This window comes from Homalodisca vitripennis, chromosome X (assembly GCF_021130785.1).
Source record: "Homalodisca vitripennis isolate AUS2020 chromosome X, UT_GWSS_2.1, whole genome shotgun sequence".
Classification (NCBI taxonomy): Eukaryota; Metazoa; Arthropoda; class Insecta; order Hemiptera; family Cicadellidae; genus Homalodisca; species Homalodisca vitripennis.
Window position 1 is genome coordinate 1,959,862 of NC_060215.1, and position 1,153,433 is coordinate 3,113,294.

General features: G+C 32.5%; 1 protein-coding gene across 1 annotated transcript; it reads left to right on the forward strand.

Annotated features, from left to right (window-relative positions):
- Nucleotides 1-966,119: 966,119 nt before the first annotated feature.
- LOC124368584 (gustatory receptor for bitter taste 66a-like) lies at nt 966,120-966,701 on the forward strand. The gene has a single exon (XM_046825826.1). It carries the CDS (start codon nt 966,120-966,122, stop codon nt 966,699-966,701), a length of 582 nt encoding a protein of 193 aa, XP_046681782.1.
- Nucleotides 966,702-1,153,433: the final 186,732 nt, after the last annotated feature.

Below are 1,153,433 nucleotides of genomic sequence, written 5' to 3' on the forward strand. Positions count from 1 at the left end.
TGAGTTCACCCTACGCTTTTTCTCACTGCTAAATAGTAGGAGGACTTCAGTTTGCACACTAAATTTGACTGGGAAACGTAGTGGCTTATTAAATATATTGTTCTGGTAAATCTGGCTTTGTCCAATTCTTTAAGTTTTGTATGCTCTTCAAAATGATGGGTTGAGTTCTGACTTTTGATTTACCCTGTATAGTGTGCCTAATATTCAAAATTTAAAATGTTAAAAAAAGTTCTTGGCTGACATCGCTTTAACTTGTAAACTTGTACAGTCCGTCTATTGCACATTGCATCCTGCTCTAGTAACATTGGAAGGCACGTCAGGTTTGGGGTACGGATTCTTTACGGTTGACTTTATAAACAGTGATTGTGTTGTACAATCGGAAGTGAATAAAGTGTTTTAGTTTATTAATATATCATAATTTCATACATCTAGGTTTTTTTATTCGTATTCACAAATATTATTATTGCTGAAATGTTTCTTCTACAACCCTTCTTTTGTAAAGATATGCAAATTAGAAATCGAAATTTATACCAACAAAAATTATTCACGACAACAAACGATTAAGTTTTATTCTACCTCTCTTAACGCTTTTGTGAGAGAAAAGTCAAGAATCTGCTGATATTTTTCAGCAGTGAGGATGCTGTCACTGATATCTGTTGGCTACAAACGGACATATACTAACTCAGTGTTGACTGACGATATTTTTCTACCTCCTATTTAAACTAAAAAATTGAAAAATCCATTTTTAATAAGTAATTATCCTATATTGAATTATTTTTGTAAATTCATAATGTTTATTTGATTCGTTTCTTTCCTTTATAAAATTAAAAATTATCAGAATTATCAGAATTAAAAATTATTCAGATCCATCCAGAAAATCCATCATTTATTCAACTTCATATGACGTAATTCAATAGAAATTTTAAAATATAAATGCAAACATTTCTAAATATAATAATTATAAACCAACAAACATAAACTTGAGTCTAGGGTTTGGTCATACAGTGCCATATAGTATTTTTCTTGTGTTTTTTCTACAAAATACAGAAATTATAGATACCAAATTAATTCTAACCATATTGCTCCTTTGACGAGGTGATTTTAACTTTAATCTCTCCTAATTGCGACTTATGGATTTCTATCTTTAGTTATATAAGATATCTTGTAGTATTTTAGCTTTAAGTCATTTGATAATGTATAACATTCACGTATAATATTTTATCGTAAAAAACATTTTTTCTTCTTTATGAAAAAAGGAAACTTAGGTGTAATGAGTAAAATTGTGGGAACAATTTTGATAAATTCCTTCATTTTCTATATATATATAATGTATAGAAAATATGTCTATATATATATATATATATATATATATATATATATATATATAGAGAGAGAGAGAGAGAGAGAGAGAGAGAGAATATATATATATATATATATATATATATATATATATATATATATATATAGAGAGAGAGAGAGAGAGAGAGAGAGAGAGAGGGAGAGAGAGAGAAAATTTAATAATTTATCTATTAGATTTTATTAATACGGATCTCTCTTTCTCTTTCTGCCTTCTGGTTGCAGAATAAATTCAAATCAATGATCGCTATCCTTTCTTGAGAATTTATTTGTAATTGTAATTATGAGTAATTCTGGAATTGTATTTATATCAATCATTTGCATAATTAACCGGCTGTTTTAAGAGCCACGTGTTAAAAGGTGTCTTGAAACAAAGTGAGTTTTATTTAATGTTAGACAGTTTGACACTTTGTGACAAATGCATCTCAACATTTGAATACAAAACATTCACAGTACTCAATAATAAATTTGTATATTGATCTTGTGACTTATTTGTATGACCCTTTTAAAGATCGTAACCTGGTTTAATTTAATTTAATTCCAACTAACAAGAATAAAAAAATGTATAATGATTATGGCCAGTTCCTAAATGATTATTGATAAAACGGAGTAGGTAAAATGTAGAATTCACTGACTAAAGCATGTTAAACCTTTAAAAGAGGTAAATATATCAAATGTATAATATTTTTCCAAATTTTCAATAAATAATTAATTATTAACCAAAAGTATTCTAAAACAAAACATATAAAAATTCATTTAATGATTCTATTTATCAGTGTAATTCATATTGAATAAATTTCAATCGAGTTTTTACAATGTTAATTCGTTAATGTCAATTAGTTGACAAGTAATATTTTCTATATAAAAGTCTTTGTTTCAGTATGTCTGTTCTCTCTAAGGTATCTCTGTACTTTTACCAAGTATTTTTGGGGTTACCACTGAAATGCAGTTCCAGATCAGGAACAAATAGGAAATTCGAATATTCCAAAGAAGCATTCTTGTGGGGATTAACCGTAACTTTACTACAAGCAATGGCCCTGTCTTGTAACCTTTACATGTACCTATTGAATTCTGTCAAATGGAATACAATGGAGGTTTCTGTAATAATTCTCTTAATCTCTGAAACGGTTACGGATGTAGTTATATTCCTCAACACTGCCAAGAAATACAGGAATTTAACCGACGTATGCCACATCCTGGATCGATTTGACCACAACCTACTACTAGCACCAACTAAATATTGGATGACCATACATTTTATTTTCTTTATTGTTATTTTTTAACGGCTATGCCACTGCTATGTGACTTAACTTTCGTATTTCTAGCATTAGGCTACGAAAAAGATCGTATAATTATAACCCGTCAAATAATCACTAATATCCATCCTATTGTTGCAAACTGCAGACAAGTCTGCTTGATGGTCCAATTTCATGAAGTCACTTATTGCATTGCCAAGAGGTTCAGGCTCCTTAACGCCAGAATCAGACAAGAAGTAATCATCCACAGCTATAGACAGTCGATGAGACACCACAACCTTCCACATATCAATCATAGGCAGGACACCAGGTCTGTATTAAAGATCAAGTCCTTCATGAGCGCCTACCAAATGCTACGTGATGCTACATACAAAGCGAATGCCTTCTACTCTGACACTCTGACCAGTGTAATATTCTGCAGATTTGTCTATGTTACTACATGTTTCTTTTTTTTATTCTTGTTTATCATGTGGGGGAGACTATTACTACTCATTGTAACAGTAACTTGGCCACTATGTAGTATATGTTACCTGCTGCTCATCGTCTCCTCGAGTTCTTACGTCACTCAAGCAGCGGACGAGACAGCACCAATAATCTGCAAGCTGATCAACAGAGACTTAGATCCGGTACTGAAAAGACGACTGGAATCGTTCTCTTGCTGCAGCTCAATACTCAAAATGTGGTGTTTTCTGGAAGAGGATTTTCCCAGATCAACAGGCAAATATTAACCACAATAGCGACCGCAGTGACCACCAATCTGGTAATCCTGATCCAATTTCATATACAAAACAATATTCATAATTAACGTGTGATATTACTGTTTGGGTTTTTACTGACACTATGATATAACTTTTACTATCCTGTTGGAGATATCCTATCAGTGATGAGCCAGCACTAAGATAAGACGGATCTACTAGATAACGCTCCGTTCTCACTCATGAAAATTAATTTCGCGTCCATAAGTGCCTGCCAGATATAAAAAGTAAACCTTTGCCGGAGTTTTATTTTCGAAAATAAATATTTTCACTGCAATTCTATATATTCGACTATTAGAGATGTCAAGCTGTGAAGTATGTCTAAAGTCAATAACTTCAAAGCAAGTAAAGCTAAAGTGTCGTGATTGTGAAGTGGAATTTCATGGCAGTTGTCTCCGGATGAGTAAAGCGACCATCGAGTGTATATCGGTCGATGGCTTGGTGTGGAGGTGTCAGGCTTGTGCTCAGACAAGACGTAAGAGCATGAGATTCGACTCTGAAAATGACGGAAGGAAAACTTACACTGGAAGATGTAATGAAAAAGGAAATTTTTGAAAATCAAAAACAACATGAAAAAATTTTAATACATCATATGAAGCTTAAAGTGATAAACTGGATGACAACACGAAAGCTGTCAAAGAGCAAACTGCTTCCCTTGAAAAGTGCCTCAGGTTGATTGACGAGCTGGCTGCGGAAAACAGAAACCTTCGAGAGAAAGTGAGCAGTCTGGAGATGCGTATTGACGGCTTGGAACAATACTCAAGAGTCGATTCTGTGCAGATACATCGAATCCCTTAACAGAAGAACGAAGACGTAGTGGTGGTCGTAAAGGAATTTGGAAAGGTGCTCGACGTGGATGATTGACATCTGTCATCGCGTGGGAAGGAGATCTGGCCCGAACAGTCCGCAATTAGGAATTGTAGTCAAATTCGTTCGACGTCTGGACAAAGAGGAACTGCTGAGGAAGCGCCGTGTCAAGAGCAAATTCTCCACCAGACACATGAACCTCAGCATGGATCAGCCCATTTATAGAAACGAGGCTCTATCACAAGCGAGAAGGCGTCTGCTAGTGGCGGCGCGACAAGTCAAGAAAGAAAAGAGCTTTAAGTATCTCTGGGTTCGAGGTGGAAAATTTTTTTCTCGGGAAGGAAGAATTGTGTTTCAGGTGATTTTACCAGGCGGACTTGGATATGTTTAGATATTATTACAAATTGAATTTAATCTCAATACACATTAAATATATTGTTAAAATATTGTCCATTAGTACTCAGATGTATAAACCTAATACAGCGTAGTAATTTAGAAAAAAACAGATAAGTATAAATATTTATATTTATCCGTGTGTGTAAGTGTATGCATTTGAAAATATTCTTATATAAGTTAATTTCTCTTTAAAAATACAAATATCTCAAATATTCTCTGTTACTGCCATTGGGAACAATCAATTTACTCATTATTATTTTTTTATCTAACGTTATGAAGTATTATAATATAATTCATCAAAACATTAGTACAAGTATAAGGAAAATTTTTGACCTATTCATTGTAGGCTTGATTGCTAAAAGTAACAAACCGGATATAATTATACCATCTGAAATATGGATAAAATTGTAATTAAATAAATTTATACGAAATTCCTGACTTTGTAAATGATAGCGAAACGCAATAATGATTATAGAGCAGGTGGTGTAGTTATTTATGTAAAGAACGGCATAAGTGTAATTACAACTGAGGTGCATTTCACGACAGCTCATGCAGTAGGTATAGTAAAGTTATAACACTGATCAATACAAATATCCTTATTTTAGCGCTATACAGAATGCAATCTTTATCAGTGGACTCTTTTTATTACTGATGTAACATCTTATTTCAGGGATTGTAGTAAAAATAAGAACATGTTAATACAGTTGCAACAGACAGTTATATAAAATGTAATGGCGGTAAATGGTTTTCAATGTATGTTAAATGATCCAACGAGAATAACAGCAGATACAGCAACATGCATCGATCATGTCTTTGCGAGGGTTTCACGTGTAGATATGATGTCTGTGGAAGCAGACGTTGAACATGCAGGCATAACTGATCACTCTTTAGTGCGCGTGTGTGTGGAAGTATGTGAGGCTAGAGACAGTGGCACTAGACTTGCCTCCCCCGCCGCCCGACCAGGCTTATAGAACTGACTAAGATAAGCTCACATTCTGATTTGATTCCATCATCTATAACTGTTCTGCACCAGTTCAAGAGTAACATCGTTGGTGAAGTCTTACTGTTAATTTTGTGGTTGCCTTTTATCATATTCCCTTTGGTATTAAAATATAGTGTGTGTATGTAATTAGTGTTGTTATGTAAATATTAGTTGTATTGTTTAACATAATGAATAACCTTTTAATTTTAGTTCAAATAGTTGTAAGAAACGGTAATAAATTTAGCTCGGTAAGACCGGTCAGAACATGGCTGAACCTGACGAGCCGTCAGGTTTAGCCAACTCCCAAACCACCCGCACAGAGATAGATGAAATGGAAACGGAAAAGGCTATCAGCTCTATTTTAGAACATAATTACATTTCAATACCATTACCAAATGATTCAAAAGAATTAAAAGGTAAACTTACTAATGGCAATTTCAAAGAATCCACACCATTATCCCCAGATTGCAAAAAAATTCACATGGTCAGGATGTATAAAGTTACAAATAAGGGCCCATTTGAAGTAATAATTCAAAGCAAAAACAAAACAAAAATTAATCCCTTTAACATCGCCAAATTATTAAACAACATTATGATGGCATAAGTTATATTAACCGTGCAGGAAAAATCTTTCTGTAATTTGCAATGATTTTTTTTATCAGAAAATAATTTGGTAGACTCCCACCACCTTTCAAATTTCAATGTCTTTGTTCCCTCTATAAGAGTTAATTCTGTTGGAGTAGTTTACGTTGAAAAAGAAATATCGGAGGAAGAAATTATGAAGAAGACAGTTTCTGGTAAAAAATGCCCTATCATTAAGGCCCAAAGAATCAAAAGGAGGGTTAATGGTGAACTGTCAGACACTCATTTTGTAAAAATTACTTTTGAATCAGATACACTACCTGAAACAATTTTTCTTAACTATGTCCGAATGAGGGTGGAGCCATATATGATACCGGTGAAACAATGTTTTCGATGTTTTGCATACGGTCATGTAGCTAACTCTCCATGTAACAAGGATAGGATATGTAGAAATTGTAGCGAGCCTTATCATACAGGAAATTGTGAACACCCAAAGAAATGTACTCATTGCGGTGGCCCTCATAGTAATAATTCTAAACAATGCCCTGAATTCGTTCGACAAAAAAATATTAAAGAGAGAATGAGCTTAATGAAGGAGGATTATCATTCTGCTAAACAAATTTTTCCTATAACATATAAAAATCATTATTCCACAAAAAGAATGTCTTACGCAGAGGATGCTTTGTTTAATACTTCTATAAGTAGTGAGACTGAGTTCCCACATCTGTCTGGTACAGGCTCAGTATATGATAGGCCTAGTTTTAAAACTTTAGCATCTCAAAATAGATATTTACCGTTGCAAGACCAAGAACTGGTAGAAGACAGCTCATCACCTTTACAAAATTCTAGACCCTATATTGCAGGCAGGAATTATATAGCAAATAATTTTAAAACACAATTTGTTAAGCGTCCAAGTAACATAAAAAGTAAAGAAATTACAGAACACATGGGAGAACGCCAATTCAATCCTAAAGTGATCAAAGAAAGACACTCATAGACAAGAAGACACTCATAGACAAAGAAAGACAACAATAACAAATAAGTGAGGAAGAAAAAATAAGACTTAAACGCCTAGTAAATGCAAACATTGAGGAAATCAGGAAAAAAATACAAAATAGTACAGTTTCAAACAAGAAACAAATTGATGAAATTTTAATTGCATATGTGAACAGTGATGAATACTCTCTACTTAATAAACCAATTACAACTAATACAAAGCAAACGTCCTCATCTAGAGGAATTAGTAATAGAAGTACAATTAATTATTCTGGAGATAAAAAGGGCCTAAATAGGTATGACCTTTAAACAATGTCAGAATATAGCCTAGTAGATAATTACAATAACATGGTAGGCTTATCCTTTACAAACATAACAAACAATTAATGTGGGTTATTAGAATATTGTAATAACTGCATGTATAGCATAAGTAACATGAATATTTTTTCAATGGAATTCTAGATCATTAAAGCCAAAATGGTCTGAATTAACCCACAACTTTAGCATAAATGATATACATATTGGTATAATACAAGAAACATGGTTAACAAAGAATGATATATTGCAAAATAAAAATTGCAATATAATTCGATGAGATAGAGAGGACGGGTACGGGTGTATAGCTTTTATTTTAAATAAATATATAACATATAACATTTCTAAATAATTAAGCACTAATACAATACAATTAATAGGTATAGAGATCAACAACCTTGATATCCCTTTGGCGATTTATAATATATACTGCACAAATAACAAAATTAACCAGCAATTTTGGAGCGAGCAACTATTCTGTCAGGACAATGGCAATATTTATATGTGGAGATATGAATGCGCACCATATACTATGGAATTTTTATAAGACCGACAGCAGAGGTAACGATATAGTTAAACATTATACTAATTCCAATTTTATACTAAGGAACAATAAAAGTTTTACTACAGTCCCAAATCTATACCATCAACAATCAGTAATCGACTTAACATTTGTAACCCCAAACATTTTTAATAGAACGGTAAAATGGGAAGTAGGTACAGACCCAATAGGAAGTGATCATTTTCCAATACAAATGACAATGGAAATAACATTAAACAAGGACAATTGTAATGGTTATATTAACACAGACAACAGGAATTTTATAAAGGCAAACTGGTTTCTTTACACTGTGATAGTAAATAATCATATTGATGAAATTAAAAGATTACCAATTAATAAACATATCAATAAATTATGTGAAGTTATAACTAGTGCTGCTGATCAAGCCATTCCAAAGGTTAAATTATGTAAAAATAATAATTTCCAATCCAAATCATGGTGGACAAATGAGTGTTCATTAGCAGTCGCTCAAAGAAGAATTGCATTAAAAATTTTCAAATTACACATGACACCTTTTAATTATCATAAGTATCAAAAAGCCCAATTAAACGCAAGAGAAATAATATATAAAGCAAAAAAACAGGATGGATAGAAGTGTGTAATAAAATAAATAATAAAAAATCAATTCAATATGCCTGGAAAATTGTAAATAGTATTAAAAATTCTAAGGAAAAGGCAAATGATGGAGATATGGATATTATTATAACGTAAATTACTCATTAAATATCTTAAATAAACAGGTAGCTAACAGGTAGTTGACCAAAGACTATTTGGACTTGTATTTGAGTAGGTCTCGGCCAACTTCACAATATCAATTCCTAATTATTATTCAGCCTAAATTATTCCAGTGAAGTTTATACTGTATAGTGCTAAGATCAACCTGAACATATCAGATGAATGCTTGAGCTTCAAAGATCCATCTACATGCAGCTTGGAAATTGGAGTGCTTGCTACATTGTTATGAAACGCAATACTTATAAGAAAGAAGTGAAATAAGTACTTGTTGTATACAAGAAAATGAAACTGATTCCACTGCTGATATCCAGAGACCTGACCACGTTATTGTATTTTCACACTAGTGCGATGGTCTTTAGGGCTCCATCCTCCGTTCCACTTCTGAGAAATGGAAAACATTTGTTTTATCAATTAAAATAATAAAAGTGATATTCCATATAATAAATTATGAAAAAGTCATAGAAATATAATGTATTAGAATAGAAATACTTCTTTATTGAGGTAAAATTAGGACCGTGTGGTCCTTTCTTACATTTAACCCTTAAACTAAATTAATCTTAGTAGTACAAAAATGAGTACTATTAAGAGTAATAGTATATTCTTGGTGAATGGGATGTTGTGGTAGTAAGTTTTAACTTACTAACACAGGATTTCATTCACTCTTCTATTCACTCGGTCACGATTCAAAGAGTAGCCCCGCCGCCCGCCACGATCATCTATGTGTCTTGGTCTTAGCTCCGTCACAAACCATTCCAGACTCTCAATTTTTTTGACAGAATCTGGTAAGGAGTTCTATAATCTACAGGCGGTAACGGTGAAGGATCAGGTATAGGTTGTGATTCTGTGCATTGGAATTCTGAGACTTATTGTACTAGACCGAGTTTTTCTTGCGCCGCTCCCCGCCAAAAACTGAAAGGTTTAAGATGACTATTTTGGTGAATCCGAAGTAATAATAGAGTACAACAATGACAAAATGCAAATCAATCTTGAATCATGAAATTTTAGAATTGATGACTTAATAAAATATGACGTATCATGATCCCTTCGATATAAATCAAACAGAAAGGGAATGCAGTAAATGTGTGCTTTTTGCAGTTTTAGAGCTAAGGACTACAGCCATGTCATTCCTTACAGAGTAGCAGTAGTTAAAGTAGGGAAACACAAGTGATTTGATCAACAGAAGTTTAATGTGAAATGGTGAAAGTCCTTGCATTCGTTTCAGTGTGTGCACAGCAGCGAACACCCTGTTACAGGTGTACACCACTGCATCGGTCCATCCAAGTGTGTTGATTATGATTAGTCCTAGACTTTTCACCCTTTTAATGTATGGAAAAATATTTTCGTCTACATTAAAAATTAATATCAGCAATTAATATATATACACGAATTTTCCAATATATTCAACTATTTTCCAAGCGTGGAAACGCTGAAAATATACCGCAGGTTATTTAATCATTAGAGGTGTTAAAGCAAACTGCACGCTATATCTTGTTAAACAAAAAATAAACGGAATTGGCAAGGATTCTAACAGTAATGGTTTTCCACATGAGTCATTGTCACTACACGACACATATGTTAAGCTTCCAGAGAAATACTTTATTGCATGAAGGGGTGGCCATTGCCAAGTGTTTAACCTATAAAACTTATTGCGCATCCTGGAAATATAAAATGGAAATTTAGCAGTTCAGAGTCAATCATGGAAATATCTTTATGTGACACAGGACTGTGTAAATAAAAATGTTTGACTGTTTCATCTTTCTCATGCCAGAACCTACTCAATGGTCATTTCCATAGATACCAACGGTACGTAAAAGCCCCATGATGTATGTATAGGCCTTAAATGTATCCCAATGCAAAACTTAATCCACGCTACCAAAGACATAAATTGTGATCATTAAAATGAACAAAGGTGTCCTTATCTAGTTTTAGAATTTGGAAAATATAAAAATGTAAAAATGTTAATAATTAAATGTTAGATCGGGAGATCCGGGGTCTTTGTGGGATAAGTCGTCGGAACTTTGGTCTCAGTGTATCTAGTACTGAAATATACAGGGTACCTATTAAGAGGTGTTGAAAACTTCTGTAGCTGATAATAATCATATTTATGAAATGACTACTTCTTATGACGGGCTATGGATGTTTATTTTGCACGAGTTAAAAACTTTAGTTTTGCGTCACGTTACGTCACGCATGTTTATATTTTCCACATGCTTTCGACGGAAACATACCGTCGCATAAACAGATAATATAAACTAACAAAAGGTTACGTTAATAAAAAAATCTGTTAGGAAAAATTAAATAAGAAATATAAACCACAAAAACATACAACATTATATATTATACGGGAAATAACGGAAATATTTCAATTATTTGATTTCAAAATTTTCGATCACTTTACTCCTATTATTATTGACGTAAATGTTATATGAAATATCGCATAGTCTGGAGCTATCCCTGATTTTCAACACTTTCCTTGGTTATGGAATTTTACAGGTTAGGTACTTTAAGGTCTAAATTCAAAAATGTAAAATATACAAAACCATATCGTAATCTGCTGATGTTGACATTAGCACACTAAAAAACGTGTCATTAGTTAAAACCTCGTTAATTGAATATCAACTCAGTAATATTGGTTTACCTGTACGTATCTTTAACTGTGGACAGTGTTAAGATTTCAGTAATGTACAATTATTTTGAACCGGATAATTAGATTTCCTGCTATGACATTTATAAAATATATAAGTATACCTGTCAATCAAGTAAATTTGTTATGTCAAGTAACCTGTATTTAAACATTAGTTATCTGAGATATTTGTATAATTACGAGATCTTAGAACTAAATACCATTGTCTTAAAAATATAAAACTAGATATAAATTAGCAATCCATCGATAATCATAACAGGTTGGTTGAGTTTGTATTTTATGCCAAATTCTATTACTTTAGATCCTGTTATTATAACTTAGTTTGTTTTATAACGCGATAAACACTTATTATTTAAAATTTAATTATAAGATGTTAAAGGGTGGGCAGTATGACTGATTTCCGTAGATTTTAAACTTGACTTTTGACCTTTACAGGGATTATATCGCAGTATACTTTGGTTGAGGGATTACTGTTTATATCAAGAAGAATATTACCTGAACGCTGCTTTCCATTTATGATAACATTTACATTAGTACAGAGAATATTTGTGGTATTAGACTATAATTGCCAGCTTATTCAATACATACCCTTCCTTCCTTTCAGGTACAATACTTGTACTCTGGTGATGGTTTATCTATCTTTTGTTTATTTCACAGCTGGAGCTCATGTTTGAGTGGTATAAATATAGTACGGAAGTTAGTAATAAACTCTGCCTAAAGAAAAAGTATTTCAAATGTATAAATATAAAACAATATTACTGATAGAGTGGCCAACTAGAGTGTATGCGATGTCTCGGTGACCTTCAGCTATACAAAGTACGATGGTGGACTGAGAGCACTTTACTGGTTCATAGACATTCCACTACAACCTGAAAACCGGCGGCTCATAGATTTCCTTATCCTGAATGTTTTATCTGTACTTCCCGAAAACGGGTGTAGTATTTTGTTCAATTTACAGAGCTAATCCTTATATTAAAGGCAATTGACTTATAAGTTTACAATATGTTTTTTCCATGTCAAATTTTCATCTACTGTAACTCCCAAATATTTATAACTACTCACTTTTTCAATTATTTGACAGTTAAAATTAGTTGAAGTATCGGTACATTTAACAGTATGATATTGTAGCTGTTTGGAAGTCAAAAACTCTTAAATCAAAATTTAGAAACTTGGTTTTGCTTACGTTTATCTCCATTTTTATTTATACTACACCAAGATATTAATTTAATCGAGTCTCTATCAATATTTTCCCAAATAGTATTAACATTTTGATTTGAATCAAATAAAGCGATGTCATCAGTGAATGCGTTGATTTGTCCGCGAAAATTTTGAGTAAGGAGATCATTAATAAACACAAGGAACAGATTGGCAGAGAGGACTGCCCCTTGGGGAACACCTATAGCGATCGGAAGAGGTGAGCTCGAACTGTTTCCGACCTTTACAAACTGATAACGGCCACTTAGATAGTTTGCGGAACCAGTCCAAGGCCACACCCCTTACTCCCATAGCTGCCAGCTTTTCAAACAGAATATTATGATTGACTAAGTCGAAAGCTTTCTTGAAATCAATAAAGAGCCATGTTATTTTGTTGTTGTTATTTAAATTAGTGAAAATATTGTCGGTTACTTTGATTAGGGCGTCCTCTGTAGATCTGCCTTTTGTAAAACCAAATTGATGGTTGCTAATTAATGAGTAACTATTTAGGTAATTTACTAATCTGGTTTTCATAGCATTTTCTATTATCTTAGAGAATACAGATAATTGACTTATAGGCCTTAGATTATTTTTAGAAAAATATTTTCTTTTTTTAACAATGGTACTATTTTGCTTAACTTTAATTTATAGGAAATATTCCCGTAGAGAAGCTTAAATTAATAATATGCGATAGGATTGGGGCTATTTATAATGCTATGTTTTTAATTAGATCTACGCTAAAATGGGCATATCCAGAGGATTTTTAATTTTTTTTTAATTATTAATAATATTATACACTTCCATAACCGTAGTAGGGATTAAATAAAAGGAATTTCTAGTATTATAACTGCTTGTTAACTGCGATAGTTGGGTATCACTGCCACTATCTACATCTGATTGTACACTAACAAAGTATTTGTTTGCTATGTCTGCTAAGAACCATCATCCAATTCTAGTTTGTATACTGTCTTATCTGCTTTGTCATCAGTTAGATTATTTACAATTCTCCACTGTTGAGAAATATCTCCTTGACAACTTCTAAGTTTTGTCAGAGTAATATTGGTTCTTGGTCGAGACAATTAAATTCTTTAGATTAAAGCAATATCTTTGTAGATATTGTAAAAAGTGCGTATCATATGGCCTTTTTTCGACATTTTATATAATTTCTTTCTTTTATCTATTTTTTTAGTATATTTTCTGTTATCCAAGGTGTTCTTAATCTAGCTACATCTACTTTCTTAACCTATCGTACATTACTTATGCTGCTATTTACCATTTCATTGAGAGTTTCATGAAACTCACTATAACATACATTGACATTATTCAATGTATACAATTTATCCCAATCAACATGCCTTAGCTTATTTATGACACTGTTATAGTCAATTTTATTTTTATTAGGGGCATGTAATTTATTTAGTGGATTAAGTTTCCACTCCCTTCAATATCAAACCTAGCATTAAATGGGCAGAACTATTTTATATCAAAAGTTGCAATATCAAAAATATTCATATTTTTATATCTAATAAATATATGATCAATACATGATTTAGACACTGGTGTAATCCTTGTCGGAACGTTATTCATTGACACAAATCCATTATTTAGCATTGTACTAATATAGTTTTTGGCAATATGTAGCTGTTATGTACAATAAGTTTAAGTTAATATCTCCTTTTATAATAGTATTATTTTTTTATATCTTTTAGTAACTCTCCTATTTCAATAATATAGTTATTTTCTTTAAATTCATGCAATCTGTATACACAAAATAAATTAAAATATGATTTTTTGTCTTAACTTCTAACTTCTAACTTTTGTCTAACACATCAGCAGTGTACATTTTTACATTAGCAATTTGTGTTACAGTTATACTACTTTTTACAAAACAAACAACTCTATCTATCGTTGCATTGAGTATACATTGTATAACCCTTTATATTGTACAGGTTACATTCGTCACTTCCAATCCATACTTCACTTAAAATTAAGAAATCAATGCTATCTTTAATCAGATAAAATTCAGCTAGTAAGCTATACAAATTTTTTCTCATGCTTCTAATGTTAGCATATAAGAAATTTATATTACGATTGTTTTGCTGGGACGAAAAAAAATACTATTTATTGAATCAAAACTTTGAATGCTAGTATCCATTATTTAAACTATATTACTCTATTTAATTTATTTTTAATAAACATTTAAATTAAAATAAAAATATTTACATAAAACGAAACATAGCAATAACCTCTAACCTAAGAGATGGTGGAGTACCCACTTTAACTTATCAATGTCATTAAGACAGTTTATTTTCCGACAGCTCTCTCCATCTGCTTTTCTTATAAAAAACTTCCCGTAGCGGCACCAAACATACTTATAACCTATTTCTTTGCACTTTTTTCAGACTAGATAATAAAAACTTGTTGTCAGGTGACAAATGCTCATTAACGTACACCTTATTGGCAGGATAGGCTGGGTTGATATTTCTTGCAGTGAGGTTCCTATTGTCCCTGTACTTGGCGATCCAGGTATCTCTCAGCATCTTGGTCTGGAACTGGACCACCAGTGATGGGATGCGGTCTCGCTTAAATGACGGAATTCTATGAGCCGCCGCCACCTGGTTGTCTTCCATCGCCATTCCAATCGCTGCTCCCAGGTCCTTAATAATCTTTGAGACATCCTCTCTTGGTGTTTCGGGTATCCCGCTTACTTAAATATTTGTTCTTCTAGAATATTGCTCAAAGATCCTGATTTTCTCCTTAAGTCCATCTACATCACTCTGTAGTTCGTTACATTTCTTTTTTAACTCGCAGTTCTCCTTCATCATAATACTGATCTCAGATTGAATAGACTTCATTTTTGAATTTTAAGCCACTGCAATAATGCTTTCAATATATCAGATGTATATATTTGTTACTTATGGTACTATTTCATAGATAAGAAAACAATATAAAGGAAAATGTTAGTAAAATTTATACTTATTTGACGTTAAATGTAATATATTTTTGTAATATTTAATATTCCAAATCTGATGCAATATATATATATATATAGTTATATATTTATTATTTTATATAGGTGAATATGATTAAAATATTTAGAAAAATTCATTATGTAAGACTTAGTGTTGAATTTTTTTAACGGTTTAACCTAATTTTATGTTTTTTTTTTTTTATCCATCAAATTGTGCTATGGATTTCCATATTACGTCAATATCCACATATTACGTCTGCTATGGAAGTTTGCAGATGTAATATGTGCAAGTAAATTATTATCATACGTTCTTTTTTATCATTAGGCAATTGTGTTTATGGTATGCACCTGTTGGAATAAAAATTCATTTAAGATCAGATTAAACCTACAATTAAAAAGATTTTCCAAATTGAAATGTGTTTTTAAATCTGTTTGGTCCTATTATGGGAATTTTTATACAGATGGCATTGTATTTCCCAAGTTATCATTGCCAATGACGAATATTTATTGTACCTCTTATAGAATGCCATGTTCATACAAATATAACACGACACCCAAACATCATTCCCTAGTTCACTATCGTACAGTCACGTGCATAGATGAAGTTGTTTCTGGCACGAAGAATTTGACCCTTAGTTCTTATTGCATCGATCCATTTTACATAAACAGGTTGCCCGTGTTGTGTTCGCAGGCAAAACTTACTTTACGTGTTTTGCCTTCAACCATCAACTTAAACTCCCTCACAGCTTTCATACCAAAACAGGCTCTGTCGTTCAATAAATCTATAGACTTTTTTAAAAATATAATTTAAATATTTTGTGTTCAATTTTGCAGATTACCGCGAATTGCCATGAAAATCTAAGTTTAAAGTATATTGTCCATAATGCTGTATTATATAAGCTTTAGTATGGTTATAGTTTTAGAAGATGGATGGCAAGCTCAATGAGTTTTAAAGCTACTTCTCGAACAACTATCCTTTTTTAATTTATTGAAATAACTGTATTTTGATTCTAATTTACTGCTTTGTAAAATGATGAAATATTATATTACTTCACTACTTTTTATTCAGCTTCCTCGCAATGTAAGATGTGTTTCTAAATTGCACTTTTGTAAGGAAACAACACGTTAAGCATTTATGTGAGATATTTATACAGCAAAATGATTAATAAAAAATACATTCTACATTAATTGTAACTACAGGATAATTTATTAGCGGAAATCACAAAGATTAAAGTTAATAGAGTTAGTCCGGAAACCTGTAAAGTATAATAAATAATATACAACTGTTGTATGTGTAAAACATTTATAATACACTTTTTAAAATTACTTAAATATGAGCAGTTATTATAAGTAACTTTGTGCTTGTAGTGGAATAAACGCTATGTTAAATTAATGCATTAAACAATGCTAACGTACCAAAAACACATGCTGCGTAGCATCAACATTAGCGATAATTTAGACGTTAAATATCACTTAGTGCGCAGCGGTATGAAGGTTAGTGTCCAATGTAGTCAACATCCTGACGATAAATGTTGACGCTAACATAAGTCCTGTGGAGAAGACATTAATGTAAGCACATCATTTAACTTAATTTAAAGTTTGCGTTAATATTAAAAGTATGACACGTGCTACTTATTTCGCCACAAAAACTGCTAAACTTTAATGTTTTGTACTGTTACATTAGCTTTTGTCTTCTAGTATTCAACTGTAATTCTTTATTCATGCATGATTATTTTGTAGGCTGACTTTCAATAGACGATTGGCATTACTAAGATATCATAACAACGGTAATATGTTACAATTTAGTTGCCTTTTCTTAACAATACAATGAAGAAATGTGATAAGATGTTTATCACATAGGTTAAACATGTGATTTTATTCTTAGATAACCACCAGAGCAATAATAGAATAATATATTCATAACATATCAGAACTATAATTAATAATATATTTATAGTTTCAGTTTTCGTTAGTTATTAACCTTCATAATTATTATAGTTCATATTGACCGATATGTTGTAGGTACCATCACCAATATACTTTTTTTTTAATAAGGGATAAAGAAATTTTACAAACAGCAAAATTATGTTTTTTATAAAAAAAAATTATATTAACTTTCAAAATAACAAAATAGAAGTGATAAAAAAATATACCTTTATACGCAACTGTTATCTGCTTCTAGATGGTTAGAAGATTTATTTATGTACAGTTTCATTAAGACGGTTGTTACGCTAGGGAAACTAGGTGCTTTTAGTTGCACTAGCTTCTTAACAATGCTCTTTATCTCATTGGTTAGAACAATGCAGTTCAAATAATATTTTGGGGTTGATATCCTGATATATCTATAAACTTTTTGAGTCGTAAAGTTCAATTGGATTTTTGGCTTGTTTATGTTTTTATAATATTTTGTCACTACTAAACAATAGTAAAACATAATTAGTTAAGTTTTGTTTGCTTTTGGTTCCGTTTAGTGAAAACACAGTTTCTATATTCATAGTATATTCAGCCACTATCAATACACAATCGTACTATTTGCCATGCGTATTATATAATACAAAATCCCTAGAGAGCAAACACAAACAAGGTTATGGACTGAGTTAGAATTGGACTTCTGTCTATGTCTCCGTACTGAGGTTTTACATGCATGTGTCGGTCACGAATATTAAAAAACAGGGATTAAAGTATTTTTATAGCTAATACAATTTGATACATAAGCATTTCAGATAAATTATAAAAGGGTTATACCATCCAATTAATAAGAAATAATTAGTAAAAATTCTAGCTCAGCCGTAATTTTCAGTTACTTTTGTTCAATTATTGTTTTATTACGGCGCATTTTAATGTATATGTTCTGTTAGATCTCTGCAAGTAAAACATGAAAACATTTAATACGTACCTCACAATACCATCACTTTCTGTTATCAGTCAGTATTTAATTATGTTTTGGAAAATTAAATTGTTATAAACAACGGAGCATAAAAGTGGAGTGTTGATATTACGAGTTCAACTTTGAAATTGTATTCGTATAATTACACACATATAAACACATTTTATGTAAAGGTTTACTTTACACTTTTAGATTTTATAATGTTTTTACTAAAAAAACATAAATTTAAAATTTGTATTTGAAACCGTTTCTGAATTACGACTATTTAAATGTTAAAAAGTTTATAAAGGACACGAAGAGAGGTATTTTAAATTTATCCAGGAGCTCTCCTAATTTACCTACAGAGTTTGGAGGGTTGTAATGTTTTAACACCTTAAACCCTCTTTTAGTGATATACAGTATACTTATAATAAATGCAAAGTCCAAATTATTTAAAGACTTTTTTTAAATATTGCAACAGTAAATATTTCGAACAGTTGCTAATATTCTTAATTTATAATTTAGGAAATTACATGATATGAAACAACACGTATATTAAAACAAATTGTTGACAAGAAAAATGGGAAAACTAGTACTAGTACCAAATATTAAAACCAAGAGTATCACACAGATTTACTTTTTTGTAATAAACCAATGGGGATTACATTATTGTTTTGAGAAGTTAATATTGCATAAACCAATAATAAAAAAGTCCCATTCCTGTTCCCTTCCTTTTTTACAGAAATTTTGTTTTTGCCGTGACGATTGCCATTTGTTATTATCCTTTGGTCCATCGTGGGTGATTAGAAGTGTTATCCTTTCCGCAATGGAGGGGTATTTAGAGTCGCCTTAAGTTAATTTCCAAGATATTTAGCTGTTATTGATCTATTGTGTAGTAGTGTGAGTTTAAATAAAATGAATGTATTTCATGGAAAACTTTGTATTTCAATATGTTGTTCAAATGCCTATATTATATTATATCTTGAATGGGTTGAGTACATTAATGACTAAGTTCAAACATTGATGCAAATACATTAACTTTTATAATATTAATAAAGCATAATAGGGATAACACGATTATTTCCTGTAATTTAATGTGATATTAATAAGATTATACTTCTGTAGAGCATAATGAAAATACCAAATAAGTTACAACTGTAATATCATAGTTTAGTTTTTTATTTCAAGCATGACATATTTCTTTAACTTAGTATGAAGAATCAACTTAAGAAACTGAAATCTAAACGTAACTCTTTAAAAAAATGCTAAAGTTATCCATATTTATTCATACAGTCACTTTAAGTATTATTTAAAACAAAGCAAACGGGAAAATCTTGAATTTATGTATGTACCGTAAGAAGAAATTATGATAACTAATTACCATACATGTGAACAAGATTTCCTATAAACGTGTTTTGTAAAGGAATAGTAGTACTAGAAACATGCCTGAAATATTGATCTAAGGCTTATATAATCAGGTTCATTAAATTCATTTCAACCATTGCTATCGCTTGTTCAATTTGAATTAATGATATTGCTGAAATTAATTTACTCTACTCAAGGTAATATTGTGCATGACAAATCGAAGAGCAGGACCGACCACGTCTGCAATACTACTGTACAACAGAGTGTGAAGAGTTTCCAAACTCTGCAGTGAGTAATCGAATGTCAAGGAGCAGTAGAAAAGTCACGAATGCGATGGCACTGTAAAAGCCACTGCAATAAGAAGATAGAGGGCTCAAGGCGAGGGCATGGCAGGAAGTCAATTGATAGTGGAAAAAATTGAACGTGCGATCGCGATGCTGGCGTCGTCGCTAGGCATGTTTGGGAATGTCATGGAAGGAGCCGGAACATGTGAACGCGGTGGGGCCCTAGTTTCGATCTTCACATATAAGATAACTAACCTTTCGGACTTCAGTACATCTTGGTAGAATGTTTTTGTAACTGATATCTATTCAAAGATTCCACATTTTCCATCATCTCATATTTAATTAGAACGCATTTTATGCAACTGAAAATAAGTTGTTTCAACCTTACTCATAATACTGTACTTTAGGTCCCAAAAATTGCTCCCCTCAATGGTTAGCTGGATAACCTCATTTATGAACAGTTCGTGGTTTTATGGGACTATTATCTCTTCTTTTATAAAATTTTCTCAAACACCTAAAATTAGAATATTATATTGAGCATTACCTACATTGTAATAAATAAGAATTATTATGACTATCCACAGCTGATTTTTTTGTTTGTATAAAATATTTAAGACAAACCTTTGTACAATATTTTATATCAATACCATCGTATATACAGTAACTATCAGTAAAGTAAGTAAGTATTGTATGAGTAAGTGATATTTAGATTGTACATATGGGTTTAGGTAATATTAGTATATATTTTAAAGTGATTACAATGAAATTCGTGTTGGAAATTGCAATACACATTTAACATGTCGAAAACACTTAAAGAAGACTAGAAAAACGAAAGGTTGAATATGGTTTATTTACAGAACATGTCATTTAGTTGTTGGCAGGAAAGTAACGTTTTTTCCGGAAAGTAGTTGTTTTCCAACAATGATCTCTTACGCGATAAGAAACGCTGTGCCGAGTGTGAGTTGAATATAAAACACTTCCGCGTCGTTGGATTGATTCTGTGCAACAACGTTTGGTGCAAAATGCTAGTTAACTGGTAATCTTTAAACCTCGTATTAAGGTAAAGTAATTCGAAACCCACTTCAATATGTATTTATATGTAAATTAATATTATTTTAAATCAGTTGGTGATACAATCAAGTAAAACTTATACAAGGTTGTATAAGAGTTGTATAAGACAAAATACAGACTTTAAATTTTTATTCCTGAAAATTATAAAGTATAAAATACAACTTGAAACACAACCCATTTTTCATTTAAAAATGTTCACCTAAATCCATGAATATGATTCCAACTTGCACGCCGCTGTCACCACAGCTGTCAAAGTTGCACCTCCTCCTATAGACAGCCTATACAACACACCGTTATTATTCTTTGTACCGCTGAACATTGATAGGAGTGTATCCAGAATTTACCAGTTTTCCAGAAAACAACGCAGTTTGTGGTGGTTATAAAATCGAAAATACCTAATTAAATCACAGGTAGCGATAACAACAGAAGACATGTGTCCCAGGCATTTGTGTCTCTTTAGTAAATATTCATTGGTGAAGCTATCAGAGAGATTAAATAGTTATCTATTAAAACATGTTGGTGATAACAATAGCAGACACTTGTCCCAGTCATTTGTTCCACTTTAATGAATATTCACTGTTAAAGGTATCGTAACTGAAATACCTATCTAAGAATACAGGTGGCGATAACAAACCGTGTCCCAGTCATTTGTTCCTCTTTACTGAATATTCATTGGTGAAGCTATCGGAACAGAAATACTTATCTTATAAAACAGGTGGCGATAACAATAGCAGACACGTGTCTCAGAAATTTTAGTTCCTCTTTAATGAATATTCATTGGTGAAGTTATCGGAATTGAAACAAGTATATACTAATAATTGTGGCGATCACAACAGCATACACATCTCCTAGTCCCTTTGTCCATGCGCGGTGAATAAAAGAGTTACTGGTGATATGTCGATACATTACCTCATCTATTGCTCTATTTCCTCGTGATCGCAAACAGCTTATCATTGACCATTGATGACTTAAATAATGTCTTGATAAAATTGCTGTTTAAATATCTAAAAATGAAATTAGTATACTGTTTATGAAATTATACTAATTGTGGTCTAGACACAAAGTTTTCATCTTTTAAATAAAATATACAAAAAAATTAAATTGTTTAGTATTCTTCAAATTTCATATTAGAATAAATTGATGAATTTCAAATAATAAAAGAAAATACGAATGTATTATATTACAGAAGCGGATAAAGAGAAGACGGTATATTTATGTTTATTGTTTTGTACAGAGCAAGACTGCTTAATAGTAAACGATATTTGTTGGAATATTGAATTTCAGTCATATCCAATAACTTGTGTTTTATTTACCCTTCATTGTATGCAGGAGCTTTAAAGTAGTTTAACTAATAATAGTTTAAAATATATAATAAATAATAGTAATAAAATATCTGAATATATAATGCCAATACAAAAAAAATAACTGTACTGGTCAGATACAACCATAGGTGTAAACTAAGACCACCTGCACTTAGAATATGCAGTTGCAACACTTATTTGTGCTGTTAGTTATCGAGGTGTAGTAGGGCCGTTGTTAGCTACAATCAACAAGGTATTTACAACAGACTTTGTGAATACAAGAAATTACAAGTATTTTTTTTATCAATTCGGCCTAGACCTATCAACCCATCTACAATATTCTAATACCATCTGACTGTCGGAGGATATTTGTATTCTTTAAACCATAGATTACAATAAGACCAATAGATAGGACATCGGGTGCTCGCAGGTGAAGCCACTGCGGAGCGGCTAATACTCAACAATATGGCGGCGCGGGCGTGAGTCACCCTACTGAGGAGCGTCGCCTTGCACCCCCGCTCTTCACTTCGCCCATGTCGAGCTTACTGTAGTCACCTGCTATACACTCCGCTTACTGACGCGTGTGCTTCCGGTGTGTTGCTTAACATCTTGTTGTATACTCTTGTTTAACTTGTTTATGTTGTGGATGGTGATGTCTTCACAAACAAACAATGCCTATGTCATGTGTTGCTTTTGGATGCTTCAATAAAGGAAAACTAGAGGGGATAACTTATCACAGGTAAGCTCAAAACCTTATACGCAGTTGTTATAATTACCATGTTAAAATTTTAAACAATAACCAAACCATATGATTTGCCACAAAGTATGTATCGTTGACGACGTGACCTTAACTTAATAATCATTTGAAAATTCTAAATGAATTATTGCCTCAGAATCATCAGGCTTCCCAAGTAATGTAATTTGTTTTGGCATAGATTACAATAATTGTAATCCATGGTTACCAGAATATAAATATTTTGTTGTAAGTAACTGTTACGTTTTTTGTAACCACTTTTGATTAATTAGCAAAACCATTTTATTTTGGTATACTTGTAACATCATACTGTATTTCAAAATAGCGACAAAGATATACAGCGAAAAATGTTCGTAAACGCATAATGTTATTGCATGATGCGTACTTAGATTACAGCAAGCCCAATAAGTTAATCTTATTATAATCTATGGATGCTTATTGTCATTTTTCGCAATATGTTTCGCTATTGAATTCTATCTTTTAAGCTATGTTTAGTTTTTCACAATTTAATGCCATTTACTGTGTTTTCAGTTTCCCAAAAGGCGCAGAACAACGGCAACGATGGATCAACGCAGTTAGAAGAAAGGATTTGGAGCCGAATCGTCACAGTAGACTCTGCTCTTCATACTTCCGGGAGGCGGATATCGACCGAACATCTGTCTGCAGAGTCCGGATACGAGAAGGAGCGGTACCAGCGATTTTTCCAACTTTCTCTGAGGTAAAAGATCGTAAACCACTTAAAAGAAAAGAAGAGCCAGAAATGTGTTCAACGAGCTCTTTTGTATCACCAACAAAAAAATTTAAAATTGCTCTTGAAAAATGCAAGTCAGGTGTCTCGACTTACAAAAAGAAGGTAAAGGTTCTGCAGCAACATTGAAGACGATTGAAAAAAGAGGGTAGCAAATTTAGAATCCATACTAGAATCCCTTAAGGAAAAATTAAATTTTAAACCAGAAGATTGTTCCTTCTTAGGATCAATTTCTCAGAATTCGGACTGTTTGATAAAGTGAGCGGCGGAAAAAACAGTTAACCCTAAAATGAAAAAGTTTTATGATGAAAGGCTCAACGCATTTGCTATCACACTCAATTTCGTGTCTCCGAAGGCATGCACATACGTACGAAAAACCTTTAACACTGCGTTACACCCCATCCTCGGACGTTACATCGTTGGTACTCAAGTGTCAACGCGGAACCAGGATTTTGTGTCAAGGTTTTACGAGCTTTAAAAGAACATAGCAGCAACGTTTCAAGACAACCAATATGTTTTTTGATGCTAGACTGCATGTCTATAAGGCATAAGCTTGAATGGGATGGGCATAGGTTTCCACGGCACCGTGAACGTAGGAAGCACCAATATTGTCGATGACACTGCCCCAATTGCAACTGAGGCACTTGTTATTTACTTGGTTACCATTACTTCCTTCTTCCTGGAAAGTTCCTTTAGGACACTTTTTGTTGCATCCACAAAGGGAGATCAACTTAGTACCTTGGTGAAGCAAAGTTTGGAACTACTACACGACGCAAACATTAGGGTAGCATCTCTAACTACCGATGGTACTGCTTGCAACATTGCTATGGCTAACAACTTAGGTTGCAAAATAGAGGGAAAAAACTTAAAATCTTGGTTTCCTCACCCAACCACAAACGATCGAGTGTATTTCTTTTTGGATCCGGCTCACATGTTGAAGCTCGTAAGGAATACGTTGGGAGACCACAAAGTAACGTTTGATGGTGAAAACAATAAAATTGACTGGGGTTATATTCAAAAACTGCATGATCTTCAATCACAAGAAGGCCTTCATTTGGGAAAGAAATTGTCAAATACACATATAAATTATGTGAAACAAAAAATGAAGGTAAAACTAGCCGCCCAGTTACTAAGCACCTCTGTTGCAGATTCGTTGCAGTATTTGTTAACAAATACAACCGCTGGATTTGAAGGTTGCTCTGCCACCATTAAGTTTGTGCGAACTTTCGACCTACTATTCGATGTGTTAAACTGTAGGAGCATTAGGGCAAAATATTCGAAACAAGCCCTTTATATCCAGGAAACTACGAAACAAACTCTGAAATTATGCAGAATGCAAAAGACTACATAGCAAAACTACAAGACAAGAAGAGACAACCAATACTGAATTCGCAAAGAAAAACAGGATTTCTCGGATTTACCGTGTGTATTTAAAGTAAAATGGCACTTTACAATGAGTATGTACAGGCCAATGATTGTAAACTTATGTACTTTCCAGTTTACAAGATCAGTCAAGATCACCTAGAAAGACTGTTCGGGTACATTCGTTCTCGTGGAGGCTTCAACAACAACCCATCATGCAGAGAGTTCACTGGTGCCTTTAAAAGAATTCTACTGAATAAAGAAGCTACATGAAACGGAAACAGGAAACACATTTATTCTGAACAAAACATTGATTCTGAGCCTTAACAATCAGAGGAATGAAGTTCAAGAAATCAATTCAAATACACCATGGTGGAGGTCCTTGGATGATGAAGAACAAAAATCTTTGGATCAAGAGGAAGCAGGCGAAGAATAAGAAGTTGTAATGAATGTGTTGAGTAACACGTCGAATATTACATGTGATATTGTAGAATATATTGCTGGATATGTTGTAAGTAAGCTTAAAACTGAAATTGTTTGTTGTGAGTGCGTGGAACTGTTGGTGGGCAACGTTTCGTTTTCTCAAAGTTTGGTTAAATGTAAAAATAGGGGGGGTTTAGTGCAACCGTCAGAGGCTGTATAAAAGCTCTGTTTAATTGCCGAGTCTGTTGTTAAGTTTAATTTGAACAAAGGAGAAATCATTTCAATCAAAAATTTAACTGAAAAGATGACGTCATCAGTAATGAAGAAATGTATAGGAATGGATTTGTTTCCAGGGGACCATTTCCTTGACAATGGCCCCGAACAAAGCCATTTTGTACTTCTTATAAAGGCAATAGCTGAGAAATATTTTAAGTTGAGACTACACCACTTTTCAAAGAAATTCAATGAATCAATACACAAAACCAAACTTAGAAATTATCTCTTGAAAACAGTAACGTTCATGGGGCAATAGTTGGTTCATTTAATTTTAAAGTGTTCAATTTTTTCAATTGTATTGCATTTTTTTGTCTTTAGTTTTGTTTGTCATCATGGTTGGAAATGGTCACCTAAAAACAAATCTATTTCTATATTTTCTTTCTTTTTAGCGCAATTTCAATTGAAAAAGGTCAATAAACTAACATTTATAATATATGACTTAAAAGTTCCTCCTCTTCTCAACTGAGTATTACAGATTAGTTACAATTAACTGAGTTGTAAAGATGAAACTATATTTTATCGTACGTTTAAGTAATTTTCCATACTTTATTATAATTAATCTATAAATCTTACTTATTGCCTTACTAATTGTATAATAAATGTTTACAGACTTAACAAAATATTTTATTAAACCTTTATACACTTTGTTATAATATGTAAACATAAACTTTAGATAGTGTATTTTGGGATATTTTGAGCTGAAGGATTATAAGGTTTAAAGTCATGTTTCCCTCATCTAATAATTTACCCGCATATTCAAACTTTGCTCATATTATAGTATATATGCAAAAAATAAATAGCAAATAAACTCTTAGTTATACTTCTTTAGAGTATTGACTCAGATTGAATTCCTTCACTAATTACATAAATTATGTGGTTTTATTTGAAGTAATTACTGTAAACAAGTACAAATAAAGCGTTTCTCTACTCATTTTTTATAATATGCTATAATGTACGGTACGAAGAAATAGATGGCCCGGCACGGACCGCACGGAGCGTTGAGTTCAAAGCGGTCGCGGCACTCGTAAACTAACGTCTCATAAAAAATAACTTTGTGGCCAAACCATAAGAGCTAATTAAAAAAGAAAATATGTTCCGAAAACTTCAACTATTCAATAAAATTTCCACCGTTTTTAAACTTGCCTGACCAAAAAACGGCAAAAGTAGCAGGCGACTAACTTTTTTTTGTAAAGTTTTAAAATGTAATCATAATTCTTGACTTTATTTAATTATTTAAATTGCAAAACTAAATTTTTAGAACATTTGAATGATACCACAGGCATCCATAGCTTGTTTATTTCACTCATACAAAGTTTCAAAGCATTTTATTTATTCTAAGTAGGGTAGATCACGAGTTGATTGAAACGGGAGAACTGAATTTTTACAATAATCGGAGCGTAGTTTTGAGTTTCTATCCCACGACAACATGGCGGACCTGGCTTCACCTGCCCCAATGTTGACAAGATAGGCATAGCCCATCTATTTGGTCTTATTGTAATCTATGCTTTAAACTCACTCAACAACCTTATTTTGAATATTGTTTTAAATCTAATATTAACAGGTAATATGAGATTTATGTTACCAATGTAATAATACAGTCTGGCCAATAACGCTAAGTACATCAGACGTCCACTTTAACATGGTTTACCAATGTTTTGCTATGATTATAATGAGAACCTGTAAACAAATTAATACAAATCTGTTAATACACAGCTTACCAGAATGTCATAGATAGAAAGAAATATGATCTTCTGTAACAGTCCACACCAGTCTCTGTTACTGATGCTGGCTAGCTCAGGGAAAGGGGGGTAAGTTGTTCCAAGTCCTAGGCGAAGTCCATAACATCGACGAAAAATGTTCAATATTTATTTTGGGGCGCCACCTTGTTTTGGAAGGAGACTCCAGGGACTGTAACAAGGAACCAGTCCTTTCCAGGTTCCGGGACACCAGGGTAAGCAGGTGTATGGACCCAAGAGAATTACCGAAGGTCGATGAACCGTTTACAATAAACGTTAAATTTAATTTTTAGAATAAGAATACCTATATTTATAAATTTAGTAAGTAGGAAAATGTTTGGCGTGACTCCAACTATATTAATGTAACTATATTATAGAATCCTTAGTTTTTTTGGATCTTAGTAGAGTACTGTAAAGTTAAAGTATAGGAAACTGATAGTTAAGCTGTGAAGACGGGAAGACTCAAGACTCAGAACTTTACAGACTCGAGTCTATTGCAATAATTCCCGTAAAGGGCAAAAGAACGTATCCTATATTATTTTTAACAGTAGTTACAGCCAGTATTGCCTCTAATCTGCATTACAGTGAAACAAAACAACTAGATATAACCAAGACTATTACTGATATAACCACACAAACTTAGATAAGAAGATATCTTAAGATAATTAAACCCTTCTTACAATACAGATATATAATTAAACATTTAACATAAACTAAATTAACTACCTAAAGACAGTAAGAGAGTAATAATTGATGCAACTCTTATTTCTGGAGTCCCAGGCGTCGAGTATCCTTCGAGAGGTATATCGAGAGGAATGGTCCCAGTCTCGGAGAGGAATATAGTATACCTGAGAGATCACCAGAACATTTTTAAGTCACTCACCAGAAGACGACAAGTCCACGCCCGGTAACTTCATCGAAGTCGACCGAACCGAGAGGAAGCAACACGTCCGCGGGTGATCCGGATGTGCGGTACGGTAGTGTCGGTCGGTATGGCACGGCAGACGAACAGGCGGGTGCCGGCAACAGCAACTCGGAGAGCGCAGCAACAGTTGGGGCTAAAAGACTTATCCTCAGTCCAGCAGCCACGATCAGACTCCAGGGAATAAAAACCCTGCACAATGTACAAAGATGATAGCCCAGCTATTAAAATTACTTCACATACAACGTAATTCAAAGTTTTAACGACACTGAATAATAAATACAATAACGAAAGCACCATAACGAATAATAATTCAAGACAACAGTAAAAGACATATTTTAAAAGTAACTGTCACAGCATCTATCTTCACGGGATTGCAACATCAATTACAGTTACTAAAAGGTACAAGTATCATAGCGGAAATAGTTTTGTGACTAAAATGGAGTGCTTTTGGACTAAATTGCTTTTAGTATTTACTAAGTTTAGCATTATTACTGCCTGTATTATTAATTATTTTCAAAGAAACAGTTTTATTAAAATAATAATCAATCACACATTGCACTGTGCAATACCAATACTAGATACTAAATATTATATAGGTATATATTATTTTATAGGAAAAAATACTATGTTACTGAGCGAGCAAACATTAAATTTAGTGAGATAGAAAATAAGCTTAGAGTACACAACTATTATTTACAAATATTTTTCATGGTGACCCATAGACTTGTGACATGACGAAATTGTTTTTACAAGACATAAAAATTATAAATTAGTTTAATCAAATTAGCATTAATAATTATTTAATTAATTAAGCTGTAATTCAAAGTTGTTTTACAGTTTACCTTGTTTAACATCTACTGTACTACAACCGGTTAATACATTACATTTAACACAACAGCTTTAAATAGGTTTCCTAATCCTCCTGTTACAATGATCGTATAACTAAAATTACCTAATTAATTTATCTCAACCAAGGATAACTTAATGAAAGTTCTCTATATTTGAAACAAGTAGTGAACTATACATCTACTTCATCTGAGCATTTACCTAAGTTGCGCACTGTATTTGAACATGAAATTAATGTATTATTAAATAAGAGTTGGTATTGTATACTACTAATTTAGATTGCGTGTATAATAAACATAAAACAGATTTAGTTTTATTTATTTATTTGTAATTACTATATAATTAATTAGGGTAGACAAACATTTTTGTAATTATCATGACTGATTAATTGTATTCATTATGATTTCTTTATAACATTTTAATTGGAGTTTATACTAGAAGTACAAATGAATTATCACAACAATGATGAATTATTTTTAACCTACTGAAGTAGGGCAGTTACATGAAGTTATGGGAGGCTTCCAGTAAAATAATACAATTGTATTATTTTACTTTTTGGCATCAAGATAAAATTATTGAATATTTATTAGGCTTTAAATTACTTAGGCCACAATGGGAAAATATTATAAAATCCTTAATTAGCAAGGTAACGTACATAATCATTAATAATTTACATACAGAAATCAACAATCCTATTATATAAATGAATTTTTACACCTTTATGAAATTATTGGGATATATTTTGTGAATTAGTTATCTTTTCCAGACATGAAAATATTTTTCGGCAACGCCACGAGGTGACGCTTCCGCCTACAACGGCCAATCGACCCTTTACTCAAAATATTACAGATACTTTAATTATTGGTTGGGGCTTGAATTTATAAAATCTGTAATGGACATTCTCTCCATGATTATACATATTATTAATAAGGACACACTAATTAATAATAAAGATTATTAACTAGTGATTAATTCTTCTAGTAATTAATCACTAATTAATAGAAGAACATTACTCTAAAATGTTCTTCTGAAAACCAAAGTAATCCACCGTAGTGTAGAGGGTTCATCTAGTGTCCGATGTCGTATCATCAATGTCCAGAAGCCACTAGAATGTTCCTTACTGGTAGGCATGTCTAAACAGGGATGCCGCTATCAATCTATCAATGTCAATATCACTATCAACAGCCTGCCCTTCCGGTAAACAGCTGTTGACCTACTGTTAGCAGTAGCCGATGTCCTTCACTCGCTAAAATGAATTTCTCCTGCGCCCTTATGGTAGGTTAGGCAAAATGCAACACTTCCAGGCTTGAGTATTTCGTCCAAACGTTAAAGGCTAGCTCTTTAATTAGATATTTTAATGAGGTGATCAGGCTCATTTGGGGACAAACACTAATTCAAGTAGAAAGCATGTTACACTTCTCACATTATAAGTCTTTGGTGTATCTTAAGAACTGTAACCAGCTCGTCACAGCTGTAAAAGAAGAGGAAAGAGTTTGTTGAATCCTTTTTGTATCAATGTTGTGATGAGATATTGTTAATCATATAGATAAATTTTATTTGCCTCTCGAGAAAGTTTTTTTTTTTATGCCGATATTACTTTCTGTAACTTGTGTAAAGTATTCAAATTACTACTTGAATTATTAGAATTAGGTTTAATATTTTAGTTAATTTACAAATCTGATAACTATATTTAATTTATACCTTAAATAATATTAAATGTCTCAAAATTAAGCGTTAGCTTACTTCATACTAACAAACGTTTTTAATGGGGCCGGGTTGTGAAATAATCTTATCAATATTAAAAAAATAACTGTGAAATGGCAACCGCTCGTATGAAAAATACTTCAATACTTAGCAATAATGTAGAAATTTATTTTAATATATACTTTAATTATATATTCCGAACACATTCTAAGAAATTTTCCCCTGAGGCTAACGAAAAACATTCAACTTATTTTATAATTTAAATAAATGTCATATTGAGCACACTATCAGAAAATGTGTTTCCAGTGACGATATGAATTTATAATTTATTTGAAGATAAAACTAATGCAAGAAAAATAAGGCGATTAATATATCCTGTAAGTAAACATGTTTTAAACATTATGAGGTTACTGCTAATTTGAGTTAGGGGCACTTTTGACTCTACAGAGGAAACGTTGGAAATGTATATTGAAGAGTTGAAATATTGATTGAGAAAAAGATATAACACTTAAAAAAGAGATAAACGTTATTAACAGCAATGGGATTTTAGTAATGTAATTTTTAACGTACAACCTGTAAAACAATCTGTGTTCATCGATCAAGCCTACGTTTAAAACATTTCAGGACATTTTAATGTTAGTAAAACAACATTTGTGCTCAAAACCGTCAGTTATAACGTTGATTTATAAATTTAGTTTACGAAGTCAACGAGAACATGAATTTGTTTGAGAGTATAATGTGCAATTAAGGGTATTGTTAACTGGGAACTTGGTGAATAGTGAATAGATTATCTGTGCGATAAGTAAGTACGTGGACTTTGTAATGATAGTGAGAAACTGATTCGTCATTTGAATCAGCAGTGAAAATGACAAACTATGTGGAGATATCAAACACAGGGGCATCAATGTAAGCAGGGACAACAACGCCTGGAAATATGAGAATAGTCAACAAACACAAAACCAGATAAATACTAATAACCAACAACACCATTGGTCATCCAATTTAAGGGAAGAGGAGAAGACAATTGTGTCAGGTGTAAAGTTTTTTGTTCAATGTTTGTTCTTGACGTTTGGAGGTTTGAAGAGATAATATGATCTCGGACATTTGCCATCGTTATATGTTATTACATTTATCAAACAAGGTTTCAACGATTCAAACCTATCGTCTTATCAATTAGTACATATAGAAATCAATCAGAAAAGAGGCTAAACATACTAGAAAACTGCTTGGAGTTCAGGTAGAAAAAATGAACCTAGGCGTTTTCACTACACATGATTGAAGTTACGAACACGGGAAATCAAGACAAACACACGACACACCAGCATAGGCGAAAGTTTGACACAATTGTTTACACCAGGAATATCGGAGGAAATTAGAGGGGTAAGCAGAAAATATGTGATAACTGCTTTTCTAACACTAAAAGTAAGTAACACAATTTAAAGTGTTATTATTGTGCAAAGACAGTCACAAAGTAAATCAGAGTAAATGAAAAGTTTAACAAGTGTTACACCAGTGATCATTTAGATAACGTTTTAAAATCACTAAGCAACTGGGGTGTTATAAAAATATTTTCACTATAAAAATAAAGATATTTTTAACCAAATACAAGTACGTTTTTGTTATAGAATAATAATTAATATTTTAAAGGAACCAATCTATTTTTAAAGTTTCTTTAAAATAAGTTTTATTCTACAATTCTGGCTATCAAAAGAAACAATGTTTTTGTTTTTATAGCCCTACACTAGTGATTAGTCTTCAATTTACCGATCAACCTATCAGCTGCGTCTGACGCGGATGTAATGGAGAGCAGGTCGGCTGATAGGAAACGTTTGACGAGTTTGAGTGGATGAGGACTTTTATTTTGTTTTTACTTTCGTTTGTTACCCTGGCCAGATTACTTGAAACTAATGACATAGTAGTATATACAACATAAAGTCTACTTTTGCTACGTAGGAAAAGTTACAAGGTAAATGACATTTATATGTATAAACGTCACTAAAGTCAACATAACAGTCTGGCTAATAGCAGCAGTGACTTATGACTTGTTCACTGTCACAATATTCTATAAGACATTTTGTAATCAGTACTACTGTATTTGCATTCTGTAGCAACGTACAAATCAATAATACATAAAACGTTTCAGATGAATACTTTCTGTTTTTAAATGGATTTATATCAATAACCATAAAAATTATTATAATATATTTAGGATAATTTGGAAGTTTAGACAACCGTGTTTTCGATTATCTTGCCAGTAGTGAAGTTCATATATGGAGTGAAACGTTAATTGCGCATGAACTCAAATATAAACAAATTAAATTCTCCCACTATTCAATTCCAATAAATCTACAAATACTAGAAGTTTGCTACCTAAAATCCTAGGGTATTATACTTACAAACAATATATCTTTACTAACTATATACTTCCAAAGTAATTTGTATAACCTTTTTATATTTACACTCCTTGATACACGGAACCTAAATGTTTATATAACCATACAAAGAGATGGTTAAAATATAATGTATTACATTTTTACTGGGTCCATCTATCAAAATCTGACTCTATTTATCTTTAGAAAACAAACTATATTGTATATATTTACGTATGATATACTAAAGAAAAACATTAGATTCGTCTTGAATTTTTTCCAATATTGCGTAAGGTAAAATTATAAAATAGCGAAAAGATGTTGCATAATTTAAGTATGGGTAACAAACCGATTAAGAAAACGTTTGGTACAAAGCCTGCATACCGTTCTGCCTTCGATAACTACAGATTATTTCTGACTAGTACTCCTACTATTAACAAATAAGGTTTTATTAGTTTTTATAATGGTTTTTTTATTTTTATTTACCTATCAAATATCATAACGAAGGGGGTTAGTACAACCGTTAAATGTCAAAAATTTCATTATTTACTTTTTTCATTATAATTGTTTACTAGTTTGTTCTGATCAATACAGTAAAAAAAATGATGATGATATCTTGATTTTTAGCTGAATTATGACAAAAAAAACGAAATAAATACATGACGCTTTTTTAACAAAATCCAAATCTTGTACACTCCTCTTGTTTTTAGATTTCGTTTTCATACAGTATTCATTGATAGTAGGTAGTGTTTGCTTTACAATCTGTGATTTGTTTTCTTATTTCTATTTTACTGGCCTATGGCTTTGGTTCAATGTATTGTTTGTTTACATTACTTGAGTGAAGATTAGTGTCAACATTTACGTTTTCAGTGTCAAGTAATCGAAAATAGATTGACAGACTCTGTGATTGACCAACTAGGTGTGTACTTTGGTAATGCTATTAGAGCCAATCCGAATGACTTGGTATCAATGAGAAAGGCTGCTTGGGCAGTATGGAACCACAAGGCCAGTTCGGATGAGAAACCACTTCACCATTTTTGTCCGACTGGCCCAGAATCTTGGTGTATGTACCAGCAGGCTATATCTAATGACTCAATAACAACTTTTAAACATAAAAATACAATACCATACCCTATAATGGATTCCATTAAACCAATATTCGTAGATCTGACAAAGCCTGAACTTTTAAGAAGATGTTTAAAAGGAAAGACCCAAAACGCTAACGAGTCATGCAACAATGTGCTTTGGAACATCTGCCCTAAAAAAGGTTTTGTTGGAAGAAGTTTTAAATATTGCAACACATGAAGCATCTTTGATTTATAATGAAGGGCATTTAGGTAGGTTAAAGGTTCTTACTCATTTATCCATGACTCCGGGGACTTTCTGTGAAGAATTGTTGAGAAATTTTGATGAGATCCGTGTGCGCGCATTGCTAAAGAAAGTTGAAAATCAAAGTTTGGAAGCCAGAAGAGCCAGAAGGAGATTGAGACTAGACCAGCAAATGGGATTTTAAGAAGTAAGAAGGTGTAACATATGCAGCAGGGTCTTTTTAATGTAAGATAAAACATCATTTTTAATAGTTTAACTTTAACGGTGGTTTTCCGAAAGTTACTTTTTTGCCTACTATTTACATGATTTCTCAAAAAGTATTCAAGATATCCTTACTAAATTTTCAGGGGACGTTTATAACATCATTAGCTATAGCATGAACTAGGATTACCAGAAATGAATCAATATAACTCAATTTATTAAGGTAAATACATGTTTTTTTTAATAAATTATGTTTATTTTGTAATTTATATTTTTTTATTATTTATTTTAACATTAGACCAATATCCTTAGTTCATGCCATAGCACTAGGTCTAACAAACAGAATGATACCAAATTTATGTGTGAAACTTTAATTTGAGAGTTACAATTATGTTAATAAGCAAGCTACGTACAAAAAACAAAAAAATGTATAACTCAGTAATAGAATAACATATTTTATTAAAAATAATTTTAAAATAAACTAAAGTATAGATCTAACTTACACACAAAATTTCATATGTGTAGGTATATCAGTAGTTGCACAAGAAATAAATTTGTAAATGCATGCGGAAAGGTGTACTACCCCCCGTTTTAACTACAAGGACTTAAGATAGGATATGAAACATATACAAGTTGAGAGTAAGAAACTGACTGGACTATGCCAAAACAATTTTAACGATCCAAATAAAATGTGCAATAATAATGATATATGACAATGACGAATACTAGTTACAGTGAATTAGTTTCAATTTTTAGTTATGAACTGGAACAATTGTTTAGAGTGGAAGGAATAATTCAGGTGTATTTCAATTGAACTAGTGTGTCAGATATGTATCTCAGGAACATTGATTAGTAGTTTAAGAAAAGTTAAAAACATATTTATACCAATTATGCATAGGAAACGTGGACGGCTTCAGTCATTTCTACTATATAAAAAATCAAAACATAATTCTACTTCACTATATCTTTGATTTTACAGTACCGTATGTGTAAATACATTAAATGGTAGTCTCTATATAAAAATGTCAGATTTATCCTCTAACTATCGTGTAAGCAGCCATCTCGGTAACTTTGTTGTTGGACATTTTCTATCGAAATAAGATTTGCGCTTCTTGTGACAAACATGAAGTAGTGACCGAACTCTATTTTTGGTTGCCTCCGTAAAGTCTCTTACCTTAATATTGTTGAAAGAGCCTTTACAGCTGCCTATCACAGTCCTAGCGAGACTGAGAGGTTTTGTATCATAGCCCATAGAGCCTTGAACTTATTTTACTCTCAAATTTGCTTCTCAACTATAAACCCCTTGAGGCCAAGTAAGAATTCTATGTTCACAGTACTCACATTTAAGCTCATTTCTGCAAAGGGTTATACCTTTACCTGAGCATAGGTTTAATGTAACTGTTATGTATAATTATTGTACTTACTATCCAATTAATCTTTATCATAGTATAACCTAGAGAAACCTTTATTGAGCTAAGTGGGTTAGCGAACCTTTATTTGGAACATTAGATTCAGCATTCTAAATAAATAACAATCGTCAATATCTGAGTTAAATAATCATGATAATTTAATTTTTAGATTACACGTGATGCTATCTCGATTTAAACGTTTTGGTGTGCAAATACCAAGTATTCGTATGTCCTTAGATTTTTTTTAACTATATAAAAGGATAATCGAAGAATAAGTTCAGTGTGATTAATAATTGATTTTTCATATTTTTATTAGAGTTCATCGTGTATTGTACATTGCCAGGCTCCGGCGATCACTCAGGGAGAGAGTAGGCGTTGGATCGATTCCCCTGTAAAGTGTGTAGATAGTTTTTTTGTTACGTTGGAATACAGTTTTAGGGCGTAACCCCGTTTATTACGTGATCCATTTAAAACTCTTAACGGGAAAACAAGTACTAACCAAGCAGAGCAAAAGTTTAAAATCGTAAAGCAAGAAAAGATTAGGCCTATAATGTAGACATTTAAGTATTTTACAGATAGTGTTTAGGTAAACATATGTGTAGATCAGTTCAAAATACTAGAACTACTCCAGACCTGTGGCAAACAAAGTTTATCACGGCTAGATAAAATCCACCATAAATAATGGCCTGAAAACATGCTACTTCGTAATTTAAAATAAAAAGGCTTCATTGAGTGACAATATTAATTTATATTGAATAAATTTGTTTAGAAACAAGGTATTTATACTTTACAAGCCGCATTGGTCCCTACGGTAATGAAACATTACCGGATGAAACAAATATACACAAACGTGAAATACTAAGCCCCGTTAATAATCTTCCTATGTGTGTTGTTTTAGATGAAAGAGTTCAAAATTTGACTAATTATATATACATTCTAAATATACAGGTAAACACACAAAACAACGTAGACCGGTGGCCAACAGGTGAAATAAACATTTAACACACATTAAAAAATCTAAATTGTACGGCGATATTATTGTAACAGAAATTAAATTGTAGGCGAGGAAGTTGTCCCTTCACATGGAGATCTCTTGGCAAGATAAATGTGAGTTAAGTCCCGCTCAAATTTCCAAAATCATGGTTTTGATAACATAAGGTTCTCACTGCAAAATTATTTTTAGTAAGGCATTGTTACATAAAATAAGTAATACCTATCAGGTAGGGCGAACCAAGCACAGGTCCATTTGTGAATACACCGCGGTGCCGTGAGCCCAGAGCAGGGGTCGAGATATATAACGAGAAGTCGGTGGGTGAGCGTCATCGGTATTGAGTCGCAGTCGTGATGTGTCACCACGCCACCGCTCACATACCAACATCCGGTACTAATTGAGTTCATTACTGACAATATATACAAAGTTAAAAGTACACTATTACTTGAAATTATAAAAAAAAATAGTTTAGCACTGATTATATTGATGTTAAAGCCAAATATAATAAACCTCTGTTAATTACATGACAGACACTGTGTTGAACTTTCGACTAATATAATTTTCACTTAATGCATTAAAAACTAATTATCTGATATGAATGTTGTGTTACTTATAACATAAATATAAAGTGACACGTCCATGTTATAATAATTTAAATACACAGGTAAATCAATGGTTATCACTGTTTTAAAATCTCACGTTTAAACGTTCGAATGTAAATGCTTAAATATCATGACAGCTTTTCTTCAACAATTTAATCCCTTTATAGTAAATACATTATTGGAAGTTTTGCTTCTATAGAAAAAGTTTGAATGTAAATCTTTGCAATAGTAAAATACTTAGTTAGACCTAATATTCCAAGAAATGCAGTGCATTATTACATCAAAGTGGACAAAATGACGTTCATTTATATTTCCTGTATCCATCAAAACTACTCATGTTGAATGTTTTATGGAACACTCTGAGGACGTCACTGTTTGTTGCTACAGGAATACTGTTCTGTGGTACCTCTACAAAGTCCCGCACAGTTTACGTTTCTATGACGATCGGACCTCCAGTTAAGTATTGTTTATTTACGTATTTTGAGCATCCCGTTTGTACTGTATGACTTATAATAATAAGCAGTCCCTATAGTGGTATTCCATAGCCGACAAAATAGTGGGTTTTTAATGAAAAAGGAACCCTTCGCATAAATATCAATAAATGCGAACAAATGCCAATACACACTACAAAGATGTATGTTATATAAGTCCCAGGAACACCGAAATCATAAACTTTTTAAGTAAGTTTTATCGTCACTACTTATAATAACTACTTGCTATCATTTAAAATGGTTCAGGGCATTCCACTGTAATCGTACGATAGAGAGATCGCCTTGTCATGGACTCAAGGCACGATGCGTAAGCCTGTAAGATAATGTCGGCAAGACTGCTGTTTCCACAGAGCCGTCCTGGTCCTCGTCTTGTCATATTGTGACCGTGAGCAGTCTCATTATTAACTTATGGGTACCTAGAAAACCCCCTTTGTACCCCAATGGCAGTAGCTGTGCGGCTCTGAATCTCATAGAGGTAGGACCATAAGCGATCTAGGGTTAAAAAACCCCTTTTTACCCCTTTGGCGACCGCAGTGCTGCAGTGGACCTTGCCTCGATATGTTGTACAATCGGGCTTTTTTTGTCGTCATCAAAGTCTGGGTTTCTTTGCCAATCTGTTCACCGTTGACAGTGTGTCAACATCGTTTTGGATGTCTTCTTTATTGTAAACCGTTGGTGAACGATTGACCGATGTTTTCCCTTGAAACGTGTATCTTACCTCGATGACAGTAACGTTTATAGTGGAGTGAGAGAGGTGTCGAAAACTGCACTAACCGGACTACCCATGGACATCGGTTGAGCCCCTGGAAGCCTTGATCGAGCTAGCTCTTCGTGTGTTTGGTATGTAGCGAGAACAAGGTCGTTGAGTTGGCATCATTCCACACAACCTTTTATTTTAACCATCTGCTGTTTACCTTTCTAACCATGTCTGTCAATTTATTGTTAACTTGGTATTATCATAAACCTTTCATAGGCAACCGAGCCGTGTTTGCTTATTTTCATTGGTGTTAGTATAATTTTGATTCATGCTCCTTCGTCTCATTCTTATTCTTGGTTTTGCGAAGCAGGATCTGTTTGATTTAATTTTTATTCTAACTGCAATCTCACTCTGTCTGATTCAATCCTAATACTCTCACTAGAATGACTAGCTAGTGGTGTCGAGACAGCTCGTACATTTCAAATAATCCATTACTATGGTTTCTGGGATTAACCGATTTTCAGACTTAATCTAACTTTATGCAAAAAATGTATGTTGAGTCTTATCCTTCAGCAACCTGGTAATAATTGGATTTACTAGAATATGAAAACAACTCGTATGAAAAATCTAAGGATATTTTATATGTTTGCATAACATACAAAAAATAAGAGCACGAAATATTTATTTTGGATGACTTGAAAAGATAGTGAGTTTAAATTTCCTAACACAGTTTTGACAAGCATTTTTATTTTATAAATTATTGCTAAATAATTTATGCTACAAACGCTAAAAAAATATTCCGTAACTTAAATTACCAAAATAATCATAAGAATATATAACACGTTTAACAGCCCGGAGAAATAAACTTTTATATTACAGCAAAGTCTAAGGGAATGATATAAGACTAGAAAAAGTTCATTTCTTATAGTTCTGAGAAGGAAGTTGCTTGATTACAAAAAGAGGAAGGTGACCTAGCCTTTTGCTGTATGGTTTATGAAACAGGCTATAATACATGAGAACATATTATTCTCGACACTTAAATTATTGAACTTAGGGCTCATTATAAACATATTTCTAAAGAATTTTGAATATTTATTTGTCATCAGCAGCTGGTTTTAAAAAGTTTAGACAAACGAAACCGCAACACAAACATGAATAGATAAAATTAACAAAACATTTTATTGTAAAACGTGCTAGATTATAAATATACATTTAATAAAATGAGATTATGAAAAGAAATAAGGTAGAATACCATATCCAAATTTTATATGACAGGGTAATCATATATAAAGATAGTAAATCCATTAATAAACTTTTAATGAACCATTAAGGTGTTCTGGTTGACACCGCTTTGCGATTTTACTGAAACAATTAAAATTTCAAAAGTTTTCGGATTTACTGTGATGAGCATTCATCAGGAAAAAAAAATAATAGGAGCAGTAACACAAGTCCGCAACGCCGGTGATTAAAGGGGGCGTAGTTTACCACGATTTCTTAAAGAAGAACCAATCGTCCATCAGTACGGGTTCCTCATTACACGTACCAGATTTTCAATCATTCGTTCTCATCTTGGATGACATTATTTTTCATTCTTATTACTTCTAAGCTTTTGTTATTATCTCAGTAGTATGGCACTAGTTCAAATACTTTTTTCGTACTCCCTTGAATGTTTATTTTCGCAAATATCTTCTATGAAGTCTGTCTTTCTGTATCCTAACGTATTGTATGTCTGCCTAATGAGTTTGCAAACTCGTGCAGATATTAAATTCTGTTTCTCCACCATAAACAGAACCATAAGGCTTACATCGTGGAATTATGACGTTCTCTTGTCTTTATCTTTCACAAATCTTTGATCAGCCTATAATAGTCTTTTCCTGCCTCATAAATATCATAGTGACGTTAACAGCTGTTTCTCGTATATATAAAGATTTTATAGTTATATGCGTTCTGACACGTAACTTTCATAATTAGTATTTGATACTTCATAGTTTTTTGTTCTATAGTGTACCATTTCCAGTATTATTTCCTCTTTACAACATTTTATTTATATTTTCTAAGGGTGGTTAGCTTAAAATTCGTGTTGACGTTGTGTTCAGGCGAGTGTGTCCATTTAAAGGTAATTAACCCTTTACCTTCTACCATTTAAACATAATTACAGAATTTATTGCAGCAATATCTGCTCCTTTAACACGTGAATACAAATACAGATACGTGTACATTAGTAACGGTAACGAAATGTTATATAAAGTACTCCATTATATATCCCATAAATATTCCATTATTCCACGTACAAATATTTAATGCGTGCTTTAAACTAAGAACTAAGAAGTTAAGTGTTCTAAAAACTGAAAACCCTTGAAACAATTTCTTGCAACCAAGATATCCCCCCGTATTCAATTAGTACCATAACAATAGACTGAAACTTAGTTAACAGCAACCAAAGGGTCAACAGTGGCCTTCAGCCCTTGCTCCCTTGGCAACGGGAACCTCATTAATAAGTTACAAACTTGCCATTAGAGCATACATGTTACACTAGCTAAGGGCTACAGTTATGCCATGTTCATTTATCACATTCACCCTTCGGCTACCTACACATGCGGGTAATTACCGTTGTATAGCTCCAAACGTTATCCAATAGGATTGTGCGAGAGAGGAGTGTAGTACATGGTTTTTATTTATTTATTTATTTCCTTCCAACGGTCAAAAACCAATTTACATTTATTAACTTATAATAGATGATTAAATCATACTTAAACAAAAGGGCCAAACCAAACATGCAACTGGACTCTAAATCAGATCTAGGCATAATTAACGTATAAATAATGTAATAAGAAAGTATAAATTATATTTAAAATTAGTGAAAGTATATAATAAATTAGTGATAATATTAACTTAATACACTACTGTAAGGCGTGATACCATATGGAGAAACAAACAGACAAATAATAACAGTGCAAATAAACTATACAATTATCAACAACAATGAAAGATAAACGTTAAATGAATAACAAGAGTAAAAGAAATATTAACATTAATGACTGATAGTAGTAAATAAAAAACTGAAAAAATAAAACATATTTAACTTAAATGCATATTTAACTTAAATGCATGCACATTACTGTCTAAGACGTGACATATGAATAAATAAAGAGATAAATAATAACAGTGCAAATAAACTATATAAAGTAAACAACAATAGGGAAAATACTGTAAATAAATAACTAGAGTAATATATATATATATATATATATATATATATATATATATATATAATATATATATATAGGTACCAACAGAGAACAAAAAACTAGAAAAACATCAAATGCAAGCAATAAAATGTAAATATATAACCAAGAGGCACAGTCGTATTTATAAATGTGTAACAAAAAACAAGCAGAAACAATAACAGAGCAACACAACAAGAATAATGGGGGAAAAGATATCAGACGATATGTAAGTCATGACAGGCTAGTCTCAACTCTCTCCTGAAGGCATCACAGCTCATATTAAAGAAGTCCAGATGTCTGGGGAGGTTGTTTGCCAGGCGTTGAAGACGTGGAAAAGCACTGTGGAACATGTACTGTGTGGTGTAGTGCCGCCTTGCAAACAGCTGGGGGTGACGAAGATGACGTGATGCCCGGAAGTCCAGCAATTCGAGCAGATCAGGTGCATCAATGACAGAGCAGATCAACTTCTTCAAGAAAAGCAGATCATGAACTATACGTCTTGAATGGAGAGGTTCCAAGTTAAACTGAACTCGAAGGTCATCAATCGGCACATTACGGTACTCAAAGCCCAGCCGCAGCCCAATCAAACGAATGAAGCGGTTGGGGATTTTATTTATTTATTTAACTTCCAACGTTCAAAAGACCAATTTACAATGTGTTACAGTTTTACATAGTTTCTCAAGATGACTAATACTTATAAACACAAAGGGCCAAGCCAAACATAAAACTTAAAAAAAAAACAACCCATTAAAGCCCAAAACTTTTTTTTCTCAAAATACTTTATTTACTATAAAAAATCAATTATTCCTTATCTAATTTACACTAATATGAAAAAAATAATATTTATTTTAAACATTTTGGTACTTTTTTAACATGGGTCGTTGGGAGTAAGGCCTTAGTAAAAACACAATAAAGTGTATATAGTGGAAACTTTATTTACAAACACATTTGAAAGACATGTTAATTAAACAAATGATTAATCTTTGTGGAAATCTGTAAAACAGGTATCATGCAGTGGGACCTCACATCGTTTTCACGATTTTACAGTTTTATTTTTACATACAACACACCTTCTTCTACTTTGACCTGTCACTATAAGATGACCTCCATGGTCACTACAGAGTGGGTTTGAAGCTCACTTCAGTGCTCTTGTAGGGCCAGTTGCCTTAGGAGCGCGTCCAAAGTTTTGAAGTAAAGCCTGGACCACACTTCTTGGGAAACTGAGACTGTCCAAAGTAACTCCTTGAGAGCGAGCTAGAAACCAAGAGTTGCTCATTACAACATCAAAAAGCCAGAGAACGATTGGGATATACCACCGTTTTCCACGAACGCCTATTCTGTAGTTCGATATATTATTGTCCATTAGATCGACACCTCCCATATTCCTGTTGTATTGCGCAATAATATATGGCTGAGGAATGGAAACTTTCTTTCTTTCTGTCACTGAATATCTGAATATCTCACACTGAAGGGGTACCTCTCTTCTGAACTCTAAGTCTCCTTTTTCCCAGTTTCGAACGGGGTTCATCTTTTTATTGGGTGCAGGCTTTTCCCGGCTTACTCCCCCCTTTTCAAATTTAGACCTTTCATGTGTGGCATTCGAAACGGGTTTCCTCTTTCCAGTAGCTTTAGAATGTGTAGCTATTAGTAAATTATTACCTCTGTCTTCAACGCGTGCGTCACTAAGATCACCACGTTGATCACCTAAATCACCTGGTGTATCTTCATCGTTTTCAATTCCTTCTAATCGAATGTCTGCCTCGGCTTGGAGCTGACAACGGCACACTCGGTCTGGGTCATTAGAATCTTCCTCTCCAGATTCTTCATCTGTGACATTGTGAGGGTCATCATTGTCGGGAGGACCTGCGGTGTATTCTGATGCAGTGTCTTCCAAGGCTTCTAAGATCTCAGCTAGCGTAAGCGGACTGTCGATCATGAAATAACCCAAAAGTAAAAAATAAAATAAAACATTTTCTGTAGAAAAAGCAGATAATATAAATTTTAATATTGTTTAATGTATAATGTGTATACATAAAAAAGATTCAATGCTAGGTTTGAGGTTAGGCCTATGCTATGGGCTTGGTCTCAACGGGTCGTTTTCGACCCACTAATAGTTTGTCATGTAATAGTAAAAAGTCAGTAAGTTTCATGAATCTCACTAATAAACATTTTGTTTACTACATATATTGATAGTAATATTCACTTATTAGATATATTTTAAAAGGACATTGTATGTATAAGACTAACCTATGAAGTGGAGCAGACATGACGTATTGTGCAACTCTCAATGTATCAGATTGCGATTAGTAGTAAGGTGGGGGAAGAGTCCCCAAACCTTTTCTCAAGGTCAATTGACTAGTACACTCTCAGATAAAAACATCACAGACGGAATAGTACGCTTTACTGCAAAATGGTTTACACGTATTTAGATGGGTCGAAAACGACCCGTTGGGCTTTAATGGGTTAAGGTATGAGAAGGGACAAGCCAAACATGCAATTGGACTTTAAACTAATTGGTGCTTAAGCCCTAGCTCAAGCACCAAGCCAAACATGCAGGGAACAATACAGCCAACACTATGCAACAATAACAATAAATAAAGCTATATGATTTACAATAAATATAACTATACTAGTAAAGGTAAATAAAATCTACATAATTGTAATAAATATTAACAGTATTAGAGTAACAAAATAGAATCTATAGAATTCGTAATAAATTTGAACAACGATAACAAATAAATAACAATAATAAATAACAATAATTTATAATAAATATTGAGGATCATGATAAGTAAATAGAATTATGAAAAAAAACTAATGAACATGCACTATATGTTATACTAATAACTACAGTTTTGATTGCCGAATACAGATTCAATGCAGTGCCTTCCAGTCCAACAACTTCTTTTTGAAGGCCTCCTCACCTGTACAAAACAGATCAATGTCGTCCGGCATGCTGTTGGCCAGCAGTTGGAGGCGAGGAAAAGTGCTGTGGAACAAGTACTGGGTCGAATACTGACGTCTAGCGAAAAGATGGGTGTGGCGCAGGTGTCGAGAAGTGCGGAAGTCCAGCTTGACAAGTAGATCTGGGGCATCAATGTTCGAGCTAATCAGCTTCCTCAGGAACAGTAGGTCATTGATTATTCGTCTTGTGTGAAGTGGCATCAAGTTTAACTGAAGTTGCAGATCATGAATTGGAGTAGTGCGGTAGTCGAAGCCTAGCAGCACACCAACAAAACGGACGAAACGGGTTTGAACGTTCTCAAGTCCATCAATCTGTCCAATCAAGTAAGGGCTCCAAACAGGTGAAGAATATTCCAGTAAGGGTCTCACCAGATGGATGTAAAGGATCCGTAGAGCATGAATAGAGAACATGTTGCGGCTGTTCTTATGACGAAGTATAGGGCAGAATTAGCTCTCTTACAAATATAGTTAATTGAGGGTTTAAATTAGGAGAAAGCATGACTCCAAGGTCCCCCAAGGGAGGGGTCCAAGGGAGGGATTTTGACTTCTCTACGAAATCCCTACGAAGTCAAAATCCCTAAAGTTGACTGAAACTGACAAACTGGTAAGTTTTGATGTCGAAAGTCTATTTACAAATGTACCAGTTCCAGAAACTCTCGGAATTATTAAATCACGTCTCAAAGAAGACCAAACATTAAAGGATAGAACTAAACTTCCCGTGCCAGTAATTATGGAACTGTTAGAACTATGCACTCAATGCAATTAATTTGAGTTAGAGGGTAAAATTTACCGTCAATATGAGGGGATGGCAATGGGGTCTCCACTGTCTCCTATTTTCGCCAATATCTTTATGGAGGAATTCGAGCGAAAAGCTTTGGCTTCAGCTCAGTTCAAACCGAAGATTTGGTGGAGGTATGTGGATGATACCTTTGTTATTTTTTCTCATGAAGACATTGAATTAAATAATTTTTTGAATCACATTAATAGTATTTCCCCTTCCATTCGCCTCACAATGGAAGTGGAAGTCCAAAACAAGCTTCCCTTTTTGGATGTGTGTGTATTAAGAGATAGGGATGTCCTTAAGACAACTGTTTTTCGAAAGATAACACACACAGGAAAATATTTAAATTATCAATCCAACCATCAAAAATCTGTCAAAGAAGGAGTAGCCTACTCGTTGTTTGATAGAGCAAAGAGCTTGTACTCAGATAAAGATGGACTAAAAGAAGAATTTAAGAAAATTTAATCGGATCTCAGAAGCAATGGATACCCTCATTTAGTAATTAAGTGCAAACGAACCAGAAGAATTATTCCTGAGTCAGAAAAACAGAATTTTGATAAATCTGCGTTTATGTCAATCCCTTATGTGCCAGGATTATCGGAGAAAATTAGAAGAGTAGGTAGAAAGTACAACATTATAACCGCGTTTAAAACACACAACACTCTTAGACAAAGTCTCGTAAAAACAAAACCAAAAAATGGCACACAGGATTCCAAAAACTGTGTTTACAGCATAAAATGTAGCTGCAATAGGGAATACATAGGCGAGACAAAAAGACCACTAAACGTAAGGATAAAAGAACACAAAGAAAACACGAGAAAGGGTTTCACAGAAAAGTCAAAAATTGCACACCATTGTTGGTCCGAAGACCAATATATGAATTGGGATGAAGCCCACATAATACATCGGGAACCACATTTCTTCAAAAGGAAATTAATTGAGGCAACATACATTAAATTGGCAGACCAACCAATCAGTCAACCATCAGTCGAGATTAGGCCGCTTTGGTTGCCAGTTCTAAAAAATGAACTAAAGAGAAAACCAAAAGTATCAAACGGATCGTATATTTGTAATAAACCATTGCGGAGTCACAATATGGTTTTAAGAAGTTCATCTCGCATGAACCAATAATAACGAAAGGGCCCATTCCTGTCCCCCTTCTCTTGTATTTTCCGCCATCATGTTTTAGCCAGCCGTAACGATTACCATTGGCTAGTCCCTCTGGTCAGTCGTAGGTGGTTAGTAGACGAGTGAAGACGTATTGTGACCTGTATTCCGTAGTTTAGTTTTAATGATTGGTGATTTGTATAGTTTTGTATTAAGTGCATGTCTTTAGTGTTAGTGAAGTTGACAAACAACATGTAGGTTGTGATTCCTGACTTAGGCGTGCCACAACGCTTTAGTAAGATTTGTTTATTTTAACCTAGTTTGTAATTATGTATTAGGTTAGTTCTTTACCTGAAGAAGAGATCAGATTGCAGATCTCGAAACGTAGTGTTACTGTTTTCTTGTTTCACTGAACGATGGCAAATGTCCGGAAAAATCCTGTTTCCTTCACAATCCTTCCATCGTCAAAAATAACCTTCAAACAAAGAATAGAAAACAATACTATAGACTAATAATTGTTAACTACTATTAGAGAAAGTTTTGTCGCTGCAGTAACTCAGGGGTCTATTTTCGGTCCGATCTTGTTTTATATTCACCAATGACCGTTTATATATCCAGACCCCCAACACGATGTGACGATGCGATACCGGACGGAATTAGGATCGTCATATAGCCGAATATTCATAATATTTTGGTGGGTAAACGTTACCAAATGATTGTCGAACTGTTAATATGGTTCGACAAATACCTGAAATTAAATATTGAAATATTTAAAGTTTATTCTGTTTCCACAGAAATAATGGTAAGAAAGTCAACTTCTATTATTATGGCCAGGTTGTATTTAAATTTATAAAGTAGAGAACATTTCTGTCCTAGGGGTGATATTAGACTATAAAATTACCGAAAATATCAGGATAGAAAACCTTATATCCTAAACTTCACTGTTGGACACTAAAATGATTTTTATTAAAACTGATTGATACAGTTTTATTTATTTTTCATTCTCAATAAACCTATGGTAAGCTTATCTCGTGCACTGGTACTCAAGTTAACTACAAAAAAAAATGCATTACTGCCTAAACTTATCTCTTCATTTAGATAACATTTTTTACGGCTCCATCATTAATTTTTTTTATTATAGTCTTTTCCCCCTTAATAGAGAAAATCATCATTATAATACCCGTAGTGGAAAAAGGCTTACAGATCAGACACTAATCCCAGCTTGTATGAGAAAGATGGGTGCAGTCTGGGGGTGCGCCTATAACGAAGCACTACAGAGTGGGGGAACTATAAGACCTATAATGGAAATATATTAAAGGTGATGTGAGAGGAAATGAGATTTAGTATTAAAATACCGACTTCCAATAGAGACTACTTTAGTTTGTATTGATAGTTCCAGTATCTCTTGATTTTATTATAATTCACGTATAAACTGGCGAATATGGCGACTGTGATTCTGCCTTAATATGTATCCAGGTTTCAAACGTATTTAGTTAGCCGGATATTTATTCTATAAAAACATTTTTTTTATATTTCAAATCACAACATAACCAAAAGTTAAAACCGCATGTATAGTGAAAAATGTTAAAATAAAAAAAAATGTACCTAACCTAATAAAAAAAAAAATGCTAAAAATTACTTAAAGTAGTGAAAAACTAACTGCCCACATTCTGTCATATATTGGTTAGAAACACAACACATTTTAAGTTTGAATTTTATCCTTTTTAACTGCAACGACCTGTGACCACAAGGGCTATTAGTCTTTGAAACTATAATAGTTGAATAATGATAGTCTTTTGTATAGAATGTTTCGAACTTAGATGCAAAGTCTATACAATACAATTCATTTATTTTATATAAAAATACAACTACCACAAATTTTAAATTTATTTTTAAAGGAAGTAATTTATTAAAATAATCCAAATGACTTAAACTAACCTTTTAACGCTGTTTTCACACTTTTGTACATATTTATTATTTATCGTACATAATCAAACATGTTTAAACCTAGAAACCAAATATTAAATTTCATACTAAATTATCCATTAGCTTTTAATCTATTTACTTATGTTGATGAAAAGAGTTACAACTAACTTTACGACAGATTTCGCATATTAACTCTTGCAGATATAAAAGTTTGCTTACCATTACACTTCGGCATATACGAGTTTCTTGCTCGGTAATCAGTTCCTATTTTGAAATGTATACACATTATGAATCCAAGGTTACAATAGTTACAGATCAATGTATTAATTATTGTGTCAAATTTAAAACATAATTTTAATAACTGCATGTTTAGCATTTGTTATAATAAAATAATTATTGCTCTAAATCATAATTATTAAACATATTTCCTTGATTAAAACTCATAAAACCAATACTTTATGACTCGTAGTCACTTTAATATAACCAACGCAACGGTGTAAAAGAAGATACGTTTTATAATTGTTAGTTACTTAAAAATTTGTTAAAACTCTTTGATTAGTATTAAATACATAAAGGAGATATTTTGAGGATATTGAGGCAAACAGATATCCAGTGAAATATAATAAAATATCAGAAATTCACTGATCTAATAACGTAATTCTAACATAATAGTAAGAAACACTTCCAATTTCTTCTGTAGAAAAAAGGATAATGGGTAATATTCCACGGGTATAATACCATAACTTGCAGTTATCTATTGTTTGTTATCTACTGGGTTAGAAATTATATTGCAAGCATATATCGGTAGTCATATTGCTTTAAACCAATGTACAATATTAATCCAAAATATTTTTGTTATAACAAATATTGAGTATTTAAAGCAAAATATCCACAGAACATAACAAAAACTGCTATCAGCGCTAGGCACCCTTTGTATATCATAAGCATACAGTCTAACCTGAAGTAAAATTCCGCATAACGTTAAAAGTTGTAGTTTTTAAGGAAAGTATGCATAATTCTTAAAGTGTAATAATCTATTAATAATATAATACAGTAATTTACTAAACTACATGACATTAAATACTAAAAGTTGCTTCTCTCCCAATAATATGGAAGAAGAGATGTATAATATATTGTACACTCCGTGCAAGTTAACATACATAATAGTGAAATTACATTAAATAGTGTTGTTGATAAATTTTACGTCTATTGTTATTTATTATACCAGCAATGGATCAAAAACCAGAAACTACGATTTTCTACTCACTACAATATGCTTTTAAAAAGTGGTATGGTAGGAGGGGTCAATTAAATGTGATTGATGACTTCAACTACAGATCATTTTTATCTTACTTCAGCGTCTGAAATCTCTTAAATTTTGAACCAGATGAGGCAATGAGATTAGCTATTCACTTATAGTAAAGGTCTGTTCACTTTAAAGTCTAGAGGTCGAAAGCATAGGTAATTTTGAGCTTATTTGTCGCCGACTATTGTGGATCTCTTATGACGATTATGACTCAAGATTCAAAGAGTCACGTTTATGTCAGCATCAAGTTCCATATTCTACTCTAAGATTAAGGTAAACTGGAGCTAAAGTCAACATACGGTATTAATAACAATCAGTTGCACATGGTCTTCAACGGATAGTTAACACTAACTTATTGGGTAAAACTACTTACATAATAATTCAGTATTATTTTATATAGTACAAATATTCATAGTATTAAAGCCTATTCACACCATTATATACTGATTTTAGAGTTGGTTTTTCAAAGTAATCATGTATTAAATGTTAGTTAGTATTAAACTTCATTTTAATTTCAGAAAACGATTATACAATTGGTAGAAAAGCACAACAACAGTAAAGAGTGTTAAGCTAGAAACACTAACGCTCTGCTTGTTAGTTTTCGAAATTATTTTAGGTAGTCTACCGATATTCGCGTATACTACCTGTCCCGTCCTTTGGAACTGTGACGTCAGCAACATTCAGCAAGATTATGCGTGCAACTACAGTCCGCATAAACATTCCGGATAAACAGATTCCAATAAACCTTTCTTAAAGTGCACAAATACTTTAAATCCAAATACAAAAAAGTTAAAAATACTTTTAAACTTAAAAAAGCAGTATATTGTAAAAATTGCTTTACTACTGATTTATGCAAAAACTGGATCAACTTTTGATATTTTATCTGTGTACATCTTTGTCATATATCCACACACACACACACACACACACACACACACACACACACACACACACACACACACACACACACACACACACACACACACACACACACACACACACACACACACACACACACACACACACACACACACACACACACACACACACACACACACACACACACACACACACACACACACACACACACACACACACACACACACACACACACACACACACACACACACACACACACACACACACACACACACACACACACACACACACACACACACACACACACACACACACACACACACACACACACACACACACACACACACACACACACACACACACACACACACACACACACACACACACACACACACACACACACACACACACACACACACACACACACAACACACACACACACACACACACACACACACACACACAGACACACACACACACACACACACACACAGACACGCGCGCGCGCGCACGCGCGCGCGCACACACACACACACACACACACACACACACACGTGTATGTAATTGAATTCCTCCCATACAGCTGGACCGATCCTGATAAGATTTTTTTTTGTCTTCAGGTGGATTCGAGAATCGTTTTGATCTATAAATTTAAGCCGTTGAAAATAGAATTTTGGAGGTGAAAGATAACTGTTTTAAAGAGCCTGCACTTTTTAATTACAAACTGCTAGTAAGAGAGAGTTGCGTATTTTAAATATCCAACACTATTTAAAGGCGCTATGATTTATATTCGTCTTTAAAATAAACTTCTGGTTAAACTTATTTAAAGCTTGAGTATTATACCAGTACATGTAAGTGTATTATACGTATTTTTATAATTGTGTTGTAGTTCACAAGACACGTCAACATACAACAATTTTAAAATCGTCCATAATTCGATTTATAAACATAAGCTGTAATGATCGTCATGAAGTAGTTTTCATTATTCATTGAACGTTACTTAAACTACTGAGTTTTTGTGAAAATTAGCTTGTCTATTGTTATACATTACATATTATAACTCTCATAAAAGATAATTTCAGTTTTGTTACAATTACTCAAACTTGTATTTACAAATCCTTACGCATAAAATTTTCAACAATAAATTATTACAGTAACATGACTTTTTTAGGGAGAAACCTTAAGCGTAGGAGTGGACAGAAAAATTAAACAACAAAATCCACACTGCTATGTAAATGTAACATTTCTTGGAACATGTGCACTATGATTCAATTAAAACCGGTAGACATCTTCATTATTTAGTAATAACTTTTTACCTTATGTACAATTAAGGATAATACGTGTTATTTACTCAATTGCTTAGGTTAAATTCTACAGTTTTCTAAATGATTAATAAGGCTTCTTGTGTTTTAACCACGAAAAGATAAAAAGACTGCCATAATTAAACTGATAGGAGTATTTTCATAGATATTTCAATATAATCACCCATATTTCACATACATACTTTTACTTAAGCTATCCTTCATCAAGTTAGTATCGTAATTATTAGACAATATCTTATTTAATCTTGATATAAAAACCTCAAAAACCGAAAATTATTGGTGAAATGGAAGTAATAACGATATTTTGACAGATTTATTGGATTAAGACAATGTTTGTATTATTTATAACATATATAGTAAGTATAATTGGTGTAATGTACTAATTATTTAACACGTGTATCATTTTATATCCATTTTTAAATTTACAGCTTACACATCTTTTAAACATGCACTAGATGTTTAGTTCCAACCATAATTCCAACATTGTTCAATATATATATATATATATAGTGCAGTGCCACTCACAGTTTTTATGATAGCAATACAAATGTAACTGAAGTCTCTCTTTACGTATAACTGATACCAGCAACAGTTTCACTATACAGTATTTACTTTATATCTAAGACTTCTTTGTATTGCAGTCTTTAGCAACCACTAACACCATACAATATAAAACAATGTACATTGTTAACAATGCTAATTGTATTTGTTTGATTGAGTCTGGAATTGAATGAGTATTACCAGATTAGTAGCCACAGTAGCAGCCATCGATGTCAACATTTGTCTGTTGACATTAAAAAATCCTCCTGCAGAAAGAGGTATTTCTTTGTCAGCTGGAACAAAAACGAATTCAACTGTTTCCTCAGTCTCGGGTTTATGTTTGGGTTGGTTATCAGCTTGCTGATTATTGGTTTCGTCTCCTGAGCCGCTTGAGTGACGTCAGAGCTTGAGGAAACGATCATCCATAGGTAACATGTCATAGACAGTGTCCAAAATATCGCTAAAATAACTCCTGTTTCGTCTTTAGTTACAAGATGTATGAAGATCAAATATAGACAGGAAGTGACAAGTAGAAAGCCATAGAAGATGGAGGCCAGTAACCGGTCACTGTAGCAGTCATTAGCTTGGCCTACAGCATCACAAAGCAAATGGTAAGCGATCATGAGAGAGTTGATCCTGTCATTGACGTTACGATCCTGATTGTGACGTAGATGTGGTGGATTCCGTTGTCGCATTGACTGTCTATAAATATCATAGTTCACTTCTTGAGTAATATTCTTGTGGATCATTCTAAATTTTCCGGATATGCAGTGAGTGATTGGTTGAAAATGGATCAACGTAGAAGTTTGTTCACATTGTATGATAATGAAACTAACTGTATTCAAGCCATTTATTATTAGAGCTGTGTGATTTTCTGCCAAAGATAAGATGTTGTCTATGCGTACTACTTGAACTAACATTGGAGCGACTACTAAGATAGCAATGAGAGCACTAGTTTTTACACTCAGACCAAATGTAGTTGTCTCCAGTTGAAGTTTTTGATCAAATCTATTTAGACTATTGCAGATGTCTAGGAACTTTGAATACTTCCTGCCATAGCTGTTGAACATTATTACTTTTATCCATATAATAGAGACCGAGACTACAGTCGCAGTGAAGATAGTAGTGTACGATCCTTTTTTAGCTACTAGAAAGGAGTATTTGTTTGTAGTGATCATGTAAATGTTGAAACCGTAAAACGTTACTTGAAATAGAGTGACAATCAAGCCCCAACAGAAAACTGCTGTAGAAAATGTCAGCTTCTTAGTTCCTGACGGTTGTACCGTATACTTCAGAGGGAATCTCATAAATACTTGGCAAAATAAAAGATCTCTCTCCGAAATAACATTCATATTGACACGACAACTAAGTTTTACAGTGTAAATAATTCTATAAGCATACACATGTATTTCAATATTTATAAAGTGTAGTATGTTTTAACAGGATAGTATTACATTATATATAGCTAGTATAATTAGGGGGTACATTTTTTTGATATGTAAAAATTTAACATATTTCATTTTCATAAACTCGGGTTACAACGAGTGTATGTGTGTATCGATACAAAGCTAAACGTAGCAGTTTTAAGCATAACTGTAATCGTAGAGTGTCATGCTCAATATCATACAATAAAACGATTTGTATAATCAATATCTTCTAATGGCTGTCAATATGACTGAGTTGATAAATTTTCCATTAAAATAAAACCTTTTTCACGTGTTGCACACTTCATCACAGCATTTTGTTATCGTATAGTTCACAATAGGTACACGTGTGCAATTTAAAAAATATGTATTGAATCTATAATGTTTTAATTAAAAAACCCGATTAAAAAAAATGATTTCTCTATCATACTCATACCGCTTAAATTGGCACAGTTACAATTTGTGTTTTATAATTCAAACATCCATAGGAGTTGACATATAATTGTGACCTCTTGAACTAATTATTTCTTTATTTTCCGATGTAGCAGAACAATGATAATTGATACTCATGTGTATAATGCTCTAAAGAGAAAAAGATGGGTTCATGAAAGTCAACAAACGATATGCCTTGAAATGACGTTGTAACCTCTACAAGAAATATATTTATGTTTCTTCTAACACTGATCTTCTGTCCTATAAAAATTAACATTGTCACACACGTGACCTACGCACTCAATATAAAGGCTTATCATGAAGGTCTAATATACAATAGGTTGAAATGTGGTTGCGACACACAGATGAACTATACTTTTTATATATTTTATTTCTATAAATTAGTTTCTAATTTCACAGTTAAGGCGATATCCTGTATGTTACTAATACTAGTATAGTGCGTTATACATAAATCACTCACATACGAATTGCCCTACGTCAGTGTTATGTAGGTTACATAATGCATAATGTTTATTAGCTACATAGCTAGGGAGTAAATCTGCTTATATCTACTGACACAAACAACCTAATATTTCGTAATGTATGAACCACGTGGTATTAACTCTTGAAAGTGCATTTCTTAATTGCAAATAAATCAATATATCACGTATCAGGTGCTAGGGGAATCAGTAATAGACCTTTCCGGGGCATATTTATAAATGTTTTCGTGGAAAATTATGACAGAGCTGTGGAAGGTTTTTACAGTTAAATGGTCGGTTTGTTCATTATTAATGTATAATGAAATGTGGGGATTTATAAAGGTTTCAGGTTTTTGAATACTCTTTCTATTGATTTTTTTGTTTTTTCCATTTCTTGCAGGGTATGTAGTTGAAAATGTGAAAAACATTTAAGGGAAAGTTTCATTGACTAGATAAAATAAGATTATGGTATCAGAGAAAGTTTGAAACCCTAACCTGTCACGTTTCAACATTTAATGGCATATATATATATATATTTTTTTACTTAAAATTTTCCTCTCCAATTCCGTAAAGTCTGCAGTGTGGTGTGATACATTTTTGCGAGGAATAACCGGATGAAGTGATAGTCTCAACTGAGTACAATATGAGAAAAGCCTAAAATTACTTCCAGTTTGAAACTATGCTTCTATGACACATAATCTAATAGTCCATAAATAACTTAGACATTGCGGTTTTGCTCTCTCCAGAAGTTCACGTCCTCAAAAGTGCAAGGCATATCTGTCTCTGCATGGCATATTACTTCTGGCTAGTCTCTCTTATGTCTCGTCAAGCTCTATTTATATAGGTACAACCTGTTCCGCCGACTCTTCATTTCTACCTGAGTGAAATCGTTGTTATTTTCATCATTGGTTTGATTATCTGTCTAGATGTTTTTAGTGCGATCGCCTCTCCAGGCGATGGCTTACCGGCTAAAACACCTTCCCTATTGGCCACCGTGCTGGTTTCCTTGCTAGCACTGTATCTAGATTTGCACTTGAGTGTCTTATTCTCTATAGGCTAGGAGCATTCTTTTAGGTATTATTATGATAAAACTATTTAGAAATATAATTTTATCTTGTGGTTTACAGAAAAAATAATACTTATGCTGAAAAACTCTTTCAAAATATGAGGCCAGTTTGAAATTATAAATATATTTCAGTGTATAGCAATCAGTTTTAAATCATAAATAACGTTGCTATAATTTCAATAACACAACCAATAACCCAATAAATGATTACTATTTAAAACTTATGCGATTTATGTCTGAGTTTTAGCGAAACGTATTACTCAAGTCGCTGGAACCATTTCCATTGCCTCTGTCTGTCCGCACGATATCCTAAGAACAAACTGAACTGTAGACATAAAGTTGTGCATGGTGCTTAGGTTTTAATCAGGCAGATTCAATGTTCGAGTATGTTAAATGTCACTCCATGGGAATAAGTTGATCATGATTGATATTATCATATTTACTTTACAGATAACTATGATTAGTGAAACAAGGGATGTGACAACGATAGAATTAGTAAATAAATACATTTTAAAAATAACAGATTATAGTTGTATGTCATTTTTCATATTAAAACTTGCAGCGTTATACTTGAAATTTTCCATAAAATTTCAAATAACATACTAATAAGTGCTATACTTAAATATATTTTAATGACATCCTTTTTCCCAACTAAGCTAGTTATAACCTCTTCATGTAACTAATACTAAACATTAACACAATTATTATGCTGGACCCACATTTATACTAATCCCAATGTCCTAAAGTCGGTACACGGCCTCGACATACCTTCATTCTTGTCGCAGTGCAGGTTATCATTGATACGCTTTACACTATTTCATATAAAATATATTTTATATAAGATGCATTCAAATAATTAACTCCGAATTTTTTTTATTCAAAAAACCGATAAGGCACAAGATAAAAAATTTTTATCAATTCAAAATGCTGCACACAAGCGATTGTGTGGCCCTTAAAAGGCAATTCTTGAAACATTAAAACACTGCACATGAGGTGTTTTTGTCTAGGGTAATTATCTAGCCTTGAATATTGCCTAAACGTAATTTTGTTGTTGCAGAAGAAGTTCACAGCTGCAGGTACGCTGTTGCCACATTCTCTGAAGCCGCGCCAGGAACTGTTTACTGTACAATTCGCACGTGAGTCCTGCATGGTGAAAATATCAGTAGATATAGAAGTAGAAGGGATTTTTAAGACAATTAAACGAAGTATCACGGTACAGCATTTAACTTCCTGTGGTATTAAAGCTTTCATTGGACTGTAGTTTTGTGGCTTTATATATAGCCTTCATCAGATAGACAATTTAGATTCATCTCTATTATTTATTAACATGTCATTTTCTAATATTTAACTATTGATTAAAGTGAGTACAGTATGGTATGTAAAACTGTGTATGCTTAATCTTCAATAAACATTCAAATATTTTTTTAATTGTTATTTTGTATTTTATTTTGTAACTGATGATATCTTTGTGCAGTAAACGTGCTGTTTACTGTATTATTCATTATAAAACTGAGCCTATTATTACTAAGTCTTTTGCAGATAGAATCTAGATAACTAGCCTACAGGCCTGCATATTTTTGTTGCTAAGATCTGTAGCTATCAGGCATTCTTGTCAGTGCCATTTATACAGTAAGGAATTGCATTCCTACTTTTTTTACCCTGTTTTAATACCGTACTGTATAGTTCAGGTCTAAACTCACGCTATCCATCATGTTAATACTTTTCAAGATAAATTTGTGTCTACAAGCTCTTAATGGATAATTTATTTTCCATTTTGAACAAATACTAAATGGTCATTAGTAAGTTTTAAGCTTGTTATTAGCTGGAATAAATATTTATTTATCCATTATATTATACCAATGTGTTGGGAACAAACACACCATACTTCAATTGTACTGTGCAATTACAGTGTAATATACATACTATATTACTATAATACATACTATATATATATATATATTATATATATATATATATATATATATATATATATAAGTAGATAGTAATATGGCGGTTCTAGACCACTTTCGGAGCCAACAGTAAATCAAGGGAAAATACTGTTTAAAGGACAATAAACGAATCTGTAAATCACGAATGAAAAATTAACCGAATCTATAGCTGTTTGCTTCTACTTTCTCAAATCAATCTATCGGAAATGTCTGCTACGACGAAAAATCTTCTACTCTACAAAATTGATAGTAACACAGTCTTTATCTTTAATAGTCTTCTTTCCAGTAACAACCAAGTGTAATTTATCATGTTTATTCAATTCTTTAATCTTTTTTTCATCCAAAACAGTCAAAAATCTGTTCGGTAAGTGTACTTTATAATCTTCCAACTCGGCAATTATTGTAAACCCGAATTTATCTTTCATTTTCTCCAGATTCAAAATTTTGTATTTCTTATTTTCTTCTAATTCCATTAATTTCTTATATTCTTTGATCTTTAAATCACCAACTTCATTTAATTCCTTTAGTAGTTCCATTTAAATAAGACAAATTTCTTAACTAAGGTTTGTAGGAGGTAATTTAAATTCTATAATACTTTTTTTTCAATAATTTTAAGTCTTAATTTACAGATTTTTCTATAATAAATAGAAGAATCTATCACTGTTTCACCAGAAATTGTGCTGATTTCTGTCAAATTCAAGTAAAAATCATTACTTTTTCAAATTCTAAAAATATTGAAAAAATAGTATTATAGAATTTAAATTACCTCCTACAAACCTTAGTTAAGAAATTTTCCCTATATAAATGGAGGGTGAAAAAGTAACATGTCCGTTTTGCAAAAAAGAAATTTTAAGAAAAAACTATGATCGACATTATAGCTCAAAAATCCATTTAAAAAACAAAGAAATTTACGAGAAAGAACTGAATTTTTTAAGACAATGGGCTAAAGAAAATCAAATTGTAGATCATGTAAAGATGTACAATATAGAAAAATTACGAGAATTAAAGAAAAACTTTAAGGAAGATAAAAAAGATCTAAATCTATTTAAAGATGAAAAAATTCAATCAATCGCTGAAAAATTGTCCATAGAAACAAACGATAAAACTAAGTCTGAAATGATCGAAGAAATTGACAAAACTCTTAACGAAAACCCTAAAAATATCATTGATGTAGAAGTGTTATCCTCAATACACGTTCTTTTCAAGCAATACATTTTAACAAACTTAAACGATAATTCCATGTCAATTTACAAATATCTATCAATTATGAGGCCAGAAATTAAAAGTTTAATAGAAAAATTTCAAGAGAATGTTAAAAATATGAAAGGATATCTCTCTTTGGAATGTGAATATGAACGAACTTTAGTAAACGGTGAACCACAAACTTGCCCAATGTATTTTACTATAAAAGCAGACGAAATATTTGATGTAAACGACTTTATTTCTAAACAATTTAATAAATTAACACATCGTGAACAAACAAATCATCCAAATAAGGGTTCTGGATGGACATTTAAAAGCTGCAAACAACTAGTTTTGAGCCTTAATAAACACGAAATGATGAACGCAGGATCATATATCGATTTGCCAAAGAAAATCAAAGATAAGAAAGCTTGTATAAATATCAAAAATAAAGATAATTATTGCTTTATTTATTCTATCCGATGTGCTATTGAAAAACCCGAGACACATGTTGACAGAGCAAAACAATATGAAAAATTTGTAAATGACGAGATATTTTCAGGTTTCGAGTATCCAATGTCCTTAAAAGATATACAATTATTTGAAAAACGAAGTCACAATTCCAAGTACAAATATCCAAAAATGTCTATAAATATCTACAGTTATGATGAGAAATTCAATATTGTTCCATTACAAATTTTCTGAAAAATACGACGCTGAGTTAAACATTGACTTATTGTATGTTAAACAAAAAGACAAATCTCATTATGTTTTGATAACCGATTTAAATAAGCTCGTGAGTTCTCAGTTATCTAAACACGAACATAAAAAATTGCTATGTAGAAGATGTTTAAGCCATTTCTACAAATCTGGAGATTTAACAGATCATTTAGAAATTTGCAAACAACATGAAGTTTGTAAGCCAATTATGCCGTTTCCAGGTCAAACAACAACATTTACTAATTATCAAAAGAAATTTTCTCATCCTTACGTTATTTATATGGATTTTGAAAGCATATTAGAGAAGATTTCCCACATGCAAAAACAATCCGCAAAAATCGACTACAACGAAGATTCAGAAGCATATTCCTTATGGTTTTACTCTATATTTAGTGTCAAATGTGACGAATCGCATGTATAAACCGATATGTTATCGAGCCGAAAATGAAGACGATTTGCCTAATGTTCCTGCAAAATTGTTTGAAGAGCTCAATAAAATATCAAAATACATAGCTAAAAAGTATAATTCTAAGAACAAAAAACCTATGAAATTGACAGAAGAAGAAGAATTAGCGTACCAAAATTCCAGTCTTTGTCATATTTGTGAATGTGAGGGTTTTGATAATTAAACAAGAAAAAAAGTACGAGATCATTGTCATTTAACAGGTAAATTTCGAGGTGCTGCTCATTTATCTTGTAACTTGAATCTCAAATTTCCTCAAAATATTCCAGTTTTCTGTCACAATATGAGTAACTACGATACCCATTTGTACATAAAAGAATTGGCTAAACAATATGGAAATGTTGATTTGATCGCAAACACCGATGAAAAATATATAAATTATTCAGTAAATTCAGGATATGGGTATGAGTTTGAAGATGATAAACCAAGAAAGTTCATCAAGTTTTCTTTCGTAGATACGTTCAGATTTATGGCATCGTCTATTGAAAAGTTAGCTAAAAACCTCAAAAAAGATGATTTCAAGCATACAAATCATTTTATACAGGATGGAAGAATATTCAATGAAATTATAGAACGACAGCCAAATGATGAAGACGAGATTTTTAAAATTCTATCTGGAAAAGGTATATTTCCTTACGAATTTATCGATAGTATTGAAAAACTTGATTACACAGAAGACCTGAAAATTCAAGATTTCTATTCACTTTTGACAGACGAGAGCATATCTGAGAAAGATTATCAACACTATTTGAGCGTTTGGAACAAATTAAAAGAGAAAAATCTAGGAAATTACTCTGATCTCTATAACATCCAAGATGTTTTATTGCTTGCTGATATACTCGAAAATTTCAGAAACATTTGCTTAAAATGTTATAAACTCGATCCGGCACACTATCTAACAGCTCCCAGTCTTGCATGGGACGCTATGTTAAAATTAACGAAGATAGAATTACAGTTAATTAGTGATTATAATATGTATTTGATGATTGAAAAAGGTATTCGCGGAGGCATTTCTCAATGTATTACACGATATGTTAAAGCAAATAACAAATATTTGAAAGATTTTGATAAGACAAAGCCCGAAAACTATCTGTTGTACGTCGATGCAAACAACCTTTATGGGTATGGCCTCATGCAAAATTTACCATATGGCGATATCAAGTGGATGGATCCTAAAACGTATACAACAGCAGAATGGCAAGAAACAATTTTGGAACTCACTGGCGACGAAGATTATGGCTATATTCTTGAAGTCGATCTAGAATATCCAACAAATTTACACGAACATCACAAGGATTTACCTCTTGCTCCAGAACATTTTAAAAACAAACTTTGCACAACTCTACTGGATAAAACTGAATACGTTGTTCATTCGAGAAATTTGAAGTTCTATTTGGAACAAGGTATGATTTTTGAAACATGTGAATAGATTTATTGCATTTGATCAGAAGCCTTTTATGAAAAAGTACATTGATTTTAACACAAACATGAGAACCAAAGCTACAAGTGACTTCGAAAAAGGACTTTTTTAAGCTGATGAACAACTCAGTTTTTGGAAAAAGTATGGAAAATGTGCGAAATAGATGTGATATCAAACTAGGAAATGAAGAATTTTCAATGAAACAGGCCAAGAAAACGAACTTCAAATGTTTCAATATCTTTGACGACAACTGTATAGCGAGTCACATGTACAAACAAAAGGTTAAATTTAACAAACCGATCTACATAGGATTTTCAGTTCCTGACCTATCAAAATTGTTAATGTACGAGTTTTATTACGATAAATTAAAGAAGTTTGATCCAGATTTGAATCTGTGTTACATGGATACAGACAGTTATTTTCTAGAATTGAAACGAGATCCTTTTAAAATTATTAAAGAAAATATAGATGACTTTGATACAAGTGATTATCCAAAAGATCACGAATGTTTCACTACTAAAAATAAGAAGGTAATAGGGAAATTCAAAGATGAGTTAAATAGCGAAGTTTTAGAAGAATTTTGTGGATTGAGATCGAAAATGTACTCGTACAAATATCTAGACAAAAATCCAGTAAGATGCAAAGGGATTAAGAGAAGCGTTGTAAATAAAACAATAAATATCGAAAACTTGAAGAGATGTTTGTTCGAAGATAAAGAAGAATTTAGGGAGATGACAGTAATCAAAAGCTACAAACATGAGTTGTACACCGTCACTATAAACAAGTTAGCACTGAACGCTAAAGATGATAAGAGAATTGTCCTAGAAAATAAGATCGATACAGTACCTTATGGCTATAAAAATGAAGCAAAATCTGATATATTAGATGAGTTAAATAAACTTGGAAACTTTGACATGTAAATGGAAGATGATTTGATTCACTGCCACAAATGCAAGAAAAAAAACGAAAAATATAGATTCTCGAAACGAACGAAAAAAAATCGTTCAAACTCAAAACGGGTTGTATAGAATTGCTACAAAATGTTCCAAATGTAAGACAAATAAGAGTCAATTTATAAAGAATCCAAATGAAAAACAAGTAAAGAAAGAATTAAAGAATAAAGAAGAAATAGAGATTGAAGCTAGAGAAATTCATGCACCAGTACGAAAAAAGTTTAAAAAGAGAAAAATTATAACACTAGGAATTGACGATTTATGGGCAGCAGATTTAGTTATAACATGTCTAATTATTAAGATCAAAATTATGGATTCAAGTATATGTTAAATGTTATTGATACTTTCTCAAAATATGCTTGGTCAAGAGCTATCAAAAGAAAAAACGGTAAGGATGTTTCAAAAGCTTTCGAAGATATAGTAAAAGATGCCATAAGGATCAATCACAAACTCCAAACCTACCAAACTACTTCATACAGATAAGGGTTTAGAGTTTAAAAATAAAGAATTTAATGATGTTTTGAGAAAATACGACATCAAGATTTATCATACTGAAAACGAAGAGAAATCAAGTATTGTAGAGAGATATAACAGAACTCAAAATGAGAGAATGAAAGTAATTTTTGAGATTAATAAAAACTTTAAATGGATCGATATTCTTCAAAAAATAGTCCACAAATTACAATAATACGGTTCACAGCACAATCAAAATGAAGCCCAAAGACGTAGATAAGGATGCAGAAAAGGAGTTTTTAGAGACCGTTTTCAAGTATGTTCCACCTGAAATTCACACGAAAACTAAATTTAAAGTCGATGATCATGTAAGAATTGTTAGTAAAAAACAAACATTTTCGAACAAATATAAGAACAATTGGTCAAGAGAAATCTTTGTGATTTATCAAATTAATAACACAGATCCTGTAACTTATAGTATAAAAGATTTAAATAATGAAGAAATAACCGGAAAGTTTTATGAATATGAATTGAGAAAGTCAAAGCTTTAATTTTTTCTATATAAATGGAGGCTGAAAAGAAATGTACAAAGTGTCAAGAATTTAAAGATTTATCAAAGTTTTATCATGATAAGACTAGAAAAGACGGATTATACTGTTATTGTAAGGATTGTAATAAAAAATATGAAAGAGAATTATACGATAAAATAGAAAAATTAACGTTAGAAGAGAAAAAATGTTGTATTTGTAAAGAAATTAAGGATATTTCCAAATTTTGTGATTGGCATTATAGTAAAGATAAAAAGAAGGCTTTTTGTAGAGATTGTACTAGAAGAATTTTCCGAGAAAGTCAAAATAAACCGACTCATTGCGAATGTGGAAGAACTCTTCAATGGTTACCTAGTCTTAAAAGACATTTACAAACAAAATATCATAATTCGAATGTTTAGTAAAATTTAGAAACATTTTTCAACGTGCAATTTAGATATTCTATAAATCAGTCGAGATTCTGCCATATTTGTAGTAAAATGATTTCCGTTGTATAAAATATTCAAAGATTCTTTCATTTTGGTTATACAGATTGATAGAATTTGGTTCGTCATCAATGAACAAAATCTCTAATTCAGGATAATTTATTTTTAGATGTTTTAATCGGTTTGGTATTTCTCGTTTCTGAGCTCTGATAACGTAATAAGGCCATTCCCACATGTGATTCTTCTTAATTAATACAAAAACATGGTGTTTTTTCTTATCAAAATCTTTACAAACAAGATCTGGTTTCATTAAGTCAATTTTTACACTTTGTTTTTGCAATTATTTCCGTTTTGATTTCATCTTTAATTTGCAAGTGTTTAACTTCATCCTCTAAATATTTAATCTTGTTTTCAAGTTTGTACTCACCAAATTTTCTAATGGAGGGTAAAACCTCTTTTGTAACCCACTTTTGAAAGGTTTTTGCTTCTAATTTATTAGATCTTAGTATTAAAGAATAAAATCTAGATTCATTAATGAAAATAGTGTCAGGATGAAGATTTTGAAAGGGTCTATGGCATAGACTCTTGTAGTTTATATATTTAAAGGCTATTTTCTCGTCATTATCAATATTATTTATGATAGCTTGTCTAGTATTTTCATATTGTAAAATTTCTGCAACATCTTTAGCCTTAAACCAGATCACATTGTTTTCGTCTACAATCGTTAAGATATTCGTGTTATCGAATGTAAGTTGATTATTTCTTAGATCTATGACTGACTCCATTTAGATAGAAAAAAATTTAACAAGCAATTATTATTTTGAGTTTAAAGGTCGAAAATAGTGTCTGGATGTAATTTTTGTAAGAGTCGCGATTCGATACCCTTGTCAGAATCTATGTTTTCAAAGCTTTTTTTTGTATTTTTCTTTAACATGATCTATGATAGCTTGTCTCGTATTTTTAAATTCCAATATTTCTGCAACATCTTTAGCCTTAAACCAAATTTCATTATTTTCGTCAACAATCGTGCAAATGTCTTTATTATTGAATGTAAGTTGATTATTGAGTAGATCCACAACAGACTCCATTTAGATAGAAACATTTTTAACTAGTAATTTTTATTTCAGTAATAAAGTCCAGATTCATTGATAAAAACAGGGTCAGGATGAAGATTGTTAAGGGGTCTATGGGATAGACTCCTGTAATTTATACATTCAAAAGTTGTTTTCTTGAACATTTGAAGGTAAGCTATTCAATAGCTTCCCTTGATTCATGTCCGTTGCTTCAACAATCTTAAATATATTGTTGTTTTACTCTCATTATTTAATAAATTTCCCTCAGAGTCTTGTATAGTTAGAACGATTTTTTGAATTCTTTTAATATTTTTTCTAATTGGAATATAATCAATTTCATTCGGTTTTTTCACTAATTTTTTGATCCATAAGCAACATTTGGAAAGAAAGTGTACAAAATTTCCGATTCTTTGTGAAGATGTTCGGTATGATTTTCAAAACTAGGTTCAACGAGATTACAATGTACTTCAATTACATCGAACGGTCTAAATTTTGGCGTTTTATTTCCTAAATATACCTGATTTGGCTCAATAGTTTCTTGAACAAACCCTAATAAATCTACAATAATTGCTGAAAACATTATTCTTACTGGTGATTTTATTTGAATTTTATTAGAGAGATAATTTTTTTGCATTTCAAACTTGTTTTCGTCAAAGTTTAAAGATTTATCTGATTGTTTGAATGTTTTCAGATAATTTTTAAGGGAATTTTTTATTTGATCGAAAGTGTAATATCCTTTGTTTAAACCATAATATTTTGTTATGTTCTTCTCACTAAATCCTATACAATAAGGAGAACTTTCACTAATATTTATTACAAAATTGTCAGAATAAAAACCGCTTAAACCGATGAAATAATTTGATTCTTCCTCTAAATGAATAGGATGTTCCAAGTTTAAAAATAATTGAGAGCTTTCTGAAGTCAACTTGAACAGCTTCATTTTCGCTATTTAAATGGAGAAATTTTTAAAGCAAAAAGATCAGATAAAACTTCAAACGTTTGAAGAAAGTAAGAAAGATCAACCAATCAGATTGTTAATTGTTGGTTCAAGTGGATGTGGAAAAAACAACTTTATTATTGAATTTTATCTACAATAGGTTGATTCCTTATTCCAATTTATACGTCTTTAGCAAGTCTTTGGAACAAGACGCATATAAAAAATTACAAGAAAGATTTGAAAATATTGAGAAGAACTTAAACAAAGAAATATCACATTTTTATAATGCTTCTGAGGACATAGTTCCGTTAAGCAAATATAAACCCAATTCGTTAATCGTTTTTGATGATTGTATTTTTGGACAATCAGGACGTTATTAAGGAATATTTCGTAATGTCTCGTCACAAAAACATATCTTGTATCTATCTTTCCCAATGCTTTTCAAAGGTTGATAAACAAGTTATTAGAAATAATTTGAATATGTTGTGTGTTTTTAAGCAAGACGATCACTATTCGAGAAAGATTTACAACAATTATGTGGGATCTGATATGAGTTTTAACCACTTTAATGAATTGTGTGATAAAATTTGGAGAGAAGACTACGGTTTTTTAACTATTAATCTAACTTTGAAGCCTAAAAATGGAAAATATTTGAATACATTTTCTAACATAAATGCTGCTCAGTGGTCTGACAAATCTACTCGATAAAATATTTGTTACAATTATTTTTACATTATCTTTACTTTTTATTTACATTATGAAAATAACAGAAAAACGGTAAATCTGTTCACGTTCCACGTTCACGTTCATGTTTCACGTTCGTGTTTACGTTTTCACGCTTCGTGTTCACGTTCACGTTCTCGTTCTCGTTCACGTTTCTCGTTCTCGTTCACGTTCACGTTTCAAAATTTTCCTAAATAAATGGCGAACGTAACTTCAGAAGAAGCAAAAAAACTTGATCAAATACAAAAGAAATTAATCAAAGAATTTAAAGAACAGATTCGAATGGATGAAAAAGAACAAGAATTTATTTCAAAAAATCAATCAACCTGTAACATCTGCAATAAAAAATGTTGAGGGCAAAATTGAAAATGTTTTAAGTAATAATCAAATTTTGATGAATTTGGTTCCAGTTGTACGACAATTTGCCGATATTTCAATTCCAGAATCTGAGTTTGAATTGCCAAAATTACCATCTTCAACACCATTTAGACCTCGAATCATTGAAGACTCTACCATAGTTGAACCAATAAGTCCTGGAACAACGGATATAATAATTGGTGAAATTGGTAAAAAATTTCTTCCTAGAGCAAAGGATGATAAATTTGGTTTGTATTGGGACAGAAAAAAGAAAAGTTTTATGATTGGAAATTTACCCGTTAATTTTGAGCATAATGACATAGTTATTAATGAAAAAATGTACGAAGGTACTCAGGGTTTATGGAGATTATTAACAGGCACTGATGTTCCAAAAGACGGTTTATATTCTGAAGAAGACTTGAAAAAGTATACAGAAATTTTATGGAAATCTGATTCAATTTACAAAAATAATGATCCATCAACTAAGAAACCAAAGTCAAGTAAAGGTAAAAAATATCTCAATTTGATTAAACCAATTTGGGAAAAAAACGAATCGAAGGATCAGGTGTGAGAAAATACAGTGATAATAAGATTGAATACAGATATATCGACGATTTGACAAAACTCGATGGAATTATTAATTATATTTATGCTCAAGAGAAGGCTGGAAATAACAATTTTTTGAATGAAAAGAAAGCAATTAAAGATTTTATTTCGAACAAACTTGACGAAATGATTGAAAAACCTGATGGAATTAAATATTTAAAACGAATTTTGCCGGCAATAAGTTCATCTATGATTGAGGGTAGTGGACTTTTGAATGATTTTATCAACAATTTACCTTTTGAATTACACGTACCAACTTATCAGTATCTGGGGCCTGGCACAAAACTCGAAAAAAGACTAAAAAGAGGAGATCCTGGTGTGAATAAATTAGATCAAGCTGCTATGGAACACGATATTTTTTATGCAAAACATAGAGACACAAATTCCAGACATATAGCAGATAAAGTTTTGCAAGATAAAGCAATGGATAGATTTTTATCAAAAGATGCTAGTTTAGGTGAAAGATTTGTTGCGCTTCCAACAGCTGGAGCAATGTTTTTGAAGAGAAAACTAGGAATGGGAATCGAAGAGAACTTGAAATTTTAACTATATAAATGGAGGTGAATGTAAATTTTCAGCAAAAATCAGAAAGAAAAAATAAAATCCGCTTTTAAGAAGAAAATACCCGTTAGTATTCAATTTAAAATAGATCAACTAAAAAATGGCGAAGATAAGATATTTTTAACAAATAGACAATACAATAAACTCGAAAAACATAAGAAAAACAATAAAGGAACCAGAATAGAATTTTCTTATAATCAGTTGAAAGAACTTAAAAATGGTGGACTTTTGAAAGATTTATTAGATTTTGGAGAAAATATTCCAGTTGTTAAAAATGTTGTTCCTTATGTTCGTAAAGCTGCTCCAATCGTTAAAAAGGATGTGATTCCTATTGTTCGAAACATTTTAAATTGGTTAGATAAAGAGTTGGAAGATGTTACAGGATCTGGATTAGATGAAAAAACTTTGAATTACGTGAAATCAAACATTGAAAAAAAAATTTAAAAACCTTTAACATTCGGGGAATTGGAAGAAATCTGCAAAAATATTAAACATTTTAGAGGAATCTTCATGAGAGATACATTACCTGAAAAAGTTAAGAAATTTGAATGTGGAATTGTGAATTTAGACTCGATTATGGGAAGTGGAAACGCATTGGATTTTTTATTATAAAAAATGATAAGAATGCATGTTATTTTGATTCGTATGGAAGAATTGAGGACAAACCACCTATAGAATTGATTAAATATTTGAAAAAATCAAGCGTCTACTACAATGATTCTCAGATTCAAGACTATAAAGATCCCCCAATTTGTGGCCATTTATGTGTTTTTGTGTTGAATGAACTGAGTGATGGTAAAGATTTTAAAGAAGTTGTTAACAAATTATTACTTAATAAATATGGATTCACAAAATATTTTTGACGTATTTGGAACACAAATTATTCAAAATGTAGTTAATAGTTTGAATTTTGATAGTTTGAGAAATGAGTTTGATAACAAGTTAGAAAATTTATTACAAAACCTTCCAGATTCAGATATGTTTGCTGTCGAGATTGAAGATTTTAAAGCAGAATATGATAACAAACTTGCAAATTTCATGAGTTCAAATGAAGTTGCTGATAAAATAAAAGCATTGGAAAAAGAAGTTGATGATGGTGTAAAAAAATTATTTACCAATTTAATGTCTCATATCGATAAAGCTGATAAAATTACTGAAGCGATCAAAGTTGAAAAGAATTATGTTAGTTTGGCTAATAAAAAAAGAATTGTCGGTGTTCGACCTGGTATTGACAAACATGATGTTGTTGTTAAAGAACAAATTTTAAAACCTCTAAAATTATCAGAAAACATCGATATTGTTGATTTACATGATCCGAATGTTAAAAAATGCCTTAGATTTTAAAGGAAAAAGAATTAGCAGTGTTAGTAAAGGAATTAATCCATTTGATGTTGCTGTAATGATTCAATTAGAAGATCCTATTAAAATGTTTAATGAACTAAAACAAAATTATGAGAATCATAAACAGCATGTTAAAGATTTTACAACAGAAGTCTATGAAAAACTTGATGAAAGAAGTAAAAGATCAGTAGACGATGTTGGTGAAATTAATGAAAAACTTACTAGATTTAAAGAGTCTTTTGATAAGTTTAGTTTAGATGCTACGAAAACTTTTGAGAATATTGGTCATAAATTTGTTGAATACAATGATTCTAATGCTGTCAAATTTCAAAAATTAGAATAAAAAATTAATAAGTTCGAGGAAAATCTTAATATAATTTTTGAAAATATTGATAACAGATTTAATAGATTAGGCGGCTAAGATGACTAATTTTATATAAATGGCGCTCATATACTGTGTGAGATGTAAAGAAAAAACTGCAACAAATGATATAAAATACTATGCAAACATCAATGGAGTTAAGAGAATATCTGGAAAATGTGCTGAATGTAACACTAAAAAGAGCCAATTTATAAAAACTTTAAATTTTTTCCCAATAAATAGAGATGGCGGGACATTACAGTGCTTTCGATCTTTTTATAATGCAACACGAAAGAGATTTGAAAAAAGAACATTGGGATGATATTTCTCAAAAATATGAATTATCCGAAGATATGATGAGATTATACGTAAACAAATTGAATTGGTATAACATTGCTAAATATCAAACTTTATCAACAGAGTTCATTCAAGAAAATATACATTATCAATTAAAAGATCATATGTCTGTTCTTTGTCTCTATCAACACTTGAGTATAAAGTTTTTGGATGAAAATAAAGATACAGTTGATTGGAACAATATTATAGATAGCGGTTACTATCCTGTGCAAATTTTATTGAAATATGTGACCGAGATCGCAAAATTTAAGGAAGAGAATCCTGAATATGACGAAGTAGATCATTAAAAAATGACTCTAATTTATATCTTTTCTTATAAAAACGTACATTAGATCGATGAAAAAATGATATCTTTCTTATACATGATGTTTAAAATTTCTAAATTTTCTCTTATTAAATGGCGGACTACAGAAAATATGCTAGTGATATTGAAAGGGCGGAGTTTAAAAATTTCTATCCAATTAGTAAACAACATTTGAATGAACCGAATAAAAGAACTGAGTTTAATATTGATTTTGGAGATAACTTTTGCTCGTCTAACTTCCAGTTTTATATTTCTGGAACTTTAACAAAACAAGATGGTCAAGCATATCTTGGAACTGATAATGTTAGATTAATCGATAATTTTATACCGTTTTTATTTTCTAAGATTGAAGTAAGAAAACACAATAAATTGATAGAAGAAGTCGAAAACTGTGGCCAATTAAGCACGATTAAAGGAACTATTTCGTATTCAAAAAGTGATGTTATTTCTCAAACTTCTAATGGCTTTGAATCAGATTTTAAATTTGGTGTTTTTGAAGCAGCTGGAAATTTATCTCATTTTGGATTAGGATTTTTTGAAAATGTTACTATTCCGATCTATAAAGGAGGATTTTATCTAAGTTTTATAAGAGCAGAAGACAATGATGTGATTCTGAAGACTGCAACTGGAAATGTTATGCCTGTTGATGGAAAAATAACAATTACAGATTTTTTTATTAGAGTTCCAATGATTGATTATAAAACCACGAGTAAAATTAGGTTGATTAATGAAATTACAAAAAGTCAAAACATTATGTTTAATTTTCTAGATTGGCAATGTATTGAACAAAAAGGTATTTCCGGAACAACTTATTCGTTCGATATTACAAATATTTTATAGAAATATCTTCAATCCAAGTTCGTTATCATAGGTTTTCAAACAGATAGACAGAATAATCAAGAAAAAAATCCTTCAAAGTTTGATAGTTTGAATGTAATAAATATCAGAGTAAAATTGAACGGTTCTTATTATCCAGATGAATTACAAAATTTAAACATTTCCGGAGGTCTTTTCAGAATCATGTATCAGATGTATCAAGATTTTAAGAAAGTTTACTGTAATAATAAGGAAATGTATTACAATCCTAAAGAATTTTTAGCGAATAGACCTATTTATGTCATTGATACAACAAAGAGTTTGACAAATATTTCTGGTTCAAAGAACGATATAATTATCAATATGGATTTTCAAAATGCTGTTACAAACGCGATTTGTTATGTTGTTGTGGTTTTCTGAGAAATTTTTAGCCTATGATGTGATTAAGAATGATATTAGAGAAATTCAGTAGTTAATGATGTTCATATTGTTCTCCTTCATTCCTTCTAAAACTTTAAAAATATACTCTTTCGCTGATGAAAAATCTCGATTTCTTCCGTAATAATCTTTGTAATCATAGACAAAATATCCTAAATAGTTGAATAATAAAATAAAATCATTTCTTTTTATCTCGGTAGTTGACATATAAACATAAACATTTGCGCTGAAAAAATTTATATCTCGGCAGAGTTAGTTCCATAATCTCCATTTAAACAAAAAAATCTTTCTGTTTAAATGGAAGAGTATAATGCCAACTGTTACAAGTGTTCTAATAGAGGAGAAATTATCGATAAAAGATATTTAGTTTGTAGAGGTTGTAATTTAATTTTGTACGAAAGACCTAAAACCTAAGAAATTTCGAAATAAACTAACACATTTGAATAACCTGCTTACAAAATTGCAATATGGAGGTAAAAAACAAACAAAATTTGTTACAGAATTTAGAAAACAGAATAAAAATTTTTACTTATCTCTTAGAACCATTGAAAAAATTATTTTCCTTTTCAAAGAATACATTAGGTTTGTAGGTATCGATACACATGTTTATTATGAGAAGATTTTACCTATAATCTTTCACTATTTGAATATTGAATTTGATTACGATTTTAAGCCTGAAATCTTTGATGATTTTATAGTACATTTGGAGAAATTAAATGAAGAACCTCGTCAAAAGAATGTGGTTTTACTCACATTCTCCCCGACTTCTCGAGTGATTGTTAGCAAATTCCATCATTTCCGTTTATAAGTTTTAATTTATAGTTTATTCGTAGCAGACATTTCAAATAGATTGATTTGAGAAAGTAGAAGCAAACAGCTATAGATTCGGTTAATTTTTCATTCGTGATTTACAGATTCGTTTATTGTCCTTTAAACAGTATTTTCCCTTGATTTACTGTTGGCTCCGAAAGTGGTCTAGAACCGCCATATTACTATCTACTTATATATATATATATATATATATATATATATATATATATATATATATATATATATATATACATATTATATTGTTGCGTTAGGAACATATATGTTCAAGAGAGTTTCTTCCTTTCAAACGATAAATTAAATCTGTAATACTTTACATTTTTTAAGAAACTTCCTGTGCCACAATTGCATTTTCTGATCTCTGTCACCCTTTTTTATAATAATTGCAGTGAATAAATCTATTTCGTTATTTAATAAGTTGGAGAATTAGCAGTAATAATTTTAAGACTACCAGTTAAACACCACTTTTCCTCCACAAAAAGTTGCCACACTTAATCAGAGCTAGGAAATGTTTTTATATTCACCTCACACTCACCGCGGCGTTTCTTATTGCACAAGTTAGGAATGACTGAAAACAAATGCTGGCCGCAAAACGTGACTTTTCTGCCAACAACTGAATAACATATTCTGTAAATAAACAATATTCAACCCTTTAGTCTTCTATTGTAGTGTTCAATGTGTTAAATATGCATTGAGATTTCCAGCTTGTATTCACTTTTTAGTTTATAAAAGATCTCAGAAAAACGATGCCAACGATTCCTCCTATGCTTCAGTGAAAACAAAACAGATTTTTTAACTTAAATTTAACGTTTAAATCGTTCAGTTTTATTAAATAGTTTTTAAGTAAAGACCTTTAAAAAATTCGGCATTATTTTTCATAAACCCTGCCCTAACATTACCTACAGTCTTCTATAGAATCAAAATATCACCTGTTAATTTAGAAAAAGCAATCGTACAAAGTTTTGTCCCTAATTACAAGTTTATGTAAACAAATTTCTTTAGAGATGTTTATGAGAATTCATATTTACTTTTGATATAGGAACCTTGAATTTAATCTTTTAGTAAGAAGAGGATAAAATGTTCTAAATTCAAGAGAGGATAGCGTCACGAAATTTTTCAAAAAATGACTTTGGGAAGCAAACGTAGCATTTTACAACGTTTATAATGAGCCTAAAGTACTGTATTCTAAATAATTCGAATCAAACTCTTTTGGAATTGAGTGAATTCGACGAGCTAAATAATAGTAGAGTTTGAAAAATATTGAATCAAAGATTCAATATTAGCTACACAAGAGATAAAATATTTTTTATCGACGATTTGTGCTGAGATCCAAAGGAATTGTTCTCTTAGTCGTGAGGGCCGAATGGGCTGCACCTCGATCACTGCGTGCACATGTACTGTCTCAATCCATGAAATACGCAAGCTTTCATGAACAACAACAGCACTTCCGGTTAATACGTAGTGAAGTCTGATGCAGATAGCACCCGCGTCCCCATCGCCCATTCATTACTCTTCTACTGCTACTGAAACTGTCTGCCTTGTCCTCTCCAAGAGCATTGTTTTTATTACTGTGACAATGGTATTTGTGTGTGTGTGGTGTATGTATCACATTCACAGTCACGATATGTCTGTTGCTCCTTGACGTTCGGTCACTCACTACAGAGACTGGAGACTGCACTCCGACTCAACAGCCTTGTACGGTAGTGGTCGGTCCTACTCTCTACCTTATTGTGCACAATATTATCTCTACCATAATAAACAAACACTCTTCTATCGCTACTAAAACTGCCTGGAATATCCTCTCCAAGAGCGTTGTTTCTATTACTGTGGCAATGATATCACATTCACAGTAACGACATGTCTAATGCTCCTTGATGTTCGGTCACTCACTACAGATACTGGAGACTGCACTCCGACTCAACAGCCTTGTACAGTAGTGCTGTAAGGGTCGGTTAAAATTATATATACTGTTTAAACGTCAGCTGCTCATGTTTTCTATCTTGGTTCTGTTGTTACTGTTCCGAAAATAAACACGTTCACAGGTATGTTTTTAAATTTAATATTACTATTTAGTTACTATAATATAGTTTTTGCTGTACAAATTGAAATCTGTCCTTAACGATTAGTTTATTAGAAGTATAAAATATCAGATGGAAACGATTTGCCATCGTTCAGTGAAAGAAACAGTCAGTAACACGACTTTTCGAGATCTGCAGACGTAGGTGGTAGGTTGACGAATGCAAACGCACTGTAACCTATATTCTGTAGTTCAGGTATAATAAGTAGTGTTGTGTTTAGTTTCCTATTAAGTGTATGTTTAGAGTTGGTGAAGTTGACATATAACATGGTGGTTGTCATTGCTGATGAAGGCATGTCACAACGCTCTAGTATGATTATTTATTTTACCTAGTTTGTAATTATGTGTTAGGTTAGTTATTTACCTGAAGAAGAGATCAGATTGCAAATCTAGAAACGTAGTGTTTTACAGAAGATGTCCAGAAAATTCCATGTTTCCTTCACAATTCTTCCATCGTCAAAAATAAACTTAAAACAAATTATAAATATCAGATGTAAATTAATCAAAATAAATTCTTTGTATATATTCACACACACACTCACACACACACACACACACACACACACACACACACACACACACACACACACACACACACACACACACACACACACACACACACACACACACACACACACACACACACACACACACACACACACACACACACACACACACACACACACACACACACACACACACACACATATATATATATATATATATATATATATATATATATTATATATATATATATATATAATACAGTTAAATAAATTACAAACTTCTTACTAAAATTAAAAAATATATTGTGTATTCTAAAAATAGTTAATAAATATTATTATAAATACCTTTACTTGCCAGCGATACTGAAACAATTTAATTTATACTTTGTTGATATTATATATGCGAATGTTGTGTAACTTTTTTCAATGTTTTCGACTATATGGGACAAAATTCACTGAACTGTTTTAACCGATGAGATAGAGTATGCATTTAGAAAAATGCATTTAACATTCAAACTTGTTGCAAAAAAATAAACTAAAATTTATTGAATCAAAACTATCTTTGAAATACTAAAAATCTAATTAAAATGTTGCGCAGGACAGGAAAGAAACTGGCTGGTATAGAGAAAAGGTTATATTAATGGTAAAAATCAACGATTAGATTTAATTAGTGGAACTGCTAAACAGTTGGCTTATAATCATTTAATAATTCACCAACTGTTAACTTTCAATAAAAGTTTAACTGAGTTAAGATTTCAAACATTTTGATTTACGTGTTTTCAATGGCTTATTGCTGTTTTATTCTAAAAATTCTGGCCTATTATGTTTTTTATATATATAAATTCATATATACATATATATATGTATATATATATATATATATATATATATAAGTTTCAATAAACATTGAATCGCAAAAAGTACTTTTACACTTACAAAAATATTATCTGATTTTCAAAAACTTTTCTGATTTTTGTCCTGGTTACAAACTGTACTTCCTCCATATGTTCCATATATTTAAAGAATGTTATTCATATTAAAAATTGTTTTATTTCTTTATAAAACTGTTATTATTAATACAAGTATGGTGCTTTTTAAATATATTAATTAACGCGTATATTTTTCTCGAGATAAATTTTTAGATTTATTGCCTGACGCCTTTAATGGTCTTAAAATGCCGGAAACGTTACAATCCGACGGACCAAAACTATATTAACCTGTTTTCGGGGTTTTTTTTTACTTACAACTCCAATTCATATTTTAAGGAAACATGCTGTGTAAGTACAGGACACATAAAATATAACAAATGTAATAAAATATAATTATTTCCTTTGACCGTTAAATTTTAAACTTGTAATTGATTGTATCTCAATCTAGTATTTATTACAAATCCATTTCTGTCGTATTTTGCAAATTCCTATATTCCGATGAGTCGCTTCAATGTATCTAATTTATTTCCCAGCACTTTATTGGCCATTTGGCAAACCGTTTGTTAAAAGAAATGTTTAAATTTAGTTTTTACGATACTTTTATTGATTTTTACTTTATATTCTAAATTACCAATTTAACTATACCATTAAATGTGGAAAATACTTATTTGTGCATTATTATATAATAAATAAACATTTGTATTCAATATTTAAAAATGTATACACAAAAAGTATTTACTTCGTGCAAATAGAAAGTTAGTTACAAACGAGTTACCACAAGTAATGTCATAAATTGTTCTCAGGAAATAAATAAATATAAACAAATTACAAGTTGATACGTTTTTTTAATAATTACAGCACCAATATTCATAGTTTCGTAATTTTTATGCTCAGTAGCACAAAAGCAAAAAGGAAGAAAAGATTTGATTGGATATCAGGATACTAAAAACATACCAGTAATATATAATACCAAATATACTTGCCAGTATACACTAATAATACTATATTTTACAAACAATAGCACTATTATGAGACAAGAGCTTATGTCGGATCGTTGGCAAGTTTATTGCCCAAGGGAACGCGAGTAAAAAACATATCAGTAATATATAATACCAAATATACTTGCCATTTTACTAATGATACTATATTTTACAAACAATAGCACTATTATGAGACAAGAGCTTATGTCGGATCGTTGGCAAGTTTATTTGCCCAAGGGAACGCGAGTGGAAAACATACCAGTAATATATAATACCAAATATACTTGCCATTTTACTAATAATAATACTATATTTTACAAACAATAGCACTATTATGAGACAAGAGCTTATGTCGGATCGTTGGCAAGTTTATTGCCCAAGGAAACGCGGGTAAAAAAATGTCTCAGGATTATAATGCAATACAGATTCAATCCTGTAACAGCACTATTTGTCACATTAACAACATAAAACAATCGAGAAGAATGTTCTCTGAGGTGGATCTTTGAAAGTAATACCTTTATGTCCAGTGTAATTTAATGTTCGCACTTTATATGCTGACCCTATCTTGGTATGCTCGATTGCTTCTCTTTATTTGGCCTGAGTGTCTATGACCCTAATAGATTGTGCCTTGCTGTATACACGCTTTGCTGTCTAGTCCCCGACCTGCTACGTTCAAACTTTCCTTATACTTTGCGGTATAGCGCAATTTATGAAAGACATGCTAAGCTTATGACAGTTGTGTTGGCTCTTAAGATTATAAACATTGATAAAGTGAAAGTAAATAATAATCTTACAAGAATGATCCTGGATACTGAATACAATTTCTATACAATAATTTATTTATTTACTGCTTATGTCGTTCCTAAAGTCTATAATACCACAGGTTTAGTATTTACTGGGCAAGCCTCAAGTTTGTAATTTGATTTACACATAAAATATACAGATACTTAATTAGATAATCGAGCACTGGATTATAAGATAACGTGTTAATTGGACCGCTTAACCTCGGACTTGATTTTGTCAGCTGATTATAAACTATTAAATTAAGAATTTAATTAAAGAGTCTGATTATAAATTAGAATAATATGAACTTTCTGCTACCAAATTTATCAGCAGATATTCAAAATAGTACTGATTCTATTCAGAATAGATAAAATCTTAACCATGAATAAATATATAATAAGTTGTTGAGAAACTATTAAAAATCAAAAGAGGATAGTTTCATAAAACACGAAATATTTCATAAGTATCTCATGGTTTATGAATTGGTGGACGTGTATTTCTGTATTGAAAATGATACTTAAATAAACTTATTAATAAACTAAATTAAATTAATTAAATGAAATTAAATTAATAAACACTCCATAAGAAACTGCTATGCTTTCAAAATTAGGTATTCTTAAACTGGCCTTTCATTTTAAAATGAGTTCATTACAATATACTAATAATTTTAATACCATGTTCATTCACACTATGTATTGGTTTATGGATAGTATCCCCCCCCTTATGGGTAGATATTGTTATTACAGGCCCAGAAGCTTAAGACCCCAACGAGGGTAGTTTATCAAGACGTGTAAAAATCCCCTAAAGCTCGAGTTTACTAAAGTCAAATCGGAATTCCGGGGGGAAATTCCAGTTTTTGAGAATGAATTATTAAGTTTCACTTGAGCCAAAGCAAGAATAATAAACCATCTAGAACAGGACCTATATTGAAAATCTTCCAAACTTTAAACCAAAGAAAACCCTTAGAGGTCAGATTCGTAGTATTGTATTGTACCAGTAAAGACCTTTAATTTGATATACTACTCCACCTATGCTCTAATTTAAGATTTTCTTCTGACTCCTTGCGGGCCATATTCATGAACATGACAAAAATTAGTAGTTACTTGAAAAATTACATTTATAGGTGCAGTAATGGTGTACCAAGTTTTATTGTTTTACCTGTAATCGTTCGGGAATTATCAAGCACGTGTGGGACTTTTTACACCCTGTATAATGCACACATTAACTATAGATCTTACTACGTTAAACATTACTTATTAAGAACTACTTAACATAAAGGCATTACAAACAACCACACAGATTATTTATTTTGATTATTGTTTATTAGTTTTAGAAACATAAAACTAGAGCAAGTCTAAAATGTAACTTTATGACCCAAATAGGTTTATGAAACACGGGGTTCTGAGACTCCAAGATAGGACTTATATTTGTCACTGGTTATCCCTAACCACTGAGATAATAAGATAGTAACACTGCAATACCCAGGTCCCCTTATATAGCCATCATTGTAATAAAACTGTACATAGATTATTTTATAAGCTGGTTTGGGGTTTACTCGTATTAAAATTAACTATATATATTCAGACACGTAATTTAATACTTTTAATAAATATTTTTCAATGGAAATACGTTTTTCAGATTTTTCCTATTTCTTGCATGTTATTTTTAAACTTGTATATTTCTGATAATTACTTAGAAAGATTGGGTTAAAACAATTGTAATGGCTTAAACCTAACGAAATCAGTAATTTTTATGGAATTCTTAACTACTTAGGTAGATAAAATCGATTTTCTAACATAAACAATGTACAATGTATATCCCTCATAATTAGCACAGTAAAAATAGACAGAAGTAACATTACTATTTTGTTCATTGGATGTATGGTTAAAAAGTAGATAAATACCTCATTGCACAACAGCATTGTTATAGCAACATAATAATGCCAGTCGTTCATTCAAATTCACTCCACATAGTAATCAGGTATGCCAAAAGAATTCATCGTTAAAACAACGAAATAATACCTCTCAACATCAAATACTGACAGGTAATATATTAGTAAAATAGGTAGATTTTAAAATTTTTCCAAACATAACTCTCTGAATCTAAAACTACTCCAATCACAAATATATAAAATATATATCGTCTTTATTTATTTGAATAATGAATAAAAATAATACGGAAAATGCTTAAAACTTAATTTAAAACTAGTATCCAATATATTCAAATAAAGTTATTACAGAACAGTCGTTTTAAATTGTGTTGGTCATATAAAAAATTTATCAATTGTTAATGTCCTATATAGTAAGTAGTGTAACTGACTGTACTGTTGCCATATAATGAAGTACAAGCTTATAATCAGAACCATTAATTGTATGAACCATTAGGTTCTGTGAGTTCCTCCGGCTACACAGCTTAATATACGAATACGCAATCCCTTGCCGCATTCCTATTTATCTCCGCATTTGATACCCAATATAAATAAAAGGCTTTATAGTTTCCATTCAAAAAAGTCTGAAAGTGTACAAACATAACTGAATAATGCTTATTTAATGTACATCGATCTATAATAAACATAGCTTAAAACTTTAATAATTATTTTAAAAATGAGGGCTAGTTATCACTTGACCCACAACAATTTGTATGTTCTTCATTAAAGGAACTTTTATAGGGAAAATTATTCGTATATTAATCCACGAATATAAAAATAAAATGTGTAAAGTTTCTTAAGTAACAAAAAACGTTTCCATAACACTATTAAATCTATGGACTGTTGCCAAGTACAAGACATCCTCACGTCACCATCCCCATTACTACAAATTCCCTACAACCATATCTGATATTTTCATATAATTCTGGAATCTTTTATTGGCAAATCAATATTTGCAGTAAATTAAAAATGATATATTTCTCAACTTAGATCTCAAAAAATTTTTCCTACATAAACTGCACAGTGCTGCTACTCACGCTACCAAACTTGTACGTGTCTTAGTTTAAACGTTACGTGTTTAATTGACTATTCTGATACTTTTCGCCTTACATCAGTAGCTGAGTTTGTTTCTCGAGTGGCCCGTAGGTTTTGCTGCTTTTTCAACATTGTATACTGTCAATACTCTGTGGTCTACTGGATGATTTTTAAGAAGTATCTAAAAGTTAAAATCACGAAACAATAAGTGCCATATGCATGCATAGTTTTTCAATGTTTAGAACGCTAGCTGGGCTGCGAGGTAATCAGCTGAACCCATTTTATAGATTATATTCAGTCACAACCTAATCCTCAGCTAGAAATTATATGAAGAATTTGGATAGTAGTAGTATATATAATGAAGTTTACAAGTTATTTCTTTACGTAAAGGGAACAAGTAACTGTAAAACATATGAATTCATCATAAAATAACCTACAATTTACTGCAGCCGAAATTGCCCTCTGTATTTTTACATCTCCTTTAATAAAATATAAATATATATACACTATCGTACCCTAATATACAAAAATTACTCCTATCACTTTACTGATGCAAAGCCTAGTGAATACTTAGCGTTATAGTTTATTACTCGAGGAACCCGTATCCAAATCATTGTTAGGAGCAATCATTGAGACTAGACTTAAATAATGTTAGTAGTTCGCGGGCTAGAAGACTGTCATCAAAATAAAATTCTGATAAGGCTATATTTTAATTGATGTAACTTTATTCCAGATCGTATATACCAGTAATAAATTTTAGTCTTATAACGATCTTCAGTCTATAGTGTTATTTCATTTCTGTGTAATAGTTAATGTGGGGTTGGTAGATTTGGGATACCTAGTTACAGTCTACTGTACTGAAAATGAGTTAAAATAATCAATATCGTTTTCATAACCACCGAAGGCAGAATTAATGTTTATAAAAATAAAGAGTTTAATGAAATAAAGTATGTTATCTTAGAATTAAATTGTTTAACTTAGGACGCATAAAGAAAGTGACGTGAGATGCATCCAAAGCGTAATTTCCTTCCTTAACTGCTTGATTGTCCCAGAACGTTAAAAAAATGTAGATAGGTAAGTTACGCAAAGTGGCTGGTCTTATTTAAAAACGCCATGCATTTTTCGAACGATTTGAATTATTTGTAAGGTACATAGAAGATTATTGAAATTATTAGAATTAGTTGGAGGCTCTTGGATATCTTCGTGAAGAATCTGCTTTTTTGCATACATCAACAGAACTGGCAGCGTGCTATTTTGCATTAGGAGTTAAATTTTAAGTACAATAATTTTATAAAGTGCTAACATAATACAAATATTATAAGAGATTGTTTGTATTGTTTGTAGGTTTTATTTCATGCGTTGTATTAATAATTAACATAATTATAAATTCGAAACACTCGTTTTTTGGAAACAATTTTAAAACTAGAATGTTGAGATACAGTTATTTTTAATTTCTGACGTCTCCATTTAAACTAAATTTTTAAAAAATGTATTGATATTTTTTAAATTGCATTGTAGCACACAATAATTTAAGTCGGATTCATTGTATTATTACAGGACATTGTGGTGTTTACCTGCCCAACAATAACGGTGACATCACAGTAACAGTTATAGCTTAATAACCAATATTACATAATGACAATCGTTATCATTACAGTACTCTGATCTGTGACGCCTCCGTTATTGTGGTCTGGCTATTCAGCCCTTGGTCATGGATGGTTTTAATGCTACCATCAAACCGTTAGTATCGTACCGTAATATAATGGCTAGTCTTTGTTGTGTTGTAGTAAATCGGTAGTTGGTTATGTGCTTATTTCGCATTGTTCGTAAACAAGTATCGAATAGTGATAATTTAGCCACTGAATAAACAAGCTCGTCTGCTAACAAAACACAAATAGACGGTTAAAAAAATTTAGTTTCATTAAGCCTAAACACATTAAATTAGTATAAATTTAAATTAATGTCAAATTTTGGCAACATACTAACGAGCTATAGCATACATATTATTTATTTTCCATTGCTGTGAATGCATAGTTAAGAAAGATTGTACCATACTTTTTATGATAAATATTTTTATGAATACTAAAGTTTGGGATCCGTATTCACCGGAGAGGACATGTGGTAACGGGCTTACTACATGTTTGGCTTTGTTACCTAAACCCGTTATGGGAAATGAAGTCAAGAAGAGCAAATTAGAAAATACTAATTTAGGTTCTTTGTTAAAACATGGCTAAAATTAGATGTGTATTATAATGTCAGGACATGAAAGCTGTAAGATTGTTGTCACAGTACAAATTTTACGCTTGATTCTATTGTACAACACTACCTCGCATTTATTTGTCCAGATATTTTAAAATCAGATATCAAAAGTGATAACTTAATACTGATATTTTGTTATGCCAATTGAAGGGACACTAACAAAACTTTGATAAACAATATAACATTAAATTATCACAAAAAAGCGTCATTCTAATATTACAATATTATATCAAATGAAATTTAATTCTATAAACACTTCCATCTTTTATTTCCGGAACAATTCATTTATTTGCTTTGTCATTATACTCCAAAAATTTAGTTATCTGTTTATAATAGCTTATATAAGAAGTACAACTTCTGGATTAAAATCTTGCTAAGTATTTAAAACACAGCATCTATTGTTGTCCGATTGTTTTAAATTGTGAAAAAAACTATATATCTATAAAACTATAAAAGTTTTATGAACGAATTAAAATACGACTCTGTTAGCTAGAAAAGATCCACTGTATTTTTGATCGTTTTTAAATCTTTTAGGATGAAACAAGAAATCAACTGGAATAGGAATTAGTATGAACCGTGCTGAAGATCAATTTATAATTTACTATGCTTTGAGTACTGCTATTGATTGCACAGTAAGTTGAGCAATTGTACGTTGGAGTCAGCATTAAATAAAGTAGTTGTTGATAGATTTATTTAAACCCGTATGTTACCATATATTTTAGTCTTTTTACAATGGTTGTTTTGCTTTGGAAGTTTTTTAGTATGTTAGAGTCAATGTAGTTATTATTAGCTGATTGTAAATTTATTTTCTAAATTTTCACAGCTTCTAAATAATTAGAGTTTAATTAAACTTTCACGAAGAATTACATAACCAAGGAAAACCGTTAGAAGCATGAATGGTTCCAGGCGATGCAATATTTCGGACATTTACTTTAATAGCGATAAAAGTAAACTGATCAAACAGTTAGGAAACAGATCTTTGTAAAACACTATTAGATAAGAGAGGCTTTTTGTTTTTTTCCTCATCACATATAATGTTGTATGTTTGTGTGGTTTATATTCTCCTTCTAATCGTTTCAGAAAGATTGTCCATTAAAGTCAAATTTTGCCCGTTTAAATGAGATGTTTATGTTTCGTTAAATATATCATTCTTCTTTTAATACATGTGAAAAAATTAACATGGTTAGAGTTTTTCCCCGTTAAATATAAATAATATATATATATATATATATATATATATATATATATATATATATATATATATATATATATATATATATACATTATATAGCCCGAAAATATATAGCCACTTCAACAAGCAACAACAGTAACATCTCACTAGCCCTCCTAGATATTCACTAAACGGAGAAACGCCCTCCCTGATATAAAAATGGCCCGCCCCTAACGGCTACAGAGCGAAAAGCGTGACGACACGTTCCGTCAAGAGAAAGGAAAGTGTTTCCCCCATGTCTTTATATTGTCTTTACATACATCCATAGCACGCCATAAGTCACTTCAAAAACTAAAAAACCTGAGTATATTTTAATCATGTCTTTATATTGAAGGATCTCCTTTAATCCTACAATCCAATGTAACTTTGTAACAATATGAGTATATTAAAATTTGTTCTATTCGGGCTGAAATCAAGATGACTGCCAGAACAGCATCTATTCTGCTTATGTTATGACCAACAGCTAGATTTCTAATTTATATACTGACTCATCAAATTGGTTATTTTTTTAATATTATGTTGTTTATGGTATATTATTGGAAGTACTTATTTCTCATTTTGGTTTATTGCTTAAAGAAAATTTTGTATTTACTGTATTCTCCTGTGTACAAAAGTTACCTGCTACTGTAGTAACACTGAACTGTATTGGCTGTCTCTTATTACAACAAGGCGAAGTGTCAAGTGATGGGAATAAAAACATGTTGTTTGTTTGAACAACTGTTACATGCTTATCACAATGTAGTATCAGAAACAATGTTCATGCTACACTGCTCAAATACATACAGTAAATGCTTTATCTTATTTTGTGAACTTTCTGTCTACTATCAAACTGAAGTTTAATATTCTAAATAATTAGATTAACGTCCTAATTAAAACAAACGTTTTACTCACCTCAGTTATTATATTTGTATTTGGCTGATACTCACTTTTTAAACTCATAAATATGAGACAGAATGTTCTATACCAGAGGTTTTGCTTCTTAGGCTATCTCTAAGTACGCTTAGGCCAGACAAACGTAAAAATGTATGCAAATGTCTTAAGACATTTCCAGTTTTAGCTGACTACATTTATTTATACAGTAAAAATTGTTTTGTTCTCTTACTAGATAATTCATGTAATTTTTTGACATTAGTGCCAAATCAGTTCCTAATAACACAAATTTGCAAAGAACTTTATGTCCTACTCCAAATTGGTTTGAGATAGAGGACAAATATACTAAATTTAAAAAAACTGCTTGTTTACATGCTTTCCAAACGTAGAAGAACCGACGTTTTTATTTATTTTTCTCAAATGTTTTCCTTTGGAGTAATCTTTTTCATATGAGAATCCAATAAACACCTCATTGCACTTGGATCTAAAAGGTCCTATGTGCTTGCTTTGTTAGTTATAGGATATTATCGAGGTAGAGGTAGCTCCTCTGGACCCCTTGTCGAGTTTCCATGAAGAGGGAATTAATATGGAAAGTAATATAACCTTCAAACTCCATAATTTTTGCTTCTAATCCATCATGAGTTTTCTTTAAATTTGAAGCATGGAGCCGAGGAAAAGAAACAGAGATAAACTTCTAAAAAGAGATCTTAGGAAAAGGTTCAACAGAAAAATATTTGTATATGTCACCATATATGTCATATACGTCAACATTTTGTTTCTGGAATTGTTAGAAAGCTTTGGTTTTTACATTTTATTTTTAAAACCCACTTTATTAATATTGTAGAGTTAGGGAATTTTCGGTTTATAAAGGGGCAAGTAATGTAAAATTAAACCTTTAAACATCTTCTCTGGACACTGTATATTAGTTATTTATATGCAACTTGTCATGGTATTTTTTTTTTACCTTACAAATATAATATACGTGGATTTTCCTCCACTCTTAAACGAATTTTAAACACTTTAAGCTATTTTTAATAACTTTATTGCTACTTAATGTAATTTTGAAGTTTATATACTATTTACGATGGTAACTTAAAAAACATTTCCAGGATGTTTTGTTCTGATAGTACTTTTTCACATGAGCGTGCAGGAGTATATTTTGTTATCAAATCCATTATTTTGTCAGATAATATATCCGGCCTTAAAGAAATATTGAAATACCCTTGAAACTGGTTTAAAACCGCATTATAGTTGGTAAGTTACGTACAAGAAATATTAAACTTATTGCCTCTTGAGAAGGAAACAGTTGGCTTCACAATATGTTTCAAAAATTTTGGTGGTTTTGTTCCTCATGTAATTGGAAATTTAAATGATTCTACTTTTTTTATACGTGCTCGGTATTCTGGTTGTGCTTTTAACAATAAAATTCTATTTCAATAAATATAGAACTCATAAGTTCAACACTTTGATTTAGTATTGTATCAGCCTTTAAAATCAGCTTAACCAGATTTACTACATTACTAATCTTCAAAAGCCATTAATATCTTTAAAATAGGACTCAAAATAATTATTTTGTAAACATTATTAAAATACGATTTGTAGTAGATCTACGATAATATATATTTTAAATGACAAAATGAAAGGAGTTTTTCCATATGATCCTCCATATGCGATCCAATCCATTTTGGGTTTCACGAAAGATAAAATATGTGTTCTCGGGTATTGTACTAATACAAAAATTTAAAATTAAATCAAGCTGTATAACAATTAAATTTTTAGACAAATAATGTTCGTTAATATGTTACTGTAAATGGTGATATCCTGACAACACTGCCATTTAATATTCACGTTACTAGTAATAAACTTTAATGCAAAGATAGTTTTAAATGTGTTTATTTTATTGCGTGTACTTGACCACAAGCTTTTTCTGTAGTTAGAGGAACGAACTAGTTAGGATAGGCTGATCCCCACTGTGTTTAAGTTAGTTATTTAACATTTTGTATTTAAAGCTCACAAACCAGCAGCACCGTTTTTATGCTATACTTGTCTTAAAACAAACTGTAATAGTCTCCTGGAATAGAATTCTCAACGAAGAATAACCATCTGCAGAGTACCTGAGTGTCTATAAAACTCAGTTCGTCACCTCATTTTCAGAGATTATCAGGTTTACAACCTGCTCAACAGGGTGTAGAGCACACATAAAGACATATGAAGGTTTTCATTTGTTCTTTTTACGAACCTTCAGGAGAATTGCAAAATTTATGCTGATTCTAAGTGATCCTTATGAAAGTATACTCGCTGAAAGTTTACATTGATTGCCTCAACCGCAATACCTTATAAATAAGTGTCAAGTTTTATTAGAGTTTATAATAAGATTTTATAAGTAATACTATAGCTGCGAGACAAATTTGATGAGGCAATTATACTTTATCATTGTAAGAATTTTCAACTGAAAATGTTTATAGCGCAAAAGCAACAGAGTACCAATAAATTACAGAAAGTCAAAAACATTTAAATATCTCAGAAAGAACAATTAGGCGACAGGGTAGAAAGTGATGTTTCTTATCATTAATGCGGGACAACATCGCGGATACGAAAACATCCCTTGATATTGTGATCATTGCTATTAAATAAGAAGTATTCACGCTCTCATATCTCTCGTAAACTGTTTAAATTTTTAAATTCACACACCATCATGATCTGAGTAGCACTGGTATGAGTTTGGACATTGACTTCTGTCATATAAATAACGTCATTTTTATTGTTATTCCACCTCTCAGGACTATAGTAATGATCAAATAACATTAGTCTCAGTTCAAATTATACGTAATAGTTGCGTGAAAAAACTATTAGGCTAAAGTAATTGGAGACAATTTTAAACTTACAAATGTACAAAATCTCCCATCGTAATTCTATCTTATAATAGAATATAGTATTAAATATTTCTGTTAAATAAAAGAACAAACAAGGTTTAACAAATTATTTTTCTGTTATGAACAGGAATATTTACGGGTTACAACTCGGTTCTTAAAATAGAATATGTTAGAGATACCCTCAGATCACGAAAAGACTATTGACTTTATGTAAATTAAGAAAAATGTTTTATTTTAGCGCTGAATGTAAATGTTACGAGGGTGACTCACTATATGTCACGCATTACTGTAAATATTTTATAAAAATTAAACGTATATTAGTATTTGAGGGAACTCTACGAATTTTAAGGGAAGTCGGTTGACCCTACCTAACCCTATGTTAAATTATCAAAGTTTCCATAGGGTTAACTTGCCACGTTAACTTGCCACGAATATTAAACTGGGATTTGTAGAGTACTCTGAATTTTAGTTGTGTAAACAAATATCCAATAGTGTGATTGTTTACAAATGTTACTTACACATAAAGTAAATGAGATTAATCATCAAGAATCATGAATATTATTAGGAAGGAAATAATTTATATAGTTTGGTTTGCTAAAACATTAGTAGTATTTTATCGTTGCCTTTCTATATTTACAAAACTTTCTAAAATATGGAGAAAATCTAAAATCAGACTACGTATAAATCAGTGCCAAAACTTTTAATAATAGGTAAAGTGTATTTCCTGTTTACGATTTACAATATCCACAGTAAGTATGTACAACACTGAACCACAATTAATATACTGCCAGAATTTTTAAAGATATCTGTAATTTCCTTTATTTTGTTAACTATATGAGCGCTAGTATAGGAGCCTACACATAAAACGCAATCCAAGCAGATTCTATCTCAAAATTGATAGTAATTTAGTGAACTGTTAGGGCTAAATAACTTTCATTATTTACTGACGACCAGCAATCTGTAGTAAAATAGACTTTCTTGACATTTTTAATCTTAGCTTCAATTCTATTTTACATTCTTCGTAGACTGCTGGTATAAAGTCATTAGAAATAAATTCTCTACTAGGGATTTCGTGAAGCGCTGAGGTCGTGACGAAATTGTGGAAATGGTAATGTGCTTCTTTGTGGTTATAAAGATATAAAGCAATTTATCTTGTGTGAAACAGAAATCATATTTTGAATCTGATTTAAGTTACTACTTATATACGTTTATTAAATTTACAGTGTATTTTATGGATTGAAAAAAAATAACTACAGCGTTGTGGTATTAAAAACAAACGAAGGAAAATATTATACTATTACATATCCTCAATTCAGCTCTGCATTTGTTTGTATTGTGGCTATTTAAACTTAAAAAACAATAAAAGGAATCCGGCAAGGGTGGCAAGCATAACATTACAAAGAACATAACATGTTTATAAAGCATGTTAGGAATACATAAGATCCTTCACTTATTTTCCTTAGGATTTATAAATACGATACGTTTAAAACGTTACAAGCTTTCCATAATTTAAAATTGTCAATATTATAATTCGTAGATACTTTAGTTTTGTTTTCCACGATAATTGCATTAGTTTAATCCTGTGAATAAACCAGCTTTCAAGGAATTGTGTTACTCTACCTTTGTGTACCACCTTTCCATAAACGATTTACCTTATTTCATCAGAAGATTGTGACTATCATGTAAGCATAATATTTCAATAAAATAAAAAAAAAAAAAATTCCTATTCCTTTTAAAACGCTAACATGATTAGCACATATTTTACACATTAAAGCACAAATATAATAGAGTATGAAACCAACTGGAGGTGGAGGTTAAAGTTAATGAAGCAATTAATTATAAGTTTATAATTAGCACTTCAGATATTTCGATGCACTGTAACTGGGATCCTTTTCGATATCAGTATATTACTTGTAAAATCTATTGATTAATAAATACACTTTAATTTAATTTAGTTATTATCGAGTCCCATCAATTTTATTTGAAAATGTAAAATAAATAAATTAAAATGTAAACCTTTTATAACGATAAGTGCTGTAGATTGTTTACCATAAAGAGTTCACAAAAAAACCATAATGATGAGTATTATCCACTTGTAAAGCACTGATAGATACCTAATTTCAAGAAAGAAATTACATACGAAATAGAAATACCCTTCTGTGGAAAACATACAAACGTGTTTCGATTTTAAGTTTAGAATACTAATTTAATATTTATATAACACCTGTGTTCAATTAGAAAACATTTAGACCATATGGGTGGAAAATTTTATCAATTTCACCAGTCTACTTTTGCTATATTAAAAAATTATAACTATTAGCAATCAATACACTTTATTTTAAAAATTAAATTAAATTAAAGGTAGACCTTTCTACTCATACAATTTTTTTATTTTAATTTGTTTCGTAAAACTATTATTCATACATTATCATGTATGTACTTGAATGTTACAACTGATGAATCATGATCAGAATTAATCAATTTAAGGCTGGTGAGGGAATATGACTCCGCTCTGCTACCACTTGAAATGGTTGAAATTATTAATGTTTTAATAATTGAAATTGTCGGTCATGACATGTATTAAAACGTATCAACCGGCATTATGCCCAGAGGGTGGATTTAATGTATCTTCCCTCTCCAGCTTTGAAAAGCTAATTCAATAATGTAGGTTTTACATTTCATCATTAGTACCATCTTTAGAGGTTCAAAATCCCGTGGATTATTTAATCTTCTTGACATTTGCCAGATTTAATTGCTATCGATATGTCCAGCAAATACTTCTAACCCTTACTGAGTACTTTTCTGACAATCTCAGGGATTTGGCAATCAATACTTTTTAACTGTAATACTGGAAGTTTCTCGCCAATCGGTCCTTTCAATGTATTCTCGCCTTTTTTACACTTACCTACTACTTGGGAATTGTCACAACTAGTGACTATGTGAATGTTATGCAAAACACTACAGGCTATTGCAGGTCTAGCACGGTCGGAAACACCGTAAGAATCGCTAACCAATGCAGTTAAGGTTAATCCTCAATTGCCAACCAAAGGATTTCTTTTTGGGAGTTCAGGTAAAAATTCTTGGTCGCTGTTACTGCAATCGTCATTATCAGTTGGTGAGCACAGGGATAAATTATCATCACCATCCTGCTGTTGAATTTCGGAAACTTTAACTTAGGACTATTGTTTTGAAATTCTGACACGATATTTTCTTTCTAACGATTTCATGTGTTTTTTAGATTCACTCAAGTCCACCCCTCCAAGTATTCCAATTCCCTCGTACTCGCATCAGGTAAATAATCTTTAGATAGATATTTAGTATCTTATTTGGTTTTTCACAAATACAAGTGATATTTATCAACAGTTATATTTGGTTTTAACCACTATTCCTAACTCCCCCTCTGTAAATAAATAAACAATTAATTTAATCTCTTTTCCATAATAAAAAATATTGTAGCAATCTAACGTAAGTATAATTTGAAAATTTTTTACTACGGCAATATTTTCGGTAACAATGCTTTTTCTCCATGGCACGTAAGCTTCTACTGTTTTTAGACACGAAAATTAAAAGTTTTGGTTTAAATGTAAATGTTGAATATAAAATTTTAATGCAGAACAGAATTGTTTAAATCCTCAATAGTGATTTTTATCGAATTAATAAATATATTATTTATAGAACAGATTTCAAATATATTTATAACTAACCCTACTTTTAATTTTAATTATGCAAAAATGAAATAGTGTACAATACAGTATATTCTGTAGTAGTGTACATCCGGCTTCTTGGTAATTCACTGTGCACACATTTACGCCAACCGGCATTCTCGCTAAAACTACTCCCTCATGCTACCTCTTGTTATGTTACTATTTAAATAATATAAATGGAACATAGTAATAAATAAAAAAAACAATTAGAACATGTGGCCTAAAAATGTCATTTGAGTTTACTCCAGAAAATATAAATTTCTATATAGGTTGTATTTTCCACACAGTAGTACACAACTGCATAATCATAGGCATAAATTGAAAGGGTTATGATTAATTTAACATAGGAAATATTCTTTACCATTTTAAATAATAGTATTGTACTTATTTGAATTATTTAAATATGTAATTTTTTCTTAAGTTAGAAAGCCAAGTGTACTTAGTATATTGAGGCTTGATTTAATTTTTACAGCAAAGAAGCATATATCACCTGTGCATTATTTTGCTTAACAATTTAATGGGACTATATTTTGGGTTACTAAATGATATAAATTTTTCATATATAAAGGCCCAATATATTTAAAGACTAAGTGTAATAGTATTTGTTTATTTTTGATTTAGCTACATTTGTGTTTAAGAACACAGTACAGTTTCATGATCAATTTTAAAGAAACAAACAAATTAGGAAAATAAATAGTAAAGACCTTCAAAATACTAATGAGTTTATAACAGCGTTTACATTAATAATACTTTTATTAGAAGTACATTAAATACAGGAAACATTGAGTTTCAGGTGTTCCACTTATTTTTCACCACAATCTAGATTGTTCTTTTAGGTAACAAAATACAGGTAGGTTGCTTTATGTATTATATAAAAATCTATATTTACACACTGGATTTTAGTTTATATAAAATTAACTACTATTAAACTAAAACTTGAAATGATCAGATTTCAGTAAGTAATGAAAAACTAAAATATGGTATAGATATTAAGTGCTGGTGTTTACCAATAACATATAATGTTGTTTATATTGTCTATATTGGGAAACGACAAGCTCTACTGGCAGAGAGCCCATTTTCTACATAAACGTGTCAATATACATACTAAGGTAATAAACATCTCACAATGGTACCCAAACTGTCAGTCTGCCAGCAATCTTGTCTTTCTTTTGCACTACCTACTTATGTGAGCTTATGAATCTTTGATACAAATATGGTATGGACAATTAGCCACAATATAGAATATTTTTATGTTGATACTTTCCTGAAAAAGGAAGCTTGGATTCTAAGAAACAGTGCACGTGTTACAGATTGTATTCTTTAACACTGGTTACTTGTGACAACACAAAACATTAAAGGAAATACCGCTCAATTGACATAACAGGTTTTTTATGTTTTAAAATGTTTTAAAGTAAAGAATATTCTAAAAAAAGTGTGTCCCATATTTAAAACTCGAAATTTAAAAAAACGAAGACACGTAATATTTTACATTATTTTAATGTTCTTAGCATCCTAACCATTATTTCTATATCTTTCAAGTTGGTGGTCTAAAATTTTATTAAAATCTGTGATTTATTATTTTTTGTAAAGTTCATGACTCGAGCGTTAAATAATACCATAAATGGGAACATTTTTAAAATTTCCTGCTGTTATAAAATTGCATTGTTTACATAAAGAACTTTTGCAAATAATTAACAACAACTAATTAAACACATCATAAACTCTACAGTTTTTACTAAAGTACTTGCATACCTCTAACTGTTATAACACTAAAAATAAATGCATTCATGAGCCACGAGTAAAAATTTACATTATAAAATACATTTACAATAAAACTGTATTCACTACGTTACTAGATATTAACCTCTAACATCCGCTTGAACTTGTCATTCATGGCCATGCAGGGTATCATTAAATATCTCGTGACATGAAGTATAGAAGCGTTATTACTTTGGTGAAGTTTCGTATTACATAACTCACAACAAAAAACAAAATAGCGCTATTTTCTATACATTTTATTCCGTCATTTAAAAAAAAATGTGTATAATTAACGTAAATGCTTAATTTGCAAACACCGTACAATGTTTGTACAACATGACATTTGTTGTTTTAAATTTTTTAGGTTCTAAAATGGAACCATGTGTTTATGGGCAACGTGTACGTAAAAAAAATATGAAATACTTAGAAAAATGATATTTGGGTCGATTTAGTGGAGAATCTGGGGCACCCTTTATTGTGAGAGGTATGAGACAATTCCGTTTTTTGTATTTATTAAAAAAATATTAGTTTGGTTATGTACGTTGTGAATTATTTAGATTTTTAGAGTTGAATCATGTAAGGGAAAAATTCAATTTAACATTTGTTGTCATAATTTTTATTCCACAGACTTCCTTTTTTTCCATGTATCGAAACCAGGATATTAAGAAAAACAGTTTATATTACAACAAGATTGTACATAATACAATTAAATTGTTATAGTCTTCAACGTATATAGATTTTAGTAAGAATTCACTTCCACTTACGAAGAACTTACTCTTTCTTAGACGAATGATTACGTGCTGTTCATTTAGTGCTGTTCTTAAATAAATATCAGTCATAAATAAATATTACTTTCAAAAACTTACAATATTGGGGATTAGGAAAGACTACACAATAAGGAAACCCCTCAACCACTAGTCTCTCGTGATGCCTAGTTTTTAAATTTTTTGGTTCATCCTAAGTCGAATTTATAAAACGTTGAACTCTTGTCCGTTATTTACTTATCCATGTGGACCTCACCGTTTACACAGAAAACGTGGTACCATGTCAAAAAATTTCTGATCTATTACTTCATAAACAGGATTATGATCTATTGGTCACCCTACATCTGCTCAAAATTTTATTAACCAAATTTTATTTTTTTACGGATTTATTACACCTTATAATGGTTTAAATGAAACATTATTATTGAGATGATGAAAATAAAAGTCTTAAGTTATATTTGAAAGCTGAAAAAAGCTTGTTTCATCATTACATTTAAAATCGTTCAGAATATTTAAATATCAATTTTTAAAACATCCCTTCTTTTCTTCTTATTAAAAATCAATCAAGTAAAAACGGAACATATTTTCTAACATAGAGATAAATCATGTAAACACATAATATTTAAATACTTAAATCAACCAATATATATTTCTCGAGTGGAAACAACAATGATATTTCCAACTTTTTAGAGAAAGTAAATGAATTTCCGCGTAACTTTATCAATCACTATTTTTTATATATTTTTTATTAGTGAACTTCGACTACTGAAATAGTTAAATCTTTGATTATATATAATTATAATGTGTACAGTAATGAGGTAATAACCACTTGAATTTTAACGCTTATAAAGTCATGAAAATTTAAATAGAACTGTAGTGTTGATAATGTGAATGATATCAAGGACAATTACATAGTAAGTAACAGGAAATAAATGTAAAAGGAAAAAAATTATGAAATATAAGTAATATTATACAAGTTTTAGTTATTCATAAGTTATTCATAGTTATTCATTTTAGTTATTGGAAGAAGTTTAAAATAAAACTGATTTGTTGACAACTAGAGTGATTATAAATAATTTAAATAAAGCTAAATTTTAAGTCATTAAAAGTATATTGCGTTTATTTTAAACCTGAGAACTAATATTATGGATCAATGTGCAATTGTAACATATTATGTCTCCTTCATTTGAGCTGCCTTTCCGACACTTATTCCAAAATATGGATGGCCACACTATAAGGCCAAATTAGTGTTCTGGCCCAATTAAACAGCAAATACCTATGAATCATTGCCTCCAGTTTCTTCTGACATAGAAAGTGAAGTACTGAGCAAAGACCTACAATATTTGTTAGATATTTATAAGACAATAGTTTCAGGGGCTTGCTCAGAAGACTTGGCCAAACGTGACCTTGGTCCTTTGTCGCATTCCCGATGGCTTATTCCAGCAAAGAGAGCTCTGAGGCTCTACATAAGTACTTCAGATGAATCAGACAGTGTAAAACACATTTTCGGCATCATTATGAAATGATATATGCCTTTTTTGAAATCAAGAAAAGCGAGAGTTTTACTGATGGGCCAAAACATTTCTATCTAGCTATAAAAATATCATTGTATTTATCCGGAGAACTTGTAAAAGATGTCGATATTATAATAGAATGCAATACATTCTATGAACACTCAGAAAATGTTTTGTTGGCAATGATGTGGACAAAGAGAGCATATTCGAGAACTTGTATATCGAAGAATATTAAAAGCGAGGAAGCTATCCCAAAAACTAAGACAGTTAGGAGTTTTCAACCACAAAAGCTATCTATAGTTTAAAGCTTTATATTAAACAGAAATCATCTATTAGGACAATTTATCAAAACATAATTGAGGATGATATAAGATAAATTATAATTTCTGCCACTAAGCCCATTAGAGATACAAGAGTTTCCCTGTCATACCAGGCCTCAGAGAGAACTGTCAATCTTGTAACAGAGGAAAATTTAATGTTTTCTAAATAAATTTTCGATTGGAAAACTTTTTACTCTATAAAAATATGTTTTACTTATTATATGCTTTAGGCGAAATATAAAATTTAAAAAAATATTATTTTAAAACGTTTTAACTCCATTAAAAATGCACGAAAATTCAAAACTTCTACATGTTTCTAAAAAATTAAGTGCGATGAGTGAGCAGTATACGTTAACAGGTTTTGAAATGATTACATATATTTCTCTTTTAAAGCAATAGGCAACTTTTACGACCTAGAGCGTTCAAGAAAATATATTGATTTTTCAACCCACAACCAACAATGTAGATTGTGATTTGCCTAATTTGAAATCCTTAAACAGTTTAATAACTGTTGACATAGGGGCGGAATTGGTTTTTTCCAGGTGCGCACCATGGTCAAATGAATGCGGTCATTTTTTAAAAATGGATTTCCCACAAAATTTTTTTTCAAATTTGTCTTTAAAATGGGTGCTGATAATAGACAATGGCCCATATCTAAAAGTGCAAAGTGGCAAATTACCATGTAAATCATCTGCAAAGTAATATATGGTTGACTGGATACAGAGCCATGGTGCAAGCTATGAAGGTAAAAGCACCATGAAAGCGACAATATGTAAAGCAGTCCAACAAATGAAGCCCCCCTCCCCCGGAGAAAACTTAAGAAATAGATTTAATGTTAAGAGGGCATGTTAATTTTCAACCCAATGTTTCAGTTACCTCCCAAACTTATTTTTCCCTAACATTTTTGAGACTATACTAAGCTATTTATACTATAAGGCTGTAGTTGCTGAAATTTATCACAATATTAAATAATTGTAAACAACTTTTACGTTTGCCCATTTTTCTATGTCTTTACGGTTTTGAAATGACCGCTCATCAGTTTTTCTAAAACGAATGGTTATGCTTCGTGGTGGAACAGTGTGTTAGAACTCTCACTTCCACTTAAATAAGTTTTGCATATTGCGTTTTTGTGTATCATAAGGTATAGAGAGAGGCCATATAAATCCATGAATAATAAGTTATACATTAACTATGAGAAAATAATTTTAAACACTATAATTTTGGTAATGTCTAGCCAATTCAAATTAAACGGGGTACTTAGACAGTACTTACACATTGTGGAAATAAGTTCTTAAGCTATTCTCATTCAATAACAAATTTGAACATGGCGTCCATTCGTTTGTGCAAAACAAGTATCCCAGATATTTCACAATAAAAATTTAAATGTAAAGGGATTTCAAGTAATTCCTTGGTCAACTTTTGAGGTTTTAATGTGGTGATTGGGGTATTTTAACTTAATCTAATAGGTACGCCGTGTGATCGCAACATTGAAGCTCTCACTGACTCAATTTTCTCAGGTTTTCTTCGTTTTGCACTAGATGTTTATCTAAACGTAGTGACCAACATAGCAATTGCTTTCCTTTCCAGGGCCAACGGGGATAAATTAAAGCGACTCCGAAAGTCGCGCTGGGTTGCGTTTACTGAACAGACACTCGGAAAGTTGTCCTCAACGGCAAACGCACGCTCCTCACTGTTCCAACGCATGATGGCGACTGAACTGTGCCTGGACAAACTTAATATCACCGCCTCTCAAACGAGACAGCTAGCGCTCAGCTACGACATCAACCTACTAAATGGCGCGAATTAAAAAAAAAAAAAAAAAACAGTTATGCTGCTCCACCCTGTAGTTACTTATTTAGTGGAAGCCATCGAGTCAGTAGAGTGTACTATATACTACTGCCCGATATAGCTGTCACACAGGAGACTTTTACCAATATAAAAACCAATAATTATTCCTTATTCCAAGGAATATTAAGTTTTTATAGGAAGTTGACGTTTATATGCTGATCACGTCTGCAAATATTGTTATTTTCAGTTAACTTAGTTATGTTGGTTACTTACAGTTATGAAGTAAAAAGATACGGTATCTTAATTTATTAATTAAAGTTTGTCCCTGGGCAGCTAAAATTTAATCTAAAGATCTAATGCCTGCCGAACCAAAACTAATGGAAGGGAGGAGGGGCTGCTTGAAAGAAGAGGATCGCTCACCGGGCATTAGCCACATTAGATGTTACTCGATTCCATTATCTTGTGATAACCACCAAATATTCTACACTGTTCCACTGTCAGCCTATTACTGTTTTTAACTGGTGGTGACGATTCAGTCCAGCTATTAAAGAATTAATATTTAACACAGGGTCTTGTTAAAATGCAAATGTTTGTAATATTTTACATACAATCGGCCGAAACACCTTCTAAGTAGATAAAAAGTATGCATAATTTTGGTGAACACATTTAGTTTTACACTAGTTACTTTGTTTCTAAGATTACAAGAATAGCATCATAACATTAAACCTATTTCATACTATGAGTGTAATGAATTCAACGTGAATGAAATCATTTGTACTCTTATATTTTCATTATCCTCAAACCTCATCAAATATTTTATTAAGTTGAGAGTACGGTCTAAGCACAACGGTTTTCTAAGTATCGTAACAAGTTTTCAAATTATTTGTATAAAGGAAAAGCTTTAATGTTGCACAACTGTATAAGTCACCATATAGAGATACTGAGATTCAAGAGATTATAATAATATTAGTAATAAATATTATCATACATACAAGATAAATGTACTTTTAAATATATATTTACTAATAATTCTTAATAAATTTATTAAAAAACGTCACCCTCATAATTTATATTGTTAAGTTGTTGTAATAAAAAAGTAACTGAATACATTAATTTTAGGTTACGGTTACTAGATTAAAGTAAACAAACATACCAGAGCGTTCTGATACGTGTAAGTCAGGATCACAACAGCCATTTTGCGTGTCTTTTCGATGCACACTAAGTCTAAAACATACACTTAATAGAACTGAACACTAATTATTAAAACGGAACTACAGAAAACACGCCACAATAGGTCCACACTCACCAGCCAACCAAATAGAACTGATGAGATGATAAGGATATGAAAAAGAGTTCATATAGCACATTTCGAAACGTTCAAAATTTAAAAATCTAAATTTCCCAGGTAGTCGCTCATTTAGAAACAGTGTCAAATCTATTTTCCAGCTATAGCAAATAGGCAAGTGTGTTATCAGCTAGTGGGGTGTTTATAACTCATCCAGGAGATATTAGGAGATTTTTATTGATCTATAACCAAAATAAAATAAACATTGACGTATCAAAATAAAATTAAAAATTTAATGTATGTCTCCCTATGATTTTTGCAATATTTTCTTTTTACAAACCTTTTCAATTGCTCAATTGCTTTGAACAAATCTTTTACAAAAACGCACCATTACACATTTCTAGTATTAACCAATAAAGTCAATATCACATTACTACAGCTATTGAATTTTTAAGATGTCGCTTAAGGTTTAAAAATACCCAAAAACTACTGTTTCATAAAAATTAGTGTAATTAGTGCAGCGATCTCATAGGTGTAACATTTGATAAGATTTGTCCAATTTCGCGTACCTAATTTTGTTATTGAACAGGAATAGCCAAGTCACTTGTTGTTATTAACATTTTAATGAGAAAGAATATTACAGTAACTATTTATAATAAACAAATTATTTACCAAAAAATATTTTTCTGAAGACTAATTATAAAGTATGCTGTTTACTTTCCTAAACAAATAAATTATTTTTTTTTTACGATAGGAATTAACTACTTTTGAATCGTACTATCCTTATTCCTGTCATCATTTTCAACCTAAAGTAGCATTATTTAGAGAAAATATTATTCTTCGTTTATTAATTTATTATTAAATTTCTATACTGGAAAAAACTTAAAGTAATAAATCCTTAAGTACAGGTAACCCCATTAATTTACGTAAAAGCATGATCATCAGTTCTTGAGTGTCAGTAGCACAATGTCATTTTTTCATTATTATATACCCACGTGGCTGTAACTACATTTAGTTTTAAAATTGAAGATTATTAGAAAAGTAAAAATAACAGTTTAAATTAAAATTAATTGCTACTCAATACACGACATGAACATTTGATGATTATACGTGGCCAGTTATTGAAATGCATCACAAATAGTATATATTATCAAAATGCGATACACAATTCTAAAATTAAAATTTTAATAGTCATTTTTTAAAGAAATTATATTATAAAAAGGAAAAAATATTTCCATATTCTGTCTTATTATGTTGTTTATACCTGTGTACGTAAAGCAATATTAAAAGCCTTTATTTGACAGTTTCTAAAATTAATTTAACGGAGCTTTACAATAAAAAAAACAGGTGTAAATAATAATCAATATACAAATAAAAAAAAACCTTATAAAAATTTAATTTAAAATCAAAAGTAAAATTTAAACCATAGTTAAAATGACTCCTGGAACCTAGAGTCGTGTTCACCTGCAAAGGTCTGTCGTAGGTACTCAATTGTGCCTCTAATGAGAAAGTAAGAATTTCTCTAAACAAAGGTTACACTGTACGAGTATTTTGTAGTCTACGTGTCCCTCATGTCGTAACGATATACAGTGTTCAATTTGTACAAAGAATTGAACGTATTTGTTGCCGATTTATTTTGAATTCCCTCCAGATGAACATGGCTCTATGGCTCTAGATTCCATGAGTCAAATCTGTGACAGTGTTAGATTTCAGGCGCTGCTCTAAGGAGAAGGAAAACTGAAGAAAAACTTAACAATAAAAAAGTAAATTCTTTTTTATACATTCGCTTTGCTTTGGAGAGCGTTTTTCATTCGACCGATGTTAAACTGAACAGTGTTTACAATATTTCGAACAGGTATAAACCATCAAACCTAGATTATGTTCACTGTACAATTTCTTAAATAAACCTAATGAAGAATATATAGAATAATATAATAATCTGTAATATATGTGATGTATCACGTGTTTGGCAATATTAATTTGTAGTGTTACAACAAGGATTTAAATAATAATATAAATTGAAAGGAAACATTTAATTTGGTTTCCTATAGTGATAAAAATATATTTTACTGCAAAGGAATTAATTAACCCTACATCGGGCTCTAAACGAAGTTTTCCTCCGTGTAATTTTTTATTATTAAAAATAGTACTACTTTTCTGATGTTAGCAGTCATTACCCGCAGTGTACTTCACGAGCATCTTTTGGGAAAGCGAAACAATAGCCTCCGGCTTTTCTTTGTCAAAATCTGTCAGTATGACGTCTACTTCCGTACGAGACCGGACGATTCCTCCGTGAGCGCACGATGTTGTGTTTGTAGTGCTTGGACGAAATCTCCGTGAGCGCCTAAATGTGTGACCTGTGTGGTTTCTTTTTAGGTTTTAAAATATATTTTATTTGAATTTTGTGAAATGGAGAATGAAGACGAGAGACTTGTCAGTACAGTACCGTGTGCTAGGGAACATTTCAGAACTGTTTATAGAGTGAACATTGTCGTTATAATAATCAGAAGGAAAATGTTTTGAAACTTTGTGTAGTATAAAAAAAAAATTGTAAAGAATACATTTTTATTTCAGAGTAATAATTGTCATTACATTGTATAATAACTCAAGAATTGAAGTAATTTTTTTTGTAAGAAGTTAAAAACTAAGTTGATTTCCATATATTATTACAGTAGGTTTAACATTTTTACAATTAATTGTATTATTCTTTAAAATAAATCATGATGTTACTATACGATAACATTTTTTAAGTTTTGAATTTCTTATTTGGAAAATTCATTACATAAGAGAGTAATTTTTATTTAACTTCTAAAAATGAAATATATACATTGTAATTAAATCCGTATGAATATTGAAACAAATAAAAACAGTTTAAACGACTATGATATCTATTATTCGCTAACCTGGAGGAAACCTCCGTGAGCGCCTGATGGTGTTTCTAATTTTTAAGCGCCCGATGGAGGGTTAAGGAAATAATTCAGGTGTAATTTCGTTGTAAAAATATGCATAATTTGCTCTAGCATATTAAAGCTATAATTTTTGTACACTTTGTATATTGTAATAAAAATTTATCAACTCGACATTAACAAATTTTAGAAGCTTTATACAAAGTATATCATATACAACCTTTAGGTAACATTGAAGCATTGACATGCGTTCTAGGTGATTTGTGTTATATATAAGGTAACTTCAGAAGGAAACAACGTTTATAGCAACAAGTCAACGAAAACATAACGTCGTCAACAGGAATTTAATAACGGTGGATTAGTGTTTAACTGTTCGCTATCAAGGTAAACTGCTCTTTCTCCGGCTCCAAACCGGAGTATAAGGCAGTAATGATCTGGAACTGTCGAGGAAGGGGAAACAGGCTTTCTTAAACTGTTTTGTTATCCATACTTAAACTATGGACTTTGTTTTCGATATCTGACTGATTATTTTACATTGCACTACTGTATTTAATAAAAAATTGCATAACTGGAAATTTTTAGCTTTAAGCATACGAAAGAATTGAATTAATACAACATTGGATTCGACTGTGTCATTCACCGTTCTAATAATTAGTAAGAATTTATTGCTTGAAATTAAAATATACTGAGTTTTAGTAGCAAGGGACTGATTTAGTAGTATTGTAATTCATTATTGTAAAACTGTAATTTTTTTTTACTTTTTGATTGCATAGTTAAGTCCTAAATATATATATATATATATATATATATATATATATATATATATTATATATATATATATATATATATATATGAATATCAGTAAAACACAATATTATGCGTTATGCGGCTATAAGAACTTCCAATCGACATTTATGATTTTTATGAGTTATTGCTTCATAGTTTATTACAGCATAAAACTCGTACTATTTCACTACGAAATATCTTAACTGTGTTTCTAGACAGTGTACAAGTAATCTCCAGACTGTGTTTTCGGCTTTAGTGATGTGTCTGTGCGCCGGAATATTACTATGTTTAAACAAATAAGTTTTTGTTATTTGGTAAACTTCCCTATGTCATAAAATTAATCCTGGTGCTATATACATTGTTAGCGTTATTTACGTTAAAAGTTATACAAAATAATGTAGTCTTTATGACAGGTTATGATCATTGCCCAACCCGAATAAAGTTTTTAATGAAGGTTCGGTTTTTCTGAAATAGCTTTCGTCCCTTTAACTTCTATTCATTGATCTCTAGTAATTATTTAAAACCCCTTTATTTATGACGTCATCTATGAATATTAAAAAACATTCCTTTAATTTTTTCGCAGACGTAGCTGTTTAGTTGGAGCTTCAAAGACTTCTTGGTTCTACTTTAAGGGCACAAATGTGTTTAGTCATACTATTTCTATTTCATTATATGACGAATTGATTATTCAATAGGCTCCTTCGGCAACTAGTATTAGAATCATATTTCTTAAGCGTATCTCATCCAAACTATATTTTTGTTTCAAACTTATTTTTTCTAAGTAATTTAAATTTCAAAGTCATGCATGTACTGCATATACATATAACGAACAACATTCAAATCGACATGAATGATTCAGTTAATACATTTGTAAGCTAGCAATGCCATGGAAATAAAATATCGATGGAATTTATCAGGTTACTATTTGTTTGTTTATTTTTGAAATTTATTAGATTATATACTTAGATACCTTTTGGTTGAAATCCATATTGTGATTTAGTAGTTTGTTAAAGACCATTATTTATGTACCTCTGACGAAATTTAAAGACACCTATGAATTAAAATTCTGTATACACTGCATGTGATAATAACTTGTTTTATTTATTCTTTTCATATCAATCAATGTTTTCAGTAAACTTTTTGAACTTTGGACAGAGTTTTTTGTTATATTTAATGAAATTAAAATGCTGAAGGAAACAGGATTTTTTCAGGCATTTACCGTACAATCAGTAACACTACGTTTTAATTATCTGCTTTCTGATGTTTCTTCAGGCAAATTACCTTCTTCAACTAATGCGCAAAAATTCGATATTACTGAAAGGTCAAGTACATTGTAGATCTCTCTATTCACGATCTCCTGTCCCGTTACTGCAAACACTTGTTAGAGTATCAATGCATCCGTAAAAGATCACTGTCTAGTCGAGTAGTCAAGAGGAAACCTTTATTCTTATGTTCAAGACGTAGAAAATAAGTTCTCTGTATAATGTAAAGCAGGGGAAAATGTTAATGTTGATCTCAATCTTCCTTTTCGCCTTTTGATTAGTGCAGCGTCTAAAATCTGACCCAGTCACAGACTTGAAAACTGTAAAGTGAAGTCAGTACAATTGTGCACCTTATGAGACAATTAAAACACCTCTTCAAATAGATAATACCTGATTTTGTACTCTGGGTGTCTCTGATGTCAAAACAAAGCAAAAAAGTTCGTATTGAGATTCATCGTCACCGACTCATTCCATTTATTAGGTGTTAGTATCAGTTTTCATACACTGCACAAAGCGGAAGGTGAAAAAACTAAACTAAACATGTACATTGAACTAACCCTTTCCTTCAAGGAGAAACTTATGCTAATCTCTTTCTTTTCTAAATGATTCATTACACAGATTTCAAATGATACAAGTGACGACGAATCTAATCTGAGGGAACTAACTAAACACACTCTTACACAGTTGAAACTTCTAATCAACAAAATGGGTATTAACAATGGAGATCTCAAACTTTAATGCTTACTGTATGAACAGAGAATATATAAATTTGGAATATATAAATAAAATCTTTATCTGAAGTTTTAAAAGGCAATTGCCCTTTTACTAAAAACATGTAAAAGAGGCGTGTTCAACCATTACACTATAAATAAGTTCAGTTTCATGGCAGTGTATGTACAAAGGTGATTTACCTAAAAATACTGTTATTAATACAGTCTATCCATATATTGTTTGTGTAGGAAGCAATCGTAAACCATAACAATAACAATGTCGAATTTTTTATAGATATGAATTACTTTTAATTAATAACAAAGAAATACACAAAGGAGACACAGTTTTTATATGTGTAAAAAACTTGCTTATGTTGTAGGTAAAATGTAAATATGCATATTAAATGTTGAGAATGTATAGCGACTGCAAAGTTAAAACAAATTATTATTTACATACGTCCTAGTGAACTTTTAGGTATGATCATTGCCAATTATTGTTCAGTCTCTTACTTCTATTTAAATTGTTTTATCATCTAATCGTATTTCATAAAGTAAATATGTATATTATTATTATTATAAGATTATTAAGATATTTAAAAATATTATTATATGCACATATTTAGGTATTAATAGCAATCTTTTTATACACCTGATGTGCCTTTTATGTATGTTATATACATTGAACTTCATTACTCTTTTCAAGTATTTATTCTCAACCCACCCTCTTACTTAATATCAACTTAATTCATCATAATAGTTGACTGTCGTCCAAATTATTATGTACTTTTAAACTGGTACATAAAATAAACAGTGTCACTTATAATATCAGATAAAATCTAGTGATATATGTTTGTTTTTGTGTTTGTTTTACACAAACACGTGAAAGCTGTTGTACACTCTACATAGACCCCCATCAGGGTCCCTAGTGGGTTGCAGTTAGTTTGTTGTGAAAATTGATCGTTGGTACGTCTTACTCTGGGAAAAGTTATAAATAGTTTTCTAACTACACGAAGTGTGAAATCAGTCAACTTAATATTTGGCCACGTAATTCTCCTACAACGGTACATCCAATTTTGGTACATACGGTACTTCAACTCACTATTACCTTAATCTCTCTAAAAATTAATAATCATACCATTTTTATCTTAGTGAGGAGTTTTTGGGTATCTTGGAAGATGTGAACACAACGAGCATCAGAGATAGCATGCGGGAAAATAGAGTGAAAGAATGTGTGTTAGTTAACAATATTTCCATTTCAGGGTGAAAAAGCTATGGTAATTTGAAACTAAGACTTTTATTGGTTTAAATGTAAGCCATTGAAGTATAACGATATGTACTATAATAATAAGTGAAGAACCGAAAGCATGTAATACTCTGCAATTTGCTGAATACCACAGTTATTAAATGAAAGTACACGTTTGTATTACAATATAAATTGCTACATTATTTCGTAGATCACTAGTAGTAAAATTATTGGATGTATTTTACTAGGTTCCTTTTTAACCTTTCTCTGTGTCCCATCGGAATAAAAAATTCAATTAATATTCAGTGCACAGCACATAGATTTGCACCACCTACCTTGAAGTCAATTAACTTTTGGTACAATGGTCCCATAGCATAACCTATACTTATATTAATAATCTCAGAGTCGGATAAAAATGTCTCCTTGTTAATTTGCAACATAACTTTTATAAATTCCAGCAACTCATTTACTTTTAAACCGTTAGTAGGCTTAAATAGTTTTAAGTACTTTTCGACAGGGTTTGGTAACTTGGCATAAGTTACTCTACTTACTTCTTTGCTTAGCACAGTTTCAGTACAAGATTTTTCAATTGTATTACCTTGTTTAGCGAGTGACATTTGTGTTACTAGCTCCTCCTCAGTGGGTGTGCTGTCCAAAATTTTCTCTATTGCTATAGACATATCTATTTTGGAGCTAGCCCCCTCTTTTAAAATTTAGTAACATTTAATTTTTTGCAAATTAAGTAAATTGAAATGTACACTACATTACAATGTTAAACTAAATTTAGCATATGATGAAATATTGAATAACCATAAACAAATTTAATTTGATATACTCTTTTGGACACTTTTTCACTGATATATTAACTCTCAATAAACAAACTAATTGTATTAGCACATATTTTATAAAAAGATGATATTATATAAGAGAATTTCTCTTCAGGTTGAGTGAAAAATATTGATGCTGTCAGCTTAATCGCATATAAAAATTCAACAGTTCCCTGTCTGTCTTTGATAATTACAGGTTGCAATTCAGTTGGAAGTACACGTACAAATACTACTGAAATAGATAAGGATGTTCTTGTTTTGTATCCAATCTGTCACTCTCTTTACACTAAACAAAATAACAATGCTCCAGCTACCATTTTCTTAGCATTTGTCATCTTTATCACGTTTGTTTTATTATACTGTTTCATTTTGCTAAATATAATAATATACACAACAATTATAATAAGATATTTCATATTCTGTGGATATATTGTTAGTTAAACAAGGATTGGTACCTTGCTCTCCCGAGGAGAGCGAAATCTGTCATATATTGTACAGACAATAAAATCTGTAAATGTTAAATTGGTAACTGAAAATTGTTAGTTTAATTATTTTTAAGCTTTGAGGAAATGAACAGTGTCTTTTAAGTTTTATATTTTCTGGCGCTTCTGAGGGAAACAGTTTGTAAAAGCGAGCATCTCACGATCTAAAGGCGCAATTGCTCGTACTGCCCAGAAGCATGTTAACATGAGATTTAACGTTACAAGTCATCACAAGTAATGACGTCACAATTGACTTCAAGACTATTTATATTTGTTTTGCGGTGGGTATTCGTGAATTCGACGTTCAAATCTTTACCTACTTATATATAATTGTTTATTTGGTAGTTTCAAGTATTTTAATAACAAAACTTAAAATATGTAATAATATTTATATGTAAATAGACTGTTAACGATATTGGAAAAATAGTGACAATTTCTAGGTGTTTAAATAAAGTGTTAATATTTGTTTCTATGTGTTTTTGTTTTATTCCAATTGTTGGGCCTTGACATCTTTAAGCATGGGTATTAAGTCTCCAGTAAGGAACTATAGACTAGTTTAAATCTATCATATTTACCGATCTATGATATTTTATTATTTCACCAATAAGTTATGAGATATTTGCAGCGCTTTAAATATCAGATTATGTATAAGATACAAACGAATGTAACATTATTATACATATACTACCATATAAGAGTTTTAGTAGATTATAATATTACGAATGCTTTTATTTATTTTATTAACTGATAATTTTTAACGAGTAAGTAGGACATAATAATTTGGTACACAATACTGTTAATTTTACATTAATAGTATTTAAATATTCAATTTTAATATTTATAATTTGTTGCAGTAATATAACAGTAAGTTAATCATGTATTCATCAACACTATGGATTATAAATAGTATTTTTTTTATTTCACGCAGATTCAAAGTGAAATAAATTATTCTGCTAATTTTTAGAAAACGTCAAAGACATAAAACAAGTTTTCAGAAGTAAGTGTAGATTAACGAGGAAAAGCAGGTTCCCTCCATCACTTGACTTGCCTCTCCAGACTGTCTGTAGTAAGTGATTTCCATTTTCACCCTACTGTAATTTGTAAACGACAAAATTGCTGATAAACTGTCAAGTTGCAGAACTAGATACATTTTTTGCTCCGAAATGAGTTACACAACTTTGCTGAAAGGGCGATTCTGGTTTCCTTATACTTTATGAATTCTAAGAGTTAATTTTCCAGGTTATACTAAGATTATTGTTACTATTTTATCATTCTAATGAATAAAATCCTTCTTGTCTTTTAGGTATTCATTTAAATTATAGATTTTTACTTTAAGTTAATTTTATTTTGTATATGTTAAGCATTTTTATTTTTTTAATATTTAAAGAATAAGTTAATAATTTACTACAATTTTATTAAATTATTGCAAACTTTCTGTATACAATATGAGGTTATTGCAAACTTTCTGTATACAATATGAGGTTGAGTGGTAGAGAGGGCTTAACAGACCTAAGCCCGCCACTGTAATAAAGGCATTTTCCATATTATTTCATTCTAGCAGCAATTTTATTAGGTTAACTACAATGAACCGTTACAGATGATTATTGGGGATTATTTCCCAAAAGGAACATATTTGTTTTATCTAAATTATGAATGTGCGTTTAGATTTCAACAAAATTTTTAATATGAACCACATGTAGTCAAATATCAACAACGTAGTGTTCTAGAAAAAATTTTTATCTTATTCCCAATCCAAAGAATTTTCTAATTTTAGTACTCAATGTAACAACTTTCATTAGATATATGACAATATCAAACGATTTCACATTCAAGCATTAATGGTCTACAGATTAAAAAAAAAGTAAATAATGTCTTATTTTACCAGGCGAAGTTAGGGCTAAGAAGCCCTCTCTAACATTTAACCTGGGGACCAACGGCTTAAAGGTGACTTCCGAACCACCAACAATGGCCGGGCAGACGGCCATTTTGAGATTATGTCGCTAAACACTGGAATATCACGATATGCATTTAATAATATCATATGAAACAACTCTATAACAATATACAAAATGTACAAAGGGACAGGCATAAATAATAAGCAAAATTGTCCTAAAAAGTGTAACAGGTCACCTTTTTTTTGTAGTAATCTTTAACAACTTACAATTTTATTACTGATTAAAAATGTTGGATCTCTCATATGTTTAGTTGTTTAAATCCGATACATAATTAAAAAGCTTAAAATTATTGTTACAATATTATCATAGTTTTATTATTCTAAATAATACTGTGAGAATTAAACATAATGGAACAATAGTAAAATGCACCATTCCCATTGTTCCATTGACCACATAAACTCAATCTTACCGTCAGTTCCACTATGTCCTTTTGAATTTATGATAACTTTAAATGACGCTGTTACGCAAGATAAATTGGGTCACATTCATAAAATTTCATTATATGTATTCAATTATAAACCTTCACAAAAGTTCTCCAACGAGAAATTCTCTCTACACAAGATAGTCACATTAATTCCTCTATGCAGATTAGCTAACTGGAGTAATTTCTAGCCAACACGTGACACTTCCAATGCGAGATCTAATCATGGGCTAACTCCCCTCCTATCAACCCCTTGTAAAACTTTTTTATGGCTTATTGGTACTTTTAAACTCCGTCATAGTTGTGGAGTGATAACATTCCAGACCTTATATGTCATAGAATCCATGCGATTAAAGGATTCATCCCATGGGGTCGGAAATTGTATCAACGTGAGACTGGTTCGGGTTTCAGGAGCTTAACCCCTTAAGAGTTTTTGTCGCGTGTACGCGTCAAGATCCAAGTACAAAAAAGTACCACTGTCACGTGTACGTGCGGTTATAAGTGATTCATGTTTTCTCTTTGTTTGTCGCGCTAGCTCGCCGTAGTTCCTAGAATTTCCGCTAGAGTGAGCGCGATGTTCTATTTTTACATTGGTTCATTCCTTTGACTGTGGCCTTTGACTGAAAGTCTTCCCTTTGTTACTATGCAACGCATTTATTTGAGGCTTTATGCAATTAGGCGTTTTACTTTAGATGTATTATTGCATTATAACCTTTTTATATTTATTTATTACTGGAATCAAATTGAAACTCTCTCTTTGCAAATGTATTAATAGTTTCCAAAAGGGTTACTACAAAATCACTCAGCCGTACTCTGGGCCAAGACGCTGGAATTCTTCAAAAAATCAACATACTTTAGTAAAACTCTATTTATTTTGTTTAAAATAAATTTTTTGTGGTTTTGAGACTTTTAGAGATATTTAAGAGCCTAAGCCCAACAATATTATACATTTAAAAAAATATGCATTTTTGGATCGGTTAGGTTGAAAAGAAGAAACCCTTAAGGGGTTATAATCCCCTAAGATACACAAAATATAAGAATTACACTTTTTGAAATAAAAATAAATGCATTAAAACCATGAAATTGATAAAACTTTTAAACATGAAATACAAATTTATTATTAATCCAACTTTAAAATCTTCAAATAAATGTGATTCAAGCCAAGACTTTCATTTAGATAAAAAGTATTTTCATCATTTTAGTTGTTATAGCTAATGTTCACTATTCATAATTTTTACTTGACAATTAAACTTTTGCACTTATGCTTAGCAGGTATCACAATATATTTCAAAATCTGAGTTGTAAATCGGCTCCATAATGGTGGCTTCATTGCAAGAAACCAAAATTATAAATACTCAAAAATGCGACCGTTTGGTCTGAAAACAACCTAACAGCGTCCCCACCCATTTGACTCTTCTAAATTTATTTGAAGAGTCTGAAATATATGATTAAATAGTACAGGAGTCACCAAACTACGGCACGGGGGGGGGGCAAGTCTGGATTTTATTTGGCCAACGGTCTGTCAAAGAAACTGAAGCTGCATCGGAATTTAGTACTATAATATGAGATTCATACCAGATAGGCTGTCTTAATTTTTATTTAGAGCATGTCTTTTAAATTATACGTTTAAGTAATATGTCTTATACTCTTTACTGTATTTGACAACGATTATTAAAGTATATTTCGTCCATGGCCAACCGCTAAAGACCATCAAATATAAGTCTCATGTAACACAGTTCTTCATATTTTGAAAAGAAGTTGGGAGGTTGGGATGTCTGTAATACGGTCCTCCACTTTACACCTCATATAAAATTATCGTAACAGTACACTCCAGCCCTATCTCGGCTATGTTAAATAAGATTTGATATGGATGTTCATCAGAGGACATATTTATTAACATGTACAACTCATTTCAGTAATTGCTTTTATATTTTAATGAGCTGGTTTTTCTCAAAATTCACGAAATATACTTTTCAAACGATATGATTTAGGTATTTTATTCCTTCTAACAATGCATAAAAATTTTATTTCATGCAAGTTGCAGGTCTCGAGCACAAATCACAAGTAAAACATCCTGTACAGAGACAACGCCTGGACTGAACTCTAAGCGGCTTTTGGATATGTTTGAACCCTTTTATTTCCCTTCCTTACTTATTTATGTTCGTTATTTTTTGTATGTATTATAACATACTCCACCCGACAAAAAGGATAGGTTTCAATCCTCACAACGTTGTGTTGTACCATTTTTAATCTATAACGATCGCAAATGTCCGAAATCCTAAACAATCTTTAAACAAAGAAGGTGTAGTTTTTTATGCTTGGACCACAGTCTGTTTACTGTAAAGGGATTGCCAGCGAGTATGAATGAAATGTTTCCTAAACCAGCATAAACTTTATACAAGAAAAGGTGTAGCAATGCGTCAAAACAAGGAAGATCGCCTTGAGCGTATCTTCTAAACATGTTAAAATTTAACTATCTACAATCTATATTATCAAGTGTGTTAATATTCAATTCCTAAAAGAAAGCTGTAATTAGTGTAATACAAAAAGAGAGTGAAACAAGCCTAGAATAATGACCAATAAACTCTATAATTCCAGCAACTAAAATATTACACTCTGTATTAGTAGTCATTTCACCAGGACCAGTTGTAATCTAACCATCCAAGTTTGGGAATCGAGGCTGGAGTATTATAAGACGTTTCGGTTTCTATGGTAGGTGGGCTGACGATGAATGCAGCAACGACAAACACCAGTAGAGGCCACCAACTCCACACGAGTACTTCTTGGCTGCAGGTATATCTGAAAGAGACTGAAACGATGTAAATAATCGTAAATACAATATTTTTGAAGATAAGTGTATCAATGAGCAAGATAACTTTAGACGTATGCCTTCATAAAACGGGAGCAACAAACATTAGCAACCAACAGTCATCATGTGTGTGTGTGTGTGTGTGTGTGTGTGTGTGTGTGTGTGTGTGTGTGTGTGTGTGTGTGTGTTTTTTATTTAATGTTTAGTACATCACATATCAGTGAATAAACCTATTGTAGTTGAGATGACATTGTTCAATTTAATAATGTTTATTTTTGTTTTGTTAACATTTTTCCGAATACAACCCAATATCCTAGTCATGGCATCTAAACTAAAAAATGCATAACTTCATCAGCTAATGAATATGATGCAGATATATCGTTAGATATGTCTTCGCTTCGTTCTTCTTTTCTTTTCTAACTATTATGCTATATAGTTTTTGTGTTCATTTACATTAATATGGTAATCGACCTACAAATGTTTTTCAATAATAAAGTAGATTATAATTCACATGTTTTGAACTTAGATTTGATGAAATAATCGTCAGAACAAATTAATCCTAGGTGAAAAATTAATCAGAACTGAACCAAGAGTTGCAACCATTCGGTATTAACAGTTTTAATATTCCGAGGATCTAGTGTTCAATTATAAAATGATTACTGTTCAACTTGATATATAACTTCTGTACTGTTTTAGTTTCATGTTTCTGCACTTCAATGAAATACTTTCTGAGTTGACATGCATTACTCTAGCATCAATAGTTCTTACTTTCTTTTGAATTAATTTTAAGTTTGCATACAATATCATTAATATTAGTATATACGAATTTGCACAAAGTACATGTATTTTCAACCTCGGATAGTATATATATATATATATATATATATATATATATATATATATATACACATATATCGATAATATATATACATATTGCGATTCAATGTTTGTTGAAATGAAATAAGGCAATTGCCATTTATACAATTTAATGTGTGTATATATATATATATATATATACACATTCATCTATATCCCTCCAATGAATACTTTTTTATGAATATGAATACAGCTCTAGAATAGTGTATTTGAATACTATTAGACCAAAAGAATGAAGGCTGTAGGTATGAATTCGATTTTTTCCAGAAATATTGTATTTGTTTCAGGTTCATTTTGAGGTATTCAAATACGTGAATACCCGGGCTGTTTTTGAATACTATTCGATTTTCTCATCACTACTCACGGCCGGGCGGATAGTGGTAAGGTTGAATTGTGCAGCTGCTACGTCACTAGATGATACAATGAAAACTGAATTTTCTCGTTTAAAATATTAAAGTTTTAGTTCTGTTTTTAAATGTGTATATTTATATTTTATACATCCTTTGAGAGTATCGTGTTTACGTCCTTTCTTGCAAATTTAAGACTTTTGTCAATAAGATGCTGGACGAAAGATCATTTTTGTTCATTTAATCGCAGGTTGCCGCAATTTTCCTTCAATAATATAGTTTTTTGTTTGTTTTTTTCTGACGTGAGCTCCAATAAAATTATTTTACTTCAGTGTTTATGATCCTTTGTAAATGATAACATTGGAGATATCTTAATTAAACATTTTAAAGCTAATTCTACTTTCCGGGTAATATCATGTAAAAGCACTGTGTGTCATCATATATATATATATATCTTTGGTAGAATAGAATGTCTAAATGAATTTTTATTTTTATTTGAGAAGATATACTCTTTATTATTGTGCATTAGATCAACATTCCTGACAAAGGTGAACCCATCGCTAATCTCTTGATATGACCAAGATCGACTCAAACTATTTTTAACTATATTAAGTGGTACAGAAACCGGCACGTAAGTAGTTTACCAACTCAAAAGATACTAGCATCTGGTAGAGTAATATTTTTATTAATTGTCAGTTTTTTTTCCATAACATCGTAAGAGTACTTTACGCAAAAGTTGTAATCTTAAATGCAATATACTGAAATCTAATCTATTTATGCTATATATTTATTGATTATACTATTATGCATGCCATGAATTCGTCTAAACACGTCTATAAAAATATGGAATCCTCGTTATCATTTTGTATAAAAACGTAAAGGACTATGCCACACTTTTAAATGAATATTATTAATAACTATTAAATTACCATCTCTATTAGGATTTATTGAATGCCATGTTATTGTTGAATTAAACATGTCCCACAACGTCATGTTGGAATAGAAACGGGCAGGCATCTTTGATATATAGCGATTGTATGTATATAGACCGTGAAGTGAACCGATAAGAGAAGAAACTGGAATGTCTGCACCACCCACCCCATAAATTATCCTTTATAGTGTCCAAGTGTCAACTTCTCTCACTGTAAAGTCAAGTTTTTCTCCTATAATAATCGATATCTTGAATACTGATCAGCGTCATACTTTGTTTCAAATTTTTATTTCACCCAAAAACGATGTGTGTTCCATTTTAAAACTATTCAATGTTATAGTTTCCATTTGTCATAATTTTAAAGATTTTTTTTAATTTTTTTTGTTTTTCAAGTTTTTTTCACTCATTTTAGTTTCCTGGTTGTAAAGACCCTAAATAGAAATAGAGTAAATTTTTTTGTAGGTTGTAGCCATATGAAAATAAAAATTGGACCTTTCTTATTTTATTGAAATCACAAAGTTAAATAATGATTTTCTAACAGTTATAGAAAACGGAGCCTCTAATAAATGCCAATTACCCCCATTTGTGTATTGTTAAATTGTTACTATTAGGGTCCTAATGATATATCAAATCTGTATATACCTATTTTTAACCTATTTTTATTTTAAGGCACATCCTTTTTAAATGTGTAGATTAATGAAACTCAAACTGAAGTAGCAAATGCGTGATATTTACATTCACATTCTCAAGTTTTTATGTGGATTAATTTATTGTACTTGGTGTGCATAAAATCAATGTTTATACTTCATTTGTTTAAAAAGTCATTTTTTGGTTACAAAAATGCTCTCATGGTAAGAAGGGTAATACTAACATCTACACTGAGAATCCACAACACGAAATATTGATATTTCCTGGCATTTACTATTGATTATAGGCAGTCAGTTAATGAATTAATAAATAACTCTTTTAATTATTATTCACCTATATATTACTTCGATACGTAAACAAGATGTCTAATTAACTGTTACAAAAGCATTAAATATATTTTCCAATACTGTTATGTTTTTTTTTTGTATCATATACTTATAGTTAGCTTTTCTTAATGTACTGGGGAGGGGAAAGGATGTTTTTAATGAAATATTTTGCTTAGTAAAGTATATTGGATTTCGTCAAAATAATTATGTCTTGTAAATGATTATATCATTTAAATAAACTGGCTTTGTTATTTTTTTCTTTAGAGGCTGAAGAGCACAAGTATAAAAAAATACCATATTAATTTAGAATAATATATTTAGAAGTAAATGGACGTTTACACCTGTTTAATTTGGTACAAAGATATAAAAACTATTCATAATGACTGTTTTATTCTACTGCGTCCTTCCACAAAATTCCTCTTTAAAATTTAAAGAGGTTAACTAACTGTACTCTCTCCTTTATATAAAAAGTTTACTCAAATCCAACGTTATACCTCGCTATTAACTGAGCATTATTATGTATCATGTTATGTATGTAGTCAAATAATGTGTCAGTCAGTTCATTTAGCTTTTGCACTGATACTGATACTGACCTTGCTTAAATACATTTTGCTCTAACACAGTGCATATTAATGTAAAAGTATACTAGAATGATGTTTACATGGGTATACATTTACATAATTTAAAGTTATAATATTTATTACTTAGATTCTATTCTATATTTAGTGTATTACGCTAGGTCGATAAAATTTAACTTTAGTAATAATATTATGTATTATTCAATATTATTATTGCTTGAAACATTAGATTAGCCATAGTTTAAAAACAATAACACAACATACAACATATCACACGTACACTTAAATAATATCAACTTTGCGTTATTAGGATTAATTTAATGCGTTGTCGCCTTTCAATTAAAACCACCAGAAATCCTAATTCAATCCCCTTTGTCTTTAATTCGGATTAATATAGTTTTGCAGGAAAGCAACAGCTCAGTGTTTCGGCAAAGAGGGAAGTAAAATTTATATCTTTACTCTTACCACAAACTTTGTGTGAAAGAGTTTCTCTAATTTGGCTATTAGTGCAAAGTATTCTTATTTAGTTTATTAATTTAAAAGCTTTTGTATACTAGCATAAATAATTTCAAAAATCTCAACTCTTAATATATTTAAACGTAACTAAACTAATAGTTATATTCTAACAACAATCGTAGACAATTATTCAGTAGACTGAGATTGCATTTCTCGAGGTCGTTACAGATGTGAAGATAAAGTAGCTATGCAGTAGATAGTTTTAACGTCGTAATACTTTAGACCGTGCTGTTAATAAGCTGTAGTCGGGTTTTGCGGGGGAAACTCATTTCAATAAAAATAACCTTAAATGCAACCACAACGAGATATTACTATATGACCGAAATATTCTGTAACCTTAACATAAAATACTCCTTTATATTCTCATCGTATCCGCGAATTTCACATTGATAATTTGTACAGAAAATAAAATTTTAAAATAATCTTCACGTTCCTAATAGCGTAAATTTTGTTAAGCTGTATGTAGGCTACACTAGCCATTTCAAAAATCCTCCCCATCAAAATACTAGATTATTTAATTTCTTTATTTACTTTTTAAATGACATACATAATGTCATTAAATAAGTTATGTATATAGATATTCTATTAATGTATATTTACTGTTCATATGTTTGTGGTATATATGTATACATTATTCTGCTCAATGGTATTGAGCGTAAGCAACATGTGGAGATGGTTATTAATTAGGGTAAGTTTGAGGCTATCTCAACTAAGCCGATGTTAATTGTGTATTGTTCTCGATAACAGATAACAGGTAGGCGGCGGGACCCGTACTCTAGCCCGACCACATCGTTTGGTATATATGTATACATTATTCTGCTCAATGGGATTAAGCGTATAGCACATGTGGAGATGGTTATTAATTAGGGTAAGTTTGAGGCTATCTCAACTAAGACGATGTTAATTGTGTATTGTTCTCGTTAACAGATAACAGGTAGGCAGCGGGACCACGTACCCTAGCCCGACCACATCGTGTGGTGCGACATGTATTACCTAGCTTCGAGCATACCTGGTGAACTAATATTGATGCTGCTTGGATCACGTATCCAACATTTAGACAATATTTGTTAAATAATGGTATTACCTAGCTTCGAGCATACCTGGTGAACTAATATTGATGCTGCTTGGATCACGTATCCAAAATTTAGACAAAATTTGCTAAATAATGGTATTACCTAGCTTCGAGCATACCTGGTAAACTACAATTGATGCTGCTTGGATCACGTATCCAACATTTAGACAATATTTGTTAAATAATGGTATTACCTAGCTTCGAGCATACCTGGTGAACTAATATTGATGCTGCTTGGATCACGTATCCAAAATTTAGACAATATTTGTCACATGATGGTATTACCTAGCTTCGAGCATACCTGGTAAACTACTATTGATGCTGCTTCGATCACGTGTCCAACATTTAGACAATATTTGTCACATGATGGTATTACCTAGCTCCGAGCATACCTGGTAAACTAATATTCATGCTGCTTGGATCACGTGTCCAACATTTAGACAATATTAGTTACATAATGGTTGTGACATCTGATCCCTTTCATTCCATTATATTCATGTACCTAGCCCGACCACATCGTGTGGTGCGACATGTGTTACCTAGCTTCGACCATACCTGGTAAACTAATATTGATGCTGCTTGGATCACGTATCCAACATTTAGACAATAATTGTAAAATAATGGTATTACCTAGCTTCGAACATACATGGTAAACTACTATTGATGCTGCTTGGATCACGTATCCAACATTTAGACAATAATTGTTACATGATGGTATTACCTAGCTCCGAGCATACATGGTAAACTAATATTCATGCTGCTTGGATCACGTGTCCAACATTTAAACAATATTAGTTCCATAATGGTTTTCACATCTGATCCCTTTCATTCCATTATATTCATGTACCTAGCTTGACCACATCGTGTGGTGCGACATGTATTAACTAGCTTCGAGCATACCTGGTAAACTAATATTGATGCTGCTTGGATCACGTATCCAACATTTAGAAAATATTTGTTACATAATGGTATTACCTAGCTTCGAGCATACCTTGTAAACTACTATTGATGCTGCTTGGATCACGTATCCAACATTTAGACAATATTTGTTAAATAATGGTATTACCTAGCTTCGAGCGTACCTGGTAAACTACTATTGATGCTGCTTCGATCACGTGTCCAACATTTAGACAATATTTGTTACATAATGGTATTATCTAGCTTCGAGCATAAATGGTAAACTAATATTTATGCTGTTTCGATCACGTGTCCAACATTTAGAAAATATTTGTTACATAATGGTTTTGACATCTGATCCCTTTAATTCCATTATATTCATGTACCTAGCCCGACCACATCGTGTGGTGCGACATGTATTACCTAGCTTCGAGCATACCTGGTAAACTATAGATGCTGCTTGGATCACGTGTCCAACATTTATACAATATTTGTTGCATAATGGTTTTGACATTTCATCCCTTTCATTCCTTTCATAAACCACATGCGAAACTTTTATATACGTTTAAAATTAAATAGCCATGGGATAGCTTTGGTCAGTAAGGTGTTAAAGCGGTTTTTGTGTAAGTTAAGGCAAGGCTTAACGGCATTACAGCCATTTTACCTCATAACTATATAATAGTTGTTATACTGTTAAAGTCAGTTACAGCATTCGTTCATCATATGATTTACTTTGAGGCTGCAACTACAGTACTATTACATTGAAAAAACAGAGTCTTAAAACAGAATGAATTAACAATGAAGGGAAATTTATGATTTAGGACTTTATCTACCATACAACATATAAACATGACATTACTTTCCGCTACATAAATTTTAATCTTCATTTTAAATCTTGGTCTCGAATCGAATATTATGTCATTAACTAATTTCAAAATACTTTTATTTATTATGTTTGGTCCAATATAACAAAATTTTTTTCGAGCGATTTCTTTTCTAAAACATGGGACAACAATTGACAATCTATCTGATGATCTTGTATTGACCCTGTTTTTCTTAATAAGATACGTATCTATGTGTTTATGCATATGAATTGCTGAACATAATACATATAGTTTATTAAAAGTTAGTATGATGTTTTTAAAAAATACATGAGATACTCTATCAAGTGTTTTTAAAACTAAAAACATTTATAATAGCAAATCGTTGTGTCATATGAATTGGTTTTAAAACATTTTCATTACTCCCATAATGGATTATTCCATACCTTAACAGACCCTCAAACCAAGAGAAATACAGCTTTATTAAATAGTTCGAGGCAAGGAATTCTCTCACTTGAAATAGCGCATAATTTACTTTGCTAAATTTTTTCACTAAATAATTACCATAAACGTCCCATTTTAACCACATATCAATAATCAAACCTATGTGTTTAATATTACTAACGATTTCAATTGGTTCACATACACAATTATATTTATATAGGTGCTTGTGACAATAAAAAGTAAAGTCGTGTTGTACTGTAGATCTTCACAAGTTTTCTCTCTTTCTGAATATACCAAACACTTTGTCTTAGATGTATTTATTAGGAGTTCATAATCTATTAGCCAGTGTGACATAGCTTCCAAATCGTTAGAGATCGACAACCTTAAACTATTCTTATTATACGATGAACATACTAAAGCTGTATCATCTGCATATGCAAAAGTCTGCGAATTTAGTTTTAATTTTAATAGCTAATTTATACATATAAAATAAACAAAAGGGGTCCAAGAACACCTCCCTGTGCCACTCCATACTTCAATTCCATAGCTGCACTAGTATGATTATCGATTTTTATTACTTGCTTCCTATGTTTACAAAATTATTCCAACCAGACCAATGCATTACCCTTAGCTCCGTACCCCCTCAGCTGCCTCAACAGTATCTCTACGTCCACAAGGTCAAAAGCTTTACGGAAATCGCTATTATGCAAAAAACCAAACTGATTGTTAGCTATTATAGAATGGTTTAAAAAATACATTAACAATTGTTGTTTTATAATAGACTCAAAAATCGTTGCTAGAGTGCTAATCACGATTGTGTGTGTGTGTGTGTGTGTGTGTGTGTGTGTTTGTGTGTGTGTAGTTGGGTTGTCAGATAAACGTAATAATGGCAGCTGCGAGAGAAGACCGACACATTTAGTAGTATGAAACATGTAATAATAAGTCACGTGGACATTATATGTTCTATCTGTGTTACACATTTAAGCATTAGTGGGTCATTTAATCAATCTTGTTTTTACTGTAAATGAAATCAATCTTGAAATGAATTACATCCTGTGGATCCTATAACCAAAAAGCAATGGTTCAGGATCTCGAAAGCCTACGTTCAGTGTAAAAAAATATATAATGTGATTCCTAGAAAGGCTCAATAATTAAATTATTTCTTTCTGAAATATGTTCTACCACATTATATATTGTCATAGCTTGATTGAATATTGATTGAAAGTTGATTGAGAATTAATGACATCGAGCTCTCTACTCAGACATTTTACGAGAAACATTAAGTGAAAAATATAATTTGAGAACTCTTGAGAGAGGATTGCTATTAGGAACACGTCCAAATCAAAGTTAGTATAATATTTAATTATATATGTGATACAGAACATGTGATGAATTATGCATTGTACAAAATATTAAACATTTATCTTAGAACCTGATGTTATATCTTTTTCCAACATATAGCATAGGCTATGTGTTCTTTTATTAACTAGTCTTTATATATTACAGATATAGTTAAGATCGCCATTTACTATATCTCCTATATCTGCAGTTCATAAATTGTTTTTATATCAATATTATACTGTAGATATTTTACTATATAGTTTTATTCCATTTTACGTGCCAAGACAACATAACAACAATCTTGAATGAACTGAATCTTTAAGCTCTGCGCTTTTACCACGGAAGAAAGGTAAAATATCATACATGTTTGCTGTACCGCCCTACCACTAATCTATTGTTTTCTTCTTTTTCATCCACTTTCTCTCTTAATGAACATTATTAGACAAATGAACGTTATCGCATCTTTACTTTATTTCAGTGTTAAATATTTCCGATTTTAGAAAGTGATTTACATGATAATAATTATCAATAAATTACAGCTACAAATAAATATGGATAACAAATACATATGTACACATAATTATCAACAATATATAATTTAGTTTTATATAAGTTATGTTTTATGTAGTAATAACGTTAATAACCTAACTTAACATGTTCAATCTCCAATGCAATAGGGTACAATTACGTGCTATTTATATTAAGTTACTTTTTCACTTACCAAATTTATTTACTTTTACTTCTCAATGTTTAAAATCATAATTATGATTTAGTAAGAACGATATAAATATGAAATGACAATGACTTGTAAAATTTCGGTTGATTGGTAGGTATTAGACACATCACACCCATTATTGTGTGAAACATTCTGTAACAGAGAATAAATCTATCGTTCCTTGTATGAAAGAAGAATACTGTCGAATACAAGTAGAGCTGGTTAAAATATTGGCCGTTATACATTATTGAGTTTTTAACTAAACTAGCTTAGTGTTTGCGATCAATCTTTACCAAATTGTATTGTCTACCATATCGGGCTATAACGGGTATTATAATGAACTAACTTATTCACCAAGTATATATAGTAATTGAAGCTCATGTTTAAGTTTTAATTGCTCGGAATAGGGCAATATTAAATATAAGTTGAGTGTTGCATTTTGATTCTTTTAATGAGAGACCGGATTCCTTTTTATCATTATTCTGCCAGTTTGCATGGGCAACTGTTCTGTGCAGGGATGTTGTCAAACAGAACAAGTAAGAGAGGTGATAGAGTACAAGGTCGGTAGTACTCGTAACAAGTGCAAGGGTTAAATAAAGGATTTGTAAACTGCGCTATATCTACCTTAACCCATTAGTGCCCAGGAACTTTTTTTTCTCAGATTTAGATTTTTCTTTAATATTGTAACAAATTAGTCCTATAAACACCAAATATATGTGTATTAGGCTCAGTATATACTTAAATGCTATATTATGAGGTGCCAACAAATGTGGGCACTGGGCATACATGGGTAGGGTCAAAGTTATTAAGCAATTGTTAAAAAATACAGAGTTAGTGGTTTAGGTTAGGTAAATAACCACTACAATTGTATCATATATTCTGTTTATTTTATTACAAAATATATAAAAACCATTAAGGATTAAGAAAAATTAAAAAATGTTACAAATGGCAGGACTATTTACATACATGTTGTCAAGTTCAGGAGTGAAAGTTTTCAAAGCATTTTATATGACATCCAACAAGACACTGTTTACACTTTTTCCATGTGTTCTTTCTACAGAGGCCACATCGTATTTGTGTCGGGTTAGTTTCCAGGACATGAAGACTGTTGGAAAGCCGCACACTTTCTTCAACCCGTTCTTTTCCAGTGACATACACACGGGAAGCTCTCTGACGTTGTGGGGTATATTTCTGGAAGTATGTCTGCACAATATGTCTTATAAAGGACAGTAGGTCTTTGGGATCTTCTCTTCCTTTTGGGGTGAGCCTGTATAATTGCCAAGCATTATTCATTGTAGCATTTAAAAGGTACGCTAGAAGTGCCCAATACCATTTCCGATTTCTAATGCCAATTCTATAGGTTGATATATTCTGGTCAAGTTGATCAACCCCACCCATGTAAGTGTTGTAATTTATGATACAGGCAGGCTGTTGAACATCAACTTGACGCTTTGCCACACGACACCATCTCTTGGCCTTACCCATGGGCTGTACGCCACATCTTGTTGAAGCAACAGTTACAACATTGTTGTCATTATACCTTACCAAGGTGATACCTGTTTTTTGTTCAGTAAGTTGATCGTATGAACCTCGTGATTCCTTTTTCAAAACAGTTGCTTCCTTGAGTGGGGCATTTTCAACTCGGTTAGCCTTTATTGTGCCTGTAGCATCGTGCCCCTTTTCTGACAAATAATCTAGTAGTTTTAAAGAGGTAAAAAAGTTATCCATATAAATACTGTATGTCTTGTTTTGAGGCAGCTTACTAAGGATATCTATTACAACTACCCAGTGAATCATAATTTTACCAGTTTGATTCATGTTATATACCATTAAATAATAATAAAACACCACCAGCATATATGCCCAGTGCCAACATATGTTGGCAGATTGATGAAAAAATACCCCTACTCTCTTGTGCCCACTGCCAACAAAAGTGGGCAGTTCACTTTAACTACAAATTATTCTTACAATTATTTGAATTTAAGGGCTAAACTATAAAAACATATTAGTTTAAGTCTATGTAAAAGCAAACATAACATTATGATTTTATAAGATTGTATTTGAAATATTATAGTATTACTTACCAGTTGTTTTGATCCTTTGAGGTTAGAATACACAACAAAACAGAGCTGTCATTTGTAAACAACTGCCAACTACAGTACACCAGGTGCTTTAGTGAGTGCAGAGTGGCCAACCAGACATATTCCAGCACCAAATTTCCCTCGATAAATTTTTAGTGTATTGTGACGTATTTTAAAATGCAGCGCCCACAAAAGTGGGCACTGGGCACTAATGGGTTAAGTCAAACCTGACGCTTTAAAACAAGCGTTAATCATTCCTTTTGAGTATGGAAGTTATATGAAATATGAATAAAAATTTTAATAAAAGTGCTCTATAGAAATTCACTCCTTTCAAAATAATAATTCATAACAATATTCAAAGTCGACTACGCACACTTACGTTTATCGCAGATCACTGTAATACGTTGTTGTGTTAGGTTTAGTATAATCCTTGAGTATAGTTTTTAACTCTAATGTCCTGTAAATTTTAATTTTTATGCTTTGAAATCATTGCACCCGTATTTGTGATAAAACGAGTTGCGTCATTAATTTTAGGAGGAGCCAGATAAACATACCTGTATCCTAAAATTCCTAATAGTTCTTTCCTTTATTTAGTTGTAAATAATCTATATAAATCAGTCATTTACAACACTTAAACTCTACGATTTGTTGGGACGATCACATTTTCGCTTGTTTAAAAGAGAGCATAATTGGTAATACTACAGTTACAATAACGTTCCATTACCCTCAGACTTTGGTTCTCGCTATCTTACGATCGATATATGAGGCCTGACGTCGGCTTAGAATTGCATTTACTGAATTGGCTATTAATGGCAGTGTAAAATTTATATACAATATAAAGAGTTGTATATAACTAAATTCAGCAGTATTATCGTAAAGTATTAAGGCAATTTAACGTGATCCCCATCTACAGTTCCATCGTCAAGGATGTAACCCTTAATTGTTATTTTAGGTACTCGTAAATGTAGAGGAAATTTTCCCAGGTAACCATAAAATATGAAAGATTATTTTCAGTTTAATGCATATGCATTTGTTTCTATCTGTATTCATGATCATTCCCTTTAATGTAAAAAGCTCTGTATGCGAATGAAGGGAAGAAAAGTAAACGATATTGTATATTCACAACATACATTATTAACATCACTAAAGGCAGCTCATTATATGTTTAACAGCATCTGAAATTATCAATATTGTATGCGTTGGATACTTATAAAACATTTTTTAATATCTAGATATATAAATTATTAATAATTTTAAAACAAATTGTAAAAGTCATCTTAATTTATAAAAAATTAGTATACATAAAAATTTGAAAATAGCAAAGGAGTAACGATCTATTTTGTTTAAGGACGTGTTTGACACTTATAAAAACTGCAGGACATAAAAGTCTTAGTATAAATAATTAAAATATACGAAAGATATAATACAGAATGCTTTTCGTAAAGCATTTGCAGTAACAGAGAAAACAGAAATACAGAGTTTGGTCCTACAAACTTAAAGTTTTAAATGACAGGTTGGTTAATTTAGTAGGAAAAGTAATAAGGAATCGCAAACGTCACATATATCTAAATAGGGAATATAATATTACGTACAGCAATCTAATAATTGTGGGTGGATTGTTCAAAAAGGGTTTTGTAATGTTTCTATTCACTGCACCATTAATGTTATTAATTTGTAAAGGAGTAAAATAAGACTCGAATAGAGTTTGCAATATACACCGGCGGAGCGGACACAGAAATACGTGGTGTTACATGGTTGCTGGAAGAACATGGAGCGAAAGTTAAACGCTCTAATTTGTTGGAGAGTGATGATGCTTTTATGTGATTGGTTAGTAGAATCGCGTGACTTGCTCCGCCAATGCAATGTTTATTAAATAACCGCATGATTTGTAATACCAACATAATTGATTAACAAGAATATAAATGTTTATAAGAAAAATAGTAATACATATAGTAATACATTACATTTCCTCCCTCTCAAGTTAATAAAATATTACATGATACAAAATTTTAAGTCCATTTGAAGATTCTCCGATGAATTCACTGCTAAGTACATTTTACACAAACACACAATTTTATAACATTTCTTATAGTCTAATGTTTTAACATAAAAAAAATTGACTTTAATGCAAGTATCTGTTACTTAACGCACATTTTTTTAACATAAAAGCTTTTATTTAAAATGAGTATGTAATTAAACAAAATAATATTAAAGCATATAAGTAACAAAATATTTGAGTAACTAAAATATTGACAGATTAAATACAATAAAGAATAGTTACAAATTCAGCTTTGATACGGGTCGACGATCTCGTACTGGGTATCGTCGTTACGTGTTTTGGTGTTGTCGAACAGCTGATGGTGATGTCATGGACTGACATAGTGGAGAGGAAATAGCCTGACGGGAAGAATGAGGTAATCTAAGACTGCGAAGAGGGAGGTGGAAGGAGGGGTACCAGCTGTTATTACCATGTAATCACTGTCACGGCCAACTTGACATTTTGGGTAACGACAAGTCATGAGGACGAATGTTACTGTTTACCTTACTAATGGCAATTGATTCATTTGGCAAGGCTATCAATTGATCAATATGTCGTTTGAAGATAAAGTCATTTTGTAATTTAACCAGATAGGAAACTTTTCCTCTGTAATCCCGGACTAAAACTGGTTGTCATATATACAATTCTCTGGGTTTACTCCCCCCCATAATTTCCTTTTTCACTTTCCTGGTTTTTCTGAACTGTATTTACAACACTGGGTCTTATTAAATCAAACCTAGTTCTCAAATGACGGTTAAACATTATATTAGCTGGTGCCTCATTTGTAGTTAAATGCACAGCATTCCTATAGGCTAATATAAATCTATTTAACGCTAACCCAACATCCTGTTTTTCACATAAGGCACATCGTAATCTCTTTTTTACAGTCTTAAATGAGTTTTCAGCTTGACCATTACTAGCTGGTCTGTAAGGAGGTGTCAAAGTATGTTTTATACCATTAGCTTTCAAAAATTGCCTAAATTCAAAATAAATGAAGGGTGGACCATTATCCGATACTATATGCTCCGGCAACCCGAAACGAGCAAACATTGTTCTTAACTTATCAGTAGTTTTTGGAGCAGAAGTTGACAATACCATCTCTACCTCTAACTACTTAGTTTGACTATCAAAAATAATGATAAATAACTTAACGGTCCTAAAATATGTACATAAAGTCCCTCCCATGGTCTACTAGGATATTCCCAGACATGTAAATTACTTTTCGGGGAATTAGCTCTTTCCAAAAGACATGGATGGTGAACAGCTATTTACAATTAATTCAATGTCCCGATCAATTCCAGGCCACCAAATGTATGATCGAGCAGTACATTTCATCTTTACTATCCCCAAATGCCCGCAATGTAATTTATATAATAATTGTCTACGTAAAACTCGCGGTACCACTACTCTATGGCCCCACACTATAATGTCTGATTCTACAGATAGTTCACTCTGCCTTTGAAAATAAGCACTTAATTTGTTACTAACATCATAGTTAGGCAATCCTATCTTAACATACGTTAGTACTTTACTCAACTCTTCATCTTTCTTTGTTTCGTCTTGCACTATTTTGAAATCCAAAGGAATCTCATTGTCCTTAAGACTTTGTAAGTAAGTGCCCACAAAATATATTTACTTTTTTAACACATTCTATATTTATTTGCATTGCCTCCTTAATATTTACAGGTAACCTAGATAGGCCATCAGCTGCTTGGTTGAATTGAGATTGTAATATATTGCAATATATACCCGGAAAAAAATAATGCATAACGCTGCATTCTACCTGCTGCATAAGCTGGAAGTCCCTTTTTCGGTCCGAAAATTTACAGTAATGGCTTGTGGTCTGTCAACAATGTAAACTTGTTACCAAAAAGGTACTGATTGAATTTACGTACTGCGTCAACAATACCTAGAGCCTCACGGTCAATTACACTATAGGCTTGTTCGGTTTTTAACAACGATCTAGACACAAAGCAAATAGGTCTTTCTGTACCATTCTTTTTAACTTGACTCAACACACATCCAATGCCATAGGCTGAACTGTCCGTTGTCAGACGTAATGGAAGTTCCGGATCATAATGCGCTAAAATAGGAGCTGAAACTAGTTTCTCCTTTATCATTTGAAAGGCTTTTGCACAAGCTACATTCCATTGGTATGGTACATTCTTTTGTAATAATCTGTTCATTGGTGTAGCCAAAGTTGTCAAATTTGGTACAAACTTACAATAATAATTTACTAGTGCTAGAAATGACTTAAGCTGTGTCACATTCGTAGGTATAGGAGCGTTCAAAATTGCTGATACTTTACTCTCTGAGGTACTCGGACCCTCTTTACTTAGAAAATAACCTAGATATTTTATGGATTTACAAAAAAAATCTACATTTGTCTCTGCGTACTGTTAGACCATTTGTACGTAACCTCTCAAAAACTTCTCTTAATCTTTGGATATGCTACGTTTCAATACTAAATGTACCTGAGATACCCGTAAGAATTTGTTCAACTATTCTTTGGGAATATACCAGGACATGAACTTATCCCGAAGGGTATACGATTGTATCTAAATAACCCCTTGTGTGTACTGATCGTACAGTATTCTGTGGATTGTTTGTCGAGTCGCACCTGTGCATAAGCTTGAGAGATAGATTTTGAAAAAAAGGTCCCTCCCTTTTGTAATGATGCTAACATCACAAGTAATAGTATCCATTTTCGACTATGGATGCCAATATTTGACCATAACATATGCAAAGTCTACAGATAGTTTTTCCATAAAGATTCTATATCGTGCTTGAATGTTGCACACACTCAGCGCCTTGTGTTATACTGAATGAGTGTTTTGGGATCTCCTAAACCACTGAGTAGAACTGTCTTCAGCAGAGCAAAAATGTACTTCAGTGTATTTAATATATGCAACATCGAACTTCTTTTTATTGTGGAAAACAGGATCATACCTTTCAAATAATTGTTTTATGAACGGTCAATTTACCTTATATGTGTACTGCTATACAGAAACGCAACAAAAGCTATTTATTTATAGTTTCTTAAACTTTGTTTTCCAACCCAAGTTCATGTGCACCAAAAGTCAAAACATAGCTTGGTCCTAATTGCATTTTAAACCACCATTTAAATACAAAATTAGCACTTCTGAGACACACATTTCTTAGTTATGCGATTCTCATTGTTATTAAGGTATTAATAAATATAATCGGGTAAACTCTGTTAAAGTTCTTTCTACGCATTTAAATTTTAAGCCCCTCGTGCTATTTATAAATAACAATAGACGTAAGTTATTATATCTAAAAATAAAACTAGCTTATAAACAAATCAGTCACGAAAGCATGGCCAATTTTTGAGTGTATTTTAAACTGAACAACTACGAAAATATATTCGTTTAGTAATAAAATATATTTCACAGTAAAACTTATTGTTGACTTCTTGTTAAGTAATGAAATGTAAATTTTTACAGTATACTGAAGCACGTAAAAATCACACCAATTCTTAAAGCATATTATAATTATCAGCGTTGCGTGTTTTCTATTTTGACAGTATAATCCAAAGAAACTGGCATAAATATTAACCTAACAGTAACTAACATTATTTTAATATTGTTACCTATCGATTTCCTAACTTAAACACATACAGACAATTTAGATATTATCTTTTATGGTAATTGCTATTAATTAATATGAACAAAATATAAGTCTTTGCTGAAAATGTATGAAGGAAGATACACATATAAAGGGAGAAAAATTTCAGAGACTTCTGTAGACGTAAGCGCACGTTTAACACAGTACAAAAAACGTATTTTCATAATATTTTTAAAGTAGATAACATAGGTTATTTAAATTTCTTGACTAAAATTTACTAACATTCTATACTCTTGTTTGAAGATAGTTTAATATGCGTAATAGAATGATTGTTTGTATATAAACAAGTGGAGTCTTTTTAATTCAAAACGTACCAGTGGAAAAAAATATTTACAATATTTTAAAGTGTGTAATGGATTGATCATTAACGAATTACTTATGGTTTTGAAAAAAGTGTTAGAATCAAAGAAAGAAAACTAGTGTCAGACCGGAAGATACTTAGTTTATTGCTATTTCTTATTGAGGAACCATTATTATCTAAGATCTTAGAATACAAAACTGTATTGTCTGGTACAAAACACAACATAAACCTGATACACGTTATCAAAATTTTTCGTGTAGACCATATGCAAAGATTAAAACTTTATGTAATTTTAGACCACCGGGCATGATAAGAATTTATCTCTTGTATGTACAGCACAAAATTAAAAAGTTAAATTTTCTTACGCAAATTCACAAAACATGAACCGGTAAATTGCACAAAGTGAGGAATTTATTCTTTAGACAGAATTGCATTGCTTTTTTATTAAATCCAACTAGTTTTATATTTAAAAATGTACGCGTGGTCTATTACTGTTACATCCGAAACATGTTCTGCATGCCAAGGTACCATAATATGTATCCACTGCATGATATCAGCAATATTGCTATTATACAGAGTGAATACAGTTCAAAATAATGCTTTATATGTAATAAACCTGGTCACATAGCAAAATATTGTTATAGCCAGCTAAAGCAATAAATTATCTTAAAGACAGTTATTACTCCCCGGAAACAAAAATATAAAGCTAAATTTATTCCTAGTAATACGACCGTAAATTGTACTGGCCTAAGATTACAAAACTATACGAATTTAATAACACGCTATTTTAAAATCTATACACACGTAATAAAAAAGTAAACTAAAATTAATAAAGCTAAGTTATAAACTGGATGTGAAGACCTCAATCAGTATGCCATGAATAGAAGCGTTGCGTGGGTTAAAAGAAAAATTCAAACTACATATTTACTATATCACCATAACCTGCAGAAATTTACCTTCTTAGACATGTGTAAGAAGGGAATGCGTAACTCACATAATGTGTATGATGCTAATAAAAATAAAATTAAATACTTTCGGGTTTGTTATATCTAGATGAACATCTAAAATGTAGTTGAAAAGTAATTTTTTTAATGTTATATGCAATTAATTGAGATATAGTCCTAGGTCCAAGATATCATAGTAAAAGACATCTGATTTTAGATTTAGGTGACAGAATATGTTATTTTAATGTTACTGGTGATGAAACTCTGCCCACAGGTATACTGCACCGTTTATTGAGGAAGTAAACAACGCACGTGTAGAATGGGTTATTCTGGAGCACAATCCTAGGTATTAAAAACTGTAATTTATTTTCCAAAGTTTTTATTTATAGATTTAACTACGCGAGCCGCTGGATATGGAAGTCAAATTAACTTTTGAATTTTTACCCTGTGAATATTAGGCAGTATTTTTTAAGTTCTGTTTTATGTAGAGTACAACAAACTGATGATCTTTTACATCGTTTACATCATTTTCATTATATACTTACTGTTATTATAGTTGATAACTAAAATGAAATTTTTTAAAGTTAACATTATTTAAAATTTAACAAAACGGTGTTTAAAATGACTATACGCAGAAGTTTGTGCATGTTTAAAAAAAGTTTATTTCTGTTCCAACTATTAATTTTATTAGTAATATTTTTAGTAATAAGATGTAGCAACATGATTGAATAACGTGAAAGTGATGCTTGAGATTAGTAGTTAGTAATATTTCTTGGACAGGTTGAGTCGATAAGCGAGTAATAATTTGTTATTGTATTTTTAAAACTGAAGTAGTAAGTAGCTGACGTTGTCAGGGGATCTGACGAGTCCTTCAGATTGACATGAAATAATCTTACCTGTTTACCTTTATTCTACACAGTTAATCTGTTTGTACCAATTTTTACATTATCAACTTTGAAAAATGTCATATGGGGAAATGATTGTAAAGTTAAACATAGCTTAAACTATGTATATTACATTATTAGATACAGAACGAGTTGGACGTGTTTCTCACTTGTGGAGTTTCAAAAATATGGAGTTGATTCGCCTCAGAATTGTGTTATTTTTACACGGAATTTAACTGGAGGTATTTGAAATAAAAATATGGTAAAGAAACAAATTATTGATTCTTTACATCATAACAATAAAAACTTGTACCAAAAAAACCGAGTTACAGATGGTATTATATTTTGGAAACCTCAAAATTAAAATCATGTGTTACTCCCTAAGTTCATATATAAGTGTTGCAGTAGCTTTACGAAATATCATTTTTACTAAAATATTTAGCATTATAAATACTAGTGACAGTTGGTTTATCTAGAATTGATAAAGGTGGGTGGGTAGGAAATGAACTAAAAGCATTCCAAATTAAATTTAAACTATGGTAATATCACGAGGTTTTCCCACTGCCTTTTGTATTTGTGGAAAAAGAACATTAGGAATTTAACACTTTCCAGATTGTATAATAAACGTAAACGGTCCTGTAAAATATATTCGGGCATCTTTGTCTCTTAATCAATTTAACATATTTTTAACGAATAAAATAAAATATTAGATTGGTATAAAAATTTAAAGTAAATTATTTACCTACAAATTTCTATTTATGTTGTTAACTACATGCAATGTATAGCTAATAAGTATCTTAATATTAAATATTAGTCAAAATCACCCAATACAGAATGGCAGTCACTGCATGAATTTACGCCATTGTATGTATTCTTGTTAAAAGTTACAAAATTCTACAAAAAATTTTAAAATACTGGAATGTTTATTATATCTTATTCTATTACTTATTCGTATCTCATTTTCAACGTATATCCTGATTTTTTAAACTTGAATAATATGGTATTTTGTTGCATTTTTATTTATATGTACAAAATTTAAACAAATAAAAATCTTTTACCTATAATTCATTACATTTCAATTTTACCTTTAGCATTCATTGCATAAATTTTATAGAACCTACAATAGACCGATAAACGTTGCCATGTTAACAATTAGTTGCCTGTAAACTTTATACTGTAGGAAAAATATATCATAATGCCTCACAAGAAATATTTTTCAACTGTAATAGGAATCTTAACACCGTCTAGATCATACTTAATATTTATTCTGATAAATTAACTTTATATAAAATCTTGTAAACTTCAAATTAAAAACCTAGGCAGTAAGAGATGGATAACTGCAGCATACATTATCGCAAGCCAATTTCATATCTATTGAAACTCATTAATATTGATATTAGTACATTCTGAATGGAGCCGTCTGGTGTATGATAAATTATTCTATGCTATTCAGATAGGTTTCTGAATTGCTACTCTTATCATAACAAATTATATAAAAATAATATAATTTTTACGTACCCAACTAGTATTTAGATGCTTTGTATTGCATAAATGCATTACTTGTCTTTTCAAATCAAAACTCCCACGTCATAATTTTATTTGTAACTGTTATGTTTAACAAGGTACTAATAAGCAATATAAGAAACGTTTTGTAATGCGTGTATGCTTTTAGTGATTCAATTTACCCAGACTATAATGCTGAACTTTATTTTTTTGAGTTTGTATATTAAATAATTATGTATGACAAACCATTTTGAAACTGAGATAATATGTATGTGTGAATTTATCCAAAAACATCTATTGTTTGGAAAAAAAGGTTTTTATTTTAGGTTTATTTTAGAGGTTGAAAAAGTTAGAATTATATACATTTATTCAGTTTTAAAGAGTATTATTTTTACAAAACATAACAGGGGAAATATTATAACAGGGGGAAAGTCTAAAAGTGGCCAAAGAAGTTAATTTCCCTCTACTTATAAAATAACAAATTAACTTGTGGACTTTCTTTAGTTAAAATATTTATCAACCTTATTATTGTGCTTAAGTCATGCGGAGCGAAAGTTCTAGGTCAAGTAGACACGTTTTTTACTTTTTATTTACATGTGTCTTGTAAACACATGTTTAGTAAGAGCTATTTCAAATATTTGATTTTAAACCATACAGCGGTTTCTAAACATTACAACTGTATATTGACAAAGTGTTTATGAAACTTTATTAGGTATTTTATTAGGATACAATTTTATTCTTTTATATATTTTCTTACTCTCGTATAGACACAACTAGTTCAATACCAATTGTGGATAGGAGTGTAAGTTACTGGATAAATCATTCATAGTTTATATTTTGGTTTATGTACATACAGTATATTTAAAATATAATGGAGTTAATCTAATAAACCCACATGTAATTATAATTACTGGAAACCTAGAAAAGGTCTTAGGTAGGCCCAATAAAAAGAAAGTCTTTGTGAATGTAATATTTTTTTTAATGCTTCATTCATGAAAATATCTTTGAGTAGTGATAAATAAATAAATAGATAGATATATAGATGAGATCGCCAACTGATATCCATTTATGTTCAAGGGAGGAGGTAACACGTTGGAGGTTTCGATAGTGGCATTCCTTCAGGCCTTCATTATTGTAGATGAGCTGCTGGGACTTAATATAGTTCTGGACGCATATTTTGTATATTGTATGGGTATAGAAATAATGGATACTGGGGATACTGTGGGTATTGACCTCCCGCAGGTTTGCCAAAAAAAACCCTTGACCCATATCACCATAGCCTTCACGGCCATGGCCTGTACCTGCGCCTGCATGCACTCCTAGCAAATTTGCACCGATCCCGAATCCGAAAAGCGAGTCCGAGGAACGAAGAGAAACTCTATTATTCTTTGGGTTAGCCCCGTGTTTCTTTAGTTCTTCTAAAGTTGGGTTGACGCTGCTGGATGTTATCGGAGGTAATTCTATGGAGCTGAAGTCTTCTTCCTGAAAATTATAAATCTATACTGTATGTGTATGTACTGTATACATATTAATATTTTTTAGGTACCAAAATATTCTAGTCAACATGTAATATTATATGCTCGAGTGCTATTATCACCTTGTTTTATATAAATATAACTATTGATACAATGATAATATTTTTATAATTGCCTTGTATAGATTCATTTAATGAATAAATCAGGTTCTCTAATCATAAACAATTTCATATTTTTTAATTGTGAAATAGTACAGAATTAGAGCCACATGACTATTTCTTGCTTTAACTTAAATTTTGTATTCTGATAAAAAATATAAATTGAAGGAAAAATGTGATATTAAATATGTAAAAAACATATGTTATAATCGTAGACTTTTCTGAACTGTTTTACTGTTAGATATCATAAATATCCAGATACTTTAAAGTAGATACATACATAATTATAAAATATTATAATTACTATTCATTTATTAAAAAAATGGTAAAATATATGGTACCATACATATTTTACATGTTTATTAAACATTATTATGGCACCATAAAATATACTTTAAAATGAAACACGTCAATTTTAATTCTATTTCACTGACAGACTTTGTCTTTAAACTGTTGAACGAAATCAAACGTTGCTTATTGTATAGTTTGGAAGCACCTTTTATATATTTTAAAACTCAGATATATGGATATTCATGTTTGAATGGTATTACCTAAAATGAAAATGAATTTTAAGATGCTAATAATACCGTTACACGTTTAAATGAATACATAATTCTGCGTACGCATTTTTACGGCTAAGTAAATTATACAGGGTGAGTCTAAAAGGACTTTACAACATTGAAATTATATAGATATTTATTGACTTTACTTACAGACTTGATATATGTGTCATTTTGTAGCAAATTACTTCAAGTTTACTGTGATATTCTTATTTCGGTTCGATATGACATCCATTAGTGAAACGGTAAATATACCACCGGTAATCAATTTCTCGCCACACCCGTTCTAGCAAATCTGGTGTAACTTCAGCAACCGCAGCTGTGATTCTTTTTAGATCTGCAAGACTGGTTGGTAGAGGTGGAACATACACTTTATCTTTAATGAAACTCCATAGAAAAAAATCCATAGTAGTCAAATCGGGGGAACGAGGTGGCCATGCAATTGGTCCAGAACGCCCAATCCAGCGACCTGGAAAACGACCATTTAGGAAATCCTTAACATCTGTTAGGTAGTGAGGTGGTGCTCCGTCTTGCTGGTAGTAGAGAGGAGCATCCTGTTGTTCATCTTCATCAATTTGAGGAATCAAAAAATCCTGCAACATATCAAGGTAAATGATACCAGTAACAGTTCTCTCCATGAAGAAAAATGGCCCGCACACTTTTCATTTACTCATAGCACAAAACACATGCACTTTTGGACTGTCCCGAACTCGTTCAAGGGATTCTCTTGGGTTTTCGTTCCCCCAGATTCTGCAGTTATGGGTGTTCACTTTACCACTGATATGAAAGGTACTCTCATCACTGAAGATTATTGAGTTCAGGAACGTCTCATCTTCCCCAATACGATCCAACATTACAGCACAGAATTCTTGACGAGCAGCTTTATCTAAATCAGTGATATGTTGTACCATCGTAAGTCTGTATGGTTTTAAGTGCAAACAGCTCCGTAGCACTCGCCAAACTGTCTTTTGTGGAATTCCAGTCTCCACAGCTGCACGCCGCGTTGATTTTTTAGGACTACGGGCAAAGGTTTCCCTTACCTGTTCGACTGTAGCATCGCTAACCTGTGGGCGACCTGGCGATTTCTCATCACGAACACAACAACCTCTCTCGACAAAATTCTTGTGCCAACTGTAAATAGAAGGCCTGCTTGGAGGGTCTCTTCCGTATTCTGTGCGAAATCTACGCTGAAAACTTGTAGCAGAGTTTGTTAGATGAAAAAATAACACACAGCGAGCACGCTCCGCACCAGTGAAAGTAGCCATTATAGTACAGACGAAGCTGGCGCTCGCAGTGGCGGAACTTGGTACTACAGCACTATGGGAGTCAAACTTGAAGTAATTTGCTACAAAAAGACACATATATCAAGTCTGTAAGTAAAGTCAATAAATATCTATATAATTTCAAATTTGTAAAGTCCTTTTAGACTCACCCTATATTGATTGAGTGGTACGAACAAAAATGTAATAATGTAAGCTTCTATTGCTGTTTGATTTTAAGCATTCAAGGTACTCTAGCTGTAACTGATAATACTAGCTAGGCGGTAGTTTTAAAATTGTCTTAGTCATAGTGTGAATTTGCTCTCTTAATTTTAATAACAGAGATACCTTCTTACATTTACATATATCTATTTTGAACAAAAGGATTCCTATAAAGTATGTAATTTAAAACATATATCTTAAATTAAAGTTTTTAATTATAGATTTGAACAGCCAACAGGATTTTAGACATCTATTTATCTTTGTATTTAAAAATGTTAGTAGAATTATGTTGTAATTTTTGTAAATGCAATGAGGGTAAGTATTGCAAAATGTAAGATATGTTTAAAACAGTCTAAAAGTAATTAAATGGAATCAAAACTGGGCTTAGCTAATAAATAGTAGCTCTTTTAAATGTTCGACTCGTTTTCATTCCAGCCTAGATATTGAACCTACAGGACAACACAACACAAAATTATTGAACACTTTTTATAATCTCTAAATGATATTCATTCCCATAAATCGTACATTAAACTCTAAAACAAAAAACGACCGTACACTAGATAGTATAATCATAAATCTCGTATATTATTTTCTATAAAATATCCCAGTTTATATACATATATATGTGCAGAATCTTATTTAGACAAGATTGGGAACACTTATTTATCATAATATTGTCTCGTTTTCCGTACACAAGAGCATTTTGAAATATTGCAAGCTATTCGATATGTTAAGGGATCTTCATGGCAAAACATTTCATTTCCCAATTATAAATTTATAAAGCACTTTTTCTGTTTCTCAAAGTACCCCAAATTCTTGGACTTTTTCTGTCACATTGATCATATACGTTACAGACGAATCTAAAAAGCCTCAAATGTAAAAATGTTTACTAGTTAATGGTTAAAGGTTTTAAGTTTTAAAAATATTTAAATAAACCTTTCTAATCAAATATTTTTATATTTTTATTTACATAATATATTTGCCACCAAATATGATGTGAAGTGGCACCCCCCTTCACAACACACACACACACACACACACACACACACACACACACACACACACACACACACACACACACACACACACACACACACACACACACACACACACACACATACACACACACACACACTTCACTAACTAAATATGTTATAAACTAAATATTTTTTTACCGTTGTATCACTGCGAACAATCACTACCAACAAGCAGAAACAGATAAGATTCTTAAACATCATTTCCTGTAACAACTTCAAAGGTTATTAGTTATATAGTCAATCCTTTAATGTTTTAGACATATTATTTTTGATTCAAGTATTAATGATAAAACATTATTTCCATACCGCTAACAATTTATAACGTAAACTTGAGTTAAATTTATATTATTAATGTACTCTATAAGATATCACATGAATGTTCTTAGCTTGTTTGAATTTAATTATTCGGTTATTTATTCGCTGCCATAATGGTTTAATCACGTCACCAATGATAAAATATGCCCTAACGCTTTTCCAAATCCCATGGAGTCACATGGTTCATCACCAAACTCGGTGTTGCTTGTGTAAAAATGAAGCTGCATGTAAAATTTAAAATGTATAGGTAAGTTCTTTTACAATATATCGTGGGGGGAGACAGACGGACAGAAATAAATTTACTTTTGTGTTTGAGTAACACGTTCACAACGACGTGTACCATATCCGGTACACGCAATCTTCCACAACTACCGTTGTGTACCCGGTCGGGTACACACACGGCTTTTGTAAAGCGTTTCATGCGCCCAATGGTGTAAACGTTGCTATGTATTTCATTATTGCGTTTTTATTGTTTTACTGACTTGGTGGTTTTGTTAAATTTGATCCTGTGCTTAAAATCATAATTCAGACTATCTTGTAGCCCGCCGGGTACACGTTTCGTAAATTTTTAAGTTAAATTAATAACTTAGGAAACCCTTGGATACATGTAGAAACATTACAAAATTTAAAATGCTTTTTGTCAGAATAGTGAAGTCTGCAAACATTTTAGGTTATAATTCTATATTTAACGTAAAAAGAATTTTTAAGAAAGGTCTTTGCTATTATTATTGAAAATTCTATGACAAACATAAAAGTCTAGAAATAAACCAACAGTTTTAGCTTAACATTAGTTTTTAATATATTCATTGAAATCAAGTAAATAAAATACAGTATCATATTCTTTATTACCAGAATTTTTGTTTAAATTGTGTTGTTCTATTTATTTAAATCAATAAAACATGTTCGCTCTTATTCACCAATCAAAGTACATTAACACTAACATAGAATTTCCTTCCATTTACAATAGATAATTCTAAAAAAATATGTAATTGGGCACACTAAATATTATAAAGTTCATCTTGGGAAGTGTAATACTTGATTATAGAGCCAGAATGCTTTTACCATCGAATAAGTTGTCGAATTTTCAATAAATTGTTATAGGTGCTGATGAAATGTCAAACAATACATACAATGGTTAATTAAATTTACGTTCGACAATAAATATTATATAAAGCATAACACTTAACTTATGTGGTGTATATCTTGTGTGAAAGTCTGAAGCAATACTGAATTTAGTCTGAAATATATCGTCCTCTTTCTAAATAATAAGACATAAATAAATATCGCGTGACAGTTTTTATATAATGAAAACTGACTTTCCATTGTTTTATGCTAATTAGCGTAAACCAATATTTTAAGTTCCTTTTTTCACAATTGATAAAGACAGATACTATAATTAATGACGCTTGATATCTATATAGTGTACTATTGTTATCTGGTTCTAGTGGTGAAATACATAATTGAAATCTTATCAGACCAGTGTGAGAGTAATAAAATTTTGGGTATGATTTTCTTTAAAGATTTACTACAAGAACTAGACCTTACTGGATAACTAAATTTAAATATACTGAATACAAAAGCGTAATGTAAAATTGAATTAAAACATATTTTTGCAGCAGATATACACAGGATGGTTTTTGGGATATAGCCACAAAACTAACAAGCAAAAATAGTCATAGGAACATATGTCTTCTCTCGTTTTGTTGGTTTTTATTCCTTCATATGTTTTTTCAAGTAATATTTTAAAACGTGTTAGAGAGTACAACATTAAAGTTTGCATGTATGTTAAGTGAATTAAAAAGTTCATTTAAAAAATATTTCAAAATATATTATGACTTTCCGTTTTTCTAATTGGCGCTATTTACAATTATTCATAATTGTATATCTCTATAACTGTTAATTTTAAATTACAGGTGAAATAATACTCTGGCGATCAGTGACACTATTTATATCCATAAATTAGTAAGTATATGTAATATAGCTTTGTATAACAATAAGGAGTACGCTGATATGTATTTAGCGTATGCCGCTGAATGGGGAGTGTGCTGAATCCAAGAGAAAGAGGTCAGATAGAACAGTTTCCTGGCTGAAATATCCTTCATCGCAAAAATGTTTCATCGCCGTTACATATTTGCCTTACTAAAGAATTAAAATCTGCTTTTTTCCGTTATAGAAACCTATATATATATATATATATATATATATATATATATATATATATATATATATATATATATATATATATATATAACAGGCCATCCGATAAAAATTACAGATATGAAAGTAAAAATTATTTTTTTTACCATGATCAAGACATCCATTTTATTATAACACGAGACTATTATACAGTTAAATAATTAAACAGTTTCAATGTAAATCACAAACAATAACAGTATTTTCCGAGATAATATAGCTATAAGTATTTAAATAGAATAATAGTATAGTTTAAGTATATATTAAAATATTTATATTGCACTTTTGTGTGTTTTATTCAGTTGTGCGAATACTTTGTAGGTTAAATTTATTTAATTACATAAATTAACATACTTATCTGTAGTGCACATGTGCTCAGGATTTTGCAGTAGGAAATCAAATATTCAAAATAGAGAGCTGTGCTCTCTCTCTCTCTCTCTCTCTCACACACACACACACACACACACACACACACACACACACACACACACACACGTGCGCGCGCGCGCGCGCTCGTAATGATGATTATTTGGTTTTAATGTATGTTACTGTTACAAAAATATTATTTACACGTAATTGGTGTGTAATAAAAACCTAAATAAATGTATGCATATAGTTGGAACTTAATATTTTATACATCGAATTGCATTTTGATCTCTAAAATGTTATTGTAATACATGTTTGTAATGTATGACTTTATGTTTTCCCTATAAAATTTTGGAGCTAAATGCTATGAATAATCTTTAATGTGTTAAATTGTAAACAAGATAAACGGAAAGAAAAACCCAAGGTATCAGTATGAGCTGCGTAACAGGTTTCGCTCAAGTTATAAATCAACGGTTCTCTTCATTCTCTAAAGATCCTGTGGAGAGATAGATAGACAGACAATAGAGAAAAGAAATGTGTGTATCCTGCCGGCAATCAAAAGAGAAATTGTTTCAGCGCACTGAGCGATAGGCTGGTTGTTCTAAGGGACGGACTATCGCAATGTAATTAAGTCTCAAGGGCGTTTTGTGCACACCGGGAGTGCCATGAGGTCAACCAGTTTACAGTTTCAGCAGTTCTACAACAGCCGAAACCAACCGACTGGCAGTGAAAGAGAAGATGTTCAGCATTTCCTTCCTGCACGTCACACTGCCTACAGGGCTCCGGGAAAAAGGCAACTCTGTGAAGATGATTCTGCAGATGACCATTGCGCTCACTCAGATCCCCGACATGAGAGGACAAGAATCTACCACAAACGGGGAAAGTGACTGTAGCACCAGCCTCCTCATCCTCAGACAAAGATGTAGCCTCCACCTTATCTCATGTTTAATGTAGTGATTCCACTTCAAGACAGCTTTAGAGGATGGAGGAGGTGGATTCACACCTCAGAATTCCACAGAACAGTTGAAACCTCATAGTGTTAGACATCGAGCCATCATCAATCAAGCTCAAGATCTCTCCTTCCCACACACCAATTCATGATCAGGAACACAATAAATAGTTACATAGGTGATAGCGCTAAAGCTAGAGAACTTTTAACAAAACTCCATTGTTGCGTGCATCATCAACGAATTCAGTATTTTGTATATTGAAATGAGGCTTATTGGAAAATTTCAAGTCTATAGCTTGGTCCGTTATTTAGAATAGAGTTTGACCCTAAGACACCACCTCCCTTGGTTCGGTTTCCCTACAACGAACGTAACCTTGCCATTCACTTGTAGAATGTTTAGAATAAGAACCATAAAGATGCGTTAAGAATTGTGGCCGTAATCGTGAAATTACATTGATACGAATGTTAAAGTTAACTCACTGCAAAACACGGAATGGAAGTCTATAAAAGCCATCTGGCGAAATTGCTCTATACCTAGCCTCACTAGTAAATTGCAATAAATTTACAGGTGTTCTTAAAAAAACATAAAGTTACTAACGAAAACTTCAATTGAAATATATTACATTGGCCATCATTTATATGGCGTTCCGGTTATTTCCTAAAAATGCTCGTGGCCATGAATAGTGTTATATTCTTTTTTATATAAAAGGTTAAAAATGGGGTGTATATTCTTCAACTCTTTTGACTTTTGAGATCAGTCAAACCAACTGATTATATTTATATTATATATTATATCTTTAAATATAATACAGAAATACATACTGCCAAGGTAAGAGAAAGATCAAAAAAGTTACAAAGAAGTTATAATTTACCATACACAAAATAATCTAATCACATTAAAATAAAAAAGACTATTTTCTGTAGCCTAGACTGTTTGTTACAAGTTTGAAAAAATATTAAATAGTCATTAATAAAAAATAAGTAAACTTTTTTATCATCTTTAGTAACATAAGCCAAAAATTATAGATTCAAAAACAATTTATATAAGCGCTATAAAATTTAAACTGTAAATGATAATTATTATATAATTTTACTGTTACTAATTTTTAACAACATCTGCACCAAAGAAAGTTTGAGATTAAAAACAAATTCGGCCGTTTTTTTATTTTATGAGAATTTACTTTATCATTGAATTCTGTAAATACATTCCCTTATCAACATATTACATCATGTAACATCAGTTTTCGTATGTGATGTGGTACTATAATATTAAATTGCCGCTTTTTCAGGACCAGCCTTTAGAATAAACCTTTAATTAGGTATTAGTGTTGATGGATATCTGCAAGAACAACAAGTATGTAATGCTAACAGACTTTTTTATAATAAAGCAGTAAAAGCGGTGTTGGTAAAAAGTGAAAACTGTAAAAAGGAGAATTGTGTGGAGCCGGAAGGTATCTTTGACTGTCAAAATAATATCTGGCCATCTCCGTAGAAACTTCACTTTACGTAACACATTACGATGTAACGCGCAAACTTTGAAATTATAAACGCAAAAATAAATTATTAATTAGTTTATTTTAGGGAATAGCTTTACGAGCATATTATGTTAGCGGCTTTCACGCATTTATCCTATGGAATGTCTGACTGACACTTAACCGAGTTTTAAAGTATAATAACTAAATATTGTTATTCATTCTTGTTTACAATATTTTTTAAATATCCCTGCCTACCTTTACATATACATTTATAAATTATAAATTACTATAAGGATTGATGGAAATATTTAATTCATTTTAAATCTGCGCACGCGTCGATTAAAATTTACATAAAACATAAAAACTTAGATGCTCTTTAATAATATTCTCCTAATATTATTTCGTTAAAAAATCAAAATCAAAATTCTTTATTGCGAAGTATGACAATTTTTACAATAATTGTATTACACTCGTCAGAAAAATATGGTTTAAGTTGCATATCTAAATATTTCTCACACTTGTCACAATTTCTGTAGCCACTTTTAAATTACTAATCGGAAAAAAACTCCCCAACCGAGTAAAAAGCTTTCTGTATGATATAGTAAAATAATAATTTTTTGAAATTTTTTTTGTTATTTTCCATTGTAATATTTTGCGGTAGCCTGTTATATAATTTTGGCCCCATATTCTGGGGAAGTGAGGCACTAAGCTGAAGTCGGTGGGGAACTTGCCTATGTTGAGCGCTGGGTCTTGTATTGTAATTGTGGACGTCCGAACCAATTTGGATGGAACCGTATTTCAATTTGTAGTGCACAAGCATATCGTAAATGTTGTGAGACGGGAGAGTCAAAATTCTATACGACTGACAAAATGTTTTACATGGCGCACTCCTACGTACGCCGGCTATTATACGGACAACTCTTTTTTGCAAATAAAATACTCGTAGAAACTCCCTACGTGACGCTGAGCCCCACAGTATTATACCATACCGCAGCTTTGACTGAGGGAGGTGTAGATTAGTCGTAAAAAAAATAATTTTGATATTGAGAATATCTGCTTAGTAAACACAATTGTGATGATAATTTTGAGCATAGCATGTCTATGTGCTTTTCCCAAGTAAATTTACTATCAAAAATTAATCCCAAGTACTTACAATCTGATTCTAAAGGCAATTCGAATTCATTCATAACGATCAGTGGACCGATTTCTGAGCTAAAATAATTTGAAAAAGAAATACTTTTGGTTTTTGAGGGATTAACATGTAAATTATTTCGATTTAAGTATTGATATAACTTTGTTAGTTGTAAGAAGCAGTTTATCTCTATATGCTCTAATGATTTAGCTTGGAAGATTAAGGCAATATTGTCCGCGTACATCGTACTATGTAACTCTGAAAAATTTATTGTTAAACTGTTTTTATATATGATAAAGAATATCGGCCCCAAAACGGAGCCTTGGGGAGTACCAAAATTTAATTCCAATTTATTACAATTTAAATTTTTAACCTGAACACTTTGTGTTCTATTTAGTACAAAAGATTTAATCCAGTTGAGGGCTACTCCACGCACTCCTAGGTGACTTAGTCTTTCAAAAAGCACTTCATGATATAGGCAGTCGAATGCCTTTTGAAGATCAAGAAATAATCCCACAGATTTACATTTTTTATCTAAAGCGTCGATCGCATGGGTTGCAAATTCTGCCATCGCACAAGCTGTATTTTTACCTCTAACGAATCCATATTGTTCTTTACATAATACGTTATGGTGGAAAAGAAAATTCAGCAGTCTATTAGCAAAAACATGCTCAAATATCTTGGAAATTGTTGAAACATTTGCAATTAGTCGATAGTTTTCCGGGATACCCGTATCTCCGTCCTTGTATACAGGCTCGTACGATAGATTGTTTCATTTCCTGCGGAAAGCAACCTTCCATCAAGAAGGAGTTTATAACATTCGAAAGGGGTATAGATAAGGTATTTGCACATTGGCGAACTAGTTTATGTGATATACCATCGTATCCGGAAGCATTTGAGTTTTTAAATTTCATTATTTTTTTTTAAATTTCTCTGGGGTCTGTAGGAGTTAGCATGAGAGTACTAGGACAAGTTTTATCATATTAAGACTTTACCATCAGTTCCGGTATCATCGAACTTTTATGTTTACCAACATTAGCAAAAGATTGTTGTTTAAGATTTCCGGGTTCGGCATGTCTGCTGGTAACAAAACAGGTTTTCTGTTTTTGTCTTAATCTATTATTTTCCACGCTTCTTTACCTAAATAATTATCGGTATAGCGTAAACGTTCGTACAAATAAGCCACTTTAGCAACCTTTATAACCTTTCGGTAAATTTTTATATAATTTTGGTAGTATTCTAAAAAATGTTTAGTCTTGTTAGTTTTTATCCTATAATCACGTTCTTTAAGTTTTCTCGAAGAAATTATTATCTCCTTAGTAATCCAGGAATTTTTCCCTTTTCCTTTAACGTTTGGTTTTGTTTTGGTGGAACAGGCTATCGAAAAATAGTGATTAAATATATTAATAAAACTACTAAATTTGTCTCCGGTATTTGAATGATCTTTCACAGTTTCCCAAGACTCATTATTAAGTATATAATTTAGTATTCTCAGATTTTCCGGGCATGTATTAGGTGTAGCGCAAGCGCTCTGGCCTGAACGAGTAATTTTGGCGGGGGAATTCGGAGGTGAAACTGTGATCAACTGAACAGTGATCGGAAAGTCCTGTACCAATTACGTCCACTTGCAACATATTAGCGTTAATATTCGATAAGACATGATCAATTAAAGTTGAAGAGGTGCCTGTTTCTCGTGTTGGTGAGTTTAAAAATTGCTTTAAATTAAACTCTCGCATTAGGTCCTTTATTCTATTTGTTTCAGGATTTTTAACAAGCCAGTTCAAGTTCAAATCTCCTACAACAAGACATAGCTTTCTATTACTTGACAAATAGTTCTACAACAGCTGGTAAAACAATTTGAAAAACATATTTACATATTACATATTTATTAGAATAGTGAGGTGACCTATAAATACCAAACAAAAATATCTTTTCACCATTATTTAAAATTATTTCAGCCCCTGACAATTCTAGTGACATTTCTTTAGAAAATCTATTTACATGAATCATGTTTACATTAATTCTATTTTTACATAAGATAACTGAACCTCCACTAATTTTGTGTTCCGACCTTGAGAATCTTTCTGATAAAGTTAAATAATAACCTAGGTTTATTATAATGAATGGCAAGTTTAAATTCTTTTACAATGCTTTCTCTCGTGGCGTCAACGCGTTATAGTCGCTACTTTTGACTGTATATTCATATTTATAGAAAGATTGCAAAACTTCGTTTCTGTGTAATTTTCACAGAATCCGAGTGATCTTCCGAGTACAAAATAGTTGGTCTTGTCGTCCGAAATGTTTTAATGTAGCCACCTTCACTTATGACAATTTTTTAAATTATTAAATATATTATACTGATGACGAACAGGTATATCCATAAGAATATAAGTAAGTATCGTGACGAAGTTGTAAACGTGTGTTGGGTTTCTTATTATATGACAAATTGAAAATTGTGTACTTAGAGCATGGACTGAGACGTGTGCTAGCTTGATATCTCTGCTGGAATCAATTTCTGACTCCGCTTTAAGTATGATAAGTTCCCACTTTGATTATGATGAAAATATGGAACACCAACCCTTGCTCGTTACGCTCGCTCTCTCTGTTCATAACGGCACAATGACTTGGATATCTTGGAGCACAGAAGCCAATATCGTGCCTCATAATTGTAAAGTAAATCTGACTGGATATATAACTTCAAACATTTTAAACTCATGTCGGGTGATACATTTCTTGGCAAACTTCCAATTTACAGTTATATTCTGATTAACAAAAATAGTGACTAAAGTTTCTGGCACAAATATGTTTTTAAATGTGGAAAATATACATATTACATGACATAACATATAACGCTTAGTTTGAATAACACATGAATTAATCAATTTATAACTATTTAGGAGCTTTATAATAATAATAATTTAAATTTGAAGATCTAATAAAAAAAGGAAATGATAGCAATAAGAGCATGACGAACAATATTAAACCCAAAGCAGAATCAGATACAAAATATTGCTATAAATGCCTTAACTTTACAAGTTAGGAACATACTAATATGTCTGATCTAAAAAATGATGGCTTAAATATAATCTGAACTGTGCCAATTTCTGAAGACGTATCTATTCGTTAGGATAGGATGCCTATTATACTCTAAAATGTGTTATTACTTTACAATAGATTAATTTTAGTAAAAATAATCGGTGGAAAGTAAGTAATTTCATACATACGCTGGTACTTTTAAATTAAGTTGCTCTATATAAGCATGGTGTTAAAATCAATTTTGAATAAATGTGAGGCTGAGAACGCTGTTTTTAATTAAATTATGTCAGTAGGACTGTTATTTTCTCAGCCACAACGAAACCCTGATTTTACGTTTTTTAAACTTTTAAAACGTAATATGTCAGCCACATCGCTCCAAAGGATCACTTACAAAGACAATTAATTAGATTAACAATATTAGGTTCTCTAGACATTTTCCCGACGTTAAGTGTAATATCTCTCATAAAGACCATTGAATTTGCTTGTATAATCAAAGATTTATGTTGTAAACACATTTTCAAACGAACACGGACTTTTCTAAGGCGTTCATAATTACTTTTATTAACGTTTTGAAACATTGATCCAATCAAATGAATATCTATTAATAATTAAACTATGTAATCGACAGGTAATAATTAGTATTTACAAATTCATAAGACTCAAGAATAAATCGTCGTATGAAAGAAGATCCCACATTACAAATCGAAAAAAACATCCTCCGGATGTAAGTGAATACCCTCGTCCGTCCACACAGCTAGTTTTGAACAATTATGACGAAACCAATGACACAGACAGTAACGGCAGAAATAACAAGTACAAAGAGTTCAAGGACACGTAACAATGCTGGTATAAATATATTGGTACACACAAATTACCATTGAAAGATTTGGCAAGCGAGCTGACGGGGGCTACATCACAAGGTCTCGGAGAACAAGGAAAAGATTGGGTGTCATCTGAAAATTTAACGGGGACAAGAAAAAATAGGGAGTGGTAGTGACAGTGTTCGAGTGAGGGATTAAATTACTTTAGACGAAATAGTGTCATGTGTTACTGTCCAGTAAAAATAAAATGCTTAAAGATTTTGCATTTAGTTTTAAGACTGTGATATTCCATAATATCATGGTTTCATTAACAGTGTGTAATATATTTTATTTTATTATCCAAGGTACCTGTACCTAAAGTGATAATTAAATTCATTTGTAGGGATAGTATATTTATAGTTTGCTTTTGTAATACATACGAGTATTTATTATTTTATGTAAAGTTTATAATTTGATAAAGAATGTCTTTTAATACGTAAAATGTATAAACATTTATAAATATTTTTGAATAATTGTTTATCTGCTCTTCATGCGTGAATAAAAACAAAGCGAAAGAAAATGATGTTGGTGTTATAATTAACTATAAGATTTGTGATTAAAAACAAAGAAACATAACGTAGTATGGAATCCAGTGTCAAATTATATTCATGTTTAGTATTGGTATTTTCAGATATTAAATGTGTATATTATTTTGTTCCAAATAAAATATTTGATATTATTTGGAAGCTACTTTTGGAATTTAATCCTGTCACAATAGCCCTAGATTGAAATATACTTTAACTCACATGTAAACCTTACTTGGTGAACCCCCAATCACACTTTGCATGGTAAAATGTGACCACTACCTTACAACTCCTATCAAAAAACTTTAAATTTGGTACAAAAATAAACACAATATTTGGTTAAGTAATTACGACATAAAATATTATAAACACCATATATATATATATATATATATATATATATATATATATATATAATATATATATATATAGAAAATTTCTACATAAATTATGTATTTTGAATAAGATATTACATTTTAGTAGATATATAATCCTTCTTCATATTTCTTTCCTGGATGTATAAGAGGAACCCCACAAGGAAGACGAGCCAAAATAGAAGCACACATAACCAGACTCCAACCCTCCCATCCATCTTGATTCTTCACTAGAACGTTTAGCTTTGATATTTAAATAAACCAAATTTAGTTTTTTAATACAATTTGTATTGTATCAAAGGGAAACAAATACAAATGTACTATCGCTATGGAACTAAATTATGCCATCTGTTCTGTTTTTTAATTTATAAACAAATGCTAAGAAATATATATAAAACTCAAATGTTTAAACTGAACTTTCATTTTATTTCAATAAAATCCCATCAAATTAAAAATCAAACAAAACAAGTTTCAAAACAAATTTTATGTCTTACCTCACATAAATTTCATTTCCGCTATTACTGAAAAGTGGCAAATAACTGTATTTAGGATTGAATAGTATTATACCATTTAGCCCAAGTTTATGGTTAGGAAAAAAAATAAGAAGTGACTTGTAATAATTAAAATAAACTAAAAGGCAGATTAGAAAATGTAACTTAACCAATAGGGCACTGGCAGAGTTTGTACTAGCATTTGACTGATATTTAAGTATTTAGAGTTATAAATTTCTTAAGAGGCTATAAACAAATAAGCATATCCGAAAGATCACATTTAACTAAATGTTCAATAACCTATGGGAGCAGTAATTTTAAAAGGCTATCTTAAATCTAGGTGTTGTTAGTAAGTTGTTGTCAGCTTATTGAGATTCTGTTTAAAGAGATTCGAATTCCGTGTGTGTTCTAACTAATTTAAAGTATTGTACATTTTAAAGTAAAACAAACCATAGCATAAATTTTTTATTACAATAAATTCATATTTTAGTTAATTTGAGATTCATACACTCGCTAAAAGTCCGTTATATGTTTAACTTTAATGCAAGAATGCCTTTGCCGCTGGATCCAAGTTTAAATGAAATTCGGTGCTTAAAACGATTTATTTCAAACAAAAAGTTACGTTTTTCTTTAAAAAATTATGAAAAATGCTTTAAAGGTACATTTTGCCTTACCTCTTCAAAAATATCGTAAAATCACAGAACTCCTCCTATGGAGTTGAAGAGGGTCTGTTACCTGTCTTGAGCACTGCACTTCCCTAAACGGTCCAGGAACTCTTACGTTCGATTCCTGACTCATCACTTCCAGCGCCAGGTGGACGAACCATGAACTTTACTGTCGTCATACGGTCATCTACTTCACTGCAAGAGATAACAACTACCGCGCTGCGCTATTTCTCAAGGTAGTGACGGACGCACTTTGTTACCTTAGTGGATAAAAAATTGTTCGTTGGCCTGCCTCTAGCAACTATAACTTTGTTAAGTTGATCAGGCAAAACTTTCGTCCAGTATTCCAAGAAACGGGCGTTTCAGAATGTTTTTAATCAAATTTGCAAACTATATTTTCGTGTATAACTAATAACAGAATACAGTTATAAATTTATATGTTGGATATTTCATTTATTTAAATCGTGTTTATTACTAATTCCTTTCAATTACAGTACTTGATAAAAAGTCCATAACAAGAAAAACTGAGCAAAACATTTACCATTAACCACCTAGGTTAGATTGAGTCTGGAATTGAATGAGTATTACCAGATAGGTAGCCACAGTAGCAGCCATCGATGTCAACATTTGCCTGTTTACATAAAAACATCCTGCTGCAGAAAACTCGATGTGTTTACGTCTGCGCTGCAATAAAAAAGAATTTAACTGTTTCCTCAGTCCCGGGTTCACGTTTGTGGTGGTTATAATCTTACAGATTACTGGGTTTGTCTCATACGCGGCTTGAGTGACGTCAGAGCTTGAGGAGACGACCATACATAAGGAACATATCATAGACAGTGTCCAGACTATCTGTAAAATGATTGCTATTACGTCCTTCATTAAAAGCTGTATAAAGAGAATATATAGAGATGAGGTAACATATAGAAGACTACGGAAGATGGAAGCCAGTAACAGGTCACTGTAGAAATCATTGGCTTGGCCTACAGCATCACAAAGCAAGTGGTAGGCGATCATGAGAGAGTTGATCCTGTCATTGGTGTTACGATCCTGATTGGGACGTAGATGTAGTGGATTCCGTTGTCGCATCAACTGTCTACAAATTTCATTGTTCACTTCTTGTGTAATCTTCATGTTGATAAATCTGAATCTTTCGGCCAAGCAGCGAGTGACAGGTTGATAATGGATCAACATACCAGTTTGTCCACAGTGTATGATATAGAAACAAATAGTAGTCAAGATATTCATTGCTGTAGCTGTGTGATTGTCTGTCAATGATAAGATAGTGTGTATGCGTACTATTTGAGCTATCATTGGAGCAACTATTGAGATAGCAATGAGAGAGGTAGACTTCACACTCAGACCACATGTAGTTGCCTCCAGTTGCAGATTGTGATCAAACCTATTCAGAGTGTTGCAGACGTCTAGGAACTTTGAGTACTTCCTGCTATAGTTGTTGAATGTTATTACATCTATTAATATATTAGAGACCGAGAGTAAAGCTGCAGTGAAGTAAGTAGTGTTTGTTTCTTTATTATGTAATATGAATGAGTATCTGTTTTTAAGGATAATGTAGATGTTAAAGCTCCAAAGCGTTGTTTTAAATACAGTCACAACTAAGCCCCACGAGAAAACAACTGGCGAAAATGTCAGCTTTTGGTTTCCTGAAGGTTGTATAGTATACTTCAGAGGGAACCTCATTAATATTTGACAAAATAAAAGGCCTCTTTCTGAAAGAAGATTCATATTGACAAGAATACTATAAATCTTCAAGCATACACGTGTATTTCAATATCCGGAAATTGTATAATTGTCAGAATAGTGGTAAACATCGAGTGTAATTTTTAGCTATATCTTGAGTTATGGAATAATAATAGTTTTCATGGCCCCAAGTACATTTTTCCAACACCTTTATAGGATTTTATATACAAACCTAAACATACGGCTGTGTAAATCACTGTATTCGTTAAATTTATGTTCTATAAAACACAATAAAGCGATTTGAATTCTCAACCTTTTCTAATGGCTGTCAATATGTGTGTGTTGATTAATTTTCCATTGACAATGAGTCAAGAATAATGCACTTGTTACACGCGCAGCACACTTTATCATAGCATTTTCCTATTGTATTCGTCACAATCATACGATGTGTGCAGTTTTCAAACAATATGCAATTTATTGAATCTATAATGTTTTAACTAAATTGCAGTAAATGAAGATAATATATTACAAAATCAATAACAAAGTTTATCAGTTTTAATAATACTTGTAAATTTCACTATTGGGTTCTTCTTACATTAGTGTTGTAATAAGTTGTATGACAATATAAAAATTCAATCTCAATTTTAAACAGTAATTTTCATTTGGAGATATTAACAGTTAAGTTAGTGGATTTTTATTTTTTATTTATTTGTTTCACCCGAGTTTTAGTTAATCTCATTTAAAGTAGCAATTGTGTAATAGATTCGTAATGAATATAGGATATTTTTTTATATGAATGAAAACATAATTTTGAAAAGTTTTTCTAAACAAGAAACTTATATTTAAAAGTTTGGGAACTAATTCTACTATGAAAAATCAAATAGACTCAAAGTTTGATATTTTTCTATGGACTTAGCAAAATTATTATCTTTTAAAAAAATGCCACGTGTTAAAGTTATTAAAATACATATGTATGAGAATTAATATATCCATCTTGATGTTATATTTTTACTTCTGTGGGTTTAAAGTTCAAAAAAGGAATATGGAATACTGACATATATATATTTTTTGTAAAATTTAAAACTATTAACTTCATTAGGGGTACTTTATTAAAGAAGTAAGCAACATTTGTAACTAAAGTATAATATTTGTTAGTAAGATAATGTCATCATTTATATTTAAGACCTTAAATATATCCGGGCGTTTTTAAGACAACAGTTTATCGTAAGAAAACACACGATTGCAAATATCTAAATTTTCAAACAAACCATTAAAAATAAAACAAGTCCTTGTTTGACAAACAAAGAGGAGTTAAAAGAACAAATCTAAAAAGTGGCATCGGATCTTTTTAAAAACGGAAACCATCAGTCTGTTATAAATAAGTGCAAAAGAATCATAGAAAAATCAAAGAGACAGATAATGAAAACAAATAACAATTTACGTACATTCCGATCCCTAAAGTGCCGAGATTATCGGGAAAAGTTTGAAGAAGAGATAGAAAATTTAATATTAGAACAGCTTTTAGAACATAAAACACTCTTAGACAAAATATCGGAAAAACTACACCAAACAATGGCAAGCAGGACAAAAAAAACTGTGTGTACAGTATAACATATATACTGAATAATATATATAGTAATATTAATATATCTAGTAATAAACAATACATAGGCGAGACAATACGGTCACAAAATGTGAGAATTAAAAAACATAAAGGAAAAAGAGAAAAAAGGACTCGATGAAAAGTCTAAAATAGCTCAACATTGCTGGTCTTGTTATCATCATCCATGAAATAATATGAAGCGAATTAACATAAAACTCCGCGAGAATAATTTTGTTTTTAACAAAAAGTTTTAGGCTTCATACATAATATTAGCAGACCAACCACTAAATCATCCTTCGGTTGAGATTGGACCACTTTAGGTACTAATATTATAAAAAGGAACTAGATAGAAAAACTAAAAATATTATACCAATTAAAGAAACCTCAACCACACTACATGACACTAAGGTCTAGGACCAAAACATAGGGTTGGAAGTGCCTTGCCTTTACTCTTTCCTCTTCCTGACCATCGCCATCCTGTCCCACTGTACCAGATGTCAAGACGCGTTGCCAAATAAAAAGCCGACATCGAATTTCGTGTTAGTATCCCACTGTCATCCGAGCAGGTGTGTGATGTGTGATTGTTTCTCGTTCTCACGACATGTGCTCGGGACTCGCCGTATTTGCAGTGAAAACGCGTTCACTAGACTCCAAGAAGCTTTTGAAGTTTAGAAGTGTTATTGTGACCATAGATTTAAACATATAAATTTCCATATGCAGCTTCATAATACAATTTTTTTAAATTTATTTTTTGCTCATGTTCCTTTTCTCAAATACCGCTATATTTATTAAAAAGTAATCTAATAAATAAATTCAGATTTAAAATCTTCATAATAGTCAATGGGACGTAGCTCTGGTAGGTGGGATTATTTCAATGTGATATTTAATTTAACATTGTTATTGCCTGCACTAAGCGGAATGAGTAATGGAGCTAAACTCAACATTCGCAATCAATATGAGGTTCTAATGTTTTCTTCCCAACAGAATCAAACTTAGCAGCTTGGATCAGTTACTAGGAAAATGAGGCACTGACGCTATTGTGTGTACTAATTTGCTAGCATTTCGATTTCTTTTAAGGATTTGTCCTCTTCATATACATCCTTTGAGATTAAACCAAAGTTATAACACAATCAACTATCAAAATGAAAAATAAGAATAACATACAGAATTATGGTTTATTATAAAAAAAAATTATTTCAAACTAAAAATTTATGAAAAAGGACCACTAATAAGCGAGAAGGCGGGCTGCTTGCAAAAAAAATCTTCTCAGCGACCATGCAGCATCCTCAATGAACTTTGCTGGACTTGTCTTTTAATAACTGCCGTATTCACTGGACTGCGCTCATGATTGGTAGGTATGGAGGTTTTTCATTGGTAGTGACCACACATAACATTGTATTACAAAAGGTTGTGTGTGCAAAAATAGTTCAATATGTTATGGATTTATCATGTAACAGTGACATGTTTTATAATGCATCCTTCAAATCTTATTTAAGTTAAATTGCTTTGTTTCAGAAAAAGCTTAAACTAAAAACAACTGCATCAGTTTTTTAATTATAATCAAATTGGAGTGGTAATAATATTTGTTGTGACAAATATTATAAATGTAACATTTTGTAATTCACTTGACTTTACAGTTTCTCTGGGTACTGATTTCCAGGGCAGGAAATTTAATTTAAGATAAAACAAACATCTGTAGAAATGTACTTCAGAATATGAGTTGGTTTGTTGCCGTCGTGTAGAACCACTGCTAACTAACGCCTTATATTCCTAATTCATGAATTATACAATAAAGTATAGCTGCATATTTAGACAAGAAAACGTTAAATACAAAAAACATCGATATCGTCTATATAGTTTTGAAATGTGTTGTAACTGTTAGGATGTATTAAACCGCTATCTTGACGATACACAATAGTTTGTATTGTAACGTGGGTTTTATGGTAAATACACAATTTGTTATATCGTAATTTGCGTTGTATTGAAACTTTTTATAAGACTCAAACAAATGACTTTATAGTTCCGTCACTTCAGACTAATGGTTCTAAATGGCGTAGTTAATTGGCCCCTTCAAGGCTTTGTGCCAAATAAACTGGTCGTAACATTTCTGCCACTGTCCACGAACATATTTATTAACTTTGTTTAAGTAGGAGTTTTATCTCGATATTTTTGGACTACCTATAGAACTTTTCTGAAGGAAACAATTAGATGAAATTAAGATATGTTATAAATTGTTTGACTCTAATGTCCGAGACTACCAGGTGATGTGCGCCAATACACATGATGTGTTGTGCTGAGCAATGTGACATTGAAGTCTTTGTTACTGTAATTTCTACAATCAACTTCATTTCTTCACTTTTTATTTTCAAATCTATTCTACCCCTTTTTAACCCTCACAAAACAAGTCCTCTTTGTTTGACATTATAATCAGCTATTCAGTAATAGTATTAGTAAATAATAACAAAGGCTCAATGTATAGCGAGGATATGAAAAAAAAAACTGGTAGTCGAAAAAGTATTATAAATTTACTTCATTCTACAAGGCGTACAGCTCACAACTGCTGTAGTAAGAGGTGTTACCGTAATGCATTTTTTTTATATTCGATAATAATAAAATAGTTTAAACAAAACATTTTGTTTATGCTATGATTATTAAAATTAAGTTTTATATTGGAATGCATATCTATATATTTATATAAAATTGTCTATTGGTAATATTTAATTGAAATTATTTACATATGTGTGTATCGTTTTAAATTTCCAAATTTAATAATATATTAGATGTTTCATCCTACAGATCTCTTATCTAAAAAGTAAAGTATTAATTACTCTTAAGAATAATTACTCTACTCAACAATTTAATTCAAAATGTTACAAATAAAGGCGAACTTGGAATTGTGCCCAAAACTATAAACTTGATGACGTATTCTTTACGTATATCTATAGCTTATGATACATTCAGGCTATTATAATGAAACAAAATAATACATTATAAAGCTGCATAAACCTGTAGAATTCGCAACGCGTATGTCTAAAACTCTTTGATCCAGCATCTCCGTTTGCGCTAGTTACTCCACCAGGAATGTGGAGTATGCGCGAATAGTGATAATGTATCCAGGAAGAGATACTTACGTCTTTTTTTAATAATGTTTAGGATTTCTACATTTTATCTAGTTCATACTCTTATGTTACTATTTAAATGATCTAAACAAAACAAAATATAATATATAAATAAAAACAGTTAGAACATATGGGCAGAAAAAGTCATTTGAGTTTATACTCCTGCAAATTTAAATTTTGATATAGGTTGATTTTTCCACATAACATTTTTGAATTTATTTAATCAGAAAAAATTTTATCTTCAGTTTTATATAATAATTCTTAAATGTTTTAGAGAACCAAGTGTACTTAGTATATCTAGTGCCTGATTTAATGTTTATAACAAAGAAGCATATATATCACCTGTTTATTATTTTGTTTAACAATTTAATGGGACAATACCTTAAATTTATTAAATGATATCATGTTTTTCATTTATGATGGTCCAATATATATATATATAAACTACTGTACCATTATTTGTTCATTCCGATTTAGCTACATTTGTGGTATATGTAAGAACACAATACAGTTTGGTGGGCAATTTAAAGAAACAAACAAATTAGAAACAGGAACTCTAATGGCCTTCATACTACTAGTGAGTTGCTACAAGTGTTTAGATTAATAATAAATTTAGTATAGTAAATTAAATACAGAGAAAATTGAGTTTCGCGTGTTTATAGGTTCTTTAAGGTAACAAAATACAGGGACGGTATCTGATGTATTAGAGGAAAATATCTACTTATGCATTGGGTTTTAGTTTATTTATAATGAATAATTATTAAACTAAAATTTTAAATTATAAAATTTCAGTAAGTAATGAAGAAATAAACTATATAGACATCAAGTGCTGGTGTTTTCCAATAACATATAATACTGTCAATTTTGACATGAGAACGACAAGCTCTAATGGGAAAGAGCCCATGTTCTACATCAAACGTGTCAATAGACATTACTAAGGCAATAAACATCTCACAATGGTGCCCAAGCTGTCAGTCTGCTCGGCAATATTGTCTGTCTCTCCACTACCTACTTACGTGAGCTTATAATTATTGATTTCTGGCCTCGATTACTACATTGTGAGATGATGGGAGGGGAACATTTTGAACACTTACTTTGATCACAGGTACTTATTACCAATAACACAACTACTGTTAGAATGTGAAAGCGGCAGATTGAGTCATACACAGCATCCACAGAAACTTAACGTTTGGGCAGGTATTATAGGAAATCAAATTATGGGCCCATTATTTATCAATGGTAATTTTAAATGGTGACTCGTATCTAGCAATGCTCCAATTAATGAGATAATTCCTGCACTACAAGCTGCTCTTGGTCGACAATTTTAAAGAATTTATTTCCAACAAAATGGCGCGCCACCAAACTTTGCTCTCCTTGTTAGCGAATACTTGGATACAATATTCCTCACAGATGGATTGTAAGACGTGGTGCAGTAGAGTGGCCTGCTCGTTCCCCTATTTATCTCCGCTGGATTTTTTTCTTTGGGGATACCTCAAAGATAAAGTTTATCATACTAAGCCTCGAGATTTGGCGCACCTAAGAAATCTCATAGTCCAAGAAGCTCAAGATATTCCTCGTGACTACCTTCAAAATGCAGTGGGTGGCTTTTACAACCGCCTAGGACATTGCCAGACGATGGTAGGGGAACATTTTGAACACTTACTTTGATCACAGGTACTTAAAAGTTGGTGTTTACTTGTAATACTTAATAATTTACATTGTTCAATTGTTTTAAAATTCAAATAGCTATAACTACTGAATGAATCCACCTTTTGAAGTCCGGTTTGCGGCATTGTACTCTGCTAAAAAAGACCTTTAATTTGATACTAAACTTGACCTAAGCTGCTATTTAAGAATTTTGTCGGACTCCTTGTGGACCGTCCCCCAAAGGGATTATCTGGTCGGTAATTGGGCAGATGTGTGCGTTACTATCACCAGTAAGCACGTGTGAACTTTGGTATTTCTTTCTATTATGGTTCAAAAATTAAAAAAGAGGTTCCAGACTTAATTGACACCCTGTATGTAATCCTCTTAACATCCTACACATTCATATTGATGTCGAATAAATTTTATTATATCTATTTCTTCCAAATTGGCGGTCTAAAATTGAATTAAAAATTTAGTTTAATTGTTATTTCCTCCTTTTATAAGAAACCATACAAACCTTTTTGGGACAGTTTACGACTTTAGTTTCAAATAATACCACGGATGGGAGCATTTTAAAAGTTTTCTGCCATTACAAATTTTGTCTTTTTCATAAAAACGTATTTTCGCACACAAATTTTAAATGTTAATGGGAAATTCCGCCACAACTAAATACACCTATAATAAACTGTCCAGGTATTACAAATAAAGTTCTTACCTACCTCTAACGGTGATAACACTGTCGCTAATAAATTAATAAAGGTTTATTTACTACGTTGGTAAATATTATCCTCTAACATCCGCTAGAATTCGTAACTTCGAAGTTTAGAACCGTTACTGTTTAGACTAGATTTCGTATCACATAACTGGCAACAAAACACAATAGCCCTTTTCTCTATATATTTTAGGTTGCCATTTTGAAAGAATTTGTATAATTAAATGCTTTCGTCACTTAAGTGTTTAGGGTGCGAATACCGTTAAAATAATATAAAACATGACATGTGTTGTATTAAAAATTTTGTAGATGCTAACATAGAATTTTGTGTTTATGGGCACCGTGCACATTGAAAGATATGAAATACTTTTTGCCAAATTGTATTAGGTAGATTTATTGGAGAATCTGTTTGAACTAAACCCCTGAATTTTGATCTCTCTCTCTCTATCTATGTATATATATATATATATATATATATATATATATATATATAATTATAGAAATGTTTATAGAGATACGCACTATATTTTCACTCTCGTAAATAAACATAAAGGATAGCAATATTTATTTGAATAACTTATAGGAACCCGTATTTTGAAAAACAGTGGCTCATCTCTATTTCAAGTGATGACATTTAAATTACAAAATAACACAACAAATCATTTTTTTTAATTAAAAACACGTGACTATTACCTTGAAACGAGAGGGTATTGACTTGCTTGGAATACAGCATTTTTATTATGATAATAAAGAAGGAAGTCAAAGTAGCTTAATCACCGTAATTGCATATCTAAATATACTAACTTCCTTGTAAATCACTGTAAATGTATAGTTAGTATACTAATTTCCTTGTCATATATTTGATATAATATATGCAGTAAATAAAAGGTGTTAATATTTCCGTTTCATACAGCCAACTTGCTACAAAATTAAATAAACCGTGGAAAATAATAAACATATAACATAATATACATTTACATATACCTTAATAAATTATCTTACGTGAGTAACCCTAATTTACTATATCTTTTGACATTTTTTTTGATATTATGTAGCAGCAAAAATTGTACTTGGGATGACAGGTAAACGTTATAATTCTATCTGCAAGAGTAGACTGTCATATTAAGTAGTGTTATATGTGTAATAATAGGTCACGTGAAAATTATATATTATATTTGTATTACACACTTGATCATATTTTTAGAACAGATTAGATCTTATAACCAAAAAGTATTAGGTCAGGATCTTAAATGCCATCGCTCAATCTACAAATATATATTTAGTTTTTTAGAAAGAGTCAAACCTTGAATTATTTTTTTCACGTAAATTTACTTACATGTTATCATAACATGATTAGTACTCAATTATACCCAATTATAGTATTCTTTTCCTATCTTGGAAAACCTTAAATTCAAACATGGCATATATTAAGTCTCAATGTTGAAATATACATGTATTATTTAGAAAAAAAAAACAATTCGTATATTAATAACAATGCTTTGTAAATTTAAATAACATTGGTTGGTTTTACACAAGTCATACCAGTTATTCTGTGAAACCGTTTCACATACTTAAAAATATTTGAAGTATAGATTGGTAAAACTTTGGCCGTTTAATTTTATCGAGTTTTTAGCTATACTAGCTTGGAGTTTGCGAACAGCTTTTCTGTACACCACGAACCATATCACGCTATAACGTATGTTACAATTACCTAACTTATTTATTAAATACATGTAATAATTGTGAATTGGTTTAAGTTTTTATAGGTTAGAAGAGGGAAATATAAAATGAGTATGGAATTGGGAAATATTTCAATAGAGACCATTCCTATGCTTTTTCTGACCGTTCATATGGGCCACTGCCCTGTGTTGGGATCTTGTAAAATAAAACTAGGGAAAGAGACAATACATTACAAGGTCGGTAGTACTGATAACAAGAGCAAGGGTGACACGAAGGATGTTAACATACGCTAACTCTAACTCAAATCTATCAGACGCCTTAAGTCGGGAGATAATTAGCTCTACTAAATATGGAACGTTATATTAAATATAGAAACAAAATTACCAGTATGAAATGTAAAGCATCCGTTATGATAGGAGCTGAAATATAGCTGAAGTCCTTAGAATAACTGCATTTTTGTCTTATACCTAAATATATAATATTTATTCCACCTGTGTGTAATCCGTTCAACACACAAAGTAAACATGTTGCCGAAAGACATATACTTTGCTTTTCTGTACAAGTCACTAATAAGTTTCCAATACATTAATAAACCCTGATTAAAATAGTGTAACGTGAGATATTATAGCATGTGATATAATTCATTAGAAATTATAATAATATATAACATTCTAAGTAGACGCTACTACATAAATGGACTTTTCTGACTTACATATGTATACATTATCTTGATCGTGGCAACAATGCCTATTGGTGTGGTGTACTCCTGCCTTGTTCTACTTTTACAACTATAGATAATTACTAACATCACGCTCAAGAAGTTGATTTTTTAATATTGTAGTGACTCAGTAGTTATATAGTTATCAGTTAACCCCCCTCTATGTTATAAATAGTTCATTATTCTGATTTACATTAATTATATGTATGTCATATCATTAAAAAATATTTGAACAATTCTAAAGTTTAAAACTTGGAAGGTAGGCAGGAACGGAAAATCTGTTAAAAATAGTGAAAACTTAATATTAAAAATATGCATAAAATATATTAGTAATTATGGAACAGCCTTCGTTGTTCTCGGTATAAATTGTTTGTCAAATTCGTTACGTTAATCATAAAATTAAATTTTTGGAAATCAACACATAAACATTTTCCGTACTTATGTACTTTTGAAACGCATTTAACGTGTAAATAGGCCTTGAAATTTGTTTCAACCAATAACACAAATATTTCCTCCCATCTCTTAGTATATATCTATATAACTTCCTTTCTTGAAAGATTTTGTCATTAACGAACACGCGCGTGACGGCATTGCGGGAAACATACTTTGACATGTCGATCGACGCTCTTTAAACCTCTTCTATTTATCACCGTTCTATTTGGAAGACCTTTCTACTCCTTTAACTATCACTATATGTGGCAATCTGTTTGCGCTTCTCTATCTCTTACAATATGTGGTAGTCCGTTGTGCCCCTCTCCCTCTTACTATATGCAGGAGTCCATCTTGATACTCTATCTCACATCATATGTGGCAGTCCGTTGTGCCCCTCTCACTCTTACTATATGCAGCAATCCGTTTTGCTCCTTTATCTCACGTCATATGTGGCAGTCCGTTGTGCCCCTCTCCCTCTTACTATATGCAGAAATCTGTTTTTATCCAATATCTCACATCATATATCGCAATCCCTTGTGTTCACGTGCCTTTCATCATATGTGTCAGTCCGTTGTGCCCCTCTCCCTCTTACTATATGCAGAAATCCGTTATGCTCCTCTATCTCACATCATATGTGGCAATCCGTTGTTCACAGTTGACAAAAATCTTTGTTAACTAAAAAGTAAAAAACAAAAATACAATTCCGTGTGCTATACAAATCACGTGTGGAAAAGGAATACAAGTTCTTTTTTAATGTATTAGCATTATATATTACAATAGGCAAAGTACATTCAAAGCCTATTTAGTCTCTTTTCATTCAGGCAGCGGGTGAACTTAAATTTAAATAGTTTGTATGTTTAAAAATTTTGAGATATTATAAATATATAAACTACTTCACAAATCGAACAAAACCAAATAATAGTAAAAAGCTTAACACATATAAGGACTAATTAGGCAGATTTACAATATTTATATAAATATAAATAAATATATATATATATATATATATATATATATATATATATATATCAGTAATACATGATTAAATACAAAACTTTATCAACTGTAACAAATATATTAAGTTATTTAACAATAATTCCAACAATAATAGGATTTAATATAAAAGATACACAACAGTAACAAATGCAAACAATATAGATCTAACAAACTATTTCTACAATAACAGCCTAACAGTAGAGTTTGATAACAAACTTAAGAAATAAAAAGTTTTAAACTATGAGATAAGCTATATGTAATGTGACACAACAATAAAAATAAAATAATTAAGAATTTAGGTCTTTGACATAATGTCTAGTTTTCGTCTTAAATTTTGTTTTCGATTCATACAATAGACTGTCACCATAGTTAATTATGAATGCATTGAAATGTTTAATTGCTGTATAAGTGAATCGCTTTCTTGTCAACTCCTTAGTATAGGTTGGCGTTGAAATTTGCTTTACTTGCGATGATCTTGTATTAACTACATTCTTTTTAATGTCGAAACCGTCTAAGAATTAATGGATGTAATTTTTAAACAATGATAAACATAAAGTTTAAAAAAAGTCAAAATGATGTCTTCCTTAAATAAATGTGAAATTTTATTACATTTCTTTAAATTATAAATATTTCTCACAGCAAATCCTTGTGAATTTTTTTTTATTTGTATTAAAATAGACTCCTAGGTTCCTCCACAGTTGATTATTCCATACTGCAAAGTGCCTTCAAACCAAGAGGCAATCCGTTGTGCCCCTCTACCTCTTACTATATACAGCAATCCGTTTTGCTCCTCTATCTCACATCACATGTGGCAGTCCGTTGTGTTCAAGAATGTGGCAGTCCGTTCTGCATGTTCACCTCTCATTTTTGAATAAGTGGCAGTGGCAGTATTCATAATACCCAGTCATTCTTCACGACTTTAGATTTTGGAAGTACTAATAAAACCTTGCTTAATGGCTTCAGGGTGTTTAACCAAGTTATGTACACTGTATTTTGAAAAAAGCGTTTGCTAATTAAAATAAAATTCTATGTGTACTTTTACTCTCTACGTGTTGTCTGGTAAACCTCTAAATCATTTTGGAATCATTCCAAGTAGGTGGTTCTAAGTAAATTTATCACATTAATACAAATAATACTAGTATTGTTTACAAAGTAACTTGGAAACTTATAATATACACTTATGTTGTCTTTCATCACTATGCATTATTCCGAACCATCCTTGTTTTATGGTTCTAAGCCAATGAAAAAAGAGAGTATGAATAAACGACATTAAATAGGTAAAATTTCTTGAACTAGATATTTCAAATTATCTTTCTGTAAAAACAGACTAAACTGGTAAAAACACATGTTAGTGAGAATGTACGAGAACGTATCGCGTTGAAACACCGGATACGTACAGTCAAAGTTAGTCGAACAGTATTTCATCCAACTTTTATCAATGATGCGAGCGGTTTAGTCCAGTTTCAGTCAGAGTACCCATAGAAATCGCATTAAACATTCCCTTGTCAAGTATAGCGCTATTCATCATTTCACTCGATTAACTTCGTGCACATGATGCTGTTTCCTCCATTAGTAAACTGCATGATTAAATCTTATTATGCTTTAAACTATGTTCATTAGTATAAATCTATTACGAATGAATCAGTTTTACAAAGAACATGTGAGAATTAAAGTTCAACTTTGTTAACCAGATACAAGAGGCCGATGCCGGGATGTCGAAGGACAAACACGTTTGAAAAAGACAGTAGTAAGCAGAGTGTTACTAGTTTAGAATGAAATAAAAATTTTGATGACATATCATATACAACCAGCTGAATAATACGTGATTAAAAATTATATGTCAGAGTTTGCAAATCAAACAGTACACGTTACACGAGTATATATATATTCAAAATTACATTAAAATATACATGTATATATATATATATATATATATATATATATATATATATATATATTCAAAATTACATTAAAATATACATGTATATATATATATATATACATGTAGTTTATATTTCTGACCACTCTATGTATTAAGTTACGTTATCTTACTTTTAATATTAATAAATAATATATTAATGTTTTTGTTACATCCCTTTATCTCTATCCCCATTTTTACTAAAACTTCTGTAAGTGTGGTTTTATGAATGACTTCTGCAAACTTTCAATACAATTCTATTTTGCTTATTTTGTTATTTATAAAATGCCAATAATTCTGTTAAAAATATATTAGTTTAAAAATATTTTATCCATGAACGTAAACAAAGAATATATTTTATGTAATTTAATTTTTTTAAATACTAAATGAATAAAATATTGATGTAACATTTCATTACAATAATATTAAATTTTAAAAAGTAATTGGAGTGAAGACTACAAATTTACAAGTAAAGAACCAATTTGAAACGTTTTAGAATCTTCAATATCTCAAAGTAAATTAGTAACAGTTCTTGAAAGAATTGTAACAGTTGTGCTAATTATTTTAGCCGCACATCAGAAATCCTTGCTAAAATTCAACACCGTTTTTATTATAATATTTCTAAACACTAAATATTTTAATATACCTATCTTATAAGCATTATATTTCTTATAAACTTAATATTATCGCTACAACCAAAGAATAACGGTAAAGTAAAATCTATAAACATGTTGAACTTAATATTTAGTACTATTAGCTTCTTTAAGAGCGAAAATTTTACTATCAAAATACTAAAATGCTAACTCTATAATATAGGTAATGAAATTATTAGTTCCTCATTAACCTTGCTGTACTTTTAAATCACCTTAATACAATAAATATTCGGTTACGTGTACTGTATCAATGTTCAGAAATCATTCAGTTGTGACATTTCACTCTGTTTTACCAATTTATCGTTCCATCTGGCAGTTTCAGTTTATAATGACTTATAAATGTAAAATATAATCAAACAAAATAAATAAAATATCTTATTATAAAAATACGGGTTCAATTATTTATAAAGGGTAGATATTCAACTAATAATATAACTGATTGTGGTTTGTAGTTTTTTGTACATTTTACTACTTTTAGTTTTGAACGGAGATTGTGCCTTGGCAGTGAAGGTTATATAATAGGGACGTCATTTGGGAAGTGGTGAAATCCTTGGCAGCTATGGATGATACAATAACGAAAATGATACTAAACTTAGTGTCAAGATGTGTAATTGGTCGAAATAAAGTATTTTCCTAAAAATTACACTTGAAGCCGTATTTCTTGTGGTTCTTATTCCAGAGAAATATTTTAAGTTAAATGTAATCCACATGTCTCCACCCCCAAGTCCCTTGGTTTACCCATGGCTTCCAGCTCAGATTCTTGAACAAAGCTATTTGCACAAATAAGTGATAAAGAACACCCTTTAGCTATTCCCTTATCTAGATCTTTTAGTTAAAATCTATACGGTGAATGTTTAATTGTATTAGATATATAATTATTGGAAACGTTTTCTTTATTTCTTGTGGTTTCTTAGAAATGTAAATATTAAGGTTTCGGGCTTTTATAGACAAGAATATATAATGATGTAACGGTACCTAAATGTTTACTGTAAACCTAAAACTTTAGTCCAGTTACAAGGAGATACATTCACTAGACTGAATTAGTCTTATATACTAACTAGAAATAAATAAGAGATAACAAGGGAAAATCAGCGATTGTTATTCCCAGAACGTTCTACTGAGCTTCGATCACACAAAACAAAACCTCATAAATGCTATGTTATACATAGTTGTTGATGTTTGTTAGTTCTTGAAGGAAACAGGATTTTTCCGGACATTTGCCATCGTTCAGTGGAACAAAAAATCAGTAACACAATTAACAGTAACTGTTAATTCTTATCATAACTTGTTTCATGATTTGAGGTAGTTAGCTTATGGTTAAGTTCTCAAAGTAACTAGTGAGTGAATGATTTATCTGCCTTACAAAAATTTAAAATGTTATTTAAATCGCAGTTTTTTTTATAATTCAAACATTAATGGGCCAACACATTTGATAATGCAACATTAGAGTCCTATATATTTGCCATCTCCTTTTTTATAATACCTTTAAAATGAGGGATCTATATTTGCTAGGGATTTATATTTTAAAAAGTTGACTTACACCAAATATTCCATACATGTTCATACTCCGCAATATGTCTTATAAACATCCCTCAAAATAACTCATTAAATCTCTATTCGTAAATTAATGAATTAGTATTCGTTATTAATGATCTATGTAATGGGAGGCTTTACGGTAAGGTTACTGCATTTGCAAACACAGCACTTTGTTATGTTGAGAATTCATGGGGAGAAATTGAAGAAAAGATGAACATGAACCTAAATGCATTAAGGTGGTGGTTTTCAGTTAATAATATGATATTAAGTCCTCAAAAAACCAAATACATAAATTTTTCGTGCCTTACCCATGCTTTAAAAATAAAATTATGTATAAATGTCTTAACTGTACAAGCACTAATATTCTCAATTTAATATAAATTGCAGTCTAGTATTATTGGAGGGTTCACCGAAATATTTGGGGTTATGGCTAGACAAAGATTTAAACTGGAAAACTAATATTTCAAAACTCAAACAAAAACTAAATAACGTTATAAGAATCTTCTATTATTTGAAATATATGTGTGATACTAAACTATTAGGAATGATATACTTCTCCCTGGTGAACAGTAGGATGGAATATGCTATATCGTGCTGGGGAGGAACGTAAATAACTAATTTAAAGCCCATAATTACAGTTCGAAAACACTGTATAAGAAAATCATGAAAAGAAAGAAAACTGAATCATCCTACCCTTTGTTTTTAGGTTTGAATATTCTTCCTTTAAAGATATATGTTTGTTTTTAAAGTTCTAAAAATATTTTTCTTGAGAAGCAAGAATCATAAGTCAACAAATAAATTTAAACTTAAATTAAGAAATGAAGAAGACTTATTAGTACCAAAGCCTTGAAATACTTTCTTCACAAAAAACTTGTATTTTTTCAGCACCAAAACTTTTTAACCTGTTACCGCAGCATATAGAGTAAGTGTTAAATAAATATTTTCCTCAATTGGCTTAAAAAGTGGCTATTATCTATGAAAGATATTGAACAAGTCATTTTTAAAATTAATATTTGAAATGAGATTGTTAAATGTAATCTGTTTCCAATAATTGAAATAATGCCTCGTATAAGATTCATTACGTTTCTCCATATATTTGTTTCATTTTTTACATGTAGCCTTAGTTTATTATTTTATATATAGTTAAGATTTTAGTATTAAATTTAATAGAGTTTTTGCGAACTTTACTCAGATTTTAAAATAAATAAGTTTGGATAAAATATTACTGTATAGTAATGTTTGTAACGCTGCGAGTTTTCTGTTAATTTGACGATATGTATCACTTCAAACCGAATTTTCCTTGGAGGTTTTTCTTAATTTCGAATAGTAATGTATAGTGTAATAGTAGTTGTATGTAGTCGTAGTTGCATATATATGTATTTTTATGTGTAAGTACATTTAATGTTTTTTGGTCAGTCTGTGCAATATTATAAACATTTTATCTGTCATTTTTTATTTGTGAGAAATAGAGTTTCTTTCTTTCTTTCGTAGGAAGGTTAATAACGGGGGCAAGGTGGGATTTGCATTACACAGTGCATATTATTTATTTTTTATTATAGTTTCTATAGTACATTTTCAATATGCCTGTCTAAACTTTATGCAAAAAACATTACCTTCTATCTCTGATTTTAAAAGAACAGAATGAGTAGTTGAAAATAAATTCGGTGGCTTCAGGGAGTATGCATCAGTGTTACGGCTTTTGCGTTAGACATAAGACTATGAACTAACGAAGAACTTCATTCCATCCAAAACATGTATATAATTCAACAATATTTCATCATACATATCATTGTAGTGAAAGTGGGAAGTACTCGTATTAAATAAAAAAAAAATTTTCATTGCGATGTTCTTATGGAAAACAATTTCTTTAATTTGTCCTGTTAGCTGATTAAATAGCAAATTTAGACCAGTATTACGACAAGAGCAAGTTCTCAGCTCTCACACAACTTTGAGTACATCTACATTAACGTTGTGATGCCTGCATCTTCTCTCACTGATTTAATTTACAAACTCCTCTGTCAGACGTACTTTCGCGTAATTACTGGTCACTATGACATTATTCACAGTTTTCATAAATATATCACCAAAATACAACACTTATAATAGATATGTTAATAAAAAATTAATTTACAGTTGATCAGAATATTGACACTTACACACACGTGTGTTTGTTATGTTTTTTTGTTATTATAAATATAATTTTCACTTATAGCTGATAGCTAAGTATTATTGGGTTTACACTATCTTTGGTTGCTGTAGGTAATACCTTTCTCCTTATTTAAATACTAGAGGGGTATTCTGGAACACCCTCTATATACTACTATGACAGATTGCGTTTAACATAATTAGAAGTAATAAACTGTCGATCATGAACTAGTGTACTTACTATCAACGGAAGAATTCAACAAAACCGTACGTTATGATAATGTATGATCGAAATAAATCTTATTTTACAAGACCTGAAAAACTAGAAGTTTTAAAGTTTAAATCAATCAGTCATATAGTTTTTTAATTAACTATTCTGATAGTATCTAATAAAATTGTTAATTATGAGTGTTTTGATATGCTATTAAATAATTGTTACAGAAAACTGTTCAGTTGCGCCAAACTTTTCCCAGGAAGACATCTTACATCAAGGAAGTCCTCCCCTATCTACTAACGACCCCCAATACACGCATCGTGATATATAAATCATTTAAATACACGAAATAAGTTATTTTTGTACCCTTAAATGGTGGTTACAACTCTGGTTTATCTTGGATAACTGACAGAGTTTCCTTATACAGTTTTGTATAGCTGCTTATTATGAATTAACTTTCTACTCTGTTTATTTACGTGTACTACCTGCCGTTTGTTTATACCGTAACCTATAATTACCTGACATATCTCAATTATACATTCATGTAGCCATGTTATTCCAACAATCAATTGTAGTATATTCATGGCCAGTGCAGAAATCACTAATTAACGTTAATACTAAAGTTATAAACTAATAATTTGTATTACATTATTGAAAATAGATGTTTACTACTACAGTAAATTTTAAATTAGGGCCTACTCCTACTTTTTATTAACATTTAAATAACGAATAATTTTAAAATTTTGGAACCGTCCACTTTAAAATATGTTATAGAACACCATATGTTGTCTTGATAGTTTGGGTGTAAAAGTAAATATTAAGTCGTTTTCATATTTGAAATTTTTTTATTTATCTTACCGTTCAGGTACGAGAACCTACTATAGTTATTATTATTAACACGTAATATACGTAGATGTTAGTAATAATAACATCTTTACTCTTTAATAATACACATAAGCATTTACTTTTTGATTGAATCATCTTATTTTTAATCACATTACAGGATAGCCCAAAAGATGTTAAAAATGTTTGAAAGAATTTCTGAAATGCTAAAAAGCATTGGTCGATTATTCTCAATGAGACGAAATTAAAGCAACGTAATTAAGAGTCTCTATTAGGAGAACACAATGCCGCAAATCTGAGTTAAAACTGTTGCAGCTATAACAAATAGCAGCTTTTACAAGTTAGAAACCGAAGCTTGCTTATAAAATAAATATTTAGAGTTAGTTACGACTGTGAAAGCCCAGCCCAGTATTCGACACTGCATGTAATAAAAAAATAAATATAGGTAAAGTTCTCCATGTATCCTTTCCTGCTGAATTTCAGATACCAATGGTGGAAACTAGAAAATGCACACCCCGTATACTACTTCAGCACTGTTAATATTAATTCTTATTCCAGTTAACTACTAGTTTAGTCCTGATGGGATTTTAAAATAAATAAAAATAAATTTATAACATCCTTATTGGTAACAAAGCAACACTGTAATTGAACCCTTGAAAAAATGTGTGTTTCGGTTGGTTATAATTGGAAAATTTACTCAAGTACATAGGGCCTTACCTCACACTAACTTAAGAAATGATTAAATTAAACAAAAAACTAAATGAAATCTAACAGCGTCAAACGATAAAAACATAGGTACGACGAGATATGCAATAACAATAGAAGCTGTGTTTACAAGATATTTAGCAAGATTTTATTCCAGAATGATTATTTCCGATTCCTCTTATCATAAACCAATAATTTCATTTTTATATTGTAGTAAGAATAAAAAACAAGTAATTATTTCCAAAATAATAGGTTGTAGGGACCTGCGACTGCCTTTCAATTCTTTAGTATTATTGTACATGTTGAAACAGCAGTAGGTGCATGCAGTAGGCTGCAAGTCTGTCATTATGCTCGTGGCAAGCAATAATTAATAATTTAAAATACCTGCTTTGCTTACATACAGTATCAAATTCTGAATAAAATTAAATACTTCAACACATACACTACCCTCATCCTTACGGTGACGATGATAACATTACAGAATATTTTAAAGATATTCTAAAATCCATTTCAGAACTGTAACGTTCTGCATTCTTTGAATTCGGTTTGTATCTTTTCTCAGATCATATTGTCAAAAGGTGGGAGTTCGTATTATAACAACGGCAAAACCATTAATAGAAATACATGAATGCGCTGCAATTTCACAGCCTCACGTTGCATTGTTCTGAACTGGTACAACACCCTTAATACACCTACTAGAGCCAGCTGACAAGCGTATGGCACATTCTCAGAAAATGACAAAGACACATATCTTAATTGTAAGTATTGTCGTGTTCTTGTTAGTTACCAATCACACAGCATGTTCTAGCAACATAGTCGAGCATTCCGGCCACAGAGAGCATATAAATTAAAAGTTGAAATTATCAATTAAACAACCTCTCAGTTTCTTAAGCCACTTGAATATTGTTGGTGAAAAAGTTTGACCTTATAAAGAACAGATGCACACATGATCCACATTCATACATTAAATAATTAATCTAATGCTGTGTTTTTAAAAGATTTACTTCTTTAATAACCTACGAGTGCTATGTTTAAAAACACAACACACAACTACGTATGTTTCATCACATTCAGCAACATGATATTAGAGATAAATAAAAAGCCTTATTGATATTTTATGCAAAAGTAAAGCAGTGAAAGCATGTTCATAAATTTCCACAATATATCAATACCAGGGGACATGTAACTTCTTTACTCACCAATACAGAGACTTGCTATGTACGTAACATGAGAGCTGAAGCTGGCAAAGTAAATACTGCGTGTTTATATATTCCGGAACCCAGTCACTCTATCTTACATTTTTATACTTCTCCTGTATTTCAAACGACTTTTAAAATTTACTTACTATTATTAATTTATTATCAATAATTTAAAATTTGTAAGACTAAGGGGAATAGTTTTCTTTTCACATTGACTTCCAAGTATCTACTGCTTACTACACATATTTCATCACACATCACTATGAAATAAACTGATAAAATTTCATGTTGTTATTTACAGCTCACATTCAAGCGTTTTGTCACTAAACTGCATGAACAAGAAGCCACCATGTTTTATAAAAAAACATTATTTAGAGCAAACTATGCTTGGATAAAAAATAATAAACAATAAATATCTCAAGGCCGATATCTATTAGGAACATAAATAACATACTGAATTCCAACGGTTGACAAATAATATATGAATAACCTAACTGAAAAGCCTGTGCAAATAAGCTTTGTACACAATATAATTTCCTCGCTGTTACTAACATAGTTGATAATAAATAAAAAGATAAGTCAGTAAATTACTAAGGTAAAATGTTGTAAAGTTTCTATAATATAATTATATTTTGTATAATTATTATCACAATGAAAAATGGGTCACACCAAATTTCTACATTTTAATGTTTCATACATTTAGAGAAGTGTGGATTTGTAAGGTTCAAAAGCTATTATTTAATTATTTACAACTTCACAACTTCAATGTTATTTGAGTGTAATTTTATCAGAACAGTAAAATATATGAATAATTTCCGACACAAAAATCCATATCTTGTGGTCTGTTACCAATATCTTTACCTCTCAAGTTCTAATATCGGAACCACCCCAACATGATTTTATTTTTGATTCCACAAATGTTGGTTTTTGGAAAAATTAAAATAGACTCAGCAAGAAAAGACTCTGTGTTTATATTGTTTTTATGCCAAATCTGTCTTCTTGCAAGGATGATCAGGTCACTTGATAGGCGCGACAAATTAAGGTGTTCTTAACATAAGACTATATTTCAGAAATAATGTTGTGGTTTGACAAAAAATTATTTTATACTACAAACAAATATACTGTTCCAGTAGCCATGAATAATATGTACCAAATGCTATAAAATCTCATGATTTCAGAAATGGCACTCGATATTGAAAGAAACCTGCAAAAATCCAGATGTTCTTAACTTGTTACAATAAGCATAACACGTCTAATGTTTCAATTGATATAATAATCGTACTAAAGGTTAGTGATGGTGTTATGAGTATATAACTAACTGGATTAGTGTGAGAAACCCACATCAATCCAGCCAATTTCAAGTTGCAGTAGACATAAAATCTCAATTTCACAATATCGAGGACAGGCATGAAATGATCCATTTCTTATGATGTCACTGATTTTTTAAGTGATACATTCAAATTGCTTAATTGATGTAAGGCTCGGTTCAAGAAAGCAATATGTTTTGGGCTAAATTTACAGTCGACTGAACCAACTAAATTTCATTACTCTATAATCCATCCTTGTATACAACTCCAAAAGTGATAATAGAGTTTATTGGATTAGAGTGTTGTATCCACGCTTACATGACCTTACAATATTGTTTATTGGGCAATGTAAACATAAAAGTAGTAGTAAAATTTAGGTTGCATAAGGCATAAAATTTATACTGATGTATTATCTATAATAGCCTCGCGTGATTAGAGTGATAAATCCAGGCTTACATGACGTAAGTAATGTTTGATGGAAGAGATCGACCTCGACCGAGCCAATAAAACCCCATGCAATAGCCAACATATGATAGCCTCGCGTGATTAGAGTGATAAATCCAGGTTTACATGACGTAATAATGTTTGATGGAAGAGATCGACCTCGATCGAGCCATTAAAAACCACATGCAATAGCTCCTAAACCTCTATTGGCCCAATAACGTGGCCATGAGTTGGCAAACTCATCTCATTGACACTTTTCATTTCGTTCCTGTAACAATAAAATCTTGACCTTATTTGAACCATCAAATCTTATTTTAGGGAGTAGGAAGGAACCATGACCTTCTTCAGTCGGAAATAATTAAAAACACATTAAAGTAAGTTTTCCACTCCCTCGCCAATAAATTATCTCGGAAATCTCTACAAATTTTGCACAAGGTACCTGTATGGAACTAAAAATATATACAATGGCAGACAGCAAACGATGTTAAAAGAACATGAATTCTCGTGTTTATTTAAAATTGGCTTGCTGGTAAAAATGACATTTTTGTGAGATTATTGTGCAGAGAGGATCTCGAAATGCGTAATGAGTTTAATCTACTGCCACAACTACCGTAGCCTTCTCCCTCACCTTTTTTCAAACTTTATTTACCTCATGTATAAGAAGGCCCTGACCTCCATTCCATTGGTTTATTAAACCTGACTTTATTGATAATCACAAGGGTATTTGTTAACCCGAAATAGCTTAGATATAGTTCTATTCCCATATGTGTTCCAAACAAGTATGGTACAGATCGCAATTTAGTCTAAAATCTATAAAATGCAAAAAAAAGAGGTAAACACTAGTTTTTAAAATTGCTGACCCATTGTTTCTGTAGAGTAAATGAACAATAGACTCCTAGGAAGGAATTCTAGGAATCATAGGGAACGTTCTTATAAGGAAATCATGTGCATCTGAAAGTAATTATCCTGAGTGTAATACCTATAGTATAAAACTAAATTTTGTCGGGTTTGAACGTCTCATAAAAGTGACGCTGAAGTGAATAATTCCTTTTGTGCACAATATTTAATTCTATAACATGATTTTTGACTGATAATTTAAAATATTAATACAGTTTTATTTATTTATTTAATACATTTTGCTCATTGTATGAAGTGTTTTGACTGTAACTTTCTTTATTAGAAATATTTATTTAACATATTGCTATAAAAGTTTAAATTTTTCTGGTTATAAGCTGAAATTAGACTGTAGTGCAGTGTTTCCGGGACAATGAATCAGACAATTCGTACAATCAGGAACATAATATGCCCCGTCCAATTCAAACACAATTACAAAGCAGACGTATAGTACGTGGCTGTACCTATTACAAAGGCAACTATCGAACAAAGGAAAATGTGTATCATAGTCTCGCTTGAACAAGGTACGGTTGATATGACATGTAAATTTCATCCTACGCATAAAAGAGGTGTTTATTGTCTGGGATAGAACATGATTTACGGGAAACTGTGGAACCGTGTACCTAAAAGTGCAACGAAAACAATGATATACTACAGAACTATATGTTATAAGGCTTTGTAAAAATATTAATATATAAAGTTTTATTTTCAAAAATATAAAAATCTACGTTACAGCGTACCACACAGTTCACGTCGACGACACAAACCACCAACGTTAACTGGGTATATTTAGTTATGTAAATGAATCATTGTACCTAACCATACTTGGACATGTATTTAGAAATGAAATTTATTTCAACTTATATATAATACATATTTTTACATATTCTACGGCGTATATATTTATTTCCCTACATTACTGTGTTTATTTTTACAGCGATTGATAAACACCATCCATTTTAACGATACATACATTGCACATTATCAAAACCTATTTAACTGTGTCTAACACTAAAGGTTAAAAACCGCCGCCTGTTTAGTCATGTTTTAAAATTTTACGTTTGAAATTATGTTTTACCATTCGAGGAGATGATATAAACCTCTGTATTACGATCACCTAGTAAATAAACCCTATCTATATCAAATGAAAACACTAAGTAGCGTATATCCTACGCTTCAAAACCTTCTATAACAGAGTTGCAAAGAAACTGTATAGATATTATTGACTCAGAATCACATCTCGAGATGAAAACTCCTTCACCCGCTTCTCACCTCCTTTCTTGATTACATCTTTGCTCTCCCCGAAAAAACCTTAATTTTAACTGTGTATCACTCGAATTGACAGTTTGCGTGTTTATATAACTAACGTGTGATTAAAACCAAATTGGCTAAATAACTGTTTGACTCTTGATAGTACACAAAATCTCGAGTAAATCTCTCGGATTTGAAAATCAACTAAAGAAGTAAAGAATTAGATAGTAGTAAATTATTTGACGGTAAACCATTAAGGTTATCTATAGACGTGAATTATAAATAGAAGTAGAGGGTTTAAGGTAAATGACCTTCTCTAAAAGTGCAATCAAATTAAAATTGATAAAATAAGCCTCATTTATCCTATTCATATAGGTCATTGTTTCGTTCTGTGGACTTTAGAAAATACATGGCGCGTGTACCTTCAGAATAAAAAACTCTGCCTTCATAAATCTGCTGATAAAAGAAAATTTTCTTGCAACAATTCCATTTTTGAATACTTCTACTGTACTATCCTGTTCGTTGTTACGACTAAGTAAATCTTCTCCTCTTACTGCAAAAAACATTCTAATGAGAACTAATTTTATGAAATACATGTACAATCCTAAATTTCCCATTTATCAAGATCTCATTTACTAGATACGCACGTTTAAATTTCATCCATCAACTTCTTATACTACTAGTGTCATTGAGACACCATTAGGAATGGAGGTGTTCAGGCAGGCCTAACAGTATATAAAAGTTATAGCTGCAGTAAAAATGTTGCATCTCTCTCTCTCTCTCTCTCTATATATATATATATATATATATATATAATATATATATATATATATAAATGAAAAAACCCAGACTAATTGTAAAAGCCTCATTAGGGTGGTCCACAATTATGTACGAAAAATAAAGAGTTTGAAATATTAATCTCCACAGTGTTCCCTTTGTTCCCCTGTGCATACTGAATTACCTGAAAAAATTAAGGTCCAATCGGAGAACGTTTAGAGGTCCCTATTGTATTAAATTTCAAGTTTTAATTTCTATTTGTATAAATTAACCGTTTAAAGGTTAAGCAATTCATCTAACAATTACAACAATCTTGCTTTTAATATGTGTAATTTGTTGCACCAATTAACAAAGTAGTGAACGGCTGTGCCGATAGAGGGATTACTCTGATTCAAAACGTTTCATACTTCTATTTAAAAAATAGGAAACCGTTTTAATACCTTCTTCAGTTAGTACAACTACACAAAATACAATCTCCAACTGCGAAGAAGGTAACGCTGATAATTTTAATAAGCTGTATTTAACTCGATCTTATTATAAACCTGACATACATGCAGATATATTTATTATTTTAATTTATAAAGTTGTTTTTGCACAAAGGCATCGATGTTTTACTAAAAATTCACATTTGTTCATTAAAGAGTTACATCATAAGGACCGCTAATTATTGACCTATTCTCCTAAAACGTTTTTCTCTATTATATAGTACCAAATAGAACAAGGATATGAATTTGAAGAATACGATTTCTAACATTTTGGTGTTTGGACCACCCTAGGGGTCATCTTTATTCATGATGCGAGTAATAGTTTTGTTTATAGCTTATAAACCGTTATTAATAGTTATCCTTACTAGTAACAGAATCTAAAGTTAAAATCTTAATCTTCTTTATTATTTGTATATAAAAATTTGAGACGATATGTTTATTGTTTAGTTTAAAAACTTCACATGCTATTAGATCAAGAGATTTATTTGAATAGGTCTCCTAATTATTTTATATCAATATGGGGAAATTTAAATTTTACCAATTTAGTATTACACAACCAATTAGACCCAATTATAAATATAGTTAAATTATAAAGGTGTTACATAAATTAGTAGTACTCACCGATTTCTTGAACGATGTTCACACGAGTGTATTTCCGGCAATAAAAAAATAGTATAGCAATAAAAATTTATACATGGTGCAAATAAATCAAACCCTTGGTTTTAGTGGCTAAATATTTTAAAATGACCTCATGGAATAGATAAACTATAATCTGGAGGTTTAATTCACCAATATGCACAATCATTTGGAGGAGGGAATATATAAAGATATTTTAAGTTTTAAAAAGTTTTTTTTTATCACAATTTGAATTCTTGATTAAATACAATTAATTTCATTGAAAACTCTAAATAATGTTTTTTATCAAATAGGCAGTAGTTTAGGTAATTTTACATAGTATAATATTTTACTAATCAGTACACAACAACTGCACTATCAGACAGATAGTTTGACGATATTACTTCTGTATAAGAAATAATTTTATTCGTTATTTATGATTATAGTAAATAAGAAATCTTTTTGGCTGATTATTTGTAAGAACCAGTATTTTTTGCGTATCATGAAGGGCATAAACTCAATTAGAGGTATGTATAGTTGATTTAACACATCAACTTGTATAAAACTAAGTAAACTCTTACTGTAGCTTTTACTGATAGCGGAAAATATTTTCTAAACAATATTACAGCCACTTATTGTCTTTTTAAACATTAAAATAAGTTATAAGTCTGCATAGTTTAAATTTAAGTAGTATAATTTATCCAATACAGCAAAGAGTAATAAATAACTTCTCTATATACAAAATAAACAATATTGTATGCTGGAAGCCGTAATGTAGAGTGCAGACGTGTTTAACCGAATGTTACCACATTAGGATTAGACTGTCTTGGACAGAGGTTATTTTGGTGAATAGAGGTAGGTCTGCATGAAATAAAGAAAAGTTGAAAGGCATTTTGAGGTTATTATAGTCCAGGAAGAAACTGTAACTATAACTTCAATCAATTGACAGTATCGCTCAGTTAAGTAATTACTTGAGTTATTTAGTAGGTGAGAATTACTCTCGACGTTAATCTATGTGTTTAAAGTTTACTACGTTTATTTTAAAATAACCAACTTTTAACAAAATATAGAAACTAGTATATCTCTGGATTGGCACTATTTAAATCAATGTGATCTATAGAATCTCTTTATCTTAGACCAAAAAAGAGGTATTAATTTGTATAACGGTTGAGTCACGTTAATAAACTTTACGTCTAGGATTTTAATCATGAAAACTCTGACACTACCTCAAATATTGTAATTGATATCTTAAGGAATTCCTTGACCATTAAACCTCATAGAAACCATCTATTTCTATAGGAATACTGATTCTATTTATTACCTTTCAAATAAAATCAGAAATGAAATAAAAGTTTTATTTTTACTGAAGAAATATTTTTATCCAAATTTTAATTCAACGTAATGACAAAAACAATTTAGTACGATAATTAACAAATACCAGTGATGACATTTTTCAGGTAAACATTACAAACAATTCAAACATCCATAAGTTCAAGTGGTAATAATCAAATCAAATATCCTTTATTTCCATCAGACATGTAACATGCATTGGATTGCGTCATAAATATTAAAAAAATACATGTACAGTTTTTATATCTATAAAATTATTATTAATCAATTATTAATATTAATATATTATAATTACTCAATTATTAAAACTAATTAATTTTACATCATACAGAATATTTATTTCCAATAAATTCACTGAGGGTGTAGAAACATTTTTCTATTAAAAAAGCCTTCATGTGTTCTCTTAAAGACCATTATATCATTTACATTCGTTAGGTCCACAGGAAGAGAGTTATAAAAAATTACGGCATTATAAAAACGGTGGTGTTTGAAAAAAGAGGTTGCATGGGGGGGGGAATATTTAATTTGTTGCTATTCCTGAGATAGTGTCCGGACTGCGGAATTAGTGACTCGAAAATGCCCTGGTTTTGCTTAAAAAAGACCAATGTGTAGTAAATATATATACTTGGAAAAGTAAGCAGATTGAACTTCTTAAAGTGTGATTTGCAGGATTCTGATTGACGGATGCCAGCAATAGCTCTCACCGCTTTCTTCTGCAAAAGAAAGACATGGTTTGTTCTGCAATTTTCAAAACCCCAAATTTCAACAGCGTATGAAGGGTAGAGATAAACTAATGCAAAATATGAAGTCAGAAGCACATCGGTGCCCGTGAAATATGAAAGTCTACGAAGAACAAAAATACCAGCACAGACTTTACGTGCGACATGATTTACATGAAAGGAGAAGCTAAGATTCCTATCGACAATTAGGCCTAAAACCTTGACCATTTGCTCAGAAACAAACCTCTGTATCGCCAACCCAAACACTCAAAGAGTCATTGCGTCTTGATGAAATTGAAAAGTCTAGCAATGTAGTTTTATCAGTATTTACGGCCAAACCATTACTCTGAAACCACTGTGTTTCCATATGTTTCCAAATGGAGACTGCCTTCTGGTCAGCACGAGGTTGGAATTCTGACACTACGGATTGTTGAGGGGAACAAGGCACTCTAGAATGCTGTAGAATAGAACCGTTTAAACACATTCTAATCGAAACATGGTCTAATGACAAAGAATTGTTTTCTGAATGATGTTTGTACAAATTGTTATATATTTGATCGAATATCCAGGATAACAATAGAAATAAATATGGGTGTAAAAATGTATTTCCTATACCGCGTACAATAGTCTACATGATTGGGAACAATAACAACGAAAAACAAATTGAAATGTATCTATTGTGATAATGTTTATAAATTCTTGCATGTATGTTTGCGGTCTCGGTTCCGTTACATTCACTAATGAGCAAGTAGTTGTGCCATAAGGCTATTTTTTAAATTGTGTCCCTATATTGTGAGGGCACATCGTATATACTTGCACTCTTAAGCAATAACCCAATTTTACACTAATTTGTTCTACACTACACTAAACGTAGACTTAGTTCTATCTATCAAGAAAGTCTTAATATAAGATTTTTCAATTTAGTAAAACGGTGTATTATTTACGTAATATGTCATTTCTAAAATTCTGCTGAGAAGTAAAAATGTATATTCTATATTTAAATATAAAGTAGTATTTTCATTTATAGGGTTCACCAACAGTAGAAACTGACTTAGAGGAAAACATCGAGCAAAACTTGTTTTCTCATAACATATTCTTCATGTTTTAAAATAACTCAAAATCATATTCACGTTATATTGCTATAGTAATTTCTATTTCAAAATGATATTGATAAGAACTGATATTTAATTACAAAGTTAAACATTTTACAAGCAATTAAGTTAAACATTTAAGTTAAACAATTAAGTTAAAACATTTTTTTTGCTCCTAACTTGTGCTAGCGTGCCTCTTAATTAAGCGTTCTCACTGATACGTTGACGGGTTTCGTTGAAAAAATTATTGTTGGAATTTTCATAAAAATCAAACAATATTTGATATATATTTTATAGCTATACTGTTTTCTATGTTATTAGGCTTTAAACATTCTTACCCGGCTCCATTTTCCTAATAATAAAGCAAATTACATATTTATTGTTTTTCAATGTTCTCTTCTTTATTACTCCGTATGTCAAAATTTGGTATTTAGCTTAACCAGTTATGGAGATACACAACGTATCCAAAAAATACAAACTGCTGTTATCGGCTAAACCACACATTTATCGTTGAATTCATGACATTTATAAATTATTCCTGGACGAAGACCAAACCAATGTGCTTAGTAAGAAACTGCACTCAGTAAGAAGTCACACCATATCCTAAATGCCATTCTCAAAGTACATGAAGTTACACAAAAACTAGACCACCGGCCGGTTGACATCACAGTTAATATCAGTGACAGCGGCTACGTAACTTGATCATGCAATATTCTACTTGAGCCTGAAATTTTCGGAACGGGTAGGCCTACTGGCCTTGTTTTGTTAGTGTTCGTCATGAATATTGCATATTTTCTATAAGAATAAGAAAAACATTAACTGCCAAAACCTTTCCTAGAGTTTTAAGTTTTCCTTAACGTTTTTGAGAATCCTTTTTCTCAACAAAAATTTGTAATGGCTGCAAAGTTTTATATATCCTAGTGATCTCAGCCAGTTTCAGTCTATAATTATTGTAAATTATCAGTATTATATCAGTCGATATATTATGGGTTCATTACCTAAATAACAGAGTTCAACCATAATTTATGCATCTGGGTCTAAAAACCTACTGTTTTTAAATATGATTTACGATATCTTTGAATGATATTACTCCAATAATTATACATATTTCATTAATTGAATTTATCTACAGCAACTAAAAACCTATGTTTTATATAATTCCAATACTAATTGTATATAAGTAAAAAGCTATAACCTACAAGCTTACACCAAAATTTAGCTCTTACATTTGCGCGACCGGTGCCTTGAGTATCATGAACGTTTATTGCTTTATACTGCCTCCAAACATCGCTTAACAATTAAAAGTTTATATATTTCGTCCGCGATTTAGAACACTATCTCGCCATGTATGATGAAACGGTTAAGTATACAGCACTTTCTAACCTTGAACTACGATATAAGAAATTCTATCTATTGTTCACTGTACAACATTGGAGGAAACTCCTTTATATATATATGAGATTTTTAAATAAACGTTCAAACAATATGAAGTATGAAGCCTTTATATAGTCTATGAATAACACATGTCATTCATTAGTTTAATAATTATAGTTACTTGTATGAGTACATACCACGTATAAAAATTATAAGAAAGACTTTATACATAACTGCTCAATTTAATATGTTGATTATTCGTGTTTTAGTGTCAAATAATAATTAATACATGGAATTATTTTCGCTTATTTAATTATGAGTTACTGTAAGTTAAGTTTAAAAATTATAAATATGTCATTTTAGTTGAGCTAATACACTGTTATACAGATAGCGAATTTCGATACATCCTATCCAATCTTGAGCTTCGATTGTTTATTATTCGATGTAATGTTATCGATGGTACGATGTTGGCCCACACTCCATGAGTTCATCGTAATAATGTTGTAGTTATAGATACAGCATCGATTCACGGCTGTCAGTTGTGAGAAGCTAAAGGTCTCTCTTTACAGGATATAGAAGTGCTTGAGAAGTGGAGGAAGAACCCTACATTATTTAGTATCAACTATTTTTATCCAATATTATATATCGAGTTTGGTCTGTATTGAGGCAGATAAATAAAATTTCTAGTAATTAATTTTGAGATGTAAGGATTACATCACATTTAGAAAGTTTTTAAATATATCTGGTTAAAAACAAATAAATGTTACTCTACATCTAAAAATAGTACTGATCACGAAGGAAACATGGCATTGGGATTCCAAACCCTGGTCTTAATTTGCCTGTAATAATATAAAATTCTGTAATATTCACTTATAAAAGGGTATGGAGTACTTAAACTGTTTTAAAGGTTTTAGCATAACATTATAGTCGAGTATACTATGGTGTTTTTATAAAAAACAGTAATAGCAAATATTTAAAGGATTCTAAAGTACAATGAGGAAAATGATTGCCCCGCAGATGAAAGATCCGTCTCATAGTCGATGCGGGTAGGCAAGTACGTAATACTACTAAATAAACACTATTTAGTAATCAAATACGAATTCGATAATTAGCCTACTTGAACCTTATCAAAGAAACCTCCTTAGTAAGGGGGGGAATCCCTACTTGAGTTGCCTCGCTTGACACCTAGAGGTGTCCACCTCCACCCAAATAGTTATAAGTTTCAATGTCTGTCGTTCAGTTTTAGATCTCATAATACTCATATATAGAATTAACTTTGCTACACATCTATTTTGAAGTAATGGTGTTTCTCGTATGTTTATTCGTCAAGTTTTTTCGGAGTACGTGACACAATTGTAGAGTCACAATATCATCAGTTTAATAAGCCGACTTTATGGATACGAGCACAAAGGAATTAATATAACACCGTGCTTTGCTGCAGTTTGCCTTAGGAGTGACCGTCAGAAACAAAACTCGAGTTTAATATTACTTTTCACAGGCATATAACTAATAATAAAACTTTACATAAAATAACACCAAATTAAAATATTAGAAATATTAATAGGTTGTTTCGAAATCTCTCTTTGCAACAGTAGAGCAAATTGTGTTATTAATAAAGCGCACACAATACCACATAGTTTTACAACTACGCTAATCTTTATTATTATAAACAAATGTACATGATTTTTTTTTTCATTTTGAACACTTTAGCAAAGATAATTAAAACCGTAATGTAACACATGATGTACTATAATTTTACAATATAAATATACAGTAACATATTGATAACAATATTACATAATAGTAACCTGCTCATCAAAATCAATAAGTATCATTGCTATATTGATACTATAAATGATAAATTTGAGTTTTTTAAATGAATAGAATATATGTAGGTGCCAAAATAATATAACAAACTATCATGTACTTACCATTTAGCGAAAACAAGCAAATATCGTATGAACTAGCGATATTATAAGATCTAAACTTTTCTTTTAGATATATAATAAAATAAGTAAATTATTGCTTCCAAAAAAATGAAGCATATCTGTTAAAGGCGCAACATTCAATAAAAAATATTCTTATTAAAAGTAAAAAATATTATTAAGTTTCTTACTGAGGTTAGAGCTTGGTAGTTTATGTTGAAAAATCCACATGCAGAAAGCTCCACTTTATGGTTGGACAACTGGAGTAAAAACTCCTCCAACTGAAACAAGATAGCATTTAATATAATATCTTTATGAAAAATAGTTATTAATATAGTTTTATTAGTGTTAAACTCTTCTTTACAATAATAATTATGAAATGGTGGTAGGGGATTGCTTATTATTGTACAGAAACACTATATTTATTGTTTTGACACATTTACTAGGAACTCTCTTGTCCAATAAATAATAATATATGGAAAAACATTATAAAGGAAAATAATAGATGCAATAGCATTAGTACTCCTATACATAACTACTGAAATAATTTGTCTTACAGAATCAGAAGAAAAACTATTTCTTGATTTAGTTTAAAGGTAACACAAATTTGTTATTATTTTTGGAATAAACTCAAATAAGATGAAAGAAGTCCCCTAGTTACACATAGTTAACTGGGTGAATTCGTTTTTATTACAGAGGTTTTCTTATAATAACACATATTAAACTTGGCTTGCCTTCTAATATTGCTAAACCTATTACGCGACTGCCGGTAGAAAGTTATGAATTTCTATGCCAATCTAAAAAAGTACAGGACTTGTGAAAAGGTGTTTATTTCACATAGGAACAAGATTCTTGATACCCTGTCTAATGAAGCTAAATATTAGTGACTTTACAATATATACACTAATATCTAATATATATATATATATATATATATATATAAATATACATAATATTGTTAAGGATATATATTCACAGTAGTATTGAATAAAGACAGCTCTTGTTTACAGAAACCCATGGTATAAACATTATAAAAAATACATACCTGTTCTTGTATTTCATCGTCTGTTTCCATGTTGATCAGCCTACAGACAGTGCGTTTCATCTCTTCTGCCTGAAAAATTACTGTCACTTAAAATCAAAGCAAACAAATTAACGTTTTGTAATCCGAAGAATGATCTGTAATAAGAAACACGTTATATTACAAATACGAAAAATTTACATCATGTCTGATGCAATTCTAAAATAATATTAGTTTTAAAGAATATGGATATTTTGTATTGAATAATATGATATTCAGCTAACTAACTAACTATCAATGTCTGCAGCACAAACCGACTCAGTAACGTTTGTGCTGAGATAAAACACCAGGAGCAAGAGAGAAATGTTCGCCAAAGACCAAATTCCTGCATTAATGGTGCCTGTTATATTATCTTGAGTATAATTGATAACAACGGCTGAGAGAGAGACTACGGTACTGAAGAAAGCCGTGAGTACAACTGCCAAGAGCTGGTCGCCGTAGAAAGCGTTAGCTTCGCGGACAGTGTCACACAGTAGCCAGTAGTCCCGGATCAGAGCCTTTATCCTGCCAGCGGAAGTGTGTCCTTCTGTAACAAATAACATGATTTGAATGCAAGATTACTATGGAAGAAATCATTAACGGTTAATAATAAATTATATATTTAAAGGAATAATAGTCTAGTTTTTTATTCCTTTACTTTTCAGTGATTACAACTGTATATACAAGTCCTATGTTTTATAAAGACTGGTGACAATCATGGGTAATGAACCTACTTAAATGATTGCTTTTTTAATATTAAGTAATTCAATTTTCTAAGGCACTTTAACTTTTTAAAGTAATTCATACCTTAATATAATGTTTGCTACTATTACTAAAGTGAGGGAGGAAATAAGATTAAAATTATTTTAAAATTTGTAGTATTGTTCTTATTAAATATGTCTGTCACTATTCATACTACCACCACCCGTGCCTAAAATTATGTGAAACAAAGAAAACAATAATCATGCTAGACCGTGCCAATCACAAGTATACAGAAATAGGACGAATATTTTGTGTTTGTTACCAGCACAGCATCTGTTGTTTTTTTGTACCTCAAACACTTCTGTTGAGTGTTAGGTTTATGATTTAGAATTATAAACTAGTTTTTATTAATTATAACGGCAATTAAATCTTCAATATAAACATCCGTATAAGTTTTTGGGAATTTAAAATTTTTATAACAAATACCAGTAAACGAAAAGTGCAAAAGTATGTTTTAAAATAACCATTGTAAAATTTTAAAATAATACACAATTAATTCTCTCAATGATACTGCGACATTTAAAATTAATGTATCTCAGGTTCTATACGTTTTTGAACGTATTATGCTGGTTTTAAAATTAAATAGTATAATTATAAGTTGGTTTATTGCCATAGAGATTTGAATAACACACGTTTAAATTTTTTTGTATTTATTTAGTTTGATATATGGCGCACGTATAAACCACGAGATTTCGTGATTTCTTGTGTACAGGTAATGTAGGAACGCCCAAAATTACTCGGCTGTAGGGTGGCCTGTTGCAGTATTCTCGGGTGAGATTATTTAGAAACTTCCCTAATAATTTAAGAATATTAAAAAAACGTCCTGTTTAAATATATATTACAAGAGTGTTTATTTCAGAGATGCTACAGATTTGAAAGGTGCTCTATTATTGTTTTTATGTATTATTATTACTACTTTATTTAAAGATTTTGACCTATATAAAATAGGTATTACCTATAATGTATATTATTATAACCGGACCTTTGTCAAAAAGGTTATTGGTTAATTTTGTAATATATAAAAATTTCTTTTTAAAATTTAAACAACAAGTGTATTTTTAATTTACTGTTAAATAACTATCGTGATTTTTACTCGTAAATAATTATTCTATCTGTCCTTAAACAGTATAGGTATGAGGATAAGTAATTACAATTTTGAAAAATATGACATACAATGAAAAAAATATCATAGGATCCATTTTTGAAAGCGCATAAGACAAAGAGCGTTATTTTTTAGCTTTCTTAACTTAATTGTATATATTTTATTTTCAAAATTAAATATCACATTTATTTGAACTTAGTGTATCCAACATTGAACGAAAACAATCATTGTTATATATACATTTCTAATTTGTTTACTTTAATTGTTGACTCTTTATTAAGTAGCAACTATTATTTTATGAATTTCAATAATCCCTTTCATTTTATTTTATCAGCTCAATGTGAAGGGTAAAATGAAAGCAGATTCACTATAATTTATTCGTTATACAGTCTTGAATTTTCATTATGTTTAAAACAATCCTGGAATTTACAATATTACACAATAATATTGATCGTATAATGAGAGGTATTGCTATATATAGTATGGACATTATAATTTACTAATATATTATACTATGAATAAAGTTGAGTTATAAAAAATTTGCAATTCCTCACCACAAATACTACCTGAGACTAGGATTTGGTAAGGCATCAAACTTCTTAAATTGTTCCTAACTACGACTTCCTCTATCTTGTAGCTCACATTCATGAACCTTGCAGCTATACTCTGAGTTATGTGATTGTAGTGAACATAGAATACACCGAAAGCCCAGATCGTACAGCTCATACAGATGTACAGAACGTTTCTGAATTGTTGCTCTTGAAAGCTTAAGTTTATCTTTAGGGAATGCACAATCCGAAGCAGATTTAAAATTGACATAAGAGCTGTGACCACAATACAAGTGGCAACCATCTTCATCATGGCGTTTGCGCTTTTTGTGGTTAGTTTCAAGTTTCTGTCGAACAAATCGAGAGCATAATGGATGCGAACAAATCTCATGTGTTTTCGATTGTAGCTGAAGAACAAGACAAGTATCATAGCCATTATAGATATTCCTTTCACCAACACAAATATCATGAACAATTTGTGTTCCTTATGCAAGAAGTTTGAGTCTATTGTGACCATCTCATACCATCTGTATGCCCATAGCATTGATGTCAAAAAATGAAATGAAACAAGACTAACGCTCCACAGTTTTTGACGTTGGGGTAGAGCAAAGCTGTTTCTGTCCATCAGGTCCTACAGTACATTTCAGTGGAAATCCTCCAAATAATTGTCAAAAAATATTTACATGTTCTGGCCAATCTTCCATTTCTCAGTAATTGGTAATTATAATCAAAGGAATTTGTCAAATTTCAGAAAGAAAATATTATACCTAAAGATAAAGTGAGTCACGCTCCCATCGGTCGTAAATTACAAAAACTATACGTTACTTACTGTAACAAAATCAAACTACAATAGTATTGTTTGTTTTTGTATCTCTTCGTGGTGTCGGGGTAAAGTTAAACATGAGTTGATAGCTTAAGTTACAGTATTACCATTATTTAATACCCATGATATATATTACGAAGCATATTAACACTTGTTAGCCAATCTCTCATTTCTAAATACTGGATCCATACCAGAAATTTTGTTAAGTTTAAGAAAAACTTGTTTATGGTAAACAATAATATTTTATTTGTTAACAGTTGACTATCAAAAATATTTGATTATCACTTGACCTGTGACGTTAAATTTTAACCTTCATATATTAACCTCTCATATTTTATTGCCCCGTGGTTTTGGAGTGCTTCATTATAAAGGTCACACGGGGAAATGTTTAATAATGAATGTACTAATTTATTAAATCTTGATAAAAACTACAAACTGATGTTTGCTTTTCATTTAGTTACGTGGTACCAAGAGCCGTTTATATACATTTTAAAATAGAGAACGTCTTTTGTTGTATATTATAATCTACTAAATTTTAACGCAATAAACAATACAAAACGATGTTTCCATTTCAATAGCCACGCGGTATGAAGTGCCTCGTGCTTACTATCAAATTTAAAATAGAGAACTTGTAATATGGTATATTATGATTTGTTTACAGTGTAACCCAACAATCAACACGAAATCAATGTTTTCCTTTCTATAACCACGTGGTTTGAAGTGACTCGTGCCTATTATAAAGTTTAAAATAGAGAACTTATATTTTGGCACATGATGATTTACTACATTGTAACCCAATAAACAATACAAACAATATTTCCATTTCTATAATCACATATTACGAAGTACCTTGAGGTGATTAAAGAGTTTAAAATAGAGAACTTATAGTATTGCACATAATGATTTACTAAAATGTAAAACCTATAAACAATACAATAACATTGTTTAAATTTCTATAACCACGCGTTGCGAAGTGCATCTTGTCTATTAAAAATGTTTAAAACTCAAATTATTATCGCATACTGTACTTTATTAAATTGTAACCCAATATAAATTACAAATATATATATATATATATATATATATATACATATATATGCTTTTATATATATCTATAAAGCATATATAAATTTGCTTTTTTATATCAATTTGCAACGTTTCGGACTCACTACTCAATGGAGAAGGGCGGGGTGGTATCCTGAAATGATAAGTTTTACGGTCTTACAAATATAAATATAACGGTGCACAAGTTTGTTTTAATTTTTAACAAGTCAACCCGTTGACTGTGTTGTGAAGAAGGGCTGTATAACGGGGAAGTACTCCATTCACAGAGAAGTTGGTTGAAGCAACTCGAGAGACCGATTATTGTAGTTACCCGTGAAATTTGGGGCAAGTTCAGTAATATACACAAATGTGCATGTGCCTAAAATTATTATTACTTTTAAGTCACATTTTAAATCCAAATAATAAATTATAAAATCAATAGTAAGGGATAAGAAACCATAGTAATTTCTAAAATAACTAAACATAAGCTCTAAAGACATCGTTTTGTTAGGTTATTGCACAAATAATTGTTTCCAGATAAATTTAAAAATTGGAAATTGTACCTTAATTTCTTTAGCTGTAATTGTGTAGCCATTATTACCAAAAATTTTGGAAAAAAACCCTTAATTAACACTAAAAATTTATGGTTTTTAAGATTACCCAAGGTCAACTTGAGAGACTTTCAAGTGAGGACAACGAACCTTTTAATCTTATCTAATACCACACAATATAACCAAAAAATTCTAAGTTAATCTCTCTATAAATTATTGTACACAAGAAGGTTAGTCTTACTGCATAAAAGGGGTTTAAAATCAGGTTGGATACACAATTAATTACATTTATAATAACCCTTAAAATAAACGAATTAACGTTAAAACAATATATTTTTAACATCAAACAATCATGACTCAGCAACTATTATCTGCTGTGTAGCCATCGTGGTGATAGAAAGACATTAATCATTAAAATTATACAATGCTTACAACCATACAAGCTAAATACAGAAGACACTTATACATTTTTTTCTCGTGTTGACCCAGAAGATGTCATTGACGTCCACATAAACCAGTGACTCAATAATAATGTCACTATAAGTCTGGTATATCCATTCAGAAAAAAATTTTATTCAGAGAAATTCAAATGAATTACTTATTTATTGCTACTAATAATTTTCCATGTCAAATAAAAAAATGCGTGACACAACCATATTATATAAAATACAATTATTTACATTAATTATTATTAGCCTGTGGAATTTCCAGATTTTTTTAATAACTGAATCTTGTTACTAGAAATATTTACAGATAACTACATATTTATAATAAAACAGTGAAACTCAACACAGTAGTATTTTACTACCAGAATCAATTATTAAATTACAACACATAAAACTATTCATGCCTGAATAAACTGCACCAAACTGTACCAAAGGTACATAATATATTTTAAGTTTAAATTTAGAATTAAAGGTAATGGTATTTCATAAATAAGTTTCAAGACTTTAAGTCGGTAATAAAGCATTAAATGTTGAGACCTCTGGTCTCGGTTTTTGTAGGTAAGAAACAAGAAATTTCAGTGGAAGTCTTCTAGCGCCACATGACGCAAACTTCTGCTCTAGTCTCATGATTTACACATTCTAAGACTTTGGACAAGTCAAGAAAAAAAAAACTAAAGACATGTCCTCGGTCCTCGATGGATTTACATCGATAAAAGTTTAAAAATGGTTTTCATCGTCAATAGTGAATTATTTATCCTAAACACGAATAGCTCCAAGTCCAACATATAATATCTTTCTAGAAAGTTTTCCTATCTTTCTTAGAAGCCCTGTTTTAAACATTTTGCAAAATATACGAAGGATTGAAATTGGTTAATAATTATTTGTTTTCATATGGGTCAACTGTTTCAAAGAGTAGAACCACTAACTAGCTATTATACTTCTAACAGGGAATGTTACCTGCTTCAAGCGAGGGATTTATCAGTTTGGTAGGAGATGCTACCGAGTGCCTACAGCACGCAGCCACGTCGTCGTGATGATTCATCACTTTTTAGCTGTTGAGCCTCTGCATATCGCGGCCACCGCCTGTCACCGCGGTTAATGTCCACGGCGTGAAGCCTCGAACTCAGTATCTGTGGTCAACTCTTTTTGAATCTTAATTAGAAAAATATTTCTGATCAATTTTTATTTGATTCATCTCGTGTAAGTTGGAACTTTTAATAAACATATTTTTGGACTCTATTGATATTTTATTTCAATGTTTGACATATTTTACAGTTTTGTAGATTCAATGATAATTTCTAAAAAGGATATAAAATTATCACTTTGCGTGTTAAAATATAATAGATAACCGACCATGCAGCACTAAAAGGATTTTTTCTGCAATAAAACCTGAATCTAACATATATCCTGCTTATCTTGGTATTTTATTTAAGACGTACTTTTTATTTGTACAGTTCTCATGTTTTAAATAATAATGTTAATCGATATTAAAAGCTGTATTACTTAATTAAATGTTCCATGCAACCTTTTTTCCGTGTATTGATTCATGTTAATACCCAAGTTGCTTATAATGAAACACACGCACAACCAAATCCGGTTTGTATTGAGCAGCTTGTTCTTGTACAAGATTTTATACGATTTTAGGCGGCCATGGGTTACACGTCATAGTTATAAGTAATGATATATTTTGAAATATTTTAACAGTGGTTATAGTGTATAGGTAGTTATGATTTATTTTAAAAGATGATCTTTTAAATGACGAAGACATATTACTTGTTTTCCAAAAGCACCTTTTTCTATAGTACTTTTTAACCTATAGTACCTTTCTATAGTAGCAGTGTTAGCAAATTTCGAATATAAGTAAGCAGACTATTTTGATTAAACTCGGTTATAGATTAAACGTGTGTCCTCAATCTTAAAATGCATATTATTATTTAGTTAGTTCAATTGTCAGGCGTTCTTGCTATTTGGTTGTCTCAAAGTACTCAGTCAAAAAACTTTTTCTTTTATTTTTTTTCTAACATTTCTTAGCTTGGAGATAGTTGTAGTAATTTTTAAAAAAGTTCTATAATGACCCGTTAGATAATTACGACTGAACAGTATATCACACTCTTCTTGTATAGAACCGAAATAATAAGTAACATATTGTCCTTCAACTACTTTTTCCTAGGTACATGAAAGAAATAGTTTGGATGTAGTTCACTGATACCGTGTAGTTCGAAGATCCAGTTCTCTCACCATCTCCATACATTAAGTTCGGAACTGCTCACCATCTAAAACAGATCTTGAGCAGGATTAACCATCCTCAATGTAATTTTTGTAGGTATCCCACTCGTAAGATGTGATTATTTTTTCTTTGTTTGAGGGTTAATTTTGACTATGGAAGGTTATTTTTGTTTTCCTGTAGAATAAATTATATACATGGAACAAAACATTTTCCGCCCCTAACTATTTGTGTTTTTTCACGTAACATACCTGTCCTGATACTGGACTGGTCATCCTCTCTCTAAGTACTCCACCATCGTTTGTTAAAGCTCATATTAGCACCCCTAAACTCCGAACGGAGATTGATTCCAGTTGCAAGACTAGTTCAGGCCTCTCTCTCAATGATGTCCTGATGATAAAACCAACACTTCAAAATAAGATCTACGATACTATCATCCAGATAAGAGTTCTAAAAAGTGTTGTTATCATGTGATATACAATACATATTTATCGTTTTGAAAGTGCACCTAAATGATCAACGCCTTCAGCTCATATTTTCATGTTCGGATCTCTCTCTCAATCCCTCTCTGTCTAATAGCTAACAATGGTGACCTGTTGTATGAACATTTCTCCCTATCACATCTATTAGGCCCAAGATGAAGATGCACCGCTTCCCTTGTGCAGCCCGAAGATCCTCACACATCAAATTTGTGTGGTTGACATCACACAGGTGTTAACAGTTTCTAAGAAGCAGTAGGGTTTCATGACTAACCAAAATTCTGAAGCTAGGACGATCCCTAAAACTTCCATATGGCTTCTTAATGATCACTGTGAGACTCCTGTATTATTAAAGCAATCATATGATCCCCACTTCTCTATTAGGCCTACATCTTTTCTCTTAAAGTCACTCGTTCACTTACAACATACTTCTCCTTTTAGATTCGCCTAATAAACGTAAAGTGCTTAGCCTTATATCCCGCTAAGCACTTTTAAGCATTAGCGGATTAAAAGATCGGAGAAATGAGAGGCCATTTTCGACTTATCGGGGAAGTTTTTCGACAGTGATTTGATACTTTTTACTGTAAACGTATTTACATAAAATTTTGTACACATATCTGTCTGTTTTTACCTCTTAGGTGCTCGTCTTGAAAGCGCTTTAAACCTATCACTGTCTATTTCGAGGGAATCCGCAAACACATCGCGTTAATTTTATATACTTTTTTATTATTACCTACTTTTTTATTTTTTTGTATTATTTTTTGCTGCTAACTTTTTAATACATCACTTAGTTACTGAATGTGGACTAATTGGACTCGATTCTGGCGCACAGGTTACGACCAATGCGAGGATCTCATTTCTATGAATAGTTACTATGGATTACATTCTGTATTATTTTCCTATGCAGATGCTTAAGATTAACCTTTTATGGTTTCATAGCTAAATCTCGGACATTCCTGATAATCCGTTATTAATTTAATGAAGATTTCTATCATCATGATACATTTGTAAAAGTATTAATTTAAGTAAGACCCTAATCAAACATTGCATTTTTAAATGGACTCTAATATACAAGATTTATTCTGATCTATTTACCTTAATTTCTCTATGTGCTTTCTTAACAAGTTTTTTTAAACCTCAAATGAAAAATCTATTAATCAATTGTTTGTATTAAAAGTATTTTTAATTTATAACTGTAACATAATAGCAATATGTTATTAATATAAAGTATTACAACGTTTAACGTCATCGCATTACATGTGCCTTAAGAGGATGGCTTCTTTTGTCGGTTTACACACTATTATTCCATAATATATAGTTGTTTTTAACTGTAAACTTAAATTATACTAACTGTGAACTAAATTCAAATTCTTATTCTTTGCCAAGTCAATGTAAGGGATCATCTCAAAAGTGAACTTAATACAGATTGGTTTTCAAACTTCCTTCTTAAAATTTGAAATGGGAGTGAGAGTTTATAGAAATGGTAAAGTGCACATTCCAAACAGTATATGTACAGTTGTCATGGATCTAAAACAGTACATAACTTGCATATAATCAATAGTGCATGAAGAAAAAGAACTATTTTCTATACAAAAATAAATTAGGGTAAGCATTAATTGTGCCAACCTCCTACTGAGATAGTCAAAACTCCAAAAATTCAATCTATGGACTGTATTGTGGAATGTGAAGGACACAGTTATCTACCCTGTAGAGTTTCTCATATATGTAGGTGGAGACAATCTGTTCAAGGATGGCCTCCGATTATTATTCAGCTTTATTTTAATCTCTTCGAAACTTTGCAATGGCACGCGATTACAGGTTAAAGCTTTATACAAAACGTTTTCAAATAAACAGTCGATGCCGGGACTTCCATGGCCAACTTGCTTCCCTCTTGCGAGAAAAACAAATTAAAAGATTTAGCCACTTCCTTAGCACTTCCGCCAGGATTGTCACTGTTTTTCCAGTAAATTGGGCGCACGGGAAACTCCACACGGGTTTTCCTGACAGAAATGAACTCGTTAGCAGTGCTCCAAACATTTTCGCGTTTCACGCTGTATTTTAAAATTTTTATTTGAAATAAGCCTTCTTTGCTCTTTTTATTTCATTGCTTAAGTTGTTCCTAAAGATCTAGTGGTAGTTTCGTAATCCTTCATTAAATGGTTGTTTTTTATAATATTTTACTTAATTTATCACGTTTTCTAACAGCAAGAATTAAATTGTATGAAATCCAAGGTTTTCAGTTTTTTTTGTTTCTTGTAGATATATATTTTGTTCGTAACAAAATTGCCCTAGGAAATGCTGTCAGGAAAGCATTACAGCTAGCATTTACTTCTTGTAAGGACGTGGACATTGTCCCACGTCCGAGCCGCTACCATCCCATCCCACAACTTCATGTCCAAGTACATGTTGTTATAGTCCAAACTACGTAGAGAAGGTAAAAATGGAAGACATATCAAAACAGTGACAGCATAGTGGTCGGTAATTCCTGTTTTTTAAAATGCCTGAAGTAATAAAGTCATAGTTATCATCATATTTTAAGAAGATATGGTCAATAAAATGTCAAAGAATAAGCAGTAACCCGTGTTGGTTTGTTTATACAGTTGATTAGTCCAGCTTTGTGCATTATATTTAGATAACTGTCTTGTTGAGTGTCATTTATTTTACTATCTAACATATCAATGTTTATATCACCAGTAACTATGTAGGAAGTATTATTTGCCAGTTTCGAGTAGTAAAGTTCTAAATCAGATAAGAATAATTGGCAGTCCAGCGCACGGCTGCGGTAGATTAGCTAATATGTCAAATGTCGTACTTCAATGTCAAAGTCAAGTTGTAGGGGAAATGAAGGAAAATTAGAGCGCGGATAGGGAGCGTTTATACTCAAAATCATTTCTTTAAATAACCCCCTTCTCATATTTTTACTATACAATTAATTATATCGGAACAGCCCGCAATACATAGTGTCGCTCCCCCCCCCCCCACCCCCCCCCCCCCCCACCCCCCCCCCCCCCCACCCCCCCCCCCCCCCACCCCCCCCCCCCCCCACCCCCCCCCCCCCCCACCCCCCCCATTACGCTTTTTTCATCTCTTATTTCTACGTATCTACGTATTTCATCTCCTGGAATGGTACAAAATTATATGAAATTTAAAGTCACAATCATGACTAATCAGCCAAAATTAGTAGATGGTATCTTAACATTAGGTGTTAGACATATTTTAATGAGTTTTTATAAATGGGTTATGTCTGTATACTTAAATTGTATAGCGTTATATCTATCTCAGCAAAAATAACAAGTAAATAAAAAGTATGGAAAATTAAAAAAATACGCCAGATGAATATTATAGAAGTTCAAATATATGTTGATTCTAAATACTTTGCTCTAAATGTTTGGTTAATTGCAATGATTCTTTAACATCCGTGAAATATGCCCAGTTAAAATGTGTGGTTTGTGTCGTCAACGTCAGCTCTGTGGTACGCTATAACGTTGATTTTTATATACCGTAAATACCAATGTTTTATTGTCATATTTTTACAAAGCATAACATAGAGAATTGTAAAATATTATTGTTTGTTTTCTTTGCCCTTTAAGGTAGGCCTACATGTTTTCACATTTTCCCGTAAATCATGAAATATCGCAGAGCAATAAACACCTCTTTGTTTTAGGAGTGGAATGAAATTTACATGTTATATCAACCGTACCTTGTTCAAGCGAGCCTATCAAACGCAATTTCCTTTGTTCGATGGTTGCCTTTGTAATAGGTACAGGGTAATATACGTCTGCTTTGTAATTGTGTTTGAATTGCACGGGGCAATATCATGTTCCTGATTGTACGAGTCATCTCTATCATTGTTCCAGGAACACTGCACTACAGCTTATAGCGAGAACAATGTAAAATTGTATATCAATACATTGAATACCTACTTGAAGTAAAGAAAGTTAAGTCAAAACACTTTATACAAGGATCAAAGTCTAGAAATTATTTTTCTTTAATAGTATTACTATTTTAAACGCTCAGTAAAAATTACCTTAAAGAATTTGATATATGATAGCCCAATAAGGTAAAAGTTTTCACACAGGGTCACTTTTGTGAGACATTTTAAACCAAACATTATTATTGTCATGCTACAGACAGAAAATGTCAAGAGAATTACTTTCTGGAATATAGTGTTCATTTTATATAGAGAACAGATGGGTCAACAATTTAAAAACTTTGTTTAACTTTTATTTTTTTGAATTTTATTGATTTTATCAAACATTGCAATCTTTTTACACTAGTAAACTGTATTTAAATAATATTAGATAAGAGATTTCGATCACATATTTCGGGTTTATAGATACCCTTTATAAACCATTGAAATGAGGTCATGGGCCTTCTTATATGCCTGTGATAAATGAGATTTATAAAGTGTGCAGATGTCGAAGAAGAAATGTATGGACGTTGATCTACTGGGGTTATCTATTAGATATGCTTATGATGCATTTGGATATCATTTCTCTGCGTCATCTCACACAAAATGGCATACCAACAATTTAAGTTGAAGTAAAATGTACAAGGATTCATGTACGCCTATCGTCTTCTACTGGCTGGCATAGGAGACATTTTTAGTTCCAAACTTGTTTCTTGTGCTTATTATGGACAGATTTAATACATAATCTATTGGCGAGGGAGGAAACTGAATATGACGCGTTTTAAATCATTTCAGACCGTTTTCCGTAGAGCGAAGGGGAATTTTCCTTCCTGCCGCCTCAAATGAAATATTGTAGTTATAATAAAGCCCAGATTTTAATTTATACAGTAAAGAAATGAAAAATCCATTGAAATAAATTGGATCTCAATATTGGACCAATAGAGTTTTATGAGCTATTGCATAGAGTTGTTATTGGCTCGGTCGATGTCGATCTCTCCCATCAAACATTACTTACGTCATGTAAGCCGGGATTTATCACTCTAATCATGTGAGGCTATCATAGGTAATACATTACTATAAATTTTAAGCCTTTATTCAACGTAAATTTAACTGCCACGTCGATATTGACATTGCCCAATAAACAATTTTAACGCCATGTAAGCGTGGATACAACACAATAATCGGGTAACCCTGTTATCGTTATTAGTGTTGTAAACATTTTTTGACTATAGTGTAAAGAAATGTAGTTGGTTAGGCCGACCATGAATTGGTGTCTTAGGACAAGAAGCTTATAAATTTCACTTAGTCCTGTAAGAACCTTTGCGCTGCTTCCGGAGTGACAGGATATTCAGGACGGGTAAGTTTAGGGAATAGGGGCCGCCTCCTATCGAGATCCATGAGAAAGAATTAGGGCACTACATCTCAAAGTCATGTCCCCCTGGAAGAAGGGGAGGCCAGCTCTGAACCACCCTCTCCAGTAAAAATAGGCAGGGGGTGGCTACCCTTGGTGAGGTTAGCAAGAACTTCTGAGGTTAGGGAATAAACTCCAACAGTCATCTCCCACAGTAGACTAGACCTACCGAATTGCCCATGAACCCCAGAATCTCGACATATGCGGTTAGTGATGTGCCGCTACTGGACATCCATAAGGTTGCCCAGATTGAAGTCACACATCGGTTTTTGCTGTGCTCAGTGGTGGGTTCAACTGGAAGGTATAAACTAGCCAGAAGTGATCCCTGCTGGGTGACCAAGAATTGAGCCCATATAAATTTAATTCCATTTATGACACAATGTGTAGTCCTACCTAAAACATCAGTGAAAGAATTAAAAACTATGTCATGGCTCTCCTCATTATTAATGAAATAGAGATTGAATATTTAATGCAACGTTAAATTGGCTGGAACGATTGGGGGTTTCTAACACTATCCATCTATTAATATAAACATATTATCATCACTAACCTCTAATATGATTATCATCACAATATTGTGACATTAGAGGTTTGAAACATACTGCAACGAGTCAAGAGTATCTGGAATGATGTGGTTTCTTCTATTCAGTACTTACTTTTGTAACCATGATTTTATCTCCATCATCTGGTCCTTTCTCATGGCGATTATAACAATAGAGCTTTGAGATTTACTGTAACAAGTAAAGAATACCTGTACCTGTATTCTTGTACATCACTTAATATCTACTTCTTATTTGTGTAATTAATTGATACTTCCATCGGAATTACATTATTAGTACAACTAAATAAGTAGAAAAATACTATTATGATTATAGTCTAAAAACTAGTATTATTTAATTATATGATTAAAAAACCAACAGTGACAAAATTGAGTAATCAACAAAACAATGAATAAGTAAGAAATACAAGTAAGTTAACAATCATGGCCTTGCGCTAACATCTGGTTTGTTTATCATCGTTATTAGAAAACAAGGGTTTTTTTAATAGTATAACTAATTTTTAATGTCAACCAATGCATCGTTTCATAAAATAAATTCTTATAGTATGAACGTGTTAGGTTATTGTGCCAATTGGGTGACCTTGCCATCCCAATGAGAAAGAATGTTTTGGTTAAATACTAAGTAAAATAGTTGTGTCCAGATAAGTCTATTTAAAATTTTTCCAGTAAAAATCATTTATGGTATATAATCATGGAATCGTCATTGAAATCATGGGTTTAGCTCCAGTGACAGAATCTTTATTGAAAATTATGGATTTTTTTGTCGGAAAATATTTTTCTGCTGTTATGATAAATTTATATTAACATGAAAAGGAAGTTATGCAGCAAACAATGTCGTTACTAAATATTACATAACCGAATTTATTTACCTAGGTAAAAAAATTAAAACTTGCAAGTTCTGTAGTACTACTACCTATTAATTATGGTGATAAAATTTAAATTTCTATAACTAGTTTTAACGCATTAAAATTATTTTACTTTGGTATTGTACAGTTTTTTATATCGATTATTAAATATGAGTAACCTCATGGTAATTTTTGGACTTGATACCATCTCCAACCTATTTATGACAATTTAAAAATGATTATAGTAAGTAACTGTAACATGTTTTTAATGCATGAGTAATATAAAACACGTAAGATAGAGCGACTGGGGTTCGGGAAAATATAAACACGCAGTATTTACTTACCAACTTCATCTCTCATGTTACGTACATATCAAGTATATTTATTGATGGGTGCAGCGTTACATGTATCATGGTCTCATATATTCCATAAAATATCAATAATGCTTTTTATTTTGAGCAAGAAAAATAACAGGTATTTTCTTAAGATTAATAATTATTTTACTGAATTTGATGTAACGTCCAAAATTTTGTAGCATATCTTTAACATGGCATTTTTAGGTTACTCAAGAAAGAAAGCTTTAAAAATACAGCGTATGATGAATTATTTGATGTATGAAGGTGGATCTTGTGTTAATCTGTTACTTAATAAGGTCAACCTGCTTTAAAAATTGTCACCAACAATATTTAATTGGTCGAATGAACTAAGACGCTGTTAACTTGATAACATTAAATTTAAATTATGAGGGCTGCTTGCTCGCCTATGGTGCTGTGCTATGTGGTTGGAAAATATACAGACCATGGGAAAATGAACAGTTGGGAAACGTGTGATGAGAATGTGAAGGAGACGTGCTGCAGAAGAGAGATTGTTATACATTCATAGTCTCCCTAAACTTTCGCAACCAGTCAGACACATACACCATTTAATAATCTTTGGAAAGTTATATGTCATTTTGTGATAATATGACATTATTTGCCAGTCGGCTCTAGGTAGATTGAAGGGTTGTATCAGTTCAGAACATTGCTATATAAGACTGCAAAATTGCAGCTCATTCAGGTTCTTCAATACTGATTTTGCCGGTGTTATACTGCTATTTCCCATCCCGTGACAATATGAATTGAGAAAAAGTTACAAACCAGATTCAAAAAATGCAGACTTCTTCAGGACAATTCTGAAACACGTTTAAGAAGAACATTAAGAAATTATTCTGCAATGCTTGCATCGTTACTGTAGGGGTAAGTGGAGTGAACGTGTTGTAGTATTTTATTTTATTACAATAATTTTGATTCTATAAGTGAGTAATGAATATGAGTTATTTTAAAAACCAAAAGTATCCTAAAGGCATGTCAATGAAAGGTATTTTTACTTGTTAGTTTGCCACGAGAATAATTACGGAATTGCAGCCTACTTCAGTAGTATTACCATGTTGCTGCCAATAGAGTAGGAATGAACGAAAATATTATACCATGGGATGGGCCAAAATATTCCAATGTTCTATGGATTGTACTTTCGAAATTGATAATTACTAAACATTTAAAAATAACTTCCCTTTACGATGAACTCGACTCTTAAACGCGGGCGTCAGCATTCTTTGCTCAAAAATGTAGCTGTAGTCGGAAAATAGGAAGATAGTAGACTGGAAGTCTATAACATGAGGTAATTGGGCTTGAACCCAAGAAGCGAGCTCGAAGAGCGGACTGCAACTCGCCTAAAACACGACGGTATTAGCCATTTATCGAGACAACTCATAATCACGCCAACGTGGTCTCATCAGAAGGACATCGCTACAAATACTATCCAAGTCGATTTGGCAAATAAAACACATTCAAGGTAAGTTGCTTTACAATTTATAATTTTACTTTATATTACATTCAAATTTAGATGTCTCGCATGAAAGGGCTAACTTATAATACGAAAATATAAATTTACTCACGGACAAGGCGAGCGATATATAGCTTCGGTAGCAAGGTTCGGCAGCTACAATGATCCCGATAGAAAAAATGAGTACGATTGCCAATTAGGTTATAAATCCGCCAAGAATTTAGTTCCAAGATCATCGGTTGTAACTTATATTAACCAGTAACAAGTAACTGGATTGTGAAAATATGTACTATATAAAGTTAAAATAATTAACGGTACAAAAATAATGCTAAAAATACTTGTAGATATGTATGAAGTATAAGTTTACTTAAGTTTATAATTTTCTGTATCTAAAACAAAATGTCCTCACAACCGTCCTTTAAAAAAAATAAATGTAAAATGTTTTATAGTACTGTACTTACCTTACAATACAATATTCTTAAACCAAAACTACTATGCATTAAGATGCATATACTTCTATAGTAAATTAAAACGTGTTTATACAAACACTGTTATTTCTAATTGTTATAGTAACATTTTGCTTACTAACAAATAATTGTTAACAATCATGAAAATATTCAAATTTTAGATATCATAGTATGTATGAGGTAGTATACCGGATACCAATTTTAAATATCTGAAGCTCACTATATTTTCAGGAAAAATAAATGGAGAATTTCATTTGAATATAATTTTTCTTAAATTCTTTGTCAAATGCTGGGGATTTTTAGATTTATCTAACTTCGAGCTTTATCAACAAGCTCTTGGTTCTAGCTGGAAAACGCTGCGTTTATTATAGCTTGAACAGTTTAAATTCTGATTTGCGAAATTTTGTCGTCCTAATCCTGATAGAGATTAATAATTAGCTGTGGTTTTAAATATTGAGAGTACACAACCTATGCGTTTTAGCATTTAAGATATTCTTTTAAGAGTTTCTTCCGACAACTGGTGGGCTGTCCACTAGTAAGACTAAAAATAATATTTTTGAATAAAAAAGTGAATGCATATTGTGTATTATTAAAGAGTAAAGATTTATTTGATTATAGTTATGGTTCAAAGAATTCAAAGTCCTTGCATATGACATGACAGCTACGGTAATCACTATTTTCGTATTATAAAATATTGTAAACTCGTTTAGGTAATTTAATAATTACATTCAGGTTTTATAAGTGATCTTCAACAGAATGATATGAATTTATATTAAATATTTGCTTTTTAATATCGTATAAAACTACTAACAAAAGTTTGCTTAAATATTTCAAAACCTGTTATTTTGTAGTACCTATAGGAGAAAGCTTTTAATATGAAGTTTTACAGGCAAACCAGAAATAAAACGTACGTTGTTTCAATAAGATATTTTAAATTTTACGATTAAAAAATTTTGAAATTATAATTACGTTATTTATATTTCAATTAAAATATAAGGAGGCCTTCTTTTTTAACCTTTCCAGTAAACTTATACATTTTCGAGATATAGATATACAGCTAACACGGTCACCATATATGTAGGATCCGGCTTTACAAGGACCAAAATTATGTTCGAAGGACCAATAAAATGTCTAATATTAAACTCACACTTCGAGAGGTGAGCAGATGGAGCCGATACGTTGATTTTCTAAGAATAACTGTTAGTTCAAATGGGGAAAAATAAAAATACGGAATAAGATCAAAGAACATAGTATTAAAAAAAGGCACACAATTAAATCAAGAATACAGTGTGTTAAAATGGTTTTCGTTTCTATTAAAAATTGTCCAAAATAATGTCCGAATTAGTTGAGGCCTTTAAAATCTTGGTTGAGGAGAAAATTGTACTAATTACTAAGGACCATAAGAATGATGAAGCACTGTTACCTTGCACCGTCCATTGTCTGATACCTTGACACAAATGAAGTTGGGTTGATTGCAGTTCGACCTGGGTTGCTTCCAAGGAACGTTGCACTGTTGGAGCTCTTGTTGACGGATGAAGATTCCAAATTCACTAGACACTGTCCTCGGTTCACTCACGAACGCTGATGTTCCACAGGGACAAAGTTACTTTTGGCTCGTTAACAAGATAAAGTCCGGCAAGGGGTTGGAAACAATTATTACACTATGAAGTGGCAAGACTTCTAATTGCCATAGAACGGCTCAAAGGTTCACAAAAAACCAGAAAAGGGGGCACGGCCCAAACTAAGTTAAAGCTGGTGTTGACGTACGACCGAGTGATACGGAGTCTGTAGATGAACTGCCTGAGATGCCTCGGAGGGCTTTTCTTGTCCGCGTCCTGGACGCCTGATTGGTCGACAGAAGTCACCTCATACCACGTGACAGTCGGACCACTATAAATTGGAATGCAGGTGTGTGTGTGTGTGTGTGTGTGTGTGTGTGTGTGTGTGTGTGTGTGTGTGTGTGTGTGTGTGTGTGTGTGTGTGTGTGTGTGTGTGTGTGTGTGTGTGTGTACAAAGATACATGAAAATAGATTGCTTATAATTAAAATGGTATCAAACAATGGTGGACAAAGAGCAAGTCTAAATGAAACACAATTTTGGTTATTAGTAAGAAACTATATTAATGTGTAAATTTGATTAATTATTATAAATAATTAATATGAAAACCTAACATTTCCCGTCTCCTTGAAACATTATAAGGTTTCAAAAGAAAATAAAAATAAAATCTTGACTATATGAATAAGATACATAAGATACATATGGTAATAACACACTTAGTCTAAAATTTATAAAACCAAATAGATAAAACATACTTAACACAAAGTTAAAAACAAAATTCTTAAAAACAAAAATGTTTATTTACATTTATCATTCCATAGGAAGTGGAAAGACCTTGACAACTGGTCTAGTGAGAACACCATTAATTGTTTTTAAGGTGATCACTCTTACTATTCCATCTGCACCAGGATGCGTTTTAATGACACGCCCCATTGGCCAGGTTAAAGATGGTGATGGAGCTTGGATAAGCACTAGGTCGCCCACTTGTATGTTATGCTGCGGTGATGTCCACTTGGAGCGTTGCTGCAGCGAATAAAGATATTCTAGATGCCATCGCTTCCAAATCCTCTGATGGAAGGCTTGTACCAAGTGCCAATGGCGTAGTCTGTTGTTCGGAGTGTTGTGGTGGTCAGCTTTCGGTAGAGCGGCGAGCGGAACTCCAATCAAAAAATGACCTGGAGTCAAGGCTGATAGGTCTGATGGATCAGCGCTGAGCGGAGTTAACGGCCTTGAGTTAAACATGGCTTCAACCTGAACCGTTAACGTCATGAATTCGGGAAGATTTAAGATGGCTTCTCCCATTACTCTCCGGAGATGGTGTTTAGCACTTTTTACGGCACTTTCCCAGAGTCCGCCTTGATGAGGGGCAGCTGGAGGATTAAAACGAAAGTCTATGCCTTTTGAACTCGCAAAATGTGAGATTTTGTCTATAGCCGTTGATGCCTTCACGGTTTCACTTAATATTCTTTTCAAAGATGATTCTGCACCAATGAAGTTAGTTCCGCAATCTGAATAGATTGTTGAGCAAAGACCGCGTCGTGATACAAAACGGGTTAATGCTGCTAAAAAAACCCTCAGTGGTTAAATCTGTCACTAACTCAATGTGCACAGCCTTCGTTACCATGCAAATAAAAATACACAAATAGACTTTTATTTGTCTAAGAGCTTTAAGATGATGCACTCGCGCACAAAAGGGTCCGGCGTAGTCTACTCCTGCAGACTGAAATGGCCTTGAGGGTGTAACCCGAGAGGCAGGTAGGTCACCCGTCAGTGGTGTTCTATTTCTAGGCTTGTGACGAAAGCACGTAGTACATTTGAAAATACGTGAACGTATGGCACTGCGAGCAGAGATGATCCATATCTCTTGCGAGAGAAGAGCTTGAGTCAGCTGTGGCCCGGAATGCAGGTGTATCCGGTGGTAGTAATCGATAATCAAGTTTACCACTGGGTGTAGTTTTGGTAGTAGCACGGGGTGTCGTGACGCCTAGTTTAGATGGCTATTTTTTAGCCGGCCGCCTACGCGAATAACGTCCGCCTGATCGATGAAAGGGTGCAACTTCCGTATTGCGTTGTTACACTGCTCATTCTTTTTTAGCAATAAATATTCTGACGAAAATGCTGTTTGTTGTACAAGCTTACAGATTTTTTGTTTAGCTTTTTTCAATTCAATAACAGACTACAGTTTCGATTTGTCTTTTGAAGATCCATTTGTACAATTGTTGATGAATCTTAAAATGTAGGCCATAATTCGGATCAATTTATTCCAAGAGGAAAATTTGGTGAATATTTCCCAGTGTTCAACAATAGAGCTCTGTAATACGCTCATAGGAGTCTCTTTAGTTTCTCTCTCAATTTCCCTTTTATCTTTAAAGAAGGTGAAATGCGGCCAATTTGGCGGTCCAGTTTTAGCCACTGGGGACCTTCGAACCATAGTGTATGGTTTTTCAATTGTGATGCTAATAGGCCACGTGATCCGACGTCACTCGGATTGTCGCTTGATGTCACATAGTTCCAAAACCGTGACGGAAATGTGTTCTGATTTTCTGCCACTCGATTTGCTACATATGTTTTCAACTGATACGGTGGTGTGTTTATGCAGTATAGAGCTACAGTTGAGTCACTCCATAACATGACATGATTGAAAGTAATGGTGCTGAATTGTTGAATGCAGTAAGTAGCTAATTCTGACAGCAGGTGTGCTGCGCAAAGTTCAAGGCGTGGTATTGTGATATTCTTTAACGGAGATACTCTAGTTTTCGACATAACTTGTCTGATCACTGGGGCTTCATTTATTTGGTTGCATTTGATAAAAAATGACGGCTGCGACGCCTTTTTCAGACGCGTCAAAAAAACCATGAAGTTCTACGCTGCTGGCGGCGTGGAGGGGAAATACCCGATCGATTTTGATGTCACCCAGATGATCCCGTGTGTAGTTCACAAACAATAACCATTTTTCTGCTAGTTCAGGTGGCAATTGTTCGTCCCATTGTAGCCCTCGTGTCCAAAGGAGCTGCATAAAACTTTTCGCTACCATTATCAGTGGTGATAAGAAACCGCACAGGTCATACAATCTGGCTATCAAACTTAACACATGTCTCTTAGTTAAGCTACCTCTCTGATGTTTGAAATTTTAGCGAAAGCAATCTTCAACTGGATCCCAATGGAGTCCTAAAATAGAGAACTGCGTAGATTGTGAGTCCTGCAGAAAGCGAGGCGTCTCACGATGAGTAGCTGGTAGTCTGTCCAGAAGTCGGGGTTCGTTCGAAGCCCATTTTCTCAACTCGAATCCTCCCTTCGCCAGTAGCTGGATGAGTTGGTCTTGCAGTTGGATAGCTGATTCTAGTGAAGCACTTCCTGTCACAATGTCATCTATGTAGGTGTGATGCTTCAATGCGTAGGCTGCATCCGGGAAGGCGTGTCCGTCGTCCTCTGTTAGCCGCGAGAGTGTCTTGATTGCTAAATATGGAGAACTGTTCATCCCATATGTCACTGTTGTTAGCTTAAAAGGAGATATCTCCTGTTCCGGAGTATCTCGCCACAAGATAAACTGAAAGTTTTGATCTTCAGGATGCACTAAGATCTGTCGGTACATTTGTTTTATGTCACATGAAAACACTATAGCGTGAGAGCGGAAGTTTATCAAAATACTGGAAATGTCTGGTTGTAGTTTCCTTCCAGTTAGTAGCACGTCGTTCAAGGACAAACCGGAACCGGATGTGGTCTTGCTGCTTGCGTCAAAAAAGTCCTTAGCTTGGTAGTAGAGCTGTTTTTGTTTTTGTTTTTTTGTTTTTTTTTTTTTTTTTTTTTTTTTTTTTTGCATCAACGGTTACACCATTTCCATTCAATGACAAATTATAGACTCAAGAATACCTGACTACTTTCTTATTAATTATATTATATAAAAGAGAACTTATCAAGATAGTCTAAATAAGTAACAGACACATTGATAAGAATATCAAAAACAACAAAAATCCATAACAATAACGAGTAAATTAAATTGTAACAAAAATCTACTAACAATTGGACATAAATTACGATCAGTTTTAGGATAACTTTCCCACTTTTGATTTTCTGTATGTGGCCCTTTAAAGGCGCCACCAAGCACTTTATTCTGCTCCGAAGTAATCCGATTAGTAAAGTTCCACACAGGACCAAAAAAATTCACTTATTTGAATTTCACTTGATTTTTCCTTTATTACTCCGTGGTGGGGTAAATATTAGTGCGGTTCGTTGGCGTGATGTTTATCCAAAAGTGTCATATGACCTGTTGCTTTGTAGTCTTTCATAAAATTCCTGTACAGTTCAGCGAATTGTGGTTAGGTTTGAAACTTCCTTTCTAATGCTACAAAACGTCTTTCTGCGGCTGCTCGAGATGAGCCTAAACAGCTGGGTTCTGTTTTGAACGGTAGTTGAACAACATACCGTCCGTCTTCATTTCGCGTATGAGTACTATCAAAAAGTTCATCACACTTTGGTTTTTCAATGCTTTTGTGATTGACAATAGGCGGTTCCTCTTGAACCCAGAATTTTTGTAATGCTGTGTGAAGCGAGTTGTCGTGAGTAGACAAAAGTGCATTCGAATAGTTACTAACTGGTTCTGACTGGGTGAAACAAGGAGCTGTTCCCATAAGTATGAAGCCGAACTGAGTGCCGATCAGGTGTGGCAGACCCGGTCCTAAACTATGACTTTCTTGTGTGAAGACAGTTGGTATTATGGTTCCACCCAACAATACATCAATGCCGCAAAGGGTGTCAAAAGTTGGATCCGCTAAAGTGTAATGCTTAACTAGACGCGACAACTCTAGACTTATTTTCGCCCCTGGGAGGTTTACAGATATTTTATCCAAGATGTGGAACTCCTGATCAGGAGCTATGAGCTGACCTGACAATTGTTGACTTGAAGAGATAACATGCCACGTGTGTTAGAGGCATGCTGTGATAAACCAGCAATTTTAATGTTTGAATGATAACGTCTCGCTCCTAGCAATGAGACTGCCTGACACGTTATCAGATTACAAGTACTTCCGGAATCCAGTAATCCACGGAAAACATGGGATTGTCCATTTTCAGCAGTTAGTTTCACTAGGATGGTACGTAAGAGTACCGTTGACTGTTGTTGTGGCGGATGCACAGGTGGCAACGTCTTGATCGTAGAAAGCGTGACTGGAGTGTGACTCGTGACGTCAGCTGGAGGGGATGGTCCCGCTTCTCTCGACTGTGGTATCGATCGATGGTGAGTCGTGTTGTGACGTCGCTCCACAGCTGATTGATGACGTATCGAGTATTGATTGCTTGCTTGACTTCGCTCACTTGCGCTTGACTGGAGATGTACCAATGTGTGATGTCGTTTGTCACACCGTTTACAAGTGTGCGATGATTGACATTGAGGCAAATTATGATCTCTCAAGCACGAGAAGCATTTTCGTTCTCGTCTTACAAGTTGAAACCTTTCAGCTGGTGAAAGCTTTAGAAATGTGGGACAAACATAGATTTTGTGATGAGAGTTTCCACAAGCAAAACAACTGTTACTATTTATATTGTGAGTTGTTACTAAAGCGGTGGGTTTGTGTTTGTCTTCAAACCGCATGACCTTTTGAGATCGCTGATTGAAAGCTTTAACTGGAGCTTTTGTTGTTGACGAGTGAAGGTCTGCATCTTCACTCATGTTACATTCTGTGTTCAGAAACAAGATTATGTCTTTGACTGTAGGCAAAGTGTGTGTTTCCTCTTCGTTCGAGGACCTAAAAGATTCTAGACGTTTGCGTAAATTTCCATTTAATTTACGAAGTAACAATGCTGAAAGCAAAGGGTTGGCTTGTGTGGTTACGCCACACTCAATGGCCTTCAAAGCCTCACTGTGTTCATGGAAAGTGTTCACAAAGGTTCTGAGTCCTCGTACTGACTGACTGCTGACTTTAGGTAAGTCTATCAAATGGTTCAAATGTAGAGTAACCAAGCGTCTTGTTGAGTGATAACGCTGGCGTAAGATATTGTACACAATTAGATAGTTTGCTGTACTGATGTTGAAATTCTTGATTAAAGCGAGGGGTTCGCCAGAAACAATCGAGAGCAAATATTGGAATTTGACTACACTTGTTAAGGCGGTGTTGCGATGCACAGTGCTATCATACAAGTTGATAAATGATACCCACTTGGCGGGGTCGCCAGAGAAGTGGTGAAGCTCTAGGCGCGGCAGATTGATATGTGACAGCGTGGCTAGGGGGGTTTGCCGCTCACTGTGTACCGACGGTGTTGACGGCGCTTCCTCAGGAGACGTAGCGGACTCTATCAAACCAGAAATCTGAACGAAAAGGTCGTTGATTTCGTCTTGATCCGTAGAAAGTCTTTCCACGGACAATTCTTCGGTCGTTGCAACCTCCACGATCCTAGCTAAATTAGCTTCGAAGTCATTCCGTTTTATGGAAACTTCGCTCAGATAGCTGTTTAACGTACGTTGAACAACATGAGTTAAAGGGATTTCGCTCTTAACTATTTTTTTCAACTTCTTTTAGAATTTTGGTAAATATATTCTTAACTAGCAGCGTCAACCTTTCATAGGTACTGACTTTTATTGGAGCCATGATTGGTTAGTGAATATTTAACTTAAAATATGAAATTACTACAGCAAACTAAATAACTAAATTATAATCAATAACAATTATTACAAACTAATTAACCCTGATAATGTAACAATATTTCAAATAAACAATACACAATAAAAATCATCAATCACCAATGATAATTGGTTACACAATATTTCCAGAGACGTTGTAGAACACTGATACAAGATATTTCAATTTCCTCTCATAATAAATTCTTACTTAATTATGACAATCACAAATGAGATACAATAGTTGGCAAAATAATAAATGTTGCAAGTGTAATGCAATGTAGTGTATAGGCAATGGATGTAAGGTATAGTATGTGTCAATGCTTGTTTACAAACAATGCGTAGACAGTTGTATTGTGCATGTAAGAGTAGTGGGAGAGTACAAGATGGCCGCGCGTCGCTTGGGGACGCTAACTTTTGGCGCTAAAAATCTACTAGTCTCTCACACAATGGAAACAAAATGTCTTATTTTCCAACACCAAATAAAGTTTATTTATCCATACTCTGATGAATATCCGGCTCCGCAAGGACCAAAATTATGTAGGATCCGGCTTTACAAGGACCAAAATTATGTTCGAAGGACCAATAAAATGTCTAATATTAAACTCACACTTCGAGAGGTGAGCAGATGGAGCCTATACGTTGATTTTCTAAGAATAACTGTTAGTTCAAATGGGGAAAAATAAAAATACGGAATAAGATCAAAGAACATAGTATTAAAAAAAAGGCACACAATTAAATCAAGAATACAGTGTGTTAAAATGGTTTTCGTTTCTATTAAAAAAATGTCCAAGATAATGTCCGAATTAGTTGAGGCCTTTAAAATCTTGGTTGAGGAGAAAATTGTCTCTAATTACGTAAGGACCATAAGAATGATGAAGCACTGTTACCTTGCACCGTCCATTGTCTGATACCTTGACACAAATGAAGTTGGGTTGATTGCAGTTCGACCTGGGTTGCTTCCAATGAACGTTGCACTGTTGGAGTTCTTGGTGACGGATGAAGATTCCAAATTCACTAGACACTGTCCTCGGTTCACTCACGAACGCTGATGTTCCACAGGGACAAAGTTACTTTTGGCTCGTTAACAAGATAAAGTCCGGCAAGGGGTTGAAAACAATTATTACACTATGAAGTGGCAAGACTTCTAATTCCCATAGAACGGCTCAAAGGTTCACAAAAAACCAGAAAAGGGGGCACGGCCCAAACTAAGTTAAAGCTGGTGTTGACGTACGACCGAGCGATACGGAGTCTATAGAAGAACTGCCTGAGATGCCTCGGAGGGCTTTTCTTGTCCGCGTCCTGGACGCCTGATTGGTCGACAGAAGTCACCTTATACCACGTGACAGTCGGACCACTATAAATTTTAATGAAGGTGTGTGTGTGTGTGTGTGTGTGTGTGTGTGTGTGTGTGTGTGTGTGTGTGTGTGTGTGTGTGTGTGTGTGTGTGTGTGTGTGTGTGTGTGTGTACAAAGATACATGAAAATAGATTGCTTATAATTAAAATGGTATCAAACAATGGTGGACAAAGAGCAAGTCTAAATAAAATACAATTTTGGTTATTAGTAATAAACTATATTAATGTGTAAATTTGATTCATTATTATAAATAAATATGAAAACCTAACAATATATATTATGGACTGTAATAAGAATTAAGTAATAGAACAACGAATAACATTAAAATGTTAACTCTGCTACTTGTATTACTTAAAGAGCCACAATTGGAAAGCTCTTTCTTCATATAAAAAAGTTGGTAATATAATTAGCCGTAAATACATTTTAATTACGGCAATTTCACTTAAAATTATCTTATCAGGTATAAAATAATGTGGTTTTACCAATAATCTCTATGTCCTATTATGCATTTTGAAAGCCTTGAAGAATAACCAATAACACATTAGCAGTGGTATGAATAAAATAATTTGTAATGTGATACGTGCTAAATTGCAAGGAAAGAACTTTTTGTACTTGTATTTGTATCCCGCTCAGTATTTAACAGTTTCCGATGAATGATGTGTTTGTTTCTAGTCACTGATTTACTGATACCAATATTTTGCGACCTTATTTGTCTCTTAGACTACGTGGGTTCTGGATCTATCTGAATAACAAAGTGAAATGTTACAATAAACATGATCTGCATCAATGCCATATAACTCAAGCGGGCGCGCGCGCCCACGCACAAGCACATACACCGTTAACCCTGACGGAGACGCTTTTTAAAATAATCTGAGATTTCAGAATTGATTAAAAAACACAACTACACCCTTGCTACTCGTCACCAATGTTCGTGTTAGGAACGATATAGATCAAATATTTTGTGTGGACATTATATTGTTTATACATTTAATTCATTATATAGGCTACTTATTTGTAACTCATTACAGTATTTTGTTGTAAGTTTACAATTTGTAAGTTTTTACAGTGGAATTCCTTAAAAATCCATACATTACATGAACACTGAATTATTTTCCAAATCTTTAGTTGAAAGAGTTCCTTTTTTCAAAATTTAAACGATTTTTTATACAGATGTGATCATCAAATTTATCTAAAAGAGGATATTTCATTAAACAAAAATTATTTCACGAGAAAATGACTCACATGCTGGAACAGCATCAGCTGTGTAAAATACCTTTCTAGCAGTAACGTAGTACACTGCTGTAATATACATTCCAAATGGAGTATAATTGTTAGTAGCAGGATTACTATAAAACACAGTTCGCCACCTCATTTCCAGACATTATCAAGTTGACAGCCTTCTCAACAGTGTCTTTCAATGGCTCCAACATACGTAAAGACACTACATCTTACATTACCTTCCTGTTAGAATGGAAATTTTTCATTAGTCTTTTCATTGCTTTTGAGGAGAATCACACATTGGCCCTGATATTTCCATGACAATTAAAAGTAATACCTATTGAAACATACGCCAAATGTTTAAATTGACTGCACCAGCCCCAATAACGTTTCTATCATGTATTCTTACGTATTTTAAGATTATAAGAAGATTTTATAAAGAATGCTATAGCTGGGAGGCATATTTCTTGAGGTAAATTTTATTGCAACCTCGTAATAATATTAGTTGATTTTTGGATAGTGTTCAGAAAATGAATGGGAGAGAAACATAGACCAATGAAATAGCATACAGTTTTAAATATAAAGAATATCTGAAATAATGAACTGGTAGTCAGTCCGGTGAGCTGAGACTGATGCCTCCAGAAATTGTGCTGTGCTACAATAAAGTGTATGAAAAACATTCCACTAGATAAAACTTATCCCTAACAAATCAAAGGTCTAGCCAGTCTGACCACCTATGTTAAGAGATGTGAATATTTTATAAATTCACAAATTAATCACGATATGTGCAGCGCAGTTATCAGTTTGGACATTCGCCGCTGCCTAATCAATATAGTAGATTTTTTGTATTTCACCAGTTCAGGCTGTAATATTGCACGTATCCTATTATTCTGAACTCACATAATACGTAACAGTAGCAGTTACATATTTGCGCTGATCTAAAATAATATTTGTTAAATGCTCTACTCTATTTAGATATCTTTTTGTAAATATTAAATAGTACAGAGATTTAAAAAATAGTTCCAGTGAATAAAATAATATCCAAGATCTGGCAGAGTCTTTTTCTGTCATAAACAGAAATACGGTTGGGTTAAGATTTATTCTGCTCATTCAAAATTTTTCATTTACTTTAAAACTTGAAGAAAATTACTGATTTCTCGTGAGAATGTTACGGAACGTCGTAAAAATAGATTATCTAACGATTGTTTTGTAACGGAAATTTGAGATATGGTGGGTTTACAACGTAGCCTAGACAACCATTTGCTGTATAAAATATTCAAATACTAAAATATATGCCTATTCTCTTATAAGACCGTAACTTACACTTACGAATAAACTGTAACAGTTTGGTCAGTAGCAGCAAAACTTCTAAATACCGTAATGTAATATAAAGTATTATTCTATCTTTTATCAACGTAATAAAACATAAATAGTATCGTTCATTAGCCACTTGTGGCATGGCCATGAAGTTCGGTATACCACCATTGCTTGCAGTGATAACACGGTTACATGATTATACAATTGAGATACTGTATGACGGATTTCACATCACAAACTTAAATACAACTCTATCTTGGCAGATAGGAAATATAAATAAACTCAGCATAAAGTTAATTCATAATAAGAAGTAATACAAAAGTATATAAGGAAATTCTCTCAGTTGTCCTCGATAAAAACGAGAGTTATATCCACCATTTAAGGTTACAAAAATAAACCTCTTTCGTTTATTTAAATGATTTATGTATCATAATGGGGGTATTGGGGGGTCGTTAGTAGGTAGGGGAGGCAGGATATCCTTGGCGTAAGATGTCTTCCCGGAAAATGTTTGCAGTGTCTGTACTAGTTTTCTTCTACAAATATTTAAAGCATATCAAAATACAATCACACACATCTACCAATTTCAGTAGATATTATCAGAACAGTTAAATTATAAACAATTATATCTGATGGATTTGAAAATATTTACATTATGGATTTACATTTAAAACGTTATAGTAGGGTAAGTCATTTAAAAGAGGATTTACTTCGATCATACTTCATCATAATTTAGAGATTCATTAAAACCTTTAGAGATATTAAGTACACTAATTGATAAATTATGTTGGTAAACTCATTATATTTGAAAACCTCATAATAGTATATATGAAGTATCCCAGAGTACCTATCCACTATTTATATAAGGAGAAAAGTATGACCTGTAACACCTAAACCCATTAAATAAGCTGTAAGCTATATGATGTTAATTTAAAGTATGGATACACTGTGTTTAGTTTTTGATGGATAAATGTGGAGGGATGGAACTCGGGACACCTTTCTAGGCAATATAAGTGAACTTTAAACTTTGAACATTTCTCAAAAATGAGATTTGGACGGAGGGGGCAGTTTAAAATGTTTAAATCTTCAGTTTAAATATTCAGTAGCACTAGTAATTACAAATAAGTTTAGCAATAAAACGGCTAAATTGACTAACCCGTGTTTTTTATATCACACATTAAAAGTGCTGACATAAGACAGTTTCAAAATGTACCAGCCTGTTGTAGAAACTTTAAACGGTACGCTGTACCAATTCACGCAGGTCTTTTTTGAATTCCCGCTATCATTCTGTCCCTAAGATCGTTAATGCACTGGGAATTCGTTTTATAGGCGTCGTTTTTAATGTGATCCCACACGAAGTAGTCGAGTATATTTTTTATTATTTATGGTCACTCGATACTTCCTCTTCTGCCTCTTCAGCGGTGTAAAACCATTGTTTAAATACTCGTGGACATGCAAGCCATAGTTTGGAGGTACTCCATCCTGCTGGAACCAAACTTCATTACATTTGTTATATTTGAGTTACTATACCGTTATAACGACTTGGATTGTTGATATTAATATTCCAGAGTATTAACATTTAAATTATCAATGAGACATCCAAGACGATATAAAATATTTTTTATTAGTAAGCTCCTAGTGAATATTCAGTACAATTTATTACTAAATTGGTTAACTATTGAATATTATATGGTTTGTCTAAAATAAAAGTCACAGTTCTAAATAAAAATAATGGATTTATTTTAAAGTGGCATATAATTAAGTTCAACGTTTCAGAATTTTCATTACTCTATTTTCCACAAAGAATTGACAAACCGTTTAGTAAATTTAAAAATTCCTTTTGCAATAAATAAAAATATTAATCAAATATATCAAACTAAAAATCAGAGCTCTCTTCTAAAATAACATAATAAGGTTTTAAAATAAAAATCAAATACCACTTGGAAATAACTAAAATAAAAATGTTCACTTCTAAGTTCACTCACAATTCTAAATAAAAATTTAAACTTCTCTTTCCACTAGTTGAACCTTAACTTTCAAGTCTCTGCAATTCAGATTACAACTCTCTCAAACAATTAATGTTCAATTAATTTCCAATTAATAATTTACAATTAAACAGTTCCAATTAAATATTAATAAATTACTAAATTTCCAATTTTCAAATAAAGTTATTACCAAAGTTCAATTTTAATTCACTTTTCTTGAAAGCATGAACCAAATGTAACTTGTATGATGCAATTGTGCTCTCATGTTCCTCGAGAATAAGTTATTCAGATTGCTCTGTAGTTTGTATGAATTTAATTTTTTCCTATAAAAAAGACAACAAAATTAATTTAATATCAGATCTGGTAGAATATTTCAATAAAACGTACAATGAATTTGGTGCTTACCTCAAAATCCCTCGCGGAAAAAAATTTAGAAACACGGCGCACTGTAATTAACTTAATACACGAAAATAACCAAAAGAAGGGGGAAAATTATGAGCGGGCGCTTAAATACTTCCCTTTCTAATCAACTTTGCAGGACATCCGCGGTGTTCTCTCATTGGTCCAGCTGTATCAAACCAGGAGAACAATACTCGCGACAAGACAAGTTCTAATCAATTCAAGGCAGTCAACCTGCCTTCCTAACAATTTTAAACTACCAGTACTAACTTGCCAAAGGATTACATGTTCGTTTTTACCCTGACTTTTCAAAATGTAATCTAAAATTAAATCCCAATATTTCGTTCCCAAAATTTTCATTTAATTTAAGTTTTAATTAAAAAAAATAAACCAATGTAGCTTTAAAAACGCTACAACCGTCCAAGTAAGTCTAGGGATGAATGTTACTGTTGATCCTTTGACATTATTTGGTAGTGATTACCAAAATCTAATTGATGTTGAATTTGCATCTATTGACTAGTTAAATTTCTGGGAGAAAACAAGAACTGTTTTGGCCGCCATTTTGAAATGGGCAAAGTAATGGGAAAGTTCGTTCCGTTTAAAATTACTTATTACTCGAAGTACAACACAGCATAGCTTTGCAATAAAATGTTTTGGTTAATACTATGTTTCTCTTTTAAATTATTTTGAATACGAGAAGGTTTAATACAAGAAATAATCCTACCTAGTGTTATATCGTTTGTAAGGCACGGCTTATGTACAGAATAAAATCATACCGAACCGAACAACAACAGCAGTCCTAATTTCGGGATGGGGATGATGAAAAATTTCCTAATTTTTAATATGTTTTCCGCTATTTTAAACGGATCATTATAAAAACAGAAAACAATTGTTAAAGTGTTTGGCCTAACATAATTATTAAGTACACAAAAAAGTTTATTGAAAAATTTTAAGTCTACCAAATCAAAGTATGTAAATCAGTAGTATTACAAATTTGTATTCGATTTTATTTGTTTAATAGTTTATTTTTATAAATGCATACCATTAATGATTTGTAATTTGTTTTTTTTTGTTTTTTTTTGTGATTTTTAATGATGTGTATGGTGATATTTATTACCGGTATATTTAATTATTTGACATTTTGTAACTGTAATTTTTGTTTTTTAAATATTCCAAAGTGTATTACTGATGTGGTTTTGATACTAGTAAAACCTAATTTAGTAAAACTATTAAACTCTACTCTAAGTTTAAAAAAAAGATTTAATGTTAGATAGTAGTCTGTAATTGATATATCATAGATATTAACGTTTTGTGTTATAATCAAAATTTTTTTCTTACCTTCAAGTCGAATAGCTGCTTGCAACAAGATTACATTGACTCATCCCACCATTGCTGTTTTTCGTTACTTATCAGTTTGCAAGCAAGTTTTCCAGTTGTTTTATTTAAATAAGTATCTGTTATTATTAATTTATTACAGTTGTTCTGAACGTTGCCATATGCATATATATGAATACATAATTGGTATTACAAGTATATTTATAAATATATACACGAAATACACTACTTAGGAAAGATATATATATATATATATATATATATATATATATTTCACTTATTTAAATGAAAAACAGAGATATAAAGCTTCTATATTTCGTGGGATTTGATACCCACAGCTTCAGGAAGCAAAATATAAATTATAAAGAGAACAAGAAACACAACAAATAAAAAGAAAAAAAACAGTAAATTTTATTATTTACTGGTCACTATTGTAATAAAAAGAATAAACTTCTGAGTTTATAAATAATATGTATAAATATAAAACGAAATACAACACTTACATATATGTATGTATATAAATGTATGTACTATACATGTATGTATATATCCTTTCTAAGTCTTGTATTTCGTTTATATATTTATACAAACTCAGCAGTTTACTCTTTATATTATCATAGTGACCAAAAATAATTAAAAGACATCTGACAGAGGAGTTAATAAATTAAGTCGGTCAGAGAAGATGTAGTCATCACTAAGTTTATGATGATGTACTCAAAGTTGTGTGAGGGCTGAGAACTTGCTCTCGATATAATACTGGTGTAAACTTTCAAATTTAATTTACTAACAGGAAAATATTAAAGGGAATATACTGGATAAAGTCGTCGTAATGAAAATACCCTTCAGTAATTTTAATTTCATAAAATATGTAATTTTCACTTGTACTCCCATGACATATAATAGTAGTTGGTTGGCATCATGTTGTGCCTGTAGGACTCATCACATGGACAACCTTCTATATAATCTAACTGGAATAAAACATGCCTTATAGTAAACTTTATATTGATTAGTGGCATTAACAATCCCCCCTCAGTCATTTTATAACAACCTACTCTAATAAAACATGACTAGATTTAACCATTGTATTAGTATGTTTCTGAGTACATTTTACACTAAGGTTATTATCCTCATTGCAAAGTAAATTATTATCACTCACGTGTGGTATATCTATACCTGAACTTATTCCAGCCATTACAAAAGTGTAATCCGATGGATTAGAGCTATCTAAATAGCATACGAGCCTACGGGCTTAGTCCTTCACTGAGGACAACAAACTGAGTAACCTCACTTTGCTTTTTGTCCTAAAAGTACCTTTGCGCTAGCTTAAAGGAGTGATATGATATTCAGGACTGATAAGATTTGGGTTAAGGGCCTCCTCCAGTTGAGATCCCACAAGGAGTTTAGCCGGCTATATCTATATCATGTCAACTTATAAGAAGAAGAAATAATCTTAGTTGGTACTTTTGATTTGTCGGTTCTTCAAATTTTTAAAGACTCCATGAGAAGACACTACTGGAAAGCAAGCCATTATACTTGAGTTTTTTATAGAACTACCTAGAATAGAAACCATCGTTGCACTGATAATACAATGAAATCAAGTTCCCTCGAATATGCCGCTTGAAATTTTGGGTCAAGAAACATGTTTACTCTGCTTTATTGTTTATTGGAATTATAAGGGCCTTCAAATAAATAACTTGCCTGAGGAGTATACATAGACGTTAAAAACTTGAAGGACTGATATGGACTAAATATCAATAAATATAGAAAAGAGCGTACAGTTATCTTTAGTATATTTATATGAGTACGATTATCAGAAGTTAATAGTTTATATATTTACATATTGATGATTTAAACGTATCATTGTAGAAGAAAACCTAATAGTTAATCTAAATATTTCTCGTAAAGATTATCAGAACAGAATAAAATATTAGTATTTCTCTTCACTAATCCATACTAAGATATTAATGGGTTCTGTAAAAAACAGTAGAGATAAATGCATCTACAATACTGTGTACGAATGTAACGGTGTCTGCCTGCGTGTTCGTGTCTTAGTTACTAAATCAAAAGTTTTACATGGACAGTCATAGGTTTAATACAAAGGCCTATTCATATTTAAAAATCCCTAGCAGATACACACTACTAGTCTTTCAATTTGCGAAAGCCTCCATCTTGGTCTCTAAAGGTGCAATACAAAAAATATTAATTAAAATAACCTGTTACATTTAATCAACTGTTTATTTTAAACATTTTTTTATGACGGTAAGACAATTTTACTATTATTTTCAATTTATTGACATTTATAATCTCGTAAACAAAGAGTAGGCTTGAGTACACCCTAAGCAGATGTTTTATAGCGCTACAAGTTTTAGACTTACTGCACGTTACGATGAACTGGATGCTCAACCAATTGTTTTAAAAACCTAACAAAGTTAAGACCTTTAGACCTTTTATGCAATATCAATATAAAAAGGATAATTACCGAAGCTATAAAAACAATATATTAGCATAAGCTTAATGTATTGGTCTCATGAATCCTTAAAATTTTGTACTCCTTATTTAAACCGAGTTTATGAATCATTCGTGATATTTTTACGTAGTAAATGCCTGCTAACCCTACAAAATATATTTATTATCTAAGTACATAAACCTTTTGACTTTTTTCTGTGAGTGACTTATAGTGCTTAAACTATGGAGTTAGAAAATATAATTATGTTATATAGTTATTATATAATTATATTATTATTTTTATTATTCCTTCTCCCCAAAATCTATTCCGAATGTCTTTATTTATACTTTTTTTTAAACTGCTATTTTAAATCATTTGTTGCATGCCTCTACCAGTTTTCTTCCAATGCATTGTGTAGGGGTTAGTTTATACATTTCTCATGATTGTTGTAATGCATTTCGGAATTTTAATAAAATTTAATGCGTATTTCATGAATTTAATAATTTCCTTGGTCTGTGTTTTAAAGTTAAATCATGCATTTACAGATTTTTTGTATCTAGCAAGATTAATCTTTTTTTATTTATCGTTCTTCTTTTCATCTCTAAATCTCATACCATAAGATTTTTACTATACGAAGTTTTTGAGTCAAAGGCTTTTACAAAGCAAAACTATGTATACATTTTTATATTGACTACTGCTTACTTTGTAATCTTTTATAAGTAGTAATAATTTTATATTATTTTACAATTTATTTTAAATTTCTTTGAGGCTGATTTAAACCGTTTCCAAATAGGCATTTCAAAAATGATGGATTTCATGTTGAAATACAAATTTTTGTAATAGTGTAAATAAGTTATTTAAGTTTCGTCTCATATTATAAAACTCTTAATAACGTAAATAACACATGTATATTAGTTGCGTATACCAAGTGTTATTTAGTAATGCAATTTTATATTTTACTCATTAAGAAAGTGAATTTCCAGATACTGTAACTGGTGTATACGTGCTGTAATTAATACCTGTAAGCAATATGTATTTAAATAAATGAATTTATAATCCAGACTATCTATTATAAGAATTAAAATATTTTGTCAACCCAAGACATTCCAGGCCTTGTACAATTTTTGAAACAAACAGTTTCACGTATATATTATTAATTGCTAATAATAAACACATATGTGTATGCAATGTGTTTTATTAAATTTACTTCCAAATTAATAAAAAATTTAATTTTTATTATTAATTTTTATTATTTATTATTATTAATTAATTAATTATTAATAGGTAAATTTTATGTGAGTATAATAGTAGAAAAATGAAATATGAACATAGTTTATATGCATGTATGTATATTTCTTGCCACTTCCGTCTCAAGAGCTAACTCAATACATTTAGTGAAAATTTCGAAAAAGGTTTTCACGTAAAAAGTACTTACTGTGCTGCGGTTTAATTTGGTGATTAAATTTTAATTACATTCTTTTAACCAGGCATTCGTAACCAACATTGTTTTAGAAATTTGCTATCGTTATTTGTTACAAAAAGAATAACACAACGTTTCGTGTATTGGAATTTATCCCATTCGACTGGTAGGGTAGAGGGTACTAATATATACAGAAATAAGAACAAAAAGAAAAAAATGGGAAAGAAAAGAGGGCAAACGCACCCGAAAGCTACTTGGTGCACATATGTGTATGCAATGTGTTTTATTAAATTTACTTCCAAATTAATAAAAAATTTAATTTTTATTATTAATTTTTATTATTTATTATTATTAATTAATTAATTATTAATAGGTAAATTTTATGTGAGTATAATAGTAGAAAAATGAAATATGAACATAGTTTATATGCTTGTATGTATATTTCTTGCCACTTCCGTCTCAAGAGCTAACTCAATACATTTAGTGAAAATTTCGAAAAAGTTTTCACGTAAAAAGTACTTACTGTGCTGCGGTTTAATTTGGTGATTAAATTTTAATTACATTCTTTTAACCAGGCATTCGTAACCAACATTGTTTTAGAAATTTGCTATCGTTATTTGTTACAAAAAGAATAACACAACGTTTCGGGTATTGGAATTTATCCCATTCGACTGGTAGGTAGAGGGTACTAATATATACAGAAATAAGAACAAAAAGAAAAAAATGGGAAAGAAAAGAGGGCAAACGCACCCGAAAGCTGCTTGGTGTCCAGTCCAGGCGTTGTTACTGCACAGGATACAAGTCGCGAGCACAAGTCTCGAGCGTCTGAAGTCAAGAGCACAATCAAACGTCACACCAGCACGCTTGGTTATTAAAATATGTTTACCTTCCTAATTACTTTTTTTAGTATTGGTACCCAAAGCCGCCTAATCTCAACTGAAGGTTGAATTAAAAGTTGGCCTACTATTTCTATGTATAGGAGCTTCAATAAGTTTGCATTAAAGAAATTCTTTTTTCTGTACATTATGTTGACTTGATCCCATTTCATGTGATGATTTTCAGAACAGCAGTGATGAGCAATTTTAGCCTGTTCCAATAATCCTTTTTTGTAATTTCTAAAATATTTACATTTAGTGATCTGTTCGTCTAGATTTACTGTTTTATACTGTAAACTGGATGGATTTACGTAAATCCTTGAAACGTTGTGTCATGCATTTTGTAACATGTAACGAGGGCAAATATCTGAAATAATGGTATCGTTTCATAACAAATACTTCAGGAATTATATATTTGTTTAAGCTGTTCAACATAATTCGTTTTCTTTTTATTATCGCCATGACGTTATATAAAACATCGTCTATTCTTATTTTCCGCAACATAAAAATAATGTATTGGTCATATGGTCGTCAAGCCAGTTTACTTATTTCGCCATACTAGAGAATTTTATATATATAAATTTATAAAACTAAAAACATACAATGTTTAAGTATTTACATGTATTTCATTTTATAAAAAATAAAACAAAAAATACCATAACCTCTTTTTAGGTTTGTGTTTTTTTTTATTATTTCTTTTGCAGAAGTACATACATTGAATACTTTATTTAGAATACACTACTACCTTGAAATTATTTTTAAACTTGTTAGAATTTTATTGCAATTGTTAAGACTCAATACCATTAAGATCATTCATTTATAAAACAACACATACACAATATGTAGTCAAACATTAACATAGCGAAAAAGGGCTATAAATCCATTGGAGCGAAGAATAATTCTAAAAATTTTGTAGAATAAAATTGTTTTGATATGTGATTGGATAATCGGAAATACCCAAATGCTGATATGGTGTTGACATATCGCTGCTGACCCACCAGCTGTTTCCACAAAGACGTGTCCACGGTCCATCACAGCCTGCTTGATTAACATGTTGTCTGCAAGTCAGAGTTATGCTATCAAATGGGCTTATGCTTGTTTATGGTAAGTGTGATGATAACTGTTGAATTTACTAGAACGTGAGATGGATCAATAATTTTACAAACGCGTAAAACTGGCAGAAGTATTTGGCACGTGATGTTGGTTAAAATGCACAAGCCGCCACCCAACTATTTTAGTATGCGCTACTCCATTAATTTATCTAATTTAAAATTATAGTCTATCAAGACACATAGTAAGATGACGTAATTAAATACGTCATGTAAGCTGGAAATGTAAACTACTTAAAGGATGCTACTCGAGTACCATACACTTATAGAAGTGTACACTCTGACATTTAATTTAAAACCATGTATCCCTTAGATTGATATATGTAATATGTCATAGTAAGTAAGAATAGTACACCTTTGAATATTTGTGTATATTTTTATCTATACAAGTTACATTTCGGATTCGAAGAAAATAAAAAAAAGAAAAACTATAAGAGCGTTTATAGGCGTACTCTCTCTTGCTTGTATCAAAAATTTTTTGAGGACACATTTATAATATGTTCCAGCACGTGTACTGTTAGTATAATCTGGTAATAATGTTTTTCAAGTGTTATTTCGATTTTCTGCATCCCGACATTGACCTCTTGTTCTTGGTGAACAGTGTTTAATAGTAATGTTCAGTTGTTGTATGTACAACCCATTTATTCGTAATAGATTTTGTAATGAACATAGTTTAAAGCATAATAAGATTTAATCATGCAGTTTAGTAATAGAGGAAACAGAATAATGAATAGCGCTACACTTAAAAAGCGAATGTTTGATATGATTCCAATGGGTACTCTGACTGAAACTGGACCATACAGCTTTGATAGAAGTTGGATAAAATACTGCTGGACAAACTTTGACCATACCTATCCGGTGAAGGTGAAATTTTGTTTCAAAGCAATACGTCCTCGTACATTCTCACTAACGTGTACATGTATTTTTATCGGTCTAATATTTTTTCAATCTTTAACTTTTGGAAATATCTAAATTCGAGAAATTTGTTTTATTGAATGACGTTTATTCACATTTAAATTCTTTATTGGCTGAGTGTTAACCAAAGAGAGCTGGAAAGTTTTAATTTCTGACTTTTTCCTATCCGTGCGCAGGGTATCTCACGATAAAATTTAGCTGTATAGTTGAAATTTTACATGAACATTCCTGTATAAGAAATAAGAAATATCGCCGTTGGTGCATGAGTTCATGGAAATGTTTAGAGCATTCGCAAACTTTTTAAAATCGGTATTATGAATAACTAACGCCAAAGAAAAATTCCAGTTTGAATACATTTTTTATCACACTGAGTGCAATTATATGGAATTTAACAAGAGACATAGTAAACAGTTGAGCTAGATAAATGAGCTATAAAATTGAAATTTCGTATAGAACCTCAGCGATGCCTTTTAAGTGAGACGTGTGTTTACGCGGAAAACTCCTGCATTGTTCTACTCTTACAGCAAAAGATAATCTCAAATAGTTGGTTTTTCAATATTGCATTGATACAGTAGTGATCTACTTAGTAGTTTACTCTATTCTATGTTATAAGTGATTCAGGATCCTGTTTAAAGTCTTTATATTATTTAATACCATATCACAAGGAAAGTAATTGTGAGACATACGTAATTATTAGTATAATAAAATTCATAGAATCAATCTACAGATAGTTGCTGGAAAGGAAGTCTTGTATTACAATTCGAGACAAACATCCTCCGGATGTAAGTGGATACGCACATCCGCCCAGAAACTGATGATGAACAAACAGGAAATGCTTGTTTAAGCAGCGGAAATGCTTATTTATAAAAACCGTGCGACGATGTAAGGGACACCCATGCTGATATAAAAAATTGGTACTCACCAATTATGATGGAGAGATTTGGCAGAGGCGTGGCCATGAGTTGGCGGGGGCAACAACATCAAACACCTCCACAACGAGGGAGAGGTGGAAGTCGAGGACGGGATCCGAAAAGCGACGTTCAGGAGTGCCAGTGCTTGTGTTCGTGTGCGGGAGAAAATCTTTAGGAGTAATAAGTGTCAAGTGTAAAAAAATTAAGTTAAGATAATCGTGTAATTAATTTTAGGAACGTAGTATGATATATATTAGGGTTCATTAATCATTTACAATTCCAAGTTACCTGTACCTAAAGAAATTAAAAGAAAAGATTATAATGTTTAGAATTCAAATGAATAGTTTAATATTGAAATTCATATTTTCTTATTTCATATATTTTATTTAAATGTCGAAAAATTACTCATGTGTTTTAATCATGTAAATTTATGTAATTATTTAGATATTTTAAATGAAAGTTTTCTCACGTTAATCCATGATCACATTTATTGCAACAAAAGAAATTACTAGTAAATGTTATAGTGAATTAAATTAAACATAACTTGTAATGAATAATTTAATACTAAACATGTGTTCAAAGTATTAAGGTATTAAAATTTGTGCTCAATATGTCGGTTGACGTTATCCATTGTAATAAAAATTTTTATCAATGTTGTGAGATGCTCTTATAATGCTCTAATGAGATGCTATTACAAATAAAATATGTGATGGTTCATTTGAGGGTGTTGTATTGCCAATCGAACCTATTGTTTAAATCCTCTCATAGCAACCCTTGCTCATAATATATTATAATATTTCACTACCTTAATCTATACTAACATTACAAACCTTACATACGTTAAGTACTTTTAAGTCAGAAACATAAAAGTTAGTAGGAATATAAAACTTGTTAAAGCATCATCGTTAAACTTAAAAAATCCATTGTAAGACAAAAATATTTAAAATATACATGACATATAGTAGTAAGAACAACATTTTATTCTTTGCATTTCTCAGCATGGGTTTTTTTTCAATAATTCTTTTTTTACCATAGAATAATTTTTATGGATCTTAAATGTAACATTTTCTATACTTATGTACCAGTGAAACAAACAGTCTTTGTGTCAAATGTTTTAAAATGTTTTTTATCAATTTTATGAATATTACCTCCTAACTATCTAGTAGCATATCCATGTTTCCTTCCTTTGACACGAAAACTTTGCCATCAACGAACACCAACGTGACTACTATAGACGATACTCCTTGCGGGCAACATGTCTGGACATGTGGAACAATGCTCTCTCACTATGTCCTAAGAAGTGTTTGTGTTATTATTACTTGTTTTTGAGTTAGTTTTGTGTTTGTGTTCTGTGACATTTGTAGATACTATCTTCACCTGGCCTCGTTACTGGCTGAGCGTTAGGGAAGCCTATCACTTCAAGAGGAATACAAATTCTATTTCTTTCTGTCTATACTGTTTTCAAGAAAGAGTCTTTGTGGCTTGCGTAAAGCATAAATGCGAGTTACCTCTGTAGGTACTCTCTTAACTATGGAAATTTGTATTTTTTTCAATACTTTTACCTTCATTAGTTTTTTTAGATACACGAAATTTCACAAAAAGTTACTTATATCCTAATACTTTTCATTATATTAAATGTCTTTTTTTAATATATGTGTTGTTTCTGTCAAGTAAATAGGTAAATTTTCAAATACTTACAGATTTTATCCTAGTTTTATTCTTATGAAAGTTGTATAACATTATTCATAGACTCAACTTTGAGTCTCGTAACAATTCATTTGAGGTGTTAAGAGACACTTTAATTGAGCTCAATAAAGATAGCATAAGGGAGAACAAGTTTTGTCTGATTATTTTGAAAATTAGAACAACAAATAACCTTATAAATTTTGCAAACGTTGTACTAACTCTCATAACTCTCAGACTTGCAATTCTGCACGCAGCTTAATTTCTACAGAAGTAACACCGAGTTTGGTGATGAAGAATCCCACTCCATGGGGTTGACTGAGCTTTAGTGACTATATATCATTGTTCTAATTAGTAAAACTCAAACATATTAGAGATACGATTATATAACGAAATACGCATTATGTTATTGTTATAGGAAATGATGTTTAAGTTGTAACGGCAAGTGATGTTCAAGTTGATACAGGAAATAGTGTTTAAGACTCTTATGTATTTCTGGCTGGTAGTAGCAATGGTTCGCAGTAATATTATGCTATTGTTTTTTAAGAGCATTGTGAATAGTTTGTTATTTTTTTATTTGTGTGTGTAACACATTGATTACTGTAAATGGAAAAAAATGACAGTAATATTTTTTTAGGTTATAATAATTGTTCAGTATTTTAATAAAGAACCTTAAAAAGTTTATTCGTAAAAATCCACTACATTGTTGTATGTACTTGCAATGCATGGATTTAACCTGTTTTTACGTTTGGTGCTGTAACTCAGTTATTTGTTATTCAATCTTTTTGAAACAAAAATTGTTGAATTGGTAATAAAATATGATAAAAAAAGGTTATTCAGGTGAATGTGTTGTTAAAGTAGCCGTTTCAAAGCTAATACAATTTGAAAATTTTGAACGGCCGCCATTTTGAAATGCAATGAGATATTTGTTTTATTTTTTCACTGAAAAGGACCAACACTAGGTTAACATAACTGTTAAGTTTGAATTCTGTATCTTAAGTGGTTTTTGAGTAGTAATTTTTTCCCAAAAAAAACAAATACAGACAGACAGACGCTAAACGAAGTGAAATAGGGCACCTGTTACATTGCGTTATTTGTTAGTTTTGGCCTGCTGAACAATGTGGCAAAGTTTGTTCGAATGGTTGCTGGACACCCTGTATATCTACCCCCCAAAGGATATTAGTTTGATTAATTCCGTTCAAAAGTTAGAAGGGGGTGGGACTTTTGGGACACCTCGTGTGTGTGTGTACATAAATAATACCAATCTTTACAGATCCTACTCTAAGTAAGTTTCGTTATTGCTAGGACGATAGTTTATATATTATTTACCATCTACAAAACGAATAATCAAAACGTTAAATATTAAGTAGTAACAATTTATTATATAATTGTTGAACCACTGTTCAGTAAGTAAATAAGATATGTAAATAGCATGTGTGTATTCGATGATAATCACTAAACTAACATATTTTACTAACATACTTTGCATACCAATGCGTATGCAAAGTTAACCACTAAAACCTGTTAGGTAACTTTAAGTCGTACTGTAATAGAATGAATGCATAAGTTCCATTCCTGCAATATTGTTAATGACTAGTCAAATTTCCAAATAAATTTAAAGACAAAAAGTTAGGAAACGAGTCATAAAAGTTCATTAAGGTATTGCTTTGGCAATATAGAATTAGGTACAAAGTTTTCTACTAAATGTCAGCCTTACTAAGAGGGTTGGTTGACAAGCCCAGTTTAATTCCTGCCAGTGTAAATAAAATATGTCATATACACATTAAGAGTTTACCTAAACTGCTGATGTTCAAAAATAATATCAATTATACTGTAAAAATTTAAAGATAATTAAAATACAAATTCAATGTTTTTACCTTCCTCACTACAATTAATACCTGCCGTGAGAACGGTGGCCTCACATCGCCTCGAACTGTAGGACGTAACTCAGATGGCCATAATGTTATTGTTGGCCTCTACTCTCCTAAACACTTAGACGTTTGTCATTTACAACGTCTCTCACTGCTACGTCATATCTCCATCATGCAGCGTAGCTTCATCTATGTCTTCTGCCAATCATTTTACCTGTCTTACTCTGTGTATGAATTGTTTGGTACTCTATAAAAAACACGCTTAAACCGGGTATCTTTCCAATAGATTTTCTGCACCGCTTCTGATTTACACCAGAAGTGCTTAAGCGATCTAAGGTACAAGCGATTCAACCATATTTGCCACGATTCAGGCTTGTAAGGATATGAGGTCAACATTACACTAAATAGTTGATACAAAGACATATAAAATGAGATAATAGAATTATATCATAACACAAATACGCATCTTATTTATTAAAACATTTACGTAAAGCTTATATGCACATTTTATTATACAACGTGTAAAGTAGTACAAAATAAAATGCCACAGATTAGTGTTTTAATAAAAAATTAAAAGGATTATTTTTAACCTGTAAAATAAGTTTTATGTACTGTTTCCACTGTTTATTACGTAAGGAAATATAAATGAAAAATATTCTTCCAGTTATCTGTGTTAAGAGACTCTTAAAATTAGTTACAATAGTGGCTCTTCAAATTAGAACAAATAAAAAAAAACAACTCCAACCCCAAAAATACAGCTTAAAGATTTTCTTGGGTGGTTAATAATAATTATAGAATTCTTGGTCCACAAAATAGAATTACTACTTTCAACAACAGAGTCTACATTCAGTTTGATACACTACTAGAATCAGTGGCTTAGTTTTTTTTTATTTGTAAAATAGTTGCACTTTTCTCTCACTTTAAATAAGAATCCTCCTACCTGTAATCACATGTAACATTCTGTTTTCCTCCCTAACGTCACATCATATAGTTTTAGCAGATCATTGTGTGTCTTTCCTTTCACTATGTGTCAGTCCGTTCTACTCCACTACCTGTCACCGTATGTGGCAGTCTGTTCTACTCATCTATCAGTCACCATAATATGTGGCAGACCGTTGTCCTTATCTACTTCACATAATATGTGACGGTCTGTTGTGCTCCACTACCTCACACCATATGTGGCAGTTCGTTGCGCTCATTTGTAAAGGGAGTTCACAAAAGTGTATCACTATTTTCTTTGTGTGGTAGTGCACATAATTTAAGACAAAATATGTCATGTACACTTTTGAAAAATGTATCGTTATTCGCTATCCGCAATTTTGTAATTTTTATAGAAAAAATAATATTTATAGAACTAATAAAGCTACAGCTATCAAACTTCGCACATAAGTGTTAAAGAAATAAATTTGAAAAAATGTGATTTACTGTAATATTAAAAAATGACACTTATTTAAAATGTTGTAGATCAATTTACCAACAAACAAGTATTGTTATAAAATATGCACAAGATTTCAAAATTTATTACGTTACATAAAAATTTCGACGGTACCTTTTTCGACTAAATCCGCCAGCGTATAAGCGAGCACGAACACTTTATATGTATCCTTGCACTAGCCTGGAGCAACAATAATTTTATAACTTGAAAGGGATCTGATTTTTTGATCAGTCATAAAACATTACAAGATTTTCACAAATTTTTAAATTTTTTAAAACTTCCAAAGTGTACTTTTCTCAAAGTAGTCCGTCAACGTATACGCGAGCACGATGTGCAAGCAAAAAACAAATGTCATGCCATGTCACAGTTTACTGTTATCAGCCTTTTGTTGCTCACCCCGATTTTGAGCAGATTTTATAAGATGGCAAACTACAAAGATTTGAACTAATTTACATCAAATAATGTGACATCTACAAATATTCAAAAGTTAAATGCAATACACAAATTTAGAATTTTATTCAGCAATTACTTACTGGGTAAATCAATTTAACAGTCATAACATGGTAATAAACGCAGCCTTCCGATGGACAAGTTCAATACTCAGACTTCCTCCTGGACACTCCTTGCACACAGAGCAAGTTTTAATAGGGCAGCAAACCCACAAGAACCTCGACCAAATCAGTAAATATCTGACAGCCTCCAACCCCTGTCAGCTCCTCGCTGCGGTCGCAAAGAACCAAAATCACGGTAGCGAACAACTAACAATAGTTTCATTTGCATATTGTCTCTTGACAGCCTAATTTCCGACGGTAATTGCAGTAAAACACAAAAAACACTACGTGCCACAATTACGTTAACTTTTCAAACGGTACACACATATTGTAACAACGTTTAAAATATGGGACTGGTTCAGTTCCTCAGAGGGATACCGATCTGAAAATATAAGTACAACGCATTGTTGGCGTTTTACATGCTATATAATCTTCTAAATAATTGTATTATCAATAACTTGCATTCCTGGTTAATAAACCGTAGACATAAACGCACATTTTTTTGATTCAGTATTTTTGATTCAGGGACGATTCTTCTGTATAATTTTTATAATAAATAATAATGAGTCTTAGCATTTAGGCGATGTTTCCGTATGCGGTAAACAAGAGATCCAATCTCTAAAGTTTTTGTTAATTCTGTGTTTGGAGTTGATACGCAACACTTCGGGAGTTTTGTTTGATTTTCTCTGATCAACGTCCCCAGAACCAAAAAACTAATATAGATAGAATGTATATATGTATACATACACCTTCCCTTGTCTCACTGTGTTAAAATAGTGTAAGAGTTAAGTGTGTAATGTTAGCTTTTGGTTTGAGGATAGAAAATGCCTCATACAACTGAGCCGTGAGTCTTTAAACCCACTCCTGCCATTTTCTTAAACTGACCTGGAGCTTTGTTCATTTTCACAGGCGGTCTTTGCTTAAAAGGTGAAGAAGCAGGAGAAAGCTGCCAAGAGTGACAGCTACAGGTAAAACCTCAAATTATAGGTATAAAATACCTGTAGTTATATTGCAGATAAGTCTTTTAAAGTATATTTTGTTTCAAAAAACAAGTTCCCAATCAAAAAACTAATATTATTTGGGTGAAGCTGCCTAAATTTAGATTTTATGGTAGTAAACCACAATTATAACAATTGTAATAATGGATTTATTATTTATAAGTGCCCTAATGATGTAACTAAAAACGAATATTATTTTTATGATTTATAATACTTTGAGATTTTAAGTCTGGAGCCACTTTCCAAATTATAGTTAATTGAAAGTGAGTAAGTGGAATTTCCAAAACAGAATGCAGTAAAACGTTCAATTTTTACATAGTATTAGGTAAACCAGCTGGTTGGATTTAGTACTGAATAAAACATATAGTATTTATCATACACTTTATTATTTGTATTATATAGTACAATTGTAGTAAATCTTATGTGTATCAATTGCCTTTTTAATAGTAAATACTGATTAAAGTTGGCTGAGTTACCGTACTACTATGTGAAAAAAAACGAATAATCCAGTCAAAGTTTTATAAACTGAAATAAAATGATTGGAAACTACAGACACACATAGAGTTGGACGTGTGAAGCCGTTCACGTCCGGAAAAGATCGTAAAACTCGCAGCCAATCTGACTCTAATTTTTTGTTAACATTAGATAGCCGAAGTGAAATTCCAATAAACTTTTGGTACATAAACACACACCTATGCACGATATAGACATACATATTCTTCTATCACATATTTAAACAAAGCTATATCGAATGTAAAACTGAACACCCGAAACAGGTCCGAAAATAATTATATGGATTGGTATGAAGTGATCATAGTACAACAAGAACCTCTTTTAATTAATAGGATATTAATCCAGGTTTCGTACATTTAGTTTTCGCGTATGTTTTTACACATGTAATTAATAAAAAGCCACGGGTACCTTTAGATCATAAATTGAACTACATATACTACAGAATACTTCACAAAACTGTAAAATACAAAATGAAACTAATTTCATTGAATACTCTACTTTATCACATAAAGTCAGGGCCTCATTGCCTTTTCTTACACGTACCTGTATCATCATGAAAATAAACTAATTAAACTGCGCTATAAGGGAAAGAAAGTATTAACATATTTTATCTCATAAACGTGTAATAATAATTTGATCTAAAACATAAAATAAAAGGAATTGTCTTTGAAAAAGATACAAAAATACCTAATCACTCACGCAATGTACTATTCAATAAATATATGTATTATATATTTTACACAGTGTAGGATAAAAACACATATTATAATTTTTTTTAAGTGTACCTAATGAGGTTCTTCCAAGATATTCCTACCTGACACACATAATTCACGTTACGGTTAGAAGACATGCTGAGCGCTGCTGACGATACGGTCTCGTGCTGATTTTTGTCTTTTATTGAGCCTCTTCTTTTATATGCAGACTCACCCCGTGTTGTATAATTAAACTGCAGATGTTCCTCTACGAATGCGCTATACTTCATTCATTCTCTAATACACAAATGCCGCACAAAGATGCAAGCATACTAATACTTCCTGAAGTAAGTTAAATTTAGTAGGCATTAGATTATTAGGACACTGCAGATATTCATCTGAACTTATTACTTGCTTACATGTTTTCCACTTTATTAACACTATTTATTAGGAAAACTTGACACCTGATATAAAATAGCATATATTTTACCATTTATTTGACACTACTGCCGTAATCGCCTTGGATATAGCTTTCTCACATTTGCTTTATGATGTCGCGAAACACAATATCTAAGCAATTTAATCGTTTTTAAATTATATGTTTACTTCCACAGCAGTATTTACATAGTCTAATATAATGATTTGAACATTGCATTATAACTGTTACTCCGTATTAAGTGTTCTGATATCTGAAATTGACGTCATGTTTTATTGAAATTAACTTATGAATCCTTGAGAAGATGTGGTGCCTACTGAATGAATAGGTTTTGCATTTTATGTTAATATTGTATTGCAGTATAATGTATTGAAAGATTCAAAGCTGTCTATATATTTTCTATAGTTTTATATTTTATACATTTCATAGTACATATAGTTTGTACTGCCAAGTAAAAGGCACCCTATTGTGTTACGTTATATTTAAACGTTTTAATACTCTCTTAAGAGAAAAGTAATGGTTTTAAGATGTATATTATAATCCAATATTGCCTTCATTTAAGTCTTGAGTTGACATTTTTTTATGGTACCTACTAATTTAAATAGAGTGATCAGAAATTGGTCTTCTTGTTTTCGTTGTGTTCACTTTTCAGTTTATATTAAAACTTATAAGAATGTGAGTTTCGCCTCACCCTTCTGTCTGGATGAAAAAATTGTATTAATTTGAAATCTTTTCATGAGACCAGATAATTTTATTATATTACCCATTGCCAAATCAAATTTTGAAAGAATTGAAACCTAAAATCCAATATTCAAGGAGCCGAAAGCCAATTTTCACTTTATAAACACACAATCTAGATTTTCTTTAATTCGATAGAGACTTTTTTCCTAATTGTTTTAATCCTTTTAATACTCCCATGTTATATCCCAAACAATAAAACTTTACGTATCGATTCTAAAGAAACCTGTAATGGAATATACACATATATATAATTAATCCTCTGTATATATATATATATATATATATATATATATATATATAATATATATATATCATTATCTATTTGACGATAATATAAAATATTTAATGAAATTAAACTGCATTTGAATTTATTTAATGTTATCTTTTAAGAACTAGGAAAGTAAGCAAGCACGTACTAAACAAAACAACTGACATCACGTTTAAATTAAAGGATATATACATAGTATGCATTCTTCTGAGTGATGCTGCTGAGTCTTTTGTTTGGTCCGTCTTTTTATGTTTGGACTCGAGCGAGCTCCTGCAGAAGTTGTTCCTCAACTTGATCAACTTTACAACTTTATATAATACATCTCCCACTTGACCATTTCTATAACACTATTCCTGTACTCACCCTGGATAGTTTTCCCTGTATCTAGTGTTCTAGTAACTTCCCTTGATGACATCATTGGTTAAAATCACCTTACCGTGTAATTGGTATTGTAATAATAAAACTAAAACTATTATAATAAACTTTGTTGCTTAAGAATCTTAATAATAGTTAGTACGTTGACAGTAACGTAATAGGTACGTAAGATTCTACAAAAATAAGTTTCTCAATTATAACATACTACACATTGGAGTATTTAAGGAGGCTAAAATGCACTCATTACGCTTATTAGAGCCCAACCAAGGCTATGTGGATCGTAGGAGTTTCTAGATTCCTTCCTTAAAATTTAAACTTAAAAAAAGGGTTTGTAAGACGAGTAAACGATTTTGTGTGCAATTTTATTTAACGTTCTTCTTAAATGAAGAAGAATGGTTTCTACGTTAACTATTATAATCCAATGCAGCTTTTAATTGAATTTAGTGTTTTACATTTGTTCAAATAAATATTCCAAATCGTAAAAGTGTTAAATATTTTGTTTTCTTGGTTTAATCAGTTTTCCTTAATTATATTCATATATAACACGATCATCACTTACAGAATTTATGAGATTAGCCTCATCTATCTTTATGCTCTTTATGGGAAGGGAGTTATTATTACAAGAATGCAATAACTAATCTGGCACGAGATTTTCTTTAGAATTTTTGGATCTATTTTGACTATGTTTTATAGTTTAATAGTTGAACGTGCTTAAAATCATTTACTACTAAAAATATTTCAAAATCGTATGCAATATATTTTCCTTCGTCTCATAAACGTTACATAATTTAAAATTAATTTCAATATGCTTGGTAAAAGTTAGATAAACATATAAAATACAAAACATATAACAAGTTTATTATATTAACTGTATGAGTAATCTATTCTAAATATATATATATATATATATAATTTCATACACGTTTTTACTTTACGATCTCTAAATCGAATCATGAGAATAATATGAAACACAGAGGCTTGATAACAAATACACTGTCACGTTATAATTGAATTAGAGTTCAGCTTCCCTAAAATTACAGGTGGAGTGAAAGGTTATGTTTTACCTAACAAGAGCGTTTAGCTTTGGAACTCTCTCTTTGTTACAGCGTATCAGTGTTTGTCCACAAACGGAACAGTTTGAATGAATTATTCTACAGAGGGACAACAATCCTTTAACTATGCACGTCATATTTATTTAAAACATATGATGTTTGTCAATTAAGCAAAATCCGCCTAAATATCATCATAAATAGTATATGTTATAGTAGTATTGCTGTTTGTTATGTTTATTAAATCAAAGTTAACCAGCTTTAGGCATAGTTCGAAAAATTATCTTGGACTCTAAATACTGATAAACCTTCGTTTGACATGCCTTAAAATCTATTACCGCATTTTAAAGTTCTGCACACACAAAAAAGTGAATTTAGGGATAATTTCTTTACAAGATACAGGCATAAATAGGTATAAATATGTTTAGACTTGTTGAGTTGTACGATTTACAATAACACTAAGAAATCCAGATTTTGATAGGATGATAATCTATAAGGTATTGGCGAGTTTAGTTAGTTATGCAAGATTTATGAAACAATAATAAATTTAATTTTTATTAATTAAAGTGAAGCGATTAGGCTTATCAAGTATAACCTACTTTGAGTTTATTAGAAAAAAAGTATCAAGTTAAAGTAGGGAGCTATAACTAAATAAGTCTGTCTCTTCAACTTATTTCAACAATTTATGATACAAATATGGTACCAACATGTTTTTCGTGACCTACATTCATTGTTACTAACTATAATTCTTGTCTTTTAAATGTCCATCTTTCACGTAGTTTAACAACTCTCTTATTAAATAAATTTTAACCATTACAAAGTATTAATAGTACTGATTACAACAATTGTTTTTCGTTCAGTTCTATGTTACAGATTTGTTGTGATCATAAAACATATATTTGTTGTAATTGCTAATACTAATTTAGGTGTAAAAAGAAGCTAGACTGAAAAATCATAACCTAAAACAAACAAAGAAATAAAACAGTATTTTTACTAGGATATAAGTAAAGGGGTTTTATAACTATATAAAATAACAAGAGATACAGGTTAAATATAGATGGATAAGGTCATTGATTGCTATTTAATTTCTTTACATAGATACAAATTAATTCTTTTTGTTTTAATAGGAAAAACATTATTATTATAGGCTAATATTAAATATGTATTATAAATAACAACTTTATTGCTATTTTTATTAGCATAGAATTTTATTATTTTATTCAAGTAAGAAGTATAAATTAAAAGATCAAGGAATACAAATTGTTGAAATAGTTAGTACAAAATCGGCCTGCTGTATGTGTGTGAACAAAGGAAACGTCTCTTGGTGGTGATTCATTGTTCTGAGGGACTAAACCTGACACTGACGCTGTTGAGTTGTCATTTAAATGTCAGAAACTACAAATGTATTTAGTACATCTGTGTGGTTACTCCTTCAACTCAAACTTATTCTAATTAGTAATATTTTATGTAATTTCAGTTTATAAGTTTACTATATCCACATTTTATCTTAGTTTTCCCCAAAAATCTATGCGTCAAATTAAATATTAAATTGTATATTATGTAAAGAACATAGTACAAGTTCTGTGTCAATATGTCTTTGCGAACATTACTATACACCAATATACCCGCAAAAAAGAATAGTTGTCCTTTAAATGGTCAGTAACGTTCCATGTCTATGTTGAACTCAACATTTAAAAGTGCGTGTACAAGTTTGATTACGTACATGAAATCCATCTAAAAGTTTTGTTTTTAAAGTAAATAATAATTAAGATCATTCGTAAAAATTTATATTCTGCTTTACATCTGAAATATTTGGTGGAATAATAAAGATTTTATACAACGCTGTAGCATTATATAGAATTCCTTTCCAATGAGTTGGAATATTTTATGTAGACTATAGATTCTGTTCTTAGAATATTTACTTAAATTTTATAGTAAAAAACGGCAAAATTTGTATTTTATAGATATTCAATTGAACTATTATATTTATAGCTACAAATATTCATGACAAATATCTACGAAATTACTGTAAAATAGTTAGATAAAAGGTAACATACAAGTAATATTTTATAAGATATATTTCAATTATTGCTTTTTTAATAACCTAAATATGGTATAGATAATATACACCTGAAATGTAATTTTTTTCTAACTGTAAAAGGGAAAACCGTACCTGTACATGAAAGTGGCTTTATTTCTGAAAGAAAATTTCTGGCACGGAGTAATGGGTTCCACCCAACATCCCTTATATCAAAGCCATGAAATTGTAACGGCAGTACGCGACCAAGCGAGTGGGAACGTGTGAACAAACTAGTTAATAAAGAAGCCCACCTACTGCTTTAGGCTATTTTTGCAAAATGCGATTTAAAAAACTAACTATTGTATTAAATCGTTATTTGTATCAAAGCAGTTGACAAGCTGCACTACCTTTATTCTGTAATTATATGAAAGAAATCCTCCTTAATTATAGTTGATGAGATATATATATATATATTTCGAAAACTAATATCTTTTTTACAGAATAGTTCCTGTTTACGATTAAGATATTGTTTAAAAGAAGCTAAATATTTTACCTATTCATCTTTATCTTGATGTACACATCTGGTGTGTTAATTTAATAGTAATTAGGTGCTATAAAATACTTACAACGACTCATAAGAGAAACTTCACGTTTAGTTGGTAAACTACCAATATAGTTGTCGAGGAACCTGGGGAGCTGACTGATTCCTTTATTTTACCATAAATATAGCGGACAAGTCAACCGAGATTGAGAGGCGTGATTGATGCCTCTACTATATCAGACCACAGACTGTACCGTATCACGGCCCACTGCGCATTGACTGTTTAATGAACGTGTCTCTCTGTCTATCTCCAACAGTTCCGAACATGTGCCGTATGACTTGCCTCATCTGGCCGTTATGCCCTAGCAAATTTAAGCAGGATTAAAGGGTAGACTGTTCTTACTGCTTCTACTATGACAACGAGTATACAGGAAAAAACTGTTTTGGATTTTTGTCCTGTGGTTGGAAAACTTACACTATATTAGTAATTCAATGGAGTTTTCTCTTTTCTAGAGCTATATGTCGCTTCAAATTGAGATTTAAATATTATTATACAATATTTTTTAATCGTAGATTAGTCCATGATTGAATTTTTGGAAAAACTTTGTTTTAGGTTATTGTAAGAAATCTGGAGGTTTAGGAGGGATTTATTTCGGTCAATTATTATTTTCATGGGTCGTTGGCAGAGAAGCGAAGAAACAAAAACATCCCTGGAGATACTAACTATCAGTAAAATATGAAAATGTAATCCTATATCATTGTGTTTGAATTGAAAATTGTTTATGAAATGCATAAGTATAATAACAAACATTTCCCAGTAATGTATCAAAGATAAACATATGAATTCAGTTAAAGAATTACTTAGCACTTTATTTTTGGTTTATCATATTTACAATTGTATCCAAATTGAACATAACCGTGTATCAATTATTTAGCTATCTAATTTAATATTGTTATTATATAAATATAGCAGTAATAAAGCTGGATGTGATATTGACAAGTCCACTCAGACGGTACAGTTAGTTGTCACATTTACAGCATGTTGTAATTATCCTACTCAGGGGGCGTGCCTTCAAGTTTTGCCCTCAAGCCTTTTTATAATAATTTGTAAAACATAGTAAATATTTGTAAAATATATACTGGATATCATGGGTTTTTCTTGTTTGAAAATCTTATTGGAAATAAAATATTTTTATTTTTACTTTACTGTACTATATTGAAAATAATAAAGTATAAAAATGTCAGAGATACGTTCTAAATATGACTCATGCAAAATACCAGAATAAATTTATCAAGTAACTTCAGTACATCAAAGACGAATAGAATTTTGCGCAAATAATTACATGCTTGTTATTCCTTAATAAATGAAAACTTTATATAGATTTTACATAACTGGAATTTAGTTGTTTAAAATTACTTAATGTACAACATAGTTTTCAAATTTGTTGTAATTATAGCACAATAAGAAAATATGACTAGTTTACTCTAAAGTAAAAAAGTAATACTTTTATTAATAAATATGATTTTGTACGCAAACATATGATGTAGAATTAGTAGGCTATACTAAATAATGCAATTAAATAGAACGTTTAGACTACTTAAATAGTTTCAAAAAGAAGACCGCAACAGTAACCAACATATGATGCCGCTCGTAGACCGCACCGTGCCCGTCAAAATTCAAACTTCAACACTATCGGTGGCGGTACGGGCATGGTGCGGCCACGACGGTCTGGTGTCGATGCGGACATGTGTGGCATGTCAAATATTGCAGTGTAACTAGTTAATATTTAGTTAAAATAAACAGTAATTAAATACACATACATTTACATTTATTAAATATACATTAAACCATTCTAATTCGATGGCCTGTAAAGTTGGAAAACTCTACATAAATGTGAGATTTCATTTTATAACATGTAGATATTTGCTGCATATCTTATGAATATTAATGAATACGTTTTACATTAAAACACCTATAATTTCAAGCATTAAAATATAATAAATAATTGAACCCAGTTTGTAATTTTTTACGATGTGGTATGTAAATGCATATATTATGTTGTTCAATGCGCTTATGATATACATTGACATGGTACATACTTGCATCAATTACTTCAACCCTGAGGTGTATGTTTGAGTTTTTTTTTATGTAGAACTCGTTATTTTACTAACCAAAACTTTAGCAAGTTCATCACCGCAATATTCATTGACGTTTAATCTTTGTATTTACTTAAAATTATGCATTATGTACTGAAATCTGAAGAAGAGGATTGTGTTCAATCCTTAAAACGTATATATTATAACATAAACGAAGAAAAATTTATTAGTCGTTACGTTTAATTTTCAAATATGCATTATAAAAGATTGTTTGCGAAGATTATGATGTATTTTCATAAAAAGAAAAATATGTTTATTTATACAGTCTTTCTATTAAATGAAAATAAAAATATTCATGGCACAGTATATGAAGGTAGGTGCATATTTCCACGATGTCAAGTTCCTATGTCCTTTTACGTCACTTTTTTAAATATTGAAACTTGCTCATTCTCCTACTCCCCATACATAAATCGTATAAATGCAACCAACCAAGTTATTCCTATATGAGCGAGATTTTTTATTACACATTGGGAGTTACTTCTAGAAAACCACTTGAGCGAGAAAATTCAGAGGACTAAAATGTTTATATTCATAACAGCTTTTAAAAATAATTTATAAATTAGTTCTTTACATATTAGGTTACATAGTTACTTGTAAAGAAGAGTCACAATATAAAAATGTCACAATATAACATTTACACTTCACTCGTGTTTAAGAACGTTTTATAAACTGAAATTTAAACTAGGTAGTGTACACTATATTTGTATTACGTAAAACTGAGGTGCTAACTTAAATAATTGAATAAACCGGAAGAAAGCATATCAAGAAAAGAAGCGATGCTATATAGGAGAAAGGAGAAGGCCTCCATTTCTGCATTCCCTTCGGCGCTCGGATGCAACAAAGAAGACTGTCTGAATGCGGCTTATAGTGGCCGCCGCGCCGTTACAACATTACCGAAAACCTGGAAAAAATGTTCTCTGCCAGGTGGCTTTAATTTCCTTACAAAAACTATCTAAACGTTTCTTACGTTCTTGCGTGTCTGTGTATTCCCATTAAACCTAAGTAAGTATTACTACAGTAGTATTACATGTTCCATGATAAGGATAAGGCGCAATGTCATTTATTTGGTTTTATGTTACTGTACACTGCTTAAAAAAAGATACAAAATACCAAAATAAAAACTATTTATTTAGAAAGATTTTTAACAGCAAGTTGTATTGGTTTAGTGTAACTACTTTTTAAGAAATATTATTGAAATGTATTGGTACAATATGGCTTCGTTTAAATCATTTGAAACACTTCATTACAAATACAAACACAGAATACAATTAAATAAAATTCCGACTAGCAATCCTCTTGGATGACACGGTCGAGTGCCTTGTGTAGCTTTCTACATGGACGAACTCCAAATCTGTGTTTCTTTCTAGAACTGCCCGCATTAGCTTATTTTACATCAGAATGAAGCTTGCCAGTACATCCAGTTCGTCAACTGTTCTTCTTTCTCTAAAAGGTAGTACTTTCATTAACATGCCCGGTGCCCACAATATGTTAAATTTTTCAACACAAGCCATTCTTGGATATGTACAAAGTTTAGACTGCGAATGTATATTACGTTTTCCCAATATAAAACGTAATTATGCACCAGCCTACATCTAAAAACATAAGAAATCTTAAGAAGTTCCTAGTTGTTAAAAGATTAAATTGTTATGTATTAAAAAAGTATGAAAAATTCATAACTAATGGGAAGAAGGCATATTTATTAGTTGTTCATGCATTAATTTAAGTACACTGCATAATAATATCTAAATGCTTCAAGAAATCTATGGTGTGTAACTGATTCATTTTCACGTTACGTTTGTAAGTTCACAATTTGTATTTGAATTGCTAACAGAAACAAAAATTTGTACATGTTTTACATAAAAATATAGAGTGATAGTATAGATTTATTAAATAAAAATATTGATTTATTTAGTTATACTGTACACACCTTTTTTGTCATATAGTTGTAAGTTGCATGGCAAACTGTAGATATCACAGTACAAATATATAGTAGACAGTAATCACGATAAAGCTATATAAATACTTAAGTAACAAGCCATAACAAAGTACGATAATAGACTGCAATAACAGTAACAAACAATAGAAGTAAGAAACCCTATAGAATTTTAAATGTTTACAATAATAAATAATATTAATTATAATATAATAACAGAACAATAATATAAGAAAATATTAACAGCAGCAAGAACAATAACAAAAAGTGTAACTACCAGAGTAAACGACTAACAACATAAGTGCAGTGCATTACATAATTGAGTAAACAGATCATTCATTACCTAGAGACAAACTGCATAACTTTCCCGTTGAAAGAAGAAACTATCTATGAAAAATGTCTCAGCCGTCTTGCCGCCAAGCTTCTGATGCCTTTCAACTTCACAGATATTTGAATAGGATGTAGGGAGAAAGATCTTAATGAAGACTGAATGGGATCTCGGTTCACTAACATCTATCAACACCAGGAGATCAGGGCAATCCAACAGTCCATTAATGAGCATCAACAGAAATGCCATATCAAAAAATATACACGCCAACGATGGAGAGGTTGTAGAGAGTAAAGCTGTTCCAGTTGTGGTATTGGTTTTCCAAGTAGGTGAAACCCGGGTGATCACCAAGCATTCTCAAAAAGCGAGCCTGTACTCTGTTCTACTTATCTATGTGGCCCAGTTGCTATGGAGACCAAATCACACCACCATATTTAAGTAAGGAGCGCTTCATTGATCTGTAAAATACAAACAAGGAATGATGTGATCTGAAGCCTCTTGTTGACCTGCCAATAAAACCCAACAAATAATATGCCTTGTAGGTAATACCATCAATATGGTCAGCTGTACTTAGTAGTCTTAGTTATTAATCATATGAACTAAATATAATATTAATAACATAATATAACCACCTGGTTAGTATGGATATTATTACCTTACTATTGGCCCTAGAGAATTGACTTTTTTACAAAATTCAGTATCTCCAAGCTTCTTTATTATATAGCAGCTGATTAGGAACAGCTCTTGTAATTTTTCAGAGTGCCAAAGTTACAGACTGAGAACGTCCCTGAGACAAGCTTTGTGGTTTTCCGGCAGGTGGACAGTTTGGGAACTCATCACATCTTTGGTTGCATGAGGCTAAGTACGTGGCGTGGTATATGAGCTACACCCTAAACTGTCTTCTCTACTACACTCTCATCTAGTAGACCTCACTCTATAAAACAATTTTTTACGTAAATAAGATTATTTGTGTACTAATTTTTTAAATATTTTTTTCTCTCAATATATATATTGACGATTATGTAAGTAAAACGTCATTTACGAGCATAATATGAATTAAACCATTAAATTAGTTATAAAAGCATAACCATTTTAATAGTTTCGAATTTTAAGAATGTTTTTTCTTGAAGCCCTTTAAAACAAAATTTATAAAAAGCTATTACAAATCTATAATAGTACAAACCACGTAAAACTTTATGGTTTCAAAGTTGAAGTAATTTTGATTTCCCAATATGTTATAATATACTCTTCCCGTGCCAATTTACTTGTTGTGTTTGCTGAAAGCTCTGATGGTATAGAATGCTATAAATAATACCAAGTTTAAAGCTGTATGTTGATACTCTGTGAACGAACATATGGCCTCAATGTAAATCCTATCATCCAAATGTCTATTTCCCGAGACGAAGCGTGCTTCACATTAATACGATCACACAAGCCAGTATTTGACCTGAAAAAAGATTTGAATAAATATATCAAATCATTGAAAATTAAAGGAATATAAAGACAATCTTAAATACTAACACTTAAATCTTTTTACGAATGTCTACATAGAAACGGCATCTATAAAACACATTTCCTTTTCAATATTTGCTATGGTTTCAAAAATAAAATGCAAAAAATTGCTGATTACTTCTTACAGTAGTACCTGCCTTAGTCTTACTTTACCAATATTAATATTTTAATGATCGGGATACCAAAACAAACGCATGTATGGCATCGTAAATATTTTAGAGCGGAAGTATATTATATAAGTCTTACATACAAGTTGTAAGACGCCTAATACATGTACGATTTTGTACATCAGGATTGAAAAAAATACTACTTAAGATACCAATATTATCGTTATAGTAAAAATGTTAAATAAATTTGGCTGTACATATGTTTCTGCTGCATAGTTTGTACTGCTTCAAATAATTTGTTTTATTTGGATAACCAAATAAAAACACGGACATATTATTGATTCCGTGGATAATTTTGATAGAATATTGAGAGGGTATTTACAAACATAAAGTAAAATTTGTAAATATGCACTATAAATTATTATTTTACCACAAAGCCATGATGGGATTTTATTATTTGTAAGTTAATCCATTTACGGGTGGAGACTTAAAATTTCATAAATTTTGTATAAATCATACTGACTACCATAGAGAGTACTAGAGTTTTTTTTATCTCACGTTTGACGAAAAATCATGTTTGTATAATATATCTGATAGAAAACAGTTTTGGAATTAAAATCATCTGTTAAATGTTATTCTTATACACAGATTACCAACAAAGTGTACGTGTTATATTACATACCACGACTAAAATACTGTAAATACTTCAAATTCGACAACACTACAACTTTTTTTATTACCTGAAAAATGTATAACATAACTTTTAAGCAGCCGTACCCCATACGTGACTTACACGCTATATCTGTAAACGTTATCTCATAAACATGTAATGTGCAGTGTAAGGACAGTCGCTTTGCTACAAATGGCTTACTGGTAAAAGTGGCGTTACCCATATTGTTTGTACCCAGTATAAGTAATAACTACATTGCAGTGCTTTTACAGAGTTGGCACATGTCAGACTGAGTGACGTAGTGTTCTAGTGAGAAACATTGCTTAGGGTACGTTGTTCTCTTACTAATCTCTCCAATTCAGTCTGGCCTTCACGTTTTGAGGTGCGTAGTCTCAAAATATATATTTTAGAATTACGACTACTATTTGAGTGACCAATCTCCTTCAATAGAAATTTTCATCACTCTCTGAATTTTTGTGTGGACATATTAAAAAAACGAGACAGCTAAGTGTATAAAAATACGTGTTATGGTTACCAGGATACAATAGGAAAGTAATTATCTGTTTTTAAGTTTCATTATTGGCTTTGGCTTCATTGTATTTACACTAATTTTCAGTACCTTTGCTAGACAGGTTATGCTGCGTATCTTTATCTGTGAAAATGTTTTGATAAAATATAGACTACCGGTCCTGTAATTTTTAAACTTCTACTTTAAAATCATAAACTTGAAACATTAGTGATGGGTTTATTTTTATCTGTAGTAAAGAACTAATGATAAAACTATTAATCAGTAATAGAGAGAACTATCGCATATTAGATAATTATACAAGGTGTTGATTAAAACCGACTTATTCGAACATCGATGACGTGTGTAGACCACAACAACAGTCTTGAAATGAGAAATAAATCTTCAGGAACGATACAGATCGAGTAAGGAGGTAATCTATCACTTGGATAGCCTTTTCAATCTTTCGTCTGTAAAGCCCCCGTACTCTACAAGCTTGTGGCCTTAGATACAGTTCGATGTATCTGTTCTATGTAAAAATACAAATCAAATACATTTGACAAATCTGAATGCTCATTTACAGTTCAATAGTTCATAATTGGTATTCCCATTGACATTCAATAACATTTTATTTTTAATACTGACTAAGGAACTAAAATGAAACCTAAAGAATCCAAAATTATAGAGAGTTTTAAAAAAATCAACGAGGATCACCAGCCTCTCCAGTTGTCAGTGGTCGATTATTGCAAAAGAACGTACCGTGCCATGTGTTATTTAGTTTACATGATCAATTATTTTTTGTTGAATTAAGTCCATATTTTATAGGTACATTATAAAATTTTCATAAAAAATATGTACCAAAAACACAACTATCAAGTTGTAACTATCAGTTTATGATAATAATACATAATAAGAAAACAAATAAAATCAGCTTTGAGGTATCTATTTATATACGAGTATATATATATATATATATATATATATATATATATATATATATATATATATATATATATATATAATGGATAGTGATCGATTTTATTGTTTTTTCACAAAATTTATTGTGTACTGATTATAATTTCCAGAATTAAGTATTTAATTAAGCCTCGGGTTCATATCAAATGTATATACATGGGCGTGCGTATTGACTCAATATTACGTTCCCACTAGTGATGAGACTATAATGGTTATGTTATCCCATCTCTGAATGATCTTGGAGAAACATATGATGTAGACCTGTGGTTCCTCCTACAGTAAATACATTATTTAGTCTGGGTCTCTGTAATGATGTTGTAAACTGATGAGTTCTTGTGCTGTTAACTGTACTCAGTGAGATACGTTATTGCTGAATGATCTTGGAGAAACATATGATGTAGACCTGTGGTTCCTCCTACAGTAAATACATTATTTAGTCTGGGTCTCCGTAGTGATGTTGTAAACTGATGAGTTCTTGTGCTGTTAACTGTACTCTGTGCGATACGTTATTGCTGAATGATCTTGGAGAAACATATGATGTAGACCTGTGGTTCCTCCTACAGTAAATACATTATTTAGTCTGGGTCTCTGTAATGATGTTGTAAACTGATGAGTTCTTGTGCTGTTAACTGTACTCAGTGAGATACGTTATTGCTTCTTTGAGTTGGTCAGTGACAATGCACAGTGCAAATAGATTATCAGCTTTTTTCTAAGTAATCTAGAATATATAGTTTTTTATGGTGAAAATATACTTATCTTATTCCATTTCATATGGTTTTTTGCAATTGAGAATGTGTTTACTAACTAATTTATTATTAAAAATCATGTAAGTTCTCGATATATTACAAACCGTAGAAACTTTCAAATTAACTTTAGCTAACTAGATGACTAATAAATCCTAGGGATATACCAAATAGCTAATTTAGAATTATTTTATAGTTGTTTTCTGGATAAAAACTAAACAGCAAAAATGTAAACTAACAACCATGTTATAACTTAAGAATATTATAACTTGACCGTCGGTTGTTTTAATTATTGTATTTTGCATTATTTATATGGAATTAAATATAAATTTATATTTATATTGGTTATACCATTGGAAATAAATGGAAGTAAAGTATAAATTTAATTAGTTACAAATCGAGAAGGTCAAGTAGTTCACACGTATCGTTTCTCTGCCCCTTCTCTAACGGAGTTTCAAGGTTAGTAAACATTAAATTAACGATGTTTTCGTACAGTCATGGAAATAAAATAACATGAGAAAATTCAAGTTTGTACATGCATCTGTTTATGTGTATTTTATGTTCAAAAATGACTTATCTTTTTATCTCTAAACATTACAGAGATTACTCAAACAGTATCAAAGTATGGAATATATTTTACAGGGCTCACACCCATATGTCTATAAATGTTTATATTTACACTTATAATTGTAAATGGATGAACATCTATAAAGGGTATAATGGATTGAACTAACCTTTATTGTATTAGGTAGATAATAGCTAACAGATACAATGCTAAAAATTAAGGCATAAAAAGTGAGCGGTCGAACAGTTTCAAAGTAGCTCAGATAGTAAATATCAGAGAAGTAACAATTAAATAAATGTGGTGCAGCTCTAGCTTCGGGCCTCAGAACTAAGAAAATCATCACCCGAACCTTAGCACACCTCGTTGTGTTATTATTAAAAAAGGTACCACTAAATGTTATTAAATTCTGTTTGAATATGTAACTAAACTGTATTATTCATAGATTTTTATAAACGATTATCACTGATTTAAAGTACCTCCTGGACTGATTTCCTAAATATTTAAGATTTAAAAGGGAAACTCTTATAACACGTTGGCTACTGTTCTAAAATGACTCAAATTGCCAAGCTTTCTAAATATTGGTTTAAAGCTCACAATTCAGAAATATCTTCCGTTTTTCTCACCTTAATACGGAATAATCAGGTACATGTTAATGTGTTAAATTCATTTGTTTTTCTAGAAGTATTTTACTTTTTGTAAACAACCAATAATTATTTTCCACAATGCTCCAGGCACCAATGCTATCAAACAGTATGCTTAAAGTTTTTTTTTTTTTTAAATGAACTTGAGATTAGCTTAGCTTTTGATGTCTCATCTGTTCAACAACCGCCAACTCTTGATCTAAACTAAAGTCAGTAGTAGACCATAGTAATAGTAGTCAAAACAGTTAGCTAAAGCTTAGTTACCCCCCCCCCCCCCCACCCCCCCCCCCCCCCACCCCCCCCCCCCCCCACCCCCCCCCCCCCCCACCCCCCCCCCCCCCCACCCCCCCCCCCCCCCACCCCAGGAGATGAAATACATCCTCTTTATTACGACCGCCTGCCGCCTTTAGTAAAGAAGGGACCCCTTTATAGTTAAATATTATTTTTACTTAAATATTATTACATAATTTCTACGCTTACCATCATTCTATATCACATGTTACAAAGAAAGTGTAATGGATATTAGTGACTCGGATAACACACCGCGGGATGACAACTTTGTTCACTCGTTTCCCGGCCCCTTTTGATTTCATTTCTGCTCTCTCCTTTGCATCAGCACCTTAATTGACAAATTTTGCTAATAACTCGAATTCAACAGTTTTAAGTGTTTTTATAGAAAGATTAGGGTGCGATAAAACACAAAACGGTGGCTAGATTTAACTGATTGAGTTTTTGAGGGGTAAAAAGAAATCTCCGATGCAAAATCCCTCGGAATTGGCAAGATCAACTAAAGATGAGAAAAAGATATTAGACATCTATTATACATTAACTTGACACTATGACGTCATGATTCTCAATAGACATGAATATATAAATAGAAGTGTACAGGGGTTTAGGACGCTGAACTTAATTCTTTTTTTAAAGTGTAAGCTGAAGTAAAAGTCTTCATAGAATAGAATTAAATTCAGGATTTATCCGAAATCATATAGGTCACTGCTTGCTCCTACTTACTGCCTAGGAAATTTCGCGTATATATATATATTATATATATATATATTAGTATATATATATATAAAGATTACCTGGTATTCGTGATTGGCTAAGCAATAGCGCCAACTAAGACTTCATAGAAAAAAAAAACTTGTAAGAATATCTAGAATAATTATAACAGCCAACAAGAGTAATACATTTTTAAGAAAACTGGATAGATTATTGGGGGATTTTAACATGTGAAATATTAAAACATGAATCTTATCTACAGCAAGGCATGGAAACACCACCTTTATATTACTTATAGGTTGTAATTTATTATTTTAATACTACTTAGAAATCCAAACTTAATTTTTTAAATATGAAAGTATTCATACGGCAAGATATCCCACAAAAAACCGCAGACTCACATTTATTCTTTAGACTTGAGGAGGTGTAGACATATTTATATTATTTTGCATTTTAAGGAGACTCGGCTTTCAAATAGAGCATATTTGTTTTAAAGTATTTCTAACAAGATAATTTTGTAAAATAACTCATAATTTTAAACAATGGTAAATTATTAAAACTTTTGATTCCTCGCTAAATATATTCCAGTTGTATGTGATATTTAATTAGTGAAAGTTTTAGTATAAATAAATTATAGTAAACACATCAGATTTGTGTGGTTCTTAAAGGGAAGGCTTAAATACAATTTCTTTGGCATTAGTATATTTCTGTACTCTGTAACAAGTATCTCCAATCTAAGCGAGGAGGGGGCAGCACTCCCTCATGTCCAGACTAGTAACTGGCTTTAACACTTAGGAAACAAAACCAAATCCAACAGACATCACTCCATAGTGGACTAAACATATCAATCTACCCTTGCACCACAATATCTCGACATTTGCGGTAAATTATGTGCCTCTCCTGCACATCCCTAGCACATTCCCTTTTGATTGTGCCCTGCGAAATGTGTCTGACTTTACGAAATTTTGAAAAACCCCAATATACCATTTTGCTTATCCATATCAAACTTCACTCTCCTGACAGAAATTGTACTGAAAATATGAAAATTCAATATCGAATAATGTAGTTGTATATTTACCGTTCATAAAAGTATCCCAATAAACTATTTATAAATGTAAATCGGATGTCTTTAAGATTTAAAATTCTTCGTCCCTACAGTTGTAATAACTTATTTTTATGTTTCACTTTTGTTGCAGCATTACATACAAATTGTACCAATTGTATAATGTACTAACAGTGGGGTCATATCTATAAGGAGGGTAGTAGAAGTAAACAACTATTTGACCAATTCCCAAACGTGAGGTTTTACGCATGATTAAAGTTTTTTTTTAAATTTATGATTTCCAATTCCTAATAAACCATTTTAAATCCAATAATGTACTAGGCAATTTGTAAGAAGACATTAATATATCACTCCTTCTCTGAAAGAAATAACTGTTCTTGCATAAAGTGTTCTTTAGCATTTCATTAATTTGAAATTTATTGTAACATGCATCTTTTAAAAACGTAACTAATGTAAATAAATAAGTTTATTTTTGGTATGTATTGTATTTTTTTAAACTCTTCCCAAAATAAGGTATTTGTAATAAAATATTGTCAAAGTGTTGAATAACCTTCCTATTATTATCATTCATAGTTTATTATTAAAGTCATTAATTTACTGAGTTTTATTACATTGAGACTTTCCTCGGGATGAAATAAACATCACAACTGTCTTTATAGATGAAATATTAGCCACAAATCCCCCTACTGTACTTCTGACAAATGGTGCACAAAAGCGATGAACCTTGATGGGTGATGCAGTGCCCTTAGGGACAAACCCCACACTCAAGATTTAGATATTACCTTTGAAACATCAGAATATATACAATATTACTTTGTTAATGTTTGAATACACAAAAGTGTATTCATTTAAAAAGTATTTAAAATGAATAAATAGCTCATACTCCCTTGTAAAGAATATTTTATTCTTTACCTTAAACCAAAAAATTATATGTATATATATATATATATATATATATATATAAGTATATATATATATATATATAAGTCGGCATCAGTTTTATTACATAGGCCCCAAGATATTTAATGATCTCATTGTTTGCTGTGGTAATGATATTCTGTTTGAAAAGAAACATAAAGTTAAAATGAAGGTTATAAATTTTATATGTGAGCATGTTTTTTTATAATTGTATTGATTAATTAATTTATTGTTTAAAAAAAGAAAAGTATAAATGTATTGTGAATTATTGTTCCCTGTTTATTTAGGCTAAGGATTCGAATTATAATAGTTTTTACGGCCATAATTATTAGCTAGCTATTAAATGATACAGTTTGAAATTTCTTTATATGTAGTTGTTGATTGAATGTTTAGTTGTTAGGTATATTTACAATATTTCTATTTGTGTTAATTACATTATTTTTTTATTTATTTAATATTTATTGTAATTGTTAAGACTAAATAATTTATTTACTTGTACCATAGTATAAATGTATTGTGAATATCTGTTTTTGTATATGACGTAGTTTAAGGGCCTGAATGGAATAAATTTAATTGTCATATCACGTATTTGGTATCAGATATTTATTAAATGGTAAATTTTGTTATTCTTTTATATGGCTACTGTTAAAATATTTATTTGCTTGTAGTTATATCTTGTCATATTTAAACTATATATTTATTAAATTAACTATTTAAACCTTTTCTATATTGTAGATGTTTGATACTAGATAGTTTATTGTTAGCTTGTAATATTTTAGTATCGCAGAGATTTATTTAACGCTAATTTGTAGAACTTTTTTTTTTTTTTAAACAATTTAGGTTTAGAAGTGCCTAAAGTAATTATAAAGTTAAAAATAGCTGGGACTGCAACACTGCAAATCTGTAAAAGGCATATTGTTAAAACACAAACGAGTTCCCGCACGCGCTCGTTTTAGTGATGCATGGGATGTATATTGTAAAACTTGCATGTTTACTGAATAAAGATTTTTTGTAAACTTTGTAAACTTTGTATATATATATGTATATATTAGGGCAAGTAAAACTTGTAGTTAGTACACTTAGTATGTAGTTAATGAATTTAAAAATAGCATTTTAAACTTTAAAACTTTGAGGAAACTTATGTTGAAATTGAGATTTTCTTATAATAACCTACGAATGTGCGGGTTTTAATAATAAAGTATCAAAGTTAAACTTCATAGATAACATGTTTAAAAACATAAATTATAATAATTAATGTAATGAAGTATCTAATCTAATAGTACTACATAACAATTACTATATTCAAAACAAACTTAGTGTACACTACGAAACTTTTATATCACCCTTCTTTTATTTATAAGATGTTTAAAAGTGTAGAACATATGTCCTTTTTGATTGCATAAACTTAAATTTTAAATTTTATTCTAAAACGTCCCCCCCCTCATCACCCGTGACACGTTTCTCATAGAAGGAAGATCTTGTAGATCTTGATCATAATTTTCTAAATTGATAAACGTCCGACAAGGTTTGTTCTTTTAATTTCCTCTTTAGTTTGGCTTATTAACTAATTTCATGAATGCTTTGTTTGTGGATATAATGCCCAAATGATAATGGGAAATTAAGTGAAATAAGTAAATACAGTGCAAATTTGACTGTTACAACACATTTCAAACATGATATAAAAAGGCTTATAACAATACGTAAATATAATATTTGGTTTTCCTTGTTTGAAGGCGTTTACGTGTTTTAATAATTGTAAACATACTCATCTATAAACAAATTAACAATGGAAAAATTATATAAATTTGTTAGCGTATTTTAAGCAGTAATTCTGCTAAAAGATGATAAATTAGGTCTTTTCTAACGGTTTCATTTATGCAATTAAATGCTTGTTTATTGCTTTGAGTATAAAATCAATTTTAGTCTTTGTAGAAACCATGTAGAACTACCTCAATATAAAAAATATGTTCTTGCTTATCTTACGTATTACATTTCTATTGGTAATGCTTAACCACATAAGTATGGGTTATTTCACTATAAGCTAACTTTAAAAAATAATGTCATTTGAATTCATTGTGATTATAAATTAGTGCATTTTTCAAACCTAAAACTTGCCCGCATTATAAGTTGTCCGCATATTGAATTGGTTTTGTTTCACTAATAACCCTTAACACATTGCACACAATAAAATCAATGTACTTTTATAAAAAATTTGTATTTCCGTCAATTTTAAAATATGCATGAAACAAATAATGAATGTTTTTTTTTATTAATTATCGCAAATAAATATTAAAAAATATTGTATGTTATTTTGAACAACATATAAAACTGCATAAAGTACACGTCATGCCAGAGGGTGCTTTAACATTTAAAGTCTTTAAACGGATTTTTTTGTGACTGTAAAATTGTTGTAATGGAATTTGTATTTTTGAGATAACCCCAAATGTTATGTTATTCTAACCCACAAATTGTATTAATTATATTAGTATTTATAAAAGCTATGCATCTAATCAATGCAGATCATTAATTTAGTTTATTTCATCTAAAAACATTGAAACTTTCATGAACAAATATGCAGATTGCCCTTCTCCTGCACAGCATTATGTACAGTTTTTACAATTTATTAGCATACATGTTCCTATAACATGTATATATACTTTAAGCGAGGTTTATGAACTAAGAGACGTTTTCTGTTTAACAAATATACCAGTATAACCATAATTTATTAATTGATAATATGTCGCAAGTGAATGGACTCGAGTCTGGACTACCCATATATACTATGTATATATATGCTATATACTGAAAACAATGTACTATGGGTGTAAGCAAACAACGTAAAGCTAATACTCGTTAATCCAATCCTTGGTGGCGTATGATCTGAGTACTCAGTTGTGTTTAGGACCAGTGCTATTTTAATTAGAGATCTATTACACCTTACTGGTGTGGTTGGGGTACCAAAATAGCCAGCAGGTCTGGATCTATATTTTATTTTGCAATGACATTTTTCGAGACAGGAGTAAAATCCTTGACAAACATGAAGAAGACCATTACTAGACAGAGAGAGACGAGGGGTAGTGCCATCATTGCATGCTGGACCTTAGATTTTTTTTTCATAATCGATATCATACCGGCATTTTAATTTAAAAGTTAATTGATAAGACACGTCTGGGAATGTCTTTTTATATTTTTAAATCCTTGCATCCGACATAAGCTACGATTCCCTAATACATAATTTGGATACTTCAGGAAAAGTTATATTATATATATATATTATATATATATATATATATATATATATATATATATATATATAATATTATATATGTGTATATTTGTGTGTGTTCTTTTAGTGGACCAGAGACAGACCTGCTATATCATGACAGCCGGCAAGTGACAAAACAATAATGGGCGACTGTCCAGCTGTATGAGTTGTTGTCACTGACAAATGTTTGCCCCTCAATAGTAGTTTAGTGTTATACAATGTAATGTTATATTTGAATGTACTACAGCACTGACATATTTTTGTCCCACAGTTCTCTTTATGTGATGTTCATTCTTCGTTTGTACATTCCTCGCCAAAGTAGTTTCTTGTATTCTACAATGTAATGTTATATCTCAATGTACTATAGCACTGACACATGTTTTTCCATCACTTCTCTTCATGTACTGCTCACTCTTAGTTTGTACCATTCAATGCCAAAGTAGTTTATTGTGTTTATACAATGTAATGTTATATCTCAATGTACTATAGCACTGACACATGTTTTTCCATCACTTCTCTTCATGTACTGCTCACTCTTAGTTTGTACCATTCAATGCCAAAGTGGTTTATTGTGTTATCCAATGTAATGTTATATTTGAATGTACTACAGCACTGACATATATTTGTCCCACAGTTCTCTTTATGTGATGTTCACACTTCGTTTGTTACCATTCCTCGCCAAAGTAGTTTCTTGTATTCTACAATGTAATGTTATAATCTCAATGTTACTATAGCACTGACACATGTTTTTCCACACTTCTCTTCATGTACTGCTCACTCTTAGTTTGTACCATTCAATGCCAAAGTAGTTTATTGTGTTATACAATATAATGTTATATCTCAATGTACTATAGCACTGACACATGTTTTTCCCATCACTTCCTTTCATGTACTGCTCACTCTTAGTTTGTTACCATTCAATGCCAAAGTGGTTTATTGTGTTATCCAATGTAATGTTATATTTTGAATGTACTACAGCACTGAACATATATTTGTCCCACAGTTCTCTTTATGTGATGTTCATTCTTCGTTTGTACCATTCCTCGCCAAGTAGTTTCTTGTATTCTACAATGTAATGTTATATCTCAATGTACTATAGCACTGACACATGTTTTTCCATCACTTCTCTTCAATGTACTGCTCACTCTTCGTTTGTACCATTCAATGCCAAAGTGGTTTATTGTGTTATCCAATGTAATGTTATATATCAATGTACTATAGCACTGAAATATGTCTGTCCATCACTTCTTACTCACACTTCGTTTGTACCACTCCAAGCACAAGTAGTTTCTTTTCTTATAAAATGTAATGCTATATCTGAATAAACTGTTTGCTGTCATTGACAAGTGTTTGTCCTTCACTTTTTTGTACAGCTCACTCTTTGTTTGTACCACTCCTCGCTAAGTTTTCATTGTATTATAAAATTGTATATAATATCTGATTGAACTATTGTCGTTGACAATAGTTCCCCTCACTCGTTTTTCCCTCACTTTTGTGTACAGCACACTCTCAAACCAAACTTCATTAGAAGTTCATTGTGCTTGGAAAGCTTTGCTTCATAAACTAATTTGCCTACCGTCATAATTCCCGAATTGTCCTTTGCCTTATCCTATAACTAAAAAACTACCTAAAACTGGTTTCTTCTTCTGTTTTTCTCTACTTTTATGTTTCATTTAAAAATGTGGTACTAAACGAATTTTTGATTCGGGTTCTTTAAAATATATGAAACCTCCTTTTTTTAGCTCGCAGGGTCTTCATTCCTTCTTACTCCAGAGTCCGAAGCACAAAGTTTATTATTTCCTTATACACCATTAAGAGTCTGTTAAAAGTCTCTTCACGTAGCAGACCTAATGACAGGAGAACTCTGATTGGAATTTGGAATATTTTTTAAAGTCTCGTCTTCTGTAATTTCTTATCTTGTTAACTATGCATATTTGTCTCTAGCTTTCATCTCTACTTTTCAATCACAATCTACTTTTCTAGGCTTACATCATTAAGTTCAATGTTTTAAATCTTATAAACAACTTATCAAGTTATAGCTTATTACTGAGCTTATGAAGTTTATTACTGAATTTATCCCTACTAATAAACAGATAATAAGATTACACTTTTTATCTTCTGTGCAATTTGATTAGACATATTTATAAAAACAATATTTGGATTTTTTAGAGAGCCTGTATTATCAAGGTGTTGCATAGATTATTAGTACCTACAGATTTAATTAAAAATGTTTATACGAGTGTGTTGTCGGAAATATAACAAAAATTTATACATGGGTGAAAATAATTAACGTCTCTTTTTGGTTTTAATAGTTTAATATTTTAAAATTGCCTCAGGGAATATATAAAATATAATCTAAAGCTTAAATTCATCAACCTGCATATTTTTAAATGCTCGTTTGGGGGAGTGCTCTACAAACTCTATAAACATTTTTAAGATCACATTTTAATTTCTTGATCAAATACATTCGAAGTGACAAAAAAAGTTAAATTTAATATATTTTTTTTACAAATAGATTATGTACCGAAATTCTATATGAAAAAATATTGGAATAACATGTGCAAACCAACTAAATAGTCAGAAGCGTACAGTTTGACGGTATAATTTCTGCGTAATTAGTTACTTTATTTGTTATTTATGTTTAAATAACAAATATTTTATGCTTATTATTTGTAATCACAGGTAAATTTTTTTTATGATGAAGTGTATAATTTCACTTAAATATATGTATAGCTGATTTAAAACTTGAGTTTTGTATAATATTGATCAAAATATACAGCATTCACTAACTTTTTATATTAGCTTTAAGTTATTTGCCCCATTATCTTAGAGCAAAACATTTTCTTTAAAATATTACAGCCACTTATTTCTTTGTAACATTGAAATAATTCATTGGTCCACATAAGTTAGATTTAAGTAAACTAATTTATCCATATAGCATCCAGTGATAAATACATTCGATAAATAGAAAATATACAATTGTATGCTAGAGTCCGTGTTTAGAATGTAGAAATGGTAAACGAGTGAACATATGAGGGATTATACTGTTTCAGGCAGAGATTATTTTTCTAAATATTTTTATAATGGATGCAAAACAGCTGATACCTTTCAACTGACAAATTATTTGTTGTTCCCCGCTTGTGTAATCATACTTCTAAACTGATAGTGCTCGCTTATACCTTGAAGGATTTTGTTTACAAAAGTATCTTTGGAGTTTTAAAAAAAGTCATAAAATACTTTTGAAATTGTTTTAACTATTTAGGAACCAAACAAAAATAGCTTTCGACCAATAAAATTAAATCATTAAATCAATGTACCAGTGCATAACTGATATACATAGTTAATGTAAATTTTAAAAAAAACCCCCTAATGTGTTGCCTGAAGCTATTTATAAATTAGTGTGTCTGCTCAAAAAATATAATAAATCATAATTATTTCACTTTTAACAGTACATTTTATCATGAATTGGACGGTTTAGTAAGGCGTTCCACCTTGTCTGGGTTCTAGAACACGTTTGTCTCAATTATAGAGGATATGAAATTATATTCTCACATATAAATAAATTTAAAATGGAAATACTAATGCTTTATAAATGATATGTTCATGACACAACTAGTGTTATTTAGGCGGTAAAACTTGCAAATATAAATCAGTTACATATTATGCCAAACCACCTTAATTATATTATGCTTAAGCTAATGACTATTCTAGACATTTCGGGTATATATAGTATTATTACCTTTTGTACCTACAATAAGATTGATTTTAATATTTATATTTAAGCCAACCACATCTAACCAGACATGTGCTACATCATACCTTCCAATTAAACATACGAGAAATTGCAATTGGAATGGAAATTACAATTAGTCGTACAAATGGCTGCTAATCATTGAATGGTACATCCTGATAATTTAAACAAAGAGGTCAATTAAATAAAACACATCTCCTATGTTATCTAAAGCTTTCCTTTTCAATATTGGCCACGTATTAATACATAAACTAAAAATTTAATAAATTATAATATTATATTTACTTTTAAGTACTACTCAGAAAGGAATTACAAATACAATAATTACAACAATAAACTACAATACGTGTTTAAAAACAAGAAAGAAAAAATGGATAATTGAATTGACTTGTAGAACAAGCAACTGCATTTTATATTACTAACTATATTTTACCAAACTGAGGTCGCATCATGAATTATTTTAATAAATAAGTTAAATTAAAGTTTTAATCTTCACATCGTCTGTGTACCTAAGTATGCTAGACTAGTAGATATTTTGGAAAATGTTTCAAAATAATGACACCTGACATAGTGAAATATATGTGGAGCTCCACCGTCACTCAATCCTGCATTGAGTGCATTAAACTACCTTTGAGTGAATATAATTGAGCAAAGCCTGGAAGTAACGCAACTCAAGTCGCACCATATAATAAATTCCATTCTTAAAGGTTATTAATAAGTATATTACTGGGTTCTCAGCCTGTTTTAGTCTATAATTATTTTAAATTGTTTTACGGTGTTGGTAATTCTAAGCAATGTATGGGTCAACCTCGATTTTTCTCATATTACAATATAATGTTCCAATAGTCAATTAGAAAAGGAAATGACTAGAATTTCTTGCCGGAAAGCAGTTATAGGGAGCAACAACTGCCAGACGGTCATGTGTTTAAAATTGTTTTACATACATTACCTACATTATATTGTAATATGTAATAACAATTTATCAGTAATTTTTAATAAAAAAAATCACGCACGATGCCTGCCCGCTGCGCAGCGCTTCGCGCTGCTTGCTCTTTTATAAAAATAATTAATTCGAGTAGTTCCAAATTTGAAGCCCAGATCACGTCAGTGCCCCTGATCACTAATAGGTAATTCTAAGCAATATTATGACCGTATGGCGGTTGCCTGCTCCCTATAACTGCTTTCCCGGCAAGAAATTCTAGTCATTTCATTTTCTAAGTGACTATTGGAACATTATATTGTAATATGAGAAAAATGGAGGTTGACCCATATATTGCTTAGAATTACCACGGTGTTAAAGTAGTAGATAACATTATGGGTTTCACTGCTTACATAACAGAATTTAACCATAATATTTATTCATCTGGGTCTAAAACCTTATTTCAAAAAAAATTATGATATCTTTGAATGATGATACTCCATTAATTTCACTGTTTTCATGAATTTAATTTATCTACAACAACTGAAAACTTGTGTTTTATTTAATACAAATACATACTTGATATTATTAAAAACTTATAACGTACGAAATTAAGTCATATTTTAGCTTTTAAATTTGCGATACCGGTGCCTTGATTGTTGTGTGTGTTTATTGCGTTATACTGCGCCCAAACATTGCTTAACAATTGAAAGTTTATACTTATATTTCGTCCGCGATGTAGAACACCATCTCACCATAGATGATAAAGCACTAAAGTATACAGCACTTTTTAACCCTGAACTACGATATAAGAAATTCTATCTATTGATGACTGTACAACATTGGAGGAAAGTTCTTTATGTATATGAAATTTTGAACAAAAAATCCAATCGATATCAAACTTAAAACCATTTATATAGTGAATAAAAACAAAACGTAATTGATTGGTTGATAATTATATTCACTTTTACGTGCATATACTACGTAAAATATCAATGATAAAACTATAAATTTCTGCCTAGAGTTTTATGTTATTTACTTGAGTTCCAGTGTTAAATAATACTTAATTCATCGAACTATTTCCACTCAAATCACAAGTAACTGTATAAAGTCTTCAAGTTACAAATTATAAAAATGCCATTTTCTTACACTGTTTACAGAGCCAGATAATTCTGATAAATCCTATCCCATCTAGAGCTTGGATTTATTATTATTCCGGTGTAGTTTTATTGCTGCAATGATGTGATCAGCACTCCACGAGTTCTTCTTCAGGATGATTTAACTATAGATACAGAATTGATTTTATTGCTGAGAGTTTAGAGAAGCTAACGATGACTGACTGTTTTTATTGAATATTGGAGAACACCTGTCTAGGAATGAAAGGGTGGTTGAGAAGTAGAAGAACAACCCCAAATTATTTTGTAATAACTATTTTATTTATAACAATAACTATTTTTTGTTATATATCCAGCTAGGACTGTTTAAAGACAGAAAAAAAGTGTTATATATATTTGTTTTAGAGATGTGATTATTATAACCAATTTTAAAGCAATTTTGGTATATATTTAGATAAAAACAGAAAAACGTTTTGTCTACATCTAAAATTCCTACTGAGCAAGAAGTAGGCGTGGCATTTATATTCCAAACCCCAGTCTCTGTCAGCCTTTATTGAAATTAAATTCCACAATATGCACAAAAAATGTAGTAGGTACTTAAGTTATATATAAGTTAATATTTATGATCTTAGTATAACATGAAAGTCGAGTACTATATGGCATGTTTTTATAAAACAATCATAGCACATATTCAAATGCTTCTAAAATACAATGAAGAAAATGATTGCCCAGCAGATAAAAGATCTGTCTCATAGTCTATGAAGAATAGAGCTTTAGTATGAAGAGTAAAGGTTACAAGTGTTATTGGTATATCGTAAAGGCTAAATATCATAATGGGTTTACCACGATACGTAAATAACTTATTATATACATGTTCATGTTAATGATACAATAGTAAGTTATTTGTATTCGTAATGTCTGGAAGGGACAGTACTGAAAACTTGACACATTTGTTGCAGAGTTACAATATCAACAGTTTAATAACATAACGTTATAGATACGAGCATAAAGCAATCTCACACCGTGCTTTTTTAACAGTCATATTTGTTTATTGTCAGAAATGAAAATCTATTTAAACTTCTCACAGTTATATAACTACTAATAGCAGAGATTTTGAATCAAATTTACAAAAAAAAATTAATATCAGATGTTTTCATAGGCTTACGTCGACGTTATCAGTCCTTTTCGTAAAAAACTGTTTTGTTAAGTATTTAATTATCACTCGGGAACAAAAAACGGAATAAAACTTTAATCTAAAACACAATTGTACAGGGTCCGTAAGATCTGATATGTAAATATAATTAGAAAAAAAAACTTTAATAATTTACTTTTATTGCGAATGCATATAGTATGAGTAAGTAGTTTTTAAACTTTTAAGAATTACGGATAAAGTAGTAGCCGGGAGCACCAAACATGTCACAGTTGAGAGGTATTGGTTGTTTGTTGCTCCTGGCTTGGGTAAACTGATCTTTTAAGTGTTCATGCTTGTTTATGAATGTTTTATTGTGAAAAGTACCGTTAGATTTTTTATAAAAATTTAAAAATATTTGGTATCTTGTAAATATTGTAAAACCTATTTAAAACAGCTGATGCCCTATCAAAGACAAACTCTTAGTTGCTCCCGGCTTGTGCATGCATACTTATAAAGAGAGCGTGCTCGCTTATGCATTGACGGATTTCTTTAGAAAAGATACTGTTGGAATCTATATAAAAACTAATAAATATCAGTATTTTTTGAAATTTTTATAAAGAATTTTTTTACTGGATTTTAAAATATTTAAACACACTCCATTTGGAAATGGGTCAAAAAATTTAGTTAATATTTCATTTCCAAAAAGGTCTAATAAAGGTTAAATAACTCTCAAGTTTAATAACTTTATCTTAACTGGTCGAAAATATATAATTTTATTTATAAAAAAAAAACACTTACAGACAGATAGACGGAAAACCAAAGGTTTTAAGAAATACCTTATATAAAACTTTTTAGCTCATTTTTATGAGCAGAAAAAAATCTCTAAGTATTGGAAGACTTTTACTGAACACTCTTTAGTCAATAAGCCTTCAAAATATCTGCATAGGCTACCTTCCAGATTTGGTAAACAGGGAACACATAATATAGTATAACCATTGCTGGGTAGCCATAGAGAACTGCTATGATTATTATAAAAATGGAAAAGTTAATAAAATCTTTTAATATGACTGTTAAGAAGAATTAGGGAATAGTTCCTATACCTTGGCAAAGTTTTGATTAAAATTCAGATTTTAGTGTTGTTGATACATATAATGGGAATAAATTATTAGAAATATACAAACAAATCTGAAACTATATTAAATTCACACATTTCCCTAACCATATATGAAAAGTGCAACAACAGATATGTAAAAATTAGTGTATACCTTAGGAATGAGTAGATATAAGAAATATTGTATGTAAAAATGTTATTTTACGAAAGGAAAAGACTACTGTATTTGTGGTATTGTTTTCCTACCTGTGTTATTATATCCTCGTCAACATTTTTTTCATTCCTCAACTTATGACTCGTGGAATATACAAAATACAAAATAATCAAAAAGAAAATAACAACGACTTTATTTTTTTTATTTACGTACTAGGCTCTTAAACGATGATGTCTATCTACATACTAGGACGTCAATTGTTAACTGATCATATTCGGAGAACCATATACGTCCTGGTGAAGTTTTTACCATTTTAGTTTAGCTCACCATTGCCAGATAATCTGTGGTAAACTCAGAATTAAATCAACAGCTTAAAACTGAATTTATTGAAGTATAGTATGTGTTTATTAAGTTGAGTTTTTAAATAATGAAAACCAAAATATACATAATTAAAATAGTTTCTCACCCATCAACATTATAAACTGTCAAACAAAGTTTCGCAGAGGGAATAAGTCCACAATCAACGTAATTTGTCCTTAAGACGTGATAATGATTCTCGTCAGGATGGTCCAAGTTATATTATTTGGCATCGTGTTATTTATTATGGCCTTGTTTTATTATTAATTCACCTGTGAGTATGTATGAATACTTGCTTGCTTGCATGCTTGATTTATTAATTGTCGTTTTAGACAAGTGCTGCATACATTCCCGATTAGTGGATTTAAAGTGTTATTTATTGCAGCAATAATTGTAGGCGTTTTATAAATAATTTAATACATTTTAAAATATAACTAATTTAACTCTAAATGAAGAGATTACATTTTCTACGTCTATCAAATAGAGTTTAAGTTTTAGATGATAAAAGTCTAATTTACTTTAAATGTATATATACCTAATGATTATGCAGAGTTGAATATATAGCAGAACATAGGAACACATGATTTATATACAAAATATTTATAATCTCTTTTTAAAAGTTTTTTGTAACATTGAATTAAGTACTTAATTAAAATATATACGTATATCTTTTTAATAAGTAAGCGTTTTATAGTTTAATAAAATCCTAACAATTTTCTTTAAAATATAAAATATATTAAAAAAAATAGTTTTTTCGCCTTGGTGAAGTTTTTATATTTTGGTTCGTAAAATACGTTTTACTTTTAAACATACTGAAGAGACAATAATTAGATCACCTTCAAAATTTATAGACCCTTATAAACTCTGATTATTCGTTAATATGAAAATTAGTAAGAATTTATATTACAGAAAATATTAGTTATGTTGGTATCAGGTAATTATTCATCTTGTTAATGCCTTCTTAAAACAGTTTGTTATATATTTTCCTTCAAATCTTAACAATTTTACCTTTAAAAAAGCCATTAATTGTAACATTTATTAAGCTATCCAGGTTGTAGATACCTTTTCCTAGGGAATTCATTTGTCAATTACAAGACATTTGTGATGGAAATGCTATGAGCGGTGCTACGTACTAGAGTTGCACAAAGCAATTTAATTATAAGATGAGGTATGCACACCCCACAGACCAGACCTGGCACTGACTGTACATTTTACCGTAAGTAATATTTATTGTTTCCTGCACAATAATTAATGCCTTAAGCAAAACCTGTTTCTCGTACTACGTACCTCATATCGTGAGTTAGTGACCGGTGACAATAGTTTCATATAGAAATTTAAAATATGTTTATTTGAGTATCGCTTTTTAACGGAAAATAGGAAAAAATTATAAAATACATACATAGTTATGATTAAACTTAAAGCTTGTTTTGATACTTTAAATTTTAACAAATCTTTAGATAAGGACAGTTTCTCTTCCCCACAAAGTTGCTTTAAAAAAATAGAGTCATAGGACTGACAAACCTCTCGAGATCGGTAGTTTACGATCTATCCTGTATCAGGGTTCATTGAGTTGGACGACTTCTGTACACTTTAGAAGTCTGATTTCTGCTGTGGGGCAATAGGCACACCATTCGTAACTGACAAACTCTGAGAGACCGGTAGTTTACAATCCTATCCTGTATCACGGTTCATTGAGTTGGATGAGTTCTGTTCACTTTACAAGTCTGATTTCTGCTGTGGGGCAATAGGCACACCGTTCTTAAGTGACCAAACTTCTCGAGATCAGTAGTTTACGAACTATCCTATATCAAGGGTTCATTGAGTTGAACGAGTTCTGTACACTTTACAAGGTCTGATTTCTGCTGTGGGACAATAGGCACACCATTCTTAACTGACAAACTCTGAGAGATCGGTAGTTTACAATCTATCCTGTATCACGGTTCATTGAGTTGGATGAGTTCTGTTCACTTTACAAGTCTGATTTCTGCTGTGGGGCAATAGGCACACCGTTCTTAAGTGACAAACTCTGAGAGATCGGTAGTTTACAATCTATCCTGTATCAGCGTTCATTGAGTTGGACGAGTTTCTGTACACTTTACAAGTCTGATTTCTTGGTGTGGGACAATAGGCACACCATTCTTAACTGACAAACTCTGAGAGATCGGTAGTTTACAATCTATCCTGTATCAGGGGTCATTGAGTTGGATGAGTTCTGTACACTTTACAAGTTCTGATTTCTGCTGTGGGGCAATAGGCACACCGTTCTTAAGTGACAAACTTCTCGAGATCGGTAGTTTTACGAACTATCCTATATCAAGGTTCATTGAGTTGAACGAGTTCTGTTCACTTTACAAGTCTGATTTCTGCTGTGGGGGCAATAGGCCACACCGTTCTTAAGTGACAAACTTCTCGAGATCGATAGTTTACGAACTATCCTATATCAAGGTTTCATTGAGTTTGGACGAGTTCTGTACACTTTATAAGTCTGATTTCTGCTGTGGGACAATAGGCACACCATTCTTAACTGACAAACTCTGAGAGATCGGTAGTTTACGAACTATCCTGTATCAGGGTTATTGAGTTGGACGAGTTCTGTACACTTTACAAGTTTTGATTTCTGCTGTGGGGTAATAGACTCACTATGCGATAGTGACCAAAGTAATTTTATTTTTCAGACATAGTTTTTATAAAATAAACTGTTTACAAAAAGTAAGTAACCATCGTTTGCGTCATTATTTTCTTATCTTATTTTTATTTAACAATACAGTCTTTTGAACTAATTGCAAGGCTTAGTAGGCCAGTTTTACAACATAATTATGCTATACAGTAGGCAAATGTTTTCTACTATAAGTTTCTAATTATTGCAGTTGGATATAACATAAACACAGCTGTTACTGTAACTTACTTTAGTATTGCCACGGATATGCTGCGTGGCATTCGTTGTCGATTTTAAGTTTTTAACATTTAGAATTTTAGTTCACAAAATTCGTCTCATGAATTACAACATAAATTATATATCATGTACTAAATATTGCGATCATATGTTCTTAGTAAACTTCATTAGCCAAATGAAATTGATGTTACTTCCACCTCTAGTATTATTAAAATGTTTTAAGTTTATACTTAATTTTTCCTACGTCGTTCCATAAGCCTTAATTGTTATATTTGGATAATTCATTGTATATTTACGTTAAACCTAAAAATAAAACCTATTTGTATAAGTTTTACACCTCGACATTTAACCATTAGTTTTTCTACGATTTTAAATATTTCAGGTTAAATAATGCTTTAATCAATGGTATTATTTTACCTTTTAAATGGACTTTATTAACTATATGTTATTATTCGTGCTTAACCAGACTTAAGTAGAGTGTGTGGTGCTGCCTCAGACTTTTTAATTAGCACATATTTTGCATCGCCATGGTCCGTACATTTTCCTATTCTAGTTTGGCGTATATGGTTGACCTTATCTCAGTAACATCTGAAAGCCGCTTTCTGTGGTTTTAGAGGTCTTAGAGTTTTCAACTAATGCCTTCTTGAAATACTCACTAAGCTTAAGCTTTTTGCGTGTTTCCAGAATTGTAGACTTACTAGGAAAACGTGCTGTCGTAAGAGACACTTGTTTTATTCAGTATCAGATAACCTATTTTAATTTTTACTTATTATACTTATTAATTGATTCGTTTTATTTTCTACAACAATAAAAGAAGGTCCATGGAAGAATTAATCATCTTGTGGAGCATAATGCAAGTAAATATATTCTGTAGTTGTACTTATTATTATTTTAATTTTCGGCCATTTCTCTTACCCACCTTTTTACGGAGCATATGTCAACAGTCAGTGCTATTATTTTCTTGAAGAGTTGAAGTATTAGTATTGTATCATTTCTGACAGCCTTGTAACATGTTGATGATTCTATCTTGTTTATAAATTATTCTCCCTTTCTTAACACAATTTCAATAGATACCAATGCTATATATATTTTAAATACAAGATATATTTTAATCTTTATAGCTTAATTATCTCAAAACAATGTAGTTACTCGTAAGATTTTTCTATTTTAAATAAATACACTTTCTAATGCGACGGTGTATAGATATCACTACCATGACAATACACTGAAACTTTGGTAACATCAATCTAAGTTTAAAATCAAGTACTAATAGTGGCCTTCAGTACAAGATCCTATCACAATGGTAAAGCTCATTACGGTTACAAACTAGCCATTAGAGTATACATGTTATAGTTGCAAAGGACGACAGTTATACAATGCGTCCATAATACATTCGCTCTAAAACTACCTACACACTCGGGATGTTGCTGTAAGTTCGCCAACATGGATTGGGCGGGGTTGTAATATAGTAGATTGGACAAATATGGTGTCCTTTACAAAACAGCAATATTAAGCTAGTGACAGACGCTTGGCTATCCTGCAGTACATTTCATAGGTCAGGTGTCTTCACAAAACAACAACATCAAGCTAGTGGCAGACGCTTGGCTACCATGCAGTACATTTCATAGGTCAGGTGTCTTCACAAAACAACAACATCAAGCTAGTGGCAGACGCTTGGCTACCATGCAGTACATTTCATAGGTCAGGTGTCTTCACAGAACAAACAACATAAAAGCTAGTGGCAGACGCTTGGCTACCATGCAGTACATTTCATAGGTCAGGTGTCTTCACAGAACAACAACATAAAGCTAGTGGCAGAACGCTTGGCTACCATGCAGTACATTTCATAGGTCAGGTGTCTTCACAGAGCAACAATATCAAGCTAGTGGCAGACGCTTGGCTACCATGCAGTACATTTCATAGGTCAGGTGTCTTCACAAAACAACAAACATTAAGCTAGTGGCAGACGCTTGGCTACCATGCAGTACATTTCATAGGTCAGGTGTCTTCACAGAACAACAACATAAAGCTAGTGGCAGACGCTTGGCTACCATGCAGTACATTTCATAGGTCAGGTGTCTTCACAGAACAACAACATTAAGCTAGTGACAGACGCTTGGCTAACCATGCAGTACATTTCATAGGTCAAGGTGTCTTCACAGAACAACAACATCAAGCTAGTGGCAGACGCTTGGCTACCATGCAGTACATTTCATAGGTCAGGTGTCTTCACAGAACAACAACATCAAGCTAGTGGCAGACGCTTGGCTACCATGCAGTACATTTCATAGGTCAGGTGTCTTCACGAGAACAACAACATAAAGCTAGTGGCAGACGCTTGGCTACCATGCAGTACATTTCATAGGTCAGGTGTCTTCACAGAACAACAACATTAAGCTAGTGGCAGACGCTTGGCTTACCATGCAGTACATTTCATAGGTCAGGTGTCTTCACAGAACAAAACAACATTAAGCTAGTGACAGACGCTTGGCTACCATGCAGTACATTTCATATGTCAGGTGTCTTCACAGAACAATGTCATTTGACTAGATACAGACGCTGGGCTATATAGCAGTACATTGGAGTTGTCTGTTGTCTTCACAGAAACAATGTTCATTGGACTAGGTACAGACGCTGGGCTATACTGCAGTACATTGGAGATGTCGGTTGTCTTCACAGAACAATGTCATTGGACTAGGTACAGACGCTGGGCTATACTGCAGGACATTGGAGATGTCGGTTGTCTTCACAGAATAGTGATATTGGGCTGTGACATACGCTTCAAAACTATTATAATGGACAAATGTTATTTTTGAAAACGGAAGTATTTATACATTAGGTACACATATGTTTCCTCTATTCACAGTTTAATTTATGTGAACCAATTCAAATCAGTTCATATTTTTAGTATACATTGAGCTTTAGCGTAAATATTCTATTTCACTTTAAGCTAATTGCATGAACACGCGTGGCAGTTAAACCCACAACATAATAAATTTTTCGCTAGTTATATGTCCAGGAGTGGCACATCACTGACCGCAAATGTACAGATATTGGGGAGAAGAGTGGAGTGGCATGAGTCATTTCGACTACTGAGCAATATTAATCACAAGTTTATATTTGAAATTTGATCTTATTAACTTTATTTTCACCTTAGAATCGTCTAGTAATGTCCTAGTCCTAATACTTAATTAGGACCACACAAATTATATTTCAGTACTAACTTAGTATTAACACACTTGGTTATAACTGACTTAAAACATTAATCTACCAAAATTACGAAACACCTGTAGAGTTTTTTATTATACTATTTCATACTTAATTTAAATAGGAATAATATTGTTGTGATACCTAGATCATGAAATACAACGAAATTACAAAAGAAAAGTTTTAAAACCATAACATATTATTGCTTTTTTTCCTCCCTTGCTAGTCCTATATAAAACCTTTTATATAATGAAATAAAATATTGATGGATTGACTAATAGCGACACTTGTGTAATGCTTTATTGTTTACCAGTAATTCAAAATAAAGCGAACAGGTAACTATGTCTGAGACTAGAATGGCTGTTGCTTGGATTTTACAACAATTTAGTAATGATTACTTTATTATAGAGCAAACATATTATATAAAATGTTTTTAGAATATTACTAATTTTTATTACAAGACATTTCTAGGATATGACGTAAATAGCTGTAACAAATAATAATACATAGATGTTTCAATATAATTTTATACTGAAAGTAAAGCCACTCAGATTTATTTCAGTTAAACAGATAACAAATTTCAATTTTAAACAATGGTGTTTATAACGTGCATGAGCCTTCTTATAAGAATGTATAAAGGAATCTTATGTTGTCATTGTATATTTTTTATAGGTTCAACAACATACGAAGGCATATTAGCTAAATTTATATATTTGCAGCCCTCCAAAGTAAAAGATAAAATACTGGTGGAGTTTTCTATATTACGAATTATATAAAACAGCGCGAAACAAAGCACGCTGAAACTAAATTTTAAGTGGTAGATGTCTATAATTAGACTTATAGGAATGTAAATATTTATTAACAGCTTGATATATAATATCCCAAGAAAACTATTACTAACTTTGTTAAATTGTTATATTATCTGCTTCAATACCTACAAAATTATGTTCGTATTTCAAAAAGGTTCTTAACTGTCAAGGAAATCAACACAATTTACAAATTTAATTAATTTTTGTCAATAGTTTTAATATTCATAATAATGTGTATGTTTTAAAATGGTACTGAAACAAATATAATACCCATTAATAATGTTTTGTTTCAATGAACTAGTCAAATTCGAGCTTGTTTACTTATTGCAATATCTTTATAAAGAATAAAAACATATTTACTTCAACATCCATACCCTTCTGCTGGAAAATACTGAATAATTAAGGACAGCTTGTACCAGTACATAAATATAATTTTTTTATCGGTTTGAGTTGTTAGAAGAGTCTAATAAACAGAATAAACAGAATAAAATTTTTGCGATTTTTTTTTTTCTTTAGCAATACATTTTACTTGTTGTTATTGTTAATCTTTATTCTCTATATTTTTTAATTTATGTCTAAATCCCTTACATCCTACTTATTGATCAAACTTATTTACTTGTAAGCAAAACAGGTGAAAGCAGGAATAACTACCGCCAGACATTATGTCCTCTTAAATTATAATTTCACTAAAATAAAAGCATTGCGAAGCAAAATGCTATAGCATACTTCAAGTGCACTGTAAGAGCCAGAGCCAGAAGAAAAATAACATTTCTCACTCCGGTTTCCGAAGTAATAGTGAAATGTGCATATAATTACTGCTGTAGACTTTAGTGGCAGCGCCAATTAACTCGTTCATTGAGACTGTAGGAATATTGCTTGTTTTATTGTATTTTTGTATTGAATAACTTTTTTTTAAACATCTATCAAAATTAATATTGTAAGTGTATGCAATATGTATGTACACACTAAACTCTTTATTTTATAGGAAAAAAATGAACTTCTTTCTTTAAATTTCCAAATTTTGAAAATAAAAATGTAACATGAAAATTAATATTAGTTTGCATTAGACGTTTGTAAATTTCATTTTCTATTTTATAATCACTCATCCCTTTTTTGAATTGAACCTAAGGAAAATGAGACTTAAAACTCCCAGTCGGCATCCAGTTACCTAATTGGTGCATAAGAACAATATTTAACAGGATGGTAAACCACCGTAACTAGTCTGTATATAAAGAAGAAAAAAGTTGTAATGTTGTTCATAATAGGGTTTTACGTCACAAGATTTATTACAACAAAGAACAAAAGAAATAATAATAAATACTCTACCAAACCATAAACACTTCAAAATGAAACTGTACATCTCTGGAAATAATTACTTTAAAATATTAACAACATGTTCTTTTTTCAACATTGGTACTTTATATTATAAGATAGAATATAAAATATATCACTATATCTGGACATATTCCATACAGTGATATTGGATTTTCACCATTATTTTTATAAGATAATTCCTTCATTGATGACATTTGACTTACTTTTAAATACGGGCACTGTAAATATAATTTGAATGAAAGTTAATAAAAAAAATTCTGAACATTCTAAGCAACATATCTAACCTGTTTTTTATGATCAGTATTAAAATAGCATATGTCTACTTTATTATATAAACTGTGTGTACGGTAACGTTATTGAATACTTGGATCACAATTTTAAAATAATTATAAATTGTTTCCGGTGTATTATTACGACAGTAGAAAAGTACTTAGTAAATTTTTTCCAACGGTTTGCACTTGCTTAAAAATCCAAAAAAAAACTAGTATTTAATTATTTTATTAAATTTGATGAAAAATAACAATTCTGCACTAAGTGTAACTTCTAAAACACTAGTATTGATCGTCCATGTCAAATTTTGATGTGCAAAAAATTTTAATTACATATGTGTTACGACTGAGTGCAATAAAATGTTTCTATTAGGTTTTTGTCATAAATTATTCATAAAGTTAGTGAAAAAAAACATATAAACGGCCCGAGATATTATAAGAGATAGAAATGGAATCCCTGTACATTATAAATTCAATCACACAAACTGTAGACAATATTCTTGTAAGAATGATATCAATTTAAAGAGGAGTTAAACTTTTTACTTTATATAAAATTTTTTGCTTTTTAACGTGTACGTTGTTGTTCCATGGTAATATAAAGAATAATAAAATAATATAATAATATTATAAAAATATAAAGAATAATATGAAAGAATATTAACACATTTTTAAAATCAGACACTATGTACGGGATACTTGTTTTTGGCTTCTTCACAAAAGCACACATGTTTCTTATCTTTTGTTATTATGCAATGGATTAATATATATTGGTATTTTTGTATTAAGAATCATTAATGTTATTGGTGTGTGAAAGAATACATGAAAATTATCATAACAACATAACTATTAGAATATATTCAAAAAATATATCATATCTTATTCCTTCAAACAATTTATTCTTACGTAACCAACCTTTTATTTCTATTATATCCACTCATTACTATTTATTCTCTGTTTTTAGCATTTTTAGGAAGGACTATTATTATCTAATATTATCCCCTATGGTAAGATATATAATCAGATTAGATCCCATCCACAATGTATTTCTACATTTATAGCACGAGGTAAATTATTCATATTTTTTTGTACATAAATGAGTTAGATAATGATATTATTAATAACTGTATATATTTTTGTAATTTTACATTATAAGAATATTTAATTCAGTAAATAGTATGAAATTAAACAATAATGAAATAAGCACATGAAAAAGTGTAGGAACCACACGGTTTATTGAAACATTATTGATATGATTAAAGTATAAGAGCAGTAATATATGCCAAATAACTGTTCTGAAGTTTTAAAAAATTATTCCTGAAAATTACACACAGTAAAGTAATTACACATTCACAAATGGACCTATTGTATTTGTATTTTCAAAAACGTTTCTGGGCTAACAAATTACCTGATACAAATGTTGTATTTACTGAGAAAACTACGCTTTTTGTACGAATTATATAGAATAAATAAAGCGAATTGTAACTACTTATTTTATAGAAGCATTGTTTTTCAGGCCGTTTTGACTTGACTATAATGTTATGAAATAAACCATTCTCCGAAATAAAATTTTTTTACTTTTCCTTATTAATAAAATACATATAGCTTCTCATTTGGAAACAAAAATATTTCCTCACAATTATGTATTCAAAGTGCGTTAGCTATTCGAAGTTAAACGTTATAGGATTAAAATAAATTGGTACATTCCTTTTCCTTTATTTATTTTTTCTCTTTAAATATTTATTAAAATGATACTATAAAATGGCTTGCCAATACGAATTACTGTCGTAAAGCAACGTTTTATTGGCCAGTAAAAGTTAAAACGTCTTGAGGTACGATCTTAAAATATGAAATCACAGTTAAGAAATATTTCTGTATTTATATGCGTCAGCAATTTATATCTTTGCTACAATCTAGAGAATTAATCCTACATACAAATATCTTGTCAAACAATACGGATATATCTACAAAAGAAAATAAAAATGTTAAGTCATTAGGCTAACAACATATTTTAGACAATTTATTTCCTTATAACGCTAAACCACCAGAAGTATAAATAAAAGTGATAAACACTGAAATAAATAGTGTATCCAAAATTAAATTGGAATCAAGCAACCATGGCAACATCTTCTTGACCACTGTTTAAATATAGCAGTATTTTTGTCTTGGTTGATATTAAATACGTAGATTTCAGTTGAAAAACTTGTGAAACTCCACAATTTGTTTCAAATAAATTATCTTTGAAAATTTTATATATATATATATATATATATATGTGTGTGTGTGTGTGTGTGTGTGTGTGTGTGTGTGTGTGTGTGTGTGTGTGTGTGTGTGTGTGTGTGTGTGTGTGTGTGTTTAAAAAGTAGGGAACCTATTATTATTTTTATTATTATTATTACTATACAATACAAAAACATGTTTATTAAAAATTAAAGAAATAAAGTTTCAGTTTTAATTTTCTACAAACCATTAAAATAGTGCAAGCACATGAGTATGTCTTAAACAAATACTATACTTAGATATGCGTGTTAAAAATTACAGGCTTTTTCATGTTTATATGGTACAAGCAGTTTCCACCCAGGTTCGCTTGCTATTTCATTTTGAAAAAACAAGGGCGCCCATGAGCATATTTATTTTAAACGGCTTTCTAATTAATCCAGACTTTAGTGATATTTACAAGAAGATTATGATACTTAGATCCATTTCATATTAGACTTAATATGAGGCTCAGAAGTTGGAAACAGTCACTCTTTTTGTTATTATTGCCTTTCGAATTTTTCTCCAATATTTAATTATAATTATATTTTCTGTAACTTTATATATTCCTTATTTCAAGTCAACTATTTTAGGCCAATGTAGAAAGTTCCTAAAACTAAAGGGAGACAAAAAGTAAAAATTTTTACCTTTTCAGTAAACACAATAATTATGATGATATAAAGTATGGCATTTTACTGCAGTTGATGAAAACCCCAATAACAGTTACACACATAAATATAAAAGCGTGTGTACGCAACAAAAACATTTGTAAAGTGTAATTAACTGTAAAATTTGAATAATAACAAACATTTAAAGCTACCTATTTAATTGTATATTAATATTATACTTATTCCTCTTGAATTTAGCAGCGGATTCAAACAAGTTAACTGCTAAGTAAGCAAAAGTAAGGTTTAAAAACACAGGGGTACTTATTTTCGAAGCAGGAAGAGGCTTATATAATAATAAGTGACCATTCGAATGTCCATGTAAGATTTCAGTGCAATGTTGTTAATAGTGTTTACTTCATTAAGTAATGCACATTACAAACACACAAATATAAATCATTATACTTTTATTTAGTACTATAGATTTGGAAATATATAGGTAGGTACTATAGTATTACTATAGATTTGTAGGTTTCTGACCTTTTGTATACGAAGCCTTACAAACAGTAGGTATCAGTAGTATTGAACTTGATCAAACATTCAACTACTAATTTTAGATTTATGATTGTTAATGAATAAAAACACCCAAACATGTTTTTTTATATTGTATAATGGAACAATCTTAGTTAATATCTCTGTAAAACATAGTAAACACTGATTTTGTCAAATTCTGTGCTCTTATTAAAAACTATATTTTCTCTGACGATGGTTTATATTGATTTCTGTAATGTAAAAAGAATTAAATATAATTTTATGGAGTCAGAATCTTAACAGTGTATATGTATTTTAGATGAAATCACTCAAAAACGACAAAACGTTAGTTTTATAAATTTTTATGTATTTATGGAAGGAGCAACATTTACTGGAAGAATAAACCATCTTTTCCATGTTAAAAAGGCTATAACAAAGTACAATTACTATCTAATATGCATTACTATTCGTATATAACACTTCTTAATGCATAGATATTCAGTTATATTACACTTAAGGGTATTCTTAGTTATTTATGTTAAATTAACAAAAAAATAATAATACTTTGGTTAGACAGTTGATTGAGCGTATCAAACACATTTTCAATCGATTAATCAATTATCATTGTCTCATCAGGTTCAAAATTGATTGGACTACGATGTTTTATAGTCGATATATATACACGGTGAAGCTACCGAGTTTTTTACACATAACGTAGGCGTGAAGACGTGAATCAATGTAAATGTAAATCACTATAAATACAAAGATAACAGGTATACTGGTAACAGGTTTCCAAATAAAACTAGTGTTCATATAATAATTGATTTTTATTCTCTATAAGGTTCTGACAATACTCGTGCTGTCGAAACACATGTGTTAACGATGTAGCCTAATACGATGGAAACTTGACGGATCAAATCACACACTCTCATAAACTGTGGCTGGTGAATATTGCACAAGTTCTGTCTTTACCGTCTTGCTGGTTGCTTCCCTGGTATAAACATTGTGTTTCAGAACACGTATAGAGGACTTCAATATTATTTATATACATTGTTCTCTCGGACAAACTAAAACTTATTATGTATTTTACACCTTTTAAAAATTGTACCATAACTTTAGATATATGTATAAATCATAAGTATTAATTCATAGTACTTGGTAAGTTTCTTATAATATATAAGGCCACATTTTATAAAACAATTATTTTTTTCCCTTCTTCTAACTTGTATAAGCATGATACAGTAGAATTGTTATCTTTTTTACTCGTTTGTACAATTTAAAAAGAATTATTAGTTACGTGACGGAGTGTAGTTAATGCAATACTAACATCGAATATTGATAACATTTATTGTATGGTTCAAATTAATATTTTATAATAATTTCTTAAAAGTAAAAGTTGCTCATACTAAATAAAATTATTTTATTTAGTACATTCATTACATCATAAATAAAAAAATATTTGGTTTCTCACCTGTAAAATGAGTGGTACAACTAACTTTCAGTGAGGAATATATCTGCAGGTAAACATATGTGAAGTGCTAAGTTAGATTAAAAAACTATTAAATTACAGTATCTCTGCCAGTTTGGGAAGTCAGTAAGAGAATCATAAAACAAGCGCTCAAGTTAGTAACCCTCCGTTCAGCTTGATCTCTGCAGTTGACATATGTAATGTACTCAAAGTAAGATTGAAAGAACTATTAGATTACCACTGATAATATGTAAAGGCATTATGAGAATTATGAAACAATAATATTTTCCCCACTCAAGTAAGCTCTGATTGAATACCTATTATGATTGTATATATTGTACCTGTAACGAATGATATATTTTTAGTTGGTACAGAAGCGGTAACCCTCATTGATGGTTTTAGCTACTGGTTATTATTTTTTTCACACATCTAAAAAGATAGTTACCTGGTGCAGCGTCAGATAAGTATTTTGAGGTAAAAGACATAAAACCTATAAATTATACCGTTGCACACATATATATTACACCCATCAGACTAAAAAATTTAAATTATTCATTTATCTGTGTAGATATATTTTGCACAGAAAGTTAGTTGCAAAATGAGTAGGCTGTTACTAGTATAAATCGTTATTATATTTATGCACAAGTATAAGTTATTATATAAACAAATCGTGACAATATAGCTAACACATATAAAATGTGTATGTATTTCGGCGTTGTGGTCGATACCATAAATAAAAAGATTATAAAACCGATACAGTTTTAGCTTCAGTCTCATGTCACTGTCAGTTATTACTTCAGTATTTTATTTTATTGATATTTGAAACCTCAACACTACAATATAGAATCGAGATGCGTTATTTAAGAGCTAAAACTATTACTTATGCTTGACAGAATTAAGTTAATGCTGAAGAATAAATATTTCGTTAATGGTTACGTAGTTAAAGTTGTAGTGGAAGAGAGTCGTAGGTTTAGCTCTATTAATAAAGATTTTTGTTATTTATTTCAACTTCCTTTTATAGTATAACATTACTGATAGTTGAACTCCACTACTAAAAAGATTTACAAACATTTACAATAAAAAACTAAGCATCAATAATTAATAATAACCATTTTGTCGTAATTAATTTTTTAATTTGTCAAAAGTCTGTTAAGACTTATATATATTTGAAATTTTCTAATTTAATTTAAATAATATCCTAAGGACTTAGCTTAAATTATTATATATAAAACGAACACACACACACACAAATTTACATATTATATATATATATACGTAAAAACGAATTTATATACAACACAAACTTTAACAAAATAGTATACAATTTAACTGAAAACTGTTGAAATTTAACATTCAAATCCGAAGAGTCAGGTATTGATGTTGTAATCGGATTACACAAAACTGAAATACGTTTAAAGTATAATCTTGCTTGAATGCACCTTCGTAATACATGGTTTGACAGAGCGTTTATTGTTCTAGTCTTTCAATATTATCACAATAATCACCATCCTCTCCTCTGTAGTCTATAGTCATGCGAATGTGTATAAACTAGTCATGTTTTATTTCAAATTTAATATAAGTAACTCTTTAGGTCAGGAGACCCTGCTAAATAACACGCCATATATTTAGAAGTAGTAACTTTTACTGCTTTTACCATCGAAATTTAAATAAAATAGTACGTGACATAGATATGTGAGGGTGGTGTTTATAAGCCACTTCATTCAACATCAACGTTTGGCTGACTGTATCTCTGCAGCCGTAATTACATTAGGAATAATGTGACAGTCCTACTGAAGTTGAATACCTTTATGCTAATACGGGTACACTAAACTGTGTATAATTCACAGGTACACATTAACGTTCTAACAGCTTGTGTTACTTCTTTAAACATTGTTTTGCTCTTTATCATATATATATATATATATATATATATATATATATATATATATATATATATATATTTAATGTAAGTAAGTTTTACTTTCCATCTAGTATGTTTAAAGCATATATTCTAGAGGGATCAAAATATTTTGTTTCAATATATATATATATATATATATATATTTTAAGCAGGCGAACATAATTTGAAACAAAATATTTGATCCCTCTAGAATATATACTTTAAACATACTAGATGGAAAGTAAAACTTACTTACATAAAATCTTGCACTATAATGCATATTTATAAAATCAGCTAAACGACGTGCGTTTTCCATCAAACAGATAACAAAGCATTAAATATATGATCTTTAATTATTGTACTTCAGCAAGGATAAAAACATGAAAGAAGAAAACCACATAGATCAAATTTTCTGTTACGTCTAATCACAAGAAAGTTGAGTTTAGTGTAATAGTTTTGACAAGTTTAGATATTTCTCGAAAAATAATTTATTTTAGTTTAAAGAATTATAGTAATGAGAATATGTAAACATAACCAAACCTTAGTACCTTTAATGGTGGAAACTGCAAGGTTGGGGTAAAGTATATGTTCATAAGTTTAGTAAGAGGAAGGAAGTACAATCTGATATGATTAAAAATATAATGCAGACGTTAAACATATATCTCATGATACTTTACGCTGCAGTTAACTACTAACAACTGTAGGTAACTAAATAACTCCATCTTCAAATTTATTTTTATAGTAGGGATTATCTAATAAGACCTCTTTTATCTACTTATATTACATTAGTATATCCATTGCTAGTTGTGGGTTGCATATTAACTTCTGTAACTATTTACATATTTCATCATTGTATCAACTTAGTTTTATTTCATAGAAACTAGCAGAAAGTAGAAATAATAAAACTGAAACAAAAGTCAGCAACTGCCGTAGGTCACTCGCCTTTTGCAGGAAAAGAATATAAAGAAATTTCAGTTACCATAAAAGAGTATCATTTTGAAATGCTATTGTAAGGATCATTCAAAGTCGCTCAATATAAAGAGATTTCATTTCACGTTCTGCAACCACCTGGATGTTACGGAATAAACTGAATCAAATAAAACCTTCGACCTTTAATTTAGAATTGTTCTCATGCAATATTCAGTAGAGATAGTGTAGTAATGGAGCGATACAGTAATATTTCACTGACATTTACATTCATAATGAGTCTGTATTATTGGTCACGTATCATCAAATTAAAATACAAAAACTAGTATTTAGTAACAGAAATAAAGTTACTTACGTAATTAAGTGAAATCATGCAGACAGGTATTTGCTTAACGCAAACATATATACACTCAGGTCAAAAAGCTTATATACCCCGAGTTCAAAATTCAATCGTAAGCGAATCAATAAATAGGCCTGCAAATAATCGGAGTTGCATTAAGATTTAGCTTATGAATATTTGCATTTAGGCATGTAAATTACAACTATGTGCAGCAATAAATTTTAAGTTGGTATGAAGGTACCCACAAACAAAACCGGTTTGTTTACGCTTTTCAACCAAACTGACATTTGAAAACTTATAGGTCGAAAGTTTTAAATTAGCTTAAAAACCAAATTTGTTATTCAAGATCTTTACAAATATACTGCTGTGCATTAAAGTTGTTATTAAATTACTCCTGTTTGATATTTTATTCTCTACCAGCTGTCTTTTTATGGAGGTCTTAAATATATCACTTGAGTTTTTAAGTTTTTAAACAAGTAGGGATGTTTAAGAATTAATTGGGCATGTATTGTTAATGTGGTTTATAGCTGGTACCTGGTCGCTTGAACATGCAAACTAGCTGACTGTCCAACGCATTGTTGCCTATTGGAGAGCAAATGTTAAGTAAATACCTGACGCAATAATTGCCAATTCGAATTACTAACTAATATATAAGAATTGAAACATTTACCATGATAATGTATACGTTTCGAGAATTGAAATATACTCTCTTCCTCAGTCTAAAAATTATAAATATGTATCTTCAACCTGCAACGTGCAATGATAAACTGTCACTAAATCGAAAAGGAACATAAAATCGTTTCCATTCACATCCCGGAGAAAAATAAACTTTAGTCGTTGTCAATATACAAAGGCCAATATCACAATCACACATTACACCCGTACAAGCGGAAGAGAGATACTAACAACGAAATCTGATGTCAGGACTTCCTGTGGTATCGCAACGTGATATTTGAAACTATAAGACCCCTTATGCTTTGGCCCAATGGCAAAGGGTATGTAGTTTGTGGGTTTAAGTTAATACAATTTTAAAATTCTGGTATCCTAGTGGCCTAGATCAAGTAGTTCCATGTAGTTTTACTTGAAGATATAATTATTCTTTGATTTAATCATAGAACGGCATAACGTGATTAAGTTTAGTTATAGATTCCTCGTTATGTCATCCCGGACTGCCACGGATTTTATCAACATCGAAGGAATTCTAAAATCCCTTCTTTAAGTACGTTTCCCTACATAAGAGAAGAAATGCTAATAAATTACTCTAACTAAAACAATTCTTATATTTGAATCTGTACCTTTACAAAAAAAGGTTGCTGTTGTAAACATCCTAACGAACGGTTTAACAGTTATGTAACGTGAATTAATAATTTTTATTTGAAGAATTTATTAATGATGTTTTATTATTTTTTATAGAGAGTAGCCAGATAAAAAATTACACCTGCATTCTTGTGTGAAGCATCACCATTCAGAAGCAAATTCTCAAATTTGATTCCAAAATAAATCCTACAAGTATACGATTTTTTAAATTGCTTATTTATTGTAAAAGGTAAATAAAAACCCTAACTTACATAATAATATATTGAAATTTAGGTTAATTATTGAAGTCGAACATTTTTTTCTCCAAATCTTATTGTAATTTATGTTGAGTGTACTATAAATATGATAAGAACATTCAGCTCGTTATAGAGCGTGTGAATTCGAGGCGGCATTTAAGGACCTCAACTGAATAGGTTGTGTTGTAGGAGAGACGTAACTGTAGAGAGATCCTTAAAACCTACACAATATTTTTAAATAATTCCTACGTTGGCACCTCTATTTTTAGTTTTAAAATTACACGTATAGAAAGACACGATGGTTTCTTAAAGAACTTCAAATTAAAATTTGCAATCGTGGAACAATTCTTTTATAAGTTAGATACTTAGATTTAATTCCGGAATTCTTACACGACCATTTTCTTGTGAAAGTTTTCTCAAGAATATTTTACTAGTTTTGAATTAAGTAATGAAATTAAAGTTAACTTCTTAATTCAAAATTAGATTGAATCTAAAACGTTTAGCCTAAAAACAATATATATGTCATTTAATTCAACATACAATATGTTTTTCTCTACTAATGTGCTAAATAAACAAAACTCAAACTTGCTGCAAATTCCTCTTGCACCGCTTTTGCCACTTATTTTTAGTGTTGGTACAGATTCAAAGTGAAAAGTGCAAATAAACTTATTTCCACCAAAATATATTTAATACAACCTAATATCTCGATGTGTTAAATTGATTCTAACTGTTTTATACTAACTTTCAACATCAACTACCCTTAAATAAATAATAAAATTGATAATTTTACTTGAAAATCCTTGCAAAAGCATATTATCTCGCAAACTTGCAATAGGTATTTAGAGATATCCCTGTGCTCTTGATTCCTTCGTATTAAAGTAATACCATTAATTCAAAAAATCCCATGCAGATTGTGTAAGGGAAAAAGACAGCCAGAAAACCACAAATTGCTACCACTGGAAAACTAAATAAGACACCGTGATTAGCATGTTGGAGTTTATTTACTGACCCATTCTCTAAGCAAAACTACTTCATTTACCGATGCCCTTGATTGTCCTCTGACTACCCAATCACAAGGCTGGATAATTGATTCTAAACTGTACAATCCCTATATGAACCTGTTGATCAAAGTCAAGTCTTTGTACTATTCGTACATTCGCGAACCCATTATATTTTTATTTTTTACCTATGTTTTGACAAATTTACACATATTATAAAATATTTTTTCCAATAATTATGTGTTAATTATTTTTTTTTTATTTTGCAATGTAGAAAATGCTACAGCAACACATAAAATTGTAAAATATCCTGCAGATTCCTTTGAGTCCTGTACACTAATAAAGCACCGTGTACAATTATCGATGTATGCTTTTAGTCGCACATTTCCTGTATTAGGAATATGTTTTAAGTTTATGTTGGGATAGACTATGTATCTCATATTTTAGTGATGTATAAAATCAATAACTATGTTTCAAAATCTGCAAACTGTTAAATTTCTTGATTTGTCACCAATAACCAAGCATAAATAAATAACTAGTAACCAATAGTAAAAAGCGATTCTAAGGGCAGAAATAAGATGGTAGCAAATGAAAGAAGAACGTGAACCTTTTTTGTTCATTCTAGATACAACTTAAAAGCGGCACTCTAACTCAGCATTTGATTTAATACACTTATACGTTCAGTTGATTCTTTATATTTAACTTTTTTTTAATTATTGTAATTTATTCTGACAATAATAAATGTCCGAAGAAGTTTCGTTATCTTCTCAAATTTTTACCTCCATTAACAAACTATGAATGGATAGGGATGTTTGAAAAAGTTTATATTGGTTAGTATTGTAAACTGGATCCATCCCATGTCCTCACCATTTAAAAAAACGAGAATATACAAAAATAAATTCCTGGAATTTATATTTTTCAGCCATATTAGATATTTTAAACAACATAAATCTCTTATTTTTCAAATTTGATTCAGTTTTAACACTGATGCCTATACTCAAATAAATACAAAGGAAGGTCTTTCATAAAAAATTTTCCTTCTACATTATAGTCAATAGTCAAGTATTTATTGTCGATACTAAAAGTACATTTGTATAGCAATACGTCAATTATCTAATAATTTTATAAAAAGCGTTTGGACACTAAACAGGGTTTCAAACGAGTTTTAAATGCTTTATCCATAGGCGAATTTTTTAATTTAATTTGGCAAGGTGTTGATGAAATGAACTCCTGCCTGTGAGGGCAAACGTTCATTGAACTACCGTCCTGTGTCTCCTGGTTCGGTAGTTTTCTCCGCCCCTTGTCTCGTACGAATGAACATCTGTCCGTTGGTCAAGGTGCATTTAAGCATACGATAAACTGGCCTGCACGACTCTCTTAATTTTAATATTTTCAATGGTGCGTATCGCTCGTTTTTGAAGCTTGAACGCTCTTAAAAATTGGTTACTTGCACATGCACCCCACAGCACTAGTCCATAGGTGAGATGTGGATAGATCAAGCAATAATAAGCTGTCATCATAATCTGAGTAGGACAGTATGTAGCTAGAGACTTCAAAACACATAAATGCCTGAGGCTAATTTGGAGCAAAACGTAATTGATATGAATATTCCGTTTCAAACCTTGATCAAAGTAAATTCCAAGGAATTTCGAGGAACAGACCGCTTCTAAAACGTCCTCATCCAACAAGATAGCCGGTCCATATCCGCAGTCTGTCGAGCGTAAAGAAAAATTTAGAACTTTGGATTTTTAAGAATTAGTTTTTGGATTAAGGCCGTGAAAACGTTTGACACAACTGTTTACTGCAACAAAGGTTTTTTGTTCTAAAACAACATTTTTTGTTTCATGCTAAGAACTACATTTAGAGTTACTGAAAGTAGAAAGGGTATTTGAGGTCCTACTAAGAAGAAAAGGAGTGCCTGAAAATTCTAACCCAGCATTTTGGTAGTGCTAGGCCTAGTTTTAATATCACATACAGTCCTCTGATGAAATTTCGGAGCATCGATTGTGCTTAGAAGGTAAAACAATATTGGCTAAGTTCAATAAGGCCCAAGCTGAGGGCAAAGGGTATGAGCACAAGAAAAATTAGTCTGAAGCCATAATGAAATGTAATAAAACATATCTTCAAAGCATTGGTCAGTTAAAATTTTGTTCGCATAAATATACTCACGGCAAGATACAAAATGTCAATGAGAGTTCCAACAGTGTTATATGGGCCAGAGTACCCAAAACAATTTAAAAAAAAATTATAAACATTAGAATTTTGTGTTTTTTAACCTGCGGCCATTTACAATTATAGTGACATTACAAAGTGCAAAGGTTTGATATAATCAGTGTGTATTGAACCAAGTTCGCGAAAACTTTCTGTGATGATGATTTTAGATAGTGAGCGTATACGCAAGGCTTAAAATTGTATTTCTGACTTTTGAGGCAATCTGGAAGAAAGGAGAAGTTAAGGAAGAGAAAAACTTGAAGAAAGTATAGAAGAAACTCTTCATATAGTGGCGAAGTGTGTTTAGGTAGGCAAAAAATAAATGATTGTAGTAATATGCTATTTTCCGCCAAATTTAATTTTTAGAAAAACGTACATTTTCTCTGGAACTAATTAATGATAGAGAGTTCAAATCTTTCTTATACAATATGTATGTAAAAGTTGTACAAAACACTGATTGTATAGTCTTATATTGACTTATTTAGCTAAACAAAATATTTGGAATATTTAAGATATTATGAGGATATATTCACAACTTAGATATTTTTTTGGTAGAACTACTTATAAATAACTCAAGTTACGTATGAACAGTCACATACACAACAATAATATATATGGGTGTATATTATGTCTGGAAACACCCAAATATATCCTTTAATAATTGAAAATATAAATTTGAAACCTCTTACAATCGTGATAGAGATTGGGCATCTACTTTTTGGAACAATGTTTTGTTATGTCACACCAACGGGGGACGTCCTGCCGAGGGTATCGTGAATATTCTTAATGGAAGCCTATACCTTGTGATACATAATTTTAAAGGTAATAGCTTACTGAATTGAATGCCACAAACCGCATCTCAAAGGAATTATTCTATCAGATAAATAGAGCATTTTTAGAATTGAAAATTTATTGATGTTCAACAATGTCCCCCCCCCCACCCCCCCCCCCCCCCACCCCCCCCCCCCCCCACCCCCCCCCCCCCCCACCCCCCCCCCCCCCCACCCCCCCCCCCCCCCACCCCCCCCAGAAAAAGTAGTAGCCGGGAGTACCAAACATGTCACAGTTGAGAGGTATTAGTTTGTTTGTTGCTCCTGGCTTTGGGTAAACTGATCTTTTAAGTGTTCATGCTTGTTTATGAATGTTTTATTGTGAAAAGTACCGTTAGAAATTTTTATAAAAATTTAAAAATTATTTGGTATCTTGTAAATATTGTACAACCTATTTAAAAACAGCTGATGCCTATCAAAACAAACTCTTAGTTGCTCCCGGCTTGTTTCATGCATACTTATAAAGAGATCGTGCTCGCTTATGCATTGACGGATTTATATAGAAAAGATACCGTTGGAATCGACATTAAACCTAAAAAATATGAGTATCCTTTGAATGATTTATAAAGAATTTTTTACTGGATTTTAAAATATTTAAACACACTCCATTTGGAAACGGGTCAAAAAGATTTAGTTAATATTTCATTTCAAAAAAAGGTTAATATAACACTTAAGTATAATAACTTTATCTTAACTGGTCAAAAATATATAATGTTACGTATAAAAACACTTACAGACAGATAGACGGAAAACCAAAGGTTTTAGGAAATACTTTCATATGAACTTTTTAGCTCATTTTTATAAGCAGGAAAAAAAAATCTCTACGAATTTGGAAGACTTTTTACTGAACACTCTTTAGTCAATAAGGCTTCAAATTATCTGCATAGGGTACCTTCCCAGATTTGGTAAACAGGGAACACATAATATAGTATAACCATAGCTAGGTAGCCATAGAGAACTGCGATGAGTATTATAAAAATGGGGAAAGTTAATAAAAGTTTTTAATACGACTGTTAAGAAGAATTAGAGAATAGTTCCTATAACCTTGGCAAGGGTTTTGATTTAAATTCAGATTTTAGTGTGGTTGATACATATAATGGGAAAAAATTATTAGAAATATATAAAACAAATCTGAACTATATTAAATTCACACATTTCCCTAACCATATATGTTGAAAATATGAAAAGTGCAACAACAGATATGTAAAAAGTTAGTGTATACCTTAGGAATGAGTAGATTATAAGAAATATTGTATGTAAAAATGTTTATTTTCCGAAAGGAAAATACTACTGTACTTGTGTTATTGTTTTCCTACCTGTGTTTATTTTTTACATTCCGCAACTTATGACTCGTGGAATATAAAAAAAAACCTTATTTAATATACCTTATTTTAACATATTTAAATCACTTGCATACCTTGAAAACGAGATTTTATTTGTCACATATGTGGAGAATGTTATGGGCCTTTGACTTGTTACCTTCTATTGTGAGCTTCGAGAATTCCCATGCTATTGAGGTGCCGCGTGGGCCTTTTACAGAGAGGTGATTATCCGCCTACTCATTCTATTTACTGCTTAGCAAAATACACCGATATTATCCTCAGCCCTCCAAGAGGTAATTCCACAAGAATTGCTAATGATTGGAAAGTATAAAGTTTACATTATTGTATCTTATTTTATTTACCACCACATATTGCTGTAGTATTTTTTACTTGGAAAAGTCTCGAAATTTCAATTATGTTTATTACTACTTCACTCATACAAATAAAACCCTTTAAAACATATACTTCTATAAAAAAGATAGAGGATATCACGTGATGTTACCATTTTAATCTAATCCGATTATTTCAATCTTAAAACGTCTCTTTTATGTTGGGACCTCAATTTTAAACCATTTAGTAATATTTTACGATCCTATAAATAGTTAAAGCCCAGTTTAAAATCTGTTTAGCTTTTTTATTTTACTATATTACAGTCGAGTTGGTGTGCCCTGAATCTAAAAAACAAAAGTGCTGTTGAGCAGGAAGACTAATTATAGAAAATACTCAATGGCCTCTCCCGCCGACACAGTGGTGGTTGCAAAAAAATTATGATGCATCATTTTTTGATGGAGATCCTATTCTTTCATTGCCATAATATAAGAAACCTATTTTCGTTTTTTCATTGAAACTTTTGAACCGTTACAATTCCTAAATATGAAGTACAAGTGATATTGCTTAGCTTCTTTCATTTTACTTTGTAAATAGGTTTCTAATTTCTGTTACATATTTGGATTAACAAAACAAAAGTATATTTAATTGCATTTTCAGTATCCTTTTGTGTAACCTAAATGTGTATTCGTTTGACAAGGCAATAAGAACGGATCTTGTTTAATAGGACATACGTTTGTACATTAATTATTTATTTTAGAATTTATATAGTTGGAGCTTAAGGTTAGTGACAGGAAATTGCAAATAATAGCAGTTACTATCACTAGGAATCTTTTCTTTATACTTTATTACAAAACTCAATAATTAATACACATTAACTAACAAAGCGAAATAAATAAATGTCTATTTTACATGCAATAATATTGTAAACATTAATATTTTAGTATATTGTTGAATTTTTTTATTACCTTGGTCTCTTATATCAAATCATTTTATTTGTTCTACTTTTTCATTTATGTTTTATTATCTGAATATGATAATAAGTTATAAAACGCCCTTTTAGAGTTTTAAAGTAGTTTTATTTTTATTTCCAAACTACGCGTAACTTTTTAATAGTACATGTAATAAGAGTAATACTTTTTAATCTTTCCTTACACTTCCTCGATATGTATAATCAAGTAAATACTTTAATGGCTACACTTATTATGATTTGAATTGTTATTTTAAGTATCCAAACCAAATATGTTTTCAGTAACAGAGATTATAAATAAACAAAGCAATCCCGCCAAACCAAGCCTGTTTCCAAAGTGGGTTTCCATTTTGTTTTATATTGATTGAAAAGATTGTAGGATTGGAGACAGTTAAACCTGTGCTGTGCTGTTGGATCTCTATAACTGGTCGGAAAGTACGTAGAGAATGTTAACTAACTGCTGAGAAGAGTCACTTCCTGAATACCGATTATTGCATTACTCCTATATAAAATTAACTATACTTCTTCCTATACTATAGTATAGATGCAATTTATATTATCTTTAAGCCAATTTACTAAAGTCCATGCGTTTTTGTTTTTATAACGACTTAGATTGTAGATATTAATATTCCAGAGTATTAGTATTTAAATTATCAATGAGACATCCGAGACCATATAAAATATTTTTTGATTAGTAAGCTCCTAGTGAATATTCAGTACAATTTATTACTAAATTGTTAACTATTAAATGTTATCTGGTTCGTCTGAAATAAAAATCACATTTCTAAGAAAAGCAATGGATGTATTTTAAACTGGCAAATTAAGTTCAACGTTTCAGAATTTTCATCACTCTTATTTCCACAAAGAATTGACAAACCGTTTAGTAAATTTAAAAGTTCCTTTGGCATGAAATAAAAAATATTAATCAAATAAATAACTAAAAGTCCGAGCTCTCTTCTATAATAAAAATAATAAAGTTTTTAAAATAAAAATGAAATACCACTTGGAAATAACTAAAATAAAAATGTTCACTTCTAAGTTCACTCGAAAGTCAAAATAAAAAATTTAAACTTCTCTTTCCACTAGTTGAAACTGAAATTTCAAGTCTCTGCCATTCAGATTACAAACTCTCTCAAAACAATGATTAAAGTTCAATTAATTACCACTTAACAATTCACAATAAAACAGTTTCCAATTTAAATATTAATAAATTAGCAAATTTCAATTAAAGTTATTAACAAAGTTCAATTTTAACTCACTTTTCTTGCAAGTTTGAACCAAATGTAACTTGTATGATTCTATTATGCTCTATTGTTCATCGAGTATTAATTATGCAGATTGCTGTGTAGTTTTTATGAATTAAATTTGTCCTATAAGAAAGACAACAAAATTAATTTAATATCAGATTTGGAAATACTATTTCAATAGAACGTACAATAAATTTGGTGCTTGCCTCAAAATCCCTTGCGGAAAAAAATTTTAGAAACACGGCGCAACCAGTAATCAACTTAACTCACGAAAAAGAAGGGCGAAAATTATGATTTGGCGCTTTTATACTCCCTCTCTCCAAGCAAACTTGCAGGACACATCCGCGGTGTTCTCTCATTGGTCCCAACTGTAATCAAATAAGGACAACAATAGTCATAACAAGAAAAGTTCTAATCAATTCAAGGCAGTCAACCTGCCTTCCTAACAATTAAAAACTACCAGTACTAACTTGCCAAAGGATTACATGTTCGATTTTACCCTGACTTTTCACAATCTAATTTAAAATTAAATCCCAATATTTCGTTGCCAAAAATTTTTAAATTTAATTTAAGTTTTAATAAAAAAAAAATATAAACCAATGTAGCTTTAAAAACGCTAAAGTTTGAATAAAATAAATATTAAAAAAAATATTTGTGAATCCTAAAAGGCATGTTTACTGAACACCCGTGATGTGTGTTTACGTTTATAAGGTACACATATCAATTGAATGTGCCGATACAAGCACTAATTGTCACTAATAGAACTGCTTGCAAAATGTATTATGTTATGAAAAAGTTAATCCTGAATATTAGTGTGAATAAAACGTTTTGATATTAAATAAATGCGTATTCACATGTCCTAAAATCGTTATGAATCGTATATAAAACTGAATTTAATTACTGAACTATAAATAAAATAATATACTAATTCTGTATTAGAGAAGTGGTAAACTAAATATTTACATTACATATATATGTAAGTGTGTTAATAAGTATGAAAGCAAATAAAAAACCTTAAAAATCCAATTATATATATATATATATATATATATATATATAATATATATATGTATGTGTGTGTGTGTGTGTGTGTGTGTGTGTGTGTGTGTGTGTGTGTGTGTTCGATTATACTAGTGTAATCGAAAAAACGCACTATTTGAAGTTCTTTGGTAAATTATTTCATAAATAATCACATATAATAAAAATTATTGAATTAGGACAGTGGTCAATAAGTGAGGAGCCTCATTTAAAAATAAAATCTTTTGGGTTCTCTTTTGAACCTTTAAACATTAATCGAAATTTGTAAAAGGCTTTGCTATATTTCTTTATAATAGGCATGATTGACCAGCAATAAGAGCAGCGTGTTTTAAGTTGCTTAGCCTGAAGAACTTTCTGTATTCAGGAAATATGGTTTGCTTACAAAACCTTAATCAGAAAATATATTTTATTGCCCCTCAATTTAGAGTATTGTTATTAACATTCATTATAATAACTTTCACGTAAATTTAAAAGGAATGATCACAACATAACATTTTTCTTACACGAGTAAAACTGTATTAGCAACAGACAAATTATTCCACAGGGTGTTAGCTCTCACATTCTGCGGAATGTAAATTTTCAGCGCTGACATGAATCTGAGCAAAAGTGAAACGTAAATATCCAAGCTTAGATCTCTAATAACAAGTTACCAACAAAAAGTGACAAAATCAGCTAGGTCCACGGGGCACACATGTTGAAATTCCGCGCATATCACTTGGATCCACTTAACTTGGATCCGTTATAGTTTCCTTTAAGTTTTTAAATACTTACCTACCCAAATAGTCCATAAAACGATTATAAGCTAACTGATAATTACTATAATGTCCTCTGCTATAGAGCATTATGCAGTTTTATTCACATTATAAGCCCAGTTTTATGTGTCTTTGTTTTGTGATCAAAATAGTATATATTACAATAATTACATGTACATTATTGTTATGCGATTGTACTCATGAATATAAAAATGTACTAAAAAATTAACCGATAGACGTTTGATAGCTTCCAGCAAACAGAATATTTAATGGCTAATAATACATGTGAATAAGGAATCCTAAGATACAAAAATGAAATCAACTTTAATGAAACATAAATATGGTCATTATTAACCAAAGCAATTGAAATAACCACGCAATGTCGATCCCTCGTGGCTTTGAAACATGTAGGCCTATTGTGTTTTTTGGAGATTCATGAAACAAACACACTTATTAATAACATTTTTTTCACACGCAATCAATGTTTAAGTGATATGTTTTGTATGTTGTTAGTTAAGATATGCCTATAGCTTCGTTTTAGAGACCGAATATGTTGAGGTAATCGAGATGAAGGGTGGAGCGGTCGAAACTTACATAGCTCAACATATCGTATCGGCTGGTTAAGGACATGCGTATTTTTAAAACAGATTAAAATATAATGCAATACGGTATAATCATATATGCGCTTACATTCGTTATGTGCACTGGCAAGTGTTGTAACATGAATATAAACAGTAACGTTACTAGTTAAACTAAACTTACTACCAAGCGTGTTTTTCTTAAATCCACTGAACGTTTCGTGCAAAAAGATCATGACTCTGTGTACCCTATAACTCCAGCAAATTTCATTTGGAAATTCGTAATATTTATGTACAGGACTGTACTGAACCTACAGAATATAAAGCAAAAAATATAACTATTATTCACACGTAAATATAATTTGCACTTTTTAATAAAAGATGATTTTTTATTGTAGGCTGTTACTAACCTAACTGAAAATGAAACAATTTATTGTTTAAGAATTATTTTATGAAAAGACATGAATACAAAAATAAGATAAATGTAACTGTGACGAAGATTTAATTCAGTAGAACTTACAATGTGGGCTGAAATAAAAAATGTTAGATTATATATCTCGTGCTGAGAATCTGATAAATATCTGTTGAAGGTTTTAAGAAATTATGGAGGTACGAAATTTCAGTAAAAATATTCGTTTCCGAAATTAACATTTACTCTCTTACCATTCAAAGGAACCTGAGAGATAATTTCATCAGGCTATTTTCTAGTGTTATTGAAGATGAATATGATTTTCCTCAAAAAAGATTAAGTATTAAAATAGCTTTGTGGAGATTAAGCATTTGGATTTTCCTAGTGAATTATTAAATCAAAGCAGCCTATAAATAAACAACGTTGAATTCACAGAGCAGGAAGCATATATATCTTCTAGAGATTATCTATTATTTTCAGAAGTGTTTTAGTATGGTCTTCAAAAAGAATAGGTCTATGAAGTACATTTTATTCCATTGAAAAATGCGTAAAAAGCCGCGGGTAACCGCTGGTTTAGAGAAATTAGCTAAAAATATATAAAAATATTTTTTGAAAAAAATAGAAAAAGAAATATCATTAAAGGTGAGGCCAATCTCCCTTTAAGCCTTACTTTACCGATCCTCATGCCCTACTGGACAGGATCTTATCAAAAAGGGGGAGATTCGATACAGTAAAGGTTTGATGGTAGTCTAATGAAAAAAGTGCATTCACAAACATGGCTTGAACCTGCGTTTGTCCGGATCAAATTGAAAGTCCTTCGCCTTAGACCGCTTGACGCCTGGCACTCCCCTTTACGAGTTTTATATTAAAATTAAATGTAAACAATTTGTAAATTATTTCAGAATATGTCACATGTGTATTATAAAATTATTTATATGACGATTTTAGCTAAATAATCATATAGATAATACTAAACTATCAAGTGTTTTCTAAAACTCCATTGCCCCACCGTACTAAGATATCGTGTCTTACATGGTAGTGCATTCAATCGTGCACCTGATGCGACGGTGAGAATACCCCTTCACTTAGATCAGACTCTATATTTATATTTTGTATTGTAGGTATATCTGATATTGACAGGGTTAAATTTAAGCTTCTTCGTCGCCGACGTCTTTTATCTCTTTTGACGCACATCACTCAGGTGCCAGGAGTCAAGTCTCCAGCAGAGTTAGATTCCACTAAGAGAAAGGCATCTACGAGTTTTGTACAGGACTTCCTTAAAATTTGTTCTCTTTCTTTTTACTTTCAGCCATATTGAGTACCAGGTAGAAACGAAACTGGTGTTTGGTGATATGGTTGACGAAAATTGGAATACACCCTCTACTTGTTGCTATACAACTGATACAAGGCACCTTTCCTAATCTTAGGAAATCAAGAAATGAATAGAAAGCTTATTGAAAAGAGCAAGGGTTAATCAGTTTTATGTTGTTACCAAGTAATTATATTTGCAATAAAATTGACCAATTAACTTGACAAAGGAAATTCAACCTGAAAAACATCGGTGCGTGGATAGTTCAGCTGGAAAATATGGCGAAGCATTTGATGCCATACATATATGTAATACATAATAGCTTTACTTATAGAGAATAATACTGTGACAATAATGAAACAGTGCACTTTTACAGATGATTGGACAGTGAGTACATTCGCTGATATAATGAAATTAATTCATGTGTCAGTAATGTTTTTAGAATAAATTAGGATTTCCCATGATATAACTTTGGGTTGTATAGGCTCTTTAATGGTTCGTGAACAGGACATAATAAAAATGATGGAATAGTTTGTAAAGTTGCAGATATGTTGACATTCTGAAAAAAGAAAATGTGGATTGCCTGGTTTATTAAATAAGAAACAAAGGGCCAATGCTATACGTTATATAATAATAACATAATATAACATATTTATAATAATTAATAAGATATATAAATACCTACTGATTAGTATCTAAATTTGTAACGTTGCATATTTTTGGCAGAACTGGGATTGTTCATGACATGCAATCAGTCATCGTTGGTCTCCCTAGAGTCTTAATTACAAATCACTGAAGCAAAGGTAGGTATTTGATATTGTACCAAGCCACACAGTTGAAGTTCAGTTTAGACCAGTGTACGCAATAGCTTATACTTCAAAGATTTTAATAAAAAAAAAAACACAATCTTCCACAATGTCCCTCTACCACTTAGACAGAGCAGCTAAACATTAACTATACCAGTGAGAATATAACAGCTGATGTCAAACTAATTTTGGCATTAATGGGACTTGACTGGTAGAGCTGAAAAGTTTATGAAAGTGTTCGAAAACTGGCCAAGGTAGTATGTAAGAAGACACTGTAATACATTTTTTTAAATGTAGAATACGTATAGTTGTGATACGATTATATTTAAAGGAAATGTATTACTAAAACACAGAAAGAAAATATTATTATGAGATTGTTTTCAAGTCACCATTCTGTATGTAGTAGAATTTGATTTAATTTTCTAACAGTATACCTTACATGTTTTTTAAGTAATCACACATTTGTTATAAGTATTCATCGTGTCGAATTAATATCACACAAATAAAACAGTATCTGGATTTAAAATATAAAGTTCGCTTCTTCCAAAATATAAGGTTAAAATCCAGAATGTACTGAATAGTTAATAGTATTTACAAAATACATTTAAGAATAATTGGATGTAAAAAACTTATAAGCTAGATTTTATCTAAGTATTTATTAGTAGTTATTGTTATATGAGTGCCTAGATACAACGAATCATTTTATTACACTAATGTCTCAAATAAATTAACAAAAGTGTATAAAATCTTTTTAAACTTGCTTAAATCAAATATCGGCAGTTTTTGAGTTCTATTATAACCTAATAGTGAATGTAATAGTAGGTTTTGGAAATCATAATTTAAATATTGATGGATATTTACTGATTTTTACTTGGCATAGTTTCATACTTAGCTAATTTAAAACAAGTGAAAATATGTATTGAATTTTGTATACTAACGTGTGTATGTGTTATAAGAACAATATAACTATTATTATCAACTTGCTTTTTATGCTAAAGTTTACTTTATAAGGAAAAGACGTTTTGTGAGTACTTAAAATAAATACAACTGTCACGCACAAATAAATATATATGAAAAACTTTGGGTTTGAAATTACCGTTTTTGGGTCAACAATGTGATTCTGTTTCAGAGATACAGGGAAAGGGCAGTAGGACTAAATAGCAGAAGAGCACATTAGAACGATTTACTGACTGTCTCTTTTTCCTCCAACATGTGTATTTTATTTCCTATGTAACAAATAGTTTACCCAACTAAATTGTTTTTGTTCTAAACTTACAATAAATTATTTTGTATTATGTATGGCTAAAAAGCATAAGGAAAGAGTTTTTAAAGTAAATAGCTTGACGTTACAGGATGGTATTACAAAAGGAAAAGTCGACGCAGGATAACAATATGAATAAGTTATTTAGGAATACGTTAGTTATATAAGATGTTCTACATACATTAGGAAGTACTTTAATATGTAAAAAGAGAGCATAAAAAATGTAGAAACTATTATTTTAGTATACATATTAAACATGTTTTAAATGATAAAACGTTAATCTAGTTAGTTAAATATTTACGGTGCATTTACTTGTAAATGTTATTTATTTTAATCTTTCTTATGGTACTTTATTAGTTACACTTCCTTTGTTTTCTTGTTCCATAAATACTTATAAGAGTGAACAATGTTCCATAAATATTCTAGGTTATAGCAAATTGTGATCACCGTAAAATCCACGTATCTTCCATTCAGATATCTCTGACATTTCGATCCAAAATCAGGTAATTATATTTATCCATGCAATGTATTTATATGTATTAATTCAGTTTTATTCGCTTTCTAAACGCTAATATTCATAATTTATGACATATTTTGAAAAGCCATGGTGAGAAATCAGTATAAAATTAGAGGTGGTATGTTGATTTCACCTAATTTATTATTCATGAAGAAACAAAAATATCTGATTTTATAAAATAATTATGCGACTAAGTATGTAACTGTTTATTTGCTGTGACTTATATTTATTTTAACGTAACGAACAAACATTTAAATGAGATTCACGTTCTTGCAGTTGTTTAGTTCTAGTATTGGTGGTAGACCTGCTGATATTAAAATCTTCTACGATGACTGGTCTACGTGTTTTATTGTTCTGGTTTCCTGATGAAAATGCTCAGATGATCACTTTTAATATATTTAAACAAATACATTTTTATATTGTAAATTTATGTCTAAGTGAAAAGAGGATTGCGCGATATATATATATATATATATATATATATATATATATACATACGTATAGTCATTAAATTTTATATAAATACCAATATCGGAATATAATTTCAATAGGTATTAAATCAAAAATAATATTTGCTCCGCCCCACCGGGACTCAAACTCGAATCTGTCGCCTGAGTGAGTGCTCTACGACTACACCACAGAGGCCTCCTTTGAATTATAAAAACTATTTGTATTTGGCCTATTCCAACCTTGAATTTATAATAAATTAATTATATAATTTTTTTGAAATCTTTCATATAATGATCAAAAATGGTGATAAATCTGTGAATCAGACAAAATAATAAAAGCAAAATTAAAAATGAATATGGAAAAAATGGATGCGTTTTTAAAACTCTTGGGCAATATCACTAAAAGCTGTAGTAGAGAATTAACAAATAATTAAATAGAAAAAATACCAAAATACCTGATTGGGGAAATTGTAAGAAAAATTCCGTGATAAAATAGGTATAAAAAGAGAAATATAAAATGATATTTGGTGATATTTTATGGTCCCTCTCTCTCTCCCTCTCTTTCTCCTTCCCCCTCTCCCTCTCACGCCATCTCACTGTCCTCTCTAGTCTCCAGTTTAAGAATTACTATTATTTGAGCTTTCAGTTACTTGAGTAGTCCGTTGAACAAACAATTAAAACTGTTGTATGGAATGTACGACTATTTATTTTAACGTCAAGAAATATATTGAGTTTCACCTTTTAAGGCAAATAAAGGTGTGTGGGAGAAGAGAAGTAGCCAAGCTAGTCCAGGAAGCGTGGGTGATCAGAGGACGTGCCGTCAAAATACTTTGCTTCTAAGCTGATAAGAGCTCGTACAAAGACTTCAACAAGAGACGAACTACTATGTTGTAACCTTTGTTTTCTCTACAACTAACACTCTTTCTTCCAACTGTGATGACAATTTAATCAACCTTGATTTCTATAATTCATAATAAAAGTATTTAATTCACTGATTATCCAATTTATTCACTTGGTTATTCTTGGACTTCATAACTAAAGATGGGTCAGGTTTTCTACACTAATCAATGTACCTATGTCTCAAATTTTACTATCCTCACAATTTCAAAGTATGGCAGAACTACATCAACCGTTTTGCCACCCCCATTCATACTTTTTTAAGTAATTTTTATTTACAGATGAAATAAAAAAAAATATAACTGTTTATACTATGCGCAGTTAAGTGAATCTAAGTTTAATTAGTGTATATTTTAATCATGTGACAATTTCAATTTGTAACGCTTTAAGATACAGTTATATAATTTATATGCCTATAACCACATAATCAGACTTTGCTCGAAATTACCTCTTTAAATACTTGGATTATTGATATTTTATTCACGACGTCTATTTATATCAAGATGTTATAACCCGCATTGTGTAATCAAATTCATGTGGCGTTTAACGCTCTCATTATGTTGACTGATATTTCTTCCTGATCTTAGCTACAGCTCGTCGTGTTGTTTGCCAATTATGGATGCTAATATCTTTTATTTTTTAATACATAGTTACTCCTTTACCAATACATCCATTTTTAATGCGCTCTGCCTTTATGTCTATCGTGAGGCTTAGCTCTCTTCTCTTCCAAACTCGATAGGGCGAACGTTGATCACTACTGACGAGAGTGGACTGAGAATCCATTAACAGAAGCTGGCTGACATGCTCCATCAACGTCCTGGCACCGTTTATTGGTTTATAACCTCATCTAACCTCCATAAAGGCCCCTGTACATCTGCAATTAATTACTTAGACTCCAGTTGTCAGAGTCCCGTACCTAACTTACCATGCATTTGTGCAGAACAGTAGAAATTACCTTTGAGACACAAGTCTGTAAAAAAAAGTATTAAGAAACGAAAGAGGCAAACATGACTAAAACTATTGAGTCCCAACAGATACAGAATTTTCCAGAAACTGAATGGACAGCACAAAACTTCTAGCCGTATACACGACTGAACTTACATTGCAGGAAAACAAGTGTATATATTTGCTTGTACCATTTAGTTGCTTGTTATTCGATTTTAATGAAACAATCACTATTAGATTTAGCATCAAGTTTCCAACATTTTAATATTCTGGTAAAATTTTCATACAGGGTATCGATTTGGCGCAATTTAAAATCAAAAATGTATGATTGGCTGCCATTTTGAAACGGGTAAAGATAATTTGTTCATATTTTTTTATCAAATGGGCATAAAAAATCCCAAAACAACTGCAAAGTTTCATAACTTTATCTTTACAGGTACAAAATATATAACTTTTTTTTGTAAGAATTACATACAGACAAATAGACGGAAAACTAAAAGTTTTATGACATACCTCCATATGAATTTTTTGCTCATTTTCACGTCTAGAACAAAATACCACAATATTGGAACAATATATATATATATATATATATATATATATATATATATATATATATATATTGTGTTGTATTATTAAGAATTATTAGACAATAGTTTATTATGAGTAATACATTTCAATCGTAATATGAAATACTTCGACGCCAAAAGTTTCCTAACTATAAAAGAAATAAATGAAAACAATTAATTTTTATTCTGTTGAGACTTTGCCCGCTGGTCCCCTATGTAATGAAGACTAATGAAGTTCACAAAAAAATTTAGAACAATATAGGTTGTATTTGTTCATTATTACAAGCCAACAGCTTCAAGCACTGGAATGTGAACGGAGATTGAGTGTTTGCCATTGAATAATTTACAGTGTTTTCAACAGCTGTCAATCACTTTCCAATTCCAACGTTCATCATCAGACGGTCATTCTCCTTTTCTTATATAAAACTGGGGCTGCTAGGGTTACACAAATTCTCAAACTGTATATATTTTTAATGGTAAATTGATGATTTCTTATCCTTATTTTAGTCCTTTCAGCAAAATTAACTTGTGTATGTTTAACAGTAATTGCTCATTTTAACAATCACTGATTATTATTTAAATTGTATATATGTTAATAAAATAATATTTCAGACCGCTGTAAAATGTGTTTAAAAGTAAAGGAAATATAAAATGTTGCTGGGTTGGCGGACTAAATACTAAGCATTCAACTATATGGTGACATGTAAAAATTGTATTCAACTCTAAAATCTGGATAAATTTGACAACAGATACACATTAAATAAATAAATATTTGATAATCTGGCTCATGATATTTTTCGAAACCTCAGTTTCACAGCATGTAAACAGTACCTCACATGTATCCCACATGACCTATATGTTTATCATTAAAAATGGTTTAAGTAGCAAAACAATTTGTGATGGGGCATTCCCAGGCCCAGGGAGTCCTCTTTCTCTTTAATTTCAGAGTCGGCAATATCTTAAACTTTATATATATATATATATATATATATATGGATATATACATAAAGTTGCTTTAAAAGAAGCAAACACTAACAAGGTTCAAATACAAATGTTTATACAGTATTTTAATATTAAATAACTAATAAAATCTTAAGGTATGCTACAGAATCGTTTAAAAGAGACGTCATTGATTTAATATAATTTCTCCTCTATGCATAAGTCATATTACAAAATAACAAGAATATTTACATGAAATATATTAGACATCAACTATATGGAAAATTGATTACAATTCCAATGGTACTTACTCAGGACCACTTTAACTGTACGCTTACACAAACCGAGGTTAGACAAAACTTTGTCTTTTTATTTTTATCTACTGCTTTACATAGATTATACAAATTTTACAAGATACTAACTATTTTCTATATTTTTACCATTGCAACTGTACTTTTTTTAACAAAATCTGCCTACGCAAATGCGAGTAAGACGACTTTAAAGATACGCTTGCACAAGCCAGGATCAACAAACAACGGATACCTCTCAACTGTGACATTTTTTGGCGCTCCGATATTAGATTCCTGTAACATTTTGGATTTTTTAAATGGCTGAAGTAACAGCATGAGGGTCGAGCAATAGTAACACTCAGTGAACAATTCCCACCATGACTGCAATTTGAGGGTTTAAGCGTGCGCACTAAGCCACTGACTATTGCAAATGGATGTGATTCCAACAGTGATCAAGACACAAAGTATATTTTTTGTAGTGATGATAAACAAATAATAGTGCAGTGAGTCACTTTTTCGTTGATAAGGTTTATAAAGGTTGATATTATCCTACGCTGAAATATAAAATACAGAATGATGATATAGCAAATAGAGAGCAATTGAATGCATTGTACTATATCACTTTTACATATATTAATACTTTCGAGACTAAAATGAGGACAGTGAACTAGGTGGCCTACAAAATAGGTAGATATTTTGAGAAATTTAAATTAATCTTTAACTATTATACATGTAACTGTTTATTTTTGTGCTTTTCTCTAGGCAGAGCTACGATTGATACAGAACGATCATCTGGCCCCAGCATATCACATCATAAGTGCTCTCACCAAGAACCCTACTAAGGATTTCTCCCCCAGCTTTAATATTCGTGTTACTAGGAAGTTAAATGGGAGTATCTCCCGAAAGCCAACGCATATCTCATGAGGGTTATACCATTTACGAAATATATATGGCTGTTTTTTTCCTGTTACTAAAAAAAATTACATCCGAAGTTGTGAGCAACACCTTGTTTTGTGTAAAATTTATAAAAGTTTAAAAAACGAGGTTCATCGTCTCGCTCTCCGTCACTTCATAAAACAGTTAAAACCGTAAAGAGGTTCGGTGAACATTAAATATGCAGTAAGAGGAAGGTGTACAAGGCTTAAATTAAACATTTACATTAAATAAACCCTTCCTAACTTAGCTGCATTATGCAAACAGTGCTGCAAACCTAATAAATGAGAATATACTAAAAGGTTTAGAGAGAGATCCAAATAAAAGCAACTTTTAATAAAAACGATAACTTATACACTAATTATTTTAAACACAACAAAATATAAAATATTAACATTCTGCAGGTCGATATCAAATTTCGTTTCTATTTTCACAAAATATAAAACAGTATTTTAATAAAGAAAAATTATCAAAAACCTTCTATATATATAAGGTTTATAACGTATATATAACGATTTAAGCTTTAGAAAAGAAACGCGAACTAGCAGAAGCTAAATTGTAATAATAACAATTACTGTAAAATTGTTTGGTTTTTGTTAACACCAAAATACATGCAGCCTTTATGTCGTAATCACTAATCAAGAAATCATTTGTTATGGTAATTACATTCATTTAGCAAACGTACTACATCATATAACATAAGTTTTTTATAAGATATGTTGTATTATTATATTCATAACCTTTAGAATAAACATAAAGTTTTAGCTGAAATCTATGTGTAACGATAAATTAATATTTGATAATAAAAGCAGTAGACGCAGAGCTGGTAAGCCAACCCAATTCTTCCAGCCGTGGAGTAAATTGAGACATAACACGGAAACTTTTGAATTGCAAACACAAAAATAAGATATTTATTATTATAAATTTAATGAAACTATAGTGACTTTATTTCGCAAAATTAATTATTACATATTTTAGTAAATGTTTTACGATTAACATTTTCTAAGAACTTTGTACGAAATGAAACGATGGGAACGCACTTTCAACATAAACTAAAATATATATTTTTGACCCTCTGTAATCACCATATAACATACGTTTACTGAAAATTTAACATGCTACACCGTGCATGGAACACGAAACTAATTTATCATTTTCCATGTGATTGTATAATTGAGGTTACCGCTGATTGAACTTTCACCCAATAAATACGTGAGAAACATGTGGTCAGTTTAAATTAATTAAAATAAAACTAATTATTTGTAAGCATGTTAATTAAAACTATACGATGTCACGAAATACTGATGAATCTAGGTCTAACTAGGTAGAATGTTAACTAAAAGTTTAACTATTAAATTCTACTAAAATTTACTGTATATTAAACGAATAAAAATTAACGAAATGTGAACTAAAATTAATAATATGCTGTAATTTGAATTACTGCCGACCCGAATTACAATAGAATGTCCTTAAACTACAATTAAAATACTAACTGCTATCAGGACACTCGCCTACTCTTTTGAGATTACACTGCATTGCACTTCTGCTGACAGCCAACTAAAAATGAAATACGATTAGGTAGGAGCGTTACGCGTGGGAAAATATAAGATGTGTTTGATAAAAATAAAATAACAGAAACTACTCACCAAATGATCTGTCCCTAAAATTAGTTAAAGGATAGACTGAATGTGTTGACGAATATTAAAACTTCTATTTTATTTTCTCACATTGTCAGTGTGATCATTCTCATCAGAGTCTAAGTAATAACTTTTTAATTGCACGACATTGACATTTCAAAGTTTTGCCTTCAATAAATTAAAAATAATGGCAATGGAATAGTTTTTAGTTACCATGCCTTCAAATAATTAGTTTTATTTCAATTAATTTAAACTGACCACATGTTTCTCACGTATTTATTGGGTCAAAGTCCAATCAGCGGTAACCTCAATTATACAATCACATGGAAAATGATATATTAGTTTTGTGTTCTATGCACGGTGTAGCATCTTAAATTTTCAGTAAACGTATGTTATATGGTGATTACAGAGGGTAAAAAATATATATTTTAGTTTATGTTGAAAGTGCGTTCCCAAAGTTCGTACAAAGTTCTTAGAAAATGTTAATCGTAAAACATTTACTAAAATATTTAATAAGTAATTTTGCAAAATAAAGTCATTATAGTTTCATTAAATTTATAACTTAATAATAAACAAAACAAAAACAGACTATTTTTAGTTCATTTATTCGTGCTAAAATTGAAACTCTCTTCAAGCAAGAAAATAATATGTCTTTTAATGTATTTCTTTCCTTATTTAAAATGGTTCATTTCCAGAAATAAAAACAAAATAAAATTCATCTCTTACCTAGGGTTGTTAGTAGAGTAAACGGTGCCAGTGTAATACGCGGTGTGCATAATTTAGTTCCTATTATTTATAGTTACAAATAATTACGTAATTTAATTTCATCCTGCCTTTGTTGTAAATAATTATCAAACTCAGTTATTATTGAACGATACAGGATTTTTTCGGACATTTGCCATCGTTCAGTGAAACAAGAAATCAGTAACACTACGTTTCGAGATCTGCAATCTGATCTCTTCTTCAGGTAAAGAACTAACCTTATACATAATTACAAAGTAGATTAAAATAAACAAATCTTACCAAAGCGTTGTGGACAGGAATCACAACCTACTTGTTGTTTGTCATATTCACTAACTCTATAAACATGCACTTAATAAAAAACTATACAAAACACTAATCATTAAAACTGAACTACGGAATACAGGTCACAATACGTCTTCACTCGTCTACTAACCACCTACGACTGACCAGAGGGTCTGGCCAATGGTGATCGTCACGGCTGGCTAAAACAAGATGGCGGAAATAAAAGGGAGGGTGGACAGGAAATGGGCCCTTTCGTTATTATTGGTTCATGCGAGATGAACTTCTTAAAACCATATTGTGACTCCGCATTGGTTTATTGCAAATATCTGATCCGTTTGATACTTTTGGTTTTCTCTTTAGTTCATATTTTTAGAATTGGCAACCAAAGCGGCCTAATCTCGACTGATGGTTTGACTGATTGTTTGGTCTGCCAATTTAATGTATGTTGCCTCAATTAATTTCCTTTTGAAGAAATGTGGTTCCCGATGTATTATGTTGGCTTTATCCCAATTCATATGATGGTCTTCGGACCAACAATGGTGTGCAAATTTTTGACTTTTCTGTGAGACCCTTTCTCGTGTTTTCTTTGTGCTCTTTTATCCTTACGTTCAGTGGTCTTTTTGTCTCGCCTATGTATTCCCTATTGCAACTACATTTTATACTGTAAACACAGTTTTTGGAATCCAGTGTGCCATTTTTTGGTTTAGTTTTTACGAGACTTTGTCTAAGAGTGTTGTGTGTTTTAAAACGCGGTTCTAATGTTGTACTTTCTACCTACTCTTCTAATTTTCTCCGATAATCCCGGCACATAAGGGATTGACATAAATGCAAATTTATAATTTATCACAATTCTGTTTTTCTGACTCAGGAATGATTCTTCTGGTTTCTTTTGCACTTACTTATTATTAATTGAGGGTATCCATTGCTTCTGAGATCCGATTCAATTTTCTTAAATTCTTCTTTTAGTCCATCTTTATCTGAGCACAAGCTCTTTGCTCTATCAAACAACGAGTTAGGCTACTCCTTCTTTGACAGATTTTTGATGGTTGGATTGATAATTTAAATATTTTCCTGTGTGTGTTTTCTTTCGAAAAACAGTTGTCTTAAGGACATCCCTATCTCTTAATAACACACACATCCAAAAAGGGAAGCTTGTTTTGGACTTCCACTTCCATTGTGAGGCGGATGGAAGGAGAAATACTATTAATGTGATTCAAAAAATTATTTAATTCAATGTCTCCATGAGAAAAAATAGCAAAGGTATCATCCACATACCTCCACCAAATCTTCGGTTTGAACTGAGCTGAAACCAAAGCTTTTCGCTCAAATTCCTCAATAAAGATATTGCCTAAAATAGGAGACATTGGAGAACCCATTGCCATCCCCTCATCTTGACGGTAAATTTTACCCTCTAACTCAAAATAATTGCATTGAGTGCATAGTTCTAACAGTTCCATAATTACTGGCACGGGAAGTTTAGTTCTATCCTTTAATGTTTTGGTCTTCTTTAAGACGTGATTTAATAATTCCGAGAGTTTCTGGAACTGGTACATTTGTAAATAGACTTTCCACATCAAAACTTACCAGTTTGTCAGTTTCAGTCAACTTTAGTGATTTTGACTTCTCTACAAAATCCCTGGAATTTTTGATGAAAGAGTCAGTTTTTCATACCAATTCCCTGCAAGGTGAATCACGAGAACTAATGATGGGCCGAAGAGGGATGGTGGGTTTGTGGATTTTGGGAAGGCCATACATATAGGAGATTTTGGAGTGGTGAGGAGTTAATTTAGATCTAAATTTATCTGAAAAAAAATTCTTTACGTTTTCTTAAGGTGTTTGCTACTTTGCGTTCAAATTAATCAGTCGGATCTTTATTTAAAACTGTATATTTGCCAGTATTTAAAGTTTCCGCAGTCTTATATTTATACGCTACTGAGTCAAGTACAACAGTAGCGTTGCCTTTATCGGCTGGTAATATTTTGACCGTGTCGTCTTTCCCAAGGATTGACATGGCCTTTTTCTCCTCTATTGTCAAATTGGGTTTTGTGGGAGGAATTTTTCTGAGTAAAAGACTGGCATCACAACGAAACCCGTCACCCTGTTCCTCAGGTAACTGTGAAACAGCCGACTCGATTCCTAGGCTCTTAACGATGATGTCTATCTACATCCTAGGACTTCAATTGTTAACTGATCATATTCGGAGAACCATATACGTCCTGGTGAAGTTTTTTACTATTTTAGTTTAGCTCACCATTGCGAGGTAATCCGTGGTAAACTCAGCATTAAATCTACAGCTTAAAACTGAATTTATTGAAGCATAGTATGTGTTTATTAAGTTGAGTTTTTAATAAGGAAGACCAAAATATACATAATAAAATAGTTTCTCACCCAAAAACATTGTAAACTGTCCAAACAAACTTCCTTTAGAAGTTTCGCAGAGGCAATAAGACCACAATCAACGTAATTTTTCCTCAAGAGGTGATAATGATTCTCGTCAGGATGGTCAGGTTATATTATTTGGCATCGTGTTATTTATTTCGGCCTTGTTTTATATTAATTCACCTGTGAGTATGTGTGAATACTTGCTTGATTTATTAATTGTCGTTTTAGACAAGTGCTGCATACATTCCCGATTAGTGGACTTAAATGGATATTTATGGCAGCAATAATTGTAGCCGTTTTATAAATAATTTAATACACTTTAAAGTGAAAATAATTTAACTCTAATTTAAGAGACAAAATTTTCAACGTGTATCAAATAGAGTTGAATTTTTAGAAGATAAAAGTCTAATTTACATAAATGTACTAAATACTTAATAATATGCCTAGTAGAATATATAGCAGAACATAGATATGCATGGACGTATATAAAAAATATTGTTTAATCATAGTCTCTTTTTAAAGTTTTCTTGTAACATTGCATTCAGTACTTAATTGAAATATATACATATATCTTTATAGTTCCAAGAGTTTTTAATGTAATAAAAACCTAAAAATTATCTTAAAAATATAAAAGATATGAAAAAATATTTTTTTACATTGGTGAAGTTTTATATTTTGGTTCGTAAAAAAAGTTTTATTTGTAAACATACTGAACAGACAAAAATAGATCACCTTCAAAATTTATAGACCCTTATAAACTCTGATTATTCGTTATTATGAAATTAATAAGAATATATATTACAGAAAATACTAGTTATGTTGTGTATTAGGTAATTATTAATCTTGTTAATGCCTTCTTAAAACAGTTTGTTATATATTTTTTCCTTCAAATCTTAACAATTTTAGCTTAAAAAAGCCATTGATTGTAACATTTATTAAGCTATCCGGGTTGTAGATACGTTTTCCTAGGGAATACATTTGTCAAGTACAATACATTTATAGTGGAAATGCTATAAGTGGTGCTACGTACTAGAGTTGCAAAAAGCAATTTAATTATAAGATGAGGAATTCACACTCCACAAACCAGACCCGGCACTGACTGTACATTTACCGTAAGTAATATTTATTGTTCCTGCACAGTAATTATTACCTTAAGCAAACCCTGTTTCTCGTACTACGTACCTCATATCTTGAGTTACTGACAGCTAACAATAGTTTCATATAGAAATGAAAAATATGTGTTAATCATTAGGAAAGCAATGTTATGATGTAATTTCAATTTAATTTATAAGGTTGTTAAAATAAGCTAATAGAAATACACATTTTTGGTATGTAAAAAATTCCAGTTTTTGATTTGCCAAAACATTTCATCTCGTCACGTTAACAAATTAATGACCAAACACAACAACTTTAAATATTATTATCAGTGCAAATGCGATGTTTTAATTTTGTTTTCATTCCATTGTTGTGGATTCTTATGAAATAAGATTAGTTATATAAGGTCTTGAACGCCAAATGAAAGTAATGGTGCAATCAAAATCAACAGTTTTCAACAAACCACAATATCACCAGTACCAGTGATATTGTGGTAAAGCCTGATATTCAAAAATTACGCGGTTAAATTGATTCAAATGTTAGTGAGGCAAGTAGAAAGTGAAAATTATGAAAATGTATTTGTTCGGCAACGGTTTTCAGCTATCATAAATTCCGTCAAAGCTCTTAAACTCAAATTTACTAACAAGTGATTCATGGAACTTATACGTTTCATCGTTTATCGAGTTAGCCTAGTACTGTACAATACACTTCCCTGACTTACGTATATCGTTTTTTATTGGAAAATAGGAACAAACTTATAAAAAATACATACATGTTTATTATTAAACCTAAAGCTTGTTTGATACTTAAAATTTTAACAAATCTTTAGATAAGGACAGTTTCTCTTTCCCACAAAGTTCTGTACACTTTACAAGTCTGATTTCTGCTGTGGGACAATAGTCACAACGTTCTTAAGTGACAAACTTCTCGAGATCGGTAGTTTACAAACTATCCTGTATCAAGGTACATTGAGTTTGGACGAGTTCTGTACACTTTACAAGTCTGATTTCTGCTGTGGGACAATAGTCACAACGTTCTTAAGTGACAAACTTCTCGAGATCGGTAGTTTACAAACTAATCCTGTATCAAGGTACATTGAGTTGGACGAGTTCTGTACGCTTTACAAGTCTGATTTCTGCTGCGGGACAATAGGCACACCGTTCTTAAGTGACAAACTTCTCAAGATCGGTAGTTTACGAACTATCCTGTATCAGCGTTCATTGAGTTGGACGAGTTCTGTACACTTTACAAGTCTGATTTCTGATGTGGGACAATAGTCACAACGTTCTTAAGTGACAAACTTCTCGAGATCGGTAGTTTACGAACTATCCTGTATCAGGGTTCATTGAGTTGGACGAGTTCTGTACACTTTAAAAGTTTGATTTTTGCTATGGCACAATAGACTCACTATTCGATAGTGACAAAATAATTTTATTTTCATACATAATTTTTATAAATAAACTGTTACAAAAAAGTAAGTAACCGTCGTTTGCGTCATTATTTTCTTATCTTATTTTATTTAACAATACAGCATTCGTTGTCGATTTTAAGTTTTTTAACATTTAGTTAACAAAATTCGTCTCATGAATTACAACATAAGTTATATATCATGTACAAAATATTGCGATCATATGATCTTAATAAACTTCATTAGCCAAATGAAATTGATTTTACTTCCTCCTCTAGTATTATTAAAATGTTTAAGTTTATACTTAATTTTTCCAAAGTCGATCCATAAGCCTTAATTGTTACATTTGGATCATTTATTGCATATTTACGTTAAACCCAAAAATAAAAACCTATTTGTATAAGTTTTTACACCTCGACATTTACCCATTAGTTTTTCTTCGATTTTAAATATTTCAGGTTAAATAATGCTAGAATCAATGGTATATTTTACCTTTTAAAGGGACTTTATTAACTATTTGTCATTATTCGTGCTTAACCAGACTTAAGTAGAGTGTGTGTGGTGCTGCCTCAGACTTTTTAATTAGCACATATTATTTGCATTGCCATGGTCCATACATTTTTTCTATTCTAGTTTGGCGTATATGGTTGACCTTATCTCAGTAACATCTGAAAGCCGCTTTCTGTGGTTTTAGAGGTCTTAGAGTTTTCAACTACTAACTGCCTTCTTCAAATACTCACTAAGCTTAAGCTTTTTGCTTGTTTCTAGAATTGTAGACTTACTAGGAAACGTGCTGTCGTTTAGAGACACTTGTTTTTATTCAGTATCTGATAACCTATTTTCTTTTTATTTATTACACTTATTAATTGATTTGTTTCATTTTCTACAGCAATAAATGAAGTCCATTGGAAGAATTATTCATCTTGTGGAGCATATTGCAAGTAAATATATTTTGTAGTAGTTCTTATTATTATTTTAATTTTCGGTCATTTATTTTACCCACCTTTTTACGGAGCATATGTTAACAGTCAGTGTTATTATTTTCTTGAAGAGGTGAAGTTTTAGTATTGTATCATTTCTGACAGCCTTTTAACATGTTGAGGATTCTATCTTGTTTCTAAATTATTCTCCCCTTTCTTAACACAATTTCAATAGATTACCAATGCTATATATATTTTAATATAAGATATATTTTAATCTTATAGCTTAATTATCTCGAAACAATGTAGTTCTCACAAGATTTTCCATTTTTAATAAATACACTTTCTAATACGATGGTGTATAGATATCAGAACGATAACAATACACTGAAACTTGGGTAACATCAATCAAAGTACTAATAGTGGCCTTCAGTACAAGATGCTATCACAATGGTAAGCTCATTACGGTTACAAACTAGCCATTAGAGTATACATGTTATAGTTGCAAAGGACGACAGTTATACTATGATAGTCCATAATACAATCGCTCTAAAACTACCTACACACTCGGGATGTTGCTGTAAGTTACCTATAATGGTCGCTCAACATGGATTGGTTGGGGTTTGTAATGTAGTAGATTGGAAAAATATGGTGTCTTCACAAAACAACAACATTAAGCTAGTGACAGACACTTGGCTATCCTGCAGTACATTTCATAGGTCAGGTGTCTTCACAGAACAATGTCATTGGACTAGGTACAGACGGTGGGCCATACTGCAGTACATTGGAGATGTCGGTTGTCTTCACAGAACAATGTCATTGGACTAGGTACAGACGCTGGGCTATACTGCAGTACATTGAAGATATCGGTTGTCTTCACATAACAATGACATTGGACTAGGTACAGACGCTGGGCTATACTGCAGTACATTGGAGATGTCGGGTGTCTTCACAAAACAATGTCGTTGGACTAGGCACAGACGCTGGGCTATACTGCAGTACATTGGAGATGTCGGTTGTCTTCACAGAACAATGTCATTGGACTAGGTACAGACGCTGGGCTATACTGCAGTACATGGAGATATCAGTTGTCTTCAAGTAACAATGACATTGGACTAGGTACAGACGCTGGGCTATACTGCAGTACATTGGAGATGTCGGTTGTCTTCACAGAACATTGTCATTGGACTAGGTACAGACGCTAGGCTATACTGCAGTACATTGGAGATGTCAGTTGTCTTCATAGAATAGTGATATCGGGCTAGTGACATACGCTGTGTTATACTGCAGTACATTGGAGATGTCAGTTGTCTTCATAGAATAGTGATATCGGGCTAGTGACATACGCTGTGTTATACTGCAGTACATTGGATAGGTTATTTGTCTTTATAGAACAATGATATTGGATTAGTGATACACGCTGAGATTAAAACTACAGGGATAGAAATGACTTACTGAAAGATAATAAATGCTTTTACAATATTACACGATTTTGTGTTTTTGAGATTCCTGTGTCTTCTATAGCGTTTATCACTGACTTTCTTGCTCTTACCAGTAATATATAGCTAACTTATTATTCAGTTAAAAATGAATAGTACAACGAACTATGGTACATTTATTTTACAAATAGGCTATGGTTTGCCCATTCCTTTGGACGCAATGTCCTGAATAGTAGAGACGTCATAATCATATCCTTTTTAAATGGCATACTAGTCACTGCAGTCTTAAGTAAATGGTGACTATAAGATATATTCCAAACTTCTGATTACGTTTTGAGAACAATGATTTTGAGCGCTGAATTCAGAGACATTTTATAAATACCAACTAAATAATAAATATAATGCTCTCCATTCGATACATTCAAGAGAATAGCTCAAATTATATGAAGAATACTTGAACTATATTAAACGTAAGTGGCTTGTTCTTGAGCAAAATCTGTACATTTCTTTCAAACGTATTTATAATGGAGACAAACGTTATTATTGAATCGGAAGTATTTATACATCAGGTACACATGTGTTTCCTCTATTCACAGTTTAATTTATTTATTTATTATGTGAACCAATTCGAATCAGTTCCTATTTTTAGTATACATTGAGCGTTAGCGTAAATATTCTATTTCACTTTAAGCTAATTGCATGAACACGCGTGGCAGTTAAACACACAACATAATACCTTTTCGTTAGTTATATGTCCAGGAGTGGCACATCACTGACCGCAAATGTATAGATACTGGGTAGAAGAGTGGAGTGGCATTAGTCATTATGACTACTGAACAATATTAATCACAAGTTATTATATTTGAAATTTATCTTATTAACTTTATTGTCATCTTAGAATCGTCTAGTAATTTCCTAGTCCTAATACTTAATTAGGACCACACAAATTATATTTCAGTGCTAACTTAGTATTAACACTTGGTTATAACTGACTTAAAATATTCATCTCCCAAAATTACGAAATAGAGTTTTTTATTATACTATTTCATATTTAATTTAAATAGGAATAATATTGTTGTGATACCTAGATCATGAAATACAACGCGATTACAAAAGAAAAGTTTTTAAAACCATAATATATTATTGCTTTTTTCCTCTCCTGTAGTCATAGAGAGAATTTTAAATATAAAACAAATATTGATGAATTGACTAATAGCGACACTTGTGTAATGTTTTCTTGTTTACAATAATTCAAAATAAAGTGAACAGGTAACTATGTCTGAGACTAGAATGGCTGGAAACTTAACTTATAATTTAAATTCTTGAATAAGACCAATAAACGAATTGATAAATAAAGGGTTTGGTCTAAATGACTAGAAGGAGGAGATCGCATGTTTCACTTTGAAGCGCAAAATGTACGCTGGATGAACGAAAAATTGTAAATATTTTCTAGAAACAAAGAGTAAAAATGCTATCGAACTAATTACTAACAAAATTACAATATCAGCAGTTTTAGAGCCGTGTCAGTAACAGCATCATGTTCCCTAACACCTGCTGTGCGGCCGCTGTGCTAGAGAGCTCAATTAACTATTCAAGGGCAAATTTACCCTACCAACTCATCTAGCTCGTTGCTTGGATTTTGTAACAGTTTAGTGATGATTACTTTATTATAGAGCAAACATATTTATAAAAATGTTTTTAGAATAGTACTAATTTTTTTTTACAAGACATTTGTAGGATATGACGTAAATAGCTGTAACAAATAATAATACATAGATGTTTCAATATAATTTTATAGTGAAGTAAAGCCACTCAGATTTATTTCATTTAGACAAATAACAAACTTCATTTTAAACAATGTTGTTTATAAAGTGAATGAGCCTCCTTATAAGAATGTATAAGGGAATCCTATGTTTTCCTTGTATTTTTTATAGGTTCACAACATGCGAAGGCATATTAGGCAAATTGATATATTTGCAGCCTCCAAAGTAAAAGATAAAATACTGGTGGAGTTTTCTATATTACAAATTATATAAAACAGCGAAACTAAGCACGCTGAACTAAATTTTAAGTGTTAGATGTCTATAATTAGACTTAGAGGAATGTAAATATTTATTAACAGCTTGATCTAATATCCCAAGAAACTATTACTAACTTTGTTAAATTGTTATGTTATCTGCTTCAATACCTACACAATTATGTTCTTATTTCAAAAAAGTACTACGCTGTCAAACAAATCAACACAATTACAAATTTAATTTATTTTTTGTTAATAGTTTTTAATATCCATTATAATTTAAAATTTTTAAATGGTACTGAGCGATTTAATTACCATAAAATAAAATTTTTGTTTCGATGACACTAGTCTAATTCGAGCTGATTTTACCTATTGTAATATCTTTATAAAGAATAAAACATATTTACTTCAACATCCATCCCTTCTGCTGGAAAATACTGAATAATTAAGGACAGCTTGTACCAGTACATAAATATAATTCTTTTATCGGTTTGAGTTGTTAGAAGAGTCTAATAAACAGAATAAAATTTTTTGCGATTTTTTTCTTTAGCAACACATTTTACTGTGGTTATTGTTAATCTTATATATAATAACCATTTGTCGTAATAATTTTTAATTTGTCAAAAGTCTGTTAAGACATATATATTTGAAATTTTCGAATTTAATTTAAATAATATAAGCACTTAACTAAATTATGATGTAAAACGAATACACACACACACACACACACACACACACACACACACACACACACACACACAAACACACACACAGTTGTGCAGTAGCAGCCGAGCAGTACAGACGCTCTTATCAGTTGTTCCCGCTTCTTGATTATCAGTCATGAGTGATTGTAACTTGTGCAGCGATCCGTTACCGGATGATATTGATGATTGTGCATTATGCTCAAATTGTAAATCTAGACTTCATTTTGAGTGTGCAGAAGTTCAGATAACCACATGGAATCGTATGGGTGAGGACAGAAGAAATAACTGGAAATGCAAATCCTATAAAAGTAAGTCTGTTAAAACTAAGGACATTAGTCAAGACTTTATTTAAAAAATGCATGCTGATTTTTTTCAAAAGATGGAGGATACTATAAAACAACAGTTTTCTGAATTTGAGGCAAGGAATAAATCTCAATTAGATGAGTTTAAGACCTCCTTGGAATTTTTTTCAAAAAAGATTGATGACTATGATAAGGAAGTTAAAGTATTTAAAAAAGACATGAATGTTCTATCTGAGTCACAGAGATGTCTTGAATGAAAAAATGTGGAACTAAAAAATGACCTAAATTTATATATGACCCAATTTGAAAATTTGCAACAGTACAATAGAAACAAAGATTTGCAGATTGATGGAGTTCCAGAAGATAATGAAACCTATAGTTGACAAATTGGCTGAAATAATTGGGGTAGAAATTGATTTCAAAAGTGACATTCAGGCTATGCACAGAATACCATCCAGGCGAGATGATAGGCCCAAAACCCATAGTTGTGCAGTTTACTAACCGTCAATTAAGAGATTCTTTCTTAAAAAAGAGTAAAAATGATCTAAGTTAAAAGAAATTAAGTCTACTGATTTTGTGCCAAACGTTCCAAGAACTAATGTGTATGTCAATGAACACTTGACACCTTACTTCAAAGACATACTGTTCCATATTAAAAAGCTGAAAGAACTGGGATATAAATTTGTTTGGGTCTCTGAGGGTAAAATTTTTGTGAAAAAATCCGAAAATGACAGAAAAAATAAGGGTAACTACTATTGGTGATTTTAAGAAATTGGGTCTAGACATTAGGGAGTGAAACTGAGATGCATTCAGGGTGTTAATTATATGTACTTTTTTTGGTTCTTTTATGGTTAATCAAAATTTAAAATCAGATAATTTAAATATATTTTGTATGAACATTAGGAGTGTGAGAAAACATTATAATGAGCTTATTGCTTATTTAAATTGCCAAACTAAAACAATACAAAATTATAGTATTGACCGAAGTGTGGATTAAGATTGGAGAAGAGGACAGGTATTCCATACCAGGTTACAACATGTTGTTCCAGCCGAGGCCAGATAATCAAGCAGGTGGAGTTCTTATCTACGTGGACTCTGATATTCAATGTACCCACAGACTTATCTTGCTGCCGACTGCGGAGCTTGTCAACATCATCTTTCAGATAACTTACAACAATCTTACTTTTAATCTGTCATTGTTTGGAATATATAGGCAATGTAAATTTACTTATAGACAATTTAATTATGATTTCGAAAATATTTTAGCTTTAAAAAATGACCCCACGATTATTGTAGGAGACATGAATGTTTGTACCATAAAAAAACATGGTTCTGGTGAGGAGTATTTAAACAAAGTATTTTCTTATGGTTTTGAAAATTGTATCAATATTCCTACTAGAGTTGTGCATAATTCCGCTTCATGTCTGGACCATGTACTGATTCGCAACTCCCGGGGTTTAAATGTAAAATGTACTGTTTTAGAATTAGATATAACTGATCATTATGGTATAGACATTGAGTTATCTGGAGTGTTAAGTAATAAAAACCGTCCCATTATTTTGCAAAATATTAAATAAAATATTGTTTACTAGGCAACTAAGGTTAGCAGATTGGGGCTTTATTTTAAATGATGCAAACATTGATACTGATCAGGCTGTTTCTAAATTTTATGAAATTTACACCAGATGTTATAATGCTTCTTGTACACATTGAAAAAAACTGAGTAGTAAGAATAGAAAGCGAAATGAATGGGTAAGCAACTATTGAATACAATTAATTAATCGTAAAGCTGAAGCTTTTAAAACCTATTTGAGAAATAAGGATGACACTATTTTAAAAAAGTATTACACACAGTTAGCAAAACAAGTAAAGAGACAAATTAAACATGAAAAGGTGAATTATTATTCTAATTTGATTGATCAATGTGAAGGCGACTCTAAACAGTACTGGAATGTGGTAAGAAAGATGGTAAGGAAAAAAGGAAAGTGCTTAGAAAAGATTGAAGTTCAGGGTAGAGAAATGCATGTAAAAGGTAATGAATATGTAATTGCAAATTATTTCAATAAATACTACAGTAATGTTATATCTGAGTTAAGATTTAATGAATTTGATGAGGATTTGTTTTTTGAAGAGCAATATCAATGTGAAGTATTTTTTGAGCGATTTGAATTGGAGTTTGCTGATGTAATAACCACAATTAATAAAATGAAAAACAAACGTAGTTGTGGTATTGACGGAATCAGTATTATAACGGTTAAGGAGAACTTAGATGTGCTTGCACCAATATTTTATAGTATTTATAAAAGGACATTAAGTCAGGGCAAAATACCAGAACAGTTTAAAATAGCCACTGTAGTACCAGTGTATAAAGCGAGGGATGATAACGTCTTGGCGTCATATAGGCCAGTGTCATTGATAAGTACCGTTGCCAAAATTTTTGAGACCTTAGTCAAAGATAAATTAATGAAATATTTGGATGAGAGGCTAATATTTTCTCCTGATCAGTTTGGTTTCCTGCCGGGTAGAGGTACCGATACAGCGATTGAGAAACATGTCAGCACTATTGTGAATGCTTCAGATAAGTATAATTTATTATACATTATCTGTATACCTTGATATGAGGAAAGCATTTGATGTTTTGGATATTGATATTCTTATTACGAAAATAAAAAAATATGGAATAGGAGGTTCAGCTTTGTCCTGGTTGGAGAGTTTTTTTTTTTGTAGGGATAGAAAACAGACTGTAAAGATAAATGAAGTGTTTAGTGACATGGTTGAACTAAAATACGGGACAGCACAGGGAGGTGTCCTAGGACCAGTTATGTTCTTGATATTTATAAATGACATGTTACGTATTCAATTGAATTCAAGAATATTCGCATATGCCGATGACACTGCCCTTGTATGTTCAGCGTACAGTAAGGAATCGCTAAAAAGAAAAATTAATAGTGATTTGAGTAAAATTTCGACATGGTTAATTGAAAACAGAATGTTAATAAATACAAACAAAATCAAAATGTTTAATATTTTTTGACACTAACCAACCTAGGGAACAGCCGCAAAATGATTTTGAATTGTTTTGTCACAGACATAGTTGTAAATATCAATGTACATGCTCCAGCATAGAGGTCGTAGAAAAAGTGAAATATTTGGGACTTTTCATTGATCACAAACTTAAATGGGACCATCATATTGATTTATTTAGGAAAGAAGCTGAGAAGAATCAACTATGGTCTATACCACATGAGAAGTTGTCTTAAGGGCCAACACTTGATACAGCTTTACAGATCGTGGTTTGAAAGCGTGCTGAGGTATGGGATATTACATTTTGGGGGTACATATCCAGCGGTAAAAAAGCTTGTAATTATGTGTCAAAGGCAAGCTTTACGTATAATTTTTCGAGTTAATAAGAGGGACAGACTAACCTACATTTTTTCGGAGAATGGGCTGCTTACTTTTGAGCAAATACATAAGTTATGTTGTCTGATGTATGTACATGCAAGAATTGAGCAGTTTCCAATGAGACAGTTTAATAGAGTAACGAGATTTGCACAATATATTACACTTGAATTGCCAAACTTGAACAAGGAACGCAGCAGAATGCAACTCTGGTATTTGGGTCCAAAATTTTATAATGAAATAATTAGAAATTTTGGTAATAGCATCGTATATGAAAGGAAACCTAAATTTAAAATGAAAATTATAGCTTTTTTAATAAGTTAACAAACATTTCATTCTGTGGTTTTATTTATGTATCTTTGGTGCTATTTATTTATTTATTTATGTAATATAATTCTTGATTGTGTACTATTGTTGCTACGTAATTTATTTTTAAATATTACTGTCTAATATCTTGTTAAAACCAAATAGTGCTATTTGTTTTTTATTACTGAAATATTTATTAGAGTAATGAATTGAGTTGCTATTGCATTTTATTGTTCATTAATGGCATAGTTTATATTGTTATGTTCTTTCAGAGTTTATATTGTTGTTATGTTCTGTCAGAGTTTATATTGTTGTTATGTTCTGTCAGAGTTTATATTGTTGTTATGTTCTGTCAGAGTTTATATTGTTGTTATGTTATTCAGAGTTTATATTTGTTTTACGGTTTTATAGTTTATTTATAGCTGTTTATATATAATTTATTGTGTATATTTGTTGCTTAATTAATTATGGAATTCTAAGTTTAGTAAAGTTTAGGTGAAAGTATTTCTGCTTCCAAACAGAAAGTAACGCTGGGGAAAAATCGGTACATGGTCTTGACTGTGTGATAGGCATGAGAGCTGTTGTGTGCTCTAGTGGTAATATTCCTGTTTTATATTTATTTGTTAATTATAACATTCTATTTGCATAATGAATTCGTCAGGCATTGTCACTGTTCTGTTTTCTTTATTGTTATTGTTATTTAGATGTAAGATTCTATTTATTGTTATTTGGGTATAATATTCTATTTATTGTTATTGCTGTTTATAAAGTATTTATTTATAAACTATTTCTCTATATATTTTAGTGATAGATGTAATATAGAGTACTGAGAATGTATAAATAGGTATATATTGGTTATAGTATTAGGCATGCAATTTGGAATATTAATATGTAAGTAGGCACATAGAATGAAAATTGGTTTAATTACTGAGTAGTTATAATGCCCACACACGCCATTTCTGGTGTCTGGGTTATCTTTGCATGTAATTATATTGTACATTACCGAATAAAGGATTTCTGACTTCTGACTTCTGAAAGGATTTCTGACACACACACACACACACACACACACACACACACACACACACACACACACACACACACACACACACACACACACACACACACACACACACACACACACACACACACACACACACAGTGTGTATCTGGCAGTCGTTGCGAGTGGACGTGTATTGCTTGAGCTCTGTTATCGTGGTATCGCTTGTTATCATGAGTGACTGTGGTGTTTGTGCTGATCCTGTGCCTGATGTCGATGGTTTTGCGGTTTGTTCGTCTTGTGCTGTCAGTTACCATTTTGAATGTGCGGACATACTGGAAACCACATGGAACAGGATGGGACAGAAAAGACGAGATGCATGGAAGTGTAAAAACTGCTCAAGTAAGTCGGCTATACCGAAAGATGTAATCACTAAGCTACATGATGAGTTCTTAAAAAAATGGAGGATACAATTAAAGATCAGTTTAAAGAATATGATAGCAAGTTTTCTGCTCAAATGTCTGATCTAAAAACATCTGTTGAATTCTGCTCAGCTAAAATTGATGAGTATGAGAGCAAAATGTTAGAATTTACTGCGAAAGTTGCGGCTTTAGAAAAATCGCAAAATGATTTAAAACATGAGAACTCTGCTCTAAAGAAAGAATTATTTGGCTATCAAGTTCAGTTGGAAAGCTTAGAGCAGTAAAACTGTAACAGAAATCTCCAGATTGAAGGTATACCGGAGCAAGGCAATGAAAATATGGTAGAAATAGTGAAAAGTTTATCTGGCTTTGTCAATGAGCATATTGAATATCAGAGCGATATTCAAGCTGCTCACAGAATCCCGGTCAAGAGAAGCAGGGGTCCACGGCCCATTATTGTCCAATTCTATGATAGAAAAAAACGTGATTCTTTTTTAGAGAAAAGTAAGAAAACCAAACTCACTTCTAAAAATTTGTATGATGGTGTTCCCGAAACCAACATTTATGTTAATGAGCACTTGAGCCCATATACTAAAAATCTACTTTTCCATGCTAAAAAGCTTAAACAACGAGGGTACAAGTACGTGTGGACAAGGGAGGGAAAGATATTTGTCAGGAGGGAGGACGATGGGGAGAGGAAGAGGATATCATCACCGCAGAACCTAAAAAGTTTGGGAATCGACATTGACATTTTGGCTGAGGGGGATACACGTAGAGAGTAAAGTGACACAATATAAAGAAAACTATTCTTATTAATGACCAGTGTAATTAAATTGGAAGCCGCACAAATCTTCTGTTTAAACATAAGAAGCATAAGGAAACACTTTGACGAATTGGTCCTGTATTTGTCAAGCCTATCAGTTAAATTTAATGTTATTGCTTTGACTGAAGTTTGGATAAAAAAACACGGAGAGGAAATCAACTACCAAATAGATGGCTACGACATGCTTCTGCAGGACAGACCAGATAGTCAGGCCGGTGGAGTTATCATCTACATCGACTCGACCTTGAACTATACACACCGCCTTATCTTGCTTTCCACTGCTGAGATTATCAACGTCATATTGACTGTCAGCATTAACAACATACCTTCAAATTTGTCATTATATTGTATCTATAGACAATGTAAGTTAACCTATAAATTATTTGTAAATGATTTTGAAAATATCTTAAAAGAAACATATGATCCAACAATGATTATAGGTGATTTAAATGTTTGTATTTTGAAAGGTAAAAATAAGGGTTCTGCTATTGAATATTTAAATTTAATTTCAGCGTTTGGATATCAGAGCTGCATTGATACTCCCACAAGAGTAATGAATAACTGTGAATCCTGTATTGATCATGTTTTGATAAGAAACTCAAAAAACTTGCAGTTTAATTGCAGCGTTGTAAAGCTGGGAATAACAGACCATTACGCATTAAAATGTAATTATTATAGGCTCTGACTTTATTAAAACTAATTCTAGCTTTGTTAAAACTGTAGATTATAGTAAGTTAAGTAGGCAGCTGGCTTCTGCAGACTGGAGTACTGTTAAGAATAGCCTAGGTGTAAATACAGCAGTACAAGAATTTTATAAAATATACAATATTTGTCACGAAGCTTCTTGTTTTCTTAAAAGGGTAAATAGCAAGAATAAAAGGCGGAAAGAGTGGATATCAGACTATTTAGTCAATCTCATAAATTGGAAGAATGTCTTATATAAAGATTTGTGTACAAATGGGAACAATGCCCGTTTAAGAGAGGAATACAATGATTTGTCTACATATAGTACTGGGATGTTATTAAGAAAGTACTAAACAAAAGAAAAAGACATATAGGTAGTATAAGGGTAAATGACTGTCTAGTTAAAGTTGCAGGAAATGAGGCTTTTATTACCAACGCTTTCAATAATTACTACACTAGCATTGTTCCAGATCTTAAAAGGAATGAATTTGGGTGTGATATGTTTTTTCAGGAAGACACTATGAATGATATTCTGTGTAATAAATTCGATTTAGATGTAATGGATATTTACAGTATAATTCGGAAAATGAAAAATAAGAGCAGCTCTGGGTTAGGTGGCTTAAATGGTGTAGTTATAAAAAAACAACATTGATATATTTGTACCTCTCTTACATTGTATCTATGAAAAGTCTCTTGTACAGGGCATATTTCCTGATCAGTTTAAGGTTGCTGTGGTTGTACCTCTGTACAAGGCAGGGGATGATGTGGAGGTCTCGTCGTATCGTCCGATATCTCTTTTAAACACAGTTGCTAAGATATTTGAAACTTTTATTAAGGGAAAACTGTTAAAGTACTTTCAAGATTATAATTTATTTTTCTGGAAATCAGTATGGGTTTTTACCTGGTAAAGGAACAGACTTGGCTTTAGAGGAACATTTAAAGTGTATCACTAGTGCTGTTGGTGCCCATAGATTTACTTTAGCTATTTATTTAGATTTTAAAAAAGCATTTGACCTTTTACATATAGATATTTTGATTCAAAAATTTTAGAAATGTGGCATTGGTGGCTCAGCTTTGGATTGGTTGGTATCTTTTTGCAAACAACGAAAACAGGTTGTAAAAATAAATAATGTACTAAGCGAGTGCTTAGAACTACAATACGGGACAGCTCAAGGAGGGGTGTTAGGCCCATATATTTTTTTGATATACATAAACGACCTACTTGATACAGGCCTACACTCATCTTTCTTTGCGTATGCTGATGATACAGCCTTAGTGTGTTCAGCTGGCAGCAGAGCTGCTCTCAAGGTTAAAATAGATAGGGATTTAGCTAAGGTGTCAGAATGGTTAATTCAAAACAGATTGTTATTAAATGTATCCCAGACTAAGTGTATTTTGTTTTTCGATAGTGATAAGTCCAAGTCGGATCTACATAATATGTTTAAACTTATTTTGTCATAGTCACCAATGCCTGTATGAATGTAAATGTTCCAATATAGAAATAGTTGACAGTGTTAAATACCTAGGCATGTATGTTGACTGTAAGTTAAAGTGGGAAACTCATATACAGTATTTAGCAAAGAAATTGAGAAAAATAAATTATTCCCTATACCACATGAAACAATTTTTAAAAAGTGAATATTTGAAATAGTTATACATGTCATGGTTTGAAAGCACATTGAGATACGGCATTATACATTATGGTGGTACTTACATTACCCTACTTCAACCTTTAATAATGTGTCAACGGCATGCTGTGCGAACAATCTATGGTCTAAAGCGCATGGATAGAGTAAGTTATCTGTTCAATGACAATAATATTCTATCATTTACTCAATTATATAAGTTAGCCGCAATCATGTACATTCATAAACATTTGCAAAAATATCCTGTGATAACACTACATAGAGAAACAAGAGCTACCCAATTCTATCTTTTGCAAGTACCTAATTATTTTACAGAAACTGCTAGACATAAATTTTCCTATCTTGGTCCAACATTATTTAACAAACTGGTTGAAACATATGGTAACAACATACTGTTTGAGGGAAAACCTAAGTTTAAGACGAAGTGTTTACAATATGTTCTAGACACCGTATAGTGTGAACAGAGTTTTTCCCATACCTACCAATGTTTTCTCACATCATTTTTTTCATTTGTATTTTTTAATTAATTATTTATAATGTTTTGCTTATTTATTACTGTTAATTACCATATGCATGTATGTGTGTATGTGTATGTATGTATATGTGTGTATATATATATATATATATATATCGTTATCATTTTGTTATTGTTAGTTACGAGTAATTTTTTTTTATCATCTAGATATTATTTAAACTGTTATTTTATTATGTTATATATATGATTGTTATCTATTCAGATATTTATTCTTGCTATTGATTGTTTAATGTATATATTTCTGCATTGAGGTGCACTGTTATTGTACGATTGATGGTTGCTGTTTCTCATAAAATGATCATAATAATGTGTTAAGGTTTTTAATCTTGGTTAACTGCCTCTTGTGACTGCCAAATTTAAAATTTAAAATTAATGCCAACTTGCCTCCCGCACGCGCCTTCTCGAGTGCATTGGGAGTGTTTATGTGAAAGCTGCATAATGTATTAATTGATTTAAAGTAATGTACTAATTTGTTTACAGTATCTGCATGAAATTGTATAATAATGCATGTATTATTATAATATTTTTTTTAATAAAGATGTTTTGAACTTGAACTTGAACACACACACACACACACACACACACACACACACACACACACACACACACACACACACACACACACACACACACACACACACACACACACACCACACACACACACACACACACACACACACACACACACACACACACGCACACGCACGCACGCACGCACGCACGCGCGCACACGCGCACACACACACACACACACACACACACACACACACACACACACACACACACACACACACACACACACACACACATAAACATACATATATGTGAACCTGATGAGACAATGATAATTGATTAATCGATTACAAATGTGTTTAATACGCTCAATAAACTGTCTAACCAAAGTATTATTTTTTTGTTAATTTAACATAACAACTTAGAATACCCTTATTGTATACAACTGAATATCTATGCATTAAAAAGTGTTATATAAGAATAGTAAGGCATATTAGATAGTAATTGTACATTGTTATAGACTTTTTAACATGGAAAATATGTTTATTCCTCCAGTAAATGTTGCTCCTTTCTTAAATACGTAAAAATTTATAAAATTAACGTTTTGACGTTTTTGAGTGATTTCATCTAAAATACATATACACTGTTAAGATTCTGACTCCATAAAATTATATTTAATTCTTTTTACATTACAGAAATCAATATAAACATCATCTAAGAGAAAATATAGTTTTTAATAAGAGCACCGCATTTGACAAATCAGTGTTTACTATGTTTTACAGAGATACTAACTAAGATTGTTCCATTATACAATATAAAAAACCTGTTTGGGTGTTTTATTTATTAACAATCATAAATCTAAAATTAGTAGCTGAATGTGTGATCAAGATCAATATTGGTGATACCTACAGTTTGTAGGCTTCGTATACAAAAGGAATATAGAATAGAATATAGAATATTTACGCTAACGCTCAATGTATACTGTCTGCATCATTTCACATAATTACGTAAGTAACTTTATTTGTCTTACTAAATGCTAATTTTTTTGTATTGTATTGATACGTGACCAATAATACAGACTTGCTATGAAGTTAATGTCAGTAAAATATCACAGTATCGCTCCTTTACCACATTATCTCTACTGAATATTGCATGAGTACAATATTCTAAATTAAAGTTCGTATCGTTTTATTTGATTCAGTTTATTCCGTAACATCCGGGTGGCTGGTGGCTGCAGAACGTGAAATGAACTCTCTTTATATTGAGCGGCTTTGAATGTTGCCTCACAATACAATTTCAAAATGATTCTCTTTTATGGTAACTGAAATTACTTTACATTCCTTTCCTGAAATAGGCGAATGACCTACGCCAGTTACCGAATTTTATTTCAGTTTTATTATTTCTACTTTCTACTAGTTTCGAAGAAATAAACTAAGTTGATACAATGATGAAATATGTAAATAGTTACAGAAGTTAGTATGCAACCCACAACTATCAATGGATATACTAATGTAATATTAAGTAGATAAAATAGGTCTTATTAGATAATCCCTACTATAAAAGTAAATTTGAAGAAGGAGTTATTTAGTTACCTACAGTAGCTAGTAGTTAACTGCAGCGTAAAGTATCATGAGATATATGTTTAACTTCTGCATTATATTTTTAATCATATCATATTGTACTTCCTTCCTCTTACTAAACTTAGAGCATATGCTTTACCCCAACCTTGCAGTTAACCATGAGTCATTCAAAGGTACTTAAGTTTGGTTATGTTTACATATTATTCTCATTACTGTAATTCTTTAGCTAAAATAAATAATTTTTCGAGAAATATCTAAACTTGTCCAAACTATTACACTAAACTCAACTTGCTTGTGATTGGAAGTAACAGAAAATTTGAATTTAAGTGATTTTCTTCTTTTATGTTTTTATCCTTGCTGAAGCACAATAATTAAAGATCATATATTTAATGCTTTCTTATCCGTTTGATGGAACGCACGTCGTTTAGCTGATTTAATAAATATAAACTAAAATACAGTATAGTGCAAGATTTTATGTAAGTAAGTTTTACTTTCCATCTAGTATGTTTAAAGTATATATTCTAGAGGGATCAAATATTTTGTTTCAAATTATTTTCGCTTGCTTAAAATATATATATATATATATATATATATATATATATGATAAAGAGCAAAACGATGTTAAAGAAGTAACACAAGCTGTTAGAACGTTAATGTGTACCTGTGAATAATACACAATTAGTGTATTAGCATAAAGGTATTCAACTTCTGTACAACTGCTACATTATCCCTAATGTAACACGGCTGCAGAGATACAGTCAGCAAAACGTTGATGTTGAATGAAGCGGCTTATAAACACCACCCTAACATATTTATGTCACGTACTATTTTATTTAAATATCGATGGTAAAAAGCAGTAAAAGTTACTACTTTTAAATATATGGCGTTTAGCAGGGTCTCCTGATCTAAAGAGTTATTTATATTAAATTTAACATAAAACATGACTAGTTATACACATTCGCATGCCTATAGACTACAGAGGAGAGGATGGTGATTATTGTGATAATATTGAAAGACTAGAACAATAAACGCTCTGTCAAACCATGTATTACGAAGGTGCATTCTAGCAAGATATACTTTTAAAACGTATTTCAGTTTTGTGTAATCCGATTACAACATCAATACCTGAAACTTCGGATTTAAATGTAAAATTTCATCAGTTTTCAGGTAAATTTTATACTATTTTGTTAAAGTTGTGTTGTATATAAATTGTTTTACGTATTGCATTTAGATGTAAATATAACTATGTGCAGCAATAAATTAAAGTTGGTATGACGGTACCAACAAAAAAACCGTTTTGTTACGCTTTTCAACCAAACTCAACTTTGAAAACCTGTGGGTCGAAAGTTTTAAATCAGCTTAAGACCAAATTTGTTATTCAAGATATTTACAAATATTCTGTTGTAGATTAATGTTGTTATAAAATAACTCCTGTTTTATGATTTATTCTCTACTAGCTGTATCGTTTCGGAGCTCGTAAATATATTACTTGAGCGTTTAGGTTTTTGACCAAGTAGATATCATGTTTAATATTTAATTGGGCAGGTTTTGTTAATGTGGTATAGCTAGTACCTGGTCGCTTGAACATGCAAACTAGCTGACTGTCCAGCTAGGTTTTTGCCTATTGGAGAGCAATGTTAAGTAGATACCTTACGCAATAATTGCTAATTCGAATTACTAACTAATATATAAGAATTGAAACATTTACCATGATAATATAGACGTTTCGAGAATTGAAAATATACTCTCTTCCTCAGTCTAAAAATTATAAATATGTAAATAAATATGTATCTTCAACCTGCAAACGGGCAATGATCACTTTCACTATATCGAAAAGGAACATAAAATCGTTTCCATCCACATCCCGGAGAAAAATAACCTTGTCAATGCACAAAAGCCAACATCACAATCACACATTACACCCGTACAAGCGGAAGTGAGATACTAACAACGAAATCGATGTCAGGACTTCCTGTGGTATCGCAGCGTGATATCTGAAACAATAAGACCCCTTGTGCTTTGGCCCAATGGCAAAAGGTATGTAGTTTGTGAGTTTAAGTTAATACAATTTTAAATTCTGGTACCCTAGTGGCCTAGATCAAGTAGTTCCATGTAGTTTTACTTGAAGACATAGTTATTCTCTTATTTAATCATATAACGCATACTGTGACTAAGTTTAGTTGTAGTTTCCTCGCTATGTCATCCCGGAATGCCAAGGATTTTATCAACATCGAAGGAATTCTAAAATCTTCTTTAAGTACGTTTCCGTACATAAGAGAACAAATGCTAATAAATTATTCTAACTAAAACAATCTTATATTTGAATCTGTACCTTTATAAAAAATATTTTGCTGTTGTAAACATCCTAACGACGGTTTAACAGTAATGTAACGTGAATTAATAATTTTATTTGAACAATTTAATAATAATGTTTTATTATTTTTGTACAGAGTAGCCAAGAAAATTACAACTGCTTTCTTGTGTGAAGATCACATTCAGAAGCAAATTCTCAAATTTGATTCCAAATAAATCCTACAAGTATACGATATCTGAATTTGCTTATTTATTGTAAAAGGTAAATAAAAACCCAAACTTACATAACAAAATATTGAAATGTAGGTTAATAATTGAAATCGAAAATTTTTTTTCTCCAAATCTTACTGTAATTTATGTTGAGTGTACTATAAATGTGATAAGAACATTTAGCTCGTTATAGAGCGTGTGAATTCGAGGCGGCATCTAAGGACTCAACTGACATGGTTGTTGTGGAAGACGTAACTGTAGATAGATCCTTAAAACCTACAAAATATATTTAAATAATTCCTACGTTAGTTTTTTTAGCACCTTTATTTTTAGTTTTAAAACTATATGTATAAATAAACAGGATGGTTTCTTAATAAACTTCAAATTAAAATGTGTAATCAATGAACAATTCTTTTGTAAGTTAGATACTTAGATTTCATTCCGCAATTCTTACACGACCACTTTCAACTTCTTGATTCAAAATTAAATTCGATCTAAAAGTTTAGCCTAAAAAATATATGTGTAATTTTATTCAATATACAATATGTTTTTCTGTACTATATGCTAAATAAACAAAACTCAAAACTTGCTGCAAATTTCTTTTTTTAAGTGTAATTAAACTTAATTCCACCAAAATATATTTAATACAAACCTAATACCTTGATGTTTTAAATTGATTCTAACTGTTTTATACTAACTTTCAATATCAAATTACTCTTAAATAATAATAAAATTGATAATTTTACTTGAAAATCCTTCCAAAAACATATTATCTTGCAAACTTGCAATAGGTATTTAGAGATATCCCTGTGCTCTTGATTCCCTTCGTATGAAAGTAATACAATAATTCAAAAATCCCATGCAGATTGTGTAAGGGAAAAAGACAGCCAGAAAACCACAAATTGCTACCACTGGACACTAAATAAGACACCGTGATTAGCATGGTGGAGTTTATTTACCGACCCATTCTCTAAGCAAAACTACTTCATTACCGATGCCCTTGATTGTCCTCAGACTACCCAATCACAAAGCTGGATAATTAATTCTAAACTGTACAATCCCTATATGAACCTGTGATCAAAGTCAAGTCTCTTTACTATTCGTACATTCGCGAACCCATTTTATTTTTATTTCTACCTGTGTTTTGACAAATTTACACATATTATAAAATATTTTTTCCAATAATTATTTGTTAATTATTTATTTATTTTTCAATGTAGAAAATGCTACAGTAACACATACAATTGTAGATATCCTGCACATTCCTTTGAGTCCTGTACACTAATAAAGCACCGTTTACAATTATCGATGTATGCTATCAGTCGCACATTTCCGTATTATAATATGTTTTAAGTTTATGTTGGGATAGAGTATATATCTCATATTTTAGTGATGTATAAAATCAATAACACTATGTTTCAAAATCTGCAAACTGTTTAAATTTCTTGATTTGTCACCAATAATCAAGCATGAATAACTAACTAACTAGTAACCGTAGTAAATAGCAATTCTTAGGGCAGAAATAAGATGGTAGCAAATGAGAGAAGAACCTGAACCTTTTTTAGTTCATTCTAGATACAATTTAAAAAACGGCACTCTAAACTCAGCATTGGATTAATACACTTATATGTTCAGTTGATTCTTTATATTTAACTTTTTTTTAATTATTGTAATTTATTCTGACAATAGTAAATGTCCGAAGAAGTTTCGTTATCTTCTAAAAATTTTATCTCCATTAACAAACATTAAACTATGAATGGATAGGGATGTTTTGAACAAGTTTATATTGGTTAGTATTGTAAACTGGATCCATCCCATGTCCTCACCATTTAAAAAAACGAGAATATACAAAAAAAATCCTGGAATTTATCTTTTTCAGCCATATTAGATATTAGTATGATATTTTAACAACATAAACCTCTTATTTTTCAAATTTGATCCAGTTTAACACTAATGCCTATACTCAAATAAATACAAAGGAAGGTCTTCCGTAAAAAAATTTCCTCCATTATAGTCAATAGTCAAGTATTTATTGCCGAGACTAAAAGTACATTTGTATATCAAACGTCAAGTATCTAATAATTTTATAAAAGCGTTGGACACTAAACAGCGTTTCAAACGAATTTTAAATGCTTTATCCATAGGCGAATTTTTAATTTAATTTGGCAAGTTGTTGATGAAATGAACTCCTGTAGCTAGAGACTTCAAACACATAAATGCCTGAGGCTAATTTGGAGCAAACGTAATTGATATGAATATTCCGTTTCAAACCTTGATCAAGGTAAATTCCAAGGAATTTCGAGAAACAGACCTCTTCTAATACGGCCTCATCCAACACGATAGCCGGTCCATATTCGCAGTCTGTCGAGCGCAAAGATAAATTTTAGAACTTTGGATTTTGAAGAATTAGTTTTTAGATTGAGGCTGTGAAAATGTTTGACACAACTGTTTACTGCAACAGAGGTTTTTTGTTCTAAAACTGCATTTTTTTGTTTCATGCTACTACATTTAGAATTTCTAAAAGTAGAAAGGGTATTTGAGATCCTAGTAAGAAGAAAGGAGTGCCTGAAAACTCTAACCCAGCATTAGGTATTGCTAGGCCTAGTTTTAATATCACATACAGTCCTCTGATGAAATTTCGGAACATCGATTGTGCTTAGAAGGTAAACAATATTGGCTTAAGTTCAATAAGGCCCAAGCTGAGAGCAAAGGGTATGAGCACAAGAAAAAATTAGTCTGAAGCCATAATGAATGCAATAAAACATATCTTCAAAGCATTGGTTAGTAAAATTTTGTTGCATAAATATACTCACGGCAAGATAAAAAATGTAAATGAGAGTTCCAACAGTGTTATATGGGCCAGAGTACCCAAAACAATTTAAAAAAATTATAAACATTAGAATTTAGTTTTTTTAACTTTTGCCATTTACAATTATAGTGAAATTACAAAGTGCAAAGGTTTGAAATCAGTGTGTATTGAACCAAGTCAGCGAACAATTTCTGTGATGATTATTTTGGATAGTGAGCGTATACGGAAGGCTTAAAATTGTATTTCTGACTTTTTGAGGCAATCTGGAAGAAAGGATAAGTTAAGGAAGAGAAAACTTGAAGAAAGTATAGAAGAAACTCTTCATATAGTGGTGAAGTGTGTCAGGTAGGCAAAAAAATAAATGATTGTAGTAATATGCTATTTTCCGCAAAATTTAATTTTTAGAAAAACGTACAATTTCTCTTGAACTAATAATGATAAAGAGTTCAAATCTTTATACAATATGTATGTAAAGTTGTACAAAACACTGATTGTATAGTCTTATATTGACTTATTTAGCTAAACAAAATATTTGGAATATTTAAGATATTATGAGGATATATTCACAACTTAGATATTTTTTGGTAGAACTACTTATAAATAACTCAAGTTACGTATGACAGTCACATACACAACAATTATATATATATATAATATATATATATATATATATAATGAATAAGAGATATAACAATAGACTTAGTAGTTTTGAGAAAATGTACCTTATGTTACCATTACAGAGATCGGGAATCCCTTAAATTAATTACCGTAACGGGGAGGGTTTTTAATATTAATACGAGTGTGATGGGTATATTACCTAAAATTTTGTATTCAGCACTTCAGATTTAACAGAATTATCAATAGCATACGTCAATGATTCCTGGATGGTTTTCAGAAACGAATTTAATCCATTAACAGAGAATAATTGTGATATCCAAAATTTATTATGTAAAGCTAAAAACTCAATAAGATATTACGTTGATTGATCGCGGAGGTACTTACTTCGTACTTTCCAATTCCGCAGGAGTTGGCCCAAACTGGGCTTCTGCAGGTCAAACTGCCCCAGGAAAGGGTCAGGGTGGGTAAGGTAAAATGCCCTCACAAAATTCAAAAAATCCTTCTACACTGTAGAAACAATTTAAGACTAAAAAGTTCTGTAGCTCACGCTTGAATTTTTTTATAGATTTTAAATCTTTTACACTAGAAGGCAGAACTTGAAAAATTTTGTTTCCAGAATAATAAGGGTTTTTTTTCAAAAATAGTAAGCCTATGGTATACAGCAAAATTGTTTCTATGCCTAGTATTATACGAGTGAACATCATTTTGGTATTCAAGGTTTTGTGTTTTAATATACACTGCACACTCATAGACATACAAACATGGTACTGTTAGGATATTTAAATCAATAAAAAGAATTCTACAGTGAGTCAGAGGCGGTAAACCCAGCATAGCTCTGACTGCTCTTTTTTGCAAGGTAAAAATCTGTTTGATATTTGTTGTTTTGCCACCCCAGAGGATGATTGAATAGGATATGTGTGACTGAAGCAGGCAGTGGTATACGCTTTTGACTAGGTCTAAGTTATTGAGTCCAGAGAGACACCTAAGAACAAAGGTGCCCTTGGATAATTTTCAGGCTACTTTACCCAACTGCCTGCCCCAGTCCATAACATCGTCCAACACCACTCCTAGCAGCTCAGATGACTCTGAGATATCCACTTCAGTGTCACAAATGAACAAGGATGGAATCTAAAAGTTTTTTGAAACTTTCATTTGTTTGGTTTGGATGCAAATGCATTTTGTTTTTTCGGGGTTCATTTTAAGACTGTTTTTTGAAAAATATTGGGCTAGTACATTTGTTTTGTGAAATAATTCTAATTCAAGAATTTCACAATCCCTACTTTTGGTCACAAGAGTGGTATCATCTGCAAACATGTAAAGGTTTTCTTTTGAAATTTGATTTGTGATGTCATTTATGTAGATAAAAAAAGGAAGGGGACCTAGAATTGACCCCTGTGGAACTCCATTTAGGATCAATTCTGGCTTAGACTGAAAGGTTTTGATTTTGGATTTTGTTTTGTGCATAATTTCAACTACCTGATACCTGTTTGACAGGTATGAGGCAAGCCAATCTCTGGCATAATTTTGAACGCCCAGGGCCGAAAGTTTGCCAATAAGAATTTCAGCATTGACACAATCAAAGGCCTTCGAGAGATCTGCAAAACAAGCCATTACAGTCTCACCAGCCTCCATTGCCCCAATGACACAATTCACAAAGTCAATAAGAGCCAATTTGGTTGATTTTGATTTTCGGAAACCATACTGTCGCTCCACCAGAAGCTTATTTGTCTCAAGGTAGTCAATCAGCTGGTTACAGGTGGTTTTTTTCAATGAATTTTGAGACCACTGGTAGGAGCGATATTGAACGATAATTACACACATCCATAACATCCCCCTTCTTAAAAAGAGGCTTGACCTTGGCAATCTTGCAGGCGTTTGGGAAGGTGCAGCTACTAATCGATGTGTTTACAAGATCCACCAGTGGTCGAGTAATTTCTTCCTGACAGAATTTGAGTGCCTTCATACAGAGGCCATCAACTCCAGAGGAAGTCTTAGGACTGAAGTTGACAAAGAGTTGTTTTATAGTTTTTTCATCAATTGTTTTAAAAAACTGTCAAGTGTGAGGTTGTTTTCTACTTGGGCATGAACATGTACATCATGATTGACTTGTAGATCATCTTTGCAATGTAAATAAATAATGTATTAAAGTGCTCACATATTTGAATTGGATTGTATATTTGTTTATTTTGATTTATGATGCACATGTTTTCAGAATTTGTTTTGCTTTTTCCTCTTATACCATTTACTATATTCCATGACTCTTTTGGTTTCTTATCAGATTCGTCAATCCTTTTGTTGTACCACTTAGCTTTTTTAGTTTTAAGATTGTCCCAGTATCTTTTAAGAGCAGCATTGTATCTTAATTTATTTCCTTCAGACTTAACGTTTCTCCACAGGCTGTAGCAAGTTGTCATCTCATTCTTCAACCTTAAAACATCATTGCATTGCCACTTAATTTGTTGAGTTTCTCTTTCATAGACTTCTTTTACTGGGCATGATATATTATAGTGATACAAAAATGTCTCAATGAATGATTCATATTTTTGGTTTACATCTGTCTCTCTGTCAAAACCAGTCCAACTATCACCTTTGAGTCTAGCCTTTAATTCCATTAAATTGTTTTGATTTAGCTTTCTAATAGTCTTTTTAATTTTCTGATTTTTTTTTATGGTTTTATATAAAATTTTAAAACAGTTCCATGATGATCAGATATAAAAGGTTCAATAACTGTACAGTTGCAGTTTTCTAGGCTGGTGATAAAATTATCAATGCATGTAGCTGAGTGTTCAGTTTCTCTCGTGGCCTCATTAATTGTGGTGACTAAGTCAAAACTTCTAATAATATTATTGAAATCGATTGTGTTATTGTTTGGCTCCAAGAGATTAATATTAAAATCACCTCCAATAATTACCTCAGTTTTCCCACCACCTAGATGTAGGTTTCTCAAGTAACTTGTGAGATTTGCTTTAAAAATGTCTATATCCCCATCCGGGCATCTATACAGTGCACCTATAATAAAAATTTTATCATCAATTGACGCTTTAATTTTTTTGACGCAAAGTTTTTTTCTTTCTGATATTTTTTTCCAATTTTAAGAATTTTTATGACTTTTGCACTGGTTTGATTGTTTCTAAAAACAGCTGTCTTTTACGGTGACACTCCGCTATTTTATTATTTGCTATGATCCTACGATATGTTACTCATACAATACGTAACAAATCTCTTAATAATCTGATGGCGATAGGGTCATCCTCTTACATCGTTTGAACTTTATGAAATAAAAATATATTTTAGAAGATATCTAATATTTTAACTATTTTAAGGACATAATTTAAATTCAGGTTTTAAAGTTTCAACTATATATAGTACACAGGTATATTCATGTAATATCAGTTTATATGTATACTGTACTGTAACATGTTATGTCTGTACATGACTGTTAGTTCTCACAGACGAGGAAATATACAATGAACGCAGAGTCAAAATATTGCATTTTAAACCCCTTGCTGGCGTGATTGTATGTTCTAAAATATATGTTTTCAAAAGTCTAAAATCAAGCTTGAAATGTTATAATTTTATAAATTAATGTCTGAATAATGAAATCCACAGCTGTTTTTCTAGAAGAACTCAATTTCTTATCACACGATGTATGAATACTAGCAATCATGAACACCAATAGCTATTATACCTTTCTGATTATTAAATAATAAATAATAGCCATAATATGGTCATTAATTACGCTTCAAACGGAATAAAAATTTGCCATCCTGAATGAGTAACCTTCAATTCGTTGTACACACGTGTTTAAATCGGTACTCCGTTTTCGCATTCAGTCTTTGAAACTCATTAACTGCAGAGTAATTTAAAAGTCCAGTGAAGCAGATTGTTTTCACCACGTGGCAGTGAAACACGTTTATGAAACACGTAGAGTATATCTGTGTGATTTAGTACGTCCATTCCGAGCTATTAAGGCAATATTGTAAATTAGTTAATTATAGTCAATAATAAGCCTGACTCATTGGTACTCGTAGTGCTCAATCAATAATATGTTTTTATATTATTTAATTACTGAATAAATATTAACCAAAATGTATACTGTCATTAGAAAAAATTCAATGGATTTAGGTATTATCAGGAATTCTTCATCATCTTATAATTCTCTCTCATCGAAGAAAGCATAAATTCAACAAATAAAATCATGGGATTTATAATTAAACTAAGTGTAATTTCAACAACATTTACAAACTTCAAGTACTTTATAAAATTCTTTGCCAGGTCCAGGATGAAAAGTAGTACTGTTTTATGTAATTCAATTTATATAACTTATCAAGATATTTCGTAAATATTAATATATATTAAAACAATATATGTCACGTAGATTAAACGTAGTTACATCGACAACTGGGCAATGACTAAGCACCTTTGTTAGAGACAAGGCAAAAGATTAAGTAATGAATTTGTCAGCAGTAAAGTTTATAGCTTTTATATATTATATTACTTGTTGCAATTTCCTGTTTAAGTTTTATTTTCAAACATATTCAATTGTAGTATTAGATCTTTTTAAAGTAAATTTAAATCGCATTTACAGTATTTGTCGAGATATTTCTAGAAGATTGAGAAATACTTCTTGAAGAATCTTTTGATGGTTAATAAACTTGTATATTTTATCTTTGTAAGATTTTGTAAGAGCACCAGACTATACTTTATTTAACTTTTGACGAATGAATTTTAATTTCAAATAAAAAAGAACTGTCCTAACTTTGTAGGTTTTGGTTTTTTTAAAAGTCTGAACATTGAATTAATCCACGTATTTTCTTATAACTTTAATTTTCTGTACAAATTTCCACCATTTAAAATTATATTTAATTAATTTCAAATTAAGATTTATCGTAATTAATCAAGTAAACAGTAAAGATGTTTTCACGTACGCGATTCCATTGGTAAGTTCCATAGGCAGTTTGGATTCGAGAGCCATGGCCTAAGGAGAACTATTTTCAACCTCACAATTCTGTATAAGCTAGTGCGTGGCCTAATTGAGGATGATGTGGGTCTTTCCGTCTTAATATTTTTATACAGAATTTCGTCATAAGGATCAAACTCCACTTCTATCCTCCCAATTATTTTACAGAAGTTCACGGCTCCTTGCCTTTTTTGGGTGATTAGATATTTTTACAATTAATTACTTTATTCTAATTTGAATGTCTAAAAGCCCTAAATTCCAAATAATATATTAATTGGTTGTACTGTCTAACTTATTATGTTGCGTTTAAATTATTATACTGTATGTAATGTATATATATATGACAGGTATGGCCAAATACAAAATAATTGAATCGGAAAAAGTAAGCGCTCTGTGGTGTAATGGTAGCACATTCACCCGGCAAGTGAGAGATCCGGGTTCGGCTCCCGGCGGAGCAACAACTTTTTGTGATTCAATGTTTATTGAAATTATATATATATATATACTAGCAGACCCGACAGACGTTGTCCTGTACACACGTCTTTAATTCGAAAATTTTAAACTTTGATTAATCTGTAACAATCTGGGCTGTTGATAAAAATGTCTATTAAAAAGTTATTACAATATCTAACTTCATCACATGTACATTTAATCACACTTCGACCAACCGATAGTGTGTGAGTATAACATGAGTGATGTGAAATGTAGAGGATGTTTTAAATGAAAACTTACTTAATCATACTGAAGGTAAAAAAAGTTGCAACAAACTATTTTATAACAGGTATATTTTTTCAATTTACAACTTAATTTATCGTAATGCCATTGAATGTACAATATTTTTTGTTAATCCTTCAGGAGTATAAACAAACAAATTAGATGATTTTCCGATAGAGCTGAAGTATAATAAGTGACCTCCATCACAATCGAATTATTGATATTTCTGAATAGCCTATATAACTACTATCCGAATTAGATTATAGTTATGTAAAGGCTGAAGTATAATAAGCGGCCAACATCACAATCGAATTATTGATATTTCTGAATAGTCTATCTAAACTACCAAATTTCATTATAGTTAATTAAAATTACAGTATAGTATCGGAACTGGCCAACAGAATTTAATTTATCTAAAATAATAAATAAGTATTTTGTATAGGGCTGAAGAATAATAAGTGGCCACCATCACAATCGAATTATAGACATTTCTGAATAGCCTATCTAAACTACTAAAATGACGAACTGAATTAGATTATAGTTATTTAAAGGCTGAATTATAATAAACGGCCAACATCGCAATCAAATTATTGATATTTCTAATTAGCCTATCTAAACTACCGAATTTCATTATCTTTATATTTATATTTCTTGTGTGCGTGTGTATGGAGCTGAACTCCTCCTAAATGGGTGGACCATCTTGGAATGTTTTACATTGTATCCAGCAGAATGCGCTACGATCACAGTTTCAAATGTTTTCTATTTTAATTCCAGGTTTTGCTGCTATCAAATATGTGTGTTGTTTTGTAACATCGTGTAATTACTGTGTGAGTGCTAATTGTAATATTACATTAATAGAGATTGAAGATGTTTAAAGTACATAAAAAACTATAGTCATTCATTGAAGTTATTGAACTAATTTAGAAAATTTATTGAACGAAGTGAGTATATTAGTCGCATAACCTAAGTAGCATACAAATCAAAAGGTTGTGTTTCTATGTGTGAATAACTATTGTTAACAGTTTGTTCACATAAGTTCAAATTAAGTAGCATATAAATCACATGATGGAATAACTATTCGTCCCTCTTCCACGAAGACGTGGCATTTTTCTGTAAAAATAAAATTCTGTATAATAGTACACAATGAATATGAGTAACTTATTGAATATGTAATTTTAATTAAGTAACTTCTAGATAAAAATGTATAACAACATAGACTACAGTATCTAAAATACTGAAGAAGTATTCCCTATAGGTCTAAAGTACAATAAGTGGCCACCATCACAATCGAATTATTGATATTTCTGATTAATCTATCTAAACTATTGAATTAAATTATAATTATTTAAAATTACAGTATAGTATCAGAAATGGCCACCAGAATTTAATTTATCTAACATACTAAATAAGTATTCCCTATAGGTCTGAAGTACAATAAATGGCCACCATCACAATCGAATTATTGATATATCTGAATAGCCTATCAAAAGTACTAAAATGACGATCCAAATTATAGTTATTTAAAGGCTGAAGTATAATAAGCAGCCACCATCTCAATCGAATTATTGATATTTCTGATTAGCCTATTTAATTTAAAACCAATTCCTACATTATTAACAATAGTTATTGACACATGTGATTCTCTATTAATTTAATATTACAATTACACTCACACAATAATTACACGATGATACAAAACAACACACAAATTTGATAGCAGCACAAACTGTCGGGAAAACCTGGAATTAAAATAGAAAAACATTTGAAACTGCGATCGTAGCGCATTCTGCTGGATCCAATTTAAAACATACCAAGATAAAAAACAATTTATTTATAAACCAAAAATTAACTGATCAATCACTGCACACTTAATATTTAGGAATTTCAGTTAAAGTGTATTTTACTAAAACTTCCAATTTTTATATATGGATAACCTCTATTGATATTCCTGATTAGCCTATCTAAACTACCGAATTTCATTATAGTTATTTAAAATTACAGTATAGTATCAGAACTGGCCAACAGAATTTAATTTAAAACCAATTCCTACACTTTTAACAATAGTTATTCACACATGTGATTTGTATGCTACTTAATTTGAACTTATCTCACCAATATTGACTGCAGATTAAAAATGTAAATTACAACAAATTATTTGAAATCCATTAGTTTAAAACTTGATTATCTAAAATGTTAACAATAGTTATTCACACATAGAAACACAACCTTTTGATTTGTATGCTACTTAGGTTATTTGAGGTAATGCGACCAATAATCTCTATTAGTGTACTATTACAATTTTAGCACTCACACAATAATTAAACGATGTTTTATTTTTTATTGTCTTCTTTTTGCCTGTTGGCTGGCCTTTATAAACTTATAACGCGGCCACGTAGTACACTTTTTATAACTTCATTCTATTATATTTTAATGTTATTTGCCGTATTTACTTTTGAAACATGAACCTTACAAACAACACACAAACATTGATAGCAGCACAAACTGTCGGGAAAACCTGGAATTAAAATAGAAAAACATTTGAAACTGCGATCGTAGCGCATTCTTCCAAGATCAACACTGAATAATTTACTAAGAATTTCACTTAAAAGCTAAAACTTCCAATTTTATATCTGGATAATCTCTATCCTCCAAAGTGAGTACAGAATATATTGAAATAAGAAGTGGTGTTATTTTTATATGTTTATGCTAACTCTATGCTTTCAAGACTATAGTTGATTAAACGTATGGCTGTGTTGTAATATTATAATGTTTACATAGAACAATTGGTGAAAATTTAACTTTGCAATCTGCATTAGACTACTGATCAAGCACTTTATAATAACGTAATCTAAATGTAAACAAATGTTTCTGCCTCTTTGGTGAACTTCAGCTGAAAATATTCACAGCTGTTTTTTTTAAGTATCAGTTCACTTTGTATTACGTGTCGTAGCGCGCAGTCTGTCGGATCCAATATAAAACACTCCAACATCAACAATTTATAATTAAAAATTTTAATTAAATTTGACCCGAATAAATAACTATAATGAAATTCAGTAGTTTGGATAGGCTATTCAGAAATATCAATAATTCGATTGTGATGGTGGCTGCTTATTATACTTCAGCCTTTAAATAACTATAATCCAATTCGGATAGTAGTTTGGATAGGCTATTCAGAAATATCAATAATTCGATTGTAATGGAGGCTACTTATTATATTTCAGCCCTATCGGAAAACCATCTAATTTGTTTATGTACACTCCTGAAGCATTAACAAAAAATATTGTACATTCAATATCATTACAATAAATTAACTTGTAAATTTAAAAAATATACTTGTAATAAAATTAGTAATTTAAAATTACAGTATAATGTCGGAACTGGCCAACAGAATTTAATTTAAAACCAATTCCTACACTATTAACAATAAGTAGTTATTCACACATGTGATTTGTATGCTACTTAATTTGAAATTATGTGACCAATTCTGACTGCAGATTAAAAAATGTAAATTACAACAAATTATTTTAAATCCAATTTGTTTAAAACTTGATTATCTAAACTGTTAACAATATTCACACATAGAAACACAACCTTTTGATTTGTATGCTACTTAGGTTATTTGAGGTATGCGACCAATATACTCACTTCAATAAATGTGCAAAATGAGTTCAATAACTTTAATAAATAACTATAGTTTTTTATGCACTTTAAACATCTTCAATCTCTATTAATGTATTATAGCAATTAACACTCACACAATAATTACAGAATGTTACAAAACAACACACCAAATTTGATAGCAGCACAAAATGTCGGGAAAACCTGGAATTAAAATAGAAAAACATTATGGCTGTGTTGTAATATTATAATGTTTACGTAGAACAATTGGTGAAACTTCATCTTTGCAATCTGCATTACACTACTGATCAAGCACTTTACAAATTTAAAATATGAACTTTCTAAATTATAATGTGAACAAATGTTTCTGCCTCTTCGATGAACTTCAGCTGAAAATATTCACAGCTGTTAAGTATCAGTTCACTTTATATTACGTGTCGTTCGTGGCGCAGTCTGGCGGATCCAATGTAAAACACTCCACCATCAACAACAATTTATTATTAAAAATTAATTAAATAAACTATCAAAATTGGACCGAATTATGAATCTAAACCATTCTCGGATCCAACTGAAGACACACAAAAAGTTTCATTAAAATCGGTCCACCCGTTTAGGAGGAGTTTAGGCCCATACACACGCACACAAGAAATATATATATAAAGATATATGCTTTTACAGGCGTTAAAATAGCCTTAACGTGATTTTCATTACGAATATTAAAGCATACTTTCCTAAAGTACTAAAATGCTCGTATACCAGCACGTTTGGTCGATAAACCGTTTTTGGTATTTCCTCCAGCTCTGTTGTCCTGATGAGAAATCTTTGTCCAAATTCATCTAAACAAAGTAATAAACAGTATATACTATTAATATTAACAAAATTAAGGAAAGAAAATAGAAGAAAATTTTCTGAAATTTGGTTAAAATGACAACAGTTACAACATAATAATGGTTCAGGTGAAGTAAATCTAGAGTGCAGTACCGTCGACTATATCGCTTCATATTGAATATTAAAATATGCTAAACGAGCTGGTAAGTTTTTTAAAGACGATGATAAACTCTGGCTTTCACGTTCCTTGGAGATAAGTGCCTATAAATTATTCATTGATTTAGGATTTCAGTGTTTAATTATTTCTTCATAGCCAGGTCCATACCATTAATTTAGCAGTTTATAATCGGACAAATCAAGTTAAAAACTAAACTTGATCACCGTTATTCATTATAATTATTCATAGTAGTTAGTCTATGTTTACAGGTCTACAGAATCAGCGTTACAAATACTATCCGACACAATGGAGATCAATATAATCTCACCGTGCTACTTGTAGATAATTAATAATTATTCATAGTAGTTAGTCTATGTTTACAGGTCTACAGAATCAGCGTTACAAATACTATCCGACACAATGGAGATCAATATAATCTCACCGTGCTACTTGTGGATAATTAATAATTGTTTATAATTAATTAGCCTTTGGTATAACTTTGCTTTTCGTTATTATGAGATTTAATGCCTAGAGTAAAGTAATTATACTGTTATAAATTGGAACCACTAAATAACTACTACACTGTCACAGGTTTTCTACCAAATAAATGATCTATAAAAACAACACTTATTAAAGAAGATTATACCAATCAGACTTTACTTATTTGTTTCGGGAAAAAACTATTCTGAAAAGGCTAAGGATAAAATTATGTTTCTGCCGTTGAGAACTAAAAAGCACTAACTTGTTGCCTGTTAGAATAAGTAGTTATACCATTGGAACAAAACACCTGAATCGTTTCATGGTACCATTATGTGTTACAAGATATTACCCCCATACTGCTCATGTTGAGACTTGTGTTTTATTTAAATAGAATATTTAATATCAAGGTGTTTAAAGCTATATATTTGTGTTTAATCCTCTAGTAAATGATAAATTTACTAAATTAAAAGATTTTAATTTTTGTGATTTTGAGTTTTCCTTCATAATTATCTAATGACCATATTTTTATAAAAATGGAAAATATATGTATACAATATTAAATTATTGTATTACTGGAAACAAGCACTGGGAAAGATGGTGTTATGAGTGTTTTGATGACTGTATATTTTATCGTTTAAACTTCGATAAAAACGTTAAGGGTATTGTGTTTTACACAATATTTTGTAAAGTATTTTAAATAAATATGTTGTACAGTTTATTATTATTTGTTAAGCAATTAAATTTAAACATCGTAAATAAAAATCATAAAATGCTACATAACATTTTAATCTCTCATTGTAAAACATTAAGGATAAATAGCACGTGTAATATATTCAGATACCTCTTTCTGTATAAGGAAAGCATTAAGGTTATAATAATAAATGATAGTAGAATCTATTAACAATAACGCTTGTAGTTACTGTAACTATTAGAAAAGTTACAAGTAATTTGTTTTGCTCAAACGAAAATTACATCGTATTAGTGTATTATACTGAATGGAAAATACTTCAAAAGGTGCAAAATGCATAAATATATTATATTTAAATAGTTGCTGGATTATTTTTACTGTTCCGATATAAAATATTAAAATAATTTATTGCGTTTTATATGTAAGGGATCATGAATGAGTGTTACTTACTTTTTTTACAACCTTCGCTAAACCAAGGAACTCAATATTGAGCCGTTCATAACACATACCCATGTAATACTTTACTTAAGGTCGCAGTGATTAGCAATATTTAACCCCTTCAACTTGGGCCAAGATTTTTATTCTTTTATTACCTGATAAAATGCACTCTCCTAACAATAGATAATATTTACTATTATATACATGCAAACATTTACTTCACAAAAAATGTACCTCAAATATAAAATTATGTTTTTGTTACAATGTTTCTTAGTATTTAATTTGAAACCAATAATAAAAAACCTCACAATTGGCAATATAATACCTATTCCAAAAAAAAACACACAAGACCTGATTCAGTAAATCAAAATAATGATTAATTTACTTATCAATCCCTTATATGCTGGGTCTCATAAAAACAAAACTAAAAAATAACATACAGGATTCCAAAATTTAACATCACTGTTTCTCCGAAGATCATCGTATGAACTGAGATAAACGAACATCGGCAGCCTCATTTCCTTCTAAGGAAATTAATAAAATGTTCATGCACTAAATTGGTCTGCTCAACGAACAATCAAAATTAGGCCAATTTGATTGCAAACTCTGAAAAATTGACTAACAAAGGGACATAAGTTATGAAACGTTTTGGCAATCGGTAGTAAACCAATTCTGAATCGCAGTGTAGATTTTGGAACTCCACCTAGTATTAGCCAATATTAAAAGAGGGCTACTCCTATTTTTTCCTTTTTGCCGCCTTCCTGTTTCTGACGTGACGATTTCCATTCACAACTAGTCTCTAGTCAGTTTTATGTGGTAGGTCGGTGAGAGCAGACTTATTCTCACACGTCTTAGGTTAGTTCATATGTGGAAGAGAGATTAGTTGCAGTGCTCAAAAAGTATTTTAGGAGTATATTTACTACGGTAAATGTCCTTTAAAAACAAAATCAAACATTATATATATATATATATATATATATATATATATATATATATATATATATATAAATACTAAAATATTTAAAGTAATCATATCAAGAAATACAAATTTACTAAACAATTTTAATTATAGATCTAAGTTTAGCATTAAAGTTTGATAAATAAGGAAGATAATTTACTTCTTAAAATTCCACTAATACAAATTATTAACTGTCAATAAGTGGCAGCACTGCTTGGGGGCCAAAACAATTAGTTGTTTTAATTTGAGAGGCTCCAAACAGCGCATAATATCATTTCATCCCCAGTTTCATCCCTGGTATAAATAATATTATTACAAAAATAGTAAACTGATATTTACATACAACTTATGTCTAATCTTACACTACAACAGAGTATAAAGCTAACTGTGAATTAAAGTAATAAATTCCCCTGCTGATTAGTTTTATTTCAGTATAGAAAGAGGCGATGATCAAAATTCCTGTGGTCAGTTTGATTGTACATCTTGAGCAGAGTCACTACAATAAGCAGAACATCGCACTAAAATTTTGCACAATAGGGTAACAGTGTTAAAAGTACGAACATGACATTCATTTTGCAATGGTTTTTTGTCTGTTTGTATATTAATTCATTCAAACTGTTCCGTCAGGGAGAAAACTGAAACGCTGTACCAACAAAGAGAGTGTGCCAAAGCTAAACGCTCTTGTTAAATAAAACGTAATCTTACACTCCCCTTGTAATTGTGAGAAAGCCGAGTTATAATTCAATTATCACGTGACAACTCGGTGTTTTTGTTATTAAACTTGTGTATTTCACATAAAGTAACACTGTTATATTGTGTGTAACCTGAGGAAAAATAATTGTATATACCAGTATTCGGATTTGGTTTATTACTTATAGTGTTAATCTTTACTTTTCTTATTGATTATGAAATTTGGTTCAAGGTATAGAAATTTTTATAGAAGAAGAAAACTATTACCTGAGTTGGTTGAAGATAATTTAAAAGAAAATAAATTCACTACTTTTGAGGTGACTGTGACTTTTTAATAGTTATACATTTATTCAAGTTCCCGTACATGCTGTCAAACTTCGAATATCATTTAATCAGATATTAGGTGTACATTATACAGGTGTTCGTTGGTGGTGGCAAGGGGAAGGTGGGACAAATACGTACCCGCAGTATATTTGAACCTGTCGAGTGAAGAGATATATCGTGCATGTTTTCCCTTGCTGTCTTATGTTTAGCTCTTTTGGAAGTTTACTTTGCCTGAAATACGTACCAAAGTTATCTGTGACAATAGAAGATATGCAAAGAACAATCTCTTTGTATATTTTGTACATGTTTCCAGAGCTAGTTTGAGTGGAAAGCCTGACACTTATATACTTAAAATTCCCTACGTAATAATATTTTTGTTATACTGTTTTAGAAATATAATATTTTTTAAATACATATTACTTTCGCAATTTAATAGTTTCATTTACAGGCCTTTTTTTCCGTCTCGTTGCATGTTTTTGGGATGTAATTTTTTTTAAATTCCATATGTTGATATGAAATTATAATATATTTTTCAACAAGTTTGTAAAGTACAATTACAAACTACTTACTTAAAAATATTAAACTGGCCTCAAACAGTTGCAATCGTTTATCAATTGTATAAAACAGAACATAGAGTTTACATTAATAACAGTATAAAGATGCGTGACGAGCCTGTCCACCATTTTAATTAGCGCAGTATGTACTGTAAATCTTCTAAGCCAATAAATATACTTCATAATAATAAGTATTGATTAGGTTAATTAAAAAAGACAAAATTTCATTCATAATAAATATGGGTGTGACGTAAAAAGTCACAACAAATTCTACACAGACAGCCAAAACTATAATTAAACTTATATTTTTTATATTTTTTGTTAAATAAACAAAATATAAAAATCATAACTAAACAAACATATTTTTATAACATATTTAAAAATAAGTATTAACAAGAACATCATCGCCTATATCATAGTATACACACTTCTAATAGAATTCAAAATAATTAATTAAAACCTAATTTGACTATTTAATACATTAGATTTCTTAGGAATCGGTCCAAAGTTTACTTTTTTCAAATAATTAGAAAAAACCCCATGAGTGTACACTACAATTGATTATATTTTCACGAAAATATGGAAAAAATGCCTTTTCAGCTTTTTACTGGAGTAAGAGATACATTATCAAACCCACTAGGGTGCTTATATTTTAAAATTACTTATGATAATCTTTAGTGCCTTGTCATCGACATGAGCTACAAACAATGTAGCCCTTCGTGATCAACATGAGCTACAAACAATGTAGACATTCGTGATCGTCATGAGCTACAAACAATGAACGTTGCGGGGCATTGAGCACGTCCACAATGTTATTAGCTGATGTTGTTTTTGTTTATCGTGTCACAGGTGGTTCGTATTTTTTTAATAGTCGATATCAGTTTTATTGTTACATCCTGAAATATTATTATTAATTTCAATTATATGGCCGAGTTTCCATAATATTTAGTAAGTAAATTGTTATAATAATCGTGATTTTACTATCATAAACTTCTTAAATTAAGAAAAAATCTTCTAAAGTAGTTTTTAAATGCATTTCATAGGACTTATTGAACATTATTATGTAAAACGTATCTCTTTTTCGTTTTGTTTAGTATAAATTTATTTATTCGAGGGGATCGCTATCCGCGGTTGTCATATTAATCTTGAATTCGTTACACAAAACATACTTATAGGTAACTTCTTTTACTTTTATCTTGGTCAGTCTGAGTAGGTTCTTGTTTTCCGGAGTCAGATAATCGTTCACACGCTTATTGTTTGGTAGCGCTTGGTTTATGTCTTTAGCAGTTAACTTTATATTTTTCTTTTAAGATGATATGCATGTATTCTTAAGCCGGCTCCTGTACCTAAACTAGACGATGAGAGGTGGTATGTTTCTAGACTTGAATATAGGTACTCTAGAAGCAGCCACCACAACTTCTGTCTTCAGTTTCTCACCCAAATTCTCCCATACCAATATCAATTAAAATATGGTCTTAGTTGTTGGTTACGGAAACGCCCTGAATCTCAGTATTTATTTTTGTTTCCTTAAGTATTGCTCAATTTGTCTCATTCTCATCCTTAAGATAGTTAGCTGCTTCTTCCATTATCTTCTTATTAATAGTATTAGTTTGATGATGCTTACTCTTTACCTACTTATGATTTTAAGCTAGATTTTCAATATTTTCATTTGCTTTTTTCTGTTTTATCTGTGAAAGTTTTGTAAAGGTACCTTAAAACTTTAAAACGGTTTGCCATAGTTCTTGAGCTCAGCAAAAAATCATTCTTGAATTAATTTAAAATCTTCACAAACACGTTAAGATTTACTACTGCTTTCATTTGCACCAACTTGAAATCCATATCCCAATTGAGCTGAATTGCCATGACTTGTGAGAACTATGTCTCTAATTTAAAATAACTAGTACGTATTGATGAAAATGTATGAGTCTAGTATTATTAAAGATAGATTTCAAAGTTAAACCATTTTTATTACATTATCATTAAGTAGTTGGTCAGATTATAATGCAAAGTTATTATAATGCAATAATAATATAGTAGTTTGTGAGTTGAAAGTTGGTGTTTAAATGTTGAAAGTCATGTGGTACTTGTATTAGCAAATTCCAGAGACTCTTCAATAGTGCAGACAGGCTTTTTAAGCAGACATTCTCGAAGCGAGTTCTTCGGTTTGTTGCCTGTCAGATTACGGATTTAGTCTGGAAGTTTTTAAATTTTTAGCCTATGTATTATGTTTTTTTTTTTTTTGTTTTTTTTTTCTTTTAAAGAAGGCTGTCCTGTGTTACGGAAGGATAAGCCTTGAGGCATGGCGTGTGGGGTAATGGTGTGAGTCTGCTGATGTAATGTGTGTATGTGTAAGATCTTGTCATAGAAGTAGAGTGCAGGTACTGTAAATATGCCTAGGGTTTGGTAGGCCTGTCGGCAGCTTTGCAGCGGCTCAAGGTTTGCAAGGGTATAAGGCTGTATAGTAAGTGAGACTTTACCAATGCATAGTAGGCTACTTTTGCCGCTTCCAGGGTGCCAACCCATTTAATGAGTTTAAAAACATCGACACCTGTACAGATCTTTTTGCAAATGTTGTTTACGTGGTCTGTCCAGGTGAGCCCGCTGTTTAGAGTTACATCTAAAAACTTTGTCTGCTTAAGCATTGATATATTGGAGAAGCTTGCGGGTTGGACTTTTGTCTTTCTAAAGTGCCCTAATTTTATCAGAATTTATCGCCAAGTCATTTAATTTGCTGCAAGCAATGGCATTTGGTAGAGAAGGAACAGAGTTATTATACAATTCTTCAGCTGAGCCATTGCTTAAAAGGATAGTTGTATCTCCGTGCATTACGCAGCTGGTACTTTTGTTTTTAATTAAAGCTGGGAGATCGTTAGTCAGCAGAATGAACAGAATAGGTCTCAGAACAGATTCCTGTGGGACTCCTCTTGTAATTGGTTTTGGTGTAATCTGAACATGCTAGTGAGAGTAGATGTTGTTTGCTTAATTTCTACAATATTGTGATCTTCCTTTCAGGTAACTGTCAAACCACCTGTTTTATAAGTCTTTTACTCCCAAGGCTGTAAGTCTTTTGGAGATCTGATTGTGTCCCCCAAACAGTTGAAAGCCTTGCTCTAATTTATAAAGAACGCAATTACAAATTGTCCTTCGATACTGTCAATTATAGACTCAACCAAGCATTTGAAGGCAGATAAAGAAGAGTTTCCCTTTTGGAAACCATGTTGACAGTTGGTAATCGGGCCAGGTACCTAACTAGAAAGTTTATTTCTGAAAATTAATCCACTATTGTCTTAAGAACATAGTGAAAATGTATGTTTAAATTTCATTATTGGGACGTAATTATCTAACTATTACAAAGATTTAACTAGTTACGCGACACAATGTATATGGTAACATTACATGTATGTTGTAGTACATAAACAACCTAGAGGGAAATTAGGAGGAATAAAATCTGCAATCTTAAAAACTTTAAATGGTGATATGCTTTTTTAACTAACGATCAATATATGTAGTTTGGAGTTTTAAAACAAACTGGGTCCATTTTAGAGGCGATACGAAATAAAATAATTTTACGAAATTTAAAAAATGGTGGTTACTGCATTTAACCCAGATAGGTTATGCTTCGAGTTATTCCCTGGTTTGATTGCAGAACTAAATGTAAATATTTATGTAAGTTTTAATTTTATTACTTTGTAATATTTATGACCCATAACAGCCTAATCATGCTATGTAGAACATCAGCGCGTATAATATATGCTACAATTGTTGTTGGCATTAATTCACACTTAATTTTTACATACGTAATAATAAACTTAAAAGGGATAAAATCAAGTTATATGATTTTCTTCCCAATATTATTCATAGCTAAGGTATCGGAAACTTCATACTGGGTATGACAAAGTTAACAGATTTTAATAAATAAAAAAAAACTAATGCGGGTATATTTATACTGTCTTTTGTGTATAGACTTTACTACTTAAGCACTGCTCTATTGTTAGTAGTTAGTTGTAGTAGATAGAAAAGTTCATGCATTAATTTACTTTTTGATATACATTTTAAGTAAATAAATTCTTCATTATAACTACAACTAGTATCATTGTAATGATATTGGCCTATCAAGTGAACTGAGGTTGTGTAAATGTGTAATCCAAGACACCAGCGACATATTACTGTGAACTACATGTAACATTGAGTCTGCTGAATGTTGCTATAATTAAACATCTCTGTAGCGGAAATATATCCGCGGAAGACTTTTGAACACATATTTTGTGTATTATGTTAATAATGAAATATGAACAAAAGTTCTTACACTACTGCAAATGTACACTTACGTCATTAACGAGTTTTAATACCGTCTGAAAACAAAACAGGCTCTCCACAGAAACTACTCGTTAATAATGACTTAAAGTATGGCTTAGGACTATTTTATTAAGTGTATAGTAATTTTTTGTATATACAGATGATAAAGAAACAATTTTGTAAAATGATAATAAAACAGCATTTACAAATTGAATTTTATTTATATTTAGCTATGATGGGTGAAGATATTTTGGGAAATAAATTATCGAAGTATGATATAACTCCACCTACAAGTAAATTAAGAAAGAGATTTCTTAGAGTAAATAAGTAACTCACAAATATTCATATCTTCCTAATTATTAATTGTAATCCGTTCTTTACTATTTGATAACTGGACCGCAAAAGAAAAACCTATAAATAAAAAATCACTGATATAAATAGGGCTTATAACTCTCAATTTTAATTCAAGAACATATTTTGCATTGGATTCTCTCTAACACTGGAATTACTGTATAAACTCAAATTAAATACGACTTCACAAAACTCGTATGTAGGCCTACCTTATATAACAATGATCAAACACGATATTGCTGTTAATTCTCTAAGCCACAAGAGTACAAAGCACAAAGTTGAAGGAAAATATACAAAGAATAAGGGTAATTTATTCAGGTGACATTACAGGTACGGCTAATAACGATATTTATAAAATGATTAATTATCTTGCTAAACCTAATGCCACTTGTAACATTATTCTGCAGATACAATTTAAGTTAAAATATAATGCGTTTTATATAAACTCAGCCTTAATTTGCCTTTTTATAACTACTGCCTAGACACGATACTTTCAAATAATAGTATTTTAGTTTTATTCTTTGAAGTGACACAAAAATAAATAGTTTTGGAGCAATAATACTGATACGTAAATAATGTCTAATGTAAAACAATACTATACAACAACATATACTACTAAAGAATAGTCGCATTTACGTCTGAATCTTATCTAAACAAATTCATCATTTTTACGTCATTTGTTTTACCCTAACATGATTACTTATAGGTGTACAGTTATAAACAACAGTTCCTTATATACTGCAAGTGAATAATCACCTTCGTGTTAAAATGCAATCAACAAAACTCATCATGTCTGATGACAATTAAACTAGTGCATAGATAATTTCATTTTTTATAATTTATTTATTTTGAATTTCTATATTGTAAAACATGTCCTATATGTTTGTATATAAATCAAATAATATAGCTACGTACAGATATTATTTCACAAAGAGTTTAGAAAGTGTTTTACTTAAAATATTTGCATATTTTCAAAAAGGATTAAGACATCAGGTTTTACTGCATTTTATTAAGTTTGAACCTAAACAAATCTAACAACGTCTTATATTTATTGTGTTTGTTAATGGAAGAATTTGGTCATTCTTAGGTCTTAGTTACATAATTGTTATTGTTTTGAATTGATTATTTTCAACAATGCACATACTACCTCCAATTATTTTAAATCTTTTTTCTTGAGAAGCCTTACTCAATATGGTTACATTATCTTTCAATATTAAATGAAATTTAAGTAAATCTATTACAATTTAATACGTACAATTTGTTCAAGTTATTTCACCATGGTGTTGTTAATCTCTATCCATCTGATATCACGACGTGCTATAATAAACACAAGAGTAGCGCATGTTCACTACTTGGGATCAATTCAACTCGTGATAAACGTAAATGATGCTCATTTGTAATAGACAGAGGAATTGTTGCACTTGTATGTGTTATTACACCTTCCATCTAACACAGCCTTGGATTACACATTACTAATATTATACTGTAAGTTCTCTTAGTGATGATATCTGTAAAAAGAAATTACAAATGGTAATGTAGTTTTTTAAAATAAATTAGTAATATTCATTCCACTGTGTGTGTGTGTGTGTGTGTTTGTGTTTTAACTTTATATAATATTACGCAATTACTTAGTATTCATATTTATGTGAAGGAAACAAGTGATTAGATCCAAAATAGATTAATTATTGCTCTAAAATATTTTAAAAATACGTTAAAGATTGTAAAGGAAATATACAATAGATTTGTATGTCCAGTAACTTTGTATAAGGTTTTGTAGCTCTATTTTAAATATTTTGAAATATATTTAACCGACCCGGGACTTTTTGGACCCAAACTGTAGCCATCTTTGAACGGCTGTAATTTTTGACTCGGTTATCCGTTTGAGGTCGGGTTTGCGGCTCTGTTATTACTCTACTAATAAAGAGCTTTTTTTATTTGATATGCATATCAAACTATGCTTACATTTAAGATTTTCTTCCGACTCCTAGCGGGCCGCCCCCCTGAGGAAGTAGCGGATCACTGAATATGTGATAAAATAGATTTTTATGTCCAGTAACTTTGTGTAAGGTTTTATAGCTCTATTTTAAATATTTTGAAAAATATTTAACCGACCCGGGACTTTTTGGACACCCTGTATATGATCAAAAACATATTAAATGATGCCTAAGGCTTGCATGCATGTCTCAAGAGAAAAGTCAATTGAGCTTGGCAAATACTATTATTAATTTATTATTATAGCTAGCTAGACCATAACTAAATCGCTATATATATATATATATTTATTTATTTATTTATTTATTTATTGCTAACATACTAATAAAAACATTCGTGAAATACATGATACAAATTTACTGTCAATTCCAGTTTATATTGCTTGCTTGACAAAAAAAATGCTTTTCATATTAAAGGAATTTGTTAACAAATATTATAAATATGCATTAAAAACTGACATATCAAAAGGCTTCACAACAGCATTGAATCGGTAACCAAAACACATTCTTTTATTTTATATTTATTATTCCTTCTATTTATAAATGGATCGAAGTTATACCTTGGGCTATATGCAGTGTTTAAACAATCTTTATTTTTCCAATTAATTTAATTTTAATTGGTAGTCTAAGACGTCTTAAACAATCCCTAGGCCATGAATGAACTATAGGACAACAATTTAGTATTACAAGGTCTCGAGTTGCTATTTGTCCTATAAGATTGAGAAGCAATGATCTAGATTAATAGTACTGATCTCATAACTACTAAACATTCAAATTGTGTTTAATATAAAGTGGCACATGTAACAAATGTAACCGGTTTAAATCTATCAGGGAGTTACAGAAGCCTTTTACATCAGAGCTGTAAACCTTGTGCTGTACCCAATCATCGCATGGTGGAAATACACGGATGTTCTCGTAAGATAAGAGAAATGGTCGCGAATTACGTCACGTGACACTGCTGTTTGGCGTGTTGCCATTTTCTCCTGACAAGTGCGTTGTATGGCACTGATTTAGTTCTTCTTAGTTACTCAGTTTATACAAATAACTTGAAAAATATTTTATTGCCACACTAACTTATCAGAATAAACTATATATTATTTATGAATCTTCTGTAAGATTTATATCTTACAGGAGATCTTATAAAATTTAACAAAAAAATGTAACCGGTTAACGCGTCTTCCATATATGAAACTGTACTTTTAATCTTAATTCATCTTCAGGAAAAATGTTTTATAGATTATTATTTTATTTCAATTATAATGAAATCTGCGCTATAACGACATTCAAGGTCTATTTTTTCAGATCATTACTTTGCTGGATCTTCTTTTGGTAAATCTGTGTCATTTTAAATATCATACATTTTTCGTTTTGGTTTCTTTTGCGGTTTTTCTAAGTTTTAGTTGACACGTATACAGCAGAATTAGCAACGAGCACAGGACACAAGCTCAATTAATTAAGAAAGTACGTTCACTAAAGTCACAAATGTCACAATTAAATACATTACCATTAGTTAACATATGTAGTAGTTCCAGGACTTACCTTATATAGTAATACATTAATCTACTTTTTAGGTAAAATTTCAAGTCAGTGGCAGTACTTTTATACAGAAAATACTGAAGTATAACTGCATTATCGTTTTTGGTGAAACTCAGGAGACCATTAGGGTATGTGTCAGAGGAGTAAAACATGTCTTGTACGTTAATAAAGTAATATGAAAAACCGTAAAGGAGTACTCAATGTCCAGTATACATAGGTTTCATAAAATAAAATAAAATTAAATTAGGATGATATATAAAGGAATTATGAATATTTTTCTTTAATAGTTTGTTTAACGTTCTAATATTAATCGTTTAAAAAACTTTACAGTTGAGATATATTTACTGCTTTTCCATCAGAGGTTCATTTCGCTACCTTTGCTTTAATGAGAAAGAAATGTGAGAGCAAGGGAGGTTGACAATGAGAGAGAGGGGAATGGCAGGCTTTACCTACTTCAATCCTATCGTTTATATTTGTTTCATGCACTTTGAATTTGGTTTCCTTATACTTGAATTTCCTAATCGCATTATAAACATAGTCTCTGCAGAAGCTTCACAGCTCCTTTCTCGTCTTCTGCACCTAGTAAAACAACGTTCCCTCTGCGTTTTTCCAGTTGATCCCTTTTATCTTTAGTCCCTAATAGTTTGTTTATTGGTTATAATCAGGTTTTTCTCGAAGTCCTGACAACATAACCTTTTTTAAATCATAAACTATGTTGATTCCTATAGTTTTTTCGCGTTTTTTTCATGTTACCTTTGTATTTAATATTATATTAATCTCTTATCATCCCATATTTCTTTAAATGAATAACTTCCGTGGGTGATACAGTTTTATTTCTCCTTATTTCCTCCTCTAGACCAGCCTCGTTATTTCTAACAAGCCATCTCATATTTCCAAAAAGCTTTTTCTAGTTAGCTTCATATTTTCTCTTTATCTCTTCTTTTTTTGATTTCATTCGAAAGTCTGTGCAAACCGTTGTTTAGAGATAGTATTCCTAGAATTAAAACAGGAAAAACTGTATAACTTTTAACAATACTCTTAGTTATCAATATTGATATCAGTCGTGATTGTTGATGATTTTATATATTTGTTTTATTTTAAATATGAAAACATATATTCTACTCGGGCTTATCGACTTCAAAGTTTATTATACTCTTTATTTTTATATTGATCTGTTAGTTTTAAGGCATGAGTTGAAGGAACTATTCCGTTACAGTCTAAAGGTAGACTCATATCAACCATTAATGTATACAGTTACATACATTCATTTTATTGCTCGGTGCTGTAGTAAATTTCTCTCCATCCTACTTTAACATTTAGTAATATTTGCACAAGCGCATATTTGTAATGGTGTCTAAATAAAAAAAAAATATTTAAGATTTTTGTAAATAAGTTAGTGTTAGATTTTAATAAAATAATTATGTTTTTTGTACAAAACAATTTAGATTGGTTACATCTGTAAATATACGTTTAAAGGTCTCGCGCTGTCTCGTTTCTAGTAACACGACTACGGGCGGTTTATACAGAACATTTTAACGTAGGCACAAGGGATATGTTGTATTTTTATCTCTGAAACACGAGACTCTATTATACAACAAATATTCCACGCTTCTATTAAACCTGCTGTAATAAAACATCATTTACGGTGTTGTCGAAATGGCTGCTGAATATGGTATAACGACTGAGGATATTAATATAGAGAATCATTGATTTGTTATTTATATTTTTACCAATAATTGAGCATGAATACAAGTCCTATGGAAGGTTATAATTTGTTGCGTTCTGCCCTTCAAGCCATATAAACCTGATCAATTAGGACAAATTGCAAACATCGCATAATGCTTTATAAATTATTGGCTCTTAGCCGTAGTGGTGAACAATTATCCCAACAATGTAAGTATATAATATTTTGTCTGCAATTATTTTTGAAAAAATTTGAAATATTTAAAATAATTCTTTTTTTGCTATTGGAAGAAATTGATTCTTTCAAAGCCCTAACAAAATTAACTTACTGATATAAAGTTCAAAGATTTGGAACCAGCAACTTGGAAGGACATTTATTGTTAACGAGTACTCACGACACAATGTGAATGTACATGCAAAACTCAATGGCATTCGGTTGAGGAGGTTCAGAGTTCACCATACACAAGGCCAGTTGACCTTGACCGAGAGGTTGGACGTATAAGGTAACTAGTAGATGTGTAAAGTGTATTTACATTTGTTACATTATTTCTATAATATATTATTGTTTAACTTTGCTACCGAGGGGAGGCCTACAATCAAAGTATACTTATAACATGTACAAAGTATATTCTTTTAATTGTTAAAATTTTAGTTTTTACTCTAAGGATGTGTTGTAAATTGTGAAGAAACATTTTATCATCTAGCAAATTTAACAGTGAACTGGAATATTTAAATACAACTAAGAGGTATTTATTTAAATATGTTCTGATATTTTTGCATTAGCACTTGATACTTACAAGGTTAGTGTATGGAGGGTCAATCCTTTTAGCATAACTGGTGTGCATATTAATGATATTCGAGGTATTATAATTTATTCATAATTTATAATATCGATAAAAGGCTGTCACTGCAACATATGGCATCCAAACTTCCACTTATTGTACTTAAGATTTTAATAACATATTTATGTAATAGTGTATGGATATAAATAAGTTGGAACCCACAAAATATATAATTCTTATTTTAAGGTTAAGATTTTTCAGCTTTCAGAACCTTGTCACTATTAATTAAATAAGTAAAAAAATCAGTACATTTTATTACAAATTTAATAAAACTTATATCAATGTAAGGCAATAGTCTACATTTTTATTTTTAAATACATCTTCCAAGGTCTATTGGTACATGGACTAATTATATATAGACAAATGTAATACCCAGTAACATAATAATGTATGATATAAGAAATAAATCACGATGGTAGACACCTGTAACAGACCATACGAATAAAATACCTTTTATGTAGTTCGAGCATCATACATCGTCATTTCCAGTGGTTTCCACTACACTGAGAATTTCCAATAACAGAGCAGACAGTTTGCGTTACAGTGAATATCGCCTAACTAATCCAGTGTGTCCTGACCTAGCTTATCGCTTGTTACATTAATTGTGAAGGTATTAAATTATAAATTATTCTTACTGGTTTTAGTTACAGAACAGAATTAGAAGAACATAATTATTTACTGTAATCTGTAAGTGATGGAGGAACAAATATGTACATGAACACATAGGATAAACAGACTTACATGCATTCCTCCTAAATTAAAAAAATACTTGTAAGAAAACCCTTTCCAAATGATCACTCCTTTGGATCTTCTGCTCTGAAAATGATGTGCACGAATGAATAGAAAGTGTACATAAATGCACCATTTTTAAATATATGTTAACATATTTAACCAGAGGGAAAATAAGATATGCTTTTGGTTTTAGTAGAAAAATCTAATATATTTCAATACAATTTATCCAAAAAATTAAAAAAAGCTATAGCATTTTGTAATAAAAAAAAATTGGGCCATTGTCTAAATTATTTCATTATTACCAACTTTGACCTCATTATTAGATATTCTACGAAATATGGAATAAATTTCATCTCGTACACAGTAACATGATTATATAGTTTTGAAGGAAAATTCATTAGTATTAGAGTTGTACTCGTAACTTCTCGATCGTGAATCCTTAGCGTCATAACCCCAACAACTGATAGATGAGGGATAGACATGCATATCGTATGCTGCTGTGCTTTAAAGCTAATAAATAATTAAATACTATTGTATGAAATAACGCAGCTACCATTGAATACAGCCATTTCTTATTATTGTAGCCATGTTACTTCCAGAACAGTAATTACTGAATAACACTCTCTAAAATTTAATATTTCAGTTCGAACATATAGAAGACATGTACAAAGCTTGGAAAGAACCGAGAGTAATGCCATTTTCATTCATACACATAGTGATTGTAAAATAAGATTAGTCTAAATTAAATACAAAAGAAAAGAAGTTAAATTAATATGTAAATATTCGGTTTTCACGTATGTTTTAACTTGCTCTTAGAGTTTAATAGAATAACACCAGTAAATTTAGGTACTATATAAATAGTTTAGTATGTTCACTTGGTGACAAACTATTATATACTATCCGTGGAAAATGTGTAGATTTGATAAATTTTAATTGTTTAATTAACCACACTTATTTCCATCCTTAAACAATTCAAACCATATTTATTTAATCATATTCTCTTGTAAACATTAAAAATTCAAGAGCTATGTAGAATAGTTCTCCGTTATAAAGTAAACTAATGTATAAAAATAGCTTTCCTCTTATATATACACATTCATAATACCTGTTATTACAATCGTATCTTTGGATAAAAGAAATTCCTAAACATTAAAATAATGGTCCTTTTTTGTCCTGTTAAAACATACTAGCTAATGTCAAATTTTAATTGAGTTTATTCAACCCCATAAATTAAATATTCAAGTATGCGTTCACATTGAACCTCCAGCATGAGATTGAATGAGGCTGTACTGTTTTAAAAGACAACTAATCTCCAAGCTAGAGTACCCACTCCGAGTCCATCACACTATAATTAACGTATAGTAGATTAAGTTTACTCCACCGCTATCTTAACATAACGAAGTTCTGTATATTTTCATTTTAGATATGATTGGGCGTTAGATTTAAGGGTTTTGTGATTTTGCTTTTTATACGTAAGATTGTCACTTTTATATCCATATAATGTTTTTGCAAGTCCTTAATATTCACTCACAACCCACAGTTTTAAACAATAAGATTATACTATACACATATACATATATTTTTACACCTATCAACTCAAACTTCACAATTCATCAACATAATCTCATAATTTGATATCCTTCGATTTTGAGCAAAACGCTATTTTTGAAAATGTCTCGTAATTGTAATGGTTTTTAGTGATGTTATATGCAAATAGATAATTAGCGATTTTTTGAAACGCTAGTTTTGCATTGCTAGTTTTTAGTTACTATCCGTTTTATGAGTGGAAAAACTAACGCCAAGTTTGTAATAACTCGTACTAACCATTTTTCAGATAGCTAGGAAGTCAGACACTAACCGAAGTGATATCCGAAAAATCCGGATCCCACAAGTGACTTATACTGATTATTACCAAAATATTAAGACAATATGGTTTTAATTCTCGACTTTATATTAATATTTAGTTCTTAAAATATGTGGAATATATAGAACATATAAATTTCGTCCCCTAACATACTTATTTATTGAGTGTTAAGGAACGAAACAGTAGCACTGGTGAAATATCTCGCTTGAAAATATTACAAGAAATAATCATGTATGTCAAAAAAATAGTTTCACATAGTATGAAACTACAAAGTTAGTTATAAGATCCCGTTGGGTGTTATAGCTTATAGATATGTACACATTTTTCGTCGTTAATTATCCCCCCGTGTAAAAACACAAGAGAACTAATATAAATTCGTCAAAACCAAACTTTACGATGAGAGAATAGGGAAGGAAACATTACTGTACTTTATGGTAATTTTCAATTTTTTTGTGATCAATGAATTAGTGATGCTGCGTTCTATTTGCGATCTATTAGTGATGCTATTTGCACTTCGTATTGGAACTTTCATTATTTAGTTCCGCTAAAATAATTAGTGTTTTATTTTTATCAAGTATATGATCTTACAGTTGGAATGAATGCAGTTGTGTAAAATAAACTATTTATCCCTGCTCCTGCATAACTTGTGATGCAACATAACTACACATATGACAGATTTATTTTTAAGGGGTCTAGGGTCTTTATCACGAAATTTTATAAATTATAGTTTTTCTCATGGCGATTAGAACTTTAAACAATGAGAGTAACACATTATACCTAGATACAGAGTGAAAAAAGATATCTTTTGTGGTTAAGAAAGTTAAACATACAGATAATATAAATGTGTCACTTCTGGAGAAATCCCCTGGTTATTTATCGGTATAACTTGTCATGCTGCGGACAAAATAAACCATTTAAAGACAAGACATACTTAACCATTAACCGTAGTAAACACACCGCACAGTGTAGCTCACAGTGACAATACATGTTCCCTTTGTCATCACGGTTTCTGTAGAAATATCCGAAAAATCCACAAAATCTCTTCACATATTTTTATATAAGTGTATCTGTTTTATAAGTGTTTATTTTTATATTTCCAGTTTTAAAATTAATTAATAATAGTTATTGGTGAAAGTAGGCTGGAAAATATTTTCTTGTCTTACTTAAAAACAATTTATTAACAAACTTTGAAACTAAGTTTGGCATTTAATGAAATGATCTTTCTAAATGTTATATATTTAAATTCATTCGTCAGTTTCTTAACAGAACCACTTGTCTTGTAAACGTGTTTTAATCTAAATCATTTGTTTAAATCATTTTTTTTATAAAAGCGATTAAATTTAATTTAACTTCTAGCCTCTTACAAATCAAAGTAAAAACTTTCTTTTCTTATAAAATTAAAATAAATTTTAAAAGTGCTAAATTAAAATTTTCCCCTCTGTGATAAGCGAAGCTATATAAAAGTTAATTACAACTTCGCTGAATACTTCTTAGTATTAAACTTGTCAATATCTAGTACTGTTGGCAAATATTCAAAGTGAAAAATGTAACTAAACTATATTCCTCCAAAAAAGTATTTACTCAATAATAAATATAAAACGCTATAATTCTGGGTATTACATTTCTATTGAAAATTACCTCTAACTAAAATTACAATAGAAAAGAAACTTGTAATATTGTAATCTTGCTACAGCCTATACTCTCATGAAATAGTTCAGTAATTATTTAATATTCTCCTAATCTTCTAAAATTCCATTGTATAAACATAATGCTTTATTACGCCACAAATCATTCACAGAATTTGTATGAAAAAAGAACGTCTGATTTCACCACTAATATAATCCGCTGAACACCTAAAAAAGACGGCTAGGCTTGCGAGTCGGTGTTTTTTTATACCGACCCCTTCTCTCACCAAAACTATGTCATTACCGACGCCTTTGATTGGCTTCCAATTGTCTAATCACAAGGCTGGAGAAATTAATGGCCAACTGTTCAACCCCTATTGTAACCAGTTATCATAGTTGACGTCAAGATAAACCGCGCTCTTTTTGTACAATTCCTACACTCGCGGATCCTTTCTTGAACAATTAAATTTTAATTTGACCTAAAACCCCAATTTCAAATCAAACCTTTTGTAACGTCCAGCTAGAACAAATTTTTTATAGTTTTGAATCGTTGACAGTCAATTAACACGTGCGTAATTGTTATGTTAAACTTAAAATTTAAAAGCGAGAAAACTTTATATACAGGAATTTATAAGAACCTTAGTTATTTTGTACGTAATTACTTACCATACAAAGCTAACAATGAATAATTTTAACAAAGTGCAATGTCAAGTTAGCACTCAACAAGGAGTTATCAAAGTGTGGAAGCAGTCTCAAATATGTACCCTACTTTAGTTCCCATTGGTTTAATTCAAAATGTATACAACTGGAACTTGTTATTCTCGAAAACTTTGTAAATTATAATTTCCTGTAGGTTCTATACTTTGAATTCTATACTTTTAATGTAACAATTGGAAATATTTGGTTTAAAAAAATTGCATCAAACCCTTATAGGGAAAGATAACATTGACAAACGTAAAATAAACTGGGTAGACTTGTAAATATAAATTTAGATAACATACCAATAACTGACAGGAAATATAATTTTGAATTCATAAGTAATAATTTTATTATTGCAATAAAGGATGCTTAACTAGTGTGCAAGAGAAAAACAAGATAGCAGAAAGAATGAGTGTCAAACTATCTTAGGTTCATTACCAAAGAAAGAAGTAGCCTTTTTATTGTGTATATAATAAAATTAAAGTATACCGAATTTAGAAAAAGAGATAAATGAGTAAGTAAGAAATACAATAGTAAACTGACAAATTATTTAGGAAAAAATACGCATAGAACTAAATATATTACTAGGCAGAAATATAGAGGAACTTACAATTTCTATTATGACATCGTACACAAATTTTCTTATACCTGTGCTAAACATTTTAAAAGTGGAATGTCAGTATTAAAGTGTTCTTAAAAAGCGAAATGGATGTAAAATATAATAACTACCTGAATTTAATATTTGACAAGCAATATAAAATGTCATAAAGAAAATTCTTTTGATATCAACCCATATTATCCTACTGGTATATGGAACACCTCAGTATGGTGTGTTAACTGTCTATTCACCATGGTATTTATACTCAACACGCAGATGTGAGTTAAGAACGGATGTGAAATATATTTTGTTAGGCCTATGTGGAGTTCAGAGATATATATATATATATAGACTTATTAATAAAACTTAATAATAACAATGAAGAGATGCTTTGCAGAAGCGAAATTTCTTTTATTGTAACTATGCATTAAACTGACAGTCGCAATCCACTGAAAGTTTCAAAATCTTGTTTGTTGGGTTATTTAATTTGACTTTTGTTCATGATAGTATACTTTTAGAACTTATTTACTTCTATTTTTCGTGGTGACTAAAAATATTTTTTATTACGCATCTATTAAGCGTAAATGGTATTCAATTGTGCACAATACTAGTAAACTTGCCTCTTGTTGCTACAATCAACAAATTAATTCTAAGTATAAATTAGGTTAATGTAAATGAATTAAATTATAAAACTCCGAACATTCATCAACATTATACATGAGTCACAGCTTCTTGTTTTGCTCATCCACTTCAAACTTTCTTTCGTCTCCATAAAGTTGCTTTTTGTTCATCGCATTAAGACAAAAGCAATGTTTGACCAACAATGTAAATTTGCATCTATTTACATAATTTAATATCATCCCAACTATCAACTAATTGTTTTAAAATTATTCAATGTTAATATGAACAGTCAATAGTAACATTTTAGTAATATTATAGTGCGAACAAATATTTATTGAAAAGTTATTCAAATTGCTCACCGCAGACACTTACTGTAGATGAAATACGCTTTACAAGAATCATGATATATATGAATATTTTGTAATAGTTTTAATTGGTAATTTTACTCTATTTTTTATGTAAAAAAAGTCTGCTTGATTGGTTCCATGAACAAAATATGCAATTATTGTAACTATTAATTATAAATTAAACTCAGAAAGAAAATATCTCTATCTTTTACTAATAAAAGACTTTCCAATATTTATTTTTAATTGTGTTTTACTATCAAAAAGTCATATTAATTAGATAGGTTTAACGATTTCCTTAAAACAGGATCTTAACTCAGTTGCAAACAAGGTAAATGTCACTCGAAATGAAATCAACTTGGGTATTGCACTTACGACTTGAAAACAGCCTCTCTATACTTAGCTAGGTTAATTTTATATTAAAATCTTTCTTATTGCTCTTTTTATGTAAGTTTTTCTACATTACGTTTTTAAGTTTTTAACTTTAATTTCCTACATAAGTTATATCCCTTTCTAATTGTAGGAATTTTTTATTAAATAAACGTACTCAGGGTTTCCATGCTCTGGTTTTGTACTTTTTCGTTTTGAGGTTAAATATTTTTTTTCCATTTGTTAATGAAGATTTTTTTAGTAATTTTAATGCATTCCCTTATTTTAATTTAAGACTTCTTAGTGGTATTAGTTTACTGCAGATTGATGAATTCGTTTTCTCGCATACAGGCTAATTCCCTACAAAGGTGTTTTTTATTTATTTATTTTCGTTACTCTATGTGTAAAATATGGAAATAAATTCGATCAATCAATCAATCGTACCTGTGCGATCGTCTTAATCTGATTAAATGCGATAAAATTAAATAAATATATTTTAATGCATCAGACATTGTATCACAATGTATCGCAAAAGTCATTCCTTATTATCTATTTTGGCAAAATACTAATAGTTCTAAAACATTCACTAACACATTCATACTTCCTATACAAGTTATACAATAACCGAATTATCCTTTAGTCATTCTCTGTTAGGAAATTTAAATAATTTACCCTGATGTATAGCCAGGAGTACATAAAAGATCCGAAATCTGCTTTGGAAACGCCTGGAATTAATTGTGCTGTGGTATTGGTAAAATAATACATCTACAACACCAGGCGTGCCCCATATCAGAAACAGATATGATAAGGTATGTAAAAATGTGTGCTCAACGTGAAATCTTCTTTATCAAATATTACATAATCAGTTTATAACACAGAGAATTACTAAGAGTAGAAGATAATAATGAAAACTGAAAAACACTATTCTCAACTAGTTTTTAGCTTACCATGAATAAAAACGGACCGTTGGCTCAAAGTTAAAATAATAGTAAATATTTAAGGTTGTTCTTATATACTACAGTTGCGGTTGATTTACATATATGTGTTTTTGTGAGTATTTACTTTAATCATGTGACATAAACAGATACAAAACTTCTTGTTTGTATTTTGCTGTATCAATAGTTACCCATTCTAAATTACCAAATATAGAATACGTATTCTTGTGATAAAATATAAACGAACTTATAATTTCAAAAAGTTTCATCAGAATGATTTCTCAAGTTATAAAGATTATACTTACTGTACTATGCCGACGATTGCCATAGATATTTTAAAGTTTACTAAAGCAGTGTATGTAAATAAAATAAACTATCAGTATTAAATTTAAGTTAGTAATGAAATACTATATTTAATTGATTTATTTTACTGTACAAACCAAACATAATTAACATTACTGAAGGTTAGTATATTATTTACTAAATGAAAACTTCACTTACGTAAAAAACTAAAACCTTATCTTTTAATTCAATTTTTTAATCAACTTACACGGAAAGTATGAGAAATGGAGAAGTTTAGACGTTAATTACACTACTAGAACCGGGCAAATAAGAAGCTTTGAATTAGCATGTAACTGTTGTAAGATACAGATAATAACACATGTTTTAAATGCTACTGTGCTGTTTTAAAGTAATAAAACATTTCAGTTCTTAAAAATTAATTTTATAACAAGTATAGTGCTATATATTTTTCATAATAACTGTACATTTCGAGAACCATAACGAGAAAGTAAGATCGTCGAATAAAAAGTTAGTACTGTACTGCAATACAATATCACAAATTTTTATAAAATTTCCAAACAAGTTTAGTTAAACAAAAACTTCAAATTAAACTAATAGTAATTCGATATCCGATTGAAGTTGTTCACACGACTGTTCAATATGTTTTTTACTGAGATGCAGATTCGCACAAAGTAAATTTGATATAAACCTATCCTAAGTCAACGTTCGGTTTGGTTTTCTTAAAATGTTTAGATTAGTTAAATAGTACAAACTTACTTAGTCTAAAACAGTATACTTAGGAAAGAGACTTATTGTTACACGTTAGACCATAATGTTACTAGTGGCCAGATCCAAATAATTGTATCTATATTTGCTTATGAGAAGGGATGTCAGTGTCACATACAAGGTGTTAAAGAAGTTTTGAACGATGGCCTAGCAAATCTTAAGTGTTGTTAGGTAAGTAGCGTTGCGGAATATAATGCGTAATATTTACATAATTTTTGTAAAGGCGGTGCTTGCTTTTTTTTGTAGAATTTCATTCAAACATAAAATAATGTACATTGCATGACGTAAATCGTAAAATGTTTTGATCAAAGATAACTAATGTTCACATGAGTGTGACAGGAAGACATGATTGTTGGCAGATTTTCCGCTTGGACGCCATCATGAAATGTTTATTGCCTTCGTACGTCTGTTGCCACGTTGTCGGACATTGGCTCTCTGCCAGTAGGGCTTGTCGTTCTTATCTCAACCTTGACAGCATTATATGTAAAAATATGATGATATGTAAATATTGTAACCATAAGTTTGAAGTGTCTTTAACTATAAATTAACACATACAGTATATCCAGTAGAGTAGGTTTTACTTTTTAATATTTAGTAGATTACTTGTTATCTTTAAAATAGTTTAGGACATGCTTATGCCAAAATGTGTTCTGGTGAGCTGCTCCAAGTGATCGATGTATCTATCATCCTATTAGACGAGAGTATCTCATTAGTGGACACGTCGCTTGGTTCTGTCTGTCTGTCTGCAGTCGAGGAACGTCTCTTAGAAGCCAGAACATTCAGGTGTATCTTCTGAGCCGTTCTGGAGGATTTTTCCTGGCGCGGTCACTCAACGTCTCGTACTTTTTTTCAATGGGTAGAAAAAGTGCCATCTTGGGTCTCTATCTCCTATTTTCTCGTATTTATTATACATTGTCTTTTTGCTCCGGTCGGAGGTGACCCGGTAAGATTGTTGTTCAGTATCTTCAGAAAGTTGTTTCGCAGCCATGGTATACTTGCGGTGCACAAATAGTAAAAGTGAAGTGCGCGTGAGTCAAATCATATAAAATACTCGTGTTGCTCCTCTTAAGCGTGTTACACTACCAAGACTGGAATTGTGTGCTCCGCACCTCTTAGCCCAGCTGGTAAGCTATTGCGCTGATCAGTTAGGTAAACATTTTACCCTTGACTCTAGGTCTCTGTACTATGACTCTGCTCTAACACTTTCTTGGTTACAAATTACCCTCTGTCACCTCAAGAATGATGAGGTGAATAGTGTATCACAGCACATGAACGCACACCAGTTCAGCTGTACCAGAGCGCCGCGCCACGGGCGCCGACCACCCGTCCCCTCAATACTGGAGCCCGCACCTTCCAGTGCCGTACCTACTCCAGGCGGAACCCTGGTCAGCACTGCGGCTCAGGTGTTTTCTACTTCTCAACTAAGCTGCTCTACGGTCCACTCTCGTTTTAGTCCTGTTTTATTTAGCTCTTAAAGTGTGTTTTATTTGTTTGTTTAATTCCTGAGGTGAGGTCAAGGAGGCCACTGTTTAATATATTAGAATTTATCTAGTATTTTTTTCATTTTAATATTCAGTAGAAGGCTCCCTTAAAATATTTTAGGGCGTTCTTATGACAAAAACAATGCTGGTGAACTTATCCAAGTGACCGTTATAACTTACTATTGTCCGATTTGACGGCCGCTTCTCACACACATCACTTGGTTCAGGCCACATCGTGTCCAGGAGCTGCGTCTCTTAAACGCCCGAACATTCAGTTATATCGTCGGAGCCGTTCGGGAGATGTGGTCCGGATGCGGTCACCCCATGGTATCACACTCGTTTTCCTCTGGGCAAAGTAGTACCGTCATGGGTCTCTATGCACTATGTTCTGGTATTCACTGTATAGTTGTACCGTAGGAGCCGATTTGGAGACATGTTCCGGTTTGCAGTCGCTCATCACTTTGTTCTCGTGGTAGTGGAAGTGTCGCCACGGGTCTCTATGTCCTCTTATTTCGTATTCATTTTATATTGTTTTCGTTGCATCCGTCAGAGGAGACATGGTCCGACCGATTGCAGTAGCTTACACCTCGTGATGGCTCTTCTCTTCATTGTTCCTAGCCCGACGCCAGTGAAGATTCGTAGTGAAAGGTACATGTTCTTTCGTGGATCTCACTGCAGCCCTGAAGGCCATGGCCGAGCTGGAAGTTCTATCTCTTTCGGATGAAATGAGGCAAGAATCAAGATTAACATCGGTGAGTTAGAATCTACCTTAAAACACACTCCTTTACCTCATGTCTCACCCTTCCTTCCCTCTATGGATGTCTCAAAAGTGTAATTTAACTTTTAGCTCCTTCTCTTCGTAACAAGGTTAGTATTTTAATTATTATTTGAATAGGCCTATAATTGATCTCCTTTCCACTAATATAATATAATCTGCTCAGCCTTGCAAGTCTACTTATTTTTATGCTCCAAGATTGTTGTATATTTTAAACTGTTATAGTTATTATTTTGTTCACGGAAGTTTTTTAATTTATTAATAAGTGTCAAAGGAGAACATTCCAAGTTGCCAAAGAAAACAACACGCAGCTGTAAGCAGTGTATGTCAGTCTCGTCACTAACATACTTGGAGCGGAGAAGAAAAAATCTGTAGCGGCCTGTCAGACGGAACGGCAAGCGGGACTACTGCGCATCTGCAAGGCACAGCTGGCGCTACCACATCGCCGCACTAGTTGTCCCACTATTAACCTTCGTCACGCCCGAGGCTGCTGTACTACACTCTGCTGCTACGGTGGATTTTATCTTGCGCCTTCAATAAATTGACGCAAGCGACCAACAACTGAGCTCTACTTAAGTCGCCGCTTAACTTGAAGGCATCTGTATAGACTATATATTTTATGTCTTACATTTTTTCAGTATTGAAGCCTTGTTTATTTGTAGTTGTTCGTTGTTGTTGTTAGGTTTTAAGTACTGTTTTTGTTTTATATGTTTATAACTATATTATTGTTGCTATTTTTTGTTACATTTTAAAATTAATTTTATTTTATTTATTGACTATTTTAATATTTTATTAAAATATATTTATTATTAGATTAGGTTAGATATTTTATTGTTTTCACATTTGTATAGAAGATTTAATTTAATTTAATTGATTTTATTTTATTTTGTATCCTGTGAGAAACAGACCAGTTGAGTTAATTTGGTTTTTCTTTTTTTTTTTATCGGCCCTATAAATTTGACTAAAGTTATTATTGGCAATGGATAGCTTTATATTTGACTGCGCTAATTTTTTAACGATGATGCTAGTACGTTAGTTTCTGAATTTTGCATTCAGCTATATAAACTTGTATCAAATTGTGATTATGACTGCAATGAATTGATTAATGAGCGTCTGGCATTGTTGTGAAGTTTGATGACGTCCTGCGGACAGCTGAATGACGTGTGTGGTAAATATGAGCGCTTGAAAGAAGAACTGGACTATTTGAGTGCACAGAGGGATGTAGAAAGGAATTCTCACCGTTCTGAATTAAATATCTCTCTTAGCAATAATGACCATTTAGTTAATGAAAAGAATACTTTAGAAGTTAAGATTAAGGACAATTAGTAAAAAGTTGTCTAAGGCCGAAAATACAAATTCTCTGTTGAGAAATCTGCAAGCAGAACATGATAACATTGTAAATGACTATGAAACAGTTCAATGTGCTAATCGTAAGCTAATTGTAGAAAATAGCAGACTAAAAAAGTTGGGTCGAAAAAAATGAAAGCATTTGGTAATGTTTTAAAAGATAATCTGCTAGTAAACACTAATAAGATTGTTCAACTTGAATCTTCATTGAAGGTTTTTAAAACAATAAATGGTTATCAGATGAAATTATAACTCATCATATCAGTTACTGAATTCTGAAGTCACTAGAATTCAAAATGATATTTTGTTTGTTTGATCCAACTTTGACGCAACTTCTAAAACTGCATAGTAGAACTTATGTAGATCAGGCTTTAAAGTGACATGTCGTTTTTATAACAAATCCTGGATGTTTTTTGTATTAAACAATTGTGACCAAGGTCTTGAGCAGAATGGTGGGTCACACTGGAGCCTACTGCTCCTTGATAACACAACACGAACAGCAGTACACTACGACTCGGTGCGCGGCCCTGAACGAGCGGCATGCTGCAGCGTTGCTTGTCAACCTTGGATTAGATAGTGCTCCAATAAGTGAGAGGGCAGACTTTTCAGCAGACAGAGTCTTTTGAATGTGGTGTTCACGTTCTTGTTAACGCTCGGCTGTTGCTCGGTCAGGTGTGCGACCGATTCGCATTGACTCACAACACACTGCATCACACTGACACCTCTGAGACACATGGTAGTACTAATGCCACTCTTGTACCAAGTTCTCAAAGTAGTAATAATTCTAGGTCAAATTTGGCAAACGATAAAGTGTGGAAAGTTGTGAAAGGTAAAAAAATGTGCCAGGCGAAACTTAAATCCGAATAAACATAATCAAATACCTTGTAAAAATAGATTTGTAGTTTTTAAGTAACCAACACTTCTGTTACTGAGTCAGTTTTGTTTAAGGTTGTTAAGAGCTCTTCAGGTGTATGGAGTGAAAATTCTGGTCATGTAAAATGCAAGGAAAAAACGTAAAACAGACTCTTTGAAAAAGCAAAGATAAAAGAAACCCCTCTAAAAATAAGAGTAAAATAAATGTTGAAAGTAGTAGTTGTAGAGTAGGCCCTAAATAATGCAATGGTTTTGAGTGGTTTGTGTGCCACTGATGACATGTTACCGGCTGTAGAATGTGCAGGTCCAGACCAACTACTCTGGAGGACAATCACTCTCTCTCAAACCCGTTTGAGCAAAGTAATGCTGATTATTTGCTTATAGGTGATTCAATTCTCCGATATTCGGGGAAGCTTTGTAAGGAAAATGGTTGTACTGTTAGGGTACACCCTGGGGCGAAAATCAAAGATGTAAAAAAATAAGTTGATGGGTTTCTTGCAGCACCAACCTAAAATAATTCATTTTCATGTAGGAACCAATAACTTGCCTTTGAAATATAACGGTGGTGCTGGTATAATGGGGGATGCGGCAAGCGCGAGGCATTGCACTGTATGGCGGACCTCTTATACATAACACGAATCCGTTTTCCAAACAGTGTTGTTTAGTTGACAGCATTTTGCCAAGGTCTGACATAAGTGGAACTGCATTAGCACAATTTAATGAGCAGTTGGAGCTGATGTCTGAAACTTCGGTGTCGTTTTCCTTGAACTGGAATCAGCTGCTGCGAAGGTACCATCTTGCTCGGGATGGCAGACACCTTAACAGAAAGGGGGTGTCTGTGTTTGGAGCAAGCATTTTTTGAATGTCTACGAGCAGCTTACATCCTGTGAAATGGCTTCGATGGGGTTTTTGTCTAGCGCTGAAAGCGCTGTGACGAGTGGTGTGCTTTCCAGTTGATGTTGTCGGAGGTTGCTTGTTGAAACCTGTGGCTGACGTTGTAGACGCCGTAACGAGGGGTGAGCTTGAGGTGGATGATGTTGAGGTTGGGTTGCTGGAGACTGTAGTTGACGGTGTTGAAGCCGTATTGAATGTTGAAACTTTCGGTTGACAGTGACAAATCTGGCTTGCCGAGACTTGTGGATGATGGGAATGTGGTGCAGTCAAAAAACGGATATGTAAACTTGATAAATTTATCACGATAGCACATCTAAATCTGAAACTCTCTTTCCACAGGCTTCGAAGAGATGCGTGCCGTGGTAGAGGATTTAAACCTGGATGTTTTTGGTGTTTCGGAAACTTGGCTGAATGAAAGTAAATCTTCTGATGAGTTTGCGATGAGTGGATATTCATTGTTTAGGAGCGACATAAAGGGAAATGCAGTTGCCTCCAGAGGTGGTGGAGTGGCACTATATGTGAAGAACTGCCTACAACTTTCGCTGAAATCACTTTAATTTGACGATTGTAATTTTCCAGAGCATATTTGTGGAATATTGAAGTGTAAAAAGTAAATCTTTCTGCATTTTGCATTATCTACAGACCGAGATATGCCTTACACTTGTCTAGAGCCCGCTCTCCACTTTGTATTTGTGATATGGCCCAGTACGCAGATAATATTGTTGTAATGGGTGACTTGAATATTAACTTGTTAGATTTATCATCCCCAGAGACCTGCTTTGCAAATAAACTCTTAAGAGCCTTGAGGTGACTCAGTTGTTAAAGTTGCTACAAGGGTTACTAAAACCTGTGCAACTTTGATTGATCACATTATTGTAAATAGCAATGTTAAATACGTACAGTGTGACGTCGTGGATATGTCACAGCCATCTATGACTCAAGAGGTGTTCGAGTATCTGATCACAAGATGACATATGTCGATATAAAAAACAAAAAAAATCAAAAAGGCCTCCTAGATTTGTTAACTTATGTTACTTATCCCGATTTGACATTGACAAGATGATACATTGTACGTCCAGTATTAGGTGGGAGGATGCTATGTCTATGAACAATGTAGATGACCATTCTAGATTTTATTAATTCTGCTATATTCAAGTTTTTAATGAAAATGCACCTCTAGATTACATAAGAGAGTGACCAGAAAGAAAATCTCCATGGAGAAATAAACAAATCATTCAACTAACCATAGAAAAAGATTGTTATAAGAAGAAAATGCTATCTACAGGAAATGAAACTTGTAAAAAAAACATATTGTAAGGTTAAAAATATGCTCAACAATGAAATAAGAGACGATCAAAACAAAATTATTTTAAAACTGAAATGGAGAAATGTAAAAGCTCTAGAGACTTTTGGACTAAAATAAGGAAAAGTGGTGTCCACTGATCCATTCGATCCAGCCATACCCAACTTTGTAAAAGATTTGGAAGAAATCAATATGTAGTTCGTTAGTATGGGCTTAGGTATCATGGCAAATGATGATTGCGTACAGTTCTATGAAAGAAACAAATCAGAGAGTGTCACTTGTGCTTTCTATTTCAGGAGTGTTACAAGGAGAGAAGTGCAGGAGGCTTTGAATAGCATCACATCAGAGGCAGTTGGAGCTGATGGCATATAAAGAAAAAATGATTTAAAATGATAAGTCCGTATTGTATTGACGCCATAACACATTTAGCTAACCAGTCATTGGCCACTTCCACTTTCCGGATGCATGAAAGGAGGCAATTGTACTGCCTCTTCCCAAAGTCAAAGCACCTTCATCTGTGTCCGAGTTGCGTCCAATTTCGGTATTGCCTGATAATGGAGAAGCTGGTTGTTTTCACAAATGGTACAATTTCTGGAGTCGGAGAATATCCTTCCAGCCTTACAGTCTGGGTTCAGGAAGGACCATAGTACTGCAACTGCGCTTTTGCTCGTTTGTGACGAGTTGCTTCACGCAAGGGCGGATAAGAAAGCATCTCTTCTTGCAATGCTGGAATTTTCACATGCATTCGACTCAATAGACCACAGGATGTTGTTGGCTGTCGTATTTTTATGGTTTTCGACCAGAGGTGGTTTCTTGGTTTGATTCCTATTTGGTGAATAGGAGACAAAAGGTTAAAATTGGGATGGATTTCTCCTCATCTTTAAGTAATTTGCTGGTGTTTCCACAGGGAAGTTTGCCTTGGGCCCATTCTACTCACCCTGTTTTCCGCCACTATGGGTTCAGACTTGCAACATAGTCGCTTGTGTATTCATACGCCGATGATGCTCAACTGTGTGTTTCATATGAAGCCGGAAGAGCTGACTCAGCAGTTTCCATTTTGATTTGCTGACTTAAGCATTGTCCATGATTGGTCTGAGAGGCATGGATTAAACTGAACAAGAAAAAGTGTAGTGTGTTTGTCCGATTCCTTCCAATGTGGGTTCGGAGACAGTGGGTGAGGTGTTGCTTGGCAGTGTCCAGACTGAAGAGTGTGAAATCCTCAAAAAATCTTGGGCCTCATGCTTGATAGTGGCCTCACACTATCTGGTCATGTAAGTGCTGTTTGTCGGCGAACACTTGGTCGACTGAGAATGCTATACAAGCATAGGCACATGTTTTCCTAGAGAGACCAGGCTTCGCCTTGTCCGGGCTCTTGTGCTCTCTGTGATCGATTATTGCCTCCCTGTCTATGACAACATTGTGTCCCTAAAGGAGATTTATAAAAATTACAGAGGGTCCAAAAATATGTGTGTAAGGTATGTATGTGGTTTAAGAAGGTTTGAACCATGTTTCGGAGGCTCGACGATCGCTGGATTGTTGACTGTAGCTGATACTTTGTATCCTGAGGTCCTCATGCCTGGTTTTACAGAATCCTGACCACTGGCAGGCCGGGATATCTGAGAGAAAAACTAAAAAGCAGGTCTCAAGTCCGATCTCACAGTACTAGACAGGATCAAGTGTTGGAGATGCCTCGCGTTCGCCGTGAATTAGAAAGAAAACGATTTGCGTAACTTTGCTCCCAAATTATATAATGAACTGTCCCTCCAGCGTAACAGGCCAGGGTGTATCTGAAACGACATACAAAGAAAATATATACAAGTATTTAATGTACAATACAAGGTGATATAGCCAAATATAACTGTATGTCTAATATTATGTTTTATTTATTAATAACTATAAAATAATCTTTTAAATTTTTTAAAGAACTATAATAAGACATGAGTCGTTTTGTAAGCCAACAATTATTGTTGAAAACCGCTCCAAAATAAAGTCCTTATTTATTTATTTATAATAGGAAATAATAATAATAATATAAATTATAAAGGAATAAGAAAAGCTGACTTACATCGGAGCAAATTTGTTTTATATTTCTGGAACATAATGCAACAGACATGAATAGTTCATCTGGAAATTTTATTGTTTCTGTTTTGATAGAAACGATTAAGTATTATTTAACAAAAATATTAATATTTGCATTTGACAGCTAAAACCATAAAAATATGTTTGTTCCTGATAATTAGTGTGTGTTTACTTTATACTATAATACTATGCAACTCTAAATTAACAATAAAACTAGAATAAAATAAACACGCTTACATGTTGTATGTTATATGAATAAACAAACATATGTTGGGTAGAAAAAAACTTATCACCTACCATAATGTCTTACAATTTAAGTCATACTTCCTTAAATTGGTAAACCTAGAAATGTGATAAAATAAGGCACGTACACACATAGGTTTAATCTTTAGCAATTATGTATTATCTCTCTGCATAAACCATCGAATAGATGAAAAAGTATCAAACACATTGCGTATGGGCGTATTACGACCACAAAAATAAAGAAGTATTTATAAAGTACAAATACTTTAAACATATCTTGGATAAGAAGTATCATATTAACGAACCACTTCCCGTGAGTTATTCATAAATTGTACAATAATTAAACTCTACAAATTCAAAGCAGTGCCGAAAAGTTTTAAACTGCCAATTTTCTTTACATCTTATCTTAGAATTATAAAATAGAAAATACATAAAATAGAAAAATAAGTTAAACCCGTTCTTAACGTAATTACTGACATTCCGACAGATGACACATCTGCAGTTAAAGGTTGTTGTATTCCAATTAACACGATGGTAAATCGATTACAAACACAATTACGTGCAGGCAGGTGGGAATGTCGTAAGGTCACGAGGATAAACACTATCTACAAAGTAATTCAGAACAATTTGAGTAATATTAATCTGTAATTAAACACTTTAAATAATTATATTATTTTCTATTGGATTTAAAATATATAGCCCTGGTAATAACATATAAACTAATGATCATTTTTCTACAAAACATTTTGAATTTAATTAGTTTTTTCTAAATAAACTTATTACTTTTCCTGCAACGAGATGAAAAAATTAGGCTAATTTTCTTCCTATGTTGTTAAGTAAATGAAAAGAAATGCTTATATATTTTTGTTTTTCAGTAAATTTACTCTTTTTAAATACAAATAATGTGAGCAATAACTTTAAATAGTCCTAATAGAAATTAGATTAAATTCTTAATGTGATAATTACACATAAATGAGTGGGAGTGGATTTGAAACAAAAATAAACTTAAAATTCGTGTGACAAAACCATATCATCTTACAAACTAAGTGCGTATCTAAGTTAACTGTTAAGTATAAAAACCTATTTAACTATTAAATTAAATGAGGCCGAAATTTATTCTTAGACGCTGGAGGAAAGTTGCTGTTAGGGCAAAAATTTTTGAATTTATTCTTACAGACTTACGATAATAAAGTAGAAAACTTTGACGGGTGCTTCGTCGAGAGACGTCCTCCCTGGACAACGATCGCTCGCTAAGGTGCTGCAATATAGTTACTTTCTTACACATTATCTTTCAACACATTAAAGTCCAAAAAATTAACAAAATCATGATCAAAATTCAATCTTTTATATATAAAAATATGACTGCATCTACTGCGATGTTATTGCATGTAAATAAAATAATACCTAGAAATAGAGTACGTTATTAAAAATTACAAATATATAAATTACTTGGATTTACATAGTCATGTACTTATAAAATAAAACATGACCACATTGTAAGTTCTTCAAACAGCGAAACTGATTCTTCTCCTTCCGTCATAGACTACTCCTAGTATAGAACAATACTGTTTTTAGCATGGTACCATATCATAATCCTTATTGTGTAGAAATAATAGAATTGTTCCTATCAAAAACGTTTGTAAGCTTTAATCAATATCGAATAGAAACAATTACACTTATTTTGACATTTACACACTTATTAAACTAGGTACTTACGTTTTTGTTAAAAAGTGAGTTACCAAATGTGATTTATAAGTACTGATTTTTGTAAATATATTAAGCTAATCTAGTCAAAGTTTTCTATGTTAACAACCAATAATACTTTTTGTATTACAATGCTCTCATTGTAATTGTAATACTGGCCTTTGATTTTTAATTTTTACATTCTCTTAAGTTTGATAAGAAAAATGTCCAATATTTTAAACCAGAACAATTTAATAGGCCACTGAACAGAATAATAGGCCTTTTACTGTTTGTAAATCCCAATATCTTTGAAATCAAAATATTTTTGTTAAAATAAACTCTTCAATGTTTAAAGTTCTTCACTATCTACAGTAACACAGGCCACAAACTATTGCCACAAATACTGTATGAATGTTACTCTAATAACATTGTCTTTACTGTTGTGTTGTTATAATACAAGGAAAGGTCCTTTAACAGATTACTCAATTTTAACAGGGTACAATTTTAGTAAAGTAGCTTTTCTAAATTAACAATGCTGCTTAAATCAACATCACATGGAATATTTTAAGGCTTAATAACATTTTCAAGTTGTTGTTAACACTAAACCAATGTTCTTTTTATTTTCTATAATTAATAAACTCTGTTAAATTGCTGCTTTCTTAAAATTATATTACGTATTTGTATATATATATATATATATATATATATATATATATATATATATATATATAATTGTAGATATTATATATAATGTAAATAATTATATAATGTATATATATATAATTATATCAAAAATAAAATGGTAAAAATGTTTAAAAAATTATATTTTTTTAATCTAATAGTTTTGTAAATAGTAATATAAATACAAATTCATGCATTACTGATTTGTTTCTAAAATAACAAAACATTTACTAAACATAACTTAAGGCTTACAGTTTAGTACAAAACCACCAATATATAGACATATGTTTTACTGTATTCGTTCTTGAAGAGGTTTCGTATCTAGAACTTATTATAAATAATCTTATTTTTCTTAAAACATCAATGAGTACTTTAATTAAAAACAATAACTAAACGCTATGTTTAAGGCTCAAAATTTCAGTAACTATCCAATAATTGACGTCTAAAAAATTTACTAAACTTTACATAATCCGAATTAATATCATATATATGTGTATATACATAACGAAATATAATAATATTTATATTGGAATCATTTCCTCGAAATCCCCTTCTACAAGAAATCTATCTGTCATGTTATAATAATTGTTTAAGATAGATTATAAAGGCATAAGTAGTTCCATTTGTTCCATAAATGACACTTTAGTTACGTTATACATTTTCTAGAAAACAACTATCTGCCTAGTAGGGGATATAATGCTCTGTGAGTTAAACAAACACGGCTGAATATACAACAACGTCTGGAAACCTTGGGTCTCCACATAACGTAACTGATACAACCCTTAACACTGTACGGAACCACTGTAACTGACTCCAGAACTTGTACAATGTATGGTTAGTGGTTATTGAGTTAAAATAAAAATATCACATGGTATATCACCCAATAGGACTCTCGCTTGGATCTAATTACTACGCTTTAATGGTGTAACTCTATGTTCTCTTGTAGTCTCTATGGTAGTGGTAAGGCTACTATATTTACTTAACCACTAATACTGAAAACAAGAGCAAAACTATCGGTTGATATTTTCCCACGACTGTGAGTATTTCCTATGACAAAGCTATAATAGTGTGACAGGCATTGCCTGCCTGGTGAAGTGGTTTGTTCATAAAACTTATAACACTGTATACTCAGGTATACCTTTAAAGGACTACAATGTAGATATACTGGTGTAAATAATAACAGTCTAAATCTAAATACAGTAAGTTAAAGTAATAGACCAATATAATATTATGAATTCAAATAAAAATTAGTAATTATGAAATGCTGTAAAAAGATAATTTTCAAGGTTTATATGTAATCAAACAATTCTAATATTATTATTGTTCGGTTATTTTAAGAAATCAACATGCTGGTTTGATATTGATAAAAAATTATAAGAAGCAATCTAACGTACAACACAATTGATGTGCCAATCTCGAAGAGTTTAGCATGAAAGAACTTTGCCAATTAATGATAAACCAAATATGCTTTCATTAGTTAAAATCTTAGCCCACCTACTATCTCTAAGGTTACCTAGGATATTTTATAATCAGGCCAAAGTCCTTTCTTACGACTGACGATATGTATTAAATGGGGTATGTAAATTAGTTACAGCATAAGGAAGTCCAATGTCTTTATGATTTATGGCTATGATTTAAGAAACTTGCACTGTTCAATACAACTTTTCTGAAGAATATTATAATTTTGCACAATAAATTAATATTTTTTTTTATAAAATTAAAATATTAATAGAATATTTTTTAGTCACCTTTCATAAAACCTACTGTACAAATATCTATATTCTAATATCTTACTTTAGGCCTGATTATATAAATCATCCAAATTCAGTTTTCTTTAAGAATAATAAATTGTTACTAAAAGTAATCAATATATTTTTTTCTTTTTTTATCCCTCCGAACCGGTATTTTAAGTGACTGTGGCAAAAAATCTCTTTGATCTTCTGAAAAAAAAAAACATTATTTCCAATGATTGTGGACACAGTAGAGATACAAGGTACGTGTAATTTTATTATCCTCACAGAAGCTTCTTAAATGAAAAAATTCAGTAAACTACAGCCTGCTCAGTGCTTAGTGTCTCTATTACAGCTACAGTATATAATTCCTCAATACTGGGGTCAAGACCTGAAATTCATTACACAATCAAATCCTCAACGTATTTTAATGCAAGGTAATCTATTTTTTCTAGATAACTTCATTTTTATTATATTTTCGATCACCTTAATATTGGTTTTTATTTTATAACTGCTTGTTACTTAATATTGTTTCAAATAATTTGTGCCTTTTAACACTGCCCTTATATTCATGTTATTTATATTTTACTATTTTCATCTTAGTACTAACTTTGCAATATCGTAATCTTTGCCTATTGAAACTTTTGAGACATTTCTAGATAAGAACGTAGCCTAAAAATAATTTGGAAAATTGTGTCAATCCACTAATATTTTCCCGAAGTGGACTGAAATTAAGGCAAGTGCAGTCAACCAATCATTATCCATTTTGTTCCTTAAACAGTTTTAGACCTGTTCAATGTTTAAACGATTTTTGAGTAATAAATATAATACTGAACTATTTAAATAATAATAATCGTTAACTAAAAATGAAATTTACCAAATTTATAATTTGGGGGGGGGGTATGAACCCCTTGGATCCCCTAACTGGCAACGTCGTTGATTCCAGACAATTTTGGATTGCAACACGCAGGATCCTACTCAGAACTGCCTATCAAGTAACAACAGCGTCACTGTCTCGTCCTTGTACCGCAACATAGAATCTCCCAGATCACTCTAATATGGCAGTGACCTGTAATGTAAAACATGGTTCTATTGGGATCACCAACTGCTTACATTGGCTTAATATTCCGAAAATTGCTAAATTAGGGACAGGTGTCGTGTTTAGTGTTTGGGCTGCCTATTAACTATTGAAATCACGCTTAGGTAAAACGTGTGCTTCATTTTGACCATGTCTCACTGTGCGGTATCGCTATCCTGAAGGCTCACTCAAATGGTCAAGGATAATGTGCAAATCATCGTCACTCTGAATCATCATGCTAATGGAAAATTTTCACTCCTGCCCAAACAGTGTGACTTCTGACAAAACGCACCCTTTTTGGTAGTTGCAAGATTACAATAGTGAAAGACAGCGGTAGTCATCACAACCTCCACTAAGGGAAGGGCCTTCTCTGGGAGGTAACACTACCACGAAGAGTGTTTCAGTGGAAAAGGTTTAGGATATTTAATCAGAGATCAGGTGCAAGATATCTCCTCCCACAATATTTTAGTGTAGTGTATTTTAGCGTAGTCCTAATATTTTAGTATAATACCTACAACATAATAGTCAACAAGCTAAACATATACTTAATGCCCAGCATAACACTCGGAAGAAGCGAGAAACATTTGAATGTAAAGAGACACACCGCAATTCGTAACTGTGAAAATAATCGTTGTAAATTCACTTCTGTTCTGAAACTATCGATTATAGTGTTCTCAGAAAAAAAACATGTGTTTTAATATCCAGAAGTGCTTATTAACTTTGTTAGTGAATGCTTAAGGACTGATGCTAAAAATAGATTTGATTACTTGGCGTAACATACTGTAATTATTGTTTAATCTAAATCGTTCTTTGAAGTGCCATTTTGAATTGAAGAACACGATCTTTTGGCTTAAATCACTATATTCTGCTCTTATACTATCTGGCGTTTTTCTCAGATAGTCCGACCAACAGCGGTTAGTACAGCACCTTATTAAATAATAAATCGTCCTCAATTAGTAAATGCTATGTAAGCACAACATATTCTAAAGAATTTAGTGGAATAAATGTTACAGTCGCTATAGGAATTTATATTTAACGTTCAAGAGAAGAACCTAATCTAAATGTTATCAGAATTATAAATGTGCTTATTATTTTACTGTTACTATAAAGGACTAAGCATGGGAAATTTAGTCATTTTAGATAACTATAAATACAGGGATACCACATCTTACACAAATGCATATATACGCTGGTGTTGTCTGGAAACGATACTACCATGATTCTGTTGAACTTAAATTCTGCTCTTCTTTATTGATAAACACAATAGTAAGCAATAAATCAATGATAATGAAAACATTGTCACTCCCTGTGGCCGGAGCTGTGAGGCCTGGTGTAGATCATCAACACATCACAAACTGTTATTGCTGTAGCAGAAGTTATTTACAAACTAACTCTAGTGGAGAATGCCAAACCCAGGACTAGCAGACTAGAAAGAAAGACGAACTGGTCGCTTGTATCAAATAGTTCAGATCACTGCAATCAAAGCTTTGTCGACATGAAAATTTTTTTACAAAATATTGTTGTCAAAAATTGGAAGATTTAGTCAATCAAACAACTAGTAAACTAAATATATCGGTCAATTTATCTCTCTAAATTTAAAACTCGTTATCTTCAGTGAATTTTGAAATTATTCTTGGGATTCATAAAATTTCAAAAATGTAAGGAACGTCAGATTTTGCTGTATCCGGTATAGGTTTCCTGGTAGGTATAACCATCTCAAATAGAAACCTCCAGAGGGTGTTAAGTAACAAGAATCCGTATAACAGTTACCGTGCAAGAATGTAATGTAATTATAATAATAGAAATAAGGAGCTTATCTGTATGTACGTATCTGACTTCCAACATAGGTTAATCGTTACAATTTTTAGTTTCTGAGCTTTTTATGCAAGTTTAGCTTTATACATTAGGGTGTTTGAAACATAGGGAACAAGTAACAAAACATAATATTACATTAAAATAAAATAATTTTTTACCATATAACAATGAAAAAGTCCAAAATCCTAATATCCTGTTAAATGATCCTTTAATCCTTAATTAAAACCTTTAAACGAAGAATATTAGTTGGTTAGATATTTTTACATTATTATATTATTTTACATTTTTAAAATAGGGCTATCAACCTATATTTACGTTAACTACGTTTGATGTTTGAGCTTTTTAGTAACCAAAAAGTAGTATGTAAAAGTACATTATGATAATACCCCTGAAATTCAAATGTAAGTAAAATGCCTAAATGGGTTGATTTTTATGTCACTCACAGTTTAATAATTTTAATCTGAAAAATGAAACCTATTGGTAATTTCAAGATATATTCAAATTTCTCTTAAACAAAACATTTACAATCTGTGCAGTTTGTATATAGGATCCTCAATGCATTGTATGTTTACATCAGCTGTTTTTGTGATCGCTTGTAGCGGGAGGAGGTATTATCTGCTTGATCGTGGCAGCCATTATGAAGTGGGCGTGGCGTATTCCTCTATGGTTGTCTGCAGTTGATACGTGCTTGGAGTTAACATAACATACGATACTAGTATCTCTTTGTTTTATATTGTTATTTTTAACCTCCTGGGTTGAATTTTGCGATACCGATTTTTTAAATCTAGTGAATCAGCTGTAGATTGAATTCCCTCTCACAAGTCGACGACAAGTATGACGACTTACGCAGTGATACAGAACACGAAAAAATACAAAAAACACTACCCAGTATATTTACAATCCAAACTCCACAACTCCCACAAAGACCTCTAAATCTGAACATGTCATATACCTCAGGAAACTATCAACAGCGACCCTTCGTACCGTTCGTTGTCTGCAACATTATACTGGGAGCAGCACTAGAATACCCACGGGAAATCTGAGCATACAGATGTATTCCTTAAACCCCATTCCCTGTCATTACTAAAATACTATCTAAAAATTCATAATTACCTATGTATAACAATATCTAATACTGAAATACCCCAAACGACCAAAATGTTTACACACTTTGCCTCCAACGACAGCAAGAACATCGGAGCTATTGATGACTTGCAGTTGTAATCTTACACAGTTAACATCACATTAATGAACAATCTCAGTTTTGTGACGCAAGGAAATATTGGAACATAAAAACCACAGATCAACTTCTAATCTCCTAAAGCAATTTGAAAACCCATGACTACATTTCTGTTAGAATTAACTATGAGACAAGAATTCAACCACTTGCACGAAATATCTACGAATTGGACCCTATAAACCTCAACGTACTTTGTCAACAAACTCTTAAGGCCTAGGGACCCTGCTATACAAACATACAGCAATACTATTATCGTTATTAATACGGATCTTTAACTCTACAGCTTCCCGAGTTGGACAGCGACCCTAACAATACTAATTCTCATAGCATTCTCCTGCATAAATATGAACAACATACACGCACTAAGACGTAAAAGCCACTTTTCGGTTTACCATATTAGTTCTTAAAAATCCCTAATCAATTTAATCAACCGTTAAGATTATTTCGCCCATTATTTTACAAGAATTTATGAATTCTTAGATTTGAACATAAACTAAGCGAAACGTAAGAAAACTGACATAATTACCATTTCAAGGTTATCGGTTTGAGGTCGTCATAAGCGAAACTTTCTTTAAGTTTGTTTTTAGCCAGTACTAGAGAGAGATATTGGCAGATATACATTTACTGACTGTAACTAACTGACACACTTCTGTATTTAAACCGTATAATTTATAGAAGTAAAAGCAGAGGTACAGAAAGAGATTTAGTAATTTCCTTTTAACAGAGCACACTCGGCAGGTTTTAATATGAGAGCTTAGGTTTAATTTAGATCTTAGAGTATTTACACCAGAGATGCAGACTTTTGTCCTTGGTTAAACTGCTTTATTCACTTACATTCAAGAGCTTTCAAGTTTATTGCTCTAAGAACAAACCGTGTTATTGTTGTGACTGTTTCTCTCAAACGCTGCTACTTTAAATATTAAAACGTAACTCAAAATGAATAAATATTATTTATAAATAAATAAATTATTTGCTACTTTTGGTTATTATATAATTAATTATTACTGCCTAGTGTAATGTATGTTCATCCATATATACACATATAGTATATAACTTGCGTGTTTTAAAAATCAACTGAAATGTCACAAAACGTGTTCTGGATGGTCATTACTAAATTAAAATGATTTTAAGTTACAGAAAAGTTATTTGCTTACTAGACAACAATATGTCGTGGTAATCATCCAATCATGGTGGAGCAAAGGTTTGTAATTGTCTATTAAAAAAAGTATCGGGAAAGTTGTAATGTCAGAAACAATGGTGTTTAGATTGGAAAATAAGGACTAAATGTTTTAAAATAAATATCTTAGTAATCGATATTCTTTTCAAGCATAATTTCAGTACCGGTATGTAACAAAAATGTTGTATAAATAAATTATTATAATTATTATTACCGAAGCCCAAGATTTATTTAATAATGTACTTTGGTTATACAGGGTAGGGGCGCAGTGGCCCAGTCTTGTTGAAAGTGCTGTGTATCAATATTAATATCCTGCTCTGCTCGTCTGAAACTGTCATTAAAACACATCTGAGAATTAAGATGGTTAAGTCTTTAGTTTGCGCAGCGTCCCAGTATCGCTGAATGTGCTGAGCATCAGTATCAATATCCAGCTCATCTGAAACTGTCATTACAAACATGTCTGAGAGCTGAGATGGATAAGTCTCCAGTTTGGGCAGTGGCCCAGTCTTGCTGAAAGTGCTGAGCATCAGTATCAATATCCAGCTTGTCTGTAACTGTCATTACAAACACGTCTGAGAGCTGAGATGGATAAGTCTCCAGTTTGCGCAGTGGCCCAGTCTTGCTGAAAGTGCTGAGCATCAGTATCAATATCCAGCTTGTCTGTAACTGTCATTACAAACACGGCTGAGAGCTGAGATGGATAAGTCTCCAGTTTGCGCAGTGGCCCAGTCTTGCTGAAAGTGCTGAGCATCAGTATCAATATCCAGCTTGTCTGTAACTGTCATTACAAACACGGCTGAGAGTTGAGATGGATAAGTCTCCAGTTTGAGCAGTGGCCCAGTCTTGCTGAAAGTGCTGAGCATCAGTATCAATATCCAGCTTGTCTGTAACTGTCATTACAAACACGTCTGAGAGCTGAGATGGATAAGTCTCCAGTTTGCGCAGTGGCCCAGTCTTGCTGAAAGTGCTGAGCATCAGTATCAATATCCAGCTTGTCTGTAACTGTCATTACAAACACGGCTGAGAGCTGAGATGGATAAGTCTCCAGTTTGCGCAGTGGCCCAGTCTTGCTGAAAGTTCTGAGCATCAGTATCAATATCCAGCTCGTCTGTAACTGTCATTACAAACACGGCTGAGAGTTGAGATGGATAAGTCTCCAGTTTGCGCAGTGGCCCAGTCTTGCTGAAAGTTCTGAGCATCAGTATTAATATCCAGCTCGTCTGAAACTGCCATTACAAATATGTCTGAGAGCTGAGATGGGTGTGTCTAGTTTGCGCAGTGGCCCAGTCTTGTTGAAAGCGCTGAACATCAGTATTAGTGTCCAGGTTGTCTATTATTGGAATAAAAAAGGTTTTCTGCATTACAATATACCACGCTGAGTTCAGATTAACAGTGTTTTCCCCATTATCTTCAAATAACTACGGTCCAAAAATTCGCACTGTCGTAACTGCACACTATACTGATACTTTTGGGGTTATGTAAAGGCTTGGGTTAAAGCTCTATAGGGTTTTGAGTACTCCAGAAACGCATGCTATATTTGTAAACATGGCCAGAAAGGTATAAATTTGCTTTATCGGACATACTCAACGGGTTACAAAAATTATGCAAGTAATTTTTAAGTTCATTTTTGTAATATTTATTATATGACAGCATAAACTAATAATTGTGGAGTACTCATTACATCACCTTGCAAAACGTAAACTAATATTATGGAAAGGAATAAAACTTTTCCAAATTAAGAAAAGCATTGCCGGTGCTGGATAATATCTACACCTATATAAACTATGGCTAAATATAGCTCAAGAGATAAAATCAATACTAAAAATAGAGAGATATTAAAACATAATGAAAACAACTACGTTAGAAAACATTATGTGAATTTTTTTTTTATTTAAGGCTCAATTTAAAAACAATATCGGTTGAAACATTGCTTGCCGCTTGGTAAAGCTCACTCAAAAGAAGAAAAATTTAATTCCCAATTGTTTAATAACAGTTTTGGTAGATGGGCTAAAATCATTGGAAAACTTACAGCAAATAACACAAGTTCATGCACCCTTTGCAAATGGAAGAAAGTGAAGGAAATAAAGAACAAATGCAACCCTATGTAACGTATTAACTGTGACGGTACTTAAATACTATTTTTGTATTGCACAGAATTTACTTCATATTTTATATTAAAAAGTTACACATGATGTATATAGTGGTTTCATTTTAGTTCAAAACACATGCTAAATAATGTAATACATAAATCATTTGTTATATAATGGTAATTTTATTTAGTAGTGAATACGAAAAATTAGGAACGATTAAATAGCTTTATAAATGAATAATTGTTGTTAGGATGACGTATAACCCTTCTTTTATTTTGCTAATGTTCAAAAAACAATTCGTTTTAGCCTTGATTTCTCAATATTTTTATCAAGTTTATAATATAGATAAGGATGTATTAAAATAGTGTAATGTAAACGTTTTAGTTAGAAAAGAAGTTGTTTCTAGTAATTGGTAAATATCATTTTATATATATTACCTTTTATTTAATCAATCTTGGGATTTTGTGTCCAGGGATTAGGAATAAGAAGATGACTAGTGACGACGATTAGGCCGTCTTGTTCAAGCAGGCAGTAAAGACACTTCAGTGTAGCTGTAAAGCCCTATTAGGGTGAGAACTAAAAATTTGTAGTAATCATGATACGAAATCAATTTATTTTAAATATTGTAAAGTTTAAGATGGGATCTTTCTGTCAATATGTATGTTTAAATTAATAAATTTTCATTTTGTGCCAGTTATAAGTGTATTTCATTGAAATACCTAGCTACATTTGTATAATAATTGAGTTTAAAAATAACCTATATAAAATAATAATGAATTCTCTTGCTCACCTTGTTATCGCAATTACAGATTACGACTGGATATCTGACGCATTGCAAAAACGGAGTGAGTGAATCCCACTTTATTGGGCTGCTTTTCTAAGACGTTGTGAGATCAATCGGCGCAGTGCACAGTTAATGTCCAAAATAAACAAGGTCTTAAAGAGCACCACAACCACGAAATTCTAATTAAATATTTTCAGACTGAACAAATTTGGGTAGAATTGAACTTTGAATGAAAAATATAAAATCTATTTGATTAAAGCACGTAATGCCACTTCTATCCTAAAGAATAAAAGAAATTGTAATTTTGAAATTTAGGTTGTTTTAGGGATGGACGCTATGGGAATTGTAGTGATATTATATAAATGGTGCACATGGTATAACGCAAAAAATAATGCTATAAGTAAGTCGCTAAAATTTTACTCAGTCTATTGCGTACTATAACTTGCAACGTTTTAAAATATATTCTCACCTTCGCAATCTTGGAAGCAGACCTGTAAACAGAATAGTATGAAACTCAGAGAGGGAAGAGTGAAGGATCTTACATATAACTACGCTATTATCTATTAAAGACAACTTGTACAGGGATTAAGTACACCAAAGCAGAACAAAGTTACCTGAAGTCAACCAGTAGACGTGATGCATGAGTTAATCGATACACTAACATATCTGTATAATGCTGCTTATAAACAACAAGCGGTCATATATACAGCCGTCAAAACTAATATAATTAGACAATTAAGGGTATTGGAGATGGTCTAAAAAGTACTATTCATTTTTTATTATTTTATCTCGTTTCTAAAACTTGTTACATTTGATAATTTGGTGATCTTTTAGTTGATCCCTATCTCCTATTTTATGGGACATAGGCAAATATAAGTAAATAATTAATAAAATAGAAGTAAATTTTTGTATTACTTGGGTTGTAGCAAACCGTAATTGTTAAAAAAAACGGCTAAAGAACACAAGCCTGTAAACTTTGACTAATTAAATCATTCTTGGATTAATTTGTACCATTAAAAGTATGGTTAATATATATATATATATATATATATATAATGTAAACATACTATCTCTCTCTCTCTCTCTCTCTCTCTCTATATATATATATATATATATATATATATATATATAGTATGTATACTTTACTTACGTATCAAAGTTTTGATATCGCAATGGTGAAAGATTGTCAAGTTAAATCCGTAAAGATAAACCACTACACACTACTGTTTATTTTTATTTGCAACTAAATAAAAATTAGTTCTATTTACAGTTGTGTTCTAGAGTTAGCTTTGTCAATCGTAATTATGTTCTATTAGAAAGTGAATTTATACACAGATATATTGAGATGTTCAAGAGTATTGAAGAGACCCTGATGTAAAACAGGTGTCATACATCCCAGAAGAGTGGGACTGACCAAAATGGTATATTTTATATATTTAGCAATTAAATGAAGTTTCAACCGTTGGTTGTCATCTTGAAATTTTCGTGTCTTCTTTCATTTCTTTACATATGTATTTTTTATAGATTTAATTTCACTGCTATACATACTCAATGACATATCTCCTGACTTAAGTGGAATATTGTGCTATTCATCAAATTTATGGTATTGTCTGGCTGTGTATTGTTTATGATGGCTCCGTTATCCTCGGGGCGATAATTCGTTATTTATCGCCTTTCATTTACTTTATCTCTATACTTTATTTAATCAAAATATTTTGTCGGAATATTGTAATTGTTTAGTGTTTCTTTTAATTTTAATAAAGAATAAACGTAGAAAACTTTATGTAACTTAAAAACCAGGTAACATGTTTCAATATTACCTGGGTTGTGATTATTTTAATTAGTAGCTAATTATATTTAGAATGTACATGATTGGTTAATAAATAATGTCAATAATACTAATAAGACGAACTTAAAAATATTCATGTTCACCAGAACAGTATTCATTACATTAAGACATATTTCCATTTTATGAACCAGTATTATTTATAGACTAATTATGTGTTCTATAATGGTGTTGAAAATGTAAGGACTTTTTTCTGTAGATTCAGTAAAATATCATTCAAAGTAAAAACTTCAGATTAAAAATTTACGTGTCTCTGCATTCGTATATTCGAAGAGTTTCTTTTTATTTGGGGAATTTCTTAAACTCGTAATGACTTTTGTATTACAGATTGAACTATTTCAGCGTTGCTTAGGGTTTAAGCAATCTAAATTATTTGTCTTGTAATTGCTTCACTGTAAAATAAAAGTATGATTAAAAGTAATTGTTCTAATGAGACAGCCTTTCATTGACGGAAATTACAGAAAAAATCAGTCAAATAAATATATATAAAATTTGTTTATTTGATAGGTTATTGTCTTAGAAACAAATAAAACTGTGAGTTATAATAATAAAAAATTTAATCTCTTGATTTTCTTCATGACTAAAAGGCTTACTAAAAACTCCTGAGTTCTACATCAGTTTGCAACATCTCTTTTTTTAGCTCAGTACTTTGTGCGGCATCTTCATAAGAAAGATGGAATTGCTATATATGCTAAAAGTGATCTCATCCTAAAAAAACATTTATTTTTGAGACTTATTTCGTTGAACTGGACCTGGAAATATGTGCTGTTGACATTATAGAGCAAAACATATAAGTTACCTCACTTCATCACTCATGAAATGGTGACAATGAAAAGTTTTTCTGACTGCTCCGTAGAGGTTTACACTATTTAGTAGTTAAACAATAACATTTTTTGATGTGGTAACTTTAACATAAGCTTCAATAGTGATACAGGAATAAATGTTGTATGATGGATTTACTGCTCCGTTCATCTCTAAGTAACCTCGACTACACCAACTATAGGACACTCGTGTACTGATAGTGTGGATATTACTGGAAGCAACTGGGTACACTAAAGGGAAGTGTGAGATCCTGCGAAAGCTGTAATATTGTCATCCAGATAGGGATTATTGTATTCACAAATATTTCTCTCCTTGGTATAAAGAATATGTTTTTAAATTCTAGATTTATTGATGAAATGGCTTGTCCAATGTCGACTTGAAAACCTTATGAAACAAAACGAGATCCTGAAGCAAAATGTAATTCTTTCTTAGGAAAGCGCAGTTCGTGTTTAACATGAATTTTCCGGGGAAAATTAAGGGATTTGCCTGAAGCATGTCAAGTAATAAATTTATTTAAAAAATTAAGATACCTGGTAAATTTTTACACTCAATAAGGCAAGGATAATTGTTCAAACATTCAATGAAATTTTTAAATGTAGTATATTTAATGTGGAAAACTTAAATATTATAAATTATAACTTATAGCGAAGAAACTTTATTAACTTTTATTAGACATACCATAGAGAAATCCTTCTATAGCATTTATTTAATGTTGTAAAATATCGTTGCATGAAATTCAGCTCTACTACTAAAGGACCGCTTGATTCCTTTTCAGATTACTCTATTTCAACAATTTATTAAGCCTGGATTTTTCTCACTCCGTCATAATGAATAGATATGATGTGGAATCTACTCTGGATTATACGGAAACTCTGAAAGCCATTAAATAAATTGCATGAGTACATCCTGAAAGTTTTAATAAATGATATAGCTGTTCATCTATGCAGTGTAATATATTACTTTCTAAGATACGAGACATTTTAGTAGCAAGATCAGTTCCCATTCTTAAAAGGGCGATACTAAAATGCCGAGGAACTACAGTCTGATAATCCATCCTGCCTGTTCTGTGTAATCTGTTTGAGCAGAGAATAAAATTATATGTGGTAAATTATTAGAAAGAAATAAGCTATTTACCAATGCACAACATAGATTTAGGCGAGGTTGTTTAGTAACCTAAGTGGTATTTTGCCTTTCTTCGGAAATTCTGTTTGCTTTCAAATGGATTCAGTAGTGTTGAAAATGTGCGACATTTCGCAAGCCTTTGAAGTTGCCTTTCATGGTATCTTTCTGGGGAAACTATAATCTGACGACTGTAGGAACCGCCATGCCTCGCTACATCCGTGGGCGGAGGCTTACTTTGCTCACTTAAACTTAGGGATTAATTTTTGGGCACTTTCTATTTTCATGCTGTAGATTACTTTGATCAGTCCCTTATGTATATATATATAATATATATATATATATATATATATATATATATATATATATATATATATATATATATATATATATATATAATTTTTTTTGAAGAACCTTTCCAAATGAAGCCTAACGAAAGATGTGAAAATATTCTTAATAAATCACAATATGTTTATGACATTTGAAAACAGCTAAGGCAGGGGTACATGCTCAAAGTTTGAAATTTTACTTTTAGGCTTTATCTTGAAAGTCATTAAAGGAGATCTCTGTTAGCAATCTTACTTTCTTTGTGGCTTTCAGCAGGCAATATGTAGATATTATTGTATTACTGTCTCGGTAATTATATACCCTTAAGTTAAGGTGAAGCATTGATAATAATTTTGGAAGTATTATGCCACAATATAGGTCATCTTGGCTTTTTAAATTGCTTAAGCATGCCGACTGCCCACTTTTACGAAGAAGAACACCAAGATTATGAAACATTGAACATAAAAAATGTGAAGATAAAGTATTAAATCAATGATTTTGGACCTATTCAAAATTAACCTTCTTAAAAATTTAACCAGTTCATTTTCAACCTAAACTTTCAAACATATTTATTATACTTTTAAGTACACAAATATTTTTATGAAGATCTATTCAGCTGATAATGGTTTTTAAATTGTAAAAAGCTGTTTCAAATTGAACCATTTACACCTGACAACGGCATCCTGGATGCCAAAAGGCCTTAAATTTAAAATCAATAGAGGAAACACACATTCTTTAAAAGAATACAACTTGTTTAATAATTTACAAAAGTCAATGGCAGTTTAGTGATTGAGAACTGGTAGCGAATCCAAGTGAAAGTACATTTTATTATTTGGTTGAATAGTAACTAATCAATATCAATGTCAGTCACATATAATGTAAACAGTGTTGGATTCAGCCCTAGAATTACTAATTTGAGCTTATATTAGATTTAAGATTAAGATGCCGTTCTCATGATCTTGTTAAAGGTAAACCATGCCCAATTAAAATTCAGGTATTAATTAAAAAAAACATAATAAACTCAATAATTATTACATTGTAGAATTTATGTTAATAGATTGACCTGCTATTCGCCTGTGCAGTTTAAGGAACTGGACTCTTGGCTAGAAGTTTCACTTGCACGCGCCGAAAGCACTTTCAATAAACAATCAAAAACAAACTTCATTAATTTCAACTTGCGGCAGCAAGAAAATGAAAATTTACCAGTGGTCATAGTGAACGATTCTCTTATAGAGAAAGTCGATTCTACTACATTCCTAGGAATGCACCTCGATAGAGGGCTGAATTGGAGTGATCATATCGACGGGCTATGTTTCAAAGTTGCCAATGGTATCTTTGCTCTGCGGAACTTAGCAAAATATTGTTCTGAAAAAATTATTAAAATGGCCTATCATGGGCTAGTATACCCACACTTTTCTTATGGAATAAGATTGTGGGGTGGCTGCGCAAAATACAAATTTGAAAGAGCCTTTCGGCTACAAAGGAAGGCAGTCAGAATCATTGCAAATTTAAAATTTAGAGAGTCGTGTAGAGATGCCTTCAGGAGTTTGGGATTACTGACTTTGCTCTGCCTTTATATCCTGGAAGTTGCCCTGTATTGTAGATACAAATGCGAATTGACACATGGTAGTGACGTCCACGGATATAATACGAGGGGAAGGGACAACCTGAGAGTTCAGTCTCACAGAACGATGGCTTATGAACAACTTCCATCGCAGGTTGGTGTTAAATTGATCAACAGACTCCCGTAGTGCATCAGAGAATTGGCAACAAAGAAACATTTCAAAGCTCGGTTACGAGATCTTTTAGTGTCGAATGCGTTCTATTCCGTTGATGAGTTCATGACAGATCGCTGGGAATGACAAAATTACTTTGTTAACTCTGTTGCCGAAATGAATAACATTTTTGTGCTGACGATTGTAAAAGAATGTTTAATCAATGTAACATTGTTAAGATTTATTTTTAAAAGGCAAATTTTATTAGAATAAGTTAGACGCATGCAATACAATTGTAAAAAATTGTCTACTGCAATAAAGAAAATTTGAGTTTGAATTTGAAACTTTCGTAACCTGAGTAGTGACAGTGTTGAACACAAAGATAATACACGATTGGCCACTGGATTATTACCTGTATGAACATTTCGTGGCTCAAAATCTTTGTTTTTGAAGCATAATTATATATGATGCTTCACACATTTCGGCCAGGCACCTCCGTGTGATATCCGTACACTGCAGGGTGTAGGACTCTCTGTATTTATACCTACCAAGCACTAAACACGGTTTGTCTTTGATAGGCACCTCCGTGTGATATACGTACACTGCAGGGTGTAGGACTCTCTGTATTTATACCTACCAAGCACTAAACACGGTTTGTCTTTGATAGGCACCTCCGTGTGATATCCGTACACTGCAGGGTGTAGGACTCTCTGTATTTATACCTACCAAGCACTAAACACGGTTTGTCTTTGATAGGCACCTCCGTGTGATATCCGTACACTGCAGGGTGTAGGACTCTCTCTGTATTTATACCTACCAAGCACTAAACACGGTTTGCCTTTGATAGGCACCTCCGTGTGATATCCGTACACTGCAGGGTGTAGGACTCTCTGTATTTATACCTACCAAGCACTAAACACGGTTTGCCTTTGATAGGCACCTCCGTGTGATATCCGTACACTGCAGGGTGTAGGACTCTCTGTATTTATACCTACCAAGCACTAAACACGGTTTGTCTTTGATAGGCACCTCCGTGTGATATCCGTACACTGCAGGGTGTAGGACTCTCTGTATTTATACCTACCAAGCACTAAACACGGTTTACCTTTGATAGGCACCTCCGTGTGATATCCGTACACTGCAGGGTGTAGGACTCTCTGTATTTATACCTACCAAGCACTAAACACGGTTTACCTTTGATAGTTTGTTAAATTTTCAGTTCATTCATTGGGTAATATTAAAATCAAGGGTAATATTAAAATGAAGCTATACTACAGAAATCCATGTTATCAGAGTCTATAAGAAAATATGATCACTTGTACGCGAAAAGAACTTGACAGAGAATGAGAAAGAATGTATATAAATTTTTTTATTATTGTGTTAGTAAGTCTTGTAATATTCTACTTATCGCAAGTAAAAACATAACTGTTGCTCTATTATTCGATCTAAGACCATTGCAACAACTCCGCTTCCGAGGCTTGCCCTATATCTACTGCGCCAGGTGAGTGCTTAGTTAAAAAGAACGATTACCCACGTAAGAGTCTCGTCTTCGGCTAGAGTATTAAAACATGTTCGAGTTGATTATTTCGACATCTCTGATTTTAGTTTAAGTTTATACGAAAATAATTTTGGGTCTAAATAATGGACTTCTTTGTCTCAATATAAATATTCGTATTTAAATTTAATTGTTACTGCAATTTAATTTGCTCTGAAATGTTAGGGTGTAGAGTGAGTGTGCATGTTAGATCATAAAGTCACGTAATTAAACATTTTAGGCGGATTGACGCGACGTGTTCTTGTGTCATACAGACAAACTCTCTTCGTCTAATGCACTTTATTATAGAGTTTTAGCAAAACGTTTAATAAATATAGATATTTAAATTGTAAAACATCTCAACACTTTGTGTTGGACAATTTTCGTCCTAAATAATTTCTGAGGAAAGATAAATATTGAAAGGCTATTACAACTATGTAAAAAGCTGATGATACTTTCAAAACATTGTAAAAAATAGCTTGTTTATAATAGAAATTTATTTTCCACAAAAACATCTTACGAGTAGATATTATTTTATCATGAAAATATACAATTTCACTATATGTTCGTATAATATATTCATAATGATATAACACTTTATTGTGTAATAATTGTATTTATTAATAAACTAATTTATCATTAAATTAAAGGTAAACATTACAATTAATAATATACAAACGTATAGACATAGTATAATATGACACTAACATAAAAAACTTGTACAAATTATTCTAGTCAGTACATTCAGTACAGGAACTATTATTTCAATAAGGAATGTTAACTGGTATTACTCTTTTCCTAACATCCTATAGTTTACTGTAGTATAGAATAATATACAAATAGTAATAATAATAAAACATGTAGGTATTTTGCTTAATCTACGTAATAGTGTTAAAAACATACAATAACCGTAATGGATAAGACTAGCATTATTTTTATAGTTTTTATTTAAAATAGTAGTGTATAAATTCTACTATTTCAGTAACGATCTTAAAAAGTCTTCGTTTATACTTAACACTTCGTTAGTAGCGAATGTTCTTTATATTCATTCTAATTGCTTGAAATACATCTATAAACATTCTTCGGATAGGAATGGGAATTTATAGAACATTATACAGCAGAACTATGTTGACCAGAAAGAAGATCTGAAAATGTGGTCATATTATTTACCAAAATGTTACAATTTGACTTCAGTGAGTGTAAAATATTTTACTAAATTTATTTACACACTGTGAAGGGCTGACTTAATATAGTTGAAAAGTGCATTTGTGATACAAACAATGATCTGCTTGATAATACAACACCAAATTGTAATTAGTTAACTTTTAACGACAACAAGACAAGGTGCGTAACAATTTTTTATATATCACAAGACGTCGCAAGTCACGGATCGAGGTATATAATGTCTATGTAAAATATGGCTATTTAAAGTACTCCTATTTAAAGTATGGGTATTTAAAGTATGACCATTTAAAGGTTAGCTATTTAAAATATGGCTATTTACGTAAATTATGGGTATTTAAATGATAGCCATTTATATTATGGTATTAAAAGTATTGCTATCTAGTGCAGGCAGACACCTTAAAGTTTGTGTACATGCGGACTAGACTGGACATAATACCGCGATATTAACAGTTTGATCATAATTCCTATGTTATGACAGAAAATATGTTGTGGTTCTTATGTTGCGCGATTGGAATTTAGGTATTTAGCAGATTTAGTTTTTAAACTGTTGTTTAAAGATAGGTTGTTATAATGCAGACACACACACACACACACACACACACATACACACACACACACACACACACACACACACACACACACACACACACACACACACACACACACACACACACACACACACACACACACACACACACACACATATATACATATATATATGTTAGGATCGATTTTAAAAGTTTCTTCTTGGATTTTTCCGTTGTAAGAATACCTAAATAGGTTTAAATTTAATCGATTTGGAATAAGGTTTAATTTAAACTAGGATATAGTATCTAACTTAGATTGGGTTTGAAATTGGATAAGAATTACCAGATTGGTGATCACTGTTGCAGCCAATGAGGTCACCATTTTCCTGTTAATCTGGAAAAATCCTCTTCCAGAAAACGCCACATTTTGAGTAGTGAGCTGCAGAAAGAACGATTCCAGTCGTCTTTTCAGTACCGGATCTAGGCGTCTGTTGATCAGCTTGCAGATTATTGGTGCTGTCTCGTCCGCTGCTTGAGTGACGTCAGAACTCGAGGAGACGAGCAGCAGCAGGTGACAGATGTGACACAGTGTCCAGGTTCCTGTTAAAATCATGCCTAGCAAATTTTTCCGACACAAAACCCAAGAAGAAAATGAAGATGGTTACGGTGACAAATACAAACTTACAGAAGATTAAACTTGTTGGAATATCAGAATAGAAAGTATTGGTTTTGAATGCAGCATCACAAAGCATTTGGTAGGAGGTCATGAAGGACTTGATCCTAGCTATAGAGCTGGTGTCTTCTGTATGATTGATAATTAGTGGCCCATGGTGTTTCATCGACTGTCTATAGCTGTGTATGATTACTTCTTGTCTGATCCTGGCGTTAATGAGTCTGAACCTCTTGGCAATGCAATACATGATTTCTTGAAATTGGACCAACATACAACTTTGTCTACAGTTTGCAATGCTAAACGATACCAGTGTTAAGATTCTATTCAAGATCATTTCTGAATTTTTTTCCGATAATAATAAAAGGAATATGCCACTTAAATCCAATAGAATTGGAGTAATTGTTATAACAAAAACTATAGTAATAAATGTTTTCGTCATCCAACTTTTAGGTGGCACCAGTTGTAGACTGTCGTCAAATCTCTCCAGAGTGTTGTAAACATCAATGAACTTTGGGTGTTCCTTGGCAGAGCTGAGGAACATTACCATTTCCGTAAACATTACAGAGACGATAAGTATGGTTAGAGATACTTGCATGGTACTCAGATTCATACCTGCTGATAAGTACGCGAAAATGCTACTACACAGAACTGCTGTTTGTATAAAAGTCAGTGTCGATCCCCACCAGAACACTGCTCTAGAAAATGTGAGCGTTTTGTCTGTATCTGATTCTGAACTGTATTTTAGTGGAAAACCCAAAAATGCTTGGTAAAAGAATAGAGATCGTTTTGAAAGAACAGACATGCTGAAACAATATATTTTACCCACAATATTTTGATATTTTTATAAAGTCTGAGATTAAATTGAAATTAATGATAAATATGACTGTGAATAGATTATCATGTTGTCGTTTATTGATTAGTATAATCATTTAAGTTTTGTATGTTGTGTTCAAAAATATTTATGTAATAAATTAACTATTAGAATACTATAAAGCAGAAAAATATCTAAAAGGATGAATTAAATAGAATTATTGCTTTCTCGTTCTGCCAGTTTCATAACATGCTTTAGTCAAGGAATTCTCCTGTATCCATCGCACTTCTTTGCACACCCCCTTTTTTGCACTCTTGTCCACATGAGTTATAAACTGGACACACTCTGTTATTCGTTTGTATTGGATTTACATTTAAGAAGCAAAGTTACCACCTTCTTAAGGTTGACATAAATGGGTGTAATTATCATTATGTTCATTGTCTACGCTTTTTTCGCTTCTGTACAAATCCTACCCTGGTGCCTACTTGAAGTATGGATCGGCCATTCTTTCATTAATATTGAAATAATGTTTTTGCAGTAACGTGGCAACCGTCTTTAAAATGTCACACAAATGTGTCAAACCATTAATATAAAGTGTAAATAACTGCGTTCGGCGAATCTATTGTTTAATGCGCTCTATTTGTAGTGTATTGGAAACACATTCACCTCATGTTCACATAATTGTATAACATATTTGGACATGAGTTTTTCAATATACTTTTTCATTAGTTAAAATAAATTATACTAGCTGTTTCCCGCGGCTTCGCACGCGTCTCTTAAGCTTTGCCCGTATATTTCTTTGCCTTCAAATAGTGTTTGGATATTTTAATATACGTAACTACTGTGTTGTAATTGCAGTTTATAATGTGCAGGCGCTTTGATAACTTTTATATCTTGCAGTACAGCCTGGTGGTTAGTTACATCAATGGGCATTGCGTATAAGCCTTCTACATAGAAAAATACAAATTTTCATAGTGATCGGTCCAATAGTTTCTGAGTCTATAAAGGACAAACACCCAAACATTCATTTTTATATATTATGATTGCAGAAACAGTTTAAACAAAATTTGTCGTTTCTCTTAAGCTTACTCTATGCTTTAAAAACTATAAGTGTAAAGAAATTTATATATAAATATATTTTTTGTCGCATTATATATGTTTACAAAGAACAGCTGATTAAAAATTTGAAAAGACTTTCACTTAATAACATATGTTTGCTGCAATGCATTTCTTACGGGTATTTCTGTAACCAGTGGGGCGGAATCCTGAATCGGGAAAGGGATAAAAAGTATCCTATAACCTTCTACAGATCAAGACGAACAAATTAAAAAAAAAATTAGGCGAATCCGTCCAGCCGTTTTTGAGTGATGCTGTTACACACGAACAGTTTCATTTTTATATATATAGATATATCTAGGTCAAGGCCTTTAATTTTGTTACACAGTAACATCAGTCTAAATATTAACTATGCATAAATCTAAAATCAATAACTCTGCATCTTTCTGACAGAAAACGAATTTTTCTCACAACTGCTGTATTCTATCAAGAAAAAAACTTTAATGATACTTTTATATTTAGAGCCTGTCAAATTAAGTACTTAATAGTATCGAATATTTTCCTATTGTAACGTATACCGCCACAGGGGGGTGAAAGTTTTACTCACTTGGGTGGTGTGCTGAGGTCCACCTCAACACGGCGGGTGATGACCGGGGGGGGGGTGTTGTTGTGGAAGGAACACACACTTCAACTGCTGTATAACCGATGTTTAATACAAATGTAGCCGCTAACTGGCTCCAGACGCGACCACACTCCTATCTAACTCGCAGATCAACCCTAACCGACAAATCTGTGACGTACAGAAAGCACGAGCCCGACGTAACGACCCGACCGGGGAAGGCGGCTCACATACAGTTATCAAATGAGTGTGGTAGCCATTACGGTTTCTTAACAGCTAACCGAACACAGATGTCTTTCTGTATCAACACAAGTTGTGCAAAGCTATTTATGTAAAACCGATAACTATTAACCTGCAAACCCTTATCCAATGCAATGTGATGTAATTATATAATATATTAATAATATTAACAAACGATATACCATTGATAAAAAAAATAATACGATGATTAATCAATAAAACATGAATATAAAAAAAAATGTACATAAATGATTGGTTAGATTTATATAATTAGCCTTATTATAACATTTTGATTTAACTACAAATACATTGGTCAGTCCAGTTGCACGTTTTATTTAGCTCTGTAATATTAGCATTTTAATATATTCAAAGTTTTCAAGCTGGAATTGAGCACAATTCCCAGGCAGCCGCGCTACACACGTGGAAGAATGTGCGGACATCAGCACAGCACATCCGCTCCCAGCGTGTGCGCTGCGCCACGAGGTGACTGCGCTGTACTATGGCATTACGCTCATACTAGTTACATTTACAGTACTGACGTAATAGTATTTAGAGAAGTTCACAATGCCCAAAATCTAACTTCTATGACGTTATCCCTCTATACAGCATATATCTTAAACTCTCTATGACAATTATTGTTTTTCATTAATCCTAAACTAATGACATTTAGATACCTGTTGAGTCTATCCTTATAATTATAACATGTGACATTTATGATTGACAATAAAATACATCCCATCTTACATATAATAAATCATGGTTTTTGTTTTATGTAATGCGAATCATATCTCAACAGCATGTTTAATATTAAGCTAGGACTACCTCCATTAAACACAATAAATTATTACATATTTACAATGACGATTCATTTTAGTGATAAATACGGCCCTACTATTATTAAACGGGAAAGAATATATACCTAGCTAAAATGTCCTTTAGTGCATTTGGTAACATCAATGTGTTTTATTTTTGTTTCCGTATTACAGTCACACCTGGGATTGCTCAGGTCACCCTAAGACTTTGTCGGTGTTACCTTCATTTTATTCCCACCACTCTAGAGAAATCCGCAACTCTCTGTCTCCAATTTGTAGTAAAGGCAGGTCTCGGGGCAGCCCGTCACCCTCAGGGTTCTGCCGCTGTGCGGTCATCTCGACAACGGCGTCGCCTCGCCTCCTCCTCACATATCCCACGGTTTTCTTAATAACTCGCCAGCCCAAAACAGAACAGAATATCAAGACCAAGCAAAGCATAAAATCCACAGCAATTTGGTCGTATCGTTCGCCAAAACCTTCCATTTCGGCTCTTGCAAATTGAAATACCATACCAAATCCTAATAAATGGGGATTTCTAATTACTATCACAGTTAACAAAAAAAAAACACAACATGTAATACCGATGAGACGACTGTATATATAGCTTTCTTCTCCCGTGGGACTGTCAAGATCGGCGGCTGAATCACTTTAGGCACTGACACAGTCACATTCCAGTGGGGGACCGACACGGGCCAATTTTCATTTAAACACTCTGAAAAAGCATCAAAAGAACTCGTAGCCTGCAACTGTAAGGCTGCAATTTTTATCGTCTTCAGTTTAGAATACGCCGCTGGTATGGTATGAGTCAAAGTCGGTACAACTGACACTCTCGGACACGGATAAGCCTATGAAACCAAAACTACAGATCCTGCGGTCAGTTTACAATCACACGGTACCTCAACCTCGAGTGTCCACAGTCTCCTCGGTTCCGCTATGTTTAGAGTCCGGTTGGTGTTGAGCCTGCAAATTAAATCTAACGGTCCTGTAACGTGAGTTAGTACATACTTATAGTCATGTATTTTATTAACCAGCGGTCTGTCTCCGGTAATACATTTAAAAATACAGGCCGAACTCAGGTCATCGATGGTGGCCCCTTCAAACATCATATTCAGACACATAGAACCCGACACAGCACCATTTTCATACCTAGGTACAAAGCACAAAGAATTTTCATATGGTTTACAGTCCCTTTGCATAGCACCTCTGATGGGTATTAATTGGTCGCGATCCAAAGCTACAAATTCCGCCTCACTTTGAATTGAGCATACTCGATTTTCCCATGCAAACGGAGCAGACTGTAGTTCAAATAATTTCCAATCGGATCCCAGCTTCCTTATCGGTATCATTAATATTGTATTAAAAGATCATCTCCTGAAATTATACATTAAACAATTTCTAATTTTTAATATTTACTTATCTCCTCTACCGGAACTGACAACTCGTAGCCGTCCTCTGCTAGGGCCCTGGACAACTTAAATAAGAATTTAGATTATCCAAAGTCACCATAAAAGTAGGTAATTTCTTTTCTCTGCACTGACTCAAAAATCTCCAACCTAGACATAATTTGAAGAAATTGCAACTGCCGGATTGCATGATGTGTACTAAGCTGTAAAAGACTAAAACTCTTATTATCGTTGTTCTGGTTTACTGTGGAAACCTGTTTCTGAAAAAGAACTTGAGTTATATTGACTCCCACGTCCACTAATTGTGCAAATGTCACTTCTACTTGTTCACTGTAATTTTTCATATTAAGACTAAAATTATTTAATTCTAAAAAGGCCTCGATAATCCGCTCATCCAGGCCCCATTCAAACTTAGACATAGATATTTCATTAGTGATAAGTGGCTTTAATTGATGATTTGTTACTATTCCACAGCACCAATGCGCAAATTTACCCACAAAATTCACACTTCTCTTTCGCCGTACATCACTCTGCATCATAGTATCAGCAGCCAGACTGGAATTAAGCCAGGACAACCTCCTACCAATCTGCTTATCTACATGTAATATCCAGGAAAGCAATATGCATTTTGCGTGGTTCAGTTGTTTTCCACAAAAACCATTCGTTTCGGGGCGTGGCAGGTACGCCATATCCACTCCTGGCAGCTTACCTTTATACTTCAACGGTACCGCTGCCTCATACACTATTTCCTGCTCCAACTCCTTCCAGTAAACCCCTGTAGTCACGGATATGGGAACCCGTGTACCCCCGTCCGGTCCTGCTGCCACAGCTATAACTTACAACATTAGATAAGTTACCTCTGGTAAGTATTCCATCCTTATGGGTATTTTCACTATAACCCTGGTCACCTCTACTCCACAACACAAATACTATGAGCACAAGAATTCTTTTGAAACACTAGCAAACAAAGGATAGAACTACAAAAGTAAAAAATAGCTAGAAGAGGCAAATTCGACTAATAACTAATACAACACCTATAATGTTTTATCGTTAACCTAGCTCGGGTTCACGCAACACCGAAACTCGTCACACACTGAACGTTCTGTATACCCAAAATAGGCACTCTCCTCTCCACACGGACATTGTACTCACTGACCAAGCGTTTACAGTTCTTTAGCCTCAGCCTCGTGTCGACACGTCGTGCTTCATTGTTCCTGACCATTCCTATACATTATTTTTAGAATATTTAACAACAAAATATAAACATGAGACTTAGTTAAATTTTACACTGATATCAATTTATATGTGCACTAGGCATGTATTAAACTTTCTTTCTTTTATAACGACCATATGTACTTAGTCTCTAGGTTACTACGATCTAACTATGTCCTTGGGTAGTAGCGCTTCATCCTGCTGACATGGACTGTGTCCAAGTATGGTAGCTTATTCTTCTTATTGTTGACATTTATCTGGTAATTAACATCGGACAGCTTGGCATCAACCTGGTACGGGCCATACCAACGATGTAACAATTTCGTTGACCTTCCTTTCTTCCGGATAGGCGTCTAGATCATAACCAGATCTCCCTTTTCGTACTCCACATGTCGATGTGTCTGGTCCAACCTCTGTTTCTGTTTCGTGTGTGCCTGACTGATTATCTTCTGTACGTCTTCACGAAACATTTGGACTCTCTGCAGTATCTTCTCCGCCTCTGGGTCTTCATTAGTGTCTGGACGAAGGGACACATCTATAGGAAGTCGTGCTTCACGCCCATACATTAGGTAAAAGGGAGTATGTCTGGGTGTCTATTGTATGGAAGTATTTTAAATAAAGCAGGTCAGGTTTACATATAAGTCCCAATCAATCTGGTTAGTGCTAACATAGTTTGATAACATTTGAGCCAATGTCCCATTAAAATGTTCTGTCAAACCCGTTACACATTGGGTGATAGGCAGTCGTAAAGACTGGACGTGTTCCAAATCCTTTCAGTAGTTCATTCACCATAGTCGAAGTAATTTTTCTTCCCCTATCTGATAAAATTCTCCTTGGGCAACCAAACTTACATATTATTTTGTTGAAAAGAAATCTTGCTGTAGTCTCTGCAGTAGCCGTTCTCGTCGCTTCCGCCTCTGCCCACTTAGTAGCACAGTCGATTGCTACTATGATATACATATTTCCCTTGGACGACCTCGTAAAGGGTCCTAAGAAATCCACTCCTATGGTATCTAATGGTTGTCCTACTGGAATTGGTTGTAATAATCCCGCAGTTCCTTGTTTAGGAGTCTTGCGACTTTGGCAGTCTGGGCAAGTTTTCACATATTACTTTTTTAACCATTTTAGGCCAATAATATCGACTTTTGATTTTGAAAAACGTCTTACTAACCCCTAGATGTCCTCCCGCTAACGGACTGTCGTGGCACTCGAAGAGTACTTCCTTTTTATGCTTTCTGGAACAACTAACAGCTTCTTATGCCCCAAGTGGGCAACGTTATTCTTATACAGCAACCCGTCTTCAATTTCGAAACCCCTTGCCAGCCGTCGGTCTGCACTTGCTGCTCCTTCCGGGTTTCTAATATCCGTTTACATACAGCATCCTCACTCTGTAGCTTAGTTAGAACCTTCAATTCCAAGGCTAACATAGGAATAGTGTTAGTCTTCTCCTAGTCCTCGGGGTTTTCGTTCTTCTCATGATTTCTTGACAAACATTCGGGCACAACGTGGAGTCTTCCCTGTTTATGTCTAATCTTGTAATCGAATTCCATCAGTTTAAGAGCCCAACGACCCAATGTACCTGATAAGTCCCTGTTCTTGTCTAGCCAACACAGGGCATGGTGGTCTACTACAATAGTGAACTTCTGACCCCAGAAGAATTGCCGAAAATGTTGTGTCACCCAGACAACTGCGATACACTCCTTCTCTATTGTGGTATATTTTTGCTCAGCCTTAGATAACCTCCTGGAACCATAGGCTACGGTTAGTACAGTTTCTCCGTCCTTCTGCATAAGTGCTGCACCAACTCCTTGATCACTTGCGCCCGTATGCAACTCAATAGGTAGCGCAGGGTCGAAATGCCTTAAAATTGGGTGTGACGTCAATCGCTTCTTCAACTCGCTAAAAGCCCATTCTTGCTCTGGTCCCCAATGAAACCGCTCATTCCTTTTGGTGAGATTAACCAAAGGTCCCACTATTTTGTCCGGGACGAAACATCTGTAGTAGTTACACATTCCTAAAAACGATCTTAGAGCTCGCAGGCGTCTTGGAGGTTCAAAACTCCGTAATGATTGAACCTTGTCAGGATTTGGTCTAATGCCCATAGCATTCACCGTATGACCGATAATCTTAACTTCTTTATATCCAAACGAGCATTTGGTTGGATTGAGAGTCATGGACGCTGACCTCAGCCTCCCGAACACCTTCCTCAATCGGTCCAGCATTACATCGTACTCAGGTGCCTTGACTAGTACATCATCCAAATATACTAGGCAGATTCCCCACTTCAAACCGGCTAATACTTGGTCCATATACCTTTGGAATACTGCTGGGCTCGTTTTAAGACCGAAAGGGGTGCATTTCCATTCCCATAGGCCATCTGACGTTATGAAAGCAGTTTTGTGTTTGTCTTCTTTCTTAATGGGGATTTGCCAGTAACCAGAATTCATGTCTAAGGTGCAGAACCATTGGCATCCATTTAAGTATGTAAGTATTTTCCTGATCAAGGGCAAGGTGTACGCTATATCCTTTATTTGAAGATTCAAGCGGCGGTAGTCTACACAAAAACGCCAAGTATCATCTTTATTTCTTACAAGGACAACAGGAGATGCATAGGCACTGTTACTTTCTCGAATAACTTCTTTGTTTAGAATTTCATTCACCTGTTCTCTGATAATTTCTCTCTCACGATGTGACACCCTGTAAGGAGGTTGGTGGATTGGAGTCTCGTCTGTGAGTGGAATATCTAACTCACACACATTCGTCCGCCCTAACTGAAATTTATTCCAGGCCAAACGATCTCGAAACTCCCTAAGCAGCTTAAGCAAGGTTATTCGTTTGTCCTCAGATAACTGGGGATTAATATCAAAACTCGTCTTCGTCTCGCTCTGTCCCATTGACTTCCATCGTCGGTTCTTCTCGTATTTCACAAACTTCATATACTTCAGTTAGTATCTCTCCTTTCTGTAGGCACTTTTTGTCATCCGCTATGTTCATTACAAGCACCTGATCAGGTGGAGTATCATGAGTTAGGCCACATGGTACAAGTACTGACTTCTCTTTGAACACTTCTAACCTCGGCTCTATCACTCCTATACTAGGCAGAGACCCCTCGTACTTAATTCGCAAAAGCTTTTGACTTCGAGGCGACATGGCCGTTCAGCTGAATCTTCACATACCACTTTGGCTTGTTTTTCTTGTCCATCTCCCAACTGGATATGATCCAGCCATGATGGGTCTGGAGGGGGACGCAAACACTTGGCATCTCTCTCTTCACTTCGGAAATCAGCCGAAATCCTTCTCCCGTTGGTTAGTGTGAAATATACCTTCTTTGTTGCAAATTCAATCATTGTACCAACTTCAGGTGGAAATCGTTGCCCATAATGCAGCAATCCCCTACTCCTCTAGCCACAAACACAGGGAACGCCATTACACAATGACTGATTTCCAAAAGAATTTCCACACGGCCCAAAATTTGTACTGGTTCGTCTGTTGCAGTCTTTACATTGACCCCCTGGACAGGCGTAATCTTCTCTCGTAATTGAGGTATCAAATTCACGTCGACACAGCTTACACATGCACCAGTGTCTATTATTATTGACATGATCTTCTGATTTAGTTTTCCATTTATCTCTAACACTCCCACCGTTTTTCGCCGTGCTAGTCTCAGCTTGAGGAGTTGATTTTGGTACAGGATGTCTTGTTGCATAGGCCTCACGAGCATACCTAGGCCTTGAAAATCGATTATATCGTTTCCATGTCTCATGCCATTCTTGGCGCTCATGCTCCTGACAAAGGACAGAGAGTCTTCGATTGTCAAGCCTTTCTCTAATTGGTTGGGAGCCTCTTCTGACGGAATCACTCGCTCCCTGGTTTAGCGATTCCCTTTCTCATTTTCCCTGATTCCCTGAACGGCAAGCCACAGCATAGTGACCTGGACGGTTACACTGATAGCAGATAACTCTTCCGTCGGCTGTCCTTCCTTTCCTCTACCTCTTCTTTGGTTCCATCCATTCAGTGGCTCTCTCCTCAGCGCTGTCCCGGTTGATTTCTCTCACCCTCTAGTCACGTGTCCGGTCTTCTCGTTCGCCCTCGACCGCTGTTGGTTCTCTCGCTTCTCCATTAGCTGGATGCCAAGCTTCGCAAATTGGGATGCAAGGTTCTCTATTCTATTTTCCAGAGTTCTCACCTTAGTCCCTTCTCCAACGATATTGGTAACGGCTGGTCCTAAACTGTTGGCTCGTTGCGGTTCAGTCATTAAATGATCCACTCTCACAATCACAAATCTAGCGGTCTCTATTTTTCTGATTTTGGTCATCAAATTTGCCAACGAGTCTTTTGTCATCACCATAACTTTCTCTAGCAAGGATGGCTTTCAATCCGCGCAATACATATTTTATCTTGCTTCTTTCCAACATATCGTTATCTACTTTATGGCACAGGTTTAGCACATCTTGCACATAGGCTTTGACCGGCTCCATCTCACCTTGCATTCTCATGCGTAGTCGATATTCTACCTGCTCCTCCCAGGTTATTTCCTTTGAAAGTCTCTTTAAGACCGTCCCTGATTTGTGCCCACGTTATGCAGTCTCCCATCGTTCCCTCCATGTTCTCATACCATGTAAGTGCAGCAGCTTCTAGGTAACAAGGCAAGATGACCTTCTTCTTCTTCTCATTTCATCCATTGGCTTTGGAAACTCGATAAAATTGCGTCAGATACTCTTCAACGTTCTCTTCAATACCTCCTCTGAACCTCCATGGAATGATAGTGAGTCCTCTTGCTTCTGCCATGGTGCCGTCGATTTCTTCTTCTGCCTGAGCCTCTGATGCAGCCGAACCTGGTCTAATAGCAGCTTCTAAAAAAATATTTATCCCGACGACTCCTCCTGAAGTGATGTCTCGGGATAAATACTTAAGAAAAAACCTACTTATCCCACACTACTAGCACAACAAAACTCCACTACACCAATAAATTCCTTGCACTATAACCCCAATTTTTTTTTTTCAAATATCTATTCCTTTCCAGAGCATACAACTTGTCAAACCAACCGTTTGCAACTATTAACAACAATATCTCTGAAAATCTTACATACTCATATCTCCCTCTTCGCATAATAAACCATGAATACCATAAATACTACAAAATTCTTAATTAGATATTGTCTCAAAAATTTCACTTATACCCACTAAAACTACTTAAATTACCTAGAAAAACATGGAACTTCAAAACTGTTATTAATCTAATTTTAGGTCTTGTCGGGTTGAAATATTTTCTTTCTTTTTATACACTCTTCCTTACCTCATTACTATAGTCTAACTCTTCTCCATCTGGCAAAGGCGTCCTTACTGATCCGATCTTACTAATTTAACCTAAGGTTGGTCTACAGAATAGGAAAAACAAATATACGTATAGCACCTCTTACCACCCATGTCCTCGGTCTTTACGTGGGTCTAGTGTACCCGGCGCCTCTACCTAATTTGTGACGTATACCGCCACAAGGGGGTGAAAGTTTGACTCACTTGGCTGGTGTGCTGAGGTCCACCTCAACACGGCGGGTGATGACCGGGGGGGTGTTGTGGAAGGAACAAACACTTAAACTGCTGTATAACCGATGTTTAATACAGCAGGGTCAACCTCACCGCACTCCCCCGGACTGGCTTTCAATCGGACTTCCTAGCCCTAGCTGTTGTACACATTGGGACCAATTCGTGGATAAGAATTCTCTAAGCCGTTAACACAATAATCAATTATTCGAACTCACAAAATGTCCATTTTCCACGTGGCTGTGAGAGTAAATACTTATTTATACCATGATAATTTCCACGAGCCTAATTTAAAACAAATATTTTTTTTTTTGTATTCGAAATTCCAAAATATGAGAGCCTAATCTACCCTACAGTTATCAAATGAGTGTGGTAGCCATTACGGTTTCTTAACAGCTAACCGAACACAGATGTCTTTCTGTATCAACACAAGTTGTGCAAAGCTATTTATGTAAAACCGATAACTATTAACCTGCAAACCCTTATCCAATGCAATGTGATGTAATTATATAATATATTAATAATATTAACAAACGATATACCATTGATAAAAAAAATAATACGATGATTAATCAATAAAACATGAATATAAAAAAAAAAATTTACATAAATGATTGGTTAGATTTATATAATTAGCCTTATTATAACATTTTGATTTAACTACAAATACATTGGTCAGTCCAGTTGCACGTTTATTTAGCTCTGTAATATTAGCATTTTAATATATTCAAAGTTTTCAAGCTGGAATTGAGCACAATTCCCAGGCAGCCGCGCTACACACGTGGAAGAATGTGCGGACATCAGCACAGCACATCCGCTCCCAGCGTGTGCGCTGCGCCACGAGGTGACTGCGCTGTACTATGGCATTACGCTCATACTAGTTACATTTACAGTACTGACGTAATAGTATTTAGAGAAGTTCACAATGCCCAAAATCTAACTTCTATGACGTTATCCCTCTATACAGCATATATCTTAAACTCTCTATGACAATTATTGTTTTTCATTAATCCTAAACTAATGACATTTAGATACCTGTTGAGTCTATCCTTATAATTATAACATGTGACATTTATGATTGACAATAAAATACATCCCATCTTACATATAATAAATCATGGTTTTTGTTTTATGTAATGCGAATCATATCTCAACAGCATGTTTAATATTAAGCTAGGACTACCTCCATTAAACACAATAAATTATTACATATTTACAATGACGATTCATTTTAGTGATAAATACGGGCCCTACTATTATTAAACGGGAAAGAATATATACCTAGCTAAAATGTCCTTTAGTGCATTTGGTAACATCAATGTGTTTTATTTTTGTTTCCGTATTACAGTCACACCTGGGATTGCTCAGGTCACCCTAAGACTTTGTCGGTGTTACCTTCATTTTATTCCCACCACTCTAGAGAAATCCGCAACTCTCTGTCTCCAATTTGTAGTAAAGGCAGGTCTCGGGGCAGCCCGTCACCCTCAGGGTTCTGCCGCTGTGCGGTCATCTCGACAACGGCGTCGCCTCGCCTCCTCCTCACATATCCCACGGTTTTCTTAATAACTCGCCAGCCCAAAACAGAACAGAATATCAAGACCAAGCAAAGCATAAAATCCACAGCAATTTGGTCGTATCGTTCGCCAAAACCTTCCATTTCGGCTCTTGCAAATTGAAATACCATACCAAATCCTAATAAATGGGGATTTCTAATTACTATCACAGTTAACAAAAAAAAACACAACATGTAATACCGATGAGACGACTGTATATATAGCTTTCTTCTCCCGTGGGACTGTCAAGATCGGCGGCTGAATCACTTTAGGCACTGACACAGTCACATTCCAGTGGGGGACCGACACGGGCCAATTTTCATTTAAACACTCTGAAAAAACATCAAAAGAACTCGTAGCCTGCAACTGTAAGGCTGCAATTTTTATCGTCTTCAGTTTAGAATACGCCGCTGGTATGGTATGAGTCAAAGTCGGTACAACTGACACTCTCGGACACGGATAAGCCTATGAAACCAAAACTACAGATCCTGCGGTCAGTTTACAATCACACGGTACCTCAACCTCGAGTGTCCACAGTCTCCTCGGTTCCGCTATGTTTAGAGTCCGGTTGGTGTTGAGCCTGCAAATTAAATCTAACGGTCCTGTAACGTGAGTTAGTACATACTTATAGTCATGTATTTTATTAACCAGCGGTCTGTCTCCGGTAATACATTTAAAAAATACAGGCCGAACTCAGGTCATCGATGGTGGCCCCTTCAAACATCATATTCAGACACATAGAACCCGACACAGCACCATTTTCATACCTAGGTACAAAGCACAAAGAATTTTCATATGGTTTACAGTCCCTTTGCATAGCACCTCTGATGGGTATTAATTGGTCGCGATCCAAAGCTACAAATTCCGCCTCACTTTGAATTGAGCATACTCGATTTTCCCATGCAAACGGAGCAGACTGTAGTTCAAATAATTTCCAATCGGATCCCAGCTTCCTTATCGGTATCATTAATATTGTATTAAAAGATCATCTCCTGAAATTATACATTAAACAATTTCTAATTTTTAATATTTACTTATCTCCTCTACCGGAACTGACAACTCGTAGCCGTCCTCTGCTAGGGCCCTGGACAACTTATTAAATAAGAATTTAGATTATCCAAAGTCACCATAAAAGTAGGTAATTTCTTTTCTCTGCACTGACTCAAAATCTCCAACCTAGACATAATTTGAAGAAATTGCAACTGCCGGATTGCATGATGTGTACTAAGCTGTAAAAGACTAAAACTCTTATTATCGTTGTTCTGGTTTACTGTGGAAACCTGTTTCTGAAAAAGAACTTGAGTTATATTGACTCCCACGTCCACTAATTGTGCAAATGTCACTTCTACTTGTTCACTGTAATTTTTCATATTAAGACTAAAATTATTTAATTCTAAAAAGGCCTCGATAATCCGCTCATCCAGGCCCCATTCAAACTTAGACATAGATATTTCATTAGTGATAAGTGGCTTTAATTGATGATTTGTTACTATTCCACAGCACCAATGCGCAAATTTACCCACAAAATTTCACACTTCTCTTTCGCCGTACATCACTCTGCATCATAGTATCAGCAGCCAGACTGGAATTAAGCCAGGACAACCTCCTACCAATCTGCTTATCTACATGTAATATCCAGGAAAGCAATATGCATTTTGCGTGGTTCAGTTGTTTTCCACAAAAACCATTCGTTTCGGGGCGTGGCAGGTACGCCATATCCACTCCTGGCAGCTTACCTTTATACTTCAACGGTACCGCTGCCTCATACACTATTTCCTGCTCCAACTCCTTCCAGTAAACCCCTGTAGTCACGGATATGGGAACCCGTGTACCCCCGTCCGGTCCTGCTGCCACAGCTATAACTAACAACATTAGATAAGTTACCTCTGGTAAGTATTCCATCCTTATGGGTATTTTCACTATAACCCTGGTCACCTCTACTCCACAACACAAATACTATGAGCACAAGAATTCTTTTGAAACACTAGCAAACAAAGGATAGAACTACAAAAGTAAAAAATAGCTAGAAGAGGCAAATTCGACTAATAACTAATACAACACCTATAATGTTTTATCGTTAACCTAGCTCGGGTTCACGCAACACCGAAACTCGTCACACACTGAACGTTCTGTATACCCAAAATAGGCACTCTCCTCTCAACACGGACATTGTACTCACTGACCAAGCGTTTACAGTTCTTTAGCCTCAGCCTCGTGTCGACACGTCGTGCTTCATTGTTCCTGACCATTCCTATACATTATTTTTAGAATATTTAACAACAAAATATAAACATGAGACTTAGTTAAATTTTACACTGATATCAATTTATATGTGCACTAGGCATGTATTAAACTTTCTTTCTTTTATAACGACCATATGTACTTAGTCTCTAGGTTACTACGATCTAACTATGTCCTTGGGTAGTAGCGCTTCATCCTGCTGACATGGACTGTGTCCAAGTATGGTAGCTTATTCTTCTTATTGTTGACATTTATCTGGTAATTAACATCGGACAGCTTGGCATCAACCTGGTACGGGCCATACCAACGATGTAACAATTTCGTTGACCTTCCTTTCTTCCGGATAGGCGTCTAGATCATAACCAGATCTCCCTTTTCGTACTCCACATGTCGATGTGTCTGGTCCAACCTCTGTTTCTGTTTCGTGTGTGCCTGACTGATTATCTTCTGTACGTCTTCACGAAACCTTTGGACTCTCTGCAGTATCTTCTCCGCCTCTGGGTCTTCATTAGTGTCTGGACGAAGGGACACATCTATAGGAAGTCGTGCTTCACGCCCATACATTAGGTAAAAGGGAGTATGTCTGGTTGTCTATTGTATGGAAGTATTTTAAATAAAGCAGGTCAGGTTTACATATAAGTCCCAATCAATCTGGTTAGTGCTAACATAGTTTGATAACATTTGAGCTAATGTCCCATTAAAATGTTCTGTCAACCCGTTACACATTGGGTGATAGGCAGTCGTAAAGACTGGACGTGTTCCAAATCCTTTCAGTAGTTCATTCACCATAGTCGAAGTAATTTTTCTTCCCCTATCTGATAAAATTCTCCTTGGGCAACCAAACTTACATATTATTTTGTTGAAAAGAAATCTTGCTGTAGTCTCTGCAGTAGCCGTTCTCGTCGCTTCCGCCTCTGCCCACTTAGTAGCACAGTCGATTGCTACTATGATATACATATTTCCCTTGGACGACCTCGTAAAGGGTCCTAAGAAATCCACTCCTATGGTATCTAATGGTTGTCCTACTGGAATTGGTTGTAATAATCCCGCAGTTCCTTGTTTAGGAGTCTTGCGACTTTGGCAGTCTGGGCAAGTTTTCACATATTACTTTTTTTAACCATTTTAGGCCAATAATATCGACTTTTGATTTTGAAAAACGTCTTACTAACCCCTAGATGTCCTCCCGCTAACGGACTGTCGTGGCACTCGAAGAGTACTTCCTTTTTATGCTTTCTGGAACAACTAACAGCTTCTTATGCCCCAAGTGGGCAACGTTATTCTTATACAGCAACCCGTCTTCAATTTCGAAAACCCCTTGCCAGCCGTCGGTCTGCACTTGCTGCTCCTTCCGGGTTCTTGACCGCCTCTAATATCCGTTTACATACAGCATCCTCACTCTGTAGCTTAGTTAGAACCTTCAATTCCAAGGCTAACATAGGAATAGTGTTAGTCTTCTCCTAGTCCTCGGGGTTTTCGTTCTTCTCATGATTTCTTGACAAACATTCGGGCACAACGTGGAGTCCTCCCTGTTTATGTCTAATCTTGTAATCGAATTCCATCAGTTTAAGAGCCCAACGACCCAATGTACCTGATAAGTCCCTGTTCTTGTCTAGCCAACACAGGGCATGGTGGTCTACTACAATAGTGAACTTCTGACCCCAGAAGAATTGCCGAAAATGTTGTGTCACCCAGACAACTGCGATACACTCCTTCTCTATTGTGGTATATTTTTGCTCAGCCTTAGATAACCTCCTGGAACCATAGGCTACGGTTAGTACAGTTTCTCCGTCCTTCTGCATAAGTGCTGCACCAACTCCTTGATCACTTGCGCCCGTATGCAACTCAATAGGTAGCGCAGGGTCGAAATGCCTTAAAATTGGGTGTGACGTCAATCGCTTCTTCAACTCGCTAAAAGCCCATTCTTGCTCTGGTCCCCAATGAAACCGCTCATTCCTTTTGGTGAGATTAACCAAAGGTCCCACTATTTTGTCCGGGACGAAACATCTGTAGTAGTTACACATTCCTAAAAACGATCTTAGAGCTCGCAGGCGTCTTGGAGGTTCAAAACTCCGTAATGATTGAACCTTGTCAGGATTTGGTCTAATGCCCATAGCATTCACCGTATGACCGATAATCTTAACTTCTTTATATCCAAACGAGCATTTGGTTGGATTGAGAGTCATGGACGCTGACCTCAGCCTCCCGAACACCTTCCTCAATCGGTCCAGCATTACATCGTACTCAGGTGCCATGACTAGTACATCATCCAAATATACTAGGCAGATTCCCCACTTCAAACCGGCTAATACTTGGTCCATATACCTTTGGAATACTGCTGGGCTCGTTTTAAGACCGAAAGGGGTGCATTTCCATTCCCATAGGCCATCTGCCGTTATGAAAGCAGTTTTGTGTTTGTCTTCTTTCTTAATGGGGATTTGCCAGTAACCAGAATTCATGTCTAAGGTGCAGAACCATTGGCATCCATTTAAGTATGTAAGTATTTTCCTGATCAAGGGCAAGGTGTACGCTATATTCCTTTATTTGAAGATTCAAGCGGCGGTAGTCTACACAAAAACGCCAAGTATCATCTTTCTTTCTTACAAGGACAACAGGAGATGCATAGGCACTGTTACTTTCTCGAATAACTTCTTTGTTTAGCATTTCATTCACCTGTTCTCTGATAATTTCTCTCTCACGATGTGACACCCTGTAAGGAGGTTGGTGGATTGGAGTCTCGTCTGTGAGTGGAATATCTAACTCACACACATTCGTCCGCCCTAACTGAGATTTATTCCAGGCCAAACGATCTCGAAACTCCCTAAGCAGCTTAAGCAAGGTTATTCGTTTGTCCTCAGATAACTGGGGATTAATATCAATGTTGTGCTCTTCAAACTCGTCTTCGTCTCGCTCTGTCCCATTGACTTCAATCGTCGGTTCTTCTCGTATTTCACAAACTTTATATACTTCAGTTAGTATTTCTCTTTTCTGTAGGCAATTTTTGTCATCCGCTATGTTCATTACAAGCACCTGATCAGGTGGAGTATCATGAGTTAGGCCACATGGTACAAGTACCGACTTCTCTTTGAACACTTCTCACCTCGGCTATATCACTCTTATACTAGGCAAAGACCCCTCGTACTTAATTCGCAAAAGCTTTTGACTTCGAGGCGACATGGCAGTTCAGCTGAATCTTCACATACCACTTTGGCTTGTTTTTCTTGTCCATCTCCCAACTGGATATGATCCAGCCATGATGGGTCTGGAGGGGGACACAAACACTTGTCATCTCTCTCTTCACTTCGGAAATCAGCCGAAATCATTCTCCTGTTGGTTAGTGTGACATATACCTTCTTTGTTGCAAAGTCAATCATTTTACCAAACTTCAGGTGGAAATCGTTGCCCATAATGCAGCAATCCCCTACTCCTCTAGCCACAAACACAGGGAACGCCATTACACAATGACTGATTTCCAAAAGAATTTCCACACGGCCCAAAATTTGTACTGGTTCGTCTGTTGCAGTCTTTACATTGACCCCCTGGACAGGCCTAATCTTCTCTCGTAATTGAGGTATCAAATTCTCGTCGACACAGCTTACACATGCACCAGTGTCTATTATTATCGACATGATCTTCTGATTTAGTTTTCCATTTATCTCTAACACTCCCACCGTTTTCGCCGTGCTAGTCTCAGCTTGAGGAGTTGACTTTGGTACAGGATGTCTTGTTGCATAGGCCTCACGAGCATACCTAGGCCTTGAAAATCGATTATATCGTTTCCATGTCTCATGCCATTCTTGGCGCTCATGCTCCTGACAAAGGACAGAGAGTCTTCGATTGTCAAGCCTTCCTCTAATTGGTTGGGAGCCTCTTCTGACGGAATCACTCGCTCCCTGGTTTAGCGATTCCCTTTCTCATTTCCCTGATTCCCTGAACGGCAAGCCACAGCATAGTGACCTGGACGGTTACACTGATAGCAGATAACTCTTCCGTCGCCTGTCCTTCCTCTTCCGGGTTGGCGATAACCACCTCTACCTCTTCTTTGGTTCCATCCATTCAGTGGCTCTCTCCTCAGCGCTGTCCCGGTTGATTTCTCTCACCCTCTAGTCACGTGTCCGGTCTTCTCGTTCGCCCTCGACCGCTGTTGGTTCTCTCGCTTCTCCATTAGCTGGATGCCAAGCTTCGCAAATTCGGATGCAAGGTTCTCTATTCTATTTTCCAGAGTTCTCACCTTAGTCCCTTCTCCAACGATATTGGTAACGGCTGGTCCTAAACTGTTGGCTCGTTGCGGTTCAGTCATTAAATGATCCACTCTCACAATCACAAATCTAGCGGTCTCTATTTTTCTGATTTTGGTCATCAAATTTGCCAACGAGTCGTTTGTCATCACCATAACTTTCTCTAGCAAGGATGGCTTCAATCCGCGCAATACATATTTTATCTTGCTTCTTTCCAACATATCGTTATCTACTTTATGGCACAGGTTTAGCACATCTTGCACATAGGCTTCGACCGGCTCCATCTCACCTTGCATTCTCATGCGTAGTCGATATTCTACCTGCTCCTCCCAGGTTATTCCTTTGAAAGTCTCTTTAAGACCGTCCCTGATTTGTGCCCACGTTATGCAGTCTCCCATCGTTCCCTCCATGTTCTCATACCATGTAAGTGCAGCAGCTTCTAGGTAACAAGGCAAGATGACCTTCTTCTTCTTCTCATTTCATCCATTGGCTTTGGAAACTCGATAAAATTGCGTCAGATACTCTTCAACGTTCTCTTCAATACCTCCTCTGAACCTCCATGGAATGATAGTGAGTCCTCTTGCTTCTGCCATGGTGCCGTCGATTTCTTCTTCTGCCTGAGCCTCTGATGCAGCCGAACCTGGTCTAATAGCAGCTTCTAAAAAAATATTTATCCCGACGACTCCTCCTGAAGTGATGTCTCGGCTTCACTACCGGTCCTTGGTCTTTGAGCGCACTCGTACTCTGGGCTAGCATTCCTCAACGATGGGCGGCTCTTCCTCTACCGTGTCTAAGCTCCGAAACTCCTCTTCAGGACGCGCCTCGTTTCTACTGTGACTCCTCGTCTTGACTGTCAACCTCACAGCAGGAAACATCCACGCACTCTTTACACTTCCAATATCAACGCAGAAATTTTCAACAATTTCACTAAACTCGGTACACTTTTCTCATTACCAGCATTACAATTCTACCACTATTTTCAATAACCTTAAGTTGTTCCACGATATTAAGAAGAAAAAAAAAACCTACTTATCCCACTACTACTAACACAAAACTCCACTACACCAATAAATTCCTTGCACTATAACCCCAAAATTTTTTTTCAAATATAGCCATCCTTTACACGTTTTCTTCTTTTCCTTTCCAGAGCATACAACTTGTCAAACCAACCGTTTTCAACTATTAACAACAATATCTCTGAAAATCTTACATACTCATATCTCCCTCTTCGCATATTAAACCATGAATACCATAAATACTACAAAATTCTTAATTAGATATTGTCTCAAAAATTTCACTTATACCCACTAAAACTACTTAAATTACCTAGAAAAACATGGAACTTCAAAACTGTTATTAATCTAATTTTAGGTCTTGTCGGGTTGAAATATTTTCTTTCTTTTTATACACTCTTCCTTACCTCATTACTATAGTCTAACTCTTCTCCATCTGGCAAAGGCGTCCTTACTGATCCGATCTTACTAATTTAACCTAAGGTTGGTCTACAGAATAGGAAAAACAAATATACGTACAGCACCTCTTACCACCCATGTCCTCGGTCTTTACGTGGGTCTAGTGTACCCGGCGCCTCTACCTAATTTGTGACGTATACCGCCACAAGGGGGTGAAAGTTTGACTCACTTGGCTGGTGTGCTGAGGTCCACCTCAACACGGCGGGTGATGACCGGGGGGGGGGTGTTGTGGAAGGAACAAACACTTAAACTGCTGTATAACCGATGTTTAATACAAATGTAGCCGCTAACTGGCTCCAGACGCGACTACACTCCTATCTAACTCGCAGATCAACCCTAACCGACAAACTTGTGACGTACAAAAAGCGCGAGCCCGACCTAACGACCCGACCGGGGAAGGCGGCTCACATAGGACCCCTGGTGTGGCTATCGCTGTCGTCTACAGTCACACCTCGCACCACACTGCCGCTGCTGTCCACTCGTTCTCCGCACTCCATCCCTCCTTTCGTGGCCCCGACGATAGGAGGGGGGTACCCATCGTCACACTATGTTGAACTTGAGGATAAAATGTTCAAAATAATAGAACGAGGATTGATTTTCTAATACATAAACATGAAATACTTTTCCAATAGGTAATACTACTTTTACTCTGTTTTTAAGAGCCGCTCAAGCCATTCGTTACCAAAGAATTATAATTATGAATTTAATATGTAATGCAAATTCAAATACTTCAAAAAAAGTCCATTGTAGAACTGTCATATTACATTACTATATTTACCTTAAATCTAAAAAAAAACTCTAAATATGTTTTTCAATACAAGGGGACGTCATTTTTCATTTTAGGAGCAAACTCAGAAAAGCCCCTTGTTTTTGAAAATGCAGTAACTTCCATGGTAGTTCCTTCGCTAAGAGAACTATCCATAAGAGTTATCTTACAAAGGTAGTGGGACTCATTGAAATTAAAAATTTTGTAATTCATGCAGCACGATTGGATTTAACGCAAAGTCTCAATAAGCACTATTCTACTACCATCCCTACCATTATAAGTTTCGTTAAATAAAGCTGAATAATAATCGGAGGACATCCTTGAACTGAAGTTTGTGAGGTGGAATGCAAGATTGTCTCTACCTACATATATGAGAAACTCTACAGGATAGATAACTGTGTCCTTCACATTCACAATACAGTCCATAGATTGAATTTTTGAGTTTTGACTATCTCAGTAGGAGGTTGGCACAACTAATGCTTACCCTAATTTATTTTTGTGTAGAAATAGTTCTTTTCTTCATGCACTATTGATTATATGCAAGTCATGTACTGTTTGGATCCATGACAACTCTACATATACTGTTTGGAATGTGCACTTTACCATTTCTATAACTCTCACTCCCATTTCCAATTTTAAGAAGGAAGTTTGAAAACCAACCTGTATCAAGTTCACTTTTGAGATGATGCCTTACATTGACTTCAAAGAATAAGAATTTGAATTTCGTTCACAGTTAGTATAATTTAAGTTTACAGTTAAAAACAACTATATATTATGGAATAATATTGTAAACGACAAAAGAAGCCATCCTCTTAAAGCACATGTAATGTGATGACGTTAAACGTTGTAATACTTTATATTAATAAGATAGTGCTATTATGTATAGTTATAAATTAAAAACTTTTAATACAAACAATGAATTAATAGATTTTTAATTTGAAGTTTAAAAAAACTTCTTAAGAAAGCACATAGAAATTAAGGTAAATAGATCAGAATAAATCTTGTATATTTGAGTCCATTAAAACGCAATGTTTGATTAGGTTTTACTTAAACTAATATTTTTACAAAAGTTTCATGATGATGGCAATCTTCATTAAATTATCATGGATTACCAGGAATTTCCGAGATTAGCTATGAAACCATAAAAGGTTAATCTTAAGCATCTGCATAGGAAAATAATACAGAATGTAAAAAAAGTATTTAAAATTAACGCGATATTTTTGCGGATTCCCTCGAATAGACAGTGATAGGTTTAAAGCGCTTTCAAGACGAGCACCTAAGAGTTAAAACAGACAGATATGTGTACAAAGTTTATGTAAATACGTTTACAGTAAAAAGTATCAAATCACTGTCGAAAACTTCCCCGATAAGTCGAAAATGGATTCTCATTTCTCGGTTCTTTAATCCGCGAATGCTTAAAAGTGCTTAGCGGGATATAAGGCTAATCACTTTACGTTTATTAGGCGAATCAAAGGAGAAGTATGTTGTAAGTGAACGAGTGACTTTTGAGAGAAATAACTGTAGGCCTAATAGAGAAGTGGGGATCATCTGACTGCTTTAATAAGACAGGAGTCTCATAGTGATCATTAAAAAGCCATATGGAAGTTTTGGGGAGCGTCCTAGCTTCAGAATTTGGTTAGTCATGAAACCCTACTGCTTCTTAGAAACTGTTAACACCTGTGATGTCAACCACACAAATTTGATGTGTGAGGATCTCGGCTGCACAGGGGAAGCGTGCATCTTCATCTTGGACCTCATACATGTGATAGGGAGAAATGTTCATACAACAGGTCACCATTGTTAGCTATTAGACAGAGAGGGATTGAGAGAGAGATCCGAACATGAAAATATGAGCTGAAGGAGTTGATCATTTAGGTGCACTTTCAAAACGATAAATATGTATTGTATATCACATGATAACAACACTTTTTAGACTCTTATCTGGATGACAGTATCGTAGATCTTATTTTGAAGTGTTGGTTTTATCATCAGGACATCATTGAGAGAGAGAGGCCTGAAATAGTGTTGCAACTGGAATCAATCTCCCTTCGGAGTTTAGGGGTGCTAATATGAGCCTTACAAACGATGGGGCAGTACTTAGAGAGGGGATGACCAGTCAGTATCAGGACAGGTATGTTACGTGAAAAAACACAAATAGTTAGGGACGGAAAATGTTTTGTTCCGTGTATATAATTTATTCTACAGGAAAACAAAAATAACCTTCCATCGTCAAAAATAACCTTCAAACAAAGAAAAATAATCACATCTTACGAGTGGGATCCCTACAAAAATTACATTGAGGGTGGTTAATCCTGCTCAAGATCTGTTTTCGACGTTGAGCAGTTCCGAACTTAATGTATGGAGATGGTGAGAGAACTGGATCATCGACCTACAAGGTATCAGTGAACTACATCCAAACTATTTCTTTCTAGTACCTAGGAAAAGTTAGTTGAAGGAGAATATGTTACTTATTATTTCGGTTATATACAAGAAGAGTGTGATATACTGTACTGATAATTATCTAACGGGTCTTTATAGAACTTTTCTAAAAAGTACCACAACAATCTCCAAGCTAAGAAAAGTAAAAAAAAAAGAAAAAAAAGGTTTTTGATTGATACTTTGAGACAACCAAATAGCAAGAACGCCTGTATAACAATTGAACTAAATAATAATACGCATTTTAAGATTGAGGGCACACGTTTAATCTACATCCGAGTTCATCAAAATAGTCTGCTTACTTATATTTGAAATTTGCTAACACTGCTCAAAAAGTACTATAGAAAAAGGTGCTTTTGGAAAACAAGTAATATGTCTTCGTCATTTAAAAGATCATCTTGTAAAATAAATCATAACTACCTATACACTATAACCACTGTTAAAATATTTCAAAATATATCATTACTTATAACTATGACGTGTAACCCATGGCCGCCTAAAATCGTATAAAATCTTTTACAAGAATAAGCTGCTCAATACAAACCGGATTTGTTTCTGCGTGTGTTTCATTATAAGCAACTTGTGTATTAACATGAATCAATACACGCAAAAAAGGTTGCATGGGACATTTAATTAGGTAATACAGCTTTTAATATCGATTAACATTATTATTTAAAACATGAGAACTGTACAAATAGAAAGTACGTCTTAAATAAAATACCAAGATAAGCAGGATATATTATGTAGATTGAGGTTTTATTGCATAAAAAATCCTTCTAGTGCTGCATGGTTCGTTATCTATTATATTTTAACACGCAAAGTGATAATTTTATATCCTTTTTAGAAATTATCATTGAATCTAAAAAACTGTACAATATGTCAAACATTGAAATAGTCTAAAATATGTGTATTAAAGATTAATCTACACTTTTATCCGTAGCATTGAAGTGGCTCAGCTAAAAATGACGGATCATCACGACGACGTGGCTGAGTGCTGTAGGCACTCGGTATCATCTCCTACCAAACTGATAAATCCCTCGCTTGAGACAGGAAACATCCCTGTTAGATGTATAATAGCTATAGTGGTTCTATCTTTGAAACAGTGGACCCACAATAAACTGAGAAATCCCTCGCTTGAGACAGGAAACATCCCTGTTAGAAGTATAATAGCTATAATGGTTCTATCTTTGAAACAGTGGACCCACTTTAAACTGATAAATCACTCGCTTGAAGCAGGAAACATCCCTGTTACAAGTATAATAGCTATAGTGGTTCTATCTTTGAAACAGTTGACCCACATTAAACAAACAATTATTAACCAATTTCAATCCTTCATGTATTTAGCAAAATGTTTTAAAAAAGGGCTTCTAAGAAAGATTGGAAAACTTTCTAGACACCTATCATATTTTGGACTTGGAGCTATTCGGATTTAGGATAAATAATTCACTATTGACGATGAAAACCATTTTTAGACTGTTATCGATGTAAATCCATCGAGGAGCGAGGACATGTCTTTAGTTTTTTATTCACTTCTCCAGAGTCTTTGAATGTGTGAATCATGAGACTAGAGCAGAAGTTACCGTCATGTGGCGCTAGAAGAATTCCACTTAAATTTCTTGTTTCTTACCTACAAAAACCGAGACCAGATATCTCAAAATTTAATGCTTTATTACCGACTTAAAGTCTTGAAACTTATTTATGAAATACCATTACCTTTTTTTCTAAATTTAAACTTTAAAATATATTTTGTACCGTTGGTACAGTTTGGTGCAGTTTATTCAGGCATGAATAGTTACATGTGTTGTAATTTAAAAATTGATTCTGGTAGTAAAATACTAGTGTGTTGAGTTTCAATGTTTTATTATAAATATGTAGTTATCTGTAAATATTTCTAGTAACAAGATTCAGTTATTAAAAAATCAAGATTTCCGCAGGCTAAATAATTAATGTAAATAATTGTATTTTAAATATAGTTGTGTCACGCATTTTTTATTTGACATGTAAAATTATTAGTAGCAATAAATAAGTAATTCATTTGAATTTCTCTGAATAACATTTTTTTCAGACTGGATATACCAGACTTATAGGACATTATTATTGAGTCACTGGTTTGTACGTCAATGACATCTTCTGGGTCAGCATCAGAAAAAAATGTATAAGTGTCTTCTGTATTTAGCTTGTATGGTTGTAAGCATTGTATAATTATAATGACTAATGTCTTTCTTCCACTACGGTGGCTACACAGCAGATATTAGTTGCTGAGTCATGATTGCTTGACGTTAAAATATATTGTTTAACGTTAATTCGTTTATTGAAGGGTTATTATAAATGTAATTGATTGTGTATCCAACCTGATTTTACCCCTTTTATGCTGTAAGATTAACTTTCTTGTGTACAATATTTATAGAGAGATTAACTTAGAAGGTTTTGGTTATATTGTGTGGTATTAGATAAGATGAAAAGGTTCGTTGTCGTCACTTGAAAGTCTCTCAAGTTGACCTTGGGTAGTCTTAAAACATTAATTTTAGTGTTAATTAAGAGTTTTTCCAAAATGTTTGGTAATAATGGCTACACAGTTACAGCTAATAAATTAAAGTACAATTCCAATTTTAAATTTATCTGGAAACAATTATTTGTGCAATAACCTAGCAAAACGAAGTCTTTAGAGCTTATGTTTAGTTATTTTAGAAATAACGTTTCTTATCCCTTACTATTGATTTTATAATTTATTATTCGGATTTAAAATCTGACTTAAAAGTAATAATAATTTAGGCACATGTACATTTGTGTATATTACTGAACTTGCCCCAAATTTCACGGGTAACTACAATAATCGGTCTCTCGAGTTGCTTCAACCAACTTCACTGTGAAGGGAGTACTTCCCCGTTATACAGCCCTTCTTCACTACACAGTCAACGGGTTGACTCATTAAAAATTAAATCAAACTTGTGGACCGTTATATTTATATTTGTAAGACCGTAAAACTTATCATTCAGGATACCACCCCGCCCTTCTCCATTGAGTAGTGAGTCGAAACGTTGCAAATTGATATTAAAAGCATATTTATATATGCTTTATAGATGTATAAAAGCATATATATATATATATATATATATTTGTAATTTTTATTGGGTTACAATTTTATAAAGTACAGTATGCGATAATAATTTGAGTTTAAAAAATTTTTAATAGCCAAGATGCACTTCGCAACGCGTGGTTATAGAAATTTATACAATGTTATTGTATTGTTTATTGGTTTACATTTTAGTAAATCATTATATGCAATACTATAAGTTCTCTATTTTAAACTCTATAATCACCTCAAGGTACTTCATAATATGTGGTTATAGAAATGGAAATATTGTTTGTATTGTTATTGGGTTACAATGTAGTAAATCATTGTGTGCCAAATTTCTCTATTTTAAACTTTATAATAGGCACGAGTCACTTCAAACCACGTGGTTATAGAAAGGAAAACATATATTTTGTGTTGTTTGTTGTGTTACAATTTAACAATTCACAGTATACCATATTACAAGTTTTCTATTTTAAACTTGATAGTAAGCACGAGGCACTTCATACCGCGTGGCTATTGAAATGGAAACATTGTTTTATGCGTTACAATTTAGTAGGTTATAATATACAACAAAAGACGTTCTCTATTTTAAAATGTATATAAACGGCTCTTGGTACCACGTAATTAAATCAAAAGCAAACATCAGTTTGTAATTTTTATCAAGATTTAATAAATTATTACATTCATTACAACATTTCCCCGTGTTACCTTTATAATGAAGCACTCAAAACCACGGGGCAATAAAATATGAAAGGTTAATATATGAAGGTTAAAATTTAACGTCACAGGTCAAGTGATAATCAAATATTTTTGATACTCGACTGTTAAAAAATAAAATATGATTGTTTACCATAAACAGGGTTTTCTTAAACTTAACAAAATTTCTGGTATGGATCCAGTATTTAGAAATGAGAGATTGGCTAACAAGTGTTATTATGCTTCGTAATATATATCATGGGTATTAAATAATGGTAATACTGTAACTTAAGCTATCAACTCATGTTTAACTTTACCCCAACACCACGAAGAGATACAAAAACAAACAATACTATTGTAGTTTGATTTTTTTACAGTAAGTAACGTATAGTTTTTGTAATTTACGATCAATGGGAGCGTGACTCACTTTATCTTTAGGTATAATATTTTCTTTCTGAAATTTGACAAATTCCTTTGATTATAATTACCCATTACTGAGAAATGGAAGATTGGCCAGAACATGTAAATATTTTTTGTCAAATATTTGGAGGATTTCCACTGAAATGTACTGTAGGATCAGATGGACAGAAACAGCTTTGCTCTACCCCAACGTCAAAACTGTGGAGCGTTAGTCTTGTTTCATTTAATTTTTTGACATCAATGCTATGGGCATACAGATGGTATGAGATGGTCACAATAGGCTCAAAATTCGTGCATGAGGAACACAAATTGTTCATGATATTTGTGTTGGTGAAAGGAATATCTATAATGGCTATGATACTTGTCTTGTTCTTCAGCTACAATCGAAAACACATGAGATTTGTTCGCATCCATTATGCTCTCGATTTGTTCAACAGAAACTTGAAACTAACCTCAAAAAGCGCAAACGCCACGATGAAGATGGTTGCCACTTGTATTGTGGTCACAGCTCTTATGTCAATTTTAAATCTGCTTCGGATTGTGTATTCCCTAAAGATAAACTTAAGCTTTCAAGAGCAACAATTCAGAAACGTTCTTTACATCTGTATGAGCTGTACGATCTGGGCTTTCGGTGTATTCTATGTTCACTACAGTCACATAACTCAGAGTATAGCTGCAAGGTTCATGAATGTGAGCTACAAGATAGAGGAAGTCGTAGTCAGGAACAATTTAAGAAGTTTGATGCCTTACCAAATCCTAGTCTCAGGTAGTATTTGTGGTGAGGAATTGTACATGTTTTTTAACTCAAATTTATTCATAGTATATATTAGTAAATTATAATTTCCTTACTATATATAGCGATACCTCTCATTATACGATCAATATTATTGTGTAATATTGTAAATTCTACAATTGTTTTTAAAAATAATGAAAATTCAAGACTGTATAACGAATAAATTATAGTGAATCTGCTTTCATTTTACCCTTCACATTGAGCTGATAAAATAAAATGACAGGGACTATTGAAATTCATAAAATAATAGTTGCTACTTAATAAAGAGTCAACAATTAAAGTAAAGAAATTAGAAATGTATATATAACAATGATTGTTTTCGTTCAATGTTGGACGCACTAAGTTCAAATAAATGTGATATTTAATTTTAAAAATAAAATATGTACAATCAAGTTAAGAAACCTAAAAAATAACGCTCTTTGTCTTATACGCTTTCAAAAATGGATCCTATGATATTTTTTTGATTGTATGTCATATTTTTCAAAATTATAATTACTTATCCTCATACCTATACTGTTTAAGGACAGAGAGAATAATATTTACGAGTAAAAATCACTATAGTTATTTAACAGTAAATTAAAAATACACTTTGTAATACACTAAATTTTTATATATTACAAAATTAACTAATATCTTTTTTGACGTGCATGACAAAGGTCCGGTTATAATAATGTACATTATAGGTAGTACATATTTTATATTGGTCAACATTTTTAAAATAAAGTAGTAATAATAGAAAAACAATAATAGAACACCTTCCAAATCTGTAGCATCTCTGAAATAAACACTCTTGTAATATCTATTTAAACAGGACGTTTTTGTAATATTCTTAAATTATTAGGGAAGTTTCTAAATAATCTCACCCGAGAATACTGCAACAGGCCACCCTACAGCCGAGTAATGTTGGGCGTTCCTACATTACCTGTACACAAGAAATCACGAAATCTCGTGGTTTATACGTGCGCCATATATCAAACTAAATAAATACTAAAATATTTAAAACGTGTGTTATTCAAATCTCTATGGCAATAAACCAACTTATAATTATACTATTTAATTTTTAAACCAGTATAATACGTTCAAAAACGTATAGAACCTGAGATAAATAAATTTTTAAATGTCGCAGTATCATTGAGAGAATTTATTGGGTATTAAATGGTTATTTTAAAACATACTTTTGCACTTTAAGTTTACTGGTATTTGTTTTAAAATTTTTAAATTCCCAAAAACTTATACGGTTTTTTATTTTGAAGATTTAATTGCCGTTATAATTAAAAAAAACTAATTGATAATTCTAAATCATAAACCTAACACTCAACAAAAGGGTTTGAGGTACAAAAAAACAACAGATGCTGTGCTGGTAACAAACACAAAATATCCGTCCTATTTCTGTATACTTGTGATTGGCACGGTCTAGCATGATTATTGTTTTCTTTGTTTCACATAATTTTAGGCACGGGTGGTAGTATGAATAGTGACAGACATATTTAATAAGAACGATACTAAAAATTTTAAAATAATTTTAATCTTATTTCCTTCCTCACTTTAATAATAGTAGCAAACATTATATTAAGGTATGAATTACTTTAAAAAGTTAAAGTGCCTTAGAGAATTGAATTACTTAATATTAAGAAAGCAATCATTTAAGTAGGTTCACTACCCATAATTGTTACCAGTCTTTATAAAACATAGGACTTGTATATACAGTTGTAATCACTGAAAAGTAAAGGAATAAAAAACTAGACTATTAATCCTTTAAATATATAATTTATTATTAACCGTTAATGATTTCTTCCATAGTAATCTTGCATTCAAATCATGTTATTTGTTACAGAAGGACACACTTCCACTGGCAGGATAAAGGCTCTGATCCGGGACTACTGGCTACTGTGTGACACTGTCCGCGAAGCTAACGCTTTCTACGGCGACCAGCTCTTGGCAGTTGTACTCACGACTTTCTTCAGTACCGTAGTCTCTCTCTCAGCCGTTGTTATCAATTATAATCATGATAATATAACAGGCACCATTAATGCAGGAATTTGGTCTTTGGCGAACATTTCTCTCTTGCTCCTGGTGTTTTATCTGAGCACAAACGTTACTGAGTCGGTTTGTGCTGCAGACATTCATAGTTAGTTAGTTAGTTAGCTGAATATCATATTATTCAATACAAAATATCCATATTCTTTAAAACTAATATTATTTTAGAATTGCATCAGACATGATGTAAATTTTTCGTATTTGTAATATAACGTGTTTCTTATTACAGATCATTCTTCGGATTACGAAACGTTAATTTGTTTGCTTAGATTTTAAGTGACAGTAATTTTTCAGGCAGAAGAGATGAAACGCACTGTCTGTAGGCTGATCAACATGGAAACAGACGATGAAATACAAGAACAGGTATGTATTTTTTATAATGTTTATACCATGGGTTCTGTAAACAAGAGCTGTCTTTATTCAATACTACTGTGAATATATATCCTTAACAATATATATGTATATATATATATATATATATATATATATATATATTGAATTCTTTAGTAAAAAATTTTAATTTAGTACTAAACTGCCTAGAAAGTAAATAAACAAACACACACACAATTATTTGTGTATATATTGTAAAGTCACTAATATTAGCTTCATTAGACAGGGTATCAAGAATCTTGTTCCTATGTGAAATAACACCTTTTCACAAGTCCTGTACTTTTTTAGATTAGCATAGAAATTCATGACTTCTACCGGTTGTCGCGTAATAGGTTTAGCAATATTAGAAGGCAAGCCAAGTTTAATATGTGTTATTATAAGAAAACCTCTGTAATAAAAACGAATTCACCCAGTTAACTATGTGTAACTAGGGGTCTTCTTTCATGTTATTTGAGTTTATTCCAAAAATAATAAGAAATTTGTGTTACCTTTAAACTAAATCAAGAACTAGTTATTGATGTCTGTAAGGCAAATTAATTAAGTAGTTATGTATAGGAGTACTAATGCTATTGCATCTATTATTTTCCTTTATATTGTTTTTTCCATATATATTATTATTTATTGGACAAGAAATTTCCTTGTAAATGTGTGAAAACAATAAATATAGTGTTTCTGTACAATAATAAGCAATCCCCTACTACCATTTCATAATTATTATTAAGAGTTTAACACTAATAAAACTATATTAATAACTGTTTTTAATAAAGGTATTATATTAAATGCTATCTTGTTTCAGTTGGAGGAGTTTTTACTCCAGTTGTCCAACCATAAAATGGAGCTTTCTGCATGTGGATTTTTCAACATAAACTACCAAGCTCTAACCTCAGTAAGAAACTTAATAATATTTTTTACTTTTAAGGTGGTAGTAAAATAAACAAGCATAGTTTTAGTATGAGTTGTTAGACATCGTAATACATGTGTCTAATGGTATTTATAACGTATGTAGAATCTACAGTAATTGCGGACATTCTTTGTTGCACAAGTTACAGCAAAACCGATGTGTTACTTCAATTTGGGCAACCCTATAGCTATTTAGTTTCGGCTTATCACTAACCGGAAATGTCGACATAATTGGTAGAAAGAGTTTATCGATAGGTCTAGTCTACTGCGAATGTTACATGTTAGAGTGGTTGGAGATCCCTTAGTGTTAAAGGTTTTTACTTACATTGGCATGCGGGAGTAACGACCACTGCCCGCTTTGAATGGAGCAGCTGGAACAAAGCTAGCTTCCTCTTTTTCCAAGGAGACATTAACGAGATATAACCCTCTATCCCTCCTTATGGGAACTCAATAGGAGGCAATGCCTCCATCCTTACCCATCATGAATATAAAGTCACACAGCAAGCAAGCAGAAACGTACCTTTAGGACTAAGTGTAAAATGATGTTTCTCAGCTTCTTGCCCTGAGTGAAATATTTTACACAACCACTTAGACCGAGCTGCAAATGCAATACCTATATGTTGCCGTTGGTGCGTATTAATCATGGCACACTACGCACTCCATCAAATTCAACAACGTCACCAACATGACAGTCTCACATGACATCTTCCCTCGACCACCATCACACATAATATCCACTCTCCTCAACAGGTCTCTTTGACGATTCATTCCAGTCGGATGTTTCGTAGCACAGACAGCTGATCGATAGGCCAGCTGATTGTGAGATAGAGCGGCAATCTGCAGTCACCGGCCACACAGTCACTGTCACTGTCTGTCGTAGTATTTACCCGACATGTGAAACTTTACCACTCAGTAACCCTTAAGGATATTTCTATCAGTAGGTTCATTTTTTGTTTATCTAACGAGTTTATTCTCTTTTACAGATGGCGGGAGCTATAACCACTTATATGGTTTTCCTGATACAACTTGAGTCTTTAAAGTAAATGTCCCTTATATTACGTTGATTCACCTGAGGCAACATTCAACATTAGTAGCTCCTTAATAATGTACTGTCTCAGTCTGGCCATACTGCAGGCAGAATATTTTAGTGGTAAAATGTAATAGATCAATTTATTGTTGGTAATAATGAATGTCAGTATTAATTTTAATATGTAAATAAATATAGCTTTGAATAATTATAATAGTCTAACCGAGTAATATTTCTGATCGTATTTACATATTATATCTTTCGTATTTTGTAAAAAACTATTACAATCTCAGAGCATGGCATGGTCAATAATATTATCCATAATAACTTCACTGCTCAACAATTTGCTTTCATCTAGGTCAAAACATTTGTTACACAGCTCTAAGATTTACATAAGTAAACAGTGTAGAAAACAGTGGTTTATTAATTTGAACAAGGGGCAGCCCCTATGCATTTGATTCAAGTGCAATATTTCAGGTTTGGACGCAATTTCAGATGTCTGGTTGGAATGCAAACTGCAATTTTGTTTCGTGTACATTTTTTATCGCCTTGTGACTAAAATACTAATATTCGTTGATGATTCAAAAATCTCGCAATTTAAAGGATTTATATTTGGAAAGAATTTTTCGTTCTCGTTTTTGTATGATGTAAATATAGATTTTAGGATTAAATAACACCTGGTAATGCAAAATGATGTCGTAGGCTTACCACACTAGTAGAAATATATCGCATTAGCGATCAATGTATCTTGTTATAACGTCATCAGGCTGACTTTGATGTCATTAAAATAGTTAAATGCAATGTTGCTAATAATTCCCCGTGACCTTAATGTTAGCATTATACACAATATATCACACAAACATATACACATGTCATATTTAAGGTAACAAGTCTAACTATGTCATGCACGTATTAAATGTCATGAACATTAATTTGCCTTCGAAAATTCTCTCTTGTAGAATTTGTCTTATTCTATTTAAATATGGCAATGAATTTGAAATGCTACTAATCAAAAAATTATTACATATAGAGTGAATCTGATATCGTTTCCTGGTAGGAGAATTCCTTACAATGGTCAATAGTTATTAATGCCAAATTTGATAATTGGGTCAATTTTACTTCAAGCCCGTCACGAAACAATATATCTTATAGTAATAATTACCAATTTACTAACAGACAATCTTTACATTAATGCTTTTACAAATGAGTACAAAAATGTATATAAGGCATTAAGCGTACATATAACAACATTATTGATATTAATTATAATTTATTTATTACTACTCATGAACTAAGTTTTATTATATATAGTAGGAGCTCCATTTTGTTGAAAATAAAATGGTTTGAAAACAAAATGGGGCTCCTCCACATTATGCTCTTCCTGTGCGACAATGGCTAGATGCACACTACCCGGATCACTGGATTGGTATAACAGGATCAATTGAGACTTAACACCTTTAGACTTATTTTTGCGGTCACTTGGAATCTCCAAAACACAGTCCATTGTCGTCCAAGACTTGAAAAGCAGGATCACTACTGAGTGCAGACGCTTAACCAGAGAAACTTTTAGAAAGGTTAGGCAACAATGTGAAAATAGGTTGTTTTTTGTTGAACAACAATAGCTAGCTACCAATTTGAACATTTTATTTAAAGTTTACACAGGATTTACACCAGTATTCATTGAGTAATTTTGTTGTCATTAGCAGTAGTACAGTAGTTTGTAGACTAATAATTTATTGTTGTGTAATAAATTACATTATTGGCTGCTACCACTAGGCGGAGTGGATGATTTCAATTTGTTATAACCAAAATACAGAATTTTATATGAGGTTCAATTTGAGGTTGACAAAAATTTAGACTTTGTGTACGGGGGAACAGGGAGGTGAGCACCCCAATTTTGAAAATATTGTTGTTTTTGTTCCCCTAATTAGTACTATACGCTCCCGTTTACCGATTTTTGACTTAGGCTATAAGTCTCTTAATACGAGTTAGAAGTTTTCAAATTAACACTCTGTACAAACACACACATACCATGTATACCATACATATATATATATATATATATATATATATATATATATATATATATATATATACATTTTTTACTATCAAGATGGCTAAGATATTATTACTGAATTAATAAAATATTTGCTATTAGAGTGTTTCTTAGTGTAATTAAGGTATACTGGAAAATGATTTATTTTACCGGAATATCGTCTGTCATCATTTTTAAGAATAGATTAATAATATTGTACACCGCTGAAAAGGAAAGTATTTAACGCTTTGATCATTAAAACTGACAAACTCCATTACAAACAAATTATTTCTTTATTTGTTAATTATTGATAAGTACATGATATTATTATTATTATGATCCATATATAATAAACATAGCTATACTACTGTTAAGTATTATTGCCTTAAATAACTTGCTTTTATTGCCTAATATGAAAAGGCTACTTTTATTGAACAATAATTATGTATATATTTTTTGTGCAACTTATACTCTATATTTGCCTTTATTTACTAAACTGTATATACTACATTAATTCTATATCTCTTTCTGCGGCCTAGTGCCTACAATACCATTCCTTACTGGATTAAAAATATTCACGTACAGTGACAGACCAATGAACCATTGTTTCACGAATCAGCTGTTTACTGTACACTCACCAACCAATCACAACGGTTGACTTATCAATTGCCTACCTTGCAAGCGACGGCACGCTTGCTCGTCATACTCTCGGTCCCGCCTGGGGCACTTATGTACTCTCTAGCCACTGCTGACCATACTTACTCTCTCCCCCATGTGTTACTGTCTCACTTAAAATATTAGTTTATTTCTATTTGTTGTACATTTACATTAACATTAAAGTCAGTGCTCTGGATTGGCAATCTCTACCAGAACGTCTCTGCTCCCGGACACCCGCGTCTACCGTGCTCTACAGGACTGGCCACAGTGTTAATAACTATTCGTTTGCGGTCGTATTGTGCGTGAGTGAATCCGTGAAGGACATCTTCCGTCTTCACGCCTGCCTACAAGACAGCAGCCTATTTCCACACTTACTGATCACAACCTGGCCCTCAACAACAGCAGACTACGGTTAGGTACCTCTCATGAAAACAAAGGTAACTGTTTATTTACTACACTTTATTTGAATATGCACTGTTCATAAACTCATTATGTGTAACCTAGTGAACTCTTGTTAAAATCAGTGTGTTCGGCGTCTTCACTGCCTAGTGTGAAGTGGTCCTTCTTAATCGAGCCTCTAAAATATTATCTAACGGTTCTCATAACCAAAATCCATTCTTTTCATGGTCCTTCGAGCCGGATAATAAGAACTTTAGTCCATTGGTGAATATCAGTGCAATCTCAACTCTTATAAGCTCTATACAGTGCATATTTCAAAGCGTGGTTTCAGGTTCTTTCACGATTGCAAAGTGAATATCACGTGCATATCGATTTTCCAGTCCCCTCTTCACTCATATCAGCTGTGACGTGATCATATCAGCTGTTTGTCCTCTGCTTTGTCGACTGCATTGTTTTGTTGACAAACAAGCTTTCAGACTGTCACAGCACAGGTGAACTGATTACTGTGTTTAATGGTTACCGCTTCTCAATACTTGTTGTTTATCAGCCCTACTTGTAATACTCATTATTCTAAGCAGGTTACGCGAACTTAAATATAAACAATCTTGGTTATTGACACTTTACCTTGAGCAAGACTTGCACCCTTATTGCAAAATTAAATGTTTATTTTGTCAACACTATATTCTAGTCTTAGCTTAAAAAGAAAAAAAAGCTACTTACTGCTCACAATTTTTTTTATTATAATTTCTATTTGAACATAGCTCACGCATATGTATGCATGGTTTATGGTTACTGTCACAACACTACCATACTTTACCACTGACAGTTTACATGTAGTACGTGCGCATAATGTTTCCAGAGCCTCTGCTACATTATAGCTGAATTTAGCTCAACAATAACCTTAATTGTTGTTTATTATTTAATAACAAATTGTCTTGTTTACGTTTTTTCCATAATAACAGTGTATTTTATTTTCTCAAAACAAAAACTATATTATAGGCCTATAGGAGCCTACTTTACTTATTGCATTATTATTGAGTTTTTACCTCAAAAAACCAAACAATTGGTATCTGAAGATGAAATCAATGATTTCGAAATGTACATAGTAACAAAAATAAAAGTTTACAAAAAGTGTTAAAAGGTTTATTTATATTGTATCATAAATATTTTTTAAATTGTTTTTCATTGTATTATATTGTTTAGATACTTCTTATTTCTTGGGGAAAATACTTCAGAGGAAAATAATTTAGTTTCTATTTTTATCACTGTCTCAATTCAAGAGGACAATATTTTGTTTACTTTTCACCTTTGAAGTTTTACTCAAATTGGTTAATTTTCTACAAACACTTTCAACATGGCGATGTCTCTTAAAGTGGCTAATGCAAAGCGAGAACACCTCTTTTCTCAGATACAAAGTATCTATGATTTAACTAAGAAGACTTCCGATCCAAATATACTTCAGCAGTTGCTTGTCAGAGCTAAATCTATTCAGAGACTTAGACAGGAATTTTCAGAAATATTAGACTTGTGCCACGAGTTGGAATTAAAAGTAGATGCCGACTATACACCTAACTATTCCGCATTAGCGAGCGTGGACGAGTAAGTTGATTACATTTCTGCTAACGTGCTTATGATTGAGACCAAGAGACAAGCTAAAGCTAATAAAAGCGAAACTATTCCGCCTGCCTCCCCTCAAGTCAACGTCCGGCTACCGAAAATTGGAATTAAAAACTTTTGACGGAGCTGCCTTGGACTTCTGTACGTTCATTAACGTTTATGAACAAGCCGTACACAACAACAATGCGCACTTAAGCGATGTAATGAAATTTCAATATCTCTTGAGCGTGCTTTCAGGCGAACCACTCTCTCTGATAAAGTCGCTAAATATAACTGAGCAAAACTATGCAATCGCTTATCAGCTGCTGAAGGATCGCTACCATAATACTAGGCGTCTACTCACACTACATTTAAATCAAATACTAGACCTTCCTGTCATCTCCAGCACATCTGTAAAGAATATCCGTGCTTTCCTTAATCTTTTTCACAAACATACGCAATCACTTAAAGCGTTAAACAATGACATCACTAGTAACAACCCACTTCTCTCAGCCTTGTTATTACGCAAGATTGATAATCGGATGGTCACACGCCTAGAACAGTTTCGAAAAAAGGAAGAGCTTCATACTTTGCCCTCGGTTGAACAAATAATTGAGTTTCTCAACCTGGAATGCAGCCACATTGAGGACAGTAGTCTACATGACAATATTGTGGACCCCAAGAACGCTTCAAGTTCTTATTTTGGGTCAAAACCCAGATTTAATAAGCCCAAATCGTCTCTTAAAAAACCTGAGCTTGTTGGCGGCTTCCTCTCCACCCTCCTCGGCCTATAAACAAGGCCCATCATGTTTTTATTGCCAACAGAGCGGTCATAAAATGTATGGCTGTCCTAGCTTCGGCCAAAAGACACCTCAAGAACGGGGACGCACAGATTAAGTGAATGTCAGTCTAAATTCACGTGTCGAACATGTCGTAATCGTCATCATACCTTGCTACACTTCACTGATCGGCCAACACGGTCCAGTGTTAGTACATCGGACCGCGTTCGTCCCGTTGTGGAGAACGGCCGTGACGGCGGCCGGCCTGCACAGAGCAGTGCAACACCTACACCTGCTGTCCGCCCCTCGCCTGCGATCACAGCGTTCTCACCTCCTAGCCCGGCCGAACACACCACACTACACGCTCATGGCACACTGCATCGAGACCTCGCCCCTAGTACCACGGTTCTTCTGGGTACTTCTCTTGTCAAGCTCACCGCCTCTAACGGACAAGATTATGTCTTTCGTGCCTTAATCGATTCAGGAAGCATGCTAAATTTTATTAGCGAGAAAGCCTCCCAACTGTTGGGTACACAGCGCAGTCCGGCCACTATTAATGTCGCCGGCCTTTCTCAAACCTCTGCTCACACATGCGGATTTTTAACTCTAGGCGTGGAAACTCTTGCTGGCCACCCAGTTGCCGCCCCGCACTCGTTCCACATATTGCCACAAATCACTGTAGTCCTCCCACGAGTGCAAATATCTCAGGAGGTCATGAATAAGGTTAAAAATATTATACTGGCTGATCCAACCTTCCACCTCCCTGGTGGCATTGACGTGCTTATTGGTGGAGCGTTATTTTCCACATATTCTTACTCACGAGACCTACTCTCTTGGTCTCAATTTACCTCACGCCCTGGGCACCTGTTTTGGTTTCGTGCTGATGGGGACGGCTCCCTGCACACCACTGACGCAGTCTGTCTCTACTATGGCTGTCTCTCTTCTCTCGACTGCTGAGGTGGACCTCCACGCCTCTCTGCAGCGTTTCTGGACACAAGAGGAACTGCCTGCTCCCAGTAAAAGGTCTGCAGAGGAAACTCAATGCGATGAATATTTTTCTACCACGCACTCCAGGGACCGTGAGGGTCGATAAATGGTCCGCCTCCCTTTCACGAACCAGTACTCATCTGGGAAGTTCTAAAGTTCATGCTGCAAGTAGACTCTATTCACTCGAGCGCAAGCTCCATGCTCCTACTAATGTGGAGTATTATAATTTATATTCTGATTTTATACATGAATATATCTCTCTAGGCCATATGCAGGGCTGCCCTACTCCTGACTTAAGCACTCCCCACTACTTTCTGCCACACCACGGTGTTTTTAAGGCACAAAGTAGCACCACCAAACTACGCGTCGTTTTTGACGCCAGTGCCAAAACCAGTTCCGGACTCTCTCTCAACGACACTCTGTTGACCGGACCTAAGCTGCAAAATAATATTTGTGACATTCTTCTACGCTTCCGCCTTCAGAACGTAGTGTTCTCTTGTGACATCAGACAGATGTACCGCCAAATCAAGGTGCATCCTGACGATCAACATTTTCAACTGATATTATGGCGTGATCACCCTACCGACTTGATGTCCACGTTCAAGCTCACGACAATTACCTACGGCCTGAACTGTTCACCCTATTTGGCCATCAAAACGCTACATCAATTGGCAGAAGACGAAGGTCACCGCTACCCCCATGCTGCTGAGATTCTCAAGCACCAGAGCTACGTCGACGACCTGATCTGCGGAGCTGAGACTGAAGAACTCGCCGCTGAACTTCAAGATCAACTCACCAAAACTCCTTCGGCTCGGTGGCTTTGAGCTCCGGAAGTGGGTCTCGAACTCTCCGAGACTTCTGCAAACACCTTCCTGAAGATCATCGGGAAATCCCAATTTTTCTGCAACCCTCTCAGGAGCCTCATTTCTCTATTTTGGGCCTAAAATGGACCCCTCTGACTGACACTTTTACGTTTAATTTAAATTTTTCTTGTGAAAACCCCACTAAGCGTAAAGTGTTAAGTCTCATTTCTCAAGTCTATGACCCCTGTGGTTTTTTGGCGCCTTGTATAATGCTCGCAAAAAATATCATGCAACTCGTATGGATTTCTGGCATAGATTGGGATGATCCGTTCCCTCCAGAAATATACCAAAAATGGCACGCCTTTTTATTTGAAATTAAGCACGTTACTACTATTACAATTCCTCGTGCTATCCCCTACTCTGCTGCTACTCACTGGGACTTGCACGGTTTCTCTGACGCCTCAGAACTAGGCTATGCTGCTGTAGTCTACATCCGCTCTACCTCCAATGACACGGTGCACGTAAGCCAAGTTATGGCTAAAACTCGCGTCGCTCCTCTCAAAAGAGTGACGCTGCCCCGACTGGAGCTATGCGCAGCTCATCTCCTGGCCCAACTTGTGAAATATTGTGTTACTCAATTAGCTCCCACCCGCAAGTTTGGTTCTATTTTTTGCTGGTGCGACTCTACTGTGACCCTCGCGTGGATCAATACACCTTCTTATCGCCTCAAAACCTATGTGGCTAATCGTGTGGCGCAAACTCAAGAGCTTGTGGCTGTGGATTGCTGGCGCTACATACCCAGTGCTTCCAATCCTGCTGACTGCGCCTCCCGTGGGATCCTTCCCTCTCAATTGGTAGATCATCCCCTTTGGTGGCATGGACCCGACTGGTTGCGTCTCCCCTCCTCGGCCTTGCCAGATACTGATTCCAGCCTGGACTCGGTCTCTCTGGAGGAGCTAGGGGAGCTGAAGCATTCCACACCTCTCATTGCCTTGGCCACAGCACCGCCTACTTGGGACCTCCTCATCCAGTACTCTTCCTGGAGGAAATTGTTGCACGTGATGGCCTACGTCTTGCGTTTTATCCACAACTGTCGTTCACCAAACCGCCACTTCGGACCTCTCTCCAAGACAGAACGGGACTCCGCCCAGCCGCGAATTTTCAAGACCGTGCAAGAGGAAGCTTTCACTGAAGATCTGGCTCTACTGCGGGACCGAAAGACGTGTTCTACCAGACTTCAACGCCTCGCCCCATTCCAGGGTCCGGATGGACTTCTCCGCGTCGGCGGCAGACTGCGCCACGCTGACCTCCCGCCGAACATGTCTCACCCGTGCATCCTGCCCAAGAAGCACTCTGTCGTGGACCTCCTCATTGACCATGTCCATGTCAAACATCTCCACGCTGGCGCGCAGCTTACTCTCTCTCTGCTCTCCCAGCAAGTCTGGATCCTCTCTGCACGCAGCGTGGTGAGATCTCGCATTTTTAGATGCCTCACATGTTTTAAGAATCGGCCTCAAAATAACGCCCCTCTCATGGGCGACCTCCCCAAAGCTCGCATTACTCCAGCCCGAGCTTTTCTCTCCACCGGCATGGACTATGGTGGCCCCTTTTTCGCTCAAGGTCCATAATTTACGCTCTGTCCGCATTATTAAGGCCTATATTTGTATTTTTGTTTGTATGGTTACGAAGGCCGTTCACATTGAGGTGGTGACGGACCTGTCCACCGAATCTTTCCTTGGTGCTCTCACTCGCTTCGTTTCTCGTCGTGGCCTACGCACAGACCTTTATAGTGACTGTGGCACAAACTTCGTAGGTGCTAAAAATGCCCTACACAAAATCCTCACGGCTGACCAGCGCAAAGTCCAAGACTTTGCTGCTGACAGTTCAATTCGATTCCACTTCAACCCTCCTGCTGCTCCCCATCAAGGTGGAATTGGGGGAAAGTGCCATCAAGAGTGCAAAACACCATTTAAAACGTGTCATGGGACTCCACATACTAACTTTGTCTCAATTCATGACGCTCACAAGTCAGGTTGAAGCGATGCTCAACTCCCGCCCGCTCACCGCTCTCTCCAGTGATCCCAACGCCCTTCTCCCACTGACGCCTGGACACTTCTTGATTGGCTCTCCTCTGGTTTCCGTGCCTGAAGAGAACTTACTGGACATGCCCACGAACCGCCTTTCTCACTGGCAGCTGGTTCAAGCGCTGCACCAACGTATCTGGAAGCGTTGGCAGCGAGAATATCTCCAGACTCTTCAGCAGCGCCTCAAGTGGAGCACTCCTTCCCGCAACCTCCAACCTGGAGACCTCGTCCTGGTGCATCAGGATACTCCCGCTCTCTCTTGGCTCCTTGCATGGGTCACTGATGTCACTCCAGGACAATATGGTACAGTTCGAGTGGTACATCTCAAGACCTCAAGTGGAAACTCTCACTCGTCCAGCAGTGAAGGTGTTTCTCTTACCTCACTTCTACAATTAATTAACTGTCTCTCTACCACCGCCTATAACCTTTGTAATTTGAGCCTTTGTTGCTCTTTCTCTCATTGAATCCCAAGGTGATTCAAGGCGGCCGGTATGTTAAGTATTATTGCATTAAATAACTTGTTTTTTATTTCCTAATATGAAAAGGCTACTTTTTATTGAACAATAATTATGTATATATTTTTTGTGCAACTTATACTCTATATTTGCCTTTATTTACTAAACTTTATATACTACATTAATTCTATATCTCTTTCTGCGGCCTAGTGCCTACAATACCATTCCTTACTGGATTAAAATATTCACGTACAGTGACAGACCAATGAACCATTGTTTCACGAATCAGCTGTTTACTGTACACTCACCAACCAATCACAACGGTTGACTTATCAATTGCCTACCTTGCAAGCGACGGCACGCTTGCTCGTCATACTCTCGGTCCCGCCTGGGGCACTTATGTACTCTCTAGCCACTGCTGACCATACTTACTCTCTCCCCCATGTGTTACTGTCTCACTTAAAATATTAGTTTATTTTCTATTTGTTGTACATTTACATTAACATTAAAGTCAGTGCTCTGGATTGGCAATCTCTACCAGAACGTCTCTGCTCCCGGACACCCGCGTCTACCGTGCTCTACAGGACTGGCCACAGTGTTAATAACTATTCGTTTGCGGTCGTATTGTGCGTGAGTGAATCCGTGAAGGACATCTTCCGTCTTCACGCCTGCCTACAAGACAGCAGCCTATTTCCACACTTACTGATCACAACCTGGCCCTCAACAACAGCAGACTACGGTTATGTACCTCTCATGAAAACAAAGGTAACTGTTTATTTTCTACACTTTATTTGAATATGCACTGTTCATAAACTCATTATGTGTAACCTAGTGAACTCTTGTTAAAATCAGTGTGTTCGGCGTCTTCACTGCCTAGTGTGAAGTGGTCCTTCTTAATCGAGCCTCTAAAATATTATCTAACGGTTCTCATAACCAAAATTCATTCTTTTCAACTACAGTAAACCATCGTATATATATAAAAGTGCAAAATTATTTTAATAGTCCTTATTGAAATAATTGTTTATGTAAAGAATGTGCTGACTAGAATAAATTTTTTAAGATTTTACATCAGTGTCATATTATACTTTGTCTATACTTTAGTATATTATTAATATTAATGTATGTTTAGTTTAATGTTACTTTTTCGTCAATAAATATTAATATTGCCCAATAAAGTGGTATTTCATTTGACGCTATACTATAATATACCGAAATTATATACATGTAGGATGATATAATGTTTATTCGCAAGGCGCTTTTGTGGAAAATTCCCTTCTGTTATTAACGACCTAATTTTTGCAATGATATGATAGTATCAAAATATTTTCATGGTCTCTCCACATTTATGTTTTCTAGGAAATTATTTACGACAAATATTGAATTAATCTTTACAATTTAACTATCGAGATTTGTAAACATTTCCACTACTATATTTTTAGGCCACGTGCCGAGAGGGGCTCGTCTGCAAGATACAAAGTCACATCGGGTCGTATACCCAAAATGTTTAACTACGTGACTTAATATCGTAACATGCACACTCATTCTAAACCATTGCATTTCAGAGTGATTTCAATTTCAGTAAGATTTCAGTACTGGATTTGGCATGACGCTCTCACCCATGCTATCCAAATTAATCATTAAAAATAGCAAAAGAAATACTTCTATTGAAATAGACGAAATGTTTCTAAAAAGAAAAGATAAACTGGTAGCCAAGGGCCAAGAAATTGTAGACAAGATTCAATTGCTAATAGAATTGGACAAATCGAAATTTGTTTAGTAAAAAGGTTGGTATTGCTTGTTTGACTGAGTATTGTCTCAACCCATCAAACCAACCAGGTCTCTGTGTTCAGGGTTACAGAACAGATGCTATGTGTTGTATATCACAGGTCAATAGGGTTAGTGAGTATGCACTTGTAAAGTAGGACTTTGTTTGTGGCGTCATTCAATGCAAGTTACTGTCTCGACCTTATGTAGAGCTTGATTTTGAGTCTCTGACTGTTTAAATTTCTTCACTACAGTTAATTATCTTGACTGTATATAGGTCCCCAAGAGGTGAGTGTTATATAATATTTAAAGATTTTAAATCGCTTTGAAGATTTTTTTAAGGGAAACTTGAAGATTAGTAATTTGTGGGGGCTTCTTTTCTAGCTCCATTATTATAAGAAACTGCATCGATATTTCACATTTAACTAATGGGTATATTCTTAGAGTGGCCATTAGGGGAGTTACATGGCCGAATTCGGGTAAAGGGTATTGATAATGTTATTATAAACTTTGACCAGAACGAGCAGATAACTGAAATAGATAATAGTATATCTGACCATCATTCCTAGATTGTACTAATTTCACCAGTGCATGTACCTAACAATAATAAACCCGAGATTGCATGCTCAACAAAATGTTTTTTATTGAAAATGTGCTAAATTTTTATTTGCGTCAATCAAGAGTTTGATAGGAATGTAGTTATGTGTGATTATGATTCAAAAATGGTTTATATTTCGAAATTTAAGCTCATACAATTTATATTTAGAATATAAACGATACAAGTTTTTAAAGCGCCTCCACATTATAAACTGCAATTACTAGACAGTTACTCATATTAAAAAAAAAACAAACGTCATTTAAAGGCGCTAATTTGTGATGTATATTTGTCTTCAAAATTAATTTCTGTACTAACCTAAAGAGTGCCTGTTAGACCACTTTATAACAAAGTACACGTACTTATATATATTTACTGGATTTCATTTAGACTACATTTTGTTCCTTTTAATCAAATCATAATTAATCTATACAAATCACAATTAAAACTATAATGAAAGGATAATATACTTCACTTTATATTTTTACCTTAAAATTGTTATTTATATATTTTAAATCTTTTAAACAACAAATAATTAAACCTTTATATTGATTCAAATTGGATAAAATCTTCATTTCCATATTAATTAATTTACTTCTTCTAAATCCTATAATGATGCGTCATAGTCACAAATACTTGTTAACACACTGGTTTATTGCACTTAAAAAGTTTTATTTAAAGGAAACGTACATCATAAAATTACAATTTTCCATTAATTGGTATTCATATTTTTATTTTACATCTATTGATTAGCTCTAGCGATAAATTATCTTATTGACCTAAATAATTTAATTTACTAATGTTGCTTCATTTTACTGTATTGATTACAAATACAAATATAGTATCGTTGTAACAATTCGCATGAATAAAATCCTAACAAATCTCTGTGGTATTCCAAATACTATGATTGAAAATTGTAAAACAATTAATAATGTTGGTTTTATTTTTATTTTAAAGTACTTGCAGTTGTAAAATATATAATGTTAATGAAAAAATTGATATTTTGTTAAATTTGTGCAGTAAAGGAGACAATGAGTTAATCGTAAAAAGATTTTCTATAATTTTCAAAACAATGGAAATGTTATATTATTTTCAAATTTATGGTCTTTCATTAATTTTTTCATGAACAATTCTGGTTGAGATTAGGTTTAAAAATACTGAGCATGATAATGTAATTTAAAAATATTATCCGGAAATAGTATTTGTGGTAATAAAAAAACAAATACAGAATATTTATTCGTGTAACTGTGATTATTTTTAATGTAACTAGTTAAACACGATGAGTAGAGGTTCAGGGATGTATCAAAATAATTATTACTGACTCTAATGAAGCTAATTGTTTATTTCTAAATTAATTTAAAGTTGCTTCATCATAAGCCACATGGTGTTAGTTGCATGAATTATATCGTGGAACAGAGACATAATTACCATTTCTTACCTCAACAGTGCTGATGGAGAATTTCTAGTTCTTGACGCCACAATGAACAGTCTTGTGTAATCCAGGTGCAACTTTAGTTTAAGTTTTTATGCTTTTTTAAAAACTATATGATAAGATTGGTATCTGTATATTTGTACCTCTTGAAGAGATTTTTTTTGTGGAAGATACAAAATGTCGGATGGCGGTTAAAAGACACATTTGTCGACATATATTCACATGTAACTTTTTGTGTAAACAGATGGGTACTGTCAGCTACAGAAGTTTGTGAAACGCTTTTTGTCGCACCCTTTATATTTGCGGTTTAATAAATGTACATTATGTATCCTATTACTAGTTACTGGTACATTCTGTAAATATATAAATAGTTATGCATTACATGTGTTCTTAAAAGGTAACTGTTCCTTAATTTGAATTAGTCATAATTTTGTCCTGGCTTGAGATGGTGCCCTGTAAGTTTGTTAGTTGTCAATTAGGACTATATAATTTTATTGATATAAAATTCGGGTTTGAATTGGTCCACGAACTCAATTTCTGCATAAATGAGCAAAATTCTCTAATGTTTTAATCTAATCTCTTGTGAGTAACGGAGTCCTATTCTGACACTTTGACTTATAATTGTTTACGTGAAATAAACCATATGTATGGGACAATGTGCCTGGTTCGATTCTAGAATGCTCATGCCAACCGATGTAAATAGTATTTGATAGATAAGATTTAGCTGCCGATGTGGACATAAAATCATAACAATGAGTACTCACAATCAGTAAAATTTGTATGGTTATTTTATTTATGTCCTCTATCTAATATAGTTGCACGTTGCATCAATGTTTTGAACTTGACGGTTTTCCGATTATTAAAAACGTAAAAATCTCAGTAACCTAGCAAATGTACTTGGTCAAATTTATTCAATAAATTCCATTGTCTGAAATAACAATAAATCGCTGATTAAAATCGTGGTTATCTTGAAGGCAAATACTATAATTGGCGAGTTTCAATCTGCACTACCTAATACAACAAATTAAATGTTTTATTGGATAATATTTGTGAGTATATATCGATCGGCGATCGGTTGTGATTTCTCCCACTAACGCAATTTAAAACATTATATATATATATATATATATATATATATATATATGTTTGTGTGTGTGTGTGTGTCCGTGATTCAGACACATTTTTAATTAAAGTAAATTGTTTTAGTTTAGTTTTAGCATTTTCAAACATAACATGTAATATTTAAATTAATCAAATTACATTTAAAGATTTGGTCTTGTCATTTTTTGGAACCACAAGAAGCAGCACCTTCGTGTGTAGGTTTGTTTCTTCAATTAAGTTATTGTTTTTCTAATTTTTTTTCCGTCGGGTTCTTATAGTGAACAAGTAGCTTGGATTACAATTTATATTTTATTTCATCTTTATCCACCTTGGTTTGTTTGCGATGGTCCTAAGAAAGCAGTCCACTCTGTCACTGTCACCCTTCGCCAAGTGTCTAGCTGTGTGTTCACTTCACTTCCATGTTATAAGGAATGTAATTTGAATGGGTTAATTATTAAATAATGCATTAATCCGTAAGAACCGAATGTATTTGGGACCCATATGTAATTATTTGACAAATTTGCAGCATTAAATAAATCTGTTTTTTAAATATCCCTAATATGAATACTGTAAACCCTCAAATTAACTTACCCCATACGTAATTGCTATTATTTTAAGTTAATTTTATATTTATTCAAAGTATTTATTGGTATTTACAAGTGAACAAGAGAGTAGAACATATATTCCAGCATATTAAAAATATCAATATATATGCAAGTTCATTTATTATATTCAAGAATCTTTGGTTTTTTTTTATATTTATCATGAAAGTATTATTTCTGATGTATCTAAACAATTAATATGCAGGCACGTTCTAATTTTGGTTATAATATATTCTTTTTTATTTCTTTGTATGCTTTAAGGGTTAAATTTTTTTAATAGTCATAAATAACGTTATTGATATTTATTAATGAGTATTAATTATACTAATCATACGACAGAACTAAATAACTTTGATTTCTCCTATAAAGAAGAAAAAATTTAGCTATCTATACGTTTCACAGCGTAAGTGTGATTTATTGCATTTGTTTTATACTGTTTCTAAAAGCCTTCTAAAGTATAAACAGCACACATAATAAAAATAGAAGACCATGGAAACGTAACGGTTCCTGTAGAAAATGTAACGAAATATAATATTTTATTTTTCATCCTCTGCCCACAATTAATACTAGCATAATGGAAATATAGTTTTTAATAAATATGTCAATAAATAATCATAATACCAAATTATCATTTAAAATAACTCAATACTTTGACCAACGCTCGTACTTATGTTATAACATGAAAAAATTTTACGTTTAGAGGAATAAAGTATATAACAAACACTACTTGTTATGTAAGTTTTACAATAAATTTTGTCAGAATACATTTTAGACAATCTCACTTGTTCCAGTGAAAACGAAAACTGGGATAGTCGACAAAGACAAAGGCAGCACTCGCTATGATCAAAACCAAATGTGCCGCCTGAAAGCTCATTGTTTACAAAAAAATAGGCCTGCATGGCCATAAAATGATTGTTCATTCTTTATTTCCTTTTAAAACACAGAGTTATTCTTTACACGCGGGAGAGTATGGGCTGGGTCGATACATAACGCCTAAAGTATAGACAACAAATTCTATAAACACGTATCATATTATAGTTTTAAGTACGTAGTAAAGACAGTGCAGTATTAAATACTATTGATTGTACTGGGTGACATATATCAGGTGTATTATATTGCCTGAGCCACTATCAGTACTTAGTTTTAACTATAACCCTAAGTTTTCAACCTCGAAGTACTAAGAAATAGATTTTTCAGCGGTAATAGATAACATTATTCAAGATAAAAATAATAATACACTTTTTTCGTGTGTTCTTTTACTTGGTTTTAACAGATTACATACTCCCAGTGATTGTTTCAGCGCTTTTCATACGGTTATGGATCCCTCATTGAAATGCCGAAACATTCAGTATGTAGATGCTATCAGCAGAGTGTTTTAAATACGTTTGCAACTATATTACAATCGAAGATTGTACTAAAACAATTCATGAACATTATTTCTAAAGATTACAGATTGTATTCGAAAGAGTGAAAATGTTAAGTGTAATCACAATAAATTTTGCGTGTTAAATTTTAATTCTTAAATATTAATTACTGAGTGTATGGTGTTTAAAGTTTGTTATTGACAAAGGAATGTTTGAGGTGATATTACGAAATCGAATATTTAACATCGTTTATGTAAAAGTTTTTAAAACAACGATTTTGGAGTTTAATTCATCCTCAAAAACCCAATAAAACCCTCTTCATTAAGTGAACAAATAATCAGTCCGTTGCAAAAGATATAAAAATAAAATAAAAATAAGAAATAGAAAATGAGTCAAAATCTGCTTAGAGTCCAGACAGGAGAAAAGGAACCCAGTGTTGAACAGGAGAAATATTTTTGTGCAGTGGTAAAGGATGCAAGGCATGATCACAAATAACGAGCACGTAAAGTCACGTGAAGAGCACTATCATATGTCACACCACCGCAGGATGAAGTGGACAATCATGGTATGATAGTATTGGTACACATGTTGCCTTTTTCTAAGGATAATGGAACATCCATTACCGCCATTAAATAACAGGACATGGACACACTTGAAAATGACATATATAAAACTGTTTCAATATTTAAATGGGTTGGGAAAAGTAACACTCTGTATGAACTGTTCTATATACAGATTAATAAACTATAAAATTACCAGTTTAAAAAATACAATATTACAAAGAAGATAATAATTAAAATGATTAAAATAAAACAATCTTCGAATGACATGTATTTCAAGACCCTTGTTGAAGAAAAAATAATGCCACAAACCAGAGGTCTATCTATTAACATCTCAGATTAAACTATAATACATGGCAAACTTACAGAAATAATAAATGGAGCATATCTCTAATATCTATCGCAGTTCCTGTACAACGTTTGTGACGATATGTATCCTTTGTGAATATTTATTTTGTTAGTCTCTGTTCATGATGTGTTGTTACAGTATTTAATAGTTTACAATGTTATAGAGAAAGAATAATAAAATTTAAACTTAGAGATAAGAGTACAAGCTCTCTGTTTAAGAGTAATGTAGTGCAAACTCATGTCAGATTACTCGGATAAAAAATGTTCATTGATGACTCAAAATAAATAATTAACTTACAATGCAGCTATTATTGGGAATATAAAGTTATTTTTGTTCTTTTTATCTTCAATATTCTCCAATAGTTATTTATTGATTTATACATACACTATATTTGACGAATTCTAGTGAGAGATTAGCCAATAATAGTGTAACGATGTATCGTTTTAGTTTTATTGTTAACTAGCTAAATATGAGAAATTTAAGAGTCTATTTATGCATGAAGATATTATGGAACCGAGGTTTCTCTTGCTTGTAATTCATCTAGCTTTGTTCACCAGTTAGTTTTACTACAATCAAACGGACAATTCTAATTAAGAATAGGCTCTTAACCGTATAACTAAATTTATTTATTTAGTTACTGTTGGGCGGAATAGGATTTACTCCGTTATTGCACACAAATGGTGAAGGAACAGGATTTAATTTGTATTACTCTAGAATCCTGTACAGCCCAGGGACTCGCGATCCCCTTGGTAATAAACTTGCCAGTGATCTGACATAAGCTCTTGTAGTTGAATAATGTTATTGTTTTCTTACCAGGGCAAAAAACATCTAAACAGTTGAAGTGGAGCAATAATGAACGGGGTATAATAGTATTTGATGTATGTAGTTTCTATTAAACCTTTTCACTAGCGTGGTGGTTAAATTAATGTAGCATGAAAACGTTGCAAATTAAAATTCAAAACAATTACGAAAATGTCTACATTTTACCCCTTTCTTTCAAAGGTTACAGGTAAAATATAATTGTAAATATTTAATCTCGACTCCCTAGGTAAAAGGCGGCGGGTGGCTGTGTTGGTCTGCTGTATAAGCTGGTGTCAAAATTACAGTTCTACGTTCCTAGACACGATTCACGAAATGTTCTGTACTGTTCTCTCTCGTCCCCATTTAACTTTGGAGGGGTTTGGTATTTGTTAATAGATGGTAATGGATCAAATATGATATGATTTTTCTTCTATTTAATATATCATATTGAAGTTATTATAAGACAAGTCGATCTACAGGACAGTCTTCAGCTAGTTTGAGGCCTGTTCTATTTATAGTACGGTTTAGTGTGTAGTTTAAACATCTCATTGCAAGTAGTACCCAAGCCTGTAAACTTTTACTAATTTAATCACTCTTGGATTTAATTTTACAATTTAAAGTATGGTATATATATATAATGTTACAACTCATTACCAATAGTACAAAAGGCTGATGTTTCAAGGAAACGACATAAATGTAACAATTAAACACATATTAAATCTGTAACTAAGACTACTTTCACAGTTATAAACATTATTCATCTATGTCTTGAATTGCAGATCATTTAACTCTTTACACTGTGAATTCTCTATAGATAAATAACTTATAGTACGTGGATTTGAAAATGGACATGAGCACTATGGCTTATGGATGTGTGTAGACTAAAACCATTAATGTTCAAATTGGTTTAGGCAAATAATTATTGAATGAAGGGTGAAGCTACTTTCATTAAATTTTTAGGGTTTGTAAAAGAGTAAAGTTTGATTGTTTACAAATTTTATGAGCGTAATATTACAGTGTTTCATTCTAAGGTATGTTTTAATAATATAACTGGACTTATTTGCATAAATCTTATTTATCTATTAATTAGTTTCTGATACTAGTTATTTAATTTCTGCTATATTTCTATATCAACATCAAACAGCAACTTTCTTTGATGTTTATAATAAAAAGTGTTTATAATAAAAGGGGGTAAAATTCAATTGTTGTTCTTATTGTTGTAAACCTGTTAGCTAAACATATTTTATACTATAATTTGATTTGTATATGAAACATTAGACAAAACTGTTTGAATGTCTTACGTAAGAGGGAATTGTTGTTTAGTTCATGCATGTTTTTCTTTAAAGCCCGACGATGAAACTTAAAAGCTCGTAATGTAGAGTGGGCTGAACAACAAATCGCTTTCTTTAATAAATAAGAGGAGTAAATTCTCTCTCTCTCTCTCTCTCTCTCTCTCTCTATATATATATATATCTTCAGCGCCGTGCAAGTTGCATAAAAATCTATACACATCTAAGTTTAATGTACGTAAAACTTCACTTACGTTTAAAAGTTTTAATATCACACTGATGAAAGATTGTAAAGTTAAATCCGTAAAGAGAAACCACTACACTACTGCTTGTTTTTATTTGGAAATAAGTAAAAATTTGTTCTATTAACAGTTGTGTTCTAGAGTTAGCTTCGTCAATCGTATTTGTGTTCTATTATAAGGTGAATTTATACACGGATACATTATTTAATATTTCAAGAGTGTTAAAGAGACCCTGGTGTAAAAACAGGTGTCATTCATCCCAGGAGAGTGGGACTGACCAAAATGGTATATTTCATTTATTAACAATTAAATTAAGTTTCAACCGTTATTTGCCATCTTGAAATTTTTGTGTCTTTCTTTTCCTTTCTGTATATATATATATATATATATATATATATATACACATATATATATATATATATATATATATATATATATACACATATATATATATATATATACATATATATATATATACATATATATATTGTATTGATTTAATTTCACTGCAATACATACTCAATGAAATATCACCTGAGTTAGGTGGAATATTGTGCAATTCATCAAATTTCTGGTATTGACTGGCTGTGTATCGTTTATGATGGCTCCGTTATCCTCGGGGCGATAATTCATTATTTATTGCCTTCCATTTACTTTATTTCTATAATTTATTGGATCAAAATATTCTGTTGAAATATTTTAATTTCTAAGTACTTATTTTAATTTTAATAACGAATTAACTCATTGGTGATACATAGAAAACTTTAAATTACTTAAAACCAGATCATATGTTTCAATATATAATTAGATTAATTTTAAGAGCACAATAATTTAAATTAGTATCTAATTATGTATAGAATATACATGACTGGTTAATTAATAATGTCCTCAATACTAATAAGACGAATTTAAAAATATTCGTATTCATCATAACGTAAAACATTACATAAAGATAAATTTCCATTTTGTCAACCAGAATTTAGAATAGAAAAATTATGTGTTCAATAATATTGTATAAAATGTCAGGAGTTTTTCTATAAATTCAGTAAAATATCATTCAAAGTAAGAACTTCTGATTAAAAATGTACGTGTGTCAGCATTCGTATATTCGAACACATTCTTTTTAACACGCTTTTATAAGCTTCGGTTGTATCTATGTATGTAACGGAATCTTTGAGCATAATTTTCACCAATTTCCAGATGTCTGATTAATTTGAAACCTTGCATACGTATCAAGGACCGATGACAATGCAATAATTTGGTCATAGTTTTCAATTATCCTTATAAGGACCGCTAGGATTAATAAATTCTTTTATAGATCCTCTGTAGTGGAGTTAAAAATATAGAGCTAGCTAAAAAAACCCAGCGTTCAAGTCTCCATTCGTCTCGTATTCTCGGATGTGCTTGACTCTCTTAATATAGTAATATTATAGTAGTCATCCAAATCGGCCATTTCCAGTGGTTTCCTTAACAGCCAGATCCCTAAGTACACGATCTATGCATGTTCTTTGGTTTGTATAAATTACATAATACTAATTTGAGTTGTTGCTTTACAGAAACATACTTTGTATTTTTAACAGGCAAAGGCTTTAGTTTTTGTTAACTAATTAAATTTCAACAATATTCCAAATTTTTCTTTCATTTTCAATTTTATTTACTATAAAATAAAGTTGAACAATTACAGTTTAGTTATTTTACACATTACCGATGATGTATAGCTAATAAACTAAATAATAAATGTACCAAAATATGGGTATATTCTAGTCTGAACTACAATAAACATTAGTTTTATATGTATTTTATATGTATATATATATATATATATATATATATATATATATATATATATATCAGAATATAGCAATTGTATGATAAAAATCTAAAATGATTTACGATACGAAACATTCAACTTAGTTATGGTTGTAACATTTTATAATAATATATCTCAAATAAGTAATAGCTTTAATACAGCTCAGTAAGAATGATAAACGATATATACTAGCCAACAATACGTTTATTAAATGCTTCACATACCTAACCCTCAAGCCCGTCAAAGGTGTTTCAAACAGCCACTGTTTCTGGCATCCAAATGCCAGCCTTCGATTTTTACGACAATAATTAATCTAAAGAGAACTGCGAAACTCCGAGTCTCCAGGGATCAGAGCCGACATCTTAAGGGCAAGCTCAAGGAGTCATATTGAGGCGATGCATGTTGCTATTTACCCGTTGGTACCTATTAATAGGACAACCTTTAATGGGACACCGATTAAAGAAACGCACCAAGCAGGCTAAAACCTGTCCGACCCGACATCCTTGATCTAGGCTCGCGATTGTTTGCTGCTGGACAAGCCTATGTAGCACTTAGTTGTGTAAGATCTTTAGATGGTATTCGGATTAAAGAACTTGATTGCTCTAAGTTAACAGGAAATATCCCATGCAATAGTGAAGCTTTAAATGAAATGTTTGCGGAATGATTCGTAAGAAATACCACATTTCCACAAGAAACTAATTGATACATCGAACTAAAAAATGAAAAATAAATAATAGTTTATAAAATTAAAACACACGATTTTATAGCTAACCAAACTAAATAATAGAAAATAATTTTTCATTACAAAGAGTTTATATTACGGTAGTAGAAGGCAAAACAATCATGCATAGTCAATCTCCTCAAAATAAAATTATAATAAAATTTAAGTTATTAACAGAATAAATTAATTCAGAGAAAAAGCGTGGGGTGCATTTTACTACATTTCATAAGTCTCAAAGATAAATACCGATAGAATGATTGTAATATTTAATATATCAAGCACTTAATAAGCATTTAATATATCATATTTTAGTTTGGTTAGCTATAAAAGCGTGTTTTTGTTTAGTTTTTTTAAATATTATTTATTATTTGGGAATTTCTTAAACTTGTAATGACTTCAGATTTCAGCGCTGCTTATGGATTATGCAATCAACATTATTTCTCTTATAATTGCTTCAATGTAAAATAAAAGTCTGATTAAAAGTAATTGCTCTAATAAACCGTCTTTCAGTGACTGATATTACAGAAAAAATCAGCCCAATATTAATATAATATTTGCTTTCTTGATCGGTCATTGTCTTAGAAAACACATAAAACTATGAGTTATAGTAAGAAAAAGAATTCTCTTGATTTTCTTTAGCTATGTGATCAATGGCTTACTAAAAACTCTTTAGTTCTACATCAGTCTGCACCATCTCTTTTTTAGCTCAGTACTTTGTGCGGCATATTCATAAGAAATATGGAATTGCTATATATGCTTAAAGTGATCTGATCCTAAAAGACATTTATTTTAGAGACTCATTTCGTTGAACTGGACCTGGAAATATGTGCTGTTGATATTATAGAGCAAAATATATGTTACCTCACTTCATCACTCCTGAAATTGGCGACAGTGAAAATTTTTTATGACTGCTCCATAGAGGTTTACACTATTTAGTATTTAAGCAATAAAATCTTTCTATTTGGTGAATTTAACATAAGCTTCAATAGTGATACAGGAATAAATGGTGCATGATGGATTTACTGCTCCGTTGATCTCTTGGTAACCTCGACTACGCTAACTATAGGACACTCGTGTACTGATAGTGTGGATATTACTGGAAGCAGCTGGGTACACTAGAGGGAAGTGTGGGATCCTGCGAAAGCTGTAATATTGTCATCCAGATAGGGATTAGTGTCTTAACAAATATTTATCTCCTTGGTATAAAGAATATGTTTTTAATTTTAGATTTATTGATGAAATGGCTAGTCCAATGTTGACTGGAAAACCTTCTGAAAAGAAACGGGATCCTGAAGTAAAATGTAATTCTATCTTAGGAAAGCGAAGTTAGTGTTTTAACATGAATTTTCCCGGGAAAATAAAGGGGTTGGCCTAAAGCATGTCAAGTAATAAATTTGTTGAAAAAAATTAAGATACCTGGTACATTTCTACACTCAATAAGCCAAGGATACTTGGTCAAACATTCATTGACATTTTTAAATGTAGTACATATGCTGAGGAAAACGTTTATTATTATAAAATTATAACTTAGAGCTTAGAAACTTGATTAATTTTTATTAGACATAGATTAGAGATATACTTCTATTTCATTTATTTAATGTGGTATAAGACCCTTGCATGAAAGCTTTACTAAAGGACCCCTTGATTCCTTTTCAGATTACTCTAGTTCAACAATGAAGCCTGGGTTTTTCTCACTCCGTCATAATGAATAGATATAATTCGGAATCTTCTCGGGATGATACGGAAACTCTCAAAGCCCTGAAATAAATAGCATGAATATATCCTGAACATTTTAATAAATTATATAGCTATTCGTCTGTGCAGTGTAATACATTACCTTCTAAGATACGAGATTTTTTAGTAGCAAGAACAGTTCCCATTCTTAAAAGGGCGATACTAAAATGCCGGGGAAATACAGTCTGATAATCCATCCTGCCTGTTCTGTGTAAGCTGTTTGAGCAGAGAATAAAATTATATGTGGTAAGTCCTTCTGAAAGAAATAAGCTATTTACCAATGGAATAGTGACCGTGTTGAACACAAAGATAATATACGATTGGCCACTGGATGATTTCCTTCATGAACATTTCGTGGCTCAAAATATTTGTTTTTGAACCATTAATTATATCCGGTGCTCCACACATTTTGGCCAGGCACCTCCGTGTGATATCCGTACACTTCAGGGTGTAGGACTCTCTGTATTTATACTTAGCAAGCAATAAACACGGTTTGACTTTGATATTTTGTTAATTGTTCAGTTCATTCATTGGGTAATAATAAAATCAAGCTATACTACAGAAACCCACGTTATCAGAGTCTATAAGAAAATATGATCACTTGTATGCGAAAAAGAACTTGACAGAAAAAGAGGAAAAATGTATATAATTTTTTTTATTATTGTGATAGTAAGTCTTGTAATATTCTACTTATCGCGAGTAAAAACATAACTGTCGCTCTGTAATTCGATCCAAGACCAGTGCAACAACTCCGCTTCCGAGGATTGCACTACATCTACTGCGCTAGGTGAGCGCTTAGTTTGAATAACCCACATAAGAATCTCGTCTTCGGCAAGAGTACTAAAACATTCGTATTAATTATTTAGACATGTCTGATTTTAGCTTAAGTTTTTATGAACATACTTTTGGTATAAATAATGGACTTCTGTGTCTCAATATCAATATTCGTATTTAAATTATCTCGTACTGAAATTTAATTCGCTCTGAATTGTTATGGTGAACTGTGTAGAGTGAATGTTCATGTTAGATCATAAGGAAACGTAATTATACATTTTAGGCGGATTGACGCGACGAGTTCTTGTGTCATACAGACAAATTCTCTTCGTCTAATGCACTTTATTATAGAATTTTAGCAGAACTTTTAATAAATCGAGATATTTAAACTGTAAACCATCTCAACATTTTGTGTTGGACAATGTTTGTCCTAAATAATGTATAAGGAAAGATAAATCTCCAGAGGCTATTACAACTATGTAAAAAGCTGCTGATGCTTTAAAAACATTGTAAAAATTAGCTTGTTTATAATAGAAAATTATTTTCCACAAAAAGTCTTACGAGTAATATTATTTTACCATGAAAATATTTAATTTCACTACCTGTTTGTGTAGTATATTCATAATGAAAGAACACTTTATTGTGTAATAATTGTATTTATAAGAGACCAATTTATCATTAAATTAAAGATAAACATTACATTTATTAATATACAATCGTATAGACATAGTATAATATGACACAACATAAAAACTTGTACAATTTATTCTAGTCAGTACATTAAGTACAGAAACTATTATTTCAATAATGAATATTAACTGGCATTACTCTTTTGCTAACATCATATAGTTTACTTTAGTACAGAATAATATACAATTAGTAGTAATAATAAAACAAGTAGGTATTTTGCTTAGTTGACGTAATAATGTTAAAAACATACAATAACCGTAATTGATAAGACTAGCTTTATTTTTATAATTTTTATTTGAAATAGTAGACTATTTATAGTACTATTTCAGTGATGATCTTAAAAAGTCTTCGTTTAGACTTAACACTTCGTTAGTAGCAAATGTTCTTTACATTCATTCTAATTGCTTCAAATACATCTATAAACATTTATCGGATAGTAATGAGAATTTATAGAACATTATACAGTAGAACTATGTTGATCAGAATGAAGTACTGGACAGGTGGTCATATTATTTACCAAAATGTTACAATTTGACTTCAGTGAGTGTAAAATATTTTATAAAATTTATTTACATAGTGTGAAAGGCTGACTTAATATAGTTGGACAGTGCATTTTTTGATACAAACAATGATCTACTCGATAATGAAACCGCAAATTTAAATTAGTTAACTTATAACGACCACAAGACAAGGTGCGCAACAATTTGTTATATATCACAAGACGTCGCCAGTCACGTATCGAGGTATAAATGACTATGTAAAATATGGCTATTTAAAGTACTCCTATTAATATTATGGGTATTTAAAGTATTGCTATCTAGTGCACGCAGACAGCTTAAAGTTTGTGTACATACGGACTAGACTAGACATAATACCGTTGATATTAACAATTAATTAGATCATAATCCCTATGTTATGACAGAAAATATGTTGTAGTTGTTATGTTGCGCAATTGGAATTTAGGTATTTTAGCAGATTTAGTTTTTAAACTCATGTTTAATGATTGGTTGTTATAACGCACACACACACATATATATATATATATATGTGTGTGTGTGTGTGTGTGTGTGTGTGTGTGTGTGTGTGTGTGTGTGTGTGTGTGTTGTGTGTGTGTGTGTGTGTGTGTGTGTGTGTGGTGTGTGTGTGTGTGTGTGTGTGTGTGTGTGTGTGTGTGTGTGTGTGTGTGTGTGTGTGTGTGTGTGTGTGTGTGTGTGTGCGCGCGTTATAACAACCAATATATATATAGAGGATCGATTTTCTTCTTGGATTTTTCGGTTGTAAGAATACCTAAATAGGTTTAAATATAATCGAATTTGAATAAGGTTTAATTTAAATTAAGATATAATATCTAACTTTGATTGGGTGTTGCAGCCAATGAAGTCAGCATTTTCCTGTTAATCTGGAAAAATCCTCTTCTATAAAACGCCACATTTTGAGTATTGAGCTGCAGCAAGAACGATTCCAGTCGTCTTTTCAGTACCGGATCTAGGTGTCTGTTAATCAGCTTGCAGATTATTGGTGCTGTCTCGTCCGCTGCTTGAGTGACGTCAGAACTCGAGGAGACGATCAGCAGCAGGTAACAGATGTGACACAGTGTCCAGGTTTCTGTTAAAACCATGCTTACTAAATGTTTCCGACACAAAAACCAAAAAGAAAATGAAGAGGGTTACGGTGACAAAGACAAACTTACAGAAGATTAAACTTGTTAATATATCAGAATAGAAAGTATTGGTTTTGAATGCAGCATCACAAAGCATTTGGTAGGAGGTCATGAAGGACTTGATCCTAGCTACAGATCTAGTGTCTTCTCTATGATTGATAAATAGTGGGCCATGGTGTCTCATCGACTGTCTATAAATGTGGATGATTACTTCTTGTCTGATCTTGGCGTTAATGAGTCTGAATCTCTTGGGCAATACAATACATGGTTTCTTGGAATTGGACCAAAAAACAACTTTGTCTGCAGTGTGAAATACTAAAGGATACCAGTGTAACGATTCTATTCAAGATCATTTCTGGATTTTTTTTCCCAAAGTAATAAAAGTAATATGCCACTGAAATCCAGTAGAATTGGAGTAACTGTTTAAAACAACTACAGAAATAAATGTTATCGTCACCCAACTTTTAGGTGGCACCAGTTGTAGGCTGTCGTCAAATCTCTCCAGAGTGTTGTAAACATCAATGAAATTTGGGTGTTCCTTGGCAGAGCTTAGGAATATTACCACCTCCGTAAACATTACAGAGATTATAAGTATGGTTATGGATACTTGCATGGTACTCATATTTATACCTGCTGATAAGTACGCGTAAATGCTACTACACATAAATCCTATTTGTATGAAAGTCAGTGTCGATCCCCACCAGAACACGGGTCGAGAAAATGTGAGCTTTTTGTCAATATCTGATTCTGAACTGCATTTTAGTGGAAAACCCAAAAATGCTTGGTAAAAGAATAGAGATCGTTTTGAGAGAACAGACATGCTGAAACAATTTATTTTACCCAGAATACTCTGACATTTTTATTCAGTGTGCGTTTAAATTAAAATTAATGATTATTATGACTGTGACAAAATTATCATGATTGTATTTTATCGATGAGTACAATATTTTAAATTTTGTATGTTGTTTTTAAAAATATTTATGCAATAAGTTAACTATTCGGATAATATAAAGCAGAAAAGTATCTAAAATGATGAATTAATTAGAATTATTAGTTTCTCGCTCTGCCAGTTGCATCACATGCTTTAGTCAAGGAAACCTCCTGTATCTATCGCACTTCTTTGCAAACCCCTTTTTGTGCTCTTGTCCACATGAGTTATAAACTGGATACACTCTGTTATTCGTTTGTATTGGATTTAAATTTAAGAAGCAAAGTTACTATCTTCTTTAGGTTGACATAAATGGGTGTAATTGTGATTATCTTCATTGTCTACGTTTTTTTCACTTCTGTACAATTCCTACCCTCGTGCCTACTTGAAGTATGGATCGGCCATTTTTTCATCAATATTTAAATAGTGTTTTTGCAGTAACGTGGCAACCGTCTTAATTAAAAGTGTCACACAAATGTGTCAAACCATTAATATAAAGTTTAAATAACTGAACGCAGTCTATTGTTTTAATCTATTGTTTTAATGCTCTATTCTTAGTGTATTGGAAACACATTTACCTCATGGTTACATATTTTTGTAACATATTTTGACATGGGTTTTTCAATAAAAATTGCCAATATTTACAATAAATTAGATATATCTAGTTCAAGGCCTTTAATTTTGTTACACAGTAACATCAGTCTAAATATTAACTATGCACAAATCTAAAATCAATAACTCTTTCTTCTTTCTTAGAGAAAACGAATTCTTCTCTCAACTGCTGTATTCTAACAAGAAAAGACTTTAGTTGTAGTTTATATTTAGAGCCTGTCAAATTAAGTACTTAACAGTATCTACTATTTGCCAATGTTGAACTTGAGGATAAAATGTTCAAAAAAATAGAACTATGATTCATTTCCTAATACATAAACATGAAATACTTTTCCAAGAGATAACACTACTTTTACTGTTTTTAGTAATAACTCAAGCCATTCATTACTAAAAAATTATAGTTATTAATTTAATATGTAATGCAAATTTAAATACTTAAATAAAAATGCATTGTAGCACTGTAATATGACATTACCATATTTACCTTGAATCTAAAAAACACTCTAAATATGTTGTTAAATACAAGAGGACGTCATTTCTCAGTTTAGGAGCATACTCAGAAAAGCCCCTTGTTTTTGAAAATGCAGCAACCTCCCATGGCAGTTCCTAAGCTAAGATAACTCTCCCTAAAAGAGTTATCTTGCAAAGGTACTGGGCTCATTGTAATTAAAAATTTTGGAAATCATGCAGCACGACTGGATTTAACGCACAATCTCAATAAGCAACATTCTAGCAGCATCCCTAACGACAGAAACATGATATACTTGACTTGCGTTTGGAGCAAAACAAATCTAACAATTTCGGAATTTATGGATTCGCTGCTAATTATATCTTTTTCTACATTCTTCCTTAATTATCTCATCAACCAGATAGAAGTTTTTCAAAACCAATATTATTTTTTGACTGCCTAGGTCGAATGCTTTATTTATATTAACGAGCCGTAGGATAAATACTGATGAGCTCTTTAATTTTCACCAAATAGCTTATTTGGTGGCTGCCACTTCTGAAATATATTATAAAATAAGGGAATATGAAAAGGCTATGAAGGATTTAAAGATTATCAATGTATTATAAATGCACCATTTACTATATATTATAGTGCATTGATTGTCAATAAATTGCATGAGCGACAATACTGTTCCGAGTGCAGACTGTTCCGATATAATTAATTATTGTATGATACAAATATGAGAAGGCATGTTATTTAAGAAATGATTTTGTTTATAACGCTCCCATCCGTGCTCCAATTTTAATGGAACACCAACTTCCCGTATTATCAAGGAGCCGTGTTTCATGGACGGATCAACCAATCCTTAAATCTACTCCTGCCACTTTTGAAGACTGACATGGAGTTTTTTCCTTGTCATGGCGAATCTTGCCATAATAACAAACTGCAGCAATTTAAACTAAAAGTTTTGGTTTGGTGAAATCAAGTGGTGATTCAAGATAAAAACACTGTTTTTCTCGTTTCACAATCTGTGTAGATTGTTGAGTTTAAAACGTTCTGCGTAAAGCTTTAACCTTGTAATCGCGTGCCATTGCAAAGATTCGAAGGAATTAAATAACGCTGAATAATAATTGTAGGACATTCTTGAACTGAAGTTAGTGAGGTGGAATCCTTTATTGTCTCCACTTACACATATGAGAAAACTCTACAGGGTAGTTAACTGCGTCATTCAGATTCACAATAGAGTCCATTGATTGAATTTTTGAGTTTTGAATATCTCAGTAGGAGGTAGGCATAATTAATGATTTCCCTAATTTATTTTTGTGTAGGGATAATTTTTTTCTTCGTGCACTAGTGATTATATGCAAGTTATGCACTGTTTAGATCCATGGCAACTGTACATATACTGTTTGGAATATGCACTTTACCATTTCTCTAACTCTCACTCCCATTTCCAGTTTTAAGAAGGAAGTTTGAAAACCAGTCTGTATTAAGTTCACTTTTAAGATGATCCTCTACATTGACTTTAAAGAATAAGCATTGGAATTAAGTTTACAGTTATATAATACGCGTATATAAATTAACGCGATTTTTTTGCGGATTCCCTCGAATAGACAGTGGTAGGTTTAAAGCACTTTCAAGACGAGCTCCTAAGAGGTAAAACAGACAGATTTGTGTACAATTTTTATGTCAAAGCGTTTTAAGTAAACAGTATCAAATCACTGTCGAAAACTTCCCCATTAAGTCGAAAATGGCCTCTCATTTCTCGGATCTTAGATATAAGGCTGTACGTTTATTAGGAGAATCAAAGGAGAAGTATGTTGTAAGTGAACGAATCACTTTGAGAGAAAAAATATAGGCCTGATAGAGACGTGGGGATCATCCGACTGCTTTCATAAGACAGGAGTCTCACAGTGATTTTTAAGAAGTCCTATGGAAGTTTGGGGAAGAGTCCTTTCTTCAGAATTTTGAAAAGTTAGTCATGAAACCCTACTGCTTCTTAGAAACTGTTAACACCTGTGATGTCAGGTCATTCACACAAATTTGATGTGTGAGGATCTCAGCTACACAAGGTAAGCGTGCATCTTCATCTTGGGCCTCATAGATGTGATAGGGAGAAATGTTCATACAACAGGTCACTGTAGTTAGCTAGTAGACAGAGAGGGATTGAGAGAGATCCGAGCATGAAAATATGAGCTGAAGGCGTTGATCATTTAGGTGCACCTTAAAAACGATAAATATTTATTTTATATCACATGATAGCAAACACATTTTAGAGGCGTGTCTTGTTGATAGTATCGTAGATCTTATTTTGAAGTGTTGGTTTTATCATCAGGACATTATTGAGAGAGATGCCTGAAATAGTCTTGCAACTGGAATCAATCTCCTTACGGAGTTTGGGGTGCTACTATGAGCCTTAAACACGATGGGGCAGTACTTAGTGAGGGGATGTCCTGTCAGTACCAGAAAGGTATGTTACGTGAAATAACACGAATAGTTAGGCACGGAAAATGTTTTTGTTCCATGTATATAATTTATTCTACAGGAAAACAAAAATAATCAAATCTTACGAGTGGGATAACTACAAAAATTACATTTAGGATGGTTATTCCTGCTCAAGATCGGTTTTCGCGACGTTGAGCAGATCCGAATTTAATGTATGGAGATGGTGAGTGATCTGGATTATTGAACTACAAGGTATCAGTGAACTATATCCAAACTATTTTCTTTCGTGTACCTAGGAAAAGTATTTGAAGGAGAATATGTTACTTATTATTTCGGTTCCATACAATAAGAGTGTGATATACCGTTTCCGTCGTAATTATCAAACGGGTCATTATAGAACTTTTCTAAAAATTACCACCACAATCTCCAAGCTAAGAAAAGTATAAAAAAAAGAAAAAGTTTTTGACTGAGTACTTTGAGGACAACCAAATAGCAAGAACGCCTGTATAACAATTGAAAGAAATAATAATAAGCATTTTAAGATTGAGGGCACACGTTTAATCTATATCCGAGTTAATCAAAATAGTCTGCTTACTTGTATTCGAAATTTGCTAACACTGCTCAAAAATCACTATAGATAAAGGTGCTTTTTGAAAACAAGTAATATGTCTTTAGTCATTTAAAGGATCATCTTGGAAAATAAATCATAACTACCTATTCAGTGTAACTACTGCTAAAATATTTGAAAATATATCATTACTTATATAACTATGACGTGTAATCCATGGCCGCCTAAAATCGTATAAAATCTTGTGCAAGAACAAGCTGTTCAATACAAACCGGATTTGTTTGTGCGTGTGTTTCATTCTCAGCAACTTGGGTATTACATGAATCAATACATGAAAAAAAGGTTGAATGGAACATTTAATTAAGTAATACGGCTTTTAATATCGACTAATATTATTATTTAAAACATGAAAACTGTACAAAAAGAAAGTAAGTCTTAAATAAAATACCAAGATAAGCAGGATATATATGTTAGGTTGAGGTTTTATTGCAGAAACAATCCTCTCATTGCAACATGGTCAGTTATCTAGTATATTTTAAAACGCAAAATGATAATTTTATATCCGTTTTAGAAATTATCATTGAATGTAAATAACTGTAAAATATGTAAAACATTGAAATAGTCAAAACAATGTTTTTTTAGATTAATCTACACTTCTATCCGTAGCATTGAAGTGGCTCAGTTAAAAATGACCGATCATCACGACGACGTGGCTGCGTGCTGTAAGTACTCGGTAGCATCTCGTAAAAAAACTGATAAATCCCTCGCTTGAGACAGAAAACATCCCTGTTAGAAGTATAATAGCTATAGTGGTTCTATCTTTGAAACAGTGGACCCACGTTAAACAAACAATTATTAACCAATTTCAATCCCTCATATATTTAGCAAAAAGGTTTAAAAAAGGGCTTATAAGAAAGATTGGAAAACTTTCTAGACAGCTATCACATTTTGGACTTGGAGCTATTCGAGTATAGGATAAAGAATTCACTATTGACGATGAAAACCATTTTTAGACTGTTATCGATGTAAATCCATCGAGGAGCGAGAACATGTCTTTAGTTTTTTTTCGACCTCTCCAAAGTCATTGAATGTTGTAATCATGAGACAAGAGCAGAAGTTAGCGTCATGTGGCGCTAGAAGACTTCCACTCAAATTTCTTGTTTCTTACCTGGAAAACCCAGACCAGAGGTCTCAATATTTAATGCTTTATTACTGACTTTAAGTCTTGAAGCTTATTTATGAAATACCATCACCTTTGTTTCAAAAATTTAACCTTAAATATATTATGTACCAATGGTACAGTTTGGTGCAGTTTATTCAGGCATGAATAGTTACATGTGTTTGTAATTTAAAAATTGATTCTGGATGTAAAATACTACTGTTTTGAGTTTCACTGTTTAATTGTAAACATGTATTTATCTGTAAATATTTCTAGTAACCATATTCAGTTATTAAAATATCTACAATTGCCACAGGCTAAATATATAATGTAAATAATTATATTTTACATATGGTTCCGTCACGCATTTTCTGATTTGACATGTAAAATTATTAGTAGCAATAAATAAGTAATTCATTTGAATTTCTCTGAATAACATTTATTTTGAATGGATTTACCAGACTTATAGGACATTATTATTGAGGCACTGGTTTGTATTTCAATGACATCTTCTGGGTCAGCATCAGAAAAAATGTATAAGTCTCTTCTGTATTTAGTTTGTATAGTTGTAAGCATTGTATAATTGTAATAATTACTGTCTTTCTTCCAGCACGGTGGCTACACAGCAGATTACAGTAGTTTGCTTTGTCATGATTGTTTGATGTTAAAATATATTGTTTTATGTTAATTCGTTTATTTAAGGGTTATTAAAAAGGTAATTAATTGTGTATCCAACCTGATTTTACCCCTTTTATGCAGTAAGACTACCTTTCTTGTACACAATATTTATAGAGAGATTAACTTAGAAGTTTTTGGTTATATTAGATAAGATTAAAAGGTTCATTGTCCTCACTTGACAGTCTCTCAAGTTGACCTTGGGACATTTATTTTAGTGTTAATTAAAAGTGTTTTTTCCAAATTTTATGCTAATAATGGCTACAAAATTACAGGTAAGAAATTAAGGTACAATTATAATTTTAACTTTGTCTGGAAACAGTTATTTGTGCAATAACCTTACAAACGAAGTCTTAAGAGCTTATATGTGTATATATATATATATATATATATATATATATATATGTGTGTGTGTGTGTGTGTGTATTTGTAATTTGTATTGGGTTACAATTGAATAAAGTACAGTATGCGATAATAATTTGTGTTTTCAAACTTTTTAATAGCTAAGATGCACTTTGTAACGCGTGGTTATAGACATTTTAACAATGTTATTGTATTGATTTTTTGTTAAAACTTTAGTAAATCATTATGTGCAATAGTATAAGTTATCTATTTTAAACTTTACAATCACCTCGAGGTACTTCATATTATGTGGTTAAATAAATATAAATACTGTTTGTATTGTTTATTGTGTTACACTTTAAGAAATAATAATGTTCAATAATACAAATTCGCTATTTTAAAACTTTATAGTAGGCACGAGGCACTTCAAACCACGTGGTTACAGAAAATAAAACATTGATTTTGTATTGTTTATTGGGTTACACTTTAAGAAATCATAATGTTCAATTATACAAGTTCGCTATATTAAACTGTGTAGTAGGCACGAGGCACTTCAAATCACGTGGTTATGGAAACGAAAACATTGATTTTGTACTGTTTATTGGGTTACAATTTAACAAATCATAATATTCCATATTAAAAGTTCTCTATTTTAAACTTGATTGTAAGTACGAGGCACTTCATACCGCGTGGCTATTGAAATGGTTACACTGTTTTGTATTGTTTATTGCGTTACAATTTAGTAGATTATAATATACAACAAAAGAAGCTCTCTATTTTAAAATGTATATAAAAGGCTCTTGGTACCACGTTATTAAATCAAAAGGAAACATAAGTTTTTAATTTTGGTGAAGATATAATAAATTATTACATTATGCCCTATGTGACCTTTATAATGAGGCACTCAAAAACCACGAGGCAATAAAATATGACAGGTTATTTATGAAGGTTTTAATTTAACGTCACAGGTCAAGTGATAATCAAATATTCCTGATAGTCGACGGCTAACGAATAAAGTACTATTGTTTAGCAGAGACAGGTTTTTATTAAACTTACAAAAATTTCTTGGGTGGTATGGATCCAGTATTTAGGAATGAGAGATTGGCTAACAAGTGTTAATATGCTTCGTAATATATATCATGGGTTTTATACTGTAACTTAAACTATCAACTCATGTTTAACTGTACCACGAAGAGATACAAAAACAAACAATGCTGTTGTAGTTTGAATTTATTACATTAAATAATGTATTGTTTTTGTAATTTACGATCAATTTGAGCGTGACCCACTTTATCTTTAGGTGTAATATTTTCTTTCTGAAATTTGACAATTTCCCTTGATTATAATTACCCATTACTGATAAATGGAAGATTGGCCACAGCATGTAAATATCTTTTGTCAAATATTTGGAGGTTTTCCACTGAAATGTACTGTAGGATCAGATGGACAGAAACAGCTTTGCTCTACTCCAACGTCCAAACTGTGGAGCGTTAGTCTTGTTTTATTTCATATTTTGACATCAATGCTATGGGCATACAAATGGTATGAGAAGTTCACAATAGACTCAAGATTCTTGGATGAAGAACACAAAATGTTCATGATATTTGTGTTGTTGAGAGGAATAGCTATAACGGCTATGGTAATTGTCTTATTCTTCAGCTACAATGTAAAACAAATGAGATTTGTTCGCATCCATTATGTTCTCGATATGTTCGACAGAAACTTGAAACTAACCACAAAAAGCGCAAACGCCACGATGAAGATGGTTGCCACTTGTATTGTGGTCTCAGCTCTTATGTCAATTTTTACTCTGCTTCGGGTTATGTATTCCCTAAAGGTAAACTTAAGCTTTCAAGAGCAAGAACTCAGAAACGTTCTTTACATCTGTAAGATTTGTGCGATCTGGGCTATAGGTGTGTTCTATGTTCACTACAGTCACATCACTCAGGGTATAGCTGCAAGGTTCATGAATGTGAGCTACAAGATAGCGGAAGTCGTAGTCCGGGAACAATTTCAGATGTTTGATGCCATATCAAATCTTCGGCTCAGGTAGTAGTTGTGGTGAGTTATTATAAATATTTTATAATTCAATTTTAGCTACAGTATATATAAGTAAATAATAATACCCATACCATATATGACAAACCTCTCATTATATGATCAATTTATTGTGTAATACTGTAAATTGATAAAAAATGATAAAAAATTCGAGACTGTATAACGAATAAATTGTAATTAATCTGCTTTCATTTTACCCTTTACATTAAGCTGATAAACTAAAATGACAGGGACTATTGAAATTCATAAAATAATAGTTGCTACTTAATAAAGAGTTAACACTTAAAGTGAACAAAATAGACATGTTATATAACAATAATTGTTTTCATTCAAAATAATAATTGTGGGATGCAATAAATTCAAATAAATGTGATGTTTAATTTTGACAATAAAATATATAAAATCAAGTTAAGAAAGCTAAGAAATAAAACGCTCTTTTTCTTATCCGCTTTCAAAAAAGGATCATATGATATTCAACAATTATTAAAGGAACATTAAAATTCAAAGTAAACGTATAGTTTACATTTGAAAAATAAATTATTATATATTACAAAATTAACCAATATCTTTTTTGACGTGCACAACAAAGGCCCGGTTACAATAATATACATTATAGGTGATACATCTTTTATATAGGTGAAAAATATTAAAATAAAGTACCAATTATTAATACATAAAAACAATAATAGAACACCTTCCAACTCTGTAGCATCTTTGAAAAAAAAAAACGATCTTCTAATCTCTATTTAAACAGGACATTATTGTAATATTTCTAAATTATTAGGGAAGTTTCTAAATAATCTGACCCCAGAATACTACAGCAGGCCACCCTACAGCCGAGTAAATTTTGGGCGTTGCCACAGGTAAACACAAGAAATCACGAATTATCATGGTTTATAGTTTTGCGACACATATTAAACTAAATATATACAGTACTATAAAATTAAAATGTGTGTTATTCAAATTCTTATGACATTAAACCGATTTATAATTATAATATTTAATTTTTAAATCAGTATAATATATTTAGTCAGTGCCGATGGCCGAGCGGTCTAAGTCGTTGGACTTTGGGTCTGAGTTAGAGATAGCGTATGTTCAAATCCTGTCTGTGACCACTGCACTTTTGATCAGTACAATCAACCTCGTACTGTATCGACTTTCCCCTTTATTCTGTTTGATAAGATCCAGGCACAGGCCAGTGGCCCATGAGGACGGACAGAATAAGGCTTAAAAAAGGATCGGCCTCTCCTTTGAAAAAAGACGTATAGCTCCTGAGATACATTAATTTTAGACGTCGCAGTATCATTTAGAGAATTAATTGGGTACTAAATGGTTATTTTAAAACATAATTTTGCACTTCTCATTTACTGGTATTTGTAATTAAAATTTTAAATTCCCAAAAAACTTATACGGTTGTTTATATTGAAGATGTGTTTGCTGTTTCAATTCATAAAAACTAGTTGAATTCTAAATCCTTAACCTTAAAACTCAACAGAAGGGTTGGAGGTACAAGAGAATAACAGATGCTGTGCTGCTATCGAATACAAAACCCGTTCTATTTATGTATACTTGTGATTGTCACAATCTAGCATGATTATTGTTTTCTTAGTTTCATATGATTTTAAGCGCGGGTGGTGAATATTTTAATCTTATTTCCTCCCTCAGTTTAATAATAGTAGCAAACACCATTTTAAGGCATAAATTACTATAAAGAGTAGTAATAGAATTGAATTATTTAAATTTTAAAAAAGCAGTCATTTAAGTAGGTTTACTACCCATGACTGTCACGAGTCTTTATACAAAAATATCGAAAATATAGTTGTCATCACTGAAAAGTAAAGGAATAAAAAACTAGACTATTATTCCTTTAAATATATAGTTTACTATTAAGCGGAATATATTGATTCTTTACCTAGCAATCTTCAGTCTTAGATTAAATTCTTGTTGTTAGTTACAGAAGGACACACTTCCGCTGGCAGGATAAAAGCTCTGATCCGGGACTACTGGCTGCTGTGTGACACTGTCCGTGAAGCTAACGCTTTCTACGGCGACCAGCTCTTGGCAGTTGTGCTCACGTCTTTCTTCAATATCTTACTCTCTCTCACAGCCTTTGTCATATATTTTAGTGAAGATAATATGACTGGCACCATTAGAGGAGGAATTTGGTCTTTGGCGAACTTTTCTCTCTTGCTCCTGTTGTCTTATCTCAGCACAAATGTTACTGATTCGGTATGTACTGTAGATATTCACAGTTATAGTAGTATTAATCTATAAACAAAATATTCATACTCTTAAAAAACTAATATTATTTCAACACAGCAACAGATTTTATGTAAATGTAAACTATTCTTAATTACAGCTCATTCTTCGGATTACAAAACGTTAGTTTGTTTGCTTGGATTTTAAGTGACTTGTGATTTTTCAGGCAGAAGAGATGAAAACGCACTGTCTGTAGGCTGATTAACATGGCAACAGACGATGAAATACAAGAACAGGTTAGTATTTTCTTTATAATGTTTATACCATAGGTTTTGTAAACAAGAGCTGTCTTTATTCAATATTACTATGAATATATATATCCTTATCAATATATATATATAAACAAATCACCGTCTCATCGTCCTATATAAATATACAATATTTATAAGACTTATTTCCCAGTACAGAATATTATGAAGTCATTAGTTTTATCAACTTTATAGATAATTCCACATTCTACAGATAGGATATTTTTTTATCTTTTACCATTTCAATTCTTTAATAAAATTATTTTATTTAGTATTAAACTGCCTATAAATTAAATAACAAACACACCTATTACTGTATATATTTTAAGGTCACTAATATTAGCTTCATTATACGGGGTATCAAGAATCTTCCTATATGAAATAACAAAAATATACGCCTTTTCACAAGTTCTGTACTTTTTTCAGCTTAGCATATAAAATCATGACTTCTCCCGGTAGGGGCGTGAAAGTTTTAGCTATATTACAATTTTGGAAGGCAAGCCAAGTTTAATATATTATTATAAGAAAACCTCTGTAATAAAAACGAATTCATCACTCAATTATGTCTAAATAGGTGTCTTCTTACATATCATTTGAGTTCAATCCAAAAATAATTACAAATTGGTGTTACCTTTAAACTAAATCAAGAACTAGTGATTTTCTTATCAATTTCTGTAATGTAAATTATTTTAAAAAACAGGTATGTATAGGAATACTAATGCTATTGCATCTATTATTGTCCTTTATATTGTTTTTTTTTCCATGGATTATTATTTATTGGACAAGAAAGATTTCTAGGAAATGTGTTAAAACATAAATATAGTGTTTCTGTAAAATAATACCACATATCTGTAAATAAAAAAAAAATTGTTGCAAATGATTTTAGCAATCCCCTACCACCATTTTACAATTATTATTGTAAAGAAGAGTTTAACACTTATAAAACTGTATTAATAACTGTATAATAAATGCGTTATATTAAACGTGATTTTTGTTTCAGTTGGAGGAGTTTTTACTCCAGTTGTCCAACCAGAAAGTGGAGCTTTCTGCATGTGGATTTTTCAACATAAACTATCAAACTCTAACCTCAGTAAGAATTTTGAGACCAAGTTTTCTTTATATTTTTAAGATTTAAGTAAAATAAACACGCATGGTTTTGTATGAGTTGTAAGGCACCGTATTTAATAAATATGTCGAACGGTATTATAATATATGTAGAATCTAATTGTGGACATTCTTTTTTGCACAAATTACAGCAAAACCGATGTGTTACTTCAATTTGGACAACCCTATAGCTGTTTAGTTTTCGGCATATCACTAACCGGAAATGTCGAAATAATTGGTAGAAGAGTTTATCGGTAGGTCTAATCTACTGCGAATGTTACATGTTGGAGTTGTTGAAGATCCCCTAGTGTTAAAGGTTTTTGCTTACATTGGCATGCGGGAGTGACGACCAATGCACGTTTTGAATGGAAGAGCTGGAACAAAGCTAACCTCCCCTTTTTCCAAGGAGACATTACCGAGATATAACACTCTATCCCTCCTGATGGGACCTCGATAGGAGGCAAATGCCTCCATCCTTACCCATAATGAATATAAAGTCACACAGCAAGCAAGCAGAAACGTCCCTTTTAGGACTAAGTGTAAAATGATGTTTCTCAGCTTCTTGTCTTGAGTGAAAAACTTTACACAACCACTTAGACCGAGCTGCAAATGCAACAGCTATATGTTGCCCTGGGGTTTGTATTAATCATGGCACTGAATAAATTTACTGCTATCACCCAGCACCTTGCGTAAAACCTACAAACTATGACACTACGCACTCTTCCATCAAATTCACCAACGTCACCAATATGACAGTCTCACATGACATCCCTCGTAATCTCGACTCTCCTCAACACTTCTCTAAAGGATTCATTCCACTCGGCTGTTTCGTAGCGCAGACAGCTGATCGATAGGCCAGCTGATTGTGACATAGGCGGCAATCTGTAGTCACCGGCACACAGTCACTGTCACTGTCTGTCGTAGCGTTTACCCGACATGTGAAACTTTACCACTCAGTAACCCTTAAGGATTTTTCTATCAGTAGGTTCATTTTTGTTTATCTAACGAGTTTATTCTCTTTTACAGATGGCTGGAGCAATAACTACTTATATGGTTTTCCTGATACAACTTGAGTCTTTAAAGTAAATGTCCCTTATATTACGTTGATTCACCTGAGGCAACATTCAACGGTAGTAGCACCTTAATAATGTACTGTATCAGTGTGGCCATACTGCAGGCAAAATATTTAGGTGGTAAAATGTAATAGATTAATTTATTGTTGTTAATAATGAATATCAGTAATAATTTCAATACGTAAATAATTATAACTTTGAATTAGTTTAATAGTCTAACCGAGTAATATTTCTGATCGTATTTACATATTATATCTTGCGTATTTTCTAAAAACTATTACAATCTCAAATAGAGCGTGGCACGGTCAACATTATCATCCATAATAACTTCACCGCTCAGCAATTTGCATTCATCTAGGTCAAAACATGTATTAAAAAGCTCCAAGATTTACTTAAGTAAACAGTGCAGAAAACAATGGTTTTTTTAATTTGAACAAAGCGCAGCTCTTATTCATTTGATTCAAGTGCAATATTTCATGTTTGGACGAAATTTCAGATTACTGGTTGGAATGCAAACTGTAATTTTGTTTAGTGTACATTTTTATCGCCTTGTAAGGAAAAAAACTAATATTCGTTGACGATTAAAAACTTTCGAAATTTTAAGGATTTATAATTAGACAGAATTTTTCGTAATCTTCATTAACTTTAACCATGAACAAACTGATGATCTGCATCATATCGTGGGTTTTGGTGTGTTACAATTGACTTCCCGCTACCGAAAACTGTTAAATGAATTTTAATATGAATGTTTTGGATCTCGTTTTTTTTATGATGGAAATATAGATTTTAGGATTAAATTACACCTGGTAATGTAAAATAATGTCGTAGGCTTACCACACTAGTAGAAATATATCGAATTAGCGATCAATGTATCTTGTTATAACTTCTTCAGGCTGACTTTGATGTAATTAAAATAGTTAAATGCGATATTGCTAAGAATTCCCTGTTACATTTATATTAGCATTATACACAATATATCACAAAAACATATACACATGTCATATAGTAATAAGTCCAACTTTGTCATGCACGTATTAAACGTCATGTACATTAGTTCGCCTTCTAAAATTCTCTCTTGTAGAATTTGTCTTATTATACTTTAATATTGAAATGAATTTGAAATGCTACTAATCACAAAATTATTACATTTAGAGTGAATCTGATATCGTTTTTCTGGTAGAAGTATTACCAACAATGGTCGATAGTTATTAATGCCAAATCTGATAATTGGGTCTAATTTACTTCAAGCCAGTCACGAAACAATATATCTTATAGTAATACTTACCTATTTACTAATTATAGATAATATGTACATTAATGCTTTTATAAATTAGTAGAAAATTGGTATAAGACATTAAGTGTACATATAACAACATTATTGATATTAGTTATAATTTATTTATTACTACTCATTAATTAAGTTTTATTATATATAATAGGAGCTCCACCTTATTCGAAATAAAATGGTTTGAAAACAAGATGGGGCTCCTTCACATTATGCTCTCCCTGTGCGGCAATGTCTAGATGCACACTACCCGGATCACTGGATCGGTAAAACAGGATCAATTGAGACTTAAAACCCTTAGACTTAATTTAGGGTCACTTGAAATCAGTAGTTTTTTTAAAACACAGCCCAAATGTTGTCCAAGACTTGAAAAGCAGGATCACTACTGAGTGCAGACGCTTCACCAGAAACTTTTTTAGAAAGGTCAGGCAAGAATGTGAAAATAGGTTATTTTTTCCTTGAACAACAATGGCTACCAATTTGAACATTTTATTTGAAGTTGACACAGGAGTTACAATAGTATTCATTAAGTAATTTTGTTGTGATTAGCAGTTGTATAGTAGTTTGTAGACTAATAGTTGTTGTATAAGAAATTACATTATTGGCTGTTGACACTAAGCGGCGTGGCCAATTTAAACTTTTTAAAACCAATATAGAGAATTTTCTATAAACTTCAATTTGAGGTTGAGCAAAATTTTGACTCTGAGTATGGGAGGGAGCATTGGGGTGAGCACCCCAATTTATAAAATATTGTTGTTTTTTGTTCCCCCAATTAGTACCATTCACATAATTTTGATATTTATGCTATAAGTCTCTTAATACGAGTTAGAAGTTTTGAAATGAACACTCTGTCGATGCACGTACACACACGCGCGCGCGCGCGCGCGCGCACACACACACACACACACACACACACACACGTGTGTGTGTGTGTGTGTGTGTGTGTGTGTGTGTGTGTATATATATATATATATATAATTTATTTATTTATATACATTCTTTACCATGAAGATGGCTAAGATATTATTACTGCATTAATAAATATTTGCTATTAGAGTGTTTGTTATTGTAATTAAGGTATTCTGGAAAATCATTTATTTTACCTGATTATAAACTGTCATAAATTTTTAAAAATAGATTGATAATCTTTTATACCGCTGAAAAGGAAAGTATTTAACACTTTGATCATTAAAACTGACAAACTCCACTACAAACAAATTATTTCTTTATTTGTAAATTATTAATAAGTACATGTTATTATTATTATTATGAATCCATATATTATTCTATACTATAGGAAACCATCGTATGTGTAGAAAAGTGCAAAATTATTTTATTAGCCCTTATTAAAGTAATGGTTTATGTAAAGAATGTGCTAACTAGTATAAATTTGTAAGTTTTACATCAGTGTCATATCATACTGTGTCTATACTTTAGTATATTATTAATTTTAATGTGTATGTTTAGTTTAATGTTAATTTTTCGTCAATAAATATTAATATTGCACAATAAAGTGGTATTTCATTATGAGCACGCTATACTATCATATTCAGAAATTATATACATGTAGGATGATATAATATTTACTCTTAAGGCCCTTTGGTGAAAAATCGTCTTCTGTTATTAACGAGCTAATTTTTACAATGTTATGAAAGTATCAAAAAATATTTTCATGGCTCTCCGATTTATGTTTTCTAAGAAAATATTTAGAACAAACGTTGAAATAATGTTTACTATTTAACTATCGAGATTTGTAAACATTTCCTCTAATATTTTTTACGACACGTGCCGAGAGGGGCTCGTCTGCAAGACACAAGGACACGTCGGGTCGTACACCAAAAATGTTTAACTACGTGACTTAATATTGTAACATGCACACTCATTCGACACCATTGCAATTCAGAGCAATTTCAATTTCAGTACGATTTCAGTACTGGATTTGACATGACGCTCTAACCCATGGTATCCAAATTAATCATTAAAAAGCGCAAAAGAAATGCTTCTATTGAAACAGACCAAATGTTTTTAAAAGAAAATATGAACTTGTAGCCAAGGTTTAAGAAATAGTAGACAAGATTCAAAGTCCAACTATTGAACTTGAGGCTGGATACTTTGTCTGGGACCTGTCAGAGACGGGTGCAAACCTTCAGTTGCGAGCCGAGCTATAGATACGAGTGATCTCACATTCAATATGAATGGTGGATTGCCTGGAGCGGATCACTGTCTCAGAGCCACTCTTTCCTAAATATAATGTTCTAGAAATACTGTTATACAGGAGTATCAATGGAACACGTTTTTAATAATTTGTGTTTATTGAGACAATCATTGCGCGAGCAGGATAATTTGTTAATGGTCGGAGGAAGAAATATAGCAGATGTTCGCTACAGTTCTCAAGTTGGAGGTAACAATCATTTTGTGAGGAGATGTCAGCATCTAAATAAAGCTGACGAGAGTTGGGTTTGTTCTCTAAGCTTGTCGGCTGGCTTGTTCATCCTGTTCGAAGCCATCATAAGGAGTGCGGCTTTATTTACTCATAAATCTTTCACAGTCAAATTTCATGTTGCATAAACATTGTACAACAAAAATATCGGTCAATTGCTAATATAATTGGAGAAATCGAATCCCATTTGTTTACTTATAAGGTTGGTATTACTTGTTTGACTGAGTATTGGCTCAACCCATTAAATCAACCAAGTCTGTGTTCAGGGTTACAGAACAGATGCTGTGTATTGTCTATATCGGGTTAATAGGGGTGGTGACTGTGGAGGCACTTGTAAGGGAGGACTTTGTTTGTGGCGTCTCTCAATGCAAGTCACTGTCTCGACTTAATGTAGAGCTTGATTTTGCGTCTGTGACTGTTTAAATTTCTTCACTACAGTTGATTATCTTGGCTGTATATAGGTCCCCAAGTGGTGTGTGTGTGATATAGTTTTTAAAGATTTGAAATCGCTTTGAAGATTCTTGTAAGAGAAACTAGAAGAATAGTAATTTGTGGGGACTTCATTTCTAGCTGCATTCTGATAAGAACTGCATCGATATTTCACATTTAACTAATAGGTACACTCTTAGAGTGGCCATTAGGGAAGTTACATGGCCGAATTCTGGCAAAGGGTATTGATAATGTTATTATAAAATTTTGACCAGAAAGAGCTGACAACTGAAAAAGATCATAGCTGTATATCTGATCATCATTCCTAGATTGTACTCATTTCGCCAGTGCATGTACCTAACAATAAAAAAACCCGAGATTGCATGCTCAACAAAGTGTTTTTTATGGAAAATGTGCTACATTTTATTTGCGTCAATCAAGAGTTCGATTGGAATGTTGTTGTGTATGATTATGATTCAAAAATGGTTTGGATTTAGAAATTTAAGCTCATACAATTTAGATTTAGAATATAAAAGAAACAAGATTTTCAAGCGCCTCCACATTATAAACTGCAATAACTAGAAAGGTTGCATAATATACATTAAATTTTCCGTCCTGGGTAACGCCTAAAATAATGTAATAGGGCTCCCTTTTAACGGTGGCACTGAAATCTGGGCGAAATTTTTCATCCTGTATAGCTCGCTAACTAAGCGTTTCTGGACCTATGTGTATATGAACTTTTTCATTATTTTCACCGTAAGAACAAGTCCTGACAGTTTCTCCGTTTCTTCATGAGACACCCTGTATATACCGGCAAGTGAGAGATCCGGGTTCAAGTCCCGGCGGAGCAAGTACTTTTTGCGATTCAATGTTTATTGAAATTAAATAAGGCTATTGCCATTTATACAAATATATATATATTATATATATTGACTGGATTTCATTTAGAGCAGATTTTGTTCCTTTCAATCAAATCATAATTAATCTATACAAATCACAATTATATATATATATGAATATAAGAAGATATGAACAAGCAAATATAATGGCTCTTCAATCAAAATCACCAGTTGGATTAAATTTGAGACACAGCTAATTTAAATTTATTATTCAAACTTTTTATCTATCTCTGTGTTTAGGAAAGGTTACATGTTTAATTTTCTTCTTTGATACCATATGTTTTGTTTTGTTGTTTCCAATGTTTTTATAACCTTCATTTTTATATTTGTTTATATTTTATTGTATACATGCTTTTGATAATGTTACTGAAAAGTAACGAAATATTAAGCTTTTCAAGTTGAGAAGAAACATGTTTTGTTTTCTTTTATACCTATATATATATATATATATATATATATAATTTATTTCAATAAACATTGAATCGCAAAAAGTACTTGCTCCGCCGGGACTCGAACCCGGATCTCTCACTTGCCGGGTGAATGTGCTACCATTACACCACAGAGCCTTACTTTTTTACGATTCAATTATTTTGTATTTGGCCGTTTCTTTCACATATGTGTTTAAATAACCAAACTAACATATGATCGGAAGACCAAATACCTGTCAAATGACTTCTATTTACATTCATTAAATTTGTATAAATGGCAATAGCCGAATTTAATTTATTTCAATAAACATTGAATCGCAAAACATATATATACTTTTATTGATATAAAATTCGGGTTTGTATTGATCCACGATCTCTATTTCTGCATAAATGTGCAAAATTCTCTAATGTCTTAATCTAATCTCTTGTGAGTAACAGAGTCTAATCCCGACACTCTGACTTATAATCTTTTACGTGAAGTAACTCATATGTATGTATCAAAGTAACAATTTGTCTAGTTTGATTCTATAATGCTCATACCACCCGATGTAAATAGTATTTAATAGATAAGATTTAGCTGCCGATGTGGACATACAATCATAACGATCAATACTCACAATCAGTAAAATTGTTATGGTTATTGTTATTTATGTCACCTATCCTATTGGATATATTATTTGCACGTTGCATCAATGTTTTGAACTTGACGGTTTTCCGAGTATTAAAAACGTCAAATTCTCAGTAACCTAGCAAATGTTATTGTTCAAATTTATTCAATAATGTCCATTGTCTGAAATAACAATGAAATCGCTGCATAAAATCGTGGTTATCTTGAAGGCAAACACTATAATTGGCAAGTTTCAATCTGCAGTACCTAATAAAACTAATTAAATATTATATATATATATATATATATATATATATATATATATATATATATATATATATATATATATATATATATATATATATATATATACATGTATATGTGTGTGTGTGTGTGTCCGTGTTTCAGACACGTTTTAAATTAAACTTAAGTGTTTTAGTTTCAGCAATTTCAAACATAAAAAAGTAATATTTAAATTAATCAAATTACATTGAAAGATTTGGTCTTGTCATTTTTTGAACCACAAGAAGCAGAATCTTCGTGTGTAGATTTGTTTCTTTGATTAAGTGATTGTTTTCTAAATTTATTTTCCGTCGGGTTCTTATTGTAAACAAGTAAATTTGATTAAAATTTATATTTTATGTTATTTTTATCCACCTTGGATTGTTTACGATGGTCCTAAGAAGGCAGTTCACTCTGTCACTGTCACCCTTCGCCTAGTGTCTAGCTGTGTGGTCACTTCACTTCCATGTTATAAAGTATGTAATTTGAATGGGTTAATTATAAAATAATGCATTACTCCGTAAGTAACGAGTGTATTGGGGACCCATAATTTATTATTTGACAAATTTGCAGCAGAAAATAAATCAGTTTTTAAATATCCCTAATATGAATAGTTGACATACTCAATACGTATTTGTTATTATGTAAAGTTAATGTTATTTTTCTTTTAAGTATTTATTGGTATTTATAATAGAGTAGAACATATATTCCACCATATTAAAAATTTCAATATATATTCAAGTTCATTGATTTATATTCACGAATCTTTGGTTTTTTATCTTTATCATGAAAGTATTATTTCTGATGCATCTAAACAGTTAATATACAGGTACGTTTTAATTTTGGTTATATATAATATTTTATTTTTCATTCTCAGTCCAAAATTAATGCCAGCATAGTGGAAAGATAGTTTTTAATAAAGAAATACATCACTATATAAACTTAATACCAAAATATCACTTAAAATAACTCAATACGTGGACCAACGCTCGTACTTATGTTATAAACATGACACAATTTAATGTTTAGAGGATTAAAGTATATAACAAACACTACTTGTTTCGTAAGTTTTACAATCAGTTTCACCAGAATACATTTTAGAGAATCTCACTTGTTCTAGTGAAAAGGAAAACTGTGTTAATCAACAAAGACAAAGGCAGCACTCACTATGATCAAAACCAAATGTGCCGCCTGAAAGCTCTTTGTTTACAAAAAAATAGGCTGTATGGCCATGATTTTCATTCTTCATTTCCTTTTTAAAACAAAGAGTTATTTTTTTCACGAGGGAGAATGGGCTGGGTTGATACATAAGGCCTACAGTATAGAAAACAATATACAATATGTCTTCAGGTCGAGAAACACGTCTCATATTATAGTTTTAAGTACGTAGTAAAGACAGTGCAAAACTTATCATGGAGGCTTTGCTGAGGATTAATATACCCGTCTGTGACCCTTCATCAGCAATCATGGCGTCTTCTGCTAATAAGTCCCCGTCCACCACCGGAACTTTGGCCGCTGCGGAGGTACATCATGGAGCCAAGTCATCCTGTGATGCGACCGGACTTTCTGATGACACCGAACCTTTGGCCGCTGCGGTGCCTGAGCGCGATGCGGGGCTCTCTTCTGCTGCTAGCCCTCCTTCTGCCTCTGAGCCTCGTGATGATCCTCCTGTGCCTGCTGAACTCCATCTGAAGCCTCCTGCTGCTGGGTTGACTGATGTTGCCGATCCACTTTCCTCCGGTGAGCTCTCATCCGTTTTTGGACCTCCAGTTGAAAACGTCCCTCGCGTGTGCCCTGGTACAGACTCCTATGCGGACGCATTAAAAATGAAGAAGGAACATGAACTGACTGTACATAGACCAAATCTTTTTTTAGAAGTCCCAGTAGACGCATCTCGGTTTCAGTACCGTTAAAAACCAAAACAAAAATTGGCCTCGTGCAAAACTAACAAATCCTAAATTTAATTTAAATAAGCTTTCTGTGGTACATCAAAATGCCCAGATCGCAACGAACAAAGTGAGTGAATTGTCACTGCTATGGGAGGAATTGAATCCTGATGTTTTTGTTGTTACAGAGCTAAGTTTCAACATTAATTCAATTTCTCAATTTAAAATTGACAATTATCAATTGGAAAACTTTTTTCATCGCAGTCTTTTCAAAGGGAGGGGGGTGTGGCCATTTTTGTAAAACATTATTTAAAGTTTGAGCATTTTAAGGGAAACTATAGTTCTGAAATTGGACTTTGAAATTAGTGGCATAAGTGTTTCCCTAAAATCGTCTGAAAAGGTAAACATAGTCGGACAGCATTGATCCCCCAGAGGCTGCACCGATACATTTTTTGATAAAATAGAGTCACTTTTGTCCTTTTTTCAACTGAAGTCCAAGCATTTCATTATAATTGGCGATTTCAATATCAATGTCTTAGACCACACCAAACCCATGACCCAGCGGCTTCGAGACTTGTTGAATTCATTCGGTTTGGAGTGGGCTGTGAACTTACCCACTAGAGTGACCGCTACATCGAGCACAGCCATTGACAATTTCATCATAAACATTTCAACTGCTATGGTCTCTGTATTGGACACCGCCATCGCTGACCATTTTGCGCAGGAGGTTACCATCCTTGGAGTGATGCCGGAACCCGAACACCAAACTAAAAAACTCAAACGGTCTCTACATCCCAGAAATGTTGATCGGCTCTGTCAGTCTCTTTCAAAAGAATCCTGGACTTTCTTAAACAATTTAAAATCCCCAAATGAGGCATTCAACGCATTTAGTTATTGCATAACCACACATCTTGACGCCACTTGCCCATTCAAAATGTTAAAGGATAAAATAAAATTTCCAAAAAATCAATGGGTTACCCATGGCATTTTCAAATCAAGAGAAAAATTTAAGTTTTACTACTCTATATTTAGGGAGTCTCAAGATGAGCGGTTTAAAACCTTTTTCAAAAGCTATAAGAGAATTTAACAGGAAAGTCATAAAAGCAGCTAAAGCTTATGACATTGAAAGTAGACTGAAGAGAGCAGATAAACACATCGAAAGTAGCATGGGAAATTATTAACTCAAATTTAAAACCACATTTTTCCAAATTTTCAAAACCAATAAAAATTAAAGTTGGGGATGAATTTTTACAGACCCCTGAAGAAGTTGCCAGAGAGTTTAGTAATTTTTTTTGCAACCGCGGTGCCGAACCTGCCTTTGAGCGGCAGTCGGTCTAGTTTGGAACCTATAAGGGGACCGGTATCGTCCATGGTGCTTTCTCCTGCTAGCGAGGACGAGGTGGCGGGGGTGATACGGGGATTCAACACAAAAAAAATCATGTGACATCAATGTCATGTCAGCATGGCTACTCAAACGTTGCCTAAAGCACATTTTTAAACCACTGACAAGACTGGTTAACATGTCCTTTGAAATAGGAGTGTTTCCAGCCCAGCTAAAAACAGCCAAAGTGATTCCAATTTTCAAGAAGGACGATCCTTGCCTCGCAAGCAACTATCGTCCCATTTCAATTCTGCTAGTTTTAAGTAAAGTATTTGAACAACTTTTTCTTGCAAGACTCGTGGATTTCCTCAATAGGTTTGACATTTTGTCTTCAAGACAATTTCGATTTCAAAAAAACATGTCAAGAATTGATGCTATCACAAACCTTGTGGATGCGATCGTGGAGGGTTTTGAGGGTCGGGAGCACACAATTGGTGTATTTCTCGATCTTTCGAAGGCCCTTGATTGTGTTCACCATGCTACTCTTTTGCGAAAACTGGAATCGTATGGCGTACCTGGTCTGCCACTGAAGTGGTTGAAATCGTATCTCAGTGACAGATATCAGTTTATAGAAATTTCCAATGTTCAGTCACAGAGAGTTCCTTTGAATCAGGGGATCCCCCAGGGATCTATCCTTGGACCTGTACTGTTCTTAGTTTATGTGAACGATCTTGGACTATCAATTCAGAATGGAAAGATAGTCCAATATGCGGATGACACGACTCTCTGCGTCAGAGCAAAATCAAATACCGCTCTGGAAACAGAAACTTTTGTTGAACTGAATTCTTGTATTCAGTATTTCTCGGAATTAAATCTTAAAACAAATAATACAAAAACGAATTATATAAGTTTTTTGTCTCCGTCAATTCTTCTCCAACGAAATTCGACCCGTTGTCATGGTAGAGGACACACCCCTTTAGAGGAAGTGGAATCCACTCGATTTCTAGGAATATATCTCGATAGAGGATTAACTTGGACTGATCATGTTGAGCATGTATGTGCAAGGGTTGCTTCAGGCGTTTTTGCCCTGAGGAATTTGGCACAGATTTGCTCTTTTGACGTTCTAAGGATGGCCTATTTTGGCCTTTTATATCCTCATTTGACCTACGGCATACGCCTTTGTGGTGGATGTGCCAGGATCAGACTCAACAGAGTTTTCAGGCTTCAGAAAAAAGTCATCAGAATCATGTGCAAATTGAATCTTAGAGAGTCGTGCCGCGATGCTTTCAGGGAGCATGGTTTTCTGACTTTACCCTGCCTCTATATTTTGGATGTAGCTCTGTATTGCCGATTCCGATGTGAGTTAGTGCGTGGCAGGGACGTCCACAGGTATGATACTAGAGGTGGGGACAGCTACAGGATGCAACATCATAGAACACTGGCATCCTGTGTTTTTAAAACAACGTTTGGAAATTAAAATCATCCTCAAAAAAAAACCCACTAAAATCCTCTTCATTAAGTGAACAAATAGTCAGTCCGTTAATATAGAAATAAAATGAAAATAAAAAGAAGAAATTAATACAAAATGGGTCAAATATACCCGAAATCTGCTTAGAGTCCATACAGGAGAAAAGGAATCTAGGAATTATTGTGCAGTAGTAAAGGATGCAAGGCATTATCACAAGTCACGATTATGTGAAGAGCACTAACACATGTCACACCAGCGCAGGCAGAAGTGGACAATCATGGTATGATAGTATTTGTACACATGTTGCCTTTGTCTAAGGATAATGGAACATCCATTACCGTCATATAAGTAACAGTACATGGACACGCTTGAAAATGACTAATAATTAATTAACTTCCAATGCAGCTATTATTGCGAAGATCAAGTTATTTTTATTTATACATACACTATATTTGACGAATTCTAGTAAGAGATTAGCCACTAATAGTGTAACGATGTATCGTTTTAGATTTATGGTTAACACGTTTGTTGTTCTCTCCTCGCTACTCTCGTACCAGCCGGGCTGCCAACTCGCCAGTCAATGTAATGATTGGTCTTCACAATGCTTCGCCGCTAGATGTAGATATTTTAGGTAATTCTCTAAGAATATTTATAAAAATTGTTCCATTTTGTATTAATTAGTGTTTATTGGTAACCTCCGTTATTTTAGTCTTGTTTGTAAAAATTAACTATCAAATTCTATAAAATATTTCTACTTCCACAGTTTGTATTTTGTCATCTTCTTCAATAAAATCGGTCATGTTGTTATTTAGTATTTTAACTTTAGTTGTTGTTCGTTGTTTAATATTTATATATTACATTGTTCTGGTTATTATTACTATTTTAAAACTTATACTACGTCGTTATGCATATTTATATACTTATGTGTATATAGTATTCTCTCTTTATTTAATTAATTATATAATTTAATGCTGGATTTTTATTTGGGAAACCTATAATGTAACCATTATTCTTAATAAACGAATTAGAATTTTAATTTGAATTGACTATAAACCAGTTTTTGTCGGCTTATTATCTGAGAGATAACAATATTAGAAGTTAATTTACCGTAATTTATAACCTTACATGCAGCCCAGAATTATCAATCTCTCAATCTATCAATTTCGTGATTGTTAACTATGGTAGACCTATACTATAATGTCAGACACAAGGTCGTAAATTGATAGACTAAATGTAATTGCACTGGCAACAACACAGTTAGATGGGTCAATTGAAGAGATTGTGTGTTTATGGTAATGGATTCATGTGTCATACATAATAATACTTCTATTTTGTACATTTATATGGAGCTTATTTTAATTAACGTTGGAATTATGATATATATATATATATATATATATATATATTTATATATAAAATATTTATTGCATAGGGCAAGTATTTAATTTTTAAACAACAATATGTTTTTCGCGTATCTTTTATTTGTTAAGTGATAGTGATGGTATTGGTGGAGGTTGAATGTAAATAGAAATCAAAACACATTATTTTCTGATTGCAACAAATTCACAAATAATAATAAGGTTAAAATGAATAAATTTGTCTTACACACTTAACCCTAGAACTGGCTTAATAGGCGCGCTGGGTCTCTTGTATGTGTTCCCTCGTTACCAAAAAACGGCGTGTCTTTTGAGCATCGCTGTTAAATATCGCATGAATTCCGATATCCATACAGATTATGATCTATGTATGAGTGCACTCAGAAAGATACGTTAAGTATCTTTATATATATATATATATATATATATATATATAGTGTATAAACATTATTTAAGTGTAGAGTATGTAAAATAATGTATGTATATATTTTTTCTTATGTGCGTGTGTATGTTACATTCGAGAATGGTGTAAATGCACAAATTTAAGGAGTTGCGAAATAAATTTAGAATATAAAAGATACAAATTTACAAAGCGCCTGCACGTTATATACTGCAATTACGTCAAACAGTACTTGAAGGCGATAAGTAATAATGTATATTATAACATAATACACATTACATAGATATGTTTTGGATGTGTGTATTTATCTTTAAAATGCATTTCTGGTAAAATTTTAAGTTAATCCACTTTATAATAAAGTACATGTACTTGTAGAATGTGTCTTGCTTTTTTTTCTTTGGTTCGCAGGACACCTCAGCCCACCAAACATTTTAACTCATCTAAAATTCAACTATTTTTGTAAAATTAACTTTTTTGTCACACCCTTCCTATGACTTTATTTTTGTTACAAGTAATTGAAATTGTGCGTACAAATACTAATCCTAATAATGTCATAAATTTTGTTTAAATTTGACATCGATATTTTAGGGACCATATGAATAAATAAAAGTAGCGAAAAAATTCCACCTCTATCTCTATAGTTGTAAAGTATCAATGCCAAAGTGCTTTTCTGGGGTTATTAACTGTTTCTGTATAAACATTTGTTTAATACTTTCAATTTCTTGATGTTTTACAAAATAAATATTACATTACACTTATTAAACTTGATTAACACTTTACCGATCCACGCAAGCGAGTCCCTATAGTTCTATGCAATAACATTTACACTAGCATTTAACACAATATACTTGGTTTATTAGGTTTCTGGTCGTACTCATATGTCTAAATATGAATAATATTGCATCTTATTCATATTTTTATCATCCAAGCAGGAATATGGAAATTTGGAAACAATTTTGTACTGTTACAAAAACAGTGCTGAAAATCTTGCTATCAAAAAGGACTCTTAACAAGGAAATATTTTCTCAGTAAAGTAAGAAATTGAGAATATTTACTTGCTCTATATTCTCAAAACGATAGTTCACGTCGCCACTGCCTACATTTTATGATAGCAAAATGCAATGTACGAGCTCGTACTTAGCTGAAATTACGCTTGTACTACACTTGGTTTCTAACAGACTCTCAGAACTCTGGAATCAGGTGTGTGATAGAATAACGTAGAGTATTTTCTGTGTACTTTCATATAGTATACGTTTCTTTTATGATTTACCTCAAGCAACAAAATATTTGATTTATTTTAAAGTTCATATGCAATAAACATTTGTAATATGACAATATAGAAATAGCTAAATTCGCGTGTAACTGCTGAACTAGAGTTTCGAGTGTTGATAATATCTTATTCACGGGACACGCAGCTCGCCATTGAATGAGCGTAAAACGTTCTGAACGATTCCATGACTATTAATTTACTACTACGTATTTCCTTCATAATAAATTAAAGATAGTATACAACAGTGTAACGTGTCTATAGTAAGGTTATCTTCTATAAACCAATTACAACTATTTTTGTTTTAGTATAAGAGCGAGTAATTGTGTTCTGAACTAATAACCCTTTATTTTAAGAATGCACAAGTTCCAATGGAATTCAATAATTAAACTCAGTATAAAATAATAGTAATTTTAATAAGATTTAAAATCAATAATACAGCAACGCCAAGCTATCTTTTTTACTTTCAATTTATTTTCAATTATTTCATATTTTGAACCCATCAAAAGTTCACAAAATAATATTTTTTTTTCTTTTTTTTACAATATTCACCTTACAAAGTTCAACCTTAAATATCCATTAAAAAAAGCAGATCAAAGAATAATTACTTCCTTAAATATTTTTACTTACAATTACCTACAATATGTTTACCTAATTACCTACAATAAAAACAAGTAAAATTCAATTAAAGCTCAGAATATGCAAATTAGTACATCATCAATAAAGTTTACAGTTTAAAACACTAAGTTACTTCTCTAAACATTCTACAATTGAAGACCATAATTTATTCTGTTAATTTAATTACACTACATCAAAACAATCAATATTTTAGAATGACTATAATCTTAACACCTAACAGATTCAGCTATATATTAAATAAATCAAATATTTACATTTAATCTTTGGTTAAGTCAAAAACTGATGAACATATATTTACAAACAAACTTTAAAATGTAAACAAACAAGAAATATTAATGAATGTTAAATATCTATACTATGTTCTTAACATCAATTAGAGTACTAAAATATTATTTATTGTTACAAATCTTTGACTTCTAAAACCTTAATTCTCCTAGTTTGTTTCATACATAAAAGCACATAAAGTATAATAACCTGTTTTGAATTTATTATCATTAAATCAAAGTTTAAAAGATCTTTAGAATTAATTATTTAATTATTACAAGTTAAATTTAACAATCAATAAATATTAGTCAGTACATAAACAATTGATTAATTTTGAAATGTATTTAAGCAAATACAATGATCCCTATTTTTACGTAATTCATTTATTTAAAAGTAAAGTAAGTAATATAAAACTAACTATTTCGATGAATTCAGATGTGGAAAGTTTATAGATAACGGCCGGGGTTATTGATAGAAGTGCAGCTAACAATCTTACCTTGGTCCTTTGCTTGCGAGGCCCACTGATAATCGACAGTCCCTTCCGAAGCAGGTTATTCTGAAAACTGCTCCTGGTTCCAGCTCGGTCATCTCCTTCACCTCGCTCACACCCAATGACTTCGTTCCCTGGTATTGCATTTGTCTCGTTCTCAGCCATTGCTCCAATATGTAACATTTATTTAGAACCCTTTAAAAGTATATCTGTAAAGGTTAAATTATCAAATGTCCCTTTTTATTCACTCAGAACAATTCTTTGTATACCCCCAAAACGTTTAAGTTATTTCAAAGTAAAATTCATTTCATCAGTGAACAACTTCATCAATCCAAAGCACAAATTTTTACCATAAGGAGCTTTCTACAAGATCATCTCTTCTCATCTTTAACTGTGCAGTGCAGTGCTGTTAGAATAATGTTCTTTGTTTAAAAATTTTGGTAATTATTGTGGAGCAAATTAATACAAGTTAAATTATTTTTATTTTAATTTTACTCAGTGCTAGTTACTTGTTTAGTTTATTATGGCTAACTAATCCAGGTAAGAATTATATATATATATATATATATATATATATATATATATATATAAGCTGTATCCTTTTTCACTAATTATTTTAATCTTACTTTAGTGCTTATAATGAGGTAATATCATGTTGTTCTTTCTCACTTTCACTGTGTAAACATTTACTCAGGGTTGTTGGAACATTTCATGTTATAGACCACAACCTGGGGTTTTCACAACAAATACAGATTTTTTTCCATCCAAATTTGTTATTACAACAGGAAGGGTAGGATTCACATTCACCAATATATAGAGTGTGGCTGTATGCGTGAAGTAAACACATGTCTCACTGTACTTTCACTCATATGGTAACATGTATGTAGATTTCATAAAACATTAGTAATATCTATAACTAATTCGTTTGTTTATAAAATCTCACATTATTACATACTCATTAATCGTACAAGTTACATGTATTAAACACTTACAGTCCATGTCCTGTCCTAAAATTTACACCATACACTTTCTACACCTATATTCATTTTACAATCATTGTTTTACCAGCTTCATGTTCATCCTGTGAACTCTCTTACATATGTTTGCATCTCTCACATCTTGCAATCCACGAAACTGACATCTGAAATTACTGCAATAATTTTGTAGGGTCCTTCGTAAATGGCATCCAACTTCTTTCTCTGAAAATTAACTTTACAAGACACAATATCACCCTTCTTAAGTCTAACATTGTTACCATATTTACTTAGTTTCTGATTTTTCAAACATTGTTGCTTCAAATTTCTGACTGCATTGATTAATATATTTTTATTCTTTCCCCGTAATTCGTTATTTATTAAGTCCTTCAGATTCCACCTCAAACTTAAACTATTATTTGGTTTATAATTAAACAACAGTTCAAACGGATCGATTTCACACTTTCATTGAATGTACAATTTATTGATAACTGAATTTTTCCCAAATCTTTAGCCCATCCTCTTTTATTTTCAGAATAATAACCAATTAAAACTTGATTTAAACTTCGTAGATAGACACTTCCCGTTTAATTAAAAAAAATTTGCATTCTTCAGTAGTTTAAACAAGTTGCATTTTCATCCACTATACATTCAGGTAATGAGTAATTATTAAGTAATACTATTTTCTAAGACTCTTATCACATTACCTGATGTTATTTCCCGCAGTGGAAGGCACCAAGTGAATTTATTCATATCTTCTACAATAATCATTATATTGATATACCTCTAAAATGTTCCACATTGACTACCACCTCTAATTTAATAAGTTGTCATAATCTTTTTCTTAATTCTACTGCCACAGACCAGTTTAGGATAAACACCCCTACATTTAAATTCAAACAACAGTTCTTCTTTACTAAGTAGGTCCACTTTCAGCGACATCGTTCAATAATTAAAGTTCAGTAGGCCTACCGTTCACAAATGTGACTCTATATTACTGTTTATTCCTGACAGAAAAATTTTTTATTAAAAATAATTTATCAATTAACTTAATGTCTTCCTTTAAAAGTTCACATAAATACCAATCACTGTTCAAAAACTGCTTCACATCAACCGCTCAATTATACCTCTGAGTTGCGCAATTATGTAACGTGTCTATAGTAAGGTTATCTTCTATAAACCAATTACAACTATTTTTGTTTTAGTATAAGAGCGATCAATTGTGTTCTGAACTAATAAACCTTTATTTTAAGAATGCACAAGTTTCCAATGGAATTCAATAATTAAACTGAGTATAAAATAATAGTAATTTTAATAAGATTTAAAATCAATAATACAGCAACGCCAAGCTATCATTTTTACTTTCAATTTATTCTCAATTATTTCATATTTTTAACCCATCAAAAGTTCACAAGGCCAGTCTTAAAATTAACAATCAATCAATCATTCAATAATTGTGTCCTTCAAGTTCTCAGTGCTAATATTTTCAACACTAACTCAAAATAAAAATCTTCACTGAATTTCAAAATAACATAATCTTCTTCAATTATAAAATGAAACAAATAATAAAAATAAGACTTCTTCTCAAAATAAAAATCAAACAAATTAAGATAATATTAATATTTAATATATGAACAAAGACAACGTCCAACCAGTTAAACTCAAATTTGTACCAATTTCAATGTACTTATTTTCTGTACATTTCCAATTTACAAATTATTGAATTATCCAGAATTATCCGCTTGGCTTTGAATGTTAAAATTTAGGAACTTGTTAAAATAAATATATATAGAATCTCAGAACATAAAATAAATTTTCTTTTTCAGTAGGCTATTCCTGATTTAACCAAATTGAACAGGAAAATATCATCAAGCAATTTTCTATTTAAATATTAAATTCTAACTTTCACAGTACCTCACACGTCTGCTGAAGACTTCACCAAACTAACAAAATTAACTATTATAGATCAATCAATTTAAACATTAAATTTTAAATTTATAAAAGAATTTTAATCTCAAATTCAACCTTCCTACCGAAAAATCAATACGGCAAGAGTAGGCTATCACTTTACACGAACTTCTCTCTCTGAGCACACAGCAAAGAAAAACCCCTGAAAACGTGGTTGAATCCACCGGAAGGTTCTAGAAGTCCCTCCCACCATCTAATCAACCTAACATTGGCCAATCAAAAACTGAGCAAACACAATGTCTGAATTGGATGGTACCTATCCAACCCAGACCTGTAACCTATGCTCAATATCTAGATACAAAAGGAAGCTTCTAGCATTGCTTGAAACCCGAATCGACAAGAAAATCAGCACTGCTGGAAGGATCACAATCTTTCAATTCAAATTATTATATAAGTTTACAATTCTCTTAATTAAAAATATATAAAGATTCCTATAAATAATTAAATAATATAGGAAGCATCCTATAAACAGACATATAGTATTATTTATTTTGTTAATATTACTATAAGCATAATAGAAAGAAATTAAAGGTAAGAGTATTACATTATAGAAGTCAAAAAAGGAACGATAATTTGATTTATTGCTTTCTATTGAACAAGGCTGTTCTATGAGCTATTAATATTTCTTGGAAAATTGAATTATTACTTCTTTTCAATAACTTATACTTTATTTAAAGTTCATTTTATACAGGATATATATTTCTAGAAATATCACTTTTGTGCTATGACACACCCTATTGATGTGAAAATTATATTTTAGTCTAGTATTGCAGATATGTTTTTTGTCTATAATAATGAAATAAAATATAAACCTCATTATGTAAAAATATATTTATAAAACACAAAAATAGTTTAAGTAAAATATTTTTTACACAAAACAAAAACGTATTAATCTTCATAGTTTCTAGCCGCATGTTATTCGATTGATTACGCAAGGTCAAGTTACTGGCATACAGGGTAAATGTAAGAAACAACTCGTCTTGTAAAAATAGTTTTTGTATAATTCAACAAACTTAATGTTATTTACAAGCCTCAGAACATATTGGAGTTTTATCATAGGATTTTGTGAATCACTTTGCCTTACATTTTATTAATATTTGATTACAGAGGAGGCTACACGTAGCCTGATAAGCAAGTCTCCCTGATGTAAGAATTTAGTAGTCACATGATAGGACGTTCAATTAAAAACTGTTCAAGTATTAGAGAGAAATTAAATAGCATTTTTAGATAAAAGCAGAAAACATATGGGACGAGAGGCTAGGCTTAATATAGGGTTGGTGAAATCAGAGAGTCAATAGACATTCAAAGGATGCTGCCCGCATCACCCTTGCTTGCAAATTAATTTCCCCACTAGCAGTGTATTTTTCCCCAATGAGTTAGTTTCTAAAACCATGACGCCCTTCTCTTTTAGTCATAAGTATATGTATATTGCAGTTTGTAACTTTGAAATCTGCCTTAAAAATTTAAATATGATTACCCTATATACTTTTCATAGAGTATTATTCTACCTAATAGTATATTACACATTAAAGCAACAAATATTTAGTATACTAGATATACCGTGAGTTATTTAATTAAATAATAAAGGCTACTTTGCAATAAATAATTAATTAATTTAATGTGATGGAGCACCATCCTTTTGTAGATTTTAAGAAACTAGTTTCTACGCATTAATTACCTGGATAGCCACATAATTACCAGGGTATTACTAAATTAATTTACAATTATTATAAGCTTTATAATGCAGGAAGACAATTTTAAAATAAATAACATACACATCGAAGCTGAAATAATACTATTAATTAAACATTGCTCATTAAAAGTCCATTCATTTCAATGTTCAGTATAAAATATAATATTTGATTTTAAACATGACGATGAAGTACTGTTAGAGATATTACGGAAAAGTTTTTAAGTATGAAGATACACAGCTGCTAGTGTAATATTTTGTCCAAAGCCACGTGAGACAAACACTTGTGAACAAAAACAGATTGGTCTGTAAGGTTCCGGAAGCTTGCAACCTCAATCTTCAACAACAACAAAACTAGTGAGAGATACAGAACACGTTGTTTCTACGTTTCCATCTACTAACCACGGGGGAGTACGCCTCTGCACGTGCCGTGTAACGGGGGTTCGCTGAGGTTCAACAAAACAATTCAAGGGAGTAACTAATTTGGTTATTACAAAAGAATGACAAACAGTCGTATAGCAAGGACATTTGTAGATCCCCTGGAAACAAAATAAAGATTTTGTGTGTTTTATCGACGCTTAGCCAAATTGCATCGTAGGACATGCAGCAGTATACAAATTTCATACTATAATTCAAGTTTACTAATAAAATCATGTTCACACGACAAATTCATATTTTTGTGATAAAATTGGGTTTCAAATTAGTGTTTTAAATAATACAAATCTAAACACCAAGTCCGCATAAAATTATGTTGTACTTATTTGGATAGTTAGGCTACATGTGTAAGTACGTCATGTAATAGAATAATTCATGAGTGTATTTAGTTTGCTTAAACACTTATTTATTCTTCTATTTTGTCATTGCCAAATGGTTACCAATAAAGCCAATGTAAAATTATTCGCTAACGCTCAGCAAAATTTCATTGAGTGAATGCACCTTAAGTGAACTCAGTGTTCCTCATATAGATGTAAATGTCATGCATAATTTAAAATCTATAAGTAAGTTCGTTTTAAAGAAGACAGTTAATGTGGAAAAGGAAGACAGACCTACAGACAACCAGAAATGACATTAAAGACCCACGGTTCATAGGCTTCACTAACGTTCAGACAATAAACACGAATATTTCTTAAATTATAAACTGAGTATTTAGAGAGTTTGTAGCTTGCGTTATAGTCTAGATCATTGTTTTTCAACATGAATTTTAAAATGAAAATCTCAAATAAGACATTTTAAACCTTATACTTGTAAATGTAATTTAATTCAAATTAATTATAATGACTTCATTTAAAAAGGCGGGAAAACAAGATTTATAAAGCGTATTTAACACTTAGATTCTAACGAAGAAAGAAATTCAAATATTTGACAAAAAATGTTTACTTCCTTTCTTTATAATTACTGACACTACAGTGTAGTATTATGTTGCTTGCTTTATAACATGTTACTACGATATTTTTAAAGCAAATAAGATACAAAAACTAATTTAAAGGGTTTTAAATTAGAATGGAGTTTAAAAATATACATCGGCAATTAGACGGTAATACAATGTTTTTAGAAAGATTGGTAGACTTGTGGCCAAATCACCCACTAACAAAACTGGTTTTTTTAAAATAATTTATCAACGTTAAAAGGTTAGAGTGCGCTCAGAGTTTTAGCTGTCACAGGAATAGGTTAGGTATGATAAATGTTATCGGGCGAGTACTACATGTTATAAATATAACCTTCTGGCTACTTCGACTTGTTTACAAATACCCGTGTCACTTATTTCATTCTCGTAGACTGTAGGGAATACACTTTTTTAATAATCACTAATAGTAGAAAGAAATTCAACAAGGTCACTAAACTGAGAACAGCAAAAGACAATGTAATCGGTTATACCTACCTTGTGCCTTATATAAGGTTGCGATAACTAGAAGTACAAATAAGTACGTTACCTGCATCCTGTAACTGCAGGCGCTACTTATTGACTGTTTGTGTAACTTACTAGTATGACGGTTTAGACTAAAAATAATACTTGTATTTGTAATATTTTTACTATATAACATTTTAGTATCAGGATGTGAATAATTATATAGGTTATACCTACCTTGTGCCTTATATAAGGTTGCGATAACTAGAAGTACAAATAAGTACGTTACCTGCATCCTGTAACTGCAGGCGCTATTTATTGACTGTTTGTTGTAACTTACTAGTATGACGGTTTTGTCTAAAAATAATACTTGTATTTGTAATATTTTTTACTATATAACATTTTAGTATCAGGATTTGAATAATTAGAGAGGTTATACCTACCTTGTGCCTTATATAAGGTTGCGATAACTAGAAGTACAAATAAGTACGTAACCTGTATCCTGTAACTGCAGGCGCTACTTATTGCATGTTTGTGTAACTTACTAGTATGACGATTTAGTCTAAAAATAATACTTATATTTGTAATATTTTTACTATATAACATTTTAGTATCAGGATTTGAATAATTAGAGAGGTTATACCTACCTTGTGCCTTATATAAGGTTGCGATAACTAGAAGTACAACTAAGTACGTTACCTGCATCCTGTAACTGGAGGCGCTACTAATTGACTGTTAGTGTAACTTACTAGTATGACGGTTTAGTCTAAAAATAATACTTGTATTTGTAATATTTTTACTATATAAAATTTTAGTATCAGGATGTGAATAATTAGAGAGGTTATAAATAAATGTATTTGAGGATATTAATGTTTTCTCTCTTATTAAATTACCATCTAACTGCTGGTGTAGATTTTTAAACTCCATTATATAATAAAACCATTATTTTTTTTCTTTTAGTTAAAATCTCGTATAAACAGGTAATAAAAACAAGCAATATAATAATACACTGTCGCAATTGAAGCTAAGGACATATGACGCACACTAGAACGTGCTATGTTAAAGTGCCACGTCAGTAACAACTATTGTGCTAAGTAACAATCAACATCGCCAACCACGAGGTTAATTAAGATAGGGAAATATACATTCTTTTAATGGCTACACGTCAGTACCAGGCACTATCTTATGTCATAAACAACGCCAACCACATAATTATTCGTATATACACGACTATACCGTGTGGGTTACCACACAAACCACTGGACAGTACACTTTATTGCGAAGTTAGGTAAGAGACATGAACTATACATTCTGATGATTAGTCACACGTCAATAACAGTTACAGTCAAAAGTAATTTATAATATTAGGTTAGTTAGTACATTTAGAAAACAACCTATATTATAGAGTAATAATGTATTTTTAATAGAGCTAAGTTGAGAATCAAAATATTTATTTTCTTTAAAAGTTACATACAAACATAGTGTGGCTGGTGGTTGTATAAGCTATTTTGTTCTATATATTAATATAATATTAGGTAAAAATAATCATTAACATTGATTAAATCTATTTACTGGATTATCATTAAAATATCATTAAAACCACAAAAATATTGAACAAAATATTTACTTGGAAATCAGTGGTACATATCACAGATACTAAAATGCTCTTATGCTATATGGTGTGTGTGTGTGTGTGTGTGTGTGTGTGTGTGTGTGTGTGTGTGTGTGTGTGCGCGCGCGCGTGTGTGTGTGTGTGTGTGTGTGTGTAATATCTATGTGTGTGTGTAGCATGTAATGTGCAATTCATTGTAAAATGTACAGTCCATTACATTGTATTTAAACTACCTGTTAGAGTAGTGCGACACCAACGACCAAACACAGTTTATATTTGTACATAGATCTTGTATATGTACATAAATTAAATTGATTATTTTAAAGAATCAATTTATTACAAAACCTAGTTTACAATAAGTAAACCTACTTTACCTTACTGATATCTATGTAGGTTTTTCGAATAACATGTAATACTGTCAATGTTGACATGAGAACGACAATCCCTACTGGGAGAGAGCCCATGTTCTACATGAACGTGTCAATAGACAGTAAACATCTAATGGTGTGTCCAAACTGTCAGTCTGCCAGCAGTCTCTTGTCTTTCTCTCGTACCTACTTATGTGAGAGTAATGATCCGTGAGAGAACATGTGTGTCGATCGCGTGAAAATGCCATTAACTACAGTATATATATAATTTTTTTCTGATACTTTCCTCGTTGTGACACAGGTTAACAAGCAAAATCGATGTTACGTAAACAATTAAACACGTTACAGACTGCCTTCTGTACCACGCGTTATTTGTGGCAACACCTAAAGCAAAATTTTGACATTGCTTCTTGTTTTTATTTTCTATCACAGTCTAAATAAATGTTATTTATTTTTATTACACAAAAATATGGGCCTAACTTATACTAATGTTTTTTGCTTTATGGAAGGAAAACTAAATGTAACTTAAACTTAAATACACTTGCTCGTTCGCAGAGTTCTCTATTCGTTTACATAAAAAAAATCCAGGATAGTAAGAAAAATAATTTTAAGTGTTAACATAATATTTTAAAATCCACTTTACGTTTTTATTCTTCTACTTATACACCTTTCAGTAACAATACAAACAATTAAACATATATTACCATTACATTTTTACAAATGTTAAAGTTTTACAAAAAATGTATTTAATATTATATAGGAGTTTGATTTTACACTTACTCAAATAGATGACTACTTCATTTACTGCTTTTTGTTATGTAAATAAAAGTTTAAAAATATTTTATGAAAAAACAAAAACAGACAAAATATTTTAGTAGACAAGTGTTATTAATAAGTAATATTACAATATAAAATCACGTCTTAATCTCTCGACCTTTTATCGTGCTCAGTATTGTTTTCCTCGATCTATTCTAAGACTAAATTCTAAAACTTTACAATTGTGTCCGCTTAATTACGTATATAAATCATAATGCTTATCCTGTTATCCACGTCGCGTTGTTTTATATGAACTGGCAATTTCAAAATATTTTTTGATCCTACATCTGTTCTAAATCATTACTTGGTTGTTTTATTTTCTACCGATTTCTTTCATGTATATCATATAAGGATACCAGTGAAACAAAATTGTGTATATAAAAAAACTAATGCTGCCCCTTTAGATCCTTGATTAATTATAGATAACTAAATTGTTCATGTCTCATTTAAACGCTGTGAAAGAAATGCAACGATTTTTACATTATTTAAAACTTTTAATTGAAATTATTCAAAACATTTTGACAAAATTCACTTAAAAAAATAGTAGTTCGTTTTTTTCATTATTATTCCAAAGAAATTAATTCGTAACTAATATAAAATTACTTACTTGTACACACAACAATTAAAACATATTGTAATTTGTAACCATTTCCCTTAAGGCCATAATATTTAAGTACTTTCATTCGACCACAAAATATTAAGTCAAATACCTATATAATAATATTTCCAACGTCTTGGAGAAAATAAAACTATTTCTGCTTAATTGTTTTAAACCATTCATTTCAACGTTAAATGCTCATTACATTTTAAATGATAAAATATTTAACTCTTTTACTATCGCAAAACTACAGTTTGTATATAGGATGCTTCGGGGTTAACTGTTAAAGATTAAAAAATAAAATAGCTCTATTTTGTAATTCATTTACGTGCTATTAATGAAGGAATTATAGATATGGAAAATGAAATAAATGTAAATGATACTCATATGTTGACAACAAGAACCTATAATGGAATATTATACTATTAATAGAGCTTGTAATATGAAAAAGAAATTTGAAATGACACGGAAGTTTTGAAAACCTGAGTCTCATTAAGTCAAATTAAATCATATGTAACATTTCATACATAAAATTAAGTCTCAGGTTTATAATAAACTCAATAACATTTTCCAGACTTCAAATTACACCAAAAATTTGATTGAACTGACAGTTAATATAATAAAATGTTTAGTATTATATTATTAGGAGAGTGTTATATGAGAGTTTTATATGATTTACCGACGGGTTGGCTCAGTAGTATCCCTGTTTGACAGATTATGTAATTGAAATATACAGACGATAAACAGAATTCAGTAATATTATATTATACAATATAATGTTTTCTAAGGAGAGTTTGACATGATTTGCTGCCGGGGTTGGCTCATTATAGTAACCCTGTTTGACCGATAATGTAATTGCAATATACAGAATCCAGTAATATTATATTATACATATAATGTTTTCTAAGGAGAGTTTGACATGATTTGCTGCCGGGTTGGCTCATTATAATAACCCTGTTTGACAGATAATGTAATTGCAATATACAGACGATATACAGAATTCAGTAATATTATATTATACATATAATGTTTTCTAAGGAGAGTTTGATATGATTTGCTGCCGGGTTGGCTCATTATAATAACCCTGTTTGACAGATAATGTAATTGAAATATATAGACGATAGACAGAATTCAGTAATATTATATTATACATATAATGTTTTCTAAGGAGAGTTTGATATGATTTGCTGCCGGGTTGGCTCATTATAGTAACCCTGTTTGACATTTAATGTAATTGCAATATACAGACGATATACAGAATTCAGTAATATTATATTATACATATAATGTTTTCTAAGGAGAGTTTGATATGATTTGCTGCCGGGTTGGCTCATTATAGTAACCCTGTTTGGACAGTTAATGTAATTGAAATATATAGACGATAGACAGAATTCAGTAATATTATATTATACATATATTGTTTTCTAAGGAGAGTTTGACATGATTTGCTGCCGGGTTGGCTTATTATAGTAACCCTGTTTGACAGTTAATGTAATTGCAATATACAGACGATATACAGAATTCAGTAATATTATATTATACATATAATGTTTTCTAAGGAGAGTTTGATATGATTTGCTGCCGGGTTGGCTCATTATAGTAACCCTGTTTGACAGTTAATGTAATTGAAATATATAGACGATAGACAGAATTCAGTAATATTATATTATACATATAATGTTTTCTAAGGAGAGTTTGATATGATTTGCTGCCGGGTTGGCTCATTATAGTAACCCTGTTTGACAGTTAATGTAATTGAAATACGAATAGACAGAATTCAGTAATATTTTATTATACATATAATGTTTTCTAAGGAGAGTTTGACATGATTTGCTGCCGGGTTGGCTTATTATAGTAACCCTGTTTGACAGTTAATGTAATTGCAATATACAAACGATAATCAGAATTCAGTAATATTATATTATACATATAATGTTTTCTAAGGACAGTTTGACATGATTTGCTGTCCGGGTTGACTCATTATAGTAACCCTGTTTGACAGATAATGTAATTGCAATATACAGACGATATAGGATCATCTATAATATTGTATTATATACATATAGTGCATGTTTTACATAGCGTCTTACATGATTTACCAATGGGTGGGCTAGAGTACTAATGGGATTCCTAGTTAGACAGTCAATCACTAGACATACTGTATAATTGTTACCGCTTTTCCACTATGTATAAAAGGATTTTAATATTTAATTACTGTTTTATTTAAAATCCAAACTCGTATAAAAGTGTATCTGATGATGCTACATAAACTTTTGGCATTTGCCAAAAGTAAAACAAAATCTTGAGATAACCCGCTACAGTGTGCTATTGGCAGACCTTGAGTATTTTTGATCGGTGGTCACATTCAAAAACATAAGCCACTAAAGATTGTAGATTCAAAAACATAATCCACTAAAGAATGTAGATGTAGTTCAAAACTATACTGATTGATTGTTACATTTTAAAATACTATAATGAACCTAGGACGCCCAAATAGCTATATAACAAGTGTGTACAATTGAAGTATAAATATTTCATAACTGCAAGTAGTTTTAAAGTATAAATTAAAGTTAAAATACAAGCAACTACTAAGACTTATAAAGGTACCATTTACAATAGTTTATAGATTACATGTAATTATTATAAACACAATACGAGAAAAGTTCCTACAACTGTGCTTCCACTATGCTCAAATTTATGAGTAACCTATTTTACTGGTTGTAAATAGGAATAAATAAATAATAAAAACTTGCATTAACTTTTATATCACTTTATGTTCTAAACACATCTTTTCTGAGAATCGTTTGAGACTCATTAAAGAGAATTTTCCTTGTAGGTTTAGAGCATAAGCTTATAAGAAAACAAATAAATTTTATCGTCGTACCATATTGAAATTCGAGGGATAATAATTATAATTACTTTTGTCAGAAATGTCAATATCTTTGAAGATTGTAACTCACTTGACTCTACAACGTACTGGTTTACAAAGTATAGGATTTTATTTAAGATTCAGCAAGGACTGGTAGAAATACACATCACAGATGATTTTCCTTGTTGGTACCATTTCAACCTCAACTTTAATATACATTGCTGCCAAAGATTCAAATTTTACAGACAGTTTTTTTTAACTGTTAGCAACATTTGGGGAAGAATTTTACTCCTAGATCTAAAGAGAATGTTAAGGTTCCTAAAATATGTAAGACCAAAACTTAATAGGTATCATTAATTTTACGTATTATTTCCAATACTACTAGCTCTTATAGATAAATATATTTTAATATTATGTCTCATTCATTTACTGTAATCTTTATATACATACACTTTTATACATTTACTTTCAACTTTTTTTACATTTTTTTGAACAATTTGACTCTCATAAGTGGTGCTGAGCAGTCTTTTTTAGGAATTGATTGTATTACAATTTCTACTAAATTTATTTACATTGTTTTATTCATAGGATACAACTTTGCATATTCTATCAGCTCCAATTTTTACAAACTTATATGTAAGCATGCATAGGTGTTAGTTTCATATCAAGATTCTTGAAGAGGTTTTTCTTATTGTTCCATCAGGTGCACTATCATGTTAATCTAGGTTATACTGGACGGCTCTGTGAAAACCAGACGGAGCCCTTTTGTTGTCCCTGATGTATGAAGAATTCATTTTCAACGTCCTTCGGCGCCGACTTTTTCGCATCTCTTTAGACGAATATTCCGACATTCAGGTGTAAGTAAAATCTGTGACAATGTCAGATTTCAAATACTCTACTGAGCAGAATGTACATGTTATACGACACGTAGGTACATGTGTCTACAGTAAAATAGCTCCGGTTAAATGTATCTTCCAACGATAAAGCAATCTACAAACATTTGTATCTTGTGTTAGTCTGATAGTTATGTTTTACGTGAAAATGTAGGATGCATGTGAACCATTACTCCTGACAAAACAGAGTGTATAGTTGAACAGAACAGTATTGTTTACTTTTTATCTCCTTGTTATAATTCACTCCAAAAACAGTTCCAGCTTGTATTGTTGTAATGCTTCACATTCATTTTAAAGACTCATGAACTTACTCCCTTGCGCTAACCAGCATTTGGTTGAACCGTAATCCATTATTAATACTGTATCATTAAAACTACATAGAAACCTTTACACGCGGCTCTTGAACTGTAAACAATTTGCACTTTTATTGAGTTCAGTTCCCAATTCTTCTAAACTTATTTCGTACGATGTGTGAGGAGACAGTAAGCCATATAGAGAAATAGCTCACACTTGATTCAATTAAATATAACATTTATACGTATAAGTAAATTTCAAAGGAAGTCGTTTATAAAGGAACAATTTCAAATGAATTACCCTATTACAATAAAGAAGTAAGTGTGTTACTATCTAATAGGGTGTTTTGAAATTAATACTTGATTTTAAACAAAAAAAAGAAATCAGTATCGCTTGACTGAAAAATGTTAGTTTTATGTATGTAAATCCTTTTTATTAAACATAACTTCTTTAATCGTAGGATCTATTTCCAACCAATAAGAAGTCTACTTGACTTTATTATATTATATTTTAAGGTATTGTTTAAATTTTAGAAATATCTAAATGGTATTTTTGTTATTAAAAAAATATTGTTGAAGTGAAAGTTATATTATAGCAACTAAAATGTTACAAAAGTAAAGATTCTTATTTAATATGGTTGGGGGGATTTCATAAGATCTTTAATAAAGAATGGATGTGTTGGAGTCTTACAGAGCAATACAAAAATTATTTACAAATAGCAAAACTCTCGTATTTTTTATTTTTTAAAGTCACTATTTTAAGAAAACAAAATTTTAAAAACTGCGTAATAAAAATAAATAAACGACGAACTGTTTACTAAATACTAGCAGAAAACTACAGATTATATACTTCCATTTAATTAATGTTTCCGAATTCGCTCATTTTACTGTACTGGACTACCAAAATTTGTAATTACTTAAATACAGGAATCAACAAGTTTGTAATGAAATGATCCTTATTCTTGCCATTATTTCACATTGTACTCGTATAGTGACCTAAATTAACAAAAGATGTGTGACGTAATTTATAAAACATATTATTTACATATTTGTTAGGAAAATTCTTAAATTCTAATTGTATAAATAAGTATATTATTATTTACAAATATTATGCAAAAGACTATAGTAACATAATTATAACATTTTAATTGGGTTATAAAATTAATATGAGTTTTCTCATATTGGGTTATTTATTTCAATAGACTATTAAAACAATCCGAACGCTTATATAGCTGTGAATGTGTAGCCGTGTTTGTTCAAAGAACTCCTCTCAACACCCGGAAGTGCAGTTTGAATGTTCTTCTGTTAACAACAGGGAAGTGAGTATTAACTGTTTCGGAGAACTGAGATATGGCATCATTATAACCCATGGATAACGCAACAAATCACTGTATAAAATATTTTAATCCTAACATGTATACATTTTCTCATAAATACAAACTTTTATTATTAATTAGAAGCTTAGAATAACTTTTTGTAACAGTTGGATGTTTCGATCTATTATAGCGCAACAACAGAGATAACTAGGTGTAATTTTATCAGACTGTTTTAGCCTGGACATTTTTAGTAGTAGACTATAGATCATACAATGCCTTGGATGTTACTCGAAGGCAGAGCAAAGCTCTCAATCTACAACTGAGGACGCTGTAACACAATGACAGCTGAAGTCTGATGTCTGTTCCTGTCTGAAAGGACGAGACAACCGTCGAAACAGCTTCACTAGGCAGAGTGTACTACTCACGTCCTTTGCCTAAACATGGTTTTTGTCGACTTCTTTTGTAGTTACAGTGTGAATGTAGTTTGAATATTTTAATGTAGGCAAGAAGTTATATTAGTTGCGATGATTTATGCTGAAAAATAAACTATTATAAGTGAGTGTAAAATGTCTGTTTTTTTATAGAAAGAAAGTTTGCGCTTTAGAGAAACTGTAGAGTAATGAAAGAAAGTGTTTTGTACTACACTGCAAATTGAAGAAAAGGTGGCGATTATTTAATACTATATCTATATCTTTTAATACAAGTTAAAATTGCAATGCACAGTTTTAATGTACTATAAAAAAAATGTCACTGTTAATAAACTTTTAATTTACTAAATCTGGAAATTGCTGTGAGTCGTCATGTTTGGCAAGATAATTCTCACAGTGGACATAGTTTTAAAACAGACTGGACCACTACATTGTGTAGTGAGCGTTTTAATATATTAAAGAATCTAAGAAGGATGAAATTAGTTTAAAAAACTTACTCTGACTTTTTGAAATGTTCTGTCTTCATCAGTGGAAAGTTCTACTCATTGGATTTAGCAAGAATGATTAAATAAAACTTTTCGTTACCTCTTATTTGTTTACAAGTATAACAAATATTGAATTGGTATTTTTGTATTTTAAATGTAAAATTGTTTTATATCCATTTGAAATTGTCTGTACTATTAATAGTGTTTATTAGACAGTTATTCAGACAGAAATTAGTTTTTCTCCAAAACTGGTAAAGGAGCGTGATATTATAATAAACTTCTAATATATATTACAATTTTTACTATAAATTGTACGTTTTCATTTTTTCATTTACTAAAATACTAAGCTAGAGATACACAATTTCTTTGACATCTAATCGTTTATCTATAGTTATTCAAGGATCCAAAGGGGCAGCACCAACTTGACCTAATAGGGGTTTGAAACTAGTTTAGAATTAGCTTCGGTTGTATTTCGATTTTTCATAGAGCAAATCGAAGCGTAAGTTGTTCAAAAACGTTTAATTTTTCTGTACTGTTTTAAAAATTAGTGAAAGATACGGACAATGCCACACATCACTTGATCATCTCAAAGATATGGAGCAAGGTTAAGTCAATAAATTTTAATTTCATAAAGTAATCTATTTAGATTTATAGCATACACAGTGACAACCTCGTCCCATTCCGACTTACATACCAACAAAACAATGTAATAATATTCATAATATGTTTATATGTACTCTAAGATACAAGAAATTATCAGAAAATTTAAAATTTCTGTCAAATAATATTTTAAAACTACGTGCATATAGAGGGTGTATCAAAAAGAATTATCCGATTTAATAAAATCATAATTAAATCATTTGATAGGACGTTCAAATTAAAACTGTTAAACTGTTAGTGAAATTGAATACCGGTTTGTCGATAAAATAGGCAAAAAATGGCATGAGAGGCTGGGCTTTAATGTGGGATTGGTTTATTCAGAGAGTCAATAGATTTTTAAAAGGATACTGCCCGCTCACCCTTGCTTGCAAAATTAATTTCCCCACCAGCAGTTTATTTTCCCCATGAGTTATTTTATAAAGCCAGGATACACTACACTACCACTTTTATCCAAAATCTTTTTGAAATGTGCGTTAAAAGGTTTAACATGGTTACTTCATAGAATATGCGTAAAATATTAAACCAATCTGATTAGTAATTATAAACTATTACCCATATTGTTAATTAAAGCAACAATTATTTAGTAGACACGATATTTCCACAAGTTATTTTTACCATGAATAATAATGCAATATAAGACTACTTTACAATAAAATCATAAATTTGTTTAATTAATATAGTGATTTTGTATTGGTAATGTAAAATTTGGAATCTTATATCATCTACTAAAAATGCCTCTAATCTATTATGAAAAGATTTATAAATTTTTTAATATGTCAACTGCTCAAAAAATCCTTTTTTTACTATTAAAAAAAATTTTTTTAGGTTTGGTGTTATTAGTTAATAAAGTTCTAGTTACTTTTGAGTGAATTCCCGAAACTGTGTAATATTGGGGCCAACCATTTGTCTTCCAATCCAATTGTTAAGTGTGTTGCTGAGTAAACTTCCTTACCAACTGTAATGTAGTGGAGCACCATCATTTTGTAGACCATATGAAACTAATTTTTCATGCAGTAATTTTCATGCCATGTGTTAAAAATAAATTGAAGTTAAAATATATAACATAAACCACGCAAGCTGAATTAATGATATTAACATTAAGTGAGGCTATTACATTGTCAGTATAAATATGTTATATGATTTCAAACATCACGGTGAGTTAGAGTATGAGATATTACGGAACAGTTTTTGTATACAACTATAAACAAACCACGTGAGACAAACACTTGTGAACAAAAACAGATTGGTCTGTAAGTTTCCCGGAAGCTTGCAACCTCAATCTCCAACCAAGCAAAAACTAGTGAGAGATACAGAACACGTTGTTTTTACGTTTCCATCTACTAACCACGGGGGAGTACCCCTCTGCACGGTGTCGTGTAACGGGTTTCAACAAAAACATTTCAAGGTTATTTAGTTATTGCTAGAGAACGACAAACAGTCATATGGCAAAGATCTCCTGCAAAGAAAATAAAAAACTGTGTGTGTGTTTTTATTGACGCTTAGCCAAATTGAATCGTAAGACACTCAGCATTTCATGCTTAAATTTCATGCATACTAATGAAAACTTTCTCGAATATGTTTTGTCACATGATACATTAATACTTTTGTGATGAAGGTGGTTCTACACTCCAAGTCACCATAAAAGTATCCTGTACGTATTTGGATAGTTTTAGGCTATATGTGTTAGTACGTCAAATAATAGAATAATGCATGAGTGTATTTATTTTGATTAAACATTTTATTGCAAAATGGTTACCTATAAGGCCCAAACGTAACATATTCCGTAACGTTGAGCAAAACTCCATATGAGTACATACACCTTAATTGGACCCAGTGTTCTTCATATAGATGTAAAGTTTCTTGCATATATTTCTAATCTATAAGTAAATTCCTTTTTAAGATATCGTGTGAAAAGAAAGACATACATACAAAAAAACCAGAAATGACCATTTTTCAAGACCCACGGTTTCATAGGCTAAACAACGCTTTGGCCAATAAATACTGATATTTCTGTATACGTGTGTAACCAGTGTTATAACTTGGAATATTCTTTTTGACATGAAATTTTCAAAAACCAACGTGATAATTAAGACAATTATACCTTAATCTTGTAAATGGAAGTAAATTTTAGTTAAATTATTAGAAAATACCTTTATTTAATAGGCTAAACCAGAATTTACAAGCTATATTTAACACAAATTCTAACGTGACAATAAACATACTATGGCAATAAACATTTCACAATGGTGTCTTAGATATCAGTCTGCCAGCAATCTTGTCTTTCTCTCGTACCTACTTACTTGAGCTTAAACCCATATCACTCAACTAGCAGAGAGCCCATGTTCTACATGAACGTGTCAATAAACATACTATGGCAATAAACATCTCACAATGCTGTCCTAGATATCAGTCTGCCAGCAATCTTTTCTTTCTCTCGTACCTACTTATGTGAGCTTAACCCATATTACTCTACTAGCAGAGAGCCCATGTTCTACATGAACGTGACAATAAACATACTATGGCAATAAACATTTCACAATGGTGTCCTAGATGTCAGTCTGCCAGCAATCTTGTCTTCCTCTCGTACCTACTTATGTGAGCTTAACCCATATTACTCTACTAGCAGAGAGCCCATGTTTTACATGAACGTGTCAATAAACATACTATGACAATAAACATATCAAAATGCTGTCCTAGATGTCAGTCTGCCTGCAATCTTGTCTTTCTCTCTTACTTACATATGTGAGCTTAACCCATATTACTCTACTAGCAGAGAGCCCATGTTCTACATGAACGTGACAATAAACATACTATGGCAATAAACATTTCAACAATGGTGTCCTAGATGTCAGTCTGCCAGCAATCTTGTCTTCCTCTCGTACCTACTTATGTGAGCTTAACCCATATTACTCTACTAGCAGAGAGCCCATGTTCTACATGAACGTGTCAATTGACATACTGTGGCAATAAACATTTCAAAATAGTGTCGTAGATGTCAGCGTGCCAGCAATCTTGTCTTTTCTCTCTTACCTACTTATGTAAGCTTAACCCATATCACTCAACTAGCAGAGAGCCCATGTTCTACATGAACGTGTCAATAAACATACTATGGCAATAAACATCTCACAATGCTGTCCTAGATATCAGTCTGCCAGCAATCTTTTCTTTCTCTCGTACCTACTTATGTGAGCTTAACTCATATTACTCTACTAGCAGAGAGCCCATGTTCTACATGAACGTAACAATAAACATACTATGGCAATAAACATTTCACAATGGTGTCCTAGATGTCAGTCTGCCGAGCAATATTGTCTTTCTCTCGTAACCTACTTATTTGAGCTTTACCCTTATTACTCTACTCAGCAGAGAGCCCATGTTCTACATGAACGTGTCAATAAACACATTATGGCAATAAACATTTCAAAATACTGTCCTAGATGTCAGTCTGCCTATAATCTTGTCATTCTCTCTCGTACCTACTTATGTGAGCTTAACCCATATAACTCTATTAGCAGAGAGCCCATGTTCTACATGAACGTGTCAATAAACATACAATGGCAATAAACATTTCACAATGGTGTCCTAGATGTCAGTCTGCCTGCAATCTTGTCTTTCTCTCGTACCTACTTATGTGAGCTTAACCCATATTACTCTACTAGCAGAGAGCCCATGTATCTACATGAACGTGTCAATAAACACACTATGGCAATAAACATTTCACAATGGTGACCTAGTTGTCAGTCTGCCAGCAATCTTGTCTTTCTCTCGTACCTACTTATGTGAGCTTAACCCATACTACTATAATTAGCAGAGAGCCCATGTTCTACATGAACGTGTCAATTGACATACTGTGGCAATAAACATTTCACAATGGTGTCGTAGATGTCAGCCTGCCAGCAATCTTGTCTTTCTCTCTCTTACCTACTTATGTGAGCTTAACCCATATTACTATACTAGCAGAGAGCCCATAATCTACATGAACGTGTCAATAAACATACTATGGCAATAAACATTTCACAATGGTGTCCTAGATGTCAGTCTGCCAGCAATCTTGTCATTCTCTCGTACCTACTTATTTGAGCTTAACCCATATTACTCTACTAGCAGAGAGCCCATGTTCTACATGAACGTGTCAATAAACATACTATGGCAATAAACATTTCACAATGGTGTCCTAGATGTCAGTCTGCCAGCAATCTTGTCTTTCTCTCGTACCTACTTATGTGAGCTTAACCCATATTACTCTACTAGCAGAGAGCCCATGTTTCTACATGAACGTGTCAATAAACATACTATGGCAATAAACATTTCACAATGGTGTCCTAGATGTCAGTCTGCCAGCAATCTTGTCATTCTCTCGTACCTACTTATGTGAGCTTAACCCATATTACTCTACTAGCAGAGAGGCCCATGTTCTACATGAACGTGTCAATTGACATACTGTGGCAATAAACATTTCACAATGGTGTCCTAGATGTCAGCCTGCCAGCAATCTTGTCTTTCTCTCTTACCTACTTATGTGAGCTTAACCCATATTACTCTACTATCAGAGAGCCTATGTTCTACATGAACGTGACAATAAACATACTATGGCAATAAACATTTCACAATGGTGTCCTAGATATCAGTCTGCCAGCAATCTTGTCTTTCTCTCGTACCTACTTATTTGAGCTTAACCCATATTACTCTACTAGCAGAGAGCCCATGTTCTACATGAACGTGTCAATAAACACACTATGGCAATAAACATTTCACAATGGTGTCCTAGATGTCAGTCTGCCAGCAATCTTGTCTTTCTCTCGTACCTACTTATGTGAGCTTAACCCATATTACTCTACTAGCAGAGAGCCCATGTTCTACATGAACGTGACAATAAAACATACTATGGCAATAACATTTCACAATGGTGTCCTAGATGTCAGTCTGCCAGCAATCTTATCTTTCTCTCGTACCTACTTATTTGAGCTTAACTAACCCATATTACTCTACTAGCAGAGAGCCCGTGTTCTTCATGAACGTGACAATAAACATACTATGGCAATAACATTTCACAATGGTGTCCTAGATGTCAGTCTGCCAGCAATCTTGTCTTTCTCTCGTACCTACTTATTTGAGCTTAATCCATATTACTCTACTAGCAGAGAGCCCATGTTCTACATGAACGTGTCAATAAACACACTATGGCAATAAACATTTCACAATGGTGTCCTAGATGTCAGTCTGCCAGCAATCTTGTCTTTCTCTCGTACCTACTTATGTGAGCTTAACCCATATTACTCTACTAGCAGAGAGCCCATGTTCTACATGAACGTGACAATAAACATACTATGGCAATAACATTTCACAATGGTGTCCTAGATGTCAGTCTGCCAGCAATCTTGTCTTTCTCTCGTACCTACTTATTTGAGCTTAACTCATATTACTCTACTAGCAGAGAGCCCATGTTCTACATGAACGTGTCAATAAACACACTATGGCAATAAACATTTCACAATGGTGTCCTAGATGTCAGTCTGCCAGCAATCTTGTCTTTCTCTCGTACCTACTTATGTGAGCTTAACCCATATTACTCTACTAGCAGAGAGCCCATGTTCTACATGAACGTGACAATAAACATACTATGGCAATAACATTTCACAATGGTGTCTTAGATGTCAGTCTGCCAGCAATCTTGTCTTTCTCTCGTACCATACTTATTTGAGCTTAACCCATATTACTCTACTAGCAGAGAGCCCATGTTCTATATGAACGTGACAATAAACATACTATGGCAGTAAACATTTCACAATGGTGTCCTAGTTTTCAGTCTGCCAGCAATCTTGTCTTTCTCTTGTACCTACTTATTTGAGCTTAACCCATATTACTCTACTAGCAGAGAGCCCCTGTTCTACATGAACGTGACAATAAACACACTATAGCAATAAACATTTCAAAATGGTGTCCTAGATGTCAGTCTGCGAGCAATCTTGTCTTTCTCTCGTACCTACTTATTTGAGCTTAACCCATATTACTCTACTAGCAGAGAGCCCATGTTCTACATGAACGTGACAATAAACACACTATGGCAATAAACATTTCACTATGGTGTCCTAGATGTCAGTCTGCGAGCAATATTGTCTTTCTCTCGTAACTACTTATGTTAGCTTATAAATCAGTGATAGAAAATTTGTATCGGAAGGTTTAAAAATACCTTTAACTGTATTATATATTATTTTTTTAATACTTTCTTAGTTATAACACAGTTAAAACAACAAGCACGATCTGAAGTAAACAAATACACGTTTTTATAGACTGCATTCTGTACTATGCGTTAATTGTGGCGGCACCTAAATTTAGTTAGGTTTTGCTTCTTGTTAGATTTTTATCATATAGTAAGCAACTACTGTAATTTTTTTTTATTTTACAAAAATATGGGCCTGACTTATACTGATTGTTGATATTGCCTAATGGAATGAAAGTAAGTAGTTTAATTATAAAAAAACCCTTGTTAGTTCACAGAGTTATATATATATATATTCGTTCACATCGCTAACCAGAATATAAAAAAAACAATCACATAAAAATTCTTTAATATGCTCTTTACGTTATATATTCTTCAACTTATATACACTATTCAGTAAGCATACAAACAATTGAATATAGTTTAGCATTACATTTTACAATGTTACATATTTAATGTTTTAATAACAAATAAAATATTTTAAAATAACTTTTTGTAACATTTATATATTGTATATACATACATAAAACAAAATGTATGGCCTATATTCTTAAATATTTTATTTGTAATTAAAACATTGAATATGCTTTATAAAGTATATAAAACAAACAGCAATGAACTAGGTAAAAGTCAAATATAATTGCATTATACATACAATGAGAAACAAATAACAGCACCTCGCTGGTAAATTAAAAGTAGACTTGTAATTACAATCACATGTTTGCACAAGCTAAATGTTAGGACAGTTATTTTGTTAGCATGCCGTTGTGTTCTCTCTGTGCAGTTTCTCTACCTGATGTAAATTTTGAAAATGAGCAACAATATACGAAATGGAAAAATGGAAAAATTTTATAGTTGTAGATTTTCCTCACCAGATAGGATTTGTAACAACTCGCTATGGCCTACGAATACCATTATCGTGATATCATATCAGTCAGGAGATAAATATAATAGTATATTAATCACCATGCTTTGTCTATCCAGTTTTAAAAGTTATTTCTTGAACTTAAATGTACAGCAATAATAGGAAAGATTTTGTTTATTCGTGAAATTTTGCGATTGTGTTGTTATGTACATAATGTAATGAATGTGTTTCTGGCAATGTAAGTGTAAACTATCAGATAGTAATATGAGGTTTCCAAAGACATTTTGGGATCCTACAATAAGACAAATAAAACCTCTGTTCACACAACTACTTTTGTTTACACATATTACGAAATGGATATATGTAAATAATATGTGTTTGTATTATACCGTTACTTAAATCTGCGCTACTGGATTGAAAAATTAAAAATTTGAATATTAATGACATACAAAATAATTTACAATCTTTAAAAACGAATGTATATATTTTAATAAATATACTGTTAAAAGAAAATATAACACGTGTAAAATGAAATGTAACATTTTAAAATTAATATATATTTTTTTTTTAAATTAATGTCAAATCTGTTAGAAATAAATGCAAATTCTGAACTAAATGAATAAATACTTTGTTAAAAATTAATATTAAATTTATGAATTTAAATCAAAATCCAATTAATAATATTTATTCTATTAAATGAATTAACACATTCTCGTATTATCAGTCGTCTTTTTTATTCGATTCTTTAATAATTTCATAACCCAAAGCATTTAAAAATCTATTACACACATTCATTCACCTGCCGTTAAAAAATAATAAGATAATTGATCCATTGTATATTACAATTTCATTAATTAACCGTATAGATACAAGTCTACATACAACTATATATGAAGACATTTTGTTATACCTGTTATCTAACTGAAGTTTACTTTCCACACAATTATTGTGGAACTGCATTTATTTTGTTGTCAAAAGTGATGATCTTGAAATAGGATAAAACATTAAGCAAGACATTAAATTGAAACTTCTTATGCGAATCATCCTCTCAGTAAGAATAAGATGGTAGTTTTTGAGAGAGAATAAAGTACATTTGCCAGAACTCTCGTGAATTTATAACGTAAGCACTTTTACAGTTTACACTGCGCCTGGATTTTAGCTCTTTTGTTGTTCTATATAGTAAGAGGATGTCTTTGGATATAAAAGCCATTTCAAAATCGGAATTATTACGTAGTCCAATAATGTTAAAAGTAATCTTGTAGTATAATCGAAACATTAACCTGGTGATTTTCCAAACACAAAAACAATTTATCTATACATTTTAACTAATTTATTCTTATTTAACCTCATTTTAACAGTATAGCAATACGCTTAGTACGACAGATTCGGATTAATGTAGTTTTTAATTGTTAGAAATAAAATGGAATTACTTAAATGTTATTTATGAGGTATTAAATAACCCTATGTAATTAAACTATTCTTTCTTTCAATACATTCAATGTTTGTCTGTTTTCATAATGTTGTTTCTTATGTTTCATTATTTATTTGCGTATAAATATCTTCAAACTGTATAGGAAAATAACTAATCCTAGCTTTTACACGTTTGTGCAAAAAATATAAGTATCCTTATTTAATTCTAATGTAGTACGCCGTACAATAATGGCGTCTTGTATAGATGTCTGTATATGGAGGTGAACTTGTAGGAACTATGGCGACGTAGGACAAGATGGTGAACTACCAAGTTTTCTCGTTTTAAAACGTTAGAAATAAAATTTAATTACTTCAATGTTATTTATGAGATATTAAATAACCCTATGTAATTAAACTATTCTTGCTTTCAATACATGCCATGTTTGTCTGTTTTCATATGTTGTTTCTTATGTTTCATTATGTTTTGCATATAAACATCTTCAAACTGTATAGGAAAATAGACTATTACTAGCTTTTACACGTTTGTGCAACAATAGAAGCATCCATATGTAATTCTAATGTACGCCATATAATAATGGCGTCTTATATAGACGTCTGTATATGGAGGTGAACTTATAGGAGCTATGGCGACGTAGGACAAGATGGTGAGCTACTAAGTTTTCTCGTTTTAAATTTTAGAAATAAAATTTAATTACTTAAATTTTATTTATTAGATATTAAATAACCTATGTAATTAAACTATTCTTGCTTTCAATACATTAAATATTTGTCTGTTTCCATATTGTTGTTTCTTATGTTTCATTATGTTTTGCACATAAATATCTTCAAACTGTATAGGAAAATAGACTATTACTAGCTTTTACACGTTTGTGCAACAACAGAAGCATCCATATGTAATTCTAATGTAACGCCATATATAAATGGCGTCTTATATAGACGTCTGTATATGGAGGTGAACTTGTAGGAGCTATGGCGACATAGGACAATACGGCGAGCTACCAAGTTTTATCCTTTTTCAAAAATGATTGTAAACATATAATTTCAGAATCACGCAACAACTATAACTCCCCCCCCCCCTTGTGGGACATGTCGTTCATCGCTCTATTAATCTCAGCATGTTGACCTTGACCTGTTGTAAGTGGTTAGCTATGGATTCTAAAACTTTCAATTGGAAACCGGTTTTTTTAACATACAAACTTCTAGTTTTCGTTTCTAGTTATCTTTAATCAAGTCCTTTAATATGGGTGGCTACTCGATTTCGCTTAGAATTCGGAATTTTTTAGTTTCCAAAAACTTGCCATTTTAGGTTTATAAGAGAAGTAACTATGTACAAACAGTACTTCATTACATGATGTAAAAGTGGGCAGAGTTTTAGTTGTTCTATTTTGAGTCGTTACAATACTAACAGCGGGTCTTTAGACATTTTAGTAACCCTGTAATATACAAAACTACAAGTACGTGATATTTATTATCATCTGTCCTAATAAAGGCATTTGGTACTAATAGTACAGTGAATTGTACGTGCAATAGTCCAATTAATTTTCACAAGATTCATTGTAACTATGCCATTTACATTTAACGAAAAAAACTACGTTTATATGTTCGTAGTTAAATACGGACAGAATATTCTAACACTAAAAGATCAATTGCAATTATAAGCAAACTTTGTTTTTATTTTAATAAATTGTGTACTGATAGAAAAAGAGGTAGTAGATAATAGATTAAAATTCGTGGTAATTATACATTGATACGTTTGTACAATTAGTTCACAGCTGTTTCCTCCACAGTAAATTTCCACAGAGATCCAGTAAAACGATTCAGTACAATATCAATCGTCTAACTGCATAATCAGTTTTGAACAGTTTGAAACTAAATGTACATATCTACTTTGGAACAACTAGTGATGTATCTATTTAACAACTACGGGTAGTTTATTTAAATATTTTACTATTAAAAGCATATTGTTGTAAAGTTAAAACACAGTAGTTTGAATTGTATAGTGTACATTTAGTGATAAAATTTTCATTATTGCTTTCATTATTATCAGAAGTGAAAGGAAAAATATGCGTTTGTTGAAAATTTGTATCATATAAAAAATATGAAAACAGTGATAGTGCATATTACTTCTTTCAGATAGCACAATGCGCATACAAATTAGTGACGCTCAGAGAAAAATTGTAATTTCGGATTTCGTAATTACATAACAAATGGAATTTTGTGTGTGATAGATTTCCGGAAAGAATGTCAAATTATCTTTTATATATCTCTTTTGTAAAAATGGCGTACAGATAACACGCAAAGCATTATTATTCTAGAAATTTAAGACACTATTGCAAGATGATGATTATATCATTAATCTCTTCAAACAGTCAATGAATGAAGTGTTTTTAGTTTTATAACCATGTGTAAAAAAAAGATGACATAGTTCCCAAAAGTAGTTACAGTATGTTGTACATTTATATTAACAACTTTAGCTTTCTATTTGATAAATACGTAACTTTAATATCTCTATTACATCAAGATCCTTATGTAATGTAGTATTGTTAAATCAAATAAATGTGTGTGTGTGCGTGCGCGCGCGCGCGTGATTAAAATATGCTTTTTACATGGTATATATGATACCTCATACAAGGAAAAAATATATTTATTTTATGTATTGTTTACTATTTTTATAAGTGCATAATTCATGAAGACGAAAGTAAAACCTTACTATGATATACGCAGAAGTTTGATTGAACTTTATAAATCTGTACATACATTTTCAGTGCATTAGTTTGTCATTTTGATACTTCAGTGCCTTCATGTAATAAGCAATATTTAGTATAATTGTAAAAACTCAGTCAGTACAGATAATTTGTTATCAAATAAAATTTCTAGTTTAAGTTTTAATATTACTCGCGCACAAGAAAACTTGAAGGTTATTTTAAAATATATTTCCTTACTGACGTGTTAAAACCCAAGATTGGCTTTAAGATACAATATTTAATTATTTTTTCATTATTTCAATATATAATATATATATATATATATATATATATATATATATATATATATATATATGTAGTAAGCCAATGCGTGTAAGTAAGTATAAAACTAAGTTACAGTAACTACACGGTCCAGACAATCTCCCAAACAAAACTTCAATACACATGTTGAATGTAATACATTGATCCCTGGTTTTCCCAAGGATATACGTTGTACTGCTCAGGATTTCCTCTGCTTCGTTGACCAGACAAAACGTTGTTCTTTGACAATATTAGATACCTTCACTGGATTTTACTCACTTTTATTGTTTTCTCGTGTTGTAAATAGTTCAGTGTATAAAACATTTTTACCACCAGACAGAAACAAGCCGACATATGATCTGTGTTATATGAAACTTGAAGGCAATTGGCATTAGTTAATTGAAAGTTTAAGTAATAAAAATTAGTGAAATATAATAACTTCAAATTATTACTAGCCAGCTGAGGTTGTTTTTAAAAAATCATAAAGTAAGAACCAATCCAATAATGATATTTTCAATATCAGGAAATATTTAAACAACAACATATATGTGTAAGCACATATATGTTCTAAATCCATACAATTTTATAGAACGAGTAGGAAATCAATTTAGCATTGCAAAGGTAATCCTCTGACAGAAGTTTTTCAAGTTCTTAATTTATTACGTATAAAGTACTTCTATTTCCAAACCAAATATTAGGTTTCTGCCTTCGGTTTGAACTGTTTTCTCTATTTAATACAAGTCTCAAATAATCTATTAAAAAAATTTAGACATCTTATAAATCAGATTTGTTCAGTTTTTTATTGTATTTGAGTGGATCTCTGAGATTTTATTTTAAACAATATAACGCATCATGACAGAACAATATTTTTCAAACGTTTTTGCATAGCAAGGTTTAGGGCTAATAAAGGATTATATTTTTAGTAAATAAGAGTTCTTTCTTGAATGTTTAAAAGAGGTATAATGATGGATACACTTCATCGAAATAAAAATATTGTTCTTGTAATTGTAATTTTGAATGGTTCAGATGATTTCCTAAGTACAGAAGACTCGTTTTTAAGAAAATTAAAAATGTTATTAAGGGATGTATTAAACTCTGTGTCAAAAACTCGTGCTGACCTTCGTAGGAAGACATCACATCATTTAGGTAAATCTTTCGTCCTGTGTCTTAAAAAGAGTATAAGAAGAAATAAATTATATGACTTACATTATACAATATTTTGTAATGCCAAGTAATGATATTTTGGTAGTGTATTAAAATAATTTTTATGCATATTAACACAATAATATAGTTAATTTGACGCATTGATTTACATTTATTTCGTTGTATCAATGTTCTTTAGTGCACTGTGAAAACAAGGTTTAAAATATGTGAATATGTTTCAAATTTTTTTTATGCTGTGAAAAATTTACTGAAAAATTTCTAGTAAATACGAGGAGATGTTGATGGCAAAATTCAAATTAGATGTCGTTTTTAAAAGAGATTTTTAGGTGTGAGTGAAGGGGATTCTGTAACGTACAATTGAGAAGATTAAGGTTTGCCTAGGATGATTTTTTAAAGGTATAAATGAATTACCTATTTTCAATTGTTTGTAACCCTATACTGTCTTGTTATAAAAAAGTTTGATCAGAGAGAAGTAAAGAGTTAAAACTTTTTTCAATAAAAAAAATTAATATGTCAAATAGGGGATGTGTGTCTTATTTTTCTACAATAACAAAATTATTAATTCACATTTTGAGATATATTATTATGTATTAAACTAAGGAATAAGTAATTATTATTTCTGATATTTCATAATTCTACATTCATGTAAATGTAAGTCTTTAACATCCCTTATGATCCCTTAGTTTCTGTGACCATGAGATAACCGCCTAGGTAGAAAAATGTGGTGAGGAAGTCGTCTCGCTGAGCAAGGAGGTAAACTAGGAATTGTAGTTATCTCTAACTAAGGATAAAAACTCCATATCGAGCCAGTGTTCGAAATCACTGGGGTCTAGGGGAAGTAGCGTCAAGATCAGTAAAAGTAAGGAGAGATGTCAAATAAGGACAGGCCACAATCAAGTAGTTACTATAGAAGCTGGCCTTGAAGGACTTGGGTTTTGTGTCAAAATTTATGGCATCACAGGAAAATACCATCGTCAAGTTTAAACCGATTTCAATGTTTTTTGGTAATTTCTGATTATGTTTACTATTCCACCTGCACATAATTTTATAAATACTTAAGTATATGAAATGACAATGACACTTGAAATTTAAATGTAGTTTATTTATGTGGCGTTAATACTATTGCAGAACCTGCCAGTACTATTACCCGTTGTAAAAAACTATACACTTTGTAACTTTTAACCTGATCATGCTTAAAAGAAATAAATAATATTTTATCTTAAAAGCACGGTGTCACTTATCTACTTTTTTTAGAATCCGCAACGGCTACCCTTGCACAAATCCGTCTCTTTGTACATTTATTTCGGCATCCCGTAATTAAAAGCAAGGTAATAAATAACAAAATAAATTATTATTAAATTTGAACTATTTAATAGAAAAACCTCTCAGTCATACAACTTTAATATTTTGGATTGTTAAGACAATTACGTTGTATTTTTCTCAGTTCTAATACTACATAAACCTATTGAAAAAATATAATTGGTATTCATTATTAATTAATTAACCTCAAAAAAATTATTCACTGGACGGAAATACGTTTCTACTTTTGATCAAACAATTGATTACTATTGAAATGGGGCACTAACTATAAGTTTTTACTTCACACGTTATCACATAAGAGATTATATAATTTTCAAATAAATCCAACCTATTTACCTAATAAACAGTGCCAGGCGTCCAATATAAGAAAGAAACATGTACGGGCAGCTTCCCTTTGTCCTACAGGTTAATATTCACCCAGCCTCAGCAATACTGCCGCCACCCACTAACTACAATAACATTATCTTATATTAAATAAGATATTATTATAATATAAGTTTAGCTGGTATCAATCTTTTTACATGAGTGAACATATTAAACTGGCTTTTCTACAGTGTTATTTTATTTGGATTGGAGGTTGGTACACCTGTAAACAAATGGTCAACAGTAAAATATTTAGTGAACTTTATTTATGACACTTTAATTACATAAACACTATTTTAAAGTTTCGTGGCAAAAGGTTTTAGTGTTTAAACATTTCCGGGAAAGCATCCACAGTGCTGCACTCAAGTGAGTTTTCCACCTAAATAATTCTGGTCAGTCGTGTTTCTAAATATAAAAAATTGATAACGCTGTATGAGGAGTCCGGTTCAGCGGCGTCGTCCGAGTTCGCGCATGCGCACTGATCCAGGTGCGCCTCCGGCGGGGACAAGATTCTCCGGCATTTTCCCCTGTTGCTGTGCACGGCGGAACGTCGCTGTGAATTAACACGAACGCATTCCGTTTTTACTCAAGAAATTAAGACTGTTTCATGCATTGCGGTGATAGCGGCGGCAAAGGTTGAATGAGTTTCACTTTCCCAGAATTAGCTAGTCCGCCTAGAATCAAGTTAAACAATTACTCTAATTTATTACCTGTTGTGATATCGCCTGGCACTACACACCGGTCTTGGTGTCACATACTCAGCAATTTCATCCGCAAGATAATACTGCATTTGAAAATGATGACTCGTAGGGTACGGGGAAACCTAATGCGAGGGGGCCAAGAGGGGGCCGTCCATCTGTATGGAATATTGAATACAATATCGGATAAATACGCAACTGATGCCATAGTAGATCTAATCCCCCACCTAATGACTTTATTAAATCGGCTTGATGCAAAAATAAAAATCAAAGAATGACCTTACAGACATTCTTACAGAAATGAGTGATGAAATCTGTCAACTCAAAAGATGTTTAGAAAATGAAAAGATAATACGTAAACAAGATTTAGAAGAGTCTCTAGTAATGGAAGGGATGTTTGACACTGAGCTTGATAAATTGAAAGAAGAAGTTGACAATCTAGAGAAGCAAAAACTTGTTTTGAAGCAAGAAAATTACTCACAAACTAAAACAATTTTGACATTAGGAATCCAAATACAATAAAATCTATATATATATAAAAAATGAATGTTTGTATGTTTGTCCTTTATGGAATCGTGAACTATTGGACCGATCATGAATGAAAATTTGTACGTATATGTATTTTTCCACGGAGAAGGTTTATAAGCTATGCCCATCCCTTTCCCGATTCAGGATTCCGCCCCACTGATTACAGAAATACCCATAAGAAATGCATTGCAGCAAACATATGTTAACGTCTTTTCATATTTTTAATCAGCTGTTCTTTGTAAACATATATTACACTTATAGTTTTTAAAGCATAGAGTAAGCTTAAGAGAAACGACAAATTTTGTTTAAACTGTTTTTGCAATCACTGTTAAACATAGACTTTACTATCCAGATAATACAATTCAAATTTGACGTAAAAATTCACCTTTAACTGCAATATTTATTTAATATAAACCATGCTCATGCTTGATCAGAAGAGTAATGCAGATATCATAATTACTATCTTACGTTGGCTACAAATATAAAGAATGTTATAAAATCAACCTTAGTTGTTTTTTTTTTACAGAAGTATGGTTCTCAAAACTCCGTGTGTACATATTCTCTCGATCGAGACAACAAAGCAAGCTCAATCGTGGCATCGGAGATATAACTAATTTAATCTAAAATTTATTATAGTAAAAAAAAAATTTACTAAGTAATATAAGGACTTCGGGTCTTAAGATTTGCGTGCGAAGCCGTGGGTAACAGCTAGATAGAGGCAGGAATATGGTACATACCTTCATAATACGCCCAAGAGGCTCACGATGGAACGACTATCAATTATCTCAGCAATGTTTAGAATGTGATAGAAAAAAGAATAAGTTAATATAGTGTACTGTTTTCAACGGGAAATTGCGTGCGAAGCCGCGGGCAACTTTTGCAAAAAATTATTGAAATGCGCAGCAAAGCGCGCCGGGCCCGCTAGTTGGAAATAAAGTTTAAACTACAAAATGAAAAAAATGCCAAGAATAATGAAACTTCTGAAAATAAGTCGATCTTTATAACGCCAAGAAGAAAATTCAGACAAAAAATGGATCCTCAAAAAAAATTTACACTTGAAACAGCAAATCAGTTTTCTTCGTTGGACAGAGAGAAATTCCCCAGCGTAAAAGGATCGTCAGGACTGTAAGGTTTCTACTAAAGCATAAGTCCATCGATCTGAAAATGCCCCACCAAAATCTATAACACGTGAGACATGTGATCCAAAACACTTTAAAAAATCGTAGTGTTGACGGACAGCCTGGGGAAGGATATACATCCCTACATTCAAGACCTTGTTGGAGATTATGATGGAGCTAAGTTAAAGGAAATCATCTCTGAGGGTAAACCTTTTGTCAAAGACTTGTGCAAAGATGACTTTGTGATATTGTTAGCCGGAGCAAACAACATTAGTGACCATGACCCCAGTCAGCTTTCAATCATACATGGACTTAAAGATCTTTTGACACTGAAAACAGATAGGAATATAAATAATTAACAGTGTTCCTTATCGTTATGATTTAAACCATCTTAACGATGCAATCTTCTATGCTAACCTGGCAATAGCAAAATTCATCCGAGAATACAAGGGTAAACTCAGAATGACGTATGGCGAGCTGAAATGCATTTTCTACAGAAACCACTTACACACACACCACGGACTCCATCTAAACAAGCGTGGAAAGAAGGTTCTGAGCTGTGCGATTGCTAAAACTGTCCTGTCACGAGTCCAGTCTTTCTGTGCACTCATCTTCAGGACTTTGTCCAGCCTTGCCTGCTGAGGCTTCAAAATCTACCAGCACTACCACCTGCCGCAGAAAGACTGTGGAACTCGACCGCATAGAGCCCTGCCCCGTGGGATCGTCCGTTACCACACTGTCGCTGCCGACGGTCTCCGACTCTTCCGCTACGGTGTCAATAGATTCGCTTGTGGACTTTTCATCCTCTTGGCCTTTCACAAGAATAACATCCACTGGTAGCAGTATTATTGACAATATTGTGACTAAATATGGACTCTAATCAAATATTGCTGATAAAATATCTTGACATGTCTTTTTCAGACTATAGAGCTCAAGTAGTATATTTGATTACTTCACCAGGTGTGCCATTTAAAAAACACGTTCAAATAAAAACGGTATTTTACAGACAATGCTTTGCTACATTTACAAATTTATTGCAGGCGGAGAGATGGGACAAAGTTTATAATGCTACTGGACACAAATGAAAAATTTGCTATTTTCTCAAGAATTTTTAGGTATTATTTTGATATAGCTTTCCCGCTTAAAATAAACAAAAATCGATGTTAGAAAAGAAACAGCCACAGAGGTGGATAACTCCGGATTTAAATCGTGACCATGAGAATATTCGTTTTTTTACTCTCCTTATCACGGACACCTGAAATCGAACAAACAATTACTGAGAGGAAACGTGGGTACAAAATTGAGGTTGACAAAGCAAAGCGATCATTTCATGATAACCAAATCATATATTCAAAAAATCGTTCAAAATCGATATGGAAAACAGTCAGTGATACCTTTCAAATTGAAACCACACAAAAATAAGGAAAATATTGAAACTAAGTATCAATGACAAACAAATAAGGAATTGTAATGATGTTGCTGAGTATTTTAACAGTTTTTTTTTTCAGGACTTGGTCGGCAACCCCTATCACAGCCTAGTGGGGCTTACAAAACTGTGGATGGTATCACCGCACGCTTGAATAGTATGTATCTTTCCGAGGTGTCAGTTTTAGAGGTTGAGACAGCGGTGAGGCGGCTGAGGAGTACACAAAATGCTGCTGAAGTGGATGAGATTCCTTGCACAGTGTTAAAGAAAACTTTTCCTTCTATAAGTGTAGTATTCTCTAACATTTGTAATTTCCAATTTATCTTCAGGTATACTTCCAAACCTCTTAAAATCAATAAAATTATTCCAGTCTACAAATGTCACAGTAAACAACTACCTGAAAATTATAGACCGATTTCAATTCTATCGTCCTTCTCAAACATTCCTTAATAGTCTGCCAAAAACTTTTGGTTTTTCTAGAATCAACAACATTCTCTCTACTCAGCAGCATGGCTTCCGCCAAGGGAAATACACTACATCAGCCATCCTCAATTTTATAAACGAACTATAGCTTTCGTTGGACAATAGACTTCATCCCCTTGGTGTTTTCTGTGATTTAAGCAAAGCGTTTGATTCCGTTGATCATAATATTCTCCTTGGAAAACTAGAAAAATATGGAGCTAGAGGTCACTCTTTTCAATTCATGAAGTCGTAATTTGTCTGATAGGAATCAAACCGTCCAAATCCACGATGGCCTAAATAAAGTTATTTCATCATATATAGCCATTGTGCCTTGTGGTGTTCCTCAAGGCTCTATTCTTGGTCCTGTATTATTTCTCATTTATGTAAATGATCTTCCAAAAATTTAAACGGACCTCAAAGTTACGATGTTTGCTGATGATTATTCTTTTCTTGTTCACAATAAATCCCTACATTTGGCTATATCGGATTCAAACATCCAGTTGCAAAGTTTAAATCAGTGGTTCAATTTAAATAAACTTAGATTAAACATCAGAAAAACTAATATCATCCAGTTTCATCTAGGGAACACAAACTAGTTTTAATATTCAGGGTCTTATCAAACTAGGAAGCGAGGAAGCCAACCTCAGTTAAATTTCTGGGTTTATATATCGATAATAGGCTCACATGGAGCGGCCACGTGGAACATGTCTGCAAAAGGCTTCGAACGATGGGATTTGCTCTCAAGCGTCTCGCCAAGGTCTGTAGCCAAGATTTTATTACGAACAGTATATTTTTTCTCCTTCAATCGATTTTGAGGTGCGGGTTAATGTTCTGGGGTCCATCCAACGTTGCAAATTTCAATCGAGTATTTGTCATCCAGAAATGGTGTTTGCGAATCATCTCAGGGACGTAGGAGATTCGAGACTTGTAAACCTTTTATCGGTGAATTAAAAATACTTACTCTGGCGGGTCTGGTGGGGTACGAGCTATGTTCTTTTGCTAAGAGCAATCCAAAGCTTTTTGTAAGCAATGGGTTCTACCATCAGTATCTGACCAGATAAAGAGAGCTGATATCTGTGTCTGCACATAGTACGAGCGCATTTTGAGAAGGGTCCCATACCACTTGGGTGTAAAAGCTTTCAATGCATTGCCATTTAATATTAAAAATGAGAAAAATCTACGTTTATTAAAAAAAACTAAAGGCAAATTTTTATTGATTAATGGTTTTACTGTGTAAAAGATTTGTTAGGTTTAGATATAGTTTTTAATATTTGACGTGTAATGAAAAATGTATTTTGCATTTACGAATAAAGATCTTGAATCTTTATTTGTTGTTATGAAGGAAGTAGTTGAGGAGAATATTAACAAGTTCCATATTTATATAACTTCACTGAAAACCCATTACATATCGATCTCCTCGTTCTGAATATTTTCCTGATGTTATTACGAAGGAAGTAGGTGATGAGAATTAACAACTTCCTTATTGATAACCTCACTGAAAAACCCATTACATATCGATCTCCTCGTTCTGAATATTTTCCTGGTGTTATTACGAAGGAAGTAGGTGATGAGAATTAACAACTTCCTTATTGCTAACCTCACTGAAAACCCATTACATATCGATCTCCTCGTTCTGAATATTTTCCTGGTGTTATTACGAAGGAAGTAGTTGATGAGAGTCAACAATTTCCTAACAGATAACTTCACTTAACCCTATTAAATGTCGATCTCCTCGTTCTGAATATTTTCCTGGTGTTATTACGAAGGAAGTAGTTGATGAGAATCAACAATTTCCTTACTGATAACTTCACTTAACCCTATTAAATGTCGATCTCCTCGTTCTGAATATTTTCCTGGTGTTATTACGAAGGAAGTAGTTGATGAGAATTAACAAATTTCCTTACTGATAACTTCCCTTAACCCTATTAAATGTTGATCTCCTCGTTCTGAATATTATTTCCTGGTGTTATTACGAAGGAAGTAGTTGATGATAATTAACAATTTTCCTAAATGATAACTTCACTTAACCCTATTAAATGTCGATCTCCTCGTTCTGAATATTTTCCTGGTGTTATTACGAAGGAAGTAGTTGATGAGAATTAACAATTTCCTAACTGATAACTTCACTTAACCCTATTAAATGTCGATCTCCTCGTTCTGAATATTTTTCTGGTGTTAATTACGAAGGAAGTAGTTGATGAGAATTAACAAATTTCCTAACTGATAACTTCACTTAACCCTATTAAATGTCGATCTCTCCTCGTTCTGAATATTTTCCTGGTGTTATTACGAAGGAAGTAGTTGATGAAATTAACAATTTCCTAACTGATAACTTCACTTAACCCTATTAAATGTCGATCTCCTCGTTCTGAATATTTTTCTGGTGTTATTACGAAGGAAGTAGTTGATGAGAATTAACAATTTCCTAACTGATAACTTCACTTAACCCCATTAAATGTCGATCTCCTCGTTCTGAATATTTTTTCTGGTGTTATTACGAAGGAAGTAGTTGATGAGAATTAACAATTTCCTAACTGATAACTTCACTTAACCCTATTAAATGTCGATCTCCTAGTTCTGAATATTTTCCTGGTGTTATTATTACGAAGGAAGTAGTTGATGAGAATTAACAATTTCCTAACTGATAACTTCACTTAACCCTATTAAATGTCGATCTCCTAGTTCTGAATATTTTCCTGGTGTGATTACGAAGGAAGTAGTTGATGAGAAATTAACAATTTCCTAACTGATAACTTCACTTAACCCTATTAAATGTCGATCTCCTCGTTCTGAATATTTTTCTGGTGTTATTACGAAGGAAGTAGTTGATGAGAATTAACAAATTTCCTAACTGATAACTTCACTTAACCCTATTAAATGTCGATCTCCTCGTTCTGAATATTTTCCTGGTGTTATTACGAAGGAAGTAGTTGATGAGAATTAACAATTTCCTAACTGATAACTTCACTTAACCCTATTAAATGTCGATCTCCTCGTTCTGAATATTTTTCTGGTTTATTACGAAGGAAGTAGTTGATGAGAATTAACAATTTCCTAACTGATAACTTCACTTAACTCTATTACATATCGATCTCCTCGTTCTGAATATTTTTCTGGTGTTATTTACGAAGGAAGTAGTTGATGAGAATTAACAATTTCCTAACTGATAACTTCACTTAATCCTATTAAATGTCGATCTCCTCGTTCTGAATACTGAATATTTGTTTTTAAATTTAGTCGTTCAGCTTTGGTAATATTAAGACGAGAATTAACAATTTCCTAACTGATAACTTCACTTAACTCTATTACATATCGATCTCCTCGTTCTGAATATATTTCTGGTGTTATTACGAAGGAAGTAGTTGATGAGAATTAACAAAATTCCTAACTGATAACTTCACTTAACTCTATTACATATCGATCTCCTCGTTCTGAATATTTTTCTGGTGTTATTACGAAGGAAGTAGTTGATGAGAATTAACAATTTCCTAACTGATAACTTCACTTAAACCCTATTAAATGTCGATCTCCTCGTTCTGAATATTTTTCTGGTGTTATTACGAAGGAAGTAGTTGATGAGAATTAACAATTTCCTAACTGATAACTTACACTTAATCCTATTAAATGTCGATCTCCTCGTTCTGAATACTGAATATTTGTTTTTAAATTTAGTCGTTCAGCTTTGGTAATATTAAGACGAGAATAACAATTTCCTAACTGATAACTTCACTTAACTTTATTACATATCGATCTCCTCGTTCTGAATATTTTTTCTGGTGTTATTACGAAGGAAGTAGTTGATGAGAATTAACATTTTCCTAACTGATAACTTCACTTAACTCTATTGACATATCGATCTCCTCGTTCTGAATATATTTTTCTGGTGTTATTACGAAGGAAGTAGTTGATGAGAAATTAACAATTTCCTAACTGATAACTTCACTTAACTCTATTACATATCGATCTCCTCGTTCTGAATATTTTTCTGGTGTTATTACGAAGGAAGTAGTTGATGAGAATTAACAATTTCCTAACTGATAACTTCACTTAACCCTATTAAATGTCGATCTCCTCGTTCTGAATATTTTTCTGGTGTTATTACGAAGGAAGTAGTTGATGAGAATTAACAATTTCCTAACTGATAACTTCACTTAACCCTATTAAATGTCGATCTCCTCGTTCTGAATATTTTTCCTGGTGTTATTACGAAGGAAGTAGTTGATGAGAATTAACAATTTCCTAACTGATAACTTCACTTAACCCTATTAAATGTCGATCTCCTCGTTCTGAATATTTTTTCTGGTGTTATTACGAAGGAAGTAGTTGATGAGAATTAACAATTTCCTAACTGATAACTTCACTTAACCCCATTAAATGTCGATCTCCTCGTTCTGAATATTTTTCTGGTGTTATTACGAGGAAGTAGTTGATGAGAATTAACAATTTCCTAACTGATAACTTCACTTAACCCTATTAAATGTCGATCTCCTAGTTCTGAATATTTTCCTGGTGTTATTACGAAGGAAGTAGTTGATGAGAATTAACAATTTCCTAACTGATAACTTCACCTTAACCCTATTAAATGTCGATCTCCTAGTTTCTGAATATTTTCCTGGTGTGATTACGAAGGAAGTAGTTGATGAGAATTAACAATTTCCTAACTGAATAACTTCACTTAACCCTATTAAATGTCGATCTCCTCGTTCTGAATATTTTTCTGGTGTTATTACGAAGGAAGTAGTTTGATGAGAATTAACAATTTCCTAACTGATAACTTCACTTAACCCTATTAAATGTCGATCTCCTCGTTCTGAATATTTTCCTGGTGTTATTACGAAGGAAGTAGTTGATGAGAATTAACAATTTCCTAACTGATAACTTCACTTAACCCTATTAAATGTCGATCTCCTCGTTTCTGAATATTTTTTCTGGTTTTATTACGAAGGAAGGTAGTTGATGAGAATTAACAATTTCCTAACTGATAACTTCACTTAACTCTATTACATATCGATCTCCTCGTTCTGAATATTTTTCTGGTGTTATTTACGAAGGAAGTAGTTGATGAGAATTAACAATTTCCTAACTGATAACTTCACTTAATCCTATTAAATGTCGATCTCATCGTTCTGAATACTGAATAATTGTTTTTAAATTTAGTCGTTCAGCTTTGGTAATATTAAGACGAGAATTAACAAATTTCCTAACTGATAACTTCACTTAACTCTATTACATATCGATCTCCTCGTTCTGAATATTTTTCTGGTGTTATTACGAAGGAAGTAGTTGATGAGAATTAACAATTTCCTAACTGATAACTTCACTTAACTCTATTACATATCGATCATCCTCGTTCTGAATATATTTCTGGTGTTATTACGAAGGAAGTAGTTGATGAGAATTAAACAATTTCCTAACCTGATAACTTCACTTAACCCTATTAAATGTCGATCTCCTCGTTCTGAATATTTTTCTGGTGTTATTACGAAGGAAGTAGTTGATGAGAATTAACAATTTCCTAACTGATAACTTCACTTAACCCTATTAAATGTCGATCTCCTCCTCGTTCTGAATATTTTCTGGTGTTATTACGAAGGAAGTAGTTGATGAGAATTAACAATTTCCTAACTGATAACTTCACTTAATCCTATTAAATGTCGAATCTCCTCGTTCTGAATATTTTTCTGGTGTTATTACGAAGGAAGTAGTTGATGAGAATTAACAATTTCCTAACTGATAACTTCACTTAACCCTATTAAATGTCGATCTCCTCGTTCTGAATATTTTTCTGGTGTTATTACGAAGGAAGTAGTTGATGAGAATTAACAATTTCCTAACTGATAACTTCACTTAACCCTATTAAATGTCGATCTCCTCGTTCTGAATACTGAATATTTGCTTTTAAATTTAGTCGTTCAGCTTTGGTAATATTAAGACGAGACAATGTATTCAAATTTACAATTTATTATTTTTGAAACGTTTGGGGTACATTTTTTAATTCATTGAGTATAACGTGTCTTAAACTGTGAGAAAAATTCTTTTTAAATATACGGATAACAGAGAGTACTGTAAACATAATTGAACATATGAAACTGACATAATTCATAAATATCTGTATAATTCCTTAAATTGTACATGTACCTTACTTAAGAGGCGTCGTTTTAAAGCAGTAAATAATTTTAGAATAAAGTTCAAAAACCTTATATGGCGTTATGTGTTATTATATAGGTTCAACATAAGATTATTCTAAAAGGTCTTTCAGATTATTTTCATTTTGTCATCAATATCTCAAATTGTGTTACTGTACAAAAATATGCACATAGTTATCCAAGAAATGATGCTTCATTATTCATATAAAATAAGTTTAATAGGAGTGAAGAAACATGTGTAGTAGTGGAAAACAGAATGGCAAGCCGTACATATCAGAGATAAAAATACAACACTTCCCCAGTGTCAACTTTTGAAATATTCTGTAAAAATTGAGCGTTGGTCTTCTTGTAACAAAAACAACATCTTTCCATTCCTACCAGCAACGTTTTTTTCACTAGTAAAAACGCGTATTAATGTAATTACGTATCATCTTTCAAGGGTAATACCTACGAAATACTGGCAGATATTATCATTTTCATTCATTAAAGGGGTTTAATATACTTTTAATATATGTAACTTAAATAATTTGTTATTAGTACTTTTTAAATCTTTCTAATAAAATAAGCAAAAGTATTTTAATCTGTGCTTCTTGATAGGAATAAAAAAGTATAGCAAGATCAGATTTATATAGCAAAGGGAAATTTTGCTCATACAAATCAAATACTTAGCAGCTGTCATAACTTTTTTCTTCAACATCGTAATAAAAAGTTAAATATTTTCCATGCTCACTTTTTCTACGCCATTCTACTAATATATTGTTAAGGGCAACACCAATGCTAAAAATCTACTTTTATATGTACGACGTTTTTAATGCTAAAAAAAAGCTTTCAAAATGCTTGTTGGTTGTACTATTTCCTAATCCGCTCCTCATTGTTTGTTGGCAGATTTCTTACATTTTAAGCTAGATGAATGACAAAAGCATGAATTTGTACACTAAATTTTATTTGCCGTGCAATAATGAAAGCGATGCCTCATATAAGCCTCTAAAAGAACAGAAACTCGTTAAATAGTATTTTTTCGGTAGTTATTTAAGAAGAAAACACAAGTATGGAATAAATTTCTTACTTTCCATATCCTGAGATCCCAATTATATCAGAGCACTCACAATAAAGCAAGCACACAGTACGTGTTAGAAAGCACTAATGCTTAGCTTTTCATTCAAATGGTAAAATTCACAACTTCTTTACATGAGGCTCAAAAAGGATCTCATATTAAATTATTGAAAGGCACGATTCTATTCAATGCAGGCATACGCTCTTCTTGTTTGATACTCTTAAATTGAGTCTCAGATCAAAATTCACTTTTAGGAATTTCTGGTTTTCCCCAGGGAACATGTGGTTAGAAACTTCTCCTTACAAAGTGGCAATGAGCCTATATTCAAAGATTCTGTCTAGACCAATTGTTAGACTAGAAACTTAGATACGTTTACCCCACAACTTCGCTGGGTTTGCAATACATAGAGTCTGCTGTGAATAACTTTGGGTTATTATAGTTATTATTTAGTTATTATTATAACCAGGTTATTTATGATGGTTTCCACTAACTCTAGATAGGGCTTATTTATTGAATAAGAAAGTTTTTGACGTTTTTTGTTTCTGCTTTTACTTAAAGACTTACACGTCGGTATGTATGGGGAGTTACTTAAAATGTTATTAAAAGAATTTTATTTTAATTAGACAGTATTTGTCACAGTACACTTCTGAGTAAGATCCGTAGAAAATAATATCTATTACAACACATATGTGAAACTAATGATTCGTTCGATTTATAAACCAACGTTATAAGTTAAAAGCTATAACTAAAACGATTTGATAATTGAAATCATCCTCGTAATCTTCCACAATCCTCTTCATCGAGTCAAAAAATAGTCAGTTCGTTACCAAAGAAAATTAAATAAATGTAAAAAAAAGAAATAAAAAGAGTCAAACATACCCGAAACCTGCTTGGAGACCTGAGACGAGAAAAATAACCCATCCATTGTTGTACAGTGGTTCAGGATAGAAGGCACGACCAAAAGTCATGACCACGTGAATTCAAGAGCACTATCAACATGGCACACCAGCGTGGGTAAAAGTGGACAATCATGGTATGATATTACTGGTACACACGAGTTGTATTTCAAAAGAATATTAAAACAACAATTACCGTCATATCCAAAAAGTAAATCCGCTTGTAAATGACACATCTGAAACTGTTTTTAATATTTAAATTAGTTGGAAACAAGTAACACTTCGTATGAACAGTTCTATAGGGATTTTCAACAACAAGGAAATTAAGGAGTTATAAAAATTATATACACATTCCATATCTGATTTCTTACTAAGGTAAATTATCTTAGGTTTACAATGAATAAAATGAAACAATCTTCAAATGACTTTTTATTTCAAGAACCATGTGGAAGAAAAAATATGCCACAAACCAGAGGTATATCTATTAACATTTTAGATTAGCTATAATAAAGTGCAAACATCCCCAAATAATAAATGAAGCATAACTCTAATTTCTATCTCAGATCCACACAGCTTTGACGGTATATGTATTCTTTCTATAAATTTATCCTGACAGGCTCTGTTCATGATGTGTTATTATTTGAAGTAATATTAATAATTGAAAATGTTAAAAGAGAAATGATAATTATTTAAACATAGAGAAATGATTACAAGCTCTCTGTTAAAGAGCAATAAGTGCAAGCTCATGACAGATAATTTGGATACACTATTATTCATTCATGACTCTAAATAATTTTAAAATTGCAGCTCATTAATGATAATATAACGATTTTTAACGTCAATATTATTCTAGTATTTTATTTATTGATTTATTTATACACTATAATTTGTAGAATTATGGTAAGAGATTTGCCATTAATAGTGTAGAGATATATTGTTTTAATTTTAAGGGTAAGCAGCTAAATATAAAAAATGTAACAGTCTATATTTCCTGAAGATCTAATAGAACCGAGGTTTTTTCTTTGTTGTAAGTTAGTCTTGCTTTGTTCTACAGATGGTTTCACTAAATCAAAACGGATATTTCTGATCAAGAATAGGCTCTTAACAGTATAAAAAATTAATGTATTCAGCTTAATGTTGGGTGGGATAGGATTTACTCCGTCATTGCACACAAGTGGTGAGAGAACAGAGTTTAATTTGTACCAAACTTGAATCCTATACAACACAGAGACTAGCAATCACCTTTGTAATAAACTTACCAGTGACCTGACATGCGATATTGTCGTTAAATACTGTTATTGCTTTTTTACTAAAGAGACAAACAATTTAAACAGCTAATAAATTAAACTGTTCAATACTTAAAGTGGAACATGAATACTGAATATACGAGTTCATATGTGTAGTTCCTATTTAACCTTTTACTAGCGTGGAGGTTAAATTACTGTAGCATAAAATCTTTGTAAATGAAAATTCAAAACCGTTATGACAATTTGTATAAATTTAAAACCATTTCTTTCGCAATTATAGGTAATTGCACTAATACACTAGTTTGTGTCCCGAGACCTTAATCTGAGAGATTAAACCAAACATTAGAAGTTGATAAATCATGATAAATGCTTTTGAAAAAAATTTTAAAAATCTAAGAATGAAAAAAAGTATTCCCTCAGGATGAATGTGATAAGGAACTATAACCAGCTTTGAGCCCTAGTACAATACCTTGTACAAACACTCGCCTAATACAAATCATTACTATCGTAAAACACTATATGTGTTTTTGTTAAGTGGTAACGAAGAGTTTCAGAGCCATGGAGAGTGACCCTCCTGTGGCTTCGGAAATATTGCATCTTTTATTGATCTCCAGCCTGATAATGCAGGGAATTTTCCTGAGTTTATCAATATAACAAGAATGCACTGAGCCCGGAGCTGATAATGACGATGACCTCTTATTTTTATTCAATGAACCAGGATTTGAGGGGAAATTTAAATCCCCCCCCCCCCCCACCCCCCCCCCCCCCCACCCCCCCCCCCCCCCACCCCCCCCCCCCCCCACCCCCCCCCCCCCCCACCCCCCCCCCCCCCCACCCCATTTTATAAAAGTCAATTTTTATCAATGTTTTTAAAAGTAATTTATTTTTTTAATTATTATTAGACTACATACAACTATTTTCTGTGCTATAAACATTGCTATAATTACGAGGAACAAAATTTTTTTAAATCATCAAAATATATTGAGTGGTTCTAGAGAAACCTGTTCCTAAACAAAGAAAAACAAGAAATTTCATAAAACTTTTAAAGATTGCATATACATTAATCAGAAACATAAACTTACATTTAAATGCATTCCAGGACCATAACTAGGGTTGTCAGGATCCTCCTCTTGTTCATATAAGTTCCTCTAAATGCCTTTTAGCTGCAGTTACTTTCTGGCGACACTTTTTCTCGATCTCTTCCACAGCTTTCTGCTCTTTGTTGATTCGGTTGAAATCAAATGTTTTCATTGTTTCACAAAAATAGCATCCAGGTTTGATCCCTAGTTTTGCTCAATTACTTCGCATTTTATTATGTTCCATTTGTTGAAACTTGCCACAGCATCACCTAGTTCTAATGTTTCCTTCATCACGAAGGTTGATTTTGGAACTTGCGACCAAATTATATTGTTCATTGATTCCCTGGGGTTTTGAGTACCATCGTGCAAAACATTTTGATAAACAATGATGGATCTGTTAAATCTCTAAATACGAGTACTTGTTTCACCTCTTTCATTACAACAGGAGCAATGTGATTATGATTGTTGTGATTATAAGTTTTCATCATTTATTTTAGCTAGTTGGTACTTACACCAGGTATCGGGGAGTTTTAGAGCTGGATGTTCATTTGTTGATATCAAATGAAAATACTCTGCCCAAACCGCAGTTTTCATATCATTAAAGCTTGTTGCATTACGTCTTATTGCTAAACCGTAGTATAACTGCATGTCTTGGATGGCTTCATTACTCAAACGGCCCTTTCCTCCTATTGCTTTTCCATCGGATAGTGTGGTTTTGCCCATTTGCTTTTTTAGGCGACGTAGACGTGATCCCATGCGCTTCTGCACGTGACCTACACATTCTTTTTTACAACTGGACAGTCTGGACCGTAAGGTTCTGCTTTTACTTCCAGTAGAATAAGATGAACTATCACCATCACCTAAGTAGTACTTGTAGCGGATTCCATGCAAAGTCTCGGATTCTCTGAACATTTCCAGTATACCTTGTGCCTCCATCCCCCCACTTACTACCCTGATAATTCGCGATACAATTAGGTTCATGCTCTTGTTGTAATCTTTTCTTACATCTGCAGTACTTTGTAATAATTCGTACATCTATTACCTTTCCTGTCTCTCCGCTTATGGCACTAACAATGCCATTCAGCGAGGTGTGTCCTCGCTTTTGCCAGGAGCCATCAAATATAGCAGTTATGTCCCTAGTTTCACATATAGAAATGGTTTCCTCAGCCGCTTCTCTCATAGACTCAAGACAAACTTGTTTTGTAGCACTTGCTAGGGCTTTATTATAATACCTAAAAGAGGGAAGGTTAGTCAAGTTCATAATGCCACATACTGCGCAGCCTGTTCACCTTTCCCTATACTTCTAAATGCGTAGGCAAGCCTAAAATTAATTTCAGGTTTTGCCTTTGTTTTCTTTACAGCTATTGTAATCAGAAAACTTCATAACCACAAGAAATACATTTGATTTTTATATTTACGCTTAGGCCCAATCGGTTTGAATTATGAAGTGAAAAGCGAGCCTTTACATCTGGTACATTGTCGCTATGTTAGAAAGAAGGACTTCAAACTTACCAATATTTACAATGTCATTGCATTGAGAATCAAAAGAGTTACTTCCTTTGTATTTATCATACTTGTCTAAATGAAACAGACACTTTCTTCTTGGAAGAGGCTGTCTTTTCAGTTTGAGAATGTAGGCTAGTACTTGGTTCTGGTTCTTGACATTCACTAGGCACAATTACTTTTTTACCATCTGGATTTCTTGTAAAGCACTTTGCTTTGTTTTTGAAGGTTTTATGTGCTCTAGGCATTTTCACAAACAATAAACTACACAGTATAACTAAATATTATAACTTAGACTGAATGAAAGCAAGAAAACACATTGTATGTGACAATAATAAACAAACAACAAATAGGGTTATGTCAAATCTCAACTGACTGTAAACAGATGGGTTGACAAACCTTGTATATTCAAAAGCAGCATAAAGCAGGTTGGCCAACGTAAGCCTAATAATAAATATGCGCTTCAATAAGGATTATGTATGACAATGATGCAGAGTACATGAATTTTACGATCCAAAAGCCAAAATGCTGAAGCCATTTACTATAATATTATATTTAGGTGTGATTATTGTTGGCCGATTTGAATACAAATTGCACCAAATTAAACAAGAGAGTCTAAAGATTAAGAGCAAATAATTGTTTTTGTTTTTTTTTAAGATTTTTTTGGTCAACCGACTCCCCAAGGATTTTGATTTTTATAACTCACGTGAAATAAAATGTACCAAGCTATAAAATTCTGTATTTTTTAACTAGAGAATAGCTTTGTTAATATCTCACCAGATTTCTTTAGTAGGTCAAACTGCCATGAAAACTCTCAAAGCTGCAAATCTAAACTATATGTGAAAGTAGGAATGATTCATATGTTTGGTTTGTGATGCATGTTTCAACCCAAAGATCAGTTTTAAGAATGATTTTAAAGAAAACACTACAATTAATACATTTACCAAATATTTAGTTTTATAATGTAAGAAATTTCCGTCTTTATTGGCTGAGCTTTAGTGAAGCCTATCATCCGTGGGTCTTGATAAGTTTAATTTCCTTTGTCTGAATGTGGAAAAGTCTGGTCCTTACTTTCCACAAGATTTCTTGAAAACAAACGTACTTATAGTTTTGAAATTATGCACACGACTTTACATCTATATGAAGAACACTGAGTCCAATTAAGGTGCGTTCAATCAATGGAATTTTGCTGAGTGTTGGCTAATACTTTCACATTAGCCTTACGGGTAATCATTTTTGGCAACGATAAAACAGAAGAATAAATGTTTAAGCAAACTAAATACACTCATGAAAGATTCTATTATATGGCGTACAACCACATGTAGCCTAACTACCAAATACGTGCAACAATTATTTCTATGGTGACTTGTATTATTTAAATACTAATTTATACTAAATTTAATTACAAGAATATGAGTGTATCATGTGAAAAGACATATCGAATAAAGATTTTCATTAGTACACTTGAAATTTGGCAAGAAATGTCTATAATGTTAAATATCCTAAGAAGAAATTAGGCTAAGTGTCAATGAAACACGCACAATTTTTTCTATTGTTTGCCAAGGATCTACAAATGCCTTTGTTAATCTCCCTGGCAATAACTAAATGAGTTACTTGAAATTTTGAATTTTTTTGTTGAACCTCAAAGAAGACCCGTTACGCGTTACACTTGAGGGTTAGAAGATGGGAATATTTCTATGTTTTTCTACAACGTGTTCTGTATCTCTCACTAGTTTTTTGTTTATTTGAAGATTGAGGTTGCAAGCTTCTGGAAACTCAGAGAACAATCTTGTTTTGTTCAAAAGTGTTGTCTCATGTGGTTTGGACACACATTACACTAGCAGCTGTGTATTGTTGTACACAATATCTGCTCTGTGAAATATTCTACTCTCACTCATCGTCACGTTTAAAATCATATATTATGTTTATACTGAACATTAGAATCATTGGAACTTGATTAAACCATGTTTAATAGAATAGTATTGTTTCAGCTCGCATGGTGTATGTTATTTATTTTAATTTTCTGCATTATAAAGTTTATCATAAACGTAAAGTTAATGGAGTAATACCCTGCATGAGGAGTAATTGTATAACAAATTAGTTTCATATGATCTGCAAAAAGGATGGTAAGGAAAGTTTACTCAGCAACATACTTGAGTGGATTGGAAGAACAATTGATTGGCTCCCATATTACACAGTTTCATGTTAAAGTTCAGGAAATTTGCTTAAAAAGTAAATTAGATTCGTACAAGCTAATAACACCAAACCTCAACACATTTTGCGTCCAAATAGTAAAAAAAGGCTTTTGGGGGCAGTTGACATATAAAAAAAATGTTATAGTAATAGATTATACGTATTTTTTAGTAGATGATGTAATATTCCCAATTTTACATCAACAATACAAATCACTAAATGGATTGAATAAACTTTCATTTGATTGTATAGTATTCTCATATTGCATTATTATTCATGGTAAAATAACTTGTGGGAATACCTTGTATACTACCTTGTATTTGTTGGTTTAGTTTTACAATATGGAATTAGATAGTATAGTAATTTATGCATATTTCTATTGAGTAACCATATTTAACCTTTTTAAAGCACATTTCAAGGGATTATGAAATAAAAGTTGAAGAGCGTCACTGATTTAGAAACTAACTCACGGGGAAATAAAACTGCTGGTGGAGATATTAATTTGCAAGCAAGGGTGATGCGGGCAGTATCCTTTAAAGTCTATTGACTCTCTGATTTCACCAACCCCACATTAAGCCTAGCCCCTCATGCTATATGTTGTCCTACTTTTATCGACAAATGCTATTCAATTTCACTAATAGTTGAACAGTTTTTAATTGAACGGACGTATCATGTGTTTAATAAAATTCTTTCACCAGGGGTTACGTGTAATCTCATCTGCCATCTAATATTAAAAGAATCTAAGGCACAGTGATTTACTCCTATATGTACTGAGGCTTATGAATAACATAAATTGTGATGAATTATAAATATAAAAATTTTATATTTTTACAAGAGAAGTTGTTTCTTACATTTCATCTTTATGCATGTAACTTGACCTTAAACCTAGTCAACCGAATAAAATACATTTTGAAACATTGAAAAATAAGAGAAAACCGATATTTTAATACGTTATAGCTATGTGTTACAACATTTTTAAATGAGAATATTTTTGTGTTTTATAAAAATATGTTTATATGAAGAGCTTTACCACACCATTTCATTATTATATACAAATCGGATTATTTCGAAATAGGAACAGGCCTACAATATCCCACGATAGTAAAAAAAATAAAGTCATCCTTTGCGACAGTTCTAATATGAAGAGGTATGAAAAACCTTTCATAATGGTCATCATTGCACACACACACACACACACACACACACTTCACGTATATTTCTGTGTGTAATCATACATATACAGGGTGTAACTGAAATACACCGACAAACTTCAGGAGGTTGTTCCTGAGGTCAAAGCGAACCAAAAAGTTTCCTATAAATGTATGTCCTAAAATGCATCGTTTTCCGTCTGTCCGTCTTTTTGTGTTTAATTACATTAAATTTTTTTCTAAACAATCATTAAAGGTACAAAGTTAAACTTTTCAACATATGCTAAATCTAGTAAAGATTGTAATTTTTTTTTTTTATTGAAAATTTTTTACTGAACAAAATTCAAAATGGCGGCTAGTTAAAATCATTGATGGTGAATTTCTCAAAAAACTACTTCCTGTATAAAAAAATTTACTAGAATATAAAAAAATATAAATTTATTTATAAAACGAACGGTACCTCATTTTTTTGAAATCGCTCAAGAAATAAAAAAGTTATGGCATTTTTTCTTAAACCTAGTAACATATCACATTTACAAGTTTTTTTCTTGTTTCAAAAAAACTACAGTAGCCTACAATTGTTTAGATCATTCAACAAAAATATCTCACATTAAACAAAAGAGTTTTAAGCTGTCATTATTAAGAAATACGGAATAACTTAAACAGAGCAACATTTATTTCAAAATATTAGGGATCACTTTACAACAAATGTTCAATATGCCTTCCATTTGATTGCGATGCATGCATTAACACGTTTCTGGTCATTGATTGCCGAGTTCTTTCCAGTATTCCTGGTGTATTCCTTACAGTGTTACAGGCTGCAGTGATACGCTGTAAAAGGTCATCCCTGGTATTAACTGGTCTTTCATAAACTAGAGTTTTCAAATGGCCCCAAAGGAAAGAAATCGATTTGATTTAGATCTGGCGACCGAGGCAGCCATGATACAGGTCCCCCTCTGCCTATCCATCTTTCCCCAAAAAGTTTGGTCCAGAAATTGCCCGACATCTAGGTCTGAAATGCGCGGGAGCTCCATCATGCATGAACCAACAGTGCTCTCTCACACCCAAGGGAACATCATCTAAAATTTCAGGCAATTCGTGTTGTAAGAAATGTCTGTAGTTTTCACCATTTAGTATGTCAGGTAATACAAAAGGACCTAATAAACAGTCTCCAATGATGCCTGCCCAAACATTTATTTTAAACTGCTGTTGATGTCTCCCTTCATGAATGGCTTGTGGGTTTTCATTCAGCCCATTGATGCATATTGTGGTAGTTGGTTATTCCATTTTCGATTAAAAACAAGCTTCATCTGTATACACAACTAATGATGTAAAACCAGGGTTGTTAGCTTGCTGATAAAACCATTGGCAAAACTGTAAACGTAATGGAAAGTCAGCTGGACCAAGGGCTTGTACACGCTAATAATGGTACGGATATAACATCTGCTCATGTAGAACTCGCCATACTGTCATGTGGTCTACGTTGAGTATTGCTCCTAACTGCCTAGTACTTACGCCTGGATCTTCCTCTACTCGCTGTAAGATGTTTTCTTCCAAATCAGGAGTTTCTACGCTGTCTCTATACACCTTGGTCTGCAGTAGAAGGTAACAAAGTGCCAGTCTCATGAAGTCGGTTGAAAACAGCAGCAAATGTTGAATGAGTAGGTTGTTGTCGATTTGGAAATGATTCGTAATACAGGCGGGATGCTAGGTGGCTATTACCGTTAGCTTTTCCATACATAAATATCATGTCAGCTTGATGGCTAAATGGGTAACCTGCCATCTTCAATAGAATAAGAGCACTATTGACTAATAATGTTTCTACAAGTGAAAGTAAGAGATCATATCTTGTCAAAAATAAATCAAGGAAATGACTTACTTATCTGAATTCATTGTTGTTCTAATCAGCTGTGTCTCAACATGAAAACATATTCAGCTGTTTAAAACCATGAAAGTGGAGTCATGTAGATTGCTTGTTATATTTACGGCTTGCCATTCTGTTTTTCCACTACTACACATGTTCTTCACTCTTATTAAACTTATTTTATATGAATAATGAAGCATCATTTCTTGGATAACTATGTGCATATTTTGTACAGTAACACAATTTGAGATAGTGATGACAAAATGAAAATAATCTGAAAGACCTTTTAGAATAATCTTATGATGAACCTATATAATAACACGTAACGCCATATAAGGTTTTTGAACTTTGTTCTAAAATTATTTACTGCTTTAAGCGACGCCTCTGCGCTTGGGATAAATAAAATTTTCAAGTAAGGTACATGTACAATTTAAGGAATTATACAGATATTTATCAATTATTTCAGTTTCATATGTTCAATTATGTTTACAGTACTCTCTGTTATCCGTATATTTAAAAAGAATTTTTCTCACAGTTTAAGGACACGTTTATACTCAATGAATTTAAAATGTTACCCCAAACGTTTCAAAACTGAGACGAATGGACTTCACCAGGTTCGCCGGCGGGCCTTCTTCTCTCTTCTTTCTGCTGGGGTTGTACAGGCGCGGACCATCACGCGGGGAGGGGAAGTTCTCACCAATTAAGCTACTGATTATACAGCAGTGGCCAGCTGTTCAGGAGGAGGGACACCTCACTTATCGCAGCTCAAGAGTGATTGGAAGCGCCTCTACGGAGTGTCGTGTACTGCAATTTTTATATAATAATTTATTTCCTAGCTACTTATTAATTACTCATTTTTAATACTAATATATGGTATTCTTGTTATTGCTAAATTACATAGTTTATTAGCTGTTAATATTAGTTCTCATTGCTTTTATATATTTATTATATTTTATTTATTCCTGTTATTGCCACTTTTATATAGTTTATTATTGTAGGTATTTATTATTATATATATTGTATTGTTGTTAGTATCTGATTTTTGTTAATTAATTGCTGTATTTGCAGAACACATCTTGCAGTTTCATTGTTTATGTTTCAATAGTTTATATTTTTGTTTATATCTTGTTTGTTTATAAGCTTCATAATGTTATTGTATCGCATTCTCTCGATTTATACACTTATTCTTTTTTTTGTATTTTTATTGCCTTATCGCTTGTATCAGCTATTGTGTAATTTATTTTAAAATGGTTTGTCAGTTAATAAAATAAATAAATAAATAATAAATTGTAAATTTGAATACATTGTCGTCTTAATATTACCAAAACTGAACGACTAAATTTTAGAAGCAAATGTTCAGTATTCAGAACGAGGAGATCGACATTTAATAGGGTTAAGTGAAGTTATCAGTTAGGAAATTGTTAATTCTCATCAACTACTTCCTTCGTAATAACACCAGGAAAATATTCAGAACGAGGAGATCGACATTTAATAGGGTTAAGTGAAGTTATCAGTTAGGAAATTGTTAATTCTCATCAACTACTTCCTTCGTAATAACACCAGGAAAATATTCAGAACGAGGAGATCGACATTTAATAGGGTTAAGTGAAGTTATCAGTTAGGAAATTGTTAATTCTCATCAACTACTTCCTTCGTAATAACACCAGGAAAATATTCAGAACGAGGAGATCGATATGTGATGGGTTTTCAGTGAGGTTAGCAATAAGGAAGTTGTTAATTCTCATCACCTACTTCCTTCGTAATAACATCAGGAAAATATTCAGAACGAGGAGATCGACATTTAATAGGGTTAAGTGAAGTTATCATTTAGGAAATTGTTAATTCTCATCAACTACTTCCTTCGTAATAACACCAGGAAAATATTCAGAACGAGGAGATCGACATTTAATAGGGTTAAGTGAAGTTATCAGTTAGGAAATTGTTAATTCTCATCAACTACTTCCTTCGTAATAACACCAGGAAAATATTCAGAACGAGGAGATCGATATGTAATGGGTTTTCAGTGAGGTTAGCAATAAGGAAGTTGTTAATTCTCATCACCTACTTCCTTCGTAATAACATCAGGAAAATATTCAGAACGAGGAGATCGACATTTAATAGGGTTAAGTGAAGTTATCAGTTAGGAAATTGTTAATTCTCATCAACTACTTCCTTCGTAATAACACCAGGAAAATATTCAGAACGAGGAGATCGACATTTAATAGGGTTAAGTGAAGTTATCAGTTAGGAAATTGTTAATTCTCATCAACTACTTCCTTCGTAATAACACCAGGAAAATATTCAGAACGAGGAGATCGACATTTAATAGGGTTAAGTGAAGTTATCAGTTAGGAAATTGTTAATTCTCATCAACTACTTCCTTCGTAATAACACCAGGAAAATATTCAGAACGAGGAGATCGATATGTAATGGGTTTTCAGTGAGGTTAGCAATAAGGAAGTTGTTAATTCTCATCACCTACTTCCTTCGTAATAACATCAGGAAAATATTCAGAACGAGGAGATCGACATTTAATAGGGTTAAGTGAAGTTATCAGTTAGGAAATTGTTAATTCTCATCAACTACTTCCTTCGTAATAACACCAGGAAAATATTCAGAACGAGGAGATCGACATTTAATAGGGTTAAGTGAAGTTATCAGTTAGGAAATTGTTAATTCTCATCAACTACTTCCTTCGTAATAACACCAGGAAAATATTCAGAACGAGGAGATCGACATTTAATAGGGTTAAGTGAAGTTATCAGTTAGGAAATTGTTAATTCTCATCAACTACTTCCTTCGTAATAACACCAGGAAAATATTCAGAACGAGGAGATCGACATTTAATAGGGTTAAGTGAAGTTATCAGTTAGGAAATTGTTAATTCTCATCAACTACTTCCTTCGTAATAACACCAGGAAAATATTCAGAACGAGGAGATCGATATGTAATGGGTTTTCAGTGAGGTTAGCAATAAGGAAGTTGTTAATTCTCATCAACTACTTCCTTCCTAATAACATCAGGAAAATATTCAGAACGAGGAGATCGACATTTAATAGGGTTAAGTGAAGTTATCAGTTAGGAAATTGTTAATTCTCATCAACTACTTCCTTCGTAATAACACCAGGAAAATATTCAGAACGAGGAGATCGATATGTAATGGGTTTTCAGTGAGGTTAGCAATAAGGAAGTTGTTAATTCTCATCACCTACTTCCTTCGTAATAACATCAGGAAAATATTCAGAACGAGGAGATCGACATTTAATAGGGTTAAGTGAAGTTATCAGTTAGGAAATTGTTAATTCTCATCAACTACTTCCTTCGTAATAACACCAGGAAAATATTCAGAACGAGGAGATCGATATGTAATGGGTTTTCAGTGAGGTTAGCAATAAGGAAGTTGTTAATTCTCATCACCTACTTCCTTCGTAATAACATCAGGAAAATATTCAGAACGAGGAGATCGACATTTAATAGGGTTTTAAGTGAAGTTATCAGTTAGGAAATTGTTAATTCTCATCAACTACTTCCTTCGTAATAACACCAGGAAAATATTCAGAACGAGGAGATCGATATGTAATGGGTTTTCAGTGAGGTTATCAATAAGGAAGTTGTTAATTCTCATCACCTACTTCCTTCGTAATAACATCAGGAAAATATTCAGAACGAGGAGATGGATATGTAATGGGTTTTCAGTGAAGTTACAAATAAGGAAGTTGTTAATATTCTCCTCTACTACTTCCTTCATAACAACAAATAAAGATTCAAGATCTTTATTCGTAAATGCAAAATACATTTTTCATTACACGTCAAATATTAAAAACTATATCTAACCTAACAAATCTTTTACACAGTAAAAACATTAATCTATAAAATGTGCCTTTAGTTTATTTTTTAATAAACGTAGATTTTGCTCATTTTTTAATATTCAATGGCAATGCATTGAAAGCTTTTACACCCAAGTGGTATGGACCCCTCTCAAATGCGCTCGTACTATGTGCAGACACAGATATCAGCTCTCTTTATCTGGTCGGATACTGATGGTAGAACCCATTGCTTACAAAAAGCTTTGGATTGCCCTTAGCAAAAGAACATAGCTCGTACCCTACCAGACCCAACAGAGTAAGTATTTTTAATATTCACCGATAAAAGGTTTACAAGTCTCGAATCTCCTACGTCCTGAGATGACTCGCAAACACCATTTCTAGAGGACAAATACTCGATTGAAATTTGCAACGCTGGATGGACCCCAGAACATTAACCCGCACCTCAAAATCGATTGAAGGAGAAAAATATACTGTTCGTAATAAATCTTGGCTACAGACCTTGGCGAGACGCTTGAGAGCAAATCCCATCGTTCGAAGCCTTTTGCAGACATGTTCCACGTGGCCGCTCCATGTGAGCCTATTATCGATATATAAACCCAGAAATTTAACTGAGGTTTCTTGTTTGGCTTCCTCGCTTCCTAGTTTGATAAGACCCTGAATATTAAACTAGTTTGTGTTCCCTAGATGAAACTGGATGATATTAGTTTTGCTGATGTTTAATCTAAGTTTATTTAAATTGAACCACTGATTTAAACTTTGCAACTGGATGTTTGAATCCGATATAGCCAAATGTAGGGATTTATTGTAAACAAGAAAAGAATAATCATCAGCAAACATCGTAACATTGAGGTCTGTTTAAATTTTTGGAAGATCATTTACATAAATGAGAAATAATACAGGACCAAGAATAGAGCCTTGAGGAACACCACAAGGCACAATGGCTATATATGATGAAATAACTTTATTTAGGCCATCGTGGATTTGGACGGTTTGATTCCTATCAGACAAATACGACTTCATGAATTGAAAAGAGTGACCTCTAGCTCCATATTTTTCTAGTTTTCCAAGGAGAATATTATGATCTACGGAATCAAACGCTTTGCTTAAATCACAGAAAACACCAAGGGGATGAAGTCTATTGTCCAACGAAAGCGATAGTTCGTTTATAAAATTGAGGATGGCTGATGTAGTGTATTTCCCTTGGCGGAAGCCATGCTGCTGAGTAGAGAGAATGTTGTTGATTCTAAAGAAACCAAAAGTTTTTGGCAGACTATCGATTAAAGAATTTTTGAGAAGGACGATAGAATTGAAATCGGTCTATAATTTTCAAGTAGTTGTTTACTGTGACATTTGTAGACTGGAATAATTTTATTGATTTTAAGAGGTTTGGAAATATACCTGAAGATAAATTGGAATTACAAATGTTAGAGAATACTACATTTATAGAAGGAAAAGTTTTCTTTAACACTGTGCAAGGAATCTCATCCACTTCAGCAGCATTTGTACTCCTCAGCCGCCTCACCGCTGTCTCAACCTCTAAAACCGACACCTCGGAAAGATACATACTATTCAAGAGTGCGGTGATACCATCCACAGTTTTGTAAGCCCCACTAGGCTGTGATAGGGGTTGCCGACCAAGTCCTGAAAAAAAAAACTGTTAAAATACTCAGCAACATCATTACAATTCCTTATTTGTTTGTCATTGATACTTAGTTCAATATTTTCCTTATTTTTGTGTGGTTTCAATTTGAAGGTATCACTGACTGTTTTCCATATTTATTTTGAATGATTTTTTGAATATATGATTTGGTTATCATGAAATGATCGCTTTGCCTTGTCAACCTCAATTTTGTACCCACGTTTCCTCTCAGTAACTGTTTGTTCGATTTCAGGTGTCCGTGATAAGGAGAGTAAAAAACGAATATTCTCATGGTCACGATTTAAATCCGGAGTTATCCACCTCTGTGGCTGTTTCTTTTTAACATCGATTTTTGTTATTTTAAGCGGGAAAGCTATATCAAAATAATACCTAAAAATTCTTGAGAAAATAGCAAATTTTTCATTTGTGTCAGTAGCATTATAAACTTTGTCCCATCTCTCCGCCTGCAATAAATTTGTAAATGTAGCAAAAGCATTGTCTGTAAAATACCGCTTTTATTTGAATGTGTTTTTAAATGGCACACCTGGTGAAGTAATCAAATATACTACTTGAGCTCTATAGTCTGAAAAAGACATGTCAAGATATTTTATCAGCAATATTTGATTAGAGTCCATATTAGTCACAATATTGTCAATAATACTGCTACCAGTGGATGTTATTCTTGTGAAAGGCCAAGAGGAGGAAAGTCCACAAGCGAATCTATTGACACCGTAGCGGAAGAATCGGAGACCGTCGGCAGCGGCAGTGTGGTAACGGACGATCCCACGGGGCAGGGCTCTATGCGGTCGAGTTCCACAGTCTCTCTGCGGCAGGTGGTAGTGCTGGTAGATTTTGAAGCCTCAGCAGGCAAGGCTGGACAAAGTCCTGAAGATGAGTGCACAGAAGACTGGACTCGTGACAGGACAGTTTTAGCAATCGCACAGCTCAGAACCTTCTTTCCACGCTTGTTTAGATGGAGTCCGTGGTGTGTGTAGTGGTTTCTGTAGAAAATGCATTTCAGCTCGCCATACGTCATTCTGAGTTTACCCTTGTATTCTCGGATGAATTTTGCTATTGCCAGGTTAGCATAGAAGATTGCATCGTTAAGATGGTTTAAATCATAACGATAAGGAACACTGTTAATTATTATATTCCTATCTGTTTTCAGTGTCAAAAGATCTTTAAGTCCATGTATGATTGAAAGCTGACTGGGGTCATGGTCACTAATGTTGTTTGTTCCGGCTAACAATATCACAAAGTCATCTTTGCACAAGTCTTGGACAAAAGGTTTACCCTCAGAGATGATTTCCTTTAACTTAGCTCCCGGCTTAGAGTACACGAAAACATCATAATCTCCAACAAGATCTTGAATGTAGGGATGTATATCCTTCCCCAGGCTGTCCGTCAACACTACGATTTTTTAAAGTGTTTTGGATCACATGTCTCACGTGTTATAGATTTTGGTGGGGCATTTTCAGATCGATGGACTTATGCTTTAGTAGAAACCTTACAGTCCTGACGATCCTTTTACGCTGGGGAATTTCTCTCTGTCCAACGAAGAAAACTGATTTGCTGTTTCAAGTGTAAATTTTTTTGAGGATCCATTTTTTGTCTGAATTTTCTTCTTGGCGTTATAAAGATCGACTTATTTTAAGAAGTTTCATTATTCTTGGCATTTTTTTTTCATTTTGTAGTTTAAACTTTATTTCCAATTTATTGTATTTGGATCGTAATGTCAAAATTGTTTTAGTTTAGTGAGTAATTTTCTTGCTTCAAAACAAGTTTTTGCTTCTCTAGATTGTCAACTTCTTCTTTCAATTTATCAAGCTCAGTGTCAAACATCCCTTCCATTACTAGAGACTCTTCTATATCTTGTTTTCGTTTTATCTTTTCATTTTCTAAACATCTTTTGAGTTGACAGATTTCATCACTCATTTCTGTAAGAATGTCTGTAAGGTCATTCTTTGATTTTATTTTTGCATCAAGCCGATTTAATAAAGTCATTAGGTGGGGGATTAGATCTACTATGGCATCAGTTGCGTATTTATCCGATATTGTATTCAATATTCCATACAGATGGACGGCCCCCTCTTGGCCCCCTCGCATTAGGTTTCCCCGTACCCTACGAGTCATCATTTTCAAATACAGTATTATCTTGCGGATGAAATTGCTGAGTATGTGACACCAAGACCGGTGTGTAGTGCCAGGCAATATCACAACAGGTAATAAATTAGAGTAATTGTTTAACTTGATTCTAGGCGGACTAGCTAATTCTGTGAAAGTGAAACTCATTCAAACTTTGCCGCCGCTATCACCGCAATGCATGAAACAGTCTTAATTCCTTGAGTAAAAACGGAATGCGTTCGTGTTAATTCACAGCGACGTTCCGCCGTGCACAGCAACAGGGGAAAATGCCGGAGAATCTTGTCCCCGCCGGAGGCGCACCTGGATCAGTGCGCATGCGCGAACTCGGACGACGCCGCTGAACCGGACTCCTCATACAGCGTTTATCAATTTTTATATTTAGAAACACGACTGACCAGAATTATTTAGGTGGAAAACTCACTTGAGTGCAGCACTGTGGATGCTTTCCCGGAAATGTTTAAACACTAAAACCTTTTGCCACGAAACTTCAAAATAGTGTTTATGTAATTAAAGTGTCACAAATTTAGATATTTTTATAGAGCTAAATATTTTACTGTTGACCATTTGTTTACAGGTGTACCAACCTCCAATCCAAATAAAATAACACTGTAGAAAAGCCAGTTTAATATGTTCACTCATGTAAAAAGATTGATACCAGCTAAACTTATATTATAATAATATCTTATTTAATATAAGATAATGTTATTGTAGTTAGTGGGTGGCGGCAGTAGTGCTGAGGCTGGGTGAATATTAACCTGTAGGACAAGGGAAGCTGCCCGTACATGTTCTTTCTTATACTGGACGCCTGGCACTGTTTATTAGGTAAATAGGTTGGATTTATTTGAAATTATATAATCTCTTATGTGATAACGTGTGAAGTAAAACTTTTAGTTAGTGCCCCATTTCAATAGTAATCAATTGTTTGATCAAAAGTAGAAACGTATTTCCGTCCAGTGAATAATTTTTTGAGGTTAATTAATTAATAATGAATACCAATTATATTTTTTCAATAGGTTTATGTAGTATTAGAACTGAGAAAAATACAACGTAATTTTCTTAACAATCCAAAATATTAAAGTTGTATGACTGAGAGGTTTTCTATTAAATAGTTCAAATTTAATAATAATTTATTTTGTTATTTATTACCTTGCTTTTAATTACGGGATACCGAAATAAATGTACAAAGAGACGGATTTGTGCAAGGGTAGCCGTTGCGGATTCTAAAAAAGTAGATAAGTGACACCGTGCTTTTAAGATAAAATATTATTTATTTCTTTTAAGCATGATCAGGTTAAAAGTTACAAAGTGTATAGTTTTTTACAACGGGTAATAGTACTGGCAGGTTCTACAATAGTATTAACGCCACATAAATAAACTACATTTAAATTTCAAGTGTCATTGTCATTTCATATACTTAAGTATTTATAAAATCACTAGATGTTTCCCGCGGCTTCGCACGCTTTTCGTAAGTTTTGCCAGCGTATGAGCATTTCTGGTTGAAGTAAATTATATTTCCAACCCCGATGTAGATTTTACCTTGATGTCACGATCAAGAAAATATGTCAAAAATGTACTGTACATGCATAATGTATTTTATTACAAAGTGGTCTACCACTCAACCTTTAAGTTCAACCAAAAATTTAGTTTAGACAATTATACATCATAACTTAGCGCCTTCAAATAGTGTTTCACTGTTTAATATACGTATCTATCTCGTAATTGCAGGTTATAATGTGCAGGCGCTTTAAAAACTTTTCTTCATTTTATTCGTTTATATTCACGACATAAGCGAATAATTCAGATAATAACTATCCTATCTTCTAAGTTAGACTAAATTACGGATACATGTGAAATTTGATTGAAATTGGTTCAGTCGTTTTGGAGTTTATTGGCAACATACATCGTGACTCAAGATTTTTATATATATAAGATGTGCAGGTGGAATAGTAAACATAATCAGAGATTACCAAAAACATTGAAATCGGTTAAACTTGACGATGGTATTTTCCTATGATGCCATAAATTTTGACACAAAACCCAAGTCTTTCAAGGCCAGCTTCTATAGTAACTACTTGATTGTGGCCTGTCCTTATTTGACATCTCTCCTTACTTTTACTGATCTTGACGCTACTTCCCCTAGACCCCAGTGATTCGAACACTGGCTCGATATGGAGTTTTACCCTTAGTTACAGATAACTACAATTCCTGGTGCACCTCCTTGCTCAGCGAGACGACTTCCTCACCACATTTTTCTACCTAGGCGGTTATCTCATGGTCACAGAACTAAGGGATCATAAGGGATGTTAAAGACTTACATTTACATGAATGTAGAATTATGAAATATCAGAAAAATAATAATTACTTATTCCATAGTTTAATACATAATAATATATCTGAAAATGTGAATTAATAATTTTGTTATTGTAGAAAATAAGACACACATCCCCTATTTGACATATTAAATTTTGTATTGAAAAAGTTTTAACTCCTTACTTCTCTCTGATCAAACTTTTTTATAACAAGACAGTATAGGGTTACAAACAATTGAAAATAAGTAATTCATTTATACCTTTAAAAAATCATCCTAGACAAACCTTAATCTTCTCAATTGTACGTTACAGAATCACCTTCACTCAGACCTAAAAATCTCTTTCAAAAAACGACATCTAATTTGAACTTTGCCATCAACATCTCCTCGTATTTACTAGAAATGTTTCAGTAAATTTTTCACAGCATAAAAACATTTGAAACATATTCACATATTTTAAACCTTGTTTCACAGTGCACTAAAGAACATTGATACAACGAAATAAATGTAAAGCAATGCGTCAAATTAACTATATTATTGTGTTAATATGCATAAAAATTATTAATACACTACCAAAATATCATTACTTGGCATTACAAAATATTGTATAATGTAAGTCATATAATTTATTTCTTCTTATACTCTTTTTAAGACACAGGACGAAAGATTTACCTAAATGATGTGATGTCTTCCTACGAAGGTCAGCACGAGTTTTCACACAGAGTTTAATACATCCCTTAATAACATTTTTAATTTCCTTAAAAACGTGTCCTCTGTACTTAGGAAATCATCTGAACCATTCAAAATTACAATTACAAGAACAATATTTTTATTTCGATGAAGAGTATCCATCATTATACCTCTTTTAAACATTCAAGAAAGAACTCTTATTTACTAAAATATAATCCTTTATTATAGCCCTAAACCTTGCTATGCAAAAACGTTTGAAAAATATTGTTCTGTCATGATGTGTTATATTGTTTAAAATAAAATCTCAGAGATCCACTCAAATACAATAAAAAACTGAACAAATCTGATTTATAAGATGTCTAAAATTTTTTAATAGATTATTTGAGACTTGTATTAACTAGAGAAAACAGTTCAAACCGAAGGCAGAAACCTAATATTTGGTTTGGAAATAGAAGTAATTTATACGTAATAAATTAAGAACTTGAAAAACTTCTGTCAGAGGATTACCTTTGCAATGCTAAATTGATTTCCTACTCGTTCTATAAAATTGTATGGATTTAGTTAGCTTACACGTATATGTTGTTGTTTAAATATTTCCTGATATTGAAAATATCATTATTGGATTGGTTCTTACTTTATGATTTTTTAAAAACAACCTCAGCTGGCTAGTAAAAATTTGAAGTTATTATATTTCACTAATTTTTATTACTTAAACCTTCAATTAAATAATGCCAATTGCCTTCAAGTTCATATAACACAGTTCATGTGTCGGCTTGTTTCTGTCTGGTGGTAAAAATATTTTATACAATGAACTACATATTTACAACACGAGACACAATAAAAGTGAGTAAAGTCCAGTGAAGGTATCTAATATTGTCAAAGAACAACGTTTTGTCTGGTCAACGAAGCAGTGGAAATCCTGAACAGTACAACGTAAATCCTTGGAAAAACCAGGGATCAATGTATTACATTCAACATGTGTATTGTAGTTTTGTTTGGGATTTTGTTTTAGATTGTCTGGACCGTGTAGTTACTGAAACTTAGTTTTATACTTACTTACACGCATTGGCTTACTACATATATATATATATATATTGAAATAATGAAAAAATAATGAAATATTGTATCTTAAAGCAATCTTGGGTTTTAACACGTCAGTAAGGAAATATATTTTAAAATAACCTTCAAGTTTTCTTGTGCGCGAGTAATATTAAAACTTAAACTAGAAATGTTATTTGATAACAAATTATCTGTACTGACTGAATTTTTACAATTATACTAAATATTGCTTATTACATGAAGGCACTGAAGTATCAAAATGACAAACTCATGCACTGAAAATGTATGTACAGATTTATATAGTTCAATCAAACTTCTCCGTATAACATAGTAAGATTTTACTTTCGTCTTCATGAATTATGCACTTATAAAATAGTAAACAATACATAAAATAGATATATTTTTTCCTTGTATGAGGTATCATATACAGGGTGTTTGAAAAGTATGGGTACGGCTTAATATTTTAAAAACCATAAGAGATAACATCTATAAACTTTGCACAGTGTCATATGGCTATGTAAACTATTTTTCATAGTTTACATAGCCATATGACACTGTGCAAAGTTTATAGATGTTATCTCCTATGGTTTTTAAAATATTAAGCCGTACCCATACTTTTCAAACACCCAGTATACCATGTAAAAGCATATTTAATTTAAAGAGATGAATGATATAATCATCATCTTGCAATAGTGTCTTAAATTTCTAGAATAATGATGCTTTGCGTGTTATCTGTACGCCATTTTACAAAAGAGATATATAAAAGATAATTTGACATTCTTTCCGGAAATCTATCACACACAAAATTTCATTTGTTATGTAATTACGAAATCCGAAATTACAATTTTCTCTGAGCGTCACTAATTTGTATGCGCATTGTGCTATCTGAAAGAAGTAATATGCACTATCACTGTTTTCATGTTTTTTATATGATACAAATTTTCAACAAACGCATATTTTTCCTTTCACTTCTGATAATAATGAAAGCAATAATAAAACTTTTAACACTAAATGTACACTATACAATTCAAACTACCGTGTTTTAACTGTACAACAATATGCTTTTGATAGTAAAACATTTAAATAAACTACCTATAGTTGTTAAATAGATACATCTTGTTAAACTGTTCAAACTGATTATGCAGTTAGACGATTGATATTGTACTGACTCGTTTTACTGGATCTCTGTGGGAAATTTACTGTGGAGGAAACAGCTGTGAACTAATTGTACAACGTATCAATGTATAATTACCACGAATTTTAATCTATTATCTACTTCCTCTTTTTTGTATCAGTACACAATTTATTAAAATAAAAACAAAGTTTGCTTATAATTGCAATTAATCTTTTAGTGTTAGAATATTCTGTCCGTATTTCACTACGACATATAAACGTAGTGTTTTCGTTAAATGTAAATGGCATAGTTACAATGAATCTTGCGAAAATTAATTGGACTATTGCACGTACAATTCACTGTACTATTAGTACCAAATGCCTTTATTAGGACAGATGATAATAAATATCACGTACTTGTACTTTTGTATATACAGGGTAACTAAAATGTCTAAAGACCCGCTGTTAGTATTGTAACGACTCAAAATAGAACAACTAAACTCTGCCCACTTTTACATCATGTAATGAAGTACTGTTTGTACATAGTTACTTCTCTTATAAACCTAAAATGGGAAGTTTTGGAAACTAAAAAATTCCCAATTCTAAGCGAAATCGAGTAGCCACCCATATTAAAGGACTTGATTAAAGATAACTAGCAACGAAAACTAGAAGTTTGTATGTTAAAAAACCGGTTTCCAATTGAAAGTTTTAGAATCCATAGCTAACCACTTACAACAGGTCAACGGTCAACATGCTGAGATTAATAGAGCGATGAACGACATGTCCCACAAGGGAGGGGGGAGTTATAGTTGTTGCGTGATTCTGAATTTATCTGTTTACAATCATTTTTGAAAAAAGGATAAAACTTGGTAGCTCGCCATATTGTCCTATGTCGCCATAGCTCCTACAAGTTCATCTCCATATACAGACGTCTATATAAGACGCCATTTTTATATGGCGTACATGAGAATTACATATGGATGCTTCTGTTGTTGCACAAACGTGTAAAAGCTAGTAATAGTCCATTTTCCTATACAGTTTGAAGATATTTATATGCAAAACATAATGAAACATAAGAAACAACATATGAAAACAGACAAATATTTAATGTATTGAAAGCAAGAATAGTTTAATTACATAGGGTTATTTAACATCTAATAAATAAAATTTAAGTACTTAAATTTTATTTCTAACATTTAAAACGAGAAAACTTGGTAGCTCACCATCTTGTCCTACGTCACCATAGCTCCTACAAGTTCACCTCCATATACAGACATCTATACAAGACGCCATTATTGTACGGCGTACTACATTAGAATTAAATAAGGATACTTCTATTTTTTGCACAAACGTGTAAAAGCTAGTATTATTTATTTTCCTATACAGTTTGAAGATATTTATACGCTAATAAATAATGAAACATAAGAAACAACATATGAAAACTGACAAACATTGCATGTATTGAAAGAAAGAATAGTTTAATTACATAGGGTTATTTAATACCTCATAAATAACATTTAAGTATTTCCATTTTATTTCTAACAATTAAAAACTACATTAATCCAAATCTGTCGTACTAAGCGTATTAATATACTGTAAAATGAGGTTAAATAAGAATAAATTAGTTAAAATGTATAGATAAATTGTTTTTGTGATTGGAAAATCTCCAGGTTAATATTTCTCTTACACTACAAGATTATTTTCTAACATTATTGGATTACTTAATAATTCCGACTTTGAAATGACTATACATAGACATCATCCTACTATATAGAACAACCAAAGAGCTAAAAGCCAGGCGCAGTGTACACTGTAAAAGTGCTTACGTTATAAATTCACGAGAGTTCTGGCAAATGTACTTTATTCTCTCTCGAAACACTAACATCGTATTCTTACTGAGAGGAAGATTCGCATAAGAAGTTTCAGTTTAATGTCTTGCTTAATGTTTTATACAATTTCAAGATCATCACTTTTGACAACAAAATAAATGCAGTTCCAAAATAATTGTGTGGAAAGTAACTTCAGTTAGATAACAGGTATAACAAAATGTCTTCATATATAGTAGTATGTAGACTTGTATCTATACAGTTAATTAATTAAATTGTAAAATACAATGGATCAATTATCATATTATTTTTAACGGCAGGTGAATGAATGTGTGTAATAGATTTTTAAATGCTTTGGGTTATGAAATTATAAAAGAATCGAATAAAAAAGACGACTGATAATACGAGAATGTGTTAATTCATTTAATAGAATAAATATTATTAATTGGATTTTGATTTAAATTCATAAATTTAATATTAATTTTTAACAAAGTATTTATTCATTTAGTTCAGAATTTGCATTTATTTCTAACAGATTAGACTTTAATTTAAAAAAAATGTATATTAATTTTAAAATGTTACATTTCATTTTACACGTGTTATATTTTCTTTTTAAAAGTATATTTATTAAAATATATACATTCGTTTTTAAAGATTGTATATTATTTTGTATGTCATTAATATTCAAATTTTTCTATCCTGTAGCGCAGGTTTAAGTAACAGTACAATATAAACATATATTATTTACATATATCCATTTCGTAATATGTGTAAACGGAAGTAGTTGTGTGAACAGAGATTGTATTTGTCTTATTCTAGGATCCCAAAATGTCTTGGAAACCTCATATTATTATCTGATAGTTTACAATTACATTGCCAGAAACACATTCATTACACTATGTACATAACAACACATTGCAAAATTTCACAAATAAACAAATCTTTCCTATTATTGCTGTACATTTAAGTTCAAGAAATAACTTTTAAAACTGGATCGGCAAAGCATCGTGATTAATATCCAATTATGGATATGATATCATGATAATGGAATTCGTAGGCGATAGCGAATGGTTACAAATCCTATCTGGTGAGGAAAATCTACAACTATAAATTTTTCCATTTTCACATTTCGTATATTGTGGCTCATTTTCAAAATTTACATCAGGTAGAGAACAGCACAGAGAGAACACAACGGCACGCTGTTATAACTGTGCTAACATTTAGATTTTGCAAACATGTGATTGTAATTACTACTCTACTTTTAATTTACCAGCGAGGTGCTGTTATTTGTTTCTCATTGTATGTATAATGCAATTATATTTGACTTTTACCTAGTTCATTGCTGTTTGTTTTATATACTTTATAAAGCATATTCAATGTTTTAATTACAAATAAAATATTTAAGAATATAGGCCATACATTTTGTTTTATGTATGTATATACAATATATAAATGTTACAAAAAGTTTTTTTAAATATTTTATTTGTTATTAAAACATTAAATATGTAACATTGTAAAATGTAATGCTAATCTATATTTAATTGTTTGTATACTTACTGAATAGTGTATATAAGTTGAAGAATATATAACGTAAAGAGGATATTAAAGAATTTTTATGTGATTGTTTTTTTATATTCTGGTTAGCGATGTGAACGAATATATATAACTCTGTGAAATAACAAGTGTTTTTTAATAATTAACTATTTACCTTCATTCCATTAGGCAATATCAACAATCAGTATGAGTCAGGCACATATTTTTGTAAAATAAAAAAATTACAGTAGTTGCTTACTATATGATAAAAATCAAACAAGAAGCAAAACCTAACTAAATTTAGGTGCTGCCACAATTAACGCATGGTACAGAATGCAGTCTGTAACACGTGTATTTGTTTACTTCAGACCGTGCTTGTTGTTTAACTGTGTTATAACCAGGAAAGTATTAAAAAAATTATATTATACAGGTAAAGGTATTTTTAACCTTCCGATACAAATTTTCTATCACGGATTTATAAGCTAACATAAGTAGTTACGAGAGAAAGACAAGATTGCTGGCAGACTGACAGTTTGGACAACATTGTGAGATGTTTATTGCCATAGTGTGTTTATTGACACGTTCATGTAGAACATGGGCTTTATGCTAGTAGAGTAATATGGGTTAAGCTCACATAAGTAGGTACGAGAGAAAGACAAGATTGCTGGCAGACTGACATCTACGACACCATTGTGAAATGTTTATTGCCATAGTATGTTTATTGACACGTTCATGTAGAACATGGGCTCTCTGCTAGTAGAGTAATATGGGTTAAGCTCACATACGTAGGTACGAGAGAAAGACAAGATTGCTGGCAGACTGACATCTACGACACCATTGTGAAATGTTTATTGCCATAGTAGGTTTATTGTCACGTTCATGTAGAACATGGGCCCTCTGCTATTAGAGTAATATGGGTTAAGCTCACATAAGTAGGTACGAGAGAAAGACAAGATTGCTGGCAGACTGACATCTACGACACCATTGTGAAATGTTTATTGCCATAGTATGTTTATTGTCACGTTCATGTAGAACATGGGCTCTCTGCTATTAGAGTAATATGGGTTAAGCTCACATAAGTAGGTACGAGAGAAAGACAAGACTGCTGGCAGACTGACATCTAGGACACCATTTTGAGATGTTTATTGCCATAGTATGTTTATTGACACGTTCATGTAGAACATGGGCTCTCTGCTAGTAGAGTAATATGGGTTAAGCTCACATAAGTAGGTACGAGAGAAAGACAAGATTGCAGGCAGACTGACATCTAGGACACCATTGTGAAATGTTTATTGCCATTGTGTGTTTATTGTCACGTTCATGTAGAACATGGGCTCTCTGCTAGTAGAGTAATATGGGTTAAGCTCACATAAGTAGGTACGAGAGAAAGACAAGACTGCTGGCAGACTGACATCTAGGACAACATTTTGAGATGTTTATTGCAATAGTATGTTTATTGACACGTTCATGTAGAACATGGGCTCTCTGCTATTAGAGTAATATGGGTTAAGCTCACATAAGTAGGTACGAGAGAAAGACAAGACTGCTGGCAGACTGACATCTACGACACCATTGTGAAATGTTTATTGCCATAGTATGTTTATTGTCACGTTCATGTAGAACATGGGCTCTCTGCTAGTAGAGTAATATGGGTTAAGCTCACATAAGTAGGTACGAGAGAAAGACAAGATTGCTGGCAGACTGACATCTACGACACTATTGTGAAATGTTTATTGCCATAGTGTGTTTATTGACACGTTCATGTAGAACATGGGCTCTCTGCTATTAGAGTAATATGGGTTAAGCTCACATAAGTAGGTACGAGAGAAAGACAAGATTGCTGGCAGACTGACATCTACGACACCATTGTGAAATGTTTATTGCCATAGTATGTTTATTGTCACGTTCATGTAGAACATGGGCTCTCTGCTATTAGAGTAATATGGGTTAAGCTCACATAAGTAGGTACGAGAGAAAGACAAGACTGCTGGCAGACTGACAGTTTGGACACCATTAGATGTTTACTGTTTATTGACACGTTCATGTAGAACAAGGGCTCTCTGCCAGTAGAGCTTGTCGTTCTCATGTCAACATTGATTGTATTATATGTTATTAGAAAAAACTTACATATATTTCAGTGAGGTAAAGTAGGTTAATTATTGTAAACTAGCTAAAGAAATCATTTTTTTTACTTATACTAAATAATCAATTTAACTTAATAATTATAATAATAATAAATGGTCTACAGGCAGATGTGTTTATTTAAATACAATGCAAAGTACCTTATTTAAATAACATTCTATATATATTTCCGTATCTGTAATATGTACCACTGATGTCTTTGGCAATATTTTGTAAATACAGTTTTTATAATAATACAAAAATTATTTTTCTAAATTAATATATAAATTATAAAAACATATTGGTTCTTAGACCACCAGATACGCTATGTTTGTTTGTAACGTTCGAAAGCAAATACATATTTTAATTCGTTTTCTTTTTAGTTCGTTTTTTAGAATATATATAAGTATATTTATACATATTGCTATTAAGCCATAATACCATAGGAGCATTTCCGTGTCTGTGATATTTAGCTACCACTGATGTCCTAGGAAATATTTTGTTAAATACACTTTTTATAATAATTAAGAAAATGTTTTTTTTTTAAATCAAAATTAATAATTTTTTTACCTAAAATTATATGGTCATATAAAACCAAATTGCTTCTTAGACCACCAGCTACACTATGTTTGTTTGTAACGTTCAAAATCAAATAAATATTTTAATTCTCACCTAACCTTTAATACAAAGAGCACAGTATTACTGTACAGGATTGATATTTATCTAAATTAACTATCTAACCTAATATTATAAATTACTTTTGACTGTAACTGTTATTGACGTGTGACTATCATCAGAATGTATAGTTCATGTCTCTTACCTAACCTCGCAATATGTGCACTATCCAGTGTTTTGTGTAGTAACCCACACGGTATAGTCGTTTATATACGAATAATTATGTGGTTGGAGCTGTTTATGACATAACATAGTGCCTGGTACTGATGTGTAGCTATTAACAGGATGTGTAGTTTCTCTATCATAATTAACCTCGCGGTTGTCTCTGTTGATTGTGGTTTAACATAATGCCTGTTAATGACATGTGACAATTAGCAGAATGTATAGTTTATCTCTCTTAAGTAACCTCGCAATATGGGAACAGTTTCTGTGGTAACACATACAGTATAGTTGTCAGTACACTATTAACTATGTGGTTGGCGATGTTGATTGTGACATACGACAGTGCCTGGTACTGACGTTTTACTTTAACATAGCACTTACTTGTGTACGTCCTACTTCCTCAGCTCAATTGCGGAGACCACAGTGTAACATTATATTGCTTGCTTTATAAACTGCTACTACAAGAGTTTAAATCAAACAACAAATAAGAAAGGTATTAATGTTTCAAATATACATCAGTCAGGTGGTAATTTATATGAGGACATATTTATAAACTAAAGAATCTACTTTAATTAATAAACACCTATAATTAATTAATTCACAATACTATAATTGTATATAGTGAAGATATTGAGCTATAACATAACAATTCAAACATATATTATTTTAGACATAACCATCAACTGGTAAGGTACAACATGAAAAATCAATCAATAGCGCCTGCAGTTAGAGAATGCAGTAAATGTACTTATTTTTATTGCAAGTTATCGTGAGCTTATGTGAGGCTCAATTTATTTTTTTCTTTGGTTACTCTCAGTTTATCAACCATGTTAAATTGCTTGGTGATAGTAATCACCAAAAATATGTATTCCCTACAATCTACGTTAATGAAATAAGTGACACGGTATTTCTAAACAAGTCGAAGTAGCCAGAAGGTTATATTTATAACACATGTAGTACTCGCCCGATAACATTTATCATACCAAACATCTCCAAGTGACAACAAAAACACTACAAGCACTCTACTTACTAAAATTTATAAATTGTTCTAAAAAAACCGTTTTTTTAGTTGGTGATTCGGCCACAAGTCTACCAATCTTCCTAAAATATTGTATTACCATCAGATTGCCTATGTATATTAATAAACTTTATTCTACATTAAAACCCTTCTTTTTTGTTTTTGTAGCTTAAATTTCGTAGTTACCTGTTATAAAGGAAGCAATATAAATGATACACTCAAGTGTCAGCAATTATAAAGAAAGGAACAACAATTTTAGACAATTATTTGAATTTCTTCCTTCATTAGAATTTATGTTAAATATAGCTTGTACATTCTGGTTTAGCCTTTTAAATGAAGGTATTTCTAATTTAACTAAATTTACTTCCATTTACAAGATTAAGGTATAATTGTCTTAATTATCATGATGGTTTTGAAATTTCATGCGAAAAAGAATATTCCAAGTTATAACACAGGTTACACTCTCATACAGAAATATCAGTATTTATTGTCCAAGCGTTGTTTAGCCTATGAACCGTGGGTCTTGAAAAATTTCATTTCTGTTTTTTTTATGAATGTCTTTCTTTTCACACGATATCTTAAAAAGGAATTAACTTATAGATTAGAAATTATGCAAGAACTTTACATCTATATGAAGAACACTGGGTCCAATTAAGGCGTATGTACTCAATGGAGTTTTTGCTCAACGTTACGGAATACTGTTACGTTGGCCTTATACGTAACCATTTTGCAATAAATTGTTAATCAAACTAAATACACTCATGCATTATTCTATTATTTGACGTACTAACACATATAGCCTAACTATCGAAATACGTACAGGATAATTTTATGGTGACTTGGAGTGTAGAACCACCTTCATCACAAAAGTATTAATGTATCATGTGACAAGATATATCAAGAAAGTTTTCATTAGTATGCTTGAAATTTGGCGTGAAATGATGCGTGTCTTACGATTCAATTTGGCTAAGCGTCAATAAAACACACACACAGTTTTTATTTTCTTTGCAGGGGATCTTTGCCATATAACTGTCTGTCGTTCTCTAGCAATAATTAAATAACCTTGAAATGTTTTGTTGAACACGTTACACGACACGTTCAGAGGGGTACTCCCTCGTGGTCAGTAGATGGAAACATAAAAGCAACGTGTTCTGTATCTCTCACTAGTTTTTGTTTTGTTGAATATTGAGGTTGCAAGCTTCCGGAAACTTACAGACCAATCTGTTTTTTGTTCACAAGTGTTTGTCTCACGTGGTTTGGACAAAACATTACACTAGCACTTGTTTATAGTTCTATACAAAAAATGTTCCGTAATATCTCATACTCTAACTCACCGTGATGTTTGAAATCATATAACATATTTATACTGACAATGTAATAGCCTCACTTAATGTAATAGCATTAATTCAGCTTGCGTGGTTTATGTTATATATTTTAACTTCAATTTATTTCTAACACATGGCATGAAAATTACTGCATGAAAAATTAGTTTCATACGGTCTACAAAATGATGGTGCTCCACTACATTACAGTTGGTAAAGAAGTTACTCAGCAACACACTTAACAATTGGATTGGAAGACAAATGGTTGGCCCCCAATATTACACAGTTTCGGGAATTCACTCAAAAGTAACTAGAACCTTATCAACTAATAACACCAAACCTAAACAATTTTTTTTTAATAGTAAAAAAGGATTTTTTGAGCAGTTGACATATTAAAAAATGTATAAATCTTTCATAATAGATTAGAGACATTTTTAGTAGATGATATAAGATTCCAAATTTTACATTAACAATACAAATCACTATATTAATTAAACAAATTTATGATTTTATTGTAAAGTAGTCTTATATTGCATTATTATTCATGGTAAAATAACTTGTGGAATATCGTGTCTACTAAATAATTGTTGCTTTAGTTAACAATATGGGTAATAGTTTATAATACTAATCAGATTGTTTAATATTTTACGCATATTCTATGAAGTAACCATGTTAAACCTTTTAACGCACATTTCAAAAAAAGATTTTGGATAAAAGTGTAGTGTGTCCTGGCTTTATAAAACAACTCATGGGGAAAATAAACTGCTGGTGGGGAAATTAATTTGCAAGTAAGGGTGATGCGGGCAGTATCCTTTGAAAATCTATTGACTCTCTGAATAAACTAACCCCACATTAAGCCCAGCCTCTCATGCCATTTTTGCCTATTTTATCGACAAACGGTATTCAATTTCACTAACAGTTTAACAGTTTTAATTTGAACGTCCTATCAAGTGATTTAGATATGATTTTATTAAATCGGATAATTCTTTTTGATACACCCTCTATATGCACGTAGTTTTAAATATATTTGACAGAAATTTAAATTTTCTGATAATTTCTTGTATCTTAGAGTACATATAAATATATTATGAATATTATTACATTGCTTTGTTGGTATGTAAGTCGGAATGGGACGAGGTTGTCACTGTGTATGCTATATTCTAAATAGATTACTTTATGAAATTAAAATTATTGACTTAACCTTGCTCCATATCTTTGAGATGATCAAGTGATGTGTGGCATTGTCCGTATCTTTCACTAATAATAAATCAGTACAGAAAATTAAACGTTTTGAACAACTTACGCTTCGATTTGCTCTATGAAAAATCGAAATACAACCGAAGCTAATTCTAAACTAGTTTCAAACCCCTATTAGGACAAGTTGGTGCTGCCCCTTTGGATCCTTGATTAACTATAGATAAACGATTAGATGTCAAAGAAATTGTGTATCTCTAGCTTAGTATTTTAGTAAATGAAAAAATGAAGACGTAAAATTTATAGTAAAAATTCTAATATATATATATATATATATATATATATATTAGAAGTTTATTATAATATCACGCTCCTTTACCAGTTTTGGAGAAAAACTAATTTCTTTCTAAATAACTGTCTATAAACACTATTAATAGTACAGACAATTTCAAATGGATATAAAACAATTTTACATTTAAAATACAAAATACCAATTCAATATTTGTTATACTTGTAAACAAATAAGAGGTAACGAAAGTTTTATTTAATCATTCTGCTAAATCCAATGAGTAGAACTTTCCACTGATGAAGACAGAACATTTCAAAAAGTCAGAGTAAGTTTTTAAACTAATTTCATCCTTCTTAGATTCTTTAATATATTAAAACGCTCACTACACAATGTAGTGGTCCAGTCTGTTTAAAACTATGTCCACTGTGAGAATTATCTTGCCAAACATGACGACTCACAGCAATTTCCAGATTTAGTAAATTAAAAGTTTATTAACAGTGACATTTTTTTATAGTACATTAAAAACTGTGCATTGCAATTTTAACTTGTATTAAAAGATATAGATATAGTATTAAATAATCGCCACCTTTTCTTCAATTTGCAGTGTAGTACAAAACACTTTCTTTCATTACTCTACAGTTCTCTAAAGCGCAAACTTTCTTTCTATAAAAAACAGACATTTTACACTCACTTATAATAGTTTATTTTTCAGCATAAATCATCGCAACTAATATAACTTCTTGCCTACATTAAAATATTCAAACTACATTCACACTGTAACTACAAAAGAGTCGACAAAAACCATGTTTAGGCAAAGGAGTGAGTAGACACTCTGCCTAGTGAAGCTGTTTCGACGTTGTCTCGTCCTTTCAGACAGGAACAGACATCAGACTTCAGCTGTCATTGTGTTACAGCGTTCTCGGTTGTAGATTGAGAGCTTTGCTCTGCCTTGGAGTAACATCCAAGGCATTGTATGATCTATAGTCTACTACTAAAAATGTCCAGGCTAAAACAGTCTGATAAAATTACACCTAGTTATCTCTGTTGTTGCGCTATAATAAATCGAAACATCCAACTGTTACAAAAGTTATTCTAAGCTTCTAATTAATAATAAAAGTTTGTATTTATGAGAAAATGTATACATGTTAGGATTAAAATATTTTATACAGTGATTGGTTGCGTTATCCATGGGTTATAATGATGCCATATCTCAGTTCTCCGAAACAGTTAATACTCACTTCTCTGTTGTTAACAGAAGAACATTCAAACTGCACTTCCGGGTGTTGAGAGGAGTTCTTTGAACAAACACGGCTACACATTCACAGCTATATAAGCGTTCGGATTGTTTTAATAGTCTATTGAAATAAATAACCCAATATGAGAAAACTCATATTAATTTTATAACCCAATTAAAATGTTATAATTATGTTACTATAGTCTATTGCATAATATTTGTAAATAATAATATACTTATTTATACAATTAGAATTTAAGAATTTTCCTAACAAATATGTAAATAATATGTTTTATAAATTACGTCACACATCTTTTGTTAATTTTGGTCACTATCCGAGTACAATGTGAAATAATGGCAAGAATAAGGATCATTTCATTACAAACTTGTTGATTCCTGTATTTAAATAATTACAAATTTGGTAGTCCAGTACAGTAAAATGAGCGAATTCGGAAACATTAATTAAATGGAAGTATATAATCTGTAGTTTTCTGCTAGTATTTAGTAAACAGTTCGTCGTTTATTTATTTTTATTACGCAGTTTTTAAATATTTTGTTTTCTTAAAATAGTAACTTTAAAAAATAAAAAATACGAGAGTTTTGCTATTTGTAAATAATTTTTGTATTGCTCTGTAAGACTCCAACACATCCATTCTTTATTAAAGATCTTATGAAATCCCCCCAACCATATTAAATAAGAATCTTTACTTTTGTAACATTTTAGTTGCTATAATATAACTTTCACTTCAACAATATTTTTTTAATAACAAAAATACCATTTAGATATTTCTAAAATTTAAACAATACCTTAAAATATAATATAATAAAATCAAGTAGACTTCTTATTGGTTGGAAATAGATCCTACGATTAAAGAAGTTATGTTTAATAAAAAGGATTTACATACATAAAACTAACCTTTTTCAGTCAAGCGATACTGATTTCTTTTTTTGTTTAAAATCAAGTATTAATTTCAAAACACCCTATTATATAGTAACACACTTACTTCTTTATTGTAATAGGGTAATTCATTTGAAATTGTTCCTTTATAAACGACTTTCTTTGAAATTTACTTATACGTATAAATGTTATATTTAATTGAATCAAGTGTGAGCTATTTCTCTATATGGCTTACTGTCTCCTCACACATCGTACGAAATAAGTTTAGAAGAATTGGGAACTGAACTCAATAAAAGTGCAAATCGTTTACAGTTCAAGAGCCGCGTGTAAAGGTTTCTATGTAGTTTTAATGATACAGTATTAATAATGGATTACGGTTCAACCAAATGCTGGTTAGCGCAAGGGAGTAAGTTCATGAGTCTTTAAAATGAATGTGAAGCATTACAACAATACAAGCTGGAACTGTTTTTGGAGTGAATTATAACAAGGAGATAAAAAGTAAACAATACTGTTCTGTTCAACTATACACTCTGTTTTGTCAGGAGTAATGGTTCACATGCATCCTACATTTTCACGTAAAACCAAACTATCAGACTAACACAAGATACAAATGTTTGTAGATTGCTTTATCGTTGGAAGATACATTTAACCGGAGCCATTTTACTGTAGACACATGTACCTACGTGTCGTATAACATGTACATTCTGCTCAGTAGAGTATTTGAAATCTGACACTGTCACAGATTTTACTTACACCTGAATGTCGGATATTCGTCTAAAGAGATGCGAAAAAGTCGGCGCCGAAGACGTTGAAAATGAATTCTTCATACATCAGGGAGAACAAAAGGGCTCCGTCTGGTTTTCCCAGAGCCGTCCAGTATAACCTAGATTAACATAATAGTGCACCTGATGGAACAATAAGAAAACCTCTTCAAGAATCTTGATATGAACTATCACCTATGCATGCTTACATATAAGTTTGTAAAAATTGGAGCTGATAGAATATGCAAAGTTTTATCCTATGAATAAAAAAATGTAAATAAATTTAGTAGAAATTGTAATACAATCAATTCCTAAAAAAGACTGCTCAGCACACTTATGAGAGTCAAATTGTTCAAAAAAATGTAAAAAAAGTTGAAAGTAAATGTATAAAAGTGTATGTATATAAAGATTACAGTAAATGAATGAGACATAATATTAAAATATATTTATCTATAAGAGCTAGTAGTATTGGAAATAATACGTAAAATTAATGATACCTATTAAGTTTTGGTCTTACATATTTTAGGAACCTTAACATTCTCTTTAGATCTAGGAGTAAAATTCTTCCCCAAATGTTGCTAACAGTTAAAAAAACTGTCTGTAAATTTGAATCTTTGGCAGCAATGTATATTAAAGTTGAGGTTTAAATGGTACCAACAAAGAAAATCATCTGTGATGTGTATTTCTACCAGTCCTTGCTGAATCTTAAATAAAATCCTATACTTTGTAAACCAGTACGTTGTAGAGTCAAGTGAGTTACAATCTTCAAAGATATTGACATTTCTGACAACAGTAATTATAATTATTATCCCTCGAATTTCAATATGGTACGACGATAAATTTATTTGTTTCTTATAAGCTTATGCTCTAAACCTACAAGGAAAATTCTCTTTAATGAGTCTCAAACGATTCTCAGAAAGATGTGTTTAGAACATTAAGTGATATAAAGTTAATGCAAGTTTTTATTATTTATTTATTCCTATTTACAACCAGTAAAATAGGTTACTCATAAATTTGAGCATAGTGGAAGCACAGTTGTAGGAACTTTTTTTCGTATTGTGTTTAAAATAATTACATGTAATCTATAAACTATTGTAAATGGTACCTTTATAAGTCTTAGTAGTTGCTTGTATTTTAACTTTAATTTATACTTTAAACTACTTGCAGTTATGAAATATTTATACTTCAATTGTACACACTTGTTATATAGCTATTTGGGCGTCTAGGTTCATTATAGTATTTAAAATGTAACAATCAATCCATATAGTTTTGAACTACATCTACATTCTTTAGTGGATTATGTTTTTGAATCTACAATCTTTAGTGGCTTATGTTTTTGAATGTGACCACCGATCAAAAATACTCAAGGTCTGCCAATAGCACACTGTAGCGGGTTATCTCAAGATTTTGTTTTACTTTTGGCAAATGCCAAAGTTTATGTAGCATCATCAGATACACTTTTATACGAGTTTGGATTTTAAATAAAACAGTAATTAAATATTAAAATCCTTTTATACATAGTGGAAAAGCGGTAAAAATTATACAGTATGTCTAGTGTCTAGTGATTGACTGTCTAACTAGGATCCCATTAGTACTTAGCCAACCCATTGGTAAATCATGTAAGACGCTATGTAAAACATGCACTATATGTATAATACAATATTATAGATGATCCTATATCGTCTGTATATTGCAATTACATTATCTGTCAAACAGGGTTACTATAATGAGTCAACCCGACAGCAAATCATGTCAAACTCTCCTTAGAAAACATTATATGTATAATATAATATTACTGAATTCTGTCTATCATCTATATATTTCAATTACATTAACTGTCAAACAGGGATATTATAATGAGCCAACCCGGCAGCAAATCATATCAAACTCTCCTTAGAAAAACATTATATGTATAATATAATATTACTGAATTCTGTCTATCGTCTATATATTTCAATTACATTATCTGTCAAACAGGGTTATTATAATGAGCCAACCCGGCAGCAAATCATGTCAAACTCTCCTTAGAAAACATTATATGTATAATATAATATTACTGAATTCTGTATATCGTCTGTATATTGCAATTACATTATCTGTCAAACAGGGTTATTATAATGAGCCAACCCGGCAGCAAATCATGTCAAACTCTCCTTAGAAAATATTATATGTATAATATAATATTACTGGATTCTGTATATCGTCTGTATATTGCAATTACATTATCTGTCAAACAGGGTTACTATAATGAGCCAACCCGGCAGCAAATCATGTCAAACTCTCCTTAGAAAACATTATATGTATAATATAATATTACTGAATTCTGTTTATCGTCTGTATATTTCAATTACATAATCTGTCAAATAGGGATACTACTGAGCCAACCCGTCGGTAAATCATATAAAACTCTCATATAACACTCTCCTAATAATATAATACTAAACATTTTATTATATTAACTGTCAGTTCAATCAAATTTTTGGTGTAATTTGAAGTCTGGAAAGGTTTATTGAGTTTATTATAAACCTGAGACTTAATTTTATGTATGAAATGTGCAATAGTTACATATGATTTAATTTGACTTAATGAGACTCAGGTTTTCAAAACTTCCGTGTCATTTCAAATTTCTTTCATATTACAAGCTCTATTAATAGTATAATATTCCATTATAGGTTCTTGTTGTCAACATATGAGTATCATTTACATTTATTTCATTTTCCATGTCTATAGATTTTATTCTAACCTTCATTAATAGCACGTAAATGAATTACAAAATAGAGCTATTTTATTTTTTAATCTTTAACAGTTAACCCCGAAGCATCCTATATACAAACTGTAGTTTTGCGATAGTAAAAGAGTTAAATATTTTAGCATTTAAAATGTAATGAGCATTTAACGTTGAAATGAATGGTTAAAAAAATTAAGCAGAAATAGTTTTATTTTCTCCAAGACGTTGGAAATATTATTATATAGGTATTTGACTAATATTTTGTGGTCGATGAAAGTACTTAAATATTATGGCCTTAAGGGAATGGTTACAAATTACAATATGTTTTAATTGTTGTGTGTACAAGTAAGTAATTTTATATTAGTTACGAATTAATTTCTTTGGAATAATAATGAAAATACGAACTACTATTTTTTTAAGTGAATTTTGTCAAAATGTTTTGAATAATTTCAATTAAAAGTTTTAAATAATGTAAAAATCGTTGCATTTCTTTCACAGCGTTTAAATGAGACATGAACAATTTAGTTATCTATAATTAATCAAGGATCTAAAGGGGCAGCATTAGTTTTTTTTATATACACAATTTTGTTTCACTGGTATCCTTATATGATATACATGAAAGAAATCGGTAGAAAATAAAACAACCAAGAAATTATTTAGAACAGATGTAGGATCAAAAATATTTTGAAATTGCCAGTTCATATAAAACAACGCGACGTGGATAACAGGATAAGCATTATGATTTATATACGTAATTAAGCGACACAATTGTAAAGTTTTAGAATTCGTCTTAGAATAGATCGAGGAAAACAATACTGAGCACGATAAAAGGTCGAGAGATTAAGACGTGATTTTATATTGTAATATTACTTATTAATAACACTTGTCTACTAAAATATTTGTCTCAGTTTTTGTTTTTTCATAAATATTTTTAAACTTTTATTTACATAACAAAAGCAGTAAATGAAGTAGTCATCTATTTGAGTAAGTGTAAAATCAAACTCCTATATAATATTAAATACATATTTTGTAAAACTTTAACATTTGTAAAATGTAATGCTAATATATGTTTAATTGTTTGTATTGTTACTGAAAGGTGTATAAGTAGAAGAATAAAAACGTAAAGTGGATTTTAAAAGATTATGTTACACTTAAATTATTTTTCTTACTATCCTGGATTTTTATGTAAACGAATAGAGAACTCTGCGAACGAGCAAGTGTATTTAAGTTTAAGTTACATTTAGTTTCCTTCCATAAAGCAAAAAACATTAGTATAAGTTAGGCCCATATTTTTGTGTAATAAAAATAAATAACATTTATTTAGACTGTGATAGAAAATAAAACAAGAAGCAATGTCAAAATTTTGCTTTAGGTGTTGCCACAAATAACACGTGGTACAGAAGGCAGTCTGTAACGTGTTTAATTTTTTACGTAACATCGTTTTTTGCTTGTTAACCTGTGTCACAACGAGGAAAGTATCAGAAAAAAATTATATATACTGTAGTTAATGGCATTTTCACGCGATCGACACACATGTTCTCTCACGGATCATTAGTCTCACATAAGTAGGTACGAGAGAAAGACAAGATTGCTGGCAGACTGACAGCAAGGACACCATTGTGAGATGTTTATTGTCTTAGTGTGTCTATTGACACGTTGATGTAGAACATGGGTTCTCTCCCAGTAGAGCTTGTCGTTCTCATGTCAACATTGACAGTATTACATGTTATTCGAAAAACCTACATAGATATCAGTAATGTAAAGTAGGTTACTTATTGTAAACTAGGTTTTGTAATAAATTGATTCTTTAAATAATCAATTTATTTATGTATATATACAAGATCTATGTACAAATATAAACTGTGTTTGGTCGTTGGTGTCGCACTACTCTACAGGTAGTTTAAATACAATGTAATGGACTGTACATTTTACAATGAATTGCACATTACATGCTACACACACACACACACACACACACACACACACACACACACACACACACACACACACACACACACACACACACACACACACACACACACACACACACACACACACACACACACACACACACACACACACACACACACACACACACACACACACACACACACACACACACACACACACACACACACACACACACACACACACACACACACACACACACACACACACACACACACACACACACACACACACACACACACACACACACACACACACACACACACACACACACACACACACACACACACACACACACACACACACACACACACACACACACACACACACACACATAAATATATAGCATAAGAGCATTTTAGTATCTGTGATATGTACCACTGATTTCCAAGTAAATATTTTGTTCAATATTTTTGTGGTTTTAATGATATTTTAATGATAATCCAGTAAATAGATTTAATCAATGTTAATGATTATTTTTACCTAATATTATATTGATATATAGAACAAAATAGCTTATACAACCACCAGCCACACTATGTTTGTATGTAACTTTAAAGAAAACAAATATTTTGATTCTCAACTTAGCTCTATTAAAAATACATTATTACCCTATAATATAGGTTGTTATCTATATGTACTAACTAACCTAATACTGTAAATTCTATTTGACTGTAACTGTTATTGACGTGTGACTATCATCAGAATGTATAGTTCATCTCTCTTACCTAACTTCGCAATAAGTGTACTGTCCAGTGGTTTGTGTGGTAACCCACACGGTATAGTCGTTTATATACGAATAATTATGTGGTTGGCGCTGTTTATGACATAACATAGTGCCTGGTACTGATGTGTAGCCATTAACAGAATGTATATTTCCCTATCTTAATTAACCTCGTGGTTGTCGATGTTGATTGTTACTTAACACAATAGTTGGTACTGACGTGGCACTTTAACATAGCACGTTCTAGTGTGCGTCATATGTCCTTAGCTCAATTGCGACAGTGTATTATTATATTGCTTGTTTTATTACCTGTTTATACGAGATTATAACTAAAAGAAAAAAAATAATGGTTTTATTATATAATGGAGTTTAAAAATCTACACCAACAGTTAGATGGTAATGTATAAGAGAAAACATTAATATCCTCAAATACATTTATTTATAACCTCTCTAATTATTCACATCCTGATACTAAAATGTTATATAGTAAAAATATTACAAATACAAGTATTATTTTTAGACTAAACCGTCATACTAGTAAGTTACACAAACAGTCAATAAGTAGCGCCTCCAGTTACAGGATGCAGGTAACGTACTTATTTGTACTTCTAGTTATCGCAACCTTATATAAGGCACAAGGTAGGTATAACCTCTCTAATTATTCAAATCGTGATACTAAAATGTTATATAGTAAAAATATTACAAATACAAGTATTATTTTTAGACTAAACCGTCATACTAGTAAGTTACACAAACAGTCAATAAGTAGCGCCTGCAGTTACAGGTTACAGGTAACGTACTTATTTGTACTTCTAGTTATCGCAACCTTATATAAGGCACAAGGTAGGTATAACCTCTATAATTATTCACATCCTGATACTAAAATGTTATATAGTAAAAATATTACAAATACAAGTATTATTTTTAGACTAAACCGTCATACTAGTAAGTTACACAAACAGTCAATAAGTAGCGCCTGCAGTTACAGGATGCAGGTAACGTACTTATTTGTACTTCTAGTTATCGCAACCTTATATAAGGCACAAGGTAGGTATAACCGATTACATTGTCTTTTGCTGTTCTCAGTTTAGTGACCTTGTTGAATTTCTTGCTACTATTAGTGATTATTAAAAAAGTGTATTCCCTACAATCTACGAGAATGAAATAAGTGACACGGTATTTGTAAACAAGTCGAAGTAGTGAGCCGGTTCAATACCTATATCTCCCCGGCTCATGTGTGTTTTATATAGTGTATGTGTGTGTGGTTTATTGGCTGCAGAGCCCACTGACCTTTTGAAGGCGTTTAGCCTTTCCGGTAGAGTGGTAGAGGACTCCGAGCCGTGGTGTACAAGTTAGGAGTAGCTCCAGTTTAATATATTTTGTTTATTTTAAGTGTTTGTTAGTTTTGCTGAGCTATACTCCTTCTGACATGTGCGGCTAAGTTTACGGCCCCTCACTGATGAGAGATGAGTTGATTTTCTGCTGTCATCTCTCCATCATGCGTGGTCGCAGAGAACCTTCGCTTTTGCGCTCTGCTGAAGGACGGCCACCATGATGGACATTGCTACTAGTCAACATCTGTGATACCTGCTCATATTCTTTATTTATTTGTTATTGTTATTGTTGCCATTTATATAGTTTATATTTTGTTTATTTAATTTTAAGTTAGTTTTAGATATTATTTAGTTATTTCTTGGATTTCATTAGGAGCCCGCCCTTAGCCGAAGGATTACCGGGTGGATTGGCATTTCTTGTTTCAAATTATGGCGTTTCTAATTTTTGTATGCAGGTGCACCTGATAAGGATTGTTTGAGGAATATACTACTGCAGGCACTTTTTATTTTTTTTATTTATAGTATCTATACTTATATATTTCTATTGACTGGATAGGTCTATGTTTTGTCTTAGTGAATGAACCTGAGTATACTGACCACGGTGTTCTTATTTTACCTAGTTAGTTTGATCCGGCATCCCGTTCGCCGCCATGGCGCGCGCTTCCCTGATGTTTGCTGTGGGTGTGCGAGCGGCGATGTAACGGTTTCAATGGTAGCAGAGCGTGGGTTCGCTGCTCTCTCAGCTGTCTCTCAGTTCTGGTTTTGTTTGTTGGTGTAGGTTAGTGTTAGGTAGGGGGAGGTTAGAGTACACAACTTTTTTTTATTAGGAGCTCGCCCTAGCACAGGATACCGGGTGGAATTGGTTTAGTGTCTTGCTTCCTGCAGACTTACCCTTTGCAGGGAGCAAGGGACCTCTAAATTGCTTAACCGCTAAATTTATCTAACTGTACTCTACTTCTCCCCTATCAATGTGTTGTTTTGTTATATTTATTGCTTCTGTGTTTGTAGGTTGTGGTTAGTGTATATTTGCAGGGTATCCTTCTATTGGGTAGCAGGTGTTTGAGTTCTTCACTTGGACCTCGTCAGTGTAAGCCTTTTGTGAGTTGAGTCCACTTAGGTTACTAAGTAATTGTTGCGTACGCTTTGTTGTTTATTGTTGTATTTATTTGTCTTAATTGTTTGGTATGGCGTTTTCCCTGGTGCCTGAACATCTACGCAAGCCCGAGTTGGTTTTTGAGGTCCTGGCGAGAGGACAGAAGCCCGAGGGAGATGTGAGGGCATTAAGAGCTCAATTACGGGCTTGTACAGCGATTGGACCGCAGCTGGAATGCAGAGTTCCAAATTAACACAGAATTTGAGTTTTGTAAAACCCGAATAGAGGAATTGGAAGACGATATTAATTTTGAGTCACTTCCCATGTCCGGGGTCAGCAAAGGCTAGATTGGCATCTCAGCTTTTACATTGGGCGTGACAGAATAGTTTTACTTATGTCAGCTCCTAGTTTAGACTCTGATATTAAAAAGTTGGGCTTTTTCGGCCAGTAATAAATTTAAAACAAGCCTTAGATGGTTTGAGTGAGGTGCGCTCGGTGAAAGAGAAGGGGGTACTATTTACCGCTGTCACTCCAACGGAGGTTCCCACTACCATTACTTTTGCCAACCATCCACCGGCTCTTTCTTTCGAGCCTCCCAGAGTTACTATGTCTCCGATGGGTAGTGGCCCTCCTGAAGCGGCTGGTGAGGCATCGTCTATAGTTGTGCCTTCCTTTTCTAGCTTTGGCAAACTGCCTCATCCTTTGGGGAGTGTTTTACAACACTTCCCCAGAGTTGATGGACTTGACACTAATTTACTTATCCATTTCCTTCTGGAAGTTTTTAAGCTAAGAGAATTTCCTGGTATGACAGATGCCATGCTTAGGCAGATTTGTTCCAGTTTTCCTGAAGTCCTAACTGACAAACTGGGCACGACCAATCTCTTGGAATACGAGATTCGTCTTACAGACACCCGTCCTGTACGTTCCCATCCATATAAGCTTGCTCCGCCCAAGATGGAAAATTCTGAGAAATATGATTGATGATTTACTTAAGAGTGGGGTAATCGAGCCGTCTTGCTCAAATTTTTCCAGTCCAGCGTTTCTAGTGCCGAAACCTAATGGGAAGTCCAGATTGGTCCTGGATTATCGAAAGCTCAATGCTCAGATAGAAATTGACTCCGTGCCTCTCCCCGATTTGCATTCTGCTTTCGACTGGTTTGGTAAGGCCAAGTATTTCTCCATTTTTGATCTTAATCAGGCATATCATCAGATTCCTCTAAAACACGAGTCTCGACCTCTCACTGCCTTTTGTGTGCCTTGGAATTTTGTACCAGTTCACCCGAGTGCCAATGGGCTTGGCTGTGGGGGCCCAGACACTCACCAGACTCCTGGATTCTATCTTTCATGATGTCAAATTTAAGTTCGTGTTCAACTATCTGGATGACCTGCTTGTGTACAGTGAGAGTTATGAGGAGCACTTGACTCATCTAGAGGAAGTTCTAACTAGGCTGCGAGAGTCTGGCCTTACCGTCAATCCTGAAAAGGTGAGTTTTGCTCAGCCTGAAATATCGTTTCTGGGTCATCTTGTCTCTTCTCGGAGGTGTTTGTATTGATCCAGAGAGAACCCAGGCAATCAGGGAGTTTCCTCCTCCTAAGGATGCCAAGGGGATTGCCCGTTTTGTGGGAATTGATAAATTTTTATCGTCGTTTCATCCCCAATGTTGCTGAAGTGGCGGCCCCTCTGAACTCTCTTAGGAAAAAAGGGTGCCAAGTTTGAGTGGGGTGAAGCGCAACAGACTGCTTTTGAGCAGCTGAAAGAGGCAGTGATGCAGCCTCCAGTCTTGGCTATGCCTGATTTCAGTCGTAAGTTCGTTCTTGCAAACTGATGCTTCCTCCTTAGCCGTTGCTGCTGTTTTATCGCAAGAAGTAGATGGTATCCGGCAGCCCATAGCTTATGCTTCACGCACGTTAACCCCTTGTGAGAAGAAGAGTTGTTCTGTTTATGAGCTGGAATGTTTGGCTGTCGTGTTTAGGAATTAATAAGTTCAGGCGTTACCTAGAACATAAAGAATTTTTGTTGGAAAACCGACAACCAGGCACTTTCTTGGCTCCTTGCCCACCCCCGTCAGCTCGGGAAGATTGGTCGCTGGGTAGTCCAAATTTCTGCCTTAAGTTCACAGTTGCAGCACGTGCGAGGCACCCAAAATATCATAGCGGACACTCTGTCACGCATGTATCACTTACCCAACGACCACCAGAATTTATCAGAGCCGCCATGTTGTGGCGTGCTCCTAGACTTTCCTCTGGCATTTTCGGACATTGTTCCACACCAAACATAAGGATCCCGAGCTGACTGCTATCATCAATGAGCTTAAAAAACGGAGGTGCCCACCCTCCTTATTTTCTGTACCGAGGTGCTCTATGCTGCCGTGACAAGCAGCGGAGAAAACCTAAGTTAGTGCTGCCAAGCTTTCTTGTACCGATGGTCTTTTCAGTATTTTCATTCTTCTCCTGTGGGCGGACATCTAGGAATTCATAAGACCATCGCGAAGATTTAGGGATCAGTTCATCTGGAAAGGTATGGACCGGGATATTGCAGCTCGAGTACGTTCTTGTGAACTGTGCTCGCTAAGCAAACCCGCTCAAAATACCAAGTTGGGTATTTTGTCATCTGAGGTGGCGGAAAAACCTTTGGAGAAGGTTTTTCATTGACTATGTTGGGCCTCTCTCGCGTAGCAAGTCCGGAAATAAGTTCCTACTTGTTTGTGTGGATGCCTTCTCCAAGTTTGTTTGGTTGTTCCCATTGCGGAGTGTGCTACCGCGCAGCTCACGGTGCAAGCACTTCGTAACCATTTTGTTCAACACTTTGGAATCCCCGCCACCTTAGTTTCCGATAATGGTTCACAGTTTGTCTCCAATATCTTTAAAAGAATGTGCTTTGGGCACGGAATCCGCCATGTGACTACTTCCCCTTTCTATCCTCAGCCTTCTCACGCCGAACGGTTTAATCGCAATCTTCGATCTGCTCTCATTGCCTTTCATGCGGAAAATCAGACCACCTGGGATCAACAACTACCTTGGATCCAATTTGCCTTTAATACGCCCCAGCATGAAAGTCACAAGGCGGTACCTTTCGAGTTATTATTTGGCTTTCCGCCAAACAACCCTTTGGCGAACCTTTGGAAAATTAGCGATCCTTCTGCCACCTCCTGGTTCTCCCGATGTGAAAGCCACTTGGGAGGCAGCCAGGCGGAATCTCATTCGGGCTAGGGAGTTAGTAAGGAGGAAGTACAACCGAGGTCGTATTGCCAATCCCTTCCAGGTGGGGGATCTAGTTTACTGCAAGGCTCACCCAGTCAGTTCGGCTGTGGATAAAAGAGCTGCTAAACTTTGCTACAGGTGGACTGGTCCCCACCGCATCTTGAAGTTTCTGACTCCGGTGACTGGCCGACTGGGAGATCCTCAGTCCGAGAAGATTTTCAGGAAGGCGCACATATCCCATCTGAAGCCTTGCCGGAGTCATCCGTGATTTCTCTTTAGTCTGTGCGGGAGGGTTTTAGGTCCAGAGGCCTGATCACCTCTGCTCCTTCTTCCTGATCAAGGTTCCTGTTTTCTTCTTTGTACCCACGCCTACTCTTGGAGGGATTCTTGCCTCCAACTGGATTTTCTTGGTTTTCCCTTCTGCTGACTTCAGGGTTTCCGGTTTATAATTCTTCAACCATTGGGGGAGAGGCATTTTGTTTGGTTCTTCATTTTGAAGAAATTAACAGAGGGGAGTTCCTCCTTTTGGGGGGGGAGTCTGAGCCGGTTCAATACCTATATCTCCCCGGCTCATGTGTGTTTTATATAGTGTATGTGTGTGTGGTTTATTGGCTGCAGAGCCCACTGACCTTTTGAAGGCGTTTAGCCTTTCCGGTAGAGTGGTAGAGACTCCGAGCCGTGGTGTACAAGTTAGGAGTAGCTCCAGTTTAATATATTTTGTTTATTTAAGTGTTTGTTAGTTTTTGCTGAGCTATACTCCTTCTGACATGTGCGGCTAAGTTTACGGCCCCTCACTGATGAGAGATGAGTTGATTTTCTGCTGTCATCTCTCCATCATGCGTGGTCGCAGAGAACCTTCGCTTTTTGCGCTCTGCTGAAGGACGGGCCACCATGATGGACATTGCTACTAGTCAACATCTGTGATACCCTGCTCATATTCTTTATTTATTTGTTATTGTTATTGTTGCCATTTATATAGTTTATATTTTGTTATTTAATTTTAAGTTAGTTTTAGATATTATTTAGTTATTTCTTGGATTTCATTAGGAGCCCGCCCTTAGCCGAAGGATACCGGGTGGAATTGGCATTTCTTGTTTCAAATTATGGCGTTTCTAATTTTTGTATGCAGGTGCACCTGATAAGGATTGTTTTGAGGAATATTACTACTGCAGGCACTTTTTATTTTTTTATTTATAGTATCTATACTTATATATTTCTATTGACTGGATAGGCCTATGTTTGTCTTAGTGAATGAACCTGAGTATACTGACCACGGTGTTCTTATTTTACCTAGTTAGTTTTGATCCGGCATCCCGTTCGCCGCCATGGGCGCGCGCTTCCCTGATGTTTGCTGTGGGTGTGCGAGCGGCGATGTAACGGTTTCAGTAGCCAGAAGGTTATATTTATAACATGTAGTACTCGCCCGATAACATTTATCATACCTAACATATTCCTGTGACAGCTAAAACACTGAGCGCAATCTACCTTTTAACATTGATAAATTATTTTTTTAAAACCATTTTTGTTAGTGGGTGATTTGGCCACAAGTCTACCAATCTTTCTAAAACATTGTATTACCGTCTAATTGTCGATGTATATTTTTAAAGTCCATTCTAATTTAAAACCCTTTAAATTAGTTTTTGTATCTTATTTGCTTTAAAATATCGTAGTAACATGTTATAAAGCAAGCAACATAATAATACACTGTAGTGTCAGTAATTATAAAGAAAGGTAGTAAACATTTTTGTCAAATATTTGAATTTCTTTCTTCATTAGAATCTAAGTGTTAAATACGCTTTATAAATCTTGTTTTCGCCTTTTAAATAAAGTCATTATAATTAATTTGAATTAAATTACATTTACAAGTATAAGGTTTAAATGTCTTATTTGAGATTTTCGTTTTAAAATTCATGTTGAAAAACAATGATCTAGACTATAACGCAAGCTACAAACTCTCTAAATACTCAGTTTATAATTTAAGAAATATTCGTGTTTATTGTCTGAGCGTTAGTGAAGCCTATGAACCGTGGGTCTTTAATGTCATTTCTGGTTGTATGTAGGTCTGTCTTCCTTTCCACATTAACTGTCTTCTTTAAAACGAACTTACTTATAGATTTTAAATTATGCATGACATTTACATCTATATGAGGAACACTGAGTTCAATTAAGGTTCATTCACTCAATGAAATTTTGCTGAGCGTTAGCGAATAATTTTACATTGGCTTTATTGGTAACCATTTGGCAATGACAAAATAGAAGAATAAATAAGTGTTTAAGCAAACTAAATACACTCATGAATTATTCTATTACATGACGTACTTACACATGTAGCCTAACTATCCAAATAAGTACAACATAATTTTATGCGGACTTGGTGTTTAGATTTGTATTATTTAAACACTAATTTGAAACCCAATTTTATCACAAAAATATGAATTTGTCGTGTGAACATGATTTTATTAGTAAACTTGAATTATAGTATGAAATTTGTATACTGCTGCATGTCCTACGGTGTAATTTGGCTAAGCGTCGATAAAACACACAAAATCTTTATTTTGTTTCCAGGGGATCTACAAATGTCCTTGCTATACGACTGTTTGTCGTTCTTTTGTAATAACCAAATTAGTTACTCCCTTGAATTGTTTTGTTGAACATCAGCGAAGCCCCCGTTACACGGCACGTGCAGAGGCGTACTCCCCCGTGGTTAGTAGATGGAAACGTAAAAACAACGTGTTCTGTATCTCTCACTAGTTTTGTTGTTGTTGAAGATTGAGGTTGCAAGCTTCCGGAAACTTACAGACCAATCTGTTTTTGTTCACAAATGTTTGTCTCACGTGGCTTTGGACAAAATATTACACTAGCAGCTGTGTATCTTCATATTTAAAAACTTTTCCGTAATATCTCCAACAGTACTTCATCGTCATGTTTAAAATCAAATATTATATTTACACTGAACATTAAAATTAATGGACTTTAATGAGCAATGTTTAATTAATAGTATTATTTCAGCTTCGATGGTGTATTGTATTTATTTAAATTGTTTTCCTGCATTATAAAGCTTATAATAATTGTAAATTAATTTATTAATACCCTGGTAATTATGTGGCTATCTAGGTAATTAATGCGTGGAAACTAGTTTCTTAAAATCTACAAAAGGATGGTGCTCCATCACATTAAATTAATTAATTATTTATTGCAAAGTAGCCTTATATTGAATTAAATAACTCACGGAATATCTAGTATACTAAATATTTGTTGCTTTAATTTGTAATATACTATTAGGTAGAATAATACTCTATGAAAAGTATATAGGGTAATCATATTTAAATTTTTAAGGCAGATTTCAAAGTTACAAACTGCAATATACATATACTTATGACTAAAAGAGAAGGGCGTCATGGTTTTAGAAACTAACTCATTGGGGAAAATACACTGCTAGTGGGGAAATTAATTTGCAAGCAAGGGTGATGCGGGCAGCATCCTTTGAATGTCTATTGACTCTCTGATTTCACCAACCCTATATTAAGCCTAGCCTCTCATCCCATATGTTTTCTGCTTTTATCTAAAAATGCTATTTAATTTCTCTAATACTTGAACAGTTTTTAATTGAACGTCCTATCATGTGACTACTAAATTCTTACATCAGGGAGACTTGCTTATCAGGCTACGTGTAGCCTCCTCTGTAATCAAATATTAATAAAATGTAAGGCAAAGTGATTCACAAAATCCTATGATAAAACTCCAATATGTTCTGAGGCTTGTAAATAACATTAAGTTTGTTGAATTATACAAAAACTATTTTTACAAGACGAGTTGTTTCTTACATTTACCCTGTATGCATGTAACTTGACCTTGCGTAATCAATCGAATAACATGCGGCTAGAAACTATGAAGATTAATACGTTTTTGTTTTGTGTAAAAAATATTTTACTTAAACTATTTTTGTGTTTTATAAATATATTTTTAAATAATGAGGTTTATATTTTATTTCATTATTATAGACAAAAACATATCTGCAATACTAGACTAAAATATAATTTTCACATCAATAGGGTGTGTCATAGCACAAAAGTGATATTTCTAGAAATATATATCCTGTATAAAATGAACTTTAAATAAAGTATAAGTTATTGAAAAGAAGTAATAATTAAATTTTCCAAGAAATATTAATAGCTCATAGAACAGCCTTGTTCAATAGAAAGCAATAAATCAAATTATCGTTCCTTTTTTGACTTCTATAATGTAATACTCTTACCTTTAATTTCTTTCTATTATGCTTATAGTAATATTAACAAAATAAATAATATTATATGTCTGTTTATAGGATGCTTCCTATATTATTTAATTATTTATAGGAATCTTTATATTTTTAATTAAGAGAATTGTAAACTTATATAATAATTGAATTGAAAGATTGTGATCCTTCCAGCAGTGCTGATTTTCTTGTCGATTCGGGTTCAAGCAATGCTAGAAGCTTCCTTTTGTATCTAGATATTGAGCATAGGTTACAGGTCTGGGTTGGATAGGCACCATCCAATTCAGACATTGTGTTTGCTCAGTTTTGATTGGCCAATGTTAGGTTGATTAGATGGTGGGAGGGACTTCTAGAACCTTCCGGTGGATTCAACCACGTTTTCAGGGGTTTTTCTTTGCTGTGTGCTCAGAGAGAGAAGTTCGTGTAAAGTGATAGCCTACTCTTGCCGTATTGATTTTTTCGGTAGGAAGGTTGAATTTGAGATTAAAATTCTTTTCTAAATTTAAAATTTAATGTTTAAATTGATTGATCTATAATAGTTAATTTTGTTAGTTTGGTGAAGTCTTCAGCAGACGTGTTGAGGGAGGGTACTGTGAAAGTTATAATTTAATATTTAAATAGAAAATTGCTTTGATGATATTTTCCTGTTCAATTTGGTTAAATCAGGAATAGCCTACTGAAAAAAAAAATTTATTTTATGTTCTGAGATTCTATATATATTTATTTTAACAAGTTCCTAAATTTAACATTCAAAGCCAAGCGGATAATTCTGGATAATTCAATAATTTGTAAATTGGAAATTTACAGAAAATAAGTACATTGAAATTGGTACAAATTTGAGTTTAACTGGTTGGACATGGTCTTTGTTCATATATTAAATATTAATATTTTATTAATTTGTTTGATTTTTATTTTGAGAAGAAGTCTTATTTTATTATTTGTTTTATGTTATAATTGAAGAAGATTATTTTATTTTGAAATTCAGTGAAGATTTTTATTTTGAGTTTGTGTTGAAAACATTAGCACTGAGAACTTGAAGGACACTATTATTCAATGATTGATTGATTGTTAATTTTAAGACTGGCCTTGTGAAGTTTTGATGGGTTAAAAATAAGAAATAATTGAGAATAAATTCAAAATAAAAAAGATTGCTTGGCGTTGCTGTATTATTGATTTTAAATTTTATTAAAATTACTATTATTTTATACTGAGTTTAATTATTGAATTCCATTGTAACTTGTGCATTCTTAAAATAAAGGGTATTAGTTCAGAATACAATTGATCGCTCTTATACTAAAACAAAAATAGTTGTAATTGGTTTATAGAAGATAACCTTACTATAGACACGTTACCTAATTGCGCAACTCTGCTAGGTATAATTGAGCGGTTGATGTGAAGCAGTTTTGAACAGTGATTGGTATTTGTGTGAACTTTTAAAGGAAGACATTAAATTAATTGATAAATTAATTTTAATAAAAAATTTATCTGTCAGGAATAAACAGTAATATAGAGTGACATTTGTGAACGGTAGGCCTACTGAACTGTAATTAGTGAACGATGTCGCTGAAAGTGGACCTACTTAGTAAAGAAGAACTGTTGTTTGAATTTAAATGTAGGGGTGTTTATCCTAAACCGGTCTGTGGCAGTAGAATTAAGAAAAAGATTATGACAACTTATTAAATTAGAGGTGGTAGTCAATGTGGAACATTTTAGAGGGATATCAATATATAATGATTATTGTAGAAGATATGAATAAATTCACTTGGTGCCTTCCACTGCGGGAAATAACATCAGGTAATGTGATAAGAGTCTTAGAAAATAGTATTACTTAATAATTACTCATTACCTGAATGTATAGTGGATGGCAATGCAACTTGTTTAACTACTGTTGAATGCAAATTTTTTTTAATTAAACGGGAAGTGTCTATCTACGAATTTTAAATCAAGTTTTAATTGGTTATTATTCTGAAAATAAAAGAGCATGGGCTAAAGATTTGGGAAAAATTCAGTTATCAATAAATTGTACTTTCAATGAAAGTGTGAAATCGATCCGTTTGAACTGTTGTTTGATTATAAATCAAATAATAGTTTAAGTTTGAGGTGGAATCTGAAGGACTTAATAGATAACGAATTACGGGGAAACAATAAAAATAAATTAATCAATGCAGTCAGAAATTTGAAGCAACAATGTTTGAAAAATCAGAAACTAAGTAAATATGGTAAAAATGTTAGACTTAAGAAGAGTGATATTGTGTCTTGTAAAGTTAATTTTCAGAGAAAGAAGTTGGATGCCATTTACGAAGGACCCTAAAAAATTATTGCAGTAATTTCAGATGTCAGTTTTGTGGTGCAAGATCTGAGAGATGCAAACATATATAAGAGAGTTCCCAGGATGAACATGAAGCTGGTAAAACAATGATTGTAAAATGAATATAGGTGTAGAAAGTGTATGGTGTAAATTTTAGGATAGGACATGGACTGTGAGTGTTTAATACATGTAACTTGTACGATTAATGAGTATGTAATAATGTGAGATTTTATAAACAAACGAATTAGTTATAGATATTACTAATGTTTTATGAAATCTACATACATGTTACCATATGAGTGAAAGTACAGTGAGACATGTGTTTACTTCACGCATACAGCCACACTCTATATATTGGTGAATGTGAATCCTACCCTTCCTGTTGTAATTTACAAATTTGGATGGAAAAATAATCTGTATTTGTTGTGAAAACCCCAGGTTGTGGTCTATAACATGAAATGTTCCAACAACCCTGAGTAAATGTTTACACAGTGAAAGTGAGAAAGAACAACATGATATTAACTCATTATAAGCACAAAATTAAGATTAAAATAATTAGTGAAAAAGGATACAGCTTATATATATATATATATATATATATATATATATATATAATTCTTACCTGGATTAGTTAGCCATAATAACTAAACAAGTAACTAGCACTGAGTAAAATTAAAATAAAAAGAATTTAACTTGTATTAATTTGCACCACAATAATTACCAAAATTTTTAAAGAAAGAAAATTATTCTAACAGCACTGCACTGCACAGTTAAAGATGAGAAGAGATGATCTTGTAGAAAGCTCCTTATGGTAAAAATTTGTGCTGTGGATTGATGAAGTTGTTCACTGATGAAATGAATTTTACTTTGAAATAACTTAAACGTTTTGGGGGTATACAAAGAATTGTTCTGAGTGAATAAAAAGGGACATTTGATAATTTAACCTTTACAGATATACGTTTAAAGGGTTTCTAAATAAATGTTACATATTGGAGCAATGGCTGAGAACGAGACAAATGCAATACCAGGGAACGAAGTCATTGGGTGTGAGCGAGGTGAAGGAGATGACCGAGCTGGAACCAGGAGCAGTTTGCAGAATAACCTGCTTCGGAAGGGACTGTCGATTATCAGTGGGCCTCGCAAACAAAGGACCAAGATAAGATTGTTAGCTGCACTTCTATCAATAACCCCGGCCGTTATCTACAAACTTTCCACATCTGAATTCATCGAAATAGTTAGTTTTATATTACTTACTTTACTTTTAAATAAATGAATTATGTACAAATAGGGATCATTGTATTTGCTTAAATACATTTCAAAATTAATCAATTGTTTTTGTACTGACTAATATTTATTGATTGTTAAAGTAAACTTGTAATAATTAAATAATTAATTCTAAAGATCTTTTAAACTTTGATTTAATGATAATAAATTCAAAACAGGTTATTATACTTTATGTGCTTTTAATGTATGAAACAAACTAGGAGAATTAAGGTTTTAGAATTAAAAGATTTGTAACAATAAATAATATTTTAGTACTCTAATTGATGTTAAGAACATAGTATAGATATTTAACATTCATTAATAATTCTTGTTTGTTTACATTTTAAAGTTTGTTTGTAAAGATATGTTCATCAGTTTTTGACTTAACCAAAGGTTAAATGTAAATATTTGATTTATTTAATATGTAGCTGAATCTGTTAGGTGTTAAGATTATAGTCATTCTAAAATATTGATTGTTTTGATGTAGTGTAATTAAATTAACAGGATAAATTATGGTCTTCAATTGTAGAATGTTTATAGAAGTAACTTAGTGTTTTAAACTGTAAACTTTATTGATGATGTACTAATTTGCATATTCTGAGCTTTAATTGAATTTTACTTGTTTTTATTGTAGGTAATTAAGTAAACATATTGTAGGTAATTGTAAGTAAACATATTTAAGGAAGTAATTATTCTTTGATCTGCTTTTTTTAATGGATATTTAAGGTTGAACTTTGTAAGGTGAATATTGTAAAAAAAGAAAAAAAAATATTATTTTGTGAACTTTTGATGGGTTAAAAATATGAAATAATTGAAAATAAATTGAAAGTAAAAAAGATAGCTTGGCGTTGCTGTATTATTGATTTTAAATCTTATTAAAATTACTATTATTTTATACTGAGTTTAATTATTGAATTCCATTGGAACTTGTGCATTCTTAAAATAAAGGGTTATTAGTTCAGAACACAATTAATCGCTCTTATACTAAAACAAAAATAGTTGTAATTGGTTTATAGAAGATAACCTTACTATAGACACGTTACACTGTTGTATACTATCTTTAATTTATTATGAAGGAAATACGTAGTATTAAATTAATAGTCATGGAATCGTTCAGAACGTTTTACGCTCATTCAATGGCGAGCTGCGTGTCCCATGAATAAGATACAGTATTATCAACACTCGAAACTCTAGTTCAGCAGTTACACGCGAATTCAGCTATTTCTGTGTTGTCATATTACAAATGTTTATTGCATATGAACTTTAAAATAAACCAAATATTTTGTTGCTTGAGGTAAATCATAAAAGAAACATATACTATATGAAAGTACACAGAAAATACTCTACGTTATTCTATCACACACCTGATTCCAGAGTTCTGAGAGTTTGTTAGAAACCAAGTGTAGTACAAGCGTAATATCAGCTAAGTACAAGCTCGTACATTGCATTTTGCTATCATAAAATGTAGGCAGTGGCGACATGAACTATCGTTTTGAGAATATAGAGCAAGTAAATATTCTCAATTTCTTGCTTTACTGAGAAAATATTTCCTCGTTAAGAGTCCTTTTTGATAGCAAGATTTTCAGCACTGTTTTTGTAACAGTACAAAATTGTTTACAAATTTCCATATTCCTGCTTGGATGATAAAAATATGAATAAGATGCAATATTATTCATATTTAGACATATGAGTACCACCAGAAACCTAATAAACCAAGTATATTGTGTTAAATGCTAGTGTAAATGTTATTGCATAGAACTATAGGGACTCGCTTGCGTGGATCGGTAAAAGTGTTAATCAAGTTTAAAAAGTGTAATGTAATATTTATTTTGTAAAACGTCAAGAAATTGAAAGTATTAAAAAAATTTTTATACAGAACAGTTAATAACCCCAGAAAAGCACTTTGGCATTGATACTTTACAACTATAGAGACAGAGGTGGAATTTTTTCGCTACTTTTATTTATCATATGGTCCCTAAAATATCGATGTCAAATTTAAACAAAATTTATGACATTATTAGGATTAGTATTTGTACGCACAATTTCACTTACTTGTAACAAAAATAAAGTCATAGGAAGGGTGTGACAAAAAAAGTTAATTTTACAAAAATAGTTGAATTTTAGATGAGTTAAAATGTTTGGTGGGCTGAGGTGTCCTGCGAACCAAAGAAAAAAAAGCAAGACACATTCTACAAGTACATGCACTTTATTATAAAGTGGATTAACTTAAAATTTTACCAGAAATGCATTTTAAAGATAAATACACACATCCAAAACACATCTATGTAATGTGTATTGTGTTATAATATACATTATTACTTATCGCCTTCAAGTACTGTTTGACGTAATTGCAGTATATAACGTGCAGGCCCTTTGTAAACTTGTATCTTTTATATTCTAAATTTATTTCGCAACTCCTTAAAATTTGTGCATTTAAACCATTCTCGAATGTAACATACACACGCACATAAGAAAAAACATATACATACATTATTTTACATACTCTACACTTAAATAATATTTATACATTATATATATATATATATACGTTAAGTATCTTATATATATATATATATATAATATATATATATATATATATATATATATATATATATATATAACAAATTAGACTTCTTAGTTTAAATTTCCTTTACTATATATATCATAATTCCAAAGTTAATTAAAATAAGCTCCATATAAATGTACAAAATAGAAGTATTATTATGTATGACACATGAATCCATTACCATAAACACACAATCTCTTCATTGACCAATCTAACTGTGTGTTGTTGCCAGTGCAATTACATTTAGTCTATCAATTTACGACCTTGTGTCTGACATTATAGTATAGGTCTACCATAGTTAACAATCACGAAATTGATAGATTGATAATTCTGGGCTGCATGTAAGGTTATAAATTACGGTAAATTAACTTCTAATATTGTTATCTCTCAGATAATAAGCCGACAAAAACTGGTTTATAGTCAATTCAAATTAAAATTCTAATTCGTTTATTAAGAATAATGGTTACATTATAGGTTTCCCAAATAAAAATCTAGCATTAAATTATATAATTAATTAAATAAAGAGAGAATACTATATACACATAAGTATATAAATATGCATAACGACGTAGTATAAGTTTTAAAATAGTAATAATAACCAGAACAATGTAATATATAAATATTAAACAACGAACAACAACTAAAGTTAAAATACTAAATAACAACATGACCGATTTTATTGAAGAAGATGACAAAATACAAACTGTGGAAGTAGAAATATTTTATAGAATTTGATAGTTAATTTTTACAAACAAGACTAAAATAACGGAGGTTACCAATAAACACTAATTAATACAAAATGAAACAATTTTTATAAAATATTCTTAGAGAATTACCTAAAATATCTACATCTAGCGGCGAAGCATTGTGAAGACCAATCATTACATTGACTGGCGAGTTGGCAGCCCGGCTGGTACGAGAGTAGCGAGGAGAGAACAACAAACGGTTTCGTGAATCGTGTCTAGGAACGTAGAACTGTAATTTTGAGAACAAAGCTGAGTCGTCGATTGCGCTATCCACCAGCTTATACAGCAGACCAACACAGCCACCCGCCGCCTTTTACCCTAGGGAGTCGAGATTAAATATTTACAATTATATTTACCTGTAACCTTTGAAAGAAAGGAGTAAAATGTAGACATTTTCGTAATTGTTTTGAATTTTAATTTGCAACGTTTTCATGCTACATTAATTTAACCACCACGCTAGTGAAAGGTTTAATAGAAACTACATACATCAAATACTATTATACCCCGTTCATTATTGCTCCACTTCAACTGTTTAGATGTTTTTGCCCTGGTAAGAAAACAATAACGTTATTCAACTACAAGAGCTTATGTCAGATCACTGGCAAGTTTATTACCAAGGGGATCGCGAGTCCCTGGGCTGTACAGGGTTCTAGAGTAATACAAATTAAATCCTGTTCCTTCACCATTTGTGTGCAATAACGGAATAAATCCTATTCCGCCCAACAGTAACTAAATAAATAAATTTAGTTATACGGTTAAGAGCCTATTCTTGATTAGAATTGTCCGTTTGTAAAATCTTAAAAATTTATTCTAGTCAGCACATTCTTTACATAAACAATTATTTCAATAAGGGACTATTAAAATAATTTTGCACTTTTCTATATATACGATGGTTTACTGTAGTTGAAAAGAATGAATTTTGGTTATGAGAACCGTTAGATAATATTTTAGATGGCTCGATTAAGAAGGACCACTTCACACTAGGCAGTGAAGACGCCGAACACACTGATATTAACAAGAGTTCACTAGGTTACACATAATGAGTTTATGAACAGTGCATATTCAAATAAAGTGTAGAAAATAAACAGTTACCTTTGTTTTCATGAGAGGTACCTAACCGTAGTCTGCTGTAGTTGAGGGCCAGGTTGTGATCAGTAAGTGTGGAAATAGGCTGCTGTCTTGTAGGCAGGCGTGAAGACGGAAGATGTCCTTCACGGATTCACTCACGCACAATACGACCGCAAAACGAAATAGTTATTAAACACTGTGGCCAGTCCCTGTAGAGCACGGTAGACGCGGGTGTCCGGGAGCAGAGACGTTCTGGTAGAGATTGCCAATCCAGAGCACTGACTTTAATGTTAATGTAAATGTACAACAAATAGAAATAAACTAATATTTTAATTGAGAGAGTAACACATGGGGGAGAGAGTAAGTATGGTCAGCAGTGGCTAGAGAGTACATAAGTGCCCCAGGCGGGACCGAGAGTATAACGAGCAAGCGTGCCGTCGCTTGCAAGGTAGGCAATTGATAAGTCAACCGTTGTGATTGGTTGGTGAGTGTACAGTAAACAGCTGATTCGTGAAACAATGGTTCATTGGTCTGTCACTGTACGTGAATATTTTAATCCAGTAAGGAATGGTATTGTAGGCACTAGGCCGCAGAAAGAGATATAGAATTAATCCCACCCCCCCCCCCCCCCACCCCCCCCCCCCCCCACCCCCCCCCCCCCCCACCCCCCCCCCCCCCCACCCCCCCCCCCCCCCACCCCCCCCCCCCCCCAGGTTAATTATGAGGGAGAACCTGTAGATTCTGTTAATGGTTACACGTCAGTACCAGGCACTATGTTATGTCATAAACAGCGCCAACCACACAATTATTCGTATATACACGCCTATACCGTGTGGGTTGACACAGAAACCACTGTACAATACACATATTGCGAGTTTGGGTAAGAGAGATGAACTATACATTCTGATGATAGTCACACGTCAATAACAGTTACAGTAAAAAGTAATTTATAATATTGGGTTAGATAGTTAATTTAGATAAATATCAATACTGTACAATAATAAAGTGCTTTTTTTATATGTTACCCTTAAAATTTTAAATTCGTATTTGCTTTCGAGCGTTACAAACAAACATAGTGTAGCTTTTGGTCTAAGAGGCAATTGGGTTTTAAATGACAATATAATTTTAGGTAAATAATTATTAACTTTGATTTAAAAAACATTTTCTGAATTATTATAAAAACTGTATTTAACCAAATATTTCCTAGGACATCAGTGGTACATATCACAGATACGGAACAGCTCCCTTGGTATTATAGCATAATAGCTATATATATATATATATATATATATATATATATATATATATATATATATATATATTTATATACATATATATTCTAAAAAACGAACTAAAAAGAAAACTTAAAGTAACAATAGATATTTGTAATAAACCAATGCGGAGTCAAAATATGGTTTTAAGAAGTTTTTCTAGCATGAACTAATAATAATAATAAGAAAGGCCCATTCCCGTCCCCCTTCCTTTTTATTTCCGCTATCTTGTTTCTTTCTACCGTGTAGATTGTCATTTTCTATTGGCCTCTGGTCAGTAGTAGGTCGTTTGAAGACGAATGCAGACATATTGCGACCTTTATTCTGTATTTCAGTTTTAATGATTTGTATCCTGTATAGTCTTTTTTTATTAAGTGCAAGTTTTAGAGTTAGTGAAGTTGACACACAACATGGTGGTTGTAATTTTTTACTTAGGCGTACCACAACGCTTTGGTATGATTTGTTTATTTTAACCTAGTTCGTAATTATGTAGTAGGTTAGTTATTTACCTGAAAAAGAGATCAGATTGCAGATCTCGAAACGTAGTGTTATTGTTTTTATTTCCACTGAACAACGGCAAATGTCCTAAAAAATCCTGTTTCCTGCAACTATGATTTTATATGATCAAAATTACGAGTATCCTTTTTTACCCAGTTTATCTAGAATAATATAAACCTTTACATATATTTTAGATTACCTCACGTTTTAAAACATCTTTCTGAGCATCGCTTGAGGTATTTATTTGTATTTTTGAAGCACAATTCTTAAAAGAAACATAAATATATCAGTTATCATATTATATTGAAATTCAAGAGATAATATTTATAATAACTGTTGTCAGAAATTTCAATTTAGACCACTTTTATCAACTGTTAAAAAAATGTTTGGAAGATTTCGAGGAAATTGGTAAGGTTCATACAATATCGTAGACCCCAAACTTCATGAGGTATTTTAAATTTTACATACTATTACCAATAATACTAGCTGTTACCGATAAATATATTTTAATATTCTGTATATTTTATTTACTGTAATCTACATGTTTACTTTCAACGTTTCATAATTGTGTTAGAACGATTTGACTCTCATGCATTTGTTGGGGAGTCTTTTTTAGTAATTTATTTCATTACAAATTCAGCTAAATTCATTTACTTTGTTTCATACATTGGATACAATATTACATATTTTATTACCTCCAATCTTTACAAACGTATATGTAAGCATGCATAGGTGTTTGTTCATATAAAGACGCTTGAATTCGTTTTCTTATTGCCTCATTAGGTGCACAATTATGTTGATCCACATGGTGGGCCATAAGTAACTTGAAAATAACAAAGTCATACCAAATAACAAAGTCATACCTAAAGTAAATGTTGAAAATGTCTTCCATTATTTTCTATACATATGTGTAACACCTTTTACGCACAGAAGCGCATATAGTGTCAGTGATGGTTTTGGTAGGTAAATCTTCAAATACAGATTCAATCTTATTGGGAGCTTATTATTCATGATTCGCTTCATTATTTAGAAAACCTTATCAACCAAAAGCATTTCTAACAAAATTGTAACTTCAAAATAATTAATACTGTGGTTTTGTTGTAACAGCTGACAGGTTACAACTAAATTTTAATTGATACTGAGTGACTGGTAGTGTCAAGTGACTTATGGCCCACCCTGTATATTATACTGGACGGCTGTTGGAAAACTAGACGGAGCTCTTTTGTTGCCTAGATGTGTCTGATGTAGGAAGAATTCGATTTCAAAGTCTTCGTCGTCGACTTTTTTGGAGGTCTTCAGGCGGATAGTCTACATTAAGCTGTCAGGTCTGTGACAGTGTCAGATTTCAAACACTGCAGTGAGCGGAAGGTCGGATGGAGCTAAACTTAATATTCAAACTAAATCCATTTTGAGTTATGCGACGGGTAGGTATGAAATAATGAAATGAAATAATAAGTTTATTTCTCCACAAAATTACGGTTTTACAACAATCTACATTCTAGGAATATACACTGCCACTTCATCCAGTAGTGTGGTAGCGCAAAAATAGAAAAACTGTTTATTTTGCCATACTTTAAATTAATCCAAAGTACAAATAACTATTAAATTTAGAGTAAGAGCAGGAAGTATTCTGCACGAGGAGCGCGAGGACCTTGAACGGAGCGATAACGGAGCGTCTTATATGCTCGGCTACTACATATATATAATTGTATATGTTTTACAGTAAGACACCTCCAGATAAATTATCTAATTATCTTCGTCTTATAAAACAATCTACTAACATTTGCAACACTTGTGTTAGTCTGATAGTAAAGTTTCACGTGAAATTGTAGGATTCCCGTGAACCATTACTCCTGACAAAACAGGGTGTGTAGTTGAACAGAACACTATTGTTTGGTTCTTATCTCCTTGTTATAATTCACTCTAAAACGATTCCAGCTTGTATTGTTGTAACGCTTCACATTCATTTTGAGGATACATGAACTTACTCCCTTGCGCTAACCGGCATTTGGTTGAACCGTAATTCATTATTATTACTTCATGATTAATGATAACGTCTTCTGCAATGAAAGCAATTTGCACTTTTATTGAGTACAATTTCCAATTCTTATAAACTTATTTCGTACGATGTGTAAGAAGACAGTAAGCCATATTGAGTAATATCTTTATTCAATTAAATATAAGGTTTATACGTCAGGAAATTTCATAGGAAGTCGTTCATAAAGAAACAATTTCAAACTAATTGCCCTATGCCAATAAAGAGCTTTTTACCAGATAATAAGTTGTTTTCAAAAATCATCCTTAATTTAAAACCAAATAAGAAACCAGCATCTGTTGACTGAAAAAGTTTTATGAATTTATTTCCGTTTTTAACAACATTTCTTGACTCGAAGGGTCTATTTTGAACGAATAAGAAGTTTGCTTGACTTGATTATATTAATCGTAAAAGGGGTCCCTTAGCTAAAAATAGCTAAAAGTTCATTTTGTTTTAAAAATAAATAAGTGATGCAGTGATATGTCAGCAAGTAATATTTTACAAATGTAAGGTTCTCTTTTATAACGTTTCGGGATATAACAGGGAACTAAATAAAGAATTGGTGTTTTGGGGTATTAAAGATGATTACTAGAAATTATTTACAAATAGCAAAGCTCTAGTATTTTTAATTGATTTAAGTAACTATTTGATGAAAAAATAATTAAAAACTGCTTAAACACGTTAATAAATTAGTGATACTGCGTTCCGCTATTTGCACTTCGTATTGTAACTATCATTATTTTGTTCAGTTAATATAATTAGTGTTTTATTTCTATCAAGTGCATGTTCTTATAGTTGGAGTGCATTCAGATAACACACAAGTTGGTCACTGACTTATGCCTTTAAACGCACCGGTAATTGTAGGTGTGTGTACGGTTAGTTATCAATACGAGAAAGAGGTCAGAATACAGATCTCGAAACGAAGTTTAACCGGTTTCTTGCACCAATCCACAACCTGGAGCAACTAAAATTTATGTCAAATATAATGAAAACAATATCATTTTTTTGTAATACTTAAATGTTTAAAGTTATAGTTTCGGTTTCCCTAATTCAGAAACCTAAGCTTTAAATATCAAAGTAAATTTCCCTAATAGCATGAAATCTCTATAAAATAATTATTAATAAATTATCTGAATCCTGAACTGTCCTAGTAACCTAGTAGTTGGTAAGAACATTCTTCTTAGGAAAAAGTCAGTCAAAATGAGGTTGTCGTTTAACTCAACAATGAACACTACACTCTATCCAGAATGTAAAGCATTGACCCAAGAAGAAACTCTTATGTTCATTGTACCCAAGTAAACAGAGATTGTATACATTTTCAGTGTTGTTATTCAGGAAGTATAATGTAGTAAAATCCATCATAATCAATAACTGATGCCAGGCTCCAGTGTATCTGTCCAGAGAGTGCGTAAACCTTGACACTGCGGTAGATCACAGTCTAGCGGATAATGATTACATAGCCTCAGTGAGAACTTGTGTGTAAATAAATCACATACATAAAAAATTTAAATATACAAATAACACAAATGTACCCATTAACGTGAAGAACGTCCAGAATCGATACAATTTTACAATGCCGAACATAAACAACTGGCTTTTATGTAATAGTGACCGGACGTGACTTTGGTAATAAAACATAATACTATTTTCCCTTTATATGTTATATAATACTTTGAGCTAAAAATTAATTACACGATTTTAAATCCAAATTTCCATATTCGTATTATTACTATTACTTTAACCCTTTATAGGGCAAAACTGTGGGAAGATCAAATTTTTAATTTTTTTTTCAGAAATGGCTTCTAGTGGGACAAAACAATATAAAAATAATACTTTTAACAATTTTGTGTGTGATCTTTTATGATTTATGGGGTGGGAAATAATTATGCCACAGACCATTATACACATATCACCAGTGGGAAATTATTATTCCAAAATTACTTACCAACACACTTAATGAATAAGACGTAATGAATAAAAACCAAGCAATCAAAATTATATGGAGTTTATTGTAAAACAAATGTGGCCAACTAAACCTAACGCTTGTAAAATGGTGCAAAGCACAGTTTTCAAAGTGCTACACCACATGTTTCAAATAACATGTTACTCCGTTTTTCTTTTGCTTTCGTAGAACAAAAAGCACACCTTCTGTATTTGTCAATAATGGTTGGCAAGTGATTCCCAACATTGCTCATGCGTACAGTGTTCTGAACAGGTCCTTGTCGGTTCGGATTACTCCTTTTTCGGCTGTACCCTGCGGCAGGTGGTGGTCCTCTTCTTTTTCTGGATGAATATGAATCAACCAAGCCATTTACCAATGCAGATCTAAACTGTAAGTGTGAAACCCCTTTTACTTTATTCTTTTTGCAATACTGTTCTTAAAGAATGAAAATGTTCACTACAGCAGTTTCAATAAAATAATAGAACAGTTTTATCCACCATTTTCTAGATTTCTTAGAAATGGAATAAGGAGACACATCTTGGTCGAAAAGATCCACTCCGCCCATGTGTCTATTATAATCAGCTACTGCTGTAGGGCATTTAGCACTTTCTCTAACTCCTTTAGAGTTGGTCCTCAGGAGAACTTCGGTCTTACTAGGGTTGTGCATATTCGAAATAACTGAAATAGCTTTGGTACCTCGGTCCTTCCATTTGACCACACTTATATCTGTGGGGTTTTGGCATTGAGCAAAGTCATGCTCATGTTTTTGCAGGTCATTATTGGCTTTCAGTAATTTAAGAGGATATTCCGCCCTATCCCATCTGATGGTACCACACGCAAAATTTTTTTTGCTAATAAAGAGTCAAAAAGATGGGCAAAATTGAAAAAAGTTATCAAAATATAAACACCTGTTTTGTTCAGTGAATGGGTCTGATAAAAAGTTTACAACATTTGCTCCAAGTCCTAATTCTGGGCTGCCATCTTTCCTACCAGTGTATACTTCAAACTTCAGTAAGAAGCCTGAAACAGCACATGCCAGAGCTCATATTTTGAAACCACGTTTTATTGTTTTCTTTGGCATGTACTGTTTCAACGTACTCCTGCCTTTGAAAGCAGCCATGCTCTCATCAATCGCTAAGAATCTAGAGGGGGCAATTAAACTCCTGGAATATGTTTGTTTAATTATTATTTTTCCCAATGAAATTGCTTTTGCATGGCTCACATCTTATCAGAATGCTCTGCCGTTAACAGATAAGTGGGTATTAACTTTTTCGCAGAACTCAGTTATGGCATTATTATAACTCATGGATAACGTAACCAATCACTGTATAAATATGTCCTTTAAAAGTAAAATCATTGTTATAAAAAAAATGCCATTACACGATAGAATAACTTTTGTAACTGTGGCATATTTCCGTCTATTATAGCGCAACAAAAGTGATGACGAGTTTATCTGACCAATTAACCAGCAATTCTATTAGACCGTTTTAACCAGGACATTTTTAGTAGTAGCGTTTAGTCTCCTACAATGCCTTGGATGTTACTCGAAGACAGATCAAAGCTCGCATTCTACAACTGAGTGCGCTGTAACACAATGACAGCTGAAGTCTGTTTGTGTCTGAAGACACGGAACAACGTCGAAACAGCTTCACTAGGCAGAGTGTCTACTCTTTTGCTCAAACGTAGTTTCACCATAGCACAGGGATGAACCCATATACCAGAACAGCCATAAGTAACCGTCTGGTGGCATAGTTTCTTTTTTTAAGGAAACTGACCGTTTTAAATCTGAGGTACTACTCAACCCAGATTACGGAGAAACACCTCTTCAAATGAGGACCACTCCAGCACGAAAAGTTCCTTCCCCAGGTAGGTTAGGCTGCACGTGGTATAACTGCGTCGCCACGTTTTGACATATTGAACAAACTAATATACTTGTTAGTCCAAAGTTTTTATATTTTTTTGTATTACATACTTCAATATGAAGATGGATAATGAATGGCTAAGTATGCAGTTTTACTTAGCTATAACTTTTATTTTTCGTTTGTAAAGTAATATTTTAAAGTATACTATATAAAAGGGTTTGTTAAGTTATAAGATACTTAGTATTAAAAAGTGTGTTTAATTAATAAATGAATAAAACTAGTAAATATCAGATTTATGCTATTTTGATTTTAGAAGCAAACAGCTTTCTTAATAAAATAAATTGTTTTCCTAAACAACTAATATATAATGTATCATATAATTATTTCAAAAGATGTTAGGAACTATTGGTCAGATACTGATTAGGGAAAAAATAGTTTTATTTTTAGAAAAATTTTAATTTTCAGCACTGGATTTAAGCTAAAATAATATTTTAATGGTTCAGTTTATAAATAGAATAAGGTTTTAACTAGTTTAATTAGAGTTTGATCTGACCCACTTACTTTATTTTTGTCTAATAGTTTAATTTTATGTTACATCTCCTGATTTGTGATCCGTTAAAGTTATACTGAATATGGATTATAAATAAAGTTCGATAATGTAAAATTTTAATTTTCAACACTGGATTTAAGCTAAAATAATATTTTAATGGTTCAGTTTATAAATAGAATAAGGTTTTAACTAGTTTAATTAGAGTTTTATCTGACCCACTTACTTTATTTTTGTCTAATAGTTTAATTTTATGTTACATCTCCTGATTTGTGATCCATTAAAGTTATACTGAATATGGATTATAAATAAAGTTCGATAATGTAAAATTTTAATTTTCAACACTGGATTTAAGCTAAAATAATATTTTAATGGTTAAGTTTATAAATAGAATAAGGTTTTAACTAGTTTAATTAGAGTTTTATCTGACCCACTTACTTTATTTTTGTCTAATAGTTTAATTTTATGTTACATCTCCTGATTTGTGATCCGTTAAAGTTATACTGAATATGGATTATAAATAAAGTTCGATAATGTAAATTTTTAATTATCAACACTGGATTTAAGCTAAAATAATATTTTAATGGTTCAGTTTATAAATAGAATAAGGTTTTAACTAGTTTAACTAGAGTTTTATCTGACCCACTTACTTTATTTTTGTCTAATAGTTTAATTTTATGTTACATCTCCTGATTTGTGATCCGTCAAAGTTATACTGAATATGGATTATAAATAAAGTTCGATAATGTAAATTTTTAATTTTCAACACTGGATTTAAGCTAAAATAATATTTTAATGGTTAATTTTATAAATAGAATAAGGTTTTAACTAGTTTAATTAGAGTTTTATCTGACCCACTTACTTTATTTTTGTCTAATAGTTTAATTTTATGTTACATCTCCTGATTTGTGATCCGTTAAAGTTATACTGAATATGGATTATAAATAAAGTTCGATAATGTAAAATTTTAATTTTCAACACTGGATTTAAGCTAAAATAATATTTTAATGGTTCAGTTTATAAATAGAATAAGGTTTTAACTAGTTTAATTAGAGTTTTATCTGACCCACTTACTTTATTTTTGTCTAATAGTTTAATTTTATGTTACATCTCCTGATTTGTGATCCGTTAAAGTTATACTGAATATGGATTATAAATAAAGTTCGATAATGTAAAATTTTAATTTTCAACACTGGATTTAAGCTAAAATAATATTTTAATGGTTAAGTTTATAAATAGAATAAGGTTTTAACTAGTTTAATTAGAGTTTTATCTGACCCACTTACTTTATTTTTGTCTAATAGTTTAATTTTATGTTACATCTCCTGATTTGTGATCCGTTAAAGTTATACTGAATATGGATTATAAATAAAGTTCGATAATGTAAAAATTTTAATTTTCAACACTGGATTTAAGCTAAAATAATATTTTAATGGTTCAGTTTATAAATAGAATAAGGTTTTAACTAGTTTAATTAGAGTTTTATCTGACCCACTTACTTTATTTTTGTCTAATAGTTTAATTTTATGTTACATCTCCTGATTTGTGATCCGTTAAAGTTATACTGAATATGGATTATAAATAAAGTTCGATAATGTAAAATTTTAATTTTCAACACTGGATTTAAGCTAAAATAATATTTTAATGGTTAAGTTTATAAATAGAATAAGGTTTTAACTAGTCTAATTAGAGTTTTATGTGACCCACTTACTTTATTTTTGTCTAATAGTTTAATTTTATGTTACATCTCCTGATTTGTGATCCGTTAAAGTTATACTGAATATGGATTATAAATAAATTTCGATAATGTAAATTTTTAATTTTGAAAGCCAATTCATAGCTAATAATCTTAAAGAATGTATTATTCATATATTCACAAGCTTTTTTAATTTCTTTGTACATTTATTTTAGATTGTTGCTATCACCAGATGACATTAGAATACATCTATTGTAGTAGTTTTCAATTGAAACGTTACAAATGTTACAATAATGTTTATTTTATATTTGTATTAAACGAATGTTTTACGTCTAAGCAACTTATTTCCAACTTTTATCGATATTCTTTGCCAATAAATGTTTTCATCTGAATAAATTATTGATTATATTTCAAATTTATTTTAAGTATCTAATAATATAGTTTGTAATCACGAAATCACTTATATAATTATAAGCTTAATTTTTAGAATGTAAATGCAGTATTTAAATTATGTACTAATTATTGTAAATTTTCATGATTATTCATAATATAATTAAAGTTTATTGATAAAATTTAGATGTCTTTTTTCTGCCGATTTCGTTGTACTTATAGCGTGGATGTAGTTTGAGTATTTGAAAGTAGACAAGAAGTTGTGACAATTGCGAAGTCTTATGCAGGGAAATGTAACTATTATAATTTCATATTAATTCCTCTAGATTTTATTTAAATAAATTTGTGAAGTACGCTGTAAAGTACTTTAGAGTAATGAAGGATAAACTATTTGTTATATTGTTGTAATTCTCGATGCTTTTATTCACTTGCTATGTTATTTATGAGTAAAATATTTTTCTATATTCTTTAAGAAAGATTAAAATTGCAATACACAGTATTAAATTGCCATACACAAAATTTCACTGTTAACAAACTTTTGGTTTACTAAATCTTACAATCGCGTGAGTCGTCATTTTTGGCAAATTAATTCTCACAGTCTACTGACAATGTTTTAAACAGAGCGGAACACTACGATGAGCGCTTTTATATATACAAGAATCTTGAAAGGTTGCAATTAGTTTATAAACTTACTCTGACCTTCTAGAATGATCTCACTTCATCAGTGTAAAGTTATACTCTCAAATATTAGGAAAAACTGTTTCGTAATAGCAGAGTGATAAATTGAATTTTTGCTACCTTTGAATATATATATTTTTACAAGTGTAGTAAGGAGTTTTATTATTTTGTACTGGAAATGTAAAATTTATTGTACCTATTTGAAATTGCCTGTACTATTTATGGTGGTATATATGAGTAGTTATTTGGGCAGACCTTTGTTTGTCACCAAAACTGATCCAGGAGCAACTTTAATGATCTGCTCGTATATGAACCTTAATTTTGTATTTATTTATTTACAAAAATATTAAGCACATAATACAAAATCTCTTAGACATCCTAATGATTTATATCAGAAAGGGACTAAAAAGCAGCATCAAGTTCTCATTAGAGGGCTCTCAGACTAGTTTCGAAAGAAGTTTGATTGTATTTCGTGTTTTAAAAATGAGTATCAGTATGTAAGATGTTCGAAACCTCTAATTCACTGTGCTGAGTAGTTTAATATTGGTGGAAGATAAGGATAAAATCATACCTCGCTTAACCATGTCAAGGATCTAGAGCAGGGTGATGTCAATATTTTAGTTACATATTTAATGTTTGAATAACAAATACAATATTTTTGAATTTTTTTTTAAGGAACACACACACACACACACACACACTCACACACAGAATATGTATATAATTCTCGTGCCACAATGTTACTTAGCTTACTCCTGTGAACGGGAGCTAAATTCAACATTCCTATTACAATATTGTTTGCTGTATCTTATAAGCAATATTCAAGCAATGTCTTATAAGCAATATTTCACCGTATATTTTTGTTGCACTTAATATCCCTCGTAATTAAAAGCATCATCAATATACTCGCACTATTTAATGTTCAGAGTGAAGTACAGTTTAAAGTATACAGGTAATAACTATTTTAAAGAATTCAAAGCGTAATAATTAAAGTTGTTATTTTTAGAAATCACGAAGTAGAAAAAAATATACATTAATTTGCTAACTGTGAAACTCTTGGTATTAACAGTAATCTTGGTTTTATATTCAACTCTATAAAGACTATATATATACACTAAAGGCCCCTTTCTCATGTCTATAGTTTACTTGATATCTGCTATGAACCTAATATTATTCAAGTATTATTTAATGAAAATATATAACCACTTGTGTGTGTGTGTGTTCGTGCGTGCGTGCGTGTTTATTCTTAACCTTTTAACAGTGTTAAGTTGAAATATTATTCTTTAGTACATATATAAGCATAGTTACTGAGTTTCTTTGCAAGGGCTGTTTCAATATATAATAGTAATTATTCGTACAGGGCGTCCAGTAATCAGTAACCAAAACTTTACCAAATTATAATACAGGTGAAACCAAACAAACAATATTATTAAATTTAACATATAGTCCTTTCTTGCTTAGTTTTTTGTATGCCTGGATGTATGTAATTTTAGAAAATAATTTATACCTATAAACTATCTCAACATATTATGTTAAAACATTGCAAGTTTAACGAACTTTTTTTGGTACATCTGAGATAAAGTTTTTAAAGCATTATCATTTACAGAAAAAAATGTCGGTCATTTAAAATTTTCATATCCTAATAACCATGAGGCGAGTGATTTTATACAAAAATAATAGGAATGATGAAAATTTAGCTTTTAAATACTAACATTATGGTAGCCTACTATTTTGAATTTTATAAGATAAGTAGTTAAGAAAAAAAGGATTTTAAAAAAAATTATGGATAAATACTAAATAACTACTGCTTAAAACTGAAACATTATGAATATACTATTATAAGGTACACAAGGCGTAACACATGATATAATTTAACGGTTTAACTGATAAATTATTACGTTACACTGAAGATGGAACATTATTCAGAAGGTGAATATACTGATACACGATTTTGGACAGCAGTAAACACCTTATAAGCCGGTTGGTGTCTGTTAGGGAAACGCTCTGCGTATTATTTCCCTAGACTCGCATTACCATCAGCATTCCATAGGCATAGTGAATATCACTTGAATTACTTTAGAGAGATTTAATACTGAGGTAAATCTTCTTGAACAAAAAGTAATTCGTTTAATCGCATAATGATTTGCGTTGTCTTTCTAATTATTCCTTTCAAACCAAAGAAATTAAACACAGATCGTTAAGTTTTTAATAAGGACGTTATAGTGTAACATTTAATTTACTATAACATTTCTTCCTCACCAACTGGTGTTATTGCAATTGAGGCGGTTTTCTTTCAATTGTAAGGAGCGAAAATAATGCTTATAAGCAATACATAGAAAACCATGTTAAAGTCATTAGCAATATTCTTCGTATTGTTCAAAAGCATATTCCCAATATATAATTGAGATATGGTTTCTTATGTTTTATATAATTTTAAAACGTTTTCATAAAATTATGGTTTTGCAATAACATATACCGTCGCAGCTCTAATACATTTTTTAAAGAAATAATTAAAATACTCCATCTATTTGTTTGCTGAGTATCGGAAAGATATAGATTTTTCCCTCGATTCGAACCTTTTTTAATCTTCCTAACATTTTTTTGCCATATGTATTAGAGACAGAGAGACACCAATTTAAACCAAGGCAATTAAATAATAGCATATTGCGCCAGCAACAGTAAGGTGTTTATTTCATAACTTTATATTGAACACACATATCAAAATAAAGCTTTTGTAAATAATTAAATAGAACAAATTTACAATTTTCAGAAAACTAGAATCCCGTGTTATGCAAGACATGTCTTTGCACTGGTCCAGATAATTTCTTCACCACCGAACACAAATTGTCTAAATTTCAAACAAACACTCTGAAACATTTAAACTAAGCTATTGCGAGTCTATAAGCCAATAAGAGACGGTGTCTTGACTTCAGTTCTCTTTCCGATATACGTCTATGACATAGGGTCTTCACACCGGCACGAAAGGGTTGTGTAGTACACTGATGATGCTAGTGAATCCCGTCTCTATATTTCACTAGAGAAACTATCAATTCTGAAACCACGTACATATTTAAAGGCCAACAAGTGTATCCAGTATTTCAATAGAAATAAATGCTCTTCAAAACAAATGCTTCTATTTACAAATATTATAATTTTGTTTAGTTCCAGTATGCAAGAATGATCGTCTAACGGTAGAAGAGATTTTATTAGAATATTACTTAATGAAGGATTGACCTGGAATGGCCATTTAAAACAGGTTTGCCGCAACCCGTCCTTAGGCTTTTATGTTTTGAGGCGCATTGACGAATACTGTTCTATTCATATTCTGACGAAGGACCGCTTTTTGGCATGATTTACCCACACCTAACTTACTTATTTTTGTAACCTTTTGTAAATCATTTAAAGAGGGCATTTGATCAGTAAAACAAGAAATAGGATTAAACTCACTAGAAAAGCAGTCTTAAAGAAAATAGAAATGATCAAAAATAGAAACTACTGACCTTGTCGTGCTTCGATATCTTAGAATCAACTTTTTTATATTTATAACCATGTTAATTAATAACATACATATGTAGGAGACTGATCAAATTGAAAAAGACACAGTCAGTAGTTTATAAACATTTATACTCAAAGGATGGTGTTCATTTTGACATACCATTTCCAAATTCAGTAAATAAATTTCCAACAGCTTACGATATTCTTCTGTTTTAGGGATAAAATCATTTTATAATACTAACCAGTTTCGGTCATACGTCGGGGAGACTGCCCAATAATAATGAAATCATTTGCAAGAGCTATGAAGATTTGAAAATGAATGGTTTATGTAAAAACTGTATGTAAAGAGATTTCATATGATATGTATATCAAAACTTTACTCAGAGACGTATGGTGACTTCTGCTATGCATTGTAGACCATTCTGGCAATAAAGTCCTTACTATACAATTAAGAATTCATGTCCTATTCATACTGATATACACTGAAAACTACATTAATAAGAAGTAGGTTTAGTTTTGCGATGTACGTTAGTACATCGTAAAATTTCCCGATGAGCATAAAACAGTTAGGTTACTTCTTATCTACGTTATCTCTGCATATAAAGATTAACTCATTTGAACAAACCAGCAATACACTTGTGACATTGTAAAGCTATCATTCAAAATAATAATTTCTTCATTTCGAACATTTTACATTTATATTATTAATTTTAGATTGATTTGATTTATTTATTTGTATACAGATCTAATTTATTTTAATAAATTTACAAAAAACAACAATTTGTTTATGACCGTCATATAAGTTCTCAAAGCGTCCAAGTATGTAGTACGAGTACGACTGTGAGTTCTGTGATTACGTAGTAATCTGGCCTTCTGGTCACATTTAAGGCACCGTCTGTATAAACTCTCGATGATCACGGTGGTATCGTTTTATGACTTTTCGCGGGCATCTAATGTCCCTGTATACAGTTTTAGATAGATTTAGGTAGTCACCATGTACACGTAAGGAGAGACAAAACATGTTTTTATGCTTTTCTAGATTGAGTGAATATCCTGGTTAAAAATAAATAAAATATGTATTCTGTGAAAGATTATACTGTTATAAAAGTACTCGCCATGTTCCACACGCGCTATTCCGTCGATTCGGTCTCATTTCATCGCATTAAACATATAGCTATTTTAAAATTGTGTGCCTATTCGACTAATGGTGACACTTATACACATACATACACTGACCTATGGTACTTTACATCTTATATTATACATTAGCTGGTCATGTATTTTAATATTATAAACATTTAATAATCAATCATAAAATACATAGGACGCCCTAATATAAGAATCTATATACACTATATATTTATATAGTAACTCTAAATGAAATGTACAAACTATTTTGTACCTTTATTTAAACCAGAGGCACTCAAGTTTTTCCGCACAACTGGTCAGTGGCTGCACTTTTTCCCAAGATGCTGTCAAACATAGATGACGTGAACCGATACGAGAAACTGATGCCAAACATATATGAAGGAAACATTGAGGAACTCAAATTAAATTTTGATCAAGAAACTGGCGAGTCAATTGGAGACAAAATACCTGGAAATGAGGACACCCTGGAGAACTACCCCGATGAACAGAGGTCTGACAGAGTTACAGCTCGTAGTGTATTTCTTGGAGATTCTGATTAGGTCCGCATTTTAGTTTATGTGTTATTTCAGAGTCTAGTTTTACCCTAAACACAAGGAGAGCCGCGTATTTTTCATATGTTTTTTATATGTTTTATTTAATTATCAAGCAACTCATTTAACAATTAGTAGACAGTGTATGCCTGCTGGTTGTGGAATGGTCTTTCAGCAAACGTAAAGCCATCAATAAACGTGCTGACACCATTCACAGGCTTAGTGTCTAGATTGGGGCGATGGGTGACCTTGTGTGTGCACTTGGGACATTATAGGAACAATTGAAAGAAAACGAGTGTGTCTGGGAAAGAGAGGATAAAAATATGATATTTTTCTCACCGGTCATTGCTAAGCAATCCTGTAACCGAGAAGGTTTAACACTATCTTGGTTTTACCAGCAATTTGAATCTATATTGGGTACAGCAAAGACCGATTTGTCACTAATATCTGGGCAACCCGATGGATGTCCAGAAGCACATTAGTAACTGCAAATATCGAGATATGAGGGAGTATCATCCCATGCCCGCTAAAACAGATCTAGCATGTTTTAAGTCAAATATTGGGATATTGCCCATTATCCCTCCTCATGCCGGATGCAACATGCTATCTCGAATGAAAGAGGTCTCTCTACGTGCTACCTTGCCTATCCTGAATATCCTGCAAAGGTTCTTTTAGGGCTACGTTTAAAGGGAGGTCTTCTCAGCTTTTCGTCCTAAGTGTACTAAAAAGAGACCGGCAATAGCTCGTCATTTCATTTCTAAAAAGCCTGCTCACGTCAGTTTAAGGTCTATATACAAACTTTTTTCCGTCATCACTAACCAGCGTAAAATGTTTGCCCATTCCTTTGAGCTTCTTTCCCATTGCTATTGTAAATTGTATGGAAATTCTTTTACAAAATTATGTATCATGTATGCTGTTTAGTTGTATAGTCTCAATGGGTTTAAATCAGGATACCATTAATAAAAATGTAGCTGCATGCTGCTAATTTTAGATTAATTAAGTGAAATAAATGGATAAACAACGAATAATGTCATTACATAACGAATCCAAAAAGTACTGAGGATAAAGAGTGCAAAAATCCGTTTTATGAATTCCTAAATCCCGATTTAATTCATAATTTATATTCCAATTTTTTTATTGGTTTTGCATATAATTTTGTACATGTTTGTATATGAAATAGTATTAGCTGTTTGATCTGTTTGTTATGTACCAAAGTTTTACATATATATATATATATATATATATATATATATATATATATATATATATATGCCTACCCTTTCTAGGAACATTTAAAGAAATACATATAAAATTGCGATATTTTTCAATGAGCAAAGTTTTACATCCATAAGAGAAATAATAAAACGATTTACAACATTCAGACACTTGTCATACAGGAAGCTCAGAGTTTTTTAATTGTCAATCACCATAAGAATTTCTAACATTCATTTAATGTATACTAATTAACTGGAATTTACTATAGAATTTTTTGTTGTAATGTTATATTTCTCTCTTATCAAGATAGTGAAAGGTGGAATAGGAAGCGAAATTACGGTAAATTACAAGCGTTAGACAAGTGTGGATTAGAAGGGCATGTCACGGGGACCTACCTGATCCCTAATCGTTATGATGATGTTATTTTAGTCTCATCGACAAATAGCAGATGTGGGAGTCATAATATTATGAATAATTTCGGTAAACTGATCAACGAAAAATGTACATTCTTAAATGTAAATGCTTTCCTAATTGTAAATTTATACAATTAACACGTGGTTCCACTCTGAGCTTTGCATCGATGATTACACTTCAGATGGAGCGACTGGTCCTCCTTATCTGTCTGTCAAGTTTAATCAATTTAAATTAATTTATATAATTTAAAACTTTTGCTAAATCAAAAAAATAACTATTGATTTATAGTTTTCCTTCAAACAGTAGATTATAACGGTATTAATTTACAAAGTACTTTGTCAGGCCAATATCGAAATTGCGATTTTCATAATAATTTAATCTATTTAAAAACAATTCTGATGCTTAGAGGTCGTAATGAAATCGCTCTATAATTGTTTATATCGGTTTTACTAAAAATACTTTTACAAATGAATTACTTTGGTACATTTAATTTTTGTTGTAAAACCCTGAAGTAATTCAAATATATATTAAATGATTTATTAGGGGCAGAAGCAACCCCAGGAGCAGAGCCATCGCGCATCTCAACAACACATCTCTTCACTTGGCTGCCTGTGACCGGGTTCAACCTTAGGCGGCATTATCCACGAGGGCCAGTTAACTGAGGGAATTGCTTTGCTAATCATGAACCTACGTTAGAAAAGAAAATATTATAAGTGTCTTTTGGTTTAGGAAATATATATCCTCGAATCCTCAAAGGATTTTATAAATGTGTCATAGCATACATTAACATCTTCTGCTGCACCACGATGTCCCCAACAGTTTCTGTAGTGGCTCCTTGTACAGATAAGTGACAAATTCACTGACAAGACGAGTGCGAGGGCCCCACGCTCCACACTTCCAGTGCCAAGTAGTGGTCATCCCCGCAGTTACACCCTTGTAGTCAGAGTGTTCTATAAAATTAATGTGGTCAATGTGCTCCGCAACAGTTTCTGTAGTGGCTCCTTGTACAGATAAGTGGTAAAGTCACTGATAAGACGGGTGCGAGGGCCCCACGCTCCACACTTCCAGTGCCAAGTAGTGGTCATCCCCGCAGTTACACCCTTGTAGTCAGAGTGTTCTATAAAATTAATGTGGTCAATGTGCTCCCCAACAGTTGCTGTAGTGGCTCCTTGTACAGATAAGTGGTAAAGTCACTGATAAGACGGGTGCGAGGGCCCCACGCTCCACACTTCCAGTGCCGCGTAGTGGTCATCCCCGCAGTTACACCCTTGTAGTCAGAGTGTTCTATAAAATTAATGTGGTCAATGTGCTCCCCAACAGTTGCTGTAGTGGCTCCTTGTACAGATAAGTGGTAAAGTCACTGATAAGACGGGTGCGTGAGCTCCACGCTCCACACTGGCCAGCGCCGCGTACTGGTCACCCCCGCAGTTACACCCTTGTAGTCAGAGTGTTCTATAAAATTAATGTGGTCAATGTGCTCCGCAACAGTTTCTGTAGTGGCTCCTTGTACAGATAAGTGGTAAAGTCACTGATAAGACGGGTGCGAGGGCCCCACGCTCCACACTTCCAGTGCCAAGTAGTGGTCATCCCCGCAGTTACACCCTTGTAGTCAGAGTGTTCTATAAAATTAATGTGGTCAATGTGCTCCGCAACAGTTTCTGTAGTGGCTCCTTGTACAGATAAGTGGTAAAGTCACTGATAAGACGGGTGCGAGGGCCCCACGCTCCACACTTCCAGTGCCAAGTAGTGGTCATCCCCGCAGTTACACCCTTGTAGTCAGAGTGTTCTATAAAATTAATGTGGTCAATGTGCTCCCCAACAGTTTCTGTAGTGGCTCCTTGTACAGATAAGTGGTAAAGTCACTGATAAGACGGGTGCGAGGGCCCCACGCTCCACACTGGTCAGCGCCGCGTACTGGTCATCCCCGCAGTTACACCCTTGTAATCAGGGTCTTTCATAAAATGTAGTCAATGCAAGTTGTAGGCTGTTGCTTTACTCTTGTGAGATTCTTAATGCATTCTATAAATCTTGCTGTACATAAAATATTTAAAAGTAGGACTTACATTCTTTCTTCATGTTAAAACTATCCACGTTCGTAACACCTGCATGTGTTATGTCGTAAGTGTTATCGTTTATAATATTATTATCGTAAATTATATAGAAACTGGTTGCAGTTCACCGACGTGCCGGTGTTCACCGCCGGTAAGGTCGCCTGTCAGTTTCTAAGTTCAGTTTCAGTCCTGTCGCTTCACCAGAGTAATCTGTAGTACAAGTAATGCGTGGTTTAGTATTCAAGTAAATAACCATTCAGAGATTTCCAATAACATTTTTGTGAGCTATAAATATCACAATGCTTCAGTGAGAATATTAATGTCAAATTTAATATTTAAGATGTCAATACCAATTCATAAAATACCAATGTTTTTTAAAATATCGGCGTACTGAATACTACTTCGGCGTTTTTTTAGTATGAGAAATGAATACTTTTAAAAGATGTAGTGTTAGTTCTTATCATGGCCGCTTGCCAGATAGCTGGGTGTTCCCAAGGAATCTATATTGGTCTTTTGTTCTATCTGTACATTTCTGAATTTTCCAGGTGTGTGCAGTATTGTACTCCTCATTTATTCACGGATGATGTCAGCTGCACTTGCCATATGACCCGGACAGGTTGGGCGAGGCTATCGGTTGAATTAACTCTACGTGATTTACTTAGTGTGACCCTATAGTCAGCGACCAATGTTCTTCAGCTCAACACAGACCGGTGCACAGTTCTTCACGTCACCCCACAGACTATTTTACAGACCCTCGGCGAGACTAATCTACAGATCAGGCTGTGTGGCAGTAGTCTGGCAGTGTGTAACAAAGTAAAAACTGTAGAGTCATACTGAATTCAGGCCTCAATTGTTAGTGCCCACGTAACATGCTATACAGCGTGCCTTGGGTAGACTGAGAGTTTTGTATGGATTTAGAAATAAGCTTCTAGAGTCCGCAAAGCTAAAGATCATGCAGTCTCTTGTATTGTAAGTGTTTTACTACTGCTGCTTTGCATAAGGAAATAGTATCTCAGAGGGGGATGCTTGCAGAATTCAAACAGTGCAAAAACGGCCGTTATTTTCATTTTTGCATGAATCAGCAGGAAAATGTATCCTCCTTTAGAGGGAAAGTCGGGATGGCCCCAATGAAAGACGTATGCTGGGTCCTGATAAACTGCATAACTCACAAATTCCTATGTCTTAGAGAGCATTGGTATCTTGGACACAAACTGTCGTATCGGGAAGAGATCACTCAAAGGAGCAACCGCCAATACCCAAAGCTTAGTTTTCTTCAAGTGCGGCTTGAGGTCGGGAGGAGAAGTTTCACCTAATTTGGCCCGACCTTCAATAATGACCTTCCTGACATTTCAAAGTCCTATGCTGTTAGAATGTTTAAAAAGAAAATGAAAAAGTTATACAACAGCAGCAAATAAGATGCTAATAAAGGATTTGCATAGTACTGACTTTTTAAAATTAGTTTGTATATTTAAGAACTTTTATCTCTTTTATTTAAATAATTTTCATTTCTGCATTTGACTTGCTTCAAAATATTTAATTTACAGCGTTTCAGATTTTTTTGTAATCTTTGTTATAGTTTGTGATTTGTAATATATGTTATTGTTATTTAGTTGATAAGTATGTTATAAGGCATATACCATTTGACGCAAGTTATTCTGAAAAACAGTTTTGTACTGAGAACCGCTTAAGAAATAATGACTCTTTTATTTATTTAGATTAATAATATTGAAAACAAAAGCGAAACTATCAGTTGATATTTTCCCACGTATATGAGCGTCCTTATGATTTTTGGACCTGAACCTATTCCCTGTGACTATATTATAATAATGCGACAGCCGTGTGCATAGCCAGGAGAATTGGTTTGTGGATAAAACTGATAATCTGTGTATACTCAGGTATACCTTTACTAGTCTAAAATGTAGAAATATTGGTGTAAATGAAACCAGTCTCAATATAACTACAATATATTAAAGTATATAGACCACTACAATAACATAATTTCACATACAAATTAGTTAATAGTTAATAGAGGATGTTGTTAAAAGATAAGTTTCAAGTCTTTTTCCAGGTTTTTCAAGACATCAACAGGAAGGTTTTATATTGACAAACAATGATAAGATGCTATCTAACCCATAGCAACATTGATGCGCCAATCTCGAATAGTTTAGTTGTAAAGAGCTTTCCTAAAACCCCGAGAAAATATTTATGTGAAATAAATTCTCATAATTATTGAATGTTATAAAAGAAATTATACTAAGGTGTAGCGTCATAAATTTTAGATCGAGTATGATGTTTGGTATAGTGTGTGATCAGAGCTACCAACATTATGATCAGTTATCATGTTCGGGCTTTTTAGTAACTGAAAAATAGTACGTACAAGCACATAAAAAAAACTAAATGATATACAAATTTAACTAAAATGTCTGAACTGATTTAATTTCACTTAAAGGTAAATGAAATAACCTGAAATAAAACCTGTTGTTGTTTTAAACAAAACATATTGTAAAAAAGGCCACGTGCCATTGCTATTGGAATATGAACTGTTTTCTATTGCTAATTAGAATTTACGGTAATAATTAAATACCTAATGTTCGCCTATAGATATTTTCAGGTATGTAGTTTGACAAACACTAGATAAAGTAAAAATGTATTGTTAAATAGTACTCGAGATGGAAGGTTTGACAGGATAAAAGGAATTCGGACATTTGCCATCGTTATATGTTACAAAAGGTACAACACAACATTTCTAGGATTGGAATGTATCCTCCTCGTCAGGTTGGGGAGGTATTAGTACATACGAAAATAAAGAACAAAAAGGAGAAAAAAAGGGGAAGAAAAGAGTTCAAACATACCCGTTCTGTTATATCTTTTGTAACATATAACGATGGATAATATCCGAAATCCTGTTATCCTGTCAGTAATGGGGAGTTTTATATCCATCCAAATGTAACAACATCCATTGTAACCCTTGGGTCTTCTCCAGTTCTTGTAGGGTTAGTTGACATACTGTGTAGGATTTATTTTTTTGGATTGTTGGAGTAGAGCTCCTCAGTTGCCATTGGATTTGAAGGGAGGATGGCGCATTAAAATTGTAGGAGCACCTTTTTACACCCTTACTTGTGATTTCGGAGGGATCATGCAAAGGAATTTCTTTATGCAGGAAAGGCAGTTCTATAATAACTCTAGCTTGATGCGTGTCATTACATTCAAAAGTAACCAACTTCTGGAGAGAAAGTAAGTCGTAATCACTGCTGATGGTATGGGCACAACCTTTTGATAGTCTCTTAGCTACATGATTTCACTAATGCGTACTTAAGCATTATTCCACCTGTCTCCGAGATCATCGTTGAAGTCAATGCCATATCAAATAGAATGTCACCTGAATTCAGCTTGCAGCTAATATTGTAAACAGCAATATCGGCAGAGAGCCATAATAACTGGCACATTTGCCACTCTTAAGCCCACCATTCTAAAAGAATTAATGGCCTCTACATCACGTTTGAAGTTACTCTAAGTGAATCGTACCACTACCAGCCGATAGCTATCACTTTGTAAGGAGAGTTAAAACTTCCAGGGTTCATCGATGATCCTACAGTTTTTGTTTCATAAACATTATTTCGTGAGGAATGAAAATTACGTTGCGTTCTCAGCATAATATCTCGAAAAACCTTTGGTAAGTTACATGAATGGAATCTCGGTCGGTGATCGAATGTTCCTTGAAGAAAACAAGATTTGACAGTGTACGGCCAGGGCTACCAACTTATGATTACGGTAATTACGTATGATGATCGGACTACTAGCTTGAACTATTATACTTTCAAATGTTTCTCGTCATTAAGAACTTATGAGCAAAGAATATCGGTTAAATAGATATTTTCTAATAAGTAAAAAATGCTGTTCTCCTGCTATAAAACTCCTAATTTAAAATAAATTTCAATGATTCCGGAATCTTAAGAAAGAAATTATGCAACGGTTTAGCGTAGTAATAAATAAATAAATATCTTTATTTTCCTCATGAAATTGTACTTTAAAAAACAAATTTGATACGTATTTAACATTTTTTTAAATTCTTAAAACAATGAAATAGTGAAATTATACTTATTCTAAGATCCAGGCTTACCTCAAAAGAAAAATAATAGGGCCTCTAAGGCGACTAACGCCCAATGTTTCCATAAAAATCTCATGATTTACTGTGTCAAACGGCTTCTTACAACAGACCATTTACAAATTTCCCATCGCTTACTCCCGGATTAATCTTCTCCAAAAAGCTGCATAATTCTCTGTACTTAGTCCTGCCTTACACCCATACTGATTCTTTGAAAATAAATATTTGAGAAAAGCAACTTTTTTCTTTCATACTCTTTTCCAAAACCTTAGAAAAGGTCGAAACTAAGGATATGGGTCTAAAATTAGAGCAAACATTAGACGGACCCACTTTGTAAATAGGTATGACTACTGCGTGTTTCAACTTTTGAGGTAATACCTGTCTCGAAACTTAAACTCACGATGAAAGTAAAATGTTCAAAATTTTTGCATATTTAATAATCTTCTCAACATCTGAACTTAAAACTGGCCCCATAAAAACGAGTACACTTCAAAATATGCCGGAAAACTATTGCAATAGATCATGTTTTCAAAATTTTCACTTATTGTATAGCTTCTCACAACTTCTTGAACAACGCTAATAAAATACCGATTAAACTCTCCAGCTAGTTCCTTACAATTATCATTAATTTGTCCGTTAATATTTAAAGATATTAATAGATTTACTCTGACATGTTATTCTGTTTACAGTGTTCTATATGGCCTTAGCATTACTTAAATTTTTCAAACTCATTTGTTGTATAATATGAGAAGTTTAGGTCTTATCTCTTTCCTTAGCTTGTTTCTATGAATTAAATAATACTTAATAAAATCATCCCCTAAAGGTCCATTTTTATTTTATGAAATAGATATTTCCTTTTCCCAATCCTTCTACATACACTAATAAAATATCCATGGTTTAAGCCTATAATTAAAGCTGTATTTACATTCAGATTCTAACGTACAAGCAGATATGCAAGTGGTATGCAGCTGTTTTTGCAATATACTTATCAGTTTATCAGAACAGACCAGACGCCGGACGACGCTTGGCTGTGCCGGGTGGGGGGGGGACCGAGGCAGTCAGCTGTCAGACCGACCCGTCCGATCACCCTCCCATACCATCGCTTATACCATTAATATCATCTTAAATAGCTACTCCAACAGAACGATGATTATTATTTCCATTTATTATCAAACGATAATAAGGATGCTGTCATAATTAGACTTATAAGAGTTAATCTACGAGTATATTTCAGTAAAAATTGTAATATCCGGGTACAACTCCCAGGTTGTAATTTCGGCCAGAAAAGCATCAGAATTTGATCTCACACTGCGGGTATTTTTCTGTACAATAATATATATATAGTAATATTGCAATTGTCAGAACTCAACATTAAATTAGATCAAATCGATTGGTAACTAAATTAAACAATATAGCAAAATATTTGTTCCTTCTACTTACATTATTTAATCTACTACCCATTGAGGTCAGCTTGGATTCTTATCTTTACTACTGGTGCTTTTTCTTCCTTCCTCAGCAAGATGTTGCCGTTTCCGCAGCCAGATGTACCTGTATCCCCGTTCCTTCCTCAGCTGCTGTGCCTGGGCGAGCAGCCTCCTCCGCGCTGGTGACAGGGAATCATTCAGGTAGATGGGGATGTCCGTGGTCAAACCTAGGTGTCGCGTGGAAAGGTCCATTTTCTTTTCTCGCCTCTTCCTCATCAGCTCCTCCTTCTCAGTCCCCTACACGAATTTTACAATAATCCCTCCAAGTCTGGTTTCTCTCCGAGGTTTTCTTGCCGATACGATGACAGGGATCAATCATACTGTTGGCAATGTTTACGTACAAGGCGTTTCCTACCTGCTTAACAAGCTCTGAAACTTTTTTCTTTTTTCCGTACGGCATTCCCTGAATTTCTAAACAGTTCCTCCTAGATTAATTTTTCTAGTCTTCAAATCTTCCAAGGCTCAAGTAAAACCACATGTTTTTTTAGAGATACATTTTCGTTACAGTATTTTCTTCCACCTTGCTGTATAACATTTCATAAGATCTATTATCTAAGAGCAGAAATCGGCCGTGTTGGTTTTCTGCTCTTCTCGCATCTCTTTCAGGGTGTTCATGACGGTCTCCAAGGTCAAACCTTCTGCCGCGTACTCCAACCTCATGCTCTTTCTCCTCGTCTTGTTGTAGGGATCACACCTCCATCCCGTACCTTGCTCTGTCAGGTAGTCCACATTCGGTGTCCTATATTTACACATTTGCCGTGATACTCTTGAGAACACGAGTATGAGACGGAGTATGATGTGTGGTGTACAATAATGTATGAACAGGGCTACCAATCTCTCGTGACGTTAATTTTGTATGATGTTCGGGCTATGTAGTAAATAAAAAATAGTATGTACAAGCACATAAAAATAATGAAATGAAATTAAAATGTAAGTAAAGTTTCAAAATGGTCTGATTTTAATGTCACTCACGGTTTAGTAATATTAATCTTAAACAAAACCTATTGTCAATTTCAAGAAAATATAGGGCAGATAGCAAGTAGATCTTAAGACAGCATATTTTTAGCGTGAGCTACATTCAAATCTGTCTTAAGCAAAACGTTTATAATACGTGCAGTATCAGTATAGGTCAAGGGTTCCTCAATGTAATGCATGTTTAAATCAGCTGACTTGTGATCACTTGTGTGCGGAGTGGGGTATTATCTGCTGGATGGTGGCAGCCATTCAGAAGTGGGCGTGGCGTAGCCAGTATGGTTGTCCGCTGTTGATACAAGCCTTGTAGTTATCATTACTGTTTACAGGAGATACTAGTATCTTTTTGTTTTATATTGTTCTTTTAAATGTTCTAGGTCGACTTTTAGGATGCAGGTAAGTTTTAATAATGAAGTGAATCAGCCGAAGGTTAAACTTCCCTCTCACAAGTCTGTATGACGACTTCCAAAGTGAAACAGTAAACGGTGAAACAAAGTATATACCAATTATATTTGCTATCTAAATCCAAAACTCCCAACAAGACCTCTAAATATAAATATGCCGTATTCCTCAGGAAGCTATTAACAGCAACCCTACGCATCTTTTGCTAAAACACATTACATTGGGAGCAACACTAGAATGTCTACGAGAAATCTGCAAATACAAATGCATTTTTTTAACCCCAATGCCATCCATTACTAAATACAATCTAACAAATACATAATTTAGGATGTAGAACAAAAATTAATACTGAAATATCGCAAATGAACAAAATTGAACGAAACTGATAAGAATGCAGTAGAACGCTAAGTTTCAGTACATAAAATCACAGTGGTATAACCAAACTATCATTATCTTGGAAGCCCAAGATTTATTTCTTAATATACTTCTATAGACGAGGTAAAACTAATATTGTGTAAAGGAAATCTATATCTACAGAACTAAGGTTAAATACAGCTCAACAGAAAAAATAGCTAATGTTTTAACATTGAGGCTCAGTTTAAAGACCCTTAGGTAAAGCCCACTGAAAAGCAGAAAAATTAAAAAAAAATATAATAACAATTTTGATGGTTGCAGAAGAGAAATCATTAGTAAACACTAGATCACGAACGTTTATGAGCCCTCTAAATGGCAAATAAAGGAACAGATTCCATCCTTCACGTGTAATATGTGATGGTAATAAATCAAAAAGTATTTTTATATTGCCACGAATTTGTTATATATTTTATATTTGAAAAATACACAACATTTATAGATTTAACAAAATCTGTATAATTCAAAAGAAAGTCTAACTACTGTAATACATCATCATTTGTTATAAAATGGTAATTATATATAGTAGTGCTTAAAAACAATCAAGAACGATTAAATAGCTTTAGACACAAAGAATTGAAAGTATAACAAGATTTCGGACATTTGCCATCGCCATTATATGTAACGATAGGAAAGGTCCGAAATCCCGTTAATCTTTCAAACCTTCCATCGTCAATAGCAAACTTTAAACAAAGAATGTTAAATTGTTGAAAGTTTGACGTAACGTCCTTCTTTGTATTGCAAGTTGCCAAAGAAGACATTTTCTTCTAACCTTGATTCCTCCTTATTTTGATCGACGTTAAAATATAAATGATATTTTCTAATTTAGTGTTATGAAAATTCTATTTCTTAGTTACTAAAGAAGTTGTGGTAATTGGTGAGTTGTATTTAAGACATATTACCTTTTTTGCTAATCATTCTTGGGATTTTGTGTCCAGGGATTAGGAATAGGGACGTGGCCACGGATGACGAATGTGCTATAATGTCCAACAAACCAGGAAAGAAAATTCAGCGTAGCTGTGAAGACCTATTTGGATGGAAATAAAAAATTAGTAGGAAACATGATATAGAATCAATTTAGTTTAAATATTGAAAAATGTAGAATGGAACGTTTCTGTCAAGAAGTATGTTTAAATTATTAAATTTTCGTTATAGACACTTATAGTGAAAAGCTCTAGAAAAGCACAATTATCTTGTTGGAAGAAAAAGTGTGATACATCCAAAGAGTTTATAACAGACCGCAATGGTATTTTGAAATTTATATAGCAATTAAAGGAAGATTCAGCCGTTATTTGCCATCTTGATATATCTGTGTCCTTTCTTCCCTTCCTGCACATAAATAGTTTTACTTAATTTTATTTCAGTGCTATGAATGCTCAATAAGCTATCGCCTGTGCTAAGTGGAGTATTGCGCAATTTATCAAATATCTGATATTGGCTGATATTGTGTAGCCTATATGGCTCTGCTATCGTTGCAACGATACTCTTTTGATATTCTCTTCCATTTACTTCATTACTATACAGTAACATTCTCTAATACTAAGGTTTATTATTTATTTATTTTTACCGAATAAAAATTATTTATGCACAAATAAATTCTTAAAAATAGTTGTATGTAGTTTTAAAAGGGTAACGTGGTTCAACATTTAAATGGGCCAATCCCAAGAGCATCAACAATACAATCATAGATAATATATGCGTAATGTACATGATAGGTTAATTATTAATGCCCTTGTTACTAATGAGACTAAATAACAGATATTTGTATTTATCAGAATGACATACATTTAAGAATGACAAGATTTTCATTATGTGAAACAATATTAAATATAGTAAAGTAGCGTGACCTATAACGTTCTCCGAAGTTTCAGAAGTGTTTTCAGTGAAATAAATTGATTAACACATATCAAAAAATGCAAAATGTTAGGACTGAGAATGTTCGAGTTTCTGCATTCATATATTTCAAGATTATCATGGGGAGAACTTTATAAACTCGTGATGACATTTATTTCAGCGTTGGGTATGGGTTACGCAATCACAATAATTGTTTGTTTCTCTTGTGTAGGTTCCCTGTTTTATAAAAGTCTGATTAAGAGTATATGTTCTTATAGGACAGCCTTTCAATTACTGTATTTACGGAAACAAACAAAAACTCTGTTATGACAGTTATAAATTTGATATAAACTAAGGTTTATATTACAGACGGAAATCAGACATTTAGTAGTGCCAGCGACAGGGCCAAGATGGGAGAGGTCTACCGTGGCGCGCGACACAGCAGGCTGACCGTACGCCTGCGACATCTATGAGAGACTCCAGGTAATAGTATTCATACAGTTGGTAACACTGGTTTCAGTAGTGCCAGCGACAGGGACAAGGTGGGAGAGTACGGAGGCGCCCGACACAACGGGCTGACCATACGCCTGCGACACCTATGAGAGACTCCAGGTAATAGTATTGATACAGTTGGTAACACTGGTTCCCCCTAGCAGCGCTATATCAACGCTATTTTAACTAGTATCGCTCCTAAACTTACAAGAGTGCAATATTTGAAATACAAGTTTCGATTTCTGCAGCCGTAGTAATGTTTAAGCAAACCTTTAGATTTTTATGTCATTGCTATATTGCTGTTCTCATATTTTAAGAGTTGAGATTGCAGTTAACAAAAGAATTATTATAACAAACAACAAAGCAAATAATAGTTTAAAAAACCATAAATATCACATAACTATAATCTATTATCTAATGGCAACATATCTCCTATAAGAACATATTCACTAAGAAAATATTAACGATAGCAAATACTTATGGGTGTGAAACATTCTCGCCAAATACTTCCAAGCTATTCGTAGTAACTTGAATATAACCACTCCTGGAATTATGCCTACTACCATGTATGACGTGCAGGTTATTAATTTAGCTCAACAGTTCTAAAATTTTGCATGAGTAATTCATTGGTTTGACTCATTACGTATAACTCTAGCAAGACGATTCGTGTTTATAGCTAGATTCGGTGCCTTGCGACAATCATTGTACTCCTTAGAGAAAGCTAATTGCGTTTGGAGTGTAGAGATTTGCCGAATATTATAGGATGACTCTACTAGTAGTTTAATAGTATAACTCAGTACAGTAACCCCACCGATACCACTTAAACTTTGTACAAGGAGCTATAATATCATATTTTGGACGTTAATTTTAATCTCATAGAAGAACAAAACAATCAACCTTAACTTATAATTACTTTTCAGATTTTTATAAAATGTTTTTATAATTTTTATAGTAAAATAGGCCTCAGGCAGCGATGCATTATCAGCCCATTAATGTTCTTGCTATTCGGTAATGATTTGACTAATATTATAGAAAAGGATAGTAACTTCGTTGGTGTTCGAGTTAGCGTACCTTTTTACGCCGATGATATGGTTATTCTGCCTCCCACAGCTGCAGGATTGCAACATATGATTAAGAGACTTTAAACCTATTGTGACACCTGAAACCTCCAGGTAAATTTAAATATATAAACAGGATGGAAGACCCAGAGTGATAGTCGTGGTTTAAACTTATCAAGATTGAGGTGGTCAATGAGTAAAAATGTTTAGGAAATGTATTGGCTAGCACACTGTCCTGGAACTCCCATATCAGAAAGATAAAGTGGCGAAAACTGCTGTGTATTCAGTATAGAATCATTTAATAATCAAAAACTGGTGCCACTAAATGCTAAGCTTTCGCGTTTTAACTCCGTAGTACGATATATTTTGTGTTATGGAGCACTGGTGTGGGGATACGTCGAAAGCAAAGTGGTAGAATCTGTACTGAGATTTTTTATTAAAAAAATGTTACGTCTCCCACATAATACGCCGCATTACGTGGTCTATCTTGAAACAAAATTTGATAGGTTGGTATGAAATTCATACAAAATTATGTTTGCAAAGTTCTGCGGACGAATGAAAACATATTACCACACATTTTAGCAAAGAAAATAACTGATGAAAAGTTATCTTGGTATAAAGAATGGAAAGCCTTTGGCACGTTGACATATATTTTACTAGTATTACGAATTAGAATCATAAGCGTAGCAGAGGGAGTGAGAAGCAGGTGGTGGGCAGATTGGCAGATTGTGCTTGAAGAGCAATAACATCGCCTTGACATCAGCAATACCTAGCTCTCATCCTTAGTTTGTAATCATGTATTAGGTTAGTTATTTAGCTGAAGAAGAGATCAGATTGCAGACCTCGAAACGTGGTGTTACTGATTTTTTGTTCCACTAAACGATGGCAAATACCCGGAAAAATCCTGTTTCCTTCACAATCCTTCCATCGTCAAAATTAAATCTTTCATGTTGTGTGTAAATGTCCAATTTTGGCTGAAGGTAGAACATTTGGTTTGTTTCAAAGTTATTGAATTGGGATGGCTATATTAGCGTGATAAACAGGGGGAATGGCTGGTCTTGACGGAAGCTAGGAAAAAAGATGGGTTTTGGTACACGAGTTTAATTTTTAACAAACATTTATTTAATTTGAAAATTTAAAATCTTACAGGTGAGAACCTCCTTGCCACTCTTTAGCACATTTAGAACGCTATTCTCATTAATTTTTTATTATTATTTTAAACAAACATTACGTAAAACTTTCTTATGTTTATTACTTGCAAGTTATGTTTGCAAATTATACAAATTTAGAGGTTGTGGCTTTTATGGGTTTATCCAATGTGATAATCGTCATTGCAACTTTTTATACTACTTATTATTTATATTTGAATTATTTTAATTTACATTTACTCTTAAATTTAATACATTTTCGTTTACCATTTTACAATTTTAAGGATTTAGAATATAATGTTTTTTTTAATCTTTAAAATGTACGATACTGGAACTTTTAACGCCGTGATATCCAACTCAGCAGACGGCCCACATTCGCCATTGCTGTAAAGTGTCTGTTTATACATACATAGTTACATTCTTGGCACCTAATTATTCAATTGTTTCTTCTTCACCTTAAATGTTTTATAATTATTGTTCTTGAATAAAATGTGGTTATCTCCATAAGTTAGTTAAAAATTGCTTACATTGTAAACAAGCTTTTTGATGCATTGTTATCCAGATTTTTAATCTCGTTAAACCAAACATGTAACAGTTGTAACTTCAGCACCTAATTAATATTTGATATAGAATCTTGCAATATAAGTTAGGCTTTTGAAATTATCAGATGTGTCGTTCCCACAACTATTATGAAATAATTACAGCAATGTATAATATTATGAGATATTGTAATTAATATAAAATATTATATTTTCTTTCTCTATTTAAACTGTATAATCTCAAAAATGCATTTTATACCACGTGACTAAAGAAATAGAAATATAGCTCTTGTAATTATTAGTGGGTTACATTTGAATTAATTATAATATATAATACAGTAAAAACAATAATTTCTTTATTTTATACTTTAAAATCGCCACGGGGCACTTGTTCCAAGTAACTAAAATAATTACAAACGTCAGTCAGTAATTTGTAACTAGGTTTAATAAAATGTTACACTCATTAATAGCATATCTCTGTGTAACCTTCATATACACTACAAGATACTCAAAGCCACGAGGCACTTGTTCCAAGTAACTAAAATAATTACAAACGTCAGTCAGTAATTTGTAACTAGGTTTAATAAAATGTTACATTCATTAATAGCATATCTCTGTGTAACCTTCACATACACTACAAGATACTCAAAGCCACAAGGCACTTATTCCACGTAACTAAAATAATAACAAACGTCAGTCAGTAATTTGTAACTAGGTTTAATAAACGTTACATTCATTAATAGCATATCTCTTTGTAACCTTCATATACACTACAAGATACTCAAAGCCACGAGGCACTTGTTCCAAGTAACTAAAATAATTACAAACGTCAGTCAGTAATTTGTAACTAGGTTTAATAAAATGTTACATTCATTAATTGCATATCTCTGTGTGACCTTCATATACACTACAAGATACTCAAAGCCACGAGGCACTAGTTCCAAGTAACTAAAATAATTACAAACGTCAGTCAGTAATTTGTAACTAGGTTTAATAAAATGTTACATTCATTAATAGCATATCTCTGTGTAACCTTCACATACACTACAAGATACTCAAAGCCACAAGGCACTTATTCCACGTAACTAAAATAATAACAAACGTCAGTCAGTAATTTGTAACTAGGTTTAATAAAATGTTACATTCATTAATATCATATCTCTTTGTGACCTTCACATACACTACAGGATACTCAAAGCCACGAGGCACTTGTTCCAAGTAACTAAAATAATTACAAACGTCAGTCAGTAATTTGTAACTAGGTTTAATAAAATGTTACATTCATGAATAAATACTTTGAAATTTAAAGACAACATTATCAAAAGCGCAGAAGAACAAAATGATTCCTTAAGAGAATCGGTCTTGAACTTCGTGAATCGAGTATCATCTATTAAGGTAATCAAGTTACTGAAGAAAAGAAGGAGATATTTTTTTATATAGAAAAACATGGAGATTCACAATTAACATTAAAAGAGCTGTAAGATATATTTAGGAAGTATGTTCTAGATGAGAAGACCATCACAGCAAAACTTCAACACAAATGAATAACTGAAATAGTAATTACAGGATAGGTAGGATAAAACGTTATCTTATGTTTTCTTGGCGTGTGTGCTAATATATTATTAAAAACTTGGTGCGAAAATTAAAAACACTCCGGAAGAATAACGATTAAGTATTGTCGCAACTGCAGCAGCAATTGTTAGGGAAGATATTCTAGCGTCGGTAGTCAAAACAAAGTTTTATCCCCCTCCGAGTAAACTTTTATATAAACAAATATCAAAAATGTATTGAATTTCACACTCGAAATCATTGAAAAACAAAAGAGGAAGTATTATCTTTTAAGAAAGCATAAGTCGCACAATAATAGCTTCGTACGAGAACGATCATTTTATCACACTTCTATTAGCGCTTTAGGTATTTTTTCATAGAGAATATTTATCCAAAAGACTATTAGATATTTTAAGTAGCTTGGGATTTGGAGCTGCGTATAATAATACTATCAGTATGAAATTTCAACAGTTTACCATCCTCAACCTCGTATGTTATCATCAGAGTCAGATGCACTAGTACATGTTGGATACAATGCACATATAAAATATGTGGAAACTCTTGGCAGTAATAATACTCTCCATGTTATGTGAATATTTGTCCACTTTCAAAAGAAGGTGTTATTTACAGTAAAATCTGTTCTCGGATAAAAATCTGAAATAAACTTAAATGCAGTGGATATTTTGTGATTATACGTTAAATGTATGACTAAATCACCATTGTCCTGATGGAATGGCCATCTTGAACAGCTAACCAATATTAATGAGAATTTTCATTCCTCTCAGGTTACGTTTCCTTCTCTTATTGATCATCCTGCTAATAATTTAGACACGAATTATACCCCTCTGCATTGCGCCATGAATATTACCAACGAGACAAAAAACGTGTTTCATTACTTTTGATCAATCCCTCTATTATAAAACACTTGAAATGATATCTGCGTAAGATACAAAATTAAAAATATTTTAACCAATGGTTAAACTATGAAGATTACATATGCTCATGTCATCTCATGGAAGGGGATATAATAGACAAAATTGGACTGAAGGAAGTTCTAGGTAAAAATATGTTCTACTAATTCTGTCAAAAAAATTTTGAATGGTCACGCATATTCAAGGAGTTTCAGAGTTCATACACTATTACGACTTGCATTATCAATAATAATTTTTTAAGAGATGAATATGGAGTATTGTGTGTTGGATCAGTTAGCTGAATAAATAGTTAAACATATTCCTTTGATTATGTACAAGGATGTGTAGTTAGTTCAAATTTACTTGCGTGCCAATTTCATGATAAATAGAATGAATTAAGAGATCGCGGCTCTACACAGTTATGGATACAATATTTTGAAATGGTTTCGATAGCAATAGACATTATTCGCGCTGAAAAACTGGGACTTTTCAAAGATTATTTTGAATCAGTGCGAAAAATGGTTTCATACTTTCACAATACTAGTCCCTTTTGTATGCAAAAAAGCAAATTGTTTACAAGTTATAGTGAATTAAGAAGATATTCGGAGAGAATTTTGAGAATTTTAAAATGGATTTGTTACATTAAAATGAACAGAAAAGTTCAATGTATAAACTATTTTGCTGAACAACACGTTGATGCAATGGGTTCAGAGTAAGAAAAGACGACATTAATATAAGTAAACTACTCGTATGCCTTACACTTAATAATCACTTAAAAAAACAAAGGAATTTGTAACCTTAGCATCTGGAGTTATTAGAAACGACCGAATTATTTGTTATAAAGACTATGAAATTGGGTTACAATCGATGGTGAATATACCTGGCATGAACTGTAATGCGATTAAGTTCAAACGTACCAATTAGGTCTTACCACTTTCAGCTGTTAACATATCAATCAAAACTAACGATTGATCAGTCATTATTCTTCCAAAGTATAAATGGAACTAAACAGTTTGAAACTAATCCCGAACGATATCTTTAAATTGTATTAATTCCGTATCTGACATCATTATTTGATCATATTTGCATGAAAAATCACGAAAGCCAAGTTATATGATAATACAATACCTTTATGAAAATTAATGAAAATAACGGAAAATGTATCATCGATCGTGGATTTCAGCTGATCGCGCCGTTTGAAGTAAAGGTGATACGTTTTTGTTGATTTATATAAGTACGTTGAGTATTTACAAACATATTATACATCAAAAACTGTATTTGACGGATTCTCGGACTACAAAAAAAAAAACAATCTTATGACGTTAAAATATTTTCCAAATTGTTTTTTTTTGGACGAGGCCTTTGGAAACCAAAGATTTAGAAAGGCCTCGTCCAAAAATAAACAATATAAAAAGGTATTTTAAAATTAAAATGTAGTAGTATTTAAAAATTTTCCCAAGTGCTCCAAGAATCTTTAACTTATGAAGTTTGTTTCGAGGAAACAATGATTGCGCTAATCATCCAAGATAAGATTTGTCAAATCAACATAATAAAAATATACTTATCAGTATGCTTATTGAAAAGCGAGAGATGATATTTTAATAAAAAAAAGCTGTGCCAAAAATATCCTTAAAAAATATATTTAATTTCTACATACATTCAGTAGGTGTGATACAACTTTATTAAATCACTAGAAAAACTTTCCAATTTCTAGGAACTCAGTTAATTAAACCTACAAAACTTGATAAACCAGTCTAGTTATCTAATCTTCAATCGACCAGTGCAGCATACCATTTGAATCGTGTCCAAGTTTGAAGTGAATTTTCAAGTTGAAAATTATTAGGGCATAATTTTCCTTTTTTTATACGTTTTCTATTTGAAGAGCTTTTAATTTATCTTCAGCTTTTAAATATTAATTTCATATTTGAATAATTATTTTAATTTTTATATTATAAACGAAAATTTTAAACCGAATTCTTTTTATTATGAATTTGCTTTATTTACATTTGATCTTAAATTTAGAGAATAAGGTCGAGATTCATTGATTGATACACTTTTATTTCAATATTTTAAGGGGCTATCTGTAGCCTCTAGATTATTTACATGAAAATACATGATTTTTAATATCTTCATCAATGATGGTTGAATGGTACCACAGTATTCTCATTAACATATTTTTTTTTAAACAAGAGTGAGAATTATTTACAAAATGTATATTATTTATGATTTCGCAAAGTGACATTATACCACTTTGTGTTTGTAATTTGCATTGGGGTACAGTAAAATAAAGCACAGTTTGAGATAACGAAATTTTTATATTCAAACTTTATAACCACCACGAGGCACTTCGTATCACGTGTTTATATAAATGCAAACATTGACTTTGTATTGTTTATTGCGTTACACTTTAGTACATCATAATGTGGAATAATACAAGTTTTCCATTTTAAACTTTATTATCGCCACGAGGCACTTCAAACCAAGATGTTATGGAAATGGAAGCATAGTGTTGTAATGTTTTTTGGGTTACAATTTAGTAAATTAAAATATACAATAATAGTAGTTCTCTAATTTAAATTTTGTACTAATGGCACTTCACAAACTAATGCAAAAACCAATGCAATCTTCAGTTTGTAATTTGTATCCAGCTCTAATAAAACTCTACATTCATTAATAACATTTCCCTATGTGACCTTTATAATGAGGCGCAGAAAACCACGAGTCGGTAAATAATTTAAACTTAATTTACGAAGGTTAAAATGTATCCTTGCAAGTCAAGTGATAATTAAACATTTTTGTTAATCGACAGTTGAAAAATGAATAAATTTTTGTTTAGTAAATATATTTTGTTTTAATACTTTACGTTATTTCCTTTGTGGTAGTGATAAAGTACAGGTAGGCTAAAACGTTTCAATGCACCTAGTGAAATATTTCATGTGTTTTAAATAACTTTCATACCTGTACATTAAGCTTTCAAATGGTGTGATGAACTAGTAGCCACGAAGCAAACGCTGCTGTTGTAGTTTGATTGGATTACATCAATTAAAGAATCGTACCAAAAATAATGTCTCATCCTTGCTTTTATAATTAACACAGGGCATTTCATATCACATGGAAACAAAAATACATACGATGTTTTTGTAATTTACAATCAATGGGAAAGTGACTCAATTTATACTTTGGGGGAATAGTTTCTTTGTAAAACTTTACAAATTACCTACATTTTAATGACCCACGACTTAGAAATAGAAGATTGGCCAGAGCATGTAAATATTTTTTGTCAAATATTTGGAGATTTTCCACTGAAATGTACTGTAGGACCTAATGGAAAGAAACAGTTTTGCTCTTCTTTAACGACACAACTGTGGAGCGTCACACTTGTTTCATTTCAATTCTTTGCATCAATGCTATGGGCATGCAAATGGTATGAGAGGTACACCATGGACTCTTTCTTATGAACACAATGTGTTCAAATGGATTATGTTGACAAGAACAATAGCTAACACAAATATGATACTTGTATTGTTCTTCAGCTACAATCAAAAACAAATGAGATTTGTCCGCATCCATTATGACCTCGACATGATCGACAGAAACCTGAAACTAACCACAAAAAGCGCAAACGCCACGATGAAAATGGTTGCCACTTGTATTGTGTACGGCGCAGCTCTGCCGTCTATTTCTACTCTGCTTTGGATGATTCATTTCTATAATAAAAACTTCAGCTTTGAAGAGCAAAAATCCAGCATTATTCATTACCTCTGCATAGGTTCTATAGCCTGGGCTCAAGGCGTGCTTTTGGTTCAATTCAATCACATCACTCAGGGTATAGCTGCAAGATTCCTGAATGTGACCTACAAAAGTAGAGCAAGTCGTAATCGGGAACGATTCCACAAGTTTGATGCCATACCAAATCCTAGTCTCTGGTAGTAGTTTGGGTAAGGAATACATATGTTTTAGAATTCTATTTTATCTATAGTAACATATCTATTTAAATTATTAATATTACCTTACATTTCATTACCGAACACGACAATAACTTTCATTATATGATCAATATCATTGTGTAGTACTGTAAATTTATAGTTCTTCGAAGTTCCATATAACGTATCTGCTTTCACTTTACCTTCCATATAGAGGTTTCAAGATAAAATAATAGGGGCTATCAAAATTTGTGAAATACTAGTTCCCACTTAAAAAATGATCAACAATTTAAGTAAACAAAATTGTAATGTTTATATAACAATTCTTCTTGTTACATGTGATATCCAATAAGCCCAAACTTAACATTAAAGTGAATTTTAGGTTAAAGTTAGACCACTTTCGGTACCAATATTTAAAAAATAACTAACTAGGCCATAACACTAAGGCCTAGGATCAAAACTGGAAGCGGCTTGTCTTTACCCCTTCCTGACCATCGCCTTCCTGACCAATTGTTAAAGATGACACAACATGGTGCCGATGAAATAACCGACATCGCTATTCTTGTTAGTGTCCCACTGTGCTAGTGTGTTGTGTGTGATTGTGATCCTCGTACTTGTGATTTGTGCTCGGGACTTGCATTCTGTGGAGTTACAAAGACTGTACTGGACTCCAAGCAGATTTTGGGTACGTTTGAACCCTTTCCCTTCTTTACTTTTTTCTGATCATTATTTTTGTATCTATTAATACCTCTCCCACATGAAGAAGAAGATAGATTCCAATCCTCGAAACGTTGTGTTATAACTTTTATAACCTTTAACGATGCGAATATCCGAAATCCTGTTATTCTTTCGAACTATAAACGATTTCTTACTTAGTAACATTTAACCTTGTATTCAATTCTGGTCGTTTGTTACAGAAGGACACACTTCCGCTAGCAGGATAAAGGCTCTGATCCGGGACTACTGGCTGCAGTGTGACACTGTCCGCGAAGTTAACGCTTTCTACGGCGACCAGCTCTTGGCAGTTGTAGTCACGTCTTTCTTCAGTACCTTAATCTCTCTCTCAGGCTTTGTCATATATTTTATTGAAGATAATATGACTGGCACTATCGTTGCAGGGATTTGGTTCTTTAGCCACATTGCCTTCCTGCTTCTGATGGCTTACTTGGGCACAAACGTTACAGTATCGGTACGTACTGCATGCATTCGCAGTAGTTAGAGCATTATTGTATAAAAAATTAAAACACTTATAAGTTATTCTTAATAAGATTTCAGCATAACAACAGAATTGATATGAATTTTATATATTTGTAAATACAAACTTTTCCTTTGTTTACTTGGATTTTGAGTGAGAGTAATTTTTCAGGCAGATGAGATGGTGCGCACTGTCTGCAGGCTGATCAACATGGAAATAGACGATGAACTACGAGATCAGGTTTGTATTAATTTTATAATGTTTCCACTAAAGTTTCTGTACACCAAAGTTGTCATTGCTCAATACCACTATAAATTTTTATATCATTATCAGCAAATAAATACACACACACACTACTATTATTACCTACATTAGACTGGGTAGACAATCATGACTTTTAACGAAATATGTGATAATAAGAAAACCTGTGCAATAATAATAAGTCTTTCCAGTTTAATATTTTTCACTGCGGATCTTCCTACATCTTATCTGTGTTAACTTACTATCAGGAACAGGTTATCTAAGAGTAGATTATGACCTTTTAACAATTAAGAACGCGTCATTAGAGACATAGAACGTTTCCTATCATCCATACGAATAACTAAATTACCAATCTGATGTGTCTTGATGTTTCCTTTGATCTAAACTCTTGACGCGATGTCTTGCAAATTTCCATCTTGATTAGGTGTGTCTACATATTAAAGTAAATATTGGTTCCTAAACACTATTCTGAATAGGACGAAAACTACACGTAGCTTTATCAAAAACATGTAATTAATATTTAAGCCAATACTAATATAAACTGGGTAAACCCATGAACTAAAGCAATATAGTGATGTTCTTATTGACATATGTAAATAAAATTACGTTAAATACTAATACTATTGCAGCTATTATTTGGAAAAGGCAATTTCTTAGGGTACGTGTTAAACAGTGGTAGCTTTCTGTAAAAGAATTAGGAAAATATCTATAATTTGAAAAACTTAGTTTGAAATTAATGTTACAATCCTTAACTATTTCATATCTACTATAGGAACAAAGAGTTTTAGATTTATAAAACTATACTAGCTGCTTTTCTATAATAGATGTTGTATATAAAATGCTATTTTGTTTCAGTTGGAGAAGTTTTTGCTCCAGTTGTCCAACCATAAAGTGGAGCTTTCAGCATGTGGATTTTTCAATATAAACTACCAAACTGTAACCTCGTAAGAAATTGAATAATATTTTCTACTTTTAAGATGGTAGTAAAATAATATCGCATCGTTTAGGCATGAGTTGTTAGTCACAATATATAATAAATATGTCAAAAGTTATTTATAACGTATATAGGCTCTAATAATAGACATTAGTTTTGCAGGGTATACAGCAAAACTAAAGTGTTACTTACATGTAGACAACGAATGTCTAGGTTCGGTATATCACTAATCGCAAATGTCGCCATATTAGGGAGGAAGTGTAAATCTTTAAGTCTAATCTACTGCAGAGGTAGGTTGTCTGAGTGACTGGAGGACCTTTTGTGTTAGGCTTTTGCTTACTGGACATTAGGGAGTGATGACTCCTACCCACTGTTACTGGAGATGCTGGAAAAAAGCTGGCCTCCCCTTCTTCCAAGGTTACATAGCTGAGATATAATCCTCTATCCTCTATTCTTATGGGATCTCGATAGGAGGCAATCATTAATACCTTACTCATCATCAAACAAGCAGAAAGGTCCTTTTAGAACTAAGTCTACCGTGATATTTCTCAGCTTCTTGTCCTAAGGGAAACCACGTGGACCAAGCTGCAATGCAATAACTATACATAGCTGTAGGCTGGTATTAATCATGGCATTGAATAAATATAATCTTACTCACCGCCTTCCTTAAAACCTAGAAACCATGACACTACAATATCTTCAACCAAATTCAACAACGTCACCATCAAGACAGTCTCACATAACATCTTCCCACGACTCTCCCACATAATCTCCACTCTCCTCAACACTTCTCTAAACGATTTATTCCAGTCGGCTGTTTCGTAGCGCAGACAGCTGATCGATAGGCCAGCTGATTATGACACAGAGCGGCAATCTGTATTCACCGGTCACACAGTCACTGTCACTGTATGTCGTAGCATTTACTCGACATGTAAAACTTTACCTCGCGACAATCTGTAGTCACCGGTCACGCGTCACAGTCTCTGTCTATCGGAGCATTTACCCGACATGTCAAACTTTATCTCGCGACAATCTGTAGTCACTGGTCACGCAGTCACTGTCACTGTCTATCGGAGCATTTACCCGACATGTGAAACTTTACCTCGCGACAATCTGTATTCACCGGTCACACAGTCACTGTCACTGCCTGTCGTAGCATTTACCCGACATGTGAAATTTTACCTCGCGACAATCTGTAGTCACCGGTCACACAGTCATTGTCACTGTATGTCGTAGCATTTACTCGACATGTTAAACTTTACCTCGCGACAATCTGTAGTCACCGGTCACGCGTCACAGTCACTGTCTATCGCAGCATTTACCCGACATGTCAAACTTTATCTCGCGACAATCTGTAGTCACTGGTCACTCATTCTCTGTCACTGCCTGTCGTAGCATTTACCCGACATGTGAAACTTTACCTCGCGACAATCTGTAGTAACTGGTCACACAGTCACTGTCACTGTCTATCGGAGCATTTACCCGACATGTGAAACTTTACCTCGCGACAATCTGTAGTCACCGGTCACTCAGTCACTGCAACTGCCTGTCATATCATTTACCCGACATCTGAAAGTTACCACTCAGTAACCCTGAAGAATGTTTCTATCCGTGGGTTTATTTTTGTCTATCCGATAATCGTTAACTCGTTATATCGGCTTGGATTGTAGATATTAATATTCCAGAGTAATAATATTTAAATTATTAATGAGACATCTAAGACGATATAAAATTTTTTTGATTAGTAAGCTCCTAGTGAATATTCAGTACAATTTATTACTAAATTGGTTAACTATTAAATATTATCTGGTTTGTCTAAAATAAAATTCACAGTTCTAAATAACACAATGGGTTTATTTTAAACTGGCAAATTAATAAGTTCAACGTTTTACAATTTTTATCACTTCATTTTCCACAAAGAATTGACAAACCTTTTAGTAAATTTAAAAATTCCTTTGGCAAAAAATAAAAATATTAATCAAATATTTCAAACTAAAAATCAGAGCTCTCTTCTAAAATAAAATAATTAAGTTTTAAAATACAAATGAAATACCACTTGGAAATAACTAAAATAAAAATGTTCACTTCTAAGTTCACTCAAAATTCAAAATAAAAATTTAAACTTCTCTTTCCACTATTTGAACCTTAACTTTCAAGTCTCTGCAATTCAGATTACAACTCTCTCTAACAATTAATAAAGTTCAATTTATTTCCAATTAATAATTCACAATAAAACAGTTCAAGTTAAATAATAATAAATTACTACTTTTCCAAATCTTAATTAAAGTTATTAACAAAGTTCAATTTTAATTCACTTTTCTTGCAAGCATGAACCAAATGTAAATTGTATTACTCTATCATGCTCTATTGTTCCTCGAGAATAATTTATTCAGATTGCTCTGTAGTTTCTATGAATTTAATTTTTCCTATAAAAAAGACAACAGAATTAATTTAATATCAGATCAAGAAGACTATTTCAATAAAACGTACAATAAATGTGGTGCTTACCTCAAAATCACTCGCAGAAAATTATTTAAGAAACACGGCGCACTGTAATTAACTTTACTCACGAAAATAACCAAAAGAAGGGGGAAAATTATGAGCGGGCACTTAAATACTTCCCTTTCCAACCAACTTTTTAGGACATCCGCGGTGTTCTCGAATTGGTCCAGCTGTATCAAACAAGGAGAACAATACTCGCAACAACAAGACAAGTTCAAATCAATTTAAGGCAGTCAACCTGCCTCCCTAACAATTTAAAACTACAAGTACTAACTTGCCAAAGGATTACATGTTCGTTTTTACCCTGACATATCACAATCTAATCTAAAATTAAATCCCAATATTTCGATCCCAAAATTTTTATTTAAGTTAAGTTTTAATTTAAAAAAATAAATCAATGTAGCTTTAAAAACGCTACACTCGTTAAGAACGTTTCTATCAGTAGCTGCACCTTTTAACGAGTTTACTCTCTGTTACAGATGGCGGGAGCAATAACTACTTATATGGTTTTCCTGATACAATTCGAGTCTTTGAAGTAAGTGTCCCTTATAGTAGTGTAAGCCGGAGGATAGCCCCGAGTTCTGATTGGTCGAGAGCAGGTCACGTGATCCAAGATGGCGGCTAAGCCCCGCCCCCACGGGAAAAAATCTCTCAAATGCGGGAAAGATGCGGGAAAAATCCCTCACGCGCGGGAAAAAATCCCTAACCTCAAAAAATGGCGGGAACCAAAAAAAAAGTGGCGGGAACTTTGAAAAATCAAATACTTACATAGAAAAAAAACTTGTTTATTTTGTACTATAAGAGTATACTGCACTACAAGAGTCAGCCGTCAGCTGTACCCGTAGCCACCTGAAACAAAACACAGTAATCAGTAAAGCAGTCGCGTCCGGCTCGAGCCCACCACATCCGCGAAGGTCAACAGCACTCCCGTCTGGGAATGCCGCCTGTCTGGGAATGCGGCCTGTCTGGGAATGCCGCCCACCCAGGGTCACCGCGTCCGGGAAGCGCAGTCGCTAATCAAATTCGCAACCAACGCCTCATCCTGCCCCGGTTCCGCTTGGCAAGATTACCTGTTCGCCCAGGGTCAACGAGGCCATTGCCATATCCTGGATCCTTGTGACCGGAGCTTTATAAGAGACCGAAATTATTCCCTTCCAGTCAGTTGCGGTAGAGGCACGCTAGATTGCAGCACACCACAGCAACACATCCAAGTAATAATAATAATAATAATAATAATAATAATAATATAACTTTATTGCGGTAACAATAATAAAATTGCATACAAACGTCACAGAATATTTAAATAATAAAAAGGTAGGCCTACACTTCATTCACTCACGCACACAGTCACATGTTTCTCTCATTCACTCTCATCTTCATTCTCACCAGACAATCCTGCCACTGCCACACCAGAACCAGAGGATTGATCGTGTTAGTTTTGAATTTCGTCCCAGCGGCTCTCCATAAACTCGTCAACTGAGTAAAACACCCTCGACACCAAAAGGTGTCTTAGTCGAGTTTTACATTTTTTTTGGTCATTCAATTGTTTGATCTCTTCAGGGAGCTTATTGATTAGCTTGACACCAACCTCAGACGGTAAACGTTCGAACGCTGCAGTTCTGTGCTGTTGAACGCGGAAGTTGTCCCTGCCTCTAGTCCCATACTGGTGAACGTCCCTGCCTTGAACCAAGTTACACTTAGAACGGCAGTACAGGACAACCTCCAGGATATAGAGACAGGGCAAAGTCAGCAATCCAAGCTCCCTGAAGGTGTTTTTGCATGAATCTCTGAAGTTCAATTTTGAAATGATTCGGACAGCTTTCTTTTGACTTCTAAATACACGTTCGAATTTGTATTTAGAACAGCTGCCCCACAGTCTCAAACCGTATGTCAGATGTGGATATACCAAGCCAAAGTAGGCCGTTCTTAGTATATCCAAAGAGCAGAATTTTGCAAGGTTCCGTCAGACATAAATGCCTGAGGAAACCTTTGAACAAATGCTGTCAATGTGATCGTCCCAAGTCAGCCCTCGATCTAGGTGCATTCCGAGGAACTTGGTGGAATCAGTTTCTTCTATTAGAACATCATCCGCCATCACGGCAGCGAAGTTTTCAGGTTCTTGCTGCCGAAGAAAGAAATTGACAACGCTTGATTTGGAACTGTTGGTCCTCAGATTTAGTGTTGAAAAATACTGAATACATGAATTCAGTTCTAAAAATGAGTTGATTTCTAATTCATGTTTTGTTTTTGCTCTGATGCAGAGAGTTGTATCGTCAGCATACTGAACCATCTTCGCTGTAAGGATCGATGAGTTCAATCTGTTGACGTACACAAGGAATAGGACAGGTCCAAGGATAGATCCCTGTGGGACACCGTAAGTCATTTGAACCTTTCCTGACAGGGTATTTGCAATCTGCACACACTGGCTTCTATCCCTGAGGTAAGACGAAATCCATTCGTGCGGCAGACCTCGAACACCACATGTCGTCAACTGGTACAACAGTGTTTCGTGATGTACACAGTCGAATGCTTTAGAGAGGTCTAGAAATATGCTTAGCACATGTTCTCTTCTCTCCAGGCCATCGACAACTGTATCGATTAGGTCTGTGACCGCATCGATGGTGGATTTGTTTTTTCTGAAACCGAATTGTTCGGAACAGAGGATTTCAAAACGATCAAGAAAATTTTCAAATCTGACAAGAAAAATCTTTTCAAGAACTTTGCTCATGACTGGGAGGATTGAAATTGGACGATAGTTGCTTGCAAGGCAAAGATCGTCTTTTTTGAAAATGGGTCTGACTTTCGCAGATTTCAAAAGGGAGGGAAAAATGCCTTGTGCGAAAGACAAGTTGATCAAATTTGTAAGTGGAGCCAAAATATGCTTAGAGCAACGTTTGAGCAGCCACACAGACATGCCGTTGATGTCACATGATGTTTTTGGTTTCAATCCTTGTATCACGCGGGCCACCTCTTCCTCACTCACAGGAGACAGTGCCATGGATGAGACCGGTCCCATCGATGACACTTCGCTGCAATTGAGGCCTTTGAATGATGGGTCAAGTGATGCCACAGATGAAAAAAATTAGTTGAACTCACTTGCCACTTTAGAGGGATCTGAAATAATTTCGTCCTGGATTTTGAGCTTTGGAATTTGGGAATTTTTTGAGCAATTTGGCTGTGTTGTTACGTTTTTAATAATGCCCCAAGCAGTTTTGGAAAAGTTTTCGCAATTTTTCAATTTTGTTTCAATTTCACGTGCTTTTGCAGATTTTATTGTTTTCCGATATTTGCTCTTGAAATTTCTAAAAAATGTTTTAAATTGTTCATTTTCGGTGCTAATGTAAATCGAATGGTAAAATTTTAGCCGTTCTCGTAATTCTAGAATTTCCTTCGTCACCCAAGAATTTTGTTTTGCTTGTTTGCGTTCTTTAAAATTTTTGAAAGGACAAGTTATATTTAAGTGATAGACAAAAAGATTATGAAACGCGGTGTAAGCTTCATCTACGCTTTCAAGATTGTCTAAAAATGACCAGGACTCATTTTTTAAAAACGAATTCAAAAGGGCAATGTTTTTCGAGCTAGTGTCTCTTTTGATTATGGATGACGGGTGTTCAATTTCTGGCTGAAAGTTACTGATAGTGGTCTCCTGAGCGAAGTGGTCAGAGATGGCCGCATTGAAAACAATGACCGAGGCGTTTGGAATGTTCGTGATGACGTTGTCGATGGCTTTACTCGATGTGGCGGTCACTCGTGTTGGCGTGTTTACTGACCAGATCAATCCGAAAGAATTTAGGATGTCGCGTAGCCGCTGGGTCAGGGGGTTGGTGTGGTCTAAAACATCAATGTTAAAGTCGCCAGTTATGATAAACTTTGACGACTTCAAACAGATGGAATTTAGAAGATTTTCAAAATTTTCAAAAAAAATATTGCTGCATCCGTTTGGAGAACGATATAAGCCAATAATTGTAATTTTGTCATCAGAGTTCAGGTCGATTTTTATTCCATCCACTTCAAAATCTAAATCACAACTGTGAGTCATCTTGTGTGGAAGGAATTCAATACCAGATTTAACGAAAATTGCCACACCTCCCCCTTTAAAATGAGTTCGATCGTAAGATGTTGCCAATTTATAGTTGTCAATCCTGAACAGAAATAACAAAAACGTCAGGATGCAGTTCGCGTGCCATGAGCGACAGCTCGTCTGCTTTGTTGGTGGCAGTCTGTGCATTTTGATGCACAACCGAGAAAAATTTGGTTGAATTTTGAATTTTGTTGGTTTGATGTTTTTTGTGGAATTTTTGACGCAAATTTTGACGATCTGGTTCTGATGTGTCTATCCTTCTTTTGCACTGGTTAAAAACTGACAGTTTTTTTGTCCAGAATTATCACTGTAGTGAAGGTTGGCTGGGCGTTGGCTCTTCACCGCCTCGGCGAAGGTGTCGTAGGCCATGGTCCGGACTGGTGGTTCAGGAGGAGCTGGCGACGTATGGGCGGCGGGCGATCTCGGCTGGGCCGGCGGCGGCGGTCCGCAGGGGTCAGCGGGCGGTGTCGGGGTGACTGCGTGGTCCAACCTTTGCACAGGTGTCGAACGGATCGGCGAAGTTACTTCTGTGACGCGACGACGGGGCCTAGGCATCATACCGGCGATCCTCTGAAGTATGAGGTCGGCCAACAGTTGTTTGCCACTTGCACGCAGGTGGAGGCCGTGTGGGGTGAAGTGGCTTCGATCCATTTTGCTGATATCCAGCATTTCCGCGCCCTCGTAACGGATACACAGCTCAGCAATATAATTATTGACGAGAGCCGTGGTCTGGTGAACTGGGCTGTCAGAGGGCAGGTCGTGCCTCGTAGGCAGCGACAACACCAGGAGCGCGGAGGACGAACAACAGTCTTCCACAATTTTTTCTAGTCTGCTGAAGATGATGTCCTGGTTCCCAGCAGCCACGTCATTTGTCCCGGCCAGTAGTACATAGCAGTGGTCTGGTGGATGGGTGGGGGCCGGGGCTACACTTAACAAACCCGTGCCAGGCTTGCAGAATCCGCCGATGTTTGTTACTCTTGTACTTCTGCGCATTAGAGAGGCGAGATGGCGTGAGTGACTGTCCCCTATCACAGTCACATTCTTAAACTGCAATTTAATTGTTGGTGCTGTTTCAGGGTTGCCGCTTTTTATTTGTTTTTCTGTCCCGGTCTGAGATTTTGTTGAATTGTGAGTTTTTTTATCGTGTTTTTTGGGCTTTCTTTTCTTTTTCTTACTTGTTTTTTTGGTGACCACTGTAAAGGCGACTCCCTCTTCAGCCGGTGCGGCTATGGACTCCAACTCCTTTTGCAGATAGAGCTGATCACTTGACATCTTTAAGTTTGATGTGTTCATTTTAGTTTTCAGTTCTTTATTTTCTGCTTCAAACAGTCTTAAGGTACTTATTATTTTCTTGGTCTCTTCTTCATATATTTTACATTTGCTACATGGTAACTCAACCCTTAATGACAAGATTTGTTTTTTCAATTCCTCATTGTTATCCCTTTCCAGTTTTAATAAATTTTCCAGAGATTGGGAGGAGTTCTCAGCTGGTATAGTTTTATTCCCAGCAGAAACTGCCGGGGTCGCTGTACCTGATGAACCGGCAACGCGTGTCGATGGCTCGTGGATGCGCGCGGAGTCCTCGTCAGCCTCATTGTCCTCGAACCGTGCTCCGAGCTGTTGATCGACTACTCCTGTAGTTATAGAAGGACACATATTTCCAGCAGAACCATTTGGCAATTCAAACACTTCACTAGTGTACTGTAAAAGTCGTGTGTCTGAGGCTATTGCGTGATCAGTTACGTCTCTTAATTGTTTTTTCAGGTCAGTAATTGTATTTTTAAGAGAAGAATTTTCTAATTCTAATTCGTCTATATTTATTGATCTATTATTTTTAATAAAAATATTTGGAGTAGAGTGGGTCAAAATGTCAGGTGTTTTTATTATGGAGTTTTGTGCGGTATCTTGAATGTCTGGTGGAGAGGCGGTAGTTCGACTGGGTGGTGTAGTGGAGGCGAGGCTCGTCTTGGTCTCAACTACAGCAGCAGCAGATGGTGTTGTGCAGCCAGCCTTGGGTGAGGCAAGGCTCCGCATAGTGACCGGGTGATGACCCGAGTGCTGAGGTTTACACCTGATCACTGCAGTCATGTCAGGGTTGGTTGTAACAGTGGCACCGCAGGTTTTTCCAAGGCATCTCCAGACCTTTTCTCCATTTTTTCTACAATAACTTTCTCTAAATTTATGTCCATTAAAAACAATATGTGGTTTGCCGTTCGTAGTTGACTGTATTTCAATTGTCATTTTCGTAAATAAAAATAATTGCACAAGTATAAATAAATAGGTACAATAAATAAATAAATAGGTATAATAAATAAGTAAATAGGTCACTAATATATAAATATAGTCCACATAAATAAATAATTTCTTAGTGACACGACGAGAATAACAAACACAATAAAAATAAAAATTTAAAAACAACTATTTAAAAACAACGATCTAAAAACAACGATTTAAAAACAAAGTCCAGATTGTGGTCAGGTACGTAACAGTAAAATCAATAGCGCCTGCGAGTGACGGACGCAGTCAGTACAATCAGGGATGTTGCGGGTTGACGGACAGCTATCTGTGGCGCCAGACAAGAACAACCAGTTGCCCAACCTGTGTTGCCCTCTGTCGGTGACTTTGTGAAAACCAAGCGGGAACTCCTGGTAATTCTTGTTGCAGATTGTTGGCAGCAATAGTTCAAAGTGCGCATGCGCGAGAACGTTATAAATGCAATAACCGGCCAGGTAGCTTTGATAAAGATGGAATTCTCACAAGGTTATATTGGTTATCAGTAAAGACAGTTCAGAGTTCACAGATTACATTCAAGCTTACCCGAGATTTTACATCAAATAGTAATAACTGGATATCGCGCACATATGCCACACTTAAAATAGAATGAGGAACACTAGCATTTAACTACTATAATTGATAAAATATTGGAAAGAGAACATTTATGTGTTTGCAATTAGGCCCCAGGCTACTATCGATAATAGTCGATAGTATCGAAATCTAACCGACTAACCCACTAACTAGGTAGTACTAAGCATTCCTAACACTATACTATACTATACTTATACAGTTACTACAGTTACTATACTTATACAGTTATATACAGAGATGGAGCCCGTACATGTAGTGTGTACCGACGAGACCTATGTTACAAGGTTTCGAGTCCGTGGTATTAAAGTGACTTTTAAATTTAATTCTGTCCCTGAAGAGGTTACGGAACTCGACTGGGTAAGACGGGGGTTCGCCGAAATCACGGACCGAATGAAGGCCGATGCCGAAGACACAGACCAACTCGGTTTCACTCTAAGGTCCCTAAATTCAAAATTCAAAGAGCCGGGGTACGTAGCATTCCGACCCGCCAGTGAGCTGGACAGTGATGTGTTGTGGACCATATTCGGAGGGATCGTCCAGAGCAATGCCGAAGCCCTCACCTCCAGCGATACATTCCAAGTAGAATGCACTAGAGTAAATATTCCGGTAGGAACGGGTAGAGTGAGACCTGGCTGGTACAATACGTTTTACGAAGAGTGTAAGTCCCGTAAGGGTATCGTAGTTATTAATAATAGCGACAACCTATGTTTACCGCGTGCGTTGGTTGTGGCTGAAGCCTACGCTAAAAAAGATCCTCAAATTAAAGCAATAAGGCAGGATAAGGGTAAGCGACAAACTTGTAGAGCCCAAAAACTGATGACCAAAGCCGGTGTCCAAATTCCAGAACTGGGAGCGGGGATCCCCGAACTTTCAAAATTCCAAGACCACCTGAAAAATTACAACATTACAGTCTACAGCTATGGAAACAAAGGCCGGATTGTGTACTTTAATGGTAACAACTCTGATGCTCAGTACAAAATCAACCTGCTTTATCACGATGGACACTACAACGTGATTACATCTCTCACTGCGGCTTTTGTATGCACCTACTTCTGCGAGCCTTGCCATACCCCTTATGACCACAAGGGTGCACACAGGTGTTCCAATATCTGCCCTGCGTGTCAGACTGTATCTCCACCATGTAAAGAGGAGCATGGAGGAATAGTTTGTCCAAATTGTAACATCAAATTCAAAAACCAAATTTGCTTCGCAGCCCACAAGGGTGAGCGTTGCAAGTCAGTAAAGAAATGTAAAGACTGCCAAAAACTCGTATATTAGAAAAATCGTAAGTCAAAACACGTGTGCGGTGAAGAGTTTTGCAAAACTCGTAACGATTATATGCTACCAAACCATCAATGTTACATGCGGGTTGACACAAATAAACCCAAAACTAAAGATTTCCTGTTCATTTTCTTCGACCTTGAGACCCGCCAAGATGAAATTTTAACCGAAAATTCAAAAATTCATAAAGTCAAACTCTGTGTATCGCAGCAATTTTGTTGGAAATGCATTGATAAGGGAAATTACCAAAATTGCAACAACCGCACCAGGGTCTTTAGACAAGACCCGACCAATCATTTTATGGAGTACGTAATGGATGAGAGAAGAAAATTCAAAAACGTATGCGTCATTGCTCATAATGGCCAAGGTTTCGATTTCCAGTTTTTGCTAAATTACGTTCTCGAACAAACCAAATTCACTCCAGAGCTAATTATGCGTGGCACTAAAGTCATACTTATGGAGTTGGACAATGTGCGATTTATCGATTCGCTAAACTATTTCCCCATCGCCCTCTCTGCATTACCCAAAGCCTTTGACCTTCCCCCGGAGAAGAAGAAGGGCTACTTCCCTCACCTCTTCAAAACATTGGCAAACCAAAATTATGTAGGCCCCATACCATCCAAGGAGTACTACAGCCCTGAAACCATGTTCGAAAAAACCCACAGAGACTTTGAAAATTGGTATAACGAACAAGTCGCTAACAATGTAGTTTTTCATTTTCAAAAAGAGTTGATCGAGTACTGTATTTCAGATGTAGACATACTGGCGCAAGCGTGCATTAAATTCAGAGACATTTTCTTGAAAGAGTGCAATGTTGACCCCTTCATGGAAGTCGTTACCATTGCAAGCGAATGCAATCTGGCTTTCAGACGCAACTTCCTAAAACCAAACACCATCGGTCTGATCCCTAAGAACGGATACCGCATGGTCGACTACCAATCGTCTATCGCTCTGCAGTGGCTGTCTTGGGAGGAAGAAAAGCGCGGTGTTCAAATTCAGCACGCGGGGCGGGGGAGAGATATCAAAATTGAGGGGCTAAAAGTAGACGGTTTTGACGGAGAACGAATCTATGAATTTCAGGGCTGTTACTTCCACGGGTGTCCTAAATGCTTTCCTTTTAAAAGGGAAGAGCCCCTTACAGATGACCCTTCCGATACTCTGCATTTAAGGTTCGAGAGAACCAAATCTAAAATTTCTCGACTTGAGAATGCAGGGTATGAAGTAGTTGAAATGTGGGAGTGTCAGTTCCAAAAACTGAAGAAAGAACAACAATTGGATTATCTAAATTTTCTCCCCATTCTAAACACACTCCCACTCAACCCCAGAGATGCCTTCTTCGGGGGAAGGACAGGAAATGCAAAATCATATCACAAGTGCGAGGACGGGGAAACTATCCAGTACGTGGACGTATGCTCACTCTACCCGTACGTCTGTAAACGTGGAATGTATCCTCGGGGGCACCCAAAAATCTGTGTAGGTGACAAGGAGTGTAGAGAAAGAGGCTTGAAGGCCGAAGGCCTCCTCAAGTGTAAAGTCCTGCCTCCTCTAAATTTGTACCACCCCGTCCTTCCAGCACGCATGAACAATAAATTAATGTTTGTTTTATGCCGTACATGTGGTCTAGAAATGTCAAACATAGAGTGTAATCACAACATCGAGGAAAGAGCATTGACAGGGACATGGACAATGCAGGAAATACACAAGGCTGTGGAAAAGGGATACGAAATTGTAGAAATGTACGAGCTCTGGGAGTACGAGGTGGCAAGATACGAGACAGGGGGTCTATTCACAGACTTCATAAACAAATTTTTAAAAATCAAACAAGAGGCATCAGGTTACCCCTCCTGGTGCCTAACTGAAGAAGACAAGGCCAAGTACTTTCATAGTTACCACGAACACGAAGGTATTCACCTGGACCCGACCAAAATTGAGAAGAACGGGGGTCTCCGTTCCCTAGCTAAATTAATGTTAAATTCTTTCTGGGGTAAATTCGGCCAAAGAGAGAACCAAACAAAGACATCAATTGTTAGAGAACCATGCGACCTGTACAAATTACTTACAAGTCCGGGGGTCCAAGTAAACACGTTACAAGAAATAAATGAAAATGTACTCTTTGTTAATTGGCAACATATTGACGAAGTCGGGGAATCCTTGAGAACAGTTAACGTTGTACTAGCTGCCTACACCACCTCCCAAGCAAGACTCAAGCTGTACGAACATCTGGAAGCTCTGGAGGACCAGGTCCTCTATTACGACACAGACAGTGTCCTCTACGTACAAAGGGAAGGTATGTACAAGGTCCCCACAGGGGATTACTTGGGCGAGATGACCGATGAACTGGTTGACTACGGCCCCGGCTCTCACATCGTTGAATTTGTTTCAGGCGGCCCCAAGACTTACGCCTATCTTGTCTGGTCAACAAATAAAAACGCACTAGTTGAAGTTTGTAAAATAAAAGGCCTTACTCTAAATTTAAAAACTAGCCAAACATTAAACTTTTCCAAATTAAAAGAAATGGTGCTGAGTGAGACCAATGTAAGCTTGGAGATAGTTGAAAACAGAATAAGACGTACTAAAGAAAAGAACATTGTTACCGTGGAGAAGCACAAATTATTTAAAATTACAGGACCCAAAAGGAAACTCGAAGGACCCTATGACACTTTACCTTTTGGCTTTAAAAAGCATAAAAACTAACACATTGCATACAGCAAGACTTACCTGACTCGTCCCACACACCCTTGAGGATCGGTAGCAAGCCACGAGGTCCCGACTCTTCAAAATGATGAAGCAACCCCTCTCTACTCTCGAATCTTCTGCATACCTGAAGAGCGGCCAGGGCTTGGAGAGTAGGGACCTCGTCCCACGGGAGCCAGGCCGGGATGACACAGGGGTCAGGTAGGGGCTTCCACAACTCAGAAACGGTGAAGTCGTACTCCACTACCTGACGGGTGCGCGAGCGGTTACCTCGACGTGACCTCCCAAAATAAAGTCGCCGCTCGCGCCGTGCATCCCGCTCCAGCTGACGGTGAGCCCGACTCCATGCCCAGGCAGAGATGGATGGCTGCTGTGGCGGCGGGTCTGTCCATGCCAGGAGCTTAGACAATTGTACAATCACTTGCAGAATCGTTAGAAGTGAGGTCAACATTGTAACTAACTGTGTTTCAGAGCACGGGAGCTCAGCGTCCAAGTGGAGGGGAGGTCACATGACCGGTCATGTCGCCGGGGAGGAGTGAGTGTTTCAGTCTAACTCAAATCATGGCACAGATACCCTCGCTTGTGGACCTATGTGCGGTGAAGTATTGTGAATCCTTTGATAGTAAACAACATTTGCTCCAGAACACTGTATCCCTTCCTCGCAAAATTACCGACATTTTGACTAACGTTCACACCTCAAATTGTATAACCGTACGGGACCGAGTCCTACCTCCAGAGTGGTGAAGAGTATTGCAAGGAGTGTTGGAGGAAAACGTTTACTCATGGCGTTTTCCGGGACTTACGGTGCCTTTACACTCGCCCTTCCGTAGATAGACGTATATACCATAGATTACAATAAGACCAATAGATAGGACATCGGGTGCTCGCAGGTGAAGCCACTGCGGAGCGGCTAGTACTCAACAATATGGCGGCGCGGGCGTGAGTCACCCTACTGAGGAGCGTCGCCTTGTACCCCCGCTCTTCACTTCGCCCTTGTCGAGCTTACTGTAGTCACCATACACTCCGCTTACTGACGCGTGTGCTTCCGGCGTGTTGCTAAACATCTTGTTGTTTACTCTTGTTTAACTTGTTTTTGTTGTGGATGATGTTGTCTTCACAAACACACAATGCCTATATCATGTGTTGCTTTTGGATGCTTCACTAAAAAGGAAAAATTAAACTTTCAACCAGAAGATTGTTTCTTCAGGATAATTTTTTCAGAATTCTGACTGTTTGATAAAGCGTCAATAAACGAAGGTCAATAAACTAACATTTATAATATATGACTTAAAACCTCCTCCTCTTCTCAACTGAGTATTACAGATTAGTTACAATTAATTAACTGAGTTGTACAGTTGAAACTATATTTTATTGTACATTTAAGTAATTTTCCATACTTTATTATAATTCATCTATAAATCTTACTTATTGCCTTACTAATTGTATAATAAATGTTTACAGACTTAACAAAATATTTTATTAAACCTTTATACACTTTGTTACAATAATTATGTAAACAAACTTTAGATATTGTATTTTGGGATATTTTGAGCTGAAGGATTATAAGGTTTAAAGTCATGTTTCCCTCATCTAATAATTTACCCGCATATACAAACTTTGCTCATATTATAGTATATATATGCAAAAAATAAATAGCAAATAAACTCTTAGTTATTCTTAGTTTAGAGTATTGACTCAGAAGGAATTCCTTCCTTAATTACATAACTTATGTGATTTTATTTGAAGTAATTACTGTAAAAAAGTACAAATAAAGGGTGTTCTACTCACTTTTTATAATATGCTATAATGTACGATACGAGGAAACAGATGACCCGGCACGGAGCGTTGAGCTCCAAGCGGTCGCGGCACTCGTAAACTAACGGCTCACAAACAATAACTTTCTGGCCAAACAATAAGAGCTAATTAAAAAAGAAAATATGTTCTGAAAACTTCAACTATTCAACAACATTTTCCACCGTTTTTAAACTTGCCTGACTAAAAAACGGCAAAAGTAGCAGCCGACTAACTTTTTTATGTCAAGTTTTAAAATGTAAACATAATTCTCGACTTTATTTAATTATTTAAATTGCAAAACTAATTTTTTTGAACATTTGAATGATACCACAGGCATCCATATCTTATTGACTTCACTCATACAAAGTTTCAAAGTATTTTCTTTATTCTAAGTAGGGTAAATCACGAGTTGATTGAAACGGGAGAACTGAATTTTTACACTAATCGGAGCGTAGTTTTGAGTTTCTATCCCACGACAACATGGCGGACCTGGCTTCACCTGCCCCAATGTTGGCAAGATAGACATAGCCCATCTATTTGGTCTTATTGTAATCTATGGTATATACACCCAAAAGGGAGTATGGGAACAGATCCGATCTAAATTTATCTGTAAATCGTGTAACAACCCGTTTAAAACAACCGTACGCTGTATGTATTGTTGCGACTACCGGTTTGATTGTAGGGTACCTCCAATCGGTGTAATCGATAGAGGTATAGTACCACCCCTCGCCAATTTGAGCGGAGCAAAATACTGTGAGCAATTTGAAATGGGGGAAGCGCTAATTTCACATTTGCGACAATACCAAACATACGAAATAGAATCCAAGCTAGAAGAAATTCATCGTGAAAACTGCCGAACAATAACAGCGGTATACCACTTCAACCAGGGAGCAATGTACTGTATAAAATGCTGGTATAATCTCAGTTCGGGTAAGAACCCTAACGTGAAGGTAGATATGGTACTTCAAAAAGGAAACGTGCGTAAGATCCAAACTGTATTTTCTTGTTCTCTTTGCAACAGCACCTGTATACACATGGTACAACCAATGTGCACGTGCGATACGTGTGACGTAGGGTGGTAGACCGCGTCACTTGGACTACACAATGTAGTCTTGTTAAACCGTCCCTGTGCAAATGGGTATGTATGAATGTGGGAGCTCAGTAAGGGGTTTGGACTTGGGCATGGAGATGAACAAGACTAGGCCCTCGAACGGTTCGGTACGAATGTGGTCCTTCGTTGTGGGCTAAACCCCATAAGTCCCTGAGACCGTGAATGTATGTGTAATGTCTAAGAATAAGGGATGGGGCATTATTGGGTCAAGGAGTATCAACCAGTCACTTCTGGACGGACTTCCAAACCCAATAATGTTAAACCTGGGCGTCAGACACTCGCGTGCCTGACGTAGATGTTTCCAAAACCACACCACTTAGACATTTATAAATACACTTGTATTACCACCTAAGGATCACTTCCCAACATGGACGCTATAGCGAGAGAACTGCACAAACCGGCTAGACGAAATTATCCTAGACGCAAGGTCACGCTGAAAGGACTTAACGATCTCTATCAGGCCGACCTTGTAGAGATGATTCCGCATGCAAGAGCGAACAAAGGATACAAGTATATATTAACGATGCTCAACTGTTTCACAAAATTCGCATTCGCCATACCCATAAAAAACAAATCCGGTGCAGAGGTCGCAGCCGCACTAGGGTCCATACTAGCTAAACATAAGATGAAAAACTTACAAACGGACCAAGGTAAAGAGTGGTACAACATCCACGTCAACAAACTCATACGGAAACACAACATTAACCTGTACTCTACCCAATCACATTTGAAAAGTTCCATTGTAGAACGACTAAACAGAACTCTTAAAGAAAAAATGTATAAAATGTTTACGGCACGCGGTAGCTACGAATGGTTAAGCATCCTACCTATTATAGTTAATGAGTACAACAGTACCGTACACAGGACGACCGGCATGAAACCAAAAGACGTTAGACGGAAACATGTAAAACAGATTCTCGACCGAATAAACAAAAGTAGACCCATCAAGCCGACAAAACCTAAATACAATGTAAACGATCGGGTTAGGATAAGCAGACACAAAGGAGTTTTCAAAAAGGGTTATTTACCCAATTGGTCAAACGAGACGTTTACAATCTTTGCAATAAAACCTACAAAACCTGTAACATATATTTTACAAGATATACGAGGCAACATTTTGCAAGGCGGATTCTATGAGCAGGAACTGATAAGAACCGCAACAGGAAACGTCTATCTCGTCGATAAAGTTCTTAGGCGGAAAGGCATCAAGGCCTTGGTGCGGTGGCGTGGCTTTGACCATACCCACGATAGCTGGGTAAACTCCAAAGACATTATTCGCCCAAACACAGTAAAATATAAAAGGTGACGCGGTGTCTTGGAAACTCCATTACCAAAATGAAGGTCGTAAAGCAAGGTATAATGTTTAAAGTCTGCAATATGGACGAGTTTATAGGTAGCGGATTAGGTCGCAAAAACAAGAACGGTCCGCTCCTACCCGATACTATAAGGAGCCTGATTGTAGGCCCCTCGAACTGTGGCAAAACAAACGTACTATTCAATCTACTTGTAGATCCGAACGGATTACGGTTCGAGAATGTGTACGTATTTTCAAAATCTCTGTATCAGCCAAAGTACCAACTACTATCAAAGGTAATGCCGAAAGAAGTTGGATATTATGACGGTTAACTGCAGCGTTTGCAATCTACAGTGTGAAGACGAAAAGAGCAGTATTAGTTGTAATGGAAAGTGTGGGGCTGTAGTGCACAATACCTGTATTCAAAGCAAGACCCGTTCTAAGCGTGAATGGATGTGTGATATATGCAAAGGTGACAAAGATTCTGTAAGTAGCATAAAAACCTCAGCTACGTCAATAACCAAGATTTTTTAATTTCAACCTTAAATGCTTTCAAAAGTGAAGTATTCAGTGAGCTACATTCGTATAGCAAAGAGTTCAAGGAGTTCAAAGCTTCTCTAGAGTTTTTCTCTGGCAAAATGGATGTTGCCAACGACTTGATGAAGGAAATGAAGGAAGAGTTAAAGAGTGCGAAGGAGGAAACCCGACGCCTACACGAAGAAAACCAGAAGCTGCGCAACACTGTAGAAGACCTAGATGTTCGTATGAGAGACATAGAACAATATTCAAGGATCTCAAACATCGGGATTAGCGGTGTTCCTGAGTCCCGAAACGAAAACCTGGATACTCTGCTGTCGGACGTTGCCAGGGCCATTGGTGTTGAGATGAAGGAGGGGTCTGTAGAGGCGGCGCATCGGGTCCCCAGCTACAACAAGAAGCGAGCGGCTCCCATTGTTGTGAAGTTCAAGTCCCGGCGAGACAAGGAAGCTTGGATCAGCGGCTTCAAGGCGACACGACCCCTGACAGCTGCCAGAATCAACCCCATGATGCCGAAGGAGAAGGTGTTTGTTAACGAGCACCTTTCACCTGCCAACAAGAAACTTCTCTCCAAGACCAAGGAGGCTGGATGAAGGATACAAGTTCGTGTGGACCAAAGATGGCAAGATCTTCGCACGGAAGGACGTCGGCCACAGAGTCATCAAGATCATCAGTGAGGCAAGTCTTAAGAGACATGTAAGTGTAAACCCAAACAGTACACAGTTGTAAATAATGTAACAATAGTCAACATCTAGTAGATTAAGTATATTGTTGTTACGTAATTAGAATAGTATTATATGATACAAGAAAGTAATGTTTTGAATTTCGAAAATTTAAACAGAGATTTTTTTGCCTCACCTAAAGTCACGTTTAGTTGCATCCACATAAATATTAGAAGTCTCCGGCAAAATTTCGATATATTACTAGCCAGTTTAGCAAAACTGGACTACGAAATTGATTTATTTATATTAACAGAAATTTGTATTTTTGAAGAGGAAATTTGTTTAAATAAAATTTCGGGATATTCTACATTTGCGAACTGTAACGAAACATACCGAAGTGGCGGTGTTATAGCTTTTGTGCGGAATACAATTAATGCTAAGAACAAATCTATGACAATGCGATCTGCAGATGTGTTAGTTCTAGAGATAAAGATAAAAAAATTCCATATTTAATATTTTGTGTGTGTACAGACTACAAAGCTACACGGAATATAACTTTATTGAAGAACTGGAACCACTATTAAGGCGACTATCGACTAACGCTATATATCTGGGTGACGCTAATATATGTATAAAAAAAGACAAACCGGAAGTAGAAACATATCTTTCTTTGATGTATAATAATGGATTTTTTCCTTTTATTAATAACTACACTAGAATATCCTCAGATTCTTCCTCATGTATAGACCACATCTTTGTTAGACATAAAAATTTAAATATGTTTATAACAGGAAACTTTAAAACAGAAATTACTGATCATAATTTATTAGCTTTAATAATAAAAGACGATAATTTTGGAAGAATGGCGCAAGATAATTTTTCTACTGTGAAATGCGAAACAATAAATTTTGATAAAATAAAGAATTTTTTAAACACTTACAATTGGAATTCGTTGTTAAATGAGTATGATGTCAATAGAGCATTGATTGAGTTTTATAATGTCATTCAAGAGGCCCTTTTGTTTAGTAAAGAAACGAAAGATATCAAAAGGAAATATCAAAAAGCAAAACTTAAGAGTCCTTGGATAAACGAATTTATATTAGATAAAATACAAAAGCGAAACAAGCTAGCTAAATTAAAGAAATAAAGGCCATACGACTTTAATTTGAATGCATACTTTAATTCGTTTGTAAATAAACTAAATTTAAATATTAGCAAGGCAAAAGACAAATATTACTCCAAATTATTTGACGCATGTAATGGTAATAGTTCTGAGCAGTGGAAGCTGGTCAACAGCCTAACTGATAGGCGAGATAAACGGCCGATAACATGTGTGCAAGACAGTGACGGTAACAATGTAGAGGACCCACAACAATTGACAAACATGTTTAACGACTATTTCATCAGTGCCCCGCTATCACTGTTGGCCGACTCGCCCGACACTGATGGCGTGGGCGCCTCCGGCTGCGTGTACCAAGCAAATAGCTTGTTCTTGTATCCGGTATGTGAAGAAGAGGTTCTGAAAATAATAAATTCCTTAAAAAACAAAAAAATCTGTGGGCTGTGACTCTCTTTCAGTTGAGCTGTTAAAGAAAATTGCCCCAGAAATAGCTCACGTTCTTGTACATTTGATCAATGCTAGCTTCTTATCAGGAGAGTTTCCTACCAAGTTAAAACAAAGTATTGTTGTACCAATTTTCAAGAGCGGAAAGCGGGATGCTCTACAGAGCTATAGGCCTATCGCATTGTTGTCAGTGTTATCCAAGGTGTTTGAGCGAGCTATGAAACTTAGACTCCTCGAATTTTTGAACAAACAAAATTTTTTCAGCCCTAAACAATTTGGATTTACAAAAGGAAAGAATACTGAATTAGCTATTACTGATTTTACAGAAGGAATCTATAACAGCCTTAATAATGGTAACAAATCATCGGGAATATTTATAGATTTTTCCAAAGCTTTCGACCTTGTAGATCATGAAATTTTATTAACAAGATTAGAATTAGCGGGAGTTAGAGGAGTACCCTTAAGGTGGTTTAAAACCTACCTTATTGGACGCTCACAACAAGTCCGCATCCAAAAGCTATTAAGCCCACCTAAAGTTGTAACAAAAGGTGTCCCTCAGGGATCCGTGCTTTCAGCTCCATTATTTCTAGTATTTATAAATAGTTTATTAAATATGCCCATGCACGGGAAAATCAGCGCATTCGCGGATGACGTCTCACTTCGTTATTCAAACAAGCACTGGGCTCCCATCTGGACACAAATTAATGAAGATCTCACAACACTTCGAAATTGGTGCAATAAAAATAAAATGATAATTAATGCATCCAAAACAAAACTTGTAAACTTTGACCTTAGAGGCTATTCCTTTGACCTAGATTTACGATTTCACAATAATAACCTTTGTTACCCAGTAAACCAAAACTGTAATTGTGTCAAAATTGAGCAAGTCAATCAAATAAAGTACCTTGGTATATACATAGATGATAGACTTTCATGGAAAACTCACATTTCTCAACTTCAGTCAAAACTCCGGAAAAATATAAGACAATTTTATTTCTTAAGAAATATATTGAGTTCGGAATTAATGCGCGTCCTCTATTTTGCACTCATAGACTTTAGATTAAATTACGGCATTGAAAACTGGGGAGGGACAGACAAGGCGACTATCAATCCGTTAATCATAACACAAAATCATTTTGTAAGAATTTTATCATTCAAACCCAAACGTACTTCCGCACCCCCCTTATTTAGCCAATTAAAGATTTTACCTTTGACTCATTTATTTATTTACAAAGTTTTAAAAGTATTTTTTAATAGAAGTGGGAATTACGGTGTTGAAAGGACATATAATAAAACTAGAAATTCAAAACAAGGATTCTGCACCCATCCTAAAGTTAATAAAACAATTTTCAAAAAAAGCTTTGTATTCTTGGGACCAAAACTCTACAATCAGTTACCGAATTTCATCAAAATTAACAATAAAAACTGTAAACAGTTTCTTGCTAAAGTTAAGAAATGGCTACTCACAAAAGACGATGTAAGTGGAATGTTTATCAGCATGTCTTGAGAGGTGTTGAAAATTAATTTAGAATGATTTTCTTAATTCAAAAATACTTAACTATATTTTGTGTAACATAAAAGTTTTCTTTCGAATAGATTTATTAAGCAATAATTACATTTTACGTTATAGTATTTGATGTTATCTATTATAAGGAAGTAATATGTGTAAAATCAACTACTACATTTAGTCAAGGGAATGTGTTTCGTTGAGTGTACACTCGGTGAGATAAGGTATGTGTAATGGATTGTGAGTGCTGCAGCACCGTGACCAGTGTGTTATCATGATTAGATAAAAACTCTGACTGACATTGTTCGCTCAATTGTAAAGTTTTGTTTGCGCTAGCTATCACTACTTGATAAGATAGCTAGTATTATTCCATCATAATATTGTAAATACATTAACAGCATTCTTGGAATAAAAATTATTCTTATTCATATTCTTATATTTCGCCTTTGATGATAACTCGCAGGTCATTACGACGGACGAGGCAAAAGAGAACTCAGTTATGGTTTTTGACGATATAGCTTGCGAAAAACAAGATAACATCCATACCTACTTCACTATGGGTAGACACAAGAACATAGACACGTTTTATCTCGGGCAAACGTACACGCACATACCTAAACAGCTTATCAGGGACAATGCCAACTTTATAATACTGTTCAAACAAGACGACATAAACCTGCGTTACGCCTATAGCGATCACGTAAATACCGACATGGACCTGGAAAAATTCAAGTAGTTGTGCAGTATGGCTTGGAAGGACAGACACGGGTTTAGAGTCATAAGCAAGGACGATGACATTGATAATGGAAGGTACCGCGTAGGTCTCGACAGTTTTGTTCAAGATCTATAATGGTTAGGATCTACACTTATAACGACATTAGAGGGTTCTCGAACCAGAGACTCCACAAGGTCAATTCAAATCTGTGTACATGGTACTACCCAGACAAGAAAAAATTTTGCGGTAATTACTGTAGCAGACGACCACCACACGGCTTTCTATTCAATAGAAGGTGTTGGAGACGCAAACGCCAAGGACAGTACAGTGCAACCATTCCTCCTGTAATTCTGTTAATGATTTCGTCCAGCGAACGCTTTTATAACCGCGATATCTGGATAGAATTTTTGAAAAAGAACCAAGAGAAAGGTGTACCATTTGAACTCGTTGTGTATCACGAAGACATGTTAAAGTGTACTGTGCGGGAATCACAGAACCTCTTGTCCCGATTCAGACCATTTCCAGATCAATTCGGAAAGCTTGTACCGCTGAGAAACGCGCACGGTGGTATACACTTTGCCCAAGTCTGTATAAAAATGTTAGAGTACGGTTGTAAAATCCCACACGCCTCACGTTGCATCATTCTCACGGAGCGAACTATACCTATTAGGAAACCTGTTACAATCTACAGACACGTACTGGCATCAAAGTGTTACAGTGACATCAGCTACAACGTAGAGTACGGCCCGGTCCCTGACGGGCTGCCGAGAGGCGAGAGGAACAAATTGTTTGCAGGCGTAAACAATCTGTGTCAGAGCCTCTTTACATCCGAATTTCTCAAGGCGGCTCTACCAACGGTGCCCATGTATTGCGACAGATTCGGAATAAGTCTGCGGGACGGGGTGTATAGCATTACAGACCGTAAGCAGTTTGAGGCGTGGAGGCGGTTCGCAGGAGCCAATCCGAGTGAGTTCTGGCTACTCAACTCTTACCTAATTCACATACACGGTACAGTGAGAAACCCCATCGCACAGTTAAAAGGGTTTATGGATAAGACTGTGGAGAACGACAAGTATACAGTGGTCGAGATCCCCCAGTGGAGGGACGGCTGGAAGAGAACCTTTGTGTTCAGATCACGAGCACGAGTACAGATACCGAGATCGGTATACTTCAAGAAACTGGGTACGGAAGCGTCACTTTGTGAAATCATTCACTTCCTTCGTAAAAACAAAAAAAGGGCAATGTTCTTCAGACAAGTCGAACTACCTTGAAAAGTGTCAACTCAACACAGACACGGTCAGTGTGCAATATGGAGTCAAACAAGAAGGTAAGATTTGACGACAGAGTGAAGGTTCATTTCGTTCCAAGATATGATGAGTGCAGAGGTATTGATTTATCACAGGTTTTTGAGCAAATGAGGGAAGCGTATATAAGTGTTAAACGGACAGATGGTGTCATCATTGATAAAAATGGAGCGGAACGAGAAACAGCTAACGGCCGAGATATCAAAGTTAAGAACGGCTATTAAACGAAAGTACAAGGAGTTCAAACAAGGAAACCTGTCCTCCGAAGTCCGTCTGGAAAAAACAGTACAAACCCCTCCTCTCGGAACTGCGAAAGCAAACCAAGGACCCCGATATTAAAGGGGAACCAAAAGAAGAGCATGACGAGGACGGTATAAAAGACGAACCAACCAAGTTTTCTCCGTCCGTAACGTCTTCTCCGACAGTACCAGCTGTACACAATAAAGTGCTGGAAACCACGGTACCCGATGTAAGCACGGCCCTCTCCACGGCCGAAGGTCAGCTGGAGGCCTCACAGTGGGTCAAAGATTCATTCCAGAACGCGTTGACTGTCAAGTACATGAAGGCACTAATGAAGGACATTCCTAGCAATAGAAAGATTGATTCCATATACGGTCCACGTTACGAAAACAGTACACTAATGGTCGGGAACAAACCGTTAACTTTCGATAATGACGGCAGTATAGTCATAGATGACGTACACTACACGCCTACAAAGGGTCTTTATGAATTGCTCTTCAAACGTGCACCACTCAAGGAAGAGTACGACGAAAACGATTTACACGCTTACAGGGATATAATGAAGCGGACACAGGCGCACAAAAGAGGTTACAATTATAAAAGCAACATAAACCGTAACAACTCCACAAAATATGAGCTCGTAATTTCAAAGTTATTCCCCAAAACACACACTGGTAAGGGTTTCAAGGACCTGTCGCGTCCTGACCCTGTGTACTATGACGACTCGAATGAATTGTGTGAGAGGCTAAGAGTGTTGGTAAGCTCCGCAGAGGCCGGTAATACGTGGCATAAAAACGAGATTATTAACATCGTAGAAGAGCTGAGGGAGCTAAAACTCATAAGCGGTAGTGGTAACGCCAGATAGAGAGCTCTGGTATAAATGTATAGACAAAACCCCGTAATGTACAGTTTCGAAATGAGCGTGGACAAGTTTGGTCGCTCAGGTGGCGAGGCCGTTAAGAGAGGTCCGCCTGGACAAGGATTCAGTCTCACAGTCGATGGCAACTACGATATCAAGGGCAAACGGTTATGTAACGTGGCTGATGCGCAGCAGAGTCTAGACGTTGTAAACTTGCAGACCTTGAAAAATAATGTGGATAGTGCAGTCCTCAAGACTGTGTCTGACGTTTCGCTTGTATCCAAGAAAAATGTAATGGACGCTAAAGGTAACAGGATTAGCAACATAGGTGATGCTATACTGTGGACCGATGCTCTGACTCTTCGCCGTCTTGCTAGTGAGGTGCCCTATAAGGACACGGACAGCAAATATTACAGGTTTGACAACTACAGATTGCGCATGATAGGTGATCCCGCTGGGGATACAGATGCAGTGACGCTAAAATATCTTAAAACGAACACTCTAAAAAGAAGTAGTGATAGTAACGTCTGGGAATGTGGTAACAAAAGACTCGGACAGATGGCTGATCCTCTTTTCGCTGGCGACGGGGTAAACCTGCAGACCTTGGACAAGAAATTAAAAGACACCAAAACAGATATGACCCGGTCTATGCTCAAGACACTAAATGCGAATAAACTCGATGCCAGAAATAATAGACTACCTAACGTAGCTGACCCCACGAACGAAGCGGACGCCGTCAACTTGCGAACGCTAAACAAAAGAACACTAGAGTTCGATACTGAGATAATAGACGCTAAAAAGAGAAGAATAATCAACTTGAGCGATGGTGAGGGACTGGGCGATGCTGTGACTCTGTCACAACTACGTACCCTTACACCTATCAAGAGTGTTACAGATTCTACCGTTACATTCGATAATTTCAGACTCTGCATGGTTGGATGGCCAGTCGAGCCTACAGACGCTACGACTAAACGATATGTAGATAGGGCACTATCACTTCTACCTCAGATGAAAGACGGCTACTGGAGTTTTGGACATATGCGTTTGAGCGAGATTGAAGAGCCTCTATACGGGGGTGAAGCTGTTAATTTGAAATACTTTCAAGAACACGCCATGAACAGAGCTGGACAAAGCTGGAACGCGAGTGCCCTTAAAGTCCCTAATCTGGGAGATCCTACCAAAATGAGTGACGCGGTGTCCATGAATTACCTAGTGAGAGTACTGAGCGAAGTCTATTACGGTATGTACAAGCTACTGGCTCCGACGCTGGACGCTATACACTTAACCGATAAAGACGAGTGGATCATGTTCAACATTGTCAACCTATACTTTAGAGATCCAGTGAGCAGGGTGAGATCGAAACCGTGATGGTTTTATTTATATGTGAGTTGCTGACATTTTTACCGTCAGTTTACTTTAGAACCTGGCGAGATGCGGGTCTTGGTATTTATTCTATGTGTAGCTCCTCTGATTGCTGCTAATAAAACTTTGCTGTACTTGGAGAGATACGGCTATCTCGATACTAATACCTCAGAGCTATCCACAGACATTACACAGGCGATCATTAGGTTTCAAGAGACGTTCGGCTTGAATGTGACCGGATATGTAAATGAGGAGACGACTAACTTAATGAACCAGCCCAGATGCGACAATTCAGACGAGTTAATAGCGTCTTTCACTGCAAACCCAAACTACGGATGGCGGAAAAACGATATTACCTGGTTTATGTACGGTAGTAATTATCAGTATGACCAACTATGTCGGACTGCGTTCTCCCTATTCTCAAGACATTCCAACCTGACCTTCCAGCGGGACCCTATAAATCCCACAATCATTTTAAGTATCACTCCCAGGAAACATCTTTTGTATTATCTACGGAAAAATTGCAGTAGAGAGTTTGATGGTAGGGGTGGCTTAATGGGTCACGCCTTTCTCCCTATATTGGGGATGAACCAGACAGATGTTCATATGGACGGTGAAGAAGATTGGGATTATACAATGGATCTACCTGCACCTGGAAAAAGTTCATTCTTTTTGGTTCTAGTACACGAAATTGGACACGCTCTAGGTTTGCAACATTCATCACTTTCGTCGTCTATAATGTATCCTTTTTATTTTGTACCACATGGTATTTCAAATCTTTACCAATTTGATTTAGACAGAGATGATCAAATGGCAATACAGTATATTTACGGACCGCCGGCCCCCTCCACCTCAACATCCACTACAACATCTACAACACCATCCACAACAACAACATCAACTACCACTAGACCAATAGAGGTCACGCCTACACCTACAGATTTGGACATTTGTAATTTAAGACACAAACTCAACACGTTCTTAGTAGTGAGAAACAGACTATACGCGTTTTACGGTAAATACGTTTGGATACTAAGCCTGAACGAAGCCCATAGAACGCGTGAAGAGTTTACCAATCCTCTGATAATTACAGAGTGGTTGACCTTCTTACCGTCAGACTTTACTAACGTTTCCGCCGTGTACCAGAGACCGAACGGGGACGTAGTCATGATCGTAGACAGAACTCTATACGTTATAGATTACCCGTCACTTAGACTGTCTAATCAAAGACCCATTAGCAGAATCGTACATACCAGAGTTAAGAAAGTCAATGCAGCGTTAAACAGTAATATGGGTAAAACCTACGTCTTCGTCGATGACAAGTTTGTTGTAGAGTTGAACGAATGCACCCTTACAGGCACCATGTTGGGGATGACTTCAAGCGTACTCCCCGGTGTTCCGGGATCCATAAAGGGAGGTTTCAGATATAAAAACGGTCGTATTTATTTTATAACAGACAGTTACGTGCTGGAGTTTGACGAGTTTACCGGTACTGTCACAAAATCCGAGGCGGACATCTTCGACGTACTGCAGATTACTTGTGTGCGTGAATCGGTACTCAAACAGTTGTATAAAGTGATACGGTATATAAATGGCGAACTACAAACGTAATTCAAACAGAGTGAAACGAGCTGTCAAGCGGGGTAGAGGTATAGTGACCAGCGTACTGAACAACGCACTGCCCGCTGTAGGCACCATAATAAACCGTGCTGTTGACGCGTTACCTGTCGAATTACACCTTCCCGGCGGCTATCAGTACTGTGGGCCAGGTACGAGATTAGGGGTGAGATTGGCAAGAGGTGATAGGGGTATTAACAAACTTGATTCTGCCTGTAAGCTCCACGATATAGCGTACTCGAAATACACGGATTTAGAACACCGGCGAGAGGCCGACAAGGTATTGGCCGAAAGAGCTTGGCAAAGGGTGAAATCGGGAGACGCTAGTGTAGAAGAAAGGGCCGCGGCCTTAGCAGTGACGGCAGCAATGAAAGCTAAAACAGCGTTTGGGGGTGGGAGAAAGAAAAAACCAAAGACAAAGCGAGGGAGGGGTAAACCTAAGGGCAGAGGCCTCTACCTGAAACCGTATCCAAAGAGGGGAGGTGGTGGGGTGAGAAAAAAAAGAGGTATTGTAAAAAAAACAACAATCTCGATACCGATAAAACCTCTAACAAACCACGAATTGATCCGTTATGCGAGGCTACTCAATATTCCAAACTTTCGAGGTGTCTACATGAGGGACACACTGCCCAAGACCCCGCGGCAGTACGAGTCGGCCATAGTTAACCTGGACAGTTCCCACGGTGAAGGTACGCACTGGGTCTGTTATATGAAACTCGGAGACAGAGTGTACTACTTTGACAGCTTTGGAAATCTGAGACCGCCGGTAGAACTCGTATCCTACTTTGGATCAGGGGTGAGCGTACAGTATAACTATGAGCGTAAACAGTCTGAGGACTCAGTAGTCTGCGGTCACTTGTGTTTAAAGTTTCTGGCGCGTAATGTTTTCACTTAACGGAGCTGCTCCGCACGTATCTTGCGAGGTCTTTCCACCAATGGATTTGAGCGATGGAGAGTACGAGATTGGTCTAATTGATCTCTCGACGTACTATACGATACCAAACATTGAAAGAGGTGTGAATGACATGTTCCACTACGGAGTCGACAAAGAAATAGTGATAGACGAGAGGTCGTATGAAATTGAAAACATAGAAGAATATATCAAGTCGCACATTGACGGAAGTGTGACGTTCAGTCTTAAGGCAAACAATAGCACGCTAAGGTCCGAAGTATCGTGCAGTGAAGCGATACATTTTGAAAAGCCGAATTCGGCAGCCTCCGTACTGGGTTTCACCGCTAAGGAACTGGAGCCTCATAAGACCCACATGTCCGACCTCCCCGTCAGTATTATGGCGGTAAACACGATACGTGTCGAGTGCAACATTGCACGCGGTTCCTTTCAAAACGGTATGGAAGGACACGTGTTGCACGAGTTTTACCCCGATGTGGCTCCCGGGTATAAAATAGTTGAGAAACCGAGCACTGTCATCTATTTACCGGTGAACGTCCGCAGGGTGAACAATATAGAGGTCTCTCTCAGAGACCAAAACGGCGATTTCATCAACTTTAGAAACGAACCCGTCTCGTTACGCTTGCACATTAGGAAGCGGCAATGGGTCTAGTATTTAGAGAAGTGTCTGCTCAGGCATTGGCCAGTAAACACCGGAAGACGGTAGTGTTAACATCGCGAAACATTCGGTTTCTAGCGTCACTGGGGTTCAAATATGGCGCTACTGGCAATAGAGTCGGCCGCAGAGTATGATGAAGTTGTTACAGGTTGGGAGTTTCACTCTCATAAGCCTTACGCCTCGTCAACTCTGAAGAACAACGACGAAATCAGAATTCCGATAAGTCAACAGGATATAATTACGGCACCGTTCGAAAGCAGTATACACATCACTGGTAAAGTGAGTGCCAAGAAAGCTGACGGGAGTGAGGCCAGTATCTCACTAATAAACAATGCCATCGCATTTTTATTCGACGATGTAAGGTACGAGATAGGCGGAATAGAGGTTGACAGGACGAAAAATGTAGGTATAACGAGTACTATAAAAGGACTACTCTCCATTAGGGATGAAGAGCAAAAGTGTCTCGTAAACGCGTGCTGGCTCGGTCCCAATAAGACCGGTGAGGCCGGTGAATTTACGTATTCGGTGCCTCTGAAACTTTTGATGGGTTTTGCCGAGGATTACAAGAGAATTGTTGCGAATGTTAAGCAAGAGCTTGTTCTCTTGAGGTCAGCTACGGATGTCAACGCCGTTATCTCACCGGACGCGTCAAACCTCGACTTTCAGATTACATCGCTCGAGTGGCGTGTACCACATGTTACAGTGTCAGATAGTTACAAATTAAAATTATTGCGCGTGATTGAGAAAGACACTTTGATTCACCTACTGTTTCGGTCTTGGGAACTTCACGAATATCCTTCACTACCGCAAACGACTCGACAGAGCTGGACAATAAAAACGAGTTCGCAAATTGAAAAGCCTCGGTACGTGGTGCTGGCCTTTCAGACCGGTAGAAAGAACGACCTAAGAAAGGACGCCTCTACTTTTGACCGTTGTGCCCTGACGAATGTTAAACTTTATCTGAATTCACAGTACTACCCTTACGACAATGTCCACGGCGATCTCTGTATATTTTACGACATGTACACACGATTCCAAAGTTCGTACTATCAAAAAACAGGGTCTCCGCTGGTTGACTTTAAAACATTCACGTCTCATGTGCCTCTGTACGTGATTGATTGTTCCAAGCAGAACGATTCGATCAAGTCGGGACCTGTAGATGTTAGGTTGGAATTTGAAGCTAAGGAGAATTTCCCGCCAAACACAGCTGCATACTGTCTCCTACTGCATGACTCCCACATGGCGTACACAGTGCTCACCGGTTCGGTACAACGTATAATGTAGGAGCGGTGGTGGTGGGGGAACTCTTATAAATAGCTGAATTTTGTACGTGTGTCTCATTCTGTGTCATGGAGGAGCTAAACAGTTTTCTAAACGAGCCTGACTCGCTCGATGCGATCCGATACCTAAGATTAAAGACCGAACTACTCTGCATGGTCGAGGGTATGCGAAGACTCTTTGCTCAATTTAGACCTACAGTTAGAGTACCCAGTGACCCTTATAATTACGACCATTTCAAGGAATGCGTGTGGGCACGACCCGAGGCTACGTCAGGTCCTGACACTTGTCAGTGCTACTATATGGATTCATACATTGGGGGTTCGATTACGATTTTGGATCAGTTAGTTGGTATGTACGACCCGTTTCTTTCAAGATTACAGGCTCTACTTGAACCCTTCCGTGATAACGCAACACAGGGGCTGTATTGTTAGGGTGGGGGTAATTGTATAAATTGAGGGTTCCTGATGCTAGACTTCATTAGCTCAATCATGTCTGACCGGGAGTGGCCTAAACAGTGTACCGTAACTATTCGACTGCTTAAAGATAACGAAACTGTTAGCACTAATAAGTTAGATGTAGAAGAGGGTGAGTCTGATTACGGAGATGATTACCATGTAAGCAAACTCCCAGAGTTTGATGCATTTAGGATCACATTTGAGAGATATGAACCTGTTAGCGAAGGATACAACGAGACTGTTCTTGAGGATTTTGCTAATGTAATATTCAAGAAAGAGGGTTGCTCTGTTGGCCAACTACTCATTAATGTGAAAGAGTGGAATCTGTTCCACTCTAAAATATTTTACGTCAAGGATTTTCCTGCCTTTGACGGTTTCGTGTTGGCGTATCTACAACACACTATTGATGATGGTTTGGAGTATTGCATGTATTGTAGCGATTACACATACGAGGTCCGTTACAATTAGAAAATTAAAATCTAACCGTATTTCCTATCCCTCTTATTGGTCAAAATAAGCACGTCGCTGATTGGTCTAAATTGGGTATATAAGGGATTAGTGTGAGGGGCTACGGTCAGACGGGACCTGGACTTCATTGGGTGCTGGAATTCATTAGCTCTCATCCACTCGGTGACATTCAAAATGGGCGTCGAAGCGTTTGTAACTGTTTACTTTTACAAAAACGGGAAATTATTAAAAAAAGGCCACATTAATTGCTACAAGTTTTCTTCCAATGCCGATATATACGATGTGAAGGACTACGACCAAATTAGGGTTAGGTTTTCCTCAGAATACGATTCAGACTTTGACTCTGACGAAGAGGAGGAGGAAGAGGAGGTAGACGCGGAAACGGAACCCTTACTTCGTTAATTTGCTGCTTTCCATTGGTCGAAATAAGCACGTCGCTGATTGGTCTAAATTGGGTGGTATATAAGGGGGTAGTGTGAGGGGCTACGGTCAGACGGGACCATGCAGGCTTCAGTGATGGACGTGGAACCTGCGAAGGTTCCCAGGCGTAAGGAACGCATAAATTCGTTAACGGGTATTTTCCTAAAGTCGGTTTACTTTTTAGGTAGCGATCTATCAAAGTGTGTAATTGTGGGGTTGTTTAAAGACAGAGGCGATTCTCTCGGGGTGCTATTCCATGGTAAGAAGGGGAGTGTTTACTGGTCGCACGATGTACTTAATCAGTTTGCTCCGAATTTCAACTGTATCACTCAGGCTTTGGAGACCTCGCAGAGGTTGAATATCAAGGTGGACAGTGGGGAGGATGTCAGGGTTTCGAACGTCTTTGGTCAAATGCATGCGTATCTCTATGACGGTGAACGTTCTTTAACGCTTAACAAGACCGAGTGGGTTCAGATCGTTAACAACCTCTCGTCGGTCTACATCGCACTACGGGATCTCTTTCCCATCGAGGTGTCAGCTAAGACTGTTGTTCGGTGTCTGCTGGCTGGCGAGAAGGAGGAGGAGGACGTGGAGTATAACGACATCCCTAGTCCCGTACTTTGCAGACTGGTCCAGGAAGTTGAACTTTTTAAACGCTGGCCAAATGGAAGCGATAGTGGAGTTTCATGCATTCAAGGATAATGAGAACCGGTTTATTGTGAAGGAGTTTGTTATGGTCAGTCATCTGTTTCGCTCACACATAGTGTTCAAACCCCCGTACAGCGTAACCGAATTAGATACAAAAGCGGCTAGAACCGCCCGTTGGTTAGTGCGTCACTTTCATCATATTAATTGGAATGATGGAGGGATCCCTTTTGACGAAGATATCGTCCGCGCTCTCTGTAAACCCTTCGCTACTGTATATACTACGGGGTTAGAAAAAGTTAGATTTTTGTCTCGTTTTCACGATAACGTAGTTGATAGGAATATTGTAGATAGTAAGGAGGCTATTGTTTCCGATGCTCACTGTATTTTACCTCAACATAATAGTGACTGTACATATGCTTGTGCTTTAAAAAAGGCTCTAGGGCGGAGTGAGTGAGTGGCAAGCCCCTAAGGCTGGCGTAAAACCTGTAAGTCCTGGGGTTTTCAACTGCTCTTACGGCAGGCCTAAACTCCGTAAGTCCGGGGGCGGTTGTGTGTGTGTGTGTGTTTGGATACCTCTATGGCAGGCCTAACCTCCGTAAGTCCAGGGGTACGAGCCTCGCTCTAGTTGCTAAAAAAGAGATGTAAAAAAAATATACTAAAAAACAAAATGTTTCTTTGCGAGTGTTTTACGGGTTGCATTGAAAGGCTTCTCCGAGTAAAGCGGCTTGTTACACTAGCAAGAATTACAAAAAAAAATACAAAAGTTGTAAAAATAAAAAAAAACATGTTGGGAGGTAGCAAGTTTGTTATGGAGTGGCTACCACCGTAAAGAGCGATGGTTGGGGCTCTTTACACACACGTGGATAGGCCTACTGGGGAAGGAGCCACGTAAAATATCTCCTAACGCGCCGGGACCCTACCCCTTGGGTGGTGTGGAAACTTGGGTCACGTTGCAACAAGGACAAACGCACGTGTGGTGGGGGGTACGCTGCGCTTGCATATAAGCGACTGCTGCGAATGTATCCAGCATTGTGCAATCATGTACAGTTGCAGGCACCTTGTGTTGGCGTTATCCGTGGGAGTTATGACTGTGTCTACGGCCGTGATAGCGATTCTCTGGCGAGCACGCCTGCCTCCCGGAGTCGGCTACACTCCCTGGCTGCTACTGGTGGGCCTTCTTGTCGTTGCAGCACCCCTCGTTGCTGGTGACGACGACGAACCGCCTCCACGGAAAGCCCCTCGATTGGTGTTAATGTTACTATTACTATTATAGAATTAATAATTATATTCCATTTTTCCGATTGGGTACAATTTGGTTTTTTTTTGAAGGGCAACGACGATGACCCCCGGCCCGATCCCCACCCCGAGGTCCAGGACTCCCCATTGTCGCCTGACCCTAATGACAGTGTGGAGGTACGTGTGCGCTTGTGTTGGTTTTGTGTTTGTATGCGTGTTTGTTTGCGTTACGGGCTGAATTGTTTTTTCTTTCCAGGAGTATGACTCGGATGTCACCGTGGAGAACCTGATACCCGGTGTAAGTACAATTGGCTTCCTTGTTTTGTCCGTCTCGTGTTTTTTGCTATTTTCCTACGGTTTGTTTTTTTTGCAGTCTCCTGACCCGTGGGCTTTTGGACCGAGGCCGAGGCAGAGGCCTCTCAATGACACAGCGGTTGAGGACCTTCTGCTGGGACCCTGGGAAGTGTTGGAGGCTGCCATCACGGGTTTATACCTCTACCACCGTCTCCATCACCGCCCCGGGCCGCAGCCCGCAGGCTCCCTCTCCAGATGATGCCGCTTCCTCAGCCGCGGCGACTCCCGAGGATAAGTATCGCCCCGGCCCAGGCCCCCTCGACGTCCCGGTCCTCTGGTGGGTCCAATGTAGCGACCGTCGCCCCGGCCCCCTCGACGTCCCGGTCCTGTGCTGGGCCCAATGTCGACTCGACCCAACCCTCTCCCTCAACGGGTCGAACCGGCGCTTGTAGAAGGGTAAGTGTCCACCGGTAGTAGTGGTAGTAGTAGTAGTAAGTAGTATTAGTAGTATTGGTGATAACTTACTTGCTTTTCAGCCTCCTACAGCTGCATCAGGAGTAGATGTGGCACGGCAGAGGTTACGGGAACTGGTGCTGGACCATTTCCTTCAAGTATTTGTTTCGCCGGCGCACGCTCCCGTGGCGTGCACTGTGGGGGCGTTGGTTGCGATGTCCACCCTGAGGGCCGAGCTCAGGGATATGCTCTGGCTCGTCGACCATCTTCTCGACGAGACGCCCCGTGACCACAGCCTCGTGATAGCGTACGCGCTTTGGAGGGAAGTACGCTCGTCGTTGGAGGGTCTGCTCATCGGCATCGGCGAGAGCATGGAGTCGGCGGCCTCGAGGGATCCCTACGACATCGACCCTGAGGAACCGGAACCGTCGCCCCCGGCTAGGCACGTTCGCTGCTGTGTCTGTATGGACAGATTGCCGACGGTAGGGTTGAGGCCTTGTGGACACACTCTGTGCCCACAATGTGCCCATAGGCTCTTACGTTGTCCAATCTGTCGGGTGATCATCCACGGGAGGATGTCATTGTTTTTTTCTTAAAATTTTTAAAATAAACAAGTTTTTTTCTATGTAAGTATTTGATTTTTCAAAGTTCCCGCCACTTTTTTTTTGGTTCCCGCCATTTTTTTGAGGTTAGGGATTTTTTCTCGCGCGTGAGGGATTTTTCCCGCATTTTCCCCGCATTTGAGGGATTTTTCCCGTGGGGGTGGGGCTTAGCCGCCATCTTGGATCACGTGACCTGCTCTCGACCAATCAGAACGCGGGGCTATCCTCAGGCTTACACTACTCCTTATATTCTGTCAATTCGCCTGAGGCAACGTTCAACAGTAGTAGCACATTCATGTTTACTGTCTGAAGCTGAGCATACTGCAAGCTAAACTTTTTTTGGTGGTAAAATGTAATAGATCAATATCTTTGTTGGTAATGACTAAGTTTAGTGATAATATAACACATAAAGTAATTATTATTTTTAATTAGTTGGTCTAAGTCGAATGGTCTAAATAAGCGATATTTCTGATCGTATGTACATTTTACCTCTTGCGTAGTTTGTTAAAACTATTAAAATCTCCCGTAGAGCATGGCAGGTCCAACGATATCATCCCTAATAACTTCACCACTCAGCAAATTGCAATTCCTAAGTCAAACCATTTGTTACAAATCTCTAAAATTTGCTCAATGGAACAGTGCAGAAAACAAGTGGCAGCCCTTATGACATTGTTTCAAGTACAATATTTCGTGTTTAGAGGCAGTAAACAGTATAATATTGTTTTTTGTGCATTGTTTATCGGCTTCTGATTAATAAAAACCTAGCCGTTGATGAATAAAATCCTTCGCGATTTAAAAGCTTTATAATTAGATAGACTTTTTCCTGATCTACAGCACATTATTCATGAACAAACCTGTGATCTACAGCATATCGTGAGGTTTGGTGGGTTACAACTGACTTCCTGCTACCGACAAATTCTAGAACATGTCAGAGTGCTCAGATGTTTGTGCTATGCCTTGTCAACTGAACTACAGTGCTCGTCGTTCCAGTGGCTCGGATACTGACAGGTCAAATTCAAATCATGTATCGTTTATAGACATAACATTGTATAGAACTTAGTCGTGCAATAAACAAAGACGTACAAATTAATTCTTTATAACGTTACAATTTAAAACATACTATTGTAGTGTATAAGAGAGCTAAGGAGTATAATAAGAAAACCAAGCTAGGGCAGGTCTCATAAATAGTCTTCTATTGAGTAATGGCTTTTATGTCAAAAAAAACTTTAAGATTTTTTTAATGAAGTTGCACTTTCGCAATATCTTATTGTTCAGGAAGGCTGTTGAACAATTTGGATCCAAGGTATTGAATGGATTTTTATAATGTGCAAGTCTGAAACACAGGTATGATAAGAGTACTCTATTCATAGCCACAGCTTGTGGATATTAATTGTAAAATTCGAAAGATCATTAAAAGTAAACAAATAGACGGAAAAAATAAGGTAGAGTCAACAGATCCTCGGAAGTTTTCACGATATCCCAACCCACACATGATTCGAATTGTCCGCTTCTGTAATTTAAACCACTCTCTATAGGTAAGCCTTAGCAACGGTTACCGAGAACATCATTCCGTAGCTTAAAAGAGAGTAAAAGTAGCTAAAGCATACAACTAGCAAAGTTTTATGGTTGTATAAGTTTTGTAGGGTCGATAAGCACCTCATAGAATATAAGCACCAGCTGAGTTTGAAGTACAGAACGTTTGAGTTCTGGAGATCGTTATCAAGATTAACAAAAAGAATTTTGGTGATTATTTAACCCTGAGGGACACGTTTTGTGACGGAAATTTATAATGTGAATTTCAGCAGATGAAGACTGAAGGCGAGAGAAATGAGGTGACGTTATTCTCTCTTTTTTAGTTCATAGATATAGTTCATATAGCGTAACACATCTGTAGGACAGTCACGCTGCAACAGGTAGTTAGCAGGTAGTAACAGGTATTTTTCAGCTTGTCTTTGGATTTTTGAAGTGAAAACTTCTTTAGGCGCGTTGAGCGTTTTGGTAGAGGGTAAAATCCTCGGTTCGCGTCACCGACATGCTAATGATACTAACCTGCATGAAAAAGTCAGTCTCGCTGTGTTTTTTAACCGTAGACTTGGCCGCGGACTACTAACCTGCATGAAAAAGTCAGTCTCGCTGTGTTAAAACTGTCCCGGCGGAGTATGAAAACAGACTGCGAAAAATCAGTGACCTTTACGGCTTCCTCTCGCGATTTAAAAGTGAAGCCAATGTCGTACAATTCTGTAAGATGCGTCAAATTAAAGCTCTTAATATTGGCAATCTATTGGTTACATTTTTAAATATTAAAAAAATTTCGAAATAATTTTGATTATTGTTTACATTTTACATAGTGTTTACAATGACAAGAAAAAAGTAGTAAGCGAGGATTTTTTTTATTTTTTGGTCAGAAAAAATTTGTCAGCGAGAAAGTTGTGTGAAAATAGATGAATATTTTTTTTGTAATTTATAATTTTTTTATTGGAAGTTTAGTTTAGCCTGTAGTAGCGTATGAAGTGATGAGTGAACGTTTCTGCCGGAACTGTAGTTGGCGCATTGGCTCACTGAAACCGTATTAACTCAATAAATTAGTTTATTTTGCAATAAAAATACCTTTACGAAAGAACCAAGTTAATTTAACTAATATATTAGTTTTAAGAATATTGTGCGTTTAATTGTTATTGCAATTATATACTTTATCCGTAGCAATAACTGTATTATTTACAACGGTGTTCAACTCACTGTTGTTCACTCGGTGTTTACTCACTTGTATTCTATGTTTAACTAACTATTGATATTGAGCAATTACAACAAGTATAATGATTGCATTGAAATTTTTTTCATTAAAATAATATTCTTTAATACTTACAGTACTTTTGTATTAAGATATTGTTAAGATAATTGTATATTAATTATTTTTTCAACCACTTTGTATTTATATTTTGTTCATGATTTGTTTAACCCATCATATGTAACTAATAAATAAAACATAAAAAATTTCATATAATTTTTGCATATAGCTTTAATTACTCTCAACTTAATAGTTCCGTTTTCACTTCTATCGGCAGTCCCACGACTGCTACTGTTTTTTTGATATTATCTGTCAGCCATTTAGACGTTTTTTTCTATGTTTGTTACATTGCATTAAGGAAAAAGCTGCGTTAAAAAAGCTCACAAACATTCCTAAAAATATCGTAAATTGTACCCCTACGTAATTGGATGATAAGGTGTTTGTACAATATGCATACTGATTAAATCATAAAACTTTCGTATAATCCCCTTTTAAACAAACTTCTTGGATTTGGGAACGCTGCAGGATGTATTCGAACAGAGCAGAAAGGGACACTAGAAGTAAAAGCTGACCCGACAAAACAAGTATGACCCGATGAACGGATATGACTGAAGACTCGAAGTGCCACTCCAAGTTCAATCGGGAAATGGCATCGCGTTCCGTTATAGAGTAAAGGAAGTCCTCTCTGAGATGAACACAGATACCACCACCTCTCGATCTGCAATATAAGACAAAATTCTCATAACCCTGAATACACAGTCCGTCACTAAGTCTGGAGTGGAATGCTCAGACAATCAAACTATGTCAATATCGAGACCGTGTAGTACTGATTCTATTCTGCCGATTTTAATTGTAACTGACTGCAGATTCTTATGTAATATATTTACCTTTGAGTTGATATTTTTGGAACCAGTTCGTTGTTGCAACTTAAATACCGCATAACCGAGTCATACATCTTCTACCTGACTATTCGTTTATAAAATAGTTTTTATTATATTAAATTAACACTGTATTTAAATGTGACGTTTTTTGATTTTACAATATGAAAAGATGTATTGCTTAGTACAAATATTACTCGAATTGCTTAACACAAGACATTATGTATAGGATATTGCTCTATGTTGTTTACATTTTGACACTCTGCAATAGTAAAATTAATTCAATGTTTTACTATTTAAAGGCCTGAGTGAACTATCAGTCTCTCGATAATTGTCGAACCTAAGTACATAGAAACCACCCATCTCACTGACCTTAATTCGGCAATAAGGCATGCTGCAACATCAATCACACAAGCTTACTGCTTTTGTAGATTTTTCAACATAGTTTCATACTCAATGTAATTAGTTAACGATTTATATCCAAGGAAGTTTACTATGACAGTTTAAAATTTCGTAAATGTTGAAGTGGATTTTAAAACTTTTCTCTTCGGTTTGTTTCTATTCACAAGTAGATTCAAAAATTTCAGTAAGTTGTTACTTACTTTTACTTAAATAACTTTTCAATTTTCTAGTCTTATACATTTTTACGGCGACGTGTTGTGTAAATTTAGCAGACAGTGTAATTAGAGGCTCAGATTATAACTGAAGCTCATTTGCAGATAAATGGCAAAGTTTCTACTTGCAGGGTCTAAGGGCGGGACTACTACTAAACGACCTGTAGTTCCACATCGTAAAAGTGTTGGGACCATTTCTTATATACTTCTTAAGGGTTGGACACTGGGTCCACGGTCCCACCTTTGTCCCACTGTCCGACTCACGGGTTTCTTGTGACAAGTGTTTGTACTCACACTGTAGCACTTGAACAGATGTTTCGAGATATATATTGTACTAGATATATTTATACAGTATTACCTTTAGCAAATGTTACAATATCTTTTGCGTTTGTTTCTTTGTTGCCGCACAAATATAATGCAATCAACATGCAAAGAAAATCATACGATATTACAAAATGCCATAAATTAGTAGGCCATGGAGGCTATAATGCAGGATACAGTCGGGCATTCCTACCGTAATATAATTAATACTGTACAATAACGATACAATAAATAAGATATATACCAGTGAAGAATTATTTAAAATATTATTAGTAAAGTCTAACGTGCAATAAAATATTATCACACAATTAGAACTTTCAGTTCTTTCTGTCTTTACAAGTATCCCTTTGTTTACTCACAAAGTTTCAAAAATAAGTTATTAATGCTACCTTGATTGGAATACAAGTAATACAGCGGTAAAGAGTGAAGCAAAATCTTTATACATTAAATAAATCGGGTTGGTTACACCATTTATAACTCAAGTATGGCTTACCAATAATAATGATCTTTCTATGTTTTAAACGCTAGTCAGTTTGATCATGTTTCTCTCCCAAGAGATGATGCTGGAATTTTGCATACGGAGACTGTGCGTTGAATTCCATCGCGTGGCGTGATAAACGTGATGTTGTATTACAAGAAGCCTCAGTACATTTGAAAATAACTTTATTTAGGTGGAGTTATTTTACAGCAGGATCTGACATGTAAGTCTGCTGAAATTTTAAAAAAGCTGGAGTTTGGGAGGTGGGGCTTTTCCTAACTTACTCCTAAACTAAACAATGACGTCCCCTTGTATTGGAAAACTAACTTTTGTAGGGATTAGAAAAATTTATTAATTTATTATGACAGTGCTACAATGGATTGTTATTTAGTTTCGGTAATGTATTACATATTTAATTCGTAGTTGCTATGATTTGTTTAAGAATGACTTGAGTTGCTCTTAAAATCATATGAAATAGGGATTAGGGATTCATATTTGTGTATTATTTAATTAACCCCGTTATTTAAAAAGTGTTATCCTCAAGTTCAATATTGGCAAATAGTCGATCCACATAAGTACTTCATTTTTTAGGCTCAAAATATAAACGTACATTAAAAGTTTTTACACGAAACAAAGATACTGATTTATTGATTATTGATTGGTGTATAATCAGTATTTAGATTTATTTTCGCCTTAATTTAGATGTACCTAATTTATTCAAATTAATCACAATCTATTTTAACAACACGTTTCCAATACACTTTGCCACCATTGATTTCTTTACTTAGATTGGCAGAACGCAATGTTTTACATTTTATATTAACCATTTGACCCATTTGTGTGACACTTTAAAAGAGATTATTTCAGTTTTAATGCACATAAGAGAGTGGCAGATCCATACTTCAAGTGGGCACGAGTATAGAGTAGAATTTGTACAGAAGCGAACAAAGTGCAGACAATGAAGATATTCATCACTTAACCCATTTATATCAACCTTATAAAGAGGGTTGCTTTGTTTCATAAAAGTAATTCCAACACAAACCATGTGGGCACGACAGTAGAGTAGGATTTGTACAGAAGCGAACAAAGTAAAGACACTGAAGATATTCATCACTTAACCCATTTATATCAAACTTATAAATATGGTGGCTTTGTTTCATAAAAGTAATTCCAACACAAACCATGTGGGCACGACAGTAGAGTAGGATTTGTACAGAAGCGAACAAAGTGAAGACACTGAAGTTATTCATCACTTAACCCATTTATATCAACCTTATAAATATGGTGGCTTGTTTCATAAAAGTAATTCCAACACAAACCATCACGACAGTAGAGTAGAATTTGTACAGAAGCGAACAAAGTGAAGACACTGAAGATATTCATCACTTAACCCATTTATATCAACCTTATAAAGATGGTGGCTTTGTTTCATAAAAGTAATTCCAACACAAACCATGTGGGCACGACAGTACAGTAGGATTTGCGGAGAAGTGCGAAGGAGAATTCCTTGACTAAAGCAGACGATGATATTTACAGAAACAGAACTAAGAATTTTAGTTAAATCAATACTTTTCTGATTTATTATTCTATTCTAATAGTTATATATTTGAATAAATGTCCTAAGACACAACGTAAAAAGCTTCATTCCAAGATTGTACTCATTGATATAAGACATCGTGATGATTTAATCACAACTATATTTGATCATTAATTTAGATTTAAACGCAGACCGATTGAACACTCCTATATATTCCACGTAAAAGCTATCGTTTCAACATGACTGTTCTGTCAAAAGTATCTCTATGTTTTTACCAAGCATTTTTGGGTTTTCCACTGAAATACAGTTCAGAATCAGGTACAGACCGAAAGCTCACGTTTTCTAGAGCAGTGTTTTGGTGGGGATCGACACTGACTTTTATACAAACAGGATTACTGTGTAGTAGCATTTACGCGTACTTATCATCAGATGAAACTCTAAGAGTACTACAAGTTTCTATAACCATACTTATAATCTCTGTAGTGATTACGGAAGTTGTAATACTCCTCAGCTCTGTCAAGAAATATCCAAAGTTCATTGATGTTTACAACACTCTGGAGAGATTTGACAACAATATACAACTGGAGCCACCTAACAATTGGATGACAATAAAATGTATTTCTTTAGTCGTTGCTTTAACAGTTGTTCCGGTACTATTTGACGCAAATGGCACATTTCGTTTATTACTTTTGGCAAAACATTACAAAACAATCATCTATCTAACTGTAAGCTTTCTTTCGTTTGTTATGACAAACTGCAGACATATTTGTGTGTTGATCCAATTCCATGAGATCACGTATTGTATTGCCACGAGGTTCAGACTCATTAACGCCAGGATCAGACAAGAAGTAATCATCCACAGCTATAGACAGTCCATGAGACACCAATACGTGGCACACATCAGTCACAGACCAGACACTAGATCCATTGCTAAGATCAAGTCCTTCATGACCGCCTACCAAATGTTGCGTGATGCTACATACAAAGCGAATAGCTTCTACGGTGACATCCTAACAAGTTTAATCTTCTGTAAGTTTGTCTATATCACCGTAAACTTCTTCATATTTTTCTTGGCTTTTGGGTGGGAACGTTTTATGGGTACAGTTTTAACAGGAACCTGGACCCTATGCAATATCTGTTACTTGGTACTGATCGTTTCCTCGAGTTCTGACGTCACTCAAGCAGCGGACGAGACTGTACCAATAATCTGCAAGCTGATCAACAGACACCTAGATCCGGCACTGAAAAGACGATTGGAATCGTTTTTGCTGCAGCTCAATACTCAAAATGTGGTGTTTTCTGGAAGAGGATTATTCCAGATTACAAGGCAAACGCTAGCTACAATGGCTGGAACAGTGACCACCAATCTGGTAATCCTTATTCAATTCCATACCCAATTTAAAAACGATAATTAAAAAAAAATAAATGGTAATTGATTCAAATTGACAATTAATTAGGTAGTATTAACTCGCACAAATCATCTTAGAATCGCTCATCACTACGTAATTGTCTAAGAGATAACACTATAGGATGAAACTAAATCAGTTGAATGTCTTCGTGTTATACTTTAGATTGGACAAGATAACATAACCATGGGCATTATGATCTAACCTTTCATGTCAGGGTATGTTGTTTAGTCGTGTACACAGTTTGTGTCTGTGTCAATTAGTCTGTATAACTGTTCACTATTTTTGTAACAATGTTATTACTTTATTTTATTTTGATATGTAACTAAACAATTATACTTGTTTAAAAAACTGACATTCAGATTACGATTATTAAATAGGCTCTTTAAATAGCCGAATTTTGAATAGTCCTTGGCAGGCATAATTAAAGACACATGACCTGCGATGTGTTGCGATATACACAAATTTTTAATGCGCCGGGTCTTCCTGCCCTTTTGAGACAACCAAATTAAATTTGGTTCATTATTTTTGACTGGAAAATTTTGTTTTTGTTTGTATATCTAATGTACTGCTCTCGCTCTCTAAAATACTAAAAGATACAGCCCTTTTTAAGGTGTAAATACATTTATAACATTTTTTACACTTTGTGAATTCAAATTTTAACATTTTGATAAATGATATGAGCACATGTCTAGTACTTCTGTTCAACAGGATTCTACTCTAGAATGTTCAGTAAACTCACATCAACCCGGAGAAAGTTATTTAAATATAAAGAACATTCATGACTAACGAAGCGTGACATTTAAACAAAGCTTTTAAAGATCATCACTGAAATAAGTAAAATTCTATACCATCATGTAAGTTATAACATGAAACATAACGCAAATCCTATTTATTATGGTAATTATTTGGTTTTTACTTTATCGAACTCAGTTCAAAATTATTGTAGGTGTGTAAATATAACTATTAAAAATCTCAAGCAGGCGTTTTTCTGGTGTATAGCATTTCTGAATATTCTGCTGGCGCAAGACGCCGAAAACAGCGATTGTATTCATGACCTTGACTTAGCCCTCCTCGCACAGTACGAGCTCTTTTGAGAGCCGTAGGCGTCATATTAGGGGGGGAGTGGGAAGGGTAAAAAATTTATATTTTTAGATTTTCTATTTTTAATGCAGTTTTGTAGAATGAAACTTCTTCTTTAAGTATCTGCTTTTAGAAATTAAATACGATAACTCTACATATACTTTTTTAAATATAACAACATAGTATGTTTTAAGTTTTTTGCTTTATGGTAGCGCCAGAGTAGGCCTCACTTTGTATAGTACTACTTACACAAAACAGTTGGTGTGTTTTGATTTTGTTATGTTGGTAGTACCAGCCAGTACTGTCTACTGCTAACATCTGTTGTTTTTCTGAATTGTTTGTTTCTATTACAACTGTTCTAGTCAACATAAACAAAATTAGTGTTTCTGAGTTTGTTTCGTTGTGAGTTCTATTCCTTGTGAGTTCAAGTCATTGTGTTGTGTTGTGTTTTTAACAATGCCTCGTTTAAATGTATCTTATAAGAAGAAAAGAACTTTCAAAGGGAATAGGTACACAAAATTGCAATCAGTTGAGTTAGTGGAATCACATACACCGAGTGTTGCCTCGGAGCCTAGGCCTAGCTCTATCACTACTCCTGAAGGCCTCAGTACTTCACAAAGACCAAGTTCTTCTTCAAAAAAACTGAACTTCTCTGTTTATGACAGGTTTGAGCCCAAAGGTAATGATAACTGTATTTTTAATGAAGAAAAACTAAGTGAGGTTATAAAAGGTTTTGTGCGATGTAAACATTGCGGTGGCTATGACTGTGTCGAATTGGCTGTGTCACAGGAAGAACGACATGGACTGTCTGTAAATGTTGACATTGCATGTTCAAAATGTTCCACTGGAGTTCGTTTCAGGAACTCAGACCTCTGTGAAAACAATAAATATGACATAAACCTACGATTTATTTATGGTATGAGAACTATTGGCCGGGGTCTTAGCGCAGGCAATATTCTTTGTTCACTTCTTGATCTACCATCTCCACCGCAAAAGTATTCTGTATACGCACAAACACTAAATACAGCTGTAGAAGCATGTGCTCAAGATAGTATGGCCCTAGCACGAGAAGAAGCAGTCACAGAAAATGGTGGTAATTCTGACTTGGCAGTAGCGTTGGATGGGTCGTGACAGAAGCGCGGCCACACATCTAAAAATGGAATTATGTCTGTTACTAGTGTAGACACTACCAAAGTTCTTGACATGCATGTTATGTCTAAGTTTTGCCATACTTGCACTATGGCTGAAAATACTAAGCAAGTTCCTAAGGCTCATGTATGCACAAACAATTTCCAAAGTTCAAGTGGTACAATGGAGGTTAGTGGTGCGGTAAAGCTGTTTTACGACTCTGTTGATCACGGTGTGCGATACTTAAAGTATTTAGGAGACGGTGATAGTAAGGGCTATCAGACAGTTGTTTCTGAACAGCCGTATGGTAAAGATGTAAAGATAGAAAAGCTTGACCACATACAAAAACGAATGGGGACGAGACTTCGGCAGCTAAAAAGGGATTATAAAGGCAAAATGTTGGATGACGGTAAAAAGATTGGAGGTAAAAATAGGCTCACTGATCTAGATATTGACAAATTGCAGACATATTATGGATTAGCCATTAGACGAGCAGTGTCGGATAACACTGGAGTACAAGGCATGAGAAGGAATATATGGGCCATCTATTTCCATAAGCTGTCGACCGACAAAACTCCCCAACATGGCCTATGCCCAAAGGGAGCTGATTCTTGGTGTGCCTATAATAAATCAAAATAACTAAAGCAGTCTTATAGCCATAATCACAGCATTCCTGAAGCTATCTTACTTGCCATGAAAAAAATATTTACTGACTTGTCAAATCCTGACCTTTTAAAAAAGTGCCTTCATGGCCAAACACAAAACCAGAATGAAAATTTTAATAACATAGTTTGGTCAAAAATTCCAAAAAAACACATTTGTTAGGTTAGATACTTTGAAGCTTGGTGCCAATGATGCAGTTTTAACCTTCAATGATGGTTATTCCAGTAAGTTGAGTGTGTTTGATAAATTAGGACTAAAAATGTCTAAAAAGTCGGTCGACGCACTTCGCACCATGGACAGAATAAGATTGAAGAAAGCAGAAAAGGCAACAGAAGAAATGTCAAAAGCAGCTAGACAGGCCAGGAGAGCTAAGAGGAAGCTGCAAGAAGACAAGGAAATGGATGCTGATGATCCAGATTATGGTGCAGGACTCTTCTAAGCAGAACTGTGAGTAGATTTTCTTTAACGCTCGTTAACCGAAATTTGATTTTTTTTTTGTACAAAGGTACATTTTTCTCAGGAACTATAAAAGATACAGAGTTGAAATTTTTTATGCATGTACACTTACATAATATCAAGTAACAGCACTAGAATTATAACATTTAAATTTGTAGTTGCTGAGAAAAAAGATTTTATGTAAAAAAAGTTAGTAAAAAATAGCATATTAAAAAAATTTTTTTTTCAACAATTAAAAAAGATATTAAAACAATTCTAGTAGTGTAGCTTTAAAATACATAGGGGTATACAGATATAAAATTCCAACTCAATATCTCTTATAGTTCCTGAGAAAAGTGTACCTAAAGTTCACAAATTTAACATGGCGGGTATAGGGCCTTCCCACTCCCCTTATCTGCTATTGCAAATCCATGTTTTTGGCTGTTTATGCCATAGAAGAAAATATTGTGAACAAAAATTAAAATATCTAATATTTCGGGTCCTCTACAATGTTTAATTGTTTACAATTATAATCAAGTGCGGGGTGTTTTTTCTTCTAAGAAATTTCCACTATAATTTTACAACTAAATAAACTATATTGTATGGCAATCATGCAAACAGTAATATTTTTCAGCCCTCAAACTGTTACAGCACAAGTTGTTCATGACTAGTAACACAAAAAATTGACTACAGAAGCGAGCTCTGTGCTTGTGAGGACCCCTAGGGTATAGCTAGAGGTATAATCATTCTTCCCGTATAGATCTGAGTGTTCTATCCATTCATTTGGTTTCAAGATAGTAATTCTGTACCAACATGTATGCGGCCCACGCAACATTCAATACGTGAATAGCTTACTAGAAATATCCCCATTAGAATACTTGCATATTTAGTGAATGAAATTTGAACGTTGTTGCTGGCCGGAACTTCATGTTATTGTAGGTGAATTGTGGATTTTATTGAAACGGTTTCTTACCATAACCCAGACTTCTAAATTAAACTGGGACTCAGGTTGTACTATTATTTACAAAAACTTGGTTTCTTCTTCACTCTCTTGGTATCATTCTCGAACAAAATGTATATGAAGACATTAAAAAGAAAATCTCATATTTATATTTTTTAATACCTTAGATTGTTGGACCTATACTTGTAATAAACAGATTGTAAATGATTATGGTGAACTCATAAAACATAAAGTTGTAAATCTTAACTGTTTAATTTAGTGAAAATGATTTATTGAGTATAAATCCTTTCTTTACATCCTTTATCTTCATTAACAGTCTGGTTTACTGTTGACCGATTAAGAATATCGACTTGCATGAATCTCGTATTAGTATCGTTAATATCACTTTTAAATTATCTATAAATGTACCTTAGCTATAACGTGTGCAGAAATTAATCCACTGAAGTATTCGAATGTTTGATCAATCAAATATAATTACAAAAGAAATATAAATATATAGTCATTTTGTGATACATCCTATTCAATATTTTAATATGGAAGATTTTATCTATTTACGCTTTTAAACACTCAGCCATATGCAGGGGTTAATAATTCAATAATTAATACTTTGTCAATACACTTACTTATGATTTAGTACTTTTGAGTTTACTAACAATCAATTTACTATACTAAAGAAAAATTTTAATGTTATAGAATTTATTTGTATTGTAATTGAATTGTGATAAGCAGGAATTTTGTTTCTTACTCTTAATTATGTGGTATTTTGAGTATATAATTCAATTGACTTGAATACTAACTATCACGATTTTTAAGAACAAATTGTGAGTATTGTACCCCACTGAAATAAATGTAGTAGACTAATTGTTCCTAACTGAAGTGACTACTCAACCAAAAATAAATTAATTTAAAATCTGTAAATTTCCAATGAGTCCAAGAACTTTAATTCGTAAGCTTAAGTTATTTTACATGAAAGTGTATGTTGGCTAAAAACGCATCATTGTAATTAAAACGATCCCAAAAACACATAGTTAATAGATTTTAGTGTTAGACAATTTTAAGGATAGACTAGAGTTGAAAAGATTGTGTTGTTCATGTACGTAAGAATAAGGAGAGAAATTCATATACGTAGTTAAGACGATTTAGAGTTTGAAATAAAATCCATACTTAAAGAACAGTATGGAGTTTTTGCTATAATAAGCAAAAATTATTTTTTTTTTGTAATAAGCGATCAATGTATGCATTACGTAGATTTCTTGATTCAAGGTAAGTTCAATTCAGAGTTATGACCAAGATAATCCATCACTGATGTTGATACAGAATTCCAATTACATAACTATCAGCTAGAGAAATTACATAATGGTTCTTTGCAGGAAGAACAAATTAAATTTACTATTTTCATAATAATTATTTTGAAACTAATTAATTTTTACAGAAATTATGTCAAATAAAGTACGCATGTTATAAAAAAGGTTTTACTGAAATAGATGGAAACAAATGTAGAGATAAGAATACGATATGTTCAATGTTATATGTATGTAATTTATTAAAGTTTTATTAAATAAATATATTATGTCATCAATATTCTAAGCTAGTTCTGTATAATTTATTGTCATTTTGTTTAAATGTTAAATTGGAGACAGAATTCGCATAGTCAAACGAACATGATCGTTGTGTGATTCGTCATGTATGCGTGTAATAACGCTTTTGTGGGATATAATTATTGTAACTTGATGTTAGGTTAGTTATCCACCTGAGGAAGAGATCAGCTTGCAGATTTCGAAACGATGTGATTCCTTGTATCACTGTATAGTTTCAAATGTCCGGAAAAATTTATGTATAACAATTGAAACAAATACTCTGTTGTTGTATCCTATATTTTACTGTAGTAAGTATACATTACTACAATACGTGTATGTACTGTAATAATCGTTAATTTTATTTAAGAATGTTTATCACAAACACGTGTTGAAGAAATACTACCAAAAATACACGTTTCGTCTTTATGCTTTCATTTATTATTTACATACTTATAATAGAGGTGCCGTTTGGATTATATATAGTACATTGTTGTATTATGTGTTCATTTTCAAGAAGAGATTACATAAAATAAATTTTTATTATCAGTATTTAAACTGTGTTTGTTAATACGCCGTCTAATTTACATGTAATGAAACTGTCTGATACTGAAATAATTACATACTTTAATCAAAATAACTACATGTTTTATTATCTTTATATTAGGCTATATTTAAAAAAAGTATTGTAATTGTAGGAAAAAAGATATAATTAATTAGTTCCTATTAAAATAATGGTTTCTGTAAGGAGTGTGCTGAAAAGAATAAAGTTTACAAGTTTTTATGTCAATATCACATTATACTGTGTCTATAATTTAGTATAATATCAATTATAGTATTGTTTAATGTATTATGGTATGATTTTAATGTGACTTTGTAATTTAGTGTTAAATTTTGTTGCCAATAAATATAAATATTGCACAATTAAGTATTATTTCATTACGAATATACTATACATACATATAGAGAATTTATATACAGTCATGATACTCTTCTGTTACTAACAAAATAATATTTACAAGGATTCAAACGTATCAACAGCTCGTATTTTGGACAAACATTGTCCAATACTAAATGTGAGGAAAATTTTAAAATTTTAGTATTGAGATTTGTTAAAAGTTCCACTTAAATTTGTTATTAAATTTATTAACAAGCTGATAATGAATTAAGGCTATACATTCAGCAACTAAATAAGGGTGGCCACCCAACGTTGTTCATGGACAAAATGGGATTAAATAATTTTTATAAGTAATTGTTCCCTTTACTGTATTAAGAATGTAGAAAGTCTTCGATTTCTTCAATAAATTTATTACGTTTTTTAACTATAATTCGATAAAATTAAACAAGGCAAGATTATTGATGTATTAAACGTATTTGGCTGTAGTGTATACAATCCTATGCCGTTTTATCAAAGATTCTCTTAAATGAATGAATGAATGTTCAAAAGATATTGATAAAAATAGAATTTGAATATGGTTTAAAAATGGAACAGAGAGATACCTGTCTTAAGTCATCAGTGCTGATGGAGACCTCCCAGTTCTTTAGGAGACTTGTGTAATACCTGGTGCAGCGGGAATTGATATAGTCCAGAACATTGATTATTTTGGTGGAGGCAGCATAGTAAGTTTTGTGGAATATGAAAAATGTGGTGATTAAAGTTTCTGCCCACGACTTTTATTTACCTTATTGATTTATCTAGATAAGCTACGCAATTTAATGTATTTCTTTCATTTTGGATTAGTTTTCATAATACCATCATTCAAGTACAACATAAACGTTTGTAAAACACTAATGTATTCTTACTCAGATCTTAATGCTTTGATTAATGGTGTTTTTTTTATTGTATTTCACAAAATCAGAATACCCAAATATGAAGTATATGCCAATATTATGGACATAGATTAAGTCAATTCATTAAACAATCATAACCAATCTCCCATATTCCCGTTTTCAACCTTAACTGATATGTTGCCCCCACCAACCACAAATAAATCACAAAGCCATGACTAATGCCAAAACGAGAATTACAACGGAAACTTTCTTCCATAATAATTTATCCTCAATATTAAGCTCTAATTTATCCTCAATTATTGGTTTCTTTGGAAATCAAATTTTAGTTACGTCTCCACAGTGCAAAGCTAAATCCATAATTATTAAAACAAATTTTCATCATAAACTGATTACGATGGTTGTGGGTCTTAGAAAGAAAAGGTTATTCCCCGGTAATTTTTGGTAAAAATAACCCAATTTATATTTGTCAACGAGCATAACACTGTAAATAAAATTAATTTTCTATTATTAACTTGTAAAAAAATAATAATGAACTGCCCTTAAAATAGGTCGGCCGTTGAAATAAGTAACGAGTACCTAATAAAATATAAAAGTGTGACCACGTCACCTTGATGAATAATATCAAGAATAATAAAGCTTTCATATTGGTGTGAGTGTTTACATAATATGGTGATTTTATAAAATGTTGTAATTTTGTATACTTCTCAAGAATATTATTACACTGAGAGTTGTGTCACTACTGTAGCATTAGACTGAAAATGTTAGAGATGAGTTATTGACTAAAAATGAGTTAAAAACAAAAATCTACATATCAAGTCGATAGTTTAAGGGAAAAATATACAATGTATTACCCGTAAGGATTTATTATTATTATTATTATTGAATATTCAAATACACTGGCTGGTCAATCAATTCAGAATCTAAATTGACGTTAAACATTGTGTCTTAGTCTAAACCTACTGTTAAAAAACTAGTTGTCACGGGAATAGGAATGCAAATACTGCCGACACACCACAGACCGGGGCTGACTGACATACGCGTACAACGGTTGACCGCTCCTCCTGGCGGCATCGCGGCCAGACGCCGCGGGCCGTGTGGTGCGAGAAACGGCAGAGGTTTCTCCCAGTTGTAAGCAAAATTATCTCCAAGATGGAAGTTAATTTAAACTCAGAGTCGGAGAGGGAATTTAACATTTTTAAAATTCTTTATTGTTTATAAAAATAACATGAAATTCAGCATACTACAAACGATATTGAAGACGCGACTTGGTTAAACATAAGGCAAAAGACAACTTCAGTAAGTGAAGAAGCGAACTTAAACAAGGCTAAACTCACGACTGACTACAGGTCTTCCCATAGCGGGTAACATATTCTAGCGGAGAGTGGCGCTCAGCCAGGTAATCTTCGTCTCACATAATTTTAAATACAAACATAAGTTTTAGGGGCACAAGCCTCCATTATAGAAATAATATTTATTGTAATATTTCAGTGTATATAGGCCCCTAACCTGTACACAAGTAGAGACAAACCGAGTTCACTTGCGTTTGAAAAACTATAGAAATAAATCAAATCTGCATTATCCTCTGACAAACATCTATGGTTTACAGTTAACAGAGAATACTCACTCCGTTTTAAGTATTTAAAAATTTTGCCTCCTTTTCTGACACGGTAGCATTTTTTTCAGTTTCATGGAATACCTGGTGAATGTAAAGTTATATTTTAAAACTTGTTTATTCATGCGCGTAGTGAAAGTTATTTCAATTACATGTAATTCTATCCTCAATTCTTAATATTCCTGTTCTCTACACCAAAAACTGTGTTAGCTTATTTATACATTACTTTCGTAAATTATAAGGTATTTTGGTAATATGCAGCACAGTCCTTAACGTGAAATAAGCGAATTTCGACTTCCTTTTACGATCATACTCGTTTGTCATATTATGTCTGAGTGTAACTTTTGTATATTATTATAACGTCATATGCGAATTTTATTATAATGATATTGACAGATTAATCATGCGATATGATATGATAAAAGGCATTATCAGATTGAGACTCATTAGACTGGTACAGATGATTCAATGTGAACCTATCGCACCTATCGGTCACGTCGCCTGCACACCTCTACTCTCCTGATACTCCAAAGAACCTGAGCTACCTACCGTTCTCTCCGCAGCACGCGCCACAGTACTTGATTTACCAACTTGGCTGACTACGTCTCCTGCCAACTTCTGTTGTCCTAATCCTCTCTACATCAAATTCTTCCTGTGAAAGTAGTATTTATTTTAATTTAGCGATTTAAAACACGCCTCCATCACATATCCACGTTGCACAGTATTTCCAATAGTTTGAGTTTGTTGGTTGTCCGGTAGGTCTTTTGTGCGCTACGGGATCCAGTGAGTGATACAATTATAGAGAATGGATTAACATTGATGGTCTGTAAAATTTTGAGATCCTGAAATTTTTATAAGGAGTTCTGTAACACAAAGCTTTATAATTTACTTTGCATTTGAGGGCAATTTTGACGATAATTTAAGAAGATTCATAACAAACTCATATGAAATACTACAGTTTCATTTGTTATACAGTAACATAAATGACCCTATACTCTCGTACATGTAGAAATACTGTTATTTCATAAATTTACAGTAGATTTCCAGATACTATTATAATTAAATCTATACACTGTAGGCTTTTATCCATTTTAATAACATTTGTAAATAACCTATGTGTATATTTGCTCAACCAGAGTTAGTCTAATTCGCATAAAAGACAAAACGAATATAATTAATTGCTATAAATTATTGCCATTAGTTGGTTTCCAGGTAGTCTTTACCTGTAAAGAAAGCAAAGGAATTTGAGATACCATTTTGGACTATCATTTAAATGGTGTTGTGGGGCAACATTTAAAAATATTCAATACAAAGAGAGTCCACTTCACGTACTGTAGCCATCAGTCCCCAAGATTTCAAAATAATGCATCTGTTAATAATCAAAATGTAGTTGCTTTATAATATTTATCACGAATTTTATTTTACAAATTTTAATTAACATTCCATCTCATTTTCCTAAAATAGACATTCATAGTGAACAGCAATTATGTACATAAGTAATAAGATATGTTAAAACAATAATACATTCCATTCTATAAATTTAAACTTTAAAATTTTGAATAAAATTTTGGAACCATTATGACGAATTACTAAAGTACTGTAGACTCTTGGAGCAATTGGAAATTCTTTAAATATTGTTAAATATTAATAAAAACACTACTTTTCCAAATTGTTTATTATTTCGGGCGAGGCCTTTCAAAACCAAAGGTTTCATCTTCAGGCAACTCCACAAATAAATATTTACATATTGTTTGTTAAAATTAATATTAAATTAACATATGGTGTAAAATGTAAATACAAAAATTTTGGAAATATTTCAGCCAGTATGAAAAAATTATATTTGACTAGAGTTTAATTTTTGAATAAATTCAGAAGAAAGAAGATTGGAATTTTCAATAGGGCCCTCTTCATTGTTCATGAGTTTTTCTTTACTTCTGTTTATGTATAGTGTTTCCCAAGCATTCAAATTTATTGGTTTTGTTATTTCTTTTATTAATTTTAGATTTGTAATTGATGTTCTGTGTCCTGATTCAATGCAGTGCTTGGCTACAGCAGATTTGTCAACTCTTCCATATTTTGTGTGTGATAAATGCTCTTTAAATCGTGTTTTTATTGTTCTTTTTGTTTGTCCAATATAAATTTTGTCACAGTCATTGCATCCAATTTCATAAATTCCCGATTTACTATCATTTGAAATTTTGTCCTTAGGGTTTCCTAAAATTTGGGATAATTTGTTGCTTGTTCTGTGAGTGACAGTTTTATTTGTATGCTTTTTAAAAGTTTTGCATATTTGGTTTGAAAAAGTGCTGTATGTTGTGCAAATAAATTCATGTTTTGTGTCTTCAGGTGGTCTTAATGTTGTCTTATCTTTTCTACTTTTTCTTTTTAAAGCTTGTGACAATATACTAAAACAAGCTTTAAAAAGAAAAAGTAGAAAAGATAAGACAACATTAAGACCACCTGAAGACACAAAACATGAATTTATTTGCACAACATACAGCACTTTTTCAAACCAAATATGCAAAACTTTTAAAAAGCATACAAATAAAACTGTCACTCACAGAACAAGCAACAAATTATCCCAAATTTTAGGAAACCCTAAGGACAAAATTTCAAATGATAGTAAATCGGGAATTTATGAAATTGGATGCAATGACTGTGACAAAATTTATATTGGACAAACAAAAAGAACAATAAAAACACGATTTAAAGAGCATTTATCACACACAAAATATGGAAGAGTTGACAAATCTGCTGTAGCCAAGCACTGCATTGAATCAGGACACAGAACATCAATTACAAATCTAAAATTAATAAAAGAAATAACAAAACCAATGAATTTGAATGCTTGGGAAACACTATACATAAACAGAAGTAAAGAAAAACTCATGAACAATGAAGAGGGCCCTATTGAAAATTCCAATCTTCTTTCTTCTGAATTTATTCAAAAATTAAACTCTAGTCAAATATAATTTTTTCATACTGGCTGAAATATTTCCAAAATTTTTGTATTTACATTTTACACCATATGTTAATTTAATATTAATTTTAACAAACAATATGTAAATATTTATTTGTGGAGTTGCCTGAAGATGAAACCTTTGGTTTTGAAAGGCCTCGCCCGAAATAATAAACAATTTGGAAAAGTAGTGTTTTTATTAATATTTAACAATACTAAAGTACTGTTAATTTTTTACTGTTAACTTGTTTATGATATTTAACATGTATGGTTATCAGGTTTTATTTTTCACCATTCTATATATCTTTTTATAATATTAAGCCGTACCCATACTTTCCAAACACCTTGTATATAAACAGAATCACTCCAGTGGCCGTCACTCCCTTGACAATGGTCGGTTAGCAACTAACGCTCAGCGACAAGGCTCATAAAGTCTACGGCAGGTCTCAATTCTATGTGACTACCTGAACCTCATTCCCTTGGCCTGTTTTATACATATAAATGTGCTCGTTAATTCATTGCCTCACGAATCCAGTTATTACATTTCCAAAAAAGGCACGGAAGATTGATACTGCAAAATTATAGTTATTGTTTTATATAAACATAAATAGAAAATTAATATTTTATTTACTCAATCTCATTTATAGGAATATGTGCTTCTAAATGCATTTATTTCGTTACATTATTTTCGATAGGTAGGTTTATAGGACAGTTTAAAAATGTATTAAATTATCACTGATCCCAGGGGTGCCAGGTATCCTAAGTTAAAGCAACATAGGAAACGCACTAGATTATTTTCAAGTGTGTTAATATTATCTCATTTCAAATATATTGTATCAAATATGTTTCAATTATATATATATATATATATATATATATATATATATATATATATATATATATATATATATATTGTTCATCATTATGAAACATGAAGATTTTGAAGAAGAAATGTTATAATTACATAAAACTATGACAGCCCACCAAATGAAGAGCTTGACATTCCTGTTGAATCTCACGAATTATCCCTTTTCCCTGAAGAGATTTGAATTTTTTCGTGAAATATAGTTTTATTTATTTAAATTATACAGTATTAGCCAAAACAAACAGTAGTCCTACTGAAATTGTTATATTTTATTATGGTAAATAACGTGACACTTTATATTGATTGTACCAATAAATAACATTCAAAGGAAGCAAACTCGGTTAAACAAGGGTATTAACATTTTCAATATGACCCCCGTTTAGTTTGAGGCAATACTGTTACCGTTCTTGTAGGTTTTTCATCATTTTTAAGAATAGGGGTTTTTCCATTCTCTTAATCCACATGCTTATTTTGTCCTTGAGTTGACCGATGGTAGATGGTGGGTCTTCGCGGAAAATGTTTTCTTTTAAAATTCCCAAGATGTAGGCGTCCGGTGTTGTAAATCGGGTGAGTGGGCTGGGTAAGGAAAGTGTGTTCTAAGGGAGATGAGACGGTTGCCAAAGGTTTGTTGGAGGAAAGCAATGTTGTTAACGGCAGTGTGACTGGTTGCGCCATATCTTTCTGGAACCACTGTGAATTTAACAGCAAGGGTCGTGCAAGACAAAATCTCTCTACAACAATGTCAGGACGTTCAAATCCAAGGAAACCTGTTGTCTGCTTGTTTATGAAACAATTGAGGTACACATGACTTTCATCTCTAAACCATACATCACTCAGAAACGCAGGTTCTTCATAGCATATTGATAACATTGAAGCACAGTACTCACTGAATTCTGGCTAGTTTGTTTCTACAGTTCAAATGATGTCCAGTTTGTATCCTGAAGGGAAAACCATCAGCGTTTTTGAACATTTTTCGCATTGACGTGTTGCAAATATTCAGTCAGTTTAAGAGAAGTTCGCATTAGGCTTCTTTTGACTGTAACACTTGCTGCAACACTCTTCCGTGGTTTTCATTTGTGGAGACAGTAGTTTGGCAACCTGAAAAGTCCTTTCGCTGTGTCAAAACACTACCTGTTCTTCAACATTTTTCAACGACCCAAGAATCACCGCATTACCAGGCGGGTTTTTGTGGAAATGATCCTGAAAACGTAATGTAGTGTATGACAAGCTTGGCCCACCCGCACGTCCAATTCCGTAGGAGCGAAAATAATGCTCTACGATAAAAACTTTCTCTACCGTTGTTAGCACCATGTTAGGAAAAACTAACCACAAATAAGAAAGAAGTAAAGAACACGAAGCTGTGGCAACAATCGACAATTGAATCAGCTGATCGAGAAGGCAACTACAGCTGATTCAGATTCAGTATTGTTTATTATGGCTAATACGTATGTGTATATATTAATCATTAATTTGATTTAAGAATGTTTATCACAAAAAGTCTTGAAGAAATACTACTAAAAATACACGTTTTGTATTTTTTTCATTTATATATATATATATATATATATATATATATATATATATATATATATATATACAAATGCCACAGATGCAATATCATTATAGCTATTCTGACATGTTATTAAATTAAACAAAATACGATAAATTTCAGTACCAAGGTAAACATTACTTTAATTTGAATATTAGGATTAGCAAAAATTAATAACTTTAAATAATGCTTTGTACAAATTCAGACACCGAATCGTTCCATGCAAAAAGGGTTTCAGTCATAAGAAACTCACTTTGAGAAAACTAAAAAAAACTATCTCAAAATTTTTATAGAATGTTATTCAAGAAAATACATTTTATTTGTGTTATAGTTCCTTACAATTGCACACTTTTTTGGAATTTTTTAATTTTATTTTTCTGGGTGAAAAAGAAAATTGGTTTTCTTTGCTTGACTTAAGTCCTTTTTGCATGGAAGCAATTTTATTTTTTTAATATATTTAAAAAATGTTTGTTATTGTTTAAAATATGTCAGAGTTGTTTGAGGTAAGGTTACTTTAAAATTATTAATATAACATTATTTCTCTTTCCTCCACTAAGTTTTATTTAACATGATATTATAAAATATGGAATTTACAGGAATACTCGTTAGATGTAGTTTGAAAACTTCATCTTGGTCTTCAACACTACGAATATCTACTGTAGTCCACTCAAATATTTCTGAGTTAAACTCATCATACTGTTGTGGAATGTATAGTTTAAGTTTTGAAATGTCTTCGATTTTGATTTTCTTGATGGGACACTTTTCCTTCGGGATATGCCAACGATGTTGGAAGAGCAGGTATGTCGTTGGAATCATAAGCCAATCTGAACGTGTGTTTGCGTAAACTATCAATAAAATGAGAGGCCATTACTGTTATCATAATGTAAATGCATAAAAGAGCTGATTCCAAACTGGACCTTTTCGTTTTTAGGAATAACCCGACTTCGTGTTTCTTCAGAGATGCATGACTTTTTGTAAATACGGGGCCACGAGTCTTTTATGTTCAGTATTTCTTCTGTTTGAACCTCTTTTACCATAAACTTCCCTGGCTTGCTGCTTGCAATGATAAGAGTTCTGATTTCTTCAACTGAATATAGCCTATCGTGATATTTAAGTTCACGCTTAATCGTGGAAAAATCCCTGTCAGAAGGCAAGAACGAGTGTCCTCTAATGGGAAAAATTGTTGTATTTTTTTAAATCGTCCAGTTAAAGCTATCATTAATCTAGATAGAGCATATTTCTTGTTTTGCCCCGCACAGTTGTCGGCGAACAGTCTTACCTCTGTAACATTGTGCGGGACATCTTCTTGCAAATAATCCATTAGAAAAGAGCATACCTCGTTAGGCCCTTTGTTTGCAATACCTTCATGGTAAACGTATAATTTAGATGTATTCTGCTTGATGTTATGAATGCAAACAATGTTAACAGTTAACTGTCTCAAGTAGAAGGTTTCCTGAACCGGTATTTGTGGCAAGGGAACATTCTGCATGAAGTCCATACAGAGTGACAAATGTGGCTCATCAGATACATTTGCCTCATTTTTCAGTTTAGTATAAAAGTTATTTGCTCTGCGCTTATGAATAATTAATTCTGCAACAGCTGCCCTTTTTACACTGTCAGCTATGTGTGGGTTTTTGACGTGACAACGTCTTAAATTAGGTTGCGGCTCGGAGTCACTCATGAAAAAGTGTAACGCCCGGTAACGTTACGATGCCCGTCCAGTGGGTCCGCCGCACGGGATCCGCACGGGATAAAGCAGATAACTGTGGGTCCGCCGCACGGGATAAAGCAGATAACTATGTTTATTCGTGAAAATGTGGAGAGCTTAGATTCGTCATTTACAACAACTACAACAATAAAGGTAAATAATTGTACACTGATATTTCATTATCGTAAACTATGATTGATTGATTAATTGTTAGATTGACACAAAAGTTGAGAAACTGAGTTTATAGGTTATGTCATACTATTGACAAATGTTGATAGTGTTAAGTAAATTATTAGTTTAAATCACTCTGCAATCAATCGTAATTCAGTCGATTGAGAAGAAACAGCGCGTATTGCTAGTCAAACATTTAAAATAACAAATTATAACCTCTAACCTGTCATAACAGTGCGACCAAACAAACGAACTAAACCGACCAATCACCACGCGCGGAGTTAGAATTTAACTGTGTTTAGCAAGAATTTCAAATTCCAATTTTAGTAAATGTTTTATTCAACTTTACCATTTACAATAACAAATTTTAATTAATTTCAAATTATGTACAATGTTTTAGTAAACAAAATATATTTCTATAGTTAAAATTTGTGCAATTCTTATTTTCATTCAATTCCTTGTTCCTATTGTGCACTTTAATAATATTCATATCAATTAATATTCTACCGAGAAAAAGACGTTGTCACGTAAAATCTTCGCCCGTAAAACCGACTTTACAGGCAACCATATTTTTTTTTTTATCTTTACTTTTAACTCCTCGCAAGTGCAGCAACAGTCAATATGTGATCTTCCAAAACTTAAATTATAGTTACTGTTAAAAAATTGCAAAGAAACTGATAGCTACATTTTAGATATTTTTCCTTAAGTAAAAAGTACATTTTGTAAATGCTAAGTCTAGCATCTAAATACAGTTTATTCTTTCCAGAATAGTGAGATGTTTTAACGGGAAAACTCTCAATATGTTGATGAGGAACTTCCCTAGTTTCTGCAGACAATTTGTTAGCACTTGGCCTTTTACCCCGATTATCTTCCCCAACAGTAATAAATTTCGTAGTAGCCTCTTCACTCTTTTGTCGGTAATAGCGTGGAGTGCCAAAAAAGCCTTGTAACCAACTTGTTGTTTTGTTCCGTCTAGAAGTACAAAGTAACTAAAAGATTTCTCTACCTTTTTTGTTGATTCCTCTTTTCTAGGTCTTCCTTGTTTTACCTTATGTGGTTCAAGGAGACTCTGAATAAAAAGATCCTGTTCGTTTTTAGTTGGAAGATCGTGAAGGTGCTTGAAGATTCTGAGACAAACATCTTCTGATATGCCATTGAAAAATTTGAATTTGGTACACCTGTAACAATAGGCTCAGGTTAAATACAAGTCGATATAAGGACTAAATTAAACTCATGATAATATACCTAAATTTTTGGATTCGGATTGTGATTAGTGGTTAGGCTACTTTACTTGGATCCAAAATTTTAAACAGAACTTGAGCTAAATATTACTTAGTAGGCTATATTTTACTTTTTTATATAATTTTATAGTCTTTTCGTATGCTAATACTAACTTACATTAGCACTCATATCATTTTTTAAAATAAAAACAAGTATTTACCTGCAATCAGGACCAGTGAATAATGCAGCAACTGTGCGGTTCTTGTAGTCTTCATGTTCTTCACCTCTCAACTTAGCCACCTTTTTCACATTTCTTTTCCAATTTGAGGGAGTTGCGGTTCCTTTCCTACCAATATAATGATTCTTTAAACGAAGACTATCATCTTCTATAATTTCAGTACCCATTATGTTACAATGATGATAAATTGCAATATGTGACCATCTAACCTCAACAAACAAAATCACTTATGGATAAACAAAACAGCTGGATAAATTTCTAATTTGGTGTAATTGGTAGGTGTGCCAACCTAAACAGTACTGGACATAAAATATAAGAATGAAAAAATTATGAAAAAAACTCTCATTGGATTCCATGCAAAAAGGGCTTCAGTCACTGACTCAAGTCCTTTTTGCAGGGAACTGTACATTTTCTACTATGTTCTAATGTATTCTGCTCATTTGAATGAAGTCCTTTTTACATGTATAGATGATCACACATCTGAACAAACCATTTTCATCACTAACTAATTTTGGGTAAAATCATGACTGAAGCCCTTTTTGCATGGACCGATACTTGGTATACAAAACTAAACAAAATAATACTTTTTATAACAATACAACATTTAATGGTTTCCTTTATAATAAGTCAACAAACTTTGTCAATTAGGGATTTGAACTTACCAACTATGTTGTTGAACATATAGACCTCCTGCTTTAATAAATTTAAGTCTTAAGGCTTTAAGAAATAAAACAATATAGTTTTGAACTGTGTTACATCTGGGGACATAAAAACTATTGATAGACGCAAGTTGCTTCTAGGAACAAACAACTAGATCTCATTTAAAAGAACGTAACTGTCTATTGAATATTCTTGTAAATAAACGTAAGACCAAATTTGTTCTTTCTGGATATAAGTGTATCAAATAAGAAAATCTTCTAAGAATCGGCGTTGAAAGGTGTATCATTGATCAGAGATACAGGCCGATAATTTTCAATATCTTTAAGTTTACTAGATTTTAAAATTGGTACCACTTTGGCATCTTTCCATATCTTTGGTAATATGCAGCAAGCAAGAGATGATCAATTAGATCATTATTTACCTCGATACGCTCAGAACAGTCTTCCAAAGGTTTTACAAGCTGCTTCTCTATCTCATGCTACTCCGACTATAAATTATTTCCTCCTTTAGCTGATCTAATAACGTTTTTATAGCTTCATTAGTAACTGCTGCCATACTGGTAGATGGAGATAGTTGGCTTGGTGAAGAAATTTGGCAAGAGTCTGAAAAACTGCGACTAGCATGTTTCTTCATATGACATGGGTCACAAACAAACTGGGCTGTCTCTGAGAAAACGTCAATTTCAATCAGAATTCATTTTCCACAAGCTCCACGAAAATATGAGTTGCACTGTTTACACTGTTCCTTATTTTTAAAAGCTCTGCCTGACTTGAATTTTACACTGGCCACACAAACTAATAGTACGTAGGTTTGAAGGTTAAACAATATTGAGGTTAGGTTAAGCCTACTTCTCAAAACCTAACACATAGGCACAGAACCATTATTCAATAGCTGGCGCAAATAATTACTTGTTATCAATATACCACAACAAAAATAGCTAAGTTTCAGGGGAACTTTGCACAGACTGTTTACGCAGTAACGAGATTGTAGTTAGATGTTAGTCATTTCACAGTGACCTATTATTATTTTAATACTAGTACGCTATATATCTGTATGGCACAATCATATTTCTAGGGTACATCAAATAAAATTTCGAACAGTTGAATCCATTTGTCACGTTCACAAAGAGATGTGTATAAAATTAAATTACGGAGACATTTGTAGGTGAAAAGACGGGTGAGACATGAGGTATAAAGGATGAATTTGAGGGTAAATGCCAACTCACCGATGTTGAACTTGGTTCTTGCCTCGCTGCAACCGAAGGGGGGGACTTCCAGCTTGGCCAGGGTCTCTAGAGCTGCAGTGGGATCCACGGAAAACAAGTCTCTATCAAAAAGGATCTTCACTGGCATCCGCTTAGGAACAAGTGTAGAGAGGAACCAACACGAGGGGTAATGTCTCCAGAACGGCTCCTACGGTACAACTGTACAAAGAATACGAGAAAATAGGGCATAGGGATCCAAGAAGGAACTACTTTGCCCGAGAGAAAACACAGTGTGAGATTTTTGAGTGAACGCGGCCGGACCACATTTCAAGAACGGCTCCGACGATACAAGCACGGCCCGGTCAGCCCTTGTTACGTCAACGCCATGATATCCACTCCATCTGCACCTTTGCAGTTAGTAGTCTCTCTCCAACTTCACACTACGTTGATTTATCGATGTGAAATTACTGTTACTACTTCTAATCGTGGTTTACTAAACATGTTAAGTTGTGAAGATAAAAGTTCTGACGAAGAAGCCATTATGAAAGTATGATGAAGCTTGCTATGAGCTAAGCAAACGAGAACCAAGGTACTGGAAACGACCTGCACTGCTGAGGGTACGTTCGGAGAGTGGAAAAAACTGTAGAAAAATTTTGGAGACCTTGTAAAAGGAATATCCTCAACCCACTATTCCATCACCTCCCTTCCGGCCTTCTCAAAATGTTGAAATGCATGCAATAAAATGGACACCAGCCCTCTGCGACAGCCCGGCCCGGCCTATCCGGCCTCGGTCGACTCTTGGCACGCCGTGCTTAAGGGCTCCTGCCAGGACCGTAGGCAGACAGACTGAACCATGTGATGTGCCAACCAATGAGAGACGGCCGTCAAATTGGACTGTAGGTACAACGGTCACTTGGATAAACTCACCAGTCTAGAGTTGGGCATAAGAATGGCCTAAACTATTAAGATAACAAGGAGTCTTCTATTGAATATTGAAATCTAAAACCTACTTTAATAAATAGGCGATATTGTTAACATTAAACACAAAGGTTTACGTAATTAGTATTGATAAAAATTTTTTCATTGTATTTATTTATTTATTTATTTCCAACGGACATACTCCATTTTTACATTCAAGATCCATAATTCAAGATCAATAATTACAACTTAACCTAAACCAAAAAATTACCTCAACAAAAACATGTGAATGACTGAAAGGAAATATTACATAATACTCTAATGCAAGGCATGATATATGCTAGAATAAAAACGTATTTAAATGTTTTAAAAACTATAACAATACCATAATGAAAGAACGCAACAATAAATAAACTATAACAATAGAAATAACATAATAACAGAAATAACTTAATAACAGTAACAACAGAAAAAACATAATAAACTATAAAATAATATAACAGGGATATTCGTAACAGTGTTTCAAAACAGCAGACAGTAAAAATAACAATGGTAAATAGACAAACTATGACATACAATAAACCGAGAAAATGAACAAACAAAGACATTAAGTGGAGGCATTTACGTTGGCAGCACTGCACCTTTCACTTTCCACTTCAATGATCTCACGCCATCATGGAACAGGTCGACAGTTATAGGCAGGTTGTTGCCGGCCCTCTGCAGGCGAGCCACCGTGCTGTTTGCTGCATAGTTTGTGCCATAGTGTTGCCTGATGAAGAGGTCATAGTATATCGTTAGTTTCGCTATAATGTTAAAGCACATTAGGTTATTAGTTTTTGTAGGTTTTAATCATTAACATACTTTAAAAAATTTATATTTCAGTATAACGGTTACCGGAACAAATGATAACCAAGCAGTTTTTATAGGAGAGTTTTATTTATTTTGAAACAAAATTAATACTGAACTGTATCTGTGATAACCTTGAACTCATAATGTTTACGTACTTTAAAATTAAGACTTAGGTACTGCGGCAGGAGGTAGCCTGCGAAGTACTGTACTGTATTAACTCTTTTAATCAAAACAAGTAAATAAATTACATCATAACCACTAATAATTTATTTCACACATAGATTCGTAACGAACCCTAAAAATAATTTTAAAAAAATTTGCAATGTGTTTAGAAGTGTTTACGGCTCACTACTGACCCGTTTGGTTTGAAGAAGGGCCAATTGACAGTTGGCGCTGTGGAAAACTTGATCGAGAAGGTTTCAGAGGTCTATAAGATCGAAGTGTTTTGATCACAAAATATTGTTTGACAAGTTGAATTCTCACGGGATTCGAGGACCTGGCACTTCAAAGTTTCCAGTATTTTGAAATAGCAGACCTCATACATATTTAAAAGTTTTCAATTCCAGCCATGTTACTATATGAAGTCCCATTGGAATCCATTTTCAGCCCAACTCAGTTTTCTTTGTATACGTCAACGACATTGGTTCATCTCGACAGTTCTGAAAGTCTTAATGAACGCGTACGAAACGACTCTCTGTGTCAGTAAAAAATCTGGTCCAAAAAAGAAACGTGTATTTGAGGAGTTAAATTGTTGGGTTCAGTAATTCAACCAGATTAATGTAGAAACCAACATTTCAAAATCGAACTTTATCGATTTATATTCGCTCTTTACATCTTGACTACGGTTCAGACGTCATATTGAATGACACCGTGGTTTAGAAAGTCCATATAGATAAATGCCTAGGAGTACATCTTGCTTAAGTTTTGACTTGTGATGTTCACGCAATTGGTTTAATACTGCGCTCTGAAGTAGTGATAATGAGACCTTAGAGGATACGGCGTACTATAGTTACCTACATAGGTCCCAGGGATGACATTGAGGAGCGCTGCTACAGGAACTTAATGCCTTAAAGCATCTCGGCTGCAAATCGCAATTGCTAATTTGGAACACAGACACTCATGCAATTCAACGTTCAGTAAGATGCAGTTATGGACTTTATCTTGCCTTTAAGTATTACAAACACTTTTCCCTCTCTCAAAATGTGCCCTCAATGGGGTGTGACATTTACAAGTGTGAAACTAAAGGCATCTACCGTATTGGTGGTGTTCATGTCGTCAAACTTTATTTGGTTATTGGCCTCAAGACGTAATTTCCAGAGGATAATTTTGAGCAAAGGTGATTGATGTTAACATTCCATTTTAAACCTTGATCAAGGTAAATTCCGGTGAATTGGACTTCTTCTTGTATTTTATCGACCGAAGCAAAACTAGGGACATACTCGAAGTATACTGAGCTTAGACCATAATTCAAAACATGAGAGGATGTTAAAGTTTTGGACACATTTTCTGATTCTAACAAAAGGAATTGGTTCCATACTTTTTTGAAGTTTTTTCAAAACTACGAGTCGCATCATCAGCATACTGCACGATTCTCGCGTGTTGCAGTGTTGATAAGTCTAGAAACACACTCTAAGTGTGATTTTGACATTCAAATCCTCTATTATCATATCGGCAAGACTCATAAATATGTCATCTATTGTCGGTTGACCATTTCTGAAGCTGAATTGCCCACTAGAGCTGTCTTTGTTTAAAAAATTGAATTGGTAAAATCAAGACAAGCCGACAGCTAGTGATGAGGGTATGGTCTTCTTTTGTAAATATGGTTTATTTGTGACATACTTTGGCCTTTCTCTCACTTGCAAAAAGTGTCAAAATAATTAATAATGAAATATGAAGTAATTATTAATAAAAATAAGCAAAATTTTAAGTGTCATATAACATATAAGTGACAGATGCCCAAAACAGTAGGTTCAAAAACAATTTATATAAGTGCTACAGAAATTTACTATAGTTCCATAGAATAAACTGTAAATATTAATTTGTACATAATTTATTGACGTCATATTGACATATGTATATGAGAAAGTTTGACATTAAAATCAAATGCAGCCGTTTTATTATTCCATGAGAAAATGTTTTATCATTGAATGCTGTAAATAAATTTTCCTATCAATATATTACATAATGTAACATTACTTTTCGTATTTTATTTGATATTATAATAGTCAATTTCCGCTTTCTGAGGACCAGCCTTTATAATTTATGATTATATATTAGTGTTTAGTTTTAGATGGATAGCTGACAGAGCACAAGCACAAGTATGTAATACTAACAGAGTTTATAACATAGGACTGAGACGTGTGCTAGCTTGATATATCCGCTGGAATCAATTTCTGACTCCGCCCCAAGTATAATAAGATTCCACTTTGATTATAATGAAATGATGAAACACCACCAACCCTTGCTCGTTATGTCCGCTCTCTTTCTGTCTGTTGATAATGTTGCAATGACTTGTATATCTTTGAGTATATAAGCCAATATATTGTCTCCTAGTTGAGAGATATATGACTTCAAACATATTCATCTCATATGATGAAATATTTCTTGGCAACCTTACAATTTACACTTATACTATAATTAACAAAGATAATAACTTAAATCGTACAACCTGGCGCAGATATGTAAGATATACATATGACATGATATAACACCCATAACGCTTAGTTTAGAAAACATACGACTTGCCAAATAAATTTATAACCATTTAAGAGCTTTCTAATAATCATTCAAAGTTTAAAAAATCTAATAAAGAAATAAATTGAGAGCATAACGAATAATTAAATGTAAGGCATAATCAGATGAAAAATGGTGCTATAAACTGTAACTTAACAAGTCAAGAACAGATTAACATGCCTGATCTATAACGTGATGGCTTAAACATAATATGAAGAATTGCGCCAATTACTAAAGACTTTTATATTCATTAGGATGCCTATTATACAGTTTCATAACTCTATAATGAGTCACTTTTTAGTAAAAATAATCGGTAGATTGGACAGTAAATTATGGCATATATAATCCATTACTTTTAATTAAGTTGTTCTGTATGAGCATTGTATTAGCATCAAGTTTAAATAAATGGGAGGCTGAGAATTCAAATCAAATCAGATTTTTATTGCCGGAACATACTATAATGCATGGCAAAAGTCAACTTTTTACTTACTAGAATTTTGTCATACACCCCACAATAGATCTCAATCAGACATACAATTTACAAATTTACATACATCCATTCATTCGCCAATGATTCCCACTTCCGGCGACGGATTCAGTCTTTTTAATTGGTGGTCTCCCAATCATATGCTAAAAACTCGTCTACATTATAAAATGACACTAAAAAGCGTTTTAAACAGGTTTTTAACACCTTGGGCGTTGGAGCTTTTTTTATTGAATTTGGTAATTTGTTCACGAAATGAACACCTGCCTGTGAAGGCACGCGTTCATAAACCACCGTTCTGTGTCTACCAGTTCGGTAGTTATCTCTGCATCTAGTCTTATACGCATGTATGTCTCGGCCATTCGTCATGGTACATTCTAAGACATAATAAGACATTCTTTACTTTTTTTTACTTTTTACATTTCGACATACAAAACAGAGTTGTTTCCAAGATGTAGAGACTGGGCAGCGTCAACAGTTGTAAATTTATGAAGGCTTCCTTCCACGACTCTCTAAATTTCAACAGAGCAATAATGCGGATCGCTTGTTTTTGCAGCTTGAACACTCTCATAAATTGATTGTTTGCACAAGCTCCCCACAACACCAACCCGTAAGTGAGATCGGGGGGTAAATCAGGCCATAATACGCCATCATTAGAACCTGAATAGGACAGTATTTGGCTAGAGACCTCAAAACATAAATGCCTAAGGCCAATTTGGAGCAAACGTGATCGATGTGATTATTCCAAGTCAACCCTCGATCTAGGTATATTCCCAGAAATTTCGAGCAGTAGACTTCTTCCAGCATTATGTCAGCCAACATAACAGCTGGATCGTCATGCCTGTCTACTGATCGCAAAGCAAAATTTAGAAAATTAGATTTTGCAGAATTTGTCTTAAGATTGAGGCTGTTGAAATTTTGGACGCAGTTGTTGATCTCAACAAAACACTGCTGTTCCAGAATCAGTTTTGATTTGCTAGTGAAACAGAGAGTCGTGTCATCAGCATACTGCACAAGTTTTCCGTGCAGAAGTGATGAACCTACGTCATTGACATAGATCAGGAAGAGAATTGGACTGAGAATTGAGCCCTGAGGGACACCATAGCTCAGGTGAATTGGTTCAGATAATTTGTTTGAGATCCGGACAATTTGGGTTCTGTGGCTTAAAACTGACCTGAGCCACTGGAGAGGCACGCCTCGGATGCCATGAGTTTCAATTTTGTCAAGCATTGTAACATGGTCAACGCAGTCGAATGCTTTCGATAAGTCTAGGAACACACTCAATATGGGATCCCGACGTTCTAGCCCCTCTACAACCATATCGACTAGTCGTACAACTGCGTCTATTGTCGACTTACCCTTCCTGAAGCCAAACTAGTCTTCAGATAGCTGGTTGTGCTTATTTAAAAATTGAAGCATTCTTACTAAGAAAAGTTTTTCGAATATTTTGCTCAAAACTGGCAAAATTGAGACAGGTCGGTAATTGTGTGGGGAGTGGGGATCATCTTTTTTTTAAATCGGGCTCACTTTCGCGGTTTTTAGGAGTGACGGGAAAACTCCTTGTTCAAAAGAGAAATTTACTAATTGGGTTAATGGTTTGACAATATGCTTTGAACATGTTTTTATTAGCCACATCCACATTAAATTTAAATCATTTGATTTTTTGGCTGGGAGCTGCTGAATTATTTTCTCAAGTTTCTGAACTAATAATAGCCTCTTGGCCGTAGTGGTCCGAGATAGCTGTATTGACCACGGACACTGCGACACTTGGGAGATTAGATATGATATTGTCGATTGTCAACTGTGTAGACTGTGTCACCCGCGTTGGCGTTTTGACCAACAACTCAAGGTCGAATGATCTTAACAAGTCGACAAATCGTTTGGTGGAAGTGTGATTAGTGTCCGTCGCATTGATGTTAATATCGCCCATTTGGATATAACCCTGTTCATGGTTAGTTAAATCCATCAGTAGGGCTTCAAAATTTGTAAAAAGATGTTCCTCATTGCCATTGGGAGACCTGTAGATTCCGATGACGGTAAATTTTTATCTGTTCGAATTGAATTTTATCCCAACTGCTTCAAAGTCTTTTTCTATAGTTTTGACAAGTGAAAAGGGAGAAAAAGAATCATTTTTTTGACAAAAAATGGCGACTCCTCCTCCTTTGGAACGTTGTCTGCAATATGAATTAGCCGATGTGAAATTTGGAATTTGGCATAGGTCGATTTTCTTGTCATTAAAACCGTTCTCAGTTACAACAAGTACATCTGTATTCGTTTCTTCACACATCAAATGAATTTCGTCAAGTTTGTCTGTGGCAGATTGGGGATTTTGGTGAAGCAGTCGGATTTGAACCTCATTGAGAAATTTGGAATTCGTCTGGTTCAATTTGGAATTCAGCTTTGAATAAACTGAGGTCTGTAGGACTGTTATTTGCTCAGTCACAACGTAACCTTGATTGTACGTTTCAAAACTTTTAAAACGTAATGAGGCAGCCGCATCGCTCCAAAGGACCACTTTTAAGTGTCATTGAATTTGCTTGTATAATCACAAGTATACGTTGTTACACATTTTGAAAAAACACGCATGTTTTACGAAGCGTTCACGACTACTTAAGTTTTTTAAAACCTAGCCAATGAAATTAATATATACATATATATATATATATATATATATATATATATATATATATATATATATATTTATTTATTTATTTATATATATATATATATATATATATATATATATATATATATATTAAATTTGTATAAATGGCAATTGTTTAATTTAATTTATTTCAATACACATTGAATCGCAAAAAGTACTTGCTCCGCCGGGACTCGAACCCGGATCTCTTACTTGCGGGTGAATCTGCTACCATTACCAGCACAGAGCCCTCACTTTTTACGATTCAATTATTTTGTATTTGGCCGTTTCTTTCACAATTTTTTTTAAATAACCAAACTGAAATATGATCGGAAGACCAAATACCTGTCAAATGACTTATATTTACATTCATTAAATTTGTATAAATGGCAATAGCCGAATTTAATTTATTTCAATAAACATTGAATCGCAAAAAGTACTTGCTCCGCTGGGACTCGAACCCAGATCCCTCACTTGCCGGGTGAATATGCTACCATTACACCACAGAGTATAATAATACAATAAATGTATATAATATATAATATAAATATATATATATATAGATATATATATATATATATATATATATATATATATATTTACTTATTTACTTAAATTCTGCATTCGACAAGTAATTATTAGTGTATATAGATTCATAAGACTCTAGAATAGATCGTCATATAAAAGAAAATCTCACATTACAAATCGAAACAAACATCCTTGGAGATTGTAAGATTTTACAAACAATGTAAAATCTTGGAGAACAGGGGAAGATCGGCAGTCATCTGGAAGATTAAACGGCGGAAGGAAGAAATTTGGAGTGCGAGAGAGAGTTAGAGTGCGGAATAAAATTTATTTATTAGAGGCGTTTGTTAATTTCAATTGAAAATATTTCTTATAAATATTGTATTTTGTTTCAGGTGTGGAATATTCTAAAATATCAGGGTGTCATTAATCGTCTTGATATGTTTCATTTCATTTTCATAGTTATCTCTACCTAAAGTGAATAATTAAATATCTTGTGTACGTAGAGTTTATATTAATAGTTTATTTTATGTAAATGTTCATTATTTGGAACAATAAATTAATTAATGACGTAATTGTTTTAATAATTTATGTATATATATAAATTTTATATATATATATATATATATATATATATATATATATATATATATATATATATAATGGTAGCACATTCACCCGGCAAGTGAGAGATCCGGGTTCGACTCCCGGCGGAGCAAGTAATTTTTGCGATTCAATGTTTATTTAAATTTAATAAGGCAATTGCCATTTATACAATTTAATGTAAATAAAAGTCGTTTGACAGGTATTTGGTCTTCCGATCATATGTTAGTTTGCTTATTTAAACGCATATGTGACAGATACGGCCAAATACGAAATAATTGAATCGGAAAAAGTAAGCGCTCTGTGGTGTAATGGTAGCACATTCACCCGGCAAGTGAGAGATCCGGGTTCGACTCCCGGCGGAGCAAGTACTTTTTGCGTTTGAATGTTTATTGAAATTAAATAAGGCAATTGCCATTTATAGAATTTAATGTAAATAAAAGTCGTTTGACAGGTATTTGGTCTTCCGATCATATGTTAGTTTGCTTATTTAAACGCATATGTGACAGATACGGCCAAATACGAAATAAATTGAATCAGAAAAAGTAAGCGCTCTGTGGTGTAATGGTAGCACATTCACCCGGCAAGTGAGAGATCCGGGTTCGAGTCCCGGCGGACCAAGTACTTTTTGCGATTTAATGTTTATTGAAATTATAAATATATATATATATGAAATTTATATGATGATCATGCTATGATGCAACTAAGACTGTTTCAGAACACGGTCACACGACAGTAGGCTAAAATAGATTACTTACTTAGAACTTTTATAGAATTCTACATCTCAGAACGATAGAATCTCAATACGTATCGTCACAAGATTTGACAAGGAACTACACCACAATCTATACATTACTCTGAATGGGAACATCTGAATGTCACTTTGTCTGGACTAATCTGCGAATAATTAGAAAAGAACTTTTCAAATGCTCCCATACACCACTAAACAAAATAATCTTGGTCTAATGACAACTACAAAGCACATAACCAAATGCTAATGTTCTGGGATATAATATACCGGAAAAGAATGAAATGATTTATTAACATTACCAGTCCAAATTATACTTAAATAAGGTTCTGAAAATTTAATAATATTCTTCGTTTATTAAATAAGCCACAAAAAGAAAAAGTTGCCTAAAGCTTCATTAATCCCACTTTTTAGAATCTCAATCAGTTTCAGTTTATGTATTGCCAGTTCGCATCGAAAAAAATACGTTTTAAAACTATTATATCATTTTATGAAAAAGTTTGTTATCATTTTCCCCTAATGTAGCAAACAAAATTGTAAGGATGTATCCAGCAGAGTCAAAATATAGCTTTTACCAATTCTAAGCACTATTTGTAAATAGTAAATTAATACTCAAGGACGAATGAAGTCCTGTTTTTTAACTAACAGTGAAGATTAATAAAGCAGGCTCATTTTTATACAGTCTGACCTTACAAAACTTTTTTATTGAAAACAAATAGATAATAGAAACATATATAAATAGTAGATGGTAAACAGATTCAAAAATAAACGTTAAAGGTAGAGAAGTGATCTCTTTCGACACCTAAGTGCATCGGTCCTCCCGGCGCGTGGCTTTACAAAGTGACTTTACACGACACGGTCCCACCGAGAACTGCATATTTTAACCTCTCTTCTCACATACATAGACAAGTGTTTTCTCTCCATATTGGTATTTTGTTATTTAAAATGTTTTTATCTATCGATTTAAATAAACATTTTCTTTTTAATTAGAATATTTGGAAATTTTATCAGATAGTCAATGGATTTCAAAGGGAGGACTTCATTTTTATTTTTATTTAACGCCATTGACGCTGTAATACATTTAACGACTTTTACATAATATTGTGAAGATTTTACGAAAAAAAACAGTGCAATTTTCGTAATAGCAGTTACTCTTGTATTCTAGAACCAACTGCCAGGAGCACAACAAACTATTATTATACACGAGCATTAAAGCATAACAGTTAAAAGTAACAAAATTACAGCTAGGGCATTTATTGTTAGTCCTGCACATACATGTGTCACATATTACGGTGACAATATAAATATATATGTGAGTATACATACAGGATGTGTTTTTATTTTGGAAATATTGATATATTTAGAAGAACAAGTTATATAATGATGTATCGCAGCAGGCATCTACTTCCATGGGAAAATGTTTGCATTAAAATGTAATACCCATTGAATCCTCTTTTCCCCCATCGCAAACAAATTAAATGAATTGGGAGGGAAAATTTTGATTACAATAAAGATTTAATTCGATAAACATCTATAACAGAAAACCCTTTAGCTTGATTTTTATTTCTACCCATTGCGCTAGCCTTGCCTGTATCCTCATTTTATTAGCCAACCTACTTACATTGGATAAAACTCGCGTATTTGCGCGATTAGTTTATTTTGATACGTAATTTAGTAGTATACTTGGTTTAAACACTGAAGCTTCATATTCATTACAAACTGAAAAATATAACTTTAATGGTTAGTTTTTAAAAAAATATTCTCTTGAGTAAAACCTACGCTTTATTGATAGATTATACCAGGTGTTTGTAAATTGTTTCGTTCGCGAGCCAAATGGAAAGATTTCAGGAGACTGGCGGAGGAAGTATTTTCACATGAATATTGATGAAAGTTAATATGTTTAAAGAGATATACTAACTACCAATTATCATATAGTAGAAGGATTACAATTATTTTGGAACGGCCGATCCTCTTTTAAACCTTATCCTGTCCACTCTCATGGGCCACTGGCCTGTGCAAGGATCTTATCAAACAGAATAAGTTGGTTCACAGATATATGTTGATCTAAAACTGAAAACATTCTACTTGTAAATTGCTTTCTTCTCTTGAAATTTGAATCGTTCAAATGTATTACTGTTGAACCCGTTGTCATATGGCAGCAATGACAAGAGAACTCTATAAGTTTTGCCAGTCTTCTAAAGATGCCCGCCATAGTGTTCTTGTCCCGCCTCCCGTCGGCCACATCGTTGGGTAATACCGGTGCTGCATTTCTTATCATGAAAGTTCTAGGCCTCCACACATTGCATGTCCGACATATTTCGGGAAAAAACTCAGTCATATCCCTGTTTTTACTTCCTTAATCCATTTTTAATCACTTTATTATAAAATTCGCATACGTTGAAATCCATTAACACTTGACCACTGATTCAGAGCTTGCGAATTATTATTGGTTGAGTTTTAGTGATGGCTATCACTTAAGAAGCTGGAAAAATTACATTTCTGTCTGTCTCACAGTCTGTTCCCATGACAGCTCGAAAGCAAAAAGCCCTGTAGATTTGAATTTTTACAAGAGGTTTCTTTTTTATACAAGTAATATCGAGTCCGATGATAGTGCATGTCAATGAATATGGCTGACTACAGGTGAACATTTTTGCATTTGTCTGATAAATCAATGAATCGAATTTTGAATCGCAGAATAAATCAATGTTCAAACAAACCAAAAATAGTAAAACATTTTAACACGGTGTACAAATATGTAATCTAACAAATAACTATTAGCAAGATACCTTAAGAAAGATTTCATTTGTATACTTTACGTTTTGTATGAGATTAAGCTGTGTGATTGTGCATAACCATCCATGTTATTAGGCCAAACGTCATTTATGCCAATCACTTGGTTGGCTGGTATTATTTTTTTCTGGCGGTGAACCATAAAATTTGGCTGTCTGTACGATTGTCTGTCACTGCACAGATTATTGCCATCTCAAGAAAGAAAAGAGAGCTTTACATATTGAATGTAACGTTGTAATACGTGATGTGGCGCTATCTTTTTATGTTATAACTGGCTTTTAAAATACGACATATAATTGCAAGTCTTGCCTTATTAGTTATTAATAATGTAAAGAGATCGCAATTATTTATTTTCCAAATGGTTTTATTGCAAGAAGCTTATCTTAATATTAATACGAAGTTTAAACAATACATATCAAGCCTAAATGCATTAAACATCAGTTTCTTTGCCAATGCCCAGGCGTGCAATGATATATTTCTTACAATAATATTTGTGTAGCAGCTAGTAATTGTGTGTAATAACCAAGTATTGATTATAACAATATTAAACTTATTATATTTATGTTTTAGGTAAAAGATTGAGCTTTTTGAAAAGCCTAAATATATCAAAAGCTTTACATTTAAACATTATCCTTTTTGTTGTTATTAAAAATTGAATTATAATCTAATTTTTAAATAAAATATTTTAATGGATTTATAATTAGTACGTATATTTATCGTACACTCGTTAGGACTGAGGTACAGCATTTAGAGCTTTTTACATAGTGATGCACTACTAGCGATAGTGCATAATTATTTTCATTCATGCCAGCCGATATTCCTACCTGACGGACAGTTATAAATCAGAATTTCAAAGAAGATAGTAGTAATTAGGTAAATGTAAATATGAAATAGCTTTGATTATTTTTGTTTGCCTAAATTTAATTTCTTTTGCATTTTGGGTTTGGCTCATTACTTTTTAAATCACGTATTAACCTTACTTTGATTACATTCCCTCCTGATGGAGAATGATGCCTCGTAGGTTATTGCTTTCTGGTGTGAGAAGTTGTAAAATACTGGAGTTGAACACAAGAATAATAACACCTTTATAGCTGGTATACACTAAGTGACACCGAACAGTAATGTATGGCGTGTGCCGCAGCCAACGTTTGAAACTATAATTACAATGATACTGAATTTTAAAAGTAAACTTTGATTATTTGAGCGAAATCTAAAAAAAAAAACAGAACTTTTTTCTGAGTATCACAATTATTACTAGATAGCCCCAATCTCAGCCAATTAAAGAGCATGGCTTCCAAATCAAGACTCCTTTTACGGTGAATGAGATTTCGTTAACAGCTTATTTATTAATCTTGATAAAAACCGACTGATCTCCGATCGCAGAATGAGCACATGTCACGAGACAGTGCAGGTATTCATTGAAAACAGTATGAGGTTCCGAGATAAGTCAAATCAATATCTGATGCTCCCAACCTCTGTTATTTATATCCGATAGATAAACACTCGGTTAATCGCGTTATTAGTTAAAGGAGGAACAAAGGTTTCTCCCGCACATCTCAATTCTGAATATTCTGTCACACCGGAAGCCAAGCAGTTGGCTTTCGTCTGCTTTTTGTCTTTGTAAATAAAATCGCTGCTACCATCCTAGAGTTTCGAAGTGCGTGCGTAATCATTTTTAATTGAAGTATTTCCTTTATCGCTAAATCATCAATAATGAGCCTCGATTTATTTATATCCCGCTACAAACAAAGCCTGAACGGCATTAGAGAAATATTTCTTTCTTCCGAAGGTGTTAGTATAAATTATTTATTAAGCCATATCAATTCAATTCAAATTTAAAAGATCTGAGGAATTAAAAGAAATTTAGACCAGTTTCAGTATTTACAAATTTTATAAGTGATTTTGTCCTTTTTTGTTACATTTCAATGAAACGGAGCTATAATTGTATAAAATTGTAGTGCAGTATTTGGCTAAACTCTGGTTGAAAATAAGGAATGGTTAATCTACTTTATCGTTTATCTAGACAAACTTGATGATTGGCAAACATTTATATTTTTAGATGAATATTGACTATAAGACATCGTTACGTCTTGTCAATTACACAACGGCAGTCATGCGTAAAGATTAGATTTGAAATGTTCCAGCTGTAATTGTAATGGTCGAGTAATCGACCATGGAATTCATGGAAATAAATCATTCATATTTTTATACATTCATTATTAATACTAGCGAGTTGAAGTTAAGTTCATATTATGTAAACTGTGTGTAACTTCTTATGCCTGCGTATCTAATATCGTCTTATCTGTTATGCGTTATATAATATCGTAGATTTAAGAAGAAAGATTTTAAATAATAATACACTCAGTATAACACGTATTTCTAACTATTTATTTTTCCGCACTAAACTTTAATAATACACACAACATGTTATTTAAAAAGAACATTGTTAAACATTTATCATAATATCATTGGTCTACAACTTGTAATTTTTTTGAAATTATAATGAAATCTTGTTTATGAATATAAACAGTTGAGGAAAAACTCGTGTTTCGATTGGTACAGTCCTCTCAATTAGACGACGTTTCAAGGTTTTTTTTTAAATTCAAGTAGTCTCATCTGTTTATCATACTTCAGTTATTTATTAGTCGGTTCCGTTATTAGGGGTTTCTTTATATTATGACACTATATACAACACACCTCCTTATAAATTATTAAAACAAAAATATATTTTTCTCCTAAAAATAAGTACTTTTTACCTTCAAAGAAATAAGTGTAAAATTCATCGTTTAGTATTATTACACCGACTAAAGCTATAAATAAAGCTATAGGTATATTCTCAACTACTAATACTCCCAACTAAATTTTTACTATTGTTTCATTTGTAAAAGCTGTTGTAACTCCATGCCTGAAACACCTGTTATTCACTGAATATGGAAATTTCGAAGTATTAGAAATAATTGAAATATTGGCATTTGAATATCTTGGACCTGAAGTAGATTACAAGGGCCGGTAGTAAACCCCATGATAGTGTAAGCATCTATCATGTAATATGATGGAGCCCTATGATTTTTCAAATATAAGTGATACATCCATTACTTTTCATTTATTGACCCGGGTTCAGTGGATCATACGTTAAATACAGTTTTTACTGGTTCAAAGTTCTTTCACGAGAGTAGAAGCATACACATTTTGCTCTAATCAATAAATTTCTGACGCCACATTTGTGTTTGCCAATCCTAATACCTTGATCAAGAAAGTAACATACGTAAATAAACGCTAAAGGTCTATGAAACTCAGCTCTTGTAATCTACGTCCGGTCTAAAATATCTCCAGTGGCATAAGTTGAATTTCCCTTGTTCCAAAAAAGAATATGCATATATCCAACATACGTAGGACTGAAAAGCCCTACGTCTTTGTTCATTGGACAGTAGGCTGGGGAAAATTGCTCGTTGAGACATGTTTCTGCACACTTAAAATATCATAAATAAAATCGAAGGAACCAATCAGTTTTAGGTACCTCGTGTGCTAATAGCTACAGATTTGTTCATTAAGGTTGGGTTTTTATAAATGAGTTGAAAAATGCGTTAAATGGTTCTTTGGATTCGTCACTTGCAATTTGTAGTAACAATTTGATAGTAATTTCGTCTTTGCAACCTGCATTACACAACGGATCAAGCACTATTTTATATTTTTTTAAGATTAAGTGTAAACAAATATTTCTGATTCTTTGGCGTAACTAATAATTATTTTTCATATAACAAATATTAGGCCCGGAATATGTATTATTTAAAGCAAAAAAATCCGCAGAAAAGAAAATTTCAGCTATTGTTACAAGATGGTACATCACAAACTTACAATTTAACTTGAAGTAAAATTTACCACAAGGTTAGAAACGGTAATGTTTCCATAAATTACGACATATATACTTATTGATGAACAATAAACTATCAATAATATAATAGTTTTGTAAGCTATGATATATTAAATACTACAATGTGCTTCAATCTCGTTAGAATGAATTTTAGTGTAGAAATAATTTTTGGATATTTCTAAGTAACTGTTAGTATGAAGGATGGCGTTTAAAGTAAATCGTTAACTATTTTTTGTCCTTACACCATTCCTTCTCGAACAACACAATTGTACGCAAACACAGGTGATGTAGTGGAGGCACGAATGATAACAACTATATTCATACAGAGTACACTGTAAGGGTATTTTGCAAGAAGAACAGTTGCTAAATTGTACTGTTAATAAATTTATTTGCTGAATTTTTGTTTTTAATTTATGTATACTTAGTTACACAGTAACAAAGCTGCACTTTATGTTAAATTTAAAAACGGATATTTTAATTAATTATTGAGCGTTAAATTAAACCGTCGTTTTAATATTCAACAACGAAGGATACGAGGTATTGTATGTGTATGATATTTTTGTGCATTCTAAAATCGAATATTTTCTACTTATGTTTTATGTACTTTAAATAACATCTTTTTATAATTGTTGGACACTTAATTTCTTAAATGGAACGTAAATTTATTATAGTGCAATTTTACAAAGAGATAAAATGATTCTCAAATAAATCTTTGGCCTTTATTTTTACAATATTATTTTTTACAGTACATAGGACGCTGTATACTATGTAGGTAGACTTCAGTGTTACCAGTATGTAATAAAGAAAGTATCTTTCTTATATAACAAAATAAACAACGAACGGAAGAAATCTTGTTTATACGGCTAGAAATCTTTATTCTGGAACCGGTCTAGCCCGTTAGAGATAACAACAAACATTGCTAAAACGAGTACAGTTTTCTGGTCTCCTGATACTCCTGTCTGATTTACAATCGCAATAGTTGGGTTGGCTGACATAGATGGGGATGGTTTTGGGGATTTATTATTGATTTACTAAGGATACTTATTAATTACTAATGTGAGTAATTAATTTTATTTTTTTCAATATTAAGAAGTTTTATATAATTATAATACTGGAACTAACATAATAGGGGATGGTTTTGGGGACTTATTATTGATTTACTTAGGATACTTATTAATTACTAATGTGAGTAATTAATTTTATTTTTTTCAATATTAAGAAGTTTTATATAATTATAATACTGGAACTAACATAATAGGGGACGGTTTTGGGACTTATGATTGATTGATTTACTAAGGATACTTATTAATTACACTTTAAGTAATATTAATAACACTTTACGTGCCGATGCTCTGAAGGATTCGGTTGTTAAAATAGACACGGACGAGGTGGAAGTTGTGACAACAGCTGCTTATATCGCGTTAAGTAAACGAAAGAGTAAAATTAAACGAAAAAAGGCGTATTGTGTACACAAAGTATTTCGAGCGCGAGACGAGGAGAGAGAGTTCCACACTCTTTTTCGAAGCTTGAAGGACGACCCGCTTTATTTTGTGAGATACTTTCGGATGGTATTTCAAAAGTTCAAGTATTTGCTCGACCTACTTCCAAGGTCGAAGAAAAACACTAATGGAGGAATTGTATTTTTAACGAATGAAACTCCTTGATCCTATTAATATAATGATATTAATTTAATACTAATATAATAATATCAATTTAATATTAACGTAGTAATATTAATTTAATATCAAAGTAATAATATTAATTTTATATTGATATATTTAAAATAAATATATATATTAATATTAATATATTGTTTTATATTATGTATAAAACACCCTGGCGGGGACAAAATAACTGGTAAGGCGACGGCTGGGCGCCAACAGGTTATCTTTGTATCACGCTCTCTGCCACTGCCATGCCCATGCCGTGCCCTTGCCGCTAACCGGTCACCAGCCGCGGATCGTCCTATGTGTAAATCCACCATAAATGTAAAATTAGCAGTAAAAACGCTGAGTGATGTGGTTGCTGACCCACTAGGGTTTTTAATAAGCAAAGCGTTTTATTAGGTCAAAGATAGATTTTTGAGTACTTCAAGTAATGAAATTAATTGGATTTTTGTATAATCTTTTTATTATTAACATTGTAATAGCAACTACAAAATTAATACGAATCACCTTTATTAGCATGTCAGAAGTTTGCTGGACAAATATTTAATGAATATCAGCATAAAAGATATTCGTAAGGCGAATCTTATTTTAAAATAATAAGTTACTCTTGCACAATAGACATTAGACAATAGACAAATTCTTTATGGACATATTCAGTTGAGAATAGTATATTGCGTTATATAGTACATATCATGTTTCTATTTAAATGAACTTATTTAAGAATTCATTTTCTGAATAAAATGGTCTTTCTTTTAGCCAGTTGGTCAGTGCATTTTCAAGACGTTTTGGTGGTTCTTTTCTTAGAGGTTCTGGAAGTTTATTGAAGTAAAGAGCTCCTTTGTATGACGGCTTCTTTTCAGATAGACTCAGGTGTTGGACTTGAAGGGTAAAGTTTAAAGCATTACGAGTGTGATGCTGGTGGAAGTCTCTGTTTCTGGTTTGTCCTGAGTTGACAGCATGCAGGATCACTTCTTGAATGTAGAGGTTCACTATGGTGAGGATCAAAGTTGCATGCAACTCTTGTGACGCGTTTGAGTTAAACATAATACACGTTTGTACTTTATTAGCCAAATTGGAATTAATGACCTAAATTGTGATTCTTATATGATTCTTACTATATTATAATGGTAATTACGACCCAATATAATAGCTTCCGCCAAACTGAGAGCAGAAGTCGACAGTCCAGCGTTAGTGCCGCGCCAGTTTTCCTCACAGTTTTCCATTTGTAATCGGTTATAAAAGGTGCAAAATGATTTCCTATCAAAAAAGGTTTAAAATATAAAATAAAATTATACTTTAATCCAAAACTTTGCCGCAGGGAGTTTTTTTCCTGGCCCTAAAATATAAAAAAATTCCTAGCCTACTCCTTTTTTTTTACCGGTGTTCAAATTAAGTTAGATTATAAGTTTTAATTCACTAAAATAAATTACAATAAAGATGTAATTGTTAAAAATCCACACATTTAGAACCACCAAATTTTACAGTTAAAGACTATAGAAATTAAAAATTTTATGTTCAGAAATAAATGTATCGGCGCAGGCTTATTTAACATATATTTGTTTAAAAACAGTGCGGCTCATTTAAACTGACCGACTCAATGGATCGCCAGTTTTTTGTGATGGAATCGGTGACCGCTAAGGTTCTGCTACCTGAAACTCTATCCATCTCTGCGCGCATGATACTCAGTTACAAGTGAAACATTGAAACGCTGCCTTATCTTGCCTTATCTTGGCTCAAATTCTATTGGTTAGTAAAATATTCATAACTCTGTTCTTGAATGGCTATATTTTTGTTATGGGCGGAGTTGGGCCGGTTGAGTGACGATAGCAAAATGTTGCTGTTAAGGCTCGTAATTAAGACTCTGATTGAGCGTGACCACATGTGCCAAGTATGTTTCGGTTCCTCTTAATCTATCTCGTTAAATTATGTTAACGTGTACGTTGAGTTTTTGAAGCTGTTATTTACAGCACAATAACACCGAAAAAACAATGCTGGCAATGAAATTACATATTAAAAATATTTTATACCTACCAGATTTATGATTTAAAAAAAAAAGGGTGCAATATTTAGAAATTGCTAGTAAATTGGCACATACGCACGCAATTCTCACACCCCTTTACTCACACACGCAGTTAATAGCACACCATACCTTCATTATCACCTGGGTTTTAAGAGTACGCAACAAAAAAAGTTTAATACTGCTGTTCCAGGTTTTGGGTAGGTTACCGGGACCTTTCACTTTCCCTTTCTTCACTTCCGGTGGATTACGTCGTTTGAAAACAGGCTTACTCGTCTTGTGCTATCGAGAATGTGGATGAACAAATCTTTCTGGTGATGACCGACTACAGAGGGACCTTTCATTTGATCCAAAAAATCGTAGCTCTCAGTTAAAACACAAATCTAAATTCCAAACCATGCAATCATATGCATATTTATCTCAAAAAATGTTTGCAAAATTCGCCAAGTTGAAGTTTGCGAAAGGCCGAGTTCTTGTGCAATCGGGTTCCTCTGCACACTTTCACGGACAGTGGCGACGTTCTCGATAGATCTGTTGTTCCTTCGACGTCTGGGTGTTTACCGAGCCGGTGTTCTCGAATTTAGCTACCAAACTTTGAAGAGTTGAAATTGAAGGGCCTCCGCGTCTACCATAATATGGTCGCAACGCACGTAACGTTTTAACTGGTGAACACTCATTTTGATAATAAATTTTAATCATCTGATAAGTGACATGATCCGCGTTTGACCCACGTCACTTCCGGATGAGGGTAAAAGTTTGTAGATAAAACGGAAACTGTCAAGTGTTTCACGACTGACAGCGATATCCGTGCATGGTTTACCTTTGTTATTCCACCGTTTATATTGTTACTTCGGAATTTGTTTTACATTATACGATTATTTTTATTATTTTATTACACTTATGTCGTATTATTTTAAGACACTTATATATGAAATTGCAAATAAAATATGTTATACAAATTAACACAATTAAATCATTACATTTAAAATAATCAGCTATCAACAAAGAAGTTAAATTAAACATGTCCTGATTAAAGTTTTGATTTACCCCTCGTTTTAATAATATTTCAATTGAATTATCATTTATCTTACACTCAATCGGGTCATCACATACGGGGCTGATTTGTTCAGTTTGTTGTGAAAATATAGAATTAGAATTTTCACTTACATGTAAAACGGCGTCGACGTTATTAAGATCGTTGTCATTCCTCAGTTCAAAGTTATCATTTTCATCGACATTTGTTTTACAATCACTACTTTCTGTGTTTGGACCTCTATCGGACACGTTGTGTTCTGACATGACAAGCAGGCTTCCCGACTCTCACTAGGTTTATCAATGTCCACTTCGTTACAATTATTTAAAAGGCCATTTCTTTTTCTTTCTTTTCACTCGCAAGTTTGTGATAAACCAAATCTCATATTTTCTTTTATCACTCATTATTATTAATTTGAAAAAAAAAACTCATAACATAAAACTAAATCTAGGAATATGCATGATTCTTTAAAACTACGATAACACTAAACTCTACTGAACGTCAACCATACAAGTTCTATTTGACAGGCAGTATTGCCAGCAAGACAACGCTTGTTGCAAACCGTTAAATTTAAAGCGTAAATTACACCTGATATAGTAATAAAATACAAATTTCCACTTGTGAACCAATAGGCTAGGTTACGAGTAAGATTGGAAAGCGACCGCACTATGACTATTGTTTCAGATACCGCCATCTCTGCGTCGCGACTCCCGCCAAAAGTTCGAACCGGGTTGGCGACACCCATCAGGCCGTGCCGTTCCTTGGCCGCGTCTAGGCACAGGCATAGTGGGAAATCCGTTCTTGTGCCCCTCGCAGACTATAGTGAAGTTTAATGTAACTGGACAAGAGAGTAAAGCCCGTCAATTGCAACGTGACAATTATGCTTAAACGGACGTTAGCCAAGTCCGTTGACCTAACCCATCGCAGGCTAAGTGAAGTTTAATGTAACTGAGCAAGAGAGTAACGCCCGTCAATTGCAACGTGACAATTATGCTTGAACGGACGTTAGCCAAGTCCGTTGACCTTACCCGTCGCTGGCTACAGTGAAGTTTAATGTAACTGAGCAAGAGAGTAACGCCCGTCAATTTCTACGTTAAAATTATGCTAATACGGACATTAGCTATTTTTGTTGATCATGTCCGCCGCAAACTATAGTGAAGTTAAATGTAAGTGGATAGGAGACTAACGCCCGTCAATAGCAACCTGACAATTATGCTACTACGGACATTAGCCAAGTCCGTTGACCATGACCGTCGCAGACTACAGTGAAGTTTTATGTAACTGGACAAGAGACTAACGCCCGTCAATTTCCACGTAAAAATTATGCTACTACGGACATTAGCTATTTTCGTTGATCATGTCCACTGCAAACTATAGTGAAGTTAAATGTAAGTGGATAGGAGAATAACGCCCGTCAATAGCAACGTGACAATTATGCTACTAGGGACATTAGCCAAGTCCGTTGACCATGACCGTCGCAAACTTTAGTGAAGTTAAATGTAAGTGGATAGGAGACTAACGCCCGTCAATTTCTACGTGAAAATTATGCTACTACGGACATTAGCTATTTTTGTTGATCATGTTCGCTGCAAACTATAGTGAAGTTTAATGTAAGTGGATAGGAGACTAACGCCCGTCAATAGCAACCTGACAATTATGCTACTACGGACATTAGCCAAGTCCGTTGACCATGACCGTCGCAGACTACTGGACAAGAGAGTAACACCCGTAAATTGCAACGTGACAATTATGCTTGAAGGGACGTTAGCCAAGTCCGTTGATCATGCCCGTCGCAGACTACAGTGAAGTTTTATGTAACTGGAAAAGAGACTAACGCCCGTATATTTCCACGTAAAAGTTATGCTACTACTACGGACATTAGCTATTTTCTGTATGTCTTTCATTATATCGTAATGAATTGCTGAATGGCAAACGTTTCTCTTTTCTTCGTCAGAATCACACACACACACACACACACACACAATATATCTGTTTTCATTTAAGGAAAATATCTTTCATTTAACATATTTAGGTAATTCAAAGAAGTCTTTATAACTATTTCCTGTGGTAAGTTCTTTAAATGCTACAAACTGAAGTGATTTTAGTGAGTTCATGTTGCTTGATGACTATTTAGTAGAATAGATTTTTTTAGAAACATTATTTGCTAAATTCATATTCTCTTTTATTCCCTCTAAAACTTCAAAAATATACTCTTTCGCTGATGAAAAATCCCGATTTCTTCCTGAATAATCTTTATAATCATATACAAAATATCCTAAATATTTGAATAATAAAATAAAATCATATCTTATCTCGCTTGTAGAAATGCAAATAAAAACATTTACGCTGAAAAATTTATATCTCGGCAGAGTTAGTTCCATAATTTCCATTTATAATAAAATATCTTTCTATATAAATGAATGAAGTGTATAATGCCAACTGTTACAAGTGTTATAATAGAGGAGAAATTATTGATAAAAGATATTTAGTTTGTAGAGATTGTAATTTAATTTTGTATGAAAGACCTAAACCTAAGAAAAGAAAAAAAAATAACACATTTGAATAATCTGCATAGAAAATTGCAATATGGAGGTAAAAAGCAAACAAAATTTGTTACAGAATTTAGAAAAAAGAATGAAAAATTCGAATTATCTATTGTAAATATTGAAAAAATCAATATGTTATTTGATGAATATATTAGATTTGTTGGTTTAAATACACACATTTATTATGAAACGATATTACCTGAATTTTTTCATTATGTGGGTGTTGAATTTGTATACGATTTTAAGCCATAAATCCTAGATGATTTTATAGTACACTTGGAAAAGATAAATAATGAACCTCGTGAAACAATGAAGATGTTGGCAATTCCCTCGACTTCTGGAGTGATTGTTAGCAAATTCCATCATTTCCGATTTTAAGTTTTTAAAAAGATTTCAAAGATTTATAGTTTATTAGTAGCAGATTTGACAACATTTCCAACAGATTTGGCAACATTTCCAATATATTTTTCATAGATTCTAAGGAGATTTAACGTTAAAACTGCTTAAGAAAGTAGAAGCAAACAGCTATAGATTCGGTTATTTTTCATTCGTGATTCCTCAGATTTATTTATGGTTCACTAGAGTAGATAATATATATATATATATATATATATATATATATATATATATATATATATGCCCGGTCCTGGATTGCTTTTGGAGACGAACGGATGTAGATTAGGTTAATTTTTCATTGAGATTTGCTGTGTTGTTTCTCAGCTTCATTTATGGTACATTGAACCGGACTCTAAAAGTGGTCCAGGACCACCTGCAACAACCTGCAGTATATATATATATATATATATATATATATATATATATATATATATATATATATATATCTACTCCTATTAATAAGATTCGAACGACAATCTCCTTCCTACACGTCACTCTCAGACGATACCGTCTCCGCTACAGACACTCTCAATGCGTATGCCTGTAATCAATTGATAAAGTGCGGCGCTCCGTAGTTACGTGAAAGCAACCAGTTATACTAGTGTCAGCAAGTTTAACCTTGTTAAAAAGATGGTTATATTTGTACCGTAATAGCTTACTTGCACGGATACTAAAACTGTGTCCGGTGCACTTGCACTATTGTGCAATAATGTTTCATACTTTAACACTGTTATTCAAAACGCTGCTGCTCAGTTGAAACATATAAGGTAGAATTTAATGATAAAACTAACAGGTTTAATGAATTAGTAAACAATTAGCCGATAAAAACAAGATAAAGAAAATTTATTTTAACTTTGACCTTATGAATGTAAACTATTAAAACTTATATTGCAGCTCAAATTACCGCCCTATGAAAAGAAATAACAATATTATTTAAGTGTTTGCTATATTATTTAAACACTGCACATATAGCATGTGATATGTATCGTGTGACACAATAGTGAAATTCATATTTGTCCGCGATTTATGTCATGCTGTTCATAGAGTCACCGTTGCAAATGATATATACCGTTTTGTATAACTGAACAGATATTACGTCCAGTCAAAAGGATTTATTCTAATAGGTCTACAGGTTTTGCTGATAAGTTTTTAGGAAAATGTTTGCAGTACAATCGCTAGATATTCATTACTTGAATTGCAAATTATATTTTCTCAACATGAACTTGTGACCACAATTTGTAATGGTTACTGTGATTTATAAAACAGAACATATAAACTTGAAGTATATTCCGCTGCTAATAAATAGGAAGTTTTAACAAATATAAATTTTAACTAGTTATTTAGTGAATTCATAATCCAAGTGTGTTCCTCAATTTTTTTCCCACATGTAAAGTGTTTACCATTGATTATTTTTAGAACTAACGAGTAAAAATTAATCAATACTCTAGGCGCAGATTATTTCCTACCGCCAAAATAAAAATAAGGCTTTCAGCAGACTTTTTAATTTCTGCTGTACTCATTTGCCTAGGCACGTGTTGGCTCTGTAAGTTAATAAATCATAACACTTTAATGTTCATGGTTTCTAAAAAAGACATACAACACTGAATAAAAACTAATTCGTTATTAAGGCATTGTGGAATTTCTCTATGGAAAATAGTTACAGAATAATAATGAGTATATATATATTATGGTTTGGTATTAGTATTAAAGAAATGAAACATACGTTAGTAATAAACCCATTTTAGATAGAGTGATATACACATGCACGGTTAGGATTAGTTTATGTATATAGTTCATATTTCCTAGCACAACACATAGTTGTATTCTTTGTTTGAAGGTTATTTTTGACGATGGAAGGATTGTGAAGGAAACAGGATTTTTCCGGACATTTGCCATCGTTCAGTGAAACAAGAAATCAGTAACACTACGTTTCGAGATCTGCAATCTGATCTCTTCTTCAGGTAAAGAACTAACCTAATACATAATTACAAACTAGGTTAAAATAAACAAATCTTACCAAACGTTTTGGCACGCCTAAATCAGGAATCATAATGTGCTTATAAAGTGCATGTTTATAGAGTTAGTGAAGTTGACAAACAACATGTAGGTTGTGTATCTAGATTGTAATGAGATTATTTATTATAATTATACCACTACAACCTAATTAAAATACTGGAAAATTTATTTGTTTGCTTTTGAATCCAAAATGGGCACCGAGTACACATTTCTTTTTACTATGTGTACATAAAATACTTTTTTTAAACAATAAATATCTGTTAGATTTATTGCATATTTTATTAATATTTAATCTCTAACGTTTGACCAGTATATATTTTGTACTGCTTTGTGAATAGTTTAGACTGATCACCGAAACATAACTGTATTCATCTGTTGATGTGGCGAACCTTTAACAGTCCCAGACTCTAAATCTTCTGTGGATGCCCTTTTTGATTCTTTGATATTATGGGCGCTAAGTTTATCAGACAAGGGATGATGCTATACGGGACTCCTGGCACATAACTTGTCGGCACCGGATCCTGAACTTTGGACTCTTATTGGTTATCTGATTGCTACTTAGTCCTATACTGTAGTAACACAGTGCCTGTACCAGGTTAATTGTAGGAAGTTTTATAAGCGAACGTCACATGAGCCTCTTTTCTTAATCCAGGCATTGGGTATTGATTAGTTTTTGCGTAAGCTTAACCTTATGCCTTACATGACTTCGAAAACTATAGTAGAGGACAGATTGCAGTGCACAAAGCTCTTTGGATGGAGAGAAGATAGCAGAATCGTCTAAGACCTTGCATCTAAGTTAGAGATAGCTCAGGTTAAAATTCTGTCTGTCCTCATACAAATTTATATAAGTAATATCGACTTTGGTAATGCATCCACTCTCCCCTTATTCTGTTCGATATGATCTAAGCAAATGACAGAAACTCATTAGGAAGAATAAAATTTACAGAGGGATCAGGCTCTAATTAACAAAAATTAGTAAAAAGGTAAGTAAATAAGTAACTTTTCCCAAGAATTCAGTTAGTTTACTAAATTAATAATAACTTATTATTCTTCTCAAGCTTTATTACGTTATTAAGAGCCTACATTATACAGTAAGAATACATTCTGCCATTATGCTACTTATGTAGATCAAAATTCAAAGCACTACTCTTAAGAAAAACAATATCGTTTATCCAATTATTACCGAAGCATTTAGACAAAAAAACACAATGTCTCAATCAAAACCACAAAAAACTAGTTTTGATGAAAAATTCAAATAATAACAACATGTAGCGCTGAAGAACTAAGAATATACACATATGTATCGTACTTTCAGCTACTTTCATATAGATAATCTTTATGTGTCAGTATTGAGAACAGAGATAAAAGAAACCGAACGCACAATACAAACGTGGTAGTAGAATTTAACATATGACAGTTGGAAAAATATAACTCATACAATTATTATATCAACACTTACAGCTAATTTGTGTTAGATGACTAGTTACCAATATAATATTATTACATGTAATATTAATTTAGTGTAGTAGTGCAAAATGTTACTGAACTGTAAAAATGTAGTTACAGTTACAAGTGATATTACTAAAAATTTCATTTTACTATGATATGATGATTTTCCTTGTTGCGAATCAGGGGAATAAAGTTACAATTAATTACATTTAATAACAGTACTTGGTAAAATTCTAAACTGACACTCACAAACAAAGGAAAATACTAAAAAATATAGGCTACGATTAATTGTCACGATTTGGTTGAATCTGGAATTGAATGAGTATTACCAGATTAGTGGTCACGGCAGTGGCCATGGATGTTAACATTTTTCTGTTGATTTGAAAAAATCCTCCAGCAGAAACCTCTAGGTGTTATTTAGCCAGCTGCAAAAAAAATGAATTAAACTGTTTCCTGAGTTCTGATTTCATGTTTGGGTTGGTTATTTGCTTGCTGATTACTGGTGTCGTCTCCTGAGCCGCTCGAGTGACGTCAGAGCTTGAGCAGACGATCATACATAGGTAACATGTCATAGACAGTGTCCAGACTATTGATGGAATAATTCTTTCTACGTTATTCATTATGAGATCTGTAAAGGCAATGTATAGTGTGACAGTTATATATATACAAACTTAGTGGAAATAGAGGCCAATAGTAGTTCACTGTAGAAAGTATTTGCTTGGTCTACAGCATCACAAAGCAAGTGGTAGGCGATCATGAGAGAGTTGATCTCGTCATCTATGTTAGCATCTTGATTGAGACGTGGATGTGATGGGTTCCGGTGACGCATTGAATGTCTATAAATGTCACTGTTCACTTCTTGTGTAATCTTCGTGTTGATGATTCTGAATGTTTCGGCCAAGCAGTGCGTCACAGGTTGGAAATGGACCAACATTAGGGTTTGAGCACAGTGTGTAATTAAGAAAGAAACAGCAGTTAAAATACTCCATATTATAATTGAGTGATCTTCTACCAAAGTTAAGACCGTGTGTATGCGTACTGCTTGAACTATCATTGGAGCGACTATTGAGATAGCAATGAGAGCAGAAGACTTCACACTCAGACCACATTTAGTTGCCGCCAGTTGCAGATTGCGATCAAACCTGTTCAGAGTGTTGCAGACGTCTAGGAACTTTGAGTACTTCCTGCCATAGCTGTTGAACATTACTACTTCTATCCATATGTTAGAGGCTGCAAATAAAATTTTAGTGAAGAGAGTAGTGTTTGATCTGTATGCAAGGATTATGAAGATTCCAATGCTCCAAAACGCTATTTGTAACATAGCCACAATCAAGCCCCACTAGAACACTGCTTGAGAATATGTCAGCTTCTTAGCACCTGATGGCTGAACCGCATATTTCAGTGGGAACCTCACAAATGCTTGGCAAATTAAAAGAGTCCTTTCTGAAAGAAGATTCATATTGAAAGAATTATATAAAATATAGTAATACGAAATTCTTTAAAACATCGAATATTTGCAAAAAATGGAAAAAGTTAGAAATATAGCCTATTTAGATTTGTTTTTAAGTTATATGACAAGGAAAATTTTTTCCGAAACTATCCATGGTCTCTGGTATTGTTCTTGTTCATGGAAGGGACCTTAGACACAAACTTAAATATAATTATTCTGTTTTTCACTATATTCACTGAATTTACTATCTTTAAATTGCAACACATAGATTTTCATTTTGTACCTCTTCTGCTCCACTACTCTTTAATCTGTAAACTGGAATAAAAAATAACGATATTGTTAGTCAGAAATTAAAACAGAGTAATTCATATGAGTTGCTATGTTACTGGGTGACACATGGTTTAAATCAATAACTTTAACAGCATAAACGATTAATATTCAAAATGTCAATGTTACTATAAATTCAATATCCATAGTCACATTTTAATTACTAAGAACATTCCTTTACATAAAAAATCATCGAAAATGTTTTAAAACAACAATCCGCCATCACTAATGAGCAATTTAAATTTATTGACTTGCGAAGACTTATGGATAATAATACGACTGTTTTAATCGGTTATACATAAATGCTGGCACATAGACCAATATTAATACATGTGAAACAAGTGCAGCACACTTTATCACATTGTATTGTGTCATTGCACAAAGACACTGTTTGAAAGTGTTCACTATTTCATCAATTCATTGATTAAATTACTAAACTAGATGGAACAATATTTTTGTGACAAGTGTTTTTAGGTTGTATTATTGATTTTTATAGAGTGATTACTTAATATTTATTTACGAGTAGAGGCTAAAATAGGGCAGTGCCATCTATTTTAATTTTATAAAGTCCATAAAAATCATAAGTAATATTTAAAATTTAGATCCTTTAAAATTTTATACTTTGCAAAACCCACTCGATATTAATAAAAACAGAATTTAATTGAGTTTAAACAAGCTGTAAACTAACTACTGTACAGCATAGTAAATATGCAATGATCAGAATAGCTAAAGATAGATGGATCATATTGCCCCTTTCCACTTCCAGCCACCCAATCTGGTTATCAAATGTATCAAATTAAAATGGACGGAATGCTCTGAGATGCAGAGTGGTCTTTCTTGACCAGCCTTGGTCGGTCCACGGCAGAAAAAAAACGCGATGTGCAGCTAGGCTCTTACTGAATCCTTTAAAGTTTTATGTAATCTATAAATCAGTAACTCTACAGTGTATTAATTCGGTCTCTGAGATTGCAATGTATTAATTAAATTAATTTAGAAGCTGTTTTCTTCGAATGAGCGCATTTCCATTTTACACTCCATATTGGAGTAGCAAGGTTCTGGAAATACCATACTGATAGATTTTGGCCGTTGTGAGAATGTATTGGATGTGATAATGTATCACATGGTTTTATTATAATTTTCCTCCCACAGATCCAGGAAAATCAAAAACTGTGTGAGAGGTCCTGGGTGGATGCAACATGTTGAAATCTAAGTAACGGCGTATACTATTTACTTTTGAAACGTTTTATTATTTTAAGTCACGAGGAAACTCTTATAGGAAACCATGGCTTCTTTAATCATTTCCTAGTCGTATTAATTAGTGTATTACGGGTCCCAGACCATTATGATACCTATTTTTATATAGCGATAATTCCAATATTATTCATGAACGCTCTTTATAAACAACAGAATACAAAATACAAAGAATTTTAATAATTATACTTAGAAATTCAAATATAAATAGATATACAGGTTTATATAGAAGCCTATTTTAATGAGGAGAAATATTTTCCTTTAAACAATTAAACAAAATTATAGATTTAGGTTAAGTAATTTTATTTTTCAAGAGCTAAAAAACAAGTAACCCATTTGTGTTCAAAACAACTAAATTGAAAAGGGGTTTCACCATTTTATACGGGTAATTTAAAGAATTCACGACTGAGAAAGCACCAAAGTGTTTATACCACTCTAGGGATACTATCGATTATACGGTGTGCTAATGTTCAGCCAAGTCCCACGGACTGACATGCACCAACTTAGTGTTGCTCAGATAGAAAGTTTGGAAATACTGCAGGGAAAACTGCAAGTTTCCGGGTGATTTCCTTTTCGAGATATCGTATAGACAGTTAGACAGATATACAGAGAGAAAGGCAGACAGAAATGAAATTTTCTACAAACTCTCGAGTGATAGGCTTTGCTAAATCTCAGCAAATATATATTTACGTGTTATATCCTTGTCTATAGCCACTTTTATGTTTTCCTCATTACAAGTTAACCCTTAAATATTATACTATATGATATACACTTGTCATGAAACAGTCACGATATGTTTCATCTTTATGATTTCAGCAAATATGTCTTAGAGATATATGACTGAAAAAGTCAAAATACTAACCCGATCAAACAAACATTGCACAACCCAAATTAAGTACATTATGGAAAAATATTTTCTCAATTATACTTTCACAATCGCCACATAGCATGGTGCTAGGTAAACGCAAACTTTGTTTTACAGTTCGTATTGGATTACAGATTAACAATGTATAGTGCGCTGTAATAACTGCTAAATCTAAACTATCCAATCGCCACATAGCATGGTGCTAGGTAAACGCAAACTTCGTTTTACAGTTCGTATTGGATTACAGATTAACAATGTATAGTGCGCTGTAATAACTGCTAAATCTAAACTATCCAAATCTCACGTAGCGCTTCATGGGATAAGGATATAAAAATAAAAATCTTATTGTTGTTTCTATTCGGTTAAAGTTTATTAAGTACAAAATCCAAAATTTATTTTTAATCTGATGTTTATAATTACTATGAGGCACTCAATAATGCTAAGATGCAACCATTTAAACGATGAATTTCCCATTGCATTGCATTACATACGATACAAAACATAAAAAAAGTGTTTGTATGAACAACATATGTATTCTCTCTCTCTGGTTGTACGTGAAACAACTCCGACCTTGTCATTCTGTATGCAAGAAAAAAATGAATATAAAATATAATTAGATTTTATAGTAACATTTTTGTTTTTAAATGTGTGATGCTATTACATTTTTATCACATATAAAATAATTCCTTTGATCTACGCATTGAAATTTATTCATTTTCTAGCTTAATATCACATATATTTTGGACATTATCCATTGATTTCTTTCAAATTCAATTTTTAATTAACGTATAGAAATCTTTTTCCAAATCACTTCTAGCTAATTGTCATATTAAAATTACATACATGGTTTTTGATCAATCGGGACTGTCAATAGAGATACAGTAATGATCTTTATTGACATCTATAAAATATACTTTGTTATAAATAGTATTTTTAATTTCTTGAACTAACGTAATGTTTAGTTTTATTAACAAAATTGTACAATAATTTACTCGTATAACATTGTGCAGCAAGTGGGAACTTCATAAAATTCGAGTAAATCTGTTCAACTTCAACAATACAATGTTATGATTGTTAGTGTTGTGAAATTGTTTCTTTCCTTTATTCAAATTATTCAATTCGGATTAATCCATTTTATATTATCATGTGGTAAATGTTCCAAATTATAAAGATAATTTCGACGAACATAAAATAAAAAATGTCCTTTTTATGTTGCATAAACATCATTTGAATATGTATATTAATATTTTTTTATAAGGAATATATTACTTATATAATATTTTTTATTATAAAAATATCATGTATATATACAATAATACACCTTTAAACACTTGAAAGATTTTTATTTTGTACAATGTACATTTTGAATTAAATAAATTCATAATCAGGTACTTGTAGGTTGAGGAAAATGAAGTACTAAACTAACTAATAAACTAAATAAACTACTATGGTAGCTAAATGTTTGTATTTAATTTTCTATGTAATCTATTTATATCGTTTAAAAGTCTATCGAATAATAAATTATTTGACGAAAATATTTGTCATTAATAATACATTAGGATTAATTTTGGTACTTTTGTAAATTTCAAAATATTTTAAAGTTGATAATAGGTGTCTTTTTTGCATGTGTGTAAAATTTCGAGCTTATTTTTTATGTTTGTATACGCATGGCCAGATTCATTTAAATGGTCAGTATGTTTTGAATGTTATGATGTCTTTAATCCTTTTATAAGGTCATTAAATCTAATTTAGAAGGATCGGACGGTTTTTACAATATAGTGGTTTTGGCAATCATTGCAATTTAATTTGTATACTCCACTATTGTTAATTTTCGAATTTAGATTTTGGTTTTTTGAATTATTTTTAAACATTAATAAGCACAATTTACTTTATTGGACTGATGTTATCCCTCATTGAATGAGAGAGCAACATACCCAGCACACTGAGAAATTAAACGTTTGGCTTGGCATTGTGAGGGATCAGTTTGTTGCGCCCTTTTATGGTAGAAGCCTTATGCCGAGGTATACCATGATTCACGTATACCATGCTCCCATCTCTGACAATCGCACAGCGCATAACTTAAAGTAGGCATTAAGTACGTCTACACAATATTTTAAGGTTTTATAGTATGTATTTTTATTTATACATAATGTGAATTAAAATTTTATTTGTCTCGGTGAATGAATAAAGCGTTTTATTTATTAATTATTGTTTAGATTGACTTTTGGATTTAGAGAAATAAATTTGTAATTTAATATTTCTGGTATTTATTTATAAATGAGATTATTGAACAAAATTGCCAGGTGATGAGAAGGGATCCCTAACTCATTCCGTGGCCAAGTGTTATATTGCCAGTCGTTACTGTTCAGTATTTACTCTCCTATTATGAACTAGCCTCATATTACAACTTCATAAAATTACAATCTAAAAAAGTTTATATTATTACAAAAAATGTTTTATTGTTTTTGTACCTTGATAACGTGTTTTAGTATTATAGACGGCCCGGTATTAATTACAGAATAATTATAAAATAATATATACAACCTGGAAATGATACTTGCAGTTGGTTAGTTATTATGCCAAATAAGCCAATAATCACTAATTTTTGCTATAATAAACAATGTTGCGGTTTGAAAAATAAAGTAATTTACTAACGGTTTTGAACTGCTCGGTATACTTGTTACGTAAAGAGTTTTGGAAGAATGCAATTCCGGGCTTTTTACTTATCTCAACAAAAAGAAAAATTCTGTGGTGGATAAGGAGAAAGGTATCACTCGCCATGATCAAAACCAAATGTGCCTCTTGAAATATCTCTGTTTACAAAGAATGGGCAGTATAGACTGTCCATTCTCAATTTCCTTTAGGGAACAAAGAGTCTATTTATATTGTCTTGGGTACGATACAACCAGTGATAGCAATAGAAAGTGAAATGAGTACGCATGAACAGATGATGAAAAACTTATTTTTACATTGAATTATAGTATTCCTAAATATCTAAGCAGTATAATTATTATCAATACAAACTACACTGAATTTAATATAAGTTAAGAAGTAGAAAATTGATAAATCTGAAATGTTGATCGATACAGCTACCACCATATGGCATATTATATAGGTTGTAGCGTATAATGGTACATATGTTATGATGCGATATCAATTTTGAAATAAAAGATGCAAATAATGAAAGTATATGGATTTAACGTGCAAAATACCTTAGGTCGATCAAATATGAAAGTGTTTATCTAAGATAAATTATAATGTTATGCAGAGTGTCCCCTAACTCTCTGGACAAAGGTATACCTTAAAGTTTTAAGGTCAAGGCAAAAATTTTTCACAATATTATTATTACGTGATTTTATTTATTTTTTTTATTGTTGTTGTTTTCATCACGCTGAGCAGCTACTGGTTTTTGGTCTGTTTATTTCCAAAGAATGTAAATTCTTTGGTATTATTGTTTTGTAAATGGTGGAAAATAAAGTATTATTATTATTTACATGAACATTAATGTCAGATGGTTATTTTCCAATCTGTCCGTCTGTATGTGTTTCTTGTAAATAAAATAGATAACATGAAAAGTAACAAACTAAATTATTATATAAAATTTGGCTCAAACTTTTTTGATCATAAGGCCAGGTACTGAAAAGAATATCATGAAATTATCTTGGGTATTTTAAAATGGCGGCTATTAAACCTATAGAATTTGAATATCTTAAAAACCAGGATGTTTTTCTCAAGAATTACCATAATAACAGTTTTTAGGCGGGTTTTTATCACAAATATAAGTACGCAAGAAATATTTACATGGAATATTAAATGATTTAGAGCAGATTTACTATGACAAGAAATGACCCACATTGAGAGGTGTTGTTTATTTACATTTTGTATTGTTGGCTATTCACAAAGAACATCAATGTACGCAATGTCTCGGAGACCCATATTCTTATGGTGAAATATGTTATTACTTAACATGAACAAAAACGTGGTTTAACTTTGTCCAGCGAGTTACGTGACATCCTGTATATTAAAAAGATATTGTTGTAATACACTATAAATAACTGATATTTATATGTTTAACGCATTTTAAAAGTGATGTCATTAATAATTGAACTAAAAAAATGAATAATTTCATACACTGTATATTTTGTTACTAAACTATATATTTAACAAACAATATTGACTTTATTGAGTTGATAGCCATATAAGAGAATTGATCAGCAGTCGCTTAACCTTATGCCTTTAAATTGTTGACACCTAAAGTGAAGGATAGATTCCTCTGCACAAAGTTCTTTACATGGAGAGACGATGGCCGAATGATCTAACATATTGGACATTTTATTTCAGTTAGAGGAAGCGTAGGTTCAAACCCTATATGCCCGTGTGCCTCTTTATTTCATTAATTCGTCTTGTACTGTATTGACCATTGCCTTATTCTATTTCATTAGTTTTACCCACATGACAGTGGCCAACTGGGACTGGCAGAGTAAGATTTATATAGGGATCGGGCTCTCCTTCTAAAAGAAAGATAAAAATAAAAAGTTTCTTAAGATACGTTGGATATTTCACTGTATTTAAAGCATCTCTTTTTGACTACAAGGATATTAACTACGTATGTTTGAATCATATAAACTTTTGTCCAAATTTCTAACAACATTTGTTCACATAATTTATATATATATATTTTTTTAATAATAATTCATTATTATACCATTAATAACCATTACAGTACCAAATCCCATTACTATTCAAAATAATTTTGTTTCTGTTTTAAATTTAAAAAAGAAAAAAAAGAAATAGATGTGAACATAATTACAAACTATGGTTAAAAAAAAAACAAATCAAGCGTTGTGACACCTAATTGTGTATTAGGTTACTTATTTACCAGAAGAAGAGGTCGATCAGTTTGCAGATCTCGAAAAGTAGTGTTACTGTTTTTTGTTTCACTGAACGATGGCAAATGTTTGGAAGAATCCTGTTTCTACTGTTCCTTCCCAATCCTTCCATCGTCAAAAATAAACTTCAAATGTATTTTAGGTAGTGACATTAAGTTATGATCAGAAATACAGCTTTGTCAAATCCACTGAAAACTAATATACACATAAGTATTGTAATCGCAGCCAAATCGTCATAAAACTTTGGTTTCAGAGGTGACTATAGTCAGTATATAGACCAACCAAACTTCAAATATTCTGTGGACGTCCTTATTGCCTCTATGATATTAAGGGTACTGTGATTATCAGACAAGGGAGGGTGTATACGTGACTCCTGGTATACATAGGCATTAAGGTTTCCATCAATAAAAAAGAGCCCAAAAACCGATCCTTCACAATACGAAGCCAAAAGTTCAACTTTTCAGTGTGTTGGGTATGTTGCTCTCTTATCCTTGTAACTGTTAGTCGATTAACGAGAACTGGGTCTGTTAACGTTACAGTTTATCATGAAAGCTGCATCATCTGAGAGAGCAATGTTGTTTATTAATAATTATATTGCTACTACTTTTCTGCAACTTTATTTCACAAAATTCTACTAGACGATACAAATCGTACTCACTTAACTCATAAACTAAACGAATTTTGTACGCTTTATAACCAATGTCATGTAAAGCTTAACACACTGATGTTTAGGATATACCTAATATTTGACAAACGTATGTTGTTGAGGTAAGGGGACCTTCTAAAACAGACTGTAAAGCTTCAAGTAATATTGGTTCTTCTATATCCGATTTTGGTCGTCCAGGTTTGGGGTGGTCTTTAGCACTTCCTGTTTCCTGGAAACGAGGGATTGATTTTTTAACTCCTGATTTAGATACGGGGTTTCGATTGGGTGTCAATAAATAAATTCCTTTCTTCACAATAAGATCATATCCGTCTCCGTAGCCTCTTATCATCAAGATTATAATACGACCTTGTTCACTTAAAAACTCCATTTCAACGTAAAGTGTAAAAAAACGTCTTAACTTTGTTAACTCCAACCAGAAACAGAACATGGTACTGGGCGTCCTCAAAACTGATAAGATAGGGGAGGTCTGCCCTGCAGCATTTAATAACTGTAAAAACACGTTTGTAAGGAGAGTGGTTGTCTATTGAAGCTATTTTCCTTCAAAATGAGGATGTTCATCTTTTACCTCAAAATGATATTTATTTAAATTTAATGAGCTGCCAGTTTGCACTGGGTAGAAATAGAAATCTTTTTAAACATTTTTCTAACTCTTCTCCTCGATAAATCGAGATCTTTCATTTAATGGATCTTTACATTAAAAAAATGTTAGCCGCCCTCCCAAAATCCAATTTTAGGGAAAAGGGCAAAGTGGTTACAGTGACTAAAAGGTTTACTTCTATTTCCTGGAAAGGTGTCCCGAGTTCCATGCCTCCACCTTTATCCATAAAAAAACTAAACAGAGTGTATCCATACTTTTAACTCATACTGTATATGGAAATCCTATCCGTAGGCATTGAATAAGAAGATACTATTGGATTCCTGCTGTGGATCAATTCTACATTTAACCATTTTGTTTAAATAATTTTAAATTTCAGAAAAGAGTTGTCCGTCCAGTATTATTCCCGTTGTTTGTGTGTATCATTATCACCGGTTTTTTTTTTATTTGTGATAAATAATCAACTGTATTCATTGTTACCTTATAACTGCTAGTCACTATTACTTTACCTTCACGCAAATATGCGAAACCGGATATCACAGTGTAATGAATTTAGAGGTTTAAAAAAACAATGCAAAAATTAGAATGATTTACCAGTTCAATATTGTTTCTTTAATTCGGTTGTTATATTTTTTTACCACCACAAAAGCTAAAACTTATTACACAAGTGTTTTCCAAGTTATACTTCTTAGCCAGTGTAAAAGCATTCCTATAAAAGGTTGAACTTACAAGATTTTAGTGTAGTCTTAAGTCTTACATACACTAGTGCGTGATGGGGAACGGGATCGGGAATGAGAGCGGGAGCGTACCAGTACCTAGACATTCCGAAGCGATTCTTGCGGGGTAAAATCGTGGTATTTTCACACAGGCGCGGTCACCAGATGGATTTAGTTCACCGAAGTGAGGCGTAGTGACTAGTTGCTGTGTGTAGCCTCTGAGAACAGTCAAGTTTCAGCTACATATAAGATTTTAATAAAATTGTATTTAGGGTAAACAACTCACGACGTTATTGCCTCATGAAGAAAGCCCTGAGTTTGCGTCGTATGACGAAATATGAAGAGCCGAATATTATGTAGGAGCTTGACATATATACAGAAAACTACAATTCAGGGAGTACTACATAGTACCACTCGTTCATGCCCCTGTAGAGAAGATATGATTCAGGATTTTATATCTGTTTTAAATTGACTCATGAATATTGTGAAGACGTTGTCAATGTCATTTGTGGTCTCATTGAAAAAGAAAATACCAACTACTGTCAAACCATTAGTACAGAGGAACTACTATCATGTACTTTAATGTAAGACCTGTAGTTAATAAGGTTCTTTATAAAGTGACATGGATTAAATAGATACAGGGGTCCAACTACAGTCTGCCTTGGGGCCGAAAGATCCTGACTGCATTCCCCTAAATTATTATTTAGTTTAGTAAAAAAACTAAGTTTTAAATATAAACTAACGTTTTTGGTGATACAAGGTTAAACGATAAAACAAACACTTTATTAAGATGCCTGTAGGCGTAAGGTGCAAGCAGGCGGATGTTTAGTTGTAGTTCAAAGGGTACCTTAGATACCCTTTAAACAAAACACAGGTTAACACAAGATAACGTAGGTTAACACAGGTTAATTATTTGTGTTGATTTGTGTTATTGTTGCTAAAATCAGCACAGTATACAATTCACAGCCTCTCTTCAAGCATTTCATCACTGTTTATGATTAGAACCTGAATGTGAATAAATGTTGCGGCATAATACATGTAAGATTCCTATATGTATGATGTATATTTGATGTAGCCATGTTAAACTTGTATGAATCAATTGTGGCACTCACCAAAAGGATTAAATGTCTTCTCAATGTACTCACAGATCTTGTATTTCTTCTTAATATTTCTATATCCCCTGTGATTGAGGTCATACAACACAGAAAGAGTATATACACCTTCCAGAATTGACTATCTGAGGTTTCTTGCGAAACAATTCAGGAACAGAACACTCTGCAAACTCTGGATGCTACGGAAAGTGCGGGAACCCGCTTTAGTCATGTGCCTGCCACATGCCTATTTCCCGCACACTTCCTATGCATGCGTGGATTCATATCCCACGCTGGGACACGCTAGGCACTTCTCTGAATTAAAATAGTTCCCACTCTCATTCCCGCACCGATGTGTGTTGGCCTTTAAGAACCTTCTTTGGCATAAAAATGAGAAATTTACACTGAAAAATATTTTTATAACGTATCAAAAACCTATCTCTATATCTGTGGTTCTTAGCTCAAAATTTATAAACTTATAAAGATGATTAAAAGATTAAAATACAAATTTAAAGAACTTAAACATCTTAACACTCTTATAGACTTTTTTTACCATTAATTTAACTTAATTTAATATGAATTAATATGAATTTAATATATTACATGTTCCTCTTAAAATACAGCTATGACGCCAAAACACCAATATAACATGTACAGTCAATGGTTTAACACACTTAATATGGGCTAATAAACGTTTTATTGTTTATTCATCAATAATTCTAACTAATACATAATCCAATAAAACAATTTATTAATCCATTATACAGATATATACAATATGAAATAGAAAAGAATTTTATGTTTTTAACGTGTGAAAATTGTGAAATGTAATTTTGCAAACAAAGTAGTATCCAAGAATTCAAGCCTATATGAAAGTGTTTTAAAATTTTCAGAGCATGGGTTTGTGATACATCTAGCCTATGAGAAATACTAAATAACATTTCATTATGCAAAAGCAGGCGTACAAGACACTAATTCCTGTATCTGTATCAAAGTGGAGGAATATAATAGAAATACCTTTTGAAGTGACAACTTCTTTTGTTTGGGCCTATGGATTTATGTTTTGCACAGGGAAACAATTTTTGTTTGTCGTCACAGTAAACGTCACGCATTACTCATGTTCGCTCTGTAATCCATAGGGGCAGGACTCTCACGGCCATTTTTATGCTAGTGCGCTACTGCGTTCAGTGGTATCTAAACGTGCTTGTGAGGGGTTACTGGCGCTGCTAGAAGTGACTATTAATTTTGGCGAGCTATAGATACATGTTTCACTCGGGGACATTTAGTCCTTAAAGAATTATTCTTTGTGTTGATTATAGTTATACCCTTTAGTCAATTACGTTAGGCCTTACCTTACTTTCGCAAAATAAATAAAATACACAAAAATATATTTTATATACATTTTCCTGAAGAAAAGTCAAATACATGAACTTTTTATAGAATAAATTAATTGTAACTATGGAAAACGATAAAAATTTAAGTACAACGAGGTATGGAACAACATATGTTGTGTTTACAAGATTTTATTGAAAAATGTTTATGTCTTACTTCAGCTGTCATAAACCCATAATGTTATGTTTAGCATATAATTACAATGAAAATGAAGCAATATTTTGGAAATATAACAAGAAATACAAAAACATACAAAACTAATATAAACAGTTAATAATGAAAATGTATAGATATTTATTACTTTCATATTTAGAATTCAGTTATCATTGTAATATATGAAACGTAAAACATCTTACAACTTAGTGTCTTATAATATTTTCAATTAAAAATATATATCGATTTAATAAGTAGGAAACGTAAAACATCTTACAATTTAGTGTTTTATAATATTTTTAATTAAAAATATATCCATTTAATAAGTAGGAAACGTACTTTATCAAGGTATATAATCACAACCCGTTATAAAAAGTAGTCATTTCTCTAGTAGTCTAGTGACTATATTTTAAAATCTTTTTCATACCTTGCATTAATAATTACATTTCTATAAATACTTATTTACAGAAACGAGGTGCTATCAGTGAGTTGTGTTGTATTTAAACATTCAAGTTAACATACTTGACATAACTTTCAAAGTACTATTAATGAAACAACATCTGATAAACATGGAATAGAACACATGATCACATATATAGATGTATGTAATTTCTGTGAACGTTTGTTCTTTTATATGGATCTTATTCTAAATCTAAAATTAGTTGAATAATTATTTATATTATCAAAATCTAAAGTATTGGTTGATAGTAAAACTTATTTTGCCGTTGTATATTTGTTCACATTCAAAGACTCCCATTAGTAGTATTATGAGTTTAAACACAATATCCGTCATTATAATATTGCAATAATTACTACTGCATTGATGTGGATCAATAAACTTTGTGTAATGATACATTTTGTTTTACACAATTATACTAACAGAAACTGTAATAACTCATATCATTAACATTATTTTAGCCATATTGCTGGTTTCAAATATATAGGAATGTCCAACGTAAAATCTAATAGCTGAGTAGTTATTAATAGATTACAGTTAATATCTATGATGTGGCGATATTTACACTTACCGTGCCAAGGTTTTTTAAAACTAATAAACTGCACTATTTATGTACATAGTGTCTTAACCTTAGTAAGTACATTGATAAGTAAGATTATATAAGATGTATTGTTTCGTAACTGTCTTTTGGTAATTTTGTGCCGTGTGTCAAATACGGTGTTAACAAAAATTGATAATCTGACAGGAATTCGTCTGACTGTATACCAAATAAGGTTCACACTATATCTTATAAGCTCTGATTAGTTCCGTTTGGAGTTCCGGACTGGAGATTTAAAAGAACAAACATTTAAATCAAATAAGACAAATTCCTCAGTAGGTAATTTCTTTGGTTAAATTAATATTGAAAAGGCTACGTGCATGCCATACATTAACCTTTCATATCATATTATGTTACTTGTGTTATCGTTTATGTGATATATTTTGTAAAATGATATTATAAATGTCACTCGGCAATCTTAACAACATCGTATTTGACTATTTTCATGGCATCAAAGTCAGTCTGCAGACGTTCTAACGAGTGACATTGATCGCTAATGCTATCGCTAATATATTTCTACTGGTGCGATAAGCCTACGACAGCATTTTACATTAAAAGGAGAAATTGTATCCTAAAATCAAGATTTCCCTCATACAAAATGAGAACCTAAACATGTAGATTACAATAAATGCGACATTTTAGGTAGCAGAATGTCAATAAGTCATTCCTCAAAACCCACAATATACTGTGGAACACCAATTTATTCATAGCTAAATGTGCTGTAGATTAATAAAAGGCGCCTCCGTTTACTGATACTATGATTCCTCAACGGCTAATATGTTTTTAATCATAAGCCGGTAAACAATGGAAATTAAACAATATTATAGTTAAATTTCAAACATAATCAAAATGCCCCTAAACTCAACGAGTATGGTTCCTATTAAAGAGTGTTACCAATTTAATTTTTTTTTACTGGCTGATGAAGCTTAAATTGCTATGCTATATTAAACATTCTCTTTTTTCAGGCCAATACAACTTTTCAAACTTTTGTTAATTTCAAAGCTAAAGGGTGAAATAAAGTATTCGAAACAAAGACATACGGGCTACTCCTTGCTCAACTATAAAACCTATTGTTTGCTGCACTGTTTCCTTACGAAAACGAGGCTTCTATAAAATATTATGACCATAGGTTATTTTCTAATTATTGAGCAGTGTGGTTGTTAGGGGAATATGAGTTCAGTTAAGGTACTACTGTTGAACGTTGCCTCGGTTGAATCAACAGAATATAACGGACACTTATTTCAAAGACTCGAATTGTATCAGAAAAACCGTATAAGTGCTTATTGCTCCAGCCATCTGAAACAGAGAATAAAATCGTTAGCAAGTGCAACTAATGATAGAAACATTCTTAAGGGTTACTGAGTGGTCAAGTTTCACATGTCGGGTAATTGCTACGACATACAGTGACAGTGACTGTGTGACCGGTGACTACAGATTGCCGCTCTATGTCACAATCAACTGGCCTATCGATCAGCTGTCTGCGCTACGAAATAGCCGACTCGAATGAATTGTCAAGAGAGCTGTTGAGGAGAGTGGAGATATGTGGAGTGTCGAGGGAAGATGTCATGTTAGACTGCCTTGATGGTGACGTTGTTGAATTTAATTGAAGAGAGAGAGTAGAGAGCCACAGTTTCTAGGCTTTAAGCAAGGTGGTGACTGTAGTAGATTTATTTACCGCCATAATTAGTACCAGTTCACGATAATATATAAGGGTGTTCCAAATTTTATACACACTGAAGGATTCTTGGAAACTATAAAATGTACAGGAAATGTTAATTCGATAGAGTTGCATGTTATTACAAGACCAATTTAAATGTGTTTATATTATTTATTGGCTGCACTGCGCTCAAAAGAATTGATTGGACATCATTTTCATACTGTCAAATTTTTAAATGCAATCTGCGCGAATTTTCCTTCTATTCTAAGTATTATAGTAAACATTGTTTTTAGACCAGCAAGAAAGACGTGTAGGGTTTTGTAATTTTCTATTAAACAGTGACCCATTTTTTTCTTAATTAAAATGAATTAGAATTTTTCTGATTTCAAAAATATCATATATTTTATGCTTTCTTCTTGGATTGTATCGAATAAATCATAAAACCCCTTTCTTTGTACGGTTGTTCCAAGGGAAATTTATTTTACTATTCGATGGTTGGTAAATCTGACTGATATTTCAATGCATCTAGTGTTAGCATCAGCTGTTTAGTGAAACATAGATATTATCTGACAAGACCAGTCTAAAAATAACTGTTCCTGACATTTTCGTGGCTTATTACAACAATAGCATGTTAGTTTTATATTGTATCATATATTATAATCCATAAACTTAATTAAACTTAGAAAATATTGTCTTATATCTTAAAAATATACTTACTTAATAGCAGCCAGCATTATTCATTATCCAACTCAATGAAAGAACAAATTGATAAATTCGATCATTTACGGAAATTCACGGTCAATTTCGTTCTTTTATCACAGCAAAAAGTCTTTATATTGCTATTATAGATTAATAATACGGGCTAATAAAAAGTCATAATATAATGAATGTAAATAATAAAGGGGGTTCGTTATAGTTTATCAACAATAAAAATCAAAACAAAATTTATATTGCGCATACGTCAAAATTATATAAAACGTAATCTATAAAAATCGATTGACGACTGCCAGTGCCTCAATGGAAAGAAGCAATATCAAAGCACAATAAAAAAATTAGTAGAAAATACCATACTTACCTAGGACTAATGGAAATACATTAGCATAAAAGAAGACAATCTAGTAAATTTACAAGTTATTAATCTAGTAGTATGCAAAGTAACAAAACAACTATTAAATTGACAAATTTATTTGATAGCACTAGTCTACTCTAACCTACAGGTAGTCTAACAAAGTCCTTTTCCGCAGCTCATGTTCTGTTTCTATTTTGAAGGTATAAATTAATAAACTAGCTTGCTCTGCCTACAACATGCTTCACCGAAACTTTTTATAGGCAAAATAAAAAAATATATTGCCATTTTACAAGACAGACTACTATTTCTTATGGTAATTCTTTTTTAAATTACAAAATAACGGTTTAAACCAGTCTCTATCTCATTTATATAATTTTAACTGTTGACGGTTTTATTGCAGCTAGTTCCTACAAAAGGGTTGTATCCACAAAGCTTTTTTAAACGAATTAGACAACTGTATTTCAACGTCTGTGGAGATATACCGTTTCTAAATAAAGCTGAAAGACTTGCTCAAGCTCCCGAGCAGTCAACAGCTGTGCGCGCTCGCTCCGTGACTCATCGTTGTATGAGTATTACGTAATAGTTCTGTTGACTTAACTTTGTTGTTTTAACTTTATATTAATCATAATACTTCACTGCGTATGAATATGTCTGCTGTCTGTGGCGTCTGCGATACGGAATGCAGTCGTAACGGAATTGAGGTTATGTGCGACGGAGGTTGGAAAGAGATTTTCCATCCAAACTGTGCCAAGAGCGATGTTGAAGGCAAAAAACACGTTCTGGAAACTATAAATGCAGGAGTTGCAGATCTACTGTCACAAAACAAACCTGTAAGTACCTCAGACTCTGATAATTTCAAGGACTTTATAACTGAAAAGCAATGATAAATTGACATATTAAAAGAAGTACAAAGTCTGAGATCGGATATGTCTGGTTATACTACTTCAGTAGAGTTTTTGTCAGCTCAAGTAGACACAACTAACGGTTTAATGGAACAATTGACGAATGAACTGGTTGCATTAAGAAAAGAAAACTCTGAACTTCGAACACACTGTACTGCGCTAACTGGAGAACTTGTGGATACAAAAGAAAGGTTAAGAAATCTTGAACAATATAGTAGGAGAAATAACATAGAAATAAGTGGTATTCCTGTTTCTCAAAATGAAAACGTACCGAAAGTTGTGAAGGACCTGGGCCTAGCGCTGGGCATTGAGGTGGACGACTCTCAAATTACAGCAGCTCATAGAATCCCGACCTTCAAAAAAGATCGTCCGGCGGCCCTGATAGTACAATTCCTGAAGAAGGATGTGAAAGACAATTGGATAGGAAAGTTCAGAGAAGCTGGGATAATGACAGTGGATAAGGTGAATCCTCACTTCAGTAAACAAAGAGTGTACGTAAATGACCATTTATGCCCTGAAAACAAGCTGTTTTTGAGTAAACTAAAAGCGAAATGTCATGATATAGGCTATAAGTATGCTTGGTACCGTGATGGCAATTTTTTTGTTAGAAAGGACCAGGGAGATAAATGTGTAAAAGTACTAAGCATAAGTGACATTGACAGGTTAAAGTAAATGATCCATGAAAAGGAAACTACAGAACGTTTTATATTGTGTAAGTTATTTTCTAGGTTATGTTATTGTTAGAATAGGTTACGTTGGGTTACAATTTGTTATGTTTTGGTCACTTAATGATTTAGGTTATGGTAGGATTTATGGTAATAAAGTATTTTAATTTCATTGTTCTGTTTAAATAACTAAATGACTGAATCAAGCACTTAAGATTTTAACACTTTTTTCAGCAACCAAAGAATCCTAACTTTTTTAATGTGATATATACTAACATACGAAGTATGAGAGCTAATTTTAATAATTTACTGGCTGAATTTACTCAAATTGAAAGGAAAGTACACTTTGTGATAATTAGTGAAATTTGGATAGATAGTGATGAGGTAAACTTTTATAGCATCCCGGGATACCAATGTTTTGCTTGTTGCAATTATAATTTTAGGGCTAGGGGAGATATTGTGTTTTTGTAGCTAGGGGGATATTGTGTTTTGTAGATAATAATATTACTGTAAATGATATTAAGGTCAATATGAAAACTGCAGATATTCTTCTTTTGAGCGTCAAATTGCTTGGAATAAATTTTAAATTATTTTGTGTATATAGACTACACAAATTTTCTGTAATGGATTATGTAAAAGAGCTTGCAGATATTTTATTAGAAATTAAAGGAATTACTATTTATATTGGAGACATTAATCTCAATATTTTGAATATTTCAGAATTTTCCCAATCATATAAAGGTATAATGAGTAACAATGGCTATTGTAGTTAATTAACTCCCCTACAAGAATTGTATCTACTAGCTGCATTGACCATATATATATAACAAATCGGAATATAAGCTATTTTAAAGTGCAGTCCTTTGATATTGACCTTACTGGTCACTGTGTATTAAGTTATAATTGTGAAACTAGGACAGATATTATTACTAAAATACTAAATGAAATGGATGAGAAGTACATACTCGATTCACAATTAGTTAAGATTAAACTAAAAGATAAACAGTGGAAGGAATGTTTTGAATGTTCAGATGTGAATGAATGTTATGAGAAGTTTCATAATTCTTTAACCGTAATAATACAAAGTTGCAAGAGAAAAGTTGAAATAAAATCAAAATATGAAAAGGCCAAAGAAATTAGTCCCTGGATAAATGGATCTATTTTAAGAATGATTGATAAAAGGAAAAAAGCTCTATATAATATATCAAAAAAAGACCATATGATAGTAAATTTATAACTTATTACAGACGCTTTTGCGATAGTATAAAACAAGAAATTGATCTAGCTAAACAAAACTTTTAGGCGACAAAATTAGAAGCTATAATGGTGACTCCGCGCAACAGTGGAGGGTCATAAATAGTATCACTGGTAAAAATAATAAAAAAGGAGTACATAAAATTGAGCTGGATAATGGTGATGTGATAGACGAAACGGATATTGTCGCGCGGGAGATAAACAAATACCATCTCGGTTCAGTCAGACAACCAAGTGCCGCGTCAAGGTCAGAGTCAGGTATGCGCGCGTAATACCACCAGCTGCCCGTCATCTAATTTAGTTGTTACTGTCCCTGTTTCATTCTTTATTTTACCGGTCACCGAAGGTGAACTGCTTGAAACTGTTAAGCAACTAAAAAATAAACGTTCTAGCGGATTTGATTCTTTCACAGTTGCTTTAATCAAGGAAATCTCTACTCTTATAGGTCCTGTTTTAACCTATATTATTAATTTAAGTTTTAATAATGGCATTTTTCCAGAAAAACTGAAACTAGATTCTACTATACCCATTTACAAAAGTAAATTCTGTATAAAATTAGAAAATATAAGGCCTATTAGTTTATTATCAGTATTCTCGAAAATCTTTGAAAAGTTAATGAACAAAAGACTTTTAAGCTATCTAGAAAAAAATAACTTTTTTAATGAGAGTCAATTTGGCTTTAGAAAGAATAGGTCAACTGAGAAAGCTATAACAAGGATGACAAATTGTATTTTTGAGAGTGTTAATGAAAACTGGAAAACTGTGGGCTTGTTCATTGATTTCAAGAAAGCTTTCGATCTAGTTAATCATATCATTTTACTACAGAAACTAGAAAATGTGGGAGTGAGAGGGGTGTCTCTTGACTGGTTCAAGAGTTTTATTTTAAATAGAATCAAACAAGTGCGGATGAAAGATACAACCAGCCCCCCCCTGACTGACCGTTGAATCAGGTGTACCCCAGGGATCCGTTTTAGCAGCAACATTATTTTTAGTTTTTATAAATGAATTATTGGAAACCCCGTTTTATGGTCAGATAACTGCTTTTGCAGACGATGTATCTTTTCTTTATTCTTAAAAAAACTATGCAATATTACACGAAAAGATAAGCAGTGATTTAAATGACTTACAAATTTGGTGCTGTCGGAATGATATTCAGGTAAATGTATCACAGACTAAATATATAGTCTTTGGATTTAAAGACTTCGAATTAGAAAGGCCCTTAAAATACCACAATATGAATAAATTGTAACGTAAATCTATGTAACTGTTAGTGTATAGAAAGAGTAAATAGTAAATAGTTACAAATACCTTGGAGTAGTAATAGATAGCAAATTAACATGGTGGGATCATATTACCGCGTTACATAATAAGTTAACATCATCAATTAGAACTTTTTATCTTCTAAAAATTTATTGCGATACAGATCTTAGGCGTACTTTATATTTTGCCCTAATCCAATCTAGATTACAGTACTCAATTAGTTTCTGGGGAAGTACGTATAAATTTTTGATAAATAAGTTAAAAGTGACACAAAATTATTTCATGCGTATTATATTAAGTAGAAGCAAAAGAGATAGCGTCTCTCCACTATATGTGCAACTGAAAGTCTTGCCTATAGAACATCTATACGTATACAAAGTTTTGAGAATATTATGTACTAGAAGCGGAAATTTAGGTACAAGTGGTTGACGTATAAAACTAGAATTAGTGAAAGTAGAATCTTCAGGTAACTTAAAGGTTAATAAAGAACTCTATAGACAGTCTATTCAATACGTAGACCCAAAATTATTTAATCAAATGCTGATGAAATCAAATCGAGTAATAACTTAAACAATTCTGCTCCTTACTTAAAAATTCTGGCTATTTACAAAACCTGATATTGCTTTTTTAACGAGTGTACTAATTTAAGTTTTATGCAACCACCAATTACATTGTTTACATCATTATTACATAATCTTTGTCATAGTAGTGTGTACGTGTGAATGTATGTTTTGGAGTGTGGATGTTCTATAGTATGCATGTAAGTGTACGTATGTGATTTTCAGATATTTGTATGTAATTTTATGTGATACATTAATTTAATTTTCCATTATTTCAATGTATTTTGTTTATACATTTTTTATAATATTATTTATGATTTTAGTACATAAGATTGTATATTTGTATTTTTTTCATAGCTTGTTTTTTTTTTTTCTTTGCATTGTCTAATTAGTTCCTAGTCACTCTATATTGTATTTATTTTGGTTGTAGTTTTCTGTAGTCTTGTGCAGACGTCGCGGAGAGCAGTCTGTTGACATTTTAGTTTTTTTTAAGTGAGAGCAAGCTATAAACTGTTTATCTGTGTATTGTTCATCTGTTACACTGACCAGCTACTTGTTTTTGGTCAGTGACTTGATAAGTTTTTTCATTCATTTGTAAACATGAATGTAAATGTTGGAAAATAAATATTTATTTCTTTATATATTTATCCTTCACTTACAGCCTTCATTGATACAACTTTAATTCTGTACAGTTATTTACGACCAATTCTCTACACTCTCCATCACTGTTAGGGAAGTCCTCCATAGGTTGTTGTGATATAAACTTATGGAAGCATAATTAATTAATTTTAGTTGTAGATATTAATACTATCCCACAAGATATACTGGTACATAATCAGAGACATTTGAGGTTACATTGCACCATATTTGTGTATTAAAATACAGTAAACCAGTGAGTTGTATATTTATCTATCTATGTCACGTGAAGTTCTAAAATGCTAGCTCAAAATTGTAGGACCGTTGTTTCTGATCCTCAGCTTAGGAGAAACATGTTATTCTTTAGGTGGCCTTTGAGAATTAATTGCAATTTACATACTACCAGTTATACTCCAGGAGGGAATAGAATGTCCAATACTAAATCTTACGTACATTTTAAATACCCTTAGACATATTTCTTATATATGAGGTCTTGCACCTCATACATATGCTTGATTATTTTACTAATATCTTAAAAGTAGAGAAAGAAATATTCCACTTCAAACTGGGGTTACAATTTGGTAGTTTATGTTGAAAAATCCACAAGCAGAAAGCTCCACCTCCTGTTTAGATAACTGGAGAAAAAACTCCTCCAACTGAAAAAAAAATTCATATAGTATATTTATCTTACAACGCCTAGTAGTATAGTTTGAAGAATGTAAAACTCTTCTGTACAGTAGTAAAATGATTGTTAAGGATTGTAAAATAAATTGATACTATTCTAATCTATTTATTGATGTATGCCTAGTTAGTTTGCAGAACACTACTATTGTTTTCGTAACACTTATACTAGGAAATTGCCTTAAACAAATAAAAGATAATACAATATTTTTAATACGTTTTACTTCACGATTTGAAATAATTTGATTTACAAATATGAACATTACTAAGTTTCATTATATTGCTTTCATCTTAACTAATTATTTTTAACATAGCCTTTAAGTTTTCATCCTAAGCAAAATTAGATTTAAGAGTGAATATTTACTTGTAACACATAGATCCACTTAAGTATAATAGGATATTGTAATACATTTTGTGAAAATTGTACACCACAAGTAAATAATATCAAGAAACATCAAATTGATGATTTAGTTTCTCGTTTGAATGATTGGACACTTTATTAATCTAGAATCACCATCCTTTTTGATTAAAAAGGACATAATCAACTATACAGATACATACCAGTTGCTAATAGTAACTGGACTCAAAAAAGATTTATAACTATAACGTTTCGTTACACACAGTCATCTGGGTCACCTCATTATTAATGCTGAGTTTTTCTTATTTTAACATTCTTTTTATAGAAGTCATCTATAACTTCTTATAACTTGGAAAATTTGTAATTTATATAATTTTGAAATTCGGCAATTTCATAATTGTATCATAGGTAAAAAAACTGACGTATTGAGTGATATTAAAATTTTTACGTTTACATTGTTATGTTTTACGCGATCTATTTTTTGTACTCACTCAGTTTTCAGAAGTTAGTACAAGACGCCATTCTCAGTTAGCTTATCTTTAGTATAATAAACTGAATTTATATTTGCAGTGGTAATAGGTAATGACAATACGTATACAATGACTACAACCTGATCTCGTAGTTCATCGTCTGTTTCCATGTTGATCAGCCTACAGACAGTGCGCACCATCTCATCTGCCTGGAAAATTACTCTGACTTAAAAGCCAAGCAGACAAAACTAAAATTAATTACTCTGAAGATTGGGTGGATGTAACAAACATGCTGAACTAAGAGGAATTCAGATATTATTCTCAAATATAATGAAATATAATTTTTAAAGAGTGTGAACAATTTTTTTACAGTATAATGCTGCGAATGTCTACAATACATACCGATTCGGTAACGTTTGTACTCAGGTAAGCCACTAGGAGCAAGAGAGAAATGTGGCTTAAGCACCAAATCCCTGCGTTGATGGTGCCAGTCATATTTTCATGAAGATAATGAATAACAAACGCTGAGATAGAGATCACGGTAGATACGAACGCCGTGAGTACAACTGCCAAGAGCTGGTCGCCGTAGAAAGCGTTAGCTTCGCGGACAGTGTCACACAGCAGCCAGTAGTCCCGGAATCAGAGCCTTTATCCTGCCAGCGGAAGTTTGTCCTTCTGTAACTGACAACATGATTTGAATACAAGGTTGAATGTTACAAGGTAAGGAATAATTTAGTATATTTTTATTACTCCTTACTATTCAGTGATGAGAACTTTATATGAAAGCAAGATGTTGCTATGAAGACTAAGTCGTGGCGATCATTAGTGGCTACGCATTACGTATATATATATATATATATATATATATATATATATATATATATATATATATATACTATATATATATTTCTCCATGAAATAATAGCAACAGTACGAAAGGCAAAAGCACACTGCTTTATCTAGGAAACGTAATGAAATACTTAATAAAAATCCGCGACTTATAAATCCGAAGCATAGAACTATACGTGTATCATCTGCATACAAACGCAGACCTACGGCATCACATTCCAGCGTAGGTCATGACGTTGCCTGCATCCCCTGCTAGTGACTCTGAGTTCTGCTGCGACGCAGACTGAGATACTTTTGTACCCACCGTCTGTGGCGCCTGTCAAGCTGCTGTGCTGTCCCGCCACATTCCTCCGGCTCAACCTTGGATGGTGCCCAAAGCATGAGTTTGAGGAATAAAAACTTGCCAAAGACTGGGAACTCTAGAGTTAAACGAACCACTTGGCTGAGTGATGAAGAGGTTTGGGATGGTGGGACCTGAACTCTGACGAGGTACTAGTGTTGTCTTCAGCTGAGTGCCTTGATATTAGGTTTCTTTACTCTCAGTCTCAGCCCTCCTTTATTACAGGTTTCTAATTTTCAACTATTGCTAGCCTCCATAAGTAACTGTACTTTGCCTCCTAAGCATGGTTCCACGCAAAATCTACAATCACACTTTAACAGTGAGGGGACTCACTGGAGTTTGATTGTTTTGAACAGGGTTGAGGGCTAGTATGTTCACTTAGATTCCCTGCGAGGAGTCAACAGTACTTGTGCTCTTGATTTTTGTAACAGCCTTGACAAAGTCCTCAGTAACAAAAACATTTCGTTTCAAGAATAAAATTGTAAGTAACAAAAAGAGAGTTTTAGTTGTGGTTTTGAGTTGATAAAAAATTCCAAATAATATGTTTCTAAGTACAATCAATCAATAGCTCTTAAGGGAAACTCTATTAAAGTAATACTAAACAAAGCATCCAGTAATACTAACGGAACCCCATGGGACAAAGTTGTTTTGTCTAATGAGCCCGGACTGACACCAAAGTGAAAAATTCATATTTATGGCGACAGTCACTCAAGGGATCTTAAAGAAACTTTACAGCCCATTTTAAGAAATGTAGAGGGTTTCCAACATTGTTATCCAGGCGCCCTTATGGCATTTGTTCTTTCGAAGCTAAGCAGTTGTAGGAAAGCTTTGAAAGGGAAATGACATTGTTATATTTGTTGGAGGCACTAACAATACAAGCCTTGGTCCTTGTTTAAAGGTTAGGGGAATATTGTTTCATATAATTAATAATTTTTCGTGAAAAATAGTTCTTACCGAAGTACCTCAACTGCTGAGGCAGCATCCTGCAAAGACATTTGAAATAGAGTATGCCACCAATATGTACACTTCTCTGTCAGTAACAACTAAAACCCCTCTGGTTCTTTTAAATCACTTCTTGGCCAAGAGGCTCTTTGCAAAGAGTGGCAAGCATCTAAGTAAAGCAGGCAAAAGTATTTTTGGTGTTAAACTGTCTCAGTGGCTGAATGCCTTGTTTCCTGAGCAGCAGTTGAGGGGCCAACCCGGATCAACCCGGATCATTTTTTATATCATACCAAAACAATTGGCAAACTGCCTCCAGGCACAGTACCTTCCCAAGCTCTTCACCTGACACATCATATCCTCTGTCCGACCTGTATTCTTATGCATCAAGTCCCTATAATACCACAATCAAAACCATCTCTTGTTCTGACAAGGAGCAAACTGACCCCATGGCTCTTCCGTCGGCCTCGCCAATGTTCTCGGATACTAGCAACTCTTTTCTATAGAGTCAGTCCAACAAACTCCGCCTATAAAGATTCTGCACCAAAACATTCAATCAATTTCCAACAAAACTGGTCCTTTAGAAGCTCTGCTACACAGTAGGAATGTCGACATTGCTTGTGTAACCGAGCACTGGCTATCTAAAAGACGTGTGTCCCCCTGTTCCCCGACATTAATATTTTTATGTTAAAGTTATATCATATTTTTGTACCATTTTTGTACCTTTTTGTAATACCAATAAATAATTTTGTACCACAATAGTTTATTAATAAAGTACTATGTATAAACCGGGGAACAGGTAGACACTTGCACCCGACATTAATATTTTTATTTTAAAGTTATATCATATTTTTGTACTATTTTTGTACCTTTTTGTAATACCAATAAATTATTTTGTACCTCAATAGTTTTTTAATAAAGTACTATGTATAAACCGGGGAACAGGTAGACACTTGCACCCGACATCAATGTTTTATGTCATGGAAAATCTACTTTCGTGTCTTATCGACCCTAGTAAAATATAATAAGTAACATAGAACTTGCTCTATACTCTTCCCAATAAGAAGGTATGTAATATATCGGTATCCACACAATTCAACACAACTGTGTGAATATTGCAAGGCCAAATCCAGCCAAGGTCCAAGACGGCCGAAGCGACGTGCCGCTGGACAACGGAAGGCCATCTGGAGGGTTTTATGGTCTTATTGTTGTCAACAGTAGAGATATCCTTCATAATTTATGAGGGTTGCAGGTGTTCGTCGGTTGCTCCCGATCTAAAAAGATTGGTCTTTCCATTCACTTCCAGAATTTTTAAAACGTTTCATTTATTAAAAATACAAGAACTCCTTACTGTTTATTGATAAAATACTATGTTAATGTTCTTTATCTATGAACCGGTAAACAGGTAGACACTTTGCACCCACCATAAACATTTTTATGTTAAAGTTACATTATATTTTCTACCATTTTTGTACCGTTTTGTAATACCAATAAATAATGATGTACCACACTCGTTTATTAATAAAATGCAATATGTAACCGGGGAATTAGTAGACACTTGCATTCCAAATTAACATTCTTGTTAATTTAATACCATATTTTTGTTCCTTTTTAGTACCTCTTTGTAACACCCATGAATAATATTGTACAAGACTAGTTTATTAATAAATTACTATATATAAACTGAATAAAAGTTAGACCTTACGTTGATATTTTATGTTACAGTTACATCATATTTTAGTACCATTTTTGTACTATTGTGTACAACGTTATAAAGTTGTTGTACCATCATAGGTATTTACCAATAAGGAAACCAAGGGGCACTCAATCCTTGGTCGATAATAAGAGTGATTAAACGAATTAATTTATTTTATTATTATTGGACCATTAATAAATTAATAATCTGCAGACAGAGAACATATAGACACTTACAGTCGTGGTCCACAAATTAAGTAATAAAACTTGTTTTACGTTGTCATACTACTTTTGTAACACTCAACACGAGCTATTAATATTTTAGGACTACTTCATTATCGAAGTAAAAATCTAAAAAGTTGATGTGCTTGAGACTGTGAATAAATGGAGGCCGCTATCTGACGTCGGAAAATATGATTAAAAAACATTACACAGTTTTTAATTTATGTACAGTTTATTGGTGGTAATGTACATGTCGCTTTTTAAATTCTAATTTGTTTTGTAATACAGCAGTTTTACAAATAGCAAAAATGTAATCTGTAACCACTTTTTGATGTGTTAAATACAACATAATCCCTTAATTAAACTATAAACATGTACAATTTTAATAAATTTACCGTACTAGAGAATGAAAATAAATTATTTAATAAATTACTATCTCTTGCAATACAATCAATAAGAATATATCATGTTTTATTATATCCACTATCTATTCGTATTGAATATTTAAATATTTTATAAATGAATAAAACAATTACATACATAGTACACCAAATTTTTAACACCCTTCTCTGTTCAACATATGTTAATATAAAAAAATAATATTATACATTAACTTTAAAACATTTTAAATATAAAATTAATTAAAACTAAATATACAATACAATTCTGATAACGATAGACAACTTATGTACATTTAGTTGAGCAGTTGTAATGTAATTTAATGAACATAATATTATATTATTGAACTTTAAAAATAATAGGCTACACAAATATTAGTTAAACATATTTTAACTTATTAATAACTACAGAGCACAATAAACATACAGAACCTTTAGTATTACATTACTTAGTATTTTATTACATAATTTTGATTTTAAATGGTGTATAGTACGAGTTGGCATTTAATGTTGTCTTTCGTTACTGTAGGAATTATTTTATTCTGTAAGTCATCATACGTTTCCCATTTTCCATCATTCCTTTGCGCATAGGTTTCATAGTGTCCCACATCTCTTATATTGTCTGAACCAATAAAACCGATACATCCACGTAAGATAAATTCTCTTTCATTGACCTTTAATGAATGCGGCAGGTCTCGTACCTTAAGCACGCACTGTACTAAACTTGAACTACTAACGGTTTCTATTAGTTCTAAAATAAGATAGTCGGAAGGATTCATTCTGATTATCCTCTGACCTTGGCATCGAAATGATACACCTTCTGTAACTTCCAAGCTGAATAAACAATTGGCTTTTCTTGTGTATAGTTCTTGGTCAATTGTTTGTTGCAAAAAACCAATTTCTCGTTGAGAATTTATGTAAACAGTCAAAGGTACTCTTCCAAAACTATATTCCTTTCTTGGACAGTTAGTAGTCGTACATACACTGTGCTCATTAACCGAAGATTCTGAACGCAACATCTGTGTGGCCAACGGTGAAATACATATCTCACATGGTACTCTTTTAATACCCTCTGGTAAAGTAGTAATTCCTTTGCACTCAGCCATTAATATTTCGCCTCTTATCAAGTATGTTTTTCTTGAGATGCCATTCAGTACCATATCCTTCACAAATTTCATAAATATATTTTCAGAATGTTGTACTTTGTTTCTGAACTGCACACTATCTGAAAATGCTATACAAAACAATTGTACTAGACTGTCAAATGCACAGGTGTTTGATAATATAACCTTTTCTTTGCCAATTGTTAAAGGTTTAAGTCCAAATAGATTTCCATTTTTAAGTAGACCAATCGTGACCAAGGCCCGTGCACTAGATATATTAGCAAGTGTAATTTCCGTGTTGGGTTGAAGATATGAGCTGTGTTTTCTTTTTCCACTTTCAACTCAAGTCACTAGTCCTCTCCAGTTTTCTTTTTCTCTCGACTCTCTAATTCTTTCTTGGATTTTTTCTACTTCTCTATCAGAAGTAACATCAAGCATATCTTTGCTGAAATCATCTTTCTCCTTTGCAGCAGCAATTTTCATAGCCCCTTCAATAGACGAGATGTGGTGAAAAACAAAGTCATCAACTGTCATAGGCAATTTCACGTGTTTAAAAATTATGTTTTTCAATATATTGAATTCAGATTCGACCGCAGCTGAACTGGCCGTAATGCCTCCATATTCAAAGATAGGAACCATAATACTTGTCCAAGTAGGTATTAGTGGTGATATCTCTAGGATTTTCTTAACAATATCTGGAAGATATTGCTGATTTCCTCGGTTGCCAACAACTCTATTATCCTCAGCATTTTCAATAATTGAGACTACCATGCGATAAAATATGTTGCTTTCTTTCCCTGAACATTTCATACCCTGTGTTTTCGGAATTCTCGGTTTTGTTACTTCTTCCTGTTCAGTGACATCATCGTCTGTTGTAGTAAATCCTCCAATTTTTTTAATTAAAAATTGTTTACTTTCTTCACATGGTGTATCATTTCCTGCCATATCCGAGCCTTCCGTAGGTGATATGGCAACTGTAATTACATGTTTTAAAATATTTTTTACGTCTTTGATGCTGGTGGATTGTAAAATTTGACATAAGCACCTGACGTAAAATTGCTTTGTTATTTTTAATGCATTTTTTAAACATCTCCAAGTAGTAACTAGCTTAACAACATGTGCTACATCGTTACGAACGAAACAGTTTGGTATGTCAGGCACAGAACATTCTTCTGTAAGACCCAAAAGTTATGCACAGCGTCCACAGTAAGCTTCAAGTGACGGCAATGAAGTAAAAGCTTGGACGCAGGCTGACATGATAGCTGTGGACATATCAACCACTACTTCATTTGGTGCCGTTACATCACACCGGAGGAAGCATGCTAACCAATGGCGCAATGTTTCTGTGTCGTGCCTCTCCGAAAGAAGGTTGCAAACTGTATATATTTTCTGTGACTCTTTGTCTCTAACCACAAAGCTGTATAAAAATATGTTGCCTGACTTTACTCCCGGAGCTCTTTCCAAGCGCTTTACTACTCCTCCAGTGGCATCAATTGATGCAGAAACAGGAAAGTTGTTCTTACAGTGTTGTCTATATACATGAATTTGCGCAGAACTATGGTACCTAACTGAAAATTTGTCATAACTAACGTATTTTATTATGTTAACAAATCTAGAAGTAGCCTATGCATAGCTTTCCCCAGGGCTACAATGGGGTTTTCATCTGCTCGTAAAGAGCTAAGATGTTTGGCTTTTGCACGTCTTAACTGACTTGTAGAGGGCAAATGCGCAGGTTCTGGTTCTCCAAAACACATGAGTTTATCAGCTTGACATCTTTGGTACGCGGTTGATGCTATATTTTTGTCTACAACATCATCCAAAGCTACTTTTAAAGCATGTCCAGCTAAATCTCTTTTTAAATTTTTTGGGTGTACAATATTAAATTTTCCTTCATATTTGCAGACGAATTCAGCATTTTCCCCTTCTTCTGGCAATTTGGACATGAAGGCATGAAGTTTTGATTTACAAAATGTGCAATTACCAACAATCGTAATAGCATGTAAAACATCTGACATTGATACTCGCCCTCTGGAGTACGAAAGTTTACATGGCAGTTTTGTATATTTCCATAAATATGAATTGAAAACGTGTGTCCATGTGTGTCGTATTGTAATTACACATTGAATACATATTGTTATATTGTAACATTTCTAAAAAACGCGACAAGTAACACGTGAAATATTTTGTTTTCCTTCTAGAAATGTACAAATCATCTTCCAGTTTGTTTGAAATCACCTTCCTCCCTGTTTGAAATAAACTGTTGCGAATTAGAACAACTAAGACTACAAATTATAAATCACCTTCCTCCATGTTTTAAATAAACTATTGCGATTTAGAACAACTAAGACTACAAATTATAAATCACTTTCCTCCCTGTTTCAAATAAACTGTTGCGATTTAGAACAACTAAGACTACAAATTATAAATCACCTTCCTCCATGTTTTAAATAAACTGTTGCGATTTAGAACAACTAAGACTACAAATTATAAATCACTTTCCTCCCTATTTCAAATACACTGTTGCGATTTAGAACAACTAAGACTACAAATTATAAATCACCTTCCTCCATGTTTTAAATAAACTGTTGCGATTTAGAACAACTAAGACTACAAATTATAAATCACTTTCCTCCCTGTTTCAAATAAACTGTTGCGATTTAGAACAACTAAGACTACAAATCATAAATCACCTTCCTCCCTGTTTCAAATAAACTGTTGCGATTTAGAACAACTAAGACTACAAATTATAAATCACCTTCCTCCATGTTTTAAATAAACTGTTGCGATTTAGAACAACTAAGACTACAAATTATAAATCACTTTCCTCCCTGTTTCAAATAAACTGTTGCGATTTAGAACAACTAAGACTACAAATTATAAATCACCTTCCTCCTTGTTTGAAATAAACTGTTGCAGTTTTATCGAGCCATCCCTAATATAAGAGTTGGGCTGGTCACCACAACTCTTCAGGGTTCTACCTGTAAACTAAATCAGTATAACAATCAGAGTTGGGTTTGTCACCACAACCATTTGGGGCCTTTCCTAGAGTAAGATAATACAAAACAGAAATTATTTTGGAACCTTTCTCAAAATAAACTAAAATAAATACCACTGAGGCTTATGTTAAACGGGAGTGCACTGAGGGCCTTACAGACTAATACAGGACACACTAAATCCCTCACTGAGCCGTTCTATAGTGGTCCCTACTGAAAATAAATAAAATTACAGACTTTCCGGAACTAAAATTAAAACAGTACTATTTATGTTGGCTATAAGCAAAAATAAATTTTACGCTATATACTTAAGAATAAATTAACTGTCCACTTACCGGTTAGACTGATGTGATGTGCTGACTAGCCGGACTGACCCATGCGACTGACTTGCGCGTACTTTAGCAGAGGGTGAACTAGACGGAGCGGCCGAAGACTAGCGACTGTCGGAGCGCTCTCAGTCCGAGCTACCTTTAAGGGTTGTTCCGATCAGTAGCGTAGCCAGAAATTTCGTTGGGGGGGGGGTCCGAAACCGGGGGATCCGGGGGACGTTTTGTGTGTTATTTGCCAATGAGTTTACTGGTAAAAGGTAAATACTGGAGCTTTAGTAACTACGTCTTATAGAAAGTGGAAAGATGTAATAGGCAAATTCAACTCTCACAGCAACTCTAGTACCACAAATTTTCTTGTATAGCTACAGAAACTTTACGAAGTTCGATTCTGGCCGAGTAGAAGGCACCAAAGTGATGCTGGATTCACTGGATAAGAAAGAAAAAGAACAAAACAGAGCTTCAATCAAGCGTACAACTATATTCTGTGAAGAAAATGAAATACCCCTTCGGGGACATTGGGCCACTGACGGTCGACAACCCTAATTTAAACTGTTCGCCGTGTTACGGTTCAGGTTACTTTGGAACGTCACGTGACCGCGCCCTGTAGAAATACCGTGATTAAAATACACTATCCGAAAGGCCGAGTCCAAAAGTATCGTTTGATACTTTGATTTAAACGAAAGGACAATTATATGTTTAACAACGGTCACTTTAATCAAATACATCAATCAATTTAATGTTTGTAGACAAGGGTAATGATAACTCTCCCTTTTTCTCCTGCTCCATGCTTTATTTTTTAATATGTCTTAAAATTTTGGGGGGTCCGGACCCCCTTGACCTCCCCACTTCGCTACGCCACTGCTCCCAGACACAGCGCACCAAATGGTTACACGCTTACAATGATGTGGCTTCTCTACAACAATGTCAGGACATTCAAATCCAAGGAAACGTGTTGTCTACTTGTTTATAAAACCATTTAGGTGCACATGACATTTATCTGTAAACCATACATCACTCAGAAACTCAGGTTCTTCATAGCATATTACTAACATTGAAGCACAGTACTGAACTCTGGCTAGTTTGTTTCTATAGTTCAAAGGTTGTCCAGTTTGTATCCTGTAGGGGAAAACACCAATGTTTTTGACCATTCTTCGCATTGACGTATTGCTAATATTCTGTTTAAGAGATGCTCGCATTAGGCTTCTTTTCGGTGACTGTAACAGTTGTTGCAACACTCTTCCGTGGTTTTCATTTGTACAGACAGTAGTTGGGCGACCTGAAAAGCCCTTTCGCTACCTGTTCGACATTTTTCAACAACACTAATAATCACAGTATTACTAGGCGGGTTTTTGTGGAAATGTTCCTAAAAACGTAATGCAGTGACAAGCTTGGCCCACCCGCACGTCCAATTCCCGTATGAGCGAAAATAATCTCTACTATAAAAACTTTCTCTACCGTTGTTAGCACCATGTTAGCAAAAACCTCAAATAAGAAAGGAGTAATGAAGACGAAGCCGTGGCAACTATCGACAATTGAATCAGCTGATCGAGAAGGCAACTACAGCTTATTCAGTTTCAGTACTGTTTATTATGGCTAATACTAAATAAATAAAAGTGTAACAAATTTCTTTTCCTCTAAATTTGGAATGAATACTTCAGTGTAGGTCTAAACTTATGAATGGGTTTGATAGGAAAAACCTAGTAATTGAGACAGTAAGGAGTTCTTGTATTTTTAATAAATGAAACGTTTTAAAAATTCTGGAAGTGAATGGAAAGACCAATCTTTTTAGATCGGGAGCAACCGACGAACACCTGCAACCCTCATAAATTATGAAGGATATCTCTACTGTTGACAACAATAAGACCATAAAACCCTCCAGATGGCCTTCCGTTGTCCATCGGCACGTCGCTTCGGCCGTCTTGGACCTTGGCTGGATTTGGCCTTGCAATATTCACACAGTTGTGTTGAATTGTGTGGATACCGATATATTACATACCTTCTTATTGGGAAGAGTATAGAGCAAGTTCTATGTTACTTATTATATTTTACTAGGGTCGATAAGACACGAAAGTAGATTTTCCATGACATAAAACATTGATGTCGGGTGCAAGTGTCTACCTGTTCCCCGGTTTATACATAGTACATTATTAAAAAACTATTGAGGTACAAAATAATTTATTGGTATTACAAAAAGGTACAAAAATAGTACAAAAATATGATATAACTTTAAAATAAAAATATTAATGTCGGGTGCAAGTGTCTACCTGTTCCCCGGTTTATACATAGTACTTTATTAAAAAACTATTGAGGTACAAAATAATTTATTGGTATTACAAAAAGATACAAAAATAGTACAAAAATATGATATAACTTTAAAATAAAAATATTAATGTCGGGTGCAAGTGTCTACCTGTTCCCCGGTTTTATACATAGTACTTTATTAATAAACTATTGTGGTACAAAATTATTTATTGGTATTACAAAAAGGTACAAAAATGGTACAAAAATATGATGTAACTTTAACATAAAAATATTAATGTCGGGGAACAGGTGGACACACCTATCTAAAAGCAACTTTACTGCGCTGAGTGTTCAGGGCTATTGGGTGGCGGGTGGCTTCTGCAGGTCTGACAGGGTCAGGGGCGGAGTATGTGCTCTGTATGTCAGTGATTCTATTTCTTTTACAGTTGTGGAAAAGCAGGTTATCCCTCACATGAACTCAGAACTTAATTTTGAATCCGTCACCATTCACATCGTCGAATTAAACACCACTATCATCACCATTTAAAGATCCCCCAGGGCGATTTTTCATTTTTAAAATGTTTTGAGGAATCGTTTAGAAACCTACATAAACCTGATGTAAGGATATTTGTTTGTGGGGATTTCAATGTTCATTTTTATAGGCAATATGATAGGAAGTTTTCACTATTTTCCGACATTTTAAAAAGTTTTTCAATTAGAGCTCAGATTTCATCAGTGACCCGCCTATCACCAACAGTAGGTTCATGCTTGATAATATTGTAACTAACATGTGGCAGTTGAGGTGGTCCCTTCCTGTTTGTCCGATCACGAAGCACAGCTTGTTACAGCCGTAATTTAGCCAAATACATCTAAGGGGTGTAACTCTGCCCCTTACCGAGTTTTCTCAGACAGAAATATCAATGTTCTTTATATTCAGTTGATTGGGATAACATCTTCTTATACGAGGACATAAATGACCAATACTCGTTATTCCTCAGTCAAATATCATCCTGCTTTAACCAGTCCTTTCCTTTAGTCACATCGGAGCGTAAAAAATGTAAAAGGCCTGGTTGGTTGACAGGAGAAGTTTTCTTGGCTAGAGAAAGTCTCAAGGACCTGTAAATTCTGCAGCGTGACTTTCCTTCTGAACAGGATAGGATAATGTATAAGGTCAATAAGAGAAACTACAAGTTACTAATTTAACCTCTGAAAACATCTCAGATCAAAAGCCGTCTGAATAAGAGTAAGAATGTTGCCAAAACCGTATGTAACATAGAGTCTGAGAACTCTGGAAACAGCTAGAAAAAGACATATTCAGGAGCTACAAGCTAATGGAGCTGCAGTCTCTGACCCACGTCAAATCGCTGAAATGTTTAAAAATTTTTTATGAGTGCCCCACTGGCTAGAACCATAAACGGAACAAATATTTGCACTAACAGCTCTTCTAAAATAAACAACTGTCCATCAAGTTTCTCCATAGCCCCAACAACGCTCCTTGAAATTTACAATACTATTTCATCTTTGAAAACCAGTTCAACACCTGACGTTTTTGGAATGAGTCCTTCAATAATTAAACGGGTTACTTCACCCTTAAGCCGTTCTTTAACTCAATTGTTTAACAACTCAGTTCTTCAGGGGAAGTTTCCGTCGGATACGATGCTCTCTAAGGTCATTCCGGTTTTCAAGAAAGGCAGTAGGTCTTCGCCTCAACAGTATCGTGCCATATCAATTTTACCAACCATCAGCAAAGTCTTCGAACGTCTCATTCATGTTAGACTAACAGACTTTCTAATCAGAAATTCCATTTTGAGTGACACTTTTTTGGATTTGTTCCTTCTAAATCCACCACCGATGCTATTGCCCAATTTTTCAAATATGTATTTACTCATCTTAACAATCAGAATCACGTAGCTGGTGTTTTTTTAGACCTCACGAGAGCGTATGTGAAGTTTTAATCGTGTATACGACAACAGCAGTGCAAGAGTATGCCACTGTTTAGTGTTTTGCTGCAAAGTAACTAAACGTAAAGAGACTAGTACTAGTATAGTACTAATAACGTGAACACTCAAATAATATTAAAAATTAAATTATGCTTCCCCCCATTTACAGCAATCAAATCAAAACGAGAATGAAACACATGATATGAAAGAGATTTTGGAGAAAAATATAAAACGCTATCAACAGAAAAGATTAACTTTAAACAATAGCGCCAGGTTCATCAAGCCCATCGGTCGTTTAAGGAAATTGACGAGATCAAGCTAGTGAAACTTCACAGGATTATTTTTATTGAGCTAAAATACTACTTTGTTAATGCTGCAATCTACATCCTGGCAAATCAAACAATTGCATGCAAACAATAACACATGATATTCTTTACTCGCTTGAACATTTCATACTCTTGCCCATAACATCATCATAAGTTAGCAACTCTCTACAACACCTTAAATCGATAGATTCAAGTGGTTTTGGAGACATCACGTTAAAAATAAAAATGTGGAAAACAGTTAATTGATACTCTTAGTTAGTATAAAAAACAAGTCATTTGGTCAGGGGAGATTCCAAATTAAACTCAAGAGAACACATGTATATTAAGAGTAGGGGACTCAGCTGAATCGAAAAACTACAAGCCAGTTTCACATCCATCGACTTCTATCTCCAAACTCATTGAAAAGATTGTTCTCAAAAGGCTATTAAACCACCTCTCGCGATATCACTTTTTTCTAGATAAACAACATGAATTCACATCAAACAAATCTAAAAATATCGCGATCATAAGTGTTAATGAACAAATCATAAAAGCACTTAAGGATGCTGACTCTACAATTGTAATATTCTTAGATTACACTAAAGTGTTTGATTGTATTCAACATGATTTGCTGCAGAAAAACTGGAAAACTAGGTAATAATGGTTTTGCATGGAAATGGCTCGAGAGTGTCTTAACAGACATATCTTAATCAAATGGAAGTGAAGTATATCAAATCCAGTGCACTCGAGACAACATCTGATCTCCCCCCATTACAATCTGGCGTGCTACAAGTTACCGTACTTGAATCTATTCTTTACATAATCTTCATAAGTGACTTTCCGAACTACCTTGCTGAATACTTTAGTACACTGATGTACGCAGATGATACTGTTGTTTGCTCAGAAACAAAAACACAACCGATATAGAAATACAAAACTTTGTCGCTCTAGGCATGGCCCAGTGGTATTGTCAAGCAACATTCTGGTAATAACTTAAAAGAAAAGCCAACAGCTCATCATCGGGAAAAAAGAAAATGCAAACAATGGGATTACCAGATGTGTTAAACATTTTGGAGGCTGCATGTTTGGGAGTAATAATAAACCGAGAGTCTTGTGTCGTGAAGCCTTCAGACAATTTAAGGTGCTGACTGTGGTATTCCTTTTTGCCCTAGAAACAGTACAACGTGGAAAATGACAGAATCTGCAAAGATGAAATGACTCTTACAACTACAATACAAAAATAGCCAACATCATCCTCCTAATCCACCATCTGTCACTTTATGTAAAACATCCATCTTAACGTAAAGCTAAACTTCTGAACATCGTTCTTGAAGAAATGAAGACCAGTAACTGCAAACAAAATATGAGAAAAACGTTGTAAGGTGGCAAAACAAGACTGACCCTGCTGAACATCTAAGAATTTGAAAGTTGGATAACAATGTTTTAATAATGATTTTACTTTTCTTTTTATATTTTGCACAAACAATGTTGCTTTATATTCTATTATCTATTAAAAATACTATGTAATTTTGCTAATTAAAAGTACATTTTTTATTATTGCTTTGATTTTAATCCTTCCATTGTTAAGTAATTGTCCATTGCTTTACTATGTAATATGGATTAAAGAAGCACGCAGTGTTCTTGATGTTAATGTGAATAAAGGATCATTGACTATTATACATTAGTTTACTGGATGTATAAAACAAACCGTTACGTAAAATGTGGCCACAGTTGGTCTATTTGTGAGTATCCAGTACGTAGATTTCGATGTTTCAACTAATGTTTATGAATTTGGATTGGCGATAGAAATTGTAACATAAAGGAATTTTTGAGGTGTTTAGAGTTTACACATTTACCAAAAAATATTACAAACAACAACTGCAAAGTACGTTTTAAAATAATCACTCAACACAGAATTAGTTTTCAATGACACTGAGACGTTTAAAATAAACATATCTTAGATGATACACGTTTTTCAACGTATTATATTAGTCTAAAATGAAACAATATAATTATAAACAGGTATAGATGTAATATTATAGATTTAATGTAATAGATGTTCAGCTATAAACCTCCATAATACGTGCGTTCGTGTAAACCTGCAACAAGCCCAAATCACTGGGCCCTTGTGGGTGGCCTGCCGTAAAATTGGGAGATTAGAATCTTTAGAGAGATCACTAATAATTAAAAACAAATATCAAAGAAAAAACTTTGTTTAAAAATGATTAGGAGATTTAATCCAGGGACTTTTTTATGTTGTTTGGAAATTATTGGCTTGATTTACCTTTTTTAATGTGTAATTTTGTGTTAGTCGTTTGATGTATAGGATGTTTTCTATTTTTGTGTTAAGGAGATTTTATTTTTTAAATTATTTATATTAGTCTTTAGTTTTACTACTTTTACTATTATAATACATTCATTGTAAATAATGAATATTATTGTGGTAGACTTTTGTCATACCTGTCCGGTAAAAAAAAACAAAAAACATTGTCATTGTCTTTTTTGTATTGTCCTGTAAATTGATAGTAAAAGATGATTGATTGACTATGTGAATATATAAAAATATATATTCCAATTAAAAGAATATAGGACAATCCGTGTAATTCAGGTTTTGTTTATAGATGTCTACTCGTTAATATTATTTTCTTTGCCTTAGAGCAGTGCATGTAGGTAAATAAACGTGTTTTATGTTTTAAATATGGATGTTTAGTTTTAAAAACAACAAATTTATTTACACTTCTTCAATAATGCATAGCAGAAAATGCTTTGATTTGTATTTTTCTCGAATTGATCTCATATAATGTTATTGTTAAAATTTTATTTTATATTTATCTTAGGTTTAGTGTATCTAACATTCAGCGAGAACAATCTGAAATAAACATTCCAATTTTAATTCAATTCATGATTTTTTTAAAGAAGTAAATACTTTAAAAATTTAAATAGCCTATGTGTTTTATCTTGACAGCTCAATCTAAAGAGACAGATGAAAGCAGTTTCAATTTAATGTATTTGATATAATGTTTGGAATTCTAAAAACATGTAAAAGAATCATAGAGTTTACAATACCGCACAATAATAATAATATAATGAATGCTATTGTCACATCTGATATTGAAAATGTAATTGACTAATATATACTGTAAAGATAAATATAATTATAAAATTAAACAATTTTTCACCACAACTACAATCAGAGACTAGGATTTGGTATGGGTTCAAACTTCTGAAATTGTTTCCCACTACGACTTCCTCTATCTTGTAGGTTACATCCAGAAATCTTGCAGCTATACTCTGAGTGATGTGACTGAAGTGAACTAAGAATACACCTTGAGCCCAGATCGTACAACTCATACAGATGTAATACATAACGATGAATTGTTTCTCTTGAAAGCTTAAGTTTACCTTTAGTGAATGAACGATCCGAAGTACAATACAAATTGTCAGAACGGCTGTAATTACAATACCAGTAACAACCATTTCCATCGTGGCGTTTGTGCGTGTTGTGGTTAGTTTCAGATTTCTGTCGAACATGTCGAGGCCATAATGGATGCGGACAAATCTTATTTGTTTTCGATTGTAGCTGAAGAACAAGACAAGTGTCAGAGCCGTTGTAGCTATTCCTCTCACGAACACAAATATCCTGAACAATTTGTGTTTGGAATACAAGATTTCTGAATCCATTTGATATAACTCATACCATTTGTATGCCCATAGCATTGAAGCAAAGAATTGTAATGAAACAAGAGTGACGCTCCACTGTTGTGACGATGGAGAAGAGCATAACAGTTTCTTACCATCAGGTCCTAAAGTATATTTCAGTGGAAAACCGCCAAATATTTGACAAAAAATATTTACTTGTTCTGGCCAATCCTCCATTTGTCAGATCTAACTAATTGGAATCAAGGGAATTACAAAATTTGACACAGAAAATATTTCTCTTAAAGGCAATGTGTGTCAATCGTCAACCATTGATTTTAAATTACTAACTCGGTCTTTGTATTTTGGTTTACTATTGATATGGAATACCCCGCTGTAATTATAAAAGCAAGATTGAGCAATTATGCTATTGCACCATGACTTAATGTAACCCAATGAGTTACAAAACCAATGTTTGCTTCCTTTATTCTTCGAGGCAAATATTAACTTACATCATTTGATACCCTAATGCACATATATGAGATTGATTTTAAAAGGATCAAATGTTTTGAAACACGATAACATGTTTTGACCAATCCTTAATTTTGCAGTACTGGATCACTACTATCAAAGAGTATATGTAACGTTAAAAATATGTTTCTAGTAAGCACAAACAATTTCACCCACGAACCGTCAATTAACAGAAATATTTATTATTATTTGGCCTGAGACGTTTAATTTTAACATTACGTTTACATTTTGTATTGCCTCCTAGTTGTTATAAAGTTCACATAGGGAAAAGTTAATAAGGACTTTAGTGCAATACAATAAAGATAAAGGACACAACTTAAAAAGTGATGTTTGCGTTTGTTTTAGTTTCGTGCTGTGAAGTGCCTCGTGGCGATTATAAAGTTTAAAATAGAATAACCAATATTGTATTTAATATTTATTAAAGTGTAATCCAACAAAAGCAAAGGTTCTGTTTCTAAGGCCGTGAAGTTCCTCGTATCGATTATAAAGTTAGAATAAAGTAATGACTATAGCATGTTATAATTTATTAAAATGTAACCCAAGACAAATATCAAAAACAATGTTTAAATTTATATAAACACGTGGTACCAAGTGCCTCGTGGCGATTATAACGTTAGAATGGAGATATCGTTGCACATTATAATTTATTAAAATGTAACACGAGACAAACGCCCGTAGGGGACTGGCATCCTCATCGGCATCAGCCACTGTCCCAGATGGGATCGTGGGTAATGTACCATCCTCGTCTTGTGCTGCAACTTCTAAGGGAGTGGCAGGGCAAGGGGAGGAAGCCACCTTCCCTTATCAATATTCCAGTGACAAGGGTAGAAAACCTTTCCCCCCTCTTGGTTTGGCCCTGAAATCGAGAGTAGTTACCTATCCCTTTCTTTGCTGATGTTCCCACCCCTACTTTACCAACAACCCCAGACTAAGGTGTTATGCGACCCGTGCTGAGAGTCTTGTGGCACTGGGGGTATATTCAATGTCTTCAACGGAGCCTTCTGGGAACCAGGGTACACCCAGTCGTAATTACCCTTATCTTCCTAATCGGGTTACTGGGAAGATGGACTGCAAACACCCGGTTCTCGTGGGAACTGAATTGAGAATGTAAAAGGAAATAAAAACAAAACTGAAACTCAAGAGGTAAGCGAAACTCAACCGGAAGAGCTACCGATTGAGCAATTAAGAGTGTCTGAGATGACCCCAATGGAGGAAGACCGACGTCTCTTGTCAGAAGGCGAAGTTCGGCCGGAAGATCCAAAAAAGAAGCGGCTCTCGAGAGGCGAACTACAAAAGCGGAGGATTGAAGAGGCTGTCGCTAGAGGTGAGCCGATAATCCCCCGGAAAGAAAGGCTATGTGGAAAGAAAGAATATGTGGGAATATGTGTGTGTTGTGTGTGTATAAGGAATATGTGGGAAGAGAAAAACCGAGCTCTGATTCCTCAAAGATTCCTCAACGAAGCCAATTCCTCAAAAGGGAACTTGGTTGTTGACGGGGCCCCAGAGTAAGGGAAAACTCATTCCGTACCAGCCCAAAAACAACAAACCCCAAGCTATGCAGGTGTGAAGAGGCTGCGATCACAGCTGACACCTGAAGAACAAGCAAAGGGAGGGGAGAAAAGAAGGAAGGGGCATGATGGAGGTGTCACCAAGAAGGCACCCGAAACATATGCCGAAAAGATCTCTGTGGAGAAGCTGGCCATTGTCCGGCTTGAACATCCAGAAGTAAAACTATCGATGGAAGAAGCCAACATCCTGAAGAAAGTACTGGGCAAACGCGCCTTTAAGGGCAAAAACGTTAGGATGTCCAGCTGTCATGTTGAAGGTGGAGCGATAGTGGTCGGCTGTGTAAACACAGAAACTAAGGAGTGGCTGGAGAAGCAGGTTCAGGAGCTGTGTCCTTTTGAAGGAGTTCAGATGAAAATGGGCCCAGCTAAAAGCCTGGCAAAGATGTTTAAAGTGTCAACTTTCATCCCTAAGGACATCGAGGTGGACAGCAAGCAATAGCTGTTCGAAGCCCTCAAAAACCAAAATGACCTTGACACGGTCCAATGGACTGCTGTTGGAGGGATTGCAACAAGTGCATTTTTACCATTTAAAGCAATGTTTTGGCAGAACGCAATTAATTGCATTGGTTGTTGACACATTTGTGTGACCCTTGGAAATACGGTTGCTAGGTTTCTTAAAAATTATTTCAATATTCAGTAATAAAAGAGAATAACCGATTCATACTTCAAGTGGGCACGAGTGAAGGATTTGTACAGAAGCCAACAAAGCGAATAAAATGAAGATATTTATCATTTAACCCATTTATATAAACTGTATAAAGATGGTGGCTTTGCTTTTGCAACAATATTCAAATAAAAACGTATAAGACAGTGTTTCAAATCCATACTGTATTTGGAGCACGAGCGTAAAAGAGAATTTGCTAAGAATTGCGCAGGAAGTACGAGAACTCACTGAACAAGTCCTTTGCTGCTACTGGCTGAACCAGAAAACAAGAAGTTAAAATAATTTTAAATAATTCCACTTTGTAAATTCTTGCCTGTTTTATAGTATTTGAATAATTATATTTTTTTTATAAATATTTTAAAACACAACATAAAACACACTCAAAGATTGCACTTATCAATATAACATATTAGTTTTGTTTTAATTATAACTAGTATTTTTTATCATTAACTTCTATTCAAATGCATATTAAATCATAAGTTCTAAATATTAAACGTAAACGTTACCGTTCAGCATGTCTGTTCTCTCAAAAGTATCTCTATGTTTTTATCAAGCATTTTTGGGTTTTCCTCTGAAATATATTTCAGAATCAGGTACAGGCAGAAAGCTTACATTTTCCCGATCAGTGTTCTGGTGGGGATCGACACTGACTTTTATACAAACAGGATTTCTCTCTGCCAGCATTTACGCACAATGATCAGCAGATGACAATATAAGTACCATAAAAGTGTCTATAACCACTCTTATAATCTCTGTAATGTTTACAGAAGTTGCAATATTCCTCAGCTCTGCCAGGAAATACCCAAAGTCCATTGATATTTACAACACTCTGGAGAGATTTGACAAAAACTAGTGCCACCTAACAGTTGAACAAAAATAAAATTTACTTCTTTAGTTGTTATATTGGCAGTTACTCCAGTACTAGTGGACATAACTGGAGCACTCATTTTATTGATTTTGGAAAAAAATTACAAAAATATCATCCCCCGAGTCCTAAGACTGGTTTCGTTTAGGATTGCAAACTGCAGACAAGGTTGTATGTTGGTCCAATTCCATGAAATCACAAATTGCATTGCCACAAGGTTCAGACTCATTAATGCCAGGATCAGACATGAAGTAATCATCCATAGCTATAGATAGTCGATGAGACACCACAACCTGCCACATGAGCCATAGTCCAGACACTAGATCCGTTGCTAAGATCAAGTCCTTCATGAGCGCCTACCAAATGTTGTATGATGCTGCATACAAAGCGAATAGCTTCTACGCTGACATCTTAACAAGTTTAATCTTCTGTAAGTTTATCTATGTGACCGTCCCCCTCTTCATGTTCCTCTTGCTTTTTATGGGGGAAAATGTATCAGGCACAGTTTCAACAGCATTATGGGCACTGTGTCACATCTGTTACCTGCTGATGATCGTCTCCTCGAGTTCTGACTTCACTCAAGCAGCGGACGAGACAGAACCAATAATCTGCAAGCTGATCAACAGGCACCTGGATCCGGTACTGAAAAGACGACTGGAATCGTTCTTGCTGCAGCTCAATACTCAAAATGTGGCGTTTACTGGAAGAGGATTATTTCAGATTACAAGGGAAATGTTAACTACGATGGCTGCGACAGTGACCACCAATCTGGTAATTCTTATTCAATTTCATACCCAATTCCATAACGATAATATATCATAATTTACATTTAAATTTATTCTATAATTGGATTAGGTTGTCAATTATATATTTTAATCACAAACTAATCCAAAAACAATGTATTAAACTCGGTCATTACTACATACGTATTTAGAGGATAACATTCTATCTTTAAACTGCATTAGAAAACCGAATCTGCTGAATTACATCACGTTTTTTAATCCCAATCACGCAACATAATTCAGATAACAGAACAGGAAATGGAAATAATGATTTAACCGTTCATGTCAAGGTATGCTGTTTTTTTCTTTTGCACATGTACACAAATGTTGTGTTGTCTACGTGAACTCGCTAACTTTATATTATTTTGATTACAATTCTATTGAAAAATTATTGTTTTTTATGAGTAATTACAAAAAATAAACGTTAGGTTCCTTGTATAAGAGCATTAATACAATTTTTGCCCCCACCATAAAGTGAATATTGTCTATCATGTAAGTAAAATCATATTCACAAAGAAATATTATTAAATAGACTTTTAAATAGTCATACTTTAAATAGACATTGACTAACGAGATCCGTTCCTAGAACATATTGTGATATACAAACGATTTTAAAGCGACTCGTCTAAATTAAATTTAGTGCATTATTAAGCAGTAGCCAATTTTGTTTATGTTTATATTAATAATTTACTGCTCTGTCTAATGTATGTAAGGAGAGTCCTGTACGAAATATAACCAAAAAATGGTATATTTAATTATATCCGATGCCATATTTTTGTGACATTGTAATTAATATTTAGACAAACTGTACAAAAAGTAAGATAAGTAAATATGCAGTTTTGACAGATATCGACATACATATACATATTATATACTGTACATCTGGCAATATTGTACTTTACCAAAGAAGGAATATTGAATAGTTTATTCCTCCAAACATGAACCTACTACTCACCCACAATTAGATTCATTCCAAATTAGCAAATCCTCGATGAGTAAATAACAACAATATGTTACAATAATTATTTAATTTATAAAATATGGCTATTTTACATGTAAGTGTGTTGTTTGGCATAAATGCCATCATTAAAATTGAGAAGATCCCAAAAACTGATAATTTATATTTTTATTGTGACACAATTCCAAGGATAAAATAAAATCGAAACCTAAAATTATGTTGGATTAGAATCCACACTTTTACTTCCGCATACTTGAAGGACATCTTAGAGTTCTGGCCAAAGTAAATTTTATAATAAGAGATGAAACGTGCTTATCATCCACGAAAATTACACAACAGTTCTTTGCGGGAAGAAAAAATAAAATGCACTATTTTAAGAACAATGAATGTTGTAGTAATTAATCTGTATTTGAAATATGACGAGTTAAATATTTCTTAAGGTAAAAAAGTTTTTTTGAAATATGTGATGATCAGTACTATATGAGAACAATTTATTGGGAACAATACCTGTCCTGAAGAGTATACATGTAATTCATTCACTTTTATCAAAACAATATATGATAACAGATGTATGCTAAGTGTATTCCTACATGATTTAATAATAAAATTTTATACAAATATTATATTACAAGCTAAATTCAAATAATTAAAATATATGCTTGTTGTGTTATTCCTCATGTTAGCGTGTCAACCCTCATGGTTTCTTTATTTTTACCTGGACTGTAGTTATGTGTTAGATTAGATATTAACCTTCGAATGAAATCAGATTGTAAACCTCGAAACGAAGTGTCACTGATTTCTTGAATCGCTGGAAATAGCAAATGTACGGAATATCCGTTTCCTTCCTAATTCTATCATCTTAAAAAAACTTGAACAAATAAATATTTTTTTAGCTCTATCCTACATATTATAGGAATATATTGTCGTTGAGTTTTTGAAACTATGTTTATGAATATGTGTTGAAAAAATACTTGTGAACTGTCTTTTTTACCGTAATTATTATTAATTAATTTTAATGAAGCATCAGTATAAAATAGATAAACTTTTTTTAATGGAAATATTGATTTATTTGTTAATCCTACAAAGCAGGGTACAACAACTATATTTTTGTTATTAGTATTTAAAACGTGTTAGTAATAACATATACGCAGTCTTTATAGAACCAATGTTTTACAAACTAAATATACCGTATTAGGAAAAATACCTACTAATAAATTACTATTTTGTTATACAGGGTGAGTCTAAAAGGACTTTACAACTTTGAAATTGTATAGATATTTATTTACTTCACTTACAGACATGATATATGTGTCATTTTGTAGCAAATTAATTTATTGGCATATCCTTATTTCGGTTCGGTGTGACTTCCATTAGTGATACGGCAAACATCCCACTGGTAATCAATTTCTCGCCACACCCGTTCTAGCAAATCTGGCGTAACTTCAGCAACCGCAGCTGTGATTCTTCTTCTTAGATCTTTAAGATTGGCTGGTAGAGGTGGAACATACACTTTATCTTTAATGAAACCCCATAGAAAAAAATCCATAGGGGTCAAATCGGGGGAACGAGATGGCCATGCAATTGGTCCTGAACGCCTAATCCAGCCACCTGGAAAACAACTGTTTAGGAAATCCCTAAGATCTGATAGGTAGTGAGATGGTGTTCCGACTTGCTGGTAGTAGAAAGGAGCTGTTGTTCATCTTCATCGATTTGAGAAATCAAAAAATTGTGCAACATATTAAGGTAAATGATACCAGTGACAGTTCTCTCCATGAAGAAAAATGGCCCGTACACTTTAAATTTACTCATCGCACAAAATATTCACTTTTGGACTGTCTGATGAGGGTTTTCGTTCCCCCGATTCTGCAGTTATGGGTGTTCACTTTACCACTGATATTAAAGGTACTCTCATCACTGAAGATTATTGATTTCAGAAATGTCTCATCTTCCCCCATTCGATCCAACATTACAGCACAGAATTCTCCACGAGCAGCTTTATCTAAATCATTAATATTTTGTACCATCGCAAATCTGTATGGTTTTAAGTTCAAACGTCTCCGTAGCACTCGTTAAACTGTCTTTTGTGGAATTCCAGTCTCCACAGCTGCACGCCGCGTTGATTTTTTAGGACTACGGGCAAAGGTTTCCCTGACCTGTTCGACAGTAGCATCACTAACCTGTGGGCGACCTGGCGATTTCTCATGATGAACACAACAACCTGTCTCGACAAAATTCTTGTGCCAACTGTAAATAGAAGGCCTGCTTTGAGGGTCTCTTCCGTATTCTGTGCGAAATTTACGCTGAACACTTGTCGCAGAGTTTGTTTCATGAAACAATAACACACAGCCAGCACGCTCCGCACCAGTAAAAGTAGCCATTTTAGTACAGACGAAGCTGGCGCTCGCAGTGGCGGAACTTGGTACTACAGCACTACGGGAGTCAAACTTGAAGTAATTTGCTACAAAATGACACATATATCAAGTCTGTAAGTGAAGTCAATAAATATCTATACAATATAAAAGTTGTAAATTCCTTTTAGACTCACCCTGTGTATATATATATATATATATATATATATATATATACATATTTTAACTGTGTTTTGTATCATATGCCTGCCGTTTACTATACTAATAATACTGTATTGTTTTATTATTATGTGTTTTAAAAATTACATTTCTCAAGAAAGTACCCAGACATTATTAATTTATTGGCATATCCTTATATTATCGGTAATTTCAGACTGATTTTTCCGTAATATTTTTTGTAACTGACAGAGGAACTGTAACTGTTTTTAATGTAACATTTTGTTTCCCTATACATGTTCGTATTGAAATGATATGATAATATTACTCTTTCATTTCATTTCGAATTTCAAGACAAGAGTGGGGATGAGCCTACATTAAAACACGTGTGTGCGTCGGCTCCTGAATTTTTAATCGCGTTTGGCGGGTTCTAATAGTTTTTTTATGTTTTGAAAACTGTACGTACGTGACAGTGTTGGATTACTTTACCGTCGTATTGGAACCAATAGGTGCTGCCGCAACTGTAGAGAGAGAAAAACCTAATTTAAGCAATTAATGTTCCGGTCTCCGCCTGGTCTTCGGTCAGGATCGAAGGTCAAGCGAGTGCCTCTACAATCTACTGATAAGAAAGGTTTGGAGCGCTTCTTTTCTGATCCGTCCGCCTCACCTTCACCGATGCCTGGAGGTAAGCAGACCCCAACTACGGCCCACCAATTCTTCGAAACGTGCGTGGGGGAATGTTTTTCTCACGCCGGCGCCTTTGACGCCCTTGTGGCTAAACTGAAGGTTGTGGTCGAGGAAGCTGTCCAGACTGCGCTCTTGAAAGCCAATCAAGAGATCAGCCGACTTAGCGAGGAGCTGACAAAACTGAGGACGGACATGGTAAAGATGGAGGTGGCGCAAGCGGAGCGGGTGGATGACTTGGAGCAGTACACCCGGCGGAGCAACGTCCGTGTCTACGGTGTACCCGAGGAACAGGGGGAGAACAGCGACGTCCTGGTTGTGAAGCTCTGCCAGGAGAAGCTGTGGCTGGAGATGACGGAGGCGTCAATCAGCCGCTCCCACAGGGTTGGAAGACCTCAATATCCAGCGGCTGACAGCAAAACCAGGCCTCGGGCAATAATCGTCCGCTTCGTGAGTCAACGGGACCGCCGAGCAGTCTACTCCGCCAAGAAGAGACTTAAGGGGACCGGCGGCGTGGTGGTGCGTGAGGACCTGACGGTGTACCGGCGGGCGGTCGAGGTCCATGTGCTGCGCAGCTGCTGGACCAACGACGGCCGAGTGGACAGCCGTGGACACAAGGGCAAGGCTACAAGGTTGGCGGACGTAAAATAATCTACTTATTTAAAGTAGCTTAAATTAGAAGTATTTAATTTTTTTATGTAAAAACTCTGTATAATTTATTATGATTTTTGTTTTCTTATTATATAGGTAAAGTAAAAGTAAGGCTTAATTTTTTTCCTTTTTTATTATGTATGTATGTGTGTATGTATATATGTTAATTTACGTGTTATTACTTTATATTGTGTTTTACATTGCACTCGGTTTTGAATAGCATAAAGAAAAAAATGTAATAAACCATTAATGATTTTAAATAGAAAACATTATCAACACTTCTACATGGGAAAATAACTTTTGTTTTTATTTTTCATTTGTGTTAGCACAAATTTTCTTTATTTCGTTAGTATATTTTTATTTCGACTAATTAATTATATAAATTTATATTCCTTTAGTTTTATACAGCATTTTATTATTGTATTGCATTGTTATAATTATTTTATTATTGCACTCCTATTTTATTTTATTTTTGTACAAGGAGCCGCACAGCATGTAACTGTGGCTCAGTTAAAAATAGTTAGGAGCATTAGTGAGTGGATGAGTGTGTGTGGGTATGTCAGTGCCGCGGCCGTGGGCCGGGGCGGGCGTGTCGCGCCACCGTGGACTGTAGACCCAGGATAGCGGGTCCGCACAGCTGTCGCCGCGCCGACCGACCGGTCCCCTCCCCACCCGCCTCATCGCTCCACAGCTGATATCTTATCTAGCTCCTTAGCGCCTTACCCTACACACTTGATAGCCGCACATATTAATGCTCAGTCGCTGAGGGGGCGTATTGATGAGATCAGAGAAATATTTCGGCCTCAAAATTATGATCTGATTGGCATTTCGGAAACGTGGCTCAAGCCGAGTATTCGCATAAGTGAGGTGGCCCTTCCCGGATATACTCTGCAGCGGAACGACAGACTGGGAAAGACAGGTGGAGGTGTTGCGGTTTATGTCCGGGAGGGCTTGAGACGTAAACAGCTTGCGTTATCTCCATCTGAGTACTCGGCCAGGCCCGAATTCATTTTCATTGAAATTGGCTTGTCTGGTTCGTATGTACTATTACTGGGAGTGTGTTATCACCCGCCCAGGACTGGTCATCTGGCAGACTTTGAAAATGCTCTCTTGCAACTTATGCATGGATATAGTCGAATATTGATCATGGGCGACTTCAATACTGATATACTGAAAAACAATCACGACTATGACTATAATCAACTGACTTCTATTCTCGTGTCTTGTAATCTGACAATACTGCCACTGGAACCGACACACCACACTGCCGGATCTGACACTCTCCTTGACCTTATGATTGTTTCAGAACCACAGCATATCGTCCTTCATGGGCAATTTCCAGTTCCTGCCATATCAAAGTATGACCTAATCTATTGTGTTTATTTTGTAAATATACCTAAGGCTCAAGTTAGATTCATAAAATACAGAGACTTAAAAAATATGGATGAGGCTGCGTTTATGTCTGATATTTTGATGATTTCATGGCAAAACCTTAAAAACCTTGAATCTTTAGATGATATGGTGGATGATTTTAATAAAACCATCATGGGCGTTTATGACAAACATGCACCTATAGTGACAAAGCGTATTAGTAAAAGGCGTCCAGTGCCCTGGATGACAAACGAAATTCTCAGTCTGATGGCACATCGCGACAGTCTGTACAGGAGAGCGAGGCGCTCCCAAGATCTTATACTTATGGACCAGTACCGTGAACTTAGGAATAGGGTTAAGTAGCTTCTACACAATTTCAGACTGAGATACACGCGATGTCTTTTTGAGAATAGAAAACAGTCGTCAAGCGACTTATGGCGAAAGGTTAAAAGCCTTGGGGTGGGAAAGCAACGTGAATAACATCAGGTCCATATCCCATTGAATGAATTAAATACCTTTTTCACTTATTGTAGTCCAACTATCAACCAAGGTCAAGTGAATGACTACTTAACCTATCTTCGTAACTTACCTGATCACAGGCGAAATTATCCTGAGTTTACTTTTAAGCCAGTGATACAGGGTGACGTGTTGAGGGCTATACGCCGTATCCGCAGAAATGCTGTGGGGTATGACGGTATTCCAATACGCCTCATTAAGAATATCCTCATTGCTGTCCTCCCTATTATTAATTTAATCTTCAACACGTCATTAAAAAGCTGTGTTTTCCCTTTTCAATGGAAGTCTGCCCTTGTCCTCCCCCTCAACAAGATCTCAGCTCCAGTGTCATGCTCGGATTAAAGGCCGATAAGTATTCTACCTGCACTATCTAAAGGCCTTGAGAGAATTGTGCACTGTCAAATTACTGAATAACTGACTAACTATAACATATTAAGTGACTACCAATCTGGTTTTCGCACAAACCACAGTACTGAAACTGCACTGCTAAATGTAACTGATGACATACGACTCGCCATGGACCATAGACAGGACACAATTCTTACTCTCTTTGATTTTTCTAAAGCTTTCGACAGCGTAAACCACAAGTTACTGTTAGCTAAATTAAGGGTAATAGGGTTTTTCTGATCATGTTCTTAATTGGCTGAGATCATATCTGTCAGAAAGAAGGCAGTGTGTCAGGATTGCTGACATGACTTCGGACTGGGGGTGTGTTACTTGTGGGGTGCCTCAGGGTTCTATTCTGGGCCCCCTACTCTTTGTACTGTATGTAAATGACATTCACAGAGTTCTCAAATACTGCAGGTACGTCATGTACGCTGATGACCTAAAAATCTACTTGCACTTTGGCGTTAACTCCATTAATGACTGCATCAACAGGATCAATGACGACATTAAAAATATTGTTTTATGGTGTGGAAACCATGGGCTTACACTAAACCATACAAAAACCAAACCAATACTTATATGCCCCACACGTTTACGGAACTTTCTGGACCCGAACACTATTGAATCCTTAATTATTGACGAAACTACTCTACCATACTACGAAACAGTGAAAAATCTTGGTTTGACATCTCGAATTTGACTTGGACGGAAGCGGTGAGGGATATATGTAAAAGAGTCTTCGCATCTGTCCACTCACTGAAACGCTTACAAATATTTCTACCTGAACGGATCAAACTACTGTTGACAAAACCACTAGTACTTCCACACTTCAATTACTGCAACTCTGTGATGAATGACATGACGGTAGCACTTAGTGAGAAGCTGCAAAGGACTGAAAACTACTGTTTACGTTACGTTTATGATGTGAGACGAGACCAACACATTACACCGTACTATATTCAGGGAAATATTTTGAAATTAAAAGAACAACGATCAATCAAAATACTAAATTTAGTTCATTCAGTTTTACAATCTGGATTTCCAAAATATTTTTCAAACTATTTCCAATTTATATCTCATGATAGTGTAAGAATCACTCGCTCTGGTTCTCGTACCTTAAGAATGCCCCAACACAGGACTGTAGTATTTGATAGATCTTTTCAAGTGATGGGTTGTCGTCTGTGGAACTCCCTCCCCCCAGAAATCACTTCCATTGAGGGAGATCGGCGGTTTGTGGTGGCACTGAGACGTTTGTACCATGAACGGTTGGTCGGGGCGGGTCCATCCTAGGGGTCTGTGGGTGTGGTGCTGGCATTGTGTGTGAAGAGTGTGAGTGAGATAAAACACCATATATATTATTTATTTCTAAAATATTCTTATTATATATTTATAAATTATTGTTATTAGGTATTAATTATAGTTTTTGGTTCTTATTAAAAATGGAAGTTGTAATATTATTTTGTGTAATGATTGTATAGTTATATTCTTATTTATTTATTTAGAAGTGTCATATTTGTAAATTTTTAGTGTTTAGATTAATGTTTAATTTAATGTATTTAGTAAAGTAGATTAGTGTTAATATTAATTTGGTTAATATTTGTTAATAATTATTGTTCAGACAGGTTAACCCTTTTAGTGCTAAGGAGTCTGGCGAATTGCCATACCCAAGAGTGCTAAGCATTTTAGGGCATAAATGCAGAGTTTTAGTAAATTCCTTACTATTTCCTTAATTGAGGTCATATCATGTTACTTTTTTTTGTATTGAAGATAAATAACCAATAAAAAGAAATAAATACAAAAAATACATTTGCACATATTTCGATTGTTATAAAAAAAATTTCTTTATAATGTAGATTTTTTAAATATTTTTTTTTCACTTTGGCATACAGTTTTAGTATGTAAACAATTTTATATTATTTTTCTGAGGCTACCATCGGGAAGGGCAACTAAAACTAAACAAATTCCATATATTTGATTTTATTTTTACATAACAAATAAGAAGTGTGGATTAAAATTTTATGTTGTCCGTGCCAAATTTTTCCCCACATATAGGCCTAATGTTTGAAACGCTCAAGAGAAAAAGTAATACACTTACTATTATTAGCATAAATGCTTTAATAACTTTATTATTATCAATAAAGAAGAAATTCAAGCTCAGTTAACACTTTTTTTACCTAAATAATTGTTTTATTCAGTAATAAAACTATAAAAAAGGTGAAGTAACTCATCATAACCTACACTGTTCTTATTAGACATTGTAACTTAGTAAAATATAATACACACGGAAAACAAAAATGAAAAATGAAGTAATGCAATGATTTGGAATACTAATGAAGTAGTATTTCACAATTATAATACAATTTAATCGATAAAATAAGATAAAACAGAGTAAACAAAGCACATCTTCAGTTTGCTCGCAACGTAAACATCCGAACTGACCTTTTTATTTCACGTCAATTACGTATAAACAGCTGGTCGTCGGCAATTGAATATACAAATATCGTTATTCTATAGCTTTTGGATGAACTGTCATCGTTTGCAGCCAGTAACTTGCATAAACTGAACCAATATATATAAAAAACGCTGCGTCTACGACATTTATAAAAAAATAAGTTATGGCTACAGAATTCAAGATTCTAATATTTTTTTCTCTACCCGTATTTTTTTATTTAAATTTAGAAAATTATTTCATTTTAAATATACAATGCAGCAGCTTTTATTTGTACGATCAGTAAAATTATTGACAACGTACATTTTTAGAATGAAAATTGTGCAAATGTTGATATCTGTTTTAAATTAAGCTCAATGGAAATAATCAGAAATTGAGCTAATTCTTACATACTTTTCTGTAACGAGTTGGGTAATAGTTCCGACAAACAATTGCTAAAGTTGATCTCAAGTTAGTGGAAAATATGAAAGTGGTGCAGTCTCATGGGTTGTTTAATTAAATTTTAGTGTCACAGCAAGGTTTGTGACAGATCGGCAATACGTAATTCAAATATCAAACTAGTAGAAGTTCGTGGCAAATTAGAAGGCGGATACAGTCCCACCAATAATTCTTGCAATATTCCCTCGGCACTGAAGGCGATGTCAAACCAAACCATTGACACCAATCTCGCCCTGACACAATTTGGCACTACCAAAGTGGGGCTTGACACCAAATCTTGACACCTTAGAAATTGACCACCAATGCGAGGCCTTCTGAACTTATTACAATTTTACGGAAACAACGTGGGGCTGGACGGCAACATATTTGACCATGTTCAGGTTGTTTTCCTACAGACGGACAAATATATTTTAATCATTCTAAGATATAATTTGCAAAATTGGATCACTTTACAACTAGGATCGGATAAAACTGCTTTATTTTAACTGTATCTAGGCTATAAGAACAACAAGTTACGAAATTAAAATTTTTATTATTTATGACTTTGGAGAAAATATGTTAAAAAAACACATATTTTTAACTGACAAAAAGGAGGATGTTACCTGTAACCTGACTCTATATTTGTTTTAAGTATGTCTATCGCTATATACGAAACAACTGAGCAGATTTTGATGAAGATTTCTTAAATTATATCTGTGCCCAGTAGTTGTCCAATATTGTCTTCTTTTTTAAACTGGTTAACAAGTATCTGGCCAAGAAACAAATTTGAAAGTTTTACGTATAAAACTGTATAGAGAAGCCGGGCAAAAGAAGAGCAATTTTCTGATATGAGGTTTTCTTGCCAATTCCATGACTTGCCTTAGAACTACTACAAAACAACATTTATTGTGTTTGGGTGAATATATAAAAACCATCTTGAACAGGATTGATTGCAGATATTGGAATTTTAAAAACCAATGTAGATTACATCAGAGATGCTGTGAGAATGGAATAAGATTCCGGCATCTTTTTTTCTTCCAGTGTCCATACTTACTTAAAAGACCATAGGGAATATATAATTTTTCATGGTAACTACTTAAGTGAAGACCCTATTGTAGGCATTTATGAAATTTCGTGCGAGATAAACGGGACAGGATTGAGATTAGAATTTTCCAAATCACTTTAAGTTATATCCGAAGTGCTATGGGAAGTTACTTTGTTCACATTAGGTTTAAAAAACTCTCCTTTAGGAGTCCTTTGAAACATGAACTGGAGCAATGGGACGGAACACGATGTTAAGATATGGTTTTCTACGAATGCCCATAACTTACTTCATAGAGGATAGGGAAAATATTATTGCTCTAGGTAACTATTCGAATGGTAACCATACTGGAATCGTTTAAAAAAGTCTGCACTGGAACAACAGGACACGATTGAGTGCGGAGATCTGAATTTTCCAAATTACTGTACGTTACTACAGAGTTGCCGAGGGACGTTTTCTATTCTAAATCAAGGTTGCAGAATACGGTCCTGTAGGAGTGCGTTGAATTTCTATTGTCAATTTGTAGTTTTCTCATTAAACGTACCTCATAAGGCAGAAAACCTTTCGTTCTTCAGAGTAATGTTTCGTCCCTGTTGTCAATGTGAGGTCCGCTTGGAGCAATGAGAGAGGGTTGTGTACTGTAATTGGAAATGTTCAAATTACACTTTGATACCTCAGAGATGCTGTAGGAGTTTTCTTATCAGGGTTTCAAGTAAATACTGAAACATGAATTGGATCAAGAAGACGGAATGATTTGCCGAGACTTAGTTTTCTAGCTAGTACCATGACAAGAACCCTTTTTTATGTCAAGAAATATAAATTTTGACAATTATTCAGGTGGCAATTGGTGTGTTGTTTTGAGTTCCAGTTTTGGTGTTTTGTGTTGTTTAAATCAAATTTGGATCCAATCTGAAATGATAAAGTATATAGTTATGATCTATTAGATTAAAATTTGTTGTCGTCAAGGTAGCTATGGAATGTTTGATCATCCATATATCCCTGTTCCGTATATTTCCTTGTTTAAGACCGCTCTTATCCCAGTTATGAACAAGTTAGTATGCCGGGTAGAAATAAATTCCATGGCTACAATTAAATGGCATTGTTTTGGATAAGAATTTATGACATCTGATGATGATATATAAATTCTTTCCACTTTAAGGAACTTTTATTTCCTCAAACTCAGTTTATTTACGTTTACGTTACTAAATACATACCTTTTTCTGTAGATCAGTGATGACGATGTGGGAAGAGTTATCGACATGGCTATAGAGGCCGGCTACAGACACATAGACACGGCCTACATGTACAACAATGAGGCAGCCATCGGGAAAGCTCTCAAGAGATGGCTAGACAGTGGAAAGATTAAGCGAGAGGAACTTTTTATCGTTACTAAGGTAAAATACAAGTAACAAATAATTATACATTAAGGAGTTTGGTATTCTTCAGAAAATTGTTACTTATAACGTTTTTCTCAGAATTCTGTTCTGAGGTGAGTTATTTGTAAATAAGCATAGTTACGTAATCTTTCCATAACCATTTTTGAAGTAGTTATTTTACCCTAAGGAGAGTGCGTCAAAATATTTATATGACTTGAATTGCGTCTACTGTGAAAAACACACTTCTTGTAGAAAATTGTAATACTTACATACAAGTACTTTTTTGGAGGGCACACGCATGAATAGCACCGAACAGAAAGGTTCATAGCACTAACATTATTAACATTATTTACCACATAAAATAACAATAATAGTATTATTTAAAACAATGAAATAGTTAACATTATTTTAAATAAGAGCTCACCGTCACGCACAGGCCTCGGCCCATGTGGCGGTATTTTCATTGTTGTTAAGGGTTCGAATATGGGAAAAGGGTTAATCATTATCGCCTCTCATATTTGAAATATCAGTTGTATAACAAGTTACTAACATAGAACACCGTTACTAGTACCGACGTGTTTGTTGGTTTAAGAGAATACTGGTTAGTTAATTGCAGTATTCAGTTAATTGCAGTTTTAGAGAACTTACTGACAATTATTATGCTTTAATTTCTATCATAATTTATCTCTATGTTGTTTACAGCTACCAATGGTTTCAATGAACAAGGACTTAGTGGAAGAATATCTTCTGCGATCTCTAAAATCTCTCCAGTTAGAATACTTAGATCTGTTCCTTCTGCATAAACCTGTGGGTTTCCAGCCTGGAGAAGTTTTATTTCCTTTAGACAAGAATGGATACCTCAAACTAGACATGAACACCGATCACGTGGAAATCTGGAAGGTAAGCTCATAATTTCATAGGTGTATTTCAATCATAGGTGTTCATAATTTTATTTTTTTATTCCCTTTATACAGATAAGTCTTACTACAATGTTGCATATATGCTACTAATGATTTTGGAACAGACTTTATTCAAACAATATGTGTTTAAAAAGGTTTGTAGCAATAAGCAAACTAATCTTTTACTTTCAACTCAAATTATATAAGAGCTATGGTAGTATGGTGGTATTTCAATTGCTATTACTGTTCGACAAAAGGCGTCCTATTTACTGAAATACTCATTCTGACCGCTTAATAGCTCTCTAGAAAACAAAAATGATGCATTATAACAAGCATCTGATGTATGCAATTTCTACTTGTTCTGAAATTGTGCCCCGCACGAGTAATAGTTATAAACATATTGTTATTGTTGTTAACTCATTAATCTGGAAACAGTAATTACTGGATATTGCAGGCGATGGAAGCGCAGGTGGATGCTGGCAGGACCAAGTTTATCGGAGTGTCCGACTTCAATATTCGCCAAATGGATCGTCTGATGAAGATTGCCAGAATCCCTCCTTCCACAAACCAGGTGCAATTTAAGTTTCCCCGTAATGACTAAAATAGCCTTTTTACAAGATGGCTTTTTGTTAATGAATTGTTTATAGATTGTATAACGCGTTTTTAATTGGCATGAAATGGGAAAATGATAATTTTAAAACATAATACTCATATTGTTTTTATAATTGCATATTAATGACTAACAAAAATTAAATGTAATATATTTTGTGGAACAGGTGGAATGTCACTTATACTTCCAGCAGAAAGAACTACGAGAGTGAGGAGAAAAGCACGGAGTCTCTGTCACCGCCTACGCCTGCCTCGGATCTCCTGCTGCGGTCTCCGTCTTCAACGGACCCAAGAACATGACGGAGTGAGTATAACAAAGAAACTTTATGTACATAAAGTGTAAAAGTTATATTGGCAATATCATGCCTGCTATGAGTTTTCTCAATAATGTCCAAGAAATCCATGTAACATAGTTTGGATGAATATTTTATTTGGAAAGCACTGCAAGGTGTTGAAATCAGGAGATCAAAGCTAATCTCCTTCTTTCCCTCTCTTCTACCACTTCCTTCAACAAATCAAGAGAGAAAGGAAATTGAGGATGTGAAAAAAGTATAAATATACTGATGGTTGTGAGATTATTTGAATTTAGACTGAAAGTAAAATAGAGTATTAGTGGCAGAATGGACTATTAATTGAAGCGTGTGATGAAGACGGTACAGGAAAATTGGTAAAATATTAAAGATAAAAGAGTAAAAAATAGAGAGCTAAGAAGCCAGTGCGGTAGACACTTGTTATGATAGAGACCAGGATGTAAAGTAATAAGTGTTTAGCAAGAGCATTGGAGGATACGATATAAGTGAAAATTTCAAAAAGGATTTGACATTAAGCACGATATTAACAATGTAAGAGAAGTAACAGGAAAACCAGTGCACAAGTTCATCTTGCAGTGCATGTTCTGTAAGGAATATGAATACGCTAACTGAAATTAAAGACTCTGCTAAGGAATGGACAAATTTAGGCTCAAGTCTGATGTAGACTTGGCAAGATGACTCAGAGATTCGGCCACGTATATGACTAGAGCACTATAATAAGACGAAGTCATCTTGACCTGTCTGTAGCAAATAACTCAACTTCTACGAAACAGTAAAGAGAATGTAGGCTGCGGAAATTTCAAATAGAACGGTTACAGCCACAATCCTGCTTGGAAGCATGAACAATGTACTAAAGGGCTGTACAGACGAAAACATATACATAGGTTATGAAGTCCAGGAAAATAGATTAATTTAAAAAAATGAAGAGATAAGTGAAGGGAAATATAAACTAAATAACTTATGAATTTTAGTATAAATAGGGTTGGTGGGTCCCGGAGAGATGTGAACAGCTGTATACAATGCAACGTGTTAAAACATATTTGAAGAAGGAAATAGTGAAAGTAATAAGAAGCCTGGAAACATAAGTATACGTTTTTCCGGCTGTGGAGTAAGGAACGAAAGATTTTAAATAACATCCCGCTTTCTATCCGATTATTGCGCTGAGGAACTGGGGATCACGATTGGATTGACGAAATTGAACCGTAAGATAGAAAGTTTAATCCGCAAAATATAAAGTATTTCTAAACATCCAAGTGATTTCTGTAACCATTGATCATAGAGGAAACACATAGTTGGCTCATGGAAAATCCTGGTCTAAGTTTGTTATCAGAATAAATCTTTCACTTAAACTTAAATTGGAGCTACACCAAGTTTGAAAACTGAACTCATGGATATTACATTGCAGAGTAATATAATAGTTTTACCATTCCTTGTTTACATTAATGGTATCAAAGAAAAGAGATGTGTAAAGATAGGTGTAACTCTTAAGGGAAATCCATTGCCATGTGTTTAATAATATCTTGCTTTAACATGGACCTTTAACTAATTTCTTTGTTTCGTATTTTTCTTGTTGTAAATTTGTTCGCCTACAAGCTCAATCATAGTTTTATAGACTTTTTTTATATTTTGAAGATAATGCATTCTTAGATATAATATTTACGCTTATTGAGCTCATAGACTTAAATATCCTACTGAAAAAAATAAGTGCAATGCCTTCGCTTTCATGTTTTATTAATTTTAAAAAGATTCGTATTATTAAAACAGAAAATAGTAAGCGCTTCAAAGAAATTTACTCCTACAATGTCTTCAACACGTAGCCTATTTCAGCACATCCAGTACTTATATGCAAGGTATAAAAAGATCGTAATAGTAACTTACGTACAAAGATAATTATTATATACACGATACGTTATTCATTCCAAATTCAAACACACTTTCTTTACTTGTTTTGTCTCTTATTATTTAGTTACACAATTTTATTTGAAGTTTAATTTAAAATCTTAAAATAAAAGTCTTACAAGACGCATAACAACTATGCTTTTGTTGAGAGCACGAATTATATGTGTGTCCCGTGTCAGGAGGAGGGGTTGTGTGCACCCATAATACACACTTTATATCACTGTGCCACTTATTTGTAGTAAGTAATGATAAAAGAAAATCAATCCTCTAAGTTTAAATCATAGACGATATATTTATAATCTGTTTGAAGGTCTCAACTCAAATCACCAATGACAGAAGATGATGCAGTGCGCATAGCCAAGGTCCACAAAAAAACTCCAGGCCAAATTCTGCTGAGACACGTCTTGCAGCTTGGGGTGGCGGTCATACCTAAAAGTTCTAATCCTGAACGTCTCAAACATAACCTGGATGTTAGTATACTTTTTTTGATCATATTTTGATTTATTATATTATGTTATTCTAAGTTTTATATATGTTCCTAGTAAAGAAATGCACATTATTGAAACATAAAACTGATAGTTATACTATTATTTTTAATTATGTTTCTTCTAAATTGATGATGTCATGTGAATAGTACTACTCGGTATATTGAATTATTATAATTAGAAGTTTTAAATTTTCTACCAGTAGAATTTCCTTTAATTTGTGGTTTATCTTGCAGATATTTGACTTCCAACTGTCCACTACGGAAATGGCGAAGCTGAATGCTTTGGATCAAGGTGAAGAGGGTAGAAAGTTTTTCGTGTCAAACCTTGGAAAAGGATACGATACTCATCCTGAGTGTCCTTATCCTAAGTGTCCTGAGCATCATAATTAGACAATCTTCCGTCTAACTTGCATGTTTTAAAACTATTACAGTGTATAATTTATTATCTTGTGTTCTCCTATGCTAATAAATTAATATGTAACCCCTGGATCTATTGTGAATAGTGAGTTGTAAAAATATCAATTATATACAATATAATATTTAAGACTTTGCATCCTTCAATCCAAAACTTGTTGATAAATCTCTTGCTATTTTAAAGGTCATATACTTTTTATCATTCTCAATGTTTGGTACATTATATCACTATAACATGTTAATAAATATCTTTTTATAAGATTTCATAGAAACATTTGGTTATGTTTTTAAAGTTTATAAAGGAACTAGAAGAACTAAAATAGTGTAACTTTTGTCAGATTGCTGATATATAGAAAAACAGTACTCAAATATATTTATAATTGAATTAAACTTCGTATGAGAATTGTCTACAAGTAACATCATGCGTTACAGAATTTATTTTACTGTCATTTTAAAGTATTTATTATGATGGAATATAAAAATTCTTTAATAATAAATTTAATTTCTTTGATTTTTAGTATTACAAAATTGGAAAATGTTTTTATTAGGAATGCAAGTTTAACATTAAGGTACTAGTGCAATGCTATATTCTTCTATTTTAATAATTATTGGAGTGGCATTAAAATATAATTACCATCCTAGCTACATGCTGTAACAATGTCTGAATGCATGTGTGACGTCAGGCTTTAATTCAATGTGGAATTGAGTAGTAAATTGTTAATGTCTCCCTTACTAATAATTGCACACTTTCTGTTTTAGTATCTCTTTTAATTTAGCACTGTTTTTTATTCTTTGATGTTTTGAATTAATTTATATTAATAATTACATTTCATTTAAATAAGTTTATATATACCAAATTTGTGGAGCATGAGTTCTCGAAGTAGGTGCAAAGTATCATTTATTTATTTCCAACGGACATACATCTCGATTTTATATGCTAGGATTATAATGATAGTGAACTTACAAGCAGAGTAACCTAACAGTAAATACCGTAGGTATAAATGGACGTGTGGGCGGCTGAGTAGACAAGTGACAGAACAGTGTATTAAGATAATGGGAACTATAAGCAATGAGAGACTTATGTTATAATTATTAAAGCAAGACCATTAATTACAGGATTAGTGACAGCAATGCGTAAGTTTCAGTCCAAAAAATAAAGTCACTAGCTTTATTACAAGTATACTATGACAATAATATTAAAAAATAAACTATAGTATGTTATGACCAAATGAAAAAGCGTTATTACGTGTCACCGAACTAAAAAAGCTTTATCTAGGGTACTAGACCACTGGTAATTTCAAGTGAATGATTACTGGAGACTGACTAATCGTGCATACTAGTGAAAGAATACTAGAGACTAATAACTGGTAACTTATTGTGACTGAGTACTACAGACTGATTACAGGTGACTACTACTGACTGAGTACTAGAGGATGGATATTAGTGACTACTAGTGACTGAGTACTAGAGGATGGATATTAGTGACTACTAGTGACTGAGTACTAGAGAGTGACTACTGGTGACTACTACTGACTGAGTACTAGAGGATGGATATTAGTGACTACTAGTGACTGAGTACTAGATAGTGACTACTGGTGACTACTAGTGACTGAGTACTAGAGGATGGATATTAGTGACTACTAGTGACTGAGTACTAGAGAGTGACTACTGGTGACTACTACTGACTGAGTACTAGAGGATGGATATTAGTGACTACTAGTGACTGAGTACTAGAGGATGGATATTAGTGACTACTAGTGACTGAGTACTAGATAGTGACTACTGGTGACTACTACTGACTGAGTACTAGAGGATGGATATTAGTGACTACTACTGACTGAGTACTAGATAGTGACTACTGGTGACTACTACTGACTGAGTACTAGAGGATGGATATTAGTGACTACTACTGACTGAGTACTAGAGGATGGATATTAGTGACTACTAGTGACTGAGTACTAGATAGTGACTACTGGTGACTACTATTGACTGAGTACTAGAGGATGGATATTAGTGACTACTAGTGACTGAGTACTAGATAGTGACTACTGGTGACTACTACTGACTGAGTACTAGAGGATGGATATTAGTGACTACTACTGACTGAGTACTAGAGGATGGATATTAGTGACTACTAGTGACTGAGTACTAGAGGATGGATATTAGTGACTACTAGTGATTGAGTACTAGAGAGTGACTACTGGTGACTACTAATGATCTATTACTAGAAACTGGCTACTGATGGCTAACTAAAACTTTTAAATGATGTACAACTCAACATAGGCTGTCATTAAAGATCTTCTTTCTACCCCCGACGGGCTATCCCCTAAAGGTGACAATCGATCACCATGTACACAGAGAAGTAGTTTACTATTACTAGTTACGGTACTCCAAATTTGGTTGTAATACCTATTGTCGTTTAAATGTAATGGATTCGTTCTAAGACTGGTTGGTTTATCACTCAAATAAAATGAATTGGACATATTAGGCAATAAAAGATATTAGGCTGGAACTTACTTTTTTTAAATAATTTGTACACTACATGTTATTTTTATGAAGATTTCTGTTTTTATTCAGTTCTGAAATTATGTTTATACTTACAGAAAGACTATTTATATTAGACTAGTTAGACAGTATTTATATTTTATACATAACCAATAAACATTACATTCTCAAGCAATATGATTTATAACGAAGCCATAACTTCTTGAAATCGGAGTTCTTAAGTCGGCAGAGGAACCGTGCCCAAGAGCTGACAAGTACGACTCAGACTTGACTTCAGAAGCCAGGGGTTGGGATTCTAGGAAACCTCTCTCAATTAAATCTTGTCGTATTAAAACATTCCGTTATGAACTTTTGAACCCAGGCATGGTGATGAAACGTCTTACTTTGAACGATTATATCTTACTCTGATGGATATTATCTTACGTAGAAATCTGTAAGGCGCACTTGTAGCATAGTAAAGCAAGTTGAATAAAAGCGACTGTGATTGGAAATATAAAGAGAAATATCTGCGTATATAAATGAAATGAAGTTCTTTTATTTTAAGGTAGGATTTATTTGTTTTATTATTTAATTATTTTGATTCTATAGACATTGAATTATTTGAAACAATTCATTTCAATGACCTAAAATTTATTTTTAACTTTAAATTTTGACACTAAAGATGAAACATTGATATTAAAGAAGGCAGGCATACTCGAGGGATTGAGAAGATTTAATAAAAGCCTGTCCCGTCATATCACAACAACGAACAAACAGAGACACTTGAAACTGTTCACAGAGTGTAATGGTGATGTATATCACTACAAGGGATTTAGTAGATTTAGTTCAGGGTGGATGTAATGAATTATTTTCTGTACGATTGGCGGTCTGTCTACAGAACATCTCAAGAATTAATGAGATACAGAGTTGAAGTTTTGCTTGCAAGCTCATCAAAGGCTGTTACGTGACATGCAGTGCAGCGCCTTGTATATAAATATACATTAGGGGGTGAATTAATAAAACCTCACGATAACTAAAGAGTGATGGATGGGTAACAAAAAGAAGTTCTTCCAAAAACTATAATATTGAGGTAAAATTAGGCTGTAAACTAAACAAAGCTTGAAATATTAACTGACGATATTTATACGCCTTGCAAATTGCAAAACATTAGATTCGTTATATGGTAAGTTTAAACAGATTCAAGATTTCAGTATTTCATCAGGTAATCCATTCTATTCATTATGTCATAGTTGCTTTCTTGAGATTACTATCAATATACAGTTTATCCTTATAGACAACAGGAGACCTAACTGAAATGATAAGTTTCACACCGCTGAGTGCACTTAAAGTTGATGTAATGACATGTGACGTCACGTCGGTGTGGGTGTTGTGTCAAAACTCGTACTTCCACCTCGGCTGACACTCGCTGTCAACCACCGTTAATATTATCTGAACATCGGTCAACCTATTATGGCCTGTCTATCTCTATACATAATGTCGACAGGTTGCATGCTAAGTTAAAATTTTGTCTCCAGTGAACCAATCGTCCTTCTGAAGAAGGAAAATTAGAAGGAGTGAATCTTTCTGAAGCAATAGGAACAAGTTAGCCCCATCACTTCTATACATTTAAAATAGATTTGGACTGAAATATTTTTTGGGATATCTGGTTACCACTTTACCGTCGCTAGAGTACATATTGGCAGTACTGAGTTTTACAACTGTATTTATTTTACATGCACTTGATTAACACTGAAAATAAACTAAATTTATCAGCAATAATGAAAAAAAAAAACAAATACATAATTTTGATGTATACGTACAAGAAAGAATATTCTGAGTATACAAAAAACCACCCAAACGATCTTTCCTCCATACGACCCACTTCTTACCACTCGGTATTACAAAAACGTTGTGCCTATCATTCATTCATTGAAGATTTCAAGCTCCATATTATAAAGAAAACTGTAGGAAAGAAAAAAATTAAACATAAGATGTAATAAGGACAAGAAAAAATGAGTATACTGAAAACCAATATCTTTCCTCAAAACGACCCACTTCTTACCATTATTGATATTATAAAAACGTTTTTTCTATCATTCATTGAAGATTTAAAGGTTGATAAAACGATGTCCCTATTTTAAAGAAAACTGTTCTAAAGAATGAAGCGAAATTTTGCAAACCAAGTGTATTAAAAATACGAAAATATAACAAATTTAAACGATATGAAAATATTTTATATAATCAGTTTGTAAAATATTTAATCACCTAATATATAAAGACTCACGATATTAATTTTTGACAAGTCAAAAAATAAAAGGTTGGTTAATTTGGCATAGCGGGAGTTAAAAAAAAACATTAACATAAAAGAACTCAACCCCCGCATAAACTTAAAACATAACGGTTACCATTTACCGTTTAAACACGTTATGGTTTTGAAACTGCACAAATATAAATTTACCGGAAGAAATAATCGTGTGAGAATTCCTTTTTTGTTCACTCTGACCTTGAATTACTTAAAAATATAGAATGGCGTATATAAGACGATCGAGAATTATTGTTCATCGTATTATTCTTGTGCAAAGTGTTGTAAAAGATCTCATATATTGATATATGAATATATAAATGCATTGCTATAATTTTACGGAATCCAAAACAAACAAAACTTACAGGAGAAGTGGTAATGAGACCTGTTTGAACATTAATGAAGTCTCATTACTTTGATAATTTAAAAACTCAAACATATTTGTGTAAAAATGTTGTTCGAAGTAGGCACAGTTTGTTGTAAATAAAATTTTTCAAACTGATATTTGTTAATAAAAAAATTGTTAGTTATTTTTCATAATATCGCATAAATGAACATATTAGTTATCTTTTTTCTTATATGAACTAGTATTTCAGATTATTTTAGTAAGTAGGATGTAATGAACGAACGTTTAATTAATTTAATTGAAATATGTCATTAAATACTCGTGATTAGAGTTATCGTAACCAAAGCACGTCTAAGTATAAATATATATGGCGCTGTGATGTACTATTATGTGCGAAAAATAGCGAAAACATAGTGGTTTAAAATGTTAAGACTTCCACTTTTATAATAAAGAAAATAATATCTTATAGAAATACAATGTTGTTATTTTGTTAAGTTATTGAATTTTCATAGGCTATTCTGATAAAATCACATATAAAATATTCCAAAATCCGTTGATTCATAAGGATCACAAATGAAGAGTTCTAAAAATATTCACTACATCAGTATACATAATTCATTGTTATTTTGTTGTATGGAAACACAAAATATCGTAACTAATTTATCGAAACATATTTATAACGAAGTAGAGGGAGTGTACACCAACAAATTATTCTTAATATTCAGAACTAAAAATAGTAAGCATCTTATTATAACACTCTGATGTAACTTAATTCCTTTGTCTGGGATGACTATTGCAGACAAGTGTTGTAATCTGCTATAGCCTTTGCCACGCATAGTTATATAAATCTAAACAACTTCTTATAACATCGTCAAGTAAACCAAATAATTGTCCACATAAATATTCTTTCCTTTAACTTGATGACATATCTTTGCTCTGTGAAGACTATCACGATGTGTTGACGACAACGAAATCATTAATCACGAACCCTCACAATGTAACCCTAAAACTATCCTTAGGCCGGTAAAATAGTTAATAAAATAAAAATTCATCACGAAGAGAGGTAAACATGCAAATATTGGTTTAATTATATAAATAAGAAAGGCAGTAACATAATTTCTTATATCATTTGTAATTACGTAAACATTAATGTGTACAAGAAGTTCTTTGGTTAGTAACTATTATATAACTTAAAACTAATACTTATGGACAGAGCTCTCGGGATTTAATATCGCATTAACTACACTTATATTGAACGTGGGGTTTAATTCAGCAAAATATACAAATATGTGTTCAATGTTATGTATGTTTTATCGTACTACCCTATACTATAATCGGTATAAATTCATGAAAACTATTATCAATCGTACTTGTGTTTCAAAAAAGCAAAACTATCGTCTATGAAATTTAAATTTAAATAACTCTGTTCTACTCTTCGACTTTAAAATGTCCTGTAACTTTAGTTATAATTTCAAGTAATTAAAAAATGATAACAAATCTTATAATTCCCTTATTTTTACACATTTTACACAACAGCCGTAAATGTAAGATAACTGAGAAATCTATATAGAGGAAAGGTTAACCAGTACGGGCGGTTCATTCCTGCCTCTTATTTTATTTTGTGTTTGAATGAAGGAGGAGGTTATGGGTATGATTGCTTACCAACACAAGTGCTTAGCCTCAATCGGGGTTTTCCGAGAAACTCCTGGGAATCTAAACACAAAATCAATTACTGCCTTTCATTGACATCTTTTATTTCTTCAGCCGACAGAAGATCTCCTGGATTCGCCTGCTTTAATCTTCAACGTTGGTCCATTCAAGATTTACTAGGTGCTTCAATGACTCAGTACTGGTTGTTCCGATTTTATCATTCGTATATTTAGCTTGTCTGGCCAGGTGGTTTTTCTTGTATCATCAACTGATGGACCAAATCCAAAGTACGATTGGTACAACAATAGTTAGTTTAATTTCGGAGTATCCTGCTTTCATCGTGAATATGTTGACTTGTGTCACGCCGACTCAGTAACGTACAGTCCAAAGATATAAGATTTCGAAACGAAAAGAAGAAAGGGGTTTACTGTTGAAAATAGAAGAAAGAAACTGAGAGAAGGTAGTAAATACATCCTAAAATGCATGCCATTGGTTAACATTTGTAATATTAAAATCTAATTTTGTTCAGTTTAGTAAATACCAAACAATATTTAAATCGAGTAGTTGCCTTTCATCTAATTAAGTACAAGACGGTAACTTCTTTATGGAAAACTAAATTGAAAAAACATTGAATTAAATAAAATTTACTAAGGAAAATATAAAATAATTTAAATAGAAAAAGGTTTTTAACCATGGCAAAAATAAAAGTTTTCTTTTCTAGAAGGTATTTTTAATGAATCACAAATTCTGTCGCCGACCGGTCATAGTTAAGCTATTTAAAGTGCATTGTCTCTCTCTCGACATAGTATCTCTATACAATGTGGTATGGTAATATAGTGAACAAAATTTTGTAGTCGTCGTTCACATCAACAATATCTCAATAACTCAGTACATAGATAAACATTTCATCGAGTTACAACACGCAATATTCCATTTTACATTAGATTTTTTTGATCATATAAATAACTCTCGTATATCATAATGGTAATCAAAAAGAAAAGAGATTCTAATAATGATCAAATAAGTTTCTCAATAGCAACACTATTATTTAGTTAAGTAATTCCTAATCATGAATATTATATTAATTTAATATCAAATGTATTCATACATTTTAATCGTATTACTTCTAAAGTCGTGTATCTAGTCTGGGCTACCACCTCCAATACAGGCCACGAGCTTTAGTAATGGGAATAATAGCTTCTCATCTGATTAGAGTAACCTTAAGTCATAATTATTTTCTAATGGTTTGTATCTAATGGTAATGTATTGCAAGCCATATTATCGTAGTTCTAGACTTGCGGAGTTGGTGTTCTAACTGAAATCAATGTCTTTCGCTGGTCGACTAAACTACATTCTTTACCTCACTGTGGTGAGCCATTAGTAAGGAGTCGTCTCGGTAGATAATGAGAGAAAGTTTAGAAATAGTCTAGAACGAAAATAATTTAAAAAATGAGACAGCGTAAAATTGTGTTAAAGCTGGAAACCGGTGATATATAAGCCATGTTATTCCAAATTTGTCGGTGGTTGGTAAAACTTCAGCCTATCACAAAATGTTTAGCCTATTCGACTCGCCTATGCAGGCGACTGTTATTATTGGCGGTTAAGGTTTATCATCTGTCTCAGGAAAGGCCGAAATTATTGAATGAGTCAAATGTTTAAGCAATGTTTCGTCGTGGTATAAACCGGAGGACTTTGATATTACTTAAACCAAACTATACATGTTGATGAGGTTGTTTAATTGGGTTAAAGAAGATGATTGATAATCTTCGTTTACTTCTGTAAACTAAATGAGAAATTCATAGAAATCATTCCAAAATTGTATCAATAGCGTACAGGGAAATAACCTCTCTGACATTATAATCCTATTCTACTCCATTGATTATCTATAAACAACACACACACACACACACACACACACACACACACACACACCACACACACACACACACATATATATATATATATATATATATATATCTTCTGATATATCCAACAGCATTCAGAAACTGGAGCTTCCAGGGAACATTGCAAACCAAAACTAGTTCTTCTTAACTAATTCTAATTTTCTTATTTCTTATATTGAAACGATTGGTATAACTCATTAAATTTTCTGTAACACAATTTTAATGTAAATAAAAATAAATCGTCTTTTCTATATAAAAAATTCTTCTCACTTGTTTACGAATATTTTTTAAAATCCACATCCAACGTTAAGTAACAAACAAGCTTCAGGTTGTGGAGCTAAACTTTCATGATAGAATATTAGGACTCTAGGTGAATTATTTAATTCTTAATGCTCGTTCTTTCGTACGATGAAGAAACTAAATACTTTTGTAAATGTTATACGTAGGAAACATCTCTCTTCTTCGGAAAAATTTAAATTTTTCCCAGCTGTTAGTTTAAGATTAAGGAAATTGGATAGCTTTCATCATTTTTAGAATACTCCCTCTACGTATACGATATGTTCGAAAATTTGACGTCGAAAATTTGCTTCAAAATTAAATTTCACATGAAGTCTAAAATTAACTCCTGCATAAAACTTTTCAACTCACAGTAAATAATTTCACATAATTTTTGTACAATCATTTTATGGACCATTTTATCTTCCAAATTTACTCACGGCTACTTGCGGAGAAATTTAAATTGATTATTCTGTATTCAACGAACACATACAAGTGATTAGCTCATCGTACTTTATTGGAGTATTATTTACACTAAAAAACAGAATTGTCTATACCAAAATAACAATTTTCGTCTGGGGTAAATTTCTATAAGTTTATGTAACCTAAACGTGAAGACTTAGTTTTATTTAACTTCCTTATTATTGATAATTTACGAATGATAATATAATACTTTTTACATTTTAATGTTTAAAAATTGTTGTACAATAACTGTGATATAAAATCTATATTATTTAGAGCCCATTTATAGATTTAAAACGTTTGATTTAGGTTGAAATATAATCACATTTTAATCATAAACGAAGAATAAAGGTGCGATTTTTAACCGTCTGAAGAATGTTTATTGAATGAGCTATACATATTCATGAGATTTGGTGCTTCTTTAATAAAAAATGATTAATCAGTGTGCTTATGTAGTCGCTTCAGTTAAGTAACAACTCTCCAAGCCGTATCGACACCGGAATATTATGGTACACATTTAATGGTTGCTGCGGAAACGGGACTTCTTTCATGAACATGAATAGAGAAGCATTGAATAATACAATGATTAATCAGTGTGCTTATGTAGTCGTGTCAGTTAAGTAACAACTTTCCAAGCCGTATCGACACCGGAATATTATGGAAAACATTTAATGGATGCTGCGGAAACGGGACTTCTTTCATGAACATGAATAGAGAGGCATTGATTAATACAATGATTGCATTACATAACATAACTTCACCATAAAGTAAGATTATTGGTATATGGTGAGTTATATTACAGTTTTAATATAAGATTGATCATGAGTTCCTTCTGGAGGTACTTCTGATCACTTGTAGGTGCGTGGCAACTCAGCTCCCGTTTCTGAGTATTACAATGCAATATATAAATATTTTAAAAAAACTGAACTTCCTACATATTCTTAGGTATGTAAAAATACCTCTGTAATGCTCCGTAATAGCTTTTATATTTCAAAAATAAAATAATAAAACATATATTACATACAAATTTAGAGAAATTTAATATATACAAATATATCATTTCTGTTTATCTATGTTTACATTGAAAACAACTGAAGAAATATATTAAGATCAGGTTTTAACTCTCAGTTACAATTTAGAAAATGGCAATTATATATAGTTTAAAACAAATAAACTTCATATAATAAACGTATAGTTTCAGTTGTTTTTCAGTTCTGCAAATCATAATCACGTCAACTGTCAGGTAGTAGGTAGTACTGCATAGTAGAATATAGTATATTTTCATCTTGTAATGCTCATTTAAACTTAATAACTCTTAAGGATCAAAATCGCGACTATTCAACTGTGTTATGTGGAACCTGTATCTCCCTCAATAGTAAAGATGTATATTTAATAGAGTATGAGCTACAGACCAAGAAATTACTTAATTGTGTTCATGAGTTTGGGACATTGATAAGCACTCATAAACTAGGATTATCTGATTACATTTCACGTACTATCTGGTCATGCCCCGGCAGCAGCAGCAGTCCCTAATCCTGCATTAGCACCACATCCTGTTCCGGCAGCAGAAGAAGCTCCCGTTTGGTATGTAGTGGAAGCAGTTCCACCTCCGGCAGCAGCAGCCACTGCTCCAGTATCACGTTCTGATTAACCAGCAGTTCTACATGTGGTCATTCCTTGTGGGCACTTATGTGATTGGCCCATATCAAAGACTAATTGAGACTAAGTAGTCTATGGCCCAGAAACACTATCCGGATAACAGTTAAACTGCTAAATGAAGAGCAAAATCTATTTTTAGAACCATTCTAAACATATAAGAAACAATTTCACACAATCTAACTTAGAACTGATTTGTTGTATTTTATGTATATATGTATAAATTTTTTTTAAATATACTTTAATTCTACGTTAAAAACTAGATACAGGAGTAGTGTATTTGTAGAAAAAAGTTGTATATAGAGTTTTGAGATGTTTTTTAAGAGAATGGTTACAATAGATTTTCCAAATCCAGAGAATGTAACTACAACGATTTCATGGTTACTGTCATCGGTCCTTTACTATTTCAGAATTTTCGATCCTTCTAAAACCTCACACTTGTCTTTTAAATTTGTTATAATAGCCTTTATAGCCTAGAAATTATTTCTGGTTTATAAGTTCATGGTTTTCTGGAAGGTAACCGTTATTAAATGAGGGAACTGTTACGGAACAATTAGAGTAGGTAGGCTGACAAATAATATTTAGAAGTTACCAAATATATCGATCCATATCAAATTATTTTAGAATTCATCACGATACTATGTGTTTTTGTTTTGGATGAAAAACGAAAGTGTTGCAGTGAGAGATAAACAGATGAAACAGGTTAGCTTATAAAAATTCCGTAACTGATAGTAAATGCTAAAATAGTTAACCACTTTGATATACTAAGACTTGGCATTGTTTTGTAGGAAGGGTAATTTATAGTGTTAATAGCGTTACGTAATAAAAGGTATCCTACTAAAACCAACAACAATTTATTTAGCTGTACAAGCTAAAGAACTGCTGGTTTTATTATATTAAGAGCTTTGCTAATGACTTGAATAACAGAATTCCAATCATGTAATTTATTCAGGTATAAACTAACAGTGTTATATGTAACTGAATAATATTATTTAAACTAAAATGTACACCAATATACTAATAATTAAAATAAATTATGAAATTGATTCTATTAATAATATATAACATAACATATGATTGTACAATAAAATAATTTATTATGAGATAATTTATGTGATATAAGTACAGTTTATGGCCAGGTTTATTAGATGACATATGTAACTTTTATACTCATTATTAGTGAGAAGTGATACAGTAAAACTTATACCTCATTTTCTAGGCGGAAAAAGGTATTACACCATAATACACACTGTTGCACACTGTACTCTTTTCCTTTTTTTCCTTCCTTTTTTACATTTTCCTTTCCCTATATTAAGTCAGAAAATCCGATTGATATAACAAAGGATACGCAAAAAAATAAAAATAATAGTTTAGAAATTTTAAAAAAATACATTCATACAAAATTATTACAAATAAATAAAATAAAAACAAATCAATATAAGAATATATACCAGTTAATATAAGATAACAATGCAAAGTAATGTTATTTTAATATTTATTACATTATTGTGCATACTTAAAAAAACTAATAGTTAAACTAATTGTATTATCTATTTATATAAATGTAGACAGTATTAAGGAATAAGCTAAGGTTATATGTTATAATCAGATGTTAAGTGAATTGAGAATGACAGACTGAGCAACATTATATGTGTATTTTATTTATCATAATCATTTCATATACCAAGATTTTGTCTTATGTTTAAAAGACATTTTTATTAATGATCTCTAATAATGCACTTGAAAAGCTTAGATGACGTATTTTGTAAGTAAAGATCTGAGCAAAAGTTCAAGCGTTTCCACAGGTAGAAAATACCAAGAGGTGAACTAATGGAACAGTTTCTGTGACGCATTACTGAATAAAAGTCAGCTTTCAATAAAGCAGATAGATGATAAGCATAATGAGAATGTCCAGGCATTCAATCTTTATATGAGATATTTCTCTCTTATTTAGAGTTAGGCAGCGCAGTTTACTCTGCATTATAAATATCACTTAGTATTTATAGCAAAAGTATTTGTATGGTTCAATCAATATGCCCCTTTATTAGTTTAATACTTTGTATCTCATTATAAAAAAATTGTCATGAAATTAGTTTAAGGATTTAGAATCAGATATATTCATTTCACAGTTTGCTGTTTATTGCGTTCTTTGTATGCCACATTAAAATAGGCAATTATGTTTGCCGAGTGAACAAATTAGTAAACACATTTATTTCGTACGTTTGTTTTAATAATATTTTTTCTGTTAACAAACGGTTTCTTTTCACAATTACATTCAATCTCTTGAACATACCTCTTAGGAGAGATTTGACGAAGCTGTTTACTAATTTACTGTCATTGGTCTGTTTTTAAATTATAAAAAATCCAAAAAGATAATTGTATAATTGAAAAATGTATATCTATCTTATAAATATAATGAAAATGTAATTTTTTGTGTATTTTAAAATAATTTTAAATTTAAATGAACATGCCATATCGAGTTTATGTTTAAGAGGTTGTCTAAAGTTATATTTTTGCAATTTCTTTTAAAGATTTTTTTTAGGAGAACCCGGTCTCCTCTTAAGCCTTATTCTGCCCGTCCTCATGGGCCACTGACCTGTGCGAGAATCTTATCAAACAGTATAAGGGGGAGAGTCGATGCAGTACCAGGTCGATGGTACTGATAAAAAGTGCATCGGTCACAGATAGGATTCGAACCTGCGCTATCTCTAACTCAGACTCAAGTCCAACGCCTTAGACCGCTCGGCCATCGGAACTCCCAATTGTTCCTAAGGTTCATTTATGAATGGCCTATATGATTGTTTAAACTTCATTTTAGAATATATTCCAAAGATTTCTGATATGATATATTGTAAAGTGGAAAACTTCTTATCTTCTTAAGTAACGTCAAAGCTGTTTGCCATCTAGCTGATTATATTCTGTAATTTCTGAAGCTGCTACGGAATATATATATATTCTTATATATATATATATATATATATATATATAATATATATATATATATTCTTATATATATATATATAATATATATATATACTTTCTTTGATATATATATATATATATATCAAAGAAAGTTCTCTTATTTACTAAAGTAGTAAAGCTAAATTGCCCTACATCTTGCATTTTTTTAAATATTAGAAAATATTGTTCTGTTATGATGCGCTTCATAGTTTTAAGATACAATCTCAGAGATCCACTTAAACACGATCTAAAACTGAAAAATCTTATATTTAAGATTTTTTACATATTAAAATAAATTATCTTGGGCTGTTAATTAGCCAGACAGTCCCAAGCGAAGGCAGAAACATAGGTTTTTAAATAGAACTACTTCATACATCATAAATTAAGAATATAAAATAAATATATTTGCAGAATAAGAAAGTGTACATCAACACTACACCTAAAAATCTACTTTTTGAAGGAACTATCAGTTTTCTGTAATATCGTGGGGACGTCCCGCAAGGAGTCAGAAGGATATCTTAAAAAGAGCATAAGTCAATACGCACATCATTTTATAGGGCTTATCTAGAAGAGTGTAATGCCGCAAACCGCACTCAAAAAGATTGATCCAGTACAAAATGAGGGCTGTTCAAAGGCCTTTATTTAAAAAAGATGTATACTTACCTAATGTTTTCAGAGTAAATGTTCGAATTGTTCACCTTCGGTTATTTGACAGTTGGAAAGGCGCACATAAAAACTATTAACAGAATTTTGCAGGGCAACTTGAGGAATCGTCTGACATTCTTGAAGTATTCTTTGTCTCAGTTCATTTAAATTTTGAGACTTTGTTTTGTAGACGTTGTCCTTAAGGTAATCCCAAACAAAATAATCTAATTTAGACAGATCTGGTGAACGCGCTGGCCATTCTACAGTCCCCCTCCTCCGATCCACCGTTGCCAAAAACAGTGTTTAAATAGGCTCTTACGTCGATGCCGTAGTGTGGGGGTGCTTCGTCCTGTTGAAACCAGATATTCTGGAAATGTTCTCCAAACATGTTTCGAAGTGCTGGTGTAATTTCATTTTCCAGCAAACGTTGGTATGTTATTGCATTTAAATTTCCTTCAGTAAAGAAAGGACCTACCAACTGGGTACCTATCACACCAAGCCAGACATTCACCTTTTAGTGGATACTGCGTATGTGCCTCCCGCATCCAGTGAGGATTTTCGCTACTCCAGTAACAGCAATTGTGCCTCTTTACGCTTCTTTTCGGTATAAATGAACACTCATCTGAAAACACAATATTTTTTACATCAATTTCGTTGCGATCTATTTTGGCTATCATAGTTTCACAAAATTCTATACGTTGATCAAAATCATCTTCGTTGAGTTCATGCACCAAATGAACTTTATAAGGCTTAAAATTAGACCCTTTCAGAATTTTTTTAACAGACGTAACAGAGATGTCATGAGTTTGTGCTGCTGAGCGTAGGGACTCTTGCAGGTTCTCAATAAATGACTGCAATACATCTAAAGAGTTGTCTTCGGTTGTTGCAGTAGCGGGCCTTCCTGACCTATGACGATCGGAAACACTTCCTATTTCCATATAGTGTTGAACAGTTCTACCTACAGTTGTTCTAGAAATTTGCTGCCTCTCGTGAAAGTAGTCATTAAATAAATGGCATGCTTCCTCGTGTGATCGTCTATTGTTTCCCCAACCAACCATCATAAGAAGTGTTATACGATTCACGTTCGTCAAGCGACATAGTGTAGTTGAAGAACTACAAGCAATACGACAAACTCTTTTGTACTAAAGCGCACTGATTGAAAGGTTGGACAGCACTACTAAAACAAGAGAACTAGAATAGCCTACTATGAATAGACTGCCTAATAGGAAACTCCAAACTGCGACTCAAAGATAAGAGCTTTCTAATTGTTACTGTTATCAGGGTTTCCCCGTTATCAATATATTAGGACCAAATTTGGAACCCTTGAGGATAACTAACGTCATAATTCACTTCTGTGCAACTGACAAGCATAATGTAGTATTTAGCTGCAGCATTCGTTTGTTGGCAGTTTTGCTTTACTGGGGTTATGGCTACTAATAAAATGTAACCAAGTAAAAACTTTGAACAGCCGTTTGCGGTTTTGAAATTTCTTTGAATGCGGTTTGCGGCATTAAACTCTGCTAGATAAGCCGTTTAAAAAAATGTGCATTTTTACCTATGCTCTTATTTAAGATTTCCTTCTGACTCCTTGCGGGACATAGTGGATGTATACATTTAATTACAAGCTGCTTAAACTGATTATGCAGTTAAAGGGCAGTTATTGTACTAAATCGTTTTACTGGGTATCTGTGGGAAATGTACTGTGGAGTAAACAGCTGTTTACTGATTGCACAACGTATCAATGTATAATTACCATCCATTTAATCTATTATCTACTACCTGTTGTTTTGTAGCAGTACACAACTTATAAAATAGCAATGTTTGATTACAATTGGATTTTATAATTTTAGTGTTAGTATATATTTTTCGTGTTTCACTATGATACAAAAACATAGTGTTCAAGTTGTAACATTTATTGTAATATTGCACGTAAAATTTAATGTGCTGTTACTAACATATGCCTTTACTAGAAGATATGATCCTAAATATCTCATATTAGTAATTATCTCTATACAGGGTCAATAAAAAGTCTGGAGACCCTCTATTAAGGTTGCAACGTCTGAAACTAGAATAATGTAAGTCTGCACAATTTGTGTCATGTTACGAAGTAATTTTTCTACATAATTACTACTTCGTTTAGAAACCTAAAATAGGAGAATTTGGGGGCAACTTAACTAATTATAAGCCCCACTGAGTGAAGGTCCCGAGACAACTAAGAACGAAAACGAGAAGTCTGTATCTTAACCCAGTACAACATGGACAATTGAAAGTTTTAGAAGTCATAAGTAACTACTTTCAACCTACACATGAGAAACCTTTTAGAGCAGCTAACGTTTCATTTTAAGGTATTCATAAAAGGTTTCAAGCTAGGGAATGTATCGATTTCGTCGTTCATTCTTTTCTCAGAAATTAGATTTCTCAAATCATGAATATCCTATGGCTTTGATCTGTACGTTGATTTTCTTTGAAAAAATCCCACATAAGGTAGTCGAGTATTGGCACGCAACTCACTTAACCCACGTCTACCTATACATCGAGTTCTGTAAAAACAATCTAACTAGTAGCTGAATTGCCATCTTGTTGTAACCAAACTTCTGCACCATCACCTCTGGATGCCAGGACCTCTGGAATTGTCTGTAGTTGAAGCATATTTAAGTATACATCGCCAGTAAGGTTTCCTTCAATAATGAATGGTCCATTACCTGGTCCTCGTAAATTTTGTCGGAATGTTAAGTGCGGTGGTTACGCACCCAGTAAGCATTCACATCACTCCAGAGACGATATTTGAGTCTAATAACCTCCCAGTCAAGCAGGAATTTAGCTTCATCACTAAATATAACATCCTTGAAGCTGTTTCTGTTTATCTATTTTACTCATGATTTCATCATAATATTGTACCCTTCATGTTTGCTCTGCTCATATATAAGATGGATTTTGTATGCTTTGCACAAAATGGATTCTCTTGACACAGTAGTAGTTGACGTATGTGGGTTTTCAACAACCGACATCAACACTTTTAAACAATGGTCTTCTGTTGTGCTGATCTCGAACTTCCTAAATGAGCCTGTTTCTTCAAAACTTTTTGTTATTTTCCTTTAGCAGATTTTGGTATATGTTATTGTATAAAGTATATAATATTTGTATAAAAAAATTGTATTTGAAACCAAATTAATAAAAGTTCAAACCCTTTACTCCTTGCTGTTGAATAGTCCCTTCGAAGAGACGATTTATTACATGTAAACGGATAGGAAAATAATTTATGGTTTGTTATTTTTTAAAACAATGACCGTCAAAATTCTAATTTTCGTCCAAACATCTAAAAGTTTCCACAGAAAGGGTGAACGGATGATCGATTGATAGAGCTCTGACATCTTCTACTGAAAGAGGTGCTAAAGATATACATGTCATAACTGGAGCTTAAATTGTTATTGTCGTGATTTTCAAAGCATTTGACTCAGTCACCCATACAATTGATGGAGAAGATTGAAGAAATGGAATCCTGCAACAAATATAATAGTAGTTGAGTAAACTCCTATTTAACACATAGAGTTACAATTATAGATCAGCGTTCCTCATCGTGAGTACACTAATATCCGGTATTAAATAACATATAACATTATGTTCACAGTAAAGCGTAAAAGAATTTGGAGGCTAGATATATGATGATCATGTAACAGCCGGTCATGCAGTGTGATCATACTGAATACAGTACAAGAATCATTTGAGGGTAACAATAGCCTAAAAGAGGTTCGCAATCAATGCGTCTAAATCTAGTGGTGTTTAGAATTTCAAATATGTCGTTTCTTTTACTGCTTAGGGCCAGTGGGGTGTGTGTGTGTGTGTATCGACCGCTCGACGAGGCTGCGCGTCGTGGTGGTCACACAGCGAAACAACGTGCCTGACTAAACGAACTGAGGATATATTCTTACCATGTATTAAAATTGTATTCCTGGATTAAAAGGCATCTCCAGAATATGAATCTGCGATTATAACCTAGCGGAAACCTAGCGCGTGTGTCCGCTAAACGTCGGTGTGTATCCAGGACAATATCTCCTAATGACCCCCGTCACAAACACAAACATGTCACAGGTCAAAGGTCAACATGCTGACGTTAATATTGTGTTTATCGTCAGGGCCAGACAAGCCTCTCCAAGGGGGGGGGGGTTGGTTAGTTATAGTTGTTGCGTGATTCTGAAATTAAATGTTTAAATTGTCATTTTCACTCATAGACTTTCTGTTTACATTCGTTTTCCAAAAGCGATGAAACTCGATATTTGAATAGCGCGCCACTTCGGTCTCCATAGCTCCTAAATGTTGGCTTCTTTCCTATACAACACTACAATCTATATTAAGTCGAACCATTAGAATTTTATAGGGATGTATCCAGTCTTTTGGGTAACCGTGTATAAGCTAATAATATTCTATTTTCCAAAAATAGTTACAAGGAAGAAAATAATGAAATATTAGAAACAACATTTTAAGTGCCAATAGAAATATTAGTTTTAACTACATAGAGCTATTTTTAATCTCACAAAAACATTTACGCTTTTAATTTTTTATTTCAAAAATTTATAAATAAAAGCTTCTAAATCTGTCGTTGCACTAAGTGTATTACTATACGCTTAACAAGGCACTTAAAATAAGTATAAATTGGTGAAACAGTACAGTTACATTTTTTTGATAGAATACACCAAGTTTATGTATAGTTCACACTAGAAACAGAATAAATTTCTAGACCTATCTACCTAGTTAATAATTTCGATTTTGAAAAAAAAACCTAAATCCATAGCCTTTCTTCTACCTCAAAAACAAGAGAAGATCTAAAACCAAGTCGCAATTTAAACTATAAAAGTGCTGTGATAATTAATTCAAGAGGGTTTTGGCCAGTGTACTTTATTGCCTCTGTATCAAACGTAAACCATCCTATTGTCAATGAGAGTAATGTCACAATGTCTCACGAGAGATTTTATTTCAGTGAACTCGTAACATCTGCTCGGCTTGTTTGGTAACGTTTCCAACCCTGTTGTTATAGCACATTATAACAATAGGATTGGTGCTGAAATAATAAACTCAAGAGGGTTCTGGCCAGTGTACTTTATTGCCTCTGCATCAAACGTAAACCATCCTATTGTCAATGAGAGTAATGTCACAATGTCTCACGAGAGATTTTATTTCAGTGAACTCGTAACATCTGCTCGGCTTGTTTGGTAACGTTTCCAACCCTGTTGTTATAGCACATTATAACAATTGGATTGGTGCTGAAATAAACTCAAGAAGGTTCTGGCAAATGCACTGTATTGCCTCTCAAAAGCACATCATTGTATTCTTACTCATCGTAAGATTCTCTTAAGAGGTTTCATATAAATCTCATTGGACACTGTACGATGTTTGGAACTAACTCCAGTTCTTCTATCACATTATAACAACAGAATATATGTAGCTCACACGTATAAATGAGTTGGAATTTACTTCAGTTATATAAAATGTATTAAAAAATGTCATGTTATCTAGTTTCATCTTATATATATATATATATATATATATATATATATATATACGGATCTTTAAATATTTCAAATATGATTAATACCTTTCTGTCAAAGCGGTGGATATCAAATTATGAAATATACTATTTAAAAAATTAAAGTATACTTCTTATTATTTTGCTTTCAATTTATATATTTATAAATATTTTATTAAATAATACCTTACAATCAGTTTCATTCTGATTATTGAATATACTTGCTAGGTTGTTAACCCTTAATCATAGTACAGATTAAAGGAGTGAATAACAGAGAAAATATTGATAATAAGATAATGTGTTAACCTTTATTTTGGAGAATAAAGCTTAGTAATTAGATATTGTTCAATTTCATAGATTTTACATTTATTGTAACGCACTTTTTGTTCATTTGGTACAGCATTTTTATTTATTTCTAACAAAGTTTACTTTGATTTTTAACAATTTTATATTATTTTTTTTAAACGTCACATTTGTGTTTAAATAATTTTACATACTATTTTGTTAGATTTTATATTAATTTTGAATTAAATTTGGTATAAAATTTTAGCTTTGGCACTCCAGTAGCGTAGACTTGAGTAACAGTAAGATTATTCTTGTACATATATTAACTTATGGTGTGTAAACTGAGATTTTATATTAATTATTTTCGGCTTCAAAAGCGTTTTGGAAATCTCATGTATCTGCTAGTGTACACTTATATTACATGAAACACTTCCATTACGTATTATAAATATAAAAACATAGCTCAATTTTATAAATAAAAGGGATTAAAACATGTTTTATGAATCACTGTACCTCTAAATTCACGTAATACCTTTTAAAACTGGGTCGCCAATTTATAGTGATTAATACACTATTAATTGTATTTTTCAAAGATTCCTTCTAACGATTTTAAATCCTAAAGATAAAAAATAAGTAGATTATAACGAATAGTTAAAAACCTTATCTGTTGAGGAAAATCTACACCTATATAAATGTTTCCATGTTTACATTTCGTTTACTGTTGCTGTTTCAAAACTTACATCAGGAAAAGCTCTGTACAGAGAGAACACAACGGATGCTTTGTTAAAACTGCGCTAACATTCAGCTTGTGTAAACAAGTGTTACAAATACAACTCTACTTTTAATTTACCAGCGAAGTACTGTTATTTATTTCTTATTATATTTATAACGCTATTATATTTGAGTGTTACTGATTTCGTTGTTGTTGGATTTATGTACTTTATAAGGAATATTCAATGTGTTGATTTCAAATAAATATTTTATAAATGTTTTGAGTAAGAAAAAGTTATATATATATATATATATATATATATATATATATATATATATATATGTGTGTGTGTGACACCTCGGTGTTAACGCCCCAAAGCTTCATCAAATAAATTAATTTAAACTAATATTAAACTGAGAATTCTGCAAAAATTTACATAACATTAATTTAGTGACTACTTCTAATCACTATTTAGAATGGAAGTCAAGACCTCCACAAGGTGTAAAAATGCCACCGTACACATTAAGTGCCATCCGGAATAATATAGCGAAATATAGGCGCTGAGCCGACTTCAGAGGAAGGGGACTGGGAATTTCCACAGCCTGCAGGTGCATTAAACTAAAGCTAACGACCTGGTGTTGCCGCAGACACGTGTAAGGAATCCGCTGACATCAGCGAAGAGCTGTGTTCAACGCAGGCCTCGAGCCGTCCAAAGTACCATGTAGTTTTGTTAATTACTGGGTGAATCGTTGGCGGCAGCACCTGATGGACAACCACCAGGGGAGAACTGGCGCTCTGATTGGTCGGGGGCCAAGAGAGAAGGGAAGGGGCATCACTGGAGGCGATCTTAGAGCAGGGAGTCGTAAAATTGGTTCGGGATGCGGTAGATCATAATTCGGCTCCTCTCTCTACAATTCTCTAATTCTATTGTTCTAGAGCCAAATTCTAAATTTTCAATCATGTGTTCATTTTTAATTCAATTAGTTTTAATCTTTTGTTATCTTAATCTAAATCTCTAATCACAAACGTTCGAAATTAAACAAGTAAGATTTTATTCCGACTTCGCTGTTTTATTTCTAAAGTTCGACCTATCCTCGCCGCGAACTCAAGAACGAAGAACCCTTCTTTTGTCTCCCACTGGGCAAACTACAGGTCGGCGGCAGATCACATATATATATATATATATATATATATATATATATATATATATATATATATATATATATAATATATATGTTTGCAGTTTTAAAAACTTTTACATAAATTAAAGTTTTATTATAATTCATAATTCTTTTGATATCTATCTTACAGTACATATCAAAATATTATCAATATTTTCCCACTGCTATGTTAGTATGCAAATCGGAATGGGCGGAGGTTGTGGCTTTGCAAGCTAGGTCCTGAATAGATTACTTTATGGAGTTTAGGTCATTGACTTCACCTTGCTCTATATCTTTGAGATGGTTAAGTAAGGTTTGAGTTTATCCATATATTTCACCAATATTAAACCAAGAAAGTTATGAACTCGGAACAGTGAATTAAGACGTCTAACATGTGAACATGTATGTGTTTGTCATTACACTGCATGAAAACATAAAAAATAACCAATGTCAATTTGAAACTAGTTTGAAATCCTTCTTGTAACAACTTGGTGCTGGCCTTTAGTCTGTTATGAATTATAGATAATCCATCAAGATTTCTAAGAATTTTTTATTTGTGCATAGTATAAAAAATTTGCACATAAAAATTTTTTATACAAAATTCTTGTAAATTTTTAAGAAGAACACACTATATATAATTTATTATTATACCAAAAGAGCCTTTCTCATATTTTTTATAATTAACACCAATTTCAAAGGAAATATCTTGCAAAGGACTATGTTTTTAATAGAAATTCTGGAAATATATTCAAATTAATATTATTAATTATTGTTACCTAACCCTTTGAACCCCAGTAGACGAAATATCGTCACCGAGGAAATATGCGAAGATCCCCGCGGCGACGATGTATCGTGGCCAATGAAGATGCGAGAATCCCTGGGCGACATAATATCGTCGCCATGGTGTATGCGTTTAATATATATTTATTAGAAACCGTAAAATACTTATTTTACAAGTATTAATACATATTTATGAGTATTTTAGTAAAATACAAATTTTTTGTTAGTAATATAGTGTATTTAAAATAACATCTTTGCTCAAAAAAATATATTACTCTTTGTTGCTATAGCTGTATTTGTTTACAAAGCGGTCTAATGTTACGTATATTGTCTTTGTGCGTGTGAATTGAGGTAAATGTTGTAATTGAGGACTGTTTTAGTCACTTTTTCTTTAGTTTTAATCTTATAGTAATAATCAGTTCTGTGAACAATGAGTGACAAAATTGTAAATCACCCGAGTGAATTGGACAGACAACTGGATGTTGACCTATCAGATGACGATTGGTCTGACTTCTCATCAATTTTCAGTGATGACACTGATGTTGATCCTACCTATAGGCCAACTATCTCGGACTCAGATGACGAAGAAATGCCATTTAGTCAGCTATCTACTTCTCGCGGTAACGCCGCCGCTAGACCTACTCCGGACAATGACCAACCGGTCTCAGTGAGATCACGGTTGCAAAATCTTTATCTTTAGAGATATCAATATAATTGTTTTTGTACATACATAAAACTAAATTTAGAAAAATAAAATGTGGGTGTCCATACTAAAAATTTTTCTTATTTTTGAATTAAAATATCTTAAAATCTATTTTTTTACCTAAAAATCTATAAACATATATTTTAATGTTGTTAAAAAATTTTTATACTTCAGACTAAACTTTTTCTGTGTTCACGATTTCATTCTGGACATTTTGGTGTGTAATACAAGACAATAGCATAAAAAATAGCACAAATATTTATTTTTTACGAAAAGTACGCAATACAGCTGTTTCTGATCCGGGGATTATCTGCAGTTCTTAGGTCAAATGGTTTTGGTACGTTTTTCCCACCATCAATATTCTGGTCTGGGGTTCAAAGGGCTAATACGAAGGCGGTTTGATAAGTCAGTGACTTTTTGAATTAAACCAAATTTTTTGTCAAATAAACAGTATATTTTTCAATATACTTTCCTTTTAGCCCGATAAAGTTACTCCAACTTTTTTCAATTTTTGTATTTCCTCCAATTAATAGGTTTCCTCAAGTCTATAAAAATAGGCTTTTGTTTCAGTAATGACTTCTTCATTCAACCCTAATCTCCTACCGCCCAGCCATTTATGTATGTTTATAAACAGACATAGTCTCAGGGAACTAGATCTGGAGAACATTCTGGATGGGGTATTAAATCTTAGCCCAATTTATAGATTTTTGTCAGAGCGACTAAACAAGCGTGCACACGTGCATTGTCTTGATAGGACAGCTTTTTCTTATTCACCAAATGTGGCAATTTTTGCTTCAAACCAACGTCAAATCTTTCCATAGGCACTGCATAATATTCGCCGGTGATCGTTTTACCCTTTCCGGCCAAAGTAATCGATGTGCATAACACCCCGTGCATCCCAAAAAAACCGTGGCCATGACCTTGTTGGCTGACAACTCACCTTGGACTTCTTTGGTCCACGTTCATCCCCGAGCAACTCACTGTGTCGATTGTTCCTTGGTCTCTGGCATGTTGTGATGGATTCATGTTTCGTTCACAGATACAAAACGTAGCCTAAACTAATCCGGATTTAGACTGACCATCGCTAAACACTCTTTAAAGTGGTCACACGGTTAGGCTTATGGTCCAGTGTGAGTAGTCACGGCACCCATCTCACAGAGAGTTTTTTCATGTCCAAATATTCGTGTAAAATGTGATGTAGCCGTTCAGATGAGATGCCTACAGCATGAGCCTACTCACGCACTTACATTCTTCGATCGTCTAATATAATTCCATGTATTTTCGGCGTGATCACTTCTTTTGAGCAATCTGAACGTTCGGCATCACTAGTGCTGGTAACACCACAACGGAACTCTGTAAACCACTTCTTACCCATCGAAATTGAAGACATCGCGTCCCTGTAGTATTTATCAAGTGTTTCCTTAGTCTCAGTGATAGTGTTTTACGTAAAAAGTAGTTCTTAATCAACACATAAGATTCACTTTTTTATTTTCGTTAAAATTCACGACTTTGTCTCCTTTTAACGGCTATAAAACACCAAACAAACGACGCAGCTTGCTCAAAATTAGAAATTTGCCCACTGATGGATTGAAGGTAACTACTGACAGCATTTTTGCATTAAAATTTACTGTGCGTGAAACTCTCAAAATCACTGACTTATAAAACCGCCCTTATTTTATTCTCATATAGAGCCAAATAGCTTACACTACCACCAGAAAGACTTCGATTGTATGTAAAGTTTGAAAGCAAACAATATTTAAATTCTCAACTAAGCTTTAATAAAAAAGTACATTATTCTTTATAATTTAGATTTTCAAATAAGGATACTAACTCAACTATTAAAATCAATTACTTTTGACTGTTGACATGTAACCATCAGCAGAATTTATAGTCCATCTTTCTTACTTAACCTTGTAATATGGGTAAAATACAGTGGCTTCTGTGGTAATAAATACAGTATAGTTGTGTACACGGGAGAATTATGTGATTGGTGCTGTAGATTGTGGCATAAGTTAGTGATTGTTACTGTCGTGTGGCCATCAGCAGAATTTATATCTCTAATGAAAACTTGCGGTATGGGCACAGTTTCTGTGGTAACCCATAGATTATAGTTGAAAGTACACGAAAAATAATGTGGTTGACGCATGTGATATTTTTATGGCATTGTACCTAGTGCTGTCATGTGGTCATCAGCAGGATGTATGTTCATCTCTCTGAGGTAACCTCGCAATATGGACACAGTTTATTTGGTAACCCATACGGCATAGTTGCAAGTACACGAATAATAATGTGGTTGACGCAGTTGATAGTTATATGACATTGTACCTAGTGCTGTCATGTAGTCATCAGCAGGATGTATGTTCATCTCTCTGAGGTAACCTCGCAATATGGACACAGTTTATTTGGTAACCCATACGGCATAGTTGCAAGTACACGAATAATAATGTGGTTGACGCAGTTGATAGTTATATGGCATTGTACCTAGTGCTGTCATGTGGTCATCAGCAGGATGTATGTTCATCTCTCTGAGGTAACCTCGCAATATGGACACAGTTTATTTGGTAACCCATACGGCATAGTTGCAAGTACACGAATAATAATGTGGTTAACGCAGTTGATAGTTATATGACATTGTACCTAGTGCTGTCATGTAGTCATCAGCAGGATGTATGTTCATCTCTCTGAGGTAACCTCGCAATATGGACACAGTTTATTTGGTAACCCATACGGCATAGTTGCAAGTACACGAATAATAATGTGGTTGACGCAGTTGATAGTTATATGACATTGTAATTGGTGATGTCATGTAGTCATCAGCAGGATGTATGTTCATCTCTCTGAGGTAACCTCGCAATATGGACACAGTTTATGTGGTAACCCATACGGCATAGTTGCAAGTACAGGAATAATAATGTGGTTGACGCATGTAATATTGATATGACATTGTACCTGGTGCTGTCATGTAGTCACCAGCAGGATGTATGTTCGTCTCTCTGAGGTAACCTCGCAATATGGACACAGTTTTTGTGGTATACCATACGGCATGTTGCAAGTACAGGAATAATAATGTGGTTGACGCATGTAATATTGATATGACATTGTACCTGGTGCTGTCATGTGGTCATCAGCAGGATGTATGTTCATCTCTCTGAGGTAACCTCGCAATATGGACACAGTTTATGTGGTAACCCATACGGCATAGTTGCAAGTACAGGAATAATAATGTGGTTGACGCATGTAATATTGATATGACATTGTACCTGGTGCTGTCATGTAGTCACCAGCAGGATGTATGTTCGTCTCTCTGAGGTAACCTCGCAATATGGACACAGTTTTTGTGGTATACCATACGGCATGTTGCAAGTACACGAATAATAATGTGATTGACGCAGTTGATAGTGATATTACATAGTACTCGATGCCGTTGTGTGGTCATTAGCAGGATTTATGTTCATCTCTCTGAGGTAACCTCCCAATATGGGCACAGTTTTATCCCATAATTCTTTTAGATTTTGCAAAGTAGCATCTTGGTATTGTTAGAAAGAGGAGAATAAAACTCTTTTTTGTCTTATTTCTGAATATGGCTGCTTCAAGCTGTGGCATTACATTTTAAAACAACTGAAGAGACTACAAAACATGCTAAAAATTTAAAAATATTGTTCATTTATATGTTTTTTACACATTTATTGATCTCCACCACTGTTTTTCTTCTTTCACCGTAGTGATAAAACCATTGAATGTGTTGTGTTGATTTAAGCAGTCAAATTGCGTTTTCCCGAGCTTATTTCTGACCAATTTTAAGAAAAGAACTAAATATTTACGCCATTCATTTCAATTTGAGATAATCGTATAGACTATCATTGTTAATATCTCACCAGATTTCTTTAGTAGTTATAGCGGCCATGAAAACTCTCAAAGCTGAATACGTAAAGAATGTATGTGAAAGTATGAATATGTATGGTTTGTAATGCATGATTTACGCAACGATAAATTTCCTCAATTGTCATAAATAAGCATTTAGAAATTTACAAGATATTAGGTTCAAATGCAATTTTCGTTTTTGTTGTCTGAGCGTTAGCGAATTCTATCATCCGTAGAACTAAAAAACTTCATTTATCTTTGTCTGTCTGATTGTCCACACGATATCTTGAAAACTAAACAATGTATTGATTTGAAATCGGTCACGAACCTTAATTTCTATATAAGGAACACTGGGTTTGAGTATGGTAAATGTTACTCAATGACATTTGGCTGAACGTTAACGAATATTTTAAAATTTGCCTTAAGGCTAACCATTTGGGCGACGAGAAAACAGAAAATAAATAAATTTGTAAACAAACTCAATGCAAGTAAAAAGAGATTTTATCATACGACATGCTAACGCATGTAGCCCAACTATAAAAAAAAACATACAACATAATTTTATGGTGACTTGATGTGTGAACGTATTATTGAAAGACTAGATTTAAACCCAGTTTAATGTAAAAAAGTGTGAATGTACTACGTGACAAGAGATATCAATCAATTTTCAATGAAGTTTTATATTAAGTTACATCTATAAACTTGAAATTTAGCACGACACTTCATGACAAGAATGAGGAGTTCTATAGTGTTACATGTCCTACCATGGAGTTTCACTGTCGTCTATGAAAGTGAAAACATTTTTCTTTTTTTGCTGGGAGATTTAAACAGTTCTTTGACATGATTGTTTGTCGCTCAGTCAATAATAAAATAAGATATAGATTTGAAAATTTGCATAGAAAGCCACCGAAACGAGATATGTTGTTGATTGTTTTATCAAGCTATATTATACAATCGTAGTTCATTCAACAGTATGCCGAAAGTACTTTGCGATATCCAAATATACTCCTGATCCCGGAGTTCTGAATGTGTGTAAGAAACCAAGCGTAATTCAAGCGTAATTTCAGCCATAGTACGAGCTCGTACATTGCATCTTGCTATCATAAAATGAAGGGAGCGGCGAATATGAACTGTCGTAATATTCGGGAAACAAAATATTATCAATTTTTTAATGGCTCGAATAAATTGTATTCCAAATGACGGTAGGGGCTTACATGTGTAACTCTAAAAAGTGTTACTCAAGTGTGATTAATGTAGTGTAATATTGAATTAATTATTTAAAATGTTCTAAAGACAAATGTTAAAAATCATGCACAATGGAAATCCCTGTACGACACGCATTCAACGACTCGTTAATTTTCTAGACAAAAAAGGAATAATTCAAGTCGGAGGCAGGCTTCGAAACTACTCATTTCACCTCGCCGCTAAGCATAAAATCCTCTTACCTAAGCGTCATAATGTAATCAACATACTAATTGATTATTTTCATGTACAATATTTTCACGCTGGATCCCTCCTCCTACAATCCTTCTGGATAGTATCCACACGCAGTATGATACGCACAAGAATGCATTAGCTGTTTTATATAAAAACATAAGGTTCCTGTACCTCTCATGGGGAACCTGCCGTCAGGCCGTATAGTACCTCCACGTTGTTTTGCAACCTCTGGTGATGACTACCAGAGCCATTTCAAGTAAAATAAAAAATAAGCACAGTGTGGCATTTAATCTGCCTATTTATTTTTTTCGTGTAATAAAGGCTTTACACTTGGAGATAGTTACAGACCCTCCATCAGTTCACCCACCCCATTCATTTCTAGTCGCGGCTTGGTCAGCAAATTACATTGTGACTCTGGCAAAAACTTTGTAAGTGCGGCTGGTAAACTTAAACAGACCTTCCAAGGACTGTTTAAAGAACAAAAACTCGAATTATTGCAGAAAAACCAGATAAATTTTACATTTTTACCACCGCATTCCCTACATAAAGGAGGATTATGGAAAAGAGCAGTTATAAGTGCAAAAAAATCAACTACGTCGTATCCACACTTTAGCATAAGAAGAACTTATCACAGTGACACCTCGCATTGAGAAATTTAGAATTCAAGACCCGTCGTGCCTCCCTCCGTTGACCTTAAAGAATTAGAGCACTCACATCCGTCGTGTAACCTCAGCTCACTACACATACCTACAAACTGGGAGGATGGCAGCTATTTCAGGCGTTCGCCCAGCACATATGAAACAGATAGAAACAAGAATACCTCCAGACGCTGCTGACCAAATCCAAGTTGGAAACACTCCATAACAACCTAAAGATTGAAGACCTCGCCGTTATCCATGATTCCACCACACAACCTCTCACGTGGAAACAAGGCCGCATCATTGAATTATTTCCAGGAACTGTCTACGTAGTACGCGTCATCCAGCTAAAAATTGCACCGAGAAGTCTTAGCAGACCTGCTATCAGAATTTTCCGCTTACATCTCAACTAAACCCTAGCTCAGAATACTCCACAGTGTTTTTATTCTTATTTATTTATTATTGTTCCAAGGCGAATTACATTTTCCTTTCTACTATTATTCCAGAAGCCAGTTCTTCAAACTGTTTAGCATGTGCCGTTTATCGGCATTATTTGCTTATTTTTCATCACACATTTTTTTACAAATTAACCCACATCATACCGTACACTTAATCTTCATATCCCCAAATTAATTAATGCCTTCCAATTAATTACAACCCAAGTGTTTTTTAGTCTTCAACTCCAGGGAAACGGTGCACCCTCCGCTATTACAATCAACAAACGGTAGTACTCAAGAAAAAATATTTGTTTTTATTTATTTTTAATATTATTTGATACAGTCCACTACTCTTAAAGACATCTCATAACTAGTATTTTTTAAATATTTTATTTTATTAGTGACTTGTGATTGTATTAAGTTAAATTAAACTGTTCATCGTGACATTTTCCAACAAGTAATATATGTTAGTAATAGTTTAAAAATCATATCAACATTTCTAAGGATTTAAGAACGTAGGTTTTGTGAACACACCACATTTTACTACTTTTCTTAAAAATTACAGTACATTTTGGAAATAGAAATTATTTTAGGATCTGCATAAAAATTAAAAAAAATATAGACCTTTACTTTGGAATAAGTATTATTTACGTTTCTCTCTGGTTTAGTGCGTAATTCCAAAAACCGCTAAGTTGAAATAAAAAGATTTAACCAACAGCATATAAATGTTCCTAGCAGTATTGAAAAATTAAATATGTAGTAATATATACTTCACTTGAGTTACGAACACTGTATATAGGTTTGAATAGAAGTGTGCACAACTAGCAGAATATGACCTCACATTACAATCAACATCCATATCCATGGTTAAAATTGTGTTAGGATAATATAATTATCCACTAATTCCTAAATAATTGCCTCAAAGAAAACACTATTAAAATATAAAATCTGTATACATTTTAACGTATCTTTTATTCTATGATTAAAACTGTAATAAGATAAATATATTTCACTACTAAATTGTTTACATACCTATCACTTCAAAAGATACATCATCAATCAAAATTTGCCGTATAATCTGTTCTGCTCAACGCTTGAAGTGGAACATATGCATTACTTGTGATTATAAGTATGTTTCACCTACATTCTCTGATAACGTAATGATAGTTGTTTTATTTTTAGTAGCAATATATCTTATGTAAAATAGATTGGAAAAAAATTAAAAAAACATAATAAAGCAACCTTACTGAAAAAAATTATGAAATAATAAAAGTTTGTTAAAAACAATATCATAGAGAAAGTTAATTGTTCTTAACACTGAAAGTATAAATTAAGAGAAACACTTGTGTTCACATCTTTGTGATCTTTAGTAGTGAGTAGTCTCTTGTCCTCATTACTAGGCATATTCTGGGCATGCTGTTATGTAATGTCTAGAACTGCTTCATGAAGAGTATTTCCCATTCCAATGATCGGTCTGTTGAAGGTCTTTAAAGCTATCAGGAGCAACTTGATAAGCCCTTATTTCATTATATTTCCACTTAAGACGACATCACATGTTGTATTAAATTGAGCTACAGTATACGATTTATATTTACATTAAAGGTGTTATAAACTGGCTACTTTTACTACCGGAGATTGATTTTGGGCCATAAAAGAATTGAAAGTATTATTTCTGGGTTCTTTTTGACCCTTTTGGGTTTCAGATAAAACTATGATACTATTTTTCATTTAGCTGATACAGATAGTGGCTCAGGCGAAATGATACACCCGATATACGTCACTCAGTACAAGCAATTTAGTAATTATTACTGTACTGGAATTTATACGCACTTAAAAATATAATATGAGACGTGTTTATCGACCTGAACACAATATACTGTTGTGTATACTTTAGGCGTTATGTATTAACCCAGCCTAGTCCTTCTCCATCGTGAAAAGAAATAACGCTTTGTTGAAAGAGGAAATGGAGAATGAAAAATCATTTTATGGCCATACTGTCCATTCTTTGTAAACAAAGAGCTTTCAGGCGGCACATTTGGTTTTGATCATAGCGAGTGTTGCCTTTTTCTTGTCGATTATCTGCCGCAGAGTTTTACTTTTCACTGGAACAAGTAAAATTCACTAAACTGTATTCTGATAAAACTGATTGTGAAACATACTTAACATGTAGTGTTTTTTATATACTTTATTCCTCTAAATATTAAATGTTGTTACTAATAATATAAGTACGAGCGTTGGTCCACGTATTGGGTTATTTTAAGTGATTTTTGTTTAATTTTAATATATTTTAGAACGTATTATCTTTCGCAACAGTACAAATCCGTGTAAGATATCCCGATTATTGTGTTAAACGGATGAATGAAAAAGTTTCATTTTATTTTGATAGACGATGTTAGGATTATTTGGTCTTCTCTTTTACGTGTAATCTGTGCCAATAAATATAAACAGAACATTTTTTATAACTAGGAAAACTTTGTTTTCTAAAAGCATATTAAGTAATATAAAATAACGTAATATAACTAAAAACAAAATTTAACATTATAGTAGCTATTTAGACACATCAGAAATAATACATAAATGGTGAAAAAATCTTAAATATAAATAAATGGAAGAGAATAAACGATGGGACTTTATTATTTGGTAGGAGATATGTTATACTCTCCTGTTCACTTTACATACTAATAACTACTTAAAATAAACTTAAAAAACATAATATAATAAGAGTTAGGTATGAAGTTTGTTAACTGAAGGGATTCTAAACTAGCCGTTTCAGTTCAATGTTTTATTGCATAAAAACAAAACAAATTGCATCGAAATCGTCATAACATTTAAAAGCTAAAATTTTGCATTCATCATTACAGTGGCTCTCATTCAGACTTACAGTTTTTCATTCACCCAAAATCTCATTCATTAAATAATTTTCCCACTCTAATCACATGGCTAGCCAATTAGGTGGTCCCCCAATCTTTTGCCATAAACTCGTCTGTACTATAAAAAGCTTTAGAGATCAGCGCGGTTTTCAGACGAGTTTTAAATGCCTCAGACATTGGGGAATTTTTTATCGAATTTGGTAATTTGCTGACGAATTTGCTCCTGCCTGCGAAGGCAATAGTTCATAAGCCACCGTCCTGTGTCTTACAGTACGGTAGTTATTCCTGCCTCTATTGTCATAAGAGTGTACGTCACTACCTCGTATTTTGATTTGAATAAAGAGATGTTTCCAGAATATAGAGGCATGGAAGCGTCAACAGTTTGAGATTTTTGAATAAAGGTCTGCACGACTCTCTCTGTTAAATTGTTGCAATTATTCTAATTGATTTTTTCTGCAGGGTCAACATTCTTTGAAAATGTATGTTTGCACAACCTCCCCACAAGATCACTCCGTACGAGAGATGTGGTTAGATTATTCCATAATACGCAGTCATCAGTAACTGAATTGGGCAGTATTTGGAGAGCTGCCTCATAACATAAATGCCTGAAGACAGCTTTGAACAGATACTGTCGACGTGAGAATTCCATGTCAGCCCTCTATCTAGGTACATCCCAAGGAATTTAGTCGAGCGGACGTGTTCGACTTCAGTTTCGTCCAACATGACTGTTGGATTCCAATTTGAGTCTGTATTTCGCAAACAAAATTTGATGAAAGTCACTTTGATGGGTTTGTTTTGAGATTGAGCTCGTTTAAGTGCTGGATTGTATTGCTAAGCTCTGTGAATGTCACAATTTCCAGTTCTGGGATTGATTTTGAGCTGAAACTGAGAGTCGTGTCATCTGCGTACTGGACAATTTGCCCTTTATTAAGCGATGGGCCAGCGTCATTGACATACAATAAGAAGAGAAGCGGACAGACTATGGAACCTTGAGGGACACCACAGCTCAGGCACTCCTCCCCTGATTGCACGTTTGAAATTTTTAAGAATTGTTTTCTATCACTCAGATACGATTTGAGCGAATTGAGAGGCACTCCCCGTATCCCGTAATATTCCAATTTGTTAGTCAAGGTGTAATGATCAACGCATACAAAAGCGTTCGATAAGTCTAGAGACACACTAAGTATGTCTCTATGACCTTGAAGTCCATCTACTATCAAGTCAATTAGATGCACGACTGCGTCTAATGTTGACTTCCTATTTCGGAATCCGAACTGATTTATTGATAACAGTTTTTGACTCTCCAAAAAATTCACGATCCTAATTAAGAAGGCCTTTTCAAAACCTTTGCTGAAAGACGGCAAGATCGAAATCGGGCGGTAATTTAGAACGTTCCAGAGTTCAAAAAAAGAGAGATTAATTAGGTGTTCGAGTGGCTTCAACAAATGATTTGAGCACTGTATTAGAAGCCACGTTGACACGTAATTCAAATCATTTGACTTTTTGGATGGAAAATCTCTTATTACTGTGGCAATTTCCTCCTCTGTGACCGGAGACAAAACCATGCAGGCTGGTGGGCTCCGTACTAATGGAGGGAACGGCTGAGTTTGACGCGGACTGGGTCCTTGGTCACCTCCAACCGAAGCAAAATATTTGTTGAATTCATCAGCGACCCTAGTGGAATCACTGACTCGTTCATTTCCAATCTGTATTTCAAATCGCTCGTCGGAATGTGCATTTTTATTGTTAATTATGGCCCAAGTGGTTTTTGAAACATTTTTGGACGTGATAAATGCTTTGGTGGTGTCATATGCTTTAGCAGCTCTGCTCATCTTTCTGTAAATTCGTTTGTAATTTAAAAAAAAAAAAATAAATTCTAGGTTTGCTGAGTACTTGGAAATTTCCGAGAGAAACAATAATTACTCTCGCGAAATTAATATACCTTTGGTAATCCATACGCACTTTCGTGTTCTCGTCCTTTGTTGTGTTATTTTTAAGGGACAGCTCACATTTAGATGCAAGTTAAACGTTTCTTCGAAAGATTCAAATTGCTGTTCTATGGGATCATAAAAATTTAGAAACTTCCAACTATATTCAAACCAGTTGCCATATTCAAAATATTTAAAAATGAATTTATTGTGAGCTAGAAAATTTGAAAAATAATCACTTATGGGTCCCGAATACACACATGGAGCTAAACTTATAGAGTAAGGTAAAATTGAAGTGATAACGACACACATCTACAGACTAGGCGAACGGTGGCAGTGATAATGTGGTCTGCTTACTTAGGATCATCGTAGACAGGCCAGGGTGGATCACAAGTTACATGTATAATCCATAGGTAATACACACATGGAGCTAAACTTATAGATTAAGGTAAAATTAATTGAAGTGATAACGACACACATCTACAGCCTAGGCGAATGGTGGCAGTGATAATGTGGTCTGCTTACTTAGGATCATCGTAGACAGGCCAGGGTGGATCACAAGTTACATATATAATCCATAGGTAATCCAAGCTACTTGCACACGTTTTACTAAAACCAAAAATACATTTAGACAGATTCTTTAATAAATTAATCAAAGTAACTAACGTACACACGAAGGGTGCTACATGTCCTTCCGGAAATGACAATACCATATCTTTAATTGCAAGTTAATGAACCTTTTACTTACATTTAAATTTCCACAATGAAAAATAAAACACTCTTAAAGTTAAAATAAATATAAATCATGCGTATATTTCGTGTTTTGTGTGGTATTAGTGCGAGATCATTAATAACGATCGATATAAACCCACAATTATTATCCAATAAAACAATTGAATGCTTCTATTGGGTACTGTAGACTGTTTAGTGGAGCTTGTAAATATGGAGTGCCCACAAGATAACCTCTTTTACAACATGCGGTCTCATTCTTAGTTCAGAGAATACCCACTATTGATCATCTGCAAAGAATTGCTATTTCTAGGAATTTGACCATTTCTAATATAAACAATGATCTGATTATTGCCAAGTAAATAATTTGATAAAATGACTCGATACAATCCCACTGTGCAGTAGAGCTCGGTATTCAGAAATGAAATGAAAAATGTCTTTTTAACGAGGCGGAGTTAAGGATATTAAGCACTCTCTACCACTTAACCTCATATTGTATACATTAAATTTACAATAGTATGATACAATTTCGGTAAATTATTAACATAATTTTAATATAAAATAACAAAATTGCTTAACCTATGCAAAATAAATTAGGTTTATGTAAAAACCTACATATTAATATAAATTCAAATCTTAAAGTCCAAAAGAAAAATTGTAAATATATAAATATAAATATATATATATATATATATATATTATATATATATATATATATAATATATATATATATATATCACATATCATAAACACATGAACAATTCTAAATGAAGAACAAGAAGACACATTTCTTCTTGTAGGACGTTAACTAATATCAGAGATAAAGTTGAAATTATCGGACAGATAAACAGGATATTTGGTTTTGTTAATTAAATTTAGGATATGTAGTATGTGCAATTTACGTAGTTGATAAAGTTTCATGAATTACAATTTGCTAAGAATATTGTGTTACGCGCTCATGACGTCTGAGATTAAAAATAGTCAAAGTGTGGTAATATAAGATTCTAAATGAGCTTTACCTTAAACATTAAATGGCAGATACAAGGCAAAGGGCTTCAAACCATGGATGCCAACAAAGACTCTTCTGCACGTTATCGTAACTTGGTCAGTCTATTGGATTGTGTTTTTAGTCAGTGTGAAACATTTCAGTTTGTTTTGGTAATTTAGTTCACAACCGTTACATATAAGTTGCGGTGAGGTATCAATATTAATTCGGTTTATCACTTTCGAGTTACCAATTATCTTTACTTGCGTTTAGTTTTCATATAGTTTTAGTCCTTGTATTGCCCAAAAGTTAATGGCTTCAATTTCAGAGTTGAGTAGTTCAAAAACAGTGATTAGTTCTTTTGGTAAGTACAGTAGTGAATGTATATTTGCGAATCGTCGGCATAAAGATGAATACAAACTATCATCATTTATCATAATAAAAACAACCATGCTGCTTTTACTGTATAAACTCCACGGCTCGTAAATCAATTAAGGTCGTGCTAGATCTCAAAAACCTCACACATTTAACTTGTGTTTATTGAACTATTGCTATATAGTCGCACTTTGAAGCCGATTAGCCTTACTGTTTTCCTATGTCTCCTATTGCTCAACAACACGCTTGGAGCCGAAGTGGATATCTTAAAACGTTCATCTTTGTCAAGAAAGTATAAGCGATTGCCTTATCCTAACTGAAGGTTTTGCTTAAATAAATGTCCAATGTTGACTACTATACCTACTTATGACACAGCATAAGAATCTGGCAACGACTCAAAGTCCACAATTGTAGAAGAGGTCATTCCCAGTAGAAATCCTGTACAAATATCATCGGGCATAATTAACAATTTCAGATCTGTTACTGGAATCTGCATCGACCTGGAGTCCCTTTGTGAGCTTAAAATTGGTTTTCAAGCAGTTTACAAGAGTAAACTATTGATAATGGCCTTTAACGTAGTTGACATAAATTTTGTCAGGACTACTGAATCTGTGCAGTTAATGAAGGACACAATGCGAGATATTTTTTATTCTGCTTAAACATTTTTATAACATCCTGTTGATGAACTTTTTCGAATTTTCTGTTTAACACAACAAGGCAATTTCCAAGCTGATTAAAAACAAACAAATCTATCAGAGTTTCTAAAAACAACAGGAGAACCGACATCAACTGTTACAGGCCAATATCAACCATACCAGTTATATCTAAGCTAAAGTTGTTTTCAATACATTTCATGATTATTAATTTAATTATGTTTTTTACTTCAAAATAAAATACCTCTTATGAAAAATAAATAATCAAAAATAAAATTCATGTCTATTATCGTAACTAGAAAGACAGGACGACTTTGATACCTGTTATTTACCCATTATCTTATTTTACGCTTGTATAGTAAATTTTGTAGAATAGTTTTTCTTAAACTTTTCATACACGACGAAAATACTTATTATTTCATTTAGATTGATATTAATTGAGCTTTGTATTTTTTCCAATTGCTATCATGTGAATTCTGAATTATTTATACAAGGTACAACGATAATATATAAAAAATTTTAATTCGGAAATTCAGAATAGGTTACCTATACTATTTATTAAGTATATATTTAGGTAACTTAATTGAAATGCACTTCATTTACATTGATCTATCATTGTTTTGGATATTGTACGAGTTTTTTATATTACCATTGACTTTGGTAAACAATACAGCTATATTGATAACACTGTCATATCAATAACAATGTTATTTGTCTATACAGCTGAGAGATTTTCTGTGAATAAATTCGTGTTGACAGCTAGAAATTTATTTAGCTGTCTATTTCTTTATTGGTCCAAAGTTCAGTATCTGTTGTGACTGAAAGTTTATTAATAAGCCCAGTCATGTTTTCTCTGTTTTCTACCTCTATACACTGCCGTCCAACTGTTTGCAAACTTGTGTTTCCAAGTACATTTCCACCGTTCTGAACAAATTTATGTTGCGTTATGTACGAGAATACGTTTATTAAACTCCTGGAAGCAAAGGACTTAAATGATGTTACACCATTGCCAAATGAAACATTAATATAAAGTGCAGTCAATCCAAAGTGTTGCTAAATGTGTTTAAGTTATAATCGTAGTGATCTTTAGTATCATAGTTCCGCCGTGTTACTGTTCGCACCGAATTGGAGCTGGAGAACTGGAGCATAAATAATTAATTCCAGATATACAGTGGCCTTTTATGGAGGCTATGTACGGTTATAAACCAAAAACACCGTCCCGGAAGTTGATGGACTATGTCAGCCAGCTTTTTTAACAGATCCTCAGTCCATTCTGGTCAGAAAGCAATCAACGTTCACCCTATCGAATCTAGAGGAGAAGAGAGCTAGCTAAACCTCAGGTTAGACAAACTAAGGGCGAAACGCCTTAAAAACCAGAAGTACTGTAAAAAAATAGCTATAGGTTTAAAAAAATAAGTTTAGCATTCAGAATTGGGAGACGGCACGTCGAGCTGTATCCAAGATCAGGAAGAAATCTTGATGCCGCTCGACTCCCGGGCCAAAAAAAATAAACGTCAAAACGCTATACTAGTTTGATAAAAAAAGGATAGTTATAAAATATTGATAAAAATAGAGATATTTAATAAAATATTAATATTACAAGTATTTAATGAGTAAGATGCGAACCAAAGATTCGTTATGTAGTTATATGCTCTTTTATAAACACTACATAACTTTATCTCAAATCATAAAACATTGGGGTCGTTACGTGATTCAAATTTACCAATGAAGTTTAGTTTAGATTCAGGTAATTTTGCGTATAAGCTATTATAATTCCTTATCAAAATACTTACTCTGTAAATAAAAGATAACACGGGAAAAATAAGAATAGTGGTAGCAAAACAGAATATTTAGTTATATCAGATTTTTTACATGTAAGCATATTAAAATTGGAGATAGTGTTCTGTTTATATATATATATATATATATATATATATATATATTATATATATATATATATATATATATATATGTATATATAAAAGAGTTACCCTTTTTCAGATATCAGATGCAACAATAGCGGAGTGAATACATATCTCTGAGAGTTATTGCTTATGTTGTTTGTAAGTGGCATCCTGTAAGATCCAGTTCACGTTATGTTGAAGCGAAGGTGAACAAGTTATGAATGAAGTTATCATATGAACAAGGTGGAAATATGATCACCATTAGTAATCTAACTCACCTTTGGCACTCAAATTATCATTTTTATCTAAAGTAATCTCCGAATTTTTAAGTGCAATATATGATATCACCGGAAATGTAGGCCAGGCAATAAAAACACTTAAGATACTGAATAGTGTAATACCCATGTTTAATAACCCCTGACCGCTAAGAGCACCTACAGCGACATCTACCTGCATCTCCAGAATATTATTTGGACTGTATTTAGTACAGCTTTTGAGAAATGTATTACCTAAAATTACTTGGTCACTGCACCGAGCCTTAAATATTATGTATATTTAAGTTTTATATTAAGTAAAGTAAATATTGTAATAAGTGGTGTGTGTTTATATCAGTGATATGAGCCAGTTACAATATTTACCATATTGTAGTAGATAGCAGTTTTCGCTGTACTATTAACTTGGCGCAATGCAGAGAAAATGTCTGGTTTACACGAGACCGGAATGCTGCGCTTCTCTGGCGAACATGGCCCGTATTGGATATCCATTATTCTTAATGGTGGTGTTTTAGGAGAACGGGCGGTGTGTTGTGGGTCTTATTATAAATAGTATAACGGATTCGCCTCGATGTATCACCAATAACTTTTTTATTTGAGGCATAAAAATTAAACGAATATTATATTCGTAAACAGACCATACGTAAAAATGTAGATTTATGCATTAAAATATAAACAATAATAAATTAAAGATTAAACTCGTGAGTATTTTTGCTATGATGAAAAAGTACATTCACATCATGATTTTAAAATATAGTGTATTATAATAATTTGTATTATATATAATATGAAAACATGGCCATATGGCATGAAAACACGTTATTGGGATTATATTTATCAATAAATCGTAGCGTACATGCTTTCAAGTAAATTAAAAGATGAAAGTAATTTTTCTTTAGAAAAAGCATAGTTATATATTTTTGGAAATTTGGATGATGGTTCATCGGTTTTATGAATGATAAAATATAATTACAATACTATTATTACTAAACACAAAATCGATAACTGTCGTACTACAAGCCAAAAGTTATTTGAATAAATAATAAATATAAATGTACCAGAACAGTTAATTTATAGACATGATTGATGAAAGTTTATTTAAAATAGCCTTATGTTTTCCATGTCTATTTTTTTTAATAAAAATAAATATAGTTATTTGTCGGTAGTTTAAATTAAATATGTTTAGTTTAAGTTTCTAGTATTGTTATATTTTTCGGTCAATATAAATTACTACCTATTATTAAATATATGTAATATAATATATCCGAGACGTCCTACATTTATCTCTTTGAATAGCATAATTCTAAGATAAGCAATGTTCATTGGAAGATATTTACATTTTCCTACCTCTTTTTAAAATTGAATGTTGAAGTGTAAAAGGAATATGTGTGCATTTAAAAACGCACTAGAATACAGCAATACTATAGGAGCTTTTACATTAAAACATATATATATATATATATATATATATATATATATATATATATATTATATATATATATATATATTATATTCTAAACGAATGATGTATCATATGTAATTATATATATATATATATATCCAGGAATATCAGGATAAACTCCTGTGTTACTGCCTTTCCTCCCACTCAATCAACTGTAATGACACTTCATTCCAGCTTGATTTCTATAATTAATTTTAAGCTTTTTCATAATATAAAAAAGTTAGCTTTATTACTGACTATAATGAAGCCGAATTCTATTTATTCCCTCCATTTTTGAAACTGTTAACAGAAGAAGGGTCACGTTTTCTACATTAAGAAATGGACGGCTATCTCTGATTGTATTACCCTAATACTTCCATCGTCTGATATAACTAAATGTACTATTTTCTCACTCTATTATCTCATTTTTAAATCGATGTCTTAATCAGAAAGTCTTATATTTATTTATATTGTCTTTATGAATCATTACATATTGTATAATGTAAATCAAAAATCAAAAGTGCACACACGGTGCCTTTCTCAGCATTTGAGTCAGGAAACCAGAACATTGATACAAGTAGATCTGTCATCGTGGAAGATTTAAATATTAGAAGGTCTATCACCAATACAAGAACAAAGCGACCACGAGAATATGAATCGCATTTAAACGTTGTACATTATTACTTGTTTACTGTGAAATAAATATGTCACCACGAATATACAGTCACGGATTTAGTCGTATTTGATTGTACAAATTTAGATTTTTTTAGTTCCTTCTTGAATCATAAATGAGCTTAAATCATCATATCACCTCCCATTTTATGTTGATTAGTTACAAATACTTTTAAAAATATGTCATAAATTGTGAATATGGACGTTTAGTAACCATCCATTTTTACATAATACATATAAATCCATTGCAATGATAAATATAATCACATGTTATTTTATAAAAAATTAAAATATCTAAATGGAATATTAATGGTGATCACAACTTGCTCCAACTTAGAATATTTATGGAATATTGATCGCTCTTATGAGTATAAATACATTAAGAAAGCAAAGGAAGCTTAACTCAAAAGCTGCAAAAATATGAACGTGGAGTCTTTACAAAGAACTCGATGTGCTATAAGTGTCTCCTCTGTCCTTGTAAAACAGTGTAAAATTGTGGTTACAGACACACTGGTCCATACATTTGCAGTTAATAAACCAGAACTGTTAAGTGAAGTGTACTTAGAGTTTTAGGTTTGGTGTCGTGATAAAGGCTGTAGGCTGCTCTAGCACAATTTCCAATTGGAAACTTTTGTGAAGGTGATTTACTCTCGTGAAACAATGAAAAATGGAGTTCTTATAAAGCAGTTTAGAAAAATATACCTAATTTAAAATATTGAGATCATAAAAGTTTTTAAATGCAAGTTTTAAAATAACAAGTACCATTCTCCGTAAATACTTAATAAACTATAATAATATGTTACTACCTATAAACGTATTTATTCAATAATAATAAATTGATACGTTATCTAAGCTTTTATTTATGAAAAATATAGTTTTTTATTTATGCCCTATTATTACATATTTAAATACTTAATATATTTTTGCGAAAATCTACGGAGACTTTCATTAACCTACAGTTTTTTAAATATTACGTAATTAGCATATTCCTAAATAACTAATTTACATTATATTCTAGCTTCGGTCTTTCCTGTTGTAAAACAATCCCGTATTGTCTACCTAGTAAACTGTTTATTATTAAAGTAACTATTTACTTTAAAACTCTTTCTTTATGCCTTTTAGCCGTAATAAAAAATAAATTACTGTACGTTAGAACTAAAACGATTTAGTTGGGTAAACTACTTGTCACACAGGTTATAAAATACACATGTTGGAGGAAAAAGGGACAATTAGTTCATATTTTTAATGTGCTCTTCTACTGTTTAGTCCTACTGCTCTTTCCTTGTATCTCTAAAACAGTGTCACATTGTTGTCCTAAACATGGTAATTTCAAACCAAAAGTTCTTCAGATATTTATCTGTACTTGTAAAAGTTGTATTTAATTTTAAGTACTCACAAAACGTTATTTTTTATAAACTTACTAGAGTAGGAAATGTAAGTAAATTTTTAATAGTTAGAAAGGTAATTTTATGAATGAAAAAGATACGACACATGTTGTTACTTGTTTTAAAATTGCTAGATATGAAACTATACCAAGTAAAAATCATCGAAATATATTTTAAAATTTAGAATATGATTTCAAAAACCTGATATTACTTCACTGTTATTTGACAGTACAGTTAAAAAGTACTGTTAGTTACAAAAATGCTTGTTATGTTAAACACATAATTTATTTCAGAAACTACATTATTAAAATAATTCATTGTATCTTAGTACTAATGTAATAATATCACTAATAAATACTTAGATAAAGCTAGCCTATTAGGTTTTTGATATCCGGTTGTTCTTAAAAATATTTTGAAAATCTTTTTAACTATTTAGTTGATTGTAAAAATAAAGTATATTTTTCCTGGAAGAAGCAAACAAAATATTAGCAATACAAATATACTTTCTTTGTTTACTATTATTTCTAGGCAATCAAAACTTATAGTAAAAATATGCCAGCTTTCTAACAAAATATTTGATGTATTAGATTAGGAAACAAAATCAAAATATATTACATATAAAACGATTTATAAATCTTGATATAACATAATCTTATTTTAAAATTTCTTTCTGTGTTTTAGTAATAAGTATTTTTTAAGTATGACCGTATCACAACTAAATGTCTTCTCCATTTACAACATTTATTGCAATGTTTTCTTCGCCAGTTTCCTGACGAGATTTCAAACTCTTTTATTAAATTCCCAGCGCTACCAGTGAATGAATTTATTAATTTTCTTAGGCAATATTCCAAATAACATTGGAACTATCAGGTATGTTGCCAATATATCTTTTTGGTTTATTATAAATCTATTTCCAACGCATCTTGGCAAAGTAATATTGTTTTTTAACACCTATAATTTGTGCTTGTAAGTTCTATTTGCCACAGTTAAACTTACATGTAAAGTTTGCAATCTCGAGTATTTATACCACGATCTCAGAGATCACCAACCCACATTTTTCGTCCATTCAGTACAAAGTACTTATTTCCTGTTTGAAACCTTGATCTATTAGTTCAATGTGGTCTGTATTGTGTTATACATCAAAATTGTGCTCTATTACAACAAAGATGTAAAGGACAACTAAGCTACCTTATATTGTATTAAAAGCCGTACAAAGTTACATGTCACACAATATTAGTAATAACAGAAGGCTGTAAATCAGTTTGTCACAATATTGTTGTTACTAATAATCTATTAAGCAATACTAGTTCTCTATTATTTAGTTAACACAATTTTATAGGTAAAGCCATTAAAGTTCAATTATATGCAATAATAATAACTCACTGAAATAAGATGCTTAAAATTAAAATTGGTAACTAAAAATAGATTATATCAACATATTTGGTGTATCATGGCCAAGCGACATCAATAGAACAACTAAAGTTCAGAATCATCACGGGGTTAATGAAGTGTAAGTGTTTCCTTTTTTGTAGCATTATTTGGATAAATTGTGAAATTTCACATAAGTTTAGACTAATGCAGTTTATGCTATATAATTATTGATCGTGATATGGGCTATTAACAAAATCAGTCTTACAGTATTTGCGTCGTGACTCACTTGAGGCTTAGTAACTAACTCGGTATCTTGTCACTCGTATCCGGTCTGGTGATGACTCATTGCTAAATTACATTAAAACTAAATTTACTTAAAACTTAGTACCGGTGTACCTGAAACGATGTATATTTATAATACAGTCGTATTTCCATCTAGTTCTTGGATTTCTGATACCAATCTTATAATAGTATTTACACAATGAATCCATCCATTAAATTCTTAAGCGTTACGCTTTTCAGATGATAACGGATTTGTTAAAGGCACATTGAAATAAAAAAAAAACACAAAATGTAGGCATCATTAACCCCATATAAATATATAAACATGAAATTTTTCGAAGTTAAATAAAGTAAAAAATATGGAGGAGACCACAGTACGGCCGAGTTGGTCGGTTTGTTTGCGGTTAAGGAATATATCTAGTTAGTACTCCCTCCTCGTTATCGTTACGTCTGGCACAAGTCAACCGCTTTGTTTGTATTTATTATTAGTGTAGTGTCATCGATTGGATAGTTCTTGGCGCCATCTATATTATTAAACTTATTTCTCTCATCTGTATAATGACTGATCTTTAAAGCCGGATTTAAATGTTCTACCCGTTTGACCCAATTAAAAATGTTTACAGTTAGTACAATTTAATCTATAAAATATTAACTGAAATAGATATCTGGATTATTAATTCTGGAATTAACTGTATTAGGTTAGTTTTTGTGGTTCTGTATGTTAGTGATAATCTGTGGTTGTAGAACGTCCATTTCAATTATATTTAATGTTTTTTATACTTTATTGATGTAAATACTTTGGTTTCTAGTGGGTTATTGGAGTTAGTGATTTTGTATTGTATGACTCAATTAAGTTATTACGTTTTTTCTTGATTGTACCCAGCTATATGCATATTGTTTTCTCAAGTTAGAGAAGTAGAAGTGGCTCTTATCATGTAACAATTCTCGGCTAAAACAGAAAAACAAATCACCTTAAACTTTTATTAACGTACCTTCTTAAAAAGGGTTCATTACATTTGCTCTTTAAACGATCTTTAAAGTCATTTCTTTACTATTCCTTAAATGTCTGAAGAAAAACCAACTTTAAAAAGCCAGACCCGTTGGATATCAATTAACTAAAGGTTAGTCTTTATTGTAATGTATGCTCAGCTTTCAAGAGCAAAACAACCACCTCACTACTGACCAGTATGGTTTCAGGATGATGAACTCGACAGTTACGCTGTAGTAAAACCGATCGAGATGGCTGTAAAGGAACTAGTTGATCGAATATGGATTCAAAGGGGATTTTATTTAGGACCACCACTATAACGCCAAATCCTTTTTTTATTTACAGATCTCAAATCGTACAGATTAAAACAAGTTTTCAAAATCGGCCAATATACGATATGGATTTGCAAAGCGATCTATATAAGGTACAAGTTAGATTTTAGTACACTCTAACGACATAGTTAAATCTGTTTTTTTACATATTGTATACATATAAAATTTTTGGTATTATTATTTTTTTGAGATTTAAATAAGGTAATATTTTGTAGTGAATTAAATTTTAACAACTAAAATATTTTACTTACAAAAGTTATGCTTTGTTATAAACGAAAACCTAGGTCAATTTAGAGAACCCAATTTCTATGCTATTTGTGTTGATTTTGTAAACTAACCATGAAACTGTGCATAAAAATACGACACGTAATATACCTCTTACGAACGTCAAAATGTCTAGTAAATCTAAGTGAAACAAAATTGAAATGGTTTCCTGAAATAATTGTAAATACACGAGGCACAGTAACAAACTACGGTGAGTAATAGGGCAATAAGCTTTATGACAACACGGCTCCGTCCATTAAATCAAAATACCCTGTAACTATTACGCTACTGTGTCTCGCAATGTTCAATCTGCTAGTATACGTAAGTCACCATCTTTCCACTATGCAACCTGGAAATGCTCATTTTAATTTAGTGGCGATGTACACTGGAATATAATTTAAATGTGGATAAAAATTTAAGCATCGAAAGGAGCATTTTCATCACTAGAAACGTAAAAATCCTAACTAGAATGTGGAATGGTATATGGGTATAAAGCACTCTTCACAAACGAGTATATTAAGGTACTACCAGTCATAAGAACATAATGTCCTTTATGGGAATTAATGAAATCGTGGATAAATTTCAGACCATCCACAAGAAGAGTTTTCTGTGCAAACCGTCTAGTGATAGTTTTGTACTAGAAGTAATGTGATAGGAACGAGGAACAAGGACTTCAGGTCAGATTACTCATATACTGGTCAGAGTAATAAAAGTCCCACCCTACTTCCTATTAACTTTCTTATGAGTAGCAAGTTTATATGACCAACTGAGGGCTTTTTTCATGTATAGACGTTTTTGACGTCCTTCCCCTAATTAGTTTCTTCTAGGAATAAGTCAAAATTTAAAAATAGGATCTCATAGATATCGACATCATTTCTAACGTATTATAAAAACAGAAGGATGGCACAATCTAGAGGTCTCTAATTTTACTCTATCAAATTTGGTAGATAATTCAAGTTTGAATTGTGTGATAAGAAACCACAGTTTAAGTTAAATTTAAAGTTACCTTAAGGCATATAAAACATTAACTCCTAGTTATTTGGAGCACTTGCGACACCAAATAATCAAAAAGTCATTACAAGATTCCACAAACATTAGCAACTATGAATAACATAACATTTATTAGGTTTTGTTTTCTCATACAAAAGCCCATTAGGAAGTCCTGGAAATACCAATGGAAAGTGTCGCCATGTTATCTCTTTTTGGTTACCATGAGACATAGTAACTGTACTGAATGTCTAACTGGACAGGATGTGAGATAAATTCAGTTCAGTTACTGTGACCCTTGGTAACCAATGGGAGACAACTTGTAAGGGATGTTATTCAAAAATGTAGATTTTTCATTTCGATATATATATATATATATATATATATATATATATATATATCTTACCTCAATTAAAGGAACATTATATTATTTTTTTGTATGTAAGACATAGACTACACAGACAATCCCTATGTTGTTTTGATATGTGTTTACATATATTTATATGATGTAAACGTTTTCCTATAGTAAAATATTTAGAATTAAATTTTGAAACGTTATATATTTAGAAGCATATTTAACATTTAACAGAAATAGTAATTTCTTGCATCATCACAGTCAACTGATATATGTGTACTTTATAAACATAAACACAGCTATAAAAAATTTTTGGTTTCGAATGCAATTTAAAAATCAAGCTGACGAAAACAAACTGAGTTTTCTCTCAATTCATATCTGCTGAGTGCTTAGAAACAGGCTACTTATGATTTAAAAATATTTCTTAAAAATATTTACTTAATAAAATATATACGCCCACTTTTAAATACATAGACTTATTGATAATGTAAATTGTATCTATATTATTTTTGTTTTGCGGATATTCAAAACCTGGGCAGTGAAATTAATGTTATATAGGAATAGTGTGACAACAGGTATTCAGGAAGTGACTATTTTCAACAATTAGTTAACAGCTGATTTATTATGTACGTACTTTTAGAGATCCAATAGCGCAGCTCAGTTTAACTGTCTCTAATCCTGTAATCTGTTCAATCAGTATAAAACTAAATGGAACTCGCTTTAAAACAAGATTGGTTTGGCAGGATTTGTTCATTTATTTAACTGTCTTGTTACTGATAATGTATTGGAGTACACATTGTTCCAGGATTACATTGAGTATGGATTAAAAATAAATTTATTTATAACACTAAAATGGGTAGTTTAATTTATTCTTAAACACGGGATAGTATTAAAAAATTATTAGAACAATAAAATTTCCTTTTATTATGAGATTCATTTTAACTACTGTGTAAATATGGTCGGATATGTAGTAGATGTTTGGAAAGCAGAGCAAATACGTCTTCCATTTTTATTTTAGAAAAGAGATAACAGGTATTTTTAAATTATACTAAAATATTTATATGTTATGTTATTATTGCATGTCAGAGAGACATGTTCAATGTGTAACCGTGAGCTCCAAATATTTAAATACTCAAATAAATAATTACTTTTTTACAATAAATTTATTTAGAATATATGTTGAATTAGAATTTTTATTTTAAGAAGGTCCATTTTGATGCCTTGACAAATGAATACACATGTTGGTAACATGTAAAACATTTATACAATGTGAATACATACTTTTACCTTTAACACATTTTCAAATTTCATTCTGGTTATTAAAAAAGAGTTACGAATTCCACGAGGTTATAAGCAAAACCTTAAATGAACAATGTTTTTAATTTCGCATATAACCTCTTCGAAATAATTAGTTCTCGACCACAGAGTTAAATTACGTAATGTATGTAAAAGTGGGATAAATGTACTAGTACGTGTGTTTCGTGAAGGCAATGATATTAAATAAGAATAATAAGAGCTATGCAATTATAGGGCATAGTTAAAATGGCTTAACAGTACCTTATTACGGAGTACCATATACTACTCTGCCACGTAAAATGAGTCCGAGTCCACACCAGAGAGAGTGTCCAAAGTGGTTGAATATATGTAGCAGAAGTCGAGAGTACAATTTACGAACGAATAACACACATTGTCAGTTCACACACAACAGCCGCGGTAGTCACTTGAGGAAGTCATCAGAAGTCATGTTGCTAATATCACTTGCTCAATCACTGTTAAAAAGGGGGTGCACAGTGAGTTTGAGCTGTAATAATGTTTAAACATTATAAATAGAGGTTTAAATATACTGATATTAAGAGCAAGAACCTATAAAAACCGCCTAATGCGGTGGGTTGAGAAATTGCTTATAGCAGATAAATTAATCCGGAGATCTGAACAAAGACTGAGCGGTGGCATCGGTGCGCCTCGTATTTTTAGTTTATATGTATAATTGAGAGAAACAGTGCTTAATTAAAATATACTAAAACTAATAATTAAATACTCTCAAACGTTTAAAAAATATTTCGCACACACACACACACAAATCAACTGGACTTCTAGTTAAACATATTTCGACAGTAATAATTAATTTTATACCTTATATGTACCTAAAATAGAGTTAACCAGTACTTTTTTGAGATCCCACTTTTCAAATACAACTATTAAATCAATCCATATATTTGATGCGTAAAATTTTCGGGGATAACAATCTATGAAGGTTTTAAAGGAATACCTAGTATTGATTTATTAATTTCAACGGTAGCCCATTTAAAAAATAAGTTTTAAATAAAATATTTACATGATTAAAAATTATTAAAAAATTTATTATTGGCACTATTGATATATATATACTGGGTGTTGATTTGAAAACTTTAAAATCGTATTAAAAAACTTAAATCACAAGTATAAAAATTCTGTAAACGAGAGATTCTAATAGTGGGTGAAAAAATTCAAAAAATGTGGGTGCTCACTCCCATGCCACCTTGTACCTAAAGCCAACAATTTTAAATGGCAACTAATACCTTGTGACACCTAAAATTGAAGCACTTAAAAATGCTGTATTTTGGTAAAAAAAATTAAAATCGACCTAGCCGTTTAATATCAGCAGCTAATAATGTATTTTCCTACACAACCATTTACTCACTAAATACTGTTGTAAATCCTTTGTAAATTTAAATATAATGTTCAAATTGGTAGCCATTGTTGTTCAAGCAAAAAAATAACCCATTTTATAATTCTTGCCTAACCTTTCTCTGGTTAAGCGTCTGCACTCAGCAGTGATCCTGTATTTCAAGTCTTGGATGTGTTTTAAAAACTACTGATTTCAAGTAGCACATTGTTCTATCAATAGGTTGAAATAGCTAGTCTCCATTTTGTATTTGTTCTCAAAAAGATATTACCTGTATAAGTAATTAAGCTAAGAAAACTAAATTTGGCACATATGTTGTAATAATAATATTAACGCAATGGCGTCTGTTGATACTATTTATAGCCAATTAACGAAAACCATGTATAGCAAAAAACTTTACCAGGTACCAATTATTTTAGCAATTTCATTACAATTCCCACAGTACTTGTTCAACGAAATCCGTCAGTACATAAGCGATCACGACCACTGTAAACGTACGCTTGTACAAGCTGCTAGCAACAAACATATTGTATTTTAATATTCATCAGCTGTATTACATAAGTTAGAAAAATTTTACAAGATAAAAAATATTTTTAATTTTTAATAGCAATTCCAACGTTACGTATTTAAACAAGTTCGTTAACGCATAAGCGAGCAAGATTACTTTAAAGATACGCGCGCACACGCCGGGAGCAGCAAACATGTCACAGTTGACAGTTATCAGTTGTTTGTTATGTCCAGGCAGGCAGCTCAGTTCATGGCAAATAACAGAAATCTGGACCTAATAATGGATGTAATCTGTCTTCTATTTCTCTTTCAACAGTTCAGATAACTTTGGATGTTTTTACTTCCAGCATATAAATCTTCCTGAAACTAAGAAGAATTTTACATTTCTTAAATAGTACACTAGAGATGTATTTCATATATCTTCTTCTTTTTTAAAAGAGTTCATGTAATATATAACTGGAATTTTGACATTTAAATTTAATTCATTAATAAATTAAATAAATAAATGTCCATCAGGTTTAAAAATAACGAAATCAACTCTCATATGTTAACATAAGTGTGCTTCTACAAACTAATTTAGACCAATATCTATCACACAAATAGCCTTCAAATACTTTGAGAAAATAATTTTAAACCGTTTGTATAGATAATTCAATAAAATATTAAAATTTTTCACGTCGTCAGTTTGGGTTTAGATCTGACCTAAACACAACGTCTCCATTATCTTTAATGTCTAAGCATGTCCTGTCCACCCATGGCTCTGGTAAGCACACTTAAGGCTTGTTCTGTGACCTTAGCAAAGCATTTAATGTAGTACCTAGATCAAGAAATCCTCCTTATTAAAGAACAAAATTATGTTAGAGATGTAGCCTTGAAAAGTGTTTTATAAATATGTATAACACAATACTCGTATAAATAAATCTTTTAACACTTTTTACATAAATAAATAAAAGTTTACAAAAAAAGTGTTAAAAGCTTTATTTATATTGTGTTATGCAAAAAAAGAATATTATAATTTTAAAGCTATATTTCTTCAATGATTTAGGCCATTGTTGCAAGATAGCTTTCAGAATGTTGAAATAGAACCAACTAGATTAAAGTAATCTTTTATATTGATTTTCATGAATAATCTTACCCAAAGTTATTATCAAACTAAATATTCATAGCAACATTTTATATTACACAAATATTCTAACATTTTTACTGTGGTGCCTTAATGAAATGTACTAAATTAAAGGAATACAAAACTAGTTAAAATCTTATTAAGAGTTACTAAATTAAAAACTATATATTAACGTATTTTCGATTCCTTTTTAACCACTCATATTTTTGTTATAATTAGATAGGTACCATATTAATTGACTTTCTTAACAAAAACCTCAAATATTTAAATTTAATGATTAAATGAAAATGATAACTATGGAAATTCTTTTGCAATAGTTTATGTATATATTTGTGAGGATATGGTCTATAATTATTTATTAATAGTGCACAAATAATTTTCACATGAATCAATATTAGGCGCACAAATTTAAACAATTTATAACTCTTCGCAATTATTATAATATATTACTTATTTTTGGTACATACTTATATCTTAAACTTATTTTGTACTGTGGGTCGTATACCAATATACGACAAGTTAAATCAATACTAATATGTTCATTTTCAAAAAACTGCTTATAGTAAGTAAGGTTTTAGTTCAGTAGCACAGTTCAGTAGTGGAGTTAATGAAATATACGAGTCTTTCTCTTCATGAATATAATACACCTCAAAATGACACAATACTGTATAAAGGCTTATACCAATAATTAAAATCCCTAAATTAAAATCATGTTTATTAGTAATTTTGTTAAATTACAATACACGATAAATTTAATGTCCCTAGCAGGAAAAATTGAGCAAAACATTTTCCATCAATTACCTTGGTGGGGTTGGGTCTGGAATTGAATGAGTATTACCAGATAGGTAGCCACAGTTGCAGCCATCGATGTTAACATTTGTCTGTTGACATAAAAAAATCCTCCTGCAGGAAACTCGAGGTATTTCCTTCTGAGCTGGAACAAAAAGGAATTAAACTGTTTCCTCAGTCCCGGGCTTATGATTGGGTTGGTTATCAACTTACAGACTACTGTGTTTGTCTCATACGCAGCTTGAGTGACGTCATAGCTTGAGGCCACGATCATACATAGGTAACATATCATAGGCAGTGCAAAGACTGTTAATATAATAATTCCTAACACATTTTTCTTGATAAGGTGTAGAAATATTAAATATATTGATGTAGTAATATATACAAACTTGGTGGCGATGGAGGCCAGTAACAAGTCACTGTAGAAAGTATTTGCTTGGCCTACAGCATCACAAAGCAAGTGGTAGGCGATCATGAGAGAGTTTATCCTATCATTGGCGTTACGATTCTGATTGAGACGTGGATGTGGTGGATTCCGGTGTTGCATTGACTGTCTATAAATGTCATTGTTAACTTCTTGTGTAATCTTCGTGTTGATGATTTTATAAATCTTTCGGTCAAGCAACGAGTAACAGGTTGGAAATGGATCAACATACAAGTTTGTCCACAGTGCATGATAATAAAACAAACAATACTTAAGATATGCATTATTATAGTTTTGTGATTGTATGCCAAAGACAAGAACTTGGAAATGCGTACTGCTTGAACTATCAAGGGAGTGGCTATTGAGACAGCGATGACAACGGTGGATTTCACACCAATACCGCGTACAGGTGCCGCCGCCGCCAGTTGCAGATTGCGATCAATCCTATTCAGAGTGTTGAAGATATCTAGGAACTTTGAGTACTTCCTGCTATAGCTGTTGTACGATATAACTTCTACCCATATGTTTGAGACCGCGACCACAGTTGCAGTGAAGAGAGTAGTTTTAGATTCTTTATAAGGAAGTGTGAAGGAGTATTGGTTTGTAATAATCGTGTAGATTTTAAAGCTCCAAAATGCTACTTGTAACTGAGTTATAATCAAGCCCCACCAGAACACAGCAGGAAAAAATTCAAGTGTTTTGGTTCCTGATGGTTGTAGTGTATATTTCATAGGGAACCTCATTAATGTTTAGCATACGAATAGGGCCCTTTCTGAAAGAACATTCATTTCGATACAATGATATCAATAAATGTTATACAATGTTCTAGAAGCATACACATGTATTTCAATTTGTAGGAAGAGTAGAAAATTTCTGATTTTAACGGAATAACACCAAGTTTAAGTTTGAGCTATATCTTAACATGTTTAAAAAGGCTAAGCTTTCATAGCATAAAACACTTTTTTCTGCCACGTGTAAGGGAGTTAGACATAAGTAATTGTTTTATAAATTACTGCATTCGTTTATTACTTTTTATTTAAATAAAACTAAGTGATTTGTATATTGCACCTCTTATGATGGCTGTTAATATGACTGATTTAGTCAGTTTTGCAATAACAATGGGTCAATATTAACGAAATTTTTACACGTGCGGCACACTTTATTGATTTTCTATAGTTCTTATTCTATAATTTACAATAGCACAATGTGTGCAAATTAGAAAGGATGTAGTATTTATAGAATCTATAATGATTAAAATAAAATTGTAGTAAAATATCAGTTCCACGTTGTAATGTGATTTTAATTAATTTTTGTAAAACAAAAATATTTACTTTGAGGTTATTAAGTTACCAGATCAATCCTTATTCATTTTTAAAATCTTACTATGTATATTATAAATGTGGACACAAATTAGCATACTTGTTATAGTAAAGCTTTTAAGGCTAATGTTTATATTGTAAATTTATGATCGACATATAATTTGCGTAGTAAAATCGAGTTTTTGGTTAAATTAATTTAATTTCATATCTCCTATTATGCACTTTTTTAGAATGCTATTTACATGGGGATTTTTTCCTGTTACTTAGGAAACAAATGCCAGCGGACTCAATGGTAATTGATGTTTTCCTATTGCTTCTGATGTAATTGAAGATTAGGTTAATAATGGATGTTTTCCCTGTACTAGCAGGAACGTTAGAAAAGAAAGAATTACTGGAAAATATCAAAATAATTTCTGTACATGAGTAATTCATAAGTTTTTTATTCTGTTCCCTATTTATATTTAGCACAATAGGAAGAAAAAGGTATGATACATATTATTGACTATATTACCTCCTTAATCTCGTGAAGGAGATATGAAAGTATGAGAGTGTTTTCCCCGACTTAAAACCCACAATTTTCTCGAGAAATCTTAAAAATTCGTTATAATAGGTTAAGGTAACCCATGAACTTTTCCATGCTTTCCATTCACCTTGCATTTAGATAAAAACTAACTCTGTGTTCCTTCCATAATTTAATAGGTTCTCCAACTAGGGAGAAACCCAGTAAAGTAGTAAACAGCGGAAGAAATTTCTATAAGTGCCAATCACTAAAGATTCTTCCACATCCCGGTCCCATTTATTATCGTTCATCTGTAAGGAAAGTGCTCTACATTTTTCCTGGAAGGTTGGATGGATCATTAAAATGCAAAAGGTCTTAGAGCATTAAGAGGGATTAGAATGGGTTGCAATCTTCCTGCAAAATGAGACACAGGTAGAAAAATCTTTAACTCACGAGGCAGTCTATTTACAAATGCCAAAAACTATCTATCCCGACTTCTCCTATGTTTTAGTATAATCTTCCTATATTTCATTCTAAAAGTATCCTTCATAATTTATAAAAGACCTTGCAAGTTCATTGAATGTTCACAGTTCTAAAATTCGTGCTGTTTTAGATAAGTTATTTTATGTTATCAATAACGTATCCTTCAGTGAAAATTCTCACTCCATTTTCAAGATAAACAGACAGGTGCATTACAGATAAAATATTTCACGAATTGACAGAAAGTTTATGCACCAGGTTGGCTCTGAGAGGCTGATGTATCATCCTGCCTCTTACTTCGTAATCTCGTACAAATCTTCAACGGTGAACACTTCTGGATATAAACTTTGTTAACATACTTGCAGACGTAATTAATGATCTTTGCAGAATAGCAATACTCAAAATAATATAAGGAAATAAGTTACGAGACAGGACAGTAATATACGGAACTAACAGTAATGCATGGAAACACAGTGATAGTCAAGATCTATTTCTTAGACGATAACAGTGAAACCGTGACATACGTTGCATACATTTTGAACAGGTTCCACACATAGCGAGTTCCTGTTGAGAGTTCATATGAGCCGTGAATTGTAGTGGTCCTCACACTGACATAGAGGAAGTCGTTTGTTTCACTTCGTCAATGGTCTCAGGTTATAGCTTATCTTCTAGCTACAGGAGAAGATCAACGTATCAGTGTCTACGTTTTTACCGTTTTATAGAGTACATGTGACACCAGGAGTGGTCTGAAATGAAACCATTAGAAAGCAGATTTATCATGTGTATATCATTAATATGGAGAATCTTCGCTACTATGTCATATCTGTCATGAGCCCATTGATCTTGTTTAAAGAAGTTTGTGATTTATGGCTATTTCGTGTTAAAGTAAAAAGTAATAAAAAGGATTCGGTTGCTCAAAATAACGTACGTATGTCGAAGTATCTTGTTTTTGTTTCATAAATATTGTGGAGTTTTCCAGTAAAATTATGTTGAACCTCAACCATTTCTGAAGGTCTGGAATTTTATTCTCAAGAAGGCAGCTGAATTTTGATTCTACCGAAAGACAAATCTGGTTACCTCTGGAATCTCAACATGAAAATCAGTTATCTTTTTTCTTTGGGATACCATGTACTGTTTTCATACTGTTTTTCAATTATCTCAGTATTATCTTCAACCTTCCCATGATAGGATTCCAAAGATTCTATAAATGTAACATGAAAACAATATTAAAATTGTATCTTTACCTTTTAACCCTTAGACAATGTATTCATACCTTCCCTACGTCCCTTGTTGCATGAAGAGCAGCACCAAATTAGGTTATCACTAACAATTTCTTTTCTGCAACCCTTGTTGCATGTTGTTGTAAACATGATTAGTGACATTAAATGCATGGCATCTATAATTGACTATTTGATATTACATAACCAGAAACAGGAAACTTTTACATACTTAAAATAAGTTAAAGAAACTTAACCTCGTAAAGCTTACAATTAAAATTAACTTTATATTATATCTATAAAAGATTAGCTATAATAAGATCTTCCCAATGTATTATTAGACAAATCAGCCGGCATACACAATAATTTACTACGTAAACCCATTGGAACGTAGGTTACCTTCATACGATTTCAATGTAAAAAGCATTACTAGAAGCACCTGCACAAAGTCCGCTATGAACAGCAGCGCTATACGAACCGCAAGATATAATTGCAGGATACAATGTGCATTTTTCTTTCAAGCTCCTTGTAAATTGTTTTAGTTTTTTGCTGACTGAGACGATTGACGTATTACATGTCTTGACAATTATGGCAATTAAAATAATTTGTACTTTCCAAATAAATCTTAAGAAGGTCATAGTAAATGAAACTGAAAGGGGAATGATCACTTCTACGCCTGATTTTTATTAGTTGGACTTAAAACTATTCCTCCTTAACCGACATTAATTTAAACTTTCCCTACTGACAGAAGATATATATATATATATATATATATATATATATATATATATATATATATATATATATATATATATATATATATATATATATATAAAAGGATAAACTATTAAAAATAAAATAGTTATACTTAATCAGATATATATAATATGAAGGTATTAGTTTTATACAGTATAACTATACTACTTCTAGTACTTTTATACCAAATTTAAGTATTTTTTATGTTTTATATCAATTTATAGCACAAAATGTATAAATTGAAGGTTGTATATTGTTTAAAATAAAAAAATTAAAACAAGATGTCTTAATACAGGAATCTAATACACTAAAACACACTACCTAACTTATATTAATGCAACGGGTGATGTATTCTCAAAGGATTATGTAATGTTTTTATTTTTAACGTATTTTATATAACACTTAGCAGGTAAAAAAAATTGTTGTAAGTATTAACGGATTATTGATTTTGTAAATACACTTAAATTATTTGTATTTACGATGTATTTTTAGATTTGTACTTTTTATGATTAATGAAAGTTAAAAATTTTCTTCACTTGAATGGAATGAAGCCTAAACACATTTTTCGGACGATGAAAAGATAAAGATGAAAATTTTATATTTGCCGGTCAGTAGTATTTCTTGAGGGATTAGGATATTATCGGTGTATTTTGTGGATCAGTATAATGTGATGTTGGATAATCAACTCTCTGTAAAATGCCCATGCCGCACCTCAGTAGCTTTATTCTAACAGCAATGGAGTTGTCCAAGCTCACAGTAGAAGGTGGCAAGTAACAGACCATATCATTTACACCATCTGTGACAAATATTACCACAGTAATGTAAAGAAAGAGATTTGATATGTTAAGTAAGTTATATCAAATAAGGTATTTTGTGCATTTAAAAGTCGTTAGTATCGAAGTACAAAAATTCAGGTAGGAAAGCAATAATTCAAATAAAATATCCTTGCGCATTCGGAAAATTAAATTTTTAAACTAACATTTTCTTATACGTAGTAACTCCTAAGGTTTTAACTATTTTATAAAAAATACCTGTTGCTGCATTTTTTAATCTTTGATACATATATGATTAGTGAAACGTTTTGTTTCTGCCTTGCATATGGTTTCTCACTATCAAAACCTCTAAAACATGAATTTATACCAATAATTTGTCCAAGAATAAAAACATTTATTTAAATCTCCTTTCCGTTCTTATTAAAAAGGTTATTAGCTTTCCAATTTTTATAATCACCGTAGCAGCTCACCATACCTACCCAGCTGTGATTATACTGTGTTCAGATTTTGCAAAATCTCACAGGAGTCCAAATATTGTAAAAGCTCATTGACAACACATTCGTTGGAAGGTGGAAAGTTCAGTGCTGGTCTGTGCGACAGTGAACGTATCATTAAAGTAAGTGTAACTTTACTCACAATTAGTTGCTAAAAAGGCCTTATACCCTTTTGATAACCCTACCGAAATCCTCAAACAAACTTATGTGATATTTATAATAGAAATAGTCTTCAACATTCTTTATCATAGTTTTCATTTCTTAACTGTTGTTCGTTCAAACCACATATTATGTTTTGTTTTTCTTCATCCTTTAACCTTTTGAGTATGTGTTCTTATTTAGGTTTAACTGTAAATATTTAGTTTACCGTGACAAATATTTGAAAATAAAGTGTTTTCAAAATTAAAACATTTCAAATTTCAAGTATATTTAATTAGTTTTAATTCATTTTAAACCATGCCCACTGCGTGGATGTTTTAAAGCCCAGACCCGATCGAATATTTTTAACTGTTAAAACAGATTTTAAGTAATATAAATTTTGTTTGAATTTTATGTAATAATTTGAGCAACTTTGGTGAAAAAAATTACAATATTCGTTTAGTAGCCAAACATGCTTATTCGTGTAATGTGAAGACTTCTGTTTTACTTAAAATATCAGAGAAATAGTTCACCCTCCGATTTTATTCAAGTCAAGGACATTGTTTAACGTTTATAATTTATTTAATCAACATTATAAAATCAGACGCTGTTGTAGTTATGTGCTTCTCTAATCATCTCCCATTATTAGTAATATCATCCTACAAATATCATTTACCCAGTGTTAGTACCTAAAGTAGGATTGCAAGTATTTACTTGGCAATGTGTTATGTTATACTGGAATCCTTACTTTTACTAGATTGATTATTGTAAAATGGAAGATCAGTGCGAGCTAATTAAACTATTTAATGTTTTATTGCATACAGGTATATTGTTAATTAATTTCCTCAGAAGCAGTATTGCAATAGATTATTGTATTTTGAAAACTTTTCCATAACCATAAGCCTTATATCAAAGGAAAGGTTTGTTTTAAACTAAAATTTCAGCGTTTTTAATAAGAATATTTTTTTATTGAATGTTGCGCCTTTAACAGATATGCTTCATTTTTTTGGAAGCAATAATTTACTTATTTTATTATATATCTAAAAGAAAAGTTTAGATCTTATAATATCGCTAGTTCATACGATATTTGCTTGTTTTCGCTAAATGGTAAGTACATGATAGTTTGTTATATTATTTTGGCACCTACATATATTCTAGTCATTTAAAAAACTCAAATTTATCATTTATAGTATCAATATAGCAATGATACTTATTGATGTTGATGAGCAGGTTACTATTATGTAATATTGTTATCAATATGTTACTGTATATTTATATTGTAAAATTATAGTACATCATGTGTTACATTACGGTTTTAATTATCTTTGCTAAAGTGTTCAAAATGAAAAAAAAATCATGTACATTTGTTTATAATAATAAAGATTAGCGTAGTTGTAAAACTATGTGGTATTGTGTGCGCTTTATTAATAACACAATTTGCTCTACTGTTGCAAAGAGAGATTTCGAAACAACCTATTAATATTTCTAATATTTTAATTTGGTGTTAATTTTATGTAAAGTTTTATTATTAGTTATATGCCTGTGAAAAGTAATATTAAACTCGAGTTTCGTTTCTGACGGTCACTCCTAAGGCAAACTGCAGCAAAGCACGGTGTTATATTAATTCCTTTGTGCTCGTATCCATAAAGTCAGCTTATTAAACTGACGATATTGTGACTCTACAATTGTGTCACGTACTCCGACTGAACTTGACGAATAAACATACGAGAACACCATTACTTCAACATAGATGTGTAGCAAAGTTAATTCTATATATGAGTATTATGAGATCTAAAACTGAACGACAGACATTGAAACTTATAACTATTTGGGTGGAGGTGGACACCTCTAGGTGTCAAGCGAGGCAACTCAAGTAGGGATTCCCCCCCCTTACTAAGGAGGTTTCTTTGATAAGGTTCAAGTAGGCTAATTATCGAATTCGTATTTGATTACTAAATAGTGTTTATTTAGTAGTATTACGTACTTGCCTACCCGCATCGACTATGAGACGGATCTTTCATCTGTGGGGCAATCATTTTCCTCATTGTACTTTAGAATCCTTTAAATATGTGCTATTACTGTTTTTTATAAAAACACCATAGTATACTCGACTATAATGTTATGCTAAAACCTTTAAAACAGTTTAAGTACTTCATACCCTTTTATAAGTGAATATTACAGAATTTTATATTATTACAGGCAAATTAAGACCAGGGTTTGGAATCCCAATGCCATGTTTCCTTCGTGATCAGTACTATTTTTAGATGTAGAGTAACATTTATTTGTTTTTAACCAGATATATTTAAAAACTTTCTAAATTTGATGTAATCCTTACATCTCAAAATTAATTACTAGAAATTTTATTTATCTGCCTCAATACAGACCAAACTCGATATATAATATTGGATAAAAATAGTTGATACTAAATAATGTAGGGTTCTTCCTCCACTTCTCAAGCACTTCTATATCCTGTAAAGAGAGACCTTTAGCTTCTCACAACTGACAGCCGTGAATCGATGCTGTATCTATAACTACAACATTATTACGATGAACTCATGGAGTGTGGGCCAACATCGTACCATCGATAACATTACATCGAATAATAAACAATCGAAGCTCAAGATTGGATAGGATGTATCGAAATTCGCTATCTGTATAACAGTGTAATAGCTCATCTAAAATGACATATTTATAATTTTTAAACTTAACTTACAGTAACTCATAATTAAATAAGCGAAAATAATTCCATGTATTAATTATTATTTGACACTAAAACACCAATAATCAACATATTAAATTGAGCAGTTATTTATAAAGTCTTTCTTATAATTTTTATACGTGGTATGTACTCATACAAGTAACTATAATTATTAACTAATGAATGACATGTGTTATTCATAGACTATATAAAGGCTTCATACTTCATATTGTTTGAACGTTTATTTAAAAATCTCATATATATAAAGGAGTTTCCTCCAATGTTGTACAGTGAACAATAGATAGAATTTCTTATATCGTAGTTCAAGGTTAGAAAGTGCTGTATACTTAACCGTTTCATCATACCTTACATGGCGAGATAGTGTTCTACATCGCGGACGAAATATATAAACTTTTAATTGTTAAGCGATGTTTGGAGGCAGTATAAAGCAATAAACGTGCATGATACTCAAGGCACCGGTCGCGCAAATGTAAGAGCTAAATTTTGGTGTAAGCTTGTAGGTTATAGCTTTTAACTTATATACAATTAGTATTGGAATTATATAAAACATAGGTTTTTAGTTGCTGTAGATAAATTCAATTAATGAAATATGTATAATTATTGGAGTAACATCATTCAAAGATATCGTAATTCATATTTAAAAACAGTAGGTTTTTAGACCCAGATGCATAAATTATGGTTGAACTCTGTTATTTAGGTAATGAACCCATAATATATCGACTGATATAATACTGTAAGATAATTTACAATAATTATAGACTGAAACTGGCTGAGATCACTAGGATATATAAAACTTTGCAGCCATTACAAATTTTTGTTGAGAAAAAGGATTCTCAAAAACGTTAAGGAAAACTTAAAACTCTAGGAAAGGTTTTGGCAGTTAATGTTTATCTTATTCTTATAGAAAATATGCAATATTCATGACGGACACTAACAAAACAGAGGCCAGTAGGCCTACCCGTTCCGAAAATTTCAGGCTCAAGTAGAATACTGCATGATCAAGTTACGTAGCCGCTGTCACTGATATTAACTGTGTTGTCAACTGGGCGGTGGTTAGTTTTTGTGTAACTTCATGTACTTTAAGAATGGCATTTAGGACATGGTGTGACTTCTTACTGAGGTGCAGTTTCTTACTAAGCACATTGGTTTGGTCGTCGTCCAGGAATAATTTATAAATGTCATGGCTTCAACGATAAATGTGTGGTTTAGCCGATAACAGCAGTTTGTATTTTTTGGATACGTTGTGTATCTCCATAACTGGTTAAGCTAAATACCAAATTTTGACATACGGAGTAATAAAGAAGAGAAAATTGAAAGCAATAAATATGTAATTTGCTTTATTATTAGGAAAATGGAGCCGGGTAAGAATGTTTAAAGCCAAATAACATAGAAAACAGTATAGCTATAAAATATATATCAAATATTGTTTGATTTTTATGAAAATTCCAACAATAATTTTTTCAACGAAACCCGTCAACGTATCAGTGAGAACGATTAATTAAGAGGCACGCTAGCACAAATTAGGAGCAACAAAAATGTTTAACTTAATTGTTTAACTTAAATGTTAAACTTAATTGCTTGTAAAATGTTTAACTTTGTAATTAAATATCAGTTCTTATCAATATCATTTTGAAATAGAAATTACTATAGCAATATAACGTGAATATGACTTTGAGTTATTTTAAAACATGAAGAATATGTTATGAGAAAACAAGTTTTGCTCGATGTTTTCCTCTAAGTCAGTTTCTACTGTTGGTGAACCCTATAAATGAAAATACTACTTTATTTTTAAATATAGAATATACATTTTTACTTCTCAGCAGAATTTTAGAAATGACATATTACGTAAATAATACACCGTTTTACTAAATTGAAAAATCTTATATTAAGACTTTCTTGATAGACAGAACTAAGTCTACGTTTAATTTTGAAAGAACAAATTAGTGTACAATTGGTTTATTGCATAAGAGTGCGAGTATATAACGATCTGCCCTGACAATATAGGGACACAATTGAAAAATAGCCTTATGGCACAATTACTTGCTCATTAGTGAATGGAGCGGAACCGAGACCGCAAACATACATTCAAGAATTCTATAAACATTAACACAATAGCTACATTTCAAACTGTTTATCGTTGTTATTGTTCTCAATCGTGTAGACTATTGTACGTGGTATACGAAATACATTTTTACACCCATATTTATTTCTATTGTTATCCTGGATACTCGATCAAATATATAACAATTTGTACAAACATCATTCAGAAAACAATTCTTTGTCATTAGACCATGTTTCGATTAAAATGGGTTTAAATGGTTCTATTATACAGCATTCTAGAGTGCCTTGTTCCCCTCAACAATCCGTAGTGTCAGAATTCCAACCTCGTGCTGACCAGAAGACAGTCTCCATTTGGAAACATATGGAAACACAGTGGTTTCAGAGTAATGGTTTGGCCGTAAATACTGATAAAACTACATTGCTAGACTTTTCAATTTCATCAAGACGCAATGACTCTTTGAGTGTTTGGGTTGGCGATACAGAGGTTTGTTCTGAGAAAATGGTCAAGGTTTTAGGCCTAATTGTCGATAGGAATCTTAGCTTCTCCTTTCATGTAAATCATGTCGCACGTAAAGTCTGTGCTGGTATTTTTGTTCTTCGTAGACTTTCATATTTCACGGGCACCGATGTGCTTCTGACTTCATATTTTGCATTAGTTTATCTCTACCCTTCATACGCTGTTGAAATTTGGGGTTTTGAAAATTGCAGAACAAACCATGTCTTTCTTTTGCAGAAGAAAACGGTGAGAGCTATTGCTGGCATCCGTCAATCAGAATCCTGCAAATCACACTTTAAGAAGTTCAATCTGCTTACTTTTCCAAGTATATATATTTACTACACATTGGTCTTTTTTAAGCAAAACCAGGGCATTTTCGAGTCACTAATTCCGCAGTCCGGACACTATCTCAGGAATAGCAACAAATTAAATATCCCCCCCCCCATGCAACCTCTTTTTTCAAACACCACCGTTTTTATAATGCCGTAATTTTTTATAACTCTCTTCCTGTGGACATAACGAATGTAAATGATATAATGGTCTTTAAGAGAACACTGAAGGCTTTTTTAATAGAAAAATGTTTCTACACCCTCAGTGAATTTATTGGAAATAAATATTCTGTATGATGTAAAATTAATTAGTTTTAATAATTGAGTAATTATAATATATTAATATTAATAATTGATTAATAATAATTTTATAGATATAAAAACTGTACAAGTATTTTTTTAATATTTATGACGCAATCCAATGCATGTTACATGTCTGATGGAAATAAAGGATATTTGATTTGATTTGATTATTACCACTTGAACTTATGGATGTTGAATTGTTTGTAATGTTTACCTGAAAAATGTCATCACTGGTATTTGTTACTTATCGTACTACATTGTTTTTGTCATTACGTTGAATTAAAATTTGGATAAAAATATTTCTTCAGTAAAAATAAAACTTTTATTTCATTTCTGATTTTATTTGAAAGGTAATAAATAGAATCAGTATTCCTATAGAAATAAGAAATAGATGGTTTCTATGAGGTTTAATGGTCAAGGAATTCCTTAAGATATCAATTACAATATTTTAGGTAGTGTCAGAGTTTTCATGATTAAATCCTAGACGTAAAGTTTATTAACGTGACTCAACCGTTATACAAATTAATACCTCTTTTTTGGTCTAAGATAAAGAGATTCTATAGATCACATTAATTTAAATAGTGCCAATCCAGAGATATACTAGTTTCTATATTTTGTTAAAAGTTGGTTATTTTAAAATAAACGTAGTAAACTTTAAACACATAGATTAACGTCGAGAGTAATTCTCACCTACTAAATAACTCGAGCAATTACTTAACTGAGTGATTGATCGATTGATTACGGTACATTGATTGAAGTTCTAGTCGCAGTTTCTTCCTGGACTATAATAACCTCAAAATGCCTTTCAACTTTTCTTTATTTCATGCAGACCTACCTCTATTCAACAAAATAATCTCTGTCCAAGACAGTCTAATCCTCATGTGGTAACATTCGGTTAACAATTCTACACTCTACGCACGGCTTCCAACATACAATATTGTTTATTTTGTATATAGAGAAGTTATTTATTACTATTTGCTGTATTGATAGATTATGCTACTTAAATTTAAACTATGCAGACTAATGACTTATTTTAATGCTAAAAAGACAGTAAGTGGCTGTAATATTGTTTAGAAAATAGTTTCCGCTATCAGTAAAAGCTACAGTAAGAGTTTACTTAGTTTTATACAAGTTGATGTGTTAAATCAACTATACATACCTCTAATTGAGTTTATGCCCTTCATGATACGCAAAAAATACTGGTTCTTACAAATAATCAGCCAAAAGATTTTGTATTTACTATAATCATAAATAACTAATAAAAGTATTTCTTATGTAGAAGTAATAATATCGTCTAACTATCTGTCTGATAGTGCAGTTGTTGTGTACTGATTAGTAAAATATTATACTATGTAAATTACCTAAACTACTGCCTATTTGATAAAAAACATTATTTAGAGTTTTCAATGAAATTAATTGTATTTAATCAAGAATTCAAATTGTGATAAAAAAAACTTTTTAAAACTTAAAATATCTTTATATATTCCCTCCTCCAAATGATTGTGCATATTGGTGAATTTAACCTCCAGATTATAGTTTATCTATTCCATGAGGTCATTTTAAAATATTTAGCCACTAAAACCAAGGGTTTGATTTATTTGCACCATGTATAAATTTTTATTGCTATACTATTTTTATTGAAATACACTCGTTTAAACATCGTTCAAGAAATCGGTGAGTACTACTAATTTATGTAACACCTTTATAATTTAACTATATTTATAATTGGGTCTAATTGGTTGTGTAATACTAAATTGGTAAAATTTAAATTTCCCCATATTGATATAAAATAATTAGGAGACCTATTCAAATAAATCTCTTGATCTAATAGCATGTGAAGTTTTTAACTAAACAATAAACATATCGTCTCAAATTTTTATATACAAATAATAAAGAAGATTAAGATTTTAACTTTAGATTCTGTTACTAGTAAGGATAACTATTAATAACGGTTTATAAGCTATAAACAAAACTATTACTCGCATCATGAATAAAGATGACCCCTAGGGTGGTCCAAACACCAAAATGTTAGAAATCGTATTCTTCAAATTCATATCCTTGTTCTATTTGGTACTATATAATAGAGAAAAACGTTTTAGGAGAATAGGTCAATAATTAGCGGTCCTTATGATGTAACTCTTTAATGAACAAATGTGAATTTTTAGTAAAACATCGATGCCTTTGTGCAAAAACAACTTTATAAATTAAAATAATAAATATATCTGCATGTATGTCAGGTTTATAATAAGATCGAGTTAAATACAGCTTATTAAAATTATCAGCGTTACCTTCTTCGCAGTTGGAGTGTAGTTGTACTAACTGAAGAAGGTATTAAAACGGTTTCATATTTTTAAATAGAAGTATGAAATGTTTGAATCAGAGTAATCCCTCTATAGGCACAGCCGTTCACTACTTTGTTAATTGGTGCAACAAATTACACATATTAAAAGCAAGATTGTTGTAATTGTTAGATGAATTGCTTAACAGTAACCTTTAAACGGTTAATTTATACAAATAGAAATTAAAACTTGAAATTTAATACAATAGGGACCTCTAAACGTTCTCCGATTGGACCTTAATTTTTTCAGGTAATTCAGTATGCACAGGGGAACAAAGGGAACACTGTGGAGATTAATATTTCAAACTCTTTATTTTTCGTACATAATAATTGTGGACCACCCTAATGAGGCTTTTACAATTAGTCTGGGTTTTTTTATTTATATATATATATAGTACTTTTTGCGATTCAATGTTTATTGAAATTAAATAAGGCTATTGCTATATATCTATATATATATAGAGAGATGCAACATTTTTACTGCAGCTATAACTTTTATATACTGTTAGGCCTGCCTGAACACCTCCATTCCTAATGGTGTCTCAATGACACTAGTAGTATAAGAAGTTGATGGATGAAATTTAAACGTGCGTATCTAGTAAATGAGATCTTGATAAATGGGAAATTTAGGATTGTACATGTATTTCATAAAATTAGTTCTCATTAGAATGTTTTTTGCAGTAAGAGGAGAAGATTTACTTAGTCGTAGAAACGAACAGGATAGTACAGTAGAAGTATTCAAAAATGGAATTGTTGCAAGAAAATTTTCTTTTATCAGCAGATTTATGAAGGCAGAGTTTTTTATTCTGAAGGTACACGCGCCATGTATTTTCTAAAGTCCACAAAACGAAACAATGACCTATATGAATAGGATAAATGAGGCTTATTTTATCAATTTTAATTTGATTGCACTTTTAGAGAAGGTCATTTACCTTAAACCCTCTACTTCTATTTATAATTCACGTCTATAGATAACCTTAATGGTTTACCGTCAAATAATTTACTACTATCTAATTCTTTACTTCTTTAGTTGATTTTCAAATCCGAGAGATTTACTCGAGATTTTGTGTACTATCAAGAGTCAAACAGTTATTTAGCCAATTTGGTTTTAATCACACGTTAGTTATATAAACACGCAAACTGTCAATTGAGTGATACACAGTTAAAATTAAGGTTTTGTCGGGGAGAGCAAAGATGTAATCAAGAAAGGAGGTGAGAAGCGGGTGAAGGAGTTTTCATCTCGAGATGTGTTTCTGAGTCAATAATATCTATTCAGTTTCTTTGCAACTCTGTTATAGAAGGTTTTGAAGCGTAGGATATACGCTACTTAGTGTTTTCATTTGATATATATAGGGTTTATTTACTAGGTGATCGTAATACAGAGGTTTATATCATCTCCTCGAATGGTAAAACATAATTTCAAACGTAAAATTTTAAAACATGACTAAACAGGCGGCGGTTTTTAACCTTTAGTGTTAGACACAGTTAAATAGGTTTTGATAATGTGCAATGTATGTATCGTTAAAATGGATGGTGTTTATCAATCGCTGTAAAAAATAAACACAGTAATGTAGGGAAATAAATATATACGCCGTAGAATATGTAAAAATATGTATTATATATAAGTTGAAATAAATTTCATTTCTAAATACATTTACAAGTATGGTTAGGTACAATGATTCATTTACATAACTAAATATACCCAGTTAACGTTGGTGGTTTGTGTCGTCGACGTGAACTGTGTGGTACGCTGTAACGTAGATTTTTATATTTTTAAAAATAAAACTTTATATATTAATATTTTTACAAAGCCTTATAACATATAGTTCTGTAGTATATCATTGTTTTCGTTGCACTTTTAGGTACACGGTTCCACAGTTTCCCGTAAATCATGTTCTATCCCAGACAATAAACACCTCTTTTATGCGTAGGATGAAATTTACATGTCATATCAACCGTACCTTGTTCAAGCGAGACTATGATACACATTTTCCTTTGTTCGATAGTTGTCTTTGTAATAGGTACAGCCACGTACTATACGTCTGCTTTGTAATTGTGTTTGAATTGGACGGGGCATATTATGTTCCTGATTGTACGAATTGTCTGATTCATTGTCCCGGAAACACCGCACTACAGTCTAATTTCAGCTTATAACCAGAAAAATTTAAACTTTTATAGCAATATGTTAAATAAATATTTCTAATAAAGAAAGTTACAGTCAAAACACTTCATACAATGAGCAAAATGTATTAAATAAATAAATAAAACTGTATTAATATTTTAAATTATCAGTCAAAAATCATGTTATAGAATTAAATATTGTGCACAAAAGGAATTATTCACTCAGCGTCACTTTTATGAGACGTTCAAACCCGACAAAATTTAGTTTTATACTATAGGTATTACACTCAGGATAATTACTTTCAGATGCACATGATTTCCTTATAAGAACGTTCCCTATGATTCCTAGAATTCCTTCTATTGTTCATTTACTCTACAGAAACAATGGGTCAGCAATTTTAAAAACTAGTGTTTACCTCTTTTTTTGCATTTTATAGATTTTAGACTAAATTGCGATCTGTACCATACTTGTTTGGAACACCTATGGGAATAGAACTATATCTAAGCTATTTCGGGTTAACAAATACCCTTGTGATTATCAATAAAGTCAGGTTAATAAACCAATGGAATGGAGGTCAGGGCCTTCTTATACATGAGGTAAATAAAGTTTGAAAAAGGTGAGGGAGAAGGCTACAGTAGTTGTGGCAGTAGATTAAACTCATTACGCATTTCGAGATCCTCTCTGCACAATAATCTCACAAAAATGTCATTTTTTACCAGCAAGCCAATTTTAAATAAACACGAGAATTCATGTTCTTTTAACATCGTTTGCTGTCTGCCATTGTATATATTTTTAGTTCCATACAGGTACCTTGTGCAAAATTTGTAGAGATTTCCGAGATAATTTATTGGCGAGGGAGTGGAAAACTTACTTTAATGTGTTTTTAATTATTTCCGACTGAAGAAGGTCGATGTTCCTTCCTACTCCCTAAAATAAGATTTGATGGTTCAAATAAGGTCAAGATTTTATTGTTACAGCAACGAAATGAAAAGTGTCAATGAGATGAGTTTGCCAACTCATGGCCACGTTATTGGGCCAATAGAGGTTTAGGAGCTGTTGCATGTGGTTTTTAATGGCTCGATCGAGGTCGATCTCTTCCATCAAACATTATTACGTGATGTAAACCTGGATTTATCACTCTAATCACGCGAGGCTATCATATGTTGGCTATTGCATGGGGTTTTATTGGCTCGGTCGAGCTCGATCTCTTCCATCAAACATTACTTACGTCATGTAAGCCTGGATTTATCACTTTAATCACGCGAGGCTATTATAGATAATACATCAGTATAAATTTTATGCCTTATGCAACCTAAATTTGACTACTACTTTGATGTTTACATTGCCCAATAAACAATTGTAAGGCCATGTAAGCGTGGATACAACACTCTAATCCAGTAACTCTATTATCACTTTTGGAGTTGTATACATGGATGGATTATAGAGTAGTGAAATTTGGTTGGTTCAGTCGACTGTAAATTTAGCCCAAACATATTGCTTTCTTGAACCGAGCCTTACATCAATTAAGCAATTTGAATGTATCACTTAATAAATCAGTGGCATCATAAGAAATGGATCATTTCATGCCTGTCCTCGATATTGTGAAATTGAGATTTTATGTCTACTGCAACTTGAAATTGGCTGGATTTATGTGGGTTTCTCACACTAATCCAGTTAGTTATATACTCATAACACCATCACTAACCTTTAGTACGATTATTATATCAATTGAAACATTAGAGGTGTTATGCTTATTGTAACAAGTTAAGAAAATCTGGATTTTTGCAGGTTTCTTTCAATATCGAGTGCTACTTCTGAAATCATGAGATTTTATAGCATTTGGTATATATTATTCATGGCTACTGGAACAGTATATTTTTTTGTAGTATAAAATAATTTTTTTGTCAAACCACAACATTGTTTCTGAAATATAGTCATATGTTAAGAACACCTTAATTTGTTGCGCCTATCAAGTGACCTGATCATCCTTGCAAGAAGACAGATTTGGCATAAAACAATATAAACACAGAGTCTTTTCTTGCTGAGTCTATTTTAATTTTTCCAAAAACCAACATTTGTGGAATCAAAAATAAAATCATGTTGGGGTGGTTCCGATATTATAACTTAAGAGGTAGAGGAGATATTGGTAACAGATCACAAGATATGGATTTTTGTGTCGGAAATTATTCATATATTTTACTGTTCTGATAAAATTACACTCAAATAACATTGAAGTTGTGAAGTTGTAAAAAATTAAATAATAGCTTTTGAACCTTACAAATCCACACTTCTCTAAATGTATGAAACATTAAAATGTAGAAATTTGGTGTGACCCATTTTCATTGTGATAATAATTATACAAAATATAATTATATTATAGAAACTTTACAACATTTTACCTTAGTAATTTACTGACTTATCTTTTTATTTATTATCAACTATGTTAGTAACAGCGAGGAAATAATATGTGTACAAAGCTTATTTGCACAGGCTTTTCAGTTAGGTTATTCATATATTCTTTGTCAACCGTTGGAATTCAGTATGTTATTTATGTTAGTAACAGCGAGGAAATAATATGTGTACAAAGCTTATTTGCACAGGCTTTTCAGTTAGGTTATTCATATATTCTTTGTCAACCGTTGGAATTCAGTATGTTATTTATGTTAGTAACAGCGAGGAAATAATATGTGTACAAAGCTTATTTGCACAGGCTTTTCAGTTAGGTTATTCATATATTATTTGTCAACCGTTGGAATTCAGTATGTTATTTATGTTCCTAACAGATATCGGCCTTGAGATATTTATTGTTTATTATTTTTTATCCAAGCATAGTTTGCTCTAAATAATGCTTTTTTATAAAACATGGTGGCTTCTTGTTCATGCAGTTTAGTGACAAAACGCTTGAATGTGAGCTGTAAATAACAACATGAAATTTTATGAGTTTGTTTCATAGTGATGTGTGATGACATATGTGTAGTAAGCAGTAGATACTTGGAAGTCAATGTGAAAAGAAAACTATTCCCCTTAGTCTTACAAATTTTAAATTATTGATAATAAATTAATAATAGTAAGTAAATTTTTAAAGTCGTTTGAAATACAGGAGAAGTATAAAAATGTAAGATAGAGTGACTGGGTTCCGGAATATATAAACACGCAGTATTTACTTTGCCAGCTTCAGCTCTCATGTTACGTACATAGCAAGTCTCTGTATTGGTGAGTAAAGTAGTTACATGTCCCCTGGTATTGGTATATTGTGGAAATTTATGAACATGCTTTCACTGCTTTACTTTTGCATAAAATATCAATAAGGCTTTTTATTTATCTCTAATATCATGTTGCTGAATGTGATGAAACATACGTAGTTGTGTGTTGTGTTTTTAAACATAGCACTCGCAGGTTATTAAAGAAGTAAATCTTTTAAAAACACAGCATTAGATTAATTATTTAATTTATGAATGTGGATCATGTGTGCATTTGTTCTTTATAAGGTCAAACTTTTTCACCAACAATATTCAAGTGGCTTAAGAACCTGAGAGGTTGTTTAATTGATAATTTCAACTTTTAATTTATATGCTCTCTGTGGCCGGAATGCTCGACTATGTTGCTAGAACATGCTGTGTGATTGGTAACTAACAAGAACACGACAATACTAACAATTAAGATATGTGTCTTTGTCATTTTCTGAGAATGTGCCATACGCTTGTCAGCTGGCTCTAGTAGGTGTATTAAGGGTGTTGTACCAGTTCAGAACACTGCAACGTGAGGCTGTGAAATTGCAGCGCATTTATTTATTTCTATTAATGGTTTTGCCGTTGTTATAATACGAACTCCCACTTTTTGACAATATGATCTGAGAAAAGATACAAACCGAATTCAAAGAATGCAGAACGTTACAGTTCTGAAATGGATTTTAGAATATCTTTAAAATATTCTGTAATGTTATCATCGTCACCGTAAGGATGAGGGTAGTGTATGTGTTGAAGTATTTAATTTTATTCAGAATTTGATACTGTATGTAAGCAAAGCAGGTATTTTAAATTATTAATTATTGCTTGCCACGAGCATAATGACAGACTTGCAGCCTACTGCATGCACCTACTGCTGTTTCAACATGTACAATAATACTAAAGGATTGAAAGGCAGTCGCAGGTCGCTACAACCTATTATTTTGGAAATAATTACTTGTTTTTTATTCTTACTACAATATAAAAATGAAATTATTGGTTTATGATAAGAGGAATCGGAAATAATCATTCTGGAATAAAATCTTGCTAAATATCTTGTAAACACAGCTTCTATTGTTATTGCATATCTCGTCGTACCTATGTTTTTATCGTTTGACGCTGTTAGATTTCATTTAGTTTTTTGTTTAATTTAATCATTTCTTAAGTTAGTGTGAGATAAGGCCCTATGTACTTGAGTAAATTTTCCAATTATAACCAACCGAAACACACATTTTTTCAAGGGTTCAATTACAGTGTTGCTTTGTTACCAATAAGGATGTTATAAATTTATTTTTATTTATTTTAAAATCCCATCAGGACTAAACTAGTAGTTAACTGGAATAAGAATTAATATTAACAGTGCTGAAGTAGTATACGGGGTGTGCATTTTCTAGTTTCCACCATTGGTATCTGAAATTCAGCAGGAAAGGATACATGGAGATCTTTACCTATATTTATTTTTTTATTACATGCAGTGTCGAATACTGGGCTGGGCTTTCACAGTCGTAACTAACTCTAAATATTTATTTTATCAGCAAGCTTCGGTTTCTAACTTGTAAAAGCTGCTATTTGTTATAGCTGCAACAGTTTGAACTCAGATTTGCGGCATTGTGTTCTCCTAATAGAGACTCTTAATTACGTTGCTTTAATTTCGTCTCATTGAGAATTATTAACCAATGCTTTTTAGCATTTCAGAAATTCTTTCAAACATTTTTAACATCTTTTGGGCTATCCTCTAATGTGATTAAAAATAAGATGATTCAATCAAAAAGTAAATGCTTATGTGTATTATTAAAGAGTAAAGATGTTATTATTACTAAAATCTACGTATATTACGTGTTAATAATAATAACTATAGTAGGTTCTCGTACCTGAACGGTAAGATAAATAAAAAAAATTCAAATATGAAAACGACTTAATATTTACTTTTACACCCAAACCGTCAAGAAAACTTATGGTGTTCTATAACATATTTTAAAGTTGACGGTTCCAAAATTTTTCATAATTTAAATGTGAATAAAAATTAGGGGTAGGCCCTAATTTAAAATTTACTGTAATAGTAAACATCTATTTTCAGTAATGTAATAAAAATTATTAGTTTATAACATTAGTATTAACGTTAATTTGTCATATCTGCATTGGCCATGAATATACTACAATTGATTGTTGGAATAACATGGCTACATGAATGTATAATTGAGATATGTCTGGTTTATATGTAACGGTATAATAACGGCAGGTAGTACACGTAAATAAACACAGTAGAAAGTTAATTCATAATAAGCAGCTATACAAAACTGTATAAGGAAACTCTGTCAGTTATCCAAGATAAACAAGAGTTATAACCACCATTTAAGGTTACAAAAATAGCTTATTTCGTGTATTTAAATGATTTATATATCACGATGAGTGTATTGGGGGTCGTTAGTAGATAGGGGTGGCAGGACATCCTTCGTGTAAGATGTCTTCCCGGGAAATGTTTGGTGCATCTGAACGAGTTTTCTGTAACAAGTATTTAATAGCATATCAAAACACTCATAATTACCAATGTTATTAGATACTATCAGAATAGTTAATTAAAAAACTATATGACTGATGGATTTAAACTTTAAAACTTCTAGTTTTTCAGGTCTTGTAAAATAAAATTTATTTCGATCATACGTTATCATAACGTACGGTTTTGTTGATAGTAAGTACACTAGTTCATATTTGACAGTTTCTTACGTATAATTATGTTAAACGCAATCTGTTATAGTAGTATATAGAGAGTGTTCCAGAATACCCCTCCAGTATTTAAATAAGGAGAAAGGTATTACCTACAGCAACCAAAGATAGTGTAAACCCAATAATACTTAGCTATCAGCCATAAGTGAAAATTATATTTATAATAACAAAAAACAAAACAAACACACGTGTGTGTGTGTCAATATTCTGATCAACTGTAAATTAATTTTTTATTAACATATCTATTATAAGTGTTGTATTTTGGTGATATATTTATGAAAATTGTGAATAATGTCATAGTGACCAGTAATTACGCGAAAGTACGTCTGACAGAGGAGTTTGTAAATTAAATCAGTGAGAGAAGATGCAGGCATCACAAGGTTAATGTAGCTGTACTTAAAGTTGTGTGAGAGCTGAGAACTTGCTCTTGTCGTAATACTGGTCTAACTTTGCTATTTAATCAGCTAACAGGACAAATTAAAGAAATTGTTTTCCATAAGAACATCGCAATGAAAAAAACAATTAATTTTTTATTTAATACGAGTACTTCCCACTTTCACTCCAATGATATGTATGATGAAACATTGTTGAATTATATACATGTTTGGATGGAATGAAGTTCTTCGTTAGTTCATAGTCTTATGTCTAACGCAAAAGCCGTAACACTGATGCATACTCCCTGAAGCCATCGAATTTATTTTCAACTACTCATTATGTTCTTTTAAAACCTATCAGAGATAGAAGGTAATGTTTTTTGCATAAAGTTTAGACAGGCATATTGAAAATGTACTATGGAAACTATAATAAAAACTAAATAATATGCACTGCGTAATGCAAATCCCACCTTGCCCCCTGACTGACCAAAAAACATTACATGTACTTACACATGGATGGTCTGATACCAAAGTGAACCAACTCCATATTTTTAATTTTTCAGTACGAACAATAATAGATTTTCAATGTTTGATGCTAAATAGCACTTTGAAATTGAAAAACATATTGTTGTTTTGTGATAATCTGAAAAGTTACACTAATTGTATCTTCATAATTACTGAAAAAAATTAATATAAAACTCAGCAAGGGATGAAAATATTTTTTCAAAATTTTTTTATACTGACATGGTTCAGTCTGGTTCATGAAACTTACCATTGCACCCTGGGTGCTTCAGTGAACCAATATTTATATGTAAAATAAGTTACTTAAAATATTTTTCTTTCATCTTTAAAATTACTGAATTGTATCTAAAATGTTCTAAGGTGGATTTTACTTCTAAATTAGGGAGGAATAATAAGTTCATTACTGATTTTTCATTCTGATTTTATTATTTAAAAAGTGAGAAGACCAAACAAACACAGTATTACAAAATTAAAAACAGGTCAAATTTAATAAAACTTATAGATTATCAACCAATTCTTCATCGTTGATTTCACTGGTAGTTATTTCCTGTTTCTGGAACAAGTCTTCATAAAATCCATGGTGAATCGGTGGCACAAGTTCTAACATTGATTTTAAGTCAGCCTTTTTTTCAGAAGAAAGAGGTTTGCCGTTAGGATTCTTTGTGACTAAAGGAAGATGGTGAAGAGGAACTTGAGTCTTACTGGGTTCAGACCTCTTGGTTTCAAGGGTTTTTGATTTCTTTTTTTGGAGCCGTTTACTGAGACTGATTGAGTGGTACTCAACATCACTATTGTGTGTGTACTTATAATACATGACATAAGGATGACTTTGTCTTACACATAAACTTCTGATCTTTAACCATTCAACTTTCTCTCCGTCACACTCTTTTCTGTTTGTAAGAGCTGCGCAAACTTGATCAGTAGTTATCAAATCTGTTTCCTTTATAGTAATGACTTCAAATGCTTGCTTCTTTGACCTACATCCCTTTATTATTTCAGCAAGCTGTTGTGGGACATAAATGTATTCGTGTCTTCTCATGCTTTTTTCTATGTGACCAAAATCCGTGTCGTTTGGCAAAAAACTGTGGCCTGGTATGGGAAATTTTTGCTCAATTTCTTTAATGTTGTTTAAAGGGTTTTGCACTAGTCGCATGAGTAGGGATACCATTTTGAAATTCCTATTCTGGCCACCACATGAGTCGCACCACAACACAATCTTTTCTTTTGTAGGATGGTCAGAAATGTATTTCAAAAGGCAGGATCCAATTTCATCTGGTCCCCTTCCTCCTTGACATTCATTCCAAAGGTGCATTGTTCCTTTTGACGAGGCACAGTCATGAACGCCTAAATTATAAACGGACAATTGCCTCTTATAATATGCTATTCCTGTAGGAACCTTTGGCAATGAGAATGTCTTCTGTAAATCAAAAGTTAAAACGGTGCATTCGCCGTTTTTAGCAAATTGCATGTCCCGCTTCATTTCATCTCTTGCTGCATTTACTTTTCTATGGTGAAGCTCAGTATTGGCCAACACTTGATTGAGTTTCAATTTTTTTTCTGCAGAGTCTAGTTCACTCTCAATCGCTTTCTTCTGGACATTATATGAATCGCACACTTTACAGGTGTCCTTATGAGGTGTCTTAAAACCTAAATTGAAGTCTTTGTAAAAGATTTTTTCATACATTGACTGAGACACAGTCTGATCTTTAACATTATCAGCTTCCATTTTTTGGGCATATAACCTATACATTAGACTTAAATTTAATTCAGCCCCTAAATACTTTTTGTTTGGATTATCTTTGCGACTGTAATGGCTAGTGTAGGCAGGAAAAGATGATATATGATTTTTAACAGAGTTAATTCGTTCATCTGATAGTTTGTTATGAGGCGTATGTTTACCTCTTTTGTCTACAACCTCACCACGACTAACTTTCATCAGTGAGCGATGAATCTTCGCGCTATCTATTTTAAGTGTTTTTATAAACATACTTTTACAAATCCTGACATCAATATTTTGACATGGCAAATAATAGTAACGAGAGAATTCTCTCTTTGAATCATCAGAACCCTTTTTTTCAAAAGCATTTCGAACTTTAACAGACCTACCAATAATAGCAGTCTGTGTATCAAATGACCCTGAATTCCAAAAGAGATCAAAAAACTTTTTCCTTTCATCAATATTAACTTTTTCAGCGCATTTCATTCTACATTTACAGTCAAACGGTTCAAATATTTTACTTGCAACAGGATTACCACTAGTACTCTCATAAGCTTTTCCTGAGTTTCGATTTATCTTTCTAATATTTTTTTTCCACTTAGCTGGATCTCCGTAGTTTCTCTTTCTTCTCTTCTTCTCGGGTGGGTTTTCTTCTGTTGCTACGAGTGTTTCCTGTCTCATTTCTGATCCATCTGCCCCAACATCTTTTCCATCCTTCTTCTTCTTCTTCTTCCTTTTTTGCTTAGAACCACATGGGACATCATCTGCAACATTAATGCCAATATAAAGCATGTACAAAGCCAACAATATAAAATAGTCCTATTTTATTAAAGTATGGTGGTAAAAGGATTACTGTAGTAATAATGTACCAATATATACACACACAAAAAACAAAATAAGGTTTGTTTTATTAAAAAATGAATTAATTAATCTATTATTATTGTCTATAAGCTTTATAAAAATCCAGGGGCAAACAAACAATCAGCATTTTTACAATCTCGTCTGCCAGAATGAACTAACATCATTTAAATATCTGAACACTGTATGCCAGAGTGAACTAACTCCAAAATCCCAGTTATGACAACAGATAGTATATCGTGCATTGCAGATATCTGTTAACAACACTATTGAAAGGCTACAACATTAATATGTTACAAAAAACACAACCACAACAGCTGATATTATGGAGGGAATAGTTAGTTCACTTTGGCATAAGATGAAATGCTAATGTACACTAACCTATTGCATATAATTGAAATGACCTTAGATAATTAGTAAATGTGAAATATTACCTTCACTACTATCTTCAGCATGTTGAGGTGGGATGTACTCGTCGCCAGAATCTTCAAATAAGTCGGATAAACTGGAGTTTAACTCACTATTTATTAAAGAAGAGGATGCACCATGAACCAACTCTAATGCGTCAGCCATGTTTTTCAGGAGTTAGTTCAGTCTGCCACACAAACAAAATCAAAATTCCCCGTATGGTAAAACAGAAAAATAAAATTTCCCTCACAAACTCAGCTGTTTAATATGGTTCTCTCTGGCATGTGAATGTATTGTATTTTATAAAGTAAGAAATGACAATACCGGAAAAACATTGAAATTGGAGTTGGTTCAGTTTGGCATCAGACCATCCACATAAAAATACATATATATGCAACTACGACTACATACTACAACTATTACACTATACATCACTACGAGAAATTAAGAAAAAACTCCAAGGCAAATTCGGTTTGGAGTGATACATATCGTCAAATTAACAGAAAACTTGCAGCATTAAAAACTATACAGTAATATTTTATCCAAACTGATTTATTTTAAAATCTGAGTAAAGTTCGTAAAAACTCTATTAAATTTAATACTAAAATCTTAACTATATATAAAATAATAAACTAAGCCTACATGTAAAAAATGAAACAAATATATGGAGAACGTAATGATCTTATACGAGGCATTATTGCAATTATTGGAAACAGATTACATTTAACAATCTCATTTCAAATATTAATTTTAAAAATGACTTCTTCAATATCTTTCATAGATAATAGCCACTTTTTAAGCCAATTGAGGAAAATATTTATTGAACACTGACTCTATATGGTGCGGTAACAGGTTAAAAGGTTTTGGTGCTGAAAAAATACAAGATTTTTGTGAAGAAATTATTTCAAGGTTTTGGTACTAATAAGTCTTCTTCATTTCTTAATTGAAGTTTAAATTTATTTGTTGACTTATGGTTCTTGCTTGTCAAGAAAAATATTTTTAGAACTTTAAAAACAAACATATATCTTTAAAGGAAGAATATTCAAACCTAAAAACAAAGGGTAGGATAATTCAGTTTTCTTTCTTTTCATGATTTTCTTATACAGTGTTTTCGACCTGTAATTATGGGCTTTAAATTAGTTATGTACGTTCCTCCCCAGCACGATATAGCATATTCCATCCTACTGTTCACCAGGGAGAAGTATATCATTCCCAATAGTTTAGTATCACACATATTTTTCAAATAATAGAAGATTATTATAACGTTATTTAGTTTTTGTTTGAGTTTTGAAATAATAGTTTTCCAGTTTAAATCTTTGTCTAGCCATAACCCCAAATATTTCGGTGAACCCTCCAATAATACTAGACTGCAATTTATATTAAATTGAGAATTATTGCTTGTACAGTTAAGACATTTATACATAATTTTATTTTTAAAGCATGGTTAAGGCACGAAAAATTTATGTATTTGGTTTTTTGAGGACTTAATATCATATTATTAACTGAAAACTACCACCTTAATGCATTTAGGTTCATGTTCATCTTTTCTTCAATTTCTCCCCATGAATTCTCAACATAACAAAGTGCTGTGTCGTCTGCAAATGCACTTTGCACTTACCGTAAAGCCTCCCATTACATAGATCATTAATAACGAATACTAATTCATTAATTTACGAATAGAGATTTAATGAGTTATTTTTAGGGATGTTTATAAGACATATTGCGGAGTATGAACATGTATGGAATATTTGGTGTAAGTCAACTTTTTAAAATATAAATCCCTAGCAAATATAGATCCCTCATTTTAAAGTTATTATAAAAAAGGAGATGGCAAATATATAGGACTCTCATGTTGCATTATCAAATGTGTTGGCCCATTAATGTTTGAATTATAAAAAAAACTGCGATTTAAATAAAATTTTAAATTATTGTAAGCAGATAAATCATTCACTCACTAGTTATTTTGAGAATTTAACAAGTTAACTAACTCAAACAATAAAACAAGTTATGATAAGATTTAACAGTTTCTGTTAATTGTGTTACTGATTTTTTGTTCCACTGAACGATGTCAAATGTCCGGAAAAATCCTGTTTCCTTCAAGAACTAACAAACATCAACAACTATGTATAACATAGCATTTATGAGGTTTTGTTTTGTGTGATCGAAACTTAGTAGAACGTCCTGGGAATAACAGTCGCTGATTTTCCCATTTTATCTCTTATTTATTTCTAGTTAGTATATGAGACTAATTCAGTCTAGTGAATGTATCTCCTTGTAACTGGACTAAAGTTTTAGGTTTACAGTAAACATTTAGTTACCGTTACATCTTTATATATTCTTGTCCATAAACGCCTGAAACCTTAATATTCACATTTCTAAGGAACCACAAGAAATAAAGAAAACGTTTCCAATAATTATATATCTAATACAATTAAACACTGAGCGTATAGATTTTAACTAAAAGATCTAGATAAGGGAATAGCTAAAGGGTGTTCTTTATCACTTATTTGTGCAAATAGCTTTGTTCAAGAATCTGAGCTGGAAGCCATGGGTAAACCAAGGGACTTGGGGGTGGAGACATGTGGATTACATTTAACTTAGAATATTTCTCTGGAATAAGAACCACAAGAAATACGGCTTCAAGTGTAATTTTTAGGAAAATACTTTATTTCAACCAATTACACATCTTGACACTAAGTTTAGTATCATTTTCGTTATTGTATCATCCCGAGCTGCCAAGGATTTCACCACTTCCCAAATGACGTCCCTATTATATAAACTTCACTGCCAAGGCACAATCTCCGTTCAAAACTAAAAGTAGTAAAATGTACAAAAAACTACAAACCCCAATCAGTTATATTATTAGTTGAATATCTACCCTTTATAAATAATTGAACCCGTATTTTTATAATAAGACCTTTTATTTATTTTTTTGGTTATATTTTACATTTATAAGTCATTATAAACTGAAACTGCCAGATGGAATGATAAATTGGTAAAACAGAGTGAAATGTCACAACTGAATGATTTCTGAACATTGATACAGTACACGTAATCGAATATTTATTGTATTAAGGTGATTTAAAATTACTGCAAGCTTAGTTAAGAACTAATAATTTAATTACTTATATTATAGAGTTAGCATTTTAGTATTTTGATAGTAAAATTTTCGCTCTTAAAGAAGCTAATAGTACTAAATATTAAGTTCAACATGTTTATAGATTTTACTTTACCGTTATTTTTTGGTTGTAGCGATAATATTAAGTTTATAAGAAATATAATGCTTATAAGATAGGTATATTAAAATATTTAGTGTTTAGAAAGATTATAATAAAAACGGTGTTGAATTTTAGCAAGGATTTCTGATGTGCGGCTAACAAAATAGCACAACTGTTACAATTCTTTCAAGAACTGTTACTAATTTACTTTGAGATATTGAAGATTCTAAAACGTTTCAAATTGGTTCTTTGCTTGTAAATTTGTAGTCTTCACTCCAATTACTTTTTAAAATTTAATATTATTGTAATGAAATGTTACATCAATATTTTATTCATTTAGTATTTAAAAAAATTAAATTACATAAATTATATTCTTTGTTTACGTTCATAGATAAAATATTTTTAAACTAATATATTTTTAACAAAATTATTGGCATTTTCTAAATAACAAAATAAGCATAATAGAATTGTAGTGAAAGTTTGCAGAAGTCATTCATAAAACCACACTTACAGAAGTTTTAGTAAAAATGGGCATTGAGATAAAGGGATGTAACAAAAACATTAATATATTATTTATTAATATTAAAAGTAAGATAACGTAACTGAATACATAGAGTGGTCTGAAATATAAACTTTGAGTATATATATATATATATATATATATATATATATATATATATATATATATATATATATATATATATTTACTCGTGTAACGTATACTGTTTGATTTGCAAACTCTGACATATAATTTGAAATCAGGTATAATTCAGCTGATTGTATATGATATGTCATCAAAATTTTTATTTCATTCTAAACTAGTAACACTCTGCTTACTACTGTCTTTTTCAAACGTGTTTGTCTTTCGACATCCCGCCATCGGCCTCTTATATCTGGTTAACAAAGTTGAACTTTAATTCTCACATGTTCTTTGTAAAACTGATTCATTCGTAATAGATTTATACTAATGAACATAGTTTAAAACATAATAAGATTTAATCATGCAGTTTACTAATGGAGGAAACAGCATCATGTGCACGAAGTTAATCGAGTGAAATGATGAATAGCGCTATACTTGACAAGGGAATGTTTAATGCGATTTCTATGGGTACTCTGACTGAAACTGGACTAAACCGCTCGCATCATTGATAAAAGTTGGATGAAATACTGTTCGACTAACTTTGACTGTACGTATCCGGTGTTTCAACGCGATACGTTCTCGTACATTCTCACTAACATGTGTTTTTACCAGTTTAGTCTGTTTTTACAGAAAGATAATTTGAAATATCTAGTTCAAGAAATTTTACCTATTTAATGTCGTTTATTCATACTCTCTTTTTTCATTGGCTTAGAACCATAAAACAAGGCTGGTTCGGAATAATGCATAGTGATGAAAGACAACATAAGTGTATATTATAAGTTTCCAAGTTACTTTGTAAACAATACTAGTATTATTTGTATTAATGTGATAAATTTACTTAGAACCACCTACTTGGAATGATTCCAAAATGATTTAGAGGTTTACCAGACAACACGTAGAGAGTAAAAGTACACATAGAATTTTATTTAAATTAGCAAACGCTTTTTTCAAAATACAGTGTACATAACTTGGTTAAACACCCTCAAGCCATTAAGCAAGGTTTTATTAGTACTTCCAAAATCTAAAGTCGTGAAGAATGACTGGGTATTATGAATACTGCCACTGCCAGTTATTCAAAAATGAGAGGTGAACATGAAGAACGGACTGCCACATTCTTGAACACAACGGACTGCCACATGTGATGTGAGATAGAGGGGCACAACGGATTGCTGTATATAGTAAGAGGTAGAGGGGCACAACGGACTGCCACATATAATGAGAGGCACATGAACACAACGGATTGCCTCTTGGTTTGAAGGCACTTTGCAGTATGGAATAATCAACTGTGGAGGTACCTAGGAATTTATTTTAATACCAATAAAAAATTCACAAGGATTTGCTGTGAGAAATATTTATAATTTAAAGAAATGTAATAAAATTTCACATTTATTTAAGGAAGACATCATTTTGACTTTTTTCAACTTTATGTTTATCATTGTTTAGATTACATCCATTAATTCTTAGACGGTTTCGACATTAAAAAGAATGTAGTTAATACAAGATCATCGCAAGTAAAGCAAATTTCAACGCCAAACTATACTAGGGAGTTGACAAGAAAGCGATTCACTTATACAGCCATTAAACATTTCAATGCATTGTTTGAAGGTCATTTTTGACGATGGAAGGATTGTGAAGGAAACAGGATTTTTCCGGACATTTGCCATCGTTCATTTTCATCAAAAATTCCAGGGATTTCGTAGAGAAGTCAAAATCCCTAAAGTTGACTGAAACTGACAAACTGGTAAGTTTTGATGTCGAAAGTCTATTTACAAATGTACCAGTTCCAGAAATTCTCGGAATTATTAAACCACGTCTCAGAGAAGACCAAACATTAAAGGATAGAACTAAACTTCCCGTGCCACTAATTATATGGAACTGTTAGAACTATGCACTCAATGCAATTATTTTGAGTTAGAGGGTAAAATTTACCGTCAAGATGAGGGGATGGCAATGGGTTCTCCACTGTCTCCTAATTTCGCCAATATCTTTATGGAGGAATTCGAGCGAAAAGCTTTGGCTTCAGCTCAGTTCAAACCGAAGATTTGGTGGAGGTATGTGGATGATACCTTAGTTATTTTTTCTCATGGAGACATTGAATTAAATAATTTTTTGAATCACATTAATAGTATTTCTCCTTCCATCCGCCTCACAATGGAAGTGGAAGTCCAAAACAAGCTTCCCTTTTTTGGATGTGTGTGTATTAAGAGATAGGGATGTCCTTAAGACAACGGTTTTTCGAAAGATAACACACACAGGAAAATATTTAAATTATCAATCCAACCATCAAAAATCTGTCAAAGAAGGAGTAGCCTACTCGTTGTTTGATAGAGCAAAGAGCTTGTGCTCAGATAAAGATGGACTAAAAGAAGAATTTAAGAAAATTGAATCGGATCTCAGAAGTAATGGATCCCCTCAATTAGTAATTAATAAGTGCAAACGAACCAGAAGAATCATTCCTGAGTCAGAAAAACAGAATTTTGATAAATTTGCGTTTATGTCAATCCCTTATGTGCCGGGATTATCGGAGAAAATTAGAAGAGTAGGTAGAAAGTACAACATTAGAGCCGCGTTTAAAACACACAACACTCTTAGACAAAGTCTCGTAAAAACAAAACCAAAAAATGGCACACAGGATTCTAAAAACTGTGTTTACAGTATAAAATGTAGCTGCAATAGGGAATACATAGGCGAGACAAAAAGACCACTAAACGTAAGGATAAAAGAACACAAAGAAAACACGAGAAAGGGTTTCACAGAAGAGTCAAAAATTGCAAACCATTGTTGGTCCGAAAACCATCATATGAATTGGGATGAAGCCCACATAATACATCGGGAACCACATTTCTTCAAAAGGAAATTAATTGAGGCAACATACATTAAATTGGCAGACCAACCAATCAGTCAACCATCAGTCGAGATTAGGCCGCTTTGGTTGCCAATTCTAAAAAATGAACTAAAGAGAAAACCAAAAGTATCAAAAGGATCGGATATTTGTAATAAACCAATGCGGAGTCACAATATGGTTTTAAGAAGTTCATCTCGCATGAATCAATAATAACGAAAGGGCCCATTCCTGTCCCCCTTCCCTTGTATTTTCGCCATCTTGTTTTAGCCAGCCGTCACGATTACCATTGGCCCTCTGGTCAGTCGTAGGTGGTTAGTAGACGAGTGAAGACGTATTGTGACCTGTATTCCGTAGTTTAATTTTAATGATTAGTGTTTGGTATAGTTTTGTATTAAGTGCATGTCTTTAGAGTTAGTGAAGTTGACAAACAACATGTAGGTTGTGATTCCTGACAGGCGTGCCACAACGCTTTAGTAAGATTTGTTTATTTTAACCTAGTTTGTAATTATGTATTAGGTTAGTTCTTTAGCTGAAGAAGAGATCATATTGCAGATCTCGAAACGTAGTGTTACTGTTTTCTTGTTTCACTGAACGATGGCAAATGTCCGGAAAAATCCTGTTTCCTTAATTTCAATGCATTCATAATTAACTATGGTGACAGTCCATTGTATGAATCGAAACCAAAATTTAAGTCGAAAACTAGACATTATGTCAAAGACCTATATTCTTAATTATTTTATTTTTATTGTTGTGTCACATCACATATAGCTTATCTCATAGTTTAAAACTTTTTATTTCTTAAGTTTGTTATCAAACTCTACTGTTAGGCTGTTATTGTAGAAATTGTTTGTTAGATCTATATTGTTGCATTTTTTACTGTTGTGTATATTTGATATTAAGTCCTATTATTGTTGGAATTATTGTTAAATAACTTAATATATTTGTTACAGTTGATAAAGTTTTGTATTTAATCATGTATTACTGATATATATATATATATATATATATATATATATATATATATATATATATATATATATATATATATAAATATTGTAAATCTGCCTAATTAGTCCTTATAAGTGTTAAGCTTTTTACTATTATTTGGTTTTGTTCGATTTGTGAAATAGTTTATATATTTATAATATCTCAAAATTTTAAAAAACAAAAAACATACAAACTATTTAAATTTAAGTTCACCCGCTGCCTGAATGAAAAGAGACTGAATAGGCTTTGAATGTACTTTGCCAACTGTAATATATAATGCTAATACATTAAAAAAGAACTTGTATTCCTTTTCCACACGTGATTTGTATAGCACACGGAATTGTATTTTTGTTTTTTACTTTTTAGTTAATAAAGATTTTTGTGAACTGTGAACAACGGATTGCCACATATGATGTGAGATAGAGGAGCATAACGGATTTCTGCATATAGTAAGAAGGAGAGGGGCACAACGGACTGACACATATGATGAAAGGCACATGAACACAAGGGATTGCGAAATATGATGTGAGATATTGGATAAAAACGAATTTCTGCATATAGTAAGAGGGAGAGGGGCACAACGGACTGCCACATATGACGTGAGATAAAGGAGAAAAACGGATTGCTGCATATAGTAAGAGTGAGAGGGGCACAACGGACTGCCCCATATGATGTGAGATAGAGTATCAAGATGGACTCCTGCATATAGTAAGAGGGAGAGGGGCACAACGGACTGCCACATATGATGTGAGATAGAGTATCAAGATGGACTCCTGCATATAGTAAGAGGGAGAGGGGCACAACGGACTACCACAAATTGTAAGAGATATAGAAGCGCAACGGATTGCCACATATAGTGATAGTTAAAGGGGTAGAAAGGTCTGCCAATTACGGTGATAAATAGAAGAGGTTTAAAGAGCGTCGATCGACATGTCAAAGTATGTTTCCCGCAATGCCGTCATGCGCGTGTTCGTTAATGACAAAATCTTTCAAGAAAGGAAGTTATATAGAGATATACTCAGAGATGGGAGGAAATATTTGTATTATTGGTTGAAAAAAAAATTAAGGCCTATTTACACGTTAAATGCGTTTCAAAAGTACATAAGTACGGAAAATGTTTATGTGTTGATTTCCAAAAATTTAATTTTATGATTAACGTAACGAATTTGACAAAAAACTTATACCGAGAACAACGAAGGCTGTTCCATAATTACTAATATATTTTATGCATATTTTTAATATTAAGTTTTCACTATTTTTAACAGATTTTCCGTTCCTGCCTACCTTCTAAGTTTTAAACTTTAGAATTGTTCAAATATTTTTTAATGATATGACATACATATAATTAATGTAAATCAGTATCAATATGTTACTGTATATTTATATTGTAAAATTATAGTACATCATGTATTACATTACGGTTTTAATTATCTTTGCTAAAGTGTTCAAAATGAAAAAAAAATCATGTACATTTGTTTATAATAATAAAGATTAGCGTAGTTGTAAAACTATGTGGTATTGTGTGCGCTTTATTAATAACACAATTTGCTCTACTGTTGCAAAGAGAGATTTCGAAACAACCTATTAATATTTCTAATATTTTAATTTGGTGTTATTTTATGTAAAGTTTTATTATTAGTTATATGCCTGTGAAAAGTAATATTAAACTCGAGTTTCGTTTCTGACGGTCACTTCTAAGGCAAACTGCAGCAAAGCACGGTGTTATATTAATTCCTTTGTGCTCGTATCCATAAAGTCAGCTTATTAAACTGACGATATTGAAACTCTACAATTGTGTCACGTACTCCGAATGAACTTGACGAATAAACATACGAGAACACCATTACTTCAACATAGATGTGTAGCAAAGTTAATTCTATATATGAGTATTATGAGATCTAAAACTGAACGATGAATTAGTAGGCTAATTATCGAATTCGTATTTGATTACTAAATAGTGTTTATTTAGTAGTATTACGTACTAGCCTACCCGCATCGACTATGAGACGGATCTTTCATCTGAGGGGCAATCATTTTCCTCATTGTACTTTAGAATCCTTTAAATATGTGCTATTACTGTTTTTTTATAAAAACACCATAGTATACTCGACTATAATGTTATGCTAAAACCTTTAAAACAGTTTAAGTACTTCATACCCTTTTATAAGTGAATATTACAGAATTTTATATTATTACAGGCAAATTAAGACCAGGGTTTGGAATCCCAATGCCATGTTTCCTTCGTGATCAGTACTATTTTTGATGTAGAGTAACATTTATTTGTTTTTAACCAGATATATTTAAAAACTTTCTAAATTTGATGTAATCCTTACATCTCAAAATTAATTACTAGAAATTTTATTTATCTGCCTCAATACAGACCAAACTCGATATATAATATTGGATAAAAATAGTTGATACTAAATAATGTAGGGTTCTTCCTCCACTTCTCAAGCACTTCTATATCCTGTAAAGAGAGACCTTTAGCTTCTCACAACTGACAGCCGTGAATCGATGCTGTATCTATAACTACAACATTATTACGATGAACTCATGGAGTGTGGGCCAACATCGTACCATCGATAACATTACATCGAATAATAAACAATCGAAGCTCAAGATTGGATAGGATGTATCGAAATTCGCTATCTGTATAACAGTGTAATAGCTCAACTAAAATGACATATTTATAATTTTTAAACTTAACTTACAGTAACTCATAATTAAATAAGCGAAAATAATTCCATGTATTAATTATTATTTGACACTAAAACACCAATAATCAACATATTAAATTGAGCAGTTATTTATAAAGTCTTTCTTATAATTTTTATAGGTGGTATGTACTCATACAAGTAACTATAATTATTAACTAATGAATGACATGTGTTATTCATAGACTATATAAAGGCTTCATACTTCATATTGTTTGAACGTTTATTTAAAAATCTCATATATGTAAAGGAGTTTCCTCCAATGTTGTACAGTGAACAATAGATAGAATTTCTTATATCGTAGTTCAGGGTTAGAAAGTGCTGTACACTTAACCGTTTCATCATACATGGCGAGATAGTGTTCTACATCGCGGACGAAATATATAAACTTTTAATTGTTAAGCGATGTTTGGAGGCAGTATAAAGCAACAAACGTGCATGATACTCAAGGCACCGGTCGCGCAAATGTAAGAGCTAAATTTTGGTGTAAGCTTGTAGGTTATAGCTTTTAACTTATATACAATTATTATTGGAATTATATAAAACATAGGTTTTTAGTTGCTGTAGATAAATTCAATTAATGAAATATGTATAATTATTGGAGTAACATCATTCAAAGATATCGTAATTCATATTTAAAAACAGTAGGTTTTTAGACCCAGATGCATAAATTATGGTTGAACTCTGTTATTTAGGTAATGAACCCATAATATATCGACTGATATAATACTGTAAGATAATTTACAATAATTATAGACTGAAACTGGCTGAGATCACTAGTATATATAAAACTTTGCAGCCATTACAAATTTTTGTTGAGAAAAAGGATTCTCAAAAACGTTAAGGAAAACTTAAAACTCTAGGAAAGGTTTTGGCAGTTAATGTTTATCTTATTCTTATAAAAAAAAATGCAATATTCATGACGGACACTAACAAAACAAGGCCAGTAGGCCTACCCGTTCCGAAAATTTCAGGCTCAAGTAGAATATTGCATGATCAAGTTACGTAGCCGCTGTCACTGATATTAACTGTGATGTCAACCGGCCGGTGGTCTAGTTTTTGTGTAACTTCATGTACTTTAAGAATGACATTTAGAATATGGTGTGACTTCTTACTGAGGTGCAGTTTCTTACTGAGCACATTGGTTTGGTCTTCGTCCAGGAATAATTTATAAATGTCATGGCTTCAACGATAAATGTGTGGTTTAGCCGATAACAGCAGTTTGTATTTTTTGGATACGTTGTGTATCTCCATAAATGGTTAAGCTAAATACCAAATTTTGACATACGGAGTAATAAAGAAGAGAAAATTGAAAGCAATAAATATGTAATTTGCTTTATTATTAGGAAAATGGAGCCGGGTAAGAATGTTTAAAGCCAAATAACATAGAAAACAGTATAGCTATAAAATATATATCAAATATTGTTTGATTTTTATGAAAATTCCAACAATAATTTTTTCAACGAAACCCGTCAACGTATCAGTAAGAACGATTAATTAAGAGGCACGCTAGCACAAGTTAGGAGCAACAAAAATGTTTAACTTAATTGTTTAACTTAAATGTTTAACTTAATTGCTTGTAAAATGTTTAACTTTGTAATTAAATATCAGTTCTTATCAATATCATTTTGAAATAGAAATTACTATAGCAATATAACGTGAATATGATTTTGAGTTATTTTAAAACATGAAGAATATGTTATGAGAAAACAAGTTTTGCTCGATGTTTTCCTCTAAATCAGTTTCTACTGTTGGTGAACCCTATAAATGAAAATACTACTTTATATTTAAATATAGAATATACATTTTTACTTCTCAGCAGAATTTTAGAAATGACATATTACGTAAATAATACACCGTTTTACTAAATTGAAAAATCTTATATTAAGACTTTCTTGATAGACAGAACTAAGTCTACGTTTAATTTTGAAAGAACAAATTAGTGTAAAATTGGGTTATTGCATAAGAGTGCAAGTATATACGATGTGCCCTCACAATATTGGGACACAATTTAAAAATAGCCTTATGGCACAACTACTTGCTCATTAGTGAATGTAACGGAACCGAGACCGCAAACATACATGCAAGAATTTATAAACATTGTCACAATAGATACATTTCAATTTGTTTATCGTTGTTATTGTTCCCAATCATGTAGACTATTGTACGCGGTATAGGAAATACATTTGTACACCTAAATTTATTTCTATTGTTATCCTTTATACTCGATCAAATATATAACAATTTGTACAAACATCATTCAGAAAACGATTCTTTGTCATTAGACCATGTTTCGATTAAAATGGGTTTAAACGGTTCTATTCAACAGCATTCTAGAGTGCCTTGTTCCCCTCAACAATCTGTAGTGTCAGAATTCCAACCTCGTGCTGACCAGAAGACAGTCTCCATTTGGAAACATATGGAAACACAGTGGTTTCAGAGTAATGGTTTGGCCGTAAATACTGATAAAACTACATTGCTAGACTTTTCAATTTAATCAAGACGCAATGACTCTTTGAGTGTTTGGGTTGGCGATACAGAGGTTTGTTCTGAGCAAATGGTCAAGGTTTTAGGCCTAATTGTCGATAGGAATCTTAGCTTCTCCTTTCATGTAAATCATGTCGCACGTAAAGTCTGTGCTGGTATTTTTGTTCTTCGTAGACTTTCATATTTCACGGGCACCGATGTGCTTCTGACTTCATATTTTGCATTAGTTTATCTCTACCCTTCATACGCTGTTGAAATTTGGGGTTTTGAAAATTGCAGAACAAACCATGTCTTTCTTTTGCAGAAGAAAGCGGTGAGAGCTATTGCTGGCATCCGTCAATCAGAATCCTGCAAATCACACTTTAAGAAGTTCAATCTGCTTACTTTTCCAAGTATATATGTTTACTACACATTGGTCTTTTTTAAGCAAAACCAGGGCATTTTCGAGTCACTAATTCCGCAGTCCGGACACTATCTCAGGAATAGCAACAAATTAAATATTCCCCCCCCATGCAACCTCTTTTTTCAAACACCACCGTTTTTATAATGCCGTAATTTTTTATAACTCTCTTCCTGTGGACCTAACGAATGTAAATGATATAATGGTCTTTAAGAGAACACTGAAGGCTTTTTTAATAGAAAAATGTTTCTACACCCTCAGTGAATTTATTGGAAATAAATATTCTGTATGATGTACAATTAATTAGTTTTAATAATTGAGTAATTATAATATATTAATATTAATAATTGATTAATAATAATTTTATAGATATAAAAACTGTACATGTATTTTTTTAATATTTATGACGCAATCCAATGCATGTTACATGTCTGATGGAAATAAAGGATATTTGATTTGATTATTACCACTTGAACTTATGGATGTTGAATTGTTTGTAATGTTTACCTGAAAAATGTCATCACTGGTATTTGTTACTTATCGTACTACATTGTTTTTGTCATTACGTTGAATTAAAATTTGGATAAAAATATTTCTTCAGTAAAAATAAAACTTTTATTTCATTTCTGATTTTATTTGAAAGGTAATAAATAGAATCAGTATTCCTATAGAAATAGATGGTTTCTATGAGGTTTAATGGTCAAGGAATTCCTTAAGATATCAATTACAATATTTGAGGTAGTGTCAGAGTTTTCATGATTAAATCCTAGACGTAAAGTTTATTAACGTGACTCAACCGTTATACAAATTAATACCTCTTTTTTGGTCTAAGATAAAGAGATTCTATAGATCACATTGATTTAAATAGTGCCAATCCAGAGATATACTAGTTTCTATATGTTGTTAAAAGTTGGTTATTTTAAAATAAACGTAGTAAACTTTAAACACATAGATTAACGTCGAGAGTAATTCTCACCTACTAAATAACTCGAGCAATTACTTAACTGAGCGATTGATCGATTGATTACGGTCCATTGATTGATGTTCTAGTCGCAGTTTCTTTCTGGACTATAATAACCTCAAAATGCCTTTCAACTTTTCTTTATTTCATGCAGACCTACCTCTATTCAAAAAATAATCTCTGTCCAAGACAGTCTAATCCTCATGTGGTAACATTCGGTTAACAATTCTACACTCTACGCACGGCTTCCAACATACAATTATGTTTATTTTGTACATAAAGAAGTTATTTATTACTCTTTGCTGTATTGATAAATTATACTACTTAAATGTAAACTATGCAGACTAATGACTTATTTTAATGATAAAAAGACAATAAGTGGCTGCAATATTGTTTAGAAAATATTTTCCGCTATCGATAACTTACACTAAAAGCTACAGTAAGAGTTTACTTAGTGTTATACAAGTTGATGAATATTATACTAAACTTATGTGTTAAATCAACTATACATTCCTCTAAGTGAATTTATGCCCTTCATGATACGCAAAAAATACTGGTTCTTACAAATAATCAGCCAAAAGATTTTGTATTTACTATAATCATAAATAACTAATAAAAGTATTTCTTATGCAGAAGTAATAATATCGTCTAACTATCTGTCTGATAGTGCAGTTGTTGTGTACTGATTAGTAAAATATTATACTATGTAAATTACCTAAACTACTGCCTATTTGATAAAAAACATTATTTAGAGTTTTCAATGAAATTAATTGTATTTAATCAAGAATTCAAATTGTGATAAAAAAAAACTTTTTAAAACTTAAAATATCTTTATACATTCCCTCCTCCAAATGATTGTGCATATTGGTGAATTTAACCTCCAGATTATAGTTTATCTATTCCATGAGGTCATTTTGAAATATTTATCCACTAAAACCAAGGGTTTGATTTATTTGCACCATGTATAAATTTTTATTGCTATACTAGTTTTATTGAAATACACTCGTGTGAACATCGTTCAAGAAATCGGTGAGTACTACTAATTTATGTAACACCTTTATAATTTAACTATATTTATAATTGGGTCTAATTGGTTGTGTAATACTAAATTGGTAAAATTTAAATTTCCCCATATTGATATAAAATAATTAGGAGACCTATTCAAATAAATCTCTTGATCTAATAGCATGTGAAGTTTTTAACTAAACAATAAACATATCGTCTCAAATTTTTATATACAAATAATAAAGAAGATTAAGATTTTAACTTTAGATTCTGTTACTAGTAAGGATAACTATTAATAACGGTTTATAAGCTATAAACAAAACTATTACTCGCATCATGAATAAAGATGACCCCTAGGGTGGTCCAAACACCAAAATGTTAGAAATCGTATTCTTCAAATTCATATCCTTGTTCTATTTGGTACTATATAATAGAGAAAAACGTTTTAGGAGAATAGGTCAATAATTAGCGGTCCTTATGATGTAACTCTTTAATGAACAAATGTGAATTTTTAGTAAAACATCGATGCCTTTGTGCAAAAACAACTTTATAAATTAAAATAATAAATATATCTGCATGTATGTCAGGTTTATAATAAGATCGAGTTAAATACAGCTTATTAAAATTATCAGCGTTACCTTCTTCGCAGTTGGAGTGTAGTTGTACTAACTGAAGAAGGTATTAAAACGGTTTCATATTTTTAAATAGAAGTATGAAATGTTTGAATCAGAGTAATCCCTCTATAGGCACAGCCGTTCACTACTTTGTTAATTGGTGCAACAAATTACACATATTAAAAGCAAGATTGTTGTAATTGTTAGATGAATTGCTTAACAGTAACCTTTAAACGGTTAATTTATACAAATAGAAATTAAAACTTGAAATTTAATACAATAGGGACCTCTAAACGTTCTCCGATTGGACCTTAATTTTTTCAGGTAATTCAGTATGCACAGGGGAACAAAGGGAACACTGTGGAGATTAATATTTCAAACTCTTAATTTTTCGTACATAATTGTGGACCACCCTAATGAGGCTTTTACAATTAGTCTGGGTTTTTTCATTTATATATATATATAGTACTTTTTGCGATTCAATGTTTATTGAAATTAAATAAGGCTATTGCTATATATCTATATATATATATATAGAGAGATGCAACATTTTTACTGCAGCTATAACTTTTATATACTGTTAGGCCTGCCTGAACACCTCCATTCCTAATGGTGTCTCAATGACACTAGTAGTATAAGAAGTTGATGGATGAAATTTAAACGTGCGTATCTAGTAAATGAGATCTTGATAAATGGGAAATTTAGGATTGTACATGTATTTCATAAAATTAGTTCTCATTAGAATGTTTTTTGCAGTAAGAGGAGAAGATTTACTTAGTCGTAGAAACGAACAGGATAGTACAGTAGAAGTATTCAAAAATGGAATTGTTGCAAGAAAATTTTCTTTTATCAGCAGATTTATGAAGGCAGAGTTTTTTATTCTGAAGGTACACGCGCCATGTATTTTCTAAAGTCCACAGAACGAAACAATGACCTATATGAATAGGATAAATGAGGCTTATTTTATCAATTTTAATTTGATCGCACTTTTAGAGAAGGTCATTTACCTTAAACCCTCTACTTCTATTTATAATTCACGTCTATAGATAACCTTAATGGTTTACCGTCAAATAATTTACTACTATCTAATTCTTTACTTCTTTAGTTGATTTTCAAATCCGAGAGATTTACTCGAGATTTTGTGTACTATCAAGAGTCAAACAGTTATTTAGCCAATTTGGTTTTAATCACACGTTAGTTATATAAACACGCAAACTGTCAATTCGAGTGATACACAGTTAAAATTAAGGTTTTGTCGGAGAGAGCAAAGATATAATCAAGAAAGAAGGTGAGAAGCGGGTGAAGGAGTTTTCATCTCGAGATGTGTTTCTGAGTCAATAATATCTATACAGTTTCTTTGCAACTCTGTTATAGAAGGTTTTGAAGCGTAGGATATACGCTACTTAGTGTTTTCATTTGATATATATAGGGTTTATTTACTAGGTGATCGTAATACAGAGGTTTATATCATCTCCTCGAATGGTAAAACATAATTTCAAACGTAAAATTTTAAAACATGACTAAACAGGCGGCGGTTTTTAACCTTTAGTGTTAGACACAGTTAAATAGGTTTTGATAATGTGCAATGTATGTATCGTTAAAATGGATGGTGTTTATCAATCGCTGTAAAAAATAAACACAGTAATGTAGGGAAATAAATATATACGCCGTAGAATATGTAAAAATATGTATTATATATAAGTTGAAATAAATTTCATTTCTAAATACATTTACAAGTATGGTTAGGTACAATGATTCATTTACATAACTAAATATACCCAGTTAACGTTGGTGGTTTGTGTCGTCGACGTGAACTGTGTGGTACGCTGTAACGTAGATTTTTATATTTTTGAAAATAAAACTTTATATATTAATATTTTTACAAAGCCTTATAAATATAGTTCTGTAGTATATCATTGTTTTCGTTGCACTTTTAGGTACACGGTTCCACAGTTTCCCGTAAATCATGTTCTATCCCAGACAATAAACACCTCTTTTATGCGTAGGATGAAATTTACATGTCATATCAACCGTACCTTGTTCAAGCGAGACTATGATACACATTTTCCTTTGTTCGATAGTTGTCTTTGTAATAGGTACAGCCACGTACTATACGTCTGCTTTGTAATTGTGTTTGAATTGGACGGGGCATATTATGTTCCTGATTGTACGAATTGTCTGATTCATTGTCCCGGAAACACTGCACTACAGTCTAATTTCAGCTTATAACCAGAAAAATTTAAACTTTTATAGCAATATGTTAAATAAATATTTCTAATAAAGAAAGTTACAGTCAAAACACTTCATACAATGAGCAAAATGTATTAAATAAATAAATAAAACTGTATTAATATTTTAAATTATCAGTCAAAAATCATGTTATAGAATTAAATATTGTGCACAAAAGGAATTATTCACTCAGCGTCACTTTTATGAGACGTTCAAACCCGACAAAATTTAGTTTTATACTATAGGTATTACAATCAGGATAATTACTTTCAGATGCACATGATTTCCTTATAAGAACGTTCCCTATGATTCCTAGAATTCCTTCTATTGTTCATTTACTCTACAGAAACAATGGGTCAGCAATTTTAAAAACTAGTGTTTACCTCTTTTTTGCATTTTATAGATTTTAGACTAAATTGCGATCTGTACCATACTTGTTTGGAACACATATGGGAATAGAACTATATCTAAGCTATTTCGGGTTAACAAATACCCTTGTGATTATCAAGAAAGTTAGGTTAATAAACCAATGGAATGGAGGTCAGGGCCTTCTTATACATGAGGTAAATAAAGTTTGAAAAAGGTGAGGGAGAAGGCTACGGTAGTTGTGGCAGTAGATTAAACTCATTACGCATTTCGAGATCCTCTCTGCACAATAATCTCACAAAAATGTCATTTTTACCAGCAAGCCAATTTTAAATAAACACGAGAATTCATGTTCTTTTAACATCGTTTGCTGTCTGCCATTGTATATATTTTTAGTTCCATACAGGTACCTTGTGCAAAATTTGTAGAGATTTCCGAGATAATTTATTGGCGAGGGAGTGGAAAACTTACTTTAATGTGTTTTTAATTATTTCCGACTGAAGAAGGTCGATGTTCCTTCCTACTCCCTAAAATAAGATTTGATGGTTCAAATAAGGTCAAGATTTTATTGTTACAGCAACGAAATGAAAAGTGTCAATGAGATGAGTTTGCCAACTCATGGCCACGTTATTGGGCCAATAGAGGTTTAGGAGCTATTGCATGTGGTTTTTAATGGCTCGATCGAGGTCGATCTCTTCCATCAAACATTATTACGTCATGTAAACCTGGATTTATCACTCTAATCACGCGAGGCTATCATATGTTGGCTATTGCATGGGGTTTTATTGGCTCGGTCGAGCTCGATCTCTTCCATCAAACATTACTTACGTCATGTAAGCCTGGATTTATCACTTTAATCACGCGAGGCTATTATAGATAATACATCAGTATAAATTTTATGCCTTATGCAACCTAAATTTGACTACTACTTTGATGTTTACATTGCCCAATAAACAATTGTAAGGCTATGTAAGCGTGGATACAACACTCTAATCCAGTAACTCTATTATCACTTTTGGAGTTGTATACATGGATGGATTATAGAGTAGTGAAATTTGGTTGGTTCAGTCGACTGTAAATTTAGCCCAAAACATATTGCTTTCTTGAACCGAGCCTTACATCAATTAAGCAATTTGAATGTATCACTTAATAAATCAGTGGCATCATAAGAAATGGATCATTTCATGCCTGTCCTCGATATTGTGAAATTGAGATTTTATGTCTACTGCAACTTGAAATTGGCTGGATTGATGTGGGTTTCTCACACTAATCCAGTTAGTTATATACTCATAACACCATCACTAACCTTTAGTACGATTATTATATCAATTGAAACATTAGAGGTGTTATGCTTATTGTAACAAGTTAAGAACATCTGGATTTTTGCAGGTTTCTTTCAATATCGAGTGCTACTTCTGAAATCATGAGATTTTATAGCATTTGGTATATATTATTCATGGCTACTGGAACAGTATATTTTTTTGTAGTATAAAATAATTTTTTTGTCAAACCACAACATTGTTTCTGAAATATAGTCATATGTTAAGAACACCTTAATTTGTTGCGCCTATCAAGTGACCTGATCATCCTTGCAAGAAGACAGATTTGGCATAAAACAATATAAACACAGAGTCTTTTCTTGCTGAGTCTATTTTAATTTTTCCAAAAACCAACATTTGTGGAATCAAAAATAAAATCATGTTGGGGTGGTTCCGATATTATAACTTAAGAGGTAGAGATATTGGTAACAGATCACAAGATATGGATTTTTGTGTCGGAAATTATTCATATATTTTACTGTTCTGATAAAATTACACTCAAATAACATTGAAGTTGTGAAGTTGTAAAAAATTAAATAATAGCTTTTGAACCTTACAAATCCACACTTCTCTAAATGTATGAAACATTAAAATGTAGAAATTTGGTGTGACCCATTTTCATTGTGATAATAATTATACAAAATATAATTATATTATAGAAACTTTACAACATTTTACCTTAGTAATTTACTGACTTATCTTTTTATTTATTATCAACTATGTTAGTAACAGCGAGGAAATAATATGTGTACAAAGCGTATTTGCACAGGCTTTTCAGTTAGGTTATTCATATATTATTTGTCAACCGTTGGAATTCAGTATGTTATTTATGTTCCTAACAGATATCGGCCTTGAGATATTTATTGTTTATTATTTTTTATCCAAGCATAGTTTGCTCTAAATAATGCTTTTTTATAAAACATGGTGGCTTCTTGTTCATGCAGTTTAGTGACAAAACGCTTGAATGTGAGCTGTAAATAACAACATGAAATTTTATGAGTTTGTTTCATAGTGATGTGTGATGACATATGTGTAGTAAGCAGTAGATACTTGGAAGTCAATGTGAAAAGAAAACTATTCCCCTTAGTCTTACAAATTTTAAATTATTGATAATAAATTAATAATAGTAAGTAAATTTTTAAAGTCGTTTGAAATACAGGAGAAGTATAAAAATGTAAGATAGAGTGACTGGGTTCCGGAATATATAAACACGCAGTATTTACTTTGCCAGCTTCAGCTCTCATGTTACGTACATAGCAAGTCTCTGTATTGGTGAGTAAAGTAGTTACATGTCCCCTGGTATTGGTATATTGTGGAAATTTATGAACATGCTTTCACTGCTTTACTTTTGCATAAAATATCAATAAGGCTTTTTATTTATCTCTAATATCATGTTGCTGAATGTGATGAAACATACGTAGTTGTGTGTTGTGTTTTTAAACATAGCACTCGCAGGTTATTAAAGAAGTAAATCTTTTAAAAACACAGCATTAGATTAATTATTTAATTTATGAATGTGGATCATGTGTGCATCTGTTCTTTATAAGGTCAAACTTTTTCACCAACAATATTCAAGTGGCTTAAGAACCTGAGAGGTTGTTTAATTGATAATTTCAACTTTTAATTTATATGCTCTCTGTGGCCGGAATGCTCGACTATGTTGCTAGAACATGCTGTGTGATTGGTAACTAACAAGAACACGACAATACTAACAATTAAGATATGTGTCTTTGTCATTTTCTGAGAATGTGCCATACGCTTGTCAGCTGGCTCTAGTAGGTGTATTAAGGGTGTTGTACCAGTTCAGAACACTGCAACGTGAGGCTGTGAAATTGCAGCGCATTTATTTATTTCTATTAATGGTTTTGCCGTTGTTATAATACGAACTCCCACTTTTTGACAATATGATCTGAGAAAAGATACAAACCGAATTCAAAGAATGCAGAACGTTACAGTTCTGAAATGGATTTTAGAATATCTTTAAAATATTCTGTAATGTTATCATCGTCACCGTAAGGATGAGGGTAGTGTATGTGTTGAAGTATTTAATTTTATTCAGAATTTGATACTGTATGTAAGCAAAGCAGGTATTTTAAATTATTAATTATTGCTTGCCACGAGCATAATGACAGACTTGCAGCCTACTGCATGCACCTACTGCTGTTTCAACATGTACAATAATACTAAAGGATTGAAAGGCAGTCGCAGGTCGCTACAACCTATTATTTTGGAAATAATTACTTGTTTTTTATTCTTACTACAATATAAAAATGAAATTATTGGTTTATGATAAGAGGAATCGGAAATAATCATTCTGGAATAAAATCTTGCTAAATATCTTGTAAACACAGCTTCTATTGTTATTGCATATCTCGTCGTACCTATGTTTTTATCGTTTGACGCTGTTAGATTTCATTTAGTTTTTTGTTTAATTTAATCATTTCTTAAGTTAGTGTGAGATAAGGCCCTATGTACTTGAGTAAATTTTCCAATTATAACCAACCGAAACACACATTTTTTCAAGGGTTCAATTACAGTGTTGCTTTGTTACCAATAAGGATGTTATAAATTTATTTTTATTTATTTTAAAATCCCATCAGGACTAAACTAGTAGTTAACTGGAATAAGAATTAATATTAACAGTGCTGAAGTAGTATACGGGGTGTGCATTTTCTAGTTTCCACCATTGGTATCTGAAATTCAGCAGGAAAGGATACATGGAGATCTTTACCTATATTTATTTTTTATTACATGCAGTGTCGAATACTGGGCTGGGCTTTCACAGTCGTAACTAACTCTAAATATTTATTTTATCAGCAAGCTTCGGTTTCTAACTTGTAAAAGCTGCTATTTGTTATAGCTGCAACAGTTTGAACTCAGATTTGCGGCATTGTGTTCTCCTAATAGAGACTCTTAATTACGTTGCTTTAATTTCGTCTCATTGAGAATTATTAACCAATGCTTTTTAGCATTTCAGAAATTCTTTCAAACATTTTTAACATCTTTTGGGCTATCCTCTAATGTGATTAAAAATAAGATGATTCAATCAAAAAGTAAATGCTTATGTGTATTATTAAAGAGTAAAGATGTTATTATTACTAAAATCTACGTATATTACGTGTTAATAATAATAACTATAGTAGGTTCTCGTACCTGAACGGTAAGATAAATAAAAAAAATTCAAATATGAAAACGACTTAATATTTACTTTTACACCCAAACCGTCAAGAAAACTTATGGTGTTCTATAACATATTTTAAAGTTGACGGTTCCAAAATTTTTCATAATTTAAATGTGAATAAAAATTAGGGGTAGGCCCTAATTTAAAATTTACTGTAATAGTAAACATCTATTTTCAGTAATGTAATAAAAATTATTAGTTTATAACATTAGTATTAACGTTAATTTGTCATATCTGCATTGGCCATGAATATACTACAATTGATTGTTGGAATAACATGGCTACATGAATGTATAATTGAGATATGTCTGGTTTATATGTAACGGTATAATAACGGCAGGTAGTACACGTAAATAAACACAGTAGAAAGTTAATTCATAATAAGCAGCTATACAAAACTGTATAAGGAAACTCTGTCAGTTATCCAAGATAAACAAGAGTTATAACCACCATTTAAGGTTACAAAAATAGCTTATTTCGTGTATTTAAATGATTTATATATCACGATGAGTGTATTGGGGGTCGTTAGTAGATAGGGGTGGCAGGACATCCTTCGTGTAAGATGTCTTCCCGGGAAATGTTTGGTGCATCTGAACGAGTTTTCTGTAACAAGTATTTAATAGCATATCAAAACACTCATAATTACCAATGTTATTAGATACTATCAGAATAGTTAATTAAAAAACTATATGACTGATGGATTTAAACTTTAAAACTTCTAGTTTTTCAGGTCTTGTAAAATAAAATTTATTTCGATCATACGTTATCATAACGTACGGTTTTGTTGATAGTAAGTACACTAGTTCATATTTGACAGTTTCTTACGTATAATTATGTTAAACGCAATCTGTTATAGTAGTATATAGAGAGTGTTCCAGAATACCCCTCCAGTATTTAAATAAGGAGAAAGGTATTACCTACAGCAACCAAAGATAGTGTAAACCCAATAATACTTAGCTATCAGCCATAAGTGAAAATTATATTTATAATAACAAAAAACAAAACAAACACACGTGTGTGTGTGTGTCAATATTCTGATCAACTGTAAATTAATTTTTTATTAACATATCTATTATAAGTGTTGTATTTTGGTGATATATTTATGAAAATTGTGAATAATGTCATAGTGACCAGTAATTACGCGAAAGTACGTCTGACAGAGGAGTTTGTAAATTAAATCAGTGAGAGAAGATGCAGGCATCACAAGGTTAATGTAGCTGTACTTAAAGTTGTGTGAGAGCTGAGAACTTGCTCTTGTCGTAATACTGGTCTAACTTTGCTATTTAATCAGCTAACAGGACAAATTAAAGAAATTGTTTTCCATAAGAACATCGCAATGAAAAAAACAATTAATTTTTTATTTAATACGAGTACTTCCCACTTTCACTCCAATGATATTTATGATGAAACATTGTTGAATTATATACATGTTTTGGATGGAATGAAGTTCTTCGTTAGTTCATAGTCTTATGTCTAACGCAAAAGCCGTAACACTGATGCATACTCCCTGAAGCCATCGAATTTATTTTCAACTACTCATTATGTTCTTTTAAAACCTATCAGAGATAGAAGGTAATGTTTTTTGCATAAAGTTTAGACAGGCATATTGAAAATGTACTATGGAAACTATAATAAAAAGTAAATAATATGCACTGCGTAATGCAAATCCCACCTTGCCCCCTGACTGACCAAAAAACATTACATGTACTTACACATAAAAATACATATATATGCAACTACGACTACATACTACAACTATTACACTATACATCACTACGAGAAATTAAGAAAAAACTCCAAGGCAAATTCGGTTTGGAGTGATACATATCGTCAAATTAACAGAAAACTTGCAGCATTAAAAACTATACAGTAATATTTTATCCAAACTGATTTATTTTAAAATCTGAGTAAAGTTCGTAAAAACTCTATTAAATTTAATACTAAAATCTTAACTATATATAAAATAATAAACTAAGCCTACATGTAAAAAATGAAACAAATATATGGAGAACGTAATGATCTTATACGAGGCATTATTGCAATTATTGGAAACAGATTACATTTAACAATCTCATTTCAAATATTAATTTTAAAAATGACTTCTTCAATATCTTTCATAGATAATAGCCACTTTTTAAGCCAATTGAGGAAAATATTTATTGAACACTGACTCTATATGGTGCGGTAACAGGTTAAAAGGTTTTGGTGCTGAAAAAATACAAGTTTTTTGTGAAGAAATTATTTCAAGGTTTTGGTACTAATAAGTCTTCTTCATTTCTTAATTGAAGTTTAAATTTATTTGTTGACTTATGGTTCTTGCTTGTCAAGAAAAATATTTTTAGAACTTTAAAAACAAACATATATCTTTAAAGGAAGAATATTCAAACCTAAAAACAAAGGGTAGGATAATTCAATTTTCTTTCTTTTCATGATTTTCTTATACAGTGTTTTCGACCTGTAATTATGGGCTTTAAATTAGTTATGTACGTTCCTCCCCAGCACGATATAGCATATTCCATCCTACTGTTCACCAGGGAGAAGTATATCATTCCCAATAGTTTAGTATCACACATATTTTTCAAATAATAGAAGATTATTATAACGTTATTTAGTTTTTGTTTGAGTTTTGAAATAATAGTTTTCCAGTTTAAATCTTTGTCTAGCCATAACCCCAAATATTTCGGTGAACCCTCCAATAATACAAGACTGCAATTTATATTAAATTGAGAATTATTGCTTGTACAGTTAAGACATTTATACATAATTTTATTTTTAAAGCATGGGTAAGGCACGAAAAATTTATGTATTTGGTTTTTTGAGGACTTAATATCATATTATTAACTGTAAACTACCACCTTAATGCATTTAGGTTCATGTTCATCTTTTCTTCAATTTCTCCCCATGAATTCTCAACATAACAAAGTGCTGTGTCGTCTGCAAATGCACTTTGCACTTACCGTAAAGCCTCCCATTACATAGATCATTAATAACGAATAATAATTCATTAATTTACGAATAGAGATTTAATGAGTTATTTTTAGGGATGTTTATAAGACATATTGCGGAGTATGAACATGTATGGAATATTTGGTGTAAGTCAACTTTTTAAAATATAAATCCCTAGCAAATATAGATCCCTCATTTTAAAGTTATTATAAAAAAGGAGATGGCAAATATATAGGACTCTCATGTTGCATTATCAAATGTGTTGGCCCATTAATGTTTGAATTATAAAAAAAACTGCGATTTAAATAAAATTTTAAATTATTGTAAGCAGATAAATCATTCACTCACTAGTTATTTTGAGAATTTAATAAGTTAACTAACTCAAACAATAAAACAAGTTATGATAAGATTTAACAGTTTCTGTTAATTGTGTTACTGATTTTTTGTTCCACTGAACGATGTCAAATGTCCGGAAAAATCCTGTTTCCTTCAAGAACTAACAAACATCAACAACTATGTATAACATAGCATTTATGAGGTTTTTGTTTTGTGTGATCGAAACTTAGTAGAACGTCCTGGGAATAACAGTCGCTGATTTTCCCATTTTATCTCTTATTTATTTCTAGTTAGTATATGAGACTAATTCAGTCTAGTGAATGTATCTCCTTGTAACTGGACTAAAGTTTTAGGTTTACAGTAAACATTTAGTTACCGTTACATCTTTATATATTCTTGTCCATAAACGCCTGAAACCTTAATATTCACATTTCTAAGAAACCACAAGAAATAAAGAAAACGTTTCCAATAATTATATATCTAATACAATTAAACACTGAGCGTATAGATTTTAACTAAAAGATCTAGATAAGGGAATAGCTAAAGGGTGTTCTTTATCACTTATTTGTGCAAATAGCTTTGTTCAAGAATCTGAGCTGGAAGCCATGGGTAAACCAAGGGACTTGGGGGTGGAGACATGTGGATTACATTTAACTTAGAATATTTCTCTGGAATAAGAACCACAAGAAATACGGCTTCAAGTGTAATTTTTAGGAAAATACTTTATTTCAACCAATTACACATCTTGACACTAAGTTTAGTATCATTTTCGTTATTGTATCATCCCGAGCTGCCAAGGATTTCACCACTTCCCAAATGACGTCCCTATTATATAACCTTCACTGCCAAGGCACAATCTCCGTTCAAAACTAAAAGTAGTAAAATGTACAAAAAACTACAAACCCCAATCAGTTATATTATTAGTTGAATATCTACCCTTTATAAATAATTGTACCCGTATTTTTATAATAAGACCTTTTATTTATTTTTTTGGTTATATTTTACATTTATAAGTCATTATAAACTGAAACTGCCAGATGGAATGATAAATTGGTAAAACAGAGTGAAATGTCACAACTGAATGATTTCTGAACATTGATACAGTACACGTAATCGAATATTTATTGTATTAAGGTGATTTAAAATTACTGCAAGCTTAGTTAAGAACTAATAATTTAATTACTTATATTATAGAGTTAGCATTTTAGTATTTTGATAGTAAAATTTTCGCTCTTAAAGAAGCTAATAGTACTAAATATTAAGTTCAACATGTTTATAGATTTTACTTTACCGTTATTTTTTGGTTGTAGCGATAATATTAAGTTTATAAGAAATATAATGCTTATAAGATAGGTATATTAAAATATTTAGTGTTTAGAAAGATTATAATAAAAACGGTGTTGAATTTTAGCAAGGATTTCTGATGTGCGGCTAACAAAATAGCACAACTGTTACAATTCTTTCAAGAACTGTTACTAATTTACTTTGAGATATTGAAGATTCTAAAACGTTTCAAATTGGTTCTTTACTTGTAAATTTGTAGTCTTCACTCCAATTACTTTTTAAAATTTAATATTATTGTAATGAAATGTTACATCAATATTTTATTCATTTAGTATTTAAAAAAATTAAATTACATAAATTATATTCTTTGTTTACGTTCATAGATAAAATATTTTTAAACTAATATATTTTTAACAAAATTATTGGCATTTTCTAAATAACAAAATAAGCATAATAGAATTGTAGTGAAAGTTTGCAGAAGTCATTCATAAAACCACACTTACAGAAGTTTTAGTAAAAATGGGCATTGAGATAAAGGGATGTAACAAAAACATTAATATATTATTTATTAATATTAAAAGTAAGATAACGTAACTGAATACCTAGAGTGGTCTGAAATATAAACTCTGAGTATATATATATATATATATATATATATATATATATATATATATATATACGTAAGTAACTGCTCCCTTTCTGACGATTTCTATACGTAAGTGCTACCTTTCTGACGATCCTGGCCCATTCTGACGCTCATCAGAATAGGACATGGCAGTTATTAATTTATAAACGGAACTACATATCCACGATTTTTATTATATGTTTTATGCTGTTTAATGACTTTGAACTATTTCTATGTTTTTACTTTATTCTTCAAAAGTAATAAGACTCTTTTATCCGTGAATCATTACGTCATGTTTTTCAGTTCTTGGACATAACAGAAAATAAAGTATTGTATCGTGTTGCACAATTCATCAATGCATTGCATTAAAATTAGTAGATACAAAATAAATATAAGCTAGGTTTTCTTAGCCTACAAAAAAGACCTGCTGTTTCATTCTTCTTATAGATACACCTCCTCCCCTACAGCTCATAATTAGTAAACACGTGTAAACAAAGTTATTTGAATAAATTTATTATTGATAAACAATCGAAGTTGGGGAATGAAAATGTCACTTCTGACCATCTCCACACTTATCGTGATTAAGTTTGGAATTTTTTATGAAGCCTCTTTTAAATGTAAGAAATATCGAATTCGATAAAAATGCATACCCCTACAAGGTATTTGACTGAGCGCCATTTAAGCTTAACTTTCATCATTATATCTCGAGAGCTGATTGAGCTCCAAACTTGGAATTTTAGATATTTTTATACCATTCAGTGTACTGGCAAAATTGATTTATGCCTGTCTGTTTGTCTTTCGCAAAGATGTTTTGAAAACGAAATAAATGTCTTATAGACTTTAAATGTTGTATGAAGCTTCATTTCTAAATAGAGATCACATTGTTACTCTTACAAAATCTTACAGGGAATTTGGCTGAGCGACAGCAGTCTCATGTAGCCCAGGGCCTTTTAGTACGGGGCTTACAGTCTAAACCAGCACTTGGGACATTGAGGCCGCGTGCAGGTAGTTGCGTCCTTCAGCTGCAGGCGCGTTTTGTATTTCAAATTGATTATACCTCTGAAATAGGTTTTTTCATACACTGTTAAGGTTTGATTTGTATAAATGCACTTTAAAGGAATTCATTGATTAAGTTAGCTTATAACGTTTACCATTGAAAAATATTATATATTACCACATCCCTTTAGTCAACAAACCTCAGATATACCGATTATCTGAAAGTGTAAATTAAATACTATTATTAGAAGTTGTCAGCCAGTAGTTTATAACCTAATAAACAATACATATATAATATATCTTTACAGTAAATGCGATTAAGACTTCAATGTCTGAGTGTTCATAGTTTACATTTAGTTTAAATAATGGATATATTAATGATGCAACGTTAAAACTATTGATTGCATAAACCATAAATATATTTGGACTTTCATTTTTACTTTTTATTTTATAAATTCCAATGAGTAGTTTTATAGTACCCATCGATACCTAGACCTATAGTGTTGCCGCATTTTACCAGTCCTGTTTTGCACGATATTATATAAATATTCTAAATATTCGATTTCTTGTATCTTTGGATACTTATAGCCTATAAACCACTTTAAGCAAACAATTTTAGGCTTAAAAAATACAACTGCAGTAGGAATTGTCAAAAATATTTACAGCGTTTATATCTTTATACTGCGAGATACCTGTATACGGAAATTGTTAATATACATACTTAGGTCCCATTAAGGTGGTGCAATAAGGCTGTTAGTATTATGATACCCCTGATGCTATTTCTAAATGCAGAAATATTTGTTATTTGTCTAAAAGTGGTAGGAATGTGAAGGATAATTTTGGACATTATAACATGGCCCACAGAAAAACTCTTGAAAATAAAGATAAGAACCTTTACAGAAGGCTATACATAAAAAATAACTAGACAGTGAAATTTGTATTTATAAAAATGTCATCTCCTTGTGTCATAAATTAATAACGGTCACTCCTGAAGCTTGTCTCTTATGCGTAGGCTACTATAACAATTTTGCATGTTTATGTTCAGCGGTTTATTTGGGACATTACAGAATTGTTTACATTTTGAACTTTCCATACCTGCACTTCCTAGTGGATTGATTAAAAATATTTTTATAAAACTGTCACTTTGAAAAAATTAATCAATTTTTCAAATTTATTTAATTTTTTGTACACAGTTATCTTAATCAAGTAATAAGTATCCCATGACATTTATTATCTCATGGAGTAAGGGATTCCAATAAATATTTAACTCTGGTTTATATATTCATTTAATCATGCTATACAAATTTACTTCTTTTAAAATAACCATGTATTAACATTTCTCTCCAGTTTAAATTGGAAGTTAGGATACAATCAATTATAAAAGAATAATCAGTTATAAAATAGAAAAAGTTTTATTGAAAGAATAATATAAAATCATTGTGTATAATTACATAATTATATTACAGATACAACTGAATGTAACAATGTACATAAAAATTATATATTTTTTCTTATAAATAAGTTCTACTATTTATAAGATTATAACAATCAAATACATTAATATATTCTTATAAAGAGCCGAAAACTTTTGAAAATATATTTTCCACCAGCAAGCTTTAATGAGTATTTCTCATATCTCATAAGTTGTCTTAAACCTTAAATAAGTCACGTGAAGTAATCGACTGAAAAGTAAATTTGATTTACTATCCCTTTCAATGCCATTAAAAATGTAAATGTATTCAAATACTAAAAATACATGTTGTACATAAAATTGAAGGTAAAACATTTGAATGTAAAACTTTTCATATATCAAGCCAAGTCATGTTGTGTATCTTTTTATTGTAAAAAACATTTTAGAAAAACAAAATTTTAACAAATTGTTTCAAAATTTTATAAAGCGTGTTTTTTTTACGGGAAAGGATTTGTCCTTATGCCTTTAACGTCAAACTCTGTGTACATTTTTGAACAGTTTCTTTAGCAAAGACTGACATATTTAGTCAGCATGATAAAAACGGGTGATAACCTTTGCAGTAAAAGTCACAAGTCCTATAGTCTAGGTATGTACCTACACTCGTGGTCAGATAACTTAAACTGCGCCAGCTTGTGAAATTATGACCAGCAATCCTGCGGCCTACACCTCGTACACCTTGTAGCCAGTGTTGCCCTTCGCCTGGCGGTCAGTTTTACGTGTCCAATAGGCGGGATTTCAACGACTCGCTTGTAGGTCTAGTGGAAGTGCACACCTGTGGCCTACCAATCAACAATAACACAGACCCAGTTTTTAAAACTGTAACCGGATTTAGTACTAGAGGCAGGACATGAGTTGGATGACTATTTGGCTGACATACTTAAATATGTTTCCAGACTTTTGGATCCAATCGATTTATTTTAAACAAAACTACTTTTGGCATTAGGATATGAAACATTTTTTACTCATACTATAAGTTTATTGTAAATAAAAAGTCTATGGTACCTATAGCATAGGAAGTCATTGGTCTGTATCAAAAGGAGGAAAACGTATACATTTGCTATGAAAATAATTTATTTTACATTTATGTTAATGACCTCATCGAAATCTTATAAATTTTCAATGCTAATTGAACTGAAACGCTTCTAGATATAAAATTAGTAAAATATAATAAACTGGAACCTATATTTTTAAAAGTAATACAGTATAAGCCTACTACTATATAAACTGAAATCTACTTTGGAAACAAATAATACATAATATAGAAGATTTTAACTAAAAATAAACCCCAAAACACGCTGTCATACAAATCTAAAAATTAGTACTTTAATCAAAAGTAAATCACAAATATCAGTGTTAAAAACATAGTCTTATTCCAAATTTTGTAACGATTAAATAAAATGAAATTTCGTTAACACCCGTAACATCACCATGCGGTGTTTGGGATAGGATCTTTTTTTACTCAATGAAAACAATTGGACCTACATAAACTTGGTTCATGAATAGAAAAGAATTATACATTTAAGACTCATACTGTGCATTTTGAACAACCACATTGTAGCATACATGTTACAAAAAATTAGGACATTTCAGTATATTATTTCATTTCTACATAAAGGTTAAATCTTTACAAAATTTATATTACAACTACAAGTTATAATATTTGATTCTTAGCATTTTTTAAAATACAATATAAAACTTAATTGTTTCTTGTATCATAATATCATTTAAGATATGCTTAACAAATTTAGTTCATGATAATATATATATGGACTAATCCTAATGAATATGTATCTATAAATTAACTTTGGAATCAAACAATACATAATATAGAAGCAATTACTTTTATACAAATCCCAAATACGCTGTTATAGAAATATAAAAATATGATTTAAATTAAACATAGATTACAAATATAATGGGTAAAGCAGCCTAAAATTGTTCCAAGAGATTAAAAAAGATAATAAATAAAAAGTCTTGTTACCTTAGTAACATGTGTAGTGATTCGGATGGATACTTCCATAATAACCGTTTTAATTTATATAATCCATATGTGAAAATAAAAATAATATGACCAAACATGGTACATAAACAAAAAATTATTACATGTTATGTATGACTCCTGTTGTGTATTTTGTACAACAACAATATATAAAAAATACAATGAAAATTAAATTTCTTTTACGAAATATAAAAAATTCCTACATAGTATTTTTTGAACCAAACAACAAAAGAAAAGCATTACTGTTATAATCATACATTATGTTACTTTGCATACATATAACCAAACATATAAAAAACAGACTGTTTTATTTCTACGTGAATAGGAAATCTTTGCAAAATATGTTTTACAACTACAAGTTATCACCAGTTTTTCATGTAAACAATCTCGTATTATTTACGACTAATTAGATGACAGAAATGCATAAATTATATTAAGTTATACTACATAAATCACAAATTGCAAATGTATAAAAGAATGTGGTATTACAGAAAGTACTGTAACACAGTCTGAAGAACAATATTTGACTCTTGGGATTATTTTTTGTTAAGCTGAGTGATGGGTATGTTAAGCTTATTATAATGCTGGTATAACAACGAAAAATAACAAATTTAATAAGTTGTTGACTACAACCACAAATGTAGAAATCGTCCATGTGATTGATTTGAAACTCTTTACTATATTGCTGCAAAGTAAGTAAAATTTAGATCTCTTGTTTCACAATGTTTCTCATTCACAAAACAACTATAACATTGTAGAAGAGGTAGTTTCATTGTAAGTAAATTATGCCTAAAATATATTGCATTATATATAATAATAATAACTTTATTTTCCACCATTTACAAAAAAATACAAAACAATATACATTCTTTGGAAATACATTGAGCAAAAACCAGTAGCTGGTCAGCGTAACAAAAACAAAACAATTTACAAAAATAAAATAAAAAGAGTCCTTTCGTAATAAAAACAATATTCCTGCCAACAAGCTGCTCTCCATGACGTCTGCATCTGATTAAAACGTCCAGAGGCATATAATGAGAAACAGTACACATTTATACACACATAAGTATAGTATACATAAATATACAATACAATAGACAAAGTTGCCATTCACTAACCTATATTCACAATAAATCTAATATATTAATTAAAGGTTTGGCTAATACCAATTACAAGTAAAAATAACAAAAGTTGTAATAATGGTAAAATAAAATAAATTCATAATTTAGTGTACTATTTGAAAAAATTAAAAATTGAATATTCAGCTCAAAACATTTGTTAAATCACCAATATCAAGATGTGTCAAAAGCCAAGCTTTCAGTATTTATAGACACATATCCCGTATTGACTGCCATAAATTTTACCAGATTATGCTATAGATTAAACAAAAAATGTTTGCCATCTAATGTATAGCCCTTCTAGTTTAGTTTTCTGTCTGTCCATTTTGGGGTTTTTATTTGTAATAGGTTATATCTCAGTGATGGTTTGTGATATCAAACTGAAACTATATACGTTTAATGGTCTAAACCGTCACATCTTAACACTTTAAGTGCCACAGCGTCGCCAAATACTTTCCGTATTTCGATAATATTTTATATAGTACAAGATAATTTTGGTTGCTGTATTCAATAGGTTCCAACCTATCAATAAATATGAGATTTATGTTGTTTCTCTACTATTTATCTGTGAAACTTAGTTGTTTGGGTACTTATCACGAAGCCACTATTTTTGGACGAGTTTTCCTTATCGGGGACAAAACAAATTACAGTAAACAACTGACTTTATTTAACCAATTTTGGAATTCACAAGTTATTACGACAATCAATTAAATAAAAAACTATAAGAACAAACGTTTCATTATTCGAAAACGTCATGTCATTCGTGTATCTATTTGGAGACGATTTGGAGATAGGAATTATGACTCATCGAGTATTATTCGATTCGCTATGGAAGAAGGAACGTATAATGAAGTTTATTTTCATCTCTGATAAGGAAAACTCGTCCAAAAATAGTGGGCTGTGATAATACCGAAGTACCTGTGCGATGATTCTGTCTTCCAGTCACGCGACGTAGCGGACGAGTACCGTGTTGCGTAACGGCCTTTCTTGTTGTTTATGTGCCTATAACCAAGCTTTTGAGTAAATACAAAATAAAATAGTAACTTATACTGTATTTTATTGTATTTCTCTACAAAAATAATGCAGTGTTGTGAGTTGTGTCCAAGCGAAAAACGTGAATTTTCACTGTAAATATTATTAGGGTTATTATTTAGTAAACGTAAACATTTATGTAAATATGTAAGCAAGTATTTGATTAGCAACATTTACTAATCATATTTATTTGTGTTATATTGATGTTTTATTAGATTTATTGGGAAAACTACATCATTACTAAGTAATTTCTATACTCTGACAAATGAAGTACAGTTCATAAAATGTCGGTACCGGGCAGCATTTTGTTAATACATATAATGCCATGTTTTTAAAAATTCTAGAATAAGATATTACACGTGGGTTTTATTTCGAATTATATGGCCTTTATCATGGTATAAAGAAAAAATCTTAAAAATACCGTACACACTCAAATTAGGTCGAAACTGAACTTTTTATACAAAAGTAAAAAACCTTTTTAAAAATACTGAAATTTTTATAAATCAGATTTTATTTGTAACTATATGTACCATATTCTGCATTTAATAAAAAAAATGATGGAAATCTGTTTGGTAGTTATTTTACAACAGCTTTTTTCCCCAAAAGTTTACAAATAAAACAGCGTGGCACTTTATGCATATGCCTTCGGAATACACCCGTGGCACTCAAAGGGTTAAATATTCTTAGTAAAACATTTTACATTTAGTAATATTGACGACGTAACAAAAACTGTGGCATTTTAACAATTTCAAGGCCTCAAAGCAAGTTCTATTTAGACTTCATTTTGGTGTTGCATTGAACGTTACACAACGAAGAATTACAAAAATACTTTAGACTTTTCAAATAAACCATAATTCATTTATATAGAGCGTTAGAAAATAAACAAAGGAAGAGCAAACATAAGTTGTTTAAGTGTGAGTGAGTAATATTTTACCAATACAATTACATTCTTCACATATGCAGTGTATGTTTAAAGCTCTGATCAATGAAATCATCCATATTTTTAGATGGTCTTGTAAATGAGCTGATTTAATTTAAATTTTAGAGCTGAGATAATAGATAAAGAGTAAACTATTTGCCCTTTTGATTTGTTTACCATCCACAACTATTTATTACTTAACACCTTTTCCCAAGAATAGTTAGACCATTAACAAACAGAGCTTCAGTTCAATATCTCAAACCGCCACTGATATATAAATTATTACAAAAAACAATAAACGGAAAGAAATATAGCTAGCTTAGATACGCGATTTTATATGTTACAATGGTCCCTAAATATTGAAATAGTTATAAGTAAATGACTTACTATGGAAATTGAATAACTTTGTCACATTTCTGTCTGTTTCAATTACATATACTGCATGGTATACTACTTTGGCACCATTTACCTTGTTTAATTTCTCTATCATGGCAACGATAAAAATACTTCTTCACCTGATTCACTTGAAATAAGAGCCAGTGGCAATTTTTTTCAACTTTTGAACCTCTTAACAATTAATTGGAAAATAATATTTAGTTGAACATATCTACTTCCAATTTAAAATTATGTTATATCGTAAGCGTTTTCACTGTTTCCCATTATTACAAAGTACAAGTGAGATGTCACATTGTTGGGGCTATACATTCAAATGGAATTTTGCAAATAGATATACAGTATGTATTTCATTGGTACTCACATCAACTGACTTCCGGACCCCAAAATTTTATCCCTTCAAACTAAAAGTCCAATCCATTGGAAAATAATATGGCTATGACATACTTGTTATTCAATAGGTTATTGCGGGCAAAGCTACGAGTAAATGCTAGTTAATATAAATATGTATATACATATTTTTGAAATAGGAATAAATGTATAGGTACATATTTTAGATGTTATTATTAGAATATAAATAGGTTCAATTAAGGCGTAATGTATGCAAACTTACATGAACCCTTTTGTCCTTTTATATCTTGACCAAAACATACATTTCTCTAACTGTTGGAGCCTTATAACAATCTTCACGAAAGAGCCTCTTTCGACACTTTTCTGTAAATAAACCATCATCTTAAAAAATGCTCATAGCTGTTAAATTAGTGATAAATTAGATTAAGCATACATCAGTATTTTATAGTAACTGAATAACCGTGCTTTGCTATGGGGCCAAAACATATACTTATTTTATTATCTAACCGCTACTGCTGTGTATTAAATACTATAATAAATAATCATTCATTAATTTTTGTAAGTAAAAGTCCTAAAATTTCCCTGTACATCACATACTTTGCTACTCTCATATTGCAGAATCACCAGACTGTCATGAGAGCCCCTTTATTATTATAAATATTGATTTTTCTTTTCTCTTTGAGGTAAGGTTTTAAGTTTGTTGTTGAATTAGTATGGCTTAAATATTTCAATAGATTAAATTACTTTAAATGATCTTTTGTATTTCAAAAACCATGGACGTTTTTGAGTGAAAACATAAAATATGTACAATATTTCAATTCTAACTAATGTCATATTTCATTACGCTAAGATCAATCATATCAAAGTTACTAGAATAATAAAATAAATTTCTTTCTAATTTTACACGTGCTTTGTGAAGCACATGAAATGTATAAATGCATGAAATACCATTATTGAATAAAGACTTTTTTAACTTAAAAGTCATACTAATTGTCATAGATCTGTTGTTGATACAGGTTTAACACTTTACGAGTAAACAACATTTAAAATCATACTACTCAAACTTTTCAACTTTTTGTTTTTTATATTAAGCCCTAACTATTACCATTTGCTCATTATTTAGTTCATCATAATTATTTCTTATATTTTTTATTAGCACGTTGTATTTGTATCTATCAAGGATTGTAATGAACATATAGACAGTAAATAAGTATAAATACATGGTTATCAAAACTTCCACCATTAAAATTGTATAATATTTGTGATATAATTATTATATATAATATAATAGTATTCTGCACATTATGTTGGTGTGACCCCACTTTAAGGAGTATCCCCCAATATTTTTTTGTTTTATATTTTTTATGTTTTAGAAACTCTTTCAATTGAAATGTCACAAGCTAAATCCTATATGTAATCCATAGAACAAAAATGCCTTATATTGTTTTGTATATTAAAAAAATAATTGTGTAAATTTATTATTGTTTAGCGGATCTAAATTATAATTTCACGTAGTAATAAACTGTCGTGACTGTAATAAATATTTTCCTTATTTCCGGAGTTAAATATTGTATTCACTTATTTTGCACTGCTATGTTGTAGTTTTAGCCAGTACAACAATAATAATTGCTATTTGTTGTTAGTCGACCCTTTATACTCCTGTATGAGAAATAACCTTAGTAACAATAACATTAAACTCACAACGAATATAAATACCATAAATACCGAGGTATATAGTTTGATACAAAGATAGAGAGAGACATGTATGTAAATCACAAAGAACAGGCTTAAAATTTTAAGGGTGTTCCACATGTGTATATGTAAAAACTAGCTATTATGTTATGGATGCCTATAAATAAACTGGACTTACAAATCCAATAGATGTTTTGGTAATTTTGTTGTATTATATAATCACTAGTACACTCAACAACATATTTTCTGTTTTGTTTATTTTATACTAGTAAAGCAAATTTGTAATAATAAATTAGTAAAGATAGGAAATGAATATTTTTGTCATACAAATTTAGTTAATAAATGAACATTTAAACCATGTTTAGTATTAATATGATTATTTTTAGTTCAGCAATATAGTGTCTCTGCAAACTCTTTGTATGGAAATACTTTGAGTTTTTAATGCTTTTTTAGGGCCTTTTATTTGTAAAACTAAATTAGTTTTAGTAAATATGATTAGTAAAACATAGGAAATGAATAATTCTGTTTAAAAAATGTTTAATAGTTAATAAATATAAATCGGGTGATAATTCTTTACACTTTTTAGTTTCAATAAAATTCACATTGTACTAATAAAAATAAATATTTTAAATTTGTACGCTTTTCAAACCAAATTTAGTATTAATAGCTTTTTGTTTTTACTGAGCATCAGTGTAATATAGTGTCTTAGTAAAATATTTATGGCTGTTAATATTTTGAGTTATTAATATTTGTCTACGGCCTTAGTTTATAGGAGCATATTTATATATTTATAGTTATACACGTAGAACTCTAGACTAAAAATGTATAACTTTACGTTAAACTAAATAGATTTCATAAAAACGTTTTGCTGACTAATTCTTTACGGTAATAACAGAACTAACTGCTAAGGTACTGCAAATCAATGGTTTAAACTTACTCAAATCAGGAGTATGAAGCTGATCCCTGAAGCTTGGACCGTAGTCAGGATCGCTATCTGATAACATTTCATCTTCACTTTCTTCTTGTTCAAGAAGCCGGCGAACAGTAGTTTCATTGACTGGAGACCTCGATGGCTTCTTCTTAATTATTTTGATAATTCTAACCAATTATATAACCGTAAAATCGACAGAAAAACAACTTATAGTAGGTTTAACGCACTCCAACAACAATTAAAACTTAGATCAAACACATTTACATCTTGGATCACTAATAACTGTTATTAAATGCTGTCTCATAACAAAACATAGAAAGTTAACTATATAGTCGGATGTTCCACCACTACCCCACTATCTATTTCCACAACGAATAACGCGTAAATGATGGACCCCAACAACCAACACCACACGACCATACCACTGACTGAAGGAACTAAGCATACAGCAGCCACCTAGCGCGAACCCTGGAGCGGATAATATCGTGTCTGCAGCACAGTCCCCCCCCCTCATCATCACTAGCGACGTGACCACGTACTATCAGTAACCAAGAATACACGGCGACACCGTTGATTAGTATGTCTGCCTGTATTATCACCGAGACTCGCTAGCATATCTCTATCTCTGTAACAATAATTATGGCCTGTTTTCATAAAAAGTGAAGTAATGTTTTTTTAATATTGGGAGAGTAAAAATAGAACTGTTTTCCTATTAAACTCATTAAATTTAAAAAGTAGCCTATATTATAATTTGAAATTTAATAATATTTTTGAACAAATAAAGAAATGCAGGAAATTGTGGAAATACAATGGTGGAATCTAGATTGAACTGCAGATAAGGAGTTATTCCTTCTTTTCAGCTTTCATTAAAAAATAAATAAACATTAGTTTCCTCACGGGGACTAGGGTAGTGAGATATCGCATATACTCATTTATTTGTTTTTCAAAAACCATTAATGGGCGATTGCCTAGCTACGGTATTACATTTTTACAACCTTATGTGCTTTCATACAATCATAAAAAGCTGGTATTAAATTGATTTTATATTGTATAAAAATACTTCCTAACATATATTTCAGGTATTAAATTTTATACATAATTTACAGTATTAGCAGTAGAAAAACATGAAAAACTGCTATTACGAGGGTTATAAAACCTATGTTTCTAAAGAGAGCAAATGACTGGGTAGGTAATTTGGAAGTCCCAATAGGGATTCAGTTTACAGACTGGTAGCTATGTTGATTGTAGTCCTTTTGGAAAATGTTAAGCCTAATGCACTTTTCGACTTTATTTTTGGTCTTATAATTCTGAGATATGTTTCATATTAAAGATATAAATGTATTTTACGTATCCAAAAGCTTTGTAGTTTTTTCGGTAGGTTTGTCAGGGTTTTTTGCGAAATTATGTGCAGATAAAATTAATTTGTACTTCTCAACAGACATAGAAGAAAGCAAATAACACCCTTTCTTAAAAACAAATAAAATAACATGTCGTATAGTTTGTAAATATATAATTACTCATCAATAGATGAATACCATTCTTGAGGTATGAAAAAGAAGTAATATCTATTGTGTATGCCAATAATAAGTGTACGATAAAATATGCTTAGTAAATATTTAATCCCTTATAATATGGTACTGGTGATTAATTTTTTAAATCAGGGACACAATGAGCATATTATTTTTAAGTGGTAGTCCAAACCCCTGTATAAATGTGTATAACTTATTATACTGATTATTCTTGGCCTTGACAGGGGATTAAATACAAAATATATTTACAAAATCTACAGTTTAAGCCAAGTCCATAAATATATTTAATAATGGAGTGATAAGGGAATTTTCGTAACCTGTGGAGCGTAGCCCGCAGGGATGTTCGAAATAGGAATAGGAAATAGTTAATCAGAGACTCTAAGAATGTCCATGTAAAAATTTCAGTTCAATTGGTCCAGTACCTTTCACGTGATTGAACAACGTAAACACAAGTACAAAAATATACGCTATTAGATTTTTATACAATAACATAATATAATGAATTTTTAGGATAAATCATCCTGAATTGAATAGAAATAATTGTTTGGGATACTAACTACATATGTGAACAAGAAATAAAGGAATAATGACTCGCGTTAAATAAATATTTGTACATAACAACATTAATATTAAGTCTGATATGTCACAAATATTAACCATCACGTAAACACATATATATATGACAGCCAGTCTAAACGTATCTTATTTGAAGAAAGACAGCGTCGTCAGGTGTACACTTCCAAGACGCCTCGCAAATCGGAAATTCCATTTGATAAAGAACTTCCGTTGAGTTGCGAACTTAGCAGACTCTCATGAGAAGTAAACAATCCGTACTAATTTTAAATTTATTTCTTGTATTGTACCCACAAATAGGAAATCAAGATTGAGTTAGTTTTTAAAATATAATTAAAGGTATTAGTTTTATATTATACCAGTGGTTATGAAATACAATTTAAATTTAGTAGAGCTGTGCACTTGTCACATGTCGATTACTATTATTCATATTGAAACATAATTACCGTTCTTATTAGTCCATATAAAATGTAACTAAAATTCTTTAAATTCTTATGAGATATGAGGAAAATGTAGAATTCAACAGAGAGGTCACCTGAAGTCAATTTGTTCACTTTTTATAATTTTAATGCAATAGGAAATCCTTATAATAATCATGTGACTGATTTAACTAACGGTGTCTCAGAATATGTTTCTATTTTTACAGTAGATTCTGTATTAGTTTAAGAATGGAAATTAAATGAAACAAAATATAATTTTTATTCCAAACAAATTAATGAAGCAAGGGGAGACTCATCTCTTCAATGGAGAATTGTAAATACCTTAAGTGGGTCTAATTATAAGAAATCCGTTGGTAGAATGGAACTAGATAACGGAGTAATCTTATCTGATCCGTCTTTAGTAGCTGACACAATTAACAATTATTTGATCGAGTACAATCAAGTCAGTATCTAAATTTTGTCAATGAGCTAAACTTAACACTTAAGCTGACGTCCTTTTTTATTTTTCCTACAAATGAAAATGAAGTGTTGCAAGTAATTAAAAATCTGAAATACAAAAAATCTTCAGGTTCTGATAATATAAGTGTAGCATTAATCAAACATATTGCTCACATAATATCGCCTGATCTCGCTCAGCTAGTTAATTTAAGTTTCTCTACTGGTCAATTTTCAGAACAACTAAAGTCCAGTATAGTTGTGCCAATTTACAAGAAAAACGTTTCTATTATATTGGACAATTTCCGTCTAATTAGTTTACTTTCGGTTTTTTTTCTAAAATTATTGAGAAATAAGAGTACTTAATTATTTAAATAATATACAATTATTTTAGTAAAAACCAGTGAAGGGAAGGTCTACTCAAGATGTCCTTGTTAGTGTTGCTGGCATGATTTATTCTGGTTTAAACGAAGGTAAAAAAATTTACTGGTTCTTTTCATAAATTTCAAGAAGGCATTTGATTTGGTAGACCATAGTATCATACTGTTAAAAATGGAGGCGGCTGCAGTGAGGGGGCCTTTAGCTGGTTTCCGCAGCTTACCAGGCGAGAGCAACGAGTGCGTGTTGGCGGTGTTGGTCAAACTGTCAGCGCACTACTGCCCGTCAAAACAGGGGTGCCGCAAGGCAGCGTTATCTCTGTGACGGTCCACATTAAAAGGAAAGAGCCCCCTGACCATGTATGACAGACTGTGAAGGGTCAATATTATTATTGACCAGTGGATTAGTACTACAGTTTATTTATATTAGTAGTTATATATACCAACCAACGATTCTATCAATTGTATCCTAACAGTTAAAATGGTAAAGTACTATTACTTAACAAAATATCTACCGTCACCTAACAATTATTAAAAGGAAATAAGGAACAGTGATTTATTATTATATTTATAATTTAGATAAGATATAAGTCCACAAGTAATTAGCTTTGGCTCGAATATTCTAGTTGATCTCAACTGAGTTGTTAAGCGGAAGTAGGCCCGATACCCCGAGGCAGCTTTTAGCTGCAGCTGGCTTGAGGAATTATAGCATGATTTCTGCTCGACTCCAGCCTAGTGTTCCTGGGCCAAAAGTTGTGGTCGTTTCTAGACTCTGTTTACGCCCAAGTAAATCGTTTTGGTGAAGCAGCCAACCGTACGGAGTCTAGTCCTGCCTATTTTAACAAAAATTATGTAGCGAAAAAGTACGTGCCGTGGGGTGAGTTGATCGCCGGTACTCGCACTAACAGCGTCGCTCCGTGGTTTGCCCTTCCCTCGAAAATGTCTAAAATTCGTAACACTACACTGTTTCGGCTGATGAGTGATGTAAATATATTTTAAAAAATTACAGTTTAGGGAATGTGGAAATAGTAGTGTAATAATTATTAAAGTGAAAGGTTAAATTATAATCAGATTTTTTGGCGGCCAACATTTTCAGATTATCGATTTCCCAAAAAAAAAAAGATGTCCCAGTCTCGTCCCGTTACAAGTGGTGTCAGGTGTGAAGGTGCGGTTCTAAAGTCCGTGATTGAATTGTTTCCACGTGTCTGCGAATCCTACGGAGCTTGAGAAACCCGGTGGAGATGGGACTGCGGATCATCAGCGATTCCACTAAGTAAAAATAATCGATTTACGCGGTAAACGAAGCTAGCAATAATAATCAGCTAGCAGAATTCAGATTAATAGTTTCTTCGATTCAAATTTCCTTTTGTATAGTGTAGAGGAAGGGCACAGATATTAAATCAATTAGTATGAACTTTGAAAATAAATCTGGTAATATATTATCGATTTAAATTAAAGCATATTTGGAAGAACGTATTTAAAATAGGTGGAGGTTATGCGACAAAAATACTTTTTTGTAATTAAATTAAAAAAACTGTTAGTGGCAATTTTGCAAAAAAAATAAGTAAAAAAATAACAACTTTTTTAAATGTACCTAAATTTTTTTTAAGTGAGTGTTGTAAATATCTGTATCAACAATACCCAAAGGTTTCCAAATTTTTATATAAATAAAACAAAATTATTGGACTAAAAAATGTAAAGATGATTATAGAGAAATCAATATACCCCCGGGGTATGTTAATCATAAAAATTATACAATTTTTTTAAAAATTGGGGAACGGGGGGTTTTTCGTAAACAATACATTGATAATTTTCTTTAAGAAAAGTTTAAAAGGGAATTTTAAAAATATTTTGGGCAAAATTTATATAAACTTTGCCCCCAAATTTTTTTGAATTCACGTTTAAAATGTATTAATATCCGAAAATGCCTATCTGTAAAATAGTAAATTTCACATAATTTACTTTATAAACAAGTTTAAGACCAAAAAGGGTTAAAATTTTTAAATTTTTGGGAAAAATCCCATATTTATTTAAACACTTAAAAAACCCAAAACAAAAATGGGTTTAAAATGACAGTGTAAATTCTAGTAGCGTATTTAACTTATATGTTAAATTTATACCCTAATTTGGGGAAAAGATATTAAATTTTAAAAATGATTTGTTAAATAAAAAAAAACAACCCAAATGTAATTGAAACATATCAATGTGAAATTATTTTTTTGGAAGAATTGAAATTGGATCGGGTTTTTTCTTTTTTCCTGAATGGGATATGCATTCATATGAAACCCAAAAATTTTTACAAAAGGGAAAAGAATAAAAATTCCCCGGAAAATTTTAAAGCAAATAAGGAATTTTGCCCCACTACTTATCAGTATTTAAAAACATCCCATTCAGTCCCGTTTGCTATCTCGAAATTAAAGAAATCTTAAACATTATAATTAAAGTCTATTGTGAGTTTTTGCATCGGTAATTTTTAAAATATCAACATTTTATAGGTTTTTACTTTCAGCCTTGTTTCAAAAAAGGGGGGAGTTTGGTAAGATAAACAATTATTGAAAGTGAAAAAAATTTTTTTTTTGCGAAATTTATATTTTTTAGGTTTAATTGATTTAAAAGACTAAAATTTCGCTTGTAAAAAATAAAGTCATGAAACTGACCTTTTAAAAAAAACCCAAAAAAGAATTCGCGGTAGCATACTCCTTTTCCCAAAAATGGCAATTTTCCCCTCCCCTCTCCTTCCCCCTTTTCACTCGGAGCCAATTCCGACAAAACGGTTTTTTAATTACCATCATCCTTTAACGCTAATTGAATATTTTTAAAAATTTTAAAAAATTTAAACAAAATAAAAATATCCTTTTATAAAAACTTAAATTTTTAAAAATTTTTTCCCCGGTCTTTTAGGGGGAAAGGAACTTTGGGGACTTGCTTATTAAAAAACAAGGTTATAATTTTTTTTGATAATACCAGTTTGTTTTCACCGGGTTTTAATATTTTTAAAACCTTTTTTTTACGATTTTTATTTATTCCCCTTTTAGAAATTTTTACCAAAACTTTTAAAACTGAGGTATTTTTTTAATGGTTTTAAATTTTTAGGAAACAGATTTAAATTATTTATGACAAAAATTATTTTATTTAATTTTTTATAACAATTTTGGAATTTATTTTTTTATCCTGCATAGATTTTAAATAATTTTTGTTTTTTAAAAAAAAAAAATAAAGTAAAAAAATAAACAGTGGAAATTTTGACATACTAAAGAGCCAAGACTTCAAATTTTTATTGTGATACCTCAAATAAAGGAAACCCCGAGAAAAAAAATTTCAAATTTTTAGAAAAAAATAACGTAATTTAGCTTGATCCTCCCAAAAAACCAACTGAAAAATCCTGCGGTGAGGAACAACGTGGAAAGTTATAACCTAAAAAAAGGGGAAATTAAAAGGTGCATTTTTTCCGGAACCCACCTTTTTTAAAACAAAAAAAACCCGGGTTTCAAAACAAAAATTGGTAAACATTAAATTTGCCACGGGTTTTTAAAAAAGGGGCGAACGTAAGTTAGTGGTGTAAAAGAATAATGCAGATTAGATTTTACATTATGGAGAAATTACAAAACAAACCTAGTGTTTATTTTAGCTTTGTAACATGGAAAAATTTCCGCCCCAATGGAAAAAGAATTACCAAGAAAACTAACCAAATTTAGGTTCCAATTAAGAAAACTTATTAAATGATTTATCATGACGGTGTTTATTTAGCTAATAAAAAATAAAGTGAAATTTGTTGTTAAAAAAATTTAAAATCCCAAGTTCAGAAAAGTTATTTCAATTTCTCCCAACTTAATTTTAACTTTCGGACAAGAGGGGTTTTTCCAACCAGTGGGGGGAGGGGAAATTTCGAAAAAACCTATTATTTAGGGCCAAAAAGTTTTCCCTGGGCTGGACTTTTTCCCGGAAATTACCTAAAAAAAAACACCTAGAATTTTGATTTAAATATTTTATGCCCCAATTTTGGGAAAAACTAAAAAAATTAATCGATAATTTGAGTTTTTTAATTGATTACATGACGAAAAACGAAAAGGTGATTTGCTTAAGGGGGGTAACAAACATTTGCAAGGTCGCTTTTTTCCCGGTTTAACTAAACAATATTATAAAAAATTTTCCTAAGTTGGGAAACAAAAATTAAACTGTTCTTTTTTGTTTTTATTTATTGAACAAGCCTTTTTTAACCGAATTTTTGGGATTAACGGGAAAATCTTTAAATTTTTCCCCATTTAAATTTATTAAAAATGGTTAAAATTCAACAGTATTTTTAAATTTTATTTGCCTTTTAAAAAAAAATTTACCATTAACATTCAACAGTGACTGAACCAAATAAAAAATTGGCCGTGATCGCAAAATTAGGCATTAAAAAGTACAAAAGGAAAAATAGGGCCTTGGGGAGTCTCGGTTGGGGTACCTTAGGGTGTTGGACGAAAAAAAAGCGTTAGAATTTTGCACAGTTAACAACCTTAAAAAACACTCCATGATTAAAATGTTTTTTGTTTTAAGTGAAACCAAACCTTTTTTTATTGAAAATTATTCCATGTTAACCGGATTTGGCCTATTTTTAAAAACCGTAAAGTTTCCTAATAAGCCACTTGGAGTTTTTAAAATTTTTCTAAAAAGGGATAATATTTTCAAGCATATGTTTGTATTTCCCGGCCCCGGTCCCGGGTAAAACCCTTTAAGGATGTGTTTGGGTTACAAAACAGGGGCTTAATGGGTTTTAAAATTTTAGTGGGATACACCCGAAAATAATAAAAATTATATTTTTGGGTTTCAATGCCGAGAATTCCTTTTATTAAGGATTGGTTTTAAGAAAAATTTTCCCACCATAAAAAGTAAATTCCTCCTTTCAATTATGGTACACTAATTTCCCTTTGGGCCCAAAACTTTTCCCCGGCCACTTTAAAAACTAAAAGGACTCATTTAAGGGTTAAATAAAATCCTGGTCACAACTTTTTAAAAAAAATTTTTTATTTTTGTTTTTCCAAAGGGAATTGTTCAAATGGAACTAAACGTTTAAAGTGTATTAAATTACAAAAATTAACCGAATAAACTAGTAAATTAAAATTTTGTGGTTCAGAAGTAGATCTTGTCATGTTAAAAACCAAAAAAGGGGTTGAGATTTAAAGGTATTTTTGCTGTAAGGAATTCCCTGTCCCATACCGGTAAGACGTGCCTCTTTCCGAGTTTGGCTGCAATGGCTTTTTAAAGTTTTTCCCCCTTGAAGTCCATTTTTCATTACTAAACAGGATAAGGAAATTTTTACAAAATATTGGACTTTTAATATTGTAAAACAAAACATTCTCCCCTTTTTGGATAAAACCCTTCTTTTTCAAACCTTTTTGGACAGACAAGTGTAGCCTTATAACCCTTTACAAGAATGTGGCCGGAACCCACTTTTGTTCTTAAAAATATTCCACAAAAAAGTTTCTGAAAAACAGGGAATAATTTTTGTTGAGAAAAAAATTTTGTGCATTTTGGGGGTTTTTAAATTAACAAGACCAATCCCTTAAATTGTTTGCTGAACCCTTTAAAATAACCCAAAATTCGTTATACTATTTTTGTTTTACGGTAAACAATAAAGCCAAAAAATCAAAACTATCACTAAAAATATAAGTTCCATGTGCGAGGTAGTTAAAAGGAAATTCAATTCGTTGGACCCTTATTAATTATAACAAAGGGGCAATAAGGAAGTCCCCTGTAGGGTCTGAAACAAGCCCCCAAGTTCCGGGGAAAGGGGAAATCCTGTTTTAAATATTAGCTTATTAAAGAAAATTTTAGAAAACCCAATTCCTGAAAATCCGGAAAAAAAACAAATATTTTTTAAGTTGGACACCCATTGCAAAAACATAGAGGTAGAAACAATTGGAAAATTTCTGGGGGATGGATGGAAAGAGAGTTATAAAATTCTCAAATTTTCTTTAAATTACCCAAAACAAATTACGGTTAGAAGCAAAGCGCCCCTGGGGGACGTTTAATCGACAAGTTCGATATACGTGCAGATATAGTTTTACCCTCTTGCCCTTAGCAAAGCCGTTTATATTTGTTTGTTTACCCCTTTTCAATACTTGAAATTTTTATCCTGATCAGACCCCGAAATGTTGGTAAGGTATGAGATATAACCAAGTTTTGGGTGCCAAGGCTTGTAGATAAGGGTACTTTACATCCGGTTAATTAAAGATTATAAATTTCTGAGCGCGAAATAAAATTACGGTTCATGCCAGGTTGGGCAGGGCTGGAGCGGGTCCCTTTCCCCCGTGGTGATTGTTGGTCTTATGTTAAGGGAAAAACCAATTGGGATGAACTGCCCTTATTCAAACCCCTTTTAACTCCAACTCATAAGTAAGGTTTTCCCCCCGTTTTGTTTCTGATTAAATGGACCTATTTAACGCTTTAAAAACAAAAAGGAAATAATATTTAAAAAATTAATTATAAAACCCCCGGGAAAACTACAGGAAGTAACAAGGAAAAAAATATTCAAAGAGACGGAGGCCGTAATTGTTTAAAACAAATTTTAAAAAAAAAGCCTAAAAACGAATTCCTCAAGGCCATTAAATTGTTTATTTATTGTACAGTATATGAGCCCGTGAAAGAATTTAAAAAACTATTAAAACATTATAGTAAGATTTAACATTAAAATGTTTTTAATCGAATAGAAACCAAAAAGGTCGTCCACTAAAACCTTAATCAATCCTTATTAAAATCCGGTCCAGCGAGAAAAAAAGCAACAAACAAAATTCCCTAAAAAAAAGATTTATAGTGCAAAAAAATTAAAACAGGATTGTTTAAAGTTGCAATAAACCAAAGGGGACTTTACCGGGCCTTTCAAAAATATTGGGTCGATAAAAAAAAATTACTTTTTAAACTTTAAAAGCTTTTGGAATATTGGGGATCTAGTCTCCACAAGTCCGGTGAAATGGATAAACGTTATTTGATAGGTCAAATAAATATTAAAAATTTCTTTGTTTGGCCTTTGGCCGGGTTTTTTTCCTGGGAATTTTCGGTTACCAGTTCATATTAGAAGGAAAAAGAAAATTTTTACTTACAGCCACTTTAAATAGTGCCCAGTTCAACCCTTCAAAGTAAGGGAAACGAAATCCCCAATTTTTTAATTCTTTAAATTTTGATTTTCAGTATTGAAAATGGTTATTTTTCCCTTTTTTCTGGGGCCCAAAAAACATCTTTAAATAAATATATGATGAGAAACGTTTCGGGAAAACGAATTTATGGACTCCTTGGGGGACCGGGAAATAAAAACATTACTTGTCCTTTCCCTACCACAAAAACCCTGTTATTGCCGGTTCATTTAATAAAAATTTTTTTGGAATCTTAATTGAAAAAGGTTTTGGAATATGGGTATTAAGATAGAAATGAGGCCAATATAATAATATCAAAGTAACACTACACGAAAATAAAATTAATTCTTAAACTAACATGCTAAGAAAATTTTAAACCAATTCGAGGGTTTTTTAAAATGATTTACCCCTTGCACGCTATAACTAAATTAAAGTGATTCATACAAACATTGCTCAGAGAACTTAAGATCAGAAAACCCGTTTTCCCCGTTTGTTTAATATCTTCCAAAAATTTTAAATTATAATTAAGGGTTTTTCAAAAATTAAAGAGCCCTGAAACCTGTTTAAACAGAATGGGAATCAAATTTTCACCCAATTATTATTGGTGAAAGGATGTAGAACCAAAATTCCCCCCTTAATTTAGATCCCAATTCTAAAACGGAACCACACCCTTTCAAAAATTTTTTTTACCTTAATTTGAAAACCTTTTTCCATAAACTTCTAAAATTTCCCAAAATCAATTATGCTTTCGCAAACATTGAGAACCAAGCTCCCCTTTGAAAATGTAAAGGTTTATGAATTTTAATTAAAACTTATCCCTTTTTTAAAACCCTTCTTAAAAGTGGGGGAAGTGGGAAGTATCCAAAAAATTTAGTTGAAGGACCAAAAAAACCTTAGGTTTTCTTTGCCTTCCAGGGTTTTTTTTCTTTTAACGTGTTTCCCTGCATGAAGATTTATTTAATTAACCATCGCCAAATTTTCCAATTTTTTTTTGAAAAAAATTTCTTTTCAACCAGAAAGTTGGGTACTCCTTGGGACCCAAATCCCTTTTTTAGAAAACCCAAGATTGTCTTAAAAAATACCTCGGTGGCCTAATATAAATTGCTTGATGAAAATGGCAACGTTAGAATAATATTTAAGGGTGGTTGAATTCCCATCAACGATTGACTATTGCAACGTTACGAGCCTCCAGTTTTTTTTTTAGCTCCCACTCGAGATTTGGAAAGTAAACTTTTTCCTGAAATAGTGGGATAAAAATTATGGGAAAAAAAACCGAAACTTTTTGTAATCAGGACGTTTTATTGATAAAATTTAAGGTTTTCCCCACAGGATGATTGGATCACGAAAATTTTGAATATTTCCAGCAACCTTTAGAGTAAAAACTTTTAAAATCAAATTACAGTCATAATGATGCCATTTTTTAGATTTCTTGAAAAAATTAATTGTTGTTTTAAATTTTTTAATACATGGTTCAAACTTCTCCGTCCCCCTGAAGTGCAGGAACCCCGAAGCTAAACCATAATAAAATTGGAACATTTCCCCAAAACAACCCTTTTTTAAAAATAAACCACCAAGAACAATGGTTGAAATCGTATTTATAACCCAAACACTTGGGTGTGTATACCGGTTAATTTTGTGTCAGACTATGATTAAAAATAAATAATTCTCTTTAAAATTTTTTACTCAAAATTAATGTAAATTTAATGTTTTCAGTGATGTGTCTTTCCGGTACTTAAAAGGGTCACCCTGTGCATTTTCAAAAAGGGTTAACAGAAAATCGAATTGTTTTAGGACCATTCATTATTGTAATAAACAAGATTGCCAAATTTGATCCATAGTATAAATTTGTCATTTTAAAAATTTGTTGTATTATTAATGTGTAAATAATCTATGGGTTTTTCTTATGAAAGGCTTATTTAAAGGGAAAATTTTCATTAATTTAAGATCAATATCCTTTGGATGAATATCTGGGCCACAGATTGGGAACAGGACGGCCCCTTCACCTCCCCTCCCCATACCCACCCCCCGCCCCAACTGGACTTTGGAAGCCTGGGAAAATACATTTTTAAATAATTAAACAGAAAGGAAAACAGCAATAAGGCGGAGTTAAATGCCTTCGTGGGACTCCCGGGCCCCTAAACAGCAAAAGACAAATGCTTTTACCTTCCTTGTTTTAAAAAGTTAGAACATTTTTTAATATTATTTTAAATTAGCTTCAGAATAGACTAAACTTTTTTCCAATTAAAAAATATTTTAAAGATATGTTTTTAAATAAATAATAAGTTTAAATTCGTGAAATATTTTTTGGGCGTTAAAAAAACTTAAAGAATAAAAATTTATTTTTAAATGTTTTTTATTTTGGATTAAAATAAAACAGCCTCTAAATTTACTTACAAAGTTAGAAATTTAAAAAAAAATTTACAAAATTTTGGGAAATAGGTTTTTAAGGAAGGAACATTAATTATTTTTAAACACCCCTTAAGGTAACGAAAAATGGGAAGTTGGGCCTCGTTTTTTTAATGGAGTTAAAAAGGTTAAAATTTGTAATTGGTATTTTTTAACTTAAAATGTAATTTTGGGTTTTTATTAATACGGGTTACAAGAACCTTGTAACTTCAAAAAATTGGGTTAAATTTAAAGTTTGTGACTGATCTACGGGGGAGGATGCCCTTTCCTCTCCCTTTAGGGCCAAAGTAGTCGGTTAAATTTTAAAGGAAAATAAATAACCTTTTTTTTTAATTTGGACCTAACAATCCGTGTTTGGGGGAAAAAAAAGAATTAAGAGGAAAATAAATAAATAACAACTCCCCCTTTCTCCATATGCAAAAGGGTTGGGCAAAGAGAGTGGGGGAATAAATGTTGGTTTGGAGTGGAAGTGGTCCGGTGTTAGCGAAAAGAAAGATGTCACTTCAACCCTGTTACTTTAATTAAATTTAGAAATTTACGTTTTGCGGCCCAAAATTTTTAATTTTTACATATTATCAACGTTAAGAATTTTGAATTTATTTTTAAATAATAACACTTTTTTTTAAAAGACTTTCTTAAAAAAACACCCACAGTAGAGTTTCAAGTTTATCGATTTTTAGCAAGATAGTTAGTACAAAATTTTTCAAAAATCCCAATAAAACATCCTAATTTTTTTTCTTTTATTTTTATTTAATTTTACCCAAAATTTGTTACTGAAAAAATTTCCTTTATCTTAAAAAAAAAAAAAAAAAAAAAACAAAAAACAGGAACTGTAAACACTGGGCTTAACGTTTTTTGTACCCTCAAAAGCTGAACAGCATTGTCTAAAGTTGATGGTTGGACCGGCCCATTAAAAAGCCACCTGACCATTTTAACCAAACGTAAAAGGGTTTTTATTATGACAGTAAAGTTTTCTATCAGTATTTATATTTAGTATTAAAAAGATTCTTCATTGTTTCTAACAGAAAAATTAATTACATTACTACCAAAATTTTACCCCACCTAAATTAAATTAAAAGGAATAGGAACAGTGATTTATATATTATTTTATTTAGTAAGATTAATCAATAATTTTTGTCGGATATTCTTTTTGATCTCAAACTGATTTAATTTCAATAAAGGGTAACCGTGTCTGCTTTAATGCTCACTGTTTGTCAATTTCTGAATCTGCTACTCCCCTGTTCTGGCAAAGTTTGTCTTTAATCTAGGATCTGGTTACGAAAGTTTAAACTTTGGAACATGAAAATAGATTATCGCATTTTAAAAAAATTTGTACGAAAAAGTACGTGCAGTGGGTGAGTGAAAAGCCGGTTACTCTGCAAGTAACGCGTGCTGTTTTGCCTTCCTCTAAAATCTTAAATCGTACCTACTGTTTCGCTGATAGTGATTAATTTGATTTTAAATTACGGTTTAAGGAATCGTATGGGATTTAATAATTTTTAATTTGAAGGTTAATTAAAATAGATTTTTCGGAAAATTTTCTGAAAATTTTCTAATTTCCAAGTGTCCCCTTTTTGTTACATCTCTACTTCTTTTTATTTTTAAAAAAAAACGTTGTAATTAGGAGAAAAAATAATTGAAGATAGCCCAATTCTTTTTAACATACTTTTTTTTATTTTGTAAAAAATTTTTGCCTACACAATATTGTTTTGGGGACCAAGTAAGAAGAAATCTTTAATTTTTGAAATTGGTGTTTAAATTTAAAATGTTTTAAAATTGGAAAAAAAACAAAGCATGTTTTTTTATTTTAAATAAAGATTTTATAAAAATCCTGATTTCCAAATGGTTCATGAAAAATGCTGACATTTTAAAAAAGGAGCCTATGTATTGTAAAATACAAAGGAAGCTTTTTTAAATACGTGGAATTCAATTTTGATTACGGAATTATTAAATAAAAATAAAAACAAGGTCTTGGAAAAATAAATTTTAAAAAATAAAAAAAATACTTTTTTAGGAAATTTTTTTTGACTTTTCAACTTTAATTTTACTTGGTTAGATTAATCCTTAATTCTGGGGGTTTGTTTTGTGGAGAAAAGGAACGAATAAAATTTCAAAGAAAGATGGTTTAAAAGGAGTTCCATAATTAAAAACATTTAAAGAGAATAATTACGGGGAAAAAAGAAACAGGATTTTTCCGGACATTTGCCATTGTTCATTTTCATCAAAAATTCCAGGGATTTCGTAGAGAAGTCAAAATCCCTAAAGTTGACTGAAACTGACAAACTGGTAAGTTTTGATGTCGAAAGTCTATTTACAAATGTACCAGTTCCAGAAATTCTCGGAATTATTAAATCACGTCTCAGAGAAGACCAAACATTAAAGGATAGAACTAAACTTCCCGTGCCACTAATTATATGGAACTGTTAGAACTATGCACTCAATGCAATTATTTTGAGTTAGAGGGTAAAATTTACCGTCAAGATGAGGGGATGGCAATGGGTTCTCCACTGTCTCCTAATTTCGCCAATATCTTTATGGAGGAATTCGAGCGAAAAGCTTTGGCTTCAGCTCAGTTTCAAACCGAAGATTTGGTGGAGGTATGTGGATGATACCTTAGTTATTTTTTCTCATGGAGACATTGAATTAAATAATTTTTTGAATCACATTAATAGTATTTCTCCTTCCATCCGCCTCACAATGGAAGTGGAAGTCCAAAACAAGCTTCCCTTTTTTTGGATGTGTGTGTATTAAGAGATAGGGATGTCCTTAAGACAACTGTTTTTCGAAAGATAACACACACAGGAAAATATTTAAATTATCAATCCAACCATCAAAAATCTGTCAAAGAAGGAGTAGCCTACTCGTTGTTTGATAGAGCAAAGAGCTTGTGCTCAGATAAAGATGGACTAAAAGAAGAATTTAAGAAAATTGAATCGGATCTCAGAAGTAATGGATCCCCTCAATTAGTAATTAATAAGTGCAAACGAACCAGAAGAATCATTCCTGAGTCAGAAAAACAGAATTTTGATAAATTTGCGTTTATGTCAATCCCTTATGTGCCGGGATTATCGGAGAAAATTAGAAGAGTAGGTAGAAAGTACAACATTAGAGCCGCGTTTTAAAACACACAACACTCTTAGACAAAGTCTCGTAAAAACAAAACCAAAAAATGGCACACAGGATTCTAAAAAACTGTGTTTACAGTATAAAATGTAGCTGCAATAGGGAATACATAGGCGAGACAAAAAGACCACTAAACGTAAGGATAAAAGAACACAAAGAAAACACGAGAAAGGGTTTCACAGAAGAGTCAAAAATTGCAAACCATTGTTGGTCCGAAAACCATCATATGAATTGGGATGAAGCCCACATAATACATCGGGAACCACATTTCTTCAAAAGGAAATTAATTGAGGGCAACATACATTAAATTGGCCAGACCAACCAATCAGTCAACCATCAGTCGAGATTTAGGCCGCTTTGGTTGCCAATTCTAAAAAATGAACTAAAGAGAAAACCAAAAGTATCAAAAAGGATCGGATATTTGTAATAAACCAATGCGGAGTCACAATATGGTTTTAAGAAGTTCATCTCGCATGAATCAATAATAACGAAAGGGCCCATTCCTGTCCCCCTTCCCTTGTATTTTCGCCATCTTGTTTTAGCCAGCCGTCACGATTACCATTGGCCCTCTGGTCAGTCGTAGGTGGTTAGTAGACGAGTGAAGACGTATTGTGACCTGTATTCCGTAGTTTAGTTTTAATGATTAGTGTTTGGTATAGTTTTTGTATTAAGTGCATGTCTTTAGAGTTAGTGAAGTTGACAAACAACATGTAGGTTGTGATTCCTGACAGGCGTGCCACAACGCTTTAGTAAGATTTGTTTATTTTAACCTAGTTTGTAATTATGTATTAGGTTAGTTCTTTAGCTGAAGAAGAGATCATATTGCAGATCTCGAAACGTAGTGTTACTGTTTTCTTGTTTCACTGAACGATGGCAAATGTCCGGAAAAATCCTGTTTCCTTAATTTCAATGCATTCATAATTAACTATGGTGACAGTCCATTTTATGAATCGAAACCAAAATTTAAGTCGAAAACTAGACATTATGTCAAAGACCTATATTCTTAATTATTTTATTTTTATTGTTGTGTCACATCACATATAGCTTATCTCATAGTTTAAAACTTTTTATTTCTTAAGTTTGTTATCAAACTCTACTGTTAGGCTGTTATTGTAGAAATTGTTTGTTAGATCTATATTGTTGCATTTTTTACTGTTGTGTATATTTGATATTAAGTCCTATTATTGTTGGAATTATTGTTAAATAACTTAATATATTTGTTACAGTTGATAAAGTTTTGTATTTAATCATGTATTACTGATATATATATATATATATATATATATATATATATATATATATATATATATATTTATATAAATATTGTAAATCTGCCTAATTAGTCCTTATAAGTGTTAAGCTTTTTACTATTATTTGGTTTTTGTTCGATTTGTGAAATAGTTTATATATTTATAATATCTCAAAATTTTAAAAAACAAAAAAACATACAAACTATTTAAATTTAAGTTCACCCGCTGCCTGAATGAAAAGAGACTGAATAGGCTTTGAATGTACTTTGCCAACTGTAATATATAATGCTAATACATTAAAAAAGAACTTGTATTCCTTTTCCACACGTGATTTGTATAGCACACGGAATTGTATTTTTGTTTTTTACTTTTTAGTTAATAAAGATTTTTGTGAACTGTGAACAACGGATTGCCACATATGATGTGAGATAGAGGAGCATAACGGATTTCTGCATATAGTAAGAGGGAGAGGGGCACAACGGACTGACACATATGATGAAAGGCACATGAACACAAGGGATTGCGAAATATGATGTGAGATATTGGATAAAAACGAATTTCTGCATATAGTAAGAGGGAGAGGGGCACAACGGACTGCCACATATGACGTGAGATAAAGGAGCAAAACGGATTGCTGCATATAGTAAGAGTGAGAGGGGCACAACGGACTGCCCCATATGATGTGAGATAGAGTATCAAGATGGACTCCTGCATATAGTAAGAGGGAGAGGGGCACAACGGACTACCACAAATTGTAAGAGATATAGAAGCGCAACGGATTGCCACATATAGTGATAGTTAAAGGGGTAGAAAGGTCTGCCAATTACGGTGATAAATAGAAGAGGTTTAAAGAGCGTCGATCGACATGTCAAAGTATGTTTCCCGCAATGCCGTCATGCGCGTGTTCGTTAATGACAAAATCTTTCAAGAAAGGAAGTTATATAGAGATATACTCAGAGATGGGAGGAAATATTTGTATTATTGGTTGAAAAAAAAATTAAGGCCTATTTACACGTTAAATGCGTTTCAAAAGTACATAAGTACGGAAAATGTTTATGTGTTGATTTCCAAAAATTTAATTTTATGATTAACGTAACGAATTTGACAAAAAACTTATACCGAGAACAACGAAGGCTGTTCCATAATTACTAATGTATTTTATGCATATTTTTAATATTAAGTTTTCACTATTTTTAACAGATTTTCCGTTCCTGCCTACCTTCTAAGTTTTAAACTTTAGAATTGTTCAAATATTTTTTAATGATATGACATACATATAATTAATGTAAATCAGAATAATGAACTATTTATAACATAGAGGGGGGTTAACTGATAACTATATAACTACTGAGTCACTACAATATTAAAAAATCAACTTCTTGAGCGTGATGTTAGTAATTATCTTTAGTTGTAAAAGTAGAACAAGGCAGGAGTACACCACACCTATAGGCATTGTTGCCACGATCAAGATAATGTATACATATGTAAGTCAGAAAAGTCCATTTATGTAGTAGCGTCTACTCAGAATGCTATATATTATTATAATTTCTAATGAATTATATCACATGCTATAATCTCTCACGTTACAATATTGTAATCAGGGTTTATGTAAGTCAGAAAAGTCCATTTATGTAGTAGCGTCTGCTCAGAATGTTATATATTATTATAATTTCTAATGAATTATATCACATGCTATAATCTCTCACGTTACACTATTGTAATCAGGGTTTATTAATGTATTGGAAACTTATTAGTGACTTGTACAGAAAAGCAAAGTATATGTCTTTCGGCAACATGTTTACTTTGTGTGTTGAACGGATTAGACACAGGTGGAATAAATATTATATATTTAGGTATAAGACAAAAATGCAGTTATTCTAAGGACTTCAGCTATATTTCAGCTCCTATCATAACGGATGCTTTAAACTTCATACCGGTAATTTTGTTTCTATATTTATGCTATGAGTGTCTCAAATTTCATCTGTTGCTAAACCTGTGGTGCCCGTACATCTTATACATACTATGTGATAAATTAATCTGTATCACCAAAAGAGAAATGATGAAGAACAAAGTCTCTTAAAAATTTCAAAGTGTGATTTAGATTTACTTAATCGTTATGTTTTATTGAGAATCTCACCCATTGTTTGCTGCATTACTCAACATTCCAATGGCAATGGTAAGCTGTTTAAAGGGTTAACTTTTGTACTCATTTTACCCTTCAAGTTACGTCAGCGAGCAAAGTAAAGAGCTATCAGAAGTCTCTGTTAGAGTCAGATTGGCTGCGAGTTTTACGATCTTTTCCGGACGTGAAAGGCATCACACACGTTCAACGTTATATGTGTCTGCAGTTTCCAATCATTTTATTTGAGTTTTTCGGCATTTACTGGAGTAGACGGTCTCTTACATAGTGGTCAAATCACTCAGTATTTTCTAGTAAAGTGGAAATAATACACATAAATGTACTAAAGCTGTACAATAGAATACTATAACATAAAACAAAATATATTTCACGTTGAGTATTGAAACTAACCGGTTGGTTCCCTTATTACTATGTAAACATTGCCTGTTGTACTGCATTCTGTTTTGGGATCTCTGTCTACTCACTTTCAGTTAACTATAATTTGGAAAGAGGCTCAAATCTTGAAATAAAAAAAAATACAATAAAACCGAAAAGTAATAATTGTGTTTTGGTTAAATCATTAAAGCTCGTGAGAATACGAAATCCGTAATTAAATTATTATACTTGTGTTTTATCACCTTAAAATCCAGATATTCGCAGCTCCACACAAATAATACCAGATTTTTTGTAACTTTGGATTTGTTTTTCCACATTCTTCCAACAGTTATTTGAAAGATATACTTTGAAAAACTTGTCTGCAATATAACTACATGTATTACTGAAACTATGTTTACAGGTTTTACCTGTAGCTGTCACTCTTTTCAGTTTGTTACTGCTTCTTTACCTTTCAGGCAACGACCGTCTCGGGGTTCATGTTTTCAGATAGTTTATAGTTAAATGAATTTTTTCCAGTCCTACCTCTTCTATCATAATACTAAAAGTAAAAGAAAGACCATAATAGGTTTGTAGCTGATCTGTTACTCCAGATTGAAGGCGGTTTTTCCGCCAAGTGATTTTCCATCTCATTCTTGTAATAACTTGTTTTCTGCTTCCAATATCCGTAATATAGTCCCCGCAGAATAGCGTTTTATAACCTCGTTAAATGATAGAAAACGTGCTTCATTTATATAAGCTTTAATTTTTTTTAATGCCTCATATAACCTTTGAATCTCTATTTCCTAAGTATTGGGTGGAAAAAATGTATGGAAACGCTTTCACTAATTTTGTATGGCTTCACTTATACAAATTAAATTTTTGTACATCACCACTTGTATTAAGAACCTACTTTTTGAGACCAGTGGGGACATTTTATCTTTCCAGGGGGACGGCCCGTGAGGAGTCGGACGAAAATCTTAAATGTAAGCATAGGCCGAGTTTGATATCAAATTAAAGGTCTAGTAAAGAGAAACTCATTACCGCAAACCGCACTTAAAATGGTTGACCCTATTCAGAGTACGGGCCGTTTGAATTTCAGAAGTAACGTTTGATTAATTATTATTTTTCCGCAATTTCACAGTCTCAAGTAAACTGTTCTGACTGAAAATGACACTTTATGGAACACAATTATCCAAAAGAATTAAATTAAAAATTATCTATGTATTACAAAAAATAACCATACCTTTTAAATGAGGTGCTCAAACTGCTCTCCGAACACTTGTTGGCAATGAGGTAGTCTATTATAAAAACCTACTGCAGTTACATTTTGAAGCATCTCGGGTGTAATTCTTCTTGCTTCCTCTAATAAACGATTTGTCAGTTCCTCAATGTTGGCTGGTTTAGTTTTATACACATTATCTTTTAAGAAGCCCCACAAAAAGAAATCTAGTGGATTCAGATCCGGTGACCTAGCCGGCCACTTAACGGTACCCCTGCGACCAATCCAACGGTTAGGAAACACTTCATCTAACAGATTGCGCACCCGCAAATAGTAATGGGGCGGTGCTCCATCTTGCTGAAACCATACTGCATTAAAATTTGCCCCAAGAAGAGCACGCACTGCTGGCAAAATGTTATTTGTCAACATATTGAAATAAATTTCGCCTGTTAGATTTCCATCTATCACAAACGGTCCTACAATGTTATTGTTTATTATTCCAGCCCACATATTCACTTTCTGAGGCCTTTGTATGTGGCCTTCTATCATCCAGTGTGGATTATGGTCGGCCCAGTAACGGAAATTATGCCTATTAACTTGTCCATTAACAAAGAATGTAGCTTCATCTGAAAACAATATCGAACTTAAAAAATTTTGAATTTCGTCACACTTTCTCATCATTATTTCGCAAAATTCCGTCCTTCGATCAAAATCTTCCTCTGCAAGTTCTTGGGTTAGGGTTACTTTAAAAGGGTGATACTTGTTTTTGTGTAAAACATTCAACACTGAGCTATGGCTCATATCAAGATCTTCTGCAGCCACTCTGGCCGAGGTGCTGGGATTTTCAACAAATGTTTGGAGTACATCCAAAGATTTTTGTTCATTTGTTGCCGATTTAGGCCTGCCACTGCTATCGCGATCTTTGACTGTTCTAGTTTCTTCAAATCTTTTTACTGTCTTAAACACTGTTGACTTACTAATTGGGGGTCTATCAAGAAAAGTGTCATTAAACAAATGCGCTGATTCTTCATAGGGACGAACTAGATTTCCATACCCACGCATCATAAGCAGCGTGATTCTCTCAAACTCACTAAGTGACATTGCTTTTAAAACTAGTAGAATAAAATGTAAACACTTAAGTAAAAAAAATTTATAACTATCGCAGTACCTTCTAGTGAAGACTTAAAACTTTAACTTACGTGGACGAAATTATAACGTAGACTAAAAACCAAGTTGATATTAAAAATACAAAGCTGTGGAGTTTTGATGTGACAGTACTGTTTGTATTGCCTAAACCAGTTTATGTTTGCCTGAGATAAAAGGGCTGGAGGGACTGGACCTTGACCTCATGTTGATAAGGAGTTACGGTGGTATTATTGAATACTCTCAGTTTCTTGAAGACAAGACAGGAAAACCCCTATTTAGTGTTATCCAACAAATGTAGAGGTAAAAAAAAAATTTTTTGTTGGAAATTGTTTTTCAAATTTACATAACCGACATAAAACATACTACTGAAAGTAAATTAGTTACTTCACAAGACAAAATTACTCAATGTCTTTGTCATGATATTCATACGGTCCGTACTCTGGATAGGGTCAACCATTTTAAGTGCGGTTTGCGGTAATGAGTTTCTCTTTACTAGACCTTTAATTTGATATCAAACTCGGCCTATGCTGACATTTAAGATTTTCGTCCGACTCCTCACGGGCCGTCCCCCTGAAAAGATAAAATGTCCCCACTGGTCTCAAAAACTAGGTTCTTAATACAAGTGGTGATATACAAAATTTAATTTGTATAAGTGAAGCCATACAAAATTAGTGAAAGCGTTTCCATACTTTTTTCCACCCTGTATATATATATATATATATATATATATATATATATATATATATATATATATATATATATATATAGGACATTTAAATTATTAAGTTATTGGTTACTACACACAATATAGTGCTCCAATAACGAACAAGAAAAACTGTCATTTCTAAATACAGTTTTAACAAGTAAAATTGAAATTGGATCTAGGCTATATAACAGTATTTTTTGACACAAAGTGGCAATGATGGAAGTCAGACACCAGCACTGTGTATATAAAGCAGAACCACATGTGATGATATTAGCAGATATCGGACGCTATTAAGATACTCAGTTAACAATTACGATGTAGCACAACATTGGGAGTAATGCACAGTTCAAACGTACATGTGAAAGGAGTTATCTTGGCCAAGACAACGTGATACACAACGATAACGTTCAGTCCGAAATGTATGTATTCGAGAGAACAATGTAGCACAACATTGGAGTAATGCACAGTTCAAGCGTACATGTGAAAGGAGTTATCTTGGCCAAGACAACGTGATACACAACGATAACGTTCAGTCCGAAATGTATGTATTCGAGAGAACAATGTAGCACAACATTGGGAGTAATGCACAGTTCAAGCGTACATGTGAAAGGAGTTATCTTGGCCAAGACAACGTGATACACAACGATAACGTTCAGTCCGAAATGTATGTATTCGAGAGAACAATGTAGCACAAAATTGGAGTAATGCACAGTGCAAGCGTACATGTGAAGGGAGTTATCTTGGCCAAGATAACGTGATACACAACGATAAAGTTCAGTCCGAAATGTATGTATTCGAGAGAACAATGTCTCAAGACTGTATGATTTCTTTGTAGTGTATGTCAGTTTGGTTTTCGCGGCGGAATTACCCGCATTGAGGGAGTGGCTTTAAGCTGGTTCAAATCCAATCTTTTGATCACAAGCAGTGCGTAGTGTTGAATTCTTCGAATAGAAGTGGGTTCCCGAAAGTGACTTTCAATGTACCCCAAGCCTTGATACCTGCCTCCCCTCCTCTTCCTATTCTATTTTAATGAACTGTATAATGCTGTTAATGACATAAAAATTGTTTTCTACGCTTATGACATATCAGGAGTTGCCTCACATACAAAAAAAACGATCAATTGGTTTAGTTGGTTTGTCATTGTTAGAGGACTACAATTTAATGAAGGAATAATTTTCAGTGAAAATGAAGTAATTAAAATAGTATAAACGATCAGTTGGTTTAGTTCGTTAGTCATTGTTAGAGGACTACAATCTAATGAAGGAATAATTTTCAGTGAAAATAAAGTAATTAAAATAGTATTTTTAAAACAGTGTTATTGGTTTTTAATAAATGTTTGCTCCCCTCAACTTAATAGAGCGGTACTACAGTACACGTTTTAGATTCAGTGTATACTATTTATTCTCTTAAAGACTACTTTCATTAAATGTAATATAATTGTCAATGAAATTTGTTAGAGTTCTTCAATTAAATATTGTGGAATATTTCACATATTTTAGACATATTGTTGCAAAGGTTTAATTATATGCACACTGCAAGGAGCTACCTCTACTAGCACGTTGGGCATGATGTCCCAAAGTACACGGTATACAACCTTCTTGACGTTTGTCAAAAAAAGTTTATTGTTGTTCGTTATCTGCGTCGTGTTAGAACTGGTACTTATCGTACCTACACAGTGTTCTAGCCACTTACACTTTCTGTCATCGTAATGCACCTTATAGCTCTCTCTGTAGTTTTGGTTGTTATATAGTGCATTGGGAGCACAATTTTTGGAATTTTCAGCTTCCACTGCAAGAGTGCATAAATTATATTGATAAAAATCATAATAATACTAAAAATGTGAATCTTCTCGATGATTATTGCATATTTGATAACTTATTACAAATTTAATGAACAGGTTTAGAATTTATTTAAATTATAATAAGGAGTCACACAATTTATATATTATTCCCAAAATATCACCAGAAATTACCACCAGTTTAAAGCAATGAATAGAAAATGTACTTAATGCAAGGATATGATGTATTTGACAGGTAATTTGAGTCACAGAATATAACGTACCACCAAATAGTTACCAGATATTGATTTACTTTGAGATTGTTGGACGACACATTCACTGTATCTGAGAGAACAAAAATATAGACACCAGACACTAACTCAACAAACCATTCGTTCCGTGGCGGCAATTTGAAGGAAACATTGAACGCAAGCCGTCCGTGAAATCATATAGCTATCTCGTATTAGAGCCCCATAGAATTACCTCCCACAATATCCAGCGGCGTGAATCCAACTTTAGAAGAACTAAAGAAACATGGAGCAAACCCAAAGAATAAGGGAATTTCTCTTCGTTCGCTGTTCGGACTAGGGATCGGTGGAAATCTGCTAGGAGTGCATGCAGGCGCAGGTATAGGCCATGGCCGTGGAGGCTATGGTGATATGGGCCAAGGGTTTGTTGGCAAACCTGCGGGAGGCCAATATCCACAGTATCCATTCTTTCCATACCCATACAATATACAAAATATGCGTCCAGAACTATATTAACTCACAGCAGCTACTCTACACCAATAAACCCCTCAAGGAATGCCACTATCGAAACCTCCAACGTGTTACCTCCCCCCTTGCACATAAATGGATAGCACTTAGAGATCTCACTGAATAGGTATTTCCCTATCTACTTCTTTTTTTAGCACTATTCAAAGATATTTTCTTGAATAAAGCATTAAAAAATAGATAGTACAAAGAATGTTTATTGGGCCTACCTAAGATATTTCCAGGTTTCCAGCAACCATTATCAAATTTTTTTTTTCAGATTAATTCTCTATATTTATTATAATGTACTTTAAAAATTATAAAATATGAATTTTTCTTTCATTAACTTACATTACCACCCGAAACTGGTGTCAAAATTCACTGTGTACATAGCCTTCGTACGAAAATACAAAAACAATAAAATTTGTCTCAAATTCTAAACATGTTTACAATATAAATTCTACTAAATTATTTATATCTTTGATTCTTTCCATTCGTTTATTTATTGTATGTAGCTCATAAGGCAAGTATTTTTTTGCTTGAAAGCTTACTGTTAGACAATATGCGACTTAATCCTACGATGTCACATTTTCTTTCACATTAATTAAATTACCGATATTAACATGCTGCCTAAGGTTTAAAGATCGGATGTCTAGAACAGGCTATTAAAATTTATCTTTATATACTTTGATGAACTGACTTCGCAAAAAACATCCATGGTCCACGCTACATACACGGTAAATACAAACAGTAGTTAGATGTATTTTTGTGGCTACACAGCCAATTGATTACTCTTAATGTTTTGTCAGAAATACGTGTACAATAGGGGACAGGAATTTAAAAAATTAAAAGGCATGATAGGTAAATCTATATTCAAGGTGTGTTTATTACTATATATATAAAATATATTACGGTATATATTCAAAAGGCACTACTATCACCATTTTGTTTCTATATTTAATATAACGTTCCATATTTAGTAGAGCTAATTATCTCCCGACTTAAGGCGTCTGATAGATTTGAGTTAGAGTTAGCGTATGTTAACATCCTTCATGTCACCCTTGCTCTTGTTATCAGTACTACCGACCTTGTAATGTATTGTCTCTTTCCCTAGTTTTATTTTACAAGATCCCAACACAGGGCAGTGGCCCATATGAACGGTCAGAAAAATCATAGGAATGGTCTCTATTGAAATATTTCCCAATTCCATACTCATTTTATATTTCCCTCTTCTAACCTATAAAAACTTAAAATAATTCACAATTATTACATGTATTTAATAAATAAGTTAGGTAATTGTAACATACGTTATAGCGTGATATGGTTCGTGGTGTACAGAAAAGCTGTTCGCAAACTCCAAGCTAGTATAGCTAAAAACTCGATAAAATTAAACGGCCAAAGTTTTACCAATCTATACTTCAAATATTTTTAAATATCTGAAACGGTTTCACACAATAACTGGTATGACTTGTGTAAAACCAACCAATGTTATTTAAATTTGCAAGGCATTGTTATTAATATATAAATTGTTATTTCTAAATAATACATGTATATTTTAACATTGAGACTTGATATATGCCATGTTTGAATTTAAGGTTTTCCAAGATAGCAAAAGAATACTATAATTGGGTATAATTGAGTACTAATCATGTTATGATAACATGTAAGTAAATTTACGTGAAACAAATAATTCAAGGTTTGACTCTTTCTAAAAAACTAAATATATATTCGTAGATTGAGCGAAGGCATTTAAGATCCTGACCTAATACTTTTTGGTTATAAGATCTAATCTGTTCTAAAAATATGATCAAGTGTGTAATACAAATAGAATATATAATTTTCACGTGACCTATTATTACATATATAACATTACTTAATATGACAGTCTACTCTTGCAGATAGAATTATAACGTTTAACTGTCATCCCAAGTACAATTTTTGCTGCTACATATTTTCAAAAAAAATTTCAAAAGATATAGTAAATTAGGGTTACTCACGTAAGATAATTTATTAAGGTATATGTAAATGTTTATTATGTTATATATTTATTATTTTACACGGTTTATTTAATTTTGTAGCAAGTTGGCTGTATGAAACGGAAATATTAACACCTTTTATTTACTGCATATATTATATCAAATATATGACAAGGAAATTAGTATACTAACTATATTTAGATATGCAATTACGGTGATTAAGCTACTTTGACTTCCTTCTTTATTATCATAATAAAAATGCTCTATTCCAACCAAGCCAATACCCTCTCGTGTCAAGGTTATAGTCACGTGTTTTTAATTTAAAAAAATGATTTGTTGTGTTATTTTGTAATTTAAATGTCATCACTTGAAATAGAGATGAGCCACTGTTTTTTCAAAATACGGGTTCCTATAAGTTATTCAAATAAATATTGCTATCCTTTATGTTGATTTATAAGAGTGAATATATAGTGCGTATCTCTATAAACATTTCTATAATTATATTATCTATCTATATATATATATATATAGTCCCGAGTCCCGAGCACATGTCGTGAGAACGAGAAACAATCACACATCACACACCTGCTCGGATGACAGTGGAATACTGACATGAAATTCGATGTCGGCTTTTTATTTGGCAACGCGTCTTGACATCTGATACAATGGGATAGAATGGCGATGGTCAGGACGAAGAAAGAGTAAAGGCAAGGCACTTCCAACCCTATGTTTTGGTCCTAGACCTTAGTGTCATGTAGTGTGGTTGAGGTTTCTTTAATTGGTATAATATTTTTAGTTTTTCTATCTAGTTCCTTTTTATAATATTAGTACCTAAAGTGGTCCAATCTCAACCGAAGGATGATTTAGTGGTTAGTCTGCTAATATTATGTATGAAGCCTAAAACTTTTTGTTAAAAACAAAATTCTTCTCGTGGAGTTTTATGTTAATTCGCTTCATATTATTTCATGGATGATTTTCAGACCAGCAATGTTGAGCTATTTTAGACTTTTCCTCGAGTCCTTTTTTCTCTTTTTCCTTTATGTTTTTTAATTCTCACATTTTGTGACCTTATTGTCTCGCCTATGTATTCTTTATTACTAGAACATACTAGAACATGTTATACTGTACACACAGTTTATTTTTGTCCTGCTTGCCATTGTTTGGGGTAGTTTTTCCGATATTTTGTCTAATAGTGTTTTATGTTCTAAAAGCTGTTCTAATAATAAATTTTCTATCTCTTCTTCAAATCTTTCCCGATAATCTCGGTACTTTAGGGATCGTCATGTACGTAAATTGTTATTTGTTTTCATTCTCTGACTCTTTGATTTTTCTTTGGTTCTTTTGCACTTATTTATCACAGACTGTTGGTTACCGTTTTTAAAAAGATCCGATGCCACTTTTTAGATTTGTTCTTTTAACTCCTCTTTGTTTGTCAAACAAGGACTTACTTATCATATTTTTAATGGTTTGTTTGAAAATTTAGATATTTGCAATCGTGTGTTTTCTTACGAAAAACTTTTGTCTTTAAAACGCCCGTATATATTTAAGTCTTAAATATAAATGATGACTTTATATTAGTAACAAATATTATACTTTAGTTACAAATTTTGCTTACTTCTTTAATAAAGTACCGCTAATGAAGTTAATAGTTTTAAATTTTACAAAAATATATATGTCAGTATTTCATATTCCTTTTTTGAACTTTAAACCCACAGAAGTAAAAATATAACATCAATATGGATATATTAATTCTCATACATATGTATTTTAATAACTTTAACTCGTGGCATTTTTTTAAAAGATAATAATTTTGCTAAGTCCATAGAAACATATCAAACTTTGGGTCTATTTGATTTTTTATACTAGAAATAGTTCCCAAACTTTTAAATATAAGTTTCTTGTTTAGAAAAACTGTTCAAAATTATGTTTTCATTCAACTAAAAAAATATCCTATATTCATTACGAATCTATTACACAATTGCTACTTTAAATGAGATTAACTAAAACTCGAGTGAAACAAATAAATAAAAAATAGAAGTCCACTAACTTAACTGTTAATATCTCCAAATGAAAATTACTGTATAAAATTGAGATTGAATTTTTATATTGTCATACAACTTATTGCAACACTAATGTAAGAAGAACCAATACCAATAGTGAAATTTACAAGTATTATTAAAACTGCTAAAAATTTTTATTGATTTTGTAATATATTATCTTCATTTATAATTTACTTGCAAAATCAACCAAAACCAAATAACAAACGTGTTTGGTGGATAACTGATAGTTTACTGCAATTTAGTTAAAACATCATACATTCAATAAATTGCATATTGTTTGAAAACTGCACACATCGTATGATTGTGACGAATACAATAGGAAAATGATATGATAAAGTGTGCTGCGCGTGTAACAAGTGCATTATTCTTGACTCATTTTCAATGGAAAATTAATAAATACATACCTATTGACAGCCATTAGAAATGGTTGAGAATTCAAATCGCTTTATTGTGTTTTATAGAACATAAATTTAACGAATACAGTGATTTACACAACCGTATGTTTAGGTTTGTATATAAAATCCTATAAAGGTGTTGGAAAAATGTACTTGGGGCCATGAAAACTATTATTACTTACATAACTCAAGATATAGCTGAAAATTACACTCGATGTTTACCACTATTCTGACAATTATACAATTTCCGGATATTTAAATACACGTGTATGCTTGAAGATTTATAGTATTCTTGTCAATATGAATCTTCTTTCAGAAAGAGGCCTTTTATTTTGTCAAATATTAATGAGGTTCCCTCTGAAGTATACTATACAACCGTCAGGAAACCAAAAGCTGACCTTTTCACCAGTTGTTTTCTCGTGGGGCTTAGTTGTGACTATATTTAAAACAACGCTTTGGAGCTTTAACATCTACATTATCCTTAAAAACAGATACTCATTCATATTACATAATAAAGAAACAAACACTACTTACTTCACTGCAGCTTTACTCTCGGTCTCTAATATATTAATAGATGTAATAACATTCAACAACTATAGCAGGAAGTACTCAAAGTTCCTAGACGTCTGCAACACTCTGAATAGGTTTGATCACAATCTGCAACTGGAGGCAACTACATGTGGCCTGAGTGTGAAGTCTACCTCTCTCATTGCCATCTCAATAGTTGCTCCAATGATAGCTCAAATAGTACGCATACATACCATCTTATCTTTGACAGACAATCACACAGCTACAGCAATGAATATCTTAACTACTATTTGTTTCTATATCATACATTGTAGACAAACTGGTATGTTGATCCATTATCAACCTGTCACTCGCTGCTTGGCCGAAAGATTCAGATTCATCAACATGAAGATTACACAAGAAGTGAACAATGAAATTTGTAGACAGTTGATGCGACAACGGAATCCACTACATCCACGTCCCAATCAGGATCGTAACGCCAATGACAGGATCAATTCTCTCATGATCGCTTACCACTTGCTTTGTGATGTCGTAGGCCAAGCAAATGATTTCTACAGTGACCTGTTACTGGCTTCTATCTTCCATAGTCTTCTATATGTTACCTCATCTCTATATATTCTCTTTATAAAGCTTTTAATGAAGGACGTAATAGCAATCATTTTACAGATAGTCTGGACACTGTCTATGATATGTTCCTTATGTATGGTCGTCTCCTCAAGCTCTGACGTCACTCAAGCCGCGTATGAGACAAACCCAGTAATCTGTAAGATTATAACCACCAAAAACGTGAACTCGGGACTGAGGAAACAGTTAAATTCCTTTTTATTGCAGCTCAGACGTAAACACATCGAGTTTTCTGCAGCAGGATGTTTTTATGTAAACAGGCAAATATTGACATCGATGGCTGCAACTGTGGCTACCTATCTGGTAATACTCATTCAATTCCAGACTCAATCTAACCTAGGTGGTTAATGGTAAATCTTTTGCTCAGTTTTTCTTGTTATGGACTTTTTATCAAGTACCGTAATTGAAAGGAATTAGTAATAAACACGATTTAAATAAATGAAATATCCAACATATAAATTTATAACTGTATTCTGTTATTAGTTATACACTAAAATATAGTTTGGAAATTTGATTAACAACATTCTGAAACGCCCGTTTCTTGGAATACTGGACGAAAGTTTTGCCTGATCAACTTAACAAAGTTATAGTTGCTAGAGGTCGGCCAACGAACAATTTTTTATTCACTAAGGTAACAAAAACAAAGTGCGTCCGTCACTACCTTGAACAGGTAGATAGCGCAGCGCGGTAGTTGTTATCTCTTGCAGTGAAGTAGGGGACCGTATGACGACAGTAAAGTTCATGGTTCGTCCACCTGGCGCTGGGAGTGATGAGTCAGGAATCGAACGTAAGAGTTTTTGGACTGTTTAGGGGAGTTCAGTGCTCAAGACAGGTGACAGACACTCTTCAACTCCATAGGAGGAGTTCTGTGATTTTACAATATTTTTGAAGAGGTAAAGCAAAATGTACCTTTAAGGCATTTTTCATAATTTTTTAAAGAAAACATAACTTTTTGTTTGAAATAAATCGTTTTAAGCACCGAATTTCATTTAAACTTGGATCCAGCGGCAAAGGCATTCTTGCATGAAAGTTAAACATATAACGGACTTTTAGCGAGTGTATGAATCTCAAATTAACTAAACTATGAATTCATTGTAATAAAAAATTTATGCTATGGTTTGCTTTACTTTAAAATGTACAATACTTTAAATTAGTTAGAACACACACGGAATTCGAATCTCTTTAAACAGAATCTCAATAAGCTGACAACAACTTACTAACAACACCTAGATTTAAGATAGCCTTTTAAAATTACTGCTCCCATAGGTTATTGAACATTTAGTTAAATGTGATCTTTCGGATATGCTTATTTGTTTATAGCCTCTTAAGAAATTTATAACTCTAAATACTTAAATATCAGTCAAATGCTAGTACAAACTCTGCCAGTGCCCTATTGGTTAAGTTACATTTTCTAATCTGCCTTTTAGTTTATTTTAATTATTACAAGTCAATTCTTATTTTTTTCCTAACCATAACCTTGGGCTAAATTGAATAATACTATTCAATCCTAAATACAGTTATTTGCCACTTTTCAGTAATAGCGGAAATGAAATTTATGTTAGGTAAGACATAAAATTTGTATTGAAACTTGTTTTGTTTGATTTTTAATTTGATGGGATTTTATTGAAATAAAATGAAAGTTCAGTTTAACATTTGAGTTTTATATATATTTCTTAGCATTTGTTTATAAATTAAAAAACAGAACAGATGGCATAATTTAGTTCCATAGCGATAGTACATTTGTATTTGTTTCCCTTTGATACAATACAAATTGTATTAAAAACTAAATTTGGTTTATTTAAATATCAAAGCTAAACGTTCTAGTGAAGAATCAAGATGGATGGGAGGGTTGGAGTCCGGTTATGTGTGCTTCTATTTTGGCTCGTCTTCCTTGTGGGGTTCCTCTTATACATCCAGGAAAGAAATATGAAGAAGGATTATATATCTACTAAAATGTAATATCTTATTCAAAATACATAATTCATGTTGAAATGTTCTATATATATATATATATATATATATATATATATATATATATATATATATATATATATGGTGTTTATAATATTTTATGTCGTAATTACTTAACCAAATATTGTGTTTATTTTTGTACCAAATTTAAAGTTTTTTGATAGGAGTTGTAAGGTAGTGGTCACATTTTACCAAGCAAAGTGTGATTGGGGGTTCACCAAGTAAGGTTTACATGTGAGTTAAAGTATATTTCAATCTAGGGCTATTGTGAGAGGATTAAATTCCAAAAGTAGCTTCCAAATAATATCAAATATTTTATTTGGAACAAAATAATATACACATTTAATATCTGAAAATACCAATACTAAACATGAATATAATTTGACACTGGATTCCATACTACGTTATGTTTCTTTGTTTTTAATCACAAATCTTATAGTTAATTATAACACCAACATCATTTTCTTTCGCTTTGTTTTTATACACGCATGAAGAGCAGATAAACAATTATTCAAAAATATTTATCAATGTTTATACATTTTACGTATTAAATGACATTCTTTATCAAATTATAAACTTTACATAAAATAATAAATACTCGTATGTATTACAAAAGCAAACTATAAATATAATATCCCTACAAATGAATTTAATTATCACTTTAGGTACAGGTACCTTGGATAATAAAATAAAATATATTACACACTGTTAATGAAACCATGATATTATGGAATATTACATTCTTAAAACTAAATGCAAAATCTTTAAGCATTTTATTTTTACTGGACAGTAACACATGACACTATTTCGTCTAAAGTAATTTAATCCCTCACTCGAACACTGTCACTACCACTCCCTATTTTTTCTTGTCCCCGTTAAATTTTCAGATGACACCCAATCTTTTCCTTGTTCTCCGAGACCTTGTGATGTAGCCCCCGTCAGCTCGCTTGCCAAATCTTTCAATGGTAATTTGTGTGTACCAATATATTTATACCAGCATTGTTACGTGTCCTTGAACTCTTTGTACTTGTTATTTCTGCCGTTACTGTCTGTGTCATTGGTTTCGTCATAATTGTTCAAAACTAGCTGTGTGGACGGACGAGGGTTTTCACTTACATCCGGAGGATGTTTTTTTCGATTTGTAATGTGGGATCTTCTTTCATACGACGATTTATTCTTGAGTCTTATGAATTTGTAAATACTAATTATTACCTGTCGATTACATAGTTTAATTATTAATAGATATTCATTTGATTGGATCAATGTTTCAAAACGTTAATACAAGTAATTATGAACGCCTTAGAAAAGTGCGTGTTCGTTTGAAAATGTGTTACAACGTAAATCTTTGATTATACAAGCAAATTCAATGGTCTTTATGAGAGATATTACACTTAACGTCGGGAAAATGTCTAGAGAACCTAATATTGTTAATCTAATTAATTGTCTTTGTAAGTGATCCTTTGGAGCGATGTGGCTGACATATTACGTTTTAAAAGTTTAAAAAACGTAAAATCAGAGTTTCGTTGTGGCTGAGAAAATAACAGTCCTACTGACATAATTTTATTAAAAACAGCGTTCTCAGCCTCACATTTATTCAAAATTGATTTTAACACCATGCTCATATAGAGCAACTTAATTTAAAAGTACTAGCGTATGTATGAAATTACTTACTTTCCACCGATTATTTTTACTAAAATTAATCTATTGTAAAGTAATAACACATTTTAGAGTATAATAGGCATCCCATCCTAACGAATAGATACGTCTTCAGAAATTGGCACAGTTCAGATTATATTTAAGCCATCATTTTTTAGATCAGACATATTAGTATGTTCCTAACTTGTAAAGTTAAGGCATTTATAGCAATATTTTGTATCTGATTCTGCTTTGGGTTTAATATTGTTCGTCATGCTCTTATTGATATCATTTCCTTTTTTTATTAGATCTTCAAATTTAAATTATTATTATTATAAAGCTCCTAAATAGTTATAAATTGATTAAGTCATGTGTTATTCAAACTAAGCGTTATGTGTTATGTCATGTAATATGTATATTTTCCACATTTAAAAACATATTTGTGCCAGAAACTTTAGTCACTATTTTTATTAATCAGAATATAACTGTAAATTGGAAGGTTGCCAAGAAATGTATCACCCGACATGAGTTTAAAATGTTTGAAGTTATATATCCAGTCAGATTTACTTTACAATTATGAGGCACGATATTGGCTTCTGTGCTCCAAGATATCCAAGTCATTGTGCCGTTATGAACAGAGAGAGCGAGCGTAACGAGCAAGGGTTGGTGTTCCATATTTTCATCATAATCACAGTGGGAACTTATCATACTTAAAGCGGAGTCAGAAATTGATTCCAGCAGAGATATCAAGCTAGCACACGTCTCAGTCCATGCTCTAAGTACACAATTTTCAATTTGTCATATAATAAGACACCCAAAACAGGTTTACATTCGTCACGATACTTACTTATATTCTTATGGATATACCTGTTCGTCATCAGTATAATATATTTAATAATTTAAAAAATTGTCATAAGTGGAGGAGGCTACATTAAAACATTTCGGACGACAAGACCAACTATTTTGTACTCGGAAGATTACGAAAGTTTATTCTGTGAAAATTACACAGAAACGAAGTTTTACAACTTTTCTATAAATATGAATATACAGTCAAAATTAGCGACTATAACGCGTTGACGCCACGAGAGAGAGCATTGTAAAAGAATTTAAACTTGCTATACATTATAATAAACCTAGGTTATTATTTAACTTTATCAGAAAGATTCTCAAGGTCGGAACACAAAAGTAGTGGAGGTTCAGTTATCTTATGTAAAAATGGAATTAATGTAAATATGATTCATGTAAATAGATTTTCTAAAGAAATGTCACTAGAATTGTCAGGAGCTGAAATAATTTTAAATAATGGTGAAAAGATATTTTTGTTTGGTATTTATAGGTCACCTCACTATTCTAATAAATATGTAATATGTAAATATGTTTTTCAAATTGTTTTACCAGCTGTTGTAGAACTATTTGTCAAGTAATAGAAAGCTATGCCTTGTTGTAGGAGATTTGAACTTAAACTGGCTTGTTAAAAATCCTGAAACAAATGGACTAAAGGACCTAATGCGAGAGTTTAATTTAAAGCAATTTGTAAACTCACCAACACGAGAAACAGGTACCTCTTCAAATTTAATTGATCATGTCTTATCGAATATTAACGCTGATATGTTGCAAGTGGACGTAATCAGTACAGGACTTTCCGATCACTGCTCAGTTGATCACAGTTTCACCTCCGAATTTCTCCGCCAAAATTACTCGTTCAGGCCAGAGCGCTTGCGCTACACCTAATACATACCCGGAAAATCTGAGAATACTAAATTATATACTAAATAATGAGTCTTGAGAAACTTTGAAAGATCATTCAAATACCGGAGACAATTTAGTAGTTTTATTAATATATTTAATCACTATTTTTCGATAGCCTGTCCCACCAAAACAAAACCAAACGTTAAAGGAAAAGGGAAAAATTCCTGGATTACTAAGGAGATAATAATTTCTTCGAGAAAACTTAAAGAACGTGATTATAGGAAAAAAACTAACAAGACTAAACATTTTTTAGAATACTACCAAAATTATATACAAATTTACCGAAAGGTTATAAAGGTTGCTAAAGTGGCTTATTTGTACGAACCTTTACGCTATACCGATAATTATTTAGGTAAAGAAGCGTGGAAAATAATAGATCAAGACATGCCGAACCCGGAAATCTTAAACAACAATCTTTTGCTAATGTTGGTAAACATAAAAGTTCGATCATACCGGAACTGACGGTACAGTCTCAATATGATAAAACTTGTCCTAGTACGCTCATGCTAACTCCTACAGACCCCAGAGAAATTTAAAAAATAATAATGAAATTTAAAAACTCAAATGCTTCCGGATACGATGGTATATCACGTAAACTAGTTCGCCAATGTGCAAATGCCTTATCTATACCCCTTTCGAATGTTATAAACTCCTCTTTGATGGAAGTTTGCTTTGCGCAGGAAATGAAATAAGCTATCGTACGGGCCTGTATACAAGGACGGAGATACGGGTATCCCGGAAAACTATCGACCAATTGCAAATGTTTCAACATTTTCCAAGATATTTGAGCATGTTTTTGCTAATGGACTGCTGAATTTTCTTTTCCACCATAACTTATTATGTAAAGAACAATATGGATTCGTTAGAGGTAAAAATACAGGTTGTGCGATGGCAGAATTTGCAACCCATGCGATCGACGCTTTAGATAAAAAATGTAAATCTGTGGGGGTATTTCTTGATCTTCAAAAGGCATTCGACTGCCTATATCATGAATTGCTTTTTGAAAGACTAAGTCGCCTAGGAGTGCGTGGAGTAGCCCTCAACTGGATTAAATCTTTTGTACTAAATATAACACAAAGTGTTCAGGTTAAAAATTTAAATTGTAATAAATTGGAATTAAATTTTGGTACTCCCCAAGGCTCCGTTTTGGGGCCGATATTCTTTATCATATATAAAACAGTTTAACATTAAATTTTCCAGAGTTACATAGTACTATGTACGCGGACGATATCGCCTTAATCTTCCAAGCTAAATCATTAGAGCATATAGAGATCAACTGCTTCTTACAACTAACAAAGTTGTATCAATACTTAAATCGAAATAATTTACATGTTAATCCCTCAAAAACCAAAAGTATTTCTTTTTCAAATTATTTTAGCTCAGAAACCGGTCCACTGATCGTTATGAATGAATTCGAATTGCCTTTAGAATCAGATTGTAAGTACTTGGGATTAATTTTTGATAGTAAATTTACTTGGGAAAAGCACATAGACATGCTATGCTCAAAATTATCATCACAATTGTTTTTACTTAGCAGATATTCTCAATATCAAAATCATTTTCTTTTACGACTAATCTACACCTCCCTCAGTCAAAGCTGCGGTATGGTATAATACTGTGGGGCTCAGCGTCACGTAGGGAGTTTCTACGAGTATTTTATTTGCAAAAAAGAGCCGTCCGTATAATAGCCGGCGTACGTAGGAGAGCGTCATGTAAAACATTTTGTCAGTCGTATAGAATTTTGACTCTCCCGATACATTTACGATATGCTTGTGCACTACAAATTGAAATACGGTTTCATCCAAATTGGTTCGGACGTCCACAATTACAATACAAGACCTAGCGCTCAACATAGGCAAGTTCCCCACCGACTTCAGCTTAGTGCCTCACTTCCCCAGAGTATGGGGCCAAAATTATATAACAGGCTACCGCAAAATATTACAATGGAAAATAACCAAAAAAAATTCGAAAAACTAATATTTTACTATCTCATACAGAAAGCTTTTTACTCGGTTGGTGAGTTTTTTTCCGATTAGTAATTTAAAAGTGGCTACAGAAATTGTGAAAAGTTTGAGAAATATTAGATATGCAACTTAAACCATATTTTTCTGACGAGTGTAATACAATTATTGTAAAAATTGTCATACTTCGCAATAAAGAATTTTGATTTTTTAACTAAATAATATTAGGTGAAAATTATCAAAGAGCATCTAGCTTTTTATGTTTTATGTAACTTTTAATCGACGCGTGCGCAGATTTAAAATGAATTAAATATTTGCATCAATCCTTATGGTAATTTATAATTCATAAATGTATATGTAAAGGTAGGCAGGGATATTTAAAAAATATTGTAAACGAGAATGAATAACAATATTTAGTTATTATACTTTAAAACTCGGTTAAGTGTCAGTCAGACATTCCATAGGATAAGTGTGTGAAAGCCGCTAACATAATATGCTCGTAAATCTATTCCCTAAAATAAACTAATTAATAATTTATTTTTGCGTTTATAATTTCAAAGTTTGCGCGTTACATCGTAATGTGTTACGTAAAGAGAAGTTTCTACCGAGATGGCCAGATATTATTTTGACAGTCAAAGATACCTTCCGGCACCACACAATCCTCCTTTTTACAGTTTTCACTTTTTACCAACACTGCTTTTACTGCTTTATTATAAAAACTCTGTTAGTATTACATACTTGTGCTTGTGTTCTTGCAGATATCCATCAACACTAATACCTAATTAAAGGTTTATTCTAAAGTCTGGTCCTGAAAAAGCGGCAATTTAATATTATAGTACCAAATCACCTACGAAAACTGATGTTACATGATGTAATATATTGATAAGGGAATGTACATATTTACAGAATTCAATGATAAAGTAATTTCTCATAGAAAAAAACGGCAGAATTTTTTTTAATCACAAACTTTCTTTGGTGCAGATGTTAAAAATTAGAAACAGTAAAATTATATAAGAATTATCATTTACAGTTTAACTTTTATACCGCTTATATAAATTCTTTTTGAATCTATAATTTTTGGCTTATGTTACTTAAAAGATGATAAAAAGTTTGCTTATTTTTTATTAATGACTATTTAATATTTTGTAAAACTTGTAACAAACAGTCTAGGCTACAGAAAATAGTCTTTTTTATTTTAATGTGATTAGATTATTTTGTGCATGGTAAATTATAACTTCTTTGTAACTTTTTTGATCTTTCTCTTACCTTGGCAGTATGTATTTCTTTATTATATTTAAACATATAATATATAATATAAATATAATCAGTTGGTTTGACTGATCTCAAACGTCAGAAGAGTTGAAGAATATTCACCCCATTTTTAACCTTTTATATAAAAAATGAATATAACACTATTCATGGCCACGAGCATTTTTAGGAAATAACCGGAACGCCAGATAAATGATGGCCAATGTAATATATTTGAATTGAAGTTTTCGTTAGTAACTTCATGTTTTTTTTAATGAACACCTGTAAATTTATTGCAATTTACTAGTGAGGCTAGGTATAGAGCAATTTCGCCAGATGGCTTTTATAGACTTCCATTCCGTTTTTTGCAGGGAGTTAATTTTAACATTCATATCAATGTAATTTCACGATTACGGCCACAATTCTTAACGCATCTTTACGGTTCTTATTCTAAACATTCTACAAGTGAATGGCAAGGTTACGTTCGTTGTAGGGAAACCGAACCAAGGGAGGTGGTGTCTTAGGGTCAAACCCTATTCTAAATAACGGACCAAGCTATAGACTTGAAATTTTCCAAGAAGCCTCATTTCAATATATAAAATACTGAATTCGTTGATGATGCACGCAACAATGGAGTTTTGTTAAAAGTTCTCTAGCTTTAGCGCTATCACCTATGTAACTATTTATTGTGTTCCTGATCATGAATTGGTGTGTGGGAAGGAGAGATCTTGAGCTTGATTGATGTTGGCTCGATGTCTAACACTATGAGGTTTCAACGGTTCTGTGGAATTCTTAGGTGTAAATCCACCTCCTCCATCCACTAAAGCTGTCTTGAAGTGAAATCACTACATTAAACATGAGATAAGGTGGAGGCTACATCTTTGTCTGAGGATGAGGAGGCTGGTGCTACAGTCACTTTCCCCGTTTGTGGTAGATTCTTGTCGTCTCATGTCGGGGATCTGAGTGCGCGCAATGGTCATCTGCAGAATCATCTTCACAGAGTTGCCTTTTTCCCGGAGCCCTGTAGGCAGTGTGACGTGCAGGAAGGAAATGCTGAACATCTTCTCTTTTACTGCCAGTCGGTTGTTTTCGGCTGTTGTAGAACTGCTGAAACTGTAAACTGGTTGACCTCTTGGCACTCCCGGTGTGCACAAAACGCCCTTGAGACTTAATTACATTGCGATAGTCCGTCCCTTAGAACAATCAGCCTATCGCTCAGTGCGCTGACACAATTTCTCTTTTGATTGCTGGCGGGATACACACATTTCTTCTCTCTATTGTCTGTGTCTATCTATCTCTCCACAGGATCTTTAGAGAATGAAGAGAACCGTTGATTTATAACTTGAGCGAAACCTGTTACGCAGCTCATACTCCTACCTTGGGTTTTTCTTTCCGTTTACCTTGTTTACAATTTAACACATTAAAGATTATTCATAGCATTTAGCTCCAAAATTTTATAGGGAAAAAATAAAGTCATACATTACAAACTTGTATTACAATAACATTTTAGAGATCAAAATGCAATTCGATGTATAAAATATAAAGTTCCAACTATATGCATACATTTATTTAGCTTTTTATTATACACCGATGACGTGTAAATCATATTTTTGTAACAGTAACATACATTAAAACCAAATAATCATTATTACGCGCGCGCGAGATTGTGTGTGTGTTCATGTGTGTGTGTGTGTGTGTGTGTGTGTGTGTGTGTGTGTGTGTGTGTGTGTGTGTGTGTGTGTGTGTGTGTGTGTGTGTGTGTGTGTGTGTGTGTGGTGTGTGTGTGTGTACAGCTCTCTATTTTGAATATTTGATTTCCTATTGCAAAATCCTGAGCACTTGTGCACTACAGATAAGTATGTTACTTTATGTAATTAAATAAATTTAACCTACAAAGTATTCGCACAACTGAATAAAACACTCAAAAGTGCAATATAAATATTTTAATATGTACTTAAACTGTACTATTTCTATTTAAATACTTATAGCTATATTATCTCGGAAAATACTGTTATTGTTTGTGATTTACCTTGAAACTGTTTAATTATTTAACTGTACAATAGTCTCGTGTTATAATAAAATGGATGTCTTGATCATGTTTAAAAAAAGAATTGTTACTTTCATATCTATAATTTATATCGGATGGCCTGTTTTATATATATATAGGTTTCTATAACGGAAAAAAGCAGATTTTAATTCTTTAGTAAGGCAAATCTGTAACAGCGATGGACATATTCAGTTCTGCGATCAAGGATATTTCAGCCAGGAAACTGTTCTATCTGACCTCTTGCTCTTGGATTCAGCACACCCCCCATTCGGCGGCATGCGCTAAATGCATATCAGCGTACCTCTTATTGTTATACAAAGCTATATTACATATAGTTACTAATTTATGGATATAAATAGTGTCACTGATCGCCAATCGTTATATAAAAAACAAATGAGTATTATTTCACCTGTAATTTATAATTAACAGTTATAGAGATATACAATTATGAATAATTGTAAATAGCGCCAATTAGAAGAACAGAAAGTCATAATATATTTTGAAACATTTTTTAAATGAACTTTTTAATTCACTTAATAACATAAATACAAACTCTAATGTTCTACTCTCGAACACGTTTTAAAATTTTAAAATATTACTTGAAAAAACATATGAAGGGATATAAACCAACAAAACGAGATAGTACATATGTTCCTATGACCATCTTTGCTTGTTAGTTTTGTGGCTATATCCCAAAAACCATCCTGTGTATATCTGCTGCAAAAATATGTTTTAATTCAATTTTATATTACGCTTTTGTATTCAGTATATTTAAATTTAATTATCCAGTAAGGTCTAGTTCTTGTGGGAAATCTTTAAAGAAAACCATACTCAAAATTTTATTACTTTCACACTGGTCTGATAAGATTTCAATTATGTATTTCACCACTGGAACCAGATAACAATAGTCGACTATACTGATATAAAGCGTGATTAATTTTAGTATCTGTCTTTATCTATTGTGAAAAAAGGAACGTAAAATATTGGTTATGCTAATTAGCATAAAACAATGGAAAGTCAGTTTTCATGATATCAAAACTGTAACGCGATATTTATTTATGTCTTATTATTTAGAAAGAGGAAGATATACTTCAGACTAAATTCAGTATTGCTTCAGACGTTCACACAAGATATACACCACATAAGGTAAGTGTTATGTTTTATATAATATTTTTGGTCGAACGTAAATTTAATTAACCATTGTATGTATTGTTTGACATTTCATCAGCACGTATAACAATTTATTGCAAATTCGACAACTTATTCGATGGTAAAAGCATTCTGGCTCTATAATCAATTATTACACTTCCCAAGATGAACTTTATAATATTTAGTGTGCCCAATTACATATTTTTTTAGAATTATCTATTGTAAATGGAAGGAAATTCTATGTTAGTGTTAATGTACTTTGATTGGTGAATAAGAGCGAACATGTTTTATTGATTTAAATAAATAGAAGAACACAATTTAAACAGAAATGCTTATAATAAAGAATATGCTACTGTATTTTATTTACTTAATTTCAATGAATATATTAAAAACTAATGTTAAGCTAAAACTGTTGGTTTATTACATTAATATGCACTGTGTTAGAGCAAAATGTATTTAAGCAAGGTCAGTATCAGTATCAGTGCAAAAGCTAAAGGAACTGACTGACACATTCTTTGACTGCATACATAACATGATACATAATAATGCTCAGTTAATAGCGAGGTATAACGTTGGATTTGAGTAAACTTTTTAAAGAAAGGAGTGAGTACAGTTAGTTAACCTCTTTAAATTTTAAAGAGGAATTTTGTGGAAGGACGTAATGGAATAAAAACAGTCAGTATGAATAGTTTTTATATATTTGGACCAAATTAAACAGGTCTAAACGTTCATTTACTTCTAAATATATTATTCTAAATTAATATGGTATTTTTTTATACTTGTGCTCTTCAGCCTCAAAAGAAAAAATAACAAAGCCAGTTTATTTAAATGATATAATCATTTACAAGACATAATTATTTTGACGAAATCCAATATACTTTACTAAGCAAAATATTTCATTAAAAACATCCTTTCCCCTCCCCAGTACATTAAGAAAAGCTAACTATAAGTATGTGATACAAAAAAACATAACAGTATTGGAAAATATATTTAATGCTTTTGTAACAGTTAAATAGACTTCTTGTTTACGTATCGAAGTAATATATTAAAATAGTTATTTAAAAGAGTTTATATTAATTCATTAACTGACTGCCTATGATCAATGGGAAATGCCAGGAAATATCAATATTTCGCGTTGTGGATTCTCAGTGTAGATGTTAGTATTACCCTTCTTACCATGAGAGCATTTTTGTAACCAAAAAATGACTTTTTAACAAATGAAGTATAAACATTGATTTTATGCACACCAAGTACAATAAATTAATCCACATAAACACATGAGAATGTGAATGTAAATATCACGCGTTTGCTATTTCAGTTTGAGTTTCATTAATCTACACAGTTAAAAAGGATGTGCCTTAAAATAAAAATAGGTTAAAATAGGTATATACAGATTTGATATATCATTAGGACCCTAATAGTAACAATTTAACAATACACAACTGGGGGTAATTGGCATTCATTACAGGCTCCGTTTTCTATAACTGTTAGAAAATCATTATTAAACTTTGTGATTTCCATAAAATAAGAAAGGTCCAATTTTTATTTTAATATGGCTACAACCTACAAAAAAATTTACTCTATTTCTATTTAGCGTCTTTACAACCAGGAAACTAAAATGAGTGAAAAAAACTTGACAAATAAAAAAATTTAAAAAAATCTTTAAAATTATGAGAAATGGAAACTATAACATTGAATAGTTTTAAAATGGAACACATATCGTTTTTGGGTGAAATAAAAATAACGCAAAATCCAATTATTTAGTATAGAAGGTTTATATTCTTCTAAATTTTATCTACTTTCATTTCTAAGTAACGTACAAAATTAAATGGATTTTTAGAATTTTACAATGCTTACTAATCAGTAAAGTGAGTAGGTAATAAATAAATAAGACGTATCTACTTTCATGTCTAAGTAACGTATACAAGTCCATGGAAAGATTTTTAGAATTTTACAATGCTTACTAATCAGTAAAGTGAGTAGGTAAAAAATAAATAAAACGTATCTACTTTCATGTCTAAGTAACGTATACAAGTCCATGGCAAGATTTTTAGAATTTTACAATGCTTATTAATCAGTAAAGTGAATAGGTAAGAAATAACATTTTAAAACAAAGTATTACGCTGATCAGTATTTAAGATATCGATTATTATAGGAGAAAAACTTGACTACAGCGGGAGAAGTTGACACCTGGACGCTATAAAGGATAATTTATGGGATGGGTGGTACAGACATTCCAGTTTCTTCTCTTATCGGTTCCCTTCACGGTCTATATACATACAATCGCTATATATCAAAGAATCCTGCCTGATATTCATTTAAATGTTTGGCATATTCCTTTACGTGTTTATATAAAATGATACCGAGGATTCCATTTTTGTTATAGACGTGTTTAGAATAATTCATGGCATACATATTTATATTATTATAATCAATAAATATATTATCATAACTAGATTAGATTTCAATAAATTGCATTTAAGATTACAACTTTTTCGTTAAGTACTCTTACAATGTTATAGAAAGAACGAGAAATTAAAAAATATTACCCCACCAGATGCTAGTATCTTTTAAGGGTGTAAACTATACACTTACGTGCCGGTTTCCGTACCACTTAATATAGTTGAAAATAGTTTGAGTCATTCTTAGCCATATCAAGGGATTAGCGATGGGTTCACCTTTGTCTCATGTTGATCTAATGCACATTAATACAGAGTATATCTTCTCAAATAAAAATAAAATTAATTTACACATTCTGTTCTACCAAAGATATATATATATATATATATATATATATATATATATATATATATATATATATATAGATGACACACCAGTGCTTTTACATGGTATTACCCAAACCTGGAAAATTGCGCCAACCTGCGATTAAATGAACAAAAATGATCTTTTGTCCAGCATCTTATTGACAAAAGTCTTAAATTTGCAAGAAAGGCCGTAAACACGATACTCTCGAAGGATGTATAAAATATAAATATATACACATTTCAAAACAGAACTAAAACTGTAATATTTTAAACGAGAAAATTCAGTTTTCATTGTATCGTCTAGTAACGTAGCAGCTGCACATTTCAACCTTTCCACTATCCGCCCGGCCGTGAGTAGTAATGAGAAAATCGAATAGTATTCAAAAACAGCCCGGGTATTCACGTATTTGAATACCTCAAAATGAACCTGAAACAAATACAATATTTCTGGAAAAATCGAATTCATACCTACAGCATTCATTCTTTTGGACTAATAGTATTCAAATACACTATTCAAGAGCTGTAGTCATACTCATAAAAAAAGTATTCATTGGAGGGATATAAATGAATGTATATATATATATATAAAATATTTAAGAAGTCATTAAAAGTTTTAAAACATGAAAAATATATAATTGTACAATATTTAATTTATAGATAAATTTTTAAACAGTTAAGACAAAAATGAATGTTTATTTCATATTTTGTATAAACAAAATATGACTGAGGTTTTTAATTTCAATCTATTTCTACGTTCGTTAGTGACAAAATCTGAGGTAGAAAAGAATATTTCAGTTGGGATTGAAGTAGCAAGTAAACAAATGTATAGTATTTTTTCTGAAGTTCGTAAATCATGGGTATGACATATGTGTATGAGGCACAAGTAGACAAAGGATTTCCCTACCTTTTGGCAGGCCAATCCCAAGTAACAAGGAAACAATGGATTACTAGAAGGAAAAACAACAACTTCAATATGGTTTTTTAGAAACACTCAACGCAGAGTTTTAAGTATATGATTTTCTCATCACTAGTCAGAACCGTGTGTGCGTGGTAGGCCTAATGTCGTGTCGAAACATTCGTAGTAAGTTCTTCCTTATTTACTTTTTTGACGTTGTGTTTGTGTTATTTACATTTTTTAAACTTTGAAAACACCTTGTTGGTAACGCCTAGACTGGACTCCAAGCAGCTTTTGGGTGTGTTGGAAGCCTATTCGTTCCCTTCTTTACTTCTATATGTTCTTTATATTTTATGAATTATCAACTCCTCCACCTGATGAGGACGATAATTTTCAATTATCGAAACGTTGTGTTATACCTTTTGTATCCTACAACCATGGCAATTGTCCGAAATCCTGTTGTCCTTCCATGTAGCTCATATTTTATTAGTTTATTTCAATACTAATATTCAAATATTTAAAATGTAATTTTTTATTATTTATCCAAAGTCTGGAGTATTTGGCACTGGAGTATTTGGCGCTGTATTACGAAACATTACAAAAGTTGCGTGTGTGGCCTGGGAACTGTTGTATTCTCCAACAACACGCTCTTACGGCAACTCGAGGTACTACAAGTTTTCTAAGTGGCTGGTATATGTCACAGGTAGTTCAATGAAACTTGTGAGAGGCAACGCACTATCAGTTAACAAATAGGGACATTTATTTACACTATAGACTTACTGACATGTGCATACAGGACTCAGATTGTGTTTAGATTTAAAACATTTGCACAGTTGCAAAATTGTTATTTCTGTAGATTTTTTACACCGTGTGTTTTAGTTGAATAGTCATTAACGCTTGTGTGTAATATGTCGCTATAAATACGCCAGAAGAGCATTAGCCATTGGGTGGACAGTTGTTACTAAGGTATTTATCATCACTTACATAATTTAACCTATTATCCCTATACCACAGTAACTCATTTCAGTGTCAGATTAGTTTTTATGTAAAAGTTTATAAAGATTTTCCTTTGATATTTCAGTGAATGTAATTTTTATTATTAAGAAACCTTAAAATATTTTCTTAAATATATTACCATAGGTACTGTTGACCGTTTATACTGGAATTAAATTGTATATTTATAGCATACTTCATTATTTATATAGTCTTTTAAACTTAAGTAAGTCGTTATTTTTCCAACCTCATTAAATAATAAGAATACAGTGAGTAATACTATTCTTATTTAAGCACAATTAAATTGTAATAATGTATTGTGCTTCTTTCACGAATTCAATTAAATGACGAATACTTCTTAGTGACAAATCAAAATGTACTGATAAGTATTTGTTGCCGCAGTAATTCATTCAGTGTACTGAGGTCTAGATACTATTTAACGTTACTCATTTTCAATAAATTTATTTCAAGTTATGTCATTATTAGGGTTATATAATTAATTCACTTTTCTATTGGTCCGTTCTTTTATTTTACAATTTAAAAAGTTATAATGATGTTTCAATAACAATCGACGGTTCTTGCTAATTGAATGTGGAAATATTGTTTGTACTTCTATAAAAGTGTACAAAATTTGTACGTGTCCTTATTTTTTGTGAAACTTTTGCAGGTCTTAATTACTGAATATTGTTGGCTATTTTCAACGTTTAATTTCAAGTTTAACTCATACTTCAAACTTATAGATTAGGCAATATGTGTAATATTGCATTTCTTGTAACTAAATAGTTACTTTTTGGTTTTTCCCATGCAATTCCTTTTTTAAGATGTTCTACATTCATAAGTTTAATGTGTGGTATTGACAATATGCAGTTCCGTGTCATTTTAAAACGATGGAGTCTTGTGTACTCAGTAAATAGGTATATTTAAACGTATATTTTTTATGATATGAATGTTTCAATGTTCTTATATGAGTTGTATTAACAAAACATTTTCAATTGTATGTAAAATGATTGGAGCAATTGTAATTTTTTTAGTATAAAATGGAACAATATAAACTGATTAAGATAATACAGGTGATTAGATCAATATTAGTATGGTCATGGATATTTTTTTTTATCGTCAAAGAACCCTTTTTATTTCAACATTCTCACGGTAGAAAAGTTTTGGAATCTTAAGTTCTTTACGTAGCCTGGAAGTTTTATGACTTGAAGGAAACAGGATTTTTCCGGACATTTCCCATCGTTAAGTGAAACAAAAAATCAGTAACACTACGTTTCGTGGATTGTTTCCTTCACAATCATTCCATCGTAAAAAATAAACTTCATACAAAAATTTGTTTTGCTTATCATAATAATAGTCAATTATAAATAATAAAATTTTTAAAAGTACTTTAAAATTTTTTGCTTGAATTCCATACCAATTTTGACTTTTCATAAAACTTTTCAGGTGGAAACGGCCAAGTGTAATATTTGTACATACAGTAAGAATATTTGTGGATTACTTATTATAGCGTTTGTATAAATCTTGATGACATGTTTGTTTCAAAAGTATACTCGTATATCTGTGTTCTAGTTATTCTCTGTGATAAAGTCTTATGTTTGCGTTTTATAACAATAATAGATATACCAAATAAGTCTTACATGTTCTATAGGCATGCTAAGAATACAGTATGTACATTCAAGTTAAGCCTATCAAGCCTAGACTCCTCAAATTTCATCAAATGTTATTTAACGTATCATATTTATGTTGAGACCTGTTTAAATTAAGTATTATTATTGTAGTTGATATTGATATTGTTACCATTGATACTGTTTTATTCTTTATCTAAGGTTACACTTAGAATGTAATATCTATATATATACGTTATCATTAGTCTGTGTTACTTTAAATTTCTGTATTTTATCATGGAAATAGTTGTAAAACTGTGTGCGCCGGAGATAAAAATGTAGAGCAAAATAAAATAGTTACCACTCAAGCCTTATATGAGTAATGCCGGTTTGGGAAGGTTTTATTTAAAAATAAATTTTTATGTCTTTAGGACCTATTTTACCAATGAGCACCTTTTGTGCACAGCTCTCGTACTTGTTTTTAGTCCATTAACAAAACTAGAACATAAAACCGTTTAACATTACGTGTAAGTTGTGACCCCTTCTGGTGGAGTAATGCGAAAGAAGGACGGTGTTGTGTGGAATAAAATGTACATATGTTAGAGGGATGGATGGAAATAAAGGACCACTGACAGGCATAAATGAACTAGAAGCAAAATGCAAAACCTAAATACAATATAAGATAAACGTGCACTGTGCGCTTTCGTGTTATAAGAATACTGCAGAATTTTTAGATACCTATAGAGTATTTATTTTGCTAACAGGTTTACTGTACATGTATCTAAATGTTACATACGAAACTAATGTTTAATGTACAATATATACATATATATATATATATACATATATATATATATATATATATATATATATATATATATATATATATATATATATGTATGTATATGTATAATAATTTTTGAATTATAATAGTTTTGGAATCTTTGATTTTGATCTGAGAAAATGCAAAAAAACCCGGTTATTCCTTTGTGTAGGCAATTGAATTATGCATCCTTCTAAGAAACCCACATCCAAACTATACAGGGTGTACATAAAGTCCTGCACGGGTATAATATTTTCTGAACGATAACAGATAAATAAACAAGATTTGGTACATCAATACTACACCTAAAAATCTACTTTTTGAAGGAATTTATCAGTTTTCTGTAATATCATGGGGACGTCCCGAAAGGAGTCAGAAGGAAATCTTAAATAGGAGCATAGGTCAATATGGACATCATTTTAAAGGGCTTATCTAGCAGAGTTTAATGCCGCAAACCGCACTCAAAAAGATTGATCCCGTACAAAATGGCGGCTGTTCAAAGATTTTACTTGGTTACATTTTATTAGTAGCCATAACACCAGTAAAGCAAAACTGCAACCAAACGAATACTACAGCTAACTACTACATTATGCTTGTCAGTTGTACAGAAGTGAATTATGACATTAATTATCCTCAAGGGTTACAAATTTGGTCCTAATATATTGATAACGGGGAAAACCTGATAACAGTAACAATTAGAAATCTCTTATCTTTTGGTCGCAGTTAGGACTTTCCTATTAGCCAGTCTATTCATAGTAGGCTATTCTAGTTTTCTTGTTTTAGTAGTGCTGTCCATCCATTTTATCAGTGCGCTTTAGTACAAAAGAGTTTGTCGTATTGCTTGTAGTTCTTCAACTACACCATGTCGCTTGACGAACGTGAACGTATAACACTTCTTATGATGGTTGGTTGGAGAAATAACAGACGATCACACGATGAAGCATGCCATTTATTTAATGACTACTTTCACGAGAGGCAGCCAATTTCTAGAACAACTGTAGGGAGAACTGTTCAACACTTTATGGAAACAGGAAGTGTTTCCGATCGTCATAGGTCGCTGAGATTTCTAATTGTTACTGTTATCAGGTTTTCCCCGTTATCAATATATTAGGACCAAATTTGTAACCCTTGAGGATAACTAATGTCATAATTCACTTCTGTACAACTGACAAGCATAATGTAGTAGTTAGCTGCAATATTTGTTTGGTTGCAGTTTTGCTTTACTGGGGTTATGGCTATTAATAAATAAAATGTAACCAAGTAAAATCTTTGAACAGCCGCCATTTTGTACTGGATCAATCTTTTTGAGTGAGGTTTGCGGCATTAAACTCTGCTAGATAAGCTCTTTAAAATGATGTCCATATTGACCTATGCTCCTATTTAAGATTTCCTTCTGACTCCTTGCGGGACGTCCCCATAATATTACAGAAAACTGATAGTTCCTTCAAAAAGTAGATTTTTAGGTGTAGTATTGATGTACCAAATCTTGTTTATTTATCTGTTATCGTTCAGAAAATATTATACCCGTGCAGGACTTTATGTACACCCTGTATAGTATTTATGAAGTACCTAGTCCTTAGTATTCACAAGGCTAAAGTTCAGTAGATTAGACCAGAATCCCGTTAATTGAATTATAGACAGAGTAACTTAAAATACTAATTGTAAATAATTAATAGAGTGTATTTAAAATTACTTAACTAAATATAGGAACTGCCACTTTCCTTTCAACTTGAACAGATTTATACTAGAAGGACGTTTAATAAGAAAAATAATTTTAGTATTTTACTTATTAGCCCAATTGATCCCAATTTAATGGTGACCTATGAAAAGATTTCGAAGGTTTTAAATTAGTTATAAATCCTACTCAAAATATTCAAAGTTAGTTCTAATAGGAAATAGTCATTCCATTGTTTGCGTTGGCTCTTAAATTATTTACTTTAAAATAACACCTTGGCATTTACATACTTATCAATTTCCCTTATTGGAAACTTTTTTAAAGCTATGTTTAGTATAGATCGATGTACATTAAATAAGCATTATTCAGTTATGTTTGTACACTTTCAGACTTTTTTGAATGGAAACTATAAAGCCTTTTATTTATATTGAGTAACACATGCGGAGATAAATAGGAATGCGGCAAGGGATTGCGTATTCGTATATTAAGCTGTATAGCCGGAGGAACTCACAGAACCTCATCCAATTAATGGTTCTAATTATAAGCTTGTACTTCATTATATGGCAACAGTACAATCAGTTATACTACTTACTATATAGGAAATTAACCATTGTTAAATGTTTTATATGACCAACACAATTTAAAACGACTGTTCTGTAATAACTTTATTTGAATATATTGGATACTAGTTTTAAATTAATTTTTAAGCATTTTCCGTATTATTTTTATTCATTATTCAAATAAATAAAGACGATATATATTTTATATATTTGTGATTGGAGTAGTTTTGGATTCAGAGAGTTATGTTTGGAAAAATTTTAAAATCCACCTATTTTACTAATATATTACCTGTCAGTATTTGATGTTGAGAGGTATTATTTCGTTGTTTTAACGATGAATTCTTTTGGCATACATGATTACTATGTGGAGTGAATTTGAATGAACTACTGGCATTATTATGTTGCTATAACAATGCTGTTGTGCAATGAGGTATTTATCTACTTTTTAACCATACATCCAATGAACAAAATAGTAATGTTACTTCTGTCTATTTTTACTGTGCTAACTATGAGGGATATACAATGTACATTGTTTATGTTAGAAAATCGATTTTATCTACCTAAGTAGTTAAGAATTCCATAAAAATTACTGATTTCGTTTGGTTTAAGCCATTACAATTGTTTTACCCAATCTTTCTAAGTAATTATCAGAAATATACAAGTTTAAAAATAACATGCAAGAAATAGGAAAAATCTGAAAAACGTATTTCCATTGAAAAATATTTATTAAAAATATTACATTAAGTGTCTGAATTGCATAGTGATAGCAGTTATACCTATATATATATATATATATATATATATATATATATATATATATATATATATATATAGTTAATTTTAATACGAGTAATCCCCAAACCAGCTTATAAAATAATTTATGTACAGTTTTATTACAATGATGGCTATATAAGGGGACCTGGGTATTGCAGTGTTACTATCTTATTATCTCAGTGGTTAGGGATAACCAGTGACAATATAAGTCTCAACCTTGAGTCTCAGAACCCTGTGTTTCATAAACCTATTTGGGTCATAAAGTTAAATTTTAGACTTGCTCTAGTTTTATATTTCTAAAACTAATAAACAATAATCAAAATAAATAATCTGTGTGGTTGTTTGTAATGCCTTTATGTTAAGTAGGTTTTAGTAAGTAATGTTTAACGTAGTAAGATCTATAGTAATGTGTGCATTATACAGGGTGTAAAAAGTCCCACACGTGCTTAATAATTCCCGAACGATTACAGGTAAAACAATAAAACTTGGAACACCATTACTGCACCTATAAATCTAATTTTTCAATTAACTACTAATTTTTGTCATGTCATGAATATGGCACGCAAGGAGTCAGAAGAAAATCTTAAATGAGAGCATAGGTGGAGTAGTATATCAAATGAAAGTTATTTACTGGTACAATACGATACCAGGAATCTGACCTCTAAGGGGTTTCTTTGTTTTAAAGTTTGGAAGATTTTCAATATAGGTCCTGTTCTAGATGGTTTAATAGTCTTGCTTTGGCTAAAGTGAAACTTAATAATTCATTCTCAGAAACTGGAATTTTCCCCAGGGGTCCGATTTGACTTTAGGAAACTCGAGCTTTAGGGGAGTTTTACACTTCTTGATAAACTACCCTCGTTGAGGTCTTAAGCTTCTGGGCCTGTAATAACAATATCTACCCATAAGAGGGGGGGATACTATCCATAAACCAATACATAGCGTGAATGAACATGTTATTAAAATTATTTGTATATTGTAATGAACTCATTTTAAAATGAAAGGCCAGTTTAAGAATACCTAATTTTGAAAGCAAAGCAGTTTCTTATGGAGTGTTTATTAATTTCATTTCATCTAACTAATTTAATTTAGTTTATTAATAAGATAATTTTACAATGATTTTCAATATATAAATACACGTCCACCAATTCATAAACCATGAGATACTTATGAAATATTTCGTCTTTTATGAAACTATCCTCTTTTGATTTTTAATAGTTTCTCAACAACTTATTATATATTTATTCATGGTTAAGATTTTATCTATTCTAAAAAGAATCAGTACTATTTTGAATATCCGCAGATAAATTTGGTAGCAGAAAGTTCATATTATTCTAATTTATAATCAGACTCTTTAATTAAATTCTTAATTTAATAGTTTATAATCAGCTGATAAAATCAAGTCCGAGGTTAAGCGGTCTATTTACACGTTATCTTATGATCAAGTGCTCGAATATCTAATTAAGTATATGTATATTTTATGTGTAAATCAAATTAAAAACTTGAGGCTTGCCCAGTAAATATTAAACCTGTGGTATTATAGACTTTATGAACGACATAAACAGTAATTAAATAAATTATTGTACAGAAATTGTATTCAGTATTCAGGATCATTCTTGTAAGATTATTATTTACTTTCACTTTATCAATTTTATAATCTTAAGCCAACACAACTGTCATAAGCTTAGCATGTCTTTCATAAATTGCGCTATACCACTAAGTAGAAGGAAAGTTTGAACGTAGCAGGTCGGGGACTGGACAGCAAAGCGTGTATACAGCAAGGCACAATCTATTAGGGTCACGGACACTCAGTCCAAATAAAGAGAAGCAATCGAGCATACCAAGATAGGGTCAGCACATAAAGTGCGAACATTAAATTACACTGGACATAAAGGTATTATTTTCAAAGATCCACCTCAGAGAACATTCTTCTCGATTGTTTTATGTTGTTAATGTGACAAATAGTGATGTTACAGGATTGAATCTGTATTGCATTATAATCCTGAGAATTTTTTTACCCACGTTCCCTTGGGCAATAAACTTGCCAACGATCCGACATAAGCTCTTGTCTCATAATAGTGCTATTGTTTGTAAAATATAGTATTATTAGTAAAATGGCAAGTATATTTGGTATTATATATTACTGGTATGTTTTTTACCCGCGTTCCCTTGGGCAATAAACTTGCTAACGATCCGACATAAGCTCTTGTCTCATAATAGTGCTATTGTTTGTAAAATGGCAAGTATATTTGGTATTATATATTACTGGTTTGTTTTTTACCTGCGTTCCCTTGGGCAATAAACTTGCAAACGATCCGACATAAGCTCTTGTCTCATAATAGTGCTATTGTTTGTAAAATGGCAAGTATATTTAGTATTATATATTACTGGTATGTTTTTACCCGCGTTCCCTTGGGCATTAAACTTGCCAACGATCCGACATAAGCTCTTGTCTCATAATAGTGCTATTGTTTGTAAAATATAGTATTATTAGTGTATACTGGCAAGTATATTTGATATTATATATTACTGGTATGTTTTTAGTATCCTGATGTCCAAATCAAATTTTTTCTTCCTTTTTGCTTTTGTGCTAGTGAGCATAAAAATTACGAAACTATAAATATTGGTGCTGTCATTATTAAAAAAACGTAATCAACTTGTAATTTGTTTATATTTATTTATTTACTAAGAAAAATTTTTGACATTACTTGTGGTAACTCGTTTGTAACTAACTTTCTATTTACACGAAGTAAATACTTTTTGTGTATACATTTTTAAATATTGAATACAAATGTTTATTTATTATATAATAATGCACAAATAAGTATTTTCCACATTTAATGGTAAGTTAAATTGGTAATTTAGAATATAAAGTAAAAATCAATAAAAATATCGTAAAAACTAAATTTAAACATTTAACAAACGGTTTGCCAAATGGCAAATAAAGTGCTGGGAAATAAATTAGATACATTGCAGCGACTCATCGGAATATAGGAATCTGCAAAATGCGACAGAAATGGATTTTTAATAAATACTAGATTAAGATACAATCAATTACAAGTTTAAAATTTAACGGTCAAAGGAAATAAGTATATTTTATTACATTTGTTATATTTTATGTGTCCTGTACTTACACAGCATGTTTCCTTAAAATATGAATTGGAGTTGTAAATAAAAAAATCACAAAAACAGGTTAATATAGTTTTGGACGGTCGGATTGTGTCGTTTAAGACCATTAAAGGCGTCAGGCAATAAATCTAAAAATGTATCTAGAGAAAAATATACGCGTTAATTAATATATTTCAAAACACCATACTTGTATTAATAATAAAAGTTTTATAAACAAATAAAACAATTTTTAATATGAATAACATTCTTTAAATATATGGAACATATGGAGGAAGTACAGTTTGTAACCAGGACAAAAATCAGAAAAGTTTTTGAAACTAAGATAATATTTTTGTAAGTGTAATATATATACATATATATATTGCAACAAGTTTGAATGTTAAATGTATTTTTCTAAATGCATACTCTATCTCATCGGTTAAAACAGTTCAGTGAATTTTGTCCCATATAGTCGAAAACATTGAAAAATGTTATACAAAATTCGCATATATAATATCAAGAAAGTATAAATTAAATTGTTTCAGTATCGCTGGCAAGTAAAGGTATTTATAATAATATTTAATAACTATTTTCAGAATACACAATATATTTTTAATTTTAGTATGAAGTTTGTAATTTATTGAACTGAAATATATATATATATATATATATATATATATATATATATATATATATATATATATATATATATACGTGTGTGTGTGTGTGTGTGTGTGTGTGCGCGCGTGCGCGCGCGCGCGTGTGTGTATGTGCATAAATACAAAGAATTAATTTTGATTAATTTATATCTGATATTTATAATTATTTTTGACGATGGAGGAATTGTGAAGGAAACAGGAATTTTCTGGACATCTGTGAAACAAAATATCAGTAACACTACGTTTCGAGATTTGCAATCTGATCTCTTCTTCAGGTAAATAACTAACCTAACACATAATTACAAAATAAATAATCATAGTAGAGCGTTGTGACATGCCTTCATCAGCAATGACAACCACCATGTTATATGTCAACTTCAACAACTCTAAACATACACTTAATAGAAAACTAAACACAACACTACTTATTATACCTGAACTACAGAATACAGGTTACAGTGCGTCTGCATTCGTCAACCTACCACCTACGTCTGCAGATCTCGAAAAGTCGTGTTACTGATTGTTTCTTTCACTGAACGATGGCAAATCGTTTCCATCTGATATTTTATACTTCTAATAAACTAATCGGTAAGGACAGATTTCAATTTGTACAGCAAAACTATATTATAGTAACTAAATAGTAATATTAAATTAAAAAATACCTGTGAACGTGTTTATTTTCGGAACAGTTATAACAGAACCAAGATAGAAAACATGAGCAGCTGACGTTGAAACATTATATATAATTTTGACCGACCACTACAGCACTACTGTACAAGGCTGTTGAGTCGGAGTGCAGTCTCCAGTCTCTGTAGTGAGTACCCGAACATCAAGGAGCACCAGACAAATCGTGACTGTGCATGTGATAGCATTGCCACAGTAATAAAAACAATGCTCTTGGAGAGGATATTCCAGGCAGTTTTAGTAGCGATAGAAGAGTATTTGTTTGTTATAGTAGAGATAATATTGTGCACAATAAAGTAGAGAGTAGGACCGACCACTACAGCACTAATGTACAAGGCTGTTGAGTCGGAGTGCAGTCTCCAGTCTCTGGAGTGAGTACCCGAACATCAAGGAGCACCAGACAAATCGTGACTGTGCATGTGATATCATTGCCACAGTAATAGAAACAATGCTCTTGGAGAGGATATTCCAGGCAGTTTTAGTAGCGATAGAAGAGTATTTGTTTGTTATAGTAGAGATAATATTGTGCACAATAAAGTAGAGAGTAGGACCGACCACTACAGCACTACTGTACAAGGCTGTTGAGTCGGAGTGCAGTCTCCAGTCTCTGTAGTGAGTAACCTAACATCAAGGAGCACCAGACAAATCGTGACTGTGCATGTGATAGCATTGCCACAGTAATAGAAACAATGCTCTTGGAGAGGATATTCCAGGCAGTTTTAGTAGCGATAGAAGAGTATTTGTTTATTATAGTAGAGATAATATTATGCACAATAAAGCAGAGAGTAGGACCGACCACTGCCGCACTACTGTACAAGGCTGTTGAGTCGGAGTGCAGTCTCCAGTCTTTGTAGTGAGTGCCCGAACATCAAGGAGCAGTAGACATGTCGTTAGTGTGAATGTGATAGCATTGCCACAGTAATAGAAACAATGCTCTTGGAGAGGACAAGGCAGACAGTTTCTGTAGCAGTAGAAGAGTAATGGATGGGCGATGGGGACGCGGGTGTTATCTGCATCAGACTTCACTACCTATTAACCGGGAGTGCTGTTGTTGTTCATGAAAGCTTGCGTATTTCATGGATTGAGACCGTACATGTGCACGCAGTGATCGAGGTGCAGCCCATTTGGCCCTCATGACTAAGAGAACAACTCCTTTGGATCTCAGCACAAATCGTCGATAAAAAATATTTATCTCTTCAGTAGGTATTATTGAATCTTTGATTCAATATTTTTCAAACTCTACTATTATTTAGCTCGTCGAATTTACTTAATTCCAAAAGAAGTTGATTCAAATTATTTAGAATACAGCACTTTAGGAATTATAAACGTTGTACAATGCTACGTTTGCTCCCCACAGTCATTTTTTGAAAAATTTCGTGACGCTATCCTCTCTTGAATTTAGAACATTTTATCCTCTTCTTACTAAAAGGTTAAATTCAAGGTTCCTATATTAAAAGTAAATAAGAATTCTCATAAACATCTCTAAAGAAATTTGCTTACATAAACTTGTAATTAGGGACAAAACTTTGTACGATCGCTTTTTTCTTAAATTAACAGGTGATATTTTGATTCTATAGAAGACTGTAGGTAATGTTAGGGCAGGGTTTGTGAAAAATAATGCCGGATTTTTTGAAGGTCTTTATTTAAAAACTATTTAATAAAACTAAACGATTTAAAAGTTAAATTTAAGTTAAAATATCTGTTTTGTTTTCACTGAAGCATAAAAGGAATCGTTGGCATCCATTTTCTGAGATCCTTTATAAACTAAAAATTGAATAAAAGCTAGAAATCTCAATATATATTTAACACATTTAACATTACAAAAGAAGACTAAAGGGTTGAATATTGTTTATTTACAGAATATGTTATTCAGTTGTTGGCAGTAAAGTCACGTTTTGCGGCCAGCAGTTGATTTCAGTCATTCCTAACTTGTGCAATAAGAAACGCCGCGGTGAGTGTGAGGTGAATATAAAAACATTTCCTAGCTCTGATTAAGTGTGGCAAATTTTTGTGGTGGAAAAGTGGTGTTTAACTGGTAATCTTAAAATTATTACTCTTAATTCTTCAACTTATTAAATAATGAAATAGATTTATTCACTCCAATTATTATAAAAAAGGGTGGCAGAGATCAGAAAATGCAATTGTGGCACAGAAAGTTTCTTAAAAAATGTAAAGTATTAAAGATTGAATTTATTGTATGGAAGGAAGAAACTCTCTTGAACATATATGTTCCTAACGCAACAATATAATATATATAGTATGTATTATAGTAATATGGTATGTATATTACACTGTAATTGCACAGTACAACTGAAGTATGGTGTGTTTGTTCCCAACTCATTGGTATAGTATAATGGATAAATAAATATGTTCCAGCTAATTATCAAGCTTAAAACTTACTAATGACCAATTAGTATTTGTTAAAAATGGAAAATAAATTATCCATTAAGAGCTTGTAGACACAAATTTATCTTGAAAAGTATTAACATGATGGATGGCGTGAGTTTAGATCTAAACAATACAGTATGGTACTAAAACTTAGTAAAAAAAGTAGAAATGCAATTCCTTACTGTATAAATGGCACTGACAAGAATGCCTGGTAGCTACAGATCTTAGCAACAAAAATATGCAGGCCTGTAGGCTAGTTATCTAGATTATAACTGCAAATGACTTAGTAATAATAGGCTCAGTTAGTTACAAAATAAAATACAAAATAACAATTACAATATTTGAATGTTTAATGAAGATTAAGCATACACAGTTTTACGTACCATACTGTACTCACTTTAATCAATAGTTAAATATTATAAATTAAATGATAATAAATAATATAGATGAATCTAAATTGTCTATCTGATGAAGGCTGTATATAAAGCGACAAAACTACAGTCCAATGAAAGCTTTAATACCACCGGAATTTAATTGCTGTACCGTGATACTTCTTTTAATTGTCATAAAAATCCCTTCTACTTCTATATCTACTAATATTTTCACCATGCAGGACTCCCGTACGAATTGTACAGTAAACAGTTCCTGGCGCGGCTTCAGAAAATGTGGGAACAGAGTACCTGCAGCTGTGAACTTCTTCTGCAACAACAAAATTACGTTTAGGCAATTTTCAAGGCTAGATAATTACCCTAGACAAAAACACCTCGTGTGCAGTGTTTTAATGTTTCAAGTAATGCCTTTTAAGGGCCACACAATCGCTTGTGTGCAGCATTTTGAATTGATAAAAATGTTTTTTTTATCTTGTGCCTCATCGGTTTTTTGAATATAAAAAATTCGAAGTTAATTATTTGAATGCATCTTATGTAAAATATATTTTATATCAACTAATGTAAAGCGTATCAATGATAACCTTCATTGCGACAAGAATGAAGGTATGTCGAGGCCGTGTACTGACCTTAAGACTTTCGGATTAGTACTAATGTGGGTCCAGCATAGTCAATGTGTTAATGTTCAGTATTAGTTACATGAATAGGTTATAACTAGCTTAGTTGGGAAAAGGATGTCATTAAAATATATTTAAGTAAAGCACTTATTAGTATCTTATTTGAAATGTTATGGAAAATTTCAAGTATAAAGCTACAAGTTTTAATATGAAAAATGACGTACAATTATAATCTGTTATTTTTAAAATGTATTTATTTACTAATTCTATAGTTGACACATCCCTTGTTTCACTAATCATGGTTATCTATAAAATAAATATCATAATATCAATCATGATCAACTTAATCCCATGGAGTGATATTTAACATACTCGAACATTGAATCTGCCTGATTAAAACCTAAGCATCATGCACAACTTTATGTCTACAGTTCAGTTTGTTCTTAGGATATCGTGCGGACAGACAGACGCAATGGAAATGGTTCCAGCGCCTTTTGAGTAATACGTTTCGCTAAAACTCAGACATAAATCGCATAAGTTTTAAATAGTAATCATTTATTGGGTTATAGGTTGTTTTATTGAAATTATAGCAACGTTTTTTATGATTTAAAACTGATTGCTATACACTGAAATATATTTCTAATTTCAAACTGGCCTCATATTTTGAAAGAGTTTTTCAGCATAAGTATTATTTTTTGTGTAAACCACCAGATAAAATTATCTTTCTAAATAGTTTTATCATAATAATACCTAAAAGAATGCTCCTAGCCCATAGAGAAAAAGACGCTCAAGTGCAAATCTAGATACAGTGCTAGCAAGGAAACCAGCACGGTGGCCAATAGGGAAGGTGTTTAGCCGGTAGGCCATCGCCTGGAGAGGCGATCGCACTAAAAAAATATCTAGACAGATAATCAAACCAATGAAGAACATAACAACGATTTTAACTCAGGTAGAAATGAAGAGTCGGCGGAACAGGTTGTACCTATATAAATAGAGCTTGACGAGGCATAAGAGAGACTAGCCAGAAGTAATATGCCATGCAGAGACAGTGTCTGGACAGTGGCCCATCGCGATATGCCTTGCACTTTTGAGGACGTAAACTTCTGGAGAGACCCAAACCGCAATGTCTAAGTTATCGATGGACTATTAGATTATGTGTCATAGAAGCATAGTTTCAAACTGGAAGTAATTTTAGGCTTTTCTCATATTGTACTCAGTTGAGACTATCACTTCATCCGGTTATTCCTCGCAAAAATGTATCACACCACACTGCAGACTTTACGTAATTGGAGAGGAAAATTTTAAAGTAAAAAAAAAAATATATATATGTCATTAAATGTTGAGACGTGACAGGTTAGGGTTTCCCACTTTCTCTGATACCATAATCTTATTTTATCTAGTCAATGAAACTTTCCCTTAAATGTTTTTCACATTTTCAACTATGCATCCTGCAAGAAATGGAAACATTAAAAAAAAATTAAAATCAATAGAAAGAGTACTCAAAAAACTGAACCTTTATAAATCCCCACAATTCATTATACATGAATGATGAACAAACCGACCATTTAAATGTAAAAACCTTCCACAGCTCTGTCACAATTTTCCACGAAAACATTTATAAATATGCCCCGGAAAGGTCTATTGTTGATTCCCCTAGCACCTGAGACGTGATATATTGATTTATTTGCAATTAAGAAATGTACTTTCAAGAGTTAATACCACGTGGTTCCTACATTACGAAATATTAGGTTGTTTGTGTCAGTAGATATAAGCAGATTTACTCCCTAGCTATCTAGCTAATAATCCAACTGCATTATGTAACCTACATAACACTGACGTAGGGCAATTCGTATGTGAGTGATTTATGTATAACGCACTATACTAGTGTTAGTAACATACAGGATACCGCCTTATCTGTGAAATTAGAAACTAATTTATAGAAATAAAATATATAAAAAGTATAGTTCATCTGTGTGTCGCAACCACATTTAAACCTATTGTATATTAGACCTTCATGATAAGCCTTATATTGAGTGCGTAAGTCACGTGTGTGACAATGTTAATTTTTATAGGACAGAAGATCAAGTGTTAGAAGAACATAAATATATTTCTTGTAGAGGTTACAACGTCATTTCTAGGCATATCGTTTGTTGATTTTCATGAACCCATCTTTTTCTCTTTAGAGCATTATGCACATGAGTATCAATTATCATTGTTCTGCTACATCGGAAAATAAAGAAATAAATAGTTCAAGAGGTCACAATCATATGTCAACTCCTATGGATGTTTGAATTATAAAACACAAATTGTAACTGTTAAAATTTAAACTGTATGAGTATGATAGAGAAATCATATTTTTAATGGGTTTTTTTTAATTAAAACTTTATAGATTCAATATACATTTTTGAAATCGCACACGTGTACCTATTGTGAACTATACAATAACAAAATGATGCGATGAAGTGTGCAACACGTGAAAAAGTTCATGAATATTGGTTTGGTTTTATTTTAATGGAAAATTTATCAACTCAGTCATATTGACAGCCACTAGAAGATATTGAGTATACAAATCGTTTTATTGTATGGTATTAAGCAAGACACTCGATGGTTACAGTGATGTTTAAACTACTATGTTTTGCTTTGTATCGATACACACATACACTCGTTATAACCCGAATTTAGGAAAATGAAATATGTTACATTTTTACATATCTCAAAATATACCCCCTAATTATACTAGCTTTTTATAATGTAATACTATCCCGTTAAAACTTTCTACTCTTTATAAATATTGAAATACATGTGTATACTTATAGAATTATTTACACTGTAAAACTTAGTTTTCGTGTCAATATGAATGTTATTTCGGAAAGAGATCTTTTATTTTGCCAAGTATTTATGAGATTCCCTCTGAAGTATACGATACAACCGTCAGGAGCTAAGAAGCTGACATTTTCTCCAGCAGTTTTCTGTTGGGGCTTGATTGTGACTCTATTTCAAGTAACGTTTTACGGTTTCAACATTTACATGATCACTACAAACAGATACTCCTTTCTAGCAGCTAAAAAAGAATCCAACACTACTATCTTCACTGCGACTGTAATCTCGGTCTCTATCATATGGATAAAAGTAATAATGTTCAACAGCTATGGCAGGAAGTATTCAACGTTCCTAGACATCTGCAATAGTCTAAATAGATTTGATCAAAAACTTCAACTGGAGACAACTACATTTGGTCTGAGTGTAAAAACTAGTGCTCTCATTGCTATCTCAGTAGTCGCTCCAATATTAGTTCAAGTAGTACGCATAGACAACATCGTATCTTTGGCAGAAAATCACACAGCTCTAATAATGAATGGCTTGAATACAGTTAGTTTCATTATCATACAATGTGAACAAACTTGTATGTTGATCCATTTTCAACCTATCACTCACTGCATAGCCGAAAGATTTAGAATGATCCACACGAATATTACACAAGAAGTGAACAATGACATTTATAGACAGTCAATGCGACAACGGAATCCACCACATATACGTCACAATCAGGATCGTAACGTCAATGACAGGATCAACTCTCTCATGATCGCTTACCATTTGCTTTGTGATGCTGTAGGCCAAGCCAATGATTTCTACAGTGACCCGTTACTGGCCTCCATCTTCTATGGCTTTCTACGTGTCACTTCCTGTCTATATTTGATCTTCATACATCTTGTAATTAAAGACGAAACAGGAGTTATCATAGCAATATTTTGGACACTGTCTATGACATGTTACCTATGGATGCTCGTCTCCTCAAGCTCTGATGTCACTCGAGTGGCTCAGGAGACGAAACCAGTAATCAGCAAGCTGATAACCAACCCAAATATAAACCCGGGACTGAGGAAACAGTTGAATTCATTTTTGTTCCAGTTGACAAAGAAACACCTCGAGTTTTCTGCAGGAGGATTTTTGAATGTCAACAGACAAATGTTGACATCGATGGCTGCTACTGTGGCTACTAATCTGGTAATACTCATTCAATTTCAGACTCAATGAAACAAATAAAATTAGCATTGTTAACAATGTACATTGTTTTATAGTGTATGGTGTTATTAGTTGCTAAAGACTGCAATACAAAGAAGTCTTATATATAAAGTAAATACGGTATAGTGAAACTGTTGCTGGTATTAGTTATACGTGAAGAGAGACTTCAGTTACATTTATATTGCTATCATAAAAACTGTGAGTGGCACTGCACATTATATATATATATATATATATATATATATATATATTATATATATATATATATTGAACAATGTTGGAATTATGGTTGGAACTAAACATCTAGTGCATGTTTAGAAGATGTGTAAACTGTAAATTTTAAAATGGATGTAAAGGATATACGTGTTAAATAATTAGTACATTTCACCAATTATATACTTACTATATATTTTATAAATAATACAATCATTGCCTTAATCCCATAAATCTGTCAAAATAACGTTATTACTTCCATTTCATCAATAATTTTTGGTTTTTATGGTTTTTATATCAAGATTAAATAAGATATTGTCTAATAATTACGATACAAATTTGATGAATGTTTACCGTTTGACGATAACACATAGGGCTGGTGACTTCTGAGGTCGTAGTAATAAATACTCGAATTGCAAAGTTTACTTATAAGTATATTTTAATTTGTGAAACTTACAAGCACCACTTTTGGATGTTAAATTAAATATATGCCTTGCCACGTTGCTGCCATTTAGTATACAAGAACTAAAAAAGTATATTTTCTAGGTGGGCCTAAAATATCCAGTGTTCTATGGAATTATGCCTACGATGTTTTACTTTATAAAACAATAAGACTTAACTTCCCTTCGCAATATGTAGACTCACCACCCTAGTGTCTGTCTTGGCACGAGGCATTGAAACTGTAGTCTAAGAACGGTTATTTCTAGAAGAGGAGTAGAAGTTGGGAAAGTGGTAGCCATCTACTCAAACAACACATGAGATACATCAGCTACTTGAGCTACGTGAACTCGCCTAAAACAAATTCGCGACGGTATTAGCCATTTAATGATACAAATTACTTATTATAACAACGTCTTCGCCATTAAGGACGACGCCACAACTTTTATCTATCTCAATCAAGCAAATAAAATATCTTCAAGGGTACGTTACTTTACTATTTACAACTTTACTTTACGTTACATTCATTTTTTGTATGTTTGGCATCAAAGGGCTAATTTAATAATACGAAAAGATAACTTTTACTTACGGACAAATCGCGCGAGGTCTGCTCGGTCACATAGTTGGGCTGCTACAAAGGGTTAGAAGAAAATATTCATACGCGTGCCAATTAGGTAGTTACTCAGCCCATAATTTAGTTAAGGAACACTGGATAAAAATAATATTAAATTATACTGGCTGACTAGGTTGCGAAATTTACATTATATGAAATTTAATTAACCAATTAACGGTACAAATGATAGCTTAACTAAAAGTATGTATGTGAAATATGGGTGATTATATTGAAATATGTATGAAAATACTCCTATCAGTTTAATTATGACAGTCTTTTAATCTTTTCGTGGTTAAACACAAGAAGCCTTATTAATCATTTAGAAAACTGTAGAATGTAACCTAAGCAATTGAGGAAATAACACGTATTATCCTTAATTGTACATAAGTTAAAAAAGTATTACTAAATAATGAAGATGTCCACAGGTTTTAATTGAATCATAGTGCACATGTTCCAAGAAATGTTAAATTTACATAGCAGTGTATATTTTGTTGTATAATTTTTCTGTCCACTCTTACGCTTAAGGTTTCTCCCTAAAAAAGTCATGTTCATATAGTAATTTATTGTTAAAAATGTAAGTACTTTTGTTTTTTTTTTTATAACTACTGTGAGAAGAATTACCCGTGCTGCAAAAACTGAACAGAAAGAACCTATCATTACAAAACCATTTTAAAAGTGGTGTCTTTCTTTTTCAGGCCTTATTATTCTAATTGCAACCACTTTAAATATCCTAGGACCTTTTAGTTTTGGAATTTGACAATGAGCGAAGTTCAAAGTTTGAATTGTGTATTAGGAAAATCAACTCGGCAGTAGGAACAGAACACCGGAAGTTTACGTTATTTCCAGAATGAAGATGGACTCAGGACGCCCAATGCAGCCGATGCTTGTTCCAGCTGAATAAAAGCCATGTTGAATTTATTTGTCGTTGGCTAATATTAGTTTGAATATTAAGTACACAATACAAGGTCAAAGTACAATTAATATCGTAAACATTTATCTTAATATAAAGCAGCCACATCTTATTAATTGTTACCAGGTTTGAGTAGTTAACAAAAACCTTAAATAAGGTTAATTACGAATGAAGAAACACGTGTATGACCATTGCTGGTTGGAGTGAATTGTATTTCCCACGCCAATGGTGAGTTTGCTTAGTTGTCTCGATAAAGAAAATACGTCAAAAAGTTTATATTTATCGCTATGCTAATGTCTACGTCAAATTCTAACACATACAGTTGAAAATGTTATGCGTATAAGCCAAACAAAGAAATAAAGGTACTTTTACAAATATAAAATTATTTGGATTAGGATTTGTAGATACAATTTTGAGTAATGGTAACAAAACTGAAATGATCTTTTGTGACAGTTAAAATATGTAATGTATGACAATAGACAAGTTAATTTTCACACACACAGTAATTTAAGTAACGTTCAATGAATAATGAAAACTACTTCAAGACGATCATTACAGCTTATGTTTATAAATTGAATTATGGACGATTTTAAAATTTTTGTATGTTGACGTGTCCTGTGAACTACACAATTATAAAAAAGACGTATGCTACACTTACATGTACTGGTATAATACTCAAGCTTTAAATAAGTTTAACCAGAAGTTTATTTTAAAGGCGAATATAAATCATAGCGCCTTCAAGTAGTGTTGGATATTTAAAATACGCAACTTTCTCTTACTTTCAGTTTGTAATTAAAAAGTGCAGGCTCTTTAAAATAGTTATCTTTCACCTCCAAAATTCTATTTTCAACAGCTTAAATTTATAAATAAAAACGATTCTCGAATCCACCTGAAGACAAACAAAAATCTTATTAGGATCGGTCCAGCTGTATGGGAGGAATTCAATTACATACACATGCTCATAATAATTATATATATATATATATATATATATATATGTATATGTATATATATATATATATATATATATATATGTGTGTGTGTGTGTGTGTGTGTGTGTGTGTGTGTGTGTGTGTGTGTGTGTGTGTGTGTGTGTGTGTGTGTGTGTGTGTGTGTGTGTGTGTGTGTGTGTGTGTGTGTGTGTGTGTGTGTGTGTGTGTGTGTGTGTGTGTGTGTGTGTGTGTGTGTGGATATGTGACAAATATGTACACAGAATATATATCAAAAGTTGATTACGTTTTTGCATAAATCAGTAGTAAAGCAATTTTTACAATATACTGCTTTCTTAAGTTTACAAGTTTGTTGAAATTACTGCACTGAAAGACACACTAATTAAACCATATATCAGTGTGTATATAGTGTGTTATACCCAGTGTATAAGGAATGTTCGTTTTAGAATCAGTGCTTTATTTTAAATTAATGTGCACTTTAAGTAAGGTTTATTGGAATCTGTTTATCCCGAATGTTTATGCGGACTGTAGTTGCACGCATAATCTTGCTGAAGGTTGCTGACGTCACAGTTCCATAGGACGGGACAGGTAGTATACGCGAATATCGGTAGACTACCTAAAATAATTTAGAAAACTAACAAGTAGAGCGTTAGTGTTTCTAGCTTAACACTCTATACTGAAGTGGTGCTTTACTACCAATCGTATAATCGTTTTCTCAAAATAAATGTGTAATTTGATACTAATTAACATTTTATACATGATTACTTTGAAAAAAACTATTCCAAAAACAGTATATAACGATGTGAATAGGCTTTAATACTATTCATACTTTTACTATTTAAAATAATACTGATTTATTATGTGAGTAATTTTACCCAATAAGTTAGTGTTAACTATCCGTTGAAGATCATGCGCAACTAATTGTTATTAATAACGTATGTTGAATTTAGCTCCAGTTTACCTTAATCTTAGACTAGAATATGGAACTTGATGCTGACATAAACGTGACTCTTTGAATCTTGAGTCATGATCGTCATAAGAGATCCACAATAGTCGGCGACGAATAAGCTCAAAATTACCTATCCTTTCGACCCCTAGACTTTAAAGTAAACAGACCTTTACTATAAGTGAATTGCTACTCTCATTGCCTCATCTGGTTCAAAATGTAATAGATTTCAGACGCTGAAGTAAGATAAAAATGATCTGTAGTTGAAGTCATCAATCACAATTAATTGACCCCTCCCACCATACGACTTTTTAAAGCATATTGTAGTGATTAGAAAATCTAAGATTCTGTTTTTGTTCTCCATTGCTGGTATAATAAATAACAATAGACGTAAACTTTATTAACAACACTATTTAATGTAATGTCACTATTATGTATGTTAACTTGCACGGAGTGTAAAATATATTATACATCTCTTCTTCCACATTATTGGGAGAGAATCAACTTGTAGTATTTTAATGTCATGTAGTTTAGTAAATTACTATATTATTGATAGATTATTACACTTTAAGAGTTATGCATACTTTCCTTAAAAACTACAACTTTTAACGTTATGCGGAATTTTACTTCAGGTTATACTGTATCTTATGATGTACAAAGAGTGTTTAGCGCTGATAGCAGTTTTCGTTATTTTCTGTGGATGTTTTGCTTTAAATACACAATATTTGTTATACCAAACATATTTTGGGTTAATACTGTACATTGGTTTAAAGTAATGTGTTTACAGATATATGCTTGCAATATAATTTCTAACTCAGTAGATAACAAACAATGGATAACTGCAAGTTATGGTACTATAACAGTGGAATATCACGCATTATCATCTTTTTTAACGAAGAAATTTGAATAATTTCTTACTAATATGTAAGAATTATGTTATTAGATCAGTGACTTTCTGATATTTTATTATATTTCACTGAATATCTGTTAGCCGCAATATCCGCAATATATCTCCTTTATGTATTTAACCCTTTCCAAACCAGGCGGCAATATATTGCCGCCATAGATCGTGTCTGAAAAGTACCAGGCGGCAAAATATTGGTGTCGGTGACATATGCGAAATATTATCTCCTTGATAGTCGTCGTTTTCTTAAATAAATACGACGTCAAATGCGTAAAGTTGTATATTTTTTTATTCCCTAGTATATTTGTAGATAATTAATATGTATATCATTTTTATTTTTGAGGTCTATGTATTTTTATTTCATAATTGTCATGTGAAATTATCAGCAGACTCGATCTTATTTTATTTTGTGGTTGTAAATATTAGTAGTTTCAGTTGTTACGTGTTTAGCTATTGTGTGTAGTAGTTACAATGACTGACAATTTGCGAACTCCACAGAAGTGAAATTGTAAATAGCAAATTTGTAAATAGAAAAAGTGTAAATAAATTTAAAAAAGTGTGTAAATATTTCTTAGTAAATAGTGTTTTTTAACTGTTTTGAAACTGTTTATGGATCCTACAATCATCTGTTTACCGGTACATCCATAATTTAAATATTTATTTTAAGTTTCTTGCCATGTAAGAGTCAGTTGCTTTAACATTATTATAAAATGTTGTGAAGTACAATTGTGCGTATTTTTACAAAATGTGTCATAAAATAATTACCTATGAGAGAAATAACAAAACACTTTTTGTGGTTGTTCTTTTCTAAATGTATAATATAATAAAGTAGCTTGTCACGTTAAAATTATTTTTCCTTTTTTAGTTATTTGCAAAAAAAAAAAAAAAAAATGAAATTGTGTATGTAAGCTATTAATACATTGTTGTATATTTAAAATTACTTAAAACTAAATCTATATATTTTTTCTTGACAGTATATATCCATACGAGTAATCTGGTGCAACCTTTAGGTCATTCTCTAATTTTTATGAAAACTTATAGATTTTAATATAAGAGACTGCAAAATTGCAAATTTTAGCCTGGCACTTTTAACTAGTCACAAGGGAATATGATATGTGACAAAACTTTGCAACATCTCATATTAGCTCCTGGCCCTATTTGTATTTGAATAACCCCTGGTGTATTCATTTCAAAATAGTGACTGAGTACCGAGCACGAAACTCGTCAGTCATTATGTTAACTCATAATGCCGAAGCGTAATGGTAAGCAAGCTCGTTTATCTGCAAGAGTTAGTCTGCGAAATCTGTCGTAAAGTTAGTTGTGACTCTTTTCATCAACATAAGTAAATAAATTATAAGCTAATGGATATTTTAGTATGAAATTTCATATTTGGTTTCTAGGTTTAAACATGTTTGATTATGTTCCACAAATAATAAATATGTACACAAATGTTAAACAATCGTTAAAAGGTTAGTTTAAGTCATCTGGATTATTTTAACAAATTACGTCCTTTAAAAATAAATTTAAAATTTGTGGTAGTTGTATTTTTATATAAAATAAATGAACTGTATTGTATAGATTTTGTGTCTAAGTTCGAAACATTCTATACAAAAGACTATAACTATTCAACTATTATAGTTTTAAAGACTAATAGCCCTTGTGGTCACAGGTCGTTGTAGTTAAACAGGATAAAATACAAACCTAAAATTTATTGTATTTCTAACCAATTTATGACAGAATGTGGGCAAACTATGTCAGTTTTTCACTACTTTAAGTACTTTTTAGCATATATCTAATTAGGTTACATAATTTTACAATTTTTTACTATACTTGCGGTTTTACCTTTTGGTTATATTGCGATTTGAAAAATTACAGAAATGTTTTTTATAAAATATATATCCGGCTAACTAAATACGTTTGAAACGGATCCATGTTAACGCGGTTGCCATGTTAGCCAGTTTATACGTAAATTATAATAAAATCAAAAGATACAGGAAATATCAATACAAACTATGGTAGTCTCTATTGGAAGTCGGTATTTTAATACTGATTCTCATTTCCTCTCACATGACCTTTAATATTTTTTCTTTAGAGATCCTATAGTTTCCCCACTCTGTAGTGGTTCGTTATAGGCGCACCCCCAGACTGCACCCATCTTTCTCATACAAGCTGGGATTAGTGTCTGATCTCTAAGCCTTTCTCCACTACGGGTATTATACTAATGTTTTTATCTATTCAGGGAGAAAACACTATAATAAAAAAAGAATGATGGAGCCGTAAAAAACTTTATCTCAATGTTGAGATAAATTTGGTCAGTAATACATTTTTCTCTATTTAACTTTATTACCAGTGCACGAGATAAGCTTACCGTAGGTTTATTGAGAATGAAAATTAAATAAAACTATAGCAATCAGTTTTAATAAAACTCGATTTAGTACGCAACAGTGAAGTTTAGGATATAAGATTTTCTATCCTGATATTTTCAGTAATTTTATGGTCTAATACCACCCTTTGGACAGAAATATTCTCCACTTTATAAATTTAAATAATAACTGGCCATAATAATATAAGTTGAGTTTATTACCATTGTTTCTGAGAAACTTTAATTATTCCATGTTTAATTTTAGGTATTTGTGGAACCATATTAACAGTTCGACAATCATTTGGTAACGTTTACCCAAAAAAGTAATATGAATATTCGTCTACATGATGATCCTAATTCCATCCGGTATTGCATTGTCACATCGTGTTGGGGGTCTGGATATATAAACGGTCATTGATGAATATAAAACAAGATTGGACCAATAAAGACCCCTGAGGTACTGCAGTGACAACTCTTTCTCTAGTTGTTTTTAACAATTTGTCTATTGTCTTGTTTTCTATTACTGATCTGTAAAACTCATCTAACTCTTTATTCCTGTTTGTGGGCTTCAACGGCAGTGATATTTAAAATTAAATGAAGAATTTAGCTCAATTACATAAATTAATGTTGTATAAATATTATGTGGAACTTCGACATTTAGTCGAATGATCCAAACTGTAGTAAGACAACTGGAGTTTACAAGAAGTCATTACAACCATGTAATACACTCCTCTCTCACACAATCCTATTGGCTAACGTTTGGAGCTATACAACGGTAATTACCCGCATGTGTAGGTAGCCGAAGGGTGAATGTGATAAATGAACATTGTATAAATGTAGCCCTTAGCTACTGTAACATGTATGCTCTAATGGCAAGTTTGTAACTTAGTAATGAGGTTCCCGATGTCAAGGGAGCAAGGGCTGAAGGCCACTGTTGACCCTTTGGTTGCTGTTAACTAAGTTTCAGTCTATTGTTATAGTACTAATTGAACACGTGTAACATTTTATTTACAGGATTTTATGAAAAGGGAGATATCTTGTATGCAAGTAATTGTTTCAAGGGTTTTAAGTTTTTAGAACATTTAACTTCTTAGTTCTTAGTTTAAAGCACGCATTAAATATTTGTACGTGAAATAATGGAATATTTATGGAATATATAATGGAGTACTTTATACAACATTTCGTTACCGTTACTAATGTACACGTATTTGTATTCACGTGATCAAGGAGCAGATATGTTGCTGCAATAAATTCTGTAATTATTTTAAATGGTTGAAGGTAAAGGGTTAATTACCTTTAAATGGACACACACGCCTGACCACACCGTCAACACGAATTAAGCTAACGACCCATAGAAAAAATAAATGGAATGTTGAAAAGAGAAAATAATACTGGAAAGGGTACACTACACCACAAAGATCTATGAAGTATTGAATTAAAAATTATGAAAGTTACGTGTCAGAACGCATATAACTATAAAATCTTTCTTATATCCGAGAAACAGCTGTTAAAGTAATTATGATATTTATGAGGCAGGAAATAACTATTCTAGGCTGATTTTTGAAAGATATAAGACAAAAGAACGACACGATTCCGCGATGTAGGCCTTATGGTTCAGTTTATGGTGGAGAAACAAAATTTAATATCTGCAAGAGTTTGCGAACTCATAAGCAGTCACACAAAACATTAAGATGCAGAAAGCAAGACTTCATAGAAGATATTTGCGTAATTAAACATTCAAGGCAGTACAAAAAACGTATTTGAACTAGTGCCATACTACTGAGATAACAAAAAAGCTTAGAAGTAATAAGAATGAAAAATAATGTCATCTTAGATGACAATGAATGACAACGAAACTGAGGTACCTCGTACTGATGGACGATTGGTTGTTCATTAAAAGATTATTAATGGATTTACTATCTTTATACATGTTTACTCTTTGAAATAATCATAAAGCAAAAGGCTAGGTCACCTTCATCTTTTCGTAAATAAGCAACTGCCTTCTCAGAACTATAATAAACTAAGTTTTTCTAGTTTTTAGACCTTGCTGTGATATAAAAAAATATAACTAACAGGTTTATTTCTCCGGGTGGTTAAACGTGTTATATATTCTGGTGATTAATTTGGTAATTTAAGTGACGGAATAATTTTTTTTGCACTTTCCAATAAAATTAGTGTTACCCTAAATCTACGTGAAATATGTTTAGCAATCATTGATAAAATAAAGATTTTTCTTAAAACTTTATTAGGAAATTTAAATTTACTATATTTTCAAGAAATAAAAAATAAATATTTAGTGCTTTTATTATTTGTATGTTATGCAAACATATAAAATATCGCTAGTTTTTTTCCAACGATTTGTTTTCATATTCCACTAAATAAAATGTCTACCAGTTGCTGAAGGGTAAGACTAAACATACGTTTTGTTTTGCATAACGTAAGTCTGAAAATCTGTTAGTACAAGAAACCATAGTAATGGATTATTTTAAATGTACGAGCTTTCTCGACACCATTAGCTAGTCATTCTCGTGAGAGTATTGGGATTGAATCAGACAGAGTGAGATTGCAGTAGAATAAAAATTAAATCAAACAAATCCTGCACCACAAAACCAAGAACAAGACTGAGACGAATGGGATGACATAAAATATAAAGATCCAGTTTAGATGTAGCATGAATCAAAATTATACTAACACCAATGAAAACAAGCAAACACGGCTCGGTTGCTTATTAAAGGTTTATGATATTACTAGTTAACAATAAATTGCCAGACCTGGTTAGAAAGGTAAACAGCAGATGGTTACAATAAAAGGTTTTGTGTAATGATGCCAACTCAACGACCTTGTTCTCGCTACATACCAAACACACGACGAGCTAGCTCGATCAAGTCTTCCAAGGGCTCAACCGATGTCCATGGGTAGTCCGGATAGGGCAGTTTACGACAACTCTCTCACTCCACTACAACAGTTGCTGTCATCGATGTAAGATACATGTTTCAAGGGAAAACATCTTTCAATCGCTCACTAACGGGTTACAATAGAGAAGACCTCCAAAGCGATGTCGACACACTGTCAACGGTGAACAGATTGGCAAAGAAACCTAGACTTTGATGACTAGAATACGAGACCGATTGTACAACATATCGAGGCAAGGTCCACTGCAGCACTGCGGTCGCCAAAGGGGTAAAAAGGGTTTTTTTAACCCAAGATCGCTTACGGTCATACCGCTATGAGATTCAGAGCCGCACAGCTACTGCCATTGGGGTACAAAGGGGGTTTTCTAGGTACCCCTCATTTAATAATGAGACTGCTCCCGGTCACAATATGATAAGATGAGGACCAGGACGGCGCTGTGGGGACAGCGGTCTTGCCGACATTATCTTACAGGCTTACGAATCGTGCCTTGAGTCCATGACAAGGCGATCTCTCTATCGTACGATTATAGTGGAATGCCCTGAACCATTTTAAATGATAGCAAGTAGTTATTATAAGTAGTGACGATAAAAATTATTTAAAAAGTTTATGATTTCGGTGTTCCTGGGACTTATATAACATACATCTTTGTAGTGTGTATTGGCGTTTGTTCGCAATTATTGATATTTATGCGAAGGTTTCCTTTTTCATTAAAAACCCACCATTTTGTCGGCTATGGAATACCACTATAGGGACTGCTTATTATTATAAGTCATACAGTACAAACGGGATGTTCAAAATACGTAAATAAAAAATACTTAACTGGAGGTCCGATCGTCATAGAAACGTAAACTGTGCGGGACTTTGTAGAGGTTGCATCTTGTACCACGGAACAGTATTCCTGTAGCAACAAACAGTGATGTCCTCAGAGTGTTCCATAAAACATTCAACATGAGTAGTTTTGATGGATACAGGAAATATACATGAACGTCATTTTGTCCACTTTGATGTAATAATACACCGTATTTATAGGAATATTAGGTCTAACTAAGTATTTTACTATTGCAAAGATTTACATTCAAACTTTTCTATAAAAGCAAAACTTCCAATAATGTATTTACCACAAAGGGATTAAATTGTTGAAGAAAAGCTGTCGTGATATATCAGCATTTAAATTTGAGTGTTTAAACATGAGATTAAAACAGTGATAACCATTGAGTTACCTGTGTATTTAATTTATAATAACATGGACGTGTCACTTTATATTTATGTTATAAGTAACACATCATTCATATCACATAATTAGTTTTTAATGCATTAAGTGAAAATTAAATTAGTCGACAGTTCAACAGTGTCTGCCATGTAATTAACAGAGGTTTATTATATTTGGCTTTAACATCAATATAATCAGTGCCAAAATATTTTTTTTTATTTCAAGTAATAGTGTACTTTTAACTTTGTATATATTGTCAGTAATGAACTCAATTAGTACCGGATGTTGGTATGTGAGCGGTGGCGTGGTGACACAATATCACTACTGCGACTCAATACCGATGACGCTCACCCACCGACTTCTCGTTATATATCTCGACCCCTGCTCTGGGCTCACGGTGCCGCGGTGTATTCACAAATGGACCTGTGCTTGGTCCGCCCTACCAGATAAGTATTACTCATTTTATGTAACAATGCTTTACTCAAATAATTTTGCAGTGAGAACCTTATGTTATCAAAACCATGATTTTGGAAATTTGAGCGGACTTAAGTCACATTTATCTTACCAAGAGATCTCCATGTGAAGGGACAACTTCCTCGCCTACAATTTAATTTCTGTTACAATAATATCGCCGTACAATTTAGATTTTTTAATGTGTGTTAAATGTTTATTTCACCTGTTGGCCACCGGTCTACGTTGTTTTGTGTGTTTACCTGCATATTTAGAATTTATATATAGTTAGTCAAATTTTGAAGTCTTTAATCCAAAACAACACACATAGGAAGATTATTAACGGGGCTTAGTATTTCACGTTTGAGTATATTTGTTTCATCCGGTAATGTTTCATTACCGTAGGGACCAATCCGGCTTGTAAAGTATAAATACCTTGTTTCTAAACAAATTTATTAAATATAAATTAATATTGTCACTCAATGAAGCCTTTTTATTTTAATTACAGAGTAGCATGTTTTCAGGCCATTATTTATGGTGGATTTTATCTAGCCGTGATAGACTTTGTTTGCCACCGGTCTGGAGTAGTTCTAGTATTTTGAACTGATCTACACGTATGTTTACCTAAACACTATCTGTAAAATACTTAAATGTCTACATTATAGGTCTAATCTTTTCTTGCTTTACGATTTTAAAATTGTGCTCTGCTTGGCTAGTACTTGTTTTCCCGTTAAGAGTTTTAAATGGATCACGTAATAAACGGGGTTACGCTCTAAAACTGTATTCCAACGTAACAAAAAAACTATCTACACACTTTACAGGGAAATCGATCCAACGCCTACTTTCTCCCTGAGTGATCGCCGGAGCCTTGCAATGTACAATACACGATGAACTCTAATAAAAATATGAAAAATCAATTATTTATCACACTGAACTTATTCTTCGATTATCCTTTTATATAGTTAAAAAAGTCTAGGACATACGAATACTTGGTATTTGCACACCAAAACGTTTAAATCGAGATAGCAACACGTGTAATCTATAAATTAAATTATCATGATTATTTAACTCAGATATTGGCGATTGTTATTTATTTATAATGCTGAATCTAATGTTCCAAATAAGGTTCGCTAACCCACCTAGCTCAATAAAGGTTTCTCTAGGTTATACTATGATAAAGATTAATCGGATAGTAAGTACAATAATTATACATGACAGTTACATTAAACCTATGCTCAGCTAAAGGTATAACCCTTTGCAGAGAATGAGCTTAACTGTGAGTACTGTGAACATAGAATTCTTACTTGGCCTCAAGGGGTTTATAGTTGAGAAGCAAATTTGAGAGTAAAATAAGTTCAAGGCTCTATGGGCTATGATACAAAACCTCTCAGTCTCGTTAGGACTGTGATAGGCAGCTATAAAGGCTCTTTCAACAATATTAAGGTAAGAGACTTTACGGAGGCAACCAGAAATAGAGTTCGGTCACTACCTCATGTTTGTCACAAGAAGCGCAAATCTCATTTCGATAGAAAATGTCCAACAACAAAGTTACCGAGATGGCTGCTTACACGATAGTTAGAGGATAAATCTGACACTTTTATATAGAGACTACCATTTAATGTATTTACACATACTGTTACACATACGGTACTGTAAAATCAAAGATATAGTGAAGTAGAATTATGTTTTGATTTTTATATAGTAGAAATGACTGAAGCCGTCCACGTTTCCTATGCATAATTGGTATAAATATGTTTTTAACTTTTCTTAAACTACTAATCAATGTTCCGGAGATACATATCTGACACAAAAGTTCAATTGAAATGCTTGATACAAAATCTTCTTCGATAAAAAAACTTTACAATACTAAGTTACACCTGAATTATTCCTTCCACTCTAAACAATTGTTCAGGTTCATAAATAAAAATTGAAACTAATTCACTGTATCTATTATTCGTCATTGTCATATATCATTATTATTGCACTTAACGTTATGATATTTGATAGGTAAATAAAAATAAAAAAAACAATTGTAAAAACGAATAAAACTTTATTTGTTAATAGTAGGAGTATTAGTCAGTAATAATCTGTACTTATCGAAGGCAGAACGGTATGCAGGCTTTGTACCAAACGTTTTCTTAATCGGTTTGTTACCCATACTTAAATTATGCAAAATCTTTTCGGTATTTTATAATTTTACCTTACGCAATATTGTAAAAAATTCAAGACGAATCTAATGTTTTTCTTTAGTATACCATACGTAAATATACACAATATAGTTTGTTTTCTAAAGATAAATATAGTCAGATTTTGATAGATGGACCCAGTAAAAATGTAATACATTATATTTTAACCATCTCTTTGTATGGTTATATAAACATTTAGGTTCCGTGTATCAAGGAGTGTAAATATAAAAAGGTTATACAAATAACTTTGGAAGCAAAAAATTTTAAATGGCAACAGATAAGTGTGCAAGGCAACGTTATACCACGTTGTTCACTGTACTAATAGTTAGTAAAGACATACTGTTTGTAAATATAATACACTAGGATTTTAGGTAGCAAACTTCTAGTATTTGTAGATTTATTGGAATTAAATAGTGGGAGAATTTAATTTGTTTATATTTGAGTTCATGCGCAATTAACGTTTCACTCCATATGAACTTCACTACTGGCAAGATAATCGAAAACACGGTTGTCTAAACTTCCAAATTATCCTAAATATATTATAATAATGTTTATGGTTATTGATATAAATCCATTTAAAAACAGAAAGTATTCATCTGAAACGTTTTATGTATTATTGATTTGTACGTTTCTACAGAATGCAAATACAGTAGTACTGAGTGACAAAATGTCTTTATAGAGTATTGTGACAGTGAAAAAGTCATAAGTCACTGCTGCTATATGCCAGACTGTTATGTTGACTTTAGTGACGTTTATACATATAAATGTCATTTACCTTGTAACTTTTCCTACGTAGCAAAAGTAGACTTTATTTTGTATATACTACTATGTTATTAGTTTCAAGTAATGTGGCCAGGGTAACAAACGAAAGTAAAAACAAAATAAAAGTCCTCATCCATTCAAACTCGTCAAACGTTTCCTATCAGCCGACCTGCTCTCCATTATATCCGCGTCAGACGTAGCTGATAGGTTGATCGGTAAATTGAAGGCTAATCAGTAGTGTAGGGCTATAAAAACAAAAATATTGTTTCTTTTGATAGCCAGAATTGTAGAATAAACTTATTTTAGAGAAACTTTAAAAATAGATTGGTTCCTTTAAAATATTAATTATTATTCTATAACAAAAACGTACTTGTAGTTAGTTAAAATATCTTTATTTTTATAGGTAAAATATTTTTATAACACCCCAGCTGCTTAGTGATTTTAAGACGTTATCTAAATTATCACTGGTGTAACACTTGTTAAACTTTTAATTTACTCTGATTTACTTTGTGACTGTCTTTGCACAATAATAATAATAACAGTTTAAATTGTGTTACACTTACTTTTAGTGTTAGAAAAGCAGTTATCACATATTTTCTGCTTCCCCCTCTAATTTCCTCCGATATACCTGGTGTAAACAATTGTGTCAAACTTTCGCCTATGCTGGTGTGTCGTGTGTTTGTGTCTTGATTTCCCGTGTTCGTAACTTCAATCATGTGTAGTGAAAACGCCTAGGTTCATTTTTTCTACCTGAACTCCAAGCAGGTTTCTAGTAAGTTTAGCCTCTTTTCTGATTGATTTCTATATGTACTAAATGATAAGACGATAGGTATGAATCGTTGAAACCTTGTTTGACAAATGTTATAACATATAACGATGGCAAATGTCCGAGATCATAATATCTCTTCAAACCTCCAAACGTCAAGAACAAACTTTGAACAAAAAACTTTACACCTGACACAATAAATTGTCTTCTCCTCTTCCATTGGATGACCAATGGTGTTGTTGGTTATTAGTATTTACCTGGTTTTGTGTTTGTTGACTATTCTCATATTTCCAGGCGTTGTTGTCCCTGCTTACATTAATGCCCCTGTGTTTGATATCTCCACATAGTTTGTCATTTTCACTGCTGATTCATATGACGAATCAGTTTCTCACTTACATTACAAAGTCCACGTACTTACTTATCGCACAGATAATCTGACAACTATTCACCAAGTTCCCAGTTAACAATACCCTTAATTGCACATTATACTCTCAAACAAATTCATGTTCTCGTTGACTTCGTAAACTAAATTTATAACTCTATGTTACAACTGACGGTTTTGAGCACAAATGTTGTTTTACTAACCTTAAATTGTCCTAAAATGTTTTAAACGTAGGCTTGATCGATGAACACAGATTGTTTTACAGTTTGTATGTTAAAAATTACATTACTAAAATCCCATTGCTGTTAATAACGTTTATCTCTTTTTTAAGTGTTGTATCTTTTTCTCAATCAATATTTCAACTCTTTAATATACATTTCCACCGTTTCCTCTGTAGAGTCAAAAGTGCCCCTAACTCAAATTAGTCCTAACCTCATAATTTATAAAACATGTTCCCTTACAGGAATATATTAATCGCCTTATTTTTCTTGCATTAGTTTTATCTTAAAATAAATTATAAATTCATAACGTCACTGGAACCACATTTTCTGATAGTGTGCTCAATATGACATTTATTTAAATTATAAAATAAGTTGAACGTTTTTCGTTAGCCTCAGGGGAAAATTTCTTTGAATGTGTTCGGAATGTATAATTAAAGTATATATTAAAATAAATTTCTACATTATTGCTAAGTATTGTAGTATTTTTCATACGAGCAGTTGCCATTTCAAGGTTATTTTTTTAATATTGATAAGATTATTTCACAACCCGGTCCCATTAAAAACGTTTGTTTGTATGAAGTAAGCTAACGCTTAATTTGGAGACATTTAATATTATTTAAGTATAAATTAAATATAGTTATAGAGTTGTAAATTAACTAAAATATTAAACCTAATTCTAATAATGAAAGTAATTTGAATAATTTACACAATTTACAGAAAGTAATATCGGCATAAAAAAAAACTTTCTCGAGAGGCAAATAAAATTTATCTATATGATTAACAATATCTCATCACAACATTGATACAAACAGGATTCAACAAACTCTTTCCTCTTCTTTTACAGCTGTGACGAGCTGGTTACAGTTCTTAAGATACACCAAAGACTTATAATGTGAGAAGATCATATTTCTTTTTATCTATGACATTCTGGTAAGCTGTGTATTAACAGATTTGTATTAATTTGTTTACAGGTTCTCATTATAATCATAGCAAAACATTGGTAAACCATGTTAAAGTGTACGTCTGATGTACTTAGCGTTATTGGCCAGACTGTATTATTACATTGGTAACATAAATCTCATATTACCTGTTAATATTAGATTTAAAATAATATTCAAAATAAGGTTGTTGAGTGAGTATAAAGAATACAAATATCCACCGACAGTCAGATGGTATTAGAATATTGTAGATGGATTGATAGGTCTAGGTGCAGTAGGGTTGATAAATGGTAGTAGGTAAGGTAGGAGCAGTGTTTTTGTCACAATTATATGTAATATATCGAGTAGGATAAATTTTATTACAGTACTAAGATTTTTAAATGGATTTTTATTGTAACATTCTGGCTATTCCGAATTGTTAAAAAAAAATACTTGTAATTTCTTGTATTCACAAAGTCTGTTGTAAATACCCTGTTGATTGTACCTAACAACGGCCCTACTACACCTCGATAACTAACAGCAAAAATAAGTGTTGCAACTGCATATTCTAAGTGCAGGTGCTCTTAGTTTACACCTATGGTTGTATCTGACCAGTACAGTTATTTTTTGGTATTGGCAATATATATTCAGATATGTTATTATTATTATTTATTATATATTTTAAACTATTATTAGTTAAACTACTTTAAAGCTCCTGCATACAATGAAGGGTAAATAAAACACAAGTTATTGTATATGACTGAAATTCAATATTCCAACAAATATCGTTTACTATTAAGCAGTCTTGTTCTTTACAAAACAATAAACATATATATACCGTCTTCTCTTTATCCGCTTCTGTAATATAATACATTCGTCTTTTCTTTTAGTATTTTTCATATTACCTTCTGCTCACTCTCAAGTGAATAAACGACAAATTGTTATTAGTAATGGCAGATTTATTAAATTTGATAGTGCAAATCACTATACTACTTTTTACATGTCCATTCATAAGACATTGTCATCAAACAAATCTATATCCTGTGTTTAGTCACCGTAATGTGATTCTGCCGTCACAGTAGAGTGTCACCCTTGTTAAATGTAGCTCTTTAGTCAATATAATACAGCACTCTAGGTTTTATACGTGGAATTGAAAGAAAAAAATTGATTTACATCGAGCAAAGTATTGGACACATGTATAACATATACTAAAATTCGCTGAGTTATAATCTGTGCATAAGTCTATGAGTGCATTGAGCCATGTTATAGAGTTGTTGATGAGTATACAAACAATATTTTGGGTTGTTATTACTCACCCTTATGATTGAGATCTGAGAGTGTGTTATAAATGAAGCTATATAAGCGTAATCTATGGAAATGTATACTAAACGTATTTTCCGTTATTCTACCTTCCCCATAACTAAATAGATATGATGATGAGATAAATATTACGCGCAATACACGATTAATCTATACAGAAGTATAGCTACAAGATTTAAAGATTGGGATCGAATTTATACAATCTCTGCGTAATTTATAAGACCATATACCTAAAGTATATTCCAGTATTCTTACTGCTAAACCATTATTCATAATTATATATGTTACATTTTTGAATGTTATATTTCTTTCTTACTAGATTATTGTTGAAATTACATAAAACATTGTTATATAAGTAGGGAATATTACCAAAGAAAATTTCAGGATCAGGTAGGGAAAATTGTAGCTTTGTAAGTATACATTTTACGAAACAGAACTGTTTTTTAACAGTACAACGTCACATCTAAATTGTCATATTCCAGACTTGGATGAGATAATTGTGAATAAACCGAAACCGTATTCATATATAGGTATAGAATGACCTGCTTTCACTCCCCATAAAATTTTAACGCGTACGAAATAGAATATTTAAAAGATGGTAAATACCGTTGCTACCGCCGGAAGGTTTCGTAGAAGAGATGAATTTTTTTTAACCAGAGTTTATTTAAACTTAGAAAACACTGTTTATTTACTGATTAATATGGAAAACATTACAACTGTGCAAGGTTTAATGTGGGGAAACCCTTCCGATTGAATTATGATATTGAACGACATAATTTAAATAAATTTTAAAATTATAATACTATACCTGCATAGAATTACATCTTACTGAGTTTAAAGAATCATATAGACTGCCTTCCAGCACATTCAGGTGCTGATTATGCATTGTCAGCAGTATTTCTTTTGTCCTAATAATTTTATTTTAACACTGTTTAGGTTTAATAATTATTATGTATTTTTGTAAATATTTGGAGCACTATACGAGATGGATGATAAATTATTTTATAAATGATGATTTCTTTATAAATTACAAGTATGCTTAAATTAATTATCAATATTACTTGAGGTAAAATTCATATTAGGTACGAGTCGTTATATCAATTCCTATACTGTACAATTTGTGTCATAAGATTGAAGTGATGGCATATAAAATTATTAGTAAGTAAATTTGTATGCTTATAACCTATCGTTGGATATTATTTAAGTAAATTAGTTGAATATTTCGATATTTAGATATAAGACTTACACAAACTAAATCAAATACCTTTCTTCCGAGTTACAAGATGGTTAAAGTCTATTCTTTAGACTTTTGAAATATAACTTTCACATTTTTATTTCTAAATTTTCAATATGAGTCATAAAAAAAAGCTTCATAAATGATCTCTGCTAATTCAGTCCCTTTCTCCACTTTGACTGTTAGCTGGCTCTGGTCTGCAGCGCTTGCGCTCTGAGCTTGTCTTTGCTGTCGGTTGTTCGTGCAACGGCGTTTGACTCAACTATGATATATAAAAACTTAAAGCTATTGCTTTAATTATGCTACAGTTCACAATTAAAACTACATACATTATAGTTAAAATTATCACTCTTACTCCCACTATCAATGAAAGTGTCATGACAGTACTCATTACTGTTAGCTATGATGTAAGCTTGTTTTCCACACTTTTACCCTATGTTCCATATTACAACTATTCCATTAGGTTTTGACCAACTTTGCTTGTTCTTCGACATTAGATATTGCTACTCGAAGATCTCATATACTTGGTTGGGTGTAATCAGATGCTGCATTTTAGTTACCTTGTTTGTTCTCCGTCAAATTAAAACTCATTCATCAAAATTCGTCAAACACTCATCTTTTTTGTCTCATCAGCTACTGAGCTATTAACTTCTAATATGAAATTTGAAGAATACTAAACAATTTCATTTTTTTGTATATTTTCTTTGAAAGATGAAAACTTTGTGTCTAGACCACAATTATTATAATTTCATAAACAGTATACAAATACCATTTTCAGATATTTAAACAGCAATTTTATCAAGACATTATTTAAGTCATCAATGGTCAATGATAAGCTGTTTGCGATCACGAGGAAATAGAACAATAGATGAGGTAATGTATCGACATATCACCAGTAACTCTTTTATTCACCGCGCATGGACAAAGGGACTCGGAGACGTGTATGCTGTTGTGATCGCCACAATTATTAGTATATACTTGTTTCAATTCCGATAACTTCACCAATGAATATTCATGAAAGAGGAACAAATGACTGGGACACGTGTATGATATTGTTATCGCCACCTGTTTTATTAGATATTTATTTCAGTTCCGATAGCTTCACCAATGAATATTCAGTAAAGAGGGACAAATGACTGGGACACGTGTTGTTATCGCCACCTGTATTCTTAGATAGGTATTTCAGTTCCGATAACTTTAGCAGCGCATATTCATTAAAGAGGAACAAATGACTGGGACACGTGTATGATATTGTTATCGCCACCTGTTTTATTAGATATCTATTTCAGTTCCGATAGCTTCACCAATGAATATTCAGTAAAGAGACACAAATGACTGGGACACGTGTCCGCTGTTGTTATCGCCACCTGTATTCTTAGATAGGTATTTCAGTTCCGATAACTTTAGGAGTGAATATTCATTAAAGAGGAACAAATGACTGGGATACGTGTCTGCTGTTGTTATCGCCACCATTATTAGTGTATACTTATTTCAGTTCCGATAACTTTACCAATGCATATTCATTAAAGAGTAACAAATGACTGGGATACGTGTCTGCTATTTTTATCACCACCTGTTTTAATAGGTAACTATTTAATCTCTGATAGCTTCACCAATGAATATTTACTAAAGAGAGACAAATGACTGGGACACATGTCTTCTGTTGTTATCGGATACATACCTATCAATGTTCAGCGGTACAAAGAATAATAACGGTGTGTTGTATAGGCTGTCTGTCTATAGGATGAGATGTACCTTTGGCAGCTGTAGTGACAGCGGCGTGCAAGTTGGAATCAAATTCATGGAGTTAGGTGAAATGTTTCAAATGAAAAATGGGTCGTGTTTCAAGTTGTATTTTATACTTAATAATTTTCAGGAATACAAATTTAAAGTCTGTATTTTGTCTTATATTTTGTAAGAGTTATGACCTTTTAATGGCTTCCGGTTGAATTGCGGCTGGTTCTCTGCAGTCCACTGTAGTTTCATGGCTCCGTAGAGTACAGTTCCCTCCAACAGCCTGCCTGCAACAATACAGGACTAAGTAGGTCCCTGTTCTGTGCTTCACGAATCAAGCCTAAATACTTTAGCCACTCGTGTTTATCTCTTCACGTTATTATCTACATTTAGTGTAGAGTTTATGTAGTTTATGCGTGAGTATTATCTTGAATTTTAAAACTTTGAAAAAGATCTATTAAATATGTGAACTCGATTTTACCCAATCTCTTATATAACCATATTAATCTGTAATGAAAATATAAATAATTTGGGTTTAGCAATCAAGTATTGGTAGCAAAGCCATTAAATAACTATTTCGTCGTGGAATAAGATGATCACTAGACGTATGTGTGCTTTTTGGAATTGGAGGTGCTCAGTACGTCCACCCATCTTTGGAAGTTCGATGAGTTATTAGGGTACGGTTTTATGGGTAGTACCCTTTCTATACAATAACATTTTTCCTCATAACGCTTGTTAAAATAATTGTAAGTGACAATGTATACATCAAGGGAAAGCTTCATTCAAGGCTACGGATAATAATCTGTACTATTGAAGTAATGACATGTTATAAAGTATGAAACCACGATTCACTATTTAATGATAGAGTCCCTTTTTAAGTTGTGCATTAAACATTTCCTGTCCACTTAATAAAACACTGCAACGTTATTAACACATGATATAGAGTACAAATATACCGACACTTTAGACAATCCGGCCTAAGGTCTCACTAGAGTTTCACATCCCAAAAGAGCGTCAAAGGAGCAACAGTCCAGGCGCTGCCTCTGCATGCTTGCCCGATGCTTCTGGACAGTCCTACACATGCCTCGTGGAGCTCTCACACTTACTTATATGTTGTCATTTGGCCTGGTTTCTAGACTTTATTGGAATTTATAATTTTTGGTAGGAGTAAAATTGTTGTCATATTCACCGTTAGTTTGACCATCTGGGCCCCGTGCATGATCATTAGGGTAGCGTTCCACTGCCTCTCAAGCCGATGGTCTACCCCCACTCCAGTCAGACTTACATTAATAAAGAATTAAATGTAACATGGTAAAACATGTAGCTATTTACTAGAACTTTTGCATAAATCGTCATTGAAACATGGTACACGAAACATGATACGGAGTAATCCTACCTTGCATATATTAGTATGTACGAACTACATATTTCAGGCTTATACTTTAGAGAGCGTGTGTTCAGTCCAGTGAAGTGTACCATGATATTTGACCACATGATAAATTCACATTATGTTCATTAAGGTAAGTATCATAGCAATGTTGAAATAATAAAATTTTAGGTGAAGTAGGGAGTTTTGTAAAATGCAAGAATGCCCTGAACTTATCAAAAATGTTTAACATTCCCTTTCCACTCTTTTTTCGTTTTTCATATTCTTGTAAATCTTTGAATAAAGATTCCATATGTTGAAAAGTCATATGACTGTATTCAGTAAAAAAAAATATATTTCTCGGATATTATCACGTTCTCGCTGCCACATGGCCTTCGTTTGATCAATGTAAAAATATTTGCTAACGCACAACTAAGTCTTATAGAGTAACTTGCACAATCATCGACATAAATTGTTACCTTCTCTAATGAACACTCAGATAATTAGCTAGTATGTTTGTAATATATGTAAATAATACTTGAGGTAACTTCATTACTGTTCATCAATTAGAATTATGTAGAGGAACTGTTTATATCTCATCTTTATTTTTAAATATTTCTACTTCCATTTGTATTAAGTTTTTGAATTATTGATAAATTTATGTGCATGTGTTGCTTATTGGATAATTTAACGACTTTCCAATGACAACTTTTAATAATAATTTATTGGCAGTTATAATGTGGTTAATTAGACCATAGATCATCATATTTGTTTAGCTATAATCTGTCACTACCTAAATCCAGTTCTTTAATCTACTGTTATGATGTAAAATTAAATCATCCATCTTTATATGCTTTAAAAGATAGATTTGTGTTAATGGATTATTGATTTTCCATTGATGATGATTACTAATAGATAATTAGTAAATTCTAAGCCACCTAATTAGCTAGCACACTTGTTTACCCATAATCAAATAACGATGAGTGGACACATACATACCGGGGCTATGTCACATTGTTCAGTTACGTTATTTAAAATAGTGGATATACTCATCTCACAGAATACCTGATAATGCTGTGTTTTAAATGCTATCGAAGTGCATATAATAATAACTTGTGTTAAGACATTACATACTAAAGAATTGTAAAACATTTAGGAGGATATGACAGTAAATGTTTTGTTCAAATATTAATAGTAGTCACCTGCAGTTCTAGTGAGGAACATTTGATAACCGTGACTGATGTGTTGCGCTTGACCTGCTTTGCTAAAAAAGTATTTTATAGATTTTAGATCAGCTACTGTAATTTTAAGTAAAATTAGAGAAGCGCTTGTAACTTTGAATGTTGTGTTTTAATCCATTTCACCTTCCTTTTATTGCCGCATCTAGTATCTGACGCTGCCTCAGACTTGACTCTTGAAATCTAGAGTTACATTAGTCTGAAGGGATCCAATGAAAGTCGGCGACAAAGAAGCTACAATAAATCGTTCTGATATCAGAGGTACCTATGAATAGGTGAAGTGGCAGTATCTTTCCTGCACACCCGGCACATACTGTACACTATGATCTTTCTGACACGATATTTAAGCACGGTGGAGAAAGCTAGTTCCTACCGTAGTTATGGTAGGAAGGATTAATTCAATTTGAAAGTTTATATTCGCTCCTGTTCACCATCCATTTGCTTAAAAATCAACGATATTTTAAGTATCATCAGGTATTATTTGAAGGTTATTGTTCATTTAATTTGCTGTATTCACAATCGCCAGAATACAGAATATATCTAACTCTCAATTCTTCAAAGACACATCAAAATATAAAACAGGGCTTATTTCTCTTTCAGAGCACCATTTTAGTTTTATTATCTGATTTAATCTGACCGGTGAGCAAACAAAATCATTAAGTTAATCAAATAGCTACCTAATGGTCAGTTACCCCCAAAAAACATTAACAGTATAAATTGATCCAAAGATTAAGCATCCAAGCTGTTATACTGCGACATTAAACAAGGAAACCTAGAAAACATGTTTGTGTTTGATACAAACCGACAACGAGGTCTGATATTAGAGAATTATCGTTAGCCAATTACTTTAAGGCCCCCTTTTAATTCTAGTTTGATTGGTTAATGGTCATACCAACTGAAATGTAAAAACAATAAGAAAACGGTCCACCTACAAACAATGTTGAAACCCCAATTATTTTCAAAATCTTTTATATCTCAAGTAGTGTTATTTAAGCCATTCGTTACATATTTTTTGCGCCTAGCTGAACAAAACTCTATTAGGTGGTATTATGTACTATTATTTCGCTTTTAACTAACTATATTCCTTGGTAATTGAGGATGTCTATTCTTTACGGATCGTCACGAAATGCTTAAAGCATATGGAAATAAAATAATTGTTTCCTACTATTCATATTTAATTAAAACCTTTAGTAAACTTATGTTCCACTAAGTATGTGCTGTTTGCTTACATTAATTTCATTTAAATATTGAATTTACGTTACCAGAAATAACAGCCATGTTCCACTTCCATAAACATATCGGTACCCTTAGCATGGTGTGGTGTTACAACCTTGTATAAGTTTTACTTGATTGTCTCACCAACTGCTTTAAAATAATATTAATTTACATATAAATACACATTGAAGAGTGTTTAAAATTACTTTACCTTAATACGAGGTTTAAAGATTACCAGTTAACTAGCATTTTGCACCAAACGTTGTTGCACAGAATCAATCCAACGACGCGGAAGTGTTTGATATTCAACTCACACTCGGCGCAGCGTTTCTTATCGCATAAGAGATCATTGTTGGAAAACAACTACTTTCCGGAAAAACGTGACTTTCCTGCCAACAACTAAATGACATATTCTGTAAATAAACCATATTCAACCTTTCGTTTTTCTAGTCTTCTTTAAGTGTTTTCGACATGTTAAATGTGTATTGCAATTTCCAACACGAATTTCAATGTATTCACTTAAAATAATATACTAATATTAGCTATACCCATATGTACAATCTAAATATCACTTACACATACAATACTTACTTTACTGATACTTACTGTATATATGATGGTATTGATATAAAATATTGTACAAAGATTTGTCTTAAATATTTTATGCAAACAAAAAATCAGCTGTGGATAGCCATAATAATTCTTATTTATTGCAATGTAGGTAATGCTCAATATAATATTCTAATTTTAAGTGTTTGAGAAAATTTTATAAATCAAGAGAGGATAGTCCCAATAAAACCACGAAACTGTTCATAAATGAGGTTATCCAGCTAACCATTGAGGGGAGCAATTTATGTGGCCTAAAGTGCAGTATTATGAGTAAGGTTCAAACAACTTATTTTCAGTTGCATAAAATGCGTTCTAATTAAATATGAGATGATAGAAAATGTTGAATCGATATCAGTTACAAAACATTGTACCAAGATGTACTGAAGTCCGAAAGGTCAGTTATCTTATATCTGAGGATCGACACTAGGGCTCCACCGCGTTCACATGTTCCGGCTCCTTCCATGACATTCCCAAACATGCCTAGAGACGACGCCAGCATCGCGATCGCACGTTCAATTTTTTCCACTATCAATTGACTTCCTGCCATGTCCTCGCCTTGAGCCCTCTATCTTCTTATTGCAGTAGCTTTTACAGTGCTATAGCATTCGTGACTTTTATACTGCTCCTTGACATTCGATTACTCACTGCAGAGTTTCCACACTCTTCACACTCTGTTGTACAGTAGTATTGCGGTAGTGGTCGGTCCTGCTCTTCGATTTGTCATGCACAATATTATCTTGAGTAGAGTAAATGAATTTCAGCAATATCTTTAATTCAAATTGAACGAGCGATAGCATTGGTTGAAATGAATTTAACGAACCTGATTATATAAGCCTTACAGCAATATTTCAGGCATGTTTCTAGTACTACTATTCCTTTACAAAACACATTTATAGGAAATCTTGTTCACATGTATGGTAATTAGTTATCATAATTTCTTGTTACGGTACATACATAAAATCAAGATTTTCCAGTTCGCTTTGTTTTAAATAATACTTAAAGTGATTGTATGAATCAATATGGATAACTTTAGCATTTTTTAAAGAGTTACGTTTAGATTTCAGTTTCTTAAGTTGATTCTTCATACTAAGTTAAAGAAATATGTCATGTTGAAATAAAAAACTAAACTATGATATTACAGTTGTAACTTATTTGGTATTTTCATTATTCTCTACCGAAGAATAATCTTATTAATATCAACACATTAAATTACAGGAAATAATCGTGTGATCCTTATTATGCTTTATTAATATTATAAAAGTTAATGTTTTTGCATCAATGCTTGAACTTAATCATTAATGTACTGAACCCATTCAAGAGATAATATAAAATAGGCATTTGAAAAACACATTGAAATACAAAGTTTTTCATGAAATACATTCATTTTATTTAAACTCACACTACTACACAGTAGATCAATAACAGCTAAATATCTTGGAAATTACCTTAAGGTGACTCTAAATACCCCTCCATTACGGAAAGGATAACACTACTAATCACCCACGATGGACCAAAGGATAATAACAAATGGCAATCGTCACGGCAAAAACAAAATTTCTGTAAAAAAGGAAGGGAACAGGAATGGGACTTTTTTATTATTGGTTTATGCAATATAAACTTCTCAAAACCATAATATAATCCCCATTGGTTTATTTAAAAAAAGTAAATCTGTTTGATACTTTTGGTTTTAATATTTGGTACTAGTACTAGTTTTCCCATTTGTCTTATCGACTATTTGTTTTAATATAGTTTCATATCACGTAATTTCCTAAATTATAAAATAAGAAAATTAGCAACTGTGGGAAAAATTTATTGTTGCAATATTTAAAAAAAGTGTTTAAATAATTTGGACTTTGCATTTATTATAAGTATACTGTATATCACTAAAAGAGGGTTTAAGGTGTTAAAACATTACAACCCTCCAAACTCTGTAGGTAAATTAGGAGAGCTCCTGGATAAATTTAAAATACCTCTGTTCGTGTCCTTTATAAGACTTTTTAACATTTAAATAGTCGTAATTCAGAAACGGTTTCAAATACAAATTTTAAATTTATATTTTTTTTAGTAAAAACATTATAAAATCTAAAAGCGTAAAGTAAACCTTTACATAAAATGTGTTTATATGTGTGTAATTATACGAATACAATTTCAAAGTTGAACTCGTAATATCAACACTCCACTTTTATGCTCCGTCGTTTATAACAATTTCATTTTCCAAAACATAATTAAATACTGACTGATAACAGAAAGTGATGGTATTGTGAGGTACGTATTAAATTTTTTCATGTTTTACTTGCAGAGATCTAACAGAACATATACATTAAAATGCGCCGTAATAAAACAATAATTGAACAAAAGTAACTGAAAATTACGGCTGAGCTAGAATTTTTACTAATTATTTCTTATTAATTGGATAGTATAACCCTTTTATAATTTATCTGAAATGCTTATGTATCAAATTGTATTAGCTATAAAAATATTTTAATCCCTCTTTCATAATATTCGTGACCGACACATGCATGTAAAACCTCAGTACGGAGACATAGATAGAAGTCCAATTCTAACTCAGTCCATAACCTTGTTTGTGTTTGCTCTCTAGGGATTTTGTATTATATAATACGCATGGCAAATAGTACGATTGTGTATTGATAGTGGCTGAATGTACTATGAATATAGAAACTGTGTTTTCACTAAACGGAACCAAAACCAAACTAAACTAAACTAATTATGTTTTATTACTGTTTAGTAGTGGCCAAATATTATAAAAACATAAACAAGCCAAAATTCCAATTGAACTTTACGACTAAAAAAGTTTATAGATATATCAGGATATTAACCCCAAAATATTATTTGAACTGCATTGTTCTAACCGATGAGATAAAGAGCATTGTTAAGAAGCTAGTGCAACTAAAAGCACCTAGTTTCCCTAGCATAACAACCGTCTTAATGAAACTGTACATAAACAAATATTCTAACCATCTATAAGCAGATAACAGTTGCGTATACAGGAATAATGTTTATCACTTCTATTTTGTTATTTTGAAAGTTAATATAATGTTTTTATAAAAAATATAATTTTGCTGTTTGTAAAATTCCTTTATCCCTTATTTAAAAAAAGTATATTTTTGATGATAGCTACAACATATCGGTCAATATGAACTATAATAATTATGAAGGTTAAAAACTAACGAAAACTGAAACTATAAATATATTATTAATTATAGTTCTGATATGTTATGAATATATTATTCTATTATTGCTCTGGTGGTTATCTAAGAATAAAATCACATGTTTAACCTATCTGATAAACATCTTATCACATTTCTTCATTGTATAGTTAAGAAAAGGCAACTAAATTGTAACATATTACCGTTGTTATGATACCTTAGTAATGCCAATCGTCTATTGAAAGTCAGCCTACAAAATAATCATGCATGAATAAAGAATTACAGTTGAATACTAGAAGACAAAAGCTAATGTAACAGTACAAAACATTAAAGTTTAGCAGTTTGTGTGGCGAAATAAGTAGCACGTGTCATACTTTTAATATTAACGCAAATTTTAAATTAAGTTAAATGATGTGCTTACATTAATGTCTTCTCCACAGGACTTATGTTAGCGTCAACATTTATCGTCAGGATGTTGACTACATTAGACACTAACCTTCATATCGCTGCGCACTAAGTGATATTTAACGTCTAAATTATCGCTAATGTTGATGCTACGCAGCATGTGTTCTTGGTACGTTAGCATTGTTTATTGCATTAATTTAACATAACGTTTATTCCACTACAAGCACAAAGTTACTTATAATAACTGCTCATATTTAAGTGATTTTAAAAAGTTTATTATACATTTTTTACACATACAATAGTTGTATATTATTTATTATACTTTACATGTTTCCGGACTAACTCTATTAACTTTAATCTTTGTGATTTCCGCTAATAAATTACCCTGTAGTTACAATTAATGTAGAATGTATTTTTTATTAATAATTTTGCTGTATAACTATCTCACATAAATGCCTAACGTGTTGTTTCCTTACAAAAGTGCAATATAGAAACATCTTACATTGCGAAGAAGCTGAATGAAAAGTAGTAAAGTAATATAATCTTTCATCACTTTACAAAGCAGTAAATTATAATCAAATACAGTTATTGCAATAAATTAAAAAAGGATAGTTGTTCGAGAATTAGCTTTAAAACTCATTGAGCTTGGCATCCATCTTCTAAAACTATAACCATACCAAAGCTTATATAATACAGCATTATGGACAATATACTTTAAACTTAGATTTTCATGGCAATTCGCGGTAATCTGCAAAATTGAACACAAAATATTTAAATTATATTTTAAAAAAAGTCCATAGATTTATTGAACGACAGAGCCTATTTTGGTATGAAGGCTGTGAGGGAGTTTAAGTTGATGGTTGAAGGCAAACACGTAAAGTAAGTTTTTCCTACGAACACAACACGGGCAACCTGTTTATGTAAAATGGATTGATGACGACACGAGGTGACCGAGAAACGGTATTTCAGACTTGGCGTAAGACACCTTCTCCGGATTGACTGTAAGGCCAGCCCTACCCAACCTAACCAAGACCTCCTCAAGATGTTTTGACGTGTGAACTGCAGGACCCGTGAGATTTTGTTCCGAGTTAGTGAAAAATACAGGAGGCCTCGGAAGCGTGCCCCTCCCAAACTCGGAGCAAATCATAAAAAAAAAACAATCACATGCCACTAGTGGGAAGAGACAAAAACGAGACAAGATTTTGAGTACAAGAAATATAATTAGTAGGTGGCAAACATTTCCATGCAAAATACAATTATGCAGCACCACGGTGCACCGCGTAACTTAAAAACTAAATAACAACAATAAATATAATTCCAATAATGACAATAACATAATAAATAAATAATATAATAATAACACAATAAATAGAAATTTGGTCTATAAATAACATATATCAGGTACGGCGGTGGTAAATATAAAATTTTTAACAGGTAAATTTTTTATGAACTGAGGGGAGGAAAAAGGTTGTAGAATTTCTAGGCCCACTATTTTTGAAAAGTAATTTTGTTTCAAGTTTGTAGCCGAAATTAAAAAAAATATATTTAAAGCCAATTTTCGAAGGAGGCGGGGGCTTAGTTGCCTCCACGAATCCGAATTAAAGATGAAATCCTCCCCTTCAGGTCATGTAACTAACTAAATAAATACTGGCTAGGTACTGGCCCTCCTCCAGATCTAACATCTGGCAGCGCTCCCTGCACCCCAGTCCTCGCAAGTTCAGTATAAGAAGTAAAAAAAAACATTTTTAATCCAACCTTGTTACAGAAGAAATGAATGGGAGCACTACACTCCGGTTGGATGCCGATCCAATAGCGCTGGCAGGGCGCGGGCATTCAATTTTTCAGTTGTTCGGGCAGACTCGCCGCACCAGTCCCGCTGACGGCACTCACGGGGACCCTATAGAATCCCAACATAACCAGTAGATATTCAGAACAACTTTACTACAACCCGAGAAATAATAAAAACTTAATTATGTTTGCCAAAGTATAATAAAATATTTAAATTTAACAATTAAAAAAATAACAATCTGTAACTAACAGTACCTTTTAAGTATTGAAAAACTGTTTCCTAAAAATAACTCAAGACACCAAGTATTAAAAGATACACTACTTGGTGACAATATTAAATATTACAAACAAAACAAATTTTCAAATATATAAACATTTACTTATAGGCTAGAACAGCCATACTAAATGATTAAGCGTGATAACAATTACTTGTAACTATAATTCGCTGGATTTTAATCATTATATTATAATATTATAATAATTTACATTTTGCTATTAAATATTAATAGTAAGGTAGGCCTAATAATAATTATATAATTTACAAATAATAACAATACATTATTTCCCAAATAACAATAATTAAATTCCAATCAGTTCACGCTACTATAAAGGCAATAATTAAATAATAAAATTGAAATCATGAATGTTGCCACCTAATTTTGCACGCAACACAAAACACGAGGTAACAAAAATTTGCAAAGTCTGTACCGTCTCGCTTACACTAAAAAAATCAAAGTGTGTACACGGAATAAATAATTTCCGTTCGCCGAACGGATCAGTTAGAAAGCACTAGAGCAAAAATATAAAAACTTAACTTGCATAGTAAATAAATTAACAAACTTAGAACGTACGAAAGACAGGATAGAACACTTTGCGACACGAACACGTACACGAGGAACAGCAGTTACAAAATAATATATATAAACTACTTATAACTAATCAACGAAAATATGTGTCTGGGTGGGAGAGAAAAACCGCCAACTAATTAAGTAAAGAGAGTGAAAAAGACAATTACCTGCCGAAAGTCGGTGAATTAGCCAGCCATGGAGAAACGGGAAGAACAGAGAACAGCCAGAACACAGTAAGCTTCTCCGAACGTGTCTGACCGCTCCGAACAGTAACCGGTGCCGGTGAACAGCTGGTCGGTAAACTAGTCAAGGTCAACCAGCTGACCTCAAACCAAACAGTCCAACCAGGCAGAAAATCAATACTCAGACGGAGTGACTCCCCCACCGACTGACAAGAGTGGCCGAGGTGGGAAAAATAATAGACAAAAATAAATTGTCCAAACTGAGCCCCGGCTCAACCTCCCCCACTAAAAAGGGTGCAACCCCAAACAAAACCTCTCCCCCACTGAAAGAAGAACCAACAAGCTCTGGCACAGGAAACGGGAAGTCGAGAACCCTAACAGGAAACGAAGTCCTGAGCAGGAGGCAGACAAAACACGATCCTCCTGAAATTTTGAGAGGCGCCTCTCTTGGAGAAAGAAGAAAATAGAAAGAGAGTAAAACGACACCACAGGGAAAACCAGGGGTGATCAGTCCCCGGACACCCCCGCAGCCGCACCAGTATCCAGAGCATGACCAGAGGTATCACCACGGAAGGCCTTCAGATGAGAAACGTGGGCCTTCCGCCACAACCTCCCCGATACGGGATCAACCAACTCAGCAGTAACTGGGGAGAGAAAACGAAGAATCCGGTGAGGACCTGTCCACCGATAGCAAAGTTTGGCTGCCCGTTTATCCACGGCCGAACTGACCGGATGGGCCTTACAAAAGACAAGATCCCCCACCTGGAAGGTGTTAGCAATACGTCCCTTATTGAATTTTCTCCTCACCCTTTCCCTAGACTGTAGGAGCTTAACCCTGACTGCTTCCCAAGTGTCACTCACATTGGGAGTACCAGGCACTGGTAGAAGACTATCCAGACTCCAGAGATTAGACAAGGGATCAGAAGGAGGACGACTAAACATGACCTGGAAAGGCGTGGAATCATGACTTTCGTGAAGAGCAGAATTGAAGGCTAACTGAAGCCAGCTCAGGTTTTTATCCCAGGTAGTTTGTTTCTCAGCGTGATAAGCGATGAGGGCGGCTCTGAGATTGCGGTTGAACCGCTCAGCATGAGAAGGCTGGGGGTAGTAAGGAGATGTCGTAACATGTTTGATTCCATGCCCAAAACAGAAGCGATGAAACTCCCTCGACACGAATTGTGTGCCGTTGTCTGAGACGAAGGTGGCGGGCACTCCAAAATTCTGTAGAAGGCGGGACTTGAGTGCCTTGACGGTGAGCGACGCCGTGGCACTCCTAAGAGGAATCAACCAGCAAAACTTAGAGAAAGCATCCACAGCGACAAGCAGGGAGGTGTTCCCTGACTTGCTACGGGGAAAGGGTCCCACATAGTCAATGAACACCTTTTCAAGAGGCCGCTCCGCCACCTCGGAGGAAAGAAGTCCTAATTTGGTATTTTGTGCTGGTTTACTGACCGAGCAAAGATGACAAGCTCGTACTCTACCAGCAATGTCTCTGTCCATACTCTTCCAGATAAACTTATCTCTGATTTTAGCGATGGTCTTGTGAATACCTAAATGACCGCCCACGGGAGAAACATGAAAGTAGGAAAAGACCATCGGTATGAGGGCACTCGGCAGAACAATCTTGGGACCACCTCCGCGTCGGGCACGACAGCAGAGGACACCCTTGGACAAGAAGTAAGGAGAGTGGGCTTCTCCCTCCTGGAGCTCACCAATGATGTTTGACAACTCGGGGTCTTGAAGTTGGTGAGAGCCAAAACTCTCAAAGGCAGCAGGGAAATCCAACATCACAGTCCCACACAACGGTGCTTGAGAATCAACAGGATCGCTGGGTAGATGATACATTCTAGAAAGAGCATCGGCGACGACGTTTTGGGTGCCGCGAATGTGCTGCACCCTGAATTTAAAGGCCGCAATTTTGACAACCCAGCGACCAATCTTCCCGAGTTGTCGAGGATGGGCCAATAGCCAGGGCGATTACCAGTTAACTAGCATTTTGCACCAAACGTTGTTGCACAGAATCAATCCAACGACGCGGAAGTGTTTGATATTCAACTCACACTCGGCGCAGCGTTTCTTATCGCATAAGAGATCATTGTTGGAAAACAACTACTTTCCGGAAAAACGTGACTTTCCTGCCAACAACTAAATGACATATTCTGTAAATAAACCATATTCAACCTTTCGTTTTTCTAGTCTTCTTTAAGTGTTTTCGACATGTTAAATGTGTATTGCATTTTCCAACACGAATTTCAATGTATTCACTTAAAATAATATACTAATATTAGCTATACCCATATGTACAATCTAAATATCACTTACACATACAATACTTACTTTACTGATACTTACTGTATATATGATGGTATTGATATAAAATATTGTACAAAGATTTGTCTTAAATATTTTATGCAAACAAAAAATCAGCTGTGGATAGCCATAATAATTCTTATTTATTGCAATGTAGGTAATGCTCAATATAATATTCTAATTTTAAGTGTTTGAGAAAATTTTATAAATCAAGAGAGGATAGTCCCAATAAAACCACGAAACTGTTCATAAATGAGGTTATCCAGCTAACCATTGAGGGGAGCAATTTATGTGGCCTAAAGTGCAGTATTATGAGTAAGGTTCAAACAACTTATTTTCAGTTGCATAAAATGCGTTCTAATTAAATATGAGATGATAGAAAATGTTGAATCGATATCAGTTACAAAACATTGTACCAAGATGTACTGAAGTCCGAAAGGTCAGTTATCTTATATCTGAGGATCGACACTAGGGCTCCACCGCGTTCACATGTTCCGGCTCCTTCCATGACATTCCCAAACATGCCTAGAGACGACGCCAGCATCGCGATCGCACGTTCAATTTTTTCCACTATCAATTGACTTCCTGCCATGTCCTCGCCTTGAGCCCTCTATCTTCTTATTGCAGTAGCTTTTACAGTGCTATAGCATTCGTGACTTTTATACTGCTCCTTGACATTCGATTACTCACTGCAGAGTTTCCACACTCTTCACACTCTGTTGTACAGTAGTATTGCGGTAGTGGTCGGTCCTGCTCTTCGATTTGTCATGCACAATATTATCTTGAGTAGAGTAAATGAATTTCAGCAATATCTTTAATTCAAATTGAACGAGCGATAGCATTGGTTGAAATGAATTTAACGAACCTGATTATATAAGCCTTACAGCAATATTTCAGGCATGTTTCTAGTACTACTATTCCTTTACAAAACACATTTATAGGAAATCTTGTTCACATGTATGGTAATTAGTTATCATAATTTCTTGTTACGGTACATACATAAAATCAAGATTTTCCAGTTCGCTTTGTTTTAAATAATACTTAAAGTGATTGTATGAATCAATATGGATAACTTTAGCATTTTTTAAAGAGTTACGTTTAGATTTCAGTTTCTTAAGTTGATTCTTCATACTAAGTTAAAGAAATATGTCATGTTGAAATAAAAAACTAAACTATGATATTACAGTTGTAACTTATTTGGTATTTTCATTATTCTCTACCGAAGAATAATCTTATTAATATCAACACATTAAATTACAGGAAATAATCGTGTGATCCTTATTATGCTTTATTAATATTATAAAAGTTAATGTTTTTGCATCAATGCTTGAACTTAATCATTAATGTACTGAACCCATTCAAGAGATAATATAAAATAGGCATTTGAAAAACACATTGAAATACAAAGTTTTTCATGAAATACATTCATTTTATTTAAACTCACACTACTACACAGTAGATCAATAACAGCTAAATATCTTGGAAATTACCTTAAGGTGACTCTAAATACCCCTCCATTACGGAAAGGATAACACTACTAATCACCCACGATGGACCAAAGGATAATAACAAATGGCAATCGTCACGGCAAAAACAAAATTTCTGTAAAAAAGGAAGGGAACAGGAATGGGACTTTTTTATTATTGGTTTATGCAATATAAACTTCTCAAAACCATAATATAATCCCCATTGGTTTATTTAAAAAAAGTAAATCTGTTTGATACTTTTGGTTTTAATATTTGGTACTAGTACTAGTTTTCCCATTTGTCTTATCGACTATTTGTTTTAATATAGTTTCATATCACGTAATTTCCTAAATTATAAAATAAGAAAATTAGCAACTGTGGGAAAAATTTATTGTTGCAATATTTAAAAAAAGTGTTTAAATAATTTGGACTTTGCATTTATTATAAGTATACTGTATATCACTAAAAGAGGGTTTAAGGTGTTAAAACATTACAACCCTCCAAACTCTGTAGGTAAATTAGGAGAGCTCCTGGATAAATTTAAAATACCTCTGTTCGTGTCCTTTATAAGACTTTTTAACATTTAAATAGTCGTAATTCAGAAACGGTTTCAAATACAAATTTTAAATTTATATTTTTTTAGTAAAAACATTATAAAATCTAAAAGCGTAAAGTAAACCTTTACATAAAATGTGTTTATATGTGTGTAATTATACGAATACAATTTCAAAGTTGAACTCGTAATATCAACACTCCACTTTTATGCTCCGTCGTTTATAACAATTTCATTTTCCAAAACATAATTAAATACTGACTGATAACAGAAAGTGATGGTATTGTGAGGTACGTATTAAATTTTTTCATGTTTTACTTGCAGAGATCTAACAGAACATATACATTAAAATGCGCCGTAATAAAACAATAATTGAACAAAAGTAACTGAAAATTACGGCTGAGCTAGAATTTTTACTAATTATTTCTTATTAATTGGATAGTATAACCCTTTTATAATTTATCTGAAATGCTTATGTATCAAATTGTATTAGCTATAAAAATATTTTAATCCCTCTTTCATAATATTCGTGACCGACACATGCATGTAAAACCTCAGTACGGAGACATAGATAGAAGTCCAATTCTAACTCAGTCCATAACCTTGTTTGTGTTTGCTCTCTAGGGATTTTGTATTATATAATACGCATGGCAAATAGTACGATTGTGTATTGATAGTGGCTGAATGTACTATGAATATAGAAACTGTGTTTTCACTAAACGGAACCAAAACCAAACTAAACTAAACTAATTATGTTTTATTACTGTTTAGTAGTGGCCAAATATTATAAAAACATAAACAAGCCAAAATTCCAATTGAACTTTACGACTAAAAAAGTTTATAGATATATCAGGATATTAACCCCAAAATATTATTTGAACTGCATTGTTCTAACCGATGAGATAAAGAGCATTGTTAAGAAGCTAGTGCAACTAAAAGCACCTAGTTTCCCTAGCATAACAACCGTCTTAATGAAACTGTACATAAACAAATATTCTAACCATCTATAAGCAGATAACAGTTGCGTATACAGGAATAATGTTTATCACTTCTATTTTGTTATTTTGAAAGTTAATATAATGTTTTTATAAAAAATATAATTTTGCTGTTTGTAAAATTCCTTTATCCCTTATTTAAAAAAAGTATATTTTTGATGATAGCTACAACATATCGGTCAATATGAACTATAATAATTATGAAGGTTAAAAACTAACGAAAACTGAAACTATAAATATATTATTAATTATAGTTCTGATATGTTATGAATATATTATTCTATTATTGCTCTGGTGGTTATCTAAGAATAAAATCACATGTTTAACCTATCTGATAAACATCTTATCACATTTCTTCATTGTATAGTTAAGAAAAGGCAACTAAATTGTAACATATTACCGTTGTTATGATACCTTAGTAATGCCAATCGTCTATTGAAAGTCAGCCTACAAAATAATCATGCATGAATAAAGAATTACAGTTGAATACTAGAAGACAAAAGCTAATGTAACAGTACAAAACATTAAAGTTTAGCAGTTTGTGTGGCGAAATAAGTAGCACGTGTCATACTTTTAATATTAACGCAAATTTTAAATTAAGTTAAATGATGTGCTTACATTAATGTCTTCTCCACAGGACTTATGTTAGCGTCAACATTTATCGTCAGGATGTTGACTACATTAGACACTAACCTTCATATCGCTGCGCACTAAGTGATATTTAACGTCTAAATTATCGCTAATGTTGATGCTACGCAGCATGTGTTCTTGGTACGTTAGCATTGTTTATTGCATTAATTTAACATAACGTTTATTCCACTACAAGCACAAAGTTACTTATAATAACTGCTCATATTTAAGTGATTTTAAAAAGTTTATTATACATTTTTTACACATACAATAGTTGTATATTATTTATTATACTTTACATGTTTCCGGACTAACTCTATTAACTTTAATCTTTGTGATTTCCGCTAATAAATTACCCTGTAGTTACAATTAATGTAGAATGTATTTTTTATTAATAATTTTGCTGTATAACTATCTCACATAAATGCCTAACGTGTTGTTTCCTTACAAAAGTGCAATATAGAAACATCTTACATTGCGAAGAAGCTGAATGAAAAGTAGTAAAGTAATATAATCTTTCATCACTTTACAAAGCAGTAAATTATAATCAAATACAGTTATTGCAATAAATTAAAAAAGGATAGTTGTTCGAGAATTAGCTTTAAAACTCATTGAGCTTGGCATCCATCTTCTAAAACTATAACCATACCAAAGCTTATATAATACAGCATTATGGACAATATACTTTAAACTTAGATTTTCATGGCAATTCGCGGTAATCTGCAAAATTGAACACAAAATATTTAAATTATATTTTAAAAAAAGTCCATAGATTTATTGAACGACAGAGCCTATTTTGGTATGAAGGCTGTGAGGGAGTTTAAGTTGATGGTTGAAGGCAAACACGTAAAGTAAGTTTTTCCTACGAACACAACACGGGCAACCTGTTTATGTAAAATGGATTGATGACGACACGAGGTGACCGAGAAACGGTATTTCAGACTTGGCGTAAGACACCTTCTCCGGATTGACTGTAAGGCCAGCCCTACCCAACCTAACCAAGACCTCCTCAAGATGTTTTGACGTGTGAACTGCAGGACCCGTGAGATTTTGTTCCGAGTTAGTGAAAAATACAGGAGGCCTCGGAAGCGTGCCCCTCCCAAACTCGGAGCAAATCATAAAAAAAAAAACAATCACATGCCACTAGTGGGAAGAGACAAAAACGAGACAAGATTTTGAGTACAAGAAATATAATTAGTAGGTGGCAAACATTTCCATGCAAAATACAATTATGCAGCACCACGGTGCACCGCGTAACTTAAAAACTAAATAACAACAATAAATATAATTCCAATAATGACAATAACATAATAAATAAATAATATAATAATAACACAATAAATAGAAATTTGGTCTATATATAACATATATCAGGTACGGCGGTGGTAAATATAAAATTTTTAACAGGTAAATTTTTTATGAACTGAGGGGAGGAAAAAGGTTGTAGAATTTCTAGGCCCACTATTTTTGAAAAGTAATTTTGTTTCAAGTTTGTAGCCGAAATTAAAAAAAATATATTTAAAGCCAATTTTCGAAGGAGGCGGGGGCTTAGTTGCCTCCACGAATCCGAATTAAAGATGAAATCCTCCCCTTCAGGTCATGTAACTAACTAAATAAATACTGGCTAGGTACTGGCCCTCCTCCAGATCTAACATCTGGCAGCGCTCCCTGCACCCCAGTCCTCGCAAGTTCAGTATAAGAAGTAAAAAAAAACATTTTTAATCCAACCTTGTTACAGAAGAAATGAATGGGAGCACTACACTCCGGTTGGATGCCGATCCAATAGCGCTGGCAGGGCGCGGGCATTCAATTTTTCAGTTGTTCGGGCAGACTCGCCGCACCAGTCCCGCTGACGGCACTCACGGGGACCCTATAGAATCCCAACATAACCAGTAGATATTCAGAACAACTTTACTACAACCCGAGAAATAATAAAAACTTAATTATGTTTGCCAAAGTATAATAAAATATTTAAATTTAACAATTAAAAAAATAACAATCTGTAACTAACAGTACCTTTTAAGTATTGAAAAACTGTTTCCTAAAAATAACTCAAGACACCAAGTATTAAAAGATACACTACTTGGTGACAATATTAAATATTACAAACAAAACAAATTTTCAAATATATAAACATTTACTTATAGGCTAGAACAGCCATACTAAATGATTAAGCGTGATAACAATTACTTGTAACTATAATTCGCTGGATTTTAATCATTATATTATAATATTATAATAATTTACATTTTGCTATTAAATATTAATAGTAAGGTAGGCCTAATAATAATTATATAATTTACAAATAATAACAATACATTATTTCCCAAATAACAATAATTAAATTCCAATCAGTTCACGCTACTATAAAGGCAATAATTAAATAATAAAATTGAAATCATGAATGTTGCCACCTAATTTTGCACGCAACACAAAACACGAGGTAACAAAAATTTGCAAAGTCTGTACCGTCTCGCTTACACTAAAAAAATCAAAGTGTGTACACGGAATAAATAATTTCCGTTCGCCGAACGGATCAGTTAGAAAGCACTAGAGCAAAAATATAAAAACTTAACTTGCATAGTAAATAAATTAACAAATTTAGAACGTACGAAAGACAGGATAGAACACTTTGCGACACGAACACGTACACGAGGAACACCAGTTACAAAATAATATATATAAACTACTTATAACTAATCAACGAAAATATGTGTCTGGGTGGGAGAGAAAAACCGCCAACTAATTAAGTAAAGAGAGTGAAAAAGACAATTACCTGCCGAAAGTCGGTGAATTAGCCAGCCATGGAGAAACGGGAAGAACAGAGAACAGCCAGAACACAGTAAGCTTCTCCGAACGTGTCTGACCGCTCCGAACAGTAACCGGTGCCGGTGAACAGCTGGTCGGTAAACTAGTCAAGGTCAACCAGCTGACCTCAACCAAACAGTCCAACCAGGCAGAAAATCAATACTCAGACGGAGTGACTCCCCCACCGACTGACAAGAGTGGCCGAGGTGGGAAAAATAATAGACAAAAATAAATTGTCCAAACTGAGCCCCGGCTCAACCTCCCCCACTAAAAAGGGTGCAACCCCAAACAAAACCTCTCCCCCACTGAAAGAAGAACCAACAAGCTCTGGCACAGGAAACGGGAAGTCGAGAACCCTAACAGGAAACGAAGTCCTGAGCAGGAGGCAGACAAAACACGATCCTCCTGAAATTTTGAGAGGCGCCTCTCTTGGAGAAAGAAGAAAATAGAAAGAGAGTAAAACGACACCACAGGGAAAACCAGGGGTGATCAGTCCCCGGACACCCCCGCAGCCGCACCAGTATCCAGAGCATGACCAGAGGTATCACCACGGAAGGCCTTCAGATGAGAAACGTGGGCCTTCCGCCACGACCTCCCCGATACGGGATCAACCAACTCAGCAGTAACTGGGGAGAGAAAACGAAGAATCCGGTGAGGACCTGTCCACCGATAGCAAAGTTTGGCTGCCCGTTTATCCACGGTCGAACTGACCGGATGGGCCTTACAAAAGACAAGATCCCCCACCTGGAAGGTGTTAGCAATACGTCCCTTATTGAATTTTCTCCTCACCCTTTCCCTAGACTGTAGGAGCTTAACCCTGACTGCTTCCCAAGTGTCACTCACATTGGGAGTACCAGGCACTGGTAGAAGACTATCCAGACTCCAGAGATTAGACAAGGGATCAGAAGGAGGACGACTAAACATGACCTGGAAAGGCGTGGAATCATGACTTTCGTGAAGAGCAGAATTGAAGGCTAACTGAAGCCAGCTCAGGTTTTTATCCCAGGTAGTTTGTTTCTCAGCGTGATAAGCGATGAGGGCGGCTCTGAGATTGCGGTTGAACCGCTCAGCATGAGAAGGCTGGGGGTAGTAAGGAGATGTCGTAACATGTTTGATTCCATGCCCAAAACAGAAGCGATGAAACTCCCTCGACACGAATTGTGTGCCGTTGTCTGAGACGAAGGTGGCGGGCACTCCAAAATTCTGTAGAAGGCGGGACTTGAGTGCCTTGACGGTGAGCGACGCCGTGGCACTCCTAAGAGGAATCAACCAGCAAAACTTAGAGAAAGCATCCACAGCGACAAGCAGGGAGGTGTTCCCTGACTTGCTACGGGGAAAGGGTCCCACATAGTCAATGAACACCTTTTCAAGAGGCCGCTCCGCCACCTCGGAGGAAAGAAGTCCTAATTTGGTATTTTGTGCTGGTTTACTGACCGAGCAAAGATGACAAGCTCGTACTCTACCAGCAATGTCTCTGTCCATACTCTTCCAGATAAACTTATCTCTGATTTTAGCGATGGTCTTGTGAATACCTAAATGACCGCCCACGGGAGAAACATGAAAGTAGGAAAAGACCATCGGTATGAGGGCACTCGGCAGAACAATCTTGGGACCACCTCCGCGTCGGGCACGACAGCAGAGGACACCCTTGGACAAGAAGTAAGGAGAGTGGGCTTCTCCCTCCTGGAGCTCACCAATGATGTTTGACAACTCGGGGTCTTGAAGTTGGTGAGAGCCAAAACTCTCAAAGGCAGCAGGGAAATCCAACATCACAGTCCCACACAACGGTGCTTGAGAATCAACAGGATCGCTGGGTAGATGATACATTCTAGAAAGAGCATCGGCGACGACGTTTTTGGGTGCCGCGAATGTGCTGCACCCTGAATTTAAAGGCCGCAATTTTGACAACCCAGCGACCAATCTTCCCGAGTTGTCGAGGATGGGCCAATAGCCAGGAAAGAGCCTGATTGTCAGTTTCCAGCAGAAATTCGGAATGCTCTAGGAACCTCCGAAACTTATCCATGCCGAAAACGACCGCCAGACACTCCAGCTCATAAATAGAAGATTTCTTTTCCTGAAGGGTCAAAGTCCTAGATGCAAAAGCTATAGGTTGCCGAGCGCCGTCGAATTCTTGAGAAAGCACAGCTCCTACAGCACAGGATGAGGAGTCAGTCTGCAAGATGAAGGGCCTACTAAAGTCCGGTATTCGCAGCACAGGAGGTTGGATAATTGCCTCCTTAAGCAGTTGAAAAGCACGTTCTTGATCTTCACCCCAAACGAACTTTGCGTCTTTCCTTCTTAAGGCGTTCAGAGGGGCGGCCACCTCGGCAAAGTCAGGAATAAACCTACGGTAGAAATTAACCATGCCGATGAATCTGGCAACACCCTTGGCATCCTTCGGAGGAGGGAAATCCCGAATGCCTTGGGTCCTGGCAGGGTCTATAGATACACCCCTAGACGACACGAGGTGACCGAGAAACGATATTTCAGACTTGGCGTAAGACACCTTCTCCGGATTGACTGTAAGGCCAGCCCTACCCAACCTAACCAAGACCTCCTCAAGATGTTTAACGTGTTCCGTGAAAGACTCACTGTAGACCAGAAGGTCATCAAGATAATTAAAGACATACCTGAACTTCACATCGTGGAAGATGGAGTCGAGCAACCTAGTTAACGTTTGGGCCCCCACAGCTAGCCCCATAGGCACAGATCGGTACTGATACAAATTCCACGGAACACAGAAGGCCGTGAGAGGACGTGATTCCTTCTTCAACGGAATCTGATGATAGGCTTGGTTCAAATCAAATATAGTGAAAAATTTGGCCTTACCGAACCAATCAAAAGCAGAATGGAGATCGGGGAGAGGCACTGAGTCTATTTCAATCTTGGCATTAAGTTTTCTTAGGTCGACCACCATACGATTTTTTCCATTCGGCTTTGGAACCAAGAACGCTGGACTGGCATACGATGAGTTTGAGGGCTCAATAACTCCTTGATCCAAGAGATCCTTGATGATACCACGCATAACCTCCATCTTTGGAGGAGCCAACTTGTATGGGTGGGAGCGTACTGGCTGAGTGTCAGTCAGACGAATTTCATATTCAATAAGATGGGTAGAACCGAGCTTGGGTGTGAGGACCTCCGGAAATCTTGAGCAAAGCTCACGGAGAACCCCAGCTTGCTCCTCATCCAAGTGACCGAACGGGTCCTCAGGGGCAGAACCTTCCTCACACTCCACCTCACCAACCTGCGGTGTCGATTTGAAATTATCGGAAAAGGGGACTGACACTCGCCGATTGAATTTGAAATAAGACTGGCCCGCCTGAAGATCCAGCACCAAACCAGTCTTTTGAATAAAATCCGCCCCCAAAATACAATCCATACTCAGGTCCTGGGCCACAAGGAAGCTCCACACCCATGAAAAAATATTCAACCTTAAACTTGATTGAAGCCTTCTTCGAAATTGGAAGAGGGGAATTAGAAGCAGTCCAGCAAGTTAAAGAAGACTCCTCGGTGTGCTTCACCAAACCTAACCTTGAAATAGCTTCAAAAAGACGGGAAGAGATGAGGCTACAGGCTGACCCGGAATCAACTAGGGCCTTATGCACTGAGTCTCCCACTAAGATATTGATATAAGGGCACACCGAAGATGCTGTCCTAAGCCGTAGGTTTCCCTTTTCTGCTAGGCTCATAGTGTCCAAACTATTAATCAAATTTTTCGCACAGGTACTATTTTTTTGAAATTTTTTCTTAGACCTCGGGTTGTAGTAAAGTTGTTCTGAATATCTACTGGTTATGTTGGGATTCTATAGGGTCCCTGTGAGTGCCGTCAGCGGGACTGGTGCGGCGAGTCTGCCCGAACAACTGAAAAATTGAATGCCCGCGCCCTGCCAGCGCTATTGGATCGGCATCCAACCGGAGTGTAGTGCTCCCATTCATTTCTTCTGTAACAAGGTTGGATTAAAAATGTTTTTTTTTACTTCTTATACTGAACTTGCGAGGACTGGGGTGCAGGGAGCGCTGCCAGATGTTAGATCTGGAGGAGGGCCAGTACCTAGCCAGTATTTATTTAGTTAGTTACATGACCTGAAGGGGAGGATTTCATCTTTAATTCGGATTCGTGGAGGCAACTAAGCCCCCGCCTCCTTCGAATCCGAATTAAAGATGAAATCCTCCCCTTCAGGTCATGTAACTAACTAAATAAATACTGGCTAGGTACTGGCCCTCCTCCAGATCTAACATCTGGCAGCGCTCCCTGCACCCCTGGTAGCAGATCAGTATAAGAAGTAAAAAAACACATTTTTAATCCAACCTTGTTACAGAAGAAATGAATGGGAGCACTACACTCCGGTTGGATGCCGATCCACGGCAGCTAACGCAACAACGCAGCTAAACGCGCGTTGACGTGTGAACTGCAGGACCCGTGAGATTTTGTTCCGAGTTAGTGAAAAATACAGGAGGCCTCGGAAGCGTGCCCCTCCCAAACTCGGAGCAAATCATAAAAAAAAACAATCACATGCCACTAGTGGGAAGAGACAAAAACGAGACAAGATTTTGAGTACAAGAAATATAATTAGTAGGTGGCAAACATTTCCATGCAAAATACAATTATGCAGCACCACGGTGCACCGCGTAACTTAAAAACTAAATAACAACAATAAATATAATTCCAATAATGACAATAACATAATAAATAAATAATATAATAATAACACAATAAATAGAAATTTGGTCTATAAATAACATATATCAGGTACGGCGGTGGTAAATATAAAATTTTTAACAGGTAAATTTTTTATGAACTGAGGGGAGGAAAAAGGTTGTAGAATTTCTAGGCCCACTATTTTTGAAAAGTAATTTTGTTTCAAGTTTGTAGCCGAAATTAAAAAAAATATATTTAAAGCCAATTTTCGAAGGAGGCGGGGGCTTAGTTGCCTCCACGAATCCGAATTAAAGATGAAATCCTCCCCTTCAGGTCATGTAACTAACTAAATAAATACTGGCTAGGTACTGGCCCTCCTCCAGATCTAACATCTGGCAGCGCTCCCTGCACCCCAGTCCTCGCAAGTTCAGTATAAGAAGTAAAAAAAAAACATTTTTAATCCAACCTTGTTACAGAAGAAATGAATGGGAGCACTACACTCCGGTTGGATGCCGATCCACGGCAGCTAACGCAACAACGCAGCTAAACGCGCGTTGACGTGTGAACTGCAGGACCCGTGAGATTTTGTTCCGAGTTAGTGAAAAATACAGGAGGCCTCGGAAGCGTGCCCCTCCCAAACTCGGAGCAAATCATAAAAAAAAACAATCACATGCCACTAGTGGGAAGAGACAAAAACGAGACAAGATTTTGAGTACAAGAAATATAATTAGTAGGTGGCAAACATTTCCATGCAAAATACAATTATGCAGCACCACGGTGCACCGCGTAACTTAAAAACTAAATAACAACAATAAATATAATTCCAATAATGACAATAACATAATAAATAAATAATATAATAATAACACAATAAATAGAAATTTGGTCTATAAATAACATATATCAGGTACGGCGGTGGTAAATATAAAATTTTTAACAGGTAAATTTTTTATGAACTGAGGGGAGGAAAAAGGTTGTAGAATTTCTAGGCCCACTATTTTTGAAAAGTAATTTTGTTTCAAGTTTGTAGCCGAAATTAAAAAAAATATATTTAAAGCCAATTTTCGAAGGAGGCGGGGGCTTAGTTGCCTCCACGAATCCGAATTAAAGATGAAATCCTCCCCTTCAGGTCATGTAACTAACTAAATAAATACTGGCTAGGTACTGGCCCTCCTCCAGATCTAACATCTGGCAGCGCTCCCTGCACCCCAGTCCTCGCAAGTTCAGTATAAGAAGTAAAAAAAAACATTTTTAATCCAACCTTGTTACAGAAGAAATGAATGGGAGCACTACACTCCGGTTGGATGCCGATCCAATAGCGCTGGCAGGGCGCGGGCATTCAATTTTTCAGTTGTTCGGGCAGACTCGCCGCACCAGTCCCGCTGACGGCACTCACGGGGACCCTATAGAATCCCAACATAACCAGTAGATATTCAGAACAACTTTACTACAACCCGAGGTCTAAGAAAAAATTTCAAAAAAATAGTACCTGTGCGAAAAATTTGATTAATAGTTTGGACACTATGAGCCTAGCAGAAAAGGGAAACCTACGGCTTAGGACAGCATCTTCGGTGTGCCCTTATATCAATATCTTAGTGGGAGACTCAGTGCATAAGGCCCTAGTTGATTCCGGGTCAGCCTGTAGCCTCATCTCTTCCCGTCTTTTTGAAGCTATTTCAAGGTTAGGTTTGGTGAAGCACACCGAGGAGTCTTCTTTAACTTGCTGGACTGCTTCTAATTCCCCTCTTCCAATTTCGAAGAAGGCTTCAATCAAGTTTAAGGTTGAATATTTTTCATGGGTGTGGAGCTTCCTTGTGGCCCAGGACCTGAGTATGGATTGTATTTTGGGGGCGGATTTTATTCAAAAGACTGGTTTGGTGCTGGATCTTCAGGCGGGCCAGTCTTATTTCAAATTCAATCGGCGAGTGTCAGTCCCCTTTTCCGATAATTTCAAATCGACACCGCAGGTTGGTGAGGTGGAGTGTGAGGAAGGTTCTGCCCCTGAGGACCCGTTCGGTCACTTGGATGAGGAGCAAGCTGGGGTTCTCCGTGAGCTTTGCTCAAGATTTCCGGAGGTCCTCACACCCAAGCTCGGTTCTACCCATCTTATTGAATATGAAATTCGTCTGACTGACACTCAGCCAGTACGCTCCCACCCATACAAGTTGGCTCCTCCAAAGATGGAGGTTATGCGTGGTATCATCAAGGATCTCTTGGATCAAGGAGTTATTGAGCCCTCAAACTCATCGTATGCCAGTCCAGCGTTCTTGGTTCCAAAGCCGAATGGAAAAAATCGTATGGTGGTCGACCTAAGAAAACTTAATGCCAAGATTGAAATAGACTCAGTGCCTCTCTCCGATCTCCATTCTGCTTTTGATTGGTTCGGTAAGGCCAAATTTTTCACTATATTTGATTTGAACCAAGCCTATCATCAGATTCCGTTGAAGAAGGAATCACGTCCTCTCACGGCCTTCTGTGTTCCGTGGAATTTGTATCAGTACCGATCTGTGCCTATGGGGCTAGCTGTGGGGGCCCAAACGTTAACTAGGTTGCTCGACTCCATCTTCCACGATGTGAAGTTCAGGTATGTCTTTAATTATCTTGATGACCTTCTGGTCTACAGTGAGTCTTTCACGGAATAGGCCTGAGTGGTGTGGCCCATCCACGGGATTCTGTACGGCCGTGACAGCCCTGGAGGGCTGGATGGAACGATGATTGTTCCTCTCCGCCCTCTGCCGGTCAGCAAACTGCACGCTGCGCGAAGCAATGCACAGACGGTCCAGTTCAGAAAAGGTGGAAGGGCGACCAGCAAAAACTAGACGGGACCTCTCTTCAGGATTGAGACCCTCAAGAATGGTGGTGACCACAGTACTTTCGGGGATATCGAGCCTTAACACCCTTTCAGTGTCCCTCACCTCGGCCACAAACTTTGCCAAACTCTCTCCGTTGCCCTGAGGCCTAAAGAATTTTTCCACACGGAGACGTTCCCTCAACGGACCAGGAACAAAGAAATCCAATGCCTCCCTATGAAAATCATCCAGGGTACCACCCCTCTGAAGAACTCGAACCAGACAGTCACCCAAAGGTGGCCTACAAAACGGAGAGATGACATGCAGGAAGCTCGCTCCCTGAAGACCAGGCAAGTCATGCAGTCGCAGGATCTCAGAAAGAAACCGCAGCAAGGCTTCAGTATCTAGACCATCCACCGTTGGTAGTCGCTGCAGCAACGGGGTAAGTGGGTTTGGGAGCTTGTGATACTGAACAAAGGATCCCGTCATCACAGCTCCCAGTCCTCCAGATCCAGCAGGCAGGGTCCCGTCCACACCAGACACCCCCGACGCCACGCCCACATCAAAGTCTGCAACAACTGACCCAGGGATCCGGCATTCACCCTTAACAGCCGCAGCAGAGTCAACCGCAGACAAGGTTTTTTCAGGAGCCTTTGCTCCCTCGTCCCTCTCGAGTACAGTCAGCAGGCTGTCCACCAAGGTGATGCGTTCCTCCAACCACTCCCTATCACCAGAACTGGTAAGCTTGGATCTAAGTAGCGACAGCCTCATATGTAGATGGGTAAGCCGGGACAAATACCTAGCCCTCTCTCGGCCAGTAGGCGGCGACTCCAACCAGTCCTCCTGACTATTCTCAAACGTCTCCAACTTAGCCTCCAAAATAGGCCTCTGCTTCTGGAACGTCAAATCTCTAGGCCAGGTCGTGTCCAGTTCCATATTATCACGCAGTTGCTTCCGCATGGACTCGCAGTCGGAACCCGGAGTAAGCCCACGAGCCAACAACTCAAAATGGAGATCCTCCTTCAACAAGTATTCAGGCACCAGAGAGACAGGCATGATAAATAAATAAATGACACAGACTAACAAGTAACACACACTGACTCGAAGTCAACGACTAACAAAGCAATAACTAAGGCGACAAGAGAATAACTTAGTGAGACAACACTCTCAGCAGGGTCCCCAGAATTCCTGCCGTCCACGAAACACGGCAGCGAAACCAAAATACCGCAACAAAACACTACGCCGTACCAGAACAAAACCAAAAAAAAAAAACAACGATGACAATGTATAACAAAAACACACAAGTAACAATAATCAGGAAATAAATAGGTTCACACACTTCCTGTCGATCGGCGGAAAATAGCACAGCAAGACGGCACAGGCGCAGGAAGTCAACTAACAACTTCAACTCATCTCTCTCACCACCAGTGGCAAAACAAAAACCCCGGGCCCGTAGAGGGTAAAAACACGTAACCACGCTCTGCTACCATTTTGTTCCGAGTTAGTGAAAAATACAGGAGGCCTCGGAAGCGTGCCCCTCCCAAACTCGGAGCAAATCATAAAAAAAAACAATCACATGCCACTAGTGGGAAGAGACAAAAACGAGACAAGATTTTGAGTACAAGAAATATAATTAGTAGGTGGCAAACATTTCCATGCAAAATACAATTATGCAGCACCACGGTGCACCGCGTAACTTAAAAACTAAATAACAACAATAAATATAATTCCAATAATGACAATAACATAATAAATAAATAATATAATAATAACACAATAAATAGAAATTTGGTCTATAAATAACATATATCAGGTACGGCGGAGGTAAATATAAAATTTTTAACAGGTAAATTTTTTATGAACTGAGGGGAGGAAAAAGGTTGTAGAATTTCTAGGCCCACTATTTTTGAAAAGTAATTTTGTTTCAAGTTTGTAGCCGAAATTTAAAAAAAAATATATTTAAAGCCAATTTTCGAAGGAGGCGGGGGCTTAGTTGCCTCCACGAATCCGAATTAAAGATGAAATCCTCCCCTTCAGGTCATGTAACTAACTAAATAAATACTGGCTAGGTACTGGCCCTCCTCCAGATCTAACATCTGGCAGCGCTCCCTGCACCCCAGTCCTCGCAAGTTCAGTATAAGAAGTAAAAATACATTTTTGATCCAACCTTGTTCCAGAAGAAATGAATGGGAGCACTACACTCCGGTTGGATGCCGGTCCAATAGCGCTGGCAGGGCGCGGGCATTCAGTTGGCTTCAGTGCTGTGGGCAGACTCGCCGCATCAGTCCCGCTGACGGCACTCACGGGGACCCTATAGAATCCCAACATAACCAGTAGATATTCAGAACAACTTTACTACAACCCGAGAAATAATAAAAACTTAATTATGTTTGCCAAAGTATAATAAAATATTTAAATTTAACAATTAAAAAAATAACAATCTGTAACTAACAGTACCTTTTAAGTATTGAAAAACTGTTTCCTAAAAATAACTCAAGACACCAAGTATTAAAAGATACACTACTTGGTGACAATATTAAATATTACAAACAAAACAAATTTTCAAATATATAAACATTTACTTATAGGCTAGAACAGCCATACTAAATGATTAAGCGTGATAACAATTACTTGTAACTATAATTCGCTGGATTTTAATCATTATATTATAATATTATAATAATTTACATTTTGCTATTAAATATTAATAGTAAGGTAGGCCTAATAATAATTATATAATTTACAAATAATAACAATACATTATTTCCCAAATAACAATAATTAAATTCCAATCAGTTCACGCTACTATAAAGGCAATAATTAAATAATAAAATTGAAATCATGAATGTTGCCACCTAATTTTGCACGCAACACAAAACACGAGGTAACAAAAATTTGCAAAGTCTGTACCGTCTCGCTTACACTAAAAAAATCAAAGTGTGTACACGGAATAAATAATTTCCGTTCGCCGAACGGATCAGTTAGAAAGCACTAGAGCAAAAATATAAAAACTTAACTTGCATAGTAAATAAATTAACAAATTTAGAACGTACGAAAGACAGGATAGAACACTTTGCGACACGAACACGTACACGAGGAACACCAGTTACAAAATAATATATATAAACTACTTATAACTAATCAACGAAAATATGTGTCTGGGTGGGAGAGAAAAACCGCCAACTAAATAAATTAAGAGAGTGAAAAAGACAATTACCTGCCGAAAGTCGGTGAATTAGCCAGCCATGGAGAAACGGGAAGAACAGAGAACAGCCAGAACACAGTAAGCTTCTCCGAACGTGTCTGACCGCTCCGAACAGTAGCCAGAGCCAGTGCCGGTGCCGGTGAACAGCTGGTAGGTAAACTAGTCAAGGTCAACCAGCTGACCTCAACCAGGCAGAAAATCAATACTCTGACGGAGTGACTCCCCCACTGACTGACAAGAGTGGCCGAGGTGGGCAAAATAAAAGACAAAAATAAATAGTCCAAACTGAGCCCCGGCTCACTAGTTATTCTTTCATAGAATAAACAATTTTGTTTTTTGTTGGGCATGCGGACTGCTTGAAGAACACGATCGCTCAGTGGTCAGCCAATCAAGCATCAGCCACGCTCAACGTTACTTGATCTGGTGATCTTGCGATAACCATTGTACCCGCTACACTGCGCCTTTGGCTGAAGTTTCGTAACGTTTATCTCCAAAAATATTATAAAATACCTTTCTAAATCATTTATAAGAAGCAAAAATTCCATATCAGACCGATAATCCTGCAGCAGTTGATGCAAGGATCCACAGTAAAGGCAGATAGAGCAGTGCTTAATACAGGTAAAGCTTCTTCGTTTATCTTCCTATAACTAAATACAGAACCATTGCTCCCAGTGGATTAATTACGCCTTCATTCACCAATTTAGTATTCACCTCTGTTTCCACATCCATTGTCCCACCCCTGGTCCCCAACCATTGGTTACACCACAGCAACATTGTGATGCCACGAAGTCAGTGTTTTTACGGGGGTAAAGTTTTTCTTTTATAATTTATTGAACCTACAAAATTCTATCAAATGTATTAAATGTTTATATTAAATACTGTAACTAATACGAAAGTATTTATATCGATGAACTGGCAGTTAGTGACCATATGTAGCCTTAATGTAGTAGATAGAATAATTTTCGTTGTACTGTTAACGTGGTGCAATGCGGAGATGTACTCCTCTGACGAACATAGCCCGTATTGGATATCCATTACTCTTAATGGTGGTTGGTTTAAAGAAGGGATGGTGTGTTTAAGGATTGAGCGTTTTTTTATATATATATTAATATATATATATATATATATATATATATATATATATATATATATATATATATATATATAGATTTTGTGTCTGAAATAACTACTGTATTTTAAAGATGGATTAATTTTAAAAAATTTAACAAATATTTTATTTGAAAATAGACTAACCTGTTCTTTTATTAACGTTTTTAAGAGCTGAAATAATTCAATAAACTGGTTACTTTTTATCGAAAAAAGTACATTCATGTAGTTTATATCACATCGTTTTCATTGCCACATTATTATATGTTATGAAAAAGTGTATTTTAAAATTATTTTGATTGAAAATTCTTAAAATATTTATTAAAAAAAGTTAAATAAAACAAGGAAATCGTTTGCTTTGACACTTGAAAACATATAAAAGGGACGTACCGTTCCTGATTCGATGCGACCAAATACAATTATTTCAGTACCAGGAAAGCTATCTCTAGTACCGCAAGGCTAAATAAAATTTTTTTAATGCTAAAACATAAATTTACTTTTTTATGTATTTACTTTTGTGATGTGTCTGATGAAGATAGCCTAACTATAGAAAGGCCTCATAAAATACAAAGTAATTAGTAATGGTTGATGTTATAAATGCAGCGAATAAAATAAGAATAGACATTTCATAAATTTACCTAAATAATTTATAGTTACACGAATGCAGAGTAAAGTCTACCTAATATATTTAGGCCAATTAATATTTAGTTTATATATTACAAATTTATTTAGTCATTTATATGGTACTGATGTGGTCTTGTATATATTAATCGTATAGTTTAGTTTACACGAATAAAATTGTAATATCATTTAATATTTTTAAACAATAGAAGTTGCATTAAGTTTCTTCTAATAAAAGATCTTTACAAATATATTTATATTCATACATATATGTGCTTTTTGCATTTTTAATAAAATATCTTAATGAGAGGCCAATGCCCATTTAAGCAACTCTTCCTGTCGTCATGGGCGACTGGCCTGTGCAAGGACCACACTTCACTTTCACTTTCAGTAAAGGAAGAGCTGATATAGTACAAAGTCAATGTTTCCGATAAAAATGCTACGGATCTGAATCTGCTCTATTTCTAACTCACATCCAAATTCCTAAACCACTCGGCCATAGACACTCCCCCAAAAAAATCTATATTAAATCATTTATGTCAGGTAAAGGTAAAGGCATAAAGTATTTGGTTTTTGGAAGGTATGTATATAAACATCTTTTATCGTGCTGGTAACATATTTTACATAAAATATTAGTGCTCTTCTTTTATCCTCATTTGCAAATTTGGATTATTCCTAAGATAAGGAATCAAATTTCTAATTACGAGTCCCAAATTTCTATCCTGTACCTTACCTAGAGAACTTATTTTTGAGGTAGTAGTGTGGTTGTATAACCCTGTTATTAATGTAGCACATATGTAACACTCTTGGTATAATTTATAAATTTAATATGAAACATTTATAATACGACAGTCAACAGGACTAGAAAAGTAAGAATATACATTACAATATGTTATCATACTCGTATGTTGACTGTCGGCATATATACAATTTCCAAGAAGAAGCCAAAGATATAAAAGAGCTCAATAAGATAAGGCAGTCCCCTAAAAGTATGTATATGTGTCCTTAAAACGAAATATTATTTATGCAATATTGACATTAATTGTGAACCCTTAGATTATGTAACATTACGTCAAAAATTTAAAACCCGCCATCATATAACACTTAATTTCGATAATTTATGTATAAAATGAGTTTAAAATGTGTTTTTTGAAATGTAAAGATTGTGAAGGAAACAGGATTTTCCGGATATTTTTAATCGTACAGTTATACAAAATATCAGTAACACTAACTTTCGAGATCTCCAATATATCTCTTATTAGTGTAAATAACCTAATTAACATATGATTGCAAACCATTGTAAATTAAAGAAACCGTACCAGAGCTATGTCACAACGTTCTGGTTGTGATTAAAACAATTAAAATTATAACAGTTTTAACCAACCAAGAATATCAGAATATTAACTTGCTACACATATCGGCAGGGTTTCCAGTTTATCGTAATAAGACAAGAACTCGATAATGAGTAGTGGTCTAAATACTTTATATGTTTTAGTAGTTAAAGTTGTGAAAATTGTTTTCATATATGCATCATAGAGATTTACAGATTTCTGTAGTAATACTCCATAAGTTTAAAACCGTTATTTGCGAACACCTAAGGGGTAAGACAAATGTGTGTGCAATGATTCATATAAATAATTTTGGTGGTTTCAACGATTTCTTAAGTATAATAATTTTCAATAATAGTCATCTATACTCAAATATTTCAAATTAATTTTTCAATATACTCAGTGTGTTTGTGTCTTGCTACTTAGAAATATAATTAATTTTAGCTCGTTTATGCTACTGAATGTACAGTTTTTTAATGATTAACATTTAAGAGCGGGAATCAGAAATAGTAAACCTCGCCATTTCATGGAACTAGAGCATTGCGGTGTTGCGCACATGAGTCACGCCCATGTTATAGTACAGTATTATGATTGTTGGGCACCTTTCTACACCTATAAACCTGTAATCTCCTTGTGTAACAACGCAATAACTCACTGACTCATTTGCCGATTTATCACACGCCTCAGTTCTTATAAATTTGAAGTTAGTATTTGGTTTTGACTTTGTGCAAGTGGAAGATAAGAATGTTAAAATTTAGATGCTAGAGAGGCTGGAAAAAATCATTACTGAACGTATATTTCTTTAAACGATTACAGAAAACTATCAAATCTGTTTTACAAGGATTTTCATGTCTATATGGATTTTTTAGTTTGTAAATGGTGAATCTCATTCCACGGGATTTGAATGAGCTTTGGCGAAATTTTAACATTGTTCTTATGTATTTCCTTTAAGGCAACAAGAGGATCGTAGAATAAATAGACATATCACATCCATTAGATACTTTAACGTGTGATATTTGGTAGACTGATATATTTTATCGAGTCCTCCGATATTCCGTTGCATCGATGTATTTGTATGTAGACAAGATAGAGAGCAATAAAGGAGCATGTCCTTTCAGAGGCTCAGGGTATTGCCTCGAGAATTAAATGAGTTTTATTTTTTATTTTTTAACTGCTATTACTAAAGATTATGTCTGTATATATGTATAATGTACAAGCTTCACCGCCAACTCTACTCAGCTAGTGTCACAATCATAAGATGAGGATGTGACGCCAAATCCCTACTCCGAAGTACTATAAGTAATATTATCACTGAATGTCCTTTTTCTGATTGGCAATGTTTGTAAGTTCAGGTTAGTTATTTTTAAGTATATTATTATATAAATATAGAACATTATTCATTCGACCCGAAATATTGTGTGATCTGTTTGTTATTTAATAAAACTGTAAAAGTAATATATCTACAGTACAGCAGTTATAGCCCTAAGTTTACATGCTAATAAAGCAGTTTTTGTGACAAATAGATAATTTTATGATAAATTAAACATTTACAGCTAAGTAAATTGGAAAGACTTTTTATGTGATTTTTGCTATGAGCTCTTTAAAAAGAAGTACCACACGCCAAAACCTTAGGTTTAACAACTTACCAAAACAACATCCAGCCTCCAAAAATACCTTTTTGTTTCGTTTATGGGGGTTCAAAACAAATTTATCGATTATTTGTCCACAAAATACGTGTGATGTAGTTGAAGAGGAATTTCTATCGTCACTTGCTGTACCGCGACAACCAGTGGGCCCCTGATATTACTGTAACCCTGATCAGGGTGAACAATTAACCCTGTACATTATTTAAAAATCATGTGTGTGTGTGTGTGTGTGTGTGTGTGTGTGTGTGTGTGTGTGTGTGAATGTGCGTTTGTTTGTGGAGTAAAACACTATCAATACGGTTGAAAATTGGTAATCAACAATAGTGTCTAATGAATAATTCATATGGAATTATTGATAATAAAAGAGGAAACCTCTGTAAGTAAACACAACATATAATCACAACCTTTTTATGTATTTTTATACTATATTGAAATGTCATACGTATTAAATTTTAAAACTATGTAAACAATGGTTATGGTACAGAATAATTTATCGTATGGTATAATTTTTGGGTACCAAATTTGGAATCGTGTTTTAATAGTAAGCTGTTGGATGCAACAAAAATATTATTTATATACAGTCCAAAGATAAAGAAATAGAATAAATTACAATAAGTCCAACTCAATTATTACACAGATAGACCAACTTAGTGGTCAATTGTACAATACGTTATATTTATGGTGATAAAAGAATATACGGTGAAAAATATCTCACGGAAATTTCTTTAAGAGCTCAATTTTGATAAGAGCTCATTCATTAAACGAGTTTATCACCCATCTTCTAAGAGTCTCTAAACCTGAATTTCGCGTACCTGAATAAACAGTCAGCTGAGATCTTACAATTTTTAAATTTTTGTACATGACTATAGCTTATGTTTACAATATTATTACGTGCGTTGTAATATCAGAAGTAACCCTATTATGCTTTAACAAATATATATATATATATATATATATATATATATATATTGTTTTGTTATCTATGAAATAGTACCTTAAGTAACAAATATATACATCTGATATATTGAAAGCATTATTGCAGTGGTTTACAATTCAAAAATGAAGTCTATTCAATCTGAGATGAGTATTATGATGAAGTAGAACAGCGAGTTAAAAAAGAAATGTAACGAACTACAGAGTGATGTCGATGGACTTAAGGAGAAAATCAGGATCTTTGAGCAATATTCTAGAAGAACAAATATTGAATTAAGCGGGATACCCGAAACACCAAGAGAGGATGTCTCAAAGATTATTAAGGACCATGGAACAGCGATTGGAATGGCGATGGAAGACAACCAGGTGGCGGCGGCTCATAGAATTCCGTCATTTAAGCGAGACCGCATCCCATCACTGGTGGTCCAGTTCCAGACCAAGATGCTGAGAGATAACTGGATCGCCAAGTACAGGGGCAATAGGAACCTCACTGCAAGAAATATCAACCCAGCCTATCCTGCCAATAAGGTGTACGTTAATGAGCATTTGTCACCTGACAACAAGTTTTTATTATCTAGTCTGAAAAAGTGCAAAGAAATAGGTTATAAGTATGTTTGGTGCCGGGACGGGAAGTTTTTTATAAGGAAAGCAGATGGAGAGAGCTGTCGGAAAATAAACTGTCTTAATGACATTGATAAGTTAAAGTAAGTACTCCACCATCTCTCAGGTTAGAGGTTATTGTTATGTTTCGTTTTATGTAAATATTTTTATCTTAATTTAAATGTTTATTAAAAATCAATTAAACAGAGTAATATAGTTTAAATAATGGATACTAGCATTCAAAGTTTTGATTCATTAAATAGTATTTTTTTCATCCCAGTAAAACAATCATAATATAAAATTCTTATATGCTAATATTAGAAGCATGAGAACAAATTTTAATAGCTTACTAGCTGAATCTTATCAGATTAAAGATATCATTGATTTCTTAATTTTAAGTGAAGTATGGATTGGAAGTGACGAATGTAACCTGTACAATATAAAGGGTTATACAATGTATACTCAATGCAACGATAGATACAGAGCGGGAGGAGTTGTTTGTTTTGTAAAAATTGGTATAACTGTAACACAAATTGCTAATGTAAAAATGTACACTGCTGATGTGTTGTTGTTAGAAGTTAAGACAAAAAAATCATATTTAAACTTACTTTGTGTATACAGATTGCATGAATTTAAAGAAAATAACTATATTATTGAAATAGGAAAGTTACTAAAAGATATAAAAAATAATACTATTATAATAGGAGATATTAACTTAAACTTATTGTACATAACAGTTACATATTGCCAAAACTATATTAGTACAATGCTAAATAATGGATTTGTGTCAATGATTAACGTTCCGACAAGGATTACACCAGTGTCTAGATCATGTACTGATCATATATTTATTAGATATAAAAATATGAATATTTTTGATATTGCAACTTTTGATATAAATAGTTTTGACCATTTAATGCTACGTTTAATATTGAAGGGAGTGGAACTTAATCCACTAAATAAATTGCATGCCCCTAATAAAAATAAAATTGACTATGACAGTGTAATAAATAAGCTAAGGCATGTTGATTGGGATAAATTGTATACATTGAATAATGTCAATGTATGTTATAGTGAGTTTCATTAAACTCTCAATGAAATTGTAAATAGCAGCATAAGTAATGTACGATTGGTTAAGAAAGTAGATGTAGCTAGATTAAGAACACCTTGGATAACAGAAAGTATACTAAAAAAATTGATAAAAGAAAGAAATTATATAAAATTTCGAAAAAAAGGGCCATATGATACGCACTTTTTACAATATCTACAAAGATATTGCTTTAATCTAAAGAATTTAATTGACTCGACCAAGAACCAATATTACTCTGACAATCTTAGAAGTTGTCAAGGAGATATTTCTCAACAGTGGAGAACTGTAAATAATTTAACTGATGACAATGCAGATAAGACAGTACACAAACTAGAATTGGATGATGGTTCTATTGTTGTTGAGCAAAGTGTAATAGCAGACATAGCAAACAAATACTTTGTTAGTGTACAATCAGATGTAGATAGTGGCAGTGATACCCAACTATCGCAGTTAACAAGCAGTTATAATACTAGAAATTCCTTTTATTTAATCCCTACTACGGTTATGGAAGTGTATATTATTAATAACTAAAAAAATTAGAAATCCTCGGGATATGACAATTTTAGCGTAGATCTAGTTAAAAACATAGCATTAGAAATAGCCCCAATCCTCTCGCATATTATTAATTTAAGCTTCTCTACGGGAATATTTCCTGATAAATTAAAGTTAAGCAAAATTGTACCATTGTTAAAAAAAGAAAATATTTTCACTAAAAATAATCTAAGGCCTATAAGTCAATTATCTGTATTCTCTAAGATAATAGAAAAAGCTATGAAAACCAGATTAGTAAATTACCTAAATAGTTACTCATTAATTAGCAATCATCAATTTGGTTTTACAAAAGGCAGATCTACAGAGGACGCCCTAATCAAAGTAACCGACAATATTTTCACTAATTTAAATAACAACAACAAAATAACATGGCTCTTTATTGATTTCAAGAAAGCTTTCGACTTAGTCGATCATAATATTCTGTTTGAAAAGCTGGCAGCTATGGGAGTAAGGGGTGTGGCCTTGGACTGGTTCCGCAATTATCTAAGTGGCCGTTATCAGTTTGTAAAGGTCGGAAACAGTTCGAGCTCACCTCTTCCGATTGCTATAGGTGTTCCCCAAGGGGCAGTCCTCTCTGCCAATCTGTTCCTTGTGTTTTTAACGATCTCCTTACTCAAAATTTTCGCGGACAAATCAACGCATTCACTGATGACATCGCTTTATTTGATTCAAATCAAAATGTTAATACTATTTGGGAAAATATTGATAGAGACTCGATTAAATTAATATCTTGGTGTAGTATAAATAAAATGGAGATAAACGTAAGCAAAACCAAGTTTCTAAATTTTGATTTAAGAGTTTTTGACTTCCAGACAGCTACAATATCATACTGTTAAATGTACCGATACTTCAATTACTGTCAAATAATTGAAAAAGTGAATAGTTATAAATATTTGGGAGTTACAGTAGATGAAAATTTGACATGGAAAAAACATATTGTAAACTTATAAGTCAATTGCCTTTAATATAAGGATTAGCTATGTAAATTGGACAAAATACTACACCCGTTTTCGGGAGGTACAGATAAAACATTCAGGATAAGGAAATCTATGAGCCGCCGGTTTTCAGGTTGTAGTGGAATGTCTATGAGATGTTAGAGTACTCTCAGTCCACCATCGTACTTTGTATAGCTGAAGGTCACCGAGACATCGTATACTCTAGTCGGCCTCTCTATCAGTAATATTGTTTTATATTTATACATTTGAAATACTTTTTCTTTAGGCAGAGTTTATTACTACCTTCCGTACTATATTATACCACTCAAACATGAGCTCCAGCTGTGAAATAAACAAAAGATAGATAAACCATCACCAGAGTACAAGTATTGTACCTCAAAGGAAGGAAGGGTATGTATTGAATAAGCTGGCAATTATAGTCTAATACCACAAATATTCTCTGTACTAATGTAAATGTTATCATAAATGGAAAGCAGCGTTCAGGTAATATTCTTCTTGATATAAACAGTAATCCCTCAACCAAAGTATACTGCGATATAATCCCTGTAAAGGTCAAAAGTCAAGTTTAAAATCTACGGAAATCAGTCATAACATCTGATAATTAAATTTTAAATAATAAGTGTTTATCGCGTTATAAAACAACTAAGTTATAATAACAGGATCTAAAGTAATAGAATTTGGCATAAAATACAAACTCAACCAACCTGTTATGATTATCGATAGATTGCTAATTTATATCTAGTTTTATATTTTTAAGACAATGGTATTTAGTTCTAAGATCTCGTATTAATACAAATATCTCAGTTAACTAATGTTTAAATACAGGTTACTTGAGATAGCAAATTTACTTGATTTACAGGTATACTTATATATTCTATAAATGTCATAGCAGGAAATCTAATTATCCGGTTCAAAATAATTGTACATTACTGAAATCTTAACACTGTCCACAGTTAAAGATACATACAGGTAAACCAATATTACTGAGTTGATATTCAATTAACGAGGTTTTAACTAATGACAAGTTTTTTTAGTGTGCTAATGTCAACATCAGCAGATTACGATATGGTTTTGTATATTTTACAGTTTTGAATTTAGACCTTAAAGTACCTAACCTGTAAAATTCCATAACCAAGGAAAGTGTTGAAAATCAGGGATATCTCAAGACTATGCGATATTTCATACAACATTTACGTCAATAATAATAGGAGTAAAGTGATCAAAAATTTTGAAATCAAATAATTGAAATATTTCCGTTATTTCCCCTATAATATATAATGTTGTATGTTTTTGTGGTTTATATTTCTTATTTAATTTTTCCTAACAGATTTTTTATTAACGTAACCTTTTGTTAGTTTATATTATCTGTTTATGCGACGGTATGTTTCCGTCGAAAGCATGTGGAAAATATAAACATGCGTGACGTAACGTGACGCAAAACTAAAGTTTTTAACTCGTGAAAAATAAACATCCATAGCCCGTTATAAGAAGTAGTCATTTCAAAAATATGATTATTATCAGCTACAGAAGTTTTCAACACCTGTTAATAGGTACCCTGTATATTTCAGTACTAGATACCCTGAGACCAAAGTTCCGACGACTTATCCCACAAAGACCCCGGATCTCCCGACCTAACATTTAATTATTAACATTTTTACATTTATATATTTTCCAAATTCTAAAACTAGATAAGGACACCTTTGTTCATTTTAATGATCACAATTTATGTCTTTGGTAGCGTGGATTAAGTTTTGCATTGGGATACATATAAGGCCTATACATACATCATGGGGCTTTTACGTACCGTTAGTATCTATGGAAATGACCATTGAGTAGGTTCTGGCATGAGAAAGATGAAACTGTCAAACATTTGTATTTACACAGTCCTGTGTCACATAAAGATACGAGGACTCGTATTTCCATGATTGACTCTGTACTGCTAAATTTCCATTGTATATTTCCAGGATGCGCAATAAGTTTTATAGGTATAAAACTTGGCAATGGCCACCCCTTCATACAATAAAGTATTTCTCTGGAAGCTTAACATAAGTGTCGTGTAGTGACAATGGCTCATGTGAAAAACCATTACTGTTAGATTCCTGGCCAATTCCATTTATTTTTTGTTTAACAAGATATAGCGTGCAGTTTGCTTTAACACCTCTAATGATTAAATAACCTGCGGTATATTTTCAGCGTTTCCACCCTTGGAAAATAGTTCCATAAAACCAGTAACGTGTTAGAACTTAATTTGTATATATATATTAATTGCTGATATTAATTTTTAATGTAGACGAAAATATTTTACCATACATTAAAAGGGTGAAAAGTCTAGGACTAATCATAATCAACACACTTGGATGGACCGATGCAGTGGTGTACACCTGTAACAGGGTGTTCGCTGCTGTGCACACACTGAAACGAATGCAAGGACTTTCACCATTTCACATTAAACTTCTGTTGATAAAATCACTTGTGTTTCCCTACTTTAACTACTGCCACTCTGTAAGGAATGACATGGCTGTAGTCCTTAGCTCTAAAACTGCAAAAAGCACACATTTACTGCATTCCCTTTCTGTTTGATTTACATCGAAGGGATCATGAGACGCCATATTTTATTCAGTCATCAATTCTAAAATTTCCTGATTCAAGATAGATTTGAATTTTGCCATTGTTGTACTCTATTATTACTTCGGATTCACCAAAATAGTTATCTTAAACCTTTCAGTTTTTGGCGGGGAGCGGCGCAAGAAAAACTCGGTCTGGTACAGTAAGTCTCAGAATTCCAATGCACAGAATCACAACCTATAATAGATCCTTCACAGTTACCGCCTGTAGATTATAGAACTCCTTACCAGATTCTGTCAAAAAAATTGAGAGTCTGGAATGGTTTGTGACGGAGCTAAGACCAAGACACATAGATGATCGTGGCGGGCGGCGGGGCTACTCTTTGAATCGTGACCGAGTGAATAGAAGAGTGAATGGAATACTGTGTTAGTAAGTTAAAACTTACTACCACAACATCCCATTCACCAAAAATATACTATTACTCTTAATAGTACTCATTTTTGTACTACTAAGATTAATTTAGTTTAAGGGTTAAATGTAAGAAAGGACCACACGGTCCTAATTTTACCTCAATAAAGAAGTATTTCTATTCTATGACTTTTTCATAATTTTGGGGTCGGCAAAAAAATTTAATATACACATAGGTAGGAGGACCTCACTACTTTTACGGGTTTTATGAGGATGGACCAATGCTACAAACAAATCTAGTATGGACGACCATAAAAACCTATTACTCGTTCTGAAACGTTTATACTGTACTATTCACATGCATTTATGTCTATAGTTTCTAAACATCCTCGCTCAAATATTATTTACAGCATGTAGCGCATGTTTAGTAATGCCATAATTGATGAATAGGGTAAAATTTCGTTTTTAAATAATAATAGGCCTAGCTATCACACGTTTAGGACTTTAGACTCAAACGTCCATTCATACATCCTCTTACGAAACAACGTAACTTGATATCTTAGTTTTATTCTGTAGAAAAAAATGTTACTCTAATTTTTAGCATCAGTGTTTAATCTATATAGTATATCTCGTGTAAGGCAATATATAAATCTAGGTCCTTTTGACACAAATCGCAAAAGTTAATATCACCCAAACATGGTTTTTATATGAATTTTTTATTACTCGACTGTATATTCATAACCGTCTGCAACTTGAGCAATGGCAGTATTTAACATTTTCCATCGACTCCTCCGGAGCATTGCCCTATGGGAACAGAATAGTAAAAATATTTTAAAATTAAAACAACTGTATTTTTGATTAAAATTATTATTATTACATGGCATATCACTTTTATTATTTTAATTGATAAAACAAATGTTTCCCTTTCTCAGAAGTGGAACGGTGGATGGACCCCTAAAGACCATCGCACTAGTGTGAAAATACAATAACGTGGTCAGGTCTCTGGATATCAGCAGTGGAATCAGTTTAATTTTCTTGTATAGAACAAGTACTTATTTCACTTCTTTCTTATAAGTATTGCGTTTCATAACAATGTAGCAAGCACTCCAATTTCCAAGCTGCGTGTAGATGGATCTTTGAAGTTCAAGCATTCATCTGATATGTTCAAGTTTATCTTAGCACTATACAGTATAATCTTCACTGGAATAATATTGGCTGAATAATAATTAGGATTTGATATTGTGAAGTTTGCCGAAACCTACTCAAATACAAGTCCAAATAGTCTTTGGTCAACTACCTGTTAGCTAATATAATCATACAAAAAATGCGTTAAGTTTTGGAACAAATTGTCTTGCAATAACACTTTTAGAGCTACTACTATTACCATTCAATATTTAAGAGAGCTGGTTTACTCGTAGTCTAAACGTGGAGCACAGTCAGATATATAGAAGGTTCAGTGAATGCTGCAATTATTAACGGTATTATCGACCTTGACTCTTTCATTTACTCTATTTGTTAAGAAAAAAATACACAGAACTCGCACAGGCCTGTGTCCCCTGTGTATTGGCAGAATAGAACTGAAATGGGGATTCTAGGAAAGAATCAGTTCCACTTTCCATTTATATTTAATATTTTAAACTTCAAACACAATTAAAATAAATTTGAGCAGATTTATTTAAGATATTTAATGAGTAATTTAGGTTATGATAATATCTGTTACTGCCTTTTAATAACCACTCAAGTAATTTGCACTAGTAAGTAAACACAAATAAAAACCAAGACATAAATAATGCTGCATTATTAAAGTAATAAGCGATTTTTAATACGGAAATAAGACGTGTAAAATAAAGTACAGGACATTATACAAACATTATGTTCAGCCCTGGACTGTTACAATAACATGACTTAAATTCGTTACGTTATTCTCCCCCCATGTTTAATTCAGGTTAATATGTAACTTGTAACAGGAACGTTAATGCTATTTTCACTTTATAAACGAAAGTATATTTGTACTGGATGGTTCTTATCTTATTTACAAAAACTATACAAACTATATCATGCAGGTGCATACTATCAATTTTAAAAGTGACTTTACTTAAACCTTGTAAACCAAAAACAATTATAACAGTCTAGTTATTCAATTCACTTAGAGGTACTACGAACGAAATTGGCTGGCCTGTACGAATCTTGCGTTGGATTTGTCATCCATTCTACATGCTCTAAATTGCTATCCTTTGTAAAATCAATGAGTTTAAACCAGACGTGAACAAACCCACATACAAATAAATAATTGCATATAATTTATTTCCCCACGATGTTTTCCTCAAACCTATATTATGGCGTCTGCTTAGTTAGAATATGTTTAGAACAAATTTTATTATGAGTTTTCGATGTAAACATAAATTAATGAGTTGTAAAATCATTTATTTATTATTAAATGATCTTTTAAATACTGCTTGGCCTCATTCTTCAGCTTCAGCATATTTATTTAGTATCATATTTTAAGGTATTATTAATCTTTGATTATTATTATCTACAAAACTTCAGTGGCTAACGTTTTAAATAAATGTTAATTAAATCAAATTAGTGTACTATGAGAGTTACTGCTCAAACAATTTTCTTTAATAGATAAAGTGAGTGCAGAACTTTCTACTTCAATGCAGAAGAAAGCAATTCGATTAGTAATAATGCGGGATTTAATTCCCTCGCTACAGAAATGTATATTATTGTTATTGTGGTTCCTTTAGCAAACATGCTCTTTCATTTTGGAATTGTGATCATCGCCTAAACTGTGATTGAGTGTATTAAGATTTGTCATTTTTGTGTTTTGTGTTTACGTGGTAACATAATAAAGAAAATTGTACAGACTATATAATATTGACATACACCATACAGAGAATATTGTAACTGCAGATACAGCAGGTATAATTTATGGAGTCAATATATATATATATATATATATATATATATATATATATATATATATATATATATGTATATAATGGTTAATAAAAGACACAGTAGTTGAGGTTTTGTTGCAAGAAAAACTGTTCCGGTTCTAAAAAAATTTTATATATTTTTTAATGTAGCTAATCTATTAAACAATGCATAACACAAAATACATATACTTATAACCTCTGTTATCTTTCAAATTATTGTTATTTGTGATACATATACTATAGTTCTTACCCGAAACTACTGAACTCGAATTTGAATTCTATCTCTAATGTTTCATCACAAATTGTTCCGCTTTCACGTTTATGTAAACATTGCCGTGTAGATAGCTTGATAAATTCATTGTTCGAATATAATTCAATAGCAATAAATAAGTAGGGAGTAGATTTTTTCTTTATCAAAAATTAAATAAAAGCCTATCTATAAACTACATAACATATTTGTACATTAAAAGCAGGCTTTCTAGATCGTGTGTTATTACTTTGGGTTTAAAGTATTACATATTAGGTGGTAGGATGATATTTATTCTCAAAGAGATGACTTACAGTAAACAACTTATTTAAAGTTAGCTTCAATGAAAGTAAAGTTATGGTAATATAATGTAAAAATTAAAAATATTTGTGTTATCCAAATATAATACGAGAATATATAATTTTGACGTGGCTTTTTATTATTAGCTTCATATTTCTTAATGCGTTAGTCTCGTTCGTGGAGTTATAACGCTCATGTCTCATTCCATAATAAAATTAAGAACCACTTTTTTATCAAATTCACACATTTTCTAGATAGGAATCTAACTAACAACTCTAAATATGGATCATAAAGTAAGTCACATTGGGCAATTAAATTAGATATATTTATTTGATAAGTCTATTAAATTTTCCCATTTGTAATGTAATTCTGTCTAAAATCGGCATTATGTAAGGGAAATATTCATACCCTGGATACAATATACCTATTTGGGGAATCCAGTATATGAAAATAAGTTACTGTCTAATTACCCTGTTGCATTGAGCTATTTTGTCCTTATTATTTAATATACTAATGGAAATACACAATTCTAACCAAAGGAATATCTTTTTATAAACAGTCAGTTTCACATTCACAAATACTTATAGGATGTGTACTGGTGACCATAATTATTTATCAACGTTGTAAAATTGTCTAACTGTGATTTATGTATATCCACCTAAAATAAGAGCTTATTGTGCAAAACTTCGGGTTTCTAAATAACGATACGAAAATTTATCATGCTGTTCTTTATGCTTATTTTTAAAAGTGATATTTTATTACTGTTCTAGATAACAGTATATAATGTCTAAATCAATGAAAATACTTCATGTTCCAGGAAGAAATAATTATATGACAGAAAGAAAAGCTTAGATATCTCGAGGATAATATTAAACATAGAAAGTTTAACTACGAAGGCAAATCTATTGTAAATGTTATAGGAGTTTAGTACAGCTGGCAGGAGAAAGTTCAAATTATCTCTCGTGTAACTTTGACTACTAAGGTGATCTTGATTTAGGTTCACTAATGGAACACTGTTCGATATTAATTATATTTAAATAGTTTTAGCAAATGGGTAATCTAAAGTAAATTAGTTATATACTTTCAACTGTCTGACAAAACAATTATGATATGTTTATTAAATAAGGAGAAGTCCATCTATAGGAATTTAATGTTTATATACATTAAGCAATGTTACACACAAACTAAAAATCATATTTTGACATTAAAATACATTTTTATAACCACTTTTAATGTGGAAAAGTTTGAAAAGTTCCTGTCTAATTTACTCAACGTACACTTGCTTAAAAACAAGTTAAAGAACATTTTGTTCATATATTTTTTTTTAAATAAACTCCTATTTATGCTATTTAAATTGTTATTATTTCATTTAATTTAAAACCAGTCAATTTAAACTGATCCTGTAAAAAAAGTGCCTTTCATAATACACCCCATGTAACGAAAACTAATTTTCTCTGCGTTTTAAACACAATAAATAAGATTCCTGAATCTTTATAAGTACTAAATTTCTTTCATTTTTATTGACATTCATTTAACAATATACATAACATTAACAATCGTAAATCTAAATTTACTAAGTGAATGTGTGATTAAGTTAAATATTACAGGTCCAATTGTTTATAGGTGTTCAATACAAAGGGTCTTAAATATTTACATATTAAATTAAAGCCTGTTAAGATAATAATTCGAAAAAATAATGACGTGTTAAATGAAGTCGACACTATACTGTACAAATAGAATACGTGATATTGTCCCAGTATACACCTATACAGTACATCATACTGTGCACACTAGTTTATGGCAACGGTACTTTGAACTGTATTCTTATAATTTATTAACTAATGGATTACATAATTTTAACAACCGGTTCGCCACTATAGGGTTTCCAATAAAGATGTATTTCATAAGGATAATAAATTCAACATAAAGTTTGGAGTTCCACGTGTTTTCTGCACAACTACATGAATTTAACTACACTATATAAAAGACATAAATATTGCTACATATGAATAGAAATAAGTATGGTGTTCCTATGATTTCTTAATCCCAATTTTATTTAAATTCACTACTTCATTCAGTTTAAAAATGTTTATCTTATTATTATTTTCTATGGTTTGCGTTTATGAAATCGATTGCTTAAATTGAGGTCGGCCTAATGCTTTAAAGTTTTTTTAAATTTCATAATAATATCAATACTAAGTGGTATTAATACAATTTACAAATATTTTAAGAATGGTACAAAGTACTAATTTTCAAGGTACTGTAAGCCCCTTATAGGAAGAATATATACATATACTCGAGGTAATATTTTTTTTATATTTAAATATAGGCAAATCATGGACATTTCGAAATACTTTGCTGTAGTTATGTTGGCTTAGTTAAGTTTTCTCGCAAATAATAAAACTGTATGAAGAATCTTTATGTTTACTATCAACCCTCAGAATTTCAACGTTAATATAAATACTGTATTATACAAATAATAAATAGTTTTATTACCAGTAGTTTTACATTTTACGGTCTTAACTCAAGGCGTTTTATTTTGATACTTATTTAAACTCATTATTTACGACTGCAATTGCTATTGGCAAACAATTTACTAGTATTCTTAGAAGAAATGTAGAGATGAAAGTAAGAAAGGAAAAGGAACAGATTTGTTAGATTCCTAGTACGTACAACATCGAACAGCTAACACACTGCAAGATACATCATTGTGAGGACGTGTGTTTTTGGTTTCGAAATGAACCGATTAGTTCATTTTCATCTAAAGAAAACTAATAGTAGGATAATTTATACATTCGTTTCCTATATAACATTATAGCTCTAGCAAACGGGAACTTCATACAACTGTTTCAGTAAATCATCAATTAGAAATGCCTGTATTTATTAAATGTCATGCATACATATAAGAGTAATAATTTGATTAAAACAAATATAATGAACATCTATGCATTAGATCAGAATAGACCAGATATAAGACAATTTTAAAACATGTCCCTGTATTATGGAACTAACTGTAGCCTACTTTAAAGTATTTTTATAAATTAATTTGTAAGTTTGGAAAATTATTTATGGAAATACATATGGTTGTGCACATTAAACTTCTTAATCTCGTGTAAGAAAGTATAGAATGTTACCAATAATATTTGTAGTGCACTTATTTCATTACAGTAATTTTCAAGCCATTGGCTTAAACATTTCTCTACAAGGTTGCATTACTAATATATACAGGGTGTAAATTAAGTCCTGATACTCGGATATATTGCAAACGAATTGAGATATCGATGTACAATCTTCATCATACTTATTAAAATACTTTTTTATATTTTTTTATTAATAATTTATAAGGGGGTACGTGGTGGTCACTAAATGTCAATCAATCGAAATACAATGACATGAAAAACATCTCTATGAAGATTATAGCAAAAGTTATTGGCAAATAACCCTTACGTTGTAATGACACTTAGAAGAAACACGTTGTAATTCAAAAATGGAAGAAACAAAGAAACAAAACTATGCACACCAGAAACATTAGTACAACCTAAATAGATAAGCTGTACCTGAAAGTATTGCCTAAATATATCACGCATACTTGTGTTGAAAAGCGCAAGACATTGGCATTATCCCTACAGATTACTATTTTTTTCTGTTATTTGCCCATAACAAAACATAGAAACGGCATATCGATCTTTACTGAGAGTCATTGTGTTTCTATTAAATATACATTTGAAATAACATGACGTAAGGTAGAGTATGCAATTTGTAAATTTAAATTTACCCTCTATCCCCTTTGAAAGTGGAGGGGGAAATTTTTTATCATTAAGAAAAATCCAAACAAGTATTTTATTTAGGATGGTGAGGGTTGTACATCGATATATCAAATATATCCAAGCGAATCAGGACTTAATTTACACCCTGGGTATACGAATATACTCGATCGTGTTTTATCCTCATCATTTGTGACCAAATAATATTTAATAAATTATTGTATGTTATGAATATATAAATACATATTATATGTTATAATCGAGATGATATTAGTTTAATAGTAACTAATCAGAGAAACATAGGTAGTGAACGGTACATTTGTATTTTATTTCATGTAAATAACATTTGGCTAACAATTATTAAGGAATACATTATTTTGTTAGCATGAAACAATTTTATGAATACTATTTGTAAATTATAACAATAGCAACGATTGTCTGATAACAATTTTGAAAATTGAATTCAAGTATGAGTGGGAATTATTTTAAATAATAATAATAGTGTTCAATCAGTGGTTAAATCCAATAACGATACTTATTCACCATATGTCAATACAAAAGAGTCAACTTAATATTACCCCATTTTATGACGAAAGAGCAAAAAAAATGTGTGCTGTTTTAATTAAGGGGAGCATGTACCTTTTTCGGGTCCCATGTTATTTAAATGGGAGTACACTGCAACACGTCGGTACCATTATCTCCTAAACTATTAGACATATTGACTTTAAACTTTAGGGTTTTGTTCTACATTAACAGCTTTATATTTTCATGCCTTTTTTTAATATCTCAATAAACAAAAAAATTATCGTGGTAGCAATTTAACAAAAAATTTTTTTTTTTAATTATGTAAATACAATATTTTTTAAAATTATAAAAAATAATATATATTGATAAAAAAGCATGAATCTACTCACCAACTAGTCTGCAATACGTGTGTAAAATTTGAAGTCTGTAAGTCTAATAATTGTTTCACAACGTGTTCCGAAATGTCACAAAACGGTACTTTCGGTAAAACAGCTTTAAAGTTTTAGTTACACTTCAAAACACATAATCATTTTAAAATCCACCTGGACAGTAATCATCTTCTTCATTTTTACTCTTTTTTCCTATCCCTCTTTTTATCCTCTTCTTTTTATTTTCTTCTTGGACTTCTTTGTCAGCTTTTTTAACCCTATTGGAATCGATTTGTTGAAGGCCTTCAACCATAAAGCGTCCTGGTTGGATGCATAATCGTTCCAAAACATTCACTTTGGCCATTGCTCCTTCATTAAAACTAAGAACTGCATCACAAACCCCTAATTTTAATGTCTGAATGCCAACAAATGTGGTCTTGGGTAGCCTATTCCAAATTACGCTATTGATGCTTTCATTAGGGTTCTGTGTTTTACCGTGCAGACACCTCTTTAGTAGGGCTGGGGCTGATAAATCCTTATAGATTGGTTTTATTTCTTCCATAATAGATTCAGGCAATGAGTTTGTATGTTTGATATCATCTAGCTTATTATTTGCCTGAGCTTGTCTGTATTTGCACCAAGACTCAATCCCAGGCGGGCATAGTTCGTGCTGAGGTTTTGCGTCAGTCGATAATTTGTGATAGAACGTAGCCTATATTGCTCTCTTCATTTTTTCAACATCTTCCAAATTATTCCTTATTGCCATCCCATAAAAACGTTGTAAGTGATCTATCTCTACATCAGTCAACCTACCTTGTCCTCCAAGTCCTTTACCATCCTTCAATTTGATTCCTTTTTTATCCTTCTTCAATCGCCGCAGTCTTGTTCCTAGTCGCTTCTGAATATGGCCTACACATTCAAGTTTTTCTAACAAAACATCATCACCATAGGGATTGTTTGCCACAACATGAGTAAACCCCTTAGAGTCCCCATCTCCAAGGTATTTTGTGTATCGCACATTGAGTTTAGCCTCAGAGCGGCGACAAAGAGTCAGAGCTCCCGCCACCTCCATTCCACCACTTGTACCTGAAAAATTTGCCAAACAAGTACCAGAATTTTTGTGCTGTTTCAATAGGGTTTTGTCATGGCTTAGAGGTTTTCTGACACATTTATTACAATATTTGCTGAAACTCAAAGTCCATAACCTTTCCTGTATCGAAGGATGTTGCTGTCATTACGCCGTTCACAGAGGTGAAGCCTCGCTTCTGCCAGGTACCGTCAAAAGCGGCTGCTACATCACGACAATCATCATTTAGGCTACGAACTTCATCAGCTGCCTGTCTAAGTGAACATTCACTTACCTCTGTTACAGCAGTAAGCAGTTTTTTATTATATTTTTCAATTCGGCTGTTTGGTGGAGCGATATTCATCACAGCAGAAAATACCCTACCAGAATCTAGGCCTTTGCCGATTGAACGTAGAGCATAAACATATCTTAGATTCAACTCATACATATTTCTAACACATTTGGAGCTTATTACTGAGTCAGTATGTTTACATACATTGCAACAAATATTTACACGATGTACTATTCCACACTTGAAGTCTTCATCTAGGCTTATGTCAATGCAGTCGGAACTACTACAATATTTACATGCAGTGAAAGATTTTATTAGGCCAGAAATCTGTTGTAAATCTATTATAATATTTACATTGTTTATGTCATAATCACTAAATTTAGGCAACTTTGAATCATTAATCTTCTTAGAACTAGATGATTGTTCAGGCCTAGGCCTATTAGATTCACTTGTACCTGGAGAAGCACTTAGTCCTAGTTCACTTGAATTTTTACGAAATTGGTTACCTCTGTAAGACTGTTTATTGAACCTTTTCACTCTAGGCATGGCTAATACACAATAATATCACTTATTTATATAATAAATACACACTAAGAGTCCAAAGTTTTGATCACTGGCACCACAAAAAATAGAATTACACTGACAAACACTGTTAGTAAACATAAACAATAACAATAATATCAATAGTGTAGGTTAGGTAAGTTACAGATGACTTACATCCTTCAAATGCATCTAAAGCAAGCAGTGCTACCAACCTAAAGGGGAAAAACTTAATAATCATACAATTGGAGCAAGTAATATGTATATAATACATTCTGACACTAACAATCCATAGCGCGCCATGTTGTCAGCTGAAAAAAGCGTGCATACATTTCTTAAAACACATTTTACACATATTTCTAAACCTCTCAGATATAGAGTGTTATATATTTTTGAAAAGGGCATAAAACATAGTATTTTTTATGATATGTTTAAAAAAATCGATATTTTGGTGCCAAAAAGGTACATGCTCCCCTTAAGTCAAAAGCAATAGTTTATGCACGGCTTCTGCATGTAACATATGTTAGTTATTCACAGCTCCTATATGAATTTGACCGAACAAATTAAAAAAAAAAAAAGATTTTATTGGTATCGTTCCTAATAACACATTATAGGTAATCAAAATAAATTAAGGTACTAACATTTTATTTTATGATTGTAGTTTGTTTTTGGCGATGGAATAGTTGTGATTAAAACAGGAATGCCCGACATTTTACATCGTTTAGTGGTTTTATTGAATCACTGAACTATGATTATTAAGTAACAATTTGTTGAAACGGTCATATAAGTATGAGAATGAGATGCCACTCACAAAATTGTATTGAAGTTTTATTTTTGACAATTTACTTAGGTATAGCTTAATAGGTATAGAGATTTTATATCTTACAACTAGATTGGCTATGCGTTAAACCACTAATTATATAAATATTTAAATTGTAATCATACAATTAGTACAGTCATAAATGACTCAAAGATACGTTTTAACGGTAAACATTAACTTTAACTACCAAACTAATGTAAAACGATTCGTTTTTATTGTATTCTGTAAATAATTTTATGACAAACATTGGTTTTACTTTTAGAAAGAACGTTTTTTCATAGTGTGTATATATATACATACATATATATATATATATATATATATATATATATATATATATATATATACATATAGGTGTGTGTGTGTGTGTGTGTGTGTGTGTGTGTGTGTGTGTGTGTGTGTGTGTGTGTGTGTGTGTGTGTGTATGCGTGTGTACGACGAATAATCTGTCAAATGAAGGAAGAGTGGCTCTCTCTATGTTTGTAATTGTTAAATAGCAATCTGCACTGGGTTAACCATTTCATTATGTTCGGTGTGGCCGCACCTCTGGCGACAAACTAAATATTCCTGGAGTTAGTGCATATCACGTAACAAAATAAAATGTTTTATGCTCTGATAAAAAAGTATGATATTGCTACTAAATATTATAATTTATTTTGCACATATTTATTTTATAAGTAAACGCTGTAGTTTGCAGCTTATCTGACCAGTTGCAAGTTTATTATCTTTTTAGCAATGAAATATTTTGTAGTTTCACTAATAGTGCCATAATACTGACTCTCAGTAGTCTTTATCATCGTATAATATAATATAAAATTGTGTTAGCTTCAAATAGCTGTACTGAAAAAAATTTGTGTACTGAAAATGTGGACGTTTGGGGGTTTGTACCAGATATTGACACGTTAATGAATTAATTAGATTAAAATCTAAAGAGGTATTAAATTTGTAAGTGCTAGTACTTAAAAACACACATAAATAACTGCTTTCATTATTATATTTGATACTTTATGTTCAATGTTAATCATAAGGCCTATCCTTAATTAAAAACATTGAGCCTTTAAATAAGTTCCTTAGAAATTCGCTATGTAGTGTCTATCAATGAAAAGCATATAATAGGTACAGATTATTGTGTCTTTATCATTGTAGTTAGATGTGACTTGTATAAAAGAAGTCCTACTCTTTGTCATGTTTTTTTAATCTAGTTTGTCTTATAGACCGGCTAGTTATAATAAAACATGCAGCCGCGAGGTTCTATTTGTCATTGTAGTTGCCTTTTTTAATGATGAAAGTTCCGGGGATCTTGTCCCCCGAAATTATGCCACACATGGTTACCACCGCTTCGACAAATATACAGTTATTCAGACACATACATACATACATTGAGAAAGAGTGGAAGTAATAATTATTACAATACCACAAAATTTGTTTTATAACATTAAATATTAATGTGACTATTCCTTTTTGACGATTATTGTAATTTTATTTCCCTAAAGAGCCTATCAGTGTACGGTTAAAAAAGAATGGACATTAAAATCATAGGATATAAGGAGGGTATGGTTCTGGAAATTCTTCACTGCAAGGGGTCCATCAAGCAGACATCCTATTCCGAAATTGGGCTGGACCTCGGATTTTAGCACCAATATCCAGCATAACATTGATGTAATCTAGCTGTTTTGAGGGGTTTTATAATTGTTTATTTATCGAACTTAAAAATTTCTTTATTTCTTGGTAATAATCAAAATTATTTTCTGAAAGTATTTCCACTAAAGGTTTACTTTTGTAAATGTTTTTCAATTGTCTGTAACAAATTTCCCTATTGTGTAAATATTGTGGGCATTCTCTTATTATGTGGTCTAATCTTTCTTGTTTTCCTTCAGAGCATTTCAAACAAAGTGGAGTAAAATATTTTTTAATTGAAAAGAGGTGCGCATTTATATTTGCGTGTCCAAACCTAGCTCTGCATATATTTACTATTTCGCTTCTACTAAATTTTATATTTTTAAACCACGGTTTACTAGGATATCCTACTTGAACATTTTTATACCAGCTAGCTTTATCTCTTTCTCCCACATTATCTCTAAACATTTTTGTTTGTTACATCTTCTTTGTTCTGAGTAGAAATCATGATTTGGTATCCATAAGTCCTGAATTATTTCACCATTAAGTATCGCATCTTTGGCTAATTTGTCCACCTTTTCATTCTCCTCTATACCGCAATGGCCTGGTACCCACTTAAATACAATGTGCTTTTACTTTCCACAGCAACTTTTAATATCCTTAATATTATTTTATTTCCATATGACATCTCAGTCATGGTTTGTATTGCTTTAATCGCTGCCTGTGAATCAGTGCAAATAAGGTAATAATCACTATTTAAGTTTGAAATGTATTGTACTGCTTTTAATATTCCCGCCAATTCGGTTGTAAAACTTGATGACATTTTATTTAAACTATATTTAAGTATTAATTTGTGTGACGGTATCAAGACAGCAGCGCCTGCTCCATCAGAAGTCTTTGAACCGTCTGTATAAATAATTGTAAAGTATTTGTAGGTTATGTTTACTTCATAATAATAACATTGTATTAAGCTTTCATTGCTTTGATTGGATTTGTTTACTTCTAGAGTTTCCAAGTGATGTTTAAATTTTAAATTACTAAGGTCTGCCATTAATTGTATAGGATATTCTAAGTCGTTTACATTGCCACTATTCACTACATTTTCTCTCTCCAGGTCATATTTTTGTTTAACATTTTGCAATGCAACCATAAAAATAGGCTTGTGCTTTTTACTCCAATATGCATTATTCTCGGTCAGTAGATTAAAATACAATAATTTATAGCGAGTTGGGTGATTGAAATTGGTTAATATCTTGTAAATTATTCTTTCTGTTAACATATTTCTTCTCATCCATAGTGGAATTGTATTACACTCCATCTCAAGTGCGATTATTGGTGTAGTTTTAAATGCTCCAGTTATTATCCTAAGTGCTTGATTTTGGATAACATCAAGCTTATGTATTGTACTTTTTGCTACGTGACCAAATACAAAACAGCAATAATCAAATTTTGATTTGATTAGGATATGGTAGATGTTTAATAATATTTCAGGATGTGTGCCTTTTCTTCCACAACCTAAATATTTCAGGATATTAAGATCCCTTATTGCTTTACAAGCTAACTTTTCAATGTGTTGTTTAAAGGTAAGTTTCTTATCGAAAGTAATCACCAGTAATTTAATTTCTTCGACTAATGGAATTATTTTATTGCCCAAGTAGAGCGGTTTTAATCTTTGTGTTTTCCTCCGTCTAGATATTATCATTGTTTTACATTTTCAGCATTCATATCCAATCCCATAGCTTTGACATAAAAATTAACATTACACATTGCTTCTTACATCTTATCCTGTGGCTGGCTTTGGTTTTATTCATTGTATATATAGTAATATCATCGGCATATTGAAGGGAAAATGTGTTTTTTGGTAAATCTTTATTTATTTCAGCTATGTATATACTGAATAATAAGGGGCTCAATACACTTCCTTGGGGGATGCCTCTGTATGTATATCTGCAGTGACTATGGTTAGTAAGCTTTAATGTTAATTTCCTCTCGCTTAGCCATTTGTGGCAGTGCAATATAAATTTTGACGGAATACCCTATTTAAACATTTTATTTAATAGAGTAGGTATATGAACCTTATCATATGCACTGGATATATCTAAGGAGGTTATAATAATATTTTCATTGTTTGTTAGGCCTGTATAAATATCTGATAGTAAGCTTAGCATATAATCACCACAACCAACATTTTTCCTAAATCCATACTGAGTATCTGGTACAATATTTAAGCTATTAGTTAAGCACTCTAGTCTATTTTTAATCATAAGATTCATTAACTTAACCATACAAGGTATCAAGGAGATTGCTCTATACGATTGTTCTTCATGTCTATTTTTATTGGGTTTAAGTATTGCTACAATTTTACAATGTTTCCACTCTATACGCATTTCTATTTTATTGTTCCAAATGTTATTGTAAATGGATAATAATATATTTAATGCGTTATTAAGGAGATTCTTAATCATTCTGTATGATATACCATCAATACCTGGGGCTGTATCCTTGTTCTTAAGTTGTATTACTCGTGTTAATTCATAAATTTTAAAGTCTTGTTCCAGTATATGATTTTTATTTATTACCATGGGGGGAAATATTTCATTAAGCAGAGGGACATAATCTGGGACCAGGTGTTCAAAAAACCTATTACACAATTCTATATTATTATCCATATCTCCATCATTTGCCTTTTCCTTAGAATTTTTAATACTATTTACAATTTTCCAGGCATATTGACTTGATTTTTTATTATTTATTTTATTACACACTTCTATCCATCCTTGTTTTTTTGCTTTATATATTATTTCTCTTGCGTTTAATTGGGCTTTTTGATACTTATGATAATTAAAAGGTGTCATGTGTAATTTGAAAACTTTTAATGCAATTCTTCTTTGGGCGACTGCTAATGAACACTCATTTGTCCACCATGATTTGGATTGGAAATTATTATTTTTACATAATTTAACCTTTGGAATGGCTTGATCAGCTGCACTAGCTATAACTTCACATAATTTATTGATTTGTTTATTAATTGGTAATCTTTTAATTTCATCAATATGATTATTTACTATCACAGTGTAAAGAAACCAGTTTGCCTTTTTTTAAATTCCTGTTGTCTGTGTTAATATAACCATTACAATTATCCTTGTTTAATGTTGTTTACATTGTCATTTGTATTGGAAAATGATCACTTCCTATTGGGTCTGTACCTACTTCCCATTTTACCGTTCTATTAAAAATGTTTGGGGTTACAAATGTTAAGTCGATTACTGATTGTTGATGGTATAGATTTGGGACTGTAGTAAAACGTTTATTGTTCCTTAGTATAAAATTGGAATTAGTATAATGTTTAACTATATCGTTACCTCTGCTGTCGGTCTTGTAACAATTCCATAGTATATGGTGCGCATTCATATCTCCACATATAATTATATTGCCATTGTCCTGACTGAATAGTTGCTCGCTCCAAAATTGCTGGTTAATTTTATTATTTGTGCAGTATATATTATAAATCGTCAAAGGGATATCAAGGTTGTTGATCTCTATACCTATTATTTGTAACTTATTGTATTAGTGCTTAATTCTTTAGAAATGTTATATGTTATACAGGGTGATTCAAAACTAAACGGCAATCTCTCGGGAGCTTATTCTATAGCTAAAAACAAGTAAAAAAGTTCATATAACCATATGCCCGGAAACGCTTCGTTAGCGAGTTACGCCTAGCGAAAGATTTCGCCCGGATTTCAGAACCCTTGGTGAAGTCAGGCCGTATAAAAATGGTAAAGGTAGTTACAAAGATACAAATACGATTGATTTTTATGTTTTTATATCTGAAAAATTTATTAAAATTCGTCCCAGAGCTGTAAATGCAATCCTTTCAGAGATATCTTACGTAAAACACAAGAATTGGTGCAAAGAAATAACACATTTTTGTGTTTAAGTGGAGATGTACGCCCTATACCAGCTCATGTTAATTTTCAAATATTTATGTTCCTTTTTCTCAAGAACTATGATACCTAACGAATTGAAATTTTTAGCACTTCTAAAACATACTATTATACACAATCCCTGCCACTTTTAAAGATTTACAATCAATATTTTTGGCTTTAGAAATTTTTTAAGGATACTCAATATTTTTTTCAATTATTTGTTAAAAAAAAATTTTTATTTTTTTTAAATTTTGACCTAGACTTATGAAAGTGGCAGGGCTTGTATGAATAGGTACGTTATATATATGATATAAATTTCATGAAGATTGGACAACTAGTTCCTGAGAAAAAGGAACATTTATGTCAAAAAAGTAAATTTTCGGTAATTCACAAAACACTTTTATGTATACAAAAATATGATTGAAAAGTACCTTTTAAAACATTCCTGCTTCATAGTCTTGTTCCTTGGCCTTATCATCATCAATTAGTTTCTTCCTCACCATTCTTGCCCGTTTCCTAGCTTGCTTTGTCTCTTCTTCACCAGCTTTTTCGGCTTTCCTCACTCGGTCCTCATCAATCTGACGTAGGGTATAAACACAGTTTTGGCCTAGCTTTATACCTAGATCATTAAGCACTTTTATTCTGCCTTGACTTCCTTCATTAAAAGTAATAATACTGTCAAAAACACCAAATCTTAGTGTTTGCAGGCCTACAAAATGTAATTTAAGTATACGCGTCCACAACACAGAATTAAAACTTTCGTTTACATTCTGTGTTTGACCATGGAGACATTTTTTAAGCAGGTCTGGTGAAAATAATATTAAAATATTATTAAAATAATATTAAGTAATATTAAAAAGTGCAAGTTATGTATATTAAAATGCTCAAAACAATATCCTATCGTTCAGAACGTCTTCGATACGTCTGACCACGGATCCGTGCGCCCGACTAGCATGTTTATAATTTTTTTAGCATATAAATAGAACCCAAATATATATGTATTATATATCACCGAACTCAGAAAAATCTATACTTTAAGATAAAAATATAAAAAAAATATTGATTTTTTTTACAATATAGGCGTACATCTCCCCTTAACGTCAGATTACTTCCATAAATGTTAAATAAAGGTCATTTTTTTCTTAAACAGATTTGTAGAACATTTAATTTTGAAAAGATTCATGTGAATTACTTAGGAAAAAAATTAATAATAGGTATTGAAATTTAGCTTTATTTAAAAATAAAACAGACGCAAAAAAATGCATATTCTTATCTGCATAAAATATTAACTAATGTTTAGGTTGTGAGTAACAGCTGATCATTTATTCTAGACTGAACATTAACATAAAATGTATTTACCTTTATAAAACTGTAATAATCACCTATAATAGTTGCTCAAAGTGTCCTCCGTTGTTAGCAATGCACGTTTTCGCACGACGAATCCACTCTTTTCTAGCGCGTTTCATAACGTTTGGAGCATTCTTGATAGTTTCTGCCGCCTCTGTAATGCGATTACGTAACTCCTCTATGGTGTTAATCCGTTTTGAATAAACAATTGACTTCATCCAACCCCATAAGAAAAAGTCTGCTGGCGTGAGGTCAGGAGAACGTGGTGGCCATTTTACTGGTCCATTTCGACCAATCCATTGTCTACCGTAGGTATCATTTAAATAGTTTTTCACATCATTAGAAAAATGTGGAGGTGCTCCGTCGTGCATAAACCATGCATTTATTCTGGTTTGAACAGGAATATCTTCCAAGAGGGTAGGCAGGTTTGTTCTTAAAAAATGTAAGTACGCTACTCCATTAAGTCGATTAGGGGGAAAAATGGACCAATCAAATTATCACCCAGAACACCAAGCCATACATTGACTGAAAATGTATGTTGAAAATGCCTCGTCGCAGTTTCATGTGGGTTGTCGTACGCCCAAGTCTGGGTATTACGAACATTTACAATTCCATTTCTAGTAAAACAGGATTCATCAGTAACGAGAATACGCCGAAGAAAATACTGATGTCGTAAACAATTTCTTCTTAACCAGCGGCAGAACATCTTCCGTTTATTAAGATCTTGCGGTAATAAGTCTTGAACACGTGTTATATGGAATGGGTACAACTGTGCTTCATGAGTGTCCGCCATACGCTTGACTGGCAAATATTTAACTGACGTGATAATCGTCTGGTGCTTGTGGTTGGTGATAATTCTACAGCATTTATTATTGCTTGTTCATTATTATAGTTCCTTGCGCTACGTTGACGACCAGTATCTATTCGCTTCGGTTTAAAGCTACCAGTTTCTCTAAGTCGTCTCTCCACAGCTTCAAATGTTTTGCGATCAGGTGTTCTTCGATGTGGAAAAGTATCACGATATTCCTGAACTGCAGCTAAACCATTCTTGTTAACTTTGCCGTAAATCAGTATCATGTCCGTATACTCTTCAAACGAATACATACCATTAACATTATCTGCCATTATTTACTAAGATAATTACATACACTTTTATAAAAATATTTAATAAAATATTTTAAAAATAATTATTTAATAAAATATTTTATACACTTGTATAAAATATTTCCAAATAATCACAGGATCTCACAAAATACAATCTTCACACGCCACAATACAAAAACCTACATAAAGGTTATTCAAATATTACTTCATGAACTTATTGTTGATCAGCTGATATTGCCAACCTTTGCAAAGAAAATATGATGATAAAAAGTGTTGAATAAATGATCAGCTGTTACTCACAACCTAAACATTAGTTAATATTTTATGCAAATAAGAATATGCATTTTTGTGCGTCTGTTTTATTTTTAAATAAAGCTAAATTTCAATACCTATTATTAATTTTTTTTCCTAAGTAATTCATATGAATCTTTTCAGAATTAAATGTTCTACAAATCTGTTTAAGAAAAAAATGACCTTTATTTAACATTTATGGAAGTAATCTTACGTTAAACACAAAAATGTGTTATTTCTTTGCACCAATTCTTGTGTTTTACGTAAGATATCTCTGAAAGTATTGCATTTACAGCTCTGGAGCGAATTTTAATAAATTTTTCAGATATAAAAACATAAAAATCAATCGTATTTTTATCTTTGTAACTACCTTTACCATTTTTATACGGCCTGACTTCACCAAGGGTTCTGAAATCCGGGCGAAATCTTTCGCTAGGCGTAACTCGCTAACAAAGCGTTTCCGGGCATATGGTTATATGAACTTTTTTACTTGTTTTTAGCTATAGAATAAGCTCTCGAGAGATTGCCGTTTAGTTTTGAATCACCCTGTATAACATATAACATTTCTAAAGCACTAATACAATAAGTTACAAATAATAGGTATAGAGATCAACAACCTTGATATTTATTTACAATAAAAGCTATACCCCCGTACCCGTCCTCTCTATCTCATCGAATTATATTGTAATTTTTATTTTGCAATATATCATTCCTTGTTAACCATGTTTCTTGTATTATACCAATATGTATATCATTTATGCTAAAGTTGTGGATTAATTCAGACCATTTTGGTTTTAATGATCTAGAATTCCATTGAAAAATATTCATTTTACTTATGCTATACATGCAGTTATTACAATATTCTAATAACCCACATTAATTGTTTGTTATGTTTGTAAAGGATAAGCCTACCATGTTATTGTAATTATCTACTAGGCTATATTCTGAAATTGTTTAAAGGTCATACATATTTAGGCCCTTTTTATCTCTAGAATAATTAATTGTACTTCTATTACTAATTCCTCTAGATGAGGACGTTTGCTTTGTATTAGTTGTAATTGGTTTATTAAGTAGAGAGTATTCATCACTGTTCACATACTATGCAATTAAAATTTCATCAATTTGTTTCTTGTTTGAAACTGTACTATTTTGTATTTTTTTCCTGATTTCCTGAATTTTTGCATTTACTAGGCTTTTAAGTCTTATTTTGTCTTCCTCACTTATATTACTTTCTTTGATCACTTTAGGATTGAATTGGCGTTCTCCCGTGTGTTCTGTAATTTATTTACTGTTTATGTTACTTGGACGCTTAACAAATTGTGTTTTAAAATTATTTGCTCTATAATTCCTGCCTGCATTATAGGGTCTAGAATTTTGTAAAGGTGATGAGCTGTCTTCTACCAGTTCTTGGTCTTGCAACGGTAAATATCTATTTTGAGATGCTAAAGTTTTAAAACTAGGCCTATCATATACTGAGCCTGTACCAGACAGATGTGGGAACTCAGTCTCACTACTTATAGAAGTATTAAACAAAGCAACGTCTGCGTAAGACCTTCTTTTTGTGGAATAATGTTTTTTATATGTTATAGGAAAAAATTTGTTTAGCAGAATGATAATCCTCCTTCATTAAGCTCAATCTCTCTTTAATATTTTTTTTGTCGAATGAATTCAGGGCATTGTTTAGAATTATTACTATGCGGTCCACCGCGATGAGTAGATTTCTTTGGGTGTTCACAATTTCTTGTATGATAAAGCTCGTTACAATCTCTACATATACTATCCTTGTTACATGGAGAGTTAGCTACATGACCTATGCAAAACATCGAAAACATTGTTTCACCGGTATCATATATGGCTCCACCCTCATTCGGACATAGTTAAGAAAAATTGTTTCAGGTAGTGTATCTGATTCAAAAGTAATTTTTACAAAATGAGTGTCTGACAGTTCACCATTAACCCTCCTTTTGATTCTTTGGGCGTTAATGATAGGGCATTTTTTACCAGAAACTGTCTCTTTCATAATTTCTTCCTCCGATATTTCTTCTTCAACGTAAACTGCTCCAACAGAATTAACTCTTATAGAGGGAACAAAGACATTGAAATTTGAAAGGTGGGGGGAGTATACCAAATTATTTGCTGATAAAAAATAATTGCAAATTACAGAAAGATTTTTTTCCTGCACGGTTAATATAACTTATGCCATCATAATGTTGTTTAATAATTTTGCCGATGTTAAAGGGATTAATTTTTGTTTTGTTTTTGCTTTGAATTATTACTTCAAATGGGCCCTTATTTGTAACTTTATACATCCTGACCATGTGACTTTTTTGCAATCTGGGGATAATGGTGTGGATTCTTTGAAATTGCCATCAGTAAGTTTACGTTTTAATTCTTTTGAATCATTTGGTAATGGATTGAAATATAATTATGTTCGAAAATAGAGCTGATAGCCTTTTCCGTTTCCATTTCATCTATCTCTGTGCGGGTGGTTTGGGAGTTGGCTAAACCTGACGGCTCGACAGGTTCAGCCATGTTCTGACCGGTCTTACCGAGCTAAATTTATTACCGTTTCTTACAACTATTTGAACTAATATTAAAAGGTTTGTAATAATGTTAAACAATAAAACTAATATTTACATACCAACACTAATTACATACACACACTATATATTAATACCAAAGGGAATATGATAAAAGGCAACCGCAAGATTAACAGTAAGACTTCACCAACGATGTTACTCTTGAACTGGTGCAGAACAGTTACAGACGATGGAATCAAATCAGAATGTGAGCTTATCTTAGTCAGTTCTATAAGCCTGGCCGGGCGGCGGGGGATGCAAGTCTATTGCCACTGTCTCTAGCCTCACATACTTCCACACACACGCGCACTAAAGAGTGATCAGTTATGCCTGCATGTTCAACGTCTGCCTCCACAGACATCATGTCTACACGTGAAAACCTCTCAAAGACATGATCGATGCATGTTGCTGTATCTGCTGTTATTCTCGTTGGATCATTTAACAGACATTGAAAACCATTTACCGCCATTACATTTTATAACTGTCTGTTTCAACTGTATTAACATGTTCTTATTTTTACTACAATCCCTGAAATAAGATGTTACATCAGTAATAAAAGTGTCCACTGATAAAGATTGCAATATGTATAGCGCTAAAATAAGGATATTTGTATTGAACAGTGTTATAACTTTACTATACCTACTGCATGAGCTGTCGTGAAATGCACCTCAGTTGTAATTACACTTATGCCGTTCTTTACATAACTAACTACACCACCTGCTGTATAATCATTATTGCATTTCGCTATCATTACAAAGTCAGGAATTTCGTATAAATTTATTTAATTACAGTTTATTCATATTTCAGATGGTATAATTATATCGGGTATGTTACTTTTAGCAATCCAGCCTACAATGAATAGGTCAAAATTTTTCATTATACTTGTACTAATGTTTTGATGAATTATATTATAATACTTCATAACGTTAGATAAAAAAAATAATGAGTATATTGATTGTTTCCAATGGCAGTAACAGAGAATATTTAAGATATTTGTATTTTTAAAGAGAAATTAACTTATATAAGAATATTTTCAAATGCATATACGTACACACACGGATAAATATAAATATTTATACTTATCTGTTTTTTTCTAAATTACTACGCTGTATTAGGTTTATACATCTGAGTACTAATGGACAATATTTTAACAAGATATTTAAGGTGTATTGAGATTAAATTCAATTTGTAATAATATCTAAACATATCCAAGTCCGCCTGGTAAATCACCTGAAACACAACTCTTCCTTCCCGAGAAAAAATTTTCCACATCGAACCAAGAGATAATTGAAGCTCTTTTCTTTCTTGACTTGTCGCGCCGCCACTAGCAGACGCCTTCTCGCTTGTGATAGAGCATCGTTTCTATAACTGGGCTGATCCATGTTGAGGTTCATGTGTCTGGTGGAGAATTTGCTCTTGACACGGCGCTTCCTCAGCAGTTCCTCTTTGTCCAGACGTCGAACGAATTTGACTACAATTCCTAATTGCGGACTGTTCGGGCCAGATCTCCTTCCCAAGCGATGACAGGTGTCAATCATCCACGTCGAGCACCTTTCCAAATTCCTTTACGACCGCCACTACGTCTTCGTTCTTCTGTTAAGGAATTCGATGTATCTCCACAGAATCGACTCTTGAGTATTGTTTCAAGCCGTCAATACGCATCTCCAGACTGCTCACTTTCTCTCGAAGGTTTCTGTTTTCCGCAGCCAGCTCGTCAATCAACCTGAGGCACTTTTCAAGGGAAGCAGTTTGCTCTTTGACAGCTTTCGTGTTGTCATCCAGTTTATCACTTTAAGCTTCGTATGATGTATTAAAATTTTTCATTTTGTTTTTGTTTTTCAAATTTTCCTTTTTCATTACATCTTCCTGAGTAAGTTTTCCTTCCGTAATTTCAGAGTCGAATCTCATGCTCTTACGTCTCGTCTGAGCACAAGCCTGACACCTCCACACCAAGCCATCGACCTATATACACTCGATGTTCGCTTTACTTATCCGGAGACAACTGCCATGAAATTCCACCTCACAATCACGACATTTTAGCTTTACTTACTTTGAAGTTATTGACTTTAGACATACTTCATAGCTTGACATCTCTAATAGTCGAATATATAGAATTGCAGTGAAAATATTTATTTGCGAAAATAAAACTCCGGCAAAGGTTTACTTTTTATATCTGGCAGGCACTTATGGACGCGAAATTAATTTTCACGAGCGAGACCGGAGCGTTATCTAGTAGATCCGTCTTATCTTAGTGCTGGCTCATCACTGATAGGATATCTCCAACAGGATAGTAAAAATTATATCATAGTGTCAGTAAAACCCAAACAGTAATATCACACGTTAATTATGAATATTGTTTTGTATATGAAATTGGATCAGGATTACCAGATTGGTGGTCACTGCGGTCGCTATTTTAGTTAATATTTGCCTGTTGATCTGGGAAAATCCTCTTCCAGAAAACACCACATTTTGAGTATTGAGCTGCAGCAAGAACGATTCCAGTCGTCTTTTCAGTACCGGATCTAAGTCTCTGTTGATCAGCTTGCAGATTATTGGTGCTGTCTCGTCCGCTGCTTGAGTGACGTAAGAACTCGAGGAGACGATGAGCAGCAGGTAACATATACTACATAGTGGCCAAGTTACTGTTACAATGAGTAGTAATAGGCTCCCCCACATGATAAACAAGAATAAAAAAAAGAAACATGTAGTAACATAGACAAATCTGCAGAAGATTATACTGGTCAGAGTGTCAGAGTAGAAGGCATTCGCTTTGTATGTAGCATCACGTAGCATTTTGTAGGCGCTCATGAAGGACTTGATATTAGCTACAGACCTGGTGTCCTGCCTATGATTGATATGTGGCAGGTTGTGGTGTCTCATCGACTGTCTATAGCTGTGGATGATTACTTCTTGTCTGATTCTGGCGTTAAAGAGCCTGAACCTCTTGGCAATGCAATAAGTGACTTCATGAAATTGGACCATCAAGCAGACTTGTCTGCAGTTTGCAACAATAGGATGGATATTAGTTATTATTTGACGGGTTATAATTATACGATCTTTTCCGTAGCCTAATGCTAGAAATACGAAAGTTAGGTCACATAGCAGTGGCATGGCCGTTAAAATAACAATGAAGAAAATAAAATGTATGGTCATCCAATATTTAGTTGGTGCTAGTAGTAGGTTGTGGTCAAATCGATCCAGGATGTTGCATACGTCGGTTAAATTCCTGTATTTCTTGGCAGTGTTGAGGAATATAACTACATCCGTAACCGTTTCAGAGATTAAGAGAATTATTACAGAAACCTCCATTGTATTCCATTTGACAGTATTCAATAGGTACATGTAAAGGTTACAAGACAGGGCCATTGCTTGTAGTAAAGTTACGGTTAATCCCCACAAGAATGCTTCTTTGGAATATTCGAAATTCCTATCTGTTCCTGATCTGGAACTGCATTTCAGTGGTAACCCCAAAAATACTTGGTAAAAGTACAGAGATACCTTAGAGAGAACAGACATACTGAAACAATGACTTTTATATAGAAAATATTACTCTGTCAACTAATTGACATTAACGAATTAACATTGTAAAAACTCGATTGAAATTTATTCAATATGTATTACACTGATAAATAGAATCATTAAATGAATTTTTATATGTTTTGTTTTAGAATAGTTTTGGTTAATAATTATTTATTTATTAACAATTTGGAAAAATATTATACATTTGATATATTTACCTCTTTTAAAGGTTTAACATGCTTTAGTCAGTGAATTCTACATTTTACCTACTCCGTTTTATCAATAATCATTTAAGAACTGGCCATAATCATTATACATTTTTTTATTCTTGTTAGTTGGAATTAAATTTCATAAACCAGGTTACGATCTTTGGAAGGGTCATACAAATAAGTCAAAAGATCAATATACAAATTTATTATTGAGTACTGTGAATGTTTTCTATTCAAATGTTGAGATGCATTTGTCACAAAGTGTCAAACTGTCTAACATTGAATAAAACTCACTTTGTTTCAAGACACCTTTTAACACGTGCCTCTTAAAACAGCCTGTGAATTATGAAAATTATGAAAAGTACAATTCCAGAATTACTCATAATTACAATTACAAATAAATTCTCAAGAAAGGATAGCGATCATTCATTTGAATTTATTCTGCAACTACAAGGCAGAAAGAGAAAGAGAGATCCGTATTAATAAAATCCTAATAGATAAATTATTAAATTTTCTCTCTCCCCCCCCCCCCCTCTCTCTCTCTCTCTCTCTCTCTCTCTCTCTATATATATATATATATATATATATATATATATATATATATATATATATATATATATATTCTATACATATATATATATATATATCGAAAATTCAGGAATTAATCCAAATTGTTCCCACAATTTACTCATTACACCTAAGTTTCTTTTTTAATAAAGAAGAAAAAATGTTTATTACGATAAAATATTATACGTGAATGGTATACATTATTAAACGACTTAAAGCTAAAACACTAAAAGATATCTTATATAGCTAAAGATAGAAATCCATAAGTCGCAATTAGGAGAGATTAAAGTTAAAATCACCTCTTCAAAGGAGCAATATGGTTAGAATTGATTTGGTATCTATAATTTCTGTATTTTTTTAGAAAACACAAGAAAAATACTATATGGCCCTGTATGACCAAACCGTAGACTCAATTTTAAGTTTGTTGGTTTATAATTATTATATTTAGAAATGTTTGCATTTATATTTTAAAATTTCTATTGAATTAAGGTAAAGCGAGGAGAGATTGCGCGGGTAGGAGAGATTGCGCCCTCTTTGTTCCAGCTGGTTGGAGTTGGGTGCGCGCGCGCAGCGTCCCTCAGTGCCTCGATCCGCTTCATTAGTTGAGTGTTCTGTCAAAGTTCAAGACGCTAAGTCTGTTTATTAGTGATATATATTAAACCTACAACTTTCATTTCAAAGGTAAGTGGCTGAATTTTGTCTGCAGGATGCATGAAATTTAATCAGTACGATGCTACGATACATTATTCGGTATTTACCATTTTTTTCTAGAGAGGTAATGACATAGGCAAACTGTAACAGATAGTGGTTGGTCAAATCTCGCTTCGGCCATCTTAGTTTAAGCCTGCGCAATCTCTCCTACCGATTTTAGGACAGTACGCGCATTTCATGTTGAGGAGAGATTGCGCATTTATTCCATTTAATGTAATGGTAGGAGACATTGCGCATGGATTTCATAATTAATATTAACTATTTGTGAATCTACATATTCGTTAGAAATTCATTAAATGTATATTATGAATCTTTATTTATTTTATTTAATATGAATTGCATATTACCATTAATAAAACAACTTAAAAAAAAAAAAAATTAAAACATATTATTTACCAAGATGACTATTATTTATTTATTTTTTACAGGCTAACATGCCTAACGTGTACAAGAGGAAAACAAACAAAGGATCCTGGACAGAAGATGATCTATCATCAGCTGTATCAGCAATAAAGAATGGATCATTATCAATAAGAGCAGCAAGCAAGAGGTTTAAAATACCAGAGTCTACATTAAGACATCGAATGAAGAAGAATGATTTTGCAAAACGGAATTTGGGTCCAGATGGCCAACTAGGATTGGAAGCCGAGAAAAAAATTGGCTTTGCACATAATAAAACTTCAATCTGTAGGGTTTGCACCTACACAAAAGAATGTTAGAATGTTAGCTTACAATTTAGCAGAAACATTGGGTATTAAACACACCTTCAACAAAGACCATAAAAACCGCTGGAAAAGTTTGGTTTTCGTCATTCATGCGGCGACATCCTAATTTAAGTGTGAGAAAAGCTCAAGGCATTAGTAGAGCAAGAACAGAAGGAATGAATAGGGAAGAAGTAAAAAGTTATTTCAATCTTCTCACTTCCACCTTAAAAGAAAACAACCTTTTAGATAAGCCCAACTGTATTTGGAACTGCGACGAAATAGGAGTGCAGCTTAATAATGAGCCTGGAAAAGTTATTGCCCAAAAAGGAAGCAAAAAAGACGTTCACGTCGTTACAAGTGCTGAAAAGGGAGAAACTGTAACTATTATGGCCTGCTGCAATGCAGAGGGACAGTTCCTACCACCTTTTTGTATTTTTTAAGGGAGTTTACGCTAAACCACAATATATCAAAGATGCTCCCCCTGGAACTGTTTTAAAAATGAGAAGAGAAAAGTGCGTACATAAATAGTGAACTGTTCATGGAATGGATTTCTGAACACTTCATCCCAAGAAAGTCTCCTGGAAAGCATTTGCTAATTTTAGATGGCCATGCCTCACACATGAACTGTCCCAATATGTTGCAAAAAGGCTTATGATAATGACATCATTATCTTATGTCTGCCTAGTCATACTACACACTACCTACAACCCCTAGATCGTGTAGTATTTCAAGCCTTTGAAAACTTATTTTAAAGATGCTTGTAACAAATTAGTCACATCTCGTTGTGGTACTGGCAAAATTTCAAGGGACGATTTTGGCCATCTATTGAATTTATCTTGGCCTCGTGCTGCCACTGTTCAACTTGGAGTTGCTGCGTTCGTGCCACAGGAATCCATCCTCTAAATATTGATGTGATACCAGGACTATGCATATCTTTTACATTGTGACCAAGATGTAAACCAGATTGTTCCTGATCCCACAACACTCCAACCAACCTTGACATCAGTTAATAATCCAGTATCTGAAAACACTGAACCACCTATTTCAATCCAATCATCTCAATCAAATCATTTAATCCCTCCAATCTGTCAACCATCAACCTCAAGACAATGTTTCAGCCGCATCTGTAGAAACTCCAACAAAAGTTTACAAAAACTTTCACCGATTCCTAAAAGTTTATGGAGCCTTCAAAATCAAAAAGGAAGCAAAGTGCCATGAATGTTACAGATCCAAATAACATAACCAAAATCAAGATAAAAAAAGAGTTAGCATCAAACAAGAAAAAGCGACCAGATGAAAATAAGAAACCTGCATGGAAAGAACAACCAAAATCTTGCAAGATACAAAAAAAAGGACTTAAAACAAAGAAACGGTTGATGTTTGAGCAATCTTCTACATCTGAGGAAGATGACGCAGACATTGAACTTCTTTCCGATCATGTCAGCGATAATGAAGATGATGAGTGTACAGAGTGTCTTGAACTATATCAGGAGACTACTTCGACATCTGACTGGATCAAGTGCATGGTCTGTGGAAGATGGATGCACGAGAGCTGTACAATTTATGAAGGAAAGTGCATTGACTGTGGACGCCGTGAAAAAACGTCAAAAAAAAATGATTTTAATGCTCTATTATGTAATAATGTTTTTAAAAATGTGCCCAAGTTAAAATGTTTAATTTTTCAATTTCTTACATCAAGTTTGAAGGTTTCATTAGTTTACATTAATTAAATATGTTTAAAGTGTGAATTGCAGTTAGTTATTCCCATAAACAATCTCTCCTACCCATGTGCGCAAACTCACCTACCCTACGAGGAGAGAATTGCGCAAAAAAACACATTTTACGATTTTTTTTATTATTTCGTTATTAACATAATATAAATTCTGGAAAAATTACAGAGAATAGACAACCATACAATGTAAATATAACACTAAAAAAATTGTATATTCAACTAAAAATTTTCGTTTTATTTAGATATTTTGAATTGTGCGCAATCTCTCCTCGCTTTACCTTACGTCATATGAAGTTGAATAAATGATGGATTTCACTTAATTTTGATAATTCTGAATAATTTTTAATTCTGATAATTCTGATAATTTTTAATTTATAAAGGAAATAAACGAATCAAATAAACATTATGAATTTACAAAAATAATTCAAAATAGGATAATTACTTATTAAAAATGGATTTTTCAATTTTTAGTTTAAAGAGGAGGTAGAACAATATCGTCAGTCAACACTGAGTTAGTATATGTCCGTTTGTAGCCAACAGATATCAGTGACAGCATCCTCACTGCTGATAAATATCAGCAGATTCTTGACTTTTCTCTCAAAAACGTTAAGAGAGGTAGAATAACACTTAATCGTTTGTTGTCGTGAATAATGTTTGTTGGTATAAATTTCAATTATATTTGCATATCTTTACAAAAGTAGGGTTGTAGAAACATTTCAGAAATAATAATATTTGTAAATACGAATAAAAAAAAACCTAGATGTATGAAATTATGATATATTAATAAACTAAACACTTTATTCACTTCCGCTTGTACAACACAATCACTGTTTATAAAGTCAACCGTAAAGAATCCGTACCCCAGACCTGACGTGCCTTCCAATGTTACTAGAGCAGGATGCAATGTGCAATAGACGGACTGTACAAGTTTACAAGTTAAAGCGATGTCAGCCAAGAACTTTTTAAACATTTTAAAATTTTAATATTAGGCACACTATACAGGGTAAATCAAAAGTCAGAACTCAACCCTTCATTTTGAAGAGGACACAAAACTTAAAGAATTGGAAAAAGCCAGATTTACCAGAACACTATATTTAATAAGCCACTACGTTTCCCAGTCAAATATAGTGTGCAAACTGAATTCCTCCTACTATTTAGCAGTGAGAAAAGCGTAGGGTGAACTCATCTTTCGCATTTTGAAAAGTCTGTAGTGTTATTTGGTTGCAGGATTGTTTTTTAAATCTTCAACATTTACTACTGGTGTTTCATAAATTTTGGATTTAACACAATAGACGATATCCATGTGTGTAAGGTCCAGATACCGCGCAAGAAATTCTATTAACCACGCCTAACAATCCACTGACTACGTTAGTTTAATTAATGCACGGTGAATATTTGCTGGAGCACTATCCTGCTAGAAGTAAACAATGCATTCGTCAAATTCATGTTCATTTTCCCTAATAAAAGTAATTATTGCAGGGAAAGTTGCTTGTAGGATTTGCAATTAAAGTTTTCAATCAAGATTCCCATTAAAAAAGTAGATATAAAATGTGATTCCCAAACATTCCGGCCTACATATTTCCATTTTCTGGGTATTGTGTGCAGGATTTATGGAAAACATGGCGATTTTCTGTGTCTCAGTACTTAAAGTTGTGTTTTTTTACATCCCCATATACAAAAAATTGCATTCATAATTTAACCTAACGTTTCTAAAAACAATAGATGAGCAGAAATTAATCTTTCCATTTCCTCAAAAAATTTTAAACGACGATCTGGACCGTCTTCATTTAACTCATGTACAAGTTGAATTTTATAATGTTGAAATTAATTCTTATTCAGTAAGAGTAACACAGACCCTAGGGAAACGTCACAAAGATTTAATAATGATCTTGTAGACTGGTGCGGATTTACAATATATCGTGCCACAATTTCAAACTGTTTGTTTTCGCCTAAAGGTAGCCTAACTGAGCGTGGACCATCTGAAATGGATCCAGATAATCGACACTTATTTACTGACTTCCCTAAATATGTCCTTGCCACAGGGTTATCAGTATTTGCAACGTTAAAACACTTTCCTGCATCATGATTACTATCACTGAAAGACCTGAAAATAAATATCATTTCTGATTTGTTGTCTTGAATACAGGGAATTATTACACAGAGATTCGAAATCAAAAACTGTAACAATACTAAAAAAAACGTTTCTTAAAAATGTTCAAATTACAGTAACATTACAATAATTCACTATATTATAACCACTCTAAAAGTATGACATGTTCTGACGAGATTGAGGCAATGAGGAGCTTGATTGTACTAAAATGTATTTTGACCAAGGAAAGCCTGGTTACTCTTTGCAAATAAACTTCTTATTAGAGTACTTTCTAATCTTCATTGAAACCTTCGTTCGTTGCATTCCTAATTGATTCATAACACAAACGACCAATAAACCGATTTCTACGTGGGCAGTAACTTGAAAAATAAAATTAACTTTTAAGTGTAAAGATTTAGTGAAAATGTTAACGACCTGTTATTTTGCATGTGAAAAAGATAGCGATTCCTGGAAGGATAGCGAAACACATGAGGATATAAAATTTTCTATTCTACCATCACGAACCGATACCCGACTCAGCCTGGTGATGAGAATGGTTTTAAAGGTTTAAAAAAGAGCTAATAAACATTAAAACTTTTCGTAAGCTTTAATTTTTAGTTGCTTGTGGTAAAGTTTAATAAATATATTAAAAGACAAGAGGTCGTGGTATACATTTCCTTGACCTTTTAGTTTGCCGTATCTATCAGTAAACCCCTTATCTACCGCACTTTCCGCTTAAAGCTATTGTATTTTAAAAAAATTGTATAAAAAAGCAACTCAAGAATCTCAAAAATGTTTATGATCCATCCGTATTTTAAAACTTTTCCAGTATGCCACTTTACAGGACTAGAATCAGACTATGAATAACAAGATATTTATGCGTTTCATCAATCAGTGTAAGGTTAGGTATCTTGTGCCGTCAGAGGTATAACATGTTTGTTCTTGTCACTGCAGGTACTTAACCAATGTTTACTCTAACTCAAATTCTTAGCACGGTGTTTTAGCACTGTAACCTATGGTATTAAGTTATACTTAATTTATGTTCAAGTATGTAATAGTAACTGTCACATTTGAATACATTAAAGTATTTTTAGATCTTGAGTACAATTAGTTATTGTTACCATTGCATCCTCTAAACAATTAATGCTTCATTTCAAATAGTTCTTAAACTAGTCAGCACGGGTTTTAGTTACAGTTACATTACAAGATACCTCTTGAGTTATTCCTGAATCACATATCTTGTGTAAAACTGAATTATCTGACTATCATTCTGTATTGTCTTGGATTACATTGCATACATTAACTTTCTACATTATTTACTATATTAAATTTACTTTAACAAATATTTTATCTTCATTAAAATGACACGTTATATATAATAGTGTTAATTATATTATAATGGCCAGGTATAATCAGCTACAAGCCTGAATCACCTAACCATCAGGTCACGTGGAAAACGTGATCAGCCAACGCAAGGCGTCCACGGCATCCTGGGAATAACTATATGGCTGAGATTTGATCATTGTGATCCTCGGGATTCTGTCATAACGTTGGACGTTTCTTATTAATTATGACATGATCATCTCGTTCTGTTTATTTTACTGTTAGTTAGTAATAAATTAAGACTCCCATTCAACTGACGTCCTTTCGTGCTATTGTGAAATAATTGTGACGCCTCCAGTGTTATTGGATACTAGACAATGTTAATATCCACAAGTTTGAGTGGAACTAAAGGCTACCGAGGCTATAAGGCGAGAGTGTGACAGAAGTTCACCCCATTACCCGTGTCTGGCCTTTCTCTCCTTCCACCCTAGAAACTGGTTACAAAGCTTACTTCTGAGAGTCAATGGAGGTGCACAACAATAACCCAGAACATGGATTAGACTCTGATTGTACTAGGGTTTGCTACCTCTAGAGGCTTTGATAATAGGCTTTGCGTATTCTATTACAAAGGATCCAATTAAAGGAACTGGAACGTGTTGCTGCTGGATACCAGAATGATGCAATCTCTCTGACTCACATTAAATCCTTGGTAACATTTCAGTGATAATATTCAATTTAGAATAATAGCTTAAAGTATGTTTTAATTATACGGTACATTTATTAGTTCACTTCAGGAAAAGCACGCCTGCCTACGTTGAACTTGTAACAGACCCACTGAGAGTCGAAGAGGAGTCATTCTGTTGGAAGTTAGAGTCAATAAACAGTTAGAGTGTAGCTATCAACGTTAATCCATTCGTCAGTTTTAAAATATTAAATGTCAGTTTATAACAGAAATGTCACCAAGTATATATTGACAGGAAGTTAGAGTTTTCGTCACTCTGGGACCCAGTAGCACTACGTCACCTCTGCTTTTAACATATTCTTCAAGAGAGTAAATAGAAGGTTTTAAAGTTTCATCATATACCCCTATATTTACACTAAAATCCCAGATACCAACCTCATCGTTTCTACTTGCTTTACTAGATTATGTTTACTCGAGAGAAACTTTAGGTTCTAGGTTTTGGTATACTCTACATCATTATTTATCTTGAAATTTATCTGCGAACGATTATTAATATTAAAACTCCTGCCTAAATATGAGATTCTCAATTTGGCAGATTATTACTTATACTCTAGTTTTGTTTATATATTTTGTAACTGAATGATTAATTTCAAAAGATAAATTAATTTTAGTTGTTCTTCTGCATTTGCTTTCTTAATTATCATTTTAGATATTTATTAATGTATATAACTGTATTCCAGTTAGTTACAGCTCTCACTATACTGCTTGTATGTTTAAAAACTGCTAGAGAATTACAAATTTATATAATCAGATTTATTGTTTTAATTCAATATTTTGGCCACAACTACTATTTATAATCTATAAAAGGATTTTAGTTTTGTAGAACAATATATTTTTTTATTTTTTGGGCGGAAACGCTGAGGTCACTATTGCCAGATCTATTAGTTATTATAAAGTGATATACAAATATATGTCATGTATAGTAAACAGCTGTATGTTATTCTGAAAGTAATAAATTAAGGATGCGTACTTTCAAGTAATATATAACTTACATATAAAACAATACAGTTTACGTATAGTAAATTAAATGGTATTACTTTCAATTAAAGCAAAATACCAGGGCAAAATGTGTCATATAAAACAATATAAAAAATGCAAAGTTTTAAATTTAATCCTTTCTTGTTTTCTCAACAAGAAAAGCTAAGAACTAAACTGAAATTTATCAATGTAACCGCTAACTACAGTAACCACTAACTATAGGAAGCACGTAACGTAACTGTGGTAGGAAGGGTCGGTTTATAATGAACGCTGAGTTTAGCTCTTAAGCGCAGGGAGGCAGGGTAACTGGAGCTAAGCTCATTATCCATATAGCAGCTTCTTTAATTCAGTTCAACAAAACTTTTGCAGAGACAAATCTGAAGGCGCAATCCGCAATGTGAGTCTGTTGAATGAACGTTATAATGAAAGTAGAGAATTGCGGTCTATTAGGTCCAAAGGTCTCCAGCTGCCTCTACTCTCCGTTTCTGTAGTCGCTATCAAGTAAATATAGAAACCTATTGGCTGTAGGTTAGACCAACGTTGATTGAAACTTAGCTAGATATATGTACTATATATTACTCACTGAATTTGTAATAATCCAAAGTCAAGCATCATTGGTCACAGTGCGTCTCTAGCAAGGTACATCACCAAGTTCGTAAAGATTGTGTAATTATAAGGTTCCAATTTTCCGTATGCTCACGTCGATACGACAAATTGTAAACAATTAAAACACTTAAATTTTACGAAAAATTTATGACGTTTATAAAGAATTGTATTTGAAAAGTAGTCCTACTAAGCTTAAAACAAAAATAAAACTTCTGCTCCAAGCAATCATTGATGTTCCGAAGATCATGTTATAAAATTGAATGATGCTCTATATATTAAAAAGAAAATTTATAAATATATCATACAATAAATTGGAGAACCAACACTCCAATTAAGAACTAGGCCGTTTAGGTTGCCTATATTATTTCACGAAACGATCTATAAATAAAATCTTAAAAAAGCAAAAGATTACAGATTTAAATAAATGAATCCAGAGTCACTTATGGGTTACAAAAAGTTTATCTAGAACAAGCAAATAATAGAATAAAGCCCCACCCCTGTTGTTGTGCTGTGACGATTGCCACTTATTTATTTATTTATTCTTTCAATGGAATTATACTATTATTACATAAATAAGTTTAAAACAGTATTAACGATTAATAGAACCATTAATATTTACTTATATAATTTAATAACAAACAATGTTAAAATAAATAATCAACAAAACGAAGTAGGATGGTAGCGTCTTCGGCAGATGGTCAACGAACGAATTCCTCTTGAGATGGATAAGTCAATACTACTGAGGAGGCCATAGCAGTCAAGCAGTCCATTTACCAGTTTGAAAAGAGTTCGTGTGTAGACGTCTTATATGTAGATTTAGGAGGTTAAATTCACAACTCTCGACTTTGATTATAGGAGTTGTGCGGTAGGGGAAACCCAACGTTGAGCCAAGCATCTCGATGAAACGCCTCTGGATACTCTGTAGTAAAGGAAATGAAAAAAGAGTAAAATCCTGCTTCAATAGATCAAAAAATGTGAATTAGAAATTAATTTGCCTATGCAAGTAGGATTAAAGACTTAAATCTGTAAGTAGAAGAAAAGGAACAACTCACTGACTTATCAAATAATATATCTCCTTAAATGCTTTTAATTTAAAACCATACTCGATATCTGGATAAACATGAAAAAAGACCACAAAAACGTATCTCTGAATGCCATGAAATATTTAACGCAATATTTTACTATCCACGCATGTAAAACCCCTTTTTTCGTGTTTTATGCGAATAACAAATAAAAATGGGGTTACTCAAAGGTCAAATTTATTACAGTCCAACACTAACCAATGTTTCAATCATTAATTCATTAAAATGTATAATGTACTGTAATATATACTATAATACTACTGTATATCATTATACAAAGTGAGTTTTATGTCCTGGCACACCTGGATATAATGTAAACGGCCCGAGATATCTATGTGAAACCTTGACCCTACCTATTATAAATATTTTTTTAAATTTTTCAAGTTTTTGAAAATTTTGCCCCCCTTTTCTAAACGAAGGTAAAGGGGGGCAACCAAAATTTTCAAATATAAACCCCTATCATGTAACTACCCCATTTTAAAGGGAATAAAGAAAGAAATCCAATAATGCAAACTGGAGGTCTCTACGATTATTTTAACAGATTTTATAACAAATTTACAATAATAAAATCAGTAACTGTCTAGTCCTGTTTATCGTAACATGAGTCAACACTAACGCAAATTCTAAAAACAGTTACCTGTTTTAATGTAGCAGGTGTTCAAACTGTTCACCTTCGGCTGTTTGACAGTGTGCTAGACGTGTGTAAAAGCTTGAGACAGCATTCAAGAAATGATCTCTAGGAATTGTATGAGATAAATTCAAAATTCTTTGCGTTAAGTCATGGACGTCAATTGGCTTTGTTTTGTAAACCAGATATTTCATGTAGCCCCCAAAAAAGTAATCAAGTGGGTTAAGGTCAGGAGGCCTTGCTGGCCATTCCACAGCGCCCCTTCAGCCTATCCACCTTCTTGGGAAGAAATTATTTAGATATTGTCGTACTTCAAGACCATAGTGTGGTGGTTCTCCATCTTGTTGTAACCAAATGTTATCAGCTTCTTGTCCAAACATATTTTGGAGTGCAGGCTCAATCTGGTTTTCAAACATATCTAAATACTTTGCAGAATTTAAATTTCCATCAATTATAAATGGACCGACCAATCGGTGATCAACTATTCCTGCCCAAACATTAACTTTTGAAGAGCGTTGTGTATGGGCATTTACATACCAGTGTGAATTGTTATCTGCCCAGTAACGACAATTATGCCCATTGACGGCACCGTTTATCATGAAAGTTGCTTCGTCACTAAAAAGGATTCTGTTCAGTAACTCAGGTTCAGCGTCTAGTTTGCCCGTCATTATATCACAAAATTCAACTCTACGGGCATAGTCATCTTCACTAAGCTCTTGCACTAGTTTGACTTTAAAAGGTTTGAATTAATTACATTTAAGAATTTTTCTTACCGAAGATTGGCTAATGTCGTGCTCCAAAGCAGCTCTTCTCGTAGATATGTGGGGATCTTCAACAAAGGACTGCATAACATCTAATGGTTTCTCCTCGTCAATTATAGGAGCCCTTCCTGGCTTGGATCTATCCTTTACAGAATGAGTATTATTAAACCGTTGAACAATTCTTGCCACCGTAAATCTAGTTATGGGATTGTTCCGGTTAGGAAATTCCTCATTGAATAATTCTGCTACTTCAGCGTATGATCTCATAAGTTCTCCATAATCTCTCATCATTAGCACAGTAATTCTTTCAAACTCAGAATTATCCATGTAGAAATAAAATAAGTAACACTATTTGATAGAAAAATAACCTTAAACTGATGTTGTTTATAGCAACTTAACCAATCAGCTGATGAAATGCAAGTGAGTAGTAAAGAGAAAGTCAACAGTAGATTATTTCAACCGGTAAGATAAGAACAAGGGAAATTCCAAAGCATGTTGACTCATGTTACGATAAACAGGACAAGACAGTTAATGATTGAATTCTGTCTCAAGTTTTTACACACGTCTAGCACACTGTCAAACAGCCGAAGGTGGACATTTTTAACATCTGCTATATTAAAACCGGTAACTGTTTTTAGAATTTGCGTTAGTGTTGACTCATATTACGATAAACAGGACAAGATAGTTGCTTATTTTATTATTGTAAATTTGTCATAAAATCTGTTAAAATAAACGTAGAGTCCTCTAGTTTGCATTATTGGATTTCTTTCTTTATTCCCTTTAAAATGGGGGGGTCACATGTTAGGGGTTTGTATTTGAAAATGATTAGTTGTCCCCCTTTAGAAAAGGGGGCAAAGTTTTCAACAACTTGAAAAATTGAAAAAATATGTCATAATAGGTAGGGTCAAGGTTTCACATAGATATCTCGGGCCGTTTAAATTATATCCAGGTGTGCCAGGACATAAAACTCACTCTGTATAACTAAATGAATCATAATGTGCTATTGAAAAGGTATATTCGTTTCACAACATCATTATTTATTTTTTATAGTCATAATACATACGATTGGAAGCTTTTCTTAGTAAGGCCTTTTTCGCATTCGACACCTGGGTGTGTTTTTAGTTCATTTGAACATTAACGATGTCTAGCGTTAATTTTTAGCTTTATGTTTTTAACAAAGATATTGAAAATTATACAGAACTAATCGTTTCAATGGGTTAGATAAGCATTATACAGCCGCTGGTTCAGCTGAAGCGTTTATCTAAATTTACGATAGTCGAACTAATGAGGTGAGAGATCTTCACTGGATAACCGTGAACAGTTGATTTAGTGCTATCGGTATTCAACCAGTAGACCATCTAAGTAATTGATTTAGTTTCCTGTATCTATTCATGTTCCAGGCTTGAATGTAACTAAATGTTCTGTTATAAGAAAAGAGTTATTTTATTCACTAAGCTAAATAAAAAGTTGTTTGTTCTGGGAGTTTAATTTCCAGCTTTAAATTTCCTCCATAAAGATTAATATACAGATATCTGACAGGAGTTAGATAAATAGTCTCCAGTGAACTTTCTTGAACTATTAAATGCCTGAACAAACTCTGATAAGCACTTGAATAAGTTCAGCAATAACTCCTTTGAAAGTCCGAAAGTATTATACCTCTTGTGAGTAGTTACACGTTCAGTAAAGTTATTCATATCTTTGTAACATATTTTATTTATGAAAATTTTAATACACTTCTGGAATGAAATATATTAAAAAACTATAATTAGTTACCATTATTGGCGGTAATGTAAAACGTATTTTAAACCAGATTTGGAAAGTATATTTTTCCGTTCTCCTACTTTTGTAACGATTTATTTTAATTCACATAATTAATCACATAAGTACGATACACTCAATTTTACTTATTACGTAAGTGCTTACATGTCTTTCTTTAGGTTTTATAAAATACTGCCCTTTCTGTGAATAAGCTTCAATAAACAAACTATTTTAATATTTCTTCTCGTTTGAGCCAAAAATATTAGTATTTTAAGATTTTACTGATACATAATCTAACATAAATGTCAGTTAAATACAATTATATTGCTAAGTGCATTAGAATCGTAACATGATATAATACCCTATTTCACATTCAATGGTAAATAAAGCAAGAAATTATATCTTACAACAATACCTTTCTGCAATGCGTATAGCCTTGTATTTGACGTAGATAAATCTATTTTTAAATCGTTATCTACGATTGTCTAACAACATTATAAAACGTTACGCAGGAAGTAATGCAGTAATTATCGTGCGTACGAGTATGTTGACATACTAAAAACTCTGAGTGTTAGGAAGGATTAATTATTACTACACCGTATGGTACGTTTAAAGAAGACAGAGTGTTTTTTATAATACTTAATACAAACGTTTCAATGAAAAACAAACATATGGCTTTCAAACAGAAATCACAAATAAATATTTCTTGAAAAAATTACTGAATGATTTGTTTGTATTTATTATTAAGAGTCTGAAACTGATAGAGGACCTATTTGTAAAGTTTAATCATACATATTCCGTCAAAAGATATCCTACAAGTATTTGAACCAGTATGTAGCCTCATTTTCGTTTTATATTAAATTTTCAAATCTTTAATACGTAAAAGGAAATTATAAAATTCGTCAAGATTATTAAAAATACTACTTTTCAAACATTTAAATAATTTGAAATATATCTTTAGGAATACAATATTTATTAATAATTTATTAATACAAGCCACACCATATCGACCGTTACTTCGACACAACAACGATTTTTGATTTATAAACATAAACATTTATCGGTTATTCCCTACAAATATCTATAACCTTTGGGGAATGGGAGTAAGTAAATTAATAGATTTACATAATTTTCTTAAATAAATTTCGACGTGTTTATCCTGCAATATTTCAGCCTGACTACTGTTAATAACTTCTTAATAGATATCAGATCTGGTTCCTCTTAGAATCTCAGGACTCGAACATTACAGTTTAAGAAATACCTCTTCAACAAGATAACAAAATTTATGCGCCTAGTATTTATGCTACGCCTGAGCTACTAACATTTAACGGTGATGCTGCAGACACCAAAATTAAGGCTCTCTTTTCTTATTTAGGTAAAACTACAACGTTTTTTTTCATTATTATTCTTTTCTGCCAAAGAAACGGTTAGTTTCAAAATCTAAATTAATTTAGCACTATTTTTGTCTACAATTTTCAGCTTCAACATGTTCTATACGATATAAAATACTATGTATTACTAGTGTGACTTATTGGTACAATTATTAGTTAACTATTTACTGACTTATTTATACGAAACAATTGCCACTTGAAATAGCATACATCACTATAAAACCAAGGGGTAGACAAAGGAGAAACATTTCTCAGAGAATATAAAATATATTTACACATTAGTTACTTTTTATTTTCCTACTTATAATCTATTATAACATCTCTGTAAATAATTTTAAAAATATGAAAATGCCATGAATTTATGCTAAATGTTTTTAATACACTAATACATTATGGTTTGTTGATGTTAACTAAAAATACTAATATACCATTTGACTTCATAAACATAGTAACGAACAAGTTAATTTCATGTGATATTACTCTAAATCTAACTTTTGTAAGAACACAAACAATGATATAAAGCAAGTTTATTGATAATAAAAACACTCAATGTTACACCTTTACATGTTTTAAGAGAAATATTTCAAGCTTTCCTGTATGCTTGTATTACGTCATTTATCCATATGTGCTATAAGCTTCTCTCTTTTTCTCTCTCTCTTCAATTTTTGAAGAAGTATATAGTACTTGAAGAATATATTAATCAGTATATGCCATACTTTGCGATTCATTCTTTTATAAGAATGCAATTTTGTTACTAGATATAGATCGTTGAAACCATGTACCGTACCTACAAAGCAATTCCAACATTCCTAAAGAAAAAAAATTACAAAACCATTTTGTGTCTGGAATTAGGTAACAGGCTCTGTTTAATTGTAGGACATAGTATACCCCTCATGTTTATCTTCAAACTCAATATATAAAATGTCACATTAATATTGTGTTCACCTAGAGAATCAACACAATTTATTTGAAGTTGTACGTTCCAATAATGGAGAGAAAGCATAAAGTTTAGCTCCAAGATATATATTCACTACAGAGCATGCTTATTCTTTTATAAAACGACTACCAGATTTCCACTGCATTGCAAGGGGAAATCAAGTATCTAATATAGCCAGGAGGCTCATACTTTCGTCTGCGGTATTCTGATGAGGTTCTACCGTGAGTCTACTGTAATTTGAGGTCAATATAATCTTTTTAGTATAGATATATTTAAGAAGTTGTGGGAAACACTGATTAAATATTAATAATCGATTTTCAGGTTATATAAATTATACCAGTTATTCTTAAGTGTATATATTCACAAATATATAGTTTTATTATTTGTAATATTAGGATAAATGTGCCGGGTACACCTGGTGTGCGTCAATAACATTTGTATTATATCTAATACTATATACTACTGGAATTTAACACGAATATTAAATGTTGATATTTGCATTTTGTTAGCTGTAATACGTGTGCTTTGAAAATTATCTGAACATTTAAATTTTTGTTATCACGACTAATATATTAGTAAGTATACGAAGAATACTTCAAATATTAATAAATTTCCATGTATTATTTCATCACGTTTAGTGTATAAATCGTCTTTGTTTTTATTAGTTTACTGAGTGTAAACATTTTGGTTGTTATTTTAGAATTGTAATAGCATTTCTAAAATGAAAGTATGTTGTTAACGTTTACACAGATTTTTTACTTTATGAATGAATGAGGAAATAGAAATAAACCATCTCTAACGTTGGTTATAGCTCAAACATACTATGATAAATGCTTGAATTAAAGGTAGATTTGTTAGTTTTAGAAAGTTTTATGTATGACGAATTAGGTTAATATAAATAGTAACTTAATTTAGGCAAGATATATTAATTAACTTAATCCAGGCAAGAGTAAATAGCATACTCTTTCCCAGTCATGCACGTGAACTTTGGAAAGATAGCTACAGATATGGCTGCCAGAGTTAGGATATTGTACGAAACAAGGCTAAAAGTTTGTATTATAAGTCTTGAAACGATAAAATTATAGGTTCTTCTTTTTTACATTTTTTAATCCCTAAATTATGGCAAAGATTTATAATATGACATAGTGACCAATTATTGCAATGAATATCATTCTTAAATTTAAAGTTAATATACATAGTTTCAGTAGCAGATGATTCCTCTTAAAGTAGAGTTTAGCACTTAAGGATTTTATGCACAGGAATTCCAGCATCTCATGAATTATAACGAACACAATAAAAGTTACATAAACTCGAGATAAGTGCCACGTACTCCACAAGTACTTCTTAACTTGATACTTCGTGAAAGGTTATGTACATGTAACGTCTGATGGATTATGGAGTACAATAAAAGTTACATAAACTCTAGATAAGTGTCACGTACTCCACAAGTACTTCTTAACTTGATACTTCGTGAAAGGTTATGTATATGTAACGTCTGATGGATTATGGAGTACAATAAAAGTTACATAAACTCGAGATAAGTGCCACGTACTCCACAAGTACTTCTTAACTTGATACTTCGTGAAAGGTTATGTACATGTAATGTCTGATGGATTATGGAGTACAATAAAAGTTACATAAACTCGAGAGAAGTGTCACGTACTCCACAAGTACTTCTTAACTTGATACTTCGTGAAAGGTTATGTACATGTAACGTCTGATGGATTATGGAGTACAATAAAAGTTACATAAACTCGAGATAAGTGCCACGTACTCCACAAGTACTTCTTAACTTGATACTTCGTGAAAGGTTATGTACATGTAATGTCTGATGGATTATGGAGTACAATAAAAGTTACATAAACTCGAGAGAAGTGTCACGTACTCCACAAGTACTTCTTAACTTGATACTTCGTGAAAGGTTATGTACATGTAACGTCTGATGGATTATGGAGTACAATAAAAGTTACATAAACTCTAGATAAGTGTCACGTACTCCACAAGTACTTCTTAACTTGATACTTCGTGAAAGGTTATGTATATGTAACGTCTGATGGATTATGGAGTACAATAAAAGTTACATAAACTCGAGATAAGTGTCACGTACTCCACAAGTACTTCTTAACTTGATACTTCGTGAAAGGTTATGTACATGTAACGTCTGATGGATTATGGAGTACAATAAAAGTTACATAAACTCGAGAGAAGTGTCACGTACTCCACAAGTACATCTTAATTTGACACTTCGTGAAAGGTTATGCACATGTAACGTCTGATGGATTATGGAGTACAATAAAAGTTACCCTAACTGTAGATAAGTGACGCGTGCTCTGTAACCACGTCTAAATCTAATACCTAGTAAAATGTTATAAATTCGAACGTCTGGCGAGTTGCACCTTCTCACTCCTAAATCATGCACGCTGATTTTTATTTAAAACAACTTTACAAAATAATTTATTCCTAGTTATTCTGTTGTAGTGCCGGTAATTTTGATATTTACAAAATAATACAAAAAATATTACCTGAGTAGTTTTATTGTGCACTAAAAACGACGTAATTATTGTAATAAAAAAGTATATGTAGACGGTTTAATTTCCGGTTTCAAACTGCGTCCATGGGAGTCTTTTACTAAAAACGTATTGCCTTTGGCTTTTTAGTAAATGAATCTTTCCAGTCGAGTAGACATTATTTCATACAGCGTCAAGATCATGTGAACTTTCCCCCAAAACTCAAGTCGTAAGGGATAAGAGTTCCAGTTGTGTGTAAATTAAGGCTTCATAATCTATTGAACAATATCTTTCCCAAGTATTGTGTAAGTATCAGATGACAGAGTGCTATAACAAATATTAATCCTGCAAGGCTAAGATTCATTTTTATTTTACGACCACATGAACTTCGGTGTAATCGTACATACAAAATTAGAACTAACGGAAATTATTACTAGTGGAAAGGTATAACAATGAGTTTAATGTGTCAGTTATATAATGATTTGTTATAGGAAACAAGTAAACCCTCATATTAGAACCGAGGTTGACTGCAGTTAGTATTGTTATGTCCTAATCTGCACTCTAATTATCCAACTAAATTTAAATTATAAAATAAATAATAAATAATGTAAATAATAATTAATTAATTAATTAAAAATAAAAATTTTCAAAATAAATTAATTACTTAATTATTTAAATTTAAACTTAAATGTTAGTTCATATTAAAATTAATCCTATTAATTATCGTTATTCCCTAATGTTTTTCATTTTTATTAATTCAACCTTCTTTCTTTCTTCTACGATTATTTACCAATAATATTAGTATGACTTTAATGTTTTCAAATTATAAGGTAATTTTATGTTTATATTTGAATCGAATAAAATTTTTGTATATTCATAATGCTGTCGATAATTTATGTTCCACTACGAACAAAGCTTATTGGTGAGGTCCAATTTAACCATGATAATTACTATATTTAATATAAAGCAAACATGATAATTTAAATTAGCTTCAAACAATGTGTAATATAATAGTGTGGAGCCGTCAGGTTACGTAACTTATAAATGGTTATTTCAAAAATGCGCTCAATTAAAGGAAACATTTAAAAATAGATACAGAAATTACCTATATTCACTATATAAACGTAGTCTACAGCAAAAAATTCAGAACTTAGATGCGGTTATAACCTGTTATATGAAAAACAACCCACGAAAAAACATAACTGGCAACATCCTCCACCCCCCACACACAACTCAGGATAGCAGTGTACTGGAAAGAAAGAAATATTGGCCTTAATATGAAATCGTATTTGCACGTTCCAATATTATAAAAATCCTTTCTTATTTGCATTTCATTTGCCCAATTAATTATGCATTTACTATGTAATAAATAGTGTCTGCCTTATTATTTAGTTCGGTGCGTGTACGTACATATGAAATAATGAGGTTATTCCACTACAAAAATGCAGTTTAACAACAATCTATATTCTAGGAATATACACTGCCACTTCATCCAGTAGTGTGGCAGCGCAATAATAGAAAAGAAATTTTATTAGCTAGAGTCCAAACTCTTCTTTATAACTGACTGCTCACTCCGTGGCGTCTGCTAATCACTTTACTTACTGTTATAAATACAAATTGGCTTATTTTACTAATGTACTTTCGATTGAATAGATATTAAATCTTTCTCTTGTTACTATATTAAGGAAACAAACATTAACATTAACAGCAACAAATATAAAAATAAATATAGTACACATATACAAATAAATAATATAATAATGAGGTAATACATACACACACTATCTACAGTTTAACAAAGTAATTATAACGACGAAAATCCAATAAATAAGCTGACAAACAATAAATAATTATACAAGAGTATTGTTTAAGAAACTGGTATCACTATTTTCAAATAACCAGTTTTTAAACCTTATACTAAACAATTTCACTGTGATACAGTCTTTAACTTCAGAAGGCAGTTGTTTAAAGTACATTGGCCCAACAAATTAAAAAAAAATGTCTAAACATCGATTTCTTTACTTTAGGCGTTCTAAAAATGTTTTTTATTAAGTTTCTAGTTCTATATATTAAATGTATTGTGCCTGTAATTACCACTTATTAAGTAGAAGAGCCTTAGCACCTTAAACATAAAAATATGTTGCAAAGGTAATATTCTTAGCTGACAGTATAAGGGAAAAGAACTTTCACACTTCCGTTTCTGTAAAATTATTTTTTTTTAATAGTTCTGAATAACACGTATTTTTGTTAGATTATATTTAAAAGTTCCTCCCCAGCATTTTATCGCATACTGCAGTTATATTCAATGTATGTGTGATAAAATGTGAACTACAAATGTTTATTTAACACTAACATCATTTATTCTGTAATTAATTTAAGTAATTTTACTGTATCAAAATCTATTCAATGTGTTTATGTAACTTTTATGGTTTAAGTGTTTGGGGACAATTTTTTAATCTTTTGTAGCTTAAAAGATGTACACTTTATTAGTTCAAGAGGGTATAGGGGATAATAAATTGTTTAAATATTTGCAGTTCGTCTGCTAGTTATATCTGCCTAATAATTATCCTATTGTATGTTCCCCGCTATACGTATGAAATTCCATGTCTACTAATTTGTATAAAAAAAAACACCCAAAATCTCTGTATCTTACAGGGTGAAATGGAAGTCTATAGCTATAATTTCTTGGGATTTATAATGCTATTGTTTATCTTCTACTCAACCCAAATGGAATAGCCGGAGCCGATTTCAAATTTCCAGTTTCTCGGAAATGAACTTATTAAGTAATGAGTCAGTGAATAATTTTGATTTTATGACTAGAGATTAGAACCATTACACATGGAAATACGTGCTTACAAACCACAATACTGTATTTAAACAAGGGCATGACTCATTTGCACGTGGCCACATCGACCTTGCTCGACGCAATTAAGAAAAAGGTATCCACGTATCCCACATAATTATGTATTATAAAAACAATGACTTTACATTTATATTTCTATCTGCCAGGCAATGTCTTGTGTACATGACTACCTCTCTTTAATGTCATTTGCATAAATAACCTACGATTAGACGTATTTAATCGATTAATAATTCCCACGAGTCTTTAATTATGGTAAAATAAATTTGTACTATGTGATATACGATGACATGATAAATGACGTACGAAATATAATATCTTAGTAGGGCAGACACCAAAATTCTGATATTACTCTAAAATTAATTGATGATGTTCGGTTCGTAATCCAGTGATGCACTAAACCACAAACTCGTTTTGGGGCAAGTGTATATGTAGATAATCTTTTAATTAAATATGATACTGTTTAGAGTTCTCACTTTTAATAATTCCGTTTCAATAATTTCTGTATATATATTCCATGTCTACTAATTTGTATAAAACAACACCCAAAATCTCTGTATCTTACAGGGTGAAATGGAAGTCTATAGCTATAATTTCTTGGGATTTATAATGCTATGTATATATATATATATATATATATATATATACATAGCATTATAAATATATATATATATATATATATATGTATATACATATATATATGTATATGTATATATATATATTTATATATATATATATATATATATATATATATATATATATATATATATATATATTATTTTATATAGACTAGGTTTGATCATTTTATTACATGTAGCAAAGTAATATTATTCAAGGAAAGATGCTATGTATTTTCCAAGAGGGTAAATAAATAATTGATTTGATAGTACGTTTAAAATTACACTTTTAAATTAACTGTACAAAATAAAAGTACCAAACGCAAGTTTTATTGGGCTGTTACAGAATAGACCTTTATAAGCGTGTGCAAAGTTATACAAACCACAAGTATCAATGTGAGGAGCGTGCTTCTATACTGCAATGGTAATTACACTGATTAAATCTGATATTGAACATGTCACAATCTGCTCTATCAACCATAGGCTGAACCTTAACGTAAATCTAGACACGTAACACTAACTTTATCTCAATACAATGTCATGCACTTTACTCGTAACATAATCGTTTGATTTGGAGACGAGATTTAAAAGTATAGCGAAGACCCTACGGCTCGTGTTTTACGCACTATTTTTTCTGATCATCACACTCACGCCAAGTACCGTTAGCGGTCTCGAAGATTACCGTAGTCTGCTGTACTTTAACTTATATAATCTTCAGTCCTGTTAGTATTGTACTACCATTTGGGTTATTTTAAATTTTCAAATAAAAATAATAAACCGTATTGTCTATAGTACTCATACAACTTAAGAAATAAGTATTATTTAAAGTACAAGAATAATAATATGTGTATGAGTTAAGGAGTCATTTCTTTGAGGTTTGATTTTTTGGATAGAATGATTTTGAAGGAAACAGGATTTTTTCAGAACATTTGCCATCGTTCAGTGATAAAAAATTCAATAACACGACGTTTCGAGATCTGCAATGTGATCTTTTCCTTAGGTAAATAACTAACCTAAGAAATAATTATAAATTATTTTAAAATAAGTAAATCATACCAGTGCGTTTTGACACGCAAGTCATGAATCATAAACACCATGATGTGTGTCAACTTCATTAACTGTGAAACATGCGCCTTATTAAAAAACACTACAGTAAGTATTACAACTGAACTGCAGAATACATGTCAGGAAAGTGTGAACTTTCTATACACCTTGGTGTTAAGAGTTGGTATAATGAAAAGATATCTATGCCTGGTTGGATACTGATGTTGATGAACTGGAGAATTATGCAAGTATTTGAGCGTATACAAACATATAAATTAAATAAACAGATGCAGTAAAGTTAAAAACGTTCTTTGTGGAACACATTTATAACATTGTTTAGGTGTTTTTTATCATTTAAAACTTCATGTAAGTCATATTATTTTGATTAGATAGTGCACCTTTTACAATTATTGTTTTTATGTTAACAATCTTTCGCGTTAACTATTTAAAGGTTAGAGTTTTTAAGTTGTTGGACGTGTTATGTGTTTTTGTTGACAGCGACTTGTTATACTTCAGCCATGTTGGTTGTTGCCATCTAAAAATCTGCTGCCGTCTCCTAATCCACATATCATCCTCACAGCTTTCTTCTACAGTTAAAAATCACTTAATATGTTACCACCTGACGCCGATTCTCAGAAAAAAGTTCATACAACACCAAAGATCAAGAAATCGTCTGATTTTATTTATAGACCTCATAAACAGGATGGTTATTAGGCTACGTAAGTCTGTAGCATCAAATCCAATAGTGAACCTGTATTATTTAAATTAAAATATTAAGACCTATAACACTTTATAACACGAGAAATTCCCTCAGCAGACAAAAATAAGTGGATTTTTGTCAACAATCCAACTAGTTTTTAGGATTTTAAAATTTATATATCGGAAAACACAATGTAGTATATAATGGTTATATGAGGGACATGACCTGCATCTCAAAACATGACATGTATCCATCGCCTGTTGTCGTATATAGTCATTAGTCAGTGTTCGAAGGACCAATAAAAATTTATAATATTAAACTCAAAATGAAACAATACAATGTATAGTAGTTGAGGTTTTAATAACTATTAAGGTTCTGCATTTCGATAACTGAGCAAATGGAGCCTATACGTTGATTTACAAGATTGATGTTCATTTTTTAATATTTTTAAAGTTACTGTTGAGCTTCTAAGAATAATTGTTAGTTCAAATGGGGAAAATAAACATACGGGATAAGATCAAAGAACATACTATTAGACAAAAGCACACAGTTGAATCATGAATACAAAGAGTTAAAATGATTTTAGTTTCTATTAAATATCCAAAATAATGTCCGAAATTAGTAGAAGCTTTTAACAATCTTGATTGAGGAGAAAATTGTCTCTAATTACGAAGGACCATAAGAATAATGAAGCACTGTTTCCTTGCACCGTCCATTGTCTGATACCTTGACATAAATGAACGTTGATTGCAATTCGACCTGGATTGCTTCCAAGGAATGTTGCACTGTTGGAGTGCTTGTTGATGTATGAAGATTTCACATTCACTAGACACTATCCTCGGTTCACTCACGAACGCTGATATTCAACAGGGACAAGGTTACTTTTTGGCTCGTTAAAAAGATAAAGCCCGGCAAGGGGTTGACGACAGTTACACGATGAAGTGGCAAGGCTTCTAATTGCCATAGAACGGCTCAAAGGTTCACAACAACAAGTAAAAGGGGGCACGGCCCAAATCAAGTTAATGCCGGTTTTAACGTGCGACCGAGCGATACGGAGTCTGTAAAAGAACTGCCTAAGATGCCTCTGCGGGCTTTTCTCGTCCGCGTCTCCTAGGACGCCTGTGATTGGTCGACACAAGTCACCTTATTCTACGTCACAGTCGGACCACTATAATTTGGGATACATGTGTGTGTGTGTGTGTGTGTGTGTGTGTGTGTGTGTGTGTGTGTGTGTGTGTGTGTGTGTGTGTGTGTGTGTGTGTGTGTGTGTGTGTGTACAAAGATACAATGAAAATATATTCCTTTATGACTAACATGGTATCAAACAATGGTGGACAATGAGCAATTCTGAATAAAATGCACAATTTTGGTTATCAGTAAGAAAATATATTAATATGTAAATTAAATTAATTAGTATAAATACATATGAAAACCTAACAGTCAGTGTAAAAAATTATGTTTTGCTTTTATACCTGGCCATATAGCTAAACATTGCTAGAATAGATTAACGAATATAAGTATATACTTAAGTACAAAAATTCATTATTATTATCTGCTACAAAGGCTAATTTTATTAATTATTTTACACCCCCTCTACTTCGGTACAGCAGTTAATACTAAAAGGACCTATGCACTGCTTCCGGAGTGAAATCACTCCATTTTACCGTATTATCTCGAATTTTTGCGGTTGTTGATGGGCCAGGTGCTAAACATCCATTGGTGTGCCCATATTTCAGTAGCACGTCAGTCGGTGTATCCTGTACCCAGTGTAGATTCTACTGCCAGTAATAAGCCAGTAGTAAGTTAACTTTACTGGAGAGACGGACAATTAATTATAGTCCATGAAGACACCAGTATCATAGTAACACTGAATTGAACTTTCCTAACAATATTTGACTCCAGAGTAACTGAATCACTAAGGCAGGAATTCCTATTAAATTTTACTTAAATTTTTTATAATATATGTAAAATATTTTATTAAAGGACAAAGCTTTAGACTACGATGGGCAAGTGTTTAATCCGTGTGTGTTTTTAATTTAGTAAAAAAAGATATTGCGTGACCGTAAAGGTTTTGGGCTTGTTTATACAGAATTGCTGAAAATTGTTGGAACATTCTACTATATTCTGAACTCGTAAACGTATAAATATACTTTTTACAGTTACATAAAGCATAGTATTTAACTTTTGATGCAATCAGAAGCTCTTCACCACCTCAGATGGATGACCCTTAAGGAGTCGGTAGAACATTGTAAATGTAAGCATAGGTTGATGTGCATACGATTTTTACCAAGGTCTTAATTACAACATCATGCTATAAATTAGATCTCAAAAGGGTCATCCTCAACAAAATGGCGGCGCTTAAAGTGCAAGTTAAAGAATAGCTTAATAGTAATTTAATCATATCATATTAAGCTAAAAACCTTCACACATGGTTACTGTACACATAAATCTATTTTAAGGTGTATTCAGTGTCATGTTATTCTTTGATGGGAACGGTACACGAGGAGTCAGTAGAAGATTAAAAAGTAATTGAAGGTTTAAAAGCCCAGTCAATTAAACAAGTATGCTGCAAACCACACTTCAAAAGCTTTATCCGTTTAAGATTGATGGTGGTTCAAAATTTGATATGTAAACTTTAATTTTATCACGAAATTCAAGAATTTACTTTCATTAGTTTAAGTTTACATTAACAATTTTGATTTCCTATTGTTACTAACCAGTAAAAATGTATTATTTTTGTCATGTAAAATGATACCTTATTTTCAGACTGAAATAATGAACCTAATAATAATTCATTATCTTCTGTAAATGACGGTCAGTAAAAAAAGATGAACATCTTAAATGTAACTAAGACAAACTTAATTGTCAGTATTTGAGTAAAAACAATGATATGGAAACATATTAATGTAAAACAGTCGTTTAAAAATGTTGGTCATACAGAGTTTTTATTGAGACTATTATCATCGCATAATATTTTAAACACTGTGTTCATTAAACAATGAGGTCAACAATAAATGTGGGTGTAATTTAATTTCATAGTTTTCGTAACTCTCACCGTTAAGAGGGCCTTGAAAAAACTTTAATGCTTTATGAGACCTACTTATAAGTGGAAAATTTTTCTAAATACAAAAATTCATATAGATATAGTTTTTACAGGTTTGTTCTAATTTAAGGTTTAACATATTACTCATAGCATTTCCAACTGATCCAAGCCAATAATTAGTTATATTAGTTACTAAATCTTTGCATTTAATACTGTTACCATCTACTCAAGTAGAGCATTTCTAAGGAGGTAAAATAAGTACCAATTACGTAAAATGTTTATTATTAACCCCTACCTTTTACGTATATTATCGGGTTTAAAATAAAATAGTAGAACTGTTGCGAAGCTATTGCAGTATCTTTACACTATCAAGTACACCTTTGTTTACCAGGCAGTATTTAAGATGAAGGTTTCAAATTTTGTGACATAATTATTTTTATTTTTATTGCGCGCGATCACCTGCACTGTGGTGATGTCACTAACATTGTTGTTTTTTCTTGGGTGATCAACATTGACCTGCCTATTTTCCATCAGCATTTAACTTCAGCATAACTTAAACAATCATCTTGTAACATGGTCAAAATAGCTAATTAACACTTTCAAAAATTAAAGAAAATCACCCGTTTCAGAAATATGGTGTTTAATTGTAAAAATGTCACTTTTAGATAATATAATTTTTTATACAAGAGCAACGTGTCATAAAAATAGAATGTGTGCTTTAGATATTATTAAACAAGGATATTTATAATATCCAGAGTATTTCCATGCATGTCGACATTGAAAGCTACTAACACCAACTCTTCAAAATGTTTGTGGGACACGACTGAGATTTTATTATCTGAATCATTAATGAATTTCTGGAATCGCTTTAATTGTTCTCGTCAACTAGAATGAAGGTGAACCTGAGTCATGCTATTAATCTGTATTCCAGGAAAGGAGAGTTTTAGCGTGGAATGACATGCTCCGGTAATAATTAACAGAACAATGGAATTACTGACTCAGTGTTATCGATAGCCCTGTATCAAGTCACACTCGCCATTGTATTGGAAGTTGTGATAGAGTCAAGTTATGGAAGTCAGCACTGTGTTCGTTGTGTTCGCTTTTCTTGCTATCGTCTGTGTGTTCACGGCACCGACCGACGTTAAAGATATCCTTAACACAGCGGCTGTTGAGTTCGCCAAACACCATGGTGGAATGTGTGCCTGGGTTGATGGTTACTTGTAAGTAAAACTATATAACACAAAACCATTTGTAATCTATTTTTGAACATTTTCTTATCACTCTTCAAATAATCTCTCTCACCATTGCGATGTATAAGTAATACAATTGTTAGTGTTTTGGTTATTATCTAAGTAACCATTCTTCGCGAATGCTATTTTGAACTTAGGTCAGTTTGTCCTTTACAAATATGATACAGTTGAATTTATGTTTAAAAGTATGAAATATAGCCAGGAGGCTTTCCTTAAGGCAAAACTAGAAATATTTTGATAAAATTTGTATACTTTTAATACAGATAATTTAAAATAATATTCTTCTTGTGGTATCTCAATAGACAGAATCTATAGATATTAACGCTTTTAAATATTGTGTTATTCACCTTTTTATTTTTTATTTTCTGAACACTAATAATAAATAAATTTGGTCTAAATAATAATTTAAATAAAATAATTGGTTTGGATAAATAAGTTTGATGTATATTATTTGACGTTTAATGTAATTTCCCAGTCATTGATCTAAATTCAATGTTTACTTATAACCTGGTTTGAAATTCCCAACAGATAAATAATGCAAAATGGGCGTTAAATTAAAAGTGTACCTGTGGCACTTGCAGCCAACTAGTTTACCTTGTAGTTGTAATGAGAATTAAAGTTATTTGATAAAGTTGCAAAGATTCATCATAATAGTAAACATGGCATTGTATAATCCCTTACCGTAAGAAAAAATGTCACAGATACTATACAATAAGAAAATACGGGTTAAGAAAAATAATATAACCCAATTAGTTGTAGAACAAAAATTTATTGGATTTATGGAAGAATTTAAAACGTTAGACATTAGTTATGGTTCTCATGGGTTCGATACGTTGAAAAGTTTTCATATTTTAGAGGAGTAATAGACAGAAATGGTTATAAATATAGAAATAATTATTACTTTTACTAACACAAACAATAGAAACACTGTTTAAGAATTATATTCAATGATTCATTATAAAAGAGTAATACAATATGAAATGTCGCTAACATACTTAACGGTTAGGTTTTTATGGATTTATTCCTAGTAGGACAACTGAGATAAATTAATTACTTGAATTCGCACGTGTGAGATGTAATCACATAAGTCCATAAAAATTTGTGTTTAAGGCTATAAGAGTTGCAGTTGTTGGGGTGGGGGATGGTTTAGAGTGTACAAGCTGAAATTTTCCCACGAAACTGGCAGTGAATCACACCAGTATCGTTTATCACTAACAAGTATTTAAAATAAATTCCATTGTCAAGGTGAAGTGCTTTACATTTGCTGTTATGTATTTTCATTATTTAGTGTTATTTTCAGAAAAAGCTTCTTTGTATTTCTAGATGAAATTGTAGCAAAGCCTCTCCCCCCAGGTGCTGATGAAAGAATCAGTTTTCTCTATGTGTGTGCACGATAGATATACTGACAAAGTAGTTGACCTAGATTATTCAAATCCGGTATGAATCTTTATTTTACCTCTACCAACTCTACTTATAATTTTTACACGTAGTAAAAGTGTCCCTCACTCGTATATCTATAGACGCAATTCTACTTCACAATAAATTTAGTAATAGAAATTCTAAATTGGTTTATTGTTTTAATTTTTTTATACAAAAACCATATACTCGATAAATTTTAAGCCAAAGCTCTCTCCCATCTCAATATTACCTTCTCAACATTCTGATAAGTAGATAGTTATATACGAATACAAGTTGAAAAATATTTGTGGTTTCTTATCTTCTGTTGAAATAAATTTATAAATCCAATCTAATGTAATTTAGATTTGCTTTTCTTCGTTTGTTAGTTCCTAGTTTAAATTTTTCTGGCAGGTTTAAAAAACAATTTTTGTTTGTATTTTTTATGATTGAAATATTTTATATTATTACTACAAATACAGATATAAACGTAAAGGCGCCATGTGTTTTCTCTTACGAGACATATGTTTTGCAGGAAGATATTCTTATTGATTTACATATTTAAAGTAACAAACAGTTTTGCACTTTTGTGGGGTAAAATATTAAATGTAATAAATGAAAAATACTACTAAATAATATAAAACTCGTTACATAGGAAGTATTCATTTCTTTATTGAATATGTGACTGTTACATTACCCTTATTTATAACCCTGTTAGCATCTGGAGATAACGCTGAATAAACAAAATATTAACGGGGTATATTGTAAAGATGAATCTTATGAAAGTGTGAACTACCTTATACTACGTCTTCAAGCAAACAATAATGTGAAATGTTTAACATTTATGTTAGCCCTTTTCTCGTGTTTTCTTTGTTTGAAATAAAACAAATAACAAAGATTACAAGTAACAAGAAACGGAAACTTTGTTTAGCATAATGTAATGAACTAGAATGATTTTGGAACGGAGGTAGCTACACGTTATATGCCACCTAGTAAAGCAGTCAGTAAAGTGACCTAAACGGAACAAACAGAACCGCAACGAATCAAAAATAATTTAATATAACCTACCCGAACCTAACTTAAACTAACCTATACCCAAACTTAACCTAACCAAACCTAACTTATTGCAACATAATATAATATAGCATAATTAACTCAAGCCTAACCTAAATTACGTAACATAATTCATAAGCTAACAAATCATAACATAACTAAACTTTACCTAACGTAACATAACGTAACCTATACAACCTAATCTAAACTAATATAAAATAAAGTAACGAAACCTAACCTAAACTAACTTAACCATAACTAACCTTATCTTATCTAACGTAGCTTAATCTAAACTAACCTATTCTATCTAACGTAAACAGACCTAAACTTTCATAACCTAACTGAACCGAAGCAAATATAACTTACGTAACCTAACGTTAACTAACCCAACCTAACCTAAGCTAACCTAACCTAACGTAGCCAAAACTTACATAACCTTACATAATCTATACTAACCTATCCTAAGATATCCAGAAAAAACCGAACTGAATTAAATTTAGTATAACCGAACCTACGCTAACCTCCCGTAAGCTAACTTAACCCATCCTAACATATCCTAACTAAACGTAACTTAAGTGAACTGAACCCAATTCAACCGAACCCAACTGAATCCAATCCAATCCTAGCTTAGAGAAGGAACATTACAAACTTAGGAAAACCCCGTTGCCTATAGATGAATCACATGTTCTGGCACAATTAAAAAATTAGTTAAACAGTTATTAAAAACTTTTTGATCCAGCGAAAGTATAGCTGACCGATTCTAGTTGTATGAGAGGGTTAAAGGACCTGTCACCAAATAAATTTTAATAACTGCAGAAAAGCAAATCTTTTAGTCTCGCCATTGATGCAGCGATTCACATTACATCTACTTCTAAATTCATTTTTTCTAATAGTTGTCTGGAAATGGTGGCGTAAAAGAAAATATTTTAGGTATGGGTTGGAATCCAATAAGTTGGAAAACACGTCGTAGCTAAATTTTTAATGATCACATCATTGACATCAAGAAAATATCTTCTCTTCTGACGGATAGTTGTCAATCAATGACAGGCAAAAATGTACAAATGATACAGTTTCCCCTGCATCAAGAAAGTCTTGCCGATAGGTTCGGCGAAAAGTTTTAGTAACTGTGAAAACATATTTATTGTTTTCATAAATTATAAATACAATTATTTTTGTTACAATTATACATTTTATCATGTTAAAGGAATTAATGCGTTTAATGTGTGTGTGTTTGTTAACAAAACTTTGACGGAAATGCAAGGTCACAATAAATAGTCAACTAAATTATGAATTAGGTTCTTATGTACATTTCAGAAGGATTGATTCATTATTCCAAGCCTCTTTCAGGTTTGGTGATTTCATAAAATATCAGGATTCATTTCGTCTGGTTGAAAATCCAGGTGTAATAAAAACCGGTAGTGACTTTCACCTGTCCGTGTTTGGGTAACAAGTTAGAGACTTGAAAATATAAAATAGGATGAAACAGTAAGTTTTATACCTTGACAGCATGTGTGGAAACGATTTTGTGCACATTTGCATCCTCTTATGTCTGTGGGTTAATTTTTAATAAATTAAGGTATGTAAAAAATAAGGAAATAACCAGACTTACAATTGAAAATTTTGAAACTATGTTAAGATAACATAGTAAACTAACTACGGATTCATTACCCCTAAATTAAATCATGGTTCAGAACTTATTAACTCTTTTTATCTTGCTCAAATCATCTTTGGAAACTTGCCAGAGGAATTAAAAATGGAGAGTGAAAGTGTGGCTGTCTACAAACAGACATTGAGTCGATGGTTGTACCGCATTGGCTGGGAGGCTGCTGAGAGGCTGTTGCGTTCTCCTTCTTTTTAACACAATTTTATTTTCTTTTAGTATAATTACTAGTAACATGTCAGCATCGCATATTCTTACGGATACTCCAAACTTGGTAATCTAAAATTATTCTAAATAGTACAAAGTTATTATATACTTTAGAATATATTTATATTAGTTAACTTTTTTTAAATTATAAACCTACAATGTATATTTAATTAAGTACCCTGTGTAAGAAGTTTTTTATTTTTTATTTTTAGATTAATGTGTGCAACTGTTCCGTTGAACTCTCCCCGCTCACAGACCTACAGTCTTTGCGGGGATTATTCCTGTATTTTAATTTGTATTTCTAAAGTGTGCATTTGTTTAAGGAATAAATGTTGATTTGATTTGAGATTAACCATCATCTTATAGCTTCCTAATATTGGCGCAATACTCCAAGAATGCAACATATTCATAACTTCAACGATAAAAAATATAAGAATACGAAAAAAGCAACATTGTAACTCTTTTACTACCACACACACACACACACACACACACACACACACACACACACACACACACACACACACACACACACACACACACACACACACACACACACACACACACAGATATATAGTTAATATATATATATATATATATATATATATATATATATATATATATATATATATATATATATACACAGGGTGAGTGGCTCTTGGTGTGACAAAATTTTTTGGGTTATAACGCAATGTAAATGTGATACAATGGCGGTTATAAAAAAGTCTAACTCCAAAAATTAGGTCTGAAATGAATTATTTTCAGTTTTTCTAAAAAACGCGTGTTTTTGAACGTAAATCTGATATTTCTCAGCAACGTATAGACATATGTGAGCAAACTACATCATTTTTAGATTCTCCGTTAAATTTTAAATTTGAAAAAGTTATCGGTTCAAACAGTAAGAAAAGAAAATTATGCTTCAGGTCGATTCAAATGGCAAAGTTGCTAAGTTTCGGAAAAACTGAAATATCATTTAACCCCATCGTTTTAAAACCACACCCTGTACACAAGAATGTGTCAAGTGATATTAAAAACTTTGCCATTTAATAGGCTTTAAAATGGTATGCCATATGACCGTAGTTAAGTATTCGGTTACCTAATTTTTTTGGTTTGAATATTAAAAACACGCAAGCTACAAAAAGATTAAAACAATTTAATTACAACTGTACTTAATTGTTATGTTTTATAAAACTGCCTCATAAAACAGGATATTCCATACCATTTGTTTAGGTGTTTTGCCATTAAAAAAAATCAGTATAGGTTAAAAGTTAACACTGAGTAGTCATAGGACGATATAATAAACATAATTTTTGAGCATTACTAAAGATATTTAATAATGGAACTGACCGTATTTACGTTTTTGGTTACATACTTTTATTAGTTTGAATATTTAAAAACATGCAAACTACAAAAAGATAAAAAAAATGTAATTACAACTGTACTTAATTGTTATGTTTTATAAAACTGCCTCATAAAACAAGGAATTGAAGATTACAAAAAAGTAAGCAGTTTAAAATAATTTGTGGATGCTACTTACGGATTAATGGTCACATCCTTTATCAATGTTTAATTTCTTATCATATTACTTTCACCAGTATTATTGTACGTTCATTCCTTATCTTGTTTTATAAGACCAGTGTTCACATGAATTACTTCTACCTCCAATAAACTATTTTTCTGATCAATTTAGTCAAGTGTAGGCTGCCATGGAGTTCACTACTCGAGAATACGCTGATTTGCACTTTATTTACGGGTTTTGTGATGGAAATGTGCGTGCTGCCCAAAGAGAGTATTAAGCTCGCTACCCTGATCGCCGACTTCCCAGTCATTCTGTGTTCTCAAGACTCCATCAACGTCTTGTGGAGGGATGTACAGTTCACAAAAGACCTAACGAAGTTCATGACAAAAGGACACATTGTTCATGATGTAGGATTAGATGAAGTAGTTCTAAATTCAGTTCGGAATGATTCAGAAGTTAGTAGTAGACAACTTGCTAGAGACGTAGGTGTATCACAATGGAAGGTTTTGGACATTTTGCATAAGAATAAGTTCCATCCATACCATTTTACACCTGATCAAGGTCTGAAAGCAACTGATTATGCTCCTAGAGTACAAATCTGTCGTTGGTTGCTAAACAGAGACATAGAGCAGCATCATTTTTTTTCGAAAAATCCTTTGGACTGATGAGTCATTGTTTACAAGAGCAGGAATTTTCAATTGTCATAATATGCACCACTGGGATCCACAAAACCCACACCGGACAAGGGAACAATCCTTTCAAAAGCGTTTTAGTATTAATGTTTGGTGTCGAGTCTTAGGCGACCGATTGGTTGGCCCTCACATATTTGATGGAACTGTAAATGGAACAAACAACTTAGATTTTTTGCAATACGACCTACCTAACCTTCTAGATGGTTTGAACAAAGAGACGAGCTTATATTCCAGCAGGATGGAGCCCCTCCACATTTTAATGCAACAGTACGTCAATGACTGACTGAAAACTATCCCGAGTGGATTGGACGTGGGGGAACTGTCGCATTACGAGGCAGAATTGGTCCGGCTGCTCAAAGGCTTCGGGAGAAACTGTCTTTTAAAATGACCGTAGGAGCAATGAGGAAGCGAGCAAGAGCATGTGTGAGAAAAGAAGGTCGCCATTTTGAGAATGAACTACAATGATTTTACTTTTAATATTTTGTGTTCATGAGGTATTCTAATTTTTACTTACCTTACTGATAATTGATTAAACTGATTTGCTCACATATGTCTATACGTTGCTGAGAAATATCAGATTTACGTTCAAAAACACGCGTTTTTTAGAAAAACTGAAAATAATTCATTTCAGACCTAATTTTTGGAGTTAGACTTTTTTATAACCGCCATTGTATCACATTTACATTGCGTTATAACCCAAAAAATTTTGTCTCACCAAGAGCCACTCACCCTGTATATATAATGTTAATGCATGTATTATTATGTTAAATTTAAATTTCCCTATAGTACTTATGAACTAGATACAACACTTGATGTATAATAAGTTTTCCTTTATTCCTTCCAACTATTTTAATAAAGTTTATTTTTTTAACACATTAGTTTATTTGTCATATACTAGGTTTTTACTGATATTTGTGTATCTTAGATCAAACTTTACACATTTCTCTAAAGAGCCAAACTGTTTGCCATAACTTATGAAACTCTATTATTTTAAAAGGTCTTTTTGAAAATGTAATAAACTATATTATGCTTGTACTAGTCATATAACTAACGTGACCACTTCTGTTTCAGCATGTGCTCACTAACGAGTGATTCGGGAGAAAACACTTCTTCTTTGAATCTAAGCATCCACACCGAGATGTAGACATACACTATTTTATCGCCCGTTCGGAGTTCAAAAAATATGCGGAAAGTTATTTTATGTCACTGTTTATATGCTAAAATAAAGAAGAAGGATTAATATTAATATCACCCTTGATATTTGATATCAACATTGTTGTTTCATTGTTAAAGTCTTATGTATTATGATGTATTTAAACATATTTTACTTGCATTTATTACGTAGAATGTATTATCCTTGAACCAATTTGTTTACCCCATTAGAATACATTTTTAATTATTTCAATATGTGCCATATTTTTGAAGTTCCATCTTTGAGTGTTTGTTTAGATCACGTGACTGCTCATAAAAATCTTAACCCTGTATTAAAGTACAATCTCACATTATTCAGTCCTATCAGGCTTATATTGCCCAAAAGTTTAAAATAAATGACATTTACGTAAACATTAATTCTTATGAACTTTCATCTTATATTCCAATGTATTTCGATGGTGCAAAATGTTTACGTAAGGATGCTGTTCCATGTAACAGATTTTCCAAACTGTTCAACTGTTTTAATATTAAATATCCTTTGTATAAAGTTATAAAATGGTCTAATTTTAATATCCTAAGTAAATATAATAAGATTTTGATGGGTTTCGAAATAACTGACCTGTCCAAAATGAAAGGGTGACAGCTCAATCATTTTTATTAGCGCGGCGCATTGGATGGTTACTCAAAATAAACATGTGTACGGATAAAATAAATACACAAATAACTAACCTCTGACCAATCTGTCTACAATGCCAACTGAATAAATATAATACACTTTACCTGTACGTTATGTTGGATGAAGTCGATATGTGGATCGGTAATTTTTACTGTTCTATTTTTATATTTGTTTCTTTAGAACTTTAAATTGCGTGATTTCAAGGTTTAATTTAGCTCTTAGTAGCCACATTTCAGAAAAAATATTTACCATTGTGTAACACGTAACTCTATTGATAAAAAAGAATAAAGGTGAAATAAAGGAAATAAAAATAAAGGTAAATTGTTTCCTTTAATATTAGCGTCCAAATGATAAAACAGGTATACTTTTTTTAATATACTCATTTTAAATAAAGCACTGATATATTGTTTAGTTTAGTGTCGTTAGTTTAACCCATGAACACCGTTACTTGTAGATTTCTTCTTATCGATCATTCTATTTAAAAATTGAGGATTTCTCCCCACCCTCCAAACTCTAAAAGAGTAAGAAAAGCTGGTATATCCATCAAAATAATTCTCATGTGATATACATCAAAGAAAATTTTAAAATTCTTTATCATTAAAAAGTAGCTTGATACTTTTTGTGATATACTGTACTTAGCTACCTATTTTCGATGATAGGTAATTTTATTTGATATTATTTTTTATTTAACTGATTTCTTACAATAGATACTAATTTTTATCTCTACATGAGATAGCAAGACTTACCCAGAATATTAACTTTGAAATATTTATTATGGATTTGAGATAATTTTATCGAATCTCAATTGTATTCTAATTATATTTAAAGACTGCATTATCTTCAAAGATGTCCTTCCCTGAATATTTTAATATTAGTAGTGACATACACATAAATTTAGCAATTGCATTGAAATAAACTATTATATAATATTGAAATATTTCGATAAATTTATTATCTATCCTCACGTATACATTAGATGCAAACCTATTACGTTTAGGTTAGCAATATTGCTATACTTATGTCTAATATTCTTAAAAGTTATTTAAAGGAAACTGAAGGAATTCAAACTAAAACCTTCTAGAAAATGTAAACATTATGTACCGTTATTAACTACATAGATACCTTAGAACGCTCGTGGAGTTGATTATGTATATATACATACACACGTTATGTTATGGAATTCGATTCATCTAATTTCATTTGTTACTTTAAAATTAAATATAAACATTCAGTTATTATTTAACGTAGTATAGGCTACCGTGTTTAGATATTTTTAATCTTATATCTTATATTATTAACATCATAAACGGAAGATAAATAAATAATATGTACATACTCTATTTATTTGAAAACACACTTTGATATGTATACGTGTACAACTCTTGACGATGTGGTAGAGTTTATATGTTTTATTCTTGTTAAACAACTACAAGTTCTGAGATTTACAGTACGGTAATAGTTACAGCTTTGCCGATCACTCTGCTGTAATGTAAAATTTAATTGCATTAATAATTTCAAAATATTTCGGTAGTACAAGTTGCATTTAAACATATACAACTACTATAACGATTGTGTTACTTATCAAAGAACCCACGAGTTATTTGCATTAATAATTTCAAAATATTTCGGTAGTAAAAGTTGCATTTAAACATATACAACTACTATAACGATTGTGTTACTTATCAAAGAACCCACGAGTTAATTGCTAAATAATTGATTTTTTTAATCAACAACATGCAAAAAGTTTGAAATCTGAGGTGGTAAAAAAGTACAGTAATTCATTTGTAAAGCGAAGGATTATAACTTGATTTAATTATAATACAGTAACTACTGAACAGATAATGTATTGTTTTGGTTTACCTTTACTTAACTAAATATCTTACTGGAAAACAATTTGAACCAAAAAGCCGTGACCAAAAGAGTCGCGTTTTCTGTGTCAATTGCTAATTTGTTGGACTATCCGAGAGTTCTTTGGCAGGCAGAATTCTCATATTTATTTTTAAGCATCAAAATGAACAAGCAAAAAGTCGCTTTTGTATATAATGTGGTGATATATCAGCATAATGGGGGAATATTGATCTGCTAACTTGAGTCCAAACTTTTTCCTTTCATTATTATTTTACAAAACGAAAACAACACTGTCAACAGCACACACAATAGTGCTGATGGTTAGATTTTTAACGGCGGTTTTGTTACGGTGGAAATTTAAAACTCCACAGAAATATCAGGCAAAAAACCAAGCTAAGAAAACCCAAAAGGTATATTCTGGGACTTGGTGCTCCCAACAAACACAAACTGAGCCAAGGCATAGTGGAGAAACTACGTTACCGGGTTGTATTTATGGTTTCCCCTAATTTTGTCTGTGAAGCGGAGAACCAGCAAATATCTGATGGTGCAAGTGTTGACTGCATGTTCTATCAGATGGGAAATATGTATCCTGGGTATTGATTCTTTTAAATTAGTGTTCCGTTGGGACAGAGTGTGGATCTGACCTCTGGCTTACTGACATCTATTTGAGTCACTTTCGATTCTCAAGCAATCCAAGGGATGAACACTGCATTGCTTTTTGAGGAAACAATAAATGGGGTAGTAAACCTGGAGGTTAATTAGAGTGGAAATTGTTTCAAGTTATACTCTTCGAAAAATAATGCAAAAACAAACCTCACTTTAAACAAGGAATAAATAATTAGGCTCTATTGATATAAGTAAACTGTGATCTACAAAATTTACTTTCTTGGTTTCTTGGAAACTAAAAATAACTGTAACGTTCCACGTATTGTGCAGCATTGTTTTTTATAAACCAATATTTGTCATTTGGTTGTGCGTGGGTTTTCGACAGCACTCATCAAGAAAGGCAAAGTTCATTGCAAATCAGTGATAGTAGTAAGGGAGGACAACATTTGTATTGTATATGGTAATAAAGTGTCTTACATGGCAGAAGAACTGGCCTTTGAGTTCTCTTGCAGTACTTCTGGGCAGCATAAGTCTGGTCATATTAACGTTCTACAGCACACAAGTTACTAAGTTTAGTTTACTTCCAAATAAGTGGCAAGAACCATTATTATTGCATAGTTTATTATTAACTATTATTATCCCTATAGATTCCAATATTGATCTCTTATTGAGGAATGACTCGAATAATTTAACAAGCAGGTTTTGTTTGTTCATTTCCACAATTAATTTAGGTTAGGAAATCTGATCACACAAACGGAAAGTTTATAGCTAATTAAATGACCCCAAGATTACTACGAGGCTTCTGATTACCGTACTCTCTTCCCTTAAGACTACGATTGAAACCTATTTCAACAACATCGTTGACTATAACTAGTGGGAACTCGTTTATATTTTTTGTAAACTTTATCAGTTAAACTGGTGAGTTGTATATAGTTTAAATCATTGTTAAGATACTAAGTTTTCTGTGTTTTTGGAACTATCCGTTTAAGCTCTAATATGTTCTCAATCTCTTATTAGTTAATGTGCATTATGAAGCACCTTATACAACACGGTATCATGCAGGCATAATAAAGACGAAAGAGGATTTTGATTTTTGACATTACACTGTTCAATAGTCCTATTTCAGAGCATGATTTAACTAAGAATAAGTTTATGGCTCATTAAAGGAAGTATGTCTAAATCATTCAATATTGCATCAAACCATATACTTGAACTTGTATAGAGTGTTAGTGATTATTTGTATGAATTACATTACATATTTATTTATATTAGAGGCCATCAAATCTAATTTTAATTTTAATAATAGCTTCATTAAACAATAAACTTATACAGTAAAAGGAGCCTGGACTAAAATAAATAAAAATATTGTTTATATTTTTTTGCTAGTACAGTTACCGAAAACGTAAGTGGTAATAGTTTTAATAAATATTTTGTAATTAGTATAAATAATATTAATGAAAGTATAGCTCCCAGCTCTGTATTAGTGATTATTTTATCGCTAATGCAAACCAGAGAGTAGTGGTGTGTCTGATGAAAGTGTTAATGTGAAGGAAGTGTATTCTGACATTAATTAGTTTAAACTAACTGTATATACTGTATATATTTAGTTTGAGCGCAGTAATACTAAAACTATATACGAGGTATAAACATACCTATTTGGTGAAGGGATATTGTTTGAAGGAAATAATTTGTAAATTATGAAGATTTACAAAATTATACACACAAAAGCACACGAACACAGATATATATATATATATATATATATATATATATATATATATATATATATGTTTAAGATATTCACAAACGGAACTATTTTAAGAACTATTTTAAATCAGCGTTAACAAACATATTTATTTTTAGTTGCTGGGAAAATCTTGGACAAAGCTATAATTGGATACATTAATAACAGATTTACTCCAAGTTGTAGTTAAAATTTATGAATGTAAAAAATATATAATAAGACGCAAAAATTCATTAAGAATAACATCTCACAACAAGAACACAATTGAAACATTAATGAATAACTAAAGCTCCTACGTAGTATGTACTTTTGTCTGTCTGATACATTTAATAAAACAACATAACAAAAACTCCTGCTTGACCCAGAAATTTGTCCTATTTTTATAAAATTTCTTGAAAACATAAATTTGAAGAGACCAAAATTTAAATGATTAAGTTATGGAAAGTTATAAAATTTGATTCTCAACTGAAGGGAATATTTTTATAACACATCGGTTTTTATATAAATATTATACAATTAATTATGGAATAACCATACTATAACTGTTAATGACAAATAAAAAGTACAAATAACACAAAAATTACTTTTTAAACTAGAAATTACAAATATTTTAGAAAGGAATAAATAAATATATATGTATATAGGTGTATAATATGCACAACGTATAAAGTCGGTTGAAATTTCAACACCAAAATAAGATAAATTTTTAGGAATAAAGCGTTTAATTTTCTCGCTGCTTTAACGATATAAATATTTTAGTAAATTTTTAAACTAAATTAAATTATTTATAAACATTTCAATAGTTACTAATACCCTTCAAGGTGAAGTATTACGTAATGTTTTTCATTTTTTGGATGAATAATTGTGTTGCTAGAATTTTTAAAAAATAATGAGTATTATTTTGAGCTTGTTAAGTTATTTACTCTCAATATTCAGAAAAGTGGTGGTTTATTGTTAAGTTTTTATCAGTCGTCGACTACAGTCCGTAATTAGCAGTTTAATGGGTTAAGTAGCCTACTCAGAGCAGTGCAGTTTTCTTCCATTGTGTTAAAAAAGCGTATGGATCTCAGGCACTGGAAGAAACCATGCATCATTAATCCTTACTTTACTGTAAAATTAAAACTATGGTTCCTACTATATCATTAAGGGATATAAATAAAGGATCAGCGGTTGGTTAGTTATTAAAAAAACATTAAAACTGTTAATAAGTAGTAGATAAATGTCATAACCTTCTATTTGTTTCTAGTGTAATGTTATTTGTATTGAATTATTAGCAACGTTAAAGAAAACTACTCGCTAGGGACCATTCCTTTCAACAAAGAGTTATCATACCTCACCAATGTCTAAATCATTCAATATTGCATCAAACCATATACTTGAAGTTGTATACATTGATAGTGATTATTTGTATGAATTACATTTGTATTCAAACTAAATACTGAAAACACAATTTATGAGTATACAAATATATGATTGTGTCATGCAATGGGTTCGTGGTTATGAATTTGTCCTTTCTATCAGTGTACGTTCATGAGAAATATCAATGACACGATTTGGGAACGAGTTCACCAATAAATCTGAGTCGAAGGCCTTGAAGAAAGCGATAGTCCCAGTTGCATCATTGAAGGTAACTAGTGGACGAGGCTTGTAATCTAATTCTTTTCTAATACCAATTATTTTAGTATGTTTAGTGACTGAAAAATAACATAAAAATAGTTATTATCATGGAATATTTAATCATTTAAATTTTAACTGTCAGATTCCGGAAGGCCGCGCACAATGACGTTTTTAGCATTTTAATTGCGATCTTTCATTTCTCCAATAATAATCTCGAGGTAGGAGGCTTTCTAATTTTTAGCAGTTGAACTTCAAATACTATTTTCGCATTTTTTGTTTAATTTTCCATTATTCTTGGCTCTAGCTTAGAGACTTGTTACTTGATCACAATTATATCAGATTTAATGTCAGCAACTCCATTTGAAACCTTATCAGCTCATTTTGTCCATGAGCTTATTTACATTTGAAGTAAGTGCAATTATGGGATCGTAAGTATGGGGCTTACAATCAACTTTGTTACAGTTCCATTCCTTATTGACGTTCTTCTTATATTGGGAATATTCATTTTTTGATATTCCCAATCTAATTGTATTTTCATGCACCATCTCCAAGTAGTTGGGTTCATAGCCATTTCCGCGATAATTCAAGTATAGTTTAAATAAATATAACCATGCAAACAATGTTCAAGCCGTGCGGGTTTTAACCTTCTCAATATTGGTCATTAAGTTGTAACCGTAATATATGTGATATGTAATTTAACAAGTTCTCAGTGTGCACTGAGCATTGTACTGCTACAGTCAAGTAAGTGACTATAATGTAACGTTTACTGGATGGTGTAGCAGTTAAATGAGGTTTTTTCGTTACTTAGTAAACTAGTATTCTGTACTTCGTGCATAACTGTAAACGTGGTGATTGCTGAGTGCCTTGTATTATTACATAATACTTACGGAGTTTCAGACCACTATTTACTACCGAATAACAAAACAAAATTAATTATAACTCACAAAATAAATTAAACCTGTAAAAATACATTATGTTTGGTTGTTGCTACATTTGCAGAAGCACTTCTCAGCTGCGGGGATATAATTTTTGTTTGAGTAAAACATGGAACAGAAGAGAATAATATTTGCCCAGGTATCTCATGTTTTGCTTCTATTTCTCATTATACTCTTACAATTTTCCCCACAACTTATGTGCTTCGTTATAAACTAAATATTAAGATCAAAATTATTTTAAAAAACTGTACTTTTAAATTTTGGAGGATGTTCAAATTGGAGTAATATAAGATTGGTCATAAATGTTATTAACAGTTGCAGCACAAAAACTAAATGCAAGGATATGTTCTACACCACTTTAAGCACTATATTTAACAAATAATACAACTGAAATGAAAATGGTAACGATTTATGGAAAAACATGTTCAGGTCAATATTAATTTCATTATTTAGAATATAGTCTATTATTTTTATCATAATGTACAACACATATATTAAATATAATAATGAAAATATAGGGTGCAATAATTTATGCAACGCTGAAAAATTTTATTATGATAACGACATATTTTGTTGCACTTATAGACTAACAATTATTTTATATTACTAAGTTGATTACTAATATACTAAATCTGTATTATTTTTAACTTTACCAGACACAGTTTATAGTAAATAACTAATTACCCAATAACTATTGGCGTTCATGAAACAGTCTATTCGTGTTTCTATTTAAGAAGAATCAAAATGTCACAATACAGTTATAAATTTACATCTCAGAAATTAAATTTATTGAAATCGTTTTTATTACTGATTTCTTTCCATTACAGTACATGATAAAAACTCCGTAACAGTAAACACTGAGCTCAGCATTTATTATTAAAAACCTTGGTTTGGTTGAGTCTGGAATTGAATGAGTATTACCAGATTGGTGGCCACAGCAGCAGCCATCGATGTTAATATTTTTCTGTTGACATAAAAAAATCCTCCTGCAGAAAACACAAGGTGTTTCCTTTTGAGCTGCAACAGAAAGGAATTCAACTGCTTCCTCAGTCCTGGGTTCACATTTGTGTTGGTTAACATCTTGCAGACTACTGTGTTTGTCTCATACGCAGCTTGAGTGACGTCAGAGCTTGAGGAGACGACCTTCCATAACAAACATATCGTAGGCAGTGTCCAGAATATTTGTGAAATGATTCGTATTACGTCTTTCATTAAAATATGCATAAAGAGAAAATATAGAGATGTGGTGACGTATAAAAATTTACTAAAGATGAAAGCCAGTAACAGGTCACTGTAGAAATCACTGGCTTGGCCTACAGCATCACAAAGTAAGTGGTAGGTGATCATGAGAGAGTTGATCCTGTCGTTGACGTTACGATCGTGATTGTGACGTAGATGCGGTGGATTCCGTTGTCGCATTGACTGTCTATAAACGTCATTTTTCACTTCTTGTGTAATCTTCATGTTGATGAATCTGAATCTTTCGGCCACGCAGCGAGTGATAGGTTGAAAATGGATCAACATACAAGTTTGTTCACAGTGTATTATAAAGAAAGAAACACTACGTAAGCTATTTATTATTTTAGCTATGTGATTGTCTGCCAAAGATAAGATAGTGAGTATGCGTACTACTAGAGCTATGATTGGAGCGGCTATTGATATAGCAATGATTGCTGTACACTTCACACTCAAACCCAATTTAGGTGCCGCCAGTTGCAAATTGCCATCAACCCTGTTCAGGGTGTTGCAGACGTCTAGAAACTTTGAGTACTTCCTGCTATAGTTGTTGAATGTTACTACTTCTATTAATATATTAGAGACCGATAGTACAGCTGCAGTGAAGAAAGCAGTGTTTGATTCTGTGTTATGTAATATGAGTGAGTACCTGTTTGTAAGGGTAATGTAGATGTTAAAGCCCAAAAACACTGTTTTAAATAGAGCCACAATCAAGCCCCACCATAAAACAACTGGCGAAAATGTCAGCTTCCTGTTTCCTGAAGGTTGTATCGTATACTTCAGAGGGATTCTCATAAATACTTGGCAAAAGAAAAGGTCTCTTTCTGAAAGAACATTCATATTGAAACGAATACTGTAAATTGTATAACATAAAATGTTCTTCAAACATACACGTTTATTTGAATACTCGGAAAGAGCACACCTGTAAGAATGGCAGTAAATAGACAGCGTAATTTTGACCTATATCTCGAGTTATGTTAAAAAGTAATAGTTGTCATTGCCCCAAATAATTCTTTTAAACACTATTATCGGATTTTATGTACAAACCTAGTGGTTGGGCAAATCGCTGTATTAGTTGAATTTCTATTCCATAAAGTACAGAAAAGCTATCTGCATTCTCTATCTTTATTGATTACTGCCAAATATGACTGTGTTGATCAATTTTGCATTAACAATGAAAACAGTGTCAAGAATAATGCACTTGTTACACGTGCAGCACACTTCACCATAGCATATTCCTATTGTATTGTTCACAATAATACAATGCGCGAAATTTGAAAGCATCTACTAATATTTCTTGAATTTGTAATGTTTTATTTAAAAACATAGTAAAATGGCATTTCCACATCACACACGTTTTTTATTTGGGTTTGATAGATTTGTCAAGTAAATTGTAAGTATTAAGATATTAGTCTACAAAATCAATATGAGAGCTACTTGTAACTTTTAATATTAAGATTGTTAGATCTTACATAATCATAATCGTAAACCTGTATTGTCTGTAAGCAAGTACACAAATACAATAGACAAAGTCAATGGTGATCAACAAAGAGATCGATGAGATACACAACTGTAGTGCTGTTACCTAGTACCCAAATTAACTTAACTCCAATTAATTATTATAAAATATCTCTAATATAATTTAATATTTTCTTTATCAATAATTTATAAACTAGAGCAAAATATTTGTTCCCATGAGAAAATATAACTCCAGTAACTTTCCTTACGGAAGCGGGTAAATGATAACGCTAAAAGTAGAGCAATAACCCACTCCAACCACGAACCAATCCTAGAAGTCCAACTCTGACCATTTCCATTTATGGGCATTTTAATACATGACGCACATGAACTAACCAATAAGCTCTAAGTAGAGTAATAGAAGTAGGGAGGATCCCAAGCCCAGCCGAAAAGCATAATTTTACATTATTCGGTATCGAGCTCCTGATGAGACAGCACGTAATGAACAAGTAAGTGAAACCCTCCCAGATGTTAGACAAATAGCCGTCATTCACTTTTTGCCAAGACATCATGTTGTTTAAAGTATAAAACATTTAAATTATAATAATAACTTAACTAAATTTTCAAGTCTCTCTCAAAGACCCTACTTCCAAGCGCGCCTTTTATTAAATATCTAATACTTTGAGTTAAAGGTTTTTCTTTAGTAGAACTATTTAAGTATGTTGTAAATTTTATAACTTTATAATCTTAATTGTATTGTTTTGAACTTGTATGCTCTTTTATCGCTTGTAATCAGTATTTTGCCATCTATGACAAATTTTGAATAAACTTTTGTGTTAACTGAATGTTTTTGTAATACATTCTTACCCTACGCCCAGTTGTGCCAGGTACGGCACGACACAACAGTAAAGTAGTTTGACTAAAAATTGAAACATTTACATAAATTTATAAAGATGTTAATGAAAATGTTCTTCACAAAGTTAACAAGAATAAAATTTACATACGTACAGATCTGAGGCTAAAACATTCATTCAAACCATGAAAAGGGTTTAAGCTTAACTAATTGTAACATCTTAACTTAAATAGTTTGAAATCTACGGTTTACTTATATTAAGCAACTTGTTAAATATTTTCAGACTTACAATATAAAATCTATTTTGACATTTACTTAGCCTACTGTATGGCATATCCAACCGGATTTTATTTTTGGTATTGTGATTATGAACTTTAGATCTATGTACAACTAAGCCTAAATTAAATGTCTTCTTTATATACAAAAAACATTTATAGATATACAAGTTTATCACAGTCAAAATCTCACATTTAATAAATAATGGTTTACAATGTTCTTTTAAAGTTGCCTTATTCATTATTCTTAAATCTTTTTTCTGTATCATTAATACCGTATTAACATGATAGTTATTTCCCCATAGAACTAGACTATTGTTTATTACAGACTGAAAGAAGTTAAAGTAAGCTGTTCTTACATAATTATCTGGAACAATGCACGTAAGGGATCTTACAAAAAATATAACTCTAGAGAATCTGACACAAACAGATTATACATGTGATATCCAAGACACTGAATTATCAAATACTACACCGACGATTTTTACATTAAAAATTTCTACTAAATTATGACTAGTGGTTTTAAGGCTGCAAAGTAGGTTCTGAGTTTTATCGTTATTCAAAAGAAGGCCGTTTGCACTAAACCAAGAGCAGGCTCTTTCAAGAGTGTCGTCGAATTTTAATTTTAATAGGTTTGATCTGAATGCACAATTAAAAAAGTAGTGTCATCTGCAAACATGATGGTTTATGAGTAAATTATATTGGTTTTCCAAGTCAATAATAAGAACTGTAAAAACTGAGTCCCCAGCACAGACCCTTAAAGCAGCCCAAAAATGACGTAATAACAATTTGATTTGTTACCGCCTGCGTCACGAAATTGAGTTCTGCATTTCAGGTACGATTTGGAAATATTTAGGAGGACACCACAGATTCGATAGTATTCCAATTTTCCCAAAAGTATATCTGAGTTCGTACAACTGCTTCAATAATCTTAGCTGAAACAGGCACTAGAGAAATTCGACTGCTATTTTGAACCTGAGACATGTTCCCTTTTTTAAAAACAGGGACAGTTCTTGAAACTTTCCAGAGAGCTGGGGAATACACCTTCTAGCAGGCAGGAGTTAATACAAATTACAAGTGTTAATAAGATTGCATTAACGACATACTTTGTAATATTAGCTGATGACCATTCACATCTTTGGTATAGAAGCTTTCATTTTCGACACAACACTAATCACATTTTCACTGGTCACAATTTCCCACTCGAAGAGTGAGGAGGGTCGCTTAGCTCGATGCAGAAAATCCTCAGAAGAGGTTGATGGTGGTGGTATGTTGTTTCTTGCTTCACTGACCGACTCGATGAAGAAGCTGTTGAAGTCCTCCGCGCTGATTGAATCATCTGCAACCTGCAGTCCCTGAGCTGACACCTTTCTGACCAAGGTCCAGGCAGCCTGACATTTGTTCAAATTCAAATTCAAAAGAATTTATTTGTATCATATTTACATACAAAATGGCGAATTTAGGGCCACAAAGCCCTGTCTTACGATTAACCCTAATACAATAATATTTGTTAAGTCTAATGAAACTATTACATTTAAAATAAAACAAAATTGTACAATAAAGGTCTCTTGTATGAATTTAATACACATACATTCATTATCACCCCATCCGTCCACCAATACCTATCCCAACCAACCCATCGCTGACATCGTTTCTAGTAATTGAGCTTTCAGTAAGGCTGCAAACCGGTTTCGACTCCCTACTGACTTAATATGGTTAGGAAGGGCATTCCATGCTCGACAAGCAGTAACGAAAAATTATTTATTGTACGAGGGCTGTTTTTTTTAGTAAGGGCCGTTTTTTTTTTAAATAAACAACAATTATTTTTTTCAAAATACATTTATTTTCAGAATCTACATACTTTTTTTTATTTTTCTACATAGTTGCCTTGTTTGTTAAGGCACTTATCATATCTTAAAACTAAGTTTTGAAATCCCTCTTCAAATAAATTTGCCGCCTGCTCTGACAACCAGGAGTTCACGGCCGTCTTGACTTCTTCGTCGTCATTTTTTTTCAAGTACCGAAAAAGGTGGTTGGAAATCGCTCGGAGCAAGGTCGGGGCTGTACGGCGGATGATTCAAAACTTCCCAGCCAAAAGAGTCGATCATTTCCTGTGTCCGAGCAGCGGTGTGAGGCCTTGCATTGTCGTGGAGGAGCAGAATTCCCTTCGTCAGCATGCCGCGTCTTTTGTTCTGAATGGCGCGTCAGAGACTGGCCAGGGTTGCGCAGTAGGCTTCTGAGTTAATCGTCATTCCTCGCGGCATAAAGTCCACTAGCAAAACACCGCGCCTGTCCCAGAACACAGTTGCCATAACTTTGCGCCGCGACAGCGTTTGCTTGGCTTTGACTTTGACTGGAGATGTTGTGTGCCGCCATTCCATGTACTGTTGCTTTGATTCAGGAGTGATATGGGATACCCATATTTCATCCCCTGTGACAATTCGACTCAACATGTTGTCTCCTTCCTCGTCGTAGCGGGTCAAGAAAGTCAAAGAACTGCTTAATCTCTTTTTTTTTGTGATCCTCAGTGAGGAGTTTGGGTACCCATCTTGAGCACAATTTTTTAAAGTTTAGGTTTTCTGACACAATTTTGTACAGTACTGACCTGGACACTTGAGGAAATTCCATAGAGAGAGTGGTTATTGTGAACCGTCGGTCCTCATGAATTTTTGCGTCAACTGCAGTAACCAAATCTCACGTGATCACAGATGGCCGGCCTGAGCGATCTTCATCGTGGACATTTTCGCGGCCATCTTTAAATTCTCGGACCCATTTCCGCACTTTACCATCACTCATTGCCTTGGCACCGTACACCTCACAAAGCTGACGGTGAATGTCAGCAGCCGACATGTTTCTTGCAGTCAAAAATCGTATCACTGACCGAATCTCACACGTGGCGGGTGATTCGATAATCTAAAACATTTTATAAAGATCCACAGTAATGCATACAGGTTAGCTACAGAGCTGCAACTGACATGAAGTTGTTCGCTAGGAATGCCGGGAGGCGGGGCGCACGGTCGTTACGGCAGGAACGCGAACTACTACCTTGTACGGGAGAACGGCCCTTACTTAAAAAACACCCCCCGTAAGTTGAGGTTCGATGGCGGGGAATAAGAAGAATTTATGAGGCCATTCTTGTCTCTCTTGCGCTTGTTTCAGAGTTCAATTTGAATTTGTCAGCCAGATATATAGGCTCTCCAGAGTTAAGACTAGAATATCCCAATGTAATGATTTTTAATGATCTTGTATCGGTCAATTTTAGAATAGAATTTTGAATATATTTGTTAGCTGAGAATTAAATAAATTTCACATTTGCGTACAGTTTAGCCTTATTTACCTCTAGGTTATATAGATTACTGAAATTTTTGTAGGCCTTATGTTACTTTTGAATGTTAATGCAAAAGTATACTGTGTGATAGGCCATAACATTATCTTTCATTTTCTTTATTTCCGGAGTGTACCAATGTAATGTTGATTTTGTTTAAATGTTTAATGATAATTTTCTCACACTGGGTTGATCTCGGGTAACATCGAACTTGGAGTTAACGTCACCACCAATCAGGATGTGGGTTTCATGCGGCTAAGATTTTCAATAGCAGCTCTAAATTGTTGAAAAATATATTTTTATCACCAACTGGAGAATGGTATATGCTGACAACGATGATTCTAGAGTTTTCAACCTCAACAGCAACACATTTAAAGTTTATTTCGTCACACAGCCATTCAAAGTCAAGTACATTGCACATAAATGTTTTTACGCACGCATAAATTGCAACACATATCTGATATGGTTCTTGCGACAGTTCATTGTCAAAAGTATTTATCCTTCCACTTGAAGGTAATGAGCTTCATCTGCCAGCAGCCAATGTTCACTGATGCATAAAAAGTCATATTTACTATCAGAACCCAGTAGACAGTACATTTCACTTGCTGTTTAGGCCTTGGACATTCAAGTAAAGAAACCTTATTTTACTCGCATCTTCTACTGGATTTAGGCTATCTTTGACCTAGTTTCTACCTTTATTTGTGAGTTTAAATTGCGCCTGGGTTTAGGAAGATTAAAGGTACTTATTAGAGTACACTCTGGACAAAACCCTTCACTGAAAATATCCTCCCATAGATTTTGTGGTACACCCACTTTGAAGGAACTGTAAGTTTTGTATTTTGTAGTCAATTTTTCTACCACGTAGCTGCCTTGTTTATTTGCTGTTAGGAAACTTTCTATTTCATTTTCTCAACTGTCGGTGCTAAGGTTTATTTTTGGTAACTGATTTTCCAGTCAAAATCTTCTTGGTAGACCGGTTCGTTGGCAATCCCCTTATTTAGGTTTGAACTTGATTTCTATTATTTAAAACAGTTTTCCACGGATTTCGGTTTACAAAAGACCTACGGAATTTAAAGGGCTGGAAAATCTTTGTTTTCATTAGTATTTTAATCTATTTAATCTTTTAGATTTATGAGTTTAATTTTTATACACTTATTTTCACTTGGTACTATCAAGTGTTTGTTTGGTGGTTTTTAATTTTAAAGGTATGTTCTTGTAAGTTAGCTCCTATGGAAAAAAGTAAAATTTTCTTAACACTTTTAACTTAAAATTCCTTTAAATTAGCAAGCTTAACCAATGTTGTAATCAGGTCCCAACTGACATACCTAATCCATAAGAATAAAATTTAGACCCCTGTATCGAATCCCTGCTTGATTGGGCTCATCTAGGGTATGCGATACGTATAATTCTTAACAGTAACTGGTTGTGTTGAAAAAAGACACGTCACATATTATTAAAATACATCTGTATATGAAGTAAACCATCCAACTTGATAATATACTTTAAATTTTGTAAGATTAAAGTTATTTTGGGAATCTTGGATACTAACATACGCTATAAACACGCAATTTTGTTTCAATTTAAAGTCTTAACTTAATAAGCAGTGCTTCTTAAAATGACTAAATTCCTTTTAGGAAGTTTTATATTCCTTTTGTTCTAGTGAGGTAATAAATTAAAAAATAAAAAAAAAAAATACTAGAAAACTATGCAGACACGCAGAATACTGAACAATCGGTTGCTTCAAAATTAATGAGTTTCTAGTTTAATAATAAGCATGTCATTGTCCTCAAAATCAAATAGCCTGCTGATTTATAGAATGAGCACATATTATGTTTACCAGTTTTCAATGTTGGCACTTTATGTTTAGACTAAGAGTTATATGTACTTTAAAAGATGCTTTAAGCGAGAATGAAAACCCTGATTATCTTGTTTGGGAATTTGACTATGGACAGAACTATCCGATTTCTCGCCTTAATGTAAATTTTCAGTTTTACGAGCGAATGCTCTGAGTGTACGTTTTTCCGTCTATGTTTACAATGATGACTCATCCTACTTTTAATGTCATAGGGAAAACCATTCTAGTAGGACCGTAAATACCGTAGTTTTTTCTTGCCTGATTGCTTTAAAAAAACTCCAAATGCTAAAAGCAATCACATTACTTATAGTGACGTCACTGTAGGACCAAACCAAAACACAACAATGACCAAGGTCTGCAACTGGTTTGCCTACGTTAATAAAGTTGAAATCATAGCTCTGTACTCAGTGTGTGGTCAGTCTTTTAGTCAATATGATCGAAATTTTGGACTGGTTATAAACAAAATCAAAAGTGTCGAAAGAACCGGCTCAGATCAACCTCGTTTATTAGCTATTGTAACTTGTCGAGAAAAATTTTCTCCTTTTGAGTTAGTGGTAGACAAAGCTTTAGTGAAAGATTGGAAAACAGCAATCACACCTCTCATTTCAGCAAATCGTACATGAAATATAGTAAAATATACCATAAGGAAGTATGTTTATTGAAATATACAACTACGGCATCTCTTTTGTGTTCTAACACATATATACCTATGTACACTCTATTCTCATACCTATCCAAGATGGGAAACGAAAGCTTAAACATAGATCTTCAGCCAATCCCCATTGCTGGTGTCAGTGAAACAAAAGAAAAGGACGTCAGATCTCTGCTTAAGTTTCTCTCTGGAGAAGATGGGGAGTGAATAGAGTATATTTTGGAAGAATGTTGGCCTATACTAATTTTAGTTGATTTAAATAAAGTAAATAAAAACTCTAAAATGTAAAAGTGTGTTTTACATTATTTTGAGTTTTACAGAGTTTTACAGTATTGTTTTCCCTGGGTAAATATTTCAAAAGAGGGTACATATGGTATAAGAGCTAAATTTTGATAAAATTACAAATAATTTTAAAATATTTTTAGAAAGAAACTTAAGTATGCTCTAATTTAAAAAATACATTAAGCCTTATGTTCTCAAAACTGCATTTTGGCTTGTGTACCCTTTTTCCGGTATTATGGAATCTTAAGAAAAACGTAAATAATCTTATTTTACTACTCAAGAATGTTTTAAAAACATAAATTCAAGAAAAATAATTTTTACTTTAGATGCAAATATATAGTAAATATATTCACTAAATAATTCTAATATATTTACATGTAAAGGAGTATTAATTATAACTATATAATAAGGATTATTAATATAAATATCGATATTGTTTCTATAAATGTATTGACATAATATAAACGTTGAAAGAATTGCCCTTTTTTAACAGTTTAACAACTTTGTAATTCATACTTCATAATATTTTACATGAAATAAAAAAATCTAGTTAAAATTTAAATTTAGAGGCCAAGTTTACTACACTATACAGGTAATGTAAAATAATGCTACCATTGATAATAAAACGGGTATTGGTGCTTCTTAATCTATATTGTAACAATACAGTAGTGGCAGTTGCTACAGATCATAATATAGTTTTTACAGAATCAACACGTGTTAAAACATTTTAAAAGATTAGACAACTATTTTTCGATTTATGACACTTTTAAATATTCTATTTTGTGAAGTGAGGTTTAGAACAAAGCATTCACAGAGCTTAATGATATTGAATACTGAGTGTTAACCGTTCGTCTGTCCCTTTGACCCATATTTGTCCAATATATTCAACACCATTCTAATGGGAAAAGAGATTGTGCTACAAACTACTCGTATGTGCGAGAAATTGTAATGTTTATTTGTATAAAAAGTACCTGAAAACTTACATATCTAATTTCTATTCAACTATCGAGAAAAATATTTAAAACGAATTATTTGTACTCAGTTATTAAATACAGAGTGTAATTAGCGGAATATTTACTATTCTATACAAAATATAAATTATTTGTGGAAACGAAAAATGTTCAAGCTTTTTCTAAACAAAAACGAATTTTACTTTTAGTACAATGTAAATATAGGATAATGATTGCAATGAAATCGATAATACAGTATTAAATCTCTACTTTATAAAACAATATATCAGCATGTGTGTTCTCTCGAAAATATCTCTCTACTTTTATCAAGTGTGTGTGGGGTTCCCACTGAAATACACGTCAGAGTCAGCTACAGGCAAGAGGCTGACTTTTTCTCCAGCAGTGTTCTGTTGGGGCTTGACTGTGACTATACTACAAACAGGATTACTGAGTTTTGTCCTTTATGTAAATTTATCAAAAGGTCTCGTAATTGTTTTCAAACACCAATACCAATTTAAATGTTTTCACCATACACATTATAGCTACAATGATGACGGAAGTAATCAGTTTCTACAGCTGTGCCAGGAAGTACAAACAGTTCATCGACGTTTGCGACACTCTGGACAGGTTTGACCACAGTGTGCAACTGACACCATCAAGACGTTGCGTTGGATGAAAGTAAATTTCACTGCACTCATTTGTGTTATAATAGTAACCCTAATAATATTTGGAGGAATGTCGCTATACCAGAGTTTTAACTTTTTAAATTTTTTAACACAACATCACGAAATAATGATTTCACGTATCATACTTAATGCTTTCTCGGTAGCTGAAAACTTTGTTCAAATCTGTATATTGGTCCAGTTCCACGAAGTCACTCACTGTATTGCGACGAGGTTCAGACTAATTAACGCTAGGATCAGGCAATAAGTAATCTTTCAGAGCTATAGACAATCAGTGCTTCGCCAGCATCCTCGATGTATCAATCGCGGCCAAAACATTAACTCCAATAATAAGATCAAGGCATTTATGAGCGCTTACCAAATGCTACGCGTTGCTGTAGACCAAGCGAATGCCTTTTACTGTGACCTTTTAATCAGTTCAATCGTGTATAAGATTTCAAGCATAACTTTGACACTTTACACGCTTTTCCTAAGTCTTGTGATCGAACATCCAGTATGGCTTATCGAAACAGTAATCTGGACACTGTTTAAACATCTGCTACCTGCTACAGATTGTCTCCTCGAGCTCTGACGTCACTCAAGCGGCGGACGAGACATCACCAATAATCTGCAAGCTGATCAACCAGGATTTGGATGCAGGATTAAAGAAACGACTAGAATAATTTTTGCTGCAACTGGCTGTTCAAAAGTTGGCGTTTTCTGCAAAAGGGGGTTTCAAGATCAACAGGCAAGTGTTAACTAAAATGTCTGCATCAGTGACTACCTATCTGGTGATCCTTATTCAATTCCAGACCCAAACAAAGAACAATGGTTAAAACGATGATTGTTCTTATAAACTGATAAGTTAAACTACCTACATTGTAGAATATATGTGCTACATATCAAAATGATTAATGCTAATAACTGAAAATGCTCACATTAATTAACGTATACATATAATAATAAATTAGCTAGGAAGGTAAAATGATTGTTTTAAAAACTATGTAGACTCTCTTGATGTATTTAGAAAAAGTCTCGTAGCGACCGCAAATTACTGAACTAACTTATACTATAATATTTCTTGAACATAATTTATTATAATTCCCAAAGTGTATTGTATGGTTTTATTAGCAGCTGACTAAACTAAAATTCAGGTTTAGGATTTAAGTGTTTCGGTGCATATTACATATATATGAAACATCTCCCATATTTCGCTGCCCAAGAATGAGAGTGTGAGGGCTTACTAGTTCATTGTTCTTATTTGTCTAAGAACCAAGATGACCACCTGTACAGGTGACATTTAAAATGGTGTTTGTTATAAAACTCGTGGTCAGAGAATGAATGTGTTTATTGAACTTTTGTTTTATTTAAATACCCTGTTATGTCACCAGTTTTTAATGTTTTAATCAAATAGATAGATTTTTTTATTTCCACAGCAGAATGCACAAAAATAATTGTTATTCTTTTAAATAAACCCCTCTTTAAAAATTACAGTAGGATATGTGTACTAAAAAATGCTGAATGTAAATGTAATATAATCTATTTTTATTGTAATATTATATAATCTCTTATTAAATAAATGTGACGAAGAGACGTGTATTTATTCCGAATATCCCAATAAAATAAATAATAAATATATGTTATTATTTACAGTTTTACTACCAAACATTATTTATATCAGTAAGAGACACACACAATTAAAAGCATTGGTATAACTAAAGATAATGTTAAGAATGACTGTAATATTTTAGGGTAGATTAGCACACTTCCTTTTGAACTGATATTTGTGAGTAGTGCCTGTTCGTTCCAGGGAAATGAATATTAGTTGTTAAAGTTGTACTATCAACTATATGTCTGTATTTTAAAGTTCTAGAATAACTGATCATAAATTCAAATTAAGACTTTTAATAAAATCATAGCCAAGTGCTCCCAATGAGATAGGAGATACGTGAGGTTGGAGCTCCTGTTTCCACCAAAACCCCAAGTGTAATTCCCACAATTATATATGCCAACAAAACCCCAGCTGTGTAATTACGAGTACACAGGCTTCTTTCTATTTCCGTAATTTCATTCTGTCAATGTAGCCAGAAAATTCGTTTTTATAAATATCTACACAACCCTTCTAATTTCTTTTGATCCACCAATACTCTTAGCGCTAAGGATCAACGGCGGTTTACTTGTCCCTTCCTTTATTATTTATCTTTATTTTATATCATATTTGGCTTTTATCGTCCTGTTTACTACTCACCATAGTCTATTGTCTCATTCCGCCTCTTTACAGCCCTCTCATACATTGTGTATTTCCTCCACCCTGCAACATGGGAGTAGTTGATCAACCCTGTCTGTCTCTTGCAGTTTCCACCGGCTGCTCTTTCTGTAATATGCTTCTCCTAACAAATGCCAGATTCACGGTCAATATTACAGCGATGTAATATTGTGGGTGCCAGTCAGTTTCAATATTCAGTCATGTTGTAGAATATCAGCCTCTTTTAGCATTAGGCTATGTTGAGGTATTTTTTAACTCTACTGTTCTGCCATTTAGTAGGCCGCCTTTTTTTTACTTCTCAGTTGTAGACTCTTATATATTATTTTAATTCTAGATGAATATTAAATTAATATATTAACGTCTAACGTCTCTTCCTTTTCCATTCACTTTTACACCGCTGGGTTTGTGACTTTTTCAAACCTGGACGACACTAACTTTTAACTATCACCTTCTCGAATTAAATTCCATTGTGTTTTTATATGGTGACTATTACCTTGATGTTTTTATGTGATAAATCCGAGCTCACATCATACACCATAATCACTTGTTTATTTCTCGTACGGATAGTTTCTAATATCCAGTTTTCTTTGTAATATCAGCACTTAGCTCTCTGCACTCTCTTCGTCCACAGACTTTCTTGTTCTGTTTCTGATGTTACTCATTCTATTGACAGTTAATCATCGTACATCTAATGGTTTAACCACATTGTGTAGTGTTTTCTTTACCTCTTTACTTTCATTACCTTCTTAACGAAGGTTTATTCATGCCTTCGGCAGCGCTGACACCAGACCTGTTACTTTTAGCAGTTTTATTCATTTCTTTTTTGCTCGCTGTAGCTTTCGCATATGCTGCTTTCTGTGAGGCCACACCTTCCTGAGTTTTTTTAAATCTTATTTTACGAGATCAGTCTATGTCTACCAAATGTCTATTTCTTCTTTTTTATATTCTCGTTTCTTGCCACATTATATATTTTCGCCTTATCTCTATTTACATTATCGGTAAACTCTAAATGGATTCCATCTCCAGAAGTTTCGGTATCTTTTGTCTTATATTTGCTTCTAGCACATCCTCTTTATTTTCCAGGGGATTCCTTCCTAGTATGCTATGCCTAAAACTCCTCCGCCAGAATCTGAAAATTCAGATTAATATCTTTTGGCAAGACGTAATTTTCAGCCGGAACTAAACACCATACATTACATTGCTGGATTGATTGATCAGCCTTTAAATTATTTATCCACTACAGTTCCGATGGTTTGTCTTCCCAAGCAAATGGAGGACCAATTTATTAACTTTTCTCATGTTCCGACATATTTGTTTAAATAATACTCTATACGAATACCGCAATTTATTTAACAATACTTTCAGAAATAATAGAATTAAATTCAGGTCGGGTTAAATGAATGACACCTACACTACTGGTTTTAAATGATTCATATTACATATTGTGACTTCTCCACAATACCAATACCATATTAAAGACATACTCTATTCATCTGGTGTATTTAAAGCAAAATGTAACCCGGCTATCCATGGTATACAAAAAAAATATATAAAAATGAAATGAAAAAATGAAATGAAACTAAATAAATAAATATATTAAAGATAATATAATAAAACTAGATTTTAATTATTAAATAAAGAATACATTGAAAAGAAGAAGTAGAAATAATAACACATTGTGTATACAAAGAATTTCATAAAAATATAAATAATGGTTCATTAATTAAAATATAAATATTTGGAAATAAAACTTTAGTAAAAAAGCAAATCAAAAATACAGTAGTATATTCATCCTATTACGTCTTAGGCATTAAATACTGTGCTGCTAATAATTTTGCTTGTTTTATAATTGACGTGCTATTTTAAACAAAGGAATTATAAGTACTACAAATCAGGAAATGGTTTTAAAAGTCCATATATCTCTATGATGCAATACAATTAATTTAAGGACGAGGCATTCTAGCTTTTCAGAAGAAGCAATAATGTACTGGGTGTTTTTTAAATTGTAACTGTATTTTTTAAAGAAATAGGCTCATTTATACTGAAAGTAGGAGATCTAGAAAAATTATTGCAAAGGGGTAAAGGATCAAAAATGAATTTGTATTTACAGAAATTAAAACTAAACTTTTCTTGAGATTATGGATTACTGTTTCCCTCTCATTTAAATGCCAGTTTAGATGTCTACAACATTTTCATTTACGTGGAACTTTAGGATCTGTTGCTGTCAATATTTAAATAAATAACTTTAGAATAAAGTATTTAGTCAACTGCTAGACTTAAAATTAGCCAGTGAGCCTATCTAAGTTACCATCACAAAGTTATTAATACATCAAAAACTCCAATGTCTTCTTTGATACTAAAATATTATTGTACTAGATACGATAAAATATATTATTGAATGAGTCACTGACATTTCGATCTGTCCCAACAATGTATTTTTCTAAGGTAAACACAGAAAAACCATATGTTGTACTTAGCCAAAATATTTGTCAATTTTACCAACTCTCAATGAGTTATTAAATAAAGAAATTAGGAAATTATATGAAATACAGCATTCAAGCAGTCTCTTGACAGAAATAAAAAAATACTATTGACGTGTTCCTATATTATAAATGATTTAAAATGTTTACATGTGTTCAGATGCCAATGTTTTATATCACACAACTTAGATAACCTTTGGTTAAAACTTCCCATGGTAATTTATATATTTTATCTTCCAACGGATACACCATTTACAATAATAATATAAATTAAAGGAACATTCCCCGAGATGGCAAATACTATAGTACATACAATATTCTACTAGAGGCTAAATAATTAAATAATACAATAATAATAAATAACAGTAACAGCAATAAATAACAAACAAAACAAAACAACAGCAAAGACAACAACAGTGGTGAGAGCTTACTAATAGAAAACATTAACAGGGATAAACTAAGAAAAACAGGAACAATTGGCAGTACAACTATGATTGACCAGAAAAAAAAATATATTGCCTAAGACTAAGCATCTAGATTAGTTTAGTGTTGTTCAAAGATCAAATAAAATAATTTCTTCCTGAAGGACAGCAAAGATTCACTGAAAAATCTACTCTTGAGTAAATTTCGTTCCCAAACATCAGACAATCAACCGTCAGTACTGCAGTAATGTCATTTATAAAGACATTAAATAGTAAGGGACCAAGGTGTGACCCTTGAGGGACGCCAGAAAGAGCCTTAAATGGTGATGGGAAAGCCCCTTCGCACTTAACATTCAAGAAACGATTCTCCAAGTAGCTGGTCAACCACTTGACAAGGTTGCCGCTGATACCATAGCCTGCAAGTTTTGCAACTAACAGGCCATGATGAACCCTATCAAAGGCACTCGAGAAATCCAAATAACAGCAATCAATTTGGTTAGAGTTGACGAAAGCTGAAGTTACGTATTCATAAAATGATGGAAGATTCGTCATAGTAGAGCGGCCTTGAAGAAAACCATGCTGATTACTTGTTATATATCTCTTCAGGTAGTTATAAAGATAGTCCAAAAGCAAGGATTCATAAACCTTAGCCAATACAGGTTGAATCACAATAGGCCTGTAGTTCAATATACTACCACGGTCACCGGACTTGAAAATCGGTACGACAAAGCCCTGCTTCAGCACAGATAGAAAGATACCAGCATGCAGCAATACATTAAAGAAGATGGCTAAATGAGCAGGAGCAAGGGAGCAGAGTTTCAACACAACTGGAGGCATGCCATCCGGGCCAGCACTTTTGGACGGGTCAAGATTTTCGAGCTTTCTTAGAACCTCTGTTGCAGAGACCACAATCGATGAAAAAGAGTCACCTTGGGCAAAGTCAAATGATGGAACTGGGATATCTCCAACACAAAAAACCGAAGAAAAATGTTCAGCAAACAGATTGCACTTGTTGACAGGGTCTTGAGCCCATCTTAGCATTCAGTGTCATTGTAATTGGAAAGCCAGTTGTACCTTTGAGGCTCGAGACATGTGACCAAAAGGACTTTATGCCATAATGAATACTGTCCTACCCTACTAATATAATTATCATAACATTCAGTAGCCAGAGCTTTGCATTGTCTTCTCAGGCTTCGAAAAATATCCAGATCCAATGGGCACCCTAGTAGCTTTAAATCTCCTATGAGCTGTCTTCTTCTTGATCATAAGACTTTTCAAGTCATTAGTAAACCATTTAGGGAAACTTGAAGTATAGTCTCTTCTCATAGGTGTATTCTGGCTTATAATGAGGGAAAGCTGGTTGCTGAAGAGGCTAAAAGACTGCTCACAATTCGCCAAATCATCAATGATAGGCAATGGGAGGGCCTGCAGTCGATTGAATATTGCTCCCATGTTACATTTCCCTAAAGTCAGGAACAAGCCTGATGCAACTTGCACGTGCTGGTTCACGGACGGCACAGGTTATTTCTAAAGCAGGATGATGTCGGTCCTCAGGAAGGAAGGACTGGAGAAACTTCAGTGTCAGGAATTGACGAGACCACTAAATCCAGTGAAACGGAACCACGGAAGTTAAGGACTTCATTGAACTGCCTGAGATCATACAAGTTTGCCAGATCAAGGATACAGCGTGTGGATTCGTCAGTAGGTCGAGGAGATTTCGTCCAATTAGTATTAGGCAAATTGAAATCCCCTACCAGTAGTAACTTGTCGTTGCTGAAGCCACAAACCTCTTCTGCTGTTTGGCAAAAGTCACTATATACTGAATGGTGAAGATTCGGATGAATATATACACACCCAAGTATCATGCTAGACTGTGCAAAGTTCATTTTGACAAATACACTTTCAGTATTTTGATTACCAGGAGAAAATTTGACTGGAGGAGATAGAGTTATGCACTGCAACCAAACAACCTCCGCCACTGGATTTCACACTATTCAAAGTTGACTGATCACACCTTAAGACAGAAAATCCATGGAAACCCAGTTCAGAATCAAGAATATCAGGCGTAAGATTTGTCTCAACTAGGGCAACCACATCATAATAAGTGGTTGATAGTGCATTCAATAAGTCCTTTAATTTACTTTTAAGACCATTAACATTTTGAAAAAGACAATGAATTTTATGTGGTTTACCGTTAGGGCTTGTCCTTTCTTCAAGCTCAGACTTAAACAGGACTTAAACAGTTTCATTTCATTAGGGGTGCGATCACGGGAGGCTTTAACATCGGCGAGTCTCTGATCCACCTGAGCAGCAGATTCAGGGGAGAAACTTGAGAGAAAACTTATCACATCTGATTTCTTGCTTAATATAACCTTTAGAGGCCTTATCTTGGCAGGGATCTTCTTGCCAACTCGAGCTGTTATAAGGGAGTCACTAATTCCGTTAGGAAGAAATTTGTCAAGCAGGCGTGATACAAGGGCATTGTCGTGTTTTACCCTAACTTCCACATTTTTGTCCTGAGATTCAGGAAAATTGAAGAGCATGACATTCTTCGATCTACGAGCTCGGTCACTCATCTCGGCAATAATCGATTCTGCATTATTGACATCTTGATGTGCGGAATCTTTCAGTTTCTCTTCACGTGCAAGTAGTTTAGATTCATTTACACTTAGGCGAGACTCTAATTGAGAGATTTTTATTTAAACCCTCCACCTCACAGACCAGGCTATCGATCTTGGCAGGAAGTGATGTAAGCGAGTCAACCTTATCTGCCAGATCAGCAATCTTAGCTGTCAGAATGGTAAGCTGTTTAAGTATCAAATTTTTGTGGCAGATCAGAAGATTGTATGCAGTCGGTACGTGAGCAGTGCCATTGAACTTTATTTTTAGCACAGATTCGGTTGTAGTCACTCTTGGGCATACTCAAACATTCTCTATGGAACCAGCGCTGGCAGACGCCATCGCAGCCAATACCTTCTTCAGAATCTAACACAGTCTTGACACAAAAGGGGGAAGTTGTTTCAGAAGTAGAAGTCATGATGCGATGCTTAATGCACCGTGTGCGGATACTCACTGACTGGTAGCTGCTCGATCCAACACCAACAATGAGTATGCAATACAAGCAGTAAGATTCTTTAATATAGTACATCCATTGACCAGTGATAATTCAGAAGGCTGTGGACACGAAATAGTGAAGCGTGGATTCCTCTATGGATAACGGCTTGTTGATTCAGGTGAAATGACAGACAGATAATGTTTGTTGTTGTTATTGACAAATAGGATGGACTGATGGAGATGGACAAGTTGCTGATCTATGAATTATGCTCTTGATAGTAGGTTATGAGAATAGTAACAATCAGTGTTAGATTAGTTAACAGTGGGATGTGAGACACATAGACACATTCAGCTTACCAATGTGTAATGTGTTGCAGCTATTTCATTATATGTTCACTGGTCTTTTAGAGTTAGTGAAGTTGACACACAACATAGTGGTTGTGATTCCTGACTTGTGTCACAACGCTACGATTTGTTTATTTTAACCTAATTAGAAATTAGGTTAGTAATTTACTGAAGTAATCTGATTGCAGATCTCGCAGTGTTACTGATTTTTTTTGTAAATAAACGCTAGCAAATGTCCGGAAATATCCTGTTTCCTTTACTTAATTTACTGTAAGTAATATAATAATAATAATTATTATTATTATTATTTATTTTGTCAAAAACACAGAATATACATTTTGCATATACATCTTCATGCATAATAAAATACATACATACATTTACATAGTATAAATCAAAATAAATGTTCTTACATTAAGTAACTACAACATGTTCATTTTAAGATGCAAAAACAGTCTCAATAGAAAACTTGCAAAAGTCACAGAGTATTCCTCTTATTTTGACTATGCAAGCACCCAATTTCATGTTCATGTAACACTTCCCGATATAGTCCTGTTTGCTTATTAATTACCGTAAACTCGTTTCTTACGAGACTTATTTCTCTTATATTTTCTTATATTTCTAGAATTTTGAGTTTTTGTATCATCTTTATGTCTGAAGTAATATTTTATTTACTTAAAAAAATAATGGTTACCTACGAGCTGAATTCGCCTACAAAACACACATTTTGTTTTTGATAAGAATAAGCTAAGAACGATTTGCCCCTCGCCTCAGACATATTGTCTCTTGCAAGGGCGGACGGTCTGAATAGGACTCCCTAGTTACCGCCATTGGCCCTGTAGAACGGTGAACCGCTTAAATACAGATTAGTAAGAACGATTTGCCCCTCGCCTCAGACATATTGTCTCTTGCAAGGGCGGACGGTCTGAATAGGACTCCCTAGTTACCGCCATTGGCCCTGCAGAACGGTGAACCGGATAAATACAGATTAGTGGTTATCCATTCAAGGAATATAAAATCAAATCAAATCAAATCTCTCTTTATTGTCGTAAGGCAGTTACATGCATTGACAACGTCAAAATTATCTACCAACAGGTTTTGTCAATCACAAACTGGTAGCAGTCAACCTTGGCCTAAGTCCTAGTTTGGGTTACAAACTAATTGAAAATTCAAACATATTTTTAGCAATAATTATAAAATAGCCTAACAAAAAAATTTAAACCTTTTTTAAGGTTTACGTTAAAAACAATATATGTAACACACAACATATTAAAATTAAATAACAATAAAAATAACAAGTTTCATTAAACAATTTAGAGAAATTAACAAGTTTTATAAAAGTTTTATATAGATAACAAGATAACAAATAAAATTTTTAAATAAACAACTAGTCCTAGTTAAAAATATTTGACATTAAAATTTATTGTATAGGTTAAAAATACCCTACTGTACAAAATTAAAAATATATACTTTGACATGTAAAGAATTCGTTCAAAGAATAAAATGGGTTCTTCAACAACCACACTACTAACTTATTTTTAAAGATTTTGAGTATTGTACATTTTAATTAGGTAACTTAACTTATTATAAGCTTTCTTTGACAAAACAGTATGACTTTTCAAGGTTTTACTTAGCCTGCAGTGTACAAAGGATAAATTATTTTTATTTCTCGTGTTATGAGCATGAAAATCCTCGTTTTAAACAACCAGTCAAAAGATTTGTTAATAGCATATACAACAAGATCGAAAATATAAAGATTTACAATAGTAGTAATTTTAAGTTCTTTAAAAATAGGTTTACAGTGGTCAAGCCGTTCAGCATTAGCAATGATTCTTACAGCTTTCTTTTGAAGAATTAAAATTTCACTTAACCGACCTGAATTTCCCCAGAATAACAGACCATACTTAATAACAGACTGGAAATAAGCAAAGTAAACCACTCTAAGATAGTCTAAGGTAACAAGTGACTTTAAACGCCTTAGAAGATAGATCGAGATAACACGGGTACAATGTGGTCTACAAGACTACCCCAGGTAAGCTGATTATCTATGACAACACCCAAAAAATTTTACATCATTTACAGTTACTAGATTACTGTCAGTTGGATCAAAAGGCCTTAAGGTAAACACAATATTTTGAGTTTTATTTTGGCCATTTGTTTGAAACCAAACAGATGCATCAGCCATCACAGAATGGACAGTATTTTTAAGGTCGTTAATACTATTATTTGTGCTAATAAAAGACGTGTCATCAGCGTACAAAAATGTTTTGGTCTTGACATTACAAGGTAGATTATTAATACTAATCAAGAAAAGAAGAGGGCCAAGAACTGAACCCTGGGGTACTCCAAACTCGAGTTCAATATCCTGTGACCATTCCCCATTGATACACACTCTCTGTCTGCGGCTATCAAGATAGGATTTGAGAAGGCTCAGAGCAGGTCCATGTATACCATAGTATTCAAGCTTCAGTAATAGATCATTATGACATACTGTGTTGAAGGCCTTACTGAGGTCGCATAAAGTTGCCTGAGCAAAGAGCCTGTTCTCGAACACATACAATACTTGGCAAACCAATTCCTCTTTGGCATCCAAGGTCGCTCTCCCTTTACAGAAACCAAATTGAAATTTAGACAAAATAGAATGACTTTCAAAGAAACTACTTAACTGATCATGGAAAGTGATTTCAAACACTTTAGAGAAAATGGGAACAATTGAAACAGGACGAAACTCTTTCTGGTTTATCTTTAGGACCCTTCTTAAACACCGGGCAGACACGAGAGACTTTAAGTTCCTTGGGAAAATTTCCCTCTAGCAGACATTTGTTTATACAGATAGTCAAAGGACTAACAATGCTACTTATTATTTGTTTCATGATATTATTTGATATAAAATACAAATCTTGACTATAAGAGTTGTTCAGTGATTTAACTGCTCTTAATACATCCTCAGAAGTCACCACTCTCCATTCAAATTCAGCATTACAAACATTGTAACTTCTTACTAAATCTAAAACAGTATTACTAGTAGGTGATATTTCTTTTTTTATATTCCTCACAGATTCAATGCAGAATTCGTTGAAAACTGTAGGGGACACCTTGGTCACAACATTAGGCCTATTATGAAAAAAACATTCATTCTTTATTAAACTCCAGGCCGCTTTACATTTATTAGAATTCTGATCAATATACAAATTATTATCCCTAAGTTTAGCCTCAGAAATTGTATGTTTTTAAAGCTTTTTCATGTCATCTAATTTACTTTTAAGACTAGGACTACTGGTCAAACGATACAAGTAATGGATATTAATTAATTTGTTTTTTATAGCCTGCAACTCAGGTGTGTACCACTTTCTACTTTTACTAGGCTTGACATTTTTACCATTCGCTGTCTTTAACAAAACTAAATCCAAGATAATCTTAGTTACAGATGTAAAGAAAGTAGTAAACATTAAAGAACCTTCTGAAATATGCTGCACCATAATATTCCAATCTACACTATTAAGCTTATCTACCAGTAACGGCACATAGAAATAGAAAAGAATTTAGGAAACACAAACCTAGGATTTTTACAAGCCTCGTTAGGGATATTATTTATATTATCAAGGCTTCTGTTATTTTTTATTTTAACAACTAACCCATCATGATCTGAGAAAACAAAGTTTTTTTAAAATATTATGACAATCAGTAATCCTATCTGTATTGTTGGAAAGAATATTATCCAGACAGGCACTTCCTCTAGTTGGTGTATTATTTAAACAGTAGCAATTATATTGTCTTAATAGATTTAAAAAGGTCATGCCACTTTTACGGTTGGATTGATTTACATCAAAGTCAGCGTTTAAATCACCTCCAACCACAATTGTATAATCATCCCATTTAGAAAGTAACAATAACAGCCTATCTAATAAGTCTAAAAACTCACCGGGGTCTATACCAGGTGGATGATATAGGCTAACCACAATTAATTTGCAAACATCAAGTGCAATAACGGCCACTTCAAAGATAAGCTCTCTACATAAATCACTTACGTCTATAATTATTCTAAATTCAATATTTACACGTATAAAAATCGCTGACCCTCCACGGATATGGTTCTTCCTACAAAAAGCACTTGCCATCTGGTAACCACTAGGCACGTGCAATGCCAGTTCATCCAAGTTGAGCCAGTGCTCGGAAATACAAATTAAGGCTAAATATGACTTACCAGACAAGTCTTTTAGAAAGTCCTCGAACACAAGTGAATTTGTTCCTCAGTCCCTGGATATTGAGAAACAAACATTCAAAACCAAATGAAACAATGCATTCATCGGCGAGGTTAGTTGTAGAGAAATTAACTATCCTCTCCTCTGGCCTAAAAAAAATGATCAGGCCTATTGTATCTTCGTGGTGGGACATACTTTTTCACAAGAACACCTTTGTCCCCAAACTCAGGATCCAAAACAGTCTCGAAAACTTCTTCGCAGACACCAATCTTGAAGGACTTGTATGTGTCATACTTCGGTTTAACCTCTTCACAGACGACGTTGGTGATGTTATATAACCAGACAGATAGGATTCAATTTCAGATTTTGTAACTCCTATATCTAACTTTGAAACAAAGATCCACGACCTTGTTGCAGCAGTTTTAAGCCTAACTTCACCTCCAATTTTAGTACCAAAGATAGGTTTGGATCGAGATTGATGCTTGCTAGTCTCAGGCAAAGTTTGTTGTCTTCTTGGAGTTCTCTGATTTTTCTTTGATAAAATTACATCAGATTCGTTACCATTCTTAAGTTTACTACCCATTGAGTTTGATGATTCTGGATACATTAAAGATTTTTTTCTTCCAGGTTCTACTGTTTACGACTTTTGCATAGGTTTGTTCTTCTATGCTATTACTATCGTTTTCGCTACTGCAAACATCTGATTGACCAGGCCTTGTATCATCGTTAGCACTGGTTATATTTTTTGAAGACAGAACTTCAGGACTACTGTTCTCATTTTCACTGGTAACTACGTCAGGGTCAGATATCTGTTCTGCCGTATAACCTTCGGCATGATCAATTTGATTATTCGCTCCTCTTTGCTTGAGTGCCCACGTTTTTTGATTGTGACCTAGTAAGCGGTCTGATAGGTGGAAAAGTTTTTTTTACATTTACTCTTCTGCTAACGTCTTTAATTTTAATAACTTCATCCTGTTTATGGTATTTAGCAGGATTGTTCTTGCAATCACTTTGAAAATTATTAAATTTGTCACAAGACAAATTGTCAAGTTTTTTGTTTATTTCAAAATTGTCAGTAATTATATTTTTCACAAGAACCATAAGATTACCGACCAATTCATGCAGATTGAAATATTCATCAGCGTTGATAACTTGAGACTTCATAGATTCTAACCTTGTTTCACATCGTTCACACACCCATTTAACTGAGTCTTTAAGCGAGAGAATTAGTCCATATTTATCATCATCAATGTTTTAAGCAGGCCGCGAGGTAGCGTTTATTGCAAAATGCTTCGCACAACAGCACACTTTCACTAGAAATAATAGTATTTTCACAGCACTCACACACTGAAACATCAATTCCCATTGCCACGGCCATCGTTGGAGCCTAACTTATAGTCGTTTTTCTACGGTAAAGAAGTGTCCCTTACACTTATACCTGTAAGGATATCTGTTTTGAAATAGAAAGGATCTATTCAATTCCAATTGAACGCCTTTGCTCATCGGTTCCAACAGAATTTTAACGTTGATATGATTCCTGTATTACATTATGTTTGAATGTTGCTACATTCACGGCAGCACTTCTCAGTTGCGGGGATATATAATTTTTGTTTCCGTAGAACATGGAACAGAAAAATTCTAGTTGCTCAGGTATCTCATTTATATCTCCTAATTTCCCCCATAAATATAAAACATTCGGAATTTTAACCCTCGGTTGTTTCCTAATGGGATACTCGGATTGAATTAAACTAAGATTTGGTTATAAATGTTACTTCAGTTACAACACGAATGACCAGAATACAAAGATAATTTTCCATGCCACCTTAATCACCATATTTAACAAATTAAATCACAAAAATGTTATGTTGCTTTAAAAAAGAACTGTACAATTTAATAAATACAACCGAAGAACAGCTACATTCCATGCCAAAATGAAAATGGTACCGATATATAAAAAAACCTTTTTAGTTAAGAAACAATTTCAGTAGTTTATTATTTGTATTATTGTTTATCGATGAAACGGGTTGAAATTTGGATGTAATTTTTTTGTTATTCCTATTAAAATACTTTTTTTACTTTTAAAGGGTAAAATTATTTCTCCCTCACTTTTTCAAAAGGGGGTAGAGGGGAGTAACTTTAAATTTTTAAATTGCAAACCCCTATCTTATTACATGTCATTTGAAAGTTCTATGCAATGGTAACACAATTCATACATTAAAACTTTTATTATGACCATAAGGTGCTTACATTAACCCTTTACAAAATATTTAGTGTTTCTGGTGTGGATAGTTTTGGAAAGAGGTGTATTTTTCTAGGCGACATTATAAAGTGGTGAGTTATTATTTGCCCCAAACTTTTGCTACGATCGTCATAGAGATTTTTTTTATGTAAATGTGTTTTTTTTAAGTTATCTTTATAATGGCATGGCACAAGATAGGAGATGCAATTAAAAAATTTATAGTTACCACACATTTACACCCCTTAAAAAAAGGGGGAGATACGTTTGTCCTCCAAAAAGTCCAAAAATATATTTTAATGGATACGTTAAAATATAAGTATCTGATTGGTAACAGCCGGTGAAAAACAAACATATTTTTAGTTCAAAAGTTTATTTTTAAATACAATAAACATATCTACAGAAGATTAAAGATGATGCTCAAAATGGCGTCCGTTATTCAAAATGCACGTGTTCAGGCGTCTTCTCATTGAGTTTCGGATCCGTTCAAAAAACTCCAGATGTCTGCTTAATGGTTTCTATGTCATTAGAAATGTTTTAATCGGAGTTCTTCAAAGGTATCTATTAGGGAAGAGTAAGCTATTATTTTTAAAGGTCCCAAAGGTAAAAGTCCAAAGATTTAAGTCCGGTGATCTTGCTGGCCATGAAACTGCTCCACCTCGGCCTATCCATATGATTTATAAAACTGTCATTTAGGTGTCCAAGAACAGCCAGAGAGAAGTGCACAGGTGCCCAGTGCATAAACCACATGTTTTAGCGCAAATGCAGAGGTACATCATCAAGCAAAATAGGTAGCTCGTCTCTTAAAAAGTTCAAGTACACCACGCCATTAAGCCTGGGAGGAAGCACGAATACGACTAAATGATCTGCTAAGATTCCAGCCCAAACATTTACTGATAAACTGATGTTGTGTGGCCGATTTGATAGCATGAGGATTTCTGTCTGCCCAAGTGTGGTTTGTTATGGAAGTTAATAATAGCTGTTCTTGTATATTAAGCCTCATCGGTAAACAGAATTGTATTTAAAAAATTTAGGATCAGCACATTTTCACAGAAGCCATCAACAAAAAGCAACACGGGAGCGTAGTCTTGTGGTAAAAGCGTTTGGACATGCTGGAAGTGGTATGGGTGTAACTATTACTCGTGTAGTATTCTCCGAATACTAGATTGGCTAACATTGAACTGTAGGAACAATTCTCTAGTACTCTTTTCAGGATAACAAGAAATTTCATTAAGAACAAACTCTTCTAATTCAACAGTCCTACATGATCGGGCGATGCCTGCATTACTATGCTCTGAAGACTTCAAAGAACCTGTTTCAGATAGGTGTTGATGAATAGTGGCAAAAAATCTTGCGCTTGGACTCCTGCGGTTAGGAAAGTTCTCTTGATACACACGTCTTGCTGCAGTACTATTGCAGCGTCCCAAACCATACATTAAATGCATGTCGGCTGATTCATGGTTTGAATACACATGAATATTACCTTCCATTTTTAATAAATGAAACACACAACACAAAATCACTAATAACATGGATGAAAATAACTGCTTAAAATAGTTAACACACACACAGTATCTTTACAGTTTGTTGTTTTGTTCAACAATGAGGTGACATATGTCATCTAATAATAAATGCCCAGCTGATTATTTATTATTTAAAATGTTTAAACAGCTGTTGTTTAAATGAATAATTATTACCAGATGTTACCAATCAGACACTCATTCCTTGTAAAACCACAAAAGTTTGCTGTGTAGTGTAATTAACGTGAGGATTTTCAATTCATACTCTTTTACACATTTAGGTAACTTTGCTTATTATGATTGTTTTCAGAATTAAATCCTCTACAATCTGTATTGAGAAAAACAATTTGTTTATGTTATATATGAATATTTTTGTATCATTATTTAGTAAGTTTAGATATATTTGCAAAATGTGCACCTCACCCCATATGCCGTAATGTGTCGGCCAGTATTTAATCGTATGATTTTGAATAAACGGCATTGGCTACTCGAGATTCACATGACCCCCCATCCTTTGGGTCACTGCCTTCGTCCGAGCATTCCTTGAGCTGGTTCGTGTAGTCAGTCAACTCCAGTCTCGCTTGCCACACCACCCCTCGTGTGGCCGTGTTTTAAGAAACTGTAAAAGTGTTTCTTATTTCGATTCCCACTCGCCCCCGGCATAGTATGTTATTTAGAAACAAACCTAACCCCCCTGGCGGACGAGGTCGGTTTACAATTTACATCCGGGCAGTGCAACTGTTGAATTGTGCCGCGTAGTGTAAATTTCGGATAACACGTGTAAATGTGGATGGTCAGAAGTGGATTTAGGCCGTTATACACAATATCGAACTGCGGGCACTCCACAAAATGTCAGGAATAATCGGGCGGAAATCGGTGAATACGATCAAAATAGTGAGACGTGGTCGTCTTATATCGAGCGCTTCGAACTATTCATCGAGTGCAACAATATTAAGGAGGAGACAAAATGTAGCACATTATTAAAGTTGCCGGTGTAAAAACGTAATGTCTATTACGGGATTTATGCACGCCCAATAAGCCGTCTACAAAAAGTTTTGACGCATTAGTATCTTTGATTCAAGATCCTTCGTATCCAAAACCATCGTTCATAGCCGAGAGGTACAAGTTCAGCAAGAGGTATTCAGACGAAGGCGAATAGCAGCAGACTACATCGCCCAGTTAGAAAGATCTCCACATTGTGAATTTGGGGCAGTTTTAAACGATTACCTGCGAGACCGTTTAGTCTCCGGAATTAGAAATGAAGCAACAAAACAAAAACTGTTAGTGAACTCCAGCTTGACATATGACCAAGCAGTTAAAATCACTTCACGTCAGCAGAAAGGCCGTGAGAAAGAATGCAGCAGCCTTGGTGATCAACGGAAGCCGCAACGCCGAGCGACTACAAAAGATGACACTCATCACCGCAGGCGTAACAACGCTAGGAGCAGTAGCATCGGCGGGTGGCGGCGGCGCTACCACACCTGAAAGTCACCCCCACACCCCAAAAGCAGCACTTCGCACGACTACAAAGTGCAGTGTTCGTGTTGTGGTAAAGTGGGCCATTTGCGCCACCCAGTGTCGATTGTTTGGTGTTACGTGTAACGCGTGTGGAAAAAAAGATCATCCGACATTGCTAAAGTTTGTCGATCAAGGGTAAGCCCCCCAAAACAACAATCTAAGTTTAAACACTTTAAAAATAAAAATGATAGTAGACATAATTATGTAGAAGAAGTATGTAGTCAAAACACTGTTAGTAATGTTGAACCTGAAAGCTATGAGGAAGATATTTCAAATTATTTAAAATGAATGAAAAGGAAGTTGAGCACATTTAAAGTTAATCCGGTTAAATTAGAATTAATAGTTAAGGGTAAGCCAATCTGTTTTGAGGTGATACAGGCGCGTCAGTAAGCGTGTGCAGCGAGAAAATTTTACAAAAGAAAACCTTTATGTTGTAAATTATTGCCCCACTGACTTATCTCTAAGTTTCGTATACGAAATGAACCTATAGTTTCGTTAGGAAAATTTGAAGTGGATGTTCAATATCAGGAGTTAGCAAATTTTTGAATTGTTTGTTTGAATCAAGAAAGGAGCTCACCCTCTCATAGGGACGAAATTGGCTTCAAAATCTTGGTGTGGAAATATTTTTTTCAAAAATAAAATATTTTGGCATAAGCAATTAAAGACAGTAATCCGGATGTTACGAGTAAACATTGTGTATTTGAATTAAAACTAAGATTTGATCAAAGAAATTTCGGAAGTTTTTTCAGTGACAAATTAGGTCAATACAAAAGGTGAACCAGTTAAATTAAAGTTAAACCTGACGCCACACCAAGGTATTTTAAGCCAACCGGACCGTTCTCTTTTCACTTAAAAATAAAGTCGAAAAAAAAACTAGAAAAGGTTAACTGAGGAAAAAGTACTTGTTCCAGTAAAAAGTATTGACTGGGGCACTCCCATTGTTCAGTAATAAAAACCAGATGGAGGAAATACGCATTATTGCCGGGATGAGATTTATAAAGTTACCTCTAAATCCATGTTTAGAAGGTTTTTTATAAAAGTACCCAATTACATCCCTAGAATAGATATGAAAATGTTTACTTGTTTACAGGAAAGGCGGAGAAATTCAGTAAAATAGATTTATGTCCAAGTGCTTATATGCTAAGCTACAAGACGTTAGAGATGAAGAATCTAAGAAAATTATTGCACTATCAGTACCCACAAAGGGAGAGAAGGATTTTTAAAAGGGTTATTCCAGTTAGTCAAAGAATGCCGTTCGGGAATTTCTTCCGCAATCGAGTATATTCTCAGAACAGAATCAGAACAGTGGGTTTAACAAAGGACTTTGTCCAATGTTGTTGTGAATTTTTAGACGATATCATTGATTCACAGATGGTAAACGCATGATCCTACACTATCAAAAAACTTCGAGGAAGTTTGCAAGCGCCTAGAGTGGGACGAAAATGGTCTCACAGTAAAAAGAATAAGGAATAAATGAAATGCTACACACATTCTTGCACCTAAAGTTGGGAGTAATTTAGGTTTTCTTTCTGGTATTGACAAAGAAGGGTTGCACACTTTCACGAATGCTAAGGTAGAACGCAAATTAGGAATGCTCCCATACCTAGAATTAGTGATAGAGAGGTCCAAAGCTTTAGTAGAGTTCTAATTTAGTTACTACTCAAAAGTTCAATACCACAGTTGTTCTACCATTCACTAAGTCCCATGTACAGTCTTCTTATTTAGGAAGGACCACACCTATTTAATTTTGATAAGAATTGTATCGTGGCGCAGTCTTTTGAAACAAAGTAAAAGAGTAGTTACTTTCAAAAGCACACAATTTTGGCGCATGTATGACCACTAATTTGGCCTTTGAAGTTTAGCCGTAGATGGAGCTTCAGTTGGCTGGGAGCCGGTCCTTAAGTGTTATTCTCTACCAACCAGTGTGGACTATTAGAGAAAACCAAAAGCCTATCAGTCAACGCACATACTCTCACAAGCTGAGCGGAACTATTCACCAGGATAGAAAAAAAGTCGAAGCTCCTGGCTATCGTATTTGCAGTCAAAACGCGTTTAATTCAATAAATATGTTTATTTTATTTTGTTTTGTCACACTCATGACACAAACCTCTTTTAAGTATCTTTTTGGAAATTAAAAAAGGGTGTACCTAGTCTTTGCTGCCGGTCGTATGGACAAACGATATGCCTTGTTCCTGTCGGTTACGAATTTTGACATTCAATACGTAAAGACGGAACTAAATAATGCTGATATGTTATCTAGATTGCCTTTACGGTGTCAATCCACAAACAAAGTTGCGTACTGTGAGAGTTTGCGTCGGCAAAAGGTACATAATTTATATTGTATTCAAGAAAAGCGTCATTACCTTTTGACTTTTGAATACATGTAAAAATCAGATACCACAGAAAGCATCCCTAGTTTTAAGAAAAGTGTATCGGCTACATTATTACACCGGTTTTTGGCCTACCCCCCCCCCCCCCCACCCCCCCCCCCCCCCACCCCCCCCCCCCCCCACCCCCCCCCCCCCCCACCCCCCCCCCCCCCCACCCCCCCCCCCCCCCACCAACTAACCTAGCTCTTTCGTCCTGATTTATTTCCACAGCTTAATAATTTCCCACTAGTTCTTCCTCACTGTAGTTGTCATATTTTTAAAATATTTGAGTTTTCCCTAACCTCAGGTTATATACACAGAAAGGGGTTTCCCCCTGGTTTTTGTTGTCATAGTTACCAGTTTTCCCTTTTTTAAATTTTCTTTTAAAGCCCAGTGGGTAACAATAAATAATTTGTAAACAATTCACTAATGTTAACTCCTGAATGTCTTTTTTGTCCGATCTTACACTCCATTATTTTGGAAAGTAGAGGTCCGGTCCACATTAACCCGAAGCACAGTTTCTATTTAACTTCTGTGATCCAATAAATGTGTTTTCGTTACTTTAATTTTAAAATTAAGTTTTTTATTTGAACTCAATTAATTCACTAATAATTTAAAACCATTCGTAATTTTAAAGTTTTTTAAGTGTTTCTCAACCGGGTTAAGGAAGTTTTGAAAAATATTGCATGTAATTTAGAATAACTTCATCATTCACGCACACTCTCCTCTCTTCTTCTATAAGTTAAGCCAGTCTATTTGGGGTTTTAATCAACTAACTTTTACTTGCTACTGAAAGTTTAGTCTTATTTTCAAATACACATCACTTAAGTCTTCTTCCTCTCCATTAGTTTGGTACTCATCTTAAACCTTCTAACTATCATCTTCTTTTTAGCTTACTGTCAACATTCGAGGGTATTTTAAAATTTTTGTTTCAGCTAAACCTAGTATTTTCCATATATTTATGTAACTCTTCCTCTTTATGTACTAATCCAATATTAAATTTTAGCAATATTTTTTTATTTCTAATTTTGTAAAATGATTTAATTTTTGTTCGAACCTAATCAGATGGTCAATTAGTTTGATTATAACTTATATAAATAATTTCTTCCACTGAAACTCTCAATCGCCTTGAATACTTTCACTTTTATTAATTTCAAAATTTCCCTCAGCAATCTTTAAGTTTATTTTTGGTAGGTTTGTTAAAAAGTTCGGCTGGACATTTAATTTTATCCAAACTTCTTAGACCTTTTTCTCTCAAATCTGTTACTTTATCTGTCTTATCTGTATTTACATTCCTTAACATTAATTCATTAAACTAAGTTTCTTCTTTGGTGAGAAGATCAACTTTGAGTGCCATTTTATAAACTTTACCAAAGTTACTGTAAATCAATAAAACTATATTTAAAACCTGTATCAGATCTGTTTCCATAATACTTTATACACTTATACTATTGCAGAATACAACAACGTTCCCATGTTCTTTTTTAATATAATTTTTACTTAATAAATTTTTTTACTAGCAGATTTTGCGCAATTTTTTTATTTGTAACATGGTGTGCTCTAATAAATAATGATATATTTATTAGTTTATCGCACTGTTATTCCTACTTTGGTGGAGATTACTCTCATGAACAAAATAAAACGTATAAACTAGATTATTTGGTTTGTATCATTAAATAATAATATTTTAAAAGGAGTGTTTGGGTGTTCTGCCAAATGACATAATTGTTAGTCTTTGTAAATTGTTAAAAAAAATTTTTTTATTTATCTCTGATTGCAAATCTTCAATTGACAATTAATTGAAGTGTATTTATAACATTTTTTGCATTTCATTAATATAAAGTTTTAGTAAGGAGCACATTTCATTTATAAATTATTCAATAGTTAAACCATCATTTATAATTGCCATGACTATAGCTGTGAATTGTTGTTATCCAACACAAAATAAAATACATCCTTCTTAATAAGATTAAAACTAAATCACTTTAACACCTCTTTATTTGGGGTTCTTGTACCGGCTTTCAACCGAAAACCCCAAATAGAGACAACAAATTTACAAATCCTGATTAGAATTGTAATGTAGTTTAGATTTTATTACTCTTGTTAAAAACAATTTTACTTCTTAGTTATTTTAAAAACATTTTAGTGAAATGAAATTTTTATTGATATTTAAAATTTTTTTTTTACACAATAAAGATATAAAGTATGAATTTTTATTTAAAATTTTATAAAACAAGTTTGTTGATTGGTTCAAAGTTCTTATAAATATGTTATCATTACCCTCCGTAAACTGGGGTCTTCTTTCAATCCGTAGACTGACTAACTATCGTGCCTACAAGGCTAAACTATACACAAGATAAATGAGCAGAGCTCTCCCTATGTAAGTTTTTGATGCTAACATTACAAGACAAGTAACCATACTAGGTGTTCCTTATTGGTTAGCCCCCCCAAAAGGGTTTTAAGTACCTCTGAACCAATCAAAAAATGTCAGTTTTTCTTACAATGGAGTACTTTTTGATTTTTTAAATGTACAGAAACTGAACTTAATTCCAATATTCAAGCTATTTCAGGGATGCCTTATTTTAACATTATACCACAATCTTAGGTTTTATTTATTTATTTTTTTTATTAAACTAGAGCATATTAACATAATAAAAATATATTCGTTCAAATTTTTCCATCTTTTTTTTTATTTAAACTAATGTATTAATTGTAACTATTTGCATATACGGATACAATGTATAATTTTTCTTTATCTTGAAAATATGTGCGTAAACATCACAATTTTATGTTATAGTATAACGGTTTAAGAACTTGATATTTCGCTTTTAATTTTGGCCATATAATTTTTGGAGGTATGGAATTTGAAATATATGAATTAGAATGCAGATAAATACATTTTTATTTATCTTTTAAAGTCCTTATTTTTCAATATTTATGTACTAAACGTTTTTTTTAATATCGTAATTGATAAAGGTATTAAAAAATGGTAATTCAGTCACGGTACTACTTCTTAAAACGAGCTGTGTATATATCTTGAGAAAGTGCGGTTGCTAATAAATGGTTATTTTTATGTTTTAAAATAATATAAAAAAGTCAAATCTTTTAAAACAAAAAATTTTTATTTTATACTTTTATACATATTTTGATTATTTTTTTACATTTTTATATTACAATAAAAACTGACTGCTAAAAATTAAAGTAATAAATATTTATACAAATTTCCATTATTATCGTTTATATAATTAAAAAAAAATTTATGTTGGTTTTATTTTCACAACAATCTTGTATCTCGAAAATAATAACTTCACACATTTGTAAAAAAATTACACAACTCAAAATAATTCTATTATTTTTTTTATATTTGTTACAATTCTTAGCAAATAACATACTTTGTTGTTTATACATATATTGCACTTGCGTTGTATGTTCGAAATAATTTTTTATCCGTACGGTTAATTTTTATAATGATTAGATATGTTTATATGTTGACTTTTGTCGTTATTCTACTAATTTTAATTTTACTTTTTGTTTAATTGCCTGCAATTTAATAATTGCATTACATGCCTGTTTGAAGTGTAAATTTTTCCGTTGTTTAGAAAAATTAAATACAAAAGCCAACAAAATGTAGATTTTAATTTACTTAAATAAATTACATGTGTTATAGTGCAGTAAATTTAAATCTCAGAAAGTCTATTTTACCATGCAATAGAAGTAAATGATTGAAAACAGCTCACAAAGGGCAATATGAGCCGAAATAAATAATGTTGAGTTGACACATGTTTAGTTACTCAAAGTGAGTCATAAAATAAGGAATAGAAACCAGGTATGGCCTTTCTTTAAAGCAAGGACTGCAACTTTTTTTCTTTCTGTCTGCAGAGTTTTCTTTTTACGTACTTCAGCTACTTTATCATCTTATTTTCATTTTATACGATGAAGAAACACAGATTTATATTCCTCTTTTTCATCGAAACTAGTTTTTCAAAACAGAACTTAAAACTGTAAACACAAACTGTGCTTGTCCTCTGTAAACACTACTTTGGTATTATATATTAAAGTCCTAACTATACTATTTAATTTTTTTTACTTACAAAAACTCGCATTGATATGTAAACATTAAAAACCCAAATATTAAATTTGAAGTAGTAGAAACCAGTATCCCCCATTTACATTAATAATTCCAATTTTCACGTTGATTCAGTTTGGTGTTTATGGTTTAGTAGGGAATTCACGATGGCCAAGGATGGGCCCATTATTTACAGGGTTACAGTGCATATAACATAAAATGTTTATAAAATATACCAGGTATTGGAAGTATTTTAAATTAAATCCGTTTAATTTTATAAATATTAAAGCCATTGAAAACTTTTAAAGTTGACTAACTTTGACCCGTACCCTGTAGTTTTTATTTATTTTCAGTGCAAAAATATAAACTGAATTTATTTATAAATTCGTTGAGGATATTCTAAAATTTTTTGTGTAATATGATTCTAAAATTGTTCTATTTAAAAACAAAATTAATACAATCTTAAAACAACATATATTTTACTGCAGAGTTATAGGTTGATGTCGATGAAGTAACACAGTAATATTTAATAGGGATGTGATGACCAGTGCATTCGGTGTGACGTTACTGTTTTTGTCAAGATAGTGTATACATCGGTCGATTGCCCTTTCATCTTAAACAGTTATCTTACTTGTAAGATTTTATCGAGCCCAACCGACCGTAAAAACTGTTACCTACCACGAGAATTGTTACCTGTCACAAACTGAATGACATTTCTATTCAATATACGTAGTTTTGGAGATGTTAAACTCGTTCCTTTCAATCACGAAAAACAGTTGACATCATTCAGTGCTGACTTGTAGGATATTATGTGGATAAGTTTATCAAGAAACTTTATGCTCTAGAGCCCGTTTTTTTAAATTGTGTTCTTAATTTGTTTTACATCTCAATTAACCAATATTTACTAGGCATTCGTGGTTATAAAAAGGTAAAAAATTACAACAGATGTAAACCAAATATCTCTCTTTAAAAGACGTTAAAAGGATCATTTCTTGTTTCCTCTTCTAATCTTAGTTTATATAAATAATGTGGATGTTAGCAGAAAAATACTGTATTTTCGTAACGACTCTCATCTTATCAGGTACTGTGACTAATTAGACTCCTTTATAAAGTAAAGGAATTATATAATTGTTTTAAACATTTTCTATAAAATTCAATCTAAACTTTACACTAAGACACGTTAGAATAATATTGTACACAATCCTAGACATCTCGTCTATGCATGGGTGCTACTGATAAAGTTTTCAAACTTAGTTCTTTCAGATTGAGATAAAAGCTGGGTCTGATTTTAGATGGTTGGCTATATTGGAGTAAACAACGTTAGGAACGTAATGGACGCTATTCAAAGCAACTATTTTTAAAAAACTCTAAAAACACAAAACTACTCAGTTGAAATAATGCTGTTTACTCAAGTCAAATAACAAACTCATTATCCTTTAAGGTCGCTCAAACCTTGAGTCTCAAAATAATGTAACTACAGAGCCAAAGAAGCCCTTTAGTTTAACCCCCACATTGTTAATGCACTGATTATTTACAAAATCTACAAAATATTAACTGTACTCTGCATCTATGTATATTATATCTGTATACAGTAGTAGTGTATACATTACAGTGTGATTGGGAATATGGAAATAAGTGAAAGTGAATATATCTGATGGCGTAATTTCCCGCATATAACATGCGAATTTGAAAACAAATTGTCTTTCCTTTTAGTAATGTATTTTATAATACACTACTTTAAATACTATTTTACGAAATATTGAATACCATTCTGTACAAAACATGAAAACTTATACCAGATCAAGGTGAGATTGGCTTGGGTAGCATACTATGCTCTAACATATTTAACTATGTTATCATAGCACGGATTATAGAACTTAAGATTTTTTATAAGGATATTTAAGGTTTTGAGCACCGCTAATTTTTCATATTACATTTTTGTCCAAAGTTTAAGGGAATTTGCTCAATAGAACCCCCTTGTAGCCAATACTGTCACTGAAAACGAGACATGGTAGTTCTTTGTTGGCCTTCTGTTGTTTCTTATTGCTTTCATTATACAAAATTCTGGTAGGTGAATAATTTTGAGTTTCTGGCTATAACTTAATTATAATAAACTCTATTGAGATGACATATGCTCAAACACTTTCACTAAATGTTCAATCCAGTTTTACTGTACAATAAAACAGTTTGCTTGTCTTAGATTGTTTACACTTCCTATAATGTCCGTAGATAATGTAGCAGATTTATTGATCATTGACTTTGTACATTGACAAGAGTACAGATAACCATGTTTTAATAAACTAAAACTTTAAAACAATATTTTATTACGCCACACCATGTGTCGTGCAATATGCTTTGCTTAGATTTAATGAAAAATGTAAAGTCTGTAGCTTATTTTCAGACGTCCTGCAGACAGAGTCACCAACAGATGATCTTACAGAAAGGACGCTTAACATCCACCCAAACACAAAAGAGAAATTTTGTCAGCCTACTCAGTGAGATGCTTCAATGACTCATAGCCAAATCCCATGCTTGAATATGTACAATCATAAAAACTCATTCTTTTCTATGTATAAATGACACGTCATGCGAAATTTAAAACATACCAATAAAATTCTTCACTAGATTCTTTTTTACATTTTATTAATCATTTTTCGTGTTTAAGTAATACAAGTCTACACACAACGCCACCAAAAGAGGATGTTATATTTGTTGGGGTAGTTAGGTTATATGTTTTTAATATGTCACTTGTTAAATTTTCATATGATTGTATTTAGCTTACTTACTCAATAATTTATTCTGATCATTTATCGTTGCATCCATGATTACACATAAAACCAAAGTAAAAGTATTCACTAGCGCTCAGACAAATTCCATACATAGACATGCACCATTATCGAACCCATTATTTCCTGTATAAATCAAACATTTGTATTAATGCAACATTTCTAGTCTATATGAAAGATTTCGAGATATCGTGCAGATGTATACACATACAGAAATAACATTTTCCAGCCTCTAGAATGATAGGCTTCACAAATTCTCTATCTATAAACTCGAATTTTCATCTCAAAATCTGAAAAACAAAATGAGTAGTTCTAACAGATGCAGAAACCCATTTGTATAAATGTTGATGTATAAAATATGTAAAGCTGTTCAAGTATTTATTATCATCCATGATTGATGGACATTCCATTATCTGTATTGTAATCTATTTCACTGAGTGCATTAGTATGCAGAATTTTCAAGTAATTATTTCATTATGGCTGGTCAACCGCTACTAGTTAATTGCTAATTAGTTGCATATATGTATTTGTGATATATGAATAGGACCAATCGTTAATGGTCTTGATTTTTCTCTATAGTAATTGATAGTGTATGTAATAATATTAATAAAGTGAAGACAAATCGTTGAAAATAATTGTTAATGACGAATAAACAATTGTTGTAATCATTTTTAAAATTAGGATTGCAATATTAGTGATTATAAAAAAATATCCCGTTAGTATTTGAAATATCGACTTAAATTGCCGTATTACATTGTTACGCATATACATTTACTGAAGCTAACCACAAAATAGACTAGTTTGTTACAATTATTCAGTTACGAGTAAAAAAACATCAAAACGTAATCGAAACTACTACGTACAGTGCTGTATTTTATAATAATCTTCAAAATACTAATAATTAACCAAGTGTTTATACACGTATCCATACCGTTTGTCATGGGAAGTTAATATTACTTAACAACGATTACATAGACATTTTTGTCTTTACAGTTTAATATAACTCAATTGTAATACATTTTTTAACGGGAAACAGGGTTGCTCAAGTATTATTATGTTTATGACAATGTTCTATTACTATATACCTATTATTGACGTCATTCTCTTTCTGTATCATTTTACGAGCATGTATGCTAGTGCCATTGTACCTCCCGGTGTAATACAATGTGTTTGTGATGTACTACATTTACACGCTACATTATCAGCCCAGCTAGAACATTGCCAATTGAATGTCATGTTTCCATGTACAATCGCAGTTTATCACGACAACAGGCAAGCGAGAGAACGATAAAGGAGCCTGTCCTCCATTGAAAGGACTGTTGTCAAATGCACGTTTATGGTTGTAACTTGTTATGGTTGAGTAACACACACAAGATGCAGGGTATATACAACCATTTTTGTGTATACAGGGTATAAAAGTTTTTTCCGTAAAAGTCATGTTTGAACTTAATGTATATGCAGGGTGAGGCTAAAATAACATGGTCATTAGAATATGCGGTGTCTGGGTTGAGTATGTTTTTTTGTGTCACTATGAATACATGTTAATTATTTGCTTATTGCTCCAAGTTTTAATGATGTACATCTTGAGGACCTGCGCCTTTATATCTCAGTTGATATGAATGTAAAGAAATACGGCACACAAGAATACGTTATAATATCCTAATTGTAAAGAAAACATGGACTTTTTTGTTATTCCCGTGGAATGATATATGCGTGTGTGAATTTATAATGCATCGATTAGAAAAATATCAATTAGTCCTTACTTGCAAGTACGAACCATAGTCTGAATGAAATGTGTTCTTAAAGAGAACAAACATCCAGAAGTCTTGGTGTCGATATAACAAACTGGTAACCAACCTGTATGGTTGTGTATTTGACAGAAGACTACATTTATTTGAGAACATAAGTTTTATTCCGATTGGATCTCTCAAGCAATCTCTCTTGGCATTTTTCCACATATTGTGGAACAGCTTTGTTTTTATGAACTATACAGTGAAGTTAAAATAATTACTGAAAAATATCTATTCAATAAGAAATCAATTATGTTAAACATTTTATTTTTTATATTTCGTTCTTTTACAATATTGTTATGTTATTTTTTTAAGTATGTTTGGTATGTTATATATCTTTATATAATTTAAAGAATATTGCGTTATAACCTATTATTTAATACACAATAATCATGTATCTGCTCGAAACACAGATTTAAAGCCTAATTACGAAGCCTTATTGTACATTTAAATACAATATCTCCAAAAGTGGTTTCAACATCTATATTACAGTTCTTGATTGGTTTTAAGATAATACATATTTAAATATATATATTTTATAAATAAATATATATATATATATATATACATATACATATATTTATTATATTTATATATATATTATTTTATGTATTATCTTAAACCAATGAAGAACAGTAATATAGTTTTATATATATATATTTATATATATATAGATACATACAGATATATATATGATATATACGACTTCTGGATAATAATGATTCCAATAATGCTAAACAGCAGCATTGAAATAAGATTATGGCAGCTTTTCTGATATCTGCATTTATGTAACATTTTTGTAAACTTTTGTGTAGTTTTACGGGTTCACATGGCTTTTATTTTTAATGTTTTTGAAACTTAGAAAAGTAATAAATGCGTATTAGATATTTAATTAGTTATAGAGTTATAGAAGTGGACAATGAAAGTGCATAAATTAATTTTTGACGTTACAACATATGAGCGAGTATGGACATTGCTAAAAGTAACTGAAAATAACATAGTAATAAATTTTTTATATTATACAATGTTAATTTCAACTATGAAAAAATATATTAAACATGTTATTGCACAAATAATAGAGCATTAACACTATTTTACTATTCGATTTTCAACACCACACTAAAAAAAACTTAAAGTGAGTAAATCCCCTCTGCATGGGTTAGTATGTGAATATCCTTACGTGTGTCACGGTGTGTTACAGGAAATGTGTTTGCATAGAGTGAAAGGAAATGTGTGAGACTTTTTGAATTCCATATATCATCTTTAGCAGAATCTGAAGATAAAAAACGTCAATAAAAACTGTAATTTTATAAATATTATGCTATAAATTGAATTTAACATTTTTCCAATTACTACAAGAATCCTTTAAACAGTTCTTTATTACTTTACAAAATTATCAATTATAAACCATATACTTTTTAAAATAAAAACCAAGTAATACAACCAATACTTTGGGATTGCCTCGTAAAAATAACACGTAAATTATACTCATAAAATATTAGAAGGAGATTAGTTTAAATGTATGTTGCACTTTTAATAAACATATTCAACAGGTAATTAATTGAACTCTGCAACCATAATGTATGAAAAACTAATCAACATATTCTTATAAAGCTTGATCAGTTTACGCAACAGTAAATAATTGTAATCTCTTTTAAAACTATATTCCTAAAGAATAACGAATAAATCATGCCAAATCACTTAAAGTCTCATACAACAAATTTACCCGTGGCATGAAATGTATAGTTAAACTTGAACCGTTCTGGAGAAACAAAAATTAAATTAATCTTAAGAAGTAAAATAGATTTCCAATACAGACCAATATGCTAGAGGTATACAAAACTTGAAACTTCACTAAATCTCTCATTATTTTCTCATTGCATTAGGTTTTAAAATAAAAACTTACCTAATTCAGTAAATATGCAGATAATAATTGACTTAATGACTCTCTGATATAAAACTCAATACTCAATAAAACTCAGTGACGTGAAAGTTTTAGGATTTTTGACATGACCAAATACCTGTCCAGTCGTATGTAATTACTTTACGCTCTCCTCATTACATCAGATACCTACACAGTAACACAGTAAGATATGTAACGAGAAAAAAATTAAATGTACATAAACTTTGACTAAATTTTTCATTGTTATAAACACCCATTTTCAGTGATATGGAATTTAATAGATTTTCGATATGAGCAAATTACAGCATTGGAGTAGAACATTCCTGTCACATATAATTATTTCACCTTCTCGTCATTGCGTAATATAATTACACAATAACACAGCTAGAAATGTACCTAAATAAAATGTAAATGCATAAACAAACTCTGACTCACTTGCTCACTGTTATAAAAACTCATGTTTAGTGTAAGGTAAGCCTGAGGTGTACAAAGTTCCAGTGTCATTTTATATTGACATCCTCGATATATTCACTAGGTTAACAATACATTGTTTATAAAATTATTCTTTACTATTGTCTACGTGTTATGCAGGCTAAACCGATATATCTTTTAGAATCCCAAATTGTGAACATGATGACAAAATGAAAAGTAGGCTAAAATCCACCGTCACTTAACAATTCATTATCAATCATTAATAATTATGGTTACCCAAGGTCGAGAATGAAAGTTTTACGTCAAAGTTATGGAGTGAGTGCAACTGACGAATGAAATATTTTTACGACAGGTTCTCAAAAGTATAAAGACAAGCCGTAAGCAAACATAGCAACACCATCAAAATGTTAGCATTATCAATAATGACAATAGAAGCATTAAAACAGTGCCCATTATGACGTGACGCATAAACAATCCACGACAATTTAATATTAATATTAATATTAACAGTAATGGATAGCTATAATGTATTGTTAACACAACAGATTTTTTTTAAAGATTACACGATTCTGGAATGTAACGATCAATAAAACTATGAGTGACCGATAATGATCTCAAAGATCTCGTAGGTATGTAGTGTTAATAAGTACTAGAAAAGTAGTATTAATAATTTACCGTATCACTCTACGATTTTACATGTCGAAAATATCCTGTTACCTTTAGAATTCTTCTTATCGTTAAAAAGCACAAACAACGAAATACACGTAGTAATACACAATGTCATGAAAAAAATATGAGCAATTAAAACCTATGAGAACAATGATGTAAAAATTTTAGAACAGCAGTAGCTACATTACTATAATATCAAAAATATAAGAATTACAAAAGCCAATAAAAACATCTAATAATTCAACACTCTGGTACAGTTAATACAGCATTCTGGAATTAAAATTTGTGACAAACTCACTAGCCTAATTTTATCAAATGATTACTACCATTGCTCAGTTTTTTTTTTAATATTGTGCTAGGTTATACGAACATTAGTATGCATGGATATATCAATATCGAAACTTATTTGTTTAACAAAACTTGAAAAGTACTTGGCCATATGTTATTGTCAAAACCATTTAACGTTTTTAAAATAGGGGTCTACAATACTTGTTACTTGTTTCACAATCAGATTTTTTAGAATGATATTTGTTGGATTTTACTTCTTCCTTTCTTTCTTTTTTCTTCCCACTTTCTCTATTTTCTTTATTCCTTTTACTTTTTCTATAATGGAAAGTCACTAGCGGATAATCAACAAAGAAAGCGGAACTCACAATGATCAAAACCAAACTTGCAGCCTGAGAGCTCTCTTTTTACAAAGAATGGGCTGTAGAGACTTTTCATTCTCCATTTCCTTTGTGGAGAAAGTAGTTATTTCTTTTGGAGGAGAAGCAGAATTCGATTAGGATGTAACGCTTGAACTATACCTAATGGATTAAGGGATCAATGTCTTCAGTTCAAAAATATATGCTATACATTATTATTAGACTTAAATTGTTATTCAATTCTGTACATTCTGAAATAAAATACACGAGAGTTACAATACGCATTCAGAAGCACGACCGTGATTAGGATGTACTTGTTCAGTGAATTATTTTGGAATAGGGTTGACATTTTTTTTTTCTTTACAAAACTCTTGACGCCAGCTATAAGTGTCATAACTACAAAAAGATTAGGCAGGTATAATGAAAATATATGTGGTACCTGAAATACCCACACATAATGAGTTAGTGAGTAAATCTGAATAAAATGTTGGTTGTAGGCTAACATACTCTCGTACAAACTTCTAGAATACAAAAAATAGTTACAAAAGTTGCGTAACTCATTTTATCCAGCCGAGGCCCAGTTTTATTACAAACCCTGATCATTCTTCTAAATGTCTACTAACTCTACTACTTCAGTTTTAATGGTGTCAATCACATGTTCATCACATCATCTTTTCTTTCTAATATGCGTTGTTTTCTAATTTTTACCTTACTTTCTTTCCTCTTCTATCCTTTCATTAAATTATGGCTTTTTATAGTATATATTAAGTTATTGCGCTTCATCCAACTGTGCTCGCTGTTGATGCACCACAGGTCATAAAATCGTGTGTGAATGATAGCTTATCTCATCAAGTTTCGTTCTTGGCCTTCTTCTCTGCCCCATTTGGTTTTCTACACTTCGTCGTATCTATCTCTTGCTTGCTCCTTTGTTTCGGTCAAATATATTTTTCTCTCTAGATATCATTTTTACAATTACTTTAAAGATTGGTTAGGTTATTGTCTCTAAAAAACTACAATGTGTCATTTTTTATTGCCATCGTGCGCTATTATAGCAATTCGTGAAAATGTGCGATAGGAGATACGGAGGTTAGGCACTTCCATCTCGGTTCTGACCGCTCACTAATTTTGAGGGATTCCATTTTTTGTGTTTCCGCCCAATCTTGGACCGGATAAAACATCTTCGACTGTACACCTCTATTCCACTGAAATTCGTTCTCATTTTTTTAGTTGGAATTACTCCGGTGTTTTATATTTCTATTTCTATTTTCTTATCTCCGCTAGAAACCTGAAGAAATACGATATTCTGTAATGATAGTTATGATTGAATTATCTGTAAAAAACAGAAAATTATATTTCTGGGACAGTTCTTGGCAAGAAGCAAACGCAAATAATATCTTAGATAAAAATTCCATTAGTTTTAAGAAAAATTTATTTTATTGGGTCTTTAACACAGAAATGCTAATTCTTAATATAATAAGATGCAATATTAATCGTACTTAAATCATGTATTCCTTTAAGATATGGCAAAGTGTGTGGGATTACCAAGCAAAAGGTTTATGCAGTCACAAGTCATATGGAAGTAAAAGCATAAGCGTGCACTTAAGACTTAACAGTTCACTGAGTTGAAAAGTGGCTTAACTTTATCTGTGATAAGTTCTTGAGAGGCTAAGCCAGATCTAGTTCTTACTAAACAAAACTTACATGGTTGTCGTGGCTACTTTTCAGGCATGTGTGTCTTGTCGAGAACTGGAAGTGATTCTTTAAATAAAATCAATATCTATGCTTTCTGCTTGTAACAATTTGCACAGTTTGAGTAGCAGCAAGATACACCTTCTTTAAATTCTTCTTGCATTATATGGTTACACAGAAAGGAGTAGAGAACTAAACTTACATCAAAAGAGAAATATGGGACAAGATATCGTAATTGTGAATATTCAGGTCAGATCTATTTCACCTCCCACTTAATGCAGCGACTGAGAACTGACGTTGTATTAAGTTCACATAAGTCTGAAGAGATACGATATATAATTCAACGACGATGAGCTCAATCTAGTTATCTTTATCTCACCAGGTACACAATTGAGTGTTAAAGGATGTTTTAAAAACGATCCCAAAGCAAGCCGGTGATTGAGAGCTTGCTACATCTAACGCATGTAGTCTACTTATATATTCATTTTGGTCTAATTCGCAAGATATAGTCATGTAAATGCTTGAATATATTAAAAAGTGCTGAAACCATAATTTACTTGAAGTTTAATTAGAATAATATCCAATATACTATACAGTATTGTAATAGTAAATTAAAATGGACAAAAATACAAGTGTGTAGAGCAGACTTATTAAAAGTGCTTTGTTTCTCTGAGATTATCATCCAAACTCTGGCATAAATTTAGGGTATGGGTTTTAAAATTTTTTTTTGAATTAAATTTCTGTACTCGGTATCGTGTCTAATTCTGCAATGATGTTTATTGTTGTTCGTTGTAAATAAGTGTTATAGTTCAGTTGATAAAATAAAATAAGCAGCATAAATAAAAGAAAACATGGAGCAGTGCATATTTTATATACTACATATCATGCTGTACAGGTAATACACTTAAAATAACTGGTTACATGACAAAACAGGAAGCAATTGTTATCAAGTACCAACACCAGTAGGACTCGCTTTCAGTTTAAATCAAAGTCAATAAAGAAATACTTTATTCAATTTTATTTAGCGGCAAATGAGGGTTTTACTTTTTACAGTAATACTCCTGACAGGTATAGCTGGAGCCTTCATTTTATTCCTTTGTTGAACTAATAATGTTAAACCATACCTTGTAAATATAAAAAGTGACTGCAAAATTTTTGAAAAATTTAACTACACTTATAGTAATACAAATAGCTTCATAGAACATGGTAGTTCAAGTTTTACAGTGTCATATATCCGTGTTATCTTTTGCTATGACAAATGTGTACTGGTATAGTGGCGTTACATCCATAGTCTAAGAGTTTTGAGTTGCGATGGCGGGATATCCAAGAAATAACCAGTTCATTTGTCAATTGAGTGTCGTTAGTGAAACATTCCGCGATACAACATGAGGAAACTTATCGGTATAGGTCTTGATCAGATAACTAAGCCTGAGAAACATTACCAATGAAAGGAATAGTAGATCCGATTTAGACGTAGCTGCTGGTACCAGAGCTCTGTGAAAGGATTTATTTATTGAACATTTAAGGCCTAGTAATATATCACGTATTTCAGAAAACTGTAGTTTTAATTTTTTCTTTCGATAAATTTCACACGATTTAATAAAATAGTATGCAGTGTGTCAATATTGTTTTGTAAAATTTTGTTGTAACTTTTTCTAATAAATACTGTGCTATAACTAAAATTAGTAAACTTTAATACCTAGTTTAGTAGCGTTCTGTTTGACGGCTAGCTAAGTACTTTATTCTTTTTCACAATAATTAATGTACGTCTCGTATTGCAATGCGTAGTTTTGTGATTTCTCTTTTTATATCTGATTATTAATAAGAACAAATTATTTACTATTTGTTCACTGTGATGTTTAAGACCTTGTTCATTGAATGAGGTTCATGTAATGATAATGAGTAACTCACAATATTGTTATGTGGCAACACAGCTAATCTGTATATTTAAATTAAAGGTGTTTTTTATAACTAAAAAAATATTTACATCAATTGATTATTGTATTTGGAATATTGTCCGTAGCATTCAAATTCCTCTGGGTTTATATCTCTTTTGTATTGAAGAAAATTTGAAATGTTCTAAGATGCACCGTTACGAACATTGGTAGTTACGGTACTGCAGGTACTGTATTTACTCAGTTACTTCATGAATTTTGTGAGATTTGTAAGGTGCAAATTGTACGTCATAACCCTCCAGTGCAATCAAAGCCTTATATCTGTCAACACAGGCATCCGTGGGCACAATAATATGAAATTTAACGTTCAAGCTGTAAATTAAAATGATTAAATCGTCATGATTTTTGAAGTTAGCTCTAATGTTAAAATGTATTATGCTAAGCCATTATTGTTTCAATCGTTAAAGTGTTGTGCAGCCTGTATGTACGAGTCGAAGTGTTTGCAGTATACTTGTCTGTAGTGATCTAGTCTATCAAGCGGTTGCGGGTCACCATCCATCAACCGCTACAAAGTCTCCGTGTCGAGTTAGGATATATTACTGTTTTTTTTTTACTAGATTTAAACTAAATCGTGTTCAAGGGCACGCTTTAAAATATTACTAATACATACGCATGTTGTACAAATGTCACCATTTGATAATAAAATAAAGTAAATGTGCTTTAAAGCAAACAATAAAGGCAACAACATTATTAAATAGTTTGTAAATAGTGAAATTGAGATATATTGAGTATTAAACTACACATTTTTGAGTCTCTGACAAAATTCAGATAAAATATAATGTTTATTACAAGCGAATAAAAGTCAAAAAAACCATTTTGCATCTTAAAGTAAAAATTAGAAAGTTTATATTACATTTTTAAGAGTATCCAAACAAAGTAAATAAATCAAACTAATAAGTTCCTCAAATACACGAGCAATTAAACAATATTCACTGCATAATAATTTATGACCGTAGGCGCAATAAAAGATAACATATATTTGTAACGGGTTTTTTTTATTAAATATATAGCTATCAGTTTGTTATATAGTTACAATTACAAGTTTATAAATAAAATGTGTAAACACATATCTATAATAAACATTAGTGCCTTCAATTAAATCCTTAACATATTAGAATTAAGTTGATAATTAATAATTTATAAAGCATATAATTTAGAAAAAACTTGGTATTCTTTTTAAAATTCTGTTTAGATTGATTAACACTTCGCATTTACGCTTTACAAGATATGATAGAATAACATTTTAAAATAACATAATCCTTAAATTATTAAAAGAGGAATTAACTAAAAAATATTCACATTACGGAAAACTAGCCATGATTAAAGTAGAAAAAAAACTTATAAAAAGAAATATACTATGAGAGATATTTACTATCAAGAGTTAAAGTTAATGTTACATTGCTATCGAACATAGACTGTATATTAGAGCGGCATATTGTAAAGAAGTAACTGTTAAATATATTGCACGCAATTGAAATATAAAATATTTATTTAACTTCATAACACATACCAATTCAATGACGTTATTAAGAGTAAATAACAATAAAATAAGTGTTTTACTTATAGTAGAAGTAAATTTTTAAGGTGTATATTGTCTAAATCTATATAGAAACAAAATAACTAATGGATGACAAAACTAATTATTTACATTTATAACAGAAGAAATAATACCATTTGCTTTATGTTTGCCTTAGTCAGTAAAGAAATAAAAGAAAGAAAGTTTGTATTTAAAAAAAGAAAAAGAAAAATCGATGTTTTACATTTTATAAAATTGGCATGAAGTGAAATTGTGTCATATTCAACACTTCACCAATGTTTCCAGGTCATCCAGGTTGCGGAGGAGAGTAACAGGGCTGTCGGGCTGAGACGTTTCCTCACATAGACTCGGCAGGCCCTGGTACAGGCAAATGCGAGCCCCTTCTTCTTGAGCAGACGCCTAGCCCTGTCAAGGAAGCCAGGGAAGGCTCCGACTCCATCCGACCGTCTTGGCTAATCACCGAATCAGTCTCTGTGTCAAAAGTATCGCACTTCCATCCTGCGCGTTTTCGTGTCGAAAGTTTTTTAGTTGTCTATATACTCCGAATGTATACAACTAGGATGGAAACCCCCGTTTTCACTTAGAACTAACAAGCATACGAGCGCTGTCTACTTGAACAGCACACTTAGTACAGACCGCCATGTTAACATTACTTTAATATAGGAAATAAAATCAAATTAAAATACGAAAAATAAATTTTCAAACAACTATTATAAAAAAAATTGGAAATACCTACATTAATAATGTCACGCGTATAAACTTATATGTACAAGCGATGACACTGAAGAACAGGTCAACTAGCAGAGATACGAATCGACCGCACTGACCGGCATCCAGATAAGAACTGGTCATTAAAGGTTACCATACATAGAAAATTGCGCTCACATAACATTCTGTATGTAAAGGTAATCCCTCAACGTGAAGTACTTTCCTCTGCCGATCTGATACTTGCAAAGGTCAAAAGTCAAAACTTTTTAACGATCACCAATAGGTTAAAAGTCAAGTTTTCATTCTGTAAGGCAGGAACCAGTCGTAGTGGCTAGTTTTTAAATCGTATATTTAATGAAGTTAGTCGTTAATTATGCAGTAAAACAACAACGACGTAATCATAATATTATGTATAAACATAGTATTTGGCAATAGAATATTAAAATTAACAAGTGTCTTATCATTATCAACGGATTGATATTAGATTTATATTAATAATAGATTTATATTAATTTCGTATATTTTAAACATGTAGGATAGTTTAAAAACAGGTCATAATATTTTGCAAATTTACTTTAATCAGAGGTCTAATCATATGTTTTATAAAGTTAAATGTAGGAAAAACTAATAACCTACCTTAAAATAATGTTATATTACAGTGCACTAAAATGTCTGTTCGCAGTCAATCCTATATAACAGGTAGAAGGCACAACATTTAGGAGAATATTTGCACGTAGTACAACGTGGTTACATCTTAGTAAAACGGCTGTTGTACACTAATATCACCGTTACTATTTTATAAATGTTACTAATGTGGTTTTTTATTTTTTTAAGTTTAATTGTTGAAAATAAATAATTCTCTCTTATTACATCACCCAGAATGAGCATTTTAAAAATTTATTGTTTAGGGATTTATTACAATTGCATTTTTATAATGTTTTGTTGTCGTTTTATTACAATTCACACAAATCTCACAGTTTGAAGCTGTGATAGAATATTTTAAAATTAAACTTCGGGTTATAATTTAAAATTAAATTTCCTATTATTTTTTTTTTTTATAAAAACGTTTCTAATTTGTAAAGTTTATTGAAATGAAATGAAATGAAAATGAAATTAAATGAAAATTCGTTTATTTAAACAGGCAAAGTTAGGGCCTCATGGCCCTTTCTTACACTTAACTTTTCTGATCACTAATTATTAACAAATATTAACCAAATTAATATTAACACTAATCTACCTTACTAAATACATTAAATTAAACATTAATCTAAACACTAAAAAATCATAAATATGATACCTAAATAAAAATATAATTATACAATAATAACACAAAATAATATTACAACTTCCATTTTTAATAAGAACCAAAAAACTATAATTAATACCTAATAACAATAATTTATAAATATATAATAAGAATATTTTTGTAATAAATAATATATATGCAAGTTTTGTCTCACTCACACTCCTCACACACAATGCCAGCACCACACCCACAGACCCCTAGGACGGACCCGCCCCGACCAACCGTTCATGGTACAAACGTCTCAGTGCCGCCAACCCATCACTTGAAAAGATCTATCAAATACTATAGTCCTGTGTTGGGGCATTCGGTACGAGAACCAGAGCAAGTGCTTCTTACACTATCATGAGATAAAATTCTGTGATGAAAATATGTTAATCAATTTTCCTATATCGCAAACATTCTAAGAGACCTCAAAATATTCTTAAATAAAAATAAATAGTTTTTGTACTGCCTTATTACAAACGAAATGAAATGTGCTAAACAGAAAACAACAACTTCATGAAGTAAGAAGTTTTCCTTGTCAGAAAGTATTTGGACCGGGTAAAAAAGTTTATTTCCGAACAGTCGGAACATTACAGTTAAGCTTGTAACATGTAAGTCTCTTTCTCTCAAGTAGTAATTAACTCTAGATGGCTGATTTGAATACAATTGAGATACACTACAGATCTCCTTACTAACTTTTCTGAGTGAGACCTCACTGTCAATCTCAATAATCCTGAAACAATGATAGATAAATATCTCATACAAAGCGACAGTTATTGACCTGCGAGTGGTAATTTATTCTTGCGGATATGTTTAAATACGGTTGAGTTTAGATATCTTAGCTTACTTATCTTAGAGGGATCTCACTGTTAATCTGAATAAACGTTAAACAATGATAGAGCACTATGTCATACGATGCAAAATATATTTACTTCCGGGTGGTAATTCATTTTTGCCGGGAAGTTCAAATACAATTGATCTTTAAATCTCATGACTTACTTATCTGAGAAAGAGTTCAATGTCATAATGAATAAACCAATGACAGTGAGGGGAAATTATCTCACGCCTAGCGAATATTATTGATATGTAGGATCTAATAAAATTTTGATTTATGTATCATTTACGCAATAAATCTTTATAAGCTTTTCATAATAATACATATAATATAATTTTTTATCATAAAACAACGTTTTAGCTGTAATAATCATTTACCTTGGTCCTTGAGTTATTAGTGGTAAAAATATGACATCATTATTTAAGGAATAGGATAGTAATCTAATACAGTAAAATTATTGAAATTATATCAACCCATTTAATTATATGAACATTTAGTAGTGAACAACAAGTTCAGGTAAAATAATAAATGTAAACATACTGGATATAAAAGACTCAAAGGTGTCGAAATTTCACCTACCCCTCTATAAAACAGACGCGTTACGAGTATTCCACATATGTTGTAAACTTGGCTCGTGATCGTTATGTATGAAAAGGCAAGAAACTTCATCCATGAATATCGAAATGGTGCTAACATTTATGCGTGTTCTTCTCTTAGCATACTAAGCAGACATTGTAATCTACTAGTAACATACTTCCTTGTCTTTCTTATTATAAGAAATAAATATAGGCATTGCGTGTTTATATCTGCATGATGCATATAATATGCCTAACTAAATTAATCAGTTGTTCAAATTCGTACGTTACAAAAACTTACACATTATCAGATTTAGGAATTATTCCAAAATTAACTGACCATCTTCCCACTACCGGAGATTCATAAAAGGTAAGTACATAATTATAATGTTTCTGAATTGTGTCACTCGTCAGTATCCGTACCACTTTGTAATTAACTTCATAATTTATTCAAACATTACCACAAATGTTTTAAATATATTAGATAGGGGCGTGTAGCCGTGGGAATTAAGGTAAACAAAAAAGTACACTTAAGTACGGGTGTACGCAAGCTACACTTTGGTACAGAGATTAACAGGGATAGGTTATTAGACACCAGATTACCAGCTAAAGATGATATCCTAATTACATCATCATATCATTATATATCCATTATCATAATATCTATATGTATTATATATATATATATATATATATATATATATATATATATATATATATATATATATATATATATATATAAAAGCCAACCATAATTTTGATTTTATGTTTTTTCTTCCAGATTTTTTCATTGGAAAATGTTTAGTAGTGAGCAGGGAATTTATTTATAAACATAGCGTTTTGCTGTAAAACCTGATTAGAGTAACGCGTGGCACCGCATTGACTTTGTTCGAGTCGTATATATCAGGAGCAATCTACTGTATGTAGTACCAATTGCAAGTGAAAAATTAACACATAGGTTTTACAAAAGATTGTTCAGTTACAGATTCCATTGCAGAACAATACTGTTTTGTAATCAATATGAATGACCTTTCTCTACATATCTATAAAAGTTCACTTCACTATTTTCTTAAACATCAGTCCACTAAAATATTACTTTTTATAACGTGAACAAGTCTCGTATTTGAGACTTCGATGCAGAAATCGTGTATCGGCATCTTCGTTCCATATGCTTTATCTTAAACTCCTCTCCCATGGCATCGTATGCTCCTCACGGTATGCTTAGTTAATATACAAAGTAAAGTCCCGTCTGTAGGAAAAACAATGTTTTCTGTTATCATGGTGTATAATGTTTGAAACAAAATATATAAAAACGTTTGAAAATTTTTAAGGCTATATTAAAAATTTAGGATATCAATCTTTTACAGTATGCGTAATGAAATAAAATTTATGAAAATTACATATGTTTTGGAATTGATAATAATTTCCTTATTGCTTGGTTAAAAACAAGTAGTCAGTTACGTAATTATATTAAATCTATAAGGTCATTACCCAAAGGCATTTTACGTACCTTATGCCCTGTAAAGAATTCTAATTCATTCCCTCTGTCCTTGACCCAGCTTAAGATATCACAAAAATCTCTACTTTATATCTATACTATTCCATATAAGCGATTAGAAAATAACAATTAAATTTTCCTGTTGTTGGTAGTTTAAGTAAAAATTTGCGACTCAAAGATAAAAATAAATTATTGTGTTCCGAAAATGATTGCTCTCTTGTAGTTCATATTAGTGTTATAAAATAAATATTCTGTAGCATCTCAAAAGGAATACACGTTACTGTAATTTTAAAACTTCTCTATAGTCCCTCTATCTTAAAAAATCTACAGGAAATGAAAGAATTAAGTGAAACCACACAAAATTTACAT

Excerpts from the sequence above, each read along its gene's own strand:
- LOC124368584 (XM_046825826.1), top strand. The coding sequence starts at position 966,120 with ATGATCCACACGAATATTACACAAGAAGTGAACAATGACATTTATAGA.